Source organism: Vidua chalybeata, chromosome 1, assembly GCF_026979565.1.
Source record: "Vidua chalybeata isolate OUT-0048 chromosome 1, bVidCha1 merged haplotype, whole genome shotgun sequence".
Taxonomy (NCBI): Eukaryota; Metazoa; Chordata; class Aves; order Passeriformes; family Viduidae; genus Vidua; species Vidua chalybeata.
In genome coordinates, this window is record NC_071530.1 from 6,106,536 (window position 1) to 7,259,968 (window position 1,153,433).

Here is a 1,153,433-nt window from a genome sequence, read left to right on the forward strand (position 1 = left end):
ATTTACTCTGGTCTTCATGGGAAGCCTTTTGTCCCACAGAGGCTCATCTTTCTTTCTGTGGAAGCCCATGAACAAGGAGGGTTTACAACAGGCAAGGGCAGTTGCAGCAACACTTGTTTAACCGGTCCATTTATAAACCATGCCAAAACCACACACAACACAGATCAACACCAAAAAATCTGTATTCACTGGACAAACAGCAAAACAAGACTGTGCTGAAAGGTTTTGGGGAAAGTCTGCCAAACACAGAATCACAGAATTATTTGGGTAAGAAGGGGCCTTAAGGTCATCTAGTTCCTATCCCCCTGCCATGGGCAGGGACACCTTCCACAAATGAAAAACAACAGCTATATTTTCTGAGCCAAGAATCACTCTGAGGAAAATAAAATACTTTCACAGCAAGGCAGGGAATGAAATGCAGGTTATTTGCTTATTCATTCAGTTGAACTCTCTGGCTAAATCACCTATTGGATTAACTGCATTCAGTGTCTTCTCTTTCCTCTGCTTGGGTAGGTGTTCCTTCTAAGGGACAGCAATTGCAGGGACCCAAATAATTTAATTGAGAAATGAAAATTGGGAAAACATATTGTTGCCTTTCGACAACATCTTTCTTGATCAAAAGGGTGTTTCTGCTATATGCAACTGTCCTCAAACAGGGCAGTAACCCAGCAAAGAAATTATTGCAGGAATGACAGGGGAATGTCCCATACTAACCTAACAAGCTGTGACAGCCATGTGAAGAGACGCTCCCAGGTGGCATAAGCTGTGATATCAAAGTTGTTACACAGCATGGCTTGGATGACTTTTGAGGAGAATTCTATCTTCCAAAACACCAGTATTTATCAGACCTGGAAGAGATTTGAGGTTTCAGGAGGGTAGTGCATACATGTCAATCAGAGAGTAAATAGCATCCTCGAACAGAAAGTGGAGCAGACCTTTGTTTTCCTTTGTTTTCCTGTGCAAAGCTTGTCTTAGTCTTAAGGGAGCTGTCTTTCACTGAACCAGGGTTCTGAGCTTGCAGGCATAACACAAATGCCTGGGAGAGTCCAGCTTGAAGAGATAAACACAAGCAAGGGCATGCAAATAAAGGACAAAAAGCAAGAATGTGAGTACCAAAGCTCTCAAACTGTGTCTGCTGGATACCTCCATGCAGGTGTGTGAGAGGCAGTCTGAGAGGAGGTGGAGAGGTCAGTCTCACAGATTTGACAGCAAAGACAGAGCAGCCCTGGAACTAGAAAGCTTTCCAGCTGTAGAGTGGTAAAAGGGGACAAATCTTGTCTCCAAAGTTGAGAGAAGTTTTCAATCAAGTCTTCAAGAGTTTTGGCACAAGATAAATCAGCTTTTTTCTGTCCTCTTCTCCACACCACTGCCTTTCTACTCAGTAGGGAGAAACTGCTCACTCAGGAGACAAATCACCTGATCTGTTGTAGACATCTGCCACAAGGTAAGATGAACAACAGCCACAAACTCCTCTCCCTCGTGGTCCTCTCCTTTGACTGATAAAAGAGCCCATATGACAGCAGACAGAGATGTCTACACTGGTCAGATGAATCCCACACCTGAATGACCAGACTCCTGTTTGGCTGATGAGATGTTAAAAGAGGAACGACAACCAGATGGATGCATTACAGAGTACTCTGCCAACATATACCAAAAAAAAAGCATCTTAAGAATGTGTCACAAATACCTGTCATCTAAAGATTTTTAGAGCAAAAAACATCTCACACAATTAATAATATCCCCAAAGTAGTCAGGCTGGTGAATGAACATAATGTCTAATGGGCAGGCTGACACATCAGTGGATGAGGTAACTCAGTGAAAGATTGGAGTCAGAGATTGTAGCTGTATCCATAGGCAGTGATAGCTGCTTCTCCACCCTTCCCTCAGAGTATGTGCTTCAAGAACACTGAACCAAGTCATTGAGTTCCCACAGTGGTTGAGACGCTCCCAGAAGCCTGGGATCACCACAGAAACATTGTTCTTTTTGTCAAGGCCTGGGATCACCACAGAAACATTGTTCTTTTTGTCAAGGCCTGGGATCACCACAGAAACATTGTTCTTTTTGTCAAGGCCTGGGATCACCACAGAAACATTGTTCTTTTTGTCAACTTTTAGAAGCGGCAGAGAAGCAGAAGAACAAGAAAAGCAAAATTACTCTTGAGGCTGGAATTCAGCAAAGTGTCACGTAAGAGAAGTTCTCAGCATGCCTCAGAAGTGGAAACAGCCAACAAGGTAGATCATCTACAAGAAAAGGTAGTTATCTGCTGTAAAAGAGGGAAAAAATGGTTCTAGGGGGGAAAATAATCTAAAAATATTACAGTCTAGCAATGTAAGCTGTGATGGCTGAAAGTTAAACCACTTGAACTGACCAACCAAAGAGGTTTGATCCAGACTGCAAAGTATGTAAGGTGAGTAGAGGTTACCCAAAGAATTCATTCAGACTTCTTTTGCCTTGTACATCACATAGTGCTTTTGACCTGCACAAAATTCACTTAAAGTAATAAAGAGGTAAGATTCTTTGGTGCAGACATGATTTTGTACCCAATTTGCACAGGAGTATAAAATTTCAAGCCACATGGAATCAGGACTACAGTCACCTTCAGAGAAGCTTGTTAGGGAAATGCTCCTCACAGAACAGTGATGCCCCGGTATCAGATGAGGGAATGGTCTGACTATTTTCCTTTGCCATTTGTTTGGCAATTTCAATTTGCATTGAAATGCAAATTTAATGAGGGTTAAGATTTCACCAAAACCAAAATCAGAGAGGTTACATGAAAAATCATCAGCTGAGGAGAAGAAAAATCCAAATTAGTCCCTTTCTCCTAAAGAGGAGATTCTAAAGTAGTCTGGCATTGATGACAACACCAAGACCAGACAGTTTAGTTCTCTAAAATGTTGGTCATTTTTCCCCTCAGCCTGCATGCAACAGTCTGGGGACCAAGGTAATAGAAATGAGGATAAAACAAAGTATTTGTTCAAAGTCCTGCTTTGGCTTTTGGTGGCTTTAGATACACATCTTTCACTGCACTGCTCTGTGATCTGTGGTGGTAGCTCAACTCCAAAGGAAAAGCAAGCTGAAAAACAAAAAGGTCCCCCTGGGATCACACACGGCAGTATTCAGCTCAATTACTTATTAAAGCACCGACACAGCATAGATTTTTTTTTTTCAGTACATTACTTATTCAATCAGAGCTCCAACTCTCTCAGACTGATCCCTTAAGAAAAAGCAAACATCTTTCCCTGTTTGTCTCCAGCTGCATCACAAAAGACTTTAAAGACTTCAGGCTGCAAAGAAAACTGTTTGTCTTTGGGTTGTTGTACAGCAAGAGCTTGTGGGTGAATCCAGTGAAGCTCTGATTGACTGGCAAGAGCACAGGGCCATCGAGCTAGGAAAGGTGCTTGGATTTCTCCATGTAACTCCATGACCCACCTCCAACCTAGAGTAGCTTTGCCTGCGTGGATAGGAGCTGCAGGCAAGACAGCAGTGAACAATCTTTTTGTGGCAATCAAGGGTTTGTTTTTTTCTACAGGAGGTGAGATCAATTTTCCATCAAGTTATTCTAGACTGGGAATAGTTCATCAGATATTTAAACACAGAAGCTGAACTTTCATCTAGGCAAGATGGGCTTGCCATGTTGCTCACCTTGAAGAACAGTAAGGTCCCCTGTGGAGGAGGGAGGGAATCAACCTCTATCAAATATTTAGAGGTAGAAGCTGTTGCCTTGCCTTTAGATTTCTCTTGCTAAGCTGTTGATTAAGTCACAGAATCACTGAGGTTGGAAAACAGCTCCAAGATCATTGAGGCCAGCTGATACCATAACACCACCTCTGCTCCAGACAACCAGAGTACCATAAGGTAGAGAAGCTGGCAAAAAGCCCACATGGTTTTGGAAACCAAAGGGCACCACATGCTTCCATCACTTTTTTAAAGGGATGTGAGAGCAAGAACCTGTGTTTCCTTGGTGAGCTATTGTGCTTTCCTAGAAGGACAAAAATAAAAGAGTAGTAGAAGTCTTATAGCAGAATTTCTTCAAAGGACCTTTCAAGGGAGAGATTTATTGAGTCTTATTCTATCAGACACTAGTCAGTGAACATGTGCAACTTGGGTGAGCTAGAAAAAAAAAGAGCTTGTCTATAAATTCTTGTACTCCAGACACTGCTCCTCAGAGGCCAGCCCTAATAAACCCATCACCACAGCAATACTATAATTCAGTGGTGGCTCACTCTTCAGAGCCCTGCATTCGAGTCTTTTCTCAGGGACTCCTGCAGCAAACACACACCAGCTGCCCTGAGGACACAGTGCTTTAGTGCTAATGTGGGACATGTCAGAGAGCCCCAGCCCAGCAGACAAGGAAGTTTCTCCTCTCCCTATCCAGAGAAGAGCTCAGGCCCAGAAAGTAGTTAAATCATCCAGACAATATCCTACTAGCACCACATAATACTTTGCTAGGAGCCAAGATATTAACTAGAAATGTTCCACAATGTGCTATGAGCTGGGAAATGTGAGCTTTAATCTTCCTCAACTGAGTAAGAAACAGATCTTGAGCCTCCCATTTCACAAGCAAATAAAGCCAGAAAGCTACAAGAGACAATAATCATCTCACCGTGACAAAACTAATGAGCTACTCAAGAAATTGTCACCAAAACTGCACAAAGCTGAAAGATGTAGAGAAGGCAGAGTTACTGAATGCCTTCCTTTCATCAGTCTTCACCAACAAGACCAGACATCAGGAATCTCTGACCCAGGAGACCAGGGTAAATGAATATTAGGAGGAAGACTTCCCTTTGGTCATCAAGGGTCTGGAGAATCTCTCTTATGAGGAAAGGGTGAGGAGCTGGGGCTGTTCAGCCTTGACATAGACCAGGCTCTCCTCGGTGGCACCCAGCAATGGGACAAGAGGAACGAGCAGAAACTGATGCCCAGAAAATTCCACCTGAACATGAGGAAGAAACTCTTTACTGGGCAAGCACTGGAACAGATCACTCAGAGAGGGTGTAGAGTCTCCCTCACTGGAGATATTCCAGAGCCATCTGGACGCAATCCTGTGCTGTGTGCTCTGGGTTAACCCTCTTGGAGCAGGGAGGTGGGACCAGATGAGCCCTGTGGCCCCTTCCAACCTGACCCATTCTTTGGTTGTGACCTCTCCAAACGCCTTCCCTGTGTGGTTAACTTTGACATCAAACCAACCAGTAACCTGGCAGAACTTCAGGCTAATGATGATGGCAATGCTGCTTAAGCTAGCAGGCATTGTTTAACTTGCATTAATTAATCCTTCTGCATTTCTCTACAGCCTTGCTCAATGACAAAGCAACTGCTGACAGTGGAGGCCTGCAAGAAGTATTATATGTTTTAGCACTGTACCTTTGGACCCAGATTAATAAGCACATAAAAGAGATAGATGTGTATTTCTAATGCCACCTTTTAAAGCAATTGCTTAAAAGAAGCCTGCTTTAGCAACTCAGAAATGTAATTCTTGACCTTCCTGAGTAATCATGCTAATAGCAGGAGAAGTTGTGATTATTCAGTCGTGAAAAAAAAAAAGGTACTGTTTGTACTCAAAAGTGGAGCAATTAAATATAAAAGAGAGACCAAAGGAGGATTGTGAGTATTCCCTGGCCACTTCAGAGGTGAGTCATGGCAAGGGGTTCCCACTCTCAACAGGATGTAGCAGGGACAGGGAGAGTGCTCCTATGCCTCCATAATGTGAAGAATATGAATTTGAGTCATCAGCTCCAGCAGGGGCACAATCCAGCTCCCAGTCAATAAAGAGATCCTCTACTCTCTACAATTCCCTGGCTTATTCCCAAGACACATTACAGCTTCTACAGGAAGGGAAGAAAGGCTTCAGTCACTTTCATTAAACAATCTTCTTTATTCCCAAGAGAAATTTTATCCTAAGGGAAAGATACCAGCTCCACAGAATGCAATAAAGCGTTCCCACTTGCACAGGGAAGTTCATTCAAATTCTGCAACTTGCACACATCTTTGCAGAAAGATCTCCTGGCTCACATTTTCTAAGATTTTCTCAGCTAGAAGCTACTTAATCTGGACTAAAACATTTGAAGTGAAACAGTAGCAACAGAGCAAGACAATCAAGCTGTTCTATTCAAGATCTCCAAGAAAGAAATGGGATATTGGGAGTGTAAGAAAAAAAAATTATCTTCCTGCCCTGTCAAGAGCAGAGCATAACACAGAATTTCACTGCCATGACAAAGAGGAGAAAGAGAGAGAGTAACCCCAAGCTGGTGTGCAGATGGACTGACTCTGCTTCCTGAAGCAGAAAGGAGGTGTATGAATCTTCCCATGTTTGGTCTCTTATTTTCTTTTTTACAAAACTGTTGTCAAGTCAAACATTGCACAGTGGTGTCTGTATCACATCTCTCCACAATCTATAAACCCCTGCCATATCATGTGTTATCACGCAACACGCTTTCTATAGTATCATGTGACAAGAATTTCCCTTCTCAGAGGATCCCAGGGAGTCTTTAAAGACTTTAATCAGCCTCCTCCACATATTAAAGAAAGATGAGATTAAATCAGTGTGCTTATGCTTTCTGTGTAGGCAAAGATGTAAACATCTCCGAGTTACAGATGAACAGAAAGATAGTCTCAAAACATTTAAGCAAGAGAAACTGAGGAATTAAGATAACTTTGCTAGACAGGTATGCAGAGGCTGGCATGCCAAACACATGGAATCAAAGCTGACAGAGGTGGGTAGAGTGACTCACATACACAAGGAACTTGACTTTGTTATCCAGCTCTTCCGAAACAGCAAGCACAGTCTGAAAAGTACCTAAGAAAAATTGAGGCCACAACCACACAGAGCAATATGATGCTTTTTTAATCAGGTTTTCAATCACAATGTAATTTTTTCCCCACCAACACACTCAAACACAGACATTTAAAAATTATTTGTCTACAAAGAGGAACAAAATGATTTAAACAGCTCCAGTAAATTCTGAGCAAATCTCTTCTGATCTTCTCCTTGGGAGTCCGCTCAGACAACATATAAATTTTATTTGCTTCTATTTCACAAGACAAGAAGAGGCTGGGTTGTAGATAACCTTCTGTTCAAGCTCAGCATATCTTTTCAGAAGTGGACGATAGAGCTAAAAAGGAAAAAGAAATAAATACATCTCGTTGAAAAATTAGATTTTTAAATTACACTGCAGTTAAAAAGTATTTTCAGACATGAAAAATGCAGCATCTTCACAGGTTTGGGCTGGTTTTTCCCTAATTTGTCCATGAAAGTGCTGCAGAGTTTTCCCTCTTTAAATGTCACAGTTCTTTTTACCATCACCTTTACAGCTTAATTTTATGACACGCACAGGTTGTTCTTATTGTGACTGGGTTCTTGCTATAAGCAGAAGTCATTACTTCCAGCAGAAGCAGCTCAGCTAAAGTCACCTCTCCCAGTGTGACATGCCCCCTCAGTAATAGCTGTGCTAATCACCCAGGCAGAACTCCTGTCCTTGCCTCCCTCCACTGCCCCAGGATGGATCACTGCCTGTCCCCTCCTCCTCAGCCTCACTAATCACCCCACTGCACCCTCCAGCACAGTCAGATAGGTCCTCCTTGGCCAATGTGCTGGCCAGGGCCTTCTAAAATGCACTTCACACTCCCTCTCAGACTCCTGTACCTGTTTGAGCTGCTTCTCTAATACACACCTTTCACAGCCACAACCTTGCCCATCCACAGTCTGCCCCATGGCCATGTTCCTTGCTCCCCAGGCCCACAGGGACAAATGCAGACCCAGCTTCTATCCAGAGCTACACCAAGTATCTGAGTAGCTTGTTTGTATTTTCCTAGCTAGAATTTTCCAGGAGTTTTTAGGTACAGTATTGTTACAACCATAAAAAGAAGAATCAAGACTCAAATGTGTTCAAAACCCCAGACTCAGACACATCCAGCACATTCAGATATGGGTGAGATCCATGATATGAGAAACCCTGAATAAATCTCTGCTCTGGCTCCAACCAAAAACTGTACTTCTAGATCTTAGAGATGCACCTTTCTCCTTATCTCCTCCCTCTGGTGTTAACTGTCCCTCTAATAAAATCAGTGCTGTGACAAGCCATACCAGGACAGCTTTGCACATTTGCTGGCTCCAGCACAAAGAAGGGAATGCCAGGAGCCAGTGCAGGGTCTGGTACAGGCTTGAGCAGTCCCTGGGTGGATGCCATAAGGTCATATCCCTGCCACAGTGAATCCTAGAGGCTGCCACTCTGGTCTAAGAGCCCTCTGCACTGACTCATAATCAGGGCAGCCTCACTCCTGGCTCCAGGTTCAGAGAGGTTATAGAGCCATAATGAATCATAACCAGCAAACTGAATTACTGCTCTCATCAGTAAGAGAGATCTAGCATTTCAATGTCCTTTTCAGGACAGCCAACAACAGTGTGTGTACATGCATGGAAAATTCAGGAGGAAAAAATGTTTCAGGTGTAAACTATGGGGATGTAGTAGGAGAGCAGCTTCTTCTTGGGCAGGTCTCTGTACAGTCTTGCAGTAGCCTCAGTGTCTGTAACAGCCACATTTTCCCAGATTAAAAAAAAAAAAAAAAAGAAAAAAAAAAAGGAAATCACAGAGTTTTCTCATCTAGGAAATAAAAAATGGTGGGTTTTTGTTTTCTCTTTCAAATGATGGCAAAATACCCAGTTTTTATGTTTCCCTTCTGCTGAATGATAGTTTAAGATAGACAGTGAAAATTGGATTTATCTCTTCATTCCCATTTCCACCTTCCACAATAGCAGGTGGAAGTGACTTAATGGACACATTCTGCAGATGGATCTAGTTTTGACCAACTCCTTCCTTTTTACAAACCAGATGTTATAGAAATTAAAGTTTCATTTCTACATTTCTATAACAGATTAAGTATACGAAGGGGTAGAAGAGAAGGAGCATCCACAGCAAGTGGAAAGAGACACTGTTCATTAGCCAAGACATCAGAAAATGGTTTTTAAAGCCAACTCACAGTGAGTCTTCCAGTGTCTTTCTCTGATTAAAGCAGAGAGTCCTACTCACTCCTGCCTCTGCAACAGATTCATTCAGCGACCTCAGGTCAGGCATTTAGCATGTGTGTGCCCCAGCTCCTCTTCTCCACAGGACAGTGATACTGAGATCCTGGAGGTTTATGCAGATTTATGGGGTTAGGAAATAAAATGCCCCACTATTATGAAATGTCACATTACTCAGCATGGTATTTTTAACTAACTACATGAGGGCCTGGAGGGCTCAGAGAACTACATATATATATTCTTTTCATGTTCCCAAAGAACATGAAAATATTGCTCCCATTTCTGGTAAATATGCACATCAGAGTAAACAAAACATTGAGCAGGCAACTATGGATATAGTGGGAGTATCAGTATTTCAAACAAAACCAGCTCCTCTATTCACTGAAGCATCTGTAATGAAGACTGGCTATTTCTTACTTCACTATTCTGTAAATTTGATAAGTGCTAAGTGCTGCTCAGCAAAGATTCAGCACAGCAAAGCTGCATTGGTAAGTGAGCTCAGGCACTGAGAAAGCAGGCCCCATATTATTTGCCCACCAGTATTTTTACAAAATACACACAATGCATTTACCAGAAGGCTGGGAAGTATTGTTAATACATCACTCTAAATTAAAATGTGTCAAAATAAATGAACAACCACATTTACTGACACAGTTTCTTTTCCTGTTTATTGGACTTAAGCACTTAGTTTGCTAATTGAGAGAATTCAGGCATTTGCAATAAGCTTCTTGGCCATTAGTCTAAATGAATCCTGCACTATGGACCACATGGACAAAAAAAAATGCAAATAAATAGTTAAGAATATTTCCTGTACTCTATTCCTGTTCTTTGGGGTAAAAAGCTGCACAGCTCAGAGGGATAAGCAAAGCCTTAAATTCCTCCTCCTCAGGGAATTTGGCTGAAATACCACCAGTACATCATAGCTGATAAGTGCAGCAGTACCACAGGCTTTTCACAAGCAGTATTTTTCATGCCAGCTGAGGTTTGGGGCTGGGGCAGCGCAGCTCCCATGAAACACAGAGAAGAAAAGCCAAACAGCACCAACCCAGAGCATGGCCTGCGTGTGCACTCTGGTGTGTCTGTGGAAGGTGATTCTCTACATCTGTCATGACTGAAGTGCCTCCACAGAACCTTGGGCAACTCCTCCTGTGCAATTCTGGGAGTCTCTTTCCTGAGGCAATTATATAGATGTATTTTTATAATTGAGGTCCAAAGGGAATAAAGGACTCTCAATAATGCATGAAAACCCAAGGACATAAATCCCCTCTCTGTCATAGCCTCAAACCTAATCTATCAAACCATGATATTTAATAAAAGTAATTACATGTATCACAACACAAACCTCATTATTGTCCATAATTTAATTGTCCTTGCTTAATTATGGTCCTTTTTCCAGCTTATCTTTATAGCCTACTCCACAACATTGACAGTCCTCTGACTGTTTCATTTACAAACCCTAAACTTCTCTCCTGGGACAATTTGGTCACATTCTGACAGTCCCACAACTAAAGAAAATGCTAATGATTATAATGATACATTATAACAGGGAATAATTTAAGTTGTCCTCTCTGAAAAATGCAATTGTACAATGCTACCTTTGTTCTCTAGAACAAATCAAATGTGTCATCCTGTTACTACATCTCACCACATTACCAGCCTATGCACTCAGCTGGGCTTTTACTGTTTAGATTGTCCCTGCCACCTTCTAAGAGCAAAAGCAGCTACAAATTATTACTACAAGTGACAATCCACATGGATCCTCCTATCTCTTGCAATGCTCTGTTAGCCAATCACTGGAGCAATTCAAAATTTACAAATCACAAAGATGATGCTGATGATTATCTAATTTTAATCTATCGATCTCAGTACATTTAATCTACCCTGAATAGATTAAAATGAATCAGTCTCTCACAAACACTTGCTACTTTTGATAGATTCCCTTTTTTTAAAAGCAAAGTCAAATTACTCATAGAGATTTACTTAAGAAATCAAGGGTTGTTTTATTTTTCAAATCATAGCAGTTGTTCACTGTTCTTAACAGAGAAAGAATACTCATAAAGCAGAAACAATAAAACAGTGTTCTGAAATACTCTCAAGACTTCTCCAAGGAACCACACCTGAAACAATTACATTCTTTACTTCAGATCTCCATTCTGCAAGCCTATCTTAATCAGTTTAAAAAAAATTATTGGCTACACAAATCAGCTTAATCAAACTTCTATCAATACCTATTATATTTTTGTGGTTGTATTATTATTACCTACTTTGCACTAAATAACCAATCTAAACCAATTCTAGAAAAAACTGCCCCCCTCCAAAATCTAACTCAACAAAATATAATTATTTTAAATCAATAAATAGGTCATTATAACCTTCCTGGGTAATAGGGTCATTTCTATAAATCCACCCACTTACAAGGCAATTCACCAAAGTCAAGAAAACTGGTTAGGTTTACGTTTTCCCTTCCTGAATTTTTGCAAGATTAATACATCTCAGCAGAGTCATTAATGCAATCAAAAATCACACATCCAGAGGTAGTGAGCTGCTCTATGCCTTCTCCCTACAAAACCCCACAGGACAATATCACAACCAATCTGGCACTCTGTCACACAGCTTGTATAAACACAAGTGACCAACTCCCAGACAATCATGTTCTCTCTCGTGTTTTATTTTTGCTTAATTAACCAACTAGCCAACCATCCCTGTTTTAATAGATTACAAAAATAGATCTGAATTCTAATGCTAAAATAACAGATTATTTCTGTCTGTTAACATCTATTTATTGCTCTAGAATCTCCTGGTTATTTTTGTCATGCTTAGTGGTTCTTATTAATCATTTTCCTCAGGGAAGAGAGGAGGCCCCAAAGAGGTGAAATGACTCTTTAATTTTTGCTATTCTGAAAAAAAAAAAAAGGAAGAAGGATTCATCAGATTAACCCCCAGATTACTGACTTGAGCTAGTCTGGTTGAGTGAGTGACCAAAGACTACCACCACAGTGCTTCCCCCCAGACACCTCATGACCTGTTTGGGTATTGACAGAATTAGAAACAAGCTCAGATTAATACCCCTATCCTACAAAAATACTGGGAAATCAGGTTCAGCTAAGAGACTTGGGGTCATACCCACAGAGAAGGATTCATCCTCTTTGAAATGGTCTCTTCAAGGCACCATGGTCTGCTGCAGGACAAAGTCACATTGTTGCCAGGCAAGTTGGAACTTTTGAGACTTCAGTTTCCACTAACTACTGATTCATCGCCCACCACAAGCTCTGTGTTCCCCATCTTGTGACTTTATTCCATTTTACCTGCCCATCAGTTTAATTGAACAAGAAGAGCTGCTTTGTGTGCCCTGCCCTTGCTTTTTAAAATCACATTCATTATCACAAATGGTCCCTCAGAAATCAAAGAAATGCTTTTTGCATTTTTGGTTCCTGGAAACCCCTGCTGTGGGCATAGGCCTTGGCAAGGAAGGAGAAGCTACATCAAACTGTCCCATCTGACCTCTGTCTACAGGAGGTTTTCCTCTCTCCAATGATCTAACACATTGTCTCCAACCTATACCAGGAAGAAAGGATGAAACCAGAGCAGATTGCTGTGTTATGACCTGTTTTTTCTCCACCCTGCCAAGATCTAGCTGTAGCTGTCCAAAAAATGTAAAGAAGTGGTTGGGGGAATTTCACATTGGTGAGCCAGACTCTTTCAGAAGAGCTCCTCAGCAAGACAGGACTTAACCTCGGGATGACTTTGAAGTTTATAAAAAGAACTATCATTTAAGTGAAAGGCTCTAACCTCAACAGAATGAAATTGGATGGACAGGGAGATGCAGCTCTGTATGAAACAGAATCAAACTGACTCGTTGCATTATGAATTTTTACTGCAGTGTTCATGCTAGCACACTGTATTACTGACAGGCCCTCTGGCTTTCTGCAGTTTCACAGCCATGAAACTAGCCAGGGAATCCACCATCAACTGCGAAATTATAAGGCAGGAAGAAAAAAGAAATGGTGTGGAATATGTAATTGCAAGAAGCTGATTTTAATGAAATGAAGCTGGAAAGCTAAGCTAAAGAGCAGGAATGGTTATTCCTTCCCATGCTGTTTGGCCACTGCCTCTCTGTCATTCATTCCTATCTACTGGGGCAACAATTCACTACTGTACATCATTTAAAACCAATAAAAAAGATGTGCAAGGAGAGCCAGGTCTAACCATGTGGAAAAGGAAAGTATTGAGAAGGAGATAATTAACTCTTTTAGCTTCCAGGCCATTTTATGCAGAGAGCAAAATAGAAAGAGGTAGCTGCATTCCCCAGTGATCTCTCCAGTCAGGTTTGCTTGGCCCCTGCAGGGGTACAAGGTGCTTGCAAGGCCCCTGTGAGTGACAGCTGTATTCTCTGCCCTTGAGTTTTATAGCTGAAGCAGCACCCAGGGGTCAAAAGCAGGTCTCTGAGCACTCCCCACCTCCACCCCAGCCAGGCTGGCAGCTTTTCAGCACACAGCATTTTGGGGGGGAACAGGGCAGCCACGTGAGGTTGAATCAGACACCAGGGAGCTGCTCCTGTGGTGTGTTCCCTGCTGAGAGCTTCAGCTGCAACACACGTGGCACAGGCCACACTGCTGTTAATTATTTTATCTTTTAAAATGAGGGGGGAAGGTTGAGTAAATGAGATCAGATCAATCAAGTTTAAATTATTCAATGTCTTAATATTTCTGAAGGGGACTTCTATTCGATTACTGAGCTCCTCCATCTCAGTTAATAATTAAATAATACGCTGGCAGGCACAATGCAGCATGATCATTTCTATTATTACTCATCATGATATCTGGTGCTCTTCTGCACATGTAGCTGGGAGTTAGTAGTTTTGGCAGATCATTAATTTCCCAGTTTAAATAAAAGCTTTAAAACCTTGTTGCCTGTAGTTAGGCCACTTCCAAATCTCGTAAATGGTGGAGTAAGGCTGTGCTGATGTAAAAGAAGCTTTTGCACAGCTGAAGACCTTGGTGAGATTCACCTTTGTTATTTAAACATGTGTTCTCCAGGAATCTTGCTATATTGTATTGTTTATTTATTACTGTGCATTATATTTCAAAAGCTGTCATAAACTAAAGCTTTTGCCTGGGAGTGAGACGTGCAGGGCTGCACTGGAGAGCCTGAGAGAATGATTCCTTCCTTGGTTTTACAAGGGCTGGAATCACATAGTTACCAACAATGACTATCTCTTCTGCTTTGCCTACGTGGGCCATAAAGCACAAGCCTCACCTTCAGACGTGCCGAAATTGACAGGATGGGCACAGAACCAAAGATCTGTGCCTGCTGAATCCTCCCAGCTGCCATGGTTTCCAAGCAGGAGCTACCAGTGATTATATACAATTGCTGACCACTGTTTACAGACAGGAAGGATTTTTGGAGATGTTTTCCAAGAAGCCAGAAGGCACAATCACCACCCTTTTTTCCATGCTGCTTTGCTGCAAACTAGTCCAGGTTATTTTGTTAAGATTATCAGTTACAACCTGACTGACCTGTATCTAAATTCAATCTATTTTATAACTTTTTCTGTCCCTTAAGGAAGATATTTTGCTGTTTGGTCACACCTTGTTAGGAAAATTTATTCTCACAGACCTGGATGGTGGGATCAGATTATTGCATCATTACAACACCAAATACCTCTCAAAATCAAATCTGTCTTTACAGCAAGGAATAAGAATCATATAACCAAGTGTTTCCTAAACTAATCTATTCTACCAGAAGAATTAGCAAACCACTACATTTTGAAGAAGACAGGAAATGAAAAGGAAAAAGGTATTGCCAAACTTGCTCACCTCCTCAGCCCCTGGGGTGGGTGTAACAGCCAATCTGGGCTCCGGTGCTAATTTCACAACATCAGCCAAGGACACATTCCTCTCAGCTACAAGCCCTGCAATGAGAATCGCAATCCTGATCAATGCGAAAAAACACCATGAGGGATGTGCCTTGACTCCCTGGCAAATTAATACATTATATTGATCTTCCTTGGTCAGGTCAGCATTCAGGATTGAAGGATAAATGGCAGAAGATTTTACATTCCTATGAGTTAGCCTGGGAAGTGGGGACTCTGTGATTGAGTTTTTGCCAATCACTCAATTCGTACCCTGGGGAACAGGTAAGCAGCAGAAATGCTACTCAACAATATCAGTAATTATTTATGGTTACAACAGTAAACACCAGTGAAAATACGTGGGAGCAAGGGATTCAAGGACAAAATGTGACTAAACAAAAATGAAGAGAAATGAAAACACTTTCAAGAAAATATGCTACAAATTATTAAATATATTTATATGTAAGGAAGAAGAATAATAGGGGAGTTCTGCTACCACAGCATTTTGCTTTGTGAGCAAATCACAGCATTTCAGGAGCTCCCTGCACACCTGCTAAGAACCCCAGGCTAACTGTGAAACACCCCAGGTGCACATTGTAATATTATTAAAGAGCCCTTGCCATCAGTACTTCATTTATATTAGCAAGTCCTCAGTTTTTCTCAATTCCTTTGCCTGGCCAAGAGTGAGGCAGCTGAAAGCATCAATCAAAAATGCCATTTAGGAACACACACAGCAAACCCCCCGGGGCTTGGCTGGCAGAGGACGTGAGCCCAGGAGTCCCTCCATCAGCACAGCATCCGAAATCCTCGCTCAAACGCTCTGTCAGCCAAGCCTCCACATCTCATATGCCAAGCTGGCAGAGGGAATACACATCTCCCACACACACAAAATATCTGCACAAACTTTAATGGTGGCTCCACGTTTCACATGCATTCAAGGACAAGGAGTTTGCCTGCAGCATTAGGTGCTGGGAGGCTTCTGAAGCAGAAGGCAAAGTTTGAGTATAAAGAAAAAGAATTTGGAAACTCGACCCACATGGTGCAAAAATGGCTTCAAATATAAGATAATCCAAGTGTTCACACTGTCCTGCAAAAGCCTACTTGGCTTGACAGAACCCTTGTGCCTTTTCTGGAAATAAAGAGGAAAGAATGCTGTGTGCATTAAACACACCAATTCAGGTTTTGGTTGTACAATTTTCTGTGCTGTTTTCAAATGCAAGAGATCGTGTAGTCTTTAGATGCTATAATGTGACAGCAGAATTTGCTTCTAAAATTAAAACTTGGCTGATTTCTTCTGATGGCTGGTGCTATCTTTTCCATGTTTGTTGCAATCCCACGGTCTTACATGAACTTGTAGAAAAGTTACCCATGTCTTAAGGCCCAAATCCTAAAGATTCAAATTAAAAATACTGAGGCTAACTGAAGTTGACCTAAACAAGGACTTCCACACTCCTTGAATTGTTCAGTTGTAAGATATTAGAAACCATTTTAAAATACATGGATAAAAACTCATGGTTGGGATTCAAGTCTTAAATAGCTGATGGCCCACCCTTAACACACACCCACATGCATTAATAGATATGAGTTAATTAACATGTAAATCCTGGGGCTTGGACTGTTATGTTACAGTGAGTGATGTAGTACAGTGAGCAAGATGACTGGTGAACCCAAGATTCATGCTTTTACAAGAGAACCTGCATGGAGCCCAGGACACCTTGCATATCTTTCAACTTGATGTTTAAAAGCTGGAAGATAAATATAGGTTTAATATTCGCCAGCAGTATTATAGGTCTTGTCCCTGCCCTCATTGATCTTCTTTGCTGGGATCAACCTTTTGTTTGGTTTGGTCATTTCAGCAACCCAGTTTACAGCCCAGCCCACAAACTGGGCAGCAGGCTGCACCAGCACCTTCAGTTGGCTGTATTCTTCCATGGAGGCAGTAACTCAACATGTGAAGGTCCTAGACCTTCCCTGGACAGTACCAGCGCTTCCCAAACCCCATCCCTTGGTTGAGAAGCAGCCACCAGGCTTGGAATTACAATGTAAATTATATTCTCTGGCCTAATCCAAGTGTACTAAGAGCAAAAAATCCCTCTTTGACCTGTGTGATCTCCAGTCAGATGTGCACAGCTTTACTCCCCCCTCATGCCCAGTACATTAATCCCAAGTATTAACCAAGTGAAATTAAATTCCCTGACTGCTCACAAGCATCTCCTGGCAGCCTTACTGTGGGAATTCAGGGCATCCCTGTGGCTGCCCTGGAAGGTCTGGGACCCTGGCAGGGGGTCAGGAGCCCCCCTGTACAGAGCCCCGAGAGACACTGTCTCTGATCTCTGTCCATGGAAAAGAGTTTTCAATCTTACAGGATGAATTACAAGCTCTGAGTGTTTGATATAAGTAGTAATTAGTGTGGCACGGGTGCAAAAGTAGAATTTTAGGATTCTACATAAGGGGTTCAAAGGGGGCAAGATGGAGGAAAATTGGGCATGCCTTGTCCTTTTTCTTCTTCTTCATGCCCTTCATGTCTCACTGTGCTGTTGGCATTTTTCTGTTGGTTTAGGCTGGGGACACACTGTTCAACATGGGTGATAGATATTGGCATGTTATTGTAAATATAGCACATGTAGTTTCTAGTCTAGAATGTTTGTAACATCCCACTGAGGGGCAGAGCCCCGCACGCTGCCCTGCAGGACAGACCTGCTGCAGGTCAGAGAAAATATTTTAGATAAGAATAAACCTTGAAAACCAACACAGATGAATTGCAACTCCTTCTTTGGCAGCGGGGCTGAAAGACAGGGACTTTCTACAATCTCAGGAGCATCTAAATATCTCAGATCCCAACACCTTACCATGGATTGCTCTGTAAGCACTCCCCAGACAGGCAGAGTTGGCCGTGTCGATGGTGAACACGGGCACGTTGAACACGTCAGACAGGACCTGAGGAGCATCAAAGCATCCATAAAACACAAAGGGAAAAGAAATCCTTCATCACTGCTCGGGAAAACAAGCAGCTGTCCCAAGCCCCAGCCAAGCACTCAGGAACCCATGGAATGAAGGACTGCAGGCAACAATAAGGCCTGAACTTGTCACACCACAGGGTATTGGTAATTCTGAGCTGCAGATGTAACTCTAGCCAGGAAATAAAGTCTCATTTCTCTCCAGATCTCTTGGTTACAGTTCAGAGGAGCCCTGGTTGAAGCATCATTCCTCAAAAGCTCACACAATCAGCCCATGCTCAAGACTTATGCCAGGGCAAGGACACCTGCTCAGGAAGCCACGACTGGAGCCTGTTTGCTTCCATCATGTTAAGGCTGATTCAAGTGGGAAGGAAAGACAGAAGAACCAGTCACAGCTCCTCAGCTCTAAACTTGGATAAAAATAAACCTTCAGCAATATGAAGGCCTGCTAAGCCTTTCTTCTTCATCTCCACCATTCCCATCCTATTAGGATCAGCAGGGAGAATGACACAGGAGCTGATTACATAGTCTCTAAATTTACCAGTTTTCCTGTTTTTAAGGGAACCTTAGCTATGAAGATGTATCGAGACATTTGGCTTGAGTAATACAAATAAAACTTTTCAGGCAAAGAAATTATTATGGTATCCAACTGATACTAAAATTATTCAACCACACATCATTCTGCATTTAAATCAACACCATCAGCACCTCACATCCACTGAGTACCACTACGTCTGCTCATCCCCACAGTTTAGTTTCAGAAAAACAATACAGAATGGGAAAAAATAAGACATATTTGGATAGGGGCATAGGAGCTTTAATAACTCCTTTCCAAAAACACTGTCAACAAATGCTTTCCATTTTGGTTTCATTACTTCTAGGACTGCAAGTGCCCCTCAGGCTGAGCATCGCAAGAACCAGGAAACAATTCAGATATAACCTGTGCTGGTTTTATTACTTTTGCCAAAGGGAAGAGTGTCTCACCTGACTTAAATCCATGCAATTGAGTCTAAAATAAAGCCAGAATGTCCAGCATTCCAAACCGTTTGGATTAGTGCAAGGCAACTCTGATCCTGGAATTTATAACCCTGCTGGGGTTATAATTTCTTAGTCATCTTTTATGAAGCCCCAGGGCTTCAGAAAAGATGACTAAGAAATTCAATCCAGGTCACCTATAGAAATATAGTACATGGAATTTCATAAAGGATTTTTCTTTCTCTGAAATTTTGTGGAGAATCTTCAAATGAAAACCTTTGAAAATCACTGATTTTCACAATTTAAATGAAAGTGGCTGTTTGCTAACTAGAACCCAGTGGAAGCCTGAGCTTATACACTTAAAACTGTCTTCTGGTAAGATAGAAAAGTCAGGATTGGCTAATTTCATTTGCAAGCAAGCATTGAGCAGCACATGAGCTTCAATGCTAGAGAACAAATGAAAAATAGATCATGGTCATCTATTAAAAAGTACTCTGGTAAGTACTTTTGAAATTGTAAGGTCACAGAGCTCTAGTCCCACTGCCCATCCTACCAGCCAATGCTACCATTTTGTTTCAACATATTCCCCATCTACATCTTCACCTCATCCCCAGCAGCCATTTCTTGTCTTAAGTTTAAATTGTACAATCTTTTGGGCAATTTTTTTTTTTTTTCATCTCTGAGGAGCCTCACACAATGCAGCTCTACTCTATACTGATTGCTAAGAAGTGCTGTAATACTAAAAGTAACATTTTAACAATGTAACAAATAACATTTTTTACCACAATTATAAAATAAAAATTATTTGAAGTGCATATATTTGGTAAGTCATTTGGAACTGTGGTATCTCTCACAAATGATTTCAAAAGAAACTGTTAGAGGTTCTACTGCTTAAGAAAATTCACTGTGTTCCATGTGGTCATTAATCAAGCACCACATATGTTATAAAAAGCTTCCTGGAACTATAGAGAAAGCTGCCCTACTAAAATTTTTTTAACACATTTTCCTAAGTTGTCTCCTCTGTGGTGTAAAATATAGGAGTTCCTGAACATTGATTAATTAAATGATAGTCTTTTGTAGCCCTGGAACAAATTATCCAAAATTGACCATGATAAGGGTGGAAGCTGTTATTCTTTATGCAACTGATATGGTTTCTGAGGTTTAGATTAAATTAAAAAGAAAGATCCAATTAACCAGTGATTGAATTAAGTGAATGACACTGTATTGATCATATTATTTTAGGGCACTTCTAATGAGTTTTAAAACCAGCTGAATTGTTATACGTGAAGAGCAAGCGCCCCAGCCACCACTTTCCCAACTCCATGATTTTTCAGCTGTGTATGTTACCAAATTATGTATTTTAAGAACATTTGTTTCTCTGCCTTCATTGCACAGCAAGGAGATCCTCCTGGCACCCAAACTGGAAATACAGCTTTAAAAACAAACTCATCTGTGAACCCAATCTTTTCTGATGTACCCTTAGCAGAATTACTCCTGTAAGGACCAATGTTTTAAGCAATTAGCCAATCAGTTAATTTTCCAATGTCACATTCTTAGGCAAAGTAACCAAAGCAAATGAAGAGAAGTGACATCTGCAGGCAAAACATGCCAAATTTGCTTCTCCCCAATCAGCTGTACAAGCAGCAGTTACACACACATGTGGTTTAGATGCCTTAGGAGAAAACAGCTTTTTGCTTTTTGGCTCTTCGACCCCCATTTAATCCAGCTCAGGTTTTGTGGAGCAGACAATTGACTGCAATTGTCAAAGAGAATGGTGTGCAGCTGAGGCTGGCCTCGACCCTCTGGAGCAGATTGGGATCTCCAGAAAACATTTCACCCTGTGTTCGCTCAGTGAAAGATGAGCAATGCGACGGTTGACTCTCACAATTAAAAGGCAAATATTATGTGTAAGTTTTATAGATTTACAGTTATGTTTTACCCCTCCTTGCATTGTTATCACAGGGTGACCTGGGTGGTCAGGGCATTTGGGAGGGTCAGCTTGTTACTATGGCAGCAGCTGACCTCCAATCAAGATGCAAGAAAGTGATCTCCACCACTGGACAGCAAAGGAGGAGTCTACTGTCAAGACTTTGGGAGGGGCTAAAAGGTTAAAAGGTAGAACATCCATTGTGTGGACGAGCAAATGGTGGGGAAAAATCCTTTGCTCCCAGCATTGTATTGTTTTCTCCATTCAGTCTTCTGTTGTATTTTTGGATAGGTTTTAATAAACCTTTTAAATTTTTGGAAGTATCATTTCTCACAGCTATCACCAGTGATAAGACCTGGCCCAAGATTAGGACTTCTGGTGTACACATCTACCTCCAGGTCAGTGTTGGAGCCTGTGGTTAAAGGGGAGTTTGTCAAGGCAGCCCCTGGAGCCCAGAAAGCTCCTGGGATCACCCAGAAGGAGACATTACATTTGTTCAGTTCAAGCACCATCCGCTTTCCTCGGCGCTGCAGCAGACGGGATCTCCCCCGACTGTTACAGGGTTGACAGATCCTACCCAGACATCACAGCACAGATGAGTGGATCTGGGCAGGATGAATCCCAAGCCAGATGTCTCGCTCTGCGCTGTCAAAGCCAGGTGAGAGGCCTCTCACCATTTGTGAGCAAGGCTTTGCCAAGTCTCAGTGGGCAGAAGCAGAGAGCACACGCTTCTCTGTTCTCCACAAGATGGGTGAAGGATCTTACCCAGGCTGGGTGTGCAGCAGCAGCAAAAGAGGCTGGGAACAAGCAACAATCCTACAAAAGTGTAGCCTCCTCCCAGCAAATGATGTGATGCTAAGTAACACAAAGGCAAGGGGCTGAGGTTTGTATGAGGGTGTTTGTTTTTGTTATGTTTTTTCAGTGTTTGACACCAGCATAATTCCCCTTCAGTTGAAAGAAATCAATGGTTCAACTTTGACCTGAATGAATAAAAAAAAAAACACCTCAGGTATTACATAAGAAGTTTCTTTGTGATTTCTTTGCTAATTGATTTGATTTAAGTGATGAGACCTAGAAATCACCAGTGCTTCAGATACACATTCATAAAACCAGTCAAGTGTGAAAAAAGCTCTAAGTTCAATGTAAAATTAGCACTGGGCTAAAGATTTTCACACTAAACCTGAAGAAAAACCCCAAAGACCTGCAGCAGATTCACAATTCCATATCCACACCTTCCTGTGCAGCTGCAGTGATTCGGATTCAGTACAGCAAAATAAAAATGGAGATGTAACTGCAAGCTCAGTTCAGGACTTAATTTTCTACTTACCTGTAAGATCTTTTTATTGTGGGATGCACCACCAGTAGCCAAAATCCTTGTTCTGGGCACTGCAATGCAATAAAAAGTACAAATCAGACTGACAGTGCATATGGTCAAGATTTGTGCTACTGAACCAAGTACAGTGAGAACAAGGAGGTGGGAGTCAGGGTTCTCTCTCTGTACCTCTAATTTACCTGCTGTAAAAAAGGAGATAACACTAATTACCCACTTTTCCAAGGCACATTAGAGCACTTCCTTAGAAGAGGCAACATAAATATTGCAGATCTATTATTATTGTAGTGCTATCAATGTCAGGGAGATTTGCAAAGGAGATACAGAGTAAGAAAGGCAGTGTTATTATAATACAGCTTTGGTTTGAGGTCAGATTGGTTGGGCTCATAGCTGTATATATACAAACTGACAGATAACCTTTAAAATCAGCAGTATTTTCCAAACTTATCTCCTCATGACGTTCACAGTCGGAGTTCACTGAAACCTGGGCAATCCCTATGCGCTTGAATGACAAGGAAGTGTGTCAAAAGGCAATTAGAGATGGTCTAAATCACTCCACTAAAATAAAAAAAAAATCTGAATCTTCATCCAATGCAAACCTACAGCTTTGGGGGAGTTAAAAAATATATTCTGTGTTCTTTAGGTTTAAAGAAACCCATGCTTTCTTCTACATTCCTGAATGTCTGCCTCACCAATTATTTGTGTGCGTGCTCCTCAGGAGCACGGCATGCAACAAGCCACACACAGCTACCCATAATCACAATGCAGCAAGGCACTACAAACATAAATAGTCCAAATGTTCTCACTGAAGTTCTTCAAAGGCTTAAAACAAAATAAATGCATAAACACTTTGATATCATATATTAAAAAAAAAAAATCTAAACACTTAATCACCCTGATTTATGACAATAATACGTGATACCATCATGTGTACCCTCCCAAAAGGGAAATTTCACTGTGGTTATTGTTTTGTTATCTTAACTTCCTTTTAAATAAAAGCTAAAGATAATTTATTTCTCACAAGGCAATGTTGGGCAACTTACATTGATGCCCTAAATAACTTATTGTCATTTATCCTTTCAAGTATCTTAATGACAAAAGCCCCAAAGACAGAAATAATCAGAAGATGCAGCTCACCACACCATTTCCAGACCCCCATCTGGGTGCTCAGGTGGAGCCCAAGACCCAGACAAAGCATTGCATAGGGACCCTATTTTACTGATAAATTTAATTTTATTTTCCTCTTTGAAGGATATTCAGTGATGCACAAATTGGGTTTTAAAAGCCATTAGGATCTCTGTCAATGTCAGTAAACAAATAAAACAAACAGCAGAGTGATTCCTCAGGGAAAACAAGTTTCAATTATACCAACACAGAGTGACAGATTCCTGCCAAGATTATCACAACAACATAATAGCACAGAAACCAGCAAAAAATAACTAGTAAGCCTCTGTTCCTAGAAACCAAACCACACTCTAATTTTTTTGCCTGGTAGTCACAATTCTGTCTTGCTAAACCTTGTTGAGAATATAAGTTCTTCCAGAGCTACCACATCCAACATGAAAATGCCACATTGCAGGGACAGACAGCAGGACAGGATGAGAAATAAACACACTGGCTACACTTCCCAGCAGCTCAAACCAAAGAATAAGTCAGGCTTGCTCTCCAGTGCCTCTGGAAAGGGACAGAACCCACTGCTGGGCACCCACCATCAGGAAAGAGCAGTGGGCAACATGAAAGTGCCAAAGCCAAACAGCAACCACCCCTGAGAGCAGCAAACACAGCTCAGCTCAGCTGCTTCCTGCACTGCCATCTGCACACCAGCTCTGTCTCGGGGCTCCTGCCCCAAATGTTTCTATTTGAAATCCAGGAATGGATGGGAGACTTACTCCTTGCTAGGTCAGCACCTTCAGGTTTTGGCTACATTATAAATTCATGCCATCACTGTAATTCAAGCCACTTCTATATCAGTAAGTTATCAGAAAACAGGGGCAAATTTACAGTACATTTCCTACTTAACACAGACCCCACACAAGCAAGCATTTACCCCACTATCAGTTGAGTTAGGGGTCTTCCAAGAGGCCAAACCAGATCTCAAGTCTAAATTGTTTAACATGCTGCTATCTGCACACCCACATTAATCCAGACTAATTCTTTTGCAGCAAAATACTAAGAATTATTTCAGAATATACTTGATAAAAGAGAGTAACTTAATTTACACTGTGAAGTTTCTAACATTAGACAAACAGCTCACATTCTAAATTGGATCCACTCATGAGTACAAACACCCACAGACACACAGTAAAAGCACCCAAAAATCTATGCAGCAGCTACCTGAAGGGCAGAACCATTCATTCTCCTCCTCTTTGAGTCAATAAAATGGCTCACTCCACTGAAACACATGCCAGCAGGCTACAGCCAAGTGAGCTTTAGCCATCACTGTGGGATGACAGACTCTGAGCTGCTCTACAGGTGGGACTGATCCATCCAGGCCACACAGAAGCAAAATCTCAGGTGAATGTGGTGCTCTGCAAGTGGCCAGAGCAGAGACAACATTATCCCTTGTTGAGTTTCAGTCACTTCTTACAGACAAGGATTAGGTCCCTAAAGAACTACTGGAATCTGCTGAATTTTAGGTTTACTTCTTATTTCAGTCTCTCTCCAGAGAACAAGGAAAATACATTGATCACTGATTTCAGGGATTGTCTTTTTAATGCCAATATTGTGTGCTTTACTGAACACTGGACATTTGCTCTGAGAAGTGTAATTGGATACATCTTATAAATAAATAAAGCAAGCCCATCATTTATGTATAAAAGGCATTAACAGAGACATTGTTCATCCATCACCAGCAGTGTTCTCAGCCAGCTGTGTTTGAATCTGTCAGGAGCTACCATCCATCCCCTACAGCACTGCACAAAGAGAACTTCACAGTGTTACTAAAAATCCCCAACAACAACTGTAGCAAACATAATTCAAAAATTCAATTCTTTAACAGTTGAGAGAATCAGATTTAAGCATCTTTTAATTAAAAGCTCCCTGCATAGCACCTAACCAACCAGTTTATTTCCTTCTTATTGAAAAACTAATTATTTTTTAGAGAGCTGATGCTGAATTTTAACTCTGTCTAGAAACTGCAGCTGTACATGGCACAGTGTTGTGCTGCCATATGCACATCTTCTGGAGTTCTGTTCTCTTCTGTGGAACATGGTGATTGACCTAAAAAATAGAGTTAAAATAATGGCTCCCACTGGACAGGAGGAGGGAGGAAGACCCAAGTAAATAAGTTTGTTTATGTGGGAAGTCTGAGCAAAAGGCACTTTTCCACAAGGCTGAGAAGGCAGCACGCTCAGTGCACATTACTATGCACACAAAAATACTCATTGTGCCTTCCACAGAGATCCAGCAAGAACTTAGTGATGTTAAAGTTCATCTCCTGTCTCTTGCTTTCAGCCAAAATATTGCTTTTATTAAAAGGCACATAGGGAAAAGATAAAAATCTGTCACTGAGAATAGAATAGAAATTACAATGATATATGTTCAGCATTGTCAGTGAACTGTCCTGCATCACTGTATATTTACAAACACAAAGGAGAGGCAGGCACTGATCTCTGCTCTGTGGTGACAGTGACAGAACCTGAGGGAATGGCCTGAAGTTGTGTCAGGGGAGGTTTAGGTTGGATATTAAAAAAGGTTCTTCACCCACGGGGTGGTTGGGCACTGAACAGGCTCCCCAGGGCAGTGGTCACAGCACCAAACCTGACAGAGTTTAAGAAATGTTTGGACAATCCTCTCAGGCACAGGGTGAGACTCTTGGAGATGTCCTGTACAGAACCAGGAGTTGGACTGTGATCCTTGTGGGTCCCATCCAACTGAGGGCATTCTGTGATTCTATGATGAAAAATGTAGATATTAAGAAAAATAATTATATTGGCAAACTCACACCAGTCAGAAGGGTAACACTAAAAATTATCACCAAAAGTCTTCTGCCAGATCATTTGTGCAAGGAGACTGGAGGTAGAAATTCAGCCTCCTGTCCCACCAGGAGTGGCTGAGATCAGACTGATAACAGATCCTGATGCTGGAATTGGTGGGATGACTCCTGACCTCAGGGCTTTTGGATCTTGCTCATTTCCACTGGACAGAAACGGTGTGTCTGTGTCACTATAGAATTTTGCTGGTTCATGCACCTCAAAGTCCAAAACCAGAATTTGACTCTCCATTTTGAGGCTGAAAACCCTTCAACTTTTTCATCTAAATTTTCAGTGCTACCCACAGTCCTGGTATGTACCCCAAACTCCAGGCACACGCTGACTTACAAAACCCTTAAAAGACAATTCCAAGAATTCATCCAAACAGCTTCATAACATCTTTCTCATCACAACTGAATCCATAAATAAAACAGAACAATAGAACATGTATTCAAAAAGCAGCTGATTATGCACATGAACCCACGCCAGTTATAAGCATGATTGCAAATAACTGCAATTTACAATTTGCAAGCAACAAGAAAAGCCCCTCCTTTATTTCTCTGATTAACTTCAAATACTATAATTTAAAAAAAAATGCATTTGCTAGCTTTTCATTCAAGAAAAATAAAACAAAACAAAAATATATGGGTTTTTTGTCCCATTTATCAAACAAATATTCCAAAATCATCCTCCTTGCTTATTAACTCTTCCAAAATTCATGCTAATTTTCTTCATTCCTATAAAGATGCTGAAATTTAACTCTCACTATGGTAAAAGATTTCTCTTATCTAAACCCTTTTAAATAATGGCCTTTTATGTCTCTGAGACTTCTAGGACTGGATCCTAAACAATATCTACATGAATGAGGCAAATGTAATGGAAACTGGAACACACCCTTTTTCTCCTTTTCCTTTTTTTTTTTTATTTAGACAAATACAACTGCCCAAGTAAAAGCCATTCAAAAGCCATTTTTTAGAAGTGTTTCTGGCTTTCACTTTGAAGCATCAGCTAATTTATTACTGACAAAAGCAAGCCAGGTTTGCCATAGAGGATGGTTGCTTTCTAACTGGCAAGTGAAGTTTTCATATATTTTGTAACATGCTTTAATTTCACTGAAGGTTGCTCAAATGTTTGTCAGGAATTTTCCAGACACAAAATTTAGTCTTATTTTTTAAATGCAGTGCCTGGGGAAGAAAAACAACTTTTACAGATAGAATTGATCATCAGCCTCTAAGGCCACTGTAGTAGAGCTACCATTAAATCAGCTGTAATTCAACAGAGGGGAAAAAAAGCCTGGATTTTCTCAGCAACAAAGACAAATATGCCTAATATTCTCAACATTTATGCTACTTACATAGATAAAGTCTCTACAGTGATGTGGGGGAGACCAGGTATGATTTTTCTTGCTCAGACTGCTGCAAGGCAAGAATAACACCACTAAAATGAGCAGAAGAGCAACAACAAAGTTGAAACAGAGTAGGAACAGTTTAGTAACCAAGGCTCATGTACCACTGATAGTCAGAGGCCACCTTATGTTCTCATGAAATTGTTCTTCATGAAGATGTCATATTTGGCTTTCCTAAGACCTTATTTCAATCTAGACAAAACTTAGGATTTCAGAACCTGAAGCTTGAAGACACCAAAACATTTATTGAAAATCCTCCTAGTCTGGCTCAGCTCAGAGATTAATTTAAAATTTAATGTTGACCCAAAGCCTTCTCCTTCTTGATGGATTTCAGGAAGAAATAAACAAAGGAAAACATGCATATAAATTATCTCTTAAGAGCAGTTTAAATTACTGCAGATCACCCCAAAAAAAAAAAAAAAACCACACAGCCCAAGAGGTACCCCAGAGGAAACAAAATATACTCAAGATACAATTCAACTTCATTGACTGCAGAAGAATTATACTGCAGGGAAAAATTTGGTACATGAGTGGTAAAGACTTCTTTGGGAGCAAGCAGATCAATAGTCATAACATTGTTATAACATATACATTGACACGCTCGCAACAAGGTTTCTGAAATATTTGCAATTCTTGTAGAAATACTGCAGAGCTGCAATTGCTTATCAATTCACAGTGATTTTTAATTTATTTTTTTTTTTTAGACACAGATCTCTATTTGGCAGAATATTATGATGAAGCCTGGGACAAATTCCAAAGGTAAGGTATTAAAAAAAATTCCACAACTCAGCACTAGAGCTTACAGCAAAGGTGGGGGGGCAGGGGGGGAAGCAGCAGATTCAGGCAAATAAATTTTGTACATAAAGGTTGAATATTTTGGAAAAATATTTCTCTGAAGCTTTTAAGGAAAGAGATGGAAGAAATGGTAGAGAGGTTGGAACTAGATGATCTTTAAGGTCACTTCCAACCCAAGCCTTTCTGTGATTCTATGAACACTTAAAATCTGTTTGGACAACACTGAAAAGGTATTGAGGGAAGTCCTCTCCTGAAGTCATTATTACTAGAATCAATTTCATGAACTTTGCCATCTTTTGCTTGTCTAATTTCTAGGTTCTGAATCAATTCATTAAAGAAAAAAATAAGTAACATATTTCATGAAGTAGTAAGGTAAAAAGGATTCATGTACCAATGTAACTGCTTACATCAAGTTTAATTTTTTTTATTTTTTGGCCACTCAGTTTTTCTATTTTGTTACCCCAAGTTTGGATATTATAAGAATTGTGTGTTGGGGAAAAATACTAATAACCACTAAAACTATTCAGCAGTTGTTCAAACATCTATAAAGTAGCCAAGGCTCCAATTAAAGGCTTAACCCAACAAAGAATAAACAGCTTTGATTTACCCTATGATGTTTTTCATAAGACTCTTGGCAACACCTCCACCTTCACTTTCCACTTCAGAATTCCTGTCATTCAGCAAATAAACAAGAGATCTGGAGCCAATGTGACAAATTAACTGATTCTCAAAAAATGTTCTGAAGCAGGTGGTGCCAGTCTGAAAACAAAACCTAGAGGAGATGCAAACCAGGCATTTTAAATCTGGCCATCACATCCAGTTTTTTAATAACATACCTGCAGACAGCTCCAGAATAGTAAAAGATCAGAGTGGGCCATTTGCCTAAATGAGATCACACAACTTCCACAGAGTGATCCCAGAGTCCAGATCTGTACTCACTGAACTACAGGGACTTTAGAAAGACTGAAAATTTGCTGTGTCTACTGACTGTTTTCATGTTTAATACCTTTAAATAGTTGCACTCTTCCCATAATTTATGTTTTTATTCTTTAAAATCCTAGTCAATCTTTGTGGCTTTAGCCTTCCAGTTATTATGTTATTATGAAAATTAGGTTTCCCCTTCACATGTTGGCATATTACAGACCACAATTAAATTACATCTTGTATTTCTTTTTAGTAAGCTAAGGATATTACGTTCTGCCACTCATTAAGAGGTTTAATTTCAAGACCACAAACCACTGATGCTTAGTGCTGCTGGTCTAATACCATTGTCTTGGTCTTCACCTCTGAAACCACTATCAAAGAGAAGAGCAGAGTTGGTAAGAGCACTAAAAATGTCTGTCCCAGAAGTGTCTGACTACATGTTGTCAGACTGCCTAGCCAGATATTTACTAGCTTATAAAAACTCCTGATAAATCACAGGGGACCTTGCACTGGAAAACCTCCTGGGAGAACTTTTTGGAGAGAATGTTCTGGCTCTGAATCTCTGTAGCTCCAACAGGCACATGCCCAGCAGTGCCATGTGAGAGGAGTGTCCTGAGGTTCCCATCACAGTGGGGATTTGGAGAGCTCTGCACTGAGCCACATCCCAGTGCCTCTGGCAACCCTGACAATTCCTGCTGCTCACCTCCCAGGCTAAGGTGAGACATGCACCCAGAGGCAGGCACATGCAAGATATGCTCACAAATTAGTTTCAATAAAAAAGTCGCTGCTACCTTAGGCATTCTCCACTGATTCAAACCAACTTTTCAATGTACTCTGTAGGCAGCATTGCAGCACAGTTCAGTATCTCCTCAAAGTATTCTGACACATGAGAAACTTGTGCTTGAAACTCAGCAAAATAAACACCCTCCCACGCCTCTGGCAATTCTGATGTGTGCAATACCACATGTGGCTTTACAGATCACACTTCAGTAAATAATGCTTGTTACTGAGTTTTTTAGGAAGGCAAAGAACACCATTTTTAATAAAGATTTGTCCTCACACACCAATATTCAGCCTTGAAAATCTTCTAAGGGAAATAGAAAATTACATTGGCAACTCAACATATGACACCATCCATCGAAGGTTAAAATGAGAACAGCAAGCAAGGAGATAAATGAGCCACCCAAGGTCACACAAAATCAGAAGAACAAGCAGGAATAGAACAAAGGCCTCTTCATTACTTAGATCACAAATGCATTCGATTCTGCATTAGTTAATCTGCAGAGTATGAGCATCAGTAGCAAGACATGTCCACAGGAGAAAATATAATAATAATGAGCTGCAAGTTCAGCATTACCTAAAGCCACAGGATATAATTAAAAGGCACAGGGTGCAATGACCTGACCTTGAATGCCACTCAAGTGATGAGAAAAAAGAATGTGCTATGAAGTATTTTGATTCCAGAGAAACCCAAAGCACAACAAACCTGGGGGAAAAATCAGTTTGGGATCTAGATTTGCAAAGCAGATCTCTGCCAGATCTCAGATTTGCTCTGCTTCCCTCCCCACCAGCCTTTGTGTCTTATCAACAACAGCAATAAAAGCCTCTGGAAATGCAACAGAAAAGAGACAAGCCCAAGCAATATTTTATTTTTGATAAGAATAAGCCTGATAAAAACCAGAAAAGAACTCCCAAAACAAGGCAATTTGGGTTTTTTCTTTAAACATTTTTTCAAAAGAATTATTACAACTGTTTTGGCATCCACAAATATTGCCTGTATCTTTCCATCTCCTAGTCCAGGAAGGCTGGTTTGTGTTCATTCAGTGCCTGGTAAAGAATTTTTCTTCTTGATTTTTGTCTTTCATACCTCCTACTCCTCTCAATAGAAACAACCTACAGGTTGAAAAGTACTTCACAAGAATAAAATTAATTGATAGGAGGGTGCAACTGCTTGCCAAACATGAGCTGAGGCAGCAGAAAATCTGTTTACTTTGATCAGTTAAGTTCCATATGTCAAGAAGAGAAGAAAATAAATTGGGGCAGTAACCGTTTTTCTCCCTTAAAATTATACCAGACCTACTCACAGAAAAAAAAAAAAAAAATCACACTGACCTGCTCTATGTGACTGTGCTGAGTTACTTCACTCCTCTGAACTCATTCTTGCTGTACCTAAAGAACGCAGCACTGGGGACCACTTGTACCAGTTGGGTCTCTGAGCAGCACTAAAGCCTACTGTTATTAATAAATCTCCTCCTTTCCAAGTGGATTATTTATAAATTAATTCTGTGACCTCTGGCAGGCCAGAACTAAACAGAGAATACAGTTTGTTCCCATTTAACTGAAAAACAAAGGCTATGGAAAGATGAATAGAGAGAAGCAATTAATATTTCCTAATAATTGTCAGGGTGAATGGGAGAGCTGCTACGTTTCTCAGGGTTTCTGCTCAGAAAGGTTCCAGGTAACAATTCATTCACGGGACTGGGTTCATGTAAATCAGATGTTGTTGCCAAGCAACTATAGGTGCTAAGGAATGAAATACAGTCTGCAGAAACCTAATAGCCTGGAGAGAAAAAGGACTACAATCAGAGATTTATGGCATATATAAAAGGGAAAGAGTCATTCTCCCACACATAAAGAACACAGATACTTTATTATAAATGTCCTTAGCATGTTTTTCTAAGGCATAATTAAGCAATAAAATTCCCACTACACCCCAAATCAAACAGGTAAATTCTTTTTTTTTAATGTTTTGCTCATTAAACTTTCTAGAAATAGATCTTGAGAAATTAGCTACCAAGACAAAAGGTAAAATTTAACCCTAAGATTTTTCTTTTGCCCAAGAAAAGTGTTAGGCATACAGACAGCACTGCAACTGCCAATCAGCTTTTCACTTTACCTTCTTATGTTTTTATACCATGCTCATTAACATTGCATCTGATCATCAGAAATTCTCTTTAAGCTTATTAAGATTTTAAAATATTTTTAGCAAGTTAATTAGAATACATTAACAGAGCTCATCTGTGTTCACCCATCATGCATATTTTATTTCATTCAGGCAAATTGCTTTTAAATGAAATATTAGATCTAGGAAGGGTACACCATTGAGTACTGAACAATACAACCCCTCAGTACAAACATACTCTCTCACACACCCTGATAGCTTCATGCCACTGGAAAGTGGGGACTTTCTGATGACAAAGGGCTTTTTGAATTCCTATTCTTATTACAATCCCCTGCAGCTGTGCATCCATGGACCTGGTGCGTCATCCTTGTACCTGAGCCACCCTCTGCTGCCCTCACATTCCTTACAGTCAATAAAAGTTAAAGCCATTGCAATGGGAACCAAAGGTCCAGCTAAGGAGAAGGAAAGAACATTTTCAGCCCCTCACACTGTGATTTTTACAAATTCATGTTTGATGGGTTTGTTTTTCTCCTGCTGATGGTGTCTGAGGATCTCACTTGATCTAAAGGCAGGAGCCCAATCAGAGTCTCTGGCACAGGTTCTGACAGGCAGGGGTGCACATGGGTTTGGCAGAACAACCAGAACAGCTCACAAAGGATGAGCCTGAAATACCCTGAACCCATTGCTTTAGCAATCATTGTAAATGCCTCCCTCTAATGTGCACTCAATGTCACCAAGTATAATTAAATAATCATTTCTGAGGAAAAAGGAGACAACAAAAATACCTTGACATATTTTTTGCGTGCCACTTGCAGAATTTTACTCAAGTCAGACGAAGTCCATGACTGGCGACTGAAATTTAACTACAACTCTACTACTAATAAGATGTTCCTCAAGCTCCTGATATAGTTTCACTCAATCCAGACAAATAAGTTCATCTTTGAAATTATTCCTTTATGGCCCAAATACTTCCATATACTAATTATATATACAAATACTTCCAAATATATACAATATACTATATATATAGTACGAATACAATATATACAAATACTTCCAAATACTACTAATAAGATGTTCCTCAAGCTCCTGATATAGCTTCACTCAATCCAGACAAATAAGTCATCTTTGAAATTATTCCTTTATGGCCCAAATAATTCCTATCTGAGGAAGGATGGAAAAATCACACTAATTTCACCAACAGTTCTCAAGTTAAGCAGTTACTTTTAGAGATCTGCAAAAATAAAAGGATAAACAAAGTTTGCCAACCTCATGCTTGATTCAGATTTTACACTCTCACTGCATTTCAATTAACCTGCCACAGATTGCAGAGCTGACATATTTGATTCAGATAGTAAAGAAAACACTCTTGAAAAAACCCAGGTCTGAATCCTTTGATGAGTGATCATACAATCCATATCAAAATACACATTTAAGTCTCAGTCACCACACATTTCATGATCTGCATCATTAACACTGTCTGGTTTGAGGGATTTTGATAATCTCTTTGACAATCTATAGCAGTTCTTTATCTCCAAGGCACTGATGCCTTTTAACCAATAATCATTATTTAGGTATGCTTTGTGCCTGTAGCCTTCCCTGAGATGCTAATCTCCATAATTCAAGAGGCTGCTCTTTTATAAACTGCTGCCATACTCCCCATGTTTCCTTCCACTGATGAACCCCAAAATCAGGCGTGTTTCATTTAGCATTTGGCTGAACACATCAGCCACGCTGACATGGGGAGATTTTAAGCACAGCTGAGCAATTCTATGGAAAGTTCTTCCAAAGGCCAAGAGAAGAGAGCTGTCTCAATGGATGGAGTCCCTTTTCTCTGGATAAATCACTATTGATTGCACTGAACCCAAACCCACCTTGCCACAACCTCTTCCTCCTATTTCTACATTTATTCATCAACTCACACATCAAAAGCATAAGAAAGAGTCTGCACTTTTTTTTTTCCAAGCTTGATTAAGCAGTTTTATGTTTTAAAGGAATTCTCAGCCTTTGACAGCTGGAGAAGAGATTTCACCTCCCTGCCACAGAGCTGGAGTCCAGCAGCTGCCTTGGCCGCAGGGATCAGCTGGGATCTCTCCCCAGATCTCTCTGCATGCTGAGTAATGAGCCACACAATGCCAAAAACCTATTTGCTGGCATTAAAAAGCAAAAACTGCCTTGGTTTATTTTGTAGCATTTAAGCAGAGATATGTCCTACCCTAAAAAAAGAAAAAAGCCACATAGAAATCAATATAAATTTCTAGTAGCACCCTAATTGCAAAGAGTAGAGCTTGAATGAGCAATGAAGGCAAACCAACATTTAAATGTCATTTAGAGTGCCCAAAGACACTGAAATATGTACACAATTAAGAGTATTCTCTAGATAAAGGAGGGAGTAAAGTAAAGCATGACTACCAGACAATAGTAAAATAAAATGCAATTTAGCAAACCATGTTTTGTCACTGGCCTACCCTGGCACACACTCCTTTTTCCTACAACAAACTGACTCATTTATCCAAGCCAGCACAATTTTAACAAACCCCTATAAAATCACTGCTAGAGCTGCATCTGGAGCACAGCTATGCTCCAGCTCACCTGGCTCAGGATTTTAATGACAACCTGGAGCTCTCTACTGCTTTCAGAAACTTCCCTGTTAGCCCAGCCTTCCCCAGAGCAGCTCAGAGTGTGTTATCCATCCCAATCCCCACCTGCCTCTGTCATGCCTCCAAAGAAGTCTCAGCTATCTTCATTAAAAAACTCCTCCTGTCCATTCCCCCTCTCTTCCCCTTCTCCCCAAAACACAGCACAGAGGACTCACGGCCAATTCTTTTCATGAATTTTCTTCTGCAAAGGGCAAAATTTTCCACTACCTAAAACCCAGCCCCATCTGAGACATCACTGAATAGCCACTGTCAATTTTAATTTTTTTTTAAATTATTATCATTATTGTTGTTAAAGTAAAAGGGTGCTCACATTTTCTTTTCAAATGCACAAGGATAAGATTTTCCACTCTGGGTACATCCTCTGGGTACCTGAGATGTGGTTCACCAAAATGCAGCATACTCTGAGTCCCTTTCACTACACCACATCCAATCCTCACATAAAACAGCAGTCAACAAAAATGTACAACATCTTTTCCCAATTCCTCACAGTTAACACATTAAGTGGCAATAAAGGGTGCAATGACTTTCCAAGGGCATGTACCTGTTTAATTATTCAAAAGAAAATTGACTCAGGCACCATGGTATGAAACACTGAAATATGCAAACGAAGTAAATTATGGGGGAAAGCAACAAAAGGGAAAAAAAGGGATTATGGTGAGAGGAACATATGGGGGCAGATTCTGATCATCTTGTGTCTCTGAGCTTCTCTATATACGTTTGTATAAGAAGGAAATCTTGTGAAGTGACAGAGAAATTATTATTTACTCGCCTCAGTACTCTGACCACGGTCTTGAAACAATCTAACCATGCCTAGAATTTCCTAAGAGTGTTATTTTCACCTATATACATGAAGCAATTTCAGAAAAAGGAATGTTTACACCTTTCTAGACAATCAAATCTTACTGCTGGGAAAACACTTGTTTCAACACAGGCTGTACAGAACAGAAGAAAAGATGCAGGACCTGATCCATGAGTAGATCTCATTTATTCTAAATTAAGGGTCTGAAAAACTCACTAAAGTAATAACATCAGGTTAACAGGAAGGTACCATAACATCAATTCTAGCTATTTGTCCATAAAATATGAATATCCCATTAAAACAAAGAGCATTTGATTTTACTTTGGACCAGAGCAAATGTCTTTCCAATCAAGACATCCAGTGAATTGAATGTCTCTTGTAAGCAGGTGCTACTGTGTTATATTTTCATCCAATCTGCTGAGAATAAGCCAGAAGAAAATAACAAAGTAAATTGAACAAGAAGGTGTCTGATCTTGATGAATAATTCAATGATGCAATGCAACAAATACTGATTTTTTTTCCTTTGTAAAGGCAGCTTACAACTGTCCTTTGCTTAGAAAAATGACCTTCTGATGGTAATTATACTTTTGTCTTTAGGCACTGGATGACAGTCTTAGTAATGCTCATGATTCCAGTTCACAGCTCTGCTGCTGATCTCAAAGCACTCCATGCCTGCTATATCATCTAATCCTTTTTTAATAACATCATCCAACTGCTGAAGAACTTCAACTATAACATCAGGCACACTGGTCACGGACCATTCTGTAACTATTCTGGTCAATTTTCTGGAGTCCTAAAAGGCACCAGAAAGCCACGGAGTCACAACCACCATTCACAGAATTCACTGAATCACTGGGTTGGAAGAGACCTTCAAGTTCGAGTCCAACCCAGCCCCAACACCTCAGCTAAACCCTGGCACCCAGTGCCACATCCAGGCTTGTTTTATAGACATCCAGGGATGGTGACTCCACCACCTCCCCAGGCAAAGTATTCCAGAACTTTTATCACTCTTTCCATGAAAAACCTTTTCCTGATATCCAACCTATACTTCCCTGACACAGCTTGAGACTGTGTCCTCTGGTTCTGTCAGTGCTGCCTGGAAAAAGAGACCAACCCCAGCTGAGCACAGCCACCTTTCAGGAGCTGGAGAGTGCTGAGGTCACCCCTGAGTCTCCTTTTCTCCAGGCTGAGCACCCCCAGCTCCCTCAGCTGTTCCTCACAGGGTTTGTGTTCCCAGCCCCTCTCCAGCCTCGTTGCCTCCTCTGGATGCACTCGAGCATCTCAATGTCCTTCCCAAACTGAGGGGCCAGAGCTGGGCACTGGACATTGCCATTCCCTGAGGAACTGCTTGACTGCAAGGATAACAGACACAGAAAGCCATCACTGCCACTCCACAGCCAGCACAGACAGGAGGGAGCCTGGCAGTATTAGGCTGTGGCACACCAAAGTTGGACTTGTTGCAAGAAAAGGTTTTAATAGTCAGGACAGCGAGACATAGGAATAGGTTGACCACCAATCCCATTCCCTGAGGAACTCCTTGTGTGGATGACAATGGTCCAGACACAGAAAACCTTCACTCTGCCACGACAGAAAAGTCATTCTGCAGCCAGGACTGCCAGAGCCACAGGTCCAGAACAACCATGGCCATACAGCCTAATGAAAACAGAATTCACCAGGAAAGGGCTGAGCTGAATGCCAGTCTCTGTTCCCAGAGATAGGGATTTTTATTACCAACAATTTAAAAAGGCAAATAAGAATTCAGCTGTAGCATCCAGTGATGCCTTGTGAAGGCTGACCTAGAACAGAGACTAGACAGAGCTAAAGAATAAAGTAGGGATTTATTAAAAGGCCTCCATGGATCCACCTTGGGCAGCACAAGAGCCCAGCCAGGGCTGCAGCCAAGATGAACCAAAATGGTCCCAAAATGCACGAGCGCTCCCGGGGGCTCTCACTTTGATAAGCTCTGCTCCATTTGCACATTGGAGTTCATTGTCCAATTCCAGCTTTAGCACATGCAGTCCCACCCTTCTTGTTTTTCTCTCTTCAGCCCACGTTATTTGTGCTCTTGGGCCTGGAATTTGGATCATTTGTCCTTGGTCCCCAGCTAGAGAAGGAATTGTTTTGTCTCCCTACTCTGTGAAGAGAGCTCACCATCCCATAATATGAACCCCAGCCTTACACACTAAAGCAGCACAGAATCTGAAAAATATAAAAGCTAAAACCTGAGGCCTCACCAGAATAAAGACTATGTTGGAAGAGCCCCATCACTGGGGAGGCGAGCTCAGCCTGGTGATAACCAGAGAAGTTTTGCCTAGGGCTGTGGCACAGCACAGTGTATTCAGGTCTTTCTGTGAGCCATTCTTCATGTATCAATATTAAAACAGGGACTTATTCACTAAAAGACTGTGACTGAGAAAGGCTCATTTTGCCTTTTCTCATTTATTCTTCACTCATTGGGCTCTACATCTCTACCTTGGTGAACAATCTTATTATGACAAAAACATACAGCAAATAATACAGTCTGCAGTAGGTTATCAATACAGGCAGAAAAACAACAAAATTAAGAAAAAATTAACCCTACTAAAATCTGTCACACTTGACGTAACCAGGTCTGTCTTAAATACAAGGACACAGGCACTCAGGTGCCTCTTTTCTGTCCCCTGCAATATTTCAGTATTTCTTGCTCATGAATACTCAGCTTACATTTGGCAAGTTGGCAGCACTTCTTAGCACCTAACGATCTAATAAAAGTTTTTTTTTTCCTCTGTGCTAGACAAATCTGCCCACCTTCAACCTCTGCTACCCATAAAACAATTTATTCAAGTACCTTTACTCTGAGCACAGTTAACCTTTGCAATGTACAGAAGCTTCTGTGCCTCATAAATGAGCAAAGAGCTCCTAATGAACAAAAAAATACTTTCCTGACTAAAAGTTTAATATTAATTCTGGGAATACCAAGTATAATATTACTACCCATATATTGTACATAATACAGAATATATAGCTCATGCATCTTCTTTTGAAAGGTTTCTGTTTTCAAATTACCATTATATAAAATTTCTATAGACCACAAGGATACTTTAGGTTACAACTGGGAATCAGAAAAAGAATGAACACGAAAAAGAAAACTCACAGTCACTCTAGTTAAAAAGCCAAGGGATGAATGTCAGAGGAAAACAAGATTAATTTTGTTTTCTTCATTTCAAGGTTAAACCTCAAAGAACCTTAACATCTCACACATGGGTGTAAGTTTTCTGTGCATGGTCCATGAACTCCTGGCAGCCCATAATGTAAGAGAAACACATTGGTTGCCAAGGAGACTTCAACTTACCATGCAAGAAGTCCAGTCCCACACTGAAAAATTTAGGGACCCTAGAAATGTTAAGTTTGAAAATCAATGATCAAGTGGAAAGAAAATGGCATGTGAGTGGTTTTCATCCTCCTTTTCCCAATTTCTTACAGGGATGAGGGATCAGTACTGGACTAGAAGGCTTGAATTCACCAGTGTCACACTTCTCTTTGGAGACATTTTACATTAAAGTAAATGCTGGCTTTAGTTCTGTATTTTTAGCTATATTTTAAATGAAAAACTGCACTAAATTCTGCAGTAACACAACTGTTGATCACACTCCGTTTTGCAACAGAAGTCCTGTCAGATATTTAGCCTTAGTAACTAAAAACTATCTTCAGGGAGTACAAACATTTCCCCTCTGGCATCCTGTCAGTCACAGCAAATCTGTAAATAAACTGTCAAACTCCATTCCAATCATTCCTGAATCTGCAAGGGGAAAAAAAAATAGTAAAATTGGTGCAGCTGGTTGTAGTCCCTGTAGAGCAGGGCTGATTTCACAGCTTTAATATGGTTCACTACTTCACAGCCAGTCCGATCTGATATACAGCATGCAGAAATGAGTGACACCTTTGCTAATCATTTTCTTAAACTTATCACATGTGGAGGTAATAACAGATGCAATGACTTTTCAAGGGCATGGACTGGTTAATTTTTCAACAGCAAATTGACTCAAGTTCTGCAAAATTAAAAATCCACTAAGACACGCTGTCAAGCTATCTAAATTATGGAAAATCACACAAAAAGGGAAAAACAAAGGTCTGGTCATGAGAAAGACAATGTTAGACCCTCTCCTTACACAGTCTCATGCAAAGTAGGGATATAGCAGCAGCAAACAAGCCAAAAATCTAAAGAGAGGTACTGACTTCAGCAAAGACTGACTAAATAAAATGGGAAACCCTATGTACAATTACCTGGAACATATTAGCACCTTTATTCTGTAACTCATAACTTATCAAGTAATCCTGAAGGAGTTCCTCAAGAATTTTCCTGCCAGATACGTTTTGTTGGACCAGAACAGCTAACTGAAGAATTTTTCAAGGCCACGTTGGAAATGTGCTACTAAGAAAGATCATAACGGCAGTAAATAAACACTATCACCTTGTTGCCTATGAACTCAGGACATAAATCCCCTGGTTTAGAGCAGGGATAGAACCTGAATCTGGATCTGCTTTACTCTGCAGATCTTCCTTCACCATCAAATTAAACAAAGTCACACTGTCTCTCTAGATTGGTGAATGTTTCTTAAGAGACAGAATAGTCCCAAGTAGAAGACAGACTCAAAATCCAATAGCAAAGACACTGGCTTGATTTATGTTAAATTTAGGTTCAAGGATCATTTCTGTTATCACTCAAAAAAGGGATCTCAGCCTCCTAAAGGAGATGCATCCTTCACGTTTCCTCACAAAAGGCACCTAAAACATGACTTTAACTATGAGACAGTTTGAACAGAGCTCTTGAAAGCACATCATTCCTTATGAAACAAGACCACACATGTTTGATTGCAAATGCTCCCTCAGTCTCCCTGCTCAGGAAAGCAAACTTTTCATGCTGAAACACACCACAGGAAAGCAAAGAGCACTGAGGTCACCATGACTGCATTAAGTTTGAAGGTAGAAAAAACTAACATCATCCCCTTAATTAGGGTTGCCATATGGCCAGATTCCTGCTTTCATGTTTCCTTTCTTAAGCTCAAATTTTGACTGGCTGGCAAGAGAGGAATACAAAATGCATCAAGGTTTACCATATGGGCCCTGGTCTCCTGTGCTCCACATGTGTCAGAGATCTGACATATCGAAGACATCATGCCCACCATGCAAAGGCTACATGGCCTATCAGCTACTATTTCCTTCCACAAATTCCCAGAAGAAACCATGGGAGCCTTACCAAGCATCTTCCATTTTCCTACCACATAGAAATGCAAACCATATGCTTCAAAGTTTGCAGAAGCAACAACTGCTGCTCTCCAGAACTGAGTGTCAACCTGGTTTATTCTCCTCTGCTTGTACACAAACATCTCATCCAAGCTGCAAATAACCCTCTGTGAACCTGAAAACCTCAGTGATCCAGGTCTGGACCCTTGCACATGTTGGTGTTCAGGGTCCTTAGCAGGTCTTTCATCTGAGAATTAAGCACCAAAAAAAGAAATTGCTGGGTCTGAATCTCATTTCCCATTTAACAGCTGAAGGAGTTGATAATCCCAGTCTAAAAATAGTCAATTCGTGCTCAGAACACCCCTGACAGATAGGAAATATCAGCATCCTGATTTCAAATGTGAGAAAAATAGAAGATACTCATCTAGATGAGCTAGGACTACAGGCCAAGTCTCCTGAGGGTCAAAGCAGCACTGAAATCCCCCCCATGTTTTCACTGTGAACTGCAGCCATGGCTCTGCTTGACAATCAATGAGACATAAAAATCCAGCCTCTACACTTCTTTCCTTCCAAAAAAAGCAACATTATTTCAATTTCCAATAAGAAAGAAAATGGTTTATTGGATTGTCCTTCCAGTATTAAAAAAGAAAAAAATTACTTTGCATACAGAAGTTACAGCCCTAGAGAAGTCCACAGTGAAATGCATCCCTCTCTGGCGGACAGCACAACACAGCAACTCCTGACATGAAATGAACTCTAAGATAACACCTGACAAAAAGGGGACTTTAAGTAAAAAGAATGTAATTATCCCAATGGGAGTTGCTCCAGGGCACCTGTGTTAACCACCCTGCCAAAAGTATTTTGAACTCTTTAATGGCTACAGATGATAAGAAAAGTTATGATGAGAGAAAGTCTGTGAGGCAACACCTGCAAAGTGAAATATTTTTAAGAAAAATGCTTCAGATACAAAAACTGAAGTAATTAAAAACCCAAAGAAAAACGTGCACCGCTGTCTTTGTTTTCACCCAGGCTGAACTTCCCCTGGAATTGAATCACTGACTCACTGGGGCAGCTGGCTGACATCCTGAGCCACGAACAGGAAAAGCTTGTCTGGGAAACCTGCACAAAACTCGGGCTTGTTTGTTTGGAAAGGAGCCCACAAGTAAACAGACACACAGAGACACAGACCAAGGTCTGCAGCACAGACAGCTAGGGAATAGGACTGGGTGATAAAGGACCAAAATCCTCCTGCTGACACTGCCTCAGTCTGATTTGCTTCCAGGAATGGGAGTTCCATGAGGCCAGGAGGGAAATCCAGAGCAGGGAAAATTCTCAATCGGACAGACCAGGTTAGGGAACATTTATATAAACAGAATGCACATGGGATGCACCCCTGAATGCTGAGGTGGTTGGCTTACATAATTGTGAGACCACTCTTTTATCTTTGAAAGGTCATGGCAATTCAGGGAGGCTCCTCAGGACTGGAAGAAAGCAAATGTGGCTTCTGTCTTCAATAATGGCAAAGAGGAGGACAGCAAGAATTACAGGTCAGTCAGTCTCACCTTGATCCTTGGGAAGATGCAGCAAAATCTCCTGGAAACCATTTCCAAACATACAAAGGATAGAAATGTGACTGTCAGTCACATCCTTCTAAGATGAGATGACTGGTTTGATGGGTGAGGAGAAAGCAGGGGATCTGTTTATCTCTATTTTAGCAAGCCTTTTGACACTGTCTCCCACAAGATCTTCACTGACAAGCTGATGAAGTACAGACTAGATACATGGGCAGTAAGGTGGACTAAAAATTGGCTGAACTGCTAGACTTAAAGGTTGAACAGTGGTACAAAGTCCAGCTGGAGGCAACTCACTAGTGGTGTATCCCAAGGGTCAGCAGTGGTCTGGTACTGTTCAGTATTAACAACCTAGATGATGGGACAAAGCGAGTCCTCAGCAAGTTTGCAGATGACACAAAGCTGAGGGGAGTTCTGATACACAAGAGGGTTGTGCTGCCATCAGCAGGACCTCAGCAGGCTGGAGGAATGGACCAGGAACCTCAACAGGAGCCTCATCCAGTTTAACAAACGGAAGTGAAATGTCCTGCAAGCGGGGAGGAAACACCTCATGCACCAACGGGCTGAAGATCAGCTGGGAAGCAGCTTGGCAGAAAAAGATCCGAGGATCCTGGAGTACAGCAAGGCAAACAAGACCCAGCTACGTGTCCTTGCAGCATCCTGGGTGGCACCAGAAAGAACAATAGGATGAGGAGCTGCCCAGCACGTGGGACATCAGCAGTGCTGGGCCCAGGCTGGGCAAGAGAGTGCAAGGACATGGACACACTGGAGTGAGCCCAGTGGAGGAATGTGCAGATGATTCAGGGACTTGAAAATCTGGCATCCAAGGAAAGGCTGAGAGAGCTGGAACTGCTCAGCCTGGAGGAGAGAAGACTCACAGGGACTCTTATCAATGAGCATAAATATTTGATGAGAGAGAGTAAGACAAGAGATTCTTCTCTGTACTGTCCAGTGATAGAACAAGAGGCAAAGGGCACAAAATGAAATAGAAAAAAAAATCCTTTCAAACAAACTTTTTTTTTTCAATTGTACAGGTGATCAAATACTGCAGCAAGTTTCCCAGAGAGGCTCTGGAACCTCTAACCTTTGAGACAAGGGTAGGTTTCGATTAGCTATGAAGAAAAAATGCTTTACTGTGAGGGTGTTAAGACACCCTCTGGTTGCCCAGAAAACTTGTGAGTGCCCCATCCCTGGAAGTGTTCAAGGCCAGGTTGGCTGGGGCTTGGAGCAACCTGGGATAGGGGAAGGTGTCCCTGCCCATGGCAGGGAGGTGGAATGAAATTACCTTTAAGATCCCTTCCAACTGAAACCCAAACTGGACACAGTCCTGGGCCATCTCCTCCAACTGGCCCTGCTCTGACTAGGCAAGCTCCTGAGATCATTTCCACCCTCTTTTACAGTTTGGAAGATTTGAATTACCCTTAGTATAACACTACATGTAACTGCAAACAGTGTAAAATATCCTGAAAGACTACTTTGCAAAATCAGTCTGGCTAAGATAATGTACAAAGATCCATTTTTCATCATCATATGCTTCAGTCTGTACAGACAAAAATACTAAGCTGCATGTAAGGATTTACTTGAAATATATAGAAACTAAGTAGCTGGGGAGCAAGGAGTTAGAGCAAAACAGATGTGGTCATTTGCCTCTAATTTAAAGTGCATCTTCAGCAGACAATGAAATCAGGACAGAACAAGCTCAAGATGATAAAATTACTTAAGAAAGCACCATTATGAAGGTAATTTTTTGACTAGTAAGTAATGACGTTCTTGAGGACATCATAGCTATTTTGGAGAGCAAAAGTTTGTGAAAGTAGCCATCTCTGCTTTGCAGGAGCCTTTGACGCCAACCAAGTCACCTGATTTCAGTGAGAATTGGGTGGGATCACAGGAACACAGTGCAACTGTGCAAGCTGTGATCTAGTCCTATAGACTTCAACAAGAACCAAACATGTTTAGAGCTGAAGACCTTGAAGACAGCTAATTTACATTTTGAGATCATACAACTGAGATAATTTTCTATCCCTCATTATAAGCAGGGACCTCTTCTTCATTTTCAAGGTCCTCATACATTTCATCAGAAAAACAAGTGGTACATCCCAGCATGCATAATATTGTGGGTTTTTTTAAGTGAGTAAAAAGGGCAGAATATGTATAAAGGACATGACTAAATTAATTTTCAGAATCTCCTGACTTCCACGTGCCTGGTATTTAACACTGTGATAACTCCAGGGGGGAGAGTGGTCTGTAACTTTGCGAGGAGGAAACAAAAGGAAGCGCTTGGATGCGGCACGGAAACAGACAGACGGACACATTTACTTGACACGCTCCCTAGAAGCCCTGCAGGCTTCATCAGCTGTACTTGTAAGGCCTTTGAAGTGTGGCTGTTGCACAGCTTGTAAGTCCCTTCCTCTGGAGCTCAGGAGCTTGTGGTGTTATAAGCTACTTAAGCTCCTTAGTCCAGATCTAAGCAAACAGCTTGATGCACTTACAAGCTTCACTCCCTCTTATTCTGAAGATGTTAAGCTGCTTAGCTTACTGTCTTCAACTTTCAAATTCCTACAACCAAATCCTACCCATATACCATGAATCTGCCTTTTTTAGCCCGATTCTCCTCTCTGTTGAGGATCCTGTACATCTTTTGCCAAGTCACCAGTAGAACAAAATATTCTTTTATAGCTTGGTTGTTCCAAAGTCATAGCCAATACCTGAATGCCTATTGCTTGGGTAACTACCACTCTGCATTTCCAGTATCAACAGTTTACTGTATATCAATCATATTCACCTGTTCTAACAAATTTCTTTCCATTAATAAAGTCTGTCAAATATTTCAGTTAGTATTTTTTTAAAAAAGCTTCCATTCTGGTGTAGCTCTCACCTCGTTTTTACTACAAACTTGTGTTTTAGTAGGAACTGCAGAAACTTTTGGAAGAAACTCTACTTATACATAAAAGATGCTTTTTGTCCAAATCAAACTGGTACCAAACTACCAGCATTTACAATTAATAATCTTACAAGAGAATCCTTAAACCTAGAAGTACAGTAAGGCTGATACAAATGGACATGACACATTTTCTAGGGCTGAAATCATTAAAACTTTGTATCTATAAATAAAAGATAGAGCAGACATTAATAAATCTTAACAAGTAACCACAAAGAAGATACAATTCCATTTTAATCATAGCATGAAAATAAGCTACTGAGCCAAGTGTGGAAGTGCTGCTATATTGACACTAGAAATGTAAAAAAATAAGATAGAAAGGCTTAAAATGCCTAGTTTCCACTGAGGATATTGATAGAAGCAACACACTGGTGAAAGGCAGACAATCATTACATGCTGTAAAATAAAAGAACAAATTATATTGCAAAGATATAGGAAAACCACAGCAGTGAGTGTTGCTATACACTAATGAAAACCTGAAGCCAGAGCAGACAAAGCAGTTATTTGTACCAACTTGTAACATAATCCATATGGTCTGAATATCACATCAATACCAGGACCATACAACAGCCTCCTCGCCCAGGATGATGGCAATCATCAAAACACAAAGAGAGCTCACAAACTGCCTGGACAGGCAATACAGGAACCACAACACACTACAGTTATCCCTGTATTAGGATAAACTAAGAAACTAATGAATGTTAGGCTAAACATCCTGCTCAAATCTGCTTTATGCTACATCTTCTTAAGAACCCTAGGAAAAAGAAAAAAAAAAAACAAGCAACTCTTGACTTAAGCACAAAATCCATGGGTTCAGGAGGTCAACAAGGGATGTTTAGAACAAATCATATGTTACCCAAGCAAAAGTCGTGTGCAAATGGAGTGCCCAATTACTATAATATTACCTGTGGAAAATACAAATGCTTTACACAAGCATAAATTTCCAACAGGTATTTAGATGAGGTCCTTCACCAAAGTTTCTTGTAGAAAGAAGGCTGCCACAGGACAAGAATGGAAGTGGTCTCACAAATTAATGATCATTTTTTTAAAAAGACATGATACAAAGGGTAGAAGTGATCAGTTTTCACAGCTGCTAGTGAAAGGTAACCTGGGAAAAAGCAGAGAATTAGACAACAAACCCAACACTGAGGAGACCTAAATTTGCACACCCAACAGGCTTTGAAGTATTATCTTTGAATAAAGCATGGTAAATTTTTTAAATTTCATGCAAATACCAGATCAATACTCAAAAATGGAAAAAGCAAGTACATTAAAAACTTTTATAAAAGGAATAAAGCCAGAAAAAGCAGTTTGCCACCAGTTAAATAAAAGTTGAGTCTCTGAATACTCAGTGCAGCACCACTCTTACATCTCAAAAAGAATGTAGGAGAAATGGAAACAATATAGAGAGACACAACAAGGCTGATCAAAGGTGGGACAGCTTCCAACCAGACTTGAGTAAGTCCTGATGACAATTATTCAGCCAAGAAAAGAAATGGCTGAGGGGATACCAAGAGGCAGCCAGCAGAGCACAGGAAATCAGAGAGGATAAATACAGAATAACTATTCTCTGTTTCTCATACAAATCCTACCAAGGTGCAAATCAAGTTATCAGGTGACATGCTTAACACAAAAAAATAGGGACATCTTGCACAATGCAGAGCTCAGGTGGAGCTCTCAGTGCTGCAGGATACCATGGGTGCCAAAAACCTACGTGTTTTAAAAAGTGATTAAAGAAATCATGGGGGAAAAGTCCATCAACAAAGGTTACATAAAAAACCTGAGGTTTAGGAAGTTGCTAAGCTACAGACCAGGAGGATGTTAAAGCCTTGCATGTGTGGTAGAGACTGGCCACTGTCAGAGGAAGACTTTGGCCTAGCTGTGCCTTCAGTCTGACTCAGAACAACCATTTTTGCCTTCACAAACAGCAGCAAAACTATTTCATCTCCAAGCACTCTTGAAAGAACCTCTCCTTAATTCTCTTTTGAACAAAAGCCTGCAAATCAGGTCAAGCCAGAGGTGATCCAAAAGATTTCTCAGCTGGGAAGACACAGCTTGCACAATTTTCTTTTCCCTGTCACAAAATACATGAAAGTATTTTACACTAGGTGTTTAAAAAATTCACTACCAAGCCAACAAATAAGGCATCTTCAAATCTTGCAAAGAAATATTTGATTCTACCAGCCCCAAAAGTCCAAGTGCAACCACCCCCCTCAATAATTTTGTTTCAAAAGTTATAAAAAGACAAAAGTCTTACAACCTTAATTATATTTATCATAATTCTAGAGATTGCAACAATCTTGACCTTTTTACCCATGTGCTAATGGAACTTCACATTAATCTTCTCTGTTTAGCAGGAGTTATCAAATGCCATATAGCATGTAAACTACATCTTGATTGCTGAGAAAACATCTCTTTGCCAAACATTATTTAGGCAAGCATTGAAGTTTCATTGACTTGAGAAGTACCTAAGTACCTCCTTGCATCAGAAATATCTGATCCTGACAGCACTGAGCCAGCTGGAGCCAAAACTCTGGACTTCAACCCCAAAACTTCAGTCCATAATATCCGATCCAAAGGGTAGCTGGTCAAGATGCTGCTTTGCTTTCTTCCACTATCAGGAAGGGTAGAACACAATGCAGATAGAAGAGAAAGCATTCTCTGTTTGTCAGAAACAATTAAACTTGTCACTGACTTTCTGTAAAACTCAAAAGCCATCTGGGAAAAGAGCAGTATGTCTCCACATCTTGTGAGTGACAAGGTCAGAGCACCCCTCCCTTCCTTGGTTGCATCTCCATCACTGACTCTGTTCATCATGCTGTAAATTAATCCATAAAAATTTGGAAGGAGTACCTACTGTAATTAGCTCTATCTGTCCAAAGAAGGCAAAATGAGATGGGGTGGCAGCTGAGGGATCCAATTGGCTCATGGCTGCAGAGTGACAGAACTAGGTCAATACACCAACTTTATTCAGGAGGAGGACAACATCAAATTAGCCTTGTCGTGTTACATTTCCCAGACAAGGTTTCAAGACCTTCAGTTAACAAGAGCTCACTAATAAAATGTTTTATAGTTATACTCCTCCCTATGATTTTTTTTTTATATGTCCCATCAGAAGCTCTCCTCTATCAGTTTATGGACATTGTCTCACCTTTTTCTGCTGTGTACCTCAGACAAGAGCACCTCAACAAGCTGCCATTAGCCACCCCTCCTGTTCTTCAGGCTGAGCAAGCCCACCTCCTCCAGCCACAAGGCATTTTGGTGGCTTCCCACTGCACTTGGTCCAATTTGCCAATAAATTTCTTACATTGGAGGTCCCCAAACAAGGCACAGCACTCCAGATGTCATCTGCCGGGCTGCTGAATAAAGGACAATAATTCTTCTCCCTCAACTGCCTGGTTGTGCTTCTGTTGGTACAGCCTGAATGTTCTCAGCCTTCCTTGCTGCAAGAACACACTGCTGGCTCATTTTTAGCTAGACCTCCCACATCCTTTTCAGCTGAGCTTTCCCCCAGATTCTTATCAAGGCAGGGAGTCTATGTGCCCCAGGTGCAAGACTTGACATTTTTCCTTGTTGAATTTGATGAGGCTCCCAACAGACCATTCCTCTGTTTAACATGCAACTTACATGATTTATTCAAGTCACAAGCATGAGCTTCTCATCATCACAGCAGAGGATAAGCCTGGAGATAGAGCTGAATGTGTAAGACAGGATTAGGTGTACACTGGATGGAGAAGTGTGTTGCACAGTTCACCTCTTTGGCCTTTTCTCATTATACCACAAGACCTCTCTCAATGTTTGTACTCACAGTGACTGGAGGTTTCACTGCTGAAACTTCTCTGTTCTGAGAGACTCATGTCCCTTTTTGAGGGATTTCTGCCAGGAATTGCTAAGCACACACTGGCTCACAAATGACACAACTCAGTTTTCTCGGTGGCTTTCAGGAGGAGGTGAAAAAATCAAGTTAGGAACTTAGGAAACTGCTTAGAACATGCTTAAATCCAAGTAGCATCATTAGTATCAACAAGTCAATGAGATGCCAATGTCTGTATTTAAGTCTAGGTTCACAATTTTTTTTAATTGGCCAGAATAGAGGTAAAGTCCATTTTTATAAAGATATGTACATTTTCTTCTAAAGGTGCTTCCTTAAGTCACAGCTGCAATTGAAGTGTAGGGAAGCTTATACAGCTATTGGCTCCACAGAACCTATTCTGCAACTAAAGAAGCAGCTGAATTTCCACCAGCCATCCTGCAGAAAGTGTGTTCCCTCTTGGTTTTGTTTGCCTTCTAGATTTTCTGTGAACTTAGAAAACATCTCGGGTGTGGCCATCTGAACTTGTAATGGCAAATGAAAGAATACAGGAGACCCACACAATTAAGTGAGAGGGAGAAGCTGCCACTACACTGACAAGTCAAGAACTGCATGTATTTGTATTCATGTAAACCCATGGATACTTATGGGTATCAACCAAATGTGTCTCAAGGTAGAGTAATTTCTGCTGTCAAGATCAGAATAGCAGGGATACATGTGTAATTTTAAAAACAGTTTCAGAATATTTGAAGACTGCCTTTTCACCAAAATAGACACCCCCAAATAACTTCCAGGGACTGTTTACTAAAATTATTGCTAACATTCATACACCTGGGGCACTTCTTTTGCATCCCTGTCAAGACTAACACATCAGATAACTGCTGTGCTTGCAACCTAGAAGCACTTGGGCATTTCATGCATGAGCAGCACTAGGTCAGGAATAGGTTAATGTGTGGAAACACAAAATGGATTTGGCAAGAAGGAAGAGGAAGAAACAGTGCACTTCAGCAAAAGAATGTGACATTTCAGCACATGAGGATATTAAAATATCAGCTATTTTCTTTCTGGGCAACAAGGGATGTGCACCACTATATGCTCCATATCTTGGCAAACTGAGCATTACAATTTTCAGAGAACATGGAAGGGAATAACGGAGTAATTTCTCAATACAGTGTGGGATTTGGATGAGCTGGTATCCACTAAGGATCTGGAAATGTCCTTTTTATTTCAGTCGCAAAACAACTTGAAACATTGTGGGGAGGAAACAGTTATTCCCTTCCTGCTCTGTAGCTGAACCTAAATCAAGACCTGAAGTGTCAATTTACCCTCTAGAATCTTTTGTTGCAGTTTAATTTACTTTTCCTCCAATGTAATCCTGGTGTCACCTTACTGTTTAATATTGAAAGCTATTGACAAAGGAAATGCTGATTCATGAAAGTGAGATTTTGCTCTAATGTATTCATGTGAAAACAAATGAGCCTCTACTGCTACATGGTTCTTCCTCTTGCTCACATTTCATTTCAGCCCTGATAGAATTTCAGATGGGGTGAGCGAATCCTTCACAAATGTTGCAGCAAGTTTTTCTCAGCTGTGGGCCAACAAACAGAGCAGAGCACTGGAACAGCTGCCCAGGGAGGTCATGGAGTCTTCTCTCCCTGGAGACTTTCCAAACCCACCTGGACACATTCCTGTGTCACCTGCTCCAGGTGACCCTGCCTTGGCAGGGGAGTCAGACTGGATGATCTCCAGAGGTCCCTTCCAACCCAAACAGTTCTGCAATTTTGTGAACCGATTTGATTTCAAAGAAAAGCCTCACATCCAGTGCAATAAGAATGCTCCTTGTAGTATAAAAGGGCACAACCACTTACAGACTGAAGCAGAGCTGTCTCTGAATTTACAGAATCTGTTTATCTGGCTTCTTCCTTATTCATACAGCACATTCTGCTTTATAGATACATATTTGCTGAGGCTTAATCCTGATTAAGATTTATATTCTAATCCAGCACTACTTATCCTCACTATTCATAGCAGCTGCACTATTCATAACCCAGTGCTTTCATTGACACTGATTTGCAGGAGGAAGCAGCACAAGTTCCTGTTGTGCAGCATGGTCAACCCTTAAAGGTCAACACCAACCACGTTTCCTCTCTGCCAGTGCTTCCAGGGCTTCTCCATAACTGATTCCCATTTAACAGTATGCATTGAAAATAATAACCACTGCTTGCTCTGCCTGGGTGCTGAGATCCACATTCTTTGCAGGTTGCTGGTGCCACACCATTCAATTCAGTTCAAGTACAAGATGATGCCATGGAAATGTGGTCCTAGAAGGCCAGAGGATCATTCTGGAAGTCTAGTTATCCTCTGACAGCAGTGTGGCAAAAAGGCCCCTAAGCCTGAAAACATGTATGTAAGAGCATATTCAAAAATCTTCAAGAGGAATAGGCTAAGCAATGTCAGCCTCAAAACCACAAGACATCTCCAGGAAGATGTCTTGTAAAGATCTGTCTCCAACCCAGAAACTCCTCCCTACACACCACCACTGTGAGGAGACACTCTCCAGAAGCCACCACCCTCAGCAGCAATGCCAACATAACATCCAGGAGGTTTTCCAGCCAGAATGGTCTCATTTCTATTCCCAGCACAGATCAGGGATGACCATGGGAATCAAGTGGGATGAATAGGCTACACTGACAGATAAAAGCATTTCAGAGACTCATTCTGCAGCCACACTCCATGGATTTGTGCAATGAGGAGCATTGGAGGAAACCAAGAAAGGGAAGAATTTTGCTAATTGTATGGTAGCAGTTATTGAGCATTCAAATGCACAAAACAAAGCAACATGGCAAATATCCTTAGGGTCCTCATCATGATGCAGAAAACAGGGGATTTTAATTCTTTCCAGTAATAAAACATTATGGTGTCTTTTAGTGCCTTCACAGAACCCTTTGAATGACTCTGGATGCAGGATGATTCAGAATTCTGAGAAACTGAAACAAGAGAAGGAGGACAGAGACAGCATGGGAAAAGGATTGGGTTTCAATATTTGGAGTACAATGGGCAACAATTTCTCTGGTAACTGGGAAGAAGGCTCACAAAACACGTTCAGCTCTCAATGTCTTGTCCTACTCTGCCATACACTCCGGTGTACACATGAACATAAACAATTAAATTCCAGCACTGGAACCCCATCTCCCAAAGCCAACTAGCACTTTGAACACACTAGCTATGCCCACCACATTAGGCTAAAACAGAGCAGCAATCACCTCACAAGCCTCTATCACATCAACTCCAACAGTTATTCTGCCAGGAAAAGGTTAACCACGGACTGAAGGTGAATCAGTTGTACTTGCATGGTTATGGAGCTAATTGCACTGCTGACCTCATACACTGGGAGAAAAAAAGAGATCTATGTACAGTGAAACCAGAGCAACTGCTGCAAACATCAGCTGTCACCACTGCTCTGCCAGCATCCTGCCTGCATGCATTCCCAAATGCAACAGTGCTTTCCAGAAGGTTGAAAAACAATCATGAGGTCTCATGGCTTTTGTCTCTACACCCTGCTGCCAAGGCAGAGCAGAGGCAGCTCCTCCACTTGGTCTGGACACATGCCTTGACACCACCAGAATAAATTAAACTGAGGAGCACACTGAGCTGAAAGTGTTTTTTATCACTAATACTGACAAGCTAAGAGCACTTCTGCATGGGGGCTCAACAGGACAGGCAAGTTCTTCCACAGTGTATAAAAATGATTCTTCTCTCAGCTCAAACAGGACTCTGGAGAGCACCTGAGAAGCCCCATCACCTGATGCAGAGCCATGCAGCACCAGGATGGATGCAGAGGCACAGGCACAAGCCTGGCACAGCTCAGGAATGTGGGTCCTGCCACATGTGCCCTGCTTGCCCAGTCATGCAGCCAGACCTGCCCCTGGTTATGGTGTCCTCTCTCCACGTGGGACTGTCACAGGGTAGCCACAGGAAGGTCTGGCAGCTGGTGTGCTCCATTTCATCCTCCTGAACAGCTTCTGAGGAAAACAGCAGGTTAAAAATGAAAAATGAGCTTTTACACAGGCAAGTACCTTGGCTGTGCACACAGCGGGCAAGCCCAAAATGGCACATACATTTTCCTCTTTCCTCCCTGGATTTCTACTGATTCCAGTCAGTGTTTTATAAACACAAAAATTATAAAAAAAATATAAACCAAAGGATAAAGAACAACTCGGATCAATCCAGTCATGCTTCATTTATTTTGGATGTTTTAATCATAGAGAGATATATCATGTGAAACAAGCATTTTCCTCGCTAGCTACCAGTACTTAAAGTTAGCAAAACAGAAGCCACTGAACATTTATTCAGGTGAACTCATGTATGTAATGGAGTTGCCTTCAGCAACCCTCCCTCGCTCCTGGGCCTCTTGTGACTGTGCTACCTACATTTATCTTCCTCTGATGATCACAGCTGGGCAGGATTTTCAAACTTTAAACCAGAAAGCCTCAAAGTCTGCATTATACACAGTGCTAACAGCCCAAACAAAGAGGCAAGAGCAGCAAGAGGTTTATTGTAATAGTGGTATTTTCCAAGCTCTTATCGAACAAAGCATTTAATCTAATGTATTACACTTAATGAAGAGTCAGGAACTTGTACTGCAAATAGCAGATCAGATATAATTGGAATTTGCTCCACACCACTAGCCTACATATATCAATAAAAACAATAACCACATTGGAATTTGGGCTCACTTCATTTGCATTTCTTAATTTAGTGTTTAACTAATTTAACAATAGTAATGATTTAATTCAAATTACAATCTAAGGAAAATAATTTTAAAAAGCCATTAAAGATTTCATTAAGTTCCATCTAAATTAATATTAGCTTTCTTAATATTTTCAGTAAATGATTTTTTTCTCTCACTACTGAAACAAACATGAAGTTTCCTTTGTGCAGTGAAGCTTTAGACAAACCTTGTTAGATTTATTTGTATTATTTCAAGCAATTAATTAATATACATTAGAGTTATTTAGAGGAAAAGCAAAAAAAAAGGCAGAAAAATGGATGAAGCTGTTTTTAAAACACTGCACTCAACTTAGGTAATTGTTCTTTGAGCCTTTTATGTGAAGCTCTTAAGTGCATGCCATCCCTTAGATCATTTTTTCCTTAATTTTTTGGCATTGCTCCAAAGCATCAGATGCACATGATTATTAAAGGAGTTATTACATGCAGTTTACTTATAAACAGTTCCATGTTTTCAAATAGATATGCCAGCAAATTCTTATTCTAATGTGTCATACTTAAAAACAATGGTTTCAGATGTTCCCCTACATTTCAGTGGGTACCAAGCCTTTGTGTTCACAAAATTAAGTACCCCATATGAGCTTTGTATCACTTTCTCTGCAGTAAAACTGTTCATTTGCAGGTAACCTTAAGTCATTTAACTAGAAGTGCACTTAATTTGAAGAGATTAGTCAAGCAGCTCTTCACTCATACATTTGTATTGCTATTATAATTAGAACTACTTCAAAATAACAAAAAGTTCATTTTTGACCAGAATAAACACAGGAAAAAAAAATATCAAGAGCACCTTAAATGAAGAGAATGGATGCTTTTGAAAATATCCTTCAAAATCCCTCAGGCTCCTTGACCAGTGACCACCTTCATTCCAATACTACTCACAGGGCTGCTGCCACACAGGATAAAATATACAGCATTTCTGTATGTTTTAAGCTTCCCACCAAGAAAATTGCTATATGCAGGTAAATTCTGACATCTACGCTGCTCAGTCACAGATGCTGGCAATGGAGAGGGAAGGAGCTGAGTGACCACTCCTGGAAACACAAAGAAGGGAGCCAGGGATGAGCTGAAATGGAGTCCCCAGCACGTGGATACCTCCAGGGTACAAAGCCCTCTACCAACAAAGCCCATATTTGAAATGCAGCAAAAATGATACTAAGCTGCTGAAAGTAAGATAAGAACACCCTGAGAGAAGATGCTAAATGGTGGAGCACCTTGGCAAGATAGACAAGCATGCCAGAACTTTGGCTACCAACTTTAGAAACTGAACGTGTTCACAAGTCAGTTCATTTGTTAGTGTTACTGCAAAGGCAGAAATAGAAAAGGTTTATATTTGAGAAAGATGCAGCTGATTCTACAACCAGGAGCTTTCATCCACCAGAACTTCTGAAAATGTCCAATAAGTATGCATTTCAGAAGAACCCATGGAAATAGGCACAACCAGAGGTGAAGCATGAGGTGCTAAGCCACAGTTTATGAACATTTCAGATAAATATTGACAAGTGAAATTATCTGCAGTAGAGGTATCCTCTAAAGAACTAATTCACTTTGATACACTATGAAAAATAAAACCATTTCAAACCTACCCTTTGCTTGTATGTATATTCATACTTTTTTTTAATCTCAAATTTCCAGCTTTCAGAGATTTCTTGACATTTCTTATTAATCTTCAGATATTGTCAAATGGAACACAAATACTTAAAAACCAACAGAAGTAGTAGAGAAGTGGCTGTTTTTAAACTCACTTTCTACTTGTGTAGTAATTGATGTACAATGCTTAGCAGGTACTCCTGAGTTTCATTTTACTTTGTCTGATGCTGTACAATCACTAACTGCAGTCAGAAAAAGAATTTCAGATTCAAGCAAACTTGCTTTGTGTTTTTTTATCCATTCTTTGGATTTTCCAGCTAGGAAAGTTATAGCACTGAAAAGCTGGAAGTCACTGCAAGACACTGTCAAGTCCAGTCTTTTGAACATCAAAGAGAAAAGTTATATCACTGTCCAGAAGTTGGGATCTTAATTCTGTGGATGCTCTAATCTCACTCTTCCACACACCCAATCTTCTTCCCTGGGTTGGTCCTATCACTGATCCCAAATTCCAGCCTCCAAGTGCAAAGGTAACACATTTCTGTTCTTACCTCAGAGAGAGAACTGGAGAAGTACACGCTGCACTTGAAGGTTGTTTTTTATTAACTTGCCACCTTTGGCCACCTTTTACACTTGGACTAAACTGAGGTTGTGAAAGCCTTGAGGTTGAGACCTGTCATTTTACATGCCCCACACATATTTGTGTTACTGCATAAGTTAGACACACCACATACAGGTTAAATAACATTATAGTTTAAAGAATACCCTTCATGTGTGTTCTTGAAAACCACAGGCCAGAAATAAGAAAAATTAAAAAGTCGCCCAAATTAATTCCTCATGTCTGAAGAGAATTGAAGTTATGCAAGTAGAAAGCAAAATAACTCCTGTCCACAGTTGTGTGAACTTTACTTGGGTCTTACTTAAACAAGAAATGTGGGAGGTGGTTGGCTATTTTTTTTTCTTGAGATAATCTGGGTAAACACTGAGTAGCTGTCCTCTGGAAATCTAAGTCTGGATGGAAACAAAGCTTTAGATATCCAAAATTGGTTTTGAAATTTAGGCAGTAATCTCTTTTTAAGTAAGGGAAAATTGCCTTACCTAATTTCATGCAGCAATCACAGCTAAGAATCACTGTATGTGCAGGCAAATAGAGGCAGCAGGGAAGGAATGGCTTGTCTAGTAGGAACCCCTGTTAGCACTGAAAACCTCAAGTGTGGCTTGATGCAGCTGAAAGCATTGACACACTCAATGCTCAGGAAGTGATGCATAACCTGAGATGTGTAAAAAGCTGAATAACTTTAAACCAGGAAAAAAAAAAAAAAAGGAAAAACAGCTGGAAGGACTAGAAAAGTCTTGGGAGAGCTGATTAGAGTTCACAAACAGAACTGTCACATTTGAACAACAAAAATGAAAATACAGGAACACCAGGAGAAAGTGAAATGCTACATACTCATTACTTTAAAATCCAAGTGTCAACAAGCTAAATGTAGTATTTTACAATATGGATGGTTGTGAAAACAGAGCTTTACAGTGATACCAGAAGCTGCTATGGGTATAAATGATTGCTACACAGCAATGTTATATAGCTGTGAATCAGATTAACTTATTTTTCTTACAGATTCCCATGTGTCTGAGGTGGAATGGACAACTCTCATCTTTTAAACTCACTCTTCTGTAACATAAATGATCTCTTTAGACCAGTACACCTGGTTTTAGCAGGGGGAAAAAAAAATCTTGTTCTTAAAACTGCCGGTGCTAAAGAATTCACTGCACCACTGTCAATTGCTGCAGTTTGAGTTCAGTTTCTGTTAAAAATCTGCACCTTCCTTGTCATTTGAGGTTTGCCTGCTTTCAGCTTCCAGTTATTGAACCATAATGTTTCTGTCTGTAAGGCCCAAGAGTCCTATACTATCAAGTTTCCTTTCCCCAAGAAGGTAGTTATAGACTGCAGTCATGTCATTCCCTTGCTAATCTAATTGGATTTAAAACTGTAGATCAGTCTCAAAAAACAAGCAATAAAAGGAGATTTAGTAGATAACCCAACTGATCTCTAGGTCCCCAGCTTCCAGAGATCCACAAAGCTCTAACAAACCCAGCAAACTGACAGCTTGACTATTTTTCTGAGTACTGCCTGAACAGTACATCCACTGACAGAGCCATAAACAATCTCTCCAAACATCAGGGCACAGGAATTGAACCATTTACATACTTGGTCTTTTGCTGACCAAACATTAAAAGCAATTGTTCAAAGAATGACAACATTTTATCATTGTGTCAGAAAAGAAAGATAGATAGTACCCTTCCCAATCTTTTTATTAACTCTTCAGATTTTCTGCCTTCATTGTGTTTCCTGTATATGTATGACAACAATAAAGCAAAATAAAAGCAAGACAATAGCCCCTGCATGAAAGATTCTAGAGCACGTAAGCAGCTTCCTTATAGCACATGAGGTCATTTCCTTCAGAGACATTTTATCTAACCCTTTAAAAAATTAGTTAAACTAATACTTTACTCTCCTGAGCCAAGTAATAATAAAAAAGCCATTTTTTTGTGAAATACTTGGTCAGGGAATTGGTAATGAGCTAACCAACCTTTCCAGATCACTGGCTTAAAACCAAGCCTTGCTTGATCATGCCTTGAAGGCTTAGCTATGTGATAAAAGTCTGATGCTGTGTGAAAAATAAAAGTGGATAGAGTCAAGTTCTTGGCAAGCTATTGCCCATCTCATATTGGCACTCTTATCAGTCAGAAGTTTTGTCAGAAAATACGAATATCCTCTGCAGCAGAATGACTGGCTTATCTGGGAGGAAGATCCTGCCTCTGATGAATTTCAAAGTACTTTTTGAGCCAACACTCCTCCCTCAAAAATATAGGTTTAAGACGTAATGGCAAGGCATTTCTGTTTGTACTGCATGCCAAGCAGCACACTCTGCCCCATCTCTGTTCCACGTTTCAATCTGGCTGTTACTGCTATTCACTATTGTTTGAAAAAGAAAACTTCAACCTGTCACTGTCCTCTAATAATTTTTAAACTGTTTTCATAAGCTTGCTGAAGCAAAAGGCCCCTAACAAAGCCAGCACCCTCATGCTGCTGCTGAAACACCATCAGCACTCTCAGCAGCAAACAGCAAGAGACAAGCACGAAGCCAACACAACATTTTAGTATTGATTTCTCCAAGAAATTTAAATCCCGCAGGGCATAAACATCAATTTAATCTGTATGCAACTACAAAATGGCCTCACTCCCAGTGTTCCTTATTTCAGCCAAAACACTGCTACAGCTGGAGTAAACACACACTCAGCAGAGCAGGCAAAGGCTGACAGAACAAGTATCCCTACATTTCCAATAATTCACAGGAGTTTTGGAGAGCAAGTCACAAATGCCAGACAGTCAAGGACAACCACAAGAAGGAAAATCTATCTCACAGCCAAGCACAAAGGCATCCCTGAAGCATCCCAAGGATCAGTGGCATCCTGCCTTGCTAAGCAGGAGAGCCAATTCATCCTCCAATCCAACACTTTGTTGTGGAGTAACAGCCTCAGGTCTCACCTTTGGGTTTCTGTGCCTCCACGTGACAACAGGAACAATGAAACACAACTGCTCCATGTTGTACTAACTGAGAGTTTGGAACAAGGGAAGTGGTGGAGTCACTGTCCCTGGAAGTGGACAGGCATTTCATGAGACATCTTAGTGGGCATGGTGGTGTTAGGTCAAGTGTTGGATGTGATGATCTTGGAGGTCTTTTCCAACCTTAATGATTCCTTGATTCTATTTTCTGAGCATTCCTGACTCCATCAGACTGCCTTCCCTGCAGGAAAAAAGCCACACATTACTGCTACCTCCAGCCTGCTGAGAGGAGCATCAGAAGAAAACATTACCTGAAGAAAAAGAAAACTTGTCACCTTGGAGTTTACCCTCATGTAATCTTAAGCTGAGTTCTTCAGAAATTTAAATCCCCCCTCTAATCTCTGAGAAATAAGGCCCAGGATGCTCTGACATTCCCTCTTTGTCTTCTTAGCACTGCAGGACTGCTATTTTGTTTCAAGAATGCACCCCATTGAAAAAGCTCATTCTTACAGCAGTGCAAAGCCCCAGGCATGTCAGTGTCCCCCAGCCAGCACTTAAGGACCAGTAGAGTCTCTAGAATTCAAGGCACCAACATTATTTGTGAGTGATGGATTTATGTAGGTAAGAAGCTATAAATTACACAATAATCACAGACACAGGGTTTTATGGACAAAGCCTGCACTCATAAAATGTGGCACCTTCTATCCACCAGCCCCTGCTGAGGACAGCTAGGTGGCAGAATCAGATTCCTTAAGGTATAAAGGTGACAGAGCAGCACACTGGGCAACTGGAGTATTATGGACTCACTGATAGGCACAAAAGCAAGACAGAAAGCCCTGTCCAAATTTAACAGCTTCAGCACAGACCCCACCCCAGATAATCAGCCTTCCTACATGGCAGGATTTATTAACTGCTGCTGCAGTCCCACAAAAGCTTGCTTTACACAACTCTAGCACACACCTGATCCAACATGCATTGACTCAGGGCTCAGATTACCATTGTCATGGAGGTTCCTACACTCCAGAGCAGAATGTAATTTAAATATCTATTGACTACATGGGTGATCAACACACAGCCCTTACCTGTGTGCTATTTTCCTTTAGCATATGTAACAAACATCATGGCATATTTACTTCACCTACCAGTAAGGTGGGGGATGGATTTTGCTCCCAGAATTAATCATTTTTTTTTGGGTCTTCACCAGGACAGCCTCACTAGGTCCAAGCAAGGACCATGGCAACATGGTCTCCAGTCAGTCTCAATTTTAGGATGAACTTTAGGATTGCTTGGTCAGGAACAGAAGCAACTCTGAAGTGATCATCAAGATTATTGAAGTATATACTGGCAGATCAGTCTGTACCACTGACAGCTTTATAGCTGCTGTGATCACCTCTGTCACTGAGCTGCAGACACTGTCATTTCTCCACTAAGTTACCATGGTTTTGACTTCAGAGAGTCCCCTAACCAGGCAGCAAGAATAGCTGTAAGTCCAGCCTCTGAACTGCAGTTGTGAGCTTGGTTTTCCAAGGGGGGTGGCTGCAAGCAGTAAAAGGAAGTGAAAAAATAGGTGTTTGTGATACGATCAAAATTCAGGAAAATAAAGGCAGAACAGCAAGCCCTCTCCTTATCTTCACGAATCTCTGAATGGGAGGATGTAAACAACAGGCACAGACCAAACTTCACTTGTTTGTTTCTAGATTCAACACTCAGTCGACCCCTTAAGCACATAAGCAAAACAGGATACAGGGTGTTACTGAATGATTTCCTCTGAAACCTGATTGAGAAAGATTAGAGCAATTAGAACAGAGTGACACACACTTTGAAAGCCTTTAAATCACAATTAATATAAGGTTTAACCTTTCTCCTAAGGATCAGCTGGTGACTGTGGGCCATTTTCAGAACAAGGCTGACATGTCCCAGCCTCGGAGACAAAATTCATGAGACAGAATCCCCTGCCCTCTACTGGCACCAAAGCCACACTGAAATCTGAGCTCATGTCACAGGCAGCACAAACAGCACCTCAGAAGCTGCTTTAAGGGGTATTTTAAACTATTATTTGTAATTTATATCAGATCTATAATCTGCTGGACACATCCAACTGGGAACAAAAAGCCACACATAAGAAGCTCTTTCAGCACCATTGCACTCCTTCCCACAGCACCAGCTAGACTGAGGATTCAAAACACTGCTCCTTGTGAGATAATATATTCATTAACTGGAAGCTAATTCTAAGGGATTATCTAATGTTTGTCATGTTCACAGTGCATAGCCAAGAACTCTATATGGAAGGTTTTTATTTGTTTGTTTTTACAAAATTCTCTCACGTACGCTTTTCTGATTACAGCCATCCAAACTGCATTTGGCCCAAGAACAGAGAGGCAGGTCCATAGCTGCCAAAATCATTTTCCAGCACCTTGGTGCCAGACCTAGGGAAATTCTTAGCCAGGTTTCTGACTCATGTGCACCACTGTGACAGCACCACACAAACCTCAGGGCACCCCAGCAAGGCATTTGTTGTGACTGACCATGTCATGTCCATTTCTCACACATGGATTTAATGGGTGTCACCATAGAACCTTCCAGATCTTGTGAGCACTTCTTACTGTAGTCTCCCATCAGTGCAAACAACAGCAACAACAAAAAAAAAAGAAGCCAAGATTTACCCTGCTGTGATTATATTTCTGAATGTAAATCAGCTTGATTCCTGGAAATATCAAAGTTAATCCCCCATGTAGGCAAGGCCTAAGAGGAATTGAATAAACACAAGGGTCCCCACTGCATATTTAATCCAAAAAATAAATAAGCTTTTAAATCACATTAAAAGGAAGAGAAAAAAAAAATAAAAGCAGCCTGAAAACCAGCAGCTATTAAACAAGAGAAAGCCTGGCAATGCTGGGGTAATTTCCACAATGCTCATCCATACCCTGAAACACATTGAGAACACACCCTGTTTGCAGAGCTGTCACACAACAAATGCAGATGTGAGCCTGCCATCACTACACAAATAACAGAGTATGACATTTAAATAATACCACTAAGGAGAAGTGGGAGATGCAGCCCACACTATGTACAGCAGTTCTTTTTTAAAGCAACTCATTTGTTAAGTTACCAAATAGCTAAAAGACCCTAGGGATGCAGCAAAACAAAAGTATCTAATATTCCAAAGAATCCACAGGAATATAATCCAATCACATCTGTCTCCTCTTCATTGTAGGCATCTACAGCATTTAAAAAAATACTAAAGAAGAATTCTTAAAACTTATTAAGCCACATCCTAACATTATTTGGATTTTTGGCTCTCCTACTCAGCCTAAATATATTTACAGATAATTTATCCCCATTTGTTCCTGTGTCAGGGTTGTCTGATATCTCAAATAGTTCTTCTCACACTCTGGTGCTTGTCTAACCCCTGACATTTACAGACTGCAAAAGTGTCCTCAGCCATAAGCTTTCTAGGCTATATAAGCCAAGGTTTTGGTGCAGCAGAATCTAAGAAGGAAGGATAAACAGGTATTTTAAACACAGTCTATTTGAAACTCCACCTATCTCCATAAATAACCTCCACAAATAAATACAGTTTCAACTATATAAGAAAATGTATAACACAGAAACCTTCACAGTGTAAATTTATGAGGTGGGGTTGTCAAGCCTTATGATTTGTTCCAGTATTTCTGCATTTTCTCAACTTTCAGCTCCTGGAGTTCTCTCTTAAAAATAAACAAAAATATTCTGTCCTTCATGATTATTGATAAAAGCCTGGGGGCAGGAGTCAAGCAATGACTTGTAAAGAAGGAGGTCAGGATGTAAATAAAAATATTATGATTTTTAAAAATAAAATATTTATTAAAAATCCTCCAGATGAGTTAATTCAGCATGTTTAAGATACCACTGGCTGATACACTGACAGAAAACATCAATAAAAATCTTACAGACTTGCCTGTATTATTTTGTAGAATTGTACACATAGTAATGATCTGAACCCACTTCTCTAGGTAAAATACTGGCTGACTTTGCTGTTCCAATGTGCTAAAAACTATTCATATCATAAATTCTAGGAAGCCAGAGCTCTGGCTTTCTAAAGCACAAGACAGAGTAAGGGCTTCTGCCTTATTAACAGAAAACAGAGGTAAAGAAGCGTGTGACCAGCTTGTGGCAGATCCAAGAACAGAACATAGATTTCAGATTTTCTGAGTTAGTCTTGTGCTTCAGGCAGAAGGCTGGTCTTCTTTTCACTTAACAAGCAACGGCCAAACTCTTATTAAAAATGGACAATGCAGCTCAAACAATGAAGCAGCAAGAATACTTGAAAAATAAGTCTTCTTAAAACTAAACCTCCTTGTTCCTTCTAATGCTAACATCTACAAAAACTTGCATCCAACACACCATCAGTAATTTTTCCAAGAGACTAAATTCAGAATTCACACCAGTTTCTGTATCCATCAGGCAGGACAGGGAGCACATCACTGACATTACTGCCTTTGGCCTCCAGTGCCATTAGTTCTCATCATACTTACAGACTTTATATCCCAGCTTTTCAGCATGAATCCTCTTGGCCATGAACTGCCCTTCAATCAGTGCTCGTATTTCTACTTCCTTTGGAAACCTTGAAACCTGTACCAATTAATTAACAACAATTAACAACACCTTACCCAGCACACAGTTCCAAGCTGCAGAGTGGCTAAAAAACACAAGACAGGTTTACAGTAGATTATCTTTGCCTTCACCCTGAAGTCTGCTCTCCTCTAGGCCCAGTTCTTCACTCATACACACAAGATGGACCTAAAGACTCGTGACAGAGAGCATAACCCATATCCTCAATGCTGTTGGCAAATACATCAATCTTGAAGTTGATGCACAATAGGAAGTTTAGAGCAAGCTGTAAACTTTTCCCTAAGCATTTCCCATCACCAAGAGCTGCTTAGGAATCAATATCTCAAAAATATAAAATTAAAGCTACTATAAAAATTCATATGAATTAAGCAATATGTCACAGAAGTCTAAATCTATTTCTGTCTGTACAAAAGTGAAACCATGTAATCTTTTCATTAATTTATTTAGTTTCTATCGATAACATTTTCCTGCCCTTTCATCAATGAGGCAACAGAAGCAGGAGAATATTGAACTGCAAACAAATAGAGGGAATCCTTCACATGAAGTTGAGTTTCTCCATGCACTGCAGTAAGTGCCTACATTTGTGTAACAGCTAGAAGTGATTAAGCATTCATTTAACAGCCAACACTTGAGAGTAGAGCTGCACTGCAAACACCAGATAGCATCAATCTCTGTTCACCTACGTGAGGTCTAATTGACTGGGAGTCATGATTGATCAAAGACATCTCCTGAGTTTCAGTACCACCCAGAAAGCCAGGCATTTAAATAAGATCCATTCCTCAAAAAAGAAAAATATACAAAGAACCAAAGAACTTCCCATAAATTAATATCTATTTCATTCCACTTGGACTTGAGCTTGTGCTTACTTAAATACCACTATGTGGCTTGTGGGTAACTCCAAGCCATGCAGGACAGCAAAATGAGGTCTTTAAGTTCACACATATATAGACAAAATATTCCAGCCCAAAGTTTCAACACACCCTTATCTATGTGTCTAAAACTTAAAAAACAAGGACTAAGTCATGTACATGTACTAAGTTCTCAGTAAGCTTAAAATTAATCCTGTCTCAAAGATACTGTCTGTTTCAGTAAATCCACATTTTCCAGTAAAGAATGTATGTAATTAAAAAAATTACCATATAAGTTCTAGTTCAGACATTGCTCTCTAGATGCTCTCAAGCTACAGACCAAATACTTCCTTATGAAAATCATCCCAGGGACTTACATCAATAAATGAAACTGGAAAGCAAATATTTCAGACAGAAAGAAAAAAATATATAACGGCAAAGATTTGAAGTCTTGACTGCACTCCCTCAAAGTTTGAGACATTGACCAACCTTTTGGTTGTCTCTGTTGAATCTGTGAATCCCAACTGCTTCAGGAGTAATTTCCATCACATCAAAGTAGAAACCTGCATCAAGGAACATTAAAGAGTGTCACGTTTGCTCCCAGGCCCAAAGTTGGAATCTTATTTCTGCACACAGCTAAAATGATAATAGATGTTTATCAGGTATTTGGACATATGAGTCACCACACAGCCTGTTTCTTTACTAATTTCAGTCCACATGTCCACTTCTTAACAATATTCTGACCCATGTGGTGGGATTCTTTGGGCTCTCCTGTGCAGAGCCAGGATTTGGACTTCAATGATCCCAGTGGGTCCCTTCCAAATCAGGATATTCTGTGATTCTCTCAGTTTACAAAATGTGGATCTTTACCATGCCAAACAATACAATAAACACCAAGCCTACAAGAGAGGATACACCCACCAAAATACAAACATTTGCAAGTAACACAGCTAACACATAACACATACCAGAAATAGTCTGAGTATGGCCATATGCAAGGGTCAAACAAGAAAAAAAAACCACACACACACAGAAAAAATGGCAACCTGGTAATAAGAGTACAGGAATATTGGAACATTTCATACCCTGGATTAGATTTCATGAGCTTATTAGAGAACATCAGATATTTTAAGTCATGAAGCAGAGCTGGTTTCTGAGTAGTTTTGATGAGATCTGAGGAAATGCTGTAATGCTTTGTAGACAAAGATTTCTTTGGATTGGTCAGAAAAGATATTCAAGAAAGAGACCAGAAAAAATGAGGACAGAAAAACTGAACAGAATAGCTAAGAAACTAAGGAGAGTTTCTGAGGTTGTAACCTTGGAACAAAACTGTGCTGCCCTAGCAGACCTGTGATTACTGGCAAAATAAAACCCAAAATACTGTGCTTTAGCACACATAACCTTTCTGGTTAAACATCCTGCAAAGTTGCCAGTGAGCAACTCTGTGTGCCACAGATCTGCAGGCCCTGGCAGGGGAAGCACATCCCAACATTCCAATCCTGACCGCCAAACCTCTGCAGGGGCACCTCCCCACACAACAGGGAGCACAGGGAACAAGATTAAAAAAAGGGGGTTTTTAACCAGCTATGCCTTTGCTTTGCTTCCCCCAGGCACTCAAGTTATGGAGATTACTGCGTTTTTTACAGATATACCCAGAGGTTATTCTAGTACATAGTTTATTGAGGATTACTTCCATGAAACACCTATTTTATAGAGGAGCAAGATATTCAAGTGAATATACTATAAAACAAACTTGAAAACTTTAAGGCACTGTCCTGGTTCAGTGACAATATTTTCATCAACTTCCAATTTTTTTTAATATTGTCTAAACTGGCTGGCCTTGGGGGTTTAAAATAATTTCTTCCCATTTTCTAAAACACTAGAATTGATTTGTCTTTCTAGTGAAAAGAGATTCCTGGTCATTTTAATACCCCACAGAGACTGGATTTGACAGACAACATAACAGAGCTTCTAAAAATAAAAAATCTAATCTCACAGTGTCAAGAGGCTCTATCTTAAATTCACTTTGCTAAGGAATGAAGCTTTCTATAGCTTAAATATCTACATTTTAAAACTTTGCTGCCATAATTTTTACATTAATTTTACCTATATCAATTCACACCTGAGATGATGGTGATGATTTCATACCCTGCTCTGCAATGGGTCCATTTTAATCTCAATTAGACATGTGCTCACTTTTCAACAGCTTATTTCAGAGCTACATTATTAAACTTGTAAAGTGTTAAACTGTGGGAGAGAAAATAATGCAAAACTTCAAATCCATGAGTTTAATAGTATTTTTTAAATATTTACATCATCAGAATTTTGTTACATTTCATTCACAAACCATAACATGGGGGGAAAAAAAGGGATGAAATGATTCTGTGTCACACACTAGGGAAAATGCAGAAAATCCAGGCATCCCTTGACATCATTGCTTTGTACACATGCATGAACAAGATTCTAGAGTAATGACTGAGAAAGAAATATTATGGAGGTACTTAATTCCCTTGGTTTGAGTCTTCAGAAAAAAGAAATAAACTTTAATGAAAGCCTCCTTCAGAAATTACTAGTTTTAAATACTCTACAGCTAAGATGTTACTAACACCCTTCCAATGACCAAAGGAGATCCATAAATATAATTTTCTTAGTCAGTGAATATTGAAGGAAAACACTGTGATGACACTTGGGCTGTCAACAGAGCATTTCCAAGTACACATCAGGAATTTCTCTTGCTCTAGTTAACTTAATTCTTGACCTTTATGATGACCCAAGTAAAAAGGAGGTACAACTCCTACTGCAGTATGTGTCTAAGCAAACCCTCAAAATCCCAGCCCTGCTAAGGTTCATACCCAAGTTTCCACTGTTTCCAGCAGCAGTTGATGACAAGGCTTTGGAGAATTCATCCCAGGAGCCTGAAGCACAGTCATCTCTGATCCTCTCCCTCATCAGAGAACCATTTTTAAAACTGGAATACACAAACACATCATATGCATTTTCCAAAACATTTAGCTCTAGATTTTTAAAGCATTTTGTTCCTGTACTTGATATTGCTGTTTAGTTTATCAGCTGAATTAAAGCTGGGCAAGTTAAAAGATATAAACACTTCATTATGGAAAGAGGTAGAGAAGGAAGAGCAAGATAAAAGTTTTACAGGAGGTGCTGGGGAGCACAGTGCAGAGTACACATTTCTCCAGTGAGTCAGGTTAGATCCATGGCAGGCCATGCCAAACCCAGGCTAACTCTGCACAGCTCAGAGAAGTGAGACATCTCAGAGACATCTCAGAGAAGTGCCCTGCCACCACTCACTCTGAGATGATTCTGCAAGGAGCAGCAGGAGAGTCCCCACGTTGCATTTAGGACTTCAGGAACAAGGTACCTGTATGGAACCAGCTTGGGTGCAACAAGAATTATGATGAGGTCTAGCTCTGTGCCAGGATCTGGCAAAGGAAAGCAGCACAGCCAGTTCATAAGCCATGCAGTAAAATATGCATCTCTTCAATTTTTATGGCCTTTGCACACTTCACGCTGTCACCTTCTTTGTGACTATCACACTCCTGCAAAATACTGCAGCACTGGACTCGCATCCGGGGGAAAGCAGTTTGAACACTCAGCACAGTTATCAGAGCAGCTCAGCAGAAGGGGCACAGAAATATCAAAAATGAGGGCAAGGAAATCACTGAACTTGCTCAGTAGCACCAGCTGAAGCTATTTGAGTTTTCTATACAAATACCCTGTCTGGTAGCTCAGGCATTCATTTTCCCTATTAACTCTAATATTCTAGAAATAAAGAGGCCTTGGTGCCAAAGGGGCAGGGTCAGCTCAGAAATTATTACACAGAAGGAGCAGGAAGGATTAACTCAGCACTGCCAAGGCCACCACCAAACTGAATGTTAAGCTGCAGTGAAAGAACAGCAGTGCAACATTTATTCAGAAAAATGCCTCAGTATCTGCTTTCCTATTATGAACAGGTTGTTTATATAGCTGTTTTACACAGCAAAAGTAAAGAAAACATTGGGTGGAAGAAAAATTCAAATGTAAATTAAAAACAAAGCAAACAAAAACAACCACACAAAACAAAACATAACAAACAAAACCTGCTGGGAAATCACAAATCAAAACTCAGTAACTTGCAATTGACATCGTGTTTTTGAACTCAACTTCATGAACACTGTTCCCACTGTCATCTACTACTGTGCAGGTGGGATTCAACACTACAGCTTCAGGGCAGTCTTGAGCTTTGCTGAAGTTCTGAGTTTCAAGCATCTACAATCCAGGGCATTTAGACACAAAATTTATCTGCATATTACTTGCAAATACTTGCCAAAACACCATGACCTGGATTGGAAATTTTAATCCAAAATACAGTGGTTCAATGAGGGCAAATACAGCTCCAGTCCATCTCCTTGGCTGGCAAGGGGCCAAACAACTCCCAAATCACAGCAGCCAAAAGCTACCATGAGGTAGGATCTTGAGATATCAATATTTTCCTCAGGCACGGCCCTAATACATCCCTGAACAGCACTGATTGTGCTCCTCTCTGGAAAGGGAATCTTCACCTACTCCATTATGACCCCACTGGACCACCAGAGGAGCACAGAAGTTACACAGCCTGGTCAGGCTTCACTCATTTCACATTCTATCTCAGCAGATTTGTTATTCCTGTACATTAAATGAATTACCTGAGATACACAGAGAACTGGCTCTATCCATACACTGAAATAATTTCAGCTTTTTATTGCCATGAGAATTTATCCCCCACAAGTCTGCAGTTTCAGTTCCTCAGATTAAACAATAGGAATGCTATAATGTTGATGGAAATGTTTCAGCAGTAGATTGCCATATACCGTAGAGAATGCTGAATGTTCTATTCATTATCATTTCACAAAAGAAATAAAAAGCGCTAACACAGAAAGAAATATACATTATCGATCCCAGATGTAAAAAAAAAATAAATGCTATTACCATAAAAGTGCCATATATGTTTGAGAATCAACAGGATTGCAGAGAATATGACCTTCTAAGGCAGGAGTTGGCTCTTGGATCCACAGGAACAATGTGTCACTTGTGCCAAGGCTAATCTGGAGGGAGAAAAAAAGAATTGAAGCCTTATCACAATGTGCATGGAAAGCAATACAGAAATTAAATTAAAACCATTTGTTATTGCCACTAATTGTTTTTAAATTGCACATTAAGTCAATTGGATTCGTGTTGAAGCTAGCTCTGACTTAGGCTGTCATGCCAGTGAAATACATACTAGATGGAGACTTGGGTTTTAATGTCTGGAGTGTTAGTTAAAAATAGTCACAAGAGTTTACTTAAAATCTTTCAGGCAGCTTACAGATTGATAGAAATAGAACAAGTATAAATCCAATAAGCAGCAAATTAACACTAGCAGGTATATTTAACTGGCAACCTGCAGCTATTTACATTTCAAGTATTGCAAGCATCCAAGGACACAGATTTTTCAGGAGAGTGTTTTGACTTACTGCAATGTCTCCTTCTTGAAGTCTCATCCCTGCCAGTGATGCTGAAAGCAAAAGGAATACCAGGTACAAAGGTAGTTCTTTGACTCAATTACAGCCTGTTACCTGAGACATCACAGCACATTGCAAACACCATCTCAAAGTACAATATAAATGGCAAATACCTCCTGGTGGCCTTGGGCTATCCAGCATAAAATAAAACTTTTGGGTGAGGGTGTGATTTTTTAAATAATAATCAAAATGCTCAAAACAAAAGACTACAGAACAGCATGATTTTTCAGCAGCATGGTTTATGTATTCAGGTTTTATATACAGTGAACCCTTGATTAACAACAACACACTTTAGAGGAAGAACATTCCTACTTCCATCACATTATTCATATATTTATTGGACTAAATTGAATTTAGGTCTGTAGAAGAAAAATTGGACTTTGGGGAAATGCAGAGATAAGCTACTGTAATATATGTAATTTTCTTTACACTGAAACAGTCTCCAGGATTCAAAAAAACTGACCCTGAATTAACACCTTCCCTTGTACTGAGATCTATCAGTCTGACAAAAGGACAGCTCTAATTCTAAAAGAAAGCCAACAAGGTCCATCTCCACCTTTTTGCTTGAAAAGATACAAGACCATTTTTAAAATTCATATTCTCTAAGCTAAAATGTTAGCAGTTCATAGTAGGGATAGTTTCTCATAACAAAACCTGAAGTTATCAAGAGGCAAATGAATTCACCTCTGATTACTTGGCAAAAGAGGATAATTTGTCATACACAGCCTATCTGAGATATCTCTATCTCAAAAGAATCAGTGATGGAAGGGTGTTGGAAAGAGGAATTAATGCTGATAAAAACAATATTCTTTCATTTTATAGGCAGCATCTGAGAACCAGTGAGATAGATTTAGAATTTCAGTACATACATAATCATATCCACTGAATCTTGCACAGTTAATCATCTCACCTGGATTGTCTCCTGTAAATGCTACTATTTTACAGTCTGGGCTAAACCCATAACGTTGACTATAATATGGAGAAATGGGCCCCTAAGGAAAAAAAGAAAGAGAAGAAAAAAAGCTCAAAAAAATGGAATGCAATCTTGCAATATATGACAATGTATTGTAACATGGAACTGAAAAACCCTAGAGCAGCTACAAGAATAATTTATGAACATTTAAGGTATAAATGAATATTTTAAAAAATTTTAATGCACTTTTTTCATTGTAGTTGTTGAGAACCTCACAGGAATACCCTCAGATTAGATTTGAAAACAGGCTAGTAAATAGGAGCATTTTAGCTTTGGGTCTTTCTTCAGTTATTCACATCAAGTACCATAAACACATCTTTCTGTTTTGCACATATACATGAATATTAATAGCTAGAAATTAGAAATTCAATGCAAACATAAGAGGAAACAACATTAATATACATCACAACATCAAATGCTGGAACACAACCCCTATTATCTTAGAGGTCAAAAACCATATTCTTTTAAGCCACATTTGATAGCCATTGAGAAAAAAACAAAAGAAAACTATCCATAAAAAACACAAGGACATCTATAAGGACTTTTTTTTAATATGTTCCTCTCCATTACAGATCAGCAGTGAATTCAGAGGGCTCAGGTGATGGGGATCTCCACTGCCTCACATGTGCACAGCTAAAGAATAGCTGGTTTTGTGCTGGGTAGTAAGACTAAACTCATTTACTCGGGAGATGTGAGGCATGATTTGATTTCACCATTATGCTATGTGAACTGAGGAGCTTTAAATATCCCAAATTATTCACAAAGATTACCTCATTAACTCTACAAACAGCTTAAAACAAGATCTCTGTTGAGAAATGCAAATGTTGGGTTCTGTTTCTGCAGCAATAAACACCCGTGCACAGCTCTGCAGTGACCAGGTGCTCTGGGGCATGGGAAAGGACCCCAAAAATTCTTATAATTGGAGCACCTACCCAAAAGTCTCTCACACAGCCCAGGGCATGCAAGAACCCAAGGAGACCAAAGCTATTCTGGGTGCCAGTTTCCAAAGATGTCAGTATTTGCTTTGAAAAACACCTTCACAGCACAGCTGGAAATATTAAACCAGCAGCACTGCACACACAAATACACTCCAAGTGCCATTAGCACAGCTCCCAGCAAAGTTCCACTTGTTGCTGACAACTCTTCTGGCCAGGGACATACCAGGACTGAGTGGGATGGTACAGGGCATCCTAGTTTCTCCTCTAATCCAGGGGCACAAGCATCAAGGCAGGGCTTTGACCATGCCTTTTCCCAAATCTGCAGCAAGTTCATACCAGAACCTATAAGACAGATCAAAAGAGGAAGTGCACTGGATTTAGCAAAGACCAGAAAATTCCAACAACAGAAAACTTACAGGTGTATGTTTTTCACTTAAAGAGAACTGTTTCAGCTCCTCTAAGAATAAAGGATACTGATAATTTAGCCTCTGGAGAGCTTTCACCTGCAAAAGCAGCAGAAAGTGCTTCTCTGATGTACAATGCACTAGGCAATTCAGTCATTCACAAATTATGAGGAAAGACAGGAATATCAATGCCTCCTCATCAGCTCCCCCCCAAATCTTCCACCTTAGACAAGGACTTCGTACGAGTAAAAGTGATGGAGCAATGTCCCTTGAAAATGTGTTGTGCTCAGCAGAGACCTAAAAGTGAAAAACTTCCCCCTCAGTGGGATGGCTTTACATTGCACTTACCTTTGAGCTGAGTATCCTATAAGCATCTAAATCCACACTGTCTAATCTTCCTACATATTAATGTTTCCCTTTTCAATTTTTCAAATAAAGCCTCTAATTTTGAGCATCATTTGGTATCCAGCTTTGAATACCAAAGCCACAATTTTCAGGAAAGCTGAGCAGCCCATCTGAAATCTGCAACACCTGCAAGTGTGCAAACCTCTTGAGGCCAGATTCTGTGAAATTATTTTCAGGCTGCTAAAAACCTAAATAACTGACTTGGTCACCTGTTTTCTCACCAGAACTATCACTAGCTCTGAGAAAGGCCTTTGCAGTTTTGGTTTGGTTTCTCATTGCTCTCTTCTCACTGTTTTATTGCTGGTTTAAAAGTTAATTGAAGTTGATTAGTGGCCAAGTCTATATAACATACTCCACACCCCTGGCTTATGATTCTAAGATGCCTTTAATTGCACATTTCATTAGACTTGAAAATCTGTATTTCTGGTTAGTGCTGCTCTGGGACATAGTCTTATTCTAGATTAATGCCAATTTCATTCCAAAGACTGTTTAGCCCACAATTTATTTATCTCAGAAACACAGCCACATCCTCAGCTGAGCACAGTGGAAAACCTGGTATTTCCTTCTGTTCAATACATTTTTCAGCTTTGTATATCATAAAGATGGTGAGGCTGATGCCACATGCAGTGCCTGTGGAGCAAGACTTTGCTTGCAGTGCTGGGATGCAGAGGAAGAAAAGGATTCAAAACCCATCTCAGGCAGCACATCACAAGGCTCCAGCAGTGCTTCTACTCTGAGAAAGAGCCTTCAACACACTCCACACACACTCTGCTGCTGGTTGCACAACACAAGTGAGCCCACCCTATCAGCTCCCAGCAGACTTTTTCATACAGGCTTAAAAATGGGTTGAATAGCACTTGTAAACAAACTCTCTATTTATCAGTGCAATCCTAAGCACCCCCAGTGTTGTCTGGACTTAGTGCTCCACACGGTGTTGTAAACAAAGTGCTGCACAGTGGAACAACCCAAGCCAAACAGCAGCATATTTGGATTATACTTAACATAAAAATAGAATTAATTTCATACAAATCAATCAATCCCATTTCAGGCAAATTAAACAGATTTAAAAGATTTGGCCTATGATGAAACAGCAGGAATTTGACAGAGCACAAAGTGCAACAACCGTCCCACAGGCAAAGATTTCTGCCATCAAAATCACTACTACACACCCAGAAAAGGAAAGGTGGCAAGATTTACTCCATCATATCTCAGGTTTCTCTGAGAGATCACTCTTAAATCCAGCCATCCCCTCCTTCCCAGGGTAAACTGTGTCCTGACAAGGTCAACTCAGCCCAGAGTCACCACCTGCACTTTTCAGAGGTACAGGGTGTGAGCAGCCACAGGTTCCATGCTCTCAGGCATAACAGTCCTTTCTATACAAATCTATAAATTTTCCTGGAAAACTGCATGATTTAAAAGGCCAAGAACCTCTTCACTAAACTAATGCAATGAGGAACAGAATCTTTAAATAAATAGGATTTTTCTACAGAAAGATTAGCTGTTGTTTTCTGCGGTTTTTTGATTTTTTTTTTTAATCCTTCTTGGTTTTCACCCTAGAAGCCTAGAGAAACATTTCACCAGAATCCTCCAATGAAATTTTACAAGACATTAGGGCAGCCTCCAATTTTGCCTGCATAAAACAGAAAAGCCTCTAATCTTTATAACTGAATGTTTACATTGTACAATAGACATATTACATTATACTTGAGTTTGACTGGTAGATGCAGTGGCACAAAGACTTTCATATGCCCTGAGAAAAGAGAGGTGAGACAATTTGCCCCAAACTCAGAAGCTCATTTAAAAACTGTGAAACAACTGTTTTAGAAGAACTATTAATCTGATGGGCTGGATTCATCCTGTCCAGTTGTGGGCATGGGAGTCTCAGAGGAAAATAAAAAACAGAGCTGAATGCTCCTCTGATTATACAAGGAGCAATTCACACTGAGTTCTTGACTCTAGCACGTCTGCTCATGATCTGCATCACAAAGTTTAACACAAAAAAAAAAAAAGTCAGTCATAATCTGAGGAGTAAGGGGAGAAAGCAAGTGAAAAATCAAAGGCAGCCCAGTGAAGGTCAACAGCCAAGGCCATGGCACAGTAAGAACTGAGGAAAGGGTCAAAACATGGATTAATAGATTTCTATATTTCACTGCAAACATCACTGACTTTTAGCACAGAATGACCAGGAGCACAAGCAGGACTTGCTAATATTTACTACAAATACAGAAGTGCTTGAACACTTGTGGGGAAGGAGAGAATACAAACACCTTCATTACAATGACCCAACAATGCAGACTAACTGGTTTTATTAATCAACAAAGTAAAGATCAATATTTGCATACATTTAGAAGCAGTTCAGTGCATCTGTTTCTGCATTATAGCCCTCTGCCCAGTGAGCTAAAGCCATGAGAAATGTAACTGCTGACACCACACAAGCTACAGGAGGACCAAGTTCAGCCCACCACACCCCTTTTGAAAAGGCTCTAGTCCAACACATCCTTTTTTGGTAGAACAGCAAAAAACAAGTGTGCTAAGCTACAATTTGCCTAAGGCTCTTAGAAAAGCATTTCAAAAGATAAAGCTCCTCTAGGTCAAGAGCTGAATTGCTGTTAAGGTATGTTCTAAAAGAAATAATGCCCAAGTGTTCAACTTCTTTAGGTCCCAGATGTATCTTACTTTTAACATCTGCACAATATAAATAAAAATCATTCTTCGTTCCACTAGAAGGTGATTTCATTTTTTTTAAATCAATCACTCAGGGTGCTCAGCCATTCATAAATGATTTGAACCTTAAAAGATTGGACCTTTAAGAAGAAAAAGAAAAATCCTGGAACTGAATTCCCACAATAAACCCCCAATTTGGAGATAAGTTATTGTGTAGAGCTAAACAATTTGACAGGGTCTTTTAAAGATATGACCTGAAGTTAAACCTACAGAAATGAAGAATAGGTCTATTATCTGAATATTATTTTGAAAGATGCATTTTAAACTACAATACATAGGTGCCAAGTAAAAGATCAAATGAATTGCAAGAAATTGTAAATGACAAGAAAACAATTTTTCAGCTGCATCCAAATAACTGCTGCATCCACTATAATTTTATTACTGGAATTAGAATTTTCTCTCATTATATTAACAGAAGAAAGGAATGAATGAGGCAAAATATAGCTTACAATGCCAAAAAAACTTTTGTCTTGTAAAGAGAACTGTAACATCCTGCTTAGCTCTCTTATCTTTTTTCACACTAAGATTTAATAATCCCACATGCTCTGAACAGCACATAACATTGATTCAGGTTCTGTAAATACCCACAGGTGTAACAGAACAGGCTCTCCTGGAGCTGTTTGAAAAATGTGACTCATTGTCTAAGAAAATTTTCCAATTAAGGAAATTATTTTTTTTTCTTTAAAATATTTTGTTTTCCAATTTTTTGTGTTTGAAATTGGAGAAGCATGGCTTTCCTCCACTTGCTTCCAAGCAGAAAAGGTAAAGCAACCTTACCAAAAAAAATAAAAAAACAAACCCAAACATGAGATATTTTAATGCTTATAGTTTTAAACATTAGAAGCAAAATTAACACTTCACTCTCACTGAAAAATAAGAAACCAATATGTTTCTATATCAGAAAAAGCACCTAAAGATCACACTATCTTTCTTTGAAATACAATAGGTGGCTGAGCAGCCCAAGTGCTCAGTATTTGGACCTGCTGAGGAGCAAGGTGCAAACCTCCAAGAAGTTATTGTTGCAAATAATACACAAAAAATAAAATTCAGCTATGAATTTTGGCTAAAAGGACAGGACCAGAAAAATAATATTATCTCACAAGTGGCATGAAATAAGCATGGATTGCCTTGCCATTTCTGAGGTCTCAAGTATTACTGGAAGCTCTGATAGCAAGTTGTCCATTAGCTAAAATTGAGGTGTCTTGTCTTTTCCTGTAAGATTTGATGGAATAACAAAGGAGAAAAAATGAATTGGTCTTAACACACAGGTGTCAACCATGTCTCTATAATGCAAAAATTCCGTAGAGAGCCTTGTTATCTAACCTTTCAGCTCTGAAATATATCTTCTCTTAGTTTCAGAGCAGAAATCAGAAATGCTTTTTAGAAATAACAGCAGAGCTCCCAGGAAAATGCTTTCCTTTGTGATTGCCATTTTAAATTGCCATTTAAAAGCTGGATAACTGAGATAACACACAACAGAAAAGAGAGACAGTAGTCTTGTCACATTTTTGTCTTTGTTATGATGAATGGAGAGATAGGGACGATTTCTTTTTTTAACTGGGTTTAGTACATTTTGCTTTATTTATGCTTTTTCCTAGTTCATTTTGAAAATATACTTCTCTTGTAGATCCATACTCCAGTTAGGTGGGGAAGAAATCATCACAATATACATCATGTTCACATCCTGTGCACCTCTAAGCTAAACCAGCAAAACCAAAGAATATCAGAACTCTGAAGTTCTGTTTCAGATTGCAAAGCTTTCTGATGCCTCTAGAGGATCTTGCACCATTCCTTTATACATCAGAAAATAATGAAAAAAAACCTATAATTACATTTAAGAATCTTTTCTGTGGATCCATTTGATAGAAGTGGGAATCAGTATGATGGGGGGAGATAAGCATAGCAAACATCAAACTGAAAGGAGTAACTTAGCTTAAAAACTAATATACTTCTCATTAAAATTTAAAGATTGAAAACAAATACCAGACACCTTGTCCTCCATCTATGTAACGTGGAGATGGGAAGGAAAACTTCCTATGTTACTATGAAAAGAGTCCACACTTACCATCACTGTAATCAATGGGTGCATAAGCTCCTAGGAAAAGGGAAGCTGCAAAGCTACTGACCAAAGAAATTCTCTGAAAAAAAAAAAAAAGTGAGAAATACTGAGTCATATCAGTACTCACTTCAAAGAAAGGAAGTGGAAAGCAAATAAAATAATTGGAAGCAGCAAATGTTAATAGATGCCTAAGGTTAGGCCCAGACAGCACACTAAAATACATCTAGAAGGGTTATTCAGTTCTGACTATCACAGTAATAAAGAACATATCAATCTCAAAGTAACCCCACAATAAAAGCTGTTAAAAGCTCTGCCTTCTGAAACATGCAAGACACACCTAGTATGTTATCATACTGTGTTAGCATGAATCCACAACTTCAGTCTATTACAGAATCTCATTTACAAAGAAAAACACTAAGATTAAAAAAAAAAAAAAAAAAAAAACAAAAAAAAAACCACCACAAAACCAGCTGTGTGTTATGGCAGAACCCTGCTCTGCCCCACCTACAGCACAGGTCTGTAAACTTTTAGAAGCTCTGGCAAAGCTCTGTGAGCACCTTTAGCACCTGTGCATGACCCCTTGCCTTCCTTCCAGCTGAGACCCCAACCTCCCAGGAGTTACTCCCAGGAGCTGGTAATAATCAGCTTTGAACTGAGCCACTGCCTGCAGCTCTGCCTCAGGGCCTGCTCCAGCTGCATGAAATCCAGCTGTAGGGCTGGCCAAAAAATGCCCCATATGACACAGGACACTGATCCACCATGAACCTTCCTCCTCTTCACACCTGCTGTGTGAGCACCAGGTTAACCAGCCACCAGCAGGCTTCCTGCATGATCCAGTATTGCCTGATCCCAAGAAGCTGGCACAAAAGCAGACAAATTCCTCATTCTCCGCTGTGACTCACTCAGAAGAAATATGGCTGTCACCCAATAACTAAACAGAATCAAACCACTGCTGGTGGAGTGAGCCAGAAATGACAGGTTTTTTTTATTAATGATCACAAAACCACTGCTTCACAGCATTCAAGAGCAGACTATAGCCAGAGATCTAAGAGGTGGTTGCAATGGCCAGGAAATTTAATGATGCACTTGCTCTTTGTGCATCTCTCCCCGAGAATACATCACATTGTGCTCAGATAACAAAGGCCTACCTTCTGTGGTGCCCCAGTGGGCACTAGCTGCCTGAAATGGAAGGAAAAAAAAGGATGAAGTTAAACTGTGAATCAGCCAGCCAGTTTAGCAAGCTGACCTACAGAAGCAAAAACATCCACCTTCCACATGTCATTGAGACTGCAAAGCTGTTAAGTGCTCCTTGAGGGTCCCCAAGAGCAGCTCTGGCAGAGAGAGATTTTGTGCTTGAATGCATCTTGCATAAGTTTTATTGCTAAAAGTTGCCATCAGTTCAAACAGCCCTCAAAGTCTGAAATTGGTTTAACCAGTTCTCAGACCCACTTCCCCCCCAGTAACATATCTTTCTCTAAATTTAGTCTTAGGCTTATGATCGGACCATATCAGTGTTCTGTTTCATCTCATACCTTTCTAGTTACAATAAGAATGTAAAAGAAAACAAGGGAAAAAAAATTTAAAATTAAGCATGCTCCAACAAAATACAGAGTCAACGCTGCAATTCACTTTCTCATGAAATGAACTGCTTTATACAGTGGTGAGATTTAAAAAAAAAAAAAAATTATGCTACCAAGACCTGATATAATGGAAAACCAGATCTTCCTTACTCCCCTTTATAAAAATCCCTATGTGATTTATTAAAAAAAATATGGATATTGATCTAGCACCAATATCCAACTGTGATGGACAAAAACTATCTAACAGTTTAAAGTTAGAAAGTGTATGTTTATTGCGACGCCGGGCAGCGTGCGGGATAGCTCCCAAATACACACCGCACCTTTCAAATGATTACAGAGTCCTTTTATCCACACAAGAATCGAATACCCAAAATACAAATACATATTCATCATTTAGTACATCCCATTCCTCACTTCGTATGCTAATCATTTCAAAAACTATTAAGCATGCGTAGTTTGTTCCTTGAAATGGGCCGGTGGTCCCTTTCATGGGGAGGGGTCCCAAAATGAGGAAGTAAATGAAGTCTTCCTCTTTCTGACCTTCCTACCTTTTCAATGCAAATATGACAAATGAACCTTGGTAGAACTCCCATTCCTTGTCTTCAATTGGTTTCAGAACAGAGGAGGCCCACAATTGTCTTATGTTCCTAAAAGCTATTTGTCAGTTTCTATATTCTTCATTATAAACCCAGCTAACTAAACATTGTGTTGACAAGCAATCAATTATTAGTTAACTACTAACTCTTAACTTCATCAAGGCCTACTTACAAAATTTCTTTATTTTAATTAACTCTAGTAAAGCTTATCTCTAACTAAAATCTTAGCTCCTCTAAAATCTCTAAATCTCTTAAAATTTATGTTTCATATGTTTCTCCTTTTCCAGTCAATGGGAACTTCACCAAAGTGTCACAACTTCTCAAATATGATGGATAGTGGCTTAGCCACTTCATCCACCAGTCTCCTCAGGACCTATGAAGTATTTCATCAGGTCCTTGTGCAGCTTCCTGTTCCTTAGATGGTCTTGAACTCAATCTTCTCCTACACTGGGTGGTTCTTCCTCATCCCAGTCCCTGCCTTTGCCTGCTGTGACTCAGGTGATGTGGCTGGAACTCTTGCCAGTGAAGGTCAAGGCAAGAAAGTCCTTGAGTACCTGACCTTCTTCACAGCCTGGGTAACCAGGTCCCCCACTTCCTTTGGAGAGGGCCTACATTTTTCAAAGTCTTCCTTTTAACACCAACATGCCTATAAACACTTCTTGTTGCCCTTGATGTCCCTGGCCAGATTTAATTTTGTCAGGATTTTACTTTTACCTGATCCCTAACTGCTCAGAGAGCCTCTCTGTATTCCTGCCAGGCTACTACCTTTACTTCCACTTTTTGTAGGCTTCCTTTTTGTGTTTGAATTTGCCCAGCAGCAATTTGTTCATCCACACAAACCTCCCGATGTTTTTACCTGCCTTAATCTTAGTTGGGATGCATCTCTTCAGAGCTTGGAGGTGGTGATCCTTGAATAAGAACCAGCTTAGGAGAGCCTGTATCCTTCCATTCCAGCACTCCAGCAGGCATCCCACCATGTCTCCATGATGCCAAAAGGATCATAACCCTCTAACCCCTCTTTATTCTCTGTGCCATGTGTGTTTGCCCAGACATTTAATCTGGGCCACCAATGAAGGTGATTTTATTGGCTGCTGCTGTCCTTCAGGTGCTCTCCTGCTGCCCTGCCACCCCTCTCCAGGCCCTGGGTATCTCCTTCTGGCACCAACCTGACAGGAGTGGGATGGATTGAGGTTCTCCTCCCCCGATAACTTCAGCTTAAAGCTCTATTCACCAGCCTGAGAAATAGCACTTAAAGTAGAACTGATGTCTGATTTTTATCTGCCTAACCACTAATAATTTAATAAAAATAAAAATTAAAAAAAAATCAATTTCCATCTTAAATTCAAACACAAGAATCAGAATAATCTTTAGCAAAAAGGTCTGTAAAAACATCTGCACAAAATAAATTTTAAAAGATTTTCAACCATGTTTTCCAATAAGGGAGTTGAAGTTAAGCCAACCTCAGTTTGCTTGTAGACCTCAGGATTCTGGCTGTAAATCTTTGCTATCTGGTTTCCTGTAAAACGCTGAGAAAGAAATGCAAATGCTTAGAAACACAAACCCTAAATGGAGTCAATAATCATTAACTCTGTGTAATGAGTTCAGAACATTGCACTTTGGATATTTAATTTGCCTGATGCATGATGAAAGTCAGTGCACAGCAGGCAATCTGCACTAAACAGGGTATAACACAGTCTCATTATGAGAATTTTGTTCACCTTTTGAAAAAAAAGGCATGTGGAAAAGCATTACTATCCATAATTTACATTTCAGAAATGACAGTTCAATGGAATGAATCACGCTTATTCTGTGCACAGGAACCAGCACAATTCAAATGCTGCCTTCAAATCCTTGAAAAGGTTTAAGCTACACAATCTATGTACCTGCCTGTGATGCAGGTGAATTGAAATTAAAGCAGGAAGTTCCATACTCAAAGCAGAATCTCCAGCACAGGCTAAAAACAACTGTAAGAATACTTATTTTTCATCCTTGTATTATGTCAGATAATCAAAAAACCTAACACTGAAACCTTAACATTTAGCAAGTGAAAAATAAATTGTTAGTGGTATGCCAAGTCTGATTTCAACATTGACCATAAAGCTTGCATGATGATTCAGAGACAGAAACATCAGTTTGGGAGGTTGAAGCCTTATTCTGTTGAACCAAGAGTATGAGTAGCCAGGTGCTGAGGTGCCTGAAGGGCAGCCCTGCTCCCACCCCAAAACTCACTGTCACAGTTACAAGGAGGGAAGAGTCAGGAAGAGGAGACAAGTGACAGCATATCTCTGACAGTGTCCCAAGCCTCTGAAACACTTCTTAGGTCAACAGCTGCTTGTCAGCCTCCAGGGAATATTAAAAGGCCAACCTTTTAATTGCAGAAACAACCTAGAGCATTATTCACAAATAGATGGATGGATTTACCCTAAACAAACCTGTAACACAAACTGGGTTTCCACCCCAATAGAAATGTGACCAGACAAGATGCTCCCAGGGAGAAGCAGGCCCTGAGACTTTAAGCATGGCCACCCAACACTGTAATTGGGAACCACTGGCCAAATGCTCCAACTGCCTCCTGCAGCAAAAATTTCCAGTGTTTGGTTCATTTCACTGTAAAATTTCTGCCTCCTCCTTTGTGAGACTAATGCAAAGCACAGTATGGTTGGAGTTTCTTCAAAAGCTCTGTCTTTCATAGTTAATAGCTGATGGTTACCTGCTGCAGGTCCCTGGGATGACAGAATTGTTTCCAGCACAGGATTCTGCTGGGAACTTTCTCCCTATCCATTCCTTACCTCATAGGCCCGGGAGCCAGTGACACTTGCCAGGTGCTGGGCTCCCCCCAGGGCTTTCTCCAGTGCTCTGCACTGGGAGGCTGTGCTGGAATCCATCCAGATGGGACTGTTACTGACTGAAAAACAGCCCTGCAATGAAGAACACCCTTTATTAGCAAGTCTGATCTCTGAGAAGTCCCTGCTGGAGTAATAAAAGTACAGCAGCCGTAGGTATCAGCTCACAGCTCAGTTCTCTGCTGTGCCTTCTGCCCTTCTCTCAGCAATTACAGAAAGCAGAAATTGGGTAGAATGTTGACCAGTGATTAAAAGTTCAACCCAAACTTTGCATCAGATGGAAGCAACATTCTTATTTCTGCTGTCACTTCACAGACCCTGCAGCACATCTTCTGGTAGCCAAAACCTCAGCCCCTTTTAGAACCCCTTGGCAAACCATCAGATTATCTTCCCACAGCTCTACTAACATATCTCTCCTTAATACATGGCATAACCACCTGGAAATACAACTGTGGCTTAATACACCATTTATTCCAGCATTTCAATGCCATTTCCATGAGTTTTGCACAGATGAGACAGTTACAAAACTAATGACTTAGCACATTTAACACAAAAGTCTCCCTTTCAACATATACCTGTCCTTTCTAACACTGAAATAAGGGAAGAACGGTCTTCCAGAGGAAAGCTGAGTGCTCACAATTTTTCTTTTTAAATAAAAGCTCATCAAGTCCATGTGCAAAGCTCACCAATCACACACATACAAAATGTTGAGTTCAACAAGGTACTTGGTTAAGATTTTAAGTCCACACAACATTACACTTTTATCCTTTTGGAGGCAAGTGTAAACTGGTCTTTTTAAAACAGATATTTCCTTTTGAAATCACTTGTACGTCCTGCAAGAAACTCAGGTATAGCAGTCCTTTTCACCACAATTTTTGTTTATATAAATATATTAAAACAAAATGTTTACAGATTGTTTACAAAAATATTACATTTTCTAGCAAAACAAAGAGGCTGTTACTCTGAGACAGAAAGATTCTGGGACACCCACTGGCACCTGAAAGCTTTTAAAGCAGAGCACACTATCACTCAGGGGAAATTGAAATGTCAAAAGTTCTGCAACAGAAGGAATAACTACTACATTTCATTTATGCTGCAGGAGCTTGCAGCCCAGCCAAAAAAAGGAAGAAAAGTAATGTGTAAGGACCAGGAAAAGGACAGTGTAGCCCTCCCTTCAGAGTTTTTGTGCACCCTACCTTTAGTGATTGATGTAAAGGCAGTTCAGATGATGCATTCTTTAAAATCTGTGTGCTTCCTTTTTTCCAGTACACGCTCCCATGTTGCTGTAAGAAACACAGAAACAGGAGTTGGAGATGCCCTCCCAAGCTTCAAAGTTCATATCCTGATCTTACATTCTAAGGAACAAAAGAACTCTCTCCAAACTAGGACCAAAAATGGCCCATTTCAAATCAAGGGTCTCATAAAAAAAAATCTCTTATTTAAGACAGAGCAAAGCAGACACTAAATCAGAAAGTTATTTGGAATTACAGAATTTTCTAGTAGGGAACATTTATCATATTGCTAATGGCATTAGATATTTATTTGAGGGCTCTTTGAGCTGTAGCCAGGGCTCCACAGTCAAGATTTAGTTCTGTGCTATTTCAGCACAGCCCCCTGATCCATCAGTTACAAGCCTGTCCCCCTTGCTGGAGGGGGCAAAATAAAGGGAATATGGGCACTCTGGAAATCACTCCCTTTTTTCACTTGAGTAAGGTGGAGTTACTTGGCAGTCCCCAACTTGTGCTCCACTGAAGAATTCATAACAGAGCCTTGATACCAGCTCTGATTTTCAGACACTTTGCTCAGACTTTCAACTGCAATCAATGAAACATGGAGATAAAAGCAAGGGTTTTGATTAATTAGTCCCAGATGCATCAAGATGAATAACCTAAACCTCACATGTCAGAATTAGCTATTGCTTTGGTGCTGTCCTCACCCTGAATATCATCTGTGAAAAGTTATAAAAGCCTCTGTTGATTCATTGGAGTACTAGGAGGAGACTGGCTAACTGACTAAATGTCAGGGTGGGTTTTATAAATTCACTAAATAAAAGTCATTATGCACTGCAGGCTAAATCACAGCAGCATTTTTGTCATTTCTGCATCATTTGGGTTTTGTTGTTTCTGTGCAGATCCCTGTCTGAGCCAACAAAAAACTGCTCAGTGGGATGTCACTGTGCTTTTAGCAAACTGTGCTCCTTGCTGTTTTTCCTACCCCATTTTCCACAAGCACCTGGATCTGCTGAAATTCAAAACAAAGAATTAAAACACCTTGAAGCCAAGCAGTTCTGCACTACGCTGATCTAAACAGCTGCACTTCAAACCTCATCCTCCACACTCCCATCATCTTCTAGTGATTGCTCTGTATGCTTCAGGTGTCCACTTCCCCCAAGGAATGTCTGTGGATGCTTATGTAGAAGTTGAGATCTTATTTTATGACATTACAGTCTTTTGCCTTACAATTGTTTAAAATTATCACTCAACCTTAGATTCCATCAAGGAAATACCATAAAACTGAACGTTTTTGTATAAACTAACCTGGCCAGCACCAGACATAGCTCTGACTTGAGAGAAGTTAAAGCCTGAAGACTTCATCTTTTCCAAGATCATATCCAGAGCCTACAACAACAAACAGAATCAAGAATGACAGTAACAAGCTACCAAATTATGCATACTCACAATCTGGAATTAAACAGTAAATTCATGCTATCACTGATAAGAGTTCATTGGCAGATAATGAAAAATTAGTTAATGACTATGGACTTTTCAAAAATCTGCATAAATTAATTTATTAAGTGAGACTCCATAAAAGAAAAGTTGAGTCACAGAGGGGAAAAATAAGATCTTTAAAGAAGCTGAATCACAAAGATCCATTCTTTGAGTCCTAAATAAGAGGCAAAAATTAAAGAATTCCAGTTCATTAAAAAAGCACTTTAAGAGTGCTAGACACAAAGCAAGATTATCTTTTCTGTTCTTACTTTTGAAAATCTATAAAATCTTAATAGGGTACACCCTGCACCCCATCCTACAAGACATTTAGATAACCTCAATACCATTGCCCCCAGTGCCAACAAATTCATGCATTCTTTAACAGAATGATAATTCAAGTGATTTTCACACTTCAAAGCACCTAGGCAAATTTTGTTCTTAGCATATTTTCCTGAAATTTAAAACCAAAAATTAATCTAGCCTTCAATTGTTTAATTTAGATCACTATTTCCCAAACTCTCTTGACAAATGGACCACTGCAAGACTGCCAAAGAAACATCATATATACCTACATGATATTATTGATTTAATAATTACACCAGTGCCTCTTCATTATGGTTCAAAAACCAACTGCAAGCAAATTTACCAAACCTTTGTCAGCAACTGGGGATCACCAGGGGGGTTTTATGACCTTTTTAATATTTTAACTATTCAAATCCCTCTAATAAGAAAAATTTACAGAGTACCACATAGTGTCACAGCATATGCCACAGTTGAGAGGGCCACGACACACAGAACATCACCAGAAAATTTCAGAAGGCTTTAAGCATTTGTCCACACACAGCAACACCTTCCCACACTGCGGCGTGGGTTTTTGCTCTCCCCGGCTGCACGCGGCTCTTGGGAGCCCGGCTGTGGCGTAGCTTCCACGTGCTGCCGGGGTTTGCTGCCGCGGGTTCCCGGACACGGCTCCGTGTCTCGGGCGCGTGGGCTGGCCAGCCGCTGTTGCCGTGCGCTAGGGACCCGGCAAAGAGGAAGAAATTTGTCCATTTACTCCGTGCTTGGCAGGAACGGTTTATTGGTCACGAGGCGCGGTTCGATGGAAAGACGCGACCGCTCCCGCCACTCGCATGGGAGAAAATGGCGTCTGCGTGCCGGCGGGATAGGGCCTTATGGAGGGGCGGGGCGAGAGGATCCACGGCCTGCCGGCCAATAGGGGCGTCTGCCGCGGCGGTGACGTCAGCAACAGCGACCAACCAGAGAACCCCGCAGGGGCGGGCACCGAGCCAGAGCGGGCTGAGCGGGACCGTGTGGCCCGGGGCGGCCAGCACGGGGTTTCCCGGGGCCGGACGGCAGGGTGCTTACAGGAGCGGCAGAGGGGTAAGAGCCGGCAGCAGGCAACATGGGGGCAGAAACCGCGGGGGGAACAACGCGGGGGAAACGCGGGATTACAGCACTTGACTTATTTTAACATAAATTAAAAACCCTCATCTAAACCCAAACTCCGGGATGCAACACCACACCAGAAGGCTTCACCTATCTGCCCATACAGCATAGCACCCTCCCACTTCAGAAGGCTGCAAGCATCAGCCCTTCTTGTTCTTTAGCCCAACCTTTTATACCCTCATGTCCATGCATTGCACCTTGTGCCCTCTGCTCCCTTTGGTGGTTGCTCAGTGCCCCTGGGCACTCCGTGGCTCATTGCTGTCAGTGCTGCTCACCTGCTGCTCACAGCTGTGCCCACTGGGCATGAGGCTGGGCCAGCCCCACTGCCATTTACCACAAATTGTGTGCCTACATGTAAGTATTGCAGAATCTGCACAGAAGTAAGAAAGGCCTCATTTCAAAATAGGAAAAAAATGCTGTACTTAAAAATAAATATCAGTCAAAGTTACTGGGAACCAGTGAATAAATTGCCCTTTCACCACTTACCAGTTGCAACATCAATTGGTAAGCAGAGCTTATTCTAAATGAAATAGTTTAAGTAATAGACATGCTACAAAAACACAGATTTAAGCAGAGCAGAGTGACAGCTGCCCCATTTGTGTATGAGGGGGCAAAAAAAGAGTCTTTCTTTCAAATGAAGGGAAGTCAGGAAGGAATTTCTCACACGCAGAATGCTGTAATAGCACAGAGTGAAAAAACAAACAACAACAAAAAAAAAAAAAGTTAGCAATTTCTACTGTTTGTGGATAGCATTACTATTTGCATACCAAAGACACAGAACAACACTTCAAAGAAACAGAATGTAAGCAAAAGGACTATGTTGATTTGAGTGATGGGTTCCACTATTGCTCACAATAAACTTTCATTTCTGTGACAGCAAGGAAAAAGTTGATCCATATAAAAGTTTGTTCATACCTTGACCCACATAAGCACTGGTGAAGTGACTGTCAGTCTGTCACTGTGAATGTAGACTCCACCTTGAGTCCTGTAGAAAAACAGGATTTTCTCTTGGTAAATTGAGTAATTTTTTTTCCCTGCCAAGCAGAGTTCTTCAAGTTTATTAATGACCAAAGAGAATTTGCAATGCTTTTATGTTAAGAGCAAGGATTGGAGTTTGAAACATGAAAAAGTAAAAGCAAACTCCTAGGAGGTGACATGTTTGACAAAATTGTAAAATAAGTGATTTTCAATGAAAGGCCCTGATCCTGAAGTAAGATCTGTGATAGAAGCCATTGCTGATATTGCTCATTGGCTGCATGTGATTCATAATTATTTCTGTCACAATTAGTGACTTGAACCTCAAAGATGAAGCTCAATTCTGCTGTTAAACCTAAACCATCAAGTAAATAAATGTGTTTTACTGAAACTTGTGACTGGAGGATGACACTTGTCAATTCTAGTCTATTGTTTAAGTAAGCAAATACTGTCATCCTACATCTTAACAACCGAATTTATCTCCAAATGCCTTTTAGATGTTCCCCTCATGCAATTTACGTGCTATTCTGAGAGCATCCCACCCAGTCATGTCCACAAGTCTGAAGTTCCAAAAGGAAAAGAATGGTTTATTTATATGTAATATTTTGGGGTATATTTTCTTAATTTACCTCCTGTTGGGAACTCTTGTTATATTTACATTCAAGGAAGGCAAGAGCATATACTACCCTTGCAGAGTGGGTAACATTAACATGGCATGATTTTTTTAATGCCTCCATAAATATCAGTGAGACCAAATAGGGCAACAGTCCCCTCACCCCAATCTCCAAAGCTTTAAATTACATTAGCCAAGTAAAATATAAAATAGAAAAAGCCTTACTTAAATTCTGGAAGGTCCTTATCAAAATGAACATTATCCTCATAAATGACCCTCAGCTGTTCATTAATAGCAATGACTTTCAACTAGAAGATAAAAAACAGGAAGTTAACAAAATCTAGCAATAATTGAATAGCACTGACAACTCATTTATAATAATTTAATTCCCACAGATAAAATGAAAAAAAAAAATCACCCAAATCCATACAACTCACTGAAAGTAGGGCATAATTTTACATTAAACAATTATGTGAATTTCCAGAATGTTACCTATTCAGCAACATGTGGGTTTGTTTGTTTGTGTTTTCTTTCTCCTGTAATGCACAAGATCGGGCTACAGGCATGTGCTGAAGAACAGCAAACATGTTACCAGGTTCATAGCTTGCATCACAGTAGCCAGTTTTTCTAATTCCTCCAAAGAATACAGTGTCTTAGATTAAAGATGTCATACCCCTTCTTTTTTTGCCTCATCTTACCAAGGAACCTCACAGACCTTTTAGGGTACCTTGAGCACCTTTCCTGCTCCCCAGATGGTGAGCAAATCAAACTCTGCCCATTTGTCAAAGCTCAGAGGGCATTACATAAGTGTATTTTGAGCTACTGCAACATCCCCAACTCCATAAAGCTGAGCCTTCTTGTAAGCACGAATTAGAAGGGTACCACAACCTTTCCTCATCTGTCTTCACTTAAGTTCACCTAGTTCTAAAGAAAGACAGTAAGAGCTGAGAAGAAAAGCAAGAAGGAAGCTCACATTCTGTGCCTATTTCAACCAGGGGGAGAGTGCAAACTGCTGCTAAAGGAACTGATTAAAAAAAAAAAAAAAACCTACAAAGACTGTCATCTCAAGGAGCTGCATTCAAATAACAAGGCCATCCCCATTTTTACCATAGCAGTGTAGAGCCATTTTTTGTGCCCTGGCACAACTCATTACCAACCTGCACTAGCTTAAAAATGGCTCTGACCCACTGCAGCTTAATTGGCTCTCTGCTTGCAGCATGTCCCCATAAAAACACTTATCAACCTAACCTGGATGTGTCTTTTCAAGCTCCCAAACTTCAGCACAACCATAATGGTGATTTATGCTTGAACACCTATTTTTAACATGTTCAGGCCTCTGCACAACTTGGGCAGAGTTTCTATTTGCAGCGCAGCAATACCTGGCTGTGCCAACAAATCAGAATTTCAAGCAGAAACCTGAACATCCAGGTTCAGAGTTTTGATTCACACAAAGACACTGGGAAGCTGGGTTTGGGTGCAAATCCCAGCTCCTACAGCAGCAGGCAGAGGGATCTATATGCAGCCTGCATATAAAGGTGTCACCAAATGACACAAGCAAAAACGACGCACCACAGCCTTGGTCACGATGAAGAGACTAATTTATTTTTTCTGACTCCAATCTTTTATAGTTCTCAAAAGATGCCAGTGGATTGGAGGGTGAACATGCCACCTCTCCAACGACACTGGACAAACTACCTGTACATCAAATTTCTCCGCCTCTATGAAAGAATGCAAAACAATAGGTTATTTACAGAAAGTTGTGTGAGAAAGTTCTCTACAAGAATGTAAACTCAGAAGGCTTTAGAAAACTCTTGATAACTAGGGCGACATAAAGGACCACAGCACTACTCCAGGACTTAACCCATCCCTAGCAGGATGGGGAAACAGGACACATCCGGACATACAACCCACTGCTTCAGATGGGGCAAACAGAAAGGGATGAAGGTGAAGGGGATATGAGAACTGTGAAGGCCATGGGCATCTTAAAACACACAAATCATTTGGAATTATTACAGCCATAAGCTAAAGCACAGGAAGTTCCGCTTCAAAATGAGGAAGAACTTTGTTACATTGACTGTGGCCAAGCACTGGAACAGGATGCTCAGGGAGGACATGGATTCTCCCTCTCTGGAGACATTCCAAACCCTCCTGGATATATTCCTGTGTCCAGGTGACCCTGTCTTGGCAGGAGGTTTGAACTGGATGATCTCCAGAGGTCCCATCCACAGACTCACAGAATCAGTCAGGTTGGAGGGACCATGGTGGATCATCCGGTCGAACCTCCCTGCTTTAGGAGGTTCGTCCCCAAGCACATTGCACATGATGCTGTGTAGACATCTATTGACTGTCTCCAGTGACGCAGACTCCACAACCTCTCCGGGCAGCCCAGCCCTAAGGATCGTGCGATTCCGTGAATAATTTGGCATCAGCCGTGTCGGGCTGCAGCGGGTGCGAGCCCCGGGCAGGGAGCACCGGCCGGGCCCGGGGACCGCGAGCAGCCCCGCACGGCAAACCAAACCCGCCAGGGGAAGGAGGAGAGCGGGGACGGAAGGCGCGGGGAGGGGACGGAAGCGGCGAGAGAGGGAAGGCCTGGCCCCGATCTGGCTCGGCAGCCGCGGTGGCGGCGGGGAGCGCCGAGTTCATCCCCCGCATCCCTCCGGGGCAGCCCCCGCTGTCCGCAGCCCGGGCCCGCGTTCGGAGCCGTCCCGGGCAGCGCAGCCCCGCAGCAGCCGGGGCAGCCCCGGCCCCGCCGCCGGCCGAGGGAGGGGAGAGCAGGGCAGGGGCGGGGGAGGCGGCGCGGTACCTGCTGCGTGCTGAAATCCCAGCCCAGGTAGCAGGGAGCGGCCATGGCACGGCACGGCCCTGGTCCTCAGCCGGGAGCGGGGCAGGGACCGGGAAGGGGGCGGCTCTGCTGGCCCGGCCTCCCCGGGCAGGAGCCGCCGGCGCGGCCCAGCGGAGCGGCAGCACCGCGGTTAATGAGTGCTCAGGGGGCAGGGAGCGGGACGAGCGCTCCATCCCTCGCACGGAGGGGCCGGGCAGAGCTCGGGGGGTGATGTGGTGGTGGATCGAGGCCGTGGTGGGGTGATGTTGCGGTGGGATTGTCGCGAACACGGCCTCGATCCCCTCTGCGCAGCCCCAATTCACACACCGGGGCGAGGTGATGCTGTCCCTTCATTCCAGATTGCGCAAAGTAGGGAGCTGGGTGGTAACCCACAGAAGGCTGGCGCGCAGGTCATCAAAACTTTACACTGTTTATAATTATAACAAAAGCGTCAGCTTTTATTGGTTACAAATTACATTACTTGTCCCAGCATTTGAGTCCGTTTTGAGTAGGCGGTCCATGAGTTGATGGTTGAGATTACCTACTGCTGTAATCACTTTTCCCCCAGTTACTGCTCAGTTCTGCTGAATTCACTCTTGGTGGTTCTTGTCCAGCCCATTCATCTTAGGACTTTCTTCCGTTTTCCTTAAAACAACAGATTAGGCAAGCATACGGAATTCACAATGCAGTTGCTTAATCCTAACTGTCCTGCTACAGCTACTGGTTAGCAACTAAAAAAAAAAACAAAAACACCTGCAAAATTTGGCAAAGACCCTTGTTCAAATCTTGAGGGGTTTGGGATCAGGATGGTGTGATGGTGGGTCACACTGTGCCAGGGTGGTGCATGGGGCAGCTGAGCATGGATAACCAGCACCCATACACAGGGATCCCCAGGGGCAGCACCCAGGCCAGTGAGAGAACACCAGAGCTGCCATGCAGGAGCCACCCAGGGTCCAGAACTAAATCAAAATGAGCAACCAAAGCCACAGACCCAAAGAATTAATTAAATTTTAATAACCTGTTACTGCAATTATTATCCCAGAGCCCTGTTGTGGTATCACACTCTAATCAGCACAAACATACACAGCATTCCATTAAAAAACCCACTATTGTTACTTTGGCTGAAACATTGTTTTCTAGTTTCCCTTTTTTCACTTGGGAGGGTTGGGAAGGTTTTAGGGGTTTGCATTACCTGCCTGTGACAAGAAAAGTGGTATTCCTTAATCAAAAGAAGACTCATCTAAAATACACTTCCATTCTGCAGTCAAGGCAGTATCTCAGCAGAGCCTTAATGAAGTCAAATAGGTTTTGCATGCCCAGGATCTTAAACTATTTTTACAGTACAAACACTTAATTTGAGATAGTTCAGCTGGTCAGGGCATGGTGCCAATAATGCCAAGGTTGTGGCTTTGATCCCTATATGGGCCATTCACTTAAGAGTTGGACTTGATGATCCATGTGAGTCTCTTCCAACTCAGAATATTCTGTGATTCTAACTATAAAATATTATGAAATTTTGTCATAGACTGAGCATTTAAAAATATATCCAGTGATTTCTCAAAGCTTTAACACCCATGGGTTTATACTTTCAGTATTTCTAGTTATTGTTATAAAGAAAAACCTTTAGAACAACGGCCACCAGGAAGTGGTGGAATTTGCCTGCTCCTGAAGAGCTCATGCTGGATTAACCTGTCCTGAAAAAGGTCTCACTTAACCAGAGGCTGTGAAGGAAATAATATTTTTGAAATGTTACCAAGAACTGTTTCCTTGGTGTAATTTATACCAGAAAACAAAGGATCAAATAACACACAGAGGCTGGGTTTTTTATTAATGCAGAATGTGGCTGGTGAGCCAGAGAGGAGAGGTTTGCTCAGTCCTTTCATTGGCTGCACAGTCCCTGTAAACAATGACAGAGTCAAAGGCTGAGGCTTGAAGTACTGCAATTTTCAAAAGATTTGATAAAAACAAGAAACTGAAGTCTGTAAGTCTGAATGTAAGAACAATGAATGACTTCTGAAAAGGAAAAATTAGTAGATTTTATTTTTTTTTAAGGAGGTGTTGGCTAGTAGAAAGGGAACCAGAGTTTATAAATAAAAAAAGAAATCTTGTGAGGATGTAAGAATCAGTTATATTCTTCAGGATTCAGATCAGAATTCTCTCAAAAAACAAGAAATTACTTGACTTAAACAGCACAGAAAGGCTGGGACTGGAATAACCTCCCTTGTATTATCAATCTCCTTAATTAGGAATAAGGAGCCAAGACAAGTCAGGAGGAGAATCCACTGAAGGACAAAGTGGGAATGTTATTGTTGCTACTTTCACTGTTCATGTTTCTCAAAAGAAAGGAAGGATGTTTGTAGAATCAATGCCTCACCCACTTAGTCTGTTGCCCCTCTTTTCATCAAGGCAGTGTTGTCTCAAATTTATTGAGTATGGAATGTGCACTGCTGCTGTTCTTTCTGGACTCAAATTCATGCTTAGAGATACTGCCATAGTCTCCAAAAATGTTTCCTGAAAGCAAAGAAGGTTTAGCTGTGCATTTATCAGTGAAGCTGCATTCATGTACTGGTGAGGTTTTAGCACTGACAAATCCAGAATATCCAGAGGGGATGGACAAAATGCCGTTTATAATTGAAATGTCACCACTGCAGATTAACAGCTCGAGGCAAAGAACAGATTAATCACTCAAGACACACGAAGCAGAGTAAAGGGAAAAGCAAGTTTATTCCCCTTTTCCTATTAACTAGTTTCTGACCTGATGGAGAAGCAATACTTCCATGCTTTCTTAGGCCCCTGGCTGTTTAGGTAAGTTACAACTACTATGCCAATTAAAGCTATTTTTTCTTACCCCACTGTCAGTTAACTGCAACTGCACATTTATATCAATTCGTTGCAAAATGTAAATTAACTGTATTCCACATTCCTACATACTGAGATTTTTCACTTTTTATTCTTACTTCCAGTACCAAAACCTGCCTCTGATCTCAGCTGTGCCCTGATGTGAACTTAGATTTAACAACCCTCTTCAGCTTTGCACAGAGGAACTCCTTCGAAAACAGTGATAGCCTAAATTCCAGGCTTCATTATCATCACATCATCTGAGACATGCCAAGCTAGAGAGCAGATAGACCAGACCTTTGCTCTAAATTAGGGTGACTGTATTGACAGCAGTCCAGCTAACCTGATTTATACCAGCTACATAATTTAATGGGATGTGGAAGGACTCACACCTCCACAGGAAACCCATGGGCAACTACAAAGCTAACAATCCTCCTGCTCCCAGGAGCAGATTTTGGGCACCTAAGTAGTTACTTTAAATAGCAGGCAGCCAAGTGTTTCTAAGGCCCAGGCAGGTATTCCACATTGCTTAGGTGGGCCCAGCAGAAGCAATGGGACAGGTAAGAGTCACTGCAAATAAAGTCTTGAGTTACAAACGTGCAATAAACCACAGCAGCCGCTGTTAGTACAAGCATTGTTAAGCCTGCTGGCACAATTATCCTTTACTCAGTAAGAAATCTTGTGGCTCTTTAATTAGCCTCAGAAACATTAAACAGAGTAAGCTGGGTCAGATGCAAGCCAACCTTTCTGCCGAGTAACCTTGGTCACGTGCACTGCTGCTAATGAGCAGATGTTTACAATGTTAAGCTCCAAGTAACACAACAGTAACACATTAACACATCACCTTAAAAAAGAAATAGTCTCAGCCTGAGCACTGGACCTACCTGCTAGAACAATATCTGAACAATGGCAATGCCCTAAAGGTCATTCCCTTTGGCATTGCAAGTACTCTTATCACAAAATCTCCAGCAATGTTTAACCAAGTACTGAAAATATAAAATACCACAGTACCATAAATTAAAAGATGAAGTTTCTGTTCTTTTTATTGAGATGCTATTATAATACCAAAAGTGTTTTTCTTTCCCTAAATATGTGCTTTTGGTATTACCAATAATCTGTTGAAGTTATTTTTGCACATGATCTTGTGGTAACCGCTATGTTTGTCCATACCTCCAAATGCAGTGGAAAATCTTCACTCTGTAAGAATAAGAGCTTGATGTTTAAATGTATTGAGGTGGCTGGTTTTTTACTGACTATGCCATGAACACATGAGTGTGAGGAAGAACTTTGTTGCTGTGCTGGCTGCCCAAAGTGGTTTGTGGACTTGTGGAGTCTCCCTCACTGGAGACATTCCAGGACCATCTGAACACAATTCTATGCAACATGCCCTAGCACAACCCTTGACCAGGGATGTTGGCCCAAATGACCCACTGTGGTCCCTTCCAACCTGACCCACTCTGTGATTCCATAAAGGCACATACAAAGATCCAGTGAAATCCCCGTGAATGAGTTCTACAAGAGGAAGCCCAAAGTACAGTTGTTGCATAGAGACTAAAAATGTAGATTATTTAAGTACAGTAATTACTCCACAAACTTACTGGCTGAGTTAATTTTTTGACATGTGCATATTCAATATGCCAGGTGTGGTACTGCATTAACCAGTTAAGGCCCTTTACAGAGAACTCATGAGGAATTGGTGCAGGACTCCATATAAAAGCACACACAAGCACACAAATAATGGGTACAAGAAAAGGGTTTAAATGATGGCTTAACTACACAATCTCAACTTTACCACCAGTTTTATGGGTATTGGTCAGTTTGCAGCTTTTATTTGATCATGTACATAAAATCCTCCAGTTTCACTTCTATTGAAACCGGCAGAAGATGTTTTGACTTCAGTGGGTACTGAATCAGGTGCTGTGGAATTTTATCTGGTTTTATATACTCTAGTTTATATACTCTAGTTTTACAGTTGTAATTTCCTTGACTCAATTAGGCTACCAGTGATTATGAAGTGCAGTACAAAGTCCTCATGAGATTTCTGCATAGAAGTGAAGGATGCTTCTGAATAACAAATCATTTTTAGGATACTTTCTTCCCCTGCACAGACTTCAAGTCCACGTTCATTCTTACAATAGAAACAGTACTTAACCATCCTCTTTGGAGGACTATCCTAGCTACAGCTATTTGCAAGGCTTATTAAAGTTAACTTATGTGCCCAGCAGAGTTTCTTGAAGATGAATACCAAGTGGTTTGTGTTGTAGTGCTCAAAAGCAAATATCTCAGAAGTAAGATGGTGTCATCCAGATAAAACTTTTCATTAACAACACATTAACCAGTTCTTTCACGCTGTACTTGATTCTTATCAAACTTCACTTACAGATAAGTACATCTTATTGATTAAAAGCAATCAAAGATAAACTCATTCCTACTCAAAAAATGCCTGAATTGGACACTAATAAGGGACAAACCTTGCTCTTTTTAGCACCATCCAGGAAGGACCAAAAATCTTGCAATCAATAGTGAGTCAAAATCCTGTAGTTTTTAGGTGGAAAAATCAAGGTGGATTTTTAGGTGGAAAAGTTACACAGCTTATACAATTTGTTTTAGACCCTGCTTGAAATTCCCACAGAATTCCTATATGCCTGTTATGTCTCCTGGGAGAACAAATAACCACAGGCTGTTGTCACCTCCCAGAACTGTAGTCTTCATAACTCCATGGACAGGAAACAGTCAGAAAAGTAGTTGGTACAGAAGAGAAGGGGGCCAGAGGAACTGTGAGGAAAGATGTCAAAAGTTAATTTGTTTAAAATCTCTTAACTGGTAAATATGTTCAGTTTCTTCTTAGACTTGCCTCTGCACATTGTCACTTCTAAAAGGGAATTTCAGAAGTTCTTGGTGGGCAGGGATAGCAGAGTTATAAAATGAACAATTCCTGACCCTCGGTTTTGGAGGCTGGTTGGTTGCCCAGGAGAAATTCCAGTCCTATCAATGAGACAACCAACAGAGGGAGCAGCTTTCTAACAAAGCACATTTCAGCATTTTAGTTTACTTTTTGTAGCAACTAACACTCCAAAGGAATATGATTTAATCCTCAGCAAGTCAAGACAGAAGAACAGAGGTTTTTAAATGCTGCTTATGTCAGGCACAAAAAACACATACAGAACATCTGCTGCATTTAGCTCCTCAAGAGCAGCACTGAATTTGACATGCAGGAACACAGTAACTTCTGTTTGACCACATTTACCATCCACAAAAAGAAAAAGAAAAAAAAAACAACAAAGAATGTGGTTCTTCATAGGAGACTGGATAGCATCAAGCTCCTGACACCTGCAAAGCCAGATGAGTGAGTACTAAATCATAGAATCACAGGATACCAGGTTGGAAGGGACCTCAAGGATCAGCTGGTCCAACCTTTCTTGACAAAAGCATGTAAAGCACAAGATATTTGGCATGAAACCCTCAGTGCTGACTTGGTGTGTTTGATTTAAGCCTTTAGAGACACCCAGGCAGAGTGCAGGATCAGAGATATTTGGTATATGCCTACCTACACACACTACCTAATTATATTTACCTAAAGACACAAGGAATAAAATGGGTACTTAGAATCCTGTCAAGGAAATGTGAAGAGGGACTACATGCAACCCAAGCTCACCAAACCTTCAGAGGGACCTGAAGGGCAGCTGGTCCCTTCCTTTGACATACTTGAACCCTTTAGGTCTGAAAGCACAGGAAAGATCAGATCAGAGGAAACATCTCAAGATCATTTCGAAAACTTGCCTCATAGGATCCTTCACCCCATTAGCAAGGACACTCAGAGAGCACCAGAAATAATCTTGCACCATCAGAAAGCCCTGTGCTCTACTCACAACACACCGTAGCTGGGGCATGCTTTAAGGTTGTGCTTTCAAACAACAGAAATGTGTGTGCTCTTATCAAAAATCTCACTAAGAAGTAAACAATTACTATTGATTCTACTAATACTGCCTGGAATCCAAATAATAGCAGCCACCTTGTTTCTATTTTTCTTTGTGCTATTACATTTTTTAACAATAAAATACTCACTTTCTTACACTTCAAGACTGCACTTCAATAAAAATTTTAAAAGCACTATAGAAAACTAGAGAAAGGGGATTATCACAGTAACTTTGATTTTCCTTCTCAGTGCCAGTTAAAATCTACAGACTTTTGTATTCTGCCTTTTAAACCTCCATGAACAGTGCTGAACATGTCTATAATTCAGCACATGAATATCATGAATAATATACCTCTAGTCTCAGGTGTGCAGTAAAACCCAGTGTTACAGGAAGTGCATTCAGTCAGTTAACCATTATGAGCATTTTTAATTATCTTTAAATCAACAATTATTCCTAAAAGATCCTCCAAACAATTTTTAATAAAAACATAATTTACTACACACAAATTAATTAGTTTGAGATAAAATTAGTGGCATCTTTTTAAATGAGATTTTGCAACCAAGGTCAAGGGCAGTAAACATCTACTTCAGGTTCTAAAAGACAGCTTTTGGAGTATGAAGTAGTCTCAATTTTTTTTTTTTTTTTTTTTTTCCTCAAGGAAATGAAGAATTGGTTCCATTGTGACAGAAGAAAAGACTTAAGGGAAATAAGGCACTTCAGGCTTCAGTGGATAATCAAGTGAAAACCACTCAGATGATGTTTTGATCAGGAATTTGTTCAATTAAAAAAGAACAAGTTTTGACACAAACCTAATCATGGCAATAAATTTTCAGAACCTGTAATGCTGTTCAGAGATACATGTGCCAGTGTTAGAAAATGGCTTGGCTGCTGATACTCCTCTGCAACCTAGAGCAACCCAAATGGAGATCTCTAACGTGTCAGTCTCGGGCAAACACAGTCATGCCATCCAATAGTGCCACCTGCTGCATACTGGGAAAGTGTACAGGGCTCTGGAGCTCCAGGTAACTCGATTTATAGATTGATTGACTGATTTAAAAAGAAATCACATGGCGTGCATGTATGATCATGCACACTATGTTATTTTTATTTATTAGTAAACAGGCAATACCTAAAAGGAAGTTGTTCCACTATGATGTAAGAACAGAACCTGTGGGTAATCTGTTCTCAAGTTTATCCCAGTGGCATAACAAGGACTGGCTACATGAGCTCACTACACATCAAAGTCACAATTAACCTCATATACTTTCTGATGTCATGGAGATTAGAGCTGCAATTTATTTTATTAATCATATCCTGGTTGCAAATTATTCACAAAAAACACACACACATGTATAGATATATATGTGTGTGTGTGTGTTTGTATACAGACACAGAGATAAGCCCTGATGGCAAAGTGTACCTGCACAAACATACACACAAACCCATACACACAAATCCATACACACCTCCAGAGACTGATTCAATCACATCTCAGATCCTGTGTGCATTTTAGGGCCTGTCACGACAAGAAAGGCATTGCTGGAGTGTGTCCAGAGAAGAGCAACTGAGCTGGGAATGGGCCTGAAGCACAAGTCTGATGAGGAGCAGCTGATGGAATGTGGGGGCTCAGTCTGGAGAAAAAGAGGCTCAGGGGGGACCTTCTCACTCTCGACAGCTCCTGACAGGAGGTCACAGTGAGCTGGGGGTTGGTCTCTTCTCCTGGGTAACAAGCAGCAGGATGAGAGGAAATGGCCTCACATTGCACCAGGAGAGGTTCAGACTGGATTTTAGGAACAGTTTTTCAAGGAAAGGGTTATAAAGCCCTTGGGGAATGGCACCTGAGAACATGGTTTAATGGTGAACATGGTGGTGCTGTGTTGACTTGCTGACCTTAAAGGTTTCTTCCGGCCTTAACAATTCTATGCCGAATCTGTTCACAAGTTTTCCCTGAGAAGCAAACAAACTGCAATGTATATGGGATTGGCTGAGCTAATCCTGTTTGCAGTTCCTCCTCTCTGCTGTACCACCTGGACCCATTCCCTTCGTCTCACTGGCCATCTGGCTCCTTTACCTGCTTTGTGGTTCTGTTGCTTACCCATGGAACTGCTTGGGAGGGGACTGACTTGTATAAACCATTCACACGACTACGTGTGATGGCTTTTCTGTGATCCTGAGGGAAGGGTGCAGCACAAATAATTAATAATACTTTCTGATCAGATACAAACTCATTACATGTTAAATGCTCTTCTAATGAGAAGTGAAGCTCACATCTCTGAAGACAGAGCCTGTGTTTCTTGTTTAAGGATGCTAACCCAGTAATTCCTCCTGTCACACACAGGCAGGCTGCACAAGTCACTTTTACAGGAGGTCAGAGAGTCAAATAGTGTGACTGGAATTTTAAAAAGGTTGGGTAACTTTTATGACCATTAATAATGTTTGTATTGAATGCCAGCTCAAACTGTAATGAGGTTAATTAAATCTCCTGTCCCAGTGTATAAGCCAAGTGCCTGAAGGTCCAGAGGCAAACTCCATGGGACAACAACTCAGAACACTGGACAATCAAGGCAATTGAAGCACTGCTTGCTAGAGAGCACCAGGTGTTTGTCACTGCTGAAGGCAGAGCATCAAAGTAGATCTAACATGATACATCAGAACAATTCTAACATGACATGTGCTTTTTCTGAGGTAGAGAGAAGCCAACTTCAAGAGTATCCACAGTGTCTGACAGAGTATTGTATTTACTGTTCTTTCCCTGGCTAAGGCAGGAAAGGACTACAGCTGAGGTAGGCAACACAACTGTAAGACACAAGCATATCAGGAAGGCAGGAGTAATTACTAACAAGTCAGCTACAGCAGACTTACACATCTGAGACTGCTGATACTTCCCAGAACTCTGTGCACTGCATATCTAGAGTCTTGTCACCTGCAGGCACAGAACTTCCAAGAGGATTCCCAAGATCTGCAGAATTTCAGCCTGATTCAGTCAATCAGCCCAAGGAACACAAAGGAGCAAGTGAACTGTCTGAGCTCGGGCAGCTGGGAAGCTCAAGTGTGTTGAACAGTCTCAGCAAAGAGAACGGCTGCAACATTTCAAGCTCCTGCCAAAAGCCTCCTCTGAAATCACCCACTGCAGCTCTTTGGGCACATCAGCAGATTTCTGCTACAAAATGCATGCCAGCCTGCAACAGACTGAACTTTTACCCTTTCCCAAATAGGAAAGGGCCCAGAATTTCTGAAGCTGCAAGGAGGCTTGGGTTGTATGTCTCACAATGAGGACATTCAGTAATACCTAAAACTTAGTCAAAACCTTGACTAAAACTTAAAATAGCAAAGTAGTCCTTCTAGTCCTTCTAGTTACACAGATCAACCTGCTAAGTGTTTACTACTTTTACTAGCTACAGAAGATCGTGACTACATAACCTTTAATATATTTAGAACTTTTAAAATAAATGAATACAACCTCTGCTCATTTCTGTTCTTGTTTAATGGGTCTAAGTAAATGGCATCTTTTTCTTATATATAAATTTTCTAAGAATATATTGTTGCTTCCCAACTACCCCCACTATTTTGTTAGGGAACAAAACTTGGAATTTATTACTCAGTTCCCTGATGCCATGTAACAACACACCTTCCTTACCAGAGTGTAACACATCTTCCTGTTCCTACCATGTGTGCACTAAGGAAATGTAACCATTTCAACTACACAGATGTAACTGTTGTAGCACAACTGATTTTTATAGAGAGGACTTAACATCCTGCCTGGTGAAGAGCAGGTTGTGTGGAGACCTCATTGCAACCTTCCAGTATCTGAAAGGAGCCTACAGGGAAGCTGGAGAGGGGCCTTTCATCCGGATTTGTAGTGACAGGACAAGGAGTAATGGGTACAAATTGATAGAGGGGAAGCTTAGGAATATTAGGAAGAAATTCTTTGCTGTGAGGGTGGTGAGATATTGGAACAGGTTGCCCAGGGAGGATGTGGATTCTCCAACCCTGGCAGTGTTAAAGGCCAGGTTGGACAATTCCTTGAACAACCTGACCTAGTGGAAAATGTCCCAGCCCATGGCAGGGGGAGTTGGGACAAGATGGTCCATAAAATCCCTTTCAACCCTTAACATTCCATGATTCTACGAAATTCTCTTGTGCCACAATAGCACCACAAACCTGTGCAAGTTTTCATAAATGAGTAGTTATTACCAGTCTAACAGCTGTGGTTTATATCCTTCCAGACAAAAACTCTTCTCAGCCAGAAAAATAAAACATGCCCTCACAAGGTGTCTTGAAAAGACACCAATGGATAAATAAAAGTCTATTGTCAAAGCAACACTGTTATCCAAAGTGACAAAGTGTTATCCATTTCTAAGAGAAACTACCATTTTCTTTCACTCAAGACAACTTCAAACCATTCATCTTCCCTACTATTCCACTGACTTTAACTCAGTGGGTTAGAGCATGGTGCTAATAACAGCAAGGTTGTGGGTTTGATCCCTGTATGGACCATTCACTTCAGACTTGATGATCCCTGTGGGTCCCTCACAACTCAGGATATTCTGTGATTCTGTGACTTCTGTTGTGCTTGATCGAGGCTACCACATCTGGAGATGTTTGCACAGACCCACCTGAGCTTACACTAAGCACAGGAGATTCACAGTTCTGAGTGTATCACAGGACTTGAAGCCCAGAAAAAACCATCGTGGAACCCACTGCTGTTTCCTCTGGCCATCCATCACACAGTCCATTGTGACAAGTGCCCGCCAGGCTCCCGTGTCCCCAGGGCCCGGGTTCCACAGGAACCTGCTGCTGCTGCTGCGCCCGCAGCCCCGCCGCGGCCGCTCCGGAGCCTTCGCCTCAAGGCCAGCAGCTCTCGCCTTTGCTCCCAGGAAGGAGCTCGGGAAGCAGCCAGCTGGATCCCCCAGCATCCCCCAGAGGCTGTGCCGATCCCGTGAGGTGCAGGTGGGTACCTGGGGCTGCTGCAGGGTGATCCCGGCTCAGGGGGATGCACAGGACGCTGCTCCGGTGCCTCCGCTCCCCCAGGCACGAGGGATGTGTCAGAGCTGTGCCCAGTGCCTTTCCTCCTTGTCTTTGTTATAAGCCTGTGTTTATTAGCCAACCATCCTGACAATTCTCTGCCCCTTCCATCAACAGTTTGATTTTCAAGCCTTATTTCTCTACTTGGTTTATGCCACACAAAAGGTAAATTGTCTATAGAGGATGACATTTTAGTTACAAAACCTCAGTCTTGCATTCAAAGTGGCTCTTAGGAAATACCCAACTGTTTACTCAAATTAGTTTTGAGATAGTCCTTTTAAACTCTTACCAAAAATGTGTCACTGCATGAGAATGAGCAGATGCACAATTGTATTAAAACTACAGTTTAACTGCATAATTTTTTCACATACTACTGTCTTGGGCCCTTGATGGACCTATTTCGGGGATAATAACTCGCAGTACACAGCCCAGGCAAAGCGTTATACGTTACCTGAGATGATCAAAAGCCACATGTTTTTTGAATTTTTGCCTCATTGTGAGATAATAATGTTAACATTAAGTTTTAAAATTTAGCTTACCATGCATTTTAAAAGTTTGCTCAGCTCTCATCAACAAAATTATTACTTCTGTAGTTTATTTCATTTTATAGAACAGCAGAAGTCCTGAATGAGTCAGAATAAGGCGTTCCTGTCTCCAGCCTCCTAATTCCAAATGTTGTTGGCCCATATTTTTTTGACTCTGCACCCAGGCCTGAATACTTTTAACATATTATTTGAAAGGCAACAATAAACACAGAAGTATGAAAGCTTGATAAATCCTCCCCTCCCACCCCACTGCCCCAGGAAGTGTCAGCAAGAATGCAACTGAAAGTGAAGGAAGGGAGAGTGGGGGGGAAAGACACAAAATACACAGGAAAAAAGAAAAATATTTCCCAGGTGGAGCTCCTGGCCCAGGGATGCCTCCACAACAGCATGCCTTTAAGACTTAGCATTGCTACATAAACCAGTATTACCCAGCATTTCCAGCAGTTGGCTGTGTTCAACGAGGGTTTGTACTTCACTGTTTTTTTTGGCAAAGGTTCATATGCTCACAACCTTAAGTAAACATTAAATCCAGCTATGCAGTCCTGATCCTGAACTCTTGTACACAGGAGCTCCAGGGAACTCGGCATGAAAAGAACCTGAGCGACATCCACAGCTCCAGCGCAGACCAGGCAGCTCCTGACACAAGTCACTGTGCTTGGAAGAAAGTTACTCCTTCATTTAGGAAGATTTCAGATGCTTCACACTTGATTTGCTTTTTTTGCCAGCACAATGAAGGAAATGTCCTGCTTCTGCTTGACTTTTTCTTCCTTGTTGGAACAGATGGTGAAGGCTTACAAATACGTGACGGGTATTTTTTCAGTGACTCATAGCTCAGAGCCACAGGTTTCAGATGGTGATAAGAAGCTCACCAGGATGGATGTAAGCATGCTTGAGGAGCAGTATGACCATATAAAACAGAAGCAAAAACTGCAACCACACATTATTTTATATAAAACAGGTACGCTTCTATTTGTAGGAAAAAATGCATATGTAATGTAAAGATTATCTCTTTAAATCTTTAATAACATCTAGTTTGTTCTTTTTGTGTTCTGCTTCAAGAGATGTAGAAGTAAATTCCTTTTCTGTCATTTTGGGGGTTTATTCGTTTTGCGAAAGGTGGTTTGATATTTATATCAATAAGCTTCATGTCAGTGAAATATTATTATGTCTTTGAAACAGATTAATATATTTGAGGTTTTACAGGTTTTATATCAGTAAAATAAAGTTCTAAACATAAATAGTAACCCTTACAGTAACCATGTTCTTCACGTCTATGATAAGTGTATTTGTGCAACACATTCTGTAATATTTCTGCTCTCTTGAATGCTTCCATCAGAACCAGCAATTCTGGGTCATCTTTCTCTTTTGTCCTGTTCTATCTGTGTAAAGAAAGACTACAGGAAGCAATGGTAAATATCAAGTAACAAGCATAAGTTGGGGTTTTGTTAAAATATAACTTTAATTAAAAGTCATAGTGGGTAACTAAGATATGAGCTTTGAACAAAAGATCCTATTTTGAAAGTATTTTCAGTGCATATTGCTTGGAAAGTGCATGAATAGAAAAACAAGTAAGAATATGTATCACTCATCTACCTGCCATGTCAAACAGATTTTATATAAGAAACTTGCAATTATTTTAAAGTTTTTAGTTAGACTACCGTTTACAATACTACACTGATACATGAGCTTTCCAAGTTAAAGTGATATTGAGAATACTAAGACAACTAATGAAGTTGTCTTCTGAATTTAATTTTAATATAAAATTCATGCTTCATTCACCTCTCGTATTAGTATTTAGCTCAACAAGTGTAGAACTTAAGTTATTTCATTCTATACATTTTCCTCTATATTTTTCAGCAGTTCTAGCATTTGTCTGTGTCAGAATTCATAATCAAAACAATCACAAAAAACCATGTAATTATGAACAACAGATTTGCTTCTTCAATATTCTTTCATCCAAATGTTTTGAAATTCTCATGTGAAAAGAATTAAAATCTCTGTGAGGAAGAAAAAAAAATATATACAAGCTTATTTTATCAGGTATCAAAAAGCAGGTAACTTGAAGACAAACTAGCCCATCTAATCAGTTAAAGCAAAAATATGTTAGCTAAAGAAAGGGAGCAGAAGCCTTTATTCAGATTAATTTAAATGAAGTTTCAGATATAATGAATGTTATTACAGCAGATTTTTTGCAAGGTCATTTGAAGATTAAAATATGTAAGAAAGTAGAACTGCACAGATTTTGGGGAGTTAAAATGTAGTAGGACATACAAGTATTTTTATACACATGCACATTCCCCAAAACATTCACAAAACCACATAACCTGCTGCACTTAACTTCTGTCTTCACACAACCTGTGTGGAAAGAATTCATATCACTGTTAGGAGCAGTCAGAATTTGGGCATTTTTTGTTATACTGAGCTCTCAAGGTCCTAAAAGTTTATCTTACACATTCCTGTGGAAGCTGGGAAAACCTATTACATGGCTCAGCCCTTTGCACCTGTTACATACATCAGTTTTCAGGAATATGTGGAGCAAAAATGAACATTGCCATATCAGGACTGCCCTACACTATCCTGAAATTCCAGGATTTCAGGCACTCCATGTATGTATCAGTGATTTGTTCTGACTGGAAATTGTTTCCCTACCTAGAGGGTAAAATTATGGCTGTGCTGGGAAAGGGGTGACAACAACAACACCATCACAAACCCCCCACACACACACAAAACCTCAAAGGCCAGACACACAAACCCTCATGGAAAGAGAACACCTCCAGTCCCTCGTAGTCTGAAAAGTCCCTGCCAAAGGTCTTTGTTCCCACCAGTAAAACCCTGCTTTGCTCCTGCCTGGCAGAGCAGCTGTCCTTCCATGGAACCACAGGGATTTTGAGCACTGTAGGTTTGTTGCACCACAGCTGGAATGTTAAGTTTTCCAGAGGACTTTTAGCTTTGTATGTCACTTTCTGTCTGCAGGAGTCGTAAAATTGTGGACCTTTAAACAGAATTTAAGACCCTCTAACTTCTCTGTTTTTTGGACAGAGGGGTTAGTAACCAAGAAGATACCTGAAAACAACTTTGTTCTGTTTCTTCCCCAGTATACACAGTTACATTCATGCTTCTGCCCACTCCTGATTATTTGAGAACAAAGACCATGACAAGATTTGAAAGGCACCAGTTAGGGGATCAGCAGTGCATTCATTACTTATTGGCTAAGAAGCTGAAAAACAGTATTTACTTTAGGAATTAAGTGGGAGTATTCAGCACATGCAGTCACAACAGAATAAATACTGGGGCTCTGACTGTAGAAATCTCTTCCAAGTATTTCCCAAGCTAACCTGAGATAAAATTAACTTTTTCCACTCTGGAACCTTAAAAGTTGGAAGCCATTAATGATTAATTAAAAGTCTGAAACCTATTAATGATGACAGCATATGGCCAGATGCTAAACAACTGTGCAACAAGGCTATAATACACAATTTACATGGAGAAAAAAAAGACAGAAAAACAGAAAGAAAGGTCTGTATAATTGCAGCTCTCTTGAGAAGTTTGGACAGTGCTGGAGGTGTGTTAATTCAATGCCCAGTGGTTCAGGCCTATCACGTTTCCATCCAAGGTCATTGCTCAATTTTGTGTGCTGCACCTGTAGCCAAGTAAGGAATCAAATCAACCTTGAACTCAAAACCAGTGCACACTATTAAAATTGGACTAGATTTGTCACTCTGAACTTTCTGATCAATTCAAGACAGATCATAATTATTCTGATGACCAGTTCATAAAGTTCTAGATGTTCTGATGTTGCCTATCAATGCCAGTCCAGCCAAAAGCACAGCTAACACCACAAAAAAAAAAAAAACCAAAAACAAAAAAAACATGCAAAGGTGCTTCACCTCAGTCTCTCAGTTTCATTCTCTCTTGGATTTTCTCTCACATACAGAGAACAAGCCTTGGTTTTCACAGCTTGGTGCTACACTGTGCTGTTTTGCAGAACCCACAGGGCCCTGATTTGCATGTGGACCTTTCTGTAGCCAGCCAAGCTCAGCTTTATTTCTTGGATAAGAAATAGGCATTCAGCTTTATTTCTTGGATGAGGTCCAGTCATAACTTTGATTCTCACTGTTGCATGGTAGAGAACTGTGTATTCTCATGCCTCTGAGTGGTGTCACCCTAAGAAATTCTATCAACACAACTCACTGTACAGATGGATGCACAAACACCTGTATCTCAAAGCTCTGCACGTGCCTCAGTCTCCTCTCTCCCAGTAACGTGGCATGAGAGCCAGTGTGGTCTGACATGGTTCTCCCTCCCAGCCATGCTGCAAACCAGCTCTTATCAGATCAACCCTTCATGGCCAAGGACCAGAAAAAGTTCTGTGATACTATGCTGGGGTTGTTGTTTCAGCAGTGGGAGAGAAAGGCAGCAGTGAAAGCCCTTGCTTAGCAAAATCCCTGTTGTACAGGTTCATTTACTGCCAGTAAATCAGCTGGGTCTCACAGCTCCTACTACTTATTTGTAAAGATGACACAAAAGGCAGCTATGAAGCACAGTTTGTGCTGTTGGGTTTTTGTGCAGGCAAAAAACTGCCTACTCCTACTCAAACTAGCTTCAAATTCAGGGTCATAATCCTTTTAAAACAATTGTTATAATTTAAATTTTATTTTTTAATTGAATTTTAACTTAATTATTCAGAGACACTCAAAATATAATCAGCACTCTTTTATGTCTACGTTTCTCCCTTTAATGTGTTTCAGAACTTAGATTGCAACAGACACAGTCACTATAAGTCAACCCTGTAAATAAGGCCAGCATTCTGTACAACTCCTACTTTAAACTATATTTATACCAACTGAAGTATATTTAAGTCGTGTCAATGAATTATCTTTAGTGTAATATATCTGTTTCTGTTCATTTCCAAGACACAGGAAACCAGTCATGTCCAGCAATTTGATGACTCCTATATGTAATTAAAGTAGCATTAGCATTTTTGTCCCTAATATCTTAAGTATTTTAACAGGAACTTTCATAGTGCTTTAGAAATTAAGCTATAGGGGTAGAAGAATAAAAAAAAGGAGACCAGAATCTCCAACTGTTAAAGCTACTCTATACCATTCACAGAGGAAGCAGATTCCTCTAAGTCATCACTCAGGCAATGCTAATGTGATAAACTATTTACAAAATTTATACTGACTGGAATAGTAAAATTGCAGTAAAATATTAAAATACAAGCCTATAATGTTAATGATCCCTCACTGTGAAAAAGACAGCATTCACAACTTGTTTCATCTGGAAATACTCACAATATTATTAAGCTGTGAATACAAACTTCAAACAGTATCAAACAGAACATTTTTGTCTTTCAAATTACAGCACTTGCCAACACACTGAGCAAGTCCCTACTCACCTCAAGAAGTTTTGCTTGCAAGCAATTAATTACTGAAAGTCGATTCTCAATCTGTGCTGTTAATGAGTCTTAGAGTACCAGTTAGATCAATATTGATAAATTTCCATTTTCATTTGACTAAAACTAGGATACCATTTATGCCCTCAGATCTGCAAAAGCAAGCATGAAGTAGTTCTACTCCTAAACCTGGCATCAAAAGAACTTGCACTACTCTCAGCCACTGAAAGAAAGAGCACAGTTAAAACTCATGTTAAAGCTTTTCAGATGAGTTAATGCTGCTGAAAATCATACCCTTGATTTTTGCCACCATAGTAACGTGCACAAATGCATTTCTCCTGCAGGTGGACATGATTCTCTTCTGCCAGAATCAATGATCAACCCTGTGCTAATTAATAAGAAAGTTAAAAGATCAAAGTCATGTAGAGGAGATGTCCCTGTCAGAAAGGTCACACTGGCGACAATGAACGGTGGCGACTCAGAAGATGACTTGCTCTGGCGTGTCCACCTGGGAAGTCACCGCCTGGGGCAGGCCCTGGGACAAGGAGATTCCTGGGATCTCTCCCACTGCAAAGGCACACCATGGAGTTTTGACAACCAGAGACTGATTTCAAAGGGAAATGGCACACCACAGACCAAGGAACCAGCAGGAGCAAGTGAACTGTCTGAGCTCGGGCAGCTGGGAAGCGCAAGCATGTTGAACAGTCTCAGCAAAGAGAACGGCTGCAACATTTCAAGCTCCTGCCAAAAGCCTCCTCTGAAATCACCCACTGCAGCTCTTTGGGCACATCAGCAGATTTCTGCTACAAAATGCATGCCAGCCTGCAACAGACTGAACTTTTACCCTTTCCCAAATAGGAAAGGGCCCAGAATTTCTGAAGCTGCAAGGAGGCTTGGGTTGTATGTCTCACAATGAGGACATTCAGTAATACCAAAAACTTAGTCAAAACCTTGACTAAAACTTAAAATAGCAAAGTAGCCCTTCTAGTTACACAGATCAACCTACTGAGGGTTTACTACTATTATTAGCCACAGAAGATTCTGACTATATAATCTCTAATATTTTTACAATTTTTAACATATGATTTCATCATTCAAGATATTAAAGATAATTTCTGATGTATTTTTAAATCGATTAATAAAAGCTCTGCTCATTTCTATTGCTGTAATGAGACTTAGTCAATATAATTCCTTTCTGATACATAAATTTTATCGTAATATATTTTTGGTTTCCATCTATCCCCAGTGTTTCATTAGAAAACTAATGAGGTCTCCCCTTCTGCAAGATCTTTAGAGGAAGGAGACCCTCTCTTGCAGGTGCTTTTCAATGACACAAACAGGATCTTTGTATCACCCACTTCTGGCTGCAAGTGCTGAGATAGGTCCTTTTCTCAATTGCAGTTTTCACAAAAATTGGAGATGGGAAATGTCTCCTTAATTCATAATGGGTAGCCATAGGACATCATAGTAACTGGGTTCTTTTCTTCACAGTAGTTAAAGTATTTAAAGAAGGATTAGGAAGGGGGAAAAATAAGATAAAGAATAGATATACCTAATAGATAGAACAGGAAAAAAATACTAGATAACAATTAGTCCACATGAAACAAGAAATTACCTGGAAGGAAATACTTCAAAAACTACATTGTCCTTTGATTGATTTAGCTATCTTAATTAAACATGGACCTTGAAAACCTTGGGTTTAAAGTCAGTGCAGGTTTATGCATGGACTAAGTAACTAACTCCTTTGCAAACTCTTTTCATACAAACACTTTGTCCTCTCCTCAGGCTTCTCTAGCATAGTACAGTGCTTTGTACTGACTGGAACTAATTTAAAAAAGGCATTTTTCCTTTGGAGATTTAATTTCCAATTTAATTTCCAAAGACATTATGAAAGAGCATTTTCAGAAGGTTTTCATTTGTTAGTGGAGTAGTTTCAGTTATGAGAAAAGTTGCTATACTAACATTTCAAGAGACTGGAATATTACACACACACAACTGTTTAATGAGAAAATTACAGGTTTTTTCCTAAAGCAGCTGTAGTGAAAATGAAACACAAAAAGTAAGAAAAAAGCCTAAAACTTCAAATACTAGAAAGTCCCACTTCTGAAAGGCACCTGATCTGCAAAACCTTTCCTGTTAACTTCCTCATGTTTGGCCATCATGGGCAGGAGCTTTCATCACTGTTACCACAGATGTAGTCAAGTTTCAAACACTGAAGACTGCCATAAAGCAAATTTACTCTGTCAGTAGGCAAGCCTTACTGATTTATGCACATGGGGAAACATGGAATCCTGAAATTCTAGTTCAGTGTCTTGTTCAGATCCTTCTGAGATCCCCATTTCCAAAGCTGGAAACGGGACCCTTATGGTAGTTTGCCTGACTTCCTTAGAAAAATGTTAGGACAGTCCTACAGGTCCATCCATTCTAGAATAAATCACACTGCTGAGCAATTATTTCAGTCACACATAAATAAAATAGAGTAAAACAGAATGAAATCCCTTTGCTGCTGGGACAGCATGCTGCTGGTCACATGAAAGAATTAGCCCACGTGAGTTACTTGTAACTGGTGTTACCCATTAAAAGAAAAGTTTGTCTTTTACAGGCACCAAAAACATTCCAGGAACAAGCCCCAACTCCCTGAGGACCTCAAATACAAAACACAGTATTAGGCAGCCCATGTTGTACAGCCAAATCCCTGAAGCTTTGCTCCCTGCTCCCATTCCCAGACATTTTGGGGACTAGAAGTGACACTAAGCCACAGTCAGCCTGAGGTGCTGTTTAGCACCAGGTTTTCCTGGTGCTCATATTCTTCCAGCCCAGTCTCTGAACCCAGGTTAACTTCTGGCAGCCCCACAACCAGGCAAGACCCTGCCCACCCCCACTGATGGGGAAATACAAACTCCCACACTAAATCTCACCTGCAACACTGCTGCCTTCAAAAAATACAGACAAAACCCCGACCTGCACATCTCTGCCCCACACACACAGAGGTGGCAGATGAGGGATGGCTGCAGAACACTCACCCCCAACCCAGACACAGCCTTTCCTGGAGGCACAGTCCCTCAGGCAGCCTTGGGAGCCCCCACCACGTCCCAGGGATGAGCCATCTGGAGCCAGAAGGCCCTGCTGTTGTCACATTAACCAGTGTGCACGCAACAAGCCAATAATTACGCACTTGAGAGAGAAATTATTTATTTCGGAGTTGTACAAGCCTGGGTGCTGGCTTCCACAAATCAAGCACACCCACTATCAAAACTTTTCACTATTTATACATTTTAGCAAACAAAGCCATTATTGTTCATCTGCTACAAGTTGGATAGTTCTTTTCTTAATGAGTATTTTATCTTCTTCTGGTTAATGATTCACTCACTTATGCTAATAAGCACTTTCTCATCTTTTGAGTCTGTGGGTTTCTTGGGTCAGATCTGATGTTTCCATGCCAGAATTACCTTTTACCCAGTTGGAACTGATTTCAGCACAGTTATTGAGTTGGTTTTACTTGTTTCTTCCTTATCTTGGGAGTTCTGCCAAATGTCCTTGTGGCCTGTACATTCTGCATTCTTTGTGTCCACTATCAGTAATAGTTCCTTCTTCCCAAACTCTGTTAACCTTCCCCAAGGTCTGAGATCATTGAAACATGTTGAGCCCTAAACCTTAACACGGCAATTCTACCAACAATTAATTTGTTTTTCTAACATCTGGATGTCACTTAGAACTCATAAGCTGCTGTTTCACAGGTTATGTCTCACAGAACCACAGAATGGGTCAGGTTGGAAGGGGCCACAGTGGTCACCTGGTCCCACCTAGGCCATCCTAGAGCACGTGGGACAGGATTGTGTCCAGATGGTCCTGGAATATCTCCAGTGAGGGAAACTCCTCAGCCTCTCTGGGCAAACTGCTCAGTGCTTGGTCACTGCTCAGGAAAGTTTTTCCTCATGTTCATTTGGAATTTTTCATCTTCATTTGAAGTTTCTGCCCGTTCCTTGTCCCGGGCACCACCAAGAAGAGCCTGGTCCATGCTCTTGGCACCCCTCTTTAGGCACTTACACAGATCAATGGGGTAAATCTCCTCAGGGACAGGATGACAGGACATGGCCTTAAGCTGTGCCAGGGGAGCTTCGGTTGCATATTTGGAGGCGGTGGAGTCTCCTTAAACCCTGGAGATGTTTAAGGAAAGACAGGACACGGCACTCAGCGCCACGGTCTGCTTGACAAGGTGGTGCTCCGTCATGTCAGACTCGATGACCTCAGAGCTCTTTTCCAGCCTAAGCGACGCTGTGATTCCGTGATTCCTTCCTTTTCACTAGGCTTGAAATCACGCCGAGACCAACCACCAGAGAACACCCAAGCGAAGGGAACCCGGCCGCGCTGCGCTCCCGGCAGCGGGCGCGCCCCGGCGCCTCCGAGTGAGGGCAGGGCGCGGACATGGCGGGCGGGGCGCGGCTTCACGCACGTCACGCCCGGCTCCCTGGGCCTTCCGGGCTGCCGTAGGAGCCGCTCCCGCTCCGCTCCCTCAGGGACAGCGGCCCTCGCCTCCCTCCCTTCGGGGAAGCCGCTCAGGGAGCAGCTGCCTCGACCCCCGAGCTTCCCCCGGCGGCGGCTGTGCCGAGCCCGCGGGGCGCAGGTGGGTGCCCGGGGCCGGGGCCGGGCTGACGCCGCCGCGGTGACAGCGGGGGACTGGCGGTAGCGGCGCTGCCCTGGCACGGGAGGCGCTGGATGTGCTCCTGGGGAAGGATGAGGATGCCCGGGCCCGCAGGGATGGGGCTGCCGTGCCTGTGGGTTTGCTCGTGACGCTGCTTCAGTGCTTCCCCTCCGTCAGCCGCGGAGAAGTGTGTCACAGCTGTGCTTGCCTCCTTTTTAGGGAAAATTGATGTGTCCTGCTTTATTACCAACCATTCTGACAATCCCCTGTTCCTTCCACCAACAATTTGCCTTTTGAACCTGGTGGCTGCATCTTGTGTCGTGCATCTTATTTCCCCGTTTGTTTTATTTCACGTAAAACTGGCCTTAGAGGATGACATTTTATTTACAAAAGCTGAGTCTTGCACTCAGAGCGTTTCTGAGGAAATAACCCCGTTGTTTTACCCCAATGAGTTTTGAGAAAGTCCCTTTAAACTCATACCGAAAGTGAAATTGCGTTTGCAGCGCTTGTGGCGTTTCATGGGTGATGGAAGAGTAAGTCACAAATGTTTTTGCTGTGGGTTCTAATGCAATTTAGTGATGGTGTGATGGAATTTATTGTAAGTGTTAGAAATGTTACATATAAAATCATAGGTTTTGTGTTTGTGGAAGCAAAAGTTTATTTTTCAAATAGAGTGTTAGTAAGAATAAGTTTAATTGGAGACTGCAGTGATGTTTTCTGTTTTGATAGCTTAATTAGAAATCACAAAATTGCCAAGCTAAAGTATTGATAAACAGATGAATGACCAGTTTATAAATGTCACCTGTATTTACAGTTCTTGCAATTTTAAATTTTATCTGGGTGACCCAAAACCATGAGTAACTTCTTTTGTAAATGTTAAGTAGAATTATGGCTATAAAAAATGGGTCTTCAGCATAACTTAAAAGTGGGGAAATGGTGGTTACAGGCTGTTAACGAGAATTCCCTGGTGTGTTTTGGGAAAGGGGGAAAGCTGCATTAATAGCTACAATGCAATGTTTTGAAAATTGAGTGGTTTTGTCACTTTTAGCTTTGTAAATGCCATTGTTTGCCTTGGCTCTAAAATAATAGCAGCGACATCCTAGCAGGAAAAAGAATGTGTGTTTGTCTCTGCTGGTTTTGACAGACACTGTGCAAATTACAGCAATCCAGCTGGAAGGGTTGTTAAACCATCCACTTGCCCAGTTCATCCCTCTGACTCCTGTTCAGGGGAAACTTGTCAGTGCAGCTGGCAGGGAATTCTTTGTAGCTCAATAAAACTGGGCTTGAGCTAAGGCTGGCTGGTAAACTTACACATATTGAATATTTGCCTACTTTTTCCCCCCCCTCAAATAGCATTTTTCTGAGCCAGGAGCAGTTTTTGAAACTGGGGGAACTCTTCCCTTTTCTCCTGAGTGCTGTGTGCCAATAAACAAAAAAGAAAGATGGAAACCACTCTGAAAGAAAAGTGAAACTGATTAATCAAATTCCACGGCCACCTTAGTGCATGTATGCCAACATTTTAAATGCTTTTCTGTCTCATTTAAAGGACATTTTCCATATGATTACCAGTGTCCAAGAGCCACAATTCTCCCATGCTTTATCATGCACCTAGAGTTGGGTTTTTTTCTGTTGCGATCTCTGCACCCACCTTCCCTTGCCCTCTGTGTGCCTTCCCTGCTTTTTGGGGTGTTTGGTTTTTTCCCAAGGACATGCTGATTAACTCAGAGTTTTCTGCTTTGTCTGAGCTGAATCAGAAATGGTGGATCCAGAGCAGGGCAGAACAACTGAATTGTCAATTTTGATGCATTGACTGCAATCCCATTTCACATGAGGGGATAAGAAGAGGTTTAATTTGTCTTGAAATTGCAGGGGCCTTGTAAATTATCCCTACTCTGATCCAAATTTCACCCTCTTTGCAATTATTTTTCCCCCCATTTTTTCTCATAGTTTGGCCTCAGTTTCTCTTCCCCACCAAAATGCATGGAATGAATTTAATACTCATCATTTATTGCAGAATTCCAAGATGTCACTTCTTGAAAAGCAGGATATCTTACTACAGGAAAGCTGTATTAAAGGATTGTTTATTTTTGTCTCTTTTCCCTTCCAACTGTGCTTTTATTTTAAAAGAATGGCACAAAAGAAGTATTTGATAGCAAAACTGACAAGCTGCTTAAGAGAGGACAAGATTCAGCTATGGAAACCACCATATACAAATGAAAAAAAAGAAGCTGGTGAAGAGATGAAGGTAAATATTTTCTCTGAGTGGATGTCATACATCTTCCATGTCATACTGCTGGTGCATTTTCCCAGTTTTTCTTGTCATTTTCTCAGGAGCTTGTACAAAAATATTCATCCAAGCTGAATATCAATAAGAATGATACAGAGAATATGCTTGAAGAAATACGGTGTAAAGCAATTGAGCGTGGGACAGGAAATGAGAATTTTAAAGTGACTGGGATTGCAAGACTTGATATATATCTGCCTCGTAGAAAAGTGAGTAACACTGCAGCAAAGTCTGCATAAGTAGCTTTGTTTTGGGGTTTGAGTTCTAGATCTGTGTCTCTGCAGATATTTTCACTACAACTTTTTCAGGTGTTTAGTATGAGTGATCTGTGTCAGGTATAAAAAAATGGACTGGGGGGAATTATATATTTTACTTTCCCAAGTATATGGAAATATCATGGCAAATGAATATGATATTGAGGAGATTGGTAATTTTTCCCTTTAGGATTTAATGGCAAATAATCTTTCAGTTAAGAAAAGTAGATTAGATTTTAAGTGCCTATTTCAATTTGATTCCTTCTGAAATAACTGCTTGTTTTAGCAATAAAGAACAGATGTCTTTTTTTCAGCTGTAGAATACCTAAAGTTGATTCAGCATATTGCTGTCACTTGAACTTGGAAATGAGAAGCAGGATTTTCTGTTGTGGTGGCACTCACCTGTTCCCTTCAAAGATCCATAGAATTACAGTCACAGAATCATTAGGTTGGAAAAGAGCCCCAAGATCATCGAATCCAATCTCTACCAACCACCACCTTGTCAACTGAACCACAGCACTCAGTGCTTCTTCCAGGTGTTTCTTGAACACTTCCAGGGATGGAGATTCCACCACCTCCCTGGGCAGCCCATTCCAAAGCTCAGCCTTCTAGAGCAGGCTCCTAAAAGCTTCTCCAACTGAGAACTGAATTAAGTTTTGCCCTTTTAGACTCAGGTTTCAACTCCTATTTTCACGCATAAAATACTCCTGTAGTGAAAAATAATTACCTGGGCTAAAGGGTAGAGAGTTTTAAGTGATTGCCATGCAGTTAAAATAACCAAATAGTTTCATAATTCTACTTTATAATGCTGCTGGGCAAATAGGGGAATGAATTAATTTAAAATTCCAGTTTATCTAATCTGGGACCAGAGACACTAATAGGAATTAATCATAACTTAGCCAGTCACAGGTGAGTGGCATAATTGCAAAGCACAGTTAAGATTGGAGGTGCATAATTAAATTAATTAAATTGTTTGGTTCTGAATTTAGGTTTATTTAATTCTGAATATCCTGCTGTTATAATGCTTATTTTTAGCACTATAGCAAGTACAGAACTGGAAATTATTACTATGTATGTCCAGCCTTAACCCTCTAAATATGATTTTTATTTGGAAAATAGATATTATTGCAGAACAGTTAATGAAGAAAATGTCCAAAGTATCTTGATATCATGCTTTTCCTTCCCTTTTTCTTTTCCCCCACCCAATATAATTACTACAGAGCAGGAAAATCCCACTGGAGACCAGTCTGTTCATCACAGGCAAAGAGCTCAGATCCCAGTAAGTGCAATCACCCTTTGTGCTTCTCTCATGAGACACCACCCTGTCACAGAGCATTTAAAAAAAAAGCAAACAAACCCACTTTTTGTTTGATTTAAGCTTTTTCTTAGCATGTATTCTCTGAACAGGATGTCCAGTGTCCCTGTAGGGCAGTTCTTCATGGGAACAGCTGTGGTTTAACAGATGGAAAACAGGAAGAAGATAGTTCTGTGTAAATCCCCAGCAAGTACCAGTGTTCCAAGTCTGTAACCAGGCAGATCCTCTGAACAGTGAACATGACCTTCTCTTTCTTTTGTGTTTTTAAGCCTAAAAAAAATCAGATTCTATTCTGTTTTGCTTTTTCCCTTTTTGTATCCCAGGTTTTCTCTATATAGCACCTAAAGATCTCTGATGGTGTTATTTTACTTTTAGCAGCTTTTTGTAGCAAAAACTTTAAGCCATTTATAAGCACTTGTTTTTAGGTTTTATTGCTATTGAAACAACAATATTGTATAACCTTAAAAATTTATGTTCACAGATGAAATTATTTATTTCACAGGATAGCACAGGAGTATGCATTACAAGAGAATGCTGTCAAAATAATCATAAATAAGAAGCAGCTTGATCTGGGTATGTATCTCTAGTTAAGGATACTTTTATGATAATTTTCTAGTTTTCTGCTTCTCTGAAAGAAAAATTGCCTTGCAACTCTATTAATTTCAGAGATTTCCAAAAAATAGCTGTTATATTTGTCAGTTTCTGATTTATGGGAAATGTATTAAATTATATTAATCCAAATTCTTGAATAGAATTAGATAAATTAAAAGAATACTGTAATGAATGTTAGAAAATCCCCTTTTCTAATGTTGAAACACTAAAAATGCACATTTAAGAGAAACTCTAAATTTCTTCCAAAACCTTATTGTATAAGAGCATTTTCAAAGACTTTTTGTAACGCTTTGCCCATGCTCAACCTGTCAGACGTGGGAAGTGATGATACAGCTTTTTCTTAGCTGATGGCCCTGGAATATATCAGAGTTAGAACCACAGAACTGACAGAAGGAACTTGGATTCAGTTCCCAGTTCCTCTGTCCTGTACTCCTGTGGTGTATGATCTTGGACGTGTTTTTATTGCAGTTTTTACCTGAAGAGCAATAAACTGAAATAGAAATAATGATATTTTTTTAATGTTTTGGGGAAAAAAAAAAAAAAGGGAAAGAAACACACCAATCACTTCAAAAGCACTTTTAAGACACAAGTCTGATTCTAAATTTTGTTGACTGTGTCAGTAATTTTTAGGGGCTTTGACTGAGTCCTCAAGTCTTGCAATTTCAGTAGTTCCAGTAGTTGAATTGTATTAATCACACTCTATTTTGCAGGTAAAACCCTTGAGGACCAGGGTGTCACACACAATGCAAAAGTGATGGTGCTTCAACTGGAACAGAGTGATGAGGAAACCAAAAGAAAAGTTCAGGAGGAAGAGCTTCAGTGTAAGAAAGAAAAAGAAATAAATGACAAGATGCAGAGAACTAAGAAGGGCTTGGAAATTCTAGCAGAGAGAGGTGAGTGGGCTTGTTGGGTTGGGGGGGAGGTAGGTGTTCATTAATTTTTGTGCATCAAAAATTACATTCTCAGAGGCCTTTCAACATAGAAAAGTGCCTATACCATGGCTGAATTTCAGTTCACACTTTTCTAGGTTTCTACCTATGCGAAAACTGGACTTTAAGTCTGCTGAAACTTTTTTTTCCACCCTTTTTACACAACTAGAATGCTACAAAAAACTTTGGCATTTTGAGAAGGATATAATATGAATCAATTATTTAATTAGCACTTGGCAGTTAAGGTACTGATGACTTGTGAGAAGCCTTAGATTTACTGTAGACAAAAGCACAGTGCATAATGTGTTTTAAGTCATCAAACACTTTTTTTTTTTTTGTAGTTTAGCTATGGCTGTGTGTAACCATGGTTTTATTGTGCAGAGCAGCTCGTTTGTCACTGTCATCTGCAACATGGCTGTGGTGTTCTCATTCCCTTGGGATGTTGATTCCTGGCAACTGTGGATTAAGTTAAAGGGATATAGTTAATTTAGCAGTAATAATTCTTCAAAATGAGGTTGTGTTTGTGAGCTGCAGTGCTTGGCGGTGAGTTTAAATCACTTCTCCATTCCATTGTTTCACAAATCCACAAGCAAGGAACTGTGAAGCTGAGCAGGTCATGAATTCTTGCCAAATGCAGAAACACCCAAACAAAGCTTCAAAGCTAGTGACTTCTGCTTTCTTACCACAATATCAGATTTTGAGCACATGACAGAAGTGTTTGCTTTTTTTTTTTTGGACTTAAGGGGTGGTTTAGACCCCAAATTTTGATTCCTGAGTTGGGTCTCTTTCTGGTTTTTGCCACTGTCAGTTAGAGCCAATGCCAGAGTACAGAGCAGAGTCTGTAACAGGCTCCCAGGCTGAAGGTTCTGTGAGAAGTGCAGTAAGGGTTTAACAATCCCTTTGTTTCATGTGAGAGAAACCACAGGGCAGAACCTTTTAATCTCAACAAACTCTTCCTTAACTGTCTTTTGTCGACAAGAAAATCATCTTTTCATTGTAAATCAAATGGAAGTGAAAACAAAATTGGTAGTTTGATAACAACATTAAAGATGTGGGGAAGAAAACTACTGAGCTGTATTTTTTCCAGCTTTATCAACTATGCTTGGTTGTATTTTTTAAATATTCTAGCTTTAGTTGATAAATCATTTCAAATGCTGTGTTGTGTAAAACGTAGGTGTTTTGTCTTCTGCAAAATAAAACTTCTTTAAAATTGATGGAACTTTTGATATTGTGTCTAAATTTCTGCATGCACAAGGCCTTTTCCACAGTGACCTTTCTAGAAGTTCCTCATGTTTACCTTGCCAGAGCCACTGTTGGTTGCTATGTCCAGAAAAACACACATGTAGCCTTTATATGTAGTTCTGATTTTTTTTTTATTTGCTGTTTTAACAACATTACTAAAATAATCTTATGGCAGCAGAGTTGCTCTGTTGAAGGTGGTGTTTAAATTTTAAACTTTTTTGTATCTTTCAGAGGAGTACTTGGATGCAGACTCTGTCCCATACCTAGATATAGCTAATCAAACTGGAAGGTCAATTCAGATTCCTCCTCAAGCTAAAAAAGTAAGTGAAAGCATCTTACAATGCCACTAAGATGGCTCTTTAAAGCTGTGAAACATTTAAAGTACAGGATTGAAATACAACCAGACTTTCTGGGGGTGTAACCCTGGGCCCACTAGATGTTTGTTTAATACAAATAATTTTGAAATACAATTGAAGTAGAACTCTGTAGTGGGGAATATCTCAGTCATCTGGAAATAAACTCTGATTCCTGATCTCATTGCAAGTCTAATCTGGCACTGACCCCTGTGTGGTCCATATCTTACTTTGGGGTTTAAGACAAGCTTTAATTTTGTTGATCTTAGTGCCTATTATAAATTTTGGGTGTCCTGGAAAGGCATGAAAGTAATTTGTTTCTTAGGCCTTATTTCCATTTGTAAACTTGATGAGTCTGCATACTGTTCTGATGAAGTGCTGAATGTAATAATTCACCTGAAGACTTAAAGCATCCAGTGTTCAAGTGAATAAGATTTCATCAGTATTGATCAAGGATCAGAGGAAATATTGCAATATTGTTTCTATCCAGAATTATTATTACATTTTCATTTGTTGTACTGCAGGAGTGTTTTCCTGACACATTCAAAATTTGATTTTCAGTTCTGGGGTTTTTCAGGAGGTGAATTCTTAGGTTTCGCAAGATAATTGTGATAGCAAAGCAAAATAAGTTTGGTGCTGTTAGGAAGTGCAGCACCCAGAAAAATGCAGAGCTTTGTATCACTCACCATCGAAAATCTCTCTGGAGTTAATTAAAGTAAGCTTGGTGCAGCATTTCGTGTGCCAGCAACATCCATTGCTTTTGACTAGATAATATCTGACATTATCAAATGGGAGAAAAGTGTGAAGCAGTGTAAGATAGCACTGATCTTACAGAACTGATACAGTTGTGTTTTTCTTGGAAGAACAAGAACTCTGGTGGATTACTTGAATGTTTCCTTCTAGCTCTTTGATTTGGGAAGGTGCATTCAAAAGTCTCAATCTGTTTGTCTAGGCACTTGTGCTGGCTATGGGTTGCCACGAGAAAGGCAGAGCATTAATGAAGAAGAAAGAATATGAAATTGCACTGCCATATTTGTTGGATGCTGATAAACACTTCTGGTAAGAACATTTTGAGTCCTTGTGTCTGTCTTTACTGTCAGCCCATAAAGGAACAGCACAGCCTCTACCTGTGCATATAAATCAGGGCCAGTTTTGCCTGGGGTTGCTCCACACCCCCTCTTGCAGACAGGAGGGAGCAGATAAAGCTCTGACTTGCAGTGACAGGTGGCTTCATGTAGAACAGCTGAAACAGATACTGCCACTGGGCAAGTTAATCTTTCATAACAACATAAACAGAAACTGTCAATATTCATGTACCAGGTTATAAATTGCATTAGCTTGAGAGACAGTTACGGATATTCATTTGCAATTGCTCCTGTGAAGTAATAATTTCTTGTAAAAGGTGGAGCAGATAGCTGAGGTCAGTAACCATACCAGGGCTTCTGCAAGTAAATTCATTTGCTATCAGCTGTCAGAGCCCTAAATTGTTCTTTTGAGATCCCAAAAGTAATACTGTTCCTGTCTGTTTCTCATCTGCGTGGGTGTGCAAGGAGACTGGCACAGTTCTCAGCATGTTCATGTGCACTGAGGCAGTTTCTCAGTCCTCCCAAAGATTACATAGGGTTTAATTCCATTATGCTTTTAGAGATGCCATATTAAACAGTAGCCACAGCTCATTTTGTTACTGTAATGCTTTAACATGTAGCATTGGGGTCAGTCCTGTGTGAAAGCAAATGGAATGGGGGATCAGCATTTGATTCCCGTTCCTCTGGCATCAGTTTGCTGCCTCAGATACAAAGAGTGTGCTTTCTCCAACATGAGTGTGCACATTTCTAATGTTGTTTTATGAATGTTAAAAAGTGGTGCGGGGGAGGGGAAATAAACAACCCTCTCCCAGAGAAAAAAAAAAGAATTGTTTTATTTTCCAGTGAGTGTAGCACGGAGCTGCTGAACACGGTTGATAATTATGCAGTGCTGCAGCTGGATATAGTGTGGTGCTACTTCCGTCTGGAGCAGCTGGACTGCCTGGATGATGCAGAGAAAAAGCTGTCCACAGCACAGAGATGCTTCCAGAGGTGCTATGGGGAGAACCATGAAAGGCTTATTGACATCAAAGTATGCTGGGTTTGACTTAATTAGGGTGGGAATTTTTTCTACATGTATTCAGTTGCTGTTCAAGTATTGCAAGACTGGCTTTTAGAAGCTTAAAGTTTTCCTGTGTATCATTATCCCAGGGAAAACATTGGGCCTGGCAAAAAGGTCATGGCAAACCTGTGTTTATATGCACAGACATCATCAGGGGTTTAGGTGTGATGCTTTATCTGCACACTGAGTGTCACAAAACCCTGACTGTGTCTTCTCTAAATGTGTAGAGTGTTCTGTTGATAATGAACTGGTGTTCTACCACATGCTTCTATCTACATGATTCCCCCTCCTTCTCTAAACAATTCCTTAGGGAAACTATGGTCGGGAGAAGGTTTTATTTCTACGGCTTTACCTCCTTCAAGGGATTGGGCACTACCACAGTGGCAGAGAAAAGGAGGCTGCAGAGTACATTCAGAAGGTAAGACACCTTTAGTAAAACTCTGGAGTCCTTCACTCCAGCCTCTCAGTTTGGGTTCCATCTCAAACTTGTTCTTTGCTTACTCAGACGGGGAGGCATTTTTTGTTTATATTTTAACAGTATAAGTGGTGTCCTTTTGTTTTTCCCATATCCAGGCATCCTCTTTGTACGGAGAGCTGTCCATAGATCCTGATAAAGTGGATCGCCTGTCACTCCTGGGATTCTCGGAGCAGGAAGCTCGCCTTGCCCTGCGAGCATGCCACGGGAATGTGGAGCATGCTGCCAATCTAATCACCAACAGGAGAGAGGTAAGGGCAGTGAAAGCATTAAATCACAGATCACCTGCGTTGGGGTGTCCATGAGATGTGTGTTGTGTGGCCAGGGCAGTGTGGTGCTGAGTTAAGGACTTGGATTATCCCACTCTGGCACTGCTGGTGTAGCTGACAGGTGGACGTGTTGGCGCAAGTTTGAAACCAAAACTTAATGCACTAACAGGGGAAGCTCTGTCTCAAAACAGATGGGACAAAACATCCACGTGGCTTCCCAAAGACCTGTGGTTGCACTACAGAGCCACATGGAAAGGCTTTGCACCAGTGTTTGCTGCTCAGCAGTGATACGGGAATAAACCACCAGGACCAAGCTGTCACTCCCAGGCTTGGCTGCCCCCTATTGTGGCTTTGTACGTGGAAGATCCAGGAGGGAAAAAGAATTTTTTTGTGCTAGAGTGAGTGAAGACAGTGCTGTCCAGATCTGAAGTGATGTTTGGTAAGCTGAGGAGGCACTTCTAGACTTCAGACAGTGAAGTGTGGCTAGAAAAGCCAACTGGCTGAGGGAAGACTGAACAGAACTCCCTGGCTCCCTGCCTGGTTCTGACTGTCTGTCCTTGGCAAGTCTTGTCTGTGGGCCCATCTGCCAAATGGGTTTGTCACTTACCACACAGGGCCTGGAATAGCTGTGATGGCACCAGATCTGACTGCAGAGCGGAAGTGTGGCGACAGGGCTGGCTCATGAAAATGCAGCTTTATTTAGGAACGAGTGTCTGGCAGCACAGTCTGTATTTACAAAAAAAAAAAAAAAAAAAAAGCCTTTTCCTCAAGAGATTCAAACTTGAAGCAAAAAAATCCAAGAAACCCTACATGCACAGGCTATGTGTTGAAGCATTCCCATGCAGAGTGAGCTTTGCAGTGTCTGTGCTCTTGCAGGAAAAGGCGCAGATCAGGAGGGAGGAGAGAGCTAAAAGGCGGCGGCGACTGGAAGACATCAATACCCTGAAAAGTATGGGCTACCCAGAAAGAGCTGCTCAGGTAGCTCTTCAAAAGACACAAGGAAACCTGGACCAAGCCTTTAAGGTAAGTGATTTTTCAGTAGAAGTAGTGTTGTACAAAGGAAATTTGTATGGGATTTTTTAAAATTGTTTAGCAGATTCTTATTTTCTGTAGTCTACATTTTTTAGTTCATGGCTACCTTTTCTGAACTGTAATGACTGAACTTGCACTTCCTGATGCAGTAAACCAGATATCACTTAAGTTGGCTGAGGTTTGCTTCTATCAACCATTGGGCTGCATACACAAATGTGCTGAGGACTGTTGCAGCTCTGTTGCCCTATTCTAATCTTTCTCTGTTTTCTTGCAGTTTATTCTTGACAATCCTGAGTTACTCTTGGAAGATGATGATGATGATTCCGTGGCTATGGACCAGTTTCAGGTTTCCCAAGAAAGTATTGAGCAAGTAAGCTAGACCACTTGCTTTCTTGTGAGTTGGTTGCCTTGCTTCTGAGTTGTGCTTGCAAAGGCAGCAGATTTTCCTGAAGTAAAGCTGTACAAGTATTCTTGGACCCATGTTCACTCAGGCTGTCACACTCCAGGGTCTGGCATCCACTCACTCTTCATGATGAAGTCACTGGGGCTAACATGTAATTTGTGTGTACTTCCTGCCCGTTGCACCAACCCGCCATGCATGGATGTGGAGGGAAAGTGTGTGCACTGTAATGCTCTATCCCAAAAAAGACAGCAAATGAGAAATTTATTGAAGTCTCTAAACTCTGCAGTGCAGAAGGACCAGAGTTGGAACGTGTATTTCTCATGACAGGCTGTCTGACAAGCTTGTCAGTAGTTAGAGTGGCTGTGTAATGGGTGTCAGGCAAGAAAATATTATTGCCTCGGAAAAACACATGCACCCCCCCAATACTCTGGAGTGCTTTGAAGTTTTCTCTTGAAAACAGAAAAATAAATGGTCTAGTACTAGGCAAGAGCCTCTTGATCCTGTTCAACATCCCCATGCCTTTAATATAGGTCACTGCCCTGTTGTTAACTGTTCCAGTAAACCAGAGTCAGTGTCCTGGAATTCCTGGCATGCAGCACTTTTCTCTGTGTGAGAGGATGACTGTCAGATGCAGAGCTGGATTCCTGTCAGACCCTGTGTCAGATGAGCTTGGATTTCCCCAGATTTTCTGTATTATTCCTTTTTCCCCTCCTGCAGCTGACGTACATGGGTTTCAGCCGTGAGTCAGCAGAGCAAGCTTTGAAGGTCTTTAAAGGGAACATCCACGTGGCTTCCCAAACCCTTGCTCATTATGGGGGAGTTCTTCCCCCTTCACTGCTGCTGTCCTCAGAAGGATCCAGTCCATCAGAGGAATCCAGTTCTTCCAAGGACCTGCTCACAGAGTCTGCAGGTGAGAATGTTGCATCCAGCAGGGTGGGAAGGGAAGGCTGTTCTGGATTTGGTAGGAAATAGTTAAGCAATTTCTGCTGAAATAGTGGCATAGGGCTGCAGCAATGCACCAGGTTGTTTTTTTTGGGACCACAGTTACAGGAAGGGAGCTGTTGTTCCCTGCAGTGGCAGCCACAAAGGGACCAGAGGAGACAGGTACCAGCTGCAGGCAGGTGCAGCCCAGGAGAAAAGGTGACACTCAGGGTGTCCTGGGCAGGGCTAAGGAGTTTATTCCAGACCTGTGCTCTGCAGGTGCTGACCTGCCTCCATACTCCTTCATCATGTCCCTTACAGAATAGAACCATAATTGATAAATTTCCACTTAACAAAGAAGAAACTTTCACATACTTTTTCTCTCATTATTTGTCAGAGCTGTAGTGATCCCTGCTGTATAATTAAAGGCTTTCCTACACCACATTTAAATAATAAGGAAAAATGGCCATCCTGCCTCTGTCCTTTGCAGAGTAATTGTACGAGGTGGTTGTGCAGGAAGGGGCTGGCAGAAACAGGGAGAGCACCAGCTTCTTTCATTGGTGAATTCACTGCTGCTGCTTTTTATTGGAAGGTTCCTCTAGTTCACCAACAGATGAAGACATGGAGACTGATGCAGTCAATGAAATCCTAGAGGATATTCCTGAGCATGAAGAGGATTATCTGGATTTAACACTCGAGGAGGAAGAGCAGATAATTCATGAATACTTATCCTATATACAAGTACCACAGCACTAAATCCCATTAAATCTACTTTAGTTATATGTATTTACCTTGTCAAATTGAGTTTGGATTATAAATGCACCTTCAGCTTATCTCTTACTAAGGGCCTTGAATTCCATTAAACTATAGTTGGAATACTTAATTCCTGCTTATTTGTTACTCTGCTTAAAGCCTACATTTGTGATACATTGTAATTTTTTGTCATAGAAAAATAGAAACATTTATTTTCAGAAGAAAATTTAATAGAACTAAACTATATTTTTATTGTGAAGTAAGTTAACTCAGTAAAGAAGCATTTCTATACCATTTTAAATACCAGCTTTAAAAGAAAAGCATGAGTTTGTAAATGAGAAACCTTAGCTCATGAGGCTGTAGAGGTATATCAGCTTTCCAACTTTTCTTCTGAAAGATTTCTAAGAGACATTAATGTATCTGTTGTGCATGAGTTTATACCATGTTCTACTTGTCCCTTCCTACAGGTGTTACACAGGCAATAAAGGTAACTCTGTGCTGCTTCTGCCTTCGGTGAGAGACCTCTGTGCTTTGTTAAAAAAAGTGGGAGCTACCTGGCTGGGCCTGTCCTGGGACTGGGGGAGTGATGTACTGGAATTTCCTTTTATAACTAAATAGCCACTTTCCCCAAGCAGCTCTGTTTAACCTCTGCAGGTGTGTGGCTTAAGGTTGATGGATTTCCAGGGGATTAGAGGATATTCTGCAGTCAGCTGTTGAACAGAGCTTGGTTCAGGTGCTGTCTCAGTAGTTGCGTTCAGCTCCAGCGTTCTGAAGAAGCATTTGGGGGTTTCTGTGGTTTTATAATATTCCATTTCCTGCCGTGTAAGCACTCCTCTGCGCCGGGAACAGATATTCCTCTGCCTGGCAGCTTTGCTTGGACGTGGTTTATTCGTTTTCCATGACTCCACGCTCTCGGTAGAGGGAGCCCAGGCCCCGTCTGGAGCCGGTGGGAGCAGGGAAGCGGCCGCGCTTTCCACTTGCAGCCAGAACATCAACCCTCCGTGTGGTGACAGCGTCGCCTTAGCCGGCACTTACCGGCCGGGAAATGAGGGCGTGAACTGTTGTGCGCTGCAGGGAGCAGGGCCGTGGCCTGCGGAATGACTGCTCAGCTCCAGCGCGGGCCCTGAACGTGCTGCAGCACAGGGCTGGGTTTTATACTGATTCCCTCAGCCAAACACAGCAAAAAACAGGCAGTGATTACACTGTTAGGAATTATTTGTATTTCATTCTTCTCTATCAAGGCAAGTGCTGTAAAAATTGCATGGTTTTGTATCTCTACCCTGAAAGCTGAAGGATTTCCAAAGCCAGCAGTATGAGCTTCTGAGGGAAAACCAGCCCCAGCACCCATTATATCCTGTTTTCTTTACAGGCCAGCACTGAGGAACCCCTGGACAAAATGCAGAACAAAAACAGAATAGAGAAAATAATTTAGAATTGAAAACATACAAGTCACAGATATAGTTTTAACAAGAAGGAGGTGGAAAGACAATTTTACTCCTCCCTTCCCAAACCTCCTGGCATTGGCTGCCAGCCCTGGGCATGCACTGAAGGCAGCATTGAGCTGCACATGCAGCAATTCTCCTCTTTGAAGTGGCTTGCACAGCAAACTGGCAACAGCAACTTCAGAAGGGAAGGTTTGTCCTTGGGGAATTTAAAATTAGCATCATAACATGCAGTGCTTGTCAGAGCAGCCATTCATCAATGATGTACCTCTGCCAGCGCAGTTGTAAGTGATCAGCAGAGCAGGAGGCAGTGGCTGAAAGCTGTAAGTTCATTTTGACCGTGCATTTGGAGGCACTGTGATATGTTTAGCTACTGGCAGAAGTGGTAATGACTCATTAATTCCACTTTTTGAGATCTCTCTCTCCTGGCTGCATGTGCAGCTGCTGTGTGCCCAGATAGGCTCTTGCGTCTCACGTACTGTGTGTGAAGTTTTAAACACAAAATACAGCCCAGGTGCTCTGGGGAACTCTGTCCAGCTCCTAAAGGCCTCCTACCTAGTGATGTCCTCAGAAGCAAAATACAAACAGTCAGCTGCATGGCAAGCCAGCACCAGCTCATAGACATGTGCCACTGAGCCACAATGACCAGCCTGAGAGGTTTAATTGGAATTAAGTCTGCACAATGCAGATACCTCCCAAATGAGTATCTTGGTAGGCATTTCACAAAATTTAAATGCTGTTTCCTGCTAGATGTGGAATCCTGCCAGGTAAGAACTACCAAAGCTGCTCAGCAGGAGAGGAGAGCAGGGTCTGTGATGTGTCTGACCCACTAACACAGTGTTAAGGTGTCAGAACAGGAGGCTTTGGTGCCACCAGGGCAGTGCTGAGTCGGGGCTTGTAGCTCTTTGTCATCCCTGCTTTCCCTTAAGTCTGTGCTTTTGTGTCTGGTCCCTCCTTCCTCTGATAGGGGAACTGAGCTTTGGCACTTTGGTGGCTGGTGGGAGGCAGGATAGCTTCACACACACCCAACTCCAACCCCAGCATGGAGAGAAAGGCAAGAAATGTTCCCAAAAGTGTATGTAGGGGGTTTTCCCCCTATTCCACCCATTCTGAACTTCTGGGCTCTGCAGCCAGGCCACACCCCACCCCCCCCATATATAAGACAAAAATAAAAACTAGACAGTCAGTTGTCTGGAGATGCCACATGTTTATTAATCCATTCTAAAAAAGGATTACAGCATTTTTATCTTGCTGTAGTACAGAATAAATAAAGCCATAAAAATAAAAAACATGTGTTAGATATTTTTGTACTGGTTCTACAAAGAGCTATATCTGCAAATAGAAAAATATAAGAACCCTTGTTAATTCATGGCTCAGTGGTTATCAGAGAAGAATGAACCTGGAAAAAGACTGGGTAAACTCTTGAGTTTGACTGCTACTGGCAACCTAGCAAGACACAGCTTTGGGAGGAGGAAAGACAACACAAGGTCAGCAAACAGGTGACCTTGGCACAAAAGGGCTGAGGTTGAGCTTGCTCTGTGGCTCATGTTTTGATAAAAAACCAATTAAATTAATTTCTATCCTACTACTCCCAGCTCCCCAGAGAGATGTCCAGTCTGCTTTAAACTCCTGCTGCAGAACCAAACCCTCCTGCATTGGCCTTGTCAGCCAATGACTGACCTGAAGGTCAGCTGTGAAGATGGAATTCAAGGTCACCTTTCACTGCAGGACACCTTTCACTGCCACACTGGGCTGAACAGGGGTTATGGGGCAGCAGGAAAGGGAAAACATCTCATTAGACACTGGGCTGCCAGAGGTGGAACAACTCTGTGCCCCAGGGAACTGATGCCAGCAGTCTTAGGAAAAGTTCCTAATTGCACGCGCACAGTGGTACCTCACCTGAACCATGCTGCCTCCCGTCCCGACCCCAGAGCTGCTCAGCTGAGTCATCACAGCCACAGGATCTGACCTGAGTCCATCTGGCAGCCACAGAGAATCCTGGCTCCTCACACAGACGTTCAGGCAAAGCCACTTCCCATCTCTTTCCAAGTTCTGGTTTACATGGACACAGTGGTGCAGAAAATAAAAGGTTCACCTTTGGTCACTGACATAAAGCCTGCTCTGGACAGTCACATCAGTTCAACAGCCTCATGTTCCCCATTCTCCTGCTGTATCATACAGCCAACTTTATTGTTGAAGAGACGAGACAGACTCCCCTTCTGGGAGCTCCTGCCCTGCACAGACCTCTCCTTCTTCAAGCGCCGCTTATTTCTCTTGCATATCCCCCGGATGTCCCAAATCCGCAGCGTGCCATCATGGGAAGCCGTGTAGAGCAGCTCGTTGTGGATCTGGAACAACAGGGTCACAGCACAATCAAACTGTCAAAAATCAGAGCAAACACAGCTTGATCCCAACACTTAAAGCCTGAGCTCCTTGCAAGAGCCAGTATAAATTATCACAAAAGCTGCTGAAGTGGCATGAGACATTACCAAGTCAGGACTCATTTCTCAGCCACTTCACAGAGCCATAAACAGCAAGACTTATTAATAACCCAGACCCTCTAGAAAAGCAATGGAGAACTAAGCCCAATGTCAGAGCAGGCTGTGGCTGGGAATTTCTGCTGGAACTGTTTTCAGACTGCTGGTTTTGATGTGGAACTTAAGGAGGCACCAAAATCCTCATCAGTGGGCAGCGGGGGGCTCAGGAATGCTTCCTTTCTCACTTCCCTTCTTTTTTTGCACTAAATTATAGTGCAAATATAAATGTATAAATTCCTCCTTCAAACTCCATTGTTCTTCAAAACCTGCAGTAATTTAACCTGGATTCACTGCTGCGGTTTCATTTCCTTTATGAACCATTTGCTGCTATTGGTAATGTTTCCAATTGCCCTTGTCCTGCCCTGGAAGCCAGACATCAGTCTTGGTGATCTTCCTGTTCCTGTGTCAGTCTGTCCACCCCATGGGTGCCCTGTGGTTGCCTGTCCATGCTGTGACAGTGAGCATCTCCCTGGCTTACATGAAGCACCACACCTCTCATCTAGCCCTCATTATTATACCTAAGATCATCTTAAGGTTGCCACTTCTCAGTCCTCTTTCTTCCCGGGTTTTTTTTTGCCCCTGTACAGTTGGAAATTCAGTTACATAGAAGAACACAAAGCCAAGCTTTGGTCTTGTCAATACTTGGGGCTGCCCAGGGTGGTTCTATCAGGTACTCCCCAAACACATCCAGATGCCCACCTGCTGCACAACAACTGCCCAGTACCAGGAGGTTGCAGTTTAAGATCATCCAGCCACTTACTAATTCAGAAGAATATACAAGAGAAAACTGCATTTATAACTTCATGTGCTTGGGATCAACTCCAAAAGGAATTTTATCTCTTCTCTTTTTCTTTTGACAGTCAGCCTGCCAGAAATTACCAACAGTGTTTCACATTGTTAATGAAAATCTTCATCCTGCACACAGTTTACACTGAGATTCCAATGCAGGGAGATGTAGATTCTTAGAGTGGCTGCCCCATCCATGGAAGTGTTCAAGGCCAGATTGGAAGGGGCCTTGAGCAACCTAGTCTAGTGGAAAATGTCCCTGCCCATGGCAAGGGGGGGTTGGAATGTGGTCCCTTCCAATGCAAACCCCTCTATGATTCCATGGTCTTTGCATGGCCAGCAAGGATTACTAATTCCTCCTGTTTTAACTATTAAATGCCAGTCTCAATTGAGCCTAGACATTATGCAAACAACATTAACTTTCAGTTTGAAGCCAGTGGCAGAAACTCCTCCATTTTCCTGGCAGGATGTGGGTCAGATATCACTACTGAGCTGCTTCAGACCGTTTGGGGATGCCATGCCCCCAGGTGGTTTGGGGGACAATGCTGTAATTATTCTGCCTGCATAAGGCAGGAGCTTCTTTTCCCCTTTAGAGCACTGCAAACACTTATCATTAGTGTCCTGTAATGGAAAGGGTCTCATGAGGCTGGAGTCCATTCTGTGCCCCACACATCAGTTCATCTGTCTCAGTTCTCATGGCTGCTTATCCAACCTGACCTGAAAAAACCCCGATCCCAGACATGGGGCTGTCCCTGGGGACTCGTTCCGTGGTTTCACTTGTCATTATTATTATTAACAAGCTTTTCTAAAATTACATACAGAATATTCAAGTATTATGCTAGAACAACATCCAATCCAAGACACACAGAACAGTCAGCCACACCAGTTCCCACAAAACAAACGAGGTTGCAATCAAAAGGAAGAAACCCCACCAAGAAATCCCTTCCTGACCTGGATACAGTTGATGATGAACTTGTGTCCTCGGAAGATCTTCTGCAGGACTCCACTCCTGGAATTGAAAGCTCTTGCACAGGCATCACCACTTCCTGTGAACACTGACACACAAACCACACAGCACAGCCAGATGTGAGCAGCCACATGAGGACAGTTCATAAAAGTTCAAAAATACACCTAAAACCAGCTCATTTTGATTCTCTCCTCAGACAATCCAGATCATTTTGCTGACCCCAGCATGCTTCTTTTGAGTTGTATTTTTTGAAACACTGAACTGATTTAAACCTGAAGTTCCTACACACACCACCATTTCACTCTGCACATGTTTCAAGTATATATTTCTGCTCTTCTCTTCCTCAGCTAGTTCCCTGCCCATAATAATTCTAAGCAGGCAATTTCTCTCAAGTCTGGTTTTAAGGATTTCCACTCAACCTTTCATTTGTTTTACCAGAGTTATTTACAGCTTTCCATCCAGTACTCCAGTGTTTCCATTACTTCTGCTGCTGCAGGAGGGGCAGGGCTGGGGTAACTAAATTGAGCATGACCAGGAATTTTGTCTATTCATCAGGTTTCCTTAGAGCACCTTACATGTTCAAAGAACAATTTCTCAACACATCAAGATGAGATCACATCAGATCCCCAGAGTGCTGCATTCAGGAATTTTAAGGCAGTGTTAATATTTAGATTTTGGACTTAGCAATATGCCCAAAAAGGAGCCCATTTGTGTGCTTTAAAGGTTACAGACTCTCCTGATAAACACTTCCCTTCAGTTAAGCCAAACTCCTCAAGTTTATCTAGACATAAGTATTTCAGAGCTGCAAAAAGCAATATATTCACTGCTCCCTGCATTTCATGTCTTTGCAAAAGCCACTAGTATGGAAAGATTTTTACAAAACTGGTGTGCCTGAAGCCAACAGATTCCTTATCTTTTGGGAGAAGTCAGGAACTGAATCTCTAAAGAGAGTTGAAAAAATTATCATGGTTGTAAATTCAGGACTACAGTAACAGATGAGAGAACTGACTATGTCCTGCCATGAGCTTTTTAAATTCACATGAAACAGCAGGGAGCTGGGCACCTCCTGGGTGCACCTCCAAGAAACATCTGGATGTGGAAAATCAATGTCACTTTATATGGGCCACTATCATTCAATTTCCAGCAGAGTCCTAAAAAAGCAGCATGTCCCACTCTGCAAAGGAGAAGCAACAAAGTAAAGCAGGGAACAGGTACTGATTTTTTCCCAGTGAATGGAAATCACTTAATTCTGTTACAGACATGCAGAGAGGAGGAACCAATTAAGAGCTGTTTTCACTATGCAGCTGCCAGTTTACATCAGCTGTTGCCATCAGAACTTTGCTTTTGACAGACATCCTTTATGTCCTTTGAACTGTCACTCTGGATTTAGGAAGTCTCCTTCCACATCTGAATTTCAAAGAAGAGCTGTTGATCTAATCCAGATTTAGCATTTAAATACATACTTATATATACTACCTGTGAAATAAACAGCAACAACAAAATAAAACTAATTTTCATTTTTTACTTAATTTTCATAGACCCTTGGGAGAACAGTTTTGAAACATTTCCCTGGAGATTTTGCAACATGAAAAAAAATATAAACCACATTAAATTTTAAATGGCTGTGCACATACTGTAAGAGAAAAATAATCAACATATCATTAAATAAATTAGATTGAGAACCAGCTGTAATATTCCCCATGCTATTAATTACACAAACAGGCTGAAGAAAGCAACTGGAAACACATTCTGATGATTTAATGCTTAGTTTTCACATCTTTCTGGACTCCCTGTATACTATAAAGTGATTTTAGAAACAAACATGTATTTTTCCTCTCTTTCTTCCACTCTATTTTCTTATTTAGACCACAAACCCTTTCAGGCAATGAGCCTTTGGGCTCTGATCAGAGAGAAAGCAGCACAATTAAGATCTTCTAACAGAAAATTACCACTTGATGGCTGAGATGTTTTTCATGTTCTTGCACTGGTGCAAATGTGACATAAACCATAACAAACAGAATTTAAATAATTTTTTCCACATTTTTGAGAGACAGTTCTTTTCTGTCCCAGGTGAACAGATTGTATTTTAAGCTACACTAGTTCCAACACTGGTATACAGTTAACATGTCTTAATAATTCTAATTCTAACAAAATTATTAGATACTGTGGAAATAAGTGATGAATGCACCACAATAATGCAAGCAATCATAGTATATAAATTAATTCTTAGTGGGAAAAATTTTCCAGAGCTTTTTTTCCTACCCTTGAAGTGGAACAATTTGATACTCCCTGTTTGACACTTTTAGTATTTTTGTATTTGATTTAAAACAAGATCTTAAATAACTCTGTGAACTCTTCTATCACACTATCAGGATGTTCTTTGCACGTCTGACTAAATGTAGCAATATTGTCTGCATTTTAATTCAAAAAAAGAGTGTTGTGGAAAAATAATGTATGTGTATGACAGGGACAAGGTGGTAGAATGAGGGGGCAGGGAGAGCTGTAGAGCTGATGGAGGTGGCATCAGATAATGAAACCTTTGTTTGAGCTAAAACTTCCTTTTCTTTACAGTTTGGTCAAGTCTCTACAGGTTGCATGAAGAGTAGGATCAACTCTGAAAAACTGCAGTTCTGGAGGTGTCATTAATGAAGGAGACAGTCCCTGTCTCCCACCCAGACATGCATGTTCATCACAGGATCAGGCAAACATCAGCTTAGCACAGATCGCTTGCCTTTGGCTAGTCTTCACAAAATCAGTGTTTTGGTTTGTGTCTTTTGCTGGGGAATGGCTGCAGGAGCAGGGCCATGGGTCGATGGAACAATTGTTCCAGCAATCCCCTGTTTAAGACCCCAGAACTGAGCACTGTGCCTGGCCTGGGAACAGCAAACATCACATGTACAGATAGCAAAGACAGCATATCCTTGAGATATGAGTTGTACAAGAACAGGATGTGAAACAAGATGAGCGAAATGAGACGTACCGAGCTGGAAGATGAAGAACTTGGCTGCAGCTGCAACCACAAGTAGGAGAAACATGTAACAATGACCCTTTATGAAATAACCAATGAGAGCTTGTTGCTGACTTTGTAGAAAGCTATATAAACTGACACGATCTTTGAATAAACTGGAGCTTGCTTATCAATCATATTGATTGTGTGCTTGTCTTCCCTCACTGCCCACGGCAGTCTTTATAATTAAAAGGGGGGAAACACACACACAAAATCATCAGTACTTTGTCTACCACTGATCATCCCAGATTACAATTTATGGTTCATTTCCCTTGCTCTGCCTACATCTTGGAGCAATAATAAGTTGAAGGTGCAGTGTAGGTGCAGACCCCCTCCCCTTCCATTTCAGCCTTCTAGCCAACTGTGGAAACTGAAACCAGCAGAAATTACAACCTGCAGGTAGGGGAGAATGGGGTAATTCTGCCATAGTGGTGAGGAGAGCTGAAATAACCATAAATTTTGAATAAATATTTTACTGGAGAAAAGCAGTAATGTGGGACTCGTGCTGAAAGGAAGACCAAAAACAAGGTTTCCTGGCTAAAATTCTACCTCTGGGCCTGGCTACATGCTAAGTTTCCAAACATAATTAAGAAATCAGTTCAGTTACTGGGTTATAAATGTAGTCAGGCAAGCATGGTGCCAGACAACTGCCACTAAACTGTGCAGGTACAACTCTGCTAACATGCACCATCTTGCATCTGTCAGCTATTTATCACCATCACACTGAGGAGCTGCCAAAAGAGAGATCAAGGCCCAGATAGCAACCACTTATTTAGTGTGAGGTATTCACTTCAAAGCTGAAGTGAAGAAATCAAAATCAGGAAAGAGCTGTGAATGTCTAAGTTAGCTTAAGAGAACCATGGCCATCTCCTTCAGGGTAGGAGAGGAGAGGAGAGGAGAGAAGAGAAGTTCTTTTTTGGGAAGCAAGTGAAGGTACATCAAGTCAAATACCAGAAGCAGGATAAGACCAAAATGACACAGAGAGGTTCACTGATCAAAACAGAGGTGCTATCTAGCAACTCAAACCCAGACATGCAGAAGGAAAGCCAGCACAGAGAAGGATTTAAAGAGGGAGGTTTGATGGTCAGCAATAGACACTGATGGACAGAAACTACTGTAAAAAGGAGGACTGAAAGTAGGAGAGCTGAGTCCTGAACATTAGTAAGGCAAGCACTGCTTGGCTAGTGGAGGAAAGTGATTTGGGGAACAAATCCATGAATGATAACAGATAATTTCCACAGGTAAAGAACTTGTGGAAGATGAGTCTAGGAGATGGTCAGAACCTCAGCAGGAAGCCTAACAGTTAGAAAGGAGCAGTGAGCATCTGATGTGTGATTCTGGTTTAGGACAGGGTGTTACACAGAGCCTACAAGGCAGCAGAGAGAGGCACAGGGCTGTGTGTCCAGCAGCAGCACTTGCTGAGGTTAAACCACAGCTACACAAACAACCTCCAGACAGTTCAGAATTTAAGCCCCTTCCCTTGGTAACAGAAACAAAACAACTGCCTCTTCATTTGTGAGAAGAGGGAGGTGGAAAATGGAGGGCAGACCTAAGCCTGCCACACGGAGTGGTGCAACAGTTTGGTACTGAATGTAAACATGCCAGAGTTGAAAAAAACTGAAAACTTCACAAGTGTTCAAAATTATTCTCCATTAACAACCTTCAGTCAAACATAAACATTGAAAAGGAGATTGGAAGGGGCTGGAGAGCACAAGAAAGGCAACTTACAGATGCCAGCGTGGTATTTCAAAGTGCTAACGCTGTGTTTGTGAGCCTTGTAGGTCTGGATCCGCTCCCCAGTGTCTACAAACCAGCACTTCACCGTCCTGTCCGCGCTCCCCGAGTACAGGTGACGATTCACCAGCTGAGGGGAGAGAAAAACACATCAGCAATGGCTTCTCAGGTACCTTCATGAAAGAACTGCACTGAAGGAACCCATCCCAAGTCACATTTTCCAACTCAGAGAGCAACAAGCTGCACCTTGAAACAGAGGAGTGGTGAGCAAACCAACCTTCAGTTCTTCATAGTCGCATCTTCCATTGACTTCTGGGTCTTAAAAACAGCCCCAGCTTTCAGAACATAAAAGTTTAGCCCATCTGCTTGTGCCAGCAGGCAGGATTCCAGGGAGCTTAACAATGCTAACCCTACATCCATAATCAGTTATATTACTAAAGCCTCAAAAAAAACCCCAGCAGTGTTGTTTCTGCAATGCATATTTGACAAGAACTCTTATCAGACTGGTACATCTTAATTACAAAAAAAAAAAAAAAAAATTAAAAAAAAATCAGAACAATTCTGAGTAACAAAAATTTTTTAAAAAAGTAAATTAAAATTAAAATCCTACACACCATAAACCAGGGTTTATGTTTAGTTTGATCACTCTGTACAAGGTCAGTATTCAGAAACACTAACTCTTCCTTGAAACTGTTCTGTATCTGCATTTCCACAAGACTTTTTAGACTGTTATTGAATGAATAAATAAGTAACTATCCTGACACAGGTTTTTAAACATCTTCAAGCAGATTGTCTTCTGCTGTGTGTTACCTCCCATCGCACCAGTCATCCTACACATTGTGAAAACTCACTGGTGTGGAGGATGGGGTTTGTTCCATATAGACAGGACAGAGAATGACAAAAGGAAGGATTGCAGCTGGGGAACAGAGACAGGGAGAAAATAACTGACCTGTGTAAGACTAGAAAACCAACGAGTTCACAATAAACAAACTACACAAAGGCTGGAAGCTCAGCAAGGAAAAATTCCATAGTGCATAGAAAAATCTGGCATTCTCTGTCTGTGTAAAGACATCAAACTGAAGATTTTCACAGCCATTGTTATGTACAGCCCAACTCCTGCTGAAAGCAGCCAGTCACTCCAACACCCAGCTGTGACTTGAGGGAAGTTTTATGTGCTTGCAGCAACCTTTGTATCAGAGGGATGGAGAGACAGGAGGGAGAACCCTGAGCCCCCACGAAGAAGTGGAATTTCCCCAAGGAGTAATGAATGGTACCTTGTTTGTCCACCAGACACACATATCAGAAGGTTTGAATGATCAGCAGTGCACAAACCCCTGATAGTTCTCTGGTATCTCCAGGAAACTAGAAAATGACAATTCAACTTGTGGTTTTACTCATAGAGCACTTTAAAGGGTTGGTGTTCCTGACACCTTAGATATGGTCCCCACTCTTTGCACACTCTGTATCTGTAAGGCTGGAATGTTATTCATGCTCTTCCATCTCCACTCCCAATCCAAAAAGGAATGACCCCACTCCCAAAAGGCATCAGAAATGAGCTTTGTACAAAACAGGATTGTGCTGTATTACAACTTGAAGCAAAAGGTATTTTAAGATATGAAGCACTGCAGAGATGGGACTGTGATAACCCACACAAGAAATGTGAGCAGGCAGACCGAGAGGCTCCCTTGCCACAGCTCCCACCAGCTCAGCTGGAGCAGGACATGCCATGCTTCCTCCCAGCAGAACCTGGCCCTCGGGAGAGATTCCATAGCTGAGCACCAGAGCTTGTAAAGCACAAACCACTGTAAAAAGCCAGCAGTACTTTGAAATGTCACTTCCTATTACTTTTAAGCTGTTTTAGCAACAGCATTAATGCTACATCTCCATGAGGAGAGAGAACGAATGGCCAGCAGCACTAACAAAACCAAGAACCACAAGTTAGCCTGAGGAAGGACTTTTAAATTTCCTGAATAGGCACAAAGAGCATTGTCATGTGCACCTGCTAAATGGAGAAGGATGCTTTGAGTTGGGATCCTGCTGCATGGTTTGTGGCCAAGTTGTTGCATTTCTTTCTTAGATGTCTTGCTAGCAGCATCAACCCACCCGCTGAGCAAGGAAAATCACTAAATTATAACCTCCCCTAGGTAAATGCCATTCTGCATTAATGGTACATTAGGTTATACCACTTCATTTCTACATTTAAGTGGGTGTATCAATGAACAGGAGAGCTGCAGCTTGCCTAGATTTGCTAATTTGTTAGATACAAAAATGTTTCAAGTTATGTAGATTTATTCAGGTACTGTATAGCATTGGGATTTTAAGAGCCTTAGAATCATAGGATGGTTTGGGTTGGAAGGGACCTTAAAGATCATCTTGTTCAAAACCCCTGCCATGGGCAGGGACACCTTCCACTATCCCAGGTTGCTCCAAGCCCCTTCCAACCTGGCCTTGAACACTTCCAGGGATGGGGCAGTCAAAGCTTCTCCAGGGAACCTGTGCCAGTGCCTCAGCACCCCCACAGGAAAGAATTTCTTCCCTATCTAAATCTACCCTCTTTTAGTTTAAAGCCATATCCCCTTGTCCCATCACTCCACAGCCTTGTCCAAAGTCCCCAGCTCTCTTGGAGCCCCTTTAGGCACTGGAAGGGGCTCTAAGGTCTCCCTGGAGCCTTCTCTTCTCCAAGCTGAACAATCCCAACTCTCTGTGATTGTCTCCATAGCAGAGGTGCTTCATTCCTCTGCATCATCTTCGCAACCTCCTCTGGACATGCTCCAACAAATCCATATCTTTCTTGTACTGAAGACTCTAGAGCTGGATGCAGCACTGGATAGGGCTGGCTTTCCAGTGTCTGAGATCTGGTGAGGTGGTTGGCACAGCAACCATCTCAATTAAATTCAAAGCCTCTGTGCTGCCCCATGAAACACTTCCATGCACTTTCCTTCTTCCCCTCACCAATTTTAGCAGGTGAGCACAGTAGCACAGGATCCTCAGTCTTGCACAGGAAAGGAAATATTAACAGGTCAAACAATCTACCAGATGCCACAGACTGAGCCTGCAGCAAAGCCGAGAGCAAAACCCAGGGCAGGCTCTGACTGTCACACAGCCCCTCATTCCCACGGCATTTTTATAAAACAGCAGGAAGTGGCTGTTAGTGAAGAAAGCCTTCAAGAGCTCTCAGCTCAGGCTGAAGTTGCAAATCAGATCTGTCTTTAATGATATGATAGGCATAATCTCATCTAAACTGATTCACATCTCCACAGCTAAGGGTAGCCCCCTTACAGTCACTGTGGTCTAGGGCACAATTCCTCTCATTCTGAGGCACATCTGAAACAGATCATGCCTTAAAACTCACTATTTCCCATCCCAAACAAGGACAACCTTCTCAGCTGCAGCCAGAACAACTCAGGTGAGATCACTCCTTCACTTGACTAAAGATAGGTCTAGCTTACAACTCAGCCTAAGCTGCAACACTTCAGATATCTGCATTTAATCTGTATTTAAAATAATAATTATCATCACTTACTGTTCCCCCAGCAAAAACACCTTACAAGCTAGCCCCATACTCTGTGGTTTCAAAATGTTTAGCAGACACAGTTGCATATTCCAATCTGTGTCTGCCCAGAAAAGAGGTAACATTTCTAAAGCTGTATTTTCCTTGGCTGGCTTTTGAGCACTTGGTTCACTTTGGCCAACTGCTCAAAAAAGCTCCTGACCACAGAACACCATGACCAGGCAAGGACACCTGTAGCAGAGTGGACAACACAGAACAGATATGCAGCTCATATACCAACCACAGAGTGGACATTTCAAACCCATGTAGCTTCAAAAACATTAAAAACCTGACAACAGTTTGTTGCCCAGTTCTAAAGCCTCAGCCAGACAGCAGAAAAAAAAAAAAAAAAAAACACTGCATTGATATTCACAATTCTGGATTGTTAATTTTTCTCATGAGAAATTTTGCTTTGAACCAGATGAAACACTGACATGTGAATGGAGCAAATTTGTCTTAATCCTCAACCCAAAGTACTGGAGATGTAACTATTCCTTGAAAAAGTTCAGCCAAACTGCTTGTGAGTTGCAGAGTAATAAGTAGCAAAAGACTAGTTGTAAACACTTTAGTAGTTACAGGTCTCATTAAGAAAAAAACCTTGGTTGTAGCCCACAAACACACCAGAATTTTAATCAAGAACAAATTATCACATCCAGGGTTGGTCTCTCAAGACAATCACAACCCTATTGCTTCACAAGCTTGGCTGAACTGCATAAATACAACAGCTTAAGCCAATTTCTACCTGTAAAAATGCCAAAATTATCTGCAAAAGAGCTGTTTAGCAGATAGTTCAACCTTATAGGAGTGGACTTTGCCCTCACAATTAACCTTTGCTATGAGAAACAGTTTTTGGAGAGCCAAGGAGAGCCAATGGATTCTCCAAAGAGATTTGGACACATCCTTTTGCTGAGGGTCACTGCACTCAGACTGGCCCTCAGGAACTTCAGGATGAGTTCACATGAGCTCACATACCCCATCACCAGCTTATTCTTCTCGTGGCGGTCAGTGTTCCTACCATCTGGAATTTGAGTCTTCTGTTCACAGCCACTTCTAAGTCAAAAATCACCATGCTGGCCCAATCTCAAGATACAACTATGTAAGCCTTGGGCCGAGTTAAGAGTTTCAGGATCCCATTCAAACCACATCCATTTTAACGAGCTAACAAACTCCCTGTGGGCAAGAAATTGTTGGTGGTTTTTTTTTTGTTTTGTTTTTTTTTTTTTTTCCTGAGAATCCGTTTAGAATGAGCTTTCTGGGCTGGCTGTTAAGAGAATGTTTTTCAACTTTTTTACTGCAGTGCAAAGTGATGGCCCCATGTTTTGTTCTTACAGGTGTTGTACACCTTCACATTCTGCTCATTCACATCTTCATCCTCTGACGCAACAAGCACAAATTGCAAAAAATATGTGCACTTAATTTAACTGGTATGGCAAGAAGACATTTCTGTCCCTGTGATCACAACAGTTCAGCACATTAACAGAGTTCAAGCAGCAGCTTTGTTCAAAGCACTCTTTTCTTCTAGGCAGCTTTAAAAGGCAACTGAAGGGAATGGTCCAAACAAAGGAATTTTTGCAGGAAAACCAGAAGCAAGTCCTTGCCCACTCATGTTCATGTTCTTCAAAAGGGAGTTTTCTTGCAAGAATATTTGCAGCAGGATCCAAGCTAAATTCCAAGCTGGATCATTTCTCTCTGCCAGCTTTTAGCAGCACAATTTTGATAAATACTCAGAGGCAGAACAATCAGCAAAGGACAAAGCAATCCTTGTGAACAGTTTGCAAAGCTACTTAGGAGAGACATTTAGAAAAACACACACAAGTAAATATTTAAATCAGGGTTATTCAACCTATCACAGGCAGACACATTAATGAAAATGCATATTTGATTATTAATTACAAATACTGGTCTCTAGCCAGGCCTGAAATTTTAAGTGGAAGAATGAGCATGAGCTATGTGGTTACACTCAGCCCACCCTTGCTTTTTCCCATCACTTCCTATAAAATCTCATTACTGGCTCTTATATGAAGAGGGAGCTCCCAAAACAGCTGCTGTACTTTGTCTGCCAAGCCATCAACACACTGCAGGAGGAGGAGAGTGAAGAGTTCTGGCTGCTCCACTGTGAGTTACCTTGCCTGACTGGGAAAGTCAAGTAATCAATGCTGCCAAAGCACCTAACATGGACACAATTCCCACAGCAAATAGAAAGTCTCCCAGCAAAACCTCTCTCAGCCCAATTTAAATGGTGGAAGGAGCAGAAAAGCTGCATTATCACAAGCTGCAGAACTCCTTTGGCAGCAGAGCAGACACAGTGGGTTCAGCTGGTCTCCTTCACCAGACTGACCCCCAGAGAGCAGGATGAGCCTGGGGAATAGGGCAGCTCAGCCTCATCACTCCCCTGCCCAGAGCCACCAAGGACAGGGCACAAGGGAAAGCCCAAAGCTCACCAACACTTTCTGTTCTGCCATGCTAGATGAGACTTGTTTCCAGGCTCCTCTACTACCTGGCAACAACACTTCAAAGGATCTTGGAGCAACTAGGGAACGCTCAAAATCTGAACCTGTCTGTGGCATCACCCCTCTGCTTTTCACACACCACCACTGCAGCAAGCAGGGTGGAAAACATGGGTGTGCTTTATGGCTATCTACCCAGAAAACTCCCTCAAGTAGCTCCAGGAATTTCCATTTACTGCTACAGCAACACTATTGGTGTTTACTGTAAAGTAATGGGAGATGACTGGAACAGGCCAGACCTAATTTGCAGCAGTTCAGAACATCCTGGGGCATTCCCATCAATAACAGCTTTTTAAAGTTGGGGAAAATATGGTCTCAATATCCAAATTTTTCCTGATCTGTGTCCAGGATGAGAAATCACACTGAGCATTTCTCAAACTTTTTGAAAGGTCATCCTCCCTTAGGGATCTTTATTTTAATAAATAAAATGAAAAGAAGTCTTCTTTTTTCTTTCCCTTTTTTTTTTCTCCCCGCACAAGCATTGTACCACCCAGAGAACAGGTAACTGCCTTCAATTGCTCAGCTCCTCCAGGACAGCAGAGTGAAAATCTGATGTAATTAGTAGATCACTGCTGCACTGAAGAAAATGAATTCCTGTCAACAATTAAAACTTCTGGCTACTGTGGGCAACACACAACTACCTCCCAGTCCTTCCAGACCCAGGGTTTGAAAAATACCATCCCAGCTCATTGCCACGGATTCCAACATTGTCACTAGGAAGCCTGAGGCAAAAAAGGCCTCAAAGGCTTTCTGAGAACAAAACAAAAATAATAATAAAAAACACACCTCTATTCAGGAAGTTTCCTTTCTGTTGAAACATCTTTGTATAGATTCTGGTGATTGACCCCTTTCTAAAAGAATGAAAATACCATGTGGGCTGTGCTGAGTGGCAGCCAAGTGGAACAGAAGGGATAGTGTTGAACCCAGAAAGGCAGAGGGAGGAATTAGGAAAGATCAACAGCCTAAAGTTATTCAACAGCAGTGACTGCTTAAGCTGGGATAAGTTGGAGAGGCCTGGACACTAAATGCTCTCTGCAGGGGCTGTTTGTACCTCAGCTGGACCCTCCCAGCCCCAAACATTAACTGGTGATGAGAGAAGAGAGGGGCTACCAGTCACTCAAGAAGATTTGGCCAGGACTGCTGCCAACACAGTCTTGGCAGCAGCTACAGTCTTGTGTACTCTGAATTGTTCAGGTTTTCCAAATAGATGTATTGGTTTTGCTTTTCTTCTCCCCTACAAGAAGTTCTGTTTGTTTAAAGCCATTGCTTAACTCTGTGCTCACAGGCATTGCTCATTCCTGAGCATTCAAAGGGCGTAATTGAATTTCCCAGGCTTCTGGGAGAGGGTCAAGCCAGCTTTGTGTAACAATTTTTGCAAGAACCCAATTAAATTAAAGCAAGCTCTGTTGTTGCCAATCTGTGCCTTGGAGAAGGATTACAATTAAACAACAAAACATAGCGTGACACTAAGGATGACACTAAGGACAGCAACAGATTTACTTCAGCATCCTCAGAGTACATTACCACAATATCATAAAAACAAGATTTAACACTGAGAATTTACCCAAGCAAGACAAACATTACTCCAGGGCAATATGATATTGTGTGGTTTTTTTTTTTTTTCTTTTTCTAAAAGTGAAGGAAAACAGAATTCCTTTAGTATTCCCAGGTTTTTAGTCTTCTAGTGTCAGCTGTGACTACCTTATTTAGAAACAAAGGCAACTTTTATTAAACAGCTATTAAAGATACATCCTGTAGCCTCTGTAAGGGAAAAACACTTATGGACAACAAAAACAAACAGGGAGAGCAGGGAGAAAAACAACTGTCATTAACTTCAGTCAGACACATCCATGTATAAACATTTATGGCCTGAAACTGAGTGACAGACCATCATGTACTCTCTTTAAATACACTGTTAGCATTTTCCGGTGGATAATGAGCATAACTATGGATAACTATCGTTCCCCTCTTGCTTCATCTGCCTGACCTCCTCCTTTCCCCTGCAATGTTAACAAAGCTGGCAGCATTCAACAGAAAAATACTGCAAACAGAAAAACAGAGTATAGTTTTTCAGATCTCATTACATTTTTTCCCCTTTCTCCTCCATCCTTTCCTGATTTCTCTCCCCTGTGCTCTGCTTCTCTTTTCCATTTTTCTTGCCTGTTTTCTTGTCTTGGCCATCTGTTTCTCCCTTTTTTCCTCACATCGTGTCTGTGTGGTCTTTAATGTAGGATTTCTTTCAGCTTTATGCTTTCCTGTTATGTTTTGCCCACAGTTTTGGATTGGGCTGTGGGTTGGGTTTTTTGAAGTTATCTGGTTTACTGAGTGTTTTTCCCCTCCCCTTTTTAAATTACCTGACCCTGTGTTACTTGCTCAGGTTATTTTCTTCAAAGTCTGGTGATCCTGACTACACGATCCTGCTCAGATGAACAGTGCTCTCAGCACACCTACCCATGAGTTCCATGACCTAGTGGAATTTAAATAGATATTGAGCTAGAAGTTAGCCCAGGGCAGCCACTAGAAGCTAAAAGGAGATCACTAAGTGTTTTAGAGAAAGAGGGTTTGTCTCAAGAGCAAAGAGCACTTTTATTTTGCTATTAGACGGATATTTAAGCTCACCATTTACAACCTGTCTCAGAAGAGCTTCTTTATGAATGAAAAGACAACTGAGACCCACATGAGTTAAGACACAGACGCCCAAAGGCCCTCGAGGAAGCCTCTGCCCTTACCTCTAAGCAAATTACTGATCCTTGGTGCTCTTTGAAGACTTTCAGCTGCTCTCCAGTGACAATATTCCAGGTCCTGATGGTGTAATCCGTGCTGCCAGAGAACAGCTCCCTGTTTGGTGCATCAAGTATAAGGCATAAGACGGCCCCAGTGTGTCCCAGCAGGGTCTGGTAGCAGCGCCCGCTGGACACCCACCAGACCTTCACAGTGCAGTCCGTGCTCCCTGTCACCAGCAGGTCCCTGCTCACTTTCTCCTCCTCCTCCTCTTCCTCCTCCTCTTCTTCCAGCACATCCCTGGAGGAATAGTGAGCTAGAGTCAGGACACAGTTGCGATGGCCCCGGAATTCCTGGATTTGTTTCTCCTTGTCCACGCTCCAGCAGCGGGCTGTCCTGTCATAGGAGCCACTGAAGAGATAGTCTTTAGCAACCAGGATTCTGCAAAAAATGAAGTTTGTGTACGTGAACAGGATTGTTCTTTCTTCATAACCATCTTTTGTCACTATTTCAGTGCCAAGTACCCCAAAGTACGAAACAGTAGCATGAACATAACATCTCTGGCATTTTTAAAAATCAAACACTTTCCTGTTTCTACTTTTAAAATTGAGATCGCTCATTCAGGTAAATTGATGCAGATATTTTTACATTGTCGCATTGTAACTTTGTGCATTTTGTTTTGCTAAAATTCCTTCCAGCAAGGAATATGAACTTTCGTAAGTTATATATAATACCTAGAAGTTTGGTTTGTTGTTAGATTTGTGTTTGTTGGGTTTTTTTAATTAGCTAATTCTTGTTAATTATTCATTAATATTTCTTTATAAAAATTATTTTAAAACAGACCTGTAACAATAGCTTGGAATCAAAACAACAACAAAGCAACAAAACAACATTCCAGGAATCTGAACTGTAATTGACAGTGTGCAAAATAACCATCTTTCCATCATCAAATAAGGAGAGTGCAAGAAAAAAAATACACTTAATTTCACCTAGCTCAGGATCTCAAAAAAGGTAAAGCATGAGCAGTCCACTTATCACATAACTGAAGAGCAAACCAAAGATTGCACCTCAGGAATTCAACTTCCTGGGCCTTCAAAATAATGAGTTGTAGCTGCACAAACATACAAAACCAGAAAAAACTCTACGGTTCATATTTCCAAACCAGAAATAGGAAACATCCATAACCTGTGTTCTTTGTCAGCTGAGCTTGGTCCTCTGGAACCTTTCAAACAGGCAACAAAGTCATATGAATGGGGAACACATTTCCCATTTGCTGATTCAAGCAGAAATAAGGCCTGTGCCAAAACACAGAACCAGCCTTCCTAACTATTTACAGAATCTCACTACACATCATATGTGTTTTGAGTTTAGAAAGGAACTAAAAAGCCCACACGCCCACCAGAAAAGAGATGTTAAAAAAATACCAATCTTTGACTGCTCTATTTGCCATTAATTAAATCCAGTCCAACTATTAATAGGCATTTTAAATGGAAAGACCAATCAGTCACACACAGTAAGTTTATTATTAAACTTCATTTGCCCAAACAGGAATAATAATTAAAGAAAAATCCCTGACTTTATCCCTCTTGCTAACACAAAAGCTCGACAGGATGTTTTTAAACCTATTTATCAGCAGCATCTGTTATCAATTGGATCATTTCTTCTGGAATTTCATTCCTAGCCCTGGATTCCATTCCCCTGCTGTGTGCCTTTCATTTCTCTCCTATCTGTGTCAGCAGTGTTGCTACAAAAACTAATCATTGCAGCACAGAACACGATCTCAGAGGTTTACACAGCCCCTTTTATGAGTGCAGTAATGGGGAACTGCAGGGAAATGATAAAGTGTGTGATAACAGATGACAGGAGCACGAGGGGAGAACCCCACCTGTTGACAATTGATGTGTGGCCTCGGTAAATGGCCAAGCACTGCCCGGTCACCACGTCCCACTTGCGAATGGTGTGGTCAGCACTGCACGTGAAGGCAGCCTCGTTCTCCAAGTGGCAAAAGGTGATGTAGCTTTCATGTCCTAGGAATAACAAAGGAAATCAGTCACTGTGCACGCAGGAAGGACAGACTAGTCCAGCTCTTCACCTTAACCAAAATAAAAATACAAACAAATGTACCAAAACTCCAGTTTTAAATGCACTGCTGTGCTTTTCACGTTTAAAGATTTGTGTAAAACACAACCATTTCAAGTCACACTTGAAGTGCCAAAACCCCATGTGGCAGACAAGTTCTGGTGCTGGTCTGGCCAAAAGCAGCCACCACACGAGTCTGCTGGTTGTGCTGTGGTGGAGCTTCGAACTGCATTAGAGATACAGGTTTATCAGTAATTATAGCTTGTAAAATTAAAATTGACACGACAACTGCGTGCGTGCATAATTATAAAATACATTCAATTATCTGATTCGACTAACAGTTCTCAAACCACCCAGTCCAATCTTCCTCAGAGTTTACCCCAGACACTGATTATGGCAGATTCCATAATAATGAATGCTATCCAATACATTTCTCTTTCTAGTTTAAAGGAATTTCTAAGCCTAAAGCAAATGCAGCAAGTTTTCCAGAAGTTAGAACCATGGCAGGATGTGGGGAAAAAAGACAATACTCCATAGTGAAAAACAAGCAAGCAAGCAAACAAACAACAAGGAAATAACAGCAATGTGATTTCTTCTTTGGAAGAAAAAAACATTAGAAATTCCAAATTTAACAGCTTCCTTTTTTTTTGCTTTTGTATGAAAAGAACATGAGTGGGAATACAAACATCTTTAACCCATATCTAGACTCTTGCATATCCACTGTCTACAGTTTTTTTTTCTTTTCAATTACTGACATTCCAGTCTAAGGATAATATTTTTTTTTTAAGATGCAAAATGAACTTAAATTGAAAAAGCCCAGCAATTAACATTTCTGTGCATCAGATGAGGAGGGAAAACAGAAGTAACCTATTTAGCAAGGTTCCTTTCCAGGCTTCTGGGTCAAGAGGTTCTAAATAAACACCACCTGGAAATGAGATGATTAAAAGGACCAAAAAAAAAAGAGAATAAAAAAAAGTCAAATTTTTTTTTCCACGGGGTAAAACTGGGCTTGCAGAAAATGACATAGGTCAAACAACTTCACACACCCTGAGATAAAAGCATCTGTGCATTTGGTAACCTGTTTTGGGTTGAAACAGCTCCTGCTTAACGCTGCTGTAATAAACACCAAAACAAGCGTGATTTTGGCTGCCCGGCAGGGACTGAAAGAGACCAGAACACGCTGTGTGGCTTGTGCCATCCTTCAGACCCAGAGCCCAGGCGAAAAGCAGCTGCCGTACCTTGGAAGTGCCCGTGGCACTGGCTGTCGGCGGTGCTCCAGAGCCGCGCCGTGCCGTCCTCGCTGCCCGTGAGCAGCCGCTGCCCGTCGGGGCTCAGGCTCAGCCAGTTGATGCCGCCTTGGTGATCCGTGCAGACCTTCACGGCCGAGCCGCTGTTCCCCATCCCGGCGCGGATCACGGGCGCTTTGCAGCCCGCGGACCGCGCTCCGCACCTCCGGCCGTGCCCCACAGACCGACTCCTGCCATTACCTCAACTCCCAAACATCAGCACGGCAGTCCGGGCCCCTGCACAGAGACACAAAGGGGGAACGGGGGAGAGCGCGTTAAAGCATTTCATCTCCCCGTGGCTGCATCGCTTGCTCAGCCAGCGTGAGCTGAAGCCACTGAGCGCCCGTTTCCCCGCGGGATCCCAAGCCCCACGGCGGCAGATGGGCGCACACGCTGCCCGCTGTGCCCTCTCCACGGGCATCGGGGCACTTCCAGCCTCCTGGGGAGACTGAGCCCGGGCGGCGGTACCGCTACCTGGTGCCCTCGCCGAGGCTGCTGCTTTTTAAGCAATCTTAGGACTGACTTTGGGCACGCCGAGGAGGCGACGCCTCCGAGAGGGGAGCTTGGGCTCAGGCGGCCCCCAAAGCCCCGGGCTGCCGCCATCCCTCCCGCACGGTCCCTCGGCATCTCGGCACTCACCGCCCCGCGCACGGCTCCGGCGGAGCGATCCCGCACTCGCGCTCCGGGCAGGGGGAACCTCCTCCCGCCGGGGCACCGGAGCCACCGCCGGGCCGAGCACAGGGTCCCCCCGACCGCCTCCGCCCTGCGGGGAGGCGGGAAGGGCTCCCGCCGTGCCCCCCTCAGCCCACCCCGGGGCGGGCCCTCACCCCCCGCCCCAGCCCTGCCTCCATTACCTCCCGCTCCACGTTCGAGCCGCTTTCCCCCGCGGCGGCCGCCTCGCCCCGCCCGCGCAGCTTCCCCGGTGTTGCCGCTCTGCGCCTCGTCCTCCGCTCCAGAGGTGCCCGGCAGCGCTGCCCCTCCGGGACGGCCTCCGCCCGCAGCGACCCCCCCTTCCCGGGGCAGCGGCCTCCCCGCCTCCCCGGGGCTGCAGCCGCCCCTACCGCAGCTCAGTCTCCCGGCGGTAGGGGGTGGGAGGGGGTCTCGTTAACAACCGCACTGCAGCCGGAGCAGCCCGACAGCACCCCCGCATCCGCGGCGGAGCCCCCGGGCTCGCCCAGGGGGAGGCAGCGCTTCCTGCGGCACCTTCGCCCCTCAGGACGCCCGAGGGCAGCGGCATTTCCTTCCTGGCTTCTCCGGTGCCTCCCGGGGGACGCAGAGGTTTGTGCTGGCAGCTGGGTTGAGGGAAGCCATCGCCTTTTGTTCCCCTTCTCGCCTCTCTCCCTGGGCGAGCTCCTGCCACGTTTCTCCTCAGGAGCCCCCCAACAGGAGCCCCAAACCCGCTGTCCCGCTTTGCCCCGATCCAAAGGTTTTAGGGCTCTTTCTAATCAGTGCAGCCCCTTGCCCTTCCACCCCCTGCACGCCGTGGGCACGGCTTTGGTGGTGGGCCCCAGCTTTGTGCTGCCACAGACCACCTGGCCAAGGGCTCTGACAACACGGGCTACAGGGTTCTGTCCCAGCGTGGTGTAATTAAATGTAGGAAGGCTAAATCTCCTGGGCAAAGTAATGTGGAGAGGCTGAGAGCTCCCAGCAAGGCAACAGCAGGGTCCAACGTGGATCCCCCCTCAGCAAGAAAAGGGAGCTGCTGCTAAATTGTAGCTAAAAACATGTTGGCAGGGATAGGATAGATAAATCACAAAACTTACTCTCCTACCTTCTGCCCCATTGGATCAGAAAAGCACATTTTTGTGTCAAACCCCCAGCCCCCCGGCTCCATTTCACACCCTTGGTGCAGTATCGGGGTTCAGCAGGCGCTCGCTGACATTAAGGAGGCTCCAGCCCTGCTCTGGCACGAGGTGCCCCAGCGTGTGGGGGGACAGAAATGCGTGCGTTCAATGGATAATTCCCGGGATGTGCTATTTTGCACAGCGCCTTCTGGCAAAGGCTAAACGGGACTAATATGTCACACCCAATGTAAACAAGGAGGTGATCCCGATTCAGCTGCCAGTTATAGCCATGCAGCCATGGAGAAACTTGCCAGACGGAGCTGTCGGGCTGCAAATTTGGGTTTTGTGAGGGTCAGGTCGAGCCCTGTGGTTTATGGGCCCAAGCCAGCTCTTTTCTGAAGACAAACGTTTCCACACAGCCCTTGTGCATTCGAGAAATGACCGAGAAGTTCTGGTGTGAGATGTAAATTCTGTATTTCTCCCCTCTGAAAATCCCATTATCCGTGAAAAGATATTTTTTTGGACATAGAGGCCTGGGAATCGAGTAATCTCAGGGAGTGTCCCTCGCCATCTGCTCCTACATCTGTCAAATCCACTCACAAACCTCTGCCCAGAGTCCTTGCTTGGGAAACTGTAGGATAGATTAGCACTCCGTTTTATTTTCCTGTGTTTCTATGGTGTGAATAAAAGGAAAAACTCAGAGGGAAGGGATACTTTGTTAGGTTTGAAGCAGGTCTGCACATTTTAAATGCACACAGTTTAAATCTCAAGGGGAGGCTGAGCTAGAGGGGAAACCCTTGGCCACAGCTCAGCCATGCATTAGCTGTGGGAGCAGAGGGTGTGCTGTTCCTCCCCTTGCTCTTTTTAAAGTCTTTTCAAGGTTTTATATTATTATTTCAAATTAATATTTCCCTCCTGTGGTGACTAATGAAAACATCTGAGCTTTTGAATATTTTCATGAATATTTATTCATTTCAATGAGGGCTTTTAAAAATCTTTTTTCAGTTGGTTTTATCTGCCTGAATTTTAGGTAAGTTTTCTTTCTTGTATTTGTGTTCTTGTGGTGGGTTTTTAATTGTAAGACAATGAAGAAAGTAAAAGAAAGTTACCTGCTGCTTGATTTTGCTCCTCAGGGCCAAAATCCTGCAGTTAATCCTCCTTCTTTCAGACAGATGTGTACATACACAGATGCATGAGCTGCTCCTAGAACATCCAGGCAGTAAAAAAACCTTAAGAAAACTTCTAGATGTTTATGGCTGGATTCATAATACACGATTTGCAGTATCCAGTGGCTGTTGCTAAGTTTGGAGCCAAGTTTAGAGTCTTTAGGCAGTTATCAGAAGCAAAGGAAGGATGCAGAGTTTAGATCAGCTACACTGTATTTTGGAAGGGGAGAGGGATGCCTGTGCCCTTCACCATGGATTATGAAGGTTCCAAATTCTCCGCAATTAAGTAGAACAAATTGAGACTTTTATCTTCAAATCATACCTTCATTCCACCAAAGGGTCAACCTGTTCTCACATCTCTGACCCAGCAACAACACAGTACAGGAAGACACTTTAGTTTCCACACACACAAGACAGTAATGATCAGGTGCAAAATCCTCTGTGAACAACTTCATCCCAAATTATCTGTGCTTAGACTCACTTGCCAGACCTTCAGAAACACAGCATAGGCTCCCAGGTCTTAGCAGTATTTACATCACTATCTGCACTGATATAAATGCTGAAGAACATTTCCCTTGAAAATATTTCAGTAATGCTGCAAATGCATCCAATAATTTTATTGCTGCTGTTTGTGGAGGAAGGAACACACGCAGCTCCTCCATGTCCACCTCCCCCTCCTGGGCCCTTGGGTATCTGGATGGGCTGCAATGGTCTTTGATGGACAACAAAGGTTCTTTGTTCTATCAAATAAGCAGAGCCAATAACACCCCAAAGAAGTCAGCACAGAGAGCTCGACCAAAAACAAAAGAATAAAGTGTGCAGCAATGCAAATTGTCTTTCTTAGAGAATTAACCCCTTCTATCATCCCAGCCCCTCCTCCTTCTCTAAAGAAGGGCCTTTCCAGCTGCCAGGGTCTTTTCTCTTTCATCTATTGCTCTGCTTCAGGCTGTCAACCTCAATCACTTTCAAAACTGCTGATAATTAAGTATTACCTCTTCCTTCACCTTGGAAAATTGCAAAAGCTAACTAACTCTCTTAAAACTACTGTCAGGGACCTGGAATATTTATAGTGGCACATCCTGCATGGACATCCAGCCTTGGTTGGTTTTTTTGATTCAACCACATCATTTTCGTCAATGAGAACTACAAACAAAAGCATGTTACATGGTGTCTCCAGAGGCAAGCTCCTTCACTGAGCAAACTAAGAAAATTTCCCTGCTAAAGTTAAATTTGATTTAACAATCAATCCAGTTACACTGGTACAATGTAAATAAAATTTAACCTTAAATGGATTTAAATGTAGCTTCTACTGGTTTGATTTAATCCAAAATATTATCAACATCTAAGTGGTTTCACTTTGCAGTAGAAGTTGACATTGGTGAAGGCAAATTAAGTTTACATGGGTTCAGTTATCACCATGGAGGAGATGCAGCCTTACTCTGAAGTGAGGATGGAAGGTCAGTCTGCAGACTTTCAGACTGCAGACCCAAGATGCACAGCTGAACTCAGCATTGCAGCTCCTTCTGACCCCTCTGCAACTGGCCTCTTTTACAGGCAATACAGTTCTTTCCCTCCCTCTTAAAATGCAGCTTAAAATACCCCAGTGAAATTGAGATTTTTTTGGAGTTCACTTAAGTTAACAAAATGAATTAAGCATTTATATTTTAGCTTGTAGAGTTATGTGTTGAATTTTAACCTTTTACTTAAGAAACCTCTGCCATGGTACAAAGGGCATAGGAAAATGCACATTTCTGAAGCTTCTTGCATAAAGAACAATACCGGAGGGGACCGAGGATGCAAAGAACCCAGATAAAGAAGCTCCCCTGTCTCCAAGCCCATCAAGACTGACAGACGTACTCAGATAAGCACCAACGGATCGAAAGCGCACGCGCAGAGAGGAAAAGTTCAAAAGTTCAGTAACGAGGAAGACTAAAATCTTCAGCCTCAGAAGACCCTCGAGACCCCCGTGCGACCACCACAGCAAGCCACGCGTGCCCAGAAGGGCGTGGACCTATTTAGCATGAGAGGCGAGGACAGGCGGGGCCAGGGGTTGAATATGCATGGAAAAGTTGTGTAATGTGTTGCATATAGAACACCTTTGGGAATAAAGGTGTGGGTCAGACGGAGGCTCGGGGCACAAGTTTTTAGAGAGCTATTTCACCTGTGCCGGGCGCCGACAATACATACCCACTTCATAACTGCACCAGGTTGTGGAGTCTATTTATTTATTCCGCATATCGCTTCACTAGGGTGCTCAGAAATCTAGTTTGGGTATAAACATTTTGCAAATTCCCCTACAGGACAAAAGATGCTTGGAAACTGTCATTTACACTACAGTCTCCCATAATTATATGTAACATTCTTTTGGTTTTTAACCAGATCTGAAACTGTATTTCCAAAACATTAATTTCCGAAAATACCCATGTACATCCCTGCTCCCCACTACTGCTTCACCTGGGTGCCCCTAATCAATGCCAGGAGTCTGAAAGCCTGGGATCTGGAGAATCAGCTGGTATCCAATGACCTAATGAATGGTTAGGTGACAGTAATGTTGCACAAATGGGCTCTTAGTAGCTGACTCCAATGTCAGGCCCTGGTAGCAATGGGAATTTAGCTGTGAACTTGGAGTAGGCAGAGAGAGGGCTGCATTAACTTTCTGCTGTGATGAAGCAATGGCTTAAAAGCACTGCTGCAAAGGCATCTTATCTCCCTGGCTAAGAAAGCAGCTGCAATTTCCTAGAAATTTTTGAGCTGTGACATGCCAGGAAGTGTAAGATCTCACGGCAGCTGTTTCAAAGATCACTGTAAATAGGTTTCTCCCCACACAGTCTGTAGATGACGAGGCCCTTCCATCATGTCACAGCATAGTGGGAACTTTACTGAATAATTGAAATCACAAATATTTACAAAATTACAAAATAATAGTCAAAAGCTCATTTTACCCTGTTCACTACTTTGATGGGAGCCCTGCTGTTTCTTCCAGACGGTAAGTTGGCCTTTTGCCCAGACCATATATCTCTTATGACAGGCTCCTTAAGGACCAAATCTAAGTGGAAGCCAAAAGAAATATATCTTACTAAGTGACACAAGGGTAACTTTCTGAGTCTGATTCTGAGCCCATTTTAACTGCTTTTGCACGGATACAACTCTGCTGGCTTTAACTGCATTAATCCAGATTTGTACTGATGCAAGCAGAGAGCCCCAGTGCCTTTGACATTGGTACAAAAACAAATTTCCAAAAATGCTGAAGCTGCAGCCAGTGACCCAGGCAGTATTTTAACAATTGCATTCACATCTGGCCTCTGGAAGATTTCTCAGTTGTTTGTCTGCCTCATTATTAGCAGAGCCAAACCTTGGGTAAGGGGGGAGCAGTCACGATCTCTTACACCTCATTGTTGCTGAGAAAGTTATAGGAACAACTGATACCAAACCCACTGACCACAGAATAATCTTCTGCAGCCTTCACTGAGCTTTGTATGAGGCTTTCAGGGCCAGACTGCCCCTGTTTCTGACACAGCTGCCACAAGAAATGCACAGCTCTTCCAGGAGTCTGAGAAAGGCTGGGAAAGTCTTAGATGGGTGTAGTTGGTGGGAGCAGTAAAGGGATTCCTACCCTTTGACATTTGACATTCCAAGGGATGTCAAAGCTTCTGCCTTGCTCTATGCCTCTGCCAGAGCATGTTTACAGCCAATGCTATTCTTCATTTCCTCCACCAAAAATGAGAGTGGTCCTTGGTAAAGAGAAGGACACCAGGGTGAACATTCAGCCCACCATGAGGTTTACAAGCACCTCCAAAGCTTGAACTGCTCAGCTGTAATATCTCAAGTTGGATTTGTAGAGAAAATATTCTCATGATGCACCTATTCTTTTTTGGAACTTCATGTTCTTTTGTTCATTTCTCACCTCACAGGATACGTGGCTTTTCCTTCTCAAACACTCTCACCCTTAGGACTGGATTTTACTTCTGCCTGATCTAACATAGGTTTGCTCAGGGAAGCTGTGCTGTCGCAACCTCCATCTCTGTTTGTGTGAGTTTGGGCTCACCAGTGGGCACAGTCTGTCTCTCATGTTCCCCTTGGGCTGAATAGAACTGGGATAGCAGCAGCATCCCAGTGGCCCACAGTGCCAGTGCCTGGCAAAATCCTATGGAAATCAATGGCACAATCCAAGAGCAAAACACAGATTGTGACTGATGATGTATTGAGGGGGGACATAAAGGAAGCCTGATGCCAGCATTACAAATCAGGTGTCAGGATGTCACCTCACTCCTCAAACATATCTCCTGGTGAATAAATCTTTCTTTGTGTCTGCTCTCCTTTTTATCTCCCCGCTGAGTTCCCAGTAGTGTTCATCCCACTCTTGTTTTGGAAAGGCACCCTAACTGGAGTCCTCTCTTGCTGAGAGGAGAGATTGCAATTTAGCTGGTCTGTAACCGTCTGTTTCCATTCATTCCTGAGGTTTTCCAGCTGCCCACGAAAACAATGCACTGATACAGTCTGTGCAGACTTGAACCACGTCCAGAACAAAGGGTTAGGTGGGGCTGGGAGATTCGGGGAGTGTTCTTTGTCCTGGAAAATGGAGCAGATACTGGCATGACATGGTCAGAAAGATGATGGTGAAGGAGCAATCTGCTGATACCCCAACCCACACATGGTCCAGCACCAGGCTTCAGGTTCAAGCATCCAGCTCCTTGCTGAGCAAGTGTCAGAAGTACCAAACTCAGGCATCTAAGCACTGGGAGGAAAAACAAACTGAATTCCAAGGGGGGCTGATGCTGCACTTTCACGGATGTAGAGTAGACGGATTTCATCAGAAAGGTTGTAATATTTCATTTTTCAGTTAAACTCTCTCCCTCTCCTTTTATCTTCCCTTCATTTTCACAGAGGAATAAAGTGAGTAATAAAAATTGCTAACAGCAGAACTTCATGATTTATACCATCAGATCTCAGGCAGAACTCCCTGTTGAGTTTGAGGGAATGGCCTGATTAAACATTGATGCCACAATATGGTCTGTCTTAGCAACAACACTCACAAGTGAAATTCATTGAGGGTATAAACCGTGACATTTAAAATGCCTGTTGGGTTAAACTTGACCAAAAAAAAAAAAAATAATGGTTGTGCGTGACTCTGGAAAATAAAGGCAATTGCCGTGCCACTTTATGGAATATTGTGTGTAAATCACTGAAGCTATTACATCTTCTGTTGCCTTTTTCCAGGCCTCAAGAGGTTAACTTCTTCCCAGAGCCATTCTCTGGGGGGGAAATAAGAACCACGTGCATGTGCCACAGAGCTGTGTCTGGTCTGGGGATGCGGGTGATCCGGGTTTTGTGTTGTTTGCCTGAGAGACCCGCTGGGGAGAATAATGAGGGGGTTCAAAAGAGGAATATTCTTCCTGCCAGAAGTGGTCATTTAACTAGACCTTCACTTATTTGTTGGAGGAGATTACTCACGGGGTCACCTGGCAAAAATGACTGGAAGTTAGGAAAGAAAGGGCCTCCTGCCAACTATTTAAGAGAAAGAGAGAGAGAAATGAAGAAGAAACGGGAGAAAGAGCAGTGAGTTGGCTGCAGGGAAAGGGACATTTTGTGACTCAGAGAAGAAGCCAAGAAGTAAGACTGTAAAGGGAGAGAGAGAGAGAGAGAGGGCCCTGGGCTCCTTAGAAGGCTTGGTGCTACATTCTGGTGGCATTCAAGAATAAATTGGCACAGACAAAAGTCGCAGGCACTTACACATGGCTTGTGAAGCCCTAGCAGCAGAGGTGGAGCTCTGGGAAAGGGTGAACAAAAGGCACCAGAGTGCCCTGGGGCTCAGCTCTGGTCTGGAGCTGTAGGGCAGCTGGGCTCCCCCATTCCACCTCCAAAGAGGGACAAGGAGAGCCTGTGCTAGGAAACCAAGGCCAGGAGGCTCAGCCAAGTCACCCATGGGTTGTTAGTTGTCCTCTGCGCCCAAAGGGGTGCTTTGGGAAGCTGTGTCTGAGATACCCCCATAAATCTCAGCCTGGACTGTTGTCACACCAGTGGGGACCTTCTGGGGGTCTGAGGCAGGGTGGACTCACACGGAATTTGCCCTTGATCATGCCAACAAAGGAAGCTGTCGCAAGGCAGCAGCAATGCACCCACTGAGGTCCAAGGACAAAGGAAATGCACAGAACCAGCACAGCTCCCTGCTGCTCACACCACTTCAGGAAAACATCTGCTCACCCAGAATAAAATCCCTCCCCTGTTCTAAGCAGATCAGTTCCCCCTGAAATAGCAATAGGAGCTGCTGCATCTGCTCACACCGTGGCCAGGCTTCAGCCCCAGGAGGATAAGGCCTTGGTTCAATTAGGCTGAGCTGCCTGCTTTATCTTACATTCTCCTGTGAGTAACTTTTCTTATTGCACCTCTTTACACAAGCAACAAACCCCAAGCAGGCAGAAAAGACGTCCAAAATGCAGAAGAATTATGACAGAGGCTCCAGCATCATGGGGTTTTGGAAAGGTTATTCATTTAGCAAAGAAGTAACTGTGCAAATCAGACTCTCTGGCAGCATTTGTGTGATGATAATAATGTTGATTAAGTGTTTGAGCCTTGGGATACACTGGGAAAGGCACTAGGACCTAGGAAATAACCATCCCCTGCTTTTGGAAGGCAGCTGAGGGCTCTTCCTGTTCTGCTCTGTGAGTGATCCATCTCTTCTCACAGATCTGTTCATTTTGGATGCAATTGCTCAAAATATGCATTACTTATGGTCATAGAGATATATACTAAAGGGACCAGCAGTTGTGCTGTTAACCCTTGGGCTCCCTGTTAGGCTGAGCCATGCAATGAGGAAAAGATTCAGAGCCCAGTTCTACAACTGACTTCAATTAAGTCAAATCAGTCGCATTAGCTAAGGTCATTAACTTAGGGAATATACTTTTCCTCTCCCCACTCTAAATTTGCTTTGGTGTCCATTACTCTTTGTTAATGAGTATTACTCTTTGTTAATGAGTTAATGCTTTCTACTCTGATTTTTGTGTTGGTGAAGAAAAAGAGAAGCTGATTAGACAAATGGCCTTGACTCACTTCCAGCCTTAAATTTGACATACTGTTTTCATCTAATCAGCACTCTACAAGGGTGTCAGCAAATATCTGATGTTTAAGGCATGGAGATGGATTCTCAGGGAGTTGCAAAGGCACAGAAGTGACAGAAGAAAATAATTAGGACAGAATAAATGCTATTTACCTCAGTCGGCTGTTCTGGGACTTTCCTCCACCCCTTCTCCAAACATGAATTTCACAACTAAACCACTGAAAAGATAAAAACAATAGCTACTTTCCAGAGGCACTACTGAAATATGCAGCCTTGGAGCACTTGAACAGGAAGGGAAATGTGAAGAGTGACTTTTAACCATCTAGGAACATGTGTGTGCTGTGGGCCAGCTATTCAGCTGCGGTAAATTGGTGCAGTCATGCTAAATAAATGTGATTGAACTCTCTGGCTTGCTTGATGAGCCAGTTCTGCACCAGGCTCCTAAAGCAGCCGGTGTCCCTCTGGGACAGGCTGCAGGAGCCAAGGCACAGCTCTGGGCCTGCCCTAATTCCCACTAATTGCACTGTGTGCCTTCAGTGCTGGGTACTCACCCTGTGCTGCCAGGAAATCAGAGCGTCCCCGTCACTGCTGCACCCAGCAGAAGGCAAGAACACCAAAGGGCTGGGAATGACAACTCCTGACACAGTTTTGGGTCTTTGCCATACAAGCTAAAATGTTCCACTGTGTCTTTCAAGAGGTGATTTGAACCTTAATGGAAAAATCACTGATTAGAATGTTTTTATTATTGTTGTTGTTACTATTATTCATACTATTGTTATTCTGTCTTACTTGGGAGGTTGGGGAAGGAAAAACTCCTGCAAGAAATCAGTGCAAGCTTTTGAGAAACTGGTAACCTCTGTCCTCCCTTGGAGCTTCCATCATCTTGATGGCAAGTTTGTGCTGAGGAGTCAAATACCAAATTAAAAGAAAAAAGAAAAAAAAAATAAACAAAGAACTAGAACAAGGGAAACTCTGTCTGGTACTTCTTTCCAGCCAAAGAACCCTTTAACAGCAAGCTATTAGACAAATCCCAGACCTGGGGGGGTTGTTACAGAAATTTGGGATTCCTACCAGAATTTTTTTGTGTGTGTTTCCAAACCTGTATTGTCTAATGCAGCTGACAAGAAGAATCATTCAATATAAGTAGAAGTATTTCCAGTGTTGTGGAAGCCCCTGGTTCTGATGGGGTGTGCGATGTTTAATTGTCAAGGAAGTTATTAAATATCATTTATTAATAAGTTCTAAGAAAAGAAGTCTCAAACCTTTGAAAGGCTGATTGTCAACTCTATAGAGAGACCTGAACACAAATGATAAATTCCAGAAGTCAAAATTGTGTTTGCCTGGGTTTTTTCCTCTCTTTTCAGAAGGGAGATGACAAATTAATTTGGCCCCAACCCTCACTGAAAAAGAAAGAGGCTCTATTATTTTCAGAAGAATCATTTTGAAGGGCAAGTCAATAACAGCAAGACTCACACAAAATAAAACCTTTGAAATCCTATTATTATTATTATTATTATTACTACTATTATTATTATTGGTTCATATGACTCAAATGTTATTGTTTTCTTGCATTACCAGCCAAGAAAACCAAAGACAACCACACAAAGTATTGCACATCTCAGCAGTTTTGATTCCCGCTTACACTGCTGGAGCAGCTGTTGCACTCACAGAGTTTAGCAGGTCAGCTCTGTGTGTGGAGTGGCCCACACTGTGCTTTGTCTTCCTGATTTAAGAGCAGGATTTCTGTACAGCCTGCCCTGCAGAACTTAAGGAGGCTCATAGTGTTAGGGGTGTTTCCGTGTCAGAGAGGGCTCAGTTGTGCGCAGGTGCCTTATGGCTTCTGTAGCACTGGCTCATGTGCATGTAAGGGACTGGTTTTAGTGTGGTGACCACCTTCAGCAAAGCATGCAGGGAAGAGGTCTGTCACATTAACAGTCTTTTGCTATTTCTCTCTAAGCTCTTGGTTTCCAACAGCACAAAAAAAAATAGAAAAAAAAAAAAAAGAAAAAAAAGCAAGGGTAAGGTCAGCTGAAACCACAGAGTTTTGCCCATCTATGAGTCAGGATCATTCACCCACCTCCTCACCACCACAATCACAGGGCAGCGATGTCAAAGCTTAAAAGCACCTCTCCCAAAACATGAACAAACCTGTGCTGGCCATGAGCCTTGCCCGGTGTGGTGTCTTGCAGGGAAGGAGTTGCACTGCTTGCTTACCCCATCACAGATGATGAGCAGCACTGGTGGTCACCAGTAAATACTTACATGAGAAAAGAGCTTAGTTTATATCAGGCTAAACAAACTGAGTGGCAGCATACCAGAATTGCTGCAATGAGTTAACCAAATATTTTTAAAATTGCATTTTTTTCCATGGAGTAGCAAGGACTGATCCTTCACCATCCCAAACTCCCTAGCAGGAGCACATGAAACCATTCTGACTGAGAGGCAGCATTCAGTGCTTTTTGGACTGTGTGAGTGCAGGTGCAAATGCCTACAGGACATGTGGATTTACTGCAATCCACTAGAGATCATCATATTCAAAGCAGGAATTTACATTAACAATTTCTGTACGATTTCATGTTTACTTCACGGACAATTTGACTGAATACACTGGTACATTCCTCCATATGTTCGCATGCTTAAACCAGGACAGCTTGTCTTGATTACAAACTGTCTCATCCTGAATCATGTAAAGATGGTCAGCTGCCCATGGAAAACCTGGTACACCACTTGCTCTTTCTTCAGTGCTCCATGGAAAATTAATATTTATGTTATTTCCATCCTTTTCCACTCTTTTCCATGTGTGTTTGGTTTCTGTCACAGCCACCAGTAAATGTGGCAATAGCTCAAATTGTGTGGGATGTTATTGCACCTCCTCTTCTGATTGAAGGGTGACTCTTGGAAGAAAAAAAGGACACCAAGCTACATGAGCCTCAACCATTGAAGGTTGATTTAACTGAGCTTAACCTCTCCAATAAACCAGATTATTTAAAATTAAAACCCCCAAAAAATCACCATTTGCAATGTTGATGATGCTGATAGCATTACGCAGATATTATCTGGTTCAGGTCTTGTTAACTATAGCAGATTTAATCCTGGACAAGGGTTTGAGCCCATGGATAGGAAAAATTTAAAGACCAAATGTGTTTTCACCCAAGTTGATTTTCCTTTGACTTCAATACAATGTTGAAGAAAATGTGTAAAGACAAGAAAGTGAAAACCAAACTAGATGAAGCATAGGAGCCAGAATATCTGTCAATGGTCCTGAGTATCATAGAATCACAGAATGGATGAGGTTGGAAGGAATCACTCGAGGTCATCTGGTCCAACCTTCCTGCTCAAGCAGGGTCCTCTGGCACACATTACTCAGGACTGTGTCCAAAGAGCTTTTGAATATCTCCAGGGAAGGAGCTTCCACAACCTCTCTGGGCAACCTCTTCCAGAGCCCAGTCACTGTGTTCTCTCTACATTTTTACCCTGCCATTGCTTAAACAATGACCAGGGGTCTTCTCCTGGTGCCAGACTTTGGAGAGACCTTTTGAAGCTCTTCATTTCCTTTCTGTACTCAGTCAAAGAGGTCACTGTTGAGCCAGACTTTCTACTTAAATAGGTAATAAAACAGCTCTAGCAGACACCAAGGAGTGAATTCATTTCTACCAGGTCCAGAGAGGTGTCTCTGGAGGAGGAGAGAAAAAATCATGGGAAGGTGTGAACGTGGGGCAGCCTCGATAGCAGGATAACACCTCTTCCATTCTGCAGGGAAGGGAGGTGGCTGTGCAGCCCTTTCACCTCTGTAAGCACTGAGGAGAGATTCAGTTGAACATGACAACATCACACATGCCAACAGTGGATCAGTAGGCACTTTCCTCCTTACCTTCACCATATGTACATGTACCAAGTAGTATAGCAAGGCAAAAGCACTGCAGTTCCTCAGATATCTTCCAAGGATTCATTTGAAAGAGATATCCCATCACATTTGCACATTATCCAGCTACAAAGAAAGGACGTTCGTGTGTGCAGGCATTCTGGCAGGAGCTATTTGCTTTGGGGCCAGATGTAATTCAAAGCAATTCTGAATATTACACTGCAGCAGCTTAGCCAAGCACAGTAACGCTGATTATTAGGGTTTTCCTGGTTTTCCAGATGGAGCTGATTCCATTTAGTTCTCTCTCTTGTAATTAATAACTTGTCCCTTTTGTTCATTTTGAATCTTTGTTTCATCTTCAGCATTTTGTGGAACAGTTTCCAATTTCCTTAATCCATGGCTTGCCTCCTCGGTTCACATAGCAGAGCTCATTCAGCCATACAGTTTAACGATGTGCAGCTCAAACCTCTGCTGCACAATCTGACATCCACTTCACATCGAGCTGGTTTTTTTGTCATTTATCTTTTATACGCTATAAACTCACAAATCATACCATTTCATATAGAGCAATGTCAATAATCTCTTTTTTTTTTTTTTTTTTTAGGGGAAAAAACCACCAACGAGCCACTAGCAAGCATATGGGATCTGTACGTTCTGTCCTTTGAACAAGTGCAGATTTAGCAAGGAGGGGGAGGGAAAAGGAAGAGAACGAGAGCCACATCCCCCCACTGCCAACGCAATGCATGTTCCTGCAGCATCACTGTTTGGATTAGGCCCGTGGCCACCCTACTTAGGTTTCAAATAAGCAAAAAATAGATGGAATTCAATTCCCTGCTGCCAGTTTTTAGCGAGATTAGGCTTGTGCACACAGAGGAATTTTTTAAATAGCCTTCACATGGGACCAGCTCTTTGCATTGAGAGTATGCTCATAAATGGGATATCAGATGTCAATAAATGATGAGTGTTTACTCTGTAGGCATATTACAGACTTGTGTAAAATGTGCTATAGGTAGCAAAACACTCGCTGGTTACAAACAGGGTTCCACACAACAGCACAGATTAACCAGATTGTGTTTTTTGTGCTTTTAACTCCTAGCACAATGCATGGCTCAGTCCAGGACTGGGATCCTAAGTATACTTCCACAATTTAAGCAGCAAATATGAATCTACTAGAGGATATAAACAAATAATTAGTTTGAAGTGTGTAGATGAAGTGGGCTTGCATACAGTGGCTGGATGCTGGAGTCAGCCTGTACAGCTGTGTGTACGTGCACAGTCCCACGCTTCCACTGAGGATGGGCAGGGATGTCAGTGGGTCCCTCTAATGCTGCTCTGCACACAGGGGAGTTGAACCACTGACCACTGGAAGCCATACAGCAGAGTATCTCTATGTCACAGCTCTGACCCCAACATCAGTGGCACAGTCACCTCCCCTGGCTGTGTGCACTGAGTGTTGAGAAACCCAGATGTGGGGGTGTCTGGGTTTATGCTGTTGTTCCCAGGGGAATGTGGGTGGATGGTTGTTCTCTGTTTTCTTTTCTTTTGTCCCCCAAATACTTGGAGCATCTGGGACTCCAGTTATTGTATATTTTAAAGCCTTTGTTTCTTTATCCTTCATGCTGCACTGTGACATTGAATGCATTTCAAATGAATGAAAAGCCTCCATTAAAGCTCATCACAATTCAATGCTTGTCTTTCTCTGGGACCACTTTGGGGTTTTTTTAACAGATTAATGGCTAGGAGGTCACAACAGAGAGCACTGCATATGACTGAATATTAACTTTTAATAGAGTGCATTTTGCTCAGGAGCTGATTACAGCCTTCATGAGGCAAGAGCAACACTAATCCTGGAAGGACTCCTAAAATCTTTCATAAGCTGCATCTAATTAAAAGAGAATGGAATACGCAGGAGTTGATGCACGAGTTGTACATTTGTGCATCCCACTCAATGAATGAATCACTTCCCTGCCTTCTCTGACACAGAAATACCTTGCAACCCATTAAAGATCTTAAATATTTTTACAGCTCTAATGGACCATGTCACCACAAGCCACGCAGGACATGGCCACTGAAGTCCAGAGCTGAGCTGGTGTAACTGTAAGTGCTGCTGTGATGATTTGCATGGAGGATACATCGAGATAACAGGCTGTCTACAAGAGGATGTGATTGTCTGTATCACTGCTAAGGCAGACATCACCCAAATTCCTGTTAAATTCACAAGGTGGAATTTTTTTTGCATTTCCATACTCCCTCATAACACATATACAGCATATGTGCAGCCGGATCAAATCTCAATTGATGCAACTCTACCGACAGTGTCACTTCCTCATGGGAACAGCACATGTCCGCACACAGGCCCAGTTGTTACCAGTTACCCCAGTCCTGGTACTGGTAGAGAGCCACAGGGAGCCGAGATCCAAGTGGATGAGTGTGAGTTGGTGGAATGGCAGGCAGATCCAGTGTCAGACTGGGATGCAGCATGGGACCAACCAGCCCCTGGCACAAAGCACCCTGCTCCTCCCCATCGCTCAGGGAAGGGCAGATTCCCATGGCAGACCTGCAAAGCAGAGCAGCCCCGAGGGCACACACGTCTCTGTCAGCCTCACTCAGGTCCCTTCGGAGGGCTGGGGCTGGGGTTAGATCAGCAGCCTTCCCACTGGATTAACACAGAGCTTTGCAGCTCTGCCGGCACCATGCCTGCGCCTGTCAGGATCTATCAGACAGCCAAGGCTTAACAGCTAATAGAGTAACAGAGTGAAGAGAATAAAATTACCCCTTTCTGAAATAGCCAGAAACACCCTAGCTAATGCTGAACACAGCTTGTGATTTTACAGAAGGGCGGCTGCTGCACTATCGGGGGCTGCATGCCAGGGGAAGTGCCCAGGCTGCAGTGGACAGTCCATAAGTGAAGGGGCAGAGTGGTTCCCATCCCAATTGCCAACCATGAAATGGGGTTCAGGGGCACCGAAACAACTGGGATGGAGCAGGAACACTGAAGGGGCAGAAAGATGGAAAGAGGGTTGTGAAATAAATGGCAGTGCAGTGGCTGTTTTCCCTTGCTGCTGATCCCTCAAAATGTTGTTGTCATGAAGGGTTGGGAACAAAGAGAAGGTTGCTCAGGTTTTGTGCCTTCAGGCTTGGGGGTTTTTAAATATATTTTTTTAATGTGTACTGATCTAAAGTTAAAGTAACTCAGGATGAATGGTTGCTTTCACCTCTTTATCAAGACCAGCATGTCATGCTCAGACAGACCCCACAAGTCGCTCAGCTCCTGCTGTGACCCTCACGTGTGTCCTCACATGGCTCCCAATGGCTCCTTCTGTGCTCCCCACCCGTGTGTGCATCCACGTGACTCCCTGCAGGCACTAGGAGTCAGCTGGGGCCATCACATGGTGGCCCTGGTCGGGGCAGAGGGAACATGTGTCAGACCACAACCACAATGGCAGGCATGTTCCTACGTCTGTGCGTCACCACCAGTTCTGGCCCATCCTCCCATGGCCTCCTTATAAACCACTGCAGAATAAGAAAGCAAACTCACGGCGTTTAAATCAAGCTTAGAAAGATTACGAGCCTCTTCTCTCATGTACTCATGGTAATTATATAAAAAAAAAAAAAGTGCTTGGAGCCAACAGCTGGTGTTTAACAATTTATTCCAGGGGTCAGTGAGTGGGGAGGAGGGTGATGCTCAGTCTCAGCGGGCCATGGCTGGCAGGGTGAAGGCTCAGCTAGAAGTAGTTGACGACTCTCCTGATGGACTGCACGCTGGCGCTGCGCGCCTGCCACTCGTTGAAGCTGCTGAACTCGCCGCGCTCCACCACGTACATGCGGCCTCGGTAGTTGGGCTCCTCGTAGAGCACCCACCTGGGCACAAAGGGGGGGTCACCTGGGCCCCAGCACCGTGCTCGTGCAAAGTGGCCGCTCTGAGGGGCTGCATTCAGGCACCGCTGTACTGCAAACCCCCAGGGCCTGATTCCCAGTCCCACCCCACACAGGGAAATGCTCCTGGTGGAGTTCATTGTGGGCGCTTTCCCCCGCTCCCCCCAGTGTGGCCTGGAAAACACCCAAAGCCAAATTGCACCTTGCCCTTGGAAGATGTTTTGGGTTACACCAGCAATAAAACCTAGGCCCAAGGGCTCCCTGCTTTGCATTACTGTAGGAATGGATGTGTCTGAGCTTCACCATGTGCAACAGAAACCATTTAATAGCATTTGATAGTGTTAAAGAAGGATATGAGTCCCCTCAGCCCCTGCATAAACCCCTTTTTTAGGGACTGTAAGGAGAAACATGCAATGCTTGATGGATATTTTGCCTCTTTGAACTGATTCATTAGCTATGATGGGAACCATATTTAGTAATTTCTCTCTTCGTTAATAATTCCTAATGGCCTCTTTATGCTTTCCAACAGAGAGGAGGGCTTGGTTTGGTTATCTTTACTTTATCTCTCCATCCAGAGTTAATGACAACTTTCCCTTGTAATGCAGTCAAATGGATACAACATTCAATAACCTTGGTGACTTTGGCATGCCTGACTTCCTCACCTGGCTTGGCTACATCCTCCATCGCCCTGGCTTGTGACATGTCTTTCTCCATTTGAAGGTCAAGTCAGGAGCAATTCTGATGGTCAAGAAGGACAGTTTTTCTGCTTTTCTCTCTCTTCACTTCACATGATCTTACTGTGGCCACAAGTGTCACCCCTGTCCTCTATGTGAGTCTCCCATGCTTCTTAGCCAAATTTTGCCATTGCTCTGACAGTTTTACACTCAGGTTACCACCCTGTCATTGCTGAGCTGCTCATCTCTGCCTCTTTCCTCTCATCCCCATATTTTTTAAGATTTTATGAGGATCTCTGCTGCTTTTCCCATCTATTTGCTCAGCAATGACAGCAAAGCAGAAATGCAATCCTCCAAATAATTTGTTTTCTGTGGTCTGTCTTTGCAGGAATTCATCTGGGACATGGGGGTTGGGACCTACTGTATGTGGGATTTCCAGGGAGAAACTTCTTCAAGAATTTCTTCAAGAGGGGTCAAAGACTGCTGGGCCTTAAGGGTCAGACAACAGCTGGTGAACTCAGATCAGTCTAACCCAAAGCAAAAAGCTGGAGGCTTAGGAAAAAATGTTTATAAAACCAGCCACCCACAGGCATTATTTAAAAAACAAAACAAGAAGAGTTTGGGGTATTTATCCAAGGCACCTTACAGGTTCCTTGACATACTTGTTTTGTGTTTCTGAGACGACATGAAGTGGGACTGTGGTGGTCCCTTCTCCCAGATCCCTGTGCAGGAGCAGGAGCAGGACCAGCATGTGGATACCAGCATGGAATACTGTGCCTTGGTTTTGTGAAAGAGTATCCTGTAGTATCAGAGCCCTGTGTGTGGCATCACTGACACGTGGTTCCTGCAAACAAACAACCTCATTCTCTGGCACTTGTTGCAGCCAATTTATATCCAAACTGGAATTACAAAATCATCCTCAGCCTTTTGCTTTGATGCTCACTTTGCAGCACGTGGGGAAGGCTGCCCACTGCTCACCTGTGTGTGTAGTGTACCCCCACCACATATCCCGGTGTGCAGTGACAGAAAGCATTCCCAGCTTAATTAACAACAATTTATAACATTTTCCTCCTCTTTCTTTTCAGCTCTTCTGCTCTAGGACATCTTTCAACAACGGGTGGACCCTGTGGAATAGAGAAGGGGGAAGAGCAGACCCTCACAGTCACTGTCTTTACCAAGATTTCTTTCCAGACACATGGTTGATGTGTCTGCACCATTACGTGGAGGGAATGGGACAGGCTTTGGTGTAGATAGAGGCAGACTGAGTGACCTGGTGTGGTGATAAGAACCCCCACTTGACTTGTCCCTCTGCTTAGGGGAAGGCTGAAAAAACCCAAAAACCAAAGGAATAAAAGGAATAGCAGAAAGATGGGAGTGAAGTGTGTTGGCAGCGTAAGGTGATGAGTGAAGGACTGTATGGCTTACTTAGCTGTTCCTTTATTGCCTAAAATTTACGTTCTCTGAGACCATCAGCGAGAGGGGAAATCAAGTCAGTCAGGAGCCCAGAAAAAAAAAAAAAAAAAAAAAAAAAAAAGAGATGATCTTGTCCTCAAGCCCAGCATGGGAGAGCTGATCCAGGCACAAAGCACACAGCCCTCAAACATCTCAGTCCTGTGTTTCATTAGCACATAATCCCAGCGGACATGGGAATAAAATGCTCATGGAAACAACTCAAACTCTGTAAGCCAACACTGGCTGCTCAAACTGAAAAATGAGGAGGGGAATGCTGTAGCATCAGCCTGAACCAAGCAGGAGGCCTTCAGTGGAGCTCAAAGTCACTTATTCTCCATGTAGGACTTGAGCAGTGCCACGGGCAGGTATCACCTTTGCTGAGAAATATGTGATGTTCATTGGGCAGCAGCATTTGGGTACCTGTTCTGCTTTGTATTTCACAACCTGACTGCAGAACAGCTACCAAACACTCATGAATGCTTCAGCAGAATAAATGGTTGGTCTGATTTCTTCAAGTTATTCCACTGTAGTGTAGAAAAGCTCTTTTTGGGGTATTCTCTCCTGGGCCGCCAAACAAATTCAGCTTTTTAAAATTGCTATTTCTAGGCCGTCCTCTGTGGAGTGGCTGAGGCACAAAGGAGGACAAGAACTACACATCTTCATCTAAAATCAGATGATACCATATGTGATACTGAAGCTGGCTCTGCCCGTGGGACGGGCGAAGCCACTCACCACAAACCTGCAACAGCCTCCGAGGAGGCGGTGACACCTCAGAACTGCTCCAAAATAGCAATTCATTGCCAGCGTGCCTTAAACAGCTTTACCATCACCCTTTCTGGCTCTGGGGGGTAGCAACTGCCCGCCCCAGAAAGGCAGCAGGGAAGATGCTGGACCCCCTCAGGCTCACCATGCACCATGCCAAAGGCCAGTGTTTGTCTCCATTGCCATGTTTCCAGATGATCCATCATCACTTCCCGCGGGCACAGCCACCTCCACAAAGCGCAGGCAGCAACTTTTTATCAGCACATGACACCATCCATGGATTTTGAAATGGAAGCAAATATTTCTGTATCCAACAGATGTCGCGTTGTGGGAATTGAGGGTGAAAATCACAGAGCGAGACTGTGGCTGAAACTCCCTTTGTCTCCACTGACCCCATCTCCTCTGCTCCCAGACATCCAAGGATGAGTCCTGGGACAGCTTTGCCAGGTTATGCCCAGCACCATCTACACCTGCAGCACCTCTGGAGGCACCTGGGTTTAGAAGGTCCATCCAAAGGAGAAAAGTGGTGCTATAGGGTCCCTTTCCCTGCTCTCACCTCTCTGCACTGGTATCTCATCCTTGCCTCTCTCCTCCTGCAGCCCGGGACAGCAGGTCCCTCTGCATTGTCCTGCCTTCAATTGCCTTTACAGACCTTTCCAAGCATGTCCAACACTGACCTTCCCAGGATCTGAATGTAATGCTACAAACCTCAGTGAGTTTCCTCACCATGCTCCTCTCCATGCTTTATCTTTTTCCATTTTTTCCTCACTATTCATAGACCTTGAGAAGTCCTGTAATGTTAACACAAATAATCCAGACTCCCATGTGAGGGAGAGCAAGCTTTGTGCCCTTTATATATTTTGTAGGTGAGGGGGAAAATCAATCTGAAAAATTCAAGTGCTTGAAAGTTTCTGGGCAGCTTCCCAATTTCTCAAGCTCCAGGCTCTGCTACAGAGACCCAAGCAGTAAATTGGCCCTAAAGCTCTTGCCAGAGTACTCACAGGCTCCCTCTTGGCTTTGTGGTGTTGGTGCTCAAATGCTCAGCACTAACAGGGTCCCTGGTGGGCTCCAGCCATTTCTTCCCATCAGGAGTGGGTAGCTCTGCTCCTTAATGGACTGCCATTGCCTAATCATAAGCCTGGATTTTTGGAAGAGGAGAAGCCTTGGTTGGATCAGAAAGGCTCCTGCAGGACACTTGCTGCTGTCAGGATGTCTTGAGCTTGCATGGCAACAACCTTTCCCTATTCTTAGAAAAAAAAAAAAGGACACAAAGGGTCCAGCATCTCACACCAGGTGTCTTTGAGCTGCACAACATCCAGTCCAGGACAGGTGAAGAACAAGGTATCTGTGCTCCCTCCTCTGCAGAGGCTTCCCTCTGCCCCAGGGCCTCCCTCCAGCCACCCTCTGCCTGTTTCTGGGAAGGTGTTGTGGCATTCCCCAGCTCCCAGCACGCTTGCAGTGAAAACACAATTGTCAGACAGAGGAAAGGGGAGACAGGCAGAGAACAACCTGTCTGACAATAAGAGGGGAAAAAAACACCATAAAAAGGACCAACACCACTGAGAAAATACAAACTGCCACCAAACATCAAGGAAAAGGCAAAACTGACATCCTGCCCAGGCCTTCAGGAGCATCTGCAGGGGCAGGAGGGAGGGGCTGAGCCTCAGTCTGGGCATCACCACTGTCAGCCCTGTCTTTCAGAGACAGGATTTAATGTAAAGGGGAGGTGCTGCTGCCTCAGTTTTGCCATCATAGGAAAAGGTGTGGTGAAGCCACTTGCAAAGCAAAAGCCCTGACGTGCATCACCTGGAGCCATCCATCCAACCTCCCTGAGAGCTTCAGCATGGATTGAAAGAGGTGTGGAAGGCAGAAGGCAGGCAGGCAGAGGGAAGGGAGGGAAGGGAGGGAAGGGAGGGAAGGGAGGGAGGTGGTTTTAGGCTTCTCATTTCATACACCTTAAAAAGGTGTCTCGGAGTTCTTGTAACTCGTGCTCAGCTGCCACCCTCCAAAAGTCAGACCCCTTTGAAGCAGCTCGCAGTGGGCAGGCACCAACATTCACCTTTAACCAAAGGCTTAACAAACATTTTTAGGCTTTCACCAAGTGTCCCCAGCACTGACAGGGTTTTCTATGAGGGAGGAGTGTCTGCAGCCCCCTGTCCCTTGCAGTGCCCAGGACACGTGGAATTACTTACGCGCCGTCGCCGTACACTTTGAGGGCATTGATGCAGGCCTTGTCCCAGCCTTGTCCCTGCAGGAAGGAGCAATCTTCTGTCAGTTCCAGGCTGGGACCCCTAAAATGGCTCCCCTCGAATATTTCAATCCTGTAATGCTCGCCGTGCTGGGGACAAAGGGATTGGAGTCAACAGCAACACCAGAAAAGCGCAACAAATTATTTCTCTGGCTTTTACAAGACAAAGAGGGAGTCAGAAGGGTGCTTTGGAAGGGGAATGTGAAGAGCAATCCAAGACCACTGGTGCCAGCATGAACAGAGCACGCACAAACTCATGCTGCCTGCCAGCACACCAACCATGGAGCAGCCAAAAATCCCTCAAACCCGTGCCCGGCTGCACCTTCCTGCACTGCTGTCCACATGCTGTCAACATGCACATCGTGGGGTGCCAGTGCTCGGGCACACACAGCCCCTCATCCATCTGCAGATCCCCCCCCCAGCCCACAAATCCTCCATCCCAAATGCAGCATCAGCTGCGGCCCCGACGCTCTGCGCACCCAAACAGGAAAAAAGAAACATATCCTGAGTGTACAAAGATGTTGGACTATTCCCCTAAACTAATTGGTATTCCCTCCAGTTTCATGCATAGCTGCTGTTCCTGGTGAGAGATGTTGTGCCTTTCTTTTAGGAAAATAAAAACAGGGGGGAGAAAAGGAAACTTTCCCACCATCATCCTTGCTGCGTGAGCCCTTGATGGTCACGTGTCACAAATTACTCTGGGGAGATCTCTGCAGCCTGTGGCAGAGCTATGTGGGACAGAGCGAGCTCAAAGGATATTTTTAAGCCAAATTCAAAGAATACCTAAACGCATTTTTCAAATAAACAATGTCAGCACGCAAGAAGGCCGGGCTGCCATGCCAAGCCCCACAGCAGGGAGCCGCCACGCGGACACCGTGCCTGAGCAAACATTCCTCCGGGAATCTGCGCTGCACAAACGCCTCGAGGCCCTCGCTGGCATCTCACAGGGAAAATCTTGGGCCAGGAAAGGAGGAGCACATCCTTGTGCTGGCCAGGGTCCATGGCTTGGGCCAGAGCATCCCTCCATGTATGGATCATGGAGGTGCTTTAGGAATGTTGTTACAGACCTGAAACAGACCCGCTGCTGTGCCAAAAGTGTTTCGGGGCCAGTGAGAAATCCCACCAGCTCCAGCTGGGCTCATTATTGCCCTGGAGGTCGTCAGTGGTAGGAGAATCAATGGAAAGACCCAACCCACACTAATTTTTCTTTGCTACTTTTTAATCTTTCCATTTAAACCTTCCTCTGGACAGTGCTTTTAAAAGCTTGATAAGGGGAAGGGAAAATAATGTGTTTAGTTTAGGATTATCAGAGTCAGGGGGTGGTTTGCAACAGCAGAGAATTAAACTAAAATTTGCTAGAAGCAGCTCTATGGTCTGGTTGGAAAGCCCTCGGGCTGCCCTCTCCCCCTTTGGGTGCATGGGGAGATGGAGCAGCTACAGCTCAAACTTGCCTTGGGCAAAGAATCTCCTTCTGAATCCCCCTGTGAATATCTCACAGCAGCTTACATTAAAAGGAAAAGCACATGGTACCAGCAGGACTTTGCCATCTCATCTGGAAAACCACAGGAATATCTCATCCTCTTAAAGGCACTGCATTTCACTGTGAGAGGAAGAAGATGCATCTTCCTCCTGTCTGGGGACACAGGAAACTGTCCCAGCTTTGTGGCCCACACAGACCGCTCTGAATGGGGACAAACCCACCCAGGAAACTCCTTCCTGCTCAATGGGACACCCTGTTTCTAAAGAGCACACATTTTTATGGCACTTATTCGCAGGGCTCCTGTGACCAGGATAAACTAAACCCAGCTGGGAGAGCCAACGCCAGCAGCATCCCACTCACCATCCCGATGGGCCGGCAGGAGCCCAGGTGGTCGCTGCGTCCATTCCAGCGGTAGAAGTCGGGATACTCGCCGTGCTCCAGGATGTACTGCTGCCCTCGGAAGTCGGGGTGGTCAAAGCAGACCCAAGCTCCGCTCTGGACGCAGATGGAGTTGACCCGGTTGAGGAAACCTTGGTCCTGGAAGCTGTTGCAGCTGCCACAGACGTCCAGCTTCCTGCCTGTGAAGCATTTGCCTTCGTAGAAAGTGATCTGGGGGGAGGAGGAGAAAGGGCCCACGTTGAGGAGCAGGGACACGGCCAGACTCCCATTCCAAGCAGATGGGAATCTCCTGCAGATGCATCATTTCAGGGTGGTTTGGGTTATTTTAGCTGCTTTCCAGCAAAAGGAGCATGGCATCGCTGGCATTTTTTCCTAAGAAGCGTATTTGTTTTTCTGGGAACGCAGAGCGTCCCGCATTTATGACACTTCTCACCACCTCGTGCTCACTCTCACATATTTCCAGCAGGAATGTTTAAACAGGAAATTCAGCTCCTGAAATGCAGCTCCTTCTGCCGCACCCTCCCCATCCCTGCTACCAAATTTGCTCCCGGGATCACCACTCACACCACGTCTGCTGGCTCTATTATCCTCATCACCTCCTTCCACCCGGAGGATACTCGGGCTCTCCGGCCCCAGGCTGTAAAGGGAAGCGGTTGGGTCGTTACTTACTTTTCCTGAGTATTGAGACATTTTCTGCTGGCCTTTCTCCAAGACCAAGAGCGGGAGCCAGAGCAGAACCGCGGTGCACAGATCACTGGACACCCCACTATATAGGGGCCGGCGGGGGGGGCCGGGCCGGGGCTGGTGCCGCCAGGGCTTTTTAACAAAGCCGCGGGAACCGGGGGCTTTGCCTTTCCTGCTTCGTAGGCAGAACCGCCGGTAACGGGGCCTGCTGAGTCCGGGCTTTTGATTTTGGGCAGATGATCTGACAAAAGATTTGCTTGGCAGGGCTTTGGTCGATTAGCAGTGCACATTTACTGCTCCTTTTTGGAGGACTTTTTTTTTTTTTTTTTTTTACTTTTTTTAATCTTTATTTCTATTTCTCTTCTTATATTTCTTTACTTCCCCCCTCTGTTTTCCCCTAGTTTTTTCTTTTTCTTCCATCCTTTTTCCTCAGAACAGATAACAAGTAAATGAGGAAACAGCAGCATCTCTAAGCATAGCACTTAATTTCTCTATGTCAGGTTTGCTTTTTCCCAGCTTCTTCCCACCTATTGCAGTGTGGCAGCCAAGAAAGAGTGTCCTTGAAGACTCCCCACCAACAAACATTGCACTCCATCTGTCAAACCAATGGTTTCTCATTCAACCTTTGAACCTCTCTAAATGGCATCTCCAAAAGCCAAGGACCTGGTCCCCTCCAAAGCACAAAGGTTGGGCTCACAAACCCACTGATGTTACTCACCAGCATCATTCTCAGGAATGTTTTGATCTTCCAGCACTGAAGCCCTGACTCACAGCTGTAAGTCAGGATTAGAGGAACTTTTGGACTGTAAAGTTACCATGTTAAAGTAATTTACACTGCAGCTATATGGGACCATAAAGTCCTCATTTGTGTTATAAGAATATCCAGAGATTTTAACTGTCATATTCCCAGGGCAAACAGCAAAGGAAGCTCCCAGCCCATAAACCCCATCACTTCATACTAATGAGCCAGGCTAGGAAGAGGTAAAGGCAGATGTATGGGGGTGGCCCATGGACCAGCATGCAGAGACGTACCATGGGGCCACATTAAAAGGAGATTTGTGCTTTTATGCTTTTTAATAGCTCTGGAAGAGACTTCACACACAGCTCCTGCTCATTGAATCCTCCTCCTCGCTCACTGGCCCCCCATCATCTCCCCTTGCTGCTGCCTCCCTCCCTGGACCATCAAGCACACTCTTAAGTCCAAACCCTAAAACCTCCTTTCCTGGCAGACTGCTCCCATCCTCAGGCGTGCCAGCAGCCTGGCTCGGCAGCCCCACTCTGCTGCCTCGGCTCACTGCTTCATCTCAAGATTAAAGACTGCTTCAGGAGAAAGGATGTCATTATTAGGGCTCAAACGTGCACCACCCTTTCGATTAAGATGTAAAAGTTAATAAGCACGTGTGCAGACACATGTAGGCTGAGCTGGAGGAGGTCGCTGACTGGGATGCACTGGAGGAGGAAGGAGAGAGGTGGCACTTTGTGCTGGGAGAGGAAACACATCCTCCAGCTGAGGCAGGCAAACCTGCCCTGGCATCGCAGGAACACGGCTCTCACGTATGTGTTGTGCTGTGAGGGAGGAAACAATGAAAAAACCCTCATCTGATTAAAAAAAAAGAAAAACAACCCTGCCCAAAACTTCTTTGAAACGCCAGTGCTAATTTTAAGGTGTTAAATTAATCACCAGATGGTGCAGGGAAAACTAACAGCATGCAGAAAGTCCCACTTGGAAGAGCTGCAGACAAGACAGGGGACATTAATGTTGTTCCCAAAAACCAGCCATTCCCTGTGGCCTTGCAGCCAGTGCCCTGGGAGGGAAGGAGAAGTGTCCCTCTTCTGAGTCACGGCTGGGAGCACGAGGACAATGGGGTGGCACCGTTGCTGGCACTGGGACCCAACTCTGCATCCACTGGGGTCGTAGCTCACACACTCTTCACATTGGCCATGAGCTGTTGGGTGCCTGGAGAGGAAAACCCGTGGCATCCATGGCAAACTGCCCCAAAGCACCCGGGAAAGCAAATACTCTCCTAGGAGACTTTTATGGAACCACAAAAGCCCGGTTTCCTCTGGCTCTGTCTCATGAGGGGATTTTCCTGTTTCTCTTAAAGTCTGATTTTTAATTCAATGTGCAAGAGCTTGATGAATCTGAGACTCGTGCCCAGCTGTCAGATTTCTTAGAAATTGTCCAACAGGTTCAAAAGCTATTTCAAGAGAGATGGAAAGAGGTTGTGGCAATTTTATCCTCATTTCTTTGACAAACCACATTAAAGATATGAAATAAGAAAGGACTCATCTCTAAATGAGCAAATTGATGGGGAAAAAAGAATATGGAAGAATGGCAAATGATAATTCCTGGACAAAGCCCCTTAACTCCTTGCCAAAGATGGAAAGGTTGCCAATGGAAGAGAGAGAAGAGCAGCCTGAGGAGCCTGTGGCTGCTAACAGCATTTCAGGCAAGTGATGCTGGGGCTGACCTCACCTCCTCCTCATGCCCAGGTCCATCTGACCATGAGCCCCACAGCAAAAGGGCTGTGGACAGCCTTCATCCACTGTGGCTGCTTAAAGGATGAAACATTGGAAATGAACTTGTAAGTTTGAGTATTTGGCTTCAACAGCCAAAACCCAAAAATCTGAGATTCTTTTGTGGGTTTGGTTTACAGGGAGGAATTGGGTTGGATGTCCACAAGGGCAGCTCCAGGCTGTGCTATCTCTGCTGGCCTTGGCTGCCACAAGGCTGAGGAGTGAAATGGTGAGAGACAATTTGCTCTCCAAATTGTCCAGGCCAGAGCCAGGGGAGCTGAGCAGGGTGTGACTCCTGGAGGTGAATCTTTGGGAGTGACCTCACGTATGTGAATGGAATATTCTCTGTCAGAGACTTAGCAGGATTAGCATTCTGCTCACAGGTACCTCCTACAGCTGGCACAGCCCCACACAAATAATCAGTAGTGGAGCAGCAGCCAAGGAGTTGCTCCACATCCTCTGAAAGGGCCACGCTTCAGCTTCTGGAGGAGCCTGTAATATTTGCAAAGCAGTGTAAGACCTGGCACGGAAAAACTCTAGCTCAGGGCTTTCAAAACACCACCTTGCTTTGAAAAGCTCATAGATTTTTCACATACCTCAGTATGAGATACTTTGAGCTCATTAAATATGAAACAACCATGGGTCTTGCTCCTTCCCACGGAAAATTTTTTGGCTTGCTGCAGGGAATGATGAGCACATCCTGTGGGACTCCTCAGAGCAGCAACAGACCTGAGTGAGAAACCATCTCATGGCTCAAAGAAGAGTTTCTGTGTGAAATACACGTTGCTTGTCTAAGACCTGGCCCACCTCAGAGCAGCTGCCAAAAGTACCAATTCCTGCTGGTGATGTACCCACTCCCTGTACCGGAGTGCACCACGTGCTGCCTCCCAGAGCTGCCAGGGGGATTGGGGACACTGACCGCAGAACATCTCTGCAAAACATTCAACCCACACCCTCACTGGCAGAATACATCTCTTATTGCTGGAAATGGGAATCAGCTGCCAGGCAATGGTTTTGGGTTCAATGTGTTGCCTTCAGCATGGATGCACTATGACATAAAAATCTCTGGATAACCTCTGCCAAGGGTGGTCATCTCACACCCTGACCCACCACCCATCCCATGTCAGCAACACCTCGTGTCGCCCATGTGGGGTAAGGACTCCAAAAAGCCTCCTCAGATTCAGCAAATCCTGTTACAAAATGATGGATCTGGCCAGGTTCCTATTAGGAAAAACAGCTCCTCACCTTGGAGAGGGGACCTGCTGGTCAGGTTTAGCCAATTACAGTCTCATTTTCAGTAATATTCTGTCCAGGTATCATCACACATCTCAGCATCTGACTGAGATGGGACCTGGACTTCATTTGGAAAGCATCAGAAAGCCTGGGGGGAGAAATCCTTTCAGTTTTCACTGTATTTCAAAAAAAGTAAAAGTTCCAGTAGGGAAACAGGATATCCAAGGAAAACTTGGATGCTGAGGACACCCATCACCCACACCAGTTTAGCCACATTTCTGCATACTCACAATAGCTGAAAGGATCTGTGCAAAGGTTTTCACTCCCCTTCCCCACTTGTCAAAGGGGAGCAATTTTGACCTTGTTAGCTGAAGTTGTGAAGATTAGCCAGTATTAGCAACATGCTCTGAAGATGAGCAGTCCTGATTACATAAGGGCTAATTAGAAGCTGTTGATTTCTCCTTCTGGAGAGGCTCAGCAGTGTTAATTAGCAGGATAAGCCCAGCAAGCCTGGGCACACACCTGGGACATCTGCACCTTGTCCAGATACGACAGCACAGCTACTGCAGACACACAGGAACAACGAAAACACTTTTCCAGCTTTTTTTCTTCTCAAGCATGGACTCACCAACCCTTTAAAGAAGCTGGGAAGAAGCATTACAAAGAAGCCCCCACAGACCCAGAGGTGACTCCCCAAACTCCCTGTCATGGAGTTAACCAGGCAGGGATAAACTTTGTTAGGCACAGAAACAACAGGGAAAAGAAGGTTCCATTTAGCACCTGCAGTCCACCCTCCCACTGCTGAGCTCACCTGCCCCACTGCCTTACTCATCTTCAGCATTTCCAGGCACAGCAGGCTGGGAGATGGGCAGCTCCAGCCCTGGGTCTCAGGATTATTGACACAGCAAAGTGAGGAGCTGGACAGGGGCACGAACAAGGCAGGAGTCACTTCCAAACCAGGGCGTTACAAATCCACACAAGTCAACGAGAACTTAACATGACTTAGAGTAGCTGATCTTCACAGAATGGTTGGGGTCAGCCAGGACCCCTGGAGGACACCTGGGCCAACCCCTGTTCAAGCAGAGTCACCCAGAGCTGGTTGCTTGGGACCATGTCCAAGTGGCTTTTGAGTATGTGCAAGGTGGGAAACTGGTGGACTGTGCTCAACCTCACAGTGCAAAAATTTTGCTCATTTCCTCAACAGGAAAAGGATCTTTGCACTCTCACCTTTGCAAATGATTATCCCTTAAGAGTAAGACTATTAAGTCTATATAATTCTTTTCCTAGACTGGATCTGATAACTTTTACAAGGCTGTATAAATTCATCAACTCCAGGAAAGCAGCCGTTTGCTACAAAGCAGTATTTTGTTTCTGTACAAAACAGGACTTCCACAATTGCCCATCCCCACTTTCAGGGCTCTCAGGGTGAAGAACCCAACCTGTGCCAGCTCAGTATGAGGAAGCACAAGGCTGCCCCAGCCTCTGTTAGACTCCAGCTACTGAAGGTGCCACCCTGAGAAGCCAAGTGAAATCTGTGTACAGCCAAGGATAAGGAGGAATTCACTGATCACGCTTGACTACACATTTCAGCAGAAGTGCAAGACTATTGCACATGGCTGGTCTTTAGATCTTATTAGCAGAGAAAGGCTTGGATGATTGGAAGAATTTCAATTTTTTACTGGATGAATCAGAAAGAGGAGGAAGGGAATTACATATGGATGAGTTCAGTTCTTCAGCTATTATGGAAAATGCAAGAGCACTACACATCTCTCAGTGCTGAGTAAATGAATTGTTTGGGCTGGAAGGGACCCAAAAGCCCATCCAGTTCCAACCCCCCTGCCACGGGCAGGTTCACCTTCCACTAGACCAGGTTGCTCAGAGCCCCATCCAACCTGGCTTTGTGGAGCATCCATAAACTCTGGGCAGCCTGTTCCAGTGTATCACTGCCCTGAAGAATTTCTTCCTATTAACTGTAAACCTACTGTCTTGCAGTTTGAAGCCATTGCCCCATGTCCTGTCAATACATGGCCTTGTGAAATGTCCCTTTCAAGTCTCAGAAACTCCCACCACAAATCATCCAGAGAATCTGCACTTGCCTTTAAGCCCTTCTGAAAGCCTCACCACTGGAAGGCAGGACCTCAGTTATCCCACACTGTTGAACTGCACATGCCCTCACACATCTCCTTTAAAACTCTTAGCAGCTGGCACGCCTCAAGAAGCAATGCAGCAGCTATTATGGGGGTTAGACTGATGCCAACACACCTGCAGCCAGAGTCTGACAAAAAAATGGAGAAGATGTGGTCACTGAGGTTTGTGTTACTCCAGAATTTCCACCCTGTGACGCAGAACACGAGACGCTGTGTCCATGATGCCACAGCCTCGGGTCATGCAACAGCTCATCAGTCCTGGGGATCAGGCACTGAAGGACACACTGACTGACACACCCTGTGCTGTGCTCCCCAGGCCATGCTCTGCATCCTCAGCCATTCCACTGCCAGCCAAGCAACCCTCGCTGCAATGCTGCAGGTTCTTGGGCAGGGAACAGCCCAGCTCAGTCTGGTTCCAAAATCAAAGCATGGACTCGTTTCCCCGAACAAGCTCTCTGCTGAACTCCAGCAATCCATCATGCATAACAATCATCCAGCTACTCAACCTGTGCTTGGCACAAGGTGTGAGAATTCATGGAAAATGGGTTTTCAGAAACACTGGAAATATCCTAAGTGGAGAAAAAGGGCTTTTTTTTTTTTACCGCTTAATCTCATGATGACAAAAGAAAATACCAAGCTTTCCAACATACAGTTGAGAGGTTCAGACCATTTTTGTATCATATGAGGGAACAACTGCACATAGAAAATAAAGGAGCAAAATGCTTCACTTGTATCTTTTAGCACAGACTGGAAGGTAAAAGGTAATTCTGATTGCAAAAACACTCCAACTTTTCCTTTCTATCTACTCCTGTCAGAAATTTAAGTTTTCAAAAGAACACAAAAATGCAGACAGAACACTTCATTTAATTAACTGTTCCCCAAATCAGCCCTGCTTGTTTTTACTGTTTTGGGTTTTGTTCTGCTTTTCAATACAAAGTAGGTCAACTGCAAATTTTTAAAATATATAGTTGTAAGTAGTTTGTTTCCAGGCTTGGGAGATTATGGCTTACTAAGCCTCCAGTCCAAAAGCCAAGGAAAAGCCTGGAGCTGGTCAGGGAAAGCTGTGCAGGAGCCCTGAACTCTGCACAGCCAGGCAGCAGGAGGCTGCTCACCTCCACCAGGAGCACAGAATTCACAACAAACAGCCCACACTGATTTGTTCAGGACGTGCAATTTATTTTAAATGACATTTTTGTTCTCTTAACAAGTCTACGCTTGTGACCTGGATAAATCCACTCCATCCTGACAGCACTGCCAGTCACAAGTCTGCGTGAACAGTCCGTAGCGCAGGAACTCGGGGCGGCTCTGCTCACCCTTTACTCAACGGTTACAGAGGAAAAACACAGAGCAGGTTCTGACTGAAACTCAGGACTTCCCTTCCAAATAAAGCTGGCATTTGTCTCTCCTTCCCGTGACCGGGCACAAAGCAAAGCAGAGCTGCTTGGCCAGCCTGGAGTTCCAGTAGCAAAAACGTTTGGGATCATTTGCAAACAACTTCCCGAGCAATAGTCAAACAATCCATTGGCTCCAAGGATCTCACGCCTCCTCTTAAGGTCAGCAGGTGAACATTTTTCACAAAGAAAAAAAAAACAAAAATCCTTGATATGGAGTAATCAACGAAAAATTATAAACAGAACATTTAAGGTTTGCAGCTATTTTATTTACAAGTATACATTTAACACAAAGAAACACTGATATCCAAGCCTAGTTAATAGTAGTGTAACAATATGCATCATTTTGATGATTATTCTAACCAACAAACTACACTGAAAAATTAATGCCAGTAAAATTCTTGGTCATAATATTAAGAAATACAATATATAAATTGAAAATATGATTGCTTAAAATTTGAAGATGGAAGTGAAGCCATTTGCACAGGAGTCAGAGTTTAACATAATCTGAAGGGAAAGGCTCCAAACCAACTGTTTATCTTTCAGGTTAACAGAAGAAAAAAAAATTGGAAAAAAAAAAAAGGAAAAAAAAAAAAAAAAAGAAGCATAGTTTATCCTTAAAGATAATGGGCAGTTTTGCTTCTTCAGGTAGAATGTATTCCCAGTGTTTTCAGGTTCTGCAGTGGAATTACATTACTGAGCATGAAGACTTCCCTTGTGAAGCTGCCCCATCGATTTTTTCTGCCTCCAAAATTATCCTCTTAAAAACATCAACGGCAGTCTGCAAAGAGAGAGCACACATTTAGGAGGGAAGGAGGGACTGCCCACTTACTGAAAGAATAACTAAAAAACGTTAGCAGTTTTACCAACTACATCAGCAGATAAACGCACATCCAATGCTTATTCCGAAAGTGAGGAGGGCAAATGCAGTAATTTGAGTTTCAAAGGGAAGTGCAAACCCCCATCCACAGCAATCCTCTTCAGGGAGGGCAGGCACAAACTGAGCCAGATTCACAACAGAGCTAATAACTGTAATCACCTTACTTTGCATGGCGAGCCTGTCCTGAGCGACTGACAGCACAGAAGGTTTGGATGCTGTGCTGCTTTGGAGAATAAACCAATCACTTTGCCCTCAGTAATCTTTAAAATAATGAATAATTTCAGAAGGCAGCAGATTTTTTAGCTCTCAACACTGACTTTCCACAGCTCAGTATGAGGGGTGACTTTACTACTCTTGATTTTCTCACTGTCCCTGTGAGTAAGATCCGTATTAGACACGGTGCAAGGACACTAGCAGAAAGCACAAGCTGAACTGTCACCAATATTAAGCAATATCCTTTGATAAAGTCCTCCTGAGAGAAAAGGAGTTACATTTTAAATAGACTGAACTGCATGACTAGAGCTTCAGTGTGTGAATCTTCAGCTTGGAAATGGTCTCCTGACCATCTCAGACTAACATTTGATCCAACCTCTGGCCATCCACTTATGGAATTCCAGGCACAGGAAAGAATATTCATGATATAAAAGCAGTCATGCTAGAAAGAGGATAAAAAGGGGGTTTTGTTGGTTTTAATCAGCAGGCTGAAGAGCACCCTGTGATTTATGGCTACATATTCTGATTTAACAGATGTTTTTCCACCTCCACAAGATATAATTCTTAACTGGATCACTTCCAAATTAATCTCATTGACTGAAGCCCCGCAGCAATCTTAACAAGATTAGACTTAAAGTTTCCTACATTTATATTGTTTGTGCACAGTATGATTCTGGAACTATTTAAAGTACTTCACCAGCTGGAAAATAGGGTATTTCTCCATATAATGCCATATAATGGAGTCTCCTGGAATCCCAACAGAACCTGACAGAAGAGGCTCGTTTAGTTCAGTAATGATACAACATATTTCCTGAGCAAATTAAGACTTTAGGAGAACTATGGCCAGGACTGCAGTTGCTATCAAACTGCTTCCACTAATGAAGAGCTTCCCTTAATCAAAACCTGGTGATACACTGATTTACAAATATACTGCACCACTGTTTCCTCAGAGTTGAAATTTTCAATGGTTTCATTTTCATACATGAAATCTTTTTGCCCACGTTTCACAGCACCCATTAAAAAACCTACACAACTTACTCTGTCAACCAAAAAGCTGCACATTCTCTAAGATGAGCTGTTTGAAGCACTAAGATGTAGGAGTTCACAGGGTTTGTTAATTCATTTCACAGAAAATACGTATTCACTGGGAAGGTTTAATTACTGTCCTACAGCGAATGCCTTAGAATTTGTAATTCAGCTCAAACGTGCTGAAGAGTTTTAGACTGAGCCTTTAAACAACACAGGAAGATGTTTTGTGACAAGGAATAAAGGATGCAGCCAGACTTTATATGCATCTGCCTCCATATGTCCAATTATGGAATGTGGGTCACACCTAGCCCACTGGAAGCCATCTGGCTTTTCCCTCTACCTTTCTCCCTGAGCAAACAAAAGCGATGCCAGCCTGGGCAACACCTGCTGCCCACAGAGCCCAGCAGTGAGCAGGGGACACCAGAGGCTCAGCTGCTGCTGCAGATGTGCCCTCGGTGTGAGCAGGATGGCAGCTCAGGAGGCAGATTCCCTGCATGGGTAGGGAGTTGGGAATGTGCTGCCAGGAGGCAGCAGGAAGGTGCAACCACCCAAATCCAGCCTGCAGTGCTGGAGTCACCCTTTGGCAACTGTTTTATTATTTCAAAGAGGAAACTCTCAGCTGCTCACACTACTGGTTTATCCTAGCACAGAACTGGGCACAGGAATTTGAATAATAGCCAGGTAAAAGAGGGTTGTTTCCCCCATCCCTTGCCAGTTCAAACATGCCAGATCCCTGGATTCCAAACTACTCTGAAGCATTTACTCAGCAGAGTATCTTCTGAGCTCCAAGACAAAGCTGCCCTTGAAAAAAGCACAACCAAGCAATTGCTTTTTAAGAGAGCTCCATTTTGGTAAGAAGCAATTTTTTTTGCTACTTCCTTGCTCCTTTTGCAATTTACCTAATGCATTTTGCATAACTGGATGAACACAATTTAGTTGTTTGTTACTACCTAAATTCTTCTAGCTTCACCTGGGAAGTATAAGTTGGCTTCCAGCTTCACTTGGGTTTAAGACCACTTTGGATTCTGGTTGTATTTCCAAGAGTGATGTTATTGCACTGGCATTAAGATGAAGCACTCTACCACAGCCTAGGTGACACTGTGTAGGGAATTCCACAAGAAAGGACTTGAAATTCCTGAAGTTAGCCAAAGCAGTGCACGTCTGGTAATAATTAAGCAGCTTGAGAAGACATGACAGTAACAGCCCAGCAGTCATCTCAGAGAAGTCTTTTCCATTAATGTCAGGATTGCCTTCCCAAAGCCCAGGGATTTCCCTTGATGACTGATGTGCTGGTGATATGCAGGCTCCTCCCAAAGTCCTGCCAGGTCACCCAGCTCTGGAGGAGCTGGCACATACTCAAGTCTATCTGACCTTGAGAACTCCTGCCAGCCACGATCATTTATCATCACTGCAGCTTTAATCTTTGCCTCTCTCACTTTCCATCTACTCCAAGTCATGCTACTTCTGGGACATGTTATCTTTTGATAACTCTTGGCAGAATAGGCATAGTTTGTTTAAGTTAATCTATAGAACTATTTTAATTGCCCAGTACAATTGAGTTATGCTCCTTGAACTCTCACAGATGCTCCAAAAAGGATTTTCTGGGGGGCTGGGGGAGGCAAAGCAGGAAGACAGAAAAGGGGGAGAAGAGCCTTTGCTATCAGGGACACCCCCTCTCCTCACCACTGTGAAGAACATCATGTACACAACCAATCTCAGAGCACCACACCAGAAATTGTCACATTTCTGCTCCAAATCCTCCAAATACAGATGGGCTTGGTTTCAGAGAGAATTAACAGATATATGCCCAGTCAAGAAGCTTTGAACTCTGTGCTCAAGTTCCAAATCCCTCATCCAGTTTAGCTGATGCCTTAAGCATAAACCAGCTTTCTGTTAAGCAAGCAGAAGCTGAACACTTTTGGAAGGAATTTGGAATTAATCTGGATAGTCAAGTTACATTTACAGTACCAAGCCAGTACAGGTGATTATTTGGATGAACTTCAATGCAGAAAGTGCCAACAGACTTCTTTTTCCAGTAATGTTGGCTTACGTAAAGTGAACACTCAGTACCAGGAAAATGACAACACAGCTTGTTACCACATTCAAAACAAACCCTTTCCCCTGCCCCCAGACTAGACACAGTTTTGGAGGAAGAGAAGATGCCCTGTCCTGACAGAAGTCTATGTATCAGCTCTTTCGATTCTGTCAGGTTAGGATTTGGAGGAGAAAACCTAAATGAGTTCAGAAGTGCTCCTGGTCCAACTCACAGGCAGGGACATTACAATGTGTCTCCTCTTCCCCCAGCACCCCACAGCTCCAGACTCCACACTTGGCTCTCAAAACTCAATCTTCCACCTCTTCAGAGCTGGAGATGTGTGAGAAGACTGAGGCAGCTGTGCCAGTGTTGGGCTCCTTCACACTTTATTCCACACATCCCAACCCTCCAAAGGAAACAACTGTACCACAGAGCCTGAAGGATGGTCACATGCTGCAGGCATCCATCTCAGAAGTGACATCTGATCTGCCAGACTTCTGAAGCTGGACAAATTTACAAAGTGTATTATATAGCAGGCATGAAGCAGGAATTGTGTTCAGGCACCTGCCTCTAACAACCTGCTGGTAAATCCAGAGGGATGGAATTTACAGCAACCTGTGATCACGATTCTGAAGGGTCCTGCAGAAAGGAAGACCTTTGACAGCCAGAATGCACAGGACTTCTGAATTCTTTTGGTGGGATTTGTACAGGATTTTGAAAATCTGACATCCAATTGCCATTTTGATTTCCCTGAAGGGTACCACATTTGATATATAAACTCCAGCTGGCAGCTTAATACAGGAGCACAAATACGTGGCAGTACAGGGGATTTTGCCCGTGCAGCAAGTTAACACACAGGACATACCAAGTGTCCTACAAAGCTTGTAGCTTCTTTACATAAATAAACATGATTTTTTTCTTCTTGGTTCAAGAGCAATACAAACTCTAGAAAAGTTATCAATAAGATATTCTTCTGCTGGATATGAATTGCTGTGGTGCTGCACATTGTGAACATATGCCAAATGAAAAAGAGCACAGGCAACTGCTTTGCCTAATCCAGAAGTTATTTAAAATAAAGGGGTGGAAAAAAAGATCAGACATTTTTAACAGGTTTATTCTTTACACTGTCAATTTAATTTCCTTTGGTATGCATTTGAAGCTCTCTAGCATACAGAGAAGATACTGAGAAATTTCATGCTTCCATCATGCCAGTTTTGACAAGGTTAATGCAAGCCTTAGCCAGAAACAGAAATCCTGATAAACTAACTCCAAGTGTTCCATATCTGGTGGCAAAATATAATCCAAGTTTTTCTCTCAGGGAAAAAATCCAACTTTACTCAATAACTTGCAGAATTGTTGACCATAAACATCAGACAAAATGATCATTGCACCATTAGAGAGACTGAGCCTGCCCTGCACCTTAAAACACAAGGTTCATCCTCTTACACCAACTCACTGCTCTGGCAGCAGTGACTCCTGTTTAAGGTAACAGACCCTCTCCCACCCACCCTGTGGATGTGAGTTTTAATTTGTCACTGAGTGTTCTGATATGTTCAGTGAAGCTGAACTTTCAGTTCTTCACTTCCTCCTCCCATTGACAGTTGCAGGGAAAAACTTGTGTACATAAACCTGAGTGTAGACAGCCGTTCTGCTTCCATCTACACAAAATATCTGTACAGTGCATGCAAATATTGTAGCTTCCCTTATTGAGTGAAACTCTGAGTCATCCATTACACTGCTATTTGAATAAAGTGACTCTTGAATCCATTACCTGATTTTCTTTAGCAGAAGATTCCAAGAAAGCTGCATTCCAGGATTCTGCTAAAGCTTTCCCTTCTTCATAGCTGATCACCCTGATCAGAGAAAGAAAAATGTGTTTCTTATAACTTGCAGAAGAATTGGAATCTGATATGTCAAGAAATACCTCAGGAGTACCAAAGCACTTAGGTGCATTGTAATAGGAATGTCTTGTGAAGTCTGATCCAAAGCATTTGCTTTTGGCTGCTGTCAAATGCACTTCTGGGCCACGTAAAACTGCTCTGTGACCCAGAACAGCAGTTGTCCCAAAGTATTGCTTTGTTTTCATAATCTGTAATATCATCTGGTATTGCTGCTGTGACAAATACACTTCTGTTACTTACTTTGAAAAAATCCCAGAGTGTTAAATGACTGTCCCTGGAACCTCACAGCAAAAATCAACATTACAACAGAAGTTCATGGTTTGTAGTTCACATTCTGGACACAAGTCCCTTGCCAGTAACTCATTTTAACCTCCAATCTGATTTTAGCTCTGGAAAGCCAAGAACAAACCCAGCGCGTTGCAGCCACAGGAATGCGGGCTGCTGCCTTGCATTTCTCACATTCTGGAGTTCACATACCGTTCCATATGCAGGTCTTTTTTATTTCCAACCAGCATAATGGGTATTCTGTGAAAGAAAGTTCAGAACTTCAGAACAGTTACAGTATACTGAACAAAGCACTAGCAACATGCCTGCAATGAAATGAGATGAAAGTGTCACTACTTACTGGACTTTTCCCACCATATCCAATAACTTGCCATGGATAACTTTTATCACTTCAAAACTGCAAAATAAAGGGATGAAGTCACACATGCACTCTGATGTTTATCCTCAATACCCAATACACAAGCAATTAAATGCATATGTAGGTTGTGTTTAAAACTTAGTCTATGTATGCACAACTACACAGATGCTGAAAGTCTTACCCGTTTGTGTAACAACAGCAAACTGGTCCCAGCAGCAGCAGAGACCAGCCTGAGCCTACCCTTACAGCCTCCCCAGTTATGGTATTTGCAGAAATAAGTAACATTACCCTGGACTGATGCATCTAACACAGAATCATCCCAAGTCCCTCCCACCTCTCATCTGGTTTGTATATGCAGTGACAAATTTAACTGCTGCAGTCCAACAACCCTGGATGAGTATGTCAAATTAAAGCAAATTGAAAGAAAAAGTAATTAGTTAGGCAAGCTCCATCATTGTTTTTAACAAATATTTAGTTCATACATAATGAAGTTTTATTTATGTAAAAGCCAAAAGGAGACAAAATTCTAATTTTCTGTGGAAAGTGAGTAAACTGATCTGCAAGATGGCAGTAAAAGAGTGATTATTCAAATACTCTTTGTCTGTTCCCCTACCACGTAGGTGAAGTTTGGATGACAGGAGGTAAGAAGCAGTACTGTAGAATATCAAGTCAAAAACCTCACTAACAAAATCCACTGCATTTGATATTCAGTACTTTTGAGAACAAGCTATAAACGGGGTTGAAGAGCAGATGTTGCACTCCTCTGGTTACACTATGGAAAAAATGCTGGTACATGAAGTGCACAATTTGGATTTAAGAGAGACTTAGGCTCAGGGATGAGACACACAACTGGACAACAGAAAAGGGACCAAAACCTTTTCAGTTTCCAAGGTTGCTAGCTGCAGGCAGTGTCTTGACTTGCACTGCATTTCAATTAGAATTTAAACTCTTAAAAATAGAGCAGCACTCAAACACACTTCCAGCTCAGAGCAATCAAAGACCTGGTGCCTAAAAACACCATTCAAAGCAATAAAACCTCTCCCTTCTAGAACAATAAACTCTACCACATTTAAGATGGATTTTCTGTCAAGCAGGTCAATTTGTCTGACTCCAGCAATAATATCTGAGACTGTGTGGAACACAATGCTTCTCCATGCTCAGCTAATAGTTTCAGTGTATCCTATGGAGAAAATGAGTTCTTTGTAAACAGAAGCATGAGTTAGTCTGGCACAAATTGCTACTGGTAACTCAAGAAGGATACTACAGATTACACTGTGGAAAACGTGGAATCAATGAAAAATGTGAAATCAATGAAAGGACTTTAGGGACATAAGGAGCTTATGCTGAAAGAGTATTAAGGAAATTCTAGACTTGAGAACTCATCTTGGATGTTCATAATTATTAAGAAAATAAGAGTTAAATGGAGCTTGGCTGTTATAGAGTCAAAAGGCATCACTACACACAGAACTATGTGACTCTGCAAACTGAAAGAATAAAAATGCTACCAAAAAACCCATCTGCTACAGACCACAAAACTGTTTCTCAATCTGAAGCAATGGGAAAAATCTTAGCACCCTACCCACAGGCTAACTGAATCCCTAGAACAGTACAATCACTGTTTCCTTTCCCCTATTAGGTGTGTTGTTTCCAGCTAAGCCAGAAAATCAGCACAGCACCCTGGCGAGTCCCTGCCTGAGGCTCCCCTGTACAATGCTGCCAGGTGCTCTTGAACCTGGGCTCTCCATGGCCCCACTTTGGGTACCATCTGCTTGTCTGAGATTGTTCACAACCTTCCTTTTTTAGTGAAAATACTACAAATAAAAAGCTGATCCTTGTTAACAGACCAAGGTGGAAACCACAGGAGAAGTGCTATTTAAACTCCAACACAATTCTGACACAGAAACAAGTTGCTAAGAACTGCCAGGAATGAAACTTGACCAATTAATGTTCTAGAAAGCTTTCCAAATTAATAATGTTGAAATGAGCAAGGACAAAAAGGAACAAGGAGTGACCAATGTAAAAATAGCACCATCACATCAAGCTGTGAAACTGTGAGATTTGGAGACTAAGAGGTCCCTTCCAGTTCTGTCAAGCAAATGGGTTACAGAAAACAGCTCAATGTGTGAAATACAAAAAAAAAAAAAAAATCCCATTACTAACTGTCAGATAAATGTGTTACACAAAATCATGGAACTTAGCAAGATACAAAATTGGAATTTAATTAAGCTGAACTAGAGCAAAAGCCTCCCAGTAACCTTGCTGCTGAGAGCCTGGGCATATAAAAAATGTAGGGCATTAGCTTTCATTCAAGTCCTATTTAAACTTCCCACTGGAGGTTAGCAGAGTAGCTGATAACTTTAAAAAGAGCATTTCTATTAAGTCTGCTGTCAAAGCTCTCACCCAGCTGGATCAATATTTGGATCAATATACAAGTTTGACAGAAGTCAGGACAGATGATGACTGATCTCATTGTCTGGGCAAGTCATAGAAGCTACCAGAGTATTGTGGAAGACCTTTCCTATCACCTAAACACTGTCTTGATAAAGAACATAAGGAATTGAACAAGACAGGATCATGGACACTTTGAAATTTTAAGGAAGAAACAACAACAATAAAAACTTGGAATAAACTCATCAAGATTAAAAACTGATGAAAAGACATCTGACCTACAGCCTTAAGTTAGTCTGTCTTGTATTTTTACCATAACTTGGTTTAACTGATTGAATGCTACCACAGAAAACATGTTCTTCACATTTCTTCACCTGGTGAGCTCAAGACATCATGAGGGAACAACTGGAGTGGCTGAGAAAGAACACATCCTTCAGCTGCCAAACAGGGAACAGCACAGGTTGCAGGATCCCCTGAATGATGGACAATGGTTTCAGTCAAAGGCACTTCTGTCCTCACAGAACCCATTTATCAGTGAACTTTTTTGTATTTGCTTTAGGAGTGGAGCATTGGCTACTTAGGCAGAGAATACTGACTCCTATTTCATACAAGTTACCCAGCACCAACAACTGAACCTCTCACAAAAAAACCCAGACCCAGAGAGAGATGGGTAGTTTAGTATCTCTAGACAGACATAAAAGCCTAACATGTGCTTGTCCTTCTCTACTTCACAACTGAAGATGAAAACCAAGAATGAAGAACTGTGAAATCTGTTCAACATTAAAGACCTTGCAAACAGCAAAAGTTTATAACCCGACTATATCCTTCCTTTGAGAAGGAAAAAGAGCCAACAGGCAAGTTGCTTTACCTGTATTTTATGACAGCCTGTCAAAGAGCTTGAAATGACCAGTTTTGTTTGATTCAGAGGAAAATACATGAAACACTTCAGCACTTGTAAAAAGCTCATCAACTGCCTTGAAGTAGAAGGGAAACATCAACTTCTCCTGTACTTGATGAGACTGAAAGGTCTAAAGTCTTAATCACTTTCTTCAAACAAAAATTTCAGAAAATTTCAGCTGACCTAATAAAGATGTTGTACAACATTAGAAAATCAACACCTACTCAAGGATAAGCAGTATTTAAACAAAGCAAGATGACCAGAGGAAGGGAGGAAATAACAGAAGATGACAAAGCCACACAAAGCTTTGTGTGTCTCACATGACTCCAGGTATGATGGACTCTGGATAGGCAACAGCAAGGACAAGAGGGACACTCTGGGACAACCTCCAGGGAGGATTATTTGCTGCAGCATGCCAAGAGAGGGTTTACAGTCCAAAAGCCATCTATTGCTGTTTATATGAGTATTTCTGTGGTTAATCAGGACAGTTCAAAACAAGAAGTCAAAGGAATTTCAGTACTGTAAGATGCTACAAGGCTGAAGGAATGATCTAGCAACTAACTGGTACTTCACATAAATGTACAGTGCCCTTCAGCTTTGTATTTATGGCTGCCTTTCTATCTGAAACAAGAGCAATGAACTCATTTCTGAAATGATCCTTTGTACTACTTACACCTCAAAACAATGCAGTTTAACAATCTCATTTCTTACATGGTACCTTGCACATTAGTCTGCAAAGTGTCTGTGACATTTGGGTCTGAGGGGACATTTTTGAAAAAAAGCCTTAATATTCACTCCTACTATACTTCTAAAGGAGAAAGATTAATTGAAATAATCACACAAAATACAGCAGAGGCAGGAGCTAAACCCAGAAAATATTTAAAGAGAGGAACACAAACAGATTTTATTACCTTTTTATTGACGTGACTGAATAAACAAGAATGTAGCCATTGATGTCTATGGAGTACGTCTGAGGAAATATGGAGTATTCATCCTGTGGAAGGAATATTGCATTTAAAATTAAAGGTGCCACAGTTCAGACCTTGATGCCACTAGATCACCATCAGGTAAGTTGGTAGTATCTCTAAGACATTTTGTGTAGGTAGTACTTTCAGAATTTTTTCATCATAACATCACAAGCAGCATCTTTACCAAACCTAGGGAAGGCTAAAAGTCCATCTGTATACTCTACAATTTAATCTACAGCTTTTATGGTTTATTCCTTCTAAGACTATGGATGAGCTGAAGCTCTTCCCAATCCTCTTATCCTGCTTAATTATCTGTTTGTATTAGTACAAAACATCCACTCTGTCCCACCACTAATTAGCAAATATGCGTCTTATTTTGCTGGTGATACATTTCAAAATCTTAATTTCAACAGCTGACAACAGGATCTAGCAGTTTGTAATTTCAAATTACACTGATCACTTCTAAATTACCTAAGGAATCTGGTAGGAAGTGAATAACTTCCTAACTTATGCTTATCAAATGCAAAAAATACAGTTATTAGTTGCTTTCTGACAACTGTAAGTTTTCATTATAGGACAAGTGTTTATGTAAATAGAAAACCAGACAAAACCAACCAGAAACTCACTCAGTGAATTTATTACCCCTCTAGAAAAGGGGCAAACAAAACAGACTGATATATTGCAGGCAATGCAACATAAATATTACGAATCCAACGTCAAAAACCCGTTCCAACAGATTTTCCCAGGAAATATTTCCATTTTGACAAGAGCCATACTTCCTATTGCATGAGTTCTCAAATTGTTAAACCTATGCTTTTGAAGATGTTAATTTTAGCTGAAGATCAAATAACCTCTCTCTTATTGTCATGGCTGAACAGATGGAGCGGTGCAACCACATAGCTTAAATCTAAGACACCCAAAAGGAATCCAACTTCCCTCACTGGCAGAAGAGGAAAAACTCTTTATAAATCAACTTCAGAGATCCAGCCAAAAAAAGTTTGAAAGAATAAAACTTGGCAAAAGCTGCCCTTATTTGCTTTTATTGCTACACACTGAGGGCAGCCCTCCCCCATCTTCTCTGAAATGCCAAAGTGCCACTCCAGTTGGATGTGAAATCCCAAAGTCAATACTCAGAAGGGATTTGAGCTAAGTCTGTGTAAAAAAGGTGAAAGTGCAACTCTGTAGTGGCTTTACTTTACCTGGAAATTCCCAGGACTGCCCCAGCTGGAATTTGGGGTTAGGTAAGATTTCCTTTTACACCCCTCTTTTGTGACTCTGTATCAAGACCCGTGCTGGACTGAATTGCACAAAGCTCAGTAAATAACCAGGGAAGTAAAGAGGCACAGGACAGAGAATGAACACCAAGAAAAATAAGTGCCATAATCTCAACTGTTCCTAATTAATGACTTTATTTTTAGCTTGTTAGGAGATGGAATGAAAGCTGCTCTGCTCACTGCAACTTACGGGTCAAAATAAGAAATCTGTCAAGTGATAAAACAACATTGCTACAACTTTTCAAGCTGTAGCTAGGTTTTCAAAAGTATTTAACAAATCTGCAATACAATTCTTGCTGTATACATGAGGACTCCCTATGGGCCATTAAGCAAGACAGACTTGAGAAAGAAATCTGTCCAAGCCACACCTTCCATAACCTAACATCATCTCCCCCCTCTAACCAGAAATCAAAATTCAAATGGTTCCATGAAGAATTAAAACTGAAAATAACCACAGGCTGGGAAAGAAGCTATTTAGGTTCCACAATACTGTATAACACTAAATCAATCCTCAGAAATAGAGATATGTTAGTGGTGAGTCACACTGCCTTCCCAGAGGCAGTTTTCTCCTCAAAGAGGAATTTTTCTTTTATCACTACACTACACAGTCAGAGCTGTAATGCATGTGCACTTACAGAGGCACTGAGTGACACCTATGGAGCTTGTTCTGCTGCTCACACTCCTCAGCCTGCCCCTCTCTCACCCTCTCCTCTGCAGAGCATTCCCCATCCAGCAATCCTGTGGCCACTGTTGTGCTCAGACACCTCTGAGTGATTACACATGCTGCTGATGAGCACCAAGGGCTGACACCATATAAATACAGCATGGCTATTCCCTAGTCACACAGCTCTCTTCCAGGAAAGCAATCAAACATACCTAGAAAGTTACAACCCCTCTGAACAGTCTCCCAGCTATGAGCAGGTATCCTGCAGCTTTAAAGCCTTAAGTACTGGCAGCATATTTTACAAGACTAACATTGTTTAACACTACTCATAGTTTGGAAAAACCCAAAGGCATAGGATGAGATCATGGAAGGCAAGAGCACATAAGCAAAAAAAAAAAAAAAAAAAAAAAAAGGATAAAAATACAGGGGTCTAATTAGTGGTCCCTGATGAGTTTTTCCACTCATATGGAGTCTCTCAAAAGACACAGCACTCTCATGCATGGGTTCAGCCAAGCAGCAGTGTGTGATGAACCCCTGTACCTGTAAATAATGAACACCTGCACTTCCCAGAGCTCCCCAGCACGCTGCAGGACACGTGCTCGCTGTCTCCTCACTCCCTGTCATTACGTGGAGCTCGGATGCACACGTGAACCATCACGTTAAAACACAGACAAACTGCAGCAGTTCATTCCTAACTCAGTAAGTGCCACCTACATGAATCTGTGTGCTGCCCATGACTGCTCCATGGATACAAGTCATGGTGGTGTAGCTGGAGCAGACAAATACGAAAAAGCCATGAAAAATTTCCCCATGGTTTACTGGAGCCCCATTTTTCATCTAAAGCAAGACTGCTCATTTACTCTGTAAATAGCACACAAGCTACTGATGAACTTTTGGGCCATCAGAGTTAAGGTAGTTTCCTCTTCCCTTTTTTTAGGTACTTATTCAATAGATAGTGAAAAAAAAAAAAAACAAAACAACCCAGTAACAAAACAATAAACCAAAACCTTTCAATAAACACTACAGAAAAAGTTCTTTAGTGACTAAACAAGAAGTCAGTATCATTTTAAAGTTAACTTTCACCTCTGAATGCACAGTCACTATGAACTTAGCTCAACAGAAATATCAATACCTGTTGTCATAACTCAGAAAAAAGATTCAAAGAAAGATAACTTACCTGGCCAGCAGTGTCAACCAGCTGAAGATGATATTCTTGGCCATTCACTGTGATCAGTTTTGTAAAAGCTAGAACAAGAAATACATAAACAGGTCAGAATTACACACAAGAAAGAGATCAGAAGTCACTCATCTGTGCTATCATCAGCCAAAGCATGAAGAAATGAGCAATAAAAGGCTTATCAGATACTGTTTTTATAACTAGTCTATTGCAGCTAGCAAAACTCAGAAATTGAATTTAAGAACTCAGATGTCAGATGATTCTCACTCTGGATACAGCAGCGTATTCTTTGCTCTCTTAAGTAAAAGAGGGAATAAGAGGAATAAAAAGGAGGATTTACATGCATTTCTCAAAATCCAGACAATCATAATTTAACACAAGACACATAAATTCAACTGGCATCAAAGCTAAGTTTTAACTTATTATTGGGTCTTCTCCTTGCTTTCCAGACAGTTTAGCAAGATTAATTTCCTAAATGTAAATACCATGAAGTAAGTGATCTAGATTGAAGAAAGGAAAAATCTTTGGGGGCTAAAACACACAGAACTTATGATTATATTAAACCCAAATGATGACAATTAGCTAAGTTCACTATGTTGCTTTCACATTTGCTGTAGCTACCAGCCTATGCAGTCCCCAGCCACAAAGTACAGTCAGTCCCTGAAAGTGATGAGAATTGCTGCTCTTCCTTGGATTCATGAAATGCCAACGTGCTGTGAGCAGAGGAATCTTACCCAGTGTTTGTGTTATGCAACTGCAAAAGCAAACAGTGCCACAGCTCCTGCAGGAATAATGTCCCAACCAGAGCACACAAACCTGGCTCTGGAAGTCTCGTATGGCCTTTGAGACACACTCCAGAGACCATTGCTGGACAGTACTGATACACTGAGTAAAGTCTGTGTTATCCTCTAGTTGGGGTGGTTTTCCCAACTAGTAACGGTCCTCAGAAACCTCATCTGCCACTGCAGAGATGAGCAGGGAAACAGAGTCAGATGAACAGGTCACTTAGGTGAGCTGAGTTGACCAACAGCTTCCCAAAGCTGCACAGCTGAACATTCCTGACCCCGCTGGGCAGTCCCTGCCCACGCCTGAAGTAGATGGAGTTGGCCAACTTTCCTCCTCCCAGCCAAAGCTTGTTGCTCTGTCAAGTCCCTACAATGTGAGCATTATCTTGAATAAGTGGGCTGAAATAGCTGAAACTGGCGGTTTCAACCCACCTAATAAATCCAATCCCTGAAAAAAAGGAGCAATTCAAACAGCAAAGCCAACCTAACAGTGTCTAAATCAACAGTGTATAGTGTACCTATAGTTTCCACTACAAAATCAGCAAATGACATTTGAAAGCCTCGAAGAGAGCTCCTGCCTTACCCTGGTTATTCCCTAAGAAAGTTGCTTTAGCACATGGGCTGCCCTCAGATCAGTGTGGATGATGTTGTTATTGCTGCAAATAGCTAAAAGTTTTAGGTTATGAAACACAGATCCACAATGGCTCTTTGCCTTGGATGAATGCTATGATGGGGACAAGCTGTTTGAACAGATATTAGCAGGCAGTGTTGCTATATACAATATCACTGCTTGGAGTCAGAGCGTAAACAGACTCCTCTGGAGACACACTGCATTTACAGGTGTGCAAGTAACAGCCTCTCCAGTCTCTTGACACTTCACATACACATCAAAGCATCTGCAGTCAAAGTAACTTCAAGGGCATCATGAAGCTGATATTTAAAAAGGGACAGGCAGCAGTTTTTTCAGACTATTCTAGAAGCCTAGAAGAGACACAGCAATGATGTCATCATTGTCATTACTGGAAGCAGAGTGTGACAGAGACAGGAGAAGGGAAACAGTGAAGGAGTCAGCACAGCCGGGTGAGGAGAGCTGTTAGTACAGTGCAGAGCCTTGCAGCACTAAGCACAGCCCACGATGTGAAGACAAATCTGCTTCAATGAAGTCACAGCTAATGACTTCCATTTCTTTGCTGAAGCTTTTAAAAATCATTCCTAGTTAAAAATTTAATTTGGTGAAAAGCCTGGTCCCCTTGATCCAGCCCAAGTGTTCACTTCCAATTCCATCACCTATCATTGTAGGACTTCTGCTGTGCTTGTGCACAAGATAACAACAATACAATCCCTGCACAATTTGGCACTTCCTGGTAGACCAAGGACACTTTTCAGCAGACCTGACCTGACATTAAATCATAACGTGAGCATCTCCAAAGCACTGCTCATCAACTAGAATATGGATTTTAGAACAGGACATTCTTACACCTTGCAACACTTAACTCCAGTGATCATCACTACCTGAAGATCAAGCACATTGCAATTAGACCAGCATGAATGAAATTATTTGCTTGTGCAACTCAATGACAGCTGCTGTGGAAACAAGCCATTATGCTAAAAAACAAAATCCCAAACAGTACCAGGCAAAGAAATGCAGGCCTTTAGATCAATAGTGATACTGAAGAAAGGTACAAGAGTGCTATAACATCATTGCCATAATATGGCTGGTAGCTAAATACAATCACCTCACAAACTTTTCTTGCTTACCACCTCCTTGGTGGCATGTCTTTCTACTTGCCTGCCATTCCAAAGTCAATGGCTGCCACTAATCTACCAGGACACCTTTCACAACACTGAAATGTGCCATGCAAGAGAGCTATTTTTAGTTTTCCTCAGAAACCTCACTGGCGCCCATTAGAAGGCTGCTCACCAGCAGCTCCAGAGAAGTACAGTTCACCCTTCCAGTGCAGGTTTCCAAGGCATGTGTAGAAGTTTAGCCTTGAAGATTCTCTCCCAGACTCATCTAAACCTACAGGTGCCCCCTCCACTACTAGTAGGGGTCCTCCAGCCCTCTGCCTCTTTCTAATATGCATTTGTATTAACATTTGTATTAAAAAACATGGGATGGAGGTAGGAAGCATGGGGCAAGATGTTTCTTTCCTTAGGGAGCTAGTGAGGCTATTTAGGGGAGAAAGGAAGACCACAGAGCTGTGAAATGGTGCTAGAAGGCCCTCTAAAACTGCAACAAAAATCAAAAAGCAGCCAGGCAGGCTTTGGAGGACACATTTGAGACCTGGGCAGTCAAGTCATCTTACTTGCAACACAAGACATCCCTGCAAAGATGGTGTGGGTGGAGTTAAGTGCACATCTTCATTATCTGTTCCTTCTGACCTATTTGAGTTTCAAATTCAGGTTCTAGTTTTCATTCCTGTAAAAACTGTTGCATTTTAATTTGCACTGGTCTTAGATCATGTGAGCTGATCTACCTGCAGAGCCACCCTTTGTGGACACCCAGCCCAGTGTCCACAAAGACCCTCTGCACAAACTCTTGTTCTCCAAGGATCTTTCTTCTCTTTCCAACACTCCTTCAAAGTAGCAGTTCCACTCGTTTCTCAAGGTGGCTGTGTCAAGAACAGCCACCCACTGCGATGTCACTCCCGCTGAATGTTGGGATAGTGAGACAGGGAGAGTCTCTTTCCTGAAGCAATTATCTCTCACCTCCACTGCTGTCACAAAAGGATACAAGTTACTCTTCCTGACACAGAAGTTTGGTACAAGCAACTGAATTCAACATGCTCCTTAAGTGTAATAAATAAACTTTTCTGGTGCTAATGTAATAGAAGCAAAAGAAAACGTAGCAGTGAAGTTGTCCTAACCTTCATAAACAATAAGCAAAATCTGATGCACCTTATTTTCCCTTTATCACTTCCAAAGGCAGAGATTTTCATACTTAAAATTTATACAATATTAGGTCTTACTCCTATTGCTCAAGGCTTATAAACTATACAACTTGTTCCTGTAAGAACTTGAATACAGCTTGTCTTACATACAATTTAGCTTTGCTGTCAACATTTTGTGCAAGTTTTATTATTTGAGGACAAAAAATATAAAGACTACATTACCAGCAGTACTGCTGCTTTCTACTCTTTCTTCACTGCTGGTAGAATACTTTATTAACAATTTTCTGGAGACAAAACAGAAATCACATAGGCCAGACTATCCTTTCCCATGTACGCTTTTCATGTCCAGGTTTTGTTACATGTGTAGACCCAAACCACCACATGAAACTGAAAAGGTTTTACAGCTTACTATAATGCCCTGGAAAATCCCAACATTCTCCAAAACTGTCCTTAGTATAAGAACCTGGACTTTTCAACCTTTTTTGCCAACACTGTCCACCAAATGTGAAATCACGAGCTAGGAAAAGTCTAAGAGTTGCTCAGGTACTTTGCATCTTATGACCCTACACAGAATCAGAAACACAGCTGGGAGTGTCCAAAGACTTCACTGAACAAAGACTTCTGTTTAGAGGAAAAAAAAAAATGTATTACATTCTTAAGTCAAAAGAATTATTAGCACATCAAAACTAGTTTCATATATGTCTTTAAAAAATGTTCAATAAGTTTTAAATTTTAGTGTTAAATTACAATGTGTTCTCTTGTCTGTTCTTCACAGAAGCATTTTTAAGACATTTTATCTATCAGGCCTTCTGGGACTTAAGGATGGGACAGATTTCCCACTGTTTTGAGCCCCAGGGCATAACTTTTATCTTTTCAACCTTTACTTCCCAGCAATGTTTTCTGATGTCAGAAGGACCCTTCAATTCTCTACCTTTCAGAAAGCAAATTCCTCCAGCCATGCCACAGGATCACAAGACTTACAGCAAATGAATAATGTTTATTTTCCAAACAAGAAAGAAATCAAGTGAAAAGTTAAGGCTTTTCAAGATGCCATCTCCCAATGGCATCATGGCCAGGACATGCTCAATGCTTAGAATTCAGATCAAGCAAACAGTGCAGACTAAGAGAGTCAAATAAGAGCAAAATTCATCTACAGTGTATTGTTGTATAGTTCAGAAATGCTGAAGTTGTGAGACACACAACTACAGAGTTACAAACAGCAGCTACAGAGAACAGGAAAAGGATGAAACAAGACAAATCTTGTACCAATGTGTCAAAATCCTAAAACAAGACACAGATTCAGGATTTTGTAGAGACTTTGACTCCATGTCTCTCAGTCTTTATTCATTCACATGCAGCCGCATAAAACTAAAAGATAACTTTAAATAATTTGCATTTATATGGCACAGACAGTGAAAAATAACCTGCCCCAACTGAATTAAGATTATTAAGAAACTTAAACCCCAGTATTTTGCTAGCAGCTTTAATTCAAGACATACCTGACTTATAATTCAAACAAAGTAAAAAAGGATTATGGAAAGTGTTAGTATTAATATCTGTACAAGAGCTACATTAAGACCAAGGGCCAAATTATCCACTTTGACTTGCTAAAGCAAATTTAGAGTTTCTCAAAAAGTAGGATTTGAATTTTAGTTCTAAGCAATAAAGTAAAATATCCTGATAGCTACTGATTTGTAATTATATACCGCATATATATATATTGAAAAAACCCTTGTTTTGCTGATTGCTTCATTCAAACTTCAGGAGTATCACATAGGCTTAACATCCTACTGCAGAAGTTCAAAACACTAAAAACATGTGCTACACCACTGCAGAAGTCATTAAAATACAAGAACCCAAGGGCTACGATCATGAAACCACTTTTATTTGCCACATGACTAAAGTAAGCCAACATGATCAAGTTACTCAGCCCAGCACTGCAGTTGTTCAAGTACTTTATGGCCAAGGCTAGCTCAGAAAGAGGTGGCTGGATTGTAATGAATGCCAGGTAACCTCTGAAATTACTTTTTCCTCTTGGCAGCATTTTTAACATTAGTGTCTTTACTCACCTGCTATGCCAGCTACTCACAAAGGTGCTAAAATTATTTTTAAAAGAACTGCTAAGAGGAAAAAAAAACACTTGAGAAGTCAAATACCCAGTCTTTGCAGCAAGCTGATTGTGTGGCAGCCTTGTTATCCAGCTGCTGGAAAGGAGTAACTGAAAAGATTATCAAGCTATCATAGCCCCATAGCCTACCTTCTAAGTGGTTTAATCCTGATGGGTATTGCTGGCTTCCTGTTCATCTGGACATACTGACCTTATGTGAGACTCTGGAATACTTGTATTTGGTGGCATATTTTCATATAGCATGATGTAAGAAATTTAAAGTGCCACAAGTACATTAAGGGAAGTAGATACTCAACAACACACACAAAATACAAGAAGGTGCATTTTGGCCAGATTCATTAGGTGTATCTTCATTTAAAGTTAAAAGTTTAGCTGTTTGGAGAAATATGCACACAGTGATTTCCATGCTGCAGCAATCAAGTTTGTTTGGTACAGAAGAGGAGCTTGGCAGTTATTTACTTACTGTTCTCTATGGTTGGATCATATGAATCAACAAACTGTCCTTCCACAAACTGGATTGTCAGTGAAGATTTTCCTGTAAATCAAAGGAAAGAAAAATCCAGAATGAAACAAAGTCTTCTGGTTGTTATCACTTCATTGGTTACTAGTAGATACACCAATTTTCTATCTATCCAATATGAGCTCCATGTGGTTCATTTAAACTATCTATACATGACAACTGACCTATTTTTAATTTGTCTATTTCTAGTAACTGGGTCTCCTGAACATATAAAAAGCAGCGCAAAAGCTACTCGGCATGTGTTCTGCTTTTGTTTTAACAGGGCATAATTTAAATGGCTCCTCCAGTTTAAAACAAATCTAAAAGCAGCAGTGCACAATCCTCAAAGAACTAAATTTAACAAACTGATATACTTGGAACGTTTTTCTGTCAAGAAGCAAGTAAAATTCAAAATAATTTTCAGTAACCACAGAGAAAACTTGGATAGAATTAGCCAAATTTGGTTTTACTAGGAGACTGGACAGATTTCCCACGACAAAAGGATGATCTCAAAATTCTTGAGACCAATATACTCTCCTATTAATCCTCCTACTGCCACATCACAACAGACCAGTGGATGCTGCATTTTAAGCAGTGACTGAAGTGGCATAATTGGTTTTTTCTTTAGAACAATTTAACTGCTACTTTAGAAGACAACATTCCCCATTTCACTTAAAGAGTAATGCAAAGCGCTGAACTTAGTAGCAGACCAAAAAAATGAGAACTCGTTTAGTCTTGAAATATTTTATAAGATGGTGAATCACATACATTGACCATAAAAAGCACCTTTAAAGCTCTGCAGCTGAAGACTTCTCAAAGCATTACTGAAGCCTTAACACAATTTCCATTGCAGCACATCATCTACATTTGGGAATCTCCTAGATCCTATTACATTATGTTTACTGGACAAATACCCTCTCACAAAGATTGCCAAGCACATTAGCTGCTTTTGGACACGAGCACATTCTTCACGCTCCTTTATACTCTTTTCATTGTCAAGAAGCACAAATAAAATACAACCTCAAGTTAAAATTTTGACTCAAAACCACCCAACTCAGTGGAAACCTCTCAATGACCTCTTAAGTAACCAACATTGTGGTGGAAATATACAGTATCATTGTTTACAAGAATAAATTGCTTTGGGTAAAAAACTGCCTACTTCCAGAACTCAGAAAATGCTCTTTCCTAAGCATTCCTTCAGGAGATATTAAAAAAAAGTAGTCTTCTGTTTCATTCTCTGCCATGCTTACCCCTTTGCTGTCTCCTATCAATCATGACCGTTTATTCAAGAAACAATGCTAAAAAAACTTCCAGACAAACGCCATGAAGACCAACCATCACCAAGATTTTATCAAGTTGCTTTTTCTAAAATCAAGTTCTTAAGATACCATTTCCTGGTCTTATCTTCAAGCATGAAGGTGTCATGCTCACAATGCACGACTGGACAGAAGACATTTCACTTTAAACTGCTGCTCCAGCAAGGCACATACACCCCACCCCCAAATCATCCTAATAAAGTCAGATTAAGGATTGAAACTGTGCCTCCGAGGAACTTTCTGAAACTGTGTATTTTGGACATCATTTAGAAAGTGAGCAAACTTTCAAGCTATTTCTCCCTTAGTTATAAACTTATGAAGTTGCTACCCAGAGTTCATGCTCCCAGATTCCTTGCCAATACCAGCACATTAAGCACTCCATTTAAAAAAAAAGGTTAACTACCCTTATATTAGGCTGTTAGATCTCCAAGGTAAGGGAGCTAAGTTCAGTAAAGATCAAAACTGAACTTTTTTCCTCCTAAGAAGGATTTTGAACTAACTGAAAGACTTGACTGCTGCCGTCTGTCTGTGCTAAGCCTGGAAACTGAATAGCAGAAAGAAGCCGGAGCCAACAGAAAATGCTGCATTTCACACCCAGCTGTATTAATTACTGCTTTCCTCCTAACAGTGAAAGAAGAGGAAAGAGATAAAACCAGTGTTCTAACACTCTCCTCCTAAATTCCTCCAAGCTTTATAACAAGCCTTCCAGTAATGATGTGTTCATGTTTGTGAGAGCAAGCCTGCTTTCTTCCAGGAGGCACAGGGAAACTCTCCAGTCTGGGATTCAGCACCCACCCCCTTGGGGAAGTGCAGGCAACTGTATCCCACTAAATCAAGGCTTCCATGGACATGAGAAATCTAAACCCTGAGGTATTAACACCCTGCTGCCCACGTGCCTCAGCCCATGACCAAGCAGCAGGCAGAACCCTGTGACCAACAGCTTGGCTTGAACTTTGTCCCACAGGTTTTATTCCAGGTCTTTGACCTATGCTCATGGACAGAGCGGAAAAATCAAGCTGACAATTTAGCTCCTATCTGCTCTTGCCCCAGAAAGATCAGGCAAGGATTGCAACACAAACACAACGTCTGTGAGGCCAAGGGACCGCACACAACCGCGCCTGCCGATGTGCCAGCTCCATCTCGGAGCACAGCAGGGAAGACACGGCTGTCTGTATGTGCAGGCACCACGGGCACACTTCAGCCTCAGCAGCACCAGGGAGTCTGACACCAGCAGCAAAGGCTTGATTAGCTGATTACTCAAGGGTGCACACCTCAAAGAGGCTCAGCTCTAATGTATTCTCGTTTGGAATGCAGCCACGCATTTTTGCAGTTTGCTAAGATTCTCCTTGTAGCATCCTCCATGCTGGTAAATTCAACATATCCACTGTATTCAAGTTTTAGGAAAATAAACATCCACATCCACTGAGACCAAAAGGAGAAGTGATAGGAGTTGAAGCAAGGCTGGAAGCTGGGTGCAGAGCCTTGCTACGGTAGCACCAGATACTCCATGGCAGAGTTGTAAGCAAAATCCTCTAAGTTTACTGTCTCTCCCTCCCCCTGAAGGAACGGGGCAGAAGAGAAGGGCTGCAAGAAATGGGTTTCATGAGTGTTTAGAATACAAGTCCTAGGTAACTGAAAACATAGTTCAAGTTGTCCAGAAGTACCCAAAGTGTATTTGCATACACAATTCATTATTTATGGTATTATTTGAGAGCGGTAAAGACAAGAGTCTTCCACTGTCAAAACAGAAAAGGAGCAGACTTTCAGACAGAAAGCCAGTTCAAAAACTAAAGCTGTCGTGTTTCTGCTCAAACACTAGACCACTTGCACCATAAAGCAGAACATCCCATAAACACTCTGACTAGTGCAATCATAGCACATCAATTTCAAATGCCATTGCAATTGTCAAGGCAAAACAATTGCCAAATTGTGTTTTACTCATCCTTTTACTACTTGGACAAGAGCTGTGGTATTTATAATCTAGCCTTAAAATTCAAGCTTTACAATACTAGGCAGTTTAACAAGCAGATGAGTAACAGAGCCTGGGTGGGCTTGGGGACAGCTGGCCTCCCCAAAGAGGTCATGTCCCTCTTCTGTGCACCACCACCTGCCTGCTGTCCCCACCTCACACCCTGTTCTCCTTGCAACAGGCACAAGGAAAGCCCAGATTAAACTCTCATGGGCAGCCAACTTCTCCCCAAATCCAGGAGACAAAAATGATGCAACCAGGCAGAGAGTAAGTCAAACAACAGCTCCACAAGCAGGGCATTGTGCAAGCGGGGCTGCACAGCTGCCCTCGGACGTGGCACGGCCACGGGCAGCACAGTGCAGCTTATCTCAACAGGAAGGGTTTCTCAATCCTACAACTGCCCACACAAGCCATCAGTAAACAGTTTGTCCTGCTCAAGAACAACAACTACTGAAGAGCTGCAGTTCTGTTGGCAGTGTAGATGCAGTTTCCTTAACCCGTCTTTTGCTATTAAAATGCACAGTTATGTAATTTGCATGGTCATTAAATATTTAACAGCTGGCAGCATCTCATCTACTCCTACCACAAGCCTAGCACCTTACCTAAGCTAGTCTCTAGACCAACTTAGTAACTACACTTACCTAGTTAGTCTCCTTAGACTCTCCTTAGGTCTACCCAGTCTTGCTTACAGAACAAACTATTTTAGGCTTTGTCACAAAAAGCACTCAACAAATTTCATAATGAAATGTTGTCAGTCACATCAAATTAGGTAAATCTGGCTGCATACTCAACTTACTACACTCCACAGAGATGAAGTTTTCATACCAAAAGATACACTTGATTTAACTTGAATGTTGGGATCTTTATTTTCTTTCATTCACAATACCAATATGCACAAAATGGAGACACTGCCATTTCCATAGTGCAGATTCTCCATCCTCAGAGCACAGAGTGGGACTGAACGACTTCCTGGAGCCAATGGAGGTTGACTGGGTAGCAAAGAGGATTACAGCATCCCTCTTTGACAAAGATAGTTTGCAATCTTGTGAGACTATCTCAGAACCCATCACTAGCTCATCATTCATCTCAGACCACATCATTAGCAACTTTCTAGAGTTAATTAAGATACCCCCCCAGGTACTAATTATGGCTGTGTAGTTACTGTTTTGCTGATCATTGCTTTGTATTTGGTGAATTAGTCTAATGACTATAAAAATGATATATCTGGGTCAATAAAGAATTCTGTTTCTAAATCTCTGGAGACAGCAATACAATGAGTAGTTTGTTTTTTACTCAAATGCAACTTAATTCTACTATTAGACTTTTAATTGTGAGGAATTATATAAATATCTACATTGAGCTGTAGTTTTATATGTTTTTGTAGTGACTTCCTTGTGATATCAGCATTACAGTAGCAGGATTAAAAAAATATTTTCTGATGCTTAGAGACAAAACTCTCCCTCAATTCCTGACTTGCTCATGACACTCGTGCTTGATTTGCAACAGAGTGGTGGCACTCCTCTCTCAAATGCTCTCTGAGCTTTCTGGAGGACAGACTAAAGGTTGTAATTCTGAGGGAGTGAAAGTTGGAGGACCTCGATGACACATCTTTTGGTAAAGTGATAAGGAGCTTCAAACACTGCAGAATCCTTTATGACAAACCGAAGAGCAGATCATCTTTTCAGGACAACAAAAGTTCTCCTTTAACTTCTTTGTCACTCTGTCTTGTTGCTACAACTGTTCCCTACCTTCTCCTGCTCTATTTTTTTTTAAATTAGCATATAAGGAAATACATTTGAAGTCTAAGGCAAGGTTTTGTAGCAAGAACTACTTCTGCTGTAAAAGAGGAGTCTGTAACACCCAAGAGCATGAGCCTGCTGGTAGATGCTGGTTTCCCTTCCATCTGCATTGCACAATCTTCCTGAGGTTTATCAAAGGTATTCCTCTGCAAGCCAGAGGAAATATGAGAGCAGTCATTTAGAAACAAAGCCACATGGCTTCCTTTATTTTCTTCAGATTTCAAAGCAATCGGTCACGCTTACAGGAGTAGCTCCAGGCCCTTGCTAGGTCGGCAGCAATGAGCCTTCTGAACACAAGCCAAGAGTCCTAATGCTATCTAGATCATATTTCCTGTAAAGAAAGCAAGAAGAGAGCATGTGCTTTACTCCCTGATATTTAGCAGCAGGCTCGTTCCATCCTACAGCAGTGCTCATCTCTCAATGCTCACTTAAACTGTGTTGCAATGTATTACATGTCCAAGCAAGTATGTAGAGAAAAAAATCCATTGCATTCCTGCAACGGCTTCTACTTCCAGGCAGTCCATTTTGTCTCCAATAAAGTCAGTAACCACAGCAAAGGATTGTCAAAAGAAATCTTTTAGTTATTTTAACACAGAGTCCAGTTACCTCAGCTTGTAACTTGCTGGCAGAAAAGCAGCAGGCTGCAGCTTTCCTCCTGTTTCCCTTTTAATAAGTTAAATGAATTTTAATTCCATGTGTTTACTGTCAGTTGTCAAAGATGGGAAAAGGTGTTACAAAACTTCCAAAAAATCCCCAAAACAACAACCCCTGTGGCATATACCTCACCAGGCCATGGAATGCATGCATGCATACCTGGCTGCATTGAAGATGCTTTAAACAGGTCAGGGGAACTGCATCCTGGTGTTCCTTAACTGCAAAGGAAATTCAGATGTTCCTACCCCAGACAGTCAACCTGTATTTCTAAGATAAATACCATTCTCTGTATTCCCTTCAGACTTCCTGCAGAAACTGTGCATCTCTGCAGCACCTGCCCACAGCACAAGGCTTAAAATATTTCAGGTGGCAGCAGAAATTCAATGACATTGGTAGGTGGGCAGTGAGCAATTGCGTTGTGCATCACTTGTATATTTTTTTACCATTACTATCATTTACCTTTCCTTTTCTGTCCTATTAAAATGGAATTGGGATAAAGACAGTTTACCTTTTTCCCCAACTGTGTCCCCAGTCCCACTCTGGAAAGTGAATGAATGGCTGTGTGGTGTTCAGCTGCCCAATGAGTTAAACCCTAACAACTTCTAAAGGGAAGTTTATTAAGCCTAAAAATCAGACCCTAACATTCCAGTTTATGACACACCTAAATGTAAAGAGCCTGAAATTTGTACTGACTTCCTCTCCAAAGGGGCAAAATTCAACTTCTACTGCTGAGTAGAATCAAAGTCCTTTCTCCCTATACACACACTTCAAGCAGCTCATTAGGTGTTTGAATAAACTTGACCTTTCTGGATCATCGGGTATATACAACATGAAATGAAATGTCTTTGAAAGATCCTTCCAGGAACTGCCATTGTTTCATCATTAAATCAGTTTTAAATGCTATGTCATTAGAAATAACACATCTCTCTTGCTTTAATGCATTCCATGCATTCCCCTTTTCTATCTTCAATGTTTTAGTTTCCGCACAAGAGATCAAACTCTCAAATTCCAGTCACTTCTTTCTTGTGGCTAAAGATTTCTGGGAACTACAACCTAAACTGCCATTCATTCTTCAAGTGGATCCTTCCAGCTGCAGTCACAGCACCAGCTCTCCATCCTCTGCACAGACACTGCATGTTAAACTTTTAAGTTCTTTAGAAAACAGGATGAACCCTTCCTTCCACAAATCTCACTTGCATTTTCAGACCAGTAAGAGAGAAAGAGAAGCCTTACCAAGATGAAAGACGTTCCACTGACATTCAGGTCTTCCCTTAAAAGGACCTTAAGGACTGGAGCCATAGGATTCACAGTTGCCAACACTGTGGCCACCAAGTGATACATCAATCACTGCTTACAGCCACCACCAAGCAGAGGGCCAAGTCTTTGAAAACATCACTAAACCTTTCCTGGCATAATTTAAAAACACAAATCTAGGAACATGACCCTGAGCATCCTGTAACACCAAGTAGCACCAAAAGCAGCTAAAATGGGTGAGGAATAGACCATCTTGGCAGTACTACTGAAATGCATATGACCAGAGGGCCCCAGGATCTTCCTGGAATTGCAAGAACAATAGTAAGAGATGTATTTCTCTTTTCCTTGTTATGAGATGGCAGAAGACAAGTACCTGACAAAATCCTGACAGGACAATATTGGCAATATTCCCTCTCTTGGTAACATCATCCAATCAAATCATGTGATGCACATTCTGTAACTACTGCTAAGAAGTTTCAGCCTTACTCTGAAGGGAAGTTCACAGAGCTCTCCACAAACTGTAGCAAAAGCTGGAAGGTACAACTGATTTGTACCCCCAAGGGCAGGCCCTTGCACAGCATATTATAATAATACAAAAATCAAACTGCATAATAACCACTAGAAGATCTCGGCAACAACAGACAGCTCCACTCTGCAGCAGTGTGCAACTGCTAGGTGGTCAGTCAATGTTTCAGGCTCTTTGTGTCACCGCTGATGGTCCAAGGTCTGACAAACCCAATGCCAGCAATGCACGTGGCCAATAAACCCTGACACTCATGGACAGCTGCTACCAGCACCCAGTATCAGCAGACAGCACCATTCACCTGCTATCCCTACACGGAGGAAGTCCCCAAGGCTGCATGAAGCATCAGGCACTGCAGTACCAACCCTGCAATACCAAAATCTCTTAGCACAGGACAGGGACGGTGGTCTTTGGGGATACTGACAAAGAGTTGTGTTGACTCCTTCTTCCTCCAGCAGAGCAAGATATGGTCAACTCCATCACATCTCTGTCCACAACTGGTGGACACAGAGTTTTGATTCATGTTAATATTGTTGAGCCTTGACTATTTCTTGTGTGCTAACCCAGTGGCTCTATACATAACCACACCAATATAAAATAAACCAGTGTGTGCCTGAACTGTTCCTTCCTCTACACAACTCTCTCCCCACCACCAGGTTCTGATGGCTTTTTGTTGTTACTGTTGTCTCTTCTCCATTTTAGCTCTAGATCTTCTCTGAATTAACTGCATAGGCACCTTCCATGTTACTTCTGCTGATCACAGGAAGCTCCTCCCCTCTATTTATCAGGGTTGAAAAAAGCCACAATCTGTTAAATGCCATCTTCACAGCCTTGCACTTTAACGAGCTGGAGTTAGTCATCAACCCCTCCCCACCAACGCTGGCTGCAAGCCTCCTGCATTTACACACTTACCCATCTACCCAAGAGTAGCTGCTGAATACAGAGGACAATCCATCAACAGGAAGGGAGGTTTAAAGTAATAATATACCAAAATCTCTGCCTGACACCCATGGGTAAAACAGCAGGGCAAAAATAAGACTCCAGGGTAAGAATAACACCACGCAGAATACCAGAAGAATCATTGGAGCCCCCAACCTTGGGAAATGTTAAGGGAATTTAAGTCAAAGATCTGGCAGATATGACATGACATAGCTGATTTTGCCACAGGGCAGAGAAGACAGAATAGGTAACCCTTGTTTGCTGTATCTTACTATCAAGTTCTTGCCTGCCATGAACAGCCAGCTGGTTTTCTTACCTTCCTAACCAGCACATATCCATCTGTTGGCTCAATAGGTACTTCAAATCAAGAGGTTTTGGATAAGAATCATACTTTCCTATTCTCAGTTTTCATATTATGTAGTACTAAAAGGTCACAATACAAAATTCTAACCTCTGCAGGGAAGAAGAAAAACACAGAACAAATCAAAAAAACCTCACCACTGCCATCTCATTCCCACCCTCCCTCAACCCCCCTGAAAGTATCCCAGGAGGATAAATGAGGATGACACCTGCAACTTGAAAATAAATTATTTTTCCATTTTTTCACAAGTCAAGCATCTTCTAGACAGTCCTGCTCCAGCACCTGAGGAAGCCTTTGCAAATACAAGCTGGATACTTCACTTCCCAGTGCTCCACTAGCACAGCCACATGGCTTGGACAAGCAGCTGAGTATTGAACTACAGCTTAAGACAACCTAAAGTCAGGTCAGGCTTCAGGAGACACAGAAGAACATTCTATTTGTCTGTCTGCCCATCAACCCATCAGTTCTGCAAGTTTCATGTTAGCTCCTCCTCTATCCTACTACCACACTTGCGGATAAAAGCGATAAAAATGTGCAGCTGTAGAAGAATAAACAGAAAAAAGGCTTAGGTGCCCTAAGACTCCTATACACTTTGTATAAGGAACAAGATTTTGAAACATTCAGACAACTTATTCTTCCTACCTTCACTGCTCAGAAAAACTTGCATTACCTTCCAACTGAACCATTTTTATACTTGAGTTTAGCAACCTCAAAAGGTTTATGAAGAGTTTTGATGGTTTTTTTTCTCAAAATATGAAGGTAGAAACAGCACAACCAACACCTTCCTTTAGACTTTATTCACCAGGGTCAAACCATACAAAAGAAGCAAACACCATTTCCAAAAAAGCAATGAAGAACAAGGTACTTCAGCACACTAAGAAACATGGTGCTTGTTTATATGCACATTTCAAAGCAGAAACTTCCAGTTCTAATTAAAAAATGCTAATTTTGAGACAGATTTCAGAAGACCAAAAATTTGTTATTGATGGAATAACAAGCCTTGAAGCAAAATACACTTTACTGCATTAATGTCAAGTGCTTGATTGTTTTGACAGTTTGTAGGGCAGATTTAATGGAGTTTTCCTACATATTATGCATCCCAGCTCTTTTGCATACAGCAAGAGTACCTTTAAAGGAGGTCATGCATATTGAATGAAGTTTTGGCAATACAATCTGACAAGTTGTTGAAGCTAGACAGATGTATCCCACTAACTCTGGAGACAACGTTGTCAAGAGACACTTTCATATCCTAATTTTGTATTACACTTGCACATGTTTACATCCACACACTGAGGACCACTTATATATTCCATCTTTATCCAAATTAAAATTAATTTAACTCTATACCCCACAGAACACAAATAACTAGGTTTGGCACATATGATGTTCTGGTTCCTGTAATCTAGAACACCCAACAACACTGACAACCATCCCAGAAATACTGACTCCTCAATCTTTGAGATTTTAGTGTCATATTTTAAAATAGTGTTGAAAGAAAAAAATTGCCGTTTAAAGCATAAGCCATCAGGGAATTGTGATTTTTGCAGCTGATACCTATTTAACATAGACCACAACTTTCCTGAACTAATCCTCCAAGTGTCACACAGGATCTTTCATTCCTTAAAAGCCTTTCAGAAATCATGCACTTAGTCTTATGCCTCATAACCTTTTGCCATTACCCACAAACTCCTGATGATTCCACCCAAATAAAGCTGCTGTACATTTCCTCCTTTTGTTCTAGCCTCAAGTTCTCTAATTCACATAAGAAGTCCCATAAGAAATTCTAGCAGACTTCCCTTTTGCAGGAGGCCCAAAGGCTCAAGCTGGTGTTCTGCTTGTCCTAACGTCATCTTGTGGAATATTGTGCTTCCTAATCCAAAATCCGCATTTTCAGAACCTGTGTCATCTGTTTGCAGCAATGCTTCATTCACCACTGTCTCATCCATACATCCTTCATACAGCTATTCTTAAAATGTATGTGCCCAGCAATCAACATGTGTATGGTAAACTGAGGAAGAACCAGAGTACTTCAACAATGAAGTAGCTGTCATTCATCCCTAGGCTCCAAGTGCTGATAAACACAACCAAAGGAGGAGTCAGCCAGGTTGAGAGGTCAATTTGCAAGAAACAGATACTTTGAAAGGTATCCTACCAAAGACAGAAGACCACACCGAAAAGCAACACAGTTTAGATTTGTTTCCACTGGCTTTCCACCTAGGCAGGAAATCAGTGACTCTAAATGCTTTTCACTTCCTTGGACAGGTTGTAGACAAGTGGGAAGTCAGCCTCATATCCCAAATAACAATCAAGAGGACAAGAGAATTGTTCCAGGAGAGGTTTAGATTAGAAGATAGAAAAAAATTTTACACAGAAAGTGTTGTCAAGCATTGGAACAGGCTGTCCAGGGAACCAATTGAGTCAACAGCCCTGGAGGTATTTAAAAGGTACGTGGATATGGTTTAGGGGTGGCATGGCAGTGCTGGGTTAAGGGTTGGATTCCATGTTCTTACAGGTCTTTTCCAGAAGCTTTGGCTTTGCTCCATTGCAACATCTTTACCAGCATGTGTTTCCAGAAAATTCCAGACTGTATCACTTGTGGCATCATCTGAACTTAAAGACTTTTGGAACAAGGTTTAGGTTTACCCCAGGTCAAACATTTTTTTCCTCAATTCTGCGTGAATTGATTAGATTTGACTACAGTTTATTTAAAAAAGAACCTTGAAGAACTCGATTTCTCCATGGCTCCCTAGCACACACACCACCTGCACAAGGCCATCTTTTTCCATCAAGACGAAAAGTCCAGTTCAGAAGTTCCAGCGATGAAAGTTGACCAAAAGGCACCCATGCCTATCTCAGGTGGTGAAGGAAAACACTTAGAGATGTGGTTCCACAACAAGTCTGGCTGAAGAAAAGTCTGCACAGCCACAAAGAGCCTATACCACCCTCCCCCAAAAGCCTGTGCTCCTGACCCCATTCCCTCTGTCAGGGTTGCAGTCACTGAGCTGACCAGCTGAAAGATACAACTTTCCCTTCTGGTTGCTTTACTTTTTTAAATAAATCAATCCCCTGGGCTGGTGGACAGCCTTCCATCACATCAGGGCCAGCACCTGGGTGGGGGTAGCAAGGTCCAACTTCAAGCCACAGTGCAGGATTAGCCCAACTTGGGCCAAGAGGTGCCCCACCCTACAGAGTTCATTTGCATCTGCCTTCATGATGTGGCAATTAAAAAAGAAAATGGCTTGGATGTTTCTTGAGAAAAGCTGCACCTGAAAGCCTGTTTTGACACTTTGTTCAAAAATTGCCTCAGTTTACTTCCTTGTGACAAGTTCAATACAAGCAACTTTACCCCACAAAAAACCCAATTCAGCATCCACTATACTCTGTATTTCTCCAAAAGGAAATGCAACCTGTAATGGTCCATATTAATATGCTTTTAGCAAACTTAATAATCTGAAATCTTGTTAAAAGGTCTGCTAGGCAACATAAAACATGGATTTTGTCCACACTTCCCTCTTCCTCCATCCCAATACCCTCATTAACAGGAGAGCTGCCCTCAACGGGCAGGAACCACCGTGTAATGCCGATGTCCTGACCAGGACTGGAAGAGAGAAATTTTAAGGAATAACCATCCCCCAAACTCAGGAAGCAGATTTTGTTTTCTCACATTATCAAATTCACAACAAATCTGCCATTCACTTCAAATACAGACCTTGGAAAACAAAAGGGAACCTCTCAAATCCTTAAGGAGATCAATTCATGACTGACAAGGGCCACTTCGTGTTTTTACGCACCACGCTTCACGTCTGCAGCTTCTGATTTAGGAAAATTTGAGATGACACCAGCCAATTGACTCATGCAGGATTCACAGAGCCTGAGTGCATTATGAACATCCCACAGAGAAGCTGTTTCGATTTTGGATGGAATACACAATTAAGTTGAGCAGTTTTTAAAGCACACCCTTGGATGTCACCTTCAGGAGAGCTACAGGAAATTAATCATAATGGCATTTATCACTTTTTAGCCTGCTCTTCTAATCCCGGCTGCGTGGTCACGCCAAGTTTCCGCAGCAGCCTGTACCGCAGAGGTGGCTGCCTGAGCCAGAACCTACACTTCAGGCAGTGTAGTATATCTAAATGAAGAGCTCCAACTTTATATAGCTTATAAATTACAGGACCTACATTTCATTTGGCTTTTCCGGTCGACGTTAACTTCAAGTTGTGTAATCAAACACCAAAACACCCCCACACATACAAGCAAAACGTGCAAGTGTTACCATTGATAGATCAGAGTAGGCAATTTAAGAGTTAATCCTCGAGCAGTGTCCTCAAATAACCCTACGGTGGGTTGATATTACAGCTGAACATGCTGCCTCTAGTGCTTCCAGCTACTGCTATCAAACGCTCTGTAGCAACTTCCCCTGCTGCAGCCACTATCACAGTCACTAACAACACCGAAATGCAATTAAAGCTGGCATTTCCAGCCTCATCCCGCTCCCCTGGGAGCTGCAACCTTTCCTCCTCGCAGCATTGCCGCACCCTGGCACAGCCAACTGCGGCCCTGGCGAGGGAGGGGCTGTGGAAGTCATCTTGGCACTTTACAAGGGACAGCAAAATGCTAACCTTCCGTATCAGCTGGCTCCCAAAGCGCTCAATTTTCCTGTTAAATCTCAGGCTTTCCCATGTTGTGGACACAGCCGATTGTGTAAACCAAATTACAGCACACGACAGCGGTAATTTCTCCATTCCTCCTCTGTTGACATTTACACGGGCAATTTATCGCCTGCTAAAATTACCACTTCCCCCATCCAATCCCAGAGGGATCCCTGCTCGGGGCGGAAAGCTGCTGTGCGAGCAGATGCCATCTTTCAGACACGAACAGCAAAGCCTCAGCTCCATTTTACAGTGCAAACCTCCTAATATTCAAACAACTCGTGTTTTCAAACTACGTTCTGCCATAACAATTATCTTTACTATTTACAGGTCCATATTGAAGTTACTGCTTTTTCTGCCCTTCTTGCTTTTCAAGCAAAGTGGAAGGGGCAGAGGCATTTTTTTAGCTGAATACAATCATCTGGAAGCCTTTCCATACAAATCTAACCCTGACTGGTCATTTTGTTCCATCACAGGTTTTTTTTTGATACCTGCATGCCGCAGTCAGACCATGACTACTTCTGCCTGCAGCATGGTGTGCTCTACACCTACGCACACAAAAGAAGTTGATTAATTTGTCTGGGGAAGAAAATAGGTAAGTTCCCTAATATTAACTGGATTTTGCCCTCAGAGCCATAAACTGCCCAGGACAGCATTTTCAGATGACCAGTCCAAACATGTAAAATTTAGAAAGAGAATTCCTGTTTCTGCAAGTACATCTGTAAAACCACCAGCACAACTTAGACAAACAGCAGGAAAGAAATCAGGCTGAGATAAAGACCTACAACTGAAGCAGTTGATTCAAACAATACCTTCCTGCTTATCTTAAATCCATCCGTTCAATATAATACAGAGAATCCCATTAATAAGGTACTTTTACAAGATCATCTAAGAAACTTCTTCTTTCCTACAGGCATTTGTGGTCTGAATTTGTACATTTCTTCTATAAACAGAAAGAGAATGAAACTGAGCACAAAGCATTTTTGGCGACTCTACCCTGCTTTTTAGAGAGGCTGTTACTCTAAAAAGATTCAGAAAATCTTAAGTCCTGCTTGATTTATTTCCAAGCAAATCCATTATTTCCAATTATATTTGGGATATTAAGTTATGACCAAAATACAATTATGAAGATTCTTTTTAGTGAAGGCAGTAACTTTGTAAAATTTTATGCTTCATCATGCACAAGGCAGATTTCTTCCAGAATCAAATCTCAAATAGCTGATCCACCCTGGTCACTTCCCAACTAACAGTAATGGAAGTCAAGTTCCTCTGCTGTGAAACTCAGATCTTGGGACAAAATCCATCTGATTTTGACTCAGAATCTTGCTGAGACAAGCACACTTACATAATGGAATTTAACTTACTTAGACCAATTTAAACCTGAACAAAACCCAACAGAGAAATTCTTGCGTGATTTTGTCTCGTGTCATGCCACGACCTGCACGCTACATCCACAGATAGTCAGTCTTCTTCACCAAAAAACAACTCCTGAAGCTCCTGGCAAATACTCTGTCTGCATCTCAGAAAGTATGACTACCTGGGAATTCATGAGGCTTCCACTGTGATCTCTCCCATCAGCAAAGAATAAGAGTTTCACATATGAAAGGCTTGATGGTGGTGTTGAAAGATAGAGGGAGTGTATTCAAACAAGCAGACTCCTGAATTTTCTATTCTGAGAACTATTATACCAGAATACCACTCCCAACATCTAGTTTACCTGACAACAGCACCGGGATAAGATTAAAATTTAATGTAAATAAAATAAACAAGGCCTTAGCACGAATGCAGTAGAATTTTCAGACCCTGTTTCACAAATCCCCAGGGAGGGCGTGCCCACCCTTCAGTGCACACACTCCTAACCTGAGAGACCCACGGCATTGTTGAATCAACAGCTGTAGGGAAAAGCTCACTGCTTGACATATATCACCAAAACCTGGTTATTTCAGCAGCTGACTGAGAGAGACATGGGAAAAAGAGCTCCTCATTTTATGACACCTTCATCTCAAACACTGTAGTTACAGGGGGAGCATCCAACTTCCCAGAGCAGGTCACCTAAGCATTTAGGGCCAACCTATGAAACTGTAAGCATTTTACAACTCACCAAAGTTAACCTCCCTCATTCCAGGGTTAAGATTAATGTTAATAGAAAAACAATGCCGTTCCCTAACTACACAAGGAAATGTAGAAAGCATTTCCTTCCAGTCCTTCAGATTCTGGAATTATTCCCCACTTTAATGAGCATTACCTCTATACAATGCAGCATTTCCTCCAAAAGAAACGTACTTCCTTTTCTACCACCCAAACACTTGTCCTAAAATGAGATTATATCCTTTCTTACCCAGGGTTCAAGTGATATCCTTGCCATCATAATACAAAGCAAGACTTAATCAAAAGTTTCCCTGAAGCCAAACTCAGTCCCCATCCTACTACACTTTAGGAGGCATATTTGGGGAAGCAGAGGACAGTTTAAATCTCACAGGTTAACCTTCCTGCTTTTCTAACAGCTTTACAAGATGGAAGTAGGACCTCAATGGCCCATTCCTACTGCTTGAACTTCTACCTAAGTATTTGTTGAGAAATTTAATGACAATGAAAGGAAAATTCCAGTAAACCAGATTTTTTCCCCCCACTCTTAATTCTATGTTCCTACAACTTGTAGCTCTCCTAATAAAATTGGTCTTGTCCTATCAAGGCCAATTCCACACTAGTCCCAGAAAATTTAGTTGAAGTTCAGTAGTAGGTCTTCACAGTTAGGTAACATTTTGGCCATCCTTTTCACGAGTAGCTTTGCTCACATCACCACCCAAACTAACATTATACTACTTCTGTTTCTCCTCAACTGGTCCTATACCCTACTAATATCTGATTTCCCGACTACTGCTTGTCAGTGTCAACAGATGAAGGACCAAAGCTCAACAGTACACCCAGTCCCCACCACAGACTTCCAAAGGACAGAATTTCAAGCATTCCCCCTTCCCACTTACACTGCCCATTGCTTTGCTCCCACCAGTGCTCAAAGAAGAAAACATAACACACAAGACAATGAACACACTGCAACAAGTGATGTCATACGGACTGTGCAAACTGATCAATCTACTCCTCACTGTTTTGTTTATGGGCTGGACAAATTCATCAATCCTTTTAACACCAACCTGGCTGCAGCTATGCACAAAATGCAAGAAAAAGCCCTCCTTATTTAGACCTTTTTTATATTAAAAAAAGCTTTTTTAAAGGGTTCTTTATGCTGTGTGCCATGTAAGACAAATTACTGATATAGCCACTGCTTTCAATGTAAAAACCTCATTTATATCAGAGTAGTATCTCTCTGTAACATCTTTTTTTTCCCCGACCACACATTATCGTCCACACTGATCTATGCTTTTAAGTTTGATCGATTAGCACCGGCTGTACTACAGCTTGTTTCCCCCCCTGCTTCAAGAAACATCTGACATCGTTCTCCATCAAAGACAGTGAATGCAGGATCACACTTTTTATACGGAACAAACCCCTCTATCAGCTGCTATAGACTCGTGCTGGACGCTTCCAGGAAGTTCGTCCCAGCGGATGAGCCCGTGCTGGATTGTCCCAGCAGCGCCGTGCTGGGAACAGCCCGGAGCCGAGGCGGCCCCTCGGGAACAGCGGCTGCGCTGCTGCCGCCGCACCAGCACCTCCACGGGGGCAAGAAACAGGCCAGGCACGGGCAACACACCCGCCTGGCCTCCCCAGCACTTCAGACTGGCTCTAAATCACAGAACCACCGAGGCTCGAAAAGCGCTCTGAGGTCGACCAGGGAGGGACCCAACATCACCGTGTCAACCACGGCACTGAGTGCCACGTCCGGTCTGCTTAAACAGCTCCAGGGACGGTGGCTCCACCACCTCCCTGGGCTGCCCATTCCAGCGTCCGATCACTCTTTCTGAGAATAAATTCTTCCTGGTGTCCAACCCAAACCTCCCCCGGTACAGCTGAAGACCATGTCCTATCGCTGGTTGCCTGGGAGCAGAGCCGGACTCTCGCACCTGGCTGTACCCTCCTGTCAGGGACTTGTGGAGAGCGACGAGGCCTCTCCTGAGCCTCCTTTTCTGCGGGCTGAGCTCCCCCGGCCGCTCCTCACAGGACAAGCGCTCCAGACCCTTCCCCAGCTCCGCTGCCCTTCTCCAGGCTCGCTCCATATGGAGCGCGGGGCGGAGCTGGACCTCAGCACAGCTAAGCCGGCGGGGAAGGAACCTCCTCCGCAGCTCCCCCGATCCCGCTTTTCCGGGCTGCGTTCGGGGAGTGCGGGGGGCGAAACTTCCTATTAAGGGCACGGCGGCCGCGGGCCCGCAGCTCTGCGGCGCCGCCATGGCGGGGCCTCCCTCGCTCCCTCCCTCGGGCCGCGGCTGCGCGCTCGGGGCGGCGGGAAGCGCCGCTGCCTCCGCTGCACCTGCCGCCGCCGCCGCGGGGGAGGGCGATGCGGCGGCACCCGGGGCGCCCCGCCCGCAACCCCCCGCCGCGAAACCCGCGCCGCGCTCACCCACGCTCCGGTAGCCCAGGATCGCGATCTTGCGGGACTTGGACGGCGGCATCTTCTCCCCCGCCCGGCCCCGAACCACATCAAGGGCGGCGGCTGCGGCGGAGGGCGGCGGCGGGCGGCTGTGGGGGCGCGGGGCGCGGCGCCAGCGACATGCGGGGGGCGCGGGGGGAGCGGCGGCGGCCGGAGCGCGCTCGGGACGCGCGGCGCTGGCAGCGGCGGGGCCGCACCACGTGACCGCCGCCGCCGCGCGCCGGCCCCGCGTACGCACCTGCGCGTCACAGGAAAAAACTCCCTGCGTCACCCCCGCCCGGCGCGCGCCGATTGGCCGGCGCGGCAACGGCGGCGGGCGGGGATTGGCCGGGGAGCGGCAACGGCGGCGTTCGAAGGGGAGGGGGCGGGGCCGGGCGGGCAAGGGCGAGCGGGGACGAGGGCGGGGGGGGGGAGAGGCGCGCGCCAAGGGCCCGCGCGCGTGCGCGCGCAGCGTGAGGCGGTTGGTGCGTCCCGCGCGCGCTGCCCGGCCCCGGCCCCGTTCCCGAGCTCCCTCACCTTGGTCATCCTGTCTCTGTCCCGTCCCCGAGCTCCCTCACCTTGCTCATCCTGTCCCTGTCCCGAGCTCCCTCACCTTGCTCATCCTGTCTCTGTCCCGTCCCCGAGCTCCCTCACCTTGCTCATCCTGTCCCTGTCCCGAGCTCCCTCACCTTGCTCATCCTGTCTCTGTCCCGTCCCCGAGCTCCCTCACCTTGCTCATCCTGTCCCGTTCCCGAGCTCCCTCACCTTGGTCATCCTTTCTCTGTCCCGTTCCCGAGCTCCCTCACCTTGCTCATCTTGTCCCTGTCCCGAGCTCCCTCACCTTGCTCATCCTGTCCCGTTCCCGAGCTCCCTCACCTTGCTCATCCTGTCCCTGTCCCGTTCCCGAGCTCCCTCACCTTGCTCATCCTGTCCCGTTCCCGAGCTCCCTCACCTTGCTCATCCTGTCCCTGTCCCGTTCCCGAGCTCCCTCACCTTGCTCATCCTGTCCCGTTCCCGAGCTCCCTCACCTTGGTCGTCCTGTCCCTGTCCCTCTCCCGTCCCCTATCTCCGGCACCTTGGTCATCCTGTCCCGGTCACTGTCCCTGTCCTGGTCTCTATCCCCGTCCCAGTCCCGTCCCCGAGCTCCGTCACCTTGGTCATCCTGTCCCTGTCCCTGTCCCTATCCCCGTCCCTATGCCTGTCTCAGTCCCGTTCCCGGACCCGGCCCAATCCCGTCCCTATCCCCGTCCCGGTCTCCTTCCCCATCCCCATCTCAGTCCCTATCCCCGTGCACATCCCTGTTCCTATCCCTATCCCTGTCCCGGTCCCTGTTTCCGTCCCTGTCCCCATCCCAATCCCGTCCCCCGCCCCTGCCCAATCCCGTTCCTCTCCCCATCCCTGTCTCCATCCCAGTCCCTGTCTCCTTCCCCATGCCCGTGGCCATCCCCGTTCCTCTCCCCATCGCAGGGGCTCCTCCCCAGGCACTGGGATCTGGCGCTGCCCCTGCCGTGTCCCCGCAGGCTCCAGGGTGCCGTGCCGGGAAGGGCCGCTCGGCCGGCCTTGTTTGAATTTGTTTGAATTTATCTCGCTGCCTCTTCAGAGCGTTCCCCGTGCGCGCAGATGATTTATGGAGAAACGTCGGGTGCCAGCGTCGATATAAAGTGTTGGGAATTGCATGGAAGGGAAGGCAGCGTTTGGGAGCTTGGGAATGGTTAACTGTGAGATCCAAGGGGTGGGGAGTTTTCCGCTGTGAAAAGAGGGCTGCGTGTACTGGTGGTGGCTGCAACACTTGCAACACTTGATGGATGCAGAATTTAAGGGAGAAAGACAGGAAAGTCATATTCCCCCTTCTACACTTTGAACAAACTTCTACATTTTGAACACTTTGGATTAATACAAACCCTTTACACATTTTCTTGAAAAATGAATGTTAGAATGATTTTTTTTTTAATGTGCATCTTTTTGGGGAACACTGATACCTAGCACACAATTATGCCAGGGTACAACAAACCACACTAGCAGCTGGATGATATTGAGTGACATGGATTGGCTTCTCCCTGATCTCACCCATCCACTCCCACATATTCATCTAACCTGGTGAGAGGGTGGGGAACTAAAGCAAAAGAAAGCCATTTGTGCACAAAAGTGATTTACTTCTGGAGGAGCAGACAGGCTTTTGGGAGATGCCTGCATTTTTTTGGGATAGTCTAATTATACCCTTCATCTTCTGGATAATGGGATTTTACAGGACAAGTGCTGGTGACCAGTTAAACAGCAGGAATAACAGCTTTCAGTGAATAGGTCCATGATGGAAGGATAGTTTTTTCTTGAGGAAACATGGGGGGTTTGTACTTTCTCAGTGATGGCTGTGGTGATACAACTCTGCATGCTCATTCTCTGTGTCCAGCCTTGTTTTTTCCACTCACTACAGCAGATTTCCACCTCATCACAGCCCTCGAGCATCATCCCATAGGGATTGGTGGGATTTGGGGAGTCTGCAAAAAAGCAGCAGCCTGTGGAAATGCAGCATTTGTGAACAGGGATCCTGTTCACAGCTCCCCGAGAGGTGCAGAGGGACAGTCCTGCCTCATGTACAGCACCAGATTCCTCTTTGTCTCGTGTCTTGTAACAGACAAATGGTTTCTGAAGCACATGAGGACTGCAGTGAAGCCATGATCCTGCAGGACCAACTCTTGGAGCTGTGCCATCATCTTTACATTCACTCCCTCTGGAACCATGCCATGGTCCAAAATCTGGGCTTTTTACTGAGCCAGAAGACTGAGAGGACTGAGAAAAGAATTACCTTCCAATGTCATACATGGATCTGGAAAAATAGCTGACATTTGTGGTAGTTATGCTTTCAATTTCCATCTCCTTACAGTTCTTATTACTTGCCTGTCATATTTTGGCACTGGGCTTTTTACTCTGGTGAAACCTAACTTGTATTTTCAGGATATATATCCGTACCCATCCACATGGTCAGAGTGGTGAGAATCAGCATTTTTTTCATTTGTAGGAGTTTCTGGTTTTGTTCCTTCCACTTCTTTTGATTAGGTCTTTTCCCTTACACTCTTTTTCTTATCCCACTCTCCTTTTGGAGCTGTGTCTATTTATTTATCTGGTTTCTGTTAACTTGCCCCTGGCTCAGTCTGTGCTTGTTTAGGGAAGTTCACTACTGCAGGGTTTCTGTTCCTCCCCCTTTATTGGCTTTATTGCCTCAAATTGCAATGGAGTTGTCTCACCTTAGGATGCTTGTCAACAGCAAAACAGAACTCATCCATTCTGGGCATGGGTTTGTTTTGAAGAAAAATCTTTAACTTCCTTTTCTTCCACTGTTCCTTTGGAGGGAATTGGATAATAATCCTTCCTCCAGCAGGATCCTGTAAGTGCTTCATTTTGTCTTGGCTGGGATGCTGGGAATACAGGGAAAAACAGAGCTTTCAGGGGAGTTTGTTGTTTTTCCATGCTCTAGGGCTGGATGACACTGCTGATGGCCTTTGGCAGCACTCTGGGACACTGCTACTCAAGAGGCAGCAGCTTAAGCAGAGGTGAGAGGATCTGGACTGTGGTAAGGCTGTTACTACATTTCTCCTGCCCAGCTGAAGTCTAAACACTTCTGGAGTGCTTTGAGCAGAGGGACAGCACACCTTTGGCTGTGAATGTCTAATCCAGGCATTGTGCATTATCTGAAATTTTATTGTTGATATATTTGGGGCTGAACAGCCTCACACACCAAGTACCCCTTTGCTGAAATCCTCTTCCCCTGTAGCAATCCAGGTGTGACGCTCAGCTTGTGTTTTCCCAGGGCAGCATTCCATAGCATTGGCTGCAATAGGAATTAGGGTCGTGCTTGTACATTCCCTGCTCCTGCTGCAGCCTCCTCACGTCTGCAGTGTTTGCACATTGAGCTCCAAAGCAGTTCAGAGAACTGTGGGACAAGTGACGTACCCCGTGTGCCTCTGCACTGGCCGTGCTCCAGGCCTTCTCCCTGTCTCCCTCTGCCAGGTACTCCCTCATCAAACACAGCCTTGGGATCAGGTCAGATGATAAATGACATTAATGTTACTATAAACTGTTTTCTCAAAGAAAGCAACACATCAGATGTGAAAGACAAGATTCCAAGGGGGAAAACAGCAAGCAGGGCTGGAGTGTGTCTGTGGGGAGATCAGGATGCTGAGGGAGGCAGGACAAACACTGCATGTTGCCTGTATCTACTTTTGTTGCCTGCATCTACTTTTTGTGATGGAGAAAGAACCACGATAGATTTCATGTAGTAAAGGTAACTCAACAGCCAAGTATTTTTACACTAACCCAGTACATGCAAACCCACAGCCATCCAGCTACTCAGCTCCCAAATGCAGAACAGCTCTGACTTGCACCTTCAATTCCTGCAGCAGCAATTACCAGCACCATTACCTGCTCTGTCCTTCTGCAAAGCAGGGCCTTCCCAAGGAATGATTTGAAATGTGTCCAGTGTTTGCACTGGGCGTGCTTCCACAGGCACAGCACAGCCCTTGCTGCCTGCAGAGGTTACAAAGTACATTCAGTTCAGCCTTGCACTTGTTGCTGCTCCCTCCTGCCTTTTCACAGTGATTCTATTTTGCAATATTCAGATAGAAACGCTGGCAAAAAGTTAGTAGAAGGAAATTAAGGGACTAATTCAGTTCAGAGGGGCTGCTGACACCATGGACTGGTGCCCTACAGGTCCTGGTGTGCAGTTGGCAGGGACACACATTCCATAGGGTTTTTTCTAAAGGAAAGAGTTTGATGTGTAAGTACAGGTCACCTCCTGCCCATTCACTACAGCAGGAACAGGTCTGACTGCAACCAGAAAACAAATGAGTACCAAGAAAGTGACTTTCAAAACCACATTTAAATTAAGTGCTGAAGTGAAGAGTAAAGAGCAGTGTCTGCAGAACATTCTTTTTGCATAAATGCATTATGTGGGTACAAGGGTAGCATTAAATTATCCGGAATGGCATTTTCCTCTGGAAATTACCCTTAATAAGTGTTCAATATGGGTGAAAGTTCACAGAAACTTTAGAAGTAAACTGGTTACTTCTAAAGCTGCCTGGAGAGCTCAGTGGGAGCAGTTACAGGGCCTGCTGTGAGGCAGGATTGAGCATGTGTGGTTTCACTTCTAGTTGGACCAAAACTGAAAAACTCCAATTTACCCTATGCTCCCTCCAAAAATGGCAAGAAGTGTTCTCCACGTGCAGTCTTGGAAGTGCTTCAGTCAGATTCCTCCTGTCTGCCATGAGGACGAGTGCTCAGGCCCTGGAAATCAAGGCTTGTTCTTCCAGTTTTACTCCAACATTCCCAGCACAAGAGCATCCCTTAATAAAAGTTAATCTTTTATTAGGCCTTAGATACACAACAATTGAATTCACTTCCTAGCAAACAGCAAACACCATCTGATCTCAGACCCTTTACCTAAAGGATTCCAGAAGTAAAACAGGAAAATGTTTTTCATACATGTCAGCAAAGGGTGATTTTTCCTCAGTTCAGAGCATCTCTAGGTACTGAAAAATACTGAGGGCTGAAGTCTACTAAGAAACATTTTCTTACACCTAAGCAGTTAAAAATATCCAGAGTAGGTAAAAGCCCTTCAGAATAATTATCTTTCACAGACATCTCTTGCTGTGCAAGGAAATGCACAGGAAAGCAAAGGCATCAATCACATGTTATTACAGTCCTGCTGGTTAAAATAGAAACCATTTCTTCACCTCCACTACTGTACAGGCTCTCAGGAGTCACAGGGGACATTTACTGACCCCTCCATCTGCAGCACGGTCGTGTCTGTGACAAGAAAAGGAGCTTCTGGAGCTATTGCTGTAGTCTCAGATCTGCAGGTACTGCCTGCTGCCTGTCCAGAGGGGAGAATGCACAAGAACTGGAGTCTAATGACATTTTATTACTTCTTTTTCATGGCTGAGACCTCTAATGAGCTACGTGAAGAGCCCTGGCTGAAGCTTTAGTTACACTATCCCTTTAATCTGGAACATGCAGCAGCGCTGCTGAGTCACCCCTCCTCTCCCCACCCTCATTTACTTACTCCTGTCCCTCCCTTATGCTGGAACAAGCATTTTTCTAGCTCTGTAGAAAACTGATCTGTATTAAAAATGACATGATTTCTTTAGCTTTGTTTACTGCATCAGCACTGGCACTTGTGCCAGCACAAGCAGAGTGTATTTTGATGGCACTGCTATTTATTTGTGCTGGTGGGGTCACATCACAGTTCTGTCACTCACAAATGCAGACTTCAGAGCTGAATTCCAGAAAGAAAGGGTGGAAAGTCTCTAAACACAGTTTTGTACCACTGAGGAAGCTGTTCTCTAGTTTTACTAGTCCTGTGTCCACAACATGTCAACAGCAGTTGTAATAATGTGAAAATAGGAAGCTTGTATGTGGCTATCTGAAAACTGCAAATTCATTCTGGCTTTCTGCACACTGCAGCACGCAGGCAGGCCCACAGCATCTGCATGAACAGGGACAGAGGAATTTGTGCTATAAAATAGATATTAAAAAAATACCAGTGGTTCAACCCTTATCTTTAAAAATACCTTGACCAGAGGGCCGAAGAATGTGTTCATGCAGACAAGTGATAGAGAGATGTCAGGATGCTTTTGGGCACCTCCCTGCCACCCCATCTCCCAGAGGAGGCTGCAGTGCCTGTGCTGGAGCAGAACCTTGCTTTCACTAAGCTGCATCCATGTGGTTTGTGTGGCATTTGCAGGTAGCATTACTGCCCACTTACCCTTAATCAGTTTCCTACCACAGGTTCTCCCCTCCACCCACCCTATGAGAAATGAGAGCCACTATTTGTAGTTTGAATCACTCCCATCTCCCACACGAGGATAATCAGAGCTGGGCTGGTGTCAGCTCTGAAGAAAGCAACCAGCACCAAGTTGTTGCTCTTAGGACAAAGCAGCTGCTCCAGTTCAATACCACCTGGAATTGCAGGGAACAGAGTCAATATTTACCCAGTCAGAAAAGGTGCTGGAGGAGACTTGACAATGTTTTTCACAAGGTAAGAAAGTGAAAGAAAATCTAAGTGAACAGTTTCCATCATGTACTACAGGAATATTTTTAGTCATGAAAAATACCTGTAAGAAGGAAGTTTTCACACATTTAGTTCAAAATTTAAATTCACGTAGAAAGGGGAAAAGTTCTGAAGAAAGTTTTTCATTACTATTATTACTATAATGTTTACATTTTATAAGCAAACTGAAAACTGTTCACCTTTTACCTCCATGTTTATGAATGAAAAAATAATGTATCCCTTTCCTGCATTATTCCAGTGCAGTATTCAGGCTGGAAACATGGTACAGAAGTCCTACCTACAGTATTCCATCAGCATAAGCCACCTTGAAATCCAGAGGAAAATAAGAATGCTCCTGGTTTACACTAATCCCAATGCATGTACATTCATACCTGCGAAAGAACTTGGCACGAACTGCTAAAACCAAACTGATGTTGTAGGGTTTAATTTCTTCCATCTACAAGAATCTACAATTATAAAAGTCTCATCTTCAAACTTTACAGTACATTTACATTAGCAAATACCCCACGGCTTTCCTCACTCCTCCACTTCTGTACAAATCATATACAATAAAAAGTTTCGGGTTTTCATTGTACAAACATCATTTTACACTTTAATACAGGTGAAAATATTGTCCTCTGGCACCTTATTTCCTCCATGGTGCCTGTGTATGACAGGACAGAGCACTTTCAATCCACGCTTCCAAAATCTTCAGCTCAAGTAACACAGACTGGTGAACAGGGCACAGCTTCTGCAACTCCAAAGTTTTAAATAATGAGAAAAATCTCCCACTTGTTTGTATAACAATCAACAGTTTATTAATGGATATGGTGAAATTTTAGCTATCCACCAAAGATGTGTAAAAAATTGTCATGAAAGTAAAAATAAATAAAGCTGTTTTTAAATCAGTCTTGTTTTACATTTCAGTTCAGAATGCAACATTGAACACAAAACTGTCATTGAAGTTTTAAAGAAGTCTACTGATACCCAAATTACAGCTTTTATGACAAATCTAATGAGAACTGAAACTGATTTGGTTTTAGGTTTAAAGACTTTCACATTCAAATACAGTGTCTCGTTTAGCACAACACTTCCTTTGACAGTGATGGGCAACAGTGATGACATATTGCTGTATTTTGACATAAGGCACTATGATATGAATATGCCATACACTTGCCTTATGTCACATATATCCATTGCTGACCAGTGACTTCTGTCAAATACAAAATGAAAAAGTTTCAGAATACAGTGCATTTTAATGAAGGACATCATGTGAAGTCTTCCAGCAAATGTTTTGAAGACATTTTGAAATACGAGCCTACATTTTAACATAAGCTTTTGTCATGCTGCTTTTTTTGCGACATCACTGGGGGGAAGAGACTCATCATCCATCACAAAGTCCCAAAACACATCCTCAACCATCCTGCTCTGTTCCATTGCAGTCACTGCTCTTGAGACAAACGACCCAGAAACTCTGTTCAAGTTCTCCTACAAATGTTTACATTCACAGCAGTCATTCGCTCTCGTTCTCCTTTTGTTTGGCACCTGGGAACAGAAGAGGAAAGCAGCTGTCATTTCCTTGGCCACACAGAACTCATTCCAATTGCTGCAACTTTCCCTGATCACATTCAGAGTACTGAATACAGCATTTATAAAGAATAAACTGCAGGATTGCTAAATGTCAATGTGAGACAGAGCGAAGGAGGCTCGAGACCATCACTGCTTTAATTTCATTGCTAAGTTTAAGTAACCCTTCTGGGAAGTTACTCCAAATGCCTTTGAAGATTCTCCCCAGCACATAAAAAAAATTTGTTTAAAAACTCCCAACTAAAAACCCACAGCCCAAACCTGTCCCTCAGCTTAGAGCCAAGCTTAATCATCGTAACAGCCCCCAGAAAATGCGTCCTGCTTGAGCACAAACGATGTAAGAATTTAGTTTAACTACACTTTGTTGATAGACTCATTTTTCCTGGCTCAGAGGCAGATTTTGCTTACAGCAGGGATCTGAGAGACCTGTCCAGCAGGACTGTGCAGCATCTCACCTCTTCTCCAGATACTCAAAGATGCTGGACAATGAGTGAACACTGTGGTGAGCTTGGATTCAGCATCCAACTCTACAGAATAACAATCTTTTGCCAGAAACCTGGAGTTGCTACTTGCATGTATAATCAAACACTGAAAGATTCATTAAATGCATCCAGTTTTCACATAACAACTGTTAATTTTTTCCCAAACACAGGCTGGTCTCAATTCCTGCCAGTCAATAAATTTTCCTTTCCAGTCTGTGAAGAGAACTAGACAAGTGATTTATCTGGTGTTCTTAGGAGCAAAGTCATACTTCATACTCTACAAATCAGATTTACATGGCAGATATCCTCCCTGCATGAGACAAATTCTAGTCTAAAATTGGGCAGTTGCCCGTGGAAATGCAATCTGATACTTAACTGCTCCCCAAAAAACCTTCCCTCACCCCCTCTCTTCCAGTGGCATAGTCCTGCCCTCTCTGTTGCTCTAACCCCTGTCCTCAGTACCAGACTGTTCTGTGGGCAGGTTCAGTGTGCCAGGCTGACTGAACTGCAGCTTTTTTGCTGGCTCAGTTTCCTGTTAGCCCAGTGAGTTACAGCAGCTCAGGGATCTCCCATTGCAATAATTCCAGAGCACTTTTAGCTCAGCTTAGAGTTCCAACATAGATGTCCATGTAACATCAGTACAACAAAGCTCTTGGTTTGTCAGCACCCAAATGCATCTTTTCTGTCTCAACTTTGCACCATTAGCACTACAATCTGCTCTCCTGGAGTCCTGCTACCCTCCAGTCATGGATGAAACTCCCTCCTCTGCCTGGAGAGGCACTGGCTGCTTGTCTTTACACCTCTCTCTTCTTTCTCCAGGCAAGGATTCCATTTGACCCAGACCTCTGGGCTGATTTCTCATCCATGCTTTCACAGAGAGCTGGGTTCCTTGCTCTGCTCTTGCTCTTCCAGGTCATTAAAAGGAACCAGATGTACTGACACAACACCTCCAGCTGTAAGGCTGATTGCTTCTCTTCAGAACAGAAACATTTCTATTTAAACAAGGCACATTACCTTTTTTTTTTTTTATGTCTACAGAGGAAAAAATACTTCTATGTAATTATGTTATCCATCATCTTTTCTGTTAGGCAAGAAATTAAGAAATTTCATTTAAGCTCACATATTGACTTTTTCTTTTTTTGAAGGATGTATCTGGCTCTATTTGTCTGATTTTTTTGAGGCAAAATAGTAATAATCCTCAAGACATTTTACCTTACTCACAGAGCCAAAACAGGACTTTGCTTTAGTTCTTGTGACACTGAAGTAACTTATGAGGTTGAAATGAAGTTACAATTAAGAACATAAAGCAGTTAAGAATTAAGCAATTAAGAAATTGGGCAAAATTTAAAACCAAAACCAATCTAAAACCAGCCAAACCAAGATAAAAGTAGCAGAAATAAACCTATTGCTGGATACTTTTGTTAAAATGAACCTGGTCATGTTTAGATTGATCACTAGAGATTTAACCTGATCACAAGAGTTTTATATTGGAAGAGTTCTGGTGGGTTGAGGGGCCATCTCTGACTTAAGTTATGCCAGCCAAGCATAGCTGGACAACAGCAAGGCTGCAAGAAGTGATTTTTTAGTGGAAAACACAGCTGTGACCACACTGGGCCAGAATACAGAAACTCAGAAGGTGGGAAAGGTGCCCTGTTGTAGATGTTGTGTATACATTCAGCTTCATGCACTTAAAACATTAATCAAGACCTTTTTTTTTTTTCTCCTAGAAAAGAAGTATGAACAGCAGGGACATTTATGAAGCTTCTGCATGCCCTCCTCAGTGAACAGGAGACTGACAGTTAATATTCTGTCAGCATTTTCCTGAAATTTCTTGTGTATTTAAGAACTATAGTCAGTTACAAAAGCTGAAAATCAGACATTTATCACTGTGAAATAACTGAAACCCAGCAGGGTGTGCACACCAGTGCCTCATGGCACGGCCCCAAGGGCAGATCCATACCTGCAGGTGTGAGTACCAGAGCTTGTAGGATGTCAGACAGGGAGATGATACCCACAATGCTATCAGCTTCATTCACTACCACCAAACGATGAACCTGCCAGCAGGGAGAAGAGTCTGAGATATATTGACCCGATTTAAAGTAGGCAAAGCAAAGAAAAACAAACAAAGAAACAAACAAAACCCCTAAAGTAAAGCAGTATGAAGACAAGTAGGAAAAAAACAACCCAAAATGGTTCAAAATGTCAGGAATAGCAATTCTCTCTCAGCAACACCAACATGCTTGCTCTACATAAATGAAAGTAGTGCATGTTAAAAAGGCACACAGCTAGCTGGCATGGCAACAGAATCCAATGTGAAGTGACAGGTAAGTCGAGATCTAGGTCTTGAAAATACTTCTGCTCTCAAAATCTGGCACTCACATCAAAGACTTTTCCCCAAGTTACAGTCTCTGCCCAGCTCAGCCTGTGGTCTCCAGAAGATTAGATACAGTAATAAAATGAGGATTCCTTCTGAAAAATACTTCCTCAGCAGAGAGACACAACACTAAAATGTGTTGTATTTTGGCACCTCTGACTTGGTTTTAAGTTAATTTTTATCACAGGGATACGAAATGGAAAGTGAGTGCCAATTTGTTTTAAACAGACTGTTTAAGACAGAAAAAGGATTCAATTTATCTATGCAAATAAACACAAAGACACAACTTGGAAGAAAGATTTATCAACAGTAAGACCATATTTTCAAACAACAATCTTATCCATACAAACCTCTTCTATGGAACATTTTACACCAAAAAACTTTTGTCCTAACTGTAGGGAAATTAGGTGGATACTCTTGTATCCTGAAGCTTATTTGCCAGAACAAACTGAGAAAAGCCACTGCAGACCCAGGGAACTGTCTGTCCAAAGTTCAGAGCCTACTACATATGTTTACTTTTACCCAAGTGAATTATCTCTCTTCACTATTAAGTTGAGAGAAAATATTTTATTTTTGATAAAACTATTTAGGTTTATTTATTTCTGCATATGCACATGTTTAATAATTTTATTCCTCCCTCAGTGTAATGAATTCAAGAAAAATGGACAACGTTTCATTTGTTTAATTGCTTGTAAGATCAAGCAGTTGTCTGGCAGCTAAAAATAGCTGTGTAGTAGTTTTGACTGACTCATTTTTACATGTAAGCTCACTGTGTTTAGACTGAACGAGAGGGTAGGAGTTGTTCTTCAAACACAAATGTCTAAAGCTTCTTAAGATAGTAATAAAATAATCCAAGTTTGAAATCTGTGTATCAGGAATGCTAAAATTATTCAAATCAGGAGGAAGCTCAAGCAAATGCAGAAAGTTACAAGTAGAAATTGCCTAACGAGGTTCTAAGGGCTTGTTAACAAAGTGCAAGTTTTCCTCATATCAAGTATATGCCTGGTTACAACCCTAAAAAAAAAAATCTCATAATTGATGAAGTTAAAGCATCTAAACGGAGCTGATCACACCTCAGAAACCACTGAAACTGAGAATATTGATTTTCTCCTGCAGAGAAGCCTTACAAGGGAGGAAGACCTACAAACTCATTCACCTCTGCATGAAAGGAAGTTCCCGGTACTAACAAACAAGATAAACAGCACCAAAAGAATGGACAGCACACAGATAAAAAATTTACAAGAGTAGTTAGTGAAGGCTTCTTCACAAGAATTTACTTTATGGCCCTGTTTGACTGCATTTCTATGAGAGCAGTGCAGGATTCCATCATGCATCAAAACAGGTTGCACCCAATACATTTCCTGAGCCAAGCTATAAACTGGAGTTTAACAAATGATTTGTTTGCAAAACTTATGACAGGCTTGGAAGAAACTTGGGAAAGCTTTGCATTCAGTTTAGTTAATGTCATAAAACAGAAATGCAAATAACTGAATATCGTAACAGGTATGCTGTGCAATATTTTGCACATCCCTATAAGCATCTAAAACTTGAGTCTATAGAGCAGACTGAGTTAAATATTAATTATTTAAAAATTATATGGTTTTAAATTATTTAATAATACAATAATAAATATTATATTATTAAATATAATCATTCAAACATAATTATTAAAAAATACTTTCACCAAGTAATCAAAACAATTTAAAGAGGACAAAATTGTACAGTTTATCAGTTTCATAACACAAATTATAACTTATTATGCAGAGACTCACCTCAGCCTTCACTATTCTATCCACAATGGTCTCCAGTGTTTCCAGCATACTACACTTTACAACACCTTCAAAATACTGAGAGCGGTGCTGTAGGGCTTGTGTCACTGTGATATCTAAGTTATTATACGTTTTTTCAGCAGCAAGATTCTGCAAAAAAACAAACCCAGGCCACATCAGAGAGCTCAGTACTTAGTAACAAAGTACTCAATACAGTAAATATTTTGGCATCAAGCAGATAGGCATTTCTGGTCTAAGCTGAGTGCATTCCAAGTAACACATTAAACAAAGCAGATGCTCTTCAGCTTCACATTCTGGGAACTGTCAAGCACAATGATGCTGAACACCATCTGACACCCTGGGTTAACTGATAAAACTGGAGATATGCATTAGCCCAGTGAAAATCTTACTTTGTATCTCTTCTTTGGCTCGGTGTCACTCATCCTGCTTTTGCCAGGAGCAGCACATGTGAAGGTGAAGCTCTTCAGGTTTCACACCACACAGAATATACAATTTTTTCTTTGTTTGTTTTTTCATAGGGCTGGGGAAGACACCAACTGTTCTGAACACCACCCACAGAGTAGATGTTAGTGGCTGAGAGCTAAATGGAGAGCAAATTTATTCTTCACCTTTCTAATTTGTGGGCTCAAACTCCCTCTCCTGGACTCTCCTGGTGCTGTCATTCAATGACAATTTGTGTGTCTGGGTGTATTTTAATAAGTACTATAAGAATAATAACAATGAAACCCCATCCCCATCACTAAAAGGAAGAGATTAAAAGAATTTGAAAGCTGACATTTTAAACTTTCATTCGAAGAACAGGATCATGCCTGCCGTGAGAGGACTCTGTCCAGACCTGCAAAAGCTTTCTGTAGGTGAGATCATTGTGGTATTTTAGTAGTGTTGGGACACCCTGGCCTACTGATTTTGCTGCTGAGGCACTGAAGGAAGAACAAAGTCAGAGCTTTTAAATGAAAGCACTGAACCAAGCAATAAAATTAAATTAATTTTTGGCTAGAAGATACTCAGGTCAAGTTGTTTGATTGAATTACACCAAACGTGACAAGACAGGTTCAAGGTGATCATGAAGATAAAAACAATTTTAGTTAATTAATTTAACCAGGTCCTAATGAAGGACACTGAGAGGACATAAAAAGCCTCTGCAAACTGAAGTCACCCTCCACACAATAACTGGTGCAATATAAAGCTATTCCTATACATCATTCCATTCCCAGCTTTCCCCAATCAAGAACCTGAAAATTAATTCAGGACTCTTAAAATGAAAGAAATCTATCAACTTAGCCAGCTGCATACACAGGCATAGCTTCAACCACCAAGCAAGGACAGGAGCCACATGGTTAAAAATCACCATCTTGGAAATTCTATGTTTAATGGAAGATCAGATCCATACACTTCAGATTATAATTTTTTTCCTTCTTTTAAAGCTGAAGATCAGGTTTAAGCAGCCTGATGAAATCTGGAAGCTCAGAGGTGATCATCTTTTAAGAACAGAATCTTTTTCCCCCAACTTAATAAGCAAACTAGGACATGTGAGGAAAATCCCAGATAATCAATAGATGCCCTAACTCCTTCTCATGTTACTAGCTGGGTGCAAAGAGCTAGCAAAAAATTATATCCTAAAAATTATAGTTTTGTGGTATATTTTTTCCCAGATAAATGATCCAACATCTCTAAAAATCCTATTTGTTGCCTCATCACTTAAAATGAGAAAAGAAGTGAAAAACATAAGGAGCCCTCTTCCTTTTGGTGTCTTTCTGAAGAAGAATGGGAAATGAAGGAAATACATCCTGCCTCAGAATCTAACACAGTTACAAAACAAACTGAAACAATGAATCCACCAACTGGGACATTTCATTGTCTTTGACACATCAGGTCATTCTCTCTCCAGCTACTGCCTATTCCCTGACAAGCTTTTATGGCAGAACAGGACCTTACACATAGAGAATCCCAAATAATGAAGACAAATGACTAGAAATAACAGGCAAGAGTGGTGACATCACAGAATTTTCAGTATTAAGAACAATGTTTGCAGCCAGAGATATTTATAAGCTTAAAGTATTTCCACTTGGGACTATTCTCCATTTTACTGAAGGCCTTCTAGGCAGTGTTTCAGACATCTGGACAACCTGGGCAGTGAAACCTCTAGAAAACAATGTATTGTCAGATGCTGCCATTAGAAAGCAGGTGTATACAGCTGGAAGGGGACGGGGATAAAAATATAGATATATTTTTCAAGTTTCTGGAAACCATGAGAATAGAAAAGCCCTTGCTCTCAGAGGCTGGTAAATCATGGCATGAATCTGAGTATGCAACTGGAATCTTGAGGGAAATCCAGAAACAGAGTCCTGGATTAGATCTAAAGCAGAAGGAATACAGATGCAAGACTCTGGACTAATGAGCCAAGTAGCTTTTACATCACTGAGGAGGTCAAGCTGTACAAAGTACTCAGACTGCACAGAGAAATCTGCATTCTCTTGAGAACAGACTGGAGTGGCAGCAGCTGGAAAAAGGAAGTCCTCACTCAGAAGAGAAACCAAGAAGAACAGAACAGTTCAGCTGAAAGGGACCTACAATGATCACCTGGTCCCAGTGCCTGACACTCCAGGAGGAGCAGAAGCTGAGGCATTTTATCCAGGGCACTGCCCAAGTGCCTCTTGAGCACTGACAGCCTTGGGCATCGCCCACCTCTCTGGGAAGCCTGTTCAGTGTTCAGCCACCTCTTGGCAAAGAAATGCTTCCTAAAGCCCCATCTGAACCCCTGCAGGGTGGCCTTGGACCATTGCCACATGTCCTGTCACTGGATCCCAGGGAGAAGAGCTCAGCACCTCATTCTCCATTTCTCCTCCTCAGGAAGCCCCAGGAGCAATGAGCCCATCACCCCTCAGCCTCCTTTTCCCCACACCAGACAAAGCCAGAGTCCTTAGCTATTCCTCACAGAATATTCCTTCCAGCCTTTTCACCAGCTTTGATCCCCTACTCTGAATTATGCCCAGCCAGATCTTATTTTGGGTAACATCCAGAGCAATAAAAGCCTGTGTGCAAATAGCACTACTAAGGATAATATAAATAAAAGTAGTAATTAAAAAAAAAAATTACGTGCAGGGTGAATTGATCTCTTTCATTCCGTTTGTTAATTATGGCCAAAGGAACAAAATAAAACTGTCATATTAACAAATTAATTAAAATGCTTACTACATATAAAATATTTAATAGAATTTAAGAGATATACTTACTATTACATCAAATTTGGAATAAATATCTACAACTTTTCCTAAAAAGAAAAAAAAAAAAAAGTTAACAAAGTGCTTAAAATACAGTATCAGTTTTCTTGCTTCCAGCTTTCACCTGTTATAATTACAAGAAAGAAATAATAGGTCAAGAAAGAAAGACTGAAAAATAAAAAAACTCAAACAACCTATCAAATAATAAAATTCTTCCAAGCCCATCAACCTACATTTTGCATAAGTATTTCTTTATATTCCCTTTCTTCCCCTACGCCTTTTAAATTTTGTTTTTTTTTTACTCTTTCTTGTGCTTTCCCCTCCTTCCCAGCATCAGCCCAGGGCTCAGCAGCATTTCCCTTCCCTGTTGTACCCACCTGACTCATCCACCACAGGCAATGCCGATATCCTTCGCTCTACAAATATATTCAAGGCTTTAATGATAGGAGTGTCTGGATGTATGAAGGCAATGTTGTGGTAAGTTCCTATTCCAAGTTCATCCAGGTTCTTCTTCATAAAGGCAGGCTTTGGCATCTCTGACATCTAGGGGAGTCAGAAGGAATGGATTTACGCTGACATTCACTCATCATCTGCAGACTCCAAGTGATGGTTACATGTCACTGCAATTTCCTGATACCAGATTAATACAAAACCCAAACAGCCTAAGGGGCTTCTGTTCAAAGCAGCTCTAAATTAAGACAATGTAACTGGGATTTTTGCTCCATTTTTTCTGTAGTAACACATCACTAAAAGCTGTAGATCCTACAGTGTCGTTCCCACTAAAACTGGAGAGAGAAGACAGGAAACATTAATCTGAATATTTATTCTGAACTCTTGTTGCTTTGTTTGGCCTCCTGTTCATTGCTGTGACTAACATTACTACAGAGTAATGACAATCTCATCTCTGGGAGACAACTCATTTTTCTTTTCATGTAAACAAACTCCTGAAGCTGAGGAGATGTTCCAGAAACAACAGCCAATTACACCAATAGAAAAGTCCTTGGTGTTTTAAAGGAGAAAAACAAAGTAAAGGTAAAACAGAGGCCTTATATCAAGCTTTAATTTCCCTGTTACCAATAAAAGATACACAAAGACACAATGAATTTGGAAATTTATTATGAAATTTCTGCAGTAAGACTTTAATAACTTAATTATATCAGATGTCTACTGTGGGGAAAAATCAGTTAAACACAGCATAGCTTTAAATACTTACAAAAAGCTGGAGGAACTTGAGGATTCTTTTATGGGTAAGTATATAAAGTGCATTTCCACTGACTGGATCTATAACTGGCAATCTGTGGATTTTGTTTTTGATCAACGAATATACAGCATCAAAAAGGCTGAGGAGAAAAAGATTTTATTTTTTAATGAATTCTAGCTAACAACAAGTAAAGCCAAATTATATATATGCACACATTTTTAAACTCACATGAAGTCTATGTGATTATTTGCATTATAATTATTTGCATTGTAATTATTTGCATTATCTTTAATGCTATAAAAAACAGAAGTTGAGGGATTTCAAATTAACTTTTGCAGCTTTTTGCTTTGCAACACATGAACAACTATATGCTCATGGAAATCTAAATCCATTAAGAAAATGTGATGGAAAGTTCATTTTGTGGTATAAAGTATAGAAAAAAATTTCTTCACAACTGTCAATTGTTTTTCCAGCAAGTGCTGTGCTTGCAGTATCCCTGCACTCAGAATGAGTCTTTCTGTTAAGAGACAAAACTGTGAAAAATGGAGTTCCTGCACTTAATGAATCCCAAATTTCTGTAACATTTTCTACAAAGGGCATTTTTATGGCAACATGCATATATGCAAATATCTCCAAACAATTATCTAATAATTTCACTGAATTATCACTGGGGATTGGCAAAGTTATCCTTAGGAGATCTAAAACATTCCCATGCACTGCAGACTAGGATTTAGCAACACTCCAACCTGTGCAAGTCTGCTCTTCTTGCAAGTGACACTTTTTAGTTTTTCCTTTGGTGTAGTAAGATCATGATAAAGCAGCTGACCAGCAACTGCAATAAATTATCAAGTAAAAAAGTTGATAAAGCTCTGAAAAAAACCAACTTGCTGAAGCAGTCTTCTTCCCATACACAAGCTGTGTGTTCTGAGTCCATCACAGGGATGAAATAGCCCCACTTGATGTACACAGAGCCAAGATTCCCCCACTGCTGCAGATCCCACTCCTGCAGTAAGTGTTTAACAATTCCTAAGTGCTGCAGTCTGACTGCCCCAGAACCCAAGCCCATCTCTGGAACAGGTCTGAAGCTGACTTGCTATAACCTTTTGTACAAGTTTTACTGCATCTTCTTTATGGCAAAGCTTCTCATGCTGCACTTTAACAGAAAACAATTATGGCTATTTTGTTGTCTTAACCATATCATTTGCAACCTGCCACCATTCAAAATACATCCCCCATGACTGAACTGAATGACTTATTCCTGACTAAATGGCAATTCCACTGAGGATACAGCATATCATTACTTCAGTGTAATCACTGGAGCTCCCTTCACCAGGGCACAAACAATCCTGGTCCACAAACTGAAAGCAAGAACCAGAACTTCACCCTCCAGTTCAGCAATTAAGCAGTACTCAAGATTTAAGAGATCAACTAAATCTCCCTCTCAAGTTATTTAGTAAATAAGGCATAATGACAGTTTAAAAACAATTTCTTTCAACTTCCATCAAGAAGAAAAGGACAGTCATTTATATTTTAAGAAACAGAGCCTTAGAGCAGAGCAGAACAAACCACAGAGATATTGTCTTTCCTTTAGTTAAGGGAAGTTACTTGCCTTGAAAAGGACTTTTAAGTTTTCAATCACTGTGACTGCTTAGAACAAGACAGCTGAAGGGCTCTAATTTTTTTTATTTTCACGAAATAAAGATGACCTGCAGGCTAGCTTGAAGGGTCATCTTATTGCCTGTTTTGCATTTTAATTTTGACCCATGTCTAGCTCATTTACCAGAACAGTTATGCTGATAAACCACAAAAGTTCAATTTAAAATTCCCTTCTTAGGATAATCAAAGAAGTCTTCACTCACAATAAAAAAAAGCTCTCACCCCCTTCCTGATTATATTAGAAGACAGTACTTCTTTATTGTACTGTTGTTTACAAAACAAATTGTTTCTTCTTACATATAAAGAGGCCTTAAATTCAGAGTTGAGACGGCGTTAGTGTATTTCAAGTTAAGCAGAGTGAACAGTGAAATCCTACCTTGCATCTGGGGAGATGTTCACTAAAGGTTTAAAAGTCTCTTGTAAATAAAGCTCTGTGGTTAGAAAATTAATAGACTGTTACCACTTCAAACAAAAACATCAGCTTTTTTATGAAAGCATTTCATGAATTCATTCATACAAAATTAAGTGGCACACAGCAATTTACAGTTAGTTATTCTACCATTTATGCACAGTGCTCTATATTGACATTAAAATGACATAAAATTTAAAAGCAGGACTAAGCTTGATACCAGCAGAGGTCACTGCAACTACAACAAATAATCCTTTTACTCATGCTGGTTCTGTGCTGCACACAGATACCTCCATGTATCATTCCATAGGACACAGACTACTTTTTACATGGAGCTGCCTCCCTGCATTCAGCACCTCTGGTCACACCCAGAATTTTGCAGGAATTTCTGGCTGCAGTGTGCAGCTCACTCTGGGCACAGCTCTACTCATTCCCACTCCACATATGCCTCCCCCCACTGGCTTTTTTTTCTTTCTTAAAGAGCCATGAATGAGGGGCAAAGTGTTACACACCCAGATCACCAGTCCATAGCTGTTTCAGATAGAAAAATAAAGAACAGGAGCCCAAAGAGAAGCTTTTACTATTTCTGCTTTCATCTAAAAATATGTGGAGAGAATTCTATGATGAATTCAAAATCCACTATACTGAAAAATATCAGAATCTATTAAATTATCAACCAAGTAGTAAATATTCTTACCCCTCCAGGTTTCTATCTTGTGCTCCTCCAATTCATAAATCTGAACCTATAAGGAGTAGATTGAAGTTCAACTTGAAGTAATTTAATTTTAAATCTATCATTAACATTGTAAGATTCTGAATAATTTTCTTTGATTTCACTGCCAAAAATGTAATAGAATAAGAATAGCCCAACACAACATTTCTTGTAACAAGGAGAAAGGGTGCAATCCTGCCCCTAATGCAGAGTACAATCCTGGATTTATCATTTCAGGGGACAGGAAAGCCTTTTACTGGCCTAGGTTTGCAGCCCAGGTCTTTTCTGGACTCAAAGACATCACCTCAGTCATTTGTGCCACCTTCAAACAACCATCCAGGGTAAACGCCCGGGGATTCCTCACACACCCACACCAGTAAAAAGCTTACCCTGATCACCTGACTTCTTAATGCCAACAGAATAAAGTTACCTGATCACTAACAAGCAAGAGCACTTCTTTAGGGAGAAACCAGCTGGATGTTCCTCATCACTCAGTGGTGGATATTATGTAGCACATGAGGAGCAATGTGCTTCATACTGTATGTTCTGAGGCTTTCAGGAAGAATGACTAAAATACTTTTAAAAAATGTATTTTCTGCATAATTTCACCTACTAAAACTAGAACATTCCCTGATGGAACATTCATTTATTTATTTTTCTTACAGAAGACTGCATCAGTCACTTAAGTCAGATATTGTCCCTCCTCAGCTTCTCCTATTTACTGCTGCCAGTTTAAGCAGAACCTATGAACATGACCTTAGACAATGTAAATGAGTGAGAACTCATTAGGTAAAGTCGCATGGAAAAATCAGTAATATTGATGTAGAGGGTGATTACGACACAGAAACAATTTTAAATAAGCTACCAGTGTGCAAGCACTTTTCATTTGTTCCTCCCCCCACTCCCTGTCAGTCCCCATGGAGAAAAAAAGAATTCTTTAACATGAAGAAAGGACAGTGCACCACACTACTGGCATCTGATGAGAATTTCACTATCAATTTTAAAAAGTAACATGAGCTTTGAGAAGGCAACTACATCACATGTCTGCCCCATCCAACTGTTCTTGATTTTTTAGCTAGTAAAACATAGTACATATGTTTTAATTGGTTGGGGGGGGAATTGTGATTTGACAGGAACAAGAAAGGGATGTAAATGTTTGTATGAACATGCAAGCTAGAGAATTTCATCAACTGACTGCCAATAGGAATTTCAAATTACAGTTAATTGAAGTCAACAGATCTCCAACTGATTGTGCAATTCAGCCATGTAACTAAAATATTTGCATATATTTAACTAGTTTAACTTGTTTATTCTATACCATCAGTCCAAGAGCAGTAATTTTTTACAGCATCCAAGCCTCTGTAAGTTGCCATGCACAGACTTAAATAATAATGACAATCATCATAAACCTTTCAGTTTGGTATATCAGTCTCTGTACTGTACAGCAAATTATCAAATTATAGCTTATAATCATACTTACCATAGGAGACTTATAGTATCTATGTAGTATGTTAATGAAATCTGTAATTGTTAACATTCCTGTAACAAGCAATACATAAAAAAGGTCTTTAGACATATACTTAACATATAGGACTTTCAGCTATTTTCTCAATTTATATTCACAATATATAATATGATAAATGTTAAATCCATGTAAAATACTACTGGTATTGGACTATTTAACAGTAGGATTTCAAAACCATGTCTATTCACTTTCACACTGACACAGTGCTTCAGAATAAAAACACATCTGAAGTAATATTCAATATTATAACCCATGTACTTCTCCTCACTTTCATTCTGACTCAAAAAAACTCTTGAATTCAGACCACATCCACCCCCAAAAGCATGGAAGGAAAAGAGGGGGTTTAGAACATCTTTCAAAGTTGGAGAATTATTCTTGCCTTTCATTTTCATTTTGAATAAGACACATTCTCATTATGTACTTGCCAAGTCAGGCAGACTCCTAGACTCAAATGAAGGAACAGTATAATACATTTTTCTTGACTATTACTTATTACAGAACTTCATTCAATCATTTCCATGGTAATCTTCAATGCCTGTATGGAAATGTGACTTTTCAAAAGAAAAAAAATAGCACATCCATTGTGTATATATATATTTTAAGCACCAACACCAAGCTATGTAATATAATATTGATGATTAGTTTAGTTACCTGAAAATATTAATCTTTTTTGAGCTTTCAAGTTCTAGATTTGAGAAGATGCAATTGCTCCACTGTTTACTACTCTTACATCTAAACTGAAGAAACTAAGAAATGGGGAAGGGAAAAATTAATCTGGAGGTCAGCTTTAAATCAGTAGAGCTTAGTTACAGACAGAACATGAAATTAAATCAAATGAAAATAAAAAACACAGCACTCCTATGGTGTATTGCAAGACTGCTCCTCCCCACTTGGATTTAGAGTATTTTAACAAATGCTTTATGAAGTATCTACCATTCATTTCCAGGAATCCTCAACGTTCCAGGTCACAAGAAATACATATAATTCTATTTGTCACTGCCACTGTGACCTCATTTTCTAACTGAAAGAGAGATCTAGTTTTGGAAGATTATTGTTGTGATAATTAATGACATGATGTTAAAAAAAGCCATACACAGATCTAATGTTTTTCACCCAACATGGGACATCTCTGTAGCTTCAGTTCTGGTTTTAGAGATCCTCACTGCACCTCACTGAGCACAGGCAGAAACAGCCTCGTACTGCACTTATTCCAGGATACTGGAATATTAAATTATTCTCTTTATAGCTCCTGTTTTCAAATTTTCCTTTCTGTGACCATTGCCTCTATTTTTAAATACACAGTGAAGTGCACATCTTAGAGACTGAACTTCAGAAGGTTGGGACCTAAAAGAAGCATCATTCTCAAGGCACAGCAACGCTGTGAAAGCTGGCACCATTTCACTCCTCACAAGGAGGGAAAAGAAACTCTCTTTGCCAGTATTTCTCTAGGATGATATGTGATGGCCAGGCTCAGATCACCCTTCTGAAACAATAAAGCACCTTGGAAATTCAGGTAATCCTGAAAAATGTCAGAACTACTTACCTACAAAACTCTGTTTTTTACTCTCCCACAGTGGAGCTGCTCTCACACCATTTGCCACCAAGGCAAAAAATGCTTTCTTTACCTGGAAAAAAAAAAAAAAAACAAAAAAAAACCAAAATAAACAAATTTCAAATTTTTGCCTTGATTTAGCATACCAGACAGCAAGAGAAGAAGGTTTCCCCTTTCACCAGGAAAAAACCCAAAAGCAGTATAATGGGTAGCTGGCATTCAAAACAGAACAGAAACCAAAATGCCAAACAAAAACCTTCAGCCTTTAACTTTTAAAATGGTTAAAAAGCTAGAGAAAGCTTAGCAAAACCAGATATGTTTTTCTTTCATTTTGTGAATGTTCTAAATGAAACCTCTGATATATGCATAACCTAGAGAGGGCCTTAAGTTTAACACATGAAGACTATGCTACCTTCTAATCAATATTTACTGCAGCAAGTTGTTAAAAATATGAGATTGAAACAACAGCAGTTCCATGTCCCCTACAGCTTTTAGACATCTGATTTATACATTTTTTTTAAAAGTTTGATTATTCTAAATATGACTGAAAGTTAAAATAATTATCTAGCCTGTTTTGCTGCTAAAGAAATCAGTCAAGTACTTCAATTTTTAAATTAATGAATCCTCTCCAGAATCAGAGGTTACGAGGTCATGGTGTCATTCTGGAAAGAAACACTTCCCTGTGAACTCTGATTCTCTGAAAATGAAGGACTCGGGCATTGGTGCCCCTCAAAATCCTGATCTGGTGATGTGCTGGAGTGTGACATCCTTCCTGTCCTGCCCACACCCCCAAATAGTCTTTCTATGGAAAACACAATACAGCAGTGATGGTTCTTGCCCAGGTCTTGACCTGGCACAAAACCAGGACCAAACCAATCTTTATTTCTGTGTCCATAAAATTTGTCCTTGGTCCAATAACGCAGAATTGCAATTGCTGGATGACAGCAGTCTGAACAGATCATGATTTCACATCACTATCTGAAAGGTCTACTTTAAATTATGTGCCAAGGGCATCCTCCCCACATCAGATTAATAGGAATAAAAGGACTTCACAGTCAATGGAATCAGCATCCAATAAAGTAGTGGCAAAGAATGTATCCTTCTTTGTATTTCTTGCTACATCTATGCAGCCTGACTGCTTCCTCCCTGATCATGAGAAGCAAATCCACTCCCCAAACATCAGCAGATGGCAGATCTCAAAGCTGCCTCCTGACTTTGGAGATCCCATATCACCAATGAACAGGAATTACCATCAGCCATCATCCCTTAACTGCACTGAAACTGAAAAAGCCACATGGGGAAAAACAACAACAAAACCCCAGGGCAACAAGTAAGACTAAAACCACTGGATTTATCTAGAAAATGATTAAACAGAAAGGTGCCAGAGGTGTTTAGCCACCCTGCTGATACAAGGAGGAGTCAGCCTAAACAAATATTACCAAATCCATCACAAGAGCATCCTAACTCATGAGGAAACCACAAAGAAACCCCCATGGCAGGATACATGAAGTGCTCCCACATAACTGCATCACACTGAGTAAATGCAGCAAAGGCAGGGAGCTATTTGGGGCACAGATACGAGACAGATGAGACTGCACAGACCAGCTCCAGCCTGGGGCAAAATAAGTTCTAACCATTCTTCATCAAAAAAAGGGGAAAGCACCTCACACTGCCTGAAACCCCGAGCCTTCAGCTTTGCTATCTTTCCCCAGCAAGAGCCATCACAAAGGTCACAGTCACTGCCAGCTCCTGTCCCCAGTCTTTCACAAGAGAAAAAGATGCTCAAGGCAGGATCAGAGCCAGAAGGGCACAGCTAACCTATTGAGGCCAGGGGGAAAACAGCTTTCTCCCAGATAGCAATCAATCATGCAACACAACTCCTCCAGCAAGTTTACAAATCCTGTAATTGATAACCTGGAAGAGAAGCATGCCCCTGGCAGAAAACATGTGGAAAGCCAACTACAGCACTTCAGGCAGCCTCCAAATTCCTGCTACTCCTTATTTCCCAGACACAGCATAGCAAAGAACACCAGCTAGCACCATGCTCAGGTGGGTGAGACAGCAAGGCTGTCTTTTAGATTCAGAAAAGACACTTTCAGAGAGGGAGTTCCAAAGATATACTACTCAAGATGCCGAGCTTGTAGACAATCTAGAAGGAAAAGAAAGGATTCTTCAAAGGATAAGTTCTTGCCCTGATCCTGCTGTTTGATTTACTTACAAGTTATTTGCCTCCAAGAATCACAAGAATCTTCAGTTAAGTGCCATCTTGTTTAGCTTTAAAAGACATGTTTTGTAAAATCTGAACAGATACAGCTACTAAGACAGTTCATAATTAAATCCTTCATAATAGACAAGGATTTTAGCTTAAGCATTAGAATACTAAACATTTGATGTAATAAATAATGGAAATTTAGTAAAGAAATACTTAAACTCAACCCCCTGGGCTGTCCTCCTAGATCACAGCTCAAGTGACATTGCTATTGTTGCCTTCAGTTGTACTGTAGAAAGTGTTACATGGTCACCTTTTAAATAAAGTAATAATGTCATCAAGTTCTTATTGTTAATACTTCTCTCTTATTTAAGTAAGGTAATTACAAAGCAAAAACCCATCTTAATTCTTATTTGCTAGAAGTGCTTGCTAGTGCAAACATATACTCATCCACTCACACTTCCCTGCAGTTTCTGTGGTTGACCAATTTCAGTTGCCCAAAGTACTGCCTGGTGGCCAGCCAAAGCACAGGGGTGTGGAGCTGGGCTTCTGTCCAGCACTTTTAGATGTTTCAGTGATGTTCATGCAGAAAATACCCACATGGACCTTGCCTTTTGATGATATATAGCCAGCAGCCTTTGAAGATCTCCAGCATGTCCCATCTTTGGACCTCCAACAGTGTCGTTAATTCTCGACCCCACAGTGCTGGACTGGCCTGACCTTCACAAACCCATTGTTCAGCAGCCAGAGCCCATAGATTGTTGCTGTCCAACACCATGTACAAACACTCTTTAAACAAAGCACTTTTGTTCTCATTAACCATGTCCTAACACACACAGTGAACGACTAAAAATGGGAATTATCCGCCCAAATTTAGTGGTTGTTCAGACATTTCCCCTGACCTTGCATATTCACCCTGACTTCACAGTCAGCTGGGGCACGACTCACCAGCCTTCCACAGGGATTAAGTTGCATCCCACAGATGCCATCTCCCCCCCACTAAGATGTCTAGACATTTACAATTAGAAGAGCAATCCTACTTTGTGTGACTGTACTCTCCAAGATTCTGCCCTTTAAGTAGAAGAGTCACATTTCAGCAAAAGAACACGGCAGCTAAATCATAGATATATCACAGATCACCTCAACAGCAGCTGCTATTCCACTACACTGAGCACAACAGGAACAAGCTTTTCCTACTACAGGAACTCATTACACTGTGAATATGCTGAATAGAAGAACAGACTGATTGATTTAGGTTAGACACAGCCTCTGGAGGTCACTGTTATCTGCACACCATTCAAACATTTCCACTGCAAGTCCGAAGGAGGACAAAGCCTCTTCCAACACAACAGTCATTACCAAGAAAGCAAGAGACCCATACATAAAAGTCCTGTTTTTCAGGTAGAATGTTTGGAAAATCTCGTCCCTTGCAGTTAGTGAGCTCCTAAAATATCTGGATTACTGGGCAGTGAAACCCGGAACAGTGGTAGAAGATTTCACCAGACTGCAGAATAAGTTTTTCCTCACTGCTGGGAAACACTGGAAGGGACACTCCTTCTTACCAGATACCAAGGATTTTACAAGCCCTTGCAGAAATGCTCTCCTCAGTAAACATCTTTGAATGGGGGAACCACCTGAAAGGAAAACTGAGGATGAGCTCCTTTCCAAAAATTCAGTGTTTTTACAACACACACATTTGTTTTATCTAACACTGTGTTATGGAAACTGTAACTATGTCCATAAGTAACCAGTGGTTTCAGACTTGTCTTCCAGTTCTGCCCCTTAAGGCAAGGAGGCTGACTGCTGCTGTTGAAATATTTGACTTCATTTGCCTTGCAAAAAGGTTCCTGTCCTTGACAAATGGTTGTGAGCAAAGAGCTGTCACAGTTCCTGGTGCTAAAGGGTCAGAGCTGAGCAGAGAATCCTACTGAGCTGAAAAACACAACTCAGCACCACTGCCTCGTGACAAAATTCACTGAAAAGGCTCAAAGGTGACAGAAGTAAGAAACAAAGGCATGGGACACCTTCAGATATGCCAGTACCAAGCAAGAGGATGATGCAAATCATTGTCCAGGAGCATGGACAGCATTCAAAGACCTGCCAGAACTTCTGTGGTGTGGCTGCCATCAAAGGGCAGGACGAAGTGTTTCACTGGATAAGCCAGCATCAGCCACTTGCCTGGAAAGCCCCTAATGTAACCCCAGGAAATGTCTATTTTAGCAGATCAGAATAGAAAGGAAGAAGCTCCTTCTTACACTCCTTGACACAGAGCTCCCATAAAAGCAGTACCAGACCCAGCTGATCCCTGACATTTTTATCATCTCTGATTCCTGATGGATGGATGTTCTAAAGTGATGTAGAACATTCACCATTTTCACTAGGTAAATTGACAAATTACCAGCTTATTTTTATTCCCAACTATTTTTAAGGAGTACAAAACTAGAGAGGACAAATACCTCCAAAAATACACATGCAGACTGCAGTCCCTGAGAAACAACCACCCTTCATACCATAACAAAATACAAAGTTTGACATATAGTTGAAAGGAATTTACAAGAGGATGGCATGCAGTCTTAGCAGACTTGGTAGGAATAGCTAAAGAACTAAAGGAGAAGGTTGGATTTCACCAATTCACTCAAATGTTTTAAGTACCAAAGCATGGAGGGGCTTCTCAATGGCTTCCCCTTGCAAAGGGGGAAAGTTTTATACTTTCAAAGGAAAACAGCATTATCTCCATCTTCAAAACATGAGCAAATGTGGCAAAGTCACTCCAGACACAGACTTTAAGAGCATGAAGGTGGAAGAAAGTTACTCTGAGAATTCCTTCTTAAGAGGCCAAACACTCTCTTTTCAATAGTTCTTACCAAGTAGGAAGACACACAGGTCTCTGCTGTAACAGGAAAATCATCAGAGTTCTGCTGCAACCTTTGTACAGCATAAAACCTGGGCAACCCACACTTTATTCCTGTGGTTCAAGTGTTTATGAGCCAAGACTCCTGAATGAGGCAACAGCTTCTAGCCAGACATAAGCAGGACTGTGTTTCTTTGAGTAGCATGGCAAATTCTCTGGCTGCTCAAATCTTAGCAAGTCTCCAAGAGAGGAAAAGGAACAAACTACTGCAGGTAAAGCTGATGGTCTTGCTCCATAAGACAGGTGTGTAACACATCTCCCCTGCTACTCCCTCACATCACCAGGATTTCAGGCAGTGCTTCCTCTGCACGAGGCTGCCACCTCAACAAAGCCCATGAAATATTATTTGGGAACATGTTATGAACATACTACTAAGTTGAAAAGACAAATTTGCCATAGAGCTCTGTAGACAGCCTTCTTCTTCCCTGCTGCTGGCATCACCTTCAAAGGACTTTTTCCTATGAGCTAAGTTGGAATACTCCTGCATTCATCCCCAGATCCCACAATTATCATCCTGATAATACAAAATCAGTACAAGCTAAATATTCTCCAAGTCCATAATGCACTTTCACTTTGAAGTAATTCACACTGGGAAGCACATTTAACTCCCAATTTCTTTTTTTTTTTTTTTCCCCTTCAAATGAAGTTGTAATGCTCAATCCAGACATCTCTAAGTTACAGATAACTACAGTCCTGTAAAGGAGCTATTTTGAAAAGTTTAAAATCTCTCTTCTGGTGCACTTATATAATTCAGTGTTTTTACAAACTGATTTGTAAAAAACCAGTATGAAGAACACAACCAACCATCTCAGCATTGTGACTGCTGCATTACAATTCATTTTCCAATTATTTTTTCTTTGGTCTATGAATTTATTAGAAGCATTTCCTCCTCAAAGGACTATGCTATCAAACAAAGAGGCTACTTAAGGACAATAAAGACTTTTGTCAAGGGACAAGCACTCTTGGACTATATCAAGTGGAATTTCCTCCTTTACCTTACCAAGTAAATTGGACAAACCTGTTATTAACCGGGCAGCTTCAACATCTGCTTCAACATCTGAAAAACCCCAACCAATAAACATTCACAATCAGGTCCTCTAGCTCAGGTTGAATTTTGAAAAGCTTGTATGAAGCCAGATTAAAATTCATTTATCTTTTGCAGGTGATGGAAAGAGAGCACTCCTGGGTAGCTTATGCATTTCTTATCACCACAGCTGAATAAAATGTAAGATGTGATGGTTTAATACCCTTCAGGGCCAAGCCAAATCCCAGAAGTAACAGGTAGAGTCTTATCCCCAAGTTAAAACCATGCACATACTCTAGATTTCTCCCCTGGGAGCAGGTGCCATGTCCACATGCAGAATTCCTCCCCACATCACATGCCTGCAGAAAGGTCCCGGTCCAGCCACAGGCACCAAACCAAGTCCTGCACTGATGCTCTGTGTCAATGTGTCCAACCTGGAGCTTCCTGCTGTCAGATTTCACACCACAATGGGCCAAGGGGGAACATCAGGTAAATCTGACAGGCAGAGCCAGTGGGATCAGCTGCATGGGGAAGGGCACAGAAATTCCTTCACAGATTGAGATCTTATCCAAAAAGTGGTGATGGGGCAGAGAAGGCAGGAAGAATGATACGTAACTTTCACTTAGCCAACCACAAACACCTTACCTGCAACCTGTGTAGAAATTTCCATTTAAGTGACACTATCATTCCTCCAGTATCCACAGATTAGTGCTTCCTATTGATTTTGAGAGCTGCAGGATTAAACTCCTATGCTTGTATACCAGCAATAGGAGAAGCTCTGAAAAAACACAACAGTCTTCCCATATTATGCTACTGATTCCAGCCCGATCTCAATGAAGGGAGCTTTTATGTGGCTGCTCCACTGCCTCACCCACATGCTGGTTAGAAGCTAAATTAGATGATTCTCTTACAGTTCTGTGGGCAGGGTAAGCAAGGAGGGGTATTCACACTCCTCAGAATTGCAGACAGCAGCAGCTTCATCAAGGAGAAACCTCAAAGCCAACTAAGGAAGAGACAGTCAGTCCTTTTGTAAAGCTGTGTGACAGCAGACCCAGAGTCTGCTGTGTGGCTCTGGGAGCAAACCATTGTGGAGCATTATTCCTGGAAGCCTGATTTATCTCATTACCGTGGAGAGAGGCAACACCCCAGTCAAGAATGACCTGGAGAGAATCAGAATAATAAATCCATTTACTGAATAGAGTCAGCACAAGGAAGAGAAATATAAATCCTCCTCCATTCTTCTGATGTTGAATCCACTGCATGCTCTGTAGAAGTTACAAGGTATACTTACTGCCAGCTCGTCAAATCACTAAAGTTTCCAGAACATTGTTTAAAATATTTTTTTTAGTTATGTGGTAGAAAATTATTTGATTTCTTACTAGAGTGACAGGTTCTGACAAAAGCCTACATTGGTGATAACAACACTTGGTCCATTAACAACTTAGGTAATTTCATTAAACAGACAGGTTAAATAATTTAACCAAGTCACGCAAAGATTTCTTCTGCATACAGAAGGAAATGAAAGTGTCTTTAGGATTCTGAAAGTTTATTCTGATGACTGTTTCCACATAAACATGATTTTTATTAGTCTGTGAAGAAGTGCTGGACAAATGCTTTAAAAACATTTTCAAGGTCATGGTGAGCAAAAGCTACATATGTTTTATTATTAAAACCTAAATTTGCTTGTAACAGGTAAGAACATAATTTAGTCAAAGATTAGATAGAGCTTTTGACCCAAAGAGAGCTTATGCAAATTCCACAGGACCCAGCCACTACATTTGCTAGCAGATTATTCTTGGGACTGCAGATTGCTGCTTGATACAAAGTAGGGAAGCCCCCATCTAATATTCACCTTCCACACTGCTCTTCAAGGGTTAATTGCTCTGTGCTAGAAAACAAGCTAATCCTTCTCATCTTTGTGTAGTCTGGGCAAAGCCACAACAAATTAATACATTTCTTTCAAGGTCAGACAAAAATCTGGCCTTAAGAAAGCTTTTGGAGTTAAGCTTCAGAGATTGCTATAAGCTAGGTAAGAGGCATTTCCCTAAAAAATGCTAATACAGTTCAGGATGGGGTGGGGAATGCATTGGCCTCTAAAAAAAACAGATGCATGCAGCAACAAGGAAAAACTGAAATCACATTAGATAGACAAAGTAACCTGGCAGACAGAATGTCAACAAAGTGTTGTATTTCATTCATCTTTATTTAATACAGGAATTGTTTTGTTTACCATCAAAGGAAAAGATCAGATTGCTGTGTCACTGTATGTACCTGATACAGGTCAAAACCAACAAAAAGAAAGGCAAGGCAGCCCTGGGTGTCCCCTCCTTCCCCCAGATCATCTACACACCAAATGACAGTCAGTGCTCACATGCTGTGCTGAAGACACAAGCTGGTGACCAATTAATCTGAATCCAGCTCAGTGATTTCCTGTAGTCTCATAAAGACAATCCAGAGCCATTTATATTTAGCATAATTAGAATGAGGAAGAACAGTAAGTTAATGCTTAGAGCAGCCCTTCAAGGGATAACCTCCCTAACCTTTTCTAGGGGCTGTGAAGGGTTTATCCTCCTGTTTACATCTCAGGGGATGTGTAAAAGATGAGAAAGTTTATCCACTGTGAGCTGTACACTGCTGCAACTTGCCCAATTTCCCCATCATCCACAGAGTCAAATTTCCAGACTTCACAGGAAAGCTCATAACATTTAATTGTCTCCTGAGTCCCTTCCTGGTCAGATCAGACTTTATGAAGTTGCTTTCATGTGTGCCAAACAAAGACAGTATCTTTCCTGGGAAAAGCCAAAGGCAGCAGCTTGTCACAAACAAGGAGCACTCATGGGTCATAGGCAGGGAAAGGCACAGCCATGAAGCTCAATATGATTCTACAAATATTTATGAGGAGCAAATAAGTATTAATAAACTGAAAAGGTGAAAGAACAGTCCACAGTCAGCCTAAATCAAGAAAACTGTGCCAGCATGCATTTTCCCAGGCAACATCTGCCACTTCCAGGTTCAGCATGGGCCAGGCACCACTCCAGGCAGGCAGACCAGATGCAGATCCTGTTTTGGGGAAGCTCTAGGTGAAACCTCACTGAGGCAAACTGAGCTGTGCTACTTGGCCTCAGGCAGGTAAACAGAGCAGGGCTCAGCACACTGCTTTTATTTAGTGTGGATGCTGTGTGCCAAGGGGAACCTTGTCCTGCTGAAGCACAGCTCTCCTGCACCACAGGAGCTGATGCCCAACAGAGGTGCAAAAGCCACAGCTGTGACAGCCACATGCAGGTGACAGATGAGACACACCTGTGACATTCACATTCTCTGTCTGGACAGAGAGACATCATTCTGTCTCTCAGGAGAAGCAGAGAGAAGAAGAGAAAACTATCTCTGCTCCTTTGTTTTCCCCATGTGGAATGTGGTATGGAGATTGTTTACCCGCAGTGCAGAGAGTCACGAGTTTGTTTGTTAGTTGATAGGTAAGTAAGAAGTAAGCATGTAGAATAGTATAGTCTCCCTTTAAATAGTATGTTAATGTAATATAGTATAGTTTTAATAAAACTATCCCTCAGCCTTCTGATCTGGAGCCAGACATCAGCATTTCTTTCCTGATCCGGGGTCCGCTGCATTTTTTACTGCACACAGCACACGTGTGCCCTGCACGCTCCAGCACACAGGGCTGTGCCAGCACTGGGAGCTGCTGCAACCAAGCTCCCCACGCCTTCTGACTGACACACAAGCAGGGCTGAAGAGGCTCTCAGCCCTTTCCTGCTCTTTATTAGCTGCTATTTCTGCTATTTAAAGCCTTCCTTCTATTTCCAGGGTAAAGGCACCTCACCATCCCCTCTCTCAGGGCTAAAACAAGATTGCCTTTGAAACTTCATACTAATTCCCTCACAGACACTGAGACTAAATATTTACTTTTATGAAATCAATGTTGCTTCAGTGGTATGACTGGTGCCCTGTTATATAAGGGTAACATCTCCAATTTTCCCACAACTAACAACACGTTTAGAATACTTTCCAAAGTATCTCACGAATAATTTTCCAGGGTAGAAACATGTGATGTGAGCTGTGATGGCTGACCAGCAGAGGGAGTCGGGATACTACTGCCAAACAAAAATCCAAAATCCAGAATCTTTCAAAGGATGCCATGAGAACACAACCCAGCTCCATTTTTTCTTCTTCCTCCACTGATGATTACTAACTTATATTAAGGGAGGCAAGAAGTGACCTCCTAAATTGTGTGGTTTAGTTCTAATATTATTAAAAACCTGAATTCAAATAACTGAAGAACTTTTTCAAGGCACTAAGTCTTCTTTTTTCGGTGGGTGTTTTTGGTTTGTTTTTACAGTTTTTATATCAGGTGAAACACTGATGTGGGTAGGAAAGAAACAGACCCAGGAAAGACAAATATCCATTTGAGAAGATTCATGGACATGTTTCAGAGCTGTGTTTTCAAAGTACAAACTGATACAAAGTCCTGAGCTACTGGACAATAAGTAATTTATACCTTAAAAACTAAAATGCAAGGAACAGTTTAGAAGTTTTATTTGACCATCCTTATTGGGCTAATTCTCCATCATGTACTTATTCTGCTGTTTTGGGCAAATAAAAAAAGCTGTTCTATTTTCATATTCCATACATGTTTGTGCACCAGCCACACCAATCAAACTGAATGACCATAATGTGTTTTGAGGACACTGATGGTGGCACAGGAACACAGGGTGCCAGGTAAAGAACTAAACAGAAGTACTGAACAGAAGTATTTAAAAGATCTTCTAACAATGTAGGCCTGGTAAGCATTCAGATCTCCCTTTTTAGTGTTTTCTTAAATACTTCTGCAAAATCTGCTAAGTTGGAAGCTAGTGCCCATGCTGGAAGAGGACTCCTGCTTTACAGTATTACAACTTTATAAATTAAAAGTAATTCATTAAATGCAATAATGCAAAGTCAAAAAAAATGCAGTTTAGAGGGAAAAAAAAAAAAGCTCCTCACCAGCAACACAAACTCAAGATTTGGTCCATATTTATTGTATACTAGAGTCTGAATGAGCAACTCCAGACTTCCCTTCTGGCACCGCTGCTTTCAAATACCTGGAGAAGCAGACTGAGAATATGACTCCGTGATCACAGACCTTGCTCTCCTCTAGCTGCAATCCATGACAATCATTAGTGATGCCAAGTACGACAGGGATTTTGGTGAAGTGCTGGTGGAAGGTTTTCCATCACCATTAGGTTACCTGTTCTCCTTTATGGTGAAAAACTCACGAGGCTCACTCACTCCCCAGTTTCCCCAGGTTTTACCTCACACTGGCTCACCACAGGAAGAGGAAACTCTCACTTCTTGACATTAATAGCATTTTCTCAACACAGCTCCAGCAATGAAAATTGGTATCTGGCATGATGTCATTCATCAAGAGACCTGGAGACTCCAAAAGGAATCAGTGGCCTGCCCCAATGGCCTCAAGATGAACTGGTAAATGGAATAAAGAACAATCATCTCTCTAATTGCAACAGTGACCACGCTCAAGCCTTTGACCAAGGTCACAGTGCAGGCTGTGGGTCATGGCCACTGCAGATACCAACTCCCAGCACAGTGTGAGGAAAAAAATATCTTCTGGAATGAAAAGGAGGCCAACAATCTTTGAGAAGAGCTGAAAGACTGACACTGAACCCCATCATCCTAAATCTGATTTTTCAGGTCAAAGAGGTCTAAACTTTTTACTCAAGAGCTGACAGTCATCCTCTCTTTCAGGCAGAAGAAAGGAAACACTGCAGAACTTTCTGCCCTCTAAGATGGTGAAAAAGTTAATGTAGATTTTCTACCTTTCAGACCATAGCACTCAATCCAGCACTATATACAATTATCTGATACACAAGATGGTTCTGTGAACGTTTTAGGACTGAGTATCTGTTACATGGCTGCCTCTGACTGTGGAGAGCTGAGGTCTGAGTAGTACATTCCAGACCAAAATTACTAAATGGGCTTAGTTAAGTCAGAATTTGAGCATCTTTACAAGAAAAAACACACTGAAACAGCAAAAAAACAAACAAACAAACAAAAAAAAAGAAGCAAGCAAAAAAATACCAATTGCAAAATCCAGGAAACAAAGAAAGCCACAGCTTTCTACCACACTGCAGAACAGATTAGTCTGTTTCTATAGCAGGCAGCTAATGCCTTCTTCTGGCAAACAAACTCTTCCGACAGAGCCAAGAGTCTAGCAGATGATTTACTGATTAAATGTAAAATGAGAAGCTGAAAACAAAAATTTTCTGGAGAATGTAATAATTTGCATAATTAAGCCATCCATTTGAGTCCTAAACTGTCTTATCAGTATAGCAGGAACAGGCTCATAGCACCTGAGTACTCTTTAGCTGTTGCACAAGGATCTTACACCAAATGTCTTTATGAAGATTCAGGTGACCATGAAGAAGCCAATATAAATTTGGGCTCATCTGAAATTTTTGTTTTTAGATAGAAATTTCAACTGCAAACCAAATTACATCCCCTCTTTTTGTACTGCTAGGATGTCTTCCCCCAACTCCTGCTCTGGCATAACATGAAAGACACAGTTGAAACAATATAGTTTTGTACAGTTAAAGCACAGCACAATGGCAGGACTTCTCCTCAAGAGATCAAATTTCATTTAACACTCAGGAAACACTCATTTAAAAAAAAATGAACTGCAAGCAAAGGCAGACTGAAAGGAGAATACTCACTTGTAGCGTAGTGTCGAAAACAACAAGCTTAGAGCTTGTTGGAACAATGTCATAACACTTGTGTGACCTCATGAATCGCACATAAATGTCACTTTCCGATTCTTCAAGTGCTGCAAGTAAAAACATTGTGTTGTTTTATTTAAGTAACCTTAAAAAAAAGAGTAGTAAAAAAACATGCCAAATCAACTGAACACCACTTGTGCAGAAGGACAACCCTAAAGGAAAACTCAAATTCAGACTTTCAGATCTGGGCAGACAGTCACAGGTTTGCACTTTGCATTTCACACTCATCTTTCCTTTCAGATTAAATGTAACAAAGACAAAATGCGTTGTTCTTCTTTGATGAGAAAGGACCTCCATGCTGAAGAGTACATTCTTAAAAAAATCTCTTATTTTGTTTTCCCTAACTGCAGCCTACTGGAACATGCGTCTCAACACTATTATAAACAGAGGAAGACAGTTTGAAACTTAAGTAGTGTTGAGCTTCACTAACTCAAAATCCTCAAATTAGTATTTATTGAATCTTTACCACTACCTGTTTCACTTTTCACATAGTAATTTTCTAAAGAGGCAGCAGGAAAGTTCTGTAATCAGCTTCACTTTCTTCAGGCTACACAGAGCATTACAGCTCCAAAACTTCGTTAATAAAACCAGGATCCATGTGGCTGGAATGGTTTTAGTGCTGCATGTCTGTAGCAAGGACATGCAATCCCATCCATATTACCTTAAATTTCTTTTGCATTTGTTCAGATGCATGTGCATACGACCCTCAGATCCGCTCAGTTACATTAACTTTTTTCTTTTTTAAGCAGCTTGGCTCTCCATTCTTTCCAGCAGGTACCTAGAACTTGGTCAAGGATAATCCCTCCATCAGAGATGTACCCTTTAGACCCTGTAATAATTCCACAGAAACTTGGACATATATTACACTTTTGAAGAGCACAATAAAAAAAGACAACAAATTTAAAAATCCCCTTGAAATACCTACTGACCATTAAAGAACTTCATAGTAGGGAGTTAAATATTCAAAATACTAATTTGCTAGATTTGCTCAAAATCAGTTATCTTGCTCTGGATAAATTGTCATTTCCACCAAATAGCTCAGCACAGCCTTTTTTAGTCCAAATTTACAGAAGCAAAGCTGGATCTCCCCTGCAAGTAGTTGCTCCAGGATCCAGCATCTTCTACACACTGAACAAGTCCTACATTTTCTACTCCCATTATTCTTAAAATAAATAAATAATCAATAAATCTGGTCTTTAGAAAGTTATGGTTGCTTCTACAATCCTAAGTGCAGTCCCAAGAGCCCTTATTTACTTCAATCTCAAGTTTGTAGACAATTAAGATCCTATAGGCAGAAACAAGCATAGGAACACCTCAGATTCCACCAGAACAGTGGAATCACCATCCCTGGACACATTTAAAAAATGTGTGGATGTGGTACTTGGGGACATGGGATGGTGAACACAGTGTTATCAACTGGACTTGATCATCTTAAGAGTTTTTTCCCAACCTAAATGATTCAGTGATTCTATAAACCACGAAACAACCAGCTGAAAAAAATTAACACTCTCAGAGCACATCATGGCTCCACAGAGTCTTGCCAACTCACTAACAATTTTTAAATGTATGAGGATAAGCACAATAACTGTGAGCCAGAACAATTCAATCAGGGGAGGCTGTTCATGGCAGCCACAACCAGGAACTCTTATCAGCACAGTGAAGGTGTGCCCATAAACCCTCCTCTCACTTGACACACATTCCCACCCTCCAAACACAACTTCAACTGGACCTGAACAATCCTCACCCAGAGGCAAAGGATCTCAAAGGAAAGGGAATGGTTAGGCAAAGGAATGGTTAGATGCTGCTGTCTTCCAGTTCAGGGGAGACACCACAAAGGGACTGCTTCCCTTTAATTTTAACTGGAAAGTTACAATTAAAAATATTCAGAAGCATCTGTGAAATAGCTAGGAAACTCTAGCAGGATCTGGACAAGATCCAATTGTCCAGCTGTAACTAAGGTTTATTTCTAGAGAAGATCCTTATACTGTAAATAAGTACAAGGCACCACTTTATTAGTTAATAACTAATGTAACTAATGTAGTAACTTATTAGTTACTAACTAAAACATGCAAAACATCAGCAGCACTGATTTAACTCTCATGTCCTCCACAACTCCTTACCTGTTGGAAAGGGTATTTAAGACCTTCTAACACCTTCAGCTACCTGGGAATACTCAACAGCTGCCACAGCCCAATTCTTTGTACAGGTATTGTGTATTATGTATATATTATGTACATACACAGCTGTTCAATGGAGAAAAAGGTTTCCCAAACCTAAGGCTCAGCACATCTCAGGGATGCACTCACACCCATCTTTCCTGCACAGGGCAAAATCCTCTTTACAGTTTCTCTCCCCTTCCAGAGGACAAACCTCCTGCTTTGGTTTGTATCCAAGCACCACTGTGCTGCAAATATAAGTGATCAAGTAAGAACACCCTCATCTCCAAGAGGATATTTCTACTTTTATTACCTACTTAGTTTCTTGTTCCAGTCTTATTTGTTTTCCCAGTAACTGTCCCTTAATTCTGAAGCCTCTGTAGCACCTGCCAAGCAATACTTCCTTTGGATGGACATGGATAGATCCCTCCTGGACTGACTTACAACCTCCTCAGTCTCTGCACATCATCTCTGACCTGCACCCGAGATCATCTGCCCAACATGCAGGAGCTGTGAGCACAGAAGTGCCTCCAGCCAAACCTCAGCTCTCTACAGCTCATCATCTGGAAATCAGCTGGCTCACAGAGCAGATTCCCAGCAGGAGGCATCTGAATCTATGGCAGGACTGGGGAGGACAAGAACCCACTAATAAGTAGCTGAATGAGTATTTCTGTGGGGGTGCACACTGATACAGGCTTATCTCCTGAAGATTCATCTGGAAGTTATTTTGCAAGTGGACATTGCCCATGTGCACCCCCTTTCCCCAAGACACAGGTGAAGGCAAAAATATCCAAATTCCCAGTGCTGTTTTTTGTGATTTTTAATAAAAAAGAAAAGAGAAGTCACCTGGAAGGTTACAAATAAACCCTGTCAGACAGTTTAACACCTGAAGTTGAGCACCTTGTCATACAGGCTTTCACAGAGTAAATTCTCTGCATTGGCATTTTATTTGTTCCTACTGTTAGAGATCCTTTAAAGAGTAGAAGATCAATCTATTTCTATTTCTGCCACTCGGCTCCTCAATCTTATTCAACCAAAATGATTTTTACTTTCTTCCTTTCTCCCACCCTTCACTTAACATGAGACATGCTTCTGGTTTTTATTTCAGCCAGTAGATGTTATTTACAAGCACATCATAGCTTTTTTTTTTTTTTTTTTTTTTGACAGATTAATTATTCAACAATACTGACTCAGAGATTGCAGTGGGACTCAGTACTAAGCATAATTCTTTATTCAAAGAGCTCTAAGGTAGAACTACCATCTGAATACTCAGGAATGACACAGAAACTTCTGCAGCATTGCTGCAGCCATTTCCTCTGAGATCTACTGAACAGATGCCTTCAGTTCCACTCATGCCTTTGCCATCAGGCAGGGTGCTTTCCTCTGAGAATTTCAAGACCTTCAAAAGCAGAAAAAAAGAAGAGGGAAAAAAAAACAACAAAAAAAAAGAAGTGCCTGCAGATGGAGAATAGGAATATAATGTCAACACTTATGGAAAAGCTTCCAAACACTGCAACATAAAAACTTAAGAGGAAGTTCCTCAGAAGTGTCTATTGCAAGCCACAGGCTGCATTTCTGGGCTGTGCTCTTACTGGGATGCCCCAACAAGATCCTGGACCACACGTGCTTCCTGATCTCCACAATACAACAGCAGGACCTTTCCTATTATATTTTATGTTTCAGTTGTATTATGCTCCTGGTATCCAGTCATATTTCAAGTTCACTCATTGGTTCCAGGAGTATTTGAAAGAAAGACACAGGTTCCACTGAGGCTGTGTTCTCTCACCTTCTTTAAAGTGTTAATTCCACCACAACCATGGCACGGCAGCTCTCCATAGCACCTCTGTCCTCATGGTTAGATTGAGGGCTGGGACCTCTGGCAACTCTCAGTCATTTGAAGAACTCGAAGTTATGAACCTAAACCTTGTTACTAACCTAAACAACTGTTAGTATAACTTACTTCTCAAAGGTTCATATGAAATTAATGGCCAAATTTTTAAAAGGCCCTTTAAAAAGTAAGGGAAAACAGCAGAGAGCACTATATAAAATTTACACTCAGCTAACTGGCTAGCCTGGTGAACAGCTTGGAGGAAGACAGAAACCACAAATATATGCAGTAATTGCACCATGCCTGATTTTTTAATAAGAATCAGTATGGAATCTGTACAACTTGAAAAGCTTAAGAGCTCTCTTCGAGCAGCAGGAGCTGAACTAAGCACTCCCAGCACTACTTTTCACCTTGACTACTATTGGCATAATCATCTCCCCTCAGCCAGATCCAAAGGATAAAAGGAAATGGGGAAGTAGAAATGTAGTTTTGTGATGTTCTCACTTGTACTAAACAACCTGGTTAGGGGAAAATACATTTTATTTTCTGTTACTGCACACATAAATATCTGCACTTCAGGGCACTCCAAGCCATACCTCTACATTGAAAGTCACATGATATGCTGTCAGATGCCAGAGGATGAAAATATTAAAGACCAGATTTTTTTTCATCACAATATTTACTATGGAACTGATCCAACAGCAATACATTAAGTCAAATTTATCAGTGTATTTACACTGATAAACTTTATTGAAAGGTGCTATGCCAAAGTACTCTATACTATATTCTTATATGTATATATAAATCCACACACATATTTATGTATCTCCTGCCCTTTCCTTACACTAGAAGCTACCCAGGACAATGACAGCACCCACAGCAAAGATCAGCTTAGCTGTGCCAAGTGCTGCCAGAAGACATCAGGGTGAGCAATCACTTCAATAAGCCAGGACGAGTTACTCTCTCTCCCTCCTGTTACAGATAACCCTTGGCAGAGAATGTAACAGGTAAAAGACATCATTAACCTTGTAAATTGTTCTTCTGACTGCAGTTTTATCTGAAAGCTGTCACCAAAACTGGCTTTAAAGTTTCTGATAACTCCTGGTCTGAATTTACTGAAGGAGTTCCTTAATATCCTTGAAAACCTCCCACACAGCTTTCCCAGTGCTGGAGATTGTAGGAGTTCCAGCATAAGCCACTAACATAACACAGATCTGGAAAAAGGCATCCACAATGGATGTAGTTCATCCATGCCAAGTGCAACAGTGACACCACTCAAAAGGAACCATCAACTACTGCTCACCACCAGGCCCTGGAACACAGCTTTCAAGGGAAATAGAGGCATCTGAACGAAGCAGGGTTTCAAGAATAATGTTCTGGGAATCAAATGTCCAGGTAGGATTTGATCAGCATTCCTCAGCAAAGGGACAGACAGGAACAGATCCTGCAGAGGGATTCCATAGTTACTGTGCACAGGATATTGCTGTGATCATGAGCAACAGCTTTACTTCAACCTACCTTCTGCAAGACAAATATTTAGCAGATTTTAGCTAGGCTTGAATGCTTCACAAATTAAAATGTACATGGTATATCCAGTGAAAAGCTTGGGAACCAAGCAGAGAAATGCAAGAAAACTGCAATTTTGTACAGAATAACACAGTAAGGGGACACAACTGCTCAGTCTGCTGAGCTGTCTGCTAAAGAGCCAAGAACATTGGACAAGAAACCAGATAGCAGAAGTTGAATCAATGTCAGACTTGGTAGGAAGGGAATACTAACATAATTTAAGAAGGGAAAGCACAGGAGAAAAGAAGCACTGTTGTTGTGCTGTATCATTTGATTTCTGTTTATTCATGAGGAAACTTTTCTCAGAAAAAGAAAAAAAAAACACCACCAAAATAACCACCCATGTAATCAGCTACAGAGTAAGACTAAGTGGTAAAAAAAGACAGAAAAAAAGCAGGAAGAGATGGTAACAAGAATACCTATTCTATATGGCAGGAGATAAATCACAGAACTAGAGAATATCCTGATTTGGAAAGGACACACAAGGATCAGAGCCCAGCTCTTGGCTCTACACAGGACAACCCCAGAAGTTTTAGAACATGCTTGACAAAACTTTGTTGCAGAGATGGCAGCCAAGACTAGCAATGTACTACTTCCAGTTATACAGGGGAAAAAACAAACAGGTTTACAGTCCAATGTATAGGAAATAATATGATGACAGTGATAGAAGTTGACAACTCCATCACAAGCTGAAAGGCTTTTGAATGCAAGGAACAGGAAGAAAGGATGTAGAGACAGAAACAAGAATTTATTTTTCTTTCTGAGAACTGCAAAGAGCTTTAAAATATTCTGGAAGACCACACATTGAAGTTACACAGTAGCATTATTCATGCAGCCACGGGCTATAGGGCATGGATGTTGCAGATTGAACATTTCCCACCCTCATCTAAAGGAACGCCTGAGCTGGCAGATAAAGATTACAGCAAGTTTACAGATGTAAGAAACTCTGATACAAAGAAGTGATAGGAAATGTATCTAGAGATCAGTATCAGGAGCTTCTTCAGTGTTCCAAGACTAATTCAATTGTTTATCAGAGCATGGATATATGATGTGTTAGAAGAAAAGGATTTTAAAAAGAAGTGTGAGCACACAGGAACAACAATAGAGTTAGTGAGCTCTCCCTTGCTAACTGCACCTCATCCTGCAAACAGGAAGAGGGTCTAGAGGCACAGAAGGTAAGAGAGAACAGGTACATGAACAGATAAGTAACAGTGATTAGAGAAGTAAATGTGCTGTCTTGTTGCTCAGGTCTTCAGACAAAGGTTAATCCTTCTAATAACAGTAACAAGCTAAAAGAAATCAGAACACATCTTTAAGAACTATACTCAGAATTGCTTAAGACACTTTCAAACATAACCTTCACTACTGTGTGCATCTACTTTTATTTTTTTTTTGCACACATTTCCATGTGTTTTCTGAATTCTAGAGTCAGTGCAACTGTTCAGTCACTTTGGATCACCAAGGTAATTGAGATGTTTTCTCTCCTTGTCACAAGGAGTTGCTTCATGCAGAGACAGCAGTTTATTATGTGTGCAAACAGGAGTCACCCTAGCTAAAAGCAACCATTCCTGAACTCTGCAAGTTCATGAAGGAGAAGATATACTACCAGTCTATAGGAAAGCCAAACAAATTCAAACCCAGTCAGAATTCTTAGGAGTGTATTGAAAAAAGTTATTAAAACCAGGATATTTGTAAGCACCTACAAAGGCAGCTCATCAAAAGCAAAGAAAAAAGTCAACACATCTCTGTCAGGAACAGTTCAGACCAACCAATTTTTACCCAGAATAAAATTATCAACTGGATGAAAAAGAAGGAAGACACAAAAATAATATTAAAAAATCACAGCATGCTTGAGACACTAATTTTAAAGCAAGCATGACTATCACTGCATGAGGAGAAGACAGAGTAGAGTCACCCCATGGCAGCTGCCTAACAAGCAATCCCAGCTGCAGCAAAACTGGTAAAATGCTTTTTGTTCCAGTGGGTTTGCTGGATACTGGATGACAACTGTGTGTTCTTAACAAGACACAGACTCCAGTTCAAACTCTTCCCCAAGCTGGAACATTTGCAAGGCCCACCTCATGCAAATCAGGTAGTGCAGAAGGGCATGCAAGCTCATACTGCAGGACTTTACATTTCTATAACTCACCCTGGAAGTGTTTTTACCAGTAGTTTGATACTTCCCATTACAACAGAGTATCAGGGGATCAAGACTTCATTTTATCCAACATTCTCTTTAGTGATCTTCAAAACAGGAACAGACCACACTTCAAAGAGCTTGCAGTAAGAGTTTGAAATGGTTGCAAGACTTAAAACTTCACAATATCTTCAAACTGAATTTAGAAGTGGATTTGAGATAATACAATTTTTTCAGGAAATACCAAAATCTGAAAGAAACACTCAACTGGAAGAGTGCAAATTATGGAGTAACTAAACACCACCACTACTGAGAGAGAAGTACCTTGTTATTAACTTAATTTGCTACAGCAGAAGTAAAGAAGAAAAGGCAGTTTGCTTAAACAGAACAATAGGCAAACAAAAAAACCACCACAATTGCTGGAGAGCTATTAATGCATTCCACAAGCTGGTTAGACAGAACAAAGCAACCTTAGGACACTGTACAACTTCCATCCTTAAAGGTCCTAAACATGGAATGAGACAAATTTTTTAAAAGCACATCCTGTTTAGAACAAAATACTTATTAATTCTTGACAATACTTCAAAAGATCCTCTTTTCTGGTTTTGAGGTTTAGATACCTACATGTCTTCAAATTCCAGCAGTACCTAAGACTTGTAAGAGAAAACTGATACAGTCATTTGAAACAATGAAAGGTTTGGATTGCAGTCTTACATTCACAGCACGCTTCAAAATCCTGCCCTGAATTTTGTTCCTCTTTATTGATGTTAGTTAAGTCCTGGTAACTGGGCTAAGTTAACACTTCTGTTTTACTGTAGCTCACCACTGGCAGTGTGGATAAGCAAATGATTATTGTGAGATTTGAGACAAGACAAAAAAAAAAAAAAAAAAAAAAAAAAAAAAAAGATGGGCAGCTTAAGAAACTCCACATTCCTGAGCTAATCATAGTAACTCTGAAGTTCCTTGTCCAGGCAGGCAGAGAAACTTATTTGTGTACAAGCAAGAGCTGCCTTGTTTAGGACCTAACTGGTAAACAGTATCATAAGCCCAACTGAACCCTTTTGAAAAATACTTTTGAAACAGCTCTGTATCTCTTAAATCAACTGCTGGTCAAAGGTCTGTACTTTGAGAAAAGCATCACTGTGGTTTTGTGAATAAAGGTAGCAACTTCAGCCTGCAACCTTAACGCTGCTAGGATTTCACCACAACAAAGAATAAGCTGACCTGAAGAATTTTCTAAACCATGTTCAAGATTTTCCCTTGACAACAGGCACTACCATTTTTCCCTAAGCATCCCAAACAAAGATCTAAATTAAGATGTCGCCTGTCTGGAATGTGGGCCTGCTCTTCAAGATTGCGAGACATGAAACGCAAGAAACTAAAAATGGTATTAAACTTCTGAATATTAATATCAGCAACCACTCTGTGCAGAGCTGGATTCAAGGGAAGTCTAAGGTATGCGATTAATGAGAGAATAAACCAGCCTGTATCTCTGCTGCAAGATTAGTAAACAATTTGAATTTTTGCTGTATCTTTAAAATAAGCCCAAGTCTCACTAGATACACAGCTTGCACAAACCTTTAGAAAAGAAATAGTCATTTAAGTCTTCTAGGAATTTGTTTAAGATCAAACCTAAACATGCAGCTTAACCAAACCACAACAAGCATTTTCAAAATGAGCACGCAGCATCTTCACAAGCTGCAGCCATATCCCTACTGAACAGGGCAAATATTTAATCTGGAGGCAATCTTCCACTGAAGACTAAACCCAAAGGATCAATGCTTTAAGGGAGAAATATTTTTTTTAAGACTTCAGCCATAAGGACTTTGGACTATGTCTGCTGGAGAAACAGTTTTGTGAGGTTTAATAAATTGCTGGTCTCAAATCCTGAATAATTACTTACAACACCTTAAGTTGAAGCTTTTAATAATTAGTTATTTACATTTTCATTTCTCTCTAGTTTGCCCTTGTACATTTCTTCTCCTTCCCTCCCTATGCATGCCAACACCCTCTAAACAGCTATTACTGGCATTTCTTATAAAAATTTATGAATCTGTATGCATACTTTAATAGACTATCAAGTGTTCTGTTCCAATATACCACTTAGGAGATTTCCTACAGCAGATGTAGCTTGAAGCTACACAGAAAAATAACTAAGAGCTCTGTAACTCAAGCTGGTGACATCCAACACACATTCAATGTATTCAGAAACAGTTTTCTGGAACCCATTTTACAGGTATTATTGATTTTTTTTCTCTATACCACAGATAAACTGCAACTCTTCCCAAAGCTGATCTTCCTCTGAGCTGACTTGATGTCTATACAGAGTAGCACTGGAGTTTTTGAGGGGCTCTTTTTGCCTTATTTTTTTCCCCAGGAACTGACTCAAAATTATACGAGGGAAATCCAAGCAAGACTGTGGCAGGAGAGATCCATGCAATTGCTTGTGCAGAGCAGAGCATTCACCTTCTGCACTCTGGCATTCAGAGACTTCTATCAAAGGCAGCCACACAATCCCCTGCTGTGAGTGACCACGCTCCACCCTGAACTGAGCCAAAGCATCAAATCTATCCTACAACCCATCCTACAGTACCTATGCTGGAAGTTAGAATACTGTTATAGGAACAGTTTATTCTTGTGCCAATGTTGCTCTTCATTTAATTTCCCTCCCTGGTGTTTACTCCCTTCCCATCCCTTCTAGGATATTTTCATACATCCAGTGTTATCACATTCCTTCTTGGTTTTCCTTTTACTGAGTTAAATGAGCAAAGCCTTATGGTTTCCTCATAAATGGCCTTTTTCTATGGCCATCTCAGTTTGCTCCCTTCTCCAGCAGCTCAGACATCTTTTTTCTCTCTGTCTTTACATCAGTAGAAATTCAAAATAAACAGCAGAAAAGAATGCCACAGTGTGAGGGACTGGTAGGAAAAACAACCCTTTTCCACTGTATTTCTTAAAATGCCCAGCTAAATAATGAAATACTCTGTCACAATACAAAGAGAAAAGCAAAATAATATAATAATATTGTAAAAAAATCCAGTCAAACAAAAAAAAACCCACCAACACAACTTAAAAAACACCCTAAAAAGACAAAAAGAAAATCACATCAAAAGTAAAACCAGTGGTCTATAGCACAGGAAAATTGCCTTTAGACAAAATGTAGGAGTACCATTAACCTCTGCCACAGTCAAAATTGGTAAAATCACCCAACTGGTTCACTGAAAAAGTAAAATCCACAAAAAAATCAGCAGAGGAGGAAAGAACCTAAAACCAAGTTAACTGTATTCAAACAGTACTCAGAAGCTACCTTGAAGATAGCCACAACATACTCCAAAACCTTTTAGATGAGGTCCACTCTTAGAAGGACAAGGTTGTTTAAGCTTTTCCAAAGTTCCACCTAGATGCCAAGCTGGATGCCTAAAAGACAAATTCGACTTTGCCTTAATATAGTTAGGCTTGTATTAAACTGCTTTGGCTTTATGTTAATCCCAGCCATTAGTGCAACCCTTCCACAAAAGGGTTTTCCCCTGAATTACCAGATTTTCCATTTGTCAGTCTTCTGTACTCACAGAAGAGCTACAGGAAAGCCCACCACAAACAGGCAGCCAAGGCAAACTCAGTATGGAGAGGAACATTTTGTTTCAAGATACAAGAACTGCTCTGAAAAACAATGCCATCAGCTCCTGTACTTACTCTGGAAATGCTGCATTTCTTCGTGTTTCAGACTTAACTACTTCCCCAAACCCATGCAATGCTAATAGAGTTGTACATTCTGGAAGCTAAAAATATTCAAATCAACGAAGTACCTGCAGACAGATCATTGCTACCCAAAGATCAAGATCCTAAACAGCAGAACTGGTGTGAGTGTCAAGAGTTCAGGCTCCAAACACTGTGATCATGCACCCTTCAAGTTATCAAAACCACAGTGCACATTACAAAATGTCCTATCTTACAGAACAGCCACATCTGCTGCAGATGATTAATAAGCAGAAATATTTATGATTGTTTAGCAACAGTTAGATTGAGCCAACTGATGCAAATATTCTGCTGTCATTCCTGTCACACTGGCATTACTTCAGTTCAAACCAAGACACCTCCATGCACAACTCAGCCATGCCCCAAGGCAGTAGGTTTTCCAAGAGCACTGACCTGATCAGCCCAGTTTAACAGCAGAGGATATCAAACCACCAAGACAGTCATCCTGTTTCATCTGTACTGTCCTGCCTATGAATGTGCAGGGCATTAAAGAAGTCTATTGGATAGAACATTGGAGACCATCCCCTAAGAAGTTTTTCTTAAGGGAAGGACTCTGTAGTCACCCTCCTCCATCCCGGTAATGCTCAGCAAAGCACTCACAGACCAGTAACAAACAGCACTTTGGAGTCACCTACAAGGCCACACTGACTTTGTCACACCTTCCACGTCTATCCTTGTCCAAGCACAAGACACTGTGAACTCAATAACTCTAAACCAGGAAATGGAGATGATATTGGCCAAAGTCCTTGACCTCCCATCAAGCAGTGGTTTACCAGCTGTGATAGCCCCTCTGCCAAACCAAGCAGCTTCTGGACAAAGGAGGTTCTGCAGGGAAGCTCTTCACAGATTTGATGTTGTCCCTCTGGTGCACACAAAAGTGGCAGCACCAGCAGGAGTGGCTGGTAAAGGTGACTGTAAATCAGTCCTTGTCCATCAGACACTAACACACCTGCACAACCTGAAGCAGCAGTGTCATTCAGGTTTAAGAGAACACCGTTTTGTCCCAATATTTTTCAGGGGTAGCTGCTGGCCAAGAATGGCTTTCACTTGGAAGATAATGTCTGCAAATCATGCAGGTGCAACTCTGGGCAGGATACAATGGGCCCCAACACTTCCTGTAAAACTGTTCTCAGTTCTCTGCAGCTTTGCCAAAGCAATTACATGGAATTGCTGCCATGGTAAGCCTTTTCTAGGAAGTCTCAGCCACTTGTTTCCATAAAGAAGTCAGGGAAAATACATGTTTTGACCACATTAAAATTTTATGGTAAAGAAGCTCTTGCATCCCTCAAGACCCAAAGCAGAGCTTTGAAGCATGTCCTATGTGTCTTTTGCTGTACTAAAACATCACTTCCCAGATGGGTAAAGCTTAAAAATTTTTGCTTCCTGAGAAAGACTGCAAACTTTAGCTGCTAAATGGGTTATTTCCTAGTCAAGACAGAGTAGGGCTTTGCTCACTGCAAGGATAAATACCATGTTAAGAATAGGACAGTTGTATCCTCTGCAGGAGTAGGAAAACAGGACTGTTTGGACACAGTGAGCACTGGGCTGACATGAACCCCTTGCAATACTTGCACAGGATAAAGACTCATGTGTGGATTACAGGAACAACCCTCACTGAAGACAACAAAACTTCCAACATCTTCTCTTGCACTGCTCAATGAAGTTTTATACTTTTCATTATGTATCACTTTATACTTAATTTTCATCTTTAAAACATGTGGATGGAAGTTTTCTGGGGGGAAAAAAATAATGTATGGTGTTCCTATATAGCCAACTGGAAGGCAAAGGACAAGGGTACCTAGAACAGTGCAGTACTCAATCATGATTTCTTGCATAAATAATAAAGCTGAACATCTGAATACTCCAGATGTGTTGTTCTTTAACAACTTGGAAAGTACATCATAGGCAAGATTGTATGAAATCTATTAATAACAATTATCATCTCTGCTTAACAACTCCTTACTATGTTCGCTCAGAATTCTAAGCTATGTAAAATTTAATATAAAACATCCCCTTATCACTATCACCATGTCCCTTGGTATCTCAAAGCACATCTTGTGGGCGAAATACAGTGCCAGAGAACATCAGCTTTAACAATCACATAATGAATGTTTATTAGAAATTAATTACAGTTGCAAAACAATGGCTTAACTTTAACATCTCCTAACCCAAGCACTTGATCCTTCAGTCTTAAGAAGGAAACAAAACCCAACCTGCCTATTAACATGCATTTTATTACAAGCTTCTTTTAATTATTTTTGGCCCCAGAGTGACATCTGTTTTCATACCTCGGTTCAGATATTCACTTGACAGCAGGAGGCTGGCAGGCAGGAAGAGTTCAAGAAACTAATTTTAATAAGAGGCAGTAAGAAAACCCGCAGAGCAGGGAAGGAATGACCCCAGACACAACAGCACTGGAGATGCAATTATTTGTGAAAGTCTATTTCAGGAGACAGCCAGAAAGAACAGGTAACAGAAGAGATGCATGATACAGAGAGAGTGAGATGAAGGCCAGAGCACTACTAGGAGAGATTCCACTCTAATGCAAACTGTTTATCCAATGTTTAAAAGCTGCTTCGTGCAACAATCCAGAGGAGTAGAGTGCTGAAGAGGGAGGATGTCGGTCCCATGACGCTGATGCTGCAACTGCTGCACACACTCCGCAGAATTCCCTTTTTCCAGACTAGGAATTGAGCACAGACACAGCAGAACCCTGCAATTAAATGAACTCACTCTGCAGAAAACACCTCCAATAGGGGTTTGCAGATGCTACAGAAAAGTAGCTAGTTCTGCTTTCAGCAGCCTCCACTTCATTACTCAAGGTGAGCAGAAGGAAGAGAATAACATGGATGAGAGACAACACTGCAACAAAACTGGTTTCCAAAATAACATGCTAAAACTAAACCCACTGAATCAATATTCCTGACAGGTATCCGTTTGCTACTTAACTTAGTTTCTCCTCTCAGAGCACAGGTAGATGTTGGAACACAACCATTTATAGAATAACATAACAAAATAAAGCTTGTAAGTGTAAATCATTAACTGAAGTCCCTTTTCATGTTAGATCTTCAGAATAATTTCTCCATGTCCTTTTCCAGGCTCATCATATCATCCATAAAAGACCACTCCTGACACTGATCAGAAGTAGAACTAATCTTACTACAGAAACATTACTGCACATACACTAGAGCTAAAAAGGAAAATCCATGTGTATGAAGACAACCAGTTTTTGATCATTTATTACATTCATGAGAGGCCTCTCAGCACTGTATTTCAGGCTACAATGAAAAACTACACACCCATCAACAGGTAGCTCTCACACTTTTTGAGGAAATGTAGGTAGGTCATTCCCATCCAAAGAAATACTGAGCAGGATGAGGTCATTACTCAAAATTTTCTGTTTATTTTTAAGCTGAGCATTCTTCAGTTAAAAAGAGACTCTGGACTTCTTACATGGGAGTTTTTCCTTTCCTGCTCTGACTGGTGCTTGGAGGAAGGTCCTTTAGGGAGCCCTAAATAAAATAAATACCCTGGCCTATGCAATCCTTCTCCTCTGTGCACGTACTGAGCCTACAGCCTGTTCCAGCTGTGGTGCCCTGGTGCTATTTAACATCACCTCACTCACATTTAGACTTATACATCACAAAAGCAACATAATGAAGCCAGTCCCAGACAGAACCAGTGCCCCACCAGGAAGAAGTTACACTCATCTTAGAGAGTTCAGCCAGATATATGAAGATGTTTTAGGCTAAAAGCATGACCAGCACTTCTCTCTGCAACAACAGTATCCTATCTAACACTGTCCATGCTAATTAAGTACAAAATAGCTCATATACATTCTTTTTACAAAATGAAAATTAAAATTGCTCTTCACTTGACACCACTGTTTTATTTAGAAGTCACACCATCAGGCCAGACTGTGCATATTTCATTACAGTACTACATAAATCATAAATCTTTCTAGCACCTTTTTTTCAATTCACCCTCTTAATTAGATTCTAAATTAAATTAATGCCTTCTGTGCTTTCACATTCTCATTTGTGTAACCTTTGAGGAGAGGGACTAACAAATCCACTTCACATACTGGATGGCATTCAGCACACACATTAAGCCTCATTTTTCAGCTCTTTTTATTAAGCTCCCTGTTTCAACAGAACTGCAGCATAATTTGATACACAAGATAGTTAGCAACTGTTGATGGATACAGAACTGGAAAGCTCACAAGAGCAAGTACTCCAAAGTACAGACAGTCAGGAAAGCAGTTCTAAAACAAGTTTCATATTTCTCATTCAACCCACAATTTTAAGCATCAGCAGAGAAACTTAAAGTTTGACAAAAGATCATCAGACACAGTTTGGCTACAGCCACTTCATGAAACCTTATCAAGACTTCAGAGGTGTTTCTCAACTTCTGAGCACCCACCTGCTATCCAACAACAAAGTGAACATTTCAGATGTCTTTTACTCTCCCACCCCCAATATTAGCACAAATACAAAGACAGCAACCAGTGCAAAAATTTAGGTCATAAAACAGGTACTGCAACTAAGCTGCTGCATTGCCAGCTGCATCTCAATTTTCTATGGTTCTCTTTCCCTGGGCTCTGTCATACACAAGCACTCTGGGCAGCAGGTTTTAGTCTCACACTCACTTTTACTCACACCCCAGGTTCTGAATCCAGCACTCTACCCGCTTTATGCCTGGCTTTAAAATTAGACCTAAAGGCAGGTTCTCATTTAGTCTGAAAGGTTAATAAGGTGAGTGCTTTCTTTCAAAACCCACACCCTACTTTAAACTTGCTATTAGCCATGATCTTTTGACAGGCCCCTGAACTCCTCTCACCCTCCCAGCATGAGCCTGAACTTTAGAGCTAAATAAATTAGGAGATGAAGCAAAACAGGAGCTTGAAAAACATAAAAAAATATTTTGAACTACTAAATTTCCTAAATAATTCGAATAATTTTATTGCAGGGTTTTAGAAGACACACAGATCTTCACCCTTATCAAGTGTCTCCACATAACTCCACATTACACTTTTAAAAGTGCAAAGGTGTTTCAAAACGGAAGGTTTGTAATTTCAGATTTTTTTTAACCTAGAGATCCTTTTCATATACCTAAATTTGTAAGATATTTTAAATAGGTTTTGAAACGGCTTAACAATTAATGATTAAGCAGGTTTTAGGAACCTGTATCTCACAGTAGCAAGCTTTAATGCAAAAATAAATAGGTAAATTGATACATTTCTACCTCTCCATAAGCATAACATGAATGCCTAACTAAAAAAACAGTGTGAGGAAAAAAAAAAAAACCCTACAAGTTAGCAACAGATCCCCTGCACCAAATACTCATACTTAAGCATGTTCAAGATGCACAAAGGGACAAGCATTTCATTGCAATTCAAACTCTGTCTGGACTCCAAAAAAAAAAAAAAAAAAAAAGGCAACTCAAAGAATGCAATTGTTAAGAGCTTCCTTTTCTCACACACAGAAAGATTAAAATAAAAGGTGTTACTTTTCCAGACCAGTCCCACAACTGCAGGCAAACATGCTAGTAACCAAGAAGCTGCCTTATTAGCATACCAGCTTCGATATATCTTCTCACAGAGTGACTCAGCCTGCTATTCTCAAAGTTTTCCTTAAATATTTGCCCTACATTTTACAATAAGAGTTACCAACTACAGAAAAACACATCCCATGAAGTCTTAGCCACTTCACAATGCTGAGCACAGAGATTAAGCCATGCGTCCACATTTGCATCCACTAAGCTAATCCTTTCTGAAAATGAAAGCTCGAGATATTTCAGCACGGATCTTTCAGAGGTGAAGTGGCTGCTTGGCGCAAGTTGGAGGAAAAAGAAAAAAATATCCATGCTTTCCCACAGCACGGTTTAGTTCCTGCGAGAGGGAAAAACTTGCCAGGAGTTGCCCTGTGAAAGCACAGCACACTCCGTCAGAACTGCAGCTCTTCAGAGCACAGCAAAGAACAACCACAGAGCGCAGCCACATAAGGAAAATTCAGTGCACAGCTGCCGCTTTGAACAGATGTAGGTGCTGCCATAAGGAGTGGAAGCTTTACTTGAAAGAGCTTTCCATCACTGCTCTCAAAGTCTATATTTGGTATCGCAGACGTATTCGAGGAGAACGGGGTTTTTACGGGGAGGAGGAGGAGGGGGTGCCGTGAAGGCTGCGTTCCCCCGGAGCGGGACCCGGCCGGCGGCAGCGGCGCATGGGGCACGGCCCGGCGGCGGCACCGGCACGAGGGCGCCGCAGCGGGATCGGCACCGGGACAAAAGCTCCGCAGCGGGATCGGCACCGGGACAAAAAAGCTCCACAGCGGGATCGGGCTGGCTCCGCGGCCGGCGAGGCTGCGACCCGCCCCGCAAGGACACGGCCCGGGCACGGCGCATCCCCCGCTCCCCGCCGGGGATCCCCCGCTCCCGCGTCCCCGCCGGCCGCGTGGGTGTCCCCGGCCCGCCCCCGGCCCCCGTGGATTTTTACCTTCATCTTCGAGCTCTAGTTTCTCCAGCATCCCTTCGGAGGCGGCCGGGAGCTGCAAGGGAGCCGGAGCCGCTGCCGCCGCCTGCGGGAGGGAAGAGAGGAGAAGGAGATGAGCATCCAGGCGCGGACTCACCGGCCCCGCGGCGGCATCGGGTCGGGAGTGGCGGCGCGGAGCGGGCGGAGGGGAGGGAAGGCGGGACGGCGGCAGCTGCCCCTCGGCCTCCGCACACGCTGCCGCTCGCACATACCGCGGGGGGAGGAACCGGGAGGAGGAACCTGGGCTCGCCCTCCCCCAGCCCGTGAACCCCCGGGCTCCCCCCGGGCTCGCTCGGGCTCCCCGGCCGTGCCTCCTGCGGGCGCCGCCTCTTCGCCGCTCGGCGGGAGCGGCTCCCCGGGCGCCCGTTCGCAGGACGGCGCTTCCCGCCACGCCTCGCCGCTCCCCCCTCCCCCCGGCGGAGCGGTTGGTACGTTCCGTTTTGCTGCAGTCGAGCCCGTTGGTCAGCGGCGGGAGGGGGAGGGAGCTACCACTTCCGCGCGGAAAAGGGAGGAGGAGGGGGGGGAGGTTAGTGCCCTGAGAGCTCTGCCGGGGCAGCCGCTTCTCGCAGCCTGTTCCGCAGCCTCGGTTCTTCTCCGGGCTGCCCTGGATTAGAGCGCTGCGACTGAAGGTGGACCGGGGGAAGCCCTTCGCTTCCCCCGCCAGCGGAGTTTGGTACGCTCCCGAGCGTTCACCTGCGAGGCAGCGGCGGGGAAGCGGAAGATTCCACTGCGCCCCGGGGGGTGTACGGGTGTCGAGGGGGTTTCCCCGGTGTGTGCCGGGAGCTCCCGCAGTGCACCGAGCCGCTATCCCGGCCGCGGGGTGCCCTTTGTCCCGGGATACCCGCTCTGTCCTGGGTACCGCCATCCCGCGGTGCCCTCTGTGCCGGGATACCCCCTCTATCCCGGGGTGTCCTCTGTCGCGATACCCGCTCTGTCTCGGGATGTCTTCTATGTCGGGATACCCTCTGTATCCCGGGGTGTTCCCTATTTCGGGACACTCGCTCTGTCCCGAGGTGCCCTCTATGCCGGGGTACCCCTCTGGGCACGGGCGCGCTGGTTTCCGTGTAAAACAATTCCAGATTAAGTTACAACTCGAGATTAGCCCGAATGTCGGCGTCTCCCGGGAAAGCGGCGCGGCTCTGCCCTCCCAGAGCAGCGCTGAAGGACGGGGCTCGCACCACGGGGCGCTTCAGTTCCAGGGATGGGGTTTACCGCATCAGAGCCCCTAAGCCAGGCTGCAGCAGAAGCGAGGGAAATAAGGAAATATTCGACATAGATTCGTCATGTGCATTTATTTTGACAGTGAGGTGTGGTAAGCTTTAGCTGGGCTTCCTTAGCTGAAATGCGCAGGTCCCCGCTGGCTGCTTAGGAAGCTCAGCCGGACCGGTTCAGACACGGATGCTGCAGAAGGGGATAAAGGGATTATTTCTTTGGCAGTGGCAGCAGACGCACATGGATGGCGCTCCAAAGGAGTCACGGGAGTCATCAAGGAACATTTTAAACCTACTGGTCCCAAGGGGAAGCTCAGGCTTCAAAAGTTCAGCAAGCCCTTCAAGGAGGTTAGACCTAGCAGAGCACAGTAATGTGCATAAAACATAGGGAAATATGAAATATAATGAGGCTAAAACTATGATAGGGGAGAAAGCCAAAATTTACGGGAAAACAGAAAGATGTCTTGTAATTTCTCAAGTCCAGGAAAGCTTCAAGCAAGGAAACAAACTGCTTTTTTCTTTTCCCAAGCTACCTCTTTCTAAGGACTCTTTTAAGGATATATAAGGAAGTCAACAGTAGCCAGTTCTTCTTTACTGTAAAGATCATTTGAAAAGAAAACTCTAAAATATTTCATTCATAGGTGTATTTTTAAGGATTCCAGTAAATGTTCGAACTGACCAGTCACACAAGATACCAAAGCAGCTCATATTAATTTATAATATTTTCAGCCTACTAATCAAAACGCTTTGGAAGCTTTTAATTTCTTCTGGGTGCTAGCTTTAAAAGCTCTAAATTATTTATCTTCCTTATCGTGTACCTTGATACTGATAAGAGTTTTTAATCTTTTCTTAATCAAAGGCAGAGAAGAAGATGACATATCTGATTGGAAATAACTGCCATGATTTTGTTTCTTTTTATTTTAATTTACTCCCCATAGTTATCTAGTGAGCACCAGCCACGAGGAAATACAACTCCGAGGTTTTTGTAGCTGGAAGTGACACTGAGACTTGAAAGGTGTGCATTGAATTTCACTGCTACAAAACATGATATGTTTATAAGAAGTCAGTTAAGTCTATTTCATGCTACGAACCCCAGAGCTCACTGCAAGATCAGGGTTTTACAGTGGCAGAACCTACATCCAGACCAAGAGTACTATGAGAAACTCAGGATAATAAAAAGGCAGTAATTTAATATACAGCAGAGATTTGTAATGGAAACATGTGCCATCCACACTGCTCAAAAAAGAAACCCAAAGGAAATGGAGAACTAAAGGCTGAAACCCCATCCTTCAATGTGCCTGCAGTCTCACGATTTGTTTAAACCAATTTTGGAACAAGCTGCTGATCATGGCGTTCCTTTTGCTCCTCGCTTTGCATTCTGGCTCCTTTTGGCTTGTGGGCAACACAGTGAGTCAGAACAGGAAACTGATGCAGCTGAAAACCAAAGGGACTAAAAGAAAAGATTGGGTTTTATCCAGATCAGCTCCTGATCCAAGTCACTGTTTAGTTGTATCAGGACTGGCACAGGAATTGTTCAGGGCAGGATTGACAGTGGGACCACACTTTCTGGGAACAACCCACTCTTAAGTCAGCCTAAATCATGGTCAAAACACTGTCCTGTTCATTGTGGACAGGATTTGACAAATTAAAAGACATTTTTAACAGTATTGTCTATCTACAAACTCCTTCTGTCATTTTACAGCAGGATTACTGGCTGAAGATAAAGAAAAAATATTTCTTGAAAAGGAACTGTAATTTCCAAGAGGGTGATATTAAATCTTGTAACATTTCCTATCTCTTTTTTTGTGACTATTTGTTTATTTGTTCTACTGCCACAGAAGGTTTCCCTGAACTATAACCAAGGGATTTATCCAAATTATGCTTCAAAAGTTTGCTCTCAGAGTGTGTCAGGTAAGCCAGTTTAACTGTTTGAGACACCCAATGTGACAGAACAGTACACACTTGTATCCTAAATATTGCCAGGTGACATAAATGCCAGAGAGAAAAGTTTAGAAGAGAAACATGCACAAACCCAAAACTGCCTGAGTACATTTCTTCTTTGCCACATTTTTACAGGAACATTATTTATGCCAAAAAACCTAGACCTACAACATGGCCTTAATACAGCAGTGGCATCAATCTTTGTAGACACAAAGTAAAACAATTCATGGCTGATACAACAGCAAAAGTCACAAAAGTAGATGTAAACAAAAGAGATTTTGGAATTTCTGGGAAGGCTGGAATGTAAATTTTAATAGGTAACTGCTTACTTTGGCTGTTTTCTTTAGCTTCCTAGGGTAAAGGGAGTGAGGAATGACTAATAGTCTGTGGAAGTAAAATCAGTCCTGTAAATTATAGATGCACTTACAATGAATACATTAAAGTTTATCTGATAATCTATGTTTCTTTTTTCTGGTAATCTAGGAGTCCTTTCAGTCCTGAGTCCTACTGAAGGAATCCCATCCTTTTCATAAGAACATGCAAAGTATTTAAGTCATAGGGATGGTTCAGGGATGTGAACAACAGCTAATATCAGCAGAAAATAATTTTTTGTATAGTTTCCTGCCATCTTGCCTTACAGTCTTTGGTGTAAGTTTGATTCTGAGATGTGCAAGAGGCATTTTAAACAGATACAGGAAAGAAGGATCATCAGTAACAGTCAAGGTGTGCAACCAAAGCCCTCTCAGCCTCTCTAATGATTCACCCAGATTGTCTGGGTGAAACGACTGCTAAAGGTCACAACAATATTCTCAAGGAAGGTACTAAGATTTCTTTATCTAACTGGAAGGGTTTAAGAGAGGGTTTCACAGAGGTCTGTGTTCTGTCTGACATCATTCAGTGTTTCCACTGATGACTCAAGGAAGAAATAATGAATAACCTGACCACATTTTCAAATGACTCAAAGGGGCTCAATGGTAAAAGAAGCTGCTCTTTTAGGGACAGCCCTAGAACTTAAAATAATCTTAGAATTGCTGCAGTGCTTTGAAAAATAGGATGCACTTTGATATGGATAAGAAGAGTGTGTTATACAATAATCAAATTCAAAAATAAAATGGGAAAGGATTCACTTCCAGCAGTCATGCAAAAAGACCTGGGAGTGAAACTAAATGTGAGACTACAATGTCAGTTTCTTGGAAATTAAAAAAAAAAAAATCACACTGTTTACAAATGTGTTATAGGTAAGACATGGAGCATCTGTGCTACACATTCCCTGGTTAGATGCCAGCTGGGATATTGCATTCAGTTTTAGGGATTAAACTCAAGAATGAACTAAAAGAGTCTAAAAAGGGGGAACAGTAATGATCTATGCATTCAGAAAACATGACCTGTAAAGAAGAAGTTGAAAACTTCCCAGTTTCTTCATCTACAAAGGGAAAAAAATCCAAACAAAAAAACCACACAAAAACAACCTCCCCTCCCAAATAACCCAAACTAAAGCAAACAAACCCCCCCCCAAAAAAAACCTCCAAAAACCACAACACAAGAAAAAGAAGACTGAAGGAAAATACCTCAACAATCTCCAAACATGATGTGTTTTTGCAAGAAGGAAAGTGGTTAACTATCTTCTGGGTCCACTGGTTATGGGATGAGAAGTTACCTACTTAGCCTTTAAAGAATTCTTAGGTCAGACTTTGGGAGAACTTTCTGAGTGTAACAGAAGTGAAGCACCAGCACATTTTTCTGAAAAAAAATCTAAAATCTCCATCACATGAGGTTTTTAGCAATGGATTTAAAAAAACCCATTTGTTCATTATTATTTCCATATAGTTGATTGTGTTGGTGGGGGAAAATGAATTTTTAATGTCCCTTCCAGACTTGTTTTTTTTTTTAGTTTCTATTTTTGTCCAATCTTTGGAAAAATAGATATAGTCTTAGTATGGTAATTCAATGAGAATTCTTTTTATGTATGTTATGCACAAAACCCAGTTTTGCACATAAACTTTCCCCTTCCCTTCAAACAAGTAGCCTTAATTCTGAAATAGAAATATTCTAAAACAAATATTGTCTGAGTAATAATAAAGATTACATATTAGTCTTTGATGACAGGGTAGGAATAGAAAGAACAACCTAAAAAAAGAAATCCTGCTGCAAATCACAAGTCTGTGCAGAGCAGACTTACTCAGGCATTGCAACAAAAATGTTACCTGTGCTTTATTTAAAAATAGGCATTTCCAGGTAAATTCAAGGCTGCCTTTCTCTTTCCTGATGGCTTTAATATGGATATGCTGGGGTGCCAGCTGCACAGCCCAGCAGTAAGATTGAATGCCCTTCCCAGCACTTCAGAAAGGAAAAAAAAAAAAAAAAAAAAAGGCTACTTACCTTATAAAACCTAATGGATTGAAGAGCAGCAGAAGGAATTCCCATCTAAATGCAAATCAAGGCAAAGCCATTTTGAATGCAAGAGTAAACTACATTTTCCCACCATTTGCTACTGCTCCCTACTACAATTACAGTTCTACACAACTGAAGTAGTTAACAACTCTTCTCCTGATGAGCTGTCAAAGAACAACTTACAATTTTTCCCAAATGTATGTCATAGATATGTTCATTCCCTTGCAATCTGTGTAAAATTAATTTAGAACAGTTCCTGCTTATTTTTGCTTTAATGTAGTCTGGTTTGTGAAGTGGAAAAGGACAAGTTACCAGGAAAAAAAAAACAAAAAAGGGTTTCATCTGCTGGTTAAACTGTAAATTAAACTCCTAAGTGTGGTAACTGATACCAGTGGGTTTAGGACAGCTGAGAGCACTGGAATCAGTGAGGCTGAGGTCAGGATCCCAGCTTGGATCCCTTCTGTATCTGAAAGTGCCACCTGTGTGCTGCAAAGGCTGACAGGGTGGCAGTCCCTCAGTCTTTTGGGTGTTTGAGGACACAGTTCTGGTCTCACCTCAAAAACCTCAAAAACCTCGGGGTGACCAGAGCAGCTGAGCAGGAACTGCAGTTTCTACCATTATTCTAAGGAAACTCTGCTCCAAGCACCAAACAAACCAGTAAGGAAGGGGATGCCTCATACAAAATACTGGATTACAGTTTTTATTTCCCATATCCAGAAGGAATGTAAGAAAAAATGCTTTTGTCTTAAAAGGCTTTTGAAATACCCAGTGCTGTAATCACGTCTGTGCCCAGCATGTGTGAATGAAGGTGGTGGCAGCTCAGATTTTACAATTTGTTTAGACCAGAGTAACCAAGCCCCACAAAAAAAGCCTGGTACTGACAGTGTTCCCCACCAGGTCCTTATTGGATTCATCTGGGTGCTCTGTCCCTAACCTGAGAGGCCCTCAATGAATTAGGGACACAGCTGTTCCACAGCAGGTTTGAAAGTGAGGGAGTATCTATTCTAAATGTATTTCCAGTATGTACAGTGAGGCTGAAGAAACTAACAATTGATTTCATTTCAAAACAGCTCATACAGAACTCTACCCTGGAAGGATTTTTTTTACTTCATCCCAATATCATCAGGATATGACTCGCCCAGTGGTCCTAAGCAGGAGTCTTGTGGCATGAAATACAGAACAACTGCATATTGCTTTTACATTTTATAACTTGTAACCAGCCTCCTGCTACAGATATCCTTCCACATAACAGCTGTGATATTAATTACTTTACAGAGTTAATTATTAGTGATAAGCAGTTGGGGATCTTTAGTAGGTCAAATGGATAACATAAATGTAACAACAATAAATTTTAGCCAAATCCTAAATAAATAACAACAAAAAAAAATACAACAACAGAACCCAAACCAAACCAACAAAACAAACAAACAAACAAACAAAAACAACAAAAAAAACCCCAAAAACAACAACAACAACAAAAAAAACCCAGAAAAATGGAGTGCATGCTGCACTAGGAAAGATGATAAAATGGACAATCTTCATTTCTACTAAATCCTCACTGCAATACTGAATATTGGAATCTGCTTACCCTGGAGATACATGAAAAAAATGTGCAGAGAGATTTCACATTTTTAGTGGTGAGCCCTTCCTAAATATTTCTGTATGGAAATGAACTTGAAGTTTAATCCCAGTGAGTTTTGTTCCTGACTTAATTGAGAAACAATAGATTTACAGAACTTTTGATCTAACAGCAGAAACAAAGAACCTGTGTTGCACACAGTGTCCTCCAACTCCTCAGTTTAAGGCAAAGAAAAATGGTCCCAGTGACAGAAGAGTTAAACACTTCTAAAAATAATTTTCAAAGAAAGTAAAATATGAAGGAATAGACTAGATCCCAAGCTAAACTTCTAGAGAGAAATCAAGGCAGGAGTAGAAAAGAGGCAGGATTTGTTTACATAACCTCTAATCTGGAGCTGTGTCTGATCCTGTATCACTCTGCTACTCAGATAAGGTGGAGTTTAGAGTCAAGAATATCAGAGGCATTCTCTAGACAAGCCCTTGTGGCCAACATTCCTTCCTCAGATTACCCAATGTTGAGTATAGGTGGAGTCCAAACCAAAATTATCAGTGTGACACGTTATTAATCAAACAGCCCAGCAATTTAAATTCTGTCCTTTTGAACAACTTTCAAAGAAGTCAAGTACTTGTGAGGAACTAACCTGAGTTTGTTATGAATACAGATGTTACAAGTGTTCTACCTGACTGCAAACACAGGGATGCCACTTAGTTTTAATCTCTTCCAGAGTTTTTAAGTGTTCTTTTCTTAAATATTTGTTATTGTATATGATCAAAAAGATGTACTTCAGCTGTTTTTACACATATGCTGGAGTGCTCCTTAGGTTCTTTGAAATAGGACCAACCTCTCATCACACTCAGGGGCTCAGTTAAGAGCAAGAGGGAATTATTGCTGGAGAGAGCTGCAGCAATCAGCTACTAAGCATGATTATGGTAGATATTTTCTTGTGAAAATGTACATTAAAAAAAAAAAAGCAAACAGAACAGATTAAGGTACTACTAATGGTAAAACACAGGTAAACATTCACTAATTTAAAGTGAATGGGAAAGAAGAAAGAGAGCCCACATCGATGTGTGTCTTCATTTGCTGGCACTGAATACAGGTTTATTTGTCTTACTTAAAGTTATGCACTTATTTAAGTACTTAAGCTGGATTGAGGCCAGAGTACTGATGAGTAATCTGCAGAACCAAGGCCACTGAGAATAACAAATGAAAAAAAAATACTCATAGCCAAATCTGATTTAAATAAACACATTTACTATCTACCATTTTGCTTTCTTCATCTCAGTGTTGTATTTCAAAGCTCAGTCATGAGTAGTGACTTCACTGAGAGAACACTTATTACACCAGTGATAATATCACTTTCAGTGATTTTTTAAACTTAAAATGAAACATGTTTCCCCTAAAAAAAGCCTGAAATTAGTTGATATTACACTTAAGGCTCGAGGAAACATCACAAAATTCTAGTAACCAAATTGTAGTCTATCATCAAAATGTAATTTCAGAATCACAGAATGGTTTGGGAAGGGACCTTAAGGTCATTTTATTCCAACCCCCTACCCTGGTCAGGGACGCCTTCCACTAGACCAGGTTGGCTCAGAGCTCCATCCAACTTGGCCTTGAACACTTTCAGAGATGGGGAGTCCAAGCCCAGTGCCTCACCACCCTTACAGTAAAAAAATTCTTCCTAAAATCTATTCCAAACCTTCCCTCCTTCAGCTCAAGACCCCCTATCCAATCACTACATGCCATTGTGAAGAGATTCTCTCCAGCTTTCTTGGAGCCCCTTAAGGCACTTGAAGGTGCTCTGAGGTCTCCCTGAAGCTCTCTCCTGTCCATCCTGAGCAGCCCCAGCTCTCCCAGCCCGTCACTTTCAGCACCATCAGCAGTTCTGAAAGGCTGACATCAGATCTGTCGAACCCGGGCACCAGATGTAGGGCAGAGTCACAAAGGTGCTTTTCTGAGAAACTCAGACAACCTTCAGCTCAGAGCTGAGTCATCCACAACCTCAATAAAACTTCAAGAAACTGGCACAGACCTGGCCTGAACAAATACCTCCCTCCTCTGTGGCACGAGCTGCTGTGCCACAAGGTGCAGGTAACTGCAGCCTAACAGAAAAGGAGCAGCTGCTACAGGTGGCCACTTTCTGCAGTGCTCATCACGCTCAGGATCCCAGGAGGGCTCCAGAAGGAGCTTTTGGAAGCTCTCTCAAAGAGGCAGGCAAAGATAACGATGTATTTTTTCACTGCAGTTCTAGGAGGACTTTGAACACTGAGGAGAACTTCCTTGTAGCACTTGGGGCTTGTGTGTTTGCATTAGATTTCAAGCCCACCCCACAGTGACAAACTCGAGGCATGAGTGCTACCAGGGGCCCCACTCAGGCTTGTGAGGGCTGTTATCTCACTGTAGCTGCTATTATGCACAAACAAACCAATATATTAATAAACTCCAACACAGAGACTACGGTTGACCTGTAATCTCCAAGTAAATTAATTTTTGACTAAAAGCTGTTTTTCAGATGGCAGTAAATGTGCATAGCTTGAGGAACCTAACCCTCTTCCTGAATTCATTCCAGATGTACTGCTGATCACTCCAGGCCTTGTTTTTGTGTGCTGCTTCTTTTTTTATTGTTATGCACAAAAGAAATCTGCAATGACAGCAACATGCAATGGGTATCTTCCTTCTGCCATGCTTGTTTTCCCTTTTCACAGCCTCTTAAGTTCATCCTTCCCTCGTTCCAGGTACACTGCCAGTGAAAGCAGACTGTGCTCAGTGCTGGTTCTGTGGTTTGACACCCTCTGGAAGGACTGGAACAAAGGCTCTGCTGAGCAAGAAGCGTATCAAACACATGAGCTCAATGTTTCATGCCTACAAACAAGATCACAAAGGGACATGCAAATAGTGGTAAGGCTTTTCCCTGTATTCCAGGAAGTGGAATTGAAAAAAAAAATGAAATTAGCTCCACACTAAGGACTGGGGATATACCTCCAGCAAGCCATCCACCATGCTCACGTTCCTGCAGAGCTGCTAGAGATGCAGATACAAAGGTGCATTCATGGGCACTGGGTGCTTTCAGTGTGGAAATGGCAAATGCTGGCTTCACTGCACCTAACCTTAGATGCAGATTGAGTCTGTAGTTAAATGTCTGAGAAGAGCTGAAATAATTTCTTGACATGCCTCCCTGGGGCTCAGAAGAGCAGCTGACTTCACAGTGATCTTTTGTGTAAATCTTGATGTGCTCTGAAAACATGAGGCCTTCCTGGCCCCAGTACAGCCTGCAGCATGAAAGCCTGTTGCTACAAACTTTAAACACAACAGATTCTATCTATGGTTAGCTTATCTTAAGCCACTTGCAGCTCCTGTTCAAAAAATATCTGAGTTATGCAGAACTTTTTAATGTATTTATCACTATAACATTTCTGACTTAGAGCAGTGTAGCACCACTTTTTTTATAAATGGGAAACTGAGGCACTGAGAGACCAAGTGACTTAGGGCTGCACCAGTGATCTCTGATGGGGCAGATGGCTGCAGCCAGGTCTCTCTGATCAGCTACTGGCACTATTTTTCTCCTCTTCAAAATCTTGCTTTCCTTAATGACTCTGCAACTAAAACATTAATTGAATTCCATTTTTTCCCCTAAAATAGCAACAGCCAAATCCTTGAGGGCATGAAAAAAAAAAGCATCTATATCTTCATCATGTAACCTCTGTACCCATAAAATCTTTGATGATAGAAGCAACTACTTAATGACCAGTTCATATTGTACCATAGCCATGCCCTCATGGCACACTCCAGGAAAGAAAGTTGTGCACTTTCTGTGGCAATGATTTTCTATCAAGAATTGTGTGGCAACAATGAGAGAAATGATTGTCCCTCTGTAGTCAGCACAGGTGAGGTCACACCAGTTCTGAGCCCATCACAAGAAAGACATTGAGGGGCTGGAGCCTGTCCAGAGAAGGGCAGTGGAGCTGGAGAAAGCTCTAGAGAGTGAATTCTATTAGCAGCAGCTGAGGGAGCTGGGGGTGGTTAGCCTGGAGACAAGGAGGCTCCAGGGGAGACCTTATCACTCTCTACAGCTCCCTGACAGGAGGGTGCAGCCAGGTAGGGTCAGGCTCTGCTCCCAGGCAACAGCCACAGGACAAGAGGCCACAGCCTCAAGGTGCATGAGGGGAGGTTCAGTTTAGACATCAGGAGGAATTTCTCCATGGTAATGGTTGTTAAACATTGGGATGGAGGCCCAAGGAGGTGGCAGAGTCACCATCCCTGGAGGTGTTCAATAAATGAGTGGATGTGGCACTCAGTGATCAGTGAAAGATCAATGATCTTAGAGGTCTTTTCCAGCCTGAATGATTCTGTGTTTCTGCATTCCTCACAGTGCTTCCTAAGAGATCAGCTTTGGCAGTGTCCTGTTCCTGTGTGCAGAATGTCTGTTGGGATTTACTTTTGTGCAGTTCTTTCTGGCAGGCTCAAGGGAAAGGGGTAGGAAAGGGGTCAGGTGTCTTCCCTCATAAGCCATGTCTCCATCAGTAGCTGTTCCCATTTGCACAAGGAGCTCCATCCATTCACACACCATGAATGTTTCCAAGTAAATACAATCCTGACACCCAAAGAAATGCCAGACACACAACAGCAGGCAGAGAGCAATCTTCCAGCTGCTGCCCTCCCTGCCACTCACTCAGCAGCAATTTTCCATTGTCACCAAGAGCTTCTCCTCTCCTCTCCTCTCCTCTCCTCTCCTCTCCTCTCCTCTCCTCTCCTCTCCTCTCCTCTCCTCTCCTCTCCTCTCCTCTCCTCTCCTCTCCTCTCCTCTCCTCTCCTCTCCTCTCCTCTCCTCTCCTCTCCTCTCCTCTCCTCTCCTCTCCTCTCCTCTCCTCTCCTCTCCTCTCCTCTCCTCTCCTCTCCTCTCCTCTCTCCTCTCCTCTCCTCTCCTCTCCTCTCCTCTCCTCTCCTCTCCTCTCCTCTCCTCTCCTCTCCTCTCCTCTCCTCATTTTTTGAACCTTTAATATTTTCCTCAACTCTTTTTTTCATTCTCTGTCCTTCAGCTTCCTTTCTTATATTCAGTACCTGCTGTTGTCATTTAAAAATATTTTAATAGACCATAAAAATTGCACAAAGACCCTGATCCAGCAAAGTGACTTGACACACACAGCTTTAAGTGCTCCAGCACTGTTGACTCCAACAGAGCTACCACTGTGCTTAAATCCAACCACACATTTAAGTGTTTTCCTGGATCAAGGCCATCACCACACTGTCATCAGCCAGAACAAAACAGCACCTGAAATTCAGCAACATAAATACATAGCAACCCCAACCAAAGCCAGTGCTGTAACCTTCAGGTTACCTCTCCTCAGTGCCTCCTGTCATTGCTAACTCTGTTATGGCTACACTTAGAATCTCTTCTGCAAGTGTCCACTGGAAGTGGTGTTTAGGAACAACCCTGCTTAAGCCAAGGCTTTCTTGCAGTTTTAGAATTTGCCAGGCCTGTTTTGCTAGATCAGGCTTTTGGACAATAAGGTCCCCAGGGCAAAAAGCATGTTTATTTTTCTGCTTGAATCATATGTGCTCATATACCACAAAATAGCAGTTAGTAACTTTCTGTTCACAGGTACAAGGAAGAAGATTCTTTGCATACCACAGATGACCTGATCTGTGCAATTGTAAGTGAAAAAGTATGATAGAACAAAATTTCAAAAGTCCAAGGTATTAACCTTAGCACTGGCATTTTACTGTAACCCTAAATATGCAAAAAGACTAAAGTAATCCCTCCCCTCCTGAATTCTACTCCCTCCCTTTCTTTTGCTAACCTTCTGCCTCCATTACCTTTTCTCTTTTATTCTCTGTTGATTACTTCCCTGGTTTACACTTCAGCTTATGAGTTCCATGTGGTTGGAGCCTTGTCCTTTGTTAATCATAAAATAAGATTTTGTACACCTTGGGCCCAGTACAAATCATTATTGTCTTCCTATAAATGTCTTCCACATGGCCCCACCCTCGGTTCCAGCTGAGAACTGAGCTGCTGTTGTGAACAAGCTCAAAGAATAAATATTTTGCATTGATTTCACCAGCACAATGGAAACATTTTTCCAGGCTGCTGCCAAGATGGTATCTAGTCCTCCTCTGACTCAGCAGCCCATGCAGCTGACTTTCAAATGGCCAAACTTGCTTGATTGTAATCTTAAAAGAAAAGAAAAAAAAAAAAACAAACCAAAAAAAAAAACCAAAAAAAAACCCACCAAAAAAACCACAACAACCATTTGCATTTTTAAAGAGCGGTATTGCTCTCCTCTTGCACAAGCAGGTAGTGACACTAGAAAATGTGAAAGCTGGGAGAAAGAAGCCGAACAGGAGTGAGCCCTTTTTGGGATGTCCCCTTTTATGTCTTCCAACCTCACCAGTTTATTTCATCCAGTCAGAGAAAGGGCTTGGGCAATGTTATGAGGAAGTGAGAAAGGAAAATGACTGCTTTACACAGAAAATTTCCTCCTGGTATCAACCAGACTTTTACATTCTGTAAAGCTCTGGTGGCCATTAAAGATAGTGTATCTAAAATTAAAATTTAGACAAAACTGGGTTAAGAGAGATGAAGATGGCTAGGAATTCTAAGAGGTCCCTTCCATAAGAATGTTTTCCTTATTCTTATGTCACTTTCCCTCTAATCCAATCCAGAAGCAGGAAAGGTGTAACCAAACAGGTTCAAAGCTGTTTATCTCTCCTCCATTCTCATGGGAAAGCTTTGCTCTATAATCCCTACTGCTCTGTGAATAAACAGCCCTGATGGTGAATAATTTTAGTGTTCCAAAATTGTCCAGATACAGCTGGTAAGAAACTGTCAGTGACCCTGCATGAAAGTGCAGCTTTATATTAAATCACAGAGTAGGCATCCAGCTTCTAATCACTGATGGAGGTTACTCTTACCAGAAGTTCTGATATTCCAAGCAGAATAACAGGATGCTTATTAAATTCACAAGTCTAAAATTCAAAATAAACCATGCCATGAGAAATCAGTTCAATGGGTAAAATGAGGCTGTCCCTCCAGCACCCTCTTACATCATGGTACTTAACCAAAAGATATCTATTTATACAGACACACGAGGCCAGATTCTTAGGTTTAGCCTTTTTATACCATGCATAGTGCAGGATTTAGGGTGATAAAAGTAATTTAGGTTTAAGCTACTAACTCTGTCTTCAGGGTGCTGGGGTCATGATTTTGGTACCAATGAGTATCTTAAAAAAGCCCCAGAGATGCTCTAGTTTTAATTGCCTTAGCTACTTATAGCCTTATGAGAGCTGTCAGAGCAGCTGGGAATTGATTGGACTCAGCATTCTGGCTATTCATCCTTTCCACCTCGCCTTCCTCCTTTTGATCTAGGACTAGAAGGAACAGGAATTGTAGGACTTCATGTCATTAAAATAAATTCTCCACTGAGTGAACCCACAGATAGTTGATTAAATTATTTCTGTAGCTGCAGAAAAAGCCATAAGTCGACACAGACACACATTTCCTTAGGGCAGAAAAAAAATCATCTTTATGCAATAAAATTTTTCTTGCATTGTAAGATTGATTGCACAAATCTGGACACTGCAACCAGAATACAAACATATGAGGACACCAGTGTTTCAGGAGGTTGTGGTTGAACATTTTTTCTTTTAAAACCAGTAAGTAGCTTAAAAAAAACAACTCAACAAATTAACCAATATAAAAGGGATAGCAAGATGCTTTTTGCATATTTTAAATACTAAAATGGGAGAAAAACACCAAATGGGATACAAAAGATATGACTAATAGGGAGAAATGAAGTGAGGAAACAGAATATTAATAAAATGGGAGCTGTGATTAAAAAGTAGTGTGATATAGCTGAAGCTTTCTGTTTTTGTAAAGTTCAGGTTCATTTATTCTGTATGTCCCACTAAATCTCACTATGGACTTTCCAACTATATTAAATAATTCTCCTGTGAACTTATGTTTGATTCAGTGGAGGCACCATCATGCTCATGCTTCAGTCAGAGGAGACTGAAATCAAATCAAGTGGGCTCCAAACATTTTCCCAGCAGTATTTTCATAATTGTTGCAGGGTTCATAACAGAGTGATTACTTTAGTAGGTTTGCAACTAATTAGTGATGTGCCCACTATTGGAGAAAGATTTTAAATTTAAACACATTTTCACATGGATAGCAACAGCTCCCATAAGGAAAAAGGATTAAACAAGGATAGCTTGTTACAGCTCCTGGGATCTCTTAGGGAACACAATCACCTCCCAGGAGTGCTGCTATTAAGGCATTTAAAAGGAGCCTGGACACACCAGCACTGCTAGAGCTTTGTCCTGGTAAATGACAGCCTTTGGGGCTCTAATTTTGGTGATCAGTTTACTGTGGTGTGAATCACAGTAAAGTCTTGGCACTCTCATACACTGCCTTAAACCACACAAATACTAAAATAAGGAGTTCTGGTACATTGGAAATCTGGATTTCTTCTTTCCCCAGCCTGTACCTTTTTTTTTTTTTTTTTTGCCTTTTGTTTTTTTGACCACCTCAGAATCAAAGAACACTTTTCTGATCTCCTCATCAGATTTCAATCTCTTTACTCACCCAGCAGATTATGGAGCTCTGATAGGTGGCATGGCTTTTTGGAGAGAGCCAAACCAAAGGAGCTGCTGCACACATCCTGGTTCCCAGGCTCCCTGCCAGCCCAGGGTGGGATGTAACAGCCTCTCTCTCACTCTGAACAAGTTAACAGCCCTGTTTTGGAGTTTACTACATTTTGGCTAAGAAACAGCATGAATAGCTTTGCAGGGAAGTGCTACTGTTTAACGAGTGAGTAGCTGCGGGAACAATCTGGTTTCTCCTTTTTATCCCGGGCTGGAAGAGAGTCCCAGCTGTACATTACATCTCTCCTCTCCCACATGCTGGAGCAGCAAGGACTGTGTAAAATGAATACAGACCAGCCTCCCTTCTGTGTGCTCTGTCTGCAGTTTTAACAGGATTCATTCACACAAGCTAAGAGTAAGTCTCTGACTACCTTCTGGCTGACTTTTCCTCTTGGTAAGAATGTTCTGGGAAATTACTTGGCTTGGAACTTCTTTTGAGGGCAGTGGCTCACTACACAATCATATGGAAAGGACCATTTGTAGGCATGTTCTGCCTTTGTCACTTCTTGTGAGCAGAAGAAGCCCCAGCCTTGTTTTCCACCAAAAGGGACCTCTCCAGTCTGGAGCCAACACCTTCTGGCCTGGGCTCCTCTCATGCTGGGAAAGGGGAAACCAGGAGATGAGGTAGCACAGAAATGTTTGTGTTTGCAGTGAGTAGTGCTATTTTCACAGCATCTTATGTGTCAGGGGAAGAAGAAAGGATGAAAGAAAAGGATACAACCACACAATGCCCAAAGTACCACATTTCACTTCAAAATACAGACAAGGTGGAAACAGGGCGAACAGGTTCAGTACTGAATTTGCAACCTCTCTGCATTTCTTTCATGGCTTGTAAAGTCACACTAGAGAAGAGTTATCATTTACCCCTTACTGCCTGAAGGTTACACCATCCAAACAACACAAGGCCAAAGTACAGAATAGTGAACTGCATTGTGAGAAATCAAATGCAGCACACAGTAAACTTTAGGCACAGCTTTGATCTCTTATCAGCTGAATCTCTCATTATAACCTTCAAACTCGGCCACTAGGAACGCCTACACATGCAGGGGAGAGCCTGGCAGAGCTGCTGCAGTGGTGTGTGACAGCCCCAGCAGCTCCAGCTTTGGATGTCTGGATCAGAAATGCAGCACCAGGAGTCAATTCCTCCCTTCCCAGTCAGCCCCAGAGGCTCCCCTGCCCCCTGGGACCTGATTCATCCCCTGCAAACGCCTCTCTGGGGGACACAGAGACTACTGGAGCTACTGCACTGCCAGCTTAAGCAGCTCAGAAAGGTTTCTAAGGTTAGGTGGGATAAATCCAGACCTTGCTGATTACCACAGACACCCATTTAGCATGAGGTTAATTGCTTAGCTTTGTGTACTGTGTTGAGATGGTACTTGATGAAGGAGGATCTCTCTCTCTCCCACTATTTATTCCCCTCCCCAGAATTGAAGGCTTAAAAGTCACATGAAAATACCCACTGTTGGAAGTGCTACTAAAACATTAAAAGTTTTGGCTACATCTGCTGGGAAATAAGTATTTTTATTCTTATCTCTTACTGAACAGATTTAACCATTCTGCACCCGAGTCTCAGACAGGTAAAAAACAATTTCAGAACCAGCTTCAAATGCCATTAATTATACAAATGGGCTAATTCCAAGTCCTGATACTATCTTCCTGGAATTATCTGTTCTTCTGGTTTTTTTTTTTTTTTTTTTTTTTTTTTTTTTTTTTTTTTTTTAATTTTAATAATATTTCCAGGTCTGGGTCCAAGGGTTCCTCTTTCCTACTGCAATATATATAGCAATCATGATTAATTGATAATAGTTCTGGGGTCTCACACATTGTCATTACCAGTTAAGCAATGTAATAAGAAAATGAGATTTAAGTTGACAGAACCCTGTAGATAAGAGTCAACTTCTCATTTCAGATATCAACATAGAAGATTCCATATCATTGAACTGATCACCTAACAGAATGGCCACTATGAAACCATTTATCATAAAATTTAAGTGTGTTTTTAAAATAACTGAAATTGTTCTGCCAGGAAATAGTGATGTAAGTAAAGAAGAAACTGAGTTTGCCCCTTACAGATTTGTTTATGGCACATGATTGTGAAATGATGTATTTATTAACACAGAACTCAGAATAAATGAAATGTTTGAAATACAGTACTCAAGTCAAGAATGTTTGTATAGTGCTGTTGTATTTGCAAAGGAATGTTGGGTCAATAATTTGCAGGGATCAAAATACACGACAGTGCTGAGAGAACACTCATCAGCTTCAGATTCATGTCCTTCTACAGGAACTCAGCCTTTCTCTCTAACAGTTTCTCCTTCTAGAAGAGAATGGCAAATCTAATCTCTCTTTTCAGTCTCTGTTGAAAATTAAACATCCAGAGCTTTGTTCCTCACTGCTCTGTGGCTGCTGACATTTATTGCCAAGTAAACCAAAACACTAATGATTCACTGGTAGCCCTGCACACTCACTGCTCTCAGACATAAATGAGTACAGAGGGTACCAGACAATCAGGTGCTACACATCGCACATATTTCTGCATCTTCTGAACGGGAGAGAACTGAGTTTGGCATTCTGAGTTACTCCCCAGACTCTCTCTTGTACACAGATACAACCACAACTGTTCATAAAAACCTGCTGAGAATTCTGTTTCTTTATTCTGGCATCTTCGACTCAACTTCATGTTGTCTGAATCAGCAAGTAATCAAAAACAAAACAAACTTTTCAGTCTTTCAGTCAGTGGAATGTGCTAAGATTATGCTGTTTCCTCACTTCTATTCTAACAGGTACAAAAGACTCTTCTGTAGCTGCATAACACAGATGAACACATTCATATGCAAATAATATAACTGATTGACTAAAACCTAGCCAAAAGATTTTTGTATCCTACAAACTTTTGGGTTTAATAATGTCTGCATCCCGAGAATATACTGACATGGAAAGGCAGTGAGCTGGCTGCAGAAAGGTTACTGCTGGAGTTCCCTAACTATAAATGTAGGACTTATTTTATTTAAAAATTTAATAATTTACTTTTGCATAGCAGAAGAACAGAAAGTCTGTAATTTGTAGGAAGAGTTTGGCTTGCTTGATCTAAAAAAACAAAGGTTGGCTACTGGTACAACAGGATGTAGCAAACAATGAATGAAAAAGGCCATTATTTATAAAAGCAAATAGTTACAACTTGTCCATGAAAAAATTATGTTGAAAATGAGAGATTTTCTAGCCTGTACAGAAGAGGCCCCCAAAATAGGGCAGGTGTTTTATGGGATGTGTGTGAACGACTTGAAAGTAGCAGATGAACTCTGATCCAGGACCCAAATGCTTTCAGCATCACAACAGCTGCTGCTACTGGAGGTACCTCACACAAAAGCAAAAAGGCTTTGGGATTGCTGTGTTCAGATCCTGGAACAGCTTTCCCATGGGTGAGTGGGAGGAGACTTCCTGCTTTTAAATAAATTACTGAGAACTGGAATGAAACAGAACTCGTAGCTGTTCAACAGAGCAACTGACCTCATGAACCTGTATGCCCTTTACATTTCTAGATTTCTAGATACAAAAAATGTTGAAGATTTTATATTTTTGAGGGGAAAAAATAAGAAGAAAATCTGGGCAAGACAGATGCAGGGTAGTTTACTCTGGTGACAGATCACAGTCTGCTGGTTCCATGAGTCAGAGGAATGGAAAGATACAGGTAATGTGAAGGAATTAGCACCAAAGGAAAAGAGGGGGAAAAGGCAGAGGAGAAAGAAAAGGAGAGTGATGCCTCTGAGGCTCAGGCTGGCCAAGGGAGAGGGGAGGAGGAACAGAGCTGTGCAGTACTGGAGAATATCAGAGGCTGGAATTCATGTGCTCCCAGGAACTGCTGAGTTCATGCATTACCAGGAACAGAAGAAACCACTCTTATGAAGACACCTTTGCTATGTGGGAGGCTGCCCTGGTAGTGCTGCCCTTCTTTTTCTACTCTCTGAGCTGGGGCAGGAGGTGTGATAGCAACGTGTGCTATTAGTCACCAGCTGTCCCAGTCATCTCAGACTCCAGAGGCAGCAGGAACTCTGAGCCCCTGCAGCTCAGACTGTGAATTTCTTTTTTTTATGCTCTCTTTGGCTGTTAACTCTCTCATCAGCTCTTCTTAAGGGAGATAAAAGAAAATCCTAAATAAAATTTTATCCACCTCTAGGGTGGCATCTCAGCAGTGTATCCTGGGATCTGAAGCCACTGCAAAAGTCACTTTGAAGGCAGTGCAAAGATTAGTTATCATTTGGGTAAATCAGAAGGGAGCCACCACCTCTGGATTCCCAGTGGCCTCTCAGCCAGACTCTGAAGTAAACTGAAGGAAAAGGCCTTGTTCTCATCTGTCCCACAGTATGGACACCCACACTGCAGCCCATCACTGTAACACAACACACAGTCCACACACAGCCCTGTACATTTCCCATGGCAAACTGGACACAAGCTTTACTTACAGGTTTTGAGGTAGCACAGGGAGCTGGTGTCATGATGGGAGGCTTGGCTGCACTTTGTGATGGAGGCAGAGAAAATCTCTGCCCCGTGTCCGGAGGTGAGGAACAGTGAATTCTTGTTTCTGGTCTCTCAGGCTCATGCTTATAGGATTCCAGAGGAAACGTGGGCTGCTTGGTCACTTGTGTTGGGGTAGATGGAGAAGAGGAGAGGCCAGAGGCTGTGAACAACAAAAATGACCAGAGATCACTTCAGGTGAAAAGCAGATGGAGATCTCAGCTTTACAGAAATCCTGTATTTTTTCATCACATTTCCCCAAACTAAAAGTACGGATCTCACCTCTTTGTTTATGAAAGGGAATCTGTGCCTTGCCATTAAAACTCTTTTAAGCTGCTTGAACTGTCTGATCCACTACAGGGAGGCACAGTGGCAGGATGGGAGTGCTGGAGGTTTGTCTTGTATTAACCTCCTGTCTGATTGCTTACTTCTAAAATGACACTCAGCACGGGTATTGCTTTGTTGTTGTCATTTTAATACTCCTGTGAGTCTCAGGATTATCTCATGGCACATGGCTCAAAACCTTTAATGGTTGCTTTTTCTTCTCTTTCATTATTTTAACAGTATCTCAGCCAGCAGTAAAAGTACAATTAGGAGTAGAGACAAAAAAGAAACAGAGCATATTTCTCCTGAGCCTCAGTTTGCTTTCTGTAAAGCTCTTGTACAGCCTTTGTACAAACTAAAATTGTTTTCAGCTGCCTTTGAGGAGAAAGATTGATCATATCTTTTGCCAAAAATCAGTGTCAGCAGCAGATAATTGCTCTTGTGAGCACCCTGTTTTTATTTGACACGTGTATGTACCCCAGCTGTATTTTTTGTTATGTTCCTAGTTCAGCTCTGAATTGTGAACAAACAGATTTAAACTGTGTTTATTCCCCATTTAAGAACCAGCAGACATCCACCACCACTCAGAAAATTCAGGTTCCAACATCTGTGTTTCTGGTTACATGTACAGCAGCAAACCAAGGGTGGTTCTCTGGTGCCAGCATAAATCAGGACAGACTTAGATGCATAAAAACCATGAGGCTGAATTGGGATGTGTATTTTTAAGTGGGCTGAAAGACCTCTGAATTTGGCTCATTTCTTGTGCTTCCATAGATTTGTGTAGATGATCAGTTAGTCCAAAGGGGACTCAAGCCCATCAAAAGAGAGCAGATTAATGAGCATAAAAGCCCAGGCCACTCAAAGGAGTGTTTGGGAACACAATGTTGCATTTTCATGGTAAGTCTGGCTCCTTGGTGTGAGCTTTCAGGGCTCCACCAGAGATTATTGCACCAGAGGTTTTTTCCTAAGTCCCTAGACTTGGAACACTGGACATCCAACAACTCAGGGAGGGATCTATTACTTGAAGAAATTATTACTCCTGACCTATCTGGGGAAGAGTTGGCATATTCTGTGTTTAAAGGAATTAACATGTAATACGGGTAACTGTTCTTTACCTATTATTCTTCTTTGAAAACAACTTTTCTTGATGGCTTTTACATAATAAGAGACTTAACTCTATATAATAGAGTCACTCAACATGAAACCTGCAAAATAATTAGGCTCTAATATATTTTATTAATGGTGGGTTTAGTGGTACACAGTACTGTATTTATTTCTTTCAAAGAAAATCTTAATTCTCACTGATAAATTTTAGCTTTGCTGGAATCAAAAAGGACCCCCTACTCAGTCCCTATCTTTGATCCTTTTCCAAACTTGCAGCTGGACTTCCATTTAATTTGATTTTTAAGGGGCCCTGCAGCTCTGCCAGTCAAGCAGCAATACCTCAGGCCCAGAAGAGACTGGGGTTGGAGGCAGGTACAGATGTTGGCAGATGTGACATGCCACGGAGTGAGGCAGGAGTAACCACCCTGGCATTCCGAATGTCCTCAACCCCTGCTCATTTCAGGGGACTGGAGAGTGTGTTCCACCTCCTTAAGGATTGAAAGGACACCTAACTGGCCTGTTCAGATTTTGCTCACAGACAAATTTAAATAAGCAGCTCTGGGGAAGATGCTCCTCTGTATTTTTATTGAACAAATGTTCCCTGAGTGCTCAGAGTGGGAGTTGAGATAGCTGTAATCGATGCAAATGGAAAACCACTAAAAGGGAGAAAAACACCATTAGATCTTAAAGTCTTGCTGCTGGGATGTGTTTATTGTGTGCTAATGTATTCAGCAAGTCCACAAGAACAATTTCCAGTTCCGAGAGGCTCTGCCAGAAGAGCTTTTACCAGACATACAGAAACCACACACTCAGCAGCCCAGCAAGGCTGGCCTGCCAAGAGCAGAGGACATCTGTAGGACACAGGGACACGTGGATCAAAGGGGACCACGGAAGTAACACCTCTTACATCCTGTGAAAACTACTGTCACCTCATCGCCTGTAACAGCCCAAGCAGGACAGACAGCGTGGTTTCCATCTTATAAGAACCTTCACTGGTGGTGAATCTCCTTTTGGATGCCAGCCTTGGATACTTGGCATGAGTTTTTATGGATGAGGAGCATCTGTGACTCCAGCACACTGAGCCTTAGAACTGTTTGTTTCAACCAGGCACTTCAAACATAAAGTACTCACTGTGAGGCACACCCTAATACATCTGAGATTCAATTTGTCTGTGACTCAGTTTCTGCACAGAGTTGGAGGAAAAAATATAATTATTTTGCAGGGCACTTGATAAAATTATTGTAATTAAGCATTTCAATCTTTTATAAGCCTACCTCATAGCATTATTAGGGTATCTATGTTATTTACATTTGTACAATACTGAGATTGAATCATAATCACATAGGAAATGCTATTTTTTTTACGAATATTACAACAAAATACTTTTGGCTGCTGTGATACAGCCTAACACCCTAAACCCTATAAAGTCCTTTATAAAAGCCTTCCACATCAAAGAATAAAAATCTGTAATATATCTCCAGAGCAAAATCAGTTCAGGAATAACAGGACTTTGTATTGACTTTAGTCCTATTGGACTGACAACTAAACAGCAGCATGGGTGTAAATACATTGTTATCTGTACATACAGTAGGTGCTCTGCTCTACTACAGCAGAAGGAATCCACTGAAGAGACAAGATACAACTCTATCCCATGGCTAAAACCAGTTTATTTGGGAGAATGTACTTAAAACAATTAAGCAGGGAAAACCAGATAACAATTCAGGATTCTTCTGTAATGAAGCTGAAACAATTTGGTATGTATGTAGGATTTGGGGGAAGAAACAAACCTTGACATTGGCTACAAACCCTACTAGTTCTGGAAACAATATGAACAAAATGTAGTGTTTTCATGTTATGAAATGAATTTACTGTCCCTTTTTTATAGCAGAAAAGAATTTTAGAAAAAAATTAGAAAGAAAAGGGTCTAGCAGACTGGTTGCCGTGTCTCTGGCTAACAAAAGGTCTTGTCCCTTGGGATTGGAACTGGATGATCTTTAAGGTCTCTTCCAACACAAAACATTTTATGATTCAGTGATTCTGTATGTCCTATTGATTAACCCTATCCAGTTCTGAAACAACCTGAGAGTTTTGCTGTGTTCTGATTCATTCTCACATTACCTTTCTCGGGACAAAACAAAAGCAAATAAAGAGGATAACTTTGTGGTCTCCAAATTGATGAATCCTAAGTACTAACATTTGCATGACTGATTATGCATATGAATAAGAATATTCATGAGATTCACAGGAATATGTGGTTCAAAACAACTGTCATATTACAACTTCAGATGGAATGTGTATGTGAGATCCTAACAGAACTAGATAGCAGACTTTGAGCAGAAAGGGGCTGTCTCCAGCTACCTTCCCCCTGTGACAAGGACAGCACACAGGGATGGCCCAGCACTCAATTCTGTGCCCCTGTTTGAGCCACCTCAGCTGGGATCAAGCCACACATCATGGCTTGGATGCAAAAGCCCCAAGGAAGTGCTGCTGGAATGGCAGTGCCCACACCTTTGGCTCAAGTCACACCCAGTGCTGGCTGGTATTGAGCTGGGCACACACAAAATAATGTTGCTCCTTTCACTTGTTTCTCTAGGTATTTACAACAATTTCTCTTAAATAAAGCCCTTATTTTGCACAGCAGTTAGTTTTTCCCCCACGTACTTGGGCATTCTGATCCAAAGCAGCCCTCCACTGCTACATAACAGGAAGGGATGAAGTGCTGCCTTGTCATCCGTGTACTCCCAAGGGAAGAAGGGTGGATGCCCTCCTACATTTCCTACATTCCCAGGGTGACACCCACAATGAGTTCTGTCACCTACATTTCATGCCTGACCTGGCAGGATGCATCTGGTGGTTTCTGGGAGGCAGGATGCTCACAGCCCAGTGATTCCTGCCAAAGCCCCCCTTTTCATTAACCCTTTTCCAGAAAGAAAAACAGCTGCTGCCCCCATGAACCCTTGGAGCCACCTGCCCCCAGAGGATGCTGGAAGGGATTTCAGGGATGTGCTAATATTCATTACAGAGGTCTGGCTTCAGGGGGACAGTACTAGAGTCACACTCCCCATTGAGGGCCCTAAGGTTGGAGCCAACAGCCTGCCCTCAAACTTTTACATTTGTGTACTTAAGGTGCTGAAACTGGAGAGAGTTACTGGCCATGAAAATGAAATCACTATTTGCACTTTCCATACGAATCACACTTCAGTATTCTCTCATCCTGTACCTGATCCTCTACCCAATCAAACAAATAAAGCTGTGGCTAAAACAGTTTTCCAAGTTTATATATAGGGAAACATGCATTTACCATTTAGAGTGAAACTTCTTAGCAAAAAATAAAAAAAAACTCCAAAAAACTCCAAAACAAAACCAAACCAAACCAAAAAAAACCACCACCACCAACAAAACCCCAAAGGAATTTCCATTTGCAGTGTCTCCCTGTGACACTTTTTGTCTTGACTCTTTCCCAGGACAACACTGTCCTTTCATTTGCATTCTCAGCTGGCAGTGCAACAGAGAAGGAGGCAGGCTGTGGCTGCTGAATTTTAAGTACCCTGCAGCACAGAGAATCTGACTTGAGCTGCTGGTTCATTAAGCTGATTCACTCTTCAGACACAATACTGTGTTAATTCTGACACATAAGCAAATCAATGCAAATTATGTGAAATGAGGTTTAATGCCACTTAGTGGCAGTAAAATTCTGAACCCATCAGCAGGTAAATGGCTACTGCCTGTTTCCATCCAAACACTACTGATGACATTGGCACTAAATGTTGTACAACACCCGTTAGTTTCAAAAATAATAAATGAAGTCTGAAGAGTAAATCTGAAGAGTTATTGTACCAAAAATTAGCATGGATACTGCCCAGGAAATTTCCTGTTTTATCTAACATTGTCACGTACACACCAGTTCAGGTACCTCCCATATAAGAATTACAGGTCCTATTCTTGAACCCTATAGCCTTTATCTGTGGTTGACACTGCATCACCCATATAATGGCCAGGCCTTTCAGCCCTTCCAAGCTCCCTGGTTCCAGCTGAGCAGCATCTATCCCAGCTGCATTAGCAAAGGCATTTGTTTCAGTCTTACTGCAACAGCTCCATGGCTTTCCATGTAGTGGGTACACCACTCAATGGGAAGCTGTGTTTCCAAAAACACATTTCTGATGCTTTCATGAACCAGAGGAAGAGAAAAATACACCTCTTAAGTAATTAAAATATCATACACTGTCTGAAAATTTCACAGGAGAATGTATAATTTTGTAGCTTAAAAAAAATCTTAACAATCCAATTTATTTATAGTAGTTTGAACATAGTAAGGAAACCACTTCTTAAGTGGCCTCAGCCATAGAAATACCTGACTAACCCTGAAAGCTCCAGCTTTTGTTTCAGATGCTATGACATTTTGTAAAACCAAAGACAAAACCCCACTGGCATCCAGAATTCAGCCTGCTCTACTCCTCTCGTGGTCTATTTACATGCCAAAACCACACTTGTATCTGTGGAATCTGTAAGGTAACACCTTTTCCTCATAAAACTGAGAAAATCAGGAGCTGAAGAGTTTAATTAGCTAAGTTTTGAAAATTGTTCTTCTTTCTGAAGACCTCAAGGCCCCTTTATGAGGAAAGGCTGATCAGGAGGAACTCTTGGCTGTATCCTTTAAAAATATGATGGTGTATGCTTAAAGGAGTTTACTGAAGATCTCTCCTGCAATGATGATTAGACAGAGGATCTTCCACCTTGCCCAGAACCACACCTTGGTTATCTTACACTTGTTAAATGTACTTGTCAAATTTAGAGAGACTTGACACATTATGTTAGCTCATAAAGCAATAAACACATGAGATCCAAGATCAGAAATCCTGGTGGAGAGCATCCCTCCCAATGGGCTTTTTCTAGTTCTCATTGGCAGCAAGGTTCCAGTCTGGCTTCTAACTAATAATTTTCTGCCAATGCTTCTCCTTTGTCTTGCAAATACTGGAGAAAAGACCACGGCCAGATAATTCAGAGGAAAGAAAGAGGGAATCACTCACAAGCTTGATGGGAAAGAATGGCTTTTTTTTGAGACGGCCAAATGCACATTCCATTGCTGTTGGGCAGCCTGACAGGTGATGAATGAAGAGGTCCTAGTAATGGTTGAGGTAGACACTGAATAAGTGCCTGGGCTGGCACAAATAATTAACTCGGCACGGTAATTATACTGAGAGACTCAGCACCAAGACTTCGTCAGACACCAGATGGCTGCAGCCAAGACAGAGTCAGAAACACAGACAACGGGTACCTTGCCAGCACAAGTGCCAGTGAGAGGAGAAAAGGACTAAGAGAGATCCTCAGCAGCTAACAGCCTGATGGCGGAACATCCCGTAAAACCAGGATGTGGAAACCTCCCCCGTGGATCCCCCTGATGGGGAGACCCCTAAAAAGTTCTGTGCTAGGAATGGGAGATGGATGGGACTTCTGGTTTTTTGGGCCTTCAGGTTGCTGTTTATTTTTCTCTTATCAGAAGTTTGGCATGCTGTCTACATCCCAGACTTAGCATACAAAGAGAAGGCACCAAAAGTTGCAAGACACACAGATTCAAGGTCTTTTAAAGCTATTTTCTTCAATTAACACTTAGAACGTATTTTATTTCTACCTTTCTACCAATAACTAATTATTACTCTCCATGCAACATCTGCATTGCAGTTCTTTCTAACCAATCACTCTGTGCTTCCAACACTGCAGAAAATGGAGTAGATGAAGAACAAGAAGGAGATCAGACAACACCCAAAATCCTGCATCTTGTCTCCTATCTACCTCCATACTAAAACCCCAAAACTCTAAATTTTTCACCCTGTGATAAACTATACCACTATCTATTTCACACACTTGCAGATTCCAATTCATCCCAAAGCCTTGGAATCTTTCTCCATGGACGAAGGTTAAAAGCAGTGCTCCCCTGGGGGGTCAGGATTTCTCAGGACAGGCAGAGAAATATTCCCTGTGCCCTGCATTCCAACCCCAGGAGAAGGAAGTTTGGGCAGGAATCTCCACGAGAAACACACACATGAGCGAAGAATGCTTCAGCCTTCTGTTCATCCATGACCCACAGGGTCAAGAAGTTTGCAGGTATCAGCTTTTCACGTTGGCCAGGCAACTCCCCTCTCCTGCCACCGAGAGCAGAGCAGGAGGAGTCGAGGAGGGCCACGTCCCGCAGGGCTCCTGCTGCACACAGAGCCGGGACTGGCGGTAATGGGATGTGACATCCCGCAGCCGCTGCCTGGGGACGACCGCTGGGCTGGAACAAAAGCTAACCCGTGCAGCGCTGCGATACCCATCTAAAAAGTCACTAAAATGAAAATCTATCGCTCCGCTTCATTCAAACACATGGCATCTGTGCAAACCCCGCGCTTCTGATCCAAACCAGATGAGTGATGAGCGAAAGCCAACCCAGGCGAGCGAGCCACGTGCCGCAGCTGGCCCTTACGGATGCGCTGGGAGCTGCTGAAAGCCAGGTCCCCGCTGCCTTCCCAGCCCCGGCCCGGGCACAGCCCCCAGCACATGGCAGGGCTTCACATGGCCCTGGTAGCGCTGCTGGTTACAGCCAGCTGCCGGGAGGAACAATGCCTACAGCGGGACGCCTTTATTTACTTAATACACCACCTGGCACTTAAACTTTCACTGAGTACTTTGTGTTCAGAGTCCTTAATGAAATAACTTTTGTTTTCTATTTTAGCAAAGAGGCTGGCTGCTCAGCGGGCATTTAACAGCGCTTTCCACATTAACCTCTATTGTCCTGTCCAGGCTTTCTTCTGTTTCGAGCCAAGCTGAGCTAAATGCTCCCCTGCCATTACAGAAAGATGCAAGTTGCCCGTCTTTGGAGACACTTTGGTGGCCAGCACTGTCTGTCCCTCCATCACCCTGCCCTCTGTCAGGGGCTGCTGGAACTGCTTTCTGCCTCTCTCCCTGGCTTTGCACAGCAAAGCTCCCAAAGCACAGCCACCATCATCACTGCTCCTGTTCTGCTTCTTCTTTGCTGCATACAAAGTTCTTCACGGACAGACGGGGAAACAGAGCCCCGGCCCTGAAGGGTTTGCATTTTGACAGGCAAAGGAAAAGAGGAGGAAAATTAGGGGGGGAAGGTGGGAGGAGAAATGCTGCATGCACAGTACATAAAGACAAGTTTGGAAGCAATTACTTACTTGCTCTGATGCTTAATTTCACATTTAGGGATTTCATATTTAACCACTGCAATAAACGTCAGCTTTTTGAAAGCAGCTGCTTGAGGGGTTGCAGAACAGGGTAGGCTGTTGCTTCACCTATGATTTATGATATGTTCTTCCCGTGTAATTTAAAAAAAAATGAGGTAATTGAGGCAAAGATTTGCTTGCAATAAAACAATACCTTAACCACGCACCTTACTTCTGTAACACACTAAAGCAGAGGAACACCCCGTGGAATCGCAAAAAAGCTCCAAACATTTTACAAATATGTCATTAGAGGTGCAAGCTGACGAAAAGAACAGTCTAAATCAGAGTCTGCAGAACCCCACTGAAATCCCTGTGGGTGATTTCATCTGCACAGTACATCCACTCGCTGTGTAACAGCGAGACACAGAATATTAATGCACATAAAGACCAGTGGGGCATCTATTTACAGGGCAGGCATGACAGCTTCAGGGCTGGAGCCAGGGGAATGTGCACTGTACTGTGCATGCAGCTAAAGGCTGTGATCACACTGTGATGCTTCCCAAGGCTGGGAATAGCAGGATATAAGGCTATCAGGGCAGAGACTTCAGGACTCAGGCCCTGGGACCTGTTCACGATTTAATTCATTGGTTTATGTTAGCCTCAGGTTCCTACTCTTGCAATGAATAAGGATAGCTCCAGAGGTGCCAGTAATAGCACCAGAGGTACAGCTGGAATGCCAGTCTCGCAGCACAGTTTAATTTTATTTCCTGCAATGTTTACAAGGGCACTGAGCTGCGAGTAATTAAATATTTGCAAAGTACTCCAAATCCTCAGGAAAGCTGTAGCTAAAGAAAGAAGTCATAATTTGACATTTCTTTGCTTCTGATACTAATTTTTTAAAACCTTCTTTTCTGAAAAGGAAAGAAAAATCTCTCCTTCTAGCTCTTTTCAAAATTCAGCAAGAGTCCAAGCACTGCTTCAGCCGGTGGCATTTGCCTCTTCCCACTGTGTCTGAGTCAGACCTGTGCCTCATCATAATTCCTCTCTTGCTAACCTGGGAATTAATCTTTTTGTGCACATATGGCACGGCAGAGACAACTCAGTGCTCTCTAGCACACCTACCAAAGCCTTCTGAAGAAATAACTAATGACTTCATGGCTCTTGTTTGATTGAAAATAAATTGCTGTGGGACTGCTCCTGCTCCTTATGCCACTTGGTAGTATAATTTCCATTGCCTTAGTTGGTACTGGATGGTGCTTTCAGCAGAACATTAGTGCAGCAAATGGCTGCTTTCTCTAGACACCAGCTGGCACAGATCTTCCCCTCCCCTTCTCTTGAAATGATCCATGCAGCACCAGCTTTCTTCTGCCTTTCACAATTAGATCTCAAGGTGATGTGGATGACAAAGAACCTCAGGCCTCCATCCTTCTGGTTAGTTCCAAACCAGACTGGTTTCCAGTGCAGTACAAACACTCCTCTTGGCACAGGCAGGCAGCAGTGGGAAAGGGGCCAGGAGCGAAGCAGAATCACTTTGTACAGTGGCATTGCTGGTTTTTACCCCTGGCAGTGTACAGGAAACCATAGCCCAAGTTCTCCTGTGGGACAGAGTTGTCCATCTAGGATCTGGTTGAGGGCACAAGGGAGGGAAAAGGAGAGAAGACAGCTGCATAGCCAGGCACCAAACCCACAACTATATCAAAGCCCTGAACTGGGATGTACTTAGCAGCCACTGGCAAGTCCTTGCTGCCCATACATGAGGAATCAGTTACCATCTTATTTTCTTTTCTCAGCACAGAAACTGGGTAAGATTAAAATCCAATTAAGCCCTGTCCTCTTGCTGTAACTCTCCACACTCTTACCAATAAAGTACTGTTATGATACCCAGCCATGAAATGAGGCTGAGGAGAAGCAATATCACATCTCTACATTTAAACTTCAGCATGGAGCCAGGAAGTATTCCAAGAAGCTGTCCAAGGGTTACCAGAAGATATATCTACAGAATTTTAGATGCTGGTGTTGCCACAGCTGTGAAGTCAAACAGGCTTATCAAGCGTGCTACCTGTCCAAGAGAGCCATGAACACTTGGGCCCATCCTACTTAAGGAGTTCAGCCAGAAATTAATCCCTAATTTGTTAACATAAGCCTAAAGGGAATTTCAAGCTCATACCTGGATAAATATCAGTTACATGGAATGAACAATAACTCAACTTGGGATGTTCAATGATCCTATCAAGTTAAACTCCATCATCTTATTCTTCTTACCTGCCCATGAATAAAATTCAAACTCATGTGAGGGGACAACATTTCAGTGCTGTCCATTGCATTGGATCAACCAACACCTGGTGTGATTTCGTATCTCCATTGCCAAGTGCTTCTATTGTCCACAACATTTCTGATATTTCTGCACCAGCTACCGGGCACAGGGTTGGCCTGTGCCTTCCCAGCCATGTAGGCATTCTTCACTCCTGATCTGCCTCCTTCTTCTTCAGACCAACCATCTCCTCTCCCCTCCATGTTTCCTGCTAAAATGTCACATCTGACTCTCCATTTCAGGACCAGTACAGACTGATGCTATGATAATAAATGAGAGGAATTCCTCACACGTTTATTTTTTTCCTTGCAATTTCATCTTCAACATGCAGGCTGATTTAGACCTATCTCCTCCACTTGCCAAGTCAACAGAGTGCCTGCAAGACCAGCCCCCAAAAGCATGCTCAAGGGAGCTTTCTTTGCTTGGATGCCCAAGAGGAGCCGATTCCTCCTCTCAACACCCAGCCCTGTGGTGCTGCAAACCTCTGGCAGGAAAGAGCCTGAGAGCCCTTTGGCAGAGCAAGTTTTTCCAAGGGCTAGTCCGGCAGTTTGCATCTCCAGGAAATCCTTCCCCTCCCCTGTCATCCAACCCCAGCTTCACCCCACAGCCCATCCCAGGTCACTATTACAGCATGCTTCCAGCACATGATAAAGTCACTTTCCTGGCTTCTTCTACTCCCCAGAGCTGTCATCCTGCTATGAAGCAAATGAAAACATAGGAGCCAAAAGGACTTGGCATGTTGAGAATGAATAGCTCAACAGCAGGCTTGTTGGAGCACAGGACACCTCCATGCCAGAGATTCCCCTGGCTCAGTGGGAAATGTGATGTATTTCAGCAGATCTACCCCTGCCCTTGCATTCTGCTCCTCTCCATCCCTCCAGTTCTCGTCTTTTGCAAGTGTCTCCAGAGCCTTTGACCCCATTCCTGCACATCAGCATCAGCTGTGGACAGGCAGTTCACACTGACATACCAACCCAGCCTCATTTCCCACTCAAGTTAATACTCCAAAGTGGGGTAGGGATTTTATAGCATCACTTCAGTCCTTGGACTCAGGATGGCTGAGCCATGCCTGCTCACAGACAGCCAGGTGCAAAGTGGCACACTGGAAGCTGCAGAAGTTCTGCAAAGCCAGCAAAGGTGAACAGGCTGTTTGGTGTTTCCTTTGCATCAGGGTAAAACTTGGCACATCTCCAAGCAGGTACATTTACAGAAGCTCTTCCTTGAGGTTTGCTGCCTTTCTAACAACACAGTACACAAAATCCTGGGCAGGAGAGATGCAGACAAAATCTACAATATGAATGTTAATATACTAAAAGGGGAGCAATTGTAGGAGCAGTTCTGACCTGCCAGAGAAAAGAAGCATGGACAGGCAGCTCTTAAATATCTGCTCCCAGTGTTTCCCACCCGAGATGGGTGAGTAAGAAAGCCACACTGATGACTCACAAAGCTCTGCATTAGAGGGCAGCCTGTGGGCAGAGGTCTGACTGCCTGCCCTGTGGTCTTCTGTAACTCTGCAGTGATCAAGGAAAGGAAATGCACACAAGACTTGTAAGCTCTTCTAGTTAAGGCTTTAATCCTGTGCACACAGGAGAGGGGCTTCAGAGCAGGCTGTGAGAAAGGGATCTGAGGGCAGGACCAGATCTCCTGGGGAAGGGATGACTCCACCAGCCAGGACCAGATGGACAATTGGTGAGGCTGCTGTGACAGCCCTGGCAGAGCCACTCAAATGCTGCCCTTCAGCTTGGAGCAGATGATTCCTACAAGCTCCACCCTGCCCACTGAGACAGCTGGAAACAGGCAGGGGTCAGGGCTTCAAAACTGGAAGAAAGTACATTCAACCTGAACCCTTCTGAAGAGCAGAAGGTCTCTTCACAGGACACGTGTGATCCCAGCAAGGCCAGCGGATGCTTCCCTGCCAACCTGCCCCAGCCCTGTGCAGGCCTGAGCAGGGGGCTGGTTATGCAAGTACTGACTCAGATGTCAGGGAGCACAGCCAACACTGCAAAGGCCACGGGGAACAACTGTCAGATGAGAAAAGATTTCAGTCACTGCTGACTGAAGCTGGATTTAACCTAGCAGGGAAAGGCTTTTTAGCTTTTTATCTCATCACCAACCTGCTGCACCCGTCACGTCCCTCCCAAGCTGCACTGTTTTGACCTCATTCCTGAAAATAAATTATGAGTTGTTTTCCCTTTGTAACAAGTAACTATTGCACTGGAAAACTAGTTGTTTTCAGTTGTTAAAGCATGGAAGTGCTGCAACCTGTTCCTCGAAGCACTGGCAGCTCTGGGACAAGTGCATTGCATCCCAGTGTCTGCATATTCCTGAGAAGGAAGCCATTTGGATTGAATCTGCCTCCACAAACACTGTGACAAATTCTCAGGCACTTCTGCAAGCAGTAAACATCTATATATTACCCCAGTTTATAGAATACTGGTGAAAATGTATGTCATGTTGGGAGTTTGCTGCTGCTGCTGCTGCTCAACACAAATGGATCCATCAGGTGGTAAAAGACCAGCTGGCTTTAAAGAGCCACCCAGACAAGGGTTGGTGGCTGACAGCACATGAGCTGAGCCAGGTCCTGCAAAAATTAGTTAGAAAAAGGGACTGGTTTCTAGTCCTTCCAGTCCAGACTCAGAGGACATAAGATTAGGAGACTGCACTTGCCAAGAAAACCACGTCCTTTGCTTTCCAGAGCCTGTTTTTTCTGAGGTATGTTCTAAATACCTCCAGAAAAATAGGTGATACTGCAGAGACAGCATGAGATCCTTAACTCCTATCAACCATGAGCTTCCAGATTGACTGCAAAGCATATCAGGATTTTTTGCAATGTTCTCCTTGCAAGAGAGGACAGGATGGTACAGAATAATGGTCATGGCTCTCCATAAGTTTCCCTAAGATTTATCCTTATGGGCTCTTGGAAGAACAAAGGGCTTCAGCAGTTCATTTGCACCACTTGTTCCATTACAGTGTAAAGCTGTGGCAAAAAAAGCGCCCTTTTTTCCTCTTAAAAAGATAAATCCCAACAATTGCATTGATTAAACAGATGAAGTCTGCTGAAGTTTCACCACTGTAACAGCAATTCAGTCACTGTTCTGGAGAAGGCAGCTGATAGTGATACTTTTTCTTAATACAGGATTGAGTATGAAGCATCCCTGAAGTTCTGTAGAACCTGAACAGAATCCAGCTTGGAACAGCTCAGCTGTGTCAGTGGTTGGTACAAGCTGAACACCAGCCCAGGCCAGCTGAGATCTCTGGACTATCACGTGGCTGGCCACTGGCCTTGCAGAGCTTCTGTCCAAGGTATTCACACTATGTGGAGCCAAGTGTGGGATTTGTGATAGCATTTGACTCAGCCCTGTCCACCTCAGTGATGCCAAAAGAGCACTGAGCCCTATTCCAAACACAGATTGTGTCAAGTTCTGCCACCCGTCAAAGTCCTGGAGCTTGTATGAAAGTAACTTCCCAGCACAAACCCAAAACTTTACAACCAGCAAACAGTTTTTGGAGAAGGCACTGACTTCCATTCAAGTGCTGCAGCAGCAAGAGTGGCTGTGGGTTTAAACCAAGACAAAATGGGAGCTGGGTGTGCTGGTACCACTGGTACTAAGCAGGCAGAGCAGGAAGCTTGAGATCTCAGGGGTTGGGGGAAGAGTTTCCCCAAAACTGCAATAATTTGTGTTACTCTGGGCTCTGAGTGTGTTGCTTCATCTCAGTAAACAAAGGCACAGTGAAAATAAAGGCTCTGATGGTGAATCAAAACCATTTAGTGTGAAGGAAAATAATCAGAGCTGGGCAGGGGGCACAGCTGGCCACGGGAGGAGGCGAGAGCTGCAGAAACAAACGGGTATCAACCAGAGCCTGCCCTGCACTAAAATGGCCAAGGTAAACAAAGTCCAATCTGTGGGAGTCCCTCAGTAACATGCAAAAGGAAAAAGGATCCCCAAAGGACATAATTATGTAACTCTGTCATTGCTGAGACACAACAGCACCAAATCAGTGACTTTGTTCCCCAAGCCCTGTGTCCCACCAGTGGTAACAAGGCTCCCAGCCACTGCACACCTTCATACTATGGCAGAGTGCAAGAAATAGGTAGAAATAAATCCATGCAGGAACAACAGAACACATTGGGAACTGTATTTTGTTTCATTCCTTTGGTTGCTACCTGAAATCAATCAAAATCCAAAAGAAAATATCCCAAACCCTGCACTAAAAAATACATGCATCCCATATTGCTACTTTCCCATTTTTCTCTTGTTGGTGTCCAGAGCTGGAGTTTTAATGACATTTTGCCCTGGCTCTGTTTTCAACACCTCTGATGATAAGTATGTGCCAGCAGCTGCTGAAGCAGCAGTTGCTGCAGATCCAGTGTCAGAGTGTGACAGACATGTGGAGGGCTGCTGTAGATGGGAGGACACGCAGCCGGGGACCTGTGATTCCCAGCCACGTGCCACAATGTGATCAAGGAAAACTGGCTCAGTCCTTTCCCTTGACTGCCTTCCTGTCCTCCTCCTCTTCCCTATGCTGGTTTCCTCTCTCACACTTGGAGCCCTTTGGTTTGGCTGACACAGGAGATTTATCTCAATTAAATGAAGAAAGGAGAAATGTGTGCTGAACACAGGGAAACTGTCTGCCACCAATATATATGAAGTGAAGGGTGCAGGAAACGCCTCAATATTCACAGTCATCCACAGCCACTTCATCCTTCCTTTATTCAGCTCTGGGCTCTCCCAGCAGCCTTTCAGGCAGGTCTAAAACCTTTAGCCAAGGACTAAAGCACCTGGTGAACAAGATTAGATTCAGGACTAAGGCTGGAAATAATAATGCAATTGCATGAGCAGAAGATTTGTGGTTTTGATGACATCACTAGTGGGATGGGACCTTGCTGGGAGCCAGGTGCTGTCCTGGATTGCAGGATTTCATTCCCTCATGGAGGTTACAGGGACGATTCCTGAAAATGCAGATGTTGCTACGTCCTTCTGTATTCCTGTGGGGACTACCAGACTCTGTTAACAAATCTCTTCCTTCCCTCCTGCATCCTGGTGCTCCTGGTGCTCCTGCTCCCAGGTTTGCTGAAGAAGAGGAAGCAGGAGCACAATGTGCTCATACCCTCACTTTTCCTGGTGGGAGCACCCACTGGTGAGCTGGCCCTGCCAAAGGAGGGGAAGGTCAGATGTCTCAAAGCACAGAGCCAGATTTCTGCAAATTCCAGGAGAACTGGCATCAAGTTCAAACATGTCCACTCAGCTCTGCAACACTGTCACAGATCAGCTACACCATCACAAATACTGAGCACTTTGCAGAGAAAAAATAACCAGATAGTCCTCACCATGAGCTCTTCCACAGCAGATTATTAATCACTGTACAGATCCCTTACAGGCTGCAGTTCTCTTCTCTCTGGAGAGTTGTATTTGCCAATACAACTGCCTTAAACATGTGGCAATGCATATTTTGTATCTTAAAAGTGATAATATCTTTGCTTAGAACAACAGGCATTTTTAAAGACCAAAGCCAACATTTGGTGGTAGAGACTTTGCTAGAACATGAAGTCATGATTCAGCAGGGAGAACTTCTTCCTAGGAAAGTTTTCTGGCTGCAGAACTACTTAAAGTGTCAGCTTAATGCACTGAGGTTGTTTATACCTGTAGCACAACACATATCAATTGATCAAACTGAAACTTCAAAGGGGTCTCAGGTGCTTGGAAGCAGCAGTATGGTTAATTAATCATGTGAAACAAAACCCAACAAAGGCAAGACATCAGCAGTAGGATACACTGGGCTCTGCAGAAATTAGCTTGCATTAGACTTAACCAGAGCAGCATCTCTTACTCCCCTGAGAACAGAGATGCAATTTATCCCTTGAGCTACACACTTCTTTTGGAGCCAGACCCATTGCACCATTTACATCAAATATGTAGAGCATTATCCACAATGAGATGTAGACCAAAATAACAACCTACACATCTCGGTTCACAAACCCAGTATTTATACACTCCCCAGGGTTAAAAGTTGCTCTTTGAGCAGGGGACAGAAGCACAAACCAGTGCATTCCCTTCCTTCCCAAGAGGCCCCAGCAGATCCCTGTTCCTCGGCAGAGACATGCATTAATTCATGACTTTTCCTGGGCAGCCGGGGCTGGCGGCGTTCCCGCTGCGCCGAGCTGGAATGCGGAGCTGCCCGTTCCTGGCAGGCTGCTGGGGTCAGCCTCTGCCATTGACTCAGCTGCCCCCGCTCGCTCTTGGGCTGCTGATCTGATCCCTCCAACTCCATGGCGATGACTCCTGCTCAAATATTTGGCTTTGTGAGAGGCCAGCTTGCAGATAACGTGCAAAACGGAACGTGCCACAGAAATTCATGGGAAAAGCACATGCTTATCATGATGGTAACACACGGGATGACTCTAGTCTGAAATGTGGCTAATCATGAATTTGTTTATTTGGTTTTTCCTGAAAACAAGCTGTCTTGCTTCAGTGATCTTTCAGATCTCATCTGCTCTCCATCTTCTATACATTTCATCCCACTTGGATAATGAAACTGATTCTCATTTGACCTTACTTCATGGGGCACCTGGGCTTCCCAGTTGTCCCCACCAGTGCAAGGCTGCAATGCACAGGTCTGTGCTGCAGATAGAAACAAGGGAATTTCATTGAAATGCCATGAAACCCTCATTCTTACATAGCCAGTTCAATAACATATGCTATTTTCCCTTCCCTGTGCTCCAGTCCTACTCCCAGGGGATCTACATGCCTTGTCTCCAACATGGACCTTACCCTTTCTGGCTGAGGATGCCAGGTCCACCCTCACTCCTGTGAACAGGCCTAAAAACCTCCCCAGCCATTCTGCTAAAGTAGAGGGTGGGTTTTTCTGCAATTTCCAAACTGAGTTGCTGACCTTGTCAAACAGTTCTTCAAAAAAATTCCCTCTGGGATTCACAGGGGGTCATTTATACTTTAATAAGTCAATGTAACTAATCTAGGTTTGGATTCTTAGGCTGTTTATCTACTCCATGCATAAGGGAAGACTGTCACTTTTGAGAGCTGTGGCTTCTGCTGGCCATAACACCAGAGAGTGGCCAAGCTGAACGTGCTCCCAAACACCTTGTTTTGCTCAGGGTGTTTCAGATCCCCTGGCACAAATGCTGGATCTCACACTCTGAGTTAGGTACAGCAACACCAACAAACCATTCCCCTCTTGAATGTAAATATAACCCAGCATTTCAATAACTGTGTTGTTAGAAGTAGACTTGATATGGCCACAGCAGAGCTACCAAAACACTGGATTAGTCATAGATGTCTCACAAGCCAATCCAATTTTAACTCATTCATTGATTGGCATCACAGGCAGCTCAGCCACCTTTGCTTGAGCATTGCACAACCCAGACCAAGAGCCAAAATTGTCAAAGAACTGTGCCTAAAGCTGTGCACGTGGAGCCTGTGTAACGCAGCCCTGATTGTGGAGCCAGCTCCTGGTTCAGCTGCCTGGTTTTCCATGGACATGTCCAGGATTAAACAATAGTCCTATACAGCCATTTTAATGCATATGGTCCTAGAACACAACATTTGTGTGCACACTGTATATTCAGCATTAAGACTGCTTTCAAATGCCTCAAAAAATCACCAGCTCAACCCTGAAAGTGTCACGGTATTTAAACCTATAAATGTCAGGATTCCTATGTTTTCTTCTTTTGAAACATTAAGTCTTTCTAATATTTTTCTCCACTCTAAGGGGCTATAAATTCCAAGGGGACCAAAAAAAAAAAAAAGCTTTTATTTTTGTTTCATTTTTTTTTAAAGGAAGAAAATTAGAGCTTTTAAAAGGTAATGTAATTCCAGAAGCCAGGGGCATTAGAGACTACAGATTCAATAAGCTGAAATAAATTTAGACTGGTAATTCTGCTTCATAAATTTTGATTTCTTTTCTCATTTATATACACATATGAAAAATTAATACCTCAACCAACTCCTGATTTGTATCTATTTATGAAGCAAGAATCAGACTTCCATTGTACATAATATGATAATAAACCCAGCAATTATTCATGAGTTATGATCACAAAAAATTTGTAAATGTTCAACTGAAATAATGGTAGAGGATATAAAACCAAGGGAAATTAAAGAGCACTCCAGGTCCACAATTTTATTTTCCTCTGATTCTGCTCCCCTTTCTGTGAATCCTGGGGACATTTCCTACCTACCACACAGCAATGATTTATGACTTGCTCTATCATGCTATGAATATCTAAGAAGCCTCTTAAATTTTTTACAAAACATAGTGGCAAAATGTAAAATAGACCACTACACCACCTTAGCAACATTGAAATGCGTGCTCCACATCCACAAAACTGATGGAACGAGCCACAATGAGCTGATTTGTTCAGTTATTGTTGTTATTTAGTGAAGCTGTATTTTGGAAGGGAGGAAATGGTTTGTAATTGATTCCATCTCTCATTTCACTCTCAAGCAAAAGTCTTGATCTAAATCCCAATAAAAACCAATAGAGAGACTTTCAGTGAATATTACCTGGACTCCAAGAGAGTTAACAATTCACTCTACATATGTGCTCATGTACTTCCTGCCTCAGAGTAACTTCTGGAGCAAGCTGTTCATATCTGAGTTGCACAGTCTCTGCCACTTTTATTCCCCAATATTTTAAAATTCAAAAGAACTTAAACTATTCTGGGTTGAGTTGTTTTTTTGTTTTTTTTTTTTTGCCTCTACTTAAGTATAGCTGATCTTTGCCATGCATGCATTAGTGTTTATAGAAATGTGTGTTATAACTTCAGTCGTGGCCATGGACTGTATTTTGATTCAGCTGTGACATTTGATTTGCTACCAGATTTACAGGTTACCAACTTCCAGCTGCCTGTACCTGTAACTGTACACATGTACACACATAAATAAGCAAATAAAAAAAAAATCATGACTCAGGTTTTTAGAACAAACATTCCATGTACAAATCCAGGCTGAACATCTTTCAGATTTTTTATGTGTAAAACTGCACTAGAGAAGTTTGGGGACTTCAATATAAAGCCATGTCTAAGAAAATAGAAGAAAAACAAGCCATTCTTTCTGATGTCCCATAAGGTGTGGTAAAGAAACTGAAATAGAAAGACCTATGACATAAAAAAAAAAAAATTTATTCCCTCACTAGTGGAAATGGAAGCATTTATAGACCAGCAATGTGGAGAATGAGAAGACAATTACAGTCCCACCAGGCAGCATGAAGGGTACTGTGTGTGTCAGTGGAAGGACTATGGAACCCAGATCCATCAGAAATCTCCAACAGTAATCCCACAGACTGTGGAAATACTTTTGAATTAATGCAATATTTGTCTAATTGATTGCCACTACAAAAAATGGCCCTTCTCTAAATCCTGAGGACCAAATGCACAACAGAACAGGGCAGTAAAGGTGCCTCCCTCATTTCACAGCAGTGCTGAGATGCCTTTCCATGACTCCTTTATATTCGATTTTATGCTCTTACACAACTCCCAAACTTGTCCTGATGCCATTTAATTAATTGAAATCACTCCTGCAGCCTGAGACTGAACACTGAATGTTGTAATCCCTCTTGTTTCAATCAAGATTCTTTCAAATGTGGGCAAACATGCTGCCTGGTAGGTGTGCCTCTCTAAACATGTCAAAGAACAATCCGCCTGCATGTCCGATTGCCAAGCCACGTGGCTTGGCAGCCTTGCTGCAGTGGGATGAATGTTATACCACTCCATACAGAGACACCTGGGCTTGGGGCATGCCTGGGTGACACACCCCCAGGTTAAACCTCCTGGTTTTACATTCTTTGCTCTGTGCTGAGAATTTAGCACATTCTTTCTTGCCATAGCCAAACCGGCTGGACACAGAGGTGGAAGGTCTCCATAAAACCAGACAAATGCAGTTTGGGAAGGGCAGGACACAGAGAGGCTCTGCCAGAGACATCTCTGGCCTCTGCTGCAGCAAGGATGGGGCAGAGATGGGCCAAACTAGCCAAAGCATAGCTGAGGACAGAGAGATGAGTTCAAACCTTCCCCTTCCCCAGCAAGGTCTTTGTGTTCATATTCTCAGCACAGAGAGCAGCTTTGCCTTGGCAAGTCATTTTTTGCCTTCCACCAACTTTATGTCTGTGCTGGATCCAAGCTGATGAAGGGCTAAGGATGCTCTCACAAAGGGGCAGAGGCAACCACAGCCACCAAAACATTTGCCACAGTCCTGGATCATCTCTGCTGCCCCACAGCCCACAGAGGAGATTCTCCCCTTTGCTCCCTCCAGATAGCCTGGGTAGAGGTTTACAAGTTATGGGGATCTGGATGGAGACTGATAATGTATTCTTAGATCTAAGTGGCTGCCAAAAAAACCCTCATGGAAATCAAGCAAAGCTGCCTGTGAGAACAGTTGAAGACAAGCAAGTGTTTGTCAGACAGCTACAGATAACTGCCAGGCTCCAATACTCAAAACAGTACCGGGAATTTAGTCATAGAAAATCCTGAAACCCAGCCTGCCTGACTGCCAAACCCTGTGTTTTTAACAAGGGTTGAAAAACAGTCTAAAGTAACTCTGCTGGTTCTGCAGAAGGAACAGTACAGTTTGATGCTTTTTAAACAGGAAGTAAAATTCACCTCTAATTACATCCTCTGAAAAGAAAAAAATGTAACAGCAATCCCAGGTAAATATGATCCTGGAGTAAGAAATAGCCATACATTTCTGCCCTGAAGCCCCTCTGCTGCTTTCACCTCTGACTCATCCACCCCCATGCCTATGTTTCAATATTATCTCCTATAAAAAGTTGAATTCCATGATGTTAGTGGGACAGATGCTCCCTGTCCTGCCTGTATGGCAAGGTTTATGCAAAATAAAATAGAAATCCTTAGGGCTGGGAGAAGCAGTTATTGCTATGAATAGTCCCTCCATAAGTTATTCACATAAGGAAGCTTTTATAGTGTTGAAAAGCTAAGCCCAGAAATTGTACTGTGATTTTTAATGCCATGAAAACCTACATTTACTTACAGCATTAAAAACCATATGGACACAGAATAACTCACTGAAAATCACAATGGGCTGTATCATTAGATGATCTGTCATTAGTTACTTGTTCACAGCCACACTGTTTCAGAATCTTGTGCCTTACCATTCCCTGTTCACAACTAAAATTCTGCGCCTAATGTGGCACAATATTTGGGTTGAAACCACATGACAACAGGAAAGCCTAGTCACATATATTTTATATATAAAATAAAATCACAGGAGAGCAGAAGTTTGTGATCCATAGCTCATGTATTTCAGGTTCAAGCATCACATGAGCTTGATTCACACTGCGTCTGCTTTTGGAAGAGTCACGCTCAGCATGTGCCCAAGAAGGCAGGACAGGAAACCTACCCAGAGGCCCCACCTGCAAACCTCTTCTATCATGAGATGAAAGGCTGAAATGAAGGAAGCTCTATGTCAGCTAATGAGCACTGACAGGACCAGTTGAGATTTTTATAGGTGGATTAGATTCCAAGAACTCGCCCACGTACCTTCAACAGCCCATTAAATCATTAGGATGAAACACAGGGAGTTAGAAAGCAAAAAGCCAAACCACTTTCACAGTTTCTGCTCCTTTCTTTCCAGTTCTGGGAGTTTGACACTTCCACCTCCTTTTCAGAAATCTCTCAGAAACCTGTTTTCTGGGGAAGAAAACCTGTTCCCGGCTTTTTTGCTGTTTGGTGACACATGGCATTACTACTTGTGCTACCAACACCTCCTTCCCAGAAGCATCAGCATGCCTTTGACTTTCAGACTCTTGGCTCTCTTCTCCCTCACTGACTGCACTGGTAAAATAAAGTCCATAAGCTCCAGCACAGCTGCTTCTCCCTACAGAAATACCCACAGCAGAGGACACTGCAGTTCCAGACTCATTCCCAGAACTGCAGGATGTTTCAAAGCTTACTAGGGATACAGCAAAGGGACAGCAAATACCAGCTCCTTTTCCAAAAGCCTCAAAATGCATCAACCATGATTTCCTGTTTGCCTCAGATCAATGACTCTTCAAATCTCCATCCTATATTAATGTGCATCAGATGCTGAGAGTTCAGTTAAATTAAATTAAGGAGGATTGGCGATGATGCTGAATGAAGTGAGATTGTTGCCAAATGAGGCTCTCCCTCTACATTCAGCACTCTCATGAAATTCAGGATCAACATAGGGAGCTCACTCTTCCACGTTTTTCACCAGCTGTGTAAACAGAGATCGTAAGGCAAGAATTGTAAACTTGATCTGACACTCAAATCCATAGAAATTACTTAAATAACTGCCCAAGTGCCTTAGCTAAGGCAAAGGGCACTCACTGGATTCAGAGATTCCACTGTGCTACTGAAGACTGTTCTGGCATTGTGCCACAGGGTTTTAGGAAATGAACTGCAAGCATCTGAATGGGAAAATTTTTATCTGATTTATCCAAAATCACTCAGTGAGCTCTGATCAACAAAACCTAAACCTTTCATTTGCCCTCTCTCTTGTCTAAGCAGTACATGCATCAACACCCCAATCTGAAATGGTAATCCCAGTCCTCTGAAATTCAGCAGAATACTTTCTTGAGCATCCTTTTAAACGTCACAATACAAGAAAAATCTGAGCAAACAACATACTGACTGCAATAAAGCGCATGTCTGCACCACAACCAAAGAGATGTGAAAATGCAACCATGCACTCACCAGATCTGCCAACACCTCAGGGTATTTATGCAGAGAGTTTCCTGCCAAAGGATTACCTGATTTAACTAAATTAAAGCCTACTCAGTACACCTGCAAGGTGGCTGTATATCATCACAGCATGTCAGAGAGACAGACACACTCACACAGGCCTTCAGATTTCCTCCAAGAGAGCAAAAAAAGTGCATTAAAATATGCTGGTTTCCTCTCAGTGTGCTCAGCAATATCTGTCATAATTGCAAAATCAAGGATTATTCCATGTGTCTCTTTGGTTTTCCCAAACATCGAAATATAATCTCACATTGAAAGGGACACAGTACCCACAAAAATCTCATTCTGTTTGAGTTTCTCTACTGGCTCTTACTTGCTAATAACTAAATCACTGTTCAGAAAGAAGTCAGTGTTTGTCCTTCTACCCTCCATAAAACTGTTTATGTTGGAAAAATTAACAAAGATGTCTGCAAATGCACCTGCTAATGGGAAACACATACTGATGGGAGACCTGAGGAGAAGATACTTGGATGAGATAACTGAGCACAAAACACTGTCTTTGGATATGAGGATGGGAAACAGGCACTGATACAACTGAAGGCATCCTGAGCAAACCAGACCCTGAGTTACCTGCTTTGTAACCCAAGGAGGAGATGTGGTTTGTCTGGTCTACTCTCCAGCCTTCTCAAATAACAAGCAGGAATGAATGCGTGCTGTGATACAAAAAAAGCCCAAGCAAAATGAGAGTTCAGGAATGCTAATTTAAATAGAAGCACCTGTTACACACAAACTAAGTGAGCCAGCCAGCAGAAAAGGCCCCTTTTATGTGAGAAGTGCAATTTGAAATAGAAAAATTTTAAATTTCAGTTCTGATTTTGATACTGAATCCCTCCTGACAGAATTCCTTCATCTTTCTGTGGCTTCTGTAAGATTCTGTAAAAAAACAGGAAACTGCTATTACTACCCCAGACCATGACACATTATTGCAGAGAGCAAATAGATCATAAAGACTCTTTGGAACTGCTACAATAAGACTCCTGAAAAGAAATACTTAGGCAAAATGTATTTTGGGTAAGTAACATTAAAAACATTGCATGTATAAACAATTAGTCTTCGTCAAATTCTCCAATTATTGACACCATCCTGCTACAGTCCCTCACAACATCCCCTCTTACACTGTTTGTGCTCCTTTCCCTCTCTATAGGAGCTGTCTGCCACTGTGAGCCAGGATTTACTAGATTTGATTTCTTCCCTGAGAGTGAGAGAAAAAGAAATAAAATACCTACTGTCATGAGCAGTGTCAGCAGGGACAGCAGCCCCTCTGCAATTCAGCTGCCCCCTCCCAAAGCAGCTCAGCTTTAGAGCATCCCTTAATCAAAGGTAGGACCTCCTGCATGTGAGTAGGAGTCAGCTGGGGTGAAACTCAAGCTGCCAGTGCAGTGAACACAACTCTGATTTTCATCTGCTACATTAACCCCTCTTCTTATGACAACACCTTTTCCTGAACGACCTCACCCAAGGGAATTTCAAATTGAGTGGGTCAGATTTCTTTCATCGAGTCTTTTCTCAAGGCTGAAAAGAGCTGTGGGAGACTGAGAGCAGGAGGGGAATTGATCTGCATCCTCGTATCACTTTCCTGCAAAATACTGCATTTGAATACAACTCAGCTATTTTTTTCTCACATCCTTCGCAATGCCTGAGTAAGCAACACAGAGCTGAGATTTGCTACTTTTCAAGTGTATAACTACATTTGTCAGCTCATATTTCTGTTTAACCAGAAAGACATGTCAGTCTCTTTGAAGAAGAATATTATTGGGAAGAATGTAATCAGCTTCCTCTGTCCTGAAATGTTCCTTTTGCCACTAGACAATGGAATAAATCCAAGAACTCCTGTGAGTTCCTGTTTCCAATCATTGGTGCACAGTTTCTTAGCTATGAGCTCTTCAGACAGTCTCCTACATTGCAGGCTTAAAGTTCCTTTCATATTTCCTGTTCTTCCAGATGCCAGTGGAACTGGGATGAGCTCTGGCACCTGCCACTAAACACAGTGAGCAGGGAGTAGGTTCAGGCTGGGATAATGAGCCTGAATTTCAGAAACCAGAAAGTGGATACAGACCTGTTCCATTATGCCCCTAGAACTGCAGAAAGGGAGTTTGTTCTGTCTCCCTCTCTCAGGTTGTACCCTTGAGAATTTAAATATCCAGCACTTCACAGCAGGGGGGTGATTGTGGTGGGTCATGTAACCCAACAAGGGACACAAGTCTGTCCTGATGCAGGGTGAGCTGACTCATCTGTGTTCTAGTTATCCAAACCTTTAAAACATGCAAAAAGCTCATTTAGCTGATTAGCAGCTTTTGGGAGGAGAATGTTCTTTATGTATAGAGCAATGTCAAATCCTGCATTTTATAAATATGGATAAATACTTTCCAGGAATGGTTCAAAAGTATATACATTAAAGAATAATTTGATAAGTAATGTATGCTCTGGAGTGTATGTCAGGACAGGTTCTTAAAATGAAAAAAACTCCTCATTTCAAGTCTCACCTTCTTCTGTCTCATTTTCTTGCCATGACAGCAGGGACACTGGGTATGGGCAGGGCTGAACACAGGGACTGAACAGCAACACACCAGTGGCTCACCCACAATTTTCTCCTACAGCACCCAGGAAAGGTGTGGTAGCCATACAGAGCTGCTACTGAATTTAGGATCAGACTTTGCTGAACTTGTCCTACTCATCACTTCTAACCTTGCTTTTACCTGCTCAGCACTTCATACCTTCCCTCTGCAACATCAGGCTTGTGCTTATAGTCTCTCCTTATACCTTTATAACCTTACAATTGTGATGTGAATCCAAATATGGGAAGAAAGGAGCCAAAGAAGACAGGGACAGAAAAGCCTGAGGCTGAAGTATAACCAGGTAACTGGCAGATTGCTCACATCAGGATTGATAACAATTTAGGATACTGAGGCACCATGAGGACCACAGAGTGAGGTTTTCTTTTCTAATTCTTAGCTACTTTCAGAACACCTTGATGGGATGGATTAATATTATCAGAATTGTACAGATGGGAAAATAGATTTTTCTGATCCTAGTTGTGATGTCCTTATGATGAAACCAAGGGCCTACCTACACAACAATTTTTTCCATGGCATGCATACATCTCTGTGCCTCTATCTGCCACATCACCTCACATATGAGTAATAGCACAGCTGTCCCCACCAGGCTAGAACAGGTCTAACCAGGCATGGAGGCACCCCAGTGTGAGCTGGCCTGCTGTCAGGGAAGTGCTGCTTCAGGAGAAATTTGGTTATAACATATCAGGAAGGAAAGAAACCCCAACAACTCATTTGCACGTATAGGGTTTTCTCCTTGGCTAGAGGAATGCAAATACCAGGCAGCTTTTACATTGCCTCCAACAGTTTGGCTGATTATCACATTTCTAATTCCAGTTCACACAATCCACACAGCACTTTCTTATTATGGATGTGCTGCTGACATGTACAAAGACTGATTAGATAGTCAGACACAAGCCAAGGAAATAATAAATATACAACTCCACTTTTCAGAAAATTAGTTTACTATCGGCACAGTTGTGTGCAGAGTTGAATTTGTCTTCAAGGCAGTCTGATCTGCCTTTTCTTTGCAAACAGCTTTCCTGCTATCGAGTTAAATCTTCTCGATAGATAAATCACATAATAACATTTTTTGGGTTTATCATTTTCCCATCTGCTAGACAGGGAACTATTTTTGACTACCCTTATTACAGGTCTTACAAAGCTACTTTCCTAATCCTATCAGTGAGACAAGAAATGCTTTTCCCTTTACATGTCCCACCTTGCAAATGCACCCATTCCTTGTTCATCAGTGTAGGAGAAAAATAATAAAATATATCATAAAATACAGCACAAAGACCAAGCTCGCTTCTTTTCAGGTAAGCTGTGCCTTGGGTGGCCAAGGCTTGCATAGCAGAGTGGACAATCCACAGACATAAATGGATGGGCTGCAGAACAAAAATAACCTTCTTTTGTGTCAAGCTCTACAGGTCAGGCCCAAGGGTGGCATCAGTGGTGGCCTTTTCCTGTCACTTATGGGCTCTGCTCGAAGGCAGCTTTGTGATACAGAGAGGCAGAATGAGCTGCAGTCATACATTGCAATAGATGACCTTGGGTTTCTATTGAGCAAGCTCAAAGAGGACTCAAAAAAGCCAGAGAAGATGCAGGAAAGGCTGATAAGATTGATTGAAGGTCCAGAGTGACTCTTCAGTTTAGGAAAATAAGACTGCAAGCAAAGACTATGACAGAAGCCTGTAACATCAGGCATGGGATGGAGATGGTAAGCAGGGAAGGAGCATTAGATAAAATTAGCAGGTGGCTCAAAGCAAAAACAAATACTTCTGATATATCAGATTCTTAAACAGCAGGACAGGTGCTGTTGTAGTTGCTGGAAGTTTGGGGTTGAAATGAAATTGGACAAGATCCTGGAAAGAAACTATTTAAAGCCTATCAAACATCAGCTTTAGCTTAGGATGTGAGCCATAAAGTGCTGGAGGCTGGGAGAGTACAAGGGGAAACATGTCCCTTATGTTCCTGTCCTGTTCTTACACTACCTGTGTCAGTGGCAATTGGCACAAAAAGAGACTGACCTGGATGGATAATTGGCCTGACCTGGTAGAGTTGTTCTTGTGCTTTAACTGAAAGTGAGTTTCAAAGCAGTAAAAATAGCAATGTAACCTTACACCCAAGCAGGACGTGCCTTTATCCTAGTGCCATCTACACGATGTAACTTATGATAAAACACTCTGTTTTCTACAGCTTAAACTTTACCATTTATGAAACGATACTAATGGTGCCCATCTTTTAGAGATACTCCATGATCTACAACTGAACAAATAACACAATGACGAGGAGTTGCTCATGTTATTAACCAAAACCTTCCAGCCATCTAAATGTGTTTATATGTGCTGGTCCAATTAGTCAAGGGTCTGTGAAAAGGTCTTAAAAGAAGGGGTAAAAAGACATCAGGCATTAAATCTGATTTTAAGAAGCACCAACTGTTGCAGAGTATTTGATGCCTTTTGAGGTCAAATCCTCCTTTTTGTGTTTATTTTGGAATCCAGGATGAGGGGCTCAGGCTGCTGTTTTCAGAAGTGCGAAGAGTCAAGTCCGAGCTTACGTGGCCTGTTTATGGTTACAATAGCATTGCAATAGCAGTGAGAGGATCAGACCTGGTGCATTCCTGACTCCTATTAGGAAAGAAGCTGGGGAGGAAAAAGCAAGCTGGAATTGTCCTGCCTGCAATGCAAAGGGGAGGGATCCAAGCCACCTTTAACACAGCACCAGGATAACGCCGTGTCAGCACAGCTGTGGGGCTCACCTGGGAAGCAAGGGGAATTACTAACTCCCTTTTGGGGCAGGTGGGAAGCTGCTGCTCTCCTTTAAACTGGCAAACAGCTAATTTAAATTTGGCTTCTATGGGGTCATTCTGCACAGCAGGGCTGCAGCAGAGGCACACTCAAGTCTGTGTGGTCCAGGGATGTGGCAGGGACACAAATCCACCGTGGCAGCTGCAGTGAGACTGAGGCTATTCCTTATCCCCACATGGAGGGAAAAACTTCTACTAGAATGATTTCTTCAGCCTAATTCTTTTCTAGTTTAGGCTGACTTTCCCCTTCATGTAGGAGCCTCACAGATCTAATTTTTGGCTGAAAGCCAGCACCAGGTGTATCATTCCAGGTCCTGACCACTCACCAGCTCCACCCAACAGAGAAGCAGCATCTCTTGATCTCCCACAGAGTTTTGTAATTAAATATTAAAGAGTGCTGCTCATTCAGTGTTTTCCAGGCTTTCATTTCACCTGGCACTTCAAAGCCATAATATCATCATTTCTCTACAAGTCTCCATAGTTAGGATTAGTTTTGTCAGTCTTGAGTATTTTACAGTTTTTCTGTGTTAGTCTCCAACATCTCAAGGTTAGTTTATGCTGCTGGGACTTCTTGTATGGGTATGTTGCTGCTTTGCTTTATGCTCTAAATCAGACTGGTGTTCATTTTGAGAAAAAAATTGTAATAATTTACAGTAAGACCCTTGTTTACAACCCTTAAAGCTCAAACAGATTTCACCCAGTCTCTAGTTTTCCTATTGCTGCTGCCCAGAAGAATCTCCATGAAGTTTTAAACAAAAACCTGGCTGACAGAGAGGAAAACTCTGGTATCCTATTATAGGATAAGGGGAGAAAATAGGGAAGAAAATAAACCCCAATCTGACAGCAGGAGAAAGCTGTCACCTGCTCTGGGGTATGAAAGGGAGTTTTACTACATCTCAGTGGCAACAGCAGCTTCTTTAGAGGCAGAAGAAACACTTCTAGTAATCTTTCCAGCTAAGTGAGGTAAAAAACAGTTTACTGTCTTGAAAAGATCATGTAAGGATAATACTGGTTCTGGGTATCCTGCTCTTTCCTACAGCAAAATTTGTAACTGTGCCAAACCTGCTGCCAGGCTGGAGCTGGGAATAAAAGCACTAGCAGGGCGTTTATTGGCACTAACTCCTGCAATTTGGGGGAATTCCTGCTTTTTGGCAAATACAGCACTGGCACCTTGAGTGATGGCAACCAGCATCCACCCCTGCACAAGTCTTTGAATGATATGTACAGTTTATTTGCTCTCATCTCCTCCTCATTAGGGTCTCTGTGTTAGAGACATTCACCCAAACGTTGATAAAGCCAAAATGCAGTGACAGAGGGCTGGAGTCATGCCTGGAATGGGCTTAGTATCACAGGACCTTTTCATTGAATGATTTTCTTCTGTTTACAAAACTAAATTTCTATTTTTACACATCCATGCCTGCTGTTTGGGAATACACTTAGGATATCTAATAACTTCCCAGTGCAGTTCCTTCACAACTCCAAAGCTGATTAAAAAGATCATCTGGTGAAGAGGGAGGTGAGGAATATGGGTCTGGTCCCCAGATAGTGTAAAAGCAGTGGATCTCAAGTGAGGTAAAAAAATGTACTAAGAACTAATTCTATATTTTGAAATAATATCCTTGAAAAGGATGGAAGGGAATTGGTGATTGGTGCCACCTCTCACCCTCCCCTATTGCAGCGGTGCATGACAGCATTGAAAGCTGCTTATCTTAGTTCTTGGAAGATTAACTAAATGTAAAAGACACAATTTATAATGCTAAATAAAAGAAGAATCAGTATATATAGGGCAGGGGCAGTTAAAGCACCTACACATTTTAATATCGCCTGTGTCAGCAAACTGTCAGCCCTAAAAGGTCATTAAAATAATCTGGCCCTTTATCAAGAGCAAACTCTTGCTGACTGATAATGCTGAATACCTGCTGCTAATTCCAGTCATCTCTACAAGCTAAATTAACCCTTTCCTGAGCATCATTTGTGCTGCCTGTGATATATGAACTGTCTTTATGCAAATTCTGTTCTTTTCCCATCAAAGGCATTTTCAGTTAATTCTGTAGTTCTTTAACAAACTTTTAATCTTGTTGCTATTTTACCTCCATTGCCCTATCTTTGTGAGGATAAGATGTAAGCACTAGCTGGGTTTGGAGGAAAAATAGGATCAAGTATCATTTACACGCCCCTTACAGAGGGCCCTGTCCCTATCAGGTGCCAAAACACTCAGCTCCCCTTCACTGCAACGTGAGATAGCAGCGACTTCACCAACAGCATTTGGCTTTTTTCAAGTTTGGGTCCCTCACAGACTCCTGCAGACACCAGCAACAATTTCATAAACCAGCAGGGATTTTGATAACTTATATACAAGAGTGCAGGAGGCTATCAGCTCCAGGGACAGAGCTGCAGATCTGCTTTTAGGGAAGATAAGATCCCTTACGTGTCTTAACCAGCTAAACAATGTCCCACAGGGTTTCACATCCCATGTGCTGGGTGATGGCTGCAAACACACTCCTCTGATAAAATGTCATGTCCTTTGCTAAAGCTTCAAACCCAGTGACACAGGGGGGCTTCTGGATAAATAGATTCCCCTGAAATATTAGTTTTATGTGACAGATTATTCCTAAGAGGTTTCAAATGCTCCAGACTTGAGTCAACACCTGACTCTACAGCTCTTGCTATCACTGCCCCTTTTGATTTCCTTTGGTTTTCTTTCCTTGAGATCAAGGTGATCTATTTTTAGTGCAGGCACTGGTTAAGTGAGGAGTTGCTATAGTGACAGATAGCTGATACAAACTGAGTCCCACTGCAATTCCTGGGGCTGGGAAAGGAGCACTCCCCAAAGTGGGGCAGCACCTGGGGGTGCCCAGACACTGCTCAGCTCAGGGGGCATTAAAAACTGCCCAGAACTCTCAGGGTGATGCTTAATGCATATGAAACAGCCAGAAGGCAGCCTAGGTACCTGTTGTAGGAAACAAACACATCTTGCTGCTTCTGTTGGCCCAGTAAATGTGCTGGTGTTGGTCTTCAGCTTTGCAGTGGTCCCCTTCTCCAAATCAGCTGCACGAATGCATCCACCATGAAAGTCACTATGTTCTTGAATGTTCACCAAAACAAGAATGATTTTGTGCCTGCGTTGAGAATTGGGTGGGAAAAAGCCACAATATTTGCAACTTCAGCTTTCCTTGCAACTGAACAACTGAGCATCACAGAAATGTTGCTTGGAAAGGATGTCTGGAGGCCCCTTCTTCTATGTCCCACTCAAAACAGGTCTGGTATCAACCAAGACCAGGTCAGCCATGGCTTTGATTAGAAGACTCTTGCAAATCTCTTAGGATGGAGGCCACTCTCTAGGTTACCTGTGCCAGTACCTCAACAACCTCTTGAGGGAGTTTTTGCTGAGCCTGATCCTCCTCAGGCACAAATTCTTGCCTTTTCCTCCTTTTTCTACTATCTGCACTACTAAGATGGGTTTGGCTCTATCACCTTTGAAACTGCCTTTCAGGGAGCTGCAAGCTGCTGTTAAAATGCACCTTTAGTCTTCTCTCTGCTGGACAAAAAAAAAAAACAAACCCTGCCAGTTTCCTCAGCCTCTCCTCACACATCCCAAAACATCTGCTGTAGGTCACAAAACATTTTGACAGCCCTTCAGGAAAACCCTCTTCAGTTTCCCAGCCTCCTTCTGTCCTTCTCTTGGGTGGAACCAGAAATTGGACCCCTTGTTCTGGGTGCAGCCCAGCAGGCCAAGCAGGAGGGGGATAACAACTCCCTAAACTGGATTGCTCCATTCCTCCTGATGTAACCCAGTATGGGGTTCACATGCTGATAATGACAGCACATTTCTGGATCATTTTCCAGATTATATCCACCACAACCCCAAGTCCTGGGGTGCCTGGCTCACTGGGAGTCAGGACCCAGCATGTCCTGCTGCAGGCTCACCTCACCACCCAGGTCCCTGATGAACAATACCAGTCCCCATACTGATCCCTGGATATTAACCATCCCTAAATTCAGTAATACAATTAGGTCCCTTGGGAAATGCCAACATTATTCCAGCTTCTCATCCTTTCACCTCAGTCCTCCTCTCAAGGAGACTGGTGCAACCCTCACCTTTGAACACCCACCCAAGTTTTGTAGTCACTCCTGCAGCAAGACCCCTTCCATTGCAAGCTTTCTATCTCCTTCATGTCTTGGTTTGACTTGCCATCTCATTTCTGCCTGACCTGTATTTCTTAAATTGACTTATTGCCCTGTTCTTGTTTATTATCCCTAATTATACTCTATAAAAGCCATGAAAATGTCACAAATCATCTGTTCCTCTCCAGGAGCATAGCCCTCCAGGATTGTCACAGGGATCCTGGGTTCACTATCATCATTCCTGCTCTGACTGAAATAAAACCATGGGGCCAGATGGGCAGGATCTGTTAAACAATCCGGTGACTGTAGCTCTGAGTGTGTCAAAAGGGTCCTTGTGGCCCCACAGGGAACAGAGCACTGGGAAGCAGCTGTTTTCCAAGGACTGGAAAAACCTCTGAAGAAACAACAGGATGCTATTAATTAATGTCAGCCAATCCCACCATTCATCCTCCAGCTAAATTGCCCCAACTTCATCAAAGGAGGAGCAGAAGAAGGACAGAATGGGAGCTCTTGGGTGCAAACACTGGGGTCTGTCCTTAAACCAAGCGAGGCTGTGTGACCTTTCCAGCAGGGAGAATTCAGCCCCTGAGCCAAACCTGCCAGCTGCACCACGATATCTCACAGAGCAGCCCTTCATCTCCTGAGAGCAAAGCCTTCATGTGTCAGTGTGACTCTGGAGTGACAATCAAATGGCTGAAACAATTTCAAGGCGTTCGATCTCAGCATTACCAGCACTTTTAAGTCCTTGAACTGCTTTTAGGTTGGACAAGAATAGAGGTGAAAGTAGAAAACAGCTGAATCTTGGTAATTCCAGGGATTTGCTGATCCACTAAACCTGACAAACAAACTGCCTTAACAACATCTTTGAAATTGCACTCTTGGGCAATTCACTGAAACTTTGAGCAAGGAGTCAATAGTCCAAAACATTGATTTCTAATTAAACTAAAGTACCCACCTACCTAAATGCTACTGTCAAGTGCAATTTTTGGCTGTAAAAACAGACCTGGGCTTGAAATTTGCTTTTAAAGTCTGACAAGACGATTTGTAATATAGTTGCATGGGAGTATAAATAAATTGTGGTCTAGCTTAGCACATTCAAATAAGTAGAAAGTCAGTCTAGGATAACAGCTTCTCATGTAGATATTCTTTTGAAGTGAGAACCCTTGGAAAGTACAGGGAAAGCAGGGAAAAAATTATCTCTATGCTATTCCCAACTGGTGCAATAAGGATGAGAGAGGATGCATGGAAATCAGCAATTCCTGTGATTTTTAGTATGTAGGTTGTGATCTCCAGCATCCATCATGAAGGCACCCCAGGCTGTGTTCATTAAACTGAGGTGCCACATATGAAAGTCTTATCTACATTATTTTATTTCAGCCTCAAAAATGAATCAGATACTTATTTATATCAGAAGTAACGGAGATAGTGTTCCAGCCTTACATACCTATCAGAAATTACTTGTTACCTGAAGAGAACAGAAGCAGGGGATGAAAAAAGGAAATATGATAAATACTTAAATATTACTTGCTGTCAGAAAAAGGCAGGATCTGCACCCTCTTTCATTCACAGTCAGTATCCAGCTTCCTTCTATCTCGGTTTCTCCTTTTCCACTTCAATGAACTCCATTTGCATTTCACATCTTTGCTCAGATTCAATCCCAAAACCTGCTTTTAATTTCTTTCTTTCAGGAATAACATTTATCCCACTTTTCAAATAATACTATTTGAATAATTGCAGAATTACAAGAAAGTGTCCTTCAGACAGTTAAAAATGAAATTTTCCTGCTGTTGCTGTGTCTGGGGGACAAACACCTGCACCCACAAGTAGCAACAAGGACCAGAACAACTTGGACTCCTCCCAGATAGGAGATTTCCCTGCCCAAAATCCTGCACAGTTTGTAAAGCAGCCCATCAAAAGGGAGGCTTGGCCCTGCTGCTCTCACCACGTTGTTGACAACAGCACGTCAGTGCTGAGTAATTCAGTCATTTATAGTAATACAGATATTTTGGACCAAATTTTGTGATGAGACACACAGAGCTGCCTGGAGCAGGACTGGGAAGAAGAGTCAGTGGGCAGATTCATTTGCACTGATCTGGAAATTTGTGCCTCGAGAACACACTGTATTTTTACATGTCTAACCTGCCCTTCAGGCAAAAATAACTTCTTTGAAAATAAATTACTCAGAGAATTTGCATTCTTGGACAACTCATCGCGAGGGCAGAGTCTACATCTTCTTCAAGCCTGCAAAGGGCTGCAGAGGCGGGATGCTGCACTCTGCTCAATCCACCTCCATTTCAGTTTCCATCAAATCAGTGGAGGTCTTATGGGGTTTATTACTATCTGAATTTACAGGTGCCTGCTTGAAAACACCTTGCTGTTTCTACTGCTTCATGGCCAGAGTCCTTGTCCCCTCATTCAGAATGCCTCAAAGCTGTGCACAAAGCCAGGATGTGCCAGAAAGCACCAGGACAGTGACTATAAGAAAGCAGAAAATGGCAAATTAAAAAGTCTCAGACATTTAATCAAGCTTGTCACTGCTTTTCTCCTTCCCAACAACCAACTACAGAAATTTCACAGCTTCCAGCTTCTCTCTGTAGTACAAGATTAATCAGTACTGATCAGCTGGGGCTGCACATCTTCTAAAATCACTGTCAGCTCAACAGAGCATGAAAACCACTAGAGAAAATCATTAACAAACCAAAGCTGTCTCAGTTTCTCATGCCCAGTGTCTGATGATGGTGGTTTTAAGCTGCTTTACTGGAGCAACAGGATTTTGCTCTTTCAGTTCATTTATGGCAGAGCTGGAACATGCAGCAATTCCTTCACTCTCATTTATTTCTCCAGAATTTTTTTCACTATGATTTCTCCCCCACTACCTCATAACAAAAACATCTCACCAGAATGAGAAAGATAAATATCTCTGATCCTCCCACAAGCAGCACCACCCACTTTGGGGTGAAGCACTGGGTGAGCTGCAGCTCTCCAGGCTGGAAGGGAAGGAGATAAAGTCTTGTTTCCTTTTTGCAATTGCTACTCCATCATGTGTTCTGTGCTTCATGTTTTCATCCTGCACTTCTTCCATGTTTTCTGCCCCTGTTCTCAGGCTTGTGCCAATGAAAGGTGATGAAAGCCAGGCTGAATTATCCCCTGGGTTTTCAATTGCACTTGGGGAGGCTGTGAAGCACCAGCTCTTTGGTTTGGTGTAAGTCCCTGCCCGTGGACAGCTGTGTGATCTGGTCACATCCCATGGCACATTACCTGCTTGTGGTGATCATGGGTGCAGTCACCACATCCCCATTATTGGGAAGGAAGAACATAATTTCTCTGCTCAACACACGATCCACCCTCACACCCAGCCCCTGGGGTCTCGGATGGACCATGACAAGAGACAGAAGAAGCCCCTTGAGTTTTTGACTGAGAGGGGAAGACATTTCCATTTAGGCTGAGTATTCTAAGGACACCCCACAGCACCTCCCAACACAGTCTAGAGCTTCAGCAGCCCTCCATTCCATTCCATTCCATTCCATTCCATTCCATTCCATTCCATTCCATTCCATTCCATTCCATTCCATTCCATTCCACTCCTCAGCAGCCCTCCATCCACTCCATGGTGGTTACAGAGACATGAGATGAAAGGAGCACCGCGCAGGTTACAGAGCGACTCTGGGACCACCTGATTCATGTAGGGCTGAAGCATTTTTGCACTTGTGTTTATTGGGGTCTGAGACATCCAGCAAATGACTAAATGACTCCTCATTTAGTCCTAATATGCACCTAATTATAACAGGGAAATAATCCTCAAGAGAGCTGTTGAGGTGGGATAGGACAGGGGCTGAGGGGCAGCACCCAGGCTTGCTTGGAGCCCCTTGGACCTGGCTTGTTGGGGCTCAGCTTTGGCACCTGATGATTAAAAGCTACCTGATTAAAGTAACAAACCCCAAGAGGAGCAGCGTGGGCAAAGAGAAGCTCCTGGGCATTTCCATGCAGCTAAAAGACTCCAAAACAAGTGTTTTGAGGCTAAATGCCCAGCACAAGGCAGCCCTGGTGCAGCCTCACAGCAGCCACATGTGCTGCAGAGTGGTTCCTTTGCTGAGAACTCATGACTTGGGTAGGGAAAAAAACACTTTAAACATTATTCCTTTTGCATATGTCACCCAGTCCTTTGTGGAATACATGGTGTTCTTTAAAGGGCAGAGCAATTAGCCTCTCTGAGGTCAAAAATCTTTCCCCTTCAGAAATGCCACAGAGCCTATCCATTTACAACACATCGGGCTGTGGCGAGAGCTGCCAGGAGGAGAAACTGCCAGAACCCTGCACAGCAACTGCAAGAGGAAGGAGGAAACTATGCAGCAGTGATCTAGAAGCTGGAGAAATTTTGGGTAGTCCCTGTTCTCAGCCCTGCCAAAATCCCATTGCATAAATCAGCTTCCCTGCTGTTTGGTGGACAGCTCAAGCTTTGAGGTCTCCCTGTTGGCTGCTTCTCTCCCAGAGCAAACTGTGGGATCTCTGCCTTCACTCCTGCTCTCGTTTGCTCCTGGTACTCATTCGTGTTTTTCTCCTTTCCCTCTCTGTGTGTTCTCTGCTTCTGTTTGCATTCAGGTCTCCCCTTGCTGTTCACTTGGAAAAAAAGGACTGTAAGGCTCCAAACCTAGGGAATTACAGAGATGACCATCCTTGGCAATGCCACTCTTTATTTCTCCATCAGGATGCAACCTCTGCACCAGTGCAGAGGAGGGAAGGGGTTCAGCTCAACCAATACACAGAAGAATGGTACTACTTGATAATTTTAGTTGCAGTGGCCTGATGGCATCTAGCCCAATCCTATTTACAAGGACTGGAGGATTCATCCTTAAAACAATTATGGAAGTGGCCAAGAAAAATCAAAAATTCCAAATTCAACCAGTCTGGGTGTCAGATTACCCCTTTTGGGTAAATATCATGGGATATTTTCCTCTTGTTTCCTTTTCCACTCCTTTTCTGAAAACAGTCCAAGCTCATTTACCAACAGGGAGGCTGCTGTCATTCATTTCTCACCCCTGATGGTAGATGACAACCAAATGGGATGTGCTGGTGTGTGATTAACCCTGAGGAGCCACCAAGCCTGGCTGCTACCAGCACTCCTGCACACATTAATACTGGTCATAAAACCTGCTGAGTGCCAGCACTTCCCTTGAAAGCTGCTCAGAAAGTGTTTATTGAGGCCTAAAAGCTACAATTGAAGCTACAGATTGAAAGCAGCAAATAGTGCAAAGCTTTTGTTTTGACATTTCCCTGCAATTAATTAAGGCCATTGGGGTGGGGGGCATGAGGGGAAGGCCTTTGCAAGAGTGTTAACCTGTTCCCTGAAAGGAATCCAGACTCTGGTGGGATGGCAGAGGCAATCCCCACAGCAGAGCATCCAAGGAAGACAATAACTCAGATATATCTCATTTGATTTTTCTCACCCTTGTGACTCAGTAGTTCTCTGTTGGTGATGGAAGTGCAGGGAGCTGACCTGGTCACACTCTTACAAGATCTGTAGAGTAAAAACTGTGTAGAAAACTCTGCCTGGTACTCACTGTGTATCACTGGAGTGGGCTACAAAGCTGGAATAACAGGAATGAGGAAAAGAAGGAGCAAGTATTTTGGCAGTGCTAGCATTATACTTTTCAATTATTTTTTTTTTATATAACTCTGTCACAAGCAGTACAGTTCATGTAGTCAGGTTTTTTGGTGCAGAACAAATTATTTTCTCCATGGAGGGAGTTGAGGACAGGGTTTAGAGTTAGACTCAGAGGAAGCAGACATGCAACACTACGTTTAGTGCTTCCAGCAGTGAATCCTTTTGCAGATACTGGTTATACCCCTGTGTTGATGAAACCACAACCAGACTGTGAATGTCCAAAGTGCCATTCAACATTCAATCAACAAATTGCACCTATGTTTCTATCTACTCTACATGAGAATTTAGGAAGTTTAACCAGAGATTTGGGAAGGAATTTTATGTCTTTAAGATAAATATTCCCCTTCTTATTGCATAAACCCTGTGACCTGTCTTTGTGCATGTTTCTGACACTGTGAAACTCCAAAGACCTGGGTCATTTCTCATTCACATCACCTTGACCTTCCTACCACTCCCACAGAAACACCAGGTGGGTTTAGGAAAACACAGAACAAGACACAGTAAACAGTTCTAGATTTAAAATCACTTAACTGTATGCAGCAGGAACAAAAGGAGAAGTGTTTGCAAGGATTACAACTTAAAAATTACACAACCAACCACTAAATAAATTGGAAAACATTACCTAGAAAAACCAAGACTCCAGGACAGCCACCCAACCAACAGCTGTATTTCCCCATCACCAAATGTACATGTATGTCTCCACATTGTGCATTTGGTCCAACACTACTCCTACTTCCATCATTCTGCTGGATTTGACACAGTGACTCCTGATCAATAGAGAGCAAAAGAGCCTTGCCTACCTTTTGTACATGTCAGCCTCTCTAAACTGAGCCTTATCCAGCTGATTCAGTGTAATATCAGTTTTAACCTTCTCAGTCACAGAACAGAATTGCTCAGTAACACTCATGGTCTTCAGAGAACCAGCTACCATTAGTCCATATGCATTAGGAAATGCATTAAAATTGGCATTTCTCCATTATTAAGACAACAGCCAGATCCTGTTGAAAAATCCCTTTTGTCCTGACCAGCTGATCCTTATGTGACACACAGATACTCTCTGACACACACAACTCAGCACCTGTATTGGAGCTGATACTCAGTGATGAGGAAAAGCTTTTGCTTAAGAGAGAACGGTCCCGAATTGCAACTCAAACACAAATATACTGATAACTGCAGTATCAGAAAGATGTTTTTCAAATGCATTAATTACAAGACTGATAGGAATTTTTTCTCTACTTAAAATTCATGTATCAATAGATACAATTAGGCCTAACTTAGAACTTAGTTGTTATTGTTCAATTAAAGTGACATCAGGCAACAGCCCCTTCTGAATGCCACAGGATTTACTGCAAAGCTTCCTGTACCACCACTCTTCTCCTAAAGGTTATGGCTGATGTGTTACAGGCGTCAGCTGAGATTTTCATCTCTGGTGCAAACCCACACCAGAATAACCTCCACACAACAAATGCACGATTCAGTCAGTGAAACTGGGGAGCACAACATTGTTGCTCAATTATTCACTATCACCCTCTCCCAAAGAGCAGTGTCCCTCCTTGCTGGATGCAGAGGGTCCTTACCAGACAGGCCCTGGGGGTCGGAGTGGCGCCTTTCCAAGATTTTGCATCGCTCCTTTCTCTTCTTGCTCCCTCTGAAGCTGCCAAAACGCTTCATGAGCTGCAACATGCACTCGCGTGGCGGCAGCTGTCGCTCATGCCCAGGGCTGGAGGAAAAAAAGCAGCACGAGGGGCAAGGCGAGGTGTTGCTCACACCAAAAGCCCAGGTGTGAGAAAATAACTCTCCAGAAAGACAGTGTGGCTGCAAAAGAAGTCCAGCTGGCCAGCAGCTCAGCTCTGAGGTGCCTGGCTGTGGTCTTTGTGGAGAGCTGTCCTGCAGCAGGCTGCCAACCCTTGCCCGCCAGGCGCTTCCAGCCTTAATTCCGGCATACAGTGACTGCCCTGCAAGTCTGTGTGGACAGCGGGAGAAGTTCAAAGTCTGCCCAGCTTGCAGCCACAGAGCTCTTATACATCAGCTGTCAGAAGCCCCAGAGACCAAAACGTTTCCCAGTGGATCAGCTCATGTGGAAAAGGTCAGGAGCCGCCTGATAAGCTCCCTTGTTTAAAAAATAGTGACGGTGCGAAGGAGCCACCAGCCCTCTTGAAGGGAGCTGTCACGTGCAGCTCGGCATGACGACTCTTTCAACAGGCTGTAAAAGGAAACCACCCCTGGACAGACAATTCCTGGCAGCAGTGTCCCAGGCACGCTGGCACCATGACGTGACATCACCCAACTATTTTGATTCACGTGTGCTGGGTCTTGGGAGGGACAGGAGAGCCCAGCTGACTCCATGAGCTCCGGAACGCCTGGCCCTCCACAGCTAATGACCGATGGATCCATGGGATCCAGCTCCTGCCAATTCATAAAAAGAAGGCTGATACTTTCTGGAAACCGTGGAGTGAAGGGCTGGAGCTTCTCTGTGACGTGCCCTCCCCGTGCTGCACGTGTCCCTGTGCTCAGTGCAGATCGCTCTGTTCAAATTCGCTTTCTGCAAAGCAAAAGGCACCAGCACAGCTGTTTGCAGCACAGCTAAATCCACCTCGTGGTCTTTTCAATGAGACAAACATGCACGAGGCTGTTGCTCATCCCAATCAGCCAGGCTGTATGATGATGTTTGGCTCTGAGTCTACATTTAGAGCTGTTTATTTTAGGAAGGGGTTGATTATCGTGGGCTGGATCTCGAGCAGCTGGAGAGGGGTGCAAGCATGATCCAAGGCATGGTCAAACCATCGTAGCCAACCTTCCTAAGATCATAGTAAATGCACTGTTAAATCAAAAGCTTTTTTTAATGTTTCCTCTGGACAGCACTAGATTATGAGGCTCAGCTCTTTCAAAAATCAAACGCTATATGAGTAATGAGAGTCTTATCTTTTTAATTCCTAGGAGGAATTGAAGGTTATATCACCTTTTTCCTCTACAAAGAAACATGACTTCTTCCTTGTGCCCATGATTACTTATGGGACTTAATATCATTGGGAAGGACAACAAAGCCCAGCCTTGAATGCTGCAGAAAAGGCCTTTATCAACACAGATTCCTTGCAAGCTCTGGTTTTTCAGAAAGATGCATTAATGCAAGGATGCCCTGGGCCTTCAGGGATCCCAAGAATATGTGCAGAGGTGACAGCAGGTTCCTCTGTCATCTTCAGCTACCAGAGGTTCCCCCAAGTCTACCCTGTGAAGAACATGAAATAAGACAGTACAGAAGACACCATTGTTCTTTCACCTAGCAACCAAAACAATCAAATTATTACCAAGACACTTAATTACCTTCCACACAAGGCTCTGAACTGATATCCAAGTGAGGCACGATGATAATTAATGTGAAGCTGTTCTCAGACTTTCCCCTTCTGACTAGTCCTCCCACTTTCTCTTACCCTCATCTCTGTGGCCCTGTTTCAGCTCTGCAAGTGAACATCCTGCTGCTTTTAACCAAATAACAATCCTTGGCATAAAAGCTCCTGTCAGCACAGTGTGTTTACAAAGCCCCTTCTCCAGCCCCTCCCTTGAGGCTCACTGTTCACACACAGCACAGAGGAGAAGCAAAAAGAGCAATGAGTTGAGGAATTAGCAGGCTAAAGTGTCTGTGTTACTCAAATATTCGGTTTAATGTAGCTGTAAGAAGCCTTAAGCTCTGCACACCCCATCTGTGGTGAGTGACCACCACATTTACCTCTGCAACTTCACCTGCACTGTCCCCTCCCTTCACTCTGCCATGATTATGGCACCACCACTGAGACAGCAGCTGCCGTGGGACAAGCTCTGGCTCTCCCCACAAGCACATTTCAAGTGCTGATTCTCAATCTATTTCCATAAGTACTTCCTGTTTGAAAACCAGCTCCCCCAAACCAAACCTGGATTCTCCTTGCTGCAAACTAAGTCATTCTTCTCTCACTCACCATGCACAGGGAGAACAGTGTTCCTTTCTGATCCAGAGCCACCCCTGACATATTTGACAACAGTTATTCAGTTCCCTGTCCAGTCTTTATTTGATCAAAGACACAAGAAGTGTTGCCTACACCCCCAATTCAGTCTGAACCTCAAGCTCCCTCTATTTCAGGGAGGAAAAGCATTCCTCATTCTTCAGTGGCCAAAGGATTGCTAGGAATGATTCGATGTTATCAGAAAGCAAAAAATTTAAAATCCCTTTTTAATGAGATAAGAATTGCTATTGCTTCAGCATGGAAACAGCCCCCTTTTCGATAGAAACCAAGGATAAATAGTCACTGATGACCTTTTCAAGCAGGGCCATTGCACCAGGAGGGCTCATTTCCCCTCATTAAGGGAAGCAGCAAGACTCTAATGTTTCTACACAGAGCTACTAGAAAATGAAACAACACTGTTTAACAACTGACTTTCGCAGTAATTTGTTAAAAAAGCACTAAGTGTTTTGAGTATAATCAGTCTGTCTCCCACAGCTAATGGTCTAGCAGACACTTGCACATTTACACCAGGTACTACATCTTCTTAATGATTCCAGTGCAAGGATCTTGTAAAACTAATAATAAAAAGCTGTGCTTCAAAGTGTTCCTTTGGGGCCATCTATGTTCTGGAGATTGAAAACACAAATCCCTTCCATCCCCTCCAAGCAACCATGAAATGTACTCTTGTCAAGCTTCATTAAAATCTCCCAAATTAGTTATCCCATATTATGATTTTTTAGCTGCATAAGGATAACACCGTGCCCCTCCAAAAATCCTACACAAGCTCACTCTGAGAGATACCAAGCAATGGGCAGCTTAATAAAGTTATTTTTGGGGAAGGAGCAAACAAACACTGGTGTATGTGTGAGAAACACTTCCCTAGTCCCACTGTATCTGCAAAGCTCACCAGACCTCAGCCCCAAAACCCCCATCCCTGGCTGGGCTCCCTCTTTTTGATGTTTCTTGCTTTTAAGTTCTCCATCTATCAGGATAAAAGGACCTGCCCTCAGTGATTTACCACGACTCCTCAGGCACAAACATAACAAAAATCTTTTTTACTCTGGATGTGATGTGGAGGTCTGTTCTGTGAGGTAGAATTGAGGGCGAGTGTTCAGATTTGGTCACCAGACAGAAAATATGGAAGATGCCTTCACATCAAACAAGTGCAGCCACCAGAGCTTTGAAACACAAACTGATTCATCCATTTTACAGAGGTGTAAATTCTGTGCCACGGGGAAAATACTTTAAAATCTGGTATTTCAAACCATTTCCTCAGTTGTCTTTTTAACAGGAGCTTGAACCTGATATACAAACGCAGCAGCAGAACACAGGGCAGGCAGTGGGGGCCAGTTAATGCTATCTAATTTATTTTGATGTGAAAATGGAAAAAACAACGTTTTCTTCCTCGAAATTTAAGAGCTCATTTAGCTCAAAACAGGAAGGCTAAGAGGAATTTGTATCCCCTTAGTGACAATTACTGTTTGAACTGGCTGCTGACTGCAAATCAGCAAAACCAAGTATTTCCCTTTCCTCGTTGCTGAGAATTTCCTCATTCAAAAATGCCCTCTGTTTTTGTCATTGCTAAGAGAAATAAAGTTCAGATCCATGCTCAGAAAGGTAAAGTATGAATCATACTTGCATTTCTACATGGATCATGTTTCTCTGCCATGTTGTCCTAAAAGCTTCCCCTAAATTGGATTTTTTTTCTAATTTTCATTTTTTAAACTCTACATAATGATGTTGGCAAAACGGAACATTTTCTAATGCTGTCAGTGGTGCTGGTACATGCTTGCATGCCTTACAACACCAGACTCATCTTAACTGCAACCATATTTCATATAAATATAAAATGTGGAAAATATTTCAAAATAACATGCAAATAAGTATGTAAAAGAGATCTTTGCTCTCAAAAAAAAAAAAAAAAAAAACAACCTCTGGAGTCCAGGTGATGCAATGCACAAAAACAAAAAGCCTGTTTAGCCTGAACACCATTTGCAGGCCGATTGAACAGAACATATAGCCCATGTTTGCAAAGAGAAACACAAACTACCACTTTCTCCATCTGGTCCAAGCCCAGCTCACACCCCATAAAAGAATTGCAAGTTTATGACTCCAAGCTGGGCTCAATTACTTCCCATAATCATAACCAAGTGTTTCTGTGTAACGAGTTTTCATCCCCCTTTTTTAATACTACTTCATGCTGCTTTCACTATACATTAACAAACATTTCAATCTCTGAAAAATCTGCCAGAAAAATTTAAAAGGTTAATTTCACTTCTTTCCCACAGTCCCCTAAGGTGCACACTATATTCCCCAGGACTCTTGGTAAATTACTTATAAATGACATCCTGGCATCTTTGTGATGTTTTCCCATCCTACCTTTCCAGACCTTGTAACACAAACCAGCAGGAATAGGAGTAACAGCAATGGTAGTGTTGGCATATTGGTGATTTCTAGTAAGAAAAACACTTTTTCAGACCCAGAGCATCCATCCCAGAAGAGCAATAAGCTGGGACTGATGACTATGATCCCATCCAAATGATAATTTTATCACTTCCCCCCATCCTTCTAATAAACTTGGTGCATATGTTTCCAGCACTCACTTCTTCAGCAATTTCACATCTATTGTGAAAAACGGAGCTGTTTTTAAATGCATCACAATCTGGCTGTGCTCAAAACACCAAAACAGTATTCAGTCCAGGAAGTACAAGATGTCTGGTGACAACACCACTTCTAAAATTTAGTAAGTTCTCAGCTAAAGAAAAACAGCAGAGATAATAAGTTCCTTAGAAGCATTTTCCACTTGGGCTTTTCTCATCTCTTCTTGCTCCTCTTTCTTCTTTTCTTCTATGAAGTCTTTCAAATATATCGATCCACAAAACCTTGAGAAGGAGATAGAATTCAGTGGAATATCACAAATCTCCTTTTTGTTCTCTTCTTGTCCTCATTTCTTAACTGCTTCTTCACTTCTCATGCAGAATTGGAACAGATTAAATGATGTTAAAGTCAAAATGGGCATTGTAAGGCTGAACAAAATACCCCCTTCAGTTTAAATTAAAGTCTTAAAACCAGCACTGAATGCATCACAAAGGGAATGTCAGCAAATGAAATAAGACAGAGATTGCTCAAAAAAGATAATGTTAGGGATGGGCAGTACCTGAAAAGTGAAATTCATACAACTATCCCAATACTGAACTCCCATGAAATCTAATAGAATTAAAAATCAGAGCATCACAATTCTACAGAAATACAGCACTGCACTGATTCAGTTTTTGGAGAGAGGAAGGGAAGGGAAGGGAAGGGAAGGGAAGGGAAGGGAAGGGAAGGGAAGGGAAGGGAAGGGAAGGGAAGGGAAGGGAGGGAAGGGAAGGGAAGGGAAGGGAAGGGAAGGGAAGGGAAGGGAAGGGAAGGGAAGGGAAGGGAAGGGAAGGGAAGGGAAGGGAAGGGAAGGGAAGGGAAGGGAGGGAAGGGAAGGGAAGGGAAGGGAAGGGAAGGGAAGGGAAGGGAAGGGAAGGGAAGGGAAGGGAAGGGAAGGGAAGGGAAGGGAAGGGCCTCACTGAGTTAGCAAAAACTAGCACCAGTGCTCAGCTGTCCTTGCATGCCAACCCTGCACAAACCAGTCACCCCAAAATGACCCATTGCTATGCCCCAGTGGGTGAAATAAAGACATATATGCTATATTTATATTACATACATACAATCAGGGACAGTGGCCAGCAGCATTCTATTAGACCTGTGAGACAACACAGAAATGCTGGCTGAAGAGAAAATTGAACCACACCTTGAAAAGCTAAATGCTTAGATAATGCTTGAGAAGCCTTTCCCATTCCTGACTCCAGCCAGTTTCACCAGTGACTCTCCCACTCTTCACTGATTAAAAATGGACCTCATAGTTCAGATGCAAGGGAGCAGCAATTTCCAGAGTAATAAAACATTCCCTGTGAATCTCAAGGGCAAAGGAGGATTTATGTGCCTTTCCTGCTCTTTGATGCTGTGATGGTGCAGAAGAACCCGAAACCTACATGGAGATCACCTATAGGTGTTTACATAAATGTTATTTTGGCAGTGAAAGCAGGGTCTTGTAGCAGTGAGCTGAATTGCTCACTGAACTCAGCTCAAAGCTCACAAAACCCCAAGGACTAGCCAGGGTATCCATGGGAAGGACTTCAACTAATTCTACAGCCACTGCCAGTGTGGTTACATCAATGGCCAAGGACACTGCACAGGACTCCATCCTGATGAACCAAACACAGGAGAGATGCCAAGAGGGAAAATTCCTACAGGATCATCCAACGCAGCATTCTTAATACAAGTGGGATTGCTCCAGCCAGGGGAATACAATAGAAAGGGAGGAATCCTCTGTATGTAGATGGGGACTGAACTGAAATCCACCCCTCTGCACAGTCTTTTGGAATTGCAGCAAATCCCTTCATCTGTTTGTTCAAGCCATTCTTAGCAAAATACACCAGACCTTCCGGTCTTTAAAAAATAATACAAGGGATTAAAAAAAAAAAAAAAACAACCCAAAAGCTGCACCAAAAAACCAGAAAAAAACCAAAAACAAACTAACCTTCACCTAAAAAAAACCCAAAAACCAAAACCAAAACAAAAAAAAAAAAAAAAACAAACAACACAAAACCCAAAAAAACCCCAAAATAAAAAAAACCCAAACAAACCAAAATACCAAACTATCAAACAAAAAAAACCCATAATAAAACAAAACCAAAACCCACAGAAAACAAATCCACAAAAAAATCCCTCAAGATCTGTCTTCATTTTCTACCTTAATTTTCCAAGAAAATTAATGACTCAGAAGCATCATTAGTTGTAAGCAAACAAATAAAATCAAGTGCTTTGCATGCTTTAATGTCATAATAACTGAACAACTGGCAAACCAGCTCTGTTAACTTCCCAAGATAAACATCTCAGGAACCACCACCATCTTAGATATTGATATAGATATAGATATAGATATAGATGATATATTGAGAGAGGAAGTTTACTAGAATTAGTTTTCCAAATATGCCAGAAGAGATGGGAATATAGAGGAAAAAATACACATTGTCACACACTGTATCTTTCTGGAAGAGAAAATCTTTCTGGTTTCTTTTTCCAGGTTTTGTTGTTGCTGTTTTTTGTTTTAATGGGGCTTTTACACTTTTTGCACCCAGATGACACCGAGCAATTTTGATAGCAAAAGAAACTTCACTGGCTTTTAAAGAGAGATGAAAGCACTGTGAGAAAGACAGACTCTACAGATTTTTGAGGTGGTACAGAGGCACCTTAACAATCTCCAAAGGTACAAAGGGGACACAGAAAGAGACAGTGGACATGTATGGGAAAACTGGGTTGTTTTACTCTTGACAATGACCTAGAAACCACCCAAGTATTTCCCATTTATTGATGATTCTACCAATTTGTGTAACTGGAAGACAGGTGATTTGGAAAAAAAGGATCCCCAGGATTCAGCTAAAGAGCTCCTGTGACTGTGGAAGGCACAATCCTACGATTCAAAGGATAGTGTGGAACAGCTTGGGTGGTGAAAAGTTCCCTGTTCATTCATTGTACCAGTGAAAACACCAAGCACTGTGAAGTTCAGAGTTGTTATTTTTAGGATTGTGTGAAAAATCTCAGTGGGTTGGCTGGGACCAACGCAGACATGAACTAGAGAAAGCTTTGAGTCTTTATGCCTTGAGATGACAGAAGGACTGGAAACCCGGGAGCTACAAGACAGCAAGAAAATATTCCTGGAAAAGCCAACCCTGCCAGTCTGCACACACAATACCTGGCAGGAGAAAAAACAGCCTGAAACTTTTCACAGCAGCTAATCATAAAGGAAGAGACTGGAAAGGCTGTCAGCCATGTCCCTGGGGATCTGCTTGAAAGCCAGAGACAGAGTGGGAAAGGGGCAACACCACTGCCACTCCTTGCACAACATTTCCTTGGTCATTTTTGTTTTAGGATCCCCTTATGAATCAGAGGACCAGTGCTCAGGCACATCCCAGCTGACACTTAATTTGCAGCCAGCATCTTTCCCTGTTCACTTCCTCAAAACACATTGAGCCTCAAATTGAGACACTTCTGGAATCATGGAATCTCTTTTAGTGTGACTTGTCTTAGCAATACATTGGGTTAATCCCAATACTATTTGTACCTTGTCAAGTAACTTGAAAATTATCTAAAATAGTATCACAGATGATCAGAATTTGTTGCAGAGAGCCATCAGGTCCCCAGATCTTGTAAAGGTTCATGCAGTGGCTTCTGTGCTTAAAGTAGAAAGCACTCTACCCAGTAGCCCCCCTGTCACTAATCCTTACACATTCCACATCAAGAAACAAAGCAGAAGCTCACTGTTCTGGTCACAGAGCTCTGGATATAACCAGCAGCAGAGACTCTTGAATTTCTTGTCTGCCCCTAAAGCCTCCTCCATCCTTAGTCCCTCACTCAGGTGCCTCTGTTCTCAGGGGCACATTTCTAACACAGGCCTAGAGCTTTCTCCCACTTGGTGCAATTCTGGCTCTCAGAGTCAAGGTTGCCAAAAACAGCTTGTAAAAACCTACCCATGTTCCAGACTGAACACTTTTGTTATTATTACATATTTGTGGAAAAAACCACTCCATCATCACCTGGCAGCTGGCAATAAAGCCTGGCAAATCTGACGCTCAGCTTATTTGCAAGCACGTCACTGGAGAAAAAAAAAAAATTAAAACCTCTTTGCTAACAGACACAAACAGAAATTACTGCTCCAAGCCACATAGTCCTCTTTAAACCAGGCAGGTTGTTTCCAGTCATAATAAAATACTTTCAGGCCAGAGGAGGGGAGGAAGAAACACTGAAATGGGACTGAGTATAGCATTAATAGACTTTGGTTTTATTCTAAACTCTGCTATCAGGCAACTGCACAGCCAGGAAAAACCCACATCACCTCTGTGAGAGCTTCAGAGGAAAATCTGTTTTCAGGTGTTACTGCACTGCAAGAGTCTCAAGCTTAGACTAATCCCTTTTCTACTCCTATTAACCAGAAAGTTAATTAAAAATCTTAAAGAAAATGAAGACCCACAGCAGAAGAAGTAGATTTTTACAGTGACCACAGGTTTCTGGCTTTCCTCCCTGTTTATTTGCTGCCTATATCCATTACAAGCCTCTGCGTTCAAAGGCGAACAGCAAAATTCCTGTGTCCAGGAACTGCTCAGAGAGGGATAAGTGCAGGGTGGAAAGCACCAACCCTCAACCCAAGAGACCAAACTTCCACTGTACTCAGCAGCAAAACCCAGGCTCATTGCCAGCAAAATTGAGCTTTTGAAGATGTCTTTAAATTAATTTCTCAGTGTTTTTTTTCCTGCACGTGTTAAAAGATGTGACATGAGCTCCTGTGCCAAGCACAGCACTGACTAGGAAGGTCCTGCTGATCTTTGAATCAGAGCCCTCAACACCACCAGCCTAAATCAGCTCTTCAAATTCCCCCTGCACCCTTCAGTCCTCCCTATTTACAGTCACCTGCTACAAAATTCACACTCTCAAACTACATTAATTAATAAACCTTCATAAAAAATGGAGAAGATCCACTCAGGCTCATGGACAAAGCTTTGGGGAAGCTGGAAGCAGAGAGGGATGCTCCTGTCCCAGCCTTTACCCTCCCTGCCTGCACAAACCTGCAAAAATCCCAGCCTGCACAAATCCGGCGTGGGAGGGAATGCGTGGGGCACCTGCAGAGCCCAAAGGACTTTCTGCTGCTCAGCAGCTCCCTGTGCCTCTCATCCTAATGTGCTTAAGAGGTAAACAGCTTCATGTCAGCAGCAAGTTTTTACTGGGTTTTTGTGGTACCCCCCTTCATGACTGGGAAGCTCCAAGTGTCTTCACAACCTTTCCTTGGTTGCTGTCACCAGGCACTTCCTGATGTCACAGATGGTTTTGCTTTCTGCTGCAAGGGCACAAAACATGCAGCCATGCCTGGAGAGTGCTTGGTGCAGCCTGAGTTGGTCCACAGTGAAGAATGAAGCTGGCTCTTCAACAGTTTTGACTGCTCAGCTCCAAGAAAAGTTCCACTGTGTTAACAATATCAGCACAAAACCACCTGCATTTCTCTAAGGATGTGGCAAACCAGTGTCCTTTCCTTACAGCACTGAGCCCACCAGGCTGCACTACTCTGTGCCCACCTCACCCCTTCAAGGCTGCAAATCAAGGGCCTCTCCCACTCCTATATTAGCATTATTAGTGTATTAATTATGTTCTTAACCTCATTTACCTCCTTGGCTTTTGCACCATGCAAAAAGAACGAGGAAAGAAGAGCTGGAGGCTTCCCTAGGACAGCAAAGGGCTCCTCTATCCCTGCAGCCTTCAGTGGAGTGGCAGCAATTGCTTATAAACAGCTCAGCTGAACATGATTCCTTCCCCAATGCACAGCAAGTATGTGTGTCCAAGGCAGAGGATAAGAAACTTTGGGGAAACAAAGTGCCAGGTTTAGAGAGAAACACAAGTTCCTAGCCATGAACTCATCACCGGATTTTTCCCTCGGAATTTTTGCAAGATGTGCATGTGCTGTGAGCTGCTGAGCCTCGCATCTGCTGGATGGTCAAGAAAGTAATTTCTAAGAATGTCAGTGATGTCAGGCATTTTCTTTCTTAATGTGGCCATAAAGTGGCAAAAGCTGTCAGCGGCACTGGCAGTAGCTTAAGAAAAAATGTTGATGTTGCCTGGATACTGAGTCCTGCTCCAGCCTCGGATTTGCCTGCATGTCAGCATTTGACAGGAGTAACTCCTTGGGATTTTAGGTTTTCTTTAATATTTTGAGATCTGTGCAAATATCTCTCCTTATTCAGATCCCTCCTTCTCTCTCCTCCCCCACTTTTCGGCTTTGTAAAATGCAAACTAATTCCTCAACCGTAGTAAAGCCATAAATAAGAAGCTGTAAAAATATTTTTTCTAGCCTTTTTTCTTTTCTCCAGGTTAATCTTTTCAGTTATATAAACACTTTATAAAATAGCATGGCAAAAGTATATGAGAATCTGTTTATGTGATTAAAACTTGGATCCTTCTTTCCCAGTGACAGTATTTCATGCCTTGCATTTGCCACTGCTGAGATTTGCTCAGCTGTCTCTCTGTGACCTCCAAAGCAGAAGGCAGCAGGATTTAACACTGCTTCTCATGGAGTGCTTACAGTAAATCACTGCTGGTGGGTATCCATGGAGTCTTGGAGAAAAAAGAGCATTATTAAGTACCTGCTAATTTTTTGTTACAGTGGATGGATTTCAGGTTTTCACAGATGGCAAAAATCCAGCTACTCCAAAGGGAAGTGATTTTTTTCCCAGTCTTTCCCTTTATTGTTCTGTTCCCAATCTGATTTGTGCTTTAGTGTTTGAAGAACAGAGTTCTGGATGCCATTTAATGAAGTACTGTAGTGTTTTATTATCCTTTATGGTAAAGAATTTGGAAGGATTTTGGAGAGCTTCAGGCAGAAACAGAAACAGGACCAAAGTGCATATACAAAATACAGCACTAAACTCTTCCTGGCAGCTAGATGACAGAGAAGTAAAAAACATCCACTGCAGGAAATTTTTCCAGTCTGATCCCTGACATGGTTCCCAAGTGAGGAACAATGCACAGTTATCCCAGTGCCCCACAGCAGCAGATTTCAGCACCCTGCAGGGTTATTTTCCAAAGGAAAGGATGTGCTGTTCAGATACTTTCTTTAGCGTCACTTTTAAAATTTATCTAATAATGTCACAGGATTTCAATAGGCAAGCAAGTCTTTCAACAATGCCACCCCAAACATCATTCCTGCAGAGCCCTTCTGCACTGGGGAATGACTCAGTTTAGCCATGCCGAAGTGAAGGGCATGCTCTCCTTCCTCTTCCAGTTCTTCATTTTAAAAAATCCATATATTTTAACACTAAACATCATGACTGCATCATATCAAAAGGGTAAATAAAGCTTGAATTCAACAAGAACAGGTACCACAATCTCATAACTCTTCCCAGCTGATGCCAAGCACAAAGCTGTGTGAACACGTGAGGTTCATCTATTCAATGTAATCCTGTTTTCCCTCTTATTACAATAGTAGCAGACATGAGATTTTGGGCATTGTCAACTTCAACAGCTCTGTGGGGAGAAGAAGACACTTTCCTGTTGAAGCACTCCAAATTTTAAAATTTAAGCACTGGCAAAAAATTTACTCATAAAAAACTTGACATTGACAAAAAAAAAAAAAAAAAAAAAGGAAACTTATAAGCAGAAACAAGCCCTGAAAAAAATGTCTCTTCTTCTCAGCTTTAAAACTGGAATGGACAAAATTATAGGCAGAGGAAAGAAAGGTGGAGATGACTCAACAGGCTCGTTTTGTGTTGATGCCTTTTGCTGTTGCCTTCCCCAGTCTGATGTTGCTGGAACCATCAGAGCACTTGGATGTGTTTGAAGATGCAAAAGTCAGTGCATGGAGGCAGTGCCAGGAAGCTCCCACTGAACTTGTGCACAAGAAACGCCTTCTCCCACTGCACATCTCTTCTTAAATACAAAATGCAATAAGGGAGCAAAAATGATGGTGTGAGTCCTGATAATGACGCTGTCCAATTCTCTTTTCCAAGCACAGGTGAGGCTCCCAGCCCAGCCCAGGGCAGCTGGATCCTCTCTGGTCTCTCTTGGCTGACCAGAACCAAATATGGCAAAGCCCTGGCATCACTGCTGTCCATGCTTTCTTGGCATTCCCCCTTCCTGAGTTTGTATCTGGGCTCTCCAGGGAAGCAGCTGCATGTACTGGATATAAGTTTCCTATTCTGCAGCACAGATTTTTTACCCATTCAGCTTTGTAAGCTCCTCCACTGACTATGTTCACTGTCTCCAAATCCCAGCTCTCCAAACAGAGGGGCTGTAGGGACTTCCTGTGATAGCCACTGTGGCTTCCAGCTCCTTCAAACAAAGCTCCAGACACTCTGCCTCAAAGCTCATCCCAAAATGATGGGTGACTTTAACAGCAGCATGACTTCTGGCCAGTCCTCAGCAGTGGCTGGCTTGACTTTAATGCCATTTAATTGCAGTGACATGTCTTTAATAACAAAACCCATGCCAAGAAACTGTGGTTGGAGCAAGAGTTGACTTAAGGACAGTTTCCAAAAGGTCTTCAATCCCCTCTTCTCTAACTTGTGGCTTCCTGGGGCTGCACAACTTCTCCTGGTTCACTGAGGGACTGCAGCCACCCACAGCTTCCCCAGCTGCCAGCACAGTCACATATAGTGAGGAACCTTACCCCAAATGTCACCCTCTGTAAAAGCCACATGCTCCTCCAGCACCACTCTCTGAGGCTGGGGACAATCCCAAGGTAGCCACCATCCTTGAGTTTCTGCTTTCTCCCTTTAAAAAAAAAAAATCTGAGATTTCAGCTCTCTTCATCATCCCTAAACTCTGTGGTTAAATGAAAAAGCAGCACATCAGCATGGGTCAGAACCCCCCTGATGACATCTCCCTTGCACAGAAGCTCCACACATACCCCACACCACCCAAAAATCAGGAGAGCCTTATCTTTCAGGATTTATTTGACAGCATGGCTATGTGTGACTATTGCTACGTGGAGATGTTCCATATAACACACAGAAATACAACATGCTAATCTTCTTATTTGCATTTTCATATTCCAGTATTTTTTACACATTCTTCACTCCAATGGCCTGGATAATACCAGAGCCTAAGTCCTCTTTGCTTAAACAAACTTCAAGGGACTGTGGCCCATCACAAAGGAATCCCAAAAGAATGGCTATTTATTATATACATCAATGAAATAGAGAAAAATATTAAATCTCAGCTTCTTTTTTGGTCTTTGTTTTTACAACAAACAGAGAAAAAGAAAAATGTTCTTAACATCTGCAACAAAGCCCAAATCTGTCACTCCACAGCCGTGGCTTTGACCATTTCTCTAAATTTAGAACGTCTCTCCCTACCTGTCTTCCCTTGACACTAGTAAGAATTTGCTGATAATTCACCTGTTTTTCTGCAGACTGGGCTTCTGATCCAACAAAATCTAGAGAGCTGTACAAATGGGTTTGCACTAATCCCCACCATTTGTTTGAAAGATTTCTGTGAACACCAGCAAACATACAAGATGTCAGATCAGCAATATTCCTCATTACTTACTATTTATCCCTTTGATTGCATCAGAAGGGTTTTCCTCTGGCTTTTAAGCACAAAACCCAACACTTAGATCCCCATGTAGGAAACTATTGCTTATTGTTCACCATCTTCATAGGGGGTGAGCAAATATTGCTGAAATTAACCAAAATTCTGTTTTTTTGGTTTGGTTTAGTTTGGTTGTTTAGTGGTTTCGGGGTGATTTTTTGTTTGTTTGGTGTTTTTGTTTTGGGTTTTGTTTGTTTTGCTTTGTTTTGTTTTAAGGAGGTCTTTGCTTTTTTCTTCAGATCAACTGGCTTAGATGGCTCAGGGATTTACGATTAATTTCAGGCACCCAAGTCTGGAAATTGTTCCACTGGGTTCAGAGCCCAATAATGAAATCTTCCTATGTCACTGTGAAAAAGTCAGAGGTGGTAAATCCAACGTCTTTAAATGCACATAACAGAGCAAAATTTGGTCTTTATGGAGGTAGAAACACATTTTAACCAGCTTTGCTGCAACAGGCAACACTTTCTTCTAAAAGATGAAAAAACTCAGCTAACCACACATTCATTTTTGAGATTCACTCTCCTGAACAAGTTCAGGCTGGTGCTGCCTTGCTGAGGACTCCCTTGCCAAAAGCCCATTTCTATTAGCTGGCTACTTGTTTCAGCTGCCACTGCTGCTTCTTGTCTTTCAGAAATCCTTCAAGGTGCACTGAACCTGGCCAAAGTCACCCCTTCTCTACCACACACAAAGGAGGCAGCACTAATACAGATGCTGAACACAGAATAAATCACACGGGCTCTATTTGCCACCTGTAGCTGCTCTTGCTCCTGTATTAAGCATTAGCTCACGTGAAATTCTTTCACCTTCCCTCTAGAAAGTCTTGACTTTTGTGGAGTTTTGATGTGCACCTCTATTTTGCATGGAATAAAGCCAGTTTTGGCCTCTGGATGCTCAGTGCTCAGGGGCATGTCAGTGTGAAAGAGGAATTGAAGCAAAAGCTTTAGAGCAAACAGCTTCATCCTGTTGGAGCTACAGCTCAGGTTGCCAAGTGCAGTTCTCTCACCATTAAACAGTTTCATGGAAAGACTGTGAACATGAAGAGCTGTGGAAACCTTATACTGAGGTTAAGCAAACAAATCTGACACCAGACCTTCTGCCCAGCTCAGGCAGGCAGTGGAGCTGATACATTCACAGTGACCCTGAAATGAAATGCTCTCTACTCCCAAATAATGGTGTTTGTTGAAGAATATTTGATTAATGGCTTACCTCCACATGTGTTCCTCAGCCAAAATTTAATTGCATTGTGGTTCATGCATTTATCAATGCAATTAAATGTCTACCTTGATATGGAGTGTCATATCCTGACCTGAAGGCAATGTTAAACTCTCCTGGGATGAAAAGAGGAGAAGTTGATTTCCTGAACTGCTGAAATTAGTTTGGAGGGAGGGATGCTTTTAGTCCCTGATGTTTTAATGTTTTAATTGGTTTAGAAGTTTTTTGGTTTTGTTTTTTTTTTTTTGTTTTTTTTGTTTTTTTTTTAAGGCAACAAAACAAAACAACAGCAAGCATAATCAAAGTTCTTAGCTCAAAACCTAAGCCAAAGCATTTCCAGGCAGGCAGGGCAATGCCAGGCTCTCCACACAAGAAGGAGAAGCAGTGGGATGCCCACAGGAGGGCACCTCCATTTCACAGTGCTGTGGGAGCTGCCAGGGAGGTGCAGTCTGGGCTGGCACAGTGTGGCACTGTCTGGCACAGCTGCTCCCACGCTCCTGTCACCACGGTCCCGTGTCACACGCCCACACAGGGCTCCCAACCCTTCACTCACTCACTCACTCACTCACTCACTCACTCACTCAGAGAGCTGTAAACAGCAGGAGATGCTGCAAGAGGCAAACTACAAAGAAACCCACCCCAGCTGCCAACCAAAGTGTGCTTACAGGAAACCCAAGGCAAGCTTCAAAATAATTTAACTAAAGAACTGAGGTGCTTTGATGGTTGATCATCAAAGCCTCTGAGTACTTGTTTCACATATCAACTACACACATTAATATTTTCATCATCTAAGACAAGAGGTTTTTTTAAGATACGGAAGAACGTTCAAATATTCTGTGAACTGCAAAAGAAAAGGGCATAACAGAAAGTTTATATAGAAAAAAATCCAAAACAACAACAAATCAAAACAAAACAATCCACAACCCCTTTTTGTTGTTTGTTTTTTGTTTTGTTTTAAAACTAAAATAAGAAACTTGGATTTCATTAACACTTGGTGCCCTTTCTCCCTGGTGGGAAGGTGGTTGAGTCTACTGATCCATCTTAGAGATCCCAGGCATAGGGACCTTTGTAAGCTCTCTGCTGGCTTTAGGTTTGTCATTTAGCAGTCACCACTGCTGGTTTTAGGACTGTCATAAATCAGTTAATCTCTGCCATTTGAATCTTGCAGCAATGCTCTGTAGATGCACTGGTTTAGGTGTTCAGCTGGATAACAAATTCTAATACCCAAGCAGACCAAAGGGTGTGAGAACACCAATCACAGATTATTGCCAGAGATGGATAATCAGAGATTACTCTACTGACTAAAATCTTCCCTTCAGAAAGTTTTTCTATTCAAGGCATTACTCTCAAAATCACATTCACCACAACATTTTTGCTTACTCCAGCTTCACACTGCACCCCCACAAATCCTCATCTCCCGGCCCCACTCTTTGCACTTTTTCTGTGGAGCATCCCCACACACCCACTCAGCAGCACAAACCACTTCATACAAAACTGGTGCAGCACAGAGAGGGCAGATCACAAACTGGTGCAAAATTTGGGGAGCATGGACCTCTGGCTAACATGCATGTGAGTGCCTGTGAGTAACAAAATGCTTTTATAAACCTGAATGGGGTCCTTTGCACAGTTGTTGTCCTTCATTCAGTATGTCCCACATTGTGCCAGGGAAGCTTGTCAGAAGTTTTGATGGATTATCAATTAAATTTATTGAAAGGCTCAGATGGATGGGAACCATTCATAGATCACTGTCCAAAAATTAGACCCAAGACTTGTTTTCTGACATCAGTAGAAGACTTTGCCTATCATTTTAGACTAAGAGCATGACTTCTAGCCTTCTCCAGCTGATGTGTTTATCATTCTACTCACAATAAACCTCAAATCAATTAATTCACTGGGCTAGAAAATCCTGAAGTAATAATTTTAAAAAGTGGCATCTCTGTTCTCCTTGTCTTTGACAAAGGAAACATGAGCTCACTTTGGTCAAAGAGAAAGCAGCATGGAAAGATTCAGCTGCACTACACAGATTCAGGAGAACAGGAATTAGATCAGTGACCTAGGTTGGAATTACACCATTTCCACAGCAGTTTCACCTCCGTCAAACTACAAGGACAAAAGACTTCTTCCTAGATCTCCTAATTCAGACTGATATTTATTTGACTTACTGTGGCAATGGGGAAAATAATCCTAAACCTGGCACCATGCAGAGCTTTATACTTTTTACTCTTCTTTTCCACATTTCCTTCTCCCAGTACCAACCAACCTGCTTCTAAATTTGCTGTACAGATCAAATGGGCTAATGACAACTCCACTGTCAGATGATCACTACACAACTTGAAGGTGTTCCAGCCCCTGAGTGAATCCAAATACATGATCCAGGTTGTCCTTGCCCAGTTTGTGACTCTGCCAGTGACTGCTGGAAGAGAGGAGTTGCTAAAGCAGCTGCTGGAAGCTCGTGTGATGGTTTACAGCAGCTCAGCTGTGACACTGCAGTGCCTGCCCGTGATCATTTCCCATATAAATGGGGATGTTACCTTCAGCTGGCTTTATGGTCAATGGGAAAATGTACAAGTGAAAGCAGGAACAAATCTAGAAAACCTTGCAGGCAAGTAGCAGAGTCTGTGTGAAGCCTATAAAACCCTCTCAGTCAAATCACTGGTTATCAGCAGAGCTCTCCTTCAAGATGTTTTCACAGCCCAAAGGCTGAAAAAGCAAAGGCTCATTTCCACAAAGCCTATAAACTGAGACATGATAGTCATCAGCTGTTTGCCCTATTGACTCTCACAATGCACAGCAATTTACCATCATTTTTATAGGGCTTATTTTATTTTTAAAATCAGACCAAGCTCAGACATAACTCACACAGACCCAAGAAGGGCTAAGAGCTGGCCTGAGCCTGGGATTTAACTGCATTTTACCCACTCTATTACACACACTGTATTCCTCAATCCATGCATTTTTATGCCTTGTGATCAGGTTCTTTCATTACATATTTTTCCAGATCAGAAAACTGATTGAATCGAATTCTATCATGTTTATTCAGCCCATTTTTGAGGCATTTTCCAAGCACTTTATTAAAGAAGCTGATAACCCATGATATCTGTAAAACTTGGATCTGATACCTCAAGTCATTATTACTCCTCCAGACTCCAAACACATAGCAAAAAATCTTGGATGCACCATGCTTTTTCAGTGGAATTAGGACAAGCATTCACCTAGAATCAGGAAAAGCAATGTACTTTTAAATGTGTGAACAAACCTACTAAAATAAATAGGATTTCTCTAGCACTTATAAACAAATACTTGCTTAGGCACCAAATTCTGAAATGATTGATCAAAATGGAAAATAGACTCATAAATATAATTGAAGGTCTGCTCCTACATATACTCTTGGATTTGTAAAATCCAGACAGCTAAATATAAACAGCCCACAACCACAAAAATTTCCCCCACAATTTATTTCCAAATTATTTCCTGTGGTTAGACAGCTTAAGACAGCAAAGCACTCTCTTTAGCTTTACTATTGCTTACATTGCTGCCTGTGTGGAAAAGTCACCTGCACGTCAGCAATGCCCTTCAGACAACTTTTATCAAAAGACACAAAGAGCAGCAGTTCATCAGCCTTTGGAGATGCTCAGACTGCAGTTTCTATTTCCCCTTCATGCCAGCAGCAGTCTCTAAGAGAGCAAATATAAAACTAAGGTCTTGTCCGTACATCACAAGAAATAATAATTTGGCTATTATTAAAAACTTTGATTATTTGCAGTATGTTCCACAGCTGAAACCTCAGGAAAGAGATAAAAGATGGGAATTAATGCAGTCACAGGTCTGACACATACCCTACAGATGAAAGTTAGGGACTGATTTTGTTTTTTTTAATGACTGCATAGGAATCATTAGAAATTTGAAGACAATCTGAAAAATCCTTCTTGCCTAGACAGACAGGGGAGGAACATAGAAGCATACTGGATGTTTTCTCCCTATGCAGACAAGACTGACCGTGAGAAACTAAGGTGAAAAGGGAAGCACATAGAAAGATATCTCCAAATAAACTAAGAACAATCACCATAGGCACGTTTTAACCAGACAAATCATCTGCTGCTGACAGCAGACATCAGTAACTGGCAGGAGAAATGGTGCTGAACGTGGCTGGTCTTTGGCCATGTGTGCAGCACCAGCTTAGCTGCAGCAGTGCTGACACATTTTGTCTCCAAAAAGTCATTTTTCTAGTGTAGATGAGACCAAAATGAACAGTGCTGGTCCCCTTGTCTGCCTCTGAGGGCAAAGCAAGCTTGAAAATGGATGATTAAATGTCCTTGCACACCAGTACTGGAGAATAAAGCAAGACAAACAGCTTTTCACCTTTTCCAGGTTTTATGGGATGACTGTGGGAAAGCCTACATCACCCTGCAAGGTGGACCTGGACCAAGCAGCCCTGTCCTTCCCCAGCTTGCCCTCCTTGTCCTGCATAGTGGTCACAGCCACAAATCAAAGCTGCCTCCTGCCCTTTCCCTCTCCATCCTACCTGCCTGCCCATTCAGAAGGTCGGGGCACTGTGAACTCAGGAGAAGAACTGGAAATGGAGTGGCCTCAGTGTTCAGTGTTCAGTGTAGGCTCGAATTGATGGGTCTCTGCAGTTGTGGTCCAAAGGCTGGGAGGCTCCAAGACCATGGGAGGAATGTATTGATTCAGAAAAAAAAAAAAAAAAAAAAAAATCCAAATGCAGATTGCAGCAGCTGGCATGAGGAAGGACACCCCATTGCATGGTGCCATCCTGCAGGAAAACATTCCTGAAGAGTAATGGTGGGAAATAGCTTGAGGAAAGGGAAGGTGAAATGTCTGTGCCCAGCAGCCAACCCTCCACAACAGCCTGCCCTGGGTTAACCTCACTTCTCTGCAACCTGTCACCTAAATACCACAAACATGGAGTAAAATCTTGGGAGGGAATGAACTTCAGTCGAATGCTTGAAGAAAAATTTTAGCAGAGATCAGCCACAATCCAATTCAAGGTATCAGAGCACAATCTGGCAGCAGTTTGGCAGGGTTTTCCCAATTTCTTCCCTGGGTTACTGCAAATGAGAGCTACTTGCTCCATCTATGGGTAAAAGTCAGTACAGTCATAGGTTTTCCTCACAGAGGGCATCATCCAACCATGAGATGTTCGACAAGAAAATAAATTATTAGAATGAATAAGGTAAATGACAACAATTCTGCCTTGCTTCTCACAGTCTTTTGAAAAAAATACCACCTGGACCATTATTATGGAAGCACCTGGAGTCCTCATTATGGATTACTTTAGGCACCACAGTTAATAGTATTGAATACCAGAAGGAGAAAAAAGTATTAAGAGGAAGCAGAACACTAAAACTTTATATTGAAAAACATTTCCTTTCTCAAGTGCAGTGAAAATTCACCGTGATTCAAATGTGACCACCAGCATCAAGGTGCTTCAAATCTGGGTAATTTTCAATTCAATGTTCCATAAGCAATTTTCAATTCTAAGCTAAATTTATCTTTTGATTCCATGCACCACAATCCAAAGCTTTAGGTCAATGGGAACCTTTTAATTGATTTCCTTTGCTGGTAAAACTGACAGCATCATTAATGTGTCATGAGTATTGCTGGTACTTGAACCAATAGTTTCAGAAGGAGAAGCAGCACTGGGATATGCTCTGATGTCCTTCAAATGAGGCACTCACACCCAGCAAAAAAGGTACATTTTAATGAATTAAATTTCATACAAGCATCTACTTCTAATAAAATATTCAGGGTACCTGAGTTTAGCCTATTTGCAGAGGTAGCTCCCTGATTTCCACTCTGTGAAATAAAGCTGTTCTCATTTATTTCTACATGTTTTGACTGTGCAGGGAGAGGTCATGCAAGAAAAGTGTCATCTGCATTGTGCTTCTTCCCAGGGCAGGTCATCCTCCTCTGTTTACTTTGGATCACCCCAGTTTGCTTTACTGAGAAGTGTCACTGCTTTCTCTTGGCATCACACCTCTCACAAAAGTGACACACATGGGAAGTGCCTTCCCACTCAACCATGTCTTGGAGCAGCAGGTCCCAACTTGTGCCTTATAAGAGCAGTTCCTGCAGTTTTGAGCCTACCTAAAACAAACTGGGAAGCAGTTCCACAATGCCAATTTTGAAATCACTTTTTGCAGCCCCTCAAACTTCAACTTGCACCTCTTCACTCACCCTTTCCTCCTGTTGTCCCTGAAGAAAATCTATGAAATCAGTGTCAGCTCAGTGGAAGCCTACTGCAAGCTACAGGTCACACTAATGCACTTGAGATCCAATTAAAATGTAATTATTTTAATGTTCCATGGCTGCTCATGTGCCCACGCTGCTGCTGGTGGTACTCAGTTGTACATCCTCAATTGTGCAGGATATTTTCCCATTCTTAAATATGCTATTCCAGAGGTGCTACCACTGTTGCTGAGGGGCTCAGCCTTGCCCAGCAGTGGGTCCTTCTTGGAGCCATCTGGCCCTGGCTCTGTTGGACACAGGGGAAGCTTCCAGAAGCCACTCCTGTAGTCCCCCCCACTACCAAAACCTGGCCACACAAATCCAGTGCAGTTACCAACATTATTCTCATTCTGAATCCAAACCACAGCATTGTACCAGGCACTAGAAGGAAAATTAACTCTATCCCAGACAAAACTAGGGTGGTAACCATCCCTTATTCTCTGCTTTGACATCACACCCAGGTCCAACATTTTCCACTGCATCCCAATAAATCACAACCACCTCTCCTGTCCTTTGATATACACACACAGTGTTGGATGGTTGCAGGCTGAAGCCAGCCCTGGGTCCATGTGCTGGAGCCAATCTCCACCTGCAGAAAGCACCTGGCTCTGGGAGGTGTAAGGTGGGCAGCACTGAGGGGATGCATTTACCAAGCATCACTGTACAAGGAGCAGCACTAGAAAGTCCTCTGCACCACCTCACAGCCAGGCTTAATTCACCCTCAATCCATATTCATTTTCACCCCATAGCCTTATATTCATATTCACCTCAAAGCCTTATATTCATATTCACCTCAAAGCCAGGCTTAATTCACCCCCAATCATATTCAGCTTTCAGCTGTCAATATAACAATGCTGTTGCAAAGAAATTCTCCAACAAAAAAAGAAATGAAAAATTAAATAAATTTGATGATTAAATTTCAGAGCACTTGTACAGAAACCCAGCATGCAAAGAGCTGCCTTGGATTTTTCTGCAGTGAACTTCTCAAAGTGAAGGGGCTGGCCCAGTGGCCAAGCACACAGCAAAAGGTCACTGCAGAGCCTCTCCCATGGGGGCCTGAGGTGGATTTTTTTGCAAAGGAGGGAGGCTGAATGTGAAGCCCCAACCAGCAGTTTACTGCTCTTACTTATGAACTACCTGAAGTGGCTGGCAGCCAAGTACATTTCGTGGGAAGGCATTTTTTTCTTTCAAGGTAAATCTTTTGTCAGATCAGAGCTGTGGGGTTATGACCAGATACTGAACTGGGTAACCAAAGGGAAGAGGCACAAAGATGAGCTCTTGGATATTGCCAAAACCAATGAGAAAATATTGAAGATAAGCAAAACCTTTAAACTCCCAGCCTGAAGTGGAAAATATTTTAAGTTTCACATCTCAAATCACTTTCTGTTTTAACATTGCCTACCCTAGCCCTTCTTAAATTGTGTATATTCAAAAGGCAAAATAATTTAGCTGGGAAAAGAGCAACTACATGGGAAAGCAAGTGCTGCGAATACCACACATAGTCTTTAAAATGAAAACAAGCTAGCTGCTTCCAAGAAAAACAAGGAATATGCAGAGTAACAGGTTAGTCTGTGTTTTGAACAATGTGTGGGAGGAGGAAATGGATGGAAGACAGGGTATGTTACTTAAAACAAGGACTGCACCTACTTTCCCCCACATACTGCTCATGATGACAGGAAAGCAGTGCAGACAGACTCCTTTCAGATAAAGTGGGGGACAAAAACAAACCCCAGGTCCCTGTGAACTTTTATCTGATGCTTTTTTTTTTTAATTGCTGATTGCCTGGATAAAACACAGATTTGCTATAAACCCAAAGGGAAGACTCCAATACAGAGTTTCCCAGAAGAGCCACAGCTGGGAGGGACATCTGCAGATCTCTGTTCTGATCCCTGCTCAAAGCAACTTTAAACTGGGGTGCTCAGAGCCTAGTCCAGTCAATTGATTAAAATCTGCCAGGGCAGCGATTTCATAGCCCCTCTGGAGCCCTGCTGCCACACCAGCCCCTCCAAGAACATTTTTCCTACACGTTCCTGGCATTTCCCTCGCTGACTCCTGCTCTTTCTCTGGGCATCCCTGAAGGGCCTGGCACTGTCTTGTCCTAACCCCATGAGGAAACTGAAGAGAGCACAAAGGTCTTCTCCTCCTTTTTCTTCCTCCCACTGCAGCCCCAGTGCAATGGCCCTCTGCTGGACCAGTATGTCCCCATCTTTCTTGTACTGGGGAGCCCACAGCTGGACTCAGCACTTGATGTGTCTCACTGGTGCCAAGCAGAGGGGGAGGATAAATAAAGCATCCTGCTTTATCCTCCTTTGACCTGCTGGTGATCCTCAGAGTGCAGTCCAGCACCACAAAGTTAATTTTAATTTTAACACAATTAATCCAGCACCAGCAGGGATGTAAAGGCAGGCAAACACAGCAAGTCCAGCTGATCTCAATGCACTCACAGACAGAGAACTGATAAAACAACCTGAGTCCCATTCACTTTTAACACAGGCATCCCAAGCTGTTTGAGAAAATGGGATTTTAATCACATAGGTTGTGACAATTTTGAGCAGTGAAGCACTTAAGCACCTTTAGAAATGTGGAGCCACGTGCTGGTTTAGCTTTTGTCAGAGCTCTTCAGCACAGCATCTCCGCAAAAGTCTGAGGTATCTGGTCTGAGGAGTGTCTGAGAAGTCATGTCTCTCAGGAAATGCTGTTCAAGCCACAGAGACCTTGTTTTGAGTGGCACATAACCAATTAACTCTACTCTTCTGTAGTACATGGGGTTACTCTATTTGCAAAGTAGCAGAATGCAGAAGTATTGCTTGTGAAAAGATAATAATACAGCAGAAATGCTAACCCATACTTTTACAGAAGTCCTGAAAGGGTTTTGCTAAATAAAATCCTATCAAAGTTAATTAAATATAGTAAACTCTAAGAGTGTAATTCATTGCTGCCCCCTGTTTAGCACATTCTGGATAAAATCTACTTTAATGTGGTAGTGAAGGGTAGGTGTCTGCATTAGACTCACTGTAAGAGAGCTAAATGCTGTGAAAGCATTTAAGATAAGAAATGTTCTGTTTTTCAAAAAAGCTGTGGGAAGAGAAGAGTTATCAATTTAAACACCAATTAAAATCAGCACACCCTTTCCAAGAGGCTGTCTCTCTTGCCTTAAGAACAAAAGACCACGAGCACCCAAGCCCAGTGCAATTCCTGCAAGGCTCCCAGAGCAGCAGGGTCATGGATATTTTCTGTTAGCTCAGATATAGCATGGCCCCATTCCAAGCCTGTTCCTGAGGCAGGGATGTGACCTTTTCAAAAGGACTTTGCTGACTCCTGGAAGATTCCTTTATTTAATATGCTGTTGTACCTAGCTAGGACTTAAATAGTGCTGGCTGCTCAGATCAGTTGATTACAAAGTCCCAGGATGGCTTTGCTCTGCAGTGTAAATTGCTGCTACTCATGCAGCAGAGCCCTTCTCTGCATACTCCATCAGCAGAATACTGCCAATATTTAAAGGCCAGATTTGAACCTATGTGGACAAGCAAGAAGAACTTACATGGATTTTAATTATTGTGAAGTTTTAACAAGAGGGGAGCTTAAAAAGCATACTTGAACTTCAAGCAGGGATGAAGAAATGTCCTTGAATAGATGTTTAGAGCCTTCTCTGAGTCCTTCAGAAACACTGACTCCTACTTTCAATCTCTTGATGGTGTTTTAGAGAGAAACAAGGAGTGGAAAAGATACCATTTCAATTAGCCTTCAGCAGCACTTCTGATAAACAAAGAGGAAAATCCTGTATGGGTTTGTATTGCTGTGTTCTTGTGCACAAATCATTATGAAATAACTTGTTCTGATTAAAGCCAATTATTTTAAGATAAATTTTCATAAAGAAAAATGAGAAGGTCCCTCTCTACTATTTAAAATCATTGAAAATTATCAAAAAATTGCAGGAAACACATAGCCCAACACTGGTATATGAATGGCCAGTTCTGTACCTACATTGTCACAGAAGATTTGCCAACAATTTTTCATTATTTCTTTTGTTTACAGACAGAAAACTCACTGTGGTCTCACAATCCAGCAACATATTTTTCCTCTCTTTCCCCTATAACTCTGCTCCTTCCCCACAGCCACCAAACCCTCATGCAGATCAGGTTTGGTTTGTTGACCAGCACTGGGAAACTTCGTCCAGTAAGAAAGTTTGGAAATTGAAGCACGTCCTCAATCCTGCTCATTTCTGAGTTCTAGCAGTGTGTTGTTAATGGCACCCAGGCTGCTGAAGAGCTAAAATCTTTGCCCAGTATAAACCTGTATATAGTAATTACTCTGAGCCAAGGAGGTTTGCTATGCCTTTCATATTCTTGCAGAGGAGCTCAAATATCCCCTCAATGGTCATTTGACTGGAAACAAATTAAATTTATTTCCATCCAGCAAAGGTCACTTGCCCTTCCTACAATAGGGCAAATAAATACCAATTAAAGAACACAGCTGAAATTCCCTTTGGGGTCTACAGAACCTGTAACTTCTGAGTGCCATCATGTCAGTGCCCACCTCCACCACACATCCCATGAACATCTTCAGCTGTCCTCAAGTCCTCGCACCAACATCCAACCAGCCTCGCTGAAACCACCCAGAAAACTCCCAAACGCGGACAAAGGATTTCTAAACAAAGCACAGGAGTGTGATTTCTATCCTCAGCCCTGTGTTGGTGTCCATGGCCCTGCAGAAGTCACACCTAATGGCCAGCATGTCAGAACCCCACAACACACGGTCAGTGAAAGAGATAATGAACAATTAGCACATGCCTCATCTGCACTTACTTCACTACCGCAGGTAAAGAATGGGCCAAGCCCAGAGGTACCGTGTATCTTCCTGAAATAACATGAGCAATTTCTTACTTTTTCTTGATCTGGAGAAAAACTTGATGCCCCCAGGAGAGGTAGACGGGTTAGAATTGGGGGAAGACTCTTTGGAGGAGGACCTGAAGATCCCACTGAAGCTCATTCGGCGTGGGGAGCGTGGGGGAGACTCCTGGTAGGGGAAGGGGAACACTGTTTTGGGTGAGCCAGGACTGTGTTTGGATCTCACAGGGGCAGAAACGGGGCTGGAAGGTCGGTTCTGGAGCCCCTTTGAGAAAAGGCCTTTTGAAGGACTGCCGGCTGAGTAGCTTTCGTCCACCTGAGGAGGAGACAAGAAGGAAGGAAAAAAGAAAAATTTCCGTTAATTCAGTTCAGTTCAGGCCTCCAGGATCTCTGAACTTGTCTCAACTGAGCCAGCTCCTGTTTGTTGGGGTGGTGGATTAGCCAGAGCTCACCTTCCCCAGCACCTGCCTCCACTGACAAACAGGTGTGTGTGTGCCACCTCTCTGGCCTCATGCTGCCCCTTGCTCCTAAAGACACCCTGAATTTCACAAAAACATTTCAAGGTGTGCATACATTTTGTTATCACACATATAATGCAGGAATTTATCTGTCACACACCCCTCTTCCTTCCTGGGACAAATGAAAGATGACTGGCAATGAATGTATTTAGTGATCGTGGTTAAGGAAACACGGTGCCCCAAAGCCTTCCCCATGAATTTAAGCACCTACCCACAGTTCTTAAATCTCCATCCCATGATGTGATTCAGCACAGCACACAAGTCCCCAGGTGCCTGACAGGCCTCTATGAGGCTGGCCACAGCTGTGGGATTGCAACTCCTATCCCAAAAATAGAGGAACCATTTTAGAGTGATGACGCTCCTGCTAATTACCTGAGCTGGGGTATGACCTTTCTAACAGCTGGATCCCTTGTGGGACCTGGGCTGCCTTTCCAGCAGTGAAAATATCTGTGCACAACACAGCTCTGCACTGTGCAGGCTCTCCCAGTGAGGGGGAGAAAAGAACCCAGAAAAACAAACAAACAAACAAAAAAAAGGAACTAAGATTAAATTCTCCTCCCCATACAATTAACAGAAGCTGACCCAAAATCTCTGTGGGATTTGCACGTGCCTGGGCTATACGGAGAGTTGATTTCCTTCTGGAAGCACAAAGTAGTTCTGTGGCTTTAAGGCTGCTGCTTTAGCTGGGGGCATTTCTCATGAATGAAGGGCTCTGTTCCTGGCAGAAGGCAGCAGTGGGTTTCAGGTCACCAGGGAATGCTTAAGCCAAAGCCAAGGTGGATGTGCCCACAGCCCCCTGCGTGCCTGCTCCTCTGCCCAATTACTCAACACTAACCAGGAGGGATGGAGCAGGCAGTAACTCCTGCCTGTGAAGATCCCTCCTGATGTGTGTCAGTCCAGTTAGGGAAGGGCGTTGCTGCCATGGGATTAATTGTAGGGAAAAATAACATTTTTCATTAGGATGATTTAGATGAAAGGAAACCTCATAGGCACATATGCTCTCCTTTGGGTCGGTGAAGGGCTTGTGTGTATGAACCCAACTAAAAAGGGTCAGCAAAGTTTAAAACCCATGCAAATAACTCTCATTTCAAAATAATGTTTATTCACTGCTCCAAAACACGTGTAGAAATATGTACAAGCAGCATAATGGCCAAATAGCTTCTCCCTCCATAACCCAGGGTCCCCCTTCTTGTAGACCTGTGTCCTGCACACACTCTTTGGACCAGCTCCTCTTTCCACTTGGGATGGGACAGAGCTGGAGCAGGCCCTGATGTGTGGAACTGCAGAAAGGTCTGCAGAGATTACAATCTCCCTTTTGGGAAGGTTTCTAACTTTAAGGGCGAGTGGCACCTCAGTGTGGGTCACTGAGAGGGGCACAGACTTGTGCCAGCACAGCCCTGGTTGGATGATGAATTCTGCTTTGTGTTCCTCTGCATAGCACAGAGATGTCTGACAAGAGACAGAAGAACTTTTTTTTTGTAACTGCATTCCTGTTTTTGACAGTGTGGGCAAAAATGTCTCAAACATATACCTGTCCTTTTACAGATGAATTAGGGGAGCAGTTGCCCTCAAGGGGAAGTTTTTGAAAAAGATAAATCAATTCTAACTGAAGCAATAGCAACTACCAAAAGCAACAACAGACTCTGGACAGTCTCCACAAGAAAAGAAAAAAGCAGTGTTTCATGCTTAATGCAGTTGCCTGAGGCTCAGGTTTGCCTCCTAGCTCTGTCACAGATTCTATGTGCAATCTTGAAAACTCATTCTAAACTACAAATCTATTCTGCCATGAGGACTGTACCTCCTTTATTCCCACTCTAAGTCCTCCAGTACTCAGACTGTCTCCCAGTGAGTATTTATCAAGAATAATAGGGCACAGTCCCTCAACTGAGACCAGGAATAATAACCATGCTATAGGAAATTAATAAACAAATTGCACTTTTGTCATGGGTAAAACAGTCCCAAAGTGATAGCTTTCTCATAAAAGCTCATTAACTTTACTAAAAGATCATCTGTAAATCATCTGAGACTACTTCTACCTTGTTCTCTTCACAACTACACAGTTCAAGAAACAACCAAGTAGCACAATGGCACCTCCTACTGCATTGCAATTTAAATAGGTCTGCTGCCAAATCTACTGCCCAAAAGTGAGGAGTAAGAACATTTTCTAGCTTATTTTAATCATGATACAAATCTGCCACTGCAACTGTAGTTTAGGTGTGTTTCCAGGATGGTAAGTTCATTATATTTTTTCCTAAAGTGACAAGCCATGACATTTGTAAAGCCAAGGACTTCATTCTGGCACTACCCTTAAGGTTTCATGTTAACTTTTTTTTCATGCTTGTTTGGTTAAAACGACACACTGATAGGAGACACTTCAAAACAACTGCTGTGTCCTTGCACACTAAAGCAATTTTAGAGATGTAAAACGTCAAACAACAATTTGTAAAAAAGGTCAGTATTCCCTTGTACATGCAAGCCAGACACAAAAGCAAATTGTTCTCAAATTCTGAGCAGAAGCAGCAGGGTGTTTTTATTTACTGCAATCACAACCAGTTGCCTTCTCTCCATCGTGCCAGGCAGATGAATTAATTAATTGTCAGAGCACCAAGGGCACACTGCTAAATACACATGTGCATGCAACCAAATTAAAGGAAATTACTACATTGAATTCTTCCCCAGCCTGTTAATTACACACAGGTTACACCCACTATCACGGTGGGTAAACACTTATAATTTTGCTTGGGGAATTACAACAGGATTGCTTGCTTAGAATATCATTTGTGGCTAATGGATTGCAAGTTTTAAAAGATTATTAGGTACTTCTGCAAGTAAAAGCAGCAGCAACAGTTATCACAGCATATCCAAAAGTCATAAGGCAATGCTCGTTTTCATGCTTCAGCTGGGAATGCAGAAGAATCTTTGCTGTGGGATAAACCCCATCAGCCGGTGCAGACTTGGTGTGACAACTGTGGCAGTGATGCTAGAGGCAGGTTACACAGCTAGATCATTCACCAGACTGTTTTTCATACTTTTTGGACTCATTCCCTAAAGCTATGATAGACAGGTGGGCTGAAAACTCCCACATGTGCTTTGGAAAGATAACAATTCCCCAGCTGAGCTTTAGTAGCAAAATAAAAGTATTACACCCTGGTTTCTCGCATTAGTAAGCACTGTGAATCACTTTGTGTTGGTCCAGGAGAAGCTGTAAAGAGAGAATGGGCAGAAATATGAAATACACCTAAAACCAATATAAATGCATGTGGGGCTATGGCTCATTTTATCCCAAACAGAAAATTGGCCTTTTGGAGATAAGGAATCCAAACACACAATGCAACTACAATACTAATCAATGCACAAATAACATCTAATAAAAAAATTGAAAAATTCTTCTAAGACTGTTCAGCTATTAAAACAAAAACCCAAAAACAAACAAACAAAAACCAAACTCCCCCCCCAAAAAAACCCACCAAAACAAAACAAACAAACAAAAACCAAAACAAAAAACCAATCAACCAAACAAGAAAGCCCCAAAAAGCAACCAACCAACCAACAATAAAAATTTTCCTGTGTTGGCTTTGTGCAAAGAATAAATGCAATCTTTGAGCTCTCTGCCTAACACTGGACTCCTTAAATCTTAAAAGTGGTTATGCTGGAGAGAAATGTCAACCCCTGACCTTATGCCTGCAGAGAACAGTGGAGCTGGAACAGGGATAAATTAGCAGCTTGGTGTTAGTGCCAGTGTAACCCAACCCTCAGCCTACAGCAATGTGCTCCCCAAGGGAGGTGAAGCAACAGAGCAGAGCCCTCTTCTACATCAGATGTGCTGGTTCTAGTGACCAACTGCACTTGTTCAAGGCTAAACTGGTCATCTCACACAGCACTGAGAAAAAAAATCTCCTAAAATGCTCTAAACTGTTAGCAGTTTTCATGCTTTGCAGCACAAAAGGATCCTCAGCTGGGTACCAGGGAGAGATTTTGCCCAGTTGTACACACGAAGTGATCATAGGCATGTTTTGAAAATACATCCAGAACTGTAAGACGTGTCTTACAGTGTTTGGCATCTAGCAGTCTTAGTTTTCCATTTTTTGAGTGAAACATAAAGTGATGGTGGGGCACTCGCCCCAAGTCAAGCAGCTCTGGAAGATTTCACTACAAGGAATAAGAATACGAAGGCTGGCCCTGTCATTTCACCTGGATGATGGAATCTTTCACTCTTCCTTTCTCCTAGCCTAGAGTTTGGCTCTGCAACAGGATTGTGCCCAAACTCTTCATCTTCAGACCAAGACAACGCTCCCTGACCTCTTTTACTTGTTGCTCTGGTTAACATACATCAAGTGAACAACCTTGTATCTTGTGCTGTTAAGAATTATCCACCCTGATATCCAGGTCTTCCTGTATAAGCTCCCTCCCTATGATTAAAAACAATACCTTCCTTTGCACCTTCAATAAATTTGGTTGCTTTGCTTCTATTTTTTGTCTCAGCTTTACTGGCAAAGACCCAGGAGTGACACTGGGGAAATCCCAGCAGTTCTGTCCCTTCATCCAGCACTCATCCTTTCAATACCAATCTTTTCCTTCTTCTATTTTCTTACCTGGCTTGCAATTCTTCATCTTATTTCACAAGAAATATTGAAGTGCACTACACTTGATCACTACCATATGATAATCCCCAGTGCAATGGGCTAAGATAGCAAAGTATTCATATTTCACCACAAACTGGTCTCTTGTCATCCTCACACCACCCATCTCAGCCCTGCCACAGGCAGAAATTTTCCCAACATGGTCATTTTTGTTACTTTGCTTTATATTGGAAAACTGATCACTCTTTTTTTGCCTGACAAAGTCTTCTCTAAGGAGAAATTTCTGATCCCAACCTAGAGTTTAAGGAGCACTGAACTTCAGGGGAGAGAAGTGTCCTGCCAAAGCTGCATATCCAGAAAAATGAATGAGCTCTGCTGAGAAAACCCTGACCATGGACAGGCAGAGACTGTGTTGGAAATCCAGGCACTGCCTGTGCCCAGCACCTCTTCACAGCCATCCCCTCTGCTCTCCTGCCAAGGGTGCTCCAGCAACAGATCCTTGACTGAGCACAAAGCCTTCCCCAGAGGATGCTCTGTCTGAGAAATCTCTGGCTCTAGTTCAGTTTGTGGTGAATTTAGTTTCATTTCTCAAAACAAGCTGAAAAAAATTTCTGTCGAATACAAATGGGCTCAATCTAAACAGCCTTTCAAAATGCTTCTGAATTTAAGTGAAAATTATAAAATACTCCTGAGCTCTGTTCCCTTTTTCTCCAACCCTGAACAGTGAGGACATTTATGGAGCACTAAGGAGTTCTGTTTAATTTTACAACAGTGAGTTATTTGACCTTTATTTTGCCTCTTCACTTAAATTTTTTTGAAAGGCAAGGAACAGAAAAGGAATTACCTCCCACCATCCTTGAAAGGGACAGTAAACACAATTAGAGACAATACACCAGATAGATGTCTGCACTTGTTTCCTGCCCTTCCACTGAATCCCAGCAAAAAAACCCCTTTGATGAAGTTAATTGGATGATTCTCTCATTCTGCTGGAATAAAAGAGCTCACAGAATCACAAGAGCTGACTTCATTAGACTGAAAGGTAATGAAGGACTTGCTCTCCCAGTGTCACACTCAGCACCACTGGTCCCCTTCGTTCTGCATGAGCTGCACCAATTGAGATGGCACCATGTTTTAGAGGTCAGAGATGCCACTTCCCAAAACTAAAGTACAATGAGACTTTCCCAGATTGAAATACAATGGGATGAGGCTGGCTGTTCTGGCAGGCTCTGAGAGCTCTGCACTGCTGCACCCATGGTCAGGGGAAGGTTTCCAGCAGTGAGCAGGGCTGCTCAAAGACAGAAAGCAGGCATTAGGAAAGGGAAAAGCAGGGCTGCTCCCTGTCCAGTTCCTAATCCCTAAGTATCTTTATTTCACAGCAGAGGATGGGGAGGAGCTGTGCACATCACTGTGCAGTGGTTGTTGTACATACCCTTGCCCTGAAGCTCCCTGCATCCATTGCAGGTGCCCTTTGCCAAGGTTGTGGCACTATCCAGGACTTGTTCCCCATCTTCACTGCTCATAAAAAATGGACAATTTAAAGTAAATCCAAAGGAGATTCATTTGCCAGTGAATGAGGAAGGAGAGGCTGATTTTTTTTTTCTTTTCTTCTCCTCCCTTATCTAGGGGTTGGTCATGCCATTCCCATGAGTCACTGGACAAAACAAAAAACAATTTTGGGACCAGTAGCAGGACAAAACACTGCTTGGAATGTTTCAATATTGGGGTCACTCCCACAATGGTCTGATTCTAGTTCACCAACACTTCCCTGCATTGCTGATAGCAGAAGAGTGAGTTAGTGCCAAACAGTGAGAACAAAACCTCTACTTTCACTCTATTCCTTCATTTGTACATTGTACATTTGTTCATTGAACCCAGACTAATCCTTTAACCACTGAGTCACATCCAGAATCCACAAATAGCTGATTACCTACAGCTATTGTCAAAATCTAACCCAGGCTTCATGAAAGACTTCCCAAAAAGTCTGCATTAGATGCTCCTAGGTGTAACTGATCACAAGTTGGCCAAATGGAGATGGGCTGTTTGTTTGCAAAATGTGTTTTAAGTGAGTAATGTCATTCTGCATCAGAGTCTCTTGCTCAGAATTTACCACTCTCTCCCCTCTCATTTTTGTATGAACCATAAATTGTACCAGTAATGAGTCTGTCTATCTTTCAAACCACTGATAAGGTATGATATAGTACAGAAACAGAATGTTTTGTCTGCCTAGAAACAAAATTTTCCACTGGTGAGTCTCCATTTATTTTAGCAGCCAGGTTTTTATTCATTTACTAGGCTCCATGTTTATTCAGTCTCATTCCAGTTTCTTAAATAAAAATGGCTTGTGCTACTTTTCTATACACATGACACCAACGCTATGACATTTCTCAACCCAATTTATAGCTCATTCAAACCCCCACATTTGTTCAATAAGAGCCATTTACAATTAATTTCAATCCAAATGAGTCTGTTATAACAGCATCATTAACTAGCCAACATTAGCTATTTCATTGTTTTGCTCAGGACTAATGTTTGACAAACCTGTACATTATCCTAATTGCAAACATCATAAATATTAACATGGTAATTGCTTTTTTTTGCAGTCTTTTGAAACTTCCTCTCTGCTCCATGATTTATTCACAATCAACACTTGGCACAGAAAGCTCTACCACTTCATTCAAGAGTGTTTCATCAGAGTTGTTTGGATTTAATCTTAAAATATCTTACTTTAACAGCTTGTGCTTTAAAGAAACTTAAGCTATTAATAGGATAGACCCACCTTTGTAATCTAAGATAAACATCTCCTCAGTTTTGTCCCCACATAGAGAAAAGAATTTTAATGCACACTTCTTCTTCAAGCTTTTGTCTATGTTTTTGTGACAATTCTGTTATTTCTATAAAGAAATGGATCAATATTATTCTTCAAATGTCTTTTCTCCCACCTCCTCCCTCCTCCATCTATAATTTGCTAGCTGATGCCTCATAAAAAAGTTTCCTGTGTAATTTTTTTTTTCTTTTTGATCATTCACAACCCTGGGCTTTAAGCTGAAGGTAATGGCTGTCAGTTTCCTGTAATTTCCACACCTTATCCTTTAACCTACATTTGAGATGAAAGATCTATAAACATTCAAGGTGTGAAGATCTCCAAAACTGATAGAGCCATTTGGGTGCAGAGGGGCACTTCATCCCTGACTGCTGCCCTGCCACACCGTACCAGAATTATTTTCTGAATGATGCTCCCAATCACTCATGATTTTCCAGGTTTCTAAACTGCCCCTCTTCCACTGTCTTTTCCCAGGCTGAGGAAATACAGTAAATGTGATTGCTTTTCAGCTCCCAGTTGTCCTTGTCTATATTTCTGTCTTTAATGATCCTCTGTGCAGGAAGGATTTAAGCCATTTCTGGAGAGCCCCACCTTTGAGCAGTCAGCAATACCAGTTGCTTTAGACAAAGCCACCCACACAAGTGTTAAGGCATTTTGTCTGACAATAAGAAGGATAAAAATATCTGTTCCATGTCCCTTTCTCCACCACACCATGCCAAACATTTCCACACAAGATCCTTCACAGTATTATATTCTCCATCTTCAAAACAGGAGAGTGAAAACTATCCCTATCCTCTTCCTGCCATTAGTCATAAAGAAGAATACATCATTTATAATAGTAGACATATTAATGAGAAGTGATTAAGCCTGAACTTCAGGAAATGTGTGTCACTTTACCACTGCTGCCAAAAAAATTCTATGTGAAGCTGAACAAATAATTCTAGACTTGAATTTCCTAGCTGTGTAATGAGGATTGTTGTCACAGGATAATGATTGAGAGACACTTGCATGGTAAACTGCTGAGAGTTTCTGTGGAAAACGTTAATTCAGTTTCTAAAAGCCCTTCAAAAAGAGCAGAGAATTAAATTAATGGCAGATTGGAAAAATGGGTTGTGAACTACTCTTGATCTATAGCCCAGGTGACAGAAGAGTTAAGTGCAGGAAGAGAGACACCTCTGATGAATTGCCTGTCTCCAGCATGATGAGTGAATGGAAAAAGCCAAACTACTGATGAAATACTGACGTTTAATAGAGAAAAGTTACACACCATAGAGTGATTTCAAACTTGAACTAAGAAAAACCTTCCTCCTTGAAGAGTAACTTGGGGACTTTTTTATGTATCAGCAGTAGGGACTGGCAATGTTTTAGTTAGAATTAAATAAATTCTGCAGTCTGATGCTACTCATCATTCACTACCAGCAGAAATCCCATACTTCTCATTGAAGAAAATGACAAATTGGATGTCAATCCATTTTGTGGCAATGGATTTTAAAATATGATCACTTTTTTTTTTAATCAGAAGTGGGGCACTGCCAGCTCCCTTCTTACCATTTTGTTGCATTTGTTGAACAGAGCTCAAGTATAATAGTAGGAAAAAACACTAGGTCTTACACACTCAGTCAAAAAGGTCAGTTAAAAATACAACTTCAGATATTAAGCCCCAGCTCCATGCTTATTCCAAAGTCAGTTGCACTTCCATAAGCAGAACTTGCTCCAGCATTTAGCAATGCTAAAAAATAAAGGCAACTATTGAAATGTCCTTCCAGTTCTCAACAAGACATGAACTCACCAAAGGCCAGGTGGTGATCTAAGGTAGGACCCAATAATCTCAGAGGTCTTTACCAACCTCAATGATTCTGTGCTTTTGTAAAAAAATAGTCCTGAGACCAGCTGGAAGAAAATGACAGCATTCAGGAACGGTAGAGTGGAAGTCATTAAATGATATCATGCAGTTCTGCACATCAGGGCAATTAGCCTTGGCACATTATTTCCTCATGACTGAGATTCATGCATCTTTCTCACCTTTCTTTGTGGAAAGAAGGTGATAAATGGAAAAACCAAGTTTTAGCCAGAAACCCCTGCCTTCTTCCAGCAGAAGACTATCCTTTCCAAAAACATCACATTGTTCACTTTATTCAAACCCTCTAAACAGGCACCTTTTGGTAGCACTGTATATTTTAGCTTCCCTGGCATCTACAAGAGTTACAAGTCCTGGTTTCTACAGGAGTTCCCCAGCATCAGCAACTCCTACCTCAGTCTAAAAGGTCCAACACAGAAAGAACAAGGCCAATGTTATAAACGTATTCAATTGCTGATGGATTGCAGAAATTCTTAAAATATCTGTCCTTAGCTGTGAGGTGCAAAGGAATAGAAACTCATGCTGTCAACAGAGCTAAGTTATTATTGTTCTAGATGCAGATCAGCTTCATTAAGGAGTATTTATTACACTGCCTGCATTAAACTAAACCTGCAGACTCTCTGCCACATTGCTTGTAGCAGGTTTAATGGTCATGGAGGTCCATGTACAGACTTGTAAATACTGTGACCAGTGGAACTGGTCTGCAGAGCAGCTGGAGATCAGCTTTTGGGGTTGTCTGTGAGTCGGAGGAGAATCCCTCTTTGCCAAGCTCAGAACGTGGCTTGTAGGAGGCTTCCATTTAGCAGACCTGTTTGTACTTCAGTGCTTTGTGAAAATGAGGAGGCCAGGACCTGAAGATGACAGGTCCCACCCACCATTTTTATCACTCTGAAGATCGTGCAGGCGCTGTATAACCATCCCCAATGTCATCCATTGAATGTGCTGCCCTGATCCTTTTTAAAGCAAGCCAACTCTGTGACTACACTGGCTTAATTTAATAGCATCAGAAAAAGAAATCAATGCCTCCAGAAGGATAACCTTGAGTTTATCCCACATTGAGGAGGAAACTTTCTATTCTGTTCACGGGAAGGCTCTACCACTGTGGCTTCAGCAAATGAAGGCAGTTCACTTTTCCAGTGCCAAGGACAGAGAGATCAAGGGCAGTGAACAGTTAAACCCTCCATAGAGAGGGAGCAGCCATCAGGAGGCAAGTCCAGGAAAACCTACTAACAGCCATAGATTCCACCTTGGGCAGTGTATATTTCTGCAGCAACACCTCAGATTTTGCAAGGTAAAGATATTCCTGAGAATACAGCTATGCAACATCACCTTTCTGATTTACAGCTCTGTTATACACACCACCTGCAGTATTTACAACAATACCACCAGCAGCTTGCATCCTGTACAGGTTATACTGCACAGGCACTGTCATGGTAAGGTCAGCAAAAGCCACTGGGTTTGCCTTAGTGCACCACTCACAACAGGTTAATGGTAAGGCAGGGAAGATGAAAACTCCAGGCTTTTATAAGCCTTACAAACTGTGTGCACCACAAGGGATTCAAGCACTGCAAAGAGGGGGAAGCTTTGGATAAATCCTACCTTGCGAGAAGCATTTTTGTCTGTGCTCTCCACATCACCGTCCAAGAATGGCATGGCAAATGAGCTGAGATCCTGCAAGAACAGAGAAGAAAAATGGATGTATTTTATTAATGCCTCCTTCCTTCCATCAGAGAACCCCATGACTGAAGCCCAGAGGTCTGTTTCCAGAGTGCCCACTGCTTCACCCATGGCAATTGCTGGCAAGCAATACCACAGGCTCTGCTGGTTCTCCTGGGCTGTGAAACAATGTCAGATGTAAGTTACAGGTGAACAGGGAGCCCTCAGCAGCACCTGCATCACATCACCATCAAAAACCACCTGCACAAAGTCAAAAGTCCTCTGTTAAAACTTTCAAGGGGAGGTACTGAAATCCCATAGAAAAATTGGTATGAAATTATAGTTTAAGCACATCCACTTGCTCAGCAAATGCCTATCTTGCCTTTAGTGGGATGCATGATCTTAAAGCATATTTATGTCAATAAACACAACCTGAATGAAAGTATGTCAACATTCTAGGAAATACGTAACTTCTGAAAAAAGACAGAGAAAACTGACATGGTGCTCAGGGAGGAAATAACCAATCAACCTGCACAAATGGGAGAGGAGCACCCAATTCTGCAGGACTGAAGACAATAGAGCCATAAGAAAAGCACACATGCTCATTTTTAACTAACAAAAACAAACTGCAATTATATTCCACCTCCTGCCGTCTGTTCTGTTTATGATACTTCATGTTCCAGCCACAGGGTTTTTAGAGCTCCTTTCTACATGCATAAAGAAATTATGTTAGTGTCAACTTTAGCATCTGTTTGATCAGAAAAGTACATAATAAGCAATTCTGTGACCAGAAGCATGAGGTTGCCTAATCCTGTGTGCTGAAGAACTGAGTCTTGGGCCCTAAATTGTGTTCTAAATGTCAGGAATACCTCCCCAAAACAGAACCTCCCAGATGCGAGGCATCACCCTTTCCATGCAATGATTCAGTGCTTCTCAACCACCACATCTGCATTCATTTAAAAGAGTTCAAAATATAAATAAATAGCATTTTCACGTAAACCTAATTTGTGATCAAACAGCTTAATTAAAAATTAGCACCATCCATGAAGTCTGCAGGGCTTGCTTGTCTTCAGAATTCAGAACAGCCACAGGTCTAATCACATCGCTTTGTGTAATCATATTAAAGTCAAAATATGCTCAAAAATTGTGTATAACTCAGGCATAATTCTTAACAGTGTTTGAAAATATTCTGGTTATATAACAAGCAACAAAAATAAGGAACAAAATATTGAATTACTGGAACTGAAACACATGGGACTAATTCATGCCAAGTTGAAAAGGGAAAAAAAAAAAAAAAGCAGCAGCCAGGCTTGGCCAAGCTGGCCCCAAATCATTAGGCCCCAAACAAACATATTCCTGACAAATTCTTCTGCTCCCAACCCTATTCATGCACATTCAATGGGAGCTATCTACAAAGCTCAGCTATGTAACATCTCCCTCTTGCCCGGGCATCTGTGTTTCACATCACCTTTGTTTGCAAATAAAAACATAAGGAAACATCTCAAAACCTAAGGAAGAGATTAAAATTAAGATTAAAATTACTTACTCCATATACAAATTATTTAGCCATAAATGGCATTTATAAACACCACCAATATACAGATTATCATCATCATTACTATTATTAGTATTATTACTTCATATGCTACTGCAGGAGTTAATTGAAGAATCTCTGGGAAGATATTTAAGAGCCTAATGAAAGTTATACAAAAACATATCCCCTCGTGTTTAATTTAGCCAAAGGATTTACCAACATTTTCCTCTACCCATCTTCAGTAGGGCAGAAGCTGGAATCTGATGTGTGCTAAGTAATTTTCCATGGAATAAATGAAGAAAATAACCTCTTTTGAGATCCACATATTAGTACCTCTGTATTACTCCCTGGTGTAACTTCCAGGGAGGAAAGCAGCTATTTAGGAAGGCTGGAGACTGGATGGCAGAAACTGGGTTGAAGAGGACACATAGCCACTAATCAGAGAAGAAAAAGCTGTTCAGAAAATCTAGAACTGCCAGGAATGAAACCAAAATGTCTTATCTGAGCAGAAACCTTCAAAACCAGGAAAGGGTAGGTAGATACAACTATTTTTCTAGGAGCTAAATTTCAGTTTCATTTATAATTTCAAATTTAAAGCCACATAGATATTAAAGTCTGAAGTCATGAAACCCAAATGACAACTCTATTCTGATTTGTAACTCTCAGATACCACGGAGGTATTGTGACTTCATCTATCTTTACATCCAGAACCAATCTCTACCTGTAAGCCAAATTAACAGAAGCTGGAGCTTTCTGGGCACTATGAGACCTTTTGTTGTTAATACAGCACTGCTGAACATTTCAAAGTGGGTAATAATTGTACTTTTACTCCTGTGAAAAAGCCTATAATTGTAACTGCTACCTAACAATTTTTTCATGGGATTCTATATATGAAGGCATCCATTCACAGAAGGAAAAAAATACATATATCAAATACCAGGCTACAAATGTTGCTCTCTCTATTCCAATCTGTTGGTTAAGCAAGGAAATATTAGGTGCTTATTTCCCCTTCATGAATATTTCTGCAGAATACAGAAAAATAACAATTTCTTGTGTTCCACTTAATCCAGAAACACGTGATGATGCAGTTGATGATGCAGTAACTCTTAAAAAAACAAAACAAAACAAACAAAAAAACCCCAAACCCAAAGAATTAAACTGCTCCAAAAGTGTTGCAAAATACCACAGAACACTTGACAGACCAATGGTGCAGCCCTTGCCCTTGTCACAGTTGTGACTGCTCTGATCTGATGCCAACAGATACACACAGAAGGCTTGCTCTGCCAGGGACTGGGGACTGAAGCTGTTCTTAGACAGCTTTCCTGCTCTGCTTTGCTCCACTTGGAAACAGCTCCCTGCACAACCACATGGTTCTGCAGAGACATTTAAAACTCCATCAAAGGCACAGAGTGATGTCCTGGTAGGAGGAGGAGTCCTTCAGACTGCAGAGCCCTGGCTGCAGAATGGCATCGAGCCCTGTGTCCATCAGTCCTGCATTGTATCCTTGGACACACAACTTCTGCAGAGACCACAGGCTGTGATCACCCCTGTATAGAGAAAAAGCAGGTCCTAGTGCTGCTAACCTGGAATTAAGAATATGAAAAGCCTGGTTTGGAAGTTTCATTGGCTTTCCTGTCATGCTTGTGCTCTTTAGTCAATCCTTCCATCACTCTGCTCTACGTGACAGCCAGACATCACTCCTGCCATCCTGTTAGAAAAAAGGACTTCTTGTCCACTTTAGATCTACTTTGCAGCCACAAAGCTGTCTCAGATTTATTTTGTTTTCAATCTGCTTTTATTTACAAGAGGTTGTCATGGCAGCTCCTGATTTATTCACTGAAGAACACAGCCCCAGGGGCAGCAAAGCTTTTCCTGGAGGACAGCAGAGCCGTGACACAGCAGAACCACAGCTCAGGGCTCCTGTCAGGGAAATCTCCCACAACACCCACTCAACAGGTGATTTTCCAGTGTCAGGACTGAGTCAGGATTATTCTGTCTGCATTTGCACTTGTCTTCTCCACCACTTCTTTCTGTATTTCTTCTGGGCAAACAACAGATATCTGGAAGGTTACAGATCCTTCACACGAATTTCTCCTCCAAAGGTGAGACTAACTCTAGCATGATCCCTACATGTACAGGATGATCCTTCTTAATTCCAGCCCCTTTTCCTCTGACATCCCTTATATCAGAATATTTGGGATTATGTGAAAAGAAGTAAGAACAAAATTTTTGTTCTTTGATATCCTGGTAAAACAAAGAAACTTTTTTTAGAACTAGTTTGGAGAATAGGAAAGAAAACCACATTTGAGGATGCAGAAAGCAAATATATTGGCAGGCACAGCATAGTCAAATAGCAGGAGCAAGATCTGGTTAGCCAAACCATTTTTCACCTTTTCCAGACAGTTTCACTGTTTCTTTCCTTACTGGGGAGAAAAAGTCTTGCCCAGACACGCTGGTCTGGAGGTTGCTGCAGTTGGAGACCTTGGTGTAAGAAGAGGGCTTCCAGCAATTCTGTTGCAGAGGCTGCATACTTAAATAACACACCACTAAAGCCTTGAATCCAGTAAACAACACAGAATAAACAGGATTCTTGTTGTATTATTGTTTGCTTTCAAGGCTACTTTGGCAGCCAGGCTGATAAAGCTTCTCTGCAAGGGCTGAAGCCAAAGAGCCAGCAAGGGTTGGGGCATGCTGTGACTGACAGGCCAGAGACCAATTTCCAATGTATTTTGGGTGGAAGTAAGACCTTTTTATGGCCCCACTCGACTGTGGTCCAAAATTTCAGGGCTGGGTATCAAAAGAGTATTTCACAAACAGCTCCCTGCTGGCATCTTTTGCAACTGTCTATTCAAACATGAGGAATGACTGTGATCAACATGGGGATGTGAAATCTGTGCCCACGGTGGTGGGTCCCCATGAACATGGTCAACTCTTTGGCCACGTTCCAGGGGTGACTCAGGTCAGAAGAGCTTCATGGTATCCCCATAACCAACCTCTGCTGAAAGTCTGGGCTCCTCAGCTATTAACAGCTTCAGAGTCCTAGTGTGGGTAGCATCACGCAGTCCTGATTACGGATGGTGTCACCTCGAGGCATTTTTTTTCTGCCTCACTAAGTTCTATATATGTGCTAGGATTGCACCAAATTTAAGGATGTGAAATGCCTGCCAGACATTACAGTTTCTTTTTACAACATATCTCAAGCAGAAGGTGACACTTCACTAAGGCAGTTTTCAATATGGGGAGACAGCTCCTTTAATAAAATAAACAAAGAAAACAACATACAGTGGAATTAAGCTGCGTGTTGACAAGAGCTCTGATCTCACAAAAGATGGATAAAAGCATCACTCCTCAGCATCACACCTTAACAAAATCTTCTCCTCTGCTGATATTACTGAGCTATGAGCACTTCAAGTATCCTAGCAAGGACAAAGAAGGTCAGGATTTTTATTAACATCAGCTGTGAACAGTTTGTTTCATTGCATTCTGCACACCAGCAGATTTTTTTAGATCAACCTTGAATTTGTACCTATTACAAGCCTATGTAAAACTCTGAATAGCAAATATGCTACATATGCTAATAGCCTGTGAGCAGATCCACAGTTTGATCTCCATGGAATAGAGGGCATAGCTTGGTAGCTCTGCTTCAATAGAAAATTGTCTTTTTCTGAGAACAATCCTATCTAGAAGCCTTTGGGGATTTAAAACAAATCACTCCATTATTGCAAAAGGAAAGATTCAAAACTGACATACACAGGCATTTCTGTCCTTTTGTTATTGTTGTTTTGATATACCAGTTATAGTAAAGTATAATAAAACTTGCTACATTCCTTTATTCCTTTAGGAGTAGGTTGCTCATTGCTTTGCTTTTCTCACTCCCCCATGCCATCTAGACTGTAGCATGTGTTTTGGAGAGAAATATATAAGTTGTACTGTGAGACTGAGGATGCTGGTGACTAAGCCTCAATATGACTCAATGGGAGTGGGCAGGAACAGATGTACAAAGCTGGTTGGATTTGTGCAAGACAGCTTTGTACTGCACAAGGCTATTCCAATTTATCTGTTTGCTATTACTTTTAAGGCTATTTGTATTAAAAAAAAAAAAAAAAAAAAAAAAAAAAAACACCCAAACAAACAAACAAACAAAAAAAACCCACCCAAATACATAGGTCTGGAGAGCTTGAGAGGGTAGAAATAAGATATAGAAACTTGATTGGTGAGGCTGTACCTTGAATCCTGTGCTCAGTTCTGAGCCCCTCACTACAAGAAAGATACTGGGGGGCTGAGAAGTGTCCAGAAAAGGGCAAGGGGGATGGTGAAGGGTCTGGAATACAAGTCCTATAAGGAGCAGCTGAGGGAGCTGGGGAAGTTTAGCCTGGAGAAAAAGAGGCTCAGGGGAGACCTTATCAGACTCCACAACTCCCTGAAAGGAGGTTGTAGCCAGGTGGGGATCAGTCTCTTCTCCCAAAAAAAGCAAGAGGACAAGAGGAAATGGTGGAGATGGCAGGTTTGCAGTGAACTCCTTAATCTTAGAGGCCTTTTCCCACCTTAATGACTCTATGATTTTGTCCACAGTATGAAGAGTCCAGAGGCAGCACAGTCCAGGGGTTACTGGGTGACTGTGCAGGACCAGCTGTGTGCACTTCAAGGTGGATACAGCATCAGACTTGAAATAACAGAAGGTAAGTCCCCCTAAATGACATGTCTGGAACAAATGGAAAATATTCAGTTCCAAAGAGGCACTATCTAAAAGGTTAGGGAGTAATGGCTGACTGAAATCTAACCCAGATCTCAGTATGTGAAAATCCCCATCCATCAGGTGATTATTCAATGTTCTATGTAAAAAAACTCACATATGAAAGCTTGGCAGAAGAAAACCAGCCTGTGTGCAACTCAAAGGCATTTCTTTCAGCTGCAACAGGAAGTGGACATGGTCTACTCAAAGAGCTACTGAAGCCACTGTTCTCACCACAGGTTCTCCAGCTTGGATTGCCACCACTTGGGCAGAAAAAGCTGCTAAAACAATGAATTTTACAGGGAAGGGATTAAAGAGAGCCATTAAATAATTAAGTCCTTGATATTTTCCTGAAAACAGCTGTCTTCCAAGCTCTTCTTCCTGAGTTATCCTGATCATGGGATACTGGCAGCATCCAGCACAGCCTTCTTAATTTCTGAAATTCTTAACTGATCCTGATAGGCATTAATCTCCAGCAGTCTACAGCAAATTCACTTTTTTTGGTTTTGGAGCTGCAGACAAGATCCATCCAAAAAAACTTTCAAGAGAGCATGGATTGTTTTTTTGTGTTCCCAATCTCTGACTTAATTCACTAGAACACATTCCTATGCTGTTTACAGAAAAAAAATGAAGTTTTCTTTCAAGCCTTGTGCTCTCCTGCCAGGAAACCCCACTGTATCTCATCAGTGATTCAGTCTTTGCAGATGAGCTGGGCACAGACAGCCTGGGGTGGGATGGAATCCCTCCTGCCTGGAGCCCCATTGTGTTTATAAGGTGCAGAGAGCTCAGGGCTGCGTGGAAATGCTGTGGTGGAGGGTGCTGCTCCCCACCTCATCAGGAAGTCACAGAGGCACTCTGACAAAGCCTCACTAGGATCCCCAAGCACATGACAGCCTGGTTTGTCAGCTCCTTCACACCACGAACCACACAGCAGCGACTGGCAGCGTGTTTATTACAACAGCAGATGGACAACCTAGCGAACGTGCAAATAATGAAATGTCACTTAAAAAAAATGGAGAGAGAGAGAGAAAGTGAGAGAAAAGCAGAGAAAGCATGCCAGGGAGGAAACCAAAATTCCCAATAGTCTCTGTGACACCACCATGATGCACATAGAAACCCATTATTAAGTGCTATTCCTGGGTGCTCGGCCAAAGACAACCTTTCTCCGGTGAGACGTTTCATTTAAGAAGCACCCAAAGTTTAGAAACACAAGGTAAAAGCAGAAGATAACACACCTCAGTCCTGGAAAATGTGGTTAGGTGAGTGATGAGGGAATTAAGAAACCAAGACACACGATTCTAAGGAAGGACTGCAGGAGACTGGAAATGTTACCCTTTGGATGGCTCATAGTGCCAATAAAAGTGCTTTCCAATACCTATGAGTTTGTCTTACATAAATGAGACACTGGATCTCAACATATTTGCAGAGACAAGCCAGCATTTGCTACAAAACACAACTTCAGCCACAGTGAAATAGCAGAATTGCAGGAAACAAAAGATGATTTTGCCATAATGTAATGAAAACACTTGAGCTGCTGCAGCACAGGAGCAAACAATCTGAAGGGGATTCAATTCAAGGATTAGACTGAGGCTTACTAAGTCATCTCCAGATTTCAGCTACTTTGAGTCACTGTGGTTTTTCATTTTTTTGTGTTTTCCCCCACTTTTTATTCTTAAAAGTGAATCTCTTAAAAATCTCTTAAAAAACCACATCCTCAAGGAAGAATAAAATAAAACAGAATCAGAACTGAAAACCCCCAACTCATGGCCTTATCTGAAAATGACCTTGCATATATATGACTAAAAAAGGTGACATTCACACCAGGCAAAAGATCTCTGCCATAAATACTTGAACTGCAACTATTTTTCCAGTTCACTGCATTTAGGAAGACAGCTGCCTGTTGCCTCCTCTTTTCATTCTTGTCAGTCAATAACCGTGAATAATCTTGACAATTAGAAGAAAGCTTACGGCTGGAAAGCCAGGCAAGTGAGGGACCTGCTCTGATCTCGTAGCCCCTCAGCTAAAAAAAAAAATAAAGGGAAAAAAAGCAGAAGCAAAGAGGAAATTAGGGAAGGAAAGGAAGAACAAGATGATTCTGTGCTTTGTGTGCTGAATGGGATGTCAAGGGGGAACATCGTGGTGTCCATGATGAGGAAAGATTCCCCTCTTTCCCACATTTTCCTACATCACTCTGCAGCTGCAGAGAGCAATTTCACCTCTATGAAGTTTACAGTAACTTTGCTACAGCTTTTCTTATATCTTTAGCACCACATGTAAAAAGAGACAAATAAATTTAATATGCTTTATTTCGTAAGCTAAACCGTTTTTTTCTTTTCCCAGAAGAATGGATGTCTTCATTCTTCATTCATTAAAGGTGCATTTTGCTGAAGCTGCAACATAAAATGCCCTCAAGGACAGAAGAAAGCTCAGATTCTCAGAGACAACCCAGAGGATTTTATCACACTCCTAGAACAGTATTCTGCCCAAACACAGCCTTGCATGCCCTTTAGGTCTCACCCCTGACTTTGAGCTAAGAGATAATGAGATTTTGTGCCATTCCTAGATTTTCATTTAGCAGTGTCATCCAATGCTGATAAATTACAATGCATCACTCATGCTGTGGGAATCCAAAGGGCTTTACAAACTGCAGATCCAGAAGAGCTTCATGAGAGCACTTCAGTGATGAGACTTTCATTGCCTGCTCTGGCTTTCTGGATTAGCTCTGGGAAGGCATTAAGGATATCTGTCACTAGTCATCTCCCCACACTTTCTGTCCAGCCTAGAGGGAAGGGGAAAGCCAGCATCTCCAACAGGAAATGTGCTCCCATATCCCAGGCATGGGAGAGGCTGCACAACTTGCTTAAACTTTGGAGAATTCAACATAAGATAAATGAACCCTGCATCTCACCTCTCCATCTTTACTGTCCATAAAGTGGGAATAAAGTTGGGTATTTTTTTTTCCATTTCCCCTCCTATTTAGAAAGCTGTCCAGACAAGAGACTGCTTCTCACTCCGGTGTGCTCGGCACTGCGGGGCGTGGTTTGCTCCGGCTCCTTCCCCAGCTCCACCCGCGGTAGCAGCGTAGCCATGACAACGCTGGGGCCGGGGATGCTCCATCCCCGCAGGAGGCTGAGCCAGCGCTCCGGCAGCACAGCGAGCTCCCAGCTCCGTGTTGGGCTGCAGGACCCAGCCGGGATCATTTCAGCCCCGTTTCAACCCAGCTTTGCTCGCTGTCGAGACACACTCCGGGCATCCCTGCACTGGGAGCTCTGGGGGCACTTCCAAGTGTTACTAAAATGACATTTTCTTTGGCTGCTGTGTAGAAAACAGGGTTAACTCTCTGAGTGCCCAGTGGAGTGAGAGGAAGGAACCTCTGTGTCCAAGTGAAAAATCCTAGAATTTAAATTTTAAGAAAACAGGCCAGCTATACAGCTTCTGAGAAAAAGCATGTTTGTTAAGAGAATTGGCAATGTCCAAGGGATAGTAAATCTCACATTTCCAGGCTCACACACACCAAGCCCTGGTCACTTGTTAAAGTCTATCTCAAGGGATGTGCTTCAAAGAGCATCACAGTTCTGCTTGGGAAAAGGTGTTAGAAGACAGCAGTGACCATCTCTGGAAGAAACATGGATAAAATACTTGCCCATCTGGAAAATCTTGTGAACAATGAGACAAACAGAAGAACACAACAAAGAGATTACTCACTCACACTAGAAATAACCACCACTCAAAATAAATTTTTGCAGTAGGTCCAGTTTGGAAATTATCCTCATATAGAAAGGGAAGGGAAGAAATGACACATACCCAGGGTTTTTTTTCTAATAATTGTACATGCAGTACTAAAATTCTGAGGAAGATATTTCCCCAAGTAAACTTCAGGCTTCTTTCAAAGACTATGACTTCATTTTTTTTTTTTTCCAGAAATAGTTCCTATTTTAGATCCAGTGCAGGGAAGAAAACCTTACAAACGAGCCATATCAAATTCTGACTCCTTTAGCAGGAGCCTTCTGATTTTAGCCATCTTATTATTCTTTATGAGTCCATTTAAGCACCACAGTTACAATGGACCGATCTGAACATGCTGTGGAGAAAGGACAAGCAAACACACACTCAGGGAAGCCCAACTGAAAACTTAAGCTCATTATCCACATACACCAAAAATAATTTCTGCCCTCTGCAATGGCTTTGAAACCCAGCAGGCACTGGTGAGCTGAAACAGGCAAATCTGCATTTGATTTGGCTGACAGTTTGTGCATCAAAATGTGTCAAGAAGCATTTGATCCTGCTTGGAGAGTGTGGGAAATATTTCCAACTTAGCAGGACACCCCGAACATGGTGACAGATGGGCAGAGTATGAGCCTGGCATGGGAGAGGCCATTTCAGAGCTGGCTGATGCTCCAAGCCATGTGGCAGACAGTCCAAACTCGTTTGTCACAAAAAAAATAAAGCTCACACTGGAATTACCAAAGCAAGACTCAGGGAGAGCCCCTGCCTGCAGCTCAGCCTGGCACAGACACCCACACTGCCAAGGAGCACCACTGAAAACCTCCCATGAAATTAATGAGCACCCAAGAAGGAAAGAAGGAAACAAAACAAAGCAAAACACAGCAAAGCTTTTTTTTTTTTTTTTTTTTTTTTTTCCTCAAATTAAATCCACAAGCAGGAAATTTTGATTCAGAATAACAATTTTATTTTTTCATTACTACCAAAAATTAGGTTCACACCAGTAATACAGCCCTAAAAATAAAATATTGGGTATTTTTTTCCCATCAGGAACATTAATTTCTATCTATACATACTGAACAGCTGTACAACTATTGGTATATTTATTTACATCCAAGTTTTATTCACACTTACTTTGAGGTCTATCAGAAATGGAAATTGGTCTTAGAACCACAATCAGGCTCTAGAAGTCATCAAATACCTATGAGAAAAGTGTCTGTTACATCAGCACAGAAAGGGTAACTTTATCAAAATATACATCAGTTCTAAAAGCAAAGGCACTGGCACCTACACTGAGAAGCAGAAACAAACTGCCCTGGTGACTATTTCCTCCCAGATGTAGATGTGACAGAGTTCAACTCACAGGGCATCACTATTTTTTCACACATATAAAACATGGTGTCATGTAGGGCAATGGGTATGGGAAACATATATAAACATATGTGCATACAGACATGGTAACAAGCTCTTACAGATTTTTACCTGCCATTTATTTTAAATTTAGGATGATTAAATACTTACTGTCTTCAAATCAGCTTCAAATCAGTCAGTGCCCCTACTTGGGTGGCCAAACAGGCTGAAATGACAGGAGGATTTTCCCCTCCTGATAGAAACCCGATGGCTCTTGGCTGCCTGAAGCAGACTCTGGTTACAGGTGATTTCCATCAACTCTGTGTTTTGCTTTTAAAGATTTGCAACAATATTGCATTTAATTCTCCTAGTTTCTTCTTGATGAATGTCAGACATCCTTGTGCATTCAGATTGATGGGATGGATATGGGTGGATGGGGGAGTTTTTTTGTTTATTTCAAACTGGGGCATTAAAAAAAAAACAACATTTGTATTCCACTCCCAGTAATAAAAATGTACTAAACTGAAGTACCACCAAGTCTTCTTTTGCTGGGTTTCCCACTGCCTCCCTTTGAATTGAGGGCTGGCCCCTTGTCAGCAGGATCCCTTTCATCCTGCTGCCCATCATTCCCTCTTCCATCAGATAATCCTGCCCCCCAGGCTCCCAGCTGCAGCAGCTCCAGTTTCCTCACACCTCCCAGGGCTGCTCAAAGTCAGCACTGCCTCTGCTCTCCTGCACTCAGCACAGAGGGGACACAGCTGAGGGGGACATGTCCTCCCCAAAGGCTGACACTCTCATCTCTCCTGTGGCCCGGAACAGTGAACAACAAGCAAAACACACAAGATGCTGGCAAAATACCCTGCATCTTATACTGGATTAAATTTCATTTGCTATTCACCATCACCCCCCTAACAGAAGATCTTGAAACCCTTCAGGCTCTGATCTCAGGATGGAGCCGCCTCATCCGTTTTGGGTTTTGGACGTTCATTATCTCACAGATCCATTAATTGCAGTGCAAATTGCATATGTTCAGCACTAATTCTTGTAAAAAGGGAAAACGCAAGGAGGAACGTATGAAGCCAGTAATACAGCTCTTTATCCTGACAAGCCTCATCAAATATAAAATTAAAATCATTAAGCAAAACAGCACTTCCTGAAAACCTGTGATTTGGGGTTGCAGTGACTAGCCATGGCAATTAGTTGCTCAGCAGTTCAGGAGGCTCTGAGATGAGCAGTAGGAGAAACCAAGCATTGCAGGATGCAGAGACCAGATGGTTTTAGGCTGAAAATAAATGAATACCCCCCCCCCAATGATAATCTCTCTTTCCAAAACATTAATGAAAAGTTCTGCAAGGGGAAAAAAAAATCAACAAACCAACCCCAAACCCAAGCTACATTCTTTAACTAGATAAAAGACGATTTTGTTCAGCCTTGGAGTAGCTATTGTAATTAAATGCTCTAAAAAACAGGACAACAGCCCCGTGCCAGTCATGCATACGAGAGATAAAACACGACAAAAAACCCAAAATACCCAAGAACCATGCATTTCTTACAGAGCCTGAAGAATTCCTGCCTCTCGGCAGACTCCTGCAGTGCACTCGGGCATCCACCTAAATGAATGCAGAACCTATTTTCCCCTGCTAAGATAAATCAATTTAATAATAAAAATAATCAAATCCAGAGAAACCCAGGGACAATCGAACCCCCGCTCTGACTTACAGCTCTGAAAAATCCTGCAGTCTGGCTGGAAACGTCCATCGAAGAACTGCATTGAAAGCTTTTCCCTAAAGGCAAGCGCATTTAAACATCTCGGGCTCTGCTACTGGAGCCGATGCTGCAACAGATGGGGACCAGGGCTGGGTGTGTTGGTGCCTCCCATCGCGGCACGGCGCGGGGATGGCAGCAGCGGAGCTACCGCAGCACAGGGAAGGCGGGCGGGCTCTCCCCGGTGCGGGCTCCCTGCCAAAATCGCCTGGGGCATCACGGCCAGGTTCGGCTCCCCGCCTGCAGAACCGGCCTTGAGCTCGGACAGCGCGGGCAGGTCATTGAGCCGCGTTCTGGGCGCGTTACAGAGATGCTCGGGGTGCACGGGGGAAGTCGGAGGGTTCAGATAACCGCAGGCGTTTTTAATGCGATCTGAAGGGGGAGAAAAAAAGATCCCGTTTTCAATAGCAGAAGTTTCAGGTGACTGAGGCTGCGTCTGCATCAGTATCGAATACCTTGGGGAAGGCAGCACAGAGCAGCAAATGCATTTTCAAGGCTGGAGTCTCTGCTGCTCCATAACAGCCCTATTCCCCACTTAACCACAGCTCCACTTTGTAGATGCACAAAAGTCACATTATTTCTCTGGGCTTAAGTTTTCCCATCTGCAGCATGAACAGGGGATGATTTGGCTAACTTTTTATTTTATTTTATTATAAAGACTTCACTGGGAAAATAAAGTGCCTGAGCACAAAGTATAACCATCAAAAGTATCACCATCCAAAAAAAAGATAATAGTTATTTTGAAAGGGCACCATGTGAGCAAGTGCTTAGCAGAGCAATGCAAACTCTCCCAGTAGGAGCTGAGGGATGGTGGGGATTTGAATTTTCTTTTTCATCAAGCTAAATCCTTTTTTTATAACCCCATTCAGCTTTGATTACTCCACCAACCAGTCTCACAGTGTCCTTTACTGGCAATGAAATTATTCCCCAGATCATGGGGACACATCCTTGGCCCAGATGCTATCAAAGGCTGGCTCAGATGAGGACACCTCTGCTAGAACAAAGCAAAAGGCAGAAAGGTCATCCCTGCAGCTTCCAATACTTGAACAGAGGCATCAAAACACCATGCAATGAATGGCACATCTCTGGAGAAACAGGTGGTCCGATCTTGAGCCGCGGAGCATTGCCAGTCCTTTCTTGGTCATCTCAAAATATCTTTTTTGATGATCTGTTGAAAAACTCCCTAAGATGGAGGGTTTGCTTTAATGAATGACTCCAGGTCACTAAACCACCAGATCAGTGGAGTGGACTTGGTTTACACATCTCAGTCTATTCATCCCATTCATTGGATGATGCTGCACCCTTTTGCAAGAGAATGCAGCCAAAACTGACCTTAACTCTGCTACATCAATTAATAAATACCACTGAGGCTGGGCAGTACTTCAGCAGCAAAAGAGATGAGGTCCAGGTGACACCCCTCGTGTGCCAGGCAGACAGCACACCCTAGGAACCATCCACTGCTCTCTCTTCCTTCGGTGTGCTGTGCCTCTGATAACACAAGCCCCTCGGGAGCAAAAAAGCTGAAAATGGTACACAGTGTTCACTCACAAATGGCAGCTATTACTTGAATCCTTTCAAGACAAGATCATTGGCATCGTTTTTTAACAGAAACATGCACAAATATTTGGTGCTTAGAAGATTTGTCCCCATCTAAATTAATATTTTATGCATGCAGAATGTACAAATAGTTTAAGAAAATAAACAAGCTTCCTCTTAAATGCTGTTTAAGGGGTGTAAGAGAAACCAGTCAATCAGCTGGAGCAAGCAAAACACATTTTGTCTCTCCTCCTCGAGCTGTAGGAGAAAGGAAGGAATCTGTGGCTGACCTAGAGAGGATAAAAGGGAAGATTGGATTCATAGTGGAATATAAAGGGTTCTCCTGATTAGTAATCAGATCAAATAAAAAGGGGCATTAACAGCCAGCAAAATGTCCCATATCCCTAAATCATCCCTTTCAAATCACTCATAGGCTCAGTTTGATGTAGGCAATGCCAAGAATCATCCAGACCTATTAAAGTGTTTTTGTAAAAAAAAATAATCTTAAAACTGTTTCGGGTTTCAAAGTCTGACTGGCACAAATTCTACTTCAAAAACCTGCCTTTTCCTCCCCCACCTTTGGGTAAGGCATATGAAACAGATTGCACAACTACATCTCAGATAGGCAGAACAGTTAATGGTTTAGATACCATTTCATAAATATTTGCTGAACTAGTTTTTGGATTCTGTCCAGTTTCTGACAACCATTAAAAACATTGAATAATTTGCCATTTTCTTTCACCCTTCTGGGGTGAAAAATAGGCAGGGAGATTTTATTGCTATAATTTCTTACCATTATTTAATGACTACTCATATTCATGTGGATGTTTCCTGCCAAAGAAGCCCAAGTGATTCTTGAATCTACAGGCCTGAAGTGTCCAAATCACATTTATGTAAACATTTATATATTCTTTATTAAATATTCCCATACTGAATACCTGGGCTCATATGTGGCTGCATAATTGGTGAAGATCTGAGAGAAACCAACTAATTTCTGAATAAATACCTTGTTTCACATTGGGATTTCAAGTGCCTGTGCCCTATCAGAGATGCTGAGGCTCAGTGACTAAAAGCAGCAGTGAGTTACAGCACATCATCTAGCACAAGGTGGTGCAATATGGGAAATCACACAAATAAACTTATTTGATGATAACCACACTTTACCGACAAGTTCTAGAAGTCTCTATGAACAGGGATCCAAAACTCAAGTCCCTTCCTTGCTTCCTTATATATTAAGGACAATTCAGGAGGTTCCAGAAAATGCTTTCTATAATCAACTTTCCATGACGATAGATTTTTAAGATATTTTCAATTTTTTTCTTCCAAATTCTTAAGTCCTTACATCTCAAGCTCAGCAGTCATTATTCATTTTATAACCGTGTGTCTTGAAAAAAAAAAAGTTCCTTTGAGAGGACTTCTAGATCACTTACATATTTGGACTGGCTGTAGGATTCTCACACTTTACCAGAGAATAACACTGGAGGGAAAACAAATCACCAAGACCTGCTTGTGCCTTGGACTGTGAATTGCACACTCACCTATGGCCCAAAGACCAAACTCTGAGCAAAGCAGATTTATGACTGTCACATTTCCACCAGCATAAAGCTACAGAATTCCCTGTCCAACTGAAACAGGCATTGTTGTACTGGTTTGTTTTTCCATTTGAAGAGTTTGGTTTTCAAAAATTCAGAGCCAGATCCCTCAATCAGCTTCAGATTTGACTGCACATAATTCCTGCACAATTTCCTTGAACTGTTCCAAAACACCAAGTCAATTTCATCCTTTTAGTCCAAGTACAAGCCTAAAGTACAATAAATTTCTAACTGGCAGTACAGCAACCTTCCACAATTTCCCAGAGGAGACTGAAAATGTCTGGCTTTTGGTTGTTGTTATTTATATTCCATAATTTTCCAAAAGATATGGTGGGTTTGTAAGTACTGTATAAATTAGATGAGTTCATGGGGCCAGCTTCCATTATAGTTTCTTTTTTCTTATGAGGCAAAGAGTGCCTTGAAATCAATGGAGCTTCTGTCTGTGAAGATATCACTTCAGAACACAGCAGATACAGCAATTATCGAAGTGCATGGGGAGCCAGAGCTCTGCATGGCAGGGCAGGGCTTTTGTCCAGAGTGTAATTAAGAAAGATTTTTCATATTTTTTACAGCCAACACAGCCATTATATTCATGGTTGCACTATCCCCACTGCTACTGAGCACGACCAGCAACCAAAAGCAACGTGCAACACAGATGTGGAGCCTCCAGCCAAGAAGCCAAAGCACCTGGGGAATGTTCAGATGAGAGAAGCAAGTTTTTGAAGGGCAGGGAAAGCCACAACAACAGCTGGGAGACCAGCAGAGCCCAAGGGGAAGATGAAACAGGGAGAAAAAATCTTAAATTGCACCATAAGACACCAGCTCTTAGTAGAACAGCCAAAGTAGTCTCTCAGAGTTGATGTCGGGCAAAGGGCAGCTGTGATCTGCAGGATTTGGAAAAGGGAGTACAAGAAAAAAACCAAAACATTTAGCCCCAAGAGTAAGAGGTAGGGATGAGCTGCAGAGTCCACCCTGCCCAAATCAGGCAAAACTGCAATGCAGGGTGATGGAGATGGTACAAAATAGAAAGAGAGAGGAGCAGAGAAAAATATCCCATGACAAATGAAATCCACAGTTTACTCCTTTTTTCATCTCAAACAGCCACAATTTTTTCCTTGCAATTTTTCAGCATGATCTACCAAGCAATGAACCAAGTAGCTGGGATTCCTGACTCACTGCTGACAAGCCAGAAGGAGAACATCCATGTGAGAAACATCAAACCCCAGTGAGCAATCACCCATCTCTCCCGGGGGAGGGAGCACCCTGCCAGCCTCTGCAATGAAGATGGATCACACTGCACCAGGGATGCTCAGCCAGCTTGGTACCAAAAGCAGGATAGCTGCATTCTCAAATCTAGCTCTTCAGCAGGACTCACACAGAGGGGTTTTTCCCTCTGTATTTGCATTTGTACCCAGATGCAAATGGCATTGAAATGATGAGGTGCTCATACAAAGGCAGTACTGGAGGCTGCACAAGAGCAGCCTTGCGCCTGCTCCACATGGACCCCACTGCCCTTCCCACCTGTCTGGATCTCACAGATGGAGGGATGGAGCCTCTTTGCTGCATCATGGTGGGGAGGAAGGGGTGGAGACACTTCTGGAGAGGTGCCAGTGCAGAGCTGTGCTGTGCCTGGGGTCAATGGAGGTCTCTAGGTGCCTGGGGAGAATTACAAAGTCTGAGCTAGGACACAATGTTCAATAACTCTGGGAGAGAAGGACCAATGCTTTGAACTATAATCCTCTGTGGTGTGGGTGAAACCTCTCAGAGATGTCCTGGTCTCTGAGGATGAATAAACCAGAGAGCAAAATTACTGTCAGGAATTTGGTGGTGCCCCTGTGGTGCCTCATTCAGCTTTGCTTGAGGCATTTGGAGGGGTTGCCACACTGGTATCAGTGGTGATCTGGGAGGTTTTGAATCACAGCAATTGGTGATTCAGGATAACCAGATTTAAACACTGTGGATTAGCTCAGATTTAAACACTGTGGACTAGTCCCATTGCCTTCATTCTCTACAAAGGCATTGCATTTTAAAAGTTTTGAAGGACACAGGGTGGGTCTTACCTTGCTTCTACTGTATCCCTTAAGAGCTTGGATGAGAAACACCCTTTGTGGGCCAGAAACAGTCCCACAAGACAATAGAAGAATGATACTGCAGCATCTAGAAATGGGAGAAAACCACAGGGAAATAGGATCTGGTGGATTATGGGTAAGCACTCCAACCAGGGGCTTCAGCATAAAATCCTTTTATACCTGTATGCAAAGGCTATTGGGATGCTTAAAAATGTGAATTCTGCAATATGGCTTTCAGAGTGGGATCTTTAAGGAGCAGCACTTCCACAAGGACACAGCAGTGGCCACATGGAGGACTGGAGATGCCTCCGCTCTGCTGCTGCCTCCTCGATCTCTCTGCCTTTGGGCTGCTCTGTGCTCCCTCCCCTGGCAACACACACTGCTCCTGGGGGCTGTGACAGCAACAGGGATAGGGGCATCAGTGCCAAAAAAGCCAGGGGAATAAGGTGAAAAAATGAGGCAGGAAGGAGAAAAGGGTGATGGCAATTAGCTGCACACACACCCAGCCACACCTGAGCAGTCTTTAACATTTTTAAGACTGGCTTAGAGATTGTGGTGGAGAACATATAGCACATCTGCAGCTCTCAGGAGAGCACTAATTATTTCCCCAAAAGAAAACATCTTGCTACAATAACATCACAGGATCCATCCAAGAATTAAGATGCTCTTGCACGCTCACAGCAAGTTTTACTCTCTTTGAACCTCATGATTTAGGTTTGACTGATGTGGTGGATGTTGAGTGATTTCATTGAAGTTGTCCCCGTGCCTGCAGGGCCCAGGTGAGCTACCCACATTCTCACATCTTTGTACAGCCTGGCTAGGGACAATTTGTTCTTCAGGTCAGGGATTCTGGGCTTTCTAAGGCACTCTGTGCACGTAGCAACTTCACTCTATGTAGGTTTTACCTTTTGTAGGCGTGCAATAAATAGTAACCATTAACTGAATTGAAACAAGGGCCCACCTAGAAAAGGATAAAGTGGCTGCCTACATACAGGAATGAACAGTTAAAATATCATCAAAGGTTTAGAAGCTGAAGTACAAAGATCTCTGCTGGTATCAACTGGCTGTTAGGGAAATAAAAAAGGAGGTAAGAGCACCTTGCAGCATTTAAAGTAGGTCAGCACTGCCAGAAAAGAAATACTTTTAAATACATTGTGATGCAGAAACCTGACACAGAGTTACAAATTCACCAGAAAGAATTTGTCAGCTTAACTAAAATAGAAGTAAACGAGTTTATCCACTCAATTGAACTTAGAGACAAGCAGCAGTTGGGGCTAAATGTAACAAGCACGAGCCACATCAACACTGGCAGACTGGCATGAATGCCCCAGGAATATTTACACCCACAGTATTCTGCTGGATCCTACTGGAATGAGCAGTCAGACTTTCAGACTGTAACTAGAGATGATCACAGGGATTTCTGGAATACAGATGGACCATTTCCCTGAGAGCTGCTCCATCCACTCCCACAGCACCGTGGCTGCCCAGCTCTTGGGAAGGTGCTCCACAAGGCTGGTGCCAGAGCAGGCACATCACACAGGGCTGCTGGCAGCAGCTCCCCTCTGCTGCTGCTGCAGCTCAGGGACCTTCCCAGCTGAGCCACATCCCCTCCCCAAAAGGATGCAAAATGCTCAGGGGCAAAGCCCCACTGCTCCTTTGTGGCATCCACAAGCACAGTGGAAGCCCTGAAATAGATGCCATCTGTGACAGAAGTCCAGTGTTTATTTAACGGCCAGAGGCAGTTCTGAATATAGGATGCACCCAGCAAGAGTGAAGTTATTTTAAGATCAAATATTTGATTGCCACCACAGAGACTTATTTACAAAAAAAAAAAAAAAAAAAACAAAAAAAAAAAAAAAAAAACAAAAAAAAACCAAAACAAAACAAAAAAAAAAAAAAAAAACAAAAAAACAAAAAAAAACCAAAACAAAACAAAAAAAACAACAAAAAACAAACACCAACCAACCAACCAAAATAAACACAAGAAAGAGCATATATAAGTTTAGGCCTTACTTCCTAATTTGGTCATGTAAATAATAATTTAAAATAATCTACCCACACTGGAAAGAGAAGTGTGTTCTCAAAGTTTCTCACCTCAGACAACAACACTTTAAATACATCTTGCACACAAAATTTGCCTAAAGGAAAGTGAATGCAATTTAATTTTAAAAAACCCAACTATATAGAGCCAATAAAATTTAAAAAAATCAAATGCAAGTACAAATGATCACATCAGAAGAAATACTTATGTCAGTTTCTGCAGTATTCTGGTTTTAATTTTTTTTTGTTTGTTTGCTTTCTTGGGTTGGGTTTTTTAAAGGTAAGACAAGTTGCTCACAAAGCAATCACTAAGGTATGTATATAAAACAGGCTTTTTTCATTTGAGAAGTTAATTAAATAATTTAAAAGGGGAAAGTCTTTTAAAGGCTGTAACCTTTACACCTCACCAAAAAAAGGGTGCAAATTGTCACTCAATTTTACTAATACTGTGACCCTGGTTAATAAGAGTAATAATGTGTGTGAATATATGTACATCTATCTGAGAAAATACACACACACACATACACATATATATAAATTAATAAATATATAAATATATAGATACATGCACAAAAACTACTGTTGCAGGTGAATATTTTTAGTTCTTCTCACATTCCATGGCCTCCCTGTTACATCTACATTTTAAATGATGAAGGATGTCTTTGTGGTTGAGGTTGGCAGGGTACCCACATTCTATTCCCAGAAGACAAATTCCAGCAAGCCCTGAAGGCTGATGGGTCTTTTCTCTCAATCATAGAATGACTAGATTGTTTAGGAAGAGTTTTGTTTTTTTTTTAATACTTTCAGCATTTTGTAGAACTGGAAGAAAAAGCAATGATTTTTTTTTAAGCTTTGTACATTTGACACAATATTGACTTACACACACAAATAAAATGGCAGCAACAACTACAACCTACACACAAAGCATCACTTGTTTGATTCCTCACACTGAAGTTGTCCTCCACAGACATTTGGGCTTCCAAACCTGCTCCAAACACCCCAGATTCCACTGGGGACAGCACCACAAGCCCCAGACCTGTTTTGGGGAGATTCTATGAATTATGCTGAAAAAATACTGAAGATTGTAATCAGAACATTAATTATGTCATATCAATTTAAAAGATCAACCAATTGGATTCAACTTTCTCCAAGGCATGGAATAACCCAAGTTGGAAAAGACCTCAAAAGATCATCCAGACCAACCTTTCATGGAAGGGGAGCCTAGATGAGATTATCTAGCACCCTGCCCAGGCACATCTTGAAAACCTCCTGGAAAGACCAATTCCATACCTCAAATACCACATTTATATAGTGTTTGTTTTGATCACTATGTTAGAGTGCTGTACTGGGTAACAAAAGTCCAAAGGCTTTTGAGCTGACAGAAATCCCCCTGTGAGTGCCCAACCACTCCCTCCAGCTGTCAGCACCAGAGCAGCTTCTGAACAGGAACACGTCCCATAAACAGCAGGATCATCTGTTTTGAAGGTTGGAGACTGAAGTCTTGTTTCTTGGCAACATTCAGTAATTCAAAGCACATTCTTATGTGTTTCATAAAATGTCTTTTTCTTCCTTTTGTAGTACTTTTAAGCCTCTATGCATTTTCCAGTGAGAACAGGGCTGGTGGACAGGGGTCCCAGTCCCAAGGTTTGAGCTGGCTCCCCACATGGACCTGGGCAAAATTGTGCTTTGCTGTGGCAGGTCTAATGAGACCTGATAGACCTAATATAAGATCTAATAATACTTCCACTGATTTATCAGCAAGAATCACTCTTCCACACCAGGCTGTGCAGCCACATTTGCAAAATTCAGGAGTATCAACTTAGAACAAGCAGGTAAAACCACAGCTCCTCTTTATTTATCATGAAAAGGAAAAAACATTAATGGCTGTTCCAAAAACTTTACTGTTTGCATTTCTCCCCTCCTGGCTGTTCTTTGTTGATTTTTTAGACTACACTCTATTCAGAGGTACCACCTTTTAACAGAACATACAGTAACAAGTATTGTTCAGCGAAATTCTGATATAAAGATAATAAGATGGCATTAAATAAGGAAGCACCAAGAAACCTGAGAAATCATTTGGCTACAACACCAGCATTAGGTATGACAAACAGCAGCTTTGGATCTTGATCAACAAACAGCCAGTGGTTGAGGGCTTTGCAAACAACTCCAGAAAGGCTTTCAACCTTGTCCTTGTTGGATACCTCTGTAGAGCTCCTGCCAAAGATAATCCTCCTCTACAGCCCAGTAATATATTCCAAAAAGAGAATTTCATTTACTTTAGGATATGTTAATTACTATTTGTGTGTGTTATTAGCATCAATTTCTTAAGAATGCAAAAGTTGTCAGCTATTTTGGAAGAAAAAAAAGGAGGAATTGCAGCTACAAAATACTTCTGGGTTTATCCTCTCCTAGTACTTGAATTAAAACATTATGAGTGTGGCATAATATACCAGCTACAATGTCCTAAAATAGAATAAACATTTCCATCCATGTACAGCTCAAGATATTTGTTTCTCTAGGACCACTGCCTCTCTTGATTGCAAAGCAGCTTTTGAAAACAGATTTCTCAGTCCCTCAGTTTTCCACTCGAATGCTTCTGAAATATGCCCATTTAACAAGTTGCAGGAGGACCTTGGGGACCTCCTGCTGAAACTCTGATGGCACACAGACATTGTAATAAACTGGCTTCCACCTCAGCTAAAGCCTTTTTATGAAAGGTTTTTCCACACAGAATTCATTCCTTGTTGTTCAGAGTGTAACTACCTCTCTTCAGAGATTCAGTGCAGATTTCCACTGAAAGCTTATCAGCAGAGACTGCTTCTGGGAAAGGAATAAGAGAAATATATCTCACTTGAACTTTGCAGTGCAGCCTTTCACTGCCTTTGGAAGCTACGCTGTGAAGTCAGATTTTTGTGTAATGCACTGACAACATCTCAAGCATCAGTAGAAAAGGAGCTAATTTGGTTTGTTTGCTCTAGGGCAGGAAGAAAGGAAGCAGAAAGCATCTGGAAGAAGAAAATTAAACCCCTACAACTGCCTGGAAAATACCATTTTAAATGCTAGATTTCAAGGTCACGGAAGGAAGTGACCACTGACTGGACTATATTTAAATGCACTATGAAGCTCAATACTGTGCTTATTTTTAGGCAAGAATAATAACTATTGCCCTTTCTTCTGAACAAACTTATTCCTAACAGGCATCCTGTCCAAAGAGTCATCCAGGGCAACACCTAACACTGACAGGAGCACAATATGGGGCTATATGGCCGCCTACAGGAACACTTCTTTTCTTCCTACCACCAAAAAGATATTAGCAGTGCATTTCCAGGATGGGGTTTCCTTCCCCAGGTCCAATTCCAACATCTACTCCAGTCAATGATGGTCCAGATGTCCTGTCAGACTCTACATTACATCCCAGCTGAAAGGCAGTCCAGCCAGTGTCCCTCAGAATGTCTTAGCTTTACCCTGTGGTAATTTTAGCTGTGGTCTTCCACAGCTTGCCCAGACATGTGTTTCAGAACCATCCAGAGAAAACTGAGCTCCAGCAACATCCACTAGCTAACCTTTCTGAATCCATTCCACACTTGGGTTTTACAAAAATTAAGAGGTTTATCTAACTTAGTGCTACAGTTTGAGCTTCATGTACTGAAAGGACAAGCATAATGCTCTTGCATGATTATTGGATCACTGGGAGAAGAAAAGGCGATTCACATGCTCGAGGTTGAAACAAATGGAGGTGTCCAAGACAGAAAGGATTTTCTTTTCTTCCTTCCTTCCTGCACCAACATGAAAGTGCTTTGTGTGGTTGGTTTTCATCTTTTTATGTGTGGTCTCATTTCCAGGGCCACTTCAGAAAATTACCTAACAAATCCTTCCTGCTGGGAAAGTAAATTTCAGATTAAAAGGTGGCAGCAGTCTTGATTACTCCAGCCCCTTTCCTGCAGCACATCATGGTGGTGGGTTTTGGTTTCAGTGACACTCTGCTGAAGCTGTGACATGCTCTGGACTGTAGTGGGGTCCATTTCTGCCTATGGGGTGTAATAAATGTTCTGTAGATCCTTGTAGCATGAAACCTTTGGAGATGGCAACTACCAACGCTGACAGAGGAGCACCTCTTGGAAAGAACTGGCATCAGTCATGGAACAAAAAGCAAACACAGCACTTCAGGGATGTATGTCCAAGTTCCTGGCTCTCACAAACATCCCTGCACACACCCCACCAACACGCTCATGGCAACCAGTGCCACTGCACACAGAAATTTTGAGACATTCATTTTGTTGTCCTAAGCAACCACCAGATCAGCTTGTTCCTCCAGATGTAACCACAAACATTCAGCAGATTAAGCTAAGCTCTCTGGCCAATTTCATGTCTTTTTTTTTTTTTTTTAATTGAGGAAATGAGGTAACAGGACAATGCAGAGCAGTCCATATTGATCTTATCCCACTACTAAATTTCTTCAGTTTATGAAAATCACTAAGATGTAGTTTCTGTGTCAGCTACTCAGAAAGCTGTACAGCAAGTCAGTGCCTCTAATACATTACAAAACTAGCTGTAAAGTCATAAGCTTGATGCATGGCTTCAGCTACAGCAACATGCTCAAAACAAGGATTGCATCTGAATCTAGTATTTTGCAATTGCTATTTTAACAACCTGTTTTAAGTTGTCTTCAAGTCTTGCCAAACTGTAATGAGAAAGAGCAGAAATTTTCCAAAGCTGTGTCTGCCCAAAGAGGAACTATCTGAGAAAACTTCAGCCAAAATATTTAAGCCATTCCTAAAAATGTTGCAGAGAATATTTCTATATAAGAAACAATTTTCTGGTGAATTTTAGAGATGTCTACCTCTTCCTTGGGTTGGGTTTAAGAGTTATGACTTGGCAGGATAGACTGCATAAGGCAAACATTTCTGTTCTCCATACAAAAATGAACCGAAATTAAACTACTTTATACAGGGATGCTTACATTGAACAAGCACTGACTGCAAAACTGAGCTCCTTCAAATAAGGGGAGTGAAAATGTGGGAGATAATGTGGCCAGATTAACAAGGAAGCGGCTGTGGTATCTGAGAATATCTCAAAAGGAGCAAGGGATTGAGAGGTAGAGGACAAAATCTAATACTTGCTGGACAAGGAGACTGAAATTGAGTTCAGACATCCACAGAATGGAAGTTGGGATTAAGAAGCAGACATGAGGCAGGGACAGAGCAAAGTGGCTGAAGGCATAGGATGTGAGTGAGACAGCTTTAGTGAGAATGGGCAAAAGAGACTTCACATCCTGTCCACCTCCAGAAGATTAAACAGAATCAATTCCTCCTGAAGAAAGCAACAGCACTGGGTGAACTGACATTATGAGCAGGAGTCAACTAAGACTGAGACACCTAAGCTGAGGTGTCTCACCACAAATGCTTACATATAACCTAGTGTTTGAATTCCCAGAATAGAAAATAGATGTAAAGGGTGGCATTCAGTGGCTGAAACAGAGGTCCTTATTGCCATCTGAGACAACACAGCTGAGGGCACAAGGCTGACATCTGCCACAGCATCTACATGCGGCCTGCACTCTATGGGAAAACACTTCACTGATTTGCCTGGAGTCCTTTGGCAGAAAATATGTTACTGTTTGTGACTGACAAAGAATATCCTCTCCAGAGAGGGGACAGCAGCAGTATCCCAGTGTCAATGAGGAAAGCTGAAGGCCTGGCAGGGTACCTTAGCTCCAGTGGTAGCTTACAGGCTTATACATGGGCATCCTAATGGATCTGCAGAAAAGAACCCAATTGAAGTTGGACAAGCTACTGTGTCCAAACATTTCTCAGCTTTTGAGGCACTGACTTTGTAACCTTACCAATATTCTTTCAACACTTCTTGCATATTCTTATATAAAGGCCTTATATATGAATTTGGACTGGGGTAGCCAGATGCATCTGATGAAATTTAAACAAATCTTCTTTGATTTGTGATAGTCCATTAAACAGCACTAGGCATACATAATGCACAGCATGTTCTCTACAGATAGTTACCTTTGCCAACTAAAGCAACCCCAGAGATGGTTTTCCTAACCACTAAAGACAAATATGCTTAAACAAATGGTTTATGAAATCCAATAGCAAGGCACTGAGAGCAAGGCCAGTCTAGTTTGAGTTCTCTGCCTCCTGTTTATCTCTCCTTGAGGAATTCAAACTGAGAAGTCCTTGTGTAACTCGTGAAGACCAAAGAGGAAGCTCAAAGCACTGTGAAAAGGTTAGTGAAGACAACAACTGGAAACAGATACATGCTTTGCACTATGTTAATCATGAACAGTTTTTGTTTGAAATCTCAAACACAAGATCAAGCAGTTCAGGCCCCAAATCTGATGTGGATATTTGGCAATCACCAACCTGTGTGCAAAAGAATAAAGAAAACCCTGCTCTTTGTCCTGCTGTTAGAGCTGTTTACTTTCTGGCATGAGTTTGCAGTTCCTGAGGTCTTAGAATAAGGTCTGTAACCACAGAGCTGCAAAAGTTTGAGAACTGTACCAGACCTTGGGCCAGCAGTTCAACAAACAACTACAAAAGAAGAATTCAGATCTTCAAAGAGAAAGAGGAAGGAAATCAGCTGTCAGCTAGCTTAAAAAAAAAAAAAAAAAAAAAGATGCAGATGATTTATTGCTTACCAGCTTACCTAAGAAAAAATCCCAACAACTACGAGCCTGTGAGACACCGAACACATAATGTTTAAATTTCTCATTTAAAAAAAAAAAAAAAGGCCATACAGAGAAAACTAAGTACAAATAAACTTCCTTGGGAAAGCAGCATCGGCGTGGGCAGTAAAGAAGTTGTTGAAGTGGAACAATGTGGCAAACCTGACATTGATTGGATTTAAGCCTCTAATCACTTTCCCTTGCACACGAGTCTCATATCTGTTGTTAACTTTAATGAGACTTATGTGCCAAGTCTGCAAGGAGAATTGGTCCTTAACTCTCCTCGCTGCCAAACTGTTTCATTAGGAAGCATTTCCATGTCTTCCTGTTGAAGTTTCAGTCGGCAGTACTGACACAGACGCAGTGCTGGTGACGAGGAATTCTCCTCAGATCTGGGAGCTGTGGTGAGAGAAGGGCTCGGGTAGATCCAACACTTGTGCCAACAAGTGGGACTAAAGATCTAAAGCTTGTTACCTCCTGCTTGCCTCTGCAGTGCTTCTGGAGGAATGTCTTTCTCTGCTTTTCCTTCCTTAGTTTCTAAAAAGGAGAAGCATTTGTCACTATCTCCTCAGTGGAGCTATTTGGAGGATGAATTAGGACGTGTTTGTAGAACTTGGGGCGTGAGAAGTTTTATTTGAATGTTACTCCTTATTAACCCCACCAGCATTTCTCTGAACTTTGATGGTAATCTTTGGCCTACAAATATTGTATGTGACTCCACAGAAATGAATACCAGGTGAGCAGCTTCAGCACGTTTTGCAGTGGCTTAATGAGTATGTTTATAGCAATGATCTTATAAACCCAGAGTAATTGAACAACAAGCCACAAATCAGTTGCAGCCTGGAAAATCCTAATTTGAGGCCACTTTCTGCCTCCATCTGCATAACGTTTTAAATTTGTTGCTTTTCATTTTAATGTTAATTTACCCTGTGTGTTTCAAAGACTACTTCAGCCTGTTGGCAGCTCAGGAATGGGAGCAGACCTGCTGCTCCTTGGCAGCAGGTGAATGCCTTGGCCCTTGAAGGGCTGTCCAGATTCATGTTTCCCCAGCAGCTGGCAGTTCAGCCAGGCCTCTTTGCTGCAGAGCTTTTCTGGGGGGAAATTCCTAGCTTATTTTCAAACTGAATAGCATTTTGGCTTCAGACTTTCCTTCTGCTCCCAGCACCCTGAGGGTTTGTCTGCTGGGCTCCCTTGGCACCAGAATTCAGATCTTTTTGCCTTGAAGGTGGCATTATTTAGGAATTATTCCAAAAGCTTTCAACCATGTAGGATAAACAAAGAGAACCAAATTACCATTTTAAGGTGTTGAGGTACTACAGGCAGGTAGGATGAGTTTCCCAGAGTTGTTCTTAGTTGCTATAGTTTATACAAATATTCATTTAGTTTTATGTAATACTATTTGTGGTCCAAAATATTCATGAATATCATTAGGGAAACATGACCTGTGAAGTTTGCTGTTGTTGGCAATGTAATGCAGACTCTAGGTTGCTATTGATATTAATATATGATATTTGTTAGCAAATAGTATTTATGCTGTGGGTCATTTTGGGCTTTCTTGGCTTCTTCACTAGCAAAGCTCAATGTCATTTGGGATAACAGTAAGAACCGAATTCTCTAAACTAACTCTGCACTCTTTCAAACTGAAAATGCAATTCCTGTGAGTTGAGCTGGTGACAGCTCTTCAGCAAAAACATGTATTTTGTTTTTCATTAATTACAATGCTCTAAGATCTCCTAAGTGAAACATATTGAGTTATATGTGGGCTGTCAATCATGTTTGCCTTTGCTCATGCTGCATTCCTGCATAAAAAAATAAGCTAAATTATAGATTGTCACTTCCTTTAGTAGCTCTTACAAGAAATGTGCACATCTCAGTTGCTCAACCTCTGGCCAGTAATGATGCCTATAAAGCTTTACATGGGTGTCTGACGTGTTTTTCTCAGCTTGTTTTTGTGGATGTGGATGGTAACTTTAGAATTTTGCCTTGTTTTTCTCATATACATCTTTACTGGGGTGTTTGGCTTACTTCAGCCCCTGAAGAACAAAATTTTATCTTTATATAGGCTTGATCTACATGGCAACAACACTCACACTGCGAAGAGATGTAATCATGCTGGAATATGTGCATTTTAGGATGTGTTTGGGGTAAATTGTATCCTGTATGTGAAACTAGAGTGTGAGCCTAAGAGATGGCGAACAGATATCTAATGAAGATGAAGATTAAAGACTGTGTTTTATACGTGTGTTAGTTGGCCAAGCAAAATTATGAAAAGGCAGAAATAAGAGGGGGCAAAAAAAGCAGCAACTAGAAAGGCAGGTAAATGAGTTATTACCAAAAATCAGCCAGCTGAATTGACTGCAGTGTATCAATAGTTCAGCTAAATAAAATGAAGTACTCCCAAAAGTTACACAATTTAGTAAACTTCAGTGCATCATAACCAGATGAAGCTGTTTTTTACATATCCACTGCTGGTTAAGGCAAGAATGGCATTGCTGAGATAACTTTGTTTCATATCTGAAAAAATTCCTGTATGATGCTGCTTGGAGACATCTGCTTTTGCACTGGGAGAAAAACTATGTGCTTGCAAATGGAGTAACCTAGAAGAGATGCTCCCAAAGTAACAATACAATGCATTAAATAACTGGGAAATAATATTAAAAATTTTTGAAAAAATAAAAGATTATTCTTTACTATTCTTTTATGAGTTTGTAAAAACCATGATAGATTTATAAGACAATTGAAATATGGGAGGGGAGGGAAAAAAAAGGAGAGAAGAGAAGAAAATCAAAGAAAGTTTCTTCCTGTTTTATCTTGGGATGCCATACTTCTCTCTTCTCTTGCCTGCTTACTTATCTCATCTTGTTCCTTCAGTGAAAGCAACAAATCAAAAAGTTTTGTGGTTATAAGAAATAGCAATTAGCAAAGAAATAGCAAGAATATCAAAGTCAGTTGAAATATATTAGTAAGTGGTTTTGGGATGACACAGTGGCATTATCCTTGGGATATTGTGGATTTTTTTTCCCCAAGGGCATCTGTGCATTCCCACTTAGAGGATCTGGTGTGGAGCTGTGAACTTCTTAGTGAAATGTTGTACAGCTACAAGACTGTGCCTAAAAAGCTGAGGTTGCTGAGATGGCTTTGATTTAACCTTTCTGTGTGTGTGATAGAAATCAAGGTTCCCCGAGTGTGGAGAAGGTCACAGTGCTCACTGTGAGAGCTTGGGCTGTGTCGACTCCTGAAGAAGCACCTAATGCTGCTCAGTGTGATGGGCTGGGGACAGGGGTTGGGACAGGCTGCCCTTTAGTGCCTCTGTGAAGGTCCACACATCCCATCCCTGCTGAAAAAAAAAAAACCCCAAAAACCTGTGTCCCCTTGAAGAGGAAAATTCCAACTTCAGCAGGTTAGAGAAAGAAGGGAGACAACACCTAAAATGAAGCAGGGAGCAGCTGGCTATTAGCCAGGCTGCTAAAAGGGAGAACTTCTCCAGGATGAGTCAGTGACATGAAACTGCAAAAAAAACCCCAAATGTATCCAAATGGGTACATTAGGAGATTTGTCAGACAGGCAATTTAGGCAATTTTCCCACTCCATAATATTTCTGTGAGTCTAATTTTAGATCTTGTTTGTCCAGACCATCTTCAAAACACAGTGCTCCAAAATGGAGCAGTGAAGAGAATCAGAGGAGGATTATCACATTGGTCTATGTGCTGATAGAACTGGGGTTTCCAGACTAGGAAAGAGAAGACAAGAAATAAACATGTCAGTGGTTGGTCAAATACTCTTCATGGTCACTAAGGCAAGAACAAAGATAAATTAACTTAATTAGTAGGAAGTAAGATTTAGGTTGGTCAGCAGGAATAATTTCCTGTCAATATGACCACAAAGTTCAAGAGACAGCCAAGGGATGCTGAAGAACCTGCTGCTTTGGGAGGTGGTAGATCTTTCTAGTTGAATTGCAGTGAAAAATCAAAACTTTACAATTCTGACAGATTTGTAAGTCACGGTATGTATTTTTTATTACAGCGCTGGGCACACGCTAGGATTTCCCTTTAATGGGCATGTGCACCTCTGAAAACTCTCGATCCTTTTTTATTACTCTAGCTAATTTACATATTCATAGATTCCATAATAGGTTTATGCATATTTATTCTTTTGATTTTCTGTTACACTTACAGCTAGTTACACTTGTACTTGGTTTTTGTCAGAAAGTACAGAGAGAACTCTTGGGTCACTCTGCGCTGTCTGTTTCAAAGTCTGAGGAGTCTTTTTTATCTCTTATCTCTTTAGCTTGGAAATTTGCATTCTTTGTCTTTAGCTGGGGCAGCTTTGCTAGTGCTGCAGTTACTAGACTAAACAGCATATTTTACTTATGTTGGCAAAGTCAAAGCGGCACATTTCACTTAAATTTAAATGGATTTCTTACTCTGTTGAATTTTTACTCTGTCTCATTCCCCCCTTTCTCTGATGGTAAGTAAATTTTTTTACTTAATGCAAATTCTTACATTTGACTTACTAGGCACAAGCTAGGTACAAAGCTTCTATCAAAAAGCTTAGATGGTCTGATAGTCTTGGAGGCTGCATCTAAGTTTTTTCTAAGCATCCCACATACTACACTTTCATGGAAAGGCTTGTTTTGGATAAGGGATAAGGGAATTTGCAGCATTATCTCCTCTTCCCATCTGGATTCAGCAGAGGCAGAGCTTCACCTGAACATCTGTGTGTGCAGGGCCAGGATGGGAGAGCTGGTTATGGAAGCACCATCTGCTGCTTTAGCAGGCACTCCCTCTTTTCATTCATCCTGCTGGATGTTTGTGACCTACCTGCCATCCACGGCCTCAGTCCAGCCCAGCTGCACCTATCCTGCTTTAATGCAAGAGCCTGGAGTGAGTGGTCTCCTAGGATCCAGAATGGGAAGCCACCTTCCAGAGGATGTGTCACAACAATGGGGCTGAAGATCTTGGCTTTGATTTCATAAAGGCTGAATCCATTTCAGTTGTTTTCTCCCACTACAGACAATCATGAACTATCTGATGATTCCCAGCAGGAATGAAATATAGTTCTGTAACATCAGATCTGGTTTCCTTCACCCCATATAACAAATGGAAAGAAAAAGATATATTTGAATAGTCGTGATTTTAAGAGCCCTCTCACATGCTGCAGTCTTCAATATATTCTTACATGAGCAAAATTTGTAATAATTTTTTTTTGCCTTTCATTCAGTGCTTAAATATTTAATTTGTGGTACCAAAGAACATTCCACAAACAGGACTCTGTGCAAAGTCTATAGTTTTCAATAAATAACATAATAAAGAAAATAACCCCTGAAGCACATGAGCTAACACGTACATACTGACAGCCATTCTTGTTCCTTCAAACACATCAAATCCACTTTCCCTGTGCACTCAGAACTTCAGGTGAGATTTGTGGACAGAAGGGGCTGGGACATCCTCTGCTCCCACAGTGAATGAGCAAGGTGCTCATTCAACACCTTTGTGTCTCAATTCCTCTTGTTTGGCACCAGAAGAAACATGGCATTATTTTAGCAGAAACTGTACTTTCCCTCCAGCAAGACCCAGGGATCACCCGAAGGAAAGAGAGCTCCAGAAAAAGTGCAAAGTTCAACTCACAAACAGGTCAAGTAGATTTTCTGATCAGATCTCTTTTTCATGCTATATTTACACAGCAAAATGCTCCAACCAGGCTAAGATCCTACCCAGGCTGTTCATCAAACACTTCAGCTACCTCTAAGCATTCTTGCAAAACCCAAAAGCACTTTCCATTTCATTTAGTAAGAACACAGAACAAAGAGTGTCCATAAAGTCAATCATAGGCTCAAGAGCAAAAAGCTTCCTGACTCATGAATGTTCCTCAGCCAACACACCCTTCTTCACCTTCTCACGGGTATGGATGGAACTGGCTGAAGACTGGAGCTGGAAGAGGTGAACTGGCTTTGGCTGCACTGTAACACCAAGTCCCAGCACTGTCCTTATGGATTTTCCTTCACACATTGGGTAACATTGAGGAAAGCCCTGCTCTACCAAAGTGGGCTTGCTGGGAAAACATTTATATAACAAAGAATTTCTGAGAGTGCAAGGGTGAAATATGATCCTGGCATAGTACGACATTTAATAATTAAGCAAGTTTTGGAGTTTCGAGATACAGAAACACTTCCCTGATTAGTATCAAAGTAGTAAACACTGTCTTCAAAAGGGTTTTGTTACAAATGTAGAAGTGAGGAAAGAGAATTCAAAGCAGCCAAAAATGTAAAGCTTTCATTTCAACACACTTCTTTATTCCTTTTGTTTTAGCTGGAGAAACACAGGCACGGTACAATGCCCAACCAGCCATGCAGCAACCTGTCCAATTTATAGCAGTGCTTGGCAATTTAAGATTTTCCTTCAGGTGCTGACAGTCATGATGCAGAAGAAAAGCCACATGACTGATTACAGCCTGCACTCTCTGAAAAGACAAAATAAAAGAGAAATAGAAAAAAAAAAAATATCCCTGTTTGGCTGTCATTTGGGAGCTAGACAGAGAGATTATATTGTTATATGTCCATCTTTCTGTCCCTGACGAAAGCATTCCTCAAATAAGGAAAGGCCATTGTGGTGACAGGTCAGAGCTGGCAGTCAGGACAGCAGGACATGCTTCCTTTGGCCTCCAGTTCCCAAATATCAGGTGCAGATTTTAACACTCAGGTCACCAATGGTGGATCCCAGAAGTGGTACTGAGCCCATGGTCATCTTCTCATTTAGAAATGCAGCCTTATTTCAACCAAACAAATGTAGATTCATTGATTCCTAATTTTGGTCATCTCTTGATTAGCAGTTATTTTCTTAAAGTAGTTCTTGGGTACTTCACTAAGCCTAATGCATTCATTTGCTCTCAACTATACTTCTGTAAAAAAACCACATTACTTCAGAAAAGTTAGAAAACTGGGTAAAGCCTTCTGTCCCTTTTTGGGGGGAGGAGAACAAAAACCAGGTTTACAGTCTGAAACTTCCTGTACCAAATTTGAAATTTTAAAATATGGGTCAAATTTGCAGTGTAAGGAGATTAATTATTCTTTAAAAACACAATCTGTTTTCCTAAAGTTATCCTTTACTGCATTATACAAGTAACCAGCCCAATTGCACAAGGGATGCTGAAAAAAAGAGAAAAAAATTTCACCACAGCCACAGAGACTGACAACTGTTGGAAGCAGGTTACCAGACATAACTGACAAATTATTTCACCTGCTATTGCAAATCCTGCATTCCTAAGTACTTTAGACAAACCTCTTAATCCACCACTTGAAACAATTCCCAGGCTGAAGCATCCAAATCAAAGTAATATAAAGTTAACCCTCAACAAAGAAAGCTCATGGCTTTACAAAGACGCGCTCTACAGCAAATTTAGCTTGAGTCAGATACTTGCAAATTAATCAAACCTGGCTGAACTGCAAAGGCAGAGGTTTTCCTTTAATGGAATAACTAAAAGGAAATGAACAGTTAAAAAAATATTAAGATAAAAATCACACAAATTAAGAAGCCACAAAGAAACAAGCACTGTCAGCTGGTTATTTTTAACAAAACCCAAACCACCAAGGTATTGCTATAAGGTAAAAAAGGTAACTCATTAAACTGACAATAAAAATAGATTAATACAGCCAGAAAGTTTTCCTTAACTGTTTTAAAATTAAAATATGTGTATATAAACCAGGTCAACAGCAATTCTACTTGTGAATTAAGATAATGTTGTGAATTATAAAATCTTCCCAGATGTAGGTTACAATTCCTCAGTCCTGGCAAGCTGTATTATCAGGCCATCAGGTCAGGAATTAAGAATTGCCTCTGTCACTGATATATCTTCTGACTTTTATTAAAGCAAAGCAAAAATCTAGCTTTCAGTCCTGTGTAAATACAGAATATAAAGCCAAAATGCACTGAAAAGACAACCTGTGTACTATCATCTGATAATTTATAGTCTGTGTTTGACAAGGATTTACTAATGCTTATTTAAGCAGATCTGTGCATGATTCAAGATCATAAAACAATTCAGTGGGGAAAGAATTTCTAAGTCTTTAGACCCACCTCTTACTGAAAGTAGAGTCAACAGGGAACTTCAACCAGGGCGCACAGGGCTTTGGCCAGCCTTGTCTTGAAAACCTCCAAATATTCATAATCTTTAAGATCTGAAAGAAGCAACTCCTTTCAAAATTACACATGAGTTCTTGTCTCAAAACAGTGGGTTTGTGTGATAATCCTCTAATTGCCTCTGACATGGAAGCATTTTATTACTGTACTGAACATATTTTCATATCACCTTCTCTCTTTTACTTCAGCAGGCTCAAGACACACCTTCAGTCTTAAAAACCCCAGATGTTGCATTGATGATAGAGTGACGTTCTGGGCATATGTAAGCTGGAAATGGAATTTCCTCAGGTTTCAGTAGAGTGGTCACTGGCTAGTGGACCCCAAATATGCAGAGAAAAATCCCCAAACTGAAATTTTTACAAGGAATTATTAGGGTTGATAATTTTATTCATTTTAATGGGACAAACTGTATTTTCAGCCACCTATCAGTTTCTTAATCAGCAGATGAGCCTAAAAGGCATTTCTGTAAGATCTAAAGCAGGACTGTGAGATCAGAGAAGAGTTCAGGTTGGAAGGGAAGGACATAAATCTTTGTCCCAAACATCAAGCTTTAAACGTGGTTAGCTATAAGGTCAGACAAAGGGTTTAACAGAAGACTACCCCCAAAGCTTCAAAGTGACTCTATAAACACCAAATATCTCAGAAAAATGGGGGGAAAAAAGGTTTTTAATTCAATCTCATCTCAGGTTTTGGAAAACACAATTTGGAACATTTAGTTTTGGTTACAAAGGAAAACAGACATTATTGGGTGGATAGTGAATTGTTTTGGTGTTATATAAGACATTGGTTAAAAATCCATGTGACTTCAAAGGGAGATTACACAAGATTATAGACCTAGGGTGAAATTCTGGCTCTGATTAAAATCACTGGCAAAAATCCCATTGCCTTGACCACTGCCAGGATTCTGCCTCTAACATGCCCTTGTTTTACCAGACAAAGCCACACATGTACTACACAAAGCCAGATGTACCTTACAAATGCATCTCTCTGCAACAATTAAATTTGGAAAACTTTTTTTATCTCCTCTAGAGCTGTGTAGGGACTTTTCTTATTTTTAAGATAGTCTCTCTTCTATTGTAGATTTTTCTTTCTATACAAACTAGGAAGATTGAATCTAAACAAAAACAATGGAACTCTCTGGAGAAAAAAAGCTGTGACATGGATTTTTCTGTTCTTTTTGAAGCTGTGGCTTAGAAATAGCATGGAATACAGAAACTTTCCTCCCACTTCACTGCCTTTCCCACTACTGGTGAAGCTGGAGTAACCATGGTCCAACTCCAGTAGTGGCACAAGGCTGGTATCCTGCCACACAGGAGCTTGCAGAGCATCCTTTAGAAAAGCACCCTGAGACAGGGCAGACCTGATCCAGAAATCCAGATCCTGAGTGCTGAGGTGGGAATATTGCTTACACTGGCATTTCATCTGCATATCCACATTCTCCCTTTAAACATCCACCTGCCTGTACCACAAGAGATGCTGCCAGGGGAACAACTTCATGACTGAAAAAAACCCAGAACAGTCTAAAAGCAACAACTGGAGTGTTCCACGTGCCACAGATAATGTTTCACATGGAGACTGGCAGCCCAAAGGCAGTCAGATTAGAAGTAAATTCTGATCCTGATTTTTACAGCATTTCCTCGTTCCCCCAGACAAATCCTGCCTGACTGTTCCAGGGTGCCCTGCACCAGCAAGTTAATGAGCATGAGGCCAACACCTCTGCAAGTGATCAACACAGCAGCAGAGAGCCAGGCAGGCACCTTCCATGCTGTGTGACAGGAAACCACCTGCAGAGTCAGTGCACAGCTGCAAACACACATGCACAGCCCTCTTGGATGCCTGCTCTTCCCAGCAGGTACAGAGGTTATGTATTATCATATATTCTCCCTTGCCAGGTAAACCCAAGGCATCCTGCCTTATTCTGGCAAAAGGCATTGTTGGAATCCATCCCAACAGCATTTGTTTCCTTCATGCTTTCAACACAGCCCTGCTCTTTAGCAAAAGGTTTCCCCAAATAAAAAATGAGCCTAATGCTCATTTACAGCAGAAATGTTGACACAGTTAACTGAGTAATGCTGGCAGAGGCCTCTGAAAATATAAATCACTATAGTGTTGAATTATTAATCTTGATTATTTTTGCTTATGCAGTGCTTTGGGTTAGGGCTCACAAAGGCAAGAGGAGATTAATTATAACTTGTCCCAAAAGCAAAATAGGAGGACATGGAAAACCCTCAATTTTGCTCTTATGCAAAATCACAGTCACTTAGAGCAGCCTGAAGATGCTGAGATCACTGAGCTCTCTAGGCAGTGGCCAAGGGTGCCTCCAGTGAGCACGAGCACTCAGCCACAAGAAAGGAATCAGTCAGTTCCTGCCTCTCAGCAGCATGGACCAGCTTCCCAAATGTATCAAATGCCCCTTCTCAGACTGGCCCAGTGACAGACCTTCACATGTACACAACTGAAAAGCATCAACTTAGGAAAGAACCTCTTCCCAAAACCACAACCCTGCATTTTGTCATAAAGTTTGCTTTTTGTCGTCTGCTTCTGTCAGGAACTTAACAACAGAATTTAAATTGCTGTTGCTGTGTTAAGAGAAAATATCAAAGTCTTCAGAGCAAGTTTTAAATGCAAGCAGGGTACCCTTCTGTGCCCAGTGTAAACACTGCACAACTGCTGCACTGCTGGGCCCTGGAAGGAGCAGGAGAGGCAGCTGTGGCTGCAGGGCAATGGGTGCTTTATTGTGTGTGTTCTGAACTGATATGGAAAATCCAAGTTGTCTGTGAAATGACACCCCTTGTAATACTGGATATGTATAGAACACAGAATGTGAAATACAGGCAGCACTGGTGTTGCTTTTTGAGAAGTTAACTCTCTGGTTTCTCCAAAAGGCCTGGAGGATCCACAGGTTGTTTTTTTTTTTCCTTCCCAAAACAATCAAATCATGGACTTAAATCTGTCACAGGCAACTTGCACTATGAACACTACTCTCCAAAAGTATTGACGTCCTTGCACATGCATTGCCCAAACTAGTGAAAGAGCTGAATAACAAAAAATTAACCCACTGCTGGCAACAAAGTCAGTAATTTTTTACCTTGATCATTTCTCCCTAAGGAAGGCAGCACTGCCCTTTAGAGAACCTCAATACAAAGATTATCAAAGCAGTTTAGATACCTCTGCAAGTGAGACTCTGGCCCCTGGAAAAGCAGAATAAGGTAATTTCTTCAGAGTATGGGGATATTAGCTCAGACCTCTTTGGCTGAACACACTGCATGTGCTAGTCAGAATTAAAATGCTTGATTCAACCACTATCTCTTTATTTGGATCCAAATGTTCATAAAAACAGCAGGGATTTTTTGTTTTTAATCTTGCTGCAGATGGAAATTTCCATACTACAGTTCTGCAATGACTGTAAACAAGAGGTTTCAACACCATCAGATCTTAACCTTTTATAAGAAGAGTGGCTGAATATTCTGTAGGGAGGGAGATCAGGGCAATCCAACAAAGGCTTTGTGCAAAAAGGAGGAACTGAGACTGAAAGCTACAATTCTGCTGCTCTCCATTTTTAAAGTCTAAAGAAGACAAGGCAAAAGGCAGGGGAAGGGGATGGAAAGGAAAAAAAAAATAAAAGGTCACTAATTTCACAGAACTTAAAACTTTATTGTTAAAGTCTGCATCCACTCCTTAATGCAATATTATATATTAGTTTTCATCTGAGAAAGTAAACAAGTCATAGGAGAAAAGCCTCTACAAATGCTACAGGATTCCTCCCTCTCCCACACCTCCTAGTTCAAGACACTTCATAGACACTTTCCAGCACTGGTTGACTTTGATTTTGAGCCATGACATCCAAAGCATGACATATTTGGTGTTTTTTCATTAACTTGAGGAATGAACAGGGACAGAGTTTGCTTCCTAGAATAAAACCTTTCTCAACCACACTCTCAAGCTGCTCTAAGGGATAAGCAGCAATGCTGAGCTTCCATGTCCATGCTCCACATCCCTCCAATTTGTTGCACATCCTGGAGATGCAGTGGCTCTGCTTCTGTCACACTTTTAACAGATCATGTTTTCACATGTACACAGGAAAGCACAGGATTTCTGCACTTCCAACCCTTGTGCTCTGCACAGCAGTTGATTTTAAGCTACTTCACAATTTGCCTCAATCTTCAGGGATTGAATGTCTAAAGGGTGTATTTATATAAGCAGGCCTAAGTTATCTAAAGAACAATTTGTCCCTGCCACACCTCTCCATGGAAGAAGCCAGGCAGATTAACTTTGTTTTCCCTCCAAGGAAGAATAAAGTAAAATAATAATAAAATATTTTTTTTAAAAAACCCAATATACAAACACCTAACAAGTTTCATGGTGATTTGGGGTTAAATCCCAAATATTAGGTCTTCCTTAAGGCTTAAATTATAAATCAAGTGCAAAACTGCCAAAACCTTGCGTCATATCTAGCAAACACAGACACATATTTCAAGTGCAGAAAGAACATTTCAAACCCTTGAAACACAACCAATCTGTTTAACAAACCCACATTCTCCAAGCAGAGATGTTCTGGTTCATGACTTCTGAACTTTGTACAGAGAAGTGACCCAGCCTTGTGCAAAGTTGTCTCCACTGGAGAGGACTTCCCCCAAAGTCTCATTTGGCCATTCCCACCTTTCATAAGACTTACCAGACTCATTTACTGACTTGTTTATCAGGTTCTTTTCACAAAATACTCCAGCTATGCTGTTACAGGAGTCTGAACAAAACCAAATGTTTAAACTTCCTTCCATCCCATTTTGGCCAACAAGGGCATATCATTTGCTCCCTATAGTTTCCTATCCACTAATTAAACAGTGCACCTCATCTGCATTGCACCACTAACCATGCAAACCCAATCAACCACCTGTCACACTTGTCAATTGAACTCTATGATCACAGCACCATAAAAACCAGCTGTTACAATGTCCGTTCAAAATTAGATTAATCTTCTTCCTTATGGTTGTTTTTGGGTTTTGGTGATGGTGGTGTTTTTTTTTTTTGTTGTTGTTGTTTGTTTTTCTTAAACCTAACAGGAGGGATCTGGAAAGCCTGGTTCTTTCTGAGCACCAGTCCCTTGAACTCCTTGTTCAAGACTGCACCCAATGTATAGTTTTTGATTAATATATACTTTTTACTTACTTTTGAGTTCTGCATATCATACTGGGCTTGGTTTTACTAACCTGGCAGCAATACCTATAAGTTAAATTTTGTATTTTTTTAGCATTAACAGGGATAGCTTTGGAGACTATTTTTGTTTTTTTAAAAACCAACAAAAACAGTGCCACATGGAAAAATGGCTACTTTCATACACTTGTGAGAAGTGACTATGGTTTGCTGCTGAATTATTGCATAGATTGGAAAACACAGCTCCAAGAAAAGATCTGTAATTGTTTAGTGGTTGGGCTGCTGGCAGAATTCCCTGCCTGGGGCTGTTTTTATAAATAGGCCTGAGGACAAACAAACAAGCTACTAATAACAAGTCGACTATTATGTTTTGAAGCAGCCCTGCTTTGTGTTGTCCAGCACACAAGAAGCTCAGATGGCAAATATAGCAAAATCCATGGCAAGAAGTAAGGATAGATCATGCCCATGTCAAAATTTCAGTCTGCTAAAATAAACTTAATCTGGGGGAAATATCAAAGTACACAAGGCTATGAACACTACGTGTATGGCTGTGCTGTGTCAGATCTCCATTTCCAGTATTAGCAGGTATCATTAGGAAATGAGGTAAAATGGCTCAGTAACAACCATCACCTACTCCAGAAAATCTGGTGAATTCTTCAAGTCAGCTGGTCTTGCTTTTTCCACGAGTTCTTTTCATCATGTCCTACTCAGAACAACATCAACGATCTGGACACTATTTAGAATATCCTGTTTGACTCTGAAAAAGTTCTCAGGTTTATCAGAAACACAAAGGTATCTCATCACAGCCTTTACAGGAAGCTTCTCATTCCACAGATAATCTGGTAGCTACTTGTCTAAGAGCAAAGGTCAGATTTTCTGCCACCTCTACTTCAGACTGTTCGTCTAATCTCATCACACTGCAACATTTTTTTCTTTCTTTTAATGTTTTCTGAAGGTAATTTAGGATTCCCAGCTGAACACTCAAACTCATTTACTGGTTCTGCACTATCTTCCCTTGAAAAATACATTCTCTCTTGGATAGCATTCTCTGCTATTTCATATACTTCTTTCTGTTTCAGGAAATAATTACATCAATAGAGGATATTTTCTACCTTTGGTGTTGGAAGCTTATTTGTTACCAATCAAATGCAAGCCAGAGGAGTTTATATGGGAACAGCCCATCCTGATACAGTAACTCTTCCAAAGAGCGCAGCTAAAGTAAAATAGCTTGGAAGAAGGTGAGAAAAATTAGGGCCCTTACCTTTTATATTTCTCTCCTGATCTTATGGATCTTATCTCTGTTACATGGAGGATGATCTTCACCAGCCTCTATCAGGCTTCCTTCACATAGACATCACAACTTTTCTGACTGCTGCCCATCTTCTCTCCTAAGCTTCTTCTTGGAGTGGCTTACTTTTTCTTTCCATAACTGTTTTGATTTTCCTTTCTTTTGTCTTTTGTATCCTCCTTGGAGAGCGCTCTTTATCCCTAGGACCCTCCTCAAAGACTTAGCAGCTCTCTTATCTCTTTCTTGATGTCATTCAGCATTAGCAGCTTAGCCTTCGAAAACAAATCCTCTTTTTTTGCTGATAAGAAGAGCCACTTACGCTCTTCCTTCCCCTGCGTTTTCTCTCTTTGGAGGGAAGATCTCTCCAGTTCTAACGCCACTCCATGTGGTGACGCAGGCAAGAACACGAAGTCCAGTGGACCATGTGTAATTGCTACCGAGGTGAGCACTTTCCCGCTAATACCCAGAAACGACGGAGTCAGCACGGATTAAGGCAACAACGAAGCGCTCAGCATTTCTGGCAGCACACTGACGCATTTCAGGGTGCGTGCTGCAGCCCCAGGGGAAGCAGCAGTAACATCACCAGGACACATGAAAGGACTCTAGGTAGTGCTAAAAACAAAACCAAGCCAAACTAATGCATTTTCACAGAAGAAAACATTTTTTTCCCCCCCCCAGAAGAAGAGTTCTATCTGGCTGGTAGAATATTGGTCCTAACAGAAGCAGAGCAGAAAGAAGAGCTGGTAGGAATAACAGGCAGGAGCAGCAGCTGGTTTCTCTCCAGAATCACCAGCCACACAGACACAGTTCCCTTGGCACAGCAAATGCCCTCCCTGACAGTGCCCTCGTAAATCAGCTTCACTGCCACCAGATGAATTTGTACTTGGTCGAATTTTGTAAGGTTCAGAGTCTGCAACACAAAACTATCACAGCTTTCAGCAAAGCTTAACTTCTCCCACCTCCATAGGATGGTAATGGGGTGGAGAGACAAATTCCCTCTCCAGGGAATCTTGGCAGATGAGCCAAAGGGAATGCCAGGCCAGGGGCTGGGCAGGACCTGCTCCCTGGATAAATGGACTACTACAGGGCTGTTCATCCAGCAATTTTGCCACAAGCACTAAACCCACAAGAAAAAACCCTAAACTTTACTAAAGCTTAAGCATTACCAAATCAATTATCTAAACATTTCACTAGTAAGTATACATACATGCAAACAGCTTTGTTCCTGAAATCCTGCTGTTTCTCAGCAGGTATTTAACAGCACAAGAAAACCTTCAGAGCACCTACTTACACAAGAGGGGATGAAAATTACATTCTTTTTCAGCTTTAACAAATCCAGTTGTTTCTGCAAGTTTCTGCTGCCCTGCTGTACCACAGCTGTTCCACTGTCAGCTTTAGCCAATTGTAAGTCATCAGTTTTCAGCACACAATGCAGCTGAAAGCCAATTCTGCTGGTAGCACTGTTGGAAATGAATTATTTGCCCAGATCTTGTATTAACCTTTTATTTCCCTTGAATATTACCACTGAAAAAGGACAGCTCACACCCTTTTAAGAGACCTGAGAAAAGAGATAGTAAAAATAAAACTTTAAAAAAAATTAAGGAGATAGGTCAGGGAAACGGGGAATAAAAAATATAAAGTGTAGCATAAAAAAAAAAAGGAAACAAAACTTTAAAAATTATTCCAAGCATTATCGGCATCTCCAGTCAGCTGAAGAAGACTCTGAAAAAGAATCCCAGCAACTTCTACTTTACATGAGCTCAGTTTCTTTCAAAAAGTATGCACCCCATCAATAAAATAAGTGTGAATAAGTGTGGAAAGCAGGTTACCTTGAACAGAGGGAGACAAAGTGTAAGCAGGTTTAGCTCCAAAGGTCATGTTGTTTTAGTCAAACCACCCAACATCTACTCCATCCACTTGCTCTAGTCACACTCTCTACTGTAAATTTAAAGCTCTAGACAGCTACTCCTGCACAAAACTGATCTATTTTCATTCACAGTTCTGCAGCAAGAGGTCTACAGGCTATAAAACCTGTAGCTACACAAATACTTAGAAAACAACTCCTGTCTTAGAGGGCAGTAATTCAACAAAAATGACAGGTGTTCCCTTATGGTATAAATTTTTTCAAGCTAAGTTTTAGCTAAAATTAAGATTTAAAAGGAAAATTTAGAAAAACATAATATGGAATCACAAAGATCTGTCACTGTCACTATGACCATGAAATCTGGAAGGGTCTTCTGGTCTGTCTTATACCATCTCTGTGAGACTCTGCCCAACTTTGGCCTAGCAATAAACCAGGCAGCTGTGGGAGACATCTCAATTTCTTACTAAATTCTGCCAAGATTTAGTTTGCACCCAGAAAACCCTTGTTACCCCCTTTACATCCTCTTGCTGTTTTTCTTTGCCACTCAAGTGTCAGCTAACATTGCTGAGAAAAAGAGGAAAGCTCTTGTGCTCTCTCTTGCTGGCATGCCGGGCATCTTGGAGGACAACAAGGAATTTCAAGTCCCCAGTGCAAAGAGTAGGAATAATCTTTCCATGGAACAACTTCCTGAAACCTGGGTAAACAACAACAGTGTGTTAAGCTAAGCCAGGCACCTTGGTGATGATACCAACATACTGGGCTCACTCCCTAAGAGAAACATGAGGATCTCTCATGAAAAGGACTGGACAATCTGAACAAGTGGAGGAACAGAAATCAGGTTAATTTAATCAATTTAATTTAATTATTTTAGTTTAGTCCTTAATTCCTAATTTATGTATTCAATGACTATAATTTTGTCTAAAACTTGAGCACTCAACAGCTGGATAGAGACAAACTGAAATGCACCTGTCTGAAAAGGTTAACTGGGAGCTGTCATGGTAATGTTGCTATGGATAAAGCACAGATGAGAACAGGCATCAGGAGGCCTCCAGAACAGATAAAAAGCTTTAATCCCATATTGATATATATAACCAGTATGAAAGCTCATCTGGAATAATGTGTACAGTTCTGGTCATCTGCTCAGGGAAGGTTAATTCAGCTGGCAACAGGTGCACCAGCAGGCTGTTTTGATGATGACAGGAACAGAGATTCTCTCTCGTGGGACGTGACTGAAGGAGCTTGGCTTGCTGGGTTCTGCAGTTGACAGCTGATAGTGTGTGTGATCCTTCTCCTCAGTTACATAAGGTGCATAAACACCAACAAGGGAGAAGAGATAAAGGACACTTTGTGGGTGCAATTAGAAAATGGAAAATTATTGTGCATAAATTGAGGTTGGAAATTAGGAAGGGAAAAAAGAGTGACGTTCTGGAGGAAAGCTCTAATGAGAGCAAGAAACATCACCACTTTGCAAACTGATGAAGTTTATGGCAGGGAAGATATGATGGCACTGCCTAAAGGGTTTTCCTACAGGAGGTAGGAAATAAATTGTAAGTTAAAGAAGCCTCCTTCTTGCTTTATGCAACCCCTAGAGCAAGAAGGGAAAAAAAGAATAATTATTTCCAGCATTTTTTTCTAGACTCAAGAAATTCTGATCCTCATGTTGAGACCCAATAACTGATTGATCTCCAGAAGGAAATCAGCTCTGATGTCTAATGACTGAAAGATGAGGAAAGGCTGCAGACATGGGAAAGGAGTCATTCTAGGTATAATGTGAGGGTCAACATAAAAATATATGATGATTCAGAAAGGCTAATTCTGAACTGTTTTCCAAATCTAGAAAGAGTCTGGTACACAACCTGTGGCTACATTCTACGCCAGAATGTGACCTTTTCCATGTTCAGAGAGTGATAACCATCTTCTTTGGCTACACCTGCATCAAAACATACCAGATGTGTCAGAAGAAATCCTTGCTCCCTGATGCCATGGTTCCGGTCCTTCTCAAAAGCCTCAGATCAGATGTGCCCCAAGGATTATATGCAAAAAATACACATGGAAATATGGGTGTGTGCAGGCACACCCACCTACACATGGGATACTGCTCATAAAAATGTACCATCTGCTTATTTAAGAGTTTCAAATGTTCCAAGTTTTGATGAAGAACTGTATAATGACTCCAAATGGGAATCAAGAGGATACTACCTATGCAAACTAACCAACAAGCAGAAATTATCTTTGTAACCTACTGAACAGCCTGGGAAAACAAACAAGCAAGCAAACACTGTTTCTGTGAATCTGAAAGAAATTTCTTTCTAACAGATTTGAAAAAAAAAAGCCCAGAAAGAGGAAGGAAGAGCTTTAAAAGTGAAATTACAAGTAAACAAGGACAGAGAAAGAAAAGCAAAAAAACAGCTTCCTGAAAATGGATGGGAAAGGCCACCTAGAAATGCACAGCACTGGAATTTCCAGCATTTGACCAGCCACCACCACAGTCCCAACTTTCACCTGTCTCAGCCACCTGGACAATTTCTTTTATCACAATTAGAAAAAACAGACCCTCACTGGGGGAGTTCTGAACGGATTTGTCACCATCCCTGCAGGTTCCAAGCACAGTTCCCATGGTGAGTTCCCTTCGCAGCACAGGCTCCTCCTCAGCTCTCCCCAGGGCTCAGGGAGCACACGGCTCTCCAGAGGCTTCAGCTGCTGCAACTCTGGGACTTTGCTGACCTGCCTTTTAAAATAGTGGGAGTAGCTTCCGCTGCTGCCCCAGCAGTGCTTTTAGGAGCCCAGAGCATGCCAAAACCCTGCTTGCCCTTGCATATAACTCGAGTAACAAAAGCGCAGCTGTACTCACTTGGAGGCAGGGCGATGCTTTCCCACCCCTTATTTAACACTGGCTTATTTCCATCAGCCGTAACAACAGTGAATGGCAGGGAAGGGAAGTTTTATGGGGAGCCATAGGCTCACAATCCTCTTTGATTTTGCTTCAAGTGAGTCAAATTGGCTTCATCCACAACTGAAGGCAGTAAATGTACTGACACAGAAGTCTGGCAACAGACCTCATCCCAGGTAAACTCCTGAGGCCAAAGGGAGGCACATTATAGAGGTTTTATATAGGGAAAGCTCCACACAGTGCAGAATCAGTAGAGTGGGCCAGGACATCTGCAGTGCTGAATTACCTACAGTGGTCTGGCTTTAAGCATGATGGGTTTTTAACTTACATATAAGACTAGCCACTGAGCTGTACTTTCCAGCATGCAACAGTCTTGGGCAAATTACTTCTTAAATTTTTTCTTTCCAAGCCTCACATCAGAAATAATGATACTTCCAGGACAACACTAAATCAATCATTTCTCCTAAACATTTAGAAATTTGCAGAAGGAAGGACACAGAGGGGGGCAGTGCATTAGGGTTATTATGTTGGCTCTTCCTCAGGCTTTCTTTCGAGGAGAGTTTTAAAAGAAATGCTTGGATCAAATACTTGTTCAATAAAAACCTGGATATCCTCCAAGAGTCCGCTTCTTTGGTGAGAGCAAATAAAACAGGTTTCCCAGTGTTTCAGGTGTAAGTGAAACCTTGAGTGCACAGGAGGTTGATATTAGAAGACACACTTGTCTGGTAAGAGCTGCAAGAGGCTAAACTGAATACCATATGGATAACAAGATGAGACTGGGGGAAATCAGGATCTTGTATGTGTCCAAAAATTGACAGTTCAATGACTGGTGATACTTTACATTCCTGATCCAGATTAGTTAGGGCACTGATGTTACTGGGTTCACCAGGAAACAAGCCAGGGCCAGTGCAGGCAGGCAAAGTGCTACAGAGGAAATTGAGTTTACCTGAGATGAACAAAACCATATTTTCTCCAGACACAGAGAAGTAAACTTCTTTTTTTTTTTCATTCAGGATCTCACAACAGTTTCCTTCAGAAAAAGAATTTAAACTCTGTTCCACGCTTGGCATTTTTTGGAAAAGTCCTCCAGATGAAGTAACTTCCTTGAATTCCAGCATAAATGTTCCTAGCACTGCTAAACACCAGCAAAGCACTTAGTGATCACTGCCCCAGATATCTACTATAGATATCTGTATGTCAGTCATGTATGACAAAACAGAACTCCTAAAGCACTTCAGGGCTTTTCATATGCAGAAGTTTGTATCAGCTCCACAGTTCACTCCACATACTCTGTTCCCAGCCAAGTAATGAACCAGCCAAAGGTCAGTGGAGTGAGAGCTTGGTTTGGGCTACACACTCTCTTCAAGATGAAGAACCAAGCCATCAGGGTGTCAGGGTCAAGACTGCCCTGTTCACACTTCAGGGATATCCTCTTCCTCCTCAGCCCTGCCACATGGAAGGAGAAGCACAGCTGGATCCAAGATAAAGCCAGCTTGTGGTTAGGAGGTTACACTGTTGCTCAGTCTGGCTAAACTTGGCTTTAACCACCAAATCGACTGTGTATTTTTGGACTGGTGAGGAAATGAGATGTTCATGACCTGATTCAGAAACTAAAGCTTTGGACAAAGTTTTAGATGGATCTGTTAATGAATTACCAGCAATAGCTGAACTTATGTTTGACTGAATTTCTATGGTCAGCTTAATGAATACATGTACTTGGAAAAGACTTAGCTGAGATAAACATTTGGCCTCACTCTGCTTTCAAGTTATACATAAAATACAGAAATATGTTGCACCAGTTGCAGTTGCTTTACATGCAAATTCCCAACAATAAAAAGAGCAAGAAAATGTTAAGGCTTATGCCAGAACATATAATAAAATTTCCTTCCCAAGGCTATAAACTTCCTGTGAAGCCCAGCCAATGTGCCAGACCAAGAAATCCAACTCCAGCTCCAGCCATCAGCCATCCTGTCCCTCCACTGGTGTCACAGATTTTTTTCTGTGACCACAGAGCAGTTCAGTAAAGTGACACACCATCAGACTCACAGACAGCTGTGCTGAAAGGCCTGAGAAACAGAATATCCTAGAAAGAAAAATAGGAAATTCTAAGGCCTATTTTTAATTAATTGCCAGATGGAAATAACCAGATGGAAATAAACCTTTCTTGGAACTTCTGAAAGCTTCTCGGAAAAGTCAACCTTTCCCTCAAATTGGCCTTGTGTACAAATTAGGACAGATAAAAGAAGGTTTTTTTTCTATTAATGAAATCATGATAAATTCTGAGATGATGCTTAGAAAAGAAAACAGCATTAACTAATTCACCATGATCATTCCAACAACTAAAGGATACAGGCAAATCTATGTACTACACATAAAACCCCTTCATGTATTATGGAAACATGCATAAAACAGTTTGAATTTACAAATTCTCAGCCTGAGCACAAAGGCATACTTTATTTAAATGGCTGTTATAAATCCATATTAAGTACAGGACTTAGCTTGATAACTGTCTCTTCATCTCATATCATTACCAAGCCTCTATATAAACAAAATATGGGCTGTCAGATTTCTCTTTGGCCTTTTTGTATTTTGTCTCTACAATGGGGATGTGAAAGAGAAAGGCTGAATGTATTTATTCTGGTCTGGGCATCTGGCCAAAAGTAAAAGAGATATTTTAGGTTTCCTGGCTCACAGTGAGTTCAGCCTCTTACCTGCCTCCCCATTTTAGACCACAGCTACAGAATTAAAGCTGTAACACAATCAGAATAGCAGAGAGGGTGCATCATAGCATTAGCCATAAATATTACCACTGTACCCTGGTTTCACTCGCCCATCTCCATCACAGCTCTCTTACATCAGACACTTTGCACAATCCTCTCACATGTGGTAAGACTTGTGGTAAGCAGAACTGTAAAATTTGTCTGCAAGGAGAGAAAGGTCTCAGCAGAACAACTAGAAGAAACCTGGTTGTTTGTCAAATGGATTTTTTGCAAAATCAAAACCAAAAATAGTGATATTTTGGTATCCATTCATGACTTTCTGGTACATCATATTTTGCTCATTTATATTTTATAAACCCATAAGCTTTAGGTGGTTCCTTCTTCCCATCCCTCTAAGCTGCACAGAGCCATAATGAAATCCTAACACTTCCATCCCGTGTAGAAAGAGCTTCTCCAGTTCCAGCCCCACTGTCCATAGCAGCTCCAGTGACAGGGAAAATGCTCCTGGTAAGGCAAGTAACACCAGAATGGCACTCAGCAGATCTAGTGGTGAGCAGCTCAGAAAGCTGCTCAGAAATCCTCCTCCAGCAGGTTTAGCTGCTCTATACTCTGCACTGCACATGTTACCTAAGCCATATAAAATAATTTTTAAATCCCCTAAAATGCTAACTGTGGGTATTCTCCATGAAATAGCAGGAACCTTGTGGCACACATTAACATTAAGTACCCCAGCTGTGAGCAAAGTCACCAAAATTCTGAAAAACAAGATATTCAGCCCTAAAGCTTGCCCATGTCTCAGGAAAGTAAACCAATCTAAAAATCCTTTCCATAAAGACCCAATATGTAATTCTATGAACCTGATTTTTGTTCTTCATATTTTGTAGTAGGTTTGGGAAACTCTAGAGATAGCAGTTACTGCTTTTGGCTCGGGGAATACAGCTCAGGGAATATTCACAGAATCACAGAACAGGTCAGGTTGGAAGGTACCACAGAGGGACATCTGGTCCAACCCCCCTGCTCAAGCAGGGTCATCCCAGAGCACATGGCACAGAATTATGTCCAGACAGTTCTGGAATATCTCCAGCAAGGGAGACTCCACATCCTCTCTGGACAATCTGTCCCAATGTGTCGTCACCTGCACAACAAAGAAGTTTAAATAAAGAATTATTACTTATGTGGAGGTTACAGTGGCTTTTGGAAATCACAGGATTACAAAAGTAGGAACACATAATAAAGATGAATCTGATGTAAAAAGTGGAAGATTGGGAAGAAGGTGGAGAAACTGAGATCTTTTGGCAACCTGCTCAGAATCAGCCTTAGTCAGCAAAGATGTTCAGGAGATTACTGTGAAATGAAGTTCCCAACCCAGGGCCAGGAAGTCAGATTTCCACACTACAATGGTAAATATTTCCAGTGGTAATTGCTGGGAGGCCAATCCTGCATGTCAAAACTGAAATGCCACAATGGACTGTTGTGATGAATTTCATAGGATGAACTCAATTTTCACTCTGACCCATGATCAGTCTTTACAGCTGTCCTTGTGATAACTTTCACAGTACTGAGTTTATTTTTAACTAAAAAGGGATCAATCTAACTGTTTGGATAAAACCATGCTATCTTTCTGCTTTGTCACTTTTCTGCAATGCTATCAGCAATCATATTTCTACTGTTAAATAGTTTTCCATCTCCCTCTTTCCATTTAAAGCACACTTTGGCATAATCAGAGTGCTTTTCAATCAGTCCCAGTAAGAACAAGTATCTATCTCGGAGAAAAAGCAATTGCATTGGCATGGTCAAGTTACTAATGACAGATCCATTATATAATCAACAAATTGGTGTTTCTGATGGCTATTCCCTTTCCTCCTGCCTCCACAATGGCTCTCAGCTCAGTCAGACATTTGCAATTCATTTAGGAAATGGATAAAGTAAGCATTTGGATTTTCACCAGTTGTGTTGCATTGTGCTGATTACTAATTGCAGCTGTTGCATCTCACTGCAGAAATATCTGCTTTTCAACATAGGTAGGACGATCCTTCAGGCACACATGAACATGCAAGAGCCCTGTGCATCACTTGTGTTTTCTGCTTCCTTGATGTAAAAAACCTTTCCATCTCGAGGCGATGAGGAAGCCCAGCATGGGTTGGTAGCTTACCTGTGTACAAAAATTTCCACTGTCTAGTGAAACATTAATCTACTCATTTTACTTTATGAATCTCACTAAATTTACTAACTTCATTTTCAGTTGATTCCATATCGCTCCCATTCTATGGGGTAAATGTGCTATTTTCAGGCTCATCCTTCCAAATGGTCATCTCTTCATCACTGTCTTTACCTGTTGTGTTTCTGTGTTTAAGGAAATTTACAGATATTTCTGCATGACAGTTCTTGAGAGGAAATTCTATTTTGTCATTATGGATAATCCCCCCCCCCTCAAATCCAAATATGTCATTTTATTTTACTTATTTTATACAGTTGATCTGGAAATCACTCCACCCTGCTTTGGATTAGAGTACACAGTATGGAAGAGAGTCACTTAGATATTTAACTCCACCAGGATATATTTTGAAATGCCACTTCCATGTTACATGAATAATTAGGTAATTAAAGTTTTCCATTGCCAATATTTAGGCAATATCAAATAACCAGAAACAAAAAGTAACAGACAATTTCAAGCTAGCTCAGCAGTAAAATGCAACTACCTGTTACAATTTAAGGTTGCTGAAGTTCATAACCCCAAATAGCCAAAAAAGTCTCAAGAGGTAAATAAATAAAAAAATAAACTTTCTAAAATTATCTGGCAGGGGCAGACTAAAGCAGAAGATTCCTGTCGTGGGAGTTCTCCTGTGCTACATTTACATTCCCAATAAGCAAGTCCAGGCATATTTGTTTTTACACAGTTGTTTCCACACCAAGACACATTTCCATTCCCCCCTCCCTTCTTCTGCTTTTGTGTTCCATCGTCCACATCAACAATTAGTGGAAATGCCTGGCTGTGCCTGCTCACATTGTTCCCAGAATTTTCTCTCCCCCAGTGAGCTCTGAAGACCATGCATTATTTGACATGACATGACTTGGAGGCCTTCTACAGCAATGGCTGTATGCAGGGAAGCAGACAGAGGCAAGGAAGAAGTCAGTCCTGGTTACATCTGGCACAGTAGGATGCAAGTCACTATGTGTTAATCCCTTAGCACAATAGCCCAGGTGATTGAACTTTAAATTACTTAAGTCTTGTAAACCAAAAACCACCAGAAATCAAAACAGCCTAAAGGTCAGGCTCATTGCTCTGTTTGTTTTGTGACATGAAAACATAGGATATTCATAACATGGGGTTTTCCCTTGAAATAATTAAACACCGATTGTATTTTCTATCACAGCTCATTTCTCTGCAACATGAGCAATTTGCCAGCTTGTCTATACACACTGAATGTATTCAGTTCAGAGCAAACAGCTGCACACAGGGCAGCTTCCCTCCACACACACAGCCTCTTCTCATCACAGAATCACAAAATATGCTGAGTTGGAAGGGACCCACAAGGATCATCAAGCCCAACTCCTGGCCCTGTACAGGACCGTCCCAAGAGTCACATCATGTGTGAACAAGAGCATTGTCCAAACACTTCTTGAACTCTGTCAGATTTGGTGTTGTGACCACTGCCCTGGGGAGCCTGTTCAGTGCCCAACCACCCCGTGGGTGAAGAACCTTTTTTAATATCCAACCTAAACCTCCCCTGACACAACTTCAGGCCATTCCCTCAGGTTCTGTCACTGTCACCACAGATCAGTTTCTGCCCCTTCCCCTCACAAGGAAGTTGCAACTGCAGTGAGGTCTTGCCTCAGTCTCCTCCAGGCTGAACAGACCAAGTGCCTTCAGCCACTCCTCACATGGCTTCTCCTCAAGGCCCCTTCATCATCTTTGTTGCCTTCCTTTGGGTGGCCTCTAATGTTTTAATGTCTTTCTTGTCATGTGGTTCCCAAAACTGTCCCCAGGACTCGAGGTGAGGCCGTCCCAGCCCAGAGCAGAGCGGGACAATCCCTCCCTGCCCAGCTGGCAATGCTGGGCCAGATGCCCCCCATGACTCTGTTGCCCTCCTGGCTCCAGGGCACTGCTGACTCCCATTCAGCTTGCCAGTGACCAGGAGCCCCAGGTCCCTTTCTGTGGCACTGCTTCCCAGCCTCTCACCCCGTACATCCAGTGTTGCCCCACCCAAGGTGCAGAATCCGGCACTTTCTCTAGTTGAATTCCATGCGGTCGGTAAGGACTTGTGCCCTTATCTGTTTTTTAAATTAACCTAGGCAGGTACACAGAACATTCAAGACCATAAAACACAAACAAAGGAACCTATTGCCCTCTGAAAATGAACTTTCTCTCACTTTGTTGCTGAAGTTGAGAAGTTCGATTTTACCATTCCTCCAAGAGAAGGTGATTGATCCCCAGACGTGTCCCCAGATTTCAGCCTGTGTGTCCCAACTCTCATCCATTAAAGTGCATATAGTGATCAATGCCATTATCTTACATCCTTTGCTGTTACATGTGTGCCTCTTACTTGGTTACTTCAACCCAAATCTACTTCATAAACATGCTGACTTAAAGTTTTATATGGATTATTGCAGTGAAACATACTTTTTTAATTTTTAAACATTTATATTTGAAAGTAAATTTGAAATAACTACCCACATAGAGTCTGAACACATTAAATGCCTACAGTAGCTCACAAAACCTTTGAAGTTTACCCAGGTAAAAAATATATAAACAAAAAACCTCTCACGATTTTAAATGATTGCAGCCTTTTCTCAAGTTACATTGAAAAGAAATTTCTTTCTGAAGTCTTTATCACATGTAATACTTGGTCCCTCTCAGTCAAACGTAAGACAAACAAACACTGACTTTGTTATGTGTCACAACAGATTGCAATGCACCAAGTATCAGTATTAGTTTCAGTCTTTATCATCAGGAGAGCAGCTGCTATTTATCTCTTCCCAAATTACTTCCTAGTATTACTTTCAATCTCTGTTCCATTGAACTAAAAACCAATTTCTGTTTTGTTTGGGTGTGTTTTTTGTGTGTTTTGTTGTTGTTGTATTTTTTGTTTGTTTCTTTTTTTTTTCCATTTTAGCTATCAGGCACAAGAGAATGTAACTGGAAGTGGAAAAGTAGGGAAGTGGCTTGTTTGTAATGCAGGTATAAATAGCAAAGAGGGAAGAATGGCATCTTGAACGTTTGAAAGATGCAAAGCTTAATTTTCAAATGTAATTAAGGATATCCTGATGCAAATGGACTGGCAGGATCTTCAAATACTGTAAAAGAACCTAAGATGCCTAAATTCCTTTTAAAATCACATCTCTTTGAGCTACTAGCCTTCTTAGCGCCTATTTTCTTTTCTCAAGGCTTAATCCTGTGAATGGCATTTTAAATAAACTTGAGTCATCTGTTTGCAGATTTTTGGACCTGAGACTACAGACAGATGGGCATCAAAGCAAGTGATTTACCAAGGCTTACCAAGTCACCACTCGTTTTATCTGACAATGAAAATAAAACAGATTGGCTAAGCAGAAAGGCATTGTAATGCTTTGTTCAGCATTGCAGGAGGATGGGAAGATGCACACAGCTGGGAAATCCAGCTGGGGAACAGCAGCCTCCCTTGCCTTGGTAAATGGCTGAGGTCCACCAGGATAGCTGAGGAACACTGGGTGAAGAACAGTTTTGTCTGACTAAGTAATGGAGATGAGCCCAATCCTGTGCATGGTTAAGTAAGACACTTCCTCTTTTACTGACTCCAGTGTTTTACAGCTGAAAATCAGAAGAGTTGCATTAACAGCAACTTTTACATGACATGTCCACAGATCTGCAGCAGTGAAAAGAGACAGAACTCTTAGTATAACACAGAAAAAAAGGAATTCAAGTAATTGTACTTTTTTAATTACTGGATTTGCTTTAGAAAGAAAAATGCTGGCATGTACTTTCCTGCCTCTGCACAGCTTAAAGCATGTAGAGTCATTCTAAAACACATAAAAATATAAAGAAAATGTATAATTAATCATCATCCAACTAAAAGAAGTATCAAATTAGTATTTACCTTGAATATTGACTACTAAATAAAGAGCAAAGGGAACAGCTGAATAACATCTTCTACCTCCCATTCTTTTCAGGCTCCAAATTTTATGTTTACAAATAATGTTGGCTCAACTTTTCAAATGGCAGAATTTCTCCATTTTCCCATAAAAATGTAGAGTTGATCTAGGACTGGTGGAAGGAGTATCAAAGAACGGTGCTGAGACCATGCTGGTAATTCTCTTTCCTGCTCTAGCTGGCAGCAGCAGTAGAGAATGTCCAGCTCCAGCAACTGGAAGGACAAGCCAGTGGAATTCAGGAAAGGAGACAGAATGCCTGCAAACTCTTTAGAGACTGCTGTAAATTGAACATGGCTGGTAAAAGCTGTTTCAGATGTACCCAAACACCATTTTTTTTGACAATGTAGATGACTACATGTGAAAATACTGTAGATGCCTTGTTTCAAGAATTCTACAACTGATGTGCCACCAGCTATACAGAAAATTAAAGACTAATATTGCACAGCTTTCAACAACCACATGAACCACATGGAGGATGTGATAATTAGGCACACTCATTGGTACCACTTTTGATGCTGGAAATCAAAATAGTCTCCTCTAATTTATCTTATATCCTCAATCTTTGGTCTTCCTGATCAGGCTGCCAAGAGTTCTGATAGTTTTATTTTAAGACCTGGCATGACTGTCTGTAGACTTTAGACTGGAATCCTTTAACTTCACACATATTTTCAAAAAGCAAAAGGAAAAATACTTCCCATGACTGCTGCCTTGGGTTAATGTTATACATGGATCTGACTTAGGTTGAGCTTGTACATGGATCCTTATGGAACAAATACCATAGCATGAAGGTTTGGCTTACGCTTAAGGTAAGGGAACTGGGTCTAAAAACTTCAGTAGTCCAACTGTCACATTCCTATTCAACTGGGAAAAGTTGCTTTAACTCCAGCCATCTCCTTGAATCTCAGCACTACAGGGATGAAGTTGTTTCTTCACACCTCCTCCAGCCAATACAATCTGTCAAGGCTTTAAATTCTTCAGAGAATTTGTCTTTACTAACATATGTACAGACATCTATCAGCATTCAGTCATGGATGGAAAGAAGATCCCACGAGATGTTTTGGTGTTTCAGTGTGGCACACTGACACTTTAGAAGTTCATTTTTTATGGACCTCAAGGCTCAGCCATTCATCAATGCACAGCTTACACCTCCTCAGCCCTCAGGCCATACAGCAGATAGAGACTCAGATTGCTGAGGATTTAGTGCTCTTACCCTTGAACTGTCTTTCCTCTTACTTCTTGGTTTAGATCACACTTCCAACACGTGAGTAATACTCAGTAACAGCAAATACCCCTCTAATGAATTTATGCAAAAGGAATGACAACACATGATGAAAACCACATTCCAGAAGATGCAGTGATCTAGTGAGGAGCTGGCAAACTCATACACAGCATGGTAACACTGACTAAGCACCTTTTTTTACCTCTCTCTTACTCTTCCTGCCTTTCTCAAGTCTTGTTGAGACTATTGTGCCTCCAATTTTGATACTCATCTCAGAGAATCCTTTTCCCAGAAGTCTCTACACTCCTAGCCAAATTCAATTTCACTTGTCAGACTGGCTCTATACTTTTGGAACAAGATCCAACCAACTGTGGAGTTCAATTCCATGTGCCTGTGGAGTGGCCGAATATAGTCTGTTTCCAGGAACTTTCACTTGCCCAAATGTGTTCTGTCAGAGCAGTGAAACTAGGGAGTTTCCATCCTTGGGGAAATTCAAAATCTGATGGGGCAGAGTCCTGAGCAACCTGCTCTAGTTGACCACTGGGTCAGCAATAACACCTGGACTAGACAACCTACAGATCTCTCTTCCAACATCAACAATTCCATGATTCTGTAAAAACACCTGTTTGCACTTAGACTTTTTAAAGGCCACATGGCCAAAAGCAAAGCAACACAGGCCTAGCAAACACATTAAATGCACACCTACTTAAAGGCATAGAACAGGCCTGTATCAGTGGAAATTTGTCAAGGATTAGGGGTAGGTAGCCTTAATAGAGTCATTGTGACACACTTGAGCAATCTCTACACAACTCCCCTTTTCAGATTTCCATGTAGTACCATCAAAATAAGTGCAAGCAGGTAACCATTTCTTTCCATTTCTTTCACTAGACAGGCAACAGGCAATGCTTATGGCATCTGTTCAGTCCACATTCCTAAACCTATCCCATTTCTATAGAGAAAAGTCTTCACGGAAAAGTTTCTTCATGCTTGGACTCAGATTTTACCCCTAATCCAGCTCACCAAGTACTGATTTCTCCAATTCCATGGAAAACACGTTTCCAACCTCTTCTAAAGGAATCAACAGGTGTGCAGTTTCCACAAACCAGACCCAAACTTCAGTTGTTCATAAAAGACCCCTGGTAAGCCCACAACTGAGCAGGAGAGTCCTGTGTTTTGTCATATTATCAGGAAGCACCCCAGCCACTCAGAGAGGTTTGCTTTCTTCAGCTTGCAGAAGCAGAGTATTTTCTTATTTTCATTGTTCCAGCAGTGTTACTGACATGAAAAGTTGACTGAAAATTGCACAATGGCTGTTGTACATAAATGATGATAAAGACTTCAGAACATGGCAGACAATGCTGATAATGCACACACTTCCTCCTAATGAATCCCCAGATGTGTGAGCTCTCCAGCAGCTTAAAAAATGCATATAGCTCTCTCAGCCTGGTCACAAAAATAGATTAAGTCTTCAGTTTATGACATAGGTTCTGTTTTTGGAGCAGAAGATCACAGGCACCCTTTGCAATAATGACCATAAGGTCTGAAGAGTCACAGTGTGGGAAATAAATGACAACCATGAAACTCACACTGCAATGCATTTGCTCTGCATCCCACAGGGTCACGCCTACATAATGTAATTTACTGTCAAGCTAAATTTTATGAAAATTTGAAGGATGTTATCAACCATTCTATGAATCTTTAATGTCAAAAACTGAAGTACAGCGTGATGTTTCTGTGTAAATAATGCTTTCATGCTTTAAAGGTTTCATATGCAAACAACTTGAGAGAGACAGTATTACAGAAGCAAACACTGAACTGAAGCATTATACTCCAGTTTCTACAACTACATAAAGAGTAAACACAAAAATAATTCTGCATACATTTGTGTTTTAGCTCACTGCTGGTATGAGAAATAGTTCAGTAGCAGCACAGCACTGTATCACCACACCAAAAATAATATTTTATATTTATTGATGGCATCGTGTATTCATGTGTGTACATAAGTTTTCCTTCTCAAAAGAAAAACCACACTCCATTCAAGATTTAATCTTTTGCTTTTAGCCTTTGAAGACATGCACAGGTCTCCCTGTTTTTGAGACTGTAACACTTTCTCCAGTGTATCTACAGTGCAAACAACAGTAGAAAATTGAGACAGCAGCCCCCTGCAACCAGATCAGAATCTGGAGCCAATTCCCAAAGCCTGGTGATCAGTCTAGGGTAAAATAGCCCACATTGTGACATTCCTTGTCTGCTGTGGATGTCTTCCTTGATGCTTCATTTCTCTTGTAACCAACTCTGCTCTTTCATTATTCCCTGTGCATGGGATGCCTTTTGACAGAAATTCAGCTTTTATTCAAAGGGATAAGAATTACATGTGTTTCTTCAATCAACATGAATGTCCACAATTTGGGCAACTAATTCTGACTCAGTTTTGCCTGCTTTCTCCTCCCATTAGCTCTGACAAGCCAGCACCTGGGCACACCAACCTACTTCCATGACTGTCCATATATCATCAACAAAATGAGGGTTAAATTCTGGATTCAGTCACATGTAAGTAGCTCCCCTGAATTTAATGTGGTGAAGTTGAGCATAAGCTGAACAGGAGCTGTTCACAGGGTCTGTGAACAGGAGCTGGAACCTCCCAGATGGAGATCACTACTCCCCATTTCACTCCTGATCCCTCTGGAGCATGACTTTTCTTCTGTTTCACTAATTCCCAATACAAGCACAGTGTAAACTTCCCTGAGCCCAAAAGTCTCACCATCCACATTTCTGTGAGGACCTTCCACCTTCATAACTTATTTCTCCAAGGAAATTCAAATTCCTCTGAGCCCACATTCCTCACAGGCTCAGGTATAAATAAAAGAGGTTGGGTGAGACCCTCCAGGAGCAGAATCTAAAACCAGGAAAAGTAGTATTTTGTAAGACACAGCACATTTCTATATACTGATGGTCTGTTTCTCTTATGCTTTAGAACCAAGAAGACTAATGCTTCCTTAATTGCAGTGGCAGCTATTATGATTGTAAACATTAATCCTTTCTTTTATCCTTCAGATAATTCAAAGAACCATCTCAACACCCCTGAGCAAATACCTCCTGCCCTTTCCTGTCTTAATATATCAGCTCTTGAGGGAGGAATCCAAATTTAAACTTCAAGGCCATAGAGGCTCAGAACAACTCAGAGCCTGCCCTGGGAGAGCAAGAGGGAGAACAGTTGATTTAATTTTAGGGAAACATTTCTCTCTCCTCTGTCTCTCTCTCCCTTCACCTCCTCTTCCCAAGAAAACAAACATTTCTTTCATTCCTAGATCACATTGGAAGCTGATTTCTTTTCACCTTTGAAAGGATTCACTAGATTATTCCCCATCTGCAGCTTCCTAAAGCGACTCCTAGACTGAAGTGCTGTTCTTATCAGCCCACCCTGCAATTACCGGGAGACAAGAAGCACCCTGCAAAAACTGTGACAGAACAAAATCATTTCACAGTGATTTATTAGGCATGCAGCCACTAATGACTTTGCAAGTGTGGAAAGCAAGATGGAGGGGCAGAGCCTGAGCCAACAGTAGCTGTCAGAACATCATTGTCATCCATTGGGTTAGAAATATTTAAGCCATCTGATGTTCAGCCTGGCATCCCGGCATAACACCAAGCCTGGAAACAGCAATAAATTTTGACATTGAGGAGTCTCTTCAAATCACAGAGGTTGACAAAGAAAAGGGAGAAACTGTGCAGAGATGTTTCTTTGTGTGGCATAGAATATAAAGAACCCTGATCCTCAAGCACATCCTTCTAGTGCATCGACTCTGCCATCAGGGCTGAAGTACCAGAGGCAAGAGCCACCTCACTGAACTGAAAGGTGTTTTGATTTTCATTCACAGATGTTGTTTTTGTGCTTATCGTGAAAAAACTTCTTTGTCCTTTTGAATAAAAAGTCACCTTGCAATGTAGTTGGGAAAAATCCAAGGAAGTGCCAAGCTCCTGCAATTCCCACCTGCTGGGAGCAGCATGTGCTTGGCACCTGGCATAGTGAAGCTCTTGAGAAAGGTTTTGCCCTCAGTTGTGCTCATGTAAATACAACATAACTTTGCTAGCACTGACTGAACCATCCCAGATGAAATTAAAAGTAAACAAGAGCAGATTTTTTTTTTTTCTCAGCACCGGGGGCCTACAATGGCACCATTAACATTAGAACAGATCGATTTTGCAAGATGACAAAAGAACATTCTGATCTCACTGCTGTGAGCTCCTACTCAGCAGACAATTGCATCCCATCCCAGAATAGAGTTTTAAAAATGTTCAAAGCAATGTGCAAGCATTAACTTCTAATGGCTTAAAAAGGAATTTTATAATGCTAATGTCTTCATATTACAGCTATGATGCATCTAGAGAGCAAAGGTTTCTATTTAAATCTGTAGCAGCTTTCAAAGATATTTGGACCAGAAATTTCCATTTAGGCATCTCTAATTTCAAGACTTCTGAATGTGCTGCTGGGACAAACAGGGGTTGATATGACCTTTACAAAGGCTCCTGCAATTATATTCTGGTCCATCTAAATTACTAGTTTAAGTCAGCTGTGTATCTACAAAGAAAACAACAACCAAACAAGAAGATGTTCCACCATCCCAGCCATTCAGCAAACGCTGCCCTGCCATGCTACAGAATACAGTGGCCCCTACTTTATTCTTGGCTACTGAACACAAGCTGAGAGCAGCAGGGAAAGCCAGCCTGCAGGAATTTAGTGATCCACCACCACTTCCAGAAGTACAGGCAGGGTACCACCCACCTGTGCTGAGGGAGACTGAGCACAGAAAGAAGGTGAAAATAGAGTGTTTCCAGATTTTTTGCATCACGTCTTGTCCTTCCTTGAGAAAGGTGTACCTGAGAAATGCCCTGGAGTGTTGCAAGCCAAAAAACCTGCTTTCTTCAATTTATCTGTTTTTTCCCACTGTTACAGACAAACCCAAAACAACAGAACTATGTTGGGGAGGGAAGAAATGCATACAACTTTCTTTTCAGAAATCCTTATTATTCCACAATCTTCTAACCTAATTATAGTGTATTTTGCATCCTTCCCTCTTTTTTTTCCCACAATATATATTATTTTTTCAAACAGCATTTCTGCATGACCAGTGTTTTAGGTCATGACCATGTTTTAGGTCAGCCTGCATCACAACAGTACCTCTCTGTACCATTGCTTTCTCTTTCAGAATGGACTCCTCTCTCCCCTCCTACTCAGGCCTTGTTAGTTCTTCTCTTGTTCCTAATTTGAAGATCCAAATGAGCATGAATTACGTGTCTCAGCAATAAACATGATCTCACAGAAACACAAAGAAAAGGATGAACAAAATAAAAATTACTGTCTGGTGAAAGCTCCCTTGACAACTACAGCTACACTGACAGGCACCACTGAAATAATAGGAATGATGCTTCAAAACAACAGCCAAGACAACGTTATGAAAGAGAAAAAAACCCAGTCTAAACAGATCTTTTCAAATGCAGATTCCTTTGTCAAGTAAGGAGAATGTGAAAAATGTTCTTTCTTATAGCACAGCCATGTTCAAACTCTGCCAGATTACAGAAAACCACTAAAAATATGAGTACAACCATGGGCTCAATAGTCCATTTGAGGAATGTTAGAATGATGCAGGATGAAAGAGAAGGGTCATATTTTGGGGATGGAGAGGGAGGATGGAAGGTGTTATCTCATTACCAAATCTTGAAGCTCTTCCAGCTGGGTGAACAACAAAACTTATGTTGACTTCAGTGTAACATCAGGCATTTGCAAGCTTTTGTATCTGAGTCACTACCATTACCCAGGTGACAAAGTGCATAGCAAAAAGCCAAGAGATGAAGAACATGAAAAATTATGACCCACTACTAAAAATGTTCCATCTAAGACAGAACTAAGGCAACATTCACAAAAAAGGTTGTCTATGGATGAGGGAGGAAATTAGGAAAAAAGCATTAGCATTCCTCTGTCAATAATAATTTAGTACTAATGAGTTCCTTAAGTACTTTTTTTCGTGTTAGCTTCACACCATAAAAGGAGGAAAATTGTTCTAAGTTCCGATGTGGTCAGAGATATTTGGTGGTCGGCAGGTATTTCAAAAACACCAGGTGGATGCTGTAAATCCTGCAACAACCACAGGAAACTCCAAAACTACCTATGGCTCCTCAGCAGGCAGAAAATGCAGCTCCTGAGAGCAGCAGTGGGGATCCAACTGCACAAGAGTTTCTGGCTAGACTGAGTCAGAGGTGGGGGGGCAGTGGAAAGAGATGGCAGAGACAATATTGCAGGCAGGGTGGGAAGGAATAATGAGCACAGGGGGAGTGGTGCTTTGGTGTGGTACATGTTATTTGCTGGTACTTTACATCCCTATTGTGAAGTACTACTGGCAACATGGTAAAGTTTATTGCCTAAAATCTTCTGTCACAAATACATAGGCAACACCCGTGTTAGCAGAAACAGACCCTTTTCTTCTAGTACTCAATGCACTCTGAGCTCCAGAAGTTTGGCTTGGGCTCTTGGGCTTGTATTCCTCCCCAGAGAAAAATAAAATCTGCAGAAGAGTCATGTACTTTTCCTCCATTTTATTCCACACACTTGAGACCCCTAATAAATTTGCTTTGACTTCTTATTCTTTCCTAAAACAAGGGAAAATCTTAGAACCACAAATATCTTTTTGCTCCTTGGTGGCCTGGCAGAGATATAGGTAGAACTGTTTCCCACTTTTATATAATGAGATTTAAAACCAACTAATAAACAAAACAAAACAAAACAAAACAAAAAAAAAAAACCCCAAACAACAAAACCACCAAAAAAACCTAACACAAATAGGCAATAAAACAACAGACTGAACAAAAAAGATACAAGGACTTTGCCATTTCTTGCCAGAAGCACTGAAACCAAAAGTACATCAGGACTGTGAATAGAAAACTAATAGCTACACGGATCACAAGAACATCCTAATAGTAAAAAACCCAGTAATTTAAGTTTTGAAAGGCATGTAATTCTGAAGATGGAGCCAGTTAGCCTTTTAGTACTCCCTGGAAATAGAAACTTTTGATCTGTGGTTATTCTGTATCTATATCTAGAATTTCTTGCATGTTACTTTACAGTGGAATATACAGAACAGAGCTGGTGAACAGACTGCACGGCTCACTGGTTTGCTCCACTGTGAATACAACCGCCCTGCTCTTTAGGCAGTGACCAGACTGCTTGGATCCAAATCTGAGCGAGCTCTGGGTTCCCCAGCCCTGGGAAATTCAGAAGTGGATTAGTCTCGAGAGAGAGGGAAGAATTAGATTAAACGCTGGTTCAGCCACAGGCAGGGACAGTTCCCGGAGCCAAACCTGGGAATGTTGAGACCAGCGTTTGGGGGTGAGCAGACCTTTTGCTAGACCGTGCTGCGAGTCTGAGAGGGAGCTGGGTGAGACAAACTGAGCCAAACCCACAGCCCAGGGCACAGGAGCACTTGTAGAGCAGGGACTAAGAGTCACTTCTGAAACTGGGATAGTGAGGATACTCCTCCGTGCCACGGACACTGCAACCTGGGCTCCCAGCACTGCACGGGGGGCCAAGACCCCACTCCTAAGCCCACCCCAGATGTGAAGGACTCGCCTGTTGCAGGGGTGCACCCCCAGCCCAGCATGCCCCAAACTCCAGAGCTCGGCAGGAAACACCTCTCCCTGCCTTTCGCTGCGCTCCATGTCAGAGAAAAACATGCCTAAGCCACGCCAGCTGCCGAACGGGAGGAAGAGCGAGGAGCCACTTACGGGGATGTGCACTCGCAACATGAGTTTCTTGCGGCTGGAGCTTTTCCTGCTGCTGCTGCTGCTGGAGGCATCCTTCTTCTTGTCCATGGCAGTGCTGCCCATGCCTTCACCCAAGCGTGGTGCTGAGCGATGGATCTGGAGAGGGAGGCTCCTCTTCCACCTCTCCCCACCGTCCCACGGGCCGCAGTTACTCCAAGCTCTTTATTTTCTTTTTTCTTTTCTCTCTCTCTTTTTTTTTTTTTTTTTTTTTCCCTCCTAATGGCCTTAGGAAATTTTGGGGGGAAAGCAAGAGGAGGGGGGGAGAAAGAGAGAAGCCGAGGGAAGGGGAGGAGTTTCTCCAGCTCCGGTCTTTAAGCCCAGCAGCGAGGTGTCAGGGGGGACCTCCGCAAGAGCATGAGATGCCCTTACAGACGCTGCTCCCTTTCTCACTCTTCCGCCCTTTCAAAAATATCCGGAGCATCCTTGGGGAGGGGGGGGGGGGGGGGGGAAGAAAGTTTCCTTCCCCTCGCCCAGCTCGGCCGCACTCTCACCGAAAGAGAGAGAGAGAGAAAAAAAAAATAAAAAGCAACTCCCCAAACACCCAAAGGCCACAAAACCCGAAAGGGGAAGCGCTCGGGCGACGCTCCCGGCAGACTGGGGAGTCCCGTGGGGAGCCCGACCGCGGAGGGAAGGAGGGAAGGGGGGCAGGAGGATGGGAGGAGGTGCCCGGGCGCTCCGAGAGCCCCGGCAGGGTCCCCAGGAGCTGCGAAACGAGCACCACGCAACTTTCCCGCAGCCCGGCCGCTTCCCCCGGCTGCCGCTCGCCCCGGGCCGCCCCGCCGGCCCCTCGGCCTCGGGGGGAGAGGAGCTGGAGCTGTGCCTGCATTCCCCGGGCTGCCGGAGCACGGAGGTGGGCGAAAAGGCTGCGTTTCACCTTGCCAAAAACGCCCAAGGGCGGCGCGGTTCCTCTCCCTGCCGACCTCCCAGGCTGTTTTCTCGCCTCCCTCCCCCAGGGTTTCTCCCGGCCGTGCCCTAAAGGAGGGGTATTTCTTTCCCCCCGAGGCACCGCTTCCCACCCGCGCTCCCCGCAGCCCAGCAAGGAGGGAGCCCCGCCAGGCTTCATTCCCTCTGGGCAAAACCCCAGGCTGCCCTGCCTCTGCCGGGCTGACAGGGAACGTGTGCCAAGCCCAGGAGGGCCGCAGTCCACTCCTGAACGTAGATTTTTCCGCTCCCTCCCTCCAAAAAGCCTTCAGCGCGCTCGCAGATTCAGCCGAGCGAAAGAGGCGGCTCAGCCCCCGCGGGCGAATGGATTTGGCGTCAGCGGGTCCCAGAGAAGGAAAAGCTTCCAACATCCCTTCACCTGTGGCTGTGCTGCTCTCCCAGAGCAACCCCACGGCAGTGCCACCCCTGCTGCCGGGCTGCCACCAGGGCTGAGAGTCTGGGACAGCAAGGACAGAGAGGTGTCTTTTCTTTAGGACAGCAGGTGGTTTAAACAAGCATACATGCTGCATCAAAATATGAGGGTTTGTTTCGGAAGTGCCTCTTCTTCCCTTGACAATCTCTGCGTCTTTTTACAGTGCCTAAAAGTATTTGAGGATAAGGCCAAGCCCGTTACAGCCGCGGAGCTTTGATCACAGCACTTAAACTCACATTTTCCCTGGGTTCAAAGATCTGCATTCATAAAGCCGACACTGTAATCACTCCCAGCAAACCTTAGGGGATTCTATGAAACAACGATTGAGAGAAGGGACAAGATTTTCTTCAAAAATCTTATATTCTGAAAAAAAATACAGGGTTATGGTGGTTATCATCAAAAAATACAAGAATTCGGATTTATTTTCCTCCTTATGGAAGTGTCTGTATTTAACAGGTGCAAAGCTTGGTCGGGTGTAAAGCCTGTAGCCACTTCTCTAAAACCACACAGAATTAAATAAAAATATGACCCATCTAATGAAATAGGCAACTGTCCTATAGGTTCCTACAGGATGTCATGGAAAGAAACAGACCCAGAAATGAAACAGGGGTTAACATCACTGACACCAGATCAGGAAGGGATGTGGACAGGTCTGTAACACCTGCTTTCTCCCAACATTTATATAAACTCTGCCAACAAAGTGCTGTTGCAAAGGGATATTGGAATGACTGGAATAAAGAAATGAAAAAGTTACTAATAAGCATGCTGATGAAAAAAACTGTCACAAGGTTTTTCTAGCCACTGTGGTCTTGAAAGTTAAAAAATCAGAGAAGAAAAGGTAGAATTTCTTTAGAAGGATTTTAGCAATTGGTACTGTAAGCACGCAGATCTTCTGGCCATTCTTCATTAAATTAACTAAATTAACTAAATTAAATTCATTAATTAATTCAGGTGGAGTAAAATCTACCATATAAATATTCCTTTCCCTTGCTTAAGCAAAATTGTTTCCCACAATATTATAATTTATTTTCTACATTTAGTATTTTAAATCTAAATTATTACTTCTTTTAGATTATTTGTAGGAATAATTGTGGTTATTGTAAAAGAAATTTCATAAAGTGACATAAAGGCAGCATGACCAAACTCCACAACCTAAAAAAAAAATCCATAAATCAACCTCCCCCTGTCAGGACATTGCCTTAAGCATGTTTATAACTTTCAGAATACCACAATAAGGGGTTATCCTAATTTTTTTTTCCTTTGACCTTCGAAGATCTCAAATATGACCTTTGATTCTCGAGTCATATTTTTAAACTTTTCATTGCAGCTCTGAGGATTAGAGACATGTTAAAAAAACAAACAAACAAAAAAGAAAACAAAGCACAAAAAATACAACAAACAGCAAAACAAAGCCTAAATCCTCCTACAGCTGCTAGACTTCAGGAGCTTGACTCCTTGTAAAATCAAGTGTTAATAAGACCCTGCTATAAAATAATCACCAATTATTTCAGACATTAGGGCACCATGTTTTTATCTCTCTTTGCTTTTTATCTTTCATGGATAAATGTAGCCAGTATATGATCAAACAACATTGTAAATAGTTTTAATGAAATCTAAAGTTATTTTGATCGATTTGACTACCAACAACCATGTTTTCAGATGCATATCAGCATCTAAATTACTAATTTCACAGACAAATGGGTACTAAAACACTTTGGAGAATATAAAAGAATCACAGAGTGGTTTGGCTTGAAAGAGACCTTAAAGATTATCTGGTTCCAACCCCCTTCCCATGGGCAAGGACACTTTCACTAGACCAGGTTGCTCAGAGCTGCATCCAGTCTGGCTGTGGACACTTCCAGGGATGGGGCATCACATTTATAACCCAAATACTTCCAGGGATGGGGTATCACATTTATCACCCAAATACTTTCAGGGATGGGGTATCACATTTATCACCCAAATACTTTCAGGTTTCATGACTCCTCAGGGAGACAAAGCAGAACAGCATTTCAAACACACCAGCCACACTTTGCCTCTCCCAAAACACCGCCTGAATGCTCCCCATTATAATTCAGCCCTACCTGTAACTCAGCAGAAGGAGCACATTTTGGGCTACACCCTGCCAACAGGACTTGCCCTACTTAATCCTTAAATACAGGTTGAGTCAATTTTTCCATAATACATTTCCCCGAGTACATGCCTAAGTTTATAAAATAGCCATAAAACTTTGCTTTGAGCCTTGGTTGTATCAATTATAGTTGCTGTAAGGAAAATAATATGTCACCAGCAAACTTTTGTGCTGAGGTTCCATGTGAAATATGTAGAGATTTTCTGAAGACTTTAAATTTCACTGAAAAAGCATATCTAAAAAAAGTGGTGAATAGGAAGAGCTATGTGAGTTGCTGGTGGGTTTTAAATCTTTATTAAGATCAGCATTTCTTGGTAATGCTTTATAGTTTGTTGTTGGTAATATCATATATATTGCATTAGAGAAAAAAAGCTATCTGTGAAAAAAACTAATATTCTTTCTATGCAGATGATATATGAATCATACTGTGAACATTCAATGTAGATTTTTTACACATGCAATCTGTAGGTATGTTTTAGGCACAAACCCCTGCAGAAGTCTCATTCTGGGTGACTACATTTCTTACCATAAATAATGTGTGTATTCCATACCAGGGTAAATATTATAATTTCTCAGGTCAACCACATTATTTCTTAAGTATATGTATAAATATATTCTTATTTGGGACTTTCAAACCTTTTAAAAATGTTTCCAGGATTTAGAGACAAGTTCTTAAAAATCAAGACATTTTGAAATCTGGGAGCTCAAGACCTTGTCTGGCTGTTAATGGTATTCAGTATCTCAGCATTAACTATGCTTAATCATAGCAATTTTTCTCTTTATTCTCTTCTTATGTTAATATTTGTCCCTGTTGGTTTCTGCACTTCCTCCTCTGCTTGTCCCTTTCTTTTCACATTTCACCTCTCATTCTTATCCTTCTGATTTTGTTCTCCATTTTTCTCTCTTCTCCAATTTGCCCCTCAGTTCTTTGAGCACGCTTGAATTCGATTGCTTGGTTTCTGTTCAACACATTTATTAGATTGAATTAGACCCTGCTGCATTAGGGCTCCTTAACTTAATTACCAGTACAATCTAATTAACCTGATGCAGTATTGGGATGCAGTAGTCCCTGCACAAGTCTTCTGTAGAGGCCAGAGAGGACACAGCCCTGACATCTGTCTGCCCACAGCCACACTCACCTGCTACCTGCTGTCACTCAGCACATTGCAGGGTGCAAATTTCAAGCCAAGTAGAATATAGGCTCAACATGAGGAAATTCCTGTAGACAGCTAAATTGCATTGTTTGCAGCAAAACTGCAATTGAAATTGCCTTCCATGGGGAAATTTGCAGGAAAAATTGCAAGTCTGCCAGGAAAGCCTGAGTGGCTGAAGCAAGGTGAGGTAATAAGGTTAATGAGAGGAGCTTCTTGTCCCCAGAAGGTCTCCAGGAACATAACAGTAGCAAAGAGTGACAAATATTTATGCTGAAAGAGGGGTTGTGTGGACAGATGGCTGTGCTTCCTCTCCAGGCTGTCAGACACCTTCTGGTAGGTAAGTGCTTACTGCAATGGATTCTCTTGTCACCTGAAGCCCAGCAGCACAGTCTGCCCTGCAGCCCCCTCCCTACTGTCACCAGAATCCCTGCCCAGAATTTCTGCTGGGTGCTGGGCACTCCCTCCAGAGCTGCTGCACTGCTTCATACACTGAGCCACAGGGATGTCTTCTCACCCAGGAACACAGCACAGAGGAGAGGAAGTGAGAGAGAAGCAGTTTCATAGGACCTTTCTAAGATGTTTCTCTAATTTAATCTGACTGCTGATTTCTCTCAAACTGCCAAGGGAAGGGACAGTTTTTTGAGTTTAATTACTTTTTCATTTGCAGATCTTGTCCATCTTGACAACTGATCCTGGGTATCAAAAAGTTTCAGAAGTCATCATTCAAAATGAGCAGGCCCATGGAATGGGTTTATCTGGTACACAGAAGGCTGTGGCATGGGCACTGGTGAGAGGATTGGCAGGAGCTCCCTGGCAGCTGCAGTGTTTGTCTTACTGTGTCCCATCTTCATGGCTCCAGAACCACAATCCCCATGAGGCTGCCCTCATGCTGCACAGCACTGAGCCCGCAGGAAATGCAGGCACAGGAAATCAGATGGTGCATGGCGCTGTGACCTGAACCCCATTGTGTGGTGGCATTAGTGCCAGCACTGTTCCATAGACTGTATCAACAGGTAAGTTCTGTTTCTCATTTGTATCACTACACTGTAAGAGTAAAATAAGAATAATACTGTGTCTTCTCTGCTAGAAAGCATCTGGGAGACCTGACAAGGTACAAACATGGAAAACACATTTTTTTGTTTGAACCACAAGAGCTTGATAAAAAACCTTGAGGCTGAGTCTTCAAAGTTCACACAACCTCTGTTGGTTCTGAGAGCCAGGAGAGCCTTCCAAAGATTGAAGTACCTTATGAGACATTATCTTTTTATATTGGTTTTTATATATATAAAAAAATTCCATTAACTGGAATGATGCTCAGGTTTTCTTAGTACTTTAGAGTCATAGAAGAAATGACAAAGACTTTTAAAAGTAGCTGACTTCCTCCTTATTGATACAGGAAAATTTCTTTTGTGTTTTCTACTGATTGTGAGTCAGAATTTCTGGCTGTTAGCCAAACACAATAGTTGGAGCTTTTGATTTGCATATGTAGGCCTACAAGTTAGAAAGATAACCTCAGTCAAAATTTAATATAATAGATTATATGCAAAACCAGTGAGAAAAGATTCATTTCCCATATTGAGTGATTTTTGTCAGTTGTGCAAATTAACCCAGAGAATTACAGATAGAATTCAAGATGAGTCTGCTTTTAATTTTCTTTTCCAACAATATGCATAATGAACTACATTAGCTAAAAGAACGTTTAAAGGAGGCAGAGACATGGTTCTACCAGGTATGTGTGGGCATAAGAACAAAAAGTGTTTTCAGCAGCACAAATCTGAAAGTACTTCCATGTTCTTCCCAGTTCACTGGGAAGAATTCAGAGAGGTGAAGAATTACAAACACACTTTCTGTGAGCCTTCTCTGTGTGATAATATCAGAATTTATTCCTTGGCATGGAGTATGCTTGGCTTCAGACAGGACAGTGGGCAGGAACAGCACTTTCCTTCTGGAGTAAAGGGGATGAGACTGCCCCAAAACATCAGTCTGTCACTGCTTGGTGGTACAGAGGCAAAAAGAGGTGAGGTTTCCAAAGCAGTCATAAGCAGTGAATTCCAGGATGGTCTGTAAGATCTCAAAGAAAATAAATTTTGCATATTTAGCTTCAAATTTGTTATGCTGCAAGGTACTGGTGACACAGTGTCCCAGAACACCTCTGTAGCAGTGTTCTCCACTTGACCTCCAGCCAGGGCCAGTGGCAAGATTCCCTTTAGGGAAGGCAAAATTGCAACAATTGTAAAACAATCCAAACATATTTTCTCACCTGATAGTAACTAATAACATGAGTTATTATCCCATGATGTGTCAAGAATCAATGAGAAGGTGATAGTTTATGGATGAGACAGAGGACTGAATAATAACAGGAAGAAAGAGAAGAATAATATGAAACCTGCTCTGCACAATGGCTTCCAAAGGACCAGAATGCACTGAAACTGCCTGGCTACACCTTGGTATCCAGGACCTGTGGATATCACAATGTGTGCAACAAAAACCCAACATCCAAAAAGCATGACAGGTGAATGGCAACTCCTCCTTGTTTTCATAAATGAATTGTATTTCTCTTGTACTGAGAACACAGTCTTTCTAAATTAGGCTTTTTTGCAACATTGCCAACATATTTTTTTGATCCCAGGTATCTACTCTATGTAATTGAGGTGCTCCAGGATTTGTTTTTCTGCTTCCTCACATGTGATGGGCACAGGCAAGCACGATGAGCAGGTGTTTAGTGTGAATTCATGCAGATCCAAGATGACATCTCCCCAGGACAAAAGGTGACGTGTAGGAAAGGTGGCTCAGAACTGTCATCTCCACCAGCAAACCAGAGCACCAGAACACAGGCCTGAGCAGAGTCCTGGAACTGTCCTGGTTGTTAAACTGTTCACAGTCCCTGCAGAGCTTTGGCTCAGGCTGTCTGCAGCTCTCCAAGACCCTGCCAAGGCATGGTTCAGGAATTAACACCAGTCACAAGCCAGTAGGAAGGCTGGTCATGGCTGCTCTGTCTGAGGCAAGAGTTTTCCTAAAAGCCTTGCTGTACCACCTGAGATCTGCAGCTCAGGCCTCTGCCAAGAGGATGGAAATGTTAGATTCTGGCTTCTCTGCGTGCCTGGGCTCTCTGAAAACTAAACTACATTTGTTCCTCAGTCTTTTCAATGCCTGTCAGCAGACCACTTCCATAGGAGGAGGCCACCAGAGTTCCCACTGTTCCTGTTTTGGTAGAAAAGGAGCTGTACAAGGAGGAATCTCAGATGTGCAATGATGAAGGTACCAAGGGTTGTGATTATTGGCAAATCATTCTGACACATGAATGGTGATAGATATATCCAGTTAAAGACTGCAGATTGTACATTACCATAGCATTGATGTAATTACAAAATAAGTATATATATAACATAGCAAGTGCAGATTTAACAAATTTCATGCAGTCAAGATTCTAAAGCCAGGAGAATCTGACTAATGGTGTTAGAAAATGGTGGAAATGACAGTAAGGAAAGGTTTATAATAACATAATTTCATGTCAGGAAGAACTTTCACTTCAAAATATCTCAAAAACATTTTATTATTATCATTTTTCTTAAGAAGAGGATCTAAAATCTTATCAGAAGAGCTTTAGAAGCAACAAATATATAGAAATGACATATCTATATCAAATTCTATATCTGGAATATAGAAGTGGTCCCCACAATCAATCCAAAGAGTTCCCAAAAATAGTTAATGTAATTCAGTGTAGCTTCATTAAGTTTATTATTTTATTCTCAACTAAAATTTTGATTATGTCTTATTATGCAAAGTACCTGGACTTTAGAGTCTTTAAATGAAAAATTACAAGGTAACATTAAGGGGATGTGGAAGCTCAGTAGATACATTGAAGGTAAAAAGTGAGTTAAAAGAAAAGGAATGGGTCAAGGACAATTTCCAGGTGTTGAAGACAGACAACAAAACAAACAAACAAACAAAATTATCAATTGACTGTGTTCTGTTACTGATGAAGAGGTTATAGTTGTAATATTCCTAGATAGGTGTGAATTAACATTTGAAGGCAGCAGGTAATTAACATGAATCCTCAAAGTTATGCTGGCCATGCAAACAGAGTATTTTCTACTGAATATCCTAGATAAAATAAAAAGAAAGTAGCTCTTACCTTTGTAATTAGTAACTGAGAGGTCCCCATTTTGGGCCCACTTAGTAACTTCCAGCAGAAAGCAGCCACTCCTCTCAGCTCTCTGGGTACTCAACTCTGCAGGGAGAGCACAGAGAACAGTTTGAATTTAGGTTATTTGAAGTCAAATTGCCTTCCCAATACATGGTCTTTACTCCTTCTTCAACAATCAGCTTAGAGAGCCAAACAAATACAAGCAACCAGCAGGAATATCTCTTGTTTTAGTGAATGAGGACAGAGTCAGAAGCTCACACAAAGTGCTGGGAAAGTGAGCATCAGTACAGTGCAATTGCCTGCTGGAATCATGAGACATGGAATACAAAGATCTGCTTGGAAAGAACAGATGTCAATAACATATCCACTTCTACAGTCCAAGAAGTCTGCCACAAAGTGTGGAAAAATGCTACTGCTGGATGAATAAAATCAGGAATCATGTGCAGGAAGGGCACAAAACTTAGGTACTGGAGGAGGGTGAAGAGCAGGGGGATGATTGAAAAAATTATAAAGTCCTGTATCAGGTGAGATGCAATTGATTTCTGTTTCTGTAAGCATCTGTGTAAGCTTCACAGATGACAGGAAGGGTATAATCTTGACTTTATGGTCTTCTAACTAAATACAAATTTATTTTATTTTCTGGTATACATAAAAATGTGGGTGGGAAATGTGGGAGGCTCTCATAAGCTGAGTGAAATATGTTCTTTATGCCCAGCATTACTGTGGTCCACACAAGACCCATTTCCACTGGGAGCTGACCATGAGCTGAGTGGTCCCAAGTGTCTCAGTGCTGCACTCCATGGCTCTTGATGGGCTCACAACAGCTTGGTGGAAAGGAGGGAGAGAGCAGTCATCCTCCTGTCAAATTTCCTCATGCCCATCCACACTACTCTTGATGGCACGAGGCTGATCACATGGAAGATATTTTTATTGCACAGTAATAAGCTCTACTGAGCATTATTTTACTATCTGAACTAATAAAATTAGCAGTTATTCAGAGTTATCAGAATGATGAATATCTGAGCTGGTATTTAATATCTAGAAGATTATAATGACAAGCTTTTTGTGTCTGGGAACTTCAAATCAGGACTGTAACACATTTGTATTTTGACTGCATATACTACAAGAGTAATTAAATTATGTATAACTAATTAAGAATATAGGAGGACCACCCATATGTAAAATCCACCATAAACAGGTCCAATTTTATACCATATTAAAGATGCAGAATTGCTGATAGGCACACATAAACATATGTGGCATATATATCTCAAACCAGTCTCAAGCATCCCATAAGAAATTTGCTGGAAGCAGGCCATTAATTACTAAAGCTGAGGCTAATCCTGCAATCTTATCATAACAGAAGTTTTGTTTTCATCAGGACTTGAGGATCCATATTCAACAAATATTATTTCACTGCCAAAATAAAATACAAAATACTTAGTGCAGTGTGGTTGATTTAATGGAATAGTTAAATGTCACTCTTAGGCTGTTAATACTCAGAATTTATTTTTTGGTATTTGGATAAACATTTATGCTATTCTTCAACTCTGTGAGGTTTGCTGTCATTCAACTTGTCAGCAAGACTTCCAATCCTGGGAGTGGAAACTCAGTTTATCTTAAGGTTTTTGGAGATAAAGGAACAACTTTTGCCATTCATGTCTGCTGAATCTGACATTAATCCCAAAGCAAAAGGCTTAGTCCCACCAGAGCACTGATGTCCCATAAAATTAGGGCAAGTTCAGGAAAAATATTTTTAGTGCACTCTGCTCATTAACACTAAAAGAGAAGCTGAGGGAATCCCAATACCCCAACAAGTATACATCAAAGGTCACACAAATATTTATCACCAAATCACACAAAAATTACAGCTTCAACGGTAAAGTTGAGTGAATGATACAATTTTCTTGTCCATAAATAATTATGTCCCTCATTAATTCTTTTCACAGCAAAGCTGCTTCATTACTTATCCTCTGGGTAAGCAATTAGTAGCAACGTTGCTCCTGGGTAGTATATATTGAATTTCTCTTTAATATCTGCTGTGAGGGACCACATATTTCAAGCTGCAAAAGCAAAATTAAAAGAAACTCCCAACACTGAAGAGCTGCTCTAAGCAAATAAATAGCTCTTGGTATCAAAGGAGTGCTGGACAGGAGGAAACATGTGCTTTCTCCTTGAAGAAAACTAGAGAGCATTGGAATTACAGATTTATAAGCTCTTTCAAAAAACATTAGCCTGACTCTGAGAGTGTTCTCAGCCAAATCAATTAAGCTAAAATTTTAAATTGCTGTAAGAAAAAATATTTTTAAAAAACCCTGTAATGAAAACATTTAGAATGGGAAGAATTTTCTTATGTATAAGAGCAAGTAAGTTCAGGAATAGATTTTCAGTGAGAAACAGGGGCAAAAAAGATAATGGCAATATATTAATGAAAGGGATTATATTCAATATGATAACAGGGTTAATAACAGGGGATTGGAATATGTTCCCACCCAGAATGTAAATGTTAATCTGAGAATTAGGCCAAATGAGGTATGACTACCAAAAAATGAATGTCCAATTCTCAGCTGGATACCAGGGCTGGGCATGCCCTATCATTACATTGTTTAAATACAACCCCCAGCTTAACTCAGTCAGATTAAAAAAAAAACAAAACAGTAACCCTTAAATCTTGGTGCTCTCAAGCTACAAAGCTAGAATTGAAAGCACCACGGATTAACTCATCTCTCAGGGTCATTGTGAGTTATAAACTGAATTAAAGAATGTACTCGTTTGGATGAAAGAGCATTATTCCCTTACAACAATGTGAATAGAAGTTCACATTCAAATGCTCCAAGTCCTCTGATGTTTTCCAAGAATATATATCCTTGCCCAGAAGGAAAGGTGAGTTCTTCCAAAAATTACTAAGAAAGGGCAAGAATGACTCCTTTTGACCTTAGTCCTACAGACTGTGAGATAGTTCTGAACATTATGAGACTTTTCCAGAGGTTCTGGCATCATGTGGAAGTACCGTGAAGCCAAAGAATGTGTGGCACCACCATGAGCATAGAATCTCAAAATTATTCTCAAAATTATACAAATTAGACTGGAAAAGAGAAGACTTTGAGGTGACCTAATTGCAGCCATCCAGCACCTGAAGGGAGCTTACAAGAAACATGGAGAGAGACTATTTACAAGAGCATGTACTGATAGGACAAGGGGGAACGGCCTCAAACTGAAGAAAATTCTTTATGACGAGGGGAGTGAGGTGCTGGAACAGGTTGCCCAGAGAAGTTTTGGATATCCCATCTCTGAAAGTGTTTAAGGCCAGGTTGGATGGAACTCTGAGCAATCTGGTCTAGTGGAAGGTGTCCTGTACATGGCAGAGAGGCTGGAACTGGGTGATTTTTAAAGGCCCTTCCAACGCAGGCTATTCAATGCTAATGATTCTGTGAAAGATGACTATAGTGAAAGTAGCTTAGGGGAAAAATGGTCCTGTCGTATAAAATCTGTGGAAGTGAAATACTTCCAGGGCACAGGGCAATTCTTGTTGGAGGAAAAGGAGTACAAAAGACTGCAGACAAGTTAAGGAAGGCAAACAAGGGTGGGGGTGAAATCAGTTTTCAGCTGCCACTGGACATGATAGTTCCAGGCCATGTCCCCTCTGCCGCACAGCTGACACAGGAATGCATTGTCCTCTTTGTTCCCCAAGTGACCACAAGGACTTTCTGCTCTGGGACAAATGTCACCTCTGAGCTTCAGTGTTCCAGTGGCTTGCAGACACATTGAGTAAATGCTGGATGCCACATGGAGCCCTCAGAAACTTCCTGAAGTCAAGTGCTGAACTTGTAACACAAAGCCACAAACCTGTTGCTTCATGTGCCTTTATCACATTAGATCTGGAGTTGTTGATTTTTTTAAGTCTTACAATGAGCCAAAGTAAACCTATTTTTCATGCACTACTATGAACCTATAAAATCTAAATTTTCTCTTTTGTTAGAAGAGTTTTGCAGCCTTGGTGATATAAACTGATAATCATTGCTCAACATTTAAAATGTGCCCATTTAAACTTGGTGTGGGTATTCTGCAGATTTTTTTTTCGTGTCCCTGTGAAGGGTTTGCATGCTTTCTGCAAAGAAAATAAATAGAACAAATAGTATGGCACCACAAGTTGGTCAATTATTAGCTTTTACATACTCAGATCATGGCTTTTCTTTACAAGGACATGTGTTAATATATAATAGAAGTGTATTTCAGTTCTTTTTAAATTGATTTTTCAGACACACAGTGCAATCTTATAAGGTCAGCTGGAAAGTAAGTGGCCAAAGACAGGCCTTTCAGAAGAAATGAGCCACTAGCCACACATCATGAGAAATAAAACTGGAACTAAACATATGAAAATGATTTTTATTTTGTAGTAGTCCCAGGATGGCATTTGACATGCACCCACCAGCCTCCCTTAAGCCTGGACAAACTGTCTGTAATGGTCTTAAACTGTGATTTGAGCATTTCTCATATCTAAGAGATGTAATAAATGTCAAGGGCCAAGTTTACAACCCACTGCTTCAGGCTACTGGTGCTGACCACAGCTCTGACCATCCCTGTGAAGCTGTAATTGCTAATTAATATCCAATTATCATTTTGAGGATGTAGAAGCTGTAAGTGGGGAACAGCAAACGAGTTTAATATGATTTTGTGCATAGAAAATGAGGTGGTAGGGAACTCAAAATGGCCAGGGTAAGTACACACAGCAATCAAAATTTTTGTGGCTACATTCAGAGACAGAACTAGGAAAATGTGTGAGAGAAATGTTTTATTCTGAGATGGATTAAGGCAAGTCATAGTTTTGTGAACCAAAATATTCCTAACATAGTTACAGTTAAAAATGACCAGAGGAAAAAATAGGCAGATAATTAGAAAACAGTAGCCAGAGAACTGCAAACTGATTTATGCAGCCTGAAGACAGAGACTGAGCCAAGGAACCAGAGACCAAGAAGCAGTCAGGAGTCACCAGCTCATTGGGAGACTTTTGATAAGATAAAGAAAATCATATCAGAACGGTCCAGTTCAGCCTTCAACAAGCTGCCTGAACTTTGTACTGTTATGTCTGGTACAGCCAATGTTAATGCAAGGAGGACTGTGTTCCAGGGCTTCACACCATGCTGGGAATGTGTTTATTCTGTACCAAGTTCAAAGTCACACAAAGTAAAAACACCTGAGAAAGGTTACAGCAGAGGTGTAAAGGTCTGAGGGCTCTACACTCCCATACACAACCCTGCACACAAAACCAAAGAGCACTTGGGTGTTGTGTTTAATATATCTGGCAGCTAAACTCTCCCATCCCTCTGCTAAGCGGGGGCTAAGAAGCAAAAAGGCCCTTGAAATTAAGAGTTCTTAGAAAGTTGAAAGTTCCAAATGCTTCAATTCCCATTTTTGCCATCCATTTATCTTCATTAAATTTTTAAAAAATTAATTGCATTGAATTCCAAAAACTGAGCAGATTTCTTCTTTATTTTGAAATGGAATTATAATAATAATTTATTATTTATGAATTGCACATTATGAATTTATAAGCTATGCTTTGCAAAAATTATAGCCCTGTGTGAAGGGACCTGTAAGGGAAAAAAAAACCCAGCCAAAACCAAAACTAATTGAAAACTGAAACCAAGAATGTGTTTTAATCAAACTGCACGACAGGAAAATAAGGCTTTTACAGAGTACAGTAATGACCTTATCTCCTTCATTAATTTGAGTGCCCTATTGTAAGAGATAAGGGAAAGAGTTATCAGGGGTAAGTGACAAGATATGCTGCTTCAGGTTGGAACAGCTATTCCAGACTCTGAGTAACCTCTTTATCACTAGGACATGAAAAAGGCAGCTCTCAAGTTTTCTAGGTGAGCCAAATCTGATGTGGACAGCAGAAACTAATCAGTCTGTCACCCTGCATGAGATGCTGGAACACCTATGAAAGGGCTTTATTGACAAACATAATCCTAGTGACCCATCCTGTATATTTTTGTAATTTTTTCCATTATTGAAAATCTTGTGGGTTTAAGTATTGTTTTATCCCCAGATCTTCTGTAGTGGTAAAACAGGTTCTGCACAGATGGCATATGCATTCAGCACTCCTTTCAGCATTGTGGATCTGTTCCTTGGGGGGTAAATGGCAAACTCCTGGCATATTTATTGCATACCAACTGTGGGACTTGCTCAAGTCACAAGGGAAATCTATCACCGACTTGCAAGGCCCAAGCCACTGGCAGACAGCAAAAATTCCTGGGGTAAAAAGCTACACTTGCTCAGCAAGTTTTAGTCCAAGCAGTGGCAAACAGTGAAGTAATGGAGGGGTTGGAGATTGAGAGTCACCCCTACAATGCCAGTTTTTACACTGACAATATAAATTACATCTCTAGTTATACTGGTGAGATTCTCTAGTATTATATACTTCACTTAATACATTAGTGAGATATCAGTTATCTAAGTATATCCAGAAACTTGACAGGAAGAGCCAAAACAGTTTGGAACTGTCTGGGTGAATCTAGGACAGAAGCCTGAATGTAACAAGCATTTTTCTGTTTACATTGTCTTGGGGTTTAAAGTGTGTTGACCTGCAGTTTGGGATGGGTCCATATGCTTTATGGGTTTGGTTTTCATTTTATTTAATCAGGAAAAAAAAAAAAAAAACTATATATAAACCTGGAAACCTGAGACCTGACTTTCTTTTAGCTGTATGGACTTTAACCTATCTGTATAACATATGTACACATGCCATTAAAGTTTCTATCTCTTAACAGCTGTGAGGAAAACCTCAAAGATTTGATCACTACAGACAGACAGGTGTGCAAGGAAGCTGGAATAAGAATTCTGAGACCTGTTAGCTTAATCTATTAAGCTATCTATTAGCTTAAATACTTCCTAATGGCAATCTGAAGGCCAACACTGTTAAGAAAGTTATACATTAACTTGTGAATATGTTTATCAATTTTAATTTTTGTCATTACTGCATAAGAAAACAAAACCAGGTCAAGACTTACATACAAATAGCAAAATCCCTGGTAGTTTTCTTACAAGCAGTTAGAGGGTGCCTACTCCAAATCATTTAAGATCCACCATTCCAGAGTACTGTGTGCTCACAGTTTGTAATGAAATAAGTGAGAGCAGGTCTGGTTATATCTCCTTGACCCCTGTCTCCAGCATGGACACAATCCCACGTGGTTCATTCAGATCCCTGACATTAGTGGTCTGAGGCAAGGACAAAGAAGGCAACAGGCTCTTCCTGAGTGGGAATTTTGCCCAAGAGAAATCTTACAGGGGTTAAGTGCTGTGCTACTGTTTTCTCATTTGTAAACCAGGACTTACCATCCTTCCCTATTTCAAAAGGCTGTGGAATGATAAAGGGTTTAACACAGATAGACTGCAGTTATAACATAATATGCTACATATCCATGGAACATTCTCTGGGAGCCTAACAGATTCAGACAAAAATGTTTTAAAAAGCCATAGCTGGAAAAGCAAATCTGGCTTTTCCTTCTGTTCCAAGGCAGCTTTGGCAGGAAGAGCTATACTGCAGAGAGCACACAATAAATTTTCTGGTTTAAAATGTGAAAAAAGTAAGGACTGTGTTACAAGAGCATGGCACTATAAAAGGATGAGCTAAGAAAGCCCACTTCATGTGGTTTACACAAATATCACTGAGCCCACAGTGTCTCCTGGTTTTGTTCAGGCTGTCTCCTGACAGGACACCCATTATCTACTATCTGCAAACAGATAAGCATTTAATTCTAGGTGAATTCACTGAAGTCAGCAGAGCTCCCTGTGTACACATAAGGATGGTAATTTTAGTCCAGCTACAGCATTAGACTTTTGGATCCTGACTTTCAGAACTTCAATATGTTCAGCAAATTACATGGCTCCAGCAGCAAGTGAATTTTATAATCAGGCCCTTAGCACCATATTGGAGTGACCCTTCTGGTTGAAACTTTCCATGACAGGGCATTGAGCAGGAGCATTGCTCTGAAGGAATTTCTCTCTTCTGTCTGCTTTTGCCAATAATGTTGGCTAGTGAAGGTTGCTGTGTAAAGAAAAACAAATCCCAGTTTACCCTCTCACTTCCAAGCCTTCATCCCTAGAACACACAGATTTAAAGGAACCTTTGTGCAATACACAAAATAAAACAGCTGGCTGCCCACAAGGCCTCACCCAAGACAAAACAGTAAGAGTCCTTCAGTTAATCTATCTTCCTGGCTCAGCCAGATGCCAAGGACTCCAGAGCCTCCCAGATTTCTGGGAAGCAAGTAAATATCATAAAATGCCATAGGTCAAACCATCTAATGCTGCTTTACTGCCCCTGATCCGTAGCTGTTGGGGAGCTGCTCGTCCTCAGGCTCACAGCTCCTGCTGATACTCTGGTGGCAGCACTAGCTGGCAGGATGCTGTTGCTGCTAGAAGTCTGCTGTTCCTCTTACTGCACCAAAAATGAAATCACCTCCCAGATTACATTCCAGAAAAGGCCAAGTAGCTGCAATTGCCCTTTTGTGAATAAGGGTGGGAGAATAAAAAAAGGCAAATGTGAATATGTGTGTGTCCTTAGTTGAGGTTCTTTTCCTTTTTTTTTTTTTTTTTCCCATTTAGGTGAATGTTTTTGGTGTGTTGGAAGCAAAAAAACAGCCTTGGGCTAATACGTGCAGATTAAAAGGTGAAGTTGATCACTATCAAAAATACTTTGTGACCTAAAATGAAGCTCTGAGTCATCGTCACAATTGGCTAAAAGGAAATTGAATAATTAAACTTCTTTAAAGCACACAGTCATAGAATGCTTTGGGTTGTTGGAGGGAACCTTTAAAGCTTTTCTAGCCCAAGCAACAAGCAGGGACATCTTCAACCAGACCATTTGCTCAGAGCCCCATCCAAGCTGACCTTGAATGTTTCCAGGGATGGGCCATCCACCACCTTTCTGGGCAACCTGTGCCAGTACCTCACCACCCTCATTGTAAAACATTTCTTCCTTATAACTGTCACCATCACAGTGACTTTGTCAGACAGGGTACTCAAAACTTAAGTTCACTTGATCTCTGAAAGCTTAAATAGTTTTAACTTTGCATGGTCTGGCTTTCTCCATGGGGTAGAACGCATGATTTGATGGCAGGGTACCAGCAATACTCTCCACATTTCTTTGTTGTTAGTAGCACAGACTCTTGGCATTTCAGCCCAATGTTTCAGTTATGTATATGGATCTCTATTACTAGAAAATCAGAAATCTCACAAACTCCTTATCCCATCACTTTTTATCTCCATTTCCTGTAAGTAAAGAACATCTTATTCCCACTGAAGAGCTGAGGAATGGAGGTACAGTGAAATGATTTGTATATGACAGTCAGTGGTCTAAGAAGAAACTGAGCATAAATCTACAGAAATCATGGTTGCAGGCCAAACCAAATGACCACATTTGAATCAAATCTAACTAAATTAAATAAAATCTTTATGTAGCACTCAGCACGATGTTATTTATGCCTTGAAACAGCATATCTCTTTCCCAGATCTTCCTGTCCAATTATTTAAAGGCTTGGTCCAAAAGAGATAACACAGAGAATCTGACTGTCAAAGAATCTGCTGCCAGCTGCAGTCACCTGCAGGGACTGGGAAGAAAGGCATGACTGATGATAGCATCAAGACTTTGGCTGAGATTGTTAAGCTTCATAAAGCTGTCATTGTTTGACAAGTGATGTCTGTTCCGTCTGCATCATGACGGAACCAGCAATGATCCATCCCTTGGATTCTACCCAAAGAAAGGCCAAAGAGAAGCACTGAAAACAAAGGAAATGGGCAGACCACTGTTGCCTGCCTCTGCCCCCAACCACAACCCACATGAGCTCAGTTTGTTGTTTTGGCAGGAGAGCAGGCACTGAATAAGCAAGAAGAGCTGAAACTGGCAGAACAGTCAGAAAAGTATTTAGAGTTGTTTATGTATGAATGATTGCAGGGTGGGAAGGGCAGACTTATTTGGATAGATCAGGTAAAGCCCTGGGGGCAGCGCTGAAAACAGAGCCCATTTGCAATCAGATGAGTAACATGATCCTGGACTGCTTTCTCTTTTCCCTCTGTGCACACTCCAAGTTGCAGTCAAGCTTTGCCTTGGAGTCCTTTTGAATGTTTCATTCACAGGTATTTGTTAAATCCTGCTGTAGCCCAGAGGATGCCTACCCCTTGAATCCTCTATTAACAACTCAGCAAGGTTCGCTTGCTGACTTTCAGCCTCAAGAGGCCTTGGAATATTTAGATGGTGTATTTACCTTCCCCTGATTTCATTACAAGAGTGACACTTGGCACTTCTCTACTCCTCTAAAGGATAAGTGTGACAACACCAGCCATGCTTAATTGCATTCAAACTCAGCCTAGTAAACACAGAAACATGCAAATGCAATGTCTGTTTTGCAGAGTTATATCCTCACTGAGAAACTACTACTATTTGAAGTGTTCACCATTGACTTTGTTGTGGGGCTTATTCCTTTTGTAAACGCAGCCACTGTGGGGCAGCAAGACACAAGCATTTAATGGAGTTGCTTTGCCTCTCCCAGGATCCGGAAGGGGCTGTAAGCGCTGTTACCCTCTGCTGCAGACAAGTGGGATGATGCAAATGTTAACACCCTTTGCTGTAAGCACATTTCCCCGGTCAGGGTGACTTGGTGACTTGGGAATCATGATAGGTTTTGACGGTAATGTTGAGATAAGGTAGCACCAAAACTGCTTTAAGTAGTTTATATGTCAGTTCTGAGAGAAGATGTCAACAACTCATAGCTCGAGGACGTTTGAACTTCGCTTGTGCTCGGTGCCAGATTCTGCGTTCTCAGGAGGCTCACGCCCACGTCCAAACAGACAAGTTGCTATTTGCTTTTGCCATTTTCCCAGAGGAAGGGACGGTGCCAGACAAGTGTGAGCAGACCAAGCTCATACAGTGTGTCTGGCTGTGTGGTTTGTAACTCTGCAAGTGGAATGATGAGCACTCCCACCACACTCTGGTCATTGCCCAGGGACACAGAAGAGTGACTCTAATCCAGGAGAGCATGAGATCCCCTATGTACATCTCCAGACTCAGACACACAAGCTCTTTCCAAATTTGAATCAGGCTCTTACTGGAATTCTCATCACTCTTCATTGTCCTGGATTCCTAGAGCATTTGCACTCAGCCTAAATGAAGATTTGGACCCCAGCTGAAGAAGGGGGATTGTAACCAATGCAAGTTTGATAATGGAGAGATAACTACTGGAGCTCATAACTTTCATTTAGAGACATAAGTCAACTAAAACAGTACAGAAGCTATTTTTTTTTCCAAATTGGGTCTTGCCATCAAAATGAGGAGAAGGAGACTATTAAAACTAGTTTGGGTAAAACATAGAAGGTTCTATCTATTTGCTAAAAACAGGAAATCAGATGTTATAGTCACTCCTGAGGATGAATTTTGAGCCAGATCTCTCACATAAAGTACTACCATGTTTATGTGTGCTGTGACAGCCTTTCTCATCTTCCATTTGAAAAAAACAAGATTTTCTGACTTTAAGTATAGTCAATAATGATTGAGTTTTATTTAATGCAAGTTATTGGTTACTGGGCAAGAAAACAATCAATTTTCATTTTCAGTTTATCTCTGTAATACATAATGTAAGAATTTTCTAAACCTTTCTTTGCCCTTTAAACATAAATCACAAGGAATAAAACCTTTAGTTCAATCCAAATTTGTGCTTCTTGATAGGCTTCTACATGAATTGTCTAATCATGTCAAATAAGAAGATTAAACAGATTCACTTAGTGAGCCTGGATAAGAAAGGAACAAAGGACAAAATAAAAAATCCCAAACCTCACCATAATGGAAATTGTCTGCTTTGATTTTTTTTTTGTAGGTGTCAAGATATAAGAGGTGGGCACTGAACTTGTCCTTAGAGAAGTGTCCCAGAGTAAGAGTTAACTAAGTTAAATCAGTGTTACAGACCACACAATAAAGAGCCATGGGTTTAAGTGTACAAGGTTGAAGGTCAGAAACAGCCAGGACGTGACAGTACAGAGCTCTCTGCAGGTTAAAGGATCCTCTGTCTTTTCAGGGTGAAGACACAATCTGAGACAGTAAAGAAGCCACTTGCCTCCTCAGTCAGAGCACCATGGACATGGAAAATATTGTTAATATATTATTTCTTTTTTCCCTTTTCTTCTCTATGAGACATTATGGGATACAGAGGTCTGAAGCTTTGTGTTGGGTTTTGTCTTGGTCAGGTCTAGGGGGTAAATACTTTTCCATGTTAAATACACACATATAAAACACTTGGAAAGAAAATTTTTGAAGATTGTAGCTAAAAAGTCTTTAACACTAGTCAACTGACGCCAAATTGATTTTTTGCCTCTTTTGCTTTTTTATATTCTCTATATTCTTTACACATAAAATTGTAGCTCTGTAGCCTATTATTGTATTTGTAGCTAGCTCCAATATTTTTCCCTCCCTCTTCTCTACCCTGACAGGCAGAAAGACAAAACACATTCCAGAGGCTCCAAACCCCTGGGTCCAAGGCCCCTATCCTATCTTGGCTCTCTTGGAGCCAAGGTTGAAACCAGCTCTTTGAGACATATTTTCATTAAAATTTCAGTTCCTATCTAAAAGGGGGCTACAGAAGTTGTGGAAGCAAAAAGGGGGAATTACTTCATCACTTATGCTTCTAATTGGTGATTCTTGTCAATTATGCTAATTTGCTAAATTTATAGAACTGTGTTCACCCTGTGTGGGGTGGGCAATTTTCCGTATCTGCCCCTTGGAGGCCTCCAGTAAAGACCAGCCTTTATAATACCTCCTATACTAATATTGTCTTGAAAGTGTGTTGCTTTATTTCTCGATCTTTAAGGCATCAAGTTAATACTGCACACACATGGAAAGTATTTTTTGTTTCTTTTTGACTAGTATAAAAAGTATCAAAGCATTAAAAATGATGTGATTTTGAACATGAAGGACATATGCAATGCTGCTGATCACCAGCTTTTCATCACCTTTTGAAAGGTAAAATAATTGCAAAAATTGATGGGACTGAACCTAACTGGCTATCAAAAACCTTACACTGGTTTTAAATTCAATTTGAAAAAGCTAAGTTTGAGATGCAATAGTCCAGGGAAGAAACAGCCCCTTTCTGACAACTTCCCAACACACTGATCACCAGATTGTACATCAAAACACGTGGTGTAGTGAACTTCTGCCAAAGGAAGTGTAAATAAAGCTGACTGGGAGATAAAGTTACCTGAGTGTGTTCAGACTGCTCAACAGTTTGCTTCCCCAGTGCACTGTTGTGGGGACCCACCTAGTGAAACCATGAAGCATTGCACCAGTCCACAACATGAAAGAAAGGGAATATTGAGCCAAGGAGACAAATAACTGAACAATATAATTTAGTATATTGCAAGTGGTGAAACATGTGGCAAGACGAGAGAGACCACAAATTCCAGCCAACCTACAGTCACCATCTGGTATTGCTTTGTAACTCTCAGATAACTTGGTTTCAAAATCTGGTGCAGCAGAAGCTTGCATTTAGGAGAATGGATAATATATTTTGGTTTAACTCAAACTGGTGCACTGCCAGACAACATATTTGGGACTTATGCTCAGCATTACCAGCCTGAGCACTAACAAAACCCGGAGCTGGTTTTTGTAAAATCAGAAGAATGGCTTTGTTAAAAAATACTAGAAGTTATTTCCCTTTGTCTCTTCACTTATTTTTTATTTTTAATTTGACTCTGTAGGATGAGCCATCATTTTATGTATTTGTCAAATCTTTAAGGCTTTATTCTTGTGATCATAAGAAATGGAGGCTTTCATTACAATGAAAGCTGAAATTTTTATCTTCTTTCTTTTGGCAACAAAAGCTGTAAGAACACCACCAGGACTGTTTGGTTTACGACAGATTTTTATGCAATAAAGTGCTGAAATGAAATTTAGTTACAGCCAGTATTGATCTATTCAAAGGGATTTTTGCCTTCATTTCCTCACTTCCCTGTCCACACTTATTTAATCTAGAAGAGAACCAAAGCTTTCATTAGTAAAAAAATCTCCAAAATATGTAGAAATTAAAATCAGATACCTGGCTCAACCACTGGTATTTTCTCTTAATGATACAAAATTATATACTCTTTTTTTTTCCCATTACAAGGGTATGGATTAATTTACTTATGAAAATAGTTTATAATACTCTTTTTCTTCTTGAATGAAGTAACAAACACAGTTTGTTTTGTCATCCTCCAAAAGAGAGTTGCAAATACTAAATTCCAGTTATAAACAGGTAATTTATAGTGCAGGAGCTCCACCCCAAACTCTTAGAATTGCCTGCTTTTGATCCCGCTCTTGTCTACACATATTTAGGTCCTTATGGTTCATGTGACTTTATTTCTTGAAAAGTTCTGGATAATCAACACCACAGAACAACTTCCTAGCATCTAGAACTGCCACTTAAGTTTGGAGAAAAGCCATCCATACCAATTTAGAGGCAACAGAATTCTAATTTCTCTTACCCCAATAACAGTTTTTTTCTCTCTTCCCTGATAAGACTATTCCAAGAAAATCATGACTTTTCTAAATCCTCTGCGTGCCAACCAGCCTAATCTCAGACCTTGAAATATTTCCACTTCTTTCTCTTCTTATCCTATTCAAGATACTACTGCTACTTAGAAGCATTTCTGTAACAAATGACACTTAAAATTCTACCTGAAATCCAGGGCTGCTTTAAGAGCATGTCCCAGTAGTCACTGCACCACTCCCTGGGACACAGGGACTCTGCTCAGGGTTCTGGATTACACACAAACATCAAGGCACACAGGCCATACTTGATTTCTACCTTCCCAGTCACTGCTGTCCCTGAAAGCAAGGGGAGCAGGCATTACTGTCAGAGCATTGGTTCTTGGGAGCAGTGATTTTTGACCCCAGTAACAGGAACAGAAATACTTGATCTCTAAAGCCTTCCTCTTGGGCTTCTATTCCTCCCTTCCCCTCTGCTGAAATAAGTTCCTTTTCTCCTGTCCCTTCCCTGCTTCTTCCTCTTCTCAGCAGCCCCAAACAAGTAGAATTTTCTAGGAAAGAAGAAGAAGAAGGAAGAAGACAGAGTATATTGGGATTTGTGGTGAGAGGAATTCAGACACATGGCTGCACAGGCAAGTTTGGGGATCCCCATAACTCTCACAATGCTCTCTATCAAAGAGACATCATGGCAAAGAATGGAACTCCTTTCTCTGGGGCTCATCAAAGCCTCTCCAACCTCCCTTCCATCTATAGCATCCATAAAATGCTGCTGACCCCTTCCCCAGCTGGATCCCCATCACCACACAGCATCCTCTAACTCCTACTGAAAATGTTACCTAAATCTGAGTAGCTTACAGCTAATGCTTCTTGTAAATGGCAGTTAGATGCTAAATGGCATTGCTACCAATCCCTCCTCTGCAGCTTTGTGTCCTTACGAAGCTTCCTGTGCCTTTTGCACTTTCTTATCCTCTGTCAAAACTTCAGTTGTTCTGTCCTGGTGTTTTCTCCTGCTCTGACTGTGTAAAATGTCTCAGCAGAAATACACCAGGGGGCATCTCAGAGCTCGCACAGAATTCTCCTGCTATTAACTTGCTATTACCTAGAATAGCACAATGTCTATTCAGGATAAATTTCTGTAGTATTTATCTTCCAATTTCACCATTTTCCTTAGGCAGTTCACTTCTTTCAGAGCTTGGCATTTTCAGATAGTGAAATAATGGTTTCCTCCAGTCATTCATTTAATTTAACAGGCCCCAAAATTGCCTTGAGCATTTTAATCATACCAGTCTTGTTCATGCTAAAATAAGGAATAAATTTACATGTAACTGCACAGCTCTTGGCTACTGTATAGACAAATTAGAACTCTTATTTTTGTTTTCATCATTTATTGAAATCAAGTCTATGACACTTCTAAAACTTGCATTTTAGAAATACTCTTTTTTACAACCTACTCTAACATTTCTCTGGTAAACCACAAGTTAGTGGTGCAACAAAGAGTACCTTGCTGATGGGATTTTTTTTTCTTGTTTTGTTTTCAATTTGCCTGAGAATTCTGAGAGAGGTCAGGCATCTCTGCTTGTAGTGATATTTAATTGCCCAACAAGAAACTGTGTTTGAGTGCAAGTAGTTCTAATCTAAACAGATAAAGTAGGCACAGATTGTGGGACTAAGAATTTTATCAACATACTGTATATAACAAATAAAAACACCAAACAATAAATCCAGATTTATGGAGAGAGTGCCTCGAGGGACAGTCATGTCTCCTAATTCTTGTCCTCTGAGCTATAGGAATATAATTTCCTCTGCAGTTTCTCACATGTGCATAAGGTAGGAAACACAACTACTCCTGAATTACAAATTTGTAAATCACTGTCTGATTGCTCATGAAAGTTGTCAAGTTGTGAAATTTTTTTAGGATGTGTTATTGAAACAGACAAAAAAAAAGACAAATTTGAGAGGGGAATAGAAGAAAAAGAAGAAAGGTACCACTGTGATTAAAATTGCTAGAGAGAAGCAGGAACTACACCCAGTTAGTGCAAATCAGAATACTTTTATAAAACCAGTGGAAAAATAGATCTAAAATGGAACTATGAATATTACTGGATAATCACCCTTTCCCTGTTACACATACATCCTTTTTATGCATTTCTCAGTTCTAGGAAAGTGAAAGCCCAGTCCTGAGAATGCAGAAAAAACCCTATAGTATGAAAAAGCAAAAAGGCTCAGCATCCTGTTGTACAACAGATTTGGGGCTACAGGCTGAGATATCTTTTGATGAAAGATTATACCTGCTATGAGAAAAATGACCAAAAAAAACCAACCAACCAAACAAACAAACAAAAAAACAGAAAAAAAAAAAAAAAAAAACCAGAAAAAAAAACCCCAACCAACCAAACAAAAACCACAACAACAACAACCCTGTATAACAGAAATGTCACAATTCAGGCTTGGAGTCCTAGTCTCAGTCTGAACTCTATCTAACCCCAGTTTATGTGACATAACTAAAGGTTTTCTCAGACTGTTCAGGAAGTCTGAATATTTCTCACATACTTACCTATGAAAATGACATTTTAGAAGTTTTCATCAAAACAGGAAGACAGAGTGATGCAACAGAAAAAGCACTGAAGGACTCACTTCTATTTTTTTGTCTGCCACTGCTTTGTTGGATGACCAGGAACAAACAACTTCATCTTTTTGTGCTTAACTTCCACATCTGTAAAAAGGAGATAATGAGATGGAACTCCTCTGCAAATAAACTTTTTTTCCTTTTCTTATCAGGGAGTTGAAACAACGATGGAAGGAAACTCTTTGTAGAGTTGTAATATAGTTCACTGGTAAAAAGCCAATTCAATTATGAGATTTCTTGGGTTTATGGGATTGTTTTCATTCTCAAACTTTGCAAAACAGTCCAAAGTGGAAAAGAAATCAGCCCAGGTTGGCCCAGACTCCAGAGCCTGTGAAGTGATCTGAGCACAGTTGAGCAACACTGGACAGAATGTTTACCCAGTTACCTCCCTCCACAGATTCCAAGGAAAGTTTTATTTCAGTAAAAAGAAATTCTAGAAAATGTAGCATCTCACTCAAAGATCTTAAGAGTGAGAACCTCTGAACATGAAAAACAGATGGAATTTAGTCAGCAACACCTCAAAAATAAAATACAACTTTTCCACAGTTCTGGAGAGACTCTACAGAACTTAAAAGTGCTAAAAAGTGCAGAAAAATAACACAGCCTAGACTGGAAAATGAAGGACAAAAAATTGAAGGGAATTGAAGAGAGCATGACAATATGACTCTGTATGCTCAGTATTGCAATCCTTGCTAAGACAAAACAACTCTTAGCAAGATCCTTAGATCTGTGAATTCTCCCACACACTGAAGGTCACACAACTGGCTCCTTCCTCACATTCCTGCAGATTTTAGGGCCATATAATACTTGCTCATCATTCCAGCTTACTACTTGTTTCCTGATTCATTAGGATGGGTTAATATATTTACCTAGTTTGTAGATCTTATCTGTATCTTGTGTATGGGAAAAGGGACAGAACCTATTTATTGTAACATATTAGGTTTGCTCTCATCTCTGTCTGAGCAGGATATTTGAGAGTACAGTGCTCTCTTGACACCAGCAATGCTAGAAGGAAGTATTTATTATTTATTATTATTTATTGCACTATCAAAGCATTCTGTCAATAAATAGCAAATGTGTAGGAGCACAGCTGGTGCCCAATGATGTTTGAAAAAAGCTTCATAGCTTGTTGTAGGATGTCCAAAAAAGAAACTCTTAAGCCTGCTGACTTGTTTTGTTAGAACTTTCATCAGCCCCAGAGGACAGCATTAGTGCTAAAAGTTTTGTATTTCCAACAAGAAAATGTAAATAATTTGAAGCATGAGAGACTGAGGAAACAACTGATTCAGCTTTCCAAAACTCATTTAATTATCATCTGGCTTCTCTAGTTATCCCTCTTTTTGATTTCTTTGCCCTGAATCTTAGCCTAAATTCTTCTAAGACAAGTTGTGCTACTCTAACAAGACCTAACTGGTCTGATTCACAGATGACAGCATGCAAAGCCTGTCAGCAACCAAATTAGTTTTGATTTCTCTTTGTGGGGAAAAAAAAATCCCTTTCAGCTACAGGATTTAATGGCTTAAGAATTGGCCATTCTGGGTGTCAGCAGCAGTACCTGTGACTGCCCCAGAACTCTTGGCCATTGGGTGTCTTCCAGGCTGAGGGAGTCATGTAAGTGTGCTCCAAGTGTCACCCCATATCCATGCACCATGGTACAACACACTGTCACTAATCCTTCACATGAGCCTCATTACCACCAGACCTGAGTATTGTGGGATGGCTTTTCATACATAATCTCTTGGATTCTTCCCCTAAATCAGTACTTGCTGAATCAACTCACTGGTCTGACTTGCTAAGGAAACTTCAGGAAACAGCATGAAAAGCTAAGCAATATTCCCTCTGTACAGCCTAGCAAAACCTACAAGTTCTGACACCTAGACTGAAGTGTCCTCATGCCAATGTCTTCATCTGCATGCAAATTTCTCCTACAGTCGATACAGAACTACTCAATACAGCTGATGGAGCAAGGAGCTATTCAGCTGTTCAGAATACACTGATCTATCTGCCTTGAGGTGGTCTGAACAGCTTGCTGTGCAGCCATGAACAGGGTTCAGCCTGCCAACCATCTGTGCTCAGTGACAACTGGGGTGGACTGAGGTATCAACAACTTCCACGTGAGATTTCAGCCAGAACAGGCTTTTTAGGATACCTGCTGCTTCTTGGAGCAGGAGGCCAGGGAGAAAGCTCCTCAGTGCCTAAACTGGCACTCAGTGCCTGCATTTATGTAACTAAATCCCACATTAATTCTCTGCTGAGTATAAGGAGAGCTTAGACATCTGGTTCACATGGAGACACCTACACATGGAAAACCAAATTTAGGTGCCTTAATCTGCTGGCTGAATCCACCCGTTTACTTGGAGATTTCCTCAGCTGGCAGCTGCATTAGCATTATGCTTAAGAGGCTTCAGTGGACATTTTTCTCATTTCCATTTCTAATCCACTCCTGAGAACATTTATACTTTTGGCCTCTCCAATACACTTGCAGCAATTTACAACTGTAACTCTAGAGAAAACATACTGTCTTTTGTTTATTTTAAATTTACTGCCTGGAAATTTCACTCAGGACATCTAAATCTTATGCTATAAGAAATACAGAATTCACTTTTTCTATTACAACAGGTTTTTTGACCACTATCCCTTCACAGTCTTTTGCCAGATTAAACCATTCAAGTGTATTCAAACACTTTTTTTTTTTTTTTTTTTTTTTTTTTTAAAGGAAGCAATTCCAATCAGTTCATTGCTTTTCTCTGTACCTTTCTTGGTGCTTTGGGGAGAATTCCACACAATATTCAAGATGGGCAAGCATTTTTTTATTTTACAAATCTTCCCATCTTGTTCTATATTCTGGTTTTAATGTACTGAACATCCTTTTTGCCTTTTTACCTGCTCCAAAGCACAGAATTGATGCCTTCAATAGATGAGCCACAAGAGCTCCATGGATTCTTTCCTGAGTGCTCCTAATAAATTTAAGGGTATGTGGGATGACCTTGTTCTACAGGCTTTTCCTTGGTGGTGGACAACAGTCTCTCCTATTCAGACATCTGCTTTTGCAAAGCTATTTAGAATATAATCCCTTTGAGATCTCCACCCACTGTCAAATTTGATATATATTGCCCAAGATTTTAGAAGTACTTGAGAAGAGACTGCAGAACAGATAAACCCATACACATATTCTGAGTTGTCATTTGACCTTATTTCCTTGGGAATGCAGGCAAAAAAAAAGACCACACGTCAAGTGGTCTTCAGCAAAAGTTAACAACAGGAAGGAAGAGGTTTGAGAGCAACCAGACAAATGTCCTGTTTCTTCAAACACTCCAAATAAACTCTCCAGCACTTGCAAGGGCTTTTCTATGCCACTCAAAACCAGAATCACTTAGAAACTCTACTAGGGGATGTGCAGACTGACTTCAGTCATAGACAGCCTGCAGGCAAACAATTGTAACAGGAAACCACTGAAACAAATGCAAGTCCTCCCAGTTATTGAAAGAATACTTGGAGTTTCCTCCAAGCTTCTCTATCAGCTGCTCAACAAGCACTACACATCAGCTGAACACGTTTGTTCTGAACAATTTGGGTTTGGAAAAACAATACACATTAATTCTGTTTGGTTTTGGGAACGTTCGCCTCCTTTTTCACAAAGTAGATGGGTCAATCTAAGAAAAAAGACAGGATTTAAAGAATATCTTTTGTAGCTGACCTTTTCTCTTGTGTAATTTCTGTGTCTAAGACATGTCAACAACAGAAATGAAATTTCAGTGCTTGAGCACCTATGGAACCCAAATTTTGACCCCAACCCACATTGACACAGGATTACTTTGGGTTACGGCTTCTTGCCAGGATTTTTAAGAGTTCTTGCCTCTTGCTGTGAGCACATAGGAAGTGGGTCAATTAGTTAACACTGAGGAGTTATCACAGATCTTATTAAGCAATTGGGCTGGACAGATTATCATTATCAGGAATTTTGAGAAGTAAAACACATCTCAAGCACCTTACAGTAAATGACACAAAAAAGATATAGGTTTATTAATTCTGTTAATAAAATGATAATCCAAGCACCAGGGAAATTCTTATCAATAAGAATTAAAAGAGATTAAATAGCTAGAATTACAAGGTGGGCAACAACTGGCCAAATTAGGAGTTCCAGGAAATTGGTTCTGCAGAAAACTGATATCATATATGCTGAGGTTGCTTTTACCTAAAAGAGCTTAACACACACTTGCAGTCCTTGGGCTAAATTATTATGAGAGATCAAAGGTGCATGTTAGCAATTATGAAGCAGGAATTATGAAAAGCTGTCTGATGGGGGGGCTGACTGTGTGGCTATCTCATTTAACTGCACCTTGCTTTCATCCTGATCCCTGCTACCTCCTTGCCATCCACCTACTAACCCCTCCACAGGCTGTAACTCCCTTTTCTCTCACTGCAGCTTCTGATTATGGATTGCCTTTTTGCCCTCTGTACTCTAATGCTGCAGCTACAGCTCTTTGACAGGTTCTAGGTTCTGCTCTATTTTTGTTATTATAAAGCACCTTGCCATAATCTCTGGATATTGGGGGCAATATCCACCAAAGAATGGGCTTGGATGTGTCAACCCAGTTTAATTTCCACTTCAATAAAATAAAATCTGCCATCTTCAGAGTGTCACTCATGAGCTCATGTTCTGTAAGCTGGGTATTTATAAAATAAGCTGCCAGTCCCGACTATGCCGTGCAAATCTGACATTAAGTTTGTTCTTAAACCTCACCAGGGTTTACAAACCCTAAATGCCTTCCAGTTTCACCCCTTTGCCTGGGGAAATGACACCTGCCAAGTCGGTCCCGCACGAAGATGGATCTGTGGTGTGGTGGGTTTAGCAAGCCAGTGGTTTGACCCTTTGCTCTGGATATCAAAGATCTGAGGTTTCAGCATGACTCCCCACCTGTGAGGATGTAAATCTTGTCACTGTGGAAGCACATTAACTGCCAGTCTCAGGTTATTTCAGTGTAGTTGTGGTAGATTTTCCTCTGCTATCTCCCTCTTCCAGCTGAAGAAAGCACCCCCTCAGACTCCACACAGCAACTCAAACTATAGATGAGGGATCCATGGCTGGTCAGCCCAGACATCCTTCATCATCCTGACTTACACACCTTTTTTCTCCCTTCAAAGCCCTGGACAAGTACAGGGACTGGAGTATCTCTTTTATGAGGGAAGACTGCAGAAGCACTGTTTAGTCTAAAACATGAGAGAAGGGATCTCATGAATACATACAAGTATCTCAGAGGTGGGTGCCAAGAGGATGGTGCTGGACTCTTTTCAGTGGTGCCCAGCAACAGGACAAGGAGCAATGGCCATAAACTAAAACACAAGAAGTTTCACTTCAAGATGAGTAAGACCTTCTTTACATTGAGGGTGGCAGAGCACGGAACAGCTGCCCAGGGAGGTCACGGAGTCTCCCCTCACTGGATCCAAACCCACCTGGACACATTCCTGTGACACCTGCTCCATGTGAACCTGCCTTGGCAGGGTTGGGCTGGATGGGACCCAAACAATTCTGTGACTCTGTACTTCCATGGGGCCATTTAAGGCCGAAAAGTCCGAAACAAATACCTCGAGGGGCTAGAAAAGGCTTTAATCAAAAAAAGAGAGCTGCCAGAGCTGCCAGACACCGCGCAAACCCGGTGGGATGAGCAGAGACATGCACAGCAAATCTGGGGGAGGAGAGCAGTGAAAGCCGCACACCCACAGCCCTGCACTCCTCAGTCCCCTCACAGCTCGGCAAAAGGGACGCAGGGCACACCCCCACAGCCCCTCGGCTCTACCCTCAGGGCTCGCCATGTTCTCCGGCTGCCCCAGCCCCGCCTGTCATGGCGGCGGAGGAGGAGGAAGAGGAGGAGAATGGGGAGGAGAAGGAGGAGGAGGCAGCGGTCACATGGCGCCAGCGCCGCCACAGCGGGCGCGGGGCGGGCGAAGGGGCGATGCCACCGCCGCGGTGAGTGCGGGGCTGTGCGGGACACGGGCCGCGGCGGCGGCGTGAGGGGAGGCGGCCCCGGCGGGGGAACCGGCGCCGGGGTGAGGGGCAGCCTGGGGGTGCGGGTCGGGGTCAGCGGCGGTATCGAGCTCTCTGTGCACGGCGGTGCTCGGTCGTGGATTGGACTCGATGATCTCAGAGGTCTTTTCCAACCGAATTGATTGTGTGATTCTGTTTTCCCGCCTGCCCTGAGGCAGCGGTCCCTGAGCCCCAGAGGCTGGTCCGGTGCGGGGCTGCCCCGGTTCGGGTCTCGGGTGAGGTGACAGCGGGAGGCTGCCCCGGCCGGGTCCCCGCCTGACACGGCCCCTTACTGGGGGCTCCTGGTTTAACCTGACCCCGGGGGGAGACCGAGGAGCTGCAGCGGGGTGTGCTACACAGGATGGGAGATAACGTAATTACTGTTCCTTATAGTCTTTAAATGCATGTGAAGGAGCAGCAGCAGCCCGCCTGCAGGTAGATTGAAACTCTGCAAATCTGACCCGAAATGTGAGGATCCGTACGTGTTGGTGTTGCTGGCGCTGCTCCGTTCATTGATTCGTTTGTAGGGCGAGGTCAGGCATTGCTTTTTGGAGCGCTGTGTGACCCCGTGAAGTATTAAAGCTTTCTTTCCTTTATGACTGGGAAATTTATTTTAAAACCGTTTCTTCCCCCTTCCCCCCTCCCGCTCCGCCCCCGTCCTCCGTTCCCCCCTTGTTCCTCAGTATATACTTATATGCAACACTGAGACTTCTCTCTTCCTTTTAGCAAATATGTGTTATTTTTCGTGGCTAATCTCTAGATCTCTAGTTCTTCTAGTCAGTTCATTATTGCCATGTGATATTTTTCTTTCTTGTGTGTGTGTGTTAAAGCCTATAAGGAAAGCTGCAGTAGAGCATGCTGAAGCAAATGGACTGTCTCAAAGTTACTTGCAAGGCAGAATAAAGGGTCCCTTGCTTGCAAGAAAACAGATGGATTTGAATAAGCCACTAAAAGTCCTGTGCTGCTGGCAGTGGGGGGCTTGGCAGGTCAGAATTCCCTGCTGTAATGTAGTGCTGGAAGCAAACATTGTGTTTAGAATCCACCTTTCCAGACAGCTGTTTCACCTTTGTTCACTTTGTCACAGGTGTCAGCCTTAAAACTGCTGTTGAAAGTAATTAGAACACTGATGCTTTCTATTACAGCATCTCTGCCAAGCTGTATCCTGAGTTGTTTTTAATATCTGTTTCAGGGTAGCTGCAGGAGACCCTACAGACTTTAATTATGTAATTAAAGTGCAGCCCTTACTCTTCCAAAGAAAAAAAATAATATCTCATGCCATGGCTTTGTGGCTATTCTGTAACAGTGTTTTCTTCATTTGGTCCGGGGTATTTGGAGCATTGCTTTCTGTTCAAAGGGAGGGTGAAATCTCTCAGTGCCAGCACAGTAATTGTGCAGGTGGGCAGGGTTGCTAGCACTCTGTTAACATGCTTTGTTTTTCCCTGGAAAATATATTTCAATGTAAGATCAAATCCCTTCTCTCTTAAAAAGGGTAGTCTGGTAGTCTGTAAGTTACATTAAGTATTCTTGCATGCTTTATGAGCTAGGATCTGCTTTTTTTTTTTTTTCCCTTTTATATGGATGTCATCTTAAAAGGAAACTATTCTTGGGTATCTCTGAATAGCTTAAGCTGATCCAAATGCAGGCTATGCCCAGGAAAGGATGGTATGCAGGCTATGCCCAGCCTCTTCCTGCCAGTATGTTTCTGCCATGCTACCCCATAGAGAACATCTAAATATGTGAAACAGTCCAGCTGGGATTCCTAGGCCTCATTTTAGAACAGCGTAAATGTCCAGGTGGTTCCAGATAAGAGGCTTTTGATTAACAAGCAATTGGCCTCCCCTGGTAGAACTGTCTCTGAAGAACTGCATGCCTTCTGCATAAGCTTTTCCTCATCTCTGGGTAAGATAAGCTCCTGCAGAGTTTTAGGAGCTCTTGTGCAGCAGGGAAGGAAAGAAATAAGAGTGCAGCTCTAATGAGCCTTCGTCTCCCAGCCTCAGATGAGGATGCCAGCAGGGGAAGTGGCATTTGTTCTGCTGGAAGACAGTCTGACTGCAGATTTCAGGGCCTGTGGCCTGGCTTCTACTATCTAATCACATTCTCAGAGGATGCAAATCAATACTGCAGGAGTAGCACTGGATAGAGTTCATGAAAAGTTTCTGTGTGACTGTAGTTTATGAGAATGGGTGAGTCTGATAATTTTCATAGTGATGTAAAATAACAGTAGGTGTGATTGAAGCATTTCAGGTGGCAGAAAGGCTGGAAACAGCAGGGCAAGGGGAATAAAGATAAATTATTGATATTTTCAAAATTTATCTACAGAAAATAGGCTTCCTCACAATAAGTGATGGAAAACTCAAGTTTTTACTGGTAGGTATAAGGCGTGCCTGTGGTGTGGGGTCACGTGGATGAGGTTAGAAGTGTCTGAGCAGATAGTAAAAGTGGGGATTTGGCATCTTCCAGTGAGAAAGAGCAGGGTGCTGTGGGGGTGAAAAGAACAGAGGCAGGATGGTTCTTTGGTGACATTCCTTGACAGTCCTGTAGAACAGTTGCAGTCAGAGCAGCCAGCAGGCTGAGTTTGGCAGTGTGGCAGCTGTGTGTTGATAACATGAAGCAGAGAAGTAAAGGGAGACTTCCACTGAAAGGAAAAAGTAAAACTTCCAAGATTACAATCATTCCTTTCCGTGACTGCTGTTTGTCAGCTTCCTAAAAAGTTGCATCTGCCTGGTAGATGATACTGCAGCTAAAGGTATCCCCAAAATCAAGCAATTTCCTTTGGTACCATTCATTTTGGAGAGATACTACTTGCTGTTGCAGAGTAAAAGTATGTTCTTCTATTTCAAGTGCAGAAATGAATTTGATTTTCCCTTCTCAAAAATTATTACAGAGGTGAAGTCTGTTTGAATACCTGTTAGAGTGTGGGAGGCAGATAAACTGTCTTCTTATCTAAGGTTTCTTTTCAAAACATATAGTGGTTTATGGAGATGGAAGCATCTGCTGTTGCAGCTACTGTGTTAATGTATAAAGTAGTGTCAGTGGTAAGGTCTCGGCTGCTCAAGCAGGGTTTTGCAGCAAGAGTAAAAGCATTTGTTCAGCTCTCTTGGTGTAAGAGATTTGTATGCACCACATCCTTCAGCCACGTTCCAGCGTGTTTCTCATGTGAGTCAGCATTGTGTAAGAATTAGTGTAAATGTTCTGTTTGAAAACTCTGTAAAAACGAGAAATACACTGTAGCAGAAAAGGTGGAAAATTAGGAGGCTGATTGTACTGTTTCATTCAAAAATTGACTTCAAGCATACTAAATTTCTGATATTTTCATGTAGGAACTTCTGAGTTTATTCCCTGAGATGTGAAAATATGCTAAATCTGTAGATTAAATAACTGATGGTGTTACTGAAATGTAGAGCATGGATTAAAGTGCCTGTAAACATGTGTTTTATGTGTTGCATCTCAGCCCTTTCTTGTGCAGTCTGGCTTGGCAGCCTGATCCTTTGCATGTTTGAAGCTGGAACGCAGTGCTCAGGGGTGAATCAGCTTTTTCACTGCTGACACGGATTAGAGACCCCTGATGCAGGATTTGCTGCTCTGTGCTTTGGAGGGGGAGCAAGAAGAAGTTGTGCAGGCCAGGGAGGAGTCCAGACCTGCTACCCCACAGTGCTCACAGGTCTTTGATGTCTTTGTGGCTCGAAGTTCAGCTGGGAGCAGGTGAGCTCTTGTGGTTTTCTGTCTCATGGCAGTAGTGGCATTGCAAGTTCTGCATTTCTGAGACTGAAGTTGGCTGTGACTGACAAGTTCTACCTTACCAGCTTTGCTACAGAGACTGTTCAGATTCCTGCTCCAGCCTCTCTTGCCATGGAGCAGGACAAAAGTAACTCCTCTTGCTGCTTGACAGGGAAGGAATTATGTGCATGAGTGGCTGCTTGGGGGGTAACTGCCTACCTGCAATAACTTTTTGTCATTTCCAAAACTTCAGCTACAGAGACACTGTGCCATTTAAGAAGTCAGATTTTAAATTGACTAAGACTAAACTAATAAACTTGCAGAGGCATGCTGGAAGGAAGGTACCTCAGTGAAGGGTTGCTATGTGCCAGACTGATTTAAGCAAATACTTAATGAATGTTAGAGGCATGTTCGTGGAGGTCTTTTTAGTTTGTGTAAAACCGTCCAAATGTTGCTTGGCTAAATGACACAAGATTTTCTTGTGCAGACAAGAATTAGATTGGATGCTTTAAACCTTGGAGGTGGCTTTAATTAAAACACAGATACTTTTCCAGGAAGCACAAACTATCTTGTTTGGATTCAAAAGCCCTTATGAATCAATCTTTGTAGGTATTTTGACTATTTTGCCAGTTCTTAAAGCATAACATCAAGAACAGAGGATGCCACTGTCTCTATTGATACATCTCATATTTGTTATTGAATATGTTTTCTAGAAGTATTTCCTTTAGTTTTCCATTTCCTGGAATACCTTAATTTTGTCAGTTACCATGAATCTCTTACCTCTGGTGTCAGCAGCTGTCAAGACTCATCACCTCTGAACCAGGAGATGGCCAAGTTCTGGATTGCACATTAACCTTCTGTGCAAGAAGAGTGTTGGGAGGCATGGCTCCTCCTGAAGTGGGAAAATGTATTTTTGATCTGCTATTCATTTTCTTGCAACATCCAGGATTTCAACATCAAAATCCTGAGTATTTTTTCCCGTTAGAAACATTGGCAATAGATAAGTAGAAGAAAAGTGACCAAGAGGGGATGGAAAAGGAGTGGTCCACAACTCTTTCCTCAAAGGGATTTCTTGTGAGAAGGAAAGACTGAGTCTGTAAGATCACAGAGAAGGAATGAAAGACTAAGAACATTAATTTTTGGCGTAACTTGTAGAAGTTTGCTGTCCTTACAGGCAATGTACAGTCTGTTTTTGCTAGTGACTTGTTTTAATCCAACAATTAAGGTATTTTCCTTAACGCATGAGGAGAGAGCTGAGACACTGAGTTGCTGAGAATCTCATCAAAATCTGCAGCAGAGCAAACTCTTCAACCAGAGTGTTTCTTGGCTTGGTCTGGTACCTGTCCTGGTGCAGTCAGTGAGTTGAAGAGATAACACAATGTAGGTCTATATCCTTAGGATTCCTCTCTTTTATTAATGTCTAGAGACATTTGTGAGGAGATAAGAGGTAGAGAGAAACCTATGTGCAGAAAATACTTTAAACTTCTGATGAGAAAATGAATCCAAAGCAAGAAGATTGTAGGGTCTTGGTTTATCTCAGAATTTCTTACTGGGGAAAAATGGAAGTTTCAAATGGCATGGAAATGTGGACTCTGTGCTAAAGCTTGGAGTGAAAAACTCCAAGTGATGTTTGTTTCTGGACATGAGAAATGCAGATGAACATTAAGTTCAGATCATGCTTTTAGTATTTTTTCACTTCTGCTTTATTTAACAATGGCCATTCCCATGGAAAAACACAGGACATGGTACATTGAGGGAATCACTAAGTGCTATCCTTAACAGCATTGAGAAATGTAACAGGGTTAAGAACTGAGCAGTTTAGCATGAGTTAAATATTTTCCTATTAGAGGCAATCTAGGGATTTAAACTGTAACTTGTTTTAACCTCACGTCTAATTCTGGGGCTACTTTTCATCTACTGTTTATATTTTTGTTTTTGTTTGGCTTTTGTTGTTTGGGTTTTTTACACAAATAAATCCTTATGCTTATATCAATTACTCAGGCTCCATAAACATGTTTGATTCTGGTCTGACTGAACCATGACTGAACCAAGTATTTATATGTAAATTTCTGCCTATTGAAAAGGAAAACCATGCAGAAAGAGAAATGAAGTAGACTTGTATGATTTGTGGGGAAGAGGCATGGAAGTCCAGGAATTCTGTAATGTGAGGCTGCAGGATAAGGTGCAATGTAACAATTCTCATTAAGGCAGTTTCCAACTCTCTAGTACGAATAGGAACATAATTGCAGCCATTTTACATTTTATACGTGTTCAGGTAGAGTCTTTGGAAGTTCCCAGTGTGAGTTGGCAGATGTCTTTTGTATATTTTTTTGTATCCAGCTGTTGATATCAGTCTGAGTTCTGCACAAGTGGATGGTAGATGTCTTCTGGGAGCTACTGCAGAACCTGTGTTATGTGCAGTTGCCATGGTCAGTAGTCACAGGTTTAAAAAGACTGGTCAACCCCACTTTTTACTACTGTCCCACTCAAAAGTCCTTCAGTGAGGTCTGTCTTTTTGACAGATTTGCTGCCAGTTTTTTTTTGTCGGGAGGGTTGCACAAACAAGGCCTGAATATTTTTTGGTAATTTTTTTTTAGGAATTAGAAAATGTGTTTTCACTTTCCTAGTAAAAGACTGGAAAAAAAGCCCAAAAGCACTTTTAATGAAAATTTCTGAAAATGAACAGAAAACATACCTAGAAAATTCCTGTCAAAAATGTAGGAATATTTTGAAGTTCCTAGTGATTTGGAAAATGAGAACTAAGGGAATTTTTATACAACTTAGTGATCATTTTCTCTAGCATTACTGTGGTCTAGTCATGATGAAGAATGTTACTGATTGATTATGTGAATGGCAGGAAGATGACCATGTATATATTGCCAAATCCATGGATTGCTATATGGATCATGCATCAGCTGAAAAAACATAATAAAAGAGATGCAAAAAATAATTACAAAGAGAAAAATACATTGATGATTTTGGGGCAGTGAATGCAGCCAAATGAGTATATGCAGCATTGGTGTCCTCAGACCCATCCAAACTGGCCTGTTTTCCTGGAGAAACCTGTGCTTGTTACCCCATTCCCAGTCAGGACTCTCAAGCAACAAAGTGTTAAGTTTCTGGCTCAGCGGTTCATTGTTCACTGGGAATGAAGACACCGCTGCTGCTGCTGCAGTCAATGTGCTCTCCCTGTGTAACCTTGCTCTGCTTTAGTGCCGACTCTTCTGGAAAAAGGTGAGGGTTCTACAGTTCAGCTCTTCCTGTAGAAGTGTCATTAATCTAATTATTTTGCACGAATGTGCGTTTTTGTTGTTGTTTTGGTAAGCTTTGCAGACACAAAATGTGAGGAACAGCTAAGCAGATTTTAAGCATTTAGAAAAGGTATTAAGCAGCTTATTTGTGTGTAGTTGACCTTGTGAGCTCTCTTACATTCTGCATTTGTGTATAGTGCTGAAGGGTTGTTAAACTAATATTTAGATGCATGGATTGTAATGTGAGAGAGATGCAATGAAGAACAACTTGTGGGGTGTTTAACCTTGCTGTTTTCTAAGCTCTGTGAAGAAGGAGAGGGCTGTATTACAAAATGCATTGCAGCTTTCTTTGGAGACCTTGTGGCTTCTTTCAGAGCTGGTTTTATGGATGAAAATAAAATCTTGCTGTTTGAATTAGAAGAAAGTATTTGTCAGCAACAAGAAAGGCTGAAGGTATTTTTAGGACTCCGGGAATGGCATGACATGTATTAGTGAGCCAGATGGCTTAAAGGAACATCCAGCCCAGCAGCCTGAGTGTTTGTCAGGGGGATAGGTAAGAATTTCTTTCTTATAACTGTGCTTTGGTGAATAAAAAGGTTTTTTTTTTGGAGGGGAATGAGGACACTGCAGCAGCATGAAACTGTGTACTGTATAGCACTTATTTAACCAGAACTGTGAGCTAGGATTTTGGTAAACTTGTATTTCTAATCCAATAGTTCTTTTTTTTTTTCTAATCAGGCTGCACTATTATGTTACTTTTCGTGATGCAATGTTGTAGCACTGGTTGTAACTAAACCTGGTGTTCTTTTCAGCTGTTTGTTAACTTGAGATCCTGACTTTAAAAAGTTTTTCTTTTCAAAACTTGTAACTGTTTTTTCCATTAAAATTGTGTCCGTAAATTAGAGCCCTTGCGAGATACTCTCACTTCATGGAGTGGAGTAATATGTGGGGAGAAAGGAATCCTTTATCAATTAGGGAAAACCCCAATATGTTTTATTGTTGACAAAGAAGTGGAAGATGTTACTGCAGAAGATATTTGAACATTTATTTAAGGACTCTTTTTTTTTTCACAGGAATTTCACATTTTTATTATAAAAAAGCCAGAGTGTTTGCATACACTCTGGAATGGCAGCCTGCTAAGAACAGCTTTTTTACTGGAGTTGAAAAATTCCTTGATAAGCAAATTTATGTTCCTAGAGGAGAAGGCATTTCAATGTATAGTTCACAGATTTGAAAATGATACTATGCAATATTTAGACATATCTGGTTAAAGCCCAAAAACTGAAATACAAATCAGTATATGAGTGACTCATTTGACACTGGAAAAACAGTGAGGGCTGAGAACATAAAGACTTAACTAGATGAATTTTTAAATTTGTCCTAAATCACTTAAAGCTTTTCAGACTTCATATATTTGGAGAATAATTTCATAGGTCTTCAACAATTCATGCAACTAATCTATGTGTCTTTCTTTATCTTTAAAATAGAATAAATATTATTGGTATTTTAAGATTATCTGTAAAGTGTTGCTCAAGATTTTGTATTCATTCCAGGAGGATTTATTTTAGGTGGTATGACATGGATTTGTATATCTGTGCTGAAATGACTAAACTGTTTGCTCTCAAAGCTTTGAAAGTTGAATTTAGAAGGGACTTGCAGAGGCTAATTAAAAATAGATCTTAATGTGTCATCTCATTAAAATGAATGGGAACAGTGGTCTTATGCAAGAGGACAGCCTGTGGTCCACAGGATATTTCTGTGAATGAGTGTTGGTGTGACTGAACATTAACATGATTTAACTTTAGTCTTTTTTAGTTATTTCTTTCTCCTACCTTGCACCTCACTAAATAGCCTGGGTCTGTTTTCTTGGTAACATCCCTGTTGGTAGCAACAGGCTGCCATTTTAGTTCTCATCCCAAAGCTGTCCCTTCTGCAGGCTGAAGGAGCCCAGCATCCTCAGTTCTCACAGGGCAAATGTTCCAGCCTGTGACCATCCTAGTGGCCTTTTACTGACCTCACTCCAGTTTCCTGATGTCTGTCTTGTACTGGCAAATCCCTCCCTGGGTGCTGTCCTCTGCCTGTGGTCACAGGGAGCTGTGGAATTGCACCCCTGGCTCAGCTGCCTGTGCTCCTGTGGGTCCATCCCTGAGCTCTCCTTGCTGCAGGGCTGTGCTCTGGCTCGGGCTTAACCAGACCTTGGCTGGTCCTTGTCTGCAGAGCTGTTCCTCAGGCTGTGCCAGCAGCCACAGAGTTTGTCTGTCCCAGGTGCAGGACTTGGCATTTGTCCCTGCTGAATGTCACCATTTAGGTTCCTGTAGGCCCAGCCTATCTTTCCATGAGTAGTTATCTGCCTGTATTCTGTCAAAAAAGGCACTTAATTCATAAAATGCAATCACCCATCCCTCTGTAAGGTCAAAAATTAATGGTGGTTTTTAATGAAAAACAAACTGGTGGGTAGATCCACTTTAGTGATAAAACAATCCTGTAGGAGGGTTTTTAAAGAAGGAGTTAATTTGGCTTGATGCTTAGATTCTGGAGCACATGAAACACTTTTCTTTGGAAATGCCTATTAGTTTTGCTCTGGCTGTATGTTCAGTGGATGTTGCTCCTAGTGATGGAGCAAAAACTGCCCGAGGTGTCCCTTTCTCATCTTGCTGGTCTATTAAGCTGTGACTTTCCCTGAAGAGAGAGATTCTAATGGAAAGGTTGCCTGGAAAAAAATAATTCTTTTGCAAGTGCAGAAGGAGTGTGAATGGCATCTCTGTTTGGGTGATGATTGTGTCTTATTGCAGTACTACTTCCTCCTAATCTGGCCTCTGTTCATTGCACTGTTAATGCTGTTGTTTGATAGTGATTCCACCAGTAAATTGGAAAGCCTGCTCATGGGTAGCTATAACATCTTGGAGGCCAAGAAATGTAGGAAGGGTTAAGGCTATTAAAAGAGCAAAGTTGCATTCATGAGTAGTGTTGGTTTATATTCTTGTGTTCTGCTGTTCCCAAAAAATAAAAAAGTAAAAATTAGAAGCATCTATAGAAAGTCATGCAGCAAAATATCCTAATACACTGTAGAAAGATGAAGTAGTTTAATGATTTCTTTTTAATTAAAAAAAAATTTTTTTTTGGTAGAATGCTCCTTAAAAATGAAGATAATATGCATCTGTTCCTTGCCTCAACATAGTTCCAAAATACATGGGTAGTCTTGCAAGGGACCTGAGTAGCATGAGTTGAGTATCTGTCTTTTCCTGTTTTTTCTTTTTTTTTTTTTGTTTTGTTTTTTTTTTTTTTTTTTTAAAGAAAAGCTGTTTTTGGAAAAACTACAAGCAGACTTTAAGGTTTTCTCAAATAATTTTTACTCCTGTTTCAAAAATCTTGAGGTTAGTCTGATCCTCTGTTTGACCTCTGACAAACATGAGTTCTGGCACAGTTATGAAATATCTACTCATACGGTGTGTTTGCTAAACTGTTGAGCTTAATCCAAGGAGATGTCAGTGCCTAAGCAGTGGCAGGTCATAGACTCTGTAGCAAATATTGCTCTTTAAGCCAAAATATTGTGGATTGTGGTTGACATTTTTTGCTTCCTTTTAAAATATCCAAGGCCAACACATTGGGCCAGTGTTACTGAGGGCTGCACAGGTTACTAACAATGAGCCCTCCTGGGCTGTGGGGTGAACACAGTTGTATCCTTGTTGGGCCAGTTATTAAATGAATGTAAATGTTCCTGGGCCTGAGGTATGAAATGAATGTCATGGTGGTGGTGTAAGGCTGCTAAAAGAAGCTGCTGTGACATGAAAAGCCTATTGCACAGTGGGTACTGCAGCTCAGGTCTGGCAGGTGGGCTCCTGGAGAGCTTTTCAGCTTAATGATTGATTGAATTTTAGAGACTTTTACTGAGTTAGTAATATTTAACCCTTATAGTTCTTAAAAAAAAAAATCAGTTATTTACTACTTGTGCAAGGAACTGAGAATTATGTACTGAAATTTGTGGAAATCAGCAGTATTTTACTCCTGGCATTTTTGGTATGTGGGTCTGCAAACTCAGTTCCAAGGCTTTGCCACAGGAAAACTGTCATGCAATAATTATATGACAGTCAAAAAAGAGCAACAAGAGAGACACTGAAAGGCTGAATATTTGGTTAGAAATTCTCAGAATACTGTTCCTTTCAGTCTTGGTGTCTTCTGAGCTGATGCTGATGGAGGCAGCTTCTAAGATATGGTTTTTTCCTCTCTTGCCCCCAATCTGGATTGTAATTTCCTGATGTAGGAGATACTGCCACCTTGGATGATTTGTGTTTGTCATGTTGAAATGTCTCTGAATGCTGAGTACACCAGAGTGAACAGCCATGAACTCCATGCATCCCTAGGGCATGGGAATGACTGCCTATAAAATACTTAAAGGTGTTATCATTTATTACTTGCTCTGGAAGCTCCTATCTTGCCAAGGGAAAGGAAATGCCTTCTGTTTATTCTGGATGTTCTTTACTACTTGAGTTTTTGGAAAGAAGAATTGTTTGAGGTTTTTTTTTTTTACTTTTGGCAGCTGTAATGCTTTTCAGAAATGAAGTGGAGATGCATGATAGACCCTCAAATCTAGTCTCTTTCCAGGAAAATTTGTGAGGAACTGTATTGTAAAACAATTCTTCTTGCTATGTTTAAATAATGGTTTTTCTTTTGTGGCATTTAGTATTTTTGTTTGAACTTGAATAAATAAATAGAAAAGGGTTTTAACTGTACTGTCCAAATAGCAATTTATTGGTGACTGGACTCATTGTTACAGTATTAAATAAGTGAAAATTATTCTTACGAGCCCATTGGTTATCTGAATAATGCAGTTATGCTTTTTTTATTTCAGTTGTTTCTATCTTAACTGTTCAAACCTGCCAGCTGTGCTTGCATTAGCAGAGCTTTAGGCTGTTGAGTTAAAAATACATATAATCTGTTTTTTTCATGCAGCATATATCAGGACTGAGAAAGATCCTAATACTTTGGATTTGAAAGGCATGTCCTTTGCATCTGCGGTATTGAGTTTTTTTTCTGTTTAAGGGGGAAAAAAAAGTGAGGAAGAAATAAAGAAGGATTTGGCTTTGCTTAAGTTTCAAAATCCTGCTTGGAGAAATCAACTGGGAGAGGATGGATATTTAAGACACTCATCAAGATATTATGACCATCCATAGGCTGAGACAGTTGTTGGGTAAATTGGCAAAATGTATTTCCTAGAAGACTTCACAACACTGGAGAGCAAAGGAGTCTGGACAGAGTAAGACTTTTATTCACTGTGTCTGCATGGAAGGAGTTCATGGATAGGGAGATGGCTGAGGTAAGAATCAAGGGTTGAGTGTCAGGCTCTGTGAACTGAATGTTTCCTCCTGTGCCCAGCTGCAGTCTCCTCTCCTTCTCCCTCTGCACTTATCAAAGTGGTCATTTTTTGTTGCACACTGAAATGAGTGGAGAGATTCTTATTTCTTGGTATGTTGAGGGAGGGGCAGAGATACATTAATGTGATTGTGCTTTGTATGCATAGAAGTGTAGGGCTGGAAAGGTTCTCTTGGTTCCTCAGGGCAGATCCCAAGCAGGACTGATGTGGCTGAAGACTTAGAAACCTCCTCTGGCCTAAAGCACATCTGTAAGAAGGCAGTCAATTTAAAACTGTCTAAAACTGGAGTGTGCAGCTCTGACACTGATCATGACTCTGCTTAAATGGTGGAAGTGGTTGAAATCCAAAGGACAGTGTTTGTCTAAATACATATGTGTTGGTGAATAAAGTAAACTAAAAAGCCTCAATGTGATTTTCATACACAGGGTTAACCTTTTTTCTGTTCTGCCTTCAGAATGGTCTGCATAGTGAGTCTGTATTTTCCTGCCAAATAAATTACCAAATGTCTTGGTTGAATAGCAAGGTACTGAACGGGCACAGGCTGAGCATTGTGGAGATTCTGTCTTTTGATTTAAATGCAGTATTTCAACATCTTTATCATTTTACAAAATGCCAGAAGGAGAGGAAAAGAAGGTGAAGCAGATCTAGCAAGGATGAGGTGGAAATAATACTTGGTTTATTTAGCTTTGGTTTGCATTGGTTACTTTTGTAGCAGTAGCCAAGCATGAGCTTTTAGCCTGGTTAGAGATGGAAGGGATGTACAGCAGTGTCCTCACTCTGGTGATTAGTAATTTATCCCTTCCTCTTTAATCTGAGTGTGCCTGATGTCAGTCACAGCAAACTTTAACTTTGTCATGGCTGGAAGTGCCACAGCAGCAGGTGTAGCTCTGAGCTATGAAAGAGATGCAAGGAACTAGGGAAATACTTAATCCATGAGGAATTCTGCTCTGTGTGCCTGTCTTCTGACTGTTACCAGAGATAGAATAGATAGTTTTTTCTGTGAAAGCTGCAGTGTAGATGTATCCTTAAACAACTCTGAAATGAGAAGGTTCCTTCTCTGTTATAGTAATTTTTATCTTACTAGGACAGTTCTGCTCCAAAGTGTCAGTGCATGTCAGGATTGTCCATCCGTGTTACCATAGTGAATGGAAAAACATCTCTAGCAGTTTTTGAGGAGCAGTATGTTAGGCTTGGACAAATCTTACTGCAGATGACCTTCTAGTGGCCATGCAGAAAGAACCTGGCAAGCACCCAGATCCCCTTTTATGGAGAAGCATTAATTGTCTGCAGACTGCTGAGCAAGAAGAATTATTATAATGAGAGGATATAACTGTTTGTCTGCTCTTGCTCCTCTACAGCCTCTCATGCTTTTTCTGAGCCAAGGTTCACCTTGGTGTGGTTGTGTTAGCACGGGGTATGAGGCACTGGGAATTGGTCATCTGTTCTTCTCTAACTGGTAAACCTATTCTGCTAACAAAAATGAGGATTTTCTTTGATCATTTCTGCCCCAGAGCATTTTATGCTGGCCTAATTTCATGGCTTTGCAGTTAAGCAGTGAGATTTCTGTGTGACAGTGTTAGAGAGAGAGCCTGTTTCACAAGAGTGCAATTCATCTGTATGCACAGGGTCAGCCTGAGATTTAAACCCTGTGTAAGACCCTTTTAAGCTCCTTGGGCTCAACTGCTCCGTAGATTGTTGCCTTGCAGAAGTGAGGGAGTTTGACATGGTAAGAACAATGGGTAAATTATTTTTGAGGAGGGTGGGTTTTGGTTTTTTGCTTTACTCTGTGGATATTTTATTCTCGGGAGATGATGACCTGCTGCAGTCTGGGAAATGTAAGCTTGAATTTTGACATATATTCTTTTTGGATGCAAGTCACTAAGGACTTACAATTGCATTGCCAAAGTAAATGGTGTCTTTATGATGTTCTTTGGGATCATTAACAGCTTCTGCCTTTGTTTAATAGTTTCCCATATTGAGAAGGAATAATTTGTTTGTACTTATAAATGTTCTGGTTTGTTCTTTGCCAGACTGACCTGAAAACTCCTGGTTTCTGACTTTTTGAGTAGTTTGAAAAATGCATCAGCATACACGATTGACTCCTACCCCAATATTTGTTTTCTTAAAATAAAAGTTTTGCTAATTAAAAGGTGATTAAATTATTTCCTGACTTTTTGTTACTGTGGAAAGACTTTGTTTTGGTTAGGTAGTGATGAAAGAAATCAAATTCTTGGAGTCAGCATTTTTCCCCCTCAGTTTGAGGAACTGATCTGTATAGTTTTTGAGGCGTGTGGGTTTTTTTTGTGTGTATTTGGAGGTTATGTTTTGTTGGTTGTGGTTGGTTTTGTTTGGTTTCTTTTGCAGGGTGGGGGAAGGGTGTTGAACATTTTTTAGATTTGGGGAACTCCAGAAAGACCACCCAGTTCTCCTCCTCCATAAGTAAAGTATAAGTAAAATAAGTAAAATATTTTCACCAGCTTCATTTGCTTCACTTCACAGTTTTGCTTATGCAGTATAGCTTGGGAAAATTGTCTTACGGATGTCTAAAGTAAAACTCTACTCTGGGTTGCTTCCTTCCAGCTCTAGATGGCATCTCCTTCAGGGACTATGAATGCTTTTCTGGAGTCTGCAGAGGCCTGGAGGAACCCAGTAAATTACCTTAGAGCTTTTCCTTCTTTTCCTGTCCCATCTGTCTTCTTTCTGTGCAGAAGATTATCTGTAAATGTGACTGTCTTGGTGCTGTGTGTTGTTCAATAGCATACCATTTTTTCTGGAACTTCTGGGACATTCATGAGGGCAGTTCTTAAATTTGGGGCAGGAAGAACTGAACCACGTAGCTTTTTTGAATCTGTGCTCTCTCATTCTATGCTTTAGGATAGGATCTGAGCTACAAAAATGGATAAAGTTGGACCTAGTCTTGGGCAACTGGCTCAGAGTGGCCCTGCTTGAGCAAGGGGGTGGGACAAGGTGACCTCCAGATGTCCTTTCCAGAACAATTCCATGAAGAATCAATTCCCTGTAGACATATTTAATTATATAGTAACATGTTTAATTCAAGGCAGGAGTACTGGAAATATACTATTGTGGAACAGATAATTATATAGCTATTCTGAGGAAAATTAATCATTTTTACCTTTAATTGTGGTGTGTCACTGGGCTCTTAGTGATTGTTTGCTCCATATTTTAATGCAGTGGTATCCACATTAAATGTGAAAACTGGTCATGTTTACTTTTTGAATGGGACAATTAAAAGGGATTTACTTCTTTTAAGGTCTGTGCCTAAAGTTTAAGCTCTAAAAATCATTTAATAGAGGAGTAATCTATTGAATGTATTTTGCAATGTAGAGGGTAACAGGCAGCACTCTCAAAATGTGTGTTTTCACTCTTTTCCAGGTAACTGAGAATGGGCCCTCAAGGATGCTGAGTTTACAATGGGAAGTGTCACACTTCGCTATTTCTGCTATGGGTGCCTCTTCACATCTGTGACCTGGACACTTCTGCTCTTTGTTTATTTCAACTTCAGTGAAGAGAACCAATCCTTCAAGAATGTGCCCATCAAGGGGCTGGAACCTCAGAGGCCATTTCCAAAAAAATTCTACCCCCGTTTTACACGGGGACCAGTTCATATACCTGAATTGCAACAGAAAGAGAATAAGATAGGAAACTCTTTTGGAAATCATATCCAGGATCCAGTTAAGGGGGAGATAGAATTCTCTCCTGAAATGGGTAAGTGGTTTTTAGTGTTGGTGACAAACTTAATAACACAACAGGAGAAATGACATTTTTTTTGCAGAAAACTATCTCAGGGAAAAGTGTATAAGGAAGAAGTTTTCTTTGTTAAAATGCAAGTGGTATTTGTGGCTCTCTTCATTAGGAATTATTTGAAATTTATTCTACAGTGCTTAACCCAAAATACACTCTTTCTAACATTTACATCTATGCTGTGTAAGTGCTGATGAAGACTGGGTTACAGCAGGGTCTGCCGTTGATGAACTGAATCTTGCTTTCAGAAGGTTCAGTGTGTGCTTGTTTCATATCTTACTCCTGTTTTAATTGGACTCAAATACATAAGTTTTAATTAGCTACAGAGAAACTCTACTTATATGCAGTAATTAAAAATAGCTTGATATCAATGAACAATTAAGAGGGCCCATTAATTTGGAGAATATGCTTGGAGTATGACTTAATCTACAATAAATGCATGGGACAAACTTAAAATGCAAGATTGAGATGACAATGGTTAGAGCCAAATCCTGCTTACTTTGTACCAGCAAAGGTCTGTGTGTTTCACTGGAGCATGTTTCATCAATGAGGTGATTTAGTTTTGTGTTCCAAAATAAAATGCTTTGTGTATTCTAGTGCTTACAGCATATTCACTGCTGTGTTTAGATGAGCAAACAGGCACATTGTGTACTGGCTTAAATCTTGATTTTAGTCTGGAGGCAGAAGTGTTGTGGCAGAGTGTTGGGGTATTGGTTTCTGCAGCTGCTTTGGGAAATACAGCACAGAAACAAACCTTCATAGCCAGGGTCTAATGCTCAGATCTCAGTGAAGTCCCCTGTCATGACTGTGGACAAATAGTGAATCACGAGCTTCGTGAGTTCATAGAACTTTACCAAACTTCACTTTCTGAGTTGGTCATTAGTCCTGTGTGAATGTTAGAAAAATGGCAATTCATGTTGCCCTGTGGCATTGCAAGTGTTTTTCAGTTCACTGCAAAAAGCCTGAGTGCCAAGTGAGGTGAAGGCCAGTCCAGAGGTGGCCATTTCTTTCCAACTATTCAGTCTGGGCCAGGAAAGAAATGGAGCTTTTTAACTGAGAAGTCCTTTGATCTTCAAACCAAGTGACTGGTTTGGTTGGTGAAAGCCAAGGGGAGTTACAGTGCCAGGATAAATTCTACAGGAATCATCAGGACACAGCTCTTAAGACGAGGTGTTGTAGGAAAGGGCTCTCTGCAGTCTGTCTGGGGTAGGACACTGATAAACACACAAAGCAAAAAAGAAAATAAAGTGAAGAGAAAGTATGATAGTCAAAATCAAACTGTCATCTGGTAGGTCAATCTGTCTTTTCTTTTTTCATTAATGTGCGAGAGCCACATAACTCTGCTTACGTAAAGCCTAAACTGAGGTTTTGATTGCAAGCCCCTTATTTTCCAAGGGCTTCTATATGCTGTTTGAACTGAAATCATTCAAGTCTTTTGCATGCATTAGATACTGTTCTTCATGAGGTGGTTTTAAAAACATTAGCACTCCTTGAATATATTCAGAGGACCAAAAAAATATAGTTGGCTATGGATGGATTGTAGAATGAAACATTTGGGATGTGTTTTAAGCTCGTGCTTGGAATGAAAAAAACATTTTAAGGTGACCACAATACATTGTGCCACTGATTGTGCCAGAACAATGTAGCTGGGTGCCTGAACTGACCAGCTGGAGATATTCCTTTGGGAATGGATGTGTTCATTAGGGGACTGACTGACCCCTTTAGACTGCTGGGGCTGAAGGAGTGACACTGCCACTGTAAACAGACCTCATTCCTACCCCCACAGCACAGCTCATCCACAGTGGGAGCACTCAGCGTGAGCAGCACAGCCACAAGACACTGTGTGGGTGTGTCCCATTTATCTCACAGACATCCCTACCCAACACTTCCCACTTGGTCCTGCTCAAATGTCAGGGCATTTACTCTTGAGCTGTTTGATTGTGCAGCTGCATTGCCATTGCTGAACTCGAGACTAAAAGCCACAGGGTGGTAAATGTAAATGGTGGGAATGTGGATGGAATTCTCTCCAGAATGTCACTTGATACCTGTGGGTAGACTTTGTCATTGAGACATAGCTGTGCTCCGAAGGCCCAGAGGGATTACTTGTTTTGAAGCTTTTTTCCATTTCAAACTTTTTAAATTACTTTTCTTTTGAGTTTAACTCAACTCATTTTCTCCAGGCTTGAACTCAGCTGGCTTTTTCATAGCTGGTGAAAACTGGAGAACACGAGGTGTGGAGACAGGCTGAGGATTGAGTTTATTCTGTCTCAGGGTGAGATTTTATTGCTGTCAGCAGCATCTGGATAGGAGGCTGTAGGGAAGATGGAGGCAGACTCCTTCCAGAGTGCATGGGATTTTGATAAGAAATTGGAGCGAGGGCATTTCAGTTATGGAAAAGGAAAAATATTTTCAGTGTGATGGTGGCCAAATGCTTGAACAGGGAAATAAGAGGTTGTAGAATCTCCATCTTTGGACATACTGAACTGCACTGGTTCTGAGCAACCTGGTCCAGCAAGAGCTGGACCTGCTTTCGGTAAGGAGATTAGACCAGGTGTCCCTTTCAATCTGAATTAGTCTGTGAATGTATAAAACATATTTTCCTAGAAGTATGGTAGTATGCAAATGAGGAACCCTCTTGTTAACTATTTTCTACAGATTTTGAATGATATGGAGACGATGGGCAGGGTGAAAGGAGGTAACTTATATCATCCTTGCTCACTTCTTGTACTGGAATTTCAGTACAATTGCCTCTGTAGCTTCATAATAACTGAAGAGGTGACAGGCATCTCATTCTGTGCAGCCAGCTGAATAGAGACAGTAAAAAATAATCACTCTGCTACCTGAATTGTTGCAGAAGTGGCTAGAGGCACAGGTGGTGGCAGACACCAGCTGTTTCTCCTTTGTGGAGTTGTGTGAAGTGCCACAATTCTGGTTCTGTTCACACTGGTGAGTGCATGGCTCAGTGAGAGAAGCCCATGGCACTGAGTCAAGGCAGGAAGGATGGCATTGAAAATTTCATCTTGGCTTATAGCAGTGTCCTAATACCAACAGTTACTTCTGCCATGCTTAGTAACAGTTGCCGCTTCTGCTAAAATAATCAATAAACAGCAGCTCTGCTGGTGTTTTACTTGCTGTCAAAGTCCCAGGTGAGATAAACAAAAGTTTACAGTTCTTGCATAGCTATTTTTGTTACCACGGACTTCAAACTGCATGAAATGGGAGCTGCTATTGTGCAGATTTTTCTACCATTCTAAATGTATTTCCTCACTCAAAAGTCCCATTACACACCTGTCACCTGTAGGGATAGATGCCTATTCATTGTGTGCCAAAGTCTATCCTCTGTTGCTTGTTTGATGTTGGTTTTAGATGATGATAAGAATTAGAGGCTATATGAGTGAAGGGAGGCAATAAACACAAAAGAGCCAGCAGTCTTTGGAGAAGGATTTAATTTTATTACAGCTGCAAGGGCTCATAAATGCTGCCTGTTTGTGAAAGGGAGCAGAAATAGTTGTACAAATACACACTTTGCAAAACTAGAGGGATTTTTAAGAGCATATAATGGGTTTTTGAAGAGGTTAAAGCATATGTTTCAATCCTTGATTTCTTTCAAATGATGTTTTTAAGCCTTCTAGCTGATCTTGGCCTGTTTCTTTTGCAGGAATGATTTTTAATGAAGAAGATCAGGAAGTGAGAGACTTGGGCTATCAGAAGCATGCTTTCAATATGCTTATCAGCAATCGACTGGGATACCACAGGGAGGTGCCTGATACCAGAGATGCAAAGTAGGTGCTGATTTTTGGAGAGAACTTGGCATAGTTTCATGTGCTCAATGGCTTGTTACACCTGATGCAGTGTTTAATATTTTTGGTATTTCTGTCATACACTGTTCCGTCTCCATGTGTTGATGAAGGCGGATTCTTCAGCTATTTAACAGGAGTGCTTGAGGTTAGGATTTCTGTTCTTTGGTCTTTTCTGTCTTTTTTTGACTGAATATTGTTTCTGGAGATGTAATTTTTTTTTTGGTCAGCTGCTAAAGGTATATGATAGGTTGTGCACTGCTCTGAATATTTTCTATTAAAGAATAGATATTTTTCTATAATCTACCTGGTGCATATAGGGGAGGAACAACTTAGCTCTGTAACAACAATAAAGACTCCCAACACTGAAAAATAAATAAACTTGCATAAATTTTTCTAGTGGTTTCTCTGGTATGGGTGAATGTAATGACTTGTACTTGCTGATTGAGAATTGAGCTCATTCTAAGTAAATGAAAGCTTTTCTTGTATACTTCTGAGTTTTCATTTATAATTTCTTATTTTTATTGGATCCCCCCATGCCTGGCACCTTCATATGGCATTAATCTGTGATACTTGGCCCTATTAGAAGTAAGGACAAGCTTTGAAAATAAGAAAGAATGATATTTTCTTTGAGTGGGATTCATCTTGCAGATTAAGATGCTTAGATAACTGCTTGTCTCTGCTTTTATTATAATTAGCAGAGATCCAGTCAGTGGAGTTAATGAAGCATGCAGAGCTCTTCAGCTGACAAAACACACTTGACAGCCTTAGGGTGAGCTGAACACTATTTAGACTGCACTGACAGCAGTGACTAGACTTAAGTGTCTTAATCTACCCTCTGAATCCCAGTGTTGGTTGTGTAAATAGGTATTTAGCACCAGTGGAGGTTTTCTGGGCTATCCAACTCTGTCTCCAGCAGCTGGCCAATAAAGCTGTGGTATTTTTGTGGGCCTCATGTCATATTTGAACTGTCTGAGCTACCTGAGGGGTACTAGGCTGTGTTTTGACAGCTGAAACAAGCCCTCACTATCTTCTGATAGTGGAATTGGATAGAGATTGAGGATCTCTGGTTCTTATTCCCACCTCAGTGCATGATATCCTGTTTCCTAACAAGCAGCAGTGTTAACTATTGAGTCTGTATTATGTGGAAAGTAACTTACTATGCTGGGTCCTCCTATAGCTGTTACATGTCTGGGCTCATTATGTTCACGTTAGGGGTTCCTCCTACACGTTTAATGTTTGTTTGTTATTTAGGAAGTTTCAGCAGTGACGCAGCTCTGTGGAAACCCCTCTGTAAATAGTGGCAAAAACACTGTTCCTGTTTGCAGATGCAGAGAGAAGTCCTACCCTGCTGATCTGCCCTCTGCCAGCGTTGTGATTTGTTTCTACAACGAGGCGCTCTCGGCCCTGCTCCGCACGGTGCACAGCGTCCTGGACCGCACCCCCGCCCACCTCCTGCACGAAATCATTCTGGTGGATGACAACAGTGAATTGGGTGAGAGACTCTTTAGGAATATTACACTACTGGGCCTTCCTGTGCTTTATTGACTGGTCAAAATAAATTGTGGAAGTCATCATGTAAAACCAGTTTGTACTGCAGCCCATCACCAGAGTGCCAGCCAGTAGAGATGTGTGGTGTCCTGAGATGCCCAAGGTGGCATCCTTTTTGCCACTGGTGCCATTTTACTGATGAGCTTTGTGTCATACAGGCTTTAACATTCAAAATCAGGTTTTGAAGGTAATAATCACAGAATCAAAGAATGCTGGGGACTGGAAGGGACCTTAAAGATCATCTAGTCCCAACTCCTGCTGCCATGGGCAAGGGACACTTCCCACTAGACCAGGTTGCTCAAGGCCCTGTTCAGCCTGACCTTGAATGCTTCCAGGGATGGGGCATCCACAGCTTCCCTGGACAACTTGTTTCAGTGTCTCACAACCCTCACAGGAAAGAATTTCTTCTTAATATCTGACCTTAATTTTCACTCTTTCAATTTCTATTCATTACTCCATATCCTGTCACTACAGTTCCTGGTGAGTCCCTCTTCAGCTTTCCCTGTAGGGTTCCTTCAGATACAGGAAGGTTGCAATGAGGTCTCCACACAACCTTCTGTTCTGCAGGCTGAACAACCCCAGTTTTCCCCTGCCTTCACAGGGGAGGTGCTCCACTCTAATCTCACCTCTTGCATGCACTGATGAGCGAGGGACATGAAGCAGTTGTTTATAATTTGGGTTTTTTAAGCAGTTCCTGGCTTGGGCTGCTCAGGTGCTCAGAGCAGATGGCAGACAGGCCACTACTCGCTGTGAATGCATCTGAAAGGAGCTGGAGGCGCTCCCGGCTGCAGTCTGGCCGATGGATGGCTGTGGCACGATGGAAACAGTGCCGTGTTTTGTACTTGCTCAGCGTTTCGGGCCGGTGCTCAGCGTGGCTGGGCGGGCTCTGCGTGGCTCTCCAACAGCCTCTTGTGGCCATGCTGGGAGCGGCTGTCCTGGCTCTGGGGGCAGCCTCTGCTCCAGCAGGCGTGGAGGGGCCCTGGAGGGGTAGGTTCTGCAGAGTTGCTTTGCTCCTGTTGAAGGATTGTTGCTTTTTCTCTCGATTGACAGACAAGGCAAAGACAGACACGCAATTCAAGCCTGGCCCTCAAAAAGCCTTTCATGTTGGCCCTTCAGAAGCCAAATTACTTTTGAGGAATGTGCTAGCATAGCAGTTTTGCCAGCGTGACTTTGCAGGTTCCCTGCTCACCTCTGTTCAAGTCCACATCTTTTTTGCATTTTAAAAATGCTTTTTAGATTGTATTTTTATTTAATACATATAATTATAGCTCCCTTGGTCTTGTTTGGTTTCTGGTTTAAGGTCTCACTTGCTCTAAGAGACTGATTAGATATGTCTGGTGTAGAATGGCATTCTCTTGTTATGCTGGAAGTTGATTTCTCTGAGATCAGATCAAATGTTGAGATACAAGAGAGAACAAAGATCAAACACTCTACCTTGCTGATAAGAATGTGTAGCAATTAAAAGCTTGTTTTGTTTTGTGTTTTGGGAACATATGCCTTGCTATAAAGTGTCTTGTGTAATTTGTTTTGTATTCAGAGCATACCTTACTTCAAAACTCAGTCTTTTGAATGTAAGGATGCATTTGATTGATGCCTGTGTTGAGGCAGTAATACCATCACTCTTCTGGTCTGTTGTTAAATTGAAGCAATTGGTGAATTTGAACCAAATTAAGTTCAAAACATTCAAGTAGCTATTTTTGTCTTTCTGACTTCAAATGAACTTGTTCTGAAGCCAAAGGCAGGAGGAGGTATTGTTTACACAGAATTACTGCTCTTGATGCTAATGATCCTGTGTTTTTGCTGCTGCTTAATTTTAATGGATGGATTCCTACAGCAGAAGAAAGGTGGGGACTGGGGATGGTTTGGGAACTGAGGAAATGGCTAAAAACTTTGGCTGTGTTGTGCATGTCATGAGCTCGGGCAGATTGCTTGATCTTTAGCCCCTTTGTTTTGTTTCTTAATTAAAGATTAATTTTCCTTCCATTGCCTGCTTTCTGAAGTGGTGTTCTAGACAAAATTTTCTCTAGTTCTTCACCTGCAAATATGAGAACTGTGGTACACATCAGTGCTGTTGTGCAAACCTTGGGCCTTTGCACCTAGTTTTGCCTCAAAAACCTTCTTAGACTCAATCATCAACAGTTTTACTAACCAATCAGGCATTGCCATGGCTCAGCTGAGCTCACTGTTGTATTTTTTTTTCCATTCCCTGAAAGGCAGGATTTCTTTTTCTGGTATGACCTCTTTCTCCCTGATTTAGCCTTAACCTATTATGAAGAAGCCCGAGGATGTGTTTTGAAGGCTGTTACTGGAGGCATTCTTCTGTGTAGGAGGAGAGATTGAGGAACAGAAAAGGAGCCAGTTGTCTGCAACTCAGTACTTTAGAACAGTTTAAAATAATAACACTCCAGACTCCCATCCTAGGGCCCGTTTTGCCTTTGTTGCCTAGATATGGAAGAAGGTAATGCCTAAAGTAATTTTTGAAGACTGGCTAAAAGGGAGCAATTCTCTCTTTGGAGGAAAATTTCTCAAGCTGGATCGAAGCAATTTTTTGGATTGTATCAGAAGTAGTCAGCCTTCCCAGTGGACATGAAGGTGACACACAAAAACCCAACAGCAAAAATCTCAAAATGTGTCCGAAACAAACCTGCCTGTTAAGAATGATCTGTGATGTGGGCACAGTTGCCAGCAGAATGCTATTTTTTGTGGGTCAAAAATCTACTGGCCCTTCCATTCTGCTGCTCAAGCCAATGTTGTGGACCTGGTTTAGCTCCTGGTGTGGATGTGACATCTTTTCCTTTTTTTTTTTTTTTCCTATTCTTTTCAGAAGTTTGCAGATGTGCAACTCCTTCCTTGTTTATTTGCCTCATCTGCTGTAAGAGTTGAATTTGATAACTGAGCTTTTCTGCTTTGTGCTGTCCCATTGTTTCTGCAGGTGTACACTGTTTTTCTCTTGCTATAATGAATCAGGTGAAGAATGATTCAAACAGTATTTTTTTTTTAGGTTTGCAAATCTGCCCTGCTTGTTTGGGTATCTCATTTGGGTAGCACTTTTTAAAGACTATTTAATCAGTTTTCTAGGAAATTTTCTCTGAAAACATCTTCCCTATTGTCTCTGACATATGATGTCATTATTCCATACCAAGGGAAGGAATTCCTGTGACCCCAATGAATTCTGTCTGTATCTCCCAGAGAGTTTCCTAAGTCCTAGAGTATTCTCTAGCATCATACTTGCTGTGTGTTACCTTCTCACTTCTGATCCACCATGTTTCCTTGCAGTGCAAAAACTAAGATCTTAACATTTGGAATGGCATCTGGGAATCTCCTGCCTGAAAGTTCTTATTCCTCCTTAAGGTTACAGCTCTGACTTCCACATATATTCCCTTGGCATTTAATCTTGTTAACAACAACTTTAATGTTTGAGATGACATTCATCAGAATAATGTTTATTTTGGCATATCCTCTGATGAAAGTCTGTCTGCCTCTCTATACTGAGGTTCTCTATGAAGTCTCAGTTGGGTTTTTGCTTTTCTTTCTCATTTTATATTCCTCTTTATTTTTCCATAAGCTTATTGACTTATGCTTTTCCATTACTTCAGTCCTTATGTGTCCATCTTCTCTTCAGTAGTTCTGCTTTAATGTTAGAAACCACTGGCCTTGGGTGAAAGCAGTATTTACTCTTAAAATTGCCATTGATGTTAGCTAAGTTACAGTAGTGCCCATAGACTCCAGTGAACTCTGCACTCCTTCAAAAGCACAGGCTTGCCAGCAGAATCTTTGATCCTTTTGGGTTTTAGAAAAGCAACCAGCTGTGAGTGACTTGTACTTGGTATCTGTTGTTCTGTCAGTTAAGCAGGCACAGATAATAAAAGGTGTCTTCCTGCTTCTTCTGAAATGTGTCAATTTGTTTTCATGTATGGAATGCAGTAATTTAAATAATTTGCCTGCGTGAAATGTTTATTGTCGCGTCTGTTGCAAACGCCAATCACCATGAGAAGAATTTGGAAACGTGTTTCTTTGAACAGCAATTTTTTTTAGTCTAGTAGTTCCAGTTAACTTGAGTAATTTACTAAAGGCATTGCAGGGTAAGTGTAGGATGTGGCAGTACTGTCCTTACGATACTCTTGCTTTGAAGCTCTGCTGTGTCAGGGTAATGTTTTGATCAAGATTTTGGCCATTTTTGAGTTAAATGTCTTGAGGTTTTAAATAGAGCTTTCAGAATTTCTGTCCTGTTGTTGAACTTGTGTTTTCCCCTTTTCAGCTGACTTGAAAAAAGACTTGAGTGAATATGTTAAAACTCAGCTTCCCAAAACCACAAAATTGGTAAGAAATGAGAAGAGAGAAGGCTTGATCAGAGGAAGGATGATTGGAGCCTCTCATGCCACAGGTACCATTGCTTTTTTCTCTTTTCCTTGCATACTTTGACAAGTAGTTGATTGGGTGACTTCTCTTTTTGTAGTGCAGCTTTTCAGATGTTGAATGTTTGACCTGTGGTTACTTTAGCCCCCTGAAGGGGGTCTCCATGTCATTCCACACTCTAAGCTATGCAACTTAGCATTATCCCCTTAGCATTCTTCCCCTGCACTATCTCAAATGATAACTGAAATTTGGATCCAAATTTGAGTGTTTTTTAAATCATGAGACACTTTGAGTGTCTCAGCTGTTGATTATTTTCCTTTTTTTTTTTTCCTGGAGTCATTTGCTTTCAAGAAAATGAGGTACTTTTTTAGAGTGGGTAAGTGAAATTGTGAAACAAAACCAGTATTGTGCCCTAAAAAAGTACCTCATTTTATTGAAAGTTATGAACACAAGTTATCATCGTCCCAGATCTTCCTCTGCACTGTATCTCAAACAACGACTGCAGTGTTAGTGAGACAATGTAGAGTTTTTCCTATATTTGCCCTGAAAGAATGTTGTTTCAGCAGCATCTCCATGTGGTCAAGATACTGTAGTTGCAGAACATTTTTTTGCATGTTTTATGTGCAAACTTTTGCTCTAAAATGAAATCTGTTCTGTTTTAAGGTACCCTAATCTGGTTTTTAATGCTCAAATCTAATAGCAATGTTTTTTGTATAGGCTCTTCTGTCGCAGTGAGTGTTAATTGGGAAAACCAATATTTGGTGCTTTATGAGCAGTCTTTTCCAGAATGTGCTTTCAGTTAAATTCTCTGGCATCTGAGAAAGTGTGTGCTACTTTCTTAAATAATTTTGAGTGGCAGATAAGTCTCTTAATTGGTGTTTACTCATTAGCATTGTAATGGTATAATCCAGAGATAAGACTGTGCTTGCATTTTCCAAGCTGTGCTAAAATTCATTTCAGTTAGTGCAATTTTAAGTAATTTTATTGCTCTTCTGAACTGCAGGAGTTCCATCCCCATGCCCAGTCAAATACTGTCTGTGGGGTGACTTGTTATATTTGCATGCTCCAAAGTTGTTTTCTTTAAAGCTGTTTCCCATCTCTTCCACGTTATTCTAGTGTTAAATTTTGTTTTGTCATAAAGATGCTGGTGCCTTTTTAGACCAAGTGAGCATGAGGGTATGTCATAGAACAAACTGTTCTTGCTGACTGGGGCAGGTAATCTCCATGTAAATTGCCAAGTATTGCTTTGTCCACTGTGCGTGTGTTTGCACTGAATTGCATGTTTGTGTTCCGTGGCACTGTGGATCTTTGTGTTGTGTGCTCTGCAGGGAAGGTGCTGGTGTTCCTGGACAGTCACTGTGAGGTGAATGAGATGTGGTTGCAGCCTCTGCTGACCCCCATCAGGGAGGATCCCAGGACCGTGGTGTGCCCCGTGATCGACATCATCAGCGCCGACACCCTCACCTACAGCTCCTCGCCCGTCGTGCGGGGGGGCTTTAACTGGGGCCTGCACTTCAAATGGGATCTCGTTCCCTTGGCAGAACTGGAAGGACCCGAGGGAGCCACTGCTCCAATCAAGTAAGGCTCCTCCTCTCTGCTGAGAAGCTCTGTGTAACACAGGGATGATCAGGAGCACTTCCTAAGCAGTAGGGAGTGTCCTCTGGCTGTGCAGGTTTAGGACCAGGTGCCTAACCTGTCAAATATCTGACTTGTTTATTTCACTTAGAAATAGGGAGTGGTAACCAAAACTATTTCATTTAATTTCTTGTATTTAATTGTGAATTACATATATCTGTTTTATTAGGTCAAGAAAGCAGAATTTTAGAAAGTGCTTATACAATAGCAGGTTTTACTGAAGATAAAATTCTGAGGGAGCTTATGGTAGTTTGTATTAAATTTGTCCAATAATTTCACTTTTGAGCTATGCATTGATGTTTGTTTCCAGTCTGTTGATGTGCTTGGCTTCATGATAATACTGTCTTTGTTGTAGGACAGTATTCCTACTCATACGAACTAATATTAGCCTGCTTTCCCACTAATACAAACGATATAATTTCTGTGATGAAGTGCTGAAGAATGACTAGATTGGGAAAATCTGTTAGTGGTAATAGGAATTTGTTTTTAAAGTCTTTTGAGAGTTGTTTTGAAACAAAATTCTCAGTAAATTTTCTAGTAATTCTTGGTAATATTTTCTAGTTGCAAATATCAATCTCAGTACAGAATTCAGGTTTGTCAGGTGGAGGAGCTTCCCCTTTTTTACAAAATAACTTTGTGGATAAGATTTTCCAAGTGAATCAGAAATTAGGTGTGTTTTCATTTCTCTCTCATTCCCTTTTCTTGGACTGTAAATGAAGAGCATTATTGCTGCCACAAACAGTTCCAGCACAGGTTCTCTGCTGTCATCTAACAGCTCTGCAGTTGGCCTTCCCATGTCTCCCCATCCCAAGATTTTTTCTGAGAAGCCAGGAAAATTATTAAGTTACTTAACAGTTTGACTGGCTTGTTTGGAAAGTGTCACTGTGGCAGTTTCTGAACCTGGAAGGAAAGGACAGACTGAAAAAAATCTGAGTGGGGAATCAGCATCAAGTGTTAAAATCCTTATTCTGTTAAGAGCTATTCTCACATTTAATTTGGTCAGTGGCTGAAGGTTAGCTGTTCTTGTGTTCAACACTGTTGTTGCATTCCTTCAACTCACTTTTATGAAAAAGTCCTATGCTAAAAAGACAGAGAGCTTTATAGTTAAAGCAAGTGTAATAATCTCAAAAGATTACCTTTTCTGAGTATGAAAGTGATTTTTCCTACCTAAAGGTCTCTAACTACTTTGAATAAGGAGCCTAGATTGCTATTTAACCTTGAAAAAGGCTTTCCATCCAACAGAAAGTATTGCATTTTAGAGACTTTCCACAATGAAGTATTTTGGTGTCGGAGTGGGAAAATTGAGAGTAACCTTTCAACCCAGTTTTTAAGGTGACAAACTGTAGTAGAAATTTGTGTGAGAACAAGCAATGAAATCTTGGCCTAGGCTTGGTTTCGTCACAGGGGGTTATTTGCAAGGATGGGGAAAAGCCTTTTTCCTCTACTCAGTTTTTACTCTACTTTTGTAGGTCATCCACATATTCCAGTGTTGTGATACAGTAGGAATTCAGTCTAGAGACTGAACAGTGAGGACCATATGTAGATTTTTACAGACTAGAACACATTCTAGTAACATACAGGCAAGGTGAAAAACTAGGAAATACCAGAGGGATCATCTGTATAAATACATGAAGTGTAAATAACTTGCCAGTAAACTGATAATTGAGTCAATAATGAAACAAAGCTGCCTCTTGCATTTAGTGTTCCTCTTTCTCTGTCCTCTTCCTTTTCCTCAAGTTTACCAGGTAAAGAAATATGATTTATAGATATTGGAACAATGGAAGATTACAAATACTACTTACAGATCTGCTTTTGCAAATGTTTTAAGACTGGAACTCATGTCTAAGTGACTGAAGGATTTAAATTGTGTTATGTTGGTTTATCAATTTGGACTTTGGGACCAACAGATTCAGCAAAAATTACTGTGTGGGGTTTTTTTTCTCTGCCTAAAAGAAAATGAACTTCCTTCCATGTACCTTTTTAGATCGCCCACCATGGCTGGAGGGCTGTTTGCCATGGATCGCGAGTACTTCAATGAGCTTGGGCAGTACGACAGTGGCATGGACATCTGGGGAGGAGAAAACCTGGAAATATCTTTTCGGGTAATCAGAGAATTTACAGCTCTGTAGTTGAATGTTTCTGGCTTTTTCTTGGTTTGGTGATGGAGCTTTTCATAATAGCTGTAAAGAAGCATAGGAAAAGAAGAATTATGCAAGTTTCTGAAATTAGTTTATAGCAATGTGTAATGAATTTCACAAGTTGATTAGAGATGTGTGGCTCACAGCAATATTGCTAAGATGTAAGCTTAGTATATTTCCTTAGACAGTTCAGCCTCCTTTTTGAGGACCTGGAAATGTAAAGTTTTCTGGAAGTAAATTGAGAGTCATGGAGAGGAGTCATCTTGGTTGGAAAAGTAATGAGAAAATCATAATCAGATGTTCTGAAAATGGAGCTGCATTGGGCTTCCTGTATTTTCTCTCATCTTCCCTGTCACTCCACTGAAATAAAAACAACTTACTGTGCTTAATGTTGTGCTTCTCTCTTTATTTTTGTAAGGGGCATTCATCAACAGGTTTGACAAGAGTCTGCCTGAAAATGATATGCTATCATGACAGATATGAAAAGGGGATTAAAAGGTGAAGTTATAAAAAACAAACAAACAAACATAAAACCAGACACACAACCGCCAAAACTTTAGAGAATCTGTCAGTTAGAGAAATCAAGATTAGTGTTCAAAAATAAGAACTGGAATTTCATACATTTGAGTGACTTTAAAGGAGTGTGTACTGAATAAATAAAATCTTTGAATTTTCAGTGTAAATGTAATTATTAGGTATCTGAGTAGGAGTGTGTGGAGTGTGAGGAGATCATTGTTGTTATCTTGTAATACACAGTTTCAGTAAAAAGGGCTTTGAACTATTGGAGCACATTCAGAGAATTTAGAGCTTCTGGAAGTCCATGTCTCTCTGGGGGAGGGTTGGAAAGAAGTTGAGTTTTAAAAGTGACTTGATTATGAACTGCTAATGTGGGACAATTTTCTGGGCCTGGAGGACATATTAGTCCATCAAAGGGCCAGTGCTGGTAATTTGCTGGGAGATGAAGTTAAAAAAGCAATTTTAAAAACATAAATGGAAGTAGAGTGTAAATAAATATAGATCCCTGGTACCACTCCCGAATGTAGCATCTAAATGGGAACAGTGTTTCCGAGTTCCCCTATCTTAACAGAAACAAACAGCTCTGTCCAATAAGTTTCCATACTTAGCTGAAAAGCTCTCCAGGTTCCCTTGATGACAGAGATTGGACTTTGTTATCTGTCACAGAATTGTGGACAATTTTCATGCAGGTAAATGAATTTAGGTACCTTAGTCTGCAGGATTAGTCCTAGCCCATATATCCCAGTCTTTTCTGCTAGGTCGTTAGAGCAAAACAGCAAAATTTTCTGTTTGTCTCTTGAAAGCCATGATGTGTTTTGTGGAAAGTGTGGTCACATGAGAAAAAGAATCTTTTGTAACATGGAGATCTAAAAATCTAATTTGTCAGATAACATGACATGAAGGCCAACATTGCTGACACCTAATTCTGCATAACCTATAACCCTGCCAAGGTATCCCTTGAAGAAGGGGAGAAGTTATTGAGCAATCTGAACAGTGAATGAGCAATCTGAGCATGTTCTGTTTTTTTGTGGACAGATCTGGATGTGTGGTGGCAGACTTCTGATCATCCCCTGCTCCAGGGTGGGACACATTTTCCGTAAGAGGCGTCCCTATGGCTCTCCCGGGGGACAGGACACTATGGCTCATAACTCACTGAGGTTGGCACATGTGTGGATGGATGAATACAAGGTAAGAGACTGTTCTAGGTCGTGAAATAAGGTTATTGAATGGTTATTGACTGGTTTGTTTGTCAAAGAACTGTGTCAGAGTGAGAACTGTTATGTCTCTGATGGGGTTTTCCTTCTGTAGTCTGAACTCCTAATACTAGTTCTGAAAGGAGTTCCTAAATTCTGTAGAATTGTCATTTGGCTTTTGAGTACTTAAGTCTCCTCCTTGTTACTTTACTGCCTGCAGGAGATTGACTTTTATGCCTTTTTAGTGAAGTAAAAGATGATGGATGAGCTTTTGTAAGCTCTGCATTGCTTTGTGTCCAAATCAGTATTACGTGGCAACCATGTACTGTGCCTTCAGGTAGTTTCCATGTTGGTGAGACAGGGATTTTTTTTTGGCTGCTTGCTTGCATTCTGTTTTAATTAGCAATCTGTTTCTTAGTCTGTTTTGCCCTGGAAGAGCAGTAAGGATTAACTTCTGGATTCAAGGGCAAGTGTATTCCTTCCTTGTCTTCAGATCTTGATACTGATGCTGTTAAACATAGATCAGGTGTTTCTGAGACCCTCATCTCTGAGATACTTAATGACATTTTGCCCTCTGAGACCATAGGATTTGCTGTGTGCTCAGATCCTGTTCTCCCTACAATTTCTATACAACATATATTTTATTAATTTTATATTCTTTAGAGGTTTATGTTTCATTCCTCATCCATTACCTTGATCTTCAATTTGAGGAACCTGTTGGAGGTCATGAATTTTTATCTCCATTCTTCATCTCTGTAATGCTTTGGTAGATCTGATCTATCACCTTCCCTTTTACTGATGTCTGGGCACAATTATTTTGTGATTAATGATGGCTTTTGCTGAAGCTTGGACTGGTTTCTTTGTTATAATTTCCAGTTGAACTGCTTTATCCAGCAAGCACTTGAACTGCTGATTCTAGCAGTCTCTTATCACAGATTTGTGTCCAGAACTTTTCCAGCTGTTTCTGTTCTGATTCTCTGATAGCTGCCAGAGAATGTATGGAAGACAAGCTTGGAAATATTTTTGTTTTTATAAGAATAATGCGAATATTTATGGCCAGTATAATTTACCAGAGCAATCTAACAATCCACAGTACAAAGATAGGACTTAAAAGAGTAAATATCAGTATTTAATAAATGAAATGGCATAAGGGAAATGATTCAGCAAAGTTTTCATAACTGTCAAAAGCAAAATGCAAAAGTATTACTTCATGTATACAGTGGTAATAAATAACACATGCAAGGTAGATTACCAGCATTTGAATTTCAACCAGGAAAGAGGAAGCTGGAATAGCAGAGCTACTTTTTGAAGCAGGCCAGATTGTGATGTCCAGTCTGTCTCCAGACTGTCTCAGAGCTGGCCAACAGTCCAGTGTACACCAAGTACCTATTTCCCATTCCTCTGCTGTTAAAATAGCATCAGTGATACATCAAGCACATCCAAATACTCAAAGATCTTGATGAGGAGAGATGTGTAACTTGTCCAGAGGTGATGCTGTCTGTTCTGGGTATCAGAGAGCAGGAAATAATTGAAAACTGTCAGAACCACGTCATGGTGGGTGGATTCTAGATGTCTCCTAGAGATGAATCCAGCAACATACCATAGTTCAGTGCCCTAAAAACTGAATTCTAAATGGTACCTAGTAAACAAATTAATATGCAAATACAATGCCTTTTTTGTGGGCTCTGTAAATCTATCTGGAATTAAATGCTAAATGGGGATTTTTTCACAGTTTTAGCAATAGTATTTGTCCCACACACATTCATGAGTTCCTGTTTGTCCCCATTGTCTCTGCATTGGAGTGAAGCAGCACATGAGATTGGGTTGGAATCTTAACCTTTCTTCAACTAATCTGTAAGACTCTTGATTATCATAATAAAATAGAATGTGAGAAGAATAACATTGTGTGAACCTTTTTGGAGATGATGCAGATGAATGGAAAGAACTGGGCTTCCCAGAAAGCCCAGGTGACAGTTCTGATTATTCACATGAATAAGGTGTGTTCCCACTTAACTTCATTATATTAGCCCCATTTATAGGTCTATTCTGGAATTGTTTTACCCTGATCATTTGTAAAATTGGAAGGCTGGAAACTGTGCAAGACAAAACACACTGGAATCCCACAACAATGAAAACGATCCATTGAACAATCAAAATAATTTCAAGAAACCTTTGTCAGATGAGGTTGCTGATGATACGTGTATCTGGTTTTTACATACTGATTTTAGGATGCCTGTACTGACAATGGAATAAAGTCAGGGGCTGATTTGTTTCTTCCTCAAGGTGGCATCTAAAAAAGATCAGCAAATTTGTACCCAAGAATTATCTTGATAAAAAAAATCCCTCAGTTAGAAAGATTAGCTCAGAGTTAGGCAAGATTAAATCTCACTTCCTGTGACAATGCAAGCACTGCAATTTCCTACTGCCAGTTTCAAACCACTGGTTGAAAGCACTAGCAAAATGAAATTAAATTTTGGGAGTTCTGAAAAAAGGAAAAAATTGGGAATCAGTAATCTGAAATTTTTCCCCTCTTTTCCCCAACCTGTTTCTCTTAAATACAGGAGCAGTATTTTGCTTTGAGACCTGAGCTGAGGACGAGGAGCTATGGAAATATCACCGACCGTGTAGAACTGAGGAAGAGATTAAACTGCAAGTCATTTAAGTGGTATTTAGATAACATCTACCCCGAGATGCAAATATCTGGGCCCAATGCCAAAGCTCCACAGCCAGTTTTTATTAATAGAGCACAGAAACGACCAAAAATAATCCAGCGTGGAAGGGTAAGAGAAACTTAAATATATAGAATTCTGGTGTGTTAATTATTATGAGACTCTTTTTCCTTAAAGATTTGCTCAAATACAACAAAAATAGTCTGTTTCCATAAGTTTTGCAACAAGTTCTCTTGAAAATAACAGGATTTGTGTCAAATCAGTTCCAGTCTGATCTATATTTCAGGTCATCCTTACACTAGATACTGTTCCATGAAGTTTCTTACCTTGAAGTTCTGAGTTAGAAAGTTTTGCAGTGTTTAGAATGTGTTTTCATAGCTGTTGGTTCTGAAGATCGATTTGGACAGAGAGAAATTTGGCCTCAAATATTCACACTCTGTTGGTTTATGATAAGAGTACAGTGTAATTAGTTTCCAAACTCACTGCTTTTACTGGGTGATTTTCTGCAAAGGTGAACATTTGCATCTGAGGCTGATGATGGCTTTTCTAGTCTTTGCTGTTAACTAATGAACAAAAGATGAGTTTTTCTCTTCTTTTTTTTTTCTTCAAAGTAGAAGTGAAGAAAGAAATTTTTTGTGTGTTCATGAAGTAAATCATGATTAAATTCATGCCTTAGCTCTGACACCTTTGCTTATGGGTTTGTATGCAGGCAGAGTCACCAGACAGCTGCATCTGCTCTTTCCAGGGTCAAATTCACTTGATGTGTGTGTTTTATGCTTCCCCAAAATAATGGATAGTTTCAAACCCAAGACAACTATCTTGGTGTCTTCTCTGTGGAAGAAAATACTCTGGAATAAACTGCTCACACATAATGGCTAGCAGGTTCCCTTTTAGCTCAGTAGTTGGAGGCATTTAGTAGTGATGTCCCCACAGGCTGCAGTAGCTGCTGATGATGGCTGGTTCTGCAAGAAGTGAGTCAGGACCTGTGTTCATGCAGGACCTAATGACACCATTAGATTTTTTGCTTGGAAGCAGCTGTGTGGGAATCCTCAATTTGTGCAGTATTTTTATAGCAATATCCCAGCCAAGCTGTGAAGTTTATGTGATTTCCTTGAATAAAACTGATGGGCTGATTCCCCTAGTTGTTGGATGCTGTTACTCCCCTAGTCAGACCTTTTCTTCTTACTTTTAAAATTTAATAGCTTTCTGCTTTCATTCAGACAGAAATTTAGCTGAGAAGTTGTTGATTTTGGAGAGAACTCCTTGAATGATCTGAATATCTCAGTAACACTTAAGGTTAAATCTTCCCTGCAGTTATTTACCGTGGTTTAATTTTGAGGAAAACTATGTGCACCCTTAAGAAATGGGGAAAATAAGCAGAAAAATGCAGTTCCTTGGCTTGGTTCTCTGGGGTTCAAGAATTATACCCAGCATTGTATGAGAGAGTCAGCTTTGGCTCTAATGGCTGTATAAACTATTTCCAGATGCCTGCAAGGAACAGAATGATCAGCCAATGTCACCACTGCATGCCAGACTCTTTAGGATTTGGGAGGAATCACTCCAAATCTCAGTTTATTCTCAAAAACTAATTGGGCCACAGATAAGTGGTGGTTTGATAGCTGGGAAGAAATGTAATGATCACAAATGGTTGCAGCTGTTACCAGTGTTATCCAATGCTGGCCATGATGGCCAATAAAAAAAAAGGACAAAAATCATACAAAACTCATGTACTCTATGGTTTAAAAATCTTCTGTTGTGTGAGGAATAATGCAAATGAAATCTGTGCTAGATCTGGGGTGTGAGGAAATGTTACTTAGAATGTCTTGTGTAATTTGTTTTAGATGTGTGTGGGGAACAGGAGAAGCATGGTGCACCCAAGGCAATTGTTGATATGCCCTGGGACAGCTATTTCCAGAAATGGTGTTTAGTGAAAAATATTATTTGGTATTTGTGCTAATTGTTGCTATCATGTGATCGAGCAGTTTGTTCCTTTTATTACTGGAAGTCTATTTTGGTTTCCAAAAATTTGTAGTGTCAATAGCAATGCCAAGACAGCTATGGATGTCTTCATAATAAAGTTCAGCTGGCTAGTTAATCAGCCTGGCCTGGCATTCAGGACATTCTTTTTTCCTCTACATCCAGTTCCAGATTGGAAATAAGTATTTTTAATGTGGGTGTCAGATCTGAGGCCCTGCCATCTCTCAGCTTGTAGTGTGCAGGCAGTGTTTGCTGCCTGCAGAGCCTGATCCCCACCACATCAGGGGAAGAGAAATAATCAGGCTGAAAAGAAGTCATCTGCTGGCCAGCAGTTAGTTCAGAGCATGTGTGTAATTTAAAGCCAGAATTAGAGGTACTTTGTCTGCCTGAGTACATCTGTGGGGATACATCAAGATATTAATGATTTTTTGATTCTTGAAATAGAACAACCTAAACTTTGTACAGCAGAAAATGCCTTGGATGTCTCTTAGGGTGGGCATCATTGTTCAAATCAGGAGAGAGTGCCAGCTTGCTGAGAGCCTCCTTGTTTGCTCTGATGGTAGATGCTTACAGTTCTGCATCACAGGACAGGCTTCTGACTTGAATTCAGTCCTCTGATACACCATTCCCCTAAATCAGACTAGGTAGGGCATTAGAGCAAAAATAGCATTTGGATGCTTGTAAAATGTTCTCTTCCTTCCTGATCCATCAGTAAAATACCATAGCTGATAACAGTGGCTTTTCAGTTACGTAAATGATCTTGAAAATCAATTTGCAAACAACATAAATCTCTAAAATTGTTTTTATTTCAGTAATTCCTGCTCCTTTCTCAGGGAGGTGGTCCTGTTTCATGATGAGAAGCTGTAGGAGGACCTTATGTTTAAGCTAAACTGTAGTAAAATGCAGTTTATATAGTACAGTCAATATTCTTGAGTAGAATTTGTAGGGCCTTAGACTTCCATGGAGAGTGAAGAGAGCAAAGAACCTTGACAGAGTAGAGCCAGTATGTGTGTGCTGCAGTTGTACCAGAGACAGAGATCTTGATGTAATTAGAAAGCAAATTGGAACTGTTTAATGCAGTTTTTTCTCCAAATTATCTGAAAAACAGAATGATATTTTAAAAGGGAAGATTTTTTAATTGCTGGAAGTGTTGGCTGAGTTTTTTTGAGCACACTAGGAGTTCTAGGGCTGTTTTTTACTGACTATCAAACTGTTTTCCTTTCATAGCTGTATCACCTCCAAACCAACAAATGCCTGGTTGCCCAGGGCCACCCAAGTCAGAAAGGAGGCCTGGTGGTGGTTCGGGAATGTGACTACAACGATCAGAACCAGGTATGAGATTCCCAATTATATTGAAGAGAAATTCTTGCCTTTAGAATGACCAATATGTTTTCCTGCTGGCAAAGTGCCCTGGTGTGACATCTCATCAGCAGACAGGCTGCTTACAGAGGGTCATTAATCCACGGGGCTGGCCAAGGACACTGTGGAGCTCCTACTGATGCTGAGTGTTGGATATTATCATCTCCTGTCTTTATGGTGTGAATTTCTCTATTTGGCTGAAGGCTGCCCTAAAGTGGCTCCTGATGGGTTCATAATCCACTGATTGGCACTTCAGAATTTGTAGCAGCTCTTTCAGATGGTTCCTCATAGTGGAATTTAAAGCAGCCCTTTCCTGCCCTGCTGGTGTTTGTGTACTGCACAACCAGTCCTCTGCTGCTGGAGTGGCTGCAGTTTGGGACAAATGAACGATTTGGTGTTAAATAAAGGGAATTCAGAAGCTTCTTTAACTACAGGTGAATTGCTGATCTGGGGATTAATTTGGGATAGATGTGAAAACCTAATGAGAATTTTTGTATCGCTACATGAGGCCTTTGCTGTTTCACTTCTTTCAGGTGACAGAAATTCAGGACTTGGATAAAAAGTCTCCAGGATAGAGAGATCTTCAGCTAATGCCATAAAGGCTTACATAGCTAAGAACTACTCTGAGAACATTATGATTTAGGAGCCCGTGGGACACAATTCTAAAAGCTAGGTTGGATCTAAAGAGAAAAGTAATCAAAGACACAGAATAAATGGAGCATGGGATGTAAAGCAGCATAGCTTTAGTAAAGGTGGGTTGTACTGGACTGACTTGATGCTCTATGATATGGTTTTCAGAGTATGGAAACTGCAGCAGTGGAAGCAGAGTGATTTGTGATAGTCCCAGCAAAATGCTGTGTGCTTTGTCCCCTAATGGACTTTCTGCCTCCTATTGTGGCCTCACCAGCTGAGTGTGACAGAGGAAGACAGAGGGGTGTTTGCAGTTCTCTGGATAAGTGTGGCTGGCTCTTGACATGTGGCCTTCAGGTCCAGTTGTCAGACAGGAGCAAGTACAAGTACATCCTTGTACTTCACCTTGAGAAACCATTGAGCATTGAGAAATCATCACTGCGACCAAATTACCACTTCCTGTGTTAAAGGTAGATTAATTAAAGCTGGCATGGGAAAGGAGTTTTTCCTATTTGATCTATTCCATTAGCTGTAAGACAGTCAGCAAGTCTTGTAAATATAAAGTGTGTATATATATATATAAAGTAATATAAAGTAACTGATGGGCACCATCATCACCAAGTGATTGTATGTTTGCAGTGCCAAAGCTGCAATTCTGAGCCATTCTGTCTTTGGGTGAGAAAGCCTGGGCATGGTGTCCACACAGTTATGCTTCCCTTCTCCTTGCTGCAATATTTCTCATAATAAAGTGCCACAAGCCTGAAGGAAAAACTCTGTTGATTTTCCACATTAAAGCTTTTTTCTGACTTTTTTTTAATCCAGGAGAACAAACTTCAGTTATCCCTTTGGTGCTGAGGAAGACAAATCTGTGCTCTGATTGTTGATCTTTGGCTTCTTTTCTCATGAATCTGGTTTACTAGTGGTAAATTTAGCAATTATTTCTCATTAAAAAAAACTGGCTGTGCTATCTTCTTTCACAATGATTTTGTTCTCCAACCAAGTATGTCAACCAATACTGTTTTTCTGCTATTAGACTTTTGTTCTCCTAATAAATCCCAAGAGTGCATTCAGCCAACTTGCTGTCATAACCTCTTGAACAATCTTGCTATAGATATGTGAGAACAATGTAAAGAAAGATGACATTTATTTAGCAGCTACTTATAAAAATAGCAAGAAACATCCTGACTATTGGAAGCTTTAAACTGTCATTTCATTCAACTTGTTGGCATTTTCAGCTGGTTTTGCTCTAGAATTATCTGGTTTATGCCTTTGTCCTAGGAAAAAGCCTGTGTTTGGTCTGGTGAATGCATGTGAGAGCTGACCAGCCTCTCTAAAGTCATGGGACTGGCCTTAAAAGCAATTCTGTTTTGCCTTTGGTTTATACTTGCTTTGTTTCATCTAGCCTTCATGGCTGCTAAGGAATTTCAAATTCTCATTTAACTTGGACTTAAATAACAGGTATTCTGTAGCTTTCAATTGTATCAGCATTATGGGCAATCCTTTTCATTGTAGTTGACTTAGATGGTCATCATTAAGTAGAGTTGAAAATTAGTCAAGCACATCTCACTGTCTTGTTTTCTCAGATTTGACATGACTGACATTCAGTTCATATTTTTGCTATAGGAAGAAAGTAATAAGGGAAGTGGTTCTTGTATCTGGAAAATGTATTAAAAATTATCTCTTTAAGTTATAATGAAAACTAGGGTGCTTTGTTAAGTGTAATAGAAAGTCTGGGATAATTCTGGGGACTGAACAGAAATTCAGGAATAAGTAATGAAAATCTTGTTAGAAATAAGTGGAAGAGGTGATGGGATCTTACAGAGTAGAGGTTTGAAGTGACAGAAGAGGCATTCTGTGCTCTGGACCTTGAAAAAATGTACTCAAGCACAGAACTTCAGAAAAGGTCTGTTAACATTCCTGTAGCACTTAATAAATGTAAGAACATGTCCTTTACAAGCTGTTCAGGACTCAGGAACTACAAGGTCTTGCTCCCACATGCAATTCTTCTGTAAGATCTCTCTCCTTAAATCTCTAGATCATGGCTATTAGTTAGCTTTTCTGACACAGCACACGTCTGGAGTGAGTGTGAAGATGTGCAAATTGTCTTGCTCTTTTTCCATAAGGCACAATTCTTTGGTCCCTCTAATGTTTGTCTCGAAGCATCACTGGCACACTGAACTGTGGAGCAGAGGGCACATACCTGCTTTGGAATGACCTTCAGAAGGATGCTGGGTTTTCAGAGTAGCAATAGCTTCAAACAATGATTGGAGTTCACCAAACGTGGCTGCTTGTGGTGATTGTCACAGGCTGTTTGGTGCTGTGATGCCATTGCTATCCATAATAACAGGAGCTGAAGTATCTGCAGGTGGATGTGATGGTGCAAATGGCTGGGCACATCTCCTCTTCTGAGCTGAGGCAGCTTTTTTGTGCTCTTAAGCTGAATTTTAATCTTTTACAAACTGTCTGACAGAATAATATAGCCACGCCAAGCTAAGCAACAGATTGTAACTGGAAGTACTGGAATACTCAATGGGTCATGGCAGGGATTTTCTTTCAGACAAAGGGCTGTGTCTGCAGTGGTTACTGTCTTGTATTTACTGAAATTTTTCAATGTATTTTACTAGTACTAGTGAAATTTGCAGATCAGATAAAAATGTGTATCCACAAAGCTTTGCCAGTTGGCCAGCCATGCCTTTTGCTGCACTCCACTGATCTCTGAAAGCCAAGGGGTAGGCAGATGTTTCCTGGCTTATTTCTTACTATTTTGGAATTCAGGAGAAGGCTGTGGGATTTGTCTGAGTCACATGAAGGAAGTAAAGTCCTGAAGGTACTGAAGTCCTAGGAAGCCTCAGTCTTAAATCTGTAAATAGCTTAAACTACATTTTGAAGGGTCTGAATTAAACATCCAGTTCTTCCTAAGCTGCACCTGTGTAAAAGAAGTTTAGACTAACAGAATTCATACTTTGGACCTCCTCCCATTTATTTTGTCCACAAGATCTACTGTAGCACATGCTGTGCACCTGTCTGAAGGTGTCCATGCACTTTTCATGAAACCTGTTGCCTGTCTTGAGAGGCAGGGAGAAAAAGCTGCTAGGAAGAGGCCAGTCCTACAGCATTCACCAAATTAAGTATTTTATTTAACAACAAACATGATCTATTTCATTATGGAGAGGGGATTTTTCCGTAACATCTGCCATTTAGGTTTTATTTGAAAACAGAAATTATTCATTATACTCTAATTACATCTCATTGATTTTGTTTGATACCAGTGAAAATGGCCAGTGACTTTCCCTAGACCTTTGGACCAAATCATTGCCATGTGTCTCTGGGGGACAACAATTAAAAGTGCTGCTTTCCTGAGTGTGGGAATTGGACACAATCCCAGTTTTAGAATCCAAAGTCTCCACAGTGATGCTCTCCTAACTCTGCTAGTTAGGAAGTGTGTGCAGGTTGAAAATATCCTGCACCTCTGTTGCCTCTTTTTTTTAATAGATTAGATTTTTTATGGTTGTGTTTGGGTTTTTTTTTTTTTTTTTTTAGAAAATACACAGAATAAAAGAAGAGAGCTCTCAGAAATGAGACATAAATCCTGAGAAGGCACCTTTCTGCTTATAGACTTAAGCTGTCTGCCAGGAGTTTCTTTCTTATATGGGGCTGTTGCTCCTGACAGCCTTTAGCAACAAGAGCTGAACATTACCCTTTCAGTCCTCAGCAGAAAATAAGTTAATAATTTTTGGAGTATGCAAAGGCTTGCAGTTGTGTAACTAAGAAACCTCATGGGGTGGCTTTGCTTTCCCGGTGTTTGAATCTGTTAATTATCTGCAAATTTATAGCGATACTCTAATCTGGATTTGGAACCAAATTTTGGTCTATTTTTCTTCTTTCCTTTGTTTTCTACACTAAACACAGAATTAGCTTGAAATTAATTTTGGCTGTCTTGTGTAAGCCTTTCTGGAGAAATATCACCCTGGATTTAACCACTGTCTTGTGTTCTTTGCCATTACTCAGCTTTTGATTGAAGATCTGTTCCCTGTGTCACTGCAGTCTTCTCTCTTCATTCTTACCAGTTCATCTCTTGTTTGGATTTGGCTCCACCATTGTTCTTTCCATAGTAATTCTCTCTGGCAAGTCCTGCTACTTCTCCATTCTCTCCTCCCTCTTTAATCTTGCCATGCTCTTTTACATGGCAGGCTTTCAACAGAAAAGACTATTTTAGAAGGCACAAAATGCCTGAGGTTGGGGCAAATTTTAATGTGTTCTCTGCACTTCTTCCAAGGAGGCCTTCCTTGTGTTGTAATAGTCACTGTGATAATGAACTATGTGCTTTCCAGTCATACTGTCCAACTGAGGCTGTGTCCCAAATCCCAGCACCCCCCAGAAGGCTGCTTTTAGTTTCATAGGCCAAAAAAAGAGACAAATCAAAATTTATGTGCCTGACTTTTCTGCCTAGAGTTTGATATGCCATATTCTGACTGAAACTCATGCAGACTTAATGGAAAAAAAAAATACGCAGTGGGCATGGCAAGTGCTTCACTGAGCTGAGAAATGGGAACGGAGCTGGAACAGGAGCACAGCACAAGAACTTCATGTGTCTGTAGGTACTTCAGGGACAGGTATGAGGGGCTCAGCTCCTCTTGTTCACAGGCTCCCATGTCAGGGGGAAGGGAGTTGCCTTGCTCAACATTCCCAGAGGCTGGGAAGTGCTGTCCAGCTGCCCTGTGGGTGCCAGGGCTCCACTGTGCATTGGGAATAGCTGTCACTGGGTGTTGGGCCACATGGTCCCAGGATCTTCCCTGTACTGCGGGGCTGCACTTTCCATTTACTTCTCTTTTCTCTACCCCTCTGTAACCCAGGATGTTCTGAGGTGCACACCCCCAGGTTCCTTAATTGCTTTTGCTTTCTGGCTTGGGATTCAGACTCTCCTGTTGGTGATGGGAGCTCCAGATCTTCCACAGATGTGATCTTGGCCAAGGGAGGGAGAACCAGCAGCTCCTGCAGTTGGACCAGGCTGCTGTTCCTGCTTCCCTGAATGTCCAGCTATGCCAGATGTGCCTTGCTGAGAGCCAGCAGGGTGTGGGCATGAATGACAGCAACTGAAGGTGCCTGACACATTTCTGTGCCAAGAACAAAAATACCTGCTCTGTTCCAACAGCAGATGGGAGAGGACAGACAAGAGGCAGCTTGAGTGTGTCCTTGCTGCTTGTTGGAATTGACAGTTGTTTTTTTCAGTGTGATCACAGAGAAACTCTTCTGTCATGGAAATTCAGGAGCCAAATTGCAGTTGAAGCTCCAAATATGAATCAGTGCATTCCTGCTTCATGCAGGTGGGCCCCAGGGAAGGGGCTGCATTCAATTCTCACCGCTCACTGCAGGGCCCATCTCTGATGTCCAGATGTTGAAGCATCTCCTCTGTAGGCGAAGGAAAGGTTCAAGGAAACTGCCCTGAAATAAATGCAATAAATGTCTTTCTATCTTCTGTTTCAGGTCTGGATTTACAACGAGGATCATGAGCTGATTTTAAATAATCTGCTTTGCTTGGATGTTTCGGAAACTCGCTCGTCCGATCCCCCTCGTCTCATGAAGTGCCACGGCTCCGGTGGCTCCCAGCAGTGGACATTTGGGGTGAGTGGAGAGGCTGCCATATGGCACATTACTTGTAATCAGTGTCTCAAGCAGGGACAGTAGCACTAACAGGACATCAGGGTCGAGTTTAATTGTGACTAAACCTCAGATGTACCAAGGCAGTTGTACCAGGCCCAGCCCATGGTTCAAGCAGCCTGTACAGAAGTTGCACAGGCTTTGATGGCTGCATTTCAGTCTTAACAAGACTTTTGCTGAGCTCTGGGACATGCAGGTTCTTTGCAACAAAGAAAGGTTTCTGCAGCTCCACTGGGCCTTTCTTCTGCCAGTCACAGCCACCCACAGCACTGTGCCTCATCTGGGATATGCCAGAGAGAGCAAAATCCACCCCAGAGCTTTGTTGTGTTGCGTTTGCAGGCTTGGGAGACAGGAGGAGTCCACGTGGTGATTCCTGCTTAGTGCTTGAAGAAGCACAGGGCAGAGCAGTTGCTTCTGCCCTGTAATTGATCTCATTAGTTTAATTATTAAAGCCTGGAGCAGCCAATTCCACAAAACTGAGCCAGTGCTGCTCACACATGGAATTTGTCTCCTGGGTATTCACTCAGAGGCTGCCCCTCACATGCCCTCAGCCTAGCTGAGTGTTTGTAGCACCAACATGGTTGAACAAACAGAGCTGCCAGCCCTGCCAGTGGTGCTTCCAGCACAGCTCTGCACAGCCTGTCTCTGGTTCATACCATGCTGCTGGTTGGCAGCTCGGGTTCCCAAGGGGAGTCCCACAAGTCCTGTTGCAGCCCAGGATGGTGTGGAGATACAGAGGCAGATACCGTGTGAGCCCAGGGCTGTGTGTGTCTGACACTGGCACCAGCACTGCCACAGCCCCCAGAGGCAGTGGGAATAGTGAGCTGAACAATTCTGCTGAGCAGAGGTTATTGAAGGTTCTGCAGCTTGTGTTAGCAGGCAGGGATTTACAGGAGTGGGGGAATGGGCACTGACATTGGTGCATGTGGCTGTTGGTGATGCCTGTGGCAGGGCTGGAGAATCTGCACTTCCTGTGTGATACGTGGGCTTTGAGCTGGCCATGGCCACTGTGGGTGTGGGGGCTGGATCTGTAACAGGGTCACATTGGTGCTCATCAGTGATCCACAAGAAAAGAAAGTGACTCAAATACTAGGATTGATTAGGAAGGAGATACAAACTGAAGCAGGGAAATGTCAGCACACAATGGCAGTTTGTTTGTACTGCACATGCTGGTCCCCTCCTCTCAAAAAGGCTGAATTAGGGCTGAAGAAGGCTCAGAGGGGCATGGAAGGGCAAATGGAAGGTGTAGGACACCTTTCCTGTAAGGAATATGAGAGCTGGCTGGGGTTCTTTAGATATCAAGCCTTTTGGAACAAGGGGAAATCCATTGAGTGAGTCATTGATACAGGGAAATACTAACTGTGCACTGCCAGTTGTGGTACAAGACTTGGACTGGGGGGATATTTTGGAGGAGTGTTTTTTCTTACCATGTCCTCCTGCTTCACTGGACATCTGGTTGTGGCCATAAGCAGTGGCAGAGCCTGGCATGGCTGTTCTTGTGTATCTGCTCCCTCTGTGCAGGAGAGCAGGAGGTGGCTGCCCATGGGAGCTGCTGGGGCTGTGCAGAAAGCCCTTTCCAGACAGCTGCAACAGGCTGGTAGTAGAGGAGATGGCACAGTCCTCTACAGGTAATACAAGAATAGGGTCTGTTTTCTTGTCACTCTGGGCTGGGGTTTGGCCTTGCCCTGGCTGTGGGCACCCACCATGACCACACGCCTGTCACAGCGTGTGGCAGCTCCCCAGCGTGTGGGTGCTGGGGGCAGTGGCACTGCTAATGCATGGTCAGATGCAAAACAGGGACCTCTGCTCAGCCTGGAGAAGAGAGGGCTACAGGGAAACCTTAAAGCATCCTTGGCAGTGCCTAAGGAGGCTACAGGAGAGCTGGAGAGGGACTTGTTGCAAGAGCATGGAGTGATGTGATAAGAGGGGATGGCTTTAAACAGACAGAGGGCAGGTTTAGGTTAGATATTAGGAAGAAATTCTTTGCTGTGAGGATGGTGTAATGATGGAACAGGTTGCTCAGAGAAGCTGTGGATGCTGCATCCCTAGAAATGTTCATGGCAAAGTTGTATGGGCTTGGAGCACCCTGGTCTAGTGGAAGGTGTCCCTGCCCGTGGCAGGAGGGTTTGATCTAAATGACCTTTAAGGTCCCTCCCAACCCAAACCATTCTAGGATTCTATGACCTGTCTGCGCCCACTAGAGCCTTGTGGGGTCTCTCTTTGCTGCGTGCTGGGGAATGGGTTTGATCATCCCTCCACCTCATTAAAAGACTGTGGTATAAACAAAATGCCAACTGGAGGCCTGTGAGGACGCTAGAGCCTTTGTTCCAAAGTCTGGGTGTGGTTATGGGGTGTGCTGTACTCCACTACTGCTGTGGGTCTGGTGTGTCAGGGAGGCTGCTGAAAGGCTCATCTGTCAGGAAGGAGCACCCCCTCCCCTTGGGCATCACTTCCAGCTCCAGTTGACAACAGAGAACAGAAATTTTAGTAAATAAATCCCATCTGTCTTTGTCTGCTCTAGAAAAACAAGCGCCTGTACCAGGTCTCCGTGGGGCAGTGCCTGAAGGTGGTGGATCCACTGAGCCACAAGGGCTACGTGACCGTGGCCATCTGCGACGGGTCCCTTCCGCAGCAGTGGCACTTTGAGAGCTGAGGCAGCGAGGAGGTGGCTGAGGAGGGTTCAGCTGAGCCCTGGTTCCCCTTCAGCCACGATCTGAAGTCATTCTGGAGGGGTTTGTGTGGAGCCTTGGCTGCTGCACCTGGCACAACCCTCGAAGCACCTGCTGGAAATGCCCTGCCCTGAGGAGCTGAGTGTGGGAAGGTCCAGGTGGTCCCTGGTCACACACTGAGAGCAGCAGCCCCACTGCACCAAGAAGTGAAATTATCAGTTCCTTGGATGGTCCTGGATTATTGGACTGGTTTTAAGTAAGAGAAATCATTAGCGCAATGTAATTTAAATGGTGAGATTTCAGCTTTGTGGATCTTTTAAATGACAATGACAGAAAGAAGTCCTCCTTGACTATTTCATGCACAGTATCTCAATAATTTACATTTCTAGTATGGGATTACTGGCCAAAATTATTTTACTTTTTCTGAAAAATATTTTTATTCCATTTCATGTTCTGATAATTGTCATTTGAAATATTTAAATTTAGTACTTTTAATTTTAGGACATTTAATGTAGTTTGAGTTCTTTGCTGTCATTCGTCACCTCATATTTAAAACAAAGTAACTATTGCAAAGTCTATTTTGATGACTCATGACAGTAGCTGCATTTAAAATAAAGTATCATTTTTTTATTAATTTGTATGGCCTTACTCTTTGTAGCTGTTGGACCAGAAATCACCAACTTAGACAATAATGTGCAAACAATTTGGGTCTTCCCTTGTTTTCACTCCCTTTCTCCCTTCCTCACATCTTGGAAGGCTTGAAGGTAATTTCTGGTTTTTGTCCTCCACTTCTCTCTTTTCCTTTATTTTATTATTTCTTTGACTTCCTACCTCAGCTTCTCCAGTGTGTCTCCTGCAGAAGAGAAAAGCTGCTCTTAGCCGGTGTATTTTTTTCATAGCACCGTTGTTGGCCTTGTTTCCCACCCACCCCACAGCGACTGCCTTCCCTGGAAAGGCAGAGTTTGGATCTCAGAAGTGCCAGGACAAGCTTTGCCTTTCCACTTGGGCAGCAGAAACATTCTCCAACTGCACAAATACTCCAGCATCCACTTACTGACCCTTTGGACAGTGTGAAGAAAATAATGATAATGCTAGAATAATTACAGACCCACGGCTTTCTGCAGAAAAGAGATCTGCTTGTGCCAGAGTCTGGTCCTTCAGCCACCCGGCAGGGCCAGCACCTGGGAGGAGAAAAGCAGGAGGATGCAAGGGAGCAGGTAAGAGTGGCCTGGCCACAGGGCAGGTGCTTTGCCTCCTCCACTAGTCCTGGAGGGAGTGAGCCCCTGGCAGGGAGAATGAGGTACCAGGGTTTAAAAAGCAGAACCAGCTGGCTGAAGTGGAAGTTTTTCCAGATAAAGCATTAATGGGAGTAATTGAGACATCAGTCATGCTCCTTCCTATGAAGAAAAGCCTCTAAAACCAACACCAGCCCCCTTGGTCAGCTGAGCCTGTGCTGTGCCTTGCTCAGGGGCACCTGGAGTCTTGCCATCCATTCCCAGGTGACGCCTGCAGTCAGGCAGGGCTTGCCGGGTAGGGCTGGAACATGGTGTCAGCTCAGGTGAGCCCTTTCACTGGCAGCAGTGGCAGCCTGGGTGGTTGCTGTGTGTGAAATTCCAGTCTTTGCTGGGATGAAAGGATGAGCTGCAGCTTCCTTTATGCCTGTCTGGTTCCCCCTGACCGCAGCAGGTGCTGGCACAGCTGCTCCCAGCTCTGTGTGGGGGCTTCTCTGTGACACTGGTGGTGGCAGCCACTTTGTGCAGAACCCTTGATTGGCCTTGTCTTCTGTTGCCTTTATGATATCTTAAAAAAAAAAAAAAGGTTAAAAAATCAGAAAACCCAAACAAATCCTCAAATAGGGAGACCAGCAGCTTGCTTTATTTACGCTCTGAGTTGGGTGCCACAGAGTTTTTGACCTTTTGCGCCCAGTGGGCAGAGTTGGAGGCTGCTGTCACCGGGAGAGGCGCTGATTTCCAGGAGCAGATGGAGGTGATGGCGTTTTTGGATGGTGTCAGTTGTTCCTGCAGGGCGTTCCTGGCCACAGGCAGATCTGGTGCAGCCACAGCCAGGCCATTACCTGAGTAAGGGTGAGAGATCTCTGCTGGGAGAACCCATCCCTGGGCCAGGGGCCTGTTCCCAGCTGGGCTGCATGGTGTAAGCAGAATTCAGAGTTCTGCCCTGTATTTGAGTGACCCAGCTGACCTAGGAGGCTTTGGTGAATAGAAAGCACAGAAGGAAAAGCCTCATCCCAGGGTAGGCACTGTCACAACCCCCAGCTTGCTGCAATTCTCAGTCATACTGAGAATTTATTATTTGTAAAGAAGGAAACTCTGCCTGGGGCTGAGTTTTAAGCCCCTGTGTCAAGGACTTCCTTCTTGCTGGCTCCTGTGGTGGCCGTGGCTGCCAGAGGAGCAGACAGATCCTGCAGCAGCTGAAGTGCACCATGTAAATAACACCAGGGAACAGCTTGGCCTGGCTGCTTCCCACTGCTCCATGGTAAGTCTTGGAACCTTTTTTTTTGGTCTGGAGCCATGGTGAGAGCTTGCTGGGAATGTCTCTGGTGTCCAGCACTGTCACAGCAGCAACATGGAGGTTTAACCCCACTCTGTCCTTTGCTCACTCCCCTCCTGCAGGATGGAGGGGACTGGGGAAGGGTGTTCAGTCTTCCAGCTCATGGGTTGAGATGAGGATGTGGCACCCACTGTGAAATTGAGGATGCACTGGAGAAGGGGGAAGGCAAAATACTTCTCGATGGTGGAAGCAGACACAGATCCTAGAAGAAGCAGAAACCAGACACCTCAAATGACAACAGGAGGATGCACTTCATAGATGTAAAATATTTTTATTCGTAAATGCCGATCTTCTAAATCTGTTTCCACAAATTCCAAAACCCATAACACTCTGTATACTTCAAAAAATTCTTTTTTTTTTTGTGTTGTTTTTGTATTTTTTTTTGCCAACATTAGATACTATTATACAGAACAGAAAAAAACTGTAGGACAAATACTGGTAGGATGTTGGAATATTGTACAAGAGAAGAAAAATATTCAAGAAACAATTTAATACAGCTATTTATCAAGAGAAAAATATATACAATTGATTTATTCTGTAAGATAAAAATACATCATGCCATATACATTACAAGTTCAGAACTGTATTACTGAATATACCAACAGTTTACAGTCCACTTTTAATTGTGCACACAAAAAAAAAAAACTTCATTTTTTTTTTATATTTAGCCTGTGAAGTGTCAGTACCAGAATTTTAAGTACAAAATAAAAAGCTAACCTGGTTCCAAATGCTGATTAAATTTCTACAAGCAAACACAAAACAGTGTTTATTTTTTAAAGAAATGTAAACAAAAACAATCCATACAAACACATCTTTAAATTACATTTTCCAAAATCCTATTGCCAGAGTCCTGCAGCTGCAAGCACATTACACCTAATTTTTTCTCCTTGTTTTCCTTTTAAGAAGGCTATCGCATGAGACTGAAGCTCCAACTCATTCTATGTTGTTTACATGATTTAATCTGTAGGCTGAACAGTCACCTAATCCTTGACTACTTTTGCTGAAGAATAAAAACCATGTCCAGCCTCTATTTTGGGTGGTTTTAGCAGTTATTCACAGTTATCACAAATTGTAAGCACAAAAAAACCTGACTTAAGAAATAGGGATGCAACAATATAATACAAATAAAATTAATCTAAATTACCCAAACATCTACAAAAGTCAGAATTGTAATATACACGGCCTTTACCAGGCTTAAGGTTTACTTAAAAAAATTCTCATAAGACCACAGTTGAGACTGCTTTAAACATACAAAACCCCTCTCTTTAAATTGAGATTTTGGTTATTCGGAACTGGGAATCGCATGTCCGTGAGTACATGAGATCATATTGTAACATCCCTATCAACGTTTGAGAATAAGCACCCGAACTGCTGCAGAGTCTGGTAGCATTTGGTCAATAACTATTTTTATACTGTATTTTTTTTTTTCTCAAAATATTTACACTTTTATACAAAGTAACAGAGTTTGTTAGTTCTGCAGGTAACAGCAGCAGCTTGGCTTTCTTCTATCTTTCTTTTTAAAAATAGCTTCATTCACTTATTCAATAATAAATACAAAAAGGTTCTCTTATTTTACAGAAATCAAAAACTACAATAAACTGACTCATGGAATCAAGTATTTAAATGTATTTTAGTGCAAGTTATTTTTTCCCTTAGCTCTATCCCTAAGGAAGTCGTTTCAGTACATTCCTTGTTCAGTGGTGTCTACTTTTATTTAAAATTTTTTTCTTTAATTAGAGGGCCTGCCCCTTTATCAAATAAGGCTGTGGCCAGCACTTTGGACTTCTCCCTTTCGCTGGTGATTTCAGTCTTACATTCATAGTGGCCACCTGCCCTCCTGCAGGTCAGCCAGCGGTTCTTTGCCCAAGTTAAACAGTTTCTCCTTAGTGAGCTCAAAAACAAAAGTGCTGGACCATTCTGTTAACTCAGTTTCACCTCCACGTGTCTGGAAAGTCAGCTTCAGATTTTGCCGCTTGCTTCTGGTGCTTGTTGGTTGGTGGGTTATTTTTCCTTTTTTTTTCTTTCTTTCTTTTTTTTTTTTTTTTTTTTTTTTTTTTTTCTTCTCAAATACTTGTGTAGAAATCTGTATTTCCAGAAGTGATATTTTTTTTTTTCCCCCTTCAAAAAGGCAACAGTTTTCCGTCGACAAAATCAAAATGTGAATCACTTCTTCCTAGGGACAAGCAACCCTCAAAGACAGCAAGGAATGCATTCTAGTTCATCCACTTTCGGCAGTTTACAGCTCCACAGTGACATGGAATCTTGTGCTGGTCATCTTCAAAATCAAACTTATAGTCATAGCAAAGCTGGAAGGAGAGGCATGAGAGTGGTTATGGAAGAGCTGGGATTTGCCAGCTACAGGATTTGTAGCTACAGGTTAAACAGCAAAACTCAGCAGAGGCTGCACTGTAAGGGAAGGCACAGTTTTACAGCAAAGGGGAAGGGAAATGTCACCTCCCCCCAGAGCAAACAAGTTGTGCCACTGGCCAGGAATCACACAATGGATGCACGTGGCAAGAGGGGTGTAAAGAACCTGCCCTACCTCCTCCCCCTTCTGGATTCTTCTGCTGGAGCTGATGATAATTTTGTGTCCTCTCTCAAAAGTGACCACCTCAGCCACGCAGTTGGGCGCACACGAATGGTTGATGTACCTACAAAAGAGGAGTGGGACAGATGAAACCTCTTAGGAAAAGCCATCCCTTGAGGCTAATCTGAACCAAACCTCAGGATGGCCTTAGCTCCATGGGTTCACCGCCTTTCCACATACAATTACATTACTCTGTACTTGTTTCTTTACCTAGAAAATGTCAAAAAAATCAAGGATCAAAAAAAAATTCCTTTCTTCACAGCTGCCATGAAATGTAACTGAAGATGAGCAAAGCTGATGGAAGAGACAGTGGGACAGTTTGAAGACTGAATGTACCAACTGAGAGAATAAACCCCACAAACTCAGAGCCTCCAACAGCCCCAGGCCAACATGGGGGATGATGCCCCAGGAGGAGGTCAGGGATCCCTCCAGGGCCACCCACCTTGCAGGGCCTCCCGTTAGGGTGGCGTCGATGACGTGGTCGTTGTCAATGCGGAACATGTACACGCCACGGTTCTGAAAGACACAAGTGGCACAAGGACTCTGGTAAGGTTTTACTGCATTGCCAGTGATGAACCAACAACATGGGCCAGCTCCAAAGTGCCCTCCTGCACTCCAGAGATCAGGCACTGCCCACTGGCTCACGAGGGAAAGCACTGTCACATACTGCCTGTGTCCCCATGGGTTTGTGAGAGATGATGGGTCATAAACACAAACCTCTGGACAATTCAGTTTTCCCTAAGAGCTTCCTACTGCCTTTCATCTGGGATATCTGACTGCTTCCCAGACAGGCACTAACTGTTACAATGCCATCAAGTTACACAAAGGAAGTGGCTTTAAATTTAAGAAGTTTTCATTAAAAACTGAGGTCCTGACATGTCTGCCAGAACTGTGTCCTCTGGAACAGAGGATGTGTCCTCCCTACCTGGCCAGGATGCTGTGAGATTTATTAAACATTGAAATACTCTGATAGTAACCATTTGTAGACTCCTCTGGTTTTATTTTAAACCTATTTGCATTTATGCCACAGCAGAAAACAAATCAGGGAACCTGAATTCATCAGGCAGAACAGCATTTGTTTTGTTCTATGAATGTCTGAATGGGGAAGGGGAAAGAGAGAATGAATGAACAGTCTTACCTGAGACTCATAGAGCTTCTCCTTCCTGTTTGCTACCTCATTCCGGATAATCGTCCCGATGTATTCAATGACCATTGTGTGCTTTTCAATGTCTCGAGCAGCATATAAGCCCAGGCCCTACAGAAAGTACACTGAGAGTTACTAACTTCACACTCACACCGTCTTCCTCACCATGCCCCAAACCAGCAGTGGAGAGGGGAGAGGGAGACGCAGCACTGATTGATAACTGATGCAGTAACAGCCCAGTGCAGAATCCAGCCTCACACAGATCCCAGAAAGCTCAGCTGCTGTCTCGGTGAGAAAGCTGCTCTTACCCCTCTGACACTGACTCTGTAAAGGTTATAAATTCACTGAGAAATAAAAGTGGGTCCTGTGAGGAACCCAGGCACGGTGAAGTCCAGCCTGAAATAAACAAAAACTGTGCCCACACACGGCCAGATTAGTGACAAAGCTTTTCCAAAACAGACTGCAGGGCAAACCAGCAGCATCACATAAAGCAATGCATTTTATATTCCTATGAAGGCAAACAAGTACTGAGCTCTTCCTGCTGGTCTTGTACCACTTCATCAGCATGGCCTGAGCATCTCATGCTTCCACTGTGTATTTCTATTTTTATTAAGTTTTACTGTGGTTTTGAGAAATAGGCTAAAAAAACCGAACAACAAACCACCTCAGAACTTTAAAAAAATCCTTTTTCTAGATGACAATAACAAAGGAATTTTTAAGATATTCACAGTAATTAGAAACAAATCTTACTTAAGGTAAATCTGTGCAACTGATGTGCCACGTACAAATTGCCAATTTTGGAACAAAACTGGAAGGAATTTTGCAATACGTTTAGTTTCAAGTTTTCATCTGGACTCGGATAAATATTTATATATAAGATATGACATATACAAAATTTAGCTGTAAAACAGATATTAATAAAAGCATATGTCATTTTTGTAACAGCCATTTGCTGAAGTTGGAACTGACCTGAATGCGAGAGCGAGCCAGGTACACGTTGGATTTCCACTCGGTTTTCATCTTGCGGTACTGAGAGGACTTGGAATGGACGAACTGTTTGCTGTAAGGCGCGTTCAGCTCCCCCGTGACTGTGCTCTGAAAGGACTTGGATGTGCTGGTGCTATTCAAGGTGTGAGGCCTGTAGGAATTGGGCATGTAACAGGAAAGAATACAAGAAAAACTGAAGATTTCTCTGAAAACAGCCATGAAACCCAATAAAAATCCTCTCAGACATACAGACACTTAAAGCCAGCTAGCGGAGACACAAAGCAGTTCCTCTTACTGGGGCATGCACATTCACAGCCAAGGACGACAGGGTTTGTAAGCAGCAGACGAAAGCACAAATAACCCTAAAGCAGCCTATAAACCCTGGGCTGTACTATGTGAAATTAAAACAAAATACCTTAACACAAACCTCTTGACATGGGTACTCATTTTAGGCTCGGCACGGGCACAGCCCGTGGGGTTGATGGCAAGAGGAAGTTCCATTAAGGGGTTTCGGCCGTAGCGGAAAGTGTAGTTCTCACAGGCCTCAACCCCTGGCAGCTGCAAACAAAAAAAGATAGAAAGAAAAACGAATAATAATTATGTGTTTAATTACATGTGTAACAAAATGTTTACTTTTCCACACTTCTTCCTGTTCCACTTCTCATGTGTCTAACCAGCAAGTGGGATGATCCAGCAAGAACTGGGGCGGTGAACTCACCGATTCTGCAATCCTGGCCACTGCAGAGACTGTCAAACCAAAGAGGTCTTCACCCTTCAGATAGCCGGGGAACAGCTGGAGCATTTCAGATTCTTTTCTAACAGAAGCAACGGGCTCCAGGATTTTATCCCACACACCTACACAACCATTGGGAGAGAATTACAGTGATCAAAAAAATAAAAACTATTGCACTTGGTTCTAAAACAAATGCCTGAGGATATGGGAACCAGAACCCAGCACTGAGAAAGCTTTTGTCTTTGATTGCCTATACAAACAGGCCAGGATCTAAAAAGTGAAATGGAGAATGACTGTTGAGTTGCTAATTTTTGGGATTTAACAAATCCCAAACAAAACCACCATTGATTCTGCACCCTCAGTTCTCAGAAATGAAGCTTCCAGTGTTCTCAGCATGGAAACTTTTGGTCCTCTGACAAGAACACGGGCAGGTTTCTGCTGAGAAATGCTGCAAAAGTACGATTTTCTAAAAATACACAATATATTCTATTTCCACTGATTGATTGTAGTCAGTGCTCATTCTGTGAGGGTATCAGCACCCACAGCACCAAGACCTTGAGACCCGGAGGGTTACAGGCCTCCAGCACATCCATGAGCCCATTTCCAAGACCTGCCTAAGTGTTTATGGACACCCTGACATTCTTCACCCTGACACAGACATTACCCACCCTGATGACAACATGGTCACTCCGCTGTTTTTAGAGCTCCCTAACTTGAGCCCAGCTGATTTGAAGATAACTGAGCAGTGGCTCTGTGTTTAAATGAAGTCACTTTTCATGAAATGAAACCTGTGCTGACTTTCCTACTGCTTTAGTTCATTTTCAACATTCAATCTTGGGTCTCCTCTGTGGACTTGGAACAATTCTTCTGATCTGCAGCTTATACAATATCTTCAGAGGTGATCACAGTCTTCACAGCAGGGTATGACAAATGGGCCCTGGAAGCTCACTATGAATGTTATGTTAGAACAGTTGCTCCAAACAGGTACTGTACCACAGGAATCAGCAGTACCACAATGAACAGCAAAGCCACAAATTCATCATCTTAATTCACAAAATTTACCTTTAGGTGTTGTGTCAGTCAGAACCAGATCCTCGTGGCCCTGCTCCACCACCTTGATGACGAAGAGCGGGAGCCCGTCCTTCTCCTCGATGGAGCAGAGGTAGCGGCAGCGCCTGTTGGCGTACCTCATGCTCCAGTACAGCCGGCTGGCCTCGTACCCCACGGGGAAGAGGGCTTTGGAGGAGTGGAAGGCCTGCATCTGCTGTGGCAGCAGCTGGCCCACGGTGTGGAAGATGAGGCTCCCCACACGGAAGGTGTGGTCGCGCTCCCCGCGCTGCACGATGCTGGCGATCTGCCGCACCTCGTCGCGCTGCACGTACACCCTCCGGAACACCGCGAAGTAACTCAGCTCCTGCTCGTGAGTTCCCTTTGGTTTGTGCATGGGGCAAAGCATGGTCTTGTCTTTAAAAAACATGCATTGTGCTTTAATGGCACAGGTAAAGTGATAAATATTGGTGCACCTTAACCTGTGGCAACCGCTGGTGGCACCCATTTTGTGACAGAACATGCATTTCATCTGCAGGCCTCTCCGCAGTGCTAGTTCCACGTTTATTAAGGCACCAGCTTGTGTCTCGTAGACTTCTGTAGACCAAAGAGCACAGTTCAAATGGACCCAAAGGTCTAAATCCAGGTTGAGAAGCCTTGCTGGTCCATCAGTTAATCCGTCACCCTCCTCATGACAGAAGCAACATTTCCTGTAGTCTCTAGGCACAGGGTCTGGTTTAAGGGTTGTGCCCAGTTTTTTAAGAAATTCATCTATTTCTTCTTCACAAGGAGGTTTGAACGATCCTTTAGGAATCACAATCTGAATGCTCCACTTTTTCCATTTCATCCCTTTCCATTTCTTACTGGGAGGCCGGCAGTCCTCCAGACTGCTGTGTATTGCTTTTAACCTGGGTTTGAGTTTCACCGTTACCTTCAGCTCATCCGGTTTCGCCTCTACCTTGGCTGCTTCGAACGCAGGGGGGAACATGATGGGGGGTGATGAGGGAGGAGAAACCTTTTCCTGCAGCTGAGGCAGACAGTGGACGTCCAAAGTGGAGATGTTGTTGCTGTACTGATGGAATGCTTTGGGTGGCCTCTCCTTCATCGGCGACTGTGGCAGGGTTGGGACCGATTCCTGATAACCAACAGAAAACTCTTTAAGAAAAAGATCTCTAACTTGTTAATCATTAAAAGTAAGCCAAAAACATGGGCAGCTCAGTATGGGAGAGGCTTCTCCAAATGCCTAAAATGAAGATGCAGCAACAGAGAAAGATAGAAATTATCCTGACTCATGTTACCACAGCCTGGACCAGGATTTGGAGCAGGAAACTCTCCCAGCCTACCTAGAACATGGTGCCCCTTTAAAACATGAAAGAAAGCACAAATAATCCTTTGTCCAGGTTCTGAATGCAAAACTCCTCTATTTTCCTTGATGAGCTGACTGCCAGCTTTAGTTCAGATTCTTAGAAAGTTTTGTTACATGAAGTAACCTTACAATATGGGTCACAGAACTAATTTAAAGTTTAAGAATCTAGTATATGGTAGAAGTGGAAAATTTAGAACTAAGTTTAAGAATCTGGTATATGGTAGTGGAAAATTTAGAACTAATGCCACACATTTTTTTCCTGGAATCAAGTGAGGAAGAATTTCTTCAGGGCTTTGGATGTGATACAACTTGAGGACTTAAACTATTCAGTCACAGTAAACACAAATTATACCTGCAGAGATTTGTGGGGAAAAAAAACCCACAAAAAACCTAAGAGAGAAAACAAGAACAACAAAGGAAGTTTATATTATGAAGTGCTCAATGTTGTTTGTGTGATTAATCTTGAAAGAGTAAATTAAAGGATCAAGAGGCTGAACATGACATTTAATTAACTTAATTAGGTACATGCTGATGCACTTGTAGAGGAATGTTACCCTGTTTATACAACAACTGAAAATGAGCTACATGGGACACTAAAAGGATATGGATGTACACAGAGGTATCTTCTCCGGGATTGTATTTTTTAAATTCAATTCCTCCTGAGAAAGTAAATAGGATGTACTTGAAGGAGGGCTTCAAACTATACAGTCTATACAGGACTATGAGAACACATTAATTAGGTAAATCTTGAAGGACACAGCCTGATCTGTCCAATAGTTTAGGGGAAAAAAATGGTGCATTTGATCCAGAAACAGCAGAAGACAAGTTAGTTAAAAGAAGTACTCAAAAAAATTTAACTGTGAGAAACTCAAGATCATTCAGCCTTCAGTGAAGACTATTTCACTTTTAATGATTAAATAATTAAGTAATAAATTAATAACTTAAATAAATTTAAGTTCTCCTTCCTCTGACACTGAATGACCCTTGAGACAGCAAGAAAAGATGCCCCGTTTCTCTCAGGTGTTGGACACCCCTTGCAGCATCTGCAGGTAGAGAACTACACAGAATATTTGGGGCCACCAGAGAAAATTCCCTGGCCTAATTCCACCTTCAGTTGAACGAACTTCTTCAGATGTACTTCTCCATTAATAAGAATCTCCTTTTCCTGGTCACTGTCAGCTCACAGGCTCCTTACTGGTGTTTTGGTAATCAATGCTTTAAAATGGCAGCTTCACCCAAATAAAGTCAGGGAACAGGATTCTATTTTCCCAGGTACACTGAACAAATGAAACTCTTTTTACAAACTTGCTGCTCAATTATTATTTTCACAGCTGTAATTTTATTTTTAAATGTACAAGCCAAATCCAAATGTAGGATATACCCCTTAAAAATGTGTCTGTGGTTGTTTACAAAGCCCAGAGAACTTAAATTACTCATTTTTTGAGACTGCATCTTCAAAACCCGGGAGGGCAGTCAAAGGCGATGGCTTTTCTGCCATGCATCTGTCAGACACAAAGTTCTGCAAATATGATTTTTAATTCATGCTGCTGGTTCAGAATCTCAACATCTGAATATACAGCAATTAATTTATAAACCTCTCAAATGAAGTGCAAACTTCCCCCTCGGCCTCTCTCTGTTCTCCAACAAATAGCTGCAATAATTTCAGCTCACTTGGGTCTGCCAGTGTTTGATACTTACTTTGTTCTCTGAGTTTTTTGCTTGCACAGCTGCTGAATAAAGAACAAAGCAGTTGTTGCTACAGAATACAATGTCCTTCATTTTATCTGAGCCTTCTTGGGAATCCTGGGAATCAAACACAGAAGAGTGTAAGAAGTGCATTTTAATACCATTCTTCACATAGTAAGTGTAATGAAACAAGTCTTCCAATCTGGCTGGAAACTCTTTTTATTTGTAGAACATTTGTGAAATAATGAGGGATGCTGTGATATAAATACTTGATTATTTGACAGATCTAACGTTACCACCACCTACACCCTTGTTCTTCAGCATTTCCTGCCTTTCACAGAAGTTTAACAATCAAAATAAAGCATTCTATACCATGCACCCATCTGCTCCATAGGCACTCTTACAAAGCAAAATCCATTTTCTTTTATCTTTAGATGGCAAAAGAATGTCTCATTTCAGCCTAATCAAAGCCAGATCACACTGTTTTATCTACTGATCCATCTGCAAAACCTTACTAGGAATTCAGTGCATTCCTGCCTGCATGAACACTTTACTCTGTGCAAGGTCTGGCTAGGTCTTTGTGGTGTAGTCACCTCCTGGTCACTGAAGAGCAATGGCATTCTTTGAAGGAATGACAGTTCCCAGTGTAAGGACAAGAGATTGCAACTGAAATCTGATCCCTGTCCAAAAGGAGTGCAAGTACTCCTGCTCTTACAGCAATTCCTGACACAGCAACGTGGCTGCCCCACAAATGAGCATTTTTTGAATTCAGGTCCCTGAAGAGGCCAGGGAGGGAGCTTGGTAGCAGAGCTTTGATAACTCCCATAGATGGGACCTGTTTTATGAAATGTACTGGGATTCATTTGGTATCAGTAACAACAACTTTGCCATTTTTCAGCTGTACTGCAGATGTGCCTGAATGTCCCACCCTGAATCAGGACACACAAGGAAGGGGGACAACACAGGAAGCTGACAGGCTCTTGGCTGGCAGGACAAGCAGGACTTCGTGCCATCTCTTGCTTTAAGGAGCCCAGCTGAGCACAGGGCTCTGCCCTGGGCACCTCAGCACTGACCTGTTTGAGGAAGGGCAGGTCTTTGAAGGATTTTCTCACGCCACTGCCCAGAACCACGACCTTGCAGTGGGAGCACCAGCGAGGCCTCAGTGCTGAGCCTTCTGCCATGCTCTGGCTGTGATCCTTGTAGCCAGCCAGACCTAGGGAACAGATTATCTGTCAGAGGCTGGATCAGATCAAACCAGATTTGTGAGAGATGACAGTATTCTTCACTGGTCTAGTAAACCTTGACCTGATAGATAAATTGTATAAATCAGACCTAAGACAACTGTACAAACCAGGCAAAAAAAAAAAAAAAAAAAAAAAAAAAAAAAAAAAAAAAAAATCACAAAATAAACTAACAGAGGAATACAGACTTAAAGAATCATGTCAAGCTTTCCAGTATGGGAACAATCTTCCTGAATTCTGTATTTAAAACCAGACTGGACATAAAAATCCCTAATAATGTTAGGAATTATGGGAGAAATGCCTCACTGACAGTCCTGTAAACAGGCAATGGAAATCAGAGATGGATGAGAACTACCCACCGTAAAATCCAGGAGCATCCACATGATCATGTAAGAAGTGAGAAGTTTTATTTCAAACAAGAATCCATTATTGAATTCTAGAGCATGGATTTATGAGGCTGAAATGCATCCATACTGACTCAGTTAAACCCTGGTACTGAACACTGGGAAGTTAAAGCCCACTCACCATTGCTGCTGGCAGGGAATGGCACACTGGGCTGCTTCAGCCCGTAGGGCCCCACGATCCTGGCAGGTCCCATGGATCCTGCCTGGGGACCCTGCAGGAGCAAGTGCTGCCTGTACTCCATAGATGGGTTCCCTCTGTGAGTGTTGGTGGCTGCCATGGAGGATGGGACATCTGGAGCATTACTGACCTCGTAACTGTTGGGAATTCTGACATGGAGCAGGTTGGAGAATGCTGCTACAACGCTACTGATATTCTAAAAACAGAAATAAAAACAAACCTTTGTTTACATCTGACAAGCCATTCAGACAGCACAGATACAAACTATTAGAAGATTGCAACAGCAGCGTTACTTGCACTGTAACCCCCCTCAGAGTCACTATTCATAAACCAAATTAACTGCCCTTGTACTCTATGTATGCAATACATGCTTATTCTTTTTACCTCGGCAGCTGTGGGATGTAAAGTAATTGCTACAGAGATAAGGCCAGATTTAGGGCCGTTCTGGGATGGTCCAAGCTGCGAGGAGAAGAAGCCAGAACCAGGTAACGCTCCTGAACCGGGTTCTGATTTTATGTAATTCCTTTTGGCTTCTGAACCTGAAAATAAAACAGAGTACAGCACATTAATCCTACACTTACGGGAAGAGACAGAAAAACAATCCTAGCTGTAGTGTTCACTCTGCTGCAGCCTCACCTTTCCCAGTGCTGCTGGGCAGGATGGGAATGATGGGAGATGGGACAGGTTCTGGGTTCTCCTCCTTTACAACTGACAAGTCTGGGTAGCGACTGATCTCCATTCCCACCACGCTTTCGGGAGAGGAAGAAGGAACAAAGCTGTCAGGAGTGTCCCTGTCTTCACAGTGATCTTGAACCCTGGAACAAAACCCAAAAAAGCTATTTTGGAAATGGACTAGACTTTTGGTAAGCCAAAGTTATAAATCATGACAGGGAACTAAAATGAACTTGCTAGTTGCTACTGGTCACAGAACACAAGTAGGTGGTTGGCCATCACCTCTGGGTATCTCATATTCCATTGCACACATTTCTTGGGAAAGATCCATGAAGAAAACAAAGAGACTAACAAAGCCAAGCCCTCTGTTCATGGCTCTATCCACCAGGGTAAAAAATGAGCATTTAATATTTGAACTGTTTTAATATTTAAACTGTCTGGCCTTTGTCCACACACAGGCTTCAGCGCTTCACAGACACCCATACCTTGGGCAGGCAAGTGAAAGGGAGGCAAAAGGGAAGATCTCTGCAGGGAGACTCATGCTACAGCCAGTGATTCTCACCTTGGAAACTGAGTGGAGCTGTGCAGTTTCAGGCTGGATCTGGCAGTGTCTTGAGGCTGCTACAGCAGTCACCTGTCACTGCAGCACCACACTGCCCCAGGAAAAGCACCTATTTGTATCATTTTCTTCCACTTTTAAGAGATCAAGGTAAGGAATTCCTAACAATTTAACAGAATCTAGAATGGCTAGAATCACCTACTTCACTATGCTGCTCTCTACACATGGAATGTTAAAGAGCTAAAATGATTCCATTCCATTCTGTGCCTGTGCAAAAAGGATTTTGTTTCTCTACACCTTCACAGTCTCATCCAATAAAAGATCACAGATTCTGCTCCAAATACCTTTTCGAAGATGTCAAGTAAAACCTACCTTAACTCTTCCTGGTTGTTGTGAGGTGGTGTTGGAAGTGAAGCAGGAACATCCACCGTTTTGGGGCCCTGAGCCATTGCTCTGGCTAATAAATCATCTTGTGGTCTGAAAGGCAACTGGAACTGCTTTGGCCCCAGAGCTTTGGTAACTGAAACCAGAAAGGCACAGCACAATGAGACATCCGGACAGCTCTTTCAGTGACAGACATGCTGCCTGCTGGGTGTGGGTGGGGCCTGATGGTGACACCACTCTCAAGACATTTGGGAGTTCAAAAAATTGTGACCATTCAAGATTAACTTCCATTTTTCAAAAACCTGCAAATTTTGAGCAAACAGAGCCTGAAAGGCTTTTGAGTGTGTCTTCTGCCACTATGAGAGGATGTTTGTTTACTTAAAAATCCCCAAAAACGAGAAAAAAATCAACAATTTTGCTAGAACAAAGGAAAAGGAGTGTGAAAAAAAGGATTTTAATCACTGAATAGTCTTTACAAAGACCCAGTATAAAGAATAGAAAGCAATTTTAACTGTCCAAATTGTAAATACCAGGAAATACATACTGACTGCACACATTCTGGATAGGCTGCTTTGAGCTCACTCAACCAAGGAGCTCCTGCCAGTCATTTGTACTGGACCCAAAAAACTAATCTCAAGTTTTTCTTTCTCATTTCTTAAGAGTGTATCTAGCTCTCAACATGTTTTTGAATGGGAACAAGGCAAAGGCACTGACACCTGACACTATACCGGTGTAAAATATTGCTGGCTAGTAATGATTATAACCTTGAAAAGTCTGAGCATTTTCTTTTTATAAAGGAGCATTGCAAGTGAAAAGCATCCTAGGAGGTAACATGGAGGAGTCTGAGGGGAGACCTCCCAGCAGTCATCAGCTTCCTCAGGATGAAGGGCAGGTGTGGATCTCTTCTCTCTGGTCACCAGTGAAGGGAGCCAAGGGAACGGTCTGAAGTTGTGTCAGGGGGAGGTTTAGGTTGGATATCAGAAAAAGGTTCTTCACCCAGAGGGCGGCTGGGCACTGAACAGGCTCTGCAGGGCAGAGGTCACAGCACAAAACCTGACAGAGCTCCAAGAGCCTTTGGCCAACGTTCTCAGGCACAGGGTGGGATTGTTGGGGGAGTCCTGTGCAGGGCTGGGAGCTGGACTCAATAATCCTTGTGGGTCCCTTCCAACTCTGCATGTTTTGTGATTCTAAGATCTGTTTTGCCATTTGCTACAAGCAGGACAGACTTCACAGAACCAACACACACCAGCCTTACCATCGTGGCCTCCCAGCACTCCAGCCTTGCCAGCGAGTTCCTCTGTGGTGGCGAAGCCATTGACCAACTTCTGGCAGGCCACGGGCGGCGGCGTGGGAGGGAGAGAGGCCGGGGGGGTCGGGGGATTGCTCAGATTGTTCTGCTGCATGACATGAATTAAAGAACCATCAATCAGGATGGAACACAGGGAGAGAATTTCCCTTGTTCCAATACCAGACAATGCAACCCACTCAGTTTTACACCCAGATGTAGAACTGATATGCAGCCATAGCTGAGACCTGAGCATGAGATAGAAAGGTATCTACTGTACAAGACACATTGATTGCCTTTCTTGTATCAGTGATATCACAGCAATAGTTCACATGAGTAAACACTGCCAAACACACTACCGAAAGAAGATGTGGCTAAACTATTTACAAAAATGCAAGGAGAACATTTTAAGGAACAGTTTCAAACAAACAGTTTCAGCAAAGGTCCCAACTCCACGCTGAGAGAGCTGTTCCACAGTGACTCTCCAGCACCATGAACAAGTCACCTTCCCCAATTGCCCCTCAAGGGGAAGCTGCCTCACATTCAGCACAGGATGAGGTGTCACTGAAGCAGCTACCATGGAGCAGCAGATACTCTGCAAGTCCATACTATGGGCTACTTCTCACCAGTTTATTCAACTGCCCATATTTTAAATTAAAATTAAATGAGAACTTCAGTATCTGTTGTTCCTGCAGTCATGCTCACAAAGCTAATCTTCATTACTTACTTTTGACCACAAGAACTATTTCTGTAGGTCCCATTCTCAGCTTACACACTGTGTAAGACTGGAAAAAACACCACTGGTTTTAATAGGTTTTTATATTAGGGTATCCAAGCAGCAAATTTGATTCTGTCTATTCAGTATCCCACTGCCCACCCAGTATTGCCACTCTGATCTCAGAGACTAAGTTTTAAATGCTGTGGGTTATTAACTCATCAACAAACAGTCTATTTTGTTCATAGTTTCCAGGGTCTTAGTTAGGGCTTGGTGGGCAAATGAGAAAAACTCTATCTCTTATTTAATTCACATGAAGAAATGTTTAATGCTTTCAGTGACTTTGCAAAATACTGAGAACTCAGTCTTTTCTGCTCCACAAAACTGTAATTACAATTTTCATTATGTAGCATCCATTTGTTAGAAGAGTATTTGTAATTTTTAATTAGTTTACAGCAACACAGTTTCCAGAACCAATATCCACTTTCAGAGAGTAAAACAATGGTGACTATTTCACACTATCTAGTCTACAAATAAAAGGTTATTTTTCTTCTAGTTGCATAAAAGGCAAGAACTGTGACTGGTTGTACTAATATAATGGACTTCTCTTCCCACAGAAAGCACACAACAGAAATCCAGATTAAAACCATACCTTGTAAATGAGCTGGGAGTAGTAATCTGAAGCCCCATCAAGAGTAGCACTACCAAAACCTCCCACAAGTCGATTTCCACCATTTAGTTGGCCACTGCCATAAGGGAGAAAGTGTGCAAAGCTCACTCCAATTATTGGTTCCACCAAAGGTAGAAGAGAAAGTTGCTGTATTAAAAAAAAAAAAAAAAAAAGTCAGAAATTAAGTCTAAGACAGAATGCTGCTATTCTCCAGTCAGTAGAGTGTTTCTAATTTAAAAGAAGAATTGGAATTTATCCACTGTCAGGAAATTGTTCAGCTCCAGCTCCCTGCCAGCTCATCCAAAGGCTGCCAGAGCTGACAGGAACTCTGTGGCTTTGGGACTACCTGCCATGTCAGCCCACCTTCCAAAATTAAACACCAAACTTTAAATTCCCTGATCTTGTGGAAGTTCATATTTTCCCCACCCTGTGCTCAAAATTCAACTTAAGCATCAATTTCACTTCCACTGGGAGAAATCCACTGTTCCACATGGCCTCTGGACTGCCTTTCCCAGCCCCTGCACACTCACCTGTTTCAGCTGGATGAAGGTATCTGCATTAGGATAAACAGCCTGCTTTTCTTCTTCCTCTTTTTTTCTTTTCTTGGACCGAGGAGCTGCCTTCTCCCCTGTCCTCTGAGCCCGCTTGTTTCTCTGCTTCTTGGTTTCAGGTCCTACATCTGCTCTCTGGAGCTGGCTGTTACTGCACCCAAATGCACCTTGCATCTGGGCTCCTGCAGTTTGCTGGTGTGAAAAAAAGAAGTGCAACAGAATTTTTGACATGTTAATACACACTTCACTCCGATTTACTGCACGACTCTGAAAGCACAGGCACAGAGTAATAAATCTCACTGATAACAAAGTGTATTTTACTGGCAGGTGGAACTGCTAATCTGTCCCTACAGACAGAATTATGACCTCCCATTAACACCACTGATATCTGAAAACATCATTAAAAACTCACAGGCCAGTAACATTCTCTTTTGAATACCCCCTAAAATAAAGTTACATGTGCATGAAACCTTGGAGATGCTCACAAGGGCCTAATGAAAGACAGACTTGGTGGCAGAAGAAAGGCATGGAAGTTAATATAATACAAAAGTATTTTGAGGTTAGCAAAAAAAAAGTGTTGTGAAACCTTTCTGGATTGTACCACTTGCTTAAATACTTCCAGTACAAATCTGCAAAGCCTTTCTTCCCATGGAAGTACAGCTGGGTAAAAAGGATCAGGATCTAATGCTACAGGAGCAAGCCAAAAGAAAGCCCATTAAAAAAAAAATTAATTAGTATTTTAAACAGCTCTACATGACCCCTACCACCAGTATTCTAATATTCCTATCACATGTCTGAACTGTGGATCTTTGACAGCTCACAATTACCTTTATGAGTATTTTTTTCCTTTAAAATACATTAAATTTTTGTTTTAAGAATGAATTTGGACTTTAGGCAGTCAAAACCCTAAAGTAGAGATTAAGATTACAATAAAATGACCAACAAGTCTAAGTGTAAAGGGTATCCTACCTCCACAGAAAGCACTTTTCTTTAGGTCTGTTTATAAAGACTTTATAAATTAATAAAGCATACAAACGACTCAGGTGGAGTCACAGGAGAAAGGAGCACACAGACACCATGTTCTGTACAGACACATATCAGCAAGTAGTTAGGAATCATACTGTAAAATCCTGCCTTAATATTACGAAGTGGTATTTTCTGAAGACAATTTTCTGTAGAAAAATACTTTTTTTTACATTTTAGTGACTTCTGAATATGCTAACCTATGAAGCCATATTAAAATTTATTCTTTGCTCAACACAGGTGATTTACTTGTGGAGAAAAGGCAGGAAAGAGGCTGAAGCTTAAAGCTCTTTCCTCCACCCCTGTACAGGTAGGTTATGTCCCCACACATGCCCACAGTAAGGCACAGACTAGGCTGGACTGCTGCTGACCAGAGTGTAACAAAAGCAGTACCAGGCTCACCATTCCTTCAGCTGGACTCTGCTTCTCTGCTAACTTTTTATCCCCAGAAGCCTCTTCTTCTGCTCGGCCACTGTTCTCCGGTTTCTGATTTAGAAGAGATGAGGACTTCTTGTTTTTCAGCAGGTGTTTCAGCAGTTCATTCCCTGACTCCCCTTTGGCTGCCAGAGCACCGGGTGGCTGTGCTGGACTCGGAGCTGAAGAGCTTGGCTGTGAGGTGACCTTATCCTCCTCCACCTTAATACTGCTTGGATTTTCTGGTTTAGGCTCAGCTTGACCTGAGCACTGATCAGTTTCTGCCTTTTCCAGTTTAACTTCTTGGAGGCTGGTGGCTGTGTCCATTTTAGCCTTTTCAGCCTCTGCATTCCCCCCGGGCTGTTTCTGGGACGCGCTGCTGCTGCTGGGGAGCTTCCCCTCCAGCTCTGGGGAGCTCTCTCCTGGGTTGGATGTTGAGGGGCCCGTTAGCTCCACAGACTCCTGTTCATCCTGGTGCCGTGGCTCGTTGGGGGTGTTCACTGTGGGGGTGGAGGTAGCATCAGAAATGGTTGGGGTTGATGGTGCAGTGATATCTGAGTGTGGAGTTGACGGGGCTTTTATGGACTCGGCATCGTCATCCTTTTTCTTTTTCCGTGTCCTTTTCTTTTTGCCTTTCTCTTCTGGGATTATGTCAGAATACAGCTGGATGAGAGACTGGCCTGATACAGGGATGTTTGCAGCCTGGGGCACACCAGTGTCCGACCCACATGGGGCACTGCCCCCCAACACTGGAGATGAAGGGACAGCAGAAGGGAACGGAGGCCTGACCTGGTTCTGCGTAAAGGCAGCCCCAGGGAGATTCCCAGGAGTTTGTTTTACGTTATGGAAACTGGGGGCTCCACCTGGACCAGCAGATGCATCAGGTCCAAAAGCTGCAGGTCCCACTGGCCTTCGCTCTGTGCTTTGCATAAAGTTGGTGGTGGGAGGGGAGGTCACAGCACCCTGCTGCAGGATCTGCCCCAGCTGCTGCTGCTGCTGTGGGGACGGCTGCAGGGGCCGAGGGGTTTGCATGAAATCACAAGGCAGCTCAGAATTGAAGAAAGGTATCTGAGATAAGGATGTTTTGTTGCTCAGTTCAGGCCCCATCATACTGTGCTGCTCCAGCTCCATCCTCTGCTGCAGAGCTCTCTGTCGATCCACCTCCTGCATCAGCTGGATGCGCTGCCGCTCCTGCTGCTCCCGTAAGCGCTCCTTCCGCTCCCGCTCCTGGAAACTTTCACTGAAAGGGTTGTTGTCCTCAAACTCCACCCTTGGGGGTGGCCCTGACTGTGCAGCTGCATTTGGGCCAGGCACAGGAGCCGGTGCACCAGGAGTAATTGGCAGTGGTGTCATTGGAGGCTGCATCCTTGCTGGATTCATGGAAATGTGACTTGCAGGGTTTGCAGGTTGCCATCCGGATAAATTTGGCATCCTGGTGGGGTTGGATTGCCCAGGGATCACCACTGCGTGCTGCTGATGCTGGAGCTGCTGTGCCACCATGGGGAAGCTCTGCTGATTCATTGCTGGAGCTGCTCCCCCTGGAACCATGGGAGGCTGGGCCTGGACCCCTGGCATGATGGAATGTGGGGCCATCCCACACTGCTGCTGCTGCTGCTTGATCCGGTACTCCTCAATCAGCTCCGCGTGCTCCTTCTGCTGCTTCCGGATCTAAACATTGAAACACCCATTATTCACCTCTGCCACAAACTGGCTGTGTAAGCAGCATAAACCATGTAACTCACCACTGTAATTCCAGAAGACAACGAACCTCAGGCCAAACCAGAATTTCTGCAGTTTTTAATGCTGAACAGCCATTATTTTGTTAGAAATACTCCCCAGCCCAAGACCTCAGACAAAACAGCAGCATCTGGAAGTTCTAAATACACACCAAGACTGCACTGTGCTAGAGAATATATAAACCTAAACCAGCAGTGATCCTCGTCCTACAGATCTTGTCATCCATGCACTGAATACAAACAGTTTGGAACAGACAGGAAAAGGGCAACAGTGAGAATAGATGATGTTCACACATCAGCAACATTTTGAAAAGATACAATTGGAAAGGAAAAGTTTGCAGGAAAACAGTGATGGATATTCCCATTTGTTCACAGGCAGATCCTCAGACATCTCATGTCAGATGAAAACTGCGAATGCTGCTTGAAAATTTAATATTTTAAAACCAAAATAAACTCAACATGGACACTACAAATTACGCCTTGTAGCTTACACAAACAGGAGAAGTTGAGGGAAGAACACAACATTGGCAACTGGACAAGCAAGAGCCTTTCAGAAACACTGCAGACACACAACTAAACTAAAAATAGAAGGATTTGCAATCCACTGGTTGATGGTACATACATTATGGAAAATCTCCCTCTCACTTCTGTTCATTTGACTTCCACAGCTTATGTAGGGATAGAAAAAAACTCTGTAATGTATTTCTAATTGTGTGATAGCCCTCTCCTTTTATGTGAAGCAAGGACTAAGACAGAAAGCTCAGGGTAACAGTGATGCCACAGGACACACTTAGGGTTGAAGGACAGATGTACCCAAAAGGTTATTTACACAATAATCCCAGGTCCAAGCTGATTTATGAGCTCCTACTTGACAATGACACTGCTGGATAAACAGTGCTACTGCACAGAGGCACTGACTGGATCCATCTGCACTGCACAGACCCAGTGCTCCAGGGCTTCTCCTGGTCCTACAGCACTAAACCTGGACTGGCTCTGTGGGGCTGTATCATGAGGCACCCAAAGCACCACATCCTCCAGGGCCTGCAGGGGTGGATCAGCCATGACTGTCCCTGGAATGAGCTGCGGTGTCCCAGGCCCAGGGCCGAGCACACCCAGAGGCCCTGAGCTGAGCTGGAGATTTCAGCAGTGCAGGGAGGGCAGGGCAGAGCCTGTGAGCACAGGCACGGTGCCACAGGGGCCATCTGGCAGTGTCTGTGTGGCTCCATGCCTGGCCAATAACTCTGACTCACATCAGCTCCTGGGGCACAGTGAGCTCCGCCTGCTCCGTGCCTGCGTCCAGGACCAGCCACTCACAGGGATCCAGGAGCTCTTTTCTCTCTCCATATATACAGAGACTTTTCAAAAACTACCAGGAGCTTAATTGCAGAAAAATGACTTGATCTGAGTTGAAAGAGTGGCAATTTGCTTCCAATAGAAGGTGGTTAAAACTATACTTTAAACCTCATTTAAGCTCCTAAGAGGTACAGAACAAAATGCTGCTTATGATGTGGATGAATCAACCACTGGTCTGAATCAGTGGCTAAAGCGCAGTGGATGGCTTCTGCCAGCAGTGGATTAAACTTAAATTTAAAAATTACAAATAGGACAACTGTAATTATGGGGCAGTAAATGGATCTGCCAGCAATGTCATGGTTAGCAGCTGTTACTTCAGTCTAACTTCACCATAAGATTAGGCTGTTGTATGTATAATGAAGATTGGTTAAAGGGATTTTTTTTTGCATTTGTTCTACTTGTGATTCATTATTGACACAGAGTAAAAACTTAACAAGGCAGAGATCCATTTGGATTTAGGTGAAATGTGCTGCTTTGAGCTTGCTAACATAAGTAAAATATGCTGTTTAGTCTGGTAACATCAGCACTAGCAAAACTGCCCCAGCTAAGGAGAAAGAATGCAAATTTCCAAGCTAAAGAGGTAAGAGATAAGAAAGTCTCTTCAGACCTTGAAACAGACAGCGCAGAGTGACCCAGAAGTTCTCTCTGTACTTTCTGACAAAAACTGAGTACAAGTGTAACTAGCTGTAAGTGTAACAGGAAATCAGAAGAATGAATATGCATGAACCTATTGTGAAATTCTTGGAATATGTAAATTAGCTAGAGTAATAAAAAAGGATCGGGAGTTTTCAGGGACACGCATGTCCTTTGAAAGGGAAAAATCCCTTACATGCGTCCAGTGCTGAAATAAACATGTTGTCCCTACAAATCTTTATAGGAATTGTGGGGTCTTGATTTTTCACCACAATTCATTACAGAAAGGGAAAAAATCATGTAGAAATAATTTACCCATTCCATCCCCCTTCCACACAGTGTAAAGATGAGCCAACTAATATTCCGTCCAGTACATACTTTGTCTTGAAGCAACACAGGAGAACTCGAGGGTCAGATACTGCTCAGGACTTCATTCCAAGCTGTCTGCTGCCAAGTTTTTTCCTTCATACTAGTAAAGGATAATTCTAAAGCATTTTCTTTTTCAGCAGGACTAGTTGATCCTGACAATCATGCCAGGTAATTTATAATAAAAGTCTTGAGGAACACAGCACTAAGTACAGGTGGGCAAAGCATATTAACAAAACTATCAGAGGTTTCACCTCACTATTATCACAGTTACAATATGTGAAATTCCAACTGTATCTAAGGAAAGGAAAACAAAGCCTGGTGAAAGTGGTTACATGTATAAACAGAGGCCCAGAAAGGCTGGGAAATCTCTTCCCCTGGAGACTTCCAGAACTTGACTGACAAAGTGCTGAGTAACCTGATTTAATCATGAAGCTACTTCTGCTTTGATCATGACTAAAAGATCTCCAGACATCCCTTTGACCTGTGTCATTCAATGACACAATACTGATAATCAGCATCTAGGAATGAGACAGACCATAAAACTAGTCTAATACTAAAGATATAATAAAAATAGATTTTCAAACTGTAAAAAAAGAAGATTGGGTTAAGACATTCATTCAAGCCTGAAACAAAGCCCTGCATGCTGAAACTTTTCTCAGAATGTTTCATTTTTGCTTTGCATGGTGCCAGTAACTCTGCTGCAAGACATTTTGCCATGGAATTCCCCTCTTCCCAAAGTACTAACCCAGCTTTTTGTCATAATGTTTGCCACAGAATATTCCTTTGCAGCTCCAGTGTTACCTACACTCCAGAGCAATGCTGTTACACATGCAAAACAAAACAGGGAGTGGCTCCTTCAGGTAGAGCTCCACTGTGTCTTTCAGAAGATTTAAAGGAAAGACTTACTACAGTGACAGCTCAGTGCCAAGGTGAACAGTCTGGATTCCAGATGATTACCTGATCTAGCTGTTTTTGGACCATACTTTGCTGCTCAGTAACGTGTTTCAGCTGCTCTGCATCCTCCTCTGGGAACTCCCGGCCAGCTTTCTTGGCTGTGCGCTGTTTGGCTGAGAGGGCCTTCTTGGATTTTCTGTGGGCTCCAATCTGCTCCTCCAGGTACTTCTGCTGCATTTGAAGAAGTTGTTGTGTATCCTGCAGCCATTCCTCGTATTGCTTTCTTTGTGAATCGTCTAGAGAGAAGGGAAATGAAGTGTGATATGATCTCATCCCGGAGATGACAACTCATCCTACTCTTTAAAGCTCAAGTTTAACCATCAGGTTCCCCCCTTATTTTAAGAAACTAGTGGTCAAATTCAGCCAGATTTGACAGAGAACTTGAAAGAAGTAGTATGTTCTTGGAGTGACTTGAGTAAATGACACAAATATCCAAATTACTGCATTTGTGAGGGAAACCAGTTTTAACACAGTCCATTTCAGGAGGTATCAGTCAGCTGTTGAGGCAGCAAACATGCTCTTGCCAGTGAGCAAATGTGGCTTTGAGAACTGCTAGAGAACCCAGTGATTCCCTGTCCTGCCACAGAAGAGGGGACATGGAAGGTCTCTGGAAGTACTCAATTACAGAGATTAGGGAACAAGGACATAAACTTACAGGAAACATGGCATTTGCAGAAAACTGTTGTACATGCAAAAATTATTTTTATTACAACTTCTAAGAAAAATATTATAATTATGAACACCATCAAATATTCATGAAGTGAAAGAAATATACTGTCTTTGTAAAAATCACTTTGTCAGTGTCAGCCCTCAGCATGGGGCCTTCAGCACCAGTGCCATTTCATGGCCTCAAAGTAAATGTGTCTCATTTAGGCTGTAACTGAGGCATTGCTCTTCTCTGAAATGAGAAATGCTTGTCTGCCACAGGCAGTCCATTGCTCTTGATGTTTTTCTGGAGGCAAAACAACCATGTCTGGTAACACTTGACCTGCACTAAGCACAGAAAGCAAGAGAGAACACTGATGATGTCATTTGTCTCCTGATCACATTTTCAGTGAGCTGGGACACCATGAATAAGCACAGATCTTCCTTGTGAAGATCTTTGTTTAACAGAGATACCACACAGCTCCACGATTTCAATATAACCATGTCCTCCTTGTGCTCCAGACCCTGCCACCGTCTACTCCTCGAGTCACTGTGTCAGTGACAGCTTTGACTGAACAGCTCAACTAAACCTACTCAGGGTGAGCTACAGCCTCAAGGTGCTTTCAGGGAAAAATTCTGCAGAACTGATCCCAAAAACTGAGGGGACAATTGAGTGTAAAAACTGACAGTATGGTGAGAAACATGAAAGTACTGAAATTTTAACGAGTTCCAGGTAAGAGTAGCTACTACTGAACTGAAAACCAGATTTATTCAAGTGCTCAGAACCCACCACCACCCAACCAGAGTAGGGCCATGCTGAGTGCCATGTGGAATCCCACCACAAATAATTAATACAGATAATATTGCCAAAGCTCCTTACTGCATACTCAGTACTGCTACTCCAGCTTCTGGAAAATGTGAAGGAGTTTACTTCTGTTTCTTATTCACAAAGATCAAGTGAAGTATTTGTAGTGATGGAAACACTTTCTTTTACACATGGTCTTCCTCTCCCAGCATATGCTCAGTTTTAATTTCTGCTAATAAACCTTTCTCATCAGAGACTAGGATTCACAATTGATCTAGGGCAGGCAGAAATATGGAATGCAAAAAGCTAGTGCAGTATACTTCTGCTTTCAACAACTGTGTTTCACCAGCCAGGCTTGTCTAACCAATGCCTGGAAAGCTTTTTCTGGTATTTGTTCAAATGACAATGATGCTGCACAAAACTTTCTGCTTCTGAAATGAAAAAGTCCATCAACAGACACACTTGTTCTGAGCTCAGAATACTGCAACACAACCCAAGACCAGGTTTCTGATACAGCAGTCTGACAGTTAATAAGATTACTGCTCTCATACAAATCCAAATAATGTTAATTTTCTGTTTCCCTCTTTCCTTATGGTGTTTTGTTGATAATAGCTTCTAGAAAAAAATGTTAACAGCATTTAATATACATCCCTTCACTACCTGGCACTGTAATGATGAAATGACTCAATTTTAAAAGGATGATCTTTTTGAGAGACAGTATCCATTTATGGATAGTTCACTTTAAAGAAAACAGAACTGTAAAATGAAAAAAAAAAAAAAAACAAACCAAAAACAACCCATACAATAAATTACTAAATCTTTACTTACTGACAAAACCAGGACCAAAATTGGGAGGATTAGGTCTAGAAATCTGAGGTGTCAAACTTCCATCCTAGAAATTTCAGTAAAACAGACAGACAAGGATATTAAATTATGATTCAATTAAAATACCCCAAACTTAGTCATCATTATTGAACACTTTTGTTTCAAGTTGTCTTACCTGTGTAATTGCCTGTTGCATATGATTTTGGCCTTCACTGGTCTGAGCCCCTGGCACTGGCTGACCCATAAAGGGAAACCTGTTGAGAAACAGAAATTGTAACCTTGCAAACCAGCACTTTAGGAGAGAGAGAGAACTTTATTACATTCAACTTAAACGAAGCACCCAAATATTATACAAACATGCACTTGAACTTCTGTACAAAACCTTTTCAACATCTGGAGAATACAAACAGCATTTTGCCCTTGGTTAAAACCATTGCATATTACATTTTTCAGAGAGATGATGTAAATATGACCTACTGTGCTACAACAGTGAAAGCACACACACAAATCTGTATTTGTATTTTATAATTTAATGAAAAACAGTTGAATGTATTTAGGTTTCATGGCCACCATCACAGTCAACTGGAATTCTGTAAATTTATATCTTGGGTAAGCCATTTATTATCATGGGGCACTGGACAGAGAAAACCCAGTTTGAAGGGCCACACCGGAAGAACAGGCACAGATCCTCCCTGGCCCATGGACTCCCCACCTACCCTAAGGACAGTCATGGTGCAGCCTGCACAGCTCATGGCTCCTTTTGTCCTCAGAAGGGATTTAAGGAGAGGATGGAACTTCCACTACTTGGGCTAAAATCTTACTTATACCCAGCATTAAATGATTTGCTGCAACATGAAGTTCCACTGTTACATGGCCACCCCCAGTTTCTGGCACAACCCGTGGGAGATGTGTCATTACCTAATTAGCAAGTGAGAAAACAAGAAGAGCATCAACAGTGAAGCCATGCTGGCCATGTTGACCCATGACATGACAACTGGAACACAAATCTGATGCATTTGAATACCTTTTATAGCTCCTACTACCACACTGGCCTTATTCCTAGAAGATAATCCTGTGTTAGCATCAAATGCAAACTACAGGACAGAAAGAATTTTTTTTCATTTCCTGCACACAGTTTCCCTGAGCTCTGTCATTTCCTTTCACATTCTGTACTCCTAAAGAATGGCATCAAGAGTTGCCTACCTGTTCATGACCATTGGTGGCATCCCCATGTTACTCTGTGCCATGACTTTGTTGATCCCCTTAAGAGCCACCATTTTTGCTTTCATTATGGGATCCGTAATCGCATCAAAATCTGTAAGACAAAAACAGCAGCAGTGAATCACACAGCTGAACATTGAAGTTGTTAAATGGAAATTACTTGTTTACATTTAGTTCATGCCTAAATATTCAATAAAACATTAACTGCATTCCTATTTCACATTAATTGTCCTCCCCACTTTGATATTCAAGGTTAATAAGCCGTTTCACATATCCTGTAGGAGAAGTTATTCCAGCAACAGCTGTCCTTGTTTTCAGCCACAACATACAAACAAAAGCAGGTCAGTCTGAGAGTCTGAGAAGGGCTCTAGTCCAAATCTGGCCTATGACCCAACAGATTAATAAATTCTATTTATAGGTTTAAGACTCAGGAAAAGGAGTTGCTTCTGTGATCTCAAATGGCAACTGGCACACCATCAATAATGTGCACTACGAGAGTGGCCTTGATGGTCACTGTAGTTACAACTTAAACAATTCTCAAAATTTAGTGTTTCATTATCAGTTAAATGGATGGTCTTGATTTGAATGCTCAAACTGCTAGGTTATATTAAACAAGCAACCACAGTTTTTCTTGATTTTTTAGTACAAGCAGAATTATATGTGATATTTCTGGGCCTTGCCTAGACTGTGGGTTAGTAATAGCTTTTGATAATCCCTTTCCTAGTGACACAAAAAATACTCCAAAAAAAGTCATAAAACAACCATAAACATAAAATTGATATATCAAACATCAAGAAGGTCAGCTACTGCACTTGACCACTTAATTTTGTTTACAAAGGATGCATTTACTCCTTATCTCATGAGAAACTAAAGAATAAAGAGAGTATGTGACACAGCTGATGTCACAAATGTTATCAGTAAAGCAAAGTTACCCTGATCCTGGTAATGACAACAGGAGCCTTGCCAGAGTTCAGAATTCCACCTACATGCTCAATTTCCATACTCCCTTTGTACCTAGTAGGCAGGCTGATTTTTATTATGCCACCTTCAACCTTTACATACTTACCTGCTTCTCGCAGTCCTGTGGATTATTTAACTATTTGTTGCCGCATTTTTAGAACACCAACCAGAACATGGACAAACAGGACACCCACATACCAATATTGGGGAAAAACGGCTCCGAACGCTGGCGAATCATGGCTTGCATCTGTCTCTGCTGCTGCTGCTCCTGCCTCTCCTGATCCAAGAGGTCCTGCAGAAGAAGTGGCTGCTCCTCTAGCAGAAGTGGCCTCTCTCGGTTTTGCTGCTGAGCTAATGGCTGAGGGAGCATCATCTGCTGAGGACCAGAGATCCCGCTGGGACCAGGACGGTTTGGTACAGCCACAGTCTGATTAGATGTCTGTGCTGTCCCAAAGTTATGATTAGATGACTGACCCTGAATAAATCCTGGATTTGGTGACCCTTGAGAAAAATTATGGTTCATTCGTGGAACCATGGGCAGATTGGAATTTAAAGTGTTTTCCAAGATCTGTCCAGCAGGTGTCATGAGTGTTTGTGGAATACCTGATCCATGGTTCATTTGTGTGGGTGGCAGAGATTGAGATGGAGATCCCAGAGTTCTTGCTTCAGCATTGTCTGAGCTTTCACTAGAGAGCAAACTTGAGAGGACTGGGGTGGACCCAGAAATACTGCAGGAACTTACTGCTCCTTGAACAGGCACTGGAGCAGATCCCTGAGCATCTGGACTAGGCACAGCTGTATCTTGACTAGGAACAGGAGTTTTGTCAGGGAATTCTGGATTAGCAGGTTGTGCAGGAGCCTTTTCTCCATCCTTTAACTCCACTTCAGCAGCCTGTTGAGTACTTGTGGACTCAGTATTTCCATCACCTTTTTCATTTTCATTCTTCTTTTCCTCTTGAGTGTTTGGGGAAAGCACTTTTGTTTTAGTTTCATTTTCTGTAGCTGATTTCTTTGGTGGAGACTGGGTCTCAGCAGGAGCAACAGCTGTATCACCTTGTTCTTTCTGTTTGGGGTCTTCTGCCTTGCCCTGGATATCTAGTTTGTCATCAATGGGGACACTCAGGTCTAGTTCTTCATTAAACATTCCTTTCTTATCCCCCACATCAAGGTCTGGGTCTGTATATGCAATTAAATCAAATTCCCCAGATCTCAGAAGATCATCAAGGTGAGGATCATTGGTTTCCAAATTATCTAGAGTGTCCAGTTCATCTCCTTTCCCATCCTCTGTGTCCAGGTTCAGATTTTCCAAATCCTCATCATCTAAGTCCTTGACTTCAACCCCATCAAGGTCTTTCACATCCAAATCTTTTACAGCAGGATCATCAGGATCAAGCTTTTCTTCTAGACCATCACTTGGCTGGCTGGCAATCTGCAAGTTTGCAGATTCATCACTAGGTGCAGATGTAGACAAAGATGGTCCTGGGAATGCATCAGCAACTGGCTGACCCAGAGAACGCATTACAAGTGCAGGTGGGTTCTCAGGATTGATTTGATCCTGCTGGGACTGGGACATGTGCTCCAAACTCGCAGACATCTGCAACTGGTTTGGTATTCCTTGAGAATTGTGTCTCAGCGGCTCTGCCTGTCTCGGGCCTGGGAAGTCCTGCCTGGGCAGGAAGCCGGGGTGCCGCTGGTGCTGAGCTGCTGCATCCAGCACCGTGGCAGCAGCAGGGTTGAAGGGCAGCCTTGGCCTGCCATCAGGAGCTCTGTGACGCAGCTCGATGAACGCCTGGCCCAGGATGTTGTGCTGCTGGACCGGAATTCCCTGCGGGGGAAAATGCTGCGAGATCCCGGATGTGTTATTGATCTGTGGGGTGTTCACTGGCCGGGGCATGTCAATAGACAGGGATCTCCTCAGCTGTGGGGGAACTCCAGGGCGCTGCATGGGCTGCTGAGGACCGAGGAAACGTTCCTGGCCCGAGGGCGGACCATGGCCACCTCCTGGAAACCCATATCTAAAACAAAGCATGAAAGGCAAATCATCTTTTTTCTCATTGTCACGTGACTAAATAACTGTTCGCCAAAATGCTTTACATGATGCATTCATCAAGATATTTAAATCAATGTTTTGACTAATTATACTTACATTTAAATGAGCTTTATGACTACAATAAAATAATTGCTTTAATTATGTTTAATAAACAACCTGTTTTCAATTTCAACAATAATAATAGTAATGGATAGAAAACTCTGACAGTCAGAACTAACCTAGTAATTAAAATACAAGCTAATGCAATTCAGAGTAAAAAAATCTCAGTGTGTGGATTTAGAAATTAGTGAAATAAATCCAGATACTGAAAAAAATTATTTCTGAGAATGTATGTTGTTACTGGTATTCATTTTATATTGTAGCATTCACTAAAAATGGCACAGACATAAGCTGATATTTGATTAGAAATTAGAAATTAATTTATTCATTATTAAGACATCAAAAATAAAGCCTGATCTTTTTTTTTAAGAAATGCCCCAAAAGCCATGGACAACAAGATGTTTCAGGTCACGCAAGTTTTACTAGTTCTGCAGTTTCTCCATTTATTTTTCTGAATTACTCCCAACAAAACAGTGTAAAATACTTAGTGTAAAACACACATTCTAATGTTACAGGAAAACCCAATGCACGTACAGAGTTCAGGAAAGTTACCAGCTCCTGTAGAGGATTTTTCATCCTTTTTCTCTAGCTACCCCTGTAATACCATGAGTTTAAGAGATCCAAGAACTTACCTCAGACCATGAGGTCTCATCCCCATGGTGTTCATATCTCCTGGGAACTGGGGCCTGTTGAACTGCCCATCCCCAGGGAAGGGCCCACGCTGGTCCTTCGGGTACATGGAGAACCTTGGCCCGCCTGGAGGGACCACAGAGGACCTAATATTCCCAGGATAGGGAGGAGGAGGGCGGTTAAAGATCTGATTTAAGTTGTCTTGCTGCCAATGCTGAAGAGGGGCAGCATGGGGAGGAGCAGCTGCATCCTGCAAGGCCTTTTCCTGGCGAACTGCATTCTTCTTCTGCTGCTGCTGCTGTAGGATAATCTCACGGAGCTTCTGGCGCTGTTTACAAGAAAATAAATCATTATACTTGACACTGCAACTGACATCTTTTGAAGTGTTACACTCTGCTAGGTTAAGCCTTTTGGAGGAAAGAAATTCTTCTCTTGTTGCAGGAAAACATTATCAACAACCACAATCAGCTCAGAAATGAGAAGGAGGATCAAATGGTGCAGGATGCTGGTAACCCAACTTAACATCTTGGTGAAGTGTATGGTGTGATCCCATTCTACCATTTAACATGGAAGCTACTCTCTCATTTTTCTATTCCAGTAATGCAGGCCCTTTCAGCACAGGTAAAGTGCATTCTGAGAGACAAAGGTGACTAGAGGTCCACTGAAGAAAATTCAGCAAAAAGTTTTTACACTACAGCTGCAGAATTTACTCTTAACTCTGTATGATAAATACCACTGGTTTTCCATTAAATTCACTTCCCATCCCTCCTTCCAAATGTAAGACTGAGCTGCTTTCCACAAGCTGAATGTAATTCTATCTCTGAGCAAGAGCTGCTTGCCAGACTTTCATGGACAGAAACCTGGAGTCAATGTGCCTCAAGAAGAGCAGTGACCAGGGAAGGATTCACCTCAACACACTGGCCAACTGCAAAGTCAGACATGTGGTCTAAGATCTTTGCCTGTTCTCCCTTCTCCAGCCAGTGAACAAGTCACTGACAATCAGTTCCACACCTCATTTGTTAAAGAATAGAACAAACTGACCTTTTAAATTGTTTTTTTCCTCAGACTGTAGCTAAAAGCACTATTACAGACCAACCATCTATGGCTTCAGTGTCTTCAAATATAGCCTTTGCTTCTTTTTTGGATCTTGTCCAAACTCATTAAAAATTACTGATGTTTCTGTGTTCTGTATATTGTGGTTCTATCCACAAGGACCAAATGAACATATTAAGTAAACTAAGATAATTTGTATCTTACACAGTTATGTTTAATGGCAAGAAACTTCGAGTATTAACAAGAATGGGGGAAATTCCTCCACTTCCAGAATTTTAGTAACATGAGAATTCTCACCTGTCTTAACTTCTCAGTATCTGCTTGAGACATATTCATGGTGTTCTGTGAATCTGTTACTCCCGTGGTGGGTGCTGGCCCAGGAACTTGTGAAACTTTGGGAAACTGTTGTCCTTGAGAAGTCATTGGAGCATTTCCAGATGCACTGAAGGTGGCCTCAGATCCAGGCCGCGGCTGTTCGGCAGCATCATGGGCCAGTTGGCCAGGTCCAAAAGATTCTGGCTGAGGTCTTGGAGTCATTGGTGGTTGATCATATGGGTCATGTGCTGGAGTAGCTGCACCATGGCTAAAGGAATCTGTTACTGCAGGTCCTGCAGACCTGGGAGTTTGAGAACATGGGTCTGATGGCCTGACAAAAGTGCCCTGCAACCTACTCTGTGGTGTCTGCAGGAAAGGATCTCTACTTGTTATTAGTCCTGGCCTTGTCATGGCAGGTCTGTTAAAACTCTCAGGAATCCCTGGCCTTGGGGTTGCTGGCTGCTGAGAGTAAGGATCACTGAGAACTGGCCGTGGTGTTCCAGGAGGTTGGGCATAGGGATCAGAATGTCTCTGGTTTGCTGGGGACTGAGCAAACAAATCTGCTGGTTGAGCAGGTCTTGGTGTTGGTGGCTGCTGCATATATGGATCCACTGTGGTGGGACGAGGAGTTCCTGGGGGTTGGGCGTAAGGATCAGCAACTGGCCGAGGAGTACCTGGAGGCTGGGAGTAAGGGTCCTGAGAAGCTGGCCTTGAAATGGGCCCAGACTGAGGGAAAGAATCACCCTGCTGGCGCCCTATCCGTGGCGGATGGGCAAAAGGCTCCTTTATTGCAGGGTGGGGAGTGAGGGGAGGCTGGCTGTAGGGATCATTGGCCTGGTTATGGGAAAAGTTATCCACGGGCCTCGGTGTCAGAGGGGGCCTTTCATAGGGATCAACAGCAACGCGCCGGGGCGTGGCTGGCATGGAGGAGTAAGGATCCTGTGGGGACTGAGGAGGGCGCAGAGGAGTTTTGAAAGGTCCAGGGCTCCCATCCACAGGAGCAGGAGTTGGAGTCAATGGAGGCCGTGCATAGGCATCAGCAGAGGCTACTCTCTGTCTCTGAAACGTGTCAGTCCTAGGAGCCGGCTTAGTAAACGGATCGCTGCTTCCAGCAGCTAAAGGAACCTTCCCTGACTGCTCCATAACTATGGGCGACCGTGGGACTCCCAGTGGTTTGGAGAACTGCTCTGGTGGCAGGACAGGCCTGGGTGTGTCTGGCGGCTTTGCATAGGGATCGCTGCTACCTGGAGATGAAGAACACGAGTCCCTGACTGGTGAGGGCCTGCTTCCTGACGGCTCCCGAGATATGGAGGACTGTGCTGCACAGGAATCTAACGGGGCAATGGTGTTCCTTCTGACAAAGTTCTGGTTGATGGGTGCTGGTCTGGGTGTTCCCACCATTTTAGCATAGGGATCCATCGGAGAAGGAGGCCTCGTGTTTGTGGAACCTGGAGAAAACATCTGTTGTGATGATGTCTGAGGAGTCTGAGACTGAGACAGCGAATCGTGTACCGGGATTCGGGAGGGAGTGGGAGGTGGGGCCTGTGGCTTTAGGAACACATCATCTGAGGACGCCGATGTGGGCGTAGCAGGGAGCTGCTGCTTTGTGAACAGATCCTTATGGAATGTCTGTTGTGCAGGAGACATACTTCCATTGCCAGTCTGCGGCGTTAAGGGGCTCTGGATCCCACTGCTCGGTGTGTCTGAGCCAGACTGGTTCAGGAGCTGCTGTGAACCAAACTGCTGCTGCTGCTGTTGCTGCTGCTGTTGCTGCTGCTCATTTTTCACCTGCTCAAGCTTCTGTGTGGCTTCTATTTTGGCCTGCTGCTTACTTTTTTGCCGCATTTGCTGTTTAAAAATTACGAGGAAAAATGTTACACTTCTAAGTTTAGGGTATACAAAATCTTTCTAATGACTGACTCTATAATTAAAACATTAGGACATATCCAGTATCAGTTACAAATAATTGTAAATTTTAAATGCAATGGGAGCAGAGAGTCCAGCTATTTGTGAAGATCAATTACCTTGACATGCATCTTGCTTGCCTGGGAATAAGAATTTCCCAGGCTGCCTAAAGAGCATCACTGCTTTCCGACCTTATGCTCTGGAGACAAAAGTTCCTGACATGCAGCACTGGTGTGGGTTTTGAGAGACATCCAGCCCCATGTGAGGCAGCAATGTGCAGGACAAAGTTACTGCAATACAGGGTATATAATAAAAACCTACTGCACCAGCCACCCATGCAGAGAAAGAACAACCTGTTTCTATAATACACAGGATTTAAGAGTCAAAATTTAAAGAGTTTTTTTACTAACAGCTTATCTCCTGAAGACATCTATTTTCTTCCCAAGCAGAATGGCTGACTGTATACTCTTCTACAAAGAAAGATTCAAATTGATTTTATTACAACATATTCCTACAATGCAATAAAAAGCAGGGAGAAAATAACAAACACCTTAAATGCTACACACCTGTCTGAATTTCCATTCCTGCTCATGTTCTGATTCCCTCTGTTTTAATGGATCTTTAAAGAGGTCGGAGTCGATGCGTGAGCTGGGATCAATGCTATCCTGTTGCTGCTGCCTTTTCATGGAGTCATTTGACATCTGTACTTTATTGATGCGCAAAGCAGTTCTGTTATCTCTGGCTTTTTGCTGGAAAAAGAGAAAAGATGCAGTTAGACTTATTTTCTTCTACTAAGTGTGCACACTGCATCTGTTATTCCTACAAAATCTATCACCAAATTATTTGTACAGCCTGTTTTAGTCCAAATGCATCCTCGTGGAAATGACATTATGCACTTTGGAAAGAACTCCAAACAGAAAAATTTCACACCTCTATGGAAATTCTGTTGCTTAACATATATGGAAGGAACTAAGAGGTTACTAGCAATTAGTAAATTAGTAAACCTATTAGCAAAGCTTTTCTATACAGGAGGGTGTCTGTTCCAGGCACTGTGCTGTGCCAAGAAATCGTTAATCGCACCAGTTTACCTTTCGAATCACATATTGGTGTGGTCTACAACGTGAAGGCTGAGCACAGCAGATGATGCTTGGATCAATAAAGGCCACTAATGTGGAGAACTCCAATGACAAGAAAAATACAGTCTAGTCCATTAAATGACCTCTAAAGATCTGAGTCTGTTAACAGTTAATAGTATAAACATAGGATATGGGCTTATGGATCAGGAAAAACTGTATGGAGACACAGCAATTCCTCTTCAATGAGGCATTTTACAGCCATAGTGACACTTTAAAGTATCTAACGGAAGTTTCAAAGAGCCTGTTTTACCACCAATCTAGGATGTGATTACTTTTCTGAACCAAACCCTCACATCCTCTTTTTCACAAATTTATCTGCAGCTGTCAAGTAGGGGTTGCCTAGAGGAAAAGCCTTTAATACTTCCCCCCAACAATGAAATACGGACATGGATGAGAGCACCAATGTCACAGCAGCAGAAAAATCACTGTCATTTTTCCCTGAAAGTGATGGGATTGTGCATGCTAAGTAAAGTAAAAAACCTACAGTGAAAATTTGCTAATACTTCTCTGAATTTCATTTCAGCCTTCACTCAACCCCTCAGAGTGAGGTCCCTCAGGAGAGGTACCACAGCAGCTTCTTGTGTGCCCAGTGCCAGGCACACCAGCAGGAGCTGCATGGCAGAAGCACAAGGACTGTTCTGAGAGGAATTAACCACATCCTGCTGTGTAAATACTGGTGTGCAGGAGCATGCACTCTCCTCCTGTACGTAAGGGAAGTAAATTTTGCTGCTGACTTTTGGATACCCATCACAAGGATATGACTGCATTTTTTAAGAACAATGAAAAATAAAGCAATCAGCAATACAAATAATTGTGAAGTGGTAAATGCCACCCATGTAAGTGGGTGTTATAAATACCACAAAGAAGAAATCACCAAGATTAACTATAGCATGGGCAAGATGACATAGAGGTCCAAAGGTGCTGAAACTGCAACACTGAATAAAAAGCAGAATAATGATGATGCCTCAGTGATACAAATGAGAGAATTATTCTTTCAAGTGGAAAGGGTTTCAGAAAGATCAAGAACTCCACTTCTCACAATGCGTTTAGGATATGATTTATCCTCTTAAGCCAGAGATCACAGCAATTTTGAATTTGGACAGCAGAAGATGATGCAGTACTGCTAAACTCTGAGTCATCAACATGCAGAGGAATGAAGTTTGTTTACTGATGGGACTATATGAAAAAAAGCAGGTAGAGAAAGGCTATGAGACTGAAAACTGCAAAATCCACAGAAACCTGCAAAAAGAGAATGATCATCCAATTGCTGCTGTGAAGACACAAAGACGGAGAGAGAATGGAAGGAGAGAATGGAAGTTAAAGAAAAGTACATTTGCCAACAATTGTTGGGAAAGTCCAAAAGATTCAGTAATACTTTGTATGCACACAGGCTTCAACAGAGGCATCAATAAAGCTTAAGGGTCACCCCCTTTGAATGGCAGAAGTTCTGTAGGGTGAAATTAATGACCATGTAACTCCAGATCGCTGCTACAAGTACCTGTGCTCACTTAACTCAGATGTGAAGAAGGTGAATGATTTTGGAGAGAAAAATGGAGTCCTTCATACTCCCCACAAAATGGTACCAGAAAAATGGATATCAGAAGGTATCAGAAGAGTTTCCATACAAAACAATACAAGAGAGTGAGCAGACAAAGGGAACAGTAAAGCAAGAACACAAGGAGTGGAAATAAATGAGGAAAGCAGAGGTGTGAGCACTGACACCTCTGGAATTGTTAGTTCAAACAGCTGAAAGACTTCAGGAACTCTAACAGGGAAAAAAGAATAGCCCAGTGAGAGGGGATGATGAAAGGGAGAGGAATCTCATGATCAGTTGTTATTATCCTTCTGCAGAAACTGGTGAGATTCTGTGTAGAAAGAGACAGAGCAAGGATGACTTGAGGCATGAATCAAATGCAGCTGAGAGGCAGTGGGAGCCACAAATGTTCTCATCTCAGCTGATGTCATTAGATTGCACAGTACTAATAGAATTTATTCCAAGACTGAAAAACAAAGAATACAGATGCAAGTATTCAGACTTAAATTAAAAAGGAGTATGGAAAACTTTCACTAAACTTAAAACTTGAGTTATTAAAAGCAAAACAAAACACAACCTTATAAATGAAAGGTATGTTTGCTGGAAGCATGCAAATGCAGGTGGAAATTGTTCTTACCACATAGGGAGCCCTCTCTTGAGAGCTTGCTTTCCTCCACAGTTTAGCAATTTGCTTCACTCTTGTAGCCCAGTCTGCAACCAAAAAATGTGTCAGTACACAAGGCTATGATAAGTCTACTTGAGATACTTTCAAATCAAGATGCACCAATTGCTGCAAAATATTCAACTTGATTCAGTATATCACTCACCTGGAAACTCTTCCTTCAGGTTAGGGAAGTTGATATTTGTATAGAGAACAGGTGCTACAGTTGCCATTTCACCCAAAGCTTCTTCTTTCTCCCACTTTAGGGTGCTTCTCTGAGCATTGGACATGGTATCACCTTCACCCTCCAGGGGTGGAGCAGCTGGTGCCCATGAGCTGTTGGGATCACTCACCACTGGATTGAACGCTGGATTCTTGTCCCTGACAGACCAGAAAAGGGGCTTGTTTTACAGATTGTATAAAAACAGCATAACAAACCAAGCCTCAGTAAGCAAAGTACTCATTCTGTTTGCTATTTCAGCAGTGAACACACTGCAAGAATACATAAGGTTTTGTGGTCAAGAACTAATAATATCACATTATTAGTAACCAACAACACCCTCCAGGTGTTTTTGCTACTAATAGTTTTTTTTAATGCTAAATACACCAAATATCTTTTACTCCCCATGTGGACTTACCTGGCATCAGTGTATGGCTGCTGTGTAATGGGAGCGAAGGTGCCCAGCCCACCTCCAGCAGCCAGAGCCGAGTGAGGAAGATGAGGGTTGGGGCCAATCAGACCATTTATGAGGGGCACTCTTGGAAATGCATTCTCTCCTGGAAAGAAGAAGTTTAAGTTACTCATTTAAGTTTTCAAGGGTGACTGCTTCTAAGGAAGAGGTACAATGTCTCCTCTAGTGAAAAATTAACCATTTTTAAAAATTTTACAGTGCTGACCTTACTTTTTTGGGAAAGATTTTAGATCAGTTTAAAATCCTCCCTTGTATGCTTAAAGGATTATTTTCTACTCTATCACATCCCTGGCACAGATTTTTTTTTCTTGTCTAAAATACAATTTTTTTCAAAAATGGATTCCCAAAACTTTTGCAGTAGTCCATGCCACAGTACTGCACCTTCTATTGAGGTAATAAACTTAAAAGCTGATGTTCTTCATGTTTGTTAGATCCAGATACAAGCAGCAAGCCATGGAGAAGGTAGTTTTCAGTCCTTGCAGGATGATCATTAGCCACCTGAATTAAACATCTCCTCTTCTGAGACTCCTGAGCATTGTACCAAAGTAAGTCTCATTATCTACTAACTCCCTAATTTGTAACCAATGAAACAGATAACTCTACTCAAATGAGCATTAACATTTTCTAATTAAATGTCCAGTCTAGCAGTACGAAGCCAGAAAATGTTATTTATTTGATTACAGTATTACAAATGTGGTACAGGCAGATTCATTCCAGCAGATGGTATTTGCAGATGTTACTACACAGAATTAATTCTGGCCCTTGGATCCCATCACTTAAGTGAGATTATAACTGTTGCCCCAGTATTTCCTTAAAGCACAGAAGTAGCTCAGGAATCAGATGTATCTGCAGGATGACATGGTATCATTCTCCCATTTTAGGAGATTCTTTCTGACCTAAAGGTTATGTAAGCTATGCAGTAGCTACAGCTGTAACACAAAATTTAAGAGTGTTACTGTGCTGGTAAACAAACAGAGCGACTAACTGTGAAGACCTGGCAAACAAACAGGATGGAGTCAGGCCTCTGGTTTGCACTGTGTGCTCACATGTCTTTATGAGAAGAGAGTAATAATTTTATCTGGAATTGCTGAAACTTGATGCAAGCTTCACCACTACTGAAGCATTTATCTGTGGATCATTCCACTGGAGCAGAACCAAACTGTAAATCCAAAACTTTGTTATCATGGCAGTTCCCACAGGGAGGAGCTGAACAATCTTACAGAGCTCAAATGCTGGAGCTATCCCCAGTACTCAAGTACTTGGGAAACAGGCAATGGTATCTACATTATCTTTTGCTTTAAATCAACTCATTATTTACTTAAAACACTCTCCTTTCTAAGAGGTTTTGAATTATTTTGTTTTTAGGAAAACTGATCCAACTAGGAACCAAATCAGTTTTTTTCTTATTATTAATTCACTGCTCAAATCAATTTGCATAGTCGTTCTTTGTAGTACCATAGTAGTATCAAAGTGTGGACACTCTTTACATGAGCTCACAGAAAACCCACTAGAAGTGATGTCTGATGAGAAAAGGAGCACATTCAATTATATTCACACATACTGCTTATAAAAACAGCTCTACTGATAACATTAATATCTTGCCTTCAATACAAGAGCAAGATGCTGTCTCTAACTCACGGTAATTTTAGTAGTAATGAAGAAAAATAAAGTATAATTTCCAAGATAAATTTTAAATTTGTTTAGCCTCCTTTTTATTAGGCCTAGCTAATGCATGAAACTACATTCTTACAGATATTAAGACTCAGTAAATCAGTGTTACATAGTGTCTTGCCTTACCCTTGAGGAGGTACTCAAAAGTAATTAAAGAGTGTCAGAAGAGAACACATGCTTTATCACAGACTAATTTCCAAACCATCTAAGTGTCAGCTAAAGTAAAAGCACCAATATGTCAGAAAAATTTCAGATAACTGTCCTTTTCTATTAGCAACATTTACATGGATGTTAATCACATACTCCCTTCAGAACAGATTTAGAGTAATATTTCACAAATTAACAATGTCAGATTCCACAATTTTGCACAGCATAAGACGAGTCCTACATCCACATCAGCATTTAAAAGGTGCACAACTCTCCTGGCCAGACTGCTGCTCACAGAGGCACCAGAGGAACATACCTTGGCTGTGTAAAGACATGAGCTGTGGTGGGGGAGGAGGCTGTGGCAGAGGAGCTGGCTGTGGGGCTGCTGGACTCAACACGGCTGTGAACAAATCTTCAACATCCTTCCCTCCCAGCTCTGCAAAAAACACTCTGCATGAGTTGCTGGCATTGCTTGTGAACTGTGTTCCATAAAAGACAAGGAGGATCAGAACACGTACCTGGGATTTTGTACAGTTTGCCAAGAATAGCACCTGGACAAAGCAAAGGCAACACAGGGTAAGTAATCATCAGACAAGCAATGAAAGTAATTGCGCAACCAAGTCCAAATAGGTCTGTTACAATACAGAGATGTGTCATTTGGGGGAAAGAGAAAAAGAAAAGATGATTTCTACCTAAGTTCTGGAGAAGACCAAGATTAAGGACAAAAAAAATTACCATCTGTGACCATTTTGTCTAGCTCTGGACTGAGGATTTCATCTAACTGCTCTTCACTCAGTGACCGTGAGCTCTGGTTGACATTCGGCTGAGGCAGAGAAGAAGGATCATCAGAGATGGGGCCAATATCCAGTCCAGCTGCAGGAAGAAAGAATATTAAATTAGACATGAATAGCAAATTTTATTAGTATTGAATAAAAAGCAAAAACCCTATTTCCTTCCCCTAGAATTCAGCTGTCAATTAAACCAGGACATTCTAATATTTGAAAGGTAAGGCACAACAAAACATTGATTAGAAAAAGTAAAAACACCTTCCCACTCTTTACCTCCAGTTTATTGTATTGTTTGAGGAATGTTAATTGAATATAATGCAACTGGAAGAATGGGAAGTAAGACTACTGAGTTTTGAATGTATAGGTTTCACAATATAGTTCCACTTTAAGTATTTTTCACATTTTGAAAAGAATCACACCAGTAGTAAACGTGGTTCATGCTCATGTACCTTAAAGTTCACTTCAAATATTACACAAAATATTTACTGAAATGCTGTTGACGTGTAGCCAATATAAAACAAATTAGAGAAGTTTCTCTTTCAAAAACAAATCCTAACTATTATGGGTTATGTCAAAGTTGATTTGTTGGCACTAAGAAAACAGAACTCACTACATAAATTTCCTAACATCCCTTACAAGTCAGTAAATCTCTCAAATGAGAAAAAATCTGGGGAAAAATAATTATGTCTTTTAGTATTTAAAATATATTTATGTAGTAATTACCAAATAACCCCAAATTTAAAATAATGAAACATGCCATTCTACTTATTGTCCACCTGTCTTTTGCATAAAGTGATGAACCATTATCCAGTGAAAATAAAAGGATACTTACTGCTTTAATCATGCTTTCATATATTCACTTTGATAAAAATGCTTTTCTTTTACAAAATATACCATTATGATAAAAACTACACACTACTACAGGAAGTAATATTTACAGTGGCAGCAAGAAAATGCACGGGTTTGTATGATGAAACACAAAAAATGAGGAAGGTTTTCAAAAGCTATAAGCAAAACTTGATGCAGGACTCTTAAAGGCAGAGTGCAGAGTTTAGAGGTCGTGTTAGACTCAAACACCACAAAGTGGAAAATGAAACATGAATTAGTGACACAGTAAAGGAGAAGCAATTTCTACACATGCAGTTCTTTCAGCTAAAACCACTAGGAAAAGAGGGCTACTGCTAACCATGGATCATCCATTGTTTAGATTCTTACCAAATGGGGAGGGTGAGTTCTCAACCTGGAAAGTGCATAAATCAAGACCTACAGGACCCAAACCAGATAAAATGGATGATTACAACACGAAAATAAAAAAAAGTAAAGAAAAAGCTGCATGCTGAAAAAAAGCTACGCAGGTATGAGAGACAACAGCAGCTACATTTTATCTTCTCTTAAGCAGCAAAGCAAAGAGCCAAGTAAAAACAAAATGTTGACAAGTTTGGGCATTTTTTTTGGTAGAATAAACCAAAATTGTTCCAAATCAAGGTATTCTTAAGACATGAAAATTGTATCTGAAATAGAGCAGAACCTACAGATACAGTACAACAAATACATCTATAATAAAGAGGAAAAAAAGGAAGCAATAGGGAGAGACCCTATGGACATACATACCTGAATGATCTCCAGACTTTACCAAATCATCAGAAAGTATTCCAAGAATATCATCATCAGTATTTAAGACCTCAGAAAGATCAGCTAAAGGATCGTCAGTGCTACCTGTAGAAGATGCAAAGAACAAAATCAACATTTCTACGTCTCTGGTGATGTTCTTGAGCTGCAACCCCAAGCACAGATGTACCAAGCTCTAAGGGTCTCCTATGCCCAGGTGTCCCTGGGGTCAGAGACTGTGCTGACCAGCAGCCCCTCCCTGCCAGGACTGAGCCACCTACACATGCTTATGTTGATTCATCTTTTTAGAAGTGATAATGTGATGACATCATGTGAAACAAAGACTGGATGATTCCAGGGGAAAAATAATCCCAAAAAAATCTACTCTGAGCTTGCAACTTCTGAGACAAAAAGGCCCATGAATGTGTAAGTCAACAAATAGGTTTTATATAGGATAGCTCACAGGAAATCTACAAGGAGTGTTTAAAAAAAAAAATCAGTTACTTCTTTTACCACCACTCTCTTTCTTAATACAGAAACAACTGGTTACTGCACCCTGATAGGGAAGTGAAATCTGGAGTAAAAAGCAAGATTAAATAAATAGAAATTGAAGATGATACTTTTAAGATCAGAAGAAAACCTGACAGAGTGGTAATGGCCAGAGGTAGAAATGTCATGTTTATTCGCCATCCAGGAAAAACTAGCCTGGTCTAGCAATAAATTCTTTAATATTAAATAATAAATTCTGGATACTATTATCTTCTTGACCTCCAATTCACTAGAGAGGAATTACTCCAAATGGCCCATCTGGTTTTATTAACTAGTTGCTTTGGACTATTACAGATGTGCAACATTTGCAAAAAATGTTTGAGAAACAAATAAAATTTGAAAAAAATATTTTTCACTAAAACTGCAGACTGTCATGACAACATGAGCAATCACTGTCAGACTAATAAAACATGATGAGATGGCAAATATAAATTTAATAGAAAAAAGGAATTAATACAAATCATAAAACATACAATGTGGAAAATAAATATATGGCCAGGTTGAAGAGGGACCAGAAAGCCAAAGAACACACACATTTCAGACAAATACAGATGTGTTTCCCATTGTTACAATCCAACTGCCCCAGGAAAATATACAGCTTAATTCAGAGCCTGGTGCCAAGGACTTACTTCTATCATGAGGTTACTTTCCAAGATGCTAAGTTTAACAATGAATTACAAGTGTCTTCTGCTGATTTTCAGAGACAACCCTTTTCCCTTCCATTACCAAGTCAAAACAAAAATTGTTTTTCTTCACTTTACTAGTGAAGAAAAACTTTTACCCTTTCTAATGCAGACAAGATGAAACCAACCTAATTAAATCAGGTTTTATATTTGACACTCGACAAGGTGGATTAATAAACCAGTGCAGAGCAGTCCATTTAAATGTACAAACAAAATACAGCTCCTACTGATACCAGCACACCACTTTGCAGGCATAGTTATTTGTGCACCTGATAAAAAGTACTGCTAAATGTAAGTCCCTCAACAGAACCTAGTTGTTGGTGTTTGGTGGGTTGTTTTTTTTGGAGTTTTTTAGTTTGTTTAGGTTTTTTCAGATACTTGTTTTCCTTCTGGCAATTTGGTCTAATTATGCAGGTAACTATAACACCAGGCACCACAAGGTGATGTAATGACTTCAGCTGCCTGATGGATTGATCTTAGCCCTTCTTTAACTTTTCTCAAGTCAGGTTGAAGGTAGCTAAGTATCAGGGAAGAAAAAAAAAAAAAAAAAAAAAAAAAAAGCCCATGAAGGAAGCATTGGGACTGTACTGGCAGCCTTTATTTCTTCTCTAGTATTTTATGTTATGGTGCTTTTCTCCACAGCCCTAACAATTCAGCTTCTAATGTGAATATGAATATATTGTGTAAATAGCTGGGAGGAGCTCAGGTGAAAAGATCTAACATTTAAGGATATAAAGTTTACCATCTATAGCTACAAATTGGCCATGAATAAATTCAGGCTTCAAATTTGAGGGTCTCTAACTATGAAGGAAATTTGATTCCACAGTGGCCTTCAGAGGAGATAAGCTGAAAAAACCATCCTGCTTTCAAAATGGAGTTTGTTAAGTCTATAAAAATACTTGAATGCTGGTGACAGCAGAGGGATAGAGTCTATAATCCACAAAACTCACACAAGACATCTAATCTAAAGCATGTTTTTACTTTTTTTTCTTCTGTTTTTTCCTTCTTTTAATTCCATGTGTGTTAAATATTATCTTGGAAACAACGAAATCACTTGAGTCAGCTGCTTCAGATCACAATCAATAGCTGGTTGACATCTGCTGCCAAACAAATAGCTCAATACTGCTCATTAATTTGACTCTTTACAGAATGGAGATGAAAGCCAAGACAAAGCAAAAAGGAAAACAATTTGCTTGCAATGCTGGATCTCTAAGGGAGTACAGTTCTAATGCTATCTTGTGAGCCTGATCCCCCAAATGCAACTATTTTTTTATTAAGTTCTAAAATCATAAAAATGCCTCTCCCAAGGCGGCAGCCATCCCAAGACGTTTAATCACATAGTAACATTTCTAGTTATAAAATGTCCCAGCAGCACCTGAATCAGTTGCAGAGATTTAGACAACTCCTCTCCTTTTGTCTCTAGGAACAATTTCTTTAGCATCCTCTGAAGACCTTACTTGAACAGATGACTTTTTCAGCACTTCCAGAAAAAAATACACTGAATTTAAGCTATTTCAAATAAAGGAAAGGTCACGCCTTCACAGTACACACCTCATCAAGAGGCTTCGTTTTTTATCAGAGACACACAGGTCAGAAAACTCAAGAGAGAGGCAGACAGTCCTCAGAATGCAACAGATCTAAATCAACACCTTCAAGTTCACCAATGAACAGACAGCAAGACCTGTGAGCAAATCTTTGCACTCTGTTCCAGCACTTAGAAGTGATTTAAGGGTTGCTGCCATGCAGAACAGAGTGCACGGAGTGACACATGTTATAAAAACATAGGAAAGGTGAGTTTTCAACTGAAAATAAAACCAGCAACCTCCCTGTCAGACAAAAAGCAGGGCTGGGAGCCTAAAGCTCCCTTCAGTCACAGTTTCTAGAATTAACAGTAAACAAAGGACTCCCAAACCCCTCTTCTGTCCAGCTCTGCCAATCCCCATCACCACTGCAATCCTGGCTAGTGAAAGGTTCAGCTACCCTTATCCAAGGTGTGAGAACAAATAAATCCCAGAACATGTCCCTGAAATGTTCAGGAGCAGCCTGAACACATCGCTGCCGTCCCCAGCAGTGCTGGGTACCTGTGGAAAGCAGAGCAGGGACACTTCTTTAGATGCTTAAGAGCTCTCTGGAAGATGAACGAACATATCTAACCCTTAATCCTGGGATTATACAAGTGCAGTTTACAAGAGAAGAACATTTTCCTTGCGGAAAAGACCTATGCAATTAAGGAAGGACTCTCACAGGAGTCAGCAACTCTCGTGGGAAGTGGCAGTGTAGGAAAACATCACAGTTGGTGACAACACAGTCCTGCAGCCCCCCAGTGCAGGGAACAAACAGCTCATGTTGTTCTTGCTCCACAGCCAGGCCTGTATGGAAATGATGAAAACACCACAGTGCCCTGGGCCACTGCTCTCATCTGCAGCTCCAGCCAGAAGGGAGCTCAGCAATTAGCCAGTGAATCTATCACACAGGGGGATGCTATCATGGAAATAACTGTGTCCCAGAAAGTCACAGGCAAAGAGTTCAGAACTGCACTGGAACTGATCAATACTGGCAGATGACTTCACCCACTGGTGCCCCAACTACACCCAACAGTTGGACACAATTCTGGCTGGAAATCTGAACAGTTGCAAGAGAACTGAGAAAGACAACTGAGTTGAGAACATTCCTATGGCCAGAAAACACTGTCCTTTGAGTGTCTCACATGTCAAATGGGAAAGACAGTAGGTTATCCACTAAAGCCATTGCTAGTGATTGATTTATTTATGAATAGCCACCTCTTTATTATTTATTTCTGAACAAAAAGAAGACAAAACTACAAAGTTTTACAACTCTGCTTTTTAATGAAGAACTTTCAGACTTTGAAAAAATAGACCACTAAATTAACATCAACTTCATGAATTTCTAAAACCCTGTACTACCATAAGACATGAACACATTAGTGACGTCAAGCTTGCAGGTGGATAGGTGTCCCAGACTGAAAGGCAAGATATATTCCATTTGCCATCTGTATGGCAATTGTCTTCTGTTAAGTGGGCACTTTTCCTTATCTCTTCCACAGCCAATCCTCTCTCAGGGGAGACATCTGCTGTTAATGGGCTAGTGAATGTCACTGCATGACTGATAACAACTAGAACATCCCATTGTGAGATGCTCCGCCCAGAGGGAGCAGCCAAGCATTCCTAACTGGATATAATCTTGGGTTTCTGGAACACCAGCACGGCTTTTTCTGCACTAGATTTTCCCAGAGGAACACCTGTCTCTTCCACTGCCTCTTCAGAGGAAGACTGCACCCTTTTCTACAGGATCACTGCTCCAACAGAACCACACCTGACACTCCAGGAGGACTGCAGCCATTATTCCCAATGGGACTGCTGCCAACACCCTGTCCAACAGGGTGTCAGGTTGTATTCTGACTCTGTCAGTGTTGTTTTGGTTTACTGCATTGCTTATTTATTTTTTTTATTTTCTTCCTTAATAAAGAACTGCTATTCCTGCTCCCATATTTTTGCCTGAGAGCCCCCCTTAATTTCAAATTTATAACAATTTGGAGGAAGGGGGTCTACATTTTTTCCATTTCAGGGGAGGCTCTTGCCTTCCTTAGCAGACACTTGTCTTTTCAAACATAGACAATAGGCCAGGTAAGATCTCCGAAGGTGAATTTGTCTGGCTTCAAAAGAAAGCTAGGGTGGAAAAAAGTCCTAGTGAGCTTATCTTCTTGTAGTGCTGGAACTAAGGAAATACAGACCATGGAACACTTCATTTCCAGAAGCTTCACCTTCAGGGGAAGTTACTTTTTTGCATTCTCTATTACTCACAACTTCAACTGTAGAAGAATCAATGTTTAATTATAATACAGCCTTTTGCTTTTCATTTAGCAGATTTTCACTGAGTAACAATCACAAATAGGTGACCTTTCTTCAAATGACTCTCTGGACAGTGGGAACTGTGATAGTGTGTGCAAACACTTATAGATGGAAAAACTTTGGGCATCAGCTGAAACACAAGCCATTAAGTTAATGAATATACAAAAGAAATAGTAGAAGTTCCTAAAAATAAAGACACCTCTAACTAACAAACTAACAGCATATACTACAAGACAGAGAAAATATACTTTGAAGGAGACAGTAAGGTTTTAATTGCTCTTTTGTGTGAGGCTGCTCTTTCAGCAGCACTTTAGAACCCTCTGGCTATTTGCAAAACTCTCAGCAGAACCTTCAGTAAGGTTTTGCAATAGCAGAAGCAAAAGATTGCCTAGGGGCTACAAACTGTACCTGAAAAGGGCACTCATGTTCAGAAAGGACATGGTGAAAAAAAATTCCTAGGAGACTGGCAACCTAAAATAATCTAAAACAGTAAAGAAAAGAATAGTTGGATGATATTCACCCAACTAGTATTCACTAAACTACTAAAAATATCTTTTAATGAGAGTATCTCATGTTTTCTTCTATAATGGACTGTATGCTTTTTCTTACACAAGAGCTAATTTTAATGGATTTTAGAGTCGAAATGCTGCAGATTTGCTTTAAGTGCCAATTGTTGTGTCATCCACTGCTCTTTCTGAAACAGCTGGAGCCCTTGAGAAGAATATCACTAGTGTTAGTTAACCTCACAAGGACAGTTCATATACAGAATGCTGAAAAATACATCAGATAAACTGTGGGAAGAAGGGAAAAGAGTGTGGAAAAGCCCCAGTCACCACAATAAAATCAAACTACTGAACTATCACTAAGTTCAGCTTTGTATACCTTGAGGTCCCAGTTTTGCCTGAGCTGGAGTGGAGGTGGAGCTAAGAAGGGGGTCAGATGAAGGATCCAGGAAATTGGTGGCCAAGTTTGTTTTACATGAAAGTGGAAATGACTCTTCAGGTAAATTATCCAGGCTCATCTTGTTCTGTCTACTGGTATCCAGTAAGTCTTTCCCAAAAAAAGCCTCCTGCAAAGAAGACAAAATGATTTAACGTAGGAAGAAAGTAAATGACAAGCCAGGGATTAGTAAGAATATAAAAACCACAGTCTCAAGTCTCACAAACATTCCAGTATTGCAATATCTTTTCCAGGCTACAACTTACCTGAGGAAGCTACATTACCAAAGTTTTAGGATTAAATTCATGCCTTAAGATTACACAGAAAAACTTTAGTCTTCTTACACATATGTGGCACAGACAGTGTACCAATGCAGTGTTATTATCTATCACAATTTTTTTATTATTTAAAGTATTTCTCCTTGCACAAAAAGGAGAGCTGAAGAAGGGGCACATTACTGGGCAACTTGATGTAGAACCCTGGTTCCATTTTGAGAATCACCATATACTGCATTTCACAAAATCATCCTCATGTCTAACTGCAATAACAAAACACCTGAAGATGTTTAACTTACATTATAAAAGTGCCTTTTAAAATATTACATAACAGCTATCATTCACCTAAGCCTGAATACTCAGTAATTTGCCAACTTTTACTCATTATATAACAATCTTTCTATTCCCATGTTGTCTTTAAAATCTTGATTTAGGATACAGTTCTAAAAATAAATCTAAATATAGATTTTTCAGTAGCAATTATTGTAATAGCAATAAAGAATCTAAGAAATAGTCTATGTTTTAAAGGAGTAAAACGTGCATTAAAAATATTTATCTTTATTAGTCCAAAGGAAACGTTGTTTAAGTATTTTCTTTCCAAGTCACTTCCCCACTTACGAAATACTATTTTTAAAGAGAAAATATTCTGCCTCTCTGTTAATTTTTTGCTTTCAATCCAAATACAGTTCATGCCATGAAGTTTGGTGAACATCTACAAGACAATAAAAATTGCAACTTTGGAAAGTTCCCTTCACCATGAAGAAGGTGGCTGAGAAGAAGAACAAGCCAAGTAAATGAGATACATTTATATATAAACCAGCCAGTTTGTAACCTGATTAATGTGAGGAAAGTTGCTCAATCACCATTAATATCCTGGTTATTATCCACAACTTCTGCCTCTTACCTGCTAGGGACACCATGAAATCAATGGGAGGGAAGAGCAGACATTATTGTGGTAGGGAGATGCAGGGCATATAAATCATAAAACTGTAGGAACCAAGTTTCCCTTATCAAGTCATGTTCTATAATCCTCTAAAAGCAAAATGAGAAGCTGAGGAAGTGGCCTGATCAGGCTAAGACATCCTACAGGGCTGAATGTGGAAACATCATATGTCAGTTCAGAGAGCAGAAGAATGGTTTTTCCACCCCATCTCATCTCAGAACAAGGAGAGATCCAAATACATTGAAAAGGATTCTCCAGAACCCTGGAGATTTAATGTAACATACATTTTCCTGTATAAGCTCATGAACGTTCTTTACAGAAAACCCGTTTCATTTAAATCATCATTTTGGAATCAGAAAAGAAACATTACTGGTTTAACACATGAAGAGTAGGCTTTTAAACAGATTTACAACACGAGGAGCAGACCACCAGCTTTACCTGCAAGTAGGCAGGAAAGGTTTCTTCGAGTTTATTTTTCTTTTTCCTGTAACGCTTTTTGATTTTCTCAGTACTTTCAGAAGCTGGGGTAGACTCCTCAACTGGAGTGTCTGGCAGCTGCTCTGTCCAACCTACAAAGGAACATCAGGCCACAAGTAAATAAAATACTCAGTACTTTGCTCTAAAGTTACAATGGCAGCACACCTGGCTACCTCTGGGTACATGGGTTACTGCACATCACGCCAGATGCATGCCAAAGGTGGCTTTCATCCAGCTCTGAACTGCCCTGATCACCCAGGCTCTGGCAGCAGGAAATGCCAGATGTGACACCAGCCACATCACTTGTACCTCCCAGGTACAGACAGACCTCTAACTTCTGCATCCCCAGGCAACCTAAGAATTCCCTAATCTGACAAAAATTATAGGTGCCGTTCACCCAGATATTTGAAAAGACAATTCCACTGAAGAAGTATCTCCAGTGTCATCAGTGCTGAGTTACACACTAACCACCTTTCATTTCATACACTATTTTTTCTCAAATTAGAAGTAAAAAACTTTTTTTTTAATCTGAGAAAGAACTATCATATAAATAATGAACAGTCTAGAAAAGAAATCTATAAAGAAGCCCTTCAAGAAAAATTACACATTTATTCAGCTGTCATATTTCCAAGTGGCACTGCTTTTTCTAATAAACACAAAAGCACACAGTGCTCATCAATCATTCAGTATTTTATTACAACAGAGCAAGAAAAACACTGCAGGTAATGCAGAACTTCTCAAGTTCTGCTACTTCTATCTTGCCAAAGCAAATTAAATGAAGTTAAGGACTCTGGCAAGTGATTTAAGAAACTATATTATCATGGTAATAAAATCAGCTCTGCTTTGTACTGCCAGAGGACCATGAGTGGAATGAGGTTCACCAACACTGTGACCTCTGCACTGTCTGAGAGGGAGGTTTTACAGAGAAAAGGACTGGATGTGACAAGGGTGCAAAAAATCCTGGTAAAGCTGATGAGTACTGGCCACTGAGAAGCAGGCTCTTGGCAAACTATGATTTGTATTTTTCTCAACTAGCAATTGTGCCTGAGCAGACAAAAAGAAACTCCAACTTTCAACTGAAGAATACTTGTTTAAGAATACTCCTTTTTAACAATATGCATTGTAGTCTTACCCAGAATGGGGAATTAGCTTTTTAGCCAATTTTTAGAAGAAGTTTTACTTAAAGGAGCAGACCCCTATGCAAATGAAAAGATCTAACACAAGATTTTCAGCACAACCTGAAATAAGGCAGTATGCTACACTGAAATATTATTTACAAAGCAGAAACACAGCTGTAACACTAATACTGAAGAGAAAGTAAACACTATACCAAGATTGGGAACTTAATCAGAATATCTGGCTGCACTGATAAAAGAAATGTTTATTGGCTTTACGAAGTAGTTCTACAAATGCAAACACAGACCAACACTTGAATGTTAGATTTTAATAATACTGCCTCGGTGCTGTAGCAAAGATCCAGTCTCCATCATGTACAAATCTACAGCAAGAGACTGATCTGGCTCTACAAAAGGTAAAAAAACAAAAGGAGAGAGTGACAGGAGAAATCACAGGCCAGGGTCCTTATCTGGGGTGGTATCAGCCATCCTTTTGAAGCAGCTGCCTCCTTCTACTGACTTTCCAGGGAACAGGCTCTGAACTAAACGTATTCCACATCTCCCCTGCATGATACCTCAACATTCTCTAAGATTAGTGTGAGCAACTCCAGTTGGATGGAATAATTTAGACTAATCACACACAGCAAGAAAGAGAAAAAGGCCCATGAATAAAATCTGACTTCTTGTTAGGTGCCCAATCTACTGAGAATTGCAGTGTCAGAGGCATGGAAATGGCTCTGCCATGGGAAAAGGCACCCAACAAAGTCAAGGATTCCTCAGCCCTGTAAAAGGCAACACTGATGGGGAAATACGATATACATCTAGAAAATATTTCTAGAATTAATGACTTTTTAAAAATAATCTTTTATAACATTAAATATAAGGACAGTTTATGAAACTCTCAGATATCCAGTATCTGGCTTAAAATAAAAAGGAATTATTTCTTCGTGCAGCAATAACATATGACTAAATTCTCTAATAAAGGATTTTCCAGAGCATAAACAGATTTATAAAAATTGATTAGACACACTGATGGAATATGAAAGACTGCTGAGTATTTAAATTGATGGTCCAGGAGATACCCCTGGACCAGGGTTACATCTGGAGAAAGGTGTATCAGAAAGAGGATTGCTCTAAATCTAACATCAGCATCTCATCATAATTCTCACTATTTATCTCCTACAACAGCCTGCAATTCATTGTTCCAGTTTCTTTGTATATCACAGGCTGTGTTAAAATTATAGCTATGCAGGAATGGGTATTTTCAGTTGAATTAATAAAGCCATCATGACAAACATACATGTTGATGAGCTGTATTGCTTTTACTGCATTAAGCATGAACAAACATTTAATACCAAATTCCTGCACTTACCTTCATCTCTGCCAGGCAACTGTTCAGAAACAGATCCAGAAGAATCTTTCCTGGAGAGAGATCTTTTTGTCTTCCCCTGCCCCGTACGACTTCTCTGACGTACCATAAATCCACCAATACCTGAACAAGGAAGCAAAAATTCAATGTATTGAATAAAAATTGTGTTTCATAGTACAAGTAAGAGCCAAGATTACCCTGCAGGTCAAGGAGACTGCTGCATCTAGATGTCTAGGAATGAATCTGAGATACTTGAGGGGTTTGCATTTCAAATTCTATGAGACATTTCTGAATTTTTATGTCTCAGTGGGTATACATGTAATGAAAAATGATCAGAATTTCAGGACTGTAGAACATCCACAAAAGTTCAAATCACCAAACCTGGCAACTTTCAGATGTAGGTTTTCCCCTGCCTTGGGGCAAACTGACGAGTTGCTGGAATTAGATGTCAATCTACCAAATGAAACCTATTAAAGAACCTCAAAGGACCACAAAAAATCCTCTGCAAATAGCTCTAGAGAGCCCACCACTCCAAATGATGCTACTAGAGAAGGACCTATCCCAAATAAAAATAAAATTAATCAACATCTTAGTGGCCTGAAACTCCTGAATCCTTCACTAGTGACTTGACTGCAGAGTTCCTGATCCTTTGCAGTTCGTGTGTATGTATCTAAATGTAACAGATACAGATATTTAATTTTCCAGGGGAATTGTTGGCTGCAGAAAACTAATGGATAACTAATGGATGTATTCTATGTGGATACAGCTCAACTGTTTGTGCACCAAAGACATACAGTTCATTAATTCAGTCAGGATAATTAAGAATCAACTGCACAAAGAAATTAAAATAAATGAATTCATCCAGTAACTGAATTCATTAAAATTCACCTGTCAGAAGTAATCTGCAAATACCTGGTAAACTACTATTTTAAAATATTTCAGAAAGCACATAAAATAACTGCAAAATTTGTCTGAAGTTCAGATATTTCCATATATATATACATACACACATACAAACTCTCCTTCAACAATTATAGAAATACAGCACAATTTCCTATCAAGTTAAGAATCAATAAGACACAGATCTGGGCTACTACAAGTAACTGACAAGCACACTAAGAACAAGTGCACTGCTGACCAGCAACCTTTGGAAATGTGTTTTGGCAAAGAAGAAAAAAGGCAACTTTAAACAGAATAGAGAAAAAAAATCTACAGTCAACAATAAGCAATAGAATACTTCAGAATTTCATAGTGTTTTCTAATTTTTTTTTTTTTGTAATTATACAGAAAAAAAATGAACAATGGATACACAATGATCTAAGTTACTTTATCCTACCAGGTCTGTATGGTTTTCGCTTCCGTTTTTTAATCCCATCAGCTCCTTCAGCCACTTTGGTATCATCATCCACAGCTTCCCGTTCTGGGCTGGAATCTGATTTTCCATCACAATCCATGAGGTCACCTTCTGCAGAAAAGAGGCAATGGTAACTTTTACTGGAAAAGCGAAAGAAAATTATTTTTTCCAACATTTCCACATCTGACTGTTTTATGAGCAACTGGATGAGAATGACAGATTTTTCAAAAGGGTAACAGATACTCATAATCCCTGGACATTTTTGGGAAACCCATCCTATCTATACACACATTTCCTATAAGATGATGTTTAGACAAAACCAGCAAATAAATGCTGTAATCAGTATATGTAAATCAGAGAAAGCTTTCGGGACCTCCTTCGGAAGCTTGTGCTAAGTGTCTGAGCAATCTCTAGCTATTCCATCAAGGAATATGGATTCAATTTACCAAAATATACTTCCTTTTCTTCACTGTCCTCCTCAGTTTTCTTTGGCAGGGCTTTTTTTTAATTGAGAAGACACTTAAAAACTGCAGCCTGCACTTGGAAGGTAGAGTGTAATGACTTCTAGTGTGGTGGGTTCATGACTTGAAGCTGTGTGACTGACTGAAAGCAGACTGATCTGTGAAGAGGAATTTGATTTATAGAATACAAAATTCAGCCCAAAGGAATTACTCAGCCTTGAACATGAAGACTATAATTCAAAGTTAGAGTTTATATTCAGTGGGAAAGCAGGGTAGAAACAGATGTAAAGTATGTTGACACTAAAAAGCCTTTGGTGTTGAAGAGAGAGGGAAGTAATTCTTGATATCCCCAAAAAGACCTTGCATCTTTTATCATAAGCCTTCTGAAATGTTAAGTATGTTCTCACCCCTGAAAAGACACTGGAATTCTCATGTTCTGCTTTGGATATAGGTGTATAATTCTATATGGAGTAAAACCCCATGCAGTTGTAAGAGGGAGAAGTATTGTTATAACAGAGCTGGACTCTTTTCACATCACTTTTGCTGTAGCAGAACTGCCACCCTTACTCTTCCACAGGCTACGTCATGGCCCAGACTTTCCCACTGATAAAGACCTCACTGAGTTCTACCAACAAAGCCAGTGGATGGCAAAGGCCACCAAGCTGAAGCTCCCAAAGCAAGCTCAATTTTCAAGTGGACTCTAAAATGTAAAAGACCCAATGAAATCTGAACCTGATGCAAACCTACAGACAAGATGGTAATGAAATGAGCTCAATTTTCTCAGATAAACCCTCTTTTTCCACCTGGAACATCAAGAGTCAAAATAAGGTTTTTTTTCCTTTTGCCCTGGACTTTCTACAATGTGTTATTCCAATCAAAGCCATGGCACTGTTTTATTCATGCTGATGCTCATACAAAAATTCCAGATATTTGGAGACAGATACTGATCCCCTCTCCAGAGTAGAGCCCTACACACACAGAGGTTCAAGGAAATCCAGCCCATCTCCTATGTACTCACTGTGCTTTATCTTCAAAAAGGCAACAAAAGGTGATCAGAACTAATCGAAGTTGTGGATGCTCTGGCTCTCCCTTTCATACCCTGCTATCACATCTATATATCCTGTTATCTACTTGAAAAGACCTACCACTTATAGAAGAAGCCAACAAGCAGATGAAGTCAGAAAAAGTCATATAGAAAACAGGCACACATTTTTAAAACTAAACATTATTAACCACTGAAGGAGAACAAGAGAAGTGCCTCCAAATTCAAAAGCATTTTTTGCTTTCAAAAACCCAGGTGATGGAGAATATGAAAATGTGAGATGAAATTTCAGAGTCCATGTAATGCTAGGATGATGTACCAAACCCTGTGAATACTGAAAGACATGGAAGAAAAACAAACTGTTTAAAAGGTTAAAAAGAAATAAAAGGAAGCTATTTTTAGTAAAGAATAGTTCTAGTCAACAACAAAGGGTAAGAATGTGCTCATCAACAAATAGAACCATACTTCTATCAGCAAGTTAACACTGAAACTTCACTGATGGCTGAACTACCCACCTTCTTAAGACATTTAATCTCATTAACAAGGCAGTGTTGCATTTCAGAATTGTGGGGAGGTGGGGCACCTGCATGCCTCAGTTCCTCACCAGAGACGGCTACATGACCAATGCAATGATTTTCTCACCTGCCACTGGAAGGAGCCTTGTCCCAGGCCATGGATTAACACCTCTTGTGCCATCACCCTTCTCAGCATGCACAGGCAGACCACAGCAAGGACAATGGTGCTGCACCATGCACGTGTTAGCCCAGATCACTGACTCTCCCCTTACTTCTTTCAGAAAAGAGAAATACTCTGAGCAAGCACTACTCCACTTTCCTACTTGATTTTAGTACCAGCCTCTCAGCAATACAGATGTTGCTTTTCTGAGCCAACGCTTTTGAACAGTTTGCACTGAATTTGAGTACACCTGTACTCCGTGAGTGTGCAACATTTCCCACAGGTAACCCAAAGATTAGACAAAAAAAAATCATCTCCTATTTCCAGTGCTGGCAGCCCTAGAAAGGTGAATTTCCTATAGGATGGATGACCCATAAACAGAACAACAAGGAAAATTCCTGATATGGACAACAATGAGCCATGACTACTGTTCAAGAAATTTCCATAAAACATTCTGTACAGAACACAGGAGTATCAGTGTAATAAAAACTCCCAGGGATATTTGCAATACACACAGGTACTGCAACACTCCAAACTACAAGACATGCCAAAAGTAGACTGCTACCTCTACTGTCATCCATCTCCCCATCTCTTGAGTGTTCTGACTGGGCATCTGGGGGTGTCTGAAGCACAGCCACACTGTTCTGATTTATAATCTTCAGTTTAAGCTTTGGTTTCGTCCGTTTTCTTCTCGGTACTGTAACAGTGAGGCTCTGTAACTGAGACATGCCGGATTCTGTCAAGCAGACTCCATCCTGGGTGTATGTCTTCGGTGGGTCTATAAAAGTTGAATGAATCATAACAGCAATACAAAACTCTTTTAATTTACAAGTCTTTGATTTTTTAGGAATAGCACTTACAAGAGTTAATAATCCACAAGTATGGAGCTGACCCATGAGTGAAGAAATCGGAATAAATAAACCAGAGAAATCTGACACTGTCTTACACATTGCAATTACAGCTTTATGATTTAGAGTCTGATGTCAAATCCAGCAATAATCCATTACACTGCTATGAAACAACTTACATCAAGGACTCATTAGAAAGAACAATTTGATTATGGAAATTGGTGCCTTGCAGGGTATTTCTGTATTACTGGCACCCACAGAAAACTGTGCAAGTCATACTCTGTGTCCCTGTTGATTGTCAGCCAAAGCCCCCATTCAGCCCTCAGCACTTGACCTTCATCTTATTAATAACCTTAAACCTCCAAGATCTCCTGGTAACTCAGAGAAGTTATCAGCTCTATTTAATAGGCAGACAAAAAATCCAAGTTGTATCAAGTGAGCTGCCCAAGATCAAACAGGAAATTGTGGGTAGAACCCAAGTCTCCCAAGACCTGCAAGACTGCTTCCTCCTCAAGCTGTTAAATGACAATTGAGTCCACTGATAAAGCTCTAATATTCCTTAATTCACCATGCAGAAAGGCCCTGTCACCTGTGCTAGGGTCCTGCAAGTGGAAGCTTGGGAACTTTCAGGGAACTGCCAAATAATGAAGAGGCTGCAATGATGCTTCAGCTCTCTGGAGCCAATTAAATCATTATTTGATAATACAGCTTTTGAAAACATACAAATACAGTAATATTTGTTCCATTTAACCAAAAACTTTTCTCATGTAACGTCTGACAATACAGCTGGTTCTGAACAAATTCTTCCCACTTGACTGCCTTCTTATACCAAAGTTGAAAGGTATGTGTGTTTCAGAAACATCTCACACTCTTTTTTAGACTGGATATTTGAGGGGAGAACTTTCTCTCAGGTGTCAAATAGAAAAAAAACTCTGATGTGATGGAAGCTGTCCTAACATGACGGAAGCTGCTGGGTGCTATCACTGTAAAGACTGACTTGTGAGTGGGCTTGTCAGGACTATCAATTCCTAGCACAAACCAGACAAACACAGAAAAGCTGCATCCTCCTAACCTTGCATCCTCAAGCCTGTAAACATTTGTGTACATGCTTGACTCAGCCACAATGTGTTATCACCACTGATATTAAGGCAAGCAACTAAGACTGTAGGATCAAAGCATAATTTAAGGGAATTATTATAGTGCAGGTATGGCAGGCAAGAGAGAAGAAAGAAGAGAGAATGAGGGGAAAAAATGGAAAGCATGCTGTGGTAACTGAAGGATAGTTAATGCTGTGTGTTACAAAACCACAGGAAAAGGAATTTTTCTCTCATATAAAAATACACCCTTAAAATATTCTAAATGATCAGATATTAAGCATTTCCATTCTTTACCTAGTTCTTTTGATTTTGAAATAATCTGAGCTCCAACTGATGAATCACAACAGTCCAAAGAAGGCACTGAAAAATATAAGGAAAATAATTTCAACTTTTAAAAATGGTGACTTGATTTAAACTGAAACTATCAATTTTCCTTCAAGCAGTTCCATTAAACTCCCTAATTTATACTGTTGGCAATTATTTACTTGCACCTTTAAAATAAAGTGCTTTCCAGTGTCACAGATGTGACTAGAAAAGAAGTGTGAAACAAACTGGAGTGCTCCAATTTCCTAAAGCCAAGAATGGCATTGGAATAGCACTGAGCTCAATGGGAAGTTACCTCCTTCTACTGGACCAAGGGCAAATGAATACACTGGGTCTTTTGGGTTAGAAAGCAACCTCTACACTAGTCATGATGTTCAGGTTTTGCTGCCCTAATCACTAAAACTGTGAGGGTTTTGTGAAGTGGGTATTTCCCCCAGGAGGGGCCAGCACACTCCAAGAGCTTTGCTCACAAGGCTCTCACTGTGTCTGTGCTGTCAGGCCTCTCACACAGCACTTGGAGAAGGCTGAGGTATTGAGAACAGATAACACAGGACCTGCTGAAGTTAGATAGGGCAATTCTTATTCCAGATAAGAGTATTGATAAATGGAACAGCAGAAATTCAACTTAAGAACTACACCTTGTGTGCTGCACTACAGGGCAGCAGTGGAACAGTGGGACTGCAAAAATAATAATCAAAATGTCCTGCAACACAAGGCTACTTTTGCAGTGGGTAGAAATGCTCTTCCCTTTTGCCTTAACTACATAACTGCAATCATGCTCCACTCACCTATGATGTGTAGACTAAACTTTTAATATTAGTAGTGACTTCACAGAGATTACGTAGACAGAGCAGTAAAGTGAAAATTAGGAGCTCTTATCTCGCAAACACCGAACTAGAATCAGAAAACCTGTTAGTCAGGCACAGTTAGCATTACCACAGAAGCAAGTTTATCCACACTGTTTTTGGCCTACAAACCTTATTCATGCTGAATTTAGGACTCAACATCTGGAACATTTTCTTTGTGCCTGTCACACAAGTTGAGACCCCTGAGGCAGAGAACCCGTGGGGGGTTCTTTGTGTCACATCAACCATGGCACGTGTGCTGCTGCTCCCACCTCACAAGACACCATGGGAGTCAGGACAAGATGGGGAAAAGCACAAAAGCTTCCAAGTAACACTTAAAATGAGTATGAAACATACAAGATGCTTTCTAGCATATAAACAAATTTAAGGAAATTGCAAGTCTGTCTTCAAAAACTACAGTGCTTTGAAAGTTTTATGTAATGTGCAACTAATGCACAGGGTATAACCTACAGACAACCAGCATTTCATGGAATTAGTAAATAACAGGAGCCTATGAGAGCTACTGAAAAACTGAACTCAACAGTGGAGAGAAAGACAAGAAGAAAAAAAATTGAAAATGACATTTTGAAAGAGACATAAAACCAGAAAGAAGCAAAAAACAGAGGACAAGTTGCAGAAAGGAAGATACTCAAAACACCGAATTGAAAAAAACAGAACATAGGCAGATTGTAAGTGGAATAAGTGGAATTCAAAGTGGAATAAGACATCATCTGTTCATTTAATTTCTTATAATTTGCAAGATGGTTTTAAGACTGAAGTAGCAATTATTGAATTGGATCTAAGGTAAACAAGAAAATCAGAAAGACAGTTGTGAACAGAAATTTGAAATCCTTAATTTAAAAGTCAAACAACAGAGAGATCTTCTCATTCTGGTCAGACTGAACAATTTTAGCTCTGGAGACTGAATAGAGTTGAAAGGCTCAAATAAACAAGCTGATAGTGACAGAGGTGAGGCCTTCAGAGACCCACTCACAAAAACTGCAAGAAAAAACAGTGTTTGAAGACAGTATCAAACAGACTTCCAGGAAAGTAGCTAACGAGAGTGCAGATTAAGGATTACAATCAATAAAATGGGTAGCAGAAAAGCATAGGACTGATAGAGAAGGCCTATCCAAAGGAGAAAAAATTAAAATGGAAAAAGAATAGTACTTTCTGAGGCATTCAGCTCAAGTTTAACCAAAAGTGCTTAACTTATCTGCAAAAGGGTTTAAACGTGTTGAATACTGTACAGCATTTAGTAGCCTCAGCTGAAAGCAAATAATTGCACAGAATATAATGATGAGAAAAGAAAGCAGAGTTCATTTTTAAGTCTGTTATAGAAAAGAACAATTCTATGAAAAAATGAAACCAGCATAAGGGATAGAGTGGAATGGCTGATGTAGAAATACAGCAGTAGCAGAGCACTCTTTATTGAGTGCCTGCATAATTGTGTCAATGACACAGGGATTTTTTTGGTAAATGCAGTAACACAAGAACATTAGAGCTGACGCAATAAATGTGCCAAATAATAAAAAAATTCAAAAGTTAATTTTTTAACACACAGTATTACGTTGGGTTTGAATCTTGTAAAGTACATAGAATTCAATTTCAGAACGAATTAAAATTTACATCAGTTTAATGAAAATAATACAACAGAGACTGCCAGCCACAATGTGTCTCACTGGCAGTATCAGGTACCCCTGGACAAGGGTAAGTGATACCAAATCCTCACTGCCTCCATGAGCATGTTTACTTGAGCCCCAGGAGGAAAAACCGCACACAGGCAGCTTCAGAAACTGCAAACAGATCAGTTGTAACTGGTTACAGAAAACCAGGCAGAGCTCTGCATCCTGCAGAGGAACAAAAACAGCACAAAGGGAGGAGGAAGTTGGAGTCTGGATGGAGACAGGATGGGAGTTAAGTGAGGAGGGATGAAATTTGCAGATGGGGCATATGACATGCAAGGGCAAATGACACAAAGGTACAACTGCTGAGTACATGGTCAAGAACTGCTTGTCCAGGAGCTGATGTGGGTGAGAGACACACACTCCCCTCCTGAACGTGCAGGAATTACACCACAGGGAAAAGCTGCTGCTACCTAATGCACCTGCCTAGCATCTAGTCATGAGAATTTATAAATTTCTCTACAGGACATAGTAATATGCTGGGGGACATTTGTTATAACTTGAGACAGTACTAAAAGGAACCTGATAAATTAGTGATCAGTGATGGTTATTTCACAATAACCTAGTAATGAAAGTTTCTGGTACACTATGCTGGAGCAAATCTTACACCATTCTGGGTTTTGATATTTATGTATGTTCAAGAAGAAAAACGCTGTCTTTTATTTCTGTTTCTTGATAAGGATGACTTTTTAAGAATATCAGGTATGATGAGACAGGGAAGAGCTCTTACAAATTTAGTAACGTTTCCACTTTCTGAAGAAAGAGAAATCAAAGCTCCTTCTCAATACCTACACACAAGAACCATTTACTCTTCACCAAGGGTACACCTGCAATGTTTTGTTTCTTTATTAGGTTGAGGGGCTCTTGTTTCTTCTAGAAAGAAATTGGTTACAAACCCTGTAATAATACTTGCAACACAACTACGATACATCAAATGGAAAGGGTAAGAACCATCCTAGTAAGAATCCCACAATATGATACATTTTTAGATGCTTTCTACTGCTAACTAACATTTATTTCCCTAAGTTTATCAAACACTAATTCTTCTCACTTTGAAACAAAAAATTATAGAAAATTTCCAGAGACATTTTAGAAGAATTCATGAAAGACCAAAACATTTCATGTAAAAGTACATGCAGGTATTGCTATCAACATGCATCAAAGGATATATTCAGACATGCAACTGTGCAAATGTACACGTGTTAGAGATGTTTTAATACTGAGTCAAACAGGAAAGAATAAGCTGAAAAACTTGTCTTACAAAAAAAGGTGAAAAAAATCTGCAAAGAAAACTTGGGAACTCCCAAGGGACTGGCTCCTATTCCTTGGAATCCAAACCTAAGCAACACAACTACATAGAGGTGTGCAGGAAGGACTAACTCAGGCGCCAGCTTCTGCCTGGAAGTGAAACACCTCTTGTGAAGCTGTTCCATCTGACATATCATGAGCTTTATCTCTACAAGGTAGCTCTGCCAGCTCCAAAGAGAAAGGAAGAAGTATTTCTTACTTGGATCTTTTCGCTTTAAGTACACAAAGCTTATTATAAAAATACACTAAAGTCTGTGTTGTATCTGCAAGTTTCTTGCTTTTTCCACTTACAAAACCTCTTTCCTTTTGAATTTTTGGAAGCAGATCTTTACAGTGAAGTGACTTGCAGAAATACAGAAGCATTAGTCATTTTCTATTAGTGATAAAAATAGATTCCTTGGAAGACTTCCAGCAGGGAGTATATAAACCTCCAAGGTCAGGTCAGTAAGTTACAATTACTGCTGTGATGAGGACATCACAGTGTTAAGAGACATTAGATGCTCTATTGAACTTTTCTTGGCAGACCTCTCAAGCTTCACATCATCTTCCATCTTGATCAGGAAAACCAATCTTACAACAACTTCTTGGTGGATATGATTTTTTTCTTGAAACATTTGCTTAGTTCTTGTACCTTCTGTTCTCTTGTGATACCTCAATGAAGGGCTAATATGAACACTTTCATGTGCTTATGCTAAAAATGGGAATGGGTGTCAATGTTAAAGGAGCCAACTGAAGCAGCAACTTCCCTGAGCTGACATGCAGGGAAAACAGACCTGGGCTATCACCCTTGCAGCAAGACTAAAATATAGGACTATAAATCATGTCACAGGCCAACCTAACTGCTGACAGGCCACTCACAGGAACGTTAACCAGCACCAACCCATGGAACCAGATGCTGTAAATGTGCTTAGAGTGCAGTAACCTCAGCTCCTGAAGTGCCACTGCTCAGAACTGTGATACAGACCAACAAGACTGTCGGTATCCATGTTCAGAGAAGTGCAAAGTTCATCAGAAGGAATTACACATTTTAATTCATAAGGAAGTGATAACTCCCAAACGAAGAAGTATGGCCAATTCTTTTCAAGATTGCAGCTAGGGAGGGAAGCACTGGTCTTGAATACTGGGAGAGCTGAGGAAAAGGCATTAGGAAAACATGAAGGAGGATGGGAAAAATGCTTACATAGCTACTGCTGCCTCAGACAGCCTCAGAGCATCAAAATACACACACTTTTTCTGCTTAGAAATAATTTTCTGATTCTTCTGCAGAAGTAACTTTAGAGAATTGGGCATTCTTCCTTCCACTTGACAAAGTGAGATGCCTTTTACCGGTTCACTACCACTCTTAGCAGTTTATCCCTATCTCCAATACCTCTACCTAGAATTCCCAAGAGGTTTCCTCTGGCCTAAATCACTTGAGGCTGCAAAAGAGCCTAAGACACCTCCACAAGAGCCCTTAAAACAAACACACACACAAAAAAAATCTTACTTCTACCACGAGCCAAACCTCCAGCAGAGCACAGAACACATTCCCAAAACTATTTATTGCAGTGTGCAATCCTGCCATTGGTTTCGATCGTCTTCTTACCGTTCGTTGGTGGAATGTATGGCCTACAAATGGTACAGTCAAAACCCATATCAGCTATGTTTTCCACTTCCTCCTCTGTGTTTAAGTTCTGACAGATTGCATGCATCCATCTAGAAATTAAGTGGGGGAAAAAATACAATTTAAAGGAAATAGGTGGTGTTTTAGAAGACCCAAGTATCAGTCTATGGTCCAAGTAAATGGGGAATAGTTGTTCAGTTTGAATTCTTTTATGGAGAAATCACAGAATCAGGTTTTCCATATACAGCATCCCCTACAGTGGTGTGTGTTACATCCTATATATGAAGCAGCAGATCAACTATTTCCCTCCACAGGAAGGAACTCTCTATAAAACAATCTCCCAAGTATGTTTTTGTATGGTAATTTTCTCCTTATTCACAATGATTTTAATTACTTTATACAACATAATCTAGATTCAGCCTCACAACAACAGTCTTGTGAGGTAAATTAGTTTTATTTTTACAGGGCAGGGGGGAAAAAGCACAGAAAGATCAATTAATTTGCCCAGAGTCAGACAGTTAAGTCTGTGGTACAACCAGGAATGAACTACTAAGAGACTTCTGAGACTCAGTAAAATCCAGTGTTCTTTACCACATGACCATTTCCTTCATCTCTATGCTTTTACATTAGGGGGAAAAATTAAAATAAGACTTGAACAGGAAAAACATGGGAAATATTAGAAATTCTTACCGATCACATTGTCTACACTGAATTATGAGCTCCTCATCCCTGTATGTGCGGTAGCAGATCGGGCAGGTAGACAAACTTGCACAGGGAGCACATTGTGTGTAATTATTTTGCCATTCACATCTTAAACCTGGAGAAGTTGCTCCACAGTGTCTGCACCAAACACACCTACAGAACAGACAGAAAGATCTATTACTGTCAGTTCACAGGAAGATGATTTTGTGGCTTTAAATCTCTTCCACTTAGAATGAGGTGAGTAATTAAGTTTTAACTTAACAACATGTTTAACCACAAATGTTTAACAACATTTTTTGTACTTTTTAAAGAAAGTTCCTAATTAATAATTCCCTTGAAGCTGCAAAAGCAGGCAGATGGGTTCTTGTAACAGCTCAACAGGTCAGAGGAGTTCCTGCTTCCAGTTGCTATTCACTTTGAGATCTTGAGACTTAACCATGTGAGAGGTCTGGTCTGTTTGTGTTTCACCCAAGTAAAACAAATGGTTTTCACAGGGTTTTATGTTGAGAACATGAGGGTGAAGCACCCGTTCATTTTCCCAACTGAACGCTGGAATGATTACAATGAATGTAAATTGGATTTTTTTTTTTTTTTTTTTTGCTATGAGTTTCAAAAGAGAAATTTTGTCTGTCTCTGCTTATGTGGTGTTTGGTGTGAAGCAGCAGTTTTAAGAGGAGGTAAGAGTTTCCCTTATGCACTGATAATTGAATAAAACAACTCAAAAGCATTTTGTTGGCTTTGTTTGACACACCTGACTTAGACACAATTAAAACCTTGTTACAATTCAACTGACATTACAAATACCAAGTGATAGAGAGAAGCAGAGGAGGCCAGCAGTCAGCACCTCTGACCCCAGACCCAAACACACCATTTGCACTTCCAGCCTCCCTTTGGCACAGTCTGCAGGGGTGGGTCCAGGCAGTAGGTGTGGTAGCTGATGTCGCAGTCGTCGCACAGGAGGAGTCTCCCTGGATCTGTGGCTTTCCCACAGGCTTCACACACTGTGCACTCCAGACACCTCCAACCTTTGCTAAGTACCACTTTAGTAATCTGAAAAATGCAAGGTGAGAATTAGTTGAAAATGGCTCAGTGAAATGTGATCAATGTATAAATTAAGGTCTGGCGTGTGGAGCTCAGGATGCTCTTCTGGGCACACCACCCACATCTCAAGGAGCTTTTATCAATCAGACTTTCTGAAGCTTCAATGAACAGGAATGGATTAAACAAAGAAACTGTCCTCCTTTCTGATATTTTTAAAAACAGGTGCAGTGTTTCCCTTTTTAAGTCACCTGACTGCCAGGACTTTTCAAATATCATGGAAAAGTGGCATGGCAGCTGCATCAGCCAATTCCCTCAGGACTCTGGGATGCATCTTGTCAGGTCCCAGAGACTTGTGTACATTCTGCTTCCTCAAGAGGTCACAAACCTGATCCTCATGATGGGATCACGGTGCTGGAGTTTTAGCCATCTGAAGCAAACAGCTAACTTACTGCAATTAATATATAATGCAAGAGTAGTATATAAACAAAAAGTCAAATTATAATTGCATGAAATACGCATATGGCATTTTGTAAAGTATGTGCAAAATAAAGTTTTTTGACATGTTTTAAAAAACATCTCACTTTTACACAGATATACTTACATCACAACCAATGAAAAGTGTACAGTGTATATACTGCAGTAAATAGCTTATTTTGTGCTTGCTAGGTCATTTCACAGCATTCAAATTTAATTTTCACACATTCTCTCCTAGACTAATGAATGCAAAATGTATTAATTAACCACTCCAACTGCTGTCAATTCTGACAGCCAACAGGCAAATTGAATCAACTAAACCTTATGCCCCAAGTAAATGAAGACGCAGTGCAATTTTTTCTTTGTTTTTAATTCTGCTTGTATCTAGGTTTAAAACTTGTATCTCGAACTGTTATTTTAACCAACTGCTGGATAATCAGCGCTATTTATGGTTGCAAAATTACAAAAAGGTTAATTTCTCTTGAGGCTATGCATACTATAAAATGACATTTAATTAAAGTCTTTCATAAGTCGCATACAAATAATGGTCACATTAGCTGATGAATATCTAACAAGTTAATGACTCCCCTAATTACCACAAAACCAAAAGCAGCGTAGTGCTATTAAAGTACAATATGAAAACAGTGCAATCAAGTAGGTTTTGTGTGTAACAATAGCACTCACCTTAATACTGACACAGTATGGATGGTAACACTGGCCACACTGGGAACAGGCCAACAACCGGCCCTCAGCACCTTGGCCAAAACTCCCACAAACCACACACATATCCTGCAATGACACACAAGAGCAGACTCTCAACACGTGCCAGACACTACATTCTGAAAACATGTAACCGTAAAATCCAACTAGCCTGCTGTATAATTTAACTCCTAACAAGGACATTCATTCATTTTTTTCTAATTAAGAGCAGGGAAACAAAATGAAAAATCGTAACTATTATCCTAACCTGATGGAGAGTGAACTTGTCACTGTTAGAGAAGAGGACAACTGTATTATGCATCGAGTTTTCTTCCTCATCTTTATTAGATGAAATATCCATGGTTGTGACCTATTAAAAAACACAAAATATAAATAGCAAATGTATCACATTTTGTAAGACATGAGACAAAACGAAACATTCTCTAAATAAGAGTTTTGCAAGCATTTATTCATACAGTTTCAACTTCCCTAAAAAGCTGCCTGCATCAGAAATTACTGCATTAATTCACATTTTCTCATAATCAGTATTATAGCTTTACAGACCTATTCTCTTCCTCTATTTTTTTCACCTTCACATATTATCCCATTACACTTCCAAATGGAAATGGAAGGAAAGACATAGTCTAAGAAAAAAATCACTAAGCATAAATTGTCATACTGTGCCCAGTCTGCTCTGTTCCCTGCATGTAAACACTTAAGTTCTTTTTATCAAAAAGTTAATTGCAGTGACAGACTTTTGAGTATTAATTCAAAGAGCAACTGCAGAAATGTAGTTTGTCCCATATTGCCTAAAATGGGGTTTAGCTAATGTTCCAAGTATGTTAGAGGAATAAGCAAGAGCTCTAAAGTTACTCACTGCAAGCAGTTTATGAGGCTTATCTATCTTTACCATAAAAACTGGCACTGAACTTGAAACAGCTGTTTTGATCTCAACCCATCAGCTCTTACTGTAGACAGTGATTTTTCTTTTTCATCAAGTGATTTTCTGACCTGCCCTTTATTAATTCACCACATTCATATACAGCTTCTCAGGAAGAGAAACACCAATGAAAGATTTCAACTGTGTTCTCACTTTCATGTGAATCTTGCAATACAGAATTTGCTGTCCATGAATTTAAACTAACAGGCCGAACTATTATATCTGAACCAGGAATATAAGGGCACACATTTCCATACAAAAGGTTAAATGCATGCTAGAGAAATGTAATTTTGTTTTACCAGCTGTTCCAATTATATGTATGTGGATTATTTTAAATACAGTGTAAGTCCTCCACAGATAAGTTTTGTTTAAATAATAATTTAAATATTTTACAAATACAAATGTAACTCTAGGGACAAATGTAAATATCGTAATATCAGCTAGAGGAATCCCTCTGATACACAGTTGCTGAAATTCAGTATAGTTAATGTATGTTGATGTAATGCATCAAAAAATGCTTTACAAAAAATGTAAAGAAACAGCTAAAAAAGGGAATATATTTTTATGTGCTTTGATTACCAAATATTTGCGAGCACTGCAGCTGTAACTACCCAGTTAACCCCAAAGCACCTCAAACACCTTGATACCTTCAGGGATAACATTTCCCTTACCTACTTTTCCACAGTTTCACTTGTAATTGCACATACAAAAAAGCAGAATTTGAAGGACTGAATGACTGCAATGTTGGTGTTTGCTGAACCCCAGCACTGACCCACCATTCCCAAGATATACCAAGGCACTTCCAAACTGTGTGGCTGTCCACTGATCCCATGCTGAGTAAGAATTATTTTGTGCAAATTGACTGAAAATACTCCCATTTCAAACATTTATCTGACATAAGGCTGATCTTTTGGTATTGCTAACTTCATCTACTCTATCACAAGGCAGTCACATCTCTGGAACTCTGGAGCTGCATGATGACTCAAAGGATCAAATTTCTGTAGGAAATGGTGAAGAGTGATGTCCATTTTGTATTTATAGCAAGTTACCTAAATCACTCTCCTCTGAACAATTAGAAAAACTTTTAGAAGTTTGATCTGTAAACCCCAGCTTCTCTTGAAGTAAAGATTTGTGCATTTTAACATCAAAATAATGATGTTCATGCCTCCAAATCATTAAGGTGCTGTGATTAGCCTAAGTGGAATTCAGCCTGTATGTTTAAAATTACAAATTTGCTTATGAATTTTGACCATCCAATGCTTTAAAAGGGAAAAGTGATAGAGATGATTGTTCCTTTTTCAAATCATAAACACCAAAGTATTTCAAGATATTATTACACAGGCAGCAGAAAGTGTGACAAACTCAAACAGATTACATGTAAGAACACAAAAACACAGCTCTAAAGAGAGTCTCAGTAATTACTTCATAAAGACATAAAAATGAGCAAGCTCTTCTCTGAACACAAGGAATAGGATGTCTCTCAAAATATGCAGGGTTTGTTGATAATCAAAGTTTAAAAGGAACATTCAAATAGAACAAGCCCACAGTGGGGAAAAAAATAATTGTTTTACAGTCCAGATTTCCACGTTTTTCATAGCAAAATCCCTCTTCTTATGAGGACCAGACTAGGACTGTATAGGATTTTCGAGTTTTAAAAATACTTGAAGTATTAAGTAGCTTAACTATCAATTCATTGAGCAATCACTTGCTTACAATCACTTCAGTACTCCTGAAGAATAGGAGACAGCAAATATAATCATTATTTTCTCAAGGGTTTCTGGACAGAAGCTGTGTACAGAATAGCAGACATCTGATCACAACAAAGAACTGAAAGTCACTGATAATGCATTAAAGAGTCAAGGAAGCTTTAGTTAGGGTAAATCATGATCTGTAAGGGTTCTCTGAAGGAGTCAGCAATTCTAGGGACAGGGAAATCTGATTGATGCAACTTACTTCACTGCCAAACTCTTTTGGCCAAGTCCTTCACCAAAGCTACCTAAAAAAAGTTAAACTGAAGAGGAATGGTCCCTATACTGATACAAGACACAAAATAAAAGAGGGCAAGAAATTATCAATTTTGTATGTGGGAGAACATTAGTAGGTGAAATCTAACAGGCCTGCCTGCTAACAGGTGGTAGTGCTCACACACTCATGTGCAATCTGAAAAATCAAGTGAGATGCAAGGTGACAAAGGTTGGCAAGCTTGCCAACAGGATTGGGATATTCAGAGTAATAAAATCCAAAAGACAAGTGTGAAGAACTGCACAAGAACTTCATAAAGCTGAGTGCTGGGCTATAAAATGGCAGATGCAAGTCCACAAAATAAGGAAATTAACATGACAAAATAACTGGTATTGATGATCAGAAATACGGAGTAGCTTCCATACAAGGAACAACTCCAAGTACATCCTCCATACTTGCAAGTCAAGACTGCAAAAAAACATCCTCCATACCTGCAAGTCAAGACTGGAAGGAAAAGAAGGAGAAATGATGGAGGGTCTATAGAAACTGAGTGGCATGGATGGAGGAAGTGCATAGAAACCAACTTTTCACTGTCTATTCTCTAAGAGCACTGAGGGGCAGGCAGCTAATCCAGGAGTCTGCCACTTAAAACACAAGCTGAGGAGCCACAGAACTGAAAAGGGATAACATTTAGTTTTTTTTAAACTAAATGGGCAGATTTATGAAAGCAAGCTCCAACACAGGCTGCCCAAGACAAAGACACATCCTCCTGTTCAGCAAGTCCCCAAGCCACAAACTGCTGAAATGTCTCGTCCTCTTCTGTTCTCACTCTTGCACCATCACTCAGTCTAGAAGAACCTTTGCTCTGGTCTCCTATGGCTGCTGTTACAGTCTCATGCACAAACCCTGCTCTCTCCTTCTGGGTTGTTCCAGTCAGTGCTGCCTTTACCCAGCACATTCTGCACCCGAGGAAATGGAAGGAGTACTTTAAGACTCCCAACTGTTGTGTCTTTAAATGGCAAGAGTAGCACAGAATTGCCTCAGGCCCACTGAGCTGTAATGTTCTAGTTCTTCATCACAAGCAGTAACAGCCAGGCTCCATCAAACATCACTGGCTCTGTAGAGCTCGTTGTTTTTTTATAAAGTATTTTAATACGAAAATTACAGCTGATTAAATTGGTTACATTAACAGACTGCAATATGACTTTAAAAAATATATCCTTACCCCTGGAATGACCACAGCCCCAACTCCATTCTTCAGTTTTGATCTTCCTCTGCCACCTCTTCCTGACAGACCCGCTCCACGCGGCCTCCGCTTGCCCGGGAATCCGGATCCTCGGCCCTGTTCAATGTAAGGTAACAATGTAAATGCAACCTCTCAAGTTCTTTTGTTACGTGGGATTCAAACTTGTTTAGTTCATCTAGAGAAAAACACAAGTAAAAAACACCCTGTGATTTCAGGTGAGTACAAGCACACCAGGGCACGGTCATTAAATCTCTGCATAAATCCATGTGTAATAACTTTAATTACTTACATGGCATAATAGGATCACCTTTATCATCAGTGAGAAAGCAGCCAAAACCAGAAATGTTTACTTTCTGCTCAGGAGTACTGGAAATATGGATTTCCCCCACCAGTTCCCCCACACTTCATTTGCAAAGTTTCCAAAATATATCTTTTATTCTATGATTCATTTTTCTTTTCTCTTTGAACAGTCAGCCCAGACAGTCATGGGACTTTTACACAGGGTCTGGGCACTTGATTACTGGTAGATGCTTTTATTACACTATGAATAATCAAATGAAACCTGGAATTTATTAGGATTGAGTCCTGCTCACAAAGGAAAGTGGGAGCTGGCTCCATGAAACTCTCTTAATTCAGCATATACAGACAAGAGTTTTTTTATATTAATTCTATCAGTTACACTCAGATCAACATTCCCCATAATGTGAAGTTTTTCTTACACAATCTCCACTTGATTTACAGACAGCTTCTCTTCTCCCTTCCTTATTTAAGATGCAGAAGCAGAGTTGCAGTGTTGTGCTTTGGAGTATTCAATGTTTTCAACTACAATTATCCTTGGGAGAGTTAAGTATGTTTTTACTAGTAATTACCTGTTATTCATACTGTGAGTTAAATTTGAAATTTAGGGGTTCTTTTTTGTTTGTTTTTTTTTTTCTTTCTTTTTTCAAAATTTCAAAGTGAACTAAGCACAAGAGGATTCTTAATCCTCTCTAATCATTTCCAGAGAGAAAAAGAACATATTCACATCCACAAATTCTGCCTGATGTATCAGACATCTTTACAATGTGTCTCAAAGCCTCTAATCTGTGTAATAATCTGATAATTATGGCATGTACTCAAATAAGCACCTTTCCTACAACAAAATAAGCACTGAGATTATTTAATGCATTTCATATTTGTCAATAAACTCAGCTCCCAAAACAGCCCAAGTATGGAGTACAGAGTATGGGGTATCCAAATGCTTGCTGCAAAATACTTTTAATACCAAGGCAAAACATTTGCTCTGTAAAACAACAGTGATGGAAGCAACAAAGCTCCGTGGGGACTGTGTCACCAAGAGACATGAAGGGCCTTTACTGATGGAGACAGGAGTTCCTTGGATGGGAAGAAACACTGTGGGCTCAACATTCCCTACAGCATTTCTCAAATATTCCAGCTCCTGCTTTAAAGAAAACATTGAACTTTATGGTCATAATTAAAGGGAAAATTGAAGGATCCCAATGATAAGATTTTATTAACATCCATTTAATAAAGGAAAAAGAAATTAAATTGACTCATACACCAAATTAATGTAACACAATGATATCTCAGAAGTGAAAGGAAGGATGCTGCTGGAGGCTGAGGTCAAACAAAAAATGTCCTTAGATTATCTATGGAGCTAATACATATGCACACATAGGACATACAATCATCAATTTTTAAACATGAAAACTCTTCTGACAAGTTTCTTATTTTCTGTTTCAGAACAGGTGTCAGTACTGTTATTTTCACACAACCAGTAACAGGAATAAGCACATACTTATACCAATGTTAATGCTGAATATTAAGCTGAAAATTAATGCTTAAAGCAGCAAAAGCTAAGCTGATGTCAAATCAAAATAAAATTAGCATGAGAGTTAAAGTGAGATGAACTTAAATCATTGGGGAGCTACAGCTATTTGTCAGTTTCATAATTTAGCTTTTCTTTGCCTTTACTTAAACCAAATAATTCTACTTTAGTTACTTCAGGTGTCTTTAATAGTATATGTCACTGTGGATACAATTCTGGTCCATCTCATCAGGTAGGAAAGTTTTTGTTTATTCCCCCATCAGCTAAAAACGATGTCACTTTGAATCCACTCTGCAAGATTTCTCCACAGCAACAAATTCAAGCCATCCTTCAGATCTCTGTTCCTTTCCATGCCTGGCTTACCTTACTGCCAGTCTTAAAAACATTTTCCTTCTCAGGTAATTTATTTTGACAGCCATGTAAAGCCAACCACAAAAAGTGATGTACTCAACACACACGAAATTTGGGTAATACAAAGTATTCTTTGCCACTGAAAATCAAGGCAATGCCATCATAGTGTATGCTCTGGAAAGTTCACATCTTAACCTGAAACCTCCAGAGCTTCAACAATTTTAGAGGTCTTGAACAGTAACAGAATGGAAGATTAATTAAGGTGTGAGAGACAGAATTTCATCACTAATCTCTACAGCAGAAAGATAGCAATGGATACATGAAAATAAATTCAAGTTATTTACCACTTTGATGCTCCAAATGGCACTGCCAGGAAGCTGTCTGGATTTAAAAATGTCCCGACCTTCTGAAATGTCTGGGGACCAGGAAGGTGGGCTGACTGTATTATTGGTACTCCAAGCCCCCTAGGATACGGTAGGTGAGAAAATAGATGTATAAAACTTTGCAACATAAAAAAAAAAAAAAAAAAAAAAAAAAAAAAAAAAAAAAAAAAAAAAAGGCAAAAAAGCAAAAAGCAAGCAACAAAAAAAAAATCTGAAAAGCAAAGCACATGCAGGCATAGGCATTTCTACATTAGTTCACTGAGTGAGTAGAAAGTGGGAAATTTTTAGGTTCTCACTGAAACATGCCCTAAAATCAATACTTACTTCCAACTGATGGTTAAGTACAACAAAATGAGTTTTATAGACAAAGATTAATACAAATATAAAGCAAGCAATCATAACAACAGCAAATTACATGCCTAAATTTTATTGCATCAGTGAAGAAGACAGTAGTTGGAGGTGGTAACATCTCCTTTTATATTCCAAATCATATTTTGAAAGAACTGATGGCCTCAGTTGACTTTTGAAGCTAAACTACCCCCAATCACAGCAACAACTAGTTTGAGAAGCACAGCAAACAAAAGGAATATGAATAAACCACTAGACAAAAGAAAAGGAAAATAGCCATGGTAATCAACAAAGCAGCTCATGCCTGCAATTCTGCTACAAAGAAACCATTATAAAACTCTACCACTGATTTTTTTTCACCCCAGTGTTTTCATGTTATGCTGTAGTATCACGTTTTAACATGTTATTATGTACATATAATAATATACATCCATATGGTGTACCTACAAACTCTTTTTAACTAATTATTATCCCTATTTATGTAGTTGCATCATGGTGAGATATTGCATGACTGTCAGTAGAAATAAAGCAAAATAAGAAGAAAATGCTAAGACAGCCAAGGAAAAAAATGCTGAGGCTCCTCATAGAAAGTAAAATCTGTGGAAGACTTTCTCAAGAACAGAAGAAAGACTGCGGGAGACAGACGTCATAAATAACTTCACTGCCAATTTACACATTAGATTAATTAAGGACAGTACATTTTCCTAATTCAAAATTTGTGAGAGTAAAAAAATATTGAATACCAGGATGAGAAGTGGAACTGATGAAGAAGTGCAGGTTTACCTTCCCCAGAATGCCATTCAGCAGCATAATCCCAAGGCTGATATGGAATAACCTCATGCATACAAACAATCCCAACTATTCACAACTGCTCACAAGGGCAAGCCCAAACACATTTACACCTTTGAATACTGGGATGTACAATAATAATAAGCATCAACGAAAATGAGATGGCTCTGTAAAATGTGTTGGTTTTTTTTTTTTTCCTTTTCTGAAATGCAATTTCTCCATCAAGAATGTGTGGGAAATGAGTTTCTTTGGAATCAACAACTCCATCGAAACATACATTCATCTTAAACTGTAAAGAGGTGTCTTGCTAACTTACTGAGAACAGGGCTATCCCTTCAAGTGATCTGGCACCCAAAAGAGAAAGCTTGTCAGTGACCTAAAAGCCTAATTATGGATAAAAGTCTCAAGGTAAAAACACCAACACTCGGTACAACCCACAGCGTGGACACAGTGGTATTGAGCATAAATCTGCTTTCTGGGAGTTTAGCTCTGCCTGCACAGGAAAAGGACAACGAAACACTTAAAAAAAATAACAATTTGACAATTCTGCCCACACGAGGTGGTAACTGGACACACAACCTACAAACTGCTTAGTGCCCAGAACACCTGTGTGTTTGGGAAGGCCATCAAAGCCTCCCTTCTGCCAAGGGGCTTCCAAAACCAACTCCAGAACAGCTCCTGACAGCAACTGCTCAAGGGTTCCAGTCAGTGTGGCTGGAATGAACACCCTGGATTGGAAGATTTTGCTATCCAGTTTTTTCCTTGACTGCAGATAAGTGGCCATCATGCAGACAACTCAGAAGATCAAGAGGTTCATCACCCTCTAACAGGGGAACAGGGCTGGCTAGAAACCTTCTCACCTTCAGACCTGGAGATGGACAAGTCCCTGTTCACACCCAGGGCACAAGGACAGAACATTCCTGACACAACAGGGACATCATGTCAGAAATGGAGGAAAAAAAGGAAATTTGATACACTGGTAGACAACTACATCAACAGGTCTGTGGTACAAGAGATTTGCCTTAACTATTCCAACCCTAGTTTTAATACCAAGTTACAGTCAATTTTAGCAGGTAAAATTCAAACTTTCATTGAATTTTAATTAGTTTCCTCATTACTTGTAAAATTCATAATGCATGGTAGTTAACCGTTCTTATAAAGTGGCAACCCAAAAAAAATCTGTACAGCAACACAAAGAAAATCTATTTATCAGAGAAACAATCTTGGCATCAATATGTAAAAGAGGCAATATGCTCACAGTGTCAAAATTCAAGATCTTAAACATGCTGAAAATATTCAATCCACAATTCAAATACCTCTTAGTTTGGAGGTACAAAACTATTCTTCTCTGGTGATTAAATATATTCAAAAGATTAAAAAGCTAAAAGAACATTAAATCTGAATATGAAATATTCAGTCTTACAAAACAAAATGATTTGTATATGATTCATGAACCATATTGTTAAGAATTAAATTGGAAATTTAATCCAAGTTTTATTGTAGATCAGAAAAATTTGAATTCTTGGTCAGATAAACTTAATTAAAAACACACATTTCCACAATACCACGAACAAATGAATTACATCAAAGAGATGCATCAATTATATTTTTGGCTTTTAATTAATGCCTATTACCACACAACACTGTAGAGAAAGTTCTATTCAGTTCATTTACATCAGAACCCCAGCAATAATTATGTACTGTGACAGAAACAGGAAGTTCTAATTCTCCATCATATTCTTGAGTCCTCAAAATTGAACAACACAGCTGCAAGTAAATTATAACAAAAGGAAACCCAGTGTCAGCAAGGGTCAGGAGATCTCACTAAATTACCACTGACTGTGTTTAGCTGCTTAACGCCTTATGAATCCTACTGCAATTGCAAATGCACAAAGCTGGATTTGCAATTTAATATTTAATGTAATTTTAGGGTTGTGAACAAACTTTAATCACTTGAAAATACAGCTCTCCTCATTAAAAAAAAAAAAACACACGAAAATGGAAAAAACAACCAAGCACCAAGCATAAAAGCTGTAACAACAACTGATCCTTGAAAAAGACTTTTTTTTCATCTTTTTTTTTCAGCATCTACCTTTTACAACAACATACTTAGTGATACCATGTAAGTTAAGAGAGCAAAAAACCCATACCGTCCAAGACAGCACACATCCAAACCCATCACAGTGCTCTGCCTTTTTTAATCTCATTTTAAAAAATCTCTAAAAACACCAACAGATATTCAGTGTGTTGTGGAACAGTGATCACTGACATCTTCATGATGAAAATTAAATACCTCTGAACAAGGTATTTCTCAAGGACCACACTGTGGAATAATACTAAAATAATATTTATGGAATTTACAAAACCAGCAGAAGTTTATTGCTTTTTATTCAGAATTATTCCACAGAATGCTCTCAAATCTTCACCTAGCAACGTTTCAGTGCCAAAATTTGTAATGTCTTCCATTTATTGACTTAATCTTATGCTTTCCAGTACACAGTGCCATAGCAAAAGTAACTATTTCAGATCTGTTCAATTTGGATACACAGAATAAATACAACACCACTGAACATAGACCTCCGTAGAAAAATAGTAATTTTCCTTGAGAAGGTTCATTTCAAACTGGATGTGTGTCAGATTAGTCATTAATAAACTTACATGATAATTTCTACTAAGACTACTCCTTCAGAAAAGAGAAATTTGGAAATTATGAAAGAGAGGTACTGCCCCTAAAATAAATTTGCAGCTTACAGGCAAGAGCGAAGCATGTCCACATTCCACAGAGAAGAAACTGGACAAACACAACTCTAAGGACAGCACTGTAAAAACCTGACCATGCTGGCAGCTCAGGGTAAGTACCTTGTGATCTATGAACACTTAAATTTCATATACATGTAGAAATTAATTTGGATGCATTATGGAGTAGGGGAACATGAAGAGCAGACAGTCCATGGAACAAAACCCAGTGAGATGCTGAGCCTGGCAGGCAGAGGGTCCTCTCAAGGGGCAGAATGCAGCTTTCCTGTAGCTGAGGGTATGGATAACATGCTGTCCTAAAAAACACTGTCAGAAGGGCACCTTACTGACAGGAGCTGCCACGTTCCCCAAAGAGGAGTAAGCTTGTACTAGCCAAAGCCAATTCATACAGTTCTTAACTGTACCCACACTTTGATTTATACACAGCTCCCCTCTGGGTTAGAAGCTGGATTTTCTCTTGTTGCTTCTAAGCAAAGTTGGGATGCCTGCAAATATGCCAAGGGGCAGAGGGATGCTGACATCAGTGACACTGACTGCAGCCCTGAAAGGGGTTCATGAAATCTTTTTAAGCAGAATATTGTCTTCATTTTTGAGATCGGTTTTAGTCTTTTTCTAATGTGGCGCTGCAGACACGTCATTAAAGCAAACTACTAATATCTAACAGGAAATCACTTCAGATTATGCATAACTTTGTATTCAATGGCAAACCAGAATAATTATTCAAATATATTTTATTAGCAATTGTATTAATAGATTGTAAAGAAAGGGCTGATAATTTGTCCTACTGTCCAGCACAAGACATTAACTTAATGAGAACAAATCCGAATCAGAAACTATCCTTCTCCATGGATTCCTTAACTCCAGTGAAGCCTGTCTCTTATAAAATTGAGGAAAAATATATCCAGAATCCAGAGAAATTTATTTCTTATTCTTCTTTATAGGAAGTTCCATAAACCCATTGCAATAGATATATTATTGCATTTTTAAAACAGGAAAAGGACATTCCAACAAAGTAAACTGCATATTAGAAGCTTTCAAACTTCTGGGAGAGAGTGCAGAATATTACCATTTGTGAAACTGTGCTGGCTTCTCTTTGGGGTTCACAGAGTGATCAGACTCCATGAAGGAACTATTTTAAACCTGAGCAGTCCTGGCCAAGGAACAAGTCCTGCAATGAAAATTCCTTTGCACAACAGAAGAAAGCAGGGGTGAACCCAGTGTTAACTTCACCTGGCACAGGAGCCACAATCTCTTGAATCAATAAAATCCACCCAATTTGTGTAACTTTCTGCCCTCCCCTCTATGAAAGGCAGGCAAGAACTCCAGCAGCTGCCAGGTAACATTTGTATGGCATAACCTCACACCTGACAAAGCCACAGAACAGCAGAAGCTGCTATTTTATAAGCAGAAAGAAGCAGACCCCAAACCCAGAAAATTAACCTGCTTTTGAGAAGACAATTGCTCTTCAGTGCCACCCAGAGAAGAATCACACATGACCTAGTTTACTCCAAACAGCTACACCTGTAACTTTATAGAAGCACCTTTTCCTCCAGTATTGTTTTCCCCATTTTTTACTTGCTTTTACATCAATGGGATCACCTCCAGGTGAACAAGAACTGAAACACTGTGTTAGGTTAGAATGTTTTAAAACAAGCTTATGTCTCTTCTTCATCTGTGGAGTTCCAATGGCATGGGAAACATGATGGACCATCACCAAGGAGCACTTTTCTCAGCTGCCAGCACCTGCCCTGTATGATGCTTTCCAAAAGCCAGAATTGGAGAAAGCATCCATTTTGATGTGTCTACAGTACTGACACAAAGAGACAACAGATCTTATTTCTCTGGTTTTCTTCCTAGTGAAAAACTGCCTGCTTGCCTTCCAACTTATCCCACAGAATCCCCATGTAACAGGAAACCAAACTGTCTGGATGCAATCCTGTGCCATGTGCTCTGGGATGACCCTGCTTGAGCAGGGAGGTTGGACCAGATGGCCCATTGTGATCCCTTCCAATCTGACCTATTCTGTGATTCTGCTTCTGCTCCTATGCACAGCTCTCCATTTGGAAAAGTACACACTCTTTTAAAAAATGAATGTTTTCAGCAGAAAGAATAATTTGAAACCCCCACAAAATGAGCCTAAACCTACTTCTGTCTGCAATCCAAAGCGATTTAAATAAACGCGTTCCACATCGTGGATTTGTCCAATTACATCTTGCTCAAAAAAATCCCACCTGCCTGTAACTGGACATATAAAAATCTCTTCTTTTCATAGTCTACAGAACACATTCAACAGCTTTCAGTCCTTCATCAAAAGCCCAGAGTAGGAACTTAAGAGTACTGAAGAGAAATTTGTTTAAGGCATTAACATATTTCTGCAAATATGATATATACACCTGACTGTACAGCGACCCAGGAAAACCTAACTGCAGTACAACAAACGCAGATCTCCTAAACTCAGTGGAAACAGCAGAAAAACTTTCCAGAACACTCTCTCATACCTTAGGAGCAAAAATTTTGAACCCTTAGGTGACATGTCAAAACTGAAAGAATTGTGCAATATATAAAAAAAGCTTTGTCAACACTAAGTCCACAAAAGCACAAAATCATCAACCTGGAAGTCACAAAGACTAAAAATAAATTGTGATGAGAAGATGAAACACTAACTTGTCACACTGACACACTTTTTGTATAGAATTTCACCAACAAGAAATGAATACCCTGGACTGACAAACCATTTTCCCTGGAACACAACACAAATAGAGAGAAAGACACAGCACAAAGTGACAGACTTGAGGATTCTTTTCACTTATCAAATTTAATCCTAGTCAAACCACAACAATTTGTACAAGACAGCTCTTGCACAGTATTTCCTAATGTAACAAACCCACAAAATTATTTACCACACCATTAGAAACATTGATCAAGAAAATATCTGGCAGACAACAGAGTTGTAGAAGGTTCTTCTCTAAAGCCAGTTTAAGAAGCTTTAACACACTTTGAGAGTACCAGCCAAAATAAATACATATATGAAAAATATTAAAAGGTCATTTAAATAGCACAGCATTATGTCTATCTGCATTTGTAGCAGATGAAAAACACAACAAATTTTCTTCTAGTCTACTTTTAACTATGAGCCAAAAGAAACTTAAATTCTCACCAGAGAAGCTTTATGATGGCTGACTTCTTCCTTATTTACCAGAACATTAATTCCTTGAAGAAATAAACTACACACTTAGGAGAATCAATGCATTTTTTAAGAAACAGGTGGATTTGATGAGTTATACTGCAATTTAATAAACACATAATGGAACAGTGCATGTGCTTACCTGTCTGGATCTGGGCCTTCCAGGGGAAAACTTGCGTTTGGTGATGGCCGGTTTTCCCATGCCGATTTTTGGAGTGACTGATATGTAGGTGGTTGGGAGAGCACTCCCAGCAGCTGGAGGCAGCACTGGGGGCTGACTGTGCTGCACATCTCGTGCAGAATTCAAGTCTAGAGAAACATCTGGTGAGGAAGACACGTTTGTCTTGTTTAGATTAAGTGGTGGGGGAAGTGAGGGGCAAGTCTCAGCTGGTGGTTTTATGGGTTTTTCTCTGACTGGTGAAATATTTGCAACACCTCCATTTGAAGCAGTAGTTTCTACTTCTAGAAGAGATGGTGCTTCCGATTTCTCATGGGTTTCTTCCTTTTCTACATCTTTCTGCACTTTTATTATTTCCAGTTGCTGCTCTAGGGGGACAGAAATATCTCCTTTTCTTTCAGTCTCCAGAATTTCTGGTGTCACAGTCATGGTCTCAGGTACTGAAGACAGAGACCGAGAGTCTGCTGTGGACACTTCTGATACCTCCACACTACCCTGAGGCAGCTGTGTCTCTTCAGCTTGTTTGTCCAACTCCTGCTGTGTTACAGCTTGAACACCTTCTACCACTTCCATCATTTTCTCAGTCTGACCGTCACCAGATGCTGGTGTCTTTTTAGGAGACATTTCCATTTCAGCTGAATTGATTTCAACAGAGATTTCTGCTTCCAGTTGTGTGGTCTTTTCTCCTGGTGATATGCCTGTAATTAAGTACAACCATATTAAAGGCTCACTGTGAAAAAGAAAAAATCTTCTGGTGTTCTGGTCAACAAGTATACTTGGTACACATCATGCAGGCCAACACATATCACTTTACTTCAGTGAATTTAATATGTAGCTTAAAATATACTTCATGAACATCTTTCTTTGTACCTATTTTTAGAGTAGTCTATATTTTTAGTTCATTATTTTTCTTCCCCAAAAACACAGCAGAGTAAATTAAAAGAAAATAGACCCAAGATTAGTTTTTGAAGAACTGAACACACATTTCAGGTAGGCAGCCAAAAGTAATTTCTTCTTTTTCATTTCTGTGAATTGAAGATGCATGCTATCATAAATTAATGCATTTTAAGCTACTGTCCCAACATTTCCAATAAGCCAAGAACAGGACAAGTACAAGTAAAAAACATTTTCCTCCTAAAACTCTTTCAGACTTTAGGAAATTAAGTTAAATGAAAACAGCTGCTGCTGGTTTAATTTAATTTACTAATATATTATGAATTTCTTTCAAAAATATTTATCTAGCCCTCCCTTGAACCAAATCAAGCACTCTTCATCCGTAACTTTCTTCATCAAGGAGTTCCAGAGTTTTTGTTCCACTCTATAAAGAACCACATTCTTTGCTCTGAATTTGGCTTCTCACACCTTCCTCTGATGGGCCCTGATTCTCTTACAGGCTAGTTACTTTCTATTACACTTGCACTCTTCTTAACTCACACTACTGTAACTTCCTCAGCCACTAAGTTCATAGACAGCATTTTAATCTGAATATTTCTTCACAGTTTAAATCATGGCCCTTTTACCATAGGCTGTGAGGCACAACTGAGTGATCACAGCTAAACTGAAAAGTTAGGGTTGTTTTAACTTTGTCTTTAAATACAAGTTTCTTGTCTCCCCTTATAGCAACCATCCTCAATCATCATCTGGGACTGAATGGGACATACTGCCAAGTTCTTTACCCTTGATACTGGTCACTAACACACCTAGTAGATTTGACCCTTCTTTAGCTGCATGCAGTTTCTCCCGAAACAGAAATGATCAGCTGCTGCAACCCTGTCAAACGTCATCTTTTACTTACAAATGGAAAAAAAAAACCCAAAAAAAACAGAAAACCCCTAACCAAGGATGCCTGTGGAGTTACAACCATAAAGCACATAAGAGAAAGTGTGAGTGATGGTATTTGAATAGCAACAAGTCATTGCGTTTTACAATGAACTTCCAGCATACAAAGCATTCAACTATTTTTCCAGCTTGGAAAAAGCCAGTCCCAACAAAAGTAAAGCAACACAAATAATCTGAAGACTCTCTATGCCTTCAGTAAAACACTTATTTTATCAAGCAAAGAAGTTAGTACTCTTGCTTGAGAACTCAGAACTGTTGCAGTATGTCTCCTAATGCTTCCTAGGTGCTTTTTCCTCTTGCATTTATAAAGCACTGCAAACATTACTGACTGGAAGAAGGCTCTGGTTCTGAACTGGTATTTTCTCAGAGTGCAAAACTCTTTCTTACCTTCTGTAACACACCCAACAGCTGATTCCTGATCAGGGCCATCACCTGTAATGGGTTGTTCCTGAAATGCCATAGCCTCTCCACCACTTTCCATTTCCATTTCATTTGTACAAGCTTAAGGAAAAGCAAAACAGTTATTAAAATTGCTGTGTTTATTCTATTACTTTGGCATCAGCAACTGCTGCCACTTTTGACCTTTTGGCTAAAGAGAGACTGATATTTAATGATGACAGGATTTAGGACAAGTCAGGTCAGTGAGAAGGTTAAGGAGACTACACAGTACTCCTTCAAAATTAAGACCATTTTACTCATTAATTCTGAAGCTTTCAGATGTCTGTAAGGCAATTACATACACCTAATAGTGAAAATATGCACACACAGTCACACACTTCTGCACAGCCTGAGCAGTATCAGAAAGAATTTTCTTCAATTCCAAGTCTAGAAAATTCAACAGAACTGGCAGCATGAAGGCTTCAAATCTGTATACAAATACTACAGTGGATTATGGCATAGATATGAAGTTTCATCAGGACTGGGAACACTGGTTTTCACCTTATGTGTTCGACAACATGAGAACTGCATTCTGCCACTTTAGAACTAAGATATTTTTATCTTTGCATGGAAAAGGCACAACTGAATGTTTTTTTTTGTTGACAGGATCATTACAGAGCACAGAAACAGGAAATACTTCCCCCCCCCTTTTGTAAAAGCTCTTTCAGTTAAGGAAATTCATTAAAATGAAGTATGGAAAACAAAGTGTATAGCAAGCATTAACTTGAAGAGAACTGATCTTCCATGGATGTTAGCACAAAGAAAAGGGAAACAAACACAGCTTCCTGCATCAAGAAAGTCTTTATTAAGTTCAAAAAGCCCACAACTATTAGGTGATACTATTTTAGCACCCTAAAAGCTGCTCTCAGACTCTGTCAACTTTAAAGTGATATTTTAACTTCAAGAAAAAGATCACTTAGATTGGCTCCAAATCTGATTTTAAAGTACAGACGTGTTCTCCTGGGTATAAAACCCTGCATGACTCTACTGATGTAATAGCTCCAGATTACTCCTAGCAGGTGAGATGACAGTCCTGTTCTTCCTTGGGGACAAGAGCATGCTTGTCAATGTTTCTACTACCTAGAAATCCTAACAGAAGCATTGCTTAAAACTTCAGCCTTTCAGATTAACCTGCTACTTATTCAAAAGGGGTTTTTGTAGGAGGCTGGGAGCTGTGACAGTCAATGTTTTGTTTTGGACATCTTCAAAATGCTCTAAGCACACTGCCTGGGAGTCCACAGTCTCTCCTAAGCTTTCAGAAGGGAAACAATCTGAGGAGGCTGAAGTGGCCACTCTTCCTACCATGGTGGCTGTGTTGTTCACTGACAGAGTGAACTAATTTACAGACATTTCCCTCCTGTCACTGCCCTTCCTCCAGGAGCACCTTTTCCATCATGTCTTTACTGCTCACAAAAGGTAATGTACAGGCTAACATCAAAGGGATGACTTGTTTATACAAAACATCAGTTTGAACACAAACATTCCAGTTTTGTTGTACCTCAACACTTCCGTTTTCCTGCCAAAATTTACCAGGCTTTCAAAACCACAGGTACTTATGGATAACAAAAGATCAGTGCACAAGCACTGCTGCAAGCCCAAAAATTGCACATGGCAGAGGTTGTGCAGTTAATCTGTTACATTTTACCTTGCTTCTGCATTTAACTACAGCTGTGCTTCTCCAGGGAAATTGAGCCTGGATGAAAGTAGGTGCTGCCCAACAGAGCACGTGGTGTGAAATACTCAAAAGCATTTAGTTTTGAGTTTATAACACAGCCCTTGTGGATGACCCACAGGGCTCAGATCAGCAGATCCAAGTCCTCCCTGTATTTCCTCCTTACTGTTCCTGACTTATTTTTTTAAAACATACTTTACACTTCTCCACAACTTTCCACCTTCTGCTTGATTTGTCCACTTAGACAAGAATGTCTCAGAAACAAAACAAGATGACTGATTATATATTGCTCTGAAAAAGGAAAACCTATTAAAAGTGTCTAGTTAAACAAACACCTGTCCCTTGAACACAGTCCAGTTCCCACTGCTCTGTCCTTCCTAGGTGAAGTGAGGAGAACAGGCACTATGATACTGACCAGCAGCTAGAGAGAAACAGGAGAACTGAATGTCTCCAAAAATATCTACCAGGCACAAATGAGTGAAATAGCCAGGCTGTCACATGAATACATTTATGAACTGTACCACATCCAAAATAAATCAGTGGAGCTTACAGCTACAGGCTCAGAGACTGGAGCTGGAAGGTTGAGAGCCACAATTATGGTGCTCACTATTCCATGTTTGTATCCAGGATCCTGAAGCCAGAAAGAGAAGCCACCCATGGAGTGCCTGAGCAGCTGCTGTTAAGATAGAGGAAGGGATGAACCTCACAGAGTAGAATTTGAGTGGCTGGTTCACAAAAGACTTGGTGAGATTACAGATATTACATCTGATGTAAGCATTTTGGAACTGTGAAGTTTAAGTTTGATTACCTGTTAGACTGTCAGGTTCAGGAATGAGTTCAGAAGTGTTCATTACATCACATGACTGAGTCTGATCCCCTTCTCCTTGTCTACAAAGAGTGCAGATGTAGTCTTTCAACTGAGACTCCAGTTCACTACCTGGAGATCTGTCACAATCTATGTGAATCCATCTGGGGAGATTAATTTATTGTTATTTAATTTATTGTGAGTGTGATTTTAGTAATAAAATATAAAGCATCATAGTAAAAATCCATTAAAAATAGCATTATTTCTCATTCCTATGGGGAAACAGAGATTTTCAACCAATGCTTGATTATGGAGAACTTCAGAGGAATAAGCATGATAAATCAGCATGTAAAACAGTGAACAAACTTAAGCATAAAGACCTAAATTGTCCCTAAAGCAAATCAGACTCCACAAGATGTAGAGCACCATCACGATGCTGCACAGTGAGATACAATATTATTGAATACAAAACACAGCTTACATTCTTAAAATGTTCCAAATATTGTATTTTTATATACTGTAACTTTAGGGTTTTTTTAATTACTGAAATAGTAAAAGACATAAAATTAAACAGAAAACATAAACTTGAAAATTAGAAAAACAAACAAACAAACAAACCAAACAAACAACAACAAAAAAAACCCAGATCATTGCAAATAAAAGTCTTCAAACTTTAGGACAATGACTTTTTCAGCCTCCTTCCTCACAAAATAGGTTAAATTCAATAGGCAGCACAGCTTGCAGCAATTAACTGCCAGGTACCCTCAAGTAACTGCCAATTAATACTTATTTGCTAAGATTAAAATAAAGCTACCTGCTATTGTTCATTGTATTTAGGGATGAAGGATCAAGGAGCTGCCCAAGATCCTGTGGCATTGTACATCAAACACATTGTACATCCTTCCCAGCAACCCATCCATGTCACACAGCTCCTCATAAGCTTTATCCATTTTAGTACAATTTAACAAAAGCTGGATACTTACCTTTTGCACATGTGACAATGCAACATATCTTTCTGGAAGTCTTGGAGGCACAGTTTTTCACAGAAAGGACAAGATAAGTTGTCTTGCTGTTGGTAACAACTGTCACATACCAAACAATTATGGTGCCACTGACAACTTGTTCGTGTACCACACTCAGCACATACTCTACAGTTCTAGAGATCACAAGAATTTAGTAGTTAATTATGGTATTTCACAATGTGACAGAACTGCCATTAACTGACATTTTTCTGTTTTTAATTCAATTTAACAGCTTTTGTCCTTGATAACACAAAAAGTTATCCAAGATCTGATAGCAGAGCATGAATAACCTGCACAAAAGCAAGAAGTTGCCTGACACTACTCCCTGACTTGAAAGGAGTATTTCTTATTTATTTCTTTTTTATTGCTACTCTCAGTTATCTAATGACTGCCACAAGCCAATGTAACATCACATACATCTCAAAGACAAGGACTTCCCACTGCAATTACTTACAAAGTTACTGATAAAACAACAAATTCATCCTGCCTTCCTCAAATGCAAAGGTTTTGCATTTGAGGAAGGCAGGAGGAATCCATAAGCTGCAGAATTGTTTTCATAAGCAAGGAGGAGTTGAGTATCAAGAGACTTCAAGTATGGATTACATATACCACTATATAGCTTTGAGTTTACATTTTTGTTCCCATTGTATCATGAGAGCAGCTGTTATTAACTGCAGGTTATCCACTGCACCTGGATCCTACACTTCTCTTTTCCCTATGGAGGCTAATTTACTGTCCTACATAGGCTGCTTCAGCCACAGCACTGACAGCTCCCACCACGGAGCAGCTGTAGAGCCACAGGATTTACATCCAAATGGGATTCCCTCAGAAATTACAAATTATATTACACAGCAACAGCAATCCACAATACACCTGGAACAGCATAGCTTGGATAACAAAGTTTGGGCTCTTATAAATGACCAGGAGTTACTCTGAAACCTTTCCACTTACTTTACATTTCCAACCATTTGTAGGTACAGCATCCATAACTGGCTGTAGACAGAAAGTGTGATAGCCTTTGTCACATGTATCACACACGAGCATCTTGTTGTCTTCCCCAGAGTGTCTAAGGAAAGTAACAAGTAATCAAAAATTACTTCAATAAGCAGCAACAAAATATCTGTTTCAAGAAAAGTCTAAACAGGAAGACACAGGTGTGCACATAAAAATATACAAACACTACTTGCAAGTATCTCCAGAGACAATGCCTTCAAATTTATTTTTAAATACAAGTGCAGACCACTGTGTTTATTCACCAAGAGCTGAGCTGGTGCAACCATTCTGAATACCAGGTATTGGCCCACTTTCACTTACACATGTGAGGTGAAAGTGATGGCCCTTCTGCACTGAAATCAGTTCAAAATCTGCAATATACATTTTATTTCTTTCTAAAGAGAACATCCAGTTGTACTTGTTTCTGCAGTCTGACTGTAATTTTCACAAAGGAAAAAATAAGTCATCAACTCAGACTATCAGAGCTCCTACAATGTCAGACAACACGACTTCAAGAGCAAAACAAACATTAAAGGAAGAGATTTCAATTTTACTACAATGATGTATTACAGTGCTCCAACACAGATTCCAGTGATAAAATAAATTTGCTGAGCACAAGACAAATAGTTTGGTAATATCTAAAGGCATTGAGTTCTGCCTTAGTTTAAATAAATTAATGCAGTAAGTAAACATGCAACAAGATTTGCCTAGATAAAGCCTTTCAGTATATGGCATTATACATGCTAGATACTACCTCATTACCTGGGAGACCTGGTATTTTAAAAAGCCCTCTCTTTGCATGAAGATATGCTTAAAATGCTGTTCTTCCAATAACGGTGAAGAACTGCTGTACTTAAGTAATTATTGAATCTAAGAATGGTTTGGGTTGGAAGGGACCTTAAAGACCATCCAGTTCCATGGGCAGTGCCAACTCCCACTAGACCAGGTTGCTCAAAGCCCATCCAAGCCTGGCCTTGAACACTTCCAGGATGAGGCATCCACGGCTTCTCTGGGCAATCTGTTCGGAGTGTCCCTCTGCCTGTACTCCTGCTTGAGATTGCCCCAGTCCAGGTGCAGAACGTTGCACTTGGCTGTGTTGAAGTTCATGAGGGTCACACTGCCCCACTGCCCAGGTCCCTCTGGATGGTGTCCCTTCTCTTCAGCATCAACTGCCCCACACAGCTTGGTGTCGCTGGCAAAACTGCTGAGGGTGCCCACTGCCCACGTCATAACAAAGATGTTTATAACAGCACCAGCCCCAATTCCGACCCCTGAAATAGGGGGACACTCATCACTGAAGAACACTCATCACTGGTCTCCACTTGAGTCCTTGATCCCAACTCTTGAATCCATGGAATGCTCCATCTGTCAAATGCATTTCTCTCCAGTTTCGAGGCAAGGATACTGTGCTGGACAATGCTGAACACTTTGCACAAGTCCAGGTAGGTGACATCAGTTGCTCTTCCTCCACAAATTCTGTAACCCCATCACAGCAGGCACCAAATTTTTCAGGCACTGCCTGCCCTCAGTGAAGTCATGGTGTCTGTCACCATCACCTCCTTATGTCCCACATGTCTCAGCACAGTTTCCAAGAGGATCTGCTCCATGACCTTGGTAAGCAGGGAGGTGAGATTGACTGGCCTGTGGTTCCCCAGATCTTCCTTATTTCCCTTTGTAAAAATAGGGTCCATTTTTCTCCTTTTCCAGTCAGTGGGAACTTCACCAGGCTGCCAAAACTTCTCAAATATGATGGACGGTGGCTTAGCCACTTCATCCACCAGTTCCCTCAGAACCCATGGACGTATCTCACATGGTCCCATGGACTGGGTGTGAACATATCACATTTTCTCTGCTTTTCCACTAAAGAGAAGATTTGTTAGCAGATGCTGTAATTACTCAGTACAACATTTTCAGGGATGCTTTTCAGAACGTGCTTCCCTATTCTAGCTTCATTGCTGAGATTTACTATCTGCTGTGTGTGATCAGGGAACACCCTTCTTTTGAAGTGGGTTGAGTGAATTCTAGCCAATAGCAAGTGTTCTGCTTGGAAAACAGGAAAGCACTGAGTGATCAGATACATGAGGCAGTAGTAGAGTGGGTTTTTTTTCCTTCATACTGTCCCAGCTGATCTGACTGAAGCTGAACAAAACTCATTTCATTTTCAATAAGTCCTTTAAAAAAAAATAAGCAAGCAAAAGAAGCCTGCAGTGCCCATCAGATTAAGTTATAAGAGAACAAGCCTACAAGCAGTCAGAATTTTCTAAGTGAACCTTTACAGTGCCACAGCAACTAAGTTTCATTGTCTTTGTCTGGTTCAACTACTCAGTCAGGGTCACTGATGTCACTTTGTTTCTTTGCTCAACTAAGCCACGGTTTTGTTTTCATAATGACTCTTTATCTGCCTCTAAAAGACATTATATGAGAGGGCCTAATGCAGGAGACCTGCCCAGAGTGTAGCTACAGACACAACTCAACTGTCAGCTGAGTAAAAGCACAAGTTCTCAGACTGTGAAGGCACTACATTAAAATTATTTATTTGGTAAATTTGAGAAAAATACTCCTGTATATAAAAAGAGGGAAAAAATCAGAATATTTTGCTGCTTTCCAGAACCTGCCAAGATAATGGTAACTCTAGGGGTAAAACACACAGGACTTCAGCTCAGTTCTTTTAGAACAAAGCTTCCAATACAAGGGTTTGCTCAGGTACTTAATATAGCATCATGACAGAAAAGATGGGCTAATAATCTACACTTTTTGGGAAAAAAAACCCTAAACATTTAATGAAATATGCATTTCCAAACCACAGCACAAAAATCACACACCATCCTCCTCCATGTCCTGAAAGTCTCACTTACTTGCAGTTCTGGCACACTTTGCAATCAGGACACTGCCAACCTGCTCTTTTTAAGGGTGTGACTTGAATGTCCAGACACATCCCATGGTAGTGCTGGCCACAGGTAGTACAAAAAAGTTGATCTAAGAGGTCTCCAGGGCTGTCGCACACTGCACAATTTGCTTCTTCCTTTGCTAAAAATAAATTTTTTTTCAATTATTATGTTGTTCAAAATGATGAACAATTCAACAAACCCTAAAAATTACTTAGTAGTTCTTATGCATACAAAACTTGACCATTCTTATGAAATTCAAATTTAATATATTTAATAGCTACTACTTTAATTCAGTTTTCTTAACTAATCTTCTCATAACAAAAGTAAATTCATTTTAAACCTTAATGAAGTTTTACAAAAGAAACAGTTTTATTCTCCTCAGGATAAAGCTGAGAGCTTCAGAACCAACTCCTTTGTGGAACAAGTAAAAAATAAACAGACCTAAATCTAACAGACCTACATCTATTATTTAGCTGAAATGTTTGCAAGAAGGTTGTCCTAACGTGAGTTAGTACAAGCAAGTCTATCAATTTAGAATGAACTAAAACCTGACAGAAGACAAGCCTTACCAGTAAACCTCTTCCTTGTTCTGTCATTAAAAGAAAACTACTTTGCTGTGCAGGACTGCTGGTCTTTAAAAACAGAAGAGTATGAACTCACATCTTTTCTATCCCTGAACACACATGAATTCTTGGGTATGTGAACTGTGACAGCGCATCTAAACAAATGTATTCTTAAGCTGATCCTATGACAGTGCAGTTTTCAAAAAACATGGTACTAATTGTGTCATTTGAACACTGTGTACTTACATCTTTCAGGAGCCTGATCAATGTGGTCTGGACAAAGGAGGGACAAGTTACTGAAATCCTGAAATGTGCCTGCTCCAGCAGCACAGGGGTAATGGTACATCTGGGTACATTTCTCTTCACAGCATTTGATAGTGGCTCCAAGGTGCTTACAAAATGCACATCGCTGAAAAACAAACAGAACAATTCATTTAAAAATTCCTTTTTCTTGTAATTTTTTAGCCAGATCTGTTCCCTCCCTTCATTTAGCAGATGAACACCCTGACCAGTAGGAGGTAGTGAATACTGAGAGTGGATAGGGTTGTCTTTAAGTGGCACTCCCAAACGCAGTGCGCTCTGAACGCACTCTGACAATTGAGATTCTTCTTGTCACAGGAAAGGATTTTCCTTCTATATGTTATCTAACCTGAGCTATGCCTTCAGTGATGGGGCTTGGAGACTTATATTCTGAAAACAAAGGCAGATGACACCATGCTGTCAATAGGTTATGACTAAAAACCACATGGCCCTGTAAGCTGTAATGTAAAACCACAGACACTGTAATCAGAAATACAAATGGAACTCAAGTATGATGTTCTCCCAAAAATCTTACTGGCATTATACAATTCTCTCTGGGACGATAATGCATTACATAACCTTGCAGTTCTTTCTCATCTTGCCTTTCAAGAGTACACAAATATCACCACTAAACTTTGAGAAGTCATAAATAAGCACGATTATTATTAGACACCAGAGAACTAATTTCTCAGAAAGAGCTATGCAACGATCCTCCAGTCCACCAGTCAAGAGAGAGCAGAGTCTATCAGTCTGCTTGCAAAAAATCAGCCACACCTTTCTGATTCAATTAATCAGTCTTTTTTCTTTCTCAGATTCATTACAGTCCCTGAAGCACTGTAACATCCTTTTGCACTTTTTCACCAAGGCAACAATTCTTTTTAAGGCACAGCACTGTAAGATTTTGAGTAAACTTAAGAAAAAACAGGTCAGTGGCTCAGAGGAAGGCATACATAATACAGCAACAACTGAGCTCAGGGACTCTCATTTTTCACAATAAGAATACAACACTAACACTGGCATGTTTGATTACTAGCTGAAGTGTCAAGGAACATCCAAATGTGAACATAAACCATATCAAAGAAAAGTTATGTACTGCCTCTGCTTAATTCTTAGAATACAGACAATATTTATTACCATAATTCTTCTCTGTTTCAAAGCCTGGCATCAAATTAGGCATGAAATAGTGCTACTACAAGTTCACAGATATCAAAACCAGCCCATATGAAAATACAAATCACAAAGCTGCCTGTGTCAACAGCTACCTTGATATTCTTTAAAACCAGATGAAATGAATGATCTTCAGAAAAATATCTGCCAGCACCGCAACTCATGGACAAGAGACAGAAAAAATATTAGTGTATGCTAAACAGAACTGCAGTCTAAAGACAGAAAATGCTCTGGCACAGAAATTAAAGGGGATCACCAAGGAGAACTACTGCCAAGTTTGTGTGCTATGGTGCTTAGTCTGTCCTGTGATCTGCATGACATCTCACCCCTACCCATGTCTAACACCTGCTGATAGATAGTATGGGAAAGGTGCATCCTGTTACTTTACCAGCTGAAATGCAGAGGAAAAAAGGGAACAAGATAAGCGAATAACAACATGGAGCTCCTGAAGGAGAGCAAGGCAGCGGCAATAGTAATTACATTTATGAACTGCCAACAAAACAAAGTCTTGCAAGAGACTCCTTTTAGGAAATGATACCTTCAGTTAGCACTTGCTGAGGATGCTGCACAAGGTAAATCCTGAACTTACATGTAAAACCATGAAAATACAGCCCAAAGCCTCCAATTCCAAGAACTGCAGCTCCACACTGAGCCACACACAACCACTGCCCTAATTTGTCCTTGATATTCTGAAAACCTATGGAGATGGACCAGGTTTAGCTAAGATACAACTCTTATAGGCCACACTTTTTTCAAAGATTTTACTTAGTACAAAAAAAAGTAGAAAGGAGAACTTGGGAGGTGCTAAGGTCCAAAATGTATCCCTCAAAAAAGTATTCAACAAGACTTTGCTGGATCCCATCGTTGATCCTTATTAATCAGGAAAATAAAATTATGAAGGAACTGTAAGCACTTAAATAATTCAACATTTATTAAAAGCTAGGAATAATGGAATAAAAAAGCAATATAAATGGCATTTTTAAATACCACATCTGTTTTTCAAAACCACCAATCAACCACGGTACATAGCAACGACAAAATCAGAGTGTAACTTTTCCCAAATTATCTATGACTAAATGAAGAAATTATTGAAAATTAGCAAACTACAGGATTATTAAAAAACCTTTAAAATGTTAATATTGGTTTAAGGAACCACATAAAGATGCTGGAAGAAAAATGGAAGTCCAAGTTACATGTAATTGAACCCTTCAAACCCATCTGCTAAACTGCACTGGCAATGAAAAGCATTTGGCAGATAAGTGAAATACACTTTGAAAACAATGTGGTATGTATCATCTGAAGCAAATAAAAAGCACAAAATATCAACATTTGCTGAATTTGTAAGAGAGATAAAGCAGTCTGAACAAACTAATGCCCAAAGGGATTTTTTTGGCAGCAGATGTTGGTGAGAGGAGTTACTTTTCCAGCACTAGAAGCCAACACTCCTCTGAAGCCAGACCCCATGCTATGACCCCAAAAGAACAGCAGAAATGTATTAAATTAAACAAAAATATTAAAAGCTCTGCTAAATAAAACCAGTAATGAATACTACTTTACTACTGCTACAATATGGCATCATGACAGCAGGAGATGGAATGAAGCAGTCAATCATACTGCCCATGAGATGCATGCCCATATGAGGACAGTGCCAGAGCCAGGGACAGTCTGGAGTCTCCAGTTTCATTAGTATGAGCACAAAATAAGGTGTTATGTGAAGGGAGTGGAAGCTGAAATCGAAGGGCACATATTACAAAATGGTCATCTGTCAAGGCAAGACAAACACTGTTCTGTTTATGGATCAAATAATTTTACATTCCTGTTTTACAGGGAAAAAAACCCCAACTTTACAAGGTGTCAGAAAGCTGGAGAGATAGTTTATTACTTATTCCTAGTACACTCAAGGAAATAAACTAAAGCAGAGCCATAGACTATTTTCCTACTCAGGAAGCCCTTCAGTGGTTATCAACTGTTCCCTTCAGGAAGTTCCTTGTGCACTTGTCTGTTGCAAGAAAGCTCTGAGTCCATCTTTACTTGTGCTACTTCTTACTATTGTGATTTCCATAATTTTAAACTATCTTTCTATTTGGCAATTTTGACTTTTTTGCTTTTTACATCTGCTTTTTCAGAAAGAAAAGGAACTGATTTTTAAAAGCAAAAGCTATGCCATCTTTAAAATCTGATTTTAAAATTCCTTTTATTTACTAATCCCACTGACTCAAATATGACATTGCTGGACAAATACAGTGGAAGAGGAAGAACTAAGTGAACCAAGATAAAACAAAACCTGATCAATCACCTTCTCTGTATTCTAGCTCTATGGGAGAACATCCTCCATGGAATAAGAGTGGCAGAAACCACACAGAAGATTTCCAGGAAGACAAAAACTCAAAAACCTCCTTGCTACAACTGTAATTGCACCAAAACCAGCTGAACAAAAATGTTAATTCTGCCTTGTTCAGCTCAGTTGATGCCACAAGTCCTACTGGCTTTACTGGAAACAGATGGCCAAAGTGGAAAATAGTGACAATAACAGCAGCTTTTTGTTTATCTATTTCTAAACTTCCTGCTATTCCATACTTTAGAGTACTCCAAAATCCTGTGCAAGTTTTATAAAAAGATGCCTGTAAGACAATATAAGAGTTTATCCAGATAGTACCAAGAACTAATCAGAGGTCATGTTTTATCATTATTTTATTACCCTTAGAATTACTTTATAGTATTACTGTCTCAGCAACCAGACAAGTAACAACCCTTGGAAGGCAGATATTAAAGAAAGGCTAAAATACAGTCTTTGAGTAAGTACTTTGCAACTTGGTTAGTGTCCTAAGCATAAATGCTAGTACTGTGCAAAATGTTCTTAAGCAAATGACAAGTTTTTCATGGATTTTGAACTTTTTCTTTAAAAAAGATCAGGTGACACAGCCTATGAGAACAATAAGAACATTTAATTTTACGATAGTGTACCAAAAATACACAAAAGCCATCTGTCCTTGGTTAAACAATTTAATGTATTAGCTGAAAGAGCAAATTTCAAACAGTTTAGCTAGAGGGAAATGCTGTCACACAAACCTGTGACTGAAGAGAATTGGACCTTAACAACCTGTCATTAATGAGAGCATGAAGAAATTTTTACATGAACAGTGGTTAATTAAGTATGTTCTCTGGTGATTCTGATAATCTTCATTGGTTCCTCCATCATCTATAAAAAGCTTTATACTGCTTGCAGACACTAATGACCATTAGCACCTCTCATGTCAAATACCCTGGTTTAAGTACCGTAAAGCACTAAAGAGCACAATGCAGTAAGATGGCAACATAAAAACAATTAATGGCTTTCGACTGAACTACTGATTAGAAGTACTAAAAGAGCACCCTTCCAGGAGTACTGGAAATTACCTTCTAGCTTTTTAATTTTATATGACTCATGTCGCAGAGTTGGAAATTACTTTGATTTATAACAAGCAAGTCAATGAGAGATCAGTTACTCTTCTTCCTCAAACCTTAACACAGTGACTCAACACATGCAATCAAGGTAGAAAGCAGAAGTCCTTTCAAATGTGGAAATTTCAGGCTCTCTACAAGTCACTACTTTGTTTATCATTCATACCAGCTGCCTCTTTTTCTCTTTCATTAAAAAAGTACATTAAATAAATTGTGTTGATATTCAGGCATTTAAGAATTCAGAGGAAAAAAGCATCCAAGTTTTGGAGGGGTGTTTTTTGTAATAGCGGTGAATAGGTTAAAAACTTGCAAGAATCAAGTTTGCTAAGTAAGATACCATTTTTTATTTGAAACCTGAAGTAGGTAGAGGAAAACATGCAATCTTTATGACACATTAATTCTTCCTCATATAACCTGAAATGTTCCCAAACCCTGTTTATTCAGAAGCTCCACGGAAGGGTTTGGGTGCCTTGGGTGCCTCAGAGCTGTGTTTTACTCATCATTACATAAGCCAGCAGAATAACTGCATGGATATCATTTCCCTCACAGGCTCTGCCTTTGCTGCTTTTTTTGCACTTTCCTGAAGAAAAAGGGGGGTTTTTTAATCACCTCCTCGCTTTCTGCAAAAGTTAGGATAACGTACATGTTTTGAGTGAGGCTAAGCTTTTCCACAGCTATCAACCAGCTACTCCCTTAATTCCCATCTAATATCCACCATGGCAGAAGAGCACACATGAGCCTGCTGTTTAGTTAGACTGTCAACAACAAGAAGGTCAATAATGTTTAATGCAATTTAAACTAGTGGTTATTAGGCTTCAGCATCAGCAACTCCAGGACAAACAAGGCAAGAACAAAAATCATCAGCTTTGGTTTGAGGCTGCTTTTTGGCAGGCTCAGAAAACAGACTATTGTGCCAGTTCCATTTGATTCATGCTCAGAAGGTCTTAAGAAATGTGTGTAGACATTTCTTTGTGTTGGCAGAGCATGGGCTGAGCCACAAAATTGTTGGAGGCTTGAGAAAAAGTAATTGAGGGAAACATTGCTACATGCTTGTTGTTTAATGATCATCTCTAGGCATCTGTTACTGGTCACTGCAGAACATACTGGGATGAAGTCAACTTTCTGTCAAATCCAGCGCAGCTCCTAAACTCCTAAATCATATATAGGGATTCTGAAGTAGCTCAAGCATTCTACAGGTTATGTCATAAGTACATTTATAAAGGCATTTAAAGTAAAAGGAGAATTTACTGCTCATACAGTCACACTGTGCTTCCAAATGACACAAGGCTTGATGAGGACATCCAAACTTCATTATACTTAATAAGATTTAGTCATTTTATGGAATTTACTTCGTGGCAATTCAGTTGGCCAAACAGTGGGTTACCATTTTCAGGCTCCACTGACAATACTGGCCAGATCTCCACTGCCTGCAGCTGGAACTGGAACACAGCTCACAGGTAGGCACATCCACAGGGAGGTCAAAATTTAGATAAGAGTCTTGAGCTGTCCTATGTTGACACAAGTTCTCTACTGGTCCCACAGCCAAGTCTACAATGAAGTTTTTGTCAGCACACAACTATCAAAGAAGGATTTCTGTTTAGAAATACTTTCATATAAATCCTCTTCTATTTTTACAAGTTTTCTGAACAATAAAGAGTTGGGGTAAACTTCTCACAACACATCTCTAAACTCTCTTATATATTTTTGGAACACTTAGACAAAACTTTCCAGCCATTTCTGACAACAGGAAAGTCATTAACAAAAACATTTTGTTCATCTTAAAAACAACCTCATTCATGGGACTTGCAATTTGTCATGAGTTTTAGAATGGGGGATGCACCTTCTGCCCTTTCCCTGCAGATCTACCTAGATGTGACCAAGCTTGAGAAAACTATCTCCTTTTTTTTTTTTTAATGTAAAACACTTCCACAAGTTTGTCAGTGAAAAATCACAGAAAAACCTATTCTCATTGATCATGACTGATCCTTTCCAATTTCGAGCACTTGCTGGACATCATGTACCTCCTGCAAAGATTTCCTTCAGTCTGACAAGGATTAGAGGGAGGAAGTCTGTAATAAAATACTCTAAGCCTAAACACAAAAAATTCACTGGAATGGAAAGCAGACATCCCTAAGGATCCTGATACTACTGTCACTTAATCATCTGGGGAATAGGAGTATCCAGCACACAGGCAGACAGACAAGTAAGAAGCAAAGAGACAAAAGGGATTCACTGTGTGAATGGATCTGATGAGACTGGGAGGAGAAACCACGGATGGAGATGGAATCTGAGGAGGGGCAGGGATAACACTTGAAGGGCCAATTACTCACACCTGGGCACTCAAATTGAATAAAGACCTTGAGGGAACTCAGGTGCTAAGACTCAGGAAATGGTGATGGGACAGATCTCAGAAAGAACCTAGGCAAAAGGGATGAGAAATGTTAAGGAGAGATGAAGAGTGGAGTGGCTAAAAATATCAACCTGAACAAAAAGTCAGAAGTCTGATGCAATTGAAATTGGATGAAGATTACAAGGAGGAAAAGTACACTGTTCTCTGACACCTAGTGCTGTATCACTATCATCCAGCCAGCTCAAATAGCAGTGCTCTTATGTAGCCACAAAGGCTTTAAACCTGCAGTTTGGGAGGTCTGCCTTTTCCTTTTTCTCCCTGACAAAAGGAAATGATACAGGCAGACAAATACAAGGCAACACAGAGACATGGAGACACAGATAAAAGAATGGGCAGACATACACACATGTGCGTGCACTAAAACACAAGGAGGATTACAGATCAAACGTGAATTTTGTACATAAAACAGATCTTTTAACAGGAGTCACTGACTTAAAGAAACCTGTTACCTGTGAGTCTGTGCTTAATTTACAGAGAGGAAAAAAAGGAAAAAATTGGAAAAGGTTGTGGATGGCTTGTAAGCACTTACCTATGGCAACAGAGCAATGGCCTGCAAAAGAGTTGCAGTTTCATTTCTTCCATGAAGCTCCTTGATGATACTGGGCAGAGCACTAAGTAAAATTTTTCTTAATTGTTTTTTTTTTTTTTTATTCTTAATCTTACTGTTAAAAGTTTTCTTTGCCCTGTAAAAATTCAGCCTTAATTTCTACATAGATTGTGCACTCACAACTGCACCGGAGTGAAGGAAGAGCTGCAATATCAGTGCAACCTTTTTAACTAAGTCTGAGTATTTTTGAAACTCCTTCAATTTGCTATCCAAATCAGCAGATATAAATAAATTCAACTTCTCTGAGGGAAAATGTAGCCTAAGACACATAACAAGGCCATATAAATTTGCTATTTAAAGAAAATTTACAGACAAGTTATTCACATGTTCATTACAGTAAAATCATTATTGAAAAAATCATGTAGAAATGAGGAATTCTTTCTTTTCAGTAGTATCTGCATAGTCTACATAACTATGCACTAAACAATAATGAAAAAAAAAGTAATATTGAAGAGGTTTATACTAAGACAGCAATGTCCATCCTATGGACTGAACTAGGCACAAACTGTTCTGCACGTTATCATAAAATTAAAGATGCATAGTCAAGCCAAGGCACAAAAGACATTAATTGTGTGCAAAGGACACAAACTGTGTGCAAAGGATGTTAATTGCGTGCAGACAACCTGTCTTCTGACACGGCCTTACTTTGTATTTTCATTTTATTGTCTTAATAATGCACTCTTTTAAGAAAGATGTTGAAGATACATTACCCTGATTTAACAGAAAGTTAATGTCAGCCAAAGTCACTATACACACTCAGTGATACATATAATTTACAAGGTAATAGAAGGGATGGAGTGACATGAAACTCTGGATTATGTAGAGACATAAAAAATGCAAGAATTTCCTGCCTTTAATACCTTCCTCATTAGTGAGCAACTCCTTAGTATTCCTTCCCCACTGACTGCAATCAGTACCTTATTGTTCATAATTCCTATTTCCTTGGCTGTTTCTAAATTGCACTCTCCAAATGGCACAAAGTCATCGTAAACAAAATCCTACATCTTCAGTTCACTAATTTCTGTAAATTGAGCTCAAACAAAGCAATTAGGTGGCATACTTTGAAACTACCAGCTTGAACATTAGTATCATTTCTTCCCTAATAAAAACTTGACATGTTTTATCTGGCTAGGGCATTTAGCTTTTTTTTCAACTTGACTAAATTAGTCACTTACATGTATTTGTCCCATTGCTTCTCCCAAGACATGGTATTCCAAACATTATATAATTATTTAACTCACTAGCCACTGAAATAAATAAATAAGCCCCATGGCTTTCCATCCTGTTCCTTCACTGGTATTCCTTGGGCAAGCATTGTGAAGTGCAAGATCTTGACCTAGAATTTAAAACCCTAAAATTACTGGTCAAACCTTGAGGCAGGTTATTCAGCTGGGCTTCAGGGAGGTGAGGGTAAGAAGGGGCTGTTTGTTTCAGTTTTGCAGAATGCTGCCTCAGTAGCTTGTGAAGAAAAAAGCTGCCAAATTTTGTAATGAATTCCACAGAACATTAAGTCTGATGCTTAGCAGAAGCCATAACTGTTAAGTAAATGATATCCTTTTGATGAATACCCTTATTTGAAAACAACGTTGATTCTTCTAACCCTCTAGCAGTGTCCCAAAACAGATGTGCACAACTGCAAATTCTGTTTGCTTTCAGGTTTACGAAGTGTGATGACATTTTTACAATCCTGCATGAGCCCTTTTACCCAGGAGTAAAATAAAGCACAATAATTCTTCACCATCTGTTTGTTAATTTTGCATTCATTTAACTTTGCATTTTAAACTAATAATCATTTTCTTATAATATAGTTTGCTCCATTGGTAGAAATTACAGCTGTTCAATTAAAAAAAGAATGGTTTATAACACAGTTTTCCTCTAAATAATTCCATTGCTCTTAATTATAGAAATGTTAGTGCCATCAAATGGAAAAGAACTGCCAGAGATTAGTGTTATGCTTTATATGCCACAGATTCCCTTAGTAAATGTACATATTTTCTTCTGTTCCAGCACCAATTCCTACTTGGTCTCTTTAACATTAAAGCCATTTTTCTCCACTACAAGATTCTGTGTGTTTTTTAACATTGTTGTGTGCAAAGGTACAAACAATTAAATGAAGCTTCTGTTTCATTTGTGGCACAAAGTCAAACCAAGCACAGTCCTACTTCTTCATAATGCTTTCCTTAATCTCTAATGACAGGACAAGGAGGTTTTGAGATTTATATTTCAGCTGGTTACAGCTAAACTAGGGCTGGAATAATGTCCTAAAAGCTTTTTCTCACCATGTTTACAGTCAAATGGGGAAAGCCCATTCCTTTATCAAAAGTAAAACCACATTGAAATAACATGAATAATACATCAGAGCTAGTGAAGGGGAAACAATTTGGGTCAACAAAAGATGTGGTGCCTGGAGAGAGAGCAGGAGCCAGTCTGAGATTCTGAGAGCTCTACTGGGGACTCTGTGTTATGCTCTGGACAGGGCATTTTCCACACAGACCAGGCTGTAGGGTCACAAGCCCTAAACACAGACTGTCCCCACACTGACACAGTGGAGAGTCCACTTCACTGAGGTTCCTGGGCTTCATCATCATCATCTACAACTAAACTCCTCAACAGCCACAGGCCACTCAGCGAATTCATGTGAGCAGTCCAGTAGTATTGGAGAGCTGTTCAGATGGTTAAAACAATCAAGATGATTGCACTGTTTTCTAAAACCAATTTTATCTGATGGCATAGAAATCTCAGCATCAGATGACATCCTAATGCTGTGACAGTGTTAAGATAACAATTCTGTCACAGTAATAGGATGAGTATTTTACTTAAAACACCCATAAGGCAAGAGATGGTTTACCACAAAATTGATTTATTTCAATTAAAGGAGTTCAGAAAAGGCTGAAAAACACTCAACTGGTGCCTAAGACTCTAACAGAGCACTCACCTACGGAAATGAACTTCCAGAAGCACCACAAACAAGAAGCTCACACAAAATTAGGAGTGAAAGTACAACCACAGGTTAGTGAGATGCTCAGCTTCCACTCCTACCAGAATCCTGCACATCCTGACCTTTCAGTTTCCCAGACGAGTGAGCATTGCTGCCAGGGCCGACCTTTTCTGGGGGATTTATCCATCACAGCATTTTACGTCTGACAGCAAGCAAACATGCTGGAGGTGCCCAAGGCACATTCTGATGTGATGGATGTGTAATGGTAACAGTCTTCCCAATGATTTGCCATCTATTTCAAGTTACTCTCATTAAAAAAACCTCACCTGGTGTGACATATGAGAAAACTGAAACTCCTACTTATTGAATGTATCAAATCCATTTATATTTTGGAAAATGAAATTTTCCCTTTTTTTCCCTTTCCCTCACAAAACTCAAAGAAAAATAATAACAACTGAACTGTATTCTTGTGTCATTTCTCCAGAAGTTCTCTATTTGCTTTTAAAGGTTTATTATTTGTCAATACATCTCCCTGGAAATACCATACAAAAAACCACCTAATATTCTGTAACAACGTGCAATAATTCAAAGGAAAAAAGCCCTCAGTATTTGCCTAGATATTTGGTTGGATTGGGTATTTACATTCAGATTCGCTATTTATTCTGCGGATTCTGTCATTCTTCCCAGTTCTTTGCAAAGCAATTTCATACTGCAGCAGTGTGGGTGAAAATTTTTGAACAGAAAGGAAATATTATATTATAAATTAAAAAGTACCAAGGGAAAGGCTAGATGTGGAAGCACTTGCAGTTTTATAAAAAAAGTATCTAGACTGTAGCTTGAATGCATGTATCTGAAGTGAGACCATGACACTGCAATATAGTATCAAGTCGTTTTACCCATGTTAGATGCTTCGGGAAATAAATATTTATTTATTTCATAAATAACAGCTACTTTCCCTCCCTGATGTACCGAAGGGGAAAGTGACATCTTTGAGGGAAACCATTAATATCACTGGAAACACACTGGTAAAAAAAAACTTATGTGAAGTGCTGCTTTGAGAACATGCCACTTCATCAGTTCTTCACTTAATGTTATTTAATAGATTCTTATAATTAATCATGACTATGACTCATGGAACACCTACACATTCATTACTGGCAGCAGACCTACTACTGTCTGCCTACTTTTTGTTCCCAGGTCAGATGTGCAGAATGGGGAGGACAACTATATACATGAAAATCAACAATATTAATTCTTGCACATAAATAAATATCAACAGTGGCCCATTAGGAAAAACAGCTTTAATGCAAGTAATGTCTGTACTTCCCACTGAGGTGGTGCACTTGCACAGGATGGGCAGTTGCTCCACATTTGTGAAGATTCTTAAGATGCCTCTCTCACGCCTGATTTGCCCCATGTTATTAAAAAAACACTCAACGACACCTGCATTAATGGCACTACTTCATACTGATGTCTGCAATATTTATGCTCAATCTGCAACTCTGGGACAGAACTTACACTAATGGAAGTCAATAACAAAATCTTCAGGGAGTTCAAAACTATTTTTTGCTAATGGTTTGATTTTGTGAGCTGCTGAGTACACCGATCTCAGACATAGTTTTTAGGCTACTGCTTAAAAGCAAACTGATGCCAACAGACTAATATGAGTACTCCTGAGTTTTAAAGCATGTTTGTAAGATATTTTTGAGGATGGGTGAAAATCCCAAATGAAAATCCACAATATGATTTATAGTAATCAGGAAAAAACCTCAGACTCTTTTGACTGGAATAATCAGAACCCCTTTATAATTCTAATTTCATTAAAGAGTCTGGACTGGAAAGCTCTCATTCAAAGAAACCCACGTGACTCACATTCATGATAAATTTAACAGACATGCTTAAATAAAATACTATATAAAAGGGAAACTGCTGTGAAACCTAGATTAGAGTCAGTTGTGTAACACTAAGCAAACAATGCTACAGCTGAGCAAATACACCTACTAGTCCCATTGAGGTACTTTTTCCTTTTATTCCTGTGCTATATATTAAGAAGAAAGCTGCTGAAGAGGCCTTTTTATTTCTATAATGCTCAAAGCATAATGAGGACCTGTCCCTGACTGAAACTAACCAATATTAACTCCAAAAGACTGATTACTCTTTTTTCAAAAATATAGCCATCACACAAAAGGCAAAATTAGACCCTTGAACACCAAAAATAAAAAGTCCCAGATGAGCTATGGAAAAGACTGAATATAAAATATTTAAATCAGAAGCAACCATGAGTGAGGTCGTAATAAGGCTGGAAAAGGAGGGCTGCATTAAAACACCTACAAAGGTGAGGAGCTTGGTGGTACTGCCACACTTCCTTGTGTAAATTTTTATAAACTTTCTGCTGGCATGCTGGTTAAGAGATGGGTATGGTTTCCTGACTTTTTAAATACATACAGAGTTCCAGTTTTCTTATTTGCTGAAAATACTAATGGCATAATAATTTAAATTAATTTGTTAATATTCTTCTTACATTTTAAAATGAGATTTTATTTCTTTGTTCCACATTCAGAGTTTGAGAGCATTCCATTGACATTTTCTCTCTTTTGTAGAAATTGAAGAACTGTGCCATTGTTGCTGAGCACAGAAAGACAGGAGAAAGGGAGGGCCCAAGTATCTGCATTTTCATTTTCTACAGCATAGCCAAAATGGGTCAGTCCCACCAGCAAAATGACACACTACCAAGGAAGAAGGTACATACTTGATTGGAGAGACAGTGCGATTTTCCTTTAGTGGGTTTTCTTTGCTTTTCAGAGATCAGGTTCTCTCTGGTTTTAACATACAACCCCTCCCCACAGATTATAAAATCTTGCAGTGGTATGTTAGTGAACTACCATGTCACTGCCTTAATGCTCAGAATAACATTTATGAAACACATCAAGGGAATTGGGGGGAGGGAAAAAAAAAAAAAAAAAAGAGGATTTCTTTTGATGCATTATGAAAAAAAGTGTTTTCTACCCAAGTCATGCAAAAGGAAGAAAAGGTCTTTGTGAAACACACTTCAGCAGTTTGGAACACACACTGAACAATTTCACCTCAGAGCCTCCAGTAAATTATTTCAGTGAATGTTAGTGAATAAAGGAAACCTGCACTGGAAATTCCTCCAGGAACACAGGCCCTTTCATGTTTCTCAGCAAGGCTCTTCAGCTTTCACTCCTGGGCTGCTGCTGTTTCTCAGTCTCTTTCTGTGCTCCCACTCCATTTTGTCTGGTTCCTACACCTCAGCCTGCCCTCAGTGCCTATCACCTACTCAGCATCAAAACCCTCTCAGAAACGTTTCTGTAGCCACAGTATCTCTCCCAATTCTGGTACCCACCTATCTAACATCTGGAGTTCAAGAAAGGTGCATTTTTCAAAGCATTCAGCTTGGAAAAAACCCACAGTGAAAACTCTAAGGCTGACTCTGCCTTCCTACTTGAGTGTCATGGGAGTGCTCCCATGGTGAGCTCCCTGGAACCTCCTCCTGGCTCCAGAGCAGGAACCCAGCAGCACCACTGTTCTGGGGGAGAAAAACAATGGATCAGGCTGAAAAATCAAACACCTCCCCCTTCAGATGAAGCCACACAAACCATCTGAAGGAAAGACACTTAGTGCTGCCTAAAACATTTAAACCTATTTAAACCTAAAACATGTATTAGAATCCATGCACTGGTCACTGTCCCTGGCAAGGGTAGGCTCTAGAACTTGGTTCTTATGGCCCAATTAAGGAACAAGACACATTTTTACTCTAAGCAGTGAGTTCCAATGTGCACTGACAGTACCACTTGATCTGCACACAAATTCACAGTATTTTTTTCATATACTTGGAAACAAATAGGTAGGGATACAAACATAGCTGCTATTTCACAGAAGGTTCATGACAAAGCGTATCAAAAGAAAAATCTCAAAATAAAATCTGTTTAAAAATGTGCATAGTTTGTTCTGCTTTATCTGAAAAGGCAAATTCTTCTCTGAACTGCAATTCACAAATTAAAACCTGCCTTCCTCTTGTAAATACAATACACATGATGAAGACAATATAAAAAAAAACAACAGCTAAATAAGTTTCCCACGACCATGTGCTCCTTCTTCCAGGCCAACAGGTCAGAATCACACTGATAACAGGTTATCAAACAAGGAACTTCTACAGAGATTGGAAAGTGACATTTAAGTATCTGCACTTGATAAGAATCAAACACGATAAAGAAGTACCAGAAAAAGCTCTAAATCAAACACTTCGCTGGTATTTGGTATATTGATACTCTCCTGTACATTAGCACATAAACAGATCGCTGTTTTGTGTCTTTAAAGGAATGTATTTTGTTTCTTGAGATGCTGATTTTAAAAAGTGCTAAATTGGACATGTGTAATGTAATCTTGAAGTATTTCTTCATATTCCTAATAAACTTTTCCACTTGTAAAAATCCCAAAGACCTTAACAGGCTGAAGCATAGTACTGGCTTTACTGGAATGTTAATAATAAAAATTTTAATTATGGGAAAATTACTTAAAAATTCTGTATTTATTTTAAATTAAATTTGGCTGGGGAAAAACCTAATATTGCTCAGATTATTTTAGAAATAAGTTTTTAATTAAATACTTTCAATTTAATACTGTAGCTTTCTACGCCTTCATTTTTTTCTGCTGGCTGGCTGACTTGGAAAGTTACTTAATTATAACAGAGTATTTCACACCACACAGTACAAATCTGAAGTATCAATCCATCTAACAAAAGGTGGGCGAAAGAAAAAACACACCAGCTCTTCACTCAATAAACCTCAATTATATTGCAACAATTAACACTTACTAACAACCTCTCCCTCAGCCATGTACCCAAACCTACCCAAGTATCAAAGTATTCTCAGAAAGACTAGGAAAATAAATAAAGAGGTTTTTCTCAATAAATGGAAAATTCAAAATCAAAATTATTTCCAGACCCCTTCAGATGTGCTTAGCCTTTACTTCAGCCACATATTTCCCACGTGTTACTGCCTCTTACTTAATGACCATAACTATTCAGACAGACCAGTCTAGTTTATAGTAATCCTTACAAACTTTACGTACACCACTGAAGATGCACATACGAGCATGGAGTCTAACTATATCCCAAGGCAGCCATAATTTCGGTGCCATAAATAATTATAAAAATGTACTAGAAGAAAAGAATCTCAAAGCTCTTAATTCGCATTTACTCCGTTTTAACTAATACTTCATTGTTTTAAATGCCAGCAGGGATTTAGAAAAATGTATTTTATTTAGTTCTAGAAAATGTGGTCTATCAGACAACGGGAGAAATGAAAACTGTGTTTTGAAAGCTGAGTCCTTAAGTCTGTAACTTCAAAGGTGCAGTGTTTTGATAGGTAACAAAACTTTTCTGTCAGAACTTAATTTACATTTTTCTGTTCTATGTTTCACTGAAGAAGAAAAAACAGATTCATAGAGTCAAAGAATGATTTGGGTTAGAGGGGACATTAGGGATCATCAGTTCCAACCCCCTGCCATGTGCAGGGACACTTTCCACCAGACCATGCTGCCCAAAGCTCCATCCAACCCAGCCTCGAACATTTCCAGGGATGGGGCACCCCCAATTTCTCTGGGCAACCTGTTCCAACCCTCACCCCCTCACAGGAAAGAATTGCTTCCACTCTAAACCAAATTTATATCTACTCTCTTTCTGTTTGAAACCAAGGAGCTTTGAGCAACCTGGCTGGAAGGTGTCCCTGCCCATGGCAGGGGAGGTGGAACTGGGTGATCTTTGATGTCCCTTCCAAGCCAAATCGTTCTGTGATTCCGTGAGCTCAAAAGAGCAATGCTCTTGTTACAGCAAAGCTTCTTTTGGTTCAAATGAAAGAATATTTTAATCACTGTTCACTTGACACTGCTAATGAGAATTATGTTGTAGATCTTACTAACTATCAAATATCTATTCTCAAACTGCTGGACCTGCAAAAAATCTGAACAGAGGTCCCATGGCAGCTCTGTAACCTGAACAGATTTACCAAAGCTCTACTGACATCATTTATGGTGTACAAAGTTGTTCCAGAAGAATTACACATGTAAATCAGAACCAACGATGATAATTTAAAGATACCACAGCTGTTTTCCAGAACTTGGGAAATACAGCTATAAAACAATTGACACAGGCTTTCTGATGTCATTTGTAAGCTCTAAGAACAATTCACATTCTTCAAGACAACAAGGATCTGGTTTTAAGTGACCAAAATCCAAACTATTATGGAAGAGAGTAAATCATGGAAGATGATTTACAGTGTTAAACTATCCCTAAAGTTGTACCCTCAGTCAGTAATGTCCTTTAAAAACAATGCTTATCCTCATCAGCAGGGAAATGGCTACAGATCTCTAGAAAAACTCCAAATAAGAACAAGGAAATTCATAGAAAACTTGAATAGTCAACTGTTACAGTGTGTCTAAAACATGCCAACAACTGAATGAAACTACCAAACTGACCAAAAACACATGCAAGTGTCTTGTTGGTGACATGTATGTCACTATTTCTCCAGTGTTTCTCTAGCACGTTCTGTGCTGGAGTTCTCTAAGAGACAGCAATCCATTAAAAAAAAAAAAAGTAGATGTTATTTTGGAAGAAAACTTCCTGCAGTATTTCCTCAGCTGCAGGACAAAAGCAACTACAGGAAAAAAAACTCAGTAAGATAAAATCAGAAGCCACTCCCAAGAGCAACCAGGTAGTCCCTCCCAAGAAGGGACATGAGGAGAAGCTGAGTGCCTGCTGTGTGGAAAAACACCATAAAAAACTCAAGGGTTGAGAAAGGAACTTCTGAATACCAGAGGTGCTCATTTAGTTTCATGTTACAAAGCTCATCCTTGAAAAAATGGGCAAATGCAGGGGACACTACCTAGAAGTCTTGTAAATTGTAATATATTACGTTCTCCTCATGCATTTTTCTCTGGATTTAAGAATCAGTCATTCTTCCAATAATGAAAAAGGAAGAAGGGAGCTTTTAAAGCATCAAAGAGATGCAAATTCTGCACTCTATCTAGAAAAACCCCACATCACTCCATGCTCTGTTCAGCTGGGTTGTGACATACACAAAGCCAACACCATCCCTACATTCAAGATTCTGTCATCTAAGCCATTTCTCACACAGTTTTTCTCAACAAAAAGTAAAACCAAATTTAAAACTGCTGTGGTTAAATGGGTACAACCCTCCCCAGTATATGAAGTTAACAGTACATTAGGATGTTGATGCTCACTTTTACATACAAGGAACAAGAAAAGGAAGTATCATTTTAGCCAAACTGGTTTTCAACTTGAAGCAGCAGAAATAAAACACATACAACATGAAAAACAAGGACAATTTTCAACAAGATGAGAAGAGCACTGAGATTAAGGGGTGAAGATACATTCAAAATATGGACAGTTTTAAAAGATGTGTAAACATGTTCCCCATCTTTCCCCTCAACTTATTTATTTCTGATCTAGCATGGTAGGCATCACACTAGAATCAAGTCTTGAGCAAAGAATTTAAAATAGACTCTTCATTACTATCATGTTTCTTCTGTTCAGCCTTCAAGCAGACAGAAACCTCCTCCTTGATTTCCACCAGCACTGTTTTCTTTGACTTTCATGTCCTTGACAAACTCTCCCAAACTTGGAAACCGCTTCCTGCATCTTATCAGAAGAGAAAGCTGGCTGGGAAAGTTACCCTTGCATTCCTTTCTTGTGCTCAGTTTGTTCAAAAGTAGTTTAAATACATTATCTACTTAAATTCACTTTCTGAATTGAGCTATTTACATACTGGGGGACAAAAAGCAGTCCACCTTACTTAGGACTCTGTAGCATACAGAATAGCTATGGCTAGACTATGTAAGGCAGGCAATTGGCAAACTTTAATTTTCCTCGGCTGACTGCAGACAAACAAAGAGCAACCTACTCAATACATGCAAAATAAACATCAAACTTATGACGTATTATTTTAAAATACCTGAAAATATTATGGGAACCACTATTTCAGAAACCAGTCTTGTTAAAGGCTGAACAAATGCAAGCCTTAAAGGCCTCTACATTTTACATGATAATGTAAGTTCACATTTCCAAATATCAGAAAGCAGAAGAGTTACAAAAGTGTAAGACTGAAACCAAAAATACAAGAAAAAGCTGTAAACTCCAGTTGTCCACATCTATTGTATTTTTTGCAGGGAAAAAACTCTAATTTCTGTTCGATCAGATTCTTTTGCTTAGTTTGTCTAAGTCTACAATTCACATTGTTTTTGCATCTTACACTAAGTATCTGTAGAAAGACCAGTAAAGTCCATCTTCCTGAACCTGACAACATGACAGCTTCTTTACCATGGTGGATCTCATATACTGAGCAAAACAGTATATTCTTATCTTATGAATGCAAGAAAATTAGTTTTGGATCAAACAAGTCACTGGAACTTTTCTCTCCCCCATTGCTATTTTAAGGAGTTATTTTCCTTCAAACCTTGAAACAAAATAACTCCCAAACCCCATGAAATGCTATTAAAGTAGTGGGGGACAGGCACTGCCACACTGGGGTGTTGAACCTTACACACTGTACCAGGATGATGAGGTGAATTCTTAGGATCATCTTGAGAAAAGCTCTGGTACTACGTTTGCCATCAAGATCACCAGTTCTTCCTTATGACCTCCTCATCTTAGAAAGCAGTTCTGAGAAAAGCCATGACTCTCCCTTGCTGAGATCATCAAGACAAGCAATGAGACGAACTGAAGCACCTCCATTCCAGCTTTTCTTTGTCCCTTGTCACAAACCAATGAGACACACAGGATTTCAAACATTTTAGAGATGCAGGTTTGTGCACTCATGAATAGTAAAGAATGGCAAACCCCAGACTTTGAAAGAAAGACAAAGAATCCACCGCTGTCTAGACACAAATACATGAAACAAGCTGGTCAGGTGCCTTTGCCAGGCCTTCACAATGAGCAAATCAAAAGAGCTGAAGAAGAAAGACACGCCAAGCAGGGTATTTTGTGAGACATTCACAAATTCTAAGATCTCCGTAGTGCTGTGTTTTAAACCTTCAGCTAACCCAGAAGAAAACCAAAATGGATAAAAATACGTATTTTGGAACAGGTCAGTGGAGTATGTTCACACAAGCTTTACTAATGCAATCACAAGTTCAATGAAGCCAAATTGACATCTCAACTGGTAAACACAGTAATAAGAAACACTGCCATATCCAGTTAAAGCAGACTTGCAAACAATAGGCAGCCTAACTAATGAGAAACATGAATGTAACTTACAAATTAAAGAGTTCCTTCAAGGTAAGAACAGGCCTGAAATGCTCTCCAAAAACTAAAATACCTAAACCAATGGATTATCAAAAGCTGGTTACACTTCAAATACACATTTTTACATGAACAGAAGGAAAAGAAAATGTACTTTCCCAGTAAAGGAAAGATGCAGTGCTGCAGACCACACCTCAAACCAGTTCCTCATGCCAAAAGGACTTCCAAGACAGAAATCCCCTACCAAGCAAACAACAACAAACCCAAAGCAAATTTGGTGGCAAGCAGAGGAAAACAGCATACAGCTCAGTTTTATTTAAACTAGTTTTCTGTATGCCCTGAGCACACAGCTGCCTTTGCATTGCCAACAGATTTCAGAACATCTGAATAAAACTTTTAAAATGCAGGAACATCCCATTAGAAAGAAGCCCAAATGAAACGAAGCACAAGATGCTGCAAACACAAACACATACTTTCAATTAATTTACCTTTCATTCTAAACTTATTTTTAAAAATAACTCACACAAAGATGAGCTTTTCCATTACCACACAGGACAACCAGGACCTTATACTTTTTTCTGCCTTCTCAATCTTAGTAACAAATTAAAAAGCACTGGAAAAATTATTACCAAGCACTATAGCCTGGACACAAGCAAATGTAGGATTACTTCGGCTCCAGGCCAGTTCCACATAAACTCCTTGAGCAATCACTACACTTCTCTGTAGTCAGGAACAGAGAACTACAGAAAAGTTTGGTCCTTATTTTTTAAAAAAATAAAATAAAATAAAAAGCAAACAAATCCCTGGTGTGATAGTGGGAAAAAGAAGTCCAAATCTATCTAGCTAGTCTTCTAGAATCACAGTTGTGCCTTTACTCAGCTCTCCCTGCGGGTATCACAAGAAGGATGAAAGAGAATAACCAAATCAGCATCATTCTTCACTGCCTGACTGCTGGACTACATAAAAAAAAAATTCTCAACGGCTTCAGCAAAGAATCAATGGAAAATACACAGAATGGCATTCGATTCAAATTCCTCTCCTCTCTCTGCATTGCCATGAAACGTGTGCAACAGGGGGGTCTAAACATTACTTGCAGAATTTGAAAAGATCAGTAGGGAAGATTCAGTGCAGCACATGAAAAGACGGCTGAAACAGAAACTGCAACATCAGAGATGTCCATTCTTCAAAAAATTTGTAGTAAAGTAATTCCATTGTAAACATCTATGCAAAATTTAAAAAGGTACTGATGACATAAAGGTGAGGCACCATCACCCTGAGCACAGGGAAGGATGGACAGAAAGAAATAACGAAATAACGGAAACAGGATGAAATTCAACACAGCAAAACACAAACTTGAACAGCTCAACCAGGATTTCTGTTAAAAGAAATGACTACAGACAAGAATGAGCTGATCACAAAATGACTGCAAGCCAAAAACAAGGGGGCAAAAACTTTCAGCAGCAAGACTAAAAACAAAGAATTCAATTTTGAATATTCTTTCAATTTTTACTGTCGTTTTTTACACATACACACAAATGTTTTAACATTTTCAAGTTCATCTAGAACTTAATACTGTCAGGTTCACTCATTTTGAATAGCCTTATTTTGAAAGTAGAAACACAGAAATTAAATAATTATTCAAAATAAAGCAGTTACTTAATATGAATAGAAGAAGGTGCAAAGAAAGCTGTATTCTATGGCTTCTGCTGAAAGACTGATGTAAAGCATCTTTTTAGTCCAAATGATGGAGAACATCTACTGGTATCTTATGCCAAATTTTTTTGTTCTATTATAATGCATGAAGAGCAAGAAGACTCAAGTGAAAAAAGGCCTAAGCATAACCATGGGAAAACCACCAAAATTACAAATATTTGTTGACAGCATGGCTGATTTAATATAAAAAATAATACAATTATTAAAAAAAACCCTCTTAGGCATTATTAAATAGGACCAAAAATACAGCTACATGTGGCAAAACCAATGTGAAATACATCTCCAAGATTTCAAAATGGTACCAGAATATGACACCAGAACAAGTTCACCCTTTTCAAAGGTACTTACTTTTCCAAAGACATTGCCACTTCAATTTAAAAGATTAAATATTTACCTGTGTGTTTCTATGAGTACTTAAGAGTATGATCGTAAGTTTTCATGGCAAACACTGGATTTTTTATACTAACCTGCTTTTTGAAACTGGCATGAAAATAATTAAGAATTTTTTTATAATATTTGTATCATATAATTTCAGGATATAAACTGGTACAATAAATATTACCTCTACCTACCGGAGTATTTGCTAATTGAACTCAACTTTTCTTTTGTCTCTAATTTGTTTTGGTCAGGCTGGTTCTTCCTACATTCTAGTTACCTCAAAACTAATTATTGATATATTCCATGCAATTCCATGAAACTTTTTAATAAATGGCAACAGAAGTTTTTAGCACCAGCATCTGCCCAAGAAAACCTTATTATAAATGGGAGCTCAGAGATCCATATGTGGGTATTTTTAGTCACACTTTTTATTGCATTTGTCTTTTTATCAACCCTACCCACCCAGTTTTCTTACAGAATTGAGCATTTAAGCATTTTTACTCACTTCTGTGCTCCCTGAGACAACAGCTTTGTCCACGTTCAGCGACAGCTGCTCTTCAGTCTGGCAGACTCCCACAGACCACTCCGCACAGCGGTGATGAGCCCAGCAGTGACCTGGTGTGAGCACAGAGACAAAGGGCCAGGGTTGGACAGCTCTGTCAAGCACTTCCTCCGAGTATGGAACTCCCTTCTGGCAGTAAATACTTGCCAGAAATAACAGAGAAGTCTTCTCCCCCTTTTTTTTCTTGTTGCAACATTGAAAACCCATCTTCTCATACACTGAATATATTGCAGTTACTATCAGTAACTGCAGTTACACTAAAAACACTGCAATTTTCTTATATATACAACACACCTTTTTTATCTGTTTCTAATTTTCAAGTGCCTGAACATGTCATCATAGCACTGGGTGCAAAGCGTTCTCTGACTTTGATTCTACATTCAGTGCTTGTGTGACACACACACAGAGTTCCATTTGACCTTATACTTCACTACTGATAACATTTCCTAAGTTTGTACTCCTAATTTATGATTCCCAAGTACTGCATATCTGTATGTTCATGTAGAATATGCTAGTATGATACTTTAAAAGTCTACAAAGTGTTTAAAAATATAACATGAACAGAAACTCATATAAAAGACTGAGAAAATTGTGTCAATACAACAAATACAGTATAGAGATACACCTATCTAACAAAAAAAAATCAGAATTTGTAGAATTCAACAGGTAACTCTTACAGGAAGTTTCTAATTCAATTCTGGGAAAAACAATGCAAATGATGTATACTTCCAAAGGAACTCTCTGACTGCTTTAAACAGGAATTAGAAATGATGGTTTACACTAGCTGGTGAACTTAGGGATCAGCCAATTTAATAATTCAAGCTACAAAAAATAAAAAATCACAAAAATTTTGGTATGGGTTTGGGAAGAGTCATTTACAAATAATAGCAGTTTTAAAAATGTAGATTGATAAATCCACACCACCCATCTTTACAAATAATAGCAATTTTAAAAATGTAGATTGATAAATCCACACCACCCATCTACACCCACTATAGTAAAGCTATTTAAACAAAACCACTGGATTTTTTTTTTTTTTTTTTTTTTTTTAGTTAGACCTTGAAATAAGTTTCCACACTCATGAAAGAGTGACATTTTATATTATTACATAAATGTATTTCCATTTTTTGGAGCAAAATATGTGAACGGACTACTGTCATCAAAGCATTTGGATTCAGATGCCATCTAAAAAAGTAATTAATAACTTAATTACTAGAAAAGTTTAACTGAAATGAAAAAGCAGATGATAAACCAGACATTTTTCTGACAGAAAACCTGCAGATTCTGGAAACATGCACATGCATTATGCCTCTACTGCTCTTCTAAATCTTGTATTCCATTGTTTCCAATAACATTCGCAGCAGAAGATCAAGTAACGTTGTTATAGGACTAAGATTTTTAAGAATTATATTAAGCTGTGCCCCTTTCCTTTTCCCTTTTCACCCCAAAACAGAATCATGGTACTGAAGGTATTACTACCTGAACACCAGCTCAGCAGCAGATTACAAATATTTCCCCACACACAGCTGAGGATTCTCTTTTCTGGAGAGAAGACTACAAAAACAAAACCTGACACGGGCAAAAGCTACTGAAGCACCATCAGAGACTTGACAAACACCACAGCACAAAAAACCAACAGCTGCAAAACTTCACTCATGTCACTGTGGCTACTGTACTGCTACTGGACAGGGAGAAAAAGGAGGAGAACAATGGATCTTACCTGTTGGCTCAAATAAGGCTTGAACATCAATGTCATCTGGTAAGCCAACTAAACTGAGTTCATCCCAGAATTTGACAACCTGATCGTCAGAAGCAGTTTGGGTGCTTACACTTGTACATGATGCTATACTCGATCGAGATCTGTATCAGGGAGCAGAAAAACAAACTTAGAAGTGACCACATTCTTTGTTCAGTTAGTCAGATACTCACAAATGATCCAAAACTCACGGCAAGCGAGTTTTCTCCTAATATGATTAAATGTAAATCAACATGAACAAAAGTGTTCCGTATATTTTATCCCAACATCTTCCCCAGTAAGAGTTTCCAGTTAAAGCTGCTATTCAGTAAACAAGCCTGCTCCCCTTCCAGTTCTTCAGGACACACACGCTTCTTTAAGTTTGATTCTGTTTGATATTAAAATTTGTCCAACCCTTGGAACTGAGAATGAGGTAACAACATCCAGAGGTGATAAAATACTACAGCTATGGGGGGAAGGTAGAAAAAAGACCAGGACTTCAAAATCTGTTTGGAAATAAACATGTTTATACAATGCCATCAGATGTTTAAAAAAAAAAAAAAAAGTTGGAGGTGAGCTGGAAGAAAGAAGGGGGGGGGGGAGATTAAAAATGCAGTGATATAAAGACTACTATATTGTACTAATTTATAACCTTATTAATTTGTTCCCCAAATTCTAATCTCAACAGAAAACAATCCACACAACTCAGATTACTGCATTTAAAGAAAAACAGAAGTGACAATTGTGCCTTTACTTCCTGCAGGCTAAAGAGTATCTTGGACATCTTAGGGTGTGCATTTAGGCCTACTGATAAGAGACCTGATCACTGATGCCTCAACAATTGGTAGGAAAGGTGGTGCCTCATTTTCCACTAAGGTTCTTTGAACTTGATTACTCTCTGCTATTAATAACTCAATTGTATGCATTTGTCAATAGATACAGTAACCACTGGAATTTTAATCTGTGATAACTCTGCTTTCCTGAAAACCATTCTTTACTTTAGCCATTACATTTATAAGTACATTTTAAAGCCCCTTAGTTTATGGGGAAAAGAGTAACATCTTTCTTGCATCACAAAAGAAATCTTAAAAGAAGTCTACCCCAAAACCTATTAATTTTGACACTATCAACATTTAAAACCTCCTTAACAAAGCACTACGTTCTGTTTGACAAAACTGGTTCCTGAACACCATTCATGTCCACTGCAATTACAGAATGGTTTGGGTTGGAAAGATCTTGTTCCAACCCTCCTACAATGGGCAAGGACATTCTTCCACTACCCCAGAGGTTCCTCTAAGCCCTGTCCAACCTCACTTTGGACACTTCCAGGGATGGAGCATCCACGGCTACTCTGGGCAGCCTGTGCCAGTGCTTCACCCCATGACAGCGGAGCCTCCTCTAACACCAAACTGCTACTCACAACACCAAAGCTTAAAGGATCTTTAAGAAAAACTAAATGTCAACTGACAAGGCATTTTCCTGTTTCAAAAAGCTTTCTCAAAATATCAAACCAATCCATTTACAGAACTTCTCAATTTATTCTGCAATCTCGCCCTTTCCACAGACTTCTCTGAAAATACTTCATATACCCATAGAATACAGCCTGAGGTGAGGGTGTTACTTTTATTAGCTTTAAGAAAAGCCACTTTTCTATATCAGCATTACACAACGTGCACTTTTCCGCCACCAACATGATGACAAAAACGTACTACATACACCCAAGCACTCTGAGCAGCTTCTGCAGCAGCAGCACAGCCACGGACAGGTCTGACTCGGGACTCTGGCACAGCCGGCAGCTGCCTCCCTCATTGTTCCCTCCCCGGCCGGGCCGCGCACGGAGCCGATCCCCCAATGCCCGGTTTGTGCCACACACCGCCCGTGGCTCTGCATCAACACCCCCCCAACCCTGCATCCCTGCCCCACATCATCAACCTGCCCTCAACCCCACATCCCTGCCCCACATCACCACCGCCCCGGTCACAGCCCCGCATCAACACCCTGCACTCAATCCCCCATCCCTGCCCCACATCACCACCGCCCCGGTCACAGCCCCGCATCAACACCCTGCACTCAATCCCACATCCCTGCCCCACATCATCAACCTGCCCTCAACCCCGCATCCCTGCCCCACATCACAGCCCCACATCATCAACCTGCCCTCAACCCCGCACCTCTGCCCCACATCACCACCGCCCCGGGTCACAGCCCCGCATCATCATGTTGCCCTCAACCCCCCATCTCTGCCCCACATCACCACTGCCCTGCCCTGCCCCGGTTGTGGTCCCAGATCACCATCCCACCCCCGGACTCCTCATTGTCACCCCACACCACTGTATGGCATCACTGCCTTGCCCTCTGCCCCACACTGCCCTCAACCCTGCATCACTGCCCCATATCATCCATACTGCCCTTGATCCTGCATGGCCCTCAACCCTGCACCATCAGCATCGCCCTCAACCCCACACCACCCACGGCCCCTCACCCCCCTCAACCCTACACCATCCACTGCCCCTCACCCCCCTCAACCCTGCACCATCCACAGCTCCTCACCACCCTCAACCTTGCAGCACCCTCAACCCTGCACTACCCACGGCCCCTCAGTGCCCTCAACCCCACACGGCCCATCCCGTAGCCGTGGCCTGTGGCCCTGCATTGCCACTGGTTCCCTTCATGTTTCTCTAGGGTTGCAGTCCCTCTGTCACACAGACAGCACTGAGTGATCCCACATTCACCATCAACCCTGAATGAACCCAAGTCAACACAAAGGCCCAGTGACAGGGCTCCCACACTCACAAAGACGTGGCTCTGATCAGTCCCATCCCAGTGCCCTCGCCAGACACACCATGCACTGAGCAGCCTCCACTGCAGGGCCAGGTATGCCCCTGCCATCTCTCACAATCACTGAGAAGTCAAGGGACCATGGCCAAACCCCTCTATCTGGGAGAGCTGCCAGCAAACCCCACTCGCACAGGGCAGAAGCCACTGCTGTGTGCCCTCAAAAGCACTGGCACCAGGGCAAGAGCCAGTGCTGGACAGCAAGACCAGAGGCTCTAATGGGCAGAAGCTGCCTGTTATTCCAGGCTACACAACACATGAAGTGTCAAAAGTGCATCCTCTTCCACCCTTCATGTGTACTTTTACTTCAGCATCACAAGTACATCTCTGCTTTACAGTAGCTATGTCTCTTATCTGTGTTCTTCCAGAGTGAAGATTCTCACTTGGGGAAGAAACAAACCCGTTTTTAAAAAGCAGAAGAGACAGCCACTGCTTTACCCCTCACGTGTTGGCTGCTCTGGAATTCTGTTTTTAGTTAGGTTTTTGTACATGTTGATTTTCCTTACAAACATTTTTTAATATTAAAAACCCACATTTACACAAATACAAGTTAGTTGCCTATGGTAGTACAGAACTAGTAAAGATCTTTCTGGAATTTCATGCAAAATTAAAAAATCTACGTATTTATTTTAGGACAGACTTACTTCTTCTGGCCTCTCTGTTTGCGCAGCACTGAGTTTTGCCTTGGAGTTCTCTCACAAGCTCCATCGGTGCTGTCGCTGGCTTCACTCTTATTTAAAGGCTGGTTTTTCCATGGGACAACATACCCAGGAGTGGGACCGAATTGTTTTAAATCTCCTTGTCCTAATGAGCTCCGTTCTCCACAATAACAAAAGGCGCAGAGTTGTTCGCTGTAAAAAGGAAGATCATTACTTCTTTATTGGGGTGAAAACCAGCAGAGGATACCCCAGCAAAGAGCAAATTTCATGCTAATTTAACCCTTTATAACAAGACAATAAAAGCTCCCATGTGCTGTCAGGTATCAGAATTCAGCATTCAGAAACACTATTTCCAGCTAATTAACAGTTACACTAAAAGAACTTTTTTTTTTCTGTTCACAAAACTGCCTGATTAACGAAGAAAACAAAGAAATGTCCACGTTATATTCAAATGATTAGAATTTCCAAAACTATGTGTGTCTAGACACATACTTGCTAAAAGGCATCCAAATGTTACAGAACACATGGAACATTACAACACACACACCTTTCTGGAAGCACATACAGCTTATGTGGAACACAGTGTGTAAATACTACAGACTAAAAGGTTTACTAACATGGAGGAAAATGGAATAATGAGAAAACCACAGCAATGGCTACAGTCACACTTGCCAGAGAACACCACATGCACAAATGCAACCATCCTCATTTACTTCAATATTTAAAACCAAAATTATGTCTAAAAGTTTTACTGGAGGAATTTTGTATTTACAGAACCGTGACCGCTGCAATACCCTGTACCATTTGCAATTATGTTTTAACATGCACAACATAGCGACAGGATTGAAATGACAGCTCTGACAGCACTCCTTGTGTCACATCATATGGAAGCTACTGAAAAATATTTCTATAATAAACATATCCACAAACTTAAAATGTGAACTTCTGCAACTAATGCAGTTTGCATTAAAGGAAGGCCATTTAGCACTTTTTTTTTTATGCTTAAATGAGCAATTCTGTTTTCTTCGTATTTCTGCCCCAAAGACCCCAAAAAGATGCCTCAGGGAATCAGGCACTTGGATAGAGGCTTGGTTATGCCTGGATTCCATTTAAATAGATTTCAGTGCATCTCCAAGGTGGCACATTTGGATTTGGGACAGTCTGTGCTGTGTGAGTGAGAGGAGGGAAGTGAAGTGGGAGGAAGAGAAAACCTTAAGGCTAAACTGCTGTAAAATATTTACTAAATTCTGGGGGTGAAAATAAAGCCTCCTGTGCTTTTCAGCCCGGAGAGACAAGAACAGCAACGGAAAAAAGTAAAAGTGGAAAAGGAAAGTTCCAGATCAGAACAGAAACCTCCAAGAATCCAGCAAAGCCTCTGATATTTGGGTTATCCTACTCTGGGATGTCTCCTTTTGTTCTCACCATAGAGCAAATATAGGAAAAAAGAAAAAGAAGAAAGAAAACTGAACTGATCTACTACTACTAGGAATACCAGACAGTCAGATGCTAAGGAAGGGAGAAGCATTTCATGAGCCCAAAATGAAGTCCAGAATGAAGCAAAAGCTTTTATTTATTTCCTATGGTTGATAGGTAGGACTGCACTTTCATTAAGGCAGATGGACCACTGGGAACATGCAGGTTGGTGGGCAGATAAACTAAGTCCCATTCATGGTACTGAAATTACACCTTCCTATGGTACTGTTAGGAAACATTTGTCCTCATCTCGTGGCCTTGGCTGCACATCCCTCACTGATCTGCCTCAACACACAACCAGCATGAGCCAGCACAACCCCCGGAGCTGATGGCAAATGTCTGACACGTTCCGGAAATCTTTAGAAAAAGATATCTGAAGACAAAAAAATCCAAAGAAAATATGGATAAAGGTAGTGTGAGAAAAGTGAAAAATGAGAAGTTACACTGAACAGTACATATCTCTATTTTATAGCTAGCTTTTAGTGTGATAGAGCAACAAATACACTATTATTTGTCTGTCAGTGACTGTAACCACTGGACTGCCAGTGAAACCTGATATGGCCTCATAGGCAGAGTTCCTAAGCAGGGAAAGCAAAGCTATTTATGCTGGTTGAGACTAGAGAGACTTGTGAGGAGACTTAAGAGATTTAAACAGGCAACACCATGGTATATAAATTACACTAGTTACAAACACAAGCTTATCCACAGTGGAATAAATAATTATTCATACATCCTGTTAGGACAGACTATCACTGCTCATTAAAAGACTTAAGGATAATTACAAACAAATAAACAAAGCCCTCTGAAGTGGAGTCATAGCAAATATGCAATAATGTTAAGATCTATAAAAGAGAAATCTGAAACAGTAATTAAGAAAAAAATAAAATAAACTAACTTTTCAAGTGGTAGTGTTTGAAAAGGCATACAGGAGTAAAGCTGGTATTTCTGGAGCTTGTAAGGCAGCTCCAGCATCACAACTTCCAGCAGCAGCATTCTGCAGGCAGGGTGGAGTGAAACAACAGGAGCAGTGAGTTTCACAGCTACTCTGCAGCGTGCTGTGGACAGCTGTGAAGCTGTCAAGAATCATATGGTTTGTGCTACTGCTCCTGCTTCAGCAGAGCTGGGGAATGCAGCTGAACCGAGTGCTCACCACGGGGAGGGGGCTGGGAGAGCCTCCACTGAAGGCTGTGAGCACACGGGTGCAGAAATTAAAGACAGGAGCAGCAGAACGTGCCCAGAGCACTGCCAGGACACTGGGGGGCTGAGATAGAGGGGAGAGATTATACAAAGGGGGGAAAAAAAAGGTTTCACACTTTCCAGGGGGGTTACCAGAGGGGCTTCAACTGTACCCACAGCCAGGTAGCCACAACCACTCAGTGGCAGTGAACTCCCTGCCTCTGCTGGGATGCTGGAGAGACCCTCTGCAGGAAAGCCACGCTCCTCTGACAGGCCACAGCTGCTGGCTTGTCATGCCGTACAAAGTGGCCAGTTCCATCACGTTAGCCTTTTAGCTTTAAGTGCTCAGTAAATATTTTAAGTTATGTCTGTATGGGCAGAAGGTAGAGATTTTTTCCTATCATCTGAGGACTGCAGAAAGTACTTACAAATCTACTTTCCATATGTCAATATGCAATTAGAGGATCTAAATCTGTGATGCAAGAAGAGCTCTCATATTGAAGATAATGAAACAGAGATACTGGCAAATCTTAAGATCAAACCCTAGATCTGTTATCATAATTAACATATTTTAAGAACAGGATAATTCAAAATGGGATAAAAAGCAAGAGACAATGTGTCACAAATCTTTTTATAAGCTACTAAAAAAAAGGCAGCTCAACAGTACTCAATTTAAGATATATCTTAGGTGCTCCAACTCATATTGTAAATTCATCGTTATCTGTAACTTCAACTTAAATTACATATTTTCCCATGAAAAATGCTACTTTCTTATAATGGTTTAAAGATCCAGAGGTGGTTTATTACCAGGAGGTGCTCCTGTACCTCACCTCATCCCAGAGGATTTCGTAGATTTGAATGCACAGAAACTTTAATACATAACACTGAGGAAAAACTGTGTTCAGAATGAACCAGACATGCTTGGTTTTGGGGATGTAGTAAGAGGCAGAAAAGCTAGTAATGTCTGAAGCTAATGTCTGCCCCCACTGAGCCATGGCAGGAGATCCAGATTTAGATCCTTGAAGGATGTCCTTTCTAACAAGAAACATGTTGATCCCATCACTCTTTCACAGCCATTCTCTTCTACAGATTCTTATTTCATCAGGTCAGTGTCTCTTCCTCACACAGAATTTTCTCAACCCTCTGACAAGAATCTGAAGTGCTATAATCCTCCCCTGTCCACATCCTGAAAAAGGATAACAAAATGCCCTGCAGCCACTTAATCCTGAAGGAAGAGAGACCAGTCACTATTTCCTCTACTTGACTGATGACAGTCATCAGGACTCATCCTAAAACACAGACTTTCCCATTGAAACAACATCATTTCAACACATGCAGTATTGGGCAACTAATTGCACAATATTAAATCACAACCAGAGGAGAAGAAACATCTGGTTTGCTTGCAAATATTCAGTTAGAAAATTAAGGTAAAACAGAGAGTCCCCCAGAATTATTTTTCAACAGAATTAAGCCTTAGCATCAGGATTACCAACACCTGTAGTTGTACTTCCAGGAGTAAGCAGAGGCCCCTCCTGGATCCTTCTGAGCTGGGAAATGGCACTGGGCAATCCTGTGTCAGCCAAGGCTCCTTGATAACAAGCAGATGTGCAGACTGGCTCATGCAAGCAATGTTTTGTTTAAGCTGTGGCTCCTATCTCACAGATGTGCACTTGTGCCCACGTGAGCACTGTGCAGCTTCTGGAAATCTTCAGATGTGTCCAGGGGAGGTTGTGTGACCCTCAACAGTATCTCACTCTCACTCTCCTGCCTGTTTTTCATACATGGGTAGAAAGCTGCAGTGATATGAGGCACTGCCATGCCCCACACCCCCACATATACAGCTGGGGGAATAAATCCTCCTTCCTCATTCTCACAGGAACAACTTCCTGCCATGTCTCCAGGGCCCCCATAGAGCTGAATGCCAAGTGAGACAGCGAGTGGCCTGTGCTGAGCATGTCTGTCAGTGAGATGCTTGAAGTTACCCAACCCTTTCAGCACTCCATGGAGAGGGTGGCAGGCTAAAGGAAATCCTGCAGCTGCCTGTTCTTCGGAGAGAAGTTAAACGTGCCCTTCTTTCAGGAGAGCCTGCACCGGGCAATCCGAGCATCAAATGGAGATAAAGGGGAGGTTGTCAAAAGCAGGAGAAATTCAAACTCTTGGATTCAGCTCAAGGGATGCTCACCTTGTACCTTTTCTGAAATCCCTCCCAGCCTACTGTTGGACTGGTATTACCAAAGGAGTTTTGCTATGCATTCACCTTTTCCAATTAAGCACGCTAAAACAAAGGTTTAAACAGGAAAAAACAATGGATTATATATGAGAAAATGCAAGGCATGGCAATTCCAATAAGATCCACCAGCTACAGCCATTGCCTCAACATTAAACACTAAGTTGCAGATGATCACTACTGCCATTTACCATGATAACAACTGAACTCAAGTTAAAAAGAAACCCACCTTGGAAAGCATAAAGATTTCTTTCATTCATGGTTGAAAAAGAAAGTGAAGAGGGTTATCATGTGACTTTTGCTACAAATTTATTTTTAAAGGCCTGGAAATGCCTTCAGGATGTCTTTTTCACACACTACTTGTTACAGAAATTTACAGTGTTTTTAACACCTATTTTTCACAATTAAAATTAAGCTCATCACAGTGAAATGGAGTACTTGGGAGCAAAACAGAACTTCAGAGCATCATCTGTACTAATTACTGAAGCAGACTGATGAGAACTGGCCTTGAGAATTCTTCTTCCATCTAACCCTGTTAGTAGTTTTAACATATGCTAAAAGGCTAAATTAAACACTACAGGGGACCTACTATTTATTTAGCTCTGCCGAGTTGTGCTAATGCACAAAATACCTTTGCTCTCATTTTATGTTGTGTTATTTAAAGAGTAAAGTATTTTTCTCCTTAGTGAAGATCCACCTTTGTATCATTTATGTAAATTCAAATCAATACCTGCAAGCCGCATTTTAAGTGAAGAAAAAAATCCCCATTTCTGACTTGAAACAGTAACAGGGATCTGCATCAGTGTTAAGTTCAAATGTATGTGAGATATTCACAGAGGAAAAGTCTATCTTAAACTCAGATTCAGATGAAACTTTTCAGCATCACCTAAATATTCTGTAAATATCTGGACCTCAATCATAAGGAAGCTTGAAAGGAAACTACTGAAGAAACCTCCTTAGGTGAGGCATAACAGCTTCACATTGATACAGGATTAACAACCCAATAAATCACCCTTATGAATAAAGGATACTAAGGACAGGCAAGGATGGAAAGGGCAAATGGAGACACCATAAAAAGAAAGAAGCAAAAAATCTCTGCTAAAAGCTGTATTTAGGCATTTGATACACAATCTCTTTTCAAAAGGTACCTGAATCACAAAACAACTTGAAATTGTGAAGTGGTTTGACACTATTATACTATTATAGGGATTTGGGGTTGAAGTAAGTATTTAACTTGTGCAGCGTAATTCTTTTTTAAGAAAGGAGGCGGGACAGAGTTCATATGAACTTCAGGTGAAGAATTTTAAAAGTTTATACAAAGCAATTAAACTGCATTAGACAATAACTGCTTTCCAATTTCTTCAAACCAGCACAGTTGGAGTTCTACAGCCATGTAATCAACTTAATGATACTCTTCTCATTTGAAAGAAAGAAAACATTCTCCTCCAAACACAACCAAAACAACACATCTTACTGACATTTTGAAATTTAGAAAATACATTCTTATTCACCACTGAATTGTGTCAGCTTTAATTTAAACAGGTATTTAAAGCTCAGTTAGGGCTTAACATACCCTAGGTGCAATAGGAGTTACCAGAATGCCAATGCTGAAAGAAGTGAATTTAGAGGTCTAATCCAAGGCCCTCTAGATAATTCCTTAAGTTCCATGTGAACTGACTTGTGCTCTCAAGTAACAATCCCCTATAGAATGCAATTGATTGTACCTGAAAAGTGGCAATTCATGCAATTCTGAGAGTTATCTTCACCTCTAAAGGATAGAAATCAAAGAATAAGAAGTCCTGTAGCTTCAACCTTCAGTATGCATCTGTGCCCAGAAAGTATTGTCTGTGTAAGCCAAATTCTCTTAGTACATAAAACATAATTACACAGAATGGTTTGGGTTGGAGGGACCTTAAACATCATTCATTTCCAACCCTCCTACCAGGGCAGGGACACCTTCCACTACAACAGGCTGCTCAAAGCCCTGTCCAGCCTGGCCTTGAACACTTCCAGGGCTGGGCCAGCCACAGTCACACCCAACTCACACACAGGTGCCAGCCTCTCTTGGAGGCCTCATACAAATACTAAGTAGGGTCTTACTATCTGAAAATTACTGAGATTTACCATTTAGCAACCTGGCTTTGAACAGCAGTTTTTCAAGAAAGCTTCATCTAAGCAGGATAAGCAGAGGTGCAGGATTATTAAAGAAGAGGCAGACATGGTACTATCCATGCCCCCCAGTATGTTCAGTTCAGGGCCTCCCCGTGTCAACTGTGATTCCTGTACACTCATTCTCAGTTTCCCTTTCATGAATTTGCCCAGTCTGCTCTTGACCACACCTAAAGTTTCAGCAAACCACATCCTTTGGCAAGGATGTCACTCTAGACAACTCTCTAGTGTACAAAGAATCACCTCCTTTTATTTTGCACCTAACCCTTGAAAGTTTCACTTGATGACCCTCAGTTTCTCGCATTAGAAACTAAAGTCAGGATACAGCCACCTTCCCCACTCCATCTATGATTCTGAAGCTTATCTTCCTTCTCCAGCATCTTACAGAGATTTAAGGGTCCTGAATTGTTTAACTAGAATCTACTCCAGATCTTTGATCAACCCTTCTGTTCTGTGAAACGTTTAAGAGTTTCACTACATTAATTTCTGACGTTAGATAGATTTTCTGTAACCCTATGAAAATTAGTCCAAACTTGTTTCTCTAAATGCTTCTATCCTCACCAAGCAGAGCCCATGTGCTTCAGAAGAGCTTTAGCACATTGAAGCTACGAGCACAAAGATTCTCTCCTCACTAAGCACACTCCAATCTCTCAGTCCCTACGTGAAAGCAGACTTCATATGCACCATCCATTCCCTGTGAATGAACATCCTTCTGGCAAAGGTCAGAGACACTCAGAGGGATCATCTCTGCAACTGCAGCTCTGGGGTGCTGTGAGTCCAGATTTTACCATTTAAATTGCTTTTAATTTCCATCAGCTTTGGTATGGAAGCAATGAAGGAATGCAGGGCAGAACACAGAGTTTGCTGTGTGAGGGAAATGGAAGGTGCTGGAGAAATAAGACTACCGACTATGGGAAACAACACAAATCACACAGACAGCTGAAGGAAGCAAGAAGAGTCACAGCTGACAAGGAAATGAACAAGAAAATGGACAAGAAATATGTGTAACACACAGCTATCTAGAAGCCACTGGAAATGAATGGAAGGAAACTGCACATCAGGCAAAGAGACAAAGAGTAAACCTTAACTAAGTGAACCTTGAAACAATGATTAAAATTGATGAGCAGCTTAGAATTAGCAAAGAGATTGGGAATATGAACATTCAACAATATAAAAAAAACCTAAGAGGCTGGCAAAGAAAGCTGGAGGCAAAAAAAAAAAAAACAAACCACAAATGGAAGAGGTGATATTTGGAAGAAATGAGAGAAAATGCTGTATTCACTCAACACTGACACGGAAGATCCCAGACTATTACCACTGCTTGTGAATATCCTGTATCTGTGCAATCCCTGACAAAGCAGGCATCCCTTGCTGCAGTGAGTGCAGCCCTCAACCCTTCAGCATGGCCTGACAGACTGTCAGCCATGGGTTGCTTCTGTCTGTCTGTCTGCCATCTCCCAGAGGACAGAAAACTTGTCCAGCCATCAGACCTGACCTGCCAGTGCTCAGCTTGCTGCTCACCGGTGCAGGACTTGTAAGCAGCAGGGCAGACCCAGGTGGAGACATGCAGCCTTAGGATGGGGATGAGACAGAAAACCTGCCTAAGAAGATCTATGAGAGGCTGAGAGTGGGACTCCAGAAACCTGGAGCACCTGTGAGCACCTGCTCATGCTGGGCAGGAGACATTTCGTGGTTTCTGTGGTTGGACCTTCCTACAGAACAGATCAGATCATGGAGCAAAGGTCTGTGCAACTTAAAGGACCATCCATGGATGTCATTGATTATGGTGTCAAATCCCAAGAGGCACAAGTCTTACATGAGAACATTAAACACATTATGGCCACAATGGCAATTGTTCAGCCTAAGCAAAAGGCAGGATTTTGGCTGCCTGTGAAACCCTTCTTTGGCCCCATCTGTGTGACACGCCTTCTATGCTCTGAGAAAGACACAGACCATCTGGAGAAAACTCAAACCAGCAAGAAGGATCTGAGCTCAAGAAAACATCATCTACAAAGAAAGTAGGAACAAATTTGGGATTTCTGTTACGAGGTAAAGCATGCTGGGGAAATAAATGAGAGACTTTTGCACAAAGCTGTCCTCCATTATCCTTGGCAGATGGTATGAGCAGTAATGGAATAAACCCAGGATGAGGAGAATGTGTGTTAGATGTGAGCAAAGTGGTTCCAACAGTAAAAACAAAGAAGAGACTGGAAGGGACTGTTTAGGGAAGATATGGAGCTTTTATTACTGGAAGATTTAAGAGCAGTTTATGTAAGCTTGTGTCAGGAATGCCAGCTGTAGATAACTGCCTTGGAAAAGGAGGTGAACTAGATGAGCTCCAAAGGTCCTTCCTGCCCTATAAATCCAAGGAAAAGTTGCTGTAACAATGATTTGTCACAGAATTCTTTTTGAGACAATTTCCCTAATAATGCATGAACAAACAGGATGGAAAACCAGTAAATATTTAACTTTTTTTTCTCATTTTTCAGTGTGTGGTCTTAGTCTTTAGTTGTGCCCTGCTAGCCAAATCAGTCATTTCACTCTGGGTTAGACTGGTCATTATTATAAATGCTGAAGTTGTACTTCAGTTTGGAAGACAAAGGAATGCTATGTCCTCTTTTCAGATGTAAATCACTGGATTCAGAGGAAGATCCCATAAATGCTTATATGAATCTACAGCTGGAAATGTAAAGGCAAAACTCTGCAATTATTTCAAATGCCCTGTGTCATGCAGAAGGTCCATCCTCTGCAGAAACTATCCTTGGAGAAAAACAGTCTCACAAAACAACAAACTGTATCACAGTACATGTTCATAATCAGTTTCAAAATTAATCTTAATACTGGTATCTCCTCAAAACATCTGCTTGACTTTACAACTTCAACACATTTTTAAACATCTTTTAATATTAAATCTTTTATCTAACTTCCTCCTGACTAGAGATCTAGCTTTTCCTTCCATCACTGCAGTATTATTCTATCCAGACTGTCTACTCTCTGCCACTCCACAATTTCTTTTTCCACTGAATGTTGCACTGTTACAAATTTTGTAATGTGCTTTAAGATTAATAAAAAAAAAAATTAACAAAGATAAAGAAGTTAACTGCTACTTTTTCACTATTTTCTTTGTTCATGCAATGTACAGATGTTCACCAACCACTTCTTTTTGATGGAATAAAGCATCCAAGCCCTCCATCTCCACACTCCAGATTTCATCTCAGCAGCACCAGCAACAAAATAACAGGGAATGGCACAATTGGTCTGGAATGAAAATTACGTGCTTTGTCCAATTACAAGTGAAGCAAGAAAGCAGGAAGGTGTTTTGCCAATTCTTTGGGGTTTTTTTTTTTTTTTTAGTTTTAGCAACAATCTCACAAGAGCAGACATTTAAGCAGGCCAAAGCACCAAAATGAAAAAGAGCTGTGTGAAAACCTCAGCTTCTACTTTTTAAGAATGTTCCGTCTTCATGATTATGGCAAAAGGACCGAAAACATGCAATTAATTAATGCGATTCACAGTCTCCGAGAGCAGACAGAAAGTAAAATGAATCAAAAGGTGTTTTGTTCTTCTATGAAATTGTGTTTCTAGGCCATTCTCGTTAGCTTTTAATGCCCGCGGTTGCCAATGTGGGAAGCAGAGGAGGAAGGTGGAAGTGGGCTCTGCTCTGAGTCGCAGCCGGCTCCTGGCTCCCTGCCTTCCCCAAGGGCTGCACTTCCCCTGCTCTCTGCAGGCAGCACAAACCAAGGCAGCAGATTCCTTTCGAAGAAGCTGGATTCCACTCAGCCATAAGTCCCGGGCTGACAGAAGCTTCTCACAAGGCTTATAAAAAGAAAAAAGGGAACAACCAAAGGAAAAGGCTCCAAAACCCATGACGCTCGTGATATATAGGAGCTGGCAGTGTCACTCCTGCCACTGCCAGGCTTGGGAGTTTATCTCTGCTTGATGTTATTGCCCCTCCCCACATGTGGTCAATAATTCACTCACTCCTTTCAAGCACATGCCTCACCCTTTTCAGCCTCCCTACCCCAGTGTGGCTCAGACTCTATTTTAATGGGGTTTTAACTCATTGCTTTCTGAGCACTAATCCTGAATCTGTTATTTAATTCCCTGCCCCAATCCCACTCACTGTCAGTAGCTCTCTTGGTTTCCCATATTCCACCTCAGGAAGGTTCCAAAATTTACCAGCTCTCTCGCCTTTCTCTTGGATGTTTTTATTTAGCTGCAGTCTCGGGAAGGATCCAAAGAGAAATACCACACAAGCCAAGTTCTGGCTAATCTCTCAGCTACTGAAATCCCCATCCTAGTTTTGACATGTCCTACTATGTTAAAACCACTGTTTTTCAGTAGCAAATTATTTAATTTTTTCATGGAAAAGATTTTATTTTACACCCTGTGTCCTGTGCTTCTCTAATTCCTTTATCTTCACTACCAAAGACAGAAATGCAGTATTTTCTTAACTCTGAAAAAGCAATGCAAAAGTAGCTCCACCTACACCTGTATCTACTTCTCGTGGAGGCTTGGATTCTTTTCTGTCTTCCAGGCGACTTCTGCTCTGTCTGTTATGATATACTCTCAAAATGCTCCTATGTCTCACATACCTAAAGCTATTTTTAAATCTACCAACTCTTCCATTTTATTAGAAAGTGGAAGTTACTTATGTTATAAAACAGAAAAGCTTACCAAGAAGGAGATGAAGCTGATGAGTATGAATTATTTGGAAATCAGCTTTAAAACTACTTCCCCAAGTAACAGTTTTAAGGCACTGTGGAGTCACACTTTATCCTAAATCTTGATACATTTCCTCCAATCATTATTCCTCCAAGCATTAGCAGAGTCTGTTATTTCACACACTGTATTTTTCTCCTAAGAAAACAGAATCAAGCCCCCAGAATTCAGCCCTCCAGGCCCTGCATGACACAATGTCAGTGGCAGCACTACACAGACCATGACACAAATGATTGATCAAACATCACAGATCAGAAGAGGCTTTTTTCAAGAATCACTTCCACAGAAACCCTGACATCTGGGTTTTTTCCACTGTTATTACTGAGGACATCAATGACTTCTGCAACTAACCCCAGGTTCTGCATCTAAGATTGAAATCAAAATTACTGGGGTCAGAGAAATCCTCTGATTCCCAATTAACAGTTTCATATCTCCTCAAAACATTTCTTTCCAAAATGTCAGAGACAGAGCCTGGTCACTATTATTTTAATTAAAAATTAATAGTATTCAGCTTTTTAATGCTTTGATCAGCCAAAGCAATGAGCACATAATAGCCATTCCATCCTGACTGATCAAAGTCAACATTTTCAGTTGGAAGGAAGAGTAAGTTGAGGGCAAATAAGGGCTGGCTCAGTACCAGGGCAAAGTTTTTTCAGGAGACTCTTGTCCAGCTCTTAAGAAACAAGTCTGTGGCTATGGAAAGTGCTGTAATCAAATATTCCCGATAACAGAAAAAAAGTAACCTTGAGAAGAACAGAGAGTGGATGAAACAACACTAAAATTTTTGCAAATTATCCAAAACAGGGTCAAATGATGTAGCAAAACAGCTGCTCAGTTCAAGTTGCTCTACATATTTAGTGCAATTTAATCTCAGCCTTGGAAAATTCCATCAAGAAAAGAAATTTTTACGTATTTCACTCTAGTATATGCACAAGAACTATTTAACTGAATCTTCTGTATGAAGGAAAGCAGCTCTTGGAATCTAAGAAGTTTGTGAGCATGTAAAACATGAAAATGATATATGCATCAAGTAGATTAAGTAATTTTTTGTGCATGGAAAATATGCTCTGTGTTGGATTAGGAAGAAGAAAAATGGTGACAACAGTTCTCTCCAAGTCTGTCAAAATGTAGTTACACCTGTAACTGTCTGGTAGCTGGTAAGAGCACCTTCTGCAGCAGGAGAGACCTGCAACTGGGTTAGAAGCTGTTATCAGAGTTTCACAAGAGAAGCTCTGCTAGAATTATGTGACACCATTTCAACAATGATCAGAGACAGCATACTCTGGTTTCCCTCATGTAACATAATTAATACTTTCACGATTTTTAGACTAATTTGTATTATTAAAAGTTAAAAAAGTACAAACATTATTTCCTCTGTTATAAATTCCAAAACAAGGAAGAACACAGTAGATATGACAAGAGATTGGGTTTACTTTGTTCCTGAAAATACACTTACACAAGCTGCAACATCAAAAAATAACTTTATATAAATTTGCTAATACACCATTTCCTACACAGCAGGAAAGCTTCAGTAATCACACATTTTATCTCCTATCACTTATGGCTCCTTTCATTTACCCAGCTAATAACTCAAGGGTTTCCCAGAGCACTGTGAGGACAGCGCTCACGGAACGCGCTTCTCACCTTGATCTCCCCCTGCGCCAATTAAGGCACCAGCCCCAAACTTCAAAGCAGCGACAGCGAGTCCCAGCCCTGTGCCCCGAGCACTCAGCACCCCAGAGCCCCAGCCCCAGCCCTGCCCCTGACTCAGCAGCTGCCTCCTCCTCGCTCTCTCGCTCACCTGCTTTTGGCTTCCACACCCACGGAGGCGGTGGAGCTCGCGGACTCCTCGGACACGGAGTGCTGAAGGACTGGTGTTAGCTGCTTGGTGCTCTCCACTTCCGTCTGGGCATCCTCTTCTGCAGACTGCTCTTTGACTTCTGGGTAAAAAAAAATACCAAAAAAAGAGATTTAATGTTTTATCTGCATGTGGAAGCTTTCCTTTGCGCAGGAAACATCCATTTTATTTATAGACAGGTTAACCCATGTAAATATCTTCTGCCACATAACAAAATTAGAAGAATAGGAAATTATGACATCTAGCTACAACATGAAACTGGATGCTTACAACATTATTTCCGTAACACAAAGTACCACTCTGAACTAAAGCTGTTCAATAGCAACAAGGAATGGGCAAAGGGAGAGCTTTCAGTGGCAAACTTCATACAAGGCTGGAGTTTTAGACATTTCCATTCTCCCCACATCTCTCACGCACACCTGCCGTGTCAGCCCTGAACAAACATCACAGTGAGCACGCTACTCTGGGGTATATTAAAATTTTTTCCTGCCCTATTGCCTTTAACTTTGTTCAATTCCCTGCATATTCATTCCTGATTACACTAACTTTGCTGGCACAGGGTTGAAGAGGTGAAGGAATGAAGGACGTGGTTTATGCCAGCTTAAACTTCATCCTGAACTGAAGGGACTTTATGAATTTTTTAGCATGCTTTTGCATTACCTTAGTTGTTAGACAGAAAAATACATACATCTGCAGCTGACCATGCTAGATTTGACTAGGAAGTTTGGTTTTGCTCTGAAACATGAAACATGAAGTTGCCACTGTTTGTGCAACTTTACATCCTCTTCCCAATCATTTCCCCCTTTGCTTGGACTGAGTCAGGGATTTACCAGAAGGACATTGGCAAAGTGCTGCTCCAAGTGCACCAGAATGCACAGGAACAAGGTCCAAGGCTGCACAGCAACAGAATTTGGTGTTTCTGCACTCCTCTGTACTTTGATTTTGAAACCTAAGCAACATAACAATCACAGGACATCCGACAGATGTGCTTTGACACATCCAGCTTAAGATACACGTGCCTCATCCTGCCTGTGTCCATGCCTTCTAGATCTCTCTCACAGCAGCACCAGAGGAAGGTCCCCTTCCAAATTCCCAGTGCACATGGGTTTGAGCTCAGAGGCCAGTACATACAGCTCTTGCAAAGAAGTCCAGTTAGAGTAAAGCAGCAGATTATTTAGAAAACTTCAGCAGAAGATACATTCACGTTTTTTTAAAAATTAACATACATGTCAAAATATAATTAAATATTGCAAAGGATAAATGACAAGTGGAGAAATGAAAGGATAGAAGAATCTGCCACATGGGTGGGCATGCATAAAAACCTGCTACAAGCTTTAATCTTATAAATAAAAGCAAGAAAAGAGAGGAAAATTCTCTGAACATGTAACTGTGCAGCTTGGTCTGAAATACTGATATCATATGCTTGCTACAGCTCACAGAAAATGGGAAATCTGTCTTGTTTCATGCACAGAGATTTGAAGTAAGATTTTTCTTTAACCTAAAGTGAACTCATTTAGGAAGACAATGTATAGCATTTAAAACTCTCAGTGAACACCTCAAACTATACTGAAGAGAAAAACAACATTAAGGGAAAAAAAAAATTTCCTTGTTATGACTGGATGTTCCAAGTATTTATCTGAGCTGGTGTAAATTGAAACTGCATCTCCTATTTTAGTTAAACTACTCAGTAACATACATCTGAAATGTTTCTTGGACACCTGACATCCAGAAGTGACTACCTGTCCAAAATCCCAATGGCTTGTGTTAAACCCCTTTCACCAACCAATTCTGAAAAAAACATGCTGGATTATGATTTGACACTAGATAAATATCCTCTTGAGAATACATCCCTCGTAATAGTAAATATCTCTGTACAGAAAACAAAACAAAATAACCCAAATCCCACACCCTCAGTTTTTAGCACGTCTGAACAAACACCCCTGGATGTTTCCTGGATGAAGATTCCCGAAGCAGGCAGTGTCCAGCGGAGCCATTCAGAACGGTCTGCAGTGCATTTCCAAGAATGTTGGATCCAGAGGACAATCCTGTGCCAGTAACCCCCAAATTTCTAAATGTAACCTCAATGAAGAGAGCAAAACATAAACACCTAGAAGACAGGCAGACGCCAAAGCACTCAGAACAAAACCCACAACACAGCCTGGGATAGCCACGCCTGAAGTGCTCCAGGAAGACCACCGGAAACCCTGGCCCCGCTCTGATCCATCTTGGCGACTTTCTTTAACCTAGTTAAACTGTGCAAAAGGAACCCTGGCTTGATTGTGTGCCTGCTCAAACTTTCAATCAAGTTAAAGGAAAAAAAGCCATTTACTCTCTGCCAGCTTTCAGCTCATTACCATTACTGGGCACCCAGCACACTGGGAAGGCAAAGTTCAGGGGCGCTCTCACTCACTCCCAGAACTCTGGACTGTGTGAGAAGACACAGATTGTTTCACTACACATGACAACTATATGAGCTTATATCCTTATGGTGCATTTCCCCTGCTGTTTGCTTCTCCAGAGAAGGAGGGACCCAAATTATACTAAATGAGACAAACAACATCTCAGTTGCTGTCTCTGCAATAAAGCAAACTGTGCCTCAATATGCCGTTGGAAGACTGAAAATACGGTGCTCACTAAATAGCATGAAAGTTGTGTGTGCTACTTGTGAAAAAAAACTTTGTGGAAGTTTTCCTGCAGAAGATGAAGGAAGAACAGGAGCACTGCATTTCATGAGTCAGATTCCTAGGAGATGGATCCCAGCACTGGCCTGGCGAGAGGACATCTCAGATACACCTCAGAGATGTGGAAGGTGCTCTTGGAAGCACCTGGTACAGTGTGTTTAATGAACATCATCAGATTTGCTTATGGCATTCTACTTTGAAGCTACTGGGAATGAAGGATCCATGGATGATTAATAAATGGAAAGCTCATTTGCAGATTCATATGTAATGCTTTATTTTGTATCCTCTTTTCATGATTGTTTCTGGCACAATGAAGGTCTTCCCTATGTACAGTGAGTTAGCGAGGAGACTGATTTAAAAAAACTGATTGTAAAATTCCCCAGTGTCTCTAGGTTATTTTTTAATGTCACTATCCTTCACTGAAACTTTAGGAAAATACTAGGAAACACTGCACTTATTTTTTTTTTTATTACTTAAATAAAATGATGTCCAGAGTTCTTTCTCACCTAGTTGCTGAGAACAGAAAAGCTTACTTTTTGTATTAAAAGAAATCTCCCAGAAGTACAAGGACTAAAGTTCCTGTCCATATGGGCCATCAAAAGGCTTGAGACTTCCACATGCTTTACAACTTGGGTAACTCACAGAATCACATCTGGTTGAGGCTGGAAGGCAGCCCAGAGCCACCTTGTCCAAACCCCTGCTCAAGCAGGGCCACCAGAGCCAGCTGCTCAGATGGTTTTTGAGCATTTTCAAGGATGGAGATACGAAATACGAGGGAAAAAAATCAAACTGCCTAACACTGACAGGGGACAGATATACAGGGAAGTCACTGGGACTGGTAAGATTTACAACATGTGTATTAAATTTCTCTTTAATTAACACTTCCATCACATTTGCTTCAGTAATATGTATACAGTGGTGAAAAGACTTTTACACTACTCAAGTTGTAATTTGGGTTTTTTCAAGGAGGAGAAAAACACTTCACTGAGGTTCAAAGATTTATTAGTATTTTTATTCCCCTTATAGAGCAGAATGCAGAGAACACTCAAAGAAAATAACAAACAGCACATAGCACCCTCAGCTGATTATGCTGACTACCCAGCTTCCTAACTGGTCTCCTTATTTACATGTCTTATGTAGAGATTTACAACATTTCAAGTAATAATTGTGCAGCTAATTTCCTGTTTTCCTGTTCTATCTTCCAAAAGCTCTTGGAAACCTCTCTCTAAGTGAGACACAGGTGGGACATGCAGGCTCAGGAGGGAAGCCCTGGTTTTTCTAAGCCCTCCCTGTGGCAGGGCTTGTGGAAACTGGGGATGCCTGGGATTTTTTTACACTATCACAGCTTTCTTTGGGGATGTGATGAAGCAACATCAACTTAAGATCTAAAATGTTCTTTTGTTACAAACAAACCCTTTCAGTTTTCTCACAGTCACAAGGCCCTGTTCTACAAGCTACTTGGGTAAACATAAAGCAAAATAAGGAGATGCATGTGTGGGCTCTGCTATGGCAATCAGGCAAAGGACAGACAGCAGACAGAATATTTAAAATATTATACTACTCATTATGAAGTGACACTTAAAAAATGAAAGAGCTGTCATAAACATAAAATTAATATTCTACTACTAAATTAATATTTAGGTGCAGCAGGTTGACTATTTAACTACTTTATTGTCAGACCTACTGATTAGGCAGACAATGAAGCACTGTCATGAGCTTCCAAAACTTTCACTAAGAACAGAAAGTACTGCAGGCTGGAAAACACCAAGATCACCAAACACAGTAGGGACATCCCAGGGGCCTCAACTGTTGCCTACCGAGATGCTCTATGAGAGGGAGTAATGAGCTTTTGAAGGCAGCCACAGCTATTTTTGCACAAGGAAGGGGTAGTGCTGTGTCAGGAAGCAGCCAATGGGACCAGGTGCTTTACACAGCCCCACAGGGGTCTGCAAAACTACAAACACACCAAAATGCTCCAGCCAGTTTTGACAGATAAAAAACAGGTCAGTGTAGCAACAACATGAAAAGAAACCTTAACAAGAGAATGCAGTCTTTGAATTTAAAATCCCTACCTGTCCTGGGTTTGGCTAGCATAGTCAATTTTCTTTTTAGTATTGGGTATGGTACTGTGTTTCCGATTTAGGATGACAATTTATTTTGGTAAGACAAAATTTTTAGTTGTTGCTAACAGTGTTTACTCTAAAGCAAGGACTCTTCAGTTTCCCATGCTCTGCCAGCAAAGAGGTACAAAAATGAGCCAGGGGAGGGCATGGCCAAGACAGCTGACCCCAACTGGCCAGAGGGATACTCCACACCATAGAACACCATGCCCAGTAGATCACATAATGGTTTGATTTGAAAGAGACCTTAAAGATCATCTAATTCCAACCTCCTGCCATGGGCAGGGACACCTTCCACTAGACCAGGGTGCTCAGAGCTTCATCCAACCCATCCTTGAACACTTAGGGGGATGGGGCAGCCACAGCTTCTCTGGGCAACCTGTGCCAGGGGCTCACCACTGTTCTAATCTCAACGCTGGGGTTTTACCTGTTTCCAATTCTCCCCCCTCAGCCCAGTGAGGGGGCACCTGTGTGGTACTCAGCAGACAGCTGGGAGAAACCATGACACTATCCAGTACTACAATTACCAAGCTTCACTCACTGGCCCAGTTTAGGAACAAAAAAAAGTTTCCACTACTCAGAGCTCATAATTCTGTTACTGCTCTGGACACAATTTGATAGCAACATCACCTCTCCTGCCAGTGGCTGAGGAAGTCACATGCAGAGATCTCTTAGGTGCAGGAATCATTTACAATAATCTGAAAGAGGGTAGTTTTAGTTTACTATTAGAAAATAATTCTTCTTGTGAGGGTGGTGAGACTCTGGCACAGGCTGCCCAGAGAAGCTGTGGATGCCCCATCCCTGGAAGTGCTCAAGGCCAGGTTGGATGAGGCTCTGAGAAATGTGGTCTATGGGTCCCTGTCCATGGCAGGAGGGTTGCAACTAGATGATCTTTAAGGTCCTTTCCAATCCAAACTATTCTGTAATTCTCTGATTTACTTACTGCAACAGGTGTTAGATGGAGACGAGAAGAAAACCTGCAGTTATTCTTGTTCTGTAAATTCCACTGTATATTTTGATACTTTTCACTCAAATAAGTTCTTAACTCTTAAATACATTTAATACAGAAAATAAATGCAAATTTTGTATTAGTTATAAAATAAAAACACAATTATCAATGTAGGACCATTTGAACTGTAATTCTGGTCACCCAAAAAACATGAAACCATATCATGGATTACCATAACATGGAACGTCCATGACTCCTAAGCTAGGACTGGTATTCAACAGCACTCATCTGATTATTTTTCCACTAATTGTTTAGGTCTTTTTGAAACCCATGTCAAGTTGTTCATGCCCAAAGCCCCCAGGAACAATAAATTCAGTAACTGCAGTAGATGCTGAGTGCAAATGCACCTGCCCCTGTACTCTATGAACACCACCTGATGGCCCCTAACTTTTGTGCTGCACAACAAAATGAGTCATCGTGCCCTGTCCATCTTCTCCATACCACTCATCATTTTTGGGACCCTAATACATTCCTCCTCAGTGAAATCACTTCAGATTGATGGTTTTACCTTAACTGATCCCTACACAGAAGCTGTTACTTACTTCTTGTCATACTTGTTGGCCTTTCCTGTACTTTCCCAATTACAGCTCATTACTTTTGGAGAAAGGAAAGCAGAACTGCATGTGGCATTTAACATGCCAAAGGTTTATAAAGCAACGGTAAAAAGAGAAAAAAAAACCTTGCTGATGCTTCATTCCACTTATCCCTTTGCCAGTAATTCCTAGAATTTCTTTCTCTCTTTGACTTATGAAAGCTTCTGCAAGTCTCAGAAGAACTGAAGCACCACTTGCTCAGGTAGCAAAAGCTATTTGAAAGCATTTTTTTTTTTTATAAAAACAGGATGGCCAATTTGCCCTGCATGTTCTTTTACATGAACTACTACTGAATTAAGAGTAATTTAATTTTCTATGGTCACTCTTCAACGCCTTGCTAATGGGTAGCTCTTTTATTATCCTAAATAAGTTCATTTTACCCACTACTTTCTTCCCATTTGAACCTGACCTAGAAAAGGGCTACACCAGGGTAGGTGTTTGTGGGACTCCAACACCAGCCTGGTTTATGTGATTTTAATTCATCAGCAGTGAATTTCCCTTCTATTTCTTTTATCAATCTGAAGAGTCAGTCTCAACACAGCATTACTGTAATAAAAATTAAGACAGGTCTACAGAATTAGCAAGTGGTTCCTGCTCATGGCAGAAGGGATGGGAAAAGATGATCTTTGTGGTTCCTTCCAACCTAGACCATTCTGTGATTCTATGAACTAAAACATACACAGAGCAGCCTCTTTTCCCAGTAAGGAGAAGAGCACATAGAGCACAAAGCACATGCAACTATTTCAATATATTGGACTGGTAATGGCCATGCAGATCTTCCATCATATCACTAAGGACACAGCAGCAAAGTTAAACATCAAGGTAATGGAGAAGTGGAAAATTCTAGGTCTTGGAAAACTTTTCAAACATGCTGGATTATGTTTAACAAAGCCTTAGTTTGATACCAAAACTGCAAAAACACTATTGAATGAATAAGCAAAATCAAAAAGAATATACATTTCATAAATAACCTCCAGAATGAAAAACTCAGTGAGGTTAAAATTGATTTGGAATTAACAGATGCCACCAGTTCTCAAAACACCTGAGACAGAGATATAGGTCAGAAAGCAAAAAAATTGGATTTTTCTAAATGGCCCATTTTAAGCATGCATGATGATAAATAGTATTACTGAGTAAGCCTGTAATGGTTTAAATGCAAATATCAAGTAACCTCCTCTTTTGTTTGCTTTCCTCATTACAAACAAATTACCAGAATATAAAGCAAAAATAATAAGATGCTTATAATAATTACAACAACATGCTTCGGTTCTGCTAATTTTTCCAGAGGCTGAGCAAGTAGGAGTCAGCAGCATAAGAAAGACGAAATTACTCCTTTTCTAATGAGTACATAGAATATTAGTTGCCTTAAAAATATTTAAGTCCATTTCTAGGCATGTATTTGCCACAAATTGTATGGCCAAATTTAATCTAGAAGAAAGTCCTCAGTGGTGTCAATTCTTCCTTTCATTAATTTGAGAAGGAATGGGTGGTAATGATGAGGCCAAAGTATCTGCCTGGATTTTAAACCTGGATTTTGGTATTAAAACACATTGCCAAGAGCTTTTGCCATCAATTCACCAAGACCAGGACTTGCTGTGTCCTGGTGCGTTTTACTTTGCTTCACTGAGAGGCTCTACTCGGTATGGTTCATGTAATTGCTAAAGGATGCCTATATTTCCTTTAATAAGCAGGATATTGCTGATTTTTTTTTCTCTAGGAAAGTGCTTTCCAGGCTGCTTCAAAGCTGATGAGATTCTGATGAAGTCCAAAAATCCCTGGCAACTTCTGCATGAATAACTTTCCTCCACTGAGAAGTGTTTGTTTCTGGTTCTTCAGTGCTTTGCTCGAAGACAAGTAAGTTTGGTCAGAGGAAGCTTCATCTTCAAGAAGTTAATGTGGAGTCCAACAAGAAAAGAACTGGCCAGGCAACATCACTGGGTCTGATAATAATGTTACTAACAACAATAATGTAGATAAGGAACTACTGGTTGATAAAATCATCCAGGATCTTTTATCTATTATCAGATCGCCATGGGGAGTTGAGGGTCTGACAGAAAGCACTGCTGTAAGAGCTGGTTGACATTGTATGGATAGTTAACAAAATAAATACCCGACCCAAGAGATTCAGCAGTTTAAATAAGCTTATTTTATTGCACTTATTCCAGATCTGAATCTCAACACTTTTATGGTGGGACATAGGAAGAATTACAGACTCTAGAATGAGTTGGGATATTTCACTAGTGTTCTCCAAAAAAAAAAAAAAAAAAAAAAAAGGAATTAAATGATCAGATAATTAACACACGGAATTCAGTTTCAACTTAAATGCAGAGCCAAAAAAATATCAAGTACAGAAACTTGCTGAAACTAACAAGATGGGGAAAAGAAGTAGAAGCCAAGTCTTCATTAGTAGCAAAAGGGCTACCAAACCTACAAAAAGTGTATCAGGAGCTTCTTGGTGTATTATTTCTTTCTTGCATTAGCAGTTTTATATTTGCATATATCCCTGTGCACAAAGCCACATGGTTTCCAGAATTTTCTGGTTTGTATATTCTTGGCCATGAGAAACTCACTCATCAGAAGAAAACTGTTCTTACAGAGATGAGGAGCACAAGAGGATCCAGAGGGGAACACAGCATTTTGCAGCAAATCGTATTTTACTGATAACCAAAAAGGTGGAAGGTGTTGACAGCTGGAAGGTCTTGACAGGACCAGAGGCACCAGGCACAAACAAAAACACGGGAGGCTCCCTCTGAACATCAGGAAACACTTTTTTACTGTGAGGGTGCCTCAACACTGGAACAGGTTGTGCAGGACAGGTTGTGGAGCCTCAAACTTTGGGAGATAAAAGCTGTCTGGGCATGGTCCTGGATAGCCAGCTCTAGGTGACCCTGCTGGAGCAGGGCTGTGGAGCAGATGATGCCCAGAGGTCCCAGCCATCCTTAACCATGCTATGATACTGTGGTGCCAAAATGATGGGAAGAATGGGTAACCACAACATCAGCTGGATAGAGAAACACCAGTGCAACATCACTGGGGGAACCACAGTGAAGAAAAATGAAGGAGCAGACAGCTGGGAAGACCAGCACAAAGCTGAAGAGCAGAACATGAAGAGAGGAGCCAAAGGATCAGCAAGAGAGACAGGGCTGGTGGGTAAATGAAAGGAGTCTGTCCTGAGGTTTACAAGAAGCTGAAAAACTATTGATTCAGTAGAAGCAGTTGTCAACACCCTTTTTTCAGGAAAAAAGTTTACTTAGCTCCAAACAGATCTTTTTTTTCTAAATTCCAGAATTTCCTTTCTCCAATTCCAAATCCCTCCTCCTCTCTTTCCGTCCTTAAGAATTCATCTACACCGAAGGGAACTTAGTACTTGGCAGAAAAGGGACAGGGCTCAGGAACTGCTGCAGTTGGCAGGAGAAGCAGCCATACTGAACTGATCAGAGCAGCACAAGGCTCACTCTGCTCTCCTTCCAACTCTGCCTCGCTTCACATGTGAGATTACAGAATTTTGGGAAGGGCAGTAACTTGTTTCCCGAACTGCAATTAAAATGACTGTGCCTCAGCATTGCAAAAGAGCCCTTTGGGAAGAATTTTTGCCCTTTTTTATTTAAACAAACATTTGTGTCAACATTACAAATGGAAATAAAGTTTAGTACTTGCACACTCCTTGCTTTTTCTCCCCAAAAAAGATTTGACAACTACTAAACATGTCTTTATCTTCGGTGGGATTATATGGGGCATATGCTTTTTTCCCTCCCTGTGAGGAGAGTTCTTATTCCTCCTGCATAGCTCTTTCCCTAAAAGCAGAGCTCATTATACTGAATACAACATTAATAACATGGACTTCTCTCATTTTATGAAACTTAATTAAATAAAACAAAACAGAAACAACCTCAAAAACCCAAACTCACACAGTAAAAGAATTCTTGATTATTCTCAACATACAAATCAAACAATGGAAAGGAAGCTAGGAACGCAGAGACTCAAAATATGTCACAAATCACATGTCAAGATCTTTAGACATTTCAAGTTCTGTAATATTACTATATTGTGTTGTGGTTTGCCAACTACTGCAGGAAATTGCTGGCAAGACCACTCTTTGCAAGCGAAGAAAACAAAACCCTTTTTTAGTTGAAGCAGAAATTAATAAACTAGGATAGAAATACCCTTCAATTTAATCAACAGTTTTAAACAGAGCAACAAACTGAGATTATTCCTTCTCCCACACTTCTGTACTAACTCAGAAAAGTGCTTAGAGTAAGTTTTAGAGGCAGCAGCCTTTTCAGGTAACATGATTAAACCTCTAGCAAGTCACATGTGCCCAGCTTTTAAAATAACGTAATTGTGATTCTGTCTCTATCAAACTGCTCAACATGATAATGCTCTTTCAAGTCTATTTTTGTTCCCCTGCAAAAATGGGATTTCAGACATATGTATTTTTACTAGGTATCTTTTCAGTGAGGAGCACAGTCTGTAAATCCATCCTGGGCTCAGCACTGCAGTGATGGTGCCTCACTTCCAGCAGCAGACCCACTGCAGTCTTGGTCCATTGGGATTTCCAGCACAGTGCTCCTACTGCCCACCCCTTCAGAAACGGGTATCAGCCACCTGTGACACTCAGGATCATTCTGATGAAAGATAATGGAGAGACTCATCTATATGCACTCTCAGAGCCTTAAAAATAATTATGTGTTACTCTCTTTTCTGAATTGGGAATTGCTCTCAGGTTTCTGTTGAGGAACTTTGTTAAAAATGACAAAAGCAAAAAAAAAAAAAATACAGCCATCATTGAATTCTCTACACAGCAGTGTACCAGTTGTTAGGTTTGAAATTTTTTTCTTTTTTAAACATATTTAGAATTTATAAAACTTATCACTTTAAGAGAACACTTTCTGCCCCCTTCACTGACTTTTATAAGAATGTTTCTACCACACAGGATAGGAAGAGTAATCATCATCACCATCATCACGTAATAATGATATAATAATAGAATCAGAACTACTCTTCCTTTACCCTGCTCTGTTTTTCTACACACAAATACCTGCTCCAACTTTTTCATTTACTTATTATTGGTTTATTAACTATTAATTACCTACTTGTAGAAGCTGCAACACATCACCTAAGTTCACTACCACCGGCAGTTTTATTTGCAGGGGCAGAACAACAAAGGGCAGAATAAAAAAATGAAAGATCCGTGAATTAAGCTTTAGGCTCCCTCCACATGCCATTAACACTTAAATTCAACACAAGTTGTGACTATACACTCCTGACATTCCCAAAGCCTCGAGTCACAAGCACAGAGACTTCTCAGCACCATTCCACATCTAGCAAGTAGGAAGCAAGCCACCAGCATGCACAAAGCCCATCCTCAGGAGAATTTCAGCCTCCTCCTCCTCTGTAGCTTTCACCACAGCAGCCAAGCTCATGCATGGCCCATGAAAGATGCCGCTGCAAAAATGGCTCTTCTCAGGTTCTCTACTTGCTGTGCCTGTAAGTCTACACTAAGCACAGATCCTTGTCTCCATCTTTAAGGATTTCACTACTTTACCCCCTCCACTCAGCAGCTATGAGAGAACTGGACAACTCCCTTAACTCAGCTGGCACTCCCATGCCACTTCTGCCCTGACCAACAGCTTCTGCCGTTCATGTCTCTGTGCTTCCTTCCACCTCTCTCATTACACATACAGGATCACCTAATTAAATTTATAAATCCTTAGGTCTCAATGCATTTTCGAGGCTTATTTCTGTCAAACCAACAAACTTCTGCCACGTGGCCACAGAATTAATTTTCCTGGTGCGTTTCATCCTTCTACACTCAGTCCCTAGTTAGAAACAGGGAAATGGCTACAGACATGTGCCTGGCAAGGAGATGACAGTTCTTCACCATGGCCTTTATCTCATGTGTTGGCTCATCTGTTTGTCTCTTTGGGCTCCTGAACTGCCAGAACAGAAATCACAAACTGTTTCAACAGTACTCGGTCCAGAACAATGAGCTCCCTCTGGTAACTGAAGCATTTGGGTACTACCACAACAAATATTTACCACATCAAGAGCAGATTTATCCTGTTTCCTAAGCAGCAGCAGGAAGCATTAGCATTTGGTCATCCTGGTTATCCCTTTGGTACATAGTCTGCTGTAGTTAGCTGAAGATACAGGTCAATAAGTAGTAGTGTACTTTGGCAGGTATTCCAAAAACAGCAGCTGCCACTTCAGAGTGTTTATTTTTGTTAGCCTTGCAAAAGTAGGAAAAGAATCTCTACATATGTACACTACAAAGAGATTCCCATTACACTACTTAAAAATAATAGCTTTGATAACTTTAAATTATTATAGGTTTAAATATCAAATAATTATAGGTTTAAAACCTATAATTATATAACCTAAAATTTATAGGTTTAAATATCAAAAATATAAATATTTTTCCTTTTAATTTTTTCCAAATGCACATGTTGTACTACAAAATGGAAGAACTATTTCTTGTCTACCAAAGTCCTGCATAACTAAATGCATTTCTGAGAGAGAAGCAATACCCAGAGTGCATCAGCACTATAGTCTCAGTACCTGTTTCCACAGTGTTTTCTGTTTCTGCTGCCTCCAAACCATCCATACTGTCTTCATCCTCCACTGCAGTTTTTCCTCTACTCCGAGGCCTGAAAACACAAGAAGGAAAAACTCTTTTTAGACTGAAAGCATTTGTAAAACTAGGATTTAAATCACTTCATTTCAAGGGATGAACTTCAGCACTTAATTATGAAACATTCAAGTTAACCCATGATTTCAGTCTTGTACAAACTGGAAGCTTCCTCCCCTTTTTCCCCATTTTACGTCCCCAGTAAGGTACACCTGAATCAGTAGCTGGCCCCTTAAGTTTCTCTGATTATTCTCACAAGAAAAATAAAATAATGAATTTTTACTGATCAAACAACAGACTAACCCAGCCAGATTTTGATACAAGCATCCTCTCTGCTCCATGTAAAAAAATGTAACTACAGAGAGGTAAGAGAGAACACTATCCAAAATCTGGGCAGTAGCTACTATAAAACAGAGACTGATCCACGCAGAGCACCCATGGAAGAAATTTCCATAGAATAATAATGATGCTAAAGCAATGAAACTGAAACACACATTATTTTCAGTGAAACAATATTTTGACACATGAAGAAAAATGTTATGAGAGATGACTAGATGTCATCACATTAAAATAGTCATCACGTGAGGACAGCCTGTCAAAACTAAAATACCTGGCAGATTTGTTTCAATTTCAACCAAGGTCTGACGGAAAGCAGACAGGTTTGCGCCACAAATTCCAGCCTTTTTTCCCTGCCTGGCTCTTCAGTAACTATCATGGTGGGCTGTTGAGAAGCCCAGGCATCCAGATTCCCAGCTGTTCAGCAGCCCATTTGAAAGGGAGCCAAGAGCTTGGCAACTCGCCTCCCAAATTTTCAGGCTACTTGGCAACCTGCCTGGCATGCTGACGGAAAGCCTGGGAGACCCTGGGAGCTTCTGATTCCAAGTACACAAATTTTGAGCAGTTTGGGGCATCTCAGCAGTTCCAATGTCCAGAGCTCCCAGGCAACCATTCACCCAACCAACATGCCTTGAATCGGGATGCCACGCAGGCCAGCACACGGGCACCCCGCCTGCCCCCCCAGACAAAACCCCTCCAGTTCCTCTTTCACAGAGCATTCTGAAAGGTTTGGGTTTAGTTCTGCATCAGGAAGAAAAGGTTTTGGGATTTTTTTTGAAGCGATTAAATCATTCCAAAACCAGCATTTCCTTTTTTTGTACAGTCTGTTATAGCACTTTGGTCCATCCCAACTATTTCCACAGGACTGGATCTGCCAAATCAGCTACAGAAGAAATGCTACCATGCAATGCCTTTGGTTCTCTTGGATCAAAGAACTGGGCAGAACTGAAACCATCTCTGGAGTCTGTGCAGGTTGGTCTCCTGCTAGAAGAGGATTGACTCTCTTGGACTACCTAGCAAGACAACCCCTTCAGATTGTGTTGGGACCATTTTAGTCTCTGTGAAGGAGGAAAAGAAGAATTAAAATGAGGCTCAAACCAAAGTCTGAAAACCTCCCACTCAATTTACAAAGGAACTGAGGGAAAGAGAAAAGCAAGAAGATATTAAGGACAGGAGGACTTTTCTTGGTATCCCTAAAAAAATTGTTCAGGCTGATGCTGAAAAACGTGAGCACAGTGGGAACCCCAAGGCTTACAAGGTTATCGCTCCCCTTGCCTGCTTATCCACAAGCAGTGACAGCACACCCAGAACACACAAAATAAGTAACAGCCTTCTTACGAGAGACAGAAGCATCCCCTTCACTTACTTGCCACTTCACAAGCTCCCAGTGTAGTCTCTTAAAACCCATGTTTCACAAAAATTCAAACCAGAATAAACTGCACAGTGACCAGAAACTGTCCCGCACTCCTCCCTGCAGCCACTGCATCAGCCCATCCAGGAGTACAGTGACCAGTGAGCTGGCCTGAATGGGGACACGTTCTGAAGTGGAAAGGACACAAACATTGCTGGCAGCAGCATCTGAGATGCTCACACAGATGGATTCCCATTTGTAACAAAGAGTAGGGAGTAGAGCAAATGGCATATCACAGCCCCTGGATAGAACAGACTCTTCCAGCAAGACTGAGATACTGCAAGGAGGGTAACACTCCTCTAACACTTAGAAAAACAAAGCAGCAGGTAAAGAAGCCAAAAGCATTTAAGTATTAAATTTCTTGCAGCTCTTCACAACTTTCCAGCACATCATCCAGCACCAGTGAAAGGACAGGAATGCAGGTGAGTGAAAACATTTCCCTTGGTGCAGGAATACTCAAAAGCTTTACAGAACACAATCAACTAAGGACAGGGATTATTTCTAAATCCTATCCCAATTATTCTTCTACCAACTACCTGCCTGTAATGCAAAGGTACAAATCCATACCAAACAAGGATTACTGTGAAATCATCACAAACATAAATGATAATTCTGCTTTTTCACAGGTACCCCTTTTCAGTATTTCCCAACACAACCCTGGAGGTAAAACTCGCTGGATAGTGGAAGATGATGATTGTTTATGTTTATTTAATAATTTACAGATGAGTTTAGATTTTCTATTGAACTACAGTTCATGTATTAAACACCAAAGTACCTCACAAAGTCTTTTTAAACATTTTGTTTAAACAAGAGCAGTATTTGCGCCTTGAACTCCCTATCGTATTTTAGCAACCTATTTAACACCAGGGAAAAGCAGAGGTTTCAATTAATTAAACATAACTGCTTCTTTCCACAGAAGATATAACCATGTCTGGTGTTTCCTTGCCGTTCCCCTCCCCCAAATATTCTACAAAAAGCCTTCTTAATGTTGTGCAGGTTTTAAATAAAACTGAAGAAACAGTGGAAAACATGGCAGATTATATCGTTGACTTATTTTGCTGGTTACATTCACTCCCCAATCATAAGAAGAGATTTTATAGCCTACAAATTTATGTTTGGCTTAGAGCAAAAAAAAAAAAAATTAAAAAAAAAAATCAAGTCACAAAACAGTGAAATATATACTGTACTGACAACTGTAATTTAATGTTTCCACAGCAAATGCCATTTGAGAAGGCCATACAGCACATCTAATCGCTGCAATCAGCATTTGCAGTAAGAATGGATTGTTTCATGTTATTTGCATTAAATTTAAACATTTTATTTAATAGTTTTATACATAAAGCTTTTGGCTGGCTTGCATAACACTGCATTTTTCCACTGACAAACCCAGTTAATTTTTTTTTTTCCTCTCTACACTTATTTCTACTTGCCCTTAAATACAGTGGGAAAAGCAGCCTGTGCTCCATTCTTTGCCTGGGACTTGGTTTCTTCTCAAGTTCATCCCCCTGAAGGAAGATGTGAGAAGGCAATAGGGCAAAGATGGTGTCGAGGGCCAGTTTTCACAGTCTTAAAGCAATTATGAAACAACAGCCAATGACTAGATGCCCTTCACCCACATGAAGGCAGGCAGTCCTGAAACATAATTGCTGTATTGAACACTACAACCTCAGATCTGCTTTGAATCTTGAAGCCCAACCCCAAACTTTCCTATTCCTAGCAGGAGGAGTACCCACATCACCCTGCAGAACCCCCAGCAGCTCGGGAGGGCAGAAGTATTGAACACAGATGAGCCACGTCTCCTACAGCTCACAAGAGCCCCAGAACAAAATGTACAGACAGAGCCTGACCAATGCACACTCTGGCAGAAAACAATAAATATTAGTGGGCAGGCAGGGAGCTTGGTACACAGGCTGAAGTGCTGCCAAGGTCCCTGCCATGCCTTCCTCGCCCGCCTTTTTCCTACAACAGAGGTCAATTTAGAAGGAAAAAAACCAAGAGCACGTCTCTTTCTGCTCAAAAAAAACAGATCTGCTGAGAGAACTAGAACTTCTTGAAGTGTTTAAAGCACGTTCAGTATTTTATGGAATAAAGTCAACAACAAAGACAAAACCAGACTTTATTAATACAGGACTCCAGTTGAATATAATTACTTCTATGATAATTTTACTCCTACTTCGATAAAATAGAGTAATTTATCAAAATCCTTTGTGACCTACTCCTAAATTTTTTTATCAATTAGCTTTTTTAGCTAATGCCTTTCATTAATCTTCATCTTTAAATACACCATGGTAAACAAAAATCTCGTAATTCTTCTCTGCATAAGCAACTAATTAAATTTAGCCCTGAGGGCAAAGAAAAGCCCAGAAAACCCGTCAACAGGGCTCAGCAGAGCATTTCTCCCTCTGCACAGGGGGAAAGCCCTGCTGAGGCTGTCTCAAAGCCCTGAGGACTTGGATACCACTGGGAGATCACCAGGTACCTGAACAGCTTCTGCTGAATGCACGGAGAGCAGCATGGGAGAAAATGGAAAAGTCTCTTATTCATCTGACAGTAATGAGATACTGTTTCTTTTCTTCTCTTTTCTGCATGGTTGGGGTTTTTTTTTTGTGTGTGTTTTGTTGTTTTTTGAAAGGTCACAGCAATAGCACCGTAACTGGACAAGTACAATATAGGTCAAAAGTACATCTTGGATCTCACTCCTTCTTTCCACCAAGTGATCAGGAATAAGGCCATGGGCCAACATTTCCTGGAACCACATGAAATAACTGACAAAGCTCCTATCCTCAGACACTTGTCACTGCCAGGCCTAGTTTATGATTACCCAGAAGTTATTGTCAGACACCAGTTTCTGTAAGTCTTCCCTAAGCTGCTACCAACAAAACCACGTGACAGCTCCTTCGAGACTATCTATCAAAACAGCCCTACTCACCCCATGTATTTTGTTCCACGCTTATGAAAACAGGTACACAAGATCCACTCAAGAGTTGACTCCTTTTTCCAAAATGCTGAAACCTCGACATCATTCAGAAAAGAAACCACCTTCCTTAGTATGCTTTGCAAGCCATGGAGCAAACTGATGGTACTAAATATATAAAATAGGGCTAATAGCCTTAAAAAGCAGTGCAACATCTGGGATACAGTAACATCCTAAACCAGCACAGATGTCTTGTTAAATGAACATCTGCCCACAGCCTTACGCTGGAAGACGGTACAGGAATGATTTATAAAAAGGTTCAATTAGTGCTGCCATCAGCACGGCTAGTCACAAATTAACGTTCACAGGCACCTTCACACGTGAAAGCTGTTCCCCTCTTTTCAGGAATCTTTTTAACAGGTGTGCAAAAGCCACATGCTCCCACTACACTACTACTGAACCGTGGAGTCCTAAATACAGCTGTGAAAGTTTAACTGTGCTTAAGTAGAGGTTAAAATACTCATGGTTCAGCTGGTAGCCCCAAGCAAAGAGAACCACAGCAAGCAAGAATCAGTTCATGGAAATACCTATGAGGAAAAGGGTTTTGGGGTTTTTTTTCCCCTCCCTGATCACTACTTTACTCTTTATTACTTCTAAGAGTTGAGAAAATCCTACATCCAAGTCTGGATAAAATGAAGAGCACAGCTCTGGAAGCAAGTATAGCTAGAATTAACTTCAATAGCCCTAAACATTAACAAGCCTTAAATAGGAAACTAACTCTTATATTGACTCCAGCTTCAAACTGATTGTGATTTACAAAATTCTTCATAGGATTTTTTAATTGAGCAATCAGCAACAGGTGAAAATATTTTCTGCATTTCCCTCATTCTCCCCTGTGTTTTCTTTCGTACATGTTAAAAATAGAATGAAACATGTAGTTTCTTCATATTTACTTCTTATATTATGTATGTGTATACTAAAGGCTGAGGGATCCTGATGCAACAGAATGTGCAGAAGATGTGCAACAGAAACATGACAAGTGAAAGGTGACAAAAAGTTGACCATTTACTAATAGAGAGAAGTGAAAACTTTCCTGTTTAACATCTGCCGAACCAGACTTTCATTAAAATTTCATGGAACTTGCACAACCTTCAATTTCATTATTAAAACATCTCAAAAATACACTTGATATTGCCTATTAGTCTCCTGGTACAATGAAAGACAAGTGTGTTTCTTACTAATTTTAATTTATAAAGCATAATAAACTTTAAATAAAATAATACATCAAAGAGAAGTGATCCAGCTTACATTTAAAGACTGCAACTTCCCATCTTACACCTCCTCTAACCACTAACAATCTAAAAAACATTATTCAGTCACTCAACATTATTCCTTTACTCAGGCTACAACGTCTTCAGAGATGAAACTTTTTCACATCTATATTTTATGCAGTTACTACTAAAAGCAATGAAACACCTGAAAAAATATATCAGGAGATATATTGAGATCAGGATGTCTGAGAAAAAGCGTAAAAAGAACCTACCTCCGTTGGACAATTCTCAACTTAACTTTTCCAGTACTCCCCTGTGACAGGGAGATTTGTCTAAGATTTCCTACACTGCCCAAAGAAATGCAAATAGAATTCTTTTTAAGATTATTTGTACCAAATACCATCGATACATCTTTGCTTTCATTCTAGAGTACAGTCAGTGTTGACATAAAGTAAGCAGATGCAAAGGAAATCCACAGGTAAATGCAGAGCTCTTGAGGAAACAAGGCTGTCCTGAGAGGCTGGGAGTGAAGGATCAAAATGAATCTGCATTGCATAGTTCTAATGATTTAAAAGCCAAATAAATTAGCACTTTTGAGCAAATGTGAAGTTTGGTTTATCAGTATTTTTGACTTCAATTGTCTTCACACAGTTACCCGTACTACAGAGGTTCTCAGGCCCATATTGGTGCAAAATTACTTTCCATGGAAGACTGAGAAAAGGCAAATAGGATGTACTGCCTGCAGGCACTCATCAGAGGACTGTCTACCCAAATCAAAGAGCATTAGGAATGTCATCCCACTGTTGAAAAATCTTAATCTCAACTCAGTTCTGTGGAAGACCACCAGATCCAGGAGGCTGAAGCTGCACTCTATTGAGTGATGAGGCTGATCTGGACAAAGCCACCATATTCAGTATTTTCTCTGTTCATCCCTGATGCTATTTACAGTTGTTCATTTGAGTCTGGAACTGCTCTATTTGAGACATAAAGCTAATGAAGGCTATCATAGCTGAAACAGAGTTTTACTAATAATATCAAGACCATGAAGTCTTCTTCCCAACTTGTTACCCATTGGAGAACATGCTCAGTGGGCTGGCAAGAGAGACAGAGGGTCACACCAGCCAAAGATTAAACCAGGAAGATTCAGTATCACTGATTACCAGTTCATTAACAGTTGCAGGTACATAAAATAATACATTTTTCACATGAGCCCATAAAATACCCATGAAATTACAGCTCTGCTACAGCCAGTTATGACCTGAGACATTGCCAATAAGCCTACTACATTGCAAGGATTTCTGCACACCTTTTCGTGATACCATTACATGAGAAAATCTGAGTTAGATGTTCAAAGTATGAAGCCAGGCTGCCTGATCTACATGTATGGACTTGAGATTTGGAGACAGTTCCAACAACAGAGTGAGAAATCATATAAAAGGCTTTCAGATCTTTTAGCTTTCTTTTTTACTTTTCAAACTGACTGCTTAGACATGTATAAATTCTGTAAGTGAAAATTGCCTTCAGTCAACTATCTGTCACATTAACCCAGCAATGCACAGCATCAGAAACTGCTACAGGTTCTTCTTTCTCAAGAACCACATTCCCACTGATCCGCAGCCTTGTTTATAGTTTTAATTCTGCAACACAAAACATTTTATGTGCAGACCTGAACAATTATACACTTTTCAGAAAAAACTGCAAAAAACTTTCAGATGCAATTACAACACATTATCTATCTGCAGCTTTGCACAAACTACATCCTTTCTACATTTGTTACCAATGCACTTAGCCACATTCACTAATATAATGATGCACAACAACATACTACAGAATTACAGCACTTGCAGTATTTTTAAAACCTTTTCTAGAATGAAATTAAGACCATTTTTTGGGAGCACCAAGAGCTACCAAGTAGAGGCACCTGCAAGTTTCCAAACCCAGTAAGTTCTGTTTATCTACCTGGCTCCAAACTTGATAATGGCTCTGCCTTTGTAACTCCCTCAGACAATGGCAAGTGTGAAGCTCTTTGGTATATTTGCTAAATAATGTTTAGCAAGTCCACTGACTGTTTTCACATGTTCTCTTTTGAATGACAAAGAGAATAAAATGGCAACATGAACAGCTGAGAGACCAGGGCACTGTCAAGAGCACAAATTTCTAACCTCTGCAAGACTTCCATGTGTGACAAATTCAACCCTCATCATTCACCACTGCTCTCGTCCACATTCCTCTGTCCTCTAAGTCAACAAAATTGCATCAAAATATGCTACTGCACCCAACACTGCATTTTCCTGATGGGAAGCTTAAGCATCCACTTCCATCTGAACACAAGACTTGTTTCTCCATGACGACGGGCTATGCCAAGTTCCAACTCCTCCAATCTTGTGAACAGCCATGGTGCCCAGAATTTTTTACCCACATCAGCACCAAGCTCATGTCTTTTTTAAGAATTATCCAGCTCCTTGTTCTTTCACACGCTGCAGGGCTCGCCTGCTACTCTCTTTTGAATAAAGGTGGCAACACAATGGTAGGGGCTGCAATTCTCATGTCTGGTGATTTCAAGATCCTGTACATAAAATTCAGCGGATCTGAGTCATCACGCATGAGAAACAGCTGCCAAGTACTTGGAACTTGGTAGAAGTTTTGGTCTCTGTGAACAGATTTTTGTAATTTTAGCACCATTAATTAGAAGTCATTTTCAAAGATTTCCTTTTGGAACTTTGCAGTCTGACAGAGTCTTATAACAGGAACATGGTGAAGATTCTCGCAAAGTGCATTTGTCTCTTTAAGTTAAATATCCTCACTGGATGTATTTAGGTGCCAGGTGAAGGCTGTGCTCTCTGTCACTCAGCCACACACAGTGCAGGTGTACAAACAATCCAATAGCCTAACACTAAATACTGAAGTTTTTACTCAGAAAAGTATTTTTATACCCAGCAAGTACAGTCTGCATACACTGATTATACAGTGTTGTAACCACTGCTTTTATTCATCATTAATTCAGCTTGGACACTCAAAAAAGGATGCAAATATTCAACTATCTTATATTTTAGATAAACTAACCCCCCCACAACATCATTTTGAGAGGTTTCCAGATCTTACATCTATCAAAATGCATCAGTCAGCTCAGAACATCTCATGCTTTCTCATCGAATAAAGCTCAGGATCTTTTGTCTCAAGTCACTTTCACTAATGTCTTCAGACTTCACAGCAAACACAAGTCTTCCTGCAGATTACATGGACAATAACTCCATTCCTTCTTATGTTTTTGAAATGTTTCTGATGCCACTAATACAACAAAAAAACCCAACACCCTTCTCTCCCTCAGATGTGTGTTGCAGGATTTCCCAACAAAGGCATCTGTCCACCAGTTTCACCTGAAATTATGTTTACAAAAAGCAAAGAAGAACCTCTGGGGACAAATTTCAGTGTATTTAACCTTAAGCAAGCATTTAAGCTTCAACTAGAAGGATCAGAATGGGAAAGGAAGGGCAGTACCCAAAGAGCTATAAATAACCTGCTTTTATACAAGATGCTGGCCTAGAATACATTAGATAGAATTTTCTTTATAATTCTCAAATTAATTGATGGCATGTAAGAAAAGCAGTTCTTGCATGTCAACCACAGTTTGTCATTACCCATCTAAAATGGATTTAGACAGGAAAAAAAACACAACAGAAATGAATGTCATATCACCACGTATCTTTTCCATCTGTTAGCACCCTTAGTGCTCCTTATAAAGAAATGCATTTTTATTTCAGATAATGTCAACAAGTATTATGAAATATTTCTCTTTCAATAAAACTGCTAGGAAAGCCAAAGGGAAAAAACACAAGATCTACTCACTAATTCAAAATCCATTAAAACTTAGAAGGCTTGGAAAACCTCAGAAGAATAAAAATAGATCTAAGAAGAAAATGGGCAATGGAATCAGATGGGTGTCAGTGCATATTTATAATTCACTTGAATTGTTTTTCTTTTAACAAAATTGTTTTCAAACTAGACGTAAATCCTAAAAGCCAGATCATGGAAACTATTTTTATACCAGAGTAAATAAAAGTCTGGAAATACTATTGTGAAATATAAACAACAATATAAGTAGCATAATAAGCGACACTCCATAGCACAGGCACAAGTAATGCAGATCTTCAAACACCTCTAAAAGCTTCTATATAAACAGGCATACCAATCTCCAGGGGTGTTGATGAGGTAGAAATTCTAAGTTTTTTGTCAGAAATTCTGCTAACAATAATGTGCCTAAACCTTTTTTTCATCCCTGAAGAAGAGTCTTCTAACCTGAAGACATAAATTTGCCTTCTGATAATTAGAGATAGCTTACAAATAGCTCCAAGTAATTACAACAGAGAACTTTTAAACTTTTTTTCAAAGGACTGTTAAATTACCATTATTATCATTGCTGTTCACCAACATTCTCAAAATTTCACTTAATTTTATTTGAGACCACTACCAACTATACCAAGCTGCTTTGCATATTTTTTCTCCATGCCAGACTTCAGTCCTTTAATATTAAATATATTAATTAATGCTACTTTTTTTATATTATCGGGCAGGTTAATTATTTTTTTCAAGTCTTAGTTCCTCATTTCTTTAGCATGCTCTTAAAGAAAACCTTTAAAAAAGTGAAGTTAATAAAAGGATGGGCTTCCCAGCACTTGATGTTAGAGGAGCTCTTCTACCTGATGATCACCTTCACGCTCCCACCCTCCCCAGCCTGAGCAGGGATCAGGCTGTGTCAGAACTGCCAGCACGAGAGTGATCTACTGCTCAGCCTACGTCATATGATACAGGTCAGAGTTATAAACAAAATTGTCTCTGTGTCACATGAGAGGGGCACGTCCCCAGCGAACCCTGCTAGAGCAACTACTACAATGGAAGTCATCCAAGAGGACCAACTGATACCTCCAGGTCAAGTTCCTTTGAGGCCACCATCCAAGGACACAAGGCTGCGAGCTCATTCCATTTACTGCCCTGCAACTTGCACAAGGTCCTCAAGTTCCACAAATATACTCGGTTTAAACATTAAAATGTGTTTTTTAATGTAATAGGAAACTAATTCTCAAAATCTAAGTTCACTGTGGAGAAAAACATGAAAATGTTCAAGATCCAAACGTGCAGACCTGGCAACTTACAAATTATACTAAGTTGAATTAACACTGATTGAATTTCCACACAAATTCAAAAGATATAGTTTTCATCCCCAACAGTTTGCTTCATTCATTAGAAGTTCATGAACGTCTGTGCTGGAAGCAGCCAGGGAGAGAGCAGTGATAGGAAAGGGTTACTGGAGAAGGAAGAGAGAAAATAAAGCCAGTGGAGCTTCTTTTAGTGACAATGCAAGTAATGCTGTCTAAAAGGATTTGGAAATCATCATCTGAATCCCTTTGCTTTCTAATTTTTTTTTTTTTGCAAACCACCAGAAAAAAAAAGTAATGAAAATAATCAGAAATGATACTGCAGCTGATTTATAATGGGGCTATTTGTGTATTTACCTAATCTTTTCTGAGCACAGACCTTCTGGAATGACAGCTTCTTAGATATTTATACTTTTATTTCAGCTTGCTTTTTACATATACACATATGCTTCTAATTAACATTTACAGCATGGAAATTCAGTTCTACTCACCAGACCACACCATGGAGCCTTAAAAATTATCTTAATCAAACGTTTCAGAAGTACTTTCAGGTATAAAAAGCTGGCAGAGCAGCTCTGAAAGAGCTATACTGGCAACCACTTGTGAAGATGACACAAACAGGGAAGAACATACATGAAACTTAATGGCCCTAAAGCTACTCATATTTATCCAAGTAGTGCCTTGGTGTCATGACAGGACAAAGCAGTTCCTAGCTCACAGCCACACAAATTTCAGTGTTAAAATATTTATTTTTTCTTAAAGAGTATTCTGCATAATTTTTTTTTTGCAGTATTTTTGCACACTGAAATTTCTCCTTGAAGTACCTGAAAGCCTTTATGCTAACAAAAAGAACTACAACTGAGGCATGCCTTGCCCTCGGAACCTTAGAAACCATTTGTCTTTTGCAATCAATGTATTAAAGATAACATTTGAAAAGAATCTTCAACCACAAAGGTGTTCAACATTCATTACACCATCCCTGGAAAAGCTGCTACAGGGAGTGCTATCAGAACAGAAGTCTGACTGCTCACAGATTCAGTGGACACAATGCCAGAATCATTATCCATGCGAGCCCAATACCCATAACTATCACTCAATAACCGTAATTGATTGAAGCCCGTTTTCAGAAAGCCACTCACTTTGCCATTCCCTTTGTCGTTTGTTCCTCCTTCTGAATTCGTGCTCATTTCCTTTGTGAACTTCTCTGGTTTCAGCTTTCAAACCACTGGTTCTTGTCCCTTTTCCTCTTACATTAGGGATCTCTTAAGAACTCGGTATTTTCTCTGCCAGAGATATCATTCTCTGTTCTGTAACTACGACTTGTTTTTAGGGTTTAAATCCCCCACTCCCATAACCAAACAGACTGAGCATCTCTACGTTCCTCCCCAAAGCAATTTTCTCCAAGCTTTCTACAATCTCTGGTCCGTTTCATGACTTTTTGCCAATATTTCGGTCTTTCAGTCGTGGATATCTGAATCACATTGAAATGGCAGCAGCAGATCTCACAATCTCTATGATAAAACAGAGCTTCAGTGCACAGCCACCAACATCTCACACTTCAAATCTCTTGCCAGAAATGCTCCTTTGTGGACTGTAACCCCATCCCTAAATCTCTACATGGCAACACCGTCCCCTCTCCTTATTCTGAAGAGTATTTTGTTTAACTGCTCTTCTGCCTCTTCCCTGTGCTCATCCATGTCATTCCATATCCAGCTTTCAACAGCAGTAATTGTTATTAATATTGACTAATACCAGACTCCACTGCTGGAGGACCACCCAAAAAACCCAAAGCAAAGCGATGACAGTTCCCAAAGACAACAAAGTGCTTGGTCAGCCAGTCCTTAAACCAATTACTGCAGGCTTTATTCCATTGACTAATTCAAACAAATAGTTTTAATCAGAGTATAAAACACTGTTAAGCCCAGCACCTTTAAAGAAATCCATTTACATTACATCTTCATAGAAGATGATGGATAAAGGACCACATCAGAGGACCTAATACCTACATCAAAGGAAACCTGCAAAACTCACAAAGTGGATAAAAGGATGAAAAGGAAGGGAAAGAATAAAAAAAGCCCACCAAACCTAAGAGTTCCTGCCTCTAAAGAACGCAACAAATATATTTATTTCTAAAACAAAAAGTATCCCTATCTGCCCAAAAGTCATGCCTTCCACACTGTCCTCATTTCAGTGGGAACCATGGGATTTCACTATCTCATAGAAGTGAACAGTATGTATTTCAATATACTTTGTAGCATAATAAAATAGTCTACTGAAATTACAAGACCTAAAAAACAATTACTTTATTGCTTCTTACAACTTTTTCACTGTAAAATTCAACTCCAAGGTAGTAATTGGCAGGGACAAAATTATGTAGCAATTAGGGCATGACAGCAAAAGCAAACAAGAACTGAAAATGGGTTCGACACTTCTGGTAACAAGCAGGTAATTATCACAGCAGCTTGAAAGGGGCATAATCAACCAAACTGACATCATCCCTCCCACATAATAAAATGTGAAATCCCTTTACGTGCAGTGTAGCTCTTACACACAGCTGGTAAATGCTGCTAGTCTACTCTCGATGTTTGTGTCTGCAGAGCAGCTGAAGTTACATTTGGGATGGTTCAAGAGTGGATAATTTTATTTATTTATTTAGGATGGTAATAGTTATTACATGTTTTCATCTGCTGTGGACTACAGATACTATCACTAGAAAACGCTATTTTATAAAATTACCCTCTCTTTTCTGAGTATAACTTTGTTTTCAAAGTTCCTAAAAAAGAGAAAAAAAATCTCTGCCTACCATTACATTTTCACCACCATCCACAAGATAAAACAGGTTTAATATTTTTAACACAGAAATAGAAAGTTGCTAGTTTTACATGTGCTTCATTCTTAACTACTGTATTTAGCCAGCAACACTTTTTTCCCCACGATGCATTTGTTTAAACTCAGGTGTGACCCTTAACTGCTGTCTCAAAGCCGCACAGTGCCCTGGACATGCCTGTTGTTATCTCAACACAGTGTAATTGCAAAATAAACAGTAACGTATTCATCTTCATCATCTATTTGAAGTAATTAAAATATGATCTTAAAAACCCATTCATTTATCTGCCCTGCCCTTTCAGCACTATTTTACTGCGAGATTCTCACTCTCATCAGCGCCGTGTTTGGAAAACCCATCAGCCCCGGCTGACTCAATCAATGGTTGTTGTTTCGTCTCTTAGAGCAGGCTGGGGGAAACCTCCTTCTTCCCTGTTTTGTATATTCCTACCCCGTGTCCTTCTCCATTTTCTCTCTCTTTGTGCTGACAAATCCATTTACCTCCACACTGTCCCGTCAATACCATTAACTCGCTGCTCCCACCTTTTTCCAGCTCATTAACAGCAAGGCCGAACCCAACACTAATCCCTAAGGCTGCCTTTAACTATTTCCACACGGCTCCCACCTTTCCAATGGGTTTCACTCCTTGTTTCTTGGATACAAGCAATTTCAAACACGCTGGAATTGCAGCTCAATTTGTATTGATTTTTCATTACAAATTTCCACAAAACATTTACAGAATGCAAAATCATTTTGTAAACTGTGCTGCAAGTACCATAAGTAAAATGAATTATTAACCCTTATTTTCTTATCTTTAAAAGCTCAGTGCTAACACATCACAACATGAATTCTTTAGACAGCTGTTATGTTAAGCAATCTACTTTTTATCTTTTTTTTTTTTGTTATATTCAGACTTCCCCCCCACACACACACAAAATTCTCATGAAGGTAACACAAAGTTGGCTTCCTGGATCTCAGCTTCTCAAAAGTATTAGGGCAGTTTTGAGTATTCCTTGTAAAAATTAAATTTCATGAGTGTGTAGCCTCAACGTGGCATGCCTTGACTTGTGGAAGGTTTGATTTACTGACAAGTAAAGCAGATGTGGGCACAACAGGAGATATTTAATAACAATGACAATGTTACTGACATGATAAAGACGTTAATACTAAACCAAACCTGTCTTTTTTCCTGCATATCTGAACCATTTTAAATCTCAAATTATTTCTACAGGTTAAAAATTTTCAAGATGTAGCATCAGGAATTCTCTAAACTATGGGGAATTTTATCACTATAAAGTGATAAAAGCAACAGTTTATATATTTAAATCTATACCATAGCAAAAGGAAATGTCAACCTCAAAGCTAAAAAGGATAAAGACTAAATAAAGACTCACAGAAACTCCAGGCCCCATTAGCTCCAGAACAAGCACATAAAAGTAATCTGATAAAGGGACAAATACTGGTTTTCTTCTTTGCATCTGGATCCTACAGTAAAGGTAACATGCTTGGTTCAGGGTCCCTAAGGGAAACTTTCCTCATCTAAACAGCTGGAAATAATGTTTTGTTGGAAAAAGTACAGTATTTTGAAGTAGAGATCCTTCCAATGAAAGCTCTGAGAAGATGCCAGGAAAATGAAGTTAATAGTAACACAAAAAAAAAATTCACTTTCTCTATATACAGACACACCCTACCACCTTTTTTTCTTACAGCCAATTCTACATCCCAATCTGCAGATACATTGAGGGTTTCTTTCTTCCAAAAACAAGATCAGAAGTTGAGATTTAGCTTCCATTGGAAAACAAAAATAAACGTGGGCTTGAATCTCATTAGACACACCCCACATTAGCACACCCCAACACTTAATTTCTTGCAGAATATAACTAAATTAGTAATGCACAGCATTAGAACTTCAGCTTAAAAAACAAAACAAAACAAAACAACACTGACCAAGTGTTCTACCATGAAACAGAATCTCTTAGCAATGCCACTGAACTCATGGCTAAGCTTAATACAAAATATCCCCAAATAAAAACTTCATTAGCTAAATACATTTCTGTTCTTCCTCTTCCAAGTCAAATGCAAGCCTGTCTAAATGCTTAGCCTTGGATGTGCACATTAAAATAAAAATATGAAGCTGAGAGCCTGACTCAAAACCATCACACCTGCATGTGCAGGGCTGAGTAATTAACCTGTGTAGTTCATCAAGGACTGTCTGAAAGCCCTTTGGTTTTTATGCATTCTGTTATGCATCAGCATAATCCAGAGCATTTGGATGAAAAGCCTGTATCATTCTAAACTATTATGAAAGCTTTTTTTATGAAACCCTACAAATTCTTATTACTTCTTTATGAATTCTTCTGAAGAACTGTGTTCTTTCAAGCTTCCTTGGCCATAAATTTTATATTCGGGTTCACTCACAGAAATCATGAAAATTAAAACTGCTGTACTTACTAGCTAATAAATATACTATCACTACAACAAACCATGAAAGAATCCATCAATGGATTTGCTTTTTAAAATTAGTGACAGCACATCTTAGAAAACATACTGCTGAAGAATGAATGGCAGGGTGAAAAAAATCTCTGAAAAACGTCATCCACCCCTAAACAGCTCGGATAAAATGTGCTACCTTATTGCAGCAGCTGCAAAATTCCATCTCTGCTGCCTTCTACACACTTGGAAGACTACAGGAACCAGGTTTCACATCATCAGGAAAATCATGGTACAAATACAATGGTGGTCTGACACGTAACTCACCAACACCTCAGTAAGAAAGGTTTTCCTTTTATCAAGGAGCTGCTCTGAGCGAGTGCAGCAACTACTGATGTTCTTAACCCACGTAAGAAAAAAATTCTAACTTTGTAAGAAACTCATTTCAAAGAGACATAACAAAAACTACCAAGGCCAACCATTTATTCAACGTGACAAATGTATCAAAAGAAAATATACATAAAATAAATGTGACTCAGATAAGCAGTTACTATCAGTTTACTACAGGTACCTTGTTTGAATAAAGCAAAATGAGTTAACAGTATTCTCCCACAATCAGATTTTTAATACTTGCATTAAATCTAAGGAAAACAGTAAACTCCTATTATACACTTTTAAAAACAAATTTATAATAGAGGTATGTCTGAAGCTATATCATAGAAAAAAAAATAATAGCCAACAAAGTATTTAGAATTTTCCATCCTATTATTCAGGAAGATCTAAGAATACCAAAATATTTTTAAAACAATAATAGAAAGTAAAGCCACATTAGAAAACCTCCCCCTAAAACTCGCAGTTACTGCAGCACTTCTTAAGACAGAGTTTCATGACAAAAATACTCATTTTGTGCAGCAGAGACACACAAAAGGATTCTTCGGGATGCCAAACACTTTCAGAACTCTCCAGTGATGACTCATCCTGTTATGTATACAAAGCTTTCATTAAAAAAAAAAAAAAAAAAAAAAAGTCAGTTGGCATCATTACAGATCCTCAGTTAGCGATCTTCAACTTACTGTTAGTTCTTGTACAAAGTATTCTAAACACTGCAATGAAGTATTCTGCTATGCTAATTTTGGGGAGGAAAACGTGCAGCTTAACTTGAATGGCCTTTCTTACACGGAGTTTCTACTCCAGCTCACAAACGGCTCCAAGATGGCCTCAAACAGAGTTTTTAGCTACACAGAAATTCTTTGTTGCTCCACAGTAGTTCCTTGCCAGTCGTGCTGATCAACTATTTTGCCAAAACCAAAAAAATAAGTCTTTCAAAATGAGTCTTGATGACTGGAACAAAAAGAACCACTTCTTAAAGGGAAAAAAAAAAAAAAAAAAAAAAAAGCAGGAGGGGAAGGGTCGTTTAACTGCTCCTAAAAACTTTGAAAGCATTCCTCCTGGATCTCTCCTTAGAAGTGCTGTTTTAATCCCCACCACCCTAAATTAATTGATTAATTTAGATAATCTGTTGTTCTGCAACAAAACCACATAGATGCAAATAATTGTGATGAACTGTGCTGCTATACTAACAAGTATTTTTTAATAAGACAGCCTTCTTTTTTATTATATATACAACTTCTTTGAAACGTGGCATTGGTTTTTTTTAATTGGCTGTTGTTTGCTTTACTTATACACGCGAATGTTTGCAAGATGTACTGAAACCAGAAGCCTCCCACAGCACTACACACAGCACAGCGAGCCTGCATCTCGCTCCATCAAGTCTTTCCAGGCTTTTCCAAGTCAAGGGGGTCCTTCTCATTCCAGCTCATCTCCTACCTGCAGGCAGCCACCTCCAAACCCAGGTAGGGAGGAGCTTGAGCTCAAACAAGCTTTGACCTCCTCAAACTCATTTCCAGATTCACTCCTCAGAGGCAGCGAGTCTGCAGTTCGCAGCCCTCCCACAGCATCGTCTGGCCCAACTCAAACAAACAAGCCAGACAGAAATAATTTCCTTTATGTTCAATCCCTCCAGTCACTCACTTCTCTAATAATTCAGTTCCTAGTGTTGATCCTTTTCTAAATATGGCCACATAAGCATAAGTAGCGAGCCTCGGTGCCAGCTATGCAATTTCTCTTTCCCACTGGGGACAAGTTTTCCAGCATCTCAGATGTTTTCAGAACAGACGCCTCCCCCACCACTGCCACATATACATTTTATTTTATTTCTTATGAACGCCTCTTACCCACAGCAGTTCCAAGTGCCAAATCATCTGATTTCACAGAGTGTCAAAAGAAAAGCCAGATCTAAGAACTTTTATAGCATTTTCTACCCCTTCTTCCTCTGCAACATGTTGATTTGGAAATAATACTCTTCATTTGCTCAAATTCCAGTGACTACAAGAAGACCGCTGTCCCTCTCCAGTCATTTACACTGATCACAGGACTTAATCAACTACACCATGTTTCTGTAAGTTTAAGCTGTCCATGGGTACTGTCAAGGCTGTATGTGATCAAAGATACAAACTAAATTTGTGGATTCGTGCTATGAGTCTCTAGCTTTAAGCATACTGATTTCCATGTTTCACAAAAAATAAACCTAAGGAACAGCCCATTTTTTACTGCTTCTAGACGAGCCATGAAGGCTTGTGTTAGAAAGCGTAACAAAATCCTTTTTATTTTTTAATTCAGTTGCAAGTTTTTGTTATTCTCTCATTACTTATGTACTACCACAGGTGGTCATGGCAAATTACCAACATAATTTATGCTGGTTCTTTAACTGCAAGGCTAGCTTACTAATTAAATACCAGAAAAAAAACCCTAAACAAACAAAAAAAACCACCCCACACCCCAGTCTTCAGCAGTTAAAAAGCAGAGGTACAGGAAAGCAGGAGACACCCCCAGACAATAACAGAAGCTTCGTATTTGTCTTTAGCAGATTATGTTTAAATGAAAGCAGACACCATTTTCATTTCCTTGCATTTAATCAGCAGTGGATGGAAGAGGGCAGAGGAATAGGGAAAGCCTCTTCAGCAGAGGTTTGGACAGGGCTGGGGTCTGGGGGGTGAACAAGGAGCCTCACAAAAAACAGGAGGCATTTCCAAGCACACAGCACAAACATAATGGAGGGTCCAGCACGGGCTTGGCTCCACTGAACGAACAAAAGGGGATACTTTAATCATATTTTAATGAGGCTTTGCACGTGACCTGGTCCATTAGATGCTGAAATGCTGCTGCAGTTACTCTACAGCCACCTTGGCATTTGGTGGCTAATGCTCCAACTGGCCTCTACAGTACCCTTGAGGAAGGAAAAATAAATAAAGCTGCTGCAGCAGCTTTGGTTGATAACAGCATCAATACACTGGGGGTTTAAAAGATCTGTAGATCCACAGACATCAGCATCATCAAGTGTGAAACCTTAATTCACTAACAACCAGTACTATCAGGAGACATATTACACAGAATAATTAAGTTAATTTATATTATATAAAAAACAGGTTCATTATCCAAATACAATTATTTAACTAATAGAATGAATAAAAACCTAAGCTATGCAATAGACATTTAACATCAGAAAACAAGATACCATGGTACCTTTAAGGCTGCAAAAATCCCTAAGAACCACAGCAAACTTGCTAACACTCCAGAAATCCTGCTTTTGGAGTCTATTTGTCTCTTATTGCCTTCAAAAGGCAGTCCTGTTACATGCATACTATTTTTTTTCAGTTTAAATAAAATTTCCCTGATGTGCCCTAACGCTGTCAACCACATCTTTGGAAAGCACATAGTCTGGTATTCCCACACATACATTTTCATGTATCCTGACAATTACAACCACAATTCACATTGAAAAGGTGATCACAAAATCAGCATTTACTGTCTCTTCCAACACTTACTACACAGCACTGATGCTAGTAGGTAGAAGGATCAACAAACTCCCAAGTGAAAGCCTGCTGTTCTCACACTCTGCAGCTGAACTGTGGAACTCCATGCCCATCACACTGAAAGTCTGTGTGACTGAGAAGAGGCTGGACACATTCAAAAGAGAATTTTATGCTCAACAGATCTGACACAGCAATACTATCCTTGACTCCAAAAATCCCACAATTCTTTCCCAATCTTCTGCAATTAGAGGCTTGGGGAAGTATCATTACAAAATTACTTTTGTCTTACTTTCCTATTAACCACTGCAGGAAACATGGTGATGGGACATCCACATCTCTGATCTGACCCAGCACAGATGCTGTTGTGAAATAAGTAATTTCTCCAAATTATTTTACAAATAGACTCTGAACCAAGAAAGCTCATCATACTGTCCAGATCATTGTCACATCTAAAGATTCATCTTTAGCAACACTGAACTTTATTTCCAGCCTTGTATTCAATATCCTGTACTCTGAAAACTGAACCTGTGACTGTGCAGCTTTTAGTGGCTTATAGAAGTTTCATTCCTCCAAAAGACTGGTTCCTGATTTCTGATGTCCAGATACTCCCATGTGGACTCCCAGAGTCAGTTCTGCATGGGGGGAAGCAAAGAAAATGCCCAAGCATCCTGTAGACCTTCCCCTCCAGGATCTTTGGCCATACTGTACTGAAAAAGTTAAATACCTTATCCCTTACTCAGGGATCTACCACAGCACATGAGGCAAGCTTCACATCCTACAATCATGCTTTTTGACAAGATGTTTTCAGTGTCAAAGAACACCTATTTTTCTTGTATTTAAGCAACATGAAGCTCTTCTGGCAGATCAATGGATCTAAGTTGCCAAATTTCTTGCACAACATCAGAAATAAGTTAAGGCCCCTCTGTCCTGAAATACAATTACCTGACATTTTGCTGCTATCTTCTAATCTGAAATAATACCCAATCGATACCTTTATATAGGGAATTTGTAATTTTTTGCTTCTTCTTGTCATTTAAAGACTACCAAGAGAGATTCATGCAAGGTTTTTCTGCCCCACCTTGGATAAAATCCTGACTTTGAGCACTCAGGCTCATCTTTTTGATGGAACTTGACAAGCATCTTTAAATACCACGACCAAAGAGCCAAGGAAGGAGTTTTATGAAAAACAGTTGATGTGCATTGAGTGTTGGCAAGTTCATCTTCATTCCTAAAAGTTGCTTAATTTCACCCATCTACTTTCCATAAGGATGTGGTCAATGTTCATGAGGAAACCTAGTAAAAGACAAAGTGTATTATGCAGAATCCCACGACCTGGATAGTTCTGAACTGGAGTGTGTGTACTGAGCTGGCACGGAGCTCTGTCAGTAAATTTCACTTTTGCTGCTCAGGTAGAATCAGGGTGTAGAATGATCTGCAGAAAGTTTAGTTCTGATGAGTTTAGCAGGCTTAGGAGGCTGTTTGAAGGACTGGAGAGGAGATTACAGGAGAGATTATTTCAAGATGTATCGTCCTTCAATACAAGCTGTAACCACTGAAAGGATTCTGCAAATTGAATTCCCTAAAATGCAACTACCTCCCCCTGCAATCCTTGCTTCTCTTAAGAGACATGACCCCACCACGACTAATTTTCTGCCCCTAACTATACCATCTGCTAGATTTCTCAGAAGTAATTCCATGTTCAGAAGATGTTACAGAATAGTCAGAAAAAATTGCCATTATGAACTACAGAAGAGACCACAACCATCACTGGCTTTTCAATTACAAGGAAGGCCTGGCAAGACAGCCTTCCCTAGAAAAAGTCTACTACTCTTCACCTACAAATGTATGTCTTACTTACCAAGAAAGCCAACTAAGTAGCTGTCCTTTACCTGCCCCCTGGTCTGAAACTTCTGGCACAGGAGACTGGGAGAAGCGCAAGGACAAGATGTGGAGTACTACATGCAAAATTATTCAGCCTTATATCACTCTGATAAACTGATAAATATCAGTTTTTCAGATGCTGATTGTGCTTGATGAAATCAAGTAGCTGACAGTAGGCTGGGTCTCAGAGGCATGAAATACATATCTAGCTCAGGAAGAAATAAGCCTAGTTCTTTCTGAGTGACCCCAAAGTGCCCCTTCTTTTTTTCCTTGCACACAACAGGACTGTGATTCTTGCCAGCCTCTGCAAAGCAGTGGGAGTAAAACATGAATTAATTGGCCAGTAAAAGAATAATAGAGAAATCAAGAACAAGTTTATGCGATTTATAATTGTTGTGATTTCAGCTTAGCAATGTTTCACAGAATCTAAGTTGACAGAAAATTATTCTCACATTTTCTTGGTATCTGAAGAATGAAAAACTATTCCACAATGGCTGGTTTATTTTTCTCTGAAGCATCCTCTTCCCCACAGTTTTTGATCATGCAAAGCAGTGATTGGTTGGCTCTATTCAAAACAGTGTGTGCAGAACAGTCCAGGCTATCGAATTCTTACTTGTACTGATGAATGTTTACTCTCATGACTATTTTATTTCAACGGAAAACTTTCTATTGACTTGACTTGTCTTTGAAATAGAATTGTGTACCTTAGAGAATACCCCATCATGCTGATTAATAATTAAATGAATCCATACAGTACTTATTCACTGACAGTTCTTTATTTGGAGGTCCAGAGGCATCAATAATGAAAACTCCTCTGTAGTACTGGCAAAGCTGTCAACAGCAGATGTTGAAGATTAGGCAGCCATGAGGAAAGAAATAAATATAATATAGGATGGTTTAGATATCAACTGTATGTAGGTCTGTCAATGATCAGGGGAACTACCTCTCCCTAACCTTTACATCTCAGTTTTCACCAGAGAAAACAGCAGCCAACTATCTTCTTCAACATGGGTGAATGCAGATATCAGAACTGGCCAGAGCAATCCCTGGCTACACAGCACAGCCCAGAAACTCTGACTTTCTGGTAACAAACTAAACTGGAGTCAACCGATTTCAAAATATCCCCAAGGGAAGCAATAGAATGGCCTGAAATAGAAGCTGTTCCAGGATTCTAAAACTTTCTATGGAAAAGTGACACAACCATCTCAGCTACTAAACCACAGCCATCAAGATAGGGTCAATATCTACATGCATTTCTGAAAAATGGAAGAAAATAATTAACTTAACTCCTCATAGCTAAACATTTTTCATCTTTCTAGGCGGATTTTACTATCTGAGGACAAATATACCAGAAGAAAAAAAGAGATGTATCTAACTATTTTACATCTTGTTGACTAATAAATACCTGAACAAAATCTATACAGCAGACTGCTCTCCCCAGCCCAGTTTCAAGAATTTTTCAATGCAGGATTGTACCGTGATCCAAACAAACTACCTCAGGAATCTTCCAGATTTCCTCACCATCACTCTCTTCTTCCGAGAACTAAACTTCAAGTTGTAACAGTTGTTATTTCTGGAGCTGCATAAAATGTCTTCACATGGCTCCCTAGACTGTTTATTTTTCTTAATTTAAAAATCTTAGCTTCTTTTAACAAGGTGAAAACAAAGATGACAAGGAAACAGAAAGGAAAAGCCAACTAAATACACATAAGAATAAGCACTGCTTACAGACAAGCTACCTCACCAAGGTGGATTAAGGTGAAAGAGAAAGACTGAAGTCCATGCCCCTCAACATCCATCTCCCATCTGTCTTCCAGCTTATATTCCTGTTGCTCTGGGTTCCTCTTTCCTGAGCACTGCAGACCCACGATGCTTCCAAAAGCCCTCCACCTTGTTTCTGTACCCCTTCCTATGTGCAATCAGCCTTCTATGAAAATACTACAAAGCCAAAGTGAAACGTTTCCAATGAGAACAGTGTCTCAAAGGTTAATAGTAGTACTTACTGCTCAATCCCAACCTCCATTTTATGGCAGCCCTGAACATACACTTAGTCACAGTTGTGGCACAATGACTTCTGCCACAACTGTGACTAAACCTTCTGTACACAAGGCAAGGCTGACATGGCAGTGACAACACCTAGCACACCTATTATTTGACCCAGATCAAGGACCTTTGAAAAGGTGAGAAAATATTCTAGGTTCATTCATTCCCTCATCACTGTCCTTGACCACTGCTGGTGTCTTCTTGCATGCTAAATACATTCTCAGTAGTGCCACAAAACCATGCTGACAAAATTGCCCCACTCAAGCCTAAGGGCAAGGTGACTAAAATAAAGCTCCGACCTTATTCCTTCTCTTTGCTCCAGATACACCATCCTTGCATAGTCCCATCCAACCCATCCCTTCCCCCTGCCCCATCCTCTTTGTTCCACTAAATATATGACATCCTTTCACCTTGTTCCTCCTGCTTCAAAAAAGCCTTCAAATTGTATTAAACTCAGTACCCTCACAAGTCACTTGATTCAAAGGTGGCAGATTTCTGCAGAACTGTAAGCCTAAATAAGAATTCTGTTTGAGGTTTTCTGAATTCTGGAAAACATACAGCTCCCTTTCCTCTTGGTCTAACTCCACCTCAAACAGATCCCACACCGAATGATTATTCCCAGAACTGCCCTTTTCAGAGTTTGTCCCATTTTTCTCTATGGCACCTGCTATTACATGCTAACAGGGACTGCAAACTGGTTAATTATAAACTATATATGAACTATATAAACCTGGCAGTAATAACCTGCTCTCACATGTACTTCTTCCTGAACTGAGTCTTCCAAAAGCAACCTACCATCTCTTTTTATACTATCGGGGCATTTGGGGCCTAGGAATTAAAAGTAAGGGAAAAAAAAATAGAGAAAAAGAAAGATCCAGAGTAAAAACAACATGGAAGTGTGTGTGGTTGGAAGGAACACATAGAGCTCCATCTAAAACAAAGAATTCATTCCTGAAACTGAATTATACCCAAGAACTGCAAGTCCTGGCTAAACAAACAAATAAATACAGAAGCAGATTCTTCTTTTCTTCCATGCCTTTATCTTTTCTAATTAAGTAACATTACACAAGTATTCACCTTTTAATGCTTGGAAATCAGGGTGAAGACATTGGACAAAGAGGCCAACGTGAAATCTTTTATTTTCTAGCTGTATTACAAAAGCACCATCAGCACAAGCCACACTTACTGTGTAACATTTCAGCAGTGAGTACAAACAAGAGGGAGACTTCCCTGAAGAGGCAGACAGAAACACAGAGTGCTATGACTAACTTCCAACAGACCTTATGGAGGAGCCAAATATCCTCCAAATGCATTATATCATCCATGCTTGTGCCTGGCTTTGGACCTCAACACTGAGATGAAAAAAAAAAAATCTAACGAGGAAGGCCACAAATAATTATGCTCCATTTTTTTAATCAAAGATATTTCCAAAGGACAAAGCTTCACTGTGATGTTTCACCACTCAACTCCATCTGAGATGTCAGGGAAAAAATCTGTCAGGACCACTAAAAGACACATCTGTTTGCTGAATACATTCCACATGAGATTACCCAACACAAAGACGTGAACACTGTCAAACAGAAGGCGCTCACCTATTCCCAAAGCCACGTGACAGCTCCTCTGCCACGCTTTCCCTAGCGAATTTCCATGACATTTCCTGGTTCACCTCGGCCGTCCCAGGGAGCACCAGTGCGGCACGGCAAATGCCGTGAATCGCAAGGAGACATCTGATATCTGTGATATCACACGCTGGGATCCTGCCAGAGAACCACAACATGCCAAAAGGATTTCGCAGAGGAAAGACAGAATTATAAAAGACTAGCTGAAGGCCCACTGTCAAACTGGATCTCAGTACTTCTTCAAACACCCTACGTCCCAGGGCTTCCAGGAGCTTTAGTAATTACTCAAATTGGAACTGCCCAAACAAAACAAAAGTGTGTCTTTCAGCTTTTTTAGAGTATGCTTTTGACAACACTCCAGAGCCAGTCTCCCATCCTCTTGGGCTGTGTGTTTTATACTAAATGGCATATATCAAGTACATACTCCTCCATACTAAGAGTTTTCTATCCACACTTTCAGAACAGGAAACCAGAATTGCAAAGCCGTAAGAATTGACAGCAGTGATATGAAAAGAACACTTTAACCATTATTTTTAAATAGCTGAATAAATTAAAAACAGTAAGTCTGGAAATACACGTAAAGCACATACTGAATGGTCCTTTTAGCCTGAAACAAAAGGAGGAACAAATACATGGCTGCTTTTAATTTCTGCTCAGCCATTTACCCTTAAGAGATCATTTTCAGGCAAGTCCAATGAACGGTCACATTAAGAAACTGTACATGATGCAACTACTTTCTACTGGTATATTATGTAAATGACAGTAATATCACCCCGTGTCCTCCCCTCCAAAAAAAAAAAGCTTCCAAAGAACATTTTGCCAAAACTCTGCAGGACTTTCTGCTTGAGAGAGAATAATACAGGGAAAAAAAAAAAAAAAGGAAAAAAAAAAAGGCAAGGAGAAAAAAATATAAAGTGAATGCAGAGTCTGACAAAATAATTATACAAAATTAAATACTATTCCTACCAAAAAAACAAGTATTTTGACTGAAAAGCATCTATATTTAATGCTGGCAGAGTATTAGGTATTACTTTGCATAGAACAGACAAAACAAAACAAGAGTCATAAAACAGTTTATAAAGATGACCTGTAAGTGAGGCAAGGAACTAAAAACTACAGATACTTGACCTCCAAATATATTCTCAAAAGAAAGGCCATTTACAACAAAGCAGTAAAAGATGCATAACCAAACCTTTTAAAAACAAATGTACAGTAGTCATCAGTGAAGTTACTCAATGGCACTTAGATGCAGCTGATCACACAGCACTGAGAAAAAAGTCTATCTTATCTCCTGCTTCTCTCTTACAAGTAGATGGTTAAAATATTTCCACTCAGCAGTCTGGAAGCTGCAGTTATTTTCTGTAGCAAGTGTATTTTATTGTGCAGGAGCATCAAACACCACACACAAACCATCACCATGATGTACACACAGCACAAAGACCCCTGCACGTAACCTCCAGCTTAGGAGCTGTGTGTACTTCAATACCCAGCATTGTACAGAGTCACTGAGAACCTTTAAATGTCTGCCCAGTTGTTTCAGTTTTGCTACAGGAGTACGAACCCACTACTGCTTTCTTTCTTCACATGAAAAAGCCCCAAACCATTTTCATACTGATCTTCAGTTCTTTCAACAGCTCTACGCCAAATAACACTATTCTAAGAAAAAAAAAATGAAGTTAAACAAAAATCTAAACTAACTCAGGAACGTTTTTCAATTATGTAAGAATCCAGTTAGTGTTAACTAATGATTTACTGGTGAGTGTGCAGTGTTTAGTATCCAGAATTAGGCACAAGACCGAAGGAGTTTTTCAGGAAAATACAAAACACTACACAAATTAACTGGATCGTATTTTGAAAGCATAGGTTGTTATGTTGGGTGGGTTTTTTCAATCAGCCTGCTACGAAGTAAGGCCACTGGAAAAAGGGGTAGCCAGCCTCTCATACTGCCCAAATAAAAAAAGAAACAAGACTTTTTTCCTTTACAGTTGTACCAAGTTTGTTAAATCCAGCCAGTTACATAACACTTACTTTGACTTATGACCTATTTGCTCACATGAAAATCATCATATATGATGGTCTGACCATCCATTATGCGCTAGAAACATAGTTTATTTTTTCAAGTGTTTTTATTTTTCACTCTTAGTTTAGAACTACAGTTTAAAACAGTGGGAGGATCACCTAAAATTAACACTATAAAGGTATGCTTTGAAAGCGTGCAAAATTAAAATGGCACATTCTTCAAAAATAGCGTGCACGGAATACTTCAAAATATTAAAGAAAAATTAACCCTATCTCCATTTTCCATCTCTCCAGTATTTACATCAGGAAGTGACAAAAAATATAAAAGGAAAAATAAATAGTTGTGCTATAGGTATCCATAAAAAGTCCTGTTTTTTAAAGGATATCTGCGGGCACACGTGTGTAGGTGTACCCAGGGCAGCGCTGACCGGATGCCCGGCTGCGCCCGGGTCAGAGCGAGCGGGGCTTTTGTGGTTCTTTCTCCCACCCACCACCCTCCTTTTCCTTATTTTTATTTTGTAAACGGCCGCGGATTATCCAGCGAGCGTGTAACTTGAACCTCTACACCCACGTCTGGACGCGGGTCCGGGTTTTTTTTTGACCAAACGGCGTCGAATCCGCCGTGCCGAGTGCCAGCGGCGCCCAGTCCCCACGCCAAGTTTGCCACCCGGTCCCGGCGGGTCCCCCGTCCCCGGGGAGCCCCTTCCCGCTGTCACCGCCTGCCCTCGATACAAAGAAGTTCAGCGCCAGCCGTACTCACCCCCGGCGAACTGGCCCTGCGCGACATCGCCCAGCGCCGCGGAACCGCTCGCAAATCCCCTCTGGAAAATGGAGGGGCTGGCACCGGTGCGATCCGGAGGAAAGAGAAGTTATTTACATGCCAGGGCCCGAGCCCAGCGCGGAGCGGAGTCGGCGATGCTCAGCACTGCCCGCGGTCTGCCATGTTCGTGCCGCTCGCTCGGCGCTCCCCCGGCCGCTGCCCCGGGGCCTCGGGCGGCTCTACAGGGCCCCCCCCATGGCGGCGCCGCCGGGGAGCGATGCGCCACAGCCCCGATCGCCGCGGAACTTCGGCTCCGGGATCCTCCCCGAACCAGGCTGGGGCCGCCGGCGGAGGAGGGCGGAGGGGGAGGGGAGCGGGGGGAAGGGGAGGGGAAAGGAAAAAAAAAAAAAAAAAAAAAAAAAAAGAGAGAGAGAAGGGAGAGGGAAAAAAAAAAAAAAAAAAAAAAAAAAAAAAAAAAGGAGCCGAGGGAGAGAAAGTAGATCCGACGCAGCCGGGCGCCGCCAATGTGCGGACCGGAGCGCTGCGGCAGGAGCGGGGCCGCCCGCGCTCGGGAGGCGGAGCGGCGGCGGCCGGAGGCGCAGCGCCCCCGCCGGAGGCTCCCCCGGGCCGGCCCCCGCCCCGCGCCCCCGCAGGGGCCCGCACGTCCCGGCGGCGAGCCCGGCGGCCAACCCGGGAACCGAGCGCGGGAGCGCCCGGCCGCTCCCCCGGCCCTGTCCGGGAGCACCCTCCGAGCGCGGCGGGCGGCAGCGCTCCCGCTCCCTTCCCCCCACGCCCGCACTTTTCCATTTAACAAAGCGGTGCAACCAAAAGTTACGTTTCCATAGACGCCAGCCGCTTTCCTGGCGGCCCCTCCTCGGCTGCTGGGGCTGCTTTGGGAAAACCAGGGTTTCTTTCACGCGTGAAAGACTAACGTGGGACTCCGGGGATCGCGGTTTTTTTTTTTTTTTTCTCCTTTTTCCAGAGAATCACAGGACCCTTTGGGTTGGAGATCAACTACTTCAAGCCCCGGCCAAGGCAGGGTCACCTGGAGCAGGTGACACAGGAACGCGCCCAGGTGGGTCTGGAATGTCTCCAGCGAGGGGAGACTCCATGACTGCCCTGGGCAGCCTCTTCCAGTCCTCTGCCACTCTCAACGTAAAGAAGTTCTTCCTTATGTTGAGGTGAAATTTCTTGGTGTTTATTTTTGTGGTTTGAGTTAGTGTTTTGTGTTTTAGTTTTCTTTTTTTTTCTCTCCCCCTCTCATGCCCCCCCCCCCCCGCCCCCCAACGTTTTCCAGGCTGCTCTACACTTCTCCAAAACAATCTGGACTGGACAAGCTAAGAAAGCAAAGCTTGACAAATGTCCATCTACAAACGGCTCTTTCCTAATCCTCCAAATGCTCCCTGCCAATTTTATTCTCCTACAGACACAAAAACAAATCAAGAAAACATTACGCAAGTGTCACTTCACTTGCATTGATAGATACTTGCAAACCAATGGGTACTGCCAATTTGAGCAGTAACGCAACTACCTTTGTTCAACTTCCCTTCATGCAAAAACCCCAAAGCAGCTGTTGTGTAATGCTTTGCTTCTGTCAATCTCAAGTTTTCTTAAAATTTGTTTAAGTATCAGACATCTGCAAGACACAGGTTGACACATTGACAACAATAATCTGACTTGTCTGCCAAACAAAGTAAGACAAGCATCACCTCTATTTTCTCACTCATCTCAATATTTTCTTCTTATCAAAATCTCTTCTGTCACACTAAGCTGCAGCTGGACATAGTTAATCTGTTGTGGACAAGCAAGTAAGTTCAGTATTGCCTTATGAGTACTGGTTAGAGAAATTCTCAAGAAATGCACCTAGGAACTCAAAGATATCATTTCACCTCTAAGACTGAACAAAACAAACCCAAATTCCCACACTGATTCACAGAACGGGATCTACCCAGGTAGAGGGAGTGGACCAATGCTCCCTCTCCTTCCATTTTCAACTGGAATATGTTCTAGGTGCCCAGCCTACAGGAAAGTTTTTATCAAACCCATTCTACAAAGATGAAGATAAAATTTTAAAAACAAAGCACTCACATGAAAAAAATCTCCAGATGTTTACTCTGAAACAAGTAACTATTGTATAAGAACCATTGTGCCATGTTAGTACAGGTACGGACACATAAATATATTTGGCTACAAGGTACTATCAGGCTCTGGCTTATCAGCACATCTCTGTAACCACATGTATTAGCACACTCAGTCTGCTGCAATGAGAAGGTTAAATATGTTATTCTAAACCTTAGCTGAGATGGTGAATGTCAGGGGTTTATTTTGCAGTGAGGGTTGGTTGCCTTGGTCCAACCAACAAGTGGTGAATTGCAAAGCCCCTACTGAGACATTAATCACTTTGCCTATTCCCTTTCACACTCACAGTCCTTCAGGTTCAGCCAGGACAAGCCCCTGTTGGGCATCCATCTCTGCTGAGTTTAAACACTTTTCTAACCAATAATTCTCAGATCAAATAAAGCAAGCTCCTCTTCAACCAAAGAAGATATCAAACAGCAGAGAGAAGCTGTGTGTTTTCCAAACTGTATTAAATAAAAGGAGTGTTTAGGGTCAGTAAGCAAGGCTGGACTACCAAGTTTCCTGTGTGTCATCTATCCCAGAACTTCCTGTTTTCATGGTACCATTCCAGGTGATACCCCTGCAGCATGACTGACCCCTCTGTCAATACACATGGTTGTCTGTGCTGCTGTACCTTAAACCTGCAGATGTTACACTGTTAAAAACTTCAGGTTCTAACTTAGAAGGTAATGGGTCACCTGACAAGTTTAAGTATGCTAGCACAAACAAGCTGTAATTTAGTAATGGCTGGTTAAAATAATAATAATAAATGACTGTTAGTATTTTTCCCTGCTGTTCATGTGACCCAAGATCCAAGCTAACAGGTATGAAGCCATATTAGCTGACCTTGTTCTTCTCCTTCTTTGAGGATGTATTTTCTCTCACATCAAAGGGTGAGATTTAGTTCTTTTTCTGTAAGAGCACATTAATTGCCATAAAAATCTTAGGAAGGAAAAAGGATAATTTTACTACAGCACAGTCAGATGTGGTCCAACACCAGTCATGTTGACTGATTACTACTTCTCCACACAAACTGCCCATAAATTGCATTCAGTAGTATTATATGTTCAAGAGCAGTTCCAATGGAAGCTGATCCCACCCCATACCTCTTCTTCCCAGACCAAACCTGCTACAGGGCAACCCAGCAAGAAGCAGCAGGGCTGGACACTGAGAAAAGGCAAAGCAATTGTGTCTGCAGCAGTTCCCTGCCCTGATTCACACATCTCCACAAACGTGTGTCACCATAATGGCAAGGCAGGAAGTGTTTATGCCAATGCTTCTGCCAAGAAAATGTACATGGGAAAAATGGGACCAGTCGTCTCTCCTCAGACTTCTTTTTTTTTTTTTTTTAATAAGCAACAGAAGTGATAGATTTAATGATTAAGATAAAAACTTATGTCTATACATATGGTGGACTGTTTTCTTCCAAGCTCAAATTGATTAACTCAAGGATGCCACACTTGAGTTAAGACACACTGAGCAAAGCAGCCCTATGTTTGTGATAGGCCCTATTTACATTCCTAACTTTGAGAGAATGTTTCTTCACAGCAACCATAAGAAATTCAGAAATAAAACAAGTCACCAATTCCAATATACTCCCATCAAAATTTCAGATGGAACACATAGAGAAATAAAAGACATGGGCTTCTCAACAGAAGTATTGGTTACTCTGAGTCATACATCTGGATCTGTTACTTCATTGATTTTAAAATGTAAAGACAGATATATTAAGAAGCTCAAAAATGTGTTTGTCTTTCTCAAACATTTTCCTCAACTCCTGCAGACCTGCTATTTCCAAAATATTCAATGGGTTTCTAAAAATATTACAGTTGTAACAACTTGAGATTAAGGCTAAGTACTGAGCTACAAAAGGACAACAGCAGAAAAGGAAATGCAAATATTTCTCCTTAGCCTGGCAACTCTACTGAAATGTAAAGGCATTTTACCTTCTAGCATCCCTTTATGCTTCCATGCTACATAGCAACTCAAACCACCCTCTTCTGTGAATAATTTCTCTGTAAATTCCAATTTCCATGCCAAAGGATTAAACAGAAGAAGACTGACTCCTTTTTTTACTACATTTGAAGGGGTTTGGAAGTTCTTTGTTTCTAACCTGTACTACAACATTCTCTAGAGATAGACTCCACTTCCAAAAGTAAAAAATAAAATAAAAGAAGGTCCCAAACAGTTTATTTCCTCACCCCTGCTTTCTCTTCTTGTGAGCATGAACCAGATCATATCTAGACCCAAAGACAGGTTGGCAGCATGTCACACAGCCAAGAAACATGTTTTGTGTATTAACTGCATACCCACATTAACATACTGTGATAAATTTGATTTAAAGCCATTACATCTAAGATGCCATATCTAGCAAGCTTGCTTTTAGAACCAGAATTTGAATAGCAATGTAAATCAGATAATTGAAATAGCTTTCTATAAAGAAAGCATCACATTCTGTCTCTTCTCATGGTTTTGACTGGCAAGGTTTGGCAAATATAACTTCCAACCCCCCTACCATGGGCAGGGACACCTTCCACTAGACCAGGTTTCTCCAAGTCCCATCCAGAGTGGCCAGGAACACTTCCAGGGATGGGGTAACCACAGCTTGTCTGGTTAAACTGTTCCAGTGCCTCACCACCCTCACAGCAAAGAATTTGTTCCTAACATCTAATCTAAACCTGCTCTCTGACAGTTTGAAGCCATTCCCCCTTGTCCTGTCACTAGAGTTCCTGATGAAAATTTTCTTTATCACAAAAAAAAAGAAAGAGATGAGCAAATAAGTACAGAGAGGTCTAAAAAGCAATATAGATTAAAAACCACAAGTTCAAAAGAAGATACAATATGAGAAGAGGCAGACAACAGAAATACCTGAACACTCCCAGGCCATCAGAAAATGACTCATTGCTAGTGACATGCATTGTTAGCTGCTAGCACAGGCAGGACAAAACTGTTTTCAACAGTGCATGATGGAAATTCAATGAGAATATAAATTCTGACATATTTGCTTTAACATAATCAAAATAGTCCTACCCTTTTCTAGCAGATAAACTTTTAAATGTACTTTGTAAAAAGAAAATCTGGAATGCCAGGTGACACCATTTCTGAAAAAAACAATCCCAACGTGTAAGGAAGTAATAATTTATTTAGTATATGTGGAATCACACAGATTAATAGATAAAGCAAGTATCAGATGACAAAGGAAATAAGAAACACAGACAATGAAACAAAGAGATTGAGTAAACTGTTTTCTTTCCATAAGCAATCTAGGAAAACATCATCTACGTAATAAAAGTTATTACACATCATTCACTGTGTAAAAGCAATGGGTACCACAGAAATAATGGACATCACCATCAGCAGGGATGCTCATGGACTAGGATCACACTCAGGTTGAAAAAGACCTCAAAGGTCAGCCAGTCCAACCTCCTCCTCAAAGCAGGTCAGAGTCAGTCCCCAAAATGGTTTAAAAATATTTTGAAGTTCAGTTTGTTGTTTACATAGCTGTGTAATTACACACAGTGCTGAAATCCATTTGGGGGACCTTATTTGAAATAACTTATTCCAAGTACAGACAACAGAGATCAGGGCATAAAGGTGAAGCTCAGACAACCTAACTCACACCTAAACACCTTTGTTTAGTATTTCCTATTAGATTACCCCTGCCCAGACCCCAGTCTATCTGAATTGCATTTCAGAGATAACTACTTCATTCTTCTGACTAAGCATAAGGACCTCTGCAGAATTTAAAAACACCTCCTCCTTTCATTAGTAAGGTCCTCTAGAACAGTAAAATAAATATCATTATTCTTTTCAAGTTTTGAAAGAAAACAATTCAGACAGGAACGAGACCATCACAATGCTCCTAAAAAAGAAACCTAGGTGGCATGACTACAGGAGCTAGAATGCAGCCCCTGCCCTGTCCCCAAGGCCCATTACTAATAGCTGTTATGGAATATGCTCCCACACCACATGACGTGGTCACATCCATGCAGATATAAATTCCCCAGCTTCAGTTCAGGCTACACACTAGGGGACAAAAAGGAAAAAAAAAATTAAAAAGAGAGGAAGAACCTCCAGAAATATTTAACAACTTAACTGAACAACATTTATAGTCTTTAGATAAAACCCAGCTAACAAATGTCTATCACAATACTCTTCCAAATTCTAGCCACACAAGGAAAACAGTGCATCTGAGAAGATATGGAATAGCTGAGAGACCAAGCTTCAACTCAAGTTTAAACATGTCCAAGACAACTATGACTTCACTTTTTCTAAGTGTGAGCATGTTAACAAAGAATAGGCAAGAAACTCTCATTGGTCTAAAAAAGCCTTTAAAATAACATGGCCAAGTTAACAATGTAAAAACTGGTTATTTTTTTCATATCGAGACAGCCCAAAGCAAGTAAAATTAAAAGAGACACATGAATTAAAAAAAAATAAGCTGAAAATATTCTTAAACAAATATTTATTTACATTATCAGTAATTTAAAACCCCCACTGACAGCATCTGGTTAACAAGCCTTGAGATCAAGATTTTCTGCTTGTCCATAAAGTAGGTTCACAACCAACAGTACTTTCTCTGTTCTGCTCTACCAATGTATCCTTGTCTGAGAAGACCACATAGAGAGCACATGAAATGTGAGTTTACCAAGCTTTTATATTTATTCTTTACCAACTAATACATTTGAAATGAATGTATTTCCAAGCCGTTCACAGCGTACCACAAGACAAAGAATACTCTCCCTTTCCATTAAAGAAAGAGACAATAGCATAGCCAGACATGAGCCAGTCCTTAGTGCTACATGAAAGAGATCAGAGATTATTTCTTTAAATAATTTTGCTTACAGATCATTTATTTCTTGAGTTAGCCTCCCATTTCTGGGCCCAGTTCCCTCCTAAAGGGTTTCTGGAAGACACAGGCAGAAATATTAATTAGAATTCCTGCTGAATATGTTTTGCACTTTCCTTTGTATAAATCTCTACCACCAGGATGTCTGATGCAAGGTTAATTACTCAAAACACGAACCAGGAAACATTGTGTAGCACTGAAAGCCAGCATTTCCCAGAGCCTCATGGCTTGTACATCCCATCTCCTCTGCTCCCTCTAGAGCAATTCTGCAGTGAGCTGTTCCTCCTAAACTCACATCCCTATGGGTTAGAGAACATTAACTGTGGCACACTGTTTGCCCAGGAGGCTGAAAGTGAAACTGATGAGAATTCTATCAGTTTGATTGAATTCCTCCTTGAAAGAACGCCAACAACAAAACAAATCCTGTTATGGTTATACCAGTACATTGAACAAAGGTGGTGGTGCTGGCCTTGAGGCTGACAAGCACCGGACAGCTTCCATCCACACTATCCAATTCCCAAACTCCCACACAAAGCAGCCCCACACAAACTATGCTGGGAACAGCGTGGGGACCACACGAAACCTTGGGCCAGCCTTGAGAACTGTTTTGGCAGAGTGGTCAGAACTGGATGAGCAACCACTGGAACCGTGTGACAGTGGAGACAAGACTGGGGACAACAGTGTCCAGCAACTCCAAACATTCCCTGCTGGGTTTCTCACAAGAAGCTGAGTGCTTCGTGTGCCAGAACACTATTGCTGGCTACAGCCATGCCCCTCATCCATACAAAACACTAGCATAGCCACAAATTAGCCCCTCTTAGAAATGGAAAAATTTAAGGAAATTGAAACGATCAGGTTTTTTTCTTTCCAAATTTCCAAGCTTTTCTTCACAATGAAAAGCATCTGGCCCATTTCTAAGTTCTAGTCTCATCAGATCAGTGGGCCACGGTAAAAAAAAAATAGTCACTTGCTTTTATTACAAGGGAAAAAAACAGAGAAGGAAAAAAGCTGGAGGTGAAACAAACACATAAGCAAAAAAGAATGGGAACTAGGGAAAAAAGGAACTGGGGAAGGCTGGGAGAGAAAAATCTGAGGAAGCTGCTCAGTCTTTGGAATCAGCTAGCAGAAGTTTTCAGAGCACGTATCTCAGAGGGTAAGACGAGGCCTTCATCATCCATACGTCTAATAGAAAACCAAAATATCAGAACAAACAGCCCAACATGTTTGTGAAAACGCTGAGGACAACTGTTTCACAAAGTTGAGGGTGCCAGAAGAGCAGTTACTTCACACTTCACTCTATTAGGGCAGGCTCCATTTTAAACATCTCAATGTGTACAGTGATTTGGCTGGAAGTGGTAACGAGAAGCACTCCCTGTGCCAAGGAAGGGGGAAAGTGAGAGCAGTAGAGAGGGAAAGCAAGTTTTTATCTTCAATTAACTGAAAGAAGAAAAGCAAATTTCAACAAACTCTTTGAACTTGTTGCTAGAATCTCTTGAGACTACAATTTAAAGGAGGACTGGCAGTTATTGTACTGGAACGTGCACAATGGCAAAGTATTCCAAAGCAGGGGAGAGATAGGAAATCTATATGAACAATACAGGCTACATAAAAGCAGCCTGTAATAAGGGTCTGAAACTAGAAAGAATCATATTAGGAATGGAAACAAGGGCATTTTAATGAATATAAAGGAACAGCATAAACTGTCAGGGATAAAAATCAGAAGAGATAAAAGCACAGCATGCAGTATTACCACTGTGCAGTATAAAAGGCAAACAAAGTTTCAGAAATATTTTAGAAGCAAGAAGTAAAACACAAAAGTCTGTACAAATAGTGTTTAGAAAGAACAAATGGATAACAAAACAGACTCAAATGCCATTTTCTGTATTTTAGCCTTCAAAAAACAGATTTATTGTAGCTAATACTAGAAACTGATTTTGTTGCTAGACTAAATAATCAGAGAAATTCAAGTCAGCAGGACTGGAAGAATTTCACACAATGCGTAAGAAACAGAGAGAAGTAATCTCTAAACCATGAGCAATCATCTTCCCTAATACAGTCCTGGTAAAAATGCCCTAAGAGAGGCTGGCAGCAATGAGCTATGGCACCCAGAGGGTTTTTATTTGCAAATTCTTTTCAATCCATGCGGATGAACATTGCAAGAAAGTCCCTTCCTCCAGGACCTGGATGAGGACATTCACACACACAGGAGAGTTACATACAAGACATGGCAGAGGCGGGGGCTACAAATATTTTTGTTGACAAGACCTTAACAAAAATCATTCTGATAAATCGAGAAGTGGCTCATATTAACCAAGAGAAATTTAATAAAGACTAGAAATCTTTTGAAGGATAAATCAGTTAAATCAGTATTATGTTGCTTAAGAGGTTAAGCTTGTTCAGCGCAGAACAACAGAGACAATCGCCTGAAAAAGTTTTGTATAAAAACTGTTCTCCATTTCAGCTGTGGAGTCTTAGCTGTGAGTAATACAAGACAAAACTGGCTTAATCAGCAGTAAAGAATATTTATTTTATACTACACAAAATTAATTACTGAAACCAATTGCCTAGAGATAGAGGGGAACTGCATTCACTAAATACTTCAAAAACAAATCAGAGAACCATTTGTCAGAAATGGAACACATACACAACACACAGAAGGATGAGCAATATCACCCTGAAGTCTTTTTTGGCCATACAGTTCCATTTATCTCTGCTGATACAGGAAAACTAAATATTCCTTTTATTTAAAATAATTTCATTGTGCTTTTGAACTTCACACTTCAGGAAAAAGAGCCCTGAATAATTCACACTCTGGGTTTATGAAATGGCTTACTAATAAATCTCCCAAATTTTAAGACAGAATTACTCCTCTCTTTATCAGTAACAATATGGAGCCATCCTGTCCTGTTCTCTTGAGCCCTAAGAACACTGCAGACAGTCTTCACTGCCAGACAGCAGGGTAAGACACCATTATTGGAACATCCAGGTTCCATGAACACTGGGATGTTCCAGAGGTCATTCTGGATTAGCTACAGCTTCCAGACTCACATCACAAAGAGCCATCTCAGATGTCAGCAAATGTTCAGTGGCAGAGACTGCACATTTGGACCACATATTCACTACCAAAATCCCCTTTATCTTAACTGTGCCACACAAGTGACTCAACTGCACATGCTCCAAGGAATATAAATATATAACAGGCAAAGTAAAAAACTGGTAATTTTTTGTAAAGTTGATTTTTTTTCCGGAGAGCCTCATTAAAACAAGTTTTGGCAAGACTTTATTTTCAGCAATAACACAGTAGAAGAAAAAAAGTCCTCTTTTTCCCTCCCCCTACCCAATGCCAAAAGTCTGGGTGGAAACATCCTAGTTCGATAGTGCTTCCACCAGTTTCTTCAAGGAAAGTAATTAGAATGTTGATAAATACAGCACTGAAAATTAGTAATTAGAAATTTATATTGGAATAGCTGGCAGTCAGATTGGGTGCACATGTGATTTAGTAAAAATACCTCCCAAAAAAAAATGTGGAAGGCAAAAATATTCTGAAAGAAGCAAGATCTTATTTGATTTTATTATAATGCCTATATATTGATATACTTGTAGGAAGGAGCTTCCAGTATACCAGAAATTATTGTTAACATAAAATATTTTACTTACATTGTTTTTTGAGGGTGCCTTAAATACTCAGTTTAAGAACGATTCCCAGGATCAAAGTGGGAACTGAAATTGGCATTTAATCAATGCCAATGTCTGAGGCAAGGAAGAGGAGAACAACTCCTCTATCCATATGCTGTGAAGAACCCTCTCAACATCACCATTTCTTTTTGAACAACCAGTGAACCAGCCTGTAAAAACCTCCATCTCCTGCATTTACTCCTGTACTGGAAAGCTCGAAGGGAGTCAGCCTGAAAACCAAAATCCCCCAAATTTCAGAGAGCCAAGGCTGTACCTTTGCCGAGAGCGCTGCAGGCTGGCGGTGCTGCCAAGAGCCACAGCTCTGCCTCCCTCCAGCAGCCTGGCCCTTGCTCTGGCCTCCTCCTCCTCCCTCGTGCTATCACAAACACGTTTCTTTGCCAGGTTAGTCCTACCCCAGCTCAGTTTCCCAGCCCAGCTCACCACAAGTGCCTGGGTCAGCACAGGGGAGAGAACAAACAGTTGGCAGCAGAGGGAGGGCAGCGCTGCTGCTCCTTTTCGTTGCCAGAACCAGCTTGAGATTTATGGTGATTGGGGAAAATAACCACCTGATGCACACTCACAGCCTATGTTTCTTTAAGTAATAAATATTCCATGTTTTAAGGGTTTTCCTATTTTATCTTACTTGCTTTCAAAAGCACCAGTGCTGTTAGAAGAACTTACTCAGCGTAGTTCTTGAAACAAGTGCCCAAAGTTATTTTGACTAACAGAGGAATGGCATGATCAGCACTGTCTGGTGCCATCCTTCCAGTGGGGGGGGGGGGGGGGGAAGAAAAAAAAAAAAACAGAACAAAAAATGCAGAATTCAGTAGAGGTTAGGAAAAGTACAAGTTACAAACAAAAAAGTAGTAAAATCTTGTTCCTCTGTATTTATCCAAACTAGATGAACCATGCAGATTGTATGAACTGGTGATCAAATATATTAAACATAGGAGAAAAGCTTTCAATATTTCCTGGAATTGTCAGTCACCTAATTATTTAGCAATTAATAACATTTTAGTGTACCTGTGACAGCATTTCTTGAAAAGTTAATTTCACAGCATTAATGTATAACAACACTGTATAAGGGAGTGATCATTAGTGGTGGATAAGGAAATTCTGTTTTCCCTGGTAATACATAACCCTGCTACCCCTTCAGTATTGCTGTGGTACAAGGAGTTAAAAACAACTCCAGCCTGAGAAAGGCAGAGTTCACCTATTCTCAGCAAGCCAACTGCCTTGGAAAACCATCTCTGAGCTGAAATGATGACGAAGAATAGAAATGTCTATTTCCAATTACTTATCTTATGAAAGAACAATGACAAGAAGTTAGTAGGAGTTAACATACTAAGAAAAAAAATCCACAAGCAAAGCCAAGAAAATGGAACTGTTTTTATTGTTTTAAGCTGGGAAAAGTCTCCAGTGTCACTGCACACAGGATGAAGAGATGTCTGGTGTGTAGATGGCTCAGAGTAGCAACCAAGAGACTGGGCAAGACATTCCTTGTGACCAGTATGTCGAGATTTCAAACAGCCATCACACTTGATCTGTCTGACAGCTCTTGGAAGTCCTCTCATGACAAGTGCTACAGAAGTTCAATGGATCATTAAATACAAACACAGAGAAACTAACAACTGAAATGTCAAAAAAAAAAAAAAAAAAAAAAAAAAAAAAAGTCTCCAAGAGTCCTTCACAGCAAGTCTGTTTCAAATTGGGGAAACTGTGCATCTATTTCCAGCATTCAGCTTAGCTTCACTCGTCCTTAAGACACAAGTAAAGACTCTACATAAATCTGTATTCTAATAATTTTGTGGCAAAACAATTCTATAAACCCTATCCATCACACAAGCACTTATCAAGAACTGAAAAGCTGAAGATTAATACAGATATCATTCACCTCCTGAGTACTGTGAGCCAGGCTCCTGTGCAAAAAATACATAAAGCAGGTGGGGAATTGCTTGGTAATTCAAATACGGTGGAGGAAGTCACAGAACATGGGCTGCTGAAGAAAATGGCACAAAGCTCAGCCCTGTTCTGCAAAGAGCCAACTTCAATCCTCACACCTCATCTCCTCCTCACTCTGTGTTCCACTATGTGCCTTCTGGCTTTTGGCCAAGCAGTTTGATACACGTGGCTTGTTCAGGCCAGTGTTCGCTTTAATACATTAACCCTTTGCTGTGCCACAGTTGTACAAAGCTTGTCCATCAAAAAACCTCTGCCTTGCCAGGTAGGGATGACCTCCCCTGACTGTGATCTTGTTTAGGAACATTTTTATTCTACAACACAACATACATCTTACATTTGCAAATGTTAAATTTTGAATTGAGAAAAGGGCAGGCAAGTAAAGACACAAGTATCACACAGAAGGTGTGTGATGAACTAAAGAAACACAGCTGAGCTATAAAGCTCCATCCAACACTTTAAGGTTCTTTTGCAATGAGAGTAGGTATCTTCAAATATTGGCCTACCCTAATGCAAATGCAACTGCAAAGTGATGATAAAAATTCTCAAATAATCATTTCCTGGCAAAAACACTTATGCTTAAGGGTCCTCAAAACTATCTGCACATGTGAAATCAATGGCCTTTGAAAACCTTCTGCACCTTACATTGGCCAAAGTAATGAAAAACTACTATGGAAATGAAAGCATGGGTAATTAAAATGGGTAATTAAAAAAGACACACAAAATGTTCTCTACAGTTTTGAAAGCATTATTATAAACTGCTTTAAACTAAACACATTTGCAAAAATAACTTGTAACATACATCAAGATCTGATGGATGCTGAAAATAATGTTTAAAGTGAGCTTAATCTATAAAGGGTCACAATCAATGAGACTTCTGCTACTAAATTTTGCTAAGAAGCTGCATCTGTTTGTCCTGCTTATAACCTGCAGAGATTAAGAAAGCTCTGGTACTTCAGTTGATGACAAAAATGTTTACTGCACCCGTACAATACTATTCTGATACATTTTCATGAACAACCAGCTGTTTGTACACAGTTAAAACAGAACTCTTCCTCTACAACTTATTTTCAACCACATTCCTATCCTTCAGTTCCCTACTCTGGAATTTAAAGTATAATCCAAGCAAGAGTTAAGTTCCCAAGATTTCAGGCCATACAGAGAGCAGAGAGGTGGCACCTAATTTCCATTTTTCCTCTACAATCCTAGCAAGAGTTCTTTTAACTGTGCATCTGAAAGCTTCCTTCTTCTCCATCATGTCTCAGCTTTAGTAATCTAACTTTATTATCTTTTTTCAACTTCTATAAATTCAGTCTTTCTACCTTTTAAGGCAGAAACGCAATACTACAAAAATATTTTCTTCATTCACTGCTCTGATTACGGTTCTCTGTATTCTTGCTGATGCACCATAGCATGAACAACCTCCTTGCTCTAAATTTCAAGGCTCTGCATGGCCTGTTCTTGCTCCACCTCTTAAATTTGAGTTGCTGCTCTGTACAGATATCCCCTTGTCAAAGCGTAAGGAAGAAAACAGGAGTGTTGGCCTGGCAGCTCAGGCAGGAAACCAGCTTTCTGTGAAAATCCTCAGGGTGACAATGCTACCCCTGCTTTAAATATATCCCCCAAGTTGGGAATCACTCCCTGATGCTGAGATAGCCAGGCTACTTGAACTTCTGCATGTTCTTTGGCTCACAGCATTCTCACAGCTCCCTTGTGCTTTCCCAATACATTTCTTACATTGACATGCAGTCTTATCTTTACATTTAAATTAAGAAATTGTTTGTGCAGGAACAACCTTTGCTTATGCATTTGTACTGCGTGTAGTGTAATGGTGCCCTGGCCTCTAGGCACAATTACAATATAAATAATAAAAATGAACTGTTCACCTAAGATTAACTCTCCTGACAGTGCTACGTGAAGCTAGATCCTTCAAACAATGACAAAAGGCTGTTCTAGCACCACATTCTACCAGCTGTACCTCTCTCTAGGTACTGATGACACTGATTCCCAGTTCTTCACCTGCAGGAAGCCTCCACTGTTCCCTGTACTTATCCGTGTCCATAGCACCACTGGAGTTTTTACTGATAACCAGGCAAAATGCAGAATGAGATGTGGGCAAGCACTGTCCTACTGAAGGACCCTCTGCTCCCTTAACATAAGCCTCCTTCTGGGAAGAGCTGAGAATCCCTGGCATCTCACAGGAGCAGACTCAAGGCAGTTTTCCATCTGTCTGCTTAAACTCATCAAATTTGCTTAAAAACATGGCCTTCAAAGAAGGTAAAAGTACCAACCTAAAGCACTCTCCAATATTGCACTGCTGTTTAATGGAGGCATCCAGAGCTGAGGAATTATTCTATTGTGGCTTTACCAGTTTAATGCAGGGCTCTTCGTTTTATCATTACTTAGACTGCACTTAGACTGAACATTCAGTGGAACATTTCCTATAATGGGATAAAGCAGTTGAACAATTTGACTGGCTAATAGTGATTTAGACATGTGATTACAGTACAGAAAATGGTCTGACATATGCTCTTTTATCTGGTTTACATGAGGCACATTAATCCAACTGGAAAGCACAGAAGTGAAAATGAAGACAGGACCAAGCACTCTGAAGGAAAAAACAGAAAATAGTTTTAGTTGTCTCATTTCTGTATTTGCTAGGCTAGTTGCAATCTGTATTTTGTAACTAGGAAAACTTACAAAATAAAACCATTTTCATCCCAAAATGGATGCACCTACAAACCACCAGTCTACACCTATGCTGTGCACATTAGAAATAACAATTTTTTATAAAACTCTAGCTTCAAAAGCATTTATGACTTCAAAAGCATAATGCCTTTACCAAAAAGTACAGAATTTTCAGAAAGATGCAGCAGGACAGGGAGCACCACATCAGCCAGGAACAATCAGTGTGAACAAAAAGAGTATTGATTCATTTTAATTTTTGTCTCAGCTAATTTAATTTCCCACGTTTACACAAATCCTTATAAGCATGCCAGCATAAATTCATATTTTACAGGAATATTTTATTTCTTCCTAAATCTAGCCAACATTCCCATGACACCAAAAACCTATCTGAAGGCAAGGAATTACCTCTTTAACACACACTTTTTTCCCCTCAAGAGTGCATACACAACCTCAAACTGGCCTAACAAGATATGTCAATTTTCACACATAACACTATTTAGGTTTTTTGTGCAGACTGGTACATTTCAGTTGCATTTGCATTTTTCTTCAGAAAAAATTTCCTTCAAAATAAAACATTCAAAGGTTTCCTATGTAAGGTTTGGATTCTGTAAGTAACAATAAAATCAAAGTATGTAAAACTAAGCATAAAGATGAACGCAAAAACTTCACCACGTGTACTTATGCCAACTACTTTCAATGACCACTATATCAAAAATTCTATCAGGAAAATAATGAAAAGAGGAAGCTGTAAACAACACACCTTCCCCAAAACCAGAGGTGACATGAAAATCTTTGCAGGTAAACTTTGAACAAGAACAACAAAAAATCATGTATCCCAAACTAATGATAGTTCTGTCCTGGGATACTTATGTATTTATAAAAACGAACGCATATAAAAGATGCATGGTCTTTGCATGTGTTTAGGTCCAGCCCAGCAGAATCCCTTGTGGATTTCCACTGTGACCTTATGGTCGGGCTTGACCTTAAAGGTCTTTTCCAACCGAAATGATTCTGGCACGGAAATGGGCAGTGATGTTTGGGGTGGGCCAGGATGTTTAAGGAGGCGCCAGGACCTCGCCAGAACAAACACGGCACTGTCAAACCGAGCGCGTCCCCCAAAACAAAGGGAACAACCTCTGAACCCCGAGGCTCGGACAGACCGTACAGCGCAGGAGCTGCTTTGGTCACCTCCTGACGTTCCTTCGCCGAACGTGCCGCCCAGCTTTGCCCTATTACCGCTGCCATCAGCTATGCCATGGCAAGCTCCATCCTACTCAAAAATAACCCGCGGGGAGCGGAGCCAGCGCGGCAGCGGCGCTTCCCGGGAAGCGGCCGCCGGGGCCTCTCCCCGAGCGCAGACCGGCCCTGCACCCCAGGCACCCGCAGCGGCAGCTCGGCCACCCCCGCTCCCTCCGCGGGCAGCGCTGCCCGGCCCGGCCCGGCCCGGCGGGATCCCCGCCCGAGGCTGCGGGAGCGGGGCGGCCCCTGGGGAGCGCCCGGCGGGGCGGGGGAGGCGCTGGGGCGGGCGAGCGCCCGCGCCCCCGGCGGGGAGAGGCCGCGGCGAAGGGAGAGCTGCCAGCGCCTGGGAACGGGCTCCCCCCGCCACCCTCCGCCCCCTCCCTCCGTGTGTTTGTTGTGCTCCGGCACCGTCCCGCCGGCGCGTCCCTCCGTGCGGCGGCCGCTGACAGCTCCCCCCGCGCCGCCGAGAAACTCCTGCCTCAACTCTGCGTGTGCGCGGGGGGTGCGGGGGTGTCCTCCCCGCCGCCCGCCGAGAACCGTGCTTTCCTTCCCAAAAAGAGGAGGGGAAGGGGGGGGGCATAACAGGGGGAAAGCGACGAGGAACTACCGTCAGCGCACAGGGAGTACCCAGGCGACGCTGAACGCAGCCGAGCGTCCTGGAAGGGAACGGACCCAAAAAGAAGGGGAAGGTGCCAAGGCAAGGGAAAAAGGAGGAAGAGGGTGGAGGGGGAAGAGCTAAAGAGAAACTCCGAAGAAGGAGGAAAAGAAAGGAATAGGGATGGTGAAAGAAAAGTGGAAAAGGGAGAGCAGGCGGAGGAAGACAAAGGTGAAAAAGGAGGAGGAGGAGGAGGGGAAAGTGCAAAGGGGAGAGGAGGAGAAGAAAGAAGGGCCCTTCTCAAAATGGCATTAGGCAGAGGGAGGAGGCGAGTAGCGAGTCTCCACTGACAGCTCTGCCTGAGCCTGGCCGCCTGCCCCGGCCCCTCTCTGCCTCGCACACACAAACGCTGAACTTACTTCTTTCTGGCTCTCTGGAAAGGGGAAGCGCCATCTTTGCGAGGCCGGCCCCTAGGTCTTTTGTCTGTGGCTGCTGCTGCTGCTGCTGGGGGGGGAGCTCCAGGCTCGGGGGGCTGCTGCTGCTGCTGAGGCGGCTCCACCACCGCCACCACCAGACTCTTGTCCTCCGTTGACATCCTAGTCAGCAGGACGAGAGAGACACATGGATGATGATGATGAGGATGAAGATGAGGATGGTGATGGGGATCCCGATGCTCCTCCTGCTCCCGCGGCTCCTCTCCTCCTCACCTCCGCCTCCTCCACCTCCGCCTCGCATCGCTGGCCTCAGCCGCCGCCGACCAGCACAGGTAGCAGGGGGAGCAGCATGGGGAGAGCAGGAGGAGGAGGGGAAGGGGGGGGGGGGGGGCGAAGAGAAAACGCAGAGGACGGAAGGAAGGGTCTCACACACAATAACACCCTCCCCGGGCTCGGCGGGGTCTGTCGGGGCTGGGGGAGGTGAAGAGAGCGAGCGACAGAGACGCGGCTGGTCCCGCCGCTGGGCGCCCCCGCTCAGAGGCCCCGGGCGCTGGCGGCGGCTCCGGCTGCTGCGCTGCCCGGCTGCGGCGGCCGCCGCTTCATTGTACCCTGGCCCTGCGCCCTCCCCCCGCGCAGAGCCCCCGGGGGCGGAGGAGGAGCGGGCGGCGGCGGCGGAGGCGGCGGGGGCCGAGGCCGAGCGGAGGAAGTTTTGACAGCTCCAGCTGTTGTGTGTGTCGAGGGGCTGAGTCCGGCCGGGCTCCGCGTCCCCTTCCCAGCCGGGCCGGGAGCAGGAAGTTTAACTTTGGGGAAAGAAGGAGGAGGAAGGGTGAAAAAGGGGGAGGAGGAAGGGGGAGGAGGAGGCGGCGCCCTGCCCCCTCCCCGCGGGGTGGAGAAGGGATCCCGGCGCTGCCCTGGCGTGTAACCCCCGCCTCCCCGGCTCCCTTCCCCCCCGGCCAGTGCGACACATAGACACAGCGACCGACCGCCCTCCTCCTCCTCCCCTGCCGCGGCCCCACACTGCGCCTGCCCCACCCGCCCACCGCCGTCCCCCGGCGCAGACACCCATCCGCCGCCTCGCCGACCTCACGGGCTGGGCTGGGGCCGCGCCGGGCTGCGGGGAAACCGCGGAGCGGGGCCCGGACGGGACGCGGCGCCACGGGGAGCTCCGCGCACCCCACCCCGCACCGCGCCCCGGCCGCTGCCCCAGCGCTCCCCCACCCTCTCCCCGCCCATGTTATTTCTTTTTATTTATTTCCCCCTGGAAAAGGAAAAGCCCCTTCGGATGCGAGCGGCCGCTCCGCGGCGGGGAGTCCCCGCCGCTCCCCGCACACGGGCTGCGCTCCGTGCCCGCAGGACGCGGCTCCGGGGGCAGCGCTCCGTGCCCGCCCCGGCGGCGCTCGCTCCCCCCGAGCCCCGCGGAGCCCCCGGGGAGGCGGCTGGAGCCCGGCGGCGGGAGCGCTCCCCTTCCCCCCGCCGCGCGTCTGCGGCTCGGGGCGGTGGAGGCGGGGGCAGCCGCGGGCGCCCCGGGGGATGGGAAGGAGGGAGGGAGCAGAGTTCAGCGCTGTGTGCGAGGGAGACAAAGTCTGGGGAGCGTGGCCGCTTTCCAGCAGCTCCGGCTGGAACAGCTGCGGGCGCTCGGGGCGGGGGGGGGCTCCCCGGGCAGGGGCCCGGCTGGCTGGCTGCCTGCCCGCCCGGCTGCGGGGCGGGGTTAAGCCTCATTACACGGGATTTAACGTGTCCCGGAGGCCAGCGGGGACTCGGGCTCCGAGGGGAGGCGGGGGAGCGCCGCGGCCTCGCAGCCGGAGAAAAGTCCGGCCACGGGGCGAGGAAGCGGCCGCGCCCCCGGACTTTCCTCCCGGGCGCTGCCCCGGCGCGCTCCGCCGCCCGCGGCGGGAGCGGCTCCAGCGGAGCGCGGCCGCCGGCCCGGGGCCCCCGCGCCGGGCACCGCCCCAAGGGCACCCCTGAGCCGCCCCCCGCGGGGCCCCAGCTCGGCCGTCCCTCCCTCCCTCCCTCCCTCCCTCCCGGGGCCGGAGCGGCGCGTACGGAGGGAGCGGGTTCGGGGCGCGGGTGCTGAATCACGAAACGGCGCGCACGGACAGAAGAGCAGCGCGGTGACTCGGCGGGCGGGCTCGGGAACTTCGCCGGACTTGCAGACGTGGTGTGGGGAGCGATAGCCCCAAGGGTGCGAGTAAACACATCCCGGGAGCCCGGCACGGAGCGTGTTTCCAGTGGCTTTTAGGTTTCTGTTTGAATCTGACTTGATAAAATGGCCTGGGGTATCACACAGGTACAAAGAAGGAAGGAGGGGCTGATGTTAGTCGCTGGTTTTTTTTTTTTTTTAAGTAAAAATAAACACAAAGCAATCCATACCTTTTCACTGCTTTTCCTTCCCCAATTTTTCATTTGTCAGCGTCAGAATACAAAATTAAATGGTATGTTGTGGCAAATACGACTTTTGCTGGCCTGGTTTCTTCAGAACCATTTCATAACAAAACCTTTGTTGATTCCTTTCTAGGTTTGTGAGTAATTAAGTAGACCTTTGTGACATTTTCATATAATGTAGGAAATACATTAGAAAGTAACACATTTGTCTCCACTTACATACGTATAAAATTATACAGAACCATCCCTATTGTTTAACCATGCAAGGAGAACAGCTGGATTGCTGGTATGGCTTTCTTGGCCCTATCACTGAAAATGTACTCATTTATGCCAAATAAAAAGATACCTCCTGAGTTAAATGTTTGTGTTATGAAGTCTGCAAATGACAGCATGGGTATACTGCTCATACAGTTTCAGATACAGGATCTTAATGTGTTTACATGTTGTCTGACAGAAGAAAGTGCCTTTGAATTTTGTTAACTCAGGCAAGTTAACGTAATTTAACTGAAAACATTTAATGCTATAGAGGCCTGGGCTTGGGTGGAGTAGAGAGAAAAGGGCAGGGAGAGGGAAGGAAAAGGCCACCATCTCTGCACAGTGGGATTGCTGGTGTGGCATTTGCTGGAGTTGCCAGGTTGCCATCTGGTCTACTAAAAAAAAATGGCCATCTGAAACGCTGGCTGTGCGTGAGCGGACCCAGCGCACATGCGCCACGGCTTGGGTGAGCCTCGGATGTGTCAGAGCCACTCTGTGTGTGCAAATTGATTGGAGCTGTGACACATGAGCACACTGTGGGCTCACATCACTGCTTGGTGTGTGGGGAATAGCTGCCACATCCCATGGCACAAACGTGTCTGGTGAAATCACTGGGTTCCCTTGTCCGTGCATTGTTCATCCAGTGCCCCCATGGAAACGTTTTTTAGTACCCTTGGATCACCCGCGAGTGGTTGAGCTTTGGGGTGTGTGTCTTATGCAAAAATGCGTAATTCAATTTTTTTTTTCTCCTTTTGTTTTTGTTAATACATTAATTATGTGTATATGTAGCGACCACGATATAAAACGGGAGTGGAGGCTGGACTAAGTCAGCGTTGGCGTAGAGTGGTCTAGCACAGGAGAGAATTAGGGATTTAGCCTATGAGTTCTGCTGCTGTGCCTTATCTCCTGACGTGTCCAAACACAGCTGGGCAGGTCTGTGCTGTGAACAGCTGCAGCCACTGCTGGGGCAATCAAAGGTGTGAAGAGCTGTGCAGGACTGAGAGAGACTCGTGAGCAGGAACCTGAGGTGGAGATGGAATTGTAGGAAACTCTATTTGCTGGCATTATCTGTCACTCGGAGAAGGCAGAGGGACGAGCTGGGACACGTGTCACCACACATAAATCCAGTGTGGGAGTGCTTTGTTGATTCAGGATATTTGAACAGTTCTGTCAGGAAAATTTTTACGTTTATGCCTTGGCCACACTAACCACCTATTATAAATTCTCGCTGTCTGGAAAACACACGCTTTTGCAGCAAATATATAATATTGAATGAGCAGGTTTTCTGCTTTACTGAATGTTAAGAGATCCTCTAGTTCCTTGTAAACTATCTCAGGTGAGCTGACACACCTGCTTTTTTTTAAAATTTCAAGGGCAGGCAGTGTTGAAACTTTCAACTAGAATTTTACATTCTAGCCTCCCTTAAACATTTCTGTAGTTTTGGAATTGTTTCTGAAATGTAAGTGAGATCCTTGCAGTTCTGATTAAAAAAGGCATGCTAGTGGTTTTAAATTCAAAACATCCTAAATTGTCCCAATGTGCTTAATAACAAGTACTTCCATAACAGAAGAAGTTAAGACAGGATGTTGTCTTAAATCAGCTAGTTAAGGATAATTATTCTGTTACAATTAAAGGAAAATGACAACTGGAATGTAAATATAATTTTGTCTTTATACAACTAAAGTGGTGTATGGAACATAAATAATAAGAAAATTATTCTGGATTGTATCAGGAATGGGATCCAGATACTTTCTGGTTTATGACATTAATTCAGAGCTCTGCCAGTTTAATGATCATCCATCACTCTACATAAACCAAATAAAAATGTAATTTTTGTTTTCTTTGCACTTGTGTTCCCATTGCAGAAACATCCAAGTTATCACAAAAGCTGCATTTAAGCTACATCAGCAACATGCTAACATTTCAAATGTTCAGTATATTGAACCACTTTGTCTTACCCTTTGCTAAATTGATAATTGACTGTGTTCAACATCTGCTTACTTCAGTGTGCTGCTCTGAAAACTGCGGACAGTTTGGTGCTGCTCACATCCCATATGGTTCTCCTTGTAGCAAACTTCAGGATGAAGGTGGAGGGGCAGCTGAGTGCAGCAACCACATCAGCTGCTTGTGATATTTGTTTTACATCTGCATTTATATTCACCCAGGTAGTCCAGAAAGAGCCAAATTATTGGATTTTTTTTTTTCAGTAATAAAAACCAAGACCAAGATAATTTAAAAGACTTCTAGACAAAGCCTAAATCAAGTGACAAAATCAGGATTATATCATACAAATATGTGACTTCTGGTTAATTTGTACTAAACTTGGCTGGGCTACAAAAAATGTTAGCATATGCTAATTGTCGTATGCTAACCAATGTGTTGTGGAAGCCTAGTTTTAAACTTGAAGTGTTTGTTTCTTCTTTTCATCAGTTTTGCTTACTTGTCATCCCGTGGATCTGACTTACTTCAGGCAGCAGCACAGCCTTCCTTGAGCACTGGGGACTTTCCCAGCAGTTTGGGGAGATGCTTTTTGCTGCCATGGTGGGGCAACAGCCTCACTTCTCATCCTGAGCAGCATTCCCAGCTGGAGAATTTCAGTTACCAGGGGCTCTGGAGCAGTGCACATAGTGGGGAGGTCCAGTTTGCCTAGAATCCATCTAACTGCTCTCTTTAGAGACATTCACAGCCCATGAGGAAAAAACATTTCATTCTAGTTGATGTTTTCTCACCTGCTCCCCTCTATGAAATATCCTGACTTCTTTGGACAACAGCTGAGCCCCACACAAACGGATCCAGAGTTTGTAGGAACGCGAGGCTGACATAGGCCAGGCTCCCCATCCCTGCTGGCTCCCCATCCCTGCCAGTTCCCCATCCCTGCCATTTCCACATCCCTCCCTGCTCCCCATCTCTGCCTGCTCCCCATCCCTGCCAGTTCCCCATCCTTACCTGCTTCCCATCCCTGCCAACTCCCCATCCCTGCTCCTCATCCCTGCCAATTCCCCATCCCTGCTCCCCATCCCTGCCAGTTCCCCATCCCTGCTCCCCATCCCATCCCTGCTCCCCATCCCTGCCTGCTCCCCATCCCTGCCAATTCCCCCCTGCTCCCCATCCCATCCCTGCTCCCCATCCCTGCCAGTTCCCCATCCCTGCCTGCTTCCCATCCCTGCCAGTTCCCCATCCCTGCTCCCCATCCCATCCCTGCTCCCCATCCCTGCCTGCTCCCCATCCCTGCCAGTTCCCCATCCCTGCTCCCCTGACCAGCTCGGTGTGTGCTGAAGGCAGCAGTGCCCACGCTGTGATGGATGTGCTGCCTCACACCTTTACACCTCGGCCTCACCAAACCCTAAGGCCTTTTCATCATATTAAGCTCCTTTGACTGGGCTAATGTGACTGAGAAACACACCTTTTTTATCCATTAAGATGAGGCCAAAAATGTTAAGTGCTCAAGATGCAAGCCCCTAGGGCTTGTCTATATATCGAGTTATTACACGTGGAGGCTTTTATCTTCATAAAAAAATGTTCTTTTTGTGCATGCCAGAGTGTGAATTTAAAACCAGTGGTTGTAGTATAACCCTCATGCAGACTCACTCATCCTCACATCTTCTGGCTTTTTTTTTCTTTTTTTTTTTTTAGATTAAGTCTAATTTCTTTAATTTATTTATGTAAAATCAAAAAAAAAAAAGGTATTCGGAGTGAGTTTGTCCACATGAGGAATTATGCTTGCCTACCTCTGGTAGTAGCATTAATAATACCTTCCTATATGGAGAAGCTTTGTCTATTAGGAATGTTAATTTTGCACATGTTTGCACTAATTTGCATTTGAATCATCCTATTTTTACAAGTGGTAGCTGAGGCACTCTACTGAAATTCATTAAGTTATTCCAAACTGAGGCCATGATCCTGGGGATGCTACATTAGGCAGATAAATAACCAGATGCATAAATAGGTTCACTATCTCCTGATTAAAGTTTGTTCTGTCTTTAAACATTTGCAGAAATATTTAAATTCTTCCTAAACTTGCAATTTATATAGTTTTTTCTTAGAAGAAACAATGAATTGTGCTATGTTACGTTGTATTTTTTAAGCATCCCTGTGAAGTCACATGAACAAGTTACTTAGGAACTTCTGTTCCATTCTCTGTGAATTCCTGTCTAGTTTACACATTAATGAAACTGTAATTTTATAAAATTTAGTATTCTTTTATTTATCTATGTGGTGGTGGGCAGCAGAGAAATAATATTTTGTGACATACTGTTACTTGTGTGGGGGTTTTAATCCAAAAAGGTAGAATGCTAATAGTTTGAGGAAAATCAAATTAGTACCTGAAAGCAGTACGTGCCAAGCAGTGCAGAAAGATGGAAAAACCCCAGAGCCAGCAGCAAGAACCCAGGGCAGTAGCTGGCCCCTTTGTGTGCACCCCTGGGGAAAGACAATAGATTGCTGTGAAGTTGGGACTTTATCATGCAGAAAGTTAAATAAATCTCTGAGCAGTGTTTGCTGTTTGCAGGAGTGGTGCGTTACACTCAGATTACTTAACAGAAATAACACAAACCTGGCCACGAAATGGGGGAAAGGATTTGCTGGTGTGCAGTCATATATTGGGTTTTTCTTCTGTGTTTTGCACAGAACCTCGTGCACAGGGGTCGTGGTTCCTTATCTGAGATCCTGGGTGCTATAATAATAGGAATTTAAATACTGTTTCTGGAAATAAGCTTGCCATAGATTGCCAGTTTTGCAAGGAAATAATCTCTGCCCCACGTTCAGTAGAGTTGTTATAGTGTGGGAGAGGCCTTGGGTTGTAGTGAGGTAAACACTTGGACACAGGTGCCCAATCCTGTTTCCAGCTGTTTACTTCAATAACATCGTGTGTCTGAGTAAGAAGGACAGCATTTGGCCTTTGGTTTTTGGAGTTAATTGCAGACAATTAATGGGGACATGTCACATACATGGGTTCCAGAACAGAATTCAGTCCTTCACTTCTTTAATAACTAATTCTTTAAACCAACTAGCTACATACCCCTATGGAAACAATAGCAGAGCCTTCACAGCCAAGACTAAAGATCTAAATTACATATATAATAAAAGTTGTGCATGTGTTTTCTGGCTGAGAACCATGTTATATTTCAGCCTCAAGCAAAAATTTTCTCCAAGCTGTAGTCTCTCAACAAAAACACACTTTTTAATGAAAGTCCTGACACCACCTTAATTACAGTGCAGCTAACATTACCATCATAATCCCATTTCATCCTTAGGCAAGGAGAGCATCCCTGGGGGCCTGGCTGCTAGTGACCAGTTTTACAGAAACAACCTTTTCCCCAGTGCATTTTTTAATTTAACCTGTGCTGCGCTGCTTGGGGGGAAGATGCATGTGGAGCTGCTCATGCTCATCTCCCCACGCTCCTTGCAGCCCTCCTGTCACTCCTGGAGCATCAACCAGCCCTGGCCCTGGAGGATCAAGCAGTACCCAGGGATGCCCAGCCTGCAGCCACCTCTTTGGCTTCCCCACACTTTTGCCTGTCTGCTGTGGGAGTCCAGCAGGAGCCAAAGTTCATGTCCAGCACGTTTGTACCACAGGGGATTCACCCTGACACTTTCCAGCATCCCCCAGGGTTCTTTCTGGCTTATCCCATACCCAGAGACAATCCCCTCCCTTTTTTGCTGGCTGCCACACTTCAGTAAAATCCTTGCTTTGGACCCAGTGGTGCAGGGGGAAGGCTCTCCCAGTGGCAGCCCTAATCCAGGTGGGTGAGGACAGAGCTGTTTGGAAAGCAGGGCTGTGCCATGCCCAGCAGTGATGTGTTCATTTGAAGCAGCCTTCAGTGTCTCCAGGCTTTCACAGTGGTTGGGTGGGTAAGTAAAATGTGATTAGTTTCTCATTACCATGTCAATTCAGTGCATAGATTTTGTGTGGGGAGTGCAATATTGGCAGGACAAGTTTGCAAGGCTGTGTGAAGCTGGGATATTTTCCTACCAGAAATTCCTACCAGAATATATCTATGTACATGTATAAACACAAGGGGTAATACTTGTGGTTCTTACATTTTTTTTTCTCCTGCCTTTTTAAATCAAAGTAATAAATATGATCAAAAGAGTTAGAATAATCAATCTCTCCAAATTGATCTGAAAATCCTAGTTAAAGGCTAGAGGGAAAATTAAACATGAGGTTTTTTGTTCTCTCTACAACATTGTTAAGTACAGTACAGTTTTCTATTATGGAACTCCTAGAATTCTTATGTACAGAGTAAAATCATGCAGCTGAGATACTGTCTCTAAAAACAAGCCAAAGCCCTGTGTCTGCTGGGAGGACATTTCTGTTATCCTGTTCCCTTCTATTTAGGTTCTCATATGGTGTTAATCACCATGGTATCTTACAGCTTTGTAAAAATATAGTGCACCATATGTGATAAATCACTAATATTAAGAATGAAGATGCTGGAGAAAAATACTCTTCCCAAATCTAAAGCAGAAGACGTGCAGTAATGGACGTACCTAGACAAGCAGCCTGAGTACAAGGAGCAAGAATACAAAAGATGAGGTCAGAATCATTCCTAAGGTGATAGATAATATTTCATCCAGTCACTGCTTGTGAGTGTGAATGGCACTCTCACTCCTTTCTGCCCCAACCTGTGCTACTGCTCACTAAAGCACAGGGACTATGTCCAAGCCATCTTCTGTTCCCTCTTTTGCACAGCAGACCAGTTTCTGCTTTGTAGTGTTCAGGGCATCAGTCAAAAGAAGATAATTTGACAAAAAAACACAAAGTAAGCTTGTGCATTTGTTGCTAATTAAGTGCACACATAATTACAGTCCAAACATAAAGCAAAATGAGGGGCTGTACTTCCATTGGAAAGAATGCACTAGGAGTGGTCATAAATTATCCCCCCCTCAACTGTAATCTCAGTTACATATTTTCTCATGTTTTTTTCATTTCCCACTTAGTTCCAGCCAGATCTGTTTTCTATTTATATTGTCAAGTGTCAACACATAAATAATTTTCTCTGTTGTATCCCTCACTACTACATTCTTTTTCTTGATAGAATAGCAGAAGTAATTATATTTATAAATGGAATGCCTGTTTTGCCTAAGTACTGCATATAATTCCCCTCTGTAAGAGGGATTTTTATAATTCCTCTAAAAATGCCTTGGCAAGGATCAACCCACCAGTTGGTAGTGTGGATCCAGCCTTTAGGAACAGAACTGGGGATTCTGATCCCTTTGGCCAACAGGCAGGAGGGCACCACAGAAAAAAATGCTCTTGTTTGTTTCAGAGAATGATGCTGTTGAAAATGTGCAGTTATTAAGTACCCAGAAAGCAAATTCACTGAGAACTGCTTCCCACCTGTGGATTCTTCTGTTCAGCACAGAATTATTTTGGCAACTGAAGAATTCTTCATTGTGGATGGCTGTGGGAAGATACTAATCCTGTTCTTCAAGTAAGATGCATTCACTGATCTACTAGACCTGCTCCACCTCTACTGTTTTGTATTGTGAGAGGAAATCAAAGGAATCTCAAGTGATGAGGAATCTCAAGTCATTCTTACCCCTTTCTGCCTTTTTTTCAGCTGCCTTCTGCAGACAAGCTCAGATGTCCCTTGCTCAATAGGAGTAGAGCAGAGGGAGATCTGTTGTGAGCTCTGCATTAAGGCAAGTTCAGTTTTCCATCTCTGGGCACTCCTTGAGAAAACCTCACTCAAAATGGTTGCATGGGGATGGCAGATCCCAGCCACAGACAGTTCACAGCTGCTTCACTGGATGGAACAGCAAAATGCCTCCTGGAGCTGATCTGCAGTACAGGAGGAGAAAATCAGAATTTTCTTACTGGCTTCTGCTGTCTGAATGTGCATGGTGTTCTTTCATGAGAGTTTCTCCAACATTTGCTCTGAATAAAGGTTGTTCCAGGGCACCTACAAAGCAGCGAGCCATCCTGTTCCTACAGATGTGGCAAGCTTGAAGAATGTTGTATTGGAGCATTCAAACCCCATGTCCTGTGTCATTTGGGAGCTGTGTGGGAGAGATGTGGTGATGTAAGACACATCCTTGGCCTTGGTGAAAAGAGTGCCTGTACCTCTGGAGTCTCACAGGGTTTGAGGCACGACCCTGCAGTGTGGTCAGCATTTCCACAGCTACCTCAGCCAGTGGAGGTTCCATTACTGAATTTTCCCTCTTGTATGATCAGCAGAACCAAACACACACTGCCCTGGAGCTCAGCAGTTCCTGGTCCTGTATCTTCCACACAAATCAGCTTCAACTAACAGGGAGGTTTCACTGCCGCATCAGCGACTTGGCAGCCAGCACGGCCATGTCTCTGTCCCTGCAGGAGGGTTCCTGAGCTGCAAAGGCAGAGGTGTCCCTGCAGGAGGGTTCCTGAGCTGTAAAGGCAGGGATGTCACGTCCTCAGCCACTGCAGTGACATCCAGGAGTCCCCCGAGAGCCAGGGCTGCCGTGGCCTACTTTGTGCAGATGATTGGAGCATGCTGGATCCTGCGCCTCCAACAGCATCCTTCCAGCAGTGTCAGCTACAGAATCCATCAGACTGGGAATGCTCCTGGTGGTTAGCCCTGCCAGGCCATGGCTCTATCCCTGTCCTCTTGGTAAGTCTGATTTAGCTCCTTTACAGCTCTGGCTCCATAAGCTGCAGCCTCTGAAGCACAGAGAAACCCAAGTCCATTTCCCACTCCCCTGTACATTTATTCAGAGGCCTCTCTGAAGTTTTGGACTGCAGTCTTTCCTTTTCCCTGCGTACCCCCTCTAAGGGTTCATGTTTATTTAAGATTTAACTTTATGAGCAGTTTTCTTTCTCTCAGTATACACAGTTCAAATCTGGTCTGTTCCCTCAGCTTTTGCATTCAGCTGGTTTGACTGATTTAGTGTCACTGATTTACCGGTATAATTTAGCTTGTCTGAAGGGAAGGAAGATTGATGTTGGCTGAAATAAAATTCTGAGATGCCTATGGAGTTTTATTGCCCTAGATTTTTTGATTGCTATTTATTCACAAAAGTGGGCAGAACTCTGACTTGAGATTTTTCAGGAATGCCTTCATTATGTCAGAGCTGCTAATTCTTTGAGTCAAGTCATTGTGGTTAGCCAATCTTGTTTTCTGTCTCTGTGGTAAGATTTTACATCCAGAAGGCTAACCTCAACGCTCCCCCACGAAAGCAGGCAGGGATGACAAAGCATTTCCTTCCTTGACCTCTGTACTTGAGTTTTGTAGAAAGATGAAATCTGTCAAATCAGACCAAACACCAAATCACCTGCATGAGAATGAACAGGTCAAACCCTGTTCCTGTAGCAGTATGTGGAACAAAAATGTACTGAAACATGTTTTTAAAATTAATTTCTCTTCTACATTTTCCCCCCAAATTCAGACTATGAACTATGAAATTCTCTCATGCTTGTGAGTTACATGTGGTTATGTATCATATTAGAGCAAACTTGAGGTTATTAGGATTTTCAGATTGTGCATACTTGTCTTGAATTTCCTGAGTTTGTGATGTTTTTGGGGGGAATAATGGAATATTCTGATTTCATTATATACCTGCTGGGATAGTGCTGGGCTGGATCCCTTCTGCTGTGACAAGGGCCATACTACAGACCCTCAACACCTCCTCTTGATTCACACAGGGGCTGTCTCTCTCCTTCCAATTAGCAACATAATCACCCATTAACTAAAGAACTCAGTCCCACCCAGATGCATCTGGAGCTGGTTTCATGAGTGGAAGATATATAATGTCAGCATTATGTCATATAAAAACCTCTGGCTTGTCACCATGAAATTCATTTGTGCACTCTGCTTGTACCCCTGGTGCTGTGCTAAGCAGCTGAAGCAAACTGACCATTTGGACCAGGCTTAGCTCCCTACTTTAAATCCCAGGATTACAATGGTAGAGCTGGAGTATTCCCTGTGCTGGAGCTGCTTTCTAACTGGCCACTCTGCTGCCCTGGCACTCTCAGATCAGTGACAGATCAGACCAAGTGGCAGCAGCTGGGTGACCAAGGAACCTGCCACTGACAACTCTGCATATGGTTGGAAGGACTGGTGACTGCACAATTCCCTCAAACCGGAGCATTTCAAACAATAAAAGCATGGTTTGGAAACTGCCTCTAATAGTGGAGGGACAGCTGACCACTTTGTCACTGCTGCCACTTTGGCATCACAAAAGACTGACCTGAATTCTTGACCTGGGCAGTCTGTTGATCTATAATCATAGTGATCCGTTAATTACTTGGCTTAATTACAGACAATTTATTATAATGAAAGGTTTAACTATACTTACCTTTGTAAGTTTCCATGTTATTTTTCATTGAGGTAATATTCAGGCATAAAAAAATCCAGCACGCAGTGCCTTAAAACAACCCATTCCACAAAGATTGGGGAGCTTTACTGGCAAATTCTCCATACAGTATTCTCTGCTCAGGCAGTAAATATCAGAGCCATGAGAAACACCCTGTATTCTTCACACACACACCCTACAGGGGACTAGAATCCCTCTCAATGCTGTTTTACCCATGCACTCATGACCTGGACTTCCATAATTCCTCTTTGCTGTGATATTAGCACCAGGTGCACCATCACTACACCTGCCTTTTCATGTAATCTCTGATAGAGAGATGCAGTTAGCAAATGGCATCAGGTATTAATGCAGAAGTGACCTTTTAATGTCATGCACAGATACACGAAGAAAGAACTGCCACTGAAAACTTCTGATTAAAGATAAAAGTAGACAGCCTGTAAAAACATTAAGATAAAAAGTAAATCCATTTGCCCTGAGTTTCCCCTGCTATCCCACCTCCTACTCTAAATTGATGTTGTCAGCACTCATGATTTTATCACAAGTCTTGTGATGTTTGATGTTTCACTTATACTCCAGCTACTACAGTTGTGTAATGAGGTTAGAAACTCAGCTTTCCTCTTTCTTTAATTTAAAGTCAGTTTCTAGTCCTAATGGTTAGACTATAAAGCTTGCAAGTGTGACCCAGGTGGACCCTAACAGCTCAAAAACCAGAAAGCACAGTAAAAGAACTCCACATTTATAATTTCACAGACAGGCTTGTGATTTTGAGGGTCAAACTGTAGATCTTGAACATTTGGAGCTGGCAATAGCAGCTTGGAAAAAAAAGTGCTTGAACAAAGTCCCACACCAGGGAGGCATAGCAGTTATTATACCACAGTGATAATTCCCTTTTCAGACATGCACATTTTCCTATTTAGTTTGTTATGCGGCATCTCAGGGCTCAGCCCCAGCCTGCCTGGTCTGGAGGGGATCATCCTGGTGTGTAACAATTTGCCTCATGTTGGAGGGCTCAAACTGCTCCTTGTGCTGACACAGGGGAGAGGTTTTGCAGCACTTCTTAGTCCCCACAGGCTGGCAGGTTTGTGCATAAAAACCTGTAAAACCAGGAATGTTCTGACTTCCAGTCTAGGAAGTTGATCTGCCTTTTGTAAAGCTCCTTCAAAAAACCAGGAATACCCCACCCCTGCCAATCCAGCAACAAAGGGGCAAAGAACCAGACAATTCAAATATGGAAATACAGTAACATTGAAAACAGCTGGTTTGACTTACAGTGCCCAGAATGTGCCAACTGCAGATTTTGATGTACAGACCAAAAATACTCAGCTGTTGGGTTTGGAAAAACCAAGCTTCCCACAGCAACAACTCAAATTTGAAGGAGACACCATATTTAAATGGAGTTCCAAATAATCAAAGACTTCCCAATGTATCCCTAAAAGTATGAATTTCACCAAGAACTGGAGGGGTATCCAAAGCAATGGGCGGAGTCTGAGTGTGGTGTGGGCACATTGGTCAAAACTCCTCTGCAGTCACAGACTGGTGGTGCCAAAGGTCCCTCTGTGCTTGCCCTAAATGATGGTGTAATCCATTCTGGAGGTGACAAAATTACAAATAACTGACAAAACCTAATTGCAAAGAGAAGGTGAAAGTCCATGAGACTCAAATACTACCTGAGTGTACAGAATAACAAGGGAGGTTTTTGTGTTCCACAAATATAAAAGGGTGCCAAACTAAAACTGGATAACATTTTCAAAGAACTAAATACATGGATATAACTGGATAACATTTTCAAAGAACTAAAGAAGTTCAACTGATTCTACACTGCTCCTGTTAATAATTTTGTCCCTGAATTCATTTGTAATTTCCATGTGGTGATTTCCATGAGACTGACACTTTGCTTCTAAACTGCTTCCCCTGTAAAAAGCTGAAGAAACCATTATTGACTCTTGATCCCTTTGCTGAGTGTTTCAGAGGGCACACACATCTCTGTATCACAAACCACATTATTTGGGCCTATGGACTTACATTTTTTTACCTTTTCATGTCATCTCTGATAGAGAGATGCAGTTAGCTAATGGAACTTTTTCTAATTTGTGATGAACTTTTGATTCTGATAATGAACTTTCTCTAATTTAAAGGGCTGTGAAAAAATCTCTGTCTTCCAAGAGGTGTATTCTTCAGCCTTAGGAACTTCTAAATAACTTTTAAAAGGCTATACAAAATATTGGAAGGATCTGCATCTTCCATATATTAGTTTCTGTGAAGAGGAACTTTCTTCTTGATGTTTTCCAGCTTCTTTCTAGCTCTGTTATCTGCAATTACTTTCAAATACACCCAAATCATCATCCTGTACTGAAATGAACTGTCTCTTCCTCTCACCTAGGCAGGCCTGTGCTGCTGGCATAACAATGTCAGTTGTATTTTTGAGATCTAAAATGAATAAGGTTTAAAAGATTTTCCCTCCTGTATTGCCCCTGCTTCCATGGCAGTCTGGCAGGACTCCTGTTGCTGTGGCAGGACAATTTAATGCTGGTTGTTGTTTTTTAAATAACAGAAAGTGTGTAAGTTCCTTGTGGCACCCGTGTAGATAAAGCTGTGTTCAAGCCATTGATTTGACTTTGAAACTCCACAACATATGAGTTAAAGTGCTGGAATTCTGTCCTCTGAGTCTGTCTCCTTTTCTGCCTCACTAAGCATTAATTATTGTGGTCTTGACATTCTGTTCTGCTCTTTTTCTTCTCTTTCCTCCTCCCCAGTCTCCACTGTCACTCCCAGTGGCTGGGGAGTCTTTCCATTAAAGCAATCCTGTTCATCTCCCAATAAAGGGCCATCAGCCAACACATTCTGGGCCTGAATTCATCTCATAAATATTGGTACAGGCTTAAATAAATGCAGTCCTTCATTTAATGTACTAGATTTCAATGGAATTACATGGGGAATTAATTTGCCTCTGATTGTAGTCTGAAAAACAATAAAATAGGGAAATGCTTAGAATCCATGGCTCAGCTTTCCCAATTGGATGAAGGATGGTTCTGCCCATTAACCAAGACAGGAGCAGATTCCTGATGCTCATGCCTTTTCTATACAAACACATAATATTTTAGGCCTTACTGATACAAGGCCAGAAGGATCTCTAGGTGACAGCTGCCCTGACATCAGCCTGTGGACCTGTCTGTAATGTCATGTATTTCATTCCTGCTGCATGTGACAACACTTATTTTGGGATGTTTCTGCCTTTGGAGAATAAAAAGAGTTTTCATTTGTGCAGCACTTTACAAAGAGGTGCCAGCAGCAGCTCCAGGGGTCAGTGTGCCAAGGTCCAGCAGAGGGTGAGCAGCTGGCCTGGCGTGTGCTCCGTGTGTAGCACTTGTTCACTCCCTGTGCCTTGTGACTTGCTCTGTACCCAAGCAAAAAGCTGAACATCAGGATATTCCAGTACAACTGGATGGGAAGTCACACAAGTAAAGGACTCATGATGAACTTTTCAGTTAAAACTTCAAACCTTTTTTTTTATTCCATTTATTCATCTCCCATATTTTCTGCCTTCCTATTATACACTGCTCTGTTTCTTTACCATCTTTTCCCCCATTGCTCTGTGCCTTTTCCTTCCCAGATGAAACATCTCTCTTTTTTCCATTGACTGCCCTTTGTAGGTTCTCTCCACATAGCTCATAATTTCTCTCCCTCACCTCCCCCACTCATCCCAACATCTTGGGCAGGAGTGATTGAAGGCATGGAGTCTGAAAGAGCAAACCAGTCTCTAGAGAGAGAAACACTGCAGATCATTATCTTCCTCACTCTGTTAATGGAGAAACAGAAAATATGTGAAGTCAGCTGATAACATAATAAATGTGTGGATGAAAGTCCTTTTGCTGCAAGAGATATTATAAATATAAGGTACCTATAAGTATTTGATCTGAGCAAAGTCTTCCTTGAGTCTCAGTATTCCCATTCTAGGTCCATGTGTAGCTGATGTCTGTAGGAACACACTGGAAATCCAGATCTGTACATGAATTAAATGAGTGAGGTTTTATCACGGAAGGTGCAGGAAAGCATTTTTTATCTCTTCCAGAGTGGTCAGCACACAAATTCCAGTAGTTTTCATGATTATTGACACCCTGATAAAACTGATCTGGCCAAGAGCCTTTTCCTGGTTCTTCGTGGATCAGTTAGATCAGTCTTCACAGTGAAAAGTGCTTGAACTGTAGCATTATCATTTCAAATAATTTTCTAACTGCTCTCTGAAAATAGAAGAAAAATAAGAATACAATAGTTGAGACTCCTTATAAAATCTTCCTGGAGGAGTCCAAGGATACTCACCATTGGTCTCAATGGACTTTTTGCACATCCTTGAAAGGAATTCATTAAGCTGGAAAAGCTGGCTAGAAACCAGTCTTCCTATAATGTCTTCCATAATTTGCTCCAAGGGACACATTTATAGTCACTCAGCCTTTTTTATGGATCTTGTGCAAGATGAAGGGCTGGGTCACAATTGCAAGGCTTTAATGAATAGATGTTTGTTACATGCCACAACCCAAATAATTTTTCAAGCATCTCAGCACTGCACAGTCTTTTCAGTCTGGACTTCCCCAAGGATATGGGACAGGATGAGAGCTGCAGCCTCTGGAATCACAGGGAGATAGTGCCTGGTTTTGTTCCCTCTTCCACACTGACCCATTAAGGCGCAGAGAGAAAACACCCAGCAATTGCAAATTTCTACTCTTGATTTTGTTTCCTGAAGAGTTGAAGATTTCAGTAATTTCTTTTTATTCATACAAATTTCACTGTATACAGGCTTATATGGAAACAAACTACAATAGGAAGGTTCCTCCAATTAACAAAACTTCACTGAAATTTTATCTATCAGTCATGGCCAGATCTCAGGATAACATTTCGCTTTTCAAAGAGTCCCAATATCTTCTTCATGAACTCTGTTTAATTTTGTAAGAATTGTCTGTCATTTCCATTCCACCAAATGATGCCATTTTTGGGTGTGAAGCCCACTGGTGTTTTAGAATAAGGTGACCTTTGACTACCAAATACAAATTTAGTCAGAAACTTCTTATCTGAAGGAAGCCCATATTAAGAATTAGTTCCCTTCCTAATTGTACTTACCTTTCTGAGAAAATAGAGCACTTGGACATTGGACTTTTTTGCTGGATATTTTCCACCTGGCCACAAACACTGGAAGTCATGTCTTAGCATGGTAAACTGAGTTGGTGTTGCACAAAGAAACACTGAATTCATTTGTGTATTGCACCAGAACCAGCCTTGAGTCACCATATTGATATACAAAGGATCAGATAGTAAACTTTTTATTAGCAGCCAGGAATTTCTTTTGAAAATTATTCTTTTTTTGACATGCCTACATATGGCCTGAAGGATGCTGGTACTGTTCTCCTTCTATCAAAATAGGATATAATGTGTGACTGTGTTCTAGAAAAGTGTTACCTTTTTTAACAGATTTATAATTTTTTAATGTCAGACCACCACAGAGCTTTCAAGCGATAGCTGCTGGCCAAAACTTGCATTAGGAAAGTGCACATTCTGCTCCATTTCCCTCAAGGAAGGAGAGGTAAACGTGGCCAATCTGGACTGGGAGGGCCAGAGCAGAGGTAAGGAGGCACAGCTCCCCTGGTTCCTGCTCTGCTCTTCCTGGGGCTGCTGCTGGATTGATCCATGGCAGCTTCAAAAGGAGATTACAGAACCTTTCCTGCAATTAACAATCCCTTGCTTTCGTGCCTGTATCCATATTTAAGAAAAAAGTTGTCTTACTGAAGAGCAGTAGCAGCTCTCCGGGGCAGCTGTTGGGCTCTGTGCAGACAGACAGACAGACAGACAGACAGACAGGCTTCTCCTGCCCCAGCCTCTCAGCAGCAGTGCTGGCTCGGGCACTGAGCCCCGTGGCTCGGGCACAGGGGCTGGCACGAGTCCGCTGGGGTCGGGGCAGGGTGAGCTCACATCCGACTGCACCTGCCTGTGCTGACGGAGTTAAAATTGGGGCTGGAAGAAGAAACAGGAGCAAAGCTACGGGAGCACCTGTGAGCCCGCCTTGCGCCGGCAGCCGGAGCGCCCCGAGCCGGGGATGCTGCAGCCGCACCCGGCCGGGGCTGCTGCGCTGGAGCTGCCGGGGACACGGGGACAGGCTCTGGAGCTGCTTCCACACTGCCCGCAGGAGTCCAGCAGCAACAACAGCTCTTGCAGAGTTTCTGCAGGCAGCCCATACACCCATTTTTTCCCGAAATGTCAATACAAAAGTGACAATGTGAAATACCAAAGGAGGGATATTGTATTCTGCTGGATCTCGGCTACGCCGAGAATGGAAGGCACAGTGGGATTTCTTTGCCTCCTGAAGGGGTGATGGAGACAATATTTGTGGTGGAGGGGAAACAATATTTATGGTGAATTAGCACTGCTGACAGACATACCTGGTACATAGGGCTGGTGGAGGCTGTTCTTCCATCTGCAGGGGAAAGCGGTGCACTGTAAAGCTCAGTGGCATTTTGAAATACTTGTAAAATCCGTGCAGCACAACCTGAAACTATTATTAACCACTTAGTCACAGCGCTGCTAATTGCAAGTCACCTCAGACCAGGGAAGCTGGGTAAGGAACTAAGCTCAGGAACAACGACCACCTACTTTAGGCCACCATTAGTCATTGCTGAAATTAAGTGACTTGACTCCAGCAGGATGAACCAGGTCACCTTGGCTGGATATTTGGGCTTCACATGCAGAGAGCAAGTCAAAAAAACAGTCTGCTTTCCTAGAGACAGGAGGTTTTGGGGGGATGTACACAGTGCTAAATGTTGTGTTTGCCTTCATTCCCCTTCCTTCCCCTCCCTGAACTCCCATCCCTCCTCTCAGGGCTGCCCTGGATCCCTTTGGGATCTTGGCCCTGGAGGAACTTCTGTTGGGCACTAAACTGACCTGGGCCCATTCTTTATTAAGAAACAATCAGTGGTACTGGGCTGAGCAGAGTCTGTAGTGCCCTTTTCCTGCTTCCTGTGGGGTGCTCAAACTGCTGTGAGCGAGATGGGCAGAGATCTCAGCTCATCACTGTGTTTCTGTTAGCATTTGTCAGTGTTTTCTGAGAGTGCCCTTCCAGTGATCTTTCAAATTCTATGTCGGAACTGGCCAAAATCTGGATTGCAGGAGGGTTTAGGTGGGAGACTGACCAGGGCCCCTTGGGGAATCAGGCAATGATGGTAGTTAGGCAGTGCTCTCTTTGGTATTTCTGGAACTAAGGACTCTAAATTCTGTCCAAATCCAGATGTTAAGGAGCAGGGATAAACTCTGAGTATCCTTCTAAAAAAGCCCTCAGTATATAAACTGCTCCTGCCCACAGACAGCCACATTGTTTGGGTCTGTGGCAGAAGGAAGAGGGGTCAGGTGTTTCTTTTGTGCTCAGTGAAATGATATCTGTGAGCCCGAGGAGCTGGAAGGGATATCTGAGGTCGCCAAGTTCAGCCCTTCACTACTGCAGACAAACATGATGTAATCCCTTTCATTACATGGGCAAACTTCCATTCTAAAAGTAGTTTTGCTTGTTTTCCTTTTTTTTTTTTCTCCCTTTGCTTTGCTCTCCTGTCCTCCTGCAGTGAAGTTATGCCCAACCTTACTTTTAGTTTTTGAGCTCGTGTTTGTTCCCAGCTAGTTTTCCTGTTATACTCTTACGTCTAGCCCATGTCTCCACATTTTTGGTATTTCTGGTGAGTGGAAATGGAAGATGATGAAATCCACAGGAAGAGAGTTCAGTATCTCTATTTGTGCTTATTAACTACTCAGCCCACTAGTGCTTGATTAGGCAATTTTGAGATACAGGCAAATGATAATTACATTGGTCACAATACATTTAACTGAACATCTGAAGTATCCATTAAAAAGAAAACCCTTCTAGAACAAGAACTTTTATTTTATTAAACGATTTAGAATTTATTCATATGGCTCTTAAAGATACTTATAGCTGAATTATAAAGTAGTTTATTTCACTTAGTGTCACTTTACATTTTACCAGTTGGAAGATCTGCAAAGTGTTTCACAAGGCAGAGATAAGTCCCCTGGAGCCTCCTGACTCCATCTGAAAAACCTGGGCTCCTTTGCTCTCCCTTTGTTTTAGCACATTCCAGCTACCAGTAATCCCAGTCAGCCAGAGCCCCCACCAGCAATCTGGCATCTCTTTGCTCTTCATCACATCGGACTTGGGAGATGGTTTGAAGCCAGTTTTGTAATGGAGGTAGAACAGAAAAGCAAAGGCTTGGGAGCAAAATGATGAGGGTAGAAAAATGTTCTCTAAGTGTGTGCAGGTGACTGTGGTTAAAAGGAAGTGTGAACATTTGCTGGCTTGCCTAGCACAACAGAACACTGCAAGCCACTTTCCCTTGCAATACATTCAAGGCAATTTTATTCTGAATTTCTTTCCAAGTAAAATTTTAAACTTGTTTTCTGATCAATTTAACACATTGGTCCCTGGGACATTCTGCTCAATGCCTATCGGGCTACTTCTTCCTCCTATCCCTGCTCAAAGCTTGGCTCTCCCTATCACCTACAAAATAAAATAACTTGGATGGGTCTAATCAGCATGATGGATATTGATTCACAAAGACACAGGACCTGTTGGAATTTGTATCCATGCACTATCAGCATGTACTGATTCACAGTCACATGAAGCCAATTTGAATTTTTATATATGCATCATCAGCACTGCATGTATCGGTTCACAAACACAGAACCAATTTGCAAATACATCCATAACCCCAAGTGGCACATGGCCATTTGGATGTCTTGACTCCATTTGGATATCTCAGCTCCATTTGGATGTCTCAGCTCACAGTTTTTACAGAGTGGGCTCCACTTTAGGTCAGTTCCTTGAGTGGTTACACAGGTACACACAGACCTGGGTGCACTGACTGCCTCTAAGACCATTTTCCCTCTCTGATGTTTGGCTGCCAGGGCTCCAGGCCAGCTCAGATGTGCTGTGGCTGCAGCCTGGGAGCAGGCTGCTGGGAAGAGACTGTGTGGGAGGAACTGGGAGAAATCCCACTGGCAGCTGACCCCTTCTATCCAGAGCTGCTCTCCAGATCCCACCGCGGGTCTGTGCCCAGGTGATGCTGCAGCTACATCTGAGCCTGGCCTCATCCCTCTCTGAGCCTCACCTTGCTGGGTCTTGGAGCAGCCTCATCCCACATCCATGGTGCTCCCTGGCCCCATGCACAGTGTGGTCGTGTGCCTGAAGCCCAGAGGAGTGGTCCCCTTGCCTGTTTTGGGGCAGGGAAGGCACAGACCCATTTTCCTTGCATTCAGGATGAGCAGCACTGGGCCCTGTTCCTGTGCAGACACCTGAGTGCTGTGGTCATGTATATTTCTATAAATAATTACTTCACTTCATCACTTGCAGCCTCTTTTCATCACCTCCTTTCCCTCAGACCGATGGCTGTTTAGGGATGGAAGGTTTTTTTCCTCTCTAGCTGGAACAAGGCCATTCAATGGAGTGAGCAGCAGGAGGTACTGAAAGAGAGATACTGTTAGCACTGTTTCCACATGCCCAAAGAGTGATCTTTATGCAGCTGAGACTACAAGGGATATCCCTTAAAATAAAGGCCAGCTTATTACCCATCTTCTCCAACTCCTGTGGAACTAAATATCCTGAAGTTGAGAGAAGCTGCTGCACAAAGCGTCTTTATAGCTCTCAGTGTGCCTTCTTTGCTGGCTCCAGCTGCCCCTACACTGTTTTTCCTCACTCTTTTCTTCAATATTTTTTCCAGTTGACTTAGTTATTACAGTACATGGACCAGACTGAGGAAAATACACTGAAGGTCGGAGCTGGCAGAGCAGGGAGAGCTGCGAGGGAAGTGCCTTTGCCATCCCATGACATCATCCGTGCGTTAATTGGTCGCATTCCCGCGGATGGGAGGCACTGGCCGGTGTCCTTGGGCTCACTTCCGTGATACAGAACAGAGACAGTGCCTGTCTCCTGCCAGCCTCTTTCATTGCCAGCCTTCTGGCAAAGCTTAGGACATTTATAAAAACAGTACAGTACTTTATTTAGCCTCTAGTGAGAAAAAGTCACTTCGCAGCTCCAGTTTAGGCACAAGGCACTAACAAGGAGATTAAAAAAATATTTCCTTTACATAAAAACATTTCAAGTGAATACATGAAAGTTGATTTGTATTCCAGATGACCTCGCAAACCAGGAGATTGAGCTGTGCCTTTTATCTCCAGAGAAATGGGTTCAAATCCTGATTATCCCATAGAGGAAATTCCATTTAATGGTGTAATTTTGGTGGGCTGAAAAGCTGTTCCCTGCCTAGAACCACCATCTATTATGGCATGATTGGCAGTCTGTGTTCAAGACAGAACAGGAACTTCACCTCATCTCTACTCTTATTACTTCAGCCTGCCATGAGCTTGCAGTTCCCAACCCTCAGCTCCCACAGAGCCTGAGAAAAGAGGGGATTTGTGGCATGAACAGAGTCCCCACAGCTGTGTCCGGGCAGGGCAGAGCCTGCCTGCGGCTACTGGGGCTCGTGGTGGGGCCAGGAGAATGGAGAGGTGGCACAGGGGAGCCTGAGAAAACAAGGAAGCTGTTGGAATGAAGTTTCAATTGAAGAAGATGGAAAGTAGGCAACAGGAAAAAAAAAAGGAATGAGGATGGTCAGGGGAAGGATGAATGGATAAGCAAAGGGTGGGATGAAGGTATGCCCTGAGCTGAAGGCAATAAAGCAGAATGGGTGTAACTCTGTTTAAATAGCAGAAGGAAATGTCAGCTGTGGGAGGGAGTCACCCAGGGTCACGATGTCACCAAATGTTCTCACTGTGGCTGGTGGTCCTGGTGTAGAAATGCCCTTAGACCTCACAGCATTGTTGTTTCCCCAAGTCTTCATTCTTCAGAGCACAAAACACTGTTTTGCAGGGGAGCAGAAAATCTGCAAGAGAGATCAGCAGCCAGCTCAGGCCTCTGTCATATCTCTGCAGAAGCCACAGATTAAGCAAAGAAAGGCTCATCTTCAGTCTAATCAGTGCAGTATTTCCATATTGTCTGGCTGAATTTCTGGGGTCAGTGGGAAAGGCCCATATGGGGTCCTGCCAGGTGTTCTCCATAGGCAGAGCAAGTGGAGGAAGACAACAGGAATTTTCACTGTGACACTGGTGAGCCTTGTGACCCTGTTCAGAGAAGGGCTGTGAGCAGACACAAAACTGTCACTCTGAGGTGGTGCAGGAGTGGATGAGGATCTGTAGGTGATGGCTATGAAAGTATTGCTGCCACACCAGGACAGCTTTTCAGCCAAACCTCAATGTTCTCTCTCTGTCCTTTTCATAACCACCTTGTGTGTAAGAACAAGGGATGTGCTCACAAGAGACCTGTTTGGGGTGGTCTTACTCAGGACAACAAAATCTGAGTTTAGAAGGGCATTGATAATGAGAAAAAATGTTATAAAATCAGCCTGATGATGAAGTGCAAGCTACAGCACTCTGGGAGGAGAAATACAAAAAGAGGATTTTCCAGCTAGGCAGCAGCAGGAGGAGGGACTGAGGGTGCAGAGGGGACAAAAGGCTGAGGGTAAGGACAATATCAGGTTTCCTTTCCTGGCTGCAGTTCCTCCAGCTGTGAAAGCTGCTGTCCATTATCCTGTTGCTCATCATCTCCTCCCACCTCAGGTTTCAGCTTTTTCATACCTGTTCATCCTCAGCTTCACCTGGGCCTGCTGAACTGGTGATCAGGAAAGCCCTGTTATTTGAATTATTGCCTCTAACCTGGACTGTTCACCCAGATTGTGTTTGGATCAATCCCCTGGCAGTTACGCTGCTGACCTGGGAGGGGGAGAGCCTGCAGCTGGGGGGTGGTGATAAGCAGCTGGAGTGGGTGAAAAGAAATAAACTTTTCACCCAGCTCAGCTGCAGGCAGAACAGGATGTGAGACTGCAACCTAAGACATAGGAGATAATTATTCTACTCCACTTGGCACCGGTGAGGCCTCAGCTGGAATAGAGTGTCCAGTTTTGGGTACTGTGCTGTAAAGAAAAATGTAGACAAACTGGAGAGAGTCCAGGAGAGAGACACTAGAAATATCAGAGGCATAGAAGGAACAACCTAGGAGGAAATGTTGAAAGGATTGTTTGTTTAGTCTGGGAACAGCAGAATCTAAAGAAGAGCTGTGATAAAAATCTTGCACTATTTTAAAGTTTATTGTAAGGAGGCTGGTGATAAATCTTTCTCCATGCTTGCTGGGGGATAGGGAAAGAAGGAACTGGCTTTATTTGCAGATAATAAAATTTAGGTTTGACATTAGGAAAAACTATCTAGATAAGAGGGTGATGTTGTAAAACCAGGCAGGGAGTGAATGGGTCTTGTTAAAATTCAGAAGGGTGTTTTATTTTAATAATGAGCACTGAAAGAATAAAGATGTTTCTTGTTTAAATAACTTCTGGGCTAATGCCTGGGATTGGGTTTCCATATGCTGAGAGTCCAGCCATGTGGATGCACTTGCAAGGAACAGCTCTTGGCCTGCAAGCAGGTCAGATACTCTCCTTCATGAGTGGTGTATACAAACCCCAGCACCTTGTGACTGATCTCCTTTTCTACATATTCCTGCAATACAAATAAGCCATCATGGAATACAAGGATCTGTATAAAATTTTACAAATGTAGGAATAACCTTTCTCTTATGATCCCATTTCTGACCCCACTGTATTTCTTCCTTGCAGGTTCATACATCTCTATATCTCTAATCACTTGTTTGTAGATTTGGTATGTGCACACAGCCAGAGACACATCCCTGATTGCTGTTAATCCTTTGAGTGTTTTTACATTGTACAGCATATGTCCAGGGAAAGTTCTGTCTTGTGCTTTAATGATACTCCCTGATCCTCCAGCGACACTCCTGAAACAGAAAACCACCTGTTTCCATCCCAGGGAGTTCTCAGGCTGTGAATTGGGTTTTATTCCACATCACAGAAACAAAGAACCTCTGAATATTTTCAGAAGTTCAGTCTGATGTGTTTGCAAACCTAGAAAAGAAATGGAAGGTTGGTATAGAGGCTGGATGTGGAGGAAGGAAGTCGGCACACAAAGGCCCCACACGGCATCTTCAGACTTGCCTATGACCTTGCAGGGGTCAAAATCCATGGCTGGAGCTGGTCAAAATATTTTTTGAGGCCTATGATAGAATGTGTTTTTCTCATGAAGTAAACTCTATCAGAGAATAAATATATTAGCTATTTTGAGGGTGTTGAGGCTCTGGAACAGGTTGCCCAAAGAAGTTGTTGATGCCCCACTCCTGGAACTGTTCATGGCCAGGCTGGACAGGGCTTGGAGCACCTGGAAGGTGTCTGTGCCTCATGGCAGGAGAACTGGAATGAAGTGATCTTTCAGGTCCCTCCCAATCCAAACCTTTCAATGATTCTATGATTCTAATATTAATTAGTTTGTATTTTAAATGTAACTTCAGGAATGAGTGCTTTCTGCTACAGGGTTTTACTTTAGTTGCAAAATCTGTCAGACATGTTTTACTTTGAATTCCCAGTATATGTGCTTAACCTTCATTGCACCTTGAGGTAATTTATCTGTAAATGAACACTAATCAAGAAACCTGAAGTCATGTGGGATGATTCTAATATTTTGAAGATAAGTAATATTAAGCCTAAATCACATTTAAAGAGGATATTAATTGAAGTAGTAGAGCAGGACAAATCAGTAAAACAGAACAGCCAAACTGGGTTATAGTTGCATTGCTTTCCACAAAAGCACGAAGTACCCATGGGGTATTAATTACCATATTAATTAATATTTTTTACAGTTCTTTGCAGAAAAGAGGTGTCTACACCATGTGAACCAAGAAGTGGCCGGTCTTGCCTATTAAAATAAACTGGGAAAGGAAACCAGATGTCAGGAACCTCCTCTGCTGGGGGGTTGCTGGTTCACAGGAGAGCTCCTGGAGATGCTTCGAGCTCACAGCTCCATGGTGAGCCTTCTAGCCCCTAAACCCTGGCAGTTCTGTGGGAGATTAGGATAACTCTGTGCTCCCAGGTCTTCTTGACAGAGCTGCAGCATCATGAAACATTTACTGGGACAGAAAAAGAAGACAGGAAAGGGTTGGAGGGAGGAGAGGGGGGACTCATCATCCTTGATGTAGATATTGAACAGCTGGACTTCAAAGACTGTATTAGTCACCCTAAGCTCCAAGTCAGTGGAGAGGAAAAGGAAGTCCAGATACAGGAAATGCCTGATTCCCTGCTGCCTATAGGAGACATGTAGGTACCTGGACAGTGGTGAAGTTAGCTGAGGTGACTTTGCATGCCTTATTGGTTATGGCAGTCTCCTGGGAGGAGAGATCCTGAGCTCTGGCCTCTGCTTCAGGGACTTCTGATGGAGTTTGTGCAGATTACAGGTCACACAGACACAAGCATTAGTGAATGCAGAGTGTCCCTTCTTCCTTCAGTTGAGTGCATTATCCCAGGGGCTGAGGTATGCTGAGGAAAGTGGGAGATGCATATTTGAGTGTCCTTTTACAGAAGAAGGAACTTGGTCCACGTGCTGCTTCCAGGAGAGTGCTTTGACCATTAAGCAACTGAAAGTGGAAACCACGTCCTGCACAGCCCCTGCTCTGCGAGGCAGCAGGGCTGCCATTACCTTCTGGGGGAGGAAGACCTGCCAGGAGGTTTTGCAGCAGCCTCGACAGACTGGTTGTTTCAGGGAGTTTAGGCTGAAGAGCAATTTCAGAGCCCTGATGGACTTGGAAGTGAGCTGGGTGCTGAACTTTAAGACTTGTCAGGCCTGAGGCTCTACCTAGGGAGGAGCACGAGATGTCACAGTTAAAAAGACTGGCTTTTCACTCTCCACACCTGACATCTGGGCAGAGAAAACCTGAATCTCTCCCAAGGGTATCAAACCCAGCTCCTGTTGTCTTCCCCTGCGTTTCTGGCAGCCCTTGGATGACCCATGGTGGATCACAGGGGTGAGGCACCAGCTGAAGGGCTCTGGGTGACAGCTGCTCCAGGACACTGCTGTTTTTCCCAAACCTTGCAGCACACCCCAGTAAAAGCCTTGCAGGCAGAAGGCTGTGCTGCAGACCAGTGGGAGGGAGAGCAGGAGAAGGAATGACACAACACATTACAGCCAAAGAAAAGGATTCTGCATCAGGGATTATGTAACTTTTGACATGTCCTACATATCACGATCCAGTACCAGGGAGCTCACGCTGTGCCCTGCCACGTTAGCAGGGCTCACTTTAGACAGCCACTGTTAAATGACATTCCCGTCCTGTCAGAGCTTCTCCAATTTCAAGTCTACCACGTCCTCCTGGGGCAGCTCCTCAGATCCCATGTGCTGCGTGGCACCAGGCTGGAGCTGCACGCTGCACGTGCCTGTGCCCGGCCTGTGCCAGGGGAAGCTGCTCTTCTCTCCTATTTCAGCTCCCTGCAGAAGGACGGAGGCTCGTGGACGAGTCCTTCACCCCACTGCAGGCCAGCACCCAACAGGACGTGGTTTGCATTTAACTGCACCTCAGGAGTAGGAATCCTCATTTGGGAAGCAAAATCCTTTGGCACTGTTACCAGACCAAACCCATCCCTGCTGGCTTTACGGCCCCTGATGGCTTTTCCACATTTCACATGGGACTGAGCTCTCAAATGCATTTTACAAACTTGACCAACTCCCTCCAATGTCTGCTGGGGTTTGTTTTCCCACTGATATTTTGCTTATTCCAAATTAACTCCACACCTTGATATTTTTTTTTTCATAAGTTTTTTTTTCTTACAGCAGAGAAAATGGGCAAGTGAAAGAGCATCACACGTACAGTCTGGGAAGAGCACAGAGACAGCCAGGCAGCCATTGCAGGGGTTTGGCACCTCGCTCAGGAATGAGCACATGCAGGTAGAATGTTATTCTGCTGCTCCTGCTGAGCACTCAGCAGTTCAGTCTCTGCTGAATCCCAATGTCGAGCAAAAAGCAGCTGGTTAAGGTGGAATTTGAAAATCAGTCATAAGATAAACAGGTTGCAACATTAAGCACTCTCCAAGGGAAAAGCAGTGTGCAGCATATGTTCTTACTTTGGAAGATATTTAAAAAAAAAAAAAGAACTTTAATGGACTCTTCACTGGCTTATGGTAGTGGAGCTGTTAATTAATTAAATAACTATATGTGAATGGCATCCATTGGGAAAGAGCCTCACAGCTTCCAGATGCCAGTTATTGGCCCCATTACGGACCTAAAACTATTACAGTAAATCATTACATGCTCCAAGATGAACTGGCACACGATTGCTGTGAGAAAGGATGGAGCTATTCTCACTTGTGCCATTTTTTGCCAGTTTTTATCTAGTGAGATTAATTAGTCCTTTTAGAAGTGCAAGTCAGAGCTATAAAATATTAAAGGATATTCCATCAATGGAGTGGAGACCTGCTTAAGCAGGGCTTTTAAAACTTTTGGATGTTCACGGGTAGATGGAAGTTGGAAGAGATAATGAACAACATCTGATTTTGATTTTTTTTTAAAGAAAGGTCAGATTTATAGCTAGTGGGACTGCATGAAGCCTCCTTTGTGTGCTATAGGAATACTCAGAGGAGGACATTAAAGTTTATCACTGAAGTTCAGGTGCCAGGTAAGCAAACAGTTTCTCAGGCCAAAACCAATCATTTAAGGCAGTTATTCCAAACAGAAAATCAACCAGAAAGTATTAAATAACCTTTTAGCCTGGATCCCCTGCTGGGAGAGGAACATTTTCTGACATTGGATGACAGCCTAGAATCTATGATCTGGCCTAGAAATGGCTTTTTTTTTTTCCTTCTCTTTTAATTAATAAGCTGTAAATTTTCACCCCAAATGACCACTGTGGACCTTTCTGTCTTTTTAGGCTGTGAGAGGGAAAACCACTGAGTCACCTACATCATCGCTTGCCCAGACAGAGCTTCCTTTGAAAATCCTCTTGCCTGCTCTGTCTGTTTTGAAGCCCAAAAGCTGAGTACTGAAGAGGCACTCCAGGGACTGTTTATACAGTTTACCCAATAATTAGTTCTTAGAGACATTAATTCATGGATAGACACTTCCTCTGAAAAATTATTCCACAGCTGAAATTCCTCCCACAGCTGGCTGGACGAGGCAGGCTGAGCACATGGGGCTGCAGATTTTGCAGTCCATCAGCCAGAGCTGGGGAGGAGCAGTGCCGAGGGATCTGCTGCTGACACTGTCCTCTTGCTCCAAGCCCTGCTCTGAACCACGTGCGAAATCTCTCGCCTGAACCTGAGTTCAAGCAGGGTTCAAGTGGGGCCAGAGGGGCCAAGGGGCTACAAGGAGCCACTCTCGCTGGTGCTGGTAACCAGCCCTCCCACACAGCCCTGCCAGGGCAGACTGAGAGATGCCAGCACTGATAGGCCTCCCCTGCTTAACACAACAACCTGTTTGTCCAGAAGGACAGACAGGATCTCCCCTGGCTCAGTGGGAAAGTGTCCCAGACTGTTCCGGAACAAAGAGCCTCCACTCGCCCCCGGGACATGGAGCAGGGGTGGCAGTGGGGCTGTGGGTGAAATGCTCTGCTGCTTGGCCACATCACATCCAGGTCAGCCTGGCTTGGAGGACATAATCCCTTCCCTACACATGCTGTACAGGACACAGGGTAGACCATGTGTCCAATAGCTGTTCATCGTGGGTAGAAAAATCTGGTGTTTGTTGGGTGAGGGGATTCACCAGAGAATGGATAGCTCAGGGAAACCAACCTCATCTCACTGCTTCTTCTAAAGCAAAGGTAAGGCCACATTCACACAAGTTCTACAGGGAAGTGAGACTTACTGTACGAGAAAAGCATGAGTGAGGGTTTGCTGACTAATCCCTAGTTAAAGGAAACAAATTGATTTATTATATGAGCATGACAAATTGAGGCACCGGTCTTGCAAGTTGGGCTGTGTGAGCAGCTCCCTGTGTCCACGTGGCTCTGATATAGCCCAGTAAGGCTGACAGCTGGGAGTTGTAGTTGCCAAACCAGGAATATTGCTGGCTCGATCGCAAAAGGTTGGAAAGTTTGTGGTTATACTTTTCTGACGCGCCCGAGATTTGGGTGGGAGCCATGGGAGCTCCAGCTCCTGTGCTGAGGCACAAGGACAGGCAGCTGCTTTGTCAGCCTTCCCCAGCGTGTGTGCTGGTAAGAAAGCACGGCCTTTTCTGGTTTTAAATGAAAACAAATTGCTTTTAGGACCTTGGATCTGAAGAGGGGAGTGTCATCGTGTGTCCAACACAAACAAAAAACCGAGCTGAGCCAAGACCAGCCCAGTGCTTCTCTCCCATTCTCTGGCTGTAAACACAAGAGACTCCTCTTGGCTTGTGTGAGAGTGGGAGGGAATGCAATCACCAAGCAAAAAATGTTGTTTCTACTTGGTAGTTTAACGTCATGTAGGCAGGAGTTGTGCTTTTCTACTGAGCACACTTTTCTACTCCATGGAGTCCTTGACTGGCCTGTCCTTGTAGTAGAGGAAAATAAACTGAGATAAAATGCAGCTACTTTTCTTCTGCAACACAGATTATTACATTTTGTTGGATTTTTTCCTGAGTGGAACATACATACCAAAAATACCAGTGTGGTCCTAAGCTGTCAGCACATGACTGATGTGTTTGGTGGGAAAGGGCCCCAAGTCACTGGGGCATGGAGAGTACAGGGGACTGGGGACAGATGTTTAGATCATGGATTTTGATCCAGAACAAGGTGGAAGTGAGTTCCAGTCATCACAGACTGGGAATAGGACATTTGTCTGTGTGCATTGAGCCTGTGGATACCTCTGCAGGCCTCGGAATCACAACAGACACTGTCAGCACGGCCTGATGTCCTTCTCCAGCCAGCACCACCTGGCTCTTCCTGTGCATGTGCTTTCCTAGCCACCACAGTAATTTTTTCATGCCCTATGTTCTGAGTAATTTGGGAAAGAAGCAGGGAAAAGGAAGAGAGCCATATATAATAATTGTAGAGTTAATGGTGGATTTCAAGTTTCTAGGTGGAGGAATAATGGATTAGTGTTGGAAGTCTGGTTCAGTTATGTATGTTCTGGCAGACACAGCTGGAGGAAACCTTGAGGTGTAGATGAAAAGTCCATTTTCACTTTGTAAAGATGTATGCACACCCTTAACTTTAAAGGTATAAATTTTCCCATTGACTTCCCTGGAACTATTCATGCATTAAACATATGCATGAGCCTTTCTAGAAATAGGGAATATAAATGAGGCTACCAAAATAGTTAACCAGAAATACTTTCTGTACAATGGAATAGAAAAATTTACAAGAGGTGTGCACACAGGAGCTCTTAGGAACAGATAACCGTAGGTCACACTGTTAAAGGACAGGGTATCATTGCTTGTGTATGAGAGGGTGTTTTCAGCAACCTACAGAGCGGACTGGAGTGCAGTTTGCTTTCGTTACGTTAATTAAGCAATTTACTGGAATTTAGCATGTGGCAGATTGGCAGGAGGCAAGTTTAACTTGGGTTGTGTGGCTGAGATCCTTTCACTGCGTTGACAGCCTCGAGTCCTGCCAACAGAGCAGCACACTCACTGCATTTCTGCTGGTGGCTTCTGTGCTAAGTCCAACTTAAACAATTCCATTGGGGCCTGACAAAGGGAATGGATAAAAATGAACAGGATCTACATTATTTGAGCAGTCTGTTGTGAGCAAGATATCCTGAGTCTGTTTATAAGTAATGAATTTTCATTCAAGCAGTATCTTACCTGGGCTGGCAAGAATTCTGTTAGCTATTAGAGCATAATTATTTTTTAATATTCACATGGAAAATGTTTTTATTTTTATTGTCTGTAACAGTTTCTTCACATTGTTTTTCTTCATAGGTTTATTGTCTAGGTTATGCTGTAGTCATTAGCATTTAAATCTATAGGTTGTTCTGGAGTTGCCATGGCTTGTTTGGGAACGTCAGCTACACAAACTTCCAGCAAATAAGCAAAATTGAGACTTGAGCTGGTGGTTGGAGAACAACATGAATGCAGCCTATAGCACACTCAAAACCAATAAAAGCCAAAGGCTGCTTGTTTGGCAAAGCTGCCCTATACTCAAGCCTTTTAGACCTGAGTTTGTTAAAACACCTTAAAACAGACCTTTAAGCTTTGCTGTTTTCATGGCAGAAGCCTGGGCAAGTCATAGCCTCCACCATCTTCTATGTTTCCTTTGATGAATTAAAAATGAGTACTCAAACAAGACCATCAACTAAAAGTCTGCAAAAAACCAATTCCTTATTCAGGAGTACTTAAGGCTTTTATACAGTTTCACAGGATTGGGGGGGTTGGGGTCTTTGTATCAAGACTACGCTCTGACCTCTCTTTTCTTCTGTATTCAAAACCTAACGTCACCCTGCCCAGGATTATCTGGATCTGCTTTTCAGTATCAAGACCAATTAACTGGTGAGAAGGAAAGCTGTGGGGAAACAAGGCAAATCCAAAATGAGATGAGGCTTCAGTCTCTACTCCAGTCTCCGCTTGTATTTATTCTGGTTTCCAGCAGGCTTCTTTTGGCAAAGAGAGATTTACTGCTTGAGCTTTGGCACAGTGTTTCAGACAGGGAGGAGAGCTGGGACAGGAGACCACAGTAAAAAAATGTACCTCGCATTCAGTTTTCATTAAACAAAAGGATTTCTCCATTTCTTTTGAATGTCCTCTTCTATGTTATGATGGCTTTGCAAGATGAAATGCCTTCTGTCGTATCAGTGTGTTGCTGTTGTTCACAAGAATCCTGGTGGCAACTAAATATATGTTTTAGTCTGTGTATGAATTAACATTTTAGTTTTAGTACATCCTACCCCATAATTATACTGAATTGGTTTTGGGGAGCCTGAAAGCCTACCTGCTTCCCAAATATAATGGTTTTGACTTCAAATAAATGAGAGGACAACAGTGACACTGAAATCATCCAGAGCAGAGAGTAGCCAGGACCAATTCTACATACTGAGAATTCAGCAGGTTTTGAAATTTTGCACTGATATTTGATGATTTCTTATCCTAACAAAAAGCACTTTTGTTTGTGCCACCTTTATTTTCCTTGCTCTTGGAGAAAACAGGTTGTAGGATCAAAAGATCTAGAAAACCGGCCTTGTTATTCTGTGTCTGCATTTTTATCATCTTCAGTCTCTAATTCAGCTGTGCTGCACATGTAAAAGTGCAAATTCAGAAGGAATAGTTCAGTTTGACTTTCGGCTTTCAGATCTGCAGAATTTTCATACCCAGTGAGTTCATTGGAACACCTGCCTGCAGCGCCACCTGCTCTGTGTTCTAGCACTCTCTCCTACTTTTCCCATTGTCCATGGGATCTTTTATCAATCCATGAGTGGAGCAACACTGTGTTGAAGAATGCACAGCCCAAACCAGAGTATGTTTTTAGTTCAAAAAATAAACCCAAAGAATAGTCTTTTCTTGCCTTTGGGGTAGGATACCACACACACTCTTATCTTACCAGAAAAGGAAGTATTGGGAAATTTTGTTTCCTAGAAGAGCTATTAGAAGCAGCAATAATACCCACACCAAGGCAAAGAGAAAAGCCTGTTTTGTAACTTTGACACTCTGTTATGCTGCTCTTTCTTGTTACTATTTGGTTCACAGCCATGAGGGTGGGTGAAGTATCACCAAGGGTGGGTGAAGTATCACCGAGACTGGTGGATGCAACAACCTCTGTCCTTCATTCAGAGCAGGAAAACCATTTGAGCTTCTTTACAAAACAGAAGTGACTTTGACACAAAACACAGGCACGAGATCCCACCAGAGCAGAGGCATGAGCAGAGCTATGAAATTTGATCAGAATGAGAGACAGGGTTTCCTTTAGTGGTGTCTGTACTCTGTGACAGTGGTTGGGTGTCATTGCCACCATATGTGAGCATTGTGCAGCTCTAGAGGGGAGCAGAGCCAGCTCTCCCTGTGCCAGGAGGGATGCCAGGAGCAGTGCCCTGGTCCAGGAGCTGTGCTGCACCTCCCAGCAGGTGCCCCCAGCTGAGAGTCTCCATCAGGCTGTGCTGTGGTGCTCAGTCACAGGGGTGAATTACTGACATCAGTGTCAGCTGATCTGCAACCAGCAAAGACCTGAGAATGTCAGAAATTCCAATTTCCACCACTGAGAAAAGCTGATTTGCTACTGTGGCACGGTGAAAATCAGGCATATTAGGATTTCCCTTCTGAGTCCAGGGTGGCCTCAGTGACTCCTCTGCCATGGTGAGTGATGGAACCTTTCCTGAGCATTTAGCAGCCAGCAGTGGGTCATGGACACTCTCTGGCAGGCATGAGGCAGCTGAGCCCTGCCTGCCTCCAGCTAGCACTGACTGCTCCTTGATTTAACCACACCTGTGGGAGCGAAGGAAAGAGCTCAGCCAGTTGTTAGGATACTTATGGAATCCCACAAGACATTTCCACAAAATTGACAACTGTGCTAGTAAGTACTTTTTTGTGTCTGCTCAAGGGACTGAAATGTCTAAGTTATTATCTGCAGCAGGGACTTCAGGCTTAATAGGCTCAGAGTGCTTGTGCAGGCCATACAATCAATGGGAAGGGGCGTGTAGTGTCAGCCTGCAAGATTTGTTGTGAACAGGACTGCAGAATAATCATATTTGGAATGCCTCCATGGATTTTAAAGATGGTGAGCCCTTTCCTTTTACTGCGTGGGCTATTCAAATTCCTGCCTCCATTGGCTCCTGTAACTTCATTGCCTATGCAACTAGTCTATAGCATTTGCTTAGGGGATTCATAATTTTTTTTTAAAGCATCATTTTTTTTCTGATGGGTGAAAATACAAGCAGCTGTATAATTTCACGAAATGTGATTTTATTGTCAGAAAAGTGCCACTGATGAATATGGTAATTGAAATGCAAGCAGTGCCAGTAGTATCACTGCAGAGCCACTAAGTTAAGGCATTAAAATATAGGATGAGGGAAAGTTTAGCCATGACCTTGTAAGTGAATGCTCATCATCATGGGCAAGACTGTTAGCAGCCATGGGGACAGGGTGGCCTCCCACCAGTTTCCTGCTTCCCAGAAGGGGTTGAATGGTGTCCCATCTCCAGTTGTGACATTCAGTGGCAGTATGTCCACCAGGACATGCTCACAGGAATTCAGAAGAGCAGAACAGCAGCTCTGGTGGTGTCTCCTCTCCAGCCAGGTTTTCCTCTTCACGGTGGCTGCAGGCTGCTCCTGCAACCCCCTGACCTTTTGAGAGTGTGCTGATTTTAGCTAAGCCATTCTTTGCTACTATAGGCATTTTTCTACAGGCTCTGGAGAGAAATGAAGCCCTTTGCCTGCCAGCTTTTGAAGACCAAATGGCTCTCCTGTTTCCCATACTTCAGCAAAGCCTTGAGGAGTTTCCCAAACGGCCTCCCCTTTTCTCAACCTCTTCCCCTATCACTTCCCTCCTCAGAGAGATATTGGGATGGAGACAGAACTGTCAGTGATGGAGCCTGAGATGTGTCTCACAGACAGCACTGCCTACCACAGCGTGGTCTTCTCCATCAGCAGTGTGAATGTACAGATATTCTAAGTCAAAATTCCTATTCATCCCTTGACAGGACATGTAGAGTCCATTCCTTGACCTTTACCAAGCCACCTTTGCCGCCTTGGCTTCTGTTTGCCATTGCAGGAACCTCACGGCTTAGCCTCTTTTTGGAGCAATGGCCTAAAATCTTGTCCTTAATATTCAAACCCCAAGATTTCTTCTCTTTCCTATCTCCCCCACAGCTAGGAGGTCTTTAGCACAGGCCCAGCGAGATGTATGAGAAAGAAACCTGGCAAAAGGTTTAAATTAACTCTAGTGGTTGTGCCAACTCCTGCAGAACGAGAGTGCCAAGATGCAAACATGGCTGTTCACCAGCATTTGGCAAGGCGGTGACATCTCATCACCACTATCCTGGAGCACTGAGGCCCACACAGGTACAAGGACCAGCTGGCTGGGGCACGATGCAAAGCAGGGTGGGAAAGCAGAGGGAAGAGTGCCAGACTTTTCCCAAACGAAGTCACAGCCCTGTTTCTTCAAAATCATCTACTCAAATGTGACATTACTCCTGATTGCCAACAGAATCAAGCCTCCACAGCTACTTACCACTTAACTGATGTGTCACATGGGTTCAAGCTTCCCTGTCTGGGTAGCCCAGTCTGTGCTAGTAATAAAGAGTGCACATAAACTCTCAGCAAAGGAGAGAAGACTCACTTTCAGTGAAACTTGCTCCTGCCACAGAAAGCTTCAAGAGTGCTCTGGAGCAAAGTGCTGACTGTTGGGAAGGTGCCTGGAGCTGGAGAGAAAAAAACCCCAACATAAAATAAAAAGTCTGCTTTTATATTTAATTCCTCCTGGGTTCAGAGCAGCAGTTTTATATTTTCATTATAAATAAGCTATAAAGCATCTACATAGTGGAATCCAGATTCCCAGGTGCAAACAACCTACAGGTCCACTCTAGTCAACCGTCTCTTTGAAAGTATTACCATGCTAGACCAGGTCTGTGAAGTTCATGGGCCCTTTTGTCACATTCCACGTTATTCACAGCCCAGTGCCACTCTGCTGTCTTCTCTCACACACAGGGATGGCCTAACTTTTGATTTCAGAGACTGCTGCAGGGCATCAGCTCTCCATCCAGACCGTGCACATGCATTGTAGTCACATTCCTTTACCTGTCTGAATTTTTTTTCCATGGCCAAAGTCTTCCAAGCCCTTCCAGTGCCCCCCCTTCTTTACAAAATGCTTGTATTTTGTAAAGCTTTACAGGCTTGATCCTGTGCTACTCTGTAGCTGTTGGACACACTGCTCCTGTCTGCAGCTTTTACACAGGAGGGAATTCACTGCAATTTCCTACACCAGCTGGAGTTTGGTGCTGTGGCACAGCTTTATCCTGACGTGGGTATTAAGTTTGGCATCAGGCTTGGTGATGGCAAAATGATGTTGCCCTTCGCCCCAGTATGCTATTTGCATATCAAAAGTACATTTGAATAAAGAGGTTCAAGACACATTTTATTAAAGTAGCCACAGAAAAGTAAGAAGTCATGTTCCTCTTCAGACACAGTCCAAGGCTTCTATATAGCTGCCATCAAAGTGGTATTTCTTCTTCCTCTGTCCATTACTCTCCAGCAAAAACACAACTGCAGGTATGTTTCTACAGGAGAACATTTATCTTCTGCCATTTCCAAATGCCAAGGAAAATTAAGTTTCTGAGATTAGTTATATAAGAAAAAGGAAATTTGAATTTTATGCGCAAGTGCAAACTTAAACCAAGCAAACTGTTATTTGTATTTTTATTTGCTCTATAAAAAGCCTAGGAATACAAAGAACTTTTAACTGAATATAAAACTCAACATTTTCTTTCCAGGTGTCCATAGAAATACCAGTTTAGTAGAAAATAAATACAAAACCTGCAAAATACCTTAATTTGGATTTGCTAAGAAGCCCTCGTTATTAAAAGAATGGGGGAAAGGGTGAAGTAGTTCCTTTTTATTTCAAGCTTGCTGCTTTAATTCCATGTTGCATATGAATCAACAAACAAAATTCTAAGGAATGTAAAAAGTTCCTGTGTCTACAAAAGCCTTAATAATACCACCCTGAGCTGAAGAACAATGGCACTGACATGAAAGGATTTTCATTTCTAAGAAATATCTGGCTAAGTCAGAGCTCAGGAATACATGTATTCCATGCTCTTCTGCAGGGCTGATTTAAACCAGACCTACTAACCTGAAATGTGCTTCCTCCCTGGGAGACTGAGCTGCAGCAGCTCAGGGCACCTCAGGTGAGACAGTGGGCTGGAGACAGGGTGGTACCTCAGGTCTAGGTGAAAGAGGAGAATCTGCATTAAACAGAGTATTCCAGATATAATGCTACATTTCATACACTGTTCCTGGCTCACAAGGATGGACTGCAGCCTCCACTAACTACAATTGGTACAAAATTTTGAGTAAATTCTCCGCTTAAAAAATGGCAAACTCCATGTTTAATACCCACAGAGCATTAAGGTACAAACAAAATTCCTGCTTTCCATGTTCTTTATCTCTGCATCTTTCTGAGACTTGTATCCTACAGGTTCATTTTTCCAAATGGCGTAATTTTGGCAAAGGATGAGGTCAGTGAACTCCCAGATTATGCACTGCCTATCCCTCCTGCAGCATTACAGGGATATGCAGATGCTCAGCACCTCAGAAATCAGGCTTGCTATACAGCTAAAACAAATGTGCAGAGCATGAATATTACAATTACCAGAAAATTTTTAAAAAATCTGCCTGCATTCAAAGTAAAAATAAAACAGGGAAATTTCAAAATTTCCTGAGGTGCTCTTTTTGATCAACTAGAACTTTGGCTTCATTTCAATTTAGGCATTTCTTTTATAGTACAATGCAAAATACAAACTACATTGTGAATAATATAAAAGCTTTTTTTTCCAGATGGGAATGCCAGAACATATCCATTGTTTTGTTTTTGGTTTTTTTTTTTTTTCCCCTCAAGCATATTCTTCAGCAAATATGATTTTATGAAGAAGTTAATCATCAGTGGAGTTGTATTCTCCAATGGAAAGGAGGGCTGTTTGTTTTTGACTTTTTTCTAGTAGAAGTTACATAGTACTAGAATTTTCAGGTTTTAAAGTTCTCTAGTTCTACTTGAAATTTTCCATTCATTTTTTACAAAGAAATTCAATAATGCCCTTTATCATAATTCATAGTGAAAGTGTCTACTCATGGTAACTATTTAACTTGGGTCCACTCTAGGCTGAGTGGCTGCTATATATTTTTTCATGGATTTCTGTACTCATGCAGGTTTTGAAATAAAATACATATTGGTGCTGATGGATGAGAAAGCACAAATGAAGTGACATTCTATAAAACCATCAGCTCTGGGGAGATTTGAAAAGGCAAAGTTTGCTCGTGTGTCAAAGAACTGATGGCAAGAAGAAGTGATCAGATGGAAGGCTTAAAATGAGAAGGGAAAAAAGGAAGTTTTCCCACAGAAAGAATAATTAAATTGAACTCATTGTGAACAGACACAGTGGAACCCAAGAGGGTAACTGAACTACACAAAGCTGGGATTCCAGACATACATTCAGCTTGAAAAGGCTGCTTCAGAAGTCATGAAATTCAAAGGTAAGTGTCTCACAACAGAGTTTTTTAGGCATCTTCCTCAAAAAGATACTGAGCTAGATACTTCTTCTTAATATGCGTTTTTGTTAATAATCTCTTCAATCTAAACTATAAAACGTGCTGTGCAACATGACTGAACAAACATCGCTGTGAGAAGTATTTCCCCCTTGTTTGAGTAATTTGAATTTGTAAGCTAATGTAAGTTTTTGTGTTAAATAATGTACTGTGTGCGATTTTCTTTCTTGTAAAGCACTTTGAAGCTTTCAAAGGGCACTCTAGGTTCATAAATAAAGTGGTGTTCTTTGCCAGAACTGTAGGGCATTTCTCATAAGTTCTGAATCTTCTTTGCCAGAATTGCAACATGTTACATGCCAAATCCTGCACACAAATGTTGTACATGTGGCAAATACATACTGGTAAAGACCAGAGGCGTGGCATTCCTGGATTTCTTAGAGAGAGTGGGGAAGGGAAAGAAGTGGGACGGAATAATGAAGAAGGGCAGAGAAAAAGTCTGTGCATCATTTTAAAAAATGAAAAATGACAAAAAAACAACCTTCACTCCCAAAATAACCCATAACTTGCAGTTAATCATTTCCAAAAATGAAACTGTTTGCTGCATGCAGCACAAGCTCACAGGTACCCAGAGCTGGGTCTTTTCCTTCAGTTATGGAAACCAGGTTTTTCAATGCCAGACATTTGTAAGGGTCAGAACACCTGCAATCCCTGCTCCTCTGAGCAGCCGCTAATGTAAATGGAGAGGCTGAGAGCCAGGAGAAGCAGCAAAGTCAGGATCACCACTATTTAACAGGCTGTGAAAATTAATCCTCTTCTTCAGGCAAAATTGGCATTTCTTACGCCCAAAGCTACAGGGAATAAACCAGGGCCAATGTTTATAAAGTGTGAACTCTGGCCTCTTTGCAACCTCTGCCACAGACAAGTAGGCTCCTACTTCTGCAGCTTGGAAGAGGAGGAGTGTAAAGCAGCAAGACCCAGAAATTCCAACAGCCATTTGGCCACATAGGCTAGACTGCTGAAGGATACCAGGACTTTAAGTGTCTTTGGTTACCATTTTCTTGATTAAGCACAAACAAGTAATGTCAACAGTCCTATACAATTTGGATGGAATTCCTGAAGTAATTAAAAAAATTTACCATTCCCTGCCCTTCACTGAATTTCAAGAAAATGGTGACAATTATTAATCACCCAGCAACAACCAGCTAGTTGAAAAGTTACTAGAAGGTACTTAGACCTAATCAGGCCTTAAGCACCAGGATTTGATAAATGTTTACTAAATAAACTGATGTTAAAACTGAACTCCACATTCTGCAACACTAAATGAACGTTTTACTATCTGGTTTCTTTTGAGGTGGCAAGAAACTACAGTAAAACCTTTGCTGTTGGCAGAATTACACTGCTTAGAGAAAAACATCCTGTGTGTTACCATTTGCTGCCATGATTTACAGAGATACGGTCTGTAGTCTGTATCGGTTTCATGTGGAAGTTTTAAAGGTAAAAAGTTTTCTGCAGAGTTTGCAGATTTCTGCATTAGTGTCTGTGTTGTTGCAAAGAGGATCAAGTGGTGCTGTGTCACAAGCTTTTCAAGGAAGTTAGCACATTTCTTCAGGTTCATCTCCTGCAAGGTAAGACTCTCCCCTCCATTGCTTCTGTCTATCCAATAGAAAGCTGATAAACTGTCTAAAAGCAAAACACAGAGCGAGGGGTGAGCGCAGAAGAGGTTTTCTAGAGAGTAGAGAGTGAGGAGTAACTGAGTGCTACTACTGCAGCTCACAAGGAAGAGCCTTCCCAGGCACTGCTTTATCATTTCTTCTGTCCCTTGTGCCAGTCTGTTCTCAAGAATGGTGACCAGCCGGAGCATATCGAAATGGTAATCGGTGTCAACAAACATGACTTCTACTTCCAGTCCTCCTTCTGCTTTGGGAATGATGCAGCGGGCTATTAGGTGATAAAGCATTTCTGTTTTTCCTGTCCCTTCTGAGCCATGGAATTCAATAACATCTCCTGTTCAAAAACAAAGCAGCACCTTGTCAGGTAAGAGTATTTATAGCCCAGAGTTGGTTCTCAGTGTTTTCTGAACCAATACTCACTATTCCACAGATTGGAAAATGCTTTTTTTTTTTTTTGACATTCATAAAATGGCTTAAATCCTGGTTAGCATCCACCAAAAGATATTTCAGTTTTCAAGAAAGGCCTCTAAAGTGAAGTTAATCAACTGTGAACACAGGTTGAAAGCCTCTGCCAGCACCATCGAGGATATTTCCATCAATAAAAGGCTGGAAACTGGATTTCATCTATATCATTACAGGCAGATAAAGGCAGAAGAGGAAGCTGCTACACAAAAGTGGCTAAGAAACCATCTACACTATGCACACACAATTAAGAAATAACCAAGTAGAGGACAAAACAAAAAAAATCTGACATATTAGAGGTCATTTCACATAGATGTCACATGCTGCATGTCACAAGATTCCTACAGGAATCTGTGACTGGTAAAGAGAACACCATTAAGTTTATTTGGCACTTATATTCTACTGTGGTGATAATAATGTGAAAGTGCTTCTTTTGACAAGGGAGACTCAGGGATTCCTTCAACTCCAGGCAACGCCTCTGTCTGAAGCAAAGAATCTCTGTTCATAAAAGGATTCAGCCTAATTACCTCATCCATGTGGGTCATAAAATACATATCATAAAAATTTAAAATGTTAATTAAAAACAGCATTACGCTTCATTAGGAAACCAGTTCTTTTGTTGGATGTGAATGCAAGATACTCTAAAGCCTTATCCAAAGACTTCTGATGTTTTGTATCAGAGCAAGACCCTAGAAGAAGTTAATTTATTAGCTGGTCTTTATAAATGTCTAATTTTGGGAACTGGATTATTTATTTATGACATTTTGGATTTTATAGGCAGAAGGGTAACCACATGCAGTAAGGAGAATCACACAACTGTAATTGCAGGAAGGTGAGAGATTTCCATGGCCTTGGCAAGTGCAAATGGCATAACAGCTTTCCATAGGGGGATGCAAAAGTAGAGAATTAACTGCAACTTTCCTTAAACATGTTTGTACCTGCCTGAGTTAACAGGGTTTTTCAAGTCACTGCTCAACTTCTAGAGGACGTCCGTATTCACAAATGCCTACAATGTCAAGATGCAGTTTGGGATCGGGGAGGAGGATGGCAGGGAAGAAACCAAGCTCATCTCCCTTTGCAGGTGTTAAAAGCAATTTACACCTGATGTGACGAGTCTGCCCATTTCAGTGACACTCGGAAATACCATTTATATGAATTTCTGATACTTCGAAATCTATTAAAAAGCTTGATTGCTTCCCAAGCCCTTACTAAGCTGTTCTGAATGGGTCCCTCACTTCTGAGATGAACAATAACTACACATCCTGGGACATAAGTTTTTATTTTCTCTTCCTGCCCAGAAGTCACAGTGCCCAACTCTGACACTTGCAGCCAGTGGCTCTGGTGTCACACAGACTGTACCAGAGACCTAACCACACCCTGGCAGGGTGAGATAGCAGCTTGGAAGAGCTCCTCCTAAAAGTGCTGGGTAGGTCATTCCCTCCTATTTTGTCTCTTGCAGTGTTTTAGAACAATTGTGTAAGGCAGCTCTTGATAAGGAACAAAGTGTATCTTTTGCCTCTGGCTGTGACACAAAACTTCTGCCACCCTGATTGGCACTTCTGAATCCAGACCAGTAACTGAGTGGGACCAACAGGCAACAGACTGCTTCATCTGCCTTTACAGCAAAATATGACCTGCTGGATTCAAAAATTATTCTGGGAAATAAATGCTTCACTTTTTCCATTTGAAGACATTCTAGCAGGATGTCTGTGTGCTACAGAATGACACTGGATGAGGGTTTTTTATTGGCAGAAGTAATAAAACTTATTTAAGTAAAAATTCCAAGCTGAATGACAAAAATCATTCTCAGAGGTTTTGCTGGTGGTCGTTTATTAATGTGAACAGCAAGACAGCCAAGCATCCCTCAAAGTTTGTTCAACATTGCTGAAAGAGATACACAGCTGCCTTGTAGTTTGACCAAGACACTTGAGTTACTCTGAAAACAGTAACAGCTTGGACTGCAAGAAAACCTCAAGAGAGCCGGGGATTTCTGTGCCTTCCTGATTATCCAAGAGGCTGTCCACAAGGAGAACGGGTGCAAAACAGGAGCCATTTATAGCAACATCTATAAATGTAGGGTTTCATTGAATTAGCAACCAGGCTGTTACAGTAAGATAAGAGGGGAAATTAATTTCTCTGGATCAGAGAGGACAAACCATGACACAGCAAAGGAGGAAGTGAGGCCAGCAACGTTTTCAAGAAGCCTCTGACATGCTGACAATAGGTCACAGAAGAAACTCAGTGATCATGACTAGCATCATTCATTAATGTCAAAACAACTTTGAAAGGAGGATTAGTAGAAAGATACTGTCACAGGATGAGAACAGGCTGAGAGGGAGAGCAGGAACAGCACTTAAACATGGAAGAAAGTTAATGGGAATTTTTTTCTATTAGAATTGGTGTTGGCAGACACTAAGCATATCAGTAGATGAATGTTCCATTAGCTTGGCAAAACATGCAGAAGACAAACTAATTGGGTTAATAAAAACTTAAGTTTGTGAAGATTTAACAGATGGAGATGGATGAGTAGAGTGATTTCACATGAAATTCAGCACTGGTGAATTTAAGAATTAGGTTTTAAGGAGTCCCCTAACACATTGCCTGGCTCAGGGCAGCCTGAGCTGGCTCATTATGGGCAGACTAAAGAGAATAATGGTCTAGTTCTAGGAATGGGCATGCAGGTTAAACTAAATGATGCTGAAGAAATGTAAATATTTATGTAAGATTAATATATTTTTAACTGAAACACTGTGTTCAGTCCTGGTTATGAGTTTGGTGTTATGTCTTGAATGAGAAGAGCCTTATTTTTGTCTGTAATCAATCCACCTGAAAACGCTGGTTAAACTATTTTCTGACACTGCAGATACAAACAGGCTGTTGGAACACTCAGCAATAACTTTGTGTGTTTCACATTTTAGGCTACCTTGAAGTTCCTGGGATGGTCATTTACAATACTGTGCAGAAGCTGTCACTAATATTTATACCATTTATAAGTGAAGTAGAAAGGCCTAATATTTATTCCAAGTTAAATGTTGGGTGTCATGCAACTGGTGAACATCAGAGCCTTACGCTGACACCCACACCTTCATGCCAGTGGCACAGGGGAAATATGACTAGCAATAGTGGAAGATTATTTAAGGCTTGTGTCAGTTTTCCTCCATTCCAGAAGAGCTTAAATGGTATGTAATTAATGTACTTATGTGCTCTTAAATATGCAAGTCCATCATAATTAGAAGCAGTGGTTAGAGTATCACATTAATACCTATATTACCTGTCCCTATTTTACAGTACCCTGACATGCAAGTTATAAACACTTAACTAAAATGTAACCTTTGGATAGTTTATTGAACTTCATATATTTGTTTGGTTTAAATTTCATCAGAAAAAAACCAATAATTTAGGTCTTTGCATTGCTTTAATCACAGCATTTTAGATTAAGAGCTGTTCAGTATTGACTTCATGGGCAACATATTACAGAATTCCACAGTGACACACTAAAAGTCAAGTTCATGACAAATGGAGAGGTAGGCCTTCAACAGGGATTTAAGACTGAATAATGTGAACACACATCAAAATAACACATGGGCTCAGATGAATACTGTGGTATTAAAAGACAAAGCAAAAATGTAATAAAAGGTGAAGTCCATTTATATATACAGCTAAAGGGCTGTGCTAATATGTTAGGCAGCTTCATTAATGTCAGCCAAAAAGCATGACCAATACGGGTAATAATTGATACCATTTGTTGGAAGCAGAAGAAAAATACAAGTGCTTCAAAAGTTCAATTGGCACAGAGAAACAGTGATGAATTTTAGAAGGTTTCCAGCCATCTTAGAACTGAGGTTCTGGAACAGTCTTCAGACAGACATGAACAACCTATAAAGCTTTAAGAGCAAAGCAGATCATTTGACATGAAATTATGTAATGCTATGGACTGCAGCAAGGGCAGTTAGTGATCCCCAAGAAAACATCTTAAAATCTGTTTGACCAGTACATAACCAGTTCAGTCTCAAACATTTGTTTGTTGTGTGTAAAGTTGACTAAAAAATACAAAACATCCAGACTAAAAGATCATTTAATATTTATGTTTTGAAAAAAATACAGTAATATCTCATCTTCTAAAAAAAATTAAGAATTTGAGAGCCTTGTGAAGCATACACCAATTTCGCTCCTGCCCCTTAATTCTTCTTGTGAGTAACATAGCAGTTCAGAAATGAAAGTATTTAAATATTCTTCTGTGCTCTACCTGCACTGGCTTAGCAGTATTTCTCCACCCTTTATCATTGTTATATCACATTGGAAACTTTCAGGGCAGGAATCATGTACTGCTAAAGCCCACATGTGTTTTCTACTGCTGCAAAACAATACACAAAGGCTCTCACAGTGACTGTGTTTGAAGACTAAGCATCATCTCTCATCCAATTATCCTGATTCTTTGTATTGCTTTTTCTGCTCTTTCTTCTGAACATTCCATATTTGTGGGAATTCAAACTGCAGACAAGTGTGCTGTTAACCACTGAAGCCACATACTTGCCCTATGAAATCCACTCGTACATAAATTCCCCAACAGCAGTACCTCACCACTGATCCTTACAGTTTGCCACTCATATGCCTTTTTTCATATATATTTTTAGTCTTGTGTAATCAGAGTTATCTCTTCAATTGTGAAATTCATGAAATTTCACACAATCTGGAAAATCAGTCTGACTTCTTGAATACTGTGTTATTTTCTGTTTAGTTCACTAATTTCTTTCATTAAAATATTCAATCTGGATCTTAAAATTTCTTGTACTGGTGTCATTGAAAGGCTACCCCATTTCTCCAATCTGAAATTCTTGTTCACTCACTGAAGGTCTCTATGAGCCATGTTGATCCTGACACTGCAAACTCATTCAACTAATTAGTACCTATGTCCATAATGGAATTGTTTATGAAGTTCTATTCTAAGTATACTTAGGATTTTTCAGGTCAAGACTGAATGGCTTGATGACTTGGCTTCATTGAAAAATACTGTTTGCTCATGCTCCTTATCCTAATTTACCCAGACTACTCTGTATCACTGAACTCTCTGCTATTTACTGAACCTCATGTTCTTTGCAAATTTCTGCAGTTATGACTTTGTGGTGGTTGTCAAGACCACTGATTAAAGAAACAAACAAAGAGATTTAATGACAGACTCTAGAACAAATTGCTGGAAAACTACTGACACTGACCAACGTGCTTGGTATTTACTCACCTAAATCTGTGTCTTGATAAACATAAAGTAGATTTTGAGGCCTATTTAATAATATTTGGAAGGGTGACTTTACATTATTCCATTTTATCTAGTTTGCATTGAACTGCATCAGCAATTGGAATTCTGATCAAGGGCAAAATAATTTACTTGTATGCTTATTTATGAGATTACTTTTACATGAACATTTTTACCATGAACAGGAGATCCTTCCTCAGCAAACAGACAAGGTTCGAGATTCTTCAGAGAACTTCTGCCCTCAAGTCGTGCAAGCAGCTTTTAAAGACAAGACAAAGAGCCATGCTATTAACTTAAAATAATGAACCTCAGGACACAAATTTAAAGGATTCTAAGAACTGACAGTTTTCCATAACAGTCCTATTGAAAGATTAGCCTGATTTTAAAAATGTTTTCATAAATACATATGGAAATGTATAGGCTGGACTACAGCAACAGAAGGTCCCAGCCTTACAAACAAGGAGCACACATTCAGTGGCAGTGAGGACTGGAGATATGAGGATAAATAAGGTTTAAAAAGCAAAGGCTGCTCAGGGACATTAGTGAGAGGGATTGCCTCCAGTACACAGCAGTGCTGCCATTCCAAAGAACAAAGGGAAAGAACATAATTTGTAACAACCATCACCTCCAAAAAAAAATACTGTCTGAGAGGTGAAACCTTACCCATCAACAATCCCCTGAGCCAGCCTCTCTGAGCATTTGTAAGTAAAACCATGTGCATTTCACCTGAAAAGTTACACAAGGCTCCTCTGGGCTACAATCCTATTATATCATAGTTACTTGTTCAAACAGAGTATGGATTAAGAATGTTCAAAAGTAATTAGTCACCAGTGGCTCTGCAAGAACCTTTCTAAAGCAAGCTTGAATTTGTTAAGCAAGTTCTCCAAAGCCCCTCGTAAAGTCCATTGTAAAACTAATTAGTTCAAAGATCATGGACAGTTTATTAAATGGAGAGGTTTTTGCATAGCAAGTAGACAGGTACTCACAAAACCTGTGTTATTAGTAGTTCTGGCACACTGTGTAAAGCAAGAATGAACATTTTCCCTGGTACTAGAGCTGTTATTCCTTACATGTATTAGCACACATGAGAAAGGACATTATTGGGATGCTCAGTGTCACCAGAGCACCTACCCTGGTGCCAAATACTACATTCCCCAGGACATCCAGATGTCATTTAAAGATGTGAATAAAACAAATCCTGTTCAGTTTTATCCCATCCCAAGACCAAAAGAGCAGTGAGAACACATCTTCAAACAACTGCTGCCTTCTCTTGCTTTCCTCTTTGTCATATCCATCCTTGCTCTGAATGATCTTAAAAATTCTTTGAACAGTTGTGTGTGTGTTTGCCTTTAAGAGTAAAATAAAACTCCATTAAATGGTCCTGAATTTACTTCTAGTGGTCACAATGGGAATCTAAGTGTGACATTTTCATTGACATTTTAAGATTCCCTTCCATTAACAAAATGTCAATGTGTGTGCCTTGGCCTCTTCACACGTATCCAGGAGAGTTTTCTGACTCGTCCTCTGAAGGGCCAAGAAACCTCTTGAATTGACCTTGCTCTGGATCAGCAGATCCTCCCATTACACTTCACTCATTTGTGCAGCACAAAACACATGGTGAACTCCTGGGAACCAGCAGGGTTCCATGATCTGGACAAAGCAAAAATCCAGCTGGACATATGTACATAAGAATACAGGAACATAACTCAGGCACATAAACCAGCAGCTCTCAACTACCAAGAGGGCCTTGGCAGATCCTGCATGTGCAGCTCTTCTCTGCAAGCAGCTGCCTGGCCCTAGCCACCAGTGAAGAGAGGCTGCACCCACTGGGGAGAAGAATCAGGAATCTCCCACCCCTTTGTCGGCAGTGGAAATTGAGGGAAAGAGGAAAACCACCACAGGCTGCTGCTTTCTGATGCTCTTCACTTCTTAGCAGAGGAAGCACTGCTGCAGCACAGAGGGATAACAGGGGCTCAATGATGGGCACTGCTGGGGCCAGCAGTCACAACTACTGCTGGCCTGAACACATGGCTGCAGCCTCCTGTTCCTAAATTAATTTGTACACTAACAAATATATCCTCTGCAGTTTATTTTTTCTGGAACAGTGAGCTCCTCTCCCGTCCTCTTAGACTATCAACTCTAAGTTAACTCAGAGAGAGCAAATTGATCACTATCATTTAAATATGAATCTGACGTTATTTAAATGACAAGTTTATGTATTAATTTTAAATAACTACAGGTGCTTTCTCTGAGCACTGCTCATGAAGGTAATTTATGGTAATTTGCTGATGATAGCACACCTGTGTTTTTATCAAGCTTGTATTTACTTCCGAGTTCTGAAGCAGAATCTCCAAAGGCACTTGCCTCATTAGTGCCATGCTGGGAGCAACGGGGTTCCTGGCAGAAACAGCCAACAATTTTCCCTCAACTCTCACAAAGGTTTGTCCACAGTGCAGCAGAAACGATGGAAGCAAAGCTGAGATGAGAAACTGCACAGGCACCCCTCACCTCTGCCCACATTACAGACCAGGACAGCACGGGCTGCTCCAGATCGAGCAAGAGCCACCTTGGCTCTGTTCCAGGGGAGGCATTCCCATTGTGCCTCCTCACAGGTTCTTCTGGAATAAGAGAGGGGGAGAAACCTACAGCATGTAAAGGGTAATCTGGAGGGTGGATGTCATGTGCCCCAAGCTTTGTCACAGACAATGTACAGAACACAGCAGCACAGCACCCCTGGGGAGAACCTTGGAGAGGGGAGAGCTTAGAAAAAATTCCCAAGTCTATTTCAAATCCCTTATTAGAGACTTCTGATTCTATAATCAAAGTGTAGGTGCTCATTTCTTCCTCTATAAGTCTCTCTTCATTTTTTTTTACACAAAACACCACCCTTTAGTAACCTGCTAGTGGTAGCTCCTCACTCTTAGATATTCTTTGAAAATGCAATTATGCCAGCAAGAAACTGCACAGATATGCAGTTACATGTAGAAAATAAGCTGTAGAGCAAAAGTTCAGCAGCAGCTGGGTTAAATTAATTAATGACAAAGCTGATGGGACTCAAATATTTCAGCAATGCCTTTTATAATTTATTGTCCTTTTAATAAACAAATATGCATATGGACAGTCCCACTGACTAAGGCATGACATGCTCGTGCTCTGTTGGTTTCAACAGAGCTGTGCATCAATGCAAGCACACATGTGGGTCTTGTCAGGAATGAGAGATTACTTCATTAAAATGTTAAAGAAATTCAAATTAAATACTCCAGCTCTGGTAGAGGCTGTGAGCTAACCTACAGGCTATTTACACATACAAACCTATCTTGAGTACTAGACAAAATTTAATTCTCAACCACTATAACCGCTCTGATTGAGCTTTTGTAAACTTTGGGCACAAAGACATATGCAAGCTATTTATCATTACTTTTATTGTGATAAACCAAAGGTGTTTTGTAAGAAGTTCTAATTTGTTGTATTTATTATATTCAATAATAAAAGCACAATACTGCGGTTTCAGTATAACTCAGTAAAATCTGTCTTTATGCGTGAGACTATTAAAAGAACTATTGGTTTAAATTAAGTGCTTTCTGTTTCAAGTACTTTTACCATTTTTTGTCTGGACAATGTATTCATACATTGACTTCTCTTAACCCATTGCCTTTCAACTCCTCCCTTGTTCCAGGTTGGATATCCATCCACTGCAGGCAGTTGATGCCATGAGCATTCCCTGTCAGCACCACTCATGTGGACAAATAAATGCATTTACCCCTTGGACAAAGAGCACACCTCATGTCCTTAATTTGTGTCTATTTGCCAACAGTGGACATCTGGTACTAATTTTTTTTTTTTTTTAAGTGTCAAAAGGGTTTAAAAGCCCAAGTCCCACTGAAAACCACACAGAGCTTTAACAATAAATATTATCACACTTTTCTGTTTTATGTGAACTATTCAGCATATTCCGGTATAGTTACACACAAATCTCCAAGCAATTAAGTTGCTGATCGCAAGTGGAAGTTTCTAACAAATAAAACATCCAGAAATAAAAAAACCCCAAACTAATAACAACACAAGATCCCAAAACTCAAACATCTTTTCTCCTAAAGAGGGGGAAAGCAATTCCACCTTACAAAATGTTTATTTATAGAATCATAAAGTCGGAAGAGACCTTTAAGATCATCAAGTCCGAACCTTTAAATGAAACCTTCCTCACAGTTCTTCCTTAGGCATTGCCTTCAACGCTGGGAAAGGGAGCGCGAAGGGAATATTTATAAAGGAATTATCGAGACACTCGAACCAACCTCCCCCCGGGCTGCAAGAAGCGCCCATGGCAGGAATCCACCCGCATCCCGACACAAAGGCAGAACACGGACCCAGGGCACCCTGATCCCACCCTGGATCCGCGGGAAATCCACCGGGAAAGCCTTCGCGGCCTTTCGGGGGCGGAACTCCCTCCCTCCCTCACGCACCGCCCCCTCAGGAGGCCCGGCGGGGGCTCCCCCGCGCCCGCCCCGTGGGGGTCAGGGGGTGGAAGGCTCAGCGCTCCCCTTTTCCCCTGGCTACAGCCTCGCCCGGCTCTCCCCGCCCGTGTGCCCGAGCCCGGGGCTGCGGGGAGTGGGGCGGGGGCCGCGCCTCACCTGCGTGCCCGACTCCGCCCCGCCGAACGCGTCACCCATGGCGGCCCCGCGGCCCCGCGGCCGCCGCCGCCCCGCAGCGCCCCCGCCCGGCCGCCCCCTCTGCGCCTGCGCGGCTCGGCCCCCCCGGAGCGCGGGGCGGAGCCTGCGGGCTGCGGAGTCACGGGTTCGAGTCCCGCCTCCGGCTCAATTCAGGGCCACCCACCCGGCCGAGCCCTCGTACGCGGTTTGGGATTCCATTGACACGGCCGAGAGAATCACAGAGTCAAATAGGTTGGAAAAGATCTCTGGGATCATCGAGTACAACTTATTACCGAACGTCATCATGCCAAGCAGACCACGGCACTGAGTGCCATGTCCAGTCTTTCCTTAAACAGGAATGGTGACTTTCCCTCTAGGGACAGTGACTCCACCGCCTCCCTGGGCTGCCGTTCCAGTGTCTAATAATTCCTTCCAAGAATAAATTCTTCTTGTTGTCCAACCTAAACCTCCCCTGGCACTGCTTACAACCATGTCCTCTCATCCTGCCCCGAGTTACCTGAAAGAAGAGCCTGACCCCCACCCAGAGACAAGCTGTTTATTTATTTTTAAGGACTTGTCTTTCTGCAGGTGTGTGTGGGTTTTTCCTGCTGGAAAGGGGCAGGTGGCTGGGCTGCTGTGACTCAGGGAATGCTCCTTGGTGACACTGGGTAGCTGTGACTCAAGGGAAGCTCGTTCGCGTGGCTGCGATTAAACTCTTGACGCCTGCGAAACTGCTCTTTGCCAGAGCCAGCTATCAATTATGGGTTAAATTAAAAGGGGTCTAGAGTATTTTTAAGAAGTCCCTGGAATGAACGGGGCTTGCGTGGTGTGTGATGCTCCGAGGCAGGAGCTGATGGTCAGTGGCTTGGCCACGTCAGCAGCCGTGTGTCTGTGGTCAGCAGCAGGACCTGCTCCTCCCGGACCACGGCCCGTCCACTGCATTTGTGCAACCCGGGCAGGCAGGAGGGATGGGCACAGGGAGAACACAGGAGAACCTGTTTGTTTTTTCCATAGGCTAAATGCAAAACCAGCAGGATAAGAATAGCAGCTCCCAGTATCTGCATATCAAAGAGCAGTAATGATACCATCCCTGATACTGCACGTCCTTACAGTTAGGAGGAGAAACTGGTGGTAGAGTTCTCTATTTCTTCAAAGAAATCATGTTTGTGTATAAAAAAGAGTTTCTACTAGCATGCACCACAACGAAAAATCTAACCTCAGATGCAAGGCATTAGCTTTGTTTACTCTTTCAATCCTCTTTAAGCCCAAAATACGGAGCTCTACTACAAAACAAACTGTTGCTGCCACTTGACTAACTCCAGATGGATGCCATCAGATAGATTTAACCCAACTCAAACCTCTAGTTTTGGTGTCCAGTCCTAATTCTGCTCATTAAAGTCCAGAAGGGAGATGGTCGATCTGCACAGCCTGAGTAGTCTTTGTCTTTTTCTGTGTATGGATACACGTGCCAAATTATCAGGAGCATGGAATGTGGTTCTCTGGTGAGAGAGACTTGGATGGCCATGAGGAGGGCACAAGAATGCAGCTACAATACTTTTAGTTTCATTGTATTGAAGGAAGTTTCTTCTTTGCATTTTGGAAGAAGTCAACATAAGGGGCAGATAACTTTAAGAGCTGTGTACCTGAGTATTCTTACAGTGCCTCAGTGGTTTGGGCCACCTGGAGGAGTTTAAAAGCTTTGTTAAATAGTAGTGATTGTCCTTGAAGCTGACTGAGGAGTGACCTAACCCAAGAGCAGAGTGGACTTGCTGTGATGACAAAGACACTACTCACTGCATCAACCATGATTTTTTTTTTTTTTGTAATTATAGGTTCTTTGTTGCTCTTGTCCTCTAATTAAACATGTTGTACTAATTTTTAAAAAGTGATTGCTAGTTGAATTCAGAGTCATAAAATATACAGCACAGATAAATACCAGTCGACTGAAGCCCACTCCTAGCTCATCACTTACCATTGTGAGAGTCCCAGTAGGGTTCTGTGGGAGCTCTTCTACTGCACAGCTGAACACTGCTTTGGCATTACGATCTAATGCAAAATGAAGCATCACAGTTCAATGGAGATCAAGCAGGAAATATTTCAGAGAGAGCTTAAAAACACAGAACTCATCTGAGCAGAAAAAAAAAAAGATATTAAGGATATTTACTAGCTTGAAATAGTACATAATAATTAGAAATGTGTAAATCAAATACATCGGTCACTCTGATAGGCAGATTGCACATCAGCAGTCAGCATTACTGACATATTACCACATTTTGTAATATTTTATTAAAGCTGTCTATGTAGTTCTCATAGTTGATCTTTATTTTTTTATTATTTGTTTATTTTCTCCCTGCATGGTAAACCTCTTCACTGGCCTTGCTTCTTAGGAGAAAAACATCAACATAGGTAAGGAGAGAAATTCTTTACCACTGGTTTCAGCAGAGCAATGATTTTAATTGCACCCTCTATTTTTTTTTTGGGCTTCTGGTGTGCTTATTTATCTATTTATATGTATTTATTTATTATTCATTCTTTCATATTTTCCTGTAGTGTTTCTGAGTAATAGTGGGTGATCCAGGAGTACAGGATCCCACCCACCCCTTACTCTTCCTTCTTAAACAGCAGAATCCTCTTAAAGCAGTACAGCTCTAAGTAGCTCGTAGTATCCAGGGTCTCCATGCCCCAGCACTCCTGTTTCTACAGGCAGAAAATGAGTGTTCCTTTGTTTGGCATGAGGGGAGCCTGAGGGGGCCCCTGGAGCCACAGCACTGCTCGTGTAGCAACCGAGCAGCAGGAACAAGGACTTTCCTAAGAGCAGAAAGATCAGACTCTAGGGGTGAGCATCTCTGTCTTTATAAAATGTGTATTCCAGAGAAAAGTCCTATTTCCTAATCTTGATTTTGAACGTCTCCCACACTGGGATATTTTCCACTGCGTGTGTTTAAGACCTGCATTGTTGCGAGGAAGAATGACAGTGCAAGACAGGAAGATATCTGAAGTGGATTTGCAGCCCTGAGCAAAATTATTTTTTATTGTATTTTTTAAAAATTATTTGCTTATTCATACATTCACTGTTATTAATTTCAGCCAGCAGAAGGAAACTGAGAGGTTTTCTGGAGAAGGAAGGACTAGCTCAGGTGCCCCAGGGATGTTGAGATTCTATTGTATATATAAACATTTAATTTATTTTTAAGATGCAAAGTTCTAAATTTAAATTGCCAGTTGGTCCACAATAGTCTCAAGAATTCAATTATTAGACTTTAGATGGCAGTCTAAAGAACTAACACCCTGTCCTGGAACAATGCCTGAGGTAAGAGCTTAAACAAAAGGGGAAAAACATGAAGAAAACCACTATATTAACAAGAAAGTTAGATTGTGTGAGGGTGTTTGCAAAAAAAACACATCAAAATTTTATATTTAATTAATTAATAGCTAATTTAGAAACTGGAATGTAAATGTCTCCTCCTTTGAGCGTTCGATTTTTTTTCCCCAGCCACAGAGATTTTTCTCCAACATAAGCTTCGTCATTTTCAGTATATTGTCACTTAATGTTCCCTCACAAGATTTGTGTGGGTGATATTCCAGCACAAACCAGCTTGAAAACAGTTTGTTCATATAGTTGAACTAAACTCTTCCAGTGAAGTCAATTGTTGTTTTCCTAATTAATGTCCTTAAACACCTTCATTCCAAAGGTGACAAATTGACTCTTCCAAGTCATTACACAAAAGAATCACTCCTAGAAATAAACCAGAAAGATTTTGAGTCTTATCTCCTGTTTTGTGTAGTAGTGCTCAAACCCCAAAAGGTTTATCAACTAAAGACCATCTCAAAGTTGTCAGCATACCAAAAAGGATTAATATTGATAACAGAAGTAGTAGTGGTAGTAAGAATTAAGACTTAAAGTACATGTTGAGTCTCCATGTAGTGAATGCCATCAGATTAGTTGCAACCTCTCTGTTGTGTGACTCCTCCAGTTTCATGGAGCTGATTTCAGCCTTACTGTTCCAAGTTTCTCTCAATGAGTGAAGTGATCTGTCACTGGGTTTTATTAGATTTTTGCTTTTATTTTTTAGAGCAGATGGCTGATTATTTTTACCTGGAGAGCTGCCACTTTCTTTAGATACATTTGGGCTTTATGGTAGTCTCATTTATCTGTTTATTTGAGAAATAAGTAACCTAAATTGCAAATGTGTTATAATTTCACTGACCTCAGAAAAGCCGATAGATTTGCTGCAAAGATTTCCTGAATTTTGTTGAAAAAATAAAAACAACCCCTCAAAGAGAAAATAATTTAATCCACTGGTAGCTGGACTGCTAGCCTTGAAAGACCAAGTCCAGGTCTTTATTAGTTCTGGCATCTTTGATCATGGAATCATAACATGGTTTGGTTGGAAGGGACCTTAAAGCTCATCTAGTTTCCATCCCCTTGCCACAAGCAGGGAACCTTTCACTGGACCAGGTTGCTCAGAGCACAATCCAAACTGGCCTGGAATAGTTTCATGGCCAGTTGCTGGATATTCTGCTTTACTTTTCAGCTTGCAGCAGACATACTTGCAGAAATAAACTTGCTCTGTGTAGCCATTCACCTGTATTTATGTCTAGGTTTCTTATTGACTTTCATCAGCTTGTATCCCTGAGCTGGAGTAATTTCATGTTTGTTTTTACCACATTGTCCTTTTCCTGGAGCTCCTTCTGTCCTGCCTGAATGATTCTGCACTGGCTCACTGCAAAGTTGCTGGATACCCCTTGCTTGGACTGGGTTTGTGTTGGTGACCCAGCCAGGGGTATTTTCTTGCTTTTCTATGGCCACAGTTTCAGGTTAGCAATAAGTAAGGCTTACAGAGGAGAACACGTGATTTGTAAAGCCACTTTCATAGCCAGCAGTGACTACAGATGAAGTTTCTCTTTGAGTTCTTGAGCTCTGACCTGCAGCCCACGGAGGGAGAGGTCTTGTGTTTGACCTTGTGAACCTTCCTCTCTGCTCATACCCCACTGATGGGAATAAAGTAAATTTTGCCTCAGTCAAACATGCTTGTGAAAATGTCCTCTGCCTTCTACAGTGCCATTCAATGAAGTATGAATGATCTTTCTAAATTCTACTCCTGTGGGTTACCCTTTGCTTGAGTGTTGATGCCCTTACAAGCCCCCGGTTTTACATAGAATCCATGCAGGCACCATGACCCTGCTGAAGAATTCACACAAATCCTAGGCCTGTCAATAAGAGTGAATCAGTATCTTAATTAATTATCTATTTATGCTCCCCTAGGCATGCTGCTAAAAGGGCATCCTCTAGTAGGGCAGCTGGCACTGACTTCAAGCTGACTGGTATTTCTTGATGAAGACAAACCACAGTTTGCCCATGTGGTACAGAGAACTAATGGTACATTTCAAGCGTGCGAGAAAAATAACAGTGTAATCCAGGCCATTTCTTTTCTATTTTATTTTCTTTTTCCTTTTCTTTTTTTTTTTAACTGACTAGGGAATCCCCATTTTATCCTTTTTACACAAATTTAGCATTAAAGTTTCTGTTTTCTGTAATCCCCATGGACCTCCTGTCAGCGTGGAATATACATCTATTTCTTTTCTTTTTGATCTTAACACTTGTAAGTAATAAATAATTGATTGCCCAAGGAATTCTGAGAATATATTCAGCCTTAAATTGAGCACTAAACTATTTGCAAATGTGCTTAGGCACTAGCCCAAAAGATACATCAAAAGAATGTCAATGGATATTGGGAAGTGAAGTGCCATCATATGTTGGAATTAGGAAGCATTAAATATAAGTAGAGAGATAACACTGTCAGATCTGCTGTCAGTAGTAATAGAAAAGGTATGTTTTTATAGAAGGCTATAAACTGTTCAAGCTACACCAGACTTTCACCTCACTCCAGACCCTATTCAGGGAATGCCTTGGTTTTGACTGTTGTCTTTAAACTGGGACTTGACAGTGTTCTTATTCCAGAGATACCTAAAGCTGAGCCTGAACAGCCTGTGAGCTCCATCTGTCAGAGAGACCTGGGGTACATTTACTGCAGTGACTGCCCATCTTTGGCATTGCAGACAGGTTTTCTGTGACAGTCTGATTTCACCATGGCTCCAAGCCCCCACAGAAGCTTGCTCAGTAAAGTGACCTAGTCTGTGCTACTGTGGGTAAACTGTTTGTAGGGTCTGAGCTAACCTCTCTACACCTGCACTGCTGTTCTTGCAGCAGAGTGATGCCCCAATATCTGTATATCTGTGAATAAATTTAAGTGTTATGTGATGTTGGCCTTGCCACTACCCCTGAAGCTCAAGTCTGCTCTTCGTGGAGCACATCCTTTGGGAATCCACTTAGAAACACACAAATGATAAGATGGTAATGACAAGGAAAAGTGAGGATAAATTTATTTATCAAAGGTAAATTGTTCTTGACCAGCCTGGTTGCTTTTTATGGTGAAATGACTGGCTAAAAAGATGAGAAAATGGATGTAATACATTATCTCTTCAGTAAGGCTTCTATAGCATCCTTATCTGGAACACGAGGAAGTACAGCTAGGATGAACAGACTGTTAGATCAGTTGAAAACTGACTGGACCATGACGTTTGAAGAACAGTTATCAACAGCCCAAAACTCAGTAGTTGTGTACCCCAAGACTGGTGGTGTTCAATATTTTCATTGTTATCAGTGAGAATGCAAATTCTAAAAACCTGCTAAACTAAGGGAAATGATCAGCACCCTGAACAAGAGCCTCAGTCCAGAGGGACTGAAAACACCTGTAGATTGGAGCTTAAGACATTCAGTAAAGTGTTTGAAGCCTGGTACCTAGAGCAGAATAACCTCATGCAGCAACACAAATTGGAAACTTATTGTGAAATGTGGAAACTTGGAGCAAATTTGAGGGCAAGGGCTACAATTTTCATCTTGAGAGATTGAAACTGGACATTAGCAGAATTTCTTCAGTAGGAGGACGGTACAGCACTGTTATACATTTTTTGGAAGAGTTATGAAATCTTGGTCCTTGAAGTTTTTCAAGATTCAGCCAAATAAATCCACATCTGGTTTGATTTATAGTTGGTGACAGTCTGGCTTTGAGTGGGAGGTTGGTTCAAGAGGCCTTCAGCAGCTTATTCCTGTTTCTCTGATTCTGCAATCTTTCTTTCCACACAAAAGCCTGAGGAGTCTCAGGTGAGTTTGCCTGTGACCTGCCTGGGTCTATAGGGTTTTCCTTGCTTAGAAGTTTCTCAGAAGTTCCAATCTGTGCAAACTGGACATCTGTGACCATGGCTATGGATCAAAGATGGCTTTGCATGGCTTTTTCAGAGCCTTTTCAGTCTCTTGGTACTGTGGAAAGCTGCATTATCCATGCTGGATGTTACATCAGCCTCACAGAGTCTCTTGTGTAAGGCAACTGGCAGTACCTGCTGTGAAGTTGCACACGTGGACAGTTGCAGAGAACATCCTGCACCCTGGCATGCTTGTACTTCTTCTGTCACAAAGATGGAAGATGGTCACGGGAGCAACACAGAACTGAGTCAGTCAACAGTTTAACAATCTGTAGTTCTCCTATCAGAGAATAAAGTTGGCAGAAAACAAAAATTTTCTTGTGGACTCTCTTGGCTGAATAAAAACGGGTTGAATGGATATCTCATCTTCAAAATCTCCAGGTAGAAGTGTTTTGGAAGTTGCTGAGACATCATAGGTTAACAATTCGAGTGTGAAAACTGCCCCATGAAACATTTTTTCTGATCTCAACATTAAATACACTAAGATATTTGAATGAAAGGAGGCCATAGTTAAAATGAAGCATTTAAAAAATGTTCTTGTTAGCTCAGCTCACTGGTGAATTAGAGTACAAGACTTTGCTCTTTGGGTTTTGAAATACTGAAACTCCCCTAGGATGGGAAACCTCTTCCTACTGGTTGTTAAAGAAAATAGCAATCTAATATTCTGTTAGGTTAGATGGCTTGTCGTGGCCTGGGAATATTATCCTGTGTTTTGATTTCTTATATTCATTGTGTCCTGACACTACTGCAAAAATTCACTTTGGGATAAGTAGCATTTCTCTAATTTTTAAATGTGTTCGCTTTGCTTGTGTTCATACCTATTTCAATGCTCGATTTTCTTCACATGCCCTCACAATAAACTGCTGATAGGAATGTTCACTGAAGCAGCAAATTTGTAAGGCAACATTCAAATATATCTGCAGAAAATTAATTCTCAATAAATAATTCTAAATAAGTATATAAAAATATATAAATCACTTTTTTTTCCATCAACTGTATGTTCTGTGTACTCACATAACCAGTGATGGCCAGAATCTTCTGATAATGCCTATTGTAACAAACTTGCTGAGGGAGAGATGACAAAAATAGTTCTTCTTACAGAAACAATTGGAAAAAAAGTTAAAACTGTGATTTGGTAACCGTAGTCTCTGGGGGAGAAAAGTGTGTGATAACATCCCTTCTCTTCACATGGGGTTTTCTGACATACTTTCTCAGCTTATGTAGATCATGAAAACATGTTCACCTCTTTCACTGCCTTAACCTTTGATAATCAGTGCAGCAGTGAACAGTGTTCTACTGAAACATTAAGCACTTCACTAAATCTTAAATTACCTGAGTAATTCAAAATTTTCAATGTGCAGGCTAAGGTTGCAATTGCCTGATTGCTTTAAAACAACATGAACTCAAGCTGCTCCTGGAAGATGTGAACCCTCTCTGGGCTGCACGTTCTTGCTGTCTCCTTTGGGCTGTGCTGGTGGTCGTGCACTGAACCAGGTCAGCCTTGCAATGCTGCTGGGACCTGATGGAGGTGAGAGGAAGGATGGTACCCCAGTTTTGGTGCTCAATTCCCTGGTGCAGAGATGGCATCATGAAACCAGAAGTGAGAGAGGCCAGGCCATGATTCTGTATTTAGGTCGGCAGAAAGAGACTACAGCTGTAGGGAGACCTCAAAACACTGTTAAATCTCATAAATTAATTTATCCTTTGTGAGATTTAATCTCAAAAACAAAGCCTGAAATTCTGAAGCATGCAACGAAGTGTCCAGAAGAAAACACCCTGTTGCCAGACAACCTGGAGGTGATCTAAAGTGGTTTTTATGCCTGACCCAACACAGGGCAGTTTCTACCCTTTCTTTTGTGAGGGAACTGTGATAGATCCACAGGCTAGAACGATTTTGGATAAATCCTCTGACGGCAGCAGAATTTCAACAAGAATGATTTCACACACAGCAGCAGCAGCAAGTGTGTTACAGTGCTTCCCCCAAAGACCTGCATGCAAACACTTGCTTGGATTGATTAAACAGATGGTCAATAACAAAGAAGATGATCTAGGGCAACTTGGATAGTCTTGGGAAGCAGTAGCAGACTTGTGGGAGCTGCACAGCCCATGACCATGGATTTCTGAGAACTTCTCCATGTCCAACAGGTATTTCAGAAGTTAACTGAAATATTAAAAATTACTACAAGGATTCTATGCAATAAGAGCAGGCTTTCTGACACCTCATACCAATAAAGGTCTTGGCTTTCTAAGAGACTTATCTGTGTCTATGTTAACTGGAAAATCTGCTTCTCAGGATGCAGCTGTAGAAGGAGAATGGGACATGGAAACATCTGGAAAGTATGTGCATCACTTCAGTAGAATCACTGGTCTGACTGGTACTGAGGATGCTGAGAGCAAAGGACTAGGAAAGAATGGGGCTGGTTTGCAATGGAGGGGAGATGGGGGCTGATGTGGGTAGGACTCTGAGATTAACACTTCAGCTTCTAACTGAACATGACAGCCCCTAATATTGCTGGGTTTTTTTTCTGAAATAGGATAACAGGGATTATTTAGAGAGTAAAAGAGTTATGGGAGCCCAGAAAAGCTCTCCTTACCCCATAATCTGGAGGCTTCAGCAGACTATTGTGTTTGCCTGCTCTTCTAAAGTGAACTTAATAGTTCCTTCAAAAATAAAATAAAATAGCCAGAATCTTTCTTTCTATTCTCTTTTCCCTCTTGCCATTGGCAAAGCCTCAACAGGCCAAAGCCTTCACTAAAGTAATCCCCAACCCCACAAATAAATGTAAAGAGTAGCATGGAGATAAAAAAATAAAGGCATAATTTGGCTGATTTTACCCATTATTACAGCTGCAGGAGCAAGTGTTCTTCATGCTATCAAGAGATGAGGTGCCTCTGAGAAGTTAAATAAATAAAAGAGTTAAATAAAGCTGCCCTAGCAGCAGTAAAAGGGAACACAAATAGATCAGTTTGCTTCCCTTGGAAGTAAATCCGCTCATGTTTTAACAGACATAAATGAGGGGCCTGAACAGAAATTAACAGGAAACATTGCTGATAAGTTTGAGCAATTGTGAAAGTATCTTTTAGAGGTAGAATTCAAACTTTATCTGTATCTTCAATATTGCCCTCATTCTATTAGGATTCTATCTTGGGAAAAAAAAAATCCCACTTCACATCCAAGGGAACTAGCAAAAAAAAAAATTAAATCATTAATTACAAGCATCTCTGCTTACATATGACCATGCATTGACCTCTATATGGCTAAATGAACTGTGCCACCACTTTCTTTTTTCATTTTATCACCTTTTATTTTCAGTCCCTTTTGTCCTTATGGCGTGTTGTCTCGCTGTGCTTTGCCTGTGGGATATTTCAGTCCAGGTAGTAGCCATGTGCTCCCCTCCTCACTGGCAGCTCTTTCACTTGTGTTCTTTCCTACTGCCCACTCGTCCCTCAGTGCCAGCAGTGACTTGACACAGAAAACGATGCTTGCAGGATTACCAGAGCACTGTCTTTGCAGGGGCAGCCAGCTGTTGACCACAGGAGAAATAAATGCCCATTTTCTTTTTCTCAGGCTCGCCCACCCCCTTTCAGTTAAACAGGAGGTGAACCAGGCCCAGCCAGTGCTTCTATGCCTGTTGATGTTCTCCAGCTGTGCATTCCTCATCTGCCTCTGTGCTTTATTTCCCCTTCACCTCCATTTTGAAAGATGAAAGTAATGACAATGTGGGATTCTAAATATAATTGAGCTGCTTACAGGTTCTGTGATTGCACTGTGGGCTGTGTGAAATCCGAGGCAACAGAACACCTGCTTATGGTGTTGCTTTAGGTGGGAATCTGTTTAGTGCCCTAAGACAAGGCTGGAGACATACAAAAGCCCAAAGGCCAATACACTGAGGGAGATGTTGGCAGTGGTTGCCTGAAACCCTCTGTCTGTTACAGGTAATGTCCTCACTGGAAAATGATGTGTTCAGTGGCAGATCTCCATTACAGCAAATTAGGTATTTGCCAGTACATGAAGATTCATCAAGTGAAGCATTTCGGGGAGTGAGCACATCCATCCTTGCAAGGGCACCCCAGGAGTACTTGATCCCAGTGAGGGAGTTATTTTTTCAGGCTGCAGGCCTCAGAGCTGAAGAAGTCCCTTCTGCTCCCTCACCTCCTCCTACTTCCAGCCACTTCTTCCCACTCTCTTACTCTTCCTTCTGCTACTTTGGCACAAGCATTTGGGCATGTGGTGAAGTGCAAAGGGACAGCTAATCTGACTTAAAAAAACTCTGGCTGAAAAAGAAGAGGTGGAGGGGTTATGTAGCTCAGCTCCCTGCTCTAATTTATGTGCAGCAACCTAGGAGGTACAAGGAGAAACAATGTAGGAGCAGGGATTCCTTTAGCAGACAAAGCTGCTCAAAATATTGCTCATCAGGCTAGGACAGGACTTCCTTTTTTGTGATGACTTCTTCCTGCCACCTGCAAGAAGACAAGACAGCCCTGTGGCAGTTTGCTTGATGAGGATGGGGAGGAAATAACCTGCTGACAAGTGCTGGTTGCCAAACTGGGCAGCAAAGGGGAATTTGGAAGAAACTGTCAAGTGACAGTCAAGATCTATATTCTACTTTGATATATAGTTCAGTTTAAAATAAAAGTTTTTAACTAGTGAAGCTCTTCATGGTTTGAACCTCCCTAACTCCAAACAGAGGAACTATCATTTAGTTCAAAGCACTCATAAGAGAAACCATTGGACCATTAGAGAATCCGCTACTGAAAGGGAAATATATCCTTGGTTTATATCAAGGAGTTTTTCATCTGTACTCCAAAACTTAACATTTTTTGTAATTTGTGAAATATCTTTCTATGAATTTTTCTTGTGATGTTAAATGTTATCATTGTGTACACAGATCTATATATATATCTTCTTACCTCCTTTGTTTTTCAGTCTTACTCACCTCTTGTCCTCTGGAGATAACCGGAGCCTGTAGAGAGTGTTTTCAATGAGTCAGTTTGAAAGTGACTCTGGGGATCTGAGGTTGCACAAGTGCTTTTGAAAACACAACCAAAGACTTGATATACCCTGTAGCTTCAGGCATTAGGTTAAAATGAAATAATGCTTCAAAACTAATTCCTGGCCATCAGGCAGTGATTCCAAGTGCAGACAGATAGCTCAGAGGCCATGTCAGTGTGCTGGAGGCAGTAACTCTCCTTTTGTTGTAATGAATCTATGGGATGATGAAGCCTGTGGGCTGAGGAAGAAGCTCCTGGGATAGATGATGAGATGAAGATGTGTCTGAGACCAGATGCCTGACTTGGGACTGCCTGGGGATGTCTCTGTCCCTTGCAGATCAACAATACTGAGCTCTAGGAAGGTAGGTAATGATAGGTGGAGTCTTAAATGGAAAAATACAAGCAGTCCCTGAGTGGGAACCAGATTCCTGCCTTCTGGAGGTGCTCATAATTAAGGAGTCAGATTGGTGCTTAGCTTCTCACTGGCCCGTTGAATGTTGTCCTCCTTGCAGCTCAGTGAGCCAGCTGTCATAGGAGATGGACAGGAGTGGGGCTGAGCAGTTTCTGTTCTGATGGCTGGAAGATCTTCCTAGAGAAGTGGGATCTGTGGGAAAGAAGAGTCTGGGTCTTTTACACCCTGGGAGTGTGCTGCAGAGACTGAATTGTCATCTCCACCCATGTTCAGCAATGAACTCCTGTGTAAGGCTCACTTGGATATACTAATATCATGTTTTATTTTACTTTTTTTTCCAAGGAGTTTTGCAGAAAGCAAAATTATGAGGCAGCCTTTAAGGGCTCACTATGCTTCTTTTTTTCAGACCTCAGGTAAGGTTTATTTCAAAGTGATGACAGAGGTTGATACTGATGTATAGACATACATGCATACACACAGACACATGTACATGTATACAATAAGTTCCTCTGGGAGTTATTTGGTACTGCAATAAGGGGCCAGAATCACTATTTTGAGTTCCCCAAACTGGCTGATTTGCTGGTAATGTAAATGGGGAGGATGTGACCTTCTGGCTATTAAATCAGCAGGCTGCTTTTTTCTTTTTTTTTTTTTTTTTTTTTTTTTTTTTTTTTTTTTTACTTAATTGTGTTAGAGAAGTCAATATAGAACAAGCCCTTTGTATTTTGCTTTTTTCAAATCCCAGCAGAAATGTTGGTGTCTGGGGTGTGGTGCACAGAGATGACCCATGATATTGTCATTAGAAAGTAAGTAAGGGTTCACAAAGTGATGATGCAGTGACTGTGTCCCTGCAGTGTGCCTGGCAGTCTGTGACTGCTGGATAATCTTTATTGCCTCATTCTATGGAACTCTCAGCTCCCGAATTACATTAGAATCTTATATTTCATCTACAAAACGGTGAAGCAGATACATTTTTCAAACAGTATGAACATTTTTCTTTCTTATTTTTTTCAGGCCAATTCCATACCTTTCCTGAGGGAGCCACAGTGTCTGGCTAAGTGGAAAAGTAATAGTGCATCTGCAATGAATAGATAAGATAAAAACTTGCTCTATTGTAAAGGGTGCAGCTGCTTGATTGCATCTACTTATTTTGTCAGTATGTGATTCCCACTTTCCTCTTGTCAGGCTTTGAGATTATTAGAACTGAATCTTCACCCTACTGCTTGCATCTGCTGATAGTCTTTCTTACTTTGAACCTCACAATGTGATAGCCTGAGCTGCTGTAATGACAGGTTTTTATGTAAAAAAACTCCCCACAAACAAGAAAACAAAACCAGCTGAGGAAAGGCATGGCACCCACACATGTCCCAAAGAAGTACTTCTTCCTTAGCTGCTCTGAAGAGTTGCTACAAGCTTTTCTCAGAGTGGAAGTACAGGCAAGAGGAAATCTGATATGCAAGGATTTACAGCATAGTGGCCATGCGTGTCTGCCTCAGCTGGGGGTCTGCTTGTAGTGTGGGTAAGAACATTTAATTTAACTTTGATCTACTTCACTTGGGCAACAAGCAGGGTGAAGAGATCAATGGAAGCACCACCCACTTGGTTAATCACCCCCAGCCCACTCCGTCACTGCTGCCCGTGGCTGAGATACAAAGATTAGCAATGGTTTGCATATGTTTACAGGTGCTGCAATTGTATTTTTATTTCCAGTTGCAGAACAGACCTGTTGCACTACGGTGTACGTGAAAGTGGTGTGTGAAACCAGGTGTCCACAGACTGAAAGTCTTTGTTTTCGCAAACGCTGATGCCATGATACGGGAAACTCGGGACACAGGGGTTGTCTCTGTACAGCAGTAGTATCAAAACATTTTGTTATGCATTAGCAAAATTCTGTATTTTGTGGAAAAAGCCTAGTTTTTCTGCTAGTTGATAGATATTTCAGTGCCCCAAAACAAGTGGAGCTGGATGCAGGGAGGTAGGAGTGGCGATACAGGAGCTGAGGGGGAAGCAGCAGCAAAACATATTTGAGAAAATTATCTTTGTCCATATAGGAGAAGATGAAAATACTGCTTTGAGAAGATGAGTTTCCCTTGATATATTATATAGGGAAATAATAAGTTTTGAAAGTGACATTTTATAACTTTAAAATGCTGAGGCTTGCTTAAACCTTGATGGTGCTTGAGGAAGAAAAGGAAAAAAAAGGTGTGAATCAATGGACAGTTACCACAGGTCTGAGCACTCTGCAGTGAGTGACAGCTGTTGGATGTTGGACCTGTGAACTTGTTTTGAAGAGTCAAAACAACACCTCACACTCCGAATTTTTACTGCTAAATGGATGAATACTGTCAGTGAGTTAAGTCCAACTACAGATTCTGGAGAATTTTAATATGCAAATACCCAATAAAGATGTATTTGCTTGAGTTAGCAGTAAGGTCTAGCTCCAGTTTTTGAGAATATTTTTGTGGGAAGGCCTTGGATAATGAAGCAGCCCATTTCACTGTTGGCAGAATGAATATCCTAGGATTTTCATGTAACTGAAGAGAATTAGCCCCTGGCCTCTTTGCAAGGCTGGGTTTCCACCTCCAATTACTGTATGCCAGTACCAGCCTCAGAGCCCTTCTGGTGTGTGACTTGTTGCAACCTGAAAAATTCACAAGTTTTCCTCAAAAGCTTTTTTAAAAATAGTTCTGCTGCTTAGGAAAGTTACACACAGACTCAGAGAGATAGCTGGTCAAAATAGCAGGGGTTTAGGAGATGAGGAATGGCATGCTGCTTTTAATGGTGCTTCAGCCCAGCTAGTGCCCTACTCCTGCAGCAAAGCTTGGTCAGACCCTGTTTTGTGCCTCTGGGGCTGGTCCTGTCACATGCAGTTTGGACATCTGTAATTTTTGAACAGCTGTATTCAGCTACAATAAATGTTTTCTTAAAGCCTGATCGGATCAAAATGATGTTTGTGTTGTGTGTGACAGTGCTGTGGTGACTTTGAGAACCAAAGACTTTATCACAAAGAGGCTTCACTGTATCTCTGGTTTGGCTGATTAACAAATGCATTTAGTAACTGGAAAAATATGTTGTTGCTTTGTTGATGTGTCGACTCATTTGATGTATTTTAAAAGGAAACAAACAACAAAGTGCTTGTCCAAACGAGTCTACTGACATGTCTGCAGAGGTAGGCTGGGCTGGAGGATATAATCTCATCAGATTATTGTGATCTCTTGTTTGCTTCATGGTCTGTATGAAGAAATCACTTCTCTTTACCATCAGGTCTTCTGGGCCTCAGAGGAGGTTTCATATGGCATCATTGTGACAAACACATCTACACTTTATGAACAGCATGTCATGGGAAACATAGCAAACTATGAAACTTGAGCAGGTTTGATATTGATAAAAACCATGTTGCATATAAGTTATCTGAATGGTATTTTAATGACTCAGCCAGTAACAGGAGAAAATATTCCATTCAGTGCGAGACAAGATGTGCAGCTGTCAATCTAGAGAAACAGAGGCTCAGTTCAGCTTGCAGGCAATTCTATTTAAGGATGGAACCATTGGACAGGAGGTTCAACACAGACATATGGGTGCTGCACTTCTCAGAGCAGGGATGCTTCTATATCATGTGGAGCTGGGTTATTGTCTGTACCCCTGCATGAGCTCAAATCTCTCTCTGTCTTGGTGTTTTTTATTTGGGTGGCCATACATGCTCCAACAGTGACAAATTTGTCACTGTGTTGCTGCGTTCTATGCCTTTCTGCTGGGTTTCTGTAGCTATTTCAGGCAAAATAAGCAAATAGTCCTTTAGGTAGTGGCACCTGGGAAGTTGCCTCTGCCATGGTAATTTGTTAATTTGTTGTTGTCTAATAATAGAGCTGTGCTGATGCTGAAATCTTTCTGTGAGGGTGACATTGGCCTTTCCCTGTAGGATTCTCGTGAATTTTCTTCACACAGCTCCTGAAAATCTTTCATTCCTCTACCCCTGACTCAAGTTTGGTTGAAATTGCCCAGTGAGTTTGTTGGAGGGAGGGAAGAAACTATCAAGTAATATAAACTTTTTTCCTAAGAATACCAAACTGAAAACCCAAATGAGGAATTTGAAAGTGAACACTACAATTACTGTAAAAACTTGACAAATACAACTGACTCTGTGCTATTCCCATGTTCAATATGGGCAGACTTATTTTTTCTTCCTTAAATTTACAATTCATTAGTGTATTGCTGGGATTGTTAAGCAAGATAGGACAAATGGAGTAGGTCAGACCTTCCTAGGTACTGGTTAGATCTTCTGTTGTTTGCCAGAATTCTTCAGAAGTGCAGGTGTAAAATCCCCTGATGTAAAAATATGGCTTCTGGTGTATTCTTTTTAAAATCAGAGCTGCAATTTTTTGCAAATTTCATGGTGCAGCATCACGAAGTACACAGAACTGAGTATATGGAACAAAATTGGGTGTTCTGTTTTAACACCATGTGACACAGTTACGTCATTATATATACATATACACCTCAATATGCAGACAGACTGTACAGTCAATATTTTGTCAGATTTTGAGGTAGATGGGCATGTTAACATAGGTGAAAGTGATCATGAGTTTACTGCAAGTCTCCTGGTTTTGCTCACGTTTGAGGAACTGCTGCTTTAATTAATTATTAATGTTCTATATGTTCTATAATATTTCTCTTTGAATATGAGAACTATCAAAATATAAGTGTATTATTTACAAAGGTGAGAGTTGCTGCAGCTGATATTCTCAGCTAACACTGGGTCCCAAGTGCTGGACTGGCTTCAAATTACAGACAGCTCCTTGCAAAGTGCAAAAGGGCAATTTCTCAGCTGGGGTAAGATGAAGTTGTGAGAATTCAATCTTAAAGGCAAAGAATCAGTGTGGTTTAAAATAAGCTTTGCAAAGCCTCTACCTCACAGGCACTTTCTAAGGCATTCAGCTACCATGGTGATGAATGTGGTATAAATAGAAAATAGATTAGATAGAATCCAAAACGTTTCTGAGTAGATCTAAATTAACAGTGGCCATACAGGAAAGGGAGGTAGGAAGTCTCTGTGCAAAATTTAAGAATATACACACCAATAGTAAATCTAGAGTGGCTTATAGAAAGAGGAAGGTAGGAAGTAGTTGATTATATCATGGTTGGTAGTACAATACCAACAGGAGTATTGGATTCTGATTCTGTTCAACCCTTGCACAGAAAAAGCAGACACAAGAGATGTTTTAGAAACCTGAGAAGCACGGAAAGATTTTTAGCTGGGAGACAAAAACTTCTTTTGAACAGACAGGTGCCAGTAATGGCAACGTTCCCCCATGGATCCATGAAGCACACAAGGGATCCCACAACAATGGGATACACAATTAGGCAAGAAACTTATAAATTTATAAGACACCTATTCTGCAAAATACATCTCTGTCCCCCATCAACCAAACCCTCTTTAACTTGTCCTGTATCATAAGACCCTGATATAATTTGAAGACAGCAAGTACTTTTTTAGACCGTTTGTATAAGCAGCTTGTAGTTTTCTGCCACAGTATATTAAGGTCTGTTTGGCAGGAATTAAAGGCCTCGATTTGCAGACTTATTTAAAGGACATATAACTTCAGGGACATAGATGGTTCTGTTGTTTTCAGAGGGAGTACTCATGTACTTTAAACTGGAGTGGACTGAAGTACCCTGCTGAAGACTGGTCCTAGAAATAGCTGTGCACAGGTATATATATGCAATAAGCTAATGTGTGCTTTACAGATATATCTTTGTATGAATAGTTCACACTGTGTTACTGCTCTTTTTGGGGAGCTTTGCAGCCAAGGGGAAGGTTTAGCTTCTCCTTCCATTTACTTTCTAGTGATTGAGTAACACTCTCTGATTCCTGGTATGTGAACATCATTACTTGGTGACCTTTCCTCAATGATTGTATGATGACAACTTAAACCATCCTCAAGTTTATGAAGATCAAGGGATTAAAGACCTGTTTTTTGTGCTGTTGCTTTCTGAGCTTCTGAAGTGAGTCTTCTTTGTTGTCATCACTTCTGATAGTTAGAAAACAAGGTGGGAATTCAATCATGTATTTGTAACTGAGATGTCAGCACGGGTTTTGGCTGGTACAATGAACAAAATCAGAGGGGGTAGTTTATCTAACTCAAAAGTAATTCACTGAATATGATATGATAGCAAAAATTAAAGTTTAAAGAAAGAATGCTGACTGGACAGGTATCTAAAGACTGAAATTTTAGATTTGAAAGTAATTTTAAAAATACCCCAAAACATATTATTTTGGATGAAGCATGATAGCTAGACAGCACAGAAAAATGTGGTAGTGCTCCCTCATCCTCAAGTTACACAATTCAAGATATTGGTGACCTCTCTGTGAGGAGGTAGAAATACATGAGAATGTTCTCAGGACCTCTATGAAAGTGTCCACTAAACAAGATGTACACCCTGACAACTAATCCTGTCAACTAGAATTTACCATGAACATGTGGCCTGCAGGCAGGTTGTCTGGGCAATGTGAAGACTCACAGTACCAGCAGCACAGTCCTTCAGCAGATCTTAGGTGTTATCATTACTAGTGAGACAGCAGAGTGCTTTTACAGAGCAGCTCAGCAAGGAGGAAAAGCTGACTGAAGCAATCTCAAGCAGGGGACAGGTTATGTAAACAAAGAAAACCTTTTTTGTAGTCTCATTTCTTTGAGGGTATGCAAACACTGTTGGTTAACCTGCTAATTCATTTGGTGATGGCCCTGGACTCTGAGCTGCCACTAATCTTGTGCATCTGCTTTGTTTAAGAACCTCTGTCTCCTCCTGGCAGATTACAGATGTAACCAAAGCTGGGTTTCCATTACCCCTTCCCTGAAACAGCAGCCTGGCTGGGTATGGCACTATTACCTTTGGAAATGCACAATCTAGAACACAATGTGCAGTTCATCTTCACACAAAGCATCACAGGAACCCCCTTCTCACATGCTGGCTTCTCGTAGCTAAGTGCAGATGTGCATTTTCAAAGTTATCTGGGACCTGTTCTGTTAGTGCTGAATAAATTCTCATGGGAGTAAAGGCTTATCAAAGCTACACCACCTTCTACTCCCTTAGGTTACTTTCTTTGTTGTAAACATACAGTAACATCAACACTTTAAGATAAAACCCCTAAAATAAAAAATAAACCCCCAACCCTCTCCTGCCTACACAGTTCTGCCTTTGAGCCTGAAATGAAAGAGTGGCAGATATTTAGCCACATCACTTAACAGATTCCTGGAAGGCATTTGGATGTTGTGGTGAAAAGGGGTGTAGACAAACCAACATAAGACAACAAAGCTTAAATTATGTAAGTTGTGGCAGGCACTACAGACATCCAAACTGAGACCTCCTTGGGTGTCCATTTCCCTTCCAGCACAGCTTAAACTCAGCAACTGCAGTGACCTATACAGTGTTGAGAGCAGAAGGAGATAATGGTATCTGTAGGCTTAAAGCATGAAATGACAATTACAAGGGCTGTGTTCCAAGGGAGAGGCCGGGGTATCCTCCAAACACTGCATGATGATGGATTTGGAAGAATCTATCATTCCCTATATCTTAGATCAGGTGTCTCATTCTTCCTATTCTACCTGAGAAACTAGTTATTGCCATTTAAATAGTCATTACATACTGGATTTCTAATATAGCACCAGGATGAATGAATGTTTTCACATTTCCCACTGCTCTAAGACCATCAGCTGGCATATGTCATCACAGTTTCATGGCACAATTTCTGTTCCACGTACTCCATGGACTCGTCTCCATGTTATTTAAACTACAGACAGATGTTGTCTTCTGAAACAGCTTAAGATGTTACTATGTCTAACCCCTTCCCCTCATTTCTGCTAACAAAGCAACTTGTTTGAGTGCTCCCTAACCCACTTCAGGCACAATCAACACAGTTAGTGTATGGCTCCTATTTAAATTGTTTGAACTCAGCTGATTCTGCTTGAAGTGGGTTAGGGAGCACTCAAACAGCTGGGAGAGCTACCCGGGTAGTAATCAATGCCCAAGGGACTCTATAAACAGCTTGAAAAGAGAACAGCAGGGCACAAATGTTTGAAAACTCTGCAGCTGTTTGCAAATTGAATGTCTACAGAGAGCTCCCCTGCATCAAGCTGCACGTGAGCTATTGCAATACCCGTTTCCAAATGAGGTGTTCTCTCTCCTCAGCTGTAACAGCTAGCAGCTTCTTAAAAAAATAACATGAAATGAAAGTTGGGAAGTATAAGAAAGTTTATGGTGATGTGCCCATATAGCATACGAGCAAATATTCTCTGAGCCCAGTGCAGCATATTGTGCAACAGCATGGGAGAGGGGAAATTTTGGCCAGGAAAGTCAAAGCATATTCTTTCTTTTATCTGTTGGATGCTAAAGCAGCGCCTTCCATGTGCTGTTTGATTTCACTGGGCAGACAAGGGGGGGCAGACAATTTCCATCACACTCCAATCCCCAGCTCTGGAGGTACTTATTAGAGTCTGAACATTCACTGTTTCAACCCACCGATAAGGGAGCCCATCCAACAAGCAAATTGGGCTCTCTTCCATCATGCTCTGTATCTTCCAAAATCTCCAAGGGGAACAGAGTGAACAAATATGTTGAGCAAGTGTGCTCAGTTTGTGGCAAACAGCAGAACAACCCCCCCAGGACATATGCACAGTCTATAGCCATCACACCAACACTGGGCATGAGAACCAGAGGATGCATCCCATTAATTTTCTTCTACAGGTCTTCAGTCAGGAAGAGCTGCTGGTAAAGTAATGTGGAGCTGGGAGTGGGGGATAGGAAACTGCCCCCTCATGGGAAACACACTTGCTCTGTGGTTCATGCTCAGGCCAAGGCATCTGGAGGAGCTATTTCTGGCATCACCACGCACTCGCAGTGTGACCGGGGCTGAGTCACACATCATTATCCTGTATGCAAATTAGATGTCAACAAGTTTGCAGGTGATGTTTGTTGCAGCCTATTTTTTTTTTTTGTTATTGTTGTTTGAAGTGCTCAAGTGTACCACTACATGGTATTCTGGGCTGACCTGGAGGACCTGTGGGCTGTAGCGCAGCCACCTGCACCCAAAGAAACAGCGTTTTGTGTTTTTACAAGTGATTGGTTCCACACTGGTGTTTTTTCCGGGGGCAAACACCACCTTCACTGAGACGTGAACCGAGGCAGGTCTTGCTCTGAGGGGCAGCAGCATTTGCTGGGGGGTGGTGAGCCTTTTATTCCCCCTGCAACATGCATTGTAGCCTTTGCATGTGGCTTGGAAAAATCACAGAAAATCCTGAGTTGGAAGGGACCCACAAGAATCATCAAGTCCAACTCCTGGACCTGTACAGGACATCCCCAAGAGCCACACCACATGCCACACCACGCTTCCCAAATATTTCTTGAGCTCTGTCAGGCTGGTGCTGTGACCACTTTTCTGGGGACCCTGTTCCAGCACCCAATCACTCACTGGGTGAAGAACCTCTGCCTAATATCCAACCTAAATTTTTAAATATCTAACTTAAGAAGATTTTCAGCTTTTGAAATCCATCATGTCAGGCCATGTAGCAGGGGCCCTGGCTGACATGGGTGAAGGAATGTTCTCACAAGCAGGAGAGTGAGTGTGGGAGCTGTGCATGATGTCAGTGGTGTGGAATAACAAGTGGAACGTGTTTGCTTTAGCTGGGGTTATTTTCCTCACAGTATCTAGTGGCTGGTTGGGATCTGTGCTGAGCACAGGGTTCATAATACAGAGATGTCCATTTTGGGAAACGGGAGTTCAGTTTGGAATGGGCAACCCAGGCAGGTGGTGGAGTCACCCTCCCTAGAGGTGTTTTAGAAAGGACTGGACGTGCAGGGTGATAGGCTGGACTAGAGGACGTCCGAGCTCTTTCCCAGCCACACTGACTCATCAGCGCCGAGTCCATCACCCAGCCCCGAGCACGGCTCTCCGCCACAGACACAGCCCCGCACCGGCTTCTCCCTCACGGCGCACCCGCGGGAGGGCCGTGACCCGACATGGCGGCCCGGGCGCGGGCGGCGGCGCAGGCGCGGGGGGCGGCGCTGGCGGCGGCCGCTGCGGGCCCGCCCGCATGGAGCCCGCGCCGGGGGAGCCGGCGGCCGCCCGGATGGTGGCGTAGGGCCCGCACTGCCGGCCCCGCAGCATGGCGAGCTGCCTGCCGCCCTGCGTGATCGACGGCGGCACCGGGTGAGTGCGGGCAGGGGCGACCGGCTGCCGGTCCCCGTGCTGGGGACGGGTGGGTGTCTCCGCGCCGCGCCCCTCCGCCGCCTCCCGCTGCCGGCGAGCGCTCCTCGCACGGGGCCGCGCTCCTGCCGTGTGTCCCGGTGGCCTCTCGGCTTGCTGAGGGTTTCTCTCCCATCCGGCCTTCAGCCGGCTGGTGCCCATCGCTCTCGTCCTCCCTCTGCCCCTGCTGCCCTTGCATCCCGCCGGAGCGCGGAGCGGGGCAGCCCTGCCGTGTCCCCGCCGTGCGTGTTCCTGTGTGCCCTCTTCGCCTCTCGGGACCTGTTTTCGTTTGTGTCCTCTGGCTGTAAAGTATTGCATGATGCAAGTGCTAAAACTGGGGACGGCTGGTTTCAGAAGGGGAGAGGAGGCAGGAGCTCGCCCTGAGAGCGGTCCAGAGGCGGTACCTGGGAAGGCTCACGGAGGTGCCCGAGCCGAGGGCAGCCGTGTCGGTGCGGTGCCTGGACACCGAGCCCAGCGAGCACAGCTCCCCTGCCCCCGGGCCGCTCTCCCTCCTGCCTCCTCTCCTCGTCTGAAACCAGCCGTCCCCAGTTTTAGCATTTTCGGCTGAGGTGGGAGCGCGCTGCCTTGCTCCAGTGATGCGCTCGGTCATTGGGTCATCCTTTCACTTTTCTCGGATCAGTGTGAGAATCATTCCATACTTAACCAAACGACAAGTTTTGTAACTCAAGTCTTTGAGGGCAGGAGTGACTGAATTGCAGAGGCTGTGCTTGGCAGGCGTTTCAGGAGCGGGTCTGTCCTGCCTCTCTGTGCTAGAGAAGACCTCAATGGATATTCAGCATCCACTCCTGCTGTGCCTTAGGGGGGAGGTGTCAGAGGGAGCATAATGAAGGTAATACTGAATCTGTGGTGTGCTTCTGCACACAAATTAATACCTTTCCTTTGGCCCAACAGTTACCGACAGCTCTGAGGAGAGTAAGTGAAGCACCAGTCCACGAGTAACTATTCATGCAGTAGCTTTACTCGTCAGACTCGCTCTCACTGATTGCACTAATTTAGCCTTTCCTCTGCAGGGAATTTGCAACACTATTCTAATTTCTTTAATATTTGGAAAGTTATTTTGAAATTTCCTGAACTGTACAATCTTTAAAAAACCAAACCCCAAACTAATCCAACCAAATCAAGAAACCCCAATCCCTAGGTAACTGCAGGAAGCACTTTCCAGTCCTGTGGTGCCCACGTTGCCTTCTCTTGAAAAAGTGTGTCACATTTTGAAGTATGTCTGTATTAAACTGTCATGAAAGTTTTAGAAATCTTTGTCTGTTTCTATTTATACTTTAGCTTACCAGTAACTGGCTCTGTTCCCTCAGTGGGGAATACTGGAGTTCACAGCTGGATACTTTGGAAGTAGAATAGAGACCAGGTTCTACCTTGTGTCTTATTCCGCTTGCTCTTTAGATACTTCTTGGTAGTTTCCCGGGTTTCTTCTATATATTTGCTGGAGATATTGTAAGTATCTGTTCTGCACAGATCTGTTGATATTACAGGATTACTACTTGATAGTTTAGAGAGAAATGGGAGGTCTAGGTGGATCCTTTAAAAAGGGTACAGTAGAAACTTTAAAGCACAGAAAATGCCTTAAATGCCAAAGCTGCCTTTTGCAGGAGACCCCCTTGGCTTTCAGTTTGTGGAGTAATTCCAGTGTTACACTAGCAGTAGATATTGCTGGCCAGCAGTTACACAAAATAAATAAGGATAGGACATTGCTTATTGTGCACTTTCAAAGAAATAATAATTGAAGTAGAATTTCTAAAATCTGTTTGGTGTTTGCATGGGTAAAGCTGAGGGGTTCTGTAGGGGAGGGACATGTATATTGTTTTGTTTCAGGAAGGGTTTGGATAGTCCCTAAGTGATTCACATTTGTTTTTCAATGCCTCCAAGCAATCTTGATTCACAGGAGACAATATGATATCTCTGCTGGTGGGACTTGTGCTGGACCATGTTTTAGGGCACTCAAAAATGGAAGACTTTTCAGCAAAGAGACTACTGAATGTGAAATAAGTTATCTTGCAGAATTCAGGATGGAATGAGAATGAACAAAAGCAGCCAGAAGAAGTAGCTTGACTCATTGATACGCAGTCTCTGGAATTTTCCTCTGTGTGGGCTGAAAACCTTCTTATTGTTAGAATGAATCTACTCTGGGTTACAGGCTTCAAACAATTCATTCAAATTATTCATGAAAGGGCTTTCAGATGAAAAATTGGGAAAAGCATAGCAGAAAGGGAAAGGTATATGCAGATATGCACTGTGGGGCATTGTGTACATAAAATACACTTTTCTGCTTAAATCTCTGGTACTGAATGAGGTGTTCTGTCCAGCCACTAATCCATCTTTTTTTCATGTAAGGGGTTTTAAGAAGTTTGTTAAAATAATGGTTTTGTTGTTGTTTTGTGCATAAGGAGGCTTGCTTAATTTACTGGAATTTGCAGCCACATGCCTCAGTCCTGTAAAATGCCAGAATTCCTCAAAAAAAAGTAAGAACAGGTGTATAAAAATAGTTACAGACCTTCAGTAAGAAACATATTTTTATAGCAGGACAGGATAATGCTCCTTTAGTCTATTGGATGTAGATGACTTGAATATTTCCTTTGCCATAAACTGTTCGCTCTTTATTCACAAATCTTGCAAAAATAGTTAATAATTTGCTATACTCTTTTCCATTAGTACTTGCAAATGACTTGACATTGTGCAATTTTGATGCACTACATCTTGATTTTCTCTGCGTGAGATTCTCCTCGTGATCAGTTTACACATTGCTGTCACTCTTTTTGTGGAGAAGGGCATGCTATTTTTAGTTTCTTAGGACTACCAGGCCTTTTTGTGTTGCTGTTTTAAATAGCTTTAGACTTCATAACTAGTTTTATTAATTGGCATTTAGCTGTGGGACATCAGAACAGTAGTAGGTGGGTGAGCAAAACAAAGGTATCTTAAAATACCTCTCTTCAGTGTATTTGCAGATACTGAGGAGTGCTTCTGGTTTGGGTGTATTTTATTGAAGCCATTCCTTTTTAGTAAAGAAAAAGTACTTTGGTAAAGTCTTACAGATGAGTTTAGAGTTAAATACTTGATTTCTGGGAGAAGTGAGCTGGACTGGGTCTTAAAACTTAAGGCTTAAAGTGTTCTTTGATGATGTTGCTATTAAAGATAGCTGGAGCCTCAGAATATGCTATATTTCCCCTCTCTTACTATATTTCTGATGCCTAGTGAGTTGCTTTAGCCAAGTATTACCTCTGCTTTTCACATGTGAGACACGTGAACAGGCATTATTGTAATTGCTGTTCTGGGTCTAAGGAGCTTGAGTTAATTAGCTGTTGTTTATAATCACAGGCTTCAGTCCTGCAAAGTGCTAGACTTTCTCAAGAAACCTAATGGCTCTACTGTACTCTTTATTCTTATAGTGGCTGCTGATGCTCTTGGGTAAATTGTGCAGACAAAATAGATTTTTTTTTTCTATTTGATAGTTTCTCCTTCATGTCTTCTTCATTCCCATCCCTTGATTTCAAAAGTGCTTTTCCAAATCTTCATAAGAACTCGTGTTGCAAGTTCCTCAGACATTCTTGTAATAATGATAATAGAGTCTGCTATGGCAGCCTGGCATCACAGGTGCTCTGGCAGCAGTAGCCTGGTAATTCAGGCTCCTAGCTGTCAGGGAAAGTGTTCTATTTACAGAGACTATTTGTTTGTTTACAGGACTTTTCAAAGCATTCTGCTATTTTTAATCAGGTCATATTTAACTTTTCAGAGGTTTTTTTTTTTTTGTGTGAATGTAACACATTGTTTTAAATATGTGGACCAAAAAAGCAATCAAGAGTGATTAAATGGTTGCATTTGTGCTTTGCTTTTTTGCATACTTGTACAGAGAAAAATTGCATGTCTTGTGTTTTCAGATGGATAAAGCAACTGCTTGAGTTGGTGATTTGTTCTCATGCTTTGGGAAGAATTTTCATAAACATATCTCTTCTCTCTAAAGTGGTTAAGGGTGCAGCATCTGCTTCCAAGTGCAGTCCATTTGTATATCTTTGGAGTCCATTCTTGATGTAAGATTTTCCATTTTGGTGGGACCTCAGAAGAGAACAGGGTTAGGATGACCAATCCTCATGCAAAGGTTTGTGAAACTGGTTTGTGTATTTACTCATCACCTGGTCGAAACAGTATGGAAGAAACCAGACTATTTTTAGAAATTGCTTGTTTCAACAACATGCAATTTCCAGAGATTTAAAAAAAGAGTAGTCCTCCAAATCTCCTTGCATGAAATAGCCTTAGTCTATTGGATCAGTTTTCTGCTATTTTTTAGTGCAGTATCCTATATTTTGGCCTGTTTCCAGTAGGTTCCTACCTCACTGGCAACAAATTGCTGCTTTTAATGAAATTAAGTTGGAATACTGATTATCTACACATTCCGCTACAGCTGTCTCTGTAATTTTACAGATCACAAGATGTTGCATTACCATTAGTCTGCTAGGCTGTAACCCAGGAGAAAGAAAACTGTGGTTTAGATGTTTAAATATTCATTGGAGAAGGGACTGGAGACCAGGTACCCTCTGTAACTGTTAAAGTCCAGAGCCTTTCCGGTCAGTGAATATTGAAATATCACGTAGGAAAGGGAATAGTTTCTGTAGGAGGTGCTGGAAATGGGTCACCCAAACGCTTTAATGTACCCTTGCGAGGTGGAATGAGTTTGGGTCCTGCTGGGCACAACTGAGATCTGGGACCAAGTCTGCCATGTCCTGAGGCTCCTGGGTAGCAAAAAGCTGCACAACTGCATAATCTATTTTCCTTTTCTTCCTGAGTGGTCTTGGGAGAAATTTGAGTTTCCCTTCCATTTGGTTTTGTCAAAAACACTTGAAATGTGGCTGCCTGTTCCAGTCTGTCTCTTGTTTGATCTTAAGTAAATTTTTTTTAACAGATTTTTTCTGCTTATTTGCTTCACCATTGAACTGAGAATTTAGTTATTCTCTTAGTTTTAGTATTAGTCTTCCATGGATTAATGGCATGCAATAGAAATCTTTCCATATGATACCTTCTGTGAGATTAATTCTTTGAAGGGAATTTTTTCATTATACTGAGAAATAAACTTATTTGGTAGTTTTTTTTCAGTAGGAGAATTAAGCCAGGTTAAAAATGAATCTGTAAAATACTGAGCTGTAGGGGTTTGGTAACTTTACAAGTTACCCTGGTAGGGGGAGCTGATCCATTCTGGAGAGGGAAGGTAAAGCTCTTGCAGACTGGTAGCCCCAATTGACTTCTAGAGAGTGTTTTCTTTTTTTAATGCTGTGAGTGGGTGTGAGTTTAGCATGTGTGTTGAGGGGGGAAAAGATGGCAAACTGAACTCACCTCTTGGCCAGACTTTAGTTTAAGAAATGAGTTCTGGTTAGACTGCAGGAATCTTTTAATTTATTCATGCACACAGATATATAAAAATTGCATGAAATATATATATATGTATTTACATGTATGTAGATATTGTCTTTGTTTTTGTCACTGAGGCTTGAAAGGCTTTTTTTTCATGATATTTCTGCCTAATTGTAATTTCTAAGTCTTGAAACTAGGTCTTTTAAACAAAAGAAAAATGATTTCCTTGCTTTTCGTTATGTTCATTTAGTCATGATTCATTTCAGAGAGCGAAATAAGAGGAAGTGGCCTGTATTGGTCTTAAATCCCAGTGGAACTCCTGTTGTTGCTTGTTATGTTTTAACAATATTCCCTAGGTAGGCCTCATTCTAAAATGTGAAGAATCTATGCAATAATAATCATAAAAAGAATTTTTACTAGTAATGTCCTTCTTTACAGTCAGTCTAATTTAACATCCTGATTATGTTTTTGTGAAAGCCACAGCAAGTGTGCATAAACAATTTGGATTAGACTGAAAGCATATGTCTATAATGATGATTAAAAACCCAACAAACCCTTGCCTGCAAAACACAGTCCTTGTCTTTTTAGCCTTGAGGGGAATGGCTTTTTAACTATTGTTTGAAGTCTATTGAAGCTACAGCTTTGAAGAGAAGTTGAAGTATAAATATTTAAGTCCAAGGTCATTGATAATTCAATTTAGATTCATTCCTTTATCTAAGAAAACTCTGATCCTTAATGAATATTTTTATACCAAATACTGTGTAAAGAGGAACCTACTTTTCAAGCTGCTAATGAAGATGCAAACCTCTGCTTTGGCCATGGCATAATATTTTTTGCAAATATTGAAAGTAGGATGCAGACAAAGACTTTAAATTCACTTTAGGACCTAGACTGGGATTGGTCTCATTTAAGAATACCATGGCTTTAGGTTTTTTGTGTAAAAATAATGTGAACAATGCTGATTCCCTCAAATCCTGCTGCTGCTGTACTTCTGTTTCAAGCTAATGGCAGTATTCAAGAATGACATCAGTCTCTGCAAGCATTCAATCAATTTAGTTGGGTTGGTTTTTCTTTTAACACTGTTTCTGGTGTGGGTTTTGTTGTCATTGTGGGTTTTTTTTTTTTTTTTTTTTTTTTTTTTTCCCTAGACAACACAGCTAGGAATTTTTTATAGTCTGGGATGTTAATTATTTCTAGTTGCTAAAGACCTGGAGTAGCTTGCAGTCACTAACACCTGTAGAATTTTTTTGTGAAAATGTCTTTACTTTTTTTTCCTCCCCCTTCTTTTTTCCTCTCAAGCCTTTAATTGTTAAAATAGATCTTATATGTATATTGAAAGAAACAATCAATGCTTTGTACCATCTGCTGCCCGTTTCCAAAGCATTTCATCAGTGCAGGCTTGCTTTGGTGTAGTATTTGTCTTTTACCACACACAGATAATATACCTGTGACAAAGTGAATGGTTTGTTCAAGGCCTGAAAGGGAATTGTATCAGGATTGTAACAAGAGTTCTCTCCTGTGGTTTATACTTCTGATACTGTATTGTTTCTTTTTTTTCCTGTATTTGAGACTATTAAACAAATATGTAAAGTCTAGGGCTCTCTTTGGTCATGGTAATTGAAGGGTAAAATCTGCATTGCCCTAATTTTTCCCAAAGGGTGCAATGTGACATGCCTGTCCTTTGTCATAGCAGGTCAACAAGATGAAAAAAGCAAGAACTGAGTTTTCAGACTTGGTAGTTCTGAATAACACTAGCAAAATCTGTAAGCTGAAGTCATCTGAAAAATAAATTAACACCTAAAGTATTTACCACTTTGAGTTTTCTTTTCAGCAGGATGATACTTGAAAGCATAACCCAGAAAATGTGGACGTGGTGTGTGATGCATGTTTCACCTTAACTTTAAGAAGTGGAGTGAATTGAAAGTATTTTTTCTTCATGTTTTTGCATCTTAAGTGCATCTAATGACCTGGTGATTTTTTTTTTTTTTTTTTTTTTTTTTTTTTTTTTTTTTTTTTTTTTGTTTCCCTAGGTATACAAAGCTTGGCTATGCAGGAAATACAGAACCTCAGTTCATTATCCCATCATGTGAGTTGATTTCTTTTTCTTTTGTCCCTCCAAATTGTAACATACACTGCTGTCACGGAGTACTTTGAGGATTAAATGATGTGCTTCCAACTCCCAACTCAGCCGTGGTAGTCCGTGTCCATCTGGGAAGTGATATTCACGTGTTAGCATCTTTGGCTGGAGTGTAGCTAAACAGAGCTCCTTGTCTGCAGTTAGCTAGGACTATTGCTCATTAAACCAGCTCTTGGTTGCTATGACAAAGATGAAGAGAACTCCAGTCCAATTTCCTTTTTATCTCCATTATTTTTTGGCCAGGACTCTTGAGTAGACAGAATGCAATTTACCTCCTGTCTACCTGACACCATGGTTACAGCCTGGATAATCTGGGGGAAGGCTCCCAATCAAATTAAGTACTAAAAGTGCAGGTGGTGTCTGCCTTATTTACATTGTCTGGGACTGTAGACAGTTTAATATTCAAAAAAGTTGTTCCTATTAGAAAATGTTCCTTTTGGGTGTGTGCTTACCAATTAAAATGTTCTTGCACATTTAACATGCTTTTGTTGAACAGATTTACTCTTTCATTTTTTTTGTGTGTGTTAAACTTGTTTAAAATGTTATACTTTTCTGGTGTTCTTGATTTTAATTGACATCTTAATAGCTTTTCTGAAATGCTGTGTGTATATATATATAAAAATAGTAGTACTATGTATTTACATCTATAATGACATCTGTTACCTCCATTTACATTAAACACTGCTTTTTACTTTTTGTAAACTTTGCCAATTAATTACTTACTAATGCATCTAGACTCCCTTGTAGCTACTCATGGGAGAAAATACAAGGAAATTATAAAGGTAGTTGATGGCCAAAGAAGTGAAGAGGACACATGTTCTTCACCAGGTGTAGCTGCAGTACTGCTTACAGTCTCACTACTTTAAGTATTGTAAAATTTAAACCTAAACCACTGGTAAAGATTTAAATGTCTTATGTTAAAGAAGTGGGATAGCAGAGATTTCCTGTGAATTTGCTATAAATCCTGTTTTATGCAACTATAAACCTGTTGGGGGGTAAATGTTTTTCCAGAAGAATTGTTTGCCTGTGAGTAATTTTTTAGTGCTAGTAGTATTTGGTGTGTTTGTGGATGATGTCTGCCTACTCTGCATTTTCTGCTATATGTTATTTAGACCCTGATTATGACCTATTAAAAGAAAACTATATAAACAAGGTTACATTTTAGCAGTACTTCATTCCATTTTTATTTTTAGCTTGCCCCAGATTTGATTTTTGCTGTCTCATCTTCTTGCCTACAGCAGTCATCATCTAATAATTTTAGTGATAGTTGAAGGCTGCTAATGGGAAGCATAAGTGTCTCCAGAGATTTCTCTGTAGCCCTGAAAATGGATTTCTCCCCTCCTTCTTTCTTCTTTCTCACCAACCAGGACAATGACTCCAAGACTTATTTTTGAATACACAGTTTATTTTCTTCTTCTCCTGTGCTCTTCCTCTTTATTCCAGAGTTGGAACTCAGAAAATCATGTTGCTTACTAGAATGCTGCACTTGTACAGTTTAAGTGACTGCTGTAGTCTGTAACAAAATGCATTTTCACTATTTTCTGTGAATTACTATGTACAATAATGAGGAATGGATGACCAGAATCCTGCAGGATGCAGTGAGAATGAACTCAGCTCTATTGGCTTGTCAGTATATCACTTACATAATTGCTACTTTTTATATCCAAATTTTTATTTCTGGAAAAGAGTTCTTTAAGTAAATAAGCATTCATCACTTGGTATTTATCTGTTTTCATTTTGTTTTGATTTGTTTTTTGCGTTTATTTTAAGGTATTGCAATCCGAGAGTCAGCCAAAGTGGGGGACCAGGCTCAGAGGAGGGTAATGAAAGGTGTTGATGATCTGGACTTTTTCATAGGAGATGAAGCCATAGATAAACCTACCTATGCTACAAAGGTGAGCATTCAGGAGACTTTGATAGCCTTTCCCAAGTCTCATATTTGTATGATAAAATATTCTAGGACTTCTGGATAGCCATTCAAAACATGTTTGCATTTTTTGTAAAGTATTTTTATTGCTTTTAAAAAACTGCATGATTTGGTTCATGGCTTTACCCCTTTTTAGATATCTATTTTACTGGTGCTGTCTTGTGTGGTTGGTGTTTGTGTAAATATTCATTGATACAGTGCAGCTGTTCAGTTTTCAAAATTCTGAGCTATTAAAATAGTCATATACACTGAATATTTAAATTCTTGCTAAAAGTGTACCCTTTTAACATGGCATACAAACTGGGAAATGTTGGATACTTTTGCTTCAGGGAAAGTCACAATTGTTTTGTGAAAGGCTGTCTTCAGTGCAGCTTTTCTGTGAATCATATTTTCCATACCCTAGTAAAGGACTTCTCGTACTTAAAAAGCGTTACTGGCTTATGAACTGTGTGGAAAAAAATCATATTTTATACATCCTTCTGTGTTACTTAAATGTCAGCTGTATTCTTAACATTGAACAAAATGTAAACACCATCCCTGCCAGAAATTTTAGGTGAAAAATATATAGCCTATATGGTCTTTATTTCTTATTATAATATGGAAAGGCATATTGAAGCCAAGTATGATTCTCATCTTTTTAAATGATAAAATTTATACAAAAAGAGGTTAAAACACAGTTCTGCAATAGACTTAACAGGAATAGAGTCTGGATTCTGGTTGCTAGTCCTGCAAAGTAGAATTGGGCTTGGAAGTACCTGGGAGCAGGAGATAACTTTGAACTGTGCCTCTGAATTCAAGTCAGGATGGGTTTGATGAGATGCCTGTGAGCTGAGGTGTCAGACTGTTCCTGTTGCTGGGTTTCTTTGTCCTTGCATGATCCAGTGCTGACAAGTTCTGCTGTTGCAGTGGCCTATCCGACATGGAATTGTTGAAGACTGGGACCTCATGGAGAGGTTCATGGAGCAAGTCATTTTTAAGTACCTTCGAGCTGAGCCTGAGGATCACTATTTTTTAATGGTGAGTTAATGAGGCCTAGTAAGGAAATAGTTTTGTAAGAGGAAAACCAAATGCCATTCCAAGCAGAAATAGCTCTGCTAGAGGATTTTTCTCTGTATGTCTTATTTCTCTAGCAGTGACAGAGTTTGGGTTGGGAGGAGAAAGCTAATCTTTAAAGCTGCATTATAACTATATTCTGTTAATTTTGTGATGCAGGCTACTGCAGGTCAGCTATTGCTTTTGAAAATCTTCAAATGCTGTTTAAATTCTATTTGAAAATTTTTATTTTGAGTGCACTGAGGATTTAAAAAGTTTGATTACCAAAAGTTTGGTACCAAACTAATCAAGGCAGGATCCTTTCGAGGTGCTTTTTCAAAACTCTTTGTTTTTGCAGACAGAGCCTCCACTGAACACACCAGAAAACAGAGAATACCTTGCAGAAATCATGTTTGAATCGTTTAACATCCCAGGACTTTACATTGCTGTGCAGGTGAACAAAGTGAATGCATTCTTCTAAAGCAAAAAACAACTGCAGTGTTTCGGTCTTTCGTAGGCACGTGTGTAAAATGTTTGAAACAGTACTTTTTGAGAGTGTAAATTAGAACACTCTGCCTGCTTCTAAATCTAAACTCTGTGTGCTGTAGGCAGTGTTGGCCTTAGCTGCCTCCTGGACGTCACGGCAGGTTGGGGAGCGGACTCTGACTGGGATTGTCATCGACAGTGGTGACGGAGTGACCCACGTGATCCCCGTGGTAAGGAGCAGGATGCACTTTGAAACCAGCACTGCTTTGGACAGGGCTTGTTTACTATACATTTAAATAAGAAGCGCCAAATGAGACCTTATTTTAAAATTTTTAGTGTTGGCTGGGACTTCTTTCCTTGCAAAAGTATGTATTCCATTATGTATTAATTTAGCTTGAAGACCACAGGAAAGTCACAGTAAGGAACTATCAATCCAGCTTTTAAAAGGCTATTTCTATGTAAAAACTTACCTTCTGTTACTGTGATGCCTCCGTTCTCTTAAAAATCAATGATTATCATGGGTTTATGTCTCCTGCATGCCAAAAGTGTCTGAAAAGAAATGTCCTAACTTTTTTGACACCCTGCATTCTGACTTTAATATATCTGTTAACGTGTGTTCTTTATATGATTTATTGAATTTTATTGTTTCCACTCTGCTCATGTGGAAACAACTACAAATTTATATAAGTACCTGTTCTTATACATGATCAATCTCATCAGTTTAGTTATGTGAGGTTGTTAAAATACAGAGTTATCTGTGCATACTGACATCCATTGATGTAATTTTTTGTATTTTTGAACCATACTGTGTCCTTGAATGATCAGGTATATTAGAAATGAAAATTTGATTCTCTTTAACTTCATCTTGCATTTTGGTGTTAACTTGATCTTCTCAGTGTTTTGTCATATGGCCAGTGCTGAGAACAAACAGCATTTACTGCATGAAACTCTGAAAAGTGTAAAACAAAGCAAGGGAAGAAATAATGTGGCTCAGCAATATCAGTGTTCTCAGTAAATGCATCCTAAAAAAATTCAGCAAGTAGATTTCTTGGTTTTGTTGTGCTTATTGTAAGATCCTACTTCTGTTTGAGTTTTCTATTCCTATGTGATTTTTCTTGTCTGAGAAATTTAATTTTATACTTTTTTCTATTAATTTTTCACTCTCAAACAGAACACAGGTAGTTTATTTATATTACATTGCTTTTCTGATGATGCTATAAAGGAACCATCCGATCTGACTGATATGTACAGATCTGACTGATATGTTTATCACTTGTGTATCTATTAAATAGTCAATATCTGTTTATAAATAAAATAAATAAAAGTGATATCCACCTTTAGTGGGGTGAATTTTTTTAGAGTGATTTTACAGTTTCAAGGTTTTACTTTTAATAGAAAATCAGATTATTATAAAAGAGAATGTCAATTATTGATACACAGTATGTTTTCCCCTTAAATATGTCTTTTCCTCTCTTCCTACATAGGCAGAAGGCTATGTAATTGGAAGTTGCATCAAACATATTCCTATTGCAGGTAGAGATATTACTTACTTTATTCAACAGCTTCTAAGGGAAAGGGAGGTAGGAATTCCTCCTGAACAATCTCTGGAGACAGCAAAAGCCATAAAGGTACATCCTCCTTTATCTCTTAATAAATACATAGTAAATCTCCGTGAGCTGATGTTTTGGCTCTAGCAAGTTGCCAGTGGCTCTCTTAAAAATGCAGATGTAGGTAGTGTATTATAATTGCACAAGCTTCTGGTGGTTTATCCAAGCAACTGTGGGGGAAGGAGAAAGAGGAAGAAAATATTCATGCTAGACTGTTTGGAGTGAGTATGTTCCACAGATTAAATCAGCATTTCAACTTTGGAGTTGTTTAAAATTTGCTTTGTAATAGAACTTAAAAAAAAAAGGAAAAGGTAGGGTGATTGTGTAGGCCTGCTCTTGCAGTGAAAGCTTGCCCTTGAAATTCTTTATTGTCGCAGACATACTGTTGGGGATGTTTTCACTGGGAGAGAGGCAAATGTAGCTGAGTCAGCGTGTGCAGCCCTTTGGAAGTAAATGGGCCTCGTGCCTTGTGGGGCTGAGGCTTCAGTAGTGATTTGGGTGGGAAAGTCCCTTGAACAGCTCCACCTGTAAAAATGCTCACATTTTTCTTTTCTGATTGTGTTGCACTTTAATTCACTGATGTACTAATGATTTCAGCTATTTTTAATGCCTGGTGTTTCTCAACAGGAGAAATACTGTTACATTTGCCCCGACATAGTGAAGGAATTTGCCAAGTACGATGGGGACTCTCGCAGGTGGATCAAACAATACACGGGCATCAACGCCATCAACAAAACTAAGTTTGTAATAGATGTTGGTTACGAGAGGTTCCTCGGGCCAGAAATCTTCTTCCATCCCGAGGTAAGAGCAGGGAATAGCTGTGCTCAGTTGTGCCATTCCCGGTGCCTGGGCGCCATCCCGTGGCAGTGAGGGGCCAGTGAGTCCCCTGAACACGAGCCAGGTGCACTCACAGGTAACGTCAGCACAGCAGAAAAGTGTTTTTGTAATGTCCAGTCTAATGTTTAAAACATCTTGTTCTGTTCCTGTTTCAATCTGAACTTGAAAAGTAATTGTTTCATTTCACAGTTTTTGTATAGTATTTTCCTCTTTCTTTCAGCATCACTTTAAAGAAGTCTGCCTTTATACTTTTTATGTTGCCAATCCCTTTGGGTACTACTAAGCATGGCCTTGATTATATTCTAAATACTGTTTGCAGACTTTTGATACTGAGTCAGTTTGTAAGGCATGGATTATAAATTTATCCTTGAAGGAAGTCTATTGAAATCTCTCTTGGTGTGATCACAAGTAGTATGTACAATTCTGGGAAAGATTACTGTACTTCATATCTCTGATTTTTGATAGTTCAGTTTGAATGAGTTTCAGGATATTGTTGAGAGGAAGGAGTCAGGTTTTAATACAGGTCCTCACCATTCCTGCACACTTAGTTGAATTTATTCAGTCACCCATAACCTGTAATACTGTTAAAAACTTTTATTAAAATCCACATCAACACTGGTGAAGTTTCCCTTTTTCTACCCTCCTGCTTGGAAGAATATTAAAAAGCTTCTCTCTGCCACCTTTTGTCTGAATTCCAGCTTTAATCTTCTGTGGTCAGTTTGTAGCCATCTGATCTTCTGCCAGTATTAAATCTCTGGACTAAATAGTTTTTCTTCCCTGCTGTTTACCAATGTCATTTAACAGAGAAGCACTGAATCCCACGTCAGACATAATTTCAAGATTTTCTCTTTCCATAGTCTCTTAAAAGATTGTTGGGAATGGGATAAAGGACCAATTTCCATTTTTTCCATTTCTTGGTAGTTTCTTGACTCTGTATTGAAATAACCACCCAAACCTGAACTAGAGAAGAAAAACATAATAGATGATGTGTACTGCATCTAAAGAGAATTTGTTGTTGTGTTTCATTAACTCCTCACTTGAAAGTGTAGCAGCTTAGCTAGGTAAAAGCTGCCTTTGGTAAAGCTGTCTTGTAATCTTTTCCTATTTTCAGTTTACAGAATTTGTTCTGAAGTCTTTAATGCTATCCATATTATTTCTCTACTTTTTAAATTAGAGATTTTGTTTGCTGTTCTCCAACCATACTTTATTGGCTGGCAGACTGTAATTTTACATGCAGTTCTGTTGTCCCTGTTCTGGGATGATGTTATACCCTACCTCTCATTTCTACTCATTCCTTTTCCCTGCTGTTTTATCAATAACTTTATGGAGAGCTCAGGAGTTTTCAGGCTCTAGTTCATTCAGATGAAAACTTGACGTGCAGCAGCTTCTCTTTTGGTTTATGTGGCTTCATTTTTTGCTTCTTGCATGATTAATTCTTACTGTGGAAGTTAGTTTGAAATCTTGGGAAGTGCCCCCATCCTTCTTAGGGCTCCTGAACTCCAGACCAACTTCCTTTGCTAATTTTCTCTCAGTTCAGTGTATACTTGTTATGCTTGACTGTTGTTATTTGTTCATCCATGTAGATACCTCATCTTGTGGGAGTGTAGATCCCATGTCCTTTTACACAAAAGCTTATAATATATCTAGAATAATATATTATTATATATTGGTAATTAATTTAATTTTTTAGAGTTTACCCTCTGAAAGGAAAAAAAAATCATGGGCTATTACGAGTTCTTTTCTTTAAAGCTTATGTTAAGTTTTAAGTGGAAAATTTCCACTAGATTGTTTTCTAGCATTAGCAACTCTTAACTCTCTAGTTTTATAAATGCAGAAATTTACATTAGCACTATGTTCATGTTTGCATTGATGGGGGCTTTCACTCAAAACCTTAGGCAATTTATACTTTTTTGAATGTAGATACTTCCTGGGCTTGGGAAAAAAAATCTGACTTTCTGGTGGAAATTTAACTGAAATATTTTAGTAGCATTAAAATCTTTTTGCAGGGAAACATTCTGATTTGCACACTGGTGTTTTTAATCTCACTTGAAACGAAAGGCAGGACCACAGTGAGTGGCAACAGTGTGTTTAATATTGCAGGAAAACTCCAACTCATCTTGCAGGCAATAAAAGTGCATAGTACATAAATTGTAAATAGTGAATTTCTGACCAAGGAAGAGAATCTGATTTTCTTAGCAGAAAAAAGAAATTCTCATTTCCCTTGCAGAGAAGTGTTTGTTTTAATGTAGAATAAATGATGAGCAAGACCCGAAACTCCAATTCATCCCCTACTACAAAGTCTCTCCACAGTCTTATTTCTGCCTTTTTTATTTCTCTGTTCTTTGGAGGAAAAATGTAATGCCTGTTCTGTTTCCTTTCAGTTTGCTAACCCTGATTTCATGGAATCCATTTCGGATGTAGTTGATGAGGTCATACAGAACTGTCCCATTGATGTCCGGCGGCCGTTATACAAGGTATGGCCTCTCTCTTGTAAGCTTCATGTCATTTATTTCAGGATTAAATACCAGCATCATGATCAGAAGCATGTCCATGGCTACCACTTCCTCCACAATGAGAAATGTGAACTTTGGATAGAAATTAAACAAAGTGCCACTTCTGAATGCAACTAGATATTTGCTGCTTTTTAGTTTTGAAAGAAAAGTTTCTGTAAAGGCTCAATACATAGGTAAGTATTGTCCCCGAGGAGCTGTGGCAGAGGGATGTTTTTTGTATCTGACATTTGTAATGTGAATCTGACATGCAATGTGCATGAAGGACTTCTGGTTTTGCCCATTTTAAGGGTTATACTGTGGTCTTACCCCTCTCACTACTCTCCTTCCCCTGCTTTATTAAGTAGTGGCTTCCAATATTTTTTCCATAGTCTTGTCTTGTACCTGCCCTTTGCAGTTTAGTCAGTACTGCATCACTTAAAAAGTACATGAAAGCTGAAAATATATAAGGAGAGAACAATTAGGCCAGCTTAGACCTGCTTAAATCCAGGGTGTAGTCCAGGGAGTACTTTCAGTTCCTGATTGTTTAAGGACTGAAAGGTAAGGTACTGATGTGCATAGTCCATGGCAAGCTTTGTCTGTATTGGCATCACATCCTGCATCCCATGGTTCCCTTTTTTCTGCTTGTGCGGGAGCAGTACAATTTTGGAAATAACAGCATAAAAGCTATAGCACACAGAGATCTGTCTGCTCATGTAAAAGGTAGTAGTGTTCCTCACCTGGTAGAATGAACATTAAGTTCCAACTAAGTCATGTCTCAGGATATATTTGTAACCATTAAAATTTTACAGTCTTTTCTCCTTGCCTGATAAACACTCTCTGTAATCTAGAATGAGATGTAGCACTCCAGAGCAGATCTGTGGGGCAGGATAAAAGGGGAAGTTGAACTATTTAACAGATTAATATGTCAGTTCTGCAGTAGATGTCTTCAAAGACTTCAAGCTTAGGTAGCAGCAGGGTTTAGGAGCCCCTTAGTGTGAGGTTTTGCTTAGGGGTCTCTGCTTTTTATCTGAAAGACCAAAGCTTCCTCAGAGCAAAAGGTTCTTTGCTTGGTAGGGTAGGGTTTGGTACTGATTAGAAAGTGATGTTTAAAATTTGAGGTTAAGTTACTTCTGCCTCATCATAATCAGCAGACAACTTTCCCTTGGCTTGCCACTGATTGAGAGTTTGTTTTTTCTTTTTCTGTTTTTCATTATACTTGCTCAATTAAAATAATGTTTCACAATTACCTGTGGAATGTACTGAGAGATGTAAGTTACTAATGGTAATAGTTGCTATCTTCTTTAAGCAAGGTCACTTCAAAGGGATGAGCATCTATTGTTCTCATTGTGTAAAACAGTGTATGGATGCAGAAATACTTCACTCATACTTTCTCTCTGAGGTTTATCAGTTTCACTTGCCCGTGGTGCTGAGTGGTGGCCAGCCAAGGGCCTGTGCTTTGGAGCTGAGATTCCATCAAATGTATTTGGATTCTTCCTCAGTGTTCTGCAGAAAATACCTAATAGTACCCTTATGGCAGGTTTTATGTGGTATGTAGCCTTTGAATCATTGTTCCACAGCCCATGTTTTGATGTCCTGTGGTATTTCTGAGTTTTACTGCCAGTATCCCTGTTCCCTAATCTGATCAACATCTCTCTCACAAGGCCAGTTATCTTACCTCGTGTTGATGTTTGGACAAGCAGAACCTTGATAAGACTTCCTTAGCCAGATCTGTGACAACCCAGCCTAAAGGGAAGAAAGCATCTAAGATTTGTAAATTTGTCAAAAGAAATTACAAAAGTCAGAGAGTCTGAAAGTTTTATTAATAAATTACACATTTGGCATGGAAATTGGTCTGTTAGTATCTGACCTACTATCTAAGCACATAGCAGTAGATTTTGGGTAAAGGGGTAGGGAAGAGAGGAATTCAAGAGGGAGAGATGAATTAAAGAAAGAAAGAAAGAGAGAAGAAGGGAGCACCAGTCCTAGTTTCAGTGTTGATCCAACTGCATCAGTCTGGCCAATGACATGTCCAGGGTCCTGGGGGCACCCCCTGGGTTTGGGGTGGGGGTACTTTTTTATGGAGATGTTTCTCTGCCCCAAATACAACTTTCTTGCTTTCCATAAAAATTTGTAAATTTGTTACCATATGCAGTCTGTTCCATCAGGCCTTTCTGGAAATAGGTTGGAGGGCTTTGGGGGCTTTTGGTGGTAGTAATCCCACCCTGTAGTCCATGCCAGCTTCCTCCACTCATTCCTTGTACTGTGTTGTGGTTTGTTCTCATAGACAAATGCTCTATTTGTGCCTGGCCCCTCTTCTCCAGCCAAATCTTGTTCTTCCTCACAGTGTGTTAATACCAATAGTCCCTGGTTATTAGCAGCAATTCTTGTCTGCAGTTACCAACAGTCCTTGGTTGGCTCCACAGCCATTTAGTTACTGGTGTTTGAGACATACATGAGCCCTTTATTTTCTGGGAATTGAGAGCTCAAAAGAATTCCACTTTGGACAGCTGTTTACAGCACCAGTAGAGAGTGGGCTTTAATCACAGTACTTTCCCATCCTGGCCAGAATTTGAATTGGTAAGTTTCTTTGAAAGTTCAATAACAGAAATATTATTTCACTTGAGTTGTTATTTGGGCAGGAAGAAAGTTTCCAAGGCTGTTTGCTAAAAGGCAGGTGCTCACTTAACACCTGTTAGTTCTGGGAACAGACAGTGTTTCTGTTAAGCTCAAGAAGGGCTTTATCCAAGTGCAGTTTGTCAGGGCTAAGGCCTAATGAGCATTTCTCAGATTCTGGAGTGGGGGAGATGCACCCCTGGAAATCCACCCCACAACTGAAGTCAGCTTCTCTGTGTCTCCACAAGATCCCATAACCTGCAGCTGTTCAATACCAAGCACAAACATCCTTTCAAACATGATGAAGCCTTTTTTAATTGCATAATGATTGCCAGCAATGCACTCTCTAATTCCCATGATTACATCATCTTAATATGATTGCTTGGAAAAACTGATTTGTATTCTCTAACACAGAGTTGAGAGTTCTGGATTGCTTGGGATGAATTGCTTTCTGCTAGAACAGGAAAAGATAGGTATTGGTTTGAAACCAGGGGATATGCATAGAAATTTGAAGAAATGAGGTGGGGTTTGGTGGGTTTATTATTTAATTTTTGTGTTGTTTTTTTGCAAACCCAAAGCTTCACAAAGCAAACTGAAATTTAAAATGAGTGCTCAAATGGAATGAGAAATGACAGAAGAGATAATTTTTGGATCTTACCATATGGATGAAACAATTTGGCATACTGGCTATGTTAATCATTCCTCTGTGTTGAATTCCACTGAAAAATTACCTATCGTGCATGCAGCTAAAAATCTTGCATTTGTGGGGCTCAGTGAGACATTCCATCACCCTTAAGAGTTCTCTGGGAAGAATGGTGTATCGTTCATCTAGTTCTATTTTTTTGAGAATTTCTTAGCTTCCTTTTTTCTTAAAATACTGTTCCACAACCTTTCCTTGTACTTACCTTATAATTATATGAATACATAGTATAACTGATATCTAAGAAATGGAGAGAAATTACAGAGAGAGTGCAGTAGCATGATGGGGGCTGTGGTCTACACAAAAATGAGACCCTTCCCCAGCTTTCAGGTTCCTGTGAGCACACCAGTAAACTCTATAACTACTGCACACCCAGCTTGGATCAGTGATGAACGTCTGCTCCTGTGGTACAGCCACAGCAGATACTGGTGTGGAATGTTTTCAGCACTAGTTGGTATTTAAAAGTCTCTTTTCAACCTGAAAATGCTCTGAAACTTGTCCTAACACTTATCAGTTAGGACACGAGTTTTTGGCATTTAGTGTCAAAAAACAGTCTCCTCCTGAGTGTAGTTATAATAACTTCAGAGGTGGACACAGGGCTTTGAAAAGTTTAAAAAACTGCTTGCTATCCTAATAAACAGTATTTTTTGTTAGTAACAGGTTCAGAAACATTCACTTTTAATTCCACACTCTACTTGATCTTTCTTTTTCCTTATCCAGAGTCTCTCCCCAGGTACTTCCAGAGTTAAATGAGAACAATATTGACAGGGCTGAGGTCCTTGCCTTCTCCCAGTACAAAGAATAGAAGTGTAGGGTCACTGACTGTCCCAGCAATTGATTTCTTTCAACTTTTCTCTGTGGTGTTTTTTAGCACAAATACCTGAAAGAAAGAATATAAGATAAATGACATCTGAAGCCAGGTAAATTCTGTCAGAAATATCTCTGAAAGGTCCTAGCCAAGCATGCTTAAGCATTCATGATTCAGATCATGCTGAATGAAATGACAACATCCTTGACCTCAAACTTCTAAGCCAATTTCTCAAGTTGAAAATTCTGCATGAGGAAGATATTGGTAAATGTGGTGTTTTATTGGAGATGAATTATCCATGTTTTCTGTGGAAACACAGGTGCATGGAGAGAAGATTTTGGCAAATGGGCTCTTTTCCTTAGAGAATGTGTCTTCTTAGCTGGGTGTGCAGCTGTTGTGGACTCAGATTAGTCTCTCTCAAAATGAAAACTTAGTGAAATAGTAAAGTCAAGCTCATTGCTACATTTAAGACTTGGGGTGTGCTTGTTGTGTCAGTGTTCACTGAGAAAGTTAAACTCACAAGAGCCTGTGCTCAAACACTGGAAAGGTCCTGGGTGCAGGGGCTGACAGGGTGGTAAACCCCTGACATCATTTCTGACTTCAGCTGCTGGTAAACAGAAACACCTGGTGTGAGAGCAGCTCCAGCTGCACAGCATGGAGGGTAGATGGCACTGTAGGACTGGCTTTGCTGATCTGTGCTCCAGCACCGCAGGAATTCCCTGATACTGACCCAGAGCAGAGTGGGGAGGCTCTGGGGTGAGGGAAGGGTGGAGACACTGCCAGGCCATGGCATCTGCTGGCACCTATGGCAGGACGTGGGAAAGGAACAGCATTCCTTCTGAATACTACAGTGTTCCTGTGGTATTTTAATGAAAGCCCCAAGAGATTGACTCTGTCATTGTAGCACAGGAGGACTGAGGAGAAACCCTGCTTATTCCTATCACAGCTGTAAATAAATTAGTAAGATTATTCCTGCTATTTGGTTTAACAGTAGCTCAGTGCATCTGCAAGATTTTCTGGTTCCTTTATGTATGAGGCGTATTTATGCAGAATGGCACCACCATAAGTCATGCTGAAATCTCTTGCTGTGACTTGAAATGTGAAATGAACATTCAATTCATGATTTTAAGGAAAAGGAAATTTATTTATTATTAGAAGTAAATGTATTTTTAAAATGGTGTTTCTCACAATAAATTTATTTCTTTGTGCTATATTTATTGTTTGGTATGGACAATATTTATCCTTACACTTTCCATACTGTGTTGGCAAATAGTGCCCTGTTTTAAGCAAATTAACAGAGACATGTAGCTTAATTGATTTACTTGCTAATGAAGTGCTTGGCTTCAGCTTATGCACCTTCTTGGTTTTACCCATAATAATTTTTATTAACAGTCATATATTGATCTCATTACATGTCTCTGGTGGTCTGGTCACGTCATGTTAACTTTAATTTAGGCTGTCAGCTGGAAAGAAGGGAAAATGGGATGTGTTGTTCTTACTTGCCAGAAAAGCAGGGGATGCTTTTCAGTTTGGTGCTGCAAAGTCTGATGTGTCCAGCTGAGAGTGTGCTTGCACCACAGTGCAGCATGAAGATGCACAAACCAGTTCAGCACTTTGTGTTTGGTAGCGCCGAGTTCTTCAGGAGCTAATTTCACTCTTTGGAATTTTTATATGAGCTTGATTTAGTCAGAGATCTCTGTTGCAGGAGCTGGGTTGCTGTGTTGGGTAATTTCATATCTCTGCAGTGTTACATTGTACAGGCATAATACCAGAAATGGTACAAGGAGAAATGCAGTACCACAGATTTCATTCGAGAAGCAAAAGGTGCAGATGAGAAGGGAGAAATTTCTTGCCAGCCCTCTTGAATGATCTTAATGATATTAGAGGTCTTTTCCACCCTGAATGAATCTGTGATTGGTGTCCACTCCCTGGTCTCCTTCCAGAAATAGCCTTCTTCCATTTATTTGCTTGTTGTGGTTAACTTTCTCAGGTGTGTGGAAGGGCTTTGTCCCTCTCTGCTAAGGGAACACATTCTTTCAAAACAACTTAAATGTTCAGCCAGTTAGCTATAAAAGTGAAAACCAGCTGGAGGTTCTTTCCATCAGCAGGTATGATAATTGGTGTTGGCTGAGAAACATGTGGGTGGCTTGGAGCTGTTAGACCAGCTGAAGTGTGTTTGAGCAGAGTAAGATCAGAAGAAGTCTTCTTTAAAGGAATCAGCTGGAAACAGATACTTAAAGCCTAACTTCTTTGATGTCTTTCTCTGGGAGGCCAGGGGATTCTCTGACAGGCTGAAAACCCAAACATCACTAGTAAGCTTGCTCCACAAATATATTTAGCATGCTTTATTTTAATGGTTTTTAAGTAGTTATTGGAATGACTCAGATTTATTCTAGAGAAGATATTTGAGAGGTCAGGGTGGAGGGAGGTGTGTGATGCCCCCTTGGTTGTTTTTTGGGGTTTGTTTTTTTTTAATCTGACCATCTTTTCTCACCTTCATTGTGTCCTTTGTAAGTGGTGAGTGTGGTGTTTGAGGGGTTTGGAATGGATATGGATTCTGCATTCATTGTAAGTGATTACCTGGCTTCTGACCTGACTTGCTGAGTTGAGAGCTTGCTGAAGGCTGTGTGACAAGTCTTCTGCTAAAGAGCATGGATTTGGTCTGGCACTGACAATAGTGCAGGGAGCAGGGGAACTGTAACTGTATAATTAAACATCATCTAAATGTAGTTGGTGTCACCTAGTTACTTCTATCCAGAGTTTTGCTTAGCCTGGCTGGTCCAGATATGTGATGATGAGGTGTCTCATCTTTTCAACATTTGTGCCTTGGTGCTTCTGTTCTCCTTGGGCAGTGTTGCTGTTGAACTGATTTTGATGTGTAGAAGTACTTGAATAATCATAATTTGAAGAAGATGTAACTTCTTAGCCTCTAACCCTGGAATGATAACTAGGTGGAAAGATCCTCCCAGTGATGCTGCTGACTCTGTAGTTACATGAATTGGTCTTGGATGTATTAAAAAAATTATTCTTGGGTTTATTCTGGAATCTATTTTTAGTGGTAGCATTGTCCACTTTATGGAGTATGCTTGAAGTTTAATTTGCTTTGAATAGAATTATTGCTTTCACATTCTTTGCCAACTTCATTATCTCCAGGTAATATTTTCTGATGACATCTTTTTAATTGCTATTTCATCACTCAGGTTGGTTGTTGTCTTTTTTTGCCCATTAGCAATTTCCTTTTCCCGAGTGGAGTGCATGACCAGTTTGATGCAGGGGAAGAGATGTTCTTGTGTATGGGGAGAGTAGGGGGAATCCTCTCTCCTGCTTTAACTTTAAAAATCAGCTGTGATTTCTGGCTCCTTTCCTCTTTTCTGTCCTCTTTTCCTTTTGGAAATGTTTCAGTAATGTTACTGGGACTTGTGCTTCTTGTTGCCTTGTTATGCAATCTTTTATACTGTAGATAATCTGAAGCTGTGAAGAAATGAGTTTTTCCTGCTGTAATGGTTTTTATGATGTACAGGGATTTTTTTTCTCATGAAAAACAAACAGCTTTCTTCTCACTTTACAAGGTACGAACAAGATTTCCCTTATTATCTGTGGCTTAAAATCCAAGCACTTTGCACCCTGTAAATGTGAACACTTATTATGCATGTCTTTGAGTCTTCAGACCCATGTGCAGGCTGAAAACAGTGGGTCAGGAATTCTTTCATTATGTGCACAGTCTTGGTCTGCAATGTCAAAAAAATGTTACCAAGAGATGATCATTGGACCAGTGTACAATGAACTCCTGATCCAAGCTCCTTGTGGACATGTGCCAAAGGCATGTGAGTGGTTTTAGCACTGTGCAAAGGCACATGTGCTGTCTTGTCATGTTGAGTTCTTTTTTCTGATCATGAATTGCATTTTTGCTGCCACTGATGTTATGTTCTAGGGATCCTGTTTTGAATCCCCCCCTCCTTTGAAATTACTTCTGTGTTAGTCTGGGATGCTGCACTGTTATCAGAATTAGGGATGGGAAATTCTAAAATGTCTGTTTAGAATCCAAGTACAAGTCCAGGCTGAGAGGTGTTTGGTTCTGCTCTGAGTAATACCAGACTAGCAAGGGAAGAGGCATCATACCTTCCTCTGTACTGCAGTTCTCTGTGAGGGTGTGGTGCCTTTTTGAAGAGGTCTGGAAATTAAAAAAAAAAGAAAACAGACTTTCTAGATAATTTTGTAGCTTTTGTGGCTATGTAATATGATGAGACTTGAGCCTTATTTAGTGTCAGGGCTAAAACTGCTTGCTGTGAACATCCGTAGAGAAACTTCCTGATATAGTGTCTTATTTCTGCTGCTTTGTGTATGAAGAGTACTAGCTCATGGTTTTAATGGAATCCTCCTTTGTAATAACTCATTCTACATAAATGTATTTAAAGGAGAAAAGTAGGGGAGCCATGAACTTCCTGTGATTAGGGGGGTGCTGAAAGTGTTCTACCTGCCTTGTCAGCTTCCTAATGATGCTGACATTCGAATAGTCACCTCTGCAGTGTTGGCTGTTGGGAAACTTGCTTGAAGATGGATTTACAGAATGTGTCTTTAATTTCTGCCCAGAATGTGGTCCTCTCAGGAGGATCCACAATGTTCAGGGACTTTGGACGACGACTGCAAAGGGATTTGAAGAGAGTGGTGGATGCGAGACTGCGGCTCAGTGAGGAGCTCAGTGGTGGTCGGATAAAAGTGAGTGTGTGTTTCAAGTGCATTTATTACGTGACTAATGACAGAAATCAAGTTGAAATTTTTCACCTCACTAGTGAAAATGGGCTGTAAAGTCAGTAGGATATGTTTATGTGTTGTTAAAAGCACTGGTAGCCTTGCAGTATATGACATCTTTATAGGAATCTTAAAATTACTGTGAGCAGTTCTGGTTTTCATTCTAGGAGAAGTGTGAGCAGTAGGCAAGAGGGATTTAACTTTGTGTCTTTCATCACAGTTATCATAAAGAGTTTTATGACTTAGTCTCCTAGGGGGAGCATATCTGAGTAATAAGTGATGTGAATGGAGGGTTGAAGGTGCCTGGTTCTGACCATGTTAAGTTTGAAAACCAACTAAATATTAACTGTTTTTCTTAGCCCAAACCAGTGGAAGTTCAAGTGATAACACATCACATGCAGCGTTATGCAGTTTGGTTTGGAGGTTCCATGCTGGCTTCAACAGTAAGTCTTCATCAGAGTTATTCTTAATTTTTATTGCATGTTGAATTCTGGGTGTATTTGAGTACTAAATTCTAAACTTTTTCATTGTGATAACCTAAACTGTGTCACATTCTTGAATCCTTACCCAAGTTTTATCTTAGTAAAATTTGTACAGGGCAAATGGGAACTTTGCTCGAGTAAGGATATCATGAGTTGACATAATTCTAAACTAGTTTTGATATGATAATTCCAATATAGTGCCTTTATTCTTTAAATCAGCACAAGAGATTAGTTAGGACTTCTGCAATATAGAATCCAAATCAATGTTCTTAAATACAAAAGTGAAGCAAGTACAGGAAAATGGGAGCAATTGATGTCTGCCAAGTGGGTTTCTTACTGCTGTGTTTAAAAGCAGTCTTATGACCAGACAAACTTCTCTTGATTAGTTGATCTCATTTTATTCTATTTCAAAATATAAAACAATGTTATAAAGCTGCAGTCTACAGAAATGCCAAGATGTTATTTATTTGTTGGGTTTTTTTTACTTATGTTCTTATGCTTTTGGGGGGGATTTGTTTTATATTTTTATAGCCAGAGTTTTTCCAAGTATGTCACACCAAGAAGGACTATGAAGAGTATGGCCCTAGTATTTGTCGTCATAATCCCGTTTTTGGAGTCATGTCATAATGCTCATCCAATGGAAATAAGATCTCTGATACCGTGCTGGTGAGGAAGCTCATGCAGTGCAGAGGAAGGCAGCAGATACTGTAAATACTGAAGCAAGATGTGGTTATCTCTGAGGCATTTGGATCACCATTGTGCACTGAAGCACAGCTTTCAGCCCCAAGTCATTTCAGTAGCAGCCATTTCTCTGCTGACTACTCAGAGCCTTTCCTTCTTTCTTCCTAAATGTAAGGTAATTCAAAATAGGTAAGTCTCAATTTAGGAGGTTGTGTGCAAATACTACTGAATCTAGAAGAATAAGGCAGTGTTTTACTGCTTGCGGAAAGATCTAAACCTTTCCCACTTGTGCCCTGAGTTTGCAATCAAACCTTTAGCAATGGAGCACTAAATACCACATTGCCTTTAGAGGAGTTGGAAGAGATACAGGTACCTACCCAAATGGAATAGATTGCAGGATTGGGACAGTACTTTGTAAATGTAGGTTTTCATATCATTTTGTATTTTATGATATTGCTAGGGTGAGTTGATGACTAGTTCTAAGCATGAACAGCTGTCAATGTCTCGGAATGGTGTTATGCATTTCCAGGTGTGAGGCATGTATTGCAGTAGTGCTGGTATATTTTCTGGGGAAAAAATAAGCCATGTATGATAGAAATGGATCTGTTCATGTTTGGATGATACAAAGTGATTTACAGTATTGTACAAAATTTATTATAGCCACTGTTCCTTTGTTTTGAATTTTTCTGAAACTGTTTTTTAGGAGATGATGTTTTGTTTTGCTGTTGGTGAGTGGTGGATGACACATGGGCCTTGCACCAGTGAAATAAAAGCTGTTAACATCTTTATGAATGTTTGTGGTAGTCCTGATTTATTCCCCCACTTAATCTCATGAGGTTGGCTTTGTATTTGTGTGTCAGTTTGTGTGGGATCACATATACTGAATGTAAAGGGACCTCTGGAGATTTCTGATCCAGACTCTTGTTTAGTGCAGGGCTCATTTCAAAAGCCTCTCTGTTTGCTCAGGGCCAGTCAAGTTTCTGTGAACAGAGGTTCCTGAGCACCTGGGCAAGCTGTTCCAGGGCTTAGCAACTCTTTTATGGGTACGTGTTCTTGTGTTATGGACAGAGCTTTTTTTCTTCCGTGGTTTAAATCTAATAGAGTTGGAAATCCTGCTTGCCCTGTCCTTGCTGGTATCTATCCTATCTCTGTCAGCAGAGGTTTATACAGTTTGTGTAGCCCAATAAGAATTTTGTGAGACAAATAATTTTGATTTTAGCTCGCATGGAAGGATTGAGACCAAGCAATTATTTCTTCCGCACAGATTAGAAATTAAACAAAATACAACTGCAGGACTCAACTCTACTTCTGAATGCTTTTGAACTTAAAGCTCAGCACTCAGGGAAAAACATTGAAGCATAATTTGCTCAATCCTCTCACTAAGAAAGAAATGGTTATTCTATTACAATGTGTACTGTTTCAGCTTGTTCCAGTGTCACATCAGCTTGTCTGTGTTTAAATCTGCATTTCAAATTTGTCACTGCACTGCTTAGGATTTTGGCCTGTACAGCAGAATCCAGAGCTGTGAGCACAGCATGGCTGAAGTCAGGCTTCAGAGGAAGAGTTACACATTTCATGCACTGAGAAAGTGGCTGCTAAGGCACCAGCACACTCACATGGTGCTACAAAATAGGGAATGCTTGGTAAGTAGCATGGGAAGTTACATGTGGCTTGCAAACAGCTCTAGCCAGGCATTAAGGCATCTTGAAATTTGCAGGAGGCAGGTAATTTTTTGATAAAAACTTCTGACATAAGACATGGGCACCCATTTTGCCTTGGGGAAAAAAAAAACAAACTCTCAGAAAGTGAGCAAGACTTGCATTGAAAACAAACCAGGAAATGTGCTCATGTTTGCTCTTCATGAAAAAAATATAGATAGGAAGAATGTTTAGGATGTTTGAATGACCTGAAGCTGAATTTCCCTTTTCTTCAAGTTTTTTGGAAGGCTGAACTACCTGCCACACTACAGACCCTGTGAGTCTAAAGCAGTCATTGGGCTGAAAAAAATCCAAGGTGAGATTAGTCAGGGGACCAATGCAAATGTGAGTTATTAACCCCTTCTGTCTTTCTGCTGTTGGGTTAATTTGAGCTTCAGGGCAGGTAAGCTTGCCTCTTCAGTTACATTTTATGGACTTGTTGCAAATAGTTGATGAGTAGCCACAGTGACACTGTAAATGATCCCCTCACCTTGTGTTTTGGGTGCTAACCTAAGAAGGAGGATTTTGGCTTTGAATTCTTTTTGGGCAGAGGAAGGAATTGAACCCAAGAGTCATAAACAAGAAGGGCCAGTCCAGTTCCAGGCACTTAGACACCAGCATGGTTTCCTAAGGAGTGCTCTCTCTAAACATAATACATTTTTGGAGCTTGGTGAGGGTAAAGGTTTGCTGCCCTTACAGCTGTTGAAGGGATTGTGATCCTGCTTTGTCCCTGGTGATCACAGGACACTTCTGTGAAATGATTTGAAGTGTTAACCTTGCAGGCAACTTCACCCCACCCCTGTTTTCCTGAACACAATGATCTGTTGGACTGCTTCACCATGCTTGTGGAAACTGCAAGTTTATGAGTAGAACAATGATGGACAGATGGATGGATTACAGCCTGGACCTAAATTGGACTTGAGCTTTGCTGCTGTTTTCTAAATGAGTCTTGTGAAGTTGGGTCTTCTGGTTTGTTTGTTTGGGTTTTTTAAAATGGTTTGTAGAATGCCTTGAATGTCTTTTTAAAAGCTCTTCAGAGATCTAGATCAGCATGGCTCAGGTGGAGGACCTGCATGGAGACAGAGCTCAGGTAAGCTAAACTGCAGCAAGAAGTTCAGCCTGATCTGCAGTTGTAATTGGGGATTTTGGCTTTGTTGAAGATTTATGGTACTGTATGCCCATCAGAAAAAGGGATTACCTGCCCCCCTCAGCCAGTTAGCAGATGATGTGTTTTATCTTTGAATTGATTTGAGTCACTGCTCTAGAACTCGAAGGTATTGTTTCCTGCTATCAATCTTCTGAGCCTTTCCCTCTTTTTCCAGTAGTATTTAAAATCACTTGAAGCTTTTATGAACCTGAAGAGCACTGTGCATATGTTCAGTGTGGTACTTTCAATTAACTACAATTAGTGAAGTCTTGACTTGTACTGGAGTACTGATCTTTCTGTAAATAATTCATTCTTTATGATTGCTGGGTTCTCTCTCGTCTGGAAAATTTGCTATTGTGCCAAACAAGTGTTGGAGAAGGAACAAGCAAAACTCTTACTAAAAACCACCAGGGATATTGAGCAGAGATATGCAGCCTCCAGTCTAATTGGAAAGTGTTGCTTGATATTAAGAAGTGCTGCATGGTGCCTTCAGATAGTTACAGAAAATGAAAGCTCAGGTAAAACTGAAATAGCTACTCCCCTCACTTTCATACACTGGTCTCCAGCAAGAGCATTTTTGCAAAAGGTAAAGAAAAAGTAGTGAAGGGGAGTGTTTGTATAACTTTCCAGCTTCTTAGGTTTATTTTCTGCAAGCTAAACATATGTGATAGAAGAAAGAATCAAAAGGTTATGTATTCATGTCTTGCTTTTGTGGTTGCATTTGTTCTTGCTGTTTCACCTCTGCTGATTCCTCTGTCAGTATCCAGGGCCTGATCCAAAGTCAGTGGAAAAGATTTCTCTTTGGCATTATTGATCCTGTATTGATACTGATACTATTCTGTGTTCTTTTCCATTTATTACAGCTACTTGCCATATCAGTCTTGCCCATGCTGCATGCCTTTGGGCAGGTTGCTTTGTTCCTGGGTGCTTTTTCCTGACCTTTTCCTAGGCATTGCCTCGTAGACAACACCTTAGCACCCAGTGTGTGTGCTCTGACATAAGTGACAAATCCTTAGGTGCAGATGTCTGACATGGTCACTTGGGCTTCAAAAGCAGTATAATTACATTCTGAGGACATGTCATCTCATCCTAGCATGTATGCATCTAAAAGCAGTTAGTTCATTCATCCTTTGGCAGTGCTTTTTCCATTCAATTAATAAAATTCTATGATATGATGCACAGATGCTGCATTTAATTCTTACAGGCTCAAAGTTTGAGGAGAAAAAAAGAACCCACCCTGATTTGGTTTGTGGGCACTGTTGGTGGAACACACTGGGGGAGCTGAGGAGAGGCTGCTGCACTTCTGCACTACACTCAAGAAAAATGCTGAAGGATGCTGCTCTACTGCTTTGGCTTCCAAACAACCTGAAAATTTTTACCTTGATGTTGTTTAAATGAATAACCTGTGTGGTCCTGCTTGAGTGTTTAGAGCTTGGCTCTCACTGTGCCAAACTCTTACACTTCCTGCCTGTTTTTATAGAAGATGAACTCCTGTGAGCTGCAGCTTTCTCTGGTGCAAGGTAAGGGTGAGCTGGCACAGCTGTTCCCCTGTGCCTGGGGACACTTGGAGCTGCCATGGTGTGATCTCAGAGCACAGAGCTCTCAGCAGCTTCCTCAGCTGTGCCAGCACTTGTCACATTGTTCAAGAAGGAGGTTTTGTCCCCTCTTAAGCAGTGCTTGTAGAAGTGGCATTTGTGCTTTGCAGCTCTCTCCTGCTGGGCAGGTGAAAGGCTCTGGAGGAGCTTGAGAACCCATCTGCTGCCTTCAGCTATTGCTGAGGTAGAGTCAAGCTAAATCAGGACATTTGGATTATTTTTCAATTTTCCACTGGGTGAAATTGGGAAGAAGAAGGAGAATTTGGTAACCCTTTTAGGGGTTTAAATGAGATTTTGTATTTTTACCAATATATTACAATAAAAGCCTGTCATACTGGGGAGAGGCATGGGGTTCATAAAAGTACCTGTAAATAAACAAGTTTTCTATCACCTCTCCTGCTTTTCAAGTGATCTTTCCTTTTAAGTCCTCTTGAGTTCAGCTGGTGAATATAACAAGGTTATGTTATTAGTAGTTATTTCTTACTTAGGCCTAGTTTGAGAGTGAGTGCTGCTTTACTTCTGATTCCAGAAATATGTTACATCCCCCCAACTGCTTAAACTATTCTAAAACTAAAGACTTTACATTTCCCAACAACCACAGTATCAGGCAAGGAAGTGACAGAGCTGCCAGTCAGGGGAGGTGTTTCTCTGCATAGGAAACAAAGTGAGTGGATGTGGATTTGAAAAGTCAGTAAATAGAGGGTATTTATGAGAATGATTGCCTCCATATATCTTGAGTTTGTGATGCTCTTAAAGAAGTGTGCCCTGTTATGTGTGTTCCTATCAGTAAATAAAGGGGCAGAATGGTTTAACTGGAAGGCTCTCAAGCAATTTTTCAGCAGTTTGCTGTGCTATTGGTTTTTTCCAGCACCCCTGTAGGGCAATGACAAGAGTTGCAGGCACTTTTACAAAGGGAAAATTTTTCGCTGCCTTTGACAGGTGGTATGAAGGAGAAATACATTTTTAATGTAAACCTGTATTGCTTATAATTCTATACTGGTGATCTGCAGTTGGGTGCAGGGTGTAGATGGGTGTAGTTGCAATAAGAATTAGTTAAAACACAATTGAAGATGTGTTGCTGAGGTGGTGGGCACCTCCCTGGCCCGCAGAGAGCACAGAACTGACAGCTGGGTGTGTGCTGTCTGTGTGTGTGGTCTGTTGTGCTTTCACTCCATTTTGGACTGGGCCAGCATCTATTGTAGTATAAGTCCTCATAACCTCTTTGGAAGAATTGCTAGAAATCTAGTTCTGCACTTTTCTTGGTGGTTGAGTGACATCAGTGACAATTTTTGGCAGATTTTTTTCAGTAGTTTCAATTTTTTTTCTTGTCAGGTGCTCTTGGACACCAACTACTGATGCAACAAATCTGCAGAGTGAGAGTAGAAATGCTGGTGTTTCTAGGTTGTTTGTGTGGTGTTTATTAATTGTTCCTTGTTTAACAGCCTGCATCCCTGGCTCTGCTGTTGCTTTTGCTGTGGCTCTTACACAACTTCTCAGCCCATTTGCTTGTGTAGTTGTGTGCTGTGTCTGTAATGCATTAGATGATATTGGCAATTAAAGGATTACAGCCAGGATCTAATTATGGCCCTGTGGAATAAAGTTTTCAAATTATTCTGCTGCAGTCCATAATTACACTGTGTGTGCCCTGATGGCAAGGATTAATGGGGGGATTACAGGCTGCTTTCCTGTAACATGCAGTTCATGGATATGCTGTTCACAACTCACTGGCTTTAAGGAGCTGGTGACCTCCCTTGGGGAGCATTATTAAAGGATCCAGTCCAGGAGAATGTTTTGTGTTGTTACGCTTGTTTCCTTCTCTAACCCTGAGTTTATCATGCAGGGACTGGTCAGAGTAGCTCAGATCTTGAGTAGACAACCCTGAAATTGAAGTATTAAGGAAGTGAAAGCAGACAAGCTTCAGTAGCCAGCCCTGCACTGTTAAACTCACTCCTCTTTTGCACTCTTCCTTCACACCTCAGCAAAAAGCTGTGGATTCCCCTTTGCTGTGGAATGGAGAAGGGAGCTTTCATGATAGATTGTTACATATTTCACAAGTAGTAGAATATAAACATTTTATTTCTGTAAATCTGGAAATTATGTACTCCAAGAACCTCTGCAATCAACACTTCTCTGAAGAATTGTGGTTGTTTAGTTGTAATGAAGATAAACCAATGCTGGTGCTATTTGAAATGGGTGAGAATGTAACCAAGGACTGTCTCTGGAGTAGCAGAAGAATGCTGAACTGTTGTTTGGAAAGCTTAGGCTGCTTTCTGCCAAATTACAACACATAAACTAAATGCCATTTAACTTTGTGGACTTGGATGACTCTCCTAAAGGGTAATATCAAACCTTAGATTAATTTTGAAATGCATCATCTTGCTTCCTGAGTCAGTTTTGAGTGGTTGAAGCAATGCTTGTAAACTAAACGTGCTCTAAGCCCTTCTGTGGCACTGTGACCCACTTGCATGACACAGCCTGTTCTTACTCAGCTCCCTGGCTGTGCCAACGAAGTGACCACATCTGGGCTGCTTTATGGGCTGCTCTCTGCCCTGTGTTGATTCCTGAGCTGTGCTCTGCCATTACTTGGCTCACTGACAGTTGGCCATGGCCAAAACGGTGCTGTGGATCATGATTACGATTTAACGGCGTACTTGATGGCGCTCCAACACCTGGGAATGTTCCTTGGCGGTGTTTAATTTGCCAGCATAAATCAAACTTGTGTCTTTTGAGTAGCAGAGTGATGCTAAATATATCAAACAGGATGTTTTATTTTTCTAAGACCCCATATCTTTGTCGTGCTGATTTTTACATTAATCTGATTTATGGTTTAGGAGAGTGCTTTTACTATAGTTGCTGAAGAAATGTGAACCTTGGACTGTTAGATAACAGTGATGAAAAAAGACTCTCCAGTTCATTTTTTTTTTTTAAATCATAGTTTTAAAGACATTGTTACAGTTCTTTATGTCAGAATAGGGTTTAAATGTTTAAGTTGTACATATGTAACAATATAGGTCAGCTTATACTCCTGACTTTCTGTAGCTTTAGCAGTTTTTCATGGTTAACAGGATTTTTTCCTTTGTCTTTTCATTTCACTGTTTTGGATGAGTTACCATTGTATAACTTCAGTAAAGCTGTCATTACAGAGATGTATCTAGCATCTAATTTGTCTTTGAGAATCTTTCCTCCTGATGGGAACTTGTGAGAAAGTAAGAGCCATCCTCCCTGACTTTAACATTTCTCCGGATGGCTTTACAGAACTATCAATTGAACAATTTGTTCTGGAGTATTGCTACAAACAAGGCCTGGCAGCTGGAGCCAGCCTGCTGTGTGGATGGCATGAACATTAAAGCTCTTCTGTCTTTCTCTTCAAGCAGAAACTGCTTTGAAACTGTAGTAAAAATTCTCCTTTGTCTTTTTGTGTCCGTATGGTATTTTCCCTCTTCCCTCTGCCAAAGTTTTCTTCCACCTTGGTCCTAAGAAGTTTGCATGGATGTTTTGATTAAATGGTTAATTTAACAAAAAAGATTAGCTGTGACAAAATGTGACTTTTCAGTGGAAAGGGGAAGCTTTTTTGGGCGACTGTGCTACAAATAGTAATTTTTGAGAACAGGGAATACAGTTCTCAGTATTTGGCAAGATGCAGTCTTTTGAACCTATGCCTTCTCAAATTGATCCAACTAGTGAAATAGTAAAACAGAGTTAAATAACACTGCTAGATGCAGTTGCCATTGTGGTTTGTGTAGTAGCAGAAGAGCAGTGAAAAATAAACTGTTAATATCAGCAGGTGACAGGTTTAGTGGTGTCATTCTTTTCAAAGCCAAGAATTGTTGCATACAGGTAATATCTTATAAAAGAAAGGCCTTTATAAAATCAGGCCTTGCCCTGCTGAGTTACCAGCTAGCCTGTAAGTTCCCATAAGAAAGAATCAGAGGAATGAGGAACAATTAGCACAACAACCTGTTCTGGTAAGAGTACTGTTTGCACCTGCAAAAACAAGGAGTCTGTCCCATGAGAATCTGCAAAGAAAATGTGTAAACACCTGGAGAAAGAGAGAATCTTAGCATGGACACACTCAAGCAATTTCTAACCAATGAATTCAGTGGCAAGAAAGTTATGAATCAATTAGAGTTATACACAAGGTATTGAAAAATGTATAAAAATGGACTGTAACATTAAACATTAGCTTTTCTGCATGAAGAAACTGAATCCTGTCTGCTTATTACTGCAACAAAGCATTACCTTCTTTTTCACAGGTTAGGCTGTATGCTTACAATTAGAGTCGAAGAAAGCAAATATTTCACAGAATAGCAATTTAAATCCACCCAGGAGTTAAAGATCCTGGGTCATGAGTACTTCAAAGTCTTAATAACTGAAGGTAACACTGAAATTGATTCCCTTTTCCTCTCCTAGTGCTGAATATAACTGGGCAACAGCTCAGAACAACCATCAGTTAAACTGCAAAGGTATAAACAGCTGAAACATTAAATGAAGTAAACTGCAGCACAGCCAACTCAGTTCTTTCTGAAGGGAAGGTCTGCTTGTTCCAACCATGATTTGTGCCACAGGCTTTTATAGCAGCACTGCAAAAATCTTATAAAAATTGTATTAAAGATCAGCCACCCTTAAACATATTAGACTTCCAGCTGTGAGCAGACGCCTAGTGAGTTTTGTGTGAGGTTCCTGATTTTATCTTTCTTTAATTGTGTCTATTATAATAATAAAGCTATTTCTTGCTCCTGGGTGTGTAGAGGGCAACAAGCAACTTGTGATTAAATGCATGTTTAGGTCCTGGCTGTAGCACTTAGTGATTCATGAGGCATTGTGTTTTCAGAGACGAAAATTCTGCTCTAGAGAGCACGCTTTAATTGTTCAAATAGGTACATTAAACTTCTACGCTTGAATAATAAATTATATGGTAGAGTTGCTGCCTCTTTGCAGGCACTTTTTACCTGTTCCAGCCACCACCAGAAATCATCAGGCAGAGCAGCAGCTCCCTGAGACCATTCAGATACTTTCTGACCTGGGGGGTTGGTATTCCTTGTTTGGAATTTCTCCCCCATCTGAGGGATGGTCTGTAGCTCTAACCAGACTGTCATTCTAACCAGACACCCAAAATTAAGTACTAATATTTTTGTTGTTGTTTTTTAGTTGATTGGTTGGGTCTTTTTGGGTTTGGTTTGGGTTTTTTGTTTTGATTTTGTTTTTTGTTTAAAGGAAGGATTCATGATGGGCTGCTCAGCCAGAGTAGGTTCTTTGTTCAAGAACCAGTTTTGATAAAACGCTTTTTCATGACAGGCTTTTTTTTTTTAAAGTATTTCAGTCCCTAAATTGAAACCATTCTTTTCCAAATGATGCTAATAAAAGTATTACACATCAAATGATGATTTAACTGCACTTCTGCTGGGGGTTGGCTCTGGTTGGGATTTTCCTTTCCTTTTGGACTACAGGCAAGTGCTTTTTGGATTTCTCTACTTTTTTTTTTTTTTTTAATAAGTTTTCATTTCATTTGAGTCCTCTCAAAAGTTTGGTCAAAGTGCTATTTTGGTTTTGTGAGCTCCAACAAATCTAATGTTTTGACCAATATTATGTACTGCCAGAGATGCACTCAGCACTCTACCAGGCCTCCACGGCCATAATTAACAACAGATACTAATTTTCTTCAATCCAGATGATCTCTGATATCATCATGGGAATGGTGAGTGCTGACTAGGAAGGCAAACATAAGGCAGCCTGGCACAGCTGCTTAACCATGAGCATCTTTTGCTCTAGAGCTCTCAGTTTCTTGTTGACCATTCTGTTGGGCTTTTCAGCTCTGTGAAGGGCAGCAGAGTGGAGCTAGATGTGAGCAAATCTTCCTGGAAGCAGAGGGTATTATGAAAAATTTACTTTACAATTTTTCCTCCTCCTGTAAGATGTCAGCTCTTCTGTGAGGAAGGTATTCATCACATTTGATACTCCTGATTCCTTAGTGGATATTCAGGTAGCTCACTGTTTTGTGCTGAGAAAACAGAGTTATAATCCAGAGATGATGTGCTGTATTTTAGGACAGAGTTCATCTGTTCCACTTTATGATTCTCAGATACCTGAACCTGAGCTCATCAGTTTTAGTTCTTTGTAATCCAAGGAGGGAGGTGTGTGCTGCTGAGTGCAATTCACACAGGTCTGAAATAGGTCAGAGCAATGACTCCATGGCACTGCCTGTTTCTTCCCATGCGGTGAGATCAAGACATGCAGCTGAAAGTGAGTGAGAAGAGTTTTCTTCAACTCAAATCTGTGTCACAAGCTTGGGCTTAAATCTTCTGGTGGTATATCCAGTGTCTGACAAGGACAAACATGTGCTAACCCTTCTTCAGAAACAAGAAACAACAGGCTTTTTCTGAGTCCCGAGAGGATCAGGTTAGGACTAAAATCTCTGAAAGGCTGAGAAAAGCTGTTTACTTCTAGAAGCAGGGAAAGAAACTGCATTTCCTAATGAAATTTCTGGTAATGTTTTCATGCTGCTCTGAATTTTGAGTTGATTCAGACATCCATTTACCAATTACCAGCTGGTGGTAGCACTAAATTGAGTGTAACCGTCACGATCAGATAAACTGTGTTTATTATTTCCATGCATCCTTTCTTCATTATTCAGTGGTACTTCATGATGGTGTACTTTGGCTGCCCCATGTAATTTGTGTGAGTGTGAATATTACATCTTTTCAAAGGCATGGGCTTGATGTGCAGTGTCAGAGCTGAGAAGGTTCATTTCACATTGGTGTTGTTTGTGACAGTACTGCTTATGTTTAAAGATCTTCTTTTGATGTATTTGAAATCATTTTACTCCTGGACTGTAGCTATTCTTGGGTCCTTCCATATTTGTGTTTCATGAATTTGTTTTTAATGTTATTTTGCTTCTTATCTTCACTGAGCTGTCAGCATCTCTTCCTTCCAACAAACAGGGCTGCAATGACTTGCTATATTGTGATTTATTGAGGACTGGGGACATCAAACAAGGCATTTATTATATCTCTGGAGTTCAGTATAGGGAGTTCAGACAGGGATTCAGCCTTCTTATCCTAAAGGCAACTGTTAGTTCATCAGTGACTGTAGTTCCTGTTTCTGGGTCTGCATTTCTTGCCACTTAAAGCAAAGAACAAACTCCTAAATAGCTTTATGAATTCATTTCATATCATTTGGGGTTGCTTTAACCTTTTCCAAATCATGAATTAGAGCTTCTAAGAAGAAGACAGACGGAGGAGGAGGAGAGCAATGTGTTAAACTGTGAGTAAACTAAAAGAAGATTGGGACTGAATCCTGACCACTCCTTGGGGGGAAGGAGGGCAGGCAGTGGAGCCTGTTCCATCAGTATTTGTTTAAATGGATGTTAAGATAGGAGGTGCCAAAGGGATACCATTACCTTGAACCTGATCTTTTGTTTTTATGATAATCTTGATGGGAATTCCTAGACCTGAGACAGCCACACCATGGCTGTGCTGCATGCAGCCTTTTGAGCTGGCCTGCTCATTTGACATCTCTGGCTACCTCTGGTATTGATGAGGAATGTGACAAGTATTGGCAGGGCTTTGAATGACAATACCCAGCTCAGTGGTCCTTCTCTTGTCCTTCCACAAAGGTGATGTGGTGCCAAGGGTTCTGGTGAAAAAGCTGTGCTGTGGTTTCTGTGGTGTGGGCTAAAGTCCCTGTGTGATCTGTTTGCTGTTGGTGTAGCAGGAGGAGAATAAAAGAACTTGGAACAAGCATTACCTTCATATAAAGTTTAAACATATAAAGAGTTCCCAATCCATTGGCCAGAAGTTCAAATAATCCCTTTTAGCCAGTCTGAAGCATCTCAGTGGCCAGTCCAGCACTTGCTGTTCAGGACATTTGGACAAGTCCAGCTTGGTGGTGTTTTCATTGGTGCAGTAAAACTGAATGTGGTGCTTCTGTTCCCTGCTCTGAGCTGCTGTGTGATGGCTCTTATTATACAGTGCCCATGTATCATTCCAGCCATTCAGCTGCGCAGTATTCAGCTATTTGTCTTGCACACTGAAAATTACTGTCAGGTGTTCCATTGTTCCAGCCAGGTTTGCTCCTCTGCAGTGAACAACAGCAATTGCCTTTGACATCAGACATTGTTTGTCAGCTGCCTCAAAATTTTGTGGTGCACTCTGAGTCCCTCATCAAAAAGATTTAATTCAACTGGTGAAGTAAATTTAACTCATTAAGAACAACTCCAAAGAAGCAAAAGGCAGTGCTGTTACCTACAATTATTTGTACTGTTCTACCTGCTCTTCAAGCCACATCATGAGTTGTAAGGTTAAAAAGGGCAAGCTCATAGCAGAGAACAAATTCTGTGTCACAGAAACGACACCTTCCATTTAGATGTGAGTTTTCTTTTTAACGTCAAGAATTGTGCAAGGTGACTAAATTTTGATGGCCCCAGGTGGGGCAGCAAAAGCAGAGGACAGTAAATGAGTTGCTGTAGGAAGTACAAAGGGTCAGTGGTGGTGGTAAAGTATCAAAATATCCTCTCCAATCCCACACCAGAGCATTTTCCCTGCTCACACACAGGGCTGTCAATATTCTTTTGCTCTGGGCTGCAATTTTCCTAGGACATTACTCTGAGGATAGCTTTCTAATTAAATTGTTTACAGACAAGTGCTGGGCTACCTATACTGTCTTTCTGCTGCATTGACTAGGAGTGTTGTGTGCATCACAGGTTCTTTGCAGGAAAATTTTCCCTGTGAACACACCAGGGAAAATGCAGCAGCTCAGTCTGTGCTGACCTTTCCTGAATCAACATAAGCAGCTCAACTATTGGTCCTTTTGGACTATAGTGTTGCTTTTCAGGACAGCACCACTTTCTAGATGTGGAAATCTGTCACATGTTCCCATGTGCTCTAATGGTGTCTTTTGAATGGTGTCCCACAGTGGCTATGGGATGTCAGTGGCTGAAGCAGACCAATATTTCATGGGTGAATGCTCCTGAATAATGCTCATTTATTTGTTTATTTGTTGGCAGCTTTAGAGCAAGTTTGTGAGACACCAGCCTGCAACTCATGCAGAGAGAAATATCTCTTACCTCCTTGGCTGGGAAGGATCCTGACAATAGATGTTCTGGCAACAAGGCCTGGGATGTTTGGGAAAGAGTCACCTATGGAAAGCATGCACTGTGGAGAAGGCAGCAGCCAGGATCAAGCAATTTTGTTTTCTCCAACCTAAAAATAGAAGAGCAACAACAGTGGCTGAAAACAGGCTGTCCTGTCCCTCACTGGTACTGGGGAGTGTGTTTCAGTTTATCCTCTTGCTTGGGAGCACAGCATAACTCTGTTAGTCAAGCTGTTATCAATAGTCAGGTGTAACTGCAAGGGCTTTCTCAGGGAGTCAGAATCAGTGTTAATTCACTCCAAATGGCTGCAGTAGTCTGGATTGAGTTGACTTTTGAGCACAAAGTGTTGTGGGGCACAAAGGGATGGGGAGGAGAGTTGTGCTGACGTTTAATCTAAAGCCCATGGCACCTGATGCTGTTTTGGTTGCATGCCTTTGCTCCACAGGTCCATGTGCCTGCTGTGGCCAATTCTGTGCCCATCTTCTTTTGGAGATTGCTAGGTTTATCACAGCACTACCTTGTGTCCTTCTGATTGCTGCAGTACTTCTGGTGGTCCTCAACAAGAACCTGAGTTGCTGTGGAGGTTCATAATGTGGGAGAAGAGAGACTGATTTATTCTGTGGAATCCATAGGGGAAGTGTTTATTGCTCTGTAATTTTCTCTAGGGAAGTTGCTAAAAGTTCAAATGCTTTTAAAAAGCTGATCTACTCATTGTTGTGCTTAACTTGGATAAGAATGTGAAAACATTTGGTTTTCCTAATCTTGATGAAAAAAAAGTTTGTATGAAGAATTTCCCAACAGCTGTCCACCACTACCATCATGAACAGTCTGCATTGACCTGTTGGCTCCTGCTTTCTAGTCAGTTTCAAATCCTACTTGTAGTGTTAGGATCCTGTCATTACACTTGATAATTTAAAAAAATTCCAAGCTTTTGGCCAGTTCATTGCATGAAGTTTTAACTGATGGAAATTTATTATTCCTTGCCTAACATTTGTATAAGCAAATGGAATTGCACCGCTGCAGTTAGCCTACAAGATGAAAAGTCATAGATACTGAACAGCAATTTCCTTCATTACTCTGATTTTGTGTAAGTAAAGTGCTTCTGGTGTGTTGCCAACCATTTTTCCCCCAAGGTCATTTTTATTTAATGGATCATAGTGCTTAATTCTGCTATAGCTGTGCCTAAGTTGAATTAGGAATCCCTATATGCTGTAACAATTTCTTTTGAAAGGATACCTTATTAATACTTCTCAGGAGAGTGAAATGTCCAGGTATTAATAGGTACACTTTTTCGGGGATTTTGAAGATGGTAAAAAAAAAGCTGTAATACACCTCAGTGATCTTTGCTGAAATTTAACTGGGACACTTGATGGAAGTGTGGAGGCAGCCCCAAGTCCTGGGCTTGGTTTTCTGTCTCCATTACAGAAGTGAGTGGGAATCAGAAGAGCAGAGCTTTCAGGAGATGTCAATAACTGGGAAACTGATGGACAGATGTTGCCAATTTTATATTACTTTATACAGTCAAAATATGTTGCTCATCAGTCCTAGCAGGATCCCCAGCTCTCAGTAATGATTCCACCTGTCACTGTCCAGTGCTCTCTGGATTTCATTAGAGATCAAATGCAGAATATAATGTTCAGTAGTGATTTCAACTGGCTCTGGGAGAGCTGCTTGGTCCTCATCTTGTAATTTTGTCACCTTCAGAAGAGCGTGGTTTAGGATGAGTGTAGGGATAGGAGGATTCAATATCTGAGGGGATCTTGCAGGTTGTCTGGGACAGAGGGGTCTCAGCTCTTCTCTGCTGCCTGTGTAGAATCCTGAACCTGGCAGGTGTTAATTAGCAGCTTCTGGCCAGTGCAATCAGGAAGAGCTGGAACACAACCCAGTGTTTGATGCACAGCAACAGTTCCCATCCCATTTAGGTCACATATACAATAACACTCTATGTATAGAAATGCTACAGAGTACATAGCCCACTGCACCTTTTCCCAGCCACAGGAATGACTGCATAGCTGTTGTCTTCGATAATTAACATTTATGTCTTTGGTTAGAACACATCTAGTAAATAAATAAAACAAACAAACAAACAAAAAACAAAAAACCTTCAGCAAATGGTTAGAGGTACTAGGGTGGTGTGTGGTGCTTTTTTTCAGAAAACTGTTTTTAGAAAAATTGAAAAATTCAGTATTCCAAGGCCTAGACATTTTGCAGTGAGCAGCACCCAATAAGCAGGGAGAAATAGCTCAGTACATCTGTAGAACAACATGTTTTAGTTCTGCCTGCATCAGCTCTTACTTACACTTGCCCTGGAGTCTGTCAGTTTTGCCACAGGCAGAACACGCTGTCCCTGTGTTGAACAGTCTCTCTGTTGTTGTGTGCTTACAGTCACCTTGTGCTACTTGTCACCCCACAAGCCACACTCACCTAACGCCTCATCAGCACCCAGGTCCCAGGCCAAGGGGCCTTCTGTGCCAAGAAAGATCTTCCTTGCCACCAGAATTGTGCTGCCCCTTCTAGGATCCCCTCTGGCTTTCAATAAAACCAGTTAACTTTGGAAAAGCTGCTGAGTGGCAGGAGTTTTCTGTTTGCTTTGCTGGGCTGTGCAGGGAAGTAGTGGGGGGAAAGAAAAACAGCAGTGAATATGAATTTGTGTAAGATAGTTTCTAATTTCTTGCTTTTTAATGTTTGACTTTTTCATAGTTGGGTACTCAGGAAGGACACCTGACTGTAGCATCCCTGAATGGTTTGGGTTGGCACTTTTAAAGGTCATTTAGTCCAAGCCACCTGCAATGGGTAGGAACATCTTCCATAGATAGCTTTGTCCTTCTGGGGTGCTTGACTTGACAGCCTCCTGTGTGGATTTGATGCAGTAAAAGGAAACTATACTGAATAATCAGAACTGGCCCAGATTTCCAGAAGACCCTGTGAGTAAAGCAGAGATATTCATGAAAGCCTTCTCATGTATTTGAATGTCTTACAACAGCCATATTTTTTTCCAAATATTTTTGCCATTTTTGCCTACTTCTTTTCTCCTCTAAAAGTACTGTCTTAGATGACAGTTGTAATGGGTTTGATTTCATAATAGAAATACTCCATGTAGCAGTGTTTGTCCCTTACTGCAACACAGTGGTTTACCCAGTTGCCCAGATGCTCACTGGTAGTTCTCTGTGACTGTGTGAATTAAAATAAACTATCAGCCAGCCCTAGTTTGTTAGTTATGGAAAGGGAATTAAGGTACTAATTGGAAATGGAGTGCATAAATTTGACTGACATGAGTAGGAAATGCCTGAAGAAGCTGACAATCTGTCTCCACGATGTGGCTCCTCAGAAATTCTAATTAGAGATAGCAATTGGGTTCTTTGAATTTTTTTTTCCATGTGCACTCTAAGCAACATGAAACCAATTAACTTCCTCATTCCATTGAAACATTACTTTATGTACAGAACATAGTGATAGAAGACATTTCCATTTGAATTCTTGCCTTTTGGCCTTTAACAGAAAATCGGATAGTTGCAATTTATTGGACAATTACAGATGATACAGGAACGCAATTTTTTATCTTTTTTCTACCAGATAGGAAACCCTAGACCTTTCTACTTCTAGAAACCTTTTTTGCACAGAGCTTGTGATTTCTCAGCAATTTTCTGAAACCTGATAAGGATGCACATTAATTAAGTTTAGATGAAGGAAACTTCTTTGCAGTTAAATTCTGACTGCTGCTCTGTACTCTCCTTGGCTGGGAGTAGGTATTTAACCAGGATTTTCTTTGGAGGCAAGGCTGGAGTGTGGGCACTGTGCATGTTCACACACAGGATGAGCTATTAACTAAAAATAAGTGTATTGATCCAGCTTGGGATGATTAATAAATTCAGCTTTTCCTGTTCTGACTCTCTTCTGTTTAAATAGGACTTATTTCTGAGGGAAAGTTGTATAAAGCTAAAAATGAAAGTTTTATGGTGCTTCTAATTACATTGCTCTAGTGAAGAGAAATACTGAATTGAGGCTGATGGGGGGTTGGGAGGAGGCAGGAACAGATCTGTCTCAAGACATTTACTCCAAGACTTACTTCCATTTACTTTCTTTATCAGTCCTTCATTCAAGGCTCATAAATCAAGAAGAAGAACCATGATGATTTCTGTGAAACAGTCTCTGTTTGGGGAAACTCAACAAAGGGTGAAAACTGGCAGAGACTGGAATACCTGGCACTGTCTAAATGTGGATTTGTGGTGTTAGAGACCTCCAGTCACTCCCCATCATGGTGCTGTCTGTGCTCCATGATGCAGAAGGAGGAAGAGGCTTCCTACTGCCATTGTTGGACCCTTCCCAGCTGTTACCACAGCTCTGTCCAGCTCTGACAGATATCCAGACCCAGCTCTCTGTTCAGACATCACCCCCAGACAGATGCAGCTGACTGAGAAACCAGTTTCTCTATTGCTCAGTAAAGCAGTGCAGAGCAGCTGTACTTTATTTTCTGCATAAGCTGTGCTGAGGTCCTTGGCAGTGAATTAAAGCTCAGCATGAGTTTTCAGCGTTTGCAGCAGCATGGTTCAACATTTGCAAGTGCTGGGTGTGGGGAGTGTGGCCCCATCCCTGTGATCTCCAGGGGTGTGACCTTCTTTGCCCTCTGGAAAATCAATTGTTTGATTTCCACCTCCCCTGTCCCTCCAGCAGCCACTGCAACCACTCTGTGGCACCAACTTCCTACCTGGGGACAGAGAGAAGAAAGGGGGGAAGGTGGGATGGCTGCTGCTGCCCAACACACAGTGCAGGGGTGTTGCTCCTGGGCAGGTGGGTGTTGAAGAACCACCAGAGACACTAACTCAGGTGCTGCCAGGTGCATTTCAAGCACCTGAAGTGATTTCAAGGAAATTGAGCAATTTCTATTCTCCCGTCTCCTCCTGGTGAACCTGCAGAGCAAAATCAGCTGCATTACACAGATTGGCAAAACAATACTAAGACCTGTGGTTTTTTTGTTTTGGTTTGTTTTGTTTTTTTTTTTTAAGATTCTGAGGGAGCTGCAAGAAGAGGCCAAAACTCTTCTAAAGCCAAGTTGGATTTAACATTAAGGAAAATGAAAGTCTTGGGAAACTGAATTTAATGTCTCACTGGTTTGTATTTATTGTTGTTCTTGATCCTATGGGAGTGACAAGAAGTGGATTTTCACACTGTGTATATTCTGTACTGCAATGCTTTTCTGTAAATCCAACTTGCATATGTAGAGCATTGCTCTGTGGTGCAAGGAATAGTTCTGTGGTACTGAACACTATTTGATGAGCTAGAGGGAGCTCTTAGACAAAGATATGTGCTATTTCAGCCTTGCTTTTTCTCTTCAAAACAGTAATTTTAATACCACCAACCTGTCATAACTATTGTTTTCCAAACTTATGACAACACTTAAAGACTTAGAATAGGTTTTCTGTGTAAGAAATTGGGTTTTGTTGAGCTCATTTGCCTGTCCAACCTCCAGAAAAAACTGGGCACCCTGACAGAGGAATATTTTAGCTCCCATTACAATGACTTCCTGCTACAGTGGAAAGGCAAATATCTGCTTTAAAAAATTCTCATTTTTAATTCTGAAGTCAGCAGAGCTGTATGTAAGAGGTGTTTTCTAGTAAGAAGCACATTTGCTCATGGGATGCTCAAGGGCCTGCTCCTTAACAGCCTGACCCAAAGCTCTTTGCTCTCTGTGGGATGGCACTCATTGACTTCAACAGTTTGACCCCAATTATTTCCTGCTGGAGCTGTGGTTTCACACTGGAGGAATTCTGTTGTCTTGAAAAGTTTGTGAAGACTCTGTAGGTTTTCTCTTATCAGAGCTTCTCCCTGCTCTCATGTCTGGGTTTGGTAAAAAGGTTTTGGTGCCTCGTGAATCTTGAACTATCACTTTCCCATGTTCAGATTACCTTTCAATACTTAGTGAAATAAACCCTGAAGGATCTCACAAGCCCAGCAGTGCTGCTTAGCTCAGTCTACAGGTGGAAGAACTGAGGTGTGCTGTGAGCCAACTGTGTCCATGGAAACATGCAGGAATTTCTGTGGCAAAGCCACTGAGCCCCCAAACCTTCCTGCTTGAAATATAGGGTTTGCAGGCTTTTAGACGTTTACATGTGTGTCAAGACTAAACTTGCAACCCTTTCCCCCTCTGGTCAAGAATTTTGCTGTTTTATTTCTGAATATCAGTACTTCCATGAAATTCAAACTCCCTGACTGCCCCATATTTGTTGAGCCAGAGCAATAATGAGATGTCTCAGTTGGGTGTGATGGATTTATACTTGTTCATCTTTTACACCGAGCTGGTACCTGGGTACAATAATGTTATCTCTTAAACCTCTTGGCATTTGTAATTCAAGGCAGGATACTTTTTTATGTGTGGAGATAATGGAGAACAAGTCTCAAAGATTCCTGCACAAAAGCAGCAGTAAAATCAAGTGGAGCATGGAGTTCTTTTCAGTACAGATGAAATCAATGCCTCTTTCAGTTCCAGCTGCCACAGCTGATGTCCCAGCCAGGTCTGTCTGTGCAGGAAGCTGCTGATGCTGGGAAGACTTTCACAGGCGGAGGGTTAGGTCAAGTATCTGGTTTTGTACCTGGAGGGTCAGGAAGAACTGCCTGTGTAACTTCACCATTGCCATGACCTTTCTTTCCCAGGGAACAATTTGTTCTGGGCAGGACAAGGCATCATGTCTAGGTTTCCATTTCAAAATAAATACATTCAGGGTGAAAAGTTAGGAGAAAACCCCCCACAATAAATAATTTAAAAAATACTTTGGAACCCTAGAAAACTACCTTATTTTTCCATTTCAGGATGTTTCAAATAAACTTCATTCACCACCCCTCCCTGGGCCAGGCCATCCAGACAGGTTTTTAGCCAGTGAACAGAACACCCATCCATGCCATGGGAAACCAGTTTCTCCAGGAGAATGCTGTGGGAGTCAGTGTCAAGGGCTTTACTATTGTCCAGCCTGTCCCTCTCCCACTAAGTGGGTCACCTTGTCACAGAAGGAGGTAAAATTGGCCAGGTAAACTTGCCTTTCCTAAACCCCTGCTGGACAAATCCCCTATTTGTCCTTGTGTGCTGTGTGATAGCACTCAAGACTATCTTCTCCATGACCTTCCTTGGCACTGAATCTGTAGTTCCCTGGATTCTCCTTCTGGACCTTCTTGTGGATAAGAATTACATTTTCTGACTTCCAGTCAACTGGGATTTTCCCATTTAGCCAGGACTGCTGGTAAATGATGGAACGTGTCTCAGTGAGAACTTCCTGCAGCTCCCTAAGGATCCGTGGGTGGATCCCATCTGGCCCCATAGGATTGTGTGTGTCTTCAGTGTTGTACCAGGTCCCTGAGATTTTCCCCTTGGATTGTGGGGACTTCATTCTGCTCCCCATCCTGGTCTTCAGGGGAACTTCAGCTTGAAGCTGGGGATGCTGAACCTCAGCTCTGAGAATTGAAATCACATTTTGAAAGATCTGCTCTGAAGAACCTGGAGAGGCAAGGTATGGTTTGCCCTTTCTTGTTCCACAGGTGACTGTAGCAGGACCTGCTTTTTAGGAACATCAGTCAAGTGCTTTGGTCTGTAGGGGAGCAGAGATGAAAATGAAATTTCCTTATCTACAGTCAAGGATGCTTCAGTTGGCAGCTGTTGCTGAAGTCACTTCCAATCTCATCTTGCAGAAATATGCTGCCAGTTAACATGCACTGGCTTGCTTTTCTTCCCATTACAGATGCAGCTGCCAGGAGCTGGGACCAGTCCCAGTGGGTAACTGGCCACAAAGCCTGTGTAATGTGTGTATAGAACAAGAAAGGGAGAGCGAGGAGGTGCAGGAATGCTTTTTACATATGCATCTCAGCCCAAACTGGGGACCCTGGACCTGGCAAGGTTTTTCTCTCTTTGTTTTTTGCTGCTGAGTCTGTTTTGCTTGTGAGTGCCTGCCCAGGGTCTGCCCTCAGTGTGTATTTGTACAGGGCTGTGCATTTCTGCAGCACAAAAAATGATGGCAGCACTCTGGAGGCTGCTCAGGTTCAGTGGGTGGCAGTGTCCACATAAAACCCTTCCACAGGAGAGAGAGGGTGTTATGACATTCCTCAGAGCTTCATCTGGGGATAAGATTTACAGGTGACAGGCTAAGATCCATCTGGATCAGCACCAGATGCTGAAGCATGTTCCTACATTCTCTGATAAGGACACAGCTATGTAGCTGTACGGTCCTCCTGCTTGTATCATGATGCATCTGGCCCTGTGAGAAGGTCAGGAGGATTACCAGTATCACTATAATTGTTTTCAGGCTGGTGGAGCATTGAAACTGCTTCCCAGCCCCAGATTTAATCTTTTCTAAAATTCAGAGGCCTGGGATATCTGCCTTTAAAAAATCCCTGGCTGAAAAATTTCTCCTAATTTAGTGTTTTCAGGTCAGGACAGGAGCCTTCTGAATTGTTTGTCTGAGCTATAAATAAGTTATTATATGTGGTGTAAATTTATATATATGGTGTAAATAACTAATTTTGGGGAAAACACTTAGAATGCAATCCTTGAGAGATACAAGTGGTGAGGGCTTGAAGCTACCCCAGAGGTTTGAGTTCACCAGTTCAGTGGAAAACAATGAAAATTATATTGGGATCATTTGATATCTGGTTTAGATTCCTAAGATTTTGTGGCTACAGTGTAAGCATCTGCAGGCAAAGCAGATGTCTAAGCTCTTATAGCTGATAAAAATGAAGGCAAAATAGTCAGTGGAGATACTTGCTTTAAGGTGAGTAAAATCGTTCTCTAAATTCTTGTTGATTGACTGTTAACTATATTGGGATCTTAGACACCTGGATTCCATGTATAGAGCTATAGGTAGGCACTTACATAGAGGTTCATTCTCTGGAGCTGAATTCTACTCTAAATTAACAGAAAATACAACCTGAAGAGATTGAGATGAACACTTGCTCAGCCTAAATATGAAAAGACTGAGAAGGAGTAGTTCTAGTCTTCAAATACACAGAGGAATGCTACCAAGAATAACTTGTTTTTCAAAATCCTGCAGAATGTGATGAGAAATGATGGATTTTGGTTGGAACAAGGAGGATTTAAAATCGACATCACAAAAAACTTGGTAATGAAACACTGAAGAGAGATTCACTGAGAAGGATGTAGAACTGTCAGCATTTGAGGTATTTGTCATCAAATATCTGGCAGAGGAGGTTGGTTTGGATTCCTTACAGTTCAGTAACTGAGAGATAAGGTCTCTTGACTATTGTAGTGCAATTGAAAAACAATGTATAATACACTACACAAATCATGGCTTCATTTACAGAAACATTTCCTGTCCTGAAATTGAGGATGTCACCAGACTGGGATCTTCCCCATGTTATTGGAGGTTATTGACTGTGCTTACATTTTCCTGAGAAGTCACTAACGTGGCAGCAAGAACAAAAGAGTCTTTCTGGAGCAATTCAAAAGGAGTTTTGTTTTCAAGGGCTTAAGCTGCTTGTAAAACAAGTGGTATGAGCATTTCTGCAAGCATTTTGCATGTTAAAGGTATCCTATCCCCAATTTTGAACCTCTCAAAATCAAAATCAACCTTCTGCATGTCCTGCAGAAGCATCTTCTGAAGGTGCAAGAGTCCTGTAGCAAAACCTGTGTGCTCTAGAGCACATGGCACCTTTTGTGCTCTGTATTAAGGCTGAGAAATTGCAATAGACACATTATAAATGCTTGGATACTGGATTTTTCTGGCAAAAAATAGGGAGAAATGAAATCTTCAAAGGCATTTGACATAAAGTAGTTTAAGCCTTGTGGACTGCTGAAACAGCATGTTTGGGTAGGGCTATCTACTGTAGCTATTATAAATATCAAGCACTACATTACTGTGGCTGTGTTATCTCTGACAAGATTAAGTGCATTCCTGTCAAGAGAGAATTTTCAGATAAAGATTTCATTGCCTCTTCCTCACATACAAAATGATAAGTGACCCTGATATTTCTCTGCTCCACTTTATCAATAAAAATTGTTCTGTTTGGATTATTTCTGTTTGTCTCCTAATGAAGTGACATTTTGTGATGTGTCAGTCAATCCTGGACTTGAGAGAGACATATGAACTCAAACCCACATCCTAGAAGTTGTAACTATGCACCATACTCTGAAATATGCTGTGCTAGGCTTTTAATCTGCTTTGCTCATAAAACCATAAATCACCAATTAAAAATAATTACTGAGGTGAGGGAATAGATTATTTGATGAAGCAGATTGCTCACTGTGAATCATTGCATCACTTGCTGAAGCAGACACACAGTGGCATGGACTTGGAGACATCGAAGCTGATTTAGGAATAGACACCAGCAATGTTAAATCAAAGTTACTGCTTATAGAACAGAATTTATGGTTTGCTGGGTAGACATCCTGAGGACCACATGGAGTCCCATGAATATTAAATATTCCATGCTGCATGTGAAAAGTGCAACAGTGGTCTAAAATATGCACAGGGACCTGAATTGATGACAGTGCCGTCGTGTCCTTTTCCTCACTCCCTCATCCTAATGCATCCATTTCCAGGGAGTATCAGCTGTGCTGGGCTCCAACTCAGCTGGGCCCAGCACAATCAAGGCAGTTGGGATTTTCATGATGAGCTTGCCCAGAATAAGAGTTATCCTTTGACGCTCTGTAGATCGGAGAACCTCATGATATCTGAGGCTGCTTTCCAGAGTCTCTTGGGAAGTGTGAATGCCATTTTAAGAATACTTTTATCAATGGAGATGGCTTTGGGAATGACAGGAGTCAGTGGCCAAATAGGAGCTCAGAATACCTGCCCATTCCTGGCTTGGAGTGTTATGGAACTGCCACAGGTGATATCTGGTGGAGATGGAAACCAGTTCCACCTACACTGTGAACAGACCAAGGGACATATTAGTCTCCAGGCATGAGAGGAAGAAGGGGAAAGAGCATTTACAAAAGGCTGAGGCTGGTGAGATTGCATCTGATTTAGAGTGTGGAATTTGGTACCTAAACTGAGGCAAAGAGCCAAGTGAAGAGCCGGAAAATAGAGAAAGGAGCTATATGTAGAGAACTGACACCATGGCATGGGAGGATCACTGATTCTCTCCATCCCAACAAAGAGCCATTGGTTCTTCTTACACCCATGGCTATTCTGGTGGCACAACACCTAAGTAGCAAGGCCAGACACTGGGCAAGCTGATGTGAATCTGCAGCAGTCCATGCCAGTAAAGGATCTGCAGCTGTTTTCGTAGGTGACATAGTTTTCATTGCCCATTATGATGTCAAGTGTGTTAAATTTATGAGGCAGTGTGTTTATTTTAATGTGCAGTGTCTGCATCTCACCAGCCACATACATTTCAATCTTTAATGCAGCCATCTCTTTGGATTATAACACTCTTGCATATTTACTCACACACTCTGTGAATGGAGAATTGAGCAGTATCTCATGGCATTTTACTAATTAAATAGACTGTGTGTTTTGCTGGCAGTGTGTTGTGAACATTAACTTCTGAAAGCTTTTTCATTTGTCATTGTCTCATTCCTTGGCATTATGATTACTGCAGTTTTATATGTGATAAGACTGTACAGCAAGTTAGAGTGTATGTCAGAAATTCCTGCCAGCAGCAATCTGCTCTGTGAGATAGAAGTGTAATGGGATTCATAATGTTCACTCACACTCTCTTCATCAGCATTTCCTCCCTCCTCTTGACCGGGCATTTTATTTGTGTCTCTCCCTGTTCCATTTGGACTGTGGGGAGGAGGGCAGTGCTCGCTCTTTATTTTCTGCTTTAACCTTGACTGTGAAACACTTTCTTATCAGGAAGCTGTTAGATGGGGTTTCACAAAGGCCGGGGTGCTGGAGGAGCATATGGCTGTGAATAGGATATGTGTTCTCACAGGTACTATCAGCTCCCCTGCCTCTTTGGCTCTGGAAGAAGCTGCTCCATCCCTAAACCTCCACTCAGTGACACTATGGCAGGGTGTGAGGTGTAAAGCCCCACTGCTGAGCACTGGCTTGCTCCTGGCACTGAATGAGGTTTACAAATTCTCATTTTGCCTTTAGATTTGGCATTGCTGTTGCAGCACAGTGGTGTTTGTACCTGTTTGGGCCCATTTTCTACTGGTAAAAGCCATGGCCATCAGTGTGAACGGTGTTTGTATCCCCTAATTTAGGATGTCTCCATCATTTATCCAGTAAATAGTTTATTTTGGAAAAATATTCTAGTACTGATTTCAGAAACTGCTGATGAGATGCAGATTTAAATTTAGGGATTGGTAAACTCTCAGATTGAGATGGCTGTGTGTGAGCCACGTGCTCACATTTTATTCCATGAAGAGCTTGTTGATGGAGAGACCAGATTGCAGAGAGTTGTTCAGCTCTGTATAAATGTAGAATGAAGTTAGTACTTCCTAGATTTCACTAGCTGGACAGGTTGGATCTCTTTGAGTATAATGTGAGGTTATCTGCAGATGTCTCCATGTAGACACTGGCAAGATGTGCCTGGAGGTGACAGTGCTGGATGTCAAAGCTACTGTGATGTCTGTCCCAAGGGATGGCAGAGGCCTTGAAAATTTCCTTCTCCAGACTCCTTATCTGAAGAGACCCCTTCTAGAAATGCTGTTGAACTGATCCCAAGCTTGGAAATGCTTCTTTCTTCCTTGTTGGTGCTTCCAATGGCCACAGCTGCCTCCCACATGAGCAATGAATTGCACACAGCAGTGAAGGAGCTGTGCTGCTGTTTCTGCAGGATTATTGATGCCTCTTCTCAGCTGCACCTCCAGGAGCCATCAGTCTGCTCCAATCTGATGAAGTACATCCATCTTCCTCTGTCTCCTGGTGGCCTCATCTCCTGATGACAGTGCCTGTTCTTGTGTGGATGTGTATAGAACCCCTCTAAGCACGCTGATCTCAACAGTTTTTTAATGCTTGTTGGGCTCTTCTATTTCTTTAAGGTAGGGAGCTGTTTCTTGTAAGTTATACCTTTTGAATTGATCTTTTTGCTCGGGCAAAATAAGATCAGTCAAATCATATGGCTAATAAAATTGATAAAGAACCAATAAAAGCCCGATGACACACCATCTGGCCCGCTGAAGATGAATGAGAAAACCAAGCCACTGCTCAAATCTTAACCTTCCCAATCACATTAGAAGCTCATTCACACTTCATAATAGCCCAATATTTCATTTCAGCTACTGAGATTAATGCTAAAGAATACATAATCAGACAATAATTCTCTGTATCTTTCCATCCAGATGCATCGAGTGGAGTCATCAAAATAAACAGATCAACTGTTTATTCCTTCCCACCATATTCACTAGCACTGTAACAGCAGCAACCAAAACAGAACCTCTGCAGGAACTGGGGATCCTGCTGTTAAACAGAGGCAGCTGGAAATAACAGCTTTTCCAAAGCATCAAAATTATTTAGGAGGAGAGGCCCTGTTAAAGTCCACAAAATTTCAAGTTGTAACTCATGGAGCCTCCTGCTGTGGAGCCATTAATGGGCTTTTGAAATTTTCCCCTGACCCTGCCAAGAAGGATGTTACCACAGAATATAAAGTAGAATCTCAGATGGGGAGCTGAGGTGAGAGCACCACAGTGCAGCCAATGGAGTTGTATCTTACCAAGGGCTTTCAAACATCAGAAAGAAACAGAAAAGCCAAATAAAGGTTGTTGGAGGTCATAGCTCTGAACAGCCACACCTATAACATTGAGTGACCTTTCAGAAACTGAGCATACCCTTAACATGGATTGTGATCCTGATGCACCCTGAAATTGTGGGATATTGTAATAAATATTGACAAACTGTCCATGTAATCATAGCAGACAGGGCTGGAGATTTAACTGCATATTTGAAGTACAGATTGCTGAAGGCTCCTGAGTTCCTCCTGCCCCAGTGCTGAGCATCCCTCTTGTAACACAGGGTATGTTGCACAGGTCTGCTGCAGCACTGTGAGCTGTTCACAGTCCCAGTGGCAGGCTTTGGTCATCTATCACCCCAAGTCCTAATCAGAGTGCTGCTCTGCCCGTGATGTGTTGGTGCAATACATCTGCCCAGAGACAGGGCTGGATATTGCAAACCCACACATCTGCAAAGGCACATGTCCCGTGTGTTTATGGATGTGTGTGGAGGGGGGCATGGGCACACACACGGAGCCTTTGCTCTCTTTGGTGTTAGATTAAGACTGTATTGATGTTTGCAGGGTAGCTCAGGGCTCCCAAAAGAGAGGTGTGCATCTCTCAAAATGCCTGTGGGCCAAAGTAATCCTGGTGTACCTGCCCCCAAAGGATGACATGAATCAGGAACAATGACTTTGGTGGGAGGATTACAGCAATTGTGCTCAGTGATATTAAATGACCATTAAACCATCTGTTAAGCCCCACAATAAATGGCATACTGAATCATCTGAACCATGCAAAATATCTTAAAGAGCTGACTTACCAGGAGAACTCAGTGAGTAGTTACACACAGGGTGTAGCTCTATACAATGCATTTATTAATGGTACAAAGGAAAAGATAGGCTCATTACTAGCAAGGTTTGTGGTTTGGAGCAGCAGCTGGCAGTGGTGAATAATGGTGAGGGAAGGACAGTTATACAGTGTTATGTGATGTGGAATGATTTAAAGAACCGGCACTTTTAATGCACCCAAATGCCAACATGTGCCCCTGGGAAGTGGAGTTGTGCCTGGAGCTGGCAGGATGTGGGGCTGCCTCCTGGAAGTCATTGGCTTGGGAGGGGATGGGAGGTCATGGTCAATAAACAGTGTGCAATGGTTGTTTGGTATAATGGTGTGGCTCAGAGATCTAATGGGAGCCTCAGATGTAAATCCAGGGGAAAATGGAATGAAAGAAAGTGATGTTACTGCTGTTTGCTGCTGTAGAGTGTTCAATGGCCAGAAATTATCTTGGAATCTGAATGAAGGTGCAATGCACCTTCAAGTGGCTACAAGAGTAGCCACTTTTATTTTTAAAAAAATTATCTGAGTTTAGTCAAAAAGCCTAATTACAGGAGGAAGGTTACTCAGAAGTAAATAGGTGTTTTACTCACAGACTGTAAGCACCTATGTGGGACAGAAAATTGCTGAAGGCAGAGGGCTGGGAAAATGAGCAGGCAAAGACATGGTGAGATCCTGTGCCAGAGCTTCAAGCTGGATAAATTCAGGGTAACAACACAAAACTTTTTTCAAGCTAGCAGCCCTGGTGATATTCCATCTAATAATTTTGTGGATTCTACATCTAGAATCTGTTAGAAACAGATTTTGTGGATTCTACATCTAGAATCTAGAAACTGCTAGATCTCTCTTGGTAAGCTTTATTCAGTTCAAGCAGAAATTATGCAGGAATTACCAGGTGAAATGTTATGCCCTGTATTACGATGCTGTCATACTCACTGATCCTAATGTTCCCTTCTGGCATTACAAATCTGTGAACCTAAGAAACACATGACTGAAGGGCAGCCATGGTGCAGCTGCTGCATTCTTAAGTAGAGAAAGCTATCTGGGTCATATCTTGGGGAGAGAGATTCTGCTGTGCTGGGGGGACAGGCAGAGGTGAGGACTGACCTTTGGCTTGTTCTCAGTGACAGGAATTGCAAATACACATTCTTTGCAAAAGCACACCTTTCCCTGCCAGTCCTAGGCAGTTTTGCTTCTGCAAAGGTCTGCAGACACTGCCAGGCTGGCTCTGCATGAAGCTTTGGGAAGGGTAAGAGGGGAACATTTTTGCAGGGGGCCATACTTAGGGTCTGTAGTGGAAGAGGGCTGTTTGCGTGGCCACAGAGTGAGCTGGTATGGTTCTCCCCCATTCCAGCAACAATTCAGACCAGTGTTACCCATGTTTAGCACTGTGCCATCCCCTGCTGTCAATGTGTGACATTCACATTCTCTGGACAGAGAGCCATAATTCTGTCTCTCAGGAGAAGCACAGAGAGAAGAAGAGAAAACAATCTTTATCTCTGCTCCTTTGTTTTCCCCATGTGGAATGTGGTGTGGAGATTGTTTACCTGCAGTGATTGCTGGGTTGGATTCTGGTGAAGGTTGTTTGGGTTCAGTGACCAATGGGATCCAGCTGTGGCTGGGACTCTCAGCAGAGAGTCACGAGTTTGTTAGTTGATAGGTAAGTAAGAAGTAAGTATGTAGAAAAGTATAATCTCTCTTTAAATAGTATATTAATGTAATATAGTATAGTTTTAATAAAGCTATCCTTCAGCCTTCTGATCTGGAGCCAGACATCATCATTTCTTCCAGCATCTGGGGTTCGCCATATTTTTTGCCATATCAATACTTCTCACAATACAGCCCAGGATACCATTTTCCTTCATGACTACAGGGACACATTGCCATTGAAGTGACTTGTGCTCAGCTTGGTGTCCACCAGCACCTCCAGGGCCTCCTTTGCCAAGCTGCTTTCCAGTCAGTCAGCCCCCAGATTATCCTGGTGCCTGGGGATGCTCCTGCCCAGCTGCAGGACTTGGCACTTGCCTTTGCTGAGCTGCACGACATTCCTGTTAGCCCATTTCTCCAGCCTACTGTGGGTGGTCACCTCTGGATGGCATCACAGCCTCTGGTGCATCAACCACTCCTCCCAGTTCTGTATTGTCTGCAAATTGGCTTGCCAGTCAGCTGGCTTCAGTAGCCAAGCTGCTGCTGGACATTCTGCCACATGAAGTTCCTATCAGGACTTTCACCAACTCAAGGAAGGCATTGTGCCCAGGCAGCCCAATGTGCCCAGGGCTGTGAGCTGAGTGCCACATTTGGGACACCTCTACACAGAGCAGGTCTGTGTGACAGCAGCCCCTTCACCTGTAAGGTGAATCAGTGGCCCAGGGGCACAGGTATCTAGGTTAGCTTTCTAGTAGAGGACTGATACCTCCTGTGCTTCATTTTTTTTTTTTTTTTTTTTTGTCAGAACTGTCTCCTTATCCCTGTGGGCTCCCTCTTAGTGCACAGTACACTAGGAGACCATCACTTCATCCATCCTGCCTCTAGACACATCTACACCTCACAGCTGATTTCACTGCAAGCACCAGCGAGTTAATGTGGAGTTTTCTGCTGGAGACACAGATCATGTGGGCCATTGAGTCATGCAGAGATACAAGATCAGACCCCAATAGCTCTTCATCACTCTTAGCACAGCAATAAACCCACACTGGTAATCTCTGTCTCAGCAAAACTGATGCCCTCAGAGGCAGGGCTGGGCTGCTCTGGAGCCTGGGTGGCCATCACTTGTTCTGGCATTTCTGCTCTGTTCATTGTGGTGTGACATAGTCTCACTCTTAGATACTTTTTAGACTCATTAAATCATGGCAGTTCCCAGGAAGTGATCGGGAAGTTGTATTCTCAGCTCCTTGGAAAATTATTGCTATTACATAGTCACATCAACAGTTGGACTGGCATTTTTACAGGGAAATAATACCAGATCAGGTGGGGACATTAAAAAGTGTAACCAATAAAAAGAACAAAGCAACAGGGATGAAAAATTATTGCAGTGCAGATTAATTGCAAAGCAATTACAGATGTAAAGTGTAAGTCATACAAGTCAGGAAGGGAAGAGAGAGCTTGATAGACAAGGAATAAAAAGCAAAGTACAGGAACAAATGCAATTTCAACAGACAGCTTATGAGGAATTATTGCTCTGAGGTAAAGAATCTGGAGCTGGAAGAAATAGCTAATAAAGCAGAAGGAAAGTAATTTATTATTTGAAGAGGTTAAGGTTTAGGAGCAAAATCTGTGACAGTCCTTTAATCAGCAGAGATCTGAGAGCCATTATTCCCATAGATAACCTTGAGACCTCTGGAGCTTCTGCAAACTACAGAATGAGACCAGCAATAGCCTGTCCTGCTCATGAAATAATTGTGGGTTCTTTCTCCATTTTTCAGAGGAAAACTCAGAGGTAGCAAATGTGAACCTGAAGGCTGAATGAATTTGATGAAATTGTGAAATGCATTGCCCTGGGCTGTCGTGGAGCTCACCACATTGAGACAATTCATTGAAATAATGGTCACAAGGAGAAGGCTGCATTGTGGTGACAGTTTGACATCACAGCTGAGCCAGTCTGGCCTGCTGAGCTGGGAGAGGCAGCACACACCATTTTTCACAGCTACCAGGCAGGTGGTGCAGCCATCATCTGCTCAGTGCAGATGACACAGCAGTATCCACAGGTGACACTTCTGTCACTGAGGCTGCTTGACAAGTCCCACTACAAAACTGTCATATTAGGTTGGCATAATTTTGCTGGACATTAACAGTTAGAGAGAAACTTTCTTGGATTGATGATTTTGTGTTTCTCAGCTTCTCTCTCAGCCGTGCCCAGCTCAAGGCTGGGAATGTGACAACAGGCTGGCTGGGGGGGTCCCCTTGGAGCAGCCAAGGCCAGCTGTCTTCAGCCATTGGCATTGCCTTCAGCTTTATTACTAAAGTGCTAATTTTCCTCATTGGTGCAAAGGGCTCCAGCACACAGAGGCTGTGCTTGCAGTAACTGTATTTCTAGGGAAAGAAGTATTTGATGTCTTTTCCCCTGGTAATCAATGCAGAAGTTTGAAACCTTTCACTTATACTGATGCCTATCCAAACTCCACTCAGTCAATGTCAGTCTTTTGATGAAAAGTGTTTTATGGAAGATGTTTGAAAAACCTCTGAAAGATTGTCAGTGTCCTGCAGACTTCATGCTGTCCTATACTAGGTGAAGGTCCCTGGAGAATTTATCCGACAACACCATCATTTAATGTGTAAATGTCTGCCTTATGTACAGAAGGGCTTTCTGGGGAAACAAAAATAATTTACACATTTCTGATTTGTTAACTTGACCTTGTAATAGGAGGAAAGCCATGCTGTCAGTCTGAAGGGGGATGAAATAGTTTCTACTGAATGAACAATTCATAAGAATATGAGAATGACCATACAAGATCAAATGAAAATCCATCCAAGCCTGTGTTTGGCACAGCCAATAATATATCAGATGGAAAATGTAGAACAGAAGAGCAAGCAGACAATTTACCCTCTTTTCCACCAGCACTCTATGGTTTCCTTATAATTTTTTTTTGTGTGTGTCATTTATTCTTTTGCCTTCACAAACAGAGATCATAATCCTGAAGTCAGTAGCCATGAGGTCAGTAATGCAAGTTATGGCAGAGCTGCTGATCCAAAGCCCTTTCTGCTGGAAGAGTCCAGGACTGGAGCTCTTGGTGGTTTCAAGACCAGATAGGATTGATTTGCTCTCTGGAAATTGAGATACTGATTTGACATTCTGTAAGAGTAAAGATTCTCCTGGGATTATATTTCACTAATAAATTAACCTTGGTAGTGAATTCCCTCAAATAAATAGAAGATTCACATTGGTATTTCAGTAAAAGTCAGAAGCCTTGATGATACAACAAAGCTGATGTACTGAAGCAAATGAAATTTTTGCCAGTGAATGCTTGAAGCTCAATTGATCAGTTCTTTAAAATCAAGAGCATTTATACTTTTCATTACTGAATTTAGTCATATTATAGCAGTAAATACAAAAAATACTTGCTATAAATTTTGCTGGCCTTGTATGGTCACATTATTTGTGGGAATAATTGCTACATGGACTAGAATTACATTACCTCAGGTTATTGGATTACATATCATGTCCTGCTGAATTGTAATATCATTTTGTTTAAATGCAAATGCTAAAATAAATGATAGCTTCTGCTTTAGGGCTGTGGATTAGTTATTCAAGATGATCTTACTATTAACTCTGCAGGGAAGATAAATCGGTTAAAGGAAAAACTTGACATCTTATCAATTTTTTTCTGTATAGAGGTTTTAGTGGGAAAAACTGCTTGTTGCAGCAGTTTCATTCTGGTTCCTTAATCATGTGTTAAGTAAGCCTCTACTAGGAGTTTAATGTGGGATTTTAAAGTCCTTGGACCTAATGAAATGAGGCACTGACACTGTGGCAGCAGCAGCACAAGGGGTCTTAGGGTAGGAATAACCCAAACAAGTCATGTTGATGTTCCTCCTTCCCATTGAAAAGTTTACCAAAATTTTTATGTTACCTAATGGCAACAAATTTGGGTGCCAGAGATTCACAAGAGAGGTAGGTTAGTGCTGTGTACTCCCAAGACTCCTTTCCAGTACTTAAAGGAGACCTATAAGAAAGATGGGGGCAAACTAATTAGGAAGGCCTCTTGTGATAGGATGAGGGGGAATTGTTTTGAAGTGAAGGATGGTAGATTCAGACTAGACATAAAAATTTTTTTTTTTGAAACAAAGGTGGTGAAACACTGGCACAAGTTGATCAGGGAGGTGGTAGATCCTCTGTTCCTGGAAACATTCAAGGCTAGGTTGGGTGAGGCTCTGAGACACCTGGTCTAGGGGGAGGTGTCCCTATCTGTGGCAGGCAGGTTGGACAGGATGACCTTTAAAGGTCACTTCCAACCCAAACTGTTCCATTATTCTATAACTCTGTACGAAAACTTTGAGACAGAAAACTGGGGAGATGGTTGGAAAAACTAGATGAAAGGCAATTTAAAGAAGAAGAACTCTTCATAAATCTGCATAAACTCCAGATTCAGTGGAAGGACCAAGAGCATGAGGAGTAGTGGGAAGGGCTGGGAGAGCAATCATGGGTGTTGTGGCTTGGAGCAATGGGATGAGGAGTCAGTGACTTCACTCTGCCTAAGCTGGTGGGCCTTTAATCTTCTGGTCTTCCTGGGCAGGTCATAACTGGGACACACTGATGGACAGGATGGAATTCAAGCACAGATAATAATAAGGCTGTAGAGCAGGATTTATGACGAAAAGTTAAGCACCAAATGTGCACAGTTTGTCTCTGTGACAGCCTGACATTAGAGCAGTGTAAATACAGATGAAAAGGAAGAGATGTCATTTAACATAATAGAAGGATGCTCTGAGCAAGGGCTTTACAAACGTCGTCACTTCAAGGAAGTCTGTGCATTAATGAAGACAAAACTCAACCCCTTCTGCACACTTGGCTGCTGCTGAGATTCCCACCCCCCTCACCTGTGCCTTATCCCTCCTCCCTGGAGGGAAATCAATCACTCCCAGACACATCCAGGTGTGATGAAGAGGGATTCACTCTCCTGGGAGTCAACAAAAGTCCCTTCCCATTTCTCCAGAGGCTCAGAATAAATCCCCTTAGTGGATGATGGGCTGCACACAGTCCCTCCCGTATCTCAGGTTAGGTTTGAGGTGTAGCTGCTGAGTTACCTGGGAGCTCTAATCCAACACTGCTCACTGGGGCACTGGCACACAAACACTTGGCCCTGAGGAACCACTTAGCCAGGGAAATGGGTTACAAAGCTTCCAAACCTGAGGAAAACCTTGGAGACCATCAGGTTGAAAGAAAACCTGTCTAGAGGAGCTGTCTGCAGCTCTTTTCTGATTCCTCACTCAAGGATAGCATCTGTCTGAAAGCTCCTCCAGCTCAGGACAAGGCAATTGGTATTCAGCTACCAGAAAACCACCCAGAAATAGTAATTTCCCATTATTTCTTAGATTGCATTTTAATTATTGACAGGCAAGCAGCCAGCATTGGATGGCAATGGCTGCCAAGAGCCCAAAGGCCTTCTGTATAGGGTGTTAAATTTTGTTAATGATGTGAGTCTCTGCCAAACTCACTGCCACATATCAGGAGTGACACTAAGAAGACTTGGAGGCTGTTTCAGTTAAGTGCTTGCACTTTATTTACATGGACCTTTTCATACACTGCTGCTCAGAAAATACAGAAGAGCACAGAGAAGAAATAAGGGTGGGTGAGTACCTCTGGATAGCCGACCAATTTCCTTCTCCACATTGTCAAGTTATTTTTCTGCAGCTGGGGAAGAAATTGGCCCTTACTCTGTCAAGTTGATTTAAGAAAACTCCTTCTTTCCAGTCCTACCTGCCCTTCTGCCTCTCATTCCAGGAAATAATTTTACTAGGGAGTTTGGAAATTTTTGCACAAAAGGAATGTTGTGATTTTTGGGTTCCTTTCTGAAGTGCTAATGTGTCTGATTTATTTTTCTTAGTGCTCCGGCTCAGACAGTCACACAGAGAGTTTAGATTCATTACCTTCCTTGAAAAAATCTTTCATGACCTTCAGCTTCCCTCCTGGCCACCAAGACTGCATGCCCCCAACTTCTCCCTTACTTTCCTTTAGGTTGCAGATCAGCTCGTCTGTATTTCACTTTTGTCCTTACCCCTGGTGTATTAAATTCAGAGACTCATCTACCCATTTCAAATTAATTTTCATCCTTCCATGTTCCACTTCCTGAAAACCACCTCTCATGCACTACCCAGGGTTTTCCAGGAAACCCTTATGTTATCCCCTCTTCCAAGAACTCTTGTGGCTCCCATGCCAAAGAGGATGGTGCTGTTGCCATCAGAGGATTTTCACTGCTACCACCAAATTCTTGGCTGTGATGTTTTTCCCAGGACTTCAGTTTTTCCCACCTCCTACATTCAGGAGGATTCAAAAGGAATGAATGTGGCACTGACAATCTGCTCAGCAGGTGACCTGAATGCACAGGAGTGGTATTGCACAGGAGATGATGCTGACAGGATGGGAATTCCAGCTCACCATTCTGGTGGCCAGGGGCAATGTCAGACTGTCCCCTCCTGTGTCAGCCTTGCAGTTAGAGCTCCTTCCCTGAGCTCTGGACACCTTTGCAATACCTGGTAAGGTGATTGCTTGGGGACTGCAGAACATCTGAAATGTGTGCCTATACCCACACAGCTTCATGGCACACAAAACTCTTAAGCAGGATTTAGGGCTGAGAAGTACAAGAAGTTGTGTGGTTCCTTACTCTTAAGTCAAGAAGGCAATCACCTGTCAAGGCAATCTGTCTTCCCTGTTTTATCTTCTGAGAAGAAATGCATGGCTGATAATTTATAGAAGTTAACACAAGCAGGTTATTTTAAAGGAAATATTCACAATCCTCCAGAAATCCCTTCTGTTCAAATCTGGCTGGCCCCCAAATATCTTGCAGATAGGTTATTAATGAGTGTTTTAATTCTCCCTCCAGGCCTCTACAGCTATGAGTTCTCATTTCCCTTCCCTTCCCTTCCCTTCCCTTCCCTTCCCTTCCCTTCCCTTCCCTTCCCTTCCCTTCCCTTCCCTTCCCTTCCCTTCCCTTCCCTTCCCTTCCCTTCCCTTCCCTTCCCTTCCCTTCCCTTCCCTTCCCTTCCCTTCCCTTCCCTTCCCTTCCCTTCCCTTCCCTTCCCTTCCCTTCCCTTCCCTTCCCTTCCCTTCCCTTCCCTTCCCTTCCCTTCCCTTCCCTTCCCTTCCCTTCTCTCTTTTCTGTTTCCAATTCTTATATAAATAAATTTCCAAGTGGAATGCATCTCCTTAGTGATTATGTTTCATATTAATTGAGGTAAACCAGGAGAGGACATTGCATAAAGCACTCAATTGAGCAATAGGCTGAGTACCAGTGTGGTGGATAAGTAGGAAAACAAATTCCCAGGAGGATCAGTGCTTAGTGTTCAGCTCAGTTCTTTGTCCAGTTCTTTGTCCTGGCAATAGACTCCCAGTAATGTAAAATAATGCTTAATAAAACTTACACTTGAAAAAGTAATTTGCTTGGGCTATTGATTTAATTAAATTTAGTCCATTTGTTTGAGCACTGTTTGTGTTTTAAATGCACAGCACAGAACCCACAGAAGAATGTTCCTCACTGCAGCTGAGTGCTCAGTTCTTTCCTGCAGCGAGGTGAGGAGTGGCACAGGAGTTTCCCTTGGCTTGTGCCCTGTTGAAAATCTAAATATTGAAGGTTAATAATCTATCAGTGACCTGGTGTTCCAGTTTGGGCTGATGTCTGTGGACTGGGAGCCCTTTGTGTCCTTGGTGCAATGGAGTAGGGAGAGTTGGCAACTTTACATCAATGGGCATTTTGTCTGTGATTGGTTTTCCTTCTTATTCAACAACAACAAAAAAAAGCTTTAAAATACCATGAAACTTGTTCAGCTTTGTAAACCTGATGTCTATTCTAGCAAATTCCTCTCTTTATTCGGTAAATTTACTCATCTTTATTATTTTGTAATGCCAGTAACCCTTCTTTACCCATGAGTCACACTGCTTGTCAGATCTGAGGGACTGCATTCTGAAAGGCCTCACCTGTGAAAGGTCCAGGTGAGAGTTGGAAAAGTCTCTCCATTTTGGCATTTGTAAAGTGCAGCCATGCTTTTTCCCTTGGTTTAATGCTGGGCAACAATCTACAGGTGGAAGAAACAGCAATAAACCAGTAATATTAGGAAACAACTCTTTAGTGTAAGAGCATATAGATAGGTTGCCTTGGGTCTATGATTGCTAATAAGGCAAACATTTCATTTTTTCTGTATCTTTTTTTAAGGCTGAGATGTGGAGAGTGCTACTTTCCATTTACTTATTCTGAATGGGAAGCCAGTAGTGTTCTGCAGAAGTGTCTCTAAAAAACTCTAGAACTGATTAAAAATGAGATTTTGAAAGATTTGAATTTTTTGGCTAGTACAGAATAAAAATGTTGGGTTACAACTGCCTGTTGAATTCTGTGGCTGCCTGTTGCATTCTGTGCATCATTCTTGTAGGCATGAGAATAAGAAATTACCATCACCCTAGATTACTAAACTTTGGACAGAGAGTAGAAAGTCAAGAATGTCTTCAAGCACTGCAGAACAGGGTATCACAATTCTCTCATCTGGGGACCCTGACAGGGCCCCAAAGAATGGCCACATCACTGAATTTTGCCTGGAAGGCTCGTCAGCCCTAATTTCCATTCACAAAATCACCTTTCAGGTTCACACTCAGATTTTGAGGAATATGGGTGGTATGAGAGGCTGAATGGGATGGAATAAAAACAGAAATATTTTTATTGCTTCATGTTTAGTGCACCAGATTCTTCATAGAGCTCAGAAGATGTGTTTGATTTGCTTCTAGCATGACATAATTGTGTATTTTGTCCTGACACTTCAATTCCTTCCTCAGCCATGGAGTTGCCATTTTAATACCATCAACTTATTTTTCATCATTATTGAAAAGGGGAGAGGAATTTGACACCTCCAGAGAAATCCAGAAGTCATTGGATTTCTCTGGTCGAGCTCCAGTAGCCAAGTGTAACCTCTGCTCCTCTGGTAGTCAAAGGACACATTCTCCATCAAGCCAAGGAAATAAATAAATAAACAGCCTAATTAGGGTAAAAGTAAATAAATACCCTCATTAGGTTTTGCAGTGAGGGCCTCATCACTTAAGTTATTGATATTTCAATTAATTTGGAGAACTCTCAGGATCCTTGCTGCTTACAGACTGCTGACCTTCATGGTCAGTGAAGCTAATGCCCAGTTAATTATGAACAGGTTAATGCCCAGTTAGTTATAAGCAGTATCATGCTCTTAAAAAAATGCAAATATGTTTGCTGTCTGAGAAATGATCTAACAGTCAGCAAAGGAATGGATAGGAAGAGCTGTTGGTATTATTTCTCTTCTTCATTTAGTTTTTCATGGGTGTTTTAAGTGTTTTGATTAGTTTATTTATCTCCCATTATTAAATATCTCTGTGCCTAAAGAGAAGAAAAGCAGCAAGAAGACATTGTGATTTTTTTGTATCCATTTCCTAGCATGAAAGATGTGTCATACATTTTCAAGACTGCAAATACAAATGGAAAGAAATTAGTAAATCACACCCAGAGTGCTCCCTTTTTGTGCCTCATTTAGACAGACATATAAGGGAAAAGTCCATATGAAGGTGCAGTTAAAGAATCATAAAACTATAGAATAATTTTTGGAAGGAACCTTTAAAAGTCATCCAGTCCAGCCTCCCTGCAACAAATGGACATCTTCAACTAGACCAGGTTGCTCAGAGCCCCATCCAGCCTGATTTTGAATGGTTCCAGGACTAAATCCTTGTGCATAGAAATCTGCTTCCTTTCTGTGCAATTTCCCAGGGCTTTCTGATCATAAAGCTCCCTGCACAACCACTGGCATGGCATCCATTCTTGCTTCCTCCTGAGCACCTCCCTGTCTTCCTCTGCACTTGGAAATCCTAGTAGGTGGCAGATACTGTTTTGTGGTGTTTTTTGTTTGTTTCTTTGTTTATTTTTTTAATAGCAGCATGGCAAATATAATGTATGGGCTGCAATGTGAGGTGCAATATAACACTGCAAATTCCCTCAGCTATTCCATGTTCTGTGATTCACTCTGTTCCTCCCCAGCTCAACTGTGAAAGCACCATTCACAATGCTACTGGCTGTTCTGGGAAGCATCTGTCTTGAAACTGTACCAGAGGGTAATTAAAAAGGGAGATGGGGGACTGTTGGAACCATATTGATTGTTCATATTTATTGATAAAATCCTTCTCACTGCTTCTCAATTCTCACTACTGAGAATAAAGGAAAGCAACAGATTTTCAAACATTATTATTTATTAATATTTATATTAATTTTAATTAATATTTATATTAAAATGATATTAAACCTTCTGATAGCTCTTTTGTTTTATTTTTGTTATTTATTAATTTTTAAACAGACCTTATGATCCAGCCAAACAGTATTTTTTATGGCCTTAGTGAAATAAGTAGAATAATAAAATCCACAATGTGTCCCTTTCTTTCCCATCATCTCCTTGTTGAGCTATCTAAGAAACACTTGGCCAGCTGCTGCAACAGGCTGATGCTTTAAAATCCAGGCCCTCCATCTTGCAATTGGTTGCAATCAGTGAGGTCAAGAAAGTTCTGCAGAGTCAGCTTTTTTAGGCTCAATACAAGTAGAAAAATAAAAATCCTGTAGTTTTTAGAGGAAGAATTCATTCAGTATAGTCTTCATTTTATCACAATCAAGACAAATTTCTATTAAAACTCACTGTGCACTTGACTGCCCATGTAATGGGAACCACAGCAAACAATGAGGTATTAGTTGTCTTTTTTCCTTTCCTTTTCCTTTGACCCTTGAATCTGTACAATATCCATGGAGTGCAACTAACTACAGTCTCCGTATTTAATCTTAAAACATAATTAAAACAAAGAAGTGTGAAATGAAAAGCAATCAGACAGAAAATACAGACTCCACTCAGAGCACTTCTATCTGTTTTAGGAATATAAATTGGACTGATTACATACTTGGATCAGCCTAATCAAAGCAGTACTAGAAACCCAAAGCAGTTTTTGAGGAGAATAAACAGATATAACTGTTAGGTTTTCGGGTCTGTAGGGGACAAAACCCAGCCAAGATTACAAGAGCCTTGTCCAGCATTGAGTCAGATTGGGAGTACAGGGGTGAGCCTGTGCTGGGAGCCCATGGAAAAGCTCTGGTCAGGTCCCAGGGGAAGTAGCAAGTGCAGCCCTGTTAGTTTTGGTGATCACTCTGCAATTGCTGAGTCAAAAATTATAACAGTGGCCATGCACTCCTGGCCAAATGAGCAGCAGCAATGCCTGCTTTGGTTTGGCATCTCACTCAGGGCAGTGCTTAGCCTTATCCTCTTTTGTATTCCTACCTTGTCTGATTGTCACTGAGGAGGCTTTGCTGCCATTAAACAAATAGTTTAGTGCTTAATCCTGCCTGTGTCAGCATTCCCAGACTGCAAAACAGAAAAAGAAAGAAAAAATAAGAAGAAAAGAGAAAATAATTCCTGGTTTGGGGAACTCTTTGGGCAAGATTTGTCCTCTGTCCCCACGACATTATGTACCGAGCTTCATCCCACATCGACTATTTTTATGTCACCAGGATCCATATAATGAACAGTTTGTGGACATGCTGTAGATCAGCCCATTTGACTAAAAAATTAAATAATAGTAATATCAACATCAGATACCAACAGTGAAGCTCTTAGTTTATCCAGGGGTGCTTTATGAAGGTGGCCAGGTACAACAGTAAGCAGTCTGCTCTCTTTCTCAGAATGACACCCATAAGTGTCCATTTGTCCTCATCTCTGTCCTTATTATGAACTGGATGAGACAGAAAATGTTCAAGTGGCAAATTATTTTTTCATCAGCATTATGGACTATTCCACAGTGGGAAAGAATCTCATAACCCTACATAAGTGGTTTTAAAACAAACTTACTCTGTGTTCTCTCAAGAACTTACAATGAAAGGATCTCCATCAGCTTTGTCAGGTTTTGTTCCATTCACTCTGCATTTGGCCCATAGCCACCATCAGTCTTTGGCTAAATTCGGATCAGTTCAATTTGCTGTACCTCTTGGGTGGACAGTGCAGGAGAACTATCTGTCTCAAGGGAGATTTTATCTCTATTTGAATCAGGATTGTGAAAAATCTCACCACTGTATTGTCTTTCCAGGCTGCAAATCTAATTAATGTGAGCCCAAGAATCTTGGGTATTAATCCTGAATTTAGCTGTTTTTAGCTGTTGAAGGTAAAGTACAGAGAGCTGTGCAGCAGCAAGGAAAAGGACAACTTCATCACCATGTCCAGGATGGTACAGCCTGGGTCAGGGAGGACCATGGGAGGGAGAACTGCTCCTTCCCAGCCAGCACCAGACATCAGTTAACTGGGAAAACCTGCAGGAACTGGGAGACTGTAGGAGAGGAGGTGACCAGAAGTTCTGAAGGGAGCGAAGGGCCACATTGAAGCCTTCTAGAGAGGGAGGGAGGGAGGGAGGGAGGAAGGAGGGAGGAAGGAAGGAGGGAAGGAAGGAGGGAAGGAAGGAAGGAAGGAAGGAAGGAAGGAAGGAAGGAAGGAAGGAAGGAAGGAAGGAAGGAAGGAAGGAAGGAAGGAAGGAAGGAAGGAAGGAAGGAAGGAAGGAAGGAAGGAAGGAAGGAAGGAAGGAAGGAAGGAAGGAAGGAAGGAAGGAAGGAAGGAAGGAAGGAAGGAAGGAAGGAAGGAAGGAAGGAAGGAAGGAAGGAAGGAAGGAAGGAAGGAAGGAAGGAAGGAAGGAAGGAAGGAAGGAAGGAAGGAAGGAAGGAAGGAAGGAAGGAAGGAAGGAAGGAAGGAAGGAAGGAAGGAAGGAAGGAAGGAAGGAAGGAAGGAAGGAAGGAAGGAAGGAAGGAAGGAAGGAAGGAAGGAAGGAAGGAAGGAAGGAAGGAAGGAAGGAAGGAAGGAAGGAAGGAAGGAAGGAAGGAAGGAAGGAAGGAAGGAAGGAAGGAAGGAAGGAAGGAAGGAAGGAAGGAAGGAAGGAAGGAAGGAAGAAGGAAGGAAGGAAGGAAGGAAGGAAGGAAGGAAGGAAGGAAGGAAGGAAGGAAGGAAGGAAGGAAGGAAGGAAGGAAGGAAGGAAGGAAGGAAGGAAGGAAGGAAGGAAGGAAGGAAGGAAGGAAGGAAGGAAGGAAGGAAGGAAGGAAAGGATTTTCTACAAACCTTGAGGAATGTAGAGTCCATCCAGAAGTCACTGAAGGTTGCTGGGCTAAGAACCAGTTCAGAAGAGTGGACCCCACAAGTGAGGGGTTGTGACAGATCTCTTTACACCTCTGTGTTCTCACTTGTCGCACCCGTAAGACCCAAGTTTCATCCACCTAAAAGTTACCTACCTCCTTCTAGAGGATGCTTTGACAAATTGCAGAACTTGTGTTTTTGATGGGGAAGATTGAGGCAGAGGCCTCCCTGAGCCTGACACCTCACGCAGCAATGGAGAGCCTGCCCAGGCTTGTGTTGGGGCTCAAGCCACAATGTCCAGCAGTGATTCCACCCTCCATCTCCCCAACACCAACCAAAGAGCCTCCCTGGCACCAGGTGGTGGAGGATTGGCACCCTGCATCTTGTTTTTTAGAACACCACATGCCTGCAAATGTTGGGAAATGGCTTGGTGCAGCCAAGGTTCTGACCACAAAGCCAGACTTTCCCCAGTAGCATTGAGTAGAGAAGAGGGAAGCCTTGAATATTATTAATGGTGCTTTTCTGTTATAATTTCCATGATTTAGCAGGAAGATCACTCTGTCTTTCTTCATGGTTTCACATGAAGGGAGGAGAAAAGCAGGTGAAATGCTGTGTTGAATGGAGTGCTGCTCATCAGCAGGGCATTACTGAAAAGAGGAGAGTATTTGGTGAGGTCTGTGACTGCTCACCAGTCCAGTCTGACTACAAGACAATAACACAGATGAATGTGTTCCTATGTTCCTCATTCTTCCTACTTCTGATAGTGCTCTTCTCTCCTTTCTACTCTTCAGTTTTCCTCCTCTTTGATACTCTTCTCAAATTTTAATTCTCTCAGCATTTTCCTCCCTGGACTGCCAGCTCTCTCCTAATTTCTCCTTTCACAGCATTTCCCTCTTATCTTCTTTGGAGCCCAAATTACTTTTGGTTTGTACCACCCCGTTTTCTTTCACCAGATCTGTTCTTTCTCTTCACAACCCAAAACTCTGTTTTCCCAGGAGATCTGGCTTATCCCAGCTCTTTGAATTCAATTAATTGATCTTCATCAGCCAGATTGCCATTGGCAAAGAAAGCCAGCACACTGACTGTCTTTGTGCTTTAACTTCTGTTTTATCCTCATTTAATTTGTGCCCTTTGCAGCTTATCGAGCCCTAATTACCTCTGCTGCCACCTCACTGTATTCAATTATAGCCTTCATCTCACTGATCTGATGTCTCTGTCCTCATCAAATCTCACCTTTCTGACTCTGCCCATTAGTTTTGTACAAAGTCAGTACCCTCCACGGGGAGCTCAGTTCTTCCAATCTCACTTAATTTTCTTGGCTGCTTCCAAGCACTTTTGCTGCATTTCCCTGCCTTCACTTCTCCAAGCTATTATGGGATTCACCAGAGCCCAGACAGACCAGGCACTCAGGCAGTGGTTTCAACCAGGGCATCTTGACCTGGCTTCAGGAAAATTGATCTATATACCAGCATCTCATAGTAAGTGTAAAAAAAATCTCCCACACTCACTGCACAGGCCCTCAGATGCCCATACAGGGCTATTTAGTACATTTTTGCTAACATTTTCTGGTGAAAACAATCCCTCTGGTGCCTGGGTACCTCCTCTCCTGCTCCTTTCATTTCTGTTCCTACTATCTCTTCTCCCACCATCCCATCCCACTTCTGTCAGGTCATGATCCTCAGATATGCCTCTTTCAAATAGCCTAAATTTCCCATATCCTTCATTCCCTGACCTACTTTTGTGCTGCTCCTGTTCTTTTTCTTCTTAGAAATCTGACCAGAGTGTGGTGCTGACCACAGCAGCCACACCTTCACTCTCCCTCCACTCTCTCTTCATTCTGCTTTGTTTCTTTATGCCTGATTTTGTTAATCTCTCTGGAAAGGCTGATGCTTTCCTGGTAGCTAACGTCCTCTCCCTTTGCCCTGTTCTAATTTTTACAACTCTTTTCATATTTGCTCTCTCCCATGGTGGTGATTTCTAAGTGATTTATGGGCTGTTGTTTGGAAGTGAGGATGGTTCACCACTTGAGTAACTCTTAGCCACAGCACAGAAATGCCCCTGAAAGTTCATTTCTCACTGAGTTGCTCCTTCAAAGTGTTGGGGCTTGACCTGTCCAGCCTTTTTTGCCTCTTGCTGTGAAGCCCCTTCACATAGCTAAGTAGGGCTGTGGGTGATGTCTGTGATTCTGTCCTTGTCCACCAGCAGGTGTCTGGTGAGTGCTTGTATCCCTGTGGGGCACCTGCATCAAACTTCATCTACTGATGGCAATATACCATGGTCCATGATGCCTCTGATACCTCCTAGTTTCATTCACCTCACTAGTGCTTCTTTAAAACAAGAAATTCTGACAACTGCTGCCATAGTGCCCATGTCAGGGGTGTCATGCAAGAAGGTTCTGGGCATGAGGACTTGCTGCAGGAGCCCTAGCCTATTAAAAAAATGCCCATTTGTGTGATTTCTTTATGGTATTGTAATCCATCTCATAGGTGAGGAGGATCTGGGCAATTGTCCTTTCTAGGCTGTGTGAGTCCCAAACTCATCAGTCAGGGCTCTGATTCCTCCCAGTGTTCTGATTCCCATTTCAGCTCTTTTCTCAGTTGGATGTTTGACCTCCTCACTGATCCCAGAAGCTGCACTGCTCTGCTTTGGCTGAACTTTTCCCTGTTTCTCACAGTGCTGGTGCTGAGATGTGGCCTTGAGGAAATGTTCAGACCACGAGCACTGAGTTGTACATTAAATACACCTGCCCCAATCCTTTGCTGCTCACAGGGAGCCAGGCTCCCCTGTCCTGCAGCTGAGCCCCACTCAGGGAAAGTCTCCAAAAATGACCTTGATCTTTCCTCCCCCACAGTGAGATCTGCTGCTCTGGACTGGGAGGGTGGCTCCTGAAATTATATGCAAATTCCCCAGTCATTAGTGCAGCCTCAGATGAATATTTCCCTGCGAGGGAACAGGCTGGGAGGCTTCCCCAGAGTCATTTTCTCACCTGGGGCTTGCTCCAGAGGCCATGAGCAGAGTTTGTGCTCGATCTCTCACTCACAAAGGAGTGAAGCATGGCATGGAAGGTTCCTCCGCTGACCTTATGTTAGAAGAGAAAGTACTTTCTAGTACTTTTTTTTTTTTTTTTTTTTTTGACATGACTGTACCCCTTTGTCTTCTTCCTCTTCTTCCTGAACATTAAACTCCCTTCACAATCCCCTTGCTAACCACAAAATTCCTTTTTTCCTTCCTCCCTGTTTGACTCTCCTGTGTTACTAGAGAGATACATGAGAATAAAACAAAAGAAAGTGTAAATTTGGGAAACACAAAGCTGTTTTGATTATCTGATTGCTTTTGTGCCATCCTTGAAAATTCTATTTCTGTGTAAGAAATTGTTTTAAATCAGAGAAGAACTTTCTGCCTTCACTGCTCATTGAGATGTTTTGTGGTACACACAGGTACAATAATATGACAGCAGAGCTTCAGGTATGCTGAATGATTCCCATTTATCCCAAAACCTTGCATGAAAGCAAATTATTATGAAATCACTGAACAAGTCTCTTTCTAAGGCTCCCAGAGCAGGCAGTCTGAACCCAATCCCTTCCCAGAGTACAATGAAATGAGATCTTCAGCCCTATTGCAATATTTATCCCAAGGTTTCAGATGGAACGACAGAGCTTAATACTGCAAGGAATTACAGTAGTATTTTTTATCATGTCCAGCTTACACCTCAGCCTTGCTTTCATTTATTTACCTTTAAATTCAGTGTATTTACTCTTCAAATGTACACTGTGGCTATTTCTGCCTGGTAAAAGAATAGATAATGTGTGTGCTTACAGCTGGTTGTAAATGTGTACGGAAGCACATTATGGGGTCAGATTTCCAGGAGACACCAACCAACACTATTTCTTTAATGTGTTTGTAATATCAGCCAACTTTCACTGCTTAGAACTATTTACAGCTATTTTCCCCTTTACACAATGCACGGGTTTCAAGGTCACAGTTACCAATAAACCAGAAGAATTGGGTCAGACTGGAGAGTCTGCACCTACTGTAAGATGAATGAACTACTTAAAATTGGTGGTGGTACTACAGGCCCTAGTTGACACATAAATTGGTGAGTGTTAAGTGTGTGGGCTTGGGAACTTTGTGTCTGGGAGGAGGAATTCAGAGTTTTACTGCCTTATGGGCGTGCTGTAAGTGAAGCAGAACAATGTGATGATGATGGCACTGGGTTACCCAAAGTGTTGTGTGATTTGGAGCACATCCTTCACCTGGACACACTCTCTCTGCTCACTGGGGTGAAATAAAGGTGCTGCTCCTCTCCACTGTACTGAGAACCTTAGAGCAGAGCAGCTTTTATTCTCTAATATAAAGCCCTCATTGAGAAAGACAGGTTGTATCTGTAGGGATGCATTGCCTGTGGAGCTGAGCACTAGAGCTCCTCTGATTTGATGATGGATCATAAAAAGTCCCATCATTTTTTGGCTTCCCAGGGCAAACAGGCAGAGGCAAATCTCTATGACTTCCAGGAATACTAGGGTTTTTGTGAAATCTGCTCCTTCCCTAGCCTGGCTAAGGGAGGCTCTGCCTTGCTATCATGAGAGGCACTTTTATGTGAAAGTGCCTTTTCCCTCCACACTCCTGTCAGTTTTCTTTCAAAGCTATCTCAAAGTGGTAATTTGGGAAATCAATCTTAAAGTTTCCAATTCCTCTGTTGACAGACCTCTTTCAGAGTGCAGGTCTCTTCTTTAGTGGTGATTCACTTTTTGCACTCTGAGCAATAGGTTTCCTATTTCATAAACTTAAAGTTTCATAAACTTAACTCCCAGAATGAGACTTTCTGTCCTGACGTGGTGGTGGAGCTACAGCTGTGAACACAGCAGCAAACCCCAGCCCATTGCCTCTCATTTAGGGTCCCTGCCATCCTTTGGAGCAGGTGGAGGGGTGGTCCTTACTTTTTTTGGACACATCTTCTGCATTTTAGGCATCTGTCATGCCTTTGGACAGTTGCTGCATTTTTTCTTCTGTTTCCTTTTAGGGTGGATGCATGGGAGGGGAGTGCAGGTGTGCTGAGCATGGGGTTTTGCTGCTGGGACTGAGCTGGCAGCAGTAGCTGCTTATTTCTCTGGAGCTCAGGCTGGAGTGGAGACAAGATGGGGAAAGTAGGTGTTTGGAGATGCTAAGGATAAAATGGTAAGCAAGGGAAGTGGTTGTTAATCAAGGAACGTGGTCCTCCATGTAGAGCTCCTCATGAAGAGCATTGCACAGGGAAAGGGACTCTAGGAAATGTCAGAAAAAAGCTTTCTTTTTGAATAGGAGACTTAAGGAGGATATGAAGGCCACTGATAAGTGAGAAGAAAATACTTAAATAATTTTTTTGTTATTTGTATTAATTATCTGTGTCTGACTATGTCTTGGGACCAGGCAGGGATTCTGCCTTGCTTTTGTGCTTGGAGGGCTGCAAGGACCTGAGAGCCAAGACCTCATTACTCAAGATTCCCTGTGGCTGAAGGACAGCTTCATCCAAGCAGGCAAGACCTGGGACATTTTTGAGTATCTCATGTCCTGTGCCCAGCTGAGAGGGGTTTGGATGGCATCACCATATACAGGTGAGTTCCAGGTGCCTACTCTGGTCTCCCTCCCTGGCTTCTTTTTGCAGGTGGCTCAGAACAAAGGGGTTAGTGAGTCAGTTTAGAGCTTGTGCATGCTTTTTCAGTGCTGTTACCAATAATGATTGTAAAAATTTAAAGGCTAATATGCAATGGAAGAAGCTCTTCCTGGGAGCTTTGTTCCAGGACCAGAGGTAATTTCTCAGAGGCTGATAATGTTGAAAAATTAATAATTCCCCATTTGAATTAATTAATGCATTTTGATTGTCTTAATATTAGGGATGTAATGAAGAAAAAGTGGATGTGGGGGAGGTGAACCCAATTAAAATTTAATTGTTTCATTCAGTTCACAATCTTGCATTAGTGAATCTGTGAAACGAAAGTTTTATAATTAAAAAGAAAAGTAGGTTTGATAATTTCCACCACTACATTTGGAGTCCATCTATACGACAGCAAAAAGAAAATTCAAAATGTTCCAAAAATAAATTCAAAATGTTTGTGTCTGGAAAGAGCATCTGGTATGTATCCCTCCTTTCTGACTTGCTAAGAGTTTATTAATCATTTACATGAGAATAGAAAATGCCATTCAAAAGAAGAAGATTTGTAATGATCCTTTACTGCCACTTCTGATACTGGAAACATGTAATGTATCATAGTGGGGACCCTCCTCCAGCATGGGAAGGTTTATAAGCTTGATGAAATGACTACCTACTTACTAAATGCCATCTGTTCCAAATACTCCAGGAAGCACTGTGCTGCACTAGTTTTTGGCAAACTGTTATATGAGGTTCAGCCCCATATTAGCATTTTAATTGCTGGCTGATTGCTTTTATGTTGCAAAACTCAGCTCGCAACAGTGTGTAGGTTGCAATTAGTTTTTACTGTGTGATTCATTAGCTCCTATAAAGCATGTCTCGCTGCAACATTTGCAAGGTAATTTGCTACAAACATTAGCACTGGCATTCAAGGGTGGGGAGTGGAAATGCAGCAGTCCTGCCTGTCACAAACAGAGCCCACATTTGCTGGCAGGATGTCTTCTCTCAAATGAGATTCAGCTAACAGCTGCAGGTGGAACTGTCTCACAGGTTTTCCATGTAAACAGCACCTTGGTCCTGCAGCCTGCTCCCTGTGGGCTTACATCTGCCTGGGATCTGAGGGGAGTTGGTAGAATAGACACAGGTGGGAGAGTTCCCTTTCTGGGAGTTTGGCTGCTGAGCTCAGCCTGGTTGGCGATGTTCCTCTGGGGCAGTTTCTGATGTCTTCTTCATGCCTCACGAATGTCACACTTCTTTTGGAGATGCTGTTGTGTTCACATTGCTTATGATGGGGAGGATGTGTGTGTTCAAGTTACATTAATCAGCTTTGCCTTAGGAAAGGGGAAGAAATTAAGCACCATCTTTGAAAGTGCTACCTCTATCATTCTATATTCCTTAGGAAAAAAAAGCAGGTATTTTGACTGAGTTTAAAACCAGCCAAGACTTCATAGTCCCATTCTGTTAAGAAGAGTGGCTCATTTTGCCTTCTTCCATCTCTTTTGGAAATTGTTGTCTCTGGCAGAAAAAAACCAACAAATAGTGCATGAGGACACGATCAGTGAATTTTCTACCCTTACATGGTGTGACAGATTTTTTGAGTTTCCATGTCAATTGTGTTATTTTATCTTCCCTGACTGATAAAATGACCCTGGAAATGTTCTGCATGTGGCTGCTGGCAGTCCAAATTCTAAATCCTGGCTGTGAATGGCCTGTCTGGGATGCACCACACCACACCTCATACTTCAGCACTCACTGCTAGCACCTCTCTGAAGGTGTAAAGCTCAAAATGTAGCCTATGATTTTAAGGAGGAATTTGAATTTTTCTTTACTGATGAATAAAAAAATGGCTGCAGAAAATAATAGGTAAAACATCTCCCCTCTGAGCAGCTTCTCATAGGATGTTCTAAGTTTCCTTTCTTCTGTTTTCACAAACTCTCTGAAGATTTGAAGTCAAACTTTTGTGCATCTTGGCTGTCAGAAGTTTTGCATTGGGAGCATTTGCCAAGTGAAGAAAAACACTGCTCGTTCCTGCAGAAATACACTTAAGTGAAATTAAACTGGCACATTTGTAATGATACAGCAAATTAGGTGAAATATAAAGTTTCAATACTTAGCTCAGACTGTAACAACTCACTCAATTTTCTGGCATATGCTTTACACCTGTAGGAGTCAAAAGCACCTGCAGCTGTTTAGTCTTCCCCGTTGGTTTGGTATAAGTGGCAGCTGCCTCCCAAGCTTGATTTTCATCTCTCAGTCTCAGCATCTTGCTGCTCACACCAAATTGTAATGCAGAGCATGGTCTGTGCTGGGAGATTAGAGATGCATGCTCTAGTTGTCTGCTGCTAATTCTGATTATGGAGTAAGGGTTTATTCATTTCTTTCAGCTCAAGCTGGACAGTGTGTCCTGTATTGTGCTAGGACAGACTGGCTGCTGAGAGGTCAGTGCAGAGGTTAGCTGCCAGGTAAAATGTGTGACTCCAAAGATTTTATGTTGGGTGTGAGTCAGAAGTGTAGGACTTATGCCTCATTTTGTGTTTCTGCTGCCTGGAAAGTGAAAGCCAGGGGAGGTGTACTGACAGCAGCAGAGGTAATGTCAAAGTGAGAAAGATGGAAATATTTTTCCTGCTGCCTTTTCCTGTTTATATAGTTTCTAGTCCGTGGAGCCCAACCAGCTAAAATCTTCCCTGAAGGCTTAGTTGGTAGTCACTGTTGGGCTGCTGTACCAGCACTGCCTGTGAATAATTTCTGCTTGAATTTCTGTGGAGTGGGAGCAGGTGGAATTTCCCAAATAGGAGTTTGCTTTGCTCAGGTTTGAGCACGAAGTCCCACTGACAGGTGTAAAGTAGCTGCTCTGGCTGCAGTGAAATATGAGTGACTTTGCTGTGTGTATTTGAAGTCTTGCTCCAAATATAACAGTCCATGAAGGGAAATCAGGAGCTCCATTTGCTCTGCTTGTGCACTGCTGGCCCACACAGCTGGGCAGTGCAGGGCATTTGGGGAAGGGAAAGTGATGGGCTGAGATTTGGATGGTGCAGTTGCTTATTTGGTGTCTGACATGCAGGAAAATGGGCACTGAGTCTGTTAAGTCTGCTGAACCTGTCTAGTTGCCCTGGATTTAGTCCTGTAGTGTTACCCAGACTCTCCTGGGGATGGTGATTATTCAGTACCCGGCAGAGCTGATCTCCAGGAGTGTGGCTAAGACTTGGGTATCATGAAAACGTAACCATGAAAATATAACTCCTCTGTTGCAGTGGAAACACTTTTCTTCAGCCCAACTTAAAATTAAAATGATAAGCTGAGCTGGAAAAAAGTCCATAAGTCTGTGTTACACTTGAGTAGGACTGTAAGTATGTGTATAACTGTAAGTACCTGAGAATTGCATAGTGATCAAAGTTTACTGCAGGCAAATCCTTAAACCAGAGTCAATCTTTTTAGGACAGCATTGCTGGAAAGAGTTTTTTCCACAGTAATTTTTTTTTTCTGTATAAACTTTTAAGGAAAATGGTGACTTTTATACATTTATAGGCAATAAATAAATAAATTAAGACTTTTCTCTATTGATTACTAAATATATTGATTTTTTTTTCACCTTTCCCAAACATTTCTTTGGTGATGAAGGGTAGGATGGGCAGGTTGTCAAAATAGTTTCACCCCAGCACTTTCAGTGTGTGGTATTTCATTTCAGAGGTTTTCTCCTTCTCTGTCTGCTGTTAGAGCTGACCTCAGAGATTCCCTTTGTCTCTGCAAAAAAAAAAGAGTAAGACACTTGGAGATAAGGCATTTGCTTTGTGCCACCAATGGGTAAAAAGGGAAAGAAAAGCTGATGACAATATAGGTCTTGGTACATACTTAAAAAGTATATGGCAGCCTAGTGCTGCTCAGATTTCCAGCTTTCTTCTCTTATTCATTTTTCTTTTACAAGCACAAGCTGTAGGTGGGGGAAGTTGAATGAAGTTGGCAGAGGCATTTTGTGTGAGACTGTGCTGCCTTTAACATACCCCACGTACCACTGGCAGCATTAGTCAGCACTGCTGCTTCTGTGAGACTTTTCATGGTGACATTGCTGAAAAGGCTCTGAAATCCTGTGGAGAGGCAGATTTGCTATTTCACTGTGTTTTATAGATTGTCTTTTGCAAATGTGTTTTACTCTGGTGGATGAATGAAAAACTTCTTTGTGACTCAATATTTAAATCACATGGCATTGTGAGGGGTGAGGGCAAGTGTTCCTAGTCCAGCTTTTCAAAAGGAAAGTGGGTGTAAAATGTTTATGGGAGAAGATTTGATCCTTGTTTGGATGGCTGTGGGCTGGAGAAGAGAAGATTAAGGCAAGCCTGGAGTCAGGCTGGCATGGGTGCAAGAGATGTCTGCTTTCCTCTGCCAGGTGCAAGGAGTGGGGATGTCTTCACTATTGCAGCGTAATGGAAGAATTCAGTGTAACAGCCAGCCTGATGTTCACAGGGGCCAGCAGCAATCTCCTGCTCTCCCAGAGGAAGTGGGAGCGAAGGAAATTGTACCTTAAAGGAGAATTTTTCTGCAGGAGTGACAGATCAGAGATGGCATAAAGCAAATGTGTAAGAAACCCCCCACATGCATCTGGCTTTGGAGTGAGACCAGCCCTTTTCTTTGAGATGCCACACGAGGGCCTAGTGATGGCAAACGCTGATGGTAAGACAAAAATAAAAACATGGCAGTCACTTCCAACCTATCAAGCTAGCTGACATCAGTGGTGCAGCAGATCAATCAATGGTTGATTAATTTATCCCTGTATTTCTCTGGCACACCCAGCCTCTGTTTCTGGAAAAGGAAAACATTTGTGTGTTTGCATATTGTAGGAGTTGATTTGTCAGTGGAGCTGTTCAGGATGTTGGTTAAGTGAAAAATAATTTTGTGTGTTTTAGTAAGTGCAATTCATCAGAAGCTGTGCAGATTAACTGGGTAGAGCTACACGGAACACCATGGCATCTGCAGATAAAAAATTGATAAATTATGATATTACTTCTGCTCTGTGATTCATTGGGAAGAACTCAGAAGCCAAGCGTCTTCTTCAAAGAAATTATTCAATGAAGACTGAACAGCGACTATAAAACAACAAAACACCTCCTTTGCAATGGTTTTAAATATTGTACATAAAATCTAATTTATATGATATTAAAGGCTTTTCTTTGGACTACAAATCATCTTTGAAAAATGTATCTTGTAAACGGTTCATCAGATGCATCTCAAATACTTTTATGATTATTAGTAAATGGAATTAGAGCACCTTGTAGTAGTTTTATTACATTTTGCACAGCTGTAATGGATTACAGAGAGGCTTTCACTGCTGTAGCTCGGGCTGCATAGCAACTTCTAAGTCAATACACATTTTTCATAGGTTCTTTGTTTTTTGGGTAGATACACCACTTTGCTCTGAAATGATCCATGCCTGATGCCAGCTGAAAGTGGGAGCAGTCAAATGGAGCTGCCTCTGTTGGTTAAGAAAGCCCGTGATGTGTGGAAATGACTGGCTTTTGCCATCTGTTTTTGTTGATTGCTTTGTCTGGCAGGTGGAAGGAGATCTGCTGCACCCCAAGGAGGTGTGGGAGAGGGAGGGGTTCACCTTAGGCCATGTTGGTGTTAATTGTGGGGTGTTCAGGGTGCCACCAAGCTCCCATGACACACAGTGGTGCTAAGGGAGACGCTCCAGACCCGTGTCATTCTGGGATGGCATCTGGGGACCATCTGTGACAACGCACAGTGCCCAAAGCAGTGCTTGGCCCTGGCGTTTATGGGGCTGGATGTGGCCCCTCTCTGCAGCTGAGCTGCAGTGTAGGCTGGGCTGGAGAGAAATGAGCGTGTTTAGGGCATGAATTATTTCAGCTTAGGTGCCTAGCTTATCTCTAGTTAGTGTGCAACATCAATATCTTCATTAGTACCCAGAGATGGCTTGGGTGGACACAAATTCGGTCAGAGCAAACTCAGGTGTTTAAACTACTTGTGTGGGGTTTTCCAGCAAAAACAATAGAGAAACAGAGCATGGTTTATCCTACCCTTATTGAAACCTCCACGTGGGATGGATTCATAGAACCAGTAAGGCTGGAAAAGACCCCCTGCAAACCCAGCACCACCATATTCACCACTAAACCATCTCCAGGTGTCACATTGATGTGTTTTACGAACACTTCCAGTGATGATGATTCCAGCATGTCCCTGGGCAGCCTGGTCTAATGCTTGGCAATCCTTATAGTGAAGACATTTTTCCTAATATCCCATCCAAACCTCCTCTGGCGCAGCTTGAGGCCATTTGCCCACATCCCTGACATCTACATGTGCTCTCCACTGACTGCAGACATATCCTGGATGAGTTGTTTTGACAGCAGAGCTTACCTGGGGCCAACTCAGGTCAAACAGGATAAATCTGAGCTTTACAGGCCTGTGAGAAGATTCCTGCTGCCCAAAGTCTGCAAGTTTTATCCAACTGCATACTGTGTAGTAAAGAATACGAATTCCTCCAGAACTTGTGTATTTTTGTCCTTAACTTGCCCTAATTACAGCTCTGTGCTGAGGTCCATCTAGAAACTGGTCTTGGCTTCTGATTTATAGAGATACTTTGAGAATACAAGCCATTATCCAAATAATAAAGTATCTCATCCCAGTAGTGCCTGGCCCAATAGCACTGGTGAAGTTCTCCCATGAAGTTGCTCCCATGTTTTTCTTTGTTCACAAAAGGACCCATGTGCCTGCTAGATGAATGTGGAAGTAAAGCACCAGCACATAAGTGCTTTGCTGAACAGGGATTGATTAAAATACATACTTTGGGGCCTTACTTAATTATGTGTTGGGGACTGTATAATTGGCACTGTACTGAAGACATTTAATAGCTTTCTTCTGATAAATCTGTACATGCACAGCAGTCCTGAACTGTAATTTAGCATGATAATGCCAGCTTCATCAGGGCCTGTGGAAAAAAAGCAGAAAGATGTTTGGCTCTCTGCATCCTTGTGAGAGGACTGAATTAGTGATTGCAGTGTCTGATCTGATAAAAAAGCAGCTTCAGTGAATTTTTCCACTGAAATAGCTTCTTACTTGAGCAGAATGAAGGAGACCCTGCTAGGCTGGCAGAGATTGAGCTTCCTAAGGTAATCAGGTAGATTTTCAGCCACTAGTCAGAGTCAGGCTAGCAACCAGTGGCACAAGATAAATTCACTACAGGACTTGAAGAGATTATAATGCCCTAGGTAAAAAAAAAAAGTAAATAATAGTAGTTTTAAATAGTAGTTCAGTGTCTGATGGGAGACACGAAAGCTTGGTATAGTAACAGTCTAAGCCCTCTGGTCTGTATTTTCAGGGTTAACAGAAAGCTACAACACTACCATAAGATTCTCAAAATGTGCATATTTAGTAAGTATCTTTCCTTGAGAACAAGTTGTGACTGTTTGCTTCTTCTCTTTGTTGCAATACAGAGGGAAAAAGACAAACTCTTGTGCTTTCAGAGACAAGCAGAAAGAGGCAGGAGAGACCCTTGAGGAAGGTGCAAGCTGAGATGTAAAGGCTGCATGGGTCACTCCCCAAATCGAATCCTGGCTGTGGCTGCTGGCTTGTCACTCCCAGCCATGGGCAGAGCTTCTCCTCCCTGCTGCTGCCTTTCTTCTCAGCCATCCTGCAGGGCAGCTCCCCCGTGTCTGGTGCAATTGCTGCTGAACAAAGCTTGTCAGATGTGTTGTGTTGGGAAGAAATGTGTTTTTCTTTGCAACTGAGAAGGCATTGAATTTTATGTTTGAGTTTTCCTGTGTGTTTCTGGAGTGTGCTGTGTAGTGCAGGGAAATAAGCTTGTGAAATATTGATACCCCTGTGTCCAGGGCATCCAAGGTGGGTGCAAGGTGCTCTCTACCTCAAAGAGTCTCCAAGAAGGAGGTGAAGCAAAAAATCACGAGATGTTTGAATTTGTTAAGAAAATTGGCAATTTGGCAAGCAAATCCAAGCAAAGCTTTTGAACATGCATCATAAAAGCATGAAACCTTTGCTCTGAAGGGTGATTTTCTACCAGCCAGTGCTTCACAGCTCATGGGAAGAAGGGGGTTCTGCTTGCCCTGAGGTCCAGCTGTGAATATTTGCCATGGGGTTCATCCCACCAGCCCATATCCAAGGCCTTGTTAAGAATGATTTTTCCATTGGGGAGAGCTGATATCTTCAACAGATATTTCCTTACTGTTCATTTACCAGATATGTTAAAAAAGCCAAGTTCTGCCCCCCTAAAGATTATAAAAGTATGCAGTGGAGGTTTTTACTACAGGTATTTTATTATTCTGCAGCAGTTTTCCCAGAAAATGATTTCTTTCCTCACTCAAGCTTATAGTGAAAATACTTGATTTATTTTCAATAAAGTTGAAGGTCATTAAGTAGTGAGGTATTTGGTTTATTTTTCTGGTGGCTTCTCCAGTGCTATTCTTGCATTGGGTTTGTACCTTGGTAGGACCAATGCATTAGAAGAGGTTAAATAGCTTTTGTTTAAAAACATGCTGCTGACATAAATATTTTGATATCATTAAGTGGCTGCTCCTCTTCATGAGAGTGCTAAATATCATGCAAAACTGAAATAAATGTTACATCAGGGAACTCTAGGGAGCAGTAAGAAAACCAGGCGAACTGTAATTTATGTTTTACCTAATTCTGTTTCCCATGAAATGATCTGGTTTTATAGTCTAAAAAGAGTGATCTTGTCCAAAGGGGAGGCATATTTTACTAAATTTTGGCTTACCTTAAATTAGACCTTACTGTTCCTTGAGCAGGGTGGAACAGATGTTAGAACAGCCTAAAAGAAAAAAAAAATCTCTGACAGTCCCCTGAAGTTAAGCAAATGACAAGCAGTTGTTCAGTGGAATGTAAGAAATGGGAAATAATTTTCGAGGGTGGCTTCTTTAGGCGTAAACCCCCCTAACAACAAACAAAAAAACCTGAAGAACAATTTCAGGGGGTTTGGGAAGGGTGAAATCCAAAGAGCTGTAGTTGCTCTGTGACTCCTTCATAGCCAAGAGAAGCTCAGCAGTACAGACTCAATCACCATCGCAGAGCATCTACAACAAGAAAGACAGATTGTGTTTGTAAGGTCCTTCCATGGGGAGGAAAAGGATTTTGGGCTATTGGCTCAGCTCCAGCAAGCTCCATCTGTGGATAGATGGGAAGTGTTTGGGTTTTTGAGAGAATTCTTGGGTTCTTGAGACAACAGGAGTTGCACGAAGGTGTGTAGGGAGGGCACAGGGATGTCTCCGTGTCCTCCTCATCCCACAAAATTCCCTGGGTCCCAGCATTCCCCATTGCTCTCTCAACAAGAGCACACAAGAAGAATGGCAGACATCTAAATTTAATGAAGGGTGTACTGCAGACAAAGTATGAGGCATATAAATATGTTGAGAGCTAAGGAGCTAATAGAGAATCACAAAACTTCTGGAACTAGACAGAGATGAGGATAAAGAGTAGTGAATTATTAACTTACTGCCATGAGATGAGAGAGGCAGGGTGCAATTGATCCTCCCCACTGCTCCTTCCCTGCTACGTGTGACTTACCCCCACCTCAGATTATAGAATCTGCCATAAAAATTAAATTGCACTGCTAAGAGCATTCCAAGGACAAAGAAAAAAACATTGAAGGATGCTCCCACCCCTGCAGATGCTGGTGCTCCACATATTGACTCAGCAGTTCAGATTTGCACCTGCTGCATGTGGTGACAATCCCATTGTTCCTTTGGTCCCTCCATCTCCTTTGCAGAGTGTCCCTTCTGATACTTTTTCCAAGACAAAAAGTCTTTGTAAATGAGCACAGCTCCACCAGTCTGATGCATTCAGCTGCAGCCAGCCCATGTGAGATATTCACAGCTCTCACACAACCCTCTGGCTCTGTGTCCCCAGTTGTCCTCCATTGAAATTGTCCCTCTTCAAGTACCTGGATGATGTTTCCCTCTTGCCAGCCAGATGGGATGCTTTTGCCCAGCTTGGCCATGAGAAGGGATCAGGTGCTGTTGAACAGATTCATCCCCTGCCTTAGCTGCAAGCATTTAGGGTACAAGAGAGCAACCACCCAGACCTGTCTCTTTCCTCCATCCCAGCTGCCTGCTGTGCTTGTCAGAAGGTGAGTTGAATCCATGAATGACATATGACCCTTTTATTGCCAGCTGAATTTTCAGCTGTCAGTACATCCTGCTGTAGCCTGAACTGCTGCTCCCAGCCTGGCACTGAAATGCCCAGACAGGTGGTGCAACCCAGGGCTCACTTGTGGGATGTGAGTTTGAGCTTGCATGACTTTGATTTTCCCCTGCCTGTGCAATTCCTTCTCCTTCATGCTGCTGTTACAAAAAAAGCAGAGTCAGGGGTTGCTCCTGCAGCAGATTTTAGGCTGAAAACAGCCCACGGACAAATGGTCTAAGTCTCTCAGAGCTCATCTGTGTTCTGCTTTGCTCAGCTGCTCTACCAGCCATCAGCTGTTTCTGGTTTTGTTATTATCAGGCTGCTACCTTAGCATAAGGGACAATGTAAATTAAAGACAAAGAGGTGTAACCAAATCATTCATTGCCTTTCTCACTTCTAATCTGGCATTGAGAGAATATCACTTCCTGATATAACATTTGGTGCCTGGCCAAATGCTAAACTTAGGTATTTATTATCCTCTGTTTACCATTTGCTTGAGGAGATAAATATTGCTCATTGAGTCACTGTTATTACCTTAGAAATAGCTCAGCTGCCCTAAAACCTACCCCTTAATTGGAATAGATAGAAGGTATGTCAAATACAGAAAGCAAAGCAGCTACTAGAGGGGATGCCATGCCCTTTCCTTGCATACAACTTGAATAATTCTTATTGTTTAATACCTGGAGGAAACTGTTGCAGATCACTTCTAGGTAAATATCGTAGGGCATGACTTAATTTTTAATACTGGAGGCTATGACACTGCATTTCTTAGCTATTGCAGTTTGTTTTTCCTGACAGGCACAGAGCCCAGAGTAGCTTATCTCACAAGAACACTGATAATGGCGAAGCACCTTCCTCAGAACAGGAACTCTTTGTGGGAAGATGAACAAAAGAGCTTCTCCTTAGCACTGTTCCCTTCCCTCACTGACTCTGGTAAGCCAAAAGCAGGGGTGGATCACAGCTTGTGCACAGGAGATTTTCTGCAAGGTTCCAGGGCATTGTGGGGCCAACAGGAGCCTGTAGCTATGGGTACACCGTGGCCAGGGCCTGGGGGTTTGACAGGAGAGACAGGAATATTTGTCTCTGGTGCTTCATTCTGAATATCTTCATGCACTAATACAGATGTCCCCACTGGTGCTTTGTGACTGCCATTGCAGTATTTAAGTAATGAGCAAATCATGGATGGGCCCAAGGAGTCCACACAGCTGTGAGTGAGGTTCACAATGAGCAACCACTGCCTGCTTTGCTGAATCACTTGGGCTCACTTCTACCTCACTCCTGCATCCTTATGTACCATTCCAGCTCCCCTTCCACACAGCACACCCACCCCTTGGAAAAGACTTCTGTACCCCATCACAAGGGCTGTGGTTTGGTTATCTCTTTGGTTTTCCTTCAGTATTTTTGCCTAATTCTGTGCCTCACACTAGCTGCCAGGCACACATTCCTCCAGCAAATATATCACTTCCCTCAGCACCCTTCTTCACAAGAGGTATCTCCTGAATTCCTGCTCAAAGCTTTGGGTTTGGGTTTTTTTCCTCTCTGCCCCTCCAGTTATTCCTTGTTGTTAGGATTATCCTTGCTCTGTGTTTTTGCAGAGCCACAGACAAGGAAGGTTGGTTTGAGAGTGGCTCTGGGTACTTCTGCACGTGGCTGAGCCACAAGTGGTCCCTCCTGGAGCCACAGGAGGTGTCAAAGTCACGAGCTGGTGTAAATGCACAGCGGAGGCTGTGCTGTATCCCTGCCATTTCTTTTCCTTGCTAATGTGCAGGAGCTCTGCTAGGAAGATCACACAGCCTTCACATGGGGGGTCGGTTTTCAGTAGTTTGTACAACTCAGAGCTGCTCAGAAGCTGCAAAGTGAATTTTGTTTGCAAACCATGTGAGCCTCTTGCTTGTTTTTCTGGCAGGTGCAGGGAAGACACGGGCCACTTGTTTGCTTCCTCGTTTCTATGTGAGAGCATGGTGACATCTGCTCTGCTTGACATTGTCTGTGCTGTGTGCAGGATGCTGAAACATGGATTTTATGACTGCTGCCTCTCTGGGAACTCCAAGAAAATTAGATATTTGTCTCACGAGGTTGATCTGGTGGGGAAAATAAAACATTTAAATTACTTTACGAGGCTGCAGTGATGCTGTTCTCATCCTTTCAAATGAGAAAGCAGATTGCTTTGCTTTTGTGCCTGGATTTTGTCTCATACCCAGGCTGATGCTTAGCACTGATAAAAAGAGGACAGGTTGATTTCCACAGAGCTCTGGGCAGCATTTATTCCAGTGCATATGTGCCAGTCTGAACACCCAATAAAAGCACTAGATGGAGATACTTAAATTTCTATGAGCAGCAGGGAGCTTTGGCTCTTTCTGCACACACCTGGTTTGCTGCACATAGGCCTAGAAATTATTTGCCTGAATTTGACAGAATTGGCTGTTTGTGTTAGGAAAGGAGCTCATGTTGAGTACCCCCTTTAGCCTCATACTATGATAGATTTTATTTCAAACCAAACTTAACCTGTTACTCTGGAGCGAGTTTTTCCACTTTATAAGTAGCTTGAAGGTGCTCAAAGGAGCAGCCCCTGGTTTGTAACCCCACACCCCATCTGGGAGTGGGATTTGTACTGCTTTTGGTGAACACCTGGGGAAGAGCTTCTGTTGTAGCTTCCTCCAGAGGAGATTTATTTCACATGTGCTGCAGACCAAAATAATGGGGATTCACTGGAGAACCTCCTTGCTGCTTTGAACCAAGCAGAATACCCTAATGTGGACCCAACCAGCATGACCGGGAGTTTTTCCACATGTGCCCTGTCCATACTAACCAGAACAAATCCACCTGCTCCCACCTTCCCTTTCTTTGGCTGCCAATGAGAAAAAGCAAATTAAGAAAGCTGTGGCACTTAGGAGTTGTACTGGAGGTGAGTTGTAAGAACTTTCTTTGTGACTGGCCTGGGTGAGCTGTGTTCTTGAGCTGAGTCACCTCGAAGATGTAGGGGATGGGCAGCCAAGTCTGGGATCTGGCCCAAGTACCAGGACAGAAAAAAACAGCACCAAAATCTGCACTAGGAACTGCTGAACCACATTAGAACCTGTATTTCTGGGCAGATTTTATAATATTTCTCTCTCTTTCTTTCTTCCCACCCCCATCCCCCTTTTAATTCATAGTGGTTTAGGCTTTTCATTTAAAGTTTGAAATTATCCTAAGAGAATGCTTTGAATGAACACCATTTTCCAGTAGAAGGCCTTTGTTAAACCTTTTTGATTAGGCTTTTTGATTGTTGAATTTTAAAAGATTTCCTCTTGGCATGGTAATTCAGGCTTTAAGAAGGAAATTTCTTATGAAAGGACTCAGTGGTTGGTTATAAAAAAATGCAAACAGATGTGGTTAACAATAAAATCACACCATGATGTCTTTTAATTCCATATTAATATGTAATTGAGTAATAAAATAGTGGCCTAATGTTTTGCATGCTGTAATTTTACATACCCATAACTTATCCTGTAATGTTACCTGGCTTTCTTAATCTCATCACAGTATAAAATTGGAATTTCATTATTGGAATTAAGTTCTATTTCTGCTGCACTTTATATCTGAGTCTGCCAGGCAGCACTGAAAACCTTCAAGACAATTTACTAGAAGCTAAAATTGCTGTTTTTCTTTCAGTATGAGACAAAAATAAGACAAAACTGCATCTTCCAGTAATGTGGATAATATACAGAAGCTGAGCTCTATTAAAAACAAAAGGGCTTTATTTATAATTAGAGTAGGATAAAAACTAAGCCTATAAAGCCATCATCCAGAGTTGATAGTGGGATTTTTATGTCACAGATATTCTGTGTTTTTAAGGAATCTGTAATCAATCAAAAGCTGTACAAAGCCCTGGAAGCTCTCTAGGAGAATTGCTTACCAACCTATTTTGAATGCTTTTGAAATGATTTAATTTACAGTGATCTTTCAGCAAAGCTTCTCTATAGATTCAGTTCCCTCTGGCTCACTCTTATATCTAAATCTATCTTAGAGAACAATCTTCCTGGTTTTAATGATACCCAAAATGAATATATAATTATGCATCTTCCTGTAAGTCATGACCATTTCCAAAGGATGAAAAAATACACGTGGGATTTCTTTGAATTTGATGTTAGCACAGTCACTGTTGCAGCTCCAAGTGCTCTGCAGACAGAATGCTTTTGAGTTCAGCAAAAAAAAAAATAAATTAAACCCACAAAATAGAGACCATCAGATGATTCCAAGGCTCTTTTGTTATCTCTAGGCTGGGCTTTTTTAGAGATGCCTCAGCGAGGCACAGGGTTTCTGAACTGTAGATTTTACTCATTTTCAACAGCACATTAAGAAAAAACCACAGAGCAAATGTAATATGGATACTTAATTTGTGGATCTAGCAAACCATAAATGTTGCATTTGAAAGCAGAGGTAGATTAGCTTTTTAGCAGGAGCTGGTGTTATCTGAAATGTTTTACTGGAAAATGAGGTTTTCTTTTGAAAATGCTCCTTCAGCAAAGCTGTGTTGGCGGTGGCAAAGGCTTTGGGAAGCACTGTGGGCTCTGTGAGCCTGGTCTGATGTGTCCTCCAAAATGTAACCTGTGACCTTTGGGGCCTTACTGGCTTTTTGCCAACAGAGCATAATGAACACAGTCATGAGAAAAGGCCTTATTTTAGACATTCTCCCAGGAAAACAGCATTTCCCTTGGTAAATCAAATGTATTTTATCTCAAATGTGTATTTCTGCTGCTTTGAAATGTACTGTCAGTCACCACAAGCCTCAATTTATTGGTGAAAATGCTGCATGTTATCAGTTTTTATATATTTCAGTACATTTTGTTTTCGTAAACCTAGTCATAAAAATCCATACCTCTTCCACTGACAATTTTAATAGAAGTACAGCCTTAGCAGAATCCGTATTCAGCAAGATGCTGCATCTGCCCAAATCCTTTCACAGAGAAAAATATTCTTTCTGTAGCTGCATTAGAGATAGGAAAGGATGTAATAAATTCCACATGTTTTAAAAAAGTTGGAGGAAACTGATGTTGAAAGTTCTGGAAGATTGTGTGTGCTCACTGCACTGAGCCAATAGGTACAATGTATTTCTAAAAAACCCATGTTCAGATCCAACCTTGTATTATGGTTTGGCCCCTCAGTGTTCAGGACCTTAAAAGTCAACTTTTTTTTCTTCCCAGAGAAAAAGACTGATTCAGGGTAAGTTTATCTTATTTGGTATGAAATTCAGTGTTCAGAGGCCAGCTCATGCCACAGAATTAGATTATTTTTGAGATGTTTTTTTTGGCCTGAGATGTTTTTAAATAAGTTGCACATCTGACTAAAGAATTTATTCTGTAATTTTTTTTTTTTATAATTTGTTCTTCACTGAATCTTTTGTGTCACAGATTTGAGCACATCCCATATGAGCAAGACAGCACCTTGAAATTTTTAGCATGCAATTTCAGCACATAATTACTATTCAGTCACAAAAGTGTCTTTCCACTATCTTCATCTTTGCCACGGTGAAGAAAATATAACCATCACCTTATCTCTATAGAAAGAGGTAACTTTTGGAAAATATTTGAGATCCTTTCAATATACATGTAATTATCTGTGTGGATGTGCCTGAGCATTTTGCTGTGCTGAAGGCTGACAAATGGATTTCCTGTAATTTTGCAATTCCCCTGGCACATGACAAGTGAGTGAAAAGTGAAGTTACGTGAACTTTCAGATCAAAGGATGCTTCTCTCAGGGTGCTCTGCTGTGTGATGCTGTGTGAGAATGAAGCACCTCTCTGGGAGCAAATATTTACTCTTGTTTTCCTTTGAAGATTAGACATATTAAAAATAGCAGCTCTAAATGAGGTTGCATTTTTGAAGTGTCAGCCATTTATTTGACTGCAGTAACCTTTTTGCACCTGCAATTATTCTAAATGAAGTTTCACTGCTGCCTAGCAGATCACCAGACAATGGATTGTTTCCTTTTTGAAGCACAAAGAGACAAGCAGTTTTGGGAGTCATTTTTGTATATCCATGATTTCAAGGATTAGTGGCAGCAGAGAAAGAATAAGCTCTTTTCAGCCATTTCATGTATTGGTTGTTTTGGTTGGAAATGGTTTATATACATGTGTGAAGTATATGGAGGAAGAGCTGATAGATTTTGGCACAAAACTGTGAAGATGCTTCCTTTAAGTTGTGTTCTCCAAGGTTCACACTCCACCTTGGCTGTTCTTGGGTACCCATGTGAGTGACTGTGGGTAATCTAAAGGACACTCCTATCACTTCTGTAGCCTTGTCATTTTCTATCTCTTCCAAGGACCTTGGCAATAAAGTGTTTCAACTGTTTTGCTGTCAAAAGCTGTAGAAATTTTTAACATCTGCCCCATTTGCATGCTGCCTTTTGATGATCTTCCATGAGCAGCTGAGAAACTCTGCCTGCCTAAACTGCAATAAGCCTTAAGGCAATTATTGCTTCCCTCAGTGATCCATGGAAAATCATATCTCTGCTCATTTAAGAAAATGCAAAGCTTTACCTTCTTTCAGGGCTTATGTCTTGCCTTGCTGATGGGATGGTAACACCTCTGGTGTTGGTCATAAGCCCTTTAAGGCTCTAATGCAACCAAGTGTAAATACATAAATAATCCACTTCATCTGCCTGTGCTCCCTCTGTGTCAGCTTAGAGCTTCCCAGGCACTCTGGGATTGGAGCTCAGCATGGGCAGTCAGCCCATGGCTGAAATGATTTTTGTAAAGTAAAAGAGTGTGTGCATATGGTAATATTTATGCACTAATCTACTCTGGCCAGGTTGAGGCTACTCTAAGAAATTGTCTCACAGTTGATTTTTTTTTTTTTTTAACATGTCAGTAGTGGCTGAAATGTCATCAGTGTGAAGTTTATGATCCATTGTTCTTTCAAGTGTTGCATGAATAAATGATTTTGCCTAGAATCTAAAATGGTGAACTTGATATTGAACACTAAAGTGTCTTAGGGTATATTTCAGTCTTCCCTGAAGTCCAACTTTCTTTATGTGATAAAATTGTCAGATTAGTAACTTCATCCTGATAGTCACCTATGCTGTTACCTTTGTTGTTTATATGTCTTATATTTTTAGTTTTATTTGAAAAGTATCAGTAAACTTGTTTTGCTGCCTACAATGTATTTAATAATTTTAGGTGACATGCAGGTGTCATCTGAAGAGGTGGATGCTAAAGAAGGAGTGAAAAGTGTTCCCTTCCTGGCAAGGCACAATTGGTACTTCAGGAATGTTAACTGCAAATTGAATGTCAGCAATGGATGCAATCTAATGGGATATTCTCCAGAGCTTCCCAGATCCACAGATGTTTCCATCTCCTGATGCCACCAAAGGTTTGTTAAGAAGGAAAGGCCACAGGTGAAAAATTCTCAGAACTACTGAAGTGGTTTCTTGCTAAAAATACTTTTGAATGTAATAAAAAACCTGGGCATTAGGATTCTAATGAAGGAAACTTCATGGAAACTGAGATGAGCTGCAAGTTGGTCACCAGCAGGTAAGCTGCAGTACTTCTCTCAGAAATAAAATGTGTACTCATAAAAACAAGCACTAATGGACTGTTGGGTAAGTGCAATAGATTAGATGAGGGTGGACAAGCAGAAAATAACGTGGTGAAGTTGATGGGTGGAAGGATTTCTACTGTTGCCCATATAAATACTACAGAAATTTTCTGTCCCAGCAGTTATTAAAATTATACATCAAATCAAGAAAAATAAAACCAGAATACTTTTAACATCAGCAACATATACACTGCAACAGAAAATGTTGCATTCATCAGAAATGAGCCTTTTGCTAGCATCTTCCTAACTCCAGATTTCCCAGAAGGAGTAGTTGGTCCTTCACAGGTGAGAAATGACATCTAAGTACAAGAGATTATCTTGCTTTGAAACATTTCATAATTCTATCTTCTTTTGCTAAATAATCAAGAGGGACAAACAAAAGAAGAAGTTCATCAACCATACCAGAAGTACTAATAAATTATTTGATCGATACCATACAGGTGAAAAAAAAATCTACTGAAAGAACATTCTGCTTTCATTTGCTCTGGTCTCTAGTGTGGTTTTTCTAAAAACAGTGGTGCCATCATTCTCTTAGGAAATTAATGAATTAACTGTATTGTTCCACAGGATTTAGCTATTGAAACTCAGGATTTGTTTCATAACAAGATGTTGTGTTTACAAGAGATGTTAATCTTGTGTGTTTGCTACTCCAGCTCTGAGTAACTTAAGTAGAACAGAGAGGTGGGAGAGTGTGGGTGTTTATTTTACACTGAGCTGGATAACTCTGTTGGGTGACTTCTTTACCTGGCTGTTAATGCTAGAAAGAGTAAACAGAGAAAAGTCAACATCACAGCACTGTATCTGCAGAACAGCATTTAGAGAAATATTTTTGCATTTCTGCTTTGCAGATACCAGAAAAGATTGCAAAAGCTGAGCAGGAGCAAAGGATCTGCATGCTCACATATTTTATTTGATGGTTATAGGTCTGTCTCACTAATAGAACAAGTGTGGTTGAATCAAGAAGTGCTGTTAACAAGGCATTAGGAGAATGGAATGTTTCTGATCATTAGAGCTCCACGAAGACACAGAAAGTCATAGAATTAATGTAGTGTTCAGTATTTACAAGGAAATGTCAATTAGAGATGCTGAGAAATAAAAGAGGGGATAAACACAAACATTTATTTCAAGAACACAGGTGCAGGTTATGAATCTCAACAGCAAGTCAAGCCCTGCCATATTCCAGCTAGAAAAATGGGGGAAAAGTGGTTGGAAAGATGTGGTGTGAACATCATCTATGGTACTTGTGAGTCCTTCTGATTCCAGTTAAGGGGGGGTACTGGAAAGAAGGAGAACTTCTACCTTGTGGCCTGAGGATTCGTGCTGCAGTGGTTTTCTCCATGTGCTGTTAACATCTGGATACAGGACAGTCAATCAGTGCTGGAGAACCGGGCAGCCTCGGGCTCTCTGCCTTGTGCTCAGTCATGGTAATCACTGCCTCGTATAGAAAAAAAGAGGAAGAGACTTGGACAGGATTTATTGATGTTAAAGAATTCACTTTTTTTTTTTTTTTTTTTTTTTTTTTTTGAAACAGTTGCACAGAAAACTCAATTTTTCCTGCTTGGCTTTTCAGGGGACTTTGATAAATGTGACCTTAGATAGATTTTGCTGGTGAGGATGAGCTGGTAAACTAAAACCTTTTGCAATGCCAGTGTCAGTGACTGCCTTTACCAACCCTCCTGTGCCAAATGGGGTGAATGTGACCCTGATCACCCCGTTCCTGCCTGTGGGGTGTGCAGATCCAGGCTGTTCCTGCCTGGGCAACACAGTGCTGGGCATCACACCTGCACTGTGGATGCCAGTGGAAATTGCTTGGGTAGGTCAAGGTAGCCAGCTGCAAAGCTGCCTTGGAGACTGCAATGCATCACTCTCCATTTGGGACAAATCAGTGGATGCAGGTACACTGACAAAGCACCTGGGGGTGCAGTGATGTGTTGGAACCCTGGTTACTGAGAATTTTAGACTTTCTGTGCTGACAGGCACTGACCCCCAAGAGAACACTGCATTTGACCTAAGGCTGTAGAGAAGACTTCCAAACTTGAATGATAAAACTGGAATTATAAGTGTGTAGTTTGAATAGAAGTGTGTAATAACACAGGTGGAAAACTAAGAGTTTAAGGTTTTAGTATATAGTAATATTTACAAAGCAAAATGGAGGTTTTAGAGTGGAGGCTGGCTCTTCTTCTTCTTCTCCTTATCCTCCTCTCCTCCTTCTTCTCCTCCTCCTCCTCTTCCTCCTCCTCCTTCTCCTTCATGGATTTGGGTGGTTTTGTGTAATTAGATAAAATGTCCACATTGCAGGCCATGAATTAGTTACTGGGTTAAAAGTAAAAACAATTTGTCATTTCTTAATTAGTTTACTCTTTAAAAGCCTTGTAGAAAAACAGACACAGCTCCATTTTTAGTTTGTTAGAGTGAAGTGCTGTAGAACTCATGGTTTGTGAGACTGTAACATAAATAAGAACCAACAAACATCTGAGTCCAAACAAGAAATACTGTCTCACACATTTAATCCCGACCCTGACAAAAAAAGAAGATAAAACTCAACAGTGATGCACAGGTATTGCCAATCAAAAGGCTGATGCTGAAGAGCTCATTATTTCAATGAATAAGGTAACACAAGAGGGAGGAAGTGTTTAAAGTATTTATCAAGTGTCTTACAAGTGCCTTACCATATGTCTGATAGTCTTTTATCAGTGGGTCTTTTAGTGATAGTCTTTTATCACTTTTAGCAAGTGGGTTATGCCACTTGCAAAAAATGAATATATTATAAATTTTTTTTCTTTGTATGTGTTCAACCTCTCCTTTTGAGTAATAAGCACTATGTTTTAAGAGCAAAACTAAATTTATTGCAAGGTTAAAGGTAATCACCATACTGCTTCTGAGCTATACTTCAGGGAGGGATATCTTACCTAAGTCATATTTGTGCCCATAGAAAAATTCAAAGAGCATTCTCAGAGTTAGTCTGAACGTGTAAAGTCATAGCAACAACTATGTTTTCTGAAGTGGATTCATTGGTGACCACCAGAGTTTTCTTTTTGTTGCATGGCATTTCCTTACTGAATTCAGGGGTATTTACTGGGAGCAAAGCAAATTTTCAGAAGACTTAAGTGGGAAACTAATATCTTATTTTTTTTAGTTTATGCTATCAATTCAATGAGGAGTTATCCAAATCTACAGAATTGGACAATTTTGTAGATAAAAGATCTTCCCCCTTTTTTCTTCTAATTACCTGCTGTTGCAACATGGGGTATGTAAATTTACACACCATTTACACATTTACAGATTGTAAATCTATTGGCAATGTCATGAACAAATTTCTGCTTTTAATTTTTTTTTTTAATTTTGAATGTGTGTATGTGTGTGTTTTGAGCATTTCTGGAGTACAGAGCAAACTTCCAGACTTTGCAGTTTTATTCTTCCACAGGTCACACTGAAGTCAGTGGGTGTTGTGCTATTGATTCTCACAGAGGGAAGGCTGAATTGTCCAGAACACAGCTCTGCTCTGCCCCTTTGCTGTTTTCCCAGTGCTGGCAGAGGGATGATGTGGATGAGAGCAGAGAGGGTGATTTGAAAGCACCAACTGAGACACTGATTTTAGTTTTTGGCCAAAAAAGTACTCTTCTCCAGGCACCTAATGAGAAATCCTTATATGATGGCAGGCACTTAGCTGGGGTTTAGCAGACCATCCTCACTGGGTAAAAATACAATGCACTTCATACAGTGTATTCCCTGGGTGATTCCTGCTGAGCTAAATGGGACTAAAGCAAATAATTAAAATTTCTCTTTGTAGCATTTTTTCACCCTGACCAATGTATTTGGTGGCTACTGAAAGTATATTTTTTTAGCATGGAGTCCTAGCAGGTACAACAATCTTTATCTCTTTGTACTTCTGATAGCAGCTTTTCCCCACTGTAATTCAGATGTGTGTGAGGAAAGCCTCTTTAATTTGGCAAGAGTAAATATCTGCAAAAGTATTTAAATAATTTTCAGATGAGTTGTCATAAAGGCTTTCTTCCAATCTCCTTAGGGTTTCTGTTTAGTTCTTATCATTGAGAGAAGATTGTTCTTTTACCTTGAGATGGAGAACAGAAAATTTAGGACAGAAATAATGAACTTTCTATTCCTTTATAGTTTATTTTTAAGCTTAAATATTACTGTAGTGGATGCTTTCCATGACACTGATAATAACAATGAAAGATCAGCCATAGATCATAGAATATTGTGATGTAATGGATAATGTATTAAATACATTCAATACTGCACTTTTATTCTGAGTCAAGTTTAAATTACATGTGACATTCAGATCAATGAGAGGATTTTGAATTAAATGTCTCATTATCTCCTAATAGAACAATAAATACTAATGCAGGTGTTCCTAGGTAGGAACTCTCTTTGGAATAAGGTCTGACTGCAGAATGCTTTAGTTCATAATAACATTTAATGTATTTCTATATTAACACCAACAGAAACAAAGGTGGGGCACTCCACAGCTGATCCTGAGGTCTGTGTGAATCCTGGGTTTAGCCTAGTCTTAACCCAATCCTCATTTGCTGAATGAGATGGAAGGAATTGAGCTCTTGTCAATGCAGTTCAACCCCTTAGGTATGAAGGGTTTTGTCTGTGAGTGTTGTATCATGACAACTTCAGTCAACTAAAAAGGAACATATTTTACAAGGAACATATAACAAACAAACCTTGTTTCAGGCAAGCACAAGACTGTCCTGTGAGTGTGTGCAGCCTCTGCTGGTGCCTGTTAAACCCCACTGAGCCAATGGCCAGTGTCACATCTCCTGCTCAAACTCTGCTCAGTTCATGTGCTCAGACCTTTGCTTCCCTTGCACATTTAACATGCCTAGCCTGCTTTAAGCTCTTGTCACACTTTGATTAATGAGTGTATAAAACTCAGATCTTGTGAGACAGCAAGAAGAAGTGATAGCAAGAATGAGTGAGTTTCTGTCAAAATGTGTAAAGCAGAGCTAAATAAAGTTTGCATCTGACTCTGAAGCCTTAAAGGTTTGAAGAAACATATGCACAACATCTGTTAAGAATCAGTGGGGAAAGCCTCAATTTCAGCTGCATGCATGGATCCAAAATGATTTCTCTTAATAAATTAAGGGCTTGGCTTTGCTAAATTGCTTCCAAATATACCAGGGTAAAGAACAGCATCTTGCCTAATGAAGTTGTGTAAATGGCTGAAGAAAATTGTGACTGGCACTTTATTTAAAGAAGTGGAAGAAGAGTCTGACTGAAAAGCTAAGTACACACCAAGATATGTAATTAGGAGAAAATGAGTTAATAGTGTTTATATTTTCTTACTTTAATTTGGATTACTTGTAGCTGGGAAAAGAGGGGAATTTTTGTGGTTTTTGAGAAAATTGGAATGTACCAACTGAAGCTTTTGATTCCACAGAAACAATTATTTTCCACTGCAGCTGGCATTTTGACTGTTTGCTCTGGCTGTCATTTTGTCTGTCTGCAACTCTGTGTGTTTCCCTCAGTGCAAGTTTGGTGTTTTGGTGGCCCTGTCTCCTCACTGAGTAGCTGTGAGGGTGTCAACACTGACTTTAATCCACTGTTGCTGAATCGATGGCCATCTTAATCCCCTTTGTGCTCAAATTGAGGCCAATGGATTCTGAAATGAAGAAATCAATAGGCAATTGATGTCTTGGAGGAGATGAAAAATGAAACTTGACTTGTGAAATAGCGTTACAAGCTATACATAAATATGATGGTGAAAATGGCCTTAAGCAGAGCAGCTTCAAACAATTTGCTACACCTTTACCAGAGAACTGCTTGCATGTTTGCTAGATCAAGCAGAATTTGCTGATGGTTTTGCACTATTTCTTAGATAGGTGACAGTCTTTGCCAGTTTTTCTGTCCTCCTTTTCTCTGTTTGATGTGTTTGTAGTAGGTTTTTTTTTTTAATAATTTGCCTGTTATTGTGAGACTGCACATTGTTCTGAGCCTGCCAACATATCCTCCCATCTCACAACTTTCTGTTTTTATCTTTCTCTTGCTTCTGGTATCCTTCTGTCTTTTGTGCAGTACTCCACACTTTTTGAATCATTATCTTGTGTGCTAATCCTTCTTAAAATCCTTATCCTTCTTAAAATCTCATATGTTTTCTAAGGCTCTAATAAACAGCCCCCTTAGGATTTAACCAAACCTTTTAAGATTGGTTGATGTCTCTTGTGTTGACAGCAGGAGCTTCTGGATGAGTCTCAGCTGCTTTCTTTGAATATTACAATTCATTACACTTGAAGATATTGCTGGTGAATACCCTTTTTGTGCTCTACCTGCAAACCCTAAATATTAGTAAAATTGGCTTATGGGTTGGTGTGAGTTAATTCACTAGTGCTAAGCCTTGAGAAGAGTGGCAGAGGTGAGATCCAAGCAGGTCTAAAAATACAGCAGTATGCTCTGTGTCTGAGGAAACTGAAATCATGGTTTCCTGTGGCTTTATATTGTGTGGTTGGATTATCTTCCAGCAAATTATGTGCAGGCTCTGACTGAAACTTTTCCTGAATTTCTAACAGCATTTGTAGCACTCTGCACTTGGGGGGATTCTCTGATGTCTGACTCCATAATTAAAGTAGTGCTGATCTAATTTCTTTCCTCTGCATTGGAACCTCTTTTCACAAAGCTTTCAGGGTCTAAATGCATCCATGCCTTCAGTTCCTCTTCAAATTTTCACTGAATCTGGCTGAGTGGTTCTGACGTTAAGGGAATGCACAAAGGCAGTGGGATCGCCCAACCCCTTTTTGTCTCAAATCAACCTTACAAAAATGGTTGGAGCAGGACTCATAGTTCAAGTCTTTTGAAAATTGATGGCTGTTTCTTAATGGGAGTGGATTAAGGATTGTCTACAAAAATCTCTGCTTGTCTTTTTGTGTAAAGAGTCAGTAACTCTTGAGAGAACTTTCTGGTGGGCATACATTTGAAACCACCTTGATGTGTCAGAGGGTGCAGAGAGCAAGGCTTATTCTTGTTTTACATGTAACATGTTAAGACATTACGTTTCATTCTAAGCAAAAAATGGGAAATAAAACTTTGTAGCAAAATTAAAATATACCTACCCTTTCCACAGAGAATTATTTTGTGATTCCTATAGAATTCTTCCTTACAGAATTAGAAAGCATGGCAAATTTGTTTACAAATGATGTAAAAAAGCAGGAATGTCATTTTGGAAATTATTGGAGAGAAATCCAGATTTTTAAGCAGCCAGAAGGCACTTGTACACTTGATTTGAAAGAGATTCTGCTTTGTGGGTAGAGTTCACATCTGCTTTCACAGTTAGTGGACAGCACAGAGGGGCCTTCTCACTTTCATTTAGGAACTTGCTCTGAATGGGGAAATCACAAAAGGGGTTTGGCAGAGTTTGGGTACTGGCAGAGAGGGGGAAGGAGAGGGTTGCTCTTGTGTGTAGGTAGGAAATAAAATATTCATGTCTGTCCATCTAAGAATAATGACTGTGGAAATATTTTTACACTCTCTGATGAACCCAGGTGATGGTGCAAAGTTAAATTTTTCCGATTCCTGTGTGTTGGGCTTGAATGGGCTTTGAAGCAAAACTTTCAGTGCTGAAATCCCAGCCGATGGTTAATGCCATGGGGGCTGCTGTGAGGAACCACTTGGAAACCAATTTCTGAGGTGCTTTCTGAACACAGCATTATTTTCCTCTGCAGAAACACAGAGAAAAAGAGTGCCTGTAAATGTATGTTGGGATCTGGGCAAACCTGTGTTGCATTAGGTCTCCCTGAATTAATGCTATTTTTCGCAGACATTGAATTTTAGGAAATTTTTTTAATTAAAAGGGGTGGCCAAAGCCTTTTGTAAGCATCCTATAGTAATTTATTGTTCTTGCCTAAAATTTTGCTTTCATTTCCTGCTGGATTTTGTTTCACTTTGACATTGGACCTTGTTATGCCTTTGTCTGCTGACCTAAAGATCCTGTTAAGTTAGAAAAATCTCTTTTTTAGAGTAGGTATTTATAGACTAATTCATCACTTAAGCCGAACTGAGCATTTTTAAAACTCTTGGTGGAAAGTTGATTTTACAGAGTTTGAATCATTTTTTCCTTATCCTTTGTGAACCCTTGCTTGACCTCTGCACTCTGAGAATGATGATAGAAATGTAAGGGACTGATCTCCAGACATAAAGTCTCCATGGTCTCATAAGCCAGCAGTTGTATATTCCCATGGGATATTTCTATTTTTAGAATTCACAGTTCTACAGCCATCCTAGATGTTGTTAACCTGAGTTATAGAGAGATGTATATTTATTTTTTTGGGCTTAATAATTCAATGCTTTGCTTCTTAAGTTTCACTGGTACTTTAAGGTAAACTATAGCATTTTCCTTTTCATCCTCTCTTCTTGTTTGTTTATCTGAAAATGTCACAGGAATTAACTTTTAGAGTGAGCAGTTCATGTTTAGAGATAGAAAAACATCCCAAAAGGATTTGCTTTCCACTCTTTGTTGTACCCCAGCCATGTCCTAAAAGTCAGTGAAGGAGCAGTCTCAGATTCAGAAGTCAGCAGACAACTACTCATTATTCCTCATTATTTCATTGTGTGTTCCTTATTCTGGTATTATCAGGCAGCAGAATTAATTTTTTTTTTAGTTTTCCTTTTTCTCAAAGCACTCTAGCCCAACACACTCCAAGGAAAGGATCTCAGTAACAGAGTTCAGGGAGCTATCAAGTTTTTCCTCTCTCTGGGCAATAAGCAAACGTATTTTCTCATTTTAAAATTTTTTTTCTTGTTGTTAGCACATTAATCTGAAACCTGAAAGAAAAGACCAACAAGTACTAAGGGTGATAAGGGATTTGCTGATGTTTCATGAAGGCAGCTAGATTGCAGCAATACAGCTGGGAAATAGGAATACTAAAGTCTACTCTAAACTCTTTCACAATAATGACTCATAAAATATCAGTTCTTTGCTTTAAGACATTGTGGCTCTATAGTAACTATGCAGTTCTACAGAAAGCATCTCTAAGTTGAGTACTAAGACTAACTTATCAAATTGAGAGGAAATGAGGGAAAGAGATTATTTTTTAAGCTCAAATGTGATTTTTCTGGCCCTAGATTTTTGATTAAAAATTGAAGATAAATCTTAAGAAAAGAAAAAGAAAAAAGTGGACTATAAATGTAATAACTTGCCAGATCCTTTTATGAACCCTCAGTACAAACAATATTTCTTGTGATAGCTTTGAAGATGGAATTTGGGTCATATTTCATGTGCTGATGCATACAACAGTGGCTGTAGTACATGACAAATATTTCTCTTTTTTTTTTTTCTTAGAAAACCTACATCCCCTCAGTACAAAAGCCTACCACCTAGAACTCTTATTGCACTTGTTCACTATAAATCTGCAAGTGTTTGGCTGAGGGGAAACAAAGAACAGTGGGGAAAAAAAGGATTATAATCTTTCATTTTAATTGAGATCTTTGTTGTACTCATTGCACTCCAAATGGACTCTAGAAATGCTCTTTGTCATGAGACCATGTCAAAGAGCCTGGACTTTAATTAATGAGGGTAGTGATGCTCTGCAGTGCAGCTTCAGACAGCCCCAGAGGAGGGTGAGGAGGGTCTGCCTTGTATATTTGGTGTCAGAACAACTTAACACAGTGTTGGTATAATTCTCCCCAGCTTCAGTTTACTGTGCAGTCATTAAGGTATTTATCTCTGGATGTCTGTAATTGAGCCATTTGCAGCCAAACCCGGACAACCCATTCTCCTTTTGGTCAATAGATCAGGTGAGTTGGACCTGGAAGTGTTTGCTCCATGGAGCTGGATGAAATAGGGCTCTAACCTTTGAAAAAGGGGGCAGAATACAGATCTGTCTAATCTTTTGTAGATGATTATCAGCTTGTTTTGATCTTGATCCTCATCTGAAAGTAATGGACCCATGTTAGTGTGAAAATATCCTGCTTTTGACCTGAGATACATTACCTGGTGCAATGTATGGACTGGTGCAATAGATTGGCTGTCACCAACCCCACCCCTGCATGGACCCACCATGAACCCGTGGTGAGCACAGTGGTGTTGGGGTCATTTTGGACTCAGTATCTTAGAGGTCTTTTCCAATGAATCAATGTTTTTTCATTCTGTGCTTTACATGTGCTGATAGAGCAAGCTGGATGTGTGGCTGAGCCAGCACTGCCCCTGAGCTGTGCAAATCCCCAGTTAGGTGCTGTGGGCTATGAGAAAAGCTGCTGCAAAAGGGCATTCTGGCTATTTTGACCCTGCAGAGCACTTCTGTGGTTTGACTGGCACTGGAGCCTTTTGAAGCAGGTATCCAAAGGGGAAGGAGGATGCTCCATGCAGAATTCCCAGTCCCCAGGACAATGACAGGGAGACAGCACACAGACAGTTTTCATTTCTATTTCCTCCACACCTTTTCCTTTCCCTTGTTTTGCTGCTATGGAACTCCAGCTTAGGGAGGCTGCCTGTGCCCTATGTTCCTGTTGAGCCTTCACCATCCAGACAGCAAAACTGGCTTTGGATCAGAAAAACAAGTTTTGGCCTCTTGTGATTTCTGCAGCCCAGTGAAAGTGAAACAAGCCTGGGATTTGCTGTAAATGTGAGGGGAATATGAGCTGGGGATATGCCAGCTATTTTATCACTTCTCCTTGTTGTTTGTGCTGTTTTGTTTTTCTACTCCTCCTAATCCACCTCACAGTGGCTGCCCAGTGACCATGTGCAAATACAACATAGAGCTCTCAAGGAAGGGAAGGAATACCAAGAGTGACCTTGCCTGGCAACAAGGAAAACATTGCTGTGGGCCTTGCAATTTGTTGTGATGGACAACATCAGTGTCATTAAATTTGATTTCTTTTGCAGGAGGAGATCCTGGGCAGAGGTGACTGCAGCAGGCTTTGAAGGGAATGGTCAGGGTGGCAAATACTTGGCTGGACAGTGATTTCTGCACAGATCACCCTGATGCCTTCTCTGTCTTTCCCAACAGAGCTCAGGAAGGGTATGAGGGAGAAGAAACATCTGCATCCTGGGAGTCTGTGTCCCTGCCAGGGCTGTGACCTGGGACAGTGGTTCCACTGCTGAAGGAGCAATGTGAGGGTGCTTTGGTAGGGACAGGTTTCAGCAAATTGTTGCTGGTCCTGCCTGTGCTCTGAACCACTTTGAAACCTGAAGTCAGAAGTGCAGAGGTGCCACAAACACAACCTATCCCCTCCTGTCAGCTTCCACCCAATACAAACTGTTTTTCCAAAATATATCACTTGGAAAAAAAAAATCACTTAACAACTCCTTATATATGTATCCAGAGATAGACTAACTTGTGCACTAGAATTTCTTGTGCAATAGAATTTCTGCCTTAGGAACTAGGCAATAATCTAAATTGGTCCAACATACAGCAGCAAAATAGGGAGGGGAAGAATGTACATTTATTTTCCTCAGCAAACACTCCAAGAACTCCAAGACACTGATAACATTTAACCTTCTCTCCTCTTCTGTAAATATCTGTCCACTGAGGACCCTGACAATGGCTAAAACCCAATTGTACAGTACAGCAGAGCTCTAGAGACATCCTGCTGTTCTAAAATTGTAACTATGAAACAGGATGGCAATGTCTCATTATAAAAATTCCCTGTGATACCATTCCTAAATCAAGTTAGTATGCAAGAGTCTTGGAGCAGAAGAGAAGCTTTCCTGTTTTTCATTCCCCTCTGATATTGTCTGTGTGGGAGACAGCTGTTGGAAGGAACTTGCAGGAACTTGAGAATTTGACTGAAAGCCATAAAATTGTACATAAGCCATAAAACACATTGAAAAGCTTTGTACAGTTTCTATTGAATCTAGGTTGCAAGTTTATGGTGAAACCTGAAAACTTCATCTGCCTATTATCTTTCTTGATATGAAAGTTTTGCTGTGAATATTTTGGAACATCTAATTTGAGATATTAAAATATATCTGTAAGGAAGAGATGTAAATACTTTCCTAGAATCAACTCCCATGCAAGAAATTAATTACAGAAAATAATTCTCTTCAACATCTATGTCTGCATATGTCTGTTTTCATCTAGGACTGCTGTTTGTTGCTATTCAGAGGTGCTTTCCAACTGTTTTATCATATTGTGTTAATTAAGATGATGTTTTCATTAGTTTCAGTTCACATATTGTTGGAATCTAGATTTTTGAAGAGAGATTTTAGCAGATAATGGAACGTGGGCAGCACAGTGGAGGCCACAGGGAGCTCATTACCCTTTCCTCAATTCATTGTGGTTTCATCAGTCATTAATTCCACTCTTAAGTTCCCTGTTGTTAGAATGTACATTGTGAGCGACTTTACTTTTCATATTCAACAACGTGCCACTTTCCATCCATAATACAAAGGTAGACAGTAATTACTGGCAGCATTAAAATACTTCAAAAGATTTAGAGACGTGAAAGAAGGATCCCTGAGGAGGGTGTGTTTGAGACAACAACACAACCTTGTAAGGCTGGAGACAAAGGCAGTGAAGAAAAGTGCTGATGCTGAACTTGCTCTTCTATCACAAACTGAGAATGAATTAGGCTGAAGACTCTCTGGTCTAAACAGGGCTGATTTCAGTGTTGGGTGATATTGCTCAGGGTCTTTTCCAGTTGGGTTGTAAATGTTTTTGCAGACACTGATTTCAGGCTTGAATACCCTCAGGATGTTGATGTTTACTTATATTTAATGGGATTTTTTTCTTGTAGCTAGGACCTCCTACCCCTTGCCCTGTTGTGCTTCACCTCCCTGAACATTTTGTGTGTCTTCTGTCTATACCACCCGCTAAGTAGTTAAAGACAGCAATAAGATCCTCCTTTGGACCCTCTTTCTTTTCCAGGCAGAACCAAATCAGCTTTTTCAGCCTCTTATGGTACTTCATGTGCTCCAGGCTCTGGAACATCTGCTGTACTCTCTCTCGTATGTCTGTGTCCCTCCCGTACGCAGGAGCCCAACTGAGACACAGTACTCCATATGCTGTCTTGCAAGTGCCAAACAATAATGAAAAATCACTTCTCCTGACTAGTTCTCTATACTTTTGCCCAGTAATTGGTTGTTTATATTTGCTGCAGTGGTGCACTGCTCACTTTATCCTCAATTTGCCTATCAGCACCCGTGGATCCCGACCTGTGGAGCTGCTTTCCAGCTGCTTGGCCTTTAGCCTGTGCCAGTGTCCAGATGATTCCTCTCCACGTGCAGGAAATTTCCTGAACTCTGGGTAATTTCTGCCAGCTCATTTCTCCAGTCTGTTAAGTCCCTGCTCCAGCTCCCTCTTGCCATCCTTGAAGATACGTCTGATGCTTGTCTTGCTCAAATCATCACAAACCTCCCCAGCCACCATGACCTTTCAAAGACACAGAGAGCAGGTCCTTAATGCATCAGCCATCACTCTTGGGTCCATCCTTCCTTCTTTCATATATTTTGGTACAGGCTTGTGTAGTCTCTACTTTGATCTTCTACCACAAGCAGTGCTTCACTGCCCTTGGCTTTGCCCTCAGCAAAGGGATGTGGGAGGAGATTTTTCAGTAAACACAAAGGCAATGAAAGAAAATACCAAATACCAAAACAAACACCAAATACCTCGTGTATTTCTACGTGGAGGATCAATGGCCATACCTATTTCAATTTACACACTCCTGTGGTTTATACCCATCACCCACCTGATTCACACACATACAAAACCTTGTGCCCTGACATCCCTGTCTCCTTGTACAACTGAAAATGGACCATGTGCATACTAAGGCTCACACCTGGGAGCTGGAAGCAAGCTTCCCAAAATGGATTGAGGTGATCCCAGACTTATAGCTGGGCTATCGATCAGTTAATAGATTTACTACCCTCTTTTGGTTGTTTACTAGGTCCCAGAGCTTGGGCAGATGCAGAAGTGAAGGCTCTCCCTAGAAAAGTGAAGTGATGGTTGGCTAAAAGTCAGCTCTCAAGCAGATGCATGCAGAGAAAGATAGGACAGAGAACTACCAACTATCAGAAAAGCTGGGTATAATCCTGGCACAGTCCTATAACTCACAGAGCATATTAGGTGCTGAAATTCTTATTCCTCATTTTCTTGACAAATGATGCAACAAGAGCAGAAAATGGCTAATATGAATCTTGTCTCAAGACTGTGATTACAGTGGTAATAAGGAATGATGTAAACTTAACTCGTTCCTCTTACAGAGTGCTAAGGAGAGTGAATTGGACTTCAGGAGCAGTGTGCAGCCAGAACAGAAGCTGGCTATGAAATAGGAGTTTAATAATCTTTTCTCACGATTTTTGAATTCTGTTTAGCATGCAGGGTTCTTGTGTGGTATTCAAAGTGACAGAAAACAAATGCTTCTTAGCTGTACCTCTTGACCATCAAAGACAGTTTTATTTAAAGGAAGGGCATTTTGTAAGGATTCCAGGCCCACAGAATGGTTTGGGTTGGAAGAAACCTCTAAAGGCCGTGTGGTCCAATTCCTCTGAAATGAACAGGGACACCTTGAACTACATTAGATTGTTCAGAGCCCCTTTCAACCTGGCCTCAAATGTTTCCAGGGATCATTCACCACGTCTCTGGACAGCCTGTTCCTGTGTTTCACTGAATATTATTGTAAGAAATCAAATTCAAAATATTTCCTCCTTGTAGCTAATCTGAATCTACCCATGCAAGACATGAAATACATCTTCACAAATACCTTCTTCTAACCAGACTCAGTGTGGGTTTGCTTTACTTGAACATGACATCTTGCAGAAAACACAATATATAATACAGAAATCATGTCAAAAGCAGGCTTCAGTTCCTGGAAATCTCTATTTACTCTATTTTAATCCCTTTCTATACTTTCTAAATAAACTATCATTAAATTAGTAAGCCCTGATAAATCCAGTAACTGGTATAGCCCTTTAGTTTGCTTTCAGGCAAATTTTCAGTGTCTTAGGAGGGGGCGCAATCTTTCCAAGCCACTGTTTTGCAGCCCTCTGGGGCAGCACTCAGCTGAGCTGCCAATACATGGATTATCAGGTGCCTGCCCCTTCCACTTCCTTCTGTCAAAAGGCTTCTCTCAAAAGCTTGATTCCTTTAAAAGTCTTGTCCTCATCTCTCCTTAGTGACTGTGATTGACATGATTCTTTCTGTAACATAATAGCTTGGCTTAGGACTGTCTATTTTACCAAATTCTTGCTATTTTAAACTGTGGAAACAATTTTCTTTCTTTTTTTTTTTTTTTTGTTCTAAACATCTCTGTTCTTTTGGTACTTTGGTATTTCTTTAATGCCTCTATTTATCTGTGGCAAAATGAGAACTATCACATTTTATTGGGATTTTGTGATTCTGGTATTCATTCTGACATTTTCCTTTCCTGGTGTAGAAGTTGGCTTGTTCAGCCCTGAGAAGCATCCCAGACTACAGTGTTAGGATTTTGATATTAAAAACATGCACACAGACTGATTCTCTCCTATTTGCAATGTTTCTTCTTCAGTGATCTGTTTCTAGCTCATCTGCAGACTTGCAGATTCAATGCAAAGCTTTTTATCATGTTTGCATGCAGGTTTACTGCTGGTTTCAGATCATTAGCTGCTCTTGAAAGTGTTTGTGGTATTACTAATGGGACCCAAGCTGAACCTTAGTTGTGATTAAGTACTTCCACATTTGCAAAATCCTCTTTGGTGGTATCTGTTAGTTTCTCTTCTGGGTCTTACAGCCAGTGCTCATTGATTAGTTTCTGCTTTGATACTGCAGCTCCAGGGGAAGCTTGAAAATGTTATTCATAGATACTTGCTTGGGTCAATACAGCAAGTGCACCATCTATTTCGCTTTGTGTACACATCTTCAGGTAGCTCCCAAACCTGTGGGTGTGTAAGAGGCTAATAAACAGCCTGCTCTGTGATTCTGCAGCAGTTCTGCTCCCAGCCCTCCCTGCTGCTTCTGTAAAGAGAGTTTGATTTATTTCAACAGGTCAAAAGTTGGTGTTTTCTGCTGATGCCAAACGGTTTTTGTCTTTTGGGCTCCTCTTGTGCTGTAGCCCCTCATGGCAGGTTCTGTGGGCTTTGCAGAGGGCTAACATTTTTCTTCTGATTTTTGAACTATTTTATACTGGAGTCTTGGCACATGCAGTGTTACTTGAAAATGAAGTGATGGGGCAAGGCTTTTTTGCACTTTAAAATAATATGGCTCTTTCTTGAGACTAAAGTCTGGTCTCTTATGGTTTAAGACCTTTTGCTTCAGTCAGTGTTTGCTGCAGCTCATATCCCCAGGCCATCAGCATGCCCTTTCACATTTTCAGATTAATTGTCTGGCTTGCTGTCCAGTGAAATTTTTATACATATTCCTGTATAATATTTAAATTCTACTTTACTGTAGTGAGGTGGAAGCAGATGTAAGGGTTTCAGCTCTGCTCATAAATTTAGCACCCTGCTTTACCAATTTCCTCTGTCATGGCACAGAAGGTACAAAAGTGTCATTCTGCATCCTTTGCTACATCCCAGGAATTGTCATGAGGAAGGAGAATGCTCAACATCTCATGAAAGAAATTTCTCAGAAATTTGACACTTCTGTTTAATTTTGTCCAGCTGCATCTCAGAACCAAATATTGTGCAATCCAAGAGAATGGCCCATTTTCTTCCAAGGTGAAGACCATGGCTTCTACTGCAATAGAAAATGCAGGGGAAATGTACCAGAAGGCCTCCCTCCCTCTGATGGTGTTGTGCAGCTTATCTGGGCTATCCACATGTCACTGTTCTCCAGCCTGCCTTCAAAAACTCCTGCTTGAGGAAGGTTCTGTAGGTTCTCTAGGAGGTATGAAAAAGAATTTTGTAATTCTGATGTAACATTACATTTTTCTTTGCTTTATTGGTAACCAAGGAGAAATCAGATCCATTCATTGCATCCTGTACATTATCCATGCATAATCCTGTATAGGATACTCTTTTGGTGAAATTTAGTGGTTCCCACGTGTTAATTTGGTAATTATTTTAGCTACACTTGCTCCTCTGTGTCTATCTTGTGTGTGTTACTAGAATTCTATTTAAGGAACAAGATCTCTTAAGAACAATGATTAAAAATTATTTCCTGTGTTTGAAACATCCATCTCACTGACTTATTGGTACACTGGAATTTAAGTTTTACACATCAGCACAGCTTTCTCCCCCATTGTCTGTGGAGTTGCCTGAACTTATTTTTTCTGCATTATTTTTGTTTCCTGTAGTCATGCTGATTGCTGTGTTGTGGCATTGCTTCCTGCTTTCCACCATTTGCAAAATTCATTTCTGCTGCAGTTGCTTCCCAATTTTGCTTACAGATTATTATCAATATGTCTTCTTGGCCTTTCTCTAAGATTCTGTGTAGTTATTTCTTTTGCTGTTTGATATATGCACGTCTGTATGTATCTTGACTACAGTGGTGGGAAATCCACCCCTAGAGTTCACAGACTTGCTTTTTAATAGTTATAACCTGTCTGTTTTTTAATAAAAAAAGCCTTTTATGACCCCATCTTCAGAGGAAAGAGTCCTTAAATTTGCCTCTTCATTTTGTCTCTTCCTCGTTGCAGTTTTTTTAATAAGTAATGGACAGTGCTCTAGACTTGCTGTGAATTTGTAAATGCATTTCCATGTTTGCTGAGTTTTTGTATTAATGTTCACAAAATACATAGCATTTAGGATGAAGGAAAAAAAAGAGTATATGAGGCTATCTTGAAACAACAGGCACAAACCTCATGTTCATGAGCCCTGAACCTCATGGTGAACTGAAGGCACCATGATTTGTGCTGGAAAGGTCCAGCAGGACAGGCAATGCAGCAAGTTTCTGACGGCAGCACTGAGCAGAGCTTCTTGACACAGGTGATTGAGAAGCTGATGAGTGGGCAGACACTGCTGAACCTCATGCTTGCAGTGCTGGGCCGTGTGAAGTTTGGCAGAAACCTTGATGACACTGACTACATGGAGGTAAAAGTCAGGATTATAAAAGGAGGCCAAAAAGCAGGATCACAGCCCCAGACTTCAGTAGAAGAGACTTTGAGTCTTCAGGGACCTGGGCCTTGTTCTGTCCAGTTTGAAAATCTCCAAAGCAAGTGATTCTTTGAGCATAATTTTCTCTGTGAATGTCTTTTCCCCTCTTCTCTGACTTCTGCCTTTTCATGGTGCAACTGCTGCATCACCCTGTCTCTGTCCAGCTGCTAAAAACTCCTTTCACTGCACTGTTGAGTAGATTGATCTGCTATCGTCAGCCATGTACACGCAGCTTTCTGTTTCACCGGTTTCCTGTCTTTGTGGGGTCTTATTCTCTTCAGTGAACATTTCAGTACTGCAGGTCAAAGGGGTCATAAGGGGCTGAGAAGGGGCAAGGGTGAGAGAAACAAGGGCACAGCTGGTGCTATTTTCAGCCCTTTCACTCTGAGATCAGTACAGGGAGTAACAACCCACATCTTGGAAGTAAATGCATGGCTACATACCCAGAGATCTTGGTTTTCTTCACCTAAGAATGATGTTTGATAAGGGGATGAGCAAAAATGGAGACCACTGAAGGTCTTTGACTCAGAACTAATCAGTCCAGAAGTAGCATAAAAGATGGTGACTTAAGTGGACATAAAAACCAGGCTGGGTTGTTCTTCACAAAGTCATAGGAGTGGAGAGCACTCAGTGTAATGCAAGAAGGATGATGAACAAGGAGAAGGAGCTGTAAATCTTAATGCAGGTTCTTAGTTACCCACATATCTGTTGCAAATAAAATATATTTCAGAGAGAGCCTGTTCAGCAAGTGCTTTGAATGTGTTTCTCATGGACTTTGGTAAAGTTAATTAAGATAAGAAGAATAAGGTGAACTTTGATTAAATGCTGACCAATGAAAAGAACTGTTTGACAATATTTAGACAAAGATCATCTTAGTTGAGAATGGTCATGAAATGATATATTTATGATTCACAGGACTTGAAGGAACATAAACAACAAAACAGAAACAATGGATTTCAAGCAGGAAGGCTTCAATACTCACAAAATTGGTAGGTGTTGCCTGGGAGGCAAGACTGATGGAAAAGGGAATTTAAGAAAGCTGGCAGTCCCTTAAAGAAGAATATTAATAAGGCTCTCTCCTTGTGAAGGAGAGATGAGAAGTCAGTAAGAGATCAACTTGGCTAAATTATGAGCCTTTCATTGACTTCAAACACAGGAGAAAAGGATACAGAAAGTAGAAACTAGGTCAGGTTACTAAGAAGGAGAATAAAGGCATTGTGAGAGCTCTCAGTGACCTAATAAAAAAGGTTAAGACATGAAGTGAGATGAAATAGCAAGGCACATTACTTAGGAGAAGTCCAAACATTGACACTCAATAGACAGAAGACTTGGAGAAGCCTAAACTGATGAATGCTTTATTCTGTGCTGATCTTCACTTGCCAGCAGGTAGACAGCACTATTAATACCTGTAACACAAAGGGGTGAAATGACAGCCAGAGCAGGAGAGCAAAACAGCAGAGGGAGTTCTCAAGCTGATCATGGAAAGTTTTTCTGTCAAAGGGAATTTTAGCAGCCCTTAGCAACCTTTTTTTTTCCCATGGGAATGCCTGGAGATAAGTGAGGTACCCAGTGGGTGTAGAATGTGGATGGACACTAGGGAAGTGTGGCATAGAGGAAATGACAGTAGGCTGATTAGTTCTCTCAGAAAAACATAACACAGAAGCATTTCACCTTGAAATGAAGGATATAGTCAGTGAAGTCCTTCAAGGTTTCCTCAGGGTTTGGCTGTAACCGGTGTTTTTTTTAATGACCTGTACAATGGAGAGGATCCTGAGATGAGAATCCCCATCAGAGTAACACAGACCATAATTCAAAATGATTTTGACAGAATGGAGGTATGATCTGAAAAATGAGAACATTATTTAATAGTGAATGATTACACTTATGTAGGAATAATCAAGTAGATGAGTATAGAATGAGAAGAAAACTCTCTGGACAGTCTGAGATGGGTGAAGAGGCTATAGAGAACTGCAAAATAGACAGAGATGAATGATGGCAAGCATTGGAAAGTACTTAGTGTCACAGGGAATGTGTGAACAGGAGCACAGGCTGCCCTGTGATGTAATTACTTCTGTGTAGCAAAAGGATGGCCTTAGACAGAGAATTGTGCCATTTTTAGTGCTGTCCTTCAAGACAGAGATGATCTATTCTCTAGCTAAGAACAGTTTGAAACACGACCTACAAGAGACTATTGAAAGAATTTGGCTTGTTCAAGCTAAAAAAAGAATGCTGATAAGAACATACTGTCTTTATTTAATTTTCATATTACTTTTTACTTATTTTCCCCTATTTTCTCTGGTTAAAGAAAAAAGGTGAGTATCTTCTCTAAATGCATTTTTAAAATGGAAAAGGAGAAGGCTTGACCTTCAACAAGGAAGTTTCAATTTGGGCTGCAGAGACACTGTCTTTGGGGTTGACTTCATTGACAAATATTGATCAGGAATGTCAGGAATGCCTTGGGCAGGGAGATGAGTCAACCAGGTGATGCCATGGATTGGACTGGATTTCTTCCAACCTGATTTTCTGCTGTGTGAATGCATGAAATTTTATTTGTATTACTATTTGGAGACAGTGGCCCTTCTCCCTACTGATGCCACACTGGCTTGTGAGCAGAATGACATGAGGATGAGCAGGAATATTGCTGGCAGTAATCATTTGTTGTTGCTCCATCTTTACTTTCACACCTCTAGTCACAAAAAGAGGGATATTATCCCATGGCACAGCTGATCTTTCACTTTCACAGAGAGAGAGTGAAATTAATATAAAAACCTCTGATTGAAAACTGTTTGTTTCTGTGTGATGTGTAAATACCACATTATCACTTCACAATTGATGAGTGAGCAGAAAAATAAACATCTTTGTTATCACTTGTTTGTAATACAGGCAAATCTGTTCACATTATGAAATGAAATAATTTTGCCAGCTTTTAAATATCTTTTTTTTTATGTTTTCATTGTTTGTCATGCTTCAGAATGGAATAAATCTGCAAGAATGTTGTAGAAAGGCAAAATGTAATTGCTGAAGAGAGAAATTGGCAAGGACTTAGGACTTGTCTATCATTTGTCATCTATCAGTTGCAGAGGAGGCATAAATGACTCTTGTTAGACTCTGAGATGTTTTGTATTAAGACAGAGTTTGTTGTGTTTAATGGCATTTAAACCTTCCATAAGACAATTTGTTTCAGGCATGTGTACTCTCAGTTTTAGAAAATAGTTGTAGACAGAATTTCCTAGAAATGATGCTGTGGGTAGATTGATACATATGAACCCAAAGCCCCCACAAACTGTTTGGCAGCTTAAAAAAACACCGCAGAACCAAGGACAAGAGTAAGACTTTTCTTCTTAATAAATATGTTCTCATGAACCATAAATAATTCTGATATCTAGGACAATTTTTTCAGGACAGAGAGCATCATGTTTTGGTGTTTGATATGGTTACACTTACATGTCGTTTGTTCCTGTGCATAAGAAATAGCTGGTACTGTGTTGAGGGATCTGGTTTTTATACTGTCAGAATGTGTAATCAATGAAGTTTTAAATATTCTTTTTTTTTTTTTTTTTAACTTGTGGGAAGTTATGCATAATGCAACATGTGAGAATACCTTTAGCACTGCTGCTAATGAAAATCCATTTTTTAAAAAAATCTCAGGTTTTAATGAATGCAGGAATATGTTATTCCTTGCAGACATTATTTTGAAGATTATCCCAGGTTATTAGATTTGATTAAAGGATTTTATGCTTGGCTTGCTCGAGAGCTGAGGATTAAGCAATAAGGAGCTTTCTCCTATGCTGTATCTTTGGGCTTATCATTTCAGTACCGCAGGGCTTTGATTACTTACTCAATTTTGTAAAACATACAGATTTTGTTAATTTACAGCTTTTCAGATCAGTCAGAGCTATTAAGCCTGCTGGGTGATATCCTGCCTGACAAGCCCTATTACAGGCTAGGTTTGCTTCTGCTGGCTTGACCAATGTATGCCCTTTGTCAGTACAGAGCACTCAGCCCTTGTGGGGGGTCCCAATCCCTCCAGACAGGGACTTCAGTGTCCTTGGGGATTGGACTTGCCTTCCTGTTAGCAAAGTTTTGGGGATCGTAAACTTTTTTTAAACTTATGTGGAGGACGTGAGATCCTTCAGCTTCATTCAGAGACAAGGACAGAAACTAAGATGGTTCAGGGGATGCCTCTCTGGATTGTTTGCCTGCTTTGCTGTGGAACTATCCCTGATCTGCCTTTGAAGCACACCAGGCTTCATCTGGTGCTTTCTTCCAGAGTCTTTGGAGGGAAAGGTCAGGAATCCAGATGCTCACTTCACTGTTACAGCGGTTTACAGACAAGAGGACAAACATGGAATGTTTTCACTCCATGGATGCTGCAGACAGAGGATGTAAGTTTGTGTGTGTGTGTGTCTGTTTGTCCTCTTCAGAAGGCTGTGCAGAAGTGGTTAGAAGTGCATGAGCAGAGTCAGAGGATCACTGTGAATTACCCTCTTGGGGATAAAACCCCATTCTGCTCATGGTTCTGCCTCCCTCTCCCAGGTACCAGGAGTTAGGGCTATAAGAATTCTTCCCTGCACCAGTGGGTGTGCCTGGCTGTTGTGCTGTGTCTGTGCTCACCCACAGCCTGTGCACTGCAGATGTCCAGGTGGGAATGCTGTCATTCATCCTCCAGCCAATCTTGCAGCAGTTTCAGCAGATGATCTGCTGCAGGTGCCTTTGTGGCCCAGTCTTCCCATATAGACTGTCAAAGAGCAGGTCAAATTCAAGGATGTGGGTTTGTGTTTTGGGTTGGTCTTCAATACCAGCAGATGCACTTCACATACATATGGTCTTTGTTCATGGCAAAAGACTTTTCTTGTCCCTAAACAGCTGCCTGAAGGATGCAGCCTTTGTTTCTAAAACACTGTTTTGCTGGTTCTTTAGCTCATTTCCAGTGTAGGATGAGGGGCCTTGGAATTTAGAACAAAGCAAGACCTCTACTTCTTCAACCCAACTTCCCACAGACAGATTGCCAAACAGAACGAGTCTGGCAGACTGCCCAGGCTACTTCTTGATATTTCAAGATCCTACATGTGTATACATTCCTCAGATATTCTTTGGCATATGTGGGCTGGTGGTCACTTTTGTGTTAAACTTCAGTGTACAGCAGCAGATAAATACAGTTGCTGAGCTTTTACAACCCCTAATGCATTTAATTGTTACTGCCCCATCTGACTTGATGTTCCCACTTTGGTCTACAATTTTGATTTTTTTTTCCAGCCTTGACCTCTTTTCCATTATCAAAGAGCTGAAAAACAGACACCATTCTTTTACTTTTTATTCCCTGGGGTCAGTTCATAACTTATTCAGCGTATTAATTGCGTATTTCACCGTGCTTGGCTTATCTTTCTTCAAACAACTCATTTGCAGAGCTGCAGTTCAATCTGGTTCCAGTTCTCGTTTGAAAGAAATTAAACTTAGGTTGAGCAGAAATCAGTCTGTAGCTGTTAACCCTTGGGAGTCCAGGGAAAGATCTGGACTGCACAGTTTTTGTCAACTTTTAATATGTAAGGTGGTCTGGGTGGTGCTGGGACACAGAATTCAGTTACAGCAATGCCAGAGGAGAGGTATGAAAGGGAGCCAAGGCATTTCTAATGATGTTGATGATGTATTCCTTTGCTTTCCTTACTTGCTGTTATTTGGCAGGACCCTCCTTCTTTTTTACATACTGTCCTTGATAGAAGCATTTTGGCAGGTGGGCTGGTACAAGGGTGAATGTCTCAGAACAGTCTGCTCAGCTAATTTCCTCTCAGTTGTCCCTTTGCAAGTTTGGGAGGTGTCAACCTGGGCAACCTTAGGGAACAGTAAAAAAATGTTCCAGTGACTAATAATTCAGAAACCCTTCCTGAATGAAACACACCATTTTTGTTTCTGTTTTGGTGTTGTTTTAATCAATCAATTGAACTTACTAAAATGTGATCCATATTCAGACATTAAAAATTTTTCACCTAAATTAACTTTTGATAGAACCATTTTATTAGTGTTCTTAGACCTCCAACGAGGAGTAACGATGGTAAATCATTAATATATATTCTGCCATTTAAAAAATTATATCTGTGCCCTGATGTGTTTTATGGTTTTATAGCTATTATATGAAGCCCCTTGGGATATTCTCATAAAAGGTGCCCCATAAATTTTATATAGCCTTGTACTGCACTATATTTTATTGCAATATTCCAGCTTTTCATAAAACCTCCAAGGCATCGTTTTTTTTTCCTGAAGGCCTCCATGAGAGAAAGACATCAAAATTTGTGTTGGCAATTTCTAGTGAAAACACCTACCATTTGCAATTGTCATCTCTGTTCTCAGTGACATATTGCCTTCTGTCATTTTCAATGGAAAAAGCTTAGGTGTAAAAGATACAAATGAAGATGGACTTGTAGGAATAAGAGGGATCTATTTTGTATGTACTACTTCTGTCTCTGATTACATGCCAGTTGGTTTCTCTCTGCTTGTTTTACCCTCCTGCTGAGCTTTCACAGGCTCTCCTACAGTTAAGCTACTTCTGTAAAAACAGCCAGGGCCACATCCTACAGCAGATGCTGGGTGGGGTCCATTTGCTCCCAGGTCCTAATGATGGTCCCTGGGGATAAGTAAATGAACCCTGGGGCAGCATCCAAGCTTGGGGACATTGCCCTGTGATCCCCATTGGTAGGAGCAAAGAGGTTTTGTCAGCCCTCTGGAGACTTGTAGTCCCTTCAAAGGAGAGAAGGAATGGTCTCCTGGATGGTAGCCTGAAATTTAGTACATGAGCTCAATTCCCATATATGCCACAACACACTGTCAATGCATTGGCATGATATTAGAAGAGAGCAGGTTTTTAATGTTATTTTGGAGGCCTAAAGATGCAAATCCTCTTTGTGTGGGGGAATCTGAAATGTTCTGGGGTGCTTAAATGGTTAAAAACTCAAGATGGGCATGTGGAGAAGACTCTGGAACAGATGTCATCTCATTCTCAGTGTGCAGTGCCCAAGGCTGTGGTGCATGAAGGGCAGGAGTCCTTCAGGAAAGCCATGCTGCTGTTCCAGAAACAGCAGCTGCTCCATCTCCAAACTCCAGTGAGGAGGGATTGCAGAAACCCAGCAGCTCAAAATAGACTGTTGCAGACATTGGGGAATACAGAGGAACTTCCCCCACACAGTGAATGTTCTTCAAAATCGCATCAATTGTCTCTTAATGTGGAAATGACTTTGCTGCTACTGCTTTGCTCAAGGATTGAATTTAGTCCTTGCTTGAATTGCTTTGGGGCATGCAGAAAGGAGGTACTTTCCATGTCTTTCAATTTCTTCAAGGGCCATCAATGCTTTTCCTTACTTGCAGTGTTTCTCAGTTATCAAATAAAATGCTCTCCCAGATTCCAAGTTAAGATAAGAAATACTTAAATCAGAATGCTTAAATCAAAAGATAATTTCAGAAAGGTTGCCTGAGTTCTCAAGCTTGTGATGTTTCTGGGCATTTGTCATCCTCTTCAGTTATTTTTGACAGGACCGGCGATGTACCAACAAATTCTGCCCATCAACAGATCTGACAGTACAGGGCATATCAGAGCTGCTGCCTCTGAGCAAATTACTTGAGAGCTAATACCTTCTAACTTGTGCCTTTTGAATGATGCATATATCTTCTACCCCCTTTGACCCCCACTTCATCTGTGATCTAATTCTAAGAGTGAACTTAAGCGAGAAAAGGAAAGAAAGTTTTGAAACATGGCCACTTCTTGTAATTTTGTCAGCTGAGTTTTCCTCTTGGGATCTGGTTTTGTTCTTGTATTAGGTGTGCTGCTGGTCCTAATGCCTCTATAAACCCATTTACTGTCTCACTCCTTGCTGTTTGATTCTGTTCATCATTATTATCCACCCTTGTCAGCAATTTTAATCACAGTGATGAAACCAGATTAGAACTATTTAAATATGCTAATATGGTGACAGAAAATTGAAGGGCTTCTTATAAATGACTGAAAATCAAACACAACTTCCCGTGCTTTGCTGCACCTTATTAGCTGTGATGTTTCTGCTTGTCAAATATGTTATACTGCCACTTTCTTTCTTTGCGGTCCGACCTACCCTTTTGATTTCTCTCAGTTTATTTAAAATCCTTCCCAAATTGTGTCTGTGCATTTCTCTCCTCACCAAGGTGGGTTGGTAAAACTGCAGCACAAATTGCACCCAATTGCAACGTACCATAACCTACCAGAAAAGCAGGTGATCAGCCAGGAACAGTTAAACAATCACTGGAGAGCTTCAAAGACTGAATCAGGAATTCTTGTCATCTATTTTGCAGCTATGAAGGCAGGAGGTTTAAACGTAAGCTTTAGAATCCACTGACCAGCACAACATAGGAATACAAAGGTATCACAGAGCTGTCAAATCTCCTGGCAAGGGGTTTCACTACATCAAGATATTTTCTGCATGTCAGACGGTGATAGGGGAATAGTTTTAAACTAAAAGGGGGAATAGTTTTAAACTAAAAAGAAGAGATTTAGATTAGATGCTAGGAAGAAGTTCTTTATTCAGAGGGTCATGAGTCATGGGCACAGATTGCTCAGAGAAGTTGTGGACACCCTTACACGGAAAAGTTCAAGGCCAGGTTGGATGGGGTTTTGAGCTCCCTGCTCTAGTGGAAGGTGTTCCTGCCCATGGCAGGGGAGTTGGAATTAGATGACCTTTTGGGTCCCTTCCAACTCATGCCTTTCTATGGTTCTATGATTGTTACAGGACTGAATTTATTGCCAAGCTTAATTTGGTCAGCTAGAAATATAACTTCATTTCATGCTTCTGGCTAATCTAATTATGGTAGCAAAACATTGAGATTAGCAGCCTCCAGTGTAGCCCTAAATGAAAAAGACAGCCCAGATCCCAGTAGAGATCCTGGCCTGTGTTATAATTCTGGCAGAGTGGGAGGCAGTGGGAATAGAAAAGCAGTGTGTCTGTTTTGTGGTTGCAGCAGAAGTGCTTGTCCTACACAGACTTACATGGGAGATGAAGACTTTGCTAGAGGATGGAGTCTCTAGACAGCTTTCCTCAGGAACACGTGGGCTTTTTCCATGTTTACAAACCAAGCTAGTAAAGAAACTATTTGCAAATTTGTCACCGAAAAATTGAATAGATTGATTTTCTTTTTTTTTTTTTTTTTTTTTTTTTTTTTTTTTTTTTTGGAGGGGTGTTTAAATTGCATATTAATGAAAACTGATTTGTGGCATTCTAGAGGGAAAGTTTTTCCAGATATTAGCATTTCAGAAAAGGAAAGAAAACCTAATTTTATGCATTGTCATCTTCATGACCATTGGTGTACTATGCTATTGTACACTCATATGTAGGGCTGGGAGATGTATGCACAGGTGATTATTTGGGAGAGACTGGAGGTCCATGTACATTGTAGCCAGCAGTGGTGACATCTCAGCTGAGTGTTACAGACATGGATTAGTGAGATGTTTACAGCAAATCCTGAGCAGTTGTAGAGACCCTGAAAAATGAACTCCAGGAGGGGACTAGAAAATGTGACCTATGTCTTCAATTTACTAAAAATAGAGAATATGAATGCCCTAGGAGTTGGACAGAAGTAGTGAGCTTAACACCTAGAAGGGGAGGTTCAGGTTAGAATGACACTGAAGTTAGGAAAAGTCTTTTTGGAAGATCTGTGGAGCTGTATGGGAGAAGTACAATTTCCACCATTGGAGGTCTTTCAGGAGCACTCAGCTCAGCATTGCTTGGGATAATTAAGGCATGGCAAATCCTCAGCTGGGACACAGTTTATAGATCTGCTGGCGTCACTTCCTTTTTATTTACTGCATCAAAAGGTGCAATAAGGAAGTATAAACCCACAAAATGCCATGATAATTTATAATTTCAAATAAAATAACAACAAATAGAATATCTAAAAGGCTAGAAACTCTTCTACCAAATGGATTCTCAATTCTAGACTCTGGATAAAATAATGTTAGATGTATCCCAAGACAACTTTGGAAAGTGCTAGAGAGATTAAATCACATACGTGTCATTCTTTTCAAAGCAGGAGGTCATTTGAATGTTTTACATCAAAACAAGTACTATTAAACTGCAGTGGTTTGTAAAGCCTGTCTTCACTCAGACAAGAAAAGTCTCTTACTGTCACGTATTCCCAAGTAAACTCCTTGAGAGTGACCTGGGAGAGAGCAAGTGACCTTCAGCAGAAGGAGGTCATGTGTTGAGGATGCCTTGGGATGCCTTGTCTTGTTACATCACCATTGCAGGCAACAAGGAAAGCTTTTCAAGAGGTAACAAAACCCAGCTCTTACAGGGATTTACAGTCCAAGATGATAAATCATGTTTGCTAACCAGGCATGAGAATAGTCTTGATGCTATTTCTACTACTCATAAAATCAGAAGCTTGCTTTATGTAGGAGCAGGCATTAAAACTGGGCTAATAATTCTGCCCTGTTATGCATAAATATAGCAAAAATATCTATATGTCCAAGAACACCAGATTTGCCTCTGAGTTTAAAAAGCTAATGGAAATAAATCAGTGTGTATAAAACCAAGAGAGAGAAATGTAATTAATGTCTCTCAGTGCAGTCTTATCCAAATAAGAATCCCCCAGCAAAAACTACACCTGTGATCATCTGGGCAATGTAAAGTGTCACTTACAGCCATCACTAATGGAGCTCTCAGTATGTAAAATAATGAGCTCCCAGCCACAGGGTTTATTGAAGATGTGAAAGAGTTCACAGCACATAAACACAAGCTGAGCTGAACTCTCAGCTTAGCTTTGCCAAGAGATCTGCAAAAGGAAGATTGAAATGGGAGATGGCAGAAATCTGCTGCCCTGGATCCTCTCACCCTCCCCAGCCAGGGCAAGGATCTTCTTTAGAGTTTGTTTTCTAGTGGTTGTCTATAATCTGTGATTGAAAGGGACAGATCTGAAGTTAGTTACGTGTTGTTGAGTGCTGAAATGTTGTTTTTTCCTTTGTTGAATTTTTGTTGTCATGCTGAGCTGGGGCAGCCAGAGGTTTATTTCTTTTTGTCACATAGATTTGTTCTGCAGTATTCTGTGATTAGAGCAGGGGGAATGATGCATTTCAAAATCTGCCAGAAATTTTAATGTAAATGGACTTTAAAAACATCTTGCCTTTTATGATAATTCCACTCAACTCCCCTGAAATTATCAACTTTAGCTTTGAATTTTTCAACTTCATTTTCACCTATTGATGTTCCAATGTGTAGCCTGAATAAAACAAACCAGTGATATTATTTTTCTTTTTTGTTCTTCTCATTTTGTGTGTCCCAAAAGTTTATTGCTAGGGCCCAGCTAGGAAATGTGGCCATTGATTTAAGCTCAGCTCCCTGAAAGATAGAAGGTGGTTGTGGTCTTAGAAGATCTGCTTCCCTGAGGCTTGGTTTCATATGTTGGAGGAAGCTCTTACATTTCTAGGAATGAACATCAGTAGCCACAACTGTCTTCAGGATTTTAGTAAAAGTAAATAATAATTTAAAAATGCTATAAAGAATATAATTACAGAGCTGGTAATCAGCATCCACAATCAAATACTTTCCCTGGCATAATTCTTAACAGTGTTCAGCTAATTCTTTGGAAGACTTTTTTACTTATACCCAATAGAATTTATTTTCCATTTTCACTTCTATTTATCTGTTTTTATGATAATGAATGCTTAATCTGCCATTCATCGCTGGTCTTACTGTGATCCATTTTTGAACATTTAAATCTGATTATACCAGTGATGTATCTCAGGGAATTAGCACAGCAAAGTGTGAACAGCAGGACATTATCTGGCTTTTTATTTTTGTGTGGGTAACATTTTTCAGGTGGTGTTTCTAACTTTTTGTAACAAAAATGAATGAAATGGCTGCTGAAGGGGAAGGTAGGAGAAGGGAGGATTAGGCTTAAGGTTAAAATGGGTTAATAACAGCCAGGAAGAGTAGTTTTGTGAGAGCTTATCAGCATTGCTCTCCCCATGGATGTAAGAAGAAGCCTGGAAGGAGCCTGGATACTGCAACAATCCAGCTGGGGATGGCTCCCCAGTGCTCTGGTGATTCATTTTTACTGGTTCTGTATAAAACCACACAATTCAGAGAAACGTAAGAAAAGAAGATATGAGTAATGCTGTCAAAAGTGATAAGCAACAGAAGAGACCAGACCTGGTTTTGATGCTACACCGACAATCCAAAGCCAGTGTCTTGCTGATTTCCAAGAAGAGTAAGACCTGAAGGTTGCTGGCCAAGGTAGTGATGGGTATTTGCAGGCAGCTGATATTGGGGAGGAGAGGTTTCTGCTGCCACAGCTTATTCCTTCCCCGTAAACAGCACAGCAGTGGTGTCACAAGTGCAACACAACCACACTGCAAAGCTTTTGTCAGCACAGATGCTGGTCACAAATCACAGCTTACCTGGCTGCTGGCTGAAACAAGAAATGTAGCAACAGCTGGTGGCAAAGGTGTCTGCTCCTGGCCCCATCCCACATAAAACCCTCTGCTTTAGCAATTCTGGCAAGACAAGAAACCCAGACCTTTGCTTGGACCAGTGGTGTTGCTCTTAAAGGTTGTTAGGTAATTGCAGAGCTATTTCATGACAAAGTTGCTCCATTAAGTTGTGCTGGGAACTAGTTTGCAAAGTTCCTTTGGACACAGTTGGGTTAGTTCCCACCATAAGTTTTTAAACCTTGCCCAAGCCTTTCTTTGCTGTTCCTTCTTGATAATGGTACTATTGAGGTGTCAAGCAATGGAAGTTTATGAGAACAGTATTGCACAATACAAGAACAACACAGGCTGTTTATTACCCTGATAATACTAACAAGGTGAGAATAATTACTTGTTACACATGTAAATTAAAATAATGGCCATTTCCCTGTAAAGCATTGTAGTTTCCTGCTGCACAACCCAGTTCAAACGCTGCAGGCCTTAAGGAGAGATCTGGGAGAGGTGCAAGTTGTGTGGAGTGTGGAAGCATGAGAGAAACAGTAGGGCAAGAGATCACCTTGTAGGCAGATTTATGTAGGACATTTAAAGAAGAAGGTGGAAGGTCTGGACTTGATCTATTAGAGAAGAATATCTGGATTCTACTCTTGGACAAACACTAGAAGAGGAGATTTATAGACCTCTCTGGGTGATGTTCAAGACCGTGGCTTGTTGTTTGTCTCTCAACCAGCCCTGTTTCCCCTGCCCATTCTGTACTGAAATATGGCCCTGCTGAGAAGGCAATGGAGAGTGGCCACAGAGCCTACAGAGAAGGTGGAGGGCAGCTTGGGTGAGGCTGATGTGGCTGTGGGTAATGGAAGAGGCAATAAAAGAGGTGCTGAGATCTTGAGCCAGCTAATCAACACCTTTTTGTAAAGCTAAAAACTCTTAAAGAACAGTCTTCATTTTATAGGCAAAAGGAAAGAATCTTGCAAACTGATTAATCTTTCCAAGAGAGGACTAACAGCTCATACTAAGGCAGAATTATGTCCCTGCTCTTCTGCCACGAGCCATTGAACTTCTATTGAAATATGAAGGTGCCATTTTTGGCCAGATTGGATTAGTAAAACAACCACATCTATTAGCAAAACTTAAGGCACTGTGAGATACAGTTATCCTATGGAAAAAAATGTGCTGCAATATAAAAGGTAGGTTCATTTGGCATTCTTGAGAGGTAAAGTCATTGAAACTGCTTTTGTTAGAACAGCACAGGGGGAAGGAGCTTATGAATAGGAACAAAAATGCTTTTGTGCTTATATTAACTGTGAAGTGACTTAGGTATCATACAGAACACAGTCCTTCCCTTCCCTTCCCTTCCCTTCCCTTCCCTTCCCTTCCCTTCCCTTCCCTTCCCTTCCCTTCCCTTCCCTTCCCTTCCCTTCCCTTCCCTTCCCTTCCCTTCCCTTCCCTTCCCTTCCCTTCCCTTCCCTTCCCTTCCCTTCCCTTCCCTTCCCTTCCCTTCCCTTCCCTTCCCTTCCCTTCCCTTCCCTTCCCTTCCCTTCCCTTCCCTTCCCTTCCCTTCCCTTCCCTTCCCTTCCCTTCCCTTCCCTTCCCTTCCCTTCCCTTCCCTTCCCTTCCCTTCCCTTCCCTTCCCTTCCCTTCCCTTCCCTTCCCTTCCCTTCCCTTCCCTTCCTTTTTTTTCCCTCTTTTTCCTCCCATCCTTCTGAGTGAGCTTCTTCCTTCATTGTGATGTTGAGATAAATAGAATGGAAAATAAATGTTAGGTGAATGGACAACTTGTATTCCAGCTCTGTCTCATTTAGTTTTACAGTGACCATATACCTATCTGGGACAGGGGACACAGATACCTCAACTCAAATTTTCAGAGTAATTTGGTTAAGATTGAAAAAGTTTTTTAAAAACAACACTATTACAATCTCATATTTTTACATAAACAGGCAAAAAATCATTTTCATCCATACATTAGAGGTGGGTACCCAGCTCTGACTGAGTTTACCACAGCAGGTGACTTGCTGGGGTAGGGCAGGGACTGTCTTGAGCAGGTGGAGAGGCTGGGTCTGCCTGGAGAGCTCCATGGGGAGCCCCAGTAACAGCATTCTGTGTCAACACATCACAATGGATCCTCAGATCAATACTCCTCTGGTTTGCATACTTGTAAGGCTGAATGATTAATTGAGCAAACACATGTAACAGAATGACAATTCCCTACTGGAGATTGTTAGAGGAGCAGCATGATTCCCTTTCCCATAAATCTGGAGGCTTGTGTGTGTTGTTACACAATTTTCAGAGAATGCTGCTTAAGTCTCTTCTGAACAAGAGCTGACGGGAGAGGGACTCATGGTGCTCACACATGAGGGATTGTGTGACTTCTCCAGTCTTGTATTTGCACTGGATAAGAAAATGGGACAGGGCTTAACTCTGCCTGCAGAACCTCCTCTGAAAATGGCCTTGCTTAGAAATTCCTGAGCCATAATCATGCTTTGGGCTGATTTTCTTTTTTCACACAGCTTTTGGCTCATTAGTCATTGGTCAGCTGTCCCTTGAGATGGACAGTCCAGAATTTTATAAGTATTTTGTACTCCCCATTCTAAATGTGCTCCATATTTATAGTCTGGAATTCACAGAATTATAGAACATTTTGGGTTGGAAGGGGCTTTTAAAGCTCATCTAGTCCAACCTCCCTGCAATGAGCAGGGTTGCCTTCAAATGAATGGGGAGCCCCATCCAACCTGACCTTGAGCGTTCCCAGGGACAGGGCATCCAGCACCTCTCTGGGGAACTCATGCCAGTGTTCCACCATCCTCACTGTAAAAAATCTCTTCCTTATTTCTAGCATGAATCTATCTTCTTTTAATTTAAAACTATTATCCCTTGTCCTGTCACAACAGGCCCTGATAAAAAGTTTGTTTTTCATGTAGCCCCTTTAGGTACTGGATTGTGCTCTAAGGTCTCCCCAGAGCCTTTTCTACCCCAGGCAGATCAAACCCAGCCCTCTCAGCTTTTCCCCACAGCAGAGGAGCTCCATTCCTCTGATCATCTTCAGGGCCTCCTCCAGACTCACTCCAACCTGTCCATGTCCTCCTTCCTTCTGCCTTAAACATCTCATTCTACTCTCAGAAATCCCTTTTCTCTGTGGGACACAAGGCTGACACAGCCACTCTCTGTGAACCAAACCAGACCCACACCAGGATCCCTGAACTAAGTAATTTCAGCTCTGCCCACTGAACTCACAAGCAGCCTTGTGCCTGCAGTTGACCCCACGAACCTTGGGTCTCAGTGCTGGCAGCTTTGACTCTCTGTAGCTTTCGGTAGGTGACAAGGTTGAGCCTTCCCCTAGAAACCAATTTAGAGTCATTTTCCCTTTTCAGTCTTTTCCACTGGGCATTGTCTCCCATAACATCCCCTTTCTGGAGATGCTGTCCATCTGTCAGAAGCTGCTATCACTCCTTCCCACCACACCTTCCCCTGGGCTGCTCCTCAGAGTCTCTGCTGTCAAACCCAGCTGCCCTCAGCCCTGCTGTGGACTTTGGAAGTACAGCCTCAATACTGTCACACAAGGGCTGTCTGACACTGAGTTGCATAATGAAGTGATGACAGGGGATTTGCATTTGTTGTTGGTTTCATCCTCTGCTCAGGGTGATTGCAATCCTCAGGAAATGCAATTCTTGGTGTAGAAATTGTAAATACTTCAGTGGCATTCAGCTTTCAAGAGGAGAAAGGAAAATGGTGGTATTTGAGGCACTTGTTATGGTAAGTTCTGCACCCTGCACAGAAATGAGGACACAGCAACATGCATGTGTATTTGTGTATTTATTACCTCTGGAGGCTGGGTGGAGCTTGTCAGCTTGTACTTTGGCAGAAATAGGTTCCAATCCCAGCTTTGCCTAGCTGATAACAGTGCTTCCCTGTCCTTGTCATCCTGGATCTGGTAGACTGAGAGCTGACTTTATCTCTTCAGGCATCCAACTCCACAAACATCTGTGTTTTCCACTCCCAGTCTCTGGTGTGAGTGGCAGGAAATGGCAGAACCCATGGCAAAGTTTCCTTCTGATCACTTCTGTACAGAGGAAATATTACAGAGTTAATTTCCAAGGCATGTGGAAAAGTGGAAATAGTACTTTCCAATTAAAGATTAAATTGCCACTTAGGTAGTCAGACAGGCATTAAGCCACCTTCTGAGCTCAAGGAAATGGCTCCATGTGAGAAGGAAGGTATAAATCATCTGAGAATATGAACTTTAAGTGACTTGGTGGATGGATATATAGAGAACAGCTCTTCTAGCTGTATTTAGTTAAAAAACCAACATGAATTACTGAAGGGACAGAATTAAGACAAACACTATTCAGCTTGATGTAGGAGAATCTTCAATAAAGGCAAGAAAATCTGTGTGCAGGTGACACAGGAGGTAAGAACTGATGTTGTAACTGGTCTTGGGATGTCCCTGCCAGGGAGTGGGAGAGGAATCTGACATGAAATTTGTTTTGGAAGACAACAATCTGTGAATGTCAAAACTTAAGGCAAACAATGAAGACTTAAATTCAAAACAGGAAAATACTTGCATTTGAAAAAAATTGTTCCTTTCCATACTTCTTGTTCTCCAGTTAAATTCCATAACTTTATTGAAACATTCAGAAATACTTACCAAAGGTCACATCTTTTTCACTTTGCTAATAAAAAGACTATTCCAGAAATGCTGCTATTATGAGTCACTGCCGCAGTGATCTGCTCTGTGGATAAGTCCCAGAGAAATCACAATATGCCAGTGGAGGAAAGGAGGAACAGAAATGTCAATAAAACTGGTCTCAGGTATCTGAGGATTGAAGATTTCTAATCAGAGGGATTATATCACTCATGACCTTAACTCCCTCACCTTATCCTTGGTGGGTAGTGCCCCCTGTATGTGTCTTCCCAATAAAACCAAAGGTGGTTTGCTTTCTCTTTGTGTGTGTAGGCTGTGAGGAGGACAATGGCATCTGAGGGTTAAAACAGCTCCTGGGCTCTCCCATGATCAGGCTGAAACAATAACAGCCTATCTGTATTTTTTTTATGCTCCATGGTAGAAAATACCTCCTTGCAAGTTGTCCAGAGCCATTAACATTTCAGTTGTATTAGTGCTTCCTTCATGCATGTAATCACAGCCATTGCCACTGCTCCTCTTAGACTTGTGAGAGGAAGTAATTATCAAAGGGAGAAAGGAGACCTCAAGGTCAGGACTGTACCTGAGTGCTTTGTATTTCAGGCACCAGCAGTGTCACAAGCCCAGAGAGCCTCTCCCACCTAAAAATAAATTTTGGGTTGGTGGAGCATGACTACACCTGTCCTCCATATAAGCAGAGGAAGTTGAGATATCTGCCTTGCTCTTGTGACTTCCAGAGAGCTCCATTGGGGTGGAATGAACCCTTCCTTCAATGAGTAAAAGGAATTTTGTCTGCTCTTCAAACAAATGTGTCTTTGAAGGAATGGGTGGGTTTTCTGCCAGTAGTGTTTCGCCATGCCCAATGCAGGTCAGCCAGACTAAAACTTGCAGTTTTATATGTATTTCTGTAATTTAAAAGAAATGATCAGGTATGACATTTGTCTTGATTTTCCTGTTGGGGGCTTTGCCCACTTTTTTGAATCTCTGGAAAGCGAAAACAAACTTTGTTATTCTAAGAAGCACTCAGCTCTCACTTGTCAACTGTAGAAAAATGATGTATAGAGAAGAAAATTTACACCCTTAAACCCTTAATATAGGGTAATGAAATAGTCACACTTCTTTATATGACTGCTGCACAAAAGGGTGTGACAGCTTGTTTTTCATTCACCATTAAAACCTCCTCCTTTTTCTATAATGCTTCAAGCTGGATCTTCCCTGGGTGGTTGCCTGTCAGTTGCTGTGCCCATTGCCTTTTAGAACATATTTTTCTCTTTATATATCAGTCAGAGGGGTGGGAATTTTCATAAGAAGCAAATGCTGGAGGAATTTTTGGTAACTTTTTGTGGACTTTTCCAAGCCAAAGTCTTTCTTCTTTCCCTTCATCTGAGAATCAGTGAAGGTTGCCTTGAAGATCTGTTGTTGTTTATGGTAACCCTGTGGAATAGCAAGGCTTGAAACTTCACTGGTTTTGCTATCAGTGTGCTCCAGGAGACGTGCTGTGAGGATAGGGACTTGACATAACATTTCTTCTCCTGTCATCTCTGATGATGCAGATGCACAAACGAGGTTCTAGTTGTTTACTGCATGTTAATTTTAAGCTTAATTAGTAACACAAGGGGTGCAGGGAATTAGTGTTTGACAAATGGAAGGAGACACATTTGGAAGGAGAACGAAGCAATGTTTGTTTTTAAGCTCCTAAAGGGCTGTTGCAAACTATGAAGAGAAAAGGAAAACAAAGTTGAAGTACAGGAAAAGTACTTAGGAGTGTGTCCTTTCAAGTACTACTTCCTCTAATTTAAAAGGGCAAATATAAAGAGCAGAGCAAAATTTGTCCTGCACTTAATTTTTTAGAGGAATAAGAGCTAGTATGAACCTGGCTGTTAATTCCCCAGGGAAGTTAAGTTCAAGTTTAAGGAAGATTAAGTTACAAAGGAAACATCAGTTATAACCCATACAGTTTTTTTCCCACTGGTCCCTCTGTGATTTCTGCAGTCCTTTAGTAGCTTTATTCTAGCCTTGTGTTGGTTAAACAATCAACAGAAGAGATTGTTTCCTCATCATTATGTAGCCATTGCTGAGGCACAGGGAGAATGGCTTTGAGGATCCCTGACAATTTGCTTTATCCCTAATATTTCCCCTTCCCAGGTGAAAAGCAACCTTTGTGGAGGATCTCACCTTCTGATATTTCTAAACCCTTTCTTAGACTGCAAAATGGCACCAAGGGTCACATAAAAACTGATGGAGAGTCAAGACCAGGTCTGAGGAGTGTGACCTGTGTTACAAGCAACAGCACCAGTTGTTCAGGAGGAAAGATTTACCACTGGCTCATGTTGTGCTGTTGTTCCCAGTGTGTTTAGAGCCTGTATCATCTCCTTTCCTGCTGTGCATGCCATCGCTCACCTGGAAACACAGAGCAGCAAGATCAAAGCCCATGAAGCAGCTACATTGCACTTGCAAGGTGCTTTAAAGTCTTGTGCCTCTGTTCTTGGTGTCAGCTGAACAACCTCAGCAAAACACAGGGGCCTGGCTCCACAGCTTTTGATTCTGAGAGTCTCTGGAGGGCAAGCACGCTATTTAGAATTGGAGGAAAATCAGTAAGAGCAGGTGAAGGGTGGGAATTACTGTGCAGCTCCTGCATGAGAGCTAAGGGGTCACGGCTCCTGCAGCATATCAGCTTTGGATGATTACCTCTCCAGAACAGTGCTTTGCACAAGAAGCTTGTCTCAGGTCCTCTCAGCAGCAGGAGACCCTTCTGGTTTTGTTTAGTTTAAAATGTCATTTCAGCAGTGCTGATGAACAAGGGCATATGGAGAGACCACAACGCTGTCACCCATGCTGCAGGTCATTGTTGGAACCCTGGATGCTGAGAATTTTAGACTTTCTCTGTTGAAAGGCAGAGACCCTCAAGAGAACATTGCATTTGACCTGAGGCCATGGAGAAGGCTTCCAAAATGGAATGATAGCACTGGGATTATGGGTTTATAGTTTGAATAGAAGTGTGTAATATCACATGGTGGAAAACTTAGAGTTTAAGGTTTTAGAATATAGTAATATATATAAAGCAAGATGGAGGTTTTAGAGTGGTGGCTGGTCCTTCTTCTTCACTTTCTTCTTCATGGGTTTAGGTGATATTTTGTAATTGGACAGAAAAGTCCACATTGTGGGGCATGGGTGATTAGTTATTGGGTTAAAAGTAATTTAGCTGTTATTTCTTAATTGGGTAGTTTTTCCTTAAAAGACCTTGTAGAGATAGATATGGGGCCATTTTGGAGCTTGTTAGTGAAATTCTGTAGAAATCAGGCCTTGTAAGACTGTGACACAGATAAGAACTAACAAACATCCGAGTCTGAACACGAAATACCACCTCGAGCGCTTTCAATCCTGACCCTGACCAAGGCAGAAAAAGAAGATAAAACCTGACAGGTCATGAGAAACAGATCTGCACTTCTCCTCCCCAGAAAGGCTCCATCCAGCCCTGTCCTCCAAGGGGTTCTCTCAGTGCATCTGTGCTGTGGTGGTGGCACCCCGTAGAGTTGCTCTGTTTTTCTTGTTTTGCCTGGACTACACTTGGTTTTTCCCTGTAAGTGTGCCAGCTGTGCAGGGAGAGGGAAATGCAGCACCTCCTGGTTTTGATGGTCCCATGGAGAATTTTTTTAGAGACACTGGGTCCTGCTTCCATTTCTCCCACTCCACAGCTCTGTCATCAAAATTTCAGTGGCTGTTTATTGCCAACATTGGCTAACAAATTTGGCATTTGGCGTGTTTCTGCTTGCATGTACAAAGAGTTGAAGGGTAAAGTGTGAGTCTTTGCCAGGTATGTTTGGGTCTTGTAATTTGTTTTTGTTGGGTTTTTTTTTTTGGTTTAATTTAGTTTAGTTTTGTTTTTTTTCCCCTAGAAAATTACAGCTCTGGCACTGAGCTCTCTTCTGTTCCCTGTTAAACTGGTGAGCATTTAGAGAAATTTCAGTGTGACTGGTAGTAAAGTGAATTTACTCTGGGGTTTCTGAGCAGAGCAGCTGGCCCTGCATAGATCTGTCTTCAATGCCCTGCATGACCTGCTCTATACAATTTAAATTGTGCTTTTTTACGCCTCCCTTGAGAAACTATTTGCTTTTCCTTGAAATAATAAGGAGTGCAATGGAAATTGGATTGGTTCCCAAATGCCATAAATCTTTTTCCTGGTTTTGGCCTGATTTTTCCAAAATCATTGACTAAACTACAAGCAGAATTAAATACATATTATACATTTACAAAAAACCTACTTTTAATATTTACACTATGCCAGTAATCTTGATTTCTTTTTTTTTTTAAACAAAAAATCTATTAAAACATTTCTCAGAGTTCTGAGTTGTTAGTGCATTCTGTAGTTATTTGTGGGTAAATGTAGTATATGGCAGATGTAGGGAAATAGCAACCTTCAACAGCCCTGTGCTCAGTTGCTTAAAAGGAGAAAAACTTGTTTCACATTTTAAATTTAACAGCTTTGATAGAAGTAAAAGGCATAGAGAGACTTCTTCCTCCTTCAGACTGAGTTGAAGGCAAATATTTTCTGTCTTCCACCAGGGACTAAGTGAAGGATGCTCAGATCTTCCTCAGCAAGGTTTCCTGAAATCACAGGAGAGGTTCTCCTTGTCAGGAATTCAATTCAAGGCATCAGCAAAAACCCTGGTTTTTAAATCAGCACACAATAATACTTTCCTTTTTCTAAAAAGTCAGCTTTCTCTAGATCAAAGAGGGATTTTTCTAGAACTAAGAGGTGTGTAAGGATACATGTTCTGGTTACAGTCTCTATGCACAGGTTATCTGAAGTTTTTCCAAAATATGTCTGGACTACTTTTGCAATATTTTTATTGCAGTCTTTTATTTTTCTTTTTCTTAGCATTGTCAATCGACCTAGTTTGTTCAACAAAATGTCAAGATGAAAATTATGAACCTATTTTCTTCTACAGAAAAAAAAAGTTGGGCTTTAATATTTAGTTAATTGATTATTAAAAAAAAAGTATCGGGATATATCTTCTATTTTGCTGGCAAAGTTTTGGGTCATACTCATTTTTTGTGTCCATGGCTATCATAAACTGAATAATAATTCCTTTGAGGTTCATGTAATAATTCAATCCTGTTCACCTGCATTGGCCAGTCACTCATGCTCAAAAAAATATTAATAGGACATAATGGTCCAGACCTGTGCTGACTTTGATCCTGTTCTTCCTTAAGAAAAACTCCTGCCCCTTTCCCTGTGATATCAGTTTCCTGTTCTTTGTGCTGCTACAAATAATATACTTCATACTTTTTAGTCTTTTTGCTGTACTTTGTTTATGTGTTGTTTTTGTAATATTGTTCTGCCTACATGATTGAAATGTTTCTTGCAGAACTTCTCTGCTGAGCCTCCTTGCATTTTTATGAAAGTTTGCATTGCTCCCCTCAAAGAGACTCTTGTCTCCAATTTACACAATAATTTTCCTATGCACTAAAATTTTTCTCCCAGAAAAAGAATTAGTAACCTCTCTTGGCCTATGTGTTAAGATTTTTGTTTTGTTTAATCCATTTTAAATTGGAGAATAAAAAACCATCATTTAACTACACCAAGATGGAAAAATACTAAGTTTTTGAAATCCAGAAGACATTTTTATGGAGTTGTCACCAAAACTCATCTTTATTAAAGATGTTCTAGTACTTGGGTACTAATTTAGGGACTGTGTTATGTCCCCATATTTTATAACATATGTGGAAACAACTATTAATTCTCTCATTGGTGAATGCAGTGCTATATTCAATTTTGTGCATTCATGCCTATTCCTTAGCATCTTTTTAAGTTATTTATGGAACAGGATTTCTGCCTACTTATACAAAAACAAAAGTGATATTTTCTTCTTTCTTTGACAGACTGCTTTGCCTCTTGATGGAAACCTAGGTGTTTGCACTACTTCTCTTCATGCAGGAATTGTTTCCTTTCTCAGCTCTTAAGGGAGAATTCTGGTTCTGTTGCTCTAACCCAATAGTTTGGGTGCCTCTTGTTAGGCTGGTTGGCTGCACTCCTGTCTCCATATGTGATGTTATAGCAGTGCTTATCAAGATGAGAGATGAAAATCCTGGTCATATGGGATTTAATCAAAACTGGTAATACACGGAAGGGACGATGAATTAACTAAATTCAGTTAAAGAAATAGCTTCTAGAATAGTGATGTTTCCTGGTCTGCATTCTATGTGATATTCCCCTAATACAGAAGACATTACCCTCTCATATTTCATTGTTTTTCCCCCTGATATCCCTCCTTTTCCCCTTCCCACTGAGGTGCTTTGTGTCTTTTTCCTGTGTGGCTTCAGACATGAAGGACCAGGAGCAGTGGTGATTCAGACTACACAGAGTTTTGCCTTGCAGAAGGTTGTGAGTGGGCTGGATTTCTTTGACTCGTTGGAGAGGCTGTGTGTGTATGCAAAAGGGCTGGCACTAGGGTGGGATAGCAGAGCCTTCCCTTGGGGTGAGGCCTTTTGGGAGGGAATGACCAAAAGAGAGCAGAGCCATGGAGCTGGAATTTTAATTCCCTCAGGGTAGAAGATGATCAGAAAGAACCACCAGTCTGGTGTTAAACAGTCCATAGAACATAGAGCAGGCTGGTCTTTATTTACCCCAGCCCTGAGCCACTACAACACACTCACCATCTTCTGGAGCTACACATTTTATAGGTAATGACCCTGCTTTATCATTTGGCATCGTGCCTTCCCTGGGGCAAAGTTAATTTGCATTCACTTTTGCTTTCCTGCACTGCTGATTTTCCTGATCATGGAGGAGCAATGGTACTTTTCCAGTGTCTCTCATCTGGGTGTGTTGAGGAGATCTAAACAATGCCTAAATCTTCTGCTGTCACAGGTAGTGCTCCAGAGACAGACATAAATCAGGCCTGATGACTTTTCCTTCTCTGCTGCAATACACCTAGCTCCATTAACCTCAGAACACGAGGCCCCATCTTTCAGAAGCCATCACTACTTTGAGGTGTTCAGGGCCTGAAGTGAAGAGCCTGGTGGTGAGGAGGGAGCCACATCCCACCCAACTTTCACCACACTCTGTTTTCTTCCCTGAAAACACTTGTGTTTACTGATGTTGGTCATGAGCCCAGGGCAACTCCAAACAACTCAGCAAGAGCTGGAAGAGAAGCAATTTCAAACGAACCAATCTAGAGCAATCAGCCCTAACATGTAACTCATGAAGTCAATGCTCCCTTCCCATGCCATTGGCATCAGGGGCAGCCATGATGACACAATGTCACTTTGCTTTCCAGTCTCCCTCTGTGGATGAGGGCTCTTTCATTCTTCTCCCCATTCCATAGGCAAGACCAGTCCCAAAAAGACTGGGAAATGAACATAGACCTCCTGGTTCAAAAGTTGCTGCTGAAAAGTCTGCTACTGAAAGGACTGTTGTCCTTTACATGTCTTCCTCCAAACATTGGGTTTGATTTCTTTCTAGGAAATGCTGAGTAAATATTAAAGAATAAAAAATGCATAGATGACTGGCTTTGTAGCACTAAAAAGAAATACCTTAACACAATCGTTTCCCCTGCTGTCCCACCTCTGTTATCTGAGGATGTTGTTATAAGGCAGTTCAGAGACTGACTCACACTTTGCAGATATAGATTGTCTTTCCCTGCAGTGCTGCAGTAAAATGTGGTTTTGGGAGAAATCTCTTGGTTTCCCCTGTGATTTCTCATTTTAATCTTCCCACTCTTCAGCTCTTGTTAGCAATACCTCTAAGCTTCGGGGAGGACTGAGTGGCCACCAAAGGCATCTGCTCACATACTCTAAAGTCTCTAGACAGATATCAGAATTCATATTGAGCATTCCAACATAGAAACTGTTTGCATTTCTGTGCTTTCTCTCAATATTCTTTTGGTATTGGGACACAAAAAAAAGTTTTTAATCCATCTGAGGACTTTCAACTACCATTTACTGATGAACACATCTGTGAATAATTGCAGTAGGGCACTTGTATCTGTGCCTTCTCTTCACTGAATTTCTGTGCTTGAGCTACAGCAGCTGAAATGAGTAGTGACACAGCATAGATGGAGCAGGGTGATCAGGGCACACTAATTTGGAAGCACAGCTGTGATGTGGTGTTCTGCAAGGACAAGAAACTGTCTGATAAACCCTCAAATGCCTTTTGTGTACTAAAATGCCTCCAGTTTTTCAGCCCTAGAAGAAGCATCTCCAAGTCTTTCTAGACTCACTGATGACTGAATCACCTCATTGAAGGAGACTACCACAAGCACATTCCAGAAGAACTCTCAGCACTTATGTCAGCAAAAGAATAACAGTTTCACAGTCTGAACAATTTGCTAACTCAAAAAAAAAATTATTACTAAAATGAGTGGTTAAAAATGACAGCTCAGAAAAAGGAATCTCATAAAAGTAAATTGAGTTTAGACAAATGAAATAGGATGGTCTTTTAGTTTTTGGCTTCCCCAAATCCTGTTAATTTTGGGTCCTGGTCAGTTAAGTGTGTTACTTAATGAGATCATTAAAAATAATGAGGTACATGTTGCTGATGTAAAGGAAATTCCATCGGCGATTGTATAGAAACTGATAAGGATTTGCTGCTGGTGGAGTTCTTGGAAAGAGGAATTGAAAAGAGGATAATTATTGTAGAAATTTTATTGACTTTAGTCAGTGGTTACATAAAACTGTCCTGATCTGATAAAGGCAAACCTTTTTCCTCAGAAATAAGGCAATATTTTCCCAACAATGGTATTGTTTGGCATTGCTGATGCCATCCATCTGAGAAAAACCACATTCCCTTCATAGAAGGAGAAATGTAACAGGCTTCCTCTGTACATGTGGAGCTACAATTTGGATAGGACTCTGTGTCAGATAAGACAAAAAGCACCTAAATAATCAAAGCTGGGCTCATGGTTTTGTGAAATGCTTACATCTTCCTGCAATTACCAATATGATGAAAGTGCATCTCAATTTATGTAATTTACAATATTGTGAGGGGCTGGTGGTTTGTAACTACTGCTGAGGATTTGGGGATCTGGGGCAGAGGCTGTGGATACAGGTGTTATTACAGAAGCCTGTAGGGCCATGATGTGTCCCTGGGACCAGACATCACCAGCACAGGATTTGGAGGAAAGGCAGATCCATGGGGAGCTCTAGGGCAAGACCCTGCATAGGCAAAAGGCCAATTCTCCATGGTGCCCAACTTGGGGGCACCAAGTCCAAAAAAAAAAAACCCAGAAGAAGATAGATTGGTTTTTCCCTGCTAATGTTCTTTCAAACAGCTGTCCCAGAGGGTGGTTTGCTATTAATTTGCGCTTTTCTGGAGCCAAGGGTGACCCAGGATCACCCTGCACAGGGGTTGGTGTCTGTCAGGTGAGCCCCTCCATTCCTCCTCGTGCTGAGGTGTCAGGAGGGCTGCAGGCTTGGCTGTGTCCTACCTGGAAGAACAAGGAGCTGAGTAGTTTCCCTGGATTTTGGGTGGATTTTCCAAATAAAGCATAGCTGTTGTGCCTCTGCTGAGGAGCTGGGCAGTAGCAGCTCTGTGAAGGGGACACCTGGAGACTCCATAGGGCAGGAATATCCTCCTGGCAAGTGTTGTCTCCATGAGAGAGTTCTTCCACTGCCCCAACTGCTGATCTTGGTGTGACCCAGAGAGTTCTCAGCCCTCAGAGCTGGATAAAGGGCTTTCAATCCTGCAGTCTGGTGCACAACAACTGTTTTCTTGTGCTGTCAGCTTTCACACAGACTGATAACTTCCTGCTGCTTTGAAAGCTGGAATGCTTGAGACTTTAGGAGGCTTAGGTTCACCTTGCTGCAGATAATTGGTCTCAGTGTCACTGAACTCCAGATTCTTAGAATGATTCAGTTTGATTCAGTGTTCTTCCATGCATTCAATACTATGCTTTTGTTTGTTTCACCTTTCCCCTAAAAGCTTGCACACCTTCAGAAGCAAACTCCAGGTAAAATGCTCTCGTTGGAGTGGCAAAATGTTCTGTACAGTGCAGGTGTTAAAAAGATATTGCAAGCAATTTCACTAGCACTAATAAGGGTAATTGAAATTGTTTGGCTTAGAAGAAGCATGGGGGGTTTAAAAGCCTAAAAGCTACAGAATTCTGTGAATAGAGAGATCATCCTCAAAAGGGAATGATTTCATTTATTATAAACTCCTATTCTGGACAATAAGTGCTAAGAACAGCAGGGTTAGGAATGTTATGGTTTTTAGAATAACTGGCCCAATAATTTGAGACATAGAAGAGACTGGATTTTTTGAATCCTGGTCTTCAGAAAAGCTTTGTGCAAATCTTTAGAACAATTTCTGTTAAGTGCCCAGTTACACTAAGCTTATGCTAAAAAGGAAAAGAGGAGCATGAACTGAAATCCTGATTTCTGTTAGTAATACTGTTATTTTCTTAAGTGAGAGAAATTGCTTCTAAGACTTGTCTTGGGAGAAAGGTGATGTGGTTTACAGTTATTCTAAAAAGGGATTTCATGTATAAAATTAATACAAACTGTCAAAAATGTCTTCCTAAAAACAGGAAAAAGGCTGTTGGAAACTGGTCTAAATGTTAGTTCATAATTGTTTCATAAAATATTACTCTGTTTATCTGAAAAGATAGAAGAAGAATAGCAGAAATCACTGTATTGGGAGCACTCTATGTCCTGGTAAATGTGAGATAATGAGGCTTAAGCTACTTCCACTGAGATTAAAATAAAGTGCATTACAGTGTACTTGCTGTGGGCAGCAGCGCCTGTGGATGGTTATCAAGGCTCAGTTAGCCCATGGTAGCTGTTTCTCAATCACCTGAATGTGCAGGTTGAAAGAAAAAAAAAAAAAAAAAGGATAAAAAAAGAAAAAAATTACCACCACGGGTCTGAACACTTTATAAAGCACCAGAGGTAGTGGGACTGGGATTTTACTTTACCATTATCTGGAAGATCAAAGCTGCTGTCTAGTTTTTCTTCCCCTCTCATACCATGGCAAGCAGCCCATTTACCCCATAGGTACCTAACAGATTATCAAAAGCTTTTTATGCTTTTTCCAACTGCATCAGCTAGTCTAATAAAAATAAAGTCATCTTTCCCCATATTTCTTCGGATCCTTAAGAGCCTACAGCCTTACCACCACAATATCCTTAACACATTCAAAATTATGGGGGCAGGGGGGGAAACAGATGAGGAATGGGGAGTTAACTCTGTATCTTTTGTGTCTGATGATGACCCTGTACCATTCCTGCCCTGCCAGTTAGAAAAGTCATCTAATAATTCTGTATCTGTTTTAGTGATAAAAGAGTATTCAGGTTTAATTGGGTGAAGTATTGCCTTTTTGATATCACTTCCTTTGCTCTGGTCTGATCCATGGAAGTCAGAACCTGACTTTATCAAGCCCCAGCTGCTCAGAATTGTCTGCAGTTCAGGTAGGAGACACTCATGTCTGTAAATACTGACTTTCTCCTTCAGACCCTGCTGTGGCTGACATATGCTGTTCTCTGTTCCCTCTTTAAAGCCTGATTAATAATACTGAGGAGCTCAACATAATCCTGACTCCTTTTGTATTACTGAGCCAGTGACTCCTTTTCTAATACTGAGCCAGTTAACCTCTGATCTATTAACATTAAACTATAAAATTCAATAAGTAAGGGCTGGGCTTTAAAAAATTGCGAACAGGCTACAGGGTAATTAGATATTATGAACTGGAGTTGAAGAAGATCTAATAATCTGAGGAGAGATGCAAATCCATAGTGAAAACTTCACTGGAGGATTACTCCCTTTTCATTTAGGGGCTGGTAGGAGGCTGGGCAATACATATGCCTGCAAACTAGTCTGTCAATACTGAATGGGTTCAGGAAGAAAATAAGTATAATGCTGACATGAATAGGTGGCAGAGCCTAAGTAAGTTGGATGAATATTTCATAATTAGTGTAGGAAACATGTTGTAATTGAGATATATGAACACTCCTAAGCATCTTCATGATTTATTCATGGCTATTCCTAGCTGCTATGGAAGCAAACCATGACATACTGCAGACTTCTTCTGTTGATAATAAAACCAAATCCTCTATTAAATAACTCTGTAGAAAGTCCTGGTGTCCCATAGGATGATTTTCAGGCACTGCAGGAAAAAGGTTCAGATCCCCATAGATCTGACAGAGTTAGGAGAGTTACTCAGATTTTATAGGATCACTGGAGACCCTAAAGTCTAGGGCAGGGACATAAGGTCCCTTGATAGCCACCAAAGGGCTGCTTTCGACACAACTGTGTTTAAAACCAAGGTTTTGTGTTCAAGAAAGCTACTGGTGTTCGAATCTGAACATTTTCAAGGAAATCTTGAGAAATTTGGGAAGGAAATGCTTCTTGCTATTCTCTCCTGATGTTTGCAAGCCTTGCAAGAGCTGAGTCAGTTTGCCTGTGCTGTGGAAATTGCCTATATAAACTGATTATCCACCAGTTTGCAGTACTAACTCAAAATGGGACAGAACAATATTTCAGTATGACTAAGTCAAAACAGAGTCTTACTGGGCTAAGGCATTTTTGAACTCAATGGGACTGTTCATGTGGTTAGAATTAAGTTACAGCTCCAAAATTAGTCTAGATTTCACTATCAGTTTATTCACCTTCATTTTAAGGGCAGATGTACAAATTGCACATTTCAATAAGGGGCCATGAAGGGCATCCTCAAGTGGGAGCTTTGAATCTTTGTCAGCTCTTTATTAAAAAAAAAAAAAATTGATTGGAAAATGGGCTGTTTACTGCTCCTGAAAAGAGCAGCTCATCTTTCTGAGTACACACTGTCCCTAAAGTGTAGCGAAAATCCTCCAGACAGTTGAATTATTGACATCTATCACTAAACCAGTCATCCTGTGCTCCTACCAGTGTCTGAACTGAGGTACATGGAATAGCTCCATGATTCAGTCTACTTCATGTGTTTGAGGTGCTACCAATACTCATTCCTATAGCCAGCAGCATCCTCTGGAGTTGTGCTTGAACTGCTTGCAAGGGAAAGCAAAGGAGAATTCAGGCTTATGTAATTTCCTACTTTCCTACAAACCTCTTTCTGTCCATGCTTCCACAAAACAAATGGGGAACTCTTAATTTTCAGCAGGGAAAGCACAGTTTTAATGCCAATATAGCAGTTAGTCTGGTTCATGTGGGCCATTTGGACAATATTTTTTCACATTCAGAGTGTATTCATGACTGCCTTGTGATCTCAATAGCAATCCTGAATCCCCTGGGCAGCACACAGGGCAGAATCTCTTGTCTTAAATTAATTCTGTTCAAGGCTTCCTCTGGAGTCCCAAGTAAAATCAGAATGATGCCAATGTCTCTGGAAAGCATGAAGAGGCAGCTTTGGAGGTCAACTCAGGATCTCAGCTCAGCTTTGGCATTTATTCATTATGTGGCAATTCCCAGTGAGGTTCTTAAAATGTTCTGCCGGAAATACACACAAATGGAAATTCTCCAAAAGAGGGAACACAGATACTGTTTATAGATTAAAAGTAGGTTATCAGGAAATTAAATTATTTTAGTGAAAATTTGGCTGAAAATGATCAAAGTCTCTTGGGTTGAGATAAAAATTGAAACAAATGTCTCCAAGTTATTTCTCTCGGTAGTTTCTGATGACTTCAATGGTCTGTAGAATTTTGTCCTCTCTGTCAGCAACATCATTATAGAGATCCAAATGAAAACATAGTCCTCACTTTTTGAAGAGCAGACATAAATGCTATAAAAAAAAGAAAGAGCACAAAGCATAAAAGAAACCTCCCTCTTTTATCCACTTTATATCTATGCTATAAGCTTTGCTGCAAGACACTTCATAGTGATGAGTCTATACCCTCCTTTCACAGCTAAAACAGAAAAATGAATAAATGATTCAGCTTTTAATCCCCCTCCAAATACAAAGCTCATCTGCTTGTTTGTGAATCCTTTCTTTGCTCCCTCTTAATTGCATCCATGTGCATCAGCAATCACTAATGTCTCTAATAATGAGGGAAAACTTGCAAAGGCTGAATGCTGAGAATGGCAATTCTGAAGTCTGAGTCTGCTTGTGCACAGTGTTCTTGGATTTTGTTATGTGGGGGTAGGATTTTGTTTTTGCAATGTGCTGCAGAAGTAACACCCCTCAAGGATGAAGAAATTGCTTCTTGAAACCCTAGCCAAAAGAAGAATGAGGAGTAAACAAGAGGGTTTTTCCTTTTTTCTTTCTGTTTTTTTTTTTAAATATTATTTCTAAGGTTGATTTTGTGTGAAATAAGAAAACTTGCAGTATTTTTTTAATGTTATATTTAAGCAGATAAACATTCCAGGCATTGCACTTTGGGGTGATAATAGATGGCAATTTACTTCTTTATTCATTCCAAATTTCTACATGCACATTACTGGAACATCTCTTCCTGGCTGTAGGCAGCTTATCAGATACATAAAAAATCCAACAAAATTAAGACAAGAAAGAGCACTAACAAACCAGGAGAAGCCTTTTTGGACACAAAAATAGCTATATGCAAAACTGATATCCCTCTGATCTATTGTTGTCTGATTCCTTCTTCCCACATTTCCTTCAGATCATCTCAATCCTTATGAGCAAACACATCCCCTGAATCTCTGAAACCCTGTAAGGCCATCCCCAGTAGGATTTTCATGTGCCCTCAAGAGCAGACCTGGAGTCCTTTGGAAGCAAAGATAATGAGGATTACAAACTGCAGCATTCTCAGAAAGGATATTCCAGCAGTATTTTCCTTTCTTATGTTCAAAGCAAGGTTCAGCACTTCTGTTGGTCTTATTTGTGGAAGCATGGGGAAAGAAAGTGCATTGGATCAGAAAAAGTTGTGAAGAGAAAGTACAGTGCTACAGACATGTGGAAGTGGTGCCAAATCCTGAAACAAAATACTTAAAACTATGTAGAATTATAAAAATGCATCCAGGCATCTTAAAAGGCTTACTGGACATTTTTTTTTTTTTTAAATAAAAAATCATGCAGAACTCCCACTTTACCTGCATGCACAGACATTTAAAACTGCTCAATTTGCAAAATCAATGTCTCAAAAAATTAAGATATGCCAGTATAAAAGTCTTTTTTTCATCACTTTGGGCATATGATGCTATGGTATGTACTTTATTATTTGTAGGTATAGTTGATATTTTAATTTAAACAGGAATTTTATTTCTGTGTTTCAAGACTAACAGCTTTCTCATTACCTTTTTCTCCCCTTAGGTGTCACCTGGCTGAAGAAAGAGTAACGAGAGGGAAAGGTTTGCTCAGCTTCTGCAATCTTTAGACCCTTCTCAGCACAATCAGTATATTCAGAAATTAGATGCACATATATGGTTGCACACCAGCTCATGTTCTAATCTCTCACCAGATTCAACTTCTAAATTCCCATGACCATCTGAGTTGGAGTGAAGCAAAAAGTGAGTTTTTCACTGACTATGAGGGGAGACTTTGGGAAATAGGTGCCATGGATGGATACCCTTGGCTGATGCCTGAATTTTTTCATGAGCCACGTGGTGTCCTGTATGGCTGCTTTCTGAGGCACAGAGCCACTTCCAATTCAGGTGTGATTTACTGCCTGCTCTCGCTTTCTTCCTGACCAATTGCATGAATTCTGTAATAATTTGGGCTGGTGTGTTCTTACAAGGTAAAATAATGCCCTGTATTCTTCATTTGACTGAAAGCAGGTGCATTTTCTGTGCAGCTCTTTGGTCACAGAGTGAGTGAGAAATAGGAATGTGGTGTGCAGACATGTCTGGTGGCACCATCAGAGGGTGAGCTGGGTGTGCTGATGGCTGGAGAGGGGGTGTCCAGGTGTCAGGTGAGGTGTACAAAGAGTAACCCCAGTTTGCAGTCCCCTAATTAATGACAACAATTGGATCTGTTACACTAGGACACAAAATAATTCATGCACTCACTCTAAGATGTAAAAGAACAGAAGGAGCTAAAGGAGGAAATTTTATTTCTGACCTCATAATATATAGAATTCTAAAAGTGACAGTGGATTGGAGGATGAAATTGCTACCTTTCCAACCACACTGGTCAAACTAAGTCTATCAATTCTCTCCTCCCACAAAGAAGAATGCAAAACAATCATTATTTACATGAACAGTGCCTGAGAAACTTCAGTAGAAATATGTAAACATCAGAAGGTGTGGAAAACTTTTAAAAGAACTTAAAACTTTAAAAGAACAGGGTGACATGGATCATGCAGCTGGAAGACTGTGACATCCACAAGACACTGAGACACCTCATGGGGAGGCTGCTTCCTTTGTCCTGTAAAGACTTGGATTGGGCAAGAGCAGCTGGATGCTAATCATGCAAATGACATCCTTAACAAGTCTGTGCAACAGAAAAGGTGATTGGTTTCTGCTAATTGGACCTATTTAACCCCCCACAAAACTGCCCTGGATTTTCAGCACAACTCACAGGAGCAGAACCGAACCTACTATTTGGCTTTGTTTGCTTTTGCTTTTCTCTTTGTTCTATCTGCTTTCCTCTATGCTCCAAGCCCACCTTCATATTTTAGAGCATCTTGAAGCATTTCACAAATGCAGGTTAATTAGCACTTTCAAACCAAACTACACAAATAGTCAGGAGCCTTTATCTAGGAAAAGACTGGGTTGGGTTGCTCTGTCTGCTTTGGATCTGAGGGATGATGGCTCTGCTGGACAAAATGGGCATGTGCTTATTGAAGCTGACACAAGGAATGATGATTTTTCTCTGGTGCAGGATGAAGCTTAGCTACCATTTTCTTAGCAATCTCTAATGATGACAGCCCAAACCCCTCCTTACCATCTATTCCAGCTTTTGAATATCTATCTCCTAGCTACAGCAGGCATGAAGAACACCTTATTACTTTTTTATTTTTTGTGTATATCTTTTATGTTATTGATGTTTGTGTTCTTGGTCTCCTTTTTCCAACTGAACTGAGCCCCAGGCCTTTCCCATAGGTCACATTTTCTAGAGCTTCTGTCATTGTTTTTCTCTACTCTCTCTGATCTATGCATTCCTTGAACTGTGATGCTCAAAGCAGAAGAGTGTTTTCTTAGTGATTTGGTCAACTTTGAGTTGCAAAGAAGAAATTCTGTTTGTATTTCAAGAATTGCTTTATGGTTTTTTTCTTTTCTTTTTTTTTTTTTTTTTTCTCTTTTTAAAGCAGTTTGACATTGGCTTCTCTTTACTTTGTGGTCCTCTAAAAACCCCAAATCCTTTTTGTAGAAGAGCTGCATAATCAGTTGCTTCTTATCTCTTATGCAGTTGATTGCTCTCTGGAGTTTGTACTTGTGCCCTGCATCACATCCCTTACAGGCTGCTTCTGCAAGGGGACAGCCATCAATTCTTCCCACTGAAAGGCAGAACATACTTAGTTTATAGATAGATTAACCTGTTATTCTGGCTGGTAATGTCCAGGGAGAGTGTGACTGTATCTGCATCTGGAAAATAACATATAATGTTTCTTTTCCTTGAGCACCCAGTCATGGGTAGGACACGTACCTGCTGCTGAGTACCATCACAGAACTACTTTGGAACAGAGCATAGTTCAAATCTAAAAGGATGAGGGAGAATGTAGTTCATTGGAGCAATTTTTTTCCTAGGAGAGTTTTATAAAAACATTCAGAACTTGATGTCCTGCTATTTCCTGAGGCTGAAGTCACAGACTGTAGTATTTCCCACCAGCTCTAAATCAGAGCTGAGTTGCAGCGGGGCTCTTTTCACATGCCAAGTTATATAGGAGATTTAGGAACTTCCTGCTGCCTCTTTGCATGAGCCCAAAGATGCTAAATACTGGTAATTAGTAACTAATGGAATGTAATACATGACTAATATGGGGGAATAATTTAGATCCTACTTACGTTCTTCTGTACTGAGGAGCACTTGCATTTTCATGGTTGCTATTATCACTGTGTGAGCTTTGACAGAATAAGAGAGCTGGGAGTATAGATCAATTTGCAACAATAATAAAAAAAATTTGATCTGGAGGAAACCAGTTCAGTGATTGAATTAATGGAAATTCAGTACTGTTCAGTCAGTGACTAAGTCAAGTTGATGCTGTAAAGTCAAATGTCACAGCTATCATTGCAACTTCTAGTAGGACAAAAAAAAATTCAAATAAATTGACTTCTGCAATCTGCATGGTCTCTTTCTGTCTGAATTTTCATTCAGTTGTGGCCCCTTTCTTGGAAGTGGTTTTGTGCTCTGATGTACAGCCCTGCCCTGAGCTGGTGGTTCCAGCCAGTACAAATCTCTTCTCTGAGCTCACAGGGGCTCTGTGCTGTCTGCTGGCAAAGAGCAGCATCAAACCCAGTTAGTACAGCTCTCGCTCAGGCGCCAATTAAGAGTGATCCTGAAATGGGCTGTGGTACATAGCCTGAGAAACCTGACAGCTGTGTTATGGAAAGCAGGAAAATTAGCTTTTCCCTCCAAATCACTGAGAAATCCCCAGTGACACAGTATTTGTGAACAATGAATATAAATAATATATGCGTTTTTTACACATATGTTTTAAAATATACAAACAGTTTAGGAGCTGGAATTACATCTCTAAAATCCCTGTGAACTTTGTTTTACTTCTTCCCTTCTCAGCAGCATAAATCTTGCCTTGGGGAAATATTTGCAAGCCCAAGCAGGGGATTTCAAGCCTGTGTGAGCACCTCCTGCCCATATCACAGTGGATCAATCAATACCACAGCAGTGCAATAATGCTCTGCATCAAAAATTCTGCAGAAGCCTTATCAAGACCTTCCAGGGAATGAAACCAGAGAGTGTTATTTTGAGTGCAAAGGCTGACCACACGTTTTGAGAGTGAGGTAGTTAATCTCAGCCCTGTCAAAAAGTGTGGCACCTGGGGAAGAAATAAAAAAATAACATCAGCTTGCTTTTGTTTGTATGTTTACAGCTGGGCGATGCAGTATTTTCTTTTCTTAGTCCTGCTTCTGCCTTCCTCAACAGAATTCCCACCACTATGATGTAATAAGTCAAGTTAATAACTAATAATGCCATTTGGTTTGACAAAAGGTTATAAATTTTTTTTTTCTTTCTCTCTGTATACTTTTGCACGTCTGTCCACCTGTGGTATTTATCTTTTGCAAATCATCCTGCAGGACTTGGCTCCTGAGGCAGAAGAACAACAACATTATTTTGGAATATTAGTATCACCTGTGCAGGTTTTGAAGCTGACTCTCCAGAACCTTGTTGTGATGCAGCCACCTCTCCCCTGAACACCAGCTGTAAAGTGCCTACTACAAATGCAAATAGCTGTAAGAGCATGCAAGGCAATACATTATCTGGCACTGTAGCACTAAAATTTTGAGGGGGAGGAAGAAAAATTGTAATTTAACCCACAAAGCATGGCTTGCTCTTGCTTCTATTTGAGAAGATATCATCATAATCTCTTCCAAAACCACTTGTATTAATGTCACAGCATTTATGTTAATCACAGCCATTCATGCAATTCATGTAGAAATCAAGAACCTACAATGTCTCTTATCACAGCATCAGTGTGATGGGTAATTAAAAGCTAATCAAGTGGTCTCCAGGAGTTCTGGGCCATCACTTACCACTGTAGCCAGCATGATGGATTAAAGCAGTAACTCAGCCTGAAAAGATAGAATCCTTGTTATTTTTCCTAATTTTAATTCAAATGGTAGAATTTCATCCTTTTGGTAAGATAGATGATGTCATTTCAGAATATTGTGTGTTTGTGGGTGGATTTAGGAGGGGAGGACTTAATAATAAGGAAAAAGAAGGGTATAATAACAGGAAAAAGACTAACAGGTTGTTGATAGAGCAAAAAAATACAGACAGCACAGCAAGGTGGGCAAAATAACAGTCCTGGAGCTAAATCCCTTTTGAACACATGCTGCAGATTGGTGCAGTTCAGCCTGTGGATCCTCATGGATGCTCTGAGAGCTTTGCTGAGTTTTTTCTGACAAAATTATTCCAATGTACCTTCTTTCTTTTCACTCCTAAATTCCTACTTCCTCTTTCCTGCTTTCTTTCCTCTGGGAAAATCTTGCTCATTTGAAAAGCAAAAGGCTAAAGCTCAGAAATTACAGGCTACCTGGTGTAAATCATTAAAGCACCTCCAGAGACTTTGTTAACCATTACTGTGCTCTGGGATGTGTCTGTGAATTGTAAAACTCTCTGGGTTGATGGGGACACACATGAAGATTTGCACTAATTATTCTCTTGACTCAGTATTAATTTGGTACCCTGGGCTGTTCTCTATTAACACAAATGGAAAAATAGAGCTAAACCCTCAAGCCTCACATTCAAGAATCTTCTGCAAAAGGTAAAACCCCCACAGTGTAGATCAGTAATGGAAAAGCGAATTTCTAAGAATTCTAGGCTTTTGAAGACCTTTGTGAAGTGCAGTCTTTGACAAGAACATGTCTTTGCTGTCTCTCCTTAAAGCCCTGTCCTTGAGCTGGCTGTGCCAGTGAAGGAAAAACCACTCTCTTCCCCTCAGCAAACTGTCAGACCGTGCCAATAAAAATGATGCACAACATTGACAAGTTCAGGGTGGTATCAGTGCTTGTTTTCAGTAAGTGGTGTGACCTTACATTTGCCTCCATGACATTTGTCATTAGTGATAATTAGGTGTGTTCTGCATCCCACAGCTTCCAACTTTTCTTTACCCATCTTTTTCCTCTTTCATTCTTCTTCACTGCCTGATTTTCTGGAGCTCTTCCTAGAGCACATTGCACCAGACACACATGGTTATTTATACTCAAGCTTCTACCTGTATTTGATGAAAAATATGAAGCACATTTTTAGCTTAGATTAGACTGAGAAAGATCAGCTATTGATGATCAGCTGTAGTTCAGAGCAGAGGTTCATCTTGCTCAGTACTCTCTCTGAGAGTGGGCTATAGTAGAGGCAAGAAATGCAGAGTGGTATTTCCCAGCACATTCCTCCAGCCTCTGATATGTGACTCAGCAAATTCCTCAGCCAGAGCTGATAGATCTTTGCATTTAGCACCCCTTTCTCCACTAATTTGTATTTTTGCTTTGAAATGTGTTTGTAATGTACAATGATTTATAAAAATTCCAAAGGCTAAACAGCTCCAGGTAGTGTTGGGTGCTGACCCCTGTGCCCTGCATTACTCCAGGAGGAAAGGCTGTCTCCTATGGACACTGACTAGATTAGATTTTATGTTTGCAGTGAGGGAGTTGAGGGCAGATTTCTCCCTTCTCCAGTGCTGTGCCAGCTCTGGGCAGCCTTGCATGGTGGTTCCCAAGGGATTGACTGTTCTCAGGCTTTCACCTGTGTGAGAAAGAAGCTTTTATGGTAAATCTCTGTGTTGCTCCAAGAAATTGTGCACTGGTTTCTCAAATAATTTATTTTCACTTGGTTCAGTGCTGTACTGATTCTGCAGGATAGCTGATTTTATGCCCTTCTATAGCAGTGACCAGTCTCTTAACAGGCAACAATAAAACTTGACCTATAGCCCATTTTTTCCCCCCAGATAGTGATTATATTTTAATGTGGAAGGAAATGTTCTCATGGAATACATTTCTCAGAAGGACCAGGAATAAAAAATAAAAACAAAAAGCAAAAAGGAGACAAGGAGGAATGGAAAGAAAATGAGACTTACTCTGCTTATTTTCTCCCTGTGACCTGACAATAATTTATGTGCAGTATTAAGTAAAGGAGAAGTTACCATAAAGTTTCATACTGTTTCTCTCTTGAGGGAATAATAATTGTAAAAGGGCAAAACCCAGACCCCAGTTTGCTGTTATAAAGTGATTGTATGTATGAATAGCTTGTGGAGGTAAGTGGCGAAACTGTAGCTTATGAAGGTGTTTATTTTATATTGCTTTTGTGTGCAGGACAATCAGTCTCCACTTGTTTGTGATTTTTATTAAATATGATACCCTCTCATATTTTATGAGAAATGTTTATGCAAAGTAATCTATTTGATTCGTCATCTGAAATTTACCTAATGAATATATATTGCATATGATTAATCTTCTTATATTTTACTGTTCCAAGCATTCAAAAAAAGCAAATGTAACCAGGACGGGCAGCTTCATGCTATCCAATAAACTGCAAATGAATAGACACCTTTTAGCAAAGGTGTTTGAACTTGCAGCTCATGGCTGGCTGGCAATGTTTTGCTTTCAGACAAAATGAGTTTTCTCAAAGAATCTTTTTCTTCTCCGTGTTCTCAGCTAAACGGAACTGAAATGCCTGACTTGCAGTTTATATGATTTAAGAATTTGAACTATGTAATTGGATGGGGTCTGCAATTTGTTTCCATGCTTTGGTTGTGTTTGTCTCATCTTGTTTCATCAGGTGCTGCAGAGGGAAACAGTATCCCTCTTTGTAGTGAAACAGAAAACACCAAAAATATTTATAAGTTTGGGCCCCTCTAGGAAAGCCCTTTTGGTCTATAATATATTCTTATAATTTAAAATGTCCCAGAAGCTGTTTTTTTCTGTCTGTTTTATTAGGGAAAATGGTGGACTTCCTTTAATACACACTGAGATTGTCTCTTAATGACTCTATCCCTGGAGGCTGAATTTGCATAAACTCTACAGACAAAGAGTGATATGTGACACTTTTTTGTGACCTTTGTGTCTTGGAATCAAAGTTTTGTAATGGAGCTTTTGGTCTGCCTGGTCTCCTTCTACAGCTTTTGATGCAGGTGGACATTCCCACTCAGTGATGGAGTGACTCTTGTCCCTGCCAGCACTGATGAAATCACATCTTGGCTCTTGTGGTCAGTTTTGTCCCCTCACTACCAGAATGACATTGAGGTGCTGGACAGTGTCCATAGAAGGTCAACAAGCTGGTGAAGGAGGTGGAGCTCCTGTGAGCAGCAGCTGAGGGAGCTGGGAGGGGTCAGCCTGTAGAAAAAGAGGCTCAGGGGGGACCTTCTCACTCTCTACAACCACCTGAAAGGAAGGTGTAGCCAGGTGGGGGTCAGGCTCTTCTCCCAAGGACCAAATGATAGGATAGGAGGAAATGGCCTCAAGTTGTGCCAGGGGAAGATTAGGTTGGATATCAGGAAAACTCTTCATCAAAAGGGTTGTCAAGCACTGGACCAGGCTGCCCAGGGAAATGATGGAGTCACCATCCCTGCAGGTTTTTAAGAAATGTGGCTTTTAAGGACTTGGTTTAGTGGGGGCTTGGCAGTGCTGGTTAACATTTGGACTTGATGATCTTAAAGGTCTCGTCCAACCTAAATGATTCTATGATAACTGAGGACCTCAATGATATCTTTAAAACTTAAGTAAGTAGAGGACAAAAGAAGAAGGAACCAAAGGGGACACCAAAGAAGGGGGAGACCAAAGGGACACCAAGGAAGGAACAAGGGGACAACCACTTAGAGAGGCATTTGCAGGCTGATACATCCCAGGGGTAAGAGCCACCCAGCCAGTGCCCACCAGCCATGGCACATGAGACCCAAACTGCTTTACTGGGAAGAACTGGAAATACTGGTTGGGGTGGATGGGAAAGAAGGCAGAAAACCTGACTTGTGGGAGAACTTCAAGAAAACTGTCTTTTTTTAGCTTTACCATTCAGCTTTTATATTTCAGAGCTGGATGGAGTTTCTGAGATGGTTAAGGCCACGCTGTGAATCATTACTGACAAACAGGACATGTTTTTGTTCATGACCTACAGTCCCTATATTGCCAGGCAAGCTGTCAGCTTGGAGCAATTGAGTCTGTGGCAAAGTCAGGGTAATGGGGAAGGAGAGATGCTGATTTGTGCATCCCAATGCATAGGAAAGTGAGGGAAATAATCCCTTTTTCCATAGGCTGGAAATTTGGAGTGGTATATCCCATTATTTCCACACCTTCTCTAGAAATGTATGGCAGTTTCATAGAAACTGTATGGCAGTTTGGTCTTGTAGTTTGTTTTTCTTTTTTTCCCAAAGTAGCTAAGAATATTGTTATTAAAAATATAAGAATTCTGGGCTAGATTAAAAGCAGGTAAAGTCCAATCCTTTCTCTGTTTGTAATCAGTGATTCCCCTAGGTGAGGATTAACAGGTTGTAAGGAAAGCTATTTTTATCAGGTATATTCCACCAGCTCCTGGCAAACAGCATTTCAAGGAATTTCTGAGCCACCATTAATCTCCAATGATATAATCTCTATCGGTGAGATTAAACTTTTTTTATAAACCAGGTTTTGCTTTTTTCTCCACAATTTCCTGTGACAATGAGTTACACATTTAATTATGAAGTGCATACAAAATAATTTCTGTTGGTTTTGGGTTTTTTTACCTTCCTTCTGATCATTGCATTTCACACTGGCTATTTCTTGGGCATCATGAATAATTATTGGCAGTCTTTCTTGTCTCCATAGTTCCTATACAGACCTCTCCTATCTTTTTCTTCCCTCTCTCTATTTCTATAACCTATAATTTTGTATGTGTGGTTATGGTTTTTTTTTTTTCCAAATGCATTACTTTGTATTCATTAGTATTGAAATTTAGCTGCAATCTTATCACTCTGTCATTCAGCATTGTGAACTCCTTTTGTGAGTCTTTGAAATCAGCACAGAATTGACTGTTCTGAATAGCTTTTTATTATTTATTCCTTTCCTTAAACCATTTATGAATATGCTGAGCTGAACAAACGCTGGGACAGACCCTTGAGGGACTTCCCTGGTAATTTTACCTTTCTCTCTTTCTCTCTCTCTCTCCAGTTTTTTGTTATTCCCTTTGCTTCTTATATTTTAATGTGTGCATTAATCTGTAAGGACATATTTGTTTTGTTGGTCTGTCCATGCCTGTGGTCCACTACATTATTTTCCATTTGTATTCACAATGGTCCTCCTCCAGATGAGGTTTTTTCCCATAAAGGCAGACCTTCCCTCACAGCAGTGAGCTGGGAGCAAGGCCAGTGGAGTCAGGAGCAATGCAGCAAACCTAGAAATCCCACTGATAAAGGAGGCTGTGATGCCTTTTTCTTTCCTTCATCACCACTGGAAGAGAACAACTCCAGCCACCACACTAAATGCAGCCTGGGCTCAGTGCTGCATCAGGAGAAGGCAAGGGGAGAGCAGCCGTCCTGGCTGGCCATTAATTGAACCTGACAAGTGTTTACATGAGGAATCAGACTGGCAGTGCCCTAAATGCACTGATTTATAAGGCTATTGATTAGCACTGACCAGTCAGGAAAAGCAGTGGCAAACAGATGCTTCAGCATTGCCCTTAAGAGCCAAGATCAGTGCCAACAGCCCACACCTGTATTTATAGCAGTGTCCACACAATCACTGCCATCCCAGGCTTCCATTTACATACTCACCTATCACAACATCTGTGCATTCACCACACCCAACCCATGCTCTGTCATCCTTCATATTGATTAGGTTTTTACACAGATATTGAGACAGATCTACTAGATGTACTTGTTTTTAGCTGATACATATTTGTAAAGGAAGACGACTATGTGCCTGTGGTCAGAGTTTATCTTTTCCTGCCTTGCTTTCTGTGGGATACAACACAGCCCTCTTCAAGATTACTTCCCTTTTTATTGGTATCTCATCTTCCACACTGAAACAGTCTCTAAAGTCCTTCAAATTATAAATATATCTTAATGCACCCTGATGCAATGCATCATATTTATGTATCTCACAACCCAAGTATGAAATAGCATCTTAGTCTACTCAAGTTGCTGTACATGGAATATTTTAACATGGTAAAAATCAGCTTTTCTCAGGCAAATATTTTTTCATTGCCTTAATATTGGAGTACTCTTTTCAGATGTGTGAATAAAATTTGCTGCCTTAAAATCCTCATTCATAGCAATGCTTCTGAACTTAAGATGCAAATACAATACAAACTTAGGTTTATCATTTGCCCTTTCTTTGATAGTACAGAGAAATATTATATATCAAGCCCAGTTTCAAGTCCAGTGAACTTTCTCACTCAAATGTCTTCTGTTCTGATTAACTTGCAATTCCTGAGAGGACAGAAGCCTCTAAACAGAAAATTCCCTACCAGTTCTCCTGACATGCTCTGTGAATGAAGTCCTGCAATTTCTTTTCTCCATCTGAGCTGTCTCTAACTATACCCACAAAATGATGAGAAATATCGTGGATACAGGACCCAAATGCATTGGAGCCCTAGGGAACCTTCTCAGTAATATCAACCCTCCTCATTTACACAGTTCATTTCTATCACTTGTTATTAATATTTATTATTTTCATCCCTCTCTTTGCACAGCTTGGCAATGCTCCACAGCCCTGGGGCTGGTGGATGTGGAGCCTGGAGTAGCCAAGGGGAGCACCAAGAGGTGTAATGCACTTCTGCACTTCCAGGTTACCCCTGACCATGCAGTTTGCAGGAACTGCTGCTTCCCATCACTAGGTGAAGGAGTTTTTTCTTTCTGCTCCTCAGGTGAATCAGACCTGACTTCAAGAGACCAGATTTCCATTGCCATTTTGTTTCTCAGTCTCTCTTGGAGAGATTTAGCTGCTGGCAGGTGCTTCTGGAGAGATGGTGGCTGGAAGTTGTCTGAAATCTCAGGATCTTCCTTTGAGCAGCAGCATTGTGGATCCTGAAGTCATACAGAGGCAAGGGGATACCCAATGCAGCATGAGGGCACTTTGCTTCCTGGGCAGTTCTGGGGACATCTGCAGCTGCAAGCAACTCACCTGTCACCACACTGTCCTTTCAGGTTAGCTGCATCACCACGAAACTTTGCTTGAGGCACTCAGAGGGAGCTGCTGGTTCAGTTTTTTATGGCACCAGGGAACTTTTGGGATAGGTGCTGTGAAGTGCAAAATGAACAATGTCCTTCAGCTAAGAGCTGAGAGTGCAGCCATCAGCACAGTGCCATGAATGCCATCTAGCAAAAACAGCCAAAATTTAGGTCTCTCTGCTAAATAAATAAATGAGAGCTTTTGGCTTCCAAAGGTCTCATCGGTACAGAAATTGTTTCTGGCCCTTAGCATGATGTTTGCCTCAGATGTTGCAGAAAGAGAATATTTAAAAGACTGAACTGTGCAAATGGGCTTTAGAAGCAATATTATCTGTATTTGTAGAGATCAATATTACAGCAATACTTGTAGCTATACTCTCACTGGGCTGGTCAGAGCCCCTGAAACAAACCCACTGCTTCCTTTGCTCTCTTCTGGTCTGTTGTGACAGCTCTCACAGCTCCAGATAAAAACATCCATTAGCCAGGTAAGACTGACCTGTGAGCTGTTCCTGGGTCCACATCCCTAATTTTCTTCCTCTGGAGACCTAAATGAGATTTCTGGGGGACTGGCAGGAGCCAGAGCTGCTCATCCATGATCACAAGGACCTTTTCTGCATTTCAGGCTTCTACTACTTCTACAAGAGTCTTTGTAGGAAGTTATGAGTTCTGCAACTCTATAAATTGTCCTGGCAAGAAATCAATAAAGACTAAAGCCTAATGAACTGGATTTCCATGAATGATTTCATTAAAAGCCCCAAATCAGCCAGATGTTTAGATAGACTTACCTTTAAGCATCTGATGGGTCTTAGTTTTAGTCAGCTCTCCTCTGTCTTAGCTTCAGGCATACAAGCAGCTCAAGTAAAGATGTCTTGATGGAATAAGTTTATGTGCATGATAAATCTCAATAATGAAATACCTGCTTTCTGTTAAAAAAAAAGAATGGCAATTTCTGGTTTGTTTTTGCTTTGAAAGTCCTATGTAGAATGATGTCTGCTATCAACTTCAGGTATTATTAAAATTCCCTGGGCTGTATGAACAGAGTAGTAACTAGATGAATTTTCTAATCCAAATTAGCTTTACTGCTGAGTGAGGTTTAGGGACTACAGCATGGCTCTTCCAGCATCTGTTGTGAGTTATGAACAAGGCCTGGGTTTCACCTCTCTACCCCTCTGCTACCCCTCCAGCTTGAGAGGATGATGGACATAACTTCTGATCTTGGAGGACATTTTACACTTACAATCCTTTCAACCTCCAGTAATCTCTAGGAATCACAAATTATATTTCTTCTTAGCATCCTCAGAGAGCCTCAGTCTCCTTGACTGAGATAGTGTTGGAAGGAGACAGGATTTAAATGAACAAAATGAACGGAACTGGAATCCAGAAGCTTTCCTAGTTTGCAAAGTACACTCAGCTGTGACTGTTTTGCATATGTCATTCTTGCTTTGTGGATAAATAGCAGCACAAATGGATTCACATGTAAATTTGTCCCATGATGATGCTGTGTAGCAGAAAAGAGCATGGCTCTCCAGGGCTTATCTGCTTCAGTTCAAGGGGTAGCCAACTCCTCTGCAAAGCTGGCTGATATGCTCAGGAGCGAGACCAGGGGAAGGAGTGAGAAATTCTTTTTTGCTCTCAACTTTGTGCAGTTGCCAGCAGCAGACACAGCACACATCAGTGTGTGTGTGTGGATGTTCTCAGTTCAGTCAGAGAGAAAAGAGAGAGAATTCTCCCAGGCCTAGCCTGGGAAAGTTAGGAGAAGGAATGAAAACAATTGTTATCTCTCTTTCTGTTCATGTTGTTTATAGATATGTTCTACCACAGTGTGCTATTCATAGTGCACCAATGGTGTGAAAGGTTTTCACTTTGAGAACAATCATATTTCACCTTAGTGATCCTGGTTACAAAATTAATGCTGCTTCCTGCCAATAAAGATTCTTCTTCTTCTTTAAGCCTTCTGAACACCATGGAGTCTTTTCATTCCGTCCCTGCCTCAACAGCGTCATGTGTGAAGGGGTAAAGGGGCAGGGATTTTCATCAGAGCATCCACACTTCAGAACCAACACGGTCCCCACCACTGTTTAATTGCTGGGGCTCATCCACCAGGGTGCAGAGGGCAGGCACTGCATGACTAATGGGAGCAAAAAGCAACGCAGTGTTTTCTAAACCATGCTCAGCTCTCCCGGGCTGGGTGATGACACACTTCTGCCTGCAGGATCATTTAGTCAACTCCCCCTGCAACCCAACTGTTTGTAATGGAAATGCTGATATCTTATCTTCAGTGGCAATAATGGAGGAGCCATGAAATGTGCCCCGGGAGCCCCTTTATTGGCTTTAAAGTAACAACAGAGGCACATTCACAACTGTAATCTGCTCAGGACAGAAATTTGCTCCTTGTTATCTGTGGGTCCAAATTTAATGTGTTTTTAATTGCCTATTCACTGCACCTACCAATTAAGGCAAAATTATATCTCTTCATTTGAAAAATGTATGAGCTTTACAATGAGAAGTAATTGTCCTTGTTAATTGAAAGTGCAGCTTTATTTTCTGTTGATTGTATTTTTTTTTTTATTAAAGGATTGTAAAGGCTTTTGAAATCCCATTAAAGGGCAAACGCTATCATGTGCTTCCTCTGCAGTCACAAAGGACAAACTAGGGGGTCAGCTCAGTACTTGGGGGCTCTTTAAGCTCTGTGAATATTCAACATAAAGTTACTGATGTTCAAATATGCTAAACTGTGCCAGAGGGTAACTTTCACACTGGACATCTTTTTCTCACTGCTATCAGTAGCACTCAGATTCTTGCCTCTTGGGACAATGGCCATCACTACATTATGTATAATTGCTATTCCAAGGAAAATAGTGCCAAGCTCTTGTGTGCTGCTGTTTGATGAAGGAATGTTAAATATATCTGCACTGTGTGCAGAAGAAGACTCTTGGGGAGCACCAAGAATTTTGGAAGGTCCAAAATATTGGACACAGGGTCAGCAAATCCATAGGTGGATCAGGCAACCAGGCAAAACGGAGCACACAGCACAGGAACCATAGCTGGTGTTCACATCAAGGTTGCAGAAGATTGGTCTGATCAATCTGTATTTCAAATTATCATCTCATTCAGGGGACAAGGGAAATCTCCTGCCTTTAGCTCTCATATCTCATGCTGAGAATGTTCAGAGTAAAGGAAAACAGTAAAAATGGTGAGTTCAGATGAAAATGCTAAAGAAAATTTTGGGAATGGAAACAACAGGGCAGTCTTTTTACATTCTGAACATCTCATTCCATATGAAAGTTATTTAGCTGCATCATGATTTTGATAATGGCAACACACCTTCAGTAGTGGAACTGGGACATCTTCAACATCCAGGCTGCCCTGCTTGTCAGTGGATGCCAGAATTAAACTTCAGTGCATGAAATCAAGCCTCACTGCTGTGCAAAGATCCTGCCCAGGAGCCTCAGAGTCCCTATTTCCCCTTCAGCAGAGAGCTGGAGCCTGCAGAGATGCACTGACTGACATGCAAAGGCATCTTTCATCTTTTCCTGTCCATGCTCTTGCAAATGGAAGCAAATGGATACAGCCAGGATTTTTTTCTGAAAGCTCTCTGCCTTATTCTACACATCACCTTTAAATTACTGGATCTTGTGTTCCACAGAGCAGCTCAGAAGAAAGACACAAGGCAACTGCTTCATTTAACACTGCTTGACAAAATGATCTCTCCTGACCTCCCAGCAGCAACCTTCTCACTCATTTTAAGTAGAGTGTAATTGCTGGGTGTCTGACTCACCTCGCTGTTTTTCAAGTGCACATCTATGGCTACATTTTTAGGCATGACTTTAAAATACACAGTTAAATGCTATCTGTTCATATTTCTGTATTGCTCTGGTGTTCTGGCTGGGATGTGTGTCAGTAAAATAGATGTTTAACCTTTTCTTCAGAGAGAAGAAAATACTGTGGGATAATATTGATTAGTTTGTGTGAAATGAGCCCTTGAAAGCTGCATGGCTCTGTGCATGTGTTTGGGTGTAATCAGATTTAATGGGACAATGCTTGCATTGCTTCTCCCCAGACCTGGCAAACAGCTCAACCCTTTGATATATGGGTTTTTCTGTCAGGGACCAGTTCAGTTTGAGTGGTTCACTGCCTCAGCAAGATACTGGAGATACAGATCCACTGGCAAAAGGAAAGCTCGAACCATGGCTGTATTCCACGTTAAAGCACAAATACATTGTTTGGGCTGTATTCATGTTCAAAAGCTCTCAAAATAATAGTCCTGCTTCCTGCTGGAGCTGGCAGGGAGTGAGAAGCATCCAGAGGTATTCCATCCTGATTTAACAGCAGTATCTGAGCAAGGGGCACGTGTTACTCTCAAGGCCTGCCTCTCTTTCCTTTAACTGTAGTGGAATGTCAGAACACCAGCAAAGCTAAATAGCTGGTATCAGCTAAAACCAATCCCCATCACGCTGTCTGTATAATGACTGTGTGATTAATATGTTGGAAATACCCCATGTAGCAACCCACATTTGTTATGCAAGGGAAATTCATGCTGATTCTTCTGACATTTATCTAAGATGGGCTAAAGAGCTCTGCAGAGGTGCCCCTGTCCTCATCCAATTCTAGGAGCCCAAGAGTGGAATTCCAGATACCCAGAGCAGTAAGAGCAACCCCAATCCAACCTGGTGAGCCATACTTGGCCACCTATGCCTTAGTTATACTCTTCATGTATAGTTTATTTTTCAAGTCCTTTTGAGAATATGTCTAGAATTTAAATATATTAGTGGAAAAATAGAATTTACTATAACAAAATTTAAGAACACACGGATAATATTCCCTTAAACTTACTTTAGGGGATTAAAGCTTGCGCTACAATTTTGCACTAAAACGATTCTTTAAAATCTATTGTTACTTCTGGATTGTGTTGAGGAATTAATTTGGACCTAAGGGACAGATTCTTGATGGGTGCAAATGAGTGCCTGATCCTTTCATCCGGTGTCTGTTGTTTTGTCTTAATCTTGAAATTAAAATGCTTTTCAACCCCAAGAACAAGTATTCCAATGCACAGAGCACTCAGGAGAAGTCTTTTCTTCTTGTTTGCTCTGGCCTGTTGAGGTTACTTGGATGCTGCACTTTTCCCTTAAAGCTCTTCCAGGCAAAATAGATCCATCAAAAACTTTGCCCCACAGGGTCCTGAGGCTTGTGGGAGCCATGGAAACTAGTCCTAGCTTCAGTGGTCCCCCACAAGCACTGGCGTGCTGAGTGCCCTCCAGCAGGGAGCTTTTAAAGAGGGCTTGCCTCCTTCCACAAGTCCTTGTTGATCCTGATTTCCGCAGTGTTCCCTCCTCGTATAAAAAAGACTTGATCCTTAAAACCAGAAGACAGTTTTGTAAGACAGTGATTATTATCCAAGGTCTTGTTTGCCTTCAAAATTGTTAAAGTGTGATGAGAATTTGGAGTGAAACAGTTGTGCTACCTGCTAAGTCTTGAATGGTGTCTCAGGCGAATTTATATTAGCTCATTCTCGTATTCTATCATTCATATGGATTTTTATTTAACCTTCAAGAAACATACAATAGTAAGAGCCTGAATGAGAGATGTGGGACTCCAGGCAGCTCTTCAAAATGTAGTTTATTGTATCCAAGACATTACAGCAGTCCAGGGTTGTGGGCGACAGAGCCTGTGCCTACAGCTGTCAGCTCCAGCTGCAGGCAAGCCTGAAGACCCTTTACTTTTGGTTACAATGCATTATATACTTTTCTTTGCTGAACATCTTAATACAGAAGAACTACTCTATACCTTAACTTTTACCTATAGCCTGTCATAACTACTATAATTACCATATTCATGTTACTATTCTCCAATCACTAAAAGTTAATATGTTACAGTTTAAGCTAGAAGTTGTTTTTCAGTTTTCTTGCAGTAGAAAATTCTGAGACCTTTTTTCTACTTGCAACATCAGCACCCTTGTTTGCCTGTGCTCTTTCTGCTTGGTAAAAACATCTTGTTTGAGGTGGGTTTATCCTTTGCTCTAAGTCATAAAACCCCCTTCTAGCTAACATACCCTTTGCCTTCTTAGTTATCCAGTAAGCCTGGCTCAGCAATTGTTTTCTTCTGTATCAAAACTTGCTTCCATCTCCGTTTCATTCTCAGGTTTTACATTCAAAAATATTTCTGCCAAGCATACATAGCTGTGAGACTTTCTTGTCAAACTTTCATCCTTCCCAACATACAGTGATGTGTGTTTTTATCTTATTTGTGCCTCCTGCCATTCCCAAGCTGGTAAGTGGGGAGAAGGCATCTTTGCTCCATTGGCTGGTGATTGCCATGTCTCTGTGTAATTTAGCCATGAGCAGTAGGAGTGTCTGACTCAGTGCAGACACTGCAGCACAGAGGAACCACTGCACTGAAGCTGCCCAGGGTGATGGTGTGTGCTGGTTTAATTTTCTTTACAGTAGCAGCATGGGGCTGTGTTTTGGCTTTTAGAGATTGGGATGGAAACATCCCTGTTCTTGAGCCTTTCCTGGTAGAGTTGTGAGGACTAGGGCCAGGTTCATTAATTTTTAGAGAAAGTTTCTTCTTGTCTACATTCTTGCTCATTCTCATTATCTGTTACATGCTGAACTTCTTCCACTCCTCTTACATTTCCATTCTCTGCTCTGCTTTTTTCCTGTGCTACACATCTGTTATTCTGTCCCTTCCTATTTATTTCCTCTTCCTACTTTCTAGAATCACTAAAATCCCCCCTCTTCCATCTTTCTTCTTTTCCAGAAATCCTCAGGCTTTCTGTTTATTGATCTGTTAGCCTGCACTTTGTCTTGTTTTATTTTGTTGACTTAAGAGGGAAGCTTAGCTGTGCAGGGGACTTGTCATCCAGGAAAGCATTCCCAGTGCTTGCCACTGCAAAGCAGAAGATAGCTAAAATTGTATGAACATGTTTTGCAGTAATAATCCCCTATAATGTTTATGTTTGAATGGCAAAATATTGACTAGAGTTAAGTTAGAAGCATAAATTCTGAAAATTGCAGAGATATCTGCAATTATGTGGCTACAGCAAAGACTTAAAAATATTGATGACAGTTCTGTTCCTCTTGTGTATGATGTAAGAGGTAGCAGAGACCTGTTACAGGTTTTGCCTTTTACATTACTCTACCCTTATCAGTAGAAGCACCACTACCCAATTCATCACCTAGTTGTTTTTATCACAAATTTCTGAGATCAGAGCTCTGCAGCATCGTAAAAAGCAGGAGTAGGTTTGTAGTCGTAGTATCATGCAGCAGACAAAGGGTGGAGGCAAGAATTCTTTTTGTATACTCATCATGAAGAAAACTTGAGCTCTAAAGGTTTGAAACCAGTATTTTCTTTTATAGCAGGTGCAGGTTGAGCAGCAATGGGCAGATCCTATATTGTCACTGTGTAAATGGTGACACACATCACTAGGGAGGTTTTCAAATGTGCCTCAGGAATAAATCTTTATGAAAAGCAGACTCATAAACATTCAGGTTCTGCTAACATCAAGTCTAAATGAAGTTTGTGCGGGCACACATGAAAGCAAAAAACTTCATATCATAATAATGTGGGTTTTTTTATTGACAATTGAGTATCTAAACAAATCACTGAGGTATTTTTTGCTAACAAACTGTCTCAGCACCCCAGCATAAAAATTTCTGCTTACATACATGCATGAGTGATGCACACTTGTCTGCCTGCATTGCCATGAACACTCACAGGAGGGAGGAGGGAGAGGATGGAGAGGGAGAGGATTCTTTTTGCACCATTACTCTCTAAGATATTTTGGAGCAAATTCAGGGAGAAGTTTTGTCTGCCACATTAAGTCAATGTGTATTAAAGGCACAATAAAGATGCAAAGACGTCAATGAACACAACAGCCATGCAGTCAGAACTGTCAGGCTGAGGGCTCTGGAATATTTTTTCCCTTTAGAGGTGTTTTGAAAAGGAGCAGTGAGCATAATTAATGTCCTATAATCTTGTCCTAGCAAGATATAAATTGTTTTCTGGGAAAAACACTGAGCTTTTGCCTACATATTTCATGCACCTGTGATTGTAGAAAAGGAGGTTTTAGGAGTCTGACCTCCTCTGATTGCATCTTTATTATAAATGCATTCATTTCCATTTCTTTATTTTGTTACAATTGCAGAGGCATTTTGTGATTTTTTTTTAAATTCAATTAATAATAATTTTTAAATCAAAACAAATATATCATAAGAAAGTGATTTCTTTTAAACAAGTTTCCTTACCCAAGTTTTAGTCAACTTTCAATTCTTAATTTTCTCTCTTACCAATGAATCTTACCCTGATGCTCGTGACGGGGGCAGATGTGTCTGCAATATAGAGCAAGTGTGAGGGGCTGCTGAAATATGTTCAGATATGGCCAGATAAGTCTGTCTGAAGCCTTTGAGGTCTACATGTACCTTTCTGAGGGTAAAATTAGGCCTTTGCTATGTTCTGCATGGAGCCAAGACTGGAAGGGGTGTGAGTGGCAAGATGCACAGAGCTTCAGCAAATGAAACACATATTTTCAGGTCACAGTGCCAAGGATCACAAGTTTACAGCTTACAGCCTGGATATACTCATTTTCTTCTATGGGCCATAAAACTATTACAGCAGCCATTACTACAAAAGATGCAACACTCTGAAAAATCCTGGCCACTTTTACATCTCTGGGTCAATAGGCATGTAAAGTTTTGCAGAGCTCTGCATCCACAGCTGCTTCTTAGGCATGGCTAAAACCCTGCTCAAACATCCTTTTTATTAAACTGATAGGTGCAATGTTACTATATTCTCTCTTGATACTTTTTTTAGGATGAGGTATGCAGTTTGTTGCTGATCCTGAAGTTGAAATGAAGACTCATGTTCTACTTAGTAACATTTTCATAACAGTGCCCTTGGATAAGTAATATAGAGCTGAAAATATACATAGCTCTTCTGTCTTTTCCTAATAGTTTGGGTATTTATGACAGTACAAATTCAGGGATCTTTTATTTTGAGATAGCCAATGGGAAAGTCAAAGATATACTTTTTATTATCCCCAAACAATGGCAAATCTTGAAGCCTTGAAAATAAATTCTGGCTAAAAAAAAATAAATCTATGGCATATAATCTAGATGCTTTCTTAACCTGAATTCTTAGTAAAGTTAATATAATGCCTCTATTGTGTACAGAGATATTCAGAAAAAGCAAATCAAACTTTCACTCCAGACAATCAAAAAACCATTCACAATTCACTCTCCCTGGACAAATTGAGTCATAAAATAAATTCCCTGCTTGCAGGAGCTTCCCCAGAGGCAAGACATCATCTCAATAACAACATGGCCAATATGGTCTTTTTTCAACACTTTTGCATTCAGAGAATTTATAAATGCAGGTGTGACAGAGTGTTTTAGAGCTTCTCACAGTAAGAGCACAACAAAGCTGCATCCATGCCACGTAGGTAGGCAAATAATTTACCATTGTTTGACACTATGAAAATTAGAACAGACTGAACTTGGGGTTTTGGGGATGTTCTTAGCTACTTCTGGCTCTATTCACTTGAGAAATAGCTGTCTTTCAGCTCCTTGATGGGAAAAGAAAAATCCTTTCTGGAAATGCTCCATAGTCTGAAGACATTTTTCTGGTTCTTCCTACATAATGAATGGCAGTGGGGAGATCTGTGCTGAGAAAAGAATGTCTGCTTAACTGTAGTAATTAAAGATGTTGTTACCTTTTAAAATTTTTCTTTTAATCTGAAAATTTCATTCATCACAAATACAAAGAAAATGTTATTAGAGTGTGTAAGCCTCTGACACATATTTTAGTACACAGCCATACCATGGGGAAATATTGTAAGGAAGGTCCATTTATATTCCACTTACTGGCTTTTACTCCTTGGAAAGATTCTTTAATGATAAATGTGTTTAAAAATCCATTACAACTGGTACATTGGGTTGTTTTCAGTTGGAAAGGGGGGAAAAAGCAGCATAAACAATTTTATATTTCAAATGCATTTTGTGCTGAAACATTCTGCTGTGGCAGAATTTAAACTGCAGACAGATTGGAACAAATAATGCAGAACTGCTTTGTTTTAAAATATTGGTACAGATAAAAAATGTATTATTCAAGGGAGCTCTTTGGACTAGTTCTGAAATAGCAAAGAGTGAATGCAGATGGTCTTAAATACATATGTAAGAGAGAAATTTGAGGGAGACATAGCACATGGGACCCAGCTGTGATCCCATCAGATGCTCTGCAGGGATGCTCTCTGGCTTGTAAAGTTTATTTTTCCTTTTTCCTCCTTCAAAGACTGTGGTAAATATTTTCCATCTTGCATGCTTTATTCTGCCCACCTTATTTAATCTTCCCTTGCCTCTTCCTTCTTAGACATCTTCCATGAGAATATGATAACTGGTCAGCCTCCTTATGCTTTTATTTCTTCTCTTTTTTGTCACTTCCTTTGAGGTCTTCATCTGAAACCTGTCTTGAGTGGCCACACGGAAGATGTCTTCTGTGTACCCTGCTCTGGCCATCTCTGTGCTTCATTAGAGTGTTTTTTAATTGCTTGGAATAGCTTGCATATATTTGGATATTTGGGACAGAGTCTGCTCTGAGGCCTCTGCAATACCCTCATGCTGTTGGATGATGGGAAAGAACTGGTCTCACTCATAATACCATGTAATTCCAAGGTCTCCCTTGTAATACCATGGACTTTGTTTAAATTTCTTGGTGACCAGACTTCACAGAGAGGTGGCAGGAAGAGCTTTTGTTAACAACTTCAGGCACCTTGTGTTTGCTCCCAGTCCATCAAATAGGTGAGGCAGGTGGAGTTTCTCCATTTTCAGAATGGTGGCTTTCAGAGCTGTGGGGACCACTCCTCTTGCTCTCACACACTTCACAAGCAGCAATGACACGTGATATTTCTACCCTACAAGCAGCTGGACCTGCTGCACCCTGTGATTTTTAAAGCAGGGATCAATAGCGTTTTATTTTGCAGCACAAACACTTTGAGGGGAAAGCAGCAGAGTGCAGGTCAAACCTTGTGCCCACTTCCAATAAATATTTAGCCCGGGGCTCATGGAGGACATGTGTAAGTTGTTGATGAAGAATGCATTGAGGTCGATGCTGTTTGGTCAGAAAACAAAGAGGAGCATGTCTGAAGGGGTTTGCAGGGCGTGTCCCACTTCAGGCCCATCTGCTGCCCAGAGGCTTTCTGGCATTGCTGGCTGCTGGGGGAATGGCAGTGTTGGGGTTCCAGGCTGGTGAGCTGTGGTGGTGACTGCAGCATGCAGCTTCCCTGCATGGCTCTATGAAGTCCTTGCATGGCTGTATGCACTCCCTGTGTGGCTGCATGCACTCCCTGGGTGGTTGTATGCATCCCCTGCATGGCTGTATGCATTCCCTGCATGGCTCTATGCATTCCCTGCATGTCTCTATGGACTACCTGCATGGCTGTATGCATCCCTTGCATGGCTCTATGCATTCCCTGCATGGCTCTATGCATTCCCTGCATGTCTCTATGGACTCCCTGCATATCTGTATGCATTCCCTGCATGGCTCTATGCACTCCCTGCCTGGAGCCAGCTGCAGCTGAGCCCCCTTCTCTGATGTCCATCACCAAGCACCTTCTCCTTCCCATTCCCAGCAGATACACAGCACTGGGGAGGCAGCTGGGGTTTAATCTTCTTCATCACAGGCATCAGAACCTGTGGTAACAAACTGGCAGGGCTGCACTGGTGGCTGCCTGTAAAGAAGTTGTGAGGGGCACCCAAGCTGGCAGGAGAGAGGAGGGGGAGTTGGAGACAGCCTCAGCCTTGTGCCTCCATGGAGACAGGCTGAGGTCAATGCTTCAATAAAAAGTGCTGTGTTTTTGCATTCAGCCTCCCTCTGGGAGAGATGGAAGACATCTGCTGGCAGGTATCTTTTCAACTCTTTTCATGTTCAGCAGCTGTAGTTGGGCAAAATTATCTCAAAACCTACAGCTTTCTCTGCCCCCAGCCAACATATTGATCTGCTTGTGAGTAAATCAGCAGGGGGATGCCCTTCAGCAAGTGCCATAAATGCCCTGAGGCAAAAAATTATAGTGACCCTCCAAGGGAAGAATCAGTCATTGTCCTCTATGATAGTCTGAGTTTTAACTTTTCTATCTCCTGTCAGTAAATGACAGCCAAAGTTTTCTGACCACTTGAGATTGCTGCCTTAAGCAGCTGGGACAGAGGCTAGACAGAGTTAAGGGGAATAAAAGGATATTTATAGAAGCACCTTCAAAGGCCACACCCTGGCAGTACCAGAACCACGGCTTTGGCTCTGCCCAGATGGCTCCAAGATGGAAGCAAAAGAGGGCTTGGTCACAAGATCTCACATTTTTATAAGTTTTATTCCATTAGCATATTGGAGCTAATTGTCCAATTACAGCCCCAGCCCATGAAGTCCCATCCTTCTTGTTTTTTCTCTCTTCAGTCCATATTGTTTATACTCTTGGGCCTGAGATCTGGATCAGCTGTCCTTGTGTAGAAGGAATTTTTGTGTCTACCTGCTCTGTGAAAAGAGCTTACTATCCCCGTATATGAAACCCCACACCTTACTATTCCCTTATATGAAACCTAGACCCACAAAATCAAAAAGAAAGAAAAGAAAAAAAAAGAAATCCAAAACACAAGGTATCAAGATGCTCAGGACTAAATTAATCCCCCTGCCATTACAATCAATCTTGAGGGCAAAAATATAAGGCCAGTGCTTTAGCCAGAATAAGTATGGAACACACAGTAGTTGTGACTCACACCTGTTGCCATCTATGACAACAGGGATGAGGCTTAATTTATGCTGGACTGGTGTGAGTGAGGGGTTTGGCATTTCCAAATGTGCCTAAAAGGAGCTGGAGCAAGGACCTGCCAACCTGGTAGGCATGGGTGGGGTCTCTGTCTCCACAGTCAATATTGTCATATTTGTAGCTGAGGATCTTGTGATTGTATTGGTGTGTGAAAAAGAGATGATGTGGACTGAAGTACTAGTGATAAAAAAATCAGCAGGCAACACCACAGAAAGAAAAAAGTATAGTTAACTTCTGTGCTTGAGAGAACTGGGGATGGGAGGGACACTTCAAAGCAAAGACTGAAAAAGGTATTAAATTATTTTATCTCCCTGATGAGTTTTGCTTTACATTTTTCTTCCACCCTTTCAGCCAAGGAAGCTGTATGTCAGATGACATTTAATATAAAAACAGCTTTCAGTAAATAACCAGATAAGATTGAGGGATATCTTCCATATCAGCAATGTGCATAAGTACCTTTAATAAACATAGCACTAGCTGTAGAAGTGACTGCTCCTTATGAACACCTCAAATTGGTATATTCTGTAGGATCCTTTTGATGTGCAGATCTAATCTGTCTTTGAGAAGTAATTGTGCAGCTCACACAATGGTATTAGCATGTAGCCCATGCAGCTCAGCTCTGTGAACGTGTTCTGCTGCAGCAGATGGAGTAGCAGCTTGTTTTTGAAACTGAGATAAAATATAAAAAAAAACTAGAAGCAATTTAATTTTTTTTCCGAAGGGAGGGGTGTGTGTGCACTATAATTTTGGAAGATGCCAAGATCAAACACCTGGACCCTCTTTAGTGAAAACTTTTATCACCATGAGATACAACTGTTGATTTATTCTTCATAAATAAATATCAGCATTTTCATTTTCAAAAACAACCAGTTATTTCTGGTGTCCCAGTTTCTAGTTTCCTTTTTTTTTTTCACTATACAGAGACCTATTTTTGCAAAGTGACACTTCAGAAATCAAGCCTCTTCAATGAGATTTAAATTGGACATGCAATCTCCTTAGTTATTTGGAAGTAATTTGAACCCGGATAGTTCTAGTGTAAATATCCACCATTTATCCATATCAGAATCAGTTAATATCAGAGAAAGAGTTGAAACTGATATAAATTCATTAATGTTTTCTGTGTATGTGAAAGGAGGGAGTAAACTATGCTTTCTGTTCACACTGGGCAGAAAGTGATAGGATTAAAAATGAAGGTTTATCTTAAATCAGAAGAGCAGCTGCCTACTAGCAAAACAGTCAGAACCTGAACAGTTTATTTGGGAGGCTGGGAAATCTCTCTTGTTTGAGGATTTTGTGAAAAGCTTAGGCACCTATCAAGAATGGTCTGTTAGATCTGGTCCAGCTTTGCAGAAAAATATTCACTAAGTGAGATCACAACGTCTTTTCCAGCCTAATTTTTCTCAATGTATATATAAAGATATATGATATATAGAGAGATATATGTATTCAGAATTCACATATATGATTTAATAGATATAACTGATTCTGTCCCCACATATACACATACATAACACACTAGATCAATATATATTGATAGTTTACAGACATGGCCTGATGATTTATATTTAGATTTCTAATTTTTACACTGTGGAATGAAAAACTAATCAGTCTGATAATAATGAAGGCTGGCAAGTGCAGAACAGATGCAGAGGTTTTGCTAAGGAGCTCAATCTTCCTTTGCAGCTCCAAGAAAACTCTGCAGAGGGGCCACAAGGTGGCAGATGAGCTGCAAAGATTACAGATTATTAGCTACAAAATAAAAAATAAGATTGCAAATGACAAGTTAAAAAAAAAAAAAGCAACAATTAGTGAGGGAGTCTTTGCTGTGCTTTTCGGTGCTTTCCTTGAAATTCAGCAATGCCTCTCATTTTCATCACATAACAAAGTAAACCAAATATCCCCATCCCCATTGCAACGGGCTTGGGTTCTGATTATACTTGATGGTAAAAAAATCAGCCACAATAATGTTTTTGGGCAGGCTCCTTGCCTTGGGCAACATTCCAAAAGAATTGCTGATTTTGGCCTTTCATCAGTGTTTGGACTGAAACAGCTCGAGCATGAATTATTTTACATCTGATGGTTTGGAACTGTAATGAAGAAATTTCCTTGAGACTGGAGCATATCAAATGAACTCTCTGTTTGTGCTGGAACCTCACCCTCTTGTTTAAATGCCTATTTGTATCTGCTGAGTGTAGCAGAAGAGAGAGGAGTGATAAAAACCTGGCAGCACTTGTTTTCTGCAGTTCAGAACTGGTGATCAGAATCTGTGACATTCACATTCTCTGGACAGAGAGACATAATTCTGTCTCTCAGGATTTCTTGGAGAAGCAGAGAGAAGAAGAGAAAACAATCTCTATCTCTTCTCCTTTGTTTTCCCCATGTGGAATGTGGTATGGAGATTGTTTACCTGCAGTGATTGCTGGGTTGGATTCTGGTGAAGGTTGTTTGGGTTCAGTGACCAATTGGATCCAGCTGTGGCTGGGACTCTCAGCAGAGAGTCACGAGTTTGTTTCTTAGTTAGGTAAGTAAGAGGAAAGTATGTAGAATAGGATAGTATCTCTTTAAATAGCATATTAGTGTAATATAGTATAGTTTTAATAAAGCTATCCTTCAGCCTTCTGTTCTGGAGCCAGACATCAGCATTTCTTCCCCACATCCAGGGTTTGCCACATTTTTGCTATAAGAATCAGTGAGCAGGGGATCCTGGCTCAGCTCTGTGGCTCATGCACTGTCTGGAAGATCATTCCCTTTCTGCTGGCTCACCAGCTTATTATTTTTTCTGAACTACAGACATTCTGCTCTGCACACTTACAACCAATATTAAAAAAAATCTTCCTGAGCTGCTATAATTTTCCTTCTGGGATGGACTAAATTATAGTTATTGTCTGAATCGCTGCCCACCTCAACAAACATGCAGCAGACAGGAAACAAGCTCTAATTAATTTCATTCTTCATTTCAAGAAGACTGAGCTCTCTTTCAGCTTTGTCTCTGAGGCTGATCTGAACCTGTCCTTGTAAGAGCCATTTGAAGCACAGATTAGCCCTCAGAGAGTGACAGCCCCTCAATAACAGTAAAAAACCTAATTGGAGCAAAGACATGCTGCTTCTTAATGGAAACATTAATAACAGTTCCATTGCTTTTGTAGTTTTAAATAATTTTACTGAATAATTAAACAGAAATTTATTTTTGTTTTGAAAGCAGTCCTCTCATTTTTCAGCTTGTGTTTGTTATGTTGTTGATTTTCCTGTGTTTGATCTTATGTTTGCTATAAGGATATATACTGGAGTACTTTTAAAATGTAATAAATGTATTTGATGGCTGTGGTCTTACATAAGGCTTTGCAATTATATGACTGAATGTTTTTTTATAAATAATTCAGCCAGTATTAATCAAAAATTCTTGTTTAATAATCACTTGTTTCTATCTATTAGTTTTCTTCTTATTAAAATAGTCTCTCATAAGTTATAAGCACTCTCTGAGTATTTCCCAGAGAGATCCAGTAACAATCAGAGTAAGTGGCTGAAAAAAGATTCCTGTCAATGTTTTTTTAAAAGCTTAGTGTGTTTCTGTTACTTTTCTTAAGTCATTGTCCTGAGAGAAAGAATGGCCAGATTTTCAGAATGCAGAAGAGAAATGCTTGCAGTGCTTTTTGCCTTATCGTTGGTTATGGTGGCATAATCAGTCAATGAAATTTAATGATTTATTTAATGATAATTCTGCAAAATCAAGAATTTATATTTTCTCTGTTTCAAAGGAAAAGTACAAATTAGCTTCTACTACAAATTCAGCTTATAGTCAGAGAAGGAAGGAAAAAAAATTTATGAGATTGGCTTGGTTTTGGGTGGGATAGAGTTAATTTTCTTCCTAATGGCTTGTAGAGTTCTGCATTTTGAATTTAGAATGAGAATAATTCTGATAGCACACTGATATTTTAGTTGCTGCTGAACAGTGCCTACTTTAAATCAAGGTCTTTTCAGCTTCTCACACCAGAGAGGAGGCTCAAGGGGCACAAGAAGCTGGGAGGAGACACTGCCAGGACAGCTGACCCCAACTCAAGGGGTCATCTCAAGCTGTGTCAAGGGAAATACAGGCTGGATATTAGAAAAAAGTTTTTTACAGAAAGGGTGATAAAGTTCTGGAATGGCCTGCCTGGGGAGGTGGTAGAGTCACCATCCCTGGGTGTGTTTATAAAAGACTGGATGTGACACTCAGTGCCAGGGTTTAGTTGAGGTGTTGGGGCTGGGTTGGACTCGATGATCTTGAAGGTCTCTTCCAACCCAGGAATTCTGTGAATTGGGCAAAGGGATATTCCAGACCACATGGCATCACAGTATTTAAAGTGTGGGGAAAGTCGGCCAGGGGCTGCTGCCTGGGAGCTGGCTGGGCATTGGTTGGTGGGTGGAGAGCAATTGAATTGTGCATTGCTTATGTATTGTGGTATTCACATTCTCTGGACAGAGAGACATCATTCTGTCTCTCAGGAGAAGCACAGAGAGAAGAAGAGAAAACAATCTTTATCTCTGCTCCTTTGGAATGTGGAATGTGGTTTGGAGATTGTTTACCTGCAGTGATTGCTGGGTTGGATTCTGGTGAAGGTTGTTTGGGTTCAGTGACCAATGGGATCCAGCTGTGGCTCAGACTCTCAGCAGAGAGTCACGAGTTTGTTTGTTAGTTGATAGGTAAATAAGAGGAAAGTATGTAGAATAGTATAGTATCTCTTTAAATAGTATATTAGTGTAATATAGTTTTAATAAAGCTATCCTTCAGCCTTCTGATCTGGAGCCAGACATCATCATTTCTTCCCTGTTGGGGTTGCCCTTTTTTACAATAATATATCATAATTATTATTGATCATTATTATTCTTTCCCCTCATTTTCGGTCCTATAAAACTGTCTTTATCTCAACTCAAGAATTTTATTTTTACCCCCAATTCTATCTGCCATCCCACTGTGTGAGGGAAGGAGGCAGTGTCTGTGTGGTGTTTAACCATGAGTGATAGATTTTCTGGAATCTCTAAGCTGAACTACATGATTGGCCAATACCCAGTCTCGTGGTGATGTGAGCATCCATCACTTTGGCTTGTTTTGGGGCAGCCAAAGGCATTCAGAGCCTCTCAGGTGTGGGCATAAGCTCTGGAAGAATTAGCAGAATGGTGTAATGGCTCCTTGCTGGAATTGGCACAGCTGATTTTCTGATTTGGAAGCACTGATTTCCTCTCCATTCTTACACTTAATGAGACAAAATAATCTGATCCAGGTAATATTGTTCACTCTTCTCCTTTGCATTTCCTGATTTGTCTTTGTTAGTTATTTCTGTCCCTAAACAGTGGTTCCAACAAAGCCTCATCACTGTAAAGAAGGTGTTTTTTACAGTTATCACAAACCTTATGCAGACAAAGTGCTCTTTTTTATTCAGGTCTTCTGGTATTTCTCGTCAAAAAATGAACCCATTAGGGTTTGCCATTTAATAAACTCTTCTCTTAGGGGAGAATCAGATATGATTTTAGCTGTTCTGAAAAAACTGAGTATTTAAAAGTTTAAGCAAGGGGAAATGACAGTTAGGAAATTATGAGGAAGGCATAGTTTGTTAAGCCTGCTGGACATTTTCAGTCTTTTAAATCACGTTTTTTAGTTTTGCTTGATATCCTGAACAAAGTCAATATTCTTTTGGAAAAACTCAAGCAGCAAGATTTTTTGCACAAGAGTTACTTGCATAGATGACTCCAGCTGAACTCATCTTCCTTGGCTTCCTTTACAGGCACCAGAGTCAAAACTTGGGACTCATAGGGTGCTATTCTACTCATCCTAAAATAATTTAAGTTAATCACATGTTTGAATCATTTAATTCTTCCTGATGACCATAAAGAGACACTCAGGTATTTCTTTGGCAGCTGACATCCTTTCTGTGGATGTTTAAAGTGAGATGAAATCCCACCCATAGAAACTTTGTAAGGCAAGAAGATTTTTTATGATGTGGCACTGTAAAAATTGAAATGGTGTAAAGCTGAATTCACTGCATGAGTCAGTGATGCTGTTGTTGAGGGGTGTGGAACAGCTAAATCAATATAGTGATAACAGAATTGGTCATTTTGCATATTTTTAGTTACAATACCATGATTATCTACACTATTATGCCATAGTTACAATAGTAATAATATCATTAGAAGTTATTATTCTGCAATGTATTTCCTAGGCCAGGAAAAGGGAGAGAAGCTGTCTCTGGAAAAGTGAACTGAAATCATTATTAACTTAAAAGTCCATGTCCTTTCTTTATGGATTAGGTTTAAACATAATGTTTATGATTTAAAATGGGCACTTATGATTTTTTGCTCAGAGTCCTATCTGGGGGATGTCAGGTATTTTGTATACTTTTTATGAAGTGCTAATATGAGAACTTGACAACTAAAGTAGAGAAGCTCTGGCTTTGTGATAGCTGTGGCTGAACATTATCCCCATTTTATAACCTACTTTATGCTAATTACACACCTGAGTAAATGGATATTGTACTTTAAAGGGAAGGGTTTTTTCTGCCTTTATAGGCCTGAATGTATATGAAAACCTGTTTTGCTGATGGACAGTGGGATGGGGTGGAGGGAATACAGAAGATGGAATTGGAAATCACAGCTCTTGACAATCTTGGTAGAAGACATCTTGAAAATTAGGTTATTGCTAAATCAAGGTAGCATCTGCATTCCTACATCTGCTTACATAGAAATGAAAGAGTGTAGGAATCTGTGAAAGGAATGGAAAATATTACAGGAGACACTTAGTAAAAGGCAAAATGGAGGTGATGATGGGTTGGGAATACGTTTCCACTGATTCTGGCAACCTGTACCAGTCAGAATCTATCATTAGAGAGAATTTCTTGCCTCAAACACGCATTTATCTTTCCTGTAAGGAGCCTGCAGGAGAATACTCACAGTATATTGCAGCAGATGAAAGACTGCCAAGGTTGATTAGCTGGAGTCAGCCTTCTCCATATGCTTTTATTGGAGTTCTGAGATTAATTTTATGTCCTTTGGTATTGTTATTTCTGTCTCTTCCAGTGACAGAAAATACAAGGAAGGGTGTTTTCAGAGATGTAGGGTATGTATACTTTTTCTTTGCTATCTTCTTTCTGAATAGTTCCTCCTTGCAGTCAATAATTTTTCACCCAGGTATGAGGTGGAAAAGCTCTACATGAGTCATTGTTGTACAATGCTGATAAGATGCTATCAAGAGCTGAAGGAGCAGCATATTGGTTTTTCTTCTCACATCCTACACTACAGATAAAAGATACATGTCAGTCGAAAACAAGTCCATTTGGAGAAAATGTTCTTATATTAATCTTTATTATCTGTTCTGATGGCTTTTTTTTTTTTTAATTGTCATTGCAGCCAATCCTTTCAACCAAAACATCCTCAGACTAACGTTTATAATGCAGGAAATATAGACCAGCAATTGCAATATTCTTCATTCTACTGCACCTAGCCCCACTCTTCAAAATGCAGCAATGCTACTTGGAACTGACTTTAATAACAGCAGTTTTCCTCTGGACTGGATGAAGATGTGCTAGGAGATGGATTCAGATCCTTTGCCTACAGCTGTTTGGCACTGGCATGATGTTCATATGACACAAACCAGTCCATGTGCATATTGCCAGGTTCTCTTATGTTCCAAATTAATCTACTGGGAATGGTCAAATCTGCCCAGGAATCCTGTGGGATTCCTGGAGATGTTGGTCAAATCTGCCTTTGGAAGCCCTCTGTCAGTGTGCCAGGATGAACAGCATTTCAAAGTATGGGGATATTGCCTGGCATCTTTCAGTTTAGTAGTAGAGATATGGCTTCTGCAATAATCAGAATTACATATATTTTAATATCACAAATGCCAGTATTCAAAAAGCTATCTCTATCAGCAAACTTAAGAGTTATGTGCCAGTTATATGTGCTGTCAATAAAAACCTGGGTTTATAGTCTCTGAAGTGGAGGTTTAGAGGAAGAATTCATGATTCAAGAATTCAGAAACTAAATTTTTCTATTAGGTATTATTCCTTTTTGACAAGTCCCTCTAAAAGCCACAGTTCACATTGTTCCATGGCTGTCTCCATACACAGATACAGATGCCTCCCTTCAAACATCCTGGCTATTGGTAGGAAGTGAATCCATGACTTTGTGGCTATTGGTGGGAAGTGAATCCTTGAACCTTGGATACCAAAAGAGTAAGGTGTGAGCCAAAAGAGTAAACCTTTCAGCTGTAAGAAATCAGTGGGTTATTACAGACAGAGGCATGCTCTTAGATAAAGACATGATTATACACTAAGCCAGTGTATTATTCCACTTTCATTTTCTCTTCTGAAAGGTCTATTACCCTCTCTGCAGCACGATCTAATACCTGTTGAAGTCAGTGTGAGCTTTCCATTGAGTTTAATCAGCTCTGATTCATGATCTAAATGTGTGAACTTACTCACACCAGCTAGAATTAAGCAGGATATAAGAAGTGTGAAGAGGTAATCTTTAAAATCTATGAATTTATCTCTAGATCTGCTTCTCTATATACATCTGCTTTCCATGCAAACACTTAGACATAACAGGATATCTGAAGATGGTAGCAAAATCTGTGAAGGAATCCAGTCTAAATTTAATCAAGTGGTTTTAAAGGGCAACTTAGGTAAAGCTGATAGAAAGAAAAAGGAGATTTTTGAGTGAAAGGAAAAGAAAAGATAGGAGTTCTCACGAGTAACCTTCCCAAAGAAGGGAAACTGAGATGCAGTTTCATAGTGGATGGTTTTCCGTCTGCTGCTCTGAAAAACTCAGCTCTCCTAGATCTGATAAACACATTCTTTTGGAACAGGTTTTTTATAATCAGGGTTTTTTATCATCAATGTATATTTGTTTTCTTTGAGGTTCATTTCCTACTTTTTCTTACTCTGTGACTGCAGTGAATCAATGAATATATTTTGGATTTTTTTTTAATCTGAGTATTTTTCACAGATATTTTGGTTATTGTCACTAAAGGCTGGTTCTCTGAAGGCAGAGTGAACCCTACCCAAATCCATCAGCAAGGAATCAGCCCTCTGAGACTGTGCCAATAATATGGAAAATATTCCCATAATTTTGATCTTGAAGCATGTGAAATATACCCTAAAGTCTCAATTTTTAATTATTTGAAATCTTTACCAGTGGAAAATGTTCTGACAAGACTGGGGCTTTAGGGCAGTTTTATATTTCAGGAAAGGGCTCTCAGTCATCTTCAAGTACTTGATCTGTTAATTTTGCTTTTACTACTGTGTACATGAATGGCCACACTGGTCAGACCAAAAGGCTGTCTAGCAGATCATCCTGTGGCTGATACTCAGTGGGTGCTGATATCCAGGAAACTTTTAGGAGACCAACACAAGTTGTACACGAGCTGTCCTGCAGCGTGCAGCCCTCATCTTCTCTGAGTCAGCAGTTCAGCAGCTTTCTGAGCCACATAAGTATTGTTATGTTTTACAGCCAGTCTCAGTCCTCCCCTCTGGTGTTCTAGTAAATTTCCCAGCAGAATAGGGGATTTTGTAATATATTTCTTTCTTGACAACTCCATCTCATTTGCATATATTTTAATGGCAATTAATTAACGAGAAACTAAGACTCCAAAAGGAGCGGGACTGTGTGTGCTACAGTTCTGCCCACAGCTCACATCTCCCCACTTTCACTAACTGGTACGACTGCACAATGACAAATCTTCATTGTGACAACCAAAATTTCCACCAGTGGGAATTATCTCTGCTGGAAAGCAGGCAAGGATATTGTCCTGCAAATTGTGGTTGATTGCCATAAGGAGTCCATCCAAATGGAGCTCTAGTTGCTCAGCTACAGCAGTAGATGGATCACTTTAAATCTATAGTATAGACAAGGGTAGACCATAAATCAGCAAAAGATTCTCAGTGGACAAGCTATTTCAGCCACAATTATTTGTTGTGGTGGAAATTAACATTAGATGTGTGCATATATAAGGTGACAGAATACAACAAGTGGGAGAGCATTATGTGGGATAGGGTTGTGGGCTGCAGACTGCTGGGAGAAAAATTCTGCTTTGCATCAAACTCAGGAAGAGACTAACACCACTCAAATCTTCCACAATTTGTCACTGCCAATAGAAAAATCACCTGGTATTATACTCTCTGTAAGCAAAGGAAAACTATCATAAATCAGCCACTAACTGTTAAAATTAAAAAAAAAAAAATAGTAATGACACAGTGCTGAAAACTTTGATCTCTCTGAAGGGCTCACAGACACTTGCATCCAAAACCTTCTGCAGAGAGTAGAAATAACCTAAGGATTTGGGGCCAGGCTTACTGAATTTCCCTATCTCCCCCTTCAACAGGCATCAACATCAATTACTGTGCATACTGTTGGAAATGAGAATACTTTTCATATTGTATTATTGGTCTATAAATCATATTTTGATTCACTTAACCAAGAAACTCAAAACAGAGGCTGAATCATGTGTTAGGTATCAAGAAGGCAGGTGTAGAATGGGGAACACTGTGGCTTGTGCCTCTATTTTCTCCTGCTAGAGGAAGGGAGTGACCACGGCACAAACCCAGAAATCTTTCCCCCATGTTTGCAGAGGCCCTGCCAGAAAACACTTTTGAAGATGTGGCTCCATCCCACAAATTCCCTCTTTGCCATCATTCTCCTATCTCATGACCCTTCACCACTTGGTCCAAAGAGGCAGAAGAACAGAAAGCAGTGAGAAGAAGCTGGAAAACACATTGTCTGGAGGTCCAGGTCATGTTTGTGTGACACAAACTGCCTTTTGGGCACCCTGAACTGTAGGACATGTCTGTGCTCAGGACTTGTTGATCTTAGATGTATTTTCCAACCTAAATGACTCTATGATTCTCTCAAGCATGTTCTGCTTACCCCAAAACCAGCCAGAATAACTTGGATTGTGACATGGCTAATGCCAAACCTGTGGATGAACATTGCTGTTTTGAGAATAACAGGAAGTTTCTACTATGGAGAACCAACTTATTGATTAAACTTTGTCCTGTAACAACAAGACATCCCTAGGGAGCTGGTTCAGACAGGAAATGAAGAGAAAAAGGAAGAAAATATAATTTAGGGCAACAGTAACTTTTTTTTTTTTTGACATTCCCATTTTGATGCACTTAGCAGGGGTGGGCAGGTTGTCTGATCAAATTTACATTTGACCTAATGACCTCAATCTGCCTTAATATCAGTGGAGACAAGAAGGCACTGCAAAGGCATGAGTCACCTCCTGAAAGCAGACATCTGAGTCAAGAGAAGCCCTCAGAAATGCCTGTTTCTTTCCATTGATTACATAGGTCAGATATAAATGCTCATATTACAGATGTATAAAGATGGGGGGTCCTGACTACACTGCAGAAAAGCATTTCTACCTGTCCCGCCACCAAACAGAAAATAAGCCAATCAATAATATGATTAAATCTTTTGGGCAGGAAACATCTTCCTGGCATGCTGGTGCAGGTAAAAGTCTGGGAATAGCAGTAAAGGCTCTCAGAAACATCAGATGAGAAAAAAAAATAATTTATGTGTCATTTCACAGGGTGGAAACTCAAGCTCTACAGTGAGATCTGTCATGAGATCTATGAAATATGACTGACATTAAAAGGAAGTTTTAAAAAAAAAGGTAATTTGGTAACCTCATAACTATTCTGGGTTAAATTAGTTTTTAAAATTTTAGAGGAGTAGGTTTCCACATAAACTTTTATGGGCTACAACATCTTTATTACTTGACTCAAACAGGGTCTAGTTTTCTGGATCTTATTTTGATCTTGCAGTGATACATAATTTTATTAGATTGTTTGATCTTGTCTAAGTGCAGCTGTTAATCAGTCCCTTTCTACATGCTCCTTTCTTCCTCTGTCTTTTCTGGTAAATTATTTCTGCCATTAAGACCAAAATCTGCTAGTCTTAGTAAAATTCATTTTGCCCATTGCTATAATAGGAAAACTTAACTTGATTTCCAGATGCTTTTCAAAGGGCATCTATCAGGTATCAAGGAAGACCTTGGTTTTTTTGGGCAGCCTTGTTTCGCTTGCCTGTGTGTGTTTTTTAATATTCACTGGTCAATAGTCCCACATGTAATTTGCACTGGATTTCTGAGGAGTTAGATCTTCTAGCTCTGATTACATATATAAAAATATCAGGCTACCACAAATCTTTTCACACATTGCACTAAAATATATATAAATGCTATCAACAGGGAAAGTTCTGAGGCATTTTGTATTTTTTCTCACATACAGATTTTTTCTGAGTTAACCTCATCTCAATCTTGTTGAATCTCAAATATTTTATAAATGCTTTTTTTCCTGTCTTTTTAATGCAAAAAATAAAAATAGCCTGCTATAAAAAAAAAAAAAAAGAGGATCAAGTATTTGTTCCCTATAAATCAAAAGAAATAGAAAGTTGTTTTCCAGATTGCTAGCTATCCAACGTTACACACCATAGAAAGATATTGCCAATTTATGCAGAAAATCAAGGAACAAAAATTAACAAGGAGAATGAAAAGAAAACTGGTGTTGGGCTGATCTTTTCTTTCAGCATCTACAGTCCAATCTTACCAAAGTCCTAATTTATTTTTACACTATTCAGGGTATAAAAAGCTAAAAATGGAGTTAAATTAGCTATTGTATATTCTATAACACACTATGTGCATGTATAGTTTCTAAGAAAACCCCAGTGTTCAGCATATACACAAAGATTGAAAGGTACAGTTGAGAGTCTGCTTTCCCAAACTGGATTAGATTCAAAGGAGATAATGAGGTGATAGGAAGGATGCTCTAAAGCTGTTTATTTTATGTTTATTGTGGACCTCTAAGGACCCCACAGGGCATTGTTAGTGGATAGGAAGTCAATCCACATCATCATCTGATTGTAATTTTGTTCTTTGTATCAGTGAACCCAAATAGTGACTGGAAATATGTAATGGGTTCAAGAGCTGCTGGAATTTGTGGTGGGGTTGTGTAATGTTTGTTTTGGTTTTTCTTTTCCATTCACTTTTGTTTTTTTTTTTTTTTTGTGTTTGTCTCATATATAATGCAGTTTCAGCAGACAGGATGTAAATAGCCAGATTTTCTAGCTTGCCCCTCAAGTAAATCAGAGTTTTTCCCTATCACCTCTGTGTTGGCCTATGGGGGGGTACTGAAATCCTCTTTGTATTCCTGGCCATTTCCATGCCTTGTTTGTGGAGTTGTGTTAAGCCAAGTAACATTAACTGGGTTCACCAGCAGCACCCATCCTCTTAATCTGGACCATTCACAGCTGTGCATACTTGGCCCACAGAGTGTCTGGGACAGCAGTTTTCCCCTGATTTTGGTTGTTTGCAGCATGTTGACTTCTAGGATGGAAGAAGTGATGCTCAGCAGCAGTGACCCAGCAGTGTGTGCTCATCTCTCAGCAAGTAAATCAACATTGAGTGTCTCTCTCTTCCAGACTGTTCATCAGCCCATGGGCTCTTGCAGCCCCTGTGTCATATGGTTTGTGCACATAAAACACTCTTTGCAGCTAAGAATTGGGCCTGAAAGGAGAAATTGCTGCAGCAGCTCCGTGACATTTCTTCTGTAGCTATATTTTTCTTGTTCTTACCAGTTCATTACCCTCCAGAAGTTTAACAGGCTGAGCAGGACTTTGAGTTAGAAAATCTCAGTTTTGCAAAATGTGGTTTAACAAACTCCCCACAGTACAGAAACAATATTAACTGTACATGATAATTAGAGCTATTGGAGCCTGATTGTTAATTGGGTTGTTACAAATGAAACACATGGATCATTAAAAGGACATCAAACATGGTGGCTTGCAGTAGGGACATCAGGCTTTGGCAAAGACAAATTGTTCATTAAGGCCATATGATGACTGTAAGTAGCAGTTGTTAACACCAAATTTCACTCTAATGGGATGCTCTTTGGTGCCTGGCTAATTTCCCTTCTTATCTTCCTGTGCTTCTTTAATGGGCTTTTTTATTGCTGTGTGTTGTCTTTGGCTTTGTCACTGTCAGCTGTGCTCACTGGCCCTGACAGTCTCCTGACAGGTTTTCTGTTTGCCTGTTTGTTTGTGCAGCCGTTTCTTAGCTAAGTCACTGATGTACACCAGACACATCAGTCCTTTTTAGCTTGGTGGGAGCACTCCAGTGCACATGAGAGTCTCCTAATTTCTCTTTATTATCCTGGTTGTTTCTCTTTTCTGTTCCACTGTGGTTACCAGCACAGCCAAAGTGCCAGACTTAGAAATACCTCTTGCTCTATACCCAAACTGAGTGAGCAGAAGCAATCTCACCAAGATGACAGAATATAATATCAACATAGGCAAAATCAGGAGCAAGGCCTCAGTAAGAAGATCCTCCACATGTGCTGAAATGCACATAGTGCACATAGTGCTCTAAGAGAAAGTTGGTTCTGGGAAAATCTTTCAGCTAGGATATCTTAGGTGTTTTAGACTAATTTCAGGATAGACTTTTATTTTTGCAGTATTTAATTTCCAGGGGAGTTCTGCACTCAGCAGCATTTGGCATTAGTCCTCTGATGGATAACAGGCAGCCTGCTCATTAGTCCTGTATTTAATTGGTTTTTAGTCACACTCTCAAGCTTTCCATCCCTTCAGTTGTACGGATACCTTTATTGAATTCCACTTTTTTGTCTTTATCCAGACCTTTACAGAATTTTTTAGCCCTTGCTTGGAGAGAGGAAGCCTAAATAAAATTTCTGAGGGCAGGGGGCTAGCCAAGAAAAAGGTTAAGAGGTGAGGGATGCTCTATTCCAGCTTTATCCCAGATGAGTGAGGGAGTACCTGAAGGTGCAAGAAACCTGGAGAGTGACTTTTTGCAAGGGCAAGTAAAGATAGAACGATGGGGAATAGCTTTAAACACACAGAGAGTAGGTTTAGATTGGATATTAGGAAGAAATTCTTTACTGTGAGGCATTGGAGCAGGGTTTCCTGTTCCAAGTTTTGAGAAGTTTTGGGTATCCCATGCCTGCAAGTGTCCAAGTCCAGGCTGGATGGGGCTCTGAGCAGCCTGGGATAGTGGAAGGTGTCCCTGCATAGACAGGGAGGTTGAAGCTAGATGATCTTTAAGGTCTCCTCCAACCCAGATTGCTTTTGCATTCCATTCCATGACTTCTGATGCTCATGGCAACATGCTTTCAGTTTGAGTCACCCTTGATTGGTATTTTTTGCTGTATTTTCACATCCCATATTTCACATGGCTGGGTGGAGCCATGCCAGGTGATCACCTGCAGAGCCAGTGCTGGTAGCTTTATGAACTGACCAAATGCTTATGTGCTTGTGCAATCCATATGAAGCAAAATAACCAGGTACTGCTCTGGGGAACGGGGCCGCCAGCTTGGCATGCATCTGTGCTTGAAAAATTAGGCTGAATAAATTCATGCAGATACCCTGTCAATCAGCTGCTGTAGCTATGTGGTTCTGAGGACTCTGAGGGTCATTTGTGTCCTTCAGAGACAAGCCTACAGCAGACACATGGTGTGATAATAGCATCCATCTCCACACAGCCCTTGATTCTGCTGCTGATTTTGTCAGCAGAAGGCTTTTCCCATGAGGAAACCCTCTGACCTAAGGATTTCCCAGGCTGGGCAGGGCCCTCTGCAGGTAGGTATTTGTACCATGGTGACCTGTGCTCTATGGGGATAGAAATCACTTTGATAACAGACTTATTTTCAATAAAGACAAAGTGGCACTTTCTCTTACTGGCAGGATTAATGCATCATATGTATTCGAAACACTGTCTCCCAAGCTGTCTGGCTTGAATTTTGGGTAATGCAAATGCTATATTTTTCTTCTTCCTGCTTACAGTACCCTTCATTTGAAGAAATAGCTTTTCAAAGGAGAGATCACACTTTGCAATGCTTTAATCTTTGTAAATGTGGAAATCTGATCCTTATAATCACTTCCAATTATTTCTTATAGCAGACCTTTCTAACCCTAAGAGGTTATTGATGTAATTGTGTTTCCTTCTTGTTAGGCAAATAATATCCTGTAAAGTGTCTTGAGCAAAATTAATGGCTCCATTTTTTATTGATCTGTTTGGCTCATGCAATTGATTTACCTTTCACTACTGATTGGCTGATGATACTCACAGTCAGAGCTGATAAATAAATCCTTTTCTAGTGCAAAGCATTATGAAAGAAATTGCCCACTGAAATCTTTCTTTTTCAGTAGGTCTTTAACTGACACAGAAAGGAGATTTGTCACAATGAATAAAAACTAAGTTTTTTTTTTTTTTAATAATGGGAGAAGATAATTCCTCACAAAAGAATCTGCTTTTTCTTGTCACAGGCAGACTATTCCCTATGGCAAATATCCTTCCTTTGTAATTTTAACTGATCATCAAGTTCACTAAACCAGTCAAAGATGAAAGATGGGCAATGGATGTGATGTGAAGCTTCTCTTTTCTGTGGTGTTAGCAGCAATACCTTGGTGTCACCCAGCCAGGATTCCAGTATGGGACATTTCTAAATCAATCCTTACCCCCACTGAAAGGGATCTGCCAGCTTGGAAATGCAAAGGAAAAACTTCTTTAAGACATTGGAGAACCACTTGCTCTTTCCTTTTCCTCTTTAATCATCTTCAGGACTATTTTTTAAATGCTGAATGTATCAAATGCATACAGATAAATACAAAGTTTCTCTAAAAGTATCAAAGACTTAAAAACACGAAAGCAAAGCCTAGGGTGTCATTGTGCAACATGGGTTCAGCTGTGCTTGGATCCACTGGCCTGTGCCAGTCCTGTTTTGGGGGACAGAAAGGGTCTGGACACCATTGCTTTATGAATATTTTATCTCTCTTGTCTCAAGTATCAGGCTTGGATAAGATGTTGACAATTTCTACCACCTCTAAACACGAACAAAAGGTGTTTGTGCTCAGTACTCAAGCTGTTGGCACTTTTTGCACCTGTACAGCATCCCAGGAGGTCAGAATTACAGAGCTGAAGAATTAGGTACCACTGACATGTGATTTTAGGGGGTGCTATTGTAAATCAAGAGAGACAAATGCTGTCCCTAGAAACATACCAGGACAATCAGGACCCCAAACCACCTGCCTCAGGCTAAAGTTAATAGTATGACACCTTTTTTTTGCAGGAGCAGGACATGAAAAATCTTCTTCCACAAAAGTTGCTGAAGGTTTGGAATGATGAGATAATCAGAATTGGGCCTTTTGATTTTTTTCTGGTGTTCTGTTCTAACCTTCTAACCTGCTTCTAACTCCTGTACCTGGCTCATGGCTCCTTGAGAGCTCCTTTGCATATCCCACTCTCTAATTGCCAGCCACAGTGACCTTCAAGTGCTTTGTGCAAGATGCTGGAGAATGACCAAGAGCAACGTTATAATAACTTCACTAGCATGTTAAAATGTGTGTATGGGGGAAAATCTATTTTATTGCGTGGAACAGCTGGTACTCATTTCAATAGGATTTATCGGAAAACTTTTTTGCTTCTAGCTTTAGGATGACTCATAATTGATCCCAAGAGGAGAGCTCAACTAATCTCTGAACAAAACATACTTATGATAAGTATTTTGGAAAATTTAATTATTCTGCCCTTGGGAACTTACAGCCTTTAGAAGAGATTCACTTCTTACCACATTTTCTTGGACTAGTGATTTGTAAAGGGACAAATAACATTTAACTCCCATCATAAAGCAACCTTAATTTTGGCCTCATTAAAAAATTAATCAAGGCACATATACTTTACTCCGAATGGCATTGGTGTAGCCAAGACCCAGGTCCTCAAAGGTATACAACTGTCCAGATAGGAATTAACCATCTAATACTCAGTGATTTTGATGGAATTATTTACTTAACAGCTGTTGTGGGTCTGAGACAAAATCCTAGTGGGGAACTGGGTACCAGCTGGCATATGTGATGCTGCATAAATGCTGATGTTGCACAGCAGTGACTGAGATACTGAGAGAGCAGCTCTGACACTGCTGGCTGATAAATGTGGGAGATGATGGTTTGGGCAGCAGAGGGAGAAAGCAATGTCAATACCATCAGGCAGAGAAAGGAAGATTCACACAAAGGGAGCAAAGACCCTCTCGGAACCCAAGGTGTCCCTCAGACACTTTTGGATGTTCCGGGTCCAGGGCAGAAGCATCTGAGACCCTGGCATGCAGCCAGAAACCCCTGTGGTTTTGAATTTGATCCATGGAACAATTTACCAACCTTGCAGGAAGAAGAAGAAATCACAAAAGTTTAGATATTATAATAGAAGTAGTCACAAAGTAAAAGGAAGGATTTTTGAGTGCTGAACAGGGGGGTTTCAGGCTTGTACAGAGGGGTCTGAGTTTTGTACATGGGGGTCAGAGGTTCTAAGATGGAGGGATTTGGGCGTGCCCTGTCCTCCTTCTTTCTCCTTCCTATCGTCCATGTACTTGGCGATGTTGGCACTCACAGATTGGTTTAGAGTAGAAAGCCACTGTTCAATATAGGTAATAGGCATTGGGGAAAAACTATAAACATTTAATATGTAATGTGTGATATAAAAAATAGCACCAACCCCTGGGGTGGGCAGAGAGGGTCAGACACGGAGTGAGAAGGAGTCAGAGAGAGTGTCAGGGAGAGTGTGTGCCTTGAGATAAGATGCAATAAACTGCCTTGAGACTGGATGACTGAAGACTACGGAGTCTTTCTTTGAAGGCCCGGGTTGGAGGAGAGACTTTACCACCTCCCAGGGTGACCCCAACCTGGGGGTGAGCCCTGTCAAGACCCCAGTGTTTCAAGCAATAGAAGTTTTCCATAATTCACTATTGCTCTAATGCTCAAGAGTATTGACAAGCATCCTCTGATTGGCCTCGTATTTTGTGGGTTCAGATGTTCTCTGGAGCACCTGACAAAAATATATTGAGGCAAAGATCAAAGCTAAGGGATTACACATTGAAGTAATAGCAAATTTTTCACAGTCAGGTAACATTTGGATTTTGGTTTCCACAACTCCTGTTGGAGATGTGATCTCACCAATTAAAATTTCATTTTTCCAGGAAATGGTGACTAGAACAGTATATTCCTGGGTTGTTTTTTTTTTTTTTTGAGAGGGAGCTCTCAGAGTTCAATATGGCTTCTGCTCCTAGACTCCAGGAAAGACAGCATTGAAATATTTTAAGTGAAAAAAAAGTTACTTTATAAAAAAAAAAAAACCAAAAAACCTTTAAAATGGAAAAAAAAAAATAAAAACCAAAAGTCAAATCCCATAACCAACCAAACCACAAAACAAAACAGAACAACAGCAAGGGGAAAATAGAGATACTTCCTTCCAACTTCAAATGACCATTCACTCTTTCTGTCTGTGATAAAAGAGTCAAAATAATTGAAATAGTCTATCTTGGTGCCCCACAAAAACAATGTCTCCTGCATTTAAACAGTGCAAATACATTTTTGCTGTCAGGAAAAAATATATTACAAGTCTAGACTATTTTCTCAATTCCCTGAGATAGCCTTAACAGGACCCTGAAGCTAAACAAGTACTTACACCTATCAAATTCATTTTCACCACATACCTGGCACAATAATGCTTCAGAATGGAAACAGGTTGATGGGTATCAGTTTATGCAGTCTACTGAAAAGTGTGGATTTAAATGTTACATCACTAATTTCCACCATACAAAACTTCAGGGGCTTATATAAGTGATAACACTGAGATCAAAAAAATTTGGAGTCGGACCTGGATCCTCGTGCATCACTGGTGCTGTAGGGATGGCGTGTGTGAGGCATCAGCTGCCACCTGCACACTGATGTCAGATCCAGTTTGGGGCTGCAGATGTGGGAAAGGACAATGTGGAGCCAGATGTAGGAATCTGTCCTCGCTCACAGACACAAATGGCACTGGTGCTTCTAGGACAGACTTTGACAGACTTGGATTTAAATGACCAAAATATCTGTCCTAGGGTGGCTGTATGATGCCTTTATCCCCAATCGTCTGCCCTGTTTATGTTGAAGTCTTGTTCCAAGAGTGAAAGGAGGAGGGAAGAAGCTCAGGGTTTGTTTTCAAAAAACTCACTCCCTCCTCCACATTCCTGCTCCGGGATGGTGTTGTCTGCGGACGGACGGACAGCGAGACAGAGCTCTCCTTTGCTTTTTCTAGTTAGTTTTAGCTAGCTGAGGCAGAGAAGTTCCCTGGACTGTGTTTTTTTTCCCTTTCTCTGGACCTGCTCTGGACTGAACACCAGAAGAGCATCAGCAGCTCACATCTGTGGCCCAGCGGGCCGGGCCTGGGCCGCGGCATTGCCAGCGCTGGAAGGACTGGTCAGAGACTGAGTGAGCTGAGCTGCAGCCCGGGGGGATTTGCTCTGAATTTGTCTCTCTTGGAGTGGCAAGAAGTCTTATTGTTTAATATTGTCTAAGTTCTCTTGTGTAATAAACAGGTTTTTTCCACTTTTTTCCTCCAGAGGTATTTTCTCCCGAACCGGCTGGGGGGAGGGGCCAATTGACTCTGCTTTCCTAAAGGAACCCTTTTGTGGGGGGGGAGGGGAATTCTTTCCCCAGACTTGCCCTGAACCAGGACAATATCTAAAGATTTCTAAAGTTTGTGTTTCACTGCAACAGAAAGACATCTACAGCAGCTGTGGTTGTTGACACTCTCTTCCGATGCAGTGGAACAAACAACTGCCCAAGATGCAGAACCACAGGGCACTGGAAAAAAGCTCTTCAGGAAAAGAGGGAGAACTCCTGATTCCATCAAACATGGAGCCAACCCTTATGGCTTCACTCAGCCCCAGGTTTGGGCAAAGCAACAATTCTCTGCATGTGAAAGGCCCTGCAGTACCTATCAGCTGTGGTGCAGTTGTCCCAGGGAGTTTTCTCCATCAATGCCAGTGCTCAGAGCATTTTAGAGATGGTTCACTAGTAAGGTGTGCGTGTATAATCTGTTTGTCTGACTTTTATTTTGTTTTGGTATGACTATGCTTTACTGGGGAGGGCTAAACCTTCACTGCTTGCTGTGCTGTGGGCAATATTCACATTATCAGCACTCTGGAGAACTGGAGAAAGTGTCCTGCAAAATAGAAATCCATGGGTTGGTGCTCACAGACCTCTCAGTCAATTTTTCTTGCAAGTAAAAGATTAATTTTATAATTTCTGCCAAATATCAAATGCAAAGCCAAACTCAAAACTGGAAGTCAGGTTGGAGACGCCTTCATCTTCATCATCACCAGTAATAGGAGTTTTTTGGGTCAAGATGCCCCTGTACTTAGGGGCCTTTAGTTGGACTGTAGGATTTCTGCAGCTAGGCTCGGTGCATTGTTTGCAGACTCTAGAGTTATACAATAGCAAATGCACATTCATGTCTGTGACTTCTACTTGATCTGCAAGATGATCTTTATTGATGAGTTATCTTTTTTCCTAATGTTTATTTTCTTCTTCATTGTTTATGAGCATTTCAAACAGCTTCCTTCCTTCCTTCCTTCCTTCCTTCCTTCCTTCTTCCTTCCTTCTTCCTTCCTTCCTTCCTTCCTTCCTTCTTCCTTCCTTCCTTCCTTCCTTCTTCCTTCCTTCCTTCCTTCCTTCCTTCCTTCCTTCCTTCCTTCCTTCCCTTCCTTCCTTCCTTCCTTCCTTCCTTCCTTCCTTCCTTCCTTCCTTCCTTCCTTCCTTCCTTCCTTCCTTCCTTCCTTCCTTCCTTCCTTCCTTCCTTCCTTCCTTCCTTCCTTCCTTCCTTCCTTCCTTCCTTCCTTCCTTCCTTCCTTCCTTCCTTCCTTCCTTCCTTCCTTCCTTCCTTCCTTCCTTCCTTCCTTCCTTCCTTCCTTCCTTCCTTCCTTCCTTCCTTCCTTCCTTCCTTCCTTCCTTCCTTCCTTCCTTCCTCCTTCCTTCCTTCCTTCCTTCCTTCCTTCCTTCCTTCCTTCCTCCTTCCTTCCTTCCTTCCTTCCTTCCTTCCTCCTTCCTTCCTTCCTTCCTTCCTTCCTTCCTTCTTCCTTCCTTCCTTCTTCCTTCTTCCTTCTTTCCTTCCTTCCTTCCCTCCTTCCTTCCTTCCTTCCTTCTTTCTTTCTTTCTTTCTTCTTTCTTTCTTTCCTTTCCTTTCCTTTCCTTCCTTCCTTCCTTCCTTCCTTCCTTCTTCCTTCCTTCCTTCCTTCCTTCCTTCCTTCCCTCTCTCTTTTCTTTCTTTCTCTTTTCTTTCTTTCTCTCTTTCTCCACCTTTTCTGGAGCTTTTTATTGACACTAATGTATGACAGTTGTTTAAATGAATAATTGAGTGGATTCAGGTTTAAATATTGATTAATTGTTAAGGAGTCTGAGTTCAAAGTGGGTGGCTGCACAAAGGGCTGGCATGTGTGAGAAGGGAAATACACCAGGAAAGAAAAGATCATATTTATTGTGTGGTTTTGTCATAAATGAATAGAACGCTTTAAAAAATTACATTATAAGTTTTTCAGCTCCAGAGCTGGTCTTGATATAAGAAGAGAATATAATTTTCCACATTATACTGCTATAAAGAAGGAATGTGTGACATGCCCACGCTTACTGGCAGACAGGGAAAGAAAATCCAGTCACCACATCCAGATGTTCTTGCAACACCATTGTGCTGCCTGATTGTACTTGAATGCTGATTGCTGTTTGAAATCCAGATCTATTTTGCAAACTGTATATTCCTCACCACCAAGATTACAGTCCTCCCAAATGATCAAACCATGAATCATTCCTAATATCCATCCATATGAAAGTTTGGAGTCTTTGAATTTATGGTGCAGTTATGTGGTCCTACTGGCAAATCCTCAGCTGAAACAAATGATTCTGTTAAAATCAGGAAAGTTACAGTGGCTCAGAACAAAATTGGAATAAATTTTCTTATCAGAAGCAGTTAATGGAAGACAGAAATATCCTGTAGGATGCTGCATCCCAATGGATCACTTATTTTAGGAAGCAGCAGAAACTCTCACTTGCAGATCTTCCCTACTATCTCCTGCATCTCTATTTCTTGTACCAGCAGGTGGCAGCTGCATGACAAGGGCAGTTACACTTCTGAAATCGGGAGATTTGGGTAAAAATTTACTATGGCAAAAGTGGGATCAGAATTTGGTTTCCTCTTTTTATACCTTAGACACTTGTCAGTGTTAGATCTCTGCCTAGATGGAGACTGGCCAGGGTGAGCTGGCTTTAAGAAAGAGATAAAACCAACTCTATCAGTAAGCAGGAAGAAAAAGCAACTCTTCTACTTGCTGATCCATATGAAAAACCCTATTTTTCTTTCACAGAAAAACTCAAGGAAGTGATTTTTCATTCTGGGTGAAGCTGCAGAAACTACGTGAAAAGTGCTTTTTCCAAGGATTTTTCTCCAAGGCAGATGCACCCTGCATCCCAATGATGACAGAGAGCTGGTGTGCTGTGCAGTGCCCATGCTCCAGAGGAGGATGGGGTGTATCAGTCCTGAATTACAAGTGAACAAGCCATGTCCTCCAGCTACATTCAGATCAGGGTGATCTGTCTATCCATCAGTCTCAGCAGTGGTGCTGCTGCCCATGGTCAGGATATGTCAGCACGTGCCATGCAAAATTTACTGGCAATAGCAGTGTTTGACTGTTCCATTATAATTCATTTCACTATCAGGCTGCAAGACCCATGTGGCTGAGAGACTCAGAGAGAGAATTAAAGGAGCTTTTCTGTGTGAAATAAGCAGAAAATCTCTGAAGTAGTCATCTGTTTTGGTGTATCTGGTGTGCAAGCCTGGACATTCTGTTTCTGGTGGCATCAACTTATTATATCAAGAGCTGTGGTGCCGCTGTCAGAAGCCCCAGATGCTTCTGTGCCTGCATGTGGAAAGTCAAAGCAAGGAGGGGATTCTGGCTTTAATTATTTTTTGTTGCACATGTTTGTTGGCAATGGTGATCTGAGGCAAACATGAATTTTAAGAGGAAAGTAAAGTTGCAGAGACCAGTGCTGTAGAGAATTTTGCCTCTCAGCATTGAATAATACATTTCCACAAGTCAGTACATTGGTGTTGTGGTGTGCTTGGCTTCTAAGAGAGGGGAACAAAAAGGACTGTAAGGATTGTTTTTTCTCCCAGAGAGCAGTGTTTGCTGCTTTGTAGGCAGGTTTGTAACCCTGCACAACAGTCTCTATTCCTCATGTGGCCAGTCCATGGCTGGTATCAATGCCTGGCTTGCTGGAGCTCTGTGCTTTGTGCTGTGAAAGATTGGCACTGCTGGGGTGAGACACAGGCAGCAGGCTGGAGGAGACACAGCTCTGAAGAGGACAGCCTCAAGGAGCTATTTGGTCTTTTCAGCAGCCAGACAAAAGCCCTTTGTGTTTGTGCTTTCAGATCATGACCCCATGTCTTGTGATTTGATAAGTCAGTATCTCCAGAAACAATCTGGCCAGGCCTGGATTTCAAACACCCCCAAACAGTAAACTACTTCAGAGCTGTGCTGCATAACAGAGGTTAGTGGAGAGGTCATTTGTTTATATTTCTGTGATCAAGAAGATGTGCCCTAGAACCCTACTGAAGGTCTTAGCACAAGTAAACCCTATAATACCCAGCTGAGAGCTAAGAAGCTGCAGTGAAACTTGACTTAAAAGAAGCAGAATCAGACCAGCATTAAGTGTTTCCTGAAACTTTGGCTTCCCTTGAGCTTTTTTGACAATTCAGATTCATTCTTTGATGCAGTACCAGCAGAAATACTTATATCCAGTATTAATTTGAAGAAACAGCAATTTTGCTCCCATGAAAGAAGCACCAGCATGACAGCTTGGGCCTTTGCAGCAGCCAGTACAAGATGTCACAGGAGTTTTAACAACATAAGAGTGACCATACCAATTGGGATAAAAAGTCTATCAATCCTTGCAGTGCATCCTGCTGCTGCTTATCAAGCCTCAGTGCTCAGGTCCTGCAAATCCCTGAGGTGGAGGGACTGGCTCTGGAAAAGCTGCATTGGGAGCACTGAATTTGAGGGGCTCAGCCAGTTGTGTTGTGTTTTCCAGCTCTTCCCTGCTGCATGAACAGCAGCCATCTACAGCTATTTATAACTCAACTAATGCTTAACTATAATGGGAGTCAAATCTGAAGCAAATCACACAATCTAAGATTGATTTGTTTTTCTTTTACTAACTTGACTGCTGAAACTACCAGACTTTCAGGCTTTTTCTATGCCAGGTTCCCCCTGTGGTCCTTTCATTTTCCACCTGCTACATCCTTCTGATCCCAAGAGAGCTTTAAGGCAAAGGTTAAATGTTGCCATTGGTATTTTGCCTATGTCATTGCTGGGGTCCCTCAGGAGGAGCTTCCTTAGGAGCAGTGGATGCCCTGGTCATGTGGTTGGCACTGACTTTTACTGCTTGTCCCAGCACCTCTCCTGTGATTATTCAATCTCAGACAGACCTACAGGCTATACAAGACTCTCCTCAGTTTCTTCCACAGCTAACACCTGTACAAAGAATTTATTAGCTGCCTGGCAATGGCCTTGTCTTTCCTGAGTGATCCTTGTCTGCTGGAATTATCCTTTGGCCCTACAGGCTCCCTAGGCAGGCATTTTGCTCCTGGTGTATTGGAAGAAGAAATTACTATTTGTTTTAATCTTTTAGTCATCTGCTTCTCAAATGTTTTTTTCCATGAGCCTGATTTTATTTTGTGTTTATGTAGTGGTTTTGGTTTGCCAATTTGAGATTTTCCCAATTTTAAGATTTCCCAGCCCAATGCACCTCTTATGTCTATAAAGAATTTATGATACTTCACTAGTATTTTTATTACTATTATTTGTTTTGGGTACAGTTTCAGTCTGTGGAATGATGCCTTCTTAATTCTAATAACCTTTTTTCTTTGCTGTGTCATCATGCTGCTTTCCTGTTATCCTTCCTCAAGATTTCCTTAATGGGTGGAATTCACCGTGCTTCCAGTTTCACATCCTTCAGTAGTCTTCATACTGCCTAAAAGGTTTTAATGCCCTCAGCTGCTTGATTTAACTTTTTAACAAGCTTCCTCATTTTTACCAAAGTTGTCTATTAGAGTTTAGCTCTACTACACTGGACTTTTGTTGTGGTGCTAGGGATATTGAATCTCAGTTCATTTTAGTCTCTGTTAAAAGTGGAGCTTTCACTGTGGAGGTCTGAATCAGATCTAGTGCATTGTTTAGTGTGAGGGCAAGAGTTGCTTTTCATCTCACCATCTGCTCCAATGAACTATTGCAGATAACTGAAACCCCTGAATATATTAAAAAGATAATTCCTATTTCACTTAGGTAATGCAATAACCACTTTAGAAGATCCACTCGGGGAATTTGCCAGCATACAAAGCTGAAACCCATGCTCCTGAAATTATCCATTCACAGCCAGCCTGTGTGGAGAACAACAGCGTGGAGAACAAATTGAAGAATGAATGGAAGCTACCCTCAAAATTTGGACAATAATTTCCCCTTGCACACATTTCAGTTCATCAACAGCCAGTGCTTGGTCTTTGCTGGGAGTGGGAACGCTGATCCTTAATTCACTAATTCACCATTGATTTGCCAATCCCTGCCAGACAGACTGGACCTGGAGGTGGCTGCGAGGCAGGAGAGGAGGGGATCTTACCAGAGGCACAGAAGGAAAATCCCTTCCAACTGCAAGCCAAGCCCAGTCTTTGGGGGTGTGTTTGCACCATATGGCACCACACAGCTCTGAAAAACAAACCTGACAGAGCAGGCTCTGAACACACAACTTAATGCTGCATCTTGCTGTTATTTTACACTTCTTAGGTACAGCTCTGGGAGGTCTTCAGCATAAGCCAGCATAACCCAGATATGTACTCCACTTTGTCTTTTTTTAATATATATATATATATATATATATATATTTTTTTTTTTTTTTTTTTTGGCTGGGGTTGGTAGTATTAGGAAGAAGCTTTAGAGTGAAGAACTAACTGACATCAAGTATACCTTATTCTGCCCTGAGATAATGTGATATTCTAAGAAGTCTTTTCCCTATTTTGTATGCATTGTATTGTGTATGCATTATTGTTTGTAATGAATTTACAGGTGTTTTTCAGAGGATTGCTGAACAGGGCTGTTGTAGTTTTCACAAGAGAGAAAACCACGTTTCTAAATCATGAATGCAGGGAGTTCCCATCACAGATGGTGGCTTTTACTCCGTGCTATTAAACCCTGCTACAAAACTGGATCCAGATGAGGTGGAAGTAGACCAATGCCTGCTCAACTTCTGACTGTTTTGTTCTTGCATTGTCAATATCCTTAGATGAGATGAAAACTTATCAGGGACTAAAGACATGGTGATGCCATGCTGGTAAAAGCAAGAGGAAAGTATGCAGGTGAAAGATGATAACTGAGGTCATACATTATTCTTCTCCTGAAAATTATTACTTTGTTTTGCAAAACAAAGAAAAAAACTCCACACTCCAAGCATGACACTAACAATGATGTATCACAAGTGTTTACCTCTCCCTCCTCCTAAGATTGAATAAAGGCAATTCCTATCCCTGAGTTGCACTCCTGGTGGTTTTGGACAGTTTGGCAATGATGTCACACTATTGGCAAGAATTCAAATGAACAGAAACCCATGAAGATACCTAATGACAACTACAATTTCTGAATGTGTTTGTCTAGTATCTTGTACATTCCTAATTATTTATCCTGCTGTCCAGCTTGCAGCATCAACAGCCTTCGTTGTAGCCTTGGCCTCTCAATGGAGCATAAAGGAGTGCAGAGATCTCTGAAACACAACTAAAACACAGTTTGGAATTCCCATTGTATTTCCCTGGGCTGTCATATGACAAGTATTTGACTGGCTGTAGATCAGTAAACCACATATCCCACCTGCTAACATTATTTGGAAAGAAATCATTGAGAAGTTTGGCCACTGCAATGCAACTCTTGCTAAGAGAAGGTAGGACTGGGACAACATGGTATGGCAGTCTTATTTGCAGGCTCCTGTAATTTCATTAGGATTTGATTGTTTCTCCTAGACAATTTTATAGGCCTTTTTTTTTTTTAAGTTGCTGTAGATTGTTAGAGAAGATGACAGTGCTCCAGCAGGTCTTACAGCAAGTGCTCATATGAACTCTGGATGCCACATACTCTATTGGGAGCTTTTCCCTTTTATGGTGAATTACAAAGCTGAAATGTGAAAAAACAAGTTTGCTCCCTTTATTGCTTCTTTATGATGCATAAGGGCAGTTTCAGCACCTATTCTGCTGCTGGCCTTTCAACACAAACATCAGACTCTGAATACCTGGATTTGTTCAGGAGCTCTGGGGAGAACAGGTTCAGCAGGTCAGAAATATCACAACAGACAAAGCAGAATCTGCATTTTATTCCTTATTCTGTGCCTGAACTGCTGTGTGACTCCTAACTCTACTTTACTTTTTCTGTGTTGGGGTCTACCTCTTTGCCAAGATTGATTTCACCCAACTTTAGGTGTTATCCTTCTAGTTAAAGGGAAAGAAATATGTATATTTAGGGAGTGGCTCATCTGACCCATCTAGATGTCATCCTTAGCTTGAGAAAAATCACACCATTGATCAAGATATGTTTCACCTTGTCACACATAGGAGCCATAATGGGTCACTTGAATCACTTAAACTTGGAAGAAAAATCACTGACAGGAGAATTTGGTGCCTCCTCATCCTTATTTGCACATAAACATTTCAACTACACAACAGAGAGAGTCACCAAGGCCACAGGGGCCTTCATCTGTTTCCTGTGATCACATACTGAGCAGCACTATCTGATTCTGAGGGCACAGTTCTGCTTTATTTATGAGTCTAGTTATTTTAAGGCAGAAAAGAAATCAGAGCTTTTGAAGAAATCCTCCAGCTTTTCATCCTAGAGTAAGATGCTGCTTGTAGGCAAAGAAAAAACAGCTTGGGAGATGGGGTATGACAGTGCTTTCTGACTATATTTAAGCATCAGAAAAGCAGTTCTGGGTGTCGTGTGGATGGAACTGGCTGACAGCACAAGTCATGGAGAGCTTAAGCCCTTACTTGAGTAGAGATAGTGCAAACATTCTAGAAATAAGTGATGGTTCTCACATTCCACTTGTGTTTCAGTCTATTTTGGTTTCCACCAAATAGGCCCAAGGCTTAAAAAGAAGCAAGCTTACTTATTCTTGGGAGATAACAGGAAAAAACCCCAACCCTGTTGTGATTAAAGGACTTGAAGGGACATGGTGACAGGCATGTGAAGAGATTGACCTAACACTTGATCAAACATTTCTAATATTGTAGAAAATGTATTCCTTCTGAACACTGATGCTGATATACCCTTGGGACACATAGCAGGGATCAGGCTTGAATATAAATGTGTGCTGGAAAGTTTGTTCACTGAACAGGGGGAATCTGTGCATCGTGAGTGCCTCCCATGCAGATCACAGCAGCTGCTGGGGTCAATCTGCTGTAGATAATATTAATATATCCCCATACCACACTCTTATACAGACCTGTGTCTCCACCAGTATTTTACATTCCTCCACTTACACAGAAAAGGAGGTTTGGGTGTCATCTTTGTCAAATGCCAAGTGTTTGACCAGCTTCCAGTGGCTGGTTATGCTCCCAGTGTGTATCTTTTAAGGATAATTGATTCCACCCACAGACAGATCATGTCTGAGTATGAAGATTGTTTAAATTATACAGGTAGAGTGGGATCAGTCTGAGCACTTGAGCTCTTCCTCCCAGAGAGGGGAACCATTTTATCTTACTTTGTTTCCTTTTTCAGTCAATTAACAGAAAAGAGCAATTTAGAGGATGATGCATGTGATTACTTAGCCATCAGCTTTAGGGTGAGATAATTCATAATACAGATTCTCTTGACTGGGCATGGAGACAAAGGTTGAGTCATGTTTAGATGAATGTAAGCCAGACCTTACTCAATAATTTCTGCCCCAACTCTTCTTCCTGCTATGCATTTCTTCTTGCCATCCCAACGGCAGTAGTTAATGCAGTACAGAACAGTGTCAGACTAGGAAAACAAGCAGCAAACCCAGCAGTACTAAGGCATCACCTTCTAATATAAAATTGACAGGCAAGTCTGAGGAACAGAGCTGTGTGAAAGATACCCATCGTACTGAATTTTGGAGGCAGCACTGGAGCATAGCTGCCTGGGAAAAATAAAATATATGTACTTCAGATTTTAGATTTGGGTTGAAAAGTCAACATATGTATCTGCCTGGAACTAGTGGCTTCAGTTTGCTATGTTCACCTCTGGAAAATTGTTGCTCATCCAACTGTGAATATGACAGAGAGCCAGGCTCTCCTGAGGGAAGCTCAGGAACAGGCAGTTTCAGTGGATAAAGTATATCATTGGCACACACACCCCGTGCTGGGGAGAACCACTCCTGAGTGATGGCAAGGAAATCAGAAATAATATTCTAGGCCAAGGGACTGCAGCTCTGGGGGTTGTTGTGATATGGTTACATGGACAGAAGGTGAAAGTGAATGGCCTCCAGATGCAAGGACATATAGAGAGGTATCTGGGGTAAATGAGGTTACTCCTGAAATGGAGAGGCAGCACTCCAAAGACCCAAAGGGATACAAACAGCAGGTAGCACTAAAGGCACCGTGGAGATGGGATCAATGTGGTTGGAGGGAGAATTAGACTAGATTTTGTGGCTGTTTGCTGCTTTTGTGGCTGTTTCATGAGAAAGGTGTCTCTGGACATGGAAGAAGCTAGAAGTGAATGGCCTACACCCTGGTGAGACAGCAAACAGATTGAGTGGAGGATAACAGAGCTGCAGACCCACTTGCAGCATGGACCCTGACAGACTGCAGCAGCTGACAATGGACCTGGCAGTGGGGTGTTACTGATGCAGAGGTGCCTGTGCCCAGGGAGAACCACTCCTGTGCTTGCACAGAAAGGAGAAGAGTACAACTGGGAGGGGACTGAGTCTCAGGCTGACCCAGCTGCCTGGATGGCCCACCCCTGGGGAGTGACAGTCTTTACTCAGTTCAGTGAGGCACTTCCTTTTATTCATGCTTATCTACCCCTTCAAAAGGCTAGAGGCTTGTCCCAGCAGGGAGGTCTGGAAAAGCCAGAATATAAACACAAGATCTAGAACCTTGTTTCCCACACTGATGAAATATTAGTTAAATGTTACTTGACCCAGCCCAGCTAGTGTGGCTGTTGGAGAGCCACAGGGGTGATACACTGCCCAGGGACCCTCACAGGACAAAGCAACAATTGAATTGACCCTTTTGATATCCAGCTCAGACCACAATTCCAGCCAGCACATCCCAGCACGGACATTACGTCCCATTCCAGTGGAGGCAATGAACAAGCCTCTCATCCCTTGCTGGTGCTGTTGGCTGCATGTTGGACACCTCATACTTCTCCAGTTTCCTTCACAGCAGAGGTCCAAGGATCCTCAACTGATGCCCTGCTTTTGTCACTCTCTGCAATACTTGAACAAACTAGAGAAAAAACAACAGAAATCACCTACATGTGAGGTGAATTTCAAAGATCACTCTGTGCTGGGAAGCACCATGGAAGAGCCTGAAAGTGGAGGGGAGCAGGCTGCCTTCATACAGGACCTTCCAGGTCCACAGCAGCCCTTTGCACCCACAGTGAGCATGTAAAACCAGATATCAAATTCATGTGAATCCAATAGGCTAAGCTATAAAATTCTTAATATGATATTGAGGTGTTACTCTGATGTAATAGGCCATTTAGAAAAAAATGGATATAGATTTTCTGTCTTTTACCTGATCCATTTCCTTTCTCACAAAGGAGCAGCTAAGGAGGAAAGTGCTGTGCTCTTGTTTCATAACCATTCCTCTGATGCTTATGGTGATGCTTTAATGGAGATGCTTTGAATCATTTGCTTTATATTGCTGTTACCTGTTATTTTCATATCCGCTTTCCATTACAGTTAAGCCAAGCACCCATTTAGTAATTCTTACCCAAGGCCACGAGCAAACAACGACAAGATATTTTGTGTTACTAAAAAGCCTCAGGAACTTTGTGTGTCCATAAACTGTACAAATATTTTTGTAAGCCAAATGAATTTGCACACATGGCTGGGATTTGTGCTCAGAGCTGTAGACGTTGTAGTTGTGCAGGGTTCTTGGCATCTGTGCTCCAGGAGTGGGAAATTTCAGCAATTTGTTATAACGCTGCATTGCAAAAAGCTTGAGTACTTTTTTTATTCAAAAGATTGAGTGCATGTTGCATATCCTTTCCTGGCACCTTGTCTGCAGGGAGGTTGGGCTCACAGCAAGCACAAGAAGAGGCAAATCCCTTGATGAAGCAGAAAAACTCCTGGATTTGACTCTGTAAATCCTTAATACCAGTGTCAGAGCAGAGGAGAGATGGGGCTGCTTCCAGAGTTAATTGCAATTTCCTATATTATGATAGTCTGTAAAAAATTTGTGGGTTTACCCAAATATATATCTATTAAAAGTAAGAACAATGGATATCTATCATCAAAAACATTTTGCTCAAAGCAAATAAAATTTTCTAAACCTCTCTGTCTTTCCCTATCACACATGCTTTCTCTCTGCCAACCTAAATAAGAGTTTGAAGGCAGCAAAACATCCTACTTTTGACATTTTCTGAATATATCATTTTTCATTGTGAAGTCATCTCATACCTTAGAATTTGGTAAACCTTTGACATATTATAAAAACCACAAACAACAACAAACAAGAACAGCAGCAAAACAGCACATACTTCCCTGAAACCTTTAAATGAAATTGTTTTTATCCCATTTGTCTTACAGGTCCATTGAATTGATTTTTTGCCCTCTGGTTGCTGTGTAATGCAGGGGGTTTGGGAGAAGAAAGGGTTCTATTGGAGGTATTTAATTCAATCCTTAATTTTTCAGCTTCTGGTGGTGTTGCCTTTAATAATTTAATTCTTCAGACATGCCACTGTGGGTATATGTGTAACACATTGTCACTTACCTGCCTCTTACAACCCAGCGGTGTCAGAAGTGGGAGCCTGAACAACAATGGGAAGCTATATTGTATTATTTTGTCCAGAACATTGTACAAAGCAAGAGACAAGTTCACTGTCAGCCACTCTGAGGGCAGAATCTATCATGTGGGTGATGTGGAAATGAACAGGCTACATTCCCTGGTTTCTCTGAATGTACCTCTTCTCTTACACTAAACTGGGTGCTGAATGCAGGCCTCTTCCCAAAGTTAGAGAAGATTTAGCTGGACACAGCCAAATGCAACCTGAGCAAGGCAAGAGAACCAATGATTTGTAAAGTCTGTGTTTAGTAAATAACAAAGCAAATATTAAAGGACTGTCAAAAAGATTTGGTTCTAAAGACAAGTAAAAAGATTTGGTCCTAAAATCAAACCCTTTATTTTCTGCTAATTAATACTTAATCATGCTTAGTATTCATTAATTATCCTGCCACTACCCTAGCTCTTAATTCAGTGAGACAAACCTAGTAGGTGACTAATTTGGTAGTGATGTCATTAGAACACCATAAATCATATTGACCCAGTGTTAAAGAGCTTTTTGTTTCCAGTCCTTTTTGAAAACCTGAAACACTGGGACATGACTCAGTGGAGATGAGGGATTAATCTTTCTTTACTGTTCTTTAATAAGATTGTGTAAAAAGATAAATAAAAAAAAATATTTGGATCACATTATAGTGCTAGCACACACTCCACCCCTTCCCCCAAATGCCAAAAAAAAAAAAAAAAAAAAAAAACCCAAACAAGAAAAACACAAAAGAAATTATTCTAAGCATAATTGTTGGTGAAATTCTGGTGCCTGGAGCCACCCTGTTTCCTGTATAGTAGGAAAACTGTGCTGGAGTAATGAGATACAAAATCCTAGTTCCCTTAGCTGTGCCCAGTGAGGATAACAATGTACTTGCTCCCTAATCACTCCTAAAAAGGTTTTTTGGTGTGACCCTTCAGATACTCCTGAAAGGCACAGCCTGGATTTCAGTGTCCTCCAACAGTTCTGTTTCCACCAAAATTTCCCCCTGGATGGGGAAATGTGCCTTTCTCCTGAGCAGGCTAAAGATTGCTCCATACCTCAAACTGAGCACTGATTTATGCCATGTTGAGAAAAGCTCTTTCCCTGGAAGAGGTTGGTGCCAGTGGCAGCTCTGGATTCTGCTGGGACATCCTTGCTCCTGTGGCCTGTGATGGAGAGAGTGCATGGATGGGTGGCACTCCCTCAGACTGAATGTTTCCCTTGTTGCAACTCCTAAGGAGTTAAAGGACTGTAAAGGAACAGAGGGGGACAACTTACATTCAAGATTCTTAAAGGAAGCAGCCAAAGTACGCTTAAGTTCTTTAAAACTGATGGTTAGCAAGACCATGAAACTGCAGGAAAGTAAATAGTGATGTTTGTAAAGGATAAATAGTATGATCAGGGTAATTACAGTTCTTTCAGTATGACACTGATTCCAGAGAAGATAATGGAACAGTCAATCTGGGATTTGACTGATACAGGATTAAAAGACAGTAATGCAATTAATGCTAATCTACCTAAGATTATTAGCAGTAGATCTTGTCAAACTAAAGTGGATAACTTTACTTGATAGCTTTACAAACTATACTGATAAGGGGAATAATATCCCTTTGATGGACTTAGGCTTTGCTAAAAATATTGCCTTAGTGCCACATAGAAAAGTAGAAAATCAACATGGATGCACTGAATTGATTAAAATCTGCTAATGGGAAGAACTCAAAACATTCCTGTAAATTAAAGATCATTACTGGACAGGTGACCTGCTAGTAAAGACTGCTATTTAACAGTTCTGTCAATGCTTTGAATAAAATCCTATCTGATAAAGCAAGGTGATAACAGTAATATTGGGGGAGTGATAAATAATGAGGAGAGGTGTGATGGAGATGGAATGATCTGCATTGATTAACAAACTGAGCTTGGCCAAGCAATGTGCCTTTTGCAGCAGCAAATACAAAGTCATAAATTGAACAAGGAACAAAGGAATGGGTGCTGGACAGAGGCTGCTGCTCGAGAAACTGGTTCCCTGGAAGGTCTGGCAAAGATGGATGAAACTGACCCACTGCAGACTCCTTCCTTGGGGGTCTCACCAGTGGAGTGGAGAGGTTTCTTGGATTGTCAGCCAGTCAATCAGTTCTGTGAGGTTTGAACATTCTAAAGTCAGTTGGTGGTTGTTGTAGGCTGTTTTTATTTTATCATGTATCTATACATAACCAAAGTCTTAATTCAGCAAGTTACCCAGGACCATTTCTTCCATTAAGCAGATGCTTAAATAGTTTGCTGAGCTGGGGACCTTTGCCACAAGATACTCTTCCATTATCTTGTGGTTGTTTTTTTCCTTTGGTTTCATAAACTCATTTGGATGCAGTGGTTTTCTGTGGTTTAATTTACTTTCTCTGTGTTATTATTGTCTCCAAACTGTGTATATTTACAAAAGGAATTAAATGAGTACTATTTATTTTACAGCCTGTAATAGCCCTTTTGGAGGGAAGCCATTATGTAGATACTTAGAACATACATCTTTTCACATTAGAGAGCTCTCATGACATAAATACAAGAAAACAAATATCAGGCTCAGTCCTGGGAACAGTTTATTGCAAAACAGGCTTTATTTCCAAGAACAGCTCTGTAAAAAAGCTGAACTATTCATTCAACTGGCAGTGTCTCCTGATTTTTCCCCATTAAAGCAGGAGTTTTGTTATAGATGTCTGGGTAAAATTGTCATTAGAAAATGAATGTGCTTGTTTGTGAGTAATTGCATGTGCTGAAATCACAACCAGTTTCAGTAAGACTGTTCCTGTTGCTCCCAGTTTCAGCTCAGCTAAATGAAGGAGGGTTAAAAACCCTTTTGTGTTGCATAATCAGTACAGAAAAATTAAGCAGAAGCTGAATCTGGACCAGTGTTGCATTAGAAAGGTGAAAGGAGGAGAGGAGAGGAGAGGAGAGGAGAGGAGAGGAGAGGAGAGGAGAGGAGAGGAGAGGAGAGGAGAGGAGAGGAGAGGAGAGGAGAGGAGAGGAGAGGAGAGGAGAGGAGAGGAGAGGAGAGGAGAGGAGAGGAGAGGAGAGGAGAGGAGAGGAGAGGAGAGGAGAGGAGAGGAGAGGAGAGGAGAGGAGAGGAGAGGAGAGGAGAGGAGAGGAGAGGAGAGGAGAGGAGAGGAGAGGAGAGGAGAGGAGAGGAGAGGAGAGGAAAGCCACAGGAAACAATTTAACAGAGAGAGAGAAATCTAGGAACTTGCTGGTAGTGGGTGATTTTCTCCACTAGCTTGTGTCAGGGACATTGGTGACTGTTCTCTCAGATTTTGTTTGGGGGTGGTATTATCCCTCTTTTGTCCAAACATATGTCTGCTTCAGCCTGGATGAAATTGTTATTCAAAAAATGACTCTGCTAGGGAAGTTCTGTGGAGTGAGTGTTGTATCTTCCACCTACAGTTGAAAATAAATGGTGTGTGCTTAAATGCAATTGCACTACCACAGCTGAAGCCAAAGGGTCTTGTATGAAACATAAAAATTGTCTGGATGTATTGACCTTAACAGGGCAGCAGTGATTTATCCCAGCTGAGAATCTCTCTCTGCATGTTTATTTATTTCCTTTGTTTTTCTTCTCTTCCTCACTGCTCCTATACTTTGATTCTCTCGACTCTTCCTACTCCTTCTGCATACAGATAAATATATACATCTAGACTTGATTCTTATTCACTTTTTAAATTTTGCTGTGAAGTTTAAGGCTGATTTCTGAACAGAGCCAGAAATGCTTTAGTTTTTAAGCTCAGTATTTTTTTTCTCTCTTCATGCTAATCAAATCCAGGAATTTGAAAGGGATAAAGGCAGGCTGTAACTAGCCAGGCTCAAAGATTATTTCTTCACAACATATTAATGCCAAAAATCTCAGTTGCTTTATTGTGGTCATTGCTGTTCTATGAACACAGGAAAATGGTTTTATTCTTTTTGCATGTCCTAGGCAATCAGCCCAATTTTCTTTGAAAGCATCTCTTGCCAGAATGTATCCCTCTCATGCAAAGCCTGATATGTTGATATTATGCCTAAATCACAGTTTGGTATGAAAGACCTTGAATAAATGACTTCAAAATTTATATAAAACATATTTATCACCTATTGAACTGATACTTCTTGGAGAGCAAAATTTTTTTTAAATTAATCTTTTTTTTTTTTTTTTTTTTTTCAATTCCAACTGAAAAAAAAAATAAACCAGAGAATGAACCAGTGGATAAAAATGTCACGTTAACCATTTCTTTGCATTCACAGTGTTGGGAAGATGTAGCCTTCTGTATTTTGAGCTAAAGACTGAATTATACAGCTAAATGATTGTGGGTCAGATCTGTGCTTTTGCCCTTCCTCTGAAAAAAACTGCCAGCACAAATACAAAGTAATAATATTTGAAGAAACTGCAGTTTGTACCTGTTTGTCATTAGATTCAGAGACCCAAGGCCATGAGCAGCAGAGAGAGAGGAGTGGAACAAGGATCCAGGGTGGTGAAGGAAAAGGGGATAGGAGACCCAAGGGGTCTGCATTAAGAGGGATCTAGTGATGGCATGACTGAGATGATTCTTTGTGAGGAAAAGCAGAAGGCAGAACCATAACCAGAGCAGTGCACTTGTCAGCTTGCAATCCATCTCACAGGGAATCAATAATCTCAACAAACAACTGCCAAATCTAGTAGTGAAGTGGGACCTTAACTGCATTTGGTGCTGATTCCATATAGGTCCATAACTGTTGATTTGGGTAATGCAAGACTCTGTCATCTGATCAGGTTCATTCACAGGCAAAGGTTTCAGGGAAGATTTTACCTGAGGTCCAAATACATTGTCCTTAGCAAGCAAGAAGGTAAAAAGGTAGCCAGGAGACTGATGATTTCAGAAAGCACAGATCAGGGAAACTGTTCCCTAAAACTGGAATAGAGGAAAAGATGTCATAGCAGAAAGCAGTAGAAAAAGAGTGAGTGAATGGGAAGAGCCTTTCTGCCACAGCAACAGAAGTCCAGAAATGAGAGAAAAGAAAAAATCTTTTAAACACTGCTCTCTATTCCAAGGCTAGCAAGTATTTGATGATTTTTGACAGACCTGTAAAGTTTCCACGTTATGTGGACCCAGATTATCCCTAAATATTTCTTTTAATGGAGCCATTCATTCAAGACTTCTTTGCTTCCTGCCCTTCCAGAATGGGGAGAGCAAGGAGATCCCAACTTTGCAAACCCGGGCAAGTTGTAGGCAAGCTGTCATCTTGGAGACAGGAAACAGACCAGAAAATATAAAGTCCTAAGGGTTTTGTCTTCTTCTACCTGTTTCACCTTCACTTAAATACTTGTATAAAATATATGTAGTCCTCCATGCTTGTAGATATTTCTGGGCTTCATCTTTCTGCAAACAGCACTGACATCTCCATTTTTTTTTCATGGCCAGACAGATGTGGATCTGGGTGATCAAGAAAATAACAAATGTAACAAATCAACAGGGGAAACGGTGTTTTTGCTGTCTCCTACAGCTTTCAAAGACTGGATGCTATTGTGCATCTCTCACAAACACTTAATTCCAGTAGCTGTTGATCATCTGCCTGGGAAAGGGTTTCAAGGCTACCAAATTTGTCTCCTGCATACATTTCACTCAGCTTTGAAGTGAAAGAAGGGGTGTCTAAGGTGCAGGGATTGGGCTGTAGATTTAAAAGGCAAACACAGAGAATGGCCAAATCTAAAGAGAAGGCTTGGCATGAGCTTTGTTAAATTATCACCCCTTTTGTTTTGTTTGTGAACTCCAAGCTTGGGTTATGGTTGCTCTATTGTGCTTTATAGGTTAAAAAGGTACCTGGCATTTATAAATGCCTGATGGAAAAATCAATAGTTACTGTTTATGTTCAAGGTAATGGGGTGTTGGAACCAACCTGCAGCTAGAAGAGTGCCCTCAGCTGAGGAATTTTGGAAAGCTCTGAGAGAAGAGATGGAGTGCCTTTTATAACAATTTCTGGGGGAGCACCCCATCTCTGAGCAATAGCGAGAAATGCTTCTGAGGTTTTGTTTTTGTTTTCTTTAATGTATGCACTGCAAATTAGCACAGCCTTCAGAGTTTTAGGGAAAGCAGTCATTAAGAGGTAACCATCCCACACTTGTAGGATGGCTCACTGACAGGATTTGCTCTAATTGACCCATTCAGGAGAGTTATGTTGGTCCTGTGAACATAATCGACCCACAGCAGATTATTATTTCTGTCACAGTGCTTCTCTGCAGATGTGATAGAAAGTAACTTAGGCAGGGGCTACAGGCTTCAGAGAATCTCATCAGCCTTGAGCAGTACAAATACTTGTATGCTACTGAGATAAACATGAAATACAACATTCATAAATACCAGGCCCTTGGGCTCAGAACACCCAATGAATGTGGAATGTGTTTCTTATAGTATAGTAGATGTGAGGGAATGCTACATAATAACTGGAAATAGAGTACTATTCATGAAATATCCTTTTAAAATGTTTATTTATGTTTATCTTTAATTAATAGATTGCAATAACATCTGTTCATATAAAATTAGGAAAATTATTGACTCAAATACAGGTTATTTGAGCAATTATAGTTCTCTGACTGACAGCTTGCTGGAAAAATTTGCATTTTATATCTGTATCATGACAAGTCTGGCAAATTGTATCTTACTAGCCCATTAATATTTAGCAAAATGTCAAATGATGTCCTTGTTAGAAGAGATTTTTTTTATTTTTGTTGTCTATCATATAGAAATCAAACCCAAAATTACGTGAGACTTCAGTCAGTTTGCCATGAAAAGAGTCTACCTATAAAAAATGAACTGCAAATGAAATGTACTGGAGAGATTAATTAAATAATACCTCTTAGTCTTGGACTTAATCAAGTCCTTTCTGAAATCATGGCATGCATATAATCCTGCATTTTTGGTGGTGGTGGGGAAATACCTTCAGTGTTCCACTACTAACAGATTTTATAAAAGCTGTGTTTGGGCAACAGCTCCTCAAATCCTGATTATATTCTCTTCCTATCCACCATTAATACATTGCCAGGAGTTATTTGTATTTAAATTAAAAATTAAAATGCATGATATGCAAACGGTAAAGTAAGCTGGTATATGAATCATTTAAACTGCAATGCATACCACTGCAGAAACTTATTTAGATTCATTTCAGCAAAGAAGATCATTAAAAAAACCCTACACCCTCTTATCTATAGAGTTGTGGCTTCCTATGTTTATTTCAAGAAGGTTGCCTGGTTTGGTGACAAATACACTTTTTAACTGTTGTAGCCAGGACAACTGTGCAGCAAGAGGAAAAAAAAAAACCTGTGCATTTTCCTCTTTGTGTGTGTTAGCATCCAACTGTCTTTACTCCAAGTATTTGTTCCCATGCAAAGACTTTGAAACCAATTGCTTTTAAAAAAAAATTGCTCCTGGGAGCAGTTAAGGCTGAAAAGCTTCTGTCATTTCTATGAAATTAGTTTAAGATTCCCAGCTTTTACCTCAAACCTTACACACACCAAATAATCTACAAAATGGAATTTTATGGAAAATCATGTCTTTATGGAGGTGTCATGGACATACCTGAAATTTGGGCACTGGCAAAACCTTTAGGAACCAAGTTTTGATGTGAGATGTGAGCTATGACAACATCCAAGGAGGAAAGAGTGAGGAAAAACAGAAAGGAGAAAGGGGAGATAGAATGAAGGTAAGGCACGTAATTTTGAACATCTGTACCTTTAGGCCTGGCAGGAAGAGACTGGAAGCCTTTGTATTTGCCTGCATATGAGATAAACATGGCACTGCACAGCCAGGCCTCCTGTCTCACCCCTTCTCAATCCTCCTCAGGCTCCAAGGAATCAACCATGGGCCATGTGTGTCGAGGGTGTTTTGGGATGAGGGATGTTTAGCTGTGAGAAATGAGCTCTTGGCAAGAGAACAGGGTATGATGAAGAGCCTGGTGAGTGCCAGACTTGCTCAGATGCAGCCCCTGGCACCTCTTGATCTGTGAGGGTCAGCCAGGCTATGATCAGGCACCATCACCTTCAGCCCCAAAATGCATCCTAAGAGAGCACGTGTGCACCTGCTTGGGTGGCAGCTCTGCACACAAACAGCTGGCTTAGCCAAATCCGTGATGGGCAGGCATGCAGCATGGAAAGGCAAGCAGAAACTCTGGGATGTTGGTCTTGGGGACTTTGAAAACTCCAGCATTATTTTTGAAGGATTCAGTTTCTTGGATTTTATTTCATTCCCCCATCTGACTGATACTTAAATTTATCTGGAATCCAGAACATTGTACTCACTCTTGAGAGGACTTTTTCAGTCCTGTGGAGTTTAAGACTCCTGCAGGAGGATCTATTGAGGTGTAAAGACTTCATTTAAGTCTGCAGAATGGCATGTGACTGCATCAGCAGTGACATGTGACACACTTTATGGTATTTTGCTTTTCTTTTGTCTCCTTCAGAAGAATATGTTTAACTGGAGTAATCCCATGTGAAAATGACTCAGTTCCTGAGTCCATTTAATTTACAAACCACTGAGAAGTGTTAAACACAGAATCTCACATTGGCACTAATGCAAACCCACTTCTTAGGGCAGAAGTTGACATTACCAGGTGTCAACTGATGCCTTGTAAGAGCCAGTGACAAGTGCTATTTGTGGAGACAATTCAGCATATTAAAACTGTAGAGAGCAAGAAACAGGGTTGACTTGTTTTTATCAAGTTGTTTAGCATAAATGTATCACTTTTGCTTCTCAAATATTGACCTATTCCTCTTGTTGCTGCTTAACTTGAACAGATTAGAGCAAATTTGGCTACGGTGACATTTTGACTTGAATTAAGATAAAAGCCACTTTTAATCAAGTACCTTGTGCTCTGTAGCTTCTCAGCCATTCCTCATGTTTATTGAGCACATAATCCACTCTGTCATTTTGATTTTGTATCAACAATTGTCAAGATTGGTTGTCACTCTCCTCCCTGACCAGCAGATACTTGATCAGAATAGATTTAGGATGGCCAGACTATTTGAAGAGAAGAAAGCAAATATTTAGAAAATTTTCTTAGTGCTTAAACTGGTCACTTGAGGGCTTTATTGCAAGTGAAGAGTTCTTTTTTTTTTTTTTTTTTTGGACAAACTTCTAATTTTCCAGTACATTTTCTATTTCCATGTGAGTTCAATGTCTTGGCTCATAAAATGACAGAATTCTGGAAATGTTTCTCTAGAGACAGTTGAGAACATTCACAGTCCATCCTTCAGAGGATCCAACTGAAGACCCATTTTTTCAGAATGAAACTGAGAAAGAATCAGTCCAGCCAAGAGCTACTTGGAAAAAAAAAAAAAAAGAAAACCAAACTAAAATCAAAACCAAGAAAAAAAATCTAAACAACAACAACAAAACAAACAAAAAAACAAACAAGAAAAGGAAAAAAATCATCTTGGCAGCTTTGAGCTATTAAATGTTCCAACCAGTTCTTAATAAATGGAACATTTCTGATTTTGATGTACAGTATTTAAACTCTATGATCCCTAAGATGTTACTTTAGGAGTCTGTTTTATTCTTGACAGGTTTTAAATGCATTTGGACTGGGCTCTGAAAGTTGGAGGGCTTCATTTAGATAGAGAACTATGAAAAGTCTTGGCTGGAGATGTACAGAAATATGGGCACACTTTGATTTTCAGTCTGTGGTTACCCGGAGGGAAAAGGAGGGTAGGAGGTTAAGAGGGAATCTGCTTACATCTTAGGGATCCTGAAGGAGAAATAGGGGGAAAAAAATGCTTAGGCTAACTTACTATCCAGGGGTTCCTGCCTCTGTGGAAATGCCTGAAGGTCTGCCAATTAGAGGGAAAAAATAAAAGAGCTGAAAGCTATAAAAATATACCAATGCTGGAACAGCACAGCATTTCCAGACCTTGCTATAAATTTGCTTATTTCCAAGGGATGCTGAGTGAACAATGTGTAACAAATAATTCATTTGACCTGTTTGTTTGGGTTTTTTCCTTCTTTTAATCCATCTGCATATTGATCACAGTTTCTAAGATGCCTCTTGGTATGTTTGTAACATGAGGGCCCCAATGCTCACCTACTACAGAAGGGTCTTCTGAATGTGGCTGGGTGAATTCTGTGTCTGATTGAGCAGCCCCAGTGCTGCAGGCTCTTGGAAAATGGAGTGAACTTCAGTGTGGAAGGGGCCAGGTGGGATTTGCTTCACAGCCTCACTCCAGGTCTGAAAGGCTTTTGAGAATCTTACAGTGGGCTCTGTGAGTGTAGATCCAACTTGTACAGACTGGAGGCTCTATGAAAATATTTAGAGCAGCCCTATTTGCTAGGCTTTGTTCATTCATTCTGTGAAGTCCTTTTGAAAGATTAAAGGTGTTACCAGAATGTGTGATGAATTCATAATAAAGGTACCTAATTTTAAATACTTTTAATACTCTGTACATGAACCTCTTTATATAGCACCTCTTTATAAAAACAAACAAACAAACAAATCCAAACAAAGATTCATGCTTTGTAGGCAAGCATATGCATAAATTCTGCATTTTATTACCAAGTCATGTAGAAAGTGTCCCAAGATTTTCTTTTGTGTCTCATATAAATAGGATTCCTGGGCTACTTGTCATGGGGTAACAATTATCCTGACCTATATATTGTCTGCTTCACTTATTGGCAGCTTGAGCATCAGTTTATTTGAATAAGCAGAGCTCTTCCTGATGGGTAACCTATGGCAGGAGGCTTCAATTCTAGATCCTAATGGTGGGTTAATCAGGATGGTCCTACAGGTGTTTGTTCTGGGAGAGTTCATCACCCAATTAGGACATCCTCCACTGTGCACATGAGTGTAGTGGTGAAGAATCACAGAATCATAGAACTGTTTGGGCTGGAAGGGAGCTTTGGAGATCATCCAGTCCAAATCCCCGGTCAAGACAGAGTAACCTGGAACAAGTGGCCCAGGAACTCTTCCAGGTGGGTTTGGAATGTCTCCAGAGAAACTCCATGACCTCCCTGGGTTATGTTCCAGTGCTCTGCCACCCTCAACATGAGGAAGTTCTCCTCATTGAGGTGGAATTTATTGTGTTTTAGTTTGTGGCCATTGATCCTTGTCCTGTTGCTGGGCACCACTGAAAGGGGTCTGGCACCGTGCTCTGACACCACCTTTGTGATATTTATTTGTATTGACGAGATCCCCTCTCAGTCTTCTCTTCTCTGTACTAACCAGGCCCAGCTCCCACAGTGTTTCCTCATAGCAGAGGTGCTCCAGACCCTTTATCATCTTTGTGACCCTCTGCTGGACCCTCTCCAAGCACCCCCTTGTCTGTCTTGTACTGAGGAGCCCAGAACTGGACAGTGCACTCCAGACGTGGCCGCAGCAGGGCAGAGTTGAGGGGCAGGATCACCTCCCTTGACCTGCTGGCCACACTCCTCCTGAAGCACCCCAGGTCACCACTGGCCCTCCTGACCAGGGCACTGCTGGCCAACTTGTCACTCACCAAGACTCCCAGGTCCTTCTCAACAGAGCTGCTCTCTGGCAGGTAGGAAGACACAGTCTCATAGCTACCTTTCAAAGGCTTCCTTCTGGAATAAAACCCTGAACAACAAATGTACAGTTTTCCACTTATAACTAGTTTATGCAAAAGAGACTTCTATAGGATCAGTCCTTGAGAAACGTCACCAGAAACTTCAGAGGTTTTTTCTGAGGGTTTTGATAAACCTTGGGTCTGACTAAGCTGGTTACATGATGATAACAATCTCTCTGAGAGTACTTTTTATTCTAACCATAGACAAATCAAGGGCTGTAATTTAAAAAGTCATACAAGTCTCCATTATTTTTAAGTCTGGCTTTATTCCTCCTGTTGGATATAGGCCTGTGTGCTTCTTGGCTCTTATCTGAGCTATTGACAGTTACCAGGCAAAGACTGCACTCAGCTGTTGGACTGATTTATTAACAGAAATGACAGAGGTCTGCATTTGATCTTATATGTCTCAAGTTTAACTTCTTCTGACAATCACTCAACTTTGACCTTAAACAATTTGAAGCAATTTGCCCACAATTCCTCACTGTAAGTGAGTCAATTCTAGTGAATATGTCTATCTCTTTGAGGGAAAATGTTGCAGTTTGTTCCCTGTGAAGGCAATCCTGCTACTATTTTCACTGGGGGAAAGAAAATCCTGCATAACATAACATGATTTATCTGGGAGAGATATGATGAGGATGCTATTTTTAATGATAGCTCAGCTAAAATATAATGTGCAATGACTCTAGGAGGTTATCATTTGAGAATCACAATCTCACAAAGACAGAAAAAGGGCAGCATGAAAAATTGATCATAGGAATGCCTAATCTCCACAGAAGGTGCTTTCAAAGGGGAGCACCTTTCATGCTTTCAAAGGGAGTCTCACCACCTGAAAAGGCATTTATCAGAACAGGAAACAAGACTCCTGTGAAACTTGCAGTCCAGAACTGGAAACTTCAGTAACAGGTCCCACGTTTTGTTGCAAACTTGCAGTTTTGGCTATATTCACTGAAGGCTCTGGGTAAATTTGTACTATGAGTGGATCTGGGTATGTTTACAGGTGTCACTGAAGACTAGACAGTGGCAATAAGAGAATATTTTTGTTTTTTGGATCTTAAAACATCCTCCCCAATTCACAAATCTTCAGAGAAATCCTGGTCTTAGCACTGATGTTTGAAAGGGTCTTTGAGAGGTATTGGAAGTATGGCCCTTTCTCTTTGTTGGAATGCTTGGAAATACTTTAGTGGCATAATTTTTACATGAAAACTATGCCCACTAAAATCCATAAAAGCAGAAAGCACTTAAGAACCTCAGAAGAGAAGTTTTCTGTTCTTCACATGTTATAAGACTACTTTAATTTTGATGCAATAAAAACGTTAAGATAAAATATGGACCTCAGATTTCATCCCAAAGTGAGACACACCCAAGTCTGTGTGTCAAAAATATTGTTCCATTCCACTGACCCAAGTTGTCCAAGTCTGTTGGTTTAAGCTTGAATTTTTAATCTTTAAAACCCACTTAGATTCTCCTCTCTGGGCACTTTAGCAGTTGTGCCAATCTGGGCTACAGAACTTCCCAGATTTTGTAGCACTGCTGCTACATGTTCTGTGAGGTCTCCTGGAGATGCTCCCAGACAGAGGATGTGGCTGTGTGGGATTTTAAAGGCTGTTATCAATAATGTTCTGGAGCTTGCTGTGAGCACAGTTGGCTTCTTATGCTTGTACACTCATTCTATCTTTTTTTTGTGTATTTGGTTTGGACTGGTAGAACATTTGCTGATCCTGGTGATTTTTTTTTTTTTTTTTTGTGTCAGGTGGAAGATGCTGTAACCTGGGTGTATTTCATGAATATCTGAGCTTCTTTTGCATTACAGATTGATCAACATTACCTCAGCAAACACCCCAAGGATTAATATCTCTATGCAGAGGACAAGTTTTTTCTTGAGCCAAGCTCACATTTTGGCAAATAATAGAATTAATGTTTTTGCTTTGTCACCATTGGCAGGGTAACTGATGCAGCACACAACAGTGACCTATAACTTGTCCATTCATCAAAACCTGAACTGCACAATTTTGTGGTATTTTCTGGATGGCTGGATAAATGCCTGGATCTAAACACCACTGGAATCAGTGAGAAGATTGTCTTAATGTTGCTGGGATTTAGGCTGAACTCATAGAGGTTAGGGATGTTTGCAGGGAAGATTTTGTATGGCCTTTTGAAATCCATCCTTTTAGACAGATATCCTAGGGTATGTGCTAGAGGATTAACAGTACAAATTATCACAACTCATTAGGACCATCATATAGAGAGATTCATAAACTTCTGTAGGGTTTGCCCAACAGACCTAGTTATTTTATAATTTCTAACACCTGTACTGGACACTTAAAAATCCTGTGAAGGTAATGTATTCCATTCAACCCCTGGCAGTCTGCATCCTGCTGAGAATACAAATGGTTTGCAGCTGTGCCTGTGCCTCCTGCTCACTGCCATGTCAGGAAGTGAATGCAGATGGACTCATTTGTTGACAACCTACAACATGGTTTTGATATAAATTGCAGCTATGACATCAATTTCCTTTTGTATAGAACTCCAAAACTATGGAATATTTACAAAAGGCCAAATTCACCTCAAGGACAGTGCTGAACTTAATTTAGCAAAGGCACAGAGGAAAGAGGAGCGAGGATACACAACTCCTATTTCTCTCTCTCTCTCTTTTTTTTTTTTTTTGGTATGAAGCCTGCAGACCAATTCAGATCTTCATACAAGATACAGAACCTTTAAAATCCCAGAACTTCCCACTATAAAAGTTGGTGTCTTTTACTTCTGTAAGACAGAGTCAGGAAAATCACTGAAGTTTCTCAAAATCAACCAGGCAGATGACCAAGGGGCTGGGGCAAAGTGACAGCAAACCAGGTCTCCAAAGCTACAGAGCAGGCAGCAGTCAACCTTGAGGCTGTTGGAGCATCTTCAAAACTAATACATCCAGGAAGAACTTTTTCATTCCAACAAATTCATAAGGTCAAATGTCTATTTATACATATGACATTAATCTCTGACTGATCAGACATCAGTTGTCTTCTTCACCTCTGTCTTGGAGTAAGGTTAATTTTGGATGTCAATCCTTCTGGAAGCACAGCTTCAGAGTGATGGAAATTTGTCTTATTTGATAGATTCTCAAAGGATTATATTTTTATTCTACCATTATTTAACTATTTATTCTTTCAGTCTCCGTTACTGCATCTGATATAATTTTTCAACTTTATGTGTTTCATTCTAATCTATAGTGACTTCCTCATGTGCATCACTTGCAGCAAGACTGATGTTTTATTATTTTAAACTGTAGGGAAATGTAGAGAAAAACATAGTGAGAAGACAGAAGTCTCTGGCTCATCTCAGAAGCCTCTAAAAATCTGAGATAGTCCTGGTTCAGTTTTGAAGGTGTGTGATTTACACACTGGATAGCAATGCCAGTGAACAGGAGCCACCTCTCCAGGCTCCTATCAGATTTAAATCCCTGTAATATCAAATTGGAGGAAAGAAGGACCAGGCTTAATCCTTTCTAACAAGGTAGAGAAGAAAAATGTTTTGCACTTTTAATTTGTTGCTTTCAGGCTGTTAGCTGAACAGAGACATATAGGGTTATTTAAGTAGCATTTTCATTTTACAAATGACTAGACTATGTGTTCATCTCCCAAGAAAGAAAAATGAGCTGCTTTCTTCTCCCTTTTTTGTTCTTTGGAGAAAAGATGTGCGTGTATGTTGCGGAAAACTTGCTGCCTATGAGTGTAACAGAGGAGAAAGCAGAAGCGAGGAGAAAGAACAGTTTCAGCTAAAGGTCAGAATTGGAACAGCACAAAATTGCTATAGATTTTTCATGAATTAGACTGAATTTCTCCAATCTACAAAACTACCATTCAGTAGTTTAGTTGAGTAAGGGCAAAACAACCTGTCAACTGTTGAAGCAGAGCTCGGTTAGCTGGCAAGATAAACATCATGACTTGGTGGCTGCAATGGGAGCTCTGCAGCAGGGCCTGCAGCTGGTGGCATCTGCAGAGGTCCTGCTGGGAAGGACCTTCTGCCTGGCAGGGGACAGCCTGCAGCACGATGTGACTGCTGGGCACAAATGGCTCAACTCCTTTCCCCAGACACGTGGCACCAAGCTGCTGCTGTGGTTGCCACTGTGAAAGGGGGTGTGGAGACCTGGCTTGTCTGAAAATGTCATTCATTTCCTTTTCCTGCACATAGTATGGGTCAAACACACCTGGGGCCAGCTGAGGTGTCCAAGGATCTCCCACCCAAACAGTGTCACTGCAGGAGGCAAATTTCTATAGGTCTTGTGTCTTGTCTACCAGACTCACGTCCCTGATGCCCAAGGGAATTTTGCATAGCAAGTACACCTACGTTTTGAAAACTGATTGTGGCCCCACACAGGTTTGTCTGAATAAATCTGGATATCTACAACACAGACCTGTCTGTAAGCTATTCAATATATCCATTGACTACATCCTGATTAAATCTATTTAGTCAGTGTAAGTCACTGCTATCTATGGTGCAATTTATCTCATTCTGAAGCAGACACCTAAAATTAGCCAAGTGGCTCTCACCCTAGAAGTGCCAGTTTCTCTCCATTGTCTATAACGTGAGCCTGATGTGTGATATTTTGATGTAAAGCTTCATTTTTTTTAGCTGTTAAAAGTTAAGGGACCTCAATTTCTTTTTAGTTATACTGGTCACGTGAGAACCCTGATGAAGACTCCCCAGATCCAAGAGTTTCTGGTAGGAAGGAGGAGAGGTTAAGCTTTAGTAACTTATGAACCAGAGTTTTGTCTGAATGATAGAGTCAGCTTAACCAGCCAAGGAAATGATTGGCAGCTCAGTGACCCAGTGCCTAGCTTAGCTCAGGCCAACTGCAAATGTGAACCCCAAAAAGTTCCTGTCACTGCCCACTTAAACCACCATGGCTCAGGTGGTATTGTCCAGCTTAGAAGTCAGAGTGAAAAGAATTATTTACTAAATTGTGCAGGTGCATTATTCTGTCCGTTATTAACATTTGTGGTATTTGCAGTACTTAGATACTCAGCAATTTTCCCCCTTAGTCTATCAGTGCTTGCTTTCAGAGAAGAACAGTTCTGTGGACAGTGCTGTTGCATGTTTTCACCAATTCATCTGAGGACAGAATTAAATGGTATAAGCAATTATGAGACTTACAAGATTAATAATTGACCTCCTTTGACTATATGAGATAAATGGATATGATGGCACTAAACTGCCCTCTGATTATCCTTTAAATCACAAACACGCTTGCAGGTAGTAACACTTGGGATGTTACGCAGGAATATAAATATAAAATTCATTGATGGCATATTGATTTCATAAGCTATACTTATCATAACTCCAAGAATGGCAGCAGATTCAGCTTCTCACTAATGGAAAACATTGTTCAGGTTTCTCTGAAGAGAGAAACAAATTGTTTGGTAATAGTGTTTTGCATAATTACCTGTTTAAATAATTACCAACATCATCCTCCTGCTGATGTTCCATAATAAACCTAATGATTTCTGAAAACATACTATAGCCTTCTCTAACTGGTGCAGACATGTCAAGGTTTTCTGATCTAGCAGTCAGCAAGGGGAAGAAATTGTGCTTAGCATGTGTAGGACTTTTTCCTCCAGTGCCAAAGCCAAATGTTCTGCCAAACATCTTGCTCATGTGCAGTGTTTTCTGAATATACCCAGCTGTCACTGCCCTGTGTCACAGAGCATGTGGATTGCTGCTTAGATTGAGAAGAGAGGAAAACATTTTGTCTTTGGGATAAGTTTAGTCATGAATCTCCTGAGTTTTCTTTTTTTTTTTTTTTTCCCAGATAGAGTAAATATGGTTATTGATGCTGCTGTTTGAATTTATGATATTTATATAGTCTTTTCTTGTTGGAGAATTGGGAAATTGACTCCTCAATGGGGTTGAAAGTATGCTTAAGTAAACAGCTGTGTGAAACGCAAAGCACGTTGTGATTTTATTTTGCCATTCCTTTAAAAATGAAAGAAATTTGCAAAATACATTTCAGTGGAACACTTTTTTTTTTTTTTTGCTTTAATTATGGTAACATTTTACCCTGATGCAACCCAGTAAGTTTCTATGATGACATATTGAATGCTTATGGTAGAGAAGGATGGTGGCAATGCCATCCCTTGTGTCTTCAACAGCATCAAGCCATGGCTCCAGATTTGACATCTTGTGGTGGCAGTGGCATTTCCCTCACTGGCTCTGCTTGCTTGTGCTCCACTTTACTGGTACTTGAACTTTAAATTGAACAAAGATAAGATGATTTAATTATCTGTCTCAGTTTAGTGGAAGTGAGGTCATTATTTAATTGTTTAATATTTTCCTGTGTCAGCATCATTACTTTTTCCAATAATGTCCTTGTCTTCTCTTGTGCTTTCAAATTCCTGAGGAGATCATGGGTCCTTTGTAGAACGAACCTTTAAATATATTGACATTAAAACCTACAAATAAAGATGAGCCAGGATTCATGCTTAAATCTCAAGGGCTTCCAAATGTCAATGACAACAGTTGTGCACAGAACAGAGCTGAAAATTCCCATGAAATGTGCCTGTCGAAAAACACTGATTTTCACTTATTCCAGGCAGTTCACTTGAAATTCTCGTTCTCTGAAATTAATATTTAAAAAGTTAGACATTACTTCAGTTTCTGGGAGGATTTGTTACACCACTGAGTGCAATTATCATTCCCAACCTGTTGTGAAACAAAGTACTTAATGCTAAAAGCAGCAGGGATGCTGGGCGTCAGGGGCTCCCTGTTAAAAGCACATCGGTCTGTTCACACTGGAATTAATGCAGCCTGCTTTCCTCCAGGTTATATCTTGTGGTTGGCTGTCTGGTGTCTAATGAAGTGTGTGTTCATGTTGCATCTTTTAGTACTTTACAAGCTCTCTTTGTCAGCCAATTTTCATTAAACATCTCTGAGATTTCTGCTCGTGTTGAATTTGCTTTTGTTATGGCAGGACTGTCACACAGTTTCTCTGGCGTACACACACACAAACAGAAAAGAGCTGCTTAACTTCTATAACCTTAGAAAAAGAGTTTAAGATGTCTTGGCTGCAAATAATTAAGCAAATTCTGAATTTTCTTCTGGGGAAATCACTGTTGTAATGGTCAGGTTCTGCATTCACTGGTTGTTTCATGAGTCCATGCCTCAAGCTTCCAGTGACCTTCCTGCAGAAGAAGGTTGCCTTGGGATTGTTTGCAGCAGCAACATGCTATGGCCATGAATGCTATTGAAAAGAATGTACTGGTTGGGAGGGCTTTCTTTTGCCAAATGGATGGCAGTGGGTAACACTTCATGGTTTGTAACCTGACCTGGTGATTGCAATGAAATTACAGCTCGTGGCAGAAACAGATGATGGCTGTGTCAGAACATTTGAAGTTTTAATGAGGCAGAATTTTCTTACCCGATCCTACATTCAGTAGCTTGTCATCTAGTTGTGAGCAGAATAATTACCAGTGATAAGGACTCATTAAAAAGGTAATTCTCTTTTAACAGGAGCTGCTGTCTGAAGCTCAGCCTTTGGACTATCAAACCTCTGAGTGGCATATGGGGGATGGCAAGGAGATGGCAGTCAGTGTGCAGCTCAGGGGGTTGGGATGGAGCAGAATGCTTTGTAATGGCACCCTCCATTTACAAAAAAAAAGCACATTGGATAGAAGTTAGAGGAATACCCTTTTGTAAGAACTGCAATAGGACTTATGACTCCCAACACTTTTAACAATAGAAAATATGAGAAGATCAGCAATATCTGACTCCATAGATGAGCACAGACCTCATAGCAGGGACAAAGGCAGAAAATTGGATCTAAAATGAATCAGAGAGGAAAAGCCTTTAGAACAACAATGACTCGAGGAACATCAAGGCTGAAGAGGATTTTGGGGAGATAGGAAGAAAAAGGAAATCCTTTGTGCCTTTCAGGGACAATGTCTTCACAGCTTTTGTGCCCTTTGGGCTTGTGAAGGAGTGATTTGGCTGACTAGCAGAAGAGACGAGGCTGTAGAAATTTGCTGGCTTCAATGCGCCTAGGAGAAGGATGAACATCATTTTTTAGCCACTTGGTGAGAGACTCACAGCTAAATGCCCTGAGATGCAGTTAGACCAAGTATGGGAGTTTTTGAGGCTGGGAATTCATCTTCCTCCTTGGCTGGATGGGACTGACTGGAGAGAGAAGACTGTCATTTCAAAAGAGGACAGGTTCTCTTCCCTACAGCAGCCTGGGCAGGCAGCAAGTGGGTCACTCAGGACAGTGCTGACAACGTGGCTGGTTACTGCACTCAGACTGTTCATTTCATGATGTATTTGCATGCACTAATCAGAGCAGCCAGAGGAGTGGGTGGCAATAGTAGTTTGATGTCTGGGACGTGTAATAAAGTTTCTCCACCCCAGTGTAGATAAAAGTTGGTGAAAGACAGCAGTTTCTTATCTTTGATATTCAGTTCAGTGCTCCAGAAGAGCTGCCCTCCTGCCTTTGTAGCACCCAGGACTCAGGACATTGCAGGGGATATTACCCTGACAGTCTCCCAGCTCAGGTTTTTGGCATAGTTCCCCAACCTTGCTCAACCAAGAATCCTGTTGGTTCAGAGGCCATTAAAAATTATCTGCTGTTGGACTTTTCATCTAGTTCTGATAATTATTTCCCTTTGTAATTCTCATTTAAGGTCCTGTTTTTACTCTGCCTGCAGTATGTCTGTGGAAAGCATGGAGGTTATATGAGAAGATAAAGGAGGAAAAGCTTTAGGGTTTTTAAGACACTTTTCTACAAAAAATATCAAATTTCTCAAGCCCACATTCACAATATGCATGGAGAAAGAACCAAAACTTATAATAGTATTATAATATACTATGTATTTTTGTAGTCATATAATTTTACTTTATTGGCAGGTTAATTGAATGGCTTTTTAGTAATTCTCTAGGAAAAATTCTCTTCTGAGCTCAGCACAGTTATGTTATTTCCTTCTCTCTTTATGTGGGAAGACTTTTGATGTAGCTCATTTAGGGAGGAAAAGGATGGTGCACCCATGCACTCTCTGAGGGCTTTCCTGCACCTTGGAGTCACAGGGCCTCTTCTGCTCTGTTTACTGCTTTTACATCCCTTTTTATACCTTTCCAGAGCAAGTGCAGCAAACTGGAGGTGCCCAGAAATAAGGATGACAGAACTTAATTTAAATTTCCTTGTGTGCTGGATTGCCCTACCTGAGACTGCTCAATGCATTTAATTTCTGTTATTTCAACTATTTTGCAGTTAAGGTTGAGCAGTAAAGATTAAATCCCCCTCTTTCTCTCTCTCTTTCTACTCTTGTGGCACCGCAAAGCATATTTCAAGGCACTTTTTTGTGCTCTGTCTTAAAAATACAGCACTGACCAGGGGTGAATGGTCCATGTAGCTCTATTAATGTTAAATGAAGCTTTTCCTAAATCATGACTGAATTTCCTGTGTTACATTTTGCCAGAAATTCTTTTCTAAATGCTCAGTGAAATCCAAGTAGCACACAAGGATTGACATTTAAGTTGCATATCTACCTAACAATATTTTGCACACTCCATTAAAAAGTTGAAGATAATTTAAACACAGTCATTCATATTTATGCCATTAAGTAGAAAGGAAGTATATTTTCAATGCTAAGAAATGTTTATCTGGCAGCTTAATCAAATATTAGAACAAACAGAAAAGTCTGAGGTCTAATTTTCAAATGTTGCTCAGTCCTATTTGGAAAAGAGTAAATAACCTTGCATCTGTCTGCCTTTCCAAACAAAAAGGTTGTTAGCTACCAGGGATCAGCAGAAGATTTTTATGTCTCTTTTTGTCTTTCATTTGCCTGAAACAAGTAAAATTCATGCTGCACCTACAATGATGGAAGTAATAAGGGACACGGTAATCAAGCAGAATTAAACACTCTGAAATTGTCTAGCAATGGATTACTTTAAGTGAATGTTTAAACTGCATAACCATTACGGGAAGATTGGAAAATCTCATCAAGCACTGCAGATAGACAGATGGAGAGCTAAGGCTTGTCTTTTCCCATGAGTTCAGTCCTTGCTGATGTAAATGCTCCTCCACTTGCTGCTGTGACTTGTACCCTTCATTCTGCAAGGATCAGTCCTTGTTTAAATCTTTACACTTGAAGGCTCATCATGCTCATTCCACTTTGGGGCTGATTTCTGCACAGCCTTTTCCTCTCACTTCAGACACTGGGTTTAGAAAAAATGGTGCAACTGTCCCGGTGCTCTGTCCCATGCCATATGTAAATCCTGGTTTCTCTGTGAAGGGAAGGCAGCACAGAGATGAGTGCTGGAGAGTTTATAGTTTTTATTTTCTTGGTCTTTATTTCTTGGAAAACGTCTCCAAGGGGCAAGGCTGGAGGGCACCTGTAAGGGTGAGTGAGCCAGAACCACTGGATTGAACGGGAGAAAGCTGTGCCTTGACTTTCCTTAGTTCTTTACAGTCGTTTGCACACTTGTCAGTCAGTATGGGAGGAGTCCACAGCTGCTCAGCAGGAGGTGCTGGAGAATCACAGCTTGAGGCCCTTTTGTATCTTCAGACTGCAAATTGCACAGGAGTGTCTTACCTAAAAATCCCTGGGTCATTTTGGCTTCTGCCAGTCTGGTGCAGGACAAGGTTTAGCACTGAGGTGTGAGATGAACAGAGAACTTCTGCAAAACGTGGGTTTCTCTGTCCTCCCTGCTGTGACTGCCACTGTAGGAACTCATTTTACTGAAGGAGAGCAATGTGACCTCAGAAGAAAACCAGTTATTAGTAGTGGCTGTCAGCAGAAGTGTTTTCAGTATTGAGTGTTGGTAATGTTCTCATCCAGTCCCAGCTGCCACATGGCTGAAGCTTTTCTCCTCCCTGTTCTTTGTGCTGCCCTTTTCTGAGAGCACTGAAGAGCCTTCCCTGATAGAAAATTGCTCAGGAACACACATCTGATTTTGCCTGCCCTTTCCTCATGGTAGCCAAACATCTCTGAGGGAAAGATGCTAATTGGCAATATGCAAATCCTGTTATATCCATGTGGATCTACAAGACAAAGCTTGCAGCAGAGACAGGGCTGCTCTGAGTTATGGCTGATCCTAAATTATGGCTGACCCAGAATTATGGCTGACCTGTTGTGATCTGAGACATCTTTGCTCATTTCAGCCATTCACCTGAGGCTGCCAGACACTGAGTAAGCCAGAAGCAGGACCTCATTTTGCCAGACAACAGCATCCACATATGAACAGGCTCTAATAAAACATGTGGTGTGGCAAGCACATTTCTCTCTCTCTCTCAGGATTTTTCATAAAGGTACACAGAGAGAAATGAAAGAGAAAACAATTTCTATTTCTGCTCCTTGTTTTTCTCTTGTAGAATGTGTTTGGAGAATTGTTTACCTGGGGTGATTGCTTGGTTGGATCATGGTGGATTGTTTGGGCCTGATGGCCAATCAGATCCACTTGTGTCTGGACTCTCAGGAGAGGGTCACGAGTTGGGAGTTAGTTAGATATGATAGAGAAAGTAGCATGTAGTTTTTAGTATCCTCTTTTATATAGTATATTAATGTATTATAGCATAATTATAATAAAGAAATCATTCAACCTTCTGAACTAAGTCAGAGATCATAATTCTTCCCATTGGGTTCGCCGACATCTACAACAATGTGGCAATATTTTTTCCAGAGCATTGGCTCCAAAAGGGAGGTTCACACATATTCCAGAGTTTTCAGACTGACAGTGCACCTGCTCCCATGGCAGCATCCCTGGCTGTGCAGTGGGGGTGTGTTTCTCTTTTCCAAGCAGTAGATTACTATTTGAAAAAGTTCCATGGCCTTATAAAGAAATGTTTCAATTGGGTGAAATCTCTCTGACCCTCCATTATTTTTGTACTCGCCAGCTTTCCCTGTGTGGGTGAGTCTTTTCTCCTCTCATTTAGAAGCTTAACAAAAGTCATTAAAACTGCCACAATGTTGTCTGTGAACAATTCCTGTGTGTGAAAGAGAAAAGACAAGAGAGTGTTGGAAGGATTGTTTAGTTGTTAAAAACCCTTTTCATTTTTCTGATCTCCTTGTCCTCTTCAGTCATGTGAAGCAGAAGTAAGCATTTAAATAATAAGACATTTTTGTAAAATTACTTTTTCTTTGCCCTTGTTTTATATTACATTAATCTATCAATTTTCACTGCATAAACAAACAAGATTAATTATTCTTGGATGTTTGAGAATATTTCTGCCTCTTATCATCAAGCCCACTCAAATGATTAAAAGGAATAATAAAAACAGCATTTCAAGTTGAATAAAACGTCTTTTATTTGGTCATTAATGCACTGTGGTCCTTATGTACCAACACCCGAAGCAATTAAATTCTCATGAGGTAGATTAGCCTTTGAAGGCTAATCAGAAACCCAACAGAAGCACATTTGAAGGGGCACATATTTCAGGAACTGGCTGAAGGATGGATGTTCAGAGGTAGCTTTGAACACTGGCTGTTCATAGCAGAAAGTGGTTTGTGTCATCGGAAGTGAGTGTGAATCCATTTTCCTGTCTTGTGAAAAATGCTGAAGCTTCAAGGAGTTCTTTGTGCCAAACCCATGTGCATTGGAGACCTATCCAAATGACTGTGGTTGCTTATTTATTTTTCCTGAGAAATGAGGAAGGGGAGGTTGAGGAATAGACCATTCTTGGGAGAGCAAAGAGTTTGGTAGTCAAGCCCCTCTCCTGAACTCCCTGTGGATGCTCTGCTTGTTGGGAGGGAAGGGGCTCTTTCCATCTCCCCTCACTGTCTGCTACCACTCTGAGTAGCAACTGCACATGAGGACATGTGGGAAAAGAGTGATTTGTGTCTCCCCCTCTACTCAGATCCTGATTGTAGATTTTGATTTCTCATCTTCTCCAACAAAAATGAACTGGTTTTGAGGAAAAAAAAATAAAAGGCCAAAGGGTCTTGTTCATTCATCAGTTCTTTACAAGGAATATCTTGCTGAACACTTCCCAATCAATTAGCTCTCTTGTTTTATGTGTCCAGCTCAGCCCCTAACTTTTATTCTCTGTGCCAGAAGTGAATGCCCTGCTGTGGAGCAAAGATAAAATTACTGCTTTTACTTCTTGAGACAAAGTGAGGAGAGATTGAGGCACGAGCAGCAGCACTTTGTTAAATTGGGATGAATCTTGAGCACCCACTTGTTGTCTTGAGAGAGTAACCACACAGGGAGGCACAGGACAGACCCTTGAACTCTTCTGGAGCTTGGCCCAGTGAGCTTAGTCTGTATCAGAACCATTCCTGCCTATGTGAAAAATTCTGCTATACACACAGGAGGACAACCAGGCTGTCAGCAACGGGAAGAAATCAAGCTAAATCTTCTCTCCCTCTCCAGACCACCCCATGGCTCCACAGCTTGGAGGTTTGCATCTCAGAGAATGGACCTTCTTGGCAGTGAAGCATCCTTTTGAGTTGGATTAGCTGTGAGAGAAGGTACAGGCAAATTGATACATGACTGAGCAATGAGCTGCACTGAAGAGGACCACAGTGACCATTTGGGAAGTGAACCATGAAACAGGCAAATTTCTACTATTGTGAGGACACTCAGTGGGTGTCCACATAGTTTGGAACCATCATCCCAGTCAGGCAGGCATGAAAACATAGTGGTTTTTTTTATTTCTACATTTTTTCCTTCTGTCTTACCCTCCATGTTCAGTATTTTAATGCTCCTAGAAACTTGAACTGAACAACTCACCAGTGGGACTGCAGTGTCCCAGTGGCATTCTACAGCTCACTTTGACACATTCAGAGCTCAAAACTTGTCCTTTGTCATACTCCTACTGGACTTGGTCTCAGTAACAAAGGTGATGTCTTTCTCTTCTTTTAATTTATTTCCATCTCTCTCTTGTGGCTTATGATTATGGGAAATGTTTTATTTGAGTTCATCTTCAGTTCAGTCTTCATTGATAAACGCTACACATGCAATAAATTTACCAGAGAAAACTTGTTCTGCCAGCAGAGGCATTCACTCAAGCCAGACCTGCTTGGACAGGTGGATGAGGGGAGTGTTACGTGGCTGACTTCAGAAGGGTCATTCCAGCAAGTGCCACGGAGTTGAATTTAAAATGTCAGACACTTGCTCCCCTTATAGCTCCTGCTGGGCACCAAAGCCTGTTGAAAAACCCTAAAAAGACAGCTGGAAAAGGGAGTATTGTAGCAAATGTCACTGTGTTTTAATTGACTGGTCTGAGCAAGGAAATCCACAAAATACTGAGAGGCCAAGTCCTTGCCCTTGGATGGTTGGCTTCAGGAGAACTTGCAGGTGCCTTCAAAGTGTACGTCATGCATCCCTGTTGTCTAAGAAGATAAGAGTCTAATGCAGCTGGTGAAGTTCAGCTTTGAGTTTGAGAGGTGTAGGTCTGTGTTCAGCTCCACAGGTCAGGGGTTCAAACCTTGCTAACGACTTTTGAAGAAGCAAATCTCACATGTCAATGTCAGAAAGCAGCCCCAGAAGTTTAACACCGGCGAGTTCTCAGTAATCTATTGAAAAGCAATGATATGAAGAAGGGAAGCTTTTTGCCTTTGAAAATGCAATCTCCACACCCTGCTGTACCTGAAAATGTGCTTTAGCAGTGGTAAAAATGTCACGTTGCCACCAATGTGCATTGGACAGATATGCTCTCAGCAGATAGGGCTCATTTGGCAAAATGTAGTAATGGTAGATAATTTCAGCATTCAAAAGACTTCAGCTGAGCTATAGTTGAGCCAACCCATCAGGGAAGGCTGCTCTTATTTTCCTTAGTCATTGTTCACCTCACACATGTTCATGATTTTCTCCTAAGAAAAGTAGAGAGTGTGGGGAGGTGACTTTCTCTGCAGGGACAAGACAGGGAGTTCATATCTCAGGTGTGAAGATGTGTTGTTGGGGAGCTAAAGCCATAGGCATGGGCATGTGGAACAGGTCAAAACATCTTGACTTGCCTTTCAGTCAAAGAACAGTGAAAGCTTCTGGAAAAAACAATCCCTCAGGTATCACGTGAGTGATAAAATGCCTTTTATATATAACTCAATAAAAATAAGGCCAGTGTGCAGTGATTACTTTTTTCTCTCATGCTGAGTTTTTGGTCAGTTCCACACACAGGAAAAAAAAAAAAAAGTGCATTTGAGCTTTGTTTCTAATAATGATTTCAGGAACAACTTTCTAATATCTTACAGGGCACCAACAGCTACCAGAGGAGGAGAAACATCCTCTGATAAACTCAGTTTATCAGCATAGAGGCACCTTCCCAGGACCTGGGGCATGTAGCATGTTGTGATGTCCATTGGCAAAGACAGACAACATGGGAAAGGGCTGCATCAGCCAAGGGAATTTGGTAGCAGACTTGAAAGGGCTTAAGCAATTTAGAAAGAAGATATGAATACCTCTTCCTCGCGAGAGTGAGGAAAACCTACTCTACTGTAAATCCTCTGGCATGATGCTGAAAGAAGCGAGTGCTGTACCTCAAGGCACAGTCCTTGAAAGAATGAAAAAGATGCTCTTGCTCTGCTGAGGTTTAGTTCAAATAAAGTTCCAGTTTGGGCTTGTGAAGGATCCAGACACTTTGTTCCTTTGCCCTGCTCCTGCCTGTGTCATACACTCCCAGGTGTGCATCTGCTTGTGACAACACTCAGTACAGGAAGAGAATAGCTCAGGTTTCAAATGGTGGTGGAGGATTAAGACAGAAACAAACCTGAGTGGGTTGGTATATTTTTGTGTTGTGAGAAGCATTCAGGCAACAAAAAGAAATGAAAGAAAAATCCACTTTTGTCCCTAGAGATCCAGCAGACTAAAGAGACAAGGTATGAGAGGAGAGGGATGCCTGGAGAGGTAAAAGATTGGCCCAAGGTCACAGAGCCAGGGCAGGGCTTGCTAAGGAGTCAAAGCTTTCCCAGATGCAGCCTATGGTTTGTCTATTTGTTGGATGTTCTTGACTTAAGATGTCATTTTCAAAGCTGAGTTAGCAGCTGTAATTACACTCCAGACATCTTTATTGCATTCTGATAGTTTATTCAGGCAGCCTCTTAGGCACAGCACTTTATGGACCTCTGGAATGGCAGGTGTGTGCTGTGAGGAGCTCAGTTTAGGCTGCACTTAGCACTGCAAGGTAATGGCAGACAATAAAATAAAGCAGACAGGTGGGAGGGCTGTAACACTGAATGTGCTGATATATCAAAGGAAAGGTAATGAAACTCTACGTGAATAGATCATCCTTCATCTGTAAAACAGGACAGTTCTCAGCAAAAGGGAATTACATTTAAATGTAGCTTTGCCTTCCTAATGGTTTTTGGACATTGTCCCTTCTCTCTTGTCTGTGCTGTGATGACCACTAGACTTTCCCTTGGATCTCAAGTTTAGTGTGGACAAGAAAAGAAGAAGATTTCAATAATATTTAAGGTTAAAAAAATATTAAAACCTAGGTGTTTGCCTAGCATCAGCTTTCAAAAAAAGTGGATAAGGCTGGACCTGAAAGTAAAAGTGTGCTGGCTAGTGAGAATGCATGGATGGAAAATACAGTGCTAAATGTGAGGCAATAGTGTACATAAGGAGATTAATGCACTTGGACATTCTGGACATCACTGTCCTGCAATACCAAAAGTCAGAAGGGTGAAATTGCATTCACAGCAGTAACTCTATAAATGTGTGTCATGACTGTTGGAGAATAGTGCTGTCCTTGAGAGAAAAAAATTTTTAAAAGCAGGAAAAGTGATAGAGACAATTAAACATTAATAATCTGATTGTAATTGTACCAAAAGTCTTTGAATCACTGTGAAAGCAAGGAAAAATCAGAGACATGGAGGTGAGCAGAAAGCAGACTAAAAAATAACACAGGTTTATCAAAGGGAAAGCCTGTTTTGCTGCTTGATACCTTTCTCCGATAAAGACATTTTATCCGTGGGATTTACCGTCTATAAAAGTCCCCCCCAAAAAACCTGAGAAAATGCCATGTGGGAAACTGCAAGTAAAAGCAGAAAACATGAGGGCCAGTGCAAGAACTGTACAGTGAAATGACAGAAAGGAAGCTCTAGAGCTATGTCAGTCTCAGGGAAGTTACTGACAATCTTTTTCAATAATTCTTGCAAGATCACTTAATAGACAAATAAAGAAGATCCTTGTGAGGGATCTTCCTTCACAAGGTGGCTAGGACACACCATGGCTATGAAAAGATAAATACCTTGGTAGGCTGCACTGGCACAAGCACATCCAGTAGAGGTAGGTAAGAAATGACATCACTGGGCATTGGTTAGGCATCAGGAATTGTAACATTTTTCTATATAAAATGTAAATGTAAAATTCTGGCCATCTACATTCAAGTGAGATGAATAATGAGGAATCAGGAAAGTAGAGTGAGTAGGAGCAAGAAAGTGTCCTTTATGAAAAGAGAAATGAAAACTAAAATTTCTACAGCCTACTAAAAGAAAAAATAAGCAGGTGTATGGCAACCATCAATAAATCGATGATTGATGAGCAAATGCACAGGATGGAGACTCAGGAGAAGAGAAGAGAAGAGAAGAGAAGAGAAGAGAAGAGAAGAGAAGAAGAGAAGAGAAGAGAAGAGATTAATACAGGTGAAGGAACAGACATACACAGACCAGCTGGGGATACTCTTTAGTTAAAGATTTATAACCATCAGAGGAGCAAGGCTCTGGAGCAGTTTCTGGATGGGGTCAGGATACAAAACCAGAGTATTTTGGAGATGACACATACTTTATCTGCCTGCAGCAGGCAGGGTGAAAACACAATGACCTGGGAAATCCCTTCTTGCCCTGCACTCCTCTACATTAACGAGGAATGGATGATAAGTGTATGTTGGGAATTAATCTCCACATGAATTCTTATTCACTGTCCTCAGCTGAGGATTTTTTGGCTCTCATGGCAGTTTGAACACTGAATTGACTGAGTTTTGGATGTGATATCTTTTGAAGTAATCTGCAAACCTTTCTCCCCAGCCCTGACAGCATGTCATCCATCAGAGAGTACATCCCTGAGCATCCTACCCTCCAAGGATGTGTCCCCAAGAGCTGAGTGTCAATGGGAGAAGACAATGAATCACTGAGGCATGAAGGCAGGTATGTAGCTGTAAGAGATGCTCTTACAGCATGCTCTTACACCTGGAGAGGAGGAGGTGTGCAAAGTAGAGAAAATAAACTGTGGGACAAACACTGCTGTTATGGTTACTAAAAAACTTCACACTCCATCAATTCTAAGACCTCTGGTCTTTAATCCAATATCTGAGGCTTACAACCAACTTGCTACCATAACTCAATAACCTTCATGACTCTCTGGGTCAGAAATGCAGCCCTGGTGATTAGAATTCAATAGATCTCCACCTCTTTATACCACGCTTGGGTCTGGCCATGCAGCCATCCTGGTGGCCCTTGGCTTGGACTGTGTATTAATTTAGGTACAGCATTTATGTCTGCAGTTCAGCAAAGTTATCTGTCATCTGAATAATGTCATATGAAAAGGAAATACAATTTCATTTAGAGATCTACAGGGATAATTCAGTGCTCCAAATACCCCCTTGACAGATCTACAAATTAAAGGTTACTTTCTTCCTCGGCTTAATAACAGACCTCTCCTTGATGCATCTATCTTAGTAAGAAAATAAAAAAAATTCAAAATCTAATTTAGCAACTGTCCACATAGTACTGGGATATTTATAAGCAAATGATATCTGAATTATTTCACCCTTTAGTAAATCTATAACTGTCTCTTACAGAAGGAGACACTGAGGCTTTTCTTCTGTGTACTGGTATCAGTGGCCCATTCAAATGCTCCCCCAACACCCCTTAACAGTTGGGCTTCAGAGATCTCACTACTAAAGATGGTCAAAGCCAGGTTAATTATTTTAATTTTTATTTGTTTTATGCAGTGTTTCAGAGCATATTTACAGACATATACTGAGATTTTCCTAATTAAAAAAAGATTATCATCTTGTGGAAGCAGGTCTCTCCCTACTGTGACATGCAAAGAGATGCCAGGTTTATCTGAACCCCATCCCTCCTAGCTTTGACCTTAACTGGGCTTTTTGGATGTTCCCATGAGAAAAACAGGAGGGAAGATTTACTTTTGTAAGGCAATGACTTTAAAGGTATTGAGACTGAATAGGCCAAGCCTTATTTTCAGTGATTCTCTTAAATTGTGCTGCCAGGAGTGTCACAACCTTCACTTGGAAGGATGTGAACACATCTTTCTGCTTACCTGGAGGCAGCACTGAGAAGGAGGAGCAATGCTTGAGAAGCAGAAAGTGGCAGCTGCTGGAAGCGAGCAACTATTTCTTATTCTGGCACTGAACACTTGAAAACTTTGTCCTTGCTTTGAATTCTGACCTGAGCAGTTTGTACAAAGAAGAATCATAGAATTACAGAAAGGCTTGGGATGGAAGGGACCTTTATGACATCTCTCTGCCATGGTCAGGGACACCTTCCACTATCCCAGGTTGCTCCAAGCCCCATCCAACCTGTCCTTGGACACTTCTGGGCATGGGGCAGCCACAGCTTCTCCAGGCAACATGTTCCAGTGCCTCACCACACACTTTATTAAAGAACTTCCTCCTAATTTCTAATAAAAATCTTGTCACTTTTAGTTTAAAACCTTTTCCCCTTGTCCTATCACTGTCTTCCCATGTAAAAAGTTGTTCTCCCTCTTTTTACAGTAATTTGCATGAAAGTCTTAGAAGAGTTAGAAAGACAATTAATCTGAATTTCTTTTCATGAAGATGGGAAAATATATATATAAAAAAAAAGACAGGAGTCCTTTGCCACTGATAATCATTACCCAAGAAAATAACATACCTGCTGGAATAATGAGTTGTGTTCATTAACATCCAGGCTTCTACACCACAAATTTTTGCCAGCATGGTTACTTTGCTAGCCAATGGGATGATGCTGATTTCCTCTCCACCTTGGTGTCCAGGCAAAAAGCCCCAATTCATCAGCAGTTACACTGCCATTGTAGTTATAGAGTTTATTTGAAGATTGAATGGTTGGAGGATAAGAACTGAGACACAGATTCTTAAAGGGCATCACTCAACTTGTCCTTACTGTCTTACTGATGACAATATCAGTTTGTCCACTTTCTGTGCTCAAGCAACAAAACTTTGCAGTAGGAGCCTACAGAGAACATTAAAGTCTGATCAGTTATCAGGGCTTTGCACTGTGTCCCTTCCCATCATATCCATGTCTGCCCAGATCTCTGAAAATCACTTGCTGCAGTGGCTCTCTGTAGTGTGCTGAGTGCAGGTGTTTGATTTGTGCTGGTCTCTTCCCTCCTTTCCAGCAGGGACTGAAAGCAAGGATACAAATGAGACAAAAAAGCAATGATAGCAAAAACTACCCTGTATCCTTAGCCTAAAAAAATCTTTAAAATAACCCAACCCACTACTAGAGTTGGAACAGAAGGCAACTGAGATCTCCATTTCAAATAAAAGTTTCTTCTTCTTATAAGTTAACAATTGTGCTTAAAAAATAATTTGTGATTTTGATTTGTAAGGATGTTGTCTGCCATAAAAATAAAAAAAATATTTTGTATTACTCAATTTCCTCAATTTTCATATTAGTTGTTGTGACACAGTTGCATTTGTATGATTTAACCCACCACTGATAGAAAAAAGAATCATTTGCTCTTCAGGAGAGTATTATGTGATAATACAGAACAAACCCCTAAAACGTCATTAGATGTTGCCTTTTTTTCCTTTAAAACATGTTTCTGTGTATCAGATATAGTATATATCTTTAACCACTTTGCCTAAAAGTTGGGATTGGTTAGACTGCCTCAAAACACACTTATTTAAAGACATTTTCATTATCCTAAATTAATATCATGCTAATTTATTATGGGACACAGCTTTCTGTATTCAGGAAAATGAGGGTGGAAACACAGTGCTGCTTCCTGCCTGTGGCACTTCCTTTCCTCCCTGGGATGTGAACTCCTCTGGGTCACTATCAAACTACATTTCTGCAGTCTTTTGCTTCTCTGCTTAAAACTGAGTTTCAGACCAGATCCCAGGAAACACTGAACATTTTAAATTCCTGTTGAAAAGGACATGCACAGTGAGAGTCTTAACACCTTCTCAGGTCAGGTACTTTGATTCTGCTACAAAAGAGGGAAGCTGTGAGCTTCAGTTCCCACAGAGTGATTCAGTGTTTATCTCCAAAGGGGTATGACATTTGAAGTGTAGTAACAAGCATCCATCCTCCTAAGCAGACAAAGCTAAATGCAAATTTCATGGCAATGAAAATACAGAATTTCCATTTCATGCTTGGAAGAAGGGGCAGGCTTTGTATGCCCTGATCCTATTTCAGAGACTTCCTGAACTGATAGATCTGATCTGATCCAAACTAGCTGCTGCTGCCCTTGAGTGCCCGCAGTCCTTGCTGTCTGTTTCTGTATTTCTTTCCTGAGATTTGATCCTCTGCCCTTCTCTGTCTCCCAGCACCGACACCATTTTAGTGCTTTGTAAAGTTCCTGCTTCTGTCTCACGTGGGTGCATTTAGAAGCTCACATTGCTAGTATAAGCTCCTATCTTTGACCACTCCAACCTCTCCAAATTCTCATATCTTCCTATCTACAGCATCAACACCTCTGTTGACCATCCCATATCAAAATAAATCCCATGGGGAATAGTCCTGTTGGCTGGTAGGAATTATCTGGATAGGAGGCTGTGGGAAAGACAGCAGCCATTTAAACGGATTGATTTTTTTTAATTGTGGGACCATTTCACTGTGCTTAGCACAAGCTAATGCACTGTTCTGTGACACCATCGGGGCTGATCTGTGCAGGGCCAGGGGCAGGTTGTGGGTTTGCCCCTTTGGTTCTGGTGGTTATTTTTTTTCCCAGATAAAACCTCATCTTCCCTTTCTCCTTCTGCCAGCAGGTGCTCACATACAGAACATACAGAACCTGTTCTGTTGGCTGGGGCAGGTCCCAGATGGTACAGGGCAGCTACCCAAGGGCACACAGGAAGTCTGTGGTAAAGCAACCCTCCACCAAAATGGCAAGATTTTTTCTTATTCTTTAAACTGAGAGCCCAGGCAAAATGCCAGGCCAGTGACTGGTACTGAGGAGAAAAGAAGGGACTCTTTGCTGACTTCATATAGGTGTTGCTGTCCTTAGAGCAGAGAGAAAGCCTGGGGCTGTCACACAGGGATACAAGTGACCCTCCAAATGTGCACCTGTAAAACCTTGGGACCCCTCCATCCTCAAACAAGGACCCAGAGCTGCTGTGTGGAGCAGTGAGGAGCTTACTATCAATGATGTGGAATTGAAGCTTTCCCATTCCCTGACTACGAGTCATGAAGATATGACAACTCCAATCTCAGTTTTCCCACATTCTCAGGAAAGGGTGTGGTATGGAAACCTCCTCCAAGGCTGCACCAGATTCTCCAAACCATGGATTTGGGATATGGGAGAGTAAAGGAAGGGTCTGTAGAGCCCAGAGTGGCTCGTGTAGAGCAGTGTGAAACTCTTCCCACACTATCCTAAACCTCTGCCTTCCCTTCAGGCAGGACAATGCCACAACCTTCAATCAAACACGTTCCCAAGCAGCCTGAATGCAGCTGGCTCCTCTCACTGCAGTGCGTCCATTCCCACTAAGTGTGAGGTGTTGTCTTGCAAACTATTCCTCTCTTAATAAATTATTGATGAAGCTTCTCCCTGACAGATTGCAAAGCCAGGGAGCCTTGGGCAATTCTGCTCCTCCCCCAAAATGTTCTAACACTTGTATTTATCTGAAGAACATATGCTTGTTGTTCCCGATGACTTTGCATCTTTTTGAGTTGTTGTCTTCTTCAGGAATACAAATGCTTTGGCTTCCTGCAGACAGGAGAATCACTTTCCCCTCCTCTACACTCAACTTTTCATAGTGTTTTCAGAATTTAATAGGAAAATTCTCTACTGGGGATGTGACTGGACTTACTGATGGATTATGAAGTTTTAACTTTGGATTGATGGCTGATATTGGTATAAATGCTCAACAAAGAAGCCAGTTAACACAAAACTCTATTTTGTATTTTTTGAGTTTCTGTATGGCTTCACATCTGAGGAGCTCTGGATTGTTCAGGTTTTATAAACAGAGGAGGTTCTCAGAACAGTAAGAAAACACGATTTCCATTAAATTTAAAAAAAATACAGACTCAAATTGACTCACCTTAGAGTCAGCATGGCAGATGTGAGCTTCTTGTCAGTGGGCCTGGGAGGGCTTGTCTGCCCTGAATCATCCTTGTGTACCTTAGACCACTAAAAACATGAGGCAGAGCAATATCTCTGCTAGAAACTCATGCCTGAGTTCCCCAGGCATGCTCTGACTACAGCAAATTGCCTTGGGGGAATATTAGCAGCCAAAACCTGGCTTATCTCTACAAGCAGAGTAGCCTTCAAATGGCAACAGAAAATATATTTACTGTTGGTAAAGTCATGTGGAGCCATTGCTGACCCAACCACAACCAAGGCTGAGCTGGGCTCAGGGTCCTCTTTGCAGTGCTTGAGCCACACAGGAGGGCTTGGGGCAGGCAGGTCTGCTGGGGTCATGCCCATGCACTGGTCAGGTCATGTTTGCAGGGCTGTACTGAATGCTGGAAGTTGGGTTGCAGCTTTTACAAAGTGGGTTAACCATCAAACTTCACATTCTTCCCAGTTTCCCTCAAGTCATCTTTCTAAAACTCAGCACCCTTTTACTGTGCCAAAAATATTTTTAAATATTCCCTTTTAAGTCAGCTGAATCTCCTGCTATTTCCATATTTAACTTCACCATTATTTTTATCTGCTCTGTTTTCTGCTTTTAGAGTCAGGTAGAACTTTTTTTTTTCCTTCTCTTTGAAAGCTGCAAATGCTCACCTACCAGTCTGCTTTTGTGCTGGCTCCACTGGCTTAATAGAGAGGGCTCCTTTAAATTCCCCAAGGAAAGGAAAAGTATAGAAAGGAGGAGGGATGGTAAAAAGCAGGTAGAGTTTGGAGGTTGGACAACAGTTTTCAGCACTATTTGTGAGTGGTTACATATGCTCTCCTTGGAAGCATTCAGATCTGTCTCTGTCAGTCATTGCATGGTAAGAGCTTGAACATTTAGGGTTTTCATTTTTTAAAATTGATATTATTTTAATTTTCTAATCCATCAGTTATCATACCCCAATGGCCTTGCACCAGAGAAAAATACAAGCTAGTTCTCCTTCAGTACCTTTGTCCCAGTGTGCCAATCCTTGGTTTAGGATATGAAGTATCAAAGTTTATGTAAGGCTGTTGTTTCCACTCTATTTTTCACTATTACTAATACAGACTTTCAAGCAAAGGATATAAATACAAGAAAAAAAATTTTCTGCTTCTTCTATCTGACCTGGTAGTCTGGCTAATTCTTGATTTGTGAGTAACACTCAATGGTACAGTCTGTTAAACTCATTTTGTTTTTACGTATCTTCTTTGCTACCTGAGACCTGCATTTAAAAATCTGAAAAAAACCCCCAAATATCTGACATCCATTCTGAAAAGAAGATAGGAAAAACATTGACTGCTGGCTAAAATGGATATTTCTAACCATCAGATAAAATGTATCTCTCTTTCCATGAGATTTCTACGTCTTCATCAAAGCTACACCCAGTTCACCCTCCTTAATCCTAAACTGCAACCATTTTCTAAACACTTGGAAAAGATGGATAATACTGTAATGAAACTACCTGGAGCATGCCAGGGCAGCATCTGTGGCAGCAATTACCTGCCTGGTGAAATAATCCCACCTCTCATCTCGCAAAGGTGATAGTTTTCAGTGACAGGATCTTTTAAAGCCTTCTGTCAAGGTTAGGAGTTTTTAGAGGTCTTGCACTCCAGTTGGGATCTCATTATGCAACTTTTTTTTACATTACCAGTGAATGGTTTTTAAGTCACTACTGAAATGATCATGTGAAGGGCAATGACTGAAATGAAATCTGAATGACTAAAAAATAAAATCTTTAACAGATTCACCTGTTAGAGGTCTGGCAAAATTCTGTAACTGTGAGCATGGTTTCTGGGTCCTGATCTTGGGAACAAGAGGCTTATTTATGCAACTAATATTGTAAGATTAATCTGAAGTAAATCCACCAGCCCAAGCATCTCAAAATAAGATATTTTCTCATTTATTGGACAGAGTTTGGAGAAGATTCTCCAAACTTTCTTGACCACAGGAACATCTCAGCCCCAGGTGTACCTCACTCATGCATGCCCCTGGTGGAAGGTTTGCAGGGATGTGGTGACCAACTGTGTCCAGGATGTGTGGGACCCTACAAACCATAACTGGGGGGTCACTGTGGCTGGGCCTCATGGACATGAGCTGAACAAACTGAAGACAAGCAAACATTGAATGACAGTCACAGTCAAGGTTTTGCGGCCTGGAACACGGGTGCCTCATTCCAGGAACTTTATCAAAACTGGAAGAGTCATTTCACTGCTGGTTTTGTGCCTCAATATCCTCAAATTTGGCATGTTAAACTGTGGGATAGGATGGAAGACGAGGGCCAGCAATGACCTATGCTGGCACCACACACAGCACAGGGCAGCAGTGGGGAGATGCCAGCTGTGTCCTGGCAGCAGTAAAGCTGTTCAGGCTGTGGTCCAGCTGACCTATCTTGTATTCCCAAAGGATTTATTAACTCAGGTTTTAACAGACCTGCACCATTTCTTATTTCTGATACTACCTTGGTCAAGCTCAACCAAGCTTGGTCAAGCCACCAAGAGGCTTGAGGGGCCTCTTGGTGGGCAGTACTTTAGGAACTTTTGAGGATGATTGCCTTGAAGCTCATGCTCCTGTCTGGTAGGTATGGAATGTTATTTAGCAAGGATGACAAAAAGGACTTCTAGAAACTCCCTAATTCACACAAAAACAGTGCCACTGTTTCATTTCCAATGTGAGCTCTGGAACAACTAGTTAAAAAAAAATTCGTTGTTTCTGGGTCATTAAGTCCAGACACTTTTCACCTTTGTGAACATTGTAAATCCTGTTCATAATCTGACAGACTATTTTGAGATCATTTAGATTGCCTTTCCTCCATTTCAGCAAGGCATTCAAAATCCTCACTCTTCTAACAGAAACTGCAATATGATTCTCAGCCCAAATTTACTGACAGCTAAGTTCTTGTTCCAGCATTTCTTTTAATAGTCCTCCCTCTAGGGTTTATACTCAATCCATCATCTCACATTTTACAGAATGATCATCTCTCTTTCATTTTTTAAACCAAACAAGTTAAACATAAGATAATTCACTTTAGAGTGAGAGGAGATCTCATAGATTTGCACAGAAAGTCTTAAGCACCTTTTTCAAATAATCTTTTTTTTTGTTCTAGAGTGCAGTAGTCTGAAGTTATGTAGTGAAGTATTAAAGACAGGAATTTGTTTATTCCTGTGGGAAAATACCTGCCATGCTGTGCCATTACTGGAAACACCACATCTGAAATGTCCCTGGCTCACAGTGATTATTTTCATGCTGAATTCCCTCTTCCCCCCAGCCATGCTATTTTTCTTGTGGGACTATTCCCAGTCCAGCAAGCTTTTTACAGTTCCTGCTGTCGGGGTTGGATTTTATGTGCTGGGATTATTTCCCCCCAGCATTCTGGCTTTTACCTGGGATGTGACTTTAATCTTTTACCTGTGCTCCATTACTCTGATTGCCTGGGCTTTACAAGCAATCCTGCCTCTTCTTGTTAAAACAAGAAACATAATGCTTATTTCATATTTTATCTAGAACTTTAATCCCCTCATAATCCATACTGGCTTTGTCCTTTTTCTTCTTCTTCCTTCTTGTAGGTAGGAAGAAATAACCAGAAATAACCTGTCACCAGAAATAACTCAGTTTGACTGCTGGGGTTTCTCATCCTGTTGACAGCATTAACAGATCAGATGTTTTGCTGATGGTTCTGAGATGATGGTCCCAATATATTTTATTGTTCAGGTTGGGTTACAGGAGTCATTTGCTAAAAGTGAATAAACAAGAACTCTTTACCTATGAACAGAACTTTATTGGTAGTGGAATAATTTAGAGATAATATCACAGTGCCCTTCTGGCACAGGATTCATCATCACTTTCATGCTCATTGATCACTTGAGCACATCCAGAGGAGGCAACCAGGCTGGTGAGGGGCTTGGAGCACAAACCATGTGAGGAATGGCTGAGGGAGCTGGGGGTGCTCAGCCTGGAGAAAAGGAGACTCAGGGTGACCTTATCACTCTCTACAGCTCCTGAAAGGTGGCTGTGCTCAGGTGGGGTTGGTCTCTTTCTCCAGGCAGCACTGACAGAACCAGAGGACACAGCCTCAAGCTGCACCATAGGTTAGATATTAGGAAAAAGTTTTTTACAGAAAGGGTGGTAAAGTACTGGAATGGCCTGCCCAAGGAGATGGTGGAGTCACCATCCCTGGATGTGTTTAACAAAGCCTGGATGTGGCACCGGGTGCCAGGGTTTAGTTGGGGTGTTGGGGCTGGGTTGGACTTGATCTTTAAGTTCTCTTCCAACCCAGTGATTCTGTGAATTCTGTGAATCCTGTTTAATTCCCATGGCACGCAGACTGCAGCTTCCATCAGACCTCTGGAGCCCCCCATGGTCACTGTATCTGACAAATGTATTTTAACATCCCTCACAAGTGGCTGTCCCTTGGTTTCTCATCTCCCTGATTCCCACTTTATGTGACATGCAGGCACGATTTGGTGGGTGGACAGCATCCTGCCTAGGGGTGCACCTTCCACAGGCCTCTTACATGTCAACACAGCAAAATTAAATGGTACCACTTTGATCCAATTTAATCAGGTGTCTCAATTTTGTGAGCATTCAAAGTATTTTCATGTAACTCTGACACCTTTTCTTTTTTTTTTTTTTTTTTTTTGTGATTAATGAAAAGAAGTAGGGTGAAATTAAATACCTCTAAAATGTTTTGTCAGTTTTCCCCCTATGTTCCAACTCTGCCCTGCAATGACTGACAAATAAGATGCATATGAAATTAAAATCACCAATGAATAACGCATTTCTCCAGGAGAGCGTGTAAAGCCAGGAAGATTGTCTTTCCCATTTATGAATTTAAAGCATGAATAATTTAGCAATGTACTGGCACACTAAATATTTATTTGTGGCGCTGTTCTGAGCAGAAAAGATTTAAAAAGGCACAGAAAACAAACTTGACTTTGACCATGAAGATATAAATAGGAGATTTACATGCTGACTTAAGAGGTTTAGGAACATGTACCTCAGTTGCAATAGGATTTATGCTACTAAATCCACATATTTCTTCCAGAAATATCCTCTAACATCCTCTGTGGTTCCTAGATATTGCTTTGGTTTGTCTGGATGTGCCTTCTACTTCTGGCCCTTTTTGAACACAATATGTGGTAATACTCTGGAATCAGCACTTCAGCTGCACTGGTTTTAATTATAAATACATTTCATGCAATTAAAGATTAAATTCCCCATCCCTGACTAGCTTTTCTGAAACTGGGCTAACAATCAGAGCACTTGTTTTGCTGTGCACAAGGCAAATCATGATTGGCCCTCCCTGGAATCAGCCTCTGGAGGGAATATGGGGGTGGAAAGAGAGGATAACTGAGTCTATTTGCTGTAAACAGAGAGGAAGGAACCTGGGGATGTGTTTTCCACAGTCCAGTGTCCAAAGATTAAAAGAAAACAACACCTAAAACCCCTCAGGCAACTCAGAGTCTCTGTTTTCTCTCTCTGTTCTCAGTTGTCACCATTTGAAATGGTTCTTAGGGTCCTACATCTCTGAGTTACTGCTCTGAATCAATTTACAGCGAAGCATGAAGGGACAGGATGGAGTGGACAAAATGTACAGACACAGATCCACTTTTAAGTACTTGGCTTTGTAGTTCATACACCATGGTTTTAAGAAGGAAGCTGACTGCATGTATTTTTAGCTAGAGACAAACAGGTAAAGCTGGAAAGAGAGATGATATTTTAAATAGGGAATCACAACATGACTGAGCAGCCCATTGTTTGCATTATGAGTCATATTAGAAGTATCTTTTCAAAATGCTTTCTTCATATTTTTAATTCCTTTTTTTATTTTTTAACAAGTCAATCATACTGTTTTCCTCTGCAGAGTGGTAAGATGAACATTGCATTTTCAAGCTGGTAAATGAGCTGAAATGCTGCATTTAAAACCACTTACTGCCAAATGTCCCACACAGGAGAAACACCTTGTGAGCCTAATAGTCTGCCCAGAGCAGAGTCTGGGCAACTCAGGCTTCAAATGGAGCTGCTTCCCATAAGAGGCACCAAAAAAGTGAAGTGTCAATGAGATGGCTTTCTGAAAGAAGACTCCCAGCTAAATGTTGGGTCATGCATGCAGAAAGCATTGTCTGGAATTCTCTGGTCTGTGGAACAGCAGATGGCTGGAGTCAGACTAGATAATAACAATGGCCTGTTGAGGTTGCATAAGCCATAAGTGGCATGAAGATAGCGATGTATGTTTGGGATAACCCTGTAAAAACTCTTTGAAAACATCAGTAGCATTACAAAGTCAGGCAAACAGTGGCTAAGGAAAGCCAGAATTTGGGGAAGACTACTAATTTATGCACAGTCACTGTGTTTGCCTTTTAATGTGGTAATTAATGATGCACATTTCTTTGTGATGTGAGGATTCAGCAGGAAAAAGAACTCTCTTCTGACCTGTCCTGACTGAGCCAGTGGGAACACTGGAGTGTGTCATAGGAGCACTTGGAACTCCTGTTTTTGGGTTTGGGTACCATGGGAGCACAGATTTGGGCAGAGGGCTTCCCTCTCACAGTGGGGTACAGAGCAGAACCTCCACACCATCAGAGAGAACAGATTTAGGCTTGTTCTTGAATTACTGTTCCAGCTGGTAATATTTAGAGCTCTACTCCTGCAGACAGGCTTATGGTAACACTCAACCCTGCAGTGCCCCAGCCCATCAGTGGACTAGACCTCAATCCTCAGGTCTCAGCTGGAAAAGAGAGGCAGGAGCATTTCCTTGTTGTACAGGAATGCTGTGAGCCAGGGAAGGCCATTACTGACAGATTGCAACTTGCTCAGACAGCAACAGTTAAATAAATGGAAAATGTCTTGTACGAGCCTGTCAGCTCCTCCGCTGATCTTCTCCAGAGCAGAGACTATTATAGCACTGTAGATTAAATTAAATGGTGAGTTTGTCCAGTAAAGCTCAAGTTAATTAATTTTTACTTATTCTCTATAAGATTTGCACTGAACTTGTGTTCAAAGGCCTAAGCCTTAAGTGTTTTCTAGTCTCATTGTTTTGTTTTAGCTACAACTAAACTCTCCTCACTCTGAAGCTTGTATAATCCACTGAACAAATGTGTAAAAGCTGGGTTCTTTTCCCCACTTTTCCTGGTGGTAGATGGCCACATATCTGAAATAAGAATCATGGTCTTAGTTTACTATTCTGAGTATAATTTTTTTCCTGCTTGAATTCCTTCATTATTCTTGACAAGATTTCAAACTCATTAATTATTTGACACAATGAGTCATTTCATCTTCACTCCATAACCCTGTATATTTTAATTTCTTTCCCCCTTTTTCGAAAAAAGCAAATGATCATTTGTTCTGCCCATTTGGAACAAGCAGTCTCCTGGGAGCTTGAGACAGTGCTCATCCTTCACCTTCCATGTGTAGCTGGAAACAGGAGTCTGCCAGACCCCCTTCATCAGCACAGGTTAATGCCAGCAGAGCTCACAGTGGCACAGTTTTCCACTCCCCTCCTCTGAAGCCTTGTTGCTTCCTGCACAGTCATCTCTTCAGCTGGATGAGCTAAAGGCACTTTCCTCAGCATAACATTGCATTAGCTGGATGTTGTTTATGGATTTCCTTGCAGGGGATGCTGTGGCACATGTCAGTGTGGGAAGGTGGTCACAGTCACACACACCAGGGCTTTGGGCAGCCAGGCTCCTGGCAGCTCCTGGAGGGGTGGGGTTATGCAGGGTGACAATGACCTTCTGGGGGAAGAAGTGCTGTCCACAACAGTCTCCCTAGGACCCACCTCCTCCCTCTTTTAGCTGTGACCTTTCTCTGTCCCCTCCCCACAGCAGCTACAGCCTGGCCCAAGTGATCTCTGTAGGATTAAGGTAGAAAATGCATCCAACTCTGTGTTCCCCCTCCGTGTGCTCAGCCTGGCTCTGTTTCCTCTGCTATAGACAATGCTGAAAAGTCCAGCCCCTAGCTGCTGCTGGTTTTACTTATTTATCTGTGCTCTCCAAGTCCCAGGTCTCACAGGTAGGCTCAGGAATGACCCTTTTGAGGTAGGAAATTCTATTTTGTCAGACTCTGGATCTGGCTCTCCAATATGTGCCCAGTAACAAAGGAAAACTGGGCTATTAATACCTAAATATACATGTAAAAATCAGACTTGACAATGCACTGCTCCCGGTGAAACATCATTTCCTTTGGGAAAAAAAGAGTCACCTTTCTGCATTTTGGATATATCAATCTTTCTTAAGGGCAACCTGGATTTTGTAGAATGGATGACTATAAACATACGGAAAATTAATATATGCAGTGTTGGGTGAAGGTCCAGTCAAAGTGAATTCAAATGTGAACTTAAACAACAGAAAATCAATTCCTGAGCCACAGTTTGTAAGTACTTAAACAAAATATAGAGTTACTCCTGCCTATGAAGATAAATGTACTTTTCCCTTATTTTACACAGATAAAAATTGTATTGCAATGGTTTTCTACATCAGACAGAGATTTTATTTTTTCTGTAGAGGAAGAGAAGTGGTTAATATGCAGCTTTTTATGGCTTTCTGGGATTAAAAGATTATGAGAATGCTCTAAACTTTTTAGTGAAAGATGAACCAATGACAAGGATGTAACAGAAACCCACAGCCCTCAAGCTGGGCAGTCTTTCATCAAATTCAATAAAATGCTAAAACAAAATTAGACAGCTAGGGTAAAAATAACACATGCAAGATCACTTTGGAAATTGAACTAAAAATAAAGATTAGGATTTGTTTTGGGATTAAATACTTTAATCCCTCATTGTGATGGATTTTTTAAAAATTGCAGGTGGTTTGTTTGTTTTTAATTGTATATTGTTTGTGGTCCTCTGTGGGAGTGACATGTTAAAAAAACAGTGTTAATAGCAGAGCACCACAGAGGAACAAAGAGTTCCCAGCACTGCATCTCCCAAAACTTCCTCCAGCAAACCTTGCTTAAAGCAAGGTTTAATTAAGCAACAGGGTCATGCTTTTGGAAAGAGCTGGAGTTCTGAGCCATCCAGATATGATAAGTTTTACATGTGTTGTAAAAGCTGAAGCTTTTTAGAAGTGTCCAAAAAGCTAAAATTAATCTGGTGTTTTAGTCACAACTAAAGCAGCAGCTGGGGAAGGCAGGTGGGAACAAGGGAGAGGATGAGCTTGGCTCACCAATTCCTTGTCCGTGAACGTGGAGGTTGTCTCCTGCTGGGTTAGCTCATCAGAAGGAGTTAGAGCAGGAAAAGTGCCCTGGTTCTGGCACTTTCCATTCACCCCTGTTTTGTTGTATCCCAAAATGGATGCATTAGCTAAATTTTATTCTCTTGCAGTCCTGAGAGTTGCAGTGGATTGGCTGTTTTAAAGAGAGCAGAATTAGATCCCCTGTTGTGCCTCACTACCCTTCTGTGGGTAAATGCTAAAGAAAGTCAACTCTTTTCCAAAAGATTTACGCCTTTCCAACCCACATCCACTAATTGATTGCTCTCTATAAATTGTAGTAGTGTTTGAGATAGTTTTACTGTGTGCTGAGGTTTCTGATTCACTGCTTTATTTGAAGTGGCACTTTCTATTTCAAGGCACTCTGATTCAAGCACTTCTGAGCTTATATTTAAAAGCTTATTTTGATCATCATTGCCTTCATGCAAGTCACAATGCTGAGAAGATGCTGCACAGGTTGGGTTTGTGCTGCTTCTTTCGTCATCTGAACCATGTTCAAGCATTCCTACTTGACAAGTGCCTCAGCAGTTCAGAGCATCCAAATGGCTTCCTGTTCCCTGCAGCTTCTGGAAGAAAAGTTATCTTTGTTCACACGTGGAGATGGAGAGAGGCTCTCAGCAGCTTCTGGCTTCTGCCTTTAGAATGGGGTGAAGGCCCTTGTGTGGAAATACAGACAAGTATTCTGTGTGGGCAGAGGAGGATAATGGGCCAGCTGGGGGCAGAAATGACATTGCTCTGGTGAAAAGTAGGCAGTGGGCAGGCAAGCTGAGACCAGACACTGGAAGAGATAAGAAAAACAGTGAGGAGGTTTCTATCTGATGGGGAGAAAAGTGATTGGAAAATGCCTAGAGCAAAGAGAAAAACAAATGGTGGGCAAAACATGTTGTCAAGATCTTGTGGGGATTATGACTGGGCAAAATTACATTTGCCAAGACCAGAGGAAAGGGTGTTGGAAGGACCTTGTGGTGAGAAGCAGATATCTGTCACTCTCCTCTAGGAGCTCCTTGGTTCTGATTATTTTTTCAGTAACCTCACAACCAAATGTTTGTTGTGACTGAAGTCCTCCTCTTCTGACAGAACTGAAGAGTTGTGGCATAGTTACAAAATGTGGCATTAACTGAGGAGAAAAAGAGGAGGTGAATTGTTATTAGAATGGCATTAGGGTGGTGCTAAGGTTTCTCAGCAGTGGTGGTGTTTACTTGCACTGTGTGAATTGTGTGCTGCAGTTTTACTGTGTCTACAGAGTGAAAGGAAGACAGATGAGTTATAATTTTCTGTAAGGTCTGTCCTAAACTCTGAGGAGGAATCACTGAGAGAAGTCATTTGATTTCTCATATTCATAGCATTGTGGTATTGTAAAAGACCTCCAAAGTCAGCCAGTACATTCACTGCCCAGGGCAGGACCACCTTTATCAATGTTATTCATGTCAAACTTGCTCTTGAAGATGTCCAGTGCTAAACACTCATTCCTTCCCCAGACATCCCATTCTCTTGCTTATAAAGCATCTGTAAATCTTTTTTTTTTTCCCCTGGTTTACACTTTGTTGGCTATTAGTAAAATATTTCAATCACCTGTTTTGAAAGTCATTTTGTAGACTTGATGAGATGACTTCTCATCACAACTGCAGAGCACAACTCTAACTCCTGCTGCAACACATTGCAACGGGGGCTCTGCTGGTTTAGGGGCCAGAGTTTAGCAGGTGTGCCCATGGTGGAGTCCAACACCTGCACATGGCATCATGCTGTTTTACTGCAGCCTGGGACCTCAGCAGCAACCTCTGTCCCCTAGCTCTCATACAAAGACGTGGGATTTCTTTTTTCTTCCTGAGAAAAACTGGAGGCTCTGCCCCTGCTTTTTTAATGCAGAAAATAGGGATTCAAATGTGATTTTACTTGGGCTGCTGTTGGGTTCCCTGAACCTGCTGCACTCTTTAAATAGTCACAGAGAAATAAGTCTGGAAGAAAGTTCTGTAACTTGAGTCCCCTGAACTGTGAGAATAATTGTTTCAAATTTTTGCAGTATATACTTGTGAGAGTACAGTTGATCCAGCCCTCATGCTTCTTTCTTTTTATTTTATAAACACTACTGTAAGATTTCTTAAATCTTTCTTTATTTTGTTATTTATGCAGAATCAAGACATTAAGTTCAATAGATTCAATAGATCCTGTTTCCCCAAAACAGCATCTTCAGCATAGAAAGAAATTGGAGAAATAATCCTTTTAGATTTGTGCATTATAGGAAGAAATTACTTGTGTACTTCAGGAAAAAGGGAAAAAAATGCAGGGGACAGATATTGATCTTAAATTTTCATGTAAAATGTGAGCTCCTTGCATCAAGAACTCTGATTAACTTGTCTCTGCAGCACCTCATGCAGAGCAGCATTGCTGTAAATTTATTTTCCTATCGTATTAATAATGTCTAACAGGAACCATAACATTACTTTTGTATCTCTCCTCCATGATCCCATGCAGACACATGACAAGCAAAATACCAGCTCTATATACATATTTAATAGACAGCCACTGCTTGTAACCACTGAAAGGTCCTTCTACAGCATGAAGAACTTAAGGAATGTTTCAAACACAACTGGTCCTTACACACTTGCCTTGAAAATTTGACATCAGTGGGAAAGCTGAAATAGTAAAAACTCCAGAACTGCACTTTGGGTGAATTTTGAATAAAGAAATGGCACAAGGAACCAAGGTAGCAGGTTAAGTATGGCCTATATGATGCCCATGGAAAAGTGCTGTCATGCCTCATTTAACCCAAGAATAAACAGGAATATTAATGCTTCCCTTTCTTCTGGCAAATTGTGTTGTTTGCTGATGAAAGAAGTGCACAATATCAGTCCTTGTGGTTATTATCACTGTTATTGCTAAAGATTTCACATGCGTTTTAGGGAGCAGGAAAATAAATGTACATCCACCAAAAATCTCAAAGCCTGTCTTTAGGAGCTGAGAACAGGAGGATGGGGAGCTATCTGAATCTGGTTGAGTGGAGCTGTGTGTCTTGTGCTGCACTCAGGCAGAAGACTTCTGTCTGCTGCCTGTGGCTGAGACAGAATTCTTCTTTCAAATGGACACTGAGCACTACCAGGATATTTCAGAAGTGCATTGAGACAGTTCGTCCTGGAAAATGTGATTTCACAGCCAGTAAAACATTAGACATGGTAATAAAATGGCTTGATATGTGTTGTTTGTTTTGCTGGCAACAGTGATTTTTCGAAGCTGAACAGAATGAAACCTCTACAGGATTTTGGGAGCAATTTGATTTGGATTTTCATCTGGAAGATTATTGTTTCCTTGCGGACAATAAGGAAAACAAAAAAATCCCACAAAAATACCTGCTTCTCTGGGTTTTTGACAACTACAAGCACAAGTCCCAGACACCCCAGTCCTGGAGCTTGTCTAAAATACACATCCCAGGGAAACAGCCTCTTCAGGCAAAAAGTGCTGCCTTGGTGCTGGCCTGTAAAACTGTCAGATAAAGACTGCAGTTTAATTGCAGGTTTAAGACAGCCTAAACCTGCACTGCTCTCTGCCCCAGCTGCCTGCCATGCCCCAGAAGGAGAGCCAGGGGACCTTGATGCAGCCAGATAAATAAGGCTCCTTGCAGAGCAAGGATTTGCTCCTGTGGATTGCACAGCCCAGGGCAGTGGGAGGGATGGAACCAACTCTTTCCACAGTAATATTAAACTACATAACCATGCTTTCAGGCTTGCAGGCAATTAAGTCAGGACTGCTGAAGCCCAGGATGTTAATATAAACTGTAGCTGGTGGTGATTTACATTAATCTGGGAGCTGTGATTGTGGCAGTTCAGGGGTAGCTCTAAGCTCAGTTTGGATATCTCTGTGGGGAGAGAGGCAGAGAGCCTAAACATCAGCCACCCTTAAATGGACTGTGAAATGTGAGTCAGAGCCTTGATTTAATTCTTTATTATGGTGGAGAGGTTCAAAGTGAAGCATTACATTTTACCTTGGAGCTCTCAGCAGTGAAGGCAACAGGCTGGCTACAGCAAAAGCCAAGCATGGGGCACTGGCATGAGAATGTGTGCCTCAAGTTTAAAATTAAACATTTTTGCTCCCCTGCAGAGTGCCAGTTATCTTCTATCATACTTCCTATGTTTTCCAGTGTCTTGTTATTTTCCCTGAAAATAGGGAGAGTTTTATGCACTGAAACTCTCTGTACCATGTCTGTGTGGAGGCAGCCCTGGGGCAGGGGAAGAGACTGCAGGCACAAGGGGCTCTCAGGAGCTGCAAATCCCCCTTGTTTTAATGTGTAACATTTGGGATCCAATCAATGCCATCTGAAACAGGGTGGGCCAAAAATAAAAGCGGCAAGTGAGAAATGAAGTGTCCAGAGAAGCAAAACTGGGCTCACAACCTGCTTCTTTAAAAGCATCCCTGAACAAGTGGACACCCTTCATGCAGCTCCAAGAGCATCCAGAAAATGAGGAGGGAGCAAATCTCTTCAGACTCAGTGGGAACCAAAAATGCCAGAGAAAAAAACCCCAAAGATCCCTTGATCAAGGGCATCAAAGACAGAAGGAATGTCTGAAGGAATGGGAACAGATGTGTGACTGCAATCCATCACCAAGAAGATGCTGTGAGCTGTGGCTCTTGGAAACGCCATCATCTGTGAGCAAACTGAAGTCTCATCTGTCCAGCAAATTTTAGGAAAAAAGCAAGAGGCTCTGGAATCAAAAATGATTTAATCTTTTAATTTTAAACATATTTTAACCTTTGTGTTTAATAGCTGCCAGTAGACCTGCCACCCATTAATACGACTTATGACTAATCTGTTTTTTAATCCATTTATTCTCCTGGCTTCTATGATATATCACAGCAATGAGTTACAAAATTGAAGTGTGGTAAGGTGTTTGGCAGGCTGCTTATCCTTGTGGCCTATTTGTCATACTGTGAGAAATAGTCAACAGCTCACTCTCTAAGTGCAATAAGCCTTCCTAGCTCTTCTTTTACTTGTCACCTCAGGGCTAAGAGAGCCTGGGTAGGGTAGGAATTGTGGGGCAGCTGGGATCTTTCACCTGTATTTTCTATTCCTCTGAGTATTTTTCTGTCCTTCACTGCACTATAATTTCTTTTGCTGCTATGCACAGCCTTCAGAATACAATAAATCACCTTTCATTTATGTTTCTAGCAGGCTTAAACACATTTCAATACTTCAGACTCTCCTATAGAGTTTTGCAATTGTTCTCCTGTTGTTCATCAGCATTTCCAGCCACAGAGGCTCACAAAATGAATTCAGGTTGATCACCATTTTTTAACATGCTCTGTGTAAGCAGTGCCAGCTCAGTGTAGTCCCTGAAAAGTCCTGAAGCCAGACACAGTTTTACAGGGACACGAAAAATGTGAATGATTTCACTCTTTACCTGCTTGTAACTTACCAGCTTCAGGTGACTTACCAGTATATAATTTTGCCACTTCATTTATCTTTCCCAGCTACTGCATGGAGAGATTTCTCTTTGTGCCACCCTGCAGAAGATCTTTATCTGCACCTTTCAGAAAATGTCTTTCTCTGGCATCTCCTTCTTTAAACCAAAGCAAACCAGTAGATTATTGATTCTCATGAGAAACATGCCAGCAACATATATTAGGTGGACCTGTTGGAGTGAGTCCAGATGAGGCCATGAAGATGCTCAGAGGGCTGGAGCACCTCTGCTATTGAGCCAGGATAAGAGAGCTGGGTTTGTTCATCTTGGAGAAGAGAAGGTTCTGAGGAGACCTTATAGCACCTTGTAGTACTTAAAGGGGTACAAGAGAGCTGGAGAGGGACTTTTGACAAATGCATGTAGTGATGGGCCAAGGGGAAATTACTTTAAACTGAAAGAGGGGAGATGTAAATTCAAGCACTATCCAGATGAAGGTATCAGCTATGGATACAACAGACTGTCCCTCTTCTCTGAGTGAAGGAAAAGTCCCTCATTGTGGATTGATAGAAAAGTTGAGAGATTATTTAGAAAGGGTACAATGAAAGAGTAGGTGGCTGTATGCTGAGCAAGGCTCAGGCCTATTTTTTTTTGACAGTTATAAAAATTGAAATGTTACTTACTGTTCACAATAATGCCTCTGAACAAGCAGTACTGTAAATTCTAAGAAAATGCACATCTAATCAGATATACTTTTCATGTCTACACTTCTTATGTAGCTTATGATTCTTATATGGCTTACTTACACTCCCTCTAGCCATCAAAGAAAATGCATTAGCTTTGAGCTGAAAAGAGCTGTGTTATTATTTCTTGTGTCCTAACTTGGGAAGGCCAAACAGGAAGGGATAGAAGCAAATCAGAACAATGTAGCTCCTCACATTTGCGTCCTCATTATATGCACAGAGGCAGATCTCTGACAGTGCTGCTGTGTGAACCATCATGGTGTCTGGCAGTACAACCTAAAGTTGCAGATCTGAATATATATTCCTTTAACTGACAGGTCTATCCTAAATAAGCCCTCTCTTAGCAGGGAAGTGGGGAAACTGAACCATAACATTTTTATGAAGAAATCTTGGCTCAGTATCCATTGAAATAAATAGAAGTTTAATGCCTTAGGTTATTTTTTGGTTGTTACTCTGTAACTATGGAAACCTGAGATCAGTTGTTCAATCAAACAGTATTCTGTAGTCTTGCAGTCTTTTCAGTCCTAGTATCAAACAGGAGTTAAAAAATACCTCCCAACAGAAATTTAGTCTTTGTGAAAATGGTGACGATGACATTACGTGCTTAGAACACCAGCTTGGAAAAGTGCTTTAAGTTATTGCAGGGAAAAATAGTTGAGAGTGGCCCACTGGTGCATTATTTACAATGTGATAGCTCTGGTGTGCCTGTCCTTCCAAATGAGTAGCCATGGAAATGTTTGGACATGTGAATGCTTTGCTGGGGAGCACTAAATCACTCTGTGGCAGCTGCTTCATGACCATTTCCCAGGTACAGGCACTCCTCTAAGGGGATCTGACAGTAAATGAGGGACCTGGGGCTAGCACACTTTTAAACTTCTGTTCATGGAGGCCTGAAAGCAAAAACACAGGTCAGTTGCTGTAAAGTAACAGTAAAGTGTTGATTTGTTAAACTAAGGAAATTATTCGTATTTCTATATCGGTGTTTGTAAAAATATAGAGATGTGATGTCTTTCTGAGAGCAACAGTACTTTGCAGTATATAGTTATGCACATCTCAATTTTATGAATGGAATCTTTTTTTCCTTAATGACCAAAAGATGTATAATTTTGTCCCTGCTGAACTTTCAAAAGGAGAATTGTTACTCTTTGCCTCAAAGTGTTGATGGGTCTGTTCTGTGGCTGATTTTATGGCTACCACGTCAAAGGTATTTGGTGATTGCTATTTTGATGCCCAGCTGTAAAAGCTTCACAGGCTCCTCATCTGCATAGTTTCTTGAAAACCAGGCCAGTGAAAAATTTGGGGCAGTTTGCCAAAGCTGTTAGAAAATGGCAGTCTCTGTTTGTAGTGGGCTTAATTTCACGAAGTTGATAATACAAGAGTGGAAATGTCAGGGGACATTGTGACTAAATTCGACACTGAGCTGCCAGGTGTTCAGATGCCAATTTCTTGCCAGCATCAAGGGGATGTCAGAGAAGAGGTTTTATACTCAGAGTGGAACTGTGGTGTGCATCTACCTCATGTCAGTCCTCCCTGGCTGGGGAATTGACCATTGGTGGGGGAAAGGAGAAGGCAGCACTATTGGGATAGCTCCTGCTGTCCAAACCCTGTTAGAAGGAGGTGTCTCAGGAGAAATGGTTGCAATAAATTGGGTTTGTTCTGGGAATGGCAGGCAGTTAGTCATGTCTCTGCTTACTAAATGTATTCCCTGGGATTTCCAAGACAGAGGAGAAGGCTTTTAGTACCACTCTGTGCAGAGTGCTCGTTTCTGCCGAGGGTAAGGGAGTCACCAATTGGAGAAGTTTGGTTCCTCTTTCTTCGCTCCATGTTACAGCTGCACTCTGTTTCCTCAGAACTCCTTTTCTACTTGGCCTTTTGCTGCCTTTCAGAGCCAAGCCTGGTAGCTCTTTGGTTTACTTTAAATGTGAAAACCTCTAAGCACTAAAATGTCACAAGTTGGATGCTAGATATGACTGCTCTGCCTATGCTGTTCTGTGTTGCTTTTTTTCTCAGTACCTCCAGGCTGGAATGTTTACATTAAGGGCATATTATCTGTTCTGTTTTGATAGGATGGGGATAGTACAAGGAGTAATGGATACAAATTAAAAGAGGGGAAATACAGATTTTATGTAAGGAAAAAATTCTTTCAAATTAATTAGCAACAAATGAGGTTCAAGACTTAGATCACAAGATCCAAAGATCCAAAGATCACATGGAAAATCCACCTCTTCTCTTTTTTTTCTCTCGTCCTAGTTATACTACAAAAGGAATAAAGAAAAATGCAAGGCAGATATGCTCAAATGGGATGAGACTAAGAATGTGTTGAAACTTTTCCCCTTGGAGACATGAAATCAGAGCATGGAAAGGCTTGAGCCCCTCTGACCTGCTCAAAGGCCCCAGACACCCAGAAACATTTCCATGGCTGCTTTTAATAGATGTATTTTGAAAATATTGCCCCATTTAGAGTTTCTGAGCATTGAGCTCAGAGGAAATGGAGACAAAACATCCCACAGCTCAGTGCCTACCAGCAGACAAACTTCCAAGCAGATCCCATTGCCAGATGCTGCCTACTTTGCTTCTTTTATCAGCAATCACCTGCTTTCATACACTCAGTGATTAATGTAGGCCATCCCCAATCCTCAGGCAGAAGTTGTTGCAACTAAATTAATATTAAATACTTTTGGCTTATTAAAATAATAATTTTGCTTTTGCATAATTAAGATCTTTAAAGGATTATCTATATCTTTTTCCTCTCCATGTCACAGCCCTAAGAGCTCAGTAGTTATTGATCACCATGAATCCTCATGGAACCACAGAAGTTTGTGATAGAGCTCTGATCTGTCTCTGCATTGCTAATGAAGGCACTTTAAGCAAATGAGATTAGCTTCAGCTTTATGCAGCTCATATAGAAGCTTTGAAAATATATGAAATAAAAGTCATCCTGATAATTTTGACATTACTAGAGATAAAATCTTATCATGAGCTGAGGTAGCATCCTAAATATTTTTGAAAGCTGCAAGTGTAAACTTCTGTCATTGGAGTCAGCGCTCCAGGTTTGTTGTGTTCTGCAGCAAGGAAAGATCAGCATGAGATAAAGGACCATGATACCACCACAGCCTCAGGCTATGGGGCAGTGGAAATAAAAGCTAATGATGATCACAGAATCATAGAATAGTAAGGGGTTGGAATTGGCCTTAAATACCATTTAGTCCCAACTCCCCTGCCCTGGGCACGGACACCTTCCACTAGACCAGGCTGCTCAGAACCTCATCCAGCCTGGCTTTGATCACTGCCAGAGTTGGGGTATCCACCACCTTCCTGGGCAACTTGATCCGGTGTCTTGCCATCTTCACAGCAAAAAAATTCTTCCTAATATCCAGCCTAAATTTCCCCTTTTTCATTTTCCCCTCTTTCATACAAAGTAACTTATCCACTACCCCTTGTCCCATCTCTATTCTATTGAAACACCTGTGTCAAACTCAGCCCTTGAACAGTCTGCATTGTGTGTTCCATTTCTTCCTTTGGGAAATAAAGCACTGTTCGCTTCAAAAGTGGATTTTTACTTGGAAAGGTTATACACTTTGTTCTGCTTCTGAGTGGAGGAGAAGATTGGAAATAGTGGCTGGACATCTATTAAGAGAAAAGGAATGAGGGAGAGGGGGGTTTTGCAACTTGTCTTTCTAAGTCACTTCAGGAGGTTCTCTGCAGTGCTAGGTACTCAAAAGGAGCCTTTAATTACATTTCCTATTTGGCTGTGGTAAGATCAAGCCCAAGTGCTCTGCAGACAGGATCTTGGAGGTCAAACAAGCAGAGTTTGTCAGTAGAAGGTACAAAAAGACTTTTCGGGATTGACTTCTCTTGCAACTGAACCAAACTCCTTAGGCCTCAGATTGGAAAATTGAAGCTGGATAAACATTTCTGACAATAAGGGCTGTGTGATGACCTCTAGTGTGGTGGCAGTTCAAAATCCTCTTGACGCTGCACATGATGTCAGAGCCTGTGCTAAGAGCTTGCGCAGTCCACGCACATTTTCTTAAACCATCACTAACTCAAGTCTTTATATTTTTCACTACTACATCTCTAGGGTGATAAAAGACCAAAAAATCTTTAATAATTATCTGATCTTTGGATATTGTGGTAATAAAGCTATATTAGTCACCAGAGAATCTGTCAGTAGTTGACTGAGGTGATGCAGCAGGAATCAGACAATGATTTATTTTTAAGTAAGAAGTTTTTATCCATTTTAGCAACATTTCACACTAGTTCTCTGAACCCTGAAACTCTGACAAGGACCATTCCAGAAATTAAAAATGTATGGCATGAGGCTATTTGATGCTACCATTAAGGCACTTCACTGCTGTATTCCTGGATCATCAGGGGAGGAGGAGGAGGGGTGCCCTTCAAATTAGCAGAAGCTGCACATTGCACTGCTGTTGGAGGGAGCCTGAGTGTGTTTTACTCAGGGAAAAGAGGCAGTGGTGGCCAGCAAGAATTGCCTTACATAATAGAAATGGCAAACAGCCTTTGGGTGTGCAGTCAAGAGGGAGAGAAGCTTCTGGACATGACATGCCAAAGCACTTAGGAGATTTTGCCACTGGATCCCAGTCATTCAGAGAGCCCATGGCAGCAAAGACATCCTGCAACATAAATTTAATTTTCTTTACATGTTTATCCATTCTTTGACTTTGCCTTTTCATTCCAGTCCGTTTGGCTGTGTCCTGGTACTGTACAACCTCTAACTGCCTGAGCAGTTCCTGAAAAGTTCCCTGACTTTTGTGTCATACATGAAGAATAGCTTTGGAAAAGGCAAGAGCTGGGCTAATAATACACTGCTGTTGTGTAGGTGTGCTCAGCACTTCCTTTAAATTCCTGCTGGGTAAAGGGTTCAAAGCCAGCTGGCTGGAACAAGGCTTATTAACCCTGCCTTTGAACACCTAAATGCAAATGCCTGGCTTCTGAGAAATGATGGGGACCCAAGGAAATTTCCTGTCTTTCTCTGGACACATTTGGGGAATTCTCATTAAAAAGCTACAGCACTAATTCCCACATCTTCCAGCTGGCCAACCCAGAGGGCTTGGCTAATTCCAAAGGACTGAGCTCTGTGACCTTTCTCTTGAGTACAATGTTTATCATATGTGAGCTGGAACAAAGAGCAAGAGGGCATCAGGACAAAATTAATGTCCTGAATCACAAACAGACCTGGAAAGAGAACACAGCTGTAATAATTTTGTTTCTTGCTCTAGATCTCCTTGTGGTAAAGCATGGCTGATTATGGGGTTTTGGTGCTCCTTATTGTCATTATTTTACTCTACTTCTGCAAAAACTGCCACATTCATTCTTAGCGTGGCTGTCTAAAGGAAGAGAGGTCAGACACCCAGTGTAAGACAAGGTAAATAACCTTTATTTGTCTGCAGGTGCTGGAGCACCTTCTGCAGCAATGTGCAGCTCTGAGCCAATGTCCCACCTGATGGCAGTGGACTGGCTTCTCTCAGGATTTTCTAAATGCTCCTCAAGACTGCACTCATGAAAATTAAGCTTCTGCAAGTACTACTTGCTGTTAAAATCACATTCTGTTATCAGGAGCATTCCCAAATTAGTATTCTGTGTTTTGACTGAAATGTTCTGAATGGTTTGGCTGTTTCCAAGAATAGATTTAGATGAAAGAAGATGAAGTTTGTTTGAAAGAGACAAGAAAAGTATCTCTGCTGTAGACTTCAGTGGTAAGATTCTGATTTCTAGAAGAGAAACAAAATATTTCACATATTAAGAACTGACTTAACATCCATGCTTAAGTGAGGGATAGCTCACTATGATATGACACAAAGATCATCTCTTCCCAACTCAGTGTTGCCCTGTGATGCTTCATACAAAGCTCCTTAAAGATTCACAATGATATCACGTGGTGTGCATGCTGGGCTTGGGCTGGCTTAAGTCCACAAGAAACTCTTTTCATGCTTTAATTTGTCCCTGAAATTTGAAGCTGAAACAGCTTTAGTTCATTCCCTCTGCAATGAACAAGACACAAAAGCTGCATTTACTATGAAACCTGTGGTATGGTGTTTCTTAGTCCAGAGAATCCTAGAATGGTTTGGGTTGGAAGGGACCTTAAAGATCATCTCGTTCCAACCCCCTGCCATGGGCAGGAACACCTCCCACTATCCCAGGTTGCTCAGAGTCCCATCCAACCTGGCCTTGAACACTTCCAGGGATGGGGCATCCACAGCTTCTCTGGGCAAGCTGTGCCAGAGTCTCCCCACCCTCACGGGAAAGGACTTCCCTCTAATCTAAGCCTGGCCTCTTGCAGTTTAAAGCCATTGCCCCTTGTTCTAGCACCATGTATCCTTGCAAAAAAGTGCCACGAAGCCCTGAAGGATGGGAAGGCAGTGAGGGTTGTGCTGTGACTGCAGAGCTGTTAGCACTGCTGTGACAAGCAGGTCATACTTAGTTAAGCAGCCTGTTCATTTTCACTCTGCCTGAACAAGAGGTCAAGAGATGCTCAGTGTAATTAACAGAAGAGAGATACAGGGGATGCAAAAGTATGAGGCAGTGTTTATTTAAAGAGCTATAGACTTGGTGAAAAAAAAAAAATCCTACCAGAGAGGGAGCTATTAGAATCAGCTTTTGTTAAGAATATTTCTGTAATAAAGAGTTGTGACTGCATAAAACGGTGTAAAACTGTCTGAATAAAACCCAAGAGACAGATTTCTGAAGCCCAGGAGCCACAAGGGGTAGGAGCATCAAGATTTGTTCATAGCTCCCTTACCTTGAGCTCGTGCATGTGTGGGAAGCTTCATTCCCACAAATGCCCATTCATAATGATCCACTATTGTCCAGTGGCTGAACTGGAAATTTAGAAGCCCCAGTGGGGAGCTGCTGCTCCTGCAGGGCTTGTGTTAGAAATGCTGGAGAGCTTTTACAGCTCATGGAATGCCTCAGCACACTGCCCTTCATCACTTTGTTCTGGCTGCAGCTGTACCCCGTGGTAACAATGTTAATAACTGTGATGCCATGGCTGATAATGATCTTTGATGTGGGTTTGACTGATAATGGTCCTTGGCAGAGGTTTCCCAAGATTTAAATGGGTTTTGTAGGTGAGGCTGTCCTGTACTATGGGCTGTTCCTCCCATTCTCTCCTGGGAGCAGTCTGGCAGGAGGGGAACAAGAAGGGTCAGAGCCACAGAGCTCAGAGCAGCAGGGCTGAGCCAACACTGAAACCAAAATGGGCCAAAGGGGGAGATGCACAGAGACTCAGGGATTGTGGGGGTACTGTCAGTGCTTCCCCCTGGAGCTGTCAAATAGGGCAGCAAGCATGCAAGAAAGGACAGCACCTAAAATATCTTTCCTACTTTAAAGCACCAGAAACTAAAAATAGTAATTAAAAAATACTGAATTGAAATTATAATTGGAGTGATGTGGTAAGTTTTCATGACAATGTTTTGGTAGCAGGGGGACTACAGGGGTGGCTGCTGAGAGAAGCTGCCAGAAGCTCCCCCTATGTCTGATAGAGCCAATGCCAACTGTCTCAGTTATTGAAGAACTGCAGCCCATGGAAAAGACCCACGTTGGAGAAGTTTAGGGATGACTGTCACCCATGCTGGAGCAGGTAAAGAGGTGACAGTTTGCCCACAGGGAGGAAGGAGCAGAAGAGACAGCGTGTGATGAACAATCCCCCTTCCCTGTTCCCCTGTGTAGCTGTGGGGAGGAGGCACAGAAAATTGGGAGTGAAGTAGAGGCCAGGAAGAAGGCAGAGTGGGAAGAAGGAGGCAATTATTTGTAAAAAGTTATTGGCATTAAGTTATTAACAATCACATGAGAGTAGGATAATAAGAAATAAAAACTAAAGCCACTCCTGTAGCTCCTCCACAATCAAAACCTTGCCATGCAAATATAACACAAGAAATCATATTTCAAGCATAACATGGGTTGAAAAATGATCCACCATCATGTACAGGTGGACATTAACTCCTATCCATGGATCAAAGGTTATTTCTAGTAAAATAATTTGTCCTGCCTTTGCTCCTTTGAAAGTGGAAAGTACAGAAACAAATATTGTTTCTGTAAAAATAATAATTATTACCATCCCAATCAAAGGTCACCCAAATGTAGGAAGCAAAAGTTTTATCTGAAAAAGGACTTTTAAAGCTGTAGGTTTTGGCTCACTAACAAGGAACATTTTCTATTTCGCATCATTATATGAGCTTTTGGGTTTGCAGGGAAAGTACAGATTCTGAAATAAAACCCCTTCTCTCTAAATGCTTAGATTTCACACACTGTTCTTTATCATTATTGCTCAGTGAGATAATTTTCTAGTTAAAGTTTACACAGCATTTTATAAACCTCATAAGATATTTTCTATGTCCTGAAGTCCCCTGATCTAAGGAAAAAAGGTAAATCATGCAGTTCAGGGAATATAGGAACCTTGTCACCTGAAAACAGACCTGAAACTCACCTTGTTTAGAATCCTGCCTCTGTCACCAACACAGAAACAGAGTTTCAGAACCTGGCAGGATACAGGTGGATTTGCTTCCCCACACTGGCCTCTAATCACTGCTTTAAGTCCTGATGGGTGAAATTCTAAAGTCCCTGAAGTCCTCTTAGGATGGAGGAGATGGAAGGGTGGTCTTGAAGATTACAGGAATCCTGTGTAGAAGAGTCCTCCAACTGAGGAAGCTCTTGGGAGGTGGGTGAGGTGCAGACACCACGATTTTCTACTGGTTACACACAGACACTGCAGGAAAGACATGAATTTATCAGCTCAGGTAACACTGGGATTCTTTTGTAAACCTAGATCAGACCTTCTGGTGTCCACTGCGTGATACAGGACAATAATTTCCCCCCAAAACATGAAACCAAATGGAAGTCTTGCACTTGGTCCTGCTCTCAGAATCACTTCAGCCTGAGCCTCAGCTGGGGAATGTAATTCCTGACATGTTTAAAGTAATGAGAATGCTTATGTACTTTGGAAGATGAGTGACAGTGCTCAGCACCAGCCAAAATTGAGTGTTTGCATGAACTTACCTTCGTGGCAGGGATTTCTTAAGCTTAAAACTCAAAGTTCTCTGAGACAGATAATTGCATATTTTTACCTTGTGGAAATATTTACACAGGCTTACCATGGGGAGTCATAGTATCCTGGGGTTTGTGTGTCTTGTAACCTCTTAAAAAGAAACAGAGATTGACTTTGAAAACAACATTTCAGAATGTTCACATCAAATTCTCCTTCCTTTGAGGTGCTGCATGAATGGTTGCCAGGTAGGGGTGCAAAGGCTTTAATACAGGTGTGTAAAGAGGAAATGTCAAGTAAACTCTTTTTTTGGAGAAAAATATTTTCCTGTATTTTCTTTTTCTGCTGGGTTTTATCCTGGAAAGCAATGACAAGAAAAGAAGCTTTCCATAGCTGAGTTCACATTTACATTGGCAATTGCAAGATCAGAGGAAGAGGGAGCAGAAAAGTTTTAAGCCAGAACCATATGGAGAAGAGAATTTCTATACTAATGGATGTGTTAATTCCTCGATATTTTCTTGCACATCAGAATGAGACAAGCTTGTGTTTTAAAATTTCAGAAGTCCTGCAAAAAGCTGATTCAAAAATTTTGGAAATGTTTGTTTTTGTCATGATTTCTGTGAAAATAAACATACTCTTGGAAGCGTCAATATTGCAAAATATCGGTTAATGAGGAAGTACTTGATTTTCAAAGTCTCCACCAGAAAATATAAATTATTGTATTCCCTGGCAAGAACTCTCCTCTGTTGATTCCTCTGCCAGCCTCCTTTCTTCACAGAGTAATTGAAGGAGCAAAGTTAATTGAAAATCAGTGGTCAGCTCCACTTATTGCTGATCACACACACCAAATCACTGCAACTCCAGCGAGCAGAGGGCCTGGGGATGTGTCCTTCTCAGGTGCTTCTGGACTCCACAGACAGCTTCCATCCCACAGTGCTGATAGGACATCGTGGGTGATAAGTGTTTCAAACTTGAGCTCTTCTTTACCTTTCATTGTGCCTCCAAGTGAGTCAGTGGGAGTTTTACAATGGATGTAAATGCGAGTACCTCCCACTTAACCAGAATTATATTACAGCAGCTCATTATTTCTTTCATTCTAAAATATATCAAAGGACATTTCCCCCCACAATTAGGATATTGTTGTGTGATCCTCCAAACAGGAGGATCTATGACTGTGTTTATGAACAGAATAATTTATTTTTATGTCGTTCTCAGCAGACTGTGCAGGTGCTCCTCTGTGGCATAAAGGACTTTATATTGGTCATTATAAAGCACACTGGATTTGTGCTTTCTCAAGGAATCATAACTTTTTTGGAACATCTGATTCACTGTTACAGAGGGTGTATCACTGGTGACAACTGGATGATTTATCCAAAATTAGTTCATTAAAAATTAATTTGATGTCTTTCATAATGTTGGCTCCAGTGCTGCTTTCTCTGAAGTCCTGCTTCCTTTGAAGTTTTGTCACTGTCTTCTCCAATATTAAGATCAAACACTTGTGCTGCATAAGTGTTACCATTCAGGGCAGCTCTGTGTGTGACCTGTTTCCTTGATCAAGATTTTCTGGTGACCTATGCAATCAATTTGTGTCTGTTGTGCTACTGAACATCCAGAGCTCAGCCACACAGCATGGAAGACTTTCATGGGTTTTGGTATGGCTTTTTTTTTTTTTTTCTCCCATTTTGAGAGTTTGGTGGTTTTTATTCTTTTTTCACATCCTGAAATGGTTAGAGAAGTTGGAGTTAATAATCTGAATGCAGCTAGAAGGGATTTTATGCTTTATTCTTATACTGTGCCATCATGACCTCCCAAGAAATCCCCAAGTGTCTTGATTGTGGTTGACAAAATATACATCACTTCTATTTCTCCTTGTACTCCAAAAGTAATAAGAATTAGCAGTCTGGTTTTCTTCATAGCATTTTCTCCTTGTCACAGAGATCAAGTTCACATTTATCAGACTCCCTCCAAGTCATCAGTGTTGCTCTGCTGTTTTGCAATTTCATCAATTTATGACAGAACACTTACATTAGTGTGATTGTTTCTTCGATTTTTCCTTTCTCTGAAAGTATTCCTCTTTTGTATACTTTTCATTATTACTGCTATTTTTCTGCAGGTCTCTGTTCAATCACCTTCTCTGATGAGGGGAGCTCATTACCAATAAATATGAAAAATACAGGAGATAGAGCTGTAGGTGGTAGTAGGAACAAGGAGAATAAATGTGCAACCCTGCAAGTTATGCAAGTCTAAGAACTTACATTCTCTAATTTTTGTTGATGCATTTTTGAAAAAAAAAAACACAGATTTAAGGACTTTGAGGATGTGAATGTTGGAAAATTTCATGCCAGGTGCTTTGTCCAAGGTCACGTGTAAAGAGCTTGTGTAAGAGCTGAAACCAAATATCCTGAGACCTGACTAGCTGCAGGATTATGAGCCTTTTGTTTATTCCCTCTCCTGTGGTCACTGCAGCATCACACACTCCCCTCAGTCACATTCAGCTAATGGAAAGGTTGTCATCTAGTATGCTGAGGATATTGCTTTGTCTCTCATAATTCAAACATCCCAAACTACAAAGCTAAAGAAAAAATATGTCTTCAGCTCCTAATTTATCATTTCTACTCTCACAGGATCTGCTGCTGCAGAATTTGTTTCCAAAGTGAGTTAAGGGGAAAATCCCTCCTAATTGATAAACTTTTCTGGTTTATCTCTTATTAATTGCAATTAAACATATGAATGAGATATCTGTTATTCATGAATAATTGTCAAGAAGTGTCTTTTTAAAACACTTCAAATTTAATGATATTTTCCCCCTTTCAGGAATATTATGATGACAACATAGGAGGAACTTGCCAAAAAATGCTTTCTGGGTGTGATAATAAACTGGTGTAGCAAACATCAGCTCAAGTGATATTGAAGGCAAAAGGCTCTATGGAGATTTGCCATAGGTAGGTGTGTTCTCCTCCTCATTGATGCTTTGTTTCTACACCTCTCATATTTCACTGCCAGCACGTTATAACCTGAACCATTTTGAGACAATAAAACCAACAGTCACACTCCAAATACTTCACAAATTACTCAATCCATTTTGCCATTTCCTTGGAAAAATCAACTTCATGTCTCTATTTTAGCTCTGGTGAGCACAAAGACCACTGTTTGGAAAAGTGCTGGTGTGCCAGGATAATCTGTGGCCAAGTGGGATCAGCACCTGTCAAAACCACAGTGTCTTTCATGCCTTAAGTTTTATCTATGAGCACACCTGGCAAGGAAATGCAAGTATTTCTTGGTCTTGATGTGATGAAAACAAAATTTGGTTACTAGTTTGCAGATCTACAGTTAAAACAGACAGTGAGAAATGCACCTTCAAGGTTTTTTTCTTTTTTTGGCTATTATTTTTGTTGTTGCTGTTTATAATTTTGTTTTGTTTGGGTTTTTTTTAATAGCAAGAAGTAATTTCCTCTGGGTTAGCACATGGTCACTCATGCCAGTTCCTGCAGCAATGGCACACAATAAATTACACAACTAGCACTTGACATTTCTTGTCATCTGAAGAACCAGGTTACAGATTGCAAGATTTGCCAAGATAGTCTTGGCACAATTCTTTACAAATATGCATAGTCAGAATTTTTTAGCTTCCACAAGGCACTGAAATTATTTGTCATAGTTTTAAGGCAAATAAAGAAGCTAAAAGGAGTTTTTGAGAAATGCTTTTCCCATCCTTGGGGTCATCTAAAAATGTTAGGCAGGTGTCAAAACTGTACACAACACCTTAAGTATGAACTCATTCTCATTAGGCTTGGGTAGCTCCTGTGCTTTCACACTGAAAACCTTCTCTGTCCAAGTACAGATTCTGCCAGGAATTTCAGCTGAAGGAAGTAATTTTCTTTCCAACCAACTGAACATTCTTATCAACTTCCTTTTTATTTATTCTGTACAAAGCAAGGAGTAAGACCCACACACCAGAGTGAATATTTCAGCAAATAGCAACCAGTGACCCTCCTCTCCATACCTTGAGGTGCAGCCAGAACTCAGAGCAGTAAGCTATGACCCCCAGTTAAATTCCAGCCACCACAGTAACAATATTTATATAGTGGATTTAGGGCTGAAAAAGTGAAATATTTGGGCAGAGGACCTAGACTTTTCCATCAGGCTGTCTACACTTGTGCCCAGGAGAGGACAGCAGCTCCCAGTGCTGCAGAACACCTGGCTGTGTTGAGCAGCATGTAACAAGATCATGGGCACAGGCAGAGATTTAACAGAGCAGAAAGTGGGGATGGGCAAGTAGAAATAGAAGATGAACCATCTTCAGGTCCAAACTCATGGCTCCATTGTCCTGGGCATCCCCTCAGACACACAGTGGATGCTGTCAGGCTTGGCAGACCTCTTTCTCCAGCCCTTTCTTTGGTTGAGATGGAGTCTGTTTTTGTGGGCATCTATTTACACTGTAATCAAAGCACTTGTTTTGAAATGTTTGGTTTCATTTGGGTGGGCTGTAAAAGCCTCCTGTTTTTCCTCTGCTTCTGAATGGAAAATGAGGCTTCAAAGTGACAAACTCAAGAGTTTCGTTTTGGAAGCTGTTAAAATGAAATGTTCCATCATGTTAGAAAGTATTTATTTGTGAAACTTGAAAACAAAACTCCAATATTTCTAAAATCCTTCCATTTTTTTTCCAGCAGAAACAAAAAATCCACAACCCAAAAAAATAAAACAAAAACCCAAACTAACAACAATCCTGTTCTGGAAATTAGATATCAATCTACTGGAAGTTTCACTTGCATAAAGCTGAACACTTCATCCCGACTGAGACTCCTTTCTTCATTCAATGTGGTGGTTAAAAGGAAAAATAAAATAGTCCTCTCCCTGTTTAAAGAGACAAGCAGAAGGTAATGACAACAGTGTCACTTGCAGGCTGGGCCAGGGGGACTTAGGAAGTGCCAACAGTACCAGTCTTTTCCATTTCTCATGGGACTCTGCTAATGGGATTTTAGCCAGTGGGTTCAGGGCACCAGAGATGTCTTTGAAATAAAAGCAGCTTGATTTTCAAAAATACACAATGCCTGTCTTTTACTGACTGCAGAAGAACTTCACTAAACTGAAAGAATGGAGTGTTAGTGTAGGTGCTTAGCCAGCTGACACTCAGGTTCCTTTATCTATGAGGCACAATTTCTGATCCTAATACACAGTATTTCCCCTATAAACAGTGATGCAAAGGTATTTGGAAAAGTGGGCAGTCTCTCAGAAAAGAATATGATATTTTCACATATGCTAAAAAGAATATTATTTACTGTGTGTGCACAGATCCTGTTGGATTCAGTACTATCCAGGCAAATTCTTGTAGAAACTTGACACTGAGGCAGTTGTGTTATAATGTTCTTTTTACAGCCAGATTTAACAGTTATCTCTTGTTTTCCTTAATTTGTATTAGTTAATTGCTTTTCAGATCAAAATGAATAGAGGCAGAGCTCCTGTGAGACTCTGGGAGTGTGCTGGGAGCATGTTGTGTTACATCTGCTCACTTCACTTTGAATTGCCTCAGATTTTAGAATGTAACAGACTGTTAATGGGTGCTGTCACACACACTTTGAAGCAACCATATCTCTCCATTTTGAATTTTCAGCTCTAAACTTCACCCCACTGGACCAGAAGAGTTTTAGTTCCTTGTGAGGGGCCTCTTTTAAACCTACACCAATGCATTTTGAAAGAGTTCTCTCAGACTACACTATTGCATAGATGTCACTGGACAAGACTTTATTGTCAGCATCATAGGCTTGTCCCAAAGATGCCAAAGTTAATGGTATATGAATCCATTTATTTGCAACTGCAGATCCCTGAGTGCTAGTGAAAGACTCAGTTTGCATCCCTGAATTCAAAGACAGTATCACCAATAAACAGCATAATCATGTGTGTGATCACAGTGTGTAGGAACAACCCAAGGACTTATTGAGACACAAGAGGCTTCAGAAGAAATCTCAGTGAAGGGAAAGGGTTAGAACAGTGAGTGTGGAATAAAACAGAGGGAGAAACAGGAAAAAATGGGCACATAGTGCTGGAGTGAAGATACAAGTGACATGAGGTGAAGTTCAGTCTGTTCCACAGGAAAAGAAAGAAAGCAGATGGTTCACAGCTACTGCAACTGTTCCTGCAAGCTGGAGTCACGTTGGCAATGTTGCTCCAAGATCTCGAGTGAGGAGTGATGGAATGAGGAGAAAGATGTCAGGAAAGGATCACAGGATTCTTTAGTTCCCCAGGTAGGGAAAGGTCTCCTCTGCCTTTAAGGCTGTTAGTCCTTGTAGGGCTGTAATGATACTGCAACCCTTTGCAGTGCCCTGAGAAATCTCTGCCTTCTGAAGACGTGCATGGATACAAGAGACTACAAGCTGAACACTGAAACCCTAAATTGCATTTTAAAAGTGGATTATCTACTTTAGGGAAGGGAAAGCTATCTCTGGATCAATCCATTCTGGAGAACATTGACCTAGATGTGTAGATCTCCAGGGTGAGATACTTGATTTCAGCAGAGAGGTGTTCATTCACCCTGAGTCCTCCTAGAGATTTGCAAAGTATTAAATTTGCATCTGATACTTATGCAGTGAACCAAATTCTTGCCTTCAGCAACATTAATTTCAGGTTGGAGTTAGCCAGTGGAGTTGCTCAGAACTCCAGCTAATGGGAATGAGAGGCACATCTAATCTAGAATCTCATGTGGAAACCGGCCTTATAAATTGAGACATTATTTAGAAATATTTCATAGTCAATACTGTGACTTCAAAGCTGAATGTGATCTCAAGTCTCCTGGCATGGATACATGACATTTATTAGTAGAGGTGCTGAAGGACTGGCATCCAGTTGATGTCATCAGACAAATTACTTCTCCATTACCTATTGATTACTGTTCTGCCCAGCAAAAAGTATGTGCTTACTTCTCATACCAGTGGGGAAGAGAAAAATTCAATAGCTGACCACTTTAGGTAATTATCCAGTTCTTGAAATGCTTTACTATGGACAAATAGAAGCTGTGGCTTTTCCAGCACCCAGGAATCTGTTTTCTCAGCAGAATAATCCAAGAGAACATATTGCTTTTGGTTTCCTCACATTTCCCTGATTCTTTTCCACTAGATGATAGCTTTAATTCATGCACCAGTCCCTATTTTCCTATTTTCCTCAAGTGGGATACAGTTAGTTAAAGATGACTTTACTATATTTGATCTGCAAGATAAGAAAGAATCATTAGTAGGGTTTATGAAAAAGTTGGGCTCCAACAGGTTTCCACAAAAAAAAAAAAAAAAAAAAAAAAAAAAAAAAATATATATATATATATATATGTATATATATATATATATATGTATATATATATATATATATATATATATATATATATAAAATCCAAGTTATTTAAATAGAAAAGTGTGTAAGACTGTAAGACTGTGTCGGTTTTCACAAAATAGGATGGGAGAAAATCCAAGCAATTTTTTTCTCATTTTATTTTGATAGGAAAAAATGCTTTCTTCGGACTCTATTGTCCAGACTCATTTTGTCTAGACTGCTCCATCCCAAGCCAATATGTATTTTTACAGTATTGCAAAGGCATCACACAAATTGATATATTATTTCCTTATCTCTGCAAAACATTTTGGCACTGCTGAAATGAAATACTTCTGTAGTCTCAAAATCAAACAATAGATTCCTGTGTATGAAAAGACTTGTGGTTTAATTTTTCCCCCCTCTTTTCTTGAAACTACTTAATATGATCACAGATGTTATGATGTGTTCTGGTGACAGAATAGTAAGATCTATTTCCTAATCACAGTTGAGATTTTGGTTAGAATATCCAGATTGGTTCATGTTCTCAAATTCTTTCATGTGGAGAAAATAACCCCACAACTCTCCTTCCTGTGAAATAAACCTGATGTTGTTGCATCTCTGCAGAGGTGTTGTGGAGGTGACTGTTTATAGACTTTCTAATAGCATGTGAGAAGGGATAGACACAGCACTGAAACTGGAGAGCTAAAGGGGAATTCATCAAGATGGGAATGTGATGGATAAGTTGTCAGAGTGAAGCCCATGGAAGAAAGGACAGAAAACAGCCAAGTGCCCTTAGAATGGTGATGAAGGAAAGGTTTCTCTACTAGCACCAAGTCAAAAAGGGATTTGTCTCGTTCAAGTCTCCTAACTCACTGCTAAAGAATCAAGAAAACTCACCAGGCACTTGTGACTAAACTCAGACATTCCAATCCTGCTGTGAACCACAAGGAAGGTGATTTGGGATGAGCACTTGCACTGGGTGGGAAAACTGAAATTCATGAGAAATGTGAGCACAGATAGCCTTTTGGTGACAGATTTCAGCTTGGGAGACCATTATTATTAGCATTTTAGTCCTTCCAAATATCTCTTTAAGAGTAAGGATGTGAAGAGTCGTTGGTTTTGGAGCCAAGGAACAGCTCCCAGAGAGAAGACAGAAACTCCCCCATATCTCAGCAGTACTGCCACCACCCCAGGGGTGCTCTACAGCTCTGTGCAAGAGCAGGCAAGCTATTAAGACCTCTAAAAATTGCACGGAAAAGACTTTGACAAACCCTGCTCTGATTTACATCTCTCACAACTTCAAAGTTTCAGCCAGCTTCCAAAGAGAGTAAATCAGAAGAGGGTTTGTCTCACTGGTTGTTTGATCTGTCTGTAGTTGTTTAGCAGCTCTCTAGATTGGCACACCACAGCCAGGGAACTTCAGGAGCCCCTGTGACTTCTTTTTCTTAAAAGAAAGTCTTTCTTTAATCTACATTCTCAAGGGCAAAATGGTCACCTACTGGAAAAATGGTGAGATGGATTTCATCAGCAAGCAAAAACAAAACAAAACAAAACAAAATAAAACAAAACAAAACAAAAAAGAGACCCACAGGTTTTGTTTTCTAGATTTCTTGTAACTACAGCTGGGAGAAGGTTTGAAACCTTGAACTATGACATTTCAAATAAATAAATGAAAAGAAATGTTAAAAACCCAACTACTCAAATCTATTGTTAACATTTACCCCATGGAGAGGATCGCAGTATCTCTGTCCTACTGCATCCCCCTTTCTCAGACAACAGTGAATCCATGTCCAGCTCCTGTTTTGGTGTTCCCCAAAGCAAAGAGAAGAAACACCTTACTGGTCTGAAGGGAACATCTTGGTTAATTTGTAGACTCTGCTATGAAATCTTCACATGGATGTCTGAGCACTGTCATTATTTGTCAGGATTATGAATGGGAAAACAGGACCACCCATAAAAATCTGAATGAACTTTGAATAGGAGCCAACATGGAGAGCTGGAATTCATTACTAGTGGACAGCAGTGGTTTCTGTGGGAGGAGAGGGTGAAGGGGCAATTGCAGAGCTGCAAAAGGTGTGTGTTTGACAGGGCTGTTCTTTCTCCATTTCTGAGTAGGGTCAGGGTGTTCCTGCTCTGCTGCCTCCAACCCTTTTGAATAGGGTGACTTTTCCTCAGCTAGAAGGACTCAAGTCCTGGCCCTTTCTCCTTTGCACAGTGAGCTCTAAATGCCCCTACTGCATTCATGTACAATTGTCAGTAATAAGGAATGATATATGTATTTATTATCTGTGCTTGGGAGTTAGTCATACCTCCCAGTGCTGAGTGAGGTAGCACTCAGGCCATCTTTCAGAAGATAAATAAATGAACAGACATTAGCTTTTTATTACTTCTGTGATATATGTAAGTGCTTTTGGTAAGTGTCTGCTTCAGTTTTAACAGTTGAAAGTAAAGCAACCTTAAAAGAGAGTGCAGTTTTGTGTTCACTGAGGTAAAAAGGATAACTTTTCTGGCATGATAGAGGTTTTTGAATGTTATTACATGCCCCATGAGCAAGTGGGGTTTTAAGATTACAGGTCCAGAACAGAAACCTATTGAGCGATACATCAGGGACTTGAGAATGAAACAGAAGCCATGGGTAGGTCTGTTATCAAGGATGAGGCATGTATTGCATATAATCAGTGTCCAAAACTGGGAGGAAGCATAGCTAGGACAGGTGACTTGAAGAGTATTCCATACCATGGAATGCACGTCCAGGGTATAAACTGGGGAAATTACCTGGAAGCAGGGACTGATATGGGTTCAGGAAGGGGGATCTGGCATTAGTCAGTGAATGGTGAGCAACTCTATAATTGCATTTTTTTTGTGGGTTGTTTTCTTTCCCTTTTTTATTATCAGCATTATTACTATTATTACTATTATTATTAATTTAATTTTATTAATTTAATTTTATTTTATTATTAATTAATATTAATATTAATATTAATATTAATATTAATAAGCATTGGTTTTGTATTTTACTTTGTTTTCAATTATTAAACTCTTATCTGAACCCACAAGTTGTACTTTTGATTCTTCTCTGCATTCCACAGGGGTGGGAAGGAAGAGAGGAGGGTTGAGTGAGTGCCTTCATGGTGCTTAATTTCTCTAATTACTGCTGGGTTTAAGCCACAGCACTGGTCCATGACTTCCCTGTGCTGTTGGCTTTGTCAGTGTGATGACACCCACAGGCTGATGATTCCCAGTTTTTGCTGTTCCTCTTTGGATAGGGTACATTGCACAGACATTCCTGCTCTTGTTTAATAGCACTTTCTGCAGATGGCTTCCTTGGATTAACATCTTGCCTTTGTTCAGCTGTCAAAAATAATTCATGCAACAGTGCGAAACATATTTGAGGCAAATAACAGCACAATAAAGAATATCAACCATGTAGCAGCGCAATGCAGATGAAACAAATAGGGAAGGAGATGAAAGAATTAATAACTACAACTACTGGAAACAGATTCTTCTTTTAAAGGTAAACACAGAGTGATAAAAATCAGCCTAAAAAGCAAAAGTGTGTGCAGCCTGGAAACAAGGTGTAGACAAGAAGAACACAGTCTCCCCTTAAAGCAGCAGAAAAATAATCAGAAAATATTTGGCAAGAGAAACTAAGTCATCTCTAAAGACTGCCAAAAAATAATACATAATGCATTTGCCTGCCTGCTTTGCTCTTTGCATACCCAGAGCTTTTGGCAAAGCCAGAGGTGAAGCCCTGAACAGGAATCCAACACATATTTTGCTTCTCTTTCATTCTTCCCTGCCCTATATAGGCTTATGTGATTTCATTCCCTTGTAAATTATCCCATTATCATCACTGTAACACCTGAAAGCTGATCTCAAACAAACTGATCTGCATAATGTTACATCTGAGCTTATTTATTTGGAGCAGCATTGCAAGCTTGGTTGACTCTTTGGGGGATGTTTTTTTCTAGTTTGTTTGCTTTATTTTTTTAACATAAATATAAAATATATATAGTGTTCACTTTGCAAAAGAGCTAAGCTGGAGATTTGTGAAACTCCATGAAAAAGAATTTCACAAGATGAAGACCTGACTTAAGCACATTTATTCAAGTCCTTAAATCCCTCATTGTTTAAATCATCACTTAACTTTGTGTGCAATGCAAAGGATGTTTTCGCAGCCCATTGACCACAGGGTTTAGTAGATGTCTTTACCTAGGCATTTTTCCAGGTGATACAAAAGTACATTTTATTGTGCAAGGTTTCTACTAAGAATGATACCAATTTTTCTTCTGAATAAGAAGTTAATACAAGTCAGGAGGAGGAGTAAATGTGGGAAAATCAGAATTCATGCAAGGGAGGGATCTCCCAGCCCTTGTGCACATCCCTCAGGAAAAGAGGGGAGATAGCTCAGACCCTGTTTCATTACTTTCTGGCAATTGTTAGTAGGTTCCCTGGCCTTTGCCAGTCATATTGGTGATGGTAGTGAGGGCAAGCATGAGAAGGGACAATCCCAACAGGTAGGTGAAAAAAAAAAACTTTTTTCCATAAAAGTTTAAGTAGCACGAAAGATTCTCCAAAGGATGTGGTGCATTTTGCTTACAGAGGATTTTTAAATCGTTGTCTTTTTAATGAATGGAAGCAGTTTTGATCCAAGAACTCACTTAGAAAAACAAAGCAAAATCTCTTTTTTCTTTTTTGTCCATGTCCATGGGCATCATGTTTATGCCATACTAACCCCTTGATTTGGGACTCCTCTTGGCTATCTCAGGGAACAGGAAAGATTAATTTTCCCTATTTTTAAGCCAAAATTAGGCTGCTAGGAGGCAAGAACAATGGAGAATTGTTAATATTAGAGCTGTCATAAGGAAGATGTACTGGGTGTTCCTAGTAGCATTAGGCTTTTTCGCCACTATTATTGTGACTTTTCTGCATCGAGGTTCCAGAAGGGATTTTTTTTTTTTAGGTTTGTTTGTGTAAGAGTAGGAAACTGGATCATTTTTCTCTGTAGCATGAACTGCATTTCCTTTCCTATGGTACACAGGACAAAGTGTATAGCAAAGGAGAAAAGGCACATCACAGATCCTCTAGAGGAGGTATCTAAAGCAGGGAGGCAGCAGCCACACTCCTCTGCACATTTCTGGTGTGGCACGTTACTTGTGTGGGTTTGGGTTTCCCCCTCTATGTCCTTGGTCAGCATAAGATGGGAGGAAGGTCTGTAGGGTGAGGACAGATGCTCTCTGAGCCAGCTAAACAAAGAATCAGAGTATGTCATACAGAAAAAGTGGTTTGCCTCTTTTTGTCCCCCACATGTTGTCTTTTGTAAAATTGGACCTGAATCCGCAGATTTGGGTGAGGAAAGGGAAGTGTTGTCCAGTAGTTCATTTGTGTCCTGCTGACTCACAGAGCTGTTCAGAAACAAGAAGTTTTGGCTCTTTTTAGAAGCAGGTGAAAATAATTTTCCACTAAACCGTGCCTTTCTCATTTAAAATAATTACAGATATTTTGTCTCTGTCTAAGACAATACACAGGCTAGGTATTAAAAAGCATTTTAGCATGTTGGTATTGAATAGGTTTTGTAAAGTACCTTCATGGCCATTTGTCTTTCATTTCAATGCATGTCAGGTGATTTAGAAAATTCTGATAACTGCCTCTCTTACCTTTCTATAAATATCTTAAAAATCTCTGACCTGCATAACCCAGATAAAAACAGATAACACAGTAGCAATCTGTATGTTTTGTGGATGGTAAATAATCCACTTGAATTGTCTGGCTCCTCTCCATTCCAGTGTCTCCTTCCATTGTGGCCCTGAGAAGGACACGACTTTCTAAAGTTAATTCAAGTTATAGGCATGAGTAAGGAAGTGGAACTGCTCAAAGGGAGAGGACAGACTTGTCTGACAAGCAGGAGGAGCCTCCCAGCACTGTAGAGAAATAATCATACAGGGAGCAGTTCTTGACATCTTCTGGGTCACTTTTCTGGAAAATGCTGGGAGTGGCTATTTTTTACCCACATGTCCTGTTCTTGTCTCAGACACACTGCTGAAATTCAGGCCAGATATTTATTTGCATATGGATTTGCCAAGGTGTTTCTAACACATCATTTGAGGATGCTCAGATAATCTGGAGGCTGTCACCACGATGGGATCACATCCTGCTGCAGAGGGAAAGACTTTGCATGCTTCTTCCATGCCCAATTACATTCTACTTTTTGACACTACCTTAGAAAATAAAAGTTTGGGAGTTCTTTGACTTTGAGGAATTGTGGAATTTGAGAACTCAGATTACAAAATCCTCCTTGAATTCTTTAACCTGCTTTCCTGTGCTACTAGATGTTTTTGGCAAGAGTGATAGAAAATATCCTTTGCTCTATCAAAAGATAGGAAATATTCTGTGGAGGACTGAAAGGGAAGTTACATTAAGAAAACTTTTTTGAGAGGAATCTCCAGTGAAGATGCTTTATTTAATGTTGCTTGGAAAAAAAAATCAATTTCTCTCAAACTCTTGTTCCTTTTTTCCAAAAAATGACACTTGGGCACTGCCAACTAAGTCAGAAGGTGTCAGGTGTTATTAACATTTACATGCCCTTAAATGTTTCAGGGAGTGTTTCCTTGATATTGTGGTGTTTTTTTTCCTTGTTTGATGTTCTACCTTATAAAATTGGTGAAAGCATCCTGGAAGAGGGTGAATGCTTTGCTTTCTTTTTCATTCCTGTCTTCTATTGTTGTCAGAAGCCACATTGTTGCAAGCTACAATGCCTCAGTACAGAAGTGGAGATATTTTGCTTCTTCACATTCTTTTTGCTCTTCTACACTACCACCTCATGAGTTGCTCTTTGGTAATAGTTCCCTTCAGCACAACTTTTTACAGATCATCTTGAGGTTAAAACTTTTCAAAGAATCCCACTAAATTTTCACTGAACATGTATCAAACTGTACATCAATATAAAATTGTTCCAATTCTAGCTGTTTTGGAGAGAAAAACTGAAGAAGAGAATGAGGAAAACAGAATAAGGAAAATAAAAAAAAAGGAATAAAAAAAGGAATAAAATGATTGTTCATAACTCCTGGCAAATCTTTCAGAGATCTGAAAGATCTGTCCTTGGACATTCTTATGTCCAAATAATTAATACTAATTGTAACTTGTACATATCAGTTTGAGAACAGGGAAGCAAAATAGAGGCAAATGAGAGAATTAAAGAGGCTGAGTGGAAATACGCACCATAGGTATGGCTCAGGATGTCAGAAATGTTCTAGAAATCTTTATGAGATGAATAATAGGGAAACAGGACTGATTCAGCAGGTAAAGATGTGCTCCACAAGCCAGTTATAACCCCAGCTATTACACACCTGTCCCTCCCCACCAGATTATCCCCACAGGATCTGTTTGCATTAATAACCCTCAGTAGATTCTCTGCTGAGCTCCAGTGGCTGGAGCAGAGAGTAGGTGGCACTGCTGCTTTGAGAGTTATTCAAGCAGGTTTGCATCATTCCCCTGGAGCAGAAGGAAATGGGTCCAAGACACTGTAGAGCACTAGGAACACCTCTCAGCAAATTAATTACTACTTGAAATTCTCTGTACAGCCCTACAAAGTATAGATTTTCATAGGCTTGAAGGGTTGGTATAAATGCCATCAGAGGAGCATCTTACTGTTTCACAGAGGGGAAAATCAATTCTGCATACAGCTTCATGGATGAGACTGCATTGGCTGTGGTAGAGTGGGAGAGTGCAGCAGGGCTTTCATTTTGGTTCTGCAATAAAATATCTACAATAACTTCTTATGTAATTATCTCTGTTTCTATCAGAAATGTTCAGCATACCTGACTTAAAGACAAGATTTTTTACCAGGTAGACAAGGTCAGTTATGTCTTGTCAGTAAATATTGCATCTAAGATCACATCTATTTTTACTCAAGTCAAAATTATTATTTTAATACATTATTAGTTGTTAATTTTCACCTGAATGTGTTACATTAAAATAAAACATTTAGCATCCAAAGATGTGAAGAAACACAATTTCACCTGCAAAAATCAGAGCAACAGAACAGGGCTGGGCACTTGCTGCTTGGTTCACAGACAATGTCACAGCAAAGGGCCACATCCTGTCCTTGGTGCCACCAGTGGAACTGCAACCATTTCTGAGCATTTCCATTATGTTCTGGTTATAAAGTAGAACAGTGAATATGATAATCTGGGAAGAATTACCATGTGCCTGAGTACAGGAAATCAGTTTATGGAACAGAATCAATTGATGCCAAATGTGGATGGCAAAAGTAAATGTGGTTTCTCAGTTGGCTTAAACAAAGGCTGCCATGGAGAGGGAGTATCCCTTCCCTTTCTGCTGCCCTCACCTGCATGGTTCTTCTCCTCCTCTTCACAGTTCAATAATTTCACTGAGTGAGTGAAATTTTCAACCAGCTCAGTGGATATGGCTTGTGACACTTAATTTGACATTACCAACCCAGCAGAACTAGGGCACATCTTCCAGGTCCACAACATGCCTTCATTACACTGTGGTGAAGGACCAGGAGATGAGGCAGTACTCACTGGCCTCCTCTGCCTCTATGCAAACCTAGATCTGTGTGCCACAAGGGGCCACAACCTGCTGTGGTGTGTCCCCATCTGGACATCAGGGCTGCAAAGCCCTGGTGGGCTGGGCGGCCGCCTCAGGCAGACACACAGGAAAATGTTTGTAAAATGCGATACACAAACTCTGCGGCAGAGCTGGAGATAATTCTCTCAGATACCAGTCAATAGTATCAGTCACAGGGTCTTGAGATGTCTTTAGCTATTACCACTGAACTGAACTCTGAAACAGGCAGGATTGATATGGCTGTGATGACTTCTATGCCAGTGAGCCAGCTTGGCCAGAGATCAAACTAGCCAAGGGAATATCACTGTCAGTAAGTTACAGTTTCCAGATGACAATGTCTTTTAACATTCCTACAACAAGAGTGATACTGGGATGTGCTTTCTATTATGTAATTGGGTGAAGCCCATCCTTATTTTACATTATTTTGAAGTTTAATATAGTTTCTCTTCTTTTTTAGGTCGCAGAACCCACAAATCAATAGGTACTGAGTTGAAGAACTACAGTGAGATAGTTAATTCTCATCCACCATGCTTTGAGCACTACCTGCATCGACTAGAGAAGGCAGAACTGCCTCCTTTCACTGAAAAGCAAGGAAAAAACCCACTAATGACATTGCCAAGTACTAACCCTAAGTTGTTTAAGTGGGAGTTTTTGCTGAATTAAACTATCAGTTCTTCCACACTGAATAATGACTTTGCCAAGCAAGCTCATAGGTATGCATTAGAAATTTCTATCTGCATTGTATGTTTTATACTCTATGGCTAATTTCAAACACATTAAAGGTAAAAATGCCACAATCTGATTTAAACTGACCCCAGGTTCTTCCTCTGATGTATAAATCATTGTTTTTTTGCATTTTAGTGAGAAGCCTCTATATAAAACCTGGTGCCACTGGTGAAAGTAAATTTACTGCAGGGTATTTGGCAAATAGACAACACCATTATCCCATCTTTGCAGCTTATTTTTACACACAGACTTTAGCAGCTGGTGGCAAGTGGTTATGCTACCTGTAACAGTGTGAAGGGGTTTATCTGTATGAAGCACTAGCTGTCAATGCTTTTTTTTTCACAAAGCTCTGAATACTTAGTATATTTCTTGAAACCCTCTCTGTGATCACGCACAGCTCTTTTCTACCTCTGATTGAGCATAAACACATTAATGTCTTATGATTAATGAGAAAAGCCTGGAAATGTCATTATTCACAACTTAGAGCTCAGAAGATAAACAGTAATAATCCCAAAGCAACTGGCTTAAAATTAGTAGAGATATATGTAAATAATTATAAGTTGAAAAAAAAAAAAACATAAACAAAAGCCAATTTCATACTGGCAGTTATGAATGGCCTGGAAAGGCAATTTTATGGTTCACTAAGAGGGTGGGGGAATGTGTTTTTCTCAGGCCCACCACAGCAGGATCCTGAACCCAGGTGATGATTTCTTAACATTGCTACAACACGCATAGATAATAATTTTTTCTAAGAGCAGTGTTCAGAGCCTCAGCATTCAGCATTGTTTAGTAATGCTGAATAGGAGATGTTGCCTCAGGGAGCTTTCTGTCTCTTGGGGATTAAATGGACTATTGCCCAAAACCCTGTGAAATTATATATTTGAGGATACCTACCAGGCAGTGAGAGAGTAGAAATAAATCATGCCCAGCCTTGGTGTGACATCCTGTGACATCCCAGGCAGAGCAGTGCCAAGGTGTGACCTGTTTGGCAATGAAGACACCCAAACCATGGCATGGTCATTCCTGACCTGAATCAGGTCCAGGACCTACTTTTCCTGCTTTTGGAACCTGCTCCCATGAGCAGCACTGATGGAGACACCTGACAAAAGAAGTGTGTGGGCTTTTGTTTCAGCTATCTTAAAGCTCCATTCCTTCATTAATTCTTTACACCCCCTTTGATCCAAATTTTCTGTGTTCAGTTTTTCATTAAGTAGTTCTGCTCTTTCAGAAAGCAGAGATGAGGAATTACGTCAGGCAGCTTCTGTTGAGAGATCTCAATATTTTAAAGTAACTGCCTTTGCAATCTAATTTTTTTTTACTGTCTTTTAAAAATTTTTGACAGTCTAAATCCAGGCAAATGCCATGTGCAAAAAGAAATTAAGGTTCGTTACATTTGCCACTTTTCCACATTTGCTAAATATGTAGTGGTGGGATATTTCCTACCTCTGTTTTAGGTTTATGAACAAAAAAGCAGTGAAAATCATGTTCCTGTGACATGAGACATCATAATATTCCCAGGAAACAGCATTTGTGATGGAATCAAACCAAAACTATTCCTAATTCTTTTTTTCCTCATAAGAGTGCTTAGTCAGGGAAGAATGTAATTAATCTGGATGCTAATTTTTCCAACATACCCATATGTCACTATGTTTCTGTCTTTCTCCATTTTATAGTAATTCCAAATGATTTTTGTGTGTCTCATATATGACTATAGAACAGTTTTCCGGAAAAAAAAATCTTCTCTCCCTCAAACTCTCTGAAGAAGAAGATGCTACACTCACATCTATTCAACCACCTCCTAGACAGAGCAGCAGCAAATAAAGTCTTTCTAACTCTCTAAATAAATGCCTTTAGGTAGGAAGTTATAAACAACCTGCTGATATTGGTAGTTGGGTTACAGTGACAGCATTAGCACCATATGGCTATGGCCATGTATTCTACTATTTTAGTTACTTTTTGTGCAGTAAACAAAAGGTGTGCAAAGACCTCTAACAGCTTTACTTGTCATTAAATGTTCTTAATACACTACTTTATGTGAACTGTCAATACCTACAGAGACACCTTTTCAAATAGAAGTCTCGGAGTTGATCAAGGCTGTTCTAAATGTTTGCTCCCTTCCCTTGGATCTGGTACCTCACTTAATACCTAGGTGTTGTGGATTTGTTTTATTTTTTGTTTGCCAGTTTGCTGGGGTTTTTTTATGTTTTTCTTTCTGTTTTTGTTTTTCCGGGTTTTTTTTTTTAAGCTACAGTTAAATAATATTTAAAAGGACAAATGAAAACAAAGATTTAATGTTTTGTACATATGCCTTTTCCTGAATGTTATTTGCCTCCCTCTCATAATCTTTGTATAATTTTGTGACTAAATCCTCAAAGTTTGAAGGTCTGTCTAGCATTTTCCTACTTTCAACAGAAAGTTGTTCTCTGTAATGCATCTGTTACTTGTTTTGGTTGCAGAGAAGTTTGTGTATTTTCTTTAAAAGTGCTGAAGACCCTTGCAGTGCTTTTTATCACTCTGCATCTCCAAATTTTTGACAGCAATGAAGTCTTTGCTAATGGCTGTCTTTTATTATGCACTGCTCTCTTTGGTGTCAAATATGACTATACTCTTCAGGGAGACTTAAAAAGGGATGGCCCACTCATTGTCCTAGTTCATAAAGAGCAACTGAGGTGGAAGAAAAATTATCATTAAAGAATTTTCCTGGAGATCTTCCAGGGAAAGCTTCAAGACTGAGCAAATGAGAAAGGCAATCTCCATCAGTTACACCTGATCGTTCAGAGAATTAAGCTTGTTATAGAAATCATAACAAATGCATTTTCTGTCATTGAGAGGTTTGCTGGCAAGGCTAGAGCTGGAGGAAGAACTTTGGGCTGTGACAAAATGATTCTATTTAGTGATGTTACAGTTCATACCTGCTGCAGCTTATTTTGAGCTGCCATTCGTGTTTCCTTTCTGGTGCTGGCACTCTCCTCCACCCACTGAAACAGGGAATGCTGTTTCCAAGGTCCAGGCTGATCCAAGCCCAGCCAGCAGTTCTGGTTATTTCACTGACCAACTAAATAATGCAAACCAAGACCTGCCTAAAGGGGACAAAAACCATTCAGAGACAGTCTTGTCACACTGTGGATAAGAGAGAGGCAGGTGTGTTGTGCAAGGGAGTACAAACAGAGGCAGAAAAGTAGATTTGTACCTGAATAGCACATGATGATTGCAACCTCTAGTGCTGCTGTAATACAGCTGAACCACAAAAGGATCTGAGCACAGCTAATTTTAACCTTCATGGTTATTATATCTGGTTTGATAAACAGCCATAGCCAAAGACAGAGAGCAGCTTTTTATTCCTGTGTCCTGAGTCTGGATAAATCCTGCTGTATCTTGCATCCAAATACAGTTCAAATACTGCAGCTGCATTGTGGGATCACCTGGCAGAACTATGGTGCACCTCAAGGTCCCACTGACCCAGGACTGGAGAGATGCAGGGACAGGTTCACACTTTGGCCTGGGATAACCAGAGTTTCCTCTGATAAAGCCCTGACTCTGGATGTTAGGGATGGCAGAGGAAGCCAAAACAAGGGAGGTTGACACTTGGTAGAACTTCTGATCTCGCTATCACTTTTACAGGCAAAACATCCAAACTCCAAATGGATGAAATCAGAGACAAGAACACCAGAGATGGAATTTTTTCTCCCTCTCTCTCCTTTTTTTTTTTTTTTTTTTTTTTTTTTTTTTTTTTTTTTTTGTGTTTTCCACCAGTCTCTGCAATACTGTTTATGTCTGCCTGCTATGTGGGTCACAGACAGACTTGTCTGCTCCTAAAAAGTCATCATATTCTTTTATCTGCCATCAGGACCAGTCAGGCTGCTGCAGATCTACCTGCCCCATTCCTTGCTGTGGCTCACAACTGTGAATTCTTCCAGCTCATAAGATGTGCCAGAAATCCCATTTTCCTACAAAGCAGCATTGTTATAAAAGGTATAAAATAACTAGACAGTGGAAGCTGCACGTGGATGGGCAGAAGGAGGCTGGATCTCATTTCTCTATCTCAGTAATTGCTCTGTTTCCCCTAAGGGCAGCTCTCCTAAGGCTGCCTCCCTCTCTGCCTGGTGCAGGGCTGGGCTCACCAGCCCAGGTCTAGTCCTCTGCTTTGCTCCCACTGTGAATGTTGATTAGGGTTTTTTTTCCTAATCATCTACTATAAAGGGAGAGAAAGTGTGGGAGCTGCATTTTATAAGGGATGGACACAGGAAAGTGTGTGTATTGGTGCTTCCAAAGGGTGTGCAGACTACTGTAAGGACCAAGGCTACTAGAAATGCCTGTAGTTCTGCTTATTCAATTATTAAATCAGTGCTCTGCACTTTTTAAAATACTTTTATGTGCTTGGAGGAGAAAGATACTTAATTTGCACATTAGCTAGAACAAAAGCTTTTGTTCTGAGCGAGGAAATGTGTTGCAATTGCTCCCACATCCTTCTTCAGGCAAGCACCCAGAATTTATCTACTGAAAAACATCAGCACTGGTGTTGACTGCACAAGAGGATGGTGATAGAGAGGATTTTGCTTCCTGTGTTCTTTTGCAAAAGCTGATTCCTATCTTCAGTCTCCAAGCAGGGGAGAACACTGGCTGAAGATTTGGATACCAGATTGACCTCCAGCTGGTCCAGGTCAGAACCCAGAGGAGTTTGCTGAGGAAGAGAGGAAATGACATTTCAGCCTTTCAAAAGTCGTTCATGCCACTAGGGATGATCAAAATGTCTGAGAAGTCATTCTGGCATGTCACTAACAAACAGGCCTCCAGTCAATCATGTTGCATTTGGGGTGCTTTGCCTAGACAGGGAGAAAGAGCTGAGATAAAATGAGCAGTCAGCAGAAGCCATCCCTGTGTGCCAGCTCAGCCATTCCTTGGGGCAGCAGTGGTCTGTCCTGTCTGCTGGAGGACAGAGCTGCAAACATTTACACTTTGCATGATCTGTTACATCAGGCAGCTGAAACCCTCATTGCCAGTAACTATTAGAAGCTAACATCTACACAAACCATGGAGTTGGCAGTGATAGTCAAGTTGAGAGAAGAAAAGCCTTGGCTGATCCCTTCTGTGTCCAAAAATCTCCATGGCAATGTGGGTTTAAGAATATTTTCAGTGGCAACAGCACATTTTATAAAATTCTCCTTGCTCCTCTTTTTACTGCAGCCATCTCTTGAACTAAGCCTGTCAACAGCCTCTGGAACTGTTCAGAACCTTTTCTGCTGGATATCAAACTTCTTTTTATAGTGCCGTTCACTTCTTTCTTCCAGTTTGCACAGAGGCAGCAGACACATCTGAACCCGCAGGATATTTTTGGAAAAATTACAAAGAAAAACATTGTATTTATATCAAGAAAACAAAGAAGGCAGCCCACTTTTTGGACAGGCCTAAGGTGGCTGTTTAAAATATTGATGCTCTTACAAAAGGCCTGGTGACAGAATGGTATTTCATCTTTGTTGGTGTTTGTTCCCACATGAGACAAGCCTGTTTATTTCTGCTGGGGGCAGCTTGCATGGTGCAGGTGAAGGCAGTGAGAATGAGCAATGAAGTCTCTGGACAGGAGAGGAGCTGTCAGGAGCCCTCCTCAACCCTAGACTGCTGACTTCAATTCAGGGTGGTGCACAGGGATCACAACTGCTTGGGGTGGGAGGGAAGAGCTGGCTCTTGAGCTCGGCTGTGCTCAGCTGCTTGGCTTAATAAATCAGCTGGATTTATTCTCTCATAGCTTTAGACATCTCTAGTATCATCCTGGGCTTCCTTTATAATCAGTGAGAGGAATGGGCACCTACAGCAGTGTTACAGATGCTTGTTTCCAGAGGAGCTGCACCCCCAAACTCTGCTCCCTCTCTTGCTGAATATCCACTAACTCTAATGGGATCCTTGTGGGACCAGTGTGGGTTAGAATATTTAAGTGCAGGGAGCTACATTTAGCCATCTGAATGCATCTTTAGTGGGAAAAAAAGCTTTTTGCTGCTATCTCCTAGAAGCTTTTTATATTTTAAATGTATGTAATATACTTTAAATGTATGTATATATATTCCTACTTTTTATCTGCAACCACTCCCTGGTGGGAGGATGCACAAGTAGCAAATTCAAACCTACTGAAAATAAGATTGTTTTTCTTATTTACCTTTCTCTGACTCTGTAGGAATAATGCTCTCATTTGCCAGGCTCCATGGGTGACAGAGTATAAACCACGAAGTTTTAGAAAGTGTTTTGTGAATAAAGCTATGAGAATAACCTAAGTGACACTGCTGGTGGCTTATGGTTTATGAACCAATGAGACACCTCTAGAGAAGGAAATAGCAAATTATGGAGGAACAATGAATAAAATTCTGCTCTCCCTACACTGACAGAAATGTGGAAAGCACTTACCAGGCAGCTCTCATGGTGAGTTTTGTCAAAGCAGTTGCTGCTGGCCTAATTGTGCCAAGTAAGCCAGGTTTTGAGCTTTGTGACAGCAGAGATAAGGCAGCCTAAATGTGTACTGCTGTTCCCCAGCACCCAGATGAGTGTCTCTGGCACCAGAAGTGTTGCAGGAGTCCCAGTCCTCATGAACAGTTTTGCTGCCCTTAGACACAGTTCCACTCTGCATTTGGGAATTGTGTTGTCTCCAAGTGCAGCCTTTCAAGCTGGAAAGGAGACAGCACTGGTGGTTTTCCCTGTATTTGGTACCTGTAATATAAAGAAATACTGCCTTGACTGAAAAGTTCACGTTTTTTTTTCTGGGATACTCCAAAATCCCTCCGTGGTGTGCTGGAGGTGAGGAGCAGCTGCCCATGTGTTTTGCAAAGAGACAGAAGCATTCTGGTTTTGCCCTGTTAAAATAATGACTCACACAAAGGAAAGGTTTTGAAAAATCGAGCAGGAGGAGTGAGAGTTCATGTGACTGTGTGTGCATGATGCATAAAAGTCTGAGTGAGGATTAATATTATATTAGAAATTTAACAACTCTGAATCACTGCAGTTTTCATTTAATGTTTTACCAAATGCCTGTAACAGTACAAGTCTAACACATGACAGATACACTTAATTACCTCACTGTAAGGAAAATAATGATCAGGACTGTTAAGCAGGAGAAATGAAACATGACTAAGCTGGCATTTGTTACAGTGCCTGGTTTTAGCCTTTTCCAAGCCATTTGATAGCAAGGCAAGTCTATAAGCAGTGGGTGGTTACTAAGGACTTTTCATGGTCAAAGTAACACTTTCTGTGCCACTCTCCACAGGGCTTGGGGTGGGCTGGGTCCTCCCTAGGATGCTCTGACAGAAGAAAAAGAGGACTGGGATGACCAGAGGAGGGTAGAGCCTGAGAGTTCCAATCTGTCTTCACCACTGACACCATTGGGACTGAGGGAATCATCTCCTTCAAACAAAGGTCTAGTGTGAGGTGAACAGGAAATTGATAATTTTTTTTGAGCTTTAAACTGCATGATTATTAATTTTAAAATTATTTATTGTGGCAAAATGCAATAGCCAGTGCCTGGTTCAATATTCAAGTTTCATGAATAAACATAACATGTAGTTTCAGAGAAGCAGACTTAGCTATAGGCCTAATAAGGAGTGCATCACCAGAAGGGAGAGATGATTTTTGACATAAATTGAGTTCATCTTTATTTGTTGAGACTTAGTTTAATTAAAACAAACAAACAAACAAACCAACCAAACTTGATATTAATGGTAAATCCAGCCATTGTCTTCAAAAAATATACCTTGTGAATGTCCTTGGGCATCAGTAGGCAAAACTTCTGGAGCACCTTTTAATGTAGTATTTTTATTTCTCCTTCTTCTTCTTTCCTCAAATTTTTATTCATTATGAAGTCAAAAACTGTTGAGCTGAAAAATGACCACGTTTAAATTTCTTTTATGTTAAACATGTCAGTGAAGGAGCAAAGTGATTTTTGTATTTCTCCATTGCTCATGGCATTTCTTAAAGCATTTTCTCAGGATCTACTTCTACCTAAATGCCTGGAAAAAGAAAAAAATTCTTCTGAATGAATTAATTTATGAATACAGCTATTGGTTTTAACATACTTTTCGGGTTTTTTTGTCTTTCTCTCCTGGATGAAAGATGCTTAGTCTATGAATGTTATTGGTTCTAAAAATTCTTTCTCATATTTCTCCTACAATCATAGAGATTAGAGAGAGAGAGAGATCCCTTTCACATCCTTTAGTGCTTATTGCAGTAATCAATTAAGGAGACTATGGTGAGCATTTTTTTAACTTAAAATCCTAAACACATATCCAGGAACCACAGTATGTGCCTGGATTTCTATGTCCCAATGCCTAGGAGATCACATGGACACAGGGCCTTGGCAAAAAAGGAAAAAGACAGTGAAAAGAAGAAAGAAAAGGAAATGAAAAAGGAAAAACAGAGAGAGAAGGAGAAGGAGAAAGAGAAGGAGAAGGAGAAGGAGAAGGAGAAGGAGAAGGAGAAGGAGAAGGAGAAGGAAAAGGAAAAGGAAAAGGAAAAGGAAAAGGAAAAAAAGGAAACCTCTACTTTATCAAGTTGATTCATTTCATGCTAATTCTTTTTGGAAAAATTATGGTCGAGGGACATCAAAATTTCCTTACATCCACTCAGGCAGACTTTTAAAGCTAGACACACCTATAGCACTGAGCTGTGTGTATTGGGTATGTGCTATCCATTGTGGGGACAGCCAGGTCCCAGAAAAGTTTCTCCTCAAAGGCAGATCCATGTAAAAGTGATGCTTCTTCGTATCTGTCTTTCACCAAGGCATTGCTGACCCCTGACCCAAACTCTCCATGACTATGCATCAACAACTCCAATTTTTATTAACAGCTCCTCACTGCCCTTGCCACTCACTCCATTGAAATTTTAGGGATATGTCCACACCACTTATTTATTTTTTGGCCTAGGAGACAGTGGATGAGGGCAGGTCCCAGCACAAGCATTTAATGGCTGACTGTGTTTTTGCCAAGTGTTGTTAAAGGGACTGCCAGATCTTGCTGGATAAAAATATGGTTTGCTTTAATTTTTAAAGAACAGCCTGCAAGGTGCAACACCCACTCATCCTCCTCCTGCAAGTCATGCCTGCTTAGAGATAAGCAAATATGTGGAAACAAATTAATTGAAATCTACATTTCTTTCCAGCTTAACACTTGCACTGCTCTGCTACCTGGAAGCTGAAGTCATGAATCCAGTCTCTCCATGTGCTGAATGCTATGGACAGAAAAAGGAATTTTGGGGAATTGTTAATGTTTGCTTGGTTCTCCAGAGTCCCACATCCCTGTTCACCCACCTTTTGGATAATCTTAGCACTTTCCCAAGCAATTGCTGCTATTTCTTTGGAGGAGAACCTTGGCTGCAATTCACTTTGGCTGTTTTAGCTATCAAATCAAAATATCATTATTAGTCTATGTAGGTCTATCAGTGAGTAGAGGCAGGGGATCCATGGTACTTGTCCTAAAAATACTGTGTTCTTTGGCCAGCCCTCTCTAAATGAGGCTGGAACAGGAGGTCACCAAGTAAGAAATCAAAGGCAAAATCAGCAGTAAGCAAGATTAACTAAAAGGATGAACTGCATAACAACTAAACAGCATAAAGCTGATCTCCTGTTAAAGGAGGATATTCAATACAGGTTTTTCTAGTAATCTTCATTTTTTTCCTATGAATTTCCAAAGAGAATGAGGAAGGAAGAAATATTGGAAAAAGCAATGTTTTCAATCCTGCTTGAGGGACAACTTAAAGTTCTGCTCCCTCATGCAGCTGGTCATCAGTAGAGCACAGAGTTCCAAAACTATTTCTATAATTCAGCCTTTTCAACTTGATTCCAAGCAGGACTCTGACAATATCTGGGTAATTGCAGACTACTTGGAGATATTCCCTTGTTCCCAGTTTAAGGTCTCTCTCAAAAACAGAAACAACAATAAAATTGCATAGATTGTTACTTCAGACAGTCAGAAATCACTGATTTGCTTTCCATGATGTTCCCTTGAAGCTCATTACTCTTTTTTTGGGGGAAGCACACTGAAAGCCAACAGTAAGTGTTGTGGCACACATCTGTAGTGGCAAAGTTTTGAAGGGGGCTATGGGACATGGGTAGGAAAAAGAGAGAGAATAGTGCTTCTGCAGCTCTTTGTTGCTGTTGTGAATAGCATCACAATATCTCTTAATGAAGCAGATGTTCAGATAAAGATTTTCAGGCTACATGCACCAAAAAATAGAAGTTTCCACACAGCTTGAGTTCCAGCACTGTTATCCTTGTTAACCAGTTGTCATGCTCTGTCTGGCAAACCATAAGCTCAAAGGCATCTGTTTGATGAAAATTATATCAGAAATATTTCCATTACAGTTTCTTAAGCACATCTTGCTGTGCCCTCTTTCATCATGTTAGATGGATCCTTTTCAGACTTATGATCCCAATTGCTATTACTCATCTCACTCTCATATGGGGCACCATGGCCCTAATGTACTGCTATTGTAAAATGGGAAATAAGTTTACATAAAACAGATGAGTTTTGATTTAATTGCTTTTTACCCTAATTACGTGTTAGCGCTTGCTAACTGGAACTGTGTCAAACAATCTCCAAAGTCTCACGAGAAATTTGTTATGTTAACATCCACATTTGGTAATGCTCTAATACCTTTGTGACTCTTGTTCTTTTTTGGATGAATAAATGAGAAAATTGTGAGGGGAAGGGGAGAAGATGTTTTGGAGGAGAGGTCTGGTTTGTACATTAAGTATGGGGTAAGAAAGTCACACCTCACTTTGGAGAAACCTGGATCACTTGTGGGTATCACCATTTCCAGAGTGAAAGAGATTTGGAGACTACTTTCAAGGACAAAGTAGATGCCAAAAAGGCTTGGTGGAGCTAGAATTAGGTGCAGAGCAAAGACAATTAGACCGCTGGGTCAAAACCAGCATTTGCACTGGGAACATCTGCTCTGTGTTCATGTCCAGACTCTCCCTCCTGCAAGCCAGAGGCTGGTGAGTGTCTGTTGGGGAATGTCAGCCAGAGGCATGGACAAAGGAGCAAATCCACCCTGTGTACATGGCTTAACAGGATGTGCTTATTTTTCAGCTGCCATGGCTGATGTTGAAGTGGCCCGCTTGGCTCGTTGACAAGGAGCGATTTGGCAAGTGGAAGCATAAAACTGGCTAATGGGAAAGGTGCACAAATCTCTGCAAAACCAATAGCTGGCTCTGTGCAATCTGGAGGCAAAGCCAAGAGCATCATGCGCACTGAGGTATAAAATGAACAAAATAAAAAGAAAAATAGGACCATAAAGGGCAACAGCAGTGACTAGAGTGTAGTTGTGCTGCTTATGGCCTCCCACAGTCTGTGTTGGACAGCACAGATGCTGTAATCACTCCTCTCATGCTTTTGACTGGGAGACAAGAATTCTCCTTGTGCTGTGGAAGAGCTGTCCTAGGTGGTGGTGAAAACCATCTGCCAGGACCTGTGCAACTGCCTCCATCCAGCACACAAAGGAAGAGTGCCTGTCCTTGCTGTGACAGTGATACAGAAGGACACGAGTCCCCTGGCCCCCGTAACTCAACTCAGATTATGAAGCAATGAGGTCTTGAGTTACAAGAGCCTGCAGTTAAACCCCAGTGGAGGCAGCTGGAAACAGAGAAAGCCTACAACAACAACAATGGGTGGGAGTTAAAGCTCCTGAAGGTAGCAGCATTTGTGCAGACTGCATAAACACATCTGTGCTCATCCCACCCTAAACCCAACTCTGCAAATGAGTGTGGGTTTGTGTCCGGAGGTGCGTGAATGGCATCTGCCCTATAGGACCTGGAGTGGGAAATGATGAGGGAAACAAAGCTCAATTTGTCACCCTACAAGGCAGAAAGGAACCTGAATGTACAAGGTGGTGTAGAGGGAAAAGATCATGTAGGTGGTTCCAAAGTTTGAAGAGCTGGTGTAAGGTTTTCAGGTTTTCTAACATATATGGATGCTTGGTGGTCCTAAGAAGACAGACTGATGCTGTTGCTGTATTATGGACAGGTTTCTTTCCTCAGCCTCAAGAACAGAGTTGTCTGGAATTCCCAAATTCAGGAAAGGGGATTATCTGGCCTTAAAGTAAATTTTTTTCCCTATGGCTTCTGGATCTTCAGGCCCTTGCTTCTAAAGATCACACCCCAATCCTGGTCTGTGCTAAGATGCCTTAGGAAGATGGCTTTCCTATGGGAATCTCTATCAAGAACTGCAGCACCATATTCCCTTTGTTTATTTTAGTTAATGGCTTGAAATTGCTTCAGAAAAAAAAGAGGGTATGTGAGTAAAAAGGAATTTGTCAGACCTAAGTATGATTACAGAGGAATCAAAATAGCTTTACCCCTTCAGATTTATCATGAAGATCTGCCTCAATGGGACTCTTTGCTGTCAAAGGAGATAAAAGGTAGTTTGAGAGCAGGTCACCTGACCTGTTTCAGATGTCTCTGTCAGTACAATGGTTTTTCCCCTCCTCTGCCCCTGTTCACTGGACCTCCACTGACTTTAAAGGCAGCCTGCAGTGACTGGCTCAGCTACAGCCACCTCCATTCAGTCAGCTAAATCCACAAGCTGATACACAGAATCTGGGTCAGAGATGTCAAGTGCAAAGCCAGGAAAGCAATGAACAGACACATTCATCAAACTCTTCTATTGGATGAAAAGCTGGTGCAGGAGCAGCAGTACACAGCTATTTCTTTTTCATTAAAATGTGCTTAACTTGGATTGCTATTCTTTTAAAGGTTCTCCTTCACATTTCACCTTTTCCCTTAGAATTAGCCTTAGAACTCAAAGAAAAAGCATTTTCTTTGAATATCACAGCCCCAACCTCCAGGGTTAGTTACTTTTTAGCAAAATTGTGCTTGCCTAAGCAATGCTGTATACTAACCAGAGCTATGTCAAAACATTAATTCACTTTCCTAATTATTTTGTGAGAGGAGGGTGTTTGGGATATTTAAATAATGATGTAAATCTAATTAAGGAAATCTAAAAGACTCTGAGCTTTCCCAATTGAAATTGTTTCCTGTGTTTCTTCCACTGATGCTGATGTTCCTCCCAGTCACCTCTGGATTCATCAGGAGTTGTCAGGCTTTGCAGAACAAGCTGTTGACACAGGAAAATTAAGAGTACTCAGTGCCATGCAAGTCTTCTGATTGATAATATGCCCAAAGCAGAGTATCTGGGCTTCTTTCTCTTCTTAGGCTGGGTTCTGTGTGCCAAGCACTGTCTGAAGTCTGCAGTGATTTATCTGTGCACCTCTCTGCAGTTGGGGGATGGAAGGGTGTTGCCACAGTCTGAGTTGGAAGAGCAAGTGTATTGCTCTGGCACTAATAGCAGACTGCTGTACCTCTGTCAGCCCAGGCTCTGTCTGGAAGTGCAAGTTAAGACCTCTTCCAGTAACTTATGAGACGAGTGAGGAGCCAGCAGTGTGAAGGAAGCTGCCAGGGAAAATCCTTAATAGCACGAAATGCAGTGCTAAGACAACATGCAGCCCTGGAACAATGCGACTTCTGTTCTTCATTTTTCGCAAAGTACTGCAATTTCCTGAACGTCACGAGCAGCTTGAGAAGCCACATGAACCACGCCAGTCCCAGGTCCAGATCATAGTAGGCCACAATGGGACATTTTTTTTTTCTCTTCAGTGACACTTCCAAGAAAGTCAGCGCTGACTGACCCCCAGATTTACCAAACTATTGCTCCTCCTGCTTATCAGCTCTGGTTCCTCCTGACAGGTCATAAATCATAAAGTTGCCCTGAATATTTGTGCAGTGCATAGGACAGATGGAGCTGTGACCCATGGCTCAGGTCATTAAGCTCCTATAAAACCAGGAGCAATAACAATAACACTAATAACAAGAAGCTTGAAGAAGTCTGTGCCTTCCTAGAGGTTCTGGGAAAGACATCTGCTGTAAGCAGTTCTTTCATACAAGATGCAAAGAAGCACTGTGAAAACCATGCTTGTGATTTGTCACTGATTTCTGTGCCATCATTACCCTTTCTCTAACCCAAATATTTGCATCTTCAGTTGTTCCTATATTGTTAATCCTTTCATTGTCATTGTTGTTTTCATGGATAAAATTTCTCCTCATAAGTGACTTTTCATTGGTGCAAGCATTGTTTTACTGCTGTATTGTGTTGTACAGCTGCTATTTTTCCTAGAATTGCATTCTTTGCCTGTAATTTCCTGCTTAGTACTTAGCACAAAAACCTGTTGTCCTTTCCTGTATTTTTTTCTTTTTTCCCTCCCTAGTTCAGTTTTGCTATTGTCTGTGATTCAGCCTCCACAGACTTCTTTCATGGAGTGTCCTTTCCCCTCTCTATAATTTGCATATTTTGAAATATTGTGTATTCGTTTCTTGTTTCAAATGAAAGTTGCAACATCGTTAATAAGATTCTCTTTTCCTACATGCTGTTCTGCTTCAGGTCCAGCAATCCTTTCTTCTTCCCCTCATTTTCCACTATCATACTAGTAGAGAATCTCCACCACCTTCCAGAGCAGCCTGTTCCAATGTTTGAGCACCCTTTCAGAGATGAAATATTCCCCAGTATCCAATCTAAACCTCCCTTTCCTTTCTCACAGGAATCTGATGACTGAGCACTGCCTCTCCACTACCCTCTTATTCCACCTTTCTGTCATTTCCTTCCCCATCTTTCCCCTTTTTCTCTCTCATTGAGCTACAGTGTGTCTCCTTAAGCACTCTGAATAGTGGGATGTAAATAATTATTTTGCTGTCAAATGTTTCATTTTTGTCTCCTTTTCTGGACAATAATTCTTTCATGAATGGTCACTGCATAGTTAATCTCATAGTTAATCTCAATTCATTACATGGCTGTCAGAAATCCAAGCCATAGCTTGAGATATTCAGTCAGTGCCCATGGCTTCTGTGCAGTAATGTGCAGTGGGCTTTAGATTAAATTGTTATTGTTTGTTAACAGCTTATGCTCCTTCCAGTGTAGTCCTTGCAGGCCTTGGGTTGTTTGGATGGAGAAACAGCTGCTCCCAAGTGTGACTGGAGATGGAAGAGCAGCAGTGGCTGAACCAGGACTGGTGGCAGGAGTCCAGTGCCTGGGAGTTGTCTCCTGTATTATGTAGCCAGGCAAGGCTCAGGGATCTTGGTCCAGGCTGCAGCCAAAGCAGATGGCACTGCTTTGAAAAATCATGGAAATACTTAGTAAGCTTTGAAGCTTGTTGAAGTGAGGCTGTAAGTGAAGCAAGTTTTCTGGAGAGAGATAAAATAGATTTCTGGATTGATTTTCATCCCTGGCTAAAACAAGGAAACTGTTAGGTAAACAATCCCTCCTTCCAGGCCAAAGTAAAATCTCTCACTTTCAAAGCTAAATAAACTTGATGGTGGAACTCAAACTACCTTGCTGCTGCTGCCTTAGTCATGAAGGATGCACACTGGTATGCCACCCTTGGTGACAACGCAGCCTGGGCTGGTGCCTGCAGCCTGCACTGAGGACCTGTCAGAGTAAGGCCAACCTGTAGGCCAGCCTAAATATCCTACCAGCCCAAATACACTGCCAAGTTCATATTTTAATAACCCTTGCCAACACAGTTCCTCCTGACTGTATGAACAGAAGTGGGCATCAAGGTGTCTCCACACTACAACAGCTTCATTGAGCATTCTGGAGAGGATTAAAAACTCACAATTTGAAATCAACTTCAGTCAGCCTTTTACCTGAGAAACACAGATGGTATCTGTATTGTCTGGGCTGAAATTTTGGATTCACTCATTGGTTTCTAAGAAAAATTTAAGACACTTCAGTCTACCATCAAACTCTTGAAGTCTCTTCTAGCAGTATCGAAGTCTAACCAACCATGGTCAGCATAAAAATGGTATCCAAAAAACTGTGCTATATAAAAATGTGCAAGTCACACCCCAGTGAACACAAACCCAGCAGTCATCCAAAACCTACTAAAAAAGAGACAATAGGCTGTCAGGTTTTCACCACCATCACATCTGTTCTAAGGGAACCCATACCCACCTTGACAGTCTGAAGAAGCTGCTTGGAAAGTAAATATTTTCCACACAAACAGTTCTTTAATATTTTCTCAAAAACTTGCTTCAAACCCCTTAAGCTGCACCATATACCACCAAACACATCATTAAAAGGAAAATACCAAAGAAGAATATCTACCAAATGGATCATATAGTTCCTTGAATAAAATGTAGGAAAATTGCCAATATGTCCCGAGTCTTAAAAATATTCCTGAATCCTATGCCTAGGGCTCCTCCCAAAGCATAATATACTTCACCTACTACACAACATCCTCATAGAAATTTTATGGCTAGAACAACCTCCACGAGACAGAAAAAAACCCATGCACAGGCAAAGCAGAATGGCAAAAGCATCCAGTTACCAGTAGACTAAAAACTTTTTCCATACAGAAAGTCAATTTCCTCTCTCTCAGTCTCTGTCCTCCAGGGGAAGCTACAAAACACTTTCCAAAGGTGGCAATCAGAAGACGTTACTCATGATAAGAACAAGTCACAGCATCAACAAAGATTCATGGCACGTTATAATTCTCCCCTTTCAGCACCACTGCAAATTGCTTCCCAGTGAAACTGCCCATGTGCAGTAAATTCTTACTCTCTCCTTTCTCTCTCTCTGTGTATCTCTTTCCAGTGGTAGATACTCTCATGGCACCTTTTCCTTTGCAATGCCCTTTCTTCTTTACTACAGCTATCAAACTTATTTTCTTACGTTCCCCTGACAACTGATTAAGAGAACATAATTAAATTTCATCCTTTGCTCTCAGCTCATGCTCACTTTTGAATTTTGGCCTATGTATTCCAGGCTCAGCAAAGAGCTTTTAAGCCTGGTGTCTGTCTGTTGTTTCAAAGTAAATCAGCTAATGTAACAAAACATGCTTTTTCCCCCATACTAACTTTGCCTAGCTTAATACATAGCTTAGATCAATGCTTAGAAAAACACCTCCAAATCTATTTTGTTGCACAAATATTATTCAGACTTGATTTCCATGGCTCAAAATGACATTTTTAAGGGATTTTTTTTTCCTTTTTATTTTTAACAGAGTGGGTGGGAGTTCTAGTGGTCTACTACTTCCTGTCTTAATAGGAATTATATGAACTGACTTAAACTTTAAAAAGTGTGTGTAGATCTATGCGAATAAATTTATCTCTCCATCAGCCAGGATAGTTTGCTGCAGCAACACAGCTCTTCTTGTTCCTCTTGTAAGGCATGTTTAAGTGCTTCAGCACCTCCATGTGAAATATCTGGCTTTTAGAGCCATGTGTCTGTGTTGAGCTGTAAGATGTGTGCTCGTGCATCACCTGCTGCAGTGAGACTCTGATGCATGGCTTGGTCCCTAAGGTTTTACTGCCCAGGCAGCTCCATGTGAGGCTTAATCCTGCCATTCCTGTGGAGTGGTGCCTTGAACTTAAAATTAGAGTGGTGCTAGGCACAATGCACAGCGTGGGGAATGCAGGCAGAGCTGGGCTAAAGATCCTTGTGGAGCACGAGTACAGGGATCAGAGCAGGGCTGGGCTCCCCATTGCAGCTGATCACAGAGGGAAAGCCCCCAGGTGATTTACATGTGAAGTCTGGTACTTCATGGTGAGCAACATCTTTGAAATTGGGAAGGTTTTGCCCTTTCTCCCATTGAGCATAGCACGTGACAGTGCAGAAACACTCCTGCTGCTGTTAGTGGAAGTGGTTTGGTAGTGAAATAGCCAACAGATATGAACATTTGAATTCAAGTGCTTCATTTATGTTGCCTTTGAAATTTAAACAGCCTGACTCCTCCTGAAGTACCCTTATCACTCCGTATGAATCTATGATTGCATTTTACCTCTTTTTTTTTTTTTTTTAACTTGTTTTCTTTCTGTCAGTAAAAGGCCATCAGACTATTCTGTACTCCTTGTGCCCCTAATAATGACATATTATCTCCTAACCTCTGTGCATAGGAATGCACTAGAGAAACTCTCAGGGACTGAAATTCCAGGGAAATATTTCTCTAGGTGAAGTGAAAAAGGTGGGATGGCAGATTTTACTGAAATATTTACCATGGCTGACTTTTCAGTTTGGGATAATATGTTCTCAGGCCTCTCTCTGGGTTATGTGCAAGCAACCTGTATTGCAAACCTGCCTGGTAACACATTCAGTCCTGCTTCCTTCAATATCAAATGAATCCACCAAAGCCTTTATATGTATGACCCTGTGGCAGAGACAGTCACCTGCATGCCCCTAAACTGCTGGAAACACAAAGGAAATTTAAATTCTCAAAAATTCATGGTGTTTGATGTTGGTAGATTTTTTAATGTCATTTTAGCATGTAACAGCAACAAATAGAGAAAAATCCTAAAAGCTGTGCATGTCTTTGTCAGTTTATGGTAGGACTTGCTCCTGTAAAAGCTACAAAAGGGATGCTGTTGGGGATTATATATTTATAAAAATAGACTAGATTCAGTAGCTCAGTAAAGGCAAGTACCTGGTTCCAGTTTGATGGAGGTGATCAACTGCACAAAACCACTGGCTAGGGAGTGTTGGGGTGGGTTGTGGTGCTGCAGACAAGACTTTGGGTATTTGTGCAGGTGCTGTGGTAAATGGGTCAGTGGGGTCATGGAGTTGGGCATGGGATGCTTAGAAATGGAGACTTCCATTCCCTGCAGGAAAAATACAGATTCAGCATTCAGTCCAGAGCACAGCAGTAATAATGCAGACCACCTGTGGGAGTTTGGAGGAGTTAATTGGAGTTGTTCAGTAAAAGATGAGGGACAGTAACAGCCTTCAGAGATGCAAAAAAGGTTATAAACATCAGGGAATAAGCTGCTCAGCCTGTTCCTTGTGGGTAGGAGAGAAAGAACCAGCATTAGTCAGCAACAATGGAGTTTTGTTAGGCATTAGGAAAAACCTTTTAAGGTTGCTGAAGCTCTAGGAGGGCCCAGCATTTCCACCTTTGAGGGTTGTTATGAAGAAGCTGTGCAGGCACCTGTCAGCAATATGTTAATGATTCTGAGCAGAGCTGACCTCTGAAGGTCTCATTCCTGTGAATGGGAAGCCAGTGGTTTGTGTAGATCCCATACATAATTTAGGAAGCCCACAGCTGCTGCCTATAGGGTTCCAAAAACAGTAATGCTCACAAGTCCTTGGCAGATGATGCTGTCTTTCTCAGTGGTACCCAGGAGTGTTTGTGGAGGTAATTTCTTTTTTCTGCCTGAGCATCGGAGTCATCCATTTACTTCTCCTTGGCAAACTCTATGTGATCATTAGTGAGGTAAAAGGCAATAGGTACATTTTAGGAAGCTAGATCACCTGCTTTTCTTCAAACACCACCTTGGCAAAACTGTATTTTTTCTTCAAACATGGCCAAATTTTGTTTTTTAACAAGATGTTTTATTTTATCCTGGTCATCCTAGTTATCCCAGCTTTCTTTTTTTTTCTTTTTTTTTTTTTTTTTATTTTATACCACAAGTCCTGTATTTCAAAAAAAAAATATTTAAAGAAGAAAAAAGAATTGTACCAAGTCATTTTTCCTATTGATCCACATCAGCTTTAAAAGCTAGCTGGAAGGAGACAAGTCCAAGTATTCCACTTCAGCTACTTTGAGGTACAAGCAAACATCTAAAAATCCCATTCAGAGCCTTTTCTGTGAGCTAAAGTTCATGATTGTTTTACAATGCTCATTTCTCATTGATTTTCCTTTGCAGAAGGTAACTAGGCAAGTGGGGTGCTCAGGCCAGGTCCTGCATCATTCCTCCTATGAAGAAATTGTTAGATTTAGATTTGATTAGATAAGTGCTTTACTCTGATTTATTACTGATTCAAGCACACTCATAAATCTTAATCCATCTTTAACTTGATGCCACCAGTCTGAAGAGCTTGACCATACTTAGCAGAAAACAGCACTACAGGACACAGAATGTGTCAGTTTTCTGTCTGGTGGAGGGCTATGAAATAAACTGCTAAAAGATACCTCTAACAAAACTTGTTCTTAGAGCCAGCAGTGCTACCTGAAGAGCAGGGTGCCCTTGAAAAATTATATATTCCTTCCTTAGCCCAGTATCTGCAACATTTGTAAGCTCATTGAGTAGTTGCTAAATAATATATTCAGTTCCTAATTATTCTTGCAGATGAGAACAGCTATAGCACAGCCATCACGTAGCTCAGCTCTGCTTTTCTTATGAGCATGGATGTTTGCTTAGCAGGTTTGCCAGCTGTGGATGCTACATTTTTCTTGTTTTACTTGCAATGATCATGAACCTGAAAGATCTTATGATCCTTTTGCAAACCATGGGTTTCTCTGCATCCTGACTCATTTCCGGAGCGAGCAGGAGGACGGAGCACCTCACAGAGTCAGACTTGTGCACAAACAGAATAATTTAGCATTAAAAAACAGAAAAAATGCTGTTGTGTTCAGCAGCATATTTCCCTCTAGGATTAGTGAATCTAAGAGGAAAGCAGAGGAAGTTAATGTTTGCCAGAAGGGAAATAAGATCTCTCCCCCAATATGGGGCTCAACTGAGCAATCAGTCTTGAACATGCAGCCCAGCATGCCCGGAGACAAACACCCTTCTCCTTCTCCCCTGCAGGAATTTATTAGTTTGAGTAAATTTCCACAGCTTGCTCTCTGTACTCTATTTTCATAGCTTACAAGTGCTCCTGGAGGGCAGGAAACCCAAAAGTGTGTTTTGAGTAATTGTGGCATTGCTCCTTGAGAACAGCAAGGGAGAAGCCACAGACATTCCATTTTCCAGCCAGGTGGCTGACGTTCAGTACTATGTTTTTTCAGCTGGCAAGGAATGCAGCACACATTTGGTGGGGGTGCCAGCTTAGCTCTCAGCCTGCTGTCCCCTCAGTTTGGAGTTTTCCCCAGGGGCACTGCTGAGAGTGGTGAAGGGTTTTTGAGCTACAGACAAAGAGGAGCCTGAACCAGCACTGCTGTTTTAGACTCATTCCCCTTCATCCCCTTAGGTCTGTTGCAGACCAGTCAGGAAATATCTTAATTTTCCAGTACAGCACAGGAAAGAGAGGAATTGTTGATAACTGTATTCACTACTTTCTCTTGACTTGTGAACAAGGGAATGAAGACTGAGGGAAGGCCTCATTGCAGATACAACTTCCTCATGAGGTGGAGAGGAGGGGAAAGCACTGATCTCTGCTCTTCAATGGCCAGTGACAGAACCTGAGAGAATGGCTTGAAGTTGTGTCAGGGGAGACTTAGCTTGGATGTTAGGAAAAGGTTCTTCACCCAGAGGATGGTTGGGCACTGGAACAGTCTCTTCAGGTAAGTGGTCACAGCACCAGCCTGACAGAGCTCAAGAAGTGTTTGGACAACGCTCTCAGGCCCATGGTGGGATTCTTGGGCTTTTCCTATGCACAGCCAGGAGCTGGACTTCAGTGACCCTTGTGGGTCCCTTCCAGCTCAGGATATTCTATGATTCTGCTGGTCATCTCTGTCTCTGCCAAGCTGGGGTGGCAGATGATGAGACTTGCATTAACCTCACTGACTCCTTGGGCTGGTCCCTGGGGTGGGACCACCTTGCTTGCCTTGGGATGCCTGCATTGAAATTCTGAACCAGTCACTCACAGTTAGCATGGGTTGGTAGGCACAGGGAAGATGTAACTCACCTAGTCCAGGTTAGACCTTTTGTTTAGGTGACTCATTCAAAAAACATGTATTTCACCAAAGTCTGCAATGGATTGCAGAGTTTCTTGGTGACTCCAATGTTTGGTCAGAAGCAGCCCCACCTGTCCATTTGTGCCACATGTGGAAGATCTCTGGGAACAGGACATTGTTTCTGCCTGTTATGCAATGCCCAGCCCTGTGAAGAACTGTATTCCTTACCAAGACCACCAGTTCTGACATAAAAGATCAATAATTAACATGCTGTTGCTATAAGCTTGTGGTCAATAATAAAGATGCTATTTCTATCATCTTGTTTTCCATTCATTTTCCAAGGAACTACTCCCAAGGCAGTAGCAAACTGACTAGAGGTCAGATCAGAGACATTGTTGACCTCCATTTGCAGGTGCCACCACTAAATCTTAAACAATCATTACAGATAAGACCATGAAATTGTTTCTAACAGCTACTACTTGGCTTGAATGATGCTGTCATTGTTAAATCTCATTTGCAATGAGTGTTCTCATTCTGACATATCTTTATTTTGTGGAGTTGGTTAAAGATTTTGAAGAGCATTTTTCAGGAAGGGATTGGTTTGATGATATACTTTGCACATAATACTTGAACAATCCCCATCTGAAAGCTGTATTGTTAATATATCATTTTACTCCTGGTGGAAGCAGGGTAGTGCTGATGGATTGTCTATAAGATGTATGAGCAGGGGAAGCAGATTAAACAACATGGTCTGAAGGAATAATTATTCTGTGTGCTTATCAGAGGAAATTGATTATCAGACATTCCTGATCAATTCATTTTCCCTACATCTGCTTTTTCACATTTCACTTTATTAAAATTTCATGGTCTAAGGGAGCCTTTAGTTCTATAAACCAATCGACCAATAAGCTGTTAGTATGAACAGTCCAGCCTAGCAGTGATGTGCAAAAACTTCAAATATGGAAGCAAAACAGCTGGGAAAAAGAGCAAAACCAGGAACAGCTAAATGAAATGAAAGAAATGTGTACTGAGTGGTAAAATTATCCTTTGCCTCTTCCTTGTTGTGTTACTCTTTCATTGGAGTTTTCTGTCTGTAGCTTTGTCTGGAACTCTCTCTTTTCTCTAAAACATAATGCACACATAAGGTGAAGACATTATCTAGAATGTCACAATGTTATTTTTGAGACTCGTTTCGCAAAATTAATGAAATCTTCCAGTGCTCTTACCAAAACTCTGGGCTTTGAAATTTATTCCTCAGTGTTTGGAGCCCATGGAAAGCAGCAGCAATACAAGCCAAGAATTATGTAGGGAGGGCAGGGGACACACATCTTGGGCTGTTCAGTGCAGTCGGGAGCCATGAGTTCCTCCAAGTATGGTTTGGTTTGCTCCTTCTGGATGACATGACTCGGCATGAACCTGCAGGATTGACTTACTCTCTTATTTTCTTCCTTAACCTTCTTGCTATCTTGTCAGGACCTAAAAATTCCTCACTTGGTCAGGGGCTCCCCAGCTGCACAGGTGGAACAGAACAGTGGTTGAAGTTCAAGAAGGGGACCAACAAAGCTGAAACAAAGGAACTGATGTCACTTCTTGCCAACTTTCATACAAAATATTTATTTATTCAGTGTAACTCTCTAGGTGGGAAATTTGAACTGTCCTGAAGGCTTCTCATGTCCTGTACCTAGAAAAATCTTTATGCTTCAGAGCAATTTTTTTTCATTTTGATGTGTTGGTTAATACCCTGAATGGAGAATCTGAAGTGTCTTGGGTAGCTCTCACTGCAAAACCAATCCAATTGTATACAGATAACAAACATTAAAAATTTCTCTTGCAGACACAGAAAGGCTCAAAAAGACAGTTTTTTGTTATTTTGTTTTGTTGTACTCTTTTGCTAAGACAGTAAATGTTAATGGTTTAAGACAACCAAGAACAACAAGAATTGTGCATTTGCAATAGTGGTCATGTAGAAGCTGGATGTTAGAACTGCACTTTAGGATTGTCATGTAACCCATATGGGTCTCCAGATGGAAATGCTCTTGCACAGTTGCTTGCATGTCAGGCTCTGGACACCATCCAGGCAGCAACCAGACACTGTTCACAAACTTTGTTTCCTCATGGAAGCAATTACTTTTTGCAAAAATGTCAAGTTTTTGTCAAATATTCTGTTCATGCAACATTTAAGTGATGGAAGGTAAGTGAGACTTTCCTATCTGAACAGAGAAAACCAATTTCTACTATAGTAAATCACCTAATCAAGAAGACAGATATGCCATATCAGGAGGTTGCAAGACACAGTGCTTTGCTGCTGAAAAACCCCTCTCTCAGCTCAGAGTTCTGCTTGTAATATTATTTCCTCCTCTAGGAAACACCTTCTGCATCAATCTCAAAAGTAGGAATGTTTTCTTCATGAGCTGTAGACCAGCTGGTCAAGAGGGAATAGCAGCAAGGACGAAAGTGATGCCCTTGAATCCTTCATATAAATAATTTAGATTCAATCTGCTAACAGAGGTTAGATGCCAGTACATAATTCAGATCCCATTAGACTAGAACATCAGGGGTGAGATGATATTTAGATAGATCTTACAAACACAAATTTCCTTTTCCTTAATGCAGTTAACCTAACACAAATCACCTTACAATGCAAAATAAGCACTCTGAAGAATCAGAAAAGATGTGTAATTTAAAGTAAAATCCCAGTTTCTTTATTAATTTGGGAAACTGCAATACTGTTTGCATTGTTACAACTGTACTGCATGATTACAACAGTCAGGACTCATCTGAATTTCCAGGTTAAAAATCACAACAATAAAATAAAAGGAAATTCTTTCCACTATGGACTATAAAGGACATAAGGGCAATCAAAACACTTAATTTGAAAATCCTTGTTGACTAGAATATTGACTCACTGTGATCATTACTGAGGAATTAATCTAACAGAACTTAGACACATAAAATGCAGACTTCTGTGTAGGTGTTGCTAGTTATCCTGGGCTCCCTGTGTGGCCATTGGAAACTCAGCCAGGGAATTTTCAGAGAAGTTAAGATGCATTTTATCTCATCCTAAAGCTGCCTACGGTCCTGACATGAAAATGTTTCTCTTCACAGACTGAAGAAAACACCTTGGCAGGCTCACAGACTGGAGGAGTGCAATGTCAGCTTGGGTGGAACACACACTGCCCATTTATAAACAAGAAGCCACAGAAGCACTTTGAAAATCCTGGCTGAAAATGTGAATACTAAACTGGCTGTCTTGTTGGCCTGGCTCTGAACAGAGGGGTCACAGCACCAGGAGCCCATCAAATTGCTGAAGAAACCCCTAGGAATGAGAGCAAGAACATATCCCTTTCTCAGGGAAGTCTTATAATACCTTGGTCCTGCCTCAAAGTGGCAAAGTGGCAAAGACTGTGGGGAGGGGAAATGTTACGCTCCTTTTCAGGTTGCTAGAAAGAGCAGAGCTGTAAAATGATGCAGGAGAAGTTGAAAACCTCTGAATCTCTGTTAACCAGTGGGAGCCAGGGGCCAGCCTGACCTTCTGGAAATGGTTCCTTTTGAGAACTGATGAGCTGTACCCATTTTTATGACAGACCTTGTTCAGCAAGTCCCTTTTGCTCACTTGTAATTTCTGCTGGATTAAGTAACTAGATTACAATATTATAGTTTCCATATGGTCCTTACAGCCAGTGAATTAAAACTTCCCTGATTCTCCTCAGTCGCTGCTGCTGCCAAAATAAAGGTATTTTGCATTAAACATGAAATCTATGACTTTAAATCTGCCTTGCTCCAGCAGCCAGGATCACTTAAAAAATGATGGTTCAGCCAATGACCAGCCTGTTAATTTGCTGAAGAGATTATTGAATCTTGCCAGAATGCAAAAAGGAAAAGAAGAGCTGGGCTTTTCCATCATCAGTGATAAAAAATAGTGAAAGTGATGAGACAAACTGTGTGTTCAGGAAATTAAATCTCTGGGACAAAACAACCTGGTTAGCTAGAAAGAGAGCCAAGCACCCAGGAGACAATAACACTGCAATCATAAAATATCCACATTTTTGGCTGCCAGGTTCCTAATAAAAGCCCCCTTTGCTTCAGTGTTTTGCTCTCTGCCTTCTGTCTGTTCATTTTCTTCCCCTGGAATAAAGCTTTCCACTTCAGTTCTGCTTTTCAATTCTGAATTCCAGCTTTCTCAGAATTAATCTGTATTGTGCTGTGCTGTCAGTAGGTGCCAAAGTCTCCAACTAAACTACTGCACAAGTTTAAGAATGGCAACAACTTCCTCTACCAAGTGTTTTCCCAGGAATCAACACAAAGGTCCATGTTAGAGTTCCTAGGTCTTGCAGCAGACAGGTCCTGTCTCTTATAGCCAGCCTAATTTGCTGTAAGATCTTGACTCTAACAGTGCAAGAACTTCCAAATTCGGTAGCTAAGATTAAAAATGTAGAAATAAACTACCACTAATGAGAAAAAGCCATCTTAATCAGGAGAACAGAGTTCAACTTAGATTTTTTGGCTCAATACTTGCTCTCGCCCCTTGAAGATCACCTGAGGAAAGAAGAAGAGTCCTTGAAGCTTAATTTCATGAAGTCTTGCTTAACAGTGGCAAGCAGAGTTATGAGAAACTCTTCTGAAGCAGGATGGTGTAGTCAACATGATTTCTGGGAAATCCTGTAGTACACAACATGCATGTATGTAAAAATGGACCAAAACCTTCCAGGATCACTGCACAATGACCAAACATCATCTTCTGAGCATCCAGCCAGCACAGCAAGGCCCATGACTCTCAAGACACAGTTTCTAAACCCCAAACATTCACCAATAGTTTGAAGACTGGTCGCTGCTGAATGCTCATTGTTATCATTATTTTTAATTATAGGGTTTGTCATGGTGAAATGTTTATGAGGCTGCCAGCTTTCACTGGCTGTCAAAGGGAACTTAGTCCCTTCACACTACTGGAGAAACTGTCTCAGTATAAACCCATCAAGTGGAAACAAAGAATTAAATGTCAGTGGTTTGCCAGAGCTTTGGTGACAGCCTTCTCCTCCCCTCTTTTCATTGCCACATGAACAGCTGAGAGATGCACAAGTAAAGGCAAAAGAAAAGAAGCCTTTCAACAAGAGACAAAAATTAATCACTTTAGAATAAACACAATTCCTCAGCCATGAAGGGCAATTAAACTTATTTCACTAGTGAAAAGGAGAGCTTAATAAAGTTATGAGTGTTTTAAAACTCATAATAGCAATTTTTACATTCCCCCTTCATGGATGAGCTCTCACAAGTCACAAGATTGTGAGCTCATTATCAGCTGCCATTCAGGGAGCTGCAGGTTGTTAAAGTGCTTTGTCAACTCTCTCCATCTCCAAGCTTCACCATTAATTCAAAACTGGGGTTTTTTCTTTCCATCCAAGGAATTAGAACACTTGTTTGATTAAAACAAGATAAACTATACGTTCAGTTGTTCATCTCTTCCCTTCGTGCCAGCTCTGTAAAATGATCAGCCAAATAATTGGTAGATGTTCTGGTTTTGTTTCTCCACAGGTAGCTGTTGAAAACAGGTGGAAATATGAACACATGATGGGAGGAGCAAAGCAAGGCACTGTGGTGGAGCAAAACCTGAAACATAGGAGTGATAAGCAAATAATCAAGTTTAAGGAAGGTGTTTTAAATTCTGGACAATTTAACCCTGGTTCATCTGTGAGCATAATTGTCACCTTCTGAGTGGATCCAGATCACTCTGAATGGTTACATCCTCTCTGGGGTTTTCTGCATTATTTGGATTTTTCCTCTCCTACTCTGGATAAACTTGACTTGGTGCAGATTGACTTATTTTAGTGATTCTGGCTTAAAATTGTTTTGGATTTACAGACTGAAATTGCCTTCTCTTTCAGTGCTTATACAATTACATATAAAACAGGGGAGGGGGGTGAGCCGGAAGGATTCTTGATTTGTTTCAGGTTCCTAAGAGCTGACATACAATAGACATGAGCCATGGTTGTGATCTGCTGCATTGAAAATTCCTGTATCTGCAAATGCTTCAGGAAGTAAAAACAATTCCTAAAAAAATAGTGAGTGAAAGCTGTATGTAAAACTCTTGTTTTTAACAGCAGCTACCTTGTGCCAAGCAAAATAAAATAAGTAGTGAGCTGAGATGCGGAGATTCATTTACATTCTCCCTTTCTGTGGTAAACCAAACAAAATGTACCATCTCAGATGACATTTCAGACACTTAAAAGAATAGCACAAAGCAGTCACACCCCAGGTGGTGTTTTCAGAGGGGTCACCATGTGAGCAGCTACAAGGAGTCTGCCCAAAAATCACCTTTCACTCAGGCTCCGCTGTAAGTGGCTACCTCTTAAAACTCAGCTGCTTTGTTCCTGTGCATAAAACATTGAAAATGTTGAAAAATTCAGATGTTATTTATCAAGGCAACAACAGGGCAGGAAAATCACACTCCCTACAAAGCTCTTGACCTTTTGTTCAATCCTACTCTCCTGCACATTTTAATGCATGATTTTAAATGCTCTGCAATAAAAGGGAAATCAGACTGCTGTGATAGAGGGGTGCAGTTATTTACACTTGTCCCTGGAGGCTGATTCAGAAATGGTTTTGCTGGACAATGCACCCTCAGGTTTCTTTGAATATCCTCATCAGAATTCCCCAGGATCTGGGCATTGTACAAGCACAAGTGTGATGCATGCACATGTATACTTTAGGAAGCTGCTCCTCTTTGAACCCTCAAGTGTCAGGATTACGAGTAACATATTTGTTCTCTAGGACAATCACAGCATATACTTCCTAACACAGGAAACAAGTTTTGAAGAAAGGTGAATAAAAAAGGAAAAAACCTATCAATTATATACTTTTACAACCTTAGCTCTGCTGCAAGATCTAGACCTACCCACACCAATATTCTCTGCAACTGTTGGCAAGGGCATGTAGTGATAGGACAAGGGGGGATGGCTGTCAACTGACAGAGGGCAGGTTTAGATTAGATCTCATGAAAAAATTCTTTACTATGATGGTGGCAAGGTGCTGAAACAGGTTACCCAGAGAAGTTGTGGATGCCCCATCCCTGAAAGTGTTCAAACCCAGGTTGGATGGGGCTTTGAGAAACCTGCTATAGTGGAAGGTGTCCCCTCCCGTGGCAGGGGTAGGAACTGGATGATCTTTAAGGTCCCTCCAATACAAACCATTCCAGGATTCTACAATTCTAAGTTTCATGGACCAAAGAGGAAACATGTCTGAATATTCAGCCTCTTACATGGTCATTGGTGAGTAATTTATGGATCAGGATCACTTATAACACCAAAGTCAGAGAAGTTATTCTTGCACCAGCTGCATGTTAGCAGAACAAACTTCTGAAAACAATACACACTTTTGCCACTTGCAATGCTCAGGTTTTTAACCAATTTCCCATTCAGACACAAATTTAATAAGCCCTTGGTATTCTGTGTGGTGTCCAAATATAGGATCATTATGTGATACAAACCATTTTACTGTTTTCAAATGTAACAACTCTCCAGAGTGAAATACTGTTAATGACCAGCATAAAATAGTGATCATTTTAGTACAGGTTGTAAATCAAAATTTATTTTGTACCTGGCCTGCCATGAGGGCATGATTAACTTTTATAAAATGGGCAGGATTTGGGGAGCCATTTGATTGGTCAATATTAGTTCTAAGCCACAGGTATAAATCTTTATGACTAAACAGGTCGAAATTCATTAGTCCCGTGCCCCTCCTTCAGTTCACATTGCTGTAAAGTGGCAAGGAAAAAAGTATCAGTGAAAAGAAAGGCTTTTTTAAAAATTTCCTGATCTATTTTCTCCAAGCAAAATGAAAACATACTGTGGGCTTTAGGTCCAGCCTTGCTGCATGATGATCTCAGTTACAGCCACAGCCTGGCATCTGTGGACAGCTCTGTGGAGGTTGCACAGCTTGGAGGGGCTTGTGAGAGCCAGAATCCTGCAAAAGGTGCTCACCCCTCTCAGCCAAGTCCTGGAGCCATCCCTTATCCCTTCCTGTGTCCAAGGCCAAGGCTGAGAAGCACGAAGCCACCTGGTGCTGCTTGGAGAGCCAAAATGAGGAGGAAAATGTGGCATGGATTAAACAGAAGTCCCTGATGTTATCAACTCTCACCTAAGTCATGGCCTGGAGCAACCCTCTGTGCAGATTCTATTCGAATGGAGACACTTAATTTCACACTGCTTGTTCATTTTCTTTTTCCCTTCCTCCCCAGGGCACAGACATGAAATTCCACAGGAAACAGGATTTCAGGACTACACTGCTCTCGAGCAGGTGCTGCTTCCCAGAGCCATCACCCCAGCATAGCTGTGCTGGAAGGCAAAAAGAGCCTGTTTCTTGATCATGGTGTTGTTTTCCACCTCCCTGCCCAGGCAGGTGTGGGTGCTGAGCCACCTGGTGCATGGGGATGAAAGAGCCCTGTGAACAGCTCAGCCCATCACTGGAGTGGCGAGGTACATCCCAGCATTTCTCAGAGGTTCTCATGGAGCTGGAAAATATTTCACTTCTATGCCTCTGGGCAGGCATAGGGAAATATCTCCATGCCTTGACTGAGACATTTGATTTCCTGCATTAAAGAAATAAGGAAGAAACCATAAGCCTTGCTAATGGGTGTGTATTATAAATGCAGGCAAACCCAGTGGGAAGAAATGCTGATGTCTGACTCCAGTTCAGAAGGCTGAATGATTTCTTTATTATAACTATGCTATAATACATTAATATACTATTTAAAGGAGATACTAAAACTACATACCTACGTTTTCTAACTACCATTTATAACTAACTCACAACTTGTGACCTTCTCTTGAGAGTTCAGACACAAGTGGATCTGATTTGCCATCAGGCTCAAAAAATCCTCACCAGAATCCAACCAAGCAATCACCCCAGGTAAACAATTCTCCAAACACATTCCACATGGGAAAAACAAGGAGCAGAAATAGAAATTGTTTTCTCTTTCTGTCCTCTGTGCTCCTCTATGAAAAATCCTGAAAGAAAGAAGAATGTGCTTGTGACAGGTGTGGGCACCTGAAGAGGTTTAGTTCTGCTGGAGACCTGCTTTGCAGCTGGGGAACTGGAACTGTCCACCCATCAAACTGGTGAGGGGGCCACAGGAGGAGCAGCAGCACAGGCATGTGTCCCCAAGAAGCAAATGGCCACATCTGCAGTGGTGTCCACTGGTTCAGAGCTGGGGGCACCTGGTGCCTCAGCACCCCCTTAGAGCTCATGGCTAAGTGAAGGTGACAAGGACACACAGACAGGCTGTGCCACAGCAGGAGCCCAGCCAGGACCTTTGTCACTCCTCTGCACCACCTGTCTGGCAATAAATCTGTGAAAACTGTCTCCAGGCAGTTAATGATGTGTTTATGTACCAGAGTTTCTAACACTTTATAAGCGATTCTTATCATCCCTTTAATCATCTTCCTTCAGCCATTTTAAACTGCTGTTCCCATGAGATCTATAAATGAATATTATTCATCAGTGAACAATGTTAGTGAAGGAATCCAAATAGAATCTGGTGCTTTATATGTGGGATTTAGGAGGCTTTATTATAAAAACTCTTCTGCAATTTTAATTACAGTGGCTGTTACTTTTGACTGCGCATATTAAGAAAATTATTTATCTCTGATAAATGCTGAAATAGTGGCTCCAAAAATGACACCAAGAAAACAAGAGAAAATACATGGTGAAATATTTGTTATTTTGTGTCCTTAAAGCAGCCAGCTCATGACTAGCCCAAAGCAAGTTTAGGAAAATAGTAAATCTACTATTAGATGGGAAAGAGCTTTTTTGCTTAAAGGAAACCTAAACAGGTTTCCTCCCTCTTAACAACAACTTTAAAAGAAAGCTTGATCAAAACTGGAAGGACTGTGCATGCAAAACTTATTAAGCAAGCTATTATTCATTTCTCATCTGAATAGCCAGAGATTTCTTGAGTCTGTGAAGCAAACATCCTCTGCAGCAGATTTTAGCACCTTCCTGACCTGGTGGCCAAAAAGCACAGCCAAGCAGGCAAAAACTGGCTCTGCTCTTTCCAAATGCTCACTGCTTCTTCTTTAGATAAGAAATGAGTCATCTGCAGTCTTAGCAGGTGGCACTGCTGGCCTCATTGCACAGATTTTTTTACTTCAGAGGGTACTTCCCTGTCTCAGACTGTTCCTTCCAAGGCAGGATGCACTGCCCTGTGTCTGGGACAGCATCAAGCATGGCACAGCACTTGCCATGCTGCATCCAGGGCTCTTCAGAGTGATTTAGCTTGGATTGGTTTGGTTGCTGTTAAAAGAAAGCAAACAGATTAACATCTATGCTGAAACAAAAAGGGTTCCTCTATCAGAGGAATATTTTGGGGACAGAAGAGGCTCTTCTTTCTGAGGATGGGACACATTTAGCTTCTGAGATCCAAGGAGCAGCCACTTAACTGAGACTCATAGAGCCATACCAGTTAGAATTACTTAATCCCCCGTACTCCTTCCAAATGGTGTGTCTTCTCCTTTAAAACTGATGGCTGACTGCAGGCTGGGCAGACCTTTAAATGTTTTTATTTGACTTGTGCCCTCCACATCCAGGGTTGATTCACAGTCTTTAGTGCCTTTGTGCAGCCATCTGCTCCCCTGGCCAGCTGCCCGGGGACAAACCTGCTCCTGCCCTTCCCTGGCCATATGGTGTCAGCGCTGAGCGGGGGCAGCCTGCCCCCAGGGAAACTCAGGGAAATTCTCCTCTCTGCCTCTGCTCTGCTAGGGAAAAAAAGGGGCAAAACCAGGCTAAAAAAATATAGATAAGGAGCCTGAGGGTCTCCTGAGTTTCTCTGGTTGCTTGTGCTGCCCCCACAGCCAGGCTGAGGGGAGGCAAGGTGGGCAACCACCTTGGAGCAATTTACCCTGAGGTCCCTTGGTAATCTGCAGAGCTTTTTGCATTGCCAGCCATCTGACTTGCTCCAGGGTGTGCTCAGATGAACACACCAGCTCCAAGGACAGCTGGGGAGGGCTGGTTCCCATTAGACACTCTGCCTGCAGACATCTACCTGCAGGTGAGTAAAGTCTCTGCTTCCTCCAGGCTCCACAGCTCCCAAAGGATGCTGCAGGGAAAGACATTCTTGGGAGGAGCAGAGTCCCAGGGCAGGCACTCTTTAAGGCTGGATTTGCATTTGGCACAGAAGAGTGAATGTCATTTTAAGGTCTGGATGCCACAGCATCAAAAATGCAACTGCAGCTCTCCTGGGTGCAACTTGTGGAAAGCTGCAAACATCAACAAGAACAACAACAACAAAACAAAACAAAAAAAAAAACCCAACAAAAAAAAAAAACCAAAAAACCAAACCAAAAAAAGCACCACAAAACCAAAAAAACTCCCAAATAAACAAACAAAAAAAAAACCAACAACAACAACAAAAAAAAAAAGCCCCAAAACCAGCCTGCCCTTAACAGCAACTGGCAAAGAAACATCTCACTGAGAGTTTCATTACTTGTGTGCAGGCTGGCAGAAAGTGGCAGGTCAGTCTCACCACACTGGGATAATGAGCTCCAGCCTTTCACACTTAGGGATGATTAGAGCCACGGAGCTCTCTCAAGGGAGGAGTTATCTGTAGGAGGATAGGAGGCAGCAGGTCCAAAGTGACAGGGTATTAAGTCAGCATTCCTTGCAGAAGATACTCAATTTGCCATGATTTGTAATATATGTGTAATTCAAAAATTAATGTGCAGTTCTGCTCCTTCAATAGTGCCTTCTAATGGGTTTTGGAAGGATTTATTTACTACGACTTGTTGTGATATTTTATTAATTTTATTTCAACATTTTATTACCGACAACACAAGCTAGGAAAATACTTTGAAATATTGCGACTTCTTATTAAATTCATCAACTACCTTTGCTGGAGAGGGAAGTACTTGCTATTTTATATAGGAGTGAAACGATATTCTTGTTTCATGGTTCATTACAGGTTTGGAAGACTCCTACACCCAAACTCTGCTTGACTGCTGCAGAGTTGAAAAAGGTGGCCTGAAATGAAGTGCTAATTGTAAAGCTAGATGGTATTAACTCAAGCATTCAAATGGTATTCAAATATGAAATTGAGGAATCACTAAGTACTGTTAAACTGAGCCTTCCCTTGTAGGGCTGTACATTTGCCTTGCAATGCAGGGCAATAAATGCAATCTCAGTGGCAAATATATTATTACCCATTTAAAAAAAACTTTAGGAATGGTGTGAGAATCCATAGATTAGTGATTCTGTCTTTCACACCAGTCAAAAAAAAGTGTAAGGTACACTAAAAAAGAAAAAAAATTAGAAAATACACATATGAAACCCTGATATATTGTAAAGAATTGACAGGATTTACATTAAAAAAAAAAAAAAAAGGAAGATATTATGCCTTTCACATATCTCAGGATTATTTGCAAGGAGCCAATGCACATGAAGATAATGGTTTTGTCATTGCAAAGGAGCTGAAGTTTAAAGAACTTAAATATCTCACCAAAGACTGTTAAGGAAACTAAATTCTTCAGGGGTAAGAAGGAAATTCCTACTCCAGATTAATCACTGAAAGCAATTAACCAGGAATTGCTTAATTAATTAGATAGGAACAAATAATTTGTTCTCACACTGGAGAGTGAGGTCCTATATTAAGGATTTATGGTAAGGCTGGTGTTGTCTGTGTGTTCAGAAATGACCCAGGAACAGAGGAAGACACTTAACCAAATCAACCCCTGCCTGATGAGCTGTGCCAGAGTCTTGTGCTGTTCTGCAGCTTCAAGATAAAAAGACGTGTTTAAATCATTTCAGATCTCTGTTCCAGCTCTCACCAGAAGGTATGCCATGTGGAAAAGTCAGACATCTTCTACCAGTGGTACCAGGGAGGTCTGGTGTCTTTCCTGAAGGGGTACTGTGGGGCGTGTAGGGATATGTCTTTGGAAAATCCTGCGCTCTGACCCTGGCCCCTGGCCAGAGTGTGATGTGTGTGCAAGTGATGTAGTGCAGTTTCCTTGCATGGCCAGTGCCAGAGTGATGCCAGAGGCAGTGGGAAAGAGGAGTAGAGGAAAACATTTGGGCTTATGACTGAGCCTCCCACATGCATCCCACATCAGTAGTAAAATAAGTCCAACTAGATGGAAAAGGTAAAGCAATGTCACTGTGGTGAAAGTGAAGATCAATAAACAGAGGTAGAAGTGATATGCATGTATCAGAAAGAATATTTGTGAAAGTTGATGCTATAAGTCCTTTTAAATCTATCCCAGTTCTTGGTAAAATGGAAACCTGCCCTTTTTGTGGCTTACTGTCTTAGCGCTGCACATAAATCTCCCTGGGAAGGAATTGATTCTGAATTTTTCTTGGCTTTTTTTTTCCCTTTATCATGTAACAAAAATAAGTGACTTTCTATGCTCAATTTGTAAGTGGTCACTGTTCAGATTATGAGCTGAAAATTAGAGCACTTGACAGCACACACCATGGAAAGCCCAAACAGAGGAACTTTCACCCCAGAGGAAGGGGAGGAGGAGGCACCTTCAGTCCTTCACTACCTCATGTTCAATCAATTTTCCCTCAATGCTGAACCAGTTCCTTTTAGTGTTTCCTGTCTTTCCCTTATGCAGGGCAAATCAGTCCCATCCAGTATTTATGGCAGCCCTTATTTCATATTGATTATTTTTAGCTCTTGGTATTCAGCAGCAGCAGAATTCTCTATTGAAGTTCAATGTAAAATCTAACTACAGCAGCACTCTTGCAATAATTATTTTATGAATTAATTACAGGTAAGTGGCTGTACATAAGGGCAGTTGTAATTATCTGTATCACACAGTGAGCTGCAGTCACACTTTTGGGCTTGAACACTTTTCCTCTGCTTATTAAGAATAAGCTCATGGAGTCTAAGAGAACTCCTTGCACCAGAACTTGGCTGACAGGCTGTGTTGATTAAATGCAATATTTCTGTCTTAGGTTTGTGGGGTTTTCCCCTGAAGAATCTATTAACAACTTCTTCTTTTCTATATCCTTGCTCAGTTGCTGTGTGATGTGAGTTCCAAGGTCAGGCAATATCACCATGGGCCTTCATTCCAACACCTCTTATTTGGGCAGAAATCTCAAAAATGAATCAGGTAAGAGTGTGGAAGCACTTTTCTAATATTGCTCACTTTTTGGGGGGGGATTTGGCTGAGCTCTGATTAGTTATGTGGTATCTCATGCCTGCTGCTTCACTCCATCCTCTGAATCTTTCTGTCGTGGTTTGACATGGAAGTGAATTTTTTCCAGGAAGTTGGGTCAAACCAATCAGTGGTCCGGTTTGGATATTGGCACCTGGAGTGACCACTGAAAGTATGGACACGCCTCTGAGAACACAGGGGGTTAAAAGCAAGAACTCCCAAGAGAACTCTCTCTTTTGGTTCCGGTCGTCAGAGAGTGCAGACTCCCCCCCTGCCCAGCCTTAGGCTGGGTGGGGGAGGGGAAGCCACGCGGCCTTGTCCAGGTAGGCCGAGGGGGCTGAGGGTCTGGAACCGAGCCAGCTCCTGGACGGAAGGGTGGAGAGAAGTGGAGACGCCTTTGCCCCCGCCCCCCCCCAAGAGGGAAAGAGACAGAGAGCCTGGCGGCACCTGGAAATCTGCCGGCAGAGGAGAAGGAGAAGGGGGGGGAAATGCCCAGCGTGGGAGGCGGAATGCCGGACTGAGATATCAGCCGTCCAGGGAGTCTGAACTTTTAACCCTTTCCAGGAAATGAGGGCTTTTTAAAAGTATTACTCCTCCTTGATTTGTAGTGGAAGAGAGATAGTCCGGGACCTGAGATGTTAGAAGAAGAAATATTTAGGTGGGAGGAGATGATGAAGTAGCTTTTAGCTGGACTTTTCTTATTAGCCATGGACTGAACCAAAATGTCCTGCAATAGAGACTGCATTTTAGGGGGATGCGGTGGTGACCCAGGGAGACCTGTTTCAGCTTCGAACAGCACAAGAATGGCAAGAAATGAAGAGAGCTGAAGAGGGAATGGTGATACCCTCTGTCTTTGGGAAGAAGATGAGTCCTGTTTTTGGACCCCTCGGCCCCAGGGGAAAATGGGGGGGACTGTAGTCCCAGGATGAGAAACTGAACTGTTGTATCTTTGGGTCCGTGGCAAAGCATCCTTAAAGGAGCCCTACGAGCAGTCTGTCCATGCACGGTGGTGAGAGCACTGTGACATGGAATGGAGAGTGTCACACTGGCAGATTTTCTCCGGGCGGTGGCCATGTGTGACAGGGAAACACAGGGTGGCAGCTGTGTTTCCTGGGGGGTCTGTGGTGCAAGAGAGACTTCTCTCTCCCTTGATAGTTTAAGTATAGATTACCTGAAGGGTGGTAATTTGATCAAGAATCCTGGGTGATGTTTCATGGCTGGGTGTTTTTGGAATTGGGAGGAGGAGGGGTGGTTTGGAGGGTCTTCATCCTGGATTTGGTTTATGTGTTTTCTGTATTAGTAGTAGTTTAATAAAGTTTTTTTCCTTTGCTATTAAGCTTGGGCCTGCTCTGCTCTGTTCCTGATGACATCTCACAGCATTTATTTGGAAAAGGTGCATTTTCATGGGGACGCTGGCATTGCACCAGTGTCAAACCATGACACTTTCTAAGAAGTTTATTAAGACTGAAGCCAAGCAATCATGAAACAATACAGATAATAAATTCTGGGCTTACACATATCTCTCCTCACACATGCTCTCTCACAGCAGCATGTCTCAGAAACCTTTATTATTTGCAGAGGTCAGGAGCAGATGAGCTGGGTGTTGCCAGTCCATGCCAGCAGGAAGAGGTTCCTTCCCCAAATCTCCTCAGGGCCAATGTTAGAACTCAACTGGGATAATCTGCAGGAAGCTTCTTCTGAGCTGAAGATGCCTCCAGTCCAACATCCTCTTCCTGTGGTCTCACACCAAGCTTGGACATTGTTTACAACTATTTCTCATTCCCACAGGTGCCCAGCACCCCTGACCATCCCTCTTTGCTCTCCACATCCCTTGTCCTTTATCCATTGTTCTTCTGGGCAGGACTCCAGATGCACAGGGGCATTTAAACACCTAATTCCAGTGTGGAGCACGGAGATACAGCCACCATTGCTGATTTTGGGTCAAGAAAACTCCTCCCCCCCACTGTGAAGATCTGTAGGAAAGACATCAGGGCTCAGTGAGTCACTTGTGGGCGTTCAGCAAACATCAATATCTTGCACACCTTGTCTGGAGCGGGTGCAGCTGATCAGAAGGTGCTACCACAACACCTGGGAGGTGGGCAAGAACATTGCTCTGAGGGCTAAAGGATCCCTTTGCTCTCTCTCTCCCCTCTCATGGAGACGTCTGCACACATTCTGTGTAGCCCACTAAGATCTGCACTGGTAGGAAAATGTGTTTGAAATCAGAGAAGGTTCTTTGTGTGGGAAGAAGAGAAGATCAAAGACTAATTTACTTAGTTCTTAGGAAATGAACCATGGCTCAAGTAAGAAAGAAACTAGGGAGATAAGAGAGATCTCAGGCTGCAGAATTCAGATCTGGAGAGCTGGAGTACCCTGCACAGTCTGCAGTGAGACCAAAATGTCTGGAAGCATTTCAGTAACAAAGGAGAGACACGGTTAAAATAGAAACACTTTTCTACAAAACTGGTTACAAAACAATCAAGGAAAGCTAGCAAAAACATACCTCTGCTAAGCGCTCTCTCAAATGTGATTTTTTTTCCAATGTCAAAATATTAAATATGAGGAATAGAAACCATTGCCTCAAAAAGTAACTTTGAGAACATTTTGGTTACTACGTTGGAAGGCACCACATATTAACTTCTCTTACTCAAGAAGTTCTGAGGACCTTCAGAATTTAGTAGATCTGTGGTTTCTAAACAACTCCAATTTTTTCATGTTTCCTCTTTCTGTCCACTGTAAACCATTTCCATAAAATTTCTGAACTTCCACAGGGGAAGTAGCCAGTGCACTTATCTTTACCAAGAAAAACCAGTTTGTTAGACTTTCTCCCCAAATTCCCTGAGCTGAGCTAAATAAGAGAATCTTAATTAGTAAAATGCACAAGAAATAGTTAAAGCTGAGCATGGTCTGAAACCTGGCCCTGTTGAATCATATTTAAAAATTCCATTGACTTCCATAGGGAAGTAAAACACATCTGCTTTGGAGAGGATGAGTTTAATTTTATGATAGGATTAATACAGCTGCTTTGAAGGAGGCTCACTCAGCCCTAAATGCTTCCAACTTTCTGACAGTTTTTCAGCCCTAATCTTTGATGTTGAAATGGCTCAGAGGGTCAGAAGTCCAACTGTAGTTCAGATCTCAGCCTTGCTGAGGAGATGAACCTTCATCTATAAGAGAAAAACTAGGAGCTGGATTTGCCAGGATGAGGAGACTCTGAGGAAAGAGCCTTTCCCATCCATTTTGCATGAAGTGTTTCCACAGATGTCCCTGCCTGGATGTATCTACTGAGGGAAAAGTGTCCTGGAGGTACCAAGGTGATATTTTGCACGAGCTCTCACAATCTCATGGTCTTGACAACTCAAAGGGTTTGAGAAAGTTATGCCACAAATAGGCTAAGCAGCAGCCATTTTCAAACACCTCAACAGGCCTCTGACATTTAAAAAATTTGGGTGTTTAGCTTCTCTGAAAATCAGGCAGTGAGACTAAAATTCATCTGCAGTGTAGACATCCATGTGTGAGCAAGGTGATGGGGGCTACACAGGGTAGGGAACAGCCCAGCAGCCTGAGCCTGTGAATACAGGTGATAAATTATGTCCCCAAAGTGCCTCTGTCTCCCAGTGACCATGAAGGGTGACTAGCTTGGTTCTTGAGGTAGGTGAAAATATAAATTTCACAGTTTGTCTCCTGTAATTGGTGTGGACTCAGAACAACTGCTGAGTCCAGTGTGGAGGTAGTTCTGCCCTCACCCTCTAAAGACCTGAACTACTCTAAAAGCACTGATGAATTGTGGTTTCTGAAGAACTTGAGACAGAAAATAAGGGGCCACATCATTTGCCAGTGCCATCAGGAAATGTTGCAAGAGTCAGGGACTGAACTGTAGTTGCCCTTGCTCTTCATTTCTGTCTCATGTTTGCTCATGAAACCATTCTTTCTACTGTCCAGAATAAGTGTCAGGATGCACACTCCAAAAATGGATTTCAGTCTGCTTGCTGATAATAAATCACCTTTTATTGTGAAGGGTGGAGGGCTGACAATCTGGTGTGCAGGCTTCTTAATCATGTCCTTTTGAAAGAAAATTGCCTCCATCTATTTTGAAGTGTTTGTTTAAATAAGTTTAAAACAAGTGTCTGTGTCCTGGTTTAAGGCTGACAGGGACACTCACACAGCTCCTCCCACTGGGATGGGAGAGACAATTGGAAGGGCAAAAATGAGAAAACTTGTGGGTTGGGACAAAAACAGTTTAAAGGGTAAAGCAAAAGCCACACACAAAAGCAGAGCAAAACAAGGAATTCATTCCTTGCTTCCCATGGACAGGCTCAGCCATCCCAGGAAAGCAGAAGTCCCTCAGGCATAAAGGTGACTTGAGAATACAAAAGTCATCACTCTGAACATCTTCCTTCTCCTTCTCCCAGCTTTATATGCTGGGCATGATGCCATACAGAGTGGAATATCTCTGTGGTCAGGCAGGTCACCTGTCCTGGCTGTGTCCCCCTTGGGCACCCTCAGCCTCCTGTCTGGGGGTGTCAGGTGAAGAGAAATGGCCTTGGCTCTGTGTAAGCCCTGCCCAGCAACAACTAAAACATCCCTGTGTTATCAATGCTGTTTTTAGCACATATCCAAAGAATAGCTCCTGTGAAGGAAATTAACTCTATCCTAGCTAAACCCTGCACAATAAAAAAAGATATATTTACAGGGAAATAAATTTCACTTTTGTCCCTAGACAAGCCAACAATCTTGTCTTATACTGTGGTTGAAGCAAAGTTCAAAAGAGATGTGTGGCCAAAGACAGGTTTATCATTATTTCCTTAGAATCACCTATTTTTTTTTTTTTTCTGAGCTAGTTTAGCCTGTTTTAAGCAATATATTTGGCAGCCTCAGTTCTTTTGTCAAGAATATAAAATACCATGAGTGTTTGCAAAGTTGATTCCCATTAATTCCCAACCCTACCAAAATCAGTTTTTCTGCAGTCCTTTCAGGTCTTCTTCTCTAAGACCAGGTGCTGACTACATCAGGTGAATTTTCTACATCAAGAATGTTCTGTGAGTCACCCTGGGAGAAAGCACAGTTAATAGTCACACTGTTTCACATGTTTGGAGATAGACAAACATCTCCCCCATTTCCTTTTGCTCTTGGGTTTGAGTGGCTCCCATATCTAAGTTTAGGTCACCTCTTTACTCAGGAGAGGATGAGGAGTTCTGGCTGGTGTCCCCACATGATCCTGGGGAAGACATCAAGTAATTTATTTCTGTAAAACACACTGCAAAACTGCAGGAAATAAGCAGTATGAGCTGGGGTATCAGCAGAATATATCTTAAATGTGGGTCTTTCCCTTTTCCAGATTTTACACCCTCCTGTTAAGTAAATCACTTAACACACCAGAGATTCTTTATAGAGTTGTAAACTGAAATGTTGTTCCAAGTTGTCAATTTCCAGTCTGTTATTTCAGCTTTCCCTCCACACAGGTGAGATCTAAAGAATCAATTCTCATCTTCAAAGATATTAAAGCAGTTAATAGATTGATAGGGTTCCTCTCCAGATAAAACTGTCCAGCTTTTACTCATTGCTCTCATTGTCAAAGATTTTTACTCCTCCTTTAGAAAAAGAATGTCTAAAATTCATTCTTGATCCATATCATATAAACATTTGCAATCACAAAGGAAAGGACTGCTGACAGAACTAATTTTTCATTGTTTTAAGGTTTTTATGAAAAGGGCACCCAGAGTTATAACTTTTGAGGGATTTAAGGCTTCCATGTCTGTCAGTTACAAGACGTGTTTATAGAAGTGAGAGATCTCTGCTTTCAATCTATATTTCATATTTGACTGTTTGACTTTCCAGTAATGGTCTTTTAATGCCAGTTTTGTTTAATATTAAGGCTCCTTCATTCTTCTTTGGTTAAAAACCCAAACAGAACCTCATTACCACCCAGGGTAATCTCAGCATGTGGTGTAACATAAATTAGTCTGTGTGCAGAGTGAAGGCGTGGCCTTTGGTCATTGGGATCGGTGAATTAGAGCAGGAGTTGGTCACTGTTCCCAGTGCAGACTGGCACTGAAGAGCAGGGCATGTGGCTGGCCAGAGGGTTTCATGCTTTTCCATCAGTGGCAGGAGATTCTAAAGAGAGTCTGAACCTCTAATCCATCCACCATGCTCAGAGATTTTTCTGCCAGTGCACCACGTGTCTCTCCCTTCCCCTCTTGACTGTTTGGTCCCAGTTTTATTTCCCTTTCTTTAGTCTCTCTTCTACCTCCTAGTGCTCATCTCTTAATCCAAGTATTTTTTTCTGACTTCCTTCCCTGATCTCTAATTTAATTACCTTTTTAACCAGACCCTCGAGTGTCTAGCCCTGCAATTCCCTTCTTCACCATCATACTAGCAGCAAAGAAGAAAAAGCTGTGGGAAGTACAGGACAGACAGAAACAGGCCACCCCTGTTTTTTGAGGAGCTGAAATGTGTTACAAGAACATCTGTGTCTGCCCTGGAGCTGTGAAAAGCAAATTCAGTCACTGCCTCCATGCAAGCAGAGTTCAGGAGGAGTAAGAGCTGAAAGGCAGGAGGAACCTCAGTGAAAACTCAGGCCTGGAAGATGTTTGCTGTCAAGCTTTCAGAAGTCTCTACTGATCCAGGGGAAAACAAGCTGACTTCCAAAAACAACGGCTCAATAGATTTTCTAGGCATTGGCACAGTTACCCTTGGCATAAAGGTAACTTTCCTGACATAGTTTCACCTGGGGGAAGAGGTACTAAAGCTGCTGAGAAAAGTCTCAGGTGTTGCCTGGCACAAGAAGTGCAGTGGTTGAAATGCCTTGACAGAGGCCTTGAATCAAAAAATCATGGAACAGTCAAAGCACACAAAGCCCACCTTGCTCTACAGGTCTCAAAGCTGGCTGAATAGAAATTGCTAAAAGGATTAATTCAGGTAAGCATCCTGCCTCAGCCTGCAGGATACACGAGCCCTAGCCGAAGGGATTCAGAAAACAGAGAGTAGAAAAGTAGTGGAAACAGGCTCATCTTGCAAATATTTGTTAGAAAAGCAGTGCTGGTGATCAGCCATGATTAAAAAAATAAAAAGAGGCAGCAGTGGCAGCCATTGTCAGGATTTTCATGCTCTGCTCAGGCTGCACATTTGATCAGTCACAAAACCACCAAAGCCACCTAAATGATGTCCTAGCTCCTGGGAAAGGATCTGGTTTAAAGGGGAAATCTGTTTTTAAAGGACCCAAAATGTGACACAGGCCCTACTTTGGAAAGCCTGTGTGATTTGATTAAAAAAAAGGGTTATGCTTCAGTGGCTTGTTAGAACAAGAGTTTTACTGTCAGTGTAAAGGCTTCTGTGATGAAACCAATCACTACATTGGGTAGGAAATTCATAAGGCTTTTAACCCAATTCTTTGGTTCCTAATTAAAATAACATCTAAGAAGCAGAGTTATACAGGCATGAGATATTAGCACAGTGCTTAAAATTAGGTTAATTCTAGAAACCGTCTCTTTTAAAAGAAAATTTAACATTCATGAGAGACTCTGCAAAAGCCATCTGTGGGATGTGAGATTTGTTATTGTTTATATTAACACAGGGTATAATGGCACTGAAATCAAGGTTTTCTGGTTTTTAGATTATGCTAAAGACCCACAAATGATAATGGGCTTTGAAATTGGACTCTGAAGTAATATCAAATAGTGAATGTGATTAAATATAGATAAACAGAGCACAATCAGTCATGGAACAAGAAACCAAAAAAGCAGTTGTGAAAATGGAAATACAGTGCCGCAAACTGCCAAGAAAAGAGATTTGTCAAAGAAACAGAAAATGGTTCAGAAAATGTCCTGTACAATGTACTAGTCAAAGAGCACCTAGAGTAACTGTCATTGTGCTTCTGAAACAACCTGATTTCTCTTTATTGGGAAAAATAGAGATGAAGTCAAATATTATGCATCTCAAAGATTCAAGGGATGCAGGAATTTAATAAAAAATTAGACTTTTCCTTCAGTGCCCGATGAAAAGGCTGTTTTCGTAAACATTCTCATAACAGATTGGTAAAATTGCTCTGAAGAAAAAATATACATGGAGAGGTGCAAGAGAGAAGAAATATTGCCACTTCCAGCAATATTTATCCAAATTCCCCACCACCCCACGCTGTGCCCCTGCCATACAAGGAGGGGTAACTGCAATGGTGCACTCAGAGGTCTCCTGCTGAGGAGGGTTCATCTCTCTGAGGGGTGCTTGGTGCAGCTGTGGAGGTGCCAGAGATGTCCTGGAGACCCAACGACTCCTGTTTCACTTCATTCACAAGGGGACATGCCCTGCTCAGAGAGCTTTCAATGCTCACAGAGGAAAAAGAGAGGTTTGCAATAATTTAAGTGGTAGGTATAGAAACAGCACCCCCACACCCTAGAGTTTTAGAAATACACCACTGTGTGTCTGAGCTGCAGAACATATTTGCAGTGAAGATTAATGCTGTCCAAAGTTTTTTTTTTTTTTTCGTTTCTGACCCTCAGTTTCCAGATCTGTCGTGTGCCCCTTTCCTCTGCTGGTGCTGCTGTAAATCTGAGCTCTCTAATGCAGTTCCTACATCCACCCTGTGCCCAAGCTGTTGTCAGAAACAGAAATAGTTCATGCCTCAACAGCTGTTCACAGGAATGTATTGCTCCTTGCTTGCCTCTCTCGTGTTCCCATGACACTGTTGTTGGCAGGTTTTGAACACGTCACAGACACAGGGAGGGGAGCAAGATATGAATCAAGCTAAAATCCCAGGCAATAAGATTTCTTGCTTATAAGACCTTGTTTTCCCCTGTGTTTGATAAGAATGTTCATTTATTACCCTGTTTTTAAGTGAGTTGTATATTCTGCCTTCAGGATCCTAATTGCTTTTCAGATTGTGAATATCATTAATACTGTATATCTTCATTTTCTAGCCTAGGTAATAATTGAGCATTCAGTCATTGTTATACTCACCATTCTGCCAAAATTTATTAAAATGAAGCAATTAACTATTTTAGAGGTAAAGCTCATTAATTTTAGACCCAATACAATTAAATGGGATGATAAATGTAAACTTTTTTTATCACAGCTTTGTACAGAAACCTTTTTTTTATTATGCAGTGTCAGCATTCCCTTTGTGCTGCACATTTTTTAGTTTGTTTGGCCTCCTTTCATGAAGACACAAGTCATGACTGTGTTTGACATTGGAATTGTTCTGAATCACACCGAGAGCAATATTTACACCCCCATGGGTGGTGGACAGAAGGCAGCACCCTCCTGGACAAGACCTTCAGATGCAGAAATTCACAGCTAAGGGCTGTCACACAGAGTGGTTGATTTCAAAAGCTGATTTCCCCCCTGCTCTCAGCTCAGCTATGAGCCTTTCAGATGAAGTCCTTTTCTAATTAAGGTCCTCAATGCAGATGAACCTAATGATGTAGCTACATGTTCACCAGCAAGGTCAGAGAGATGAGGACTCCTGAGGAAGTCCAGAAGGAGCACTCAGGAGCATAATGTCAAGGCACATGATTAAGTGCCTTGCTGAATGAAAGCCTCAAGATCTAAATATACCCGACCAGGCTCCCCAGAGGCCCCACAGCACATCAACTCAGACCCAAAGATGATACAAAAGTTTCATTCCATTAACTTTTCTTTAACACACAACTTCCACGGCAGTATTATCCATATTTCTCAGTTTGGCTTATTCCTTCTCTACTGAAACAAGGGGAAGAAATATGAATAAGAGGTAAGATAAGAGAGTCTGAGGAAAAAAAAATAAAAATAATAATAGTTATAAACTCTGCCATTTGGTCACAGCTGTGAACTGTACAGCTTTTCTGTACCTCTGTCTAGCAGAGCACTGTTTTCAATTCTTAGAAATTCTTAGAGACTGGGTATTATTGTCCAGATATCCAAGTATAGTCATCTTGCAGGACATGTCTTCTGTTGCAGCTTTTGTGTCATTTGAGATGTAAATTACATCACCACTTTGCTTATAGTTATTTTAGAAGAGCAAGGAAAGCCATCAAAATGGGGAAGGATCTGGATTTGGCTGGCTCCACACATTACTACCTTCCTCCCCTACCCCCATGATGAGATATAAGGGGGACAGTTGGTAAATGGCTCTTTGAAACCTGCCAGACTTTCCTTTTGGTTCATGACAGCTTCGAGAATCCCTGGGCTGGCTGCAAAAATGCTGCTTCTGTAACCTGCACTCTGATCTGCTCCTAGGGGTAAAGGTACACAGCTAAAATCAAGAGGAGTTTGGCTTCTACCTGCAGGGAGGTTGTGGTCAAACACCCCAGAAATGCCTCAGATCATCTATTCCAAACCCCTGGCAGTGAGCAGCAGCATCTTCAACTGGATCAGGTTTTTCAGAGCTCCATTCAATTTAAGATAATAAAATTAAATCCAACAATTTCTGAGCAAACAGAATGACTTGATCTTCTCAAGAGACAAGTATTTCAGTAAGGACAAGTACCTTATTTGAAACTATTTTGTGCTAAGGGGAGACAAAAATAACCTCAAATAAACAACACTGCGTGTGTTTTCATTGTAGTACCAGATTAAATTTCAAATCTGAGAATGCTTCTTGGGTCACAAATTTTGATTTTCAGCTTGTTCTTATTTCCTGGGAGAGTTAGTGAGGTAGCAAAGGAAGACTCTAGAGAAGTCACAGATATGTCAAGACCTGTAAGTAATATTTCAGGATTTTGTGATTTTGTCTGAGTGATAGCACTTCAATGCAAACAACAAGAGAATTTGTGCCTTTCTGAGGATCTTTCACAGAATCATTTGTGGCCATTCTTTGGTGTCAGATCTTCAGGAGCCAACAGATTCATACATTCAGCAAACAAATAAGATCAACAATGAATTATTGGCTTCAGCAGTAACCTTCTGGGTAGAAAGCCTAATTTCTCTAGTTTGGAAAGGGAATTTAAATTAATAAAATTCAAAGCATCCAACTTAAACTACCACCCCACAAAAGACCCATAACTCCTTAAAACCATCCTCAATTCCCACCCTATCAGAGAGTTTCTATGCATGATGCACCCAGTCTGGCTTTATAAATCTGCTGGCTGCAGTGTAGGAAGCCCAGGTCACACATGTCCTGTGTTTACCCAGGGATCAATGACACAGGGCACTGATTTACCAGATTAGACACAACCCCACTTCCTGAGCTGCACAGAAGAGCCTGCCTGTGCTTAGTAACTCTCTGTGAAATGTTCAAAGTGAATTGAGACTTAGCAGCCTCATCTGACTCCCTACAGGTCTGTAATCCCTCTGCATGGGGGTTCAGATGAGTTGATGTGACGTAATTTGCAATTAGGCAGCTTGGATAGCAGAGACCCTTTAGGGGGCTGGGTAAGGTCTGCTTTCTCCAGGGAGTGTGTTCTACACAGTGAAAAAAAACAACAACAACAACAACAACAACAAAAAAAAACCCAGAAAAACAAGCACACAGCTTCCAGTAAAGCCAAGAAACAGCCACTCATGCTGCCCATTGCTTCTTTGCTTTCTCCTACAAACTCCTGTTTCTCTCCTAGGAGGTTCCCTGTGCTGCTTTGTTTCCAGAAGCAGTGGCTGCTTCCCATATTGGTGATGTGAATATCCCAGTTGAGGCCCTAAAGAAAAGGAAAGCAACACTACAATCATTCAGAACCTCATTTCATGCCTATTTAGATCACCACTGACTCCAGTAACCCTGAAAGAATTCTATTCCTGTCTGTGGCAGATTTAATGGTTGGTTGTCACTTTATTTTAAACATTAATACCATGTTTTATTTCTATAAATAGAAGACCCAAGTGTTTTCTCAGGATTAAAAGGGCTGTTTTATTGTCTTCTTTCTCTTTAATTTCCTGCTTCAGTTCAGAGAGAGCTGGATTCTACAGCTCCTGACTCTAAATCCTTGCTAGAGTAAAAGGAGCCTGTGCCAGGGGTCCTGGCAAGGACAGTTTCATATTGCAAGTTCATTTTAAGTCACTCTATTGCATTTTCACTGTTCAGCCTCCAATCCAAGATTATCTTTGCCCATCTGTTATTTATCCTACTGGTTACATGACCTGTGGATTACCCAGCTTTTCTTTTAAAATCTCATTCTGCTTATGTCCATTCATTACTTGCTGCTTATTTGTCAAAAAAAATGCCAGCCTGCAGTTTTACTTGAGGCAGTGGTGGGATGCAAAATGTCCAACTGAAGGGTTTGTGCACACATCTGCAGCTACCTGTAACAGGGACAGCAGAATTTGGAAGAAGCACACAGGGATCCACTGCAACCCCTGAGGAAGTCCAGATGGCCACAAGGGGAGATTTTGCCTGAGTGATGCTTGGAAAAACATATACCCATCCATGTGAGCTGAATGTTGTCATTTGATATTTCCACTGATTGTTTTTTCACTGATCTCTGTAATTTTCACTCATAATCACCTAGTGCTGCCTGTGCATGAGCACCAGCCTCGCAGAAGCAGCACCAGTTGACTTAGGGAGCAGTTTTGCCACTGTTCCTGAATTGCTGTACTTCTTTTTATGTTCCAGAAGGGTTTTAACAATGCCTAGTCTTGCTGAGACATAGTATGGGTGTTCTAGCACTAAGGATGCAACCTTTGACCAAAAAGAAAACCCTCTTTTCCCCAAAATAGTTCTAATCCAACTGCAGCTACTGCACCTGAATCATGAATTAGTACATGGACTCGTGCTACACAGATGTTTAACAAGTTGTGTGCCTTAAGCCCCATCTGTTTTATTCTTCCTATCTTTTTTCATAATAAATAATTTTTCAAGAGGAAGACTGAAAATGTGATATTGCTGCCACTGCTGGTATGCACTTTGCATCATCCTGCTTCTTTAAAGCTTTACTCAGGGCTGTGTCCTGTTATGCTGGGAGATGGAAAAGCAGAGGGAAAGTCACTGCTTACCTTAGGGAAATCAGCTTTGAATAATAGCAAAAAATAAATATCTGTGAAAACCTGGAGCTGGTAAGGCCTGGGAGCATGTTGTACAAATAGAGGGGAGAGACTAATGGGAATAGTTCAGACAGGATGGGAATATATATATAGGAAGTTAAGCCTTGATTTTTTTTTTCCATCCTAACACCTCTCCACTGCAATCCCTTGGTGCAAAAGCAGAATTTGTCTCAGCTGTTTTGTTGCCATTTTCATGTGAAATATAATAAAATTATCAGGTATAAAATGCTTTGAATTCTTTATATTGTCTGTATTTGAAAAGTTGTTGATGTTACCTGGTGCTACAGCCATCCTCTTGGTCACGGTGAGGATGTACAAACCAGTGACACTGCTTGCAGTGGACTGTGTGAGCCAGATGTTGGAACAAAGTCTCCTGCACCCAAACTCAGCATGGTTTACACCAGCTGTATTTCCTGTTGCTCCCTTTTATGTTTGTGTACAAGTTTTTGCTACCTAAAGGACAAGTAAAAATAGCCCTAAGGAAGACACAGAGATGCCTGGCAGCATCTTTACCTTTGAGTGATTGTCCTGGTTTAGGGCAAATCTGGGAGGAAACTTCCAAAGGGGTCCCACTAGAAAGCAAATTCAAGCAGCCCCTCCCCCAAATGGTTTGGGAAAAGATTTCCTTGGAGAAAAGTGGAAAAAACTTGTTTATTTTTAATAAGCAAAGTATTCACAAGCATAAAAAATGAATAATACTTAACAATAAAACCTCTTGCTATTCAGAAGAGATGGCAAATGAGAAAGTCCTTGTCGTGGGGGGTAGCTCTGCTCACTCAGTCCCTTAACAGTTCCTCCTGTGCTGGAAATGCCATGTCCTGGGCCCTGGTGGGCCACAGGTGTGAGCCCCTGGTGTTTTATGGGGTTTTCACTCCAGAGCAGGTTTGAACAGTTGCAAGAAAAAGAAAAACCACAGTCCAGGGAACTTCACTGCCTCAGCTAGCTAGAAAAACTACCTAAAAAGCAAAGGAGAGCTCTCTCCCGCTGTCCATCAGTGCTGCAGACAACACACTCCAGGAGAGAAAAATGCTGAAGATCTCTATCTCTGTGTTTTGAAAACAACCACCTCAGACATTCCACCACTTCTCCTTCTCCCCCAGCACTTCACTCTCAGATCTAATTTTAAAGGTGCAAAACTTATTTCTGGGCTAAACAGACAAATGGGGATACAATTCAGCATCATAAAGCCATCCTAGGAGAGTGATAAAGGACAGATGGATGGGGGAAAAAAGCTAGGAAATAGTGCTGTGAGCTTTTGCTGATGTTACAAGTGGGCTCTGACTGCTGAGCTCATGGGCACATTTTTTCTCTTGCACATGAGGCCAGTTCTTCTTTCAGGCTTGGGAAGGAAGCAGGAGGCCAGGACAGGCTGCTGTCTTTTCTCCAGGCATAGCTTCCTCCACACAATAAAAAATGCTGTCTGAAATGGCTGAAAACTCTTAGTTTATATAGGTTTTATTGGGCCACCATGGAAAAGAAAGTTGTGCTGGCTCTGCTCATTACATGGTGCAAAGAGAGCAGAGATACTTTTTATTCTGAGAAAACTTAGGATACTACTGACTGAAAAGGAGGAGCTGGGATTTCAGTCTCACAGCCAGAGGAAGATCCAGAAAAAGTGACTGTCCTCATGTTCCCTAAACCCTTATTTTTAGGGATGTGTCTTAAAATGCTGATTATTGCTTGTGGAAAGCAAAGGGACCTCCCATGTTCCTTGCCCCAGTATTGCCCATGTCTGGGCTCTGGTAGCCAGGTGCAAAAACATCTGAATGGAAGAAAAATCGATTTTCCATAATGCCAAACTAAGGACAACTTCTTTTTTTTTTTTTTTTTTTTTTTTTCCCAAACAGAATTTACAAGCCATTACTCATCACATCCAGAGTATTACCAGAGTTGTCAGGAGAAAGAAATCAATGTGGAAACAGCATTCCACTGGGAAACGTGAAATGGCAACAAGTTGGTCCCTCTACAATATGTCCAACACTTAATATAAAATGATGTACAACTAACCTGCAATGAGTTCTGCACAGGAACTCTCTTCTGGGATGCTGGCTTGTGATTTACTTGCTTGCTCAGAAAAATAACTTCTTATAAAAAAGTATAATTCTTTGTTTCCCTTCTTTTTTTTTCAGCACAGACTCATGAAGAAGCTGAGTGATTCAGCTGCTAATGTGTTCATGAGAGGGATATGTTTCAGCATTTATAATGATTCTGTGGTGATTACAGCTCTCTCTCAGTAACTTTCCTTGCCATGCTCTCTTCAATATGAGTAACAAGTGGCTTCAGGCACGTTTGTGGAGGATTAAGTATTATCTCAGTGATGAAGTCTTCTCCTCTCTCATCTGCTCTCTGTCCTTAATGCTTTGTGCAGTTCTCTTCCATTTGCTTTCCCCTCACATGTTCAAGCTCTCCCCAAAAATTTAATTTTGCATTCCAGCTTTGATTAACCTGTGCCATTATATGGTTAACAGGCCAAGTGAGGGCTCAGGGATGCTGGAGGAATTTCCTGCAAGCATTTTCCCTGTGCTCCTTCAGTTACGATTTCAGCTCCCAGATAGAATCCCTAGACTAACAAACTGTGACAAAGTGGCTGAAAGCTGCAGCCCCCTCCATCTTTCTTTCTTCATGATCTTGTCTTTTCTTCCTTCATTCTCCCTTGTTTTTCTCACTCTGATGTCTCTGCTTGCTCTTTATTCCTAGTTCTTTCCTCCATTGATCAATCCTGCATTCCCAGCTATTAGCTGCTTTTATTTCCTTCATAGCTTCCTTTCCTGAAGTGGTCCAAGCCTTCAACACTAAACATTTCTGAGAGAAAAAGCACTAGCTAAGCTGATTTTACAAGTCATTACCCATCACACCCAGCACCTTGCCAGAGCTGTACTCACCTGCTTCCCGTTAATCTTATCACCTCCCTGATTTCCTTCTCCTCTCAAGTAATTGCAAATGCTGATGAAAACCATTAATTCCATTTTATATTCCCCCAGCCATTTTTCTGGCTTATTTTTCACCCAATTTTAGCTTCTCCCTGAATTCTCACTGACAACTCTTTTTTTGGCCATGGCTCTCTCCCCATCCTCCTTGATGCTTCTTCTAATGTTATTACTCAGTGAGTAATTACTCTTCAACACTTTGTGGCTTACAGTCCCCTTAAGCAACAACTCTCTTCTAACTATTCTTGTGTCCATGGGGTTTTTTTCTGCTTCTTTTTTACAGTCCTTACTCTTTAACTCTTCTGTTCTTTAAGTGCTGCCAATCCTATTCCTCCCTTCCCAGTCCCAGCAGTCACCTACATTTAACTTTCTCTGTTACCTCTCCATCGTGTTTCTTGTCATTCCAGATGAATCATGGTCACCCTCAATCATTATACCAAAAAATCAAACGGGATGATGGCTGAGGAGCATCTTTCCATGGGAAGGCCTTGGTGTTGAGCAGCTTTCTGTGCATTTCACACTTCCATGTAAATTCAGATGAGTTATGAGTAAATAAATATTGCCCAAAAGGCATTTTATGGGTTATCCAAGCATTTGTAAAAGCTAGGTCATAAGCAAGCACATCTTTACACCATGGGAGAAGTTTTATATCAGGAATATTCCAGGGCCTCCTAGACACTATGTCCTATTAAGATGATCTGTTGTAACTGCTGTTCCTCCCTTAGGACACAGCAAAGAATCATTCCTTATATATTATTTACACAGAGCTCTAGCCTAGGTAAATACACATGGTAATGCTGACTGTGTCATTTTGCACCTCGCTGTACTCATGCTCTTTTTCTTGCTGTGGTAAAATGCACTTGTTTGCAGCAGCAGTTTCATCAGAATATCCTTCAGCAGGGTTAGTAGTGTCTCTCAGGCTGTGGTGCATACATTTGCTGGGGGATACAGAGAAAATTGAAATAGAGGAGATTATTTTTTAAACCCCAAGATGTTTGCCACTTAGGCTGTAGATCAGCTGTGCATTATACAGATATGTTACTGCTTTTTAAAGTGTTTGCATTTTAAAATCCACTATAGTGGAAGCTGCAAATTCCCTCTGGACTTTCTGCCATTAGATTATTTTAATTATGCAGCAACTTCATCCTCATTTGAATACAAAGGGCCTGATTTTCATTGTGTTAAAGACACCCAGGCACTTTCTAACCAGAGCAAAGGAGTGTCAGCAGGAGCAGCTCAGACCTCTTCACACTTGCTCCCACCAAGTTGCCAGCTTCCAAACTGCTGGGGAGAAGGGGACAGTTCTGGTGACCAGACATCCCCAGTGACAGTGCCAGGCCAGGTGCTGCACTTCAGTGAGGCTGCAGATGAAAGGAGTGGCTGGAAGCTCCTGGGAGCACACCCTGAGGAGGGGCTCACACTCCCCAAGGGTGGGAGCAGCCCGTGGTGACAGCACTGCTGTGGGCACCTCCCAGGGCTCAGAGAGGGAGCTGGGCTGGGATGTGGGTTTGTCCACGCAGGAGAAGGTGGCAGGGGCTGAGTTCTGCTCTGGTTTTGCTAAGAGGTGCAAATTGTCTTTTCTACTGAGCTTTCTTAGCAAAACTGTCTCTGACTCGGACATACAACCTTCCTCCATTTTGGGGTGATATGAAGAAAGAATTGTGCCTCAACCAATGCCTTTTTTCATCTCCAAGACATGTAGAAAAATGTATTTGATGCCATTTTTGAGTGTTGCACAAGTAGAGAGGAAGGTGTGAACAGGCACCTGCACTCACTCAGAGCCCCCTGTGCCTGGTCCAGGGAAGCCCAGGGACTTGGCTGACTCCTCTGCTCAGCAGCCCTTTTTCTCCCCTGACCTTGTACAATAATTTCCTTAAGTCTATGCAAACATTTAGCATTTACAACACCTCTAAGTCTGAAAAAACTACCACAGCTTAAATATTCATTGTACCCACTCTTTTGGTTGCTTTTGTTTTAAACTTGCCACTTTGCATCATTTCTTGATGACCTCTAATTCCTGTATTATGAGGATGAAGTGCAATCACCACCCTGCCTCCTCCACTGTGACACTCACAACTTGTATCTTTGCTGGTGGTTCTATTCAGTCTAGTGGCTTAAATGGAAATAATTTTGTACCTCTGTTCACCTTTGCAACTTCCTCTGAGTATTAACCAATTGTATGTATCCTTTTCAAGAGGAAGAATAAAAATTGCATGTATTACTTCAAACGTGGGATTATTTAATGGGTTCATATAATGACATAATGATGTTTTCTGTTCTATTCTTTATTCTTCTTTCTATTTTATCATTTTTTGATTGTCAGTGAGCATCCAGCTAATAGATGCTTGAAAGTGACTTTTCTAACCTCAAGATGTTTTTCTTGAGTAGTAAGTAATAACTAGCTCACAGCCCATAATTGTGTATGCAAAGTTAAGATTGTGCTTGGGTTTTTTTTTTTTTTTTGGCATTTTTAAATGAAGTAATCTTCACACTTTGGTGTTAAGTTTCATCTGCCATTTAATCATGAAGTCACATAGTACTGTAATTCTTCCACAATTCTTTTCAGTTCACTTGTCTTTTACTAATCTGAATAATAAAATATCAGCAAGTCTCCTCACTGGCAAGGCTCTTCACATCCTTTGTGTATAATTTGCAAAGTGCATATGCTGGAACTCTCTGTAGGGTGGCACTGGGGACAACCCTACACTTTCCTGTCCTTTTATTCCCACCTTCCAGCCATCTGTTTGTCCATGCAAAGATTGTTCACAATCATATTCCAAACCAACTAACTTTTTAGGAATTTCTGGTAAAACCATTTCTTGAAAGCCTTTAGGAAATACCTCATCAGACTAGAGTCTTTTGTGCACAGACAAGTTTCCTTCAAAGTACTCCAGCAGACTTGAGCAACATTATCTTTTTCTTTCTCTGCAAAAGTCTCAGCTTTTCCAAATATATCCCAGATTTGGTCAATGTGCCTGTTAGTTTTTTATATACTACAGCTTCTACCAATTTACCCAGTGTGGCAGCCATCCTGCCCTGAAGCTTCAATTCCCTGATTCTTCTTCCACCATCCTTTAAGCCAGCATCATAAGGCCATTTACTCCTTGATATTAAGACAGTTTTTAAAAAAAGACCAGGTATTACCTAGCAGCTCACCTATTTTATTCTTCAGTATATACATATATGTATCCATCTAGTTTTTTGGTGAATACTGTCTTATCTATGCCTTTTGTTATTCTTCACTTTTTCAGCTGTCTCATCTGGCCTTCTTCTTTCTCTGAGCTCTTTTTATGCCTTGATCATCTTCTGGCACTCAAGGTTTTGTAGATGGGGCACCTGGAAAGGATATTCAGAGATTTGAACAATACAGGCCTTGGTTTGCATTCTGCTTGTGCATTTGGTCTGATAGGAAAAGTGATTTTTTTCCCTTTGGTGCATAATCTTAGCTACACAAAAAGTGTTTTTTTTTTTTTTTCTTAACTGCTTCTTCTACCTTGTTCTATAACTACACTTCTTTAAAAAAAAACCAACAAAACCATGCATTTTATCTGTATTTAAGTATGTTATTTTTTATCAATTTAAGCATTCTCTGAGCTGCATGCCAGCTTTTTACCTTTTCAGATGAAACTAAAAGCTAAAGGAATAAAATGCTGTAGGTAGATTGAGGATTGAGTATGCAGACAGGGGATTGATTAGCTAATTTTCAAAGCACTCATTTTCTAGGTGACTTTACAAGGACTCTATGATCTAGACAGATTATATATACAGTTTAACAGAATGTACTAATTTTCCAACTAAATTTAAAGATCTCTGAGAGAAACTTTTCATGTGTGTGAAATTGCTGAGTAATCCACCCCTCTGCCTTTGAAGCCTGTGCTCAAATCTCTGTTCCATCCCAGCCATTTTGTACAGAATGTGATCAATTGCAGCATATAACAATTCTGCTCAAGTGAAATAGCAAAAAGGATCCCTTCTCTCCCATATGTGGCCAGAAAAACAGGTTTTACTCTATGAAAAATAACATTGATGAAAGATTCACATGTGTGAAATATCCAGATATATGGGATCTACAACTTGATTAGAGAGAGCAAGAAAGGAACAGATGAACAGGTAAAGCCAAATGATGGTTCAGGTAACTGGTAATTTGTCCTTCAGATAGACTCAGCTGGAAGTTCTAAAACACTTGGAAGACAATCCCACAGCTGGAGTGCCAGAGGGCTTTAAAATGGAGGAGCAGAGAGCAGAAATAGAGGTGAGCAGGTTGAGGGTCAACCTGTCTTCTGTGGAGCAGATGCTCTCTCTTCAGGACTTGAGGCAGCAGTGGATTCTCTAACATCTTGTGATTCTTCATAATGCCATTCAGCTGATTAAGTAAATCAATAATTAAACTTCTTAAATTGAATGGAGATTGGGGAGATGGAAGTGTATATGAAATAATTATGCTGGTTTTGCATTTGTAGCTTTCCTTATCTGCAAACCTTCTTTCCAATCTTAACTCTAAATCCATGGAATATATGCTTCTTTTCTCTAAAAGTTAATGAAACAAGTTATGCCCTTTGACAGAGCCTGCTCTAGCAGCTGAATTCTTATCTGCCCCACAAGCATGTCACAACTAAGTCATTCTCTCTCTTTTTTTTTTTTTTTTTTTTTTTTTTTTTCCTTCATAGAAAGTCTAGGCTTGATATCTCTAGGAGTGATGATTTTGGGAGAACTAGGCAAGTAAAACTATTCTGTGATCTCAGAACTTTCCTCAGTTTGCTGGTCCACTTAGTAATTTTCCTTTGCACTGCTAAATCCATGGATTGGAAATGAAGGGTACAGCTAAACGCTGCTGAACCACAAAATTCCTGAATATCTCCTAAAATAGCCATGCTCCACTAAGATTAAAAGTTAAGTGCTTGATAACAAGTAAATTATCATCTGAAAAATATAGCCTTCACTTAGCCTTTGGGAGGTGTGGAAGCTCTGTAGGTAATAGCTCAGATAAATGAAGGAACAACAGTAAAACTTTGCTGCCTGGTCTCATTGTATAAACATTGGGTGCTTAGCAGGACTTGGGAAATGAACTTTTGTGATGTAGTATAAGGGTTACATCTAAAGGTCTCCACTGATGCAGGGTCACACTGTGCTGAGGACTCTGAATATAAAACCTTGTAACAATGGAGCAGTAGGAATTAGTAAGATTATAAACTCACTTATGAAGTACTTATCTTAAACCTTCCTTGAAGTCATACAGATTTTAAGTCCCTTGACTTGAAATTCAATCCTTTCAACTCTTATTGTTTGCTTGTTAAAGTTGCTACAGACTATTGGGTGAGGAAGTCTTACGTATTGGAGACAAAAGGCTTTGATTTAGCTGCTCACAGAGTCTATACAGGAGCCAAAATTGTAGACAATCCTTAAGGACCTATGCAGGAGCAGTGTGTTTCCCCTCTGATGCCATTGCTAAAGTTCTTATGAATAAAGCACTTGGAAGCAATAAACCTGCAGCATCAAGTTTCATTCTCTTCCTTCTCAGTCAGCTCAGTAAAAGTCTTCCCACAGTGAAGAAGCTGAGGGAATAAACTTTGGATTCCCACAAAATTAGGATTGAAAATGGTGAGTTTGACTTCTTTACAGTAACAAGAATGGCTTTGATAACCTGACCTGCAGAGGGATGAGCCATGTTGGCACACAGGCATGACCATGTAGATTGCAGACACCTCTGCAGCTGGGGGCCCATCTTTCCATCCAGGTGATGCTGGGCTGGTTTCTGGTGCAGTAGATGCAATATCCCAAACACCCACCAGAGCCTCTGTGCCTGTGCTGCAGCACAGCTGATCTCTCACACGTTAGAAAACAGCCAAATGCTTTGAACAAATGTGTTGTTTTCCACTAAAGCAATATTTCCTGAAGAGGAAAAGAAAGTAAAAAGATGATAATAGGTACCAAGTCAGAAAGCAAATTCCCCATCTATTGGATTTGTTTCTCCTAGCTCTTAGTCCATAGTTCACACTGCATTAATTTTAAAAGGTTTGCAAATGAAAGGTAGAATTTTTTTTTTTTTTAAGTATTAGAGAAAGATGTCCTAAACCAGGACGCTTTGGTTCACCCATCCAGCTAATGGAAGAGATTAGAATCCACTTGGATTGCTGCTGTGGGAGTACTGATGTACAGGAAATGTCCTGCTTCTGAAAGGGCTCTTTAGCCTAAAAAAGGATAACAAGAGTCAGTGTCTGGAAGTGAAGACAAAGCTAAATTTGAATAAAGGACATGTTTTATATTAGCATGACGATGTAACTGCAGGAAAAATTCCCAAAGGAAATGATAGATTTTCCACTTGTTTGTCCTTAAAGCCAGCACAGCTTTCTGAAATAAATGTTATGATCAAACATAAGTTTCTGGGCTAAACAACAATATCTGTTTGTGAATTGGAATAATGAAGGACACCAAAGAGGACAAAATAGAGGTTCAAATGTTTCATTTAGCTGTTAAAGTCCTCCAGGTTTCTGAATCTGCTCTTATACCTGGTTCTGAGTATGGCTGTAGGGAGGCAGGATTCACTCAAATATATTATTTATTGCTACTATATGTTTGCAATGAATTATTATTTATTTGCAATTAGAAAGATGATAATTTTCACTTTAACATTCAGCAGCATATTGCATTTTTAGGGAACAGGGCATTACCTTGGAGGGACAATTTATTCTCAGTGCAGTCATGTTTGACCTGGCAATGACATGACCCCAAACAGGGTCTTCAGCTTAAGCTTCCTAAAGAAAAAGGTATCAGAGAATTTCATTCCAGTTTGAACTGAGATTACTTGGGTCTACTTTCAAAATGATTTCCTTCTGTTTCTAAAGAACATAAATCCTCTAACATTAGGGCTGTCTTCTACATTAAGAGTCAGGGGTACTGTCAACACAACTTTGCCAAGACTTTGTTTTCACTTCATTTCCATTTATTTTAACAAGATGCCAGGCTGAAGTAAGATGCAGCCTGATAATGTAGGATTTTACTATCTAACTCTGAATATTCTCCCTTCCTCAAAAAGCATCCTCTGATTTTCTGAAAGGAAAAGGCATTTCTTCCAGAAATCAATAAACTTTAGAGGGCATAAAAAGCACCATTGACTTTTTCTTTTTTTTTTTTTTTTTCAATTTAAATCCTATGAGAAAATCAAAGCTGAATTCTTATGATCTGTTCTAAAGTTTATTAACAAAAATGTTGCCTAGCTTCTTTCCACTGGGTTGTAGTAGAAAAAAAGAATCACAATCTAGTATCAAGAGGGAAACTTGGCCCTAATTCAGCACTGTATAAACAACTGCTTATGATACATTTGCTGAAAAATTATATATATGCTTAAATGTGTAGCTGAATCAGGACTTTTCCATGTCCCATTATAGATTACATTCAGCTGTTTTTCTCAAGCACAACTAGAGTTTGAATGGAGGAGATGTTTCAGCTCATATTTAACCCTTCCCTACATTCAAGATAATTAACTAAGATGCCTACCACTGGTGGAAACGCTTCTCTCCTCTTGGCATGGGCAGCACAGGGGCACAAATGTCCCCAGACTGCCCCCACCCTACTGTCCCCAGGATCCTGGCAGTGTAAGAACCTGTGTGCCAGCACTGGCAGAGGGACATGAACCCCACTGGGATCAGCTTCCCAAGCCCCAGTGATCCACAAACACCAGCAAACATCCAGGGAGGATGGGAAGAGCTGCTGCTCTTCCTGGCACTGCCTTTGCCAAGCCAGCACTGCAAACCCTGCCTCTTCCCAAAGGAGGAGACCTTGGAAACCATTTATCCCAGCCCCTTCCATCATCATCCTGCCTTGTTAAGGAAGTTGTGATTTTGCCTGTCTTTTGTAAGGATATGTGGCGATAAAATGAAGGTTTCTCTGCTCTTACCTCTCCATCTATCTCCAGTAGAATAACAAAGATACAAAAGCTTAGTGCTGGGAGATGAAAATTATGAAAATGAATGGCAACCAAACCCTCTCGGTCTGATTTTATCTCGTGCTCTCCCCCTCCTTTTTTCCCTGCTTACTCTTGAAAGTGGAGCTCTGCCAATTATCAGGCATCAACCAAATCAGAAAGTAATCACTGAGATATGTCTATCTGCAGATTTCCTTGTATTGTTTTCTCTCTCTGTTCTCTGTGCAAACCACTGGCAATTGTTTTTCTGTTCTTTTCTGTCACTGTCTATTTCTTTTTCACCAGTTTCACAATTAATGCATCTGAAAGTCATGCAGGACACTTCAGGTACCACACAGAGAGCACTGAGCTCTCAAAAGTCAGGGCAGCAAACACACAGTGCAGGAAAAAATTACAAAATATGATTTCTTCAGTGACAAGCTTTGCTCACACTGTGAAATGAATGAACTCCTTTTTTAATTTTAAATAAAATATTTTATGCTTAGAACTTCCCCACAGCACTTATTTTCCTGGTTCAGAATTTAGCTTATGGACATTTAATTTCTGTGACTTGTAGTTCCATTTAGAGCACAGCACTTCCCTTCTTTAATTGTATTTTCAGTTGGCCACAGTGGAGCTGCAACTCTGGTGCTCACTCCATGAGACCCAGTGAAGGGCTCAGCCACATACAAGGGACATATTGCCCAGCTTTCAGGGACCAAGAATGAACTTCCCATGGGACTGAGACAAAATAATTCATTTACTTCCCCTTTCATCATCATCAAATTCACAGGAATGAAGAGAAGGGATGGCATAATTTTCCCTTCTTTCAGTTATCCTCCCATGAATGTTTTTTTTTTGCTCCTGAAGAAAATTAGTTTTTTTTTCTCCTTGAAAGGTAGCAACACTATTACTTTAAGATCTATGTGAGGGACAGTGCTTAACATTCCTTTAACTTTCTTCTCTAACCTATATATGATAAGGGGAATAAAGTGTGAATAAAGACCAGGTCCATGTAAGAGTATGGAGTAAATACATTTCCTCTGAGTAAGGAAGTCTGAGAGTGGATGTGCTCTGAAGAAGCTTGGCTAATATTGCTGCTATAACATGTAGAAGCAGATGGGTCATAAATCAACTTCATCATAGCTGTAGGAAAACTCTCTGGAAAAAAAATCTAATGCAATCTCACTGGGAATATTGCATGAGAAACCTCAGGCAGCCCAGCTGTAACTTCATAAGAAAATAAAATGTCTGTGTTCCCTAGACCTGGCCTTTTGTCCAAATTAAAAGTTACTGCTTAAATTGTTCCTTCAATATGACTTGCAAGCATTAAAGTGGATGCACACATTTTGATAGTTCCTCAAGGAAAATTTACTTCTGTGCTGATTGTATGGTTTGATATTGAACATGTTTTTAGTAGAAAATTAATTGATACAATGTATTTGCAATGAACTTGGCTTTGTGAGGCACCTTCCTCTATTAACGTGGTGCTAGCAAAATTTATTTAGAAAAATGCGGTAGACAAAAAGTCCATTGCCAATTTACATTGTGAGACTCTTAAATGTACTCATTTTCCTAAAAAAAAAAAATTAATCTAGCAGGTAGAAAGAGTAAAATGGATGGTATGTTTATCTGAAAAAGCACATTTGTAATCCACCAGCAGATTTACATGTACTCTACTACGGTAGTATCTATCACGTGAATTGCTGAATGGGAGGTTAAGCAGCATCTATTTATTACTCAGCTTATATTAAAATTAGCAGTGGAGATTTGTGTGGTTACAGCCATCACGCCTCGTTAACTGGAGTGTCACTGTGGCACCACAGTCACCACTCCATCACCCAGGGTGTCGGCACGTTGGAATGCTCTGGAAAAGCGCAAATCCTGGTAGCACCCTGGCATGGATGGTGTCATTCCAGCTCAGGTGATGTTCCCTGCTGACCCCAGGCTGTGGCAGGCTGCTGTGGAGGCACTGGCACTGTGTTCTCCATGTTTTATGTTCCTGGAGGAATCAATTCCAAGCCAAGGCACAGTGCAAATGTGTGGGTCGCCTTCAAATCCAGCATCCTAACCAGCCACAGCCTGTTTGGATTCAGAAGGACTTTTCTGATTCCAGCCCAGAGGTTTGGGACCCAGGCTCACTGCAGTAAAGATGCTCAGGTTATGCCTGTACCAAGGGATCCAGGAATACTTTCCCAGTCTTGGTCCTACATCCTGGTTTCATGGCACTTCTTTGGAAAAAAAACATCCTTTCCTCTCTCTCATTCCCCATGGGCATAGGAGTCAGTGCACTCCAACCAGCTCCAGATGAAAGCCTAGATGTCCTGAGGCCACTCATAGCCTCAGTGTCCTGCACAGTTATTTTGGAGGTGATCCTGGCAGGGAGCTTTGTTATCTTGGTCTTGATCCTTAGCAGGAACCAGGAAAATGTGCCTTGATCTGTTGTGATTGGAAATAAAGATCCCAGCTCAACCTGAGCTGAGGTTGTGGTCCAGATCTCAGCCTAACCAGTTCTCAGGAGGAGCACCAGTGTCAGTTCTAGATATACAATGTGGCTTTTATTCTGAACAGGGTTTTAATTCAAGTTAGCATAGCCCAAAAATGAATGCCCTTATTTCTGTCCCTGGAAACAATGGAGCTGTATCTCCTTGTGCTTCCTCAGTTAGAGCTGAGTCAGCTCTGAAGTTCTGGCATAGAAAACCCACAGCCCAGGTAGCCAAGGGCCAACTGCCCAGCAGTGCTTTATCTTACACATGCATTTTTCAGGAGGGCAGGAATTCTGTTAAGTGTTGATACTGTAAACTTCAGGAGAAGAATGCCTTTGATGCCAGCTGAGTATGTAACCAAATTATCCCCTCTGGGAGAGCAGACCAAGTAGTTAAAAGCAGCAGACACAAGTTGAAACCCAGAACAGCAATCCTCACGTTAGCAATACAGATGTTTTACAGGTACAGCTGTTCAGCTCTGCACACCTACAACTCCCACCAACATCATGGTGAAAATATTTGCATAAGGGTAGTGGGATTATGTTTGTGATCACCTGAGATTTTGTAAGGGGGAGCTGACTGCTTTTTTTTTTTCAGGGAAAACAGAATAGTGCACAAGTTAGCTGCTGTAATGAAAATGTTCACCCTCACATCATACCAGGAAAAAAAAAATCACTAGAAAATGGTTAGTCAAACCCATGTTTCCAGTACAGAAATGCTGGCTCTTAAACAGAAGGTATAAAACATTTACCTCTGTTTGGAGCAGCCCATATCCCAATGGTTTCTTTGCAGTCAGAGAAGAAACCAAGGAGGAATGGTATATTGACCCAAGTGGGAAAGTGGGTCACCAGTGTCCCAGATTTTAAATTGTTCTGAGGTTTCTCTGTTGAATTTTCCTATGTAAGATTATAATTTATTTTTTTAAAATTCTGATCCCAAATAAAACCTTCAGATCCTATTTTTTTGTGTGTGTGAAGTACACTGCTTTGTTTCTTTTCCGGCAAGGCTGTCAGCTCCTTTGAGGAGCAGAAAGAGGGAACCCACACAGCATATGGTGATAGTTGCCTGCATTACTGTTCCCAAAGAAAGCTGTCTGGCTGTCCTAAAAAAAGTCAAAACATGTGAGGAGAAATGCTGCAGATTAGCACCAAGGATTACCTCAGACACCACATTTTTTTTTCTCAGAATATGTTATAAAGACTCAGTGGGAGAAGATATTTAAAAATATACTTAAAATAGTGAATATTCCTGTGTGAATCACTGAAATTACCCAGTCTGGGTACCTCTCAGGTTCTCTATGCTAAATAATGTAGTTATAGTAGATATGCTGGTACATTCATATTCCCAAGATACCTGGGAACCTGTACCACATCCCTCAGTCTGGGTCCTGACCTGTTTAATGCTCATGACACCACCTTGAGCAGTGCCTCAACTACCCCTAAAACTTTTTGCCTCTTTAGGACCATCATCAGATTTATGTGCAGCGCAAATGTACCTGAACAGGATTGCCCCGAGCAATCTCCTCCAGGTGTGCTCCTTCAAGGGCTGTGCTGAGCTGTGTTGGTTATGAGTGCTCCCTGCCAAGAGTATTTGCCAGCAGCACTTGTTTCCAGCCTTGCTGGTGGTCAAATTCCTGATGGGACACCAAAAAACAAGAGCTTTGCAGCTTTAAATCAAATGCCATTGAACATTGTGAGCAGCCTCCTTACCCCTGGTTATCAAAAGGCCTTGGGAATGAATGGTTTAGTGACAGACAGCAGGAGCTGTCAGAAGAGCCTTGGTCCCTACCCTTTTTCTTTGCAATGACTCACCTGGTGACCACTGATCCTCTGATTTAAGTGTGGGAGTTGTTAACGTAGCAATTAGTGCAAGAGCTTAGAGCAGGGCAAGGTCTCTGCCTTAACAGCATGGATGGGGTACTTGAGAATATTGCTTAGCATTTAGGTGGATTTCCTCTGCCTGGTTTTCTTGGTTCTCAGGCAACCTTAGCTACAAGTGCAGATTTAGATAAATTGTGGGGAACTACACATTTATGAGATGATTCATCTGATATATTTTAAATGTCTATTCTACAATGAGATTATCATGTCTTAGAGTCCATTGAGTGACAGATCAGTTCTGCATTGACGACAAAGTGAGGCTTTAATGTAACTCACTGAGAGATAACTCCACTGTAGCTACCTCCTGCTAGGCAGATAAGTCCCATGCTAAATACCTGTCCCAACAAAACCACTCAGTCTGAGTCCCAGGATTTTTGATTCAAGCCACATGTGAAAGGTGAATATAACTTAAACAAACATTTTGGGATTCCTCTGCTTACATTTAAGTAATATTGCTGTCAATAGAAGGAGGGTTGTTTCATTTCATTAAGCAATTGAGTACCTGTTCTGCAGATCTTATATGGGGGGAGAAAAGCAGTTAGGTATCCAAGAACTATAAATCAGTTTAATCACTCTACTTATCTTGGTATATGGAGTGGCTACAACAAAGAATTTGGCTGATCATCTTTCTTCAGCTGTCAGCTGCTCTGGAGCAGTGGAAGATTTCTATCCTTTACAAAGAGCTCTGCAGCTGCCAAATGTCTAAAGCAATTCAGGAACCTGTCATAGGCTTTCCTGTGGCAGCCGTGAGTGAAGTCTCACTGCAGAGGAGAAGGAAATGAACTTGCTTTGCTCTTTTAGTATGGATGTAATCAGCATCATTACCCAAGAGAATTGAGCTGTAAATCTGATGTCAGCTTCAAGGTTAGTATCATCCAGAGGACTTCCTAGGGAGGGACGGCTTGGCTGTGATGAAGTATTTTGACTTACTACTGTTCTGTTACTTTTGACTGTGCAGCCCTGCAGCTACACAAGCTGTTACCTCAGTGGACATTTCCTGCCTGTGGTCCCTTAGGAAGGTGGTTTGGAAGACTAGGGCTGTGTGCACTGAAAATCCACATGCCAGAGGAGGGGCTGAAGTGTAGTGCTGGGGGTAGCGTGTTCAACTGCAGTTCTCCTTGGCCTTCATGGTCCCAAATCTGAGTAAGAATGCATCTTCATGACACAGCAATTTCAGGATAAAAACTACACCTGCATTACCAGCTTCTACTCTCTAGCCCAGCCTGTGCAAAGCAGTGAGCCTGCTTTCCACATGTCCTTATAATGAGATTTAACCTGCAGTGTCCAGAATGGTGACCAATGCCAGGGTAATCTGAGCCAGTGAATTCCTTCATTCTGTCTCCTTTGCTCTGCCAGTTCTTTTGAAGACCAACCTTCTTCACCTGGGGCTCCTTCAAGTTTCTTCAGGAAGTCTGAAGTCAGATGTGCCTCCCTCCCACCTCTAGATGCCTGTCTGGGAGTGGGTGTGTGTCTTTCCCTCTGGATTTCCTTTTCTTTTCCTGCAGTTCTTCAGGGAGAGTTGTGATCCTTTAGCAGCCCCAGGGCTCCAACAGTCTGTCAACATCACCACAGCCAAGCAGGGTTCACCAAAAGACCTCACTCCTACTGGGTACAATCTTTCCCACGTTAGAGTCTTCAGCACTCCTCTGCTGCCTTGCCAGCACAGTGGCATGATGACAGATGTCTTGAGCTGACTCTTCCTTAAACAATCCTCAGGATGGGCTCAGACACAGCTCCAAAGAAGGACCTGAGAGCTGTCATAACTTTTCAGTACAAGCTTCATGGTGGCAGACAGATAGAGGTTCAATCCTGTTAAAAATAAGTGCACCTTGCTGCTCCTTGTTATGTGATGACTGGCCATGGATTCTACTGGAATGGTGGTGTTTCTGAAAGAAGCCAGAGAGGTTTCTCCAGAACTGCTACTCCCAAAAGCTGCATTCATTTTCTTCCCTTATGAGTCTGAAACCACACTTTTCAAAATGCCTTTCTGGAGAAGGTAGGAATTTCAGCACTCAGAGACATTATGGGCATTGACCTCATATTTATCTTAACAAACACTGAGGCACTCCACTGAGCACAGGCTGCGAGTGGCTACAAGTGCAGAGAACCCAGGACACGGTGACACTCTCCGTGGAACATGGTTTTACATCACAGATCAAAACACAAGGCTGAGCAATAGAATCACAGTGTAACCCAATAGAATCACAGTGTAACCAAAGGTGCTGTTAAGCAGCAAAACCTCATGAAAGAGACATGAGGGGGTTTCATTTCTTTTCCCAACACTGCTGAGTGTGTTTCAGCTTGAAGTATGAAATCTGGTTTGTTTTACTAACAAATCTCAATACCAAATTGGCAAAAAGGCTTCAAATGTTCTTTCCCCTTTCCCATGCACATTCCCTTCTCTTTATTTTCTTTCCTCTCTGCATAACTTGAAAGTGAATACTCATGTTTAAACACCTGTGATTGAATATTTTTCTGTCTAAAAACAAATCTATTCCCAGTGCATTATTTTATAGTCTGCCTTCAAATCTGTATACTTGCTGATATTGAGTGGACATTACAGAATCCTCTGTTGGAATTTCAGCACATTTTCTAAATTCTCAGAATAAATTATCACAGTAATGCCTTGTCATAATAATAATAATAATGATATTAATACTAAATTCCAGGAGGACAGATTTTGCCCTTGTTTTATTTCATGTCAACCCATGCGCAAAATTTCAGTCACAATACTTCAAAGCAAGATCTGGATGACAAATTTTCAATTTTGCAGAGCTCGCAGGACCAGATTTCTCTAATCTGAAGCCGGGCCCTAAGGCATATTTATGCACATGGAGGTTCATCCTTGTGCAGTCAAATCATGTAAACTTCCATTTATAAATGATAGGATTTACACATGCAAGGGCTATAGTTGTTGTAAACAAAAGCTTGTGAAGGCACTTGCAATTATCTGCAAGAATAGCAGTCTCTTTTCTGGCCTGGTGGCTTTTTCTACCATATTTAGGTGAGAAATAGATTTCAGCATGACTTTTGTATAACCCTTTTTATCATAACTGCATGACTCCTTCCACTGTCTTCAGCTGAGATGCTGACTGTGCACCTCAAGATCTTGGACTATTAGCTCTGCTCTCTCTCTAAAGGAAGTTTAACATCCTACAGTTAGGCTGAAAAATGGGTAGCATGCATGTTTCACTGTACTCTCCTAAGTTCAATTTCTGCAATATAAATTCAATTTCTACTACATAATGCAAGCCAATAAGACTAGAAACTGCTTTTGTCGAAAACCAGATAATAGCTTCTCCCTAGATTGCTTCTTGGCATAATAACCTTGTTTGGTGGCATCTCATCACAAGACTGATGGGGCCATGCCTCTTTGTGGAGAATGGGTAATGAAGCACTGCAACAAGGCCCTGACATAGTTTAATTGGGAATAAAATACATTTTATGCTAAGTCATAACATACAGGACTGGAAAGTGATTTTCAATGTAACACAATTTCCTCTTTCTTTCCTGTTACTTTTTTTAGCAGGCAAATTAATAATCTGTAACATACAATTATAATAATTGGAATTCTAGTATATAACAGGCATGAACATAATTTAAATGAAGCAAAGCTGCATGGTGACAGCAAGAAGTCTCAACTTTCATGGCCAAGTATAGCTACAACAGTCATCACAAACATGTTTGTGTGAGTTCCTGGAGTCAGCACTATCCTGATATAGTTCTGTATTTCTGTATTAATTATAGATGATATTGAGCTAAACAAATATTGTGTTTTATTAATATAATTGCCTTTGGAAAGTTTGTATTGCCTCTTGCACTGATTCCTTTACAGAGGTTGAAAAGTGACAGTGCTGACCATGTCCAACTTCTTCCTTTGGAGAGGATGTCTGGAGAGGCTGGAGCAGTCTAACAGACTCCCAGGCCCACCTGGCCCATGGAGGAACTGAATACTTGGCCCTTGCCCTGCTAAATGGCCTGGAATCACCTCAGTGTCCCATGCAGTGCCTCAGAAGGGATTTCACAACCCAAGGAGGAAGGTGTTTGCACCAGCTGGTAAGAGATCAGCAGGCAGATGTGTTCCTTAAATCCCACTCTTCCTATGGTCCAGGCACTTAATGCACCACTTTCCTCCATTCAGTATTAACTCCTAAGCTCTATTCTTTCCATGGGAAATACAGCAGAGATCTATACTGCCTTCCAAAGGAGACTGCAGTAGGACCAGGCTTATGTATTGTCATAACATTTTGTCCCCAAAGGGGTAATAATTAGCATTGACTCTATGATTCTCAGAAGGCTGATCAATCACTTTATTACACTACACTTAATAAGAAACTTATAGTCATGATACAGGTGGACCCAACTGGTCCTTGAATCTAAACACCATCACCATTGGACAAATAAGAAATTACTCTTTGGTAAACAAATCTGTCTAACACATCCCACATGTTCATAACAACAGGTGTAACAAGTGAAGATAAGAATTTTTATCATTCTTTTTTCTGATTTTCTCACAGCCTTTTCCAGGACAATGCCTGGGAAAGTTGTGTGTTGCTCTCTGTGGTCAGAGAGCTGCTTCCACAATGTATCACATGTATATTCTATTTTTATCTACACGTGGATAATTCAGCACCCTGTGTTGGATAATTCAATAACCATAAAGGACCCAAATCACTTTTGAGAATATGAAGGCTCTTAGTGTTCAGTGTAGATAGTGGGCAGGCCAGCATCCTCCTGCTTCTCCTCAGCTACTGCCAGAGTGCCTAAAGCAACAGCTTCTTGAGCCATGCTGTTGGATCTAGAGGATCTTTATCCAAATGCTGTGGAGAAGCTGCAACAAGAGCAAATGAGAGTGACTCTCTTGGTTCCCAGCCCTCCCAGCCCTAAAGGAACCCCATGCACTTCCCAGGTTCATCTTTGGCCTCAGGGTAGGCGAGGGACCCAAAATACCTACAGTAAAACAAAGCTGGACCCAGGACCATCAGGTCCTGGTGGAGTGGGTTAAGGAGCAGGTCGTTTCTGAAAGATGGAGATCATGTTCAGGCTAGCTTTCAAAGGAATGCAACAACTGAAAGTGGTTTTCTGCAGGACAGCCTCAGCAAAGTGCCCATCAGCTCAGGGTGTGAGGGGCAGATGGACAAACACAACCTTCCCCACGTTCTCCAGACACTTCTCCTAACTCTCCCTCCACTGAGAACTGGGATATCTGGAGACTTTTAGCATTCAAATTAAGCATATTCATTCTTTACCTCCCTGATGAAGTGAGAGGGCATCAGTGAGAGCTGAGGCTTTCTTTGGATCTAGCCTTGGATGTCTCCCTCTGTAACTAGGGGGAAAAAACCTTTTTGAGTGTAAACACATTGAAAACTGCAAGAAACATAGCTAGATATCATGGTAATTGGAACAATGACTCAGTTGGGCAGAATCAGATTCCAGGGAAATCTCCTTTACAGAGAAAATCAATCTGAAGCAAAAATCAAATCAAAATCATGAAGAAAACAGAATTACAGTGGAGAAAATTCTAGTCCTCCACTTCCCAGAACCAATAAAAAGAACATACCTATTTGACATTCCACTGAAATGGTATTACCTTCTTATAAACAAACTGAAAATTCAAAAGTCAGTGGTTTTATTTATACAATATACATTTGTACCTGTTTGGGTTTTTAGTGGTTTTTTTTTTTTTTCTTTTTTTTGTTTTTTTTTTCCCATAAAGGGTGCAAGCCCAGCTAGAAAAGTCTCTTGAATTTCAATTTTTTTGCTGACTGAAATAAAAGGCTGAATCCTTGTAATCTCTATATTTTACTATTTATTTTTCTATTCAGAAACACTTCTAAGTCATAATTTCTGACTCCCTGAGTTGACCTAAATCAGGCTACTAACTTTTTTTTCTGTATCCTAATAACTTTTAGTGCATAAAGAACTCCCTGTTTAGTCAACAGATTCTTCCCTGTTCAATCAAACTTACTGAGTTCACAGAAAAGCTGGACATTGCACTTAAGCTGTCACAGATGACAGCTAAAAACTACTTAGGTCTAAAACCTAAATTAAAAATAGTTTCAGTATGAAACTTGAAATCTAGCCAAACTGCAGTTCACATTTTCTAAACCACTCCACAATTACAAAGGTATAAGTCAGTCAGAATAAAAGCTTTGATTAGTCTCTGGAGATCAAAATGGGTTGGACTTTGTCATGCAGAGAACAAGCACCTCAGTAACAACTTAATAGGCTGGAATTAGGATCACCCACTTGTAGACTGACAATAAATCTATATCATCATTATCATCCACCTGGAATTAGCATCTTCAGAAGAAATTAAATCAGTGCTGGCAGACGTGGTTGATCCTTCAACTCAGTTTGCTAAATATGTAGATAAAAATATAAAGATATATATAGATAGACATGATTGTGCTGTGAATGTCTCTGTTAATGAGTATACATTGATCTGTTTATCTCAAAAACTTTCTACAGGAACTGGGCATTTTTAAGCAGTTTGGATGGAGAATTAAGAGTCTCAATTATTCTGGGATTCCTGTAAATAGCTGGCCTTGGAGAAGAAAGATCAAGACTGTACCAATTCCTTATTGAGGAAAGGGATGCAGCATGAAGCCAAATTGTACCAGAGAACCTAAGTTCAGGACAACTGTTGCAAACATACCAGCAGAAGAAAATGCTTCAGCTGAGCCAGCTCCTATTCTGGAGACCAGAAAAATCCCTTCCTAAAGGCCCAGTTCCCATCTACTTAATGTTTTTGGTGTCTCTCACCTGAATTCCCTCATATTCTTTTTCCGCTAATGAGTTTTCTATCTTGGTTGTGCTGCATGGTATGAGAGAAATACAAAAAAAAAAAAAAAAAATTACAAACAAGGGAGAGAAAAAAGCACAATCTGGATGTAGATTCATATTTGGGGCTTTTTGTGGGGCTTTTATTTGGGTTCGGTTTTTTTTTTTTTTTTTTTTTTTTTTTTTTTTTTTTTTAGTGAGCATCACTTCTTTTTTGTTTCAGCATTTTTATATTTCATTGTGGCTTTTTTTTTTTTTTTTTGACAATTTCTAATTCTTAGTTTAGGATCTCTGTTTCCAAGAACTTGGTGAGGCCCTCAAATAGATGTATTCATTTATTGCAGTCTATACCTTAGAACAAAAAGTAAGAGCAATTGTGTTGCTGATGGTAACACTAAAGGAATTTATGCCTGAGTCACTCCTAATAGTCCATATAGCTCAGGTGAGCTGGGCACTCTGCTGACTCAGCTGAGCACTTTCAGCATCTGGATATTGTGAGATCCCATCTGCTCTGGGCGAGGCATAGAAACCCTGACCCTTCCTCTGCCTTTTACCATCCCATAGACCCATCCTGAGATGGTTCTTACCAGAAATTTTCCTGAGAAGAATCTGAAACCAGACCCAGTGACTTTAAAACAGCAGCTGGAATCTAGCAGCTTCTTTTGCCACAAGCAAACCTGTACTTTCAGAGACTGACAGTGCTGGGTGCTGTTTCTAACGTTTAATGAAGAAAATAAGAGTTTTATATTTGTAATATCTTAGTAGCATACCCCCCAGTCAGTCCTGCACTGATTAATTCTAAATGTAACAGGTCAGCAAGAGCACTCCAGTGGCTTAATTTATTTGTCAGATTGTCTGTGTGTATTGAATATGTGTTATGGAACCTCCCATGTGCAGTGCCAGCTTAATGTGTTGGGCTTGACTGTAATGCTTCAGTCGATTGTTTTGTGTTTTTTTCATTTTGAATAACTCATCACTAAAAAGATCAACTTAATTTCCCCCTCCCCTCCCTAGAAAGACTGTAATTAACACAGGCCACAACCCCTAAGAGGTTTTACAGCTGTAAGTACAAAAACCACAATGTTTTTTGGTTTAAAAGTCTGGATGGTATTCCTTCAATACTAGTTAGAATTAGGTAGTGCCTGCTCATATTGCAAACTTTTTAATCTTATTGATGAATTCTTTAGGATGGAGTTCCTATAAAGCATCTGTCCTGATTTCAACTAGTAAAGAGTTAGTTTTCTTTCTTCTAGCAGGTGTAGTGTTGTGTTTTGGATTGATGTATCAACATCACTGCAGTAAAATCACCTAAAAAAATCACTTATGAATTTTGGTGATAGAACCAGACAAACACAGTGGTGATGGAACCATAACTGGCTTCAGCCTGCAACAATCCAACACTCTGTGTGTATATCAAAAGACAGGAAAAGTGATTATGATTAATTGGGATGAACTGGAAAATGTTGGACCTGAGCAAGACATCACAGCATAGGATAAGGGGTGGATACTGTTCTGGTTTTGGCTGGGATAGAGGTAATTTTCCTCCTAATGGCTGGCACAGTGCTGTGTTTTGGATTCAATGTGAGTATAATGCTGGTAACTGCACTGGATTTGCATGGCAAGGGTTTGGTAGAGGGGACCAGAGACATTGTGTGGTGACCATAACCCCCATTCCCCGTGCCCTTGTGACACTGTGAGGGAGGAGGTAGAGAATTTGGCACTAAAGTTAAACCCAGGAAAAAGGGAGGGGTGGAAGGCAAGTGTTTTAAGATGTAATTTTTATTTCTCATTATCCTATTCTCTTTGATTGGCAACCAGTTAATTTCCCCAAGTCAAGTCTGTTCTGCCCATGGTGGCAACTGGTGAGTGGTGATCTCACTTGCTTTGTATATTCTTTATTATTATTATTATTATTATTATTATTATTATTACTACCCTTTCTATTTCTGTTCTATTAAACTGTATTTTTCTCATCTCACAAGTTTGCTCACTGTTACTCTTCCAATTCTCTCTCCCATCACTCTGCTGGGGGAGTGAGAAAGTGGCTGCATGGTGTTGAGTTGCTGGCTGGGATTTGACTGTGTCATCACCATTGTGCAAATTATTCCTCATTGATCTCTTACATGGAAGTGGAGGGAGAGCCTAGACACATTCTGTGCTTCAAAGTAACTGCCTGTTAAATATTGATTCATTTAAGTTAACAAGCACCTTCTTGCCAAGTTTTCTCTAAGCTCCTATGTGATTTTCACTTTTATTTAGAAGTCCATATAGAAAAACTTATTTCTGTAAATGGTTGGATAAAGACATCAGAAACAGCATGCAGGAGGAAAAAAAAATAAGAAAAGGCACTTACACCTGCACAGCAACACATGACTAGTTTTTCTGGTAACTGCTATAGCAATGATTGCTTCATTTGCTGCCCTTGATGCAGGGAGAATCTGTAATCTCAAAGGTTTTCTCCTACTGTCTATTAATTTTCCTGAATGTATTTGCTGTGGGATATGCCATTTTGTCTTCCCTGGCAACTAAAATTTGTTCTCATGCAATGCCACAATGAATACTCCTAGAGAGATAATAGTGCCTGCCTTAAACCACCCCCCCCCCAAAAAAAAACCAAAAAAACAAACAAAAAAAAAAACAAACAAAAAAACTCAAACGAACATAAAAAAACACCACCAAAAAACAACAACAACAACAAAAACCCTCAAACCCTAAAATAAGCAGAAAGTAAGCCATAGCTAAACCATAACAGATGTAGAGGCTGGAATGCCCTTTTAAATGGAATATGTTCTAATGTGTATTTTCAGGATTTGTGCTACCAGGGTACTTTCAGATCTAATAGGTTTTGTACATGTCTGATATCCCTTGACAGGAGGCTTTACAGGCACTATTAACCCAGACTTAATTTGGGGGGCCTGAAAATGCCACCAGATTGTGTTGATGGAAAGGTTGACCTAAGGCATCATCTAAGGTTTAATTGCAGCCACAGTTTTTAGGGGGTTCATAGACCTGGCCCAACCATCAGGACTTTACCTGAAGCTGGTTGGGTTGGATGAACACTTGTAACTTTCTGTTGTAACTCTCTGCTCACAGGTGGGATTGAAGAGCAGCTGAAAGCTGAAAACTCAAGAGCAGAGGAGGGGAGAATCCAGGAAAACAGACTTAGGTGAGTCTGAACAAAGAGCTCTGAGGATGAGATGAAGGGGAGCATGCTCAGAGCTCCATTTAATCTAAATGCAGGCTGTAACTAATATGCTGCTAAAATCAGAAAACTGTGAACTATAAGATACACAAAGGTGTTTTGCTCAGTGTATAAAAAGCTGTCTTGGTGCCAAAACCTGTGCTTGAACTCTTCTGAGGCCAGCCCTTCTGGAGCTGCAGAAGGTTTTGTGAGAAATGAACCTGAGAATGCAAAAAATTTTATGGCTGATGTGAAATTGTCATCTTCAGCTGCCTTTCAGAGTCCACCTTTGTGATCAAATTTGGCCTCACAACACAGAGCAGGAGCTGCAGTCCTGTTTTAGAGGATTCCTGATCCCATCTTTTGCTGCAGAGCCACCAATCCTACTCTGCTGGCTGCTTTGTCTAGGTGATAAATCAAACTTGCCCCAAACTGAGCATTCGAGGCTAAACTCTGCCCTCTGGTGCTCTGCTGCTGAAGGGGTAAGAAAAACTTAAAAAATCTTTATGTACAAAATTAATGTAGCTCATTTACTCTTTGGTTTTTGATGTGTATCTCTGAGTACTTCCTGTGTTTGGGCTGTTTATTGCAAGCAAGTTAAAACACTTGAGAAGTGGTAGGATGGAAAATGAGGTGGATTCCTGGGCAATCATTCCAAACATTGTGTGATAGTTTGAGAATTTCAGTGCTGTGTTACTTCATGTGTCTGCTACAGAGCTCTCCAGAAATGTGTTTTTAGGCTCTTTGACTTCTTTAGAGCTTGTGATGGCCATGATGGGAACAGGACTCCAATGTGGGGTCCCAGCCCAAGGCTTCAGCCTTGATTTGGGTTGTTCCAAAGTGTTGAAATTAAGGGATAATGGATATTCCAACCCAGCTTGCCTCTCACCACCCACATCTGTATCAAACCTCCTTGATGAACCCAGCATCACTAGAGATACCATAAAAAGAGAACACTGGTTGTTTCTGTGCAGCTCTTACTATTTAATGTCACCTTCATCAGCTTATTTGTGTTTCTACATACCTGACTGTGATTTTCAAACACTGGAGTTTATTTCAACATCAAATTACCTTTTTTTTTTTTTTTTTTTTTGGCTTGTAAAAGATGGAGGTTTGAACAGTGGGTCTTGGAAGACAACAGGCAGTCTTTACACAGAGTGAACAGGGGGGGGTTGTGATTGTCCCTAACAAATGGGCAGACAGCCAACCATTAAATACATTACATGGATGTAGTTAAAAGAGAATATTTTGCAGAAAAGTGTATTGTCTTAAAGTTTGGGGTTGAAAAGGTTTTTGAATCACTTCATTTTTTTAACTTTCTCTTCCTTGTCAAGAACAGAAGCGTAAAGGGAGGCAAAGACCCTTCAAGCCAGAAGGGACTGCCCAGTCAGAGGTGTGGGGGGCTGATTATCTGCTGGGGACTGTGGCATAGGGCACTGCACACTAGAGGGACATAGGTTTCTTATCTTTTACCTTGATTTCCACTCCAAGCTGACCAAATAAACAGCTAAAAATGAAATTCAGAACTCAGAAGCTGCTACATGAACTCTTTGGGAGCTTAATGCAAGTCTTAAAAGCACCTGATTTTAGGGAGTGAAAGCTTTCAGATCAGCACTTTGTGAAAATGAGGAAGGTCTTTTTGGGCTTGTTGTCCAGTAATTGAAGCATTCAGAAGAACTGATCTGGTTTCAAGAATCTTGCCTTAAAACATCTTTTTACTGTTCCTTTTCCATCTAAGCAAATGCTTTAGTTGCCTCGGGGATACTGCATGTCTGTGTTGCACATCCTTCACGCTAAGAAGTAGTTCACACAGAACAAAAATGAAAACTAAGCCTGCCTTGGAATTTTCCATCCAAATTGACCATTGAGAAATACTGTGCTTTCATCCCAGGAAGGGCAGTGAGGATTGCACCTCCCCAAAATAAAAAACCCAATGGTTTTCTTAACCACTGGGGGAAGAATTTAATTTTTTTTTTTTTTTTTTTTTTTTTTTTTTTTGCTGAACAGTTTTAATGTTTTGATTTCAAAATATTGTTATCCCTTATAAAAATTCTTATTTGGTGGATCCAAGTCTCCTTATCCTTCTCTGATGTCCATGATCCACTGAGGAATTGCAGACCCCATAAAAACCCCACAAGGTTTTTAGTGCTTCTCCAAAAGAAAACTGTTCTGCAGCATGATAGGTGAAGAGCAACTGAGAAGTCCAGGGAAATGGACTTGGATTACTGCTCCTATGAGCAACTGAGACAGCCATTCCACCTACACTTCCTTTTTTTTTATTTTTTATGAGATATTGTGGATCTTAAAATTTTAGTTGTTTTTTTAATTCTATGTTTTTCAATTTTTATTTTTCTTTTTCAAAGATATCCCAAAGTAAAAGATCTCTAAAGAGAAACTTATGTAGTACCTATAAATGTTTGGGATTTTTAAAATTAGTATAGACTTTGTGCATTGTTTAGCAGCTGTCAGAAGTGACCTTAACTTTCAAAACATGTAAATGGTGACCAGTGCAAGGGTCAGAGATGCTCTTTGAACATGCTACCCAACTCAGGCATGGCCAAAATGTTTCACTGTGTCATGGTCAGCAGGATTATGGCATCACTGCCAAAACCCCTCATTCACATGCAGGTGAGCTGTAGCTAGATAGATGCCCTCCATTTTCAGTGCAGATATACCAATCTTTCATCTGCTTCACACAGCTTACTTCTTCTACAAAGGTGAGATTTGAATAAAATTATTTCTCTTTTATTTATTATATTAAAAGGGCTCTTGTAGCCTTAATCTAGCCTGAAGAACATTTGATGGAAGGGTTTATTGGATGATTTTTCTTATGTTTATAATCTATATAAATTATGCAATATTTTTGTAACATGTCATGTATCATGATGTGATTTAATATCCCATATATATTCTGGTGCCTGAAAGTAATGTGGAGAGATGTCTTTGAAAGGCCATTAAGTATAAATAAATTAGAATGAGAGCTAGAATGGTGCTGATGAATAATATTCCTCGATAAGGAGACCTCGTAGACTAAATGGAATGAGTAAATTATTACTTAATAATGCCATGCTTAAAACATTCCTAATAGTTACAGCATTCGCCTGGGAATGTTCATGCATCTGGCCAAAGAACTGCTTATCCAGCAGGTGCATAGCATAAAATAAAATGCAGTTCCAGGAGCAGAAAACAGCCCCAGAAATACTAAAAAGAAAAAAAGCCCAAAGAACTAAAACTGAAGATATTCACCCTGGACATCTCTTCTCTGGCCTTGTAAGCCCTGATTTCTCCACTGGGCAAGTTCAAACTTTCAAGGGATGCAGGCTTAGTACCTCAGCTGGGGTTTTCTGGTACTCAGTGAATTTAAAGCCTGTGGGACCTACAAAATATAAAACTGAGGTTGGCTGTTTTCTAATTAACTTGGGTGTTTTGCTTCCACTAAACTCCTTTACCAAATCTAGCAGTTGTCTGTATCCCAAGGCTGTTAGAGCAGCTGCTTGGCTGACCTGCAGCTGGAAGAAAATGTGGATGATCCAGGGAGCTGAAAGGACTGAGTGGATCAGCAGCTGAGCTAAAAGAAAAGCTTGGATCCCACATTCCATGCCTGTGCTCAAGTGTTTGAGAAACCACTTGCTCGTGAATTATAACAGTGGGATGAGATAGGCAGGCAGGGAAGGCAGGAGGAATATTGTGGGAGAGCAGAGGAGTCCAGCATTGTAGAATTGAATGGTTTTTGCTTTTTAAGCTCTCTTTTGCCATCACATCTTGGGGGAACAACAAGCCAGGTAAAAAACCATTTGGAAACTGTAACTGAGGAGGCAGGATGGACTTGGTTGAGATGAGAGCTGCTGAGAGAAACAAGACCAGAAAAGTGTGCAGTTCTTTGTACCCACACCCTTTTGAGATCCTCACTGGGTCAACTTCTTTCAGGGATAATTTTGCCACCAGTCAGGCCTGCAGGCTGCAGGGGGCTGCAGAGATGCCATGATCTGGCTTTGGATGCAGAGAACTGAAATTCATCCTTCTTGAGGAGTGGATATTGGACCAAGCTGGGCTCTGTGCTGGCAGCAGCAGCTTGGGTATTCTCCCTCTTACAGTCAGCATAGATATGTCATGATAGGGTCTGCTGAGCAAAGATTTCTCTTCATGATCTTCTTTGAGTGTTTTGGGGCACTCAAAACACCTCTTTTTCCATGCCTGTTGACAGATCTGGAAGTCTATAGAGATGTTTCTGTTCTGGGGAGGTTTCATGCTCCCATCAGTGTTACTCTACACTGGCATTTTCCCCATCATTACCTTATCTTTGATTAACCTCCACTGTGGTAGCATTGAAAGGAAAGTGAGAGTGGAGACTGCCTCTTTGCAGTTCCACAGCAGAGCCACAGAATGCAGCGTGGGCAGAACATGTCCAAGTGCTGCTGGGGTCATTCCTGCTTTCAGAGTTTTGCTGAGTCCACACCACTCCCAGAAGCACAGCTGCAATAGGAGATGCTCTTATCTGCAGGTATCCATAGTTATTCCATAGTTATCCATAGTTATTCCATAGATATCCATAGTATTTCCATAGTTATCCATAGTTATTCCATAGTTATCCATAGTATTTCCATAGTTATCCATAGTTGTTCCATAATTATCCATAGTATTTCCATAGTTATCCATAGTATTTCCATAGTTATCTATAGTATTTCCATAGTTATCCATAGTTATTCCATAGTTATTCATCGTTTTTCCATAGTTTGAAGAAAATTTGAGCGAGCCCTGTGTGTGCTGGTGGGCTTTTACCCATATTGCTGTGCTGGAGACTGAAAGCTCCTGTGGGCCTGCTCTGTGTTGCTGTCATGAGAAGATCTCTAACAATTAAACCAAACTCTGCACTAACTCTGTCCACTTGAGTGGATTCAAAAAGCTCAGTCAGGCTCCTGGCTATGACTAAACCATCTAATTATAGCCTTCCCGTGCTGTGCTTTTTGCATTCGTTCCTGATCCATCATTGCATTGATTTTTGGAATTGTGTTCTTTAGCACTCCATGGTCTCAATTTTCACATCCTCCTTGTCTCCCATGCTCTCAATTTCTCTGCCCCCACTGCATGTTGACTGCTCATCTTTCTGCTTTCCTTAAACCAGCCTTTCAACCACATTTCTCTTCTGAGGTGGAGAGCAAGGTGAACCTTGGTGGTTTCTGCAGTACTTTGAACTCTGTACAAATGCCAGTTCACATTTCAGTTTCTGTGTCCCTGTACTTTGGCTTTGACCTGTACAAAATGGATGTGCTTTTCTGATTACATCACAAATGATGTCCAAAATTACTGAGAGGTGAGGTGTTGGACTAATCTCAGTCAGCTTCCTACAGAAAATATTGGAGAAGGAAATCAGGAGGGTTGTGAATTTGCCATGTTATTGAGAAAACCTCAAAACCCCTGGAGTTCAGACAGCAGTGTTACCATGCCCCAGACAGCTCAAATTTAGATCAAAACAGGCTCCTGGGAAGAACTTAAAACATTAAGAAATATTTCAAAGGTTCTCATCTAAATCTAACCTGGAACTTGAAACTAGATACATGTAACAATCTTGGAAGTCCTGTGTTTTTTCTTTGAGTTTTGTGACACTTTCTTCAAAAGACTCAGCTGTTGGAGTCAGGATAAATTTGTAAAACTGGATTTCAGTTTTGATTTTCACTCAGCTTTATAGATTTCATCTGCAAAGTATGAATTCAAAGAACTCAGAAAGTCCTCCACACATTATTAAATTTTGTGGCATAACTTTGGCTTTAAAATTTTGTTTTGTTTTTAAGTCTTATGTCATGATTGCATGGATTTCCTTGCATTCATTTTGCATAGCTTTAGCTCAGCTCCAAAGGCAGATTACTAAATGTTCCCAAAAAGTATGACTGAAATTCCTTTTTAATACTCTTCTCAGCCAAGCTTATGTATAATCCTTTTCAAAGTGTAAAATGCCAAGGGATGTTTATATGCTACAGCTTATATGACAGTATATTGTTGTTCCTTCACACTTCACTAAACAGTCTACGAATACTAATCTACAAATCACTTACTTTTCTCACAGGCACTGGAAAACTCTGTGCTGTTTGTGGCATTGTCTATTCTTTTCTAGACTCCAGTTTAAAAAACAATAGGCTGTAATGATTTCACTGTTGGTTTTCTGCAGAAGTTAGGGGCCTTCACTGAAACAAGGGCCAAAATGATGGTGGACACTCTAGGCTTGCCCAGGGATGCCCTGCCTTAGGGAAGGTGGAAGTAGATAGGCAAAGGTGGGATGGGCAAAGAAGGATGGCAGTGATTTTTTTTTTTCTCCCAGGATTATGTAGAGAGGCCTTTGCAGAGTTTGAAATGGAATCAATTTCTCCCAGATTTCAAAGGCTGCACTTCGACCATGCATTCAGTAGTCTCCCTTCAAGAGCTAGTAAACATCAACATGCTTACTCACATTTTTGAAAGCAAAAGCCTTTTTCTGTGAACACTGCCTGATATCTCGGTTGGAAATTGCTCTTTCCTGTAGAGAAGGGAGGTTCAGTGCCATAAGGTTTGTTTTGCTTTTAGGTGAGAATGGAGATGCCCATGAGTGGGACGGGCATTAAGTAAGTTGAAAAGTGGGAGAGACCAGGAGATTTTCCTTGTGTTTTTTTTTGCCAGGGAATAAGACAAAATGTGCCCTGTGGTGAAAATAGACTCCCTGCCTGTTCTGACTGGTTACAGAGTGGAGAGGGACCTTCTGCTCAGAAATGAGTGGTATCTTCTGCTTTGTTTCAGGACAAAACTGATAAACCCAGTGGGAAAGCACTCCCATGATCCTTCTGTATAATGCAAAATATTTTTTGTGCAAGAAAGAGAGAAAAGAGTACAGATTTTTTGCCTGCTCCATATAGTGGCTAGAAGGGTTTACCATGGATTTAAAATCTCCTTGGGCAGTTTTGCTTGCCTATCTCTTTTTTTTTTTTTTTTTTTCCCAAGTTTCTTCTGCTCACTTGTACAATTGCAAATAAGCCCAGGGACTTCTGCATGTCTCTGTGCAACAAATCATGCTAAGAGAGTATAATGATGCCACGCCCCATCAAATATGCAACTCTAAGTCTATAAATGGATTTATTAGCAGGCATTTTCCTTGGGAAGGTATGAAAACCAAAGCACTTGAACGGAGCGGTCAGAGTAGGAAACTTCAAATCTTAATTAGTGTAAAAGAGTAAAAGCCATCACAGAGCTGTAGCAGGGAATAGTGGTAATGTGGTGTTTGGGGCTGAGCATGATAGAGCAGCCAGGGTGCCAGCACTCACTGCCCACGGAGACTGGTGGGACACTGGTCCCTGAGGGGGACTCATTGGCAGCACTCTGAGCTAAGGAGGAGCTGACAGTGCAGGATTAAGGAGCAGTGTGGTCATTACGACAGGACAGCTGCCTGAGGAGAAAAGACTGACCCTGACAAGGTGGTTTGTGCCCAGAGGGACTTGTTTCCCTGATAAAACCAGTCCTTAGATGGCCACTCTCATCTCAAAACCAATGTGATCTCTGACAGGGAGGGGTGTTTGACCACACTGGGTCCTCTCTCCTGCCCCTGAGCTGAAACCAAGCGCCTCTAACTAAATTTACTTTTTAACTACACTTTGTTCTGCTGTCAGCCTCCATGGCGGGCTCCTTACATCTATTTTAGCCACATGGCTAGAAAATGCAGCCAGTTAAAGGTGGGCTATTTGTCCTTCAGAAAAGAAGGAGCTGGGCTTCTCCAAAGCAGCACGGGCTCTGGGGCAGGACAAGCAACTATTTCTGTTCTTTCTGCAACATCCAGAAAATGTTTTATTTATTAAAAGTTTTAAAGTATGCTGTAGGAACTTAAAAATACTTGAAACTATCTATTTGGATAGATTAATCCCAATACAAAAGAAACCCTGATTTGATATGATGAAGTGTGGATGCTTTTAGCCTTGGCTATCCAGATCTTCTTACTCAAACATATGATACGTTGGGTTTTTTGTTTGTTTGTTTTTTTTTCTTTTGCTACTCTGAGAATTGAGTTTTGCCATACTTTTATTGCAATAAAAGTGGTGGTGTCTGACCTCATGGGCTAAAGTGGAGGGGGGTGGACCGGGACCCGGGATAGGAAGAATATCCCAATAATGATATCCCAAACATGGATATTTTATTTTATTTTTTTTTTAACCCACAAACTTAAAGCACCAAATTTTTACCAGCAAAGCAGAGCTGCTTGTGCAGCTCTTATTTCACCAAAACGAAAAACAACAAAAAAGCCCAAACCTAAACCGTGAAATCTAGCACACCTGGAAAAGGAATTGCTCAAAAAAGTAGGACCCGAATCCTTCAGCTTGGTCATAAGGGAACATCTGCCCAGCATTTCTTTCACTGTGAAGAGCTGGACTCGCTACCCCGAGCGGCAGCGGGTCAAGCCCCAGCTCTGCGGGAACCCGTGGCATCTTTACCGCGATTTCCCACTGCCCACGCCGGGGGTGGGGGATTAAATAAAACGATGCCGAAGGAGTGAGCGGTGCCGGGGGCGAGGCCCGGGGTGCCCGGGGTGGGCAGCGTCCCGCGGGGCGCGGAGCGGAGCCGAGCGCAGCCGGGCGAGCCCTCCCCGCTGCCGCGGCGGCCTCGGAGGGCGGGGGGCGGGCAGAGCCGGGCTCGCCTCGCCTCTGCTTTGGAGGGCGGGGGAGGGAAGCGGTGCCGGGGCCGGGGTGGGTGTTTCGGGTTTTGTTTTGGAGCCGGCAAGCCGGGAGCGCCGGCAGCGCGCAGACCCCGGCGGACGGGGGCAGAGTCGCGGCGCGGGGTGACAATCCCGGCGCGGGGTGACAATCCCGGTGCGGGGTGACAATCCCGGTGCGGGCACAGCCCGTCCTGCCCTGCCTGCTGCCATCCCCCCTCCGCCGCTCCTCGGGGAGTCGTGCCCGAAGCCCAACTTTGCAGCCCGCCCGCCGGCTCCAGCATGAACCAGACGGCCGGGGTGAGCAACCACGTCCGCTGCTCCGGCAAGGGCTCCAAGGTAAGAGCGGCCGGGGCTCCGCGCCGCGGGCAGCGGGGCTCGCTGGGGTGCGTGGCGGCGGGGATGCCCCGTCCCTGTCCTCGGCTCCCGGTTCCCAAACCTACAGTTGAGAGCGTGTCCCCCCGGCCCCGGGAAGCATCCCTGCGCTCCCTGCTAGCCCGTCGCTTGGCGAAGTTCAGCATCTCTGCCCGGCTCCCGCCGCCGCCCGGAGTGTGGAGCCGCCTCCCCGCGGGGTGCTGGGGCACGGATGGCTCGGGATGGCTCCGTCCCTCCGCACAGGGGTGACCCCTTCGGGCTGAGACCCGGGCGGGTGCCGGACCGGGCGCTCAGGGTGCTGTGGCCTCCCAGCATCAAGTGCTGGAACGGTCGGAACTCGTGCACCTGCTCCAAATGGGATAAAATGCTTTGAAGGTAAGGGTTTGTGGAGTGAAACGTGGGACCAGGTACAGCTTTAGCCGCTGTTTTAACTTCTTGGCATGTCGTGTTTGCATAGCCAGCATTAAAAATAAATAATTGAGATAAAACACGTTATTGTGCACTCTACTGAATTCAGTAGAAATTCTGAGTGTTCGTACCTGATCCAGGTCAAATTTGTATTAACATTTTTTAGGTAGTGATGAACATAGCCCTAACATCTACATAACTACTTTCTGTTGCAGAGTATCAGTGCTGTGAAGTCAGATGCATGTGCCCTCTTACAGACAATTCTGTTGATGTTGTTCATCTACAACTCTTTGAAATGTTTCTCTGTTTCTCTGTTATGGTGGACACACCACCATCCCCAAGATTTCATGTGCTTTTAGGGGCTGGTATTTGGCAGAGAGAATTGATTCTATAATATCTAATGGGATGCACCTTGAAGAAGTGCAAAATTTACATTTCACCACATATGGTTCTGTGCTAACATCTCTTTTTTTTTTTTAAAAAAAAATATCTCTTAATACTAGTGTCCTGTTCCATCCTCTAGACTTGGTGTTGTGGTGTTGTTTGAGATGCTCCTGCTGCTGCTTGCCTGGTTGTATACTTCATGTCTAGTTAGTGTAGACCTGACCCTACAAACTCTTAGACGCACGGGTTTACTTCATACCTTCACTACTATGAAGTGAATACAGTTGTTCCTCCTTTATTCATGTAGTATTTTTAGGATTAAACCCACTAATCATAAGGCAATGTGAATATTAAAAGATGTAACATGATGAGGGCTGTGGAAGTAAACAAATAGATTAGATGAGTCTGCTGAAATTATTTACTTAGCTCCATGACTAATCATATATTTGAAGTTGAACCCGTACCTAAGCTCTTTGCATAATTCAAGGGCCCTAAATTAAATGCCCTCTGGATCTTGCCTGTAATTTCAATGTTGGACCTCCTTCCTTTGCACTTTATGGTTGTCTTTGAGTTTTGGGTTGAACGGCTAAGGTTATTGCATATCAGTAATAATTTATTGTATCAAGCTGCTGACCTAATACTTTAATGCAGAAGAAAGAGATGGGGCTCAAATGTGTATATTCTTAGCACATGATAATTGATACATTTTTATCTCATTTTCAAATGCTGTAGGATCTGGATGTTTTTTCCATTGGAAATAAATACATCTTTTTTTTTTTTTTTCAAGTCATAAGATTGAAATGATTGATGATTTCAGGATTTAATTAAAACACAGAAAGCTCCATGCATGACTGATTTAGTTTCAAGGAAACCTTGCAGGGTTCAGAAATGTGAGTTTACCAAATGGGGCTGAAAAATCAAGTAACTGATCAGTAAGAGGTCTCTGATGGAGTAGACAGAGCAGAATAGCCAAGTTTTTAATGACTCTGACTTCTAAAGCATAGAAATTAAAAATGCTGGTAAGATGTTTAATATCTGTGCTTCATTTGTTTGGTTTTTTTCTGAACAACAAACAAACAAACAAAACCTCAATGAAAAATAAAACAACAGAACCACAAACAGGATTTATCTGACTTTCCTAATCTCCTAACTTTTGAACTTGCATCTAATTTAACCAAAATTGACAAAATAAGAGTAATGTTGTGTCAGCTTGCTACAAGTATCATGGAAATAAATTGTTTAATACAAAAGGATTATTTAATACTTGAGTAAAGGAAGAAGCAGGCAGAAATCTGTCCCACCCTGTCCTGGCACCTCAGTCAGCACATGGCTGTTGCTACAAGAGCATCTATCCTTTACCCATCACAGGCTGTGCAAAGATTGGGAGGGAATGGGAGGAAGGAAAGAGCACAGAGGAACTTCCAGAAGAACTGGAAGTTTATGGAGGCAAGCCAGGGGTGAGAGCTGAGGTCTTCCCAAGGGGGAGTGTGTTGCGCAAATAATTAGTCATAAATCACTTTGTTGTCACTGATGAAACAACATGTTAGGGTTTTTTTTCCTCCCTCAAAAAAGTTGTTGTTTCAACTCAAATGCCAACTGAGTGAGGTGAAGTCACTCTTCTTCCTGGCTTCTCCTGAGTTTCCCTCTTGCTAGGCAATGGGCACTTAGACTTCACATTTCTTTTGCAAGATTTACAGCTGTGCTCAGTTGTGGTGAGCAAGAGAGGCAGCTTTTCAAAGGAGGGATACAATTAAAGCCCTTAAGTAGATAGGCTTGATTGTAATCCCAAACTCTAGTAATGCATGCCCACTAAAAGGTGTATATATTTTTAACATTTCTATGTAATGTTTTTTAGCTGCTTCTAACCAAGAGCTAGAAGCTCTAAGCCACTTGTGGGTGCTATTGAAAGACTGATTTATTGTCTACAGAGGACTATTTTTGAGAAATAGTTTGTGTACATACAGCTTCTAATGCTCTTTTTTCCTGCCTGTGACTAATCCCTTTGCCTTCCCTAAGATAATTTGTGGGAGGAAAGCAAGAGGATTCACCCCAATGCTGTAATGAAAAGCTATGTCACAGGAAGATTTCTGATGTGTTGGGGTGGTTGGGGTGGTGAGCAGCCCAAGTCTGTACAAAACCCACCCACCTCTCTTGTGTGGGCTGGGAGCAGGCTTTAACTCTGCTTCAGGAAGTGCACTTCACTGCAAAGTCACTCAGATCCTGCCAGAAGAATTTGGGGGTCAGTTCCAAGCTGCCACATTTCGACAGATTTCTTGAAGCAATTAATGAGAGCTAAGTCCATATGGGGATTCAGGCTTTTTCAACACTACATGTTGCAGATCCTGAATTTTGGCTTTTATTCAGCAGCCCAAAGCCCCACACCAGCCAATACATGACACAGAAATTGTGCCTTGAATTTAGCTTCTTTTCTTAAATTAATACCAAGGAAGACACTGTGAGAAGGCACTTGGTTTCATGGTGGGACTCCCAAATTCATCTGTCTTCAGGGAGGAAAATCTATAGAAATAATTTGGGGTACTTTCTTTAGAAACAACTATACTCGGGGTCCTTCATCTAAGAACCATCCCCATCCTCACCCAGTGAGAAAGGAGGTGTCCCATGGAGCAGGATTTGTGGAGCTGGTGTCCTTTTAAGTGTTGGTGAGGATTCAGAGACCCACCAGCTTCCATCCTTCTGGAGACTGTTGTACCCATCAGGAGACAGGCTGCTCCACAGCAGGAGCCCTCCCATCTCTTGTTTTAGAGTGGGTAAGATGGAAACTCACAGTGTCTCCTGGGAACAGTGGCATGCACTGTCTCTTTATTTTGGATGAAAATGCCTTTAGCCAAACCATTGGCTGACATGCACAATTTGGAGGGCACAGTCTAAACCCCAGCTCTGTACAGCAACATCAGCAGTACATCAGGACATGTTGTTTGGCACAACCCTGCTGCTATTCAGCCTCTTCTGACTTCTCCCTGAGTGCATTTTTGAACAATTGCAGCTGTTTTAGCTGTTTTGTGTGGAGCTCAGTCTTGGATATTGTCAGTGCACGTCTTCTGGATCAGGTCACCCAAACCTGATTCCTGTTGTCATATGAGATGTCAGTCCAGCTCCTTTGCCATCCTCATATGCAGCTTATGACACCACTGACAAATACCCAAACTGATTATGTGTTTGGAGGGTTGGTGATGTGTTTATTAGGCATTTATATCTTTATTTTGTGCAGCCAGGCTTTAACCTCTTCTTCATTCCAATCCTGATGTGTGGGTGGGAAACAAGTATTCTTCTGCCTCAACAGCAGTGATGAGAGTCCCTGTATGGTAAAACGAAACAAATCTGCATTAAACCTGAGCAAATGGGGCTTGTTTCCATCATGGATTTTGTTGCTGTCAACACATGTCACATTTTGGAATGTAGCAAATACTAAAAACCACCTTTCCTCTCTCAGCTTTAATTATGTAAGCATTAAAAAAAGCTTGGTGGAACAAAGTTAGAATATCCATAGAATATCCACCTGAATAACTGTAACCTCACTTTTAATCAGCAATAATGAATACTCAAGAATAACAGCAAATCATTTGGACAAATTATTTTTTTTCTTTCCTTTTAAAGGAGAAATAATTGTCCTAATTAGCAGTATTGGTATGTGAGAATGGGGATATGAAAACAACTCAGTGCAGTAATGTAAAGTGTTTGTTAAAGGAAAGAACACTCAATTAAGCTGAACTGAAAATGCAGTTGTGATTGTACCCCTGGTTGCTCTCTCTCATTGTCTTGAAAAGAACAAATTTAACCCATGAGAAAAACAAACTGCTGATGTAGGGTGTTCTGGCTGCCCTGATCTAAAGGGACAGGGCAACAATTGTACAGCTGTAGGCAAGAGGTCCATAATGTCCTTTTAACAGATTATGAGGGAATTTGTTTTTATAGTTTATTCCTTAAACAATTAATAAGAGATTATTGCATCTACACTGGGTAAATCTAATTACCTTCTCTTTTACATGAACTATTCCCCTCACATGAATTCCACTGATTTCAATTGAATTACTGCATATTTATGTTGGTTTAATTGCACAGAGATTCAATACCTCCAAAGTTATGGAAGCAATAGAGGCACAGCATTTCTAGGACTCTCAGATGCAGAAATCTGAAATTTAAGATAAGGAAGCTGTGCTGGCTCCTCTGTATTATTACTGAAGCAGAAACAAGTTCAGCTTTACTTGCACATTGTGTTTTGCTGTGAGTGGAAAGTTACCCTGCATGGGCACAGCTAAGCAGAGTATTTTTGAGTTTCCTAATTTTAATGCTCTAGTGGGAATGCAAGGTTGACTTCCACACCTAATAAGTGTTAAAGTAGGACTGGATGTAGCTGCCAGGGCTTTAAAACTTGATCGGTCAGCTATCTCCAAAATCCAGCCTTACTCAGAGGGCAGCCTCTTGAAAATTACACTTCCATCTCAAAACATCAACCTTTTAGAGTGGTCTAATATAGCATTGCATGAGAGAAGCAGACAGGATCAATGTCCCAACCTGCTGGATGCTGTGACCCCACACAGACAGAAATTACTTGGCCTTCAGTGTATTTTTGGTTTAAGTTGACAATAAGAAGTAAAAATCTGGGAGAATGAGAGAATTACTCTGGTTTTGCAGGCAGTGAAGTACCAGGAAGAAACCAGCAAAAAAATTCAGACTAGCTAGAGATGATAAAGTTGAGCTTTTCTGCCACAGAAAATAAGGAAATACTAATCATTGTCCATTTAAGAGCCAGCAAGCTCATCAGCATGTGCTCCCCATATCCCACCAGCATATCCCTCTCTATGAAGCATGATATTTCTTGCCCAGGGCAGCTGTCAGCAGGAAAAACCTGTGGGCAAAGAAGGGAGAGAAAATTGTACAGTTGGGTGCTCTGTCCATTAGGGATCCAGATATTAGTTTGGCTCCTTAAGGAACAAGGTTTCATTTTGCACAAGCAGTGGAACTGTGTAGTGTTGATTTAGCTCTTTCCCCTGTACCAATTTGTGAAGATCCTCTATCTTCTACATCCTTTGGGAGGAACTTTCACAATGCTGCAGAGGCAAAACCCATCAAAACTTCAAGTGGTGAGCTCTAAATCAAGATGTGCCAAGGAACTTAAGGCAAAGTGTTTGAAACTGGTTTTTATTACATTCTCTGACTTTCTTGTAAACTGTAATTTTCAGTGGACACTACCTGGTACAGGTGCTGAATTTAGTGAGAGAAGATCTGCTTCTGCTGATGTAAATAGAAAGATGATTTTAGAAATTTTACTGCCTTAAGCAATGCAGCCCTAAGGATTTTAGAAGTAACAGCTGTGGGAACTTCTTGATTTGATCTTCCTATTATTTCAGACAGTGAAATCTGCTTTCTCTGTAATTCTACCTGTAAACCTGATGGCTTTTGGCAGTTAATTCCAGCCATGTTCCCTAGAGTGCTTCCTGCAACTGTCTGAGTGTCAGCTGTCTCATAAAGGCTCCCTTAACAGGAAATTTGGCATGAAGAATGATGGTGGGTCAGGACCAGAAATTTCAGTGGAAGGCTCCAACACCCCTTTGAAGGATGGGAAGACAAAGGGAGATGGCCAGGCTGACACTGTAAATGTCCTGAATGATCAGAAACCTCTTGTCAGGGGTTGTGCTTTCCCTGACCAGAGGGAATCCAACCACAGGATGCACCCTGAGGAACAGCAGGCTCCTCTAGGCCTGGTGTTGATGGAGCATCCTGTGTGGGATATTTTGGGTGATGAGGAGCAAAAGGAGCTGTGGTTTTTGTAGCCTTCAGCAAATATGCACCAGCAAGGGTGTACTTTGCTTATAGCAGCTATTATTTTAGGGGCTGGAGAAAGACTATTCCTCCCCCATTAAATATTTGCCTGGAGCCTTATGGAAGAGCTGTGTGGAGCTCCAGGGGTTTCCAGCAGTGCGTGGGATTTCGTGCTCTGTATCCCTGCAGTGTCCTCAGGCACAGGAAGCCCTGAGCCCTGAATCTGAAGGAGTTCTGGGCATCAGCAGCCACAGAACCATCCCTGTTTGTTTGTGGGTGCTGCTCTGCCGCTGTTTTTCATCTTTAATGAGAGTTGAACACACCATAAAGTTTTATTGGGTGTTTATGCTAACAAAATTAACTAACAGTTGGTGCTTTAAAAATGCAGCCAGAGCTCTCTGCACTATAACTGGAAATCTACAATGGCTTTTTAACTGGTGTAGGACAGAGCAAATGAGTGAGTGCCAATGCCATTTAACAGCAAACCACTTTATATTAACTTTTTAAACACCAGAACTGATTAATTGAAATTTCCAAAATAAATCTTAACACGATATGTGCTTAACCAAAATCAGATTTTCAGACATTAGGTAGCTGGAAGCTCTGTCAAAATTGTGGGGTTAATTTATAATACCAAGACTAATGTGCTGATAATCAAAATAAATTAGCTTAGTCCCTTCAATACTTCAATGCTTAAATCAAATAATAGGAAGAAGATTTATTTTAGCATTTTGATTATTGTGTTTCCCAACAAAATAGATATAATATCATGCTGTGAATACTGTATGGATTACTTGAGGCCAGCATTTCAATAGGAGTACAAAGGACTTCTAGGCTACAGAAAAAAAAAGAGAAGGGATTATTTTCAGACTCAATTTCTTGCTCAGTAGAATGTATTTGGCTTATTTCTATATCAGCACTTTTAAGTAAACCTAGGAAAGTGATTTGGTTTCATTCATTTATTTATTTAGTGCTTTTCTTTATTTTCATGCAGTTTGCCCATGCCTAGTCTGGAGAGTTTGATGTTCATGATCTTTGCATTATACTGGGGAGTTTTATGCTGGTTTTAAAATAAGAAGATTGACATGCTGGGATTTTTTTTTAATCTTTTTTTTATCAGTGAAATAGTTTAATAATCAGGTAGCACTGATTTATGATGTGTTTATCTAGGTATAGTCAAGGATGATTTGCATTTCATGACATTTACATTAATAAAGTTTGGCTAAAACACTTGAGGGAAATGTCCTGATTCCTGCATTAAGCCCTGAGTTACACTGGGATGATGCCTCAGAGGTTTAGGCTTTGCATTTTCACACTGCTATGTTATCATAAGTGGTAGCTGATTTTCAAGGCCAGACACTGCTGCCATCAAGAAAAACTTCTCTAAATTGCTTTTATCTTGCCAGTGTAGGCATGGTCTTGGTGATCTGATGTGAACTCACAAAAGTCAGCAATAGTTCCACTTCAGTGAGACTGGGACAAAGGTTCTGTCCATGCTTTAGTTTTTTAATGAAAGTAAGGATGAGCACTTCCCTTGCATGGTCTCTGAGCTCTTTGAGAGAGGAGGATAACTTGGTAACCCACTAAGTGGGGTTCCCATCTTAATTTTTGGCCTTGTTACTCTGCTTAAAATCTGAGAATCTAACAAATTTTTGTGCCATTCACTCCTTGGAATGAAGGAAAAAAGGTAGAGGAGGGACAGAGATGCAGTTGTTTGCACAGGCCCTGTTCCATGTCATCCAAACCTTGCTCCAAAAGACAACCTTAGAGGGAAGAGTACCCAAAAGACTGAGTTGTGTTGCAGGTGTGGAGTACATGGGGGATAAGCAGGGACCACATCCATTTTTCAGCTCACTTGAAAGGAAGGCTGTTAAAATTATAAAACCTTGGGTAATTTAAAAAGAGAGCGTGTACAGCTCTCCTTGGTGTCATGTCTTCAACTAGGCAGAATAAAATACACTGCAGCAAAGCCAGGGCGTGTCCTTTGTGAGAGCTCCAGGGAGAAGCTTGGGGTCTGACAAAGATGGTGGGCACTGGGCCCCTCTCAGCTCTGCTGGCAACTTGAAAATGGTAGGACATCAACATTTTGAAGTCAGCTAATTTTCTTATTTGCAGGTGGCATCCAAAATTGGAATGCTAGGAAGAGGCTGAAATTATGGCAGACAGATGTGTGTGCTGCTGGTAATTTACTGCTACTCAGGACAGCAGATACACCATACAATTTCTTTTTTTTTATGTATTAGTTTATGCTTCTAGGCTTTTGACTTTTCTTGGACTTTCCTTTAGCATCTAAGCCTTCCTAGTGTTTGCAGATTTTTAGTGCAGTTTTACATTCAAGTCTGATTTTGCTAGATAATGACCTCACACAGAGCCTTTGCCACTGCTTTAAGTACTTCTCCTGAGTGGAGGATCAGAGAGTTTTTCATAGGTACAAGTCCAGGAAAGGGCCAGCAGCAGGGACTAACATCACTGTTATTTCTATTGCAGCACTCTATAGGAATGCTGGTTGCATGTTGGGATTCAATTGAACAAGAGGCTCTCCAGCCAGAGAGCAGAATACTGCTTCCTACATCAAAGAACTTAGATTTTAAATTTGTTCATTGCTTTATGGTCATCCCTCAAGCTTAGGACTTTATTCTTCCCTTTATATTCTCTGTGACATCTGTGTGTGAGCTCACTGAGGGACATGGGGCTTCCCTTACCCTGTGGAACACCCCAGGGAGCCCTCTGGGAGCAGCAGTGAAACACATTTCCCTTGACACGCTGTGCTGCCTCCCTGCCAGTCCTCTTGTCTGACCACCCGTTCCACAGTTAATCTGCCAGCAGAGGCCACTGAAGTTTTGCAGTCATTTACTCCACTTTTAGCCACTCTTTATTGTTAGAGATCTCTCCTCCAGCAGCTCAGGACTATCCTTCAATTTCCCAGGTCCTGATCTTGCATGTTCTGTACCTTCACATTTTCTGACTTGTTCCAAATTTAATCACCTGAGTTATCTCGATATTGTTGGAATTCCCTAAGGCTGAAGCAATATTACAGAACATATCTGTGCCCTGTCTGTATCTTTCACTCTCTCATTTAGGCTTCATTCCTGCTTCTTTCCTATGGCTGCTCTGCTCCTACTGTTTTGGGTGGTTTTTTTTTTATGGCAGGGGAGGGCACTGAGTACTCCATTTTACAAAGAAGTTAATTTACTTTTGGTGAATAAAACTAGCTGGTTTTCCTTTACATTAATTGATAAGGGAAATTTGCCTGTATTTTTTTTTTTTGTTGTTGCTGTTAATCTGTGTATATTTTTGGCTGTACAGGACATTTATAGCACAAAAAATAAACTGCCCTGCTGGTTTGTCCAGCTCAGGGGCACTAAAGGGCTGATTTGGACTGAAGCACAGATGTCTTTAATGGGCCACTGAACAGGCAGTGGTGGCTCTTAGGAAGGTAGCTCAAGCTGCCATTCAGAAGCTGCATTGAGAATTTCTAGCCATGCATGATCACAGTGGAAGTGATGGAAGTATCAGCCAAGGAAGAAGGCAGGGAAGAAGTTGTTTATGAACCCTCAAACTCTTTAGTTATGGCAGGAATTTGTTGTTGGGTGCTTTTTTATGCTTTTAATGGAAAGTGATCAATGCTGTGCACCATCACAGCATTATGATCAAAATGCTGAAACTATCTTTGACAGCAGGGAGCTCCAACAGTTAACTTTCCTCACATTTTTTCCTGCTGTGGCTTCATTATATTTTACAACATATATTTTTCACCAGAGAAATTCTGATTGGCAGCTGATAGGGACTAATTGAAAGAGAGGGAGATTGTTCTGGTTTTCTTTAAGAACAGGAAATATATCCATGTCTAACTTCCAGTAATGCCAGCAAAAGCAACATCCCTAAATCTCCTGTGTGCTGCTGGAAGAATTGCCTCTAAAGCTTTTTCAGTGTAAAACATAAAGTTTATTGAAGAATCAGTAATGAAGAATGATAGCACCTGGTGCTTAAAGTTTTAGTGATTGTACAAAAATGATGTCTATAGCACTTTAAATTATAGTTTGTAGAGACATTACCATAAATTACTTATTCTTTCTTGAAAGATCTTTTCATATTTCCTTGTTAGCATTTGCTAGATTTGGATTTTGATATGGACATCATTATGTTCATCAATATTTTATTCAATGGAAGTTGTCATTTTTGTACTCTCATGCTTTGGAAATAGAAATTAAAAAGAGTTAGGAAAATAGAGAAAATGTCACTGTGGTCCTACCATTGTTATTTCCAGACTTAGCAATTTAACTAAGACTGTAAAAACATTCATATGAACACTGACTGTATTTACCTGAGAAGCAGCTGTACTTTGCAGAAGCTGAAATGCACAGATGTACCCAAATGCTGCAATAAATTAACAAAATATAGGTGTTACCAGAGCAAAGGTATATGTTTACATTACCAGAGCAATGTTTACATTGTGTGGTAGAAAAGGCATCTTCTGTCCCATGTGTCATTTGAAAGCCAGCATGCCTGATCTTGTCAGCAGCACCATGGAGTCCAGGTGATAGTGTTTGCCAAAAAAGAGATATTTTTTGATGAGTCAGAAGGGTATACTGGACCATCACTGGAGGGACACTGCCTTTCTGATGTGTAAATATGAGCAAATCTTCACATTTTGGCTCTGTCTCTCTGTGTGGTGTACCAGCACTCCTAAGCACCTCTACAACAACATTACACATGAAATTTATTAATTTCAT

The 1,153,433-nt window shown here is 41.4% G+C and overlaps 13 protein-coding genes and 3 long non-coding RNA genes across 47 annotated transcripts; 7 read left to right on the top strand and 9 right to left on the bottom strand.

Annotated features, from left to right (window-relative positions):
* Positions 1-6,826: 6,826 nt before the first annotated feature.
* XYLB (xylulokinase) lies at positions 6,827-91,211 on the bottom strand. Of its 6 annotated transcripts, XR_008434140.1 has the most exons (20): positions 91,063-91,211; positions 88,485-88,567; positions 87,587-87,656; positions 85,055-85,135; positions 83,714-83,800; positions 82,464-82,592; positions 81,135-81,200; positions 77,505-77,577; positions 72,130-72,248; positions 70,906-70,987; positions 69,948-69,988; positions 69,424-69,539; positions 67,311-67,426; positions 64,948-65,021; positions 63,514-63,610; positions 22,055-22,113; positions 17,718-17,805; positions 14,834-14,928; positions 8,975-9,123; positions 6,999-7,110 (listed from the first exon to the last, which is right to left on the bottom strand). XR_008434140.1 is itself a non-coding variant. In XM_053959984.1 (19 exons), the coding sequence occupies exons 1-19, from the start codon at positions 91,105-91,107 to the stop codon at positions 7,027-7,029; spliced, it is 1,605 nt and encodes a 534-aa protein (XP_053815959.1). In that variant the 5' UTR covers positions 91,108-91,211; the 3' UTR covers positions 6,827-7,026. The 6 variants fall into 6 exon arrangements, 5 of the variants coding, with proteins under 5 accessions (XP_053815959.1, XP_053815961.1, XP_053815972.1 ...); XM_053959984.1 differs by lacking the exon at positions 8,975-9,123 and having other exon boundaries at positions 6,827-7,110; XM_053959986.1 differs by lacking the exons at positions 8,975-9,123; positions 14,834-14,928; positions 17,718-17,805 and having other exon boundaries at positions 6,827-7,110.
* Positions 91,212-94,935: 3,724 nt separating this feature from the next.
* Positions 94,936-102,540, bottom strand: LOC128797464 (uncharacterized). The gene is made up of 4 exons (XR_008434143.1): positions 102,452-102,540; positions 96,609-96,693; positions 96,390-96,453; positions 94,936-95,115 (listed from the first exon to the last, which is right to left on the bottom strand). It is a non-coding gene; the product is annotated as an uncharacterized LOC128797464 (long non-coding RNA).
* Positions 102,541-102,613: 73 nt separating this feature from the next.
* C1H9orf152 (chromosome 1 C9orf152 homolog) lies at positions 102,614-109,960 on the top strand. Its single transcript, XM_053950878.1, has 3 exons — positions 102,614-102,785; positions 103,972-104,363; positions 109,145-109,960. The coding sequence occupies exons 2-3, from the start codon at positions 104,135-104,137 to the stop codon at positions 109,714-109,716; spliced, it is 801 nt and encodes a 266-aa protein (XP_053806853.1). The 5' UTR covers positions 102,614-102,785; positions 103,972-104,134; the 3' UTR covers positions 109,717-109,960.
* A 3,017-nt stretch (positions 109,961-112,977) lies between these two features.
* NUB1 (negative regulator of ubiquitin like proteins 1) lies at positions 112,978-126,937 on the top strand. 2 transcript variants are annotated; one of them, XM_053958357.1, is made up of 15 exons: positions 112,978-113,424; positions 115,570-115,687; positions 115,774-115,935; positions 117,201-117,259; positions 117,798-117,868; positions 118,618-118,800; positions 120,310-120,398; positions 121,384-121,490; positions 122,360-122,546; positions 122,887-122,994; positions 123,150-123,302; positions 124,197-124,343; positions 124,627-124,722; positions 125,473-125,665; positions 126,269-126,937. In XM_053958357.1, exons 2-15 carry the CDS (start codon positions 115,571-115,573, stop codon positions 126,430-126,432), a joined length of 1,836 nt encoding a protein of 611 aa, XP_053814332.1. In that variant the 5' UTR covers positions 112,978-113,424; position 115,570; the 3' UTR covers positions 126,433-126,937. The 2 variants fall into 2 exon arrangements, with proteins under 2 accessions (XP_053814332.1, XP_053814327.1); XM_053958352.1 differs by lacking the exon at positions 112,978-113,424 and adding an exon at positions 113,707-113,975.
* A 2,121-nt stretch (positions 126,938-129,058) lies between these two features.
* Positions 129,059-150,233, bottom strand: WDR86 (WD repeat domain 86). Of its 3 annotated transcripts, XM_053961311.1 has the most exons (8): positions 149,685-149,820; positions 148,998-149,282; positions 147,566-147,707; positions 145,882-146,121; positions 145,689-145,797; positions 136,897-137,032; positions 132,146-132,249; positions 129,059-130,219 (listed from the first exon to the last, which is right to left on the bottom strand). In XM_053961311.1, exons 2-8 carry the CDS (start codon positions 149,158-149,160, stop codon positions 130,001-130,003), a joined length of 1,113 nt encoding a protein of 370 aa, XP_053817286.1. In that variant the 5' UTR covers positions 149,161-149,282; positions 149,685-149,820; the 3' UTR covers positions 129,059-130,000. The 3 variants fall into 3 exon arrangements, with proteins under 3 accessions (XP_053817286.1, XP_053817277.1, XP_053817266.1); XM_053961302.1 differs by lacking the exon at positions 149,685-149,820 and adding an exon at positions 149,900-150,233 and having other exon boundaries at positions 145,689-146,121; XM_053961291.1 differs by having other exon boundaries at positions 145,689-146,121.
* Positions 150,234-166,554: 16,321 nt separating this feature from the next.
* On the bottom strand, positions 166,555-174,549 carry CRYGN (crystallin gamma N). Of its 2 annotated transcripts, XM_053965642.1 has the most exons (5): positions 174,472-174,549; positions 173,764-174,012; positions 171,868-172,013; positions 170,677-170,813; positions 166,714-166,772 (listed from the first exon to the last, which is right to left on the bottom strand). In XM_053965642.1, the coding sequence occupies exons 1-4, from the start codon at positions 174,490-174,492 to the stop codon at positions 170,708-170,710; spliced, it is 522 nt and encodes a 173-aa protein (XP_053821617.1). In that variant the 5' UTR covers positions 174,493-174,549; the 3' UTR covers positions 166,714-166,772; positions 170,677-170,707. The 2 variants fall into 2 exon arrangements, with proteins under 2 accessions (XP_053821609.1, XP_053821617.1); XM_053965634.1 differs by lacking the exon at positions 170,677-170,813 and having other exon boundaries at positions 166,555-166,772.
* Positions 174,550-182,021: 7,472 nt separating this feature from the next.
* RHEB (Ras homolog, mTORC1 binding) lies at positions 182,022-220,306 on the bottom strand. Its single transcript, XM_053948576.1, has 8 exons — positions 220,125-220,306; positions 202,112-202,183; positions 195,845-195,912; positions 192,673-192,755; positions 188,458-188,514; positions 188,310-188,357; positions 187,703-187,784; positions 182,022-182,555 (listed from the first exon to the last, which is right to left on the bottom strand). The coding sequence occupies exons 1-8, from the start codon at positions 220,174-220,176 to the stop codon at positions 182,463-182,465; spliced, it is 555 nt and encodes a 184-aa protein (XP_053804551.1). The 5' UTR covers positions 220,177-220,306; the 3' UTR covers positions 182,022-182,462.
* Positions 220,275-227,522, top strand: LOC128794245 (tetra-peptide repeat homeobox protein 1-like). The gene is made up of 3 exons (XM_053953988.1): positions 220,275-220,344; positions 220,583-223,681; positions 227,435-227,522. Exons 1-2 carry the CDS (start codon positions 220,275-220,277, stop codon positions 221,755-221,757), a joined length of 1,245 nt encoding a protein of 414 aa, XP_053809963.1. The 3' UTR covers positions 221,758-223,681; positions 227,435-227,522.
* Positions 227,523-227,604: 82 nt separating this feature from the next.
* Positions 227,605-469,543, bottom strand: PRKAG2 (protein kinase AMP-activated non-catalytic subunit gamma 2). 9 transcript variants are annotated; one of them, XM_053963335.1, is made up of 18 exons: positions 469,122-469,543; positions 463,596-463,754; positions 446,515-446,610; positions 373,457-373,528; positions 362,117-362,396; positions 294,805-295,019; positions 274,544-274,625; positions 256,545-256,654; positions 243,676-243,757; positions 242,088-242,146; positions 240,593-240,638; positions 239,863-239,917; positions 237,843-237,969; positions 237,007-237,172; positions 236,642-236,679; positions 233,391-233,537; positions 231,205-231,298; positions 227,605-228,720 (listed from the first exon to the last, which is right to left on the bottom strand). In XM_053963335.1, exons 3-18 carry the CDS (start codon positions 446,542-446,544, stop codon positions 228,689-228,691), a joined length of 1,635 nt encoding a protein of 544 aa, XP_053819310.1. In that variant the 5' UTR covers positions 446,545-446,610; positions 463,596-463,754; positions 469,122-469,543; the 3' UTR covers positions 227,605-228,688. The 9 variants fall into 9 exon arrangements, with proteins under 9 accessions (XP_053819310.1, XP_053819328.1, XP_053819338.1 ...); XM_053963353.1 differs by lacking the exons at positions 446,515-446,610; positions 463,596-463,754; positions 469,122-469,543 and adding exons at positions 401,004-401,066; positions 405,350-405,417; XM_053963363.1 differs by lacking the exons at positions 446,515-446,610; positions 463,596-463,754; positions 469,122-469,543 and adding exons at positions 378,041-378,463; positions 382,688-382,823.
* On the top strand, positions 378,408-380,040 carry LOC128799188 (uncharacterized). Its single transcript, XR_008434658.1, has 3 exons — positions 378,408-378,481; positions 379,620-379,726; positions 379,957-380,040. It is a non-coding gene; the product is annotated as an uncharacterized LOC128799188 (long non-coding RNA).
* On the bottom strand, positions 404,104-405,320 carry LOC128799192 (uncharacterized). Its single transcript, XR_008434662.1, has 2 exons — positions 405,236-405,320; positions 404,104-404,259 (listed from the first exon to the last, which is right to left on the bottom strand). It is a non-coding gene; the product is annotated as an uncharacterized LOC128799192 (long non-coding RNA).
* A 44-nt stretch (positions 469,544-469,587) lies between the features above and the next one.
* On the top strand, positions 469,588-516,575 carry GALNT11 (polypeptide N-acetylgalactosaminyltransferase 11). 4 transcript variants are annotated; one of them, XM_053963418.1, is made up of 12 exons: positions 469,588-469,635; positions 485,425-485,757; positions 489,452-489,575; positions 490,919-491,085; positions 495,400-495,525; positions 496,826-497,075; positions 499,117-499,234; positions 500,822-500,974; positions 503,541-503,759; positions 506,853-506,957; positions 513,099-513,236; positions 515,794-516,575. In XM_053963418.1, the coding sequence occupies exons 2-12, from the start codon at positions 485,463-485,465 to the stop codon at positions 515,923-515,925; spliced, it is 1,827 nt and encodes a 608-aa protein (XP_053819393.1). In that variant the 5' UTR covers positions 469,588-469,635; positions 485,425-485,462; the 3' UTR covers positions 515,926-516,575. The 4 variants fall into 4 exon arrangements, with proteins under 4 accessions (XP_053819393.1, XP_053819401.1, XP_053819410.1 ...); XM_053963426.1 differs by lacking the exon at positions 469,588-469,635 and adding an exon at positions 469,644-469,715; XM_053963435.1 differs by lacking the exon at positions 469,588-469,635 and adding an exon at positions 476,565-476,643.
* Positions 516,576-518,764: 2,189 nt separating this feature from the next.
* On the bottom strand, positions 518,765-709,632 carry KMT2C (lysine methyltransferase 2C). Of its 8 annotated transcripts, XM_053942468.1 has the most exons (61): positions 709,549-709,632; positions 709,261-709,437; positions 663,117-663,205; positions 650,099-650,237; positions 636,516-636,722; positions 633,022-633,161; positions 631,245-631,354; positions 608,755-608,917; positions 607,913-608,084; positions 605,016-605,130; positions 604,026-604,198; positions 603,046-603,206; positions 600,515-600,628; positions 598,253-598,986; positions 590,994-591,113; positions 588,450-588,566; positions 584,591-584,692; positions 584,308-584,412; positions 582,977-583,158; positions 582,097-582,261; positions 581,389-581,498; positions 575,936-576,001; positions 574,262-574,474; positions 571,501-571,629; positions 570,168-570,287; positions 567,642-567,772; positions 565,929-566,115; positions 559,949-560,053; positions 559,553-559,600; positions 558,285-558,422; positions 558,068-558,100; positions 557,866-557,985; positions 555,678-555,816; positions 555,206-555,420; positions 555,016-555,089; positions 552,275-552,457; positions 549,786-551,651; positions 548,438-548,763; positions 545,855-547,671; positions 544,679-544,790; positions 543,651-543,729; positions 543,479-543,542; positions 541,204-541,436; positions 536,144-537,823; positions 534,698-534,910; positions 534,150-534,314; positions 532,753-532,894; positions 531,486-531,633; positions 530,519-530,697; positions 530,267-530,421; positions 529,826-530,078; positions 529,133-529,272; positions 528,072-528,176; positions 525,023-526,142; positions 523,946-524,082; positions 523,643-523,785; positions 523,210-523,378; positions 522,235-522,351; positions 521,539-521,612; positions 521,052-521,160; positions 518,765-520,815 (listed from the first exon to the last, which is right to left on the bottom strand). In XM_053942468.1, the coding sequence occupies exons 2-61, from the start codon at positions 709,434-709,436 to the stop codon at positions 520,723-520,725; spliced, it is 14,934 nt and encodes a 4,977-aa protein (XP_053798443.1). In that variant the 5' UTR covers position 709,437; positions 709,549-709,632; the 3' UTR covers positions 518,765-520,722. The 8 variants fall into 8 exon arrangements, with proteins under 8 accessions (XP_053798443.1, XP_053798450.1, XP_053798491.1 ...); XM_053942475.1 differs by lacking the exon at positions 709,549-709,632 and having other exon boundaries at positions 523,655-523,785; positions 709,261-709,436; XM_053942516.1 differs by lacking the exons at positions 709,261-709,437; positions 709,549-709,632 and adding an exon at positions 691,719-691,999.
* Positions 709,463-749,020, top strand: LOC128787929 (atherin-like). 2 transcript variants are annotated; one of them, XR_008430900.1, is made up of 3 exons: positions 709,528-709,607; positions 719,181-720,503; positions 748,941-749,020. XR_008430900.1 is itself a non-coding variant. In XM_053942539.1 (2 exons), exons 1-2 carry the CDS (start codon positions 709,463-709,465, stop codon positions 710,985-710,987), a joined length of 900 nt encoding a protein of 299 aa, XP_053798514.1. In that variant the 3' UTR covers positions 710,988-711,024. The 2 variants fall into 2 exon arrangements, 1 of the variants encoding a protein (XP_053798514.1); XM_053942539.1 differs by lacking the exons at positions 719,181-720,503; positions 748,941-749,020 and adding an exon at positions 710,233-711,024 and having other exon boundaries at positions 709,463-709,607.
* XRCC2 (X-ray repair cross complementing 2) lies at positions 747,133-761,368 on the bottom strand. 4 transcript variants are annotated; one of them, XR_008430906.1, is made up of 4 exons: positions 761,288-761,368; positions 756,836-756,917; positions 747,868-751,280; positions 747,133-747,316 (listed from the first exon to the last, which is right to left on the bottom strand). XR_008430906.1 is itself a non-coding variant. In XM_053942564.1 (4 exons), exons 1-4 carry the CDS (start codon positions 761,324-761,326, stop codon positions 747,955-747,957), a joined length of 357 nt encoding a protein of 118 aa, XP_053798539.1. In that variant the 5' UTR covers positions 761,327-761,368; the 3' UTR covers positions 747,133-747,954. The 4 variants fall into 4 exon arrangements, 2 of the variants coding, with proteins under 2 accessions (XP_053798539.1, XP_053798529.1); XR_008430913.1 differs by having other exon boundaries at positions 747,133-747,350; XM_053942564.1 differs by having other exon boundaries at positions 747,133-747,960; positions 751,051-751,280.
* Positions 761,369-784,043: 22,675 nt separating this feature from the next.
* On the top strand, positions 784,044-810,918 carry ACTR3B (actin related protein 3B). The gene is made up of 12 exons (XM_053963683.1): positions 784,044-784,173; positions 791,610-791,665; positions 793,487-793,611; positions 794,550-794,660; positions 795,034-795,129; positions 795,284-795,391; positions 796,646-796,789; positions 797,396-797,569; positions 799,987-800,079; positions 808,809-808,934; positions 809,327-809,410; positions 809,981-810,918. Exons 1-12 carry the CDS (start codon positions 784,130-784,132, stop codon positions 810,074-810,076), a joined length of 1,257 nt encoding a protein of 418 aa, XP_053819658.1. The 5' UTR covers positions 784,044-784,129; the 3' UTR covers positions 810,077-810,918.
* The last annotated feature ends 342,515 nt before the right edge of the window (positions 810,919-1,153,433 follow it).

Bases quoted from the DNA above. Each gene is read 5' to 3' on its own strand.
- XYLB (XM_053959984.1), bottom strand. From the start codon at position 91,107: ATGGCCGCTCCCTGCTACCTGGGCTGGGATTTCAGCACGCAGCAG. The intron at 83,801-85,054 runs GTTAGTTTATAC...TGTTTCTTACAG, and splicing joins CTATGTCTGGTGCTGGCCAG to CAACATGGGAGCGTGTACTG. The intron at 7,111-14,833 runs GTGAGCAAGTTT...TTTCCTTTTTAG, and splicing joins CCACCCCAGGGGCTGAGGAG to CTCTATCGTCCACTTCTGAA.
- C1H9orf152 (XM_053950878.1), top strand. From the start codon at position 104,135: ATGAAGGAAATGTCCTGCTTCTGCTTGACTTTTTCTTCCTTGTTGGAA. The intron at 104,364-109,144 runs GTACGCTTCTAT...TTTCTCCTGCAG, and splicing joins CATTATTTTATATAAAACAG to GTGGACATGATTCTCTTCTG.
- NUB1 (XM_053958352.1), top strand. The intron at 121,491-122,359 runs GTAAGAACATTT...TTTATTTTCCAG, and splicing joins GATGCTGATAAACACTTCTG to TGAGTGTAGCACGGAGCTGC. The intron at 122,547-122,886 runs GTATGCTGGGTT...ACAATTCCTTAG, and splicing joins AAAGGCTTATTGACATCAAA to GGAAACTATGGTCGGGAGAA.
- WDR86 (XM_053961302.1), bottom strand. From the start codon at position 149,160: ATGGGGAACAGCGGCTCGGCCGTGAAGGTCTGCACGGATCACCAAGGC. The intron at 147,708-148,997 runs GTACGGCAGCTG...TGTTATTCCTAG, and splicing joins GTGCCACGGGCACTTCCAAG to GACATGAAAGCTACATCACC. The intron at 146,122-147,565 runs GTGGGGTTCTCC...CATTTTTTGCAG, and splicing joins CACACATCAATTGTCAACAG to AATCCTGGTTGCTAAAGACT.
- CRYGN (XM_053965634.1), bottom strand. From the start codon at position 174,492: ATGTCTCAATACTCAGGAAAA. The intron at 174,013-174,471 runs GTAAGTAACGAC...TCCTCCCCCCAG, and splicing joins TGTCTCAATACTCAGGAAAA to ATCACTTTCTACGAAGGCAA. The intron at 166,773-171,867 runs GTAAGTAATTCC...CTTTGTGCCCAG, and splicing joins AAAGTGTACGGCGACGGCGC to GTGGGTGCTCTACGAGGAGC.
- RHEB (XM_053948576.1), bottom strand. From the start codon at position 220,176: ATGCCGCCGTCCAAGTCCCGCAAGATCGCGATCCTGGGCTACCGGAGC. The intron at 202,184-220,124 runs GTGAGCGCGGCG...TTTGATTTACAG, and splicing joins CCTGGGCTACCGGAGCGTGG to GAAAATCTTCACTGACAATC. The intron at 192,756-195,844 runs GTAAGTTATCTT...TTCCTTCCACAG, and splicing joins TGGTTGACACTGCTGGCCAG to GATGAATACTCCATATTTCC.
- LOC128794245 (XM_053953988.1), top strand. From the start codon at position 220,275: ATGCGGGGGGCGCGGGGGGAGCGGCGGCGGCCGGAGCGCGCTCGGGAC. The intron at 220,345-220,582 runs GCCGCACCACGT...GCGCGCGCCAAG, and splicing joins GCGGCGCTGGCAGCGGCGGG to GGCCCGCGCGCGTGCGCGCG.
- PRKAG2 (XM_053963314.1), bottom strand. From the start codon at position 437,803: ATGGGCAGCACTGCCATGGACAAGAAGAAGGATGCCTCCAGCAGCAGC. The intron at 242,147-243,675 runs GTAAGTAGTTCT...TGCTTGTTACAG, and splicing joins TAAAAAACAGAGTTTTGTAG to GAATGTTAACAATTACAGAT. The intron at 240,639-242,087 runs GTAAGTATGATT...TACTCCTTATAG, and splicing joins GATACTATAAGTCTCCTATG to GTTCAGATTTATGAATTGGA.
- GALNT11 (XM_053963418.1), top strand. From the start codon at position 485,463: ATGGGAAGTGTCACACTTCGCTATTTCTGCTATGGGTGCCTCTTCACA. The intron at 489,576-490,918 runs GTAGGTGCTGAT...TCCTGTTTGCAG, and splicing joins CCTGATACCAGAGATGCAAA to ATGCAGAGAGAAGTCCTACC. The intron at 500,975-503,540 runs GTAAGAGACTGT...TCTTAAATACAG, and splicing joins TGTGGATGGATGAATACAAG to GAGCAGTATTTTGCTTTGAG.
- KMT2C (XM_053942468.1), bottom strand. From the start codon at position 709,436: ATGTCAACGGAGGACAAGAGTCTGGTGGTGGCGGTGGTGGAGCCGCCT. The intron at 576,002-581,388 runs GTAAGAAGACGA...TATATTTTTCAG, and splicing joins ATACATTCCACCAACGAACG to TGCCTTCTTTGGACTGTTGT. The intron at 551,652-552,274 runs GTGTGTAGCATT...ATTTTTAAACAG, and splicing joins AGGAATGGAAATTCAGACAG to CAAATGCGGCAAAAAAGTAA.
- LOC128787929 (XM_053942539.1), top strand. From the start codon at position 709,463: ATGGATGATGATGATGAGGATGAAGATGAGGATGGTGATGGGGATCCC. The intron at 709,608-710,232 runs GTAGCAGGGGGA...CCCCCCGGCCAG, and splicing joins GCCGCCGCCGACCAGCACAG to TGCGACACATAGACACAGCG.
- XRCC2 (XM_053942554.1), bottom strand. From the start codon at position 761,326: ATGGGTGACGCGTTCGGCGGGGCGGAGTCGGGCACGCAG. The intron at 756,918-761,287 runs GTGAGGCGCGGC...TGTCTTTAAAAG, and splicing joins GGGCGGAGTCGGGCACGCAG to CTGCTTGCACGACTTGAGGG. The intron at 751,281-756,835 runs GTAAAAATGTTC...GTTTTTGAACAG, and splicing joins GGAAGGATCTCCTGTTCATG to GAGATGTTATTGAATTCCAT.
- ACTR3B (XM_053963683.1), top strand. From the start codon at position 784,130: ATGGCGAGCTGCCTGCCGCCCTGCGTGATCGACGGCGGCACCGG. The intron at 800,080-808,808 runs GTATGGCCTCTC...ATTTCTGCCCAG, and splicing joins TCCGGCGGCCGTTATACAAG to AATGTGGTCCTCTCAGGAGG. The intron at 809,411-809,980 runs GTAAGTCTTCAT...ATATTTTTATAG, and splicing joins GTTCCATGCTGGCTTCAACA to CCAGAGTTTTTCCAAGTATG.